This window comes from Staurois parvus, unplaced genomic scaffold, assembly GCF_062004578.1.
Source record: "Staurois parvus isolate SC_StPar_1 unplaced genomic scaffold, SC_StPar_1.0 ptg000186l, whole genome shotgun sequence".
NCBI classification, from domain to species: Eukaryota; Metazoa; Chordata; class Amphibia; order Anura; family Ranidae; genus Staurois; species Staurois parvus.
This window is the reverse complement of record NW_028317982.1, coordinates 10,995,020-12,107,500: the sequence shown is the minus strand read 5'-3', so window position 1 is coordinate 12,107,500 and position 1,112,481 is coordinate 10,995,020. Positions and strand designations below refer to the sequence as shown.

Genomic DNA, 1,112,481 nt, shown 5'->3' with positions numbered 1-1,112,481 from the left:
TTCGCCGCAGTAAAGCGAGCTGGAAATTCGTCCCACTCCTTCCTCCTGCAGTCTCCTGGGAACCGTCACAGAAGACTGCCGGACCAATCAAGAGGCGCAGAGCGACTCGCGCATGCGCAGTGGGCACCAGGCTGTGAAGCCGCAAGCTGTCACAGCCTGGTGCCCACAGTTGAGATGCCTGTGCCGGGGAGAGAAGAAGATGAGAAGGGATGGCTCAGGTGAGCACATCGCTGGATCCTGGGACAAGTAAGTGTGTGTTTATTAAAAGTCAGCAGCTACAGTTTTTGTAGCTGCTGACTTTTAATAAACAGAAAAACAGCTGGAACTCCACTTTAGGTCCTTCTCTCAGCAGCTCTCCCATCCCAACAGTGATCTGACAGCTCCCTTCTCCCTGCCCCCTTCTACCAGCAGTGACTTTGCAGCTCACCTCTCCCTGCTCCCCCCTCCCAGCAGGGTTGAACATCTTAGCTCCTCTTGCACTACCTTCGTCTGTTTTTTTTGTTTCCCAAAATTGTGGATGTCTTCTGTCATACACATTGTTTTTAATAAACAATACTATTTGGGAAGACAAACGATTAGAAAAATGATATATCTGCAGTGCATCTGGAATACCAGCCTTTTTCTAGCCTACCCTCATTCCCTTTGGAAGGGAATTTACAATAAATACACATAATGTTCATCGTTTTAGGTAATCCTCAGAACGAAATAGAACAAAAATGTAAATTACATAGAAGGGGAAAAACTCAAATGTTAGAATTTAGTTTCATATGTTCTTCATTGGTACTTCATATTTAAATAACAGTATAAGAGCAAAAGGCAACCCTTTATATACAGTATATAGCGATGTAAAATATGCTTTCGATTAGACTGTGGTGGGGAGATGAATTCTGTTCGTGGTGTGGCAGCTCTAGTGAAGGCAGAATCTTAGAGGAATTTGTGGGTTTGATGTGCTGTGGACAGGAAATTGCCTCTCTGGGGGACAGGTCCAAGAAAACTCATTTTACAAGACTTCCTGCTATTACTCCGCATGCTGGTGAAATGGATATCCTTGTACACTATGGCCTTTTGAATTTATTAGCCTTTCTGTGCCAGTGACCTTTCTAGATTTTATTTTTAGTTTAAAGTGTATGTGCAGCCAAAAGTTGTTTTTTTTTTGTTTTTTTTGTTTTTCTCCATAGGAAAAGGGTTAAAAATCCTGCTAGGTTTATTTTTGATGCCTCTGTAAATTTCGCTTTACTGTCCCAGAGATGCAGCAGGTAGTAATGAGGATCTTCACTCCAACCTAGCAATTTTTTTATACCCTGGTAATTGTTCCTCTATGTAAATAAACAATACATACTCGCCAGTCCATAGAGTCCAAGCTTTGTTCTCCTTGCAATCTAGTTTCACTGTGTTTTCGCGCTGCCATCTTGGCTTGACATTTCACATATAGCAGACAGGCTTTGCATCTTTACTAGGTCTATGGAACCTGGCAGAGGCCTTCTGTTTTTTGCGCAGAGAGTTCCATGCGATTCACAGACACACTGCACAACTGCCAGGTCCTATAAATCCCATGGGGTGGCTGCATATCCGCGAGGTCACACTGCAGACACCACCTTCAACTATCTATTGTTTAAAAAGAAAAAGTTTTCCCAATTGTTTGTGAAGGTCTGCTGTAAATGGAAATCTTCCAAAGTGAGACATTTTGGATTACCCTTTACTTCCTTTCTCAGGGGCAATGGTCAACAGTACAAATAGTCATGAATCAAAGGGGAACACATACAGCAAAAAAAAGGGTCTAATTCTTCCCCACTCAATCCAAATAGAAAAAAAAAATTTCTCGAGAGCTGCACTTTTTTTGCACAGAGTTGGGCTTTAAACCATGATATGCATGCAGGGAGTGCATGCTACCACCTTCCTTTTATCAGTGATCTGGGAACCCCTTTAGCAAACCTGTTTCAAATGCATAGAGCATGCCTTAGTCATACCCAGTACTGTTTGTCCCATACAGAAAGCCTGAAATACCACTGTCAGCAGTAGGCCTCCCAAATCCACCAGCCTTGGGTGTATCTGACTGGTGATACAACAAGCAGGCAGGGATGATCCTTCAGAAAGCACCCTCCCAATGAACATCTGAGGAGCTGTATGAACTCCTCAGTGGGTTATTGAGAACTTGGATTAAGGTGTGGTGAATCGATTTTCTTTTAAGCAGACCTCCAGGGCTTATGTTTAGGAACACCTTAGGGACCCTGTCACCAGCTTTAAAAAATAGGTAAATTTGATAAAAAAATCAAGCATTTGAAGTGCTTACTAACTGTGTTTTACCTTTCCATCCATTTTTTTTTTCATTTATTTGCAATGTGCCTCGGAACTTGCTAGAAAAACTGACTATTCCATTCCCCAGCATAGCCCCCTCTCTTTGCTGGCCCAGCTCCATCACCCTTCTCTCAGCTCCCTACATAACCTTTTATATAACTGCCAGGCAAGAAGCAAAGCAGGCTACACAAGGTAGACGTTTACAGGTAAATAACACACAAAATATTCCATATAACACACATACAATGTATAAAATATAATAATTATATGGGAAGAATTTGTTGACATGAGTAGTATGACGACAAGATCACTATTGATAGTTTGTCACCTAGTAGTTAGGTAATTGGACACACTTAGCCATTAACTTTTTAGCTGCAAGTAACCTAAGCCTTAATTCAGTGGCAGTACAGGCTTTTAAACATACTCGCGGGCTGATAGAGCAGTTTTTTTGCTGCAAATATGGGTTTGATAAACTGTTGTACATTTGTGTACAAAATTGCAAGTACCACCATTTTGTTTTCCAGGGTCTCTACTTGCAGAAAATATGTTTTGGGAGTTTTAATCAAGATTCAGGCCTAATATTCAAAAATGGCAAAAGGGTTAAGGCAATACCTGTCAACAAAAAGAAATATTCACTGAACTGCTAATTTTATGCAGTAAGCGCTGCATGAATCAGCCCATTTAGTACACCTTAATCCATAGCAATTGGTGTTTGCTGTCTTGCACCAGTGAAATATGCCTCATCCAACATTTCTGAATGTGTTCTATGCCTGTCAGTTGTCACGTCTTACAAAGCCAGCTGCTATACCACTAGCTTGCCCCAGGGGGACGCTGCCGTCCAACACATTTGACAGTTTTTGATACAGATTCTATTGGTGCTTGTAGCTCTCCAAAAGCAAAATGACTGGCTGCAGTGGAGGCTGTACTGGTAAGTATTAGAACTGTCACTGCATGGCCACAAGCGTCAATGAAAATACCATCCCAGACACTCCTCTTCTTCAAGGATCGCATATCAAGGCATTCACCAAATCTTGCAGTTGTCACGGACCACTCTGCAAACTATGCACTGACAAACATTCTGTCTCAATAGCATCCCAGCAATGCAATTGCTATGTTTAGCCTACATCCAGATTTAGCTCTTCAGGACTGGTACACGTCTGCAGAATTAGAGTATGCTGTGTGGTCCATCTTATTGCTGTATGTTGATTTTCTGTAAATATTGCTTTTAGTTTAATTGCAAAAAAATCCCCCCCCCCCCCCTATTCACTGTTGAATCCAGTCTAGCATAAGATAACATTAACAGTGGGTCTAAAGACTACAGGTTTTTTCCTTAATGCATTCTCTGCTCTAGGTTGAAAAACCTTCTATGATTAGCTCCCCCCCCCGCCCCCCTAAATACTTACTTGAGCCCAGTCTTGATCCAGCGCTGTACTGAAAATCAGCAGAGATGCTCTCATTCTCCTCAAAGGCTCAGAGACAGCAGTGAGAGCCATTGGCTTCTTCTGCCGTCAATCAAATCCAGTAAGGAGGGATCTGGGGGGGAGTGTCTATAGACATACAAAGCCCGGCTCGCTAGCGAGTCTGCACTGTCTGCCCCCATCGCAAGTGGCTTGCTATATTGGCAGACACAGAGCAGGAGCAGCAGACAGCACCGGCAAGGAACCCTAGAAGAAGGGGTTTTGGTCCCCTCCATGCAAAACCATTGCACATATAAACATATAACATGTTTGTTATTTTCGTAAAGGAATTGCCTTTAGTAATGTTTTAAGAGCCCATTACAACCAGAAGGCACACATTATGCTCGGCCACTGGTGTGCGTTGTGAAGGAGCTGTCCCGTGTTGGGTTTTTTTTTTTTTTTTTTTTTTTTTTTTAAATGTCACACAATTTCATTCAGCTGTACTGCAGAGCGTGGTGATGCGGTGTAGTGGGTCCCAACACACTGTGCTGTGTAATATTAAATTCAGCTCACCGCAGGACAGAAGGTAAACTGCCTTGTCCATGCGTTGGGACTAGATTGTGCAATGGTGCCCAACGCAGCCCAATGCATATTTTGAATGGGACCTAAGGCTGGACATAGATGGCTTGAAATTCAGTCAATTCCTGCTAAATAAGCTGAATTTAGGGCAGTGGGTGGCCCTGAAAAACTCATCTGGCTTGACAAAAGTCAGTTTATAAATTGATTGTGGTGGGTGAAAAATGATTGACCAAACAACAACTGCAACCCATCAGATGCAGTCACTGTTAGGCAGCTCAGTTCTTCCATCCACATCATTCGTGTTGGTGGTGTAATCAGGAGATTTTTTTTTTCTCCATCTCTTGCAGGCTGAACACCCAAAATATGAGCCATTTATGCCCAGCCTAGGGGAAGGGGGGAATGATGTCCATGGCCTGTTGGAAAAGAGATCGCAGCAGTCACAGCCTCTGTTCATACAGTATATTGCTCACAATAACTGAATCTTGTCCCTTTCATCCATGTGTACTGTGGGAGTTAGGAAGGGAAAATAGTTTTTCTTATTTAATTCAGCCCATGGGTCACTTATTTATGAATTTACCCACTATCTAACATTCTGGATTGCTTGTAATAACCAATGAGATGATTGGGGCACAGTGGCTAAATGGTTAGCACTTCCGCCTGGCAGTACTAGGGTCGTCGGTTCGTATCCCAGCCACGGCACCACCTGCCTGGAGTTTTTATGTTCTCCCTGTGCCTGCGTGGGTTTCCTCCGGGAACTCCGGTTTTCTCCCACACTCCAAAGACATGCTGGTAGGTTAATTGGCTCCTGTCTAAATTGTCCCTAGTATGTGTATGTGTGAATGTGAGTTAGGGACCTTATATTGTACGCCCCTTGAGGGTTAGGGACTGATGTGAATGTACAATATATATTTGTGTAAAGCGCTGCGTAAATGGACGGCGCTATATAAGTACCTGAAATAAATAAAAATAAATTTGACACATTTTGGCACAGTGAAAGGCAGAGTTTGGTTCTCTATGTGACACCGTTCTATTCTGTCCCCAGTGATAAACTAGGAACACCTTTCCTAATAAGGAAGAAAAATGTGAGTCATTGTAACTGTGATACTTTGTTTTTCAGGGACCTTCGAAATAACTTAATCAGTTTAATCGAACCTGGTGCCTTTTCAGGACTTGCGTCTCTTAAACGACTGTAAGTATTCTGATTTTTTTTTTTTATTAAAAGATTGCTATGTACGTAAGAACAAGAACTGCACATTTCATGACCATGTCCTAACCACAGAACACTTTTAAACAATTTGTTTTGCAAGCCTGCCAAGCTCTGACTTTGTTCCTTTGTACTTTGTGTCATAGAGCTGATTGAATCCAGATACAGCTTAGCTCTCTTGTTCCTTAGACAGGATGAAGGTCACTTCACATTCAGGCTTTAAAAAAATAAAAAATGCATGGCCTTGTTCTGCCATCCAAGGTAGTACAAAAATCTTTCGCTGAGATTTATTATTAAGGGACTCTTTTTTTTTTTTTTTTTTTTTTCTTTTTTAAATGTAAAAATATAAAACATAAATAAGTGGAATCACTTAAACTCCAAACTTTCTGAATAATTAATGGCTAGTACAATATAGCACTGGTATAGCACTAGCTACTGGTGTGTATATATTGTTACAGTGGACATGTTTCCTTGTTTGAATTGTCTTGGCAAATGAAGAATAGTTTAATGAAGAGGTCCCCAAACTGACAGATATTGACCTGGCCCTTTAATTGAACAGAATGTCTGGGGGCAGGACTCTGTCTAGTAGGAGAAAAAATTACCCTTGTGTTGGAGGCCTGTGAGAGTCAAACATTCCTTTGCGCCAGTGGTCAAAAAATGCCTTCTATGTTGGAGGTCAGTGGGAGTAATAAATGCCTCTGTGTCAGGTTGGTGAGAGTAATAAATGCCTCTGTGTCAGAGGTTCATGAGAGCAATAAGGCTATATTTCCACTTAAGCAATTTGCAGCGTGAAGCTCCAAAAACGCTCAAACTTTAAAAAAATCAATTGTTTTCTATGGACCTGTTCACGTGATCATAGAGAACAATTGAATTTTTAAGTTTGAGTGCTTTTGGAGCTTCAAGCTACAAATCACTCAAGTGTGAATGCAGCATAAATGCCTTTGCGACATACTATAGGATAGCAGCAGTAATTAATGCCCTCATTTTAGAGGTAGTAATAAATACCAAATCAAACAAATAAAGCTGCCCAGCTCAACTTGCTAGCCAGCTAACCAACAACAGTGGTCAGCAGCCCCAGTCTAAAAATGGCTGTTATCAGCAAGGAACATGGATAGGTATCACTTATCAAAAAGGGGGATAAGATAGCCAGTTCAACTTGCCAGCCAGCTAGCCAACAACCAAATTATCCTATCTAACAATGTGTTTAAAAACATGGGTTTAGTTAGCACACATTTCCAAATACATACATAAGCCTCAAAGCCACATCACGGCACCCCGACATTCTGTGTTCCTAACTCTACAAATTTTGGGAGTCCTCATAGTAGAAGCACATGTATTTAATGGATAGACCAAGGGAAGGTGATCCTGAGGGAGCCCACCCCTCCAAAAAGCCATTTTTAGACTGGGGCTGCTGACCACTGTTGTTAGTTAGCTGGCTGGCAAGTTGAACTGGGTAGCTTTATTTGTTTGATATGCGATGCCTGTCCATGTTCACTGCTGCAAAAGCCAGTAATAGACCGGGGCGGTGACCACTCTTTTGTATGTTGTATTGTAGGTGAGTGGGTGCACTGGCTGCCATTGTGCTATATGCTGGGTGTCCAGTGTGCTCCCATGCCTTTAAGGAGGGGTGGGCTCCCTCAGGATCACCTGCCCTTGGTCTATCCATTAAATACATGTGCCTCTACTATGAGGACTCCCAAAATTTGTAGAGTTAGTTCCACAGAATGTCGGGGTGCTGTGATGTGGCTCTGTGGCTTACGTATGTATTTGCAAATGTGTGCTAACTAAACCCCTGTTTTTCACTCATATTGTTAGATAGGTTAATTTGGTTGTTGGCTAGCTGGCTGGCAAGGTGAACTGGCTATCTTATCCCCCTTTTTGATAAGTGATACCTATCCATGTTCCTCACTGATAAAAGCCATTTTTAGACTGGGGCTGCTGACCAATGTTGTTGGTTAGCTGGCTGGCAAGTTGAACTGGGTAGCTTGTTTGATATGCGATGCCTGTCCATGTTCACTGCTGCAAAAGCCAGTTCTAGACCGGGGCGGTGTCCACTCTTTTGTAGCAATAAATGTCCCTGTGCCAGAGGTAGTAATAAATGCCCCTGTGTCACAGGTTAGTGAAAGTAATAAATGCCCCTGTACCAGTGATCAGTGAGAGTAATAATTACCCCCGTGTCGGAGGTAGTAATCAATGCCCCGTGTCAGAGGTCAATGGGAGTAACTAATGCCCTTGTGTTAGAGGTAGTAATAAATGCCCCTGTGTCAGAGGTAGTAATAAATGCCCATGTCAGAGGTAGTAATAAATGCCCATGTCAAAGGTAGTAATAAATGCCCATGTCAGAGGTCAGTGGGAGTAATAAATGCCCCCGTTTCAGAGGTAGTAATAAATGCCCCTCGTGTCAGAGGAAGTAGTAAATGTCCCTGTGCAAGAGGTCAGTGGGAGTAATAAATGCCTGTGTCAGAGGTAGTAATAAATTCCACCATTCTGATATGTCCTTATGTATGTAAATGTAATATAAAAATTCCATGCATAGTGCTCAGCATAAATGAGTACACCCCAACAGATTTGTCAGAAAACCTTTTGCTTTCCATTCAGAAGCAACATTTTCTATGGAACACTATACTACAAAATACTCCCACAAATGCGGGCCATTGATTTCAAACAAGATTTGTTAATTTGTACACACAAAAAGTATTTTTCCTAAGAAATTCATTCAAGACCATGTTGCAAAAATGAATATACTCCAATGAAAGTCTTAGGAGCAAAGCTAAATTTTAGACTCGCCTGTAGTTGAATTCTTGTTAATTAGGACTTTGTTGACTAATTATTCATTAAACAGGTGTCTAGCAGACAATTGATTATAAAAGGCTTGGTTCACATATGTGCGGGTGGTGCCGCTGAGGATCCGCACGAAAATTCCTGCAGCCGCACCACTCGCACAGAGGAATGCAGACCTGCGGGTGGGTGCCATTCGTTTTAATGGCACGCTGCCCGCAGTGAAAAACACAACCATACTGGGAACCGAGGCTCCTGTGCGGGCTGCTTTTTCAGAAGAAGTGCAAGGACTTCTTCCCTGCGGGTCACGGGGCTCTTGTACCCATGCAAACCGCGGCCCGCACGGCCGCATATATTGTGAACCAGGGGTAGCAGAGAAAACCCCTTCCCATTTCATGCTGTCAGCAATGGCACCACATGGAGGAGAAAGAAAATAATTTCTTTACACAAGAAAGGTGAAGGCTACAAGAAGATCAGCAAAGCTTTAGTTACCAGTCAGAATACTGTATCAAAAGTGATACAAAAATTTTACAAAGATGGAACTACAATCATCTCACAGAGACGTCCAGGCCGTCCACGAAAGTTAACACCTCGACAGGAGAGTCTTCTGATGAGAAGGGTTGAAGAAAATCGGCATGCAAGTTCCCTATAATTAGCTAAAGAAGTAAAAAAATCAAACTGGGGTGATTGTTTCCCGTGATACAATACAGCATATACTGCAGAGGAATGGCATGCATGGGTGTCATCCACGAATGAAGCCTCTCCTGAAGCCCATGCACAAAAAAACCCACCTAGATTTTGCCAGGGCCCATGCTGAAAAGGAAGAAGATTACCGGGACTCTGTACTCTGGTGTGATGAGACCAAGATAAATGTTGTTGGAACTGATGGCTTCAAAACTGTATGGCGTCGCATAGGTCAGGAGTACAAAGAAAAATTCATGGTGCCTACAGTGAAACGTGGTGGCAGTGTCCTTCTGTGAGGCTGCATGAGTGTTGCTGGTGTTAGAGAGTTGCATTTCATTGATGGTATCATGAATTCACAGATGTACTGCTCTATATTGAAAGAGAAGATGCTACCATCATTCCGAACCCTTGGTCATCGTGTACTTTTCCAACATGACAATGATCCAAAACACACATCTAAGACCACTGTTGCATTTCTTTAGAGAATGAAAGTGATTCAGTGGCCAAATATGTCTCCTATGGGGAATTCTGAAGAGACAAGCTGAGAATCACTCAGCATCCAGGCTCTAAAAGAGGTCGTTCCTGAAGAATGGAAAAAGATAAATGTTGCAATATGTTGCCAACGTGTTCATTCCATGCCTGGAAGACTTGGTGCTGTCCTTACAAATCATGGAGGTCATACAAAATACTAGATGGAGTATTTTTTTGCTGTGGGGTGTATTCATTTTTGCATCAACTAATTTGAGTAAAACTGAAGATTTTGTAATCTAAATTATATTATTAATCTTACTTTCATGTAATCGGCTAAACAAATGTTCTATAAAACTCAGTTTTGTCAAAATTTTAATTGTTCTTGTGTTCACTGAAATATTGATTAAAATCTTATTTTTCAAAAGGGGTGTACTCATTTATGTTGAGCCCTGTATTTCATGTGCCTGGTTTGATGGTAGACTCCTTTGTGTTTAGTGAGGAAGGAAGTGGTATTACTATGATTGATTTGATGGGGTGGAAGTGGAATACTAAACAGTTGGCCTAGGGGTGCAGAGAATAAAGTCAGCCCCAATTACTCATTTAAAATGTTAAGTTTATGTCATGTTAGCGGCAAAGAACTCTTATTGTCTCATTAGTGCAATTACCTGCACTTTAAAGTGAACTCTAATTATAGACGCTTTAATAAGTTAACCCATAAAGGTTTCAATTAAACTCCAGAATTTCTGTATGCTAACAATATTTTGCTTTTTTAGAGATCTTGCCAATAACAGGATTGGATGCCTCAATGCTGATATATTTAAGGGACTCCCCAACCTGGTTAGACTGTAAGTACAATCATCTTAACGTTGTTTGTTTGAGATTCTGTGTCTTCTACCAGCAGAGACTTGTCACTGTCTCTAAAACCTTGCCAAACACTCGTGTATGTGAAACCATAAGATTTAATTTAAATAGGAGGATGCTGATAGAATAATGTGAACATATTTGCTCCACCCAATCAGATTTGTGCAAGTCAGTGTACTTATGATTTAAAAAATAATTACACTTGGGGGGGGGGGGGCGGCACAGGGCTAAGATAAATGAGTATATTGCGCATAATAGCTTACCTTTTCCAAAGTCAAAGTTGAATGACGAGCCTGAACAGGTCCCTCGGTATTGTTTATTTGATGCAGCTCATTGTCTCCCCACTGGCTCATACACAGAGTGTGTAGTTGGATTTTGGGGGAGTTGTCTCTGTCAGAGTGGCCATTTGCCGTGAGCTTACCTGTCATCACCATTCCTCCCATTATCCCAACTGCACACTGGGCGTACTGGTGAGGAGATACAGAACCCACCATCCAGGAATCAAAAAACATATACACGTCTCAGTAAAAGGTAACTAACTATACTTGTGCTTAAAAGTGTTTACTGCAGAAACTCAAAGCAGTATTAAACCCAAAAGCAAATCTTTATTATATTGCAGCTTACCAATTCTTAGATGTTTTGGCTTCATTTGATCTGGTGATCCAGTCAGAAAGCCTATTGTTTTTCAAAAGAGCAAACTGTCATGCAGCCTGTTTTCAGAAGCTCAAGCTCTCCAACAGAGTATATCAATTTACATGGCTGCATTGGCTTTCTTTTTTAGGCTTTCTTTCCTTTTTTTCACGTGACGGTCCAGCCAGTAAGTCTGTTGTTTTTCAGAAGAACAAAATGCCCTGCAGATGCAGTATTTACAGCGTTGAAACAAACTAAACAGCTCATCCACTCCCTCATCATATCACGACTCGACTACTGAAACTCCCTCCTCACTGGCCTGCCTCGCCGCTGGCTATCCCCGCTTCAGTCGATCCTGAATATGGCTGCCAGACTCATTCACCTTTCCAACCGCTCTGTCTCCGCCACCCCCCTCTGCCAATCCCTCCACTGGCTTCCGATTGCGCAACGGATCAAATTCAAAATCCTAACGCTGACGTACAAAGCTGTCCACCATACTGCCCCGAACTACATCACTGACCTAATATCCAAGTACTGCCCAGCACGCACACTCCGCTCCTCACAAGACCTCCTTCTCTCTAGTTCCCTGGTCTCCTCCTCCCATGCCCGCCTCCAGGACTTCTCCAGGGTGTCACCCATCCTCTGGAACTCCCTGCCCCAACCCATCAGATTATCACCTACTCTCCTCTCCTTTAGGCGCACCCTGAAAACCCATGTCTTCAGGGAAGCCTTCCCCACCCCCTGCTAACTTGCCGACCTCCTCCACTCCTCCTACCACTCCATCCCCCACAGCTATCTCCTCCTGTGCCACCATCCCCTCCCTCCTAGATTGTAAGCTCGAAAGAGCAGGGCCCTCAATCCCCTCATGTTTTGCATTGTATTGGTATTGTTCTGTCACATGTTCTGTCCCCCTTTGTAATGTACAGCGCTGAGCGAACTATTGGCGCTTTATAAATACTGTATAATAATCATAATAATAATAATTACAGACAGGGGAGCTTACAAGGATCAATTTTGATTTATGCAAAACCTTTATCCCAAAAGGAAAAAAAAAAAACGGTTTGCTGTAACTGCTTATATTTGTTAACTAGGATTCAGCTTCAGTTTTTTAGTGTATTTAAATCTGCCAGTCCACCTATCACCCCTCCCCCTCAGATTGACAATGTTGTTGCCCAAAAATGCCCCCTGTGCACCTTCATCCAGAGGGGAGCCACTCTAATACAGAAGTTGTGTTACTGGCAAGATCACCAGGTGAAAACGGAGGGGGAAAAAAAGCCTAAAAAATGCTAGTGCAGCCACCACATCTAATGATTGGTAAGCTTCAATACTGTATATTACATTTTTGGTTTGGAGTTTAATACTTTAAAGAAATATTTCAGATTAATTAAAAAAAAAATAATAAAAAAAACTTTAATAATCTTACAAATTGAAAGGGAATCTTTGTTGCAAGACCATGAATAAAAAGAAAAATGACAGTGGTTGTTTATATGTACAAATAATTGGCTGGGGAGAGGGCAGCCTGCTGTTCTGCTTTCCTTGCCTAGGCAAGAATGACATCTCTAGCGGCCTTCTGAAATACTCATATCACGCATCCTAGGAGGCTTCAGGGCAATCTAGGACACACTATGCATGCACTGCAGCATGGCATCAAGAGGTCAGCTACAAGAACCCAAAGATTAAGCCATTTGCTTGAAAACAAAAGTAAATAAAATGGCAGTGTGGATAAAAAGAAAATGGCAGCATGGGACCTGCCATGCATCAACCTTCAGAAGATTACAGCAGGACCTGCAAGTATGTGTTTTGAGGACCACCTAGGAAACCAGGTTCTTATTGGCACCACAATGCACTGTGCACAATGCATGTTTACTTATTACCATGTGTTGTGGTACACTGTGGTTTTAAAAAAAGATGCATGGGTTTCTTTGGTGCAATTCCTGCATCAAATAAATGGGCTTCTTCATACAATACACAGTAAGGCACGTAAAACCATGCATCCATGCGTGTGCATTGTCACATTGCAAAGAGGGGGAGCCCAGCCTAAAACGATGGTGGTACAGAAACAGACAATATCATTTTAACTGGTAAGCATTCCCTACCCCTTTCCTGCCTCTAAACCATTTCTGACTTCTAGGCTGTTTTTTCTAAAAATATTTTTAGATCTATTATGTACAATGCAACTAGAACAAATGTTTACCAAATGTGGGGAAACTATGAAGGAAATGCAGATGATGTGGTTTCCTAGTATTCCAAGTGGTATTCTCTATTCATAAATGATTTGCTGAGTAACTGAATCTGCAGCTAGCTCAGATGTCTAAATGTCACATGGATGTGGATGAGTATATCCACGGTTTTTATGGAGGTCATTTCAAACCCTTGATGATCATCATCTCCTGTTTGCATGGCTGCAAAGATCATAATTACCCTGGTGGAAGATGTAATCTTACAGCAGCTCTATCTGCATGTTTATACAGTTCTCCTCTAAATATAGGATGCCCCAGAGCACTTGATGGCCATATCTGTTGCACCCACAACGTATATGAGGTGTTGTTAGGTAGCCTGATCTGTCTGGGTTAGGACAACTTAAAGTAAAACAAGGCTTTGCACATGCATGAGCTAAATCAAAGCTGTGTGACCTCCAATGAAAACACAATATCAGCATGTTTAGTAGACCTAGAGGTATAAGCAGAGGACGTTCTGTCCAAATCTCAACTTTTTATGTGAAAGTCACACTCCCCTCTGCCCCTAACTATGGATTGGTGAGACTGCCCATCATATTAGAATATCCATAGGAAGACTCAGTAGGTGGGATGGGGCAGGACCAAGCCTGAACAGCAAATCAAGATTTCCCCAGTACACTTGCTAGCTAGTCAGTGGAAAAAAAATCACCCTGTGCAATTGCATTTAAATACAGAGGTTTAGTTGAACAACATTTGGAAATATATCTGGAAGGCACGCTACCTCTTCAAGGTTCCTCTGTATAGTGCGGTCCTAACTCTAGTCCAGTGTTTCTCAACCTTTTTTCAGTCAAGGCACCCTTTAAAATTATGGACAGTCCCAAGGCACCCTTTAATATTATGGATCGTCTTGAGGCACCCCATTCTAAAATAGGGTGCCTCAAGACTGTCCATTTTAAAAGAGCACCCCATTCTAAAATGTGAAAACCTATTCTAATAGTTTTATATACCGCAGCAACATCCACACACATAGAACACCCAACATTAGATTTATTCTTTCAAAGCAAATACACTTTTGCACACTGGTACTGACTAGTATTCCATTGTTTCTCTTCTCTCTCAGTTTTTTTCCATCACTGAGCTAATGTGACCCCAGCACTGATGGAGAGGGGACATACTAGGATGCTGTGCAAGCAGCCGACATCCTCCTTATCAACTGATGATATCATTGGATGTCAGGACGCTAGCGGCTAGAACAGGGGTGGGCAAACTTTTTGACTTGAGGGCCGCAATGGGTTCATATATTGGACCCGGGGGCCGGACCAAGAGTAGATGAATGATGTGTATGTGTGAATTAATATAATTCATGCCCCATAGTAATTCATCCCCCATAGTAATTCATCCCCCATATAGTAATTCATCCCCCATAGTAATTCATCCCCCCCTATACTAATTCATCCCCCCTATAGTAATTCATTCCCCATATTAATTCATCCCCCATATTAATTCATCCCTCGTATAGTATTTCATCCCCCATAGTACTATTCCCCCCCAAGTAGTAAGCCAAGTCCCCCCTGTGTCAATTTACTTACCTTTGCTCCGCGCGTTCCTCTCGCCGTGTTCCCGCGCCGTTCCGGTCTTCAGGGCGGACTGTGAGAGGAGCCTAGCTCCCCTCACGTTCGTCACGCTGCCCCGCCTACACACATCCTGACAGCTAATGTTTGCCTGCCGTGGCTGTTTTTTTTTCTATCACGCTCCGCGGGCCGGATTAAAGGGTCCACCGGGCCGGATTAAAAGGTCCGCCGGGCCGTAGTTTGCCCATTGCTGGGCTAGAAGGTCAAAATGGTGCACAATGAAAACCTGTGGCTTTGTGTAACTAAAAGTCAGGCTTGTTCCACCTGCTGGCTTGTATACAACTTTTGGCCAATTTGTAGACATTTTGCCAAGGCACTCCTGAAGAAACCCCAAGGCACCCCTGGGTGCCTGGGCACCCTGGTTGAGAACGGCTGCTCTAGTCTATGAGCCTCTATATTGGAACAAATATAGCAATGGATAAATTAAGGACAGGTATGCCTAGAGGCAGCCCATTACTCCTTAAAGGCGTGTCCTGTGTGTCCCAATGTCACTTACAGCATGCTAGACAACAAATGGCATACTTGCCCTAGGCTAGAGTTAGGGCTTGTTCACACTTGACTTTCTCTAACCAAATGCTCCCATAGCTTTAGTAGACGCATTAGACGGGTTAATGAGCTTTAATATGGGCATTGGACAGGCATTAATGAGCTTTAATATGGGCATTGGACAGGCATTAATGAGTTTTAATATGGGCATTGGACAGGCATTAATGAGTTTTAATATGGGCGTTGGACAGGCATTAATGAGCTTTAATATGGGCATTGGACAGGCATTAATGAGCTTTAATATGGGCGTTGGACAGGCATTAATGAGCTTTAATATGGGCATTTGACTGGCTTTTTACAAGCGTTAAAAATGCTTCCCAAATGCCCTATGTGCAGTTTTGAAGCATTTTATAAGTGTTAAAACCACACCACAAACTAAATAAACTGCAATGTTATTCACGTGTTTCAAATGCCCCTCAGACTCCTGCCAGTGCCTTTGGGGAACGTCCCCATAGATTTGAATGCAAGGCGTTGAAAGGATTCAAACTCCTCCTGACTCGACATTAGGCTTCAGTTTTGAAGCAACGCAACGCTAACACTTCATGTTTTGATAATGTGTACACACTGTGTGCTGCCCATAGTATAATTTGCATTTAAAAATGCCCCTCAAGTGCCTGCTTTCAATGCCAGTATGAACTCAGCCTTAGCACTGCACTATACAGAGGGACCTTGACAAGACAGTGCAGCTTCCACATACTGGGGCTTATTTACTAAAGCTGGAGAGTGCAAAATCAGGCTCACTTTTGCATAGCAACCAATCGTCTTCTAACCTCAGCTTGTTCAATTAAGCTTTGGCAATAAAACCTGGAAGCTGTTTGGTCTCTATGCAGAAGTAAGCCTGATTTTGCACTCTCCAGCTTTAGTAAATAAACTCCACTGTATATTTGCAAATGTGCAACTAAAACCTTTTTTGTTTTTAACAAAAGTTGTTAGACTGTGTAATTTGTTTTCTTTTTTTTCTCTTTTTTTTGTGGGCTAGCTGGTAAATGTATTAGGATAAATCTTGTTTTGTTTGTTCTATGCAAAGCCCTTCCATATGCAAGTTACTCTAAAAGCGAATTGTAAATTGGAGAGGTTGTGGGTTTTGTTTAGCTTGCAGGACCAAATTTGACCCTTACAGACAATTTGGAGATTTGCATAAATCCACAACTGCTTCGAATGGACAACAACTGATCAGTTTGAATTGCCCAGATCTGTGATAGGTTTCCATAGCATGTGAAAGGATTAGAACCTCTGAGGGGTTTTTATTGCCACCAGTGTTCCTATTGGGGGAATTTCTTTTTCTGTCACTGGTACAAGATGTGTGAGGAACGTAACCCAGCAGGAACACAGCAGGAATGATTTTGCAACCTTCCTCCTAAGATCCCTCCGCTGTTGCTGGTATTTGTGTCAGTAAAATTCTCATTGGTGTCTGAGAAGCTAAAGCTGGCCATAGACAGAGCGAATTTTGATCAGTGTGTGGCCATCCTTTTTCAACTTCTGGATGAGTTAGAAGACTTTTGTAGATTATCAGCAGCAGTCAATTAGCCAATCATTGGATTCTGACAGCACTGCACTGAGTTCCATGGGGCTGAATTCCTCCACCCACCTTGCTTGTGTGAATGGAGGCATCTATGCCTTTTTTCTTTTTTTTTTCTGTTTAGCCGACAAAAATCAGATCATCTATGGCCAACTTTAGGCAGACATTACTGATATTGAAGCTAAATGCCAAGCTGTAAGAGTTTAAAAAAAGGCCTGTCCAGCCATTACTCAGAGTTGAGATATACAATAGGTACACACCAATGGGATGAGTAACAATCTGGAATCTTATGTCTCTCGGAGATTCCGTCAGTGAGATCTGCAGTAAATCCTAGCTCTCTTCCCACAACCCTTGGAGCAGTTGGGTATTCGTGTGCAGCCTGGGTTATTCTTGTTTCTCCTGTTGTGTTCCCCTTCGCATAAAATACACTGAGCGAAGTGTGGGACTCCTTGCTAAGTGCCCCAACTGTTCCCACCTGTGAACCCCAGTGCATTGATCTCACCTTCTCAGTCCTGGAGAGATATAAAAAACTAATAAGTGGTTTAACTCGCCAGCATTTAACAAACACTATTCTCAGTTTTCCTCTCCCTCTTTGAGCTCCGTATACAGACTGTACTGTTGACCACACGAGGCTGGTGTTAAATAGTTACTAAACCCATAACAGTAAAATCAGTCTGTATATGCAGTAAAGTATGCTTGTTATACTCACTGTGGAACCTAAGGGGTTATTACTCTGCATTGTCTAAAAAGGCCCTTTGATCCTTTCCTCTCTGATCCTCCCCCTTCTTCTACTGTCCCCAATCCATCTGCCGATAGAACAGAGCCTTGGGGCAAGCTGCATATGCTCAGTTTGATGTGTATTGCTAAAGAGTGTTTTGTTTTTTGTTTTTTTCTTGGGAGAGTACATGTGATCAGCATGGGGCCAATCAGCGCTGTCCAGACAGAGTATCAGGGGTATGCAGCCTCATAGGACAATCAGGGGAGAATGAAAATTCCTCCTACAAGCTTTAACTAGTGCTCTGCTGGACACTGATAAAAGTCACAAGACTGCTCTAACTGCTGATGAGAAAAGTTATTTAGCAGTTAATGTTTAGTAAAATAATTGCTTTTCCATGTTCTGTGTACTGTGGGAGACCAGATATAGTGAATGCAGGGTCGTTATTTATTTCAGGTACTTGTACAGCGTCGTCAATTTATGCAGCACTGTACATATATATTGTACATTCACATCAGTCCGTAACCCTCAAGGGGCATACAATCTAAGGGTCATGAGTTTAGTAACAAATTTAGATACTTACACTGCTTGAATTTGAACAAAATGCGCTTAATAGTGTATTTAGGATTACAGATCTGCATTGATTAGTGTGTTGTGTATATATGTGTAAAGTTCAGCTTTAAATGTAGTCTGAATATAACCTATTCCTAACATTGTGTTATATTTTCTTCCAGTAATCTTTCTGGGAATTTATTTTCCTCTTTGGCACAAGGAACATTTGCTAACCTGATTGCCTTAAAGTCATTGTAAGTACTATCCTGTGCAACATTTTATCTAAACACTACACCTCTTTGCATCTATCTATCTATCTATCTATCTATCTATCTATCTATCTATCTATCTATCTATCTATCCATCGAAGAACACTCTTTAACCAATGTGATTAGTCACTTTCCATTCATTTTTCATATATGGGGGAAAAAAAAGCAATAGCGTGTTCCATGGACAACACCTGTTTCTTCAGTGCCAGTGAATATAGTCATTGATGAGGGTAGTTGGGGGCCAGTACATTCTTTATGATGACACGGAGGGAGATACACAGTTAGAAAGCCTTGTTTGCTCTGTTAGGTTGGGTTTACAGATGACGTTTTGGCTCTGTACATTATATTTTCAGTGTGCAGTACCCATGGCATTTTTTCTGCTCTATTCAAGCCCAGAGAGGATCACAGAGGAAATATCCATTGCAGCCAGCTGTTACACATTTTAAAATCAATTTAGCGTGAAGAAGCAAGCACTGTGACCCTGGGGCTTGTGTGCAGTGGCTTCTCTCTGACCTACTTCCCTGCCAGCATTGTGAATGTATGCAAGAGCCAAACACATACCTGAAACACTGGTTTATGCTATACTGAGTTACATTTAGTGGATATTCACTGGAATGTGACCAGTAAAGTATAAGCCACTTCAAGGGGTTAACAGTCCCAAATGTGTGCCTTTTTAGAACTTCTAGTAATATTTAATTCTGTGCTGCAGTCTGCAAAGGAACTGTATGATCACAATGTTCTGTGTAGTCTTGTAGGTAAGTAGGAATGGCATTAAAGCACTCCTACAATAGCCTAAAACTTGCCAGAAATGGTTAATTTTTTCTCCATTCATAGATTCCTTTTTTCATGCAAGCAAGCTGTATGGAGGGACCCCTCCCTTCTCCCTGCAGGGACATTGTATTTTGACAGTGGGACCCGCTGTTGTTAGAATACAGTGATCAGTGCTACAGCCACTGAACAAGAAATGTTTTACCGCATGTCCCTTCGACAGAAGTCAATCAAACAATTGGCTTCTGTTCTGCAGAAGCAGGCAACATACTGATTGAAATTCATCCAGCCCCTACTGAATCAGATGATTTTTGATCTGTGTATAGCAAGCTCAAGTCTTCATTGACTGAATAGTTGTTCCCAGTGATGGAACAAAAATCAATCCCAAAATAGTGATTGTATTAAGCAGCCATTCTAAACCAAGGTTCAGCGGAACAATAGGGTTTCTCGAAATGTGCATAGTTCCAGAGTAAACCCTACTTGGCAAAGCCAGCAGCATGTCACCAGTGGTCTTTTTATCTGTGTGGAAGGTTGGCAGCCTGATCCCCACCATAATGGTTGCATTTCTCCTACTGACCACCAATGTGAGGGGCATTTTCCTCAAAGATCCCTGATGATTTGGTTTTAGTTAAAGAGTACCCGAAATCTGAAAATTATTTTAGGGGTTCCTGCAGGATAAAAAGTTGAGGAAAGGTTGATTTAAAGTATGTTGTCTTCATGCTTGTCCATCACAATTTGGAACTGGTTATTCTTATCAACATATATATGTGGTCTCCTTGCTGATAGCTCTTTAATAGGCTGTGGTACATCTACCTAATCTTATCAGTTCACCCAAACCAGGGTGTGGTTTTCATTGGAGATGAAGAAGATTTGATACCTGCTGAGTTTGCTTACGTTCCTGGGAACATGATTGGGCAATCCCTCCTGACAAACCCATATGGCTGTCACAGGCTTACCTCAGGTTTTTAGCAAAGTTCTGGTGTCCCCTGTTGCACTGAGCCCTATCCAGGAGGCCAAATTAAATAATTTTTTCTAGTAAATTCCCTCTAGGTATATATGATTGGATCACTGCAGCAAGAATAGCAATACCTAGACCAAGATATATGTGACCAGAATAAGGGGAGATCTAGGGGGGAGTCCCCTAGAGGTATGTATCTTGTGGGGATCAAACATCACCCAATTTCACCCAATATTAAAGAATCGGATTGAAAAAAATGTTTAATATATGATAAAATAGAACTATGTGCAATTTTTTTTTTCATTTTGGAAAGAGCAAGAGTGTTTTTTTGTTTTTTTTTTGCCATCTGCTGAGATTTACCTTCACTTCCTGTCCCATAGCCAAACAGGAAGTGAGAGGAAATCCCTACAAATTAAGGGAATTCCTTGGGGACCTCCAGGTCACCAGAAACAGTGTCCCCTTTCAAAGATTTCCCTCTTACTTTTCTGGGGACATACCAAAGTTTTGGATTTTCTTTTACTTTCAGTGATAATGGTAAACAGAACAAATCTGGAGGGTGAATCTTCTTAACACGGGCACATACTGCAATAAAAACTGACAAATATTCTAATCCTGCTGCACTCTGTCCAAAGCTAAAATAATAGTTTTTCCTTTAGTTATACTTTAAGGCAGGACTTTAGGCCTCGTTCACACCATACATGCAGAAAAACTGATGGAAACAGATGCACAGATTTCACTTGCAGAAACATCAGTTTTGTTCACACCTTGGTGCAGAGACATCAGGTTTTCTGCACGCGTTCTGCAAGGGCACAACAAAATCAATTGTTCTCTTTGTGCCCTGTTCACACCACTACATAGTACTACGTGTGGATTTTTTACAGGCGCAGGAATCTGCATTGTGTATAAAACTCATTTATGCCTGCATGAAAACTGATGTAAACTGATGTGTCTGCAAGTGAAATCTGTGTGTCAGTTTCCATCAGTTTTTCTGCATCTATGGTGTGAACGAGGCCTCAATGTTGCATTAGTTTAAGGTTAAGCTTCAGACGTTTTAGGGTTGAGTTTTCAAAATCAATCTAGACGTAGAAGTATGGCGTTTTTATTTTCCTATTTGCATGTATCTTTTTTTGTTAGCTGAATTCTAAGGAAACAATTTCTCTAGACCGAATAGTAATGTGTGGGGATTTCGCCACCTCTTTCATGTCCATTTTCAGAGAGTTTCAGACGGATTATCTACTTTGTGACTGTAATCTTCTGTGGATGGTTCGATGGATGAAAGCCAAAAATATTACAGTGCGTGAGACCAAGTGTTCCTACCCCAAAGCTCTTCAAGGACAGCCGATAGCAGCATTGAAACCAGAACAGCTGACATGCGGTAACGTATTGTTTTCTGATGTACATTTTACTTTTCATCCTCAACTGTCATTCTTGGGTCATTCTAATGACCTAAAAACTCCACAATACAACCAGAAACTTTATTTGCATGATGGTGTTTTGTCCTATGACAATGCAGGGCAGCCCTGACTGAATTAGAATATTGCTTTGGGGTTAAACAAGGACTAAGAATGATTTACATATGATATAACTGCTTCAGATAAAGGGATCTTAAGTTCATTATATGCATTTTATTTATTACAAGTATTTACTGTATATAGCACCAACAATGTACATGGCATTTCACATACTGTACATTCACATTAGTCCGTGTGCACTAAGAGCTTACCATCTAAGGTCCTTATCTCACATGTATTCATTCATGTATACTAGGGTCAATTTAGACAGGAGCACTTAACCTACCAGCATGCCTTTGGATTTTGTAAGAACCCGATGCAAGCACAGGGAGAACATGCAAACTTTGTGCAGATAGAGTTCTGATGGCTACAAAACAGAAGTGCTAACTTTTAAGTCCAACACATGTACAAGAATTTTGAAGGATCAGGACAACACGACTCCCACTGACATTAACAGACATTACCTTATAATCATTTGAACGATTTATACTCCAGGCAATTACCGTATTTTTTGCTGCATAAGACGCACCTGACCGTAAGATACCTAGGTTTTAGAGGAGGAAAACAAGAAAAGAAATATTCTGAACCAATGGACTGCAGACATAGTACAGGAAATGACCAGAGACTGCAGATGTACTATAGGAGATGACCAGAGACTGCGGACACAGTATAGGAGATGACCAGAGACTGCAGACATAGTACAAGAGATGACCAGAGACTGCAGACATAGTACAGGAGATGACCAGAGACTGCGGACACAGTACAGGAGATGACCAGAGACTGCAGACACAGTACAGGAGATGACCAGAGACTGCAGACACCGTACAGGAGACGACCAGAGACTGCGGACGTACTACAGGAGACGACCAGAGACTGCGGACGTACTACAGGAGACGACCAGAGACTGCGGACGTACTACAGGAGACGACCAGAGACTGCGGACGTACTACAGGAGACGACCAGAGACTGCGGACGTACTACAGGAGACGACCAGAGACTGCGGACGTACTACAGGAGACGACCAGAGACTGCGGACGTACTACAGGAGACGACCAGAGACTGCGGACGTACTACAGGAGACGACCAGAGACTGCGGACGTACTACAGGAGACGACCAGAGACTGCGGACGTACTACAGGAGACGACCAGAGACTGCGGACGTACTACAGGAGACGACCAGAGACTGCGGACGTACTACAGGAGACGACCAGAGACTGCGGACGTACTACAGGAGACGACCAGAGACTGCGGACGTACTACAGGAGACGACCAGAGACTGCGGACGTACTACAGGAGACGACCAGAGACTGCGGACGTACTACAGGAGACGACCAGAGACTGCGGACGTACTACAGGAAACGACCAGAGACTGCGTACATGGTACAGGAGACGACCAGAGACTGCGGACATAGTGCAAGAGATGACCAGAGACTGCGGACGTACTACAGGAGACGACCAGAAACTGCGGACATAGTGCAAGAGATAACCAGAGACTGCGGACATAGTGCAAGAGATGACCAGAGACTGCGGACATAGTGCAAGAGATGACCAGAGACTGCGGACATAGTGCAAGAGATGATCAGAGCCTGCAGACACAGTACGGGAGATGACCAGAGACTGCGGACACAGTACGGGAGATGACCAGAGCCTGCGGACAGACCTTTGGGGAGCGGGGGTGAGTGGGTACCCGAATTTGACAGGTACCCGCTCCCACTTCGGCTGCGTTCGCCTCTCTCTCTGTAGTTTTCTGGGACACTCGACAGGTCCCAGAAGACTGCGGGGCCATTCACAAAGCTCAGCACTTCTCGCGCATGTGCAGTGGGCACCCGGCTGTGAAGCCGCAAGCTGTCACTGCTGGGTGCCCACACTAAAGATGATGAGGTGATGAGGACACTGCTGGACCGAGCAGCAGTTTCTGCTGCACAGAAGAGCCTAGCGGCTGGCCCGGTATCCTAACACGGCAGCAACAGGGGGAATACCAGGCAGGCCGCTCCATATTCGCTCCATAAGATGCACAGACATTTCCCCCCATTTCTGAGAGTTCAGAAAAAAGGGGGCGGAGAGCTGCAATTACGCTCTGCAAAGCTCAATGGGGAGAGCTCTGAGAGCTGATTGGACAGGAGAGACACACACCCCTTCACACAGCTCACAGGAACAGAGTTGAGGCTGTAAATCTGCTGGAAGTCCCTCCCCTGTCACTTTTTTTTCCTCTTGGTGTCAGGAAAACTTGTCAGAAGTGATTCAGGCTGATAGCAGAGGAACCAAGCAGCAGGCAAAAATGGCACAGCAATGACAGTGTTCTTAATGGAGATATTCATGTTTCATGTCTGAGGCTTACAACCACTTTAATTAAACCATTAAATCTAGTGTAAGTACCAGAATATGACTTTTGTATCAGCTTTTTGTAATCATCTATACAACAGTACTGGGGGAGGGAGGGGCAGCAGTAGAGTACAATTAGGCCTGGTTCACACCTATGTTTTTTTGGGTGCTTTTTGCAGAAACGCACTACAGTCCATTTAACATGGTTTCCTACGGGGCACATTTACGTCTCTGCTTTTTTCAGCCACAGAAATCAGATACAGCAGAGAATGCATGTAGTTCGTGTTTGATGCGGTTTGCATTTTTATTCTTCCCAACAACAAATAGGCCAAAAAAAAGCATAAAAACACGTCACAACGCACCGCAAAAGGCACTGCAAAAAAGGATCAAAAGCAAACTTTTTAGGTGTAAACCAGGCTCTCCTGCATGCACATGTGCCAACTAGGAACAGATGAAGAGAGCAGAGATGTCCTCATTGGTGTGTTGCTGCTCCTTTACTGTCCATCCACAGGCTGGAAGCAAGTGGGTAACCAAGCCATGTTGGTTAATTACGCTGGAGAAAAGTGAGTCCACCAACCTGTATGTACTGTCTAGCAGCACTGTATATATCTCCATATTAGAAGTAAAAATCTTTTGGCAGATACAGTAGTTTGTATTCACCTGTTTCCCTGGAATTTAATTTTGAGGCCTCATGCACACAGGATGTTTTGCAAACTCTCCTAGGAATCTTTACGCCTGGCAGCAGAATTTCGGCAGAAAAAATGCCTGACATTTGTAAAAGTGTCTAATGCCTCTGAAAGTGTTTATGTGCATTTATAGTCGTCAGGTGCTTGGGCTTTAACTAATATCTATGGCCATAATAATAATAATTTATTCTGACCATTAAAATTAATTTACGCTCAAGTGCTAAACACGCCTTTAGAAGCATCAATCTTTTTTTCTACCAAAACTCTGCTGCTCTTGGACGCACTGGCAGTGTTTTTATTTTTCTGCCTTTAACAGCCCCTGCGACTAAAGGCCTATGTGTGCATGGACACAGGCTAAAGCCTAGTACACGCAATCAGAAAATCGGAACAAAAATATTGCTTTCAAAGCTATCGTGTAATAATCTGATTGTTCATACACAGCTTTCGTCCGAAATTATTAGAAGGGACAAACACAATTTTTTTTTCCGTGTAATACAATATTGTACAATTTTCATCTAATCAGTATAGTATTCATCCAGAAAAAATTGGAAGAGCAAGACCATGCATGATCAGATACGAAAGAATACATTACAACACATTACATCCCTTTCCAAGTTGTATTCTGTCGTATGAGATTTTCTGTAACTTTCGTAACCTCTTCATTTTCGATATGAGACTAGCATGCAAACAGGGGCGGACTGACCATTTGGAAACTCGGGCCCTTCCCCAGTAGGGGGCCCCATGAGATGCCCCTGGTACCTTTTTCATAGACTTTTTTGAGTTTGGGCAAGGACACAGGGGCCCCATGATCCCCTATTGCCCGGGGGCCCCAAGAGTTGTCAGTCCGCCCCTGCATGCAAATAACATGGATAGTCATTCGTCCAATATTCTCAGCGTGCATACTAGGCTTAACATTCAGGAGAGTTTAGAGGCAGGAGAAAAAAATGCCAAACGCTCCTAGGAGCTGCTGTAAAAATGTCCAGTGTGCATGAAGCCTTAAGCAAGATGGGCTCAGATCACAAATTATTCTGGGTGTTTGGTTCAGGAAATCAGCTTTTCCTTGTAATTGGCTTCAAAAAATGTCCATAAGTTATGTTAAAAACAGCTCTGCCTTTAGAAACTATAGGAGAGACAGGGATGTGTAATTTGTATTTCCGGATGCTCCAGGACATGCAGTTCCGGGTGCCGGGCAGGTCGATTTTAAAAAAATATTTTTGCTTGCATGCAGCAGGGCTTACTTGTCAGATGAAAGCATTCTGGTAGCTACGTTGCTGCCCGATGGCTTCCACACACCCTGCTAAAGTGTCAGCCCCCCCCCACATTACATTCAGTGGAGCACAGGGTAGACATGCAGGGTCCTGCAGGGAGGCATGAAAGACACCCTCGATGTCTCAGTAAGAGACCCTTGCACCAAAAAAATCATCACATACTGAACTTTTTTCATCACATAGGGAACAAAAAGTCACGTAAGAAAAAAAAATTTTAATTGTAAAAAATAAAAGTTACACCCAAGCACATAAACTGTTTCTGTGTGCGAGGGTAACCTGAATATGTTTATTTATTTATTTATTTTTTTATTCTCATTGAATTGTACTTCTCCTGAGCGTTAAAAGAGCCCAACACCCCCCCTTTCCTGAGAAGAACCTATTTGGTGTTCATTACACTGCAAGGTCTCTCCTCTCTCTGCTAGTCCCTGGGTGTGGTGCTGGAGACAGGCAGGGAGGAGTAGGAAATAAACAGCGCAATGTTAAAAACATTTAAGTCGCCATACAGCCCCTTCCATTTTTAAAAGCCCCAGACATTCCTAAAATTGCCTCAGATTTAAATATGGCTTTGGTTAAAATCATTTGTTTATTTTTTTTATCAGGACAAATAGATTGTCAGGAGGGACCCCGATTTAGTCCCTTGGACAAGTCATTTTTTCAAAAATGTCCACACCCCTGAGAAAATTTTGTTTAGTTCTTCTTGAAAAATTAGCTTCTGGAGTATTCTAAAACCCCTAGGACCCATATGATGATGTTGCCCCTTTAGCTCGATTAGCTCAAACAAATAATGAAAAAAGGTCTTAATATTGGAGACATAGGCAAGGCACACTCTCCCCTGCCCCAGCATTGCAGAATAATTATTATTACAGATCAAATACTGACACTGGACCTAGGATGTAATTTTCTTTTATTAATAAGGAGCTACTAAATGTAGTGTATCACAGCTGATTTATGTATATGTAGTGTCAGTGAGAGCTATGGGTGTGTAGAAAGGTATAAGCTGCTGGCACTAAAGGACCGCCCTTTGTATCCTCACTAGTGAATGAAATATAAAAGGTGCAGCGCTAAAGTAGTGAATGAATCAAATGAAATACTTCTAAAACATGTGCATATACATAAATAATAAGTTGAATTGAAGCAGCAATAGAACAAATAGCAGCAATATAAAAAAGTCGACACAGTTAGGCACTCTGATCAGCGCTACCAGTCTAAAGTGCGAGAGTTCATGAATTATAAATATAGCAATAATTAATATACTGATAAGTGTGGTGATGGTATCCGTGACACTGAGTGGTCAGCTTTGAGGGATATAAAATGAAAAGTGACTGTTAATGAACATATATCAAATGACACAATTGCGATAAACAATAGTTATAAAACAAATCTAGAAAATAAATCCGTGACCAGGTGACATCCAGTGCTGGTGAATCCCTGAAAAGTATTTGTTTATATGCACCTACCAGAAGCACATATAAAATGCGCATGAACAGTTGGTTTCTTCCCCAGGTAAGTCAGGCAGCACACCCATCAGCCATAGGACCATGAAGGCCAGGATGATCTCAGATAGGGGTGATGACACCAAGCAGCATGCAAACCGCAATGAGAAATCCTGAGGAGTTAGCTCACAAAAGAGCAAATCGGCTAATAGCGTATTACTTTATAAAAGGTACAGAGTAAACACGTGGAGAGTACAAACAAACCATATAAAACAACTCACTAAGATAGCCACCGGACCTTCGTGCAGCCCAGGCGGCGTGACGTCAATGCGCAGGCAGCTTCCTGATGCGTTTTGTGCGCACACACGTTTTCAAAGACATATCCCTCTGGTTGATTACCCTCTTTGTTAGCCAGAGTATAGTTTTATTACATTTTCAGATATTTACCAGTTTAGACTGGCTATATAGAGCTTTACTTTTATCCGTCTTCTGCTGAATCTGCCAGAATTTGAGACTTATGTGCGAGCACCATCTGGCTTTACAAAGGTCGATTTAAAAATCACCTAAACCAGTTGGAAAATTATGGACCAAACAATGACTGCATTTTATCAAATGCCATCACTGTTCGGCAGCGCCGTTGAATTCAGGTAGCCATGAGTGCCGCAGCTGCTGAATACAATAGTCTGTTGGTTAAAACGTTGGATTTTTTCCTGTGGCAATTTCTGCTTCTTTTGTAAGGTATACCATGAGAGATGTGAAAATCTGAAGTTCTCAGTAAGAAAGTAGTTGTCCACTATTCATATCTGGTGGGACAAAGTCCAGGAATTTGGTTAGGATTTTAAATTTTAGGGGTTAATGGGAAGTGAGAGGATTGAAGATGGTGTATAGAATGTAGATGATCCCATTAAAGTAGAACTAAAGGCAAAACTTTTCTCTGTAGCTTGTTTGCTTTGGATAGAGTAGAGGGTGATCAGATTGCTGTCTGTGTCCCCATTAGGGAGATTTACCTGCTCTGTTTGTCATGTTTACCATTATCAGAGAAAATTAAACAAAACCCCACATTTTTGATTGTCCCCAGAAAAGTAATAAAGGTGGAATCTTCCAATGGGGACACTAGTTTTGGTGACCTGAGGGTCCCCAGGAAATTCCCTTAATTTGCAGGGATTTCCTCTCGCTTCCGGTTTGGCTATGGGAAAGCAAGTGAAGGGAAATCTCCAAAATGGGACACAGATGGCAAAAAAAAAACTTACAAGGGTTAAAACGCTCCTTTACTCTATCCAAAATTAACAAAAAAGTTCTACTTAACCCTTTTCTCAACCCTAGAACCCAACCAAACCACTAAACTTGTTCATTGACGTCAGTCTCCATAAACATAACAGTTATAGATATGGTTTCTTTTTTTTAGGGAGGGGGGGTTGGATAGAATTGGGTAGAATGTTGTCTGTTTTTCTGCTATTTGGGCTTTGTTTGAGAGATTTTTCTTCAATTTCTGGTGACCCTGGTGTCACGCTAGGATTCATTGGTGGGTTTTCCTCTCACTTCTTTAGGGCAGAAAGTGAAGGTAAATCTCCCCGATGGGACACAAATGGCAAAAAAAAAAAACCTGGCAGGTAACCTCTCTTGCTCTATCAACAAAAAACTGCCTTTTAGTTACACTTGAATTCAAGTGATTGGGATAGAGAGGGGTTGAGTACAGCAGGTAACTAAATAGGTTTCTTTGACATGGCAACTGGGGGAATCAGTGGTGGAGAAGGATCTGGGGGTTCTGGTAGATCACAAGCTTAATAATGGCATGCAATGCTAAGCTGCGGTTTCTAAAGTGAGCAAAATCCTCTCTTGTATTAAAAGAGGTATAGACTCCAGAGAGAGATATCATATTACCCCTGTGCAAATCATTAGTAATACCTCACCTGGAATATGCAGTTCAGTTTTGGGCGCCAATTCACAAACGGAACATTGGGGAACTGGAGAAAGTACAGAGAAGGGCAACCAAACTGATAAGAGGCATGGAGGAGCTCAGCTATGAGGAAAGATTAGAGGAACTGAATTTATTCTCTCTTGAGAAGAGGAGATTAAGGGGGGATATGATCAACATGTATAAATACATCAGTGGTTCATATAGTGAACTCAGTGTAGAGTTATTCACCCTGAGGTCATCACAGAGGACAAGGGGGCACTCTTTACGTCTGGAGGAAAAGAAATGTAATCTCCAAACACAGAAAGGTTTCTTGACAGTGAGAGCTGTGAAAATGTGGAATAGACTCCCTCAAGAGTTGATTCTGGCCAGGTCAGTGGATTGCGTTAAAAAAGGCCTGGATTGTTTCTTAGATACACAGAATATAACTGGATACTAACATTTATAGGTAAAGTTGATCCAGTGAATATCCGATTGTCTCTCGGGAATCAGGAAGGAATTTTTTTCCCAGCAGGAGCAAATTGGATCATGCTTTGCTGGGTTTTTTGCCTTCCTCTGGATTAACTGTGGGTATAGGATTATAACTTTTTTTTTTTTTTTCTATGGTTGAACTGGATGGACTTTTGTCTTTTTCAGCCAGACTAACTATGTAACTATGACATGACCAAATCTATCTGGAGGTGTAAACAAGCCTGGGATTGAATTTGTGCCCACTGAGGGTAATGTGGTTATTGTAGTTGCAATATGTGACCAAGCTGTGCTGATTGAGAAGCAGCAGGTATGCTTTAAATATGCACATTAGGTGATTGTAATTGACTGAACAATTACAAGAGCAATCTGGTGGTCTTTTATAAAAGCATGTTTGCATTGGGTTTGTTAGATTGAATCAATTGTAGACTTCCTATATCACTGAAAACACTCCAGGCACTAGATTTTTTTGCAGCTGTTTATGTGCTACCTCCCACAAGGCAATAATGAAACTGACTCAGCTAGGCTCAACAATTATTTGCCATTCTACAGTATAGGAATTCATCAGAAAACCCCAATAACATCTTTTGCGATTGCCGTTTTTGGGCAGAACTGGAAATTCTGCAGATGAAATTCTGGATTTCTGAAAAGCATAAACTAAATCTGATTTAACATACCAGTAACCCCATCACCTAAATATCTGATCTAAAAGTTGTTAAATCTGGTTTTCATTGGATTTTTTTTTTCCTTACCAGAGTCACCTCTTGAGCTTCCATCATTTTTTATGACGCCATCACACCGCCAGGTGGTCTTTGAAGGGGACAGTCTGCCATTCCAGTGCATGGCTTCCTACGTTGACCAGGACATGCAGGTTTTATGGTATCAGGATGGGAAGATTGTGGAAACCGATGAGTCACAGGGGATTTATGTGGAGAAGAATATGATCCACAACTGCTCGTTGATTGCCAGGTATTTATATTATTTATATAGTTAAGTGCCTGCTGAAGATAATTCCTTCTGTTGCTTTGTTGTCCAGTTTATTAATTGTCTTAAGTTCAAGTGGTGCAATGGACAATACTTGGTTCTGTAGTGGGTGTGATATTTTTCTTTCTCACTTGTGTGGGGAAATTACGTCTAGTGAAATCTGAATAATTAAATAAATTGGATCTATGGGCAGCAATGCCTAGAACTTTGGTTAGTAGATTGTTCCATGGGCCACAAATAAAGACATATCCCCCTATTTCTATTGTAGATTTCAATAACACACAACTAAGATAATTGTTTCTCTCAAGTGGTCTCTCTACAAAAGTCCAACTCTGCTCGTGTTAGACCTGTAATTCTGCAGTCAGGAAAGATCATGCTCCCTGCTGATTGGAGGACTGTAATTTTGACTCAGCAGGAGGTATGTTGGACCACTGCAGACAGACCACTGCTTCCTCACAGAGAGCATGGGTCCTCCTTTGCAGCTTCTGGCAGGAGGCAGGCTTTTTCACAGAGTTTGTAGCCAATTTAGAAATGGAACTAAATGTAAGGCCCCTTTCACACGGGGCAGAATTTCTCCTTCCTCTGATCCCCTGCTGAGCAGAGTGGGTGAATGACAGGCCCATGTTCGCTAAGTTAATGCAGAGTGGACACAGGCACAGCACACTCTGCTCTAAGGGTGGTCTGTTTCCACCAGACTGCCCGTCGATCCATCTGCCAAACAGAGGGGGACAGATTCCCTCAAATCCCCTTCTGTTTTTTTTTCCCCTTTTTAGCAAATTGGATTGGAGGTAGCCCGGTGTATATGGGCCAAGTCTGTTTACACCCACCGGTAGTCCATAGGGATACTTGGACCATCCGCTCAAGCAGACCTGATCAGATCGCCCATGTGAAAGTAGCCTTAGACTTTAAACATTTTTTGGCCTTCACTATAGACCTTTTCCCTCATTTCTTTTAGTTTTCTCCTAAATATTGTGGGTGTGGAAATTTTCTGTCTCCTAATAATAACTGCAGGGCACTCTGATTTGACTTTTCTTTTTACTCCGTTTTTCTATCTTTTGTTTGCGACCTCCAGGAGTCTTTATCATACATATAGACTTTTTACTGACGGGCCCCTTGCCATGGACAAGCTGAATACACAAGTTTTGCCATTTAGGCTCATGGTGGCTGGCTGTAGGCCACCATAATCATTCAAAATCTCATAAAAACACCTGCTTTGTTCTGATGTGGCTGTACTTGTCATGCTTGTGCACCGAAACTGGATCTCCCATGGGTGCTGTTGCCCCTTCCAGCTTGAGGGGGGCCCAGCAAAACAAATCATATCACCTTGTCATAGGGTTGTTGTTAATCATTGTTGGTCTCTCTTCTTTAGCGCTCTGACCATTTCCAATATTCAAGCTGGATCCACGGGGAACTGGGGCTGCCGTGTTCAGAGTCGGCGTGGCAATAACACAAGGACTGTGGATATTGTGGTGCTGGAGAGTTCTGCACAGTACTGCCCTATGGAGAGAGTTATCAATAACAAAGGGGATTTTAAGTGAGTGATTAATTATGTTTTTTGTGTAGTATAATACATTTACAATTGGAGGACCAGAAAAGTCCATAATACCATAGAATTTATGTTTCCGATTTGTATTAAGTCTGAAAATTGGGTCTATTCAAGTGGTAACTGACCACACGTGGCACTGTAGCTCCATCTGCAGAATACAAAGAGCAAAGGGGAAATTAGCAAGATGAAAGGCTCTTCATATTTCAGCATTTGTTAACTGCTGTAAAACAAGAATCAAGCTATTCTCTTGCTATATTTAACTTTTTGTACACTTTTTGTGTCTAAATTTCTAACACTTATTTTGTACCCTGCTGTGCCCTTTGTCCCCGCATATCTTGTAATCATTAATAACAGCATAAAAGGTCCCTTTTCTGGAGAAGTACTATCTTGACAACTACATTTATTAAAGAAAAAATGTATATGCTGTTTTAATTTTTTTTTTTTAAGTAAGTGTCCTACACTCACCTGTCTCCTGATCCAGCTCTGGTGGAATACAAAAATCTCCAGAGGAATGATTGAAAGTGCACACTTCATGTTTCAGCACAGATCATAAGATTTTGAGAATTGCTTCTGTTGCATATATCTTGCTGGATTGAGTACCAGTGAATATGACTTTTGGGAACACAAGGGCTGGGGGAACAACAAGGTACAAAATAGGCGTAACACACCCACCCCTCTCCTCCTCTCCATAACATATGGGGAGGTGTTCTGTAGTCCAGCAGAGAACTGGGCAAGGCTCACAAGACTGCTAGGGATTTCATTGGGTGTTGACAACTCACTACAGAAAGTTTGAAGCTGAATGCATTTCTGGTGGGTATTTTCTATACTTGCGGTGTTTTTATAGGGATAAAACATGGGGAAATGTGCATTTGCTGCAGAGATATACTGAATGTGTTTTTTTTTTTTTAATTATTATTATTATTTGTGTTCGTTTCTCAATTATACACCCTAAACAAGTAAACATTTTTATTTATTCATTTTACACTGCAGCTTGTAAAGCATGCCAGGAACTGCAGGAAGAATCCATGAACTACAAGAGCGCTCACCAGTGCTCTCATAGTTCATGGAGAAGTAGAAGCCTTGTGCCGCAGTGGCAGATGTTACTTGTAGTTTGTTCATTCACAGCAAACTGTGAATGAATGATGCGGCTGTGTGGGTGGAAATTTTAATTATATTTAAACAGTAGTATATTTTACAGATGATAAAGGTTTTTTAAAAAAAGGCAGTCATTCCTTTAACATGTCTTACTTTTCTGGTCATTCGCTCAATTAATTTTATACAAATCAAAGCTTCTAAGATGTCTATACATGTATATTAAAGGATCAGACAAGATGAGGATTAATATTCCTAATGCTGGGAAGAGTTGCCAAGACATACTTTCACAGTCTAATTGAACAGGACCTGTCGTGTTAATTCCCACGGATGTTTATTTTGTAAGAACTGCCAGTGCCAGCATAGCTTTAGAATTATGTAAGATGTTTTTTTAAGCACATAAAATAATCCTCCGTGAGTCTTAAGCTGGGTACATGCTAGTAGATATTGGAATGAAAAATTTTGTTCTTAGAACATTTGTTCAGTTTTCTAATTGCTAGTGGGGTAACATCAAAGTTCATTTCTGACTGCAGTGATGAGATAATTCAAAGCAGCAGAATGGAAAAATTTTCGCAAATGAATGAATTTCTAACCGTGAATGTGGTTTTCATGTGGCAATTCACTCCGAGATCGAATGTTAAAAGCAAATGAAATTTTGAAGTACTTTCAAATGACACTTGTTAAGGCATCAAATGTACTGATATTTTTGTATGGATGTTCATACGAATTTTCCTTAAAAAAAAAAATCTACTAATTTATACCCAGCCATGCCTGGATGAGCCTGGAGGCTCTGCTGGATACAATGGGGGAGATTTACTAAAATTGAAGCACTCAGAATCTGGTGCAGCTGTGCATGGTAGCCAATCAAATTCTAACTTCAGCTTGTTCAATTAAGCCTTGACAAAATAACTGGAAGCTGATTGGTTTCATTGCAGAGCTGCACCAGATTTTGCATCATCTAGCTGCTGTTTTTGGCTTTTGACCTTTTTTTCTACAGCTAGTAAACCCCCCAGCATGTTATCCTATGTGTCCATGCACACATAGACTGTAATCAACGTTTTTTGGCTGGAAAAAAGCTCTAACGCTGAAAAACGTGGCAAAACGTGGTAAAACGCAGCAAAGCGGTGTTTTGGGATTTTTTTACCCCCCCCCCCCCATATTTTTTTTTGGTAAAAAAAAATACAAACGCGTAAAAACGCGGGAAGACACAGCTAAATGCTAATGCAAAAACACTTAAAAAAGCTGAAAAACTCACATTTTTAACGTGACACAGCTAACGTTACCAGTGTTATCAAAATGTCCAATGTGCATGAGGACTTATAAACCAGTACTTTTAGCTTAGCTTGACTATACACATACAAAAATATACTGCAGATATAAAGCCATCTGTTTTTGCAAACTCTCAGGCTAGTTTTCACTTGCGGCAGACTTTGGCACCCCTCTGAAAAGCAATCCACATTGGGTCATATTTCTGAAGCGTTTTGACAGGAGTTATGTCACTTCATTGCCATCTGTAAAGCCTGCACCACTGTGCCACAAATGTGTTCATTGCTCAGGGTTGCAGCTCAATTCTTTTCACTTGAATGAGTTGTTTGGCCAAATCTGACAGAGGGTATAATATCTACTGTGTACAACCCTATCTGACTGCATTTGCAGCTTAGTGGGGGCAATAAAACCATGGCTCAACTGCCTATTTTTACTGCCTCCTGCCCGCAAGTGTTAATGAGCCCTTAAAGTCCTTGACCAGATGATATTGTACAGAATTCTGAAACTGAGATATAAATATATTGTCCACTAGGTGGCCAAGAACATTGGCAGGAATTACTGCATATCTACTGTGCACCCGCTATTCAGCTGGAGGTGGAATCTATCCTGGCACCCAACAAGATGAGATAAGAGCCTGGCGACGATGTGACCGAGGGGGCTCCTGGGCAGAGGAGGACTATTCTAAATGCCAGTACGCTAATGACGTCACACGAGTCCTATTCATGTTTAATCAGGTATTCTTCCACATATTTCCTAGACTGCGAGAGAATCTGTGCCTCAAATCTTACATTAAAGTAAATGTAACCCCCAATCAGTAGAGAGTCAGTTTGCTAAAACACCATCCAGGGAATTCATAAAGAGTGTCTAAGAATTCCAATATGCATCCACACAACAGTTGTCCTCATGGGGACAAATTCATGTACCTGTAGACAGGTAGATCAATCAGGTGCACACAGACAAACCCAGATGCTTGTTCCCCATCAGGTCCACTCTCTGTGATTGACAGAAGGCAGTGGATGGATTCTTAACTAATAGACAGCCTGCTATTGGTTTTAGACTGCACCCACTGCCTGCTGCCAAAAGGGGAAAGTTGATATGCCCCACTGTGTTTTACTGGTTGTTAACCACTTGCCTACCGGGCATGTATACCCCCTTCTTTACCAGGACAATTTTCAGCTTTCAGCGCTGTCGCACTTTGATAGACGTTTGCGCGGTCATGCAAGATTGTACCCATATGAAATTGTTATCATTTTTTTCTCACAAATAGAGCTTTCTTTTGGTGGTATTTAATCGCCGCTGGGCACTTTACTTTTTGCGCTATAAACAAAAAAAAAGTGCGTTGATGAGGCAGCACTGATGGGCACTAATAGGCGGCACTGATAGGCAGCACTAATGAGGTGGCACGGATAGGCAACACTGATAGGTGGCACTGACTGGCATGACTGCTGGGAACTGATTGGCGGCACTGCTAGGCATTGACTGGCACAACTGCTGGGCATTTACTGGCACAACTGCTGGACACTGACTGGCAGCACTGGTGGGAGGCACTGGTGGGCACAGGTGGGTGGCACTGGTGGACACAGGTGGGTGGCACAGGTGGGGGCACTGCTGGGCACAGGTGGGGGCACTGCTGGGCACAGGTGGGCGGAACTGGTGGGTGGCACCGCTGGGCACAGGTGGGCGGAACTGATAGGCGGCACTGATGGGCACTGATAGGCGGCACTGATGGGCACTGATAGGCGGCACTGATGGGCACTGATAGGCAGCACTAATGAGGTGGCACGGATAGGCGGCACTGATAGGTGGCACTAATGAGGTGTCACGGATAGGCGACACTGATAGGCGACTCTGATGATGGGTACTGATAGACAGCTTTGATAGGTAGCACTGACTGGCATCACTGCTGGGAACTGACTGGCGGCACTGCTGGGAACTGACTGGCACAACCGCTGGGCACTGACTGGCGGCACTGACTGGCAGCACAGCTGGGCTGCACTGGTGGGCACAGGTGGGTGGCACTGGTGGGCACAGGTGGGTGGCACTGGTGGGCACAGGTGGGTGGCACTTCTGGGCACACTTGTGTGACACTGCTGGGTGGCACAGGTGGGTGCACTGCTGGGCACAGGTGGATGCACTGCTGGGCACAGGTGGGCGGAGTTAGTGGGCGCACTGCTGGGCACAGGTGGGCGGAGTTAGTAGGTGCACACTGCTGGGCACAGGTGGGCGGAACTTGTGGGTGGCACTGCTAGGCATCGATCATCCGTGCCCTGATGATCGGTGCCGATCCCTGCTCTGACAACTGCCGGTTCTCGGCAGTACTTTCCTCACGCTCTGACAGCATGAGGAAAGTTCACCCGAGAACCAGCAATTGCATTTCCCGGTGATCAGCATGTCATTGGACACGGCTGATCACGTGGTAAAAGGCCGCTGCAATTGGCCTTTTACCACATCACGTGATCAGCTGTGTCCGTAGGAGACAGCGATCACGGAGATCGCCGGGTGCACACCCCAAGGGTCGTGCAGGAGAGCGCATTCTGGGAGGACATCATATGATGTCATTCGGCTATCTGCGGTTGGCAAGTAGTTAATAATGCTTAACCAATTGCCTTCCAGAGGATTTACCCCCCTTCCTGACCAGGCCATTTTTTGCAATACGGCGCTGTGTTACTTTAACTGACAATTGCGCAGTCATGCAACATTGTACATTAAATTTATGTCTTTTTTTCCCACAAATAGAGCTTCTTTCAGTGGTATTGGGTCACCTGTGCATTTTTTATTTTTTGCGCTATAAACAAAAAAAGACCAACAATTTTGGAAAAAATATATATATTTGACTTTTTGCTATTAAATGTCCAATACAAAAATTTTAAAAAATCAAATGTCATAAATTAAGGCCAAAATGTATTCTACTACGTGTCTTTGCTTAAAAAAAAAAAATCCTAGTACGTGTAAATTAATTGGTTTACGTGAAAGTTATAGCGTCTGCAAATGACGGTATATATACTGGAATATTTATTTATTTATTACTAGTAATGGCGGAAATCAGCGACTTATTGCAGGACTGCAGTGAATAATCTGATGGGGGGGGGGGGGGGACTGACTAACTGCCACTGACATCCCCAGTGACACTAATACAGTGATCAGTGCTAATAAAAAGCACTGACACCGTACTAATGACACTGGGCAGGAAGGGGTTAACATCTGGGGCGATCCAAGGGTTAACTGTGTTCTCTGTGTGTTTTACTAAGTGTGCTGTGTGTGTTTACTAGAGCGGAGCAATACAAAGCAGCCTGTTCCTGCTGACAGGGGAGAGATCTGTATTGTGTACATACAGACCTCTCCCCTGTCAGCTCGCCCGACGATCAGTGAGTGATTTTGTGCATCCCTGCCGCCCTGTTGCAGTACTTCTGCTGTAGGGCGGTCGGGAAGTGGTTAATAACCAGCGCCGTTTAGACTTTTTTTTTTCCCACAACACACTGTTTTACATTTTTTTTTTTTCATCTCTGCACTGCTGATCTCCTGCAGCCTCTTGTAGGAACTTGCTGTCTACATGCACTCACTCCTGCATCAGCTGCACATCATTGCTCAGGAACGATTGGTCAGGTACAATGGTGGACCATGCTTGTGCAAAGGGTATTAGCATGACCACTTGTAGACTCCCATCAGCTGGTTGTGCAAGAGGTTGACAGCACTGGAGCACAATTGAAGAGTTGTCATTGTACAACAAGAAGTGCTTGAATTAGTACTGTCATGGCAGGAGCATCTGGAAGTATTCTAATGAAAGCTGCAGATTTAATAAGATTGAAATCCGCTTTTGAAAGTAGTGGTTAGGTTTAGATACATTTTAGGTTGTATAGTGTGCTTGCCATAGTATAGTGTGCTATAGAATATCCCCCGAAAGGCCTTCTATTATAATCATTGAAGAAGAACATTATTGTAAACAACTTTCCATGTCACTTTAATATGATTACATACCCAAGATGCTGGTGCCAATGTCTGGTCTGCATTAATCGTGTGACTTTTGTCGTGGAACTACCAAAAATGATGCATTCAGCTTGCCTTGGCACAGTATACTTCTTGGCTTCATCTTCCTCCTACTGCCTGTGAAATCTCATGGGACTTCAGACATGTAAAGATTTGAGGTTGGGGAGGAGAATGATTAACATTACACATCAGATGATCAGCACACCTAGATCTTTATCAGCTGTATGATCATGCATATAGCCATGGCAGCATGGATAGAGTGGAGGCAGAATCTTCAAGATAAAGTTTAATCTGCTTATATGTACCTTCTATAGTTCCTCCTTTCCCCCATAAACATGCTGATGAAATATAGTGTTCATTTTGACATAAAAAAATCAGTTTAGTTTTAGTCACAGTCTTTTGACTAAAAAAATGCCATTTTAGCTTTAGGTGAATTTTAGTAATCTGAATTGTTTTATTTTTCGTCATATTCTAGTCAACTAAAATTTCCAGTACAATTTAGTCAACTAAAATCTATAGGGTTTAGTCAAGTTGTATTGCATTATTTAAGCATTTCTCTAGAATTTCCAAACTCATTATATACCCCTGGAGTAAAGACAAATTCTAAGAACATGTTATTTATGGTATTAAGGTTTGAACAAACTACACAGACACAGATTTAGCCCTTATATAACATCTTTATGAGTAAAACATCCCTCCCTCACATTTTCGTTCCGTTTTTGTTCGGTGCCGAAAATTGAAATTGATTTTTGGCATAGTTTTTGCCAATTGCCGAACATTCAGAGTAATTTTCTTTTTAGTTTTCATCACTGGAAACAGAAATTATGACGAAAATATTTTCAGAAACAAGATACACTGATGAAATGTTAAATAATACCTCTAATTTCATGTTTTCATTGTATACCTTATTTGAGGCCCCGTTATGTTAACCACTTCCACACCGAACACTTTTACCCCCTTCCTGACCAGGCCAATTTTCAGCTTTCAGCGCTTTGAATGACTACTGCGCGGTCATGCAACACTTTACCCATATGAATTTTTTACCATTTTTTTGAGACAGATAAAGCTTTATTTTGGTGGCATTTATTCACCGCTGGGATTTTTTTTTTTTTGCTATGTAAATGAAATGTCCAAAAAGTTTGAAAAAAAGTGTTTTTTTATAAAATTTTGCAAATAAATAATATTTCATCATAAATCTTGGCCAAAATTTATTCTGTTTATCTTTTTAGTAAAAAAAAAAAATCCAAATTAGTTTATAACCAAAAATTATAATTCTTAAACATTTTTTTTACATTTTTTTTTTTTTTTTACACTGATTTTTTGCTGTCACCCTAGCAGTACAGTGTCACAATAGTGATACTGTACTACTTGTGGGGGGTGATAAAGATTTTTTTTTTTTTTTTTTTTTTTTACACTGATTGCTTGTACACCCATATAGGATATAAAAGCAATAATTTCTCTTTCTCTCTGTCTGCATTCTTGCACTCATTGAGAAGTACTCAGTGAGCTGTGATTGGTCACAGCTTGTCACATGGTACAAGGCTGTTGTGAATAGCCATGTACCATGTGACCTCTGTGATCATTCACAGATTTCACACGTAGTAAGCAATGATGTCACAAGTGACATCTTGCTTACTACTTTGCATGTGATCCCTGATTGGCCAATCAGTGATCACATGATCGGGACCTCGTACAGAGGTCCTGTCCGACGATCGGTGTTTCACTGTGTCCGGAGGACACAGCAGGCACCAGATCGCGGTACTGCGCGCTCCCAGGGAGCGCGCACAAGCAGGGTGTGGGGAGGCGGTTTATAAACGGCCACCCGACCCTGCAGTGCCACCGTCCGGCCGTTTATATGCAACGGCTGGTCGGAAATTGGTTAATACTAGGTTTCTGTTCTTTTCTGTGTGATGAAGGCAGATCATGGCTGGCAGAGGCCAGCAGGCTGCTGTTCACAGCTTTCTGAAAACATCACAATATCTTGTCTCTCAAGAGCCCCCAGTTGTGATGCATGCTATGGGCTGGCCCTTCAGAGGTGGTATGCAATATCAAAATGGCTTAATGGATGACTGTCAGTCTGAAGGTATCAGTGTTCTAGGCAGACTGCATTTGCCTGCAGACCGCCCTTTGTAATGCTCACATGTGATGCTGAGCCCCCATGTTTCAAAGAACAGAAATCCCCAAAAAATGAAAGGGGCAGGCAAGGAGCAATTCAGTTGGGGAGGAAAAAGCTTAATGGTGAACGTCCTTGAGCCAGGAAATATGGCAGGCTCACTCTGACTTGCTTTTCATACATACTGTGAGAAGCTCACACTGTGCAGTTAAATCAGAGTAGGCAATTCCAATAAAAGAGAGGAGCCCATACAACTGGTGTTCAACATGAACACAACCGAGTGGACACTTTAGATGACACATTGCTAGTTTGTACTTATTTCATGCCTATTTCAGTGTTGGTTAGATGATGGAAGTTTGCATATCCGTCTTGCTCCCCTTATGTATTTAGTACTTTAGCAGCTATACTTGTTTACCTTTTCTGTACATCCTCTGCAGTCATTATAGGGTGGATCTCCTTGCTGGATTTGGGATGATGGATGATAATTTATCTAAAGTACATAATTGTTATTCTCTCATCATCCTCAAAGGAGTGATTACACTGCTAACAGAAGTTGCGACATTTCACAATTGAATGACAGCGGGATAGGTTTAGTGCCGAGGCTTATCCTTGATTTGGGCAGAAGGTTCCATGTACATCATGGACCTTGGATCCGAGGAGAACCACAGAAACGCAGGCATTGGTTTCAGACATAGCACAGTTACTTGAAGTACCACGAAGTACCTTTAGTTCAGCACTGCTCTTCACCTTGAAAGGTTTTAGATAAGATTAGGTGTATTTTAACATCATCTGGGTACATTCTAAGGTACCATCTGGCCTTCTAATGTTCTGTAAACATATACTGGTTTTTTTAACCGCTTCCTGTCCGCTGTATAGCAGAATACTGCTACAGGGCAGCACGAGTGCGCAAAATCACTTGTATTTATACGCAATTTCGCATTTCGAGGTAGGGGGCGCATGTGCCTTACTTGCGCCGCTGTTCGTGGCTGCGGCTGTCAATCACCGGGTCCCGGCCAGCGATTACTCGCCGGTGACCGGTGATCTCCGATGGGGAGGAGAACTGTTTTGTTTACTAACAGTTCTCCTCCCTGTCAGCTCAGGAATACTGCTTTGGATGGCTGTGCACAGCTATCCAAAGCAGTGTACTTACAGTGAAGCACACTGACACAGCCCACTAGTAAAACACTCCCAGCACATAGTTAACCCTTTGATTGCTCCTCTTTTTAACCCCTTCCTGCTCAGTGCCATTAGTACAGTGTCAGTGCTTTTTTTTTTTAGCACTGATCACTGTATTGGTGTCACTGGGGATGTCAGTAACACCAAGTCAGATCTCCCCAGTGTGAGAATGCCTGCCGCAGTCCCACTATAAGTCGCTGATCACTGCCATTACTAGTAAAAAAAAAAAAATTCCAGTATCTATACCGCCGTTTGTTAACACTAAAACTTTCACGTAAACCATTTAATTTTTTTACTGGACATGTTTAATAGCAAAAAGTCAAAATATTGTTTTTTTTTTTCTCAAAATTGTCAGTCCTTTTTTTTTTTAATTATAGCACAAAAAATAAAAAAATGCACAAGCAATCAAATACCACTGAAAGAAAGCTCAATTCGTGGAAAAAAAAGGACATAAATTTGGGTGCAGCATTGCATGACCGCGCAATTGTGAGTTAAAGTAATGCAGCTCCATAACGCAAAACATGGCCTGGTCAGGAAGAGGGGTAAATCCTCAGGGCAAGTGATTAACTACCTGAACAAAGTGTCATTTACTAAGCAAGTATTGCTTATCAAAATGCTTTAAACATTTGTTTTTTGCAGATGCCACTAAACCTCACCAATGCAGTTGCAACAGCTAAGCAGCTTCTGGCCTACACAGTGGAGGCTGCAAACTTCTCTGACAAGATGGACGTTATCTTTGTTGCTGAAATGATTGAGAAATTTGGCCGCTTTGCAGAAAAATACAAGGAGGTAATCTTGGACCATTTTTATTAATAATCTTCTGTTTATTTGAAGACATTCTTACTACTTGGACACAGAACTCCCGCAGATGTGGATGGTTCATTGGCCTCTGTTAGCCATAGTGTAGTGAATATGACCGCTTTATGCTAGGTTCACACCTGTGTGGCTCTACAAGCTGCGCTTTGTGCGAATGGGCTTCTATGCCTCCGGAAAACACAGCAAAAAAGTCCCTTCAAGTTTTTTTTAAAATGCGGCTCATATGGAAACCGCAAGTGCAGTGCGTTTCCCAGTGTGGGAAGCCGTGCTGTGATTTTCAGTGCATGTGGGTGCCTCTAGGAATAATGGCTCCCCCATGCATCTCCTGAGTGGCAGTGCTTTTTTCTGTGCGGGTAGTTGCGGCTACGAGAACAAGTGTGGTCCTGCAGCGACAATCACCCACACGGGTGTGAACCTAGCCTTAGGGTGGGTCATCGCGATGATGTCTTCAGTGCAGTTAATTGTCTGCTCAGTTGTTGGCATGGCGACTCCATCTGACTGTTCTAACGCATGTTTCCTGTTATATTCAGTACATAGCAAATAATCTGCGCATTTTTAGTTAACCACTTGCCATCCAACAGTTATTTATTTATATCAGGTACTTATATAGTGCTGTCTATTTACGCAGAGCTTTACATATATATTGTAGATTCACATCAGTTGTACATAAACAGCCAGATGGCACAGCGAAGTGGGCAGAGGCCTTTTTAAAACCAGCCTCTGCCCTTTTAGGTGTTTGTGCGTGTCCTCTAGTGTGTGCAAGAGCAGCATAATGTGAATGCACTGTTCATTGGACAACCTGTCATACACATGGCTGCATGCAGGGCCTTCTCATTATATGGGTGGGCAGCAGGCTGCAACCTACCTGTGGACCATAGTTTGAGGAGTGCTGCTCTCTAGTATTCCCCTTCACTCCTTCCCAGGCAGCTAAGGTTATGTAGGGAAGTGAGGGACGGAGATGCTGGGTCAGACAATAATTAGACACTTCCAAAAGAGGAGAGGGCTATGACATGCAAAGGGGGAGAGGGCTATGACATGCAAAGGGGGAGAGGGCAATGACATGCAAAGGGGGAGAGGGCAATGACATGCAAAGTGGGAGAGGGCTATGACATGCAAAGTGGGAGAGGGCTATGACATGCAAAGGGGGAGAGGGCTATGACATGCAAAGGCGGAGAGGGCTATGACATGCAAAGTGGGAGAGGGCTATGACATGCAAAGGGGGAGAGGGCTGTGCTAGAGAATTGACACTCTTTGGTGTGTTCGTTCCCTAGCAACTTTAGAGGTACATTGCAAATCAATAAGAAAAGTGTTAAAAAATTGCATATAAAAACACATAATAAACTTACTGCAGCATTTTATTTTCCATTAAGTTTTTTTAAGGCTGCTTTCATACTTCTGCAGTGTGGTGTTCTGTACCGCGGGTGCAGAGCAGCTTACAACAGTGTTTGCTGCAGGTTAGCTCTGCTTTCCCATAGAGTTACTGTATAGTGTGTCCTGCGTGTTTGGTGCATTTTCTGAAAGCGAACCAAAACTCCTGCGTGCTGCATCATGTGAACGCGGCCTAAAGCTGATCTCCAGCTGTTTCCTCTCAGAATGTGAGATCATCAGCTTGCCTCTCTGAAACAGCCAGTTAGAGTAAGCTTTGTATTCATCGATAGAATACAAATCTGCCAATGAATGGCTGAACGCTGCCAGACCAACGCAATTATGTTCCTAGTGTGAGACAGGAAGGTCTTGTCTCACACCCGGTACACTCTGCTGTATACTGTATGTAGCCTCAGCTCCATATAGTTTATACAGCACATCCAATGGCTGCACGTGTTAGTGAGGGAAATTGTTCAGGCCAAGCTGGCCCAAAAAAACTATTTAAACTGAAACTCAGTGGCATCCCTAGGGGGGTGCGGGCCACACCGGGTGACACCATCACAGGAGGTGCAGGAGCAGGATGCCAGCAGAGCTTCTGCACTCTGTGAAGGTCCTGGCCAGTTATTGGGGTAATCCCGGATTCCCGGCAAAGTGACAGCTGCCCCCGGTGCAGCACTAAAATGAGTATCCCGGACCCGTGAAGATATGCATCACTTGAAGCAACTGCGCATGTTCCGGTTTCAAGTCGAAGAAGCCGATCGCCGATCTCCGACTTTAGCACAGAGCTGCCACAGTTAACCCCTTACAGGCTGCAAACCGCTGACGCTGATCCCAAGGATCACTATGGGTTGCAAGATCAGTTAACCCCTTATAGGTTCAACCTATAAGGGGTTAACTGATCTTGCAACCCATAGTGATCAATGGGATCAGCGTCAGCGGTTTGCAGCCTGTAAGGGGTTAACTGTGGCAGCTCTGTGCTAAAGTCGGAGATCGGTTTCTTTGGCCTGAAACCTGCACATGCACAGTTGCTTCAGGGTATACATATCTTCACAGGTCGGGATACTCATTTTACTGCTACACCAGCACCACTCCTTCCTCTCTGGAGGGGTGACACCACGTGTTACCGTACTGGGTGACACCAACCCTAGGGATGCCTCTGCTGAAACTAAAGCTGGATATCAGCTTTATGTTTGCATAAAAAGTATGAATGGGAGATCTGTTGTCAGAAAATAGGATACAAGTTTGTACCTTACATTACAGAGAAAACTTTGGCTTGAAATGGTGCTCTGTCTGTTGTGAAATTGCAAATTCTATTGTCTAGATGGATGAACTGATCTAAACCCATAAAATCAGTCCTTGACTCTACCTGTTAATAATAAGAGTCTGCACATGAACCATATTAAGTTGTGGGGAATTTGCTGGCCAACCACATTAAAAGTCCGGAAACAATTGTACTTAAAGAATATGTAAGCCCAACATTTCATATTCCTGACATGTGCCTGCTGTACCATGTAGTTGTATGAAAAAGTATCCTGTTCTTTAGGTATTGTTTCCTTTGTGTGAAACCCTTGATGTACCTGCCAGTCCCTCTTTCCTATGAAAAACTAACCGCACAAGTATGAGAGCACAGCATGGTAAGTTTTCTAGCTGTGCTGAGAACTAAGTCTGCTCTCCTCCAGTGATAAGACTTGTCCTAACAGCCCCCTCATCCATTCATTGGGAAGACCAGTGTGATGCTGTTTCTCCTCCCCCAGCTCTCTATGCAGCTGAGAACAAAGTGAATGTGATCACTTATAAAAAAGAGGGGGAATGAATATATATATATATATATATATATATATATATATATATATATATATATATATAATTTTTTTTATTTTCTTTCTTTCTTTTTTTTTCATATCTGTACACAGATGTTGTACCTTTTAATTTCTGTGGTAAATTGTATGGATTGTTTTACAAGGGTTCAAATAAGCTTTAATCCGTGTTTACCAATCTTACTGTTTTAAATCTTTAAATCTGTATGAAATGTTTATCAGATATCCATTGTTGGGCAGTATGCTTATAAAAAGACCACCATTATTTAAAGGACAAGTTAAGTGTTTTTGCATTTTTTCCTTTGCTTTGACCAAGTAGCAGCATTATAGCAAATGGCGGAATGAGCCAGAGGACATACCGTCCCTCTGCTTATTAGTAAGGCTGGATTTTTCATATGCTGGAATAATCTATTTTTCCATTGTGTTGCAGCTTGGAGATGTTATGGTGGACATTGCCAGTAACATCATGCTGGCAGATGAGCATGTTTTGTGGATGGCGCAGAAAGAGGCAAAGGCTTGCACCCGCATAGTGCAGTGTTTACAGCGTATTGCTACATATCGGCTGGCCAATGGTGCTCAAGTATACTCCACAGTAAGTCCTAAATGCCAGTAGGTTTATAATATCTACTGAATTTGTGCAGTTTGTGTATTACAAATTCTCCTATTCTCTTTCAGTACTCCCCAAACATCGCTCTAGAGGCCTATGTTATAAAGTCTGCTCTCTTCACTGGCATGACCTGTACCGTCTTTCAGAAACTGGCAGCATCCGATCGTGCTGTGTTAGCTGAAATTGGCAGAAGAGACCCAGATGGGAACTTGGATAAACAGCTGAGTTTTAAGTGCAATGTGTCCAGCACCTTCAGTGTATCGGCATTAAAGGTAATAGACCATATATGTATATATGTATGAAGTCCATTGTAGGCTTCAGTAGGCAGGTTTAGTGAACAAGTGAATGTGTGTGAAATTTTTAGTATTTTATAATAATCTCACAAGGTAATTCTCTGAGCTAGTTCTCTCCAGACTCCCAAGATTTGTCCAGCCCAGATTACCAATTCCTTTTCTGTCCTTTAACTATCCACTCTCCAACGACTGTCTTAACTAATAGGAATCTAACAACTTTAGTAAAATCCGTTTAGATTCCAAACACTGGCAGTTAGGCAGGACATACATTATGCAATTTGCCACAGGCTTGTGGGGAGATGTAGTTGCAGGCAGTCGGTACTTGTATTAAAGACAAAGTTCAAACTCCACAAACAGCCCAGCGGAAGACACCTGACCAGGAGCACTCAGATGAAACAGAGATGTATGATGGAGCAGGTCTCGAATGTGCCTACAACGTCTGTCTTACAGAGCTACGTGTGGCCTGGCTGGTCTGTACCCAAATGTCAGGATTTCGAGAAGGATGGCATGTCCCTATCCTTTCCCTACTCATCTGGAACCTTTCCCTGCCACTGTTCACTGTCCCTGACAAACAGGTGACCTGTCCCTACCCTACCTACACACAGAATGTGTTCCAAGCTCAGGAGCCAGGGTTTTAAATAGACTGTGCCTGACCCAAGATGGCCACCAGAGTCACAAGGGGTGGTAGCATACAACTGGATAGCTTCCCCAGTGACCCAGGAGACCATAGAGGAGAATGTTGCTCTTAACTTTTTCCTGACTCCCTCTGCAGTGCCGCTGTGGTTGAGTGTCACCTGCAGAGGATAAAGTAGACTGCACTTGCCTACAGGCTGAAGGAAACAAAAATGTTTGATTCCCCATTAACAAAGTCCGTGTTGATGAAGAATCCCTTCCGAATAACTATTGTATTCTGCCAGTGGGGAGCGCAGGGAGACTTCCCCACTGGCAAAATACAATGATCACTGCTGGCGACTATAGCCACTGGCAGCGATCAGGTGAAAAAAGAAATGACAGGCTGGTTATTTTGAAGTTGATCTATAGATCAACTTCAGTACAACCGGCCTTCCCATAGATGGATCAGAATTCAAACTTTGATCCGTCTATGGCTGACTTCAGAGAATTTCTAGTCTTTTTTATTTATTTTTTTTTTAAGTTGTGTGCCACCTGGACCTCTATCCCCAATTTGAGTGATGATTTGTTACATTTTAGTACAGTGCTGCCACATATCCGCAATCCCGCTATAAGTCACTGCCATTATTAGTATAAAAAATAAATAAAAATTCCAGTATAGATACCGCCATTTGTAGACTCTATAAGTATCTCGCAAACCAATCAATATTCACTTATTGGGATATTTGTTTACCAAACACATGTAGTAGAATACAATTTGGCCTAAATTTATGAAGAATTTTTTTTTCCATTTATAGCACAAAAAAAACCCCAATTGATGATCAAATCCCTCAAAAAGAAAGCTCTGTATGAAATAATGATATAAATTTAATTTGTGTACAGTGTTGCATGACTGCGCAATTGTCTGTTAAAGTAGCGCAGTACCGTATAGCAAAATATAGGCTGGTCATAACGGGGGTTAAATCCTCAAGAGGGCAAGTGATTAACTAGGCCCAACCTCTCATGGTCTGACTAAGAGGAGCATCCTAAGAAAACTGTGTCCTCAGTCTGCTGCAGACAGGAAGGACATTTCTCATTTTGCCTCCTCTCAGTAGGCACTGCTCAGTGTTTTATTATGGCAGGTTACAGATAAAGGGGATGAGGGGTGTGTGTGATTTATACACTTGATGGTCATAGAGTAAGGCAGCATCAGAGGGCTGAGATGTTGTGAGTGTGATGCATTTTTACACTAATTAGTCAAAGAATGAAGCAGCATCAAAGTTCAGCTTTGAGATTACTCCATTCTCTTTTAGAAGTAATAACTAGCCACAAGTGTTACAGTTGTACGTTGACTAGTGTACGTGCACATAAAATGAACTTGTTGCTTTGATGGTCTCTTTCCCTATGAATGGTCTCCTATGATTGCATTGCAGGCCTGTCTAATGAAAATGCAACCTCCTATACAGTTTAGCTGATTGGTAACCAACAATATGGCATCCCTTGTGCTGATATTCATGTCCTTGCGAGTGCTCCATTGATCAGCCAGTAGAAATGCACCATTTATACCTGCTCTGTAAATATGATCACTATTTCTTGTGTTTTCATAGAACACAGTAGTGGAAGCTTCTATCCAGCTGCCGGCTGCTTTGTTTGGGTCCAGAGAAAAAAGAGAGAGGAGAGCAGTGGATGAATCGGTGTACAAGCTTCAGCTGATTGCATTTAGAAATGGAAAGCTTTTCCCAGCCACTGGAAACTCCACACACCTCGCAGATGAGGGCAAGAGGCGCTCAGTGGTCACTCCGGTCATCCTTGCCAAATTAGGTTTGTATAGAGCTATCTATGCCTCCTCATCTTAGACACATTCATATGTGAATGCTTGGTTGTCCCACTTGAATTGGATCCAAGGTCTATATACAGTACCAGGGACCACTGCTCACTCTATGAAGCCATAGTGAGTTTGGTTGGCTCTCGCCAATGAAATTAAGGAAACTTATTTCATGTAGCAGCCAAGCGGGTTCCGTAATGGAATTAGACAGCTGGAACATCATTGGTTGCAAGCTAGATACTTGTCTTTCCTCCAGATATGTAAATATATATATATATATATATATATATATATATATATATATATATATATATATATACACATGGGTCATTTCTGGTATTAGAAGGTGATAGTCTATGCCAGTGTTTTTCAACTGTATTCCAGTCAAGGTGCCTTGAAAAGTGTTTTCAGTCTCGAAGCACCCCAGTCTTAGTTTATATTACTGTGTGCCATGGAGCATGCGCAAAATCGTGCACATTCCTAACATGCAAACCAATGTGCTGCTGTTTAGCAGACATGCAGGGTGCCATTAATTCTTAATGGTGCCCTACACATTGGCAAACGTGTTTTTGGTGTGGCTTTATTTTTAAAAAAAAGAATCTGGGACTTCTTTCCTCTCATTTGTGTGGGAAGGGCAGCCAGTTGACCGCAATGAGCTGCCCTACATGCAACATGAAGCCTCACAGATGTGAACCAAGGGCTTGTTCACATGTTATGTTGAAGGGTGGCAAAACCATATGGTTGAGCCATTTTATCACCCCCAACTGCTCCCCCTTTAGTTGCAGAGGCAGCAGCTGAGGGTGTACACATGCAGGAAGTATACCCCCAAGTAAATGAGGCTACACTGCACACAGTTGCAGCCTGGTTATGTTCATTTAGCTGGTGTGCAAGCCTGTCAATCTGAGTCAAAGCAATCTGAGAATATATCTCTTTTCAAAGGCGTGGCAGTCCTTGCTGCTATTACAAACCAGTACTAAAATCAGTTCTGATCGTACAGGAATTGGGGGTCAGGATTCAAAGTATCATACATATATACATTTATTTATTGTTTTAGAGCAGTTATTCAACTTGCTGTACTAGTATCCCGGGTATAAATCAATGTACTGTATCAGTGAGTAGGTTCTGGCCACCTGGACTATTAAAATATTACTTAAGTCAAACTTTTTTTTTTTTGGATAGAGTGGAGAGTGATTAGAACTCTTTTCAGGTTTGTATAGCTGTCTGTGCCCCACTTAGGAAAATCCACCCCCTCTATTTGTCATGTTTACCATTACCATTGAACGTGAAAGTAAAAGAAAATCCCAAATTCTGAGTTGACACCAAACAGGAATATAGATGAAAAATTTCAAATGGGGACACTAGTTCTGGTGATCCTGGTGACACCTCGAATTCCTCCACTTTAGAGGCATTTACTCTCTCTTCCTGGTTTGGCTATGGGACAGGAAGTGAAGGGAAATCTCTACAATAAAAATCTGACAGGGATATGACCCTCCCTTACTCTATCCATAATGGGGGGGAGTTTTTGCCTTTAGGTCTACTTTAATCTTATCCTAAGCCCTAAATCTAACTTTTCACATTAAAGTATTACCAAAGGCAAACGATATATTAGTTTTGGATAGACTGGAGAGGAATTAGAACTCCTATGATGTTTCAATGCTGTCTGTGCCCCCATTAAGGAGACTCATCCTCTCTATTTGTCCTGTTTACCATTCTCATTGAAAGTGAAAGTAAAGAAAATCCTACATTTTGGGTTGTCCTCAGAAATTTAATAGAGAGGAAATCTTCCAATGGGAACACTAGTTCTGGTGACCTGGGGGTCCCCAAGAAATTCCCATAATTTGTTGGAATTTCCTCTCACTTCCTGTTTGGCTATGGAGCAGGAAGTGAAGGGAAATCTCCAAAGTGGGACACAAATGGTGAAAAAAAAATCTGACGGGTCATATCCATTCTTTTCTCTATTTAAAATGAAAAAAAAAAAACGTTTTGCCTATAGCTCTGCTTTAATCCTTTTCACAACCGTAGAACCCAACCAAACCACTAAACTAGCTCCTTGACGCCAGTCTCCATAAACATTACAGTTAAAGATATGGGGCTTTTTAATTTTTGGATAGAATTGGCTAGGATTTTGTTTTTCTGCTATTGGGGGCTTTATTTGAGAGATTTTTGTTCAATTCCTGTCCAGGTGACAACTATTACACCAGGCAGGAAGTGAGGAGAACACTGGCAACAGAGACACAGGCAAAAAAAAAAAACTAACATGATACTAGTGCAACAGTATATTGCTAATCCACAATACCCAAACATTTGAGATGAATATGTCTCATTTTAATGATTCGGGAGAGATAATGTGTAGCTATATCGCTCAGCATAATGGTCATTTATTAAATAACATACATAAGAAAGGATTAGTAGCTGGCATTCCCACCAACAGACTGGAAGAACACAGATGATGCATGTGGCCCATGTTTCCTGTGTGACACCAGCTGTGACTTTACACTTGTTCTGTAGCCTCCACAAGACAAAACATCCCACAAAGTAGATATCATGATGATTTAATGATTTAAGCACCCCCTATATGAAGCCTGAGACACCAGACTCTGTGCCCCTATAGTTTTCAGATATTTTCATTGTTAATATGTCTGTTTTCTGCAGATGGTCCAAACCGAAACCTTCCCACCATCCCTTTTAACATCACACTACGTCGCATTGCGCATGGAAAGGACCCTGTAGCAGCTCAGTGGGATTTTGATTTACTTAATGGACAAGGCGGATGGAAATCAGAAGCCTGCCAGATAATTGCATCAGATGAGAATGTAACCACTATACAGTGTGACACGCTTAGCAACTATGCAGTGTTAATGGTGAGAGTCATGATGTCATAGAGTCCCCAAGCACCATACACACTGGCATTACACATCTGTAAAGACTGGTAACAAATCCAGGGAAAAAACCTATGTATTACACTATAGCAGGGGTGGGCAAACTGCGGCTCTCCAGCTGTTGTGGAACTACATTTCCTATGAGGCATTGCAACATTACAAAACTGACAGTTACAGCTGACTTGCAGAGGCATGATGAAACCTGTAGTCCTGGAACAGCTGGAGAGCCGCAGTTTGCCCACCCCTGCACTATAGTAATATGTCTGTGTTGTTCCACCTCCTGAATAAACAAAAACAAAGCTAGTTGCTTTTTCTATCTATCTATCTACACACACACACTGCTCAGCATAAATGAGTACACCCTTTTGAAAAGTAAGATTTTAATATCTCAATGAACACACATCAAATTTTGTCAAAACTGAGTTTTATAGAATATTTGTTTAGCTCATTACATGAAAGTAAGGTAAGTAATATGACTTAGATTACAAAATCTTCAGTATTACTCAAATTAGTTGATGTAAAAATGAAGACACCCCACAACAAAAACTACTCCATCTAATATTTTGTATGACCTTCATGATTTGTAAGGACAGCACCAAGTCTTCTAGGCATGGAATGAAGAAGTTGGCAACATATTGCAACAGCTATCTTTTTCCATTCTTCAACAACGGCCTCTCTTAGAGCTTGGATGCTGGATGGAGAGTGATGCTCAACTTGTCTCTTCAGAATTCCCCATAGGTGTTCCCCATTTGGTTCAGATCAGGAGAACTAATTGGCCATTGAATCCCTTTCACCATGTTCTTCTTCAGAAATGCAACAGTGGCCTTAGATGTGTGTTTTGGATCATTGTCATGTTGGAAAAGTGCACGACGACCAAGGGCATGGGATGATGGTAGAATCTTCTGTTTCAATATAGAGCAGTACATTTGTGAATTCATGATACCATCAATGAAATGCTGCCCTCAGACACCAGCAGCACTCATGCAGACCCACAGAAGGAGACTGCCACCACCATGTTTCACTGTAGGCACCATACATTTTTCTTTGTACTCTTCACCTTTGTGACACTGTACAGTTTTGAAGCCATCAGTTCTAAAAATATTTATCTTGGTCTCATCACTCCAGAATACGGAGTCCCAGTAGTCGTCTTCTTTTTCAGCATGGGCCCTGGCAAATTCTAGACGGCTTTGTTGTGCATGGGATTTAGGAGAGGCTTCCTTTGTTGACGACACCCATGCATGCCATTCCTCTGCAGTGTACGCCATATTGTGTCACAGGAAACTATCACCCCAGTTTGGCTTTCTACTTCTTTATCTAACTGCAGTGAACTTGCATGGCGATTTTTTTTTTTAACCTTTCTCATCAGAAGACACTGCTTTTGAGGTGTTAACTTCCGTGGACAGTCTGTGAGATGGTTGTAGTTCCATCTTTGTTAAATTTTTGTATCACCTATGGTACAGTATTCCCACTGATAAGTAAAGTTTTGCTGATCTTCTTTTAGCCTTCACCTTTCTTGTGTAAAGAAATGATTATCTTTCTCAGATCTTGTGACATTTCTCTACCATGTGATGCCATTGCTGACCGCATGAAATGAGAAAGGGTTTTCTCTAACTCCCTTTTATAATCAACTGTCTGCTGGACACCTGTTTAATGAATAATTAGACTCACCTATAGTTGAATTCTTGTTAATTATAATATTGTTGTCTAAAATTTAGCATTGCTAAATTGGGGTGTATTCATTTTTGCAATATGGTCTTGAATGAATTTGTTAGGAAAAATACTTTTTTGTGTGTGCAAATTAACAAACCTTGTTTGCAATCAATGGCCCACATTCGTTGGAGTATTTTGTAGTATAGTGTTCCATAGAAAATGTTGATTCTGCAAGGAAAGTAATTTTTTTCTGACAAATCTGTCAAATCTGACAAATCTATGCTGAGCACTGTGTATATATGTATGTGTGTGTGTGTACATATATATATTTACAGTATTATAGTCTTTTTTTTTTTTTTTCCCTTGGAGGGAAGAGGTGTAAAATCTTGCCAGTGTTTTTTCTTAGGAATGGGGTTTATACCCCAGAGGTCTCCTATATCCCCCAATGAACTCCCCAAGAAAAGGATGTTACAGGGAGTTCAAATATCCTATTTTCTATTTGTGAATTGCAGGCATATTTGTACATGGATGCACTTTATTAGGTACACTTGTTCAATTGCTTGATAACACAAATTGCTAATCAGCCAATCACATTGCAGCAACTCAATGCATTCAGGCATGTAGACGTGGTGAAGACGACTTGCTGAACTTCAAACTTAGCATCAGAATGGGGAAGAAAGGAGTGACTTTGAACGTGGCATGGTTCTTTGTGCCAGACAGGCTGGTCTGAGTATTTCAAAACTGCTGATCTACTGGGATTTTCAAATACAACCATCTCTAGGGTTTAAAGAGAATGGTCTGAAATAGAGAAAATATCCAGTGAGCGGCAATTGTGTGGATGAAAATGCCTCATTGATGTCAAAGGAGAATGGGCAGACTGGTTGCTGCGACCTTCAGATGGTAGGGTCAGAATTTGATGTAAATAACATGAAAGCATGGATCCATCCTGCCTTGTATCAATGTGTTTCTGGCTGCTGATGGTGGTGTAATGGTGCGGGGGATATTTTCTTGGCACTAGCAAGGTGTACCTAATAAAGTGGCCTGTGAGTGTATATTTGTATAATAGAGTTTAACAAAGCCAGACGATTGCCAAAGGCACCAACATCCTATTAGTATGGTCAAAAATTGAGAAAAGCAAGATGGACTTTTGAGGTGCCAGCAAAAGGCACACAATTATGAAATAATTAAATTTTTTATTGTTAGGACATACAGTATATAAAATCACTCAGATAAAAGACAAGTTCAAAATGTAAAACGGACCTCCCTCAGATACCTCCCGTAGAGTTACAGACAACGAACATATCAGAATACTGAAAAAGTAACAAGTGAAAGCAAAATGGTAGGTAAGGTATCTTCCATGGGTAGGCAATCTTGATAAATCTTAACACGATTAGGAGGAGCACCCCGCTTCTTCAGCAGGTGAGGGGAGCTGAAAGGGTAAACATACATAAGTATAACATACAACATTTTTTAAATTTGGATTGAATATAGTATCAAAACTCAAAAATAATAATAGGCTCAGCAAGCCAGGGTCCAGGCCCCCAGCAAGGGAAAGTACAAGTGTATGATCGGAGCCATGGGCTATCTCTCCCTGTATTTGTTTACCACCTTATTTTGACTCCCACACCTGCCCCCAGGGAGAGATAACTCATGCCTTCAACCATACAAATGTGATTTCCCCTGCTTGGTGTCAGACCCTTGCTTGGTGAGCCTACTATTATTTTTTGGGTTATGTTCAATAGTTTTGGTTGTTGTATATTGAAATGTTAAGTTTACCCTTTCACCCCACCTCCGGACGAAGCGGGGTGCTCCCATGAAACACGGTAAGATTTAGCAAGATTGTCTGAAAGACACCCTAATTACTATTATTTTTTTCTCAGTAGTTAAGTTTTCAGTATTGTGATAGGTTTGGTGTGTGTAACTTGGGGGATAGTATCTGATGTAGATCCATTTTACATATTTGGCTTTGTCTTTTATATATATCCTGAAGAAAAAAAAAATTAAGGATTTTAGAATTGTGTGTTTTTTGCTGGCACCTCAAAATTCCATCTTGTTTTTTTCTCAGTTTTGATCTATATTATTATATTACATATTACAGGCCTTGATGCTGGCTATTCAGTGGCACGTAGTGGTTTTGCTTTACAACTTCTCATGCAATGTTGCAAATCTAATGCAGGCCATGGATGGTTAGTTTATCAGCCGATTTTTTTGTCTGAAAAACGAAACATTGTTCGTTCTGTAAACCGATGTTGCTACCAATGATTGTGAAAATCGGCTGTTTATCACACATTTTCCAGCATGACCGATAAACAAAATGAGAAGGAACCGCAAAAATCAGATGATGCCATTGCCCCACTAACAGTGCGAAAATCGGCTGATTATTCTTTCGGGGCGAAAAATTGGCTGATAAACGAACCGTCAATGGCCTGCATAAGTCAGTCAACTGTGCATGTGCCTCATACTTTATCCAATCAAAAGGATCACTTTTAGCAGAACTATTGTATTCAGCCAACTGTAAGAAGTTAGTACATGCAATAATATTATTCAGTATATGAATTCCTACCAGCACGCCGAGAACTGTTCTAGTTTGTCCCAACCCCTGATACTGTTACATTTGTGCTACAGCTTGGTCTGCATGTAAATTTAAAGAAAGATATAGATATGTGAGAAAAGGAATGCAGATACGGACTACTATGATTAAATATATTAAACCTCAAGTTATCACAGCATATTTTGTGATAGTGGTCTTTTGAGAGAGATATTGAGTAACTAAAACATAGGCATTAAGAGTTCCCACTAGTGGTGGCGAATGTACAAATCTCTTTAGTTAATATAGTAGCAAAAATATGGAAGTGCAGGTTTGTACAACTATGAAAGTCTTCTAAAATGTGCAATAATAAAAATGTGCCAACTGGAAATATGCCATACGTTTCTTTTAATGTTGTAATCTGCTCCACAATGTAGGTTTTTCTTTTATCATATAGGGAGCAAAAGCACACGAATAATTGTTTAGGAAGTAATTTTACTGCAGGCTTGTCATTGTGTCTGCTGTTAGTTGTTTCCATTGCTATTTGTTCTAAGATAACATTTATTTTCTAGGACTTAACAGGGACTGAATTCTATGCCCATCCTGTGTCTCTGCTGCATCCCGTTGTCTATGCATCTGCTGTAGTGTTGCTGCTCTGCTTACTGGTGCTTATTGTCAGTTATTTATACTATCACAGGTAAGAGTCAGTTTGAAGGGATATAAAGACAGATTCAAGTGCCTGTGCTAGTTATGTTGTAAAAACGTATTTAATAATTTTCACTGCATACATAGCTGGTTTACTGTTTTTGTTTCTGTTTTATTTTTTACCTGTAGTTCAGAATTAAAGTGTTACTAAACCCACAACAGTAAAATCAGTCTGTATATGCAGTAAAGCATGCTTGTTATACTCACTGTGGAACCTAAGAGGTTATCCTCCACATTGTGTAAAAAGGCTGTTTGATCCCATCTTCTCTGATCCTCCCTTTCTTCTACTGTCCCCTAATCCATCTGCAGAGCTCTAGCAGTCCCTCTACACATGCTCAGTTTAGTGTGTATGGCTAGGGAGTTTTTCATTTCTTTGGGAGTGTGCATTTGATTTGCCCAGGACCAATCAGCACTGTCCAGGCAGAGGGTCAGGAGTTATGCAGCCTCATAGGACAGTCGAAGGAGAATGAAAACTCCTTTTACAAGCTTTAACCGGTGCTTAGCTGGACACTGATAGAAGTCACAAGACTGCTATATACTGCTGATGAGAAAAGGTATTTAGCAGTTTATATGTACTAAAATAATTGCATTTCCATGTTGTGTGTACTGTGTGAGACCAGATATAGTGAATGCAGGGTCCTGGGTTTGGTAACACTTTAAGTATGAAATGTGATTTTTGACTGGGGGGGAAATGTATTAAGGAGGAAGCCTAAATAAATGCAATATGCTTTCTGTAGTTTCTAAGGTGGCACATCTCCTTTAAGCTTTTGTTTATTAAAATCCTGTGATCTTAAACATGGTTCTCGAACTTCCTTTTTTGCTTTGTTTGCAGCGTGATACGAATCAGCCTTAAAAGCTGGCACATGTTGGTAAACCTGGGTCTTCACATCTTCCTGACCTGTGCAGTGTATGTTGGTGGCATCAATCAGACCAGAAACTCCAGTGTGTGTCAGGCTGTAAGTATGACGGGCTCAGAAGTACCGGTGGATAATATTCATTCCTTCCATTTTTTTGTGCAGATGTATTGCTGGATATGTGGGCTTCTGCGTCTAGAAGTTTGTTTAACCCCTTCCCATTATCATGTTGTCCTTGTTTTCATGGCTGATAGTGTGTTGCAGTGAATTTCTGAAACCATTTTTTCTATTCTGTGTAGTCTGGGAGTTTCCTAAAGAAGCAGAGCAGATGTGCAAGGAACTCTAGAAAAGTCCAAAAGGGAGGGCAGTATAGACATCCAGCAATTAAAGCCAAGCAATTACATAAAAATGATCCTTGCAATGGGCTCCTCACACTACCAGAGTTAAAGGCTTGTTAACTGTAGGGGATGAGGAATATAACGTGTAATACTCCATCAGGTTTCCCTCCAGCTATGCAGCCAGTACCCGAAGCCTCTTCTATAAGGCACTATTCACACAGGTATTTTGTCATACTGCAAATCTCAGTGGCAGGAATTTATGGATTCTTACTGCTGGGATTGACAGCTGCTTGTGGATATCAGCAGCCATTGACCCCCGTACACTGACAGGCTGTCAGCGGGCACAGCTAGTCACAAAATGCCTGTATGAATGGTGTCTAAGGCACCATGGGCCACAATGAGGTTATCAAGTATAATGCAAGGCCGAGAACCCTGCATTGTGCAGGAGAATGACAAGGGGCCGATGAGAAGCCAGAGCGGAGGAGAGGGGTGAAGTGAGGGAAGTATTACAGCTTAGTACTTATCCCCTAGTGTTAATTAAGTATTTAATCTATGCAGTACAGGGGATGGGGGGCATCACTTCAAATATAGTTTTTCTTTTGGTATTTAATATAGATGGACATTCTGTGGTTCCTTTGTTATATGAAGGCATAATCAATACATCTTTAAATACCATGCAAGCTGACCAACCCTACATTAAAAAATGTCCCTGTATCTGTATAACCTCCTTACCCCTTTATATTTACCTAATCCTGATCTCAGTCCAGTGCTTTTCCCTGACCGCAGCTGCTCTTTCCACTCTCTCACTTTCTCTGCTCACAGATGCAGCAGCGGATGCTATTGGCTCCTGCGACTGTCAGTCAAATTCTGTGAGCAGAGTTGGGGGGGGGGTTCTGAGCCACACTGTCTGTCTATAGACAAAGGCAGAGTTCCTCAGAATAAAGCCCGTAGGGCCACAATAGCAAGCTGTTTCATATAGGGGCACACCAAGAAGATTAGGAGTGAAGAACGCTGAAGTGGACCCAAGAAGAGGAGGTTCAGGGCTGCTCTGTGCAAAACCATTTCACAGAGAACATAAGTATAACATGTTTGTTTTTTTACTTTGAAGCTTTACAATCTCTTTAAGTAAGCATTGGTTTTAAAGGGTTAAGTACAAGTGCAAATGAATACATTTTCTTATCCTATAATATGGACAGATTGTGATATCATAGCATTATGGGGATATGAATTTCTAATACAATGCTGGAGGTGCTTTCTGGGATGCTGTCTGCAGAAATTACTGTTAGTGCAGACATCTTTCACAAGCAATATTTGTTATCTATTAAGGATTTTGGATGAGGTCTCAGACATCAGCAGCAACAATTACAAACTTGCTTTAATGACCTGTACATATTAAACAGGCTAGTGTGTTAAAAGTTCACTTACACAGTATTGATAGATGTTTGATATTGTAACATACAGTCAGGTCCATAAATATTGGGACATCGACACAATTCTAACATTTTTGGCTCTATACACCACCACAATGGATTTGAAATGAAACAAACAAGATGTGCTATAACTGCAGACTGTCAGCTTTAATTTGAGGGTATTTACATTCAAATCAGGTGAACGGTGTAGGAATTACAACAGTTTGCATATGTGCCTCCCACTTATTAAGGGACCAAAAGTAATGGGACAATTGGCTTCTCAGCCGTTCCATGGCCAGGTGTGTGTTATTTCCTCATTATCCCAATTACAATGAGCAGATAAAAGGTCCAGAGTTCATTTCAAGTGTGCTATTTGCATTTGGAATCTGTTGCTGTCAACTCTCAAGATGAGATCCAAAGAGCTGTCACTATCAGTGAAGCAAGCCATCATTAGGCTGAAAAAACAAAACAAACCCATCAGAGAGATAGCAAAAACATTAGGCGTGGCCAAAACAACTGTTTGGAACATTCTTAAAAAGAAGGAATGCACCGGTGAGCTCAGCAACACCAAAAGACCCGGAAGACCACAGAAAACAACTGTGGTGGAAGACAGAAGAATTCTTTCCCTGGTGAAGAAAACACCCTTCACAACAGTTGGCCAGATCAAGAACACTCTCCAGGAGGTAGGTGTATGTGTGTCAAAGTCAATAATCAAGAGAAGACTTCACCAGAGTGAATACAGAAGGTTCACCACAAGATGTAAACCATTGGTGAGCCTCAAAAACAGGAAGGCCAGATTAGAGTTTGCCAAACGACATCTAAAAAAGCCTTCAAAGTTCTGGAACAACATCCTATGGACAGATGAGACCAAGATCAACTTGTACCAGAGTGATGGGAAGAGAGAGTATGGAGAAGGAAAGGAACTGCTCATGATCCTAAGCATACCACCTCATCAGTGAAGCATGGTGGTGGTAGTGTCATGGCGTGGGCATGTATGGCTGCCAATGGAACTGGTTCTCTTGTATTTATTGATGATGTGACTGCTGACAAAAGCAGCAGGATGAATTCTGAAGTGTTTCGGGCAATATTATCTGCTCATATTCAGCCAAATGCTTCAGAACTCATTGGACGCCGCTTCACAGTGCAGATGGACAATGACCCAAAGCATACCGCAAAAGCAACCAAAGAGTTTTTTAAGGGAAAGAAGTGGAATGTTATGCAATGGCCAAGTCAATCACCTGACCTGAATCCGATTGAGCATGCATTTCACTTGCTGAAGACAAAACTGAAGGGAAAATGCTCCAAGAACAAGCAGGAACTGAAGACAGTTGCAGTAGAGGCCTGGCAGAGCATCACCAGGGATGAAACCCAGCGTCTGGTGATGTCTATGCGTTCCACACTTCAGGCTGTAATTGACTGCAAAGGATTTGCAACCAAGTATTAAAAAGTGAAAGTTTGATTTATGATTATTATTCTGTCCCATTACTTTTGGTTCCTTAATAAGTGGGAGGCACATATGCAAACTGTTGTACTTCCTACACCGTTCACCTGATTTGGATGTAAATACCCTCAAATTAAAGCTGACAGTCTGCAGTTAAAGCTCATCTTGTTCGTTTCATTTCAAATCCATTGTGGTGGTGTATAGAGCCAAAAATGTTAGAATTGTGTCGATGTCCCAATATTTATGGACCTGACTGTATCTTCTCAAAATGTGTATAAATATTGCTTATATTTTTATGCATATTATCCAATGTTTCTAGCAAGAAAAGCTTGAATTGTATTTATTGCTATGGGTGTATGAGTTCAGTTCTACGGCGGTCTATGAATAATGTTTTTTAGTTTTGTATTTTCAAATTAGCCTTTAAATATATTGCATCCTTTATTTTGTAGATTGGTATTCTTCTCCATTACTCCACACTGGCCACAGTGCTCTGGGTAGGAGTCACAGGTCGGAACATTTATAAACAGGTCACCAAGAAAGCCAAGCGCTGTCAGGATCCAGATGAACTGCCTCCTCCTCCTAGGCCAATGCTCAGGTATGTGTCATAAAATGTGAACCAGAAGGCCTCAACGTGCTATCTGCCCTAGAACAGAAGATTTCATCCTGTGGATGAGGACTCCGAATGGGGTCCAAGAGCCTGTTTCAGTAGTCGCCAGATTCCTAGATATTCACTATATTGTGTCGTGTTATAATAGTGACAGAATTGATACTTGGGACAATGGGATTCTTTCCACCACGCCAAAGGAAATTAGAGTAGAAGACACGATGTAGAAAATTTACCAGGATTATGGTTCAGCAGCCTTATCACCTGCTGAAAAGTCAGGGATGTGACCAAAATACCTTTTTAATATGGAACAGTGACATTTATTTCAGGTACTTATGTAAGACGTATAAGCACAACATATAGACAAAATTTACTTCATTCCCTGCATGAAGGAAACCTTCTCACTGCCTTAGTGCTGGCATCTACTTTTAGCCAATTTCCGTCCAGCGACATACTGGTGCTTTGCTGGACCCTCAGTAGTTATACCTTGGTACCGTTTTTTAGAGTCAGCAGTAGTACCGTTTTTTAGAGTCGGCAGTCGGCTCTCTTGTAATAGCAATCGAAGCAGCCCCCTCCCTTCCGCTGCCTTCTGACGCTCTCTTGGGCAACTCCTGTCCCACCGGAAGACCCAAGAGACCAGCTGGTGCATGTGCTGATTGGCCGGACAGCCGATCAAAGCCGGGATAGGCTTTGATCTGCTCTCCATTACAGTAAACCAGAAGCAATGACCTGACATCACTGCCGGTTTACTCGGAAGTAAACAGCGCCATTTTTAACAAATAAAAGCATTCAGAAACACCGATCTTGGTGTTTTTGAATGTTTTTAAGTGCAGAGGAGGGATTTGGGGTCTTATAGACCCCAGATCTCTCCATAAAGAGTACCTGTCACGTGCATATTGCTGTCATTATTATTATTATTATTATACAGTATTTATAAAGCGCCAATAATTCGCTCAGCGCTGTACATTACAGAGGGGAACAGAACATGTGACAGAACAATACCAATACAATGCAAAACATGAGGGGATCGAGGGCCCTGCTCTTTCGAGCTTACAATCTAGGAGATGTCATAAGGATGTTTACATTATTTGTGACAGCAATAAAGGTGAATAAAAGACAAAAAAAATAAAGGAACAGTGTAAAAATATAAAAAATTAAATAAATGAATAATTAAAAAAAATTTAAAGTGCCCTGTTTCCCCATGCTTGAACACAAAGGTGAACGCATGTGTCAGTCCCGCACGTACGCATACAAACAGCAATCAACCTACACATGTGAGATATCACCATGAACGTCAGATCATCGGCAGTAATTCTAGCACCAGATCTCCTCTGTAAATCTAAAGTGGTAACCTGTAAAGGCTTTTAAAGCGTCATCTATGGATAGTAAAACTTATGCCGTTTGCCGCTATTGCACGGGCATGCACAATTTTAAAGTGTGACATGTTTGGTAGCTATTTACTCAGTGTAACATAATGTTTTATATTTTACCAAAAAATGGGTTAAGTATTGTGTTTTTTGCAATACAATTTAAAAAAGTGTATTTTTTCCCATAAAATTGGGAACTACCGTGGGATATAAAAAAAATTCAAAACCCACCAATTTATTCTCGAGGGCCTCTGCTTTAAAAAAGTATATAATGCTTGGGAGTCCTAAGTAATTTTCTAGCAGTGATTGTTACATTTGAACAAAAAGTGCCAGAAATGGCATGCACTGGAAGAAATTCTAAAGGTTCATTTTTTTTAATGAAAATTAACAAATATGCTATACTTGCATACTGTGTACAGTGGTTTTGCACAGAGCAGTCTGGATCCTCCTGTTCTCAGGTCCCCCGCAGGCTCTCCTGCTCCCTCACTCCTGTCGGGTACCCCCACAGCAAGCAGCTTGCTATGGGGGCTCACCCGCTGCTCTGTGTGTCCTTTCACATATGGATCCGTGGCTTGGCTCCACCCCCTCTCTCCTCTTTGGCTGACTGGTTGTGATTGACAGTAGCGGAAGCCAATTGCTCCCACTTGGTGTCTCAGCCAATGAGGTGGCAGAGACCCGGGACAGCCGAGGCTGTTGTTCACATCACTGGATCGCGATGAGGCTCAGGTAAGCACTGACACCAATGATGGGGTACTCTTCCTCCCACTCACACTAGAGATGGGACACTCTTCCTCTTGCTGACACCAATGATGGGGTACTCTTCCTTCCACTGACACCAATGATGGAGCACCTTTCCTCCTGCTGACACCAAAGATGGGGCACTCTTGCTCTTGCTGACACCAATGACAGGGAACTCTTCCTCCCACTGACACCAATGATGGGGTACTCTTCCTCCCACTGACACCAATGATAGGGTACTCTTCCTCCCACTGACACCATTGATGGGGTACTCTTCCTCTCACTGACACCAATGATGGGGCACTATTCCTCCCACTGACTCCAATGATGGGGCACACTTTCTCCCACTGACACTAAAGGTGGGGCACTCTTTCTCTTACTGACACCAGTGACGGGGCACTCTTCCTCCCACTGACACCAGTGTTGGAGCACAATTCCTCCCACTGACACCAAATGATGGGGCACTAATAATTCCCCTAATACCAAATATGGGAGATTGTTTATTCCCACTGATGCCAATACATTTTATACTCCCACAGACCATATCCTGCACCCCGTACCCCCCTAGAGTTTGAAACACAGTAAACTGGTCCTGTGTTTAGAAAGTTTGGAGACCCCTGGTCTAGAGTAAATTCTCTGACTACTGAATTGCACCTATAAAAACTCGTTCCTTCTTGACTAGCTCCGTATAATGAAGGCAGTCTGTAGTACAACAGGAAAGTGGCTAAGCTGTCCCCAACACATATGCCTTCTACATGCCTGAGAAATATGTAGTAATAATTGTCCACGAGGTGGCAGCACAAGGTCTTACTACTTTTTTCTTTTTATAACTTGAACATTTGGCCTTTTTCCAAAAACAATGTGTTTGCCGTTGTAATTTCATGAATGTGATGAATGAAAGGGTCATGTTTGCAGGAAGTTTCACTAAATTAGTCAGCAGTTCAACAGCAGTAGGAAGCTATCACGGAAACACTTCTGTAAATATTTTTAAAGTCATTTTGTTAACAATGAATTATTTTTTTCATTTTGTTCCTCAAGGTTTTATTTGATCGGTGGTGGCATTCCTATCATTGTCTGTGGGATAACAGCAGCGGCCAACATTAAAAACTATGGGAGCCAGTCCAATGCACCATAGTAAGTAACTCATGGATCTCTATGCCCCAAAATGTCAGGTTTCTTTTCAGTTCTAACCATAAGGACGAAATATTTACTTTTGTATAGAACTAGTCATACAGGTTATAGGATGATGGGTATGTGACATTTATGAGCCTTTTGTATGGTTAGAAATCCATAAAACCAAAGTGTAAAGTCTTGAGTCACTTCATATGTTGTTTGAAAGCATTTTTGATGTGTAAACTTTCTAAATGATGGCTTTACTTGTCTCTCTCTCTAATGAGTCTTGTATTGTCTGCTGTGTAAGCAAGTATACCATTAAGGCCTAAAGGAATCAAAAAACGCTCCAACCAAATTAGTGCATAGTGCCTTTTAGAACACGTCATAAAGGGGTGATTTGCATGACACTGTCCTAAAATTAGGAATATTCATCTTATTTTTGGGATTTATTATTATTATACTGGATCAATATAGCAAACAACAAGAAATAAAAATTCCCAGGTCAGCTTGCCAACCAGCCTGCAAACAAACCAAATTAACATGTCTAACAGTATGCGTTAACGGGTTTAGTTAGCACACATTTGCAAATACATGCATAAGCTACAGAGCCTCGTCACGGCACCCCGATATTCTGTAGTTCCTAACTATCAGAGCCCCCATAGTAGAGGCACATGAATTTAATGGATAGACCAAGGGCAGGTGGACCTGAGGGAGCCCACCCCTCCTTAAAGGTACAGGAGCACTCTGGACACTCAGCATGTAACACAATGGCAGCCAAGGTGTCCAGTGCACCCCCTCACCAACAATTCAACAGTACAAAAAATGGCTGCTTCCCCAGCCTATAACTGGCCTTCATAGCAAGGAGCACATGAAAGTGTCCACGCATGTGAAATAACAAAAGAAAAGAATTCCCAGCTCAGCTTGCCAACCAGCCTGCAAAAAACCAAATTAACCTGTCTAACAGTATGCGTTAAAAACAGGGTTTTAACTTATCCATGCCTTGGTTATATCTCGTCTTGATTACTTCAACTCCCTCCTCACTGGTCTACCGTTACACAGGTTATCCCCTCTTCAATTATGAATGCTGCTGCTAGACTTATACATCTTACCAACCAATCAGCGACTGCTGCCCTTCTCTGCTGTTACCTTCACTGGCTTCCACTAACCCAATGTATAAAATTCAAAATTCTAACCACAACATAGAAAGCCATCCACAACACTGCCCATAGCTACATCACCAATCTCTTTCGCAGATATCATCCAAATCCTCCACTCCACTCCTCCTACGACATCTTGCTCTCTATCTCCCTCATCACCTCCTCCCATGCTCGCCTCCAGGACTTTTCCAGAATCTCTCCCATCCTCTGGAACTCCCTACCCCATTATGTCTGGTCAGCCCCCACCCTGTCTGCCTTTAGGCGATCTTTGAAAACTCACCTTTTCAGGGAAGCCTACCCCACCTCCACCTAAGAACTAGACTGGAGCCACCTCCATCAGATCATCCCCTGCAGCTATCACCTTTTGTACCACTGAAATGTATTTTAATTGTACTGTCTCCCTTTAAATTGTAAAACGCTGTGCAAACTGTTGACGCTATATTGATCCTAGTACGAGTACAAAAAATGACCGCTGCCCCAGTCTATAACTGGCCTTCACAGAAAAGAGCACATGGAAGGGTGACACATGTCAAACAACAAAAGAGAAAAATTCCAGCTCAGCTTGCTAATCAGCCTGCAAACAAATTGAATTAACCTGTCTAACAGTATGCATTAAAAACAGAGGTTTAGTTAGCACACATTTGCAAATACATACGTAAGCTACAGAGCCTCGTCACGGCACCCCGATGTTCTGTAGTTCCTAACTCTACAAATTTGCTGTGACAAGGCTCTGTAGCTTACGCATGTACACTGTTTTTAACGCATACTGTTAGACAGGTTGATTCGATTTGTTTGCAGGCTGGTTGGCAAGCTGAGCTGGGAATTTTTCTCTTTTGTAGTTTGACATGTGTCACCCTTCCATGTGCTCCTTGCTGTGAAGGCCAGTTATAGACTGGGGCAGCGGCCATTTTTTGTACTCTAGGATCCATACAGCACCAACAGTTTGCACAGCGCTTTACAATATAAAGGGCGACCAGTACAATTACAATACATTTCAGTACAGAAGGAATAGGAGAGCCCTGCTCATGGAGCTTACAAACTAATGGTAGGGGAAGGTGGTACAAAAGGTGATAGCTGCAGGGGATGATCTGATGGAGGGCAGACAGGGTGCGGGCTGACCGAACATACTGGGGTAGGGAGTTACAGAGGATGGAAGAGACTCTGGAGAAATCCTGGAGGCGAGCGTTGGAGGAGGTGATGAGGGAGCTAGAGAGCGAGATGTCTTAGGAGGAGCAGAGAGGGTGATTTGGATGATATCTGCGGATGAGATTGGTGATGTAGCTAGGGGCAATGTTGTCGATGGCTTTCTATGTTGTGGCTAGTATTTTGAATTTTATACGTTGGGTTAGTGGAAGCCAGTGAAGGGATCGGCAGAGAGGGGCAGCAGTCGCTGATTGGTTGGTAAGGTGTATGAGTCTAGCAGCAGCATTCATAATAGACTAAAGAGGGGATAACCTGTGTAATGGTAGACCAGTGAGGAGGGAGTTGCAGTAATCAAAACGGGATATAACCAAGGCATAGATAAGTTGTTTTGTGGTATCATTGGTCAGAAAGGGGCGGATTTTGTAAATGTTGCAGAAGTTGAGGCAGGATTTAGACAGTGATTGGATGTGGGACCCGAAGGAGAGGTCAGAGTCTAGGATTACACCTAGCACCCTGGGATGAGCTGGGGAGTGGAGAGATAGATCTGGGTGTCATCAGCATAAAGATGGTATTGAAGCCATGGGAGGTTATCCATTGACCCAGGGAGGAGGTGTAGAGAGAGAAAAGGAGGGGCCCAAGGACAGAGCCTTGGGGCACCCCAACAGGAAGAGGATCAGGTGAGTTGTTGTATGTGATGCTGAACATGCACTGAGAAAGGTAAGAGGAGAACCAGGAGAGAGTAGAGTCACGGAGGCCAATGGAGTGAAGTTTACTGAGGAGGAGCGGGTGGTCAACTGTGTCAAAGGCAGCAGAAATGTCTAAGAGTAGGAGTATGGAGTAATGGCCATTGGTTTTATTAGTTAGTAGGTCATTAGTAAGTTTTAGTAGGACAGTTTCAGCGGAATGTTGTGGGCGAAAGCCAGACTGTAGAGGATTGCGAAGGTTCTTGTCAGTGCAGTAGCAATTCATACGGTTGTGAACAAGGCGCTCGAGAAGCTTGGAGGCAAACAGGAGCAGAGAGATGCGTCTTAAGTTATTAAAACTGGTGGGGTCCAGTGAGAGTTTTTTTAAGTATGGGGGTAACCAGTGCATGTTTGAGGGGGGAGGGAAAGGTGCCCGTTTAGAGTGAGAGGTTGAAGATGTGGGTTAGAGAGTTTAGGATAGAGTAGGAAGGAGGCTACAATAATCATCAGGGAACAGGTGGTGAAGTGAGCCTTGGAAAAGAGTTTGGTAACTTTCTCGGTGGTAACAGGGTCAAAGGAGGAGAGTGTTGAGTGTGGTGTTGGGCCTGGTATGTTGGTTGGGGGAGGAAGCTTGATACTGGAGATCTCATCAAAAATTGTCAATCTTCTTCTTGAAATGACTGGCAATCTCCTGTGCAGTAAGTAAGTTGGTGGGTGGAGGCAGTGGGGGGTGGAGTAAGGAATTAAGGGTAGAAAAGAGTTGACAAGGATTGGATGAGAGGGTTTTGATGAGAGTGTTGTAGTAGGTTTATTTAGCAGCGTGGAGGCCGGAGTTGTATTTGAGAAGAGTGGATTTGTAGAGAATAAAGTTTTGCAGGGATTTAGTTTTACACCATAGTCGCTCAAGAGCACAGCTGCATCTCTTGAGACTTCTGCCATCTGTTTGCTAGGGTTGTGACAGGCGAGGCCTGGTTCTGCGTGTAGCAAGTGCGTCCAGGGAGGATAACAGTAGGTTGTTGTAGGCAGATGTGACCACGTCACATGCCTGATGAAGGGGGCCTGTGAGACTCCGAAACGTTGCCTTGCTGTAACTATGTGTTCGTTCGTTAAAACTTTTGTTCCCATATTGGTGATCCTCAGTGTTCTGGTGACATTCTCGCTTGCAGGTCTGGGCAGGGGCGCAATTTTATCATAAAGGCACTTTGTAGCAGAGTGAAGAAGGTAAGGGCTGAGGGGGTGGAGGTTTCTACGTGTAACTGTTTGTTGGTTGGAGGCATGGGAGGTAAGAGACAGAGAGAGCACGAAGCTGATAAAGTTGTGATCAGAGAGAGGAAAAGGGGTGTTAGAGAGGTTACAGGGAAGGCATAGGTGTGGATTAAAAAAAGGGTCCTGTCCGATTTCTGAGCAGTGCGGTCGTCTTCAGGTGCTGATAACAGGCTATTGACTTCTGTGGGAACCATTTCTAAACCACACATGTAATCAGTTGCGAATGGGATAAAATCCTGACCTGAACCTGATCTAAACCTAATGTAAACCTGACCTGAACCACTGAACAACTACTGTATCAATTAGTGTGTGAATCCACACTGAATGTACTTCTGTTGCACAAAAATAAAAGCTTTCTTGATTTTTAGAACAAGGCCTTACCTTAGCTCCTGGTGTGTCCCATTGAAAACTTCATGACTTCCTGATATGTAGATTTTGGACATGAAAACCAGCAAGACACAGGAAGCAGTTCACTGGCTGACCTCATTAGAGCTGGCAGTTGGCTCTCTTGTAAAAGCAACCGAATGGCTAGTTAGCCACTCAATTGCTTTTAAAAGCAGCAAGAGGGAACGTCTGCCTCCTTCCGCTGCTCTCTCGGGGTCTTCTGTCCCACTGGACAGACAGGCAAACAAGACCGGGATCAATTTTGATCGACTCTTCATTATAATAAACTGGAAGTGATGACCTGACATCACTTCTTGTTTACTCAGAACTTAACAGCTCAATTTTTTAAAAAAATTAAAAGCATTCAAAACTCCATGATCTGTGTTTTTGAATGGTTTAAGTGCAGAGGAGGGATTTGGGGTCCTATAGATCCCTCCAAACCTGTCACATGCCTATTGTGGTCACAAGGGATGTTTACATTCCTTGTGACAGCAAAAAAAGTGACTAAAAGAAAAAAAATTATAGGAACAGTGAAAAAATAAAAAAAAAAAAACATAAAACAAAATTAATAATCTTAAAAAAAAAAAAATGTAAGTGCCCCTGTCCCCCCTTGCTTGTACACAAAGGTGAATGCATGCGTCGGTCCCACACACACGCAAACAGCGATCATCCCACACATTTGATGTATCACCGAGAACATCAGATCATGGGCAGTAAACCCAACACCAGACCTCCTTTTGTAAATCTAAAGTGGTAACCTGTAAAGGCTTTTAAACAGTCACCTATGGATAGTAAAATTTATGTTGTTTCTCGCTGCTGCATGGGCGTGCGCCATTTTTAGCCTGACATGTTGGGAATCTTTTTACTGAACGTAACATCATCTTTTATATTTAAAAAAAAATTGGGTTATGTATTGTGTTTTTCGTATTAAAATTCAAAATACTGGGGTTTTTTTGCCCAAAAATAGGCGATTGAAAACCGCTGCACAAATACCGTGCAATTTGTAAAACCCACAAATTTATGATCTAGAGCCTCTGCTATTAAAAAATATATAATGTTTGGGGGTTGTAAGATATTTTCTAGCAAAAAAACTGATTGTTACATGTGAACAAAATGTGACAGAAAACTCCTGGTGGTTAATGGTATATTGGTACATAGGGGGGCAATTTAGGGGGAAAAAAAGGTGAACTTAGCCTTTAAAGTAGGCTCTAATGTGCTATGTGCTGATTTGGTTGGAGGTTTTTTACTTTTCTTTAGTTCCTTCTCACCATAGCCTGTATGGTTTACTGTCTTGTGGTGTCCCAAGCCCTACTTCATAGAGGCTATGGTTTCCATATTCTGCACAGATAATGGAAAACAAGCCTGAAACCGCTGTATGCACTTTAACTTGCTCTACAATAATAGGCTATATTTGCTCTGAACATGAATTTGGACATTGGAGTGTAAAGGAATGATTTGCCTGGCACTGAAAAATGTCCTAAAATGAGAAATAATCCTATCATTGTTTGGATGTGATGGCATGAGATATGTGAATACCTTCTCTTCTAAAAAGGATTTACTGTGCTACACATTGCCTACTCTTTGGAATTCTAACGCACTTGTTTTATTATTTTCAGTTGTTGGATGGCTTGGGAACCAAGCCTTGGAGCCTTCTACGGTCCAGCGAGCTTTATTGTCTTTATAAATTGCATGTACTTCCTCAGCATATTCATTCAACTCAAACGTCACCCTGACCGAGTGTTTGAATTAAAAGAACAGACAGAGGAACAGCAGCGTCTTGCAGCCAGCGAGAGCGGGGAGGGGAACAACCCAGATTCACTCTCTGTGTCTTTAGTATCCACATCAGCCTTAGAGAATGAACAGACATTCCAAGCTCAACTGCTTGGAGTCAGCCTTACTCTATTTCTCTATGTATCTCTTTGGATATTTGGTGCATTGGCAGTCTCTTTGGATTACCCAATGGATCTGGTCTTCAGCTGTTTTTTCGGGGTCACATGTCTAAGCCTTGGTGCCTTTTTAGTGGTACACCACTGCATTAATAGAGAAGATTTGAGAAGAGCCTTAATAAACACTTTCTGCCCAGGAAGAAGTACGTATTCTGTACAAGTCAACGTTCCACCATCCAACTCCACTGCCACCAATGGCGAGCCTCCTAAGTGCACAAATAGTAGTGCCGAGTCTTCATGTACCAACAAGACAGCTTCCAGTGTTAAAAATTCATCACAAGGTTGCAAACTAACTAACATACAAGCAGCTGCAGCCCAATGTAACACAAACTCATTGCCGGTCAACACTGCACCCCAGCTTGACACCAGCTTAACTGAGCACTCTATAGACAATGACATTAAAATGCACGTTGCACCCTTGGAGGTTCAGTATCGTTCTAATGGTCACCCATCTAGGCATCACAAAAACAGGAGTAAAGGTCATCGATCAAGTAGACTTACTGTTCTTAGGGAATACGCCTATGATGTCCCCACAAGTGTTGATGGGAGTGTACAAAACACGGCGCCAAGAAGTCGACCAAGTTACTCTGAAGGCCATTCGCGAAGCAGAAGAGCATATCTGGCTTATCGAGAGCGCCATTTTAACCAGTGTCATCAAGATAGTAGTGATGCTGGCAGCACACTGCCTAGGTACAGTAGAAATATGGAAAAGACAGTTTCCAGCAACCACAAAAAAGACATTTTGAGGGAACCCATAGCTGTAGAACTGGAAAGCCAGCAAAAATCATACGGTCTTAATCTGGCCGTAGAAAACGAGCCAGCTAAAGATGAAGTGGTGCAGGAGCCACCATTAAATGCAGACAGTAATGGAAATGTTAAGACTGGACTATGGAAACATGAAACTACTGTGTAGTACTTCCATGCTGGATTTCTGGTGGGCAGTCGCCTGAGACAGGATGAGTTTATAAATCCTTTAAAGACTCACTAACTGCTATTGTTTACAGACAATCCTTTTTTTTATTATTTTCAACTGTACTTTTTGGGAGAACGCTAACTATGAAGGAAGAAGACTGTTCTAACTTCAAGTGAATTTATTTGTAAACGACTGTTTGTTTTCACAAGTGATTTTTATTATTTTTTAAGTATTTTTTTAAGAAAAAAATGTTTTGTATGTATTTTTGACATATATTGAATGCCTTGTTCCCTAACAGATTTGTATTTAAACATGTAATAAATGGCCTTTTCACAGTCATGTTTGATGTGAAACCATTATTGCTGTGGAGCACTGTATATACGGGTAAACAATTTGAGCTTTATATGAGGGGAAAAATATCAAATGTTAGTCTTCTATATTAATCTGTTTTATATTTTTCAGCACTGCCTATAGTTATGGGGGTTTTAAGATTTTTTTTTTTTTTTTCAAGCTTTTGTGGCATTTACATGTAGCTCTTTACATAGATCATGGTATATATTCCAAGAGTTCTTTCAGTCTAGTGAATCTCTAAGAGGCGTGTAAATCTTTCTTGAAGTAAGCAATCTAATTTGCCAGATTTGGTTTTGTATTGTAGGAGGAAACTCACCCAAATAATGGGGGGGTGGGCATACAAACTCAATGCAGATGTTGTCCACTGCCTATTTAGCATGGAATCTATTCATTTCACTTATATTAGTAGCTGTGGTAGGTTACCTCAAAATCTAAAACTCGGCTTGACCTAAACAGCTTTGCTGGCGACAAAAGGATATATCACCATTGGGAGTCCTTCACACCAATGCAGGATTGAAGCCCATTTCCATTGTCATCTTCATTTTGAGAGGAGTTTCTGCTTGTTTTTGGACAGGTTACATCTTGCCTTAGACGGATGGCATAACTGGTTTTAGCGGCTTGCACCAGTGGCTTTGTTTTCTCTTTGTTAAAGTGGACCTTATATTTTTAGGAGAAGCAGAAACAGACTTGCCTTATGCCCTGCCCCCCACCTTGCTCAGCAAAGCTGATTTCACTGGTCTTTGGACAAGGTCCTGGGAAAAATGAGGATCCCAAATTTCACAAAAAGATGCTTGAGTGTGTCATTCTGTTTCAGAGTTTCAGTTATGTGTTTCTAGAAACCTAGACCAATGTCTATCATTGGAGTGTCATATTGAGGGCCTGAGATCACCAGCAAGGCGCTTGTTCAAATTATTAGTCTTTATTGATCTCTCAATAGGCAAACACATAGTTTTCTTCAACAATAGTAAAGTAAACAGTTCACAGTTCTAGTGCAAAGAAAACCATACCAAGGCTCACCGCCAGTCTCTCAGTCCCAATCCAGAGTTTAGGGTTCCCCTTTGTTTCAGGATAGAAGACAAACCGCAGGAGCTCAGTAAAACCTGCATCTTAGTCTCCAGAGAGTCCACCCTTGTTCACAGCTGTGAACCACTCCACACTACCTCATAGACACCTGCTGTTTCCTTCCTGCTGTTTGTCAAGACTCCCTTGCATATGGCTTAATTTCTTCAGAATTTGTCTCTGTAATCAGGGTTTGGAGGTTCTTTCCCACCCATAAGTATCTCTGAACCTCCGAATTCCGGGTCCTTAATGGAGGCTTACCACTCTGGAGAGTACTGAAAATCAGTCCTCTATCTCTTAGCAGACTACCCTGCAACCCCTCAACCTGCATTGGTGAGAACCCTTGAGCACTAACAATGTCTCTTGAGCTCTCCCTTAAAGGGACCTCAATCCAAAAAGTAGGGAAATATATCTGCCATTCAGGACACACTCCTGGCCTCCTGTACAGGAAGTAGAAGGAATGGTTCACTTGGAGAATCTCCTAGGGTAAAAATTGCAACAAGGGACATTTCTTCAGCTTTCCATAGCTTAGCCTGGACCAGCATTTAGCTCTCAGCACTCTCAAGGGCCAGGCTCCTGCTCTTTCTTGTCTTATTTCAGAGACTGTTGGCTTTCTTGATTAAGACCTTTATTCAAGGAGTCTTCCAAGTGGCTCCCCTACGATTCTGTGGAATCTGAATCTGGTTCTCTTGCACTTCAAAAGACATTTAAAGCAGAATTTCACTCTCTCAAACAACATTGACTATTTTTAGTCTTTATGCTGTTAGCATTAGTAGGTAGATAGGAAAGGATGTCATACGTTCATAAACTTTTTTTTTTTTTTTTTTGTCAGTTACTTTCTGGTTTCCAGGCCTAGGAAAATGATGTCATACTACCCAGGAGTTTTCAGGAGGGGAGGAGGGATTTTGTCAGCTAAGCACACCCACCTGCCTGCATGCCTGAGCTAAGGGCAGATGGATTGCAGAAAGCAAATGCTACATGAATCATCTGCCTTTACTTAAGATGGTCACAGCAAGAAATGCTAGGAGTTTTTTTAATGTGGTTTTTAAGCAAAATAAAGCATGTAGACATGGATTGATTTTTTGTTTGAGGTGCTCAGATGCAGTGCAGTTCCACTTTAGTCATTGGAGACATTCCTCTCTCCACTTTCACCCACAAGGTGGTGTTCCTTGTAGCCATCACTTACACAAGACAAGAGTTTGAACTGGTGGCCTTGTCTTGTAAGGAACCCTTTCTGGTTTTGCATTGTGATGCTGAAGAAGATCCTTTGGATGGCTCATTTAGCTACTTGCAGTCTCCAGTTTTCTGTTGTTTAGCCTGTTTGACCACTCAGTTGAACTGCTTTAAGATGTCACAAGCGTTTAAGACTTACTGCATTCCTCAGTGGATGAGAAAAAAAATTATTTTAGTACTCACAGTAAAATCATTTTCTTGGAATCCAATGAGAGGTAAATGTCCCACCTCTCTATGCTTATGATCATGCTTTCATGACTGCTTTTCCAAAAATCTGAAGCATGCTGGTAGTAGGAGAGGTTATCCTGGTCTGGCCTACATGTTTCTATGCCTGTATCCAACCCTCTGGTAGGCAGCGGTATTAGTGAAGGTATAAAGGAGAAGTTCACCGTTTAACAAAAAATAATAAATGCACATTTTTTGCAGGTAAAGTGTGTTTATTATTTTTTGTTTCTGGAACCTGTAAAGTATTACATCGCTGGTGCCATGCAGGTCTCCTGCAGACCTGTCAGTATATCTGCTTGTCCGTACGGAATGTAGGGCAAGCAGATACTGACAGGAAAACTCAATGAACTGCCACTGTGCTTCACAACTTGTAAACCCAAGGTTCAGTTTTATGTCAGAAACTTATGATAAAGGGCATAGTGCTACCATCCATTCCATAGAAGCATAAAAAAGGAGTTTATGGGTGCCCAACCTGCAGTCGCACAGCTGTAGAAAATAGTCCATGAAAATGGTTTGCACCACCGTAGCTGCTCTTAAAAAATCTTCAGTGTACAAATCATGATACAGAAAAGTTGACACGTTTCAACCTACACGACTTTATTCATCACTATTATTACAACACAAAAGCACAAAATAGTGGCTAAAAGCAAAAACTCCACCTAGCAATTGCCTCATTAACAGATAATTACAAAGATGGCACAGCTGATAAAGAAATTTGCAGAGCCCATGTGAAAACCACTATTGGAAACACACACATAATCAAAAACACAAAGAAAACAAATAATAAAAAATAATGAATATAAACAAATATGACTAAATAACTGTAGGTTTACAAGAACAGGGTGGTGTAGAGAAAAAAAGAGTACATGAAAGACCATGGGAAGAGAAGGGAAAGAAAAAATCAATGCAGATGTAGATCCAGATCCAGAAAAACAGCACAACAGTGTAAACTTCTGTCAGTTTACAAAATTGGTAAATAATTTTCTGTTATTGTTGTTATCTGGTGGTATTCCCTGGAATAGGTTGTGGCAAACGTGAATGGTGTTCTTCCTGTGCTACTCAATCCTTGATTCTGTTGTTACCCGTTGGAATATCTGTCAATAATTATTTTCTGTTTCTCCTCTTGGCACAATCTAAACCTTTTTGTATAACCAAACTATTGAAACCTTTCTCTGATAGGAGTGTGGTAATATTCTGCCACTCCTTGATAAAGGCAAGCTCTGTAGCGCAATTACGCCTAGTACAGACAAACACCCCCCCATAGGGGATTGCATTGATGGAGCAACCACTCCAGGACCGGGCACTTTCATCCCCTTCCTGCCCAGGGAAATTTTCAGCTTTCAGCGCTGTCGCACTTTGAATGACAATTGCACCGTCATGCAACACTATCCTAATGAAATTTTTCTAATTTTCTTTTTAGTTTGCTAAAAAAATAAAGAAAGACTGAATATTTTGAAAAACATTTTTCTTCTTTCATTTCTGTTATAAAATTTTGCAAATAAGTAATTTTTCTTAACTGATGTGCCATGATAAAGCTGCATTGAAGGGCACTGATACGCGGCACTAAAGAGGCAGCACAGATGGGCACTTGATGATCAGTGCCCTGATTATTAGTGTAAATAAAGTGCTGTCTCTTCCTCACACAGACCGTGTATGAGGAAAAGACTGCCGATAACCAGTAAGTCTGTTTACATATCATGAGTTGTGATTGGACACAGCTGATCACATGCTAAAGGGCCACTGTGATTGGCCCTTTACCGCGATCTGTGATCAGCTGTGTCCAAAGGACACAGTGGTCACAGAGCATGCCCTATGCGTGGAATACGTTTTTAGCCGCCCTCCCAGAACAAGAGAACTGCACTGTAGCTATCTTTTGGCTATAGCACTGTATTAAAGTAATTAATGCTGCTTAGGGGCTCTGGGCTTCAGCAAAATGGCAGCCTCCGGCAAGACGAAAAAGGAACAATGCTGTAGGCAATTTACAGCACACACTAATTTTTGTATAATTATTAATGTGAATAACATGTTCCTTGCTAAAGAACAAGATTTTTTTTATCAAGATGTTATGAGTAAAGTTCCACCTTACACATATGCAGTGCGGGTTGAAGCTCAGGTTTCACAGCTAATTGACACAGTAGTTGTTAAGCGGTTCAGGTCAGGATTTTATCCTGTTCACACATGTGCATTTAGATACAGTTCACAAAGAAGTCAACAGCCTGTAATCCACACCCTAACTGGATCGCACTGCTCAGAAATCGGACATGACTCTTTTTCATTCCGCACTGCCAGTGCACCGGACATATGTGAACAGGCACCATAAGAAGCAATGTTGTTTCACATGTCATGCGGATTGCATGTGATTCAACCTGCATCCAATCCGCATATATGTGAACCAGCACTTAATGATTTTAAAAGCTTATTCTTCAAGCGAAGTGAGTTCTGTACAAGCGTTATAAATGTCATTCCACCATTTAATAAAAGTCCAATTTTCAACACAGTAGGTGTGCCTTTATCATATAAGATACCTGGGGTCTCTAACCTTTTGCAGGTTGCCAAAAAAGTTATTTTCTTACATGCTGAGAAACTGACCAAAGGCCAAATATGCACTATTTTCATAGACTCCATTTTTGTTGCCATTCTTAACAAGTGGTGCCTTTAATCCTTAGAGTTCTGAAGATTACATTTCTGATTCAGACTGGTTCAGTGGTATCTTCTGCTTCTTAAAGTCATCATGTTACTTTAGATTTTTGCAGATATGAGTAAATATTTTTAGACAATCACAGAAGGGTTTTCTTTGGAAAGTGTTTATAAATGGTAGGCACTGGCTGTGCACATGTATCAAAGGGTACCTGCTTGACAACTTCACTTCAAGAAAATCTGACATAAACCAGTAATATAATCGCTTACCCAAGTTTGGATCATATGATGCAGTACAGTAGCTTCAAACTTAGAACATAAAAACTGGCCTGTGAGCACATATTACAAGCTCCTGCTTGTGCTTTCACTTCAGTTTCCTGGTAAACTTGTCCTAGCAGCCCATTCAGCTAAACAACTGGGCAAGCATTGGCATGGGGTGGTGTTTAAGGAAAACTATGAACAGTACTGCTTGAGTTAGCCAGTGGATACAAGTTTTATATAGTGCTGGGCTCCACTTACAGACAGCATAAGATGCATTGCCAAGCTCAATAGATGCACTCTCAAGGGGGGCATTATTGGCCAGTCAGAAGTAACTAGTGGACCAAGACACCATTCAGTCCACAGAACAACATGATTTCAGAACTTTGTCTCCCACACATACAGAAGGTGAGACACATCTTTCATCATTGCATTGCACTTTTCATGGAGGCCCCAACTAGGAATGATGCTCTGCTGGACCTGGTAATCTCAAACCATGCAAAGCTTATTACTAATGTCCATATAAAAGAACATCTGGGTAGCAGTGACCATAACATGATTTAATTTATTGTTAGCTGTAAACAACAAGCACATACAGGAAAAATTAAAGCGCTCAACTTGAAGAGAGCTGCCCTCCAAGACTTCGACTGGGAGGGAATATTGGCATTGATGAATGCAACACAGAAATGGGAGTTCTTCAAAAAGAGTGTATGTGAACACACTGCAAAATATATTCCCATGGGCAACAAGTTTAAAAGGCTAAAAATCAAACCTATGTGGCTTGCAGCCAAAGTTAAAAAAGCTATAGATAATAAGAAAAGAACTTTTATTAAATGTAAAAATGAAGGAACGCTATCATCTTTTAAACATTACAAAGAATATAACAGAATATGTAAAAAGGAAATAAAGGCCGCAAAAATTTAAAACTATTACAGATTGTAAAAGATAGCAGGACAAACCCCCCAAAATTCTTCAAATATATTAATAGTAAAAAGTTCAGGTCCCAGCATGTAGGCCCTTTACAAAGTAATCTAGAGTGGGTGACTGGGAACCAAGAGAAGGCAAATTTATTAAATACCTTCTTCAGCTCTGTGTATACAAAGGAGCATGGGGGGAGCTCTTGTCCATAATGGGCATGGTATTGACACAGCTCCCGATGATCCACATTGGCTCACAATTGATATGATCCAGAGATATTTAGACAGAATAAAGGTGAATAAAGCACCTGGACCGGATGGCATACACCCACAGGTCCTTAACCCCTTCCCACTGGCGCCTCCCGGCCCTTTAAGAGTTTCAGAAGCGAGGTGAAGGGGCGAGGTTTAGGGATCATGTGACCATCATCACGGCGGTCACATGATCGGGAAAGATCCCGTTCAAAAGAGAAGACTGGAACCTTTCCGTGAGTACCGGACATTGGGAGCGCGCTCTCAGCACATTTTTTTTTTTTAATTGAACGCAAATGTGCGGCCACTCGGCGTCTAGGCCCAGACGCCAGAAGGCCGCACATTTGTGTGCGGCCGGCGTGAAGAGGTTAAAGAATTGAGCTTTGCTATTTCAAAGCCATTGTTTCTAATTTTTAGGGACTCATAAATGACTGGCATAGTACCACTGGATTTGCATAAGGCCAATGTGGTGCCTATATTTAAAAAGGGATCAAAATCTTTACCAAGTAATTATAGTAGACCTGTTAGTTTAACATCTATAGTTGGAAAGATACTGGAGAGTTTAATAAAAGACCACACAGATGAGTTCTTGCTGGAAAAAAATATTTTAAGCAACAGACAGCATGGATTCATGAAAGACAGAAGTTGTCAAACAAATCTGATTTCTTTTTATGAGGAGATGAGCAAAACCTTGGACAGAGAGGGGTGCCGGTGGACGTGGTATACTTGGAGAGAGGGGTGGACGTGGACGTGGTATACTTGGACAGAGGGGTGGACGTGGTATACTTGGACAGAGGGGTGGCGGTGGACATGGATTTACTTGGATTTTGCAAAAGTGTTTGACACAGTTCCCCACACACGGCTAATGTGTAAGGTAAAGTCTACAGGCTTGGAATAATCCGTATGTAAATGGATAGAAAACTGGCTAAAAGATCAGATTCAGAGAGTAGTGGTTAATGATTCATACTCTGAATGGTCTAGGGTTGTCAGTGATGTACCCCAAGGTTCAGTGTTTGGACCCTTACTTTTTAATACATTTATAAATGATATAGGGTCTGGGATTAAAAATCCCATTTCAGTCTTTGCAGATGACACCAAGCTGTGCAGTGGAATAATGTCCTTACAGGATGTCTCCAATTTACAAGCCGACCTCAATGCACTGTTTAATTGGGCAACTATGTGGCAAATGAGGTTTAATGTTGATAAATGTAAGGTTCTGCACTTGGGGGCAAAGAATATGCATGTATCATACATACTAGGGGGGTACAACTGGGGGAATCAGTGGTTGAGAAGGATCTGGGGGTTCTGGTAGATCACAAGCTTAATAATGGCATGCAATGCCAAGCTGCGGTTTCTAAAGCGAGCAATATCCTCTCTTGTATTAAAAGAGGTATAGACTCCAGAGAGAGAGATATCATATTACCCCGGTGCAAATCATTAGTAAGGCCTCATCTGGAATATGCAGTTCAATTTTGGGCACCATTTCACAAAAAGAACATTGGGGAACTGGAGACAGTGCAGAGAAGAGCAACCAAACTGATAAGAGGCATGGAGGAGCTCAGCTATGAGGAAAGATTAGAGGAAATGAATTTATTCTCTCTTGAGAAGAGGAGATTAAGGGGGGATATGATCAACATGTATAAATACATCAGTGGTTCATATAGTGAACTCAGTCTAGAGTTGTTCACCGTTAGCTCATCACAGAGGATAAAGGGGAGCTCTTAACTTCTAGAGAAAAAGAGATTTAATCTCCAAATACGGAAAGGTTTCTTCACGGTGAGAGCTGTGAAAATGTGGAATAGACTCCCTCAAGAGTTGATTCTGGCCAGCTCAGTGGATTGCTTTAAAAAAGGCCTGGATTCTTTCCTAGATACACATAATGTAACTGGATTCTAACATTTATAGATAAAACTGAACTGATCCAGGGAATATCCAATTGCCTCTCGGCAATCATGCTTTGCTGGGTTTTTTGCCTTCCTCTGCATCAACTGTGGGTGTAGGATTATAAGGTTTTTTGGGGTGGGTTTTTTGGTTAAACTAGATTGCCTTTTGACTTTTTTTAAGCCAGACTGTGTGTGTGTGTGTATATATATATATATATATATAGTGCTCCGCATAAATGAGTACACCTCGACAAATTTGTCAGAAAACTAACTTTCCTTTCAGAATCAACATTTTCTATGAGACAGTGTACTACAAAATACTCCCACAAATGCGGGCCATTGATTGCAAACAAGATTTGTTAATTTGCACACACAAGTATTTTTCCTAACAAATTAATTGAAGGCCATGTTGCAAAAATGAATACACCCCAATTTAGCAAAGCTAAATTTTAGACAAAATCCCAATTAGCAAGGATTAGACAGGTGAGTCTAATTATTCATTAAACAGGTGTCCGGAAGACAGTTGATTATAAAAGGGCATTACTTTACAAGGAAAACCCCTTCCCATTTCATGCTGTCAGCAATGGCACCACATGGATGGAAGAGAAATGTCACAAGCCTTGACAAAGAAAATAATTTCTTTACGCAAGAAAGGTGAAGGCTACAGGAAGATCAACAAAGCTTTACTTATCAGTCAGAATACTGTATCAAAAGTGATACAAAAATTTATCAAAGATGGAACTACAACCATCCCACAGAGACATCCAAGCTGTCCACGGAAGTTAACACCTCGACAGGAGAGTCTTTTGATGAGAAGAGTTGAAGAAAATCACCATGCATGTTCACTGCAGTTAGCTATGGATGTAGAAAGCCAAACTGGGGTGATTGTTTCCCATGACACAATATTGGGTACACTGCAGAGGAATGGAATGCATGGGTGTTATACATAAAGGAAGCCTCTCCTAAAGCCCATGCACAAAAACAACCCATCTAGAATTTGCCAGGTCTTACGCTGAAAAAGAATAAGACTACGCTCACTGTAGTACAAGTAAAGATGGATCCCATTAATCTGCTGAACATACGCATTAGTTAGATTTTTTTCAACAATGTCTCACAGAAGTGAGTACACCCCTCACATTTTTGTAAATATGTTATATATTTTCATGTGACAACACTGAAGAAATGACACTTTGCTACAATGTAAAGTAGTGAGTGTACAGCTTGTATAACAGTGTAAATTTGCTGTCCACTCAAAATAACTCAACACACAGCCATTAATGTCTAAACCGCTGGCAACAAAAGTGAGTATACCCCTAATTAGCCATTTTCCCTCCCTGGTGTCCTGTGACTTGTTAGTGTTACAAGGTCTCAGGTGTGAATTTGGTGTTAAATTTGGTGTTATCGCTCTCACTCTCTCATACTGGTCACTGGAAGTTCAACATGACACCTCATGGCAAAGAACTCTCTGAGGATATGAAAAAAAAATGTTGTTCTACATAAAGATGGCCTAGGCTATAAGAAGATTGCCAAGACCCTGTAATTGAGCTGCAGCACGGTGGCCAAGACCATACAGCGGTTTAGCAGGACAGGTTCCACTCAGAACAGGACTCACCTGTCAGTGCTTAGACCATACGCCACACACTGCATCAAATTGGTCTGCATGGCTGTCGTCCCAGAAGGAAGCCTCTTCTAAAGATGATGCACAAGAAAGTCCACAAACAGTTTGCTGAAGACAAGCAGACTAAGGATATGGATTACCTGAACCATGTTTTGTGGTCTGATGAGACCAAGATAAACGTCATTGGGTTCAGATGGTGTCAAGCATGAATGGTGGCAACCAGGTGAGGAGTACTAAGACAAGTGTGTCTTGCCTACAGTCAAGCATGGTGGTGGGAGTGTCATGGTCTGGGGCTGCATGAGTGCTGCCGGCACTGGGGAGCTACAGTTCATTGACTGAACCATTATGCCAGCATATACTGCGACATAATGAAGCAGAGCATAATCCCCTCCCTCGGAGACTGGGCTGCAGGGCAGTATTCCAACATGATAACGACCACAAACACACCTCCAAGATGACCACTGCCTTGCTAAAGAAGCTGAGTGTAAATGTGATGGACTGGCCAAGCATGTCTCCAAACCTAAATCCTATTGAGCATCTGTGGGGCATCCTCAAATGGAAGGTGGAGGAGCTCAAGGTCTCTAACATCCACCAGCTCCGTGATGTCATCATGGAGGAGTGGAAGAGGACTCCAGTGGCAACCTGTGAAGCTCTGGTGAACTTCATGCCCAAGAGGGTTAAGGCAGTGCTGGAAAATAATTGGTGGCCACACAAAATATTGACACTTTGGGCCCAATTTGTCACTTAGGGGTGTACTCACTTTTGTTGCCAGCGGTTTAGACATTAATGGCTGTGTGTGGAGTTATCTTGAGGGGACAGCAAATTTACACTGTTATACAAGATGTACACTCACTACTTTACATTGTAGCAAAGTGTCATTTCTTCAGTGTTGTCACATGAAAAGATATGATAAAATATTTACAAAAATGTGAGGGGTGTACTTTCTGTGAGATACAGAAGTGTCAAGCTGTTCTTTCTGCCTATGTATAGCCAGGCTTTACAATTTGAACCACTGCTATAATTCATTTAAAACACTTATCAACTTGGCTATAGGTTATGTAATAATGATGGAAGGTTACTTATCCACTTTTAAATGTAGTATCAATTTGGTTATAATTGCTTATATACAATTATGATATTAAAGATAAAACTACCTTAAGAGAAATATTTAGCGTGAGATCTTCCATGCTGTGGGGAAATGTGACCTTGAGAGCAGATGGAATATAATCACTTTAATGTTGAGTTAATCAACCTTAACAGTACTGGGACAGGTTCCAAGTCAAGATGATAAAAAATGAATTCCAAGAGAAGTGAAAACATCTCGGAATTTGAAAAGCTCTGAAATGATGATCGCGAAGCATACTGTAATTTTACAATTATAACTGTCTGACAGCTTAATCCAAACACATATATCTTACGTATGCAGCATGAAGCATGGAGTCACCAAGTCTATGAGCAAATCCCATTGTAATCATTCAGACTTTTCCAATTAATAATATATTGAGAGTAATTATTCTATGCAAAGTTTAGTAACCCATAGCAACCAATCACATTTACGTTTACTGGTTTGCAAAGTCCTTGTACTTTTGATTACCATATTAAATAGGTGTATTAGAGCCCACATGCTTCAGTCCACTCATTCTATAACACCACTGTGACTGTGATCATTTGAACTGTGTTGGCATTTTCAGACACTTTCAATTATTTTTTTCTGCAGTCAACTCAAAAAAGAAATATTGGACAAGTTAAAAAATGTTTAGGCATTTTGGTATTGAAAGTGAAAGGAAACCTTTACATGGTTACATACCTAAAGTTAACCTGTGCCCTATAATGTACACTAAAGTACTGACAGCATAAGCACCTTAAAACAAGCCTTCATTCACCTCTGCATCAATAGACATGGCAGAAAAAATATTTTTTAAATTCACAACACAGGCTTTTTCCCACGAGAGGGGATCATGGCAGCCTATTAGCCCTCTAATGTAACCAACCAGCAGGTGTTTCATAGCTGTTAGAAACTGACTGAAACTGAGAAACCTTTCCGTATTTGGAGATTAAATATTTTTTCCTCCAGATGTAAAGAGTTCCCCCTTGTCCTCTGTGATGATCTTCAAGTGAATAGCTCTACACCGAGTTCACTATATGGACCACCTATGTATCATATCCCCCCTTAATCTCCTTTTCTCAAGAGAGAATAAATTCAGTTCCTCTAATCTTTCCTCATAGCTGAGCTCCTCCATGCCTCTTATCAGTTTGGTTGCCCTTCTCTGTACTTTCTCCAGTTCACCAATGTTCTTTTTGTGAATTGGTGCCCAAAATTAAACTGCATATTCCAGATGAGGTGTTACTAATGATTTGTACCGGGGTAAATGATATCTATCTCTCTGGAGTCTATACCTCTTTTAACCGCTTCCTGACTGCCCTATAGCAGAAACACTGCTACAGGGCGGCACGGGTGTGCAAAATCACGTATATATACATCATTCGCGCTCCCGCAGTTTTTGCGGGCTGGGGGGCACCATCCTGCGGGTGCCGTGATTTGATCCCCAAGGGATCAATTATACGATTTAGGCCAGTGATGGTCGGCCTAAGTCGGATGATCGATCCCTGTCCTATTAGGGATCTTCCTGTACCTCTGTTTACACTTACACAGGTACAAGAAGTGATGAAATCTTCTCTCTCTGGGCACAAAATTAAGACACAGTGAGTAAAAGCACTACACTTTCAGAGTTAGAACACATTTTAGGACACATTTAACCTCCCCCCTGTTAACCCCTGTCACTAGTGTCATTAGTACAGTGTACAGATTTTTTTGCTCATCACTGTATTAGTGTCGATGGTGACTTCAGATAGCGTTAGCGTCCCTCCCAGATAGCGTCAGATTGCCCGTCAGTACATCAGACATCACATTTAACCCCTTGATTGCCAAGAACACGCTCACATACACAATACACCTCCATTGCTAGTATAGTGTCTGAACGGATCAATATCTTTGATCAGATCAGCACTACACCAGCGTTCACATTAGTATAGTGTCCCCAAAAACACAGCGTTAGCGGGATCAGCCCGCCACCTGCTAACACCTGCTGTTTAGCCCCTATGGTTACCCCCCCTTCTCCCCCAGCAACTGCAGTGTCAGTAGGTCACTGTCACTTGATACATTGCACACAAAACCACAGTGTTCGCAGAATCAGGCCTGGTCTTTGTTAGCACTTGCCGGTAAATTTTTTTTGTAGCGGACCAAGCAGTCCCTGACAGTGTGGTGCTCTTTTTCCCGTGAGTCGCACTAGGTACCTATAAATTTAGTGGCCAAAATGTCAATGGAAAGGTACTCTAGTGAAGAGGCCTACAGGATTCTGAGCGTGTCAGGTGAGAGTGAAGGGGAAGACTCACTGACACAATTAGCCTCAGAATACAAACCTTTAGACAGCAGCGGCACCCTGACAGATAACTCAGTTGATGGAGAAGAGGTCCCTGCTAAGGTCAGACATACCCGACCCCGTTCCCAGGTTGCTGAGATGTTACAATCGTATGATGACTCTCTTATGCAGCAGAGTGCCAGTACTAGTGCCGCTCTACCTTTTGGTGAACTGGCAAGCACCAGCAGCCTAGTACATCCTGGTCTTTCACATACCAGCACTGCAGTATCACTTAGTGATGTGGCGAGCCACATAAGTGCAGTACAAGCTGGTGCGATGGTGAGCACAAGTAGTGTCCTGCAACCACCAAGAATTCGCACACAGGCCCATAGAGCCCCTAATATCTCTCCGGATGTGCTTGCAAATCCCGATTGGCAGCCCACAGATTCTGCAGCACCCGTACTTACCCCATTCACTGCTCAACCCGGAATTCAGGTGGAAACAGCAAATTTAACTACTCCCCTGGATTTATTTTTCATGGAAGATCTGTATGCATTAATTGTGGATCAAAGCAATTTATATGCACAACAGTTTATCACCGCCAACTCAAATTCAAACCTTGCCAGACCATTCAAATGGAAACCCATTATGGTTTCTGAATTTAAAGTTTTTTTGGGCCTAACCCTCAACATGGGCATTACTAAAAAAAAGAATTGCAGTTGTATTTGCCTACAGACCCGATACATCATATGCTCGAGTTCTCTGCTGCCATGGCCAGGCATAGATATGAGAGTATAATGTGTTTTATGCATTTCAACGACAATACACTCTGTCACCCTGAATTTGACCAGCTCCACAAAATTTGACCCCTCGCAAATAACCTTAACCAAAAATTTGCAGATGTCTATACTCCCCAGCAGAACATCTGTGTTGATGAGTCCCTCTTTTTTTCTGGCCTCCTTGCATTCAAACAATTTCTCCCCAGCAAGGATGCCAGATATGGGGTCAAGATGTATAAGACCTGTGAGAGGACAACAGGCTATATATATAAATTTTGGATTTACGAGGGAAAAGATGTCACATGGAGCCCCTTGGATGCCCAGACTTTAAATTCGGAAGCCATAATGGGTTTCCATTTGAATGGTCTGGCAAGGTTTGAATTTGAGTTGGCAGCGATAAACTGTTGTGCATATAAATTGCTTTGATCCACAATTAATGCATACAGATGTTCTGTGAAAAATAGCTCCAACAAATCCAGGGGAGTAGTTAAATTTGCTGTTTCCACCTGAATTCCAGGTTGGGCAGTGAATGGGGTAAGTACGGGTGCTGCAGAATTTGTGGACTACCTATCACAGTTTTGGAGGCCCTGAAATGCTAGAATAGCACCAACCCCCCCCCCCCCAAATGACACCTTTTTGGAAAGTAGACACCCCATGGAATTTGATAAGAAGCATGGTGAGTATTTTGCAGATCTCGTTTGTTGCCACAAGTTTTTGAAAAATAGAGAAAGAAAACAAAAACATATTTTTTATTTTATTTTTTATTTTAAAAAAAATTAGATCTGCAAAATACTCGCCATGCCTCTTTTTAAATTCCTTGGGGTATCTACTTTCCAGAAAGGAGTCATTTGGGGAGGGGGGGTTTGGCGCTATCCTGGCATTTTAGCGTCTCTGAAACTGTGATAGGTAGTGAGGAATTGAAATGAGGAAGTTACGCACCTTCATGCTTTCAAAATGGTCATTGTATTTCAGGTTCCTGTATGTGGCTAGGCTCCCAAAAATTCTCACACACGTGGTATCCCAATAAATCGGTAGAAGTAGCACAATGTATTTTCCATTGGTAATTTCACATACACCCATGGCTTGTGTCAGCAATATATCATTTAAATGACAACTTTGTGTAAAAAAAATGTTTTTGTCATTTTCCAAAAACTTGTGGGAAAAAAATAAATCTTCCATGGACTCAACATGCCTCTCAGCAGATAGCTTAGGGTGTCTAGGTTCCCAAAAGGGGTTATTTGGGGGTGTTTGTACTGTTCTGGTATTTTAGCACCGCAAGAAATGTGACAGGCGGTCAGAAAGTAAAAGCTGTGTAAATTCCATTATCTATGCCATAGTTTGTATATGCTATAACTTTCACACAAAGTAATCAATATACACTTATTGGGATTTTTTTACCAAAAACATGTAGCAGAATACATTTTGTCCTAAATTTATGACGAAATTTTAGTTTTTTGAATATTTTTTATGACAGAAATAAGAAAATAATGTTTTTTCGGGATTTTCTTGTTTATAGCATGAAAAATAAAAAGCGCACAGGTGATCAAATACCACTGATAGAAAGCTCTATTTGTGTGAAAGAAAAGATTGAAATTTTGTTTGTGTACAGCATTGCATGACCGCGCAATTGTCAGTTAAACTAGTGCAGCGCTGTATAGCAAACAATGGTGTAAATTGCAGTATCTATACCATAGTTTATAGGTGCTATAACCTTCACACAAAGCAATCAATATACACTTATTGGGATTTTTTTTTTACCAAAAACATGTAGCAGAATACATTTTGGCCTAAATTTATGACTAACTTTGAGTTTACTATATATTTTTTATAGCCAAAAGTGAAAAATATTGGGTTTTTTTTCAACATTTTCAGTCTTTTTTGTGTTTATAACACAAAAAATAAAAAGAGCGCAGGTGATCAAATACCACCGAAAGAAAGCTCTATTTGTGTGAAAAAAGGAAATAAATTTTGTTTGGGTACAGCTTTGCATGACTGCACAATTACCAGTTGAAATAGTGCAGCGCTGAATCGCAAAATAACGCCTGGTCAGGTAGGGGGGTAAATCCTCAGGAGGGCAAGTTTTTAATACAAGAGAGGATTTTGCTTGTTTTGGAAACCGCAGCTTGGCATTGCATGCCATTATTAAGCTTGTGATCTACCATAACCCCCAGATCCTTCTCCACCATTGATTCCCCCAGTTGTACCCCCCCCCTAGTTTGTATGATGTATGCATATTCTTTGCCCCCAAGGGCATAACCTTACATTTATCAACATTAAACCTCATTTGCCACATAGCCCAATTAAACAGTGCATTGAGGTCAGCTTGTAAATTGAAGACATCCTGTAAGGACGTTATTCCACTGCACAGCTTGGCGTCATCTGCAAAGACTGAAATGGGATTTTTAATCCTAGACCCTATATCATTTATAAATATATTAAAGTAAGGGTCTCAACACCGAACCTTGGGGTACACCATTGACAACCCTAGACCATTCAGAGTATGAATCATTAACCACTACTCTCTGAATATGATCTTTTAGCCAGTTTTCTATCCATTTACATACTGATTTTTCCAAGCCTGTAGACTTTACCTTACACATTAGCCATGTGTGGGGAACTGGGTCAAACACTTTTGCAAAATCCAAATATACCACGTCCACCGGCACCCCTCTGTCCAAGTATACCACGTCCACCACCACCCCTCTGTCCAAGTATACCACATCCACCGCCACCCCTCTGTCCAAGTATACCACGTCCACCGCCACCCCTCTGTCCAAGTATACCACGTCCACCGCCACCCCTCTGTCCAAGTATACCACGTCCACCGCCACCCCTCTGTATAAGGTTTTGCTCACCTCCTCATAAAAAGAAATCTGAATTGTTTGACAACATCTGTCTTTCATGAATCCATGCTGTCTATTGCTTAACCACTTGCTGACTACCCACAGTAATTTTACTGCAGGTAAATGTATGGCATGTACAGGCAGAGTGATCTACCAATACCCCCAGCAACTGCTGTGTCCACCGGACACAACGGAATGCGGATTCTGGTAATTGAGACCCAGTGGTCATGGGATTGCTATGCGATCAAAATGTCAGCAAAGCTGTTATGAACCAATCTGATTCATAACAGCTTTGCTTCCCTTGCTAGTGAGCTGTGATTGGTCCACAGCTCTCACATGGTACCTGGGCCATTTACAGCACCCTGTACCATGTGATTAGCTGTAGCCAATCACAGATCACTAGTATTCTGAACTATCATAAACTTAACCCAATCATGACAGCTCAAAGCATTGCTGGTGCAATGATCTTTATTGTAAAGATTACAATGGTAACATTGAACTACTACTAAAAGTATTGAAAACAAATAGTAAAAAAATGTTTATATTGAATAAATTTTTTTTAGGGTTTTTCTTTTTTGTTTTAACTACTTGCCAACCATCTGCACATTGTGGGTGGGTAGACAGCAAGTAGTTAAAAAAAAAAATTTAAGACAATTTTTGGGAACATTCTGGGCTCTGGGCACTGTGAGTAAAAGCACTACATTTTACACACACACACACACACACACACACACACACACACACACACACACACACACACACACACACACACACACACTAGATTAGCACATTTAACCCTTTGATCGCCCCTATTAACCTTCCTATCACCCCTGTCACCCAGCCAGTGCCATTAGTACAGTGTCAGTACATAGAATTTTTCACTGATCTCTGTATTACTGCCACTAGCGACATCAGAGAGAGTCAGGGTCAGATAGCGCCCCTCCCAGCCAGGGTCAGCTAGCATTAGATTGTCCGCACACTATTGCACTCACGCTATAGGACGCCTGTCGCCATTACTAGTATAGTGTTTGTATGGATTAATATATTGATCACAAATGGAACTAGACTAGTGCCCCCTTAGCATAGTGTCCCCAAAACACATTGTTAGTAGCAGGATCAGCCCCGTTCGCTGCCAGCACTAGCATTTAGCCCCTATGCCCCCCCCCAAGAAGTGCAGTTTCAGTGTAATTTCTGATCACTGTCACCCTGTGATACATTGCACACAAAACCGCAGCATTAGCAGAATCAGACCTGATCTCTGCTAGCATTAGCATGTGAATTTTATTTGTACTGGTCCAAACAGTACCGGGGCTCTTTTTCCCGCGAGTCGACTGTACCTACAAATTTAGTGGCCAAAATGTCCAAAGAACCACAAAGGTACACTAGCTACAGGCATCATCTGGTATAATTTTTTTCAGCCAGAGGTGGGCTGTCATGTAAAAGCAATCCTAGCAGGTAATTAGCTTCTGTATCACTTTTATAAGCATTGGGAAGGGACACCCCCCTCTTGTCACCTTCCATGGCTTTCTTGGGCTCTCCTGTCCCACTGGGGAACTCGACAATGAAGCCAGTGATTCTGCTAGCTGACTGTAGAGCTGAATGGAGACTGGAATGGCTCCAATCATCTCTATGGTCTATGTAACCAGAAGCAATGAGCATTTCATCACTTCAGTTTTGCTGGATATAAACAGCACCATTTTTAAATTGGGACATCATCTGATCACACTGATCTTGGTGTGATCAGATGCTTTAATAGCAAAGGCGAGATCTTGAGTCTAATAGACCCCAGATTTCTCACAAAAGAGTACCTCTCACCGCCTATTGTTATCACAGGGATATAAAAAAAAAAAATAAAAGAAAGGGACAGTGTAAAAACAAAAAAAAAAAGCAAAATAAATATTTTTTTTAAAAAACAGCCCCCCGAGCCACCTGTGCTTAAGCACAAAGAAGAACGCAAGCGGTGGTCCCGTGTTGGTATGTAAACAGCAGTTACACCATGTATGTGAGGTATCACATGTCAGATCCCGGGCTGTAATTCTAGTACTAGACCTCCTGTATAAATCTAAAGAGGTAACCGGTAAAAGCTTTTAACACGTCGTCTATGGTTACTAAAGATGTACATCGTTTGTCACCATTACATGGGCGTGCGCAATTTTAAAGCATGTCATGTTTGGTATGTATTTACTCAGTGTAACATCATCTTTTATATTGTACCAGACAATTGGGAAATATATTGTGTTTTTGTGCATTAAAATTCAAAAAAGTGTGTTTTTCCCAAAAAAATTAGTTGCGCAAATACTGTGTGACATAAAAAATTGCAACACCCAACATTTTATTCTCTAGGGACTCTGGTTTAAAAAATATATATTGTTTGGGAGTTCAAAGTAGTTTTGTAGCAAAAAAAACAGTTTTTTTCATGTAAATATAAATTGTCAGAAAAGGCTTGGTCTTGAAGTGGTTAAAATATTTTCTGGCAAGATCTCATTTATGTGATCTTTAATTAATCTCTCCAGTATCTTCCCAACCATAGAACTTAAACTAACAAGTCTACAGTTACTTGGTAAAGCATTTGACCTCTTTTTAAATATAGGCACCACATTGGCCTTAAAGTGTTACTTAATGCAGGACCCTGCATTCACTATATCTGGTCTCGCACAGTACACAGAACATGGAATAGCAATTATTTTAGTAAATATAAACTGCTAAATACCTTTTTTCATTAGCAGTTAGAGCATTCTTGTGACTTCTATTAGTGTTCAACAGTGCACTGGTTAAAACTTGTAAGAGGAGAATTCATTCTCCTCTAGGAGGATGCAGGACCCCTGACCCCTGTCTGGACAGTGCTAATTGGCCCTGTGCTGATCACATGCAACCTCCCCAAAAACCCCCCAAAAACTCTCTAGCAATACACACCAAACTGAGCATGTTCAGAGTGACTCCAAACCTCTGTTCTATCAGAAGATATGTAGGGGACAATGGAAGAAGGGGAGGATCAGAGAAGAGAGGATCAAATATCCTCTTTACACAATGTGGAAAATTAACCCCTTAGGCTCCACAGTAAATATAACAAGCATGCTTTATTACATATACCATCTAATTTTACTGTTGTGGGTTTAGTAACACTTTAAGTCAATCCAATGCCAGTCAATAAAGGGTCCCTAAAAATTAGAAATAATGGCTTTGAAATGTCTTTTAGGACCCATGGGTGTATGCTATCTGGTCCAGGTGCTTTATTCACCTTTAATCTGTCTATATATTTCTGGTCCATATCAATTTTGAACCATTGTGAATCATTTGGAACTGTGTTACTCACTCTAGATTATTTTGTAAAGGGCCTACACGCTCAGACCTGACCTTTTTACTTTTAATATACAATATTTAACCACTTGACAACCGGGCTATAGCTGAATGATGGCTACAGCGCGGTTGTCCAGTTCTGGGAGGGCATCATATGACATCCTCCCAGGATGCACCCCCAGTGGCACGCAACTGGCGATCTCCGTGATTGCTGTTTCCTACGGACACAGCTGTTCACGTGATGTGGTAAAAGGCCAATCGGAGTGACCTTTTACCACGTTATCAAATGTGTGCAGTTGCCGGTTGCCGGCTGCACTTTCCTCACGCTGTCACAGCGTGAGGAAAATATTGCTGATAACCGGCAATTGTCAGAAAACAGATTGGCACTGATCATCAGTGCCACCCACCCATGCCCATCAGTGCCAACCTTCAGTACTGCCCAGCAGTGCCACCCATCAGTGCCGCCAGTCAGTGCTACCTATCAGTGCCCATCATTGCTGCATATTAGTGCAGCAGCATCAGTGTCAGCTCATCAGTGGTGCCTATCAGTGCTACCTATCCGTGCCACCTCATCAGTGCCACCTATCAGTGCCCATCAGTGCTGCCTATCAGTGTGAGTTCATCAGAAAGTTATATAGTACCTGGAGCACCTGTGACAAGCCTTGTTTGCAAACCAGAGAACAAGGAAAATGACACCCCTCATGACAGACCTCCCACATGTATGGTACCCAAGTATACTATTTACCCTCAGGGCGGGTGCTAGACTATTTTGCACCCTAGGCTAGACCAGCATTTTGCATCCCCCCTCCCCCAAAAGAAAAATTAAATAATTTTAAAAACCAGTAGAAAATATTAAATCAACAAAATATGAAACTGCTAAATTTCTTTTGTTTAGCAAAAATAAGTGCCCTAAGATGCCACCAAAACCAATATTAACAACAAAATATATATTATATATATGTGTACTAAATGGTCATGTGTGTGGACGGGCTGTGAGACAATAGTGCAAAGTAAAGATACCATAATTCCCTGTGTATGAGAAGAGGGAGACTCTGCAGAGAAATGAAGAATTCTTACAAGAGGTCCATAGGCCACACAGAGAGAGTGACGGCTTGTTCTGCACCCAGGCGCCCCTAGGTAGCAGTGCACCCTAGGTTGCTGCCTAGTTTGCCTAGTGAAAGCATTGGCCCTGATTATCCTACAATATCAGCTTTCATGCCAGAATTATATGATACCTGCATGCTTAAACCAGAGACTCTCAAGCAGGATAATCACAACTTTTTCACCCCAGCAATACACAGCTAGCTAATTAAGCCACACTAGGCTTTGCCAAGTTCTTTGCATGATGAGTTAGCTATTAAGGGACTTGAAAAGTTCAATGATCACCCTGAAAGATATAGAGTCAGGCGATCTTCCTTTTGAAAATGCAATCAGAGGTTTGGATTTGTCTTGCAGTAAAGAGATAGACCTCTTAATAAAATGGCTTGAAAATGACTTTGCTAAGCATGCCAAACGTACTAGAACAATTAACATTAACTACACTGAGACTGGCCCCAAATGATCTGGGACAGACTTGATGAGTGTTATGGCTCAGCAGAAGCAATAGAAAATGCACTTTTTTTTAAAGAATTGATAACTTTCCTAAATACCCAACAAAGACTTTAAGAAGCTTAGAAGTTACAGTTAATTGACTCATTAATGGAAATTCAGGAAGCCAAGTCTAAAGAGGACTTGCAAGGACTTGCATTCCTTCACACAGCCAGAGGTGTTAACCCCATGGTACAAAAGTTACTTTATAAATTGCAAGAACAGTGGATCACATATGAAACCAAATATAAAAGACAGTACAATGTTTTATTTTCTCCCTTCTCTGTTTTGTGGACTTTGTGTGCCAACAAGCTGAAACAAGTAATGATCCTAGTTTTCTTCAAGACCTATCCCCAATAACAGCGTATTCACATGGGTGAATAATTTATCTTTTTGTACTAGTTCTGCAGGCATGCAGGCAGCCTATATAAGTGAATCGATAAGGACTCACCCAACCAATCAAGTTTGACAGGTAAGAAGGGATGGGTGCATGGCTTCAGATGCACAGGCTCTGTGCTCCCATCCCTGCATATCTGTCAAACTCACATGTTCAGTGAGTCTGTACAGCTGATGCGAATCCATTCACTTAAACAGGCTACCTGCAAGCCACTCGACTCTAGTGCAAAAAAGTTAAGCAAACTGCTGTACCGACTGTACAGGGCTGGGGGACCAGGTGAACAAGCTTTAAATCCACCGAAACAGTACATAAAACTAATGTGACTTCTCAAGATTAATTGTACAGGCTAGCCAACAACTTTCCCTCCGAGACAAAGGTCCTGATAAGCAGTGTTCCTTGTGTAGCAGTACCCCCTTAGGGGCTGCTGGATTTGATTTGGGTCCCCCTATGCTCTGCATAGCCAGGCAACATGCATTTTCCACACTTTGTATACTGGAGTCAAAGAACAGTCCTTGAGCTTGGTTTTGTGATTTTATTTATGGGTTAAGAACAGGGGCGGACTGACGATTTAGCCACTCGGGCACTGCCTGAGGGCCCATGGTCAGTAGGGGGCCCCATGAGATGCCCCTGGTACCTTTCATTGTGTTTTTCATAGGCTTTTGTGGGTGTGGGCGAGGACACGGGGCCCCATAATCCCCTATTGCCCGGGGGCCCCATGAGTTGTCAGTCCGCCCCTGGTTAAGAACTTGGATGGGGTATTAGGGGTATATGGAATGCCTGAGGAACTGCAGAATTTGAGGACAAACTCCTTAGCAACTGTGTACAAAAATGTGGATAGAAATAGTCTCTTTCTTTGAAGACCTCCAAAGACTCTTCCTAGTGTACCGCCTCAAACCCCAGATGATTACTCCTCTTCACTTAGCTGTACTGAGGGTATTCCCTGGGCAAGGGGGGGGGGGGCAAGAGCTGTTAGTTTAGAAACAGTCCCAGATTAGAAGCTAGCTGTTTTTTGCACCTGACTGCCCTCTGCCCTTATCTGGCCCAGGGAGTGTAAGAATACTCAAACTGTCCTTTCCTGTCATCTTAGTGGGTTGGTGGCTGCCTTCAGGTCTTTCACTGGGCTGGCTCCTTCCCTGCTGCTCAGGATGTCCTCCTAAAGACATGGTGGTACAGTGGAGATTCTCTTCTCCAGTGACCTGCCTGTAGGTGGGCTCCCCTCCCTGTTGCCCCCTCCCAGGCTCCATACTGCAGCTTTCCTCAATCCTTCTTCCACCCAGCACTGCACACCTAGCCGCAGGCTCTGCCACAATTGAGTGTTGCCTTGGTAAGCATGCCCAGCCTCGTGCCGGGGGATTGGCCAAAGCTCCTCAAACATGCAGATCCGGGCCTCCTACCCTCCTCCACCCCTCCTCCAGAAAGCTCTCAGTTTTCTGGAGAGGTGGGAGGGCTCCAGAAGCCCCGACCTGATAGAGCCTCCTTGCCTATCCTGAGGAAAACTCCTGCCTCACTCACAGGCTGACTCAACCCAGACTGCTACTCAGCCTCTGCCTAAAACGAAAAAACACACAGTCTATCTAGCTAACCTGGAGGGAGTTACACTTGCATTGGAAGCCACATCCTCTCCTTAAATGTAAAACCCTCAGGAAGATCATGGAGTCCTGCAAAACGTTCTTGAAGGAAAGCCGCATCTGCTGAAGGTACTGCTCATTGACATCTCACTTTGCCAAGGATAGTAAGGTCAGTATAAAATTGCAGCTCAGATAACAACACAGCTTCACACCCTGGACCCAGCCAGCACCATTGACTTTACAACACACAGCGCCAATGAGCATGGTGAGGAGGAAACACACTGCTACCACTAGAAATCACTCTACAATACACAGAGATCTGCAAAGGAGCCTGCTCCAAAATCTGCTAGTCAAAGTCTACCCAGCATGTCAAAAGGACAGTCAATGCAATTCTTTATGACCAAAGTAAAAAGTCTTTAGCCAGTTCAATCTTCTTTAAAACATTGTCACTATGAGCTCCAGCACTCCCTACTTCTTAAAAACTTGTACAGGAATTGTGGAGACTGTGGGGGAACATCTGGTTATAAAGTTGAGTCTATAGATGGACAAAAATATTTGTCATTACCAACTCATATTGATTGTGACCAGATCCTCAGTCCTAGATTTGAAATCCCTTCATCAGATGCAGCAATTCATCACTCACAAAAACATGATCCTTAGGCTCAAGTAATCCTGCTCCTATGACAGATATCTTACAAATTTGCAAGACAAGAGCTTAGATTAATAGTCCCTACTATAACAGTCCTTATGTTCAGGCTGGAACTAGGATTGGTCATTATAGGTGTAGCACTACCCCTGAAGGATCCGCTAGTTCAATGGGCCCTCTGATACTAATCCTGTCTTCTTTGATACCTGGACAACTCTGACACACTCAGTTAAATTTACACAAATCAAGGTTTAGCACTGACTCTGTCTCAAAAAAAAGGACATTAAACAGTTGAAGAGTAAACCTCATACTGTATATTAAGGCTAGAAGCTTAGAAAAGTTTGATCATAGACTAAACAATGGAACAATTAGGATGTAACTGATCAGCAGATAGAACAGAGCAGAACTATACACGTTCAAGAATACACTGTGTACACAATTTTTAGTCAAGTTGTTTTATTGAGGATTAATTTCATTATTGAACAACTGCAGGGCTCTCGGTCAATCCAAAATGTTAATGAACCTCAAACCTGAATATTTAACCACTTGCCTACAGGGCACTTATACCCCCTTCCTGCCCAGGCCAATTTTCAGCTTTCAGCACTGTCATACTTTGAATGACAATTGCGCGGTCATGCAACACTGTACCCATATGAAATTTTTATCATTTTTTTGTGACAAATATAGCTTTCTTTTGGTGGTATTTAATCACCTCTGAGTTTTTTATTTTTTCTTAAACAAACCAAAAACCACTGAAAATTTTGAAAAAACATGTTTTTTATTAGTTTTTGTTATAAAATTTTGTAATTAAGTGCTTTTTCTCCTTCACTGATGTGCGCTTATGAGGCTGCACTGATGGACACTGATAGGTGGCACTGATTGGCACTGATGTGGAGGCACTGGTAGGTGGCACTGATGGGCATTGACAGGCATCACTGATGGGCACTGAAAGGCAGCACTCATATATGGCACTGATAGGTGGCACTGATAGGCAGCACTGACTGGCACTAATAGGCGGCACTGACTGGCACTGTTAGGCAGCACTGATAGGCGGCACTGACTGGCACTGATAGGTGGCGCTGATTGGCAGCACTGATAGGTGGCAATGACTGGCATTGATAGATGCCACTGACTGGCACTGATATGTGACACTGAAAGGCAGCTCAGATGGGCACTGATATGTGGCATTGATGTGCACTGGTAGGCACTGATATGTGGAATTGATGGGCACTGGCAGGTGGCATTGATGAGCACTGACAGGTGGCACTGCTGGGGCTACACTGATAATCAGGGCACACTGATCATCAGTGCCCTGATGATCAGTGTACATGTCCCCTCTGAGGGATGCCAATTACCGGTTCTGCTCTGTCAGCATGACAGCTCGTGAAGAGAGAAATGCCGATAACCGGCATTTCCCTATTTACATGCGATCAGCTGTGATTGGACATGACTGAGCCAACATCTTCGGCTCTCTCTGTTGATCAGTGATCCACTGTGTCTGAGGGACACAGCGCACCACCAATCGCCGTGCTGCATGCTCCTGGAGCCGCACATGTGCAGTTAGAATGGGAGGACGTCATATGACGTCCTCCCAGAATGAGAGAACCGCTTTGCACCTATCATTTCCTTATATGGCGGGCGGGAGGCAGTTAAGAAAGTAAAAGTGAGGTTTTGGCCCTCTTAGAAGAATATCTGTGTGCACAATTACTGGGCAACTATTAATGTGCACAATTATTATTCAACTAAATGAAAAACAAAAATTTTCCCATCTCACATTTATTTTCATCTGTTAAAGTGATAATAATAAAGAAACAACTCAACATTTACAAATAAACATAAAGAAAAACATTACCAATATAACCACCCTTTTTTTCAATAACAGTCATAAGCCTTTCATTCATGGAGTCAGTTTCTTGATCTGTTGATGATAAACTTTTTGTGCAGCAACCACAGCCTCCCAGACACTGTTCAGAGAGGTGTACTGTTTTCCTCCACCGTAAATCTCCCATTTAAGAAGGGTCCTCAATGGAGTTTAGGTCAGGTGAGAAAGGGGGTCATTGTCATTCATCTTTAAGGCCTTTACTGGCTAGCCACGCAGTGGAGTAATTTGATGCATGTGCTGGAGCATTGTCCTGCATAAATATCATGGTCCTCTTGAAAGATGCAGATTTTTTCCTGTACCACTGCTTGAAGAAAGTGTCTTCTAAAAACTGGCAGTACGTTTGAGAGTTGATTTTGAGTCCATCTTTAATTTGAAAAGGTCCAACTAGGTCATCTTTATTAATACCAGCCTATATTTTGAAATCTTTGAAAAATGTGCATTCAGATATTTCTTGGCCCAGTCTTGACATTTCAACTTATGAGTCTTGTTCAGCGGTGGTCAGGGTTCAGCCTTCCTTACCTTGGCCATATCTCTGAGCACTGAACACCTTCTACTTCTGGACACTGCACGTAGATTGCAGTTCTGGAATATGACAGCACTGGAGGATAATGGGTTCCTGGTAGCTTCACAATTGATTCTTATGAAATCTTGGGTAGTTAATGTGTGTCTTTTTTTCTCAACACGTGTCTTGAGACCCTGTTGGTTATTTGTAACAAAACGTTTGATGGTAGTGATTTCTTTTACAAAGATTTTACAAAGAATAGAATAGGAAACAGCAGAGAATCAGTCAAGAACATATGCAATGTCCAGCAGGAATATAACATACAAAAGATTTGATGGATAATACAGAATATGTACTGATGAGGAAACATGAAAATAAACTGCATACATAAGTGCCGTACAGAAAGAAAAGACAATAAATTACAAAAATGATAGACATTTAGAGACTAATAACATAATAAACTCTCAGGAAAAATTGTTGCAGAATCAACATACAGAATGCGAGATGAATAGGAGAAAGAGCCTCTCTGAGTACAGAGAGCTACTTAACACGCAGGGCTCTCAAAGGAGTCCAGCACATGGGTGCAGTATTGCTGGTACGGAACTCAAAACAGGAATCACAATCAGCACAAATAACCTGAAGAAGACAGACTAGATAAGAGGAAAGAAAGGAGCAAAGAGAAAGGAGACAAACAAACGAACACCAAAAAAAAAAGTGGGGGGGGGGGCTCCAGGGGGACCGCGGCAGAGAAAATAAAATAAAATATAAAAATAAGCTGGTATATAAGTTTTATATCGACAAGAGGGACTGGTCGAATCTTGACGGTTGAGCTATATCAAGCCAAGGACGCCATGTCTGTAAAAATTTTGTATGGGTGTCTAACAGTATGGCTGTCAACTTTTCGTTGACCATTATGAAGTTCATCCGGTTTTTGACAGCCTCGAAGCTGAGGAGGGGAGTCTTCCAAGCTCTTGCAATCGTCAGCTTGGTGGCCATGAACAAGTGCGATGTCAGCTGCCGTTCAGGATGAAGTAGGCCCACTAACAGTTTAAATAACAGCGCTTCGTACGGGTTGCATTTCATGTCTGTGTGGAACATAGTGCGGAGAAGGGCATAAGCTCTGATCCACAATCTGCACACCTTGGGGCAAGTCCACCAAATATGGACCATGGTAACCGTCTGCTGACAACCTCAAAAGCAAGTCGGGGAATATGTGGGAAAAAAATTAGCCAGACGAGCAGGTGTGTAATACCATCTATAAAGAACCTTGTATGCGTTTTCTAGAATGATAACATTCCTAGAACATTTGGATAATTGTTGGCTCATGATCCGCTAATCCTGCTGATCTAGAGTGCCCCCAAGTTCCAACTGCCAACGCTGATGATAACAATGAACTGGAGGAGTTCTATGAGAAATAATGGAAGAGTAGACCAGGGAAATTAAGCCCGAAGCATGGGGTCTATGTCTACATTGACTTTCAAAGGGGGTCAACCTGTAGGGTCCCGAACGTGTCTGTATTAAAGTACTGATAAAGTGGCGGAGTTGAAGGTATCCAAAATGTTCCCTCAACAGGATATTGTAAGAAGAGCGCAGAGTTTCAAAGGTGAGTATCCGAGTGGGAGAGAGCATGGAATGAATATCATGGAGGCCATTTGCTTGCCACCAAGCAAACTGTCCAGGATTGTCACGACCTGGGGGGAATAATGGATTGTGTAGCAACCGTAGTAACGGTAGATGAGCAGAAATGAGGCCAGCAGAATATTTAATGGAGTCCCAAAGACGGAGCTTTAGCGTCAACGTCGGACTAAGGGATGAGGGTCCATGAGTAGAAGGAAGCCATGGTAAAGAAGAGAGTGGAATCGGGTGGGAGTCCATCAAGTCTACAGTAGCCCACAAGGGAAAATGATGGATGCATGGAGGTGGGCTAAGGGGGCAATATTGGCCACCAGATAGTAAGACTGAAGGTTCGGGACAGATAACCCACCCTCGGTCTTACGAGCAAATAAGATTTGTTTACTGATTCTGGGTCGAGAGGCGCTCCAGATGAAAGACAGGAGTTTTCGCTGTTGAATACGCAATATATGTGAAGGAACAGGGACTGGTAAAACTCGAAACACGTACAATAATTTGGGAAGGCAAGTCATGCGGACCGCATTGATTCTACCGAACCACGAAAGCGGATAATGAGACCAGGAAGACAACAACTCCGTCAAGTCATTAAAACCAGTGGGGAAATTAGCCCGGTAAAGTCCTTCGTAAATTGGAGTAAGCTTGATTCCTAAATACGGCAAGGCAGAAAGCCATTGAAAAGGGAACAAATGTTTCAGAGTCTCCAAAAGTGATGGTGAGAGGGTAATCGACATAGCTTTGGACTTGGCAGAGTAATCCAAAACCGCAAGTAAGTTTGGCAAAGTAACCCCCAGGTTCGCAACCGATAACAATATATTGTCTGCGAACATAGATAACTTGTGTTGGGAACCAGCTACATCTATTCCCTTAATATCAGGATGTATACGAATGGCTTCCGCCAACGGTTCCAAAGCCAAGATAAATAGTATGGGAGAGAGTGGGCAACCCGATCCGGTTTGGGGATCATAACCACGCTAGCAGTCAAAGAGTCAGGGGAAAAGTTTGCACCTCGCTTCACCGCATTGAACATAGCGGCAAGGTGAGGCAAGCACATCAGCCAGTTTTTTGTAATATGAAGCCGTATATCCATCTGGACTTGGGCGTTTGCCCGTCTCCAGGTCTGCAATGCATTGCAGAACTTCCGATACTTGAATATCATGGTCCATCAGGTCCTTATGGGCCTGGGTCAAAGAAGGTAAGGACAAATGAGATAGAAAGTCAGAGATAGATTGGGGATCAGCCCGTGTAGGATCCGCATAAAGTCTCGCTATTCGATGCCGGAACTCCTCTAATACCGCTACAGGATTAATGGCGAGAACATTCTGACGAGTGCGTAGAGAAATCGGTTTAGGATGGTGCACGAAAGAGTGCAATCTGCGTGCTAACATGGAATCTGGTTTATTTGCTTTACTGTACCATTTCTGGCATGTCCATCGCAAAGAACGCTCAGCCTCATCAGTCAAACAGAGATCTAGTTCCAGGCGATTCTGATCTAACAACCTACGGTACGATGGGGTTGGTACCTGCTTGAATTGAGTCGACGCGGAAGCTAACTTTGATTCCAGCTGACTCTGTTTATGTTGTCTATCCCTCTTCCGCCTTGAAGCTATCTGAATAATATGACCCCGTAGAACAGCCTTGTAAGCTTCCCACAACGTCACCGAAGAAGAGACAGAACCTGAGTTTAGCTGAAAATATTCTTGGGATTTACACACTAGTTCCGCCTGAATCTCCTTCAGTGAAAGTAGAGAGTCATTCATAATCCAAGAGGAGTAGGATGGCTTACAGAGGAGAGATTGACAAACCACCAAAATGGGGTCATGATCGTACCATGGAACCGTGAGGATAGAGACGGAGCGTACTAAGGGAAGATGTTTACGCAACACAAAAGCATGGTCAATTCTTGAATGAGAATGATGAGGATGAGAATAGTAAGTAAAATCTTTTCCCCGGGGGTGGAATTCATGCCATAGATCTACCAGGTAATAGTTACTTAACGTATGGGTGAAGGAGTTGGCCGACGTGGAATAATTAGAGTTTTCTGCAGGGTATTTATCTAGGGATAGGTTTAATACTAAATTGGAATCTCCTGCCAGCAGAAGAGTACTCCATTGATGGACAGCCAGGAGGGAGCAGATATGTGATAGAAAGGGTCCAGGGTTAACATTGGGAGCATAATAGGTCAGTATTGTAACATCGATACCCTGAATCATGCCCTGTAATAAAAGGTACCTGCCGCTTGGATCAGCAATACGCTTCACACAAACAAATGGGGTTTGCCGTGAAAAGCAACAAGGACTCCCCTTTGTTTAGTAGGGCCAGTGGCCTTAAAAAACCTGAGGGTAGCGTGCATCGAAATATTTAGGGGCAGAGGTATTTGAAAAATGAGTTTCCTGCAGACAAGCAATGTCGACATGGCGAGCCCGGAGAAACTTAAATATCTTTTTGCGTAGAGTTCATGCCCTGAACATTCAAGGATAACCAGTTTAGCGACAAGGCAATCGGAAGGGAACAAGATCATCTCCGCCACGATCCCTGAGAGCCCTGAAAAAAAATGTATAAAAACACAAAACACACATGACAAAAAACAGAGAAAAAAAGACAGGAAAAAAGGAAGAAAACAAGAAACCATCTGGTATACGAGCAATATTCATATGAAACAGCAAGATTAGCACAAACATCTTAATAATCCACTGTGGGTGAAATAAACACAAAAAGGCTGGATAGCGGGCAGGACACCAATCCAGTCCACTAACCAGCTTGAAGGGGGACACCGTAGTCCACCGGAACTACTCGACTCAATTAAGGCAAGAAAATACCAAACAAACAATTTAGGCTAATAAACCCAGGAACAATTGACCTATAGATGGCTAGTAAGGCAATAGGAAACTCAGTAGGCTAGAACTTAAAAAATGAAGAAGCTCCAAAATAGGGTGGAAACCACCCACGGAACCGCCCAGTGAGCTGAGTCACACTCACGGCCTGAGATCCGCCGCCAGATCCGCCCATCAACTATGACATAAGTAGAAGCATCTACACAGAACTAACATGGTTATTTAGGCACTAGCCGCTGTGGAGAAAGTGCTACAAGGCATAACTGCATAGGAACACATATTGGCGATGTCACCCGCATCTCAAAGAGTAAGAAAAAAAAACATATGTGAGAGCTACTCTGACTTGGAGGAGAAGATTTACGTGAAGACTGGGAACTCCGAGGGCGTGTAGAAACTGTAGCCTCCTCGTTCTGGGGGTGTGGTAACTCCAAATTCAGTTCCTGAAAGTGGCGGCGAAGATCTGCTGGTGAAGAAGCTTGGAACTGACGACCTTGGAAGGAGAAAGAGAGCTTGAAAGGAAAGCCCCATCTGCACTTAATATCAGCTGATTGTAAAATCTGGAGGTAGGGTCTCAGGGTACAACATTTGGCAATCGTGACTGGGGACAAATCCGCAAACAGCTGAGCAGAGTGACCCTGGAATTCCAAAGCCGGACGATTCCGAGCCGCCTGTAGTAGACGCTCTTTAGTACGGTAAAATCTGAATTTAATGATAATGTCCCTGGGAGCACCCTCCGTGGGCTTAGGAGCTAAAGCTCTATGGATACGATCAAACTCCAGTCGTTCCAAGGGGATCTCAAAAGCCAGTTCCTGGAATAGAGCGGTAGCAGTACCCTGTAGATCGGTGATTACCTCAGGGATCCCCTGGATGCGGAGATTATCTCTGCAGGCTCTATTCTCAGCATCTTCCAATTTATCTTTTAAAGTGTCCAGCTCAGCATGCAGATCATTCACCTCCTGTTTATGGCCCTCCAAGACCGTAGTCGCCAGATCCATACGTTGTTCTAGTTGATGGGCACGATGACCCAATTCTTTTAGGCCTCTTACCAGATCAGAAGATAATTTTCGAGAGGCAATCGTAATCTCCTCTCGCACTATGGCGCGAAATATGTGTAGCAAGGCTTCAGGGTTTAGTTCAAGAGGGCCGGTCAGGCCCGATGGGAACTGTTGCTGACTATCGCCATCCGACTCAGGATCCCCTGTAAGCTGCATGGTGTCATCAGGCTCTGGGGGGCTAGGCGTTAGTTTGCTAGTGTGGCTATGCGGAGGGGACTTCTGCTGGGCCCGGTGTTTGGGTTTGGTGCATGGGGTACGATGCATTTTTAGAGAAGTCCAGGTAGTTCACAAACACCGTCAACCGGTTGAGATTATACGCCATGGTGTAGAAGCCCAATTGCTGAGATATATGTTCCGGTGGCACGGCACAGGGAGATCACTTGGTCATCTTCCCCGATTACGTGTGTGCGTGTCCCCCGGGTTGCTTTCACATAAGATCCATTGCTGCGGAACACATCATGTGTCCCGCCACAGCCAATAAATTGTAGAAAAGATTATTACACTGGGTAGGGAGGAGTAGATACAGGCAGCTGATGTAACTGTAGCGGTACCCTCCATAGAGTGATGATGAAATCCCAGGTAGAACGAGCGCAAGCCCCAAGATCTCAGCAGCCGGTGGGGCGCGAGGATCTGCGACAATCAAGCCAGGTGGTCAACAACAATGAAGGCCTGCCAGGGGGGGCCACAGAAGCCCCTAATTCACCCTCTATGGAAGGGGGGCTGATATGTGAAGCCTCCACCCCTATCAAGGGCCGCTCATCCACTTCAATGGGCCTCCAAGCCCTATTGGAATCCCAGTAGGCCTGGTGTGATCCCCGGGACCAGCACAGAAGCCAGGGGGATCCACACAGGTTGTCCCAGCAGCTGGCCCTATAGCAGGGGGCTGGAGGGCAGAGCGGCAGCATGGCAGCGTCCTGACCTGGCCGCGGCAGTCTCCCGTCCCGACCGCGGCCCAGCCGCGGCGGCAGGAAAGGCCGCAACTCGTCCAGAGCTCCGAATGGCCGGAGGGGGGATGAGAACGTCCGATGCCCCCCCTTGGGTGTCAGGCAGGGTCTGCAGAGCCTCCGGTGGCCGTGCAAGGCCCGCTGTCACCTGGATGGCAGCGGATTCAACTTCAGGGCGCAAGAGCTCAGGAACAGACGTCCGCTCCGGTCACCATCTTGGACCCAGCCCCCCGATGGTAGTGATTTCAAGAGTGCTGCATCCCTCTGAAAGACTTTTTACAATTTTTGACTTTTCAGAGTCTGTTAAGTCTCTTTTTTGTCCCATTTTGCCTGAGGAAAAGAAGATGCCTAATAATTATGCACACCTTGATTTGGGTGTTGATCTCCTTAGGCCACACCCTCCCTCATTACACATATACACATCACCTGATATGCTTAAATCCAATAAGCATTCAGGTTTATACAGCTTGGAGTTGGACAATATGCATTAAAATGATGATTTGGTCAAATACTCATTTGCCTAATAATTGTGCACACAGTGTAGATTTATACAAAGTCACTAATGTGCTGTAGTCAGAGATGGTACCCAGGTGTACACCTTTACCATCTACCCAGCTTTAAGAATATGTAAACACAACATTTCATATTCCTGATATGTGCCTGCTGTACCATGTACTTGTATCTAAAAGTATCCTGTTCTCTTTGTATTGCTTCCTTTTTGTGAAATCCCTGGTGTTCCTGCCAGTCATTCTTCTTTCCTATTAAAAACTGACCACACTAGACATGAGAGCACAGAGTGGGCAGTTCTCTAGCTGTGTTGGGAACTTAGTGTGCTCTCCTCTAATTATCAAAGTTGTCCTGACAACCTCCCTCCCCCCCATTCACTGGGAACTCAGCGTGCTGCTGTTTCTCTACCTTCACCTCTCTATGCAGCTGAGAACAGAGGGTATGCGATCACTTATAAAAAAAGGGAGACATTTATTTATAATGTTTTTTATATCTATAAACAAATGTTTTACCTTTAATTTATATTTTAAACTGTGTGGGTTGTTTTAAATGGTGAGGGTTTACATGTACTTTAAACAATAACAAGGCCACCGAAGGTGCAGCAAAGGCACTTTAACAGTAGAAAAGTCTAAACCCCCAAAGCTATACTGGCCACTGTTGTACTGGAGTGACTATGCTAGGTCCAAGGCTGCCTGCAGGACTTCACTGGGCCTAATAACCACAGATAATAACCACAGGTCACTGATGGTAAAATGTAGGCAAAATTTGAGCAAGGTGGGGGGGCAGTTTCTGCATAGCTTCTTTTGCCCACTATTGGAGCACGTTCAAAGGTGGTGCACTAGTAGTGATGAGTAGAAGGCAAAAACTGCATTCAGTTCAAAGTATGAGGTGCAGGTGTGCTTTGTAGTGGTGGATTGCACAGGAGGGTAATCAAGAAAAGGGTGGTAGAGAATCCAGTATAGAGTCAATTCAGAAGAGTGGAATAATCCTCAGAGGGGGATAGGCTGGCAGTCTATGATAGGTTACGTACGGTGGACATTAACCCAGAGGGAAAGAGAGTATGGCAATGGTGGGTGGTTAGGAGACTCAATTCCTTCCATACAGTGTAAACAATGGGTTAAGAACCTTCTAACCAGCCCTGGGCTTCAGCATTGAATGCCGATAGAGGAGGGGCTCCTCACAAATGATTGACTTGAGACTCCACACAAGGAATTCTGGTGCTGCTGATGATGACTGTGAAGCTGCTTGCTTTCTCTTGAGTGTGCTAGAACTGATGATTGCAGGGTGCAGTGATGTTCCTTTACTGCAGGCAGTACTGCTACACAGGCCGTGCTCCTAGCGGAAATCCAAAGCGGCTAAACACACTATACCAGAGGACTGTACTCTTTCACAACCTGGTGCCAACTGCCCTGAACTTTCCCGGGCAGTGCACTATGAATCTCTCCACTCCTTCCTTTGGTACCATGGCCTCCTGGGAACTGCAGTCGTTTTCAGTTTCAGAACAATACCAGAACTCTACAGTGGAACTACATCTCCCATAATCCTCTTCAGCAGCACTTCCTTCTCCATAACCCAATGCTACCCAATGAAGGGAAGGTGAGTAGTAACCCATCGAGAAATAGCAGACAGACAAGTCTGAGCCTGTTATTCTACTTTAGTGGTCTTAGACATCATGCACACTGTTGTTCCTAAATTCATGTTTTTGGAGCTTTGCTGGTTTTTGCCAAAGCCCCCGAACACAACTCAATAATTATGTGTCTATGTACACGTATGCTTTTACCAGAGTTTAGGAGCAGCAGTGTTTAGAGGCAGAAAAATTCTCCTCTGCTTTTTACCCCCTGCGGCCAAAAAGCAACCAGTCCATCAACAACTACAATACATGAAATACATCAACTTAGAATAATTGTGGACGGGTTGCTTTTTGGCCATGGGGTTTTACCACTGTTAAACCTGACAACATCTCTCTGTCAACTGTTGTTAGGGTCACCAGTGCTTGCAGACACAGCCAACTCCTTAACCGCTTTTGCGCTGCCCTACAGCAAAAATACTGCTACAGGGCGGCATGGGTGCGCAAAATCACGTATATATATACGTGATTCACACTCCCATGGTGACCATGGTTCAAGCAGTCCCTGACAGCCAGGTGCTCTTTTTCCCGTAAGTCGCATTAGGTACCTATAAATTTAGTGGCCAAAATGTCCAACAAAAGGTACTCTAATATAATGTCAGATGAGAGTGAAGGGGACACTGACAGAATATGCCTCAGAATATGAACCTGTAGACAGAAGCGGCACCCTGACAGATAGCTCAGACAATGGAGAAGAAGTCCCTGCTAAGGTCAGGCATCAATTGCATGATGATTCTCATATGCAGCAGAATGCCAGTACTAGTGCCGCTCTACCTTTTGGTGAACTGGTGAGCACCAGCGGCCTAGTACATCCTGGTCTTTCACATAAAAGCACTGCAGTATAACTTGGTGACATGGCGAACCCATAAGTGCAGTACAAGCTGGTGTGGTGGCTAGCACAAGTAGTGTCCCGCAGCCACCAAGAATTCACACACAGGCCCGTAGAATTCCTAGTGTCCTTCTGGATGTGCTTTCAAATCCTGATTGGCAGCCCACAAATTCTGCAGCACCCTTAATTCCCCCTTAATTCCCCCATTCACTATCCAACCCAGAATTCAGGTGGAAACAGCAAATGTAACTACTTCCCTTGATTTTTTGGAGCTGTTTTTCATGGAAGATCTGTATGGATTGATTGTGCATCAAAGCAATTTATATGCACAACAGTATATCGCCGCCAACCCAAATTCAAACCTTGCCAGGCCATTTGCATAGAAGCCTATTAAGGTTTCTGAATTTAACGTTTTTTGGGCCTAACCCTCAACATGGGCTTTACTAAAAAAAATGAATTGCGGTTGTATTGGTCCACAGACCCAATTCATCATATGCCCATGTTCTCTGCTGCTATGGCCAGGTATAGATATGAGAATATAATGTGATTTATGCATTTCAACAACAATACACTCTGTCATCCTTGGGGTGACCCTGAATTTGACCGGGTCGACAAAATTCGGCCCCTCGTAAATCACCTTAACCAAAAATTTGCAGATGTCTATACTCCCCAGCAAAACATTTGCGTCTATGAGTCCCTCATTAATTTTTCTGACCGCCTTGCATTCAAACAATTTCTCCCCAGCAAGCATGCCAGATATGGGGTCAAGATGTAGAAGACCTGTGAAAGGGCAACAGGCTATACATATAAGTTTCGTATTTACAAAGGAAAAGTCACGTGGAGCCCCCTGGATGCCCAGACTACATGGGGAGAAGTGGCAAGATAGTTTGGGACTTAGTGTCATCCTTTTTCCATATGGGGTACCACTTATACGTGGACAATTTTTATTCAAGCGTACCACTATTTAGACATGTGTACAATCTTGGAATTGGCGCATGTGGCACCGTGCGACCTAATCGCCGGCCGTACCCCAGCGGCTTGTAAATACCCATCTTAGAAAGGGGTAAAAAGTCTGCTTGAGAAATGAGGAATTGCTCACGGTGAAGTAGAAGGACAAACGGGATGTTTTCGTCCTATCTTTCATTCACAAAGCCACGACCATCCAAATTGCTATGGCAGCTGGTGTTGTTGAGAAGCCCCTCTGTGTCCACAACTATAACCTTAACATGGTAGGGGTGGACTTCAACGACAAGATGATGAAGCCGTACTTTGTTTCCTGAAAAGCCAGACACTGGTGCAAAAAAGTGTCTGTTTATTTATTTCAATTGGCTCTATATAATGCTTTTGATCTTTACAAAGCAACTGGACAAAGTTCTTAAAATTCCAGAAAAAGATCATCATGGCCCTTTTGTATCCAGAAAAAGATGCAGTTAGCCGACTGCATGAGAGGCATTTTCCCGATTGCCATCCCTGGTACTCCAACCCAAAGGACACCCCAAAAAAGATGTTGTGTGTGTAGCAGACACTGAATTAGGCATGACATCCACTTTTTTTGTCCTTCCTGTCCAAACGTTATCAAATACTACCAAAAGAAAGCTCTCTTTGTGTGAAAAAGGACATAAAAGTAATTTATGTACAGTATTGCATGACTGCGCAATTGTCAGTTAAGCTAGTGCAGCGCTATATAGAAAAAATGGCATAAATTCCAATATCTATACCACCATTTGTAGACGCTATAACTTTCACACAAACCAATTAATATACACCTATTGGGATTTTTATTACCAAAGACATTTAGCAAAATACATTTTGGCCTAAATGTATGATGGTATTTGAGTTTATTGGATATTTTTTTTTACAGAAATGAGAAAATACCGGGGGTTTTAAAAAAAATTTCAGTCTTTTTATGTTTATTGCACAAAAAAAATGCCAGAAGTGATCAAATACCACCAAAAGAAAGCTCTATTTGTGTGAAAAAAGGACATAAATGTAATTTATGTACAGTATTGCATGACCACGCAATTGTCAGTTAAACTTCTGCAGCACTGTATGGCAAAAAATTGCATAAATTGCACTATCCATACCATAACTAGTGCAGCGCCATATAGCAAAAAGTGATGTAAATTCCAATATCTTTACCATCATTTGTAGATGCTATAACTTTCACACAAACCAATTAATATGCAGTTATTGGGATTTATTTTACCAAAGACATGTAACAAAATACATTTTGGCCCAAATTTATGGTGTAATTTCAGTTTATAGGACAGTTTTTATAACAGAATTGAGAAAATATCTTTTCATATTTTTCAAAATGTTTGGTCTTTTTTTGTTTATAGCGCAAAAAAAACCCCAGAGGTGATCAAATACCACCAAAAGAAAACTCTGTGTGAAAAAAAGACATAACTTTAATTTATGTACAGTATTGCATGACCATGCAATTGTCAGTTAAACTAGTGCAGCACTGTATGGCAAAACATGGCATAAATTGCAGTATCCATACCATAGTTTGCAGACGCTATAACTTTCATACAAAGCAATCAATATACACTTATTGGTTTTGTTTTTTTTTACCAAAGACATGTAGCAAAATACATTTTGGCCTACATTTATGACTAACTTTGCTTTTACAATATATTTTTTACAACCAAAAGTGAAAAATATAGTTTTATTTTTCAAACTTTTCAGTCTTTTTTTGCTTATAGCACAAAAAATAAAAGCGCACAGGTGATCAAATACCACCGAAAGAAAGCTCTATTTATGTGAAAAAAAGGACATACATTTTGTTTGTGTAGAGCATTGCTGACCATGGGGTTACCAGTCAAAATAGCGCAAAAAAAATGCCTGGTAAGGAAGGGGGTAAATCATCTGGAGAGCAAGTGGTTAACAACCAGTTAACCATGATTGGATCATGCTTTGCTGGGTTTTTTGCTTTCCTCTGGATCAACTGTGGGTATAGGATTATAACTTCTTTTTTTAATGGTTGAAATAGATGGACTTTTCATGTACAGGGTTGTGAATGCCCTGCCATGAATGCAATTGAACTGGGAATAGTAAAAAAAAAAAAAAAGACAGCATGGGGTTCTCCGACGCTAATTCATACAAGGCACATCAGGTCTGTTATGGATTTTAAGGAGAAGAAAAATTGCAAGGTCCCCCGCAAAAATCCATACAAGAACCGTATTTGAGGAGCAAGCCTAGAAAGAGGAGTGATGAGCATGTGCTTCCTACTGACCCATACCAGGCTACATGTCCTCAACAATGGGAGTACCTTGCCAGTGGGAGACCCCCCGGAAAAGCACCTTGTAGTTGTGGGGGTCTACAAGCAGGAGGCCTTATCAGAATCTGAATGCCCTCTTTGGAATTGGATGCCAGTTCCTTCCTCTGAAATATTTTAGATGATTTTGGTCTAACTGTTCTATACAACTAAGCTCATGCTATGTGATATACTGTATGGTTGCATATTGCTTATAATGGTTTTCAGCAAGTCTTTGGGCTGTACTGTACTGAGAAGAGATCAGTGATGTGCATAATTAGACTTTTGAGAGTTTGATGGATGGGATTAAAACAGACCACGCTGCCCCCTACATCACTGCCTGTATTGAAAAAGGAGCTTGGAACCAAAGACCAGTAGAGAACGCAGTGCTGGAAATGTGGAATGTGGAATTTTGATGGAGATTGCAGAAGATGGTAGAAAGGACTGCTTTGTAGAACTTTTTGAGGTCAAAACCATGTAACCTTAACAAACCCTGATCTGCAGAGTAACATTTCCAGGGCTAGATATTCTCAAAACAACAGGTCACTGGTGATCAGAAAATTTTACATAGCAGAATAGCCTGGCAGGACAGCAGCACTATTTTCATACATCAATGGATCAACGTCAGTATAGCCAGCCTGCCCACCTCATCCAGACCCTGCTGAACTGATGATTAGAGACTAGCCTGGACAGGGCAGCAGCACGCTTTTTCATACATCTACTAAATGTCAAAATTCCAGCCCAACTGAACTTTGTTTAAATCATCAAAATACATTCCAGGTTTATAAAAAAAGTGTGCAAATTCTTAAGCCAGACATAGGTGGATCAAATCTCAGCCAGTTCAGCAGAGCCTGGATGAGGTTCAGTCCATCTATGGGCAGGCTGGCTGTGCTGAAGTTGATCCATTGATGTATGAAAAAGAGTGCTGCTGTCCTGTCCAGGCTATGTTGCTACTCAAAATTCTCGAATCACCAGTGACCTGTTGTTTTTGGAATATCTAGCCCTGGGAATGTAACTCTTCAGATCAGGTGTTGTTAAAGTGACATGGTCTTGACTAGAGATGAGCGAATCGAAGTATCCGAAGTGGAATTCGAGTCGAATATCGGAAAAATTTCGATTCGTGCCGAATCCGAAAAATAGCCTAATTCGGACGCGCGAATCGAAATTTTTCAGAAAATGGCGGCTGACATGTGCGGCGACGGAGCGGGGATGTCTGGGAAGGCGCGCAGACAAGGCGCGCTGACCCATAATGCATTCCTCAACTACATGTGATCGCATCAGCCTATCAGCAGCCAGCCAGCCAGCACTGTGTAATGGTCGAGCTATAAATAGCGGCCATTTTGGAATTCTTCATTTGCCTGCAGTTATTGAACAGAGGCAGACCGCTCTGTACTAGGAACAGGGACAGAGTTAGGGCCACAGAAACGATAATTGGGGACAGAGAAAAGTTACTTAGGGACAGAGAACCATTACTCAGGGACACAGACTTGTTAATGAGGGCCACAGAATCGTTATTTAGGGACAAAGAAACGCTAGTTAGGGCCACAGAATTCATAATCAGGGACAGACAGAATTGTTACTCAGTGCCAGAGAATTGTTACTTAGGGCCACAGAAACGTTATTAGGGCCACAGAATTGTTACTCAGGGACAGACAGAATTGTTACTGAGTGCCAGAGAATTGTTACTCAGGGACAGACAGAATTGTTACTGAGTGCCAGAGAATTGTTACTTAGGGCCACAGAAACTTTAATTAGGGCCACAGAATTTTTACTCAGGGACAGACAGAATTGTTACTCAGTGCCAGAGAATTGTTACTCAGGGACAGACAGAATTGTTACTGAGTGCCAGAGAATTGTTACTCAGGGCCACAGAAACTTTACTTAGGGCCACAGAATTTTTACTCAGGGACAGACAGAATTGTTACTGAGTGCCAGAGAATTGTTACTCAGGGACAGACAGAATTGTTACTGAGTGCCAGAGAATTGTTACTTAGGGCCACAGAAACTTTACTTAGGGCCACAGAATTGTTACTCGCACAGACACAGAATTGTTACTCGCACAGACACAGAATTGTTACTGAAGGCCACAGAACTGTTACTTAGGGCCACAGAATTGTTACTCGCACAGACACAGAATTGTTACTCGCACAGACACAGAACTGTTACTGAGGGCCACAGAACTGTTACTTAGGGCCACAGAATTGTTACTCGCACAGACACAGAATTGTTACTCAGGGCCACAGAACTGTTACTTAGGGACAAAGAAACGCTAGTTAGGGCCACAGAATTCATACTCAGGGACAGACAGAATTGTTACGGAGTGCCAGAGAATTGTTACTCTGGGCCACAGAAACTTTACTTAGGGCCACAGAATTTTTACTCAGGGACAGACAGAATTGTTACTGAGTGCCAGAGAATTGTTACTCAGGGACAGACAGAATTGTTACGGAGTGCCAGAGAATTGTTACTCAGGGCCACAGAAACTTTACTTAGGGCCACAGAATTTTTACTCAGGGACAGACAGAATTGTTACTGAGTGCCAGAGAATTGTTACTCAGGGACAGACAGAATTGTTACGGAGTGCCAGAGAATTGTTACTTAGGGCCACAGAAACTTTACTTAGGGCCACAGAATTGTTACTCGCACAGACACAGAATTGTTACTCGCACAGACACAGAACTGTTACTGAGGGCCACAGAAACTTTACTTAGGGACAAAGAAACGCTAGTTAGGGCCACGGAATTCATACTCAGGGACAGACAGAATTGTTACGGAGTGCCAGAGAATTGTTACTCAGGGCCACAGAAACTTTACTTAGGGCCACAGAATTTTTACTCAGGGACAGACAGAATTGTTACTGAGTGCCAGAGAATTGTTACTCAGGGACAGACAGAATTGTTACTGAGTGCCAGAGAATTGTTACTTAGGGCCACAGAAACTTTACTTAGGGCCACAGAATTGTTACTCGCACAGACACAGAATTGTTACTCGCACAGACACAGAATTGTTACTGAAGGCCACAGAACTGTTACTTAGGGCCACAGAATTGTTACTCGCACAGACACAGAATTGTTACTCGCACAGACACAGAACTGTTACTGAGGGCCACAGAACTGTTACTTAGGGCCACAGAATTGTTACTCGCACAGACACAGAATTGTTACTCAGGGCCACAGAACTGTTACTTAGGGACAAAGAAACGCTAGTTAGGGCCACAGAATTCATACTCAGGGACAGACAGAATTGTTACGGAGTGCCAGAGAATTGTTACTCTGGGCCACAGAAACTTTACTTAGGGCCACAGAATTTTTACTCAGGGACAGACAGAATTGTTACTGAGTGCCAGAGAATTGTTACTCAGGGACAGACAGAATTGTTACGGAGTGCCAGAGAATTGTTACTCAGGGCCACAGAAACTTTACTTAGGGCCACAGAATTTTTACTCAGGGACAGACAGAATTGTTACTGAGTGCCAGAGAATTGTTACTCAGGGACAGACAGAATTGTTACGGAGTGCCAGAGAATTGTTACTTAGGGCCACAGAAACTTTACTTAGGGCCACAGAATTGTTACTCGCACAGACACAGAATTGTTACTCGCACAGACACAGAACTGTTACTGAGGGCCACAGAAACTTTACTTAGGGACAAAGAAACGCTAGTTAGGGCCACGGAATTCATACTCAGGGACAGACAGAATTGTTACGGAGTGCCAGAGAATTGTTACTCAGGGCCACAGAAACTTTACTTAGGGCCACAGAATTTTTACTCAGGGACAGACAGAATTGTTACTGAGTGCCAGAGAATTGTTACTCAGGGACAGACAGAATTGTTACGGAGTGCCAGAGAATTGTTACTCAGGGACAGACAGAATTGTTACTGAGTGCCAGAGAATTGTTACTTAGGGCCACAGAAACTTTAATTAGGGCCACAGAATTTTTACTCAGGGACAGACAGAATTGTTACTGAGTGCCAGAGAATTGTTACTCAGGGACAGACAGAATTGTTACCGAGTGCCAGAGAATTGTTACTCAGGGACAGACAGAATTGTTACTGAGTGCCAGAGAATTGTTGCTTAGGGCCACAGAAACTTTAAATAGGGCCACAGAATTTTTACTCAGGGACAGACAGAATTGTTACTGAGTGCCAGAGAATTGTTACTCAGGGACAGACAGAATTGTTACGGAGTGCCAGAGAATTGTTACTCAGGGCCACAGAAACTTTACTTAGGGCCACAGAATTTTTACTCAGGGACAGACAGAATTGTTACTGAGTGCCAGAGAATTGTTACTCAGGGACAGACAGAATTGTTACGGAGTGCCAGAGAATTGTTACTTAGGGCCACAGAAACTTTACTTAGGGCCACAGAATTGTTACTCGCACAGACACAGAATTGTTACTCGCACAGACACAGAACTGTTACTGAGGGCCACAGAAACTTTACTTAGGGACAAAGAAACGCTAGTTAGGGCCACGGAATTCATACTCAGGGACAGACAGAATTGTTACGGAGTGCCAGAGAATTGTTACTCAGGGCCACAGAAACTTTACTTAGGGCCACAGAATTTTTACTCAGGGACAGACAGAATTGTTACTGAGTGCCAGAGAATTGTTACTCAGGGACAGACAGAATTGTTACGGAGTGCCAGAGAATTGTTACTCAGGGACAGACAGAATTGTTACTGAGTGCCAGAGAATTGTTACTTAGGGCCACAGAAACTTTAATTAGGGCCACAGAATTTTTACTCAGGGACAGACAGAATTGTTACTGAGTGCCAGAGAATTGTTACTCAGGGACAGACAGAATTGTTACCGAGTGCCAGAGAATTGTTACTCAGGGACAGACAGAATTGTTACTGAGTGCCAGAGAATTGTTACTTAGGGCCACAGAAACTTTACTTAGGGCCACAGAATTTTTACTCAGGGACAGACAGAATTGTTACTGAGTGCCAGAGAATTGTTACTCAGGGACAGACAGAATTGTTACGGAGTGCCAGAGAATTGTTACTCAGGGCCACAGAAACTTTACTTAGGGCCACAGAATTTTTACTCAGGGACAGACAGAATTGTTACTGAGTGCCAGAGAATTGTTACTCAGGGACAGACAGAATTGTTACGGAGTGCCAGAGAATTGTTACTCAGGGACAGACAGAATTGTTACTGAGTGCCAGAGAATTGTTACTTAGGGCCACAGAAACTTTAATTAGGGCCACAGAATTTTTACTCAGGGACAGACAGAATTGTTACTGAGTGCCAGAGAATTGTTACTCAGGGACAGACAGAATTGTTACCGAGTGCCAGAGAATTGTTACTCAGGGACAGACAGAATTGTTACTGAGTGCCAGAGAATTGTTACTTAGGGCCACAGAAACTTTAATTAGGGCCACAGAATTTTTACTCAGGGACAGACAGAATTGTTACTGAGTGCCAGAGAATTGTTACTCAGGGACAGACAGAATTGTTACTGAGTGCCAGATAATTGTTACTCAGGGCCCCAGAAACTTTACTTAGGGCCACAGAATTTTTACTCAGGGACAGACAGAATTGTTACTGAGTGCCAGAGAATTGTTACTCAGGGACAGACAGAATTGTTACTGAGTGCCAGAGAATTGTTACTCAGGGACAGACAGAATTGTTACTGAGTGCCAGAGAATTGTTACTTAGGGCCACAGAAACTTTAATTAGGGCCACAGAATTTTTACTCAGGGACAGACAGAATTGTTACTGAGTGCCAGAGAATTGTTACTCAGGGACAGACAGAATTGTTACCGAGTGCCAGAGAATTGTTACTCAGGGACAGACAGAATTGTTACGGAGTGCCAGAGAATTGTTACTCAGGGACAGACAGAATTGTTACTGAGTGCCAGAGAATTGTTACTCAGGGACAGACAGAATTGTTACTGAGTGCCAGAGAATTGTTACTTAGGGCCACAGAAACTTTAATTAGGGCCACAGAATTTTTACTCAGGGACAGACAGAATTGTTACTGAGTGCCAGAGAATTGTTACTCAGGGACAGACAGAATTGTTACCGAGTGCCAGAGAATTGTTACTCAGGGACAGACAGAATTGTTACGGAGTGCCAGAGAATTGTTACTCAGGGCCACAGAAACTTTACTTAGGGCCAGAGAATTTTTACTCAGGGACAGACAGAATTGTTACTGAGTGCCAGAGAATTGTTACTCAGGGACAGACAGAATTGTTACTGAGTGCCAGATAATTGTTACTCAGGGCCCCAGAAACTTTACTTAGGGCCAGAGAATTTTTACTCAGGGACAGACAGAATTGTTACTGAGTGCCAGAGAATTGTTACTCAGGGACAGACAGAATTGTTACTGAGTGCCAGATAATTGTTACTCAGGGCCCCAGAAACTTTACTTAGGGCCACAGAATTTTTACTCAGGGACAGACAGAATTGTTACTGAGTGCCAGAGAATTGTTACTCAGGGACAGACAGAATTGTTACTGAGTGCCAGAGAATTGTTACTTAGGGCCACAGAAACTTTACTTAGGGCCACAGAATTGTTACTCGCACAGACACAGAATTGTTACTCGCACAGACACAGAATTGTTACTGAGGGCCACAGAACTGTTACTTGGGGCCACAGAAACGTTAATCAGGGACACAGAATTGTTACTGAGGGCCACAGAACTGTTACTTAGGGCCACAGAATTGTTACTCGCACAGACACAGAATTGTTACTCAGGGACACAGAATTGTTACTCAGGGACACATAATCGTTTAATTAAAGAGTATGTCAGACAACATGCAGAGGAGTGGCAGAGGAGGCAATGTTTTAGGAGCGAGCAGACGTGGCAGCAGAGGAAGGGGTCGAGGCAGCACTATTCGCAGCCAGAGGCCAGTGCTCCCGGTGTCATCCAGCGGTCGTGTCTCCACCGACAACCCTGCCGTCGTCGATTGGTTGGCTCGGTCGTCTTCCTCTTCCCAGGTCACCTCTGACACCTACAGCCAACGGTCGGTGGGTACGTCAGACACAACCGTTAGTTGGCATGGCCCGGGACCAAGCCCACTGAAATCACGTGTCCTCTACCTGCCCCTGTCCTTTGGTGTTCCCTCACCAAGCAAAGTATCGCATGCTGTGGGCTCAGCCCCACTGTACAGTGAGGAAGAGCTAACAGAGGGCGGTCAGGAACGGGGGGAGACATCCGCCTTTTCAGCAGCCAGGCGAAGAAGTAGTGGCGAGGAGAGTGGCTCGGTAGCCGGTCTAGAGACAGGTCTGTCTCCTGACCCAGACGCAGCCGAGGGGGCTAGTAGTGAGGCGGAGACCCTACTTGATGATGAGGAGGTTGATCGCACTTGGCAGCCTCGTCGTCATCAGGCAATTTCTTCCGCATCATCAGGAGAAGAGGGTGGCAGCTTGGCAGCGAGCAAAACAGTCGGTGGGTTGCCCAGGAGACAGCAGCAGGGTCGCAGCAGTGTCAGTGGAGCCAAACGTCCACGGAGTAGAGCACCAGCTCCACTGCAGCCTACCACCACGGCCAGTAGTGGTGCCGGTGTGCACGGAGGAAGCAGCAGTCAGCCAGTGAGGAGTATCGGGGCAAAGTTTCCTACTCGGCGGTGTGGCAATTTTTCGTCAAGCCGCCCGAGGAAGTAAACGTAGCCGTATGTCGACTATGTGGCCAGAAAGTCAAGCGTGGCCAGGGGGCCCATGTTGGGACTACAGCGTTGCGTCAGCATATGCAGCGTCGCCATTTGGTGGCCTGGGAAAACCGTGATAAAGATACGGCGGTTCTGCCCGCCCCAGCCCCCGCTCCATCACCCGCTCCGTTACTTGCTCCGTCACCCGACGTCAATCGCCCTCCATCAGCCAGTCAAGGCTCCAACACCTCTGCTGAGGGGAGTTGTCGCTCGTTGGCATCTTCCGCTCGTTCAGATGCTCCTTCTCCTGCTACTCCTCTTCACGGATTCCGTCAGCAGTCTTTCTTGGAATCCGTTTCCAAGAGACAACAGTTTGCGAGCACGCACCCGACGGTGCAAAAGCTGAACGTCCTCCTGTCCAAGTTGCTGGTGCTGCAGTCCCTCCCTTTCCAAGTGGTGGACTCAGCACCTTTCAGAGAAATGATGGCTTGTGCCGCGCCGCGGTGGAGAGTGCCAAGCCGTCATTTCTTCGCCAAAAAGGCAGTGCCAGCCCTGCATTCACATGTAGAAGACATGGTGGGCCAGTCTTTGAGCATGTCGGTCTCTGCCAAAGTGCACGGCAGCGCCGACGTGTGGAGCTGTAACTATGGTCAGGGACAGTACATGTCATTTACGGCCCACTGGGTGAACGTGGTGCCGTCACAGCCGCACCAGCAACTTGGACAGGTCACGCCGCTTTTGCCTCCACGTTTGCACGTCCTTGGTCCGGCAAAGATGTCCGCCTCTACCACCTCTTCTTCCGCCGTGTCCTCAGCCGCCACCCCCGTGCCAAGTCCCATTACCCGACCGGCATATCACATGTGCAGGGCGCAACGGTGTCACGCTGTTCTGCACCTGGTATGCCTTGGCGAACGTAGTCACACAGGGGAGGAACTTCTGAGTGTAATGAACAGAGAAATCGACAGATGGCTGTCTCCGCGCAAACTGAAAATCGGAACCATGTTGACCGACAACGGAAAGAACATGGTGTCTGCTCTGCGTCAAGGAAGGTTGTGCCATGCGCCATGCATGGCTCACGTGTTCAATCTGGTTGTCAAGCGGTTCTTAAAATCCACCATCCCACTGCAAGACATCCTTAAAATGTCACGTAAACTTTGCATGCATTTCAGCCATTCCTACACCGCAAAGCACACCCTCCTTGAGCTGCAGCGGCAGAACGGAATTCCACAGCATCGCCTGATCTGCGACGTTGCAACAAGGTGGAATTCAACCCTACACATGTTAGACCGCCTTTACGAACAGCGAAAGGCCATCACCGATTTCCTGATGTTACAAGCGGATAAAGGTACTCCCCTGTGTAACTTCGATGTCAGCCATTGGCAGCTCATGCGTGACACCTGCCGCTTGCTCAGGCCCTTTGAGGAGGCCACGCTATTCGTGAGTCGGCAGGACTATGGGATGAACGACGTCATTCCTCTGTTGCACGTCCTTGAACAAATGCTGTTAACAATGGCTGGTCAGGGTGCGGTAGACGTGGCGCACAGATCTCAATGCCACATGACCCCTGTGGGGGCAGGACAGGAAGAAGAGGAGGAGGTAGAGGAGGACATTTGTGCTCAGGAATTATTGAGTGAAATGGGTGGTTTTTCCACTCAGCGGACAGGAGTGGAGGAGCAGGAGCATCTGGTAGAGGAGGAGGAGGAGGAGACAGAGGACCCAGACGCACCGTGGCAGTATGCTGTGGAGATGGAGGCAGGGAGTCCCTCGCATTCCTTGGCACAAATGGCCCATAGCATGCTCGGTTGCTTGCGTAGCGACAGCCGAATAATAACCATCAGACAGAGGGATGACTTTTGGCTGTCCACCTTGTTGGACCCTCGCTACCGTTCCAAAATGGTGGCCTTTTTCACACCTGCTGAGAGGGAGGCCAAAATAACGTACTATAAAAACCACCTATGTAGTCAGTTGGTCTCTGCCTTTGTGCGCCAACGTCCATCCTCAGACACTGTGGGCCCTGTGCGCTCGCGTTCCGCTGCCATGGCAGCAGGGGAGGGGTGGGGTGGTAGGAGCAGTGGCAGCTCCACCAGCAGCAGCTGCCTCAGTCTGCAGTCGATGATGAGTAGCTTTCTTCACCAGCGCAGTGAGGAAACTACTAACCAGCCGCAGCAGCAGCAGCAGCATCAGGTGGACCTGGAGCAGGACCTCAAACAACAGGCTTGGGCCTACTTGGACAGCACCCTGCCAACCGAGGTAGACAATCCCCTTGACTACTGGGCAACGAAACTTGACCTTTGGCCCCAACTAGCTGAATTTGCCCTTGAAAGGCTGTCATGCCCGGCCAGTAGCGTGGCATCGGAGCGCGTGTTTAGTGCGGCAGGAGGTATTGTAACTCCGCGGAGGACACGACTGTCCACCCAAAGTGTGGAGAGACTCACGTTTGTGAAAATGAATCAGGCGTGGATTAGTCTGGATTTCAAACCACCAGTTCCTGACACAACTGACTAAATCCGCCATGAATCATGCCTCAAACATGTGCCACTTTGAGGTCTCCTCACACACTGCTGGTGTGTAGAATTTTTTGACATAGGGTGCTGGCAGATTATGGGCCTCCTATAGCTGCTGCCAGGCCCCTAATCTGCCATAGGCCCCTATATACCGCTTCCTCATGCTGCTGCCAGGTCCAGAGTCTCTCATGGGTCCCTGTACGGCCTCCCATTGCTGCTGTCTCCATCGCCACACTCTGCCATGTGCCACTTTCAGGTCTCCTCACACACTGCTGGTGTGTAGAATTTTTTGACATAGGGTGCTGGCAGATTATGGGCCTCCCATAGCTGCTGCCAGGCCCCTAATCTGCCATAGGCCCCTATATACCGCCTCCTCATGCTGCTGCCAGGTCCAGAGTCTGTCATGGGTCCCTGTACGGCCTCCCATTGCTGCTGTCTCCATCGCCACACTCTGCCATGTGCCACTTTCAGGTCTCCTCACACTGCTGGTGTGTAGAATTTTTTGACATAGGGTGCTGGCAGATTACGGGCCTCCCATTGCTGCTGCCAGGCCCCTAATCTGCCATGGGCCCCTATACCGCCTCCTCATGCTGCTGCCAAGTCCAGAGTGTGTCATGGGTCCCTGTACGGCCTCCTATTGCTGCTGTCTCCATAGCCACACTCTGCCATGTGCCACTTTCAGGTCTCCTCACACTGCTGGTGTGTTGAATTTTTTGACATAGGGTGCTGGCAGATTATGGGCCTCCTATAGCTGCTGCCAGGCCCCTAATCTGCCATAGGCCCCTATATACCGCTTCCTCATGCTGCTGCCAGGTCCAGAGTCTGTCATGGGTCCCTGTACGGCCTCCCATTGCTGCTGTCTCCATCGCCACACTCTGCCATGTGCCACTTTCAGGTCTCCTCACACACTGCTGGTGTGTAGAATTTTTTGACATAGGGTGTTGGCAGATTACGGGCCTCCCATTGCTGCTGCCAGGCCCCTAATCTGCCATAGGCCCCTATATACCGCCTCCTCATGCTGCTGCCAGGTCCAGAGTCTGTCATGGGTCCCTGTACGGCCTCCCATTGCTGCTGTCTCCATCGCCACACTCTGCCATGTGCCACTTTCAGGTCTCCTCACACACTGCTGGTGTGTAGAATTTTTTGACATAGGGTGCTGGCAGATTATGGGCCTCCCATAGCTGCTGCCAGGCCCCTAATCTGCCATGGGCCCCTATATACCGCCTCCTCATGCTGCTGCCAGGTCCACAGTGTCTCATGCCATGTGCCACTTTCAGGTCTCCTCACACTGCTGGTGTGTTGAATTTTTTGACATAGGGTGCTGGCAGATTATGGGCCTCCTATAGCTGCTGCCAGGCCCCTAATCTGCCATAGGCCCCTATATACCGCTTCCTCATGCTGCTGCCAGGTCCAGAGTCTGCCATGGGTCCCTGTACGGCCTCCCATTGCTGCTGTCTCCATCGCCACACTCTGCCATGTGCCACTTTCAGGTCTCCTCACACACTGCTGGTGTGTAGAATTTTTTGACATAGGGTGCTGGCAGATTATGGGCCTCCCATAGCTGCTGCCAGGCCCCTAATCTGCCATGGGCCCCTATATACCGCCTCCTCATGCTGCTGCCAGGTCCACAGTGTCTCATGCCATGTGCCACTTTCAGGTCTCCTCACACTGCTGGTGTGTTGAATTTTTTGACATAGGGTGCTGGCAGATTATGGGCCTCCTATAGCTGCTGCCAGGCCCCTAATCTGCCATAGGCCCCTATATACTGCTTCCTCATGCTGCTGCCAGGTCCAGAGTCTGTCATGGGTCCCTGTACGGCCTCCCATTGCTGCTGTCTCCATCGCCACACTCTGCCATGTGCCACTTTCAGGTCTCCTCACACACTGCTGGTGTGTAGAATTTTTTGACATAGGGTGCTGGCAGATTATGGGCCTCCCATAGCTGCTGCCAGGCCCCTAATCTGCCATGGGCCCCTATATACCGCCTCCTCATGCTGCTGCCAGGTCCACAGTGTCTCATGCCATGTGCCACTTTCAGGTCTCCTCACACTGCTGGTGTGTTGAATTTTTTGACATAGGGTGCTGGCAGATTACGGGCCTCCTATAGCTGCTGCCAGGCCCCTAATCTGCCATAGGCCCCTATATACCGCTTCCTCATGCTGCTGCCAGGTCCAGAGTCTCTCATGGGTCCCTGTACGGCCTCCCATTGCTGCTGTCTCCATCGCCACACTCTGCCATGTGCCACTTTCAGGTCTCCTCACACACTGCTGGTGTGTAGAATTTTTTGACATAGGGTGCTGGCAGATTATGGGCCTCCCATAGCTGCTGCCAGGCCCCTAATCTGCCATGGGCCCCTATCTACCGCCTCCTCATGCTGCTGCCAGGTCCACAGTGTCTCATGCCATGTGCCACTTTCAGGTCTCCTCACACTGCTGGTGTGTTGAATTTTTTGACATAGGGTGCTGGCAGATTATGGGCCTCCCATAGCTGCTGCCAGGCCCCTAATCTGCCATAGGCCCCTATATACCGCTTCCTCATGCTGCTGCCAGGTCCAGAGTCTCTCATGGGTCCCTGTACGGCCTCCCATTGCTGCTGTCTCCATCGCCACACTCTGCCATGTGCCACTTTCAGGTCTCCTCACACACTGCTGGTGTGTAGAATTTTTTGACATAGGGTGCTGGCAGATTATGGGCCTCCTATAGCTGCTGCCAGGCCCCTAATCTGCCATAGGCCCCTATATACCGCTTCCTCATGCTGCTGCCAGGTCCAGAGTCTCTCATGGGTCCCTGTACGGCCTCCCATTGCTGCTGTCTCCATCGCCACACTCTGCCATGTGCCACTTTCAGGTCTCCTCACACACTGCTGGTGTGTAGAATTTTTTGACATAGGGTGCTGGCAGATTATGGGCCTCCCATAGCTGCTGCCAGGCCCCTAATCTGCCATGGGCCCCTATATACCGCCTCCTCATGCTGCTGCCAGGTCCACAGTGTCTCATGCCATGTGCCACTTTCAGGTCTCCTCACACTGCTGGTGTGTTGAATTTTTTGACATAGGGTGCTGGCAGATTATGGGCCTCCTATAGCTGCTGCCAGGCCCCTAATCTGCCATAGGCCCCTATATACCGCTTCCTCATGCTGCTGCCAGGTCCAGAGTCTCTCATGGGTCCCTGTACGGCCTCCCATTGCTGCTGTCTCCATCGCCACACTCTGCCATGTGCCACTTTCAGGTCTCCTCACACACTGCTGGTGTGTAGAATTTTTTGACATAGGGTGCTGGCAGATTATGGGCCTCCTATAGCTGCTGCCAGGCCCCTAATCTGCCATAGGCCCCTATATACCGCTTCCTCATGCTGCTGCCAGGTCCAGAGTCTCTCATGGGTCCCTGTACGGCCTCCCATTGCTGCTGTCTCCATCGCCACACTCTGCCATGTGCCACTTTCAGGTCTCCTCACACACTGCTGGTGTGTAGAATTTTTTGACATAGGGTGCTGGCAGATTATGGGCCTCCTATAGCTGCTGCCAGGCCCCTAATCTGCCATAGGCCCCTATATACCGCTTCCTCATGCTGCTGCCAGGTCCAGAGTCTGTCATGGGTCCCTGTACGGCCTCCCATTGCTGCTGTCTCCATCGCCACACTCTGCCATGTGCCACTTTCAGGTCTCCTCACACACTGCTGGTGTGTAGAATTTTTTGACATAGGGTGCTGGCAGATTATGGGCCTCCCATAGCTGCTGCCAGGCCCCTAATCTGCCATGGGCCCCTATATACCGCCTCCTCATGCTGCTGCCAGGTCCACAGTGTCTCATGCCATGTGCCACTTTCAGGTCTCCTCACACTGCTGGTGTGTTGAATTTTTTGACATAGGGTGCTGGCAGATTATGGGCCTCCTATAGCTGCTGCCAGGCCCCTAATCTGCCATAGGCCCCTATATACCGCTTCCTCATGCTGCTGCCAGGTCCAGAGTCTCTCATGGGTCCCTGTACGGCCTCCCATTGCTGCTGTCTCCATCGCCACACTCTGCCATGTGCCACTTTCAGGTCTCCTCACACACTGCTGGTGTGTAGAATTTTTTGACATAGGGTGCTGGCAGATTATGGGCCTCCTATAGCTGTTGCCAGGCCCCTAATCTGCCATAGGCCCCTATATACCGCTTCCTCATGCTGCTGCCAGGTCCAGAGTCTCTCATGGGTCCCTGTACGGCCTCCTATTGCTGCTGTCTCCATCGCCACACTCTGCCATGTGCCACTTTCAGGTCTCCTCACACACTGCTGGTGTGTAGAATTTTTTGACATAGGGTGCTGGCAGATTATGGGCCTCCCATAGCTGCTGCCAGGCCCCTAATCTGCCATGGGCCCCTATATACCGCCTCCTCATGCTGCTGCCAGGTCCACAGTGTCTCATGCCATGTGCCACTTTCAGGTCTCCTCACACTGCTGGTGTGTTGAATTTTTTGACATAGGGTGCTGGCAGATTATGGGCCTCCTATAGCTGCTGCCAGGCCCCTAATCTGCCATAGGCCCCTATATACCGCTTCCTCATGCTGCTGCCAGGTCCAGAGTCTCTCATGGGTCCCTGTACGGCCTCCCATTGCTGCTGTCTCCATCGCCACACTCTGCCATGTGCCACTTTCAGGTCTCCTCACACACTGCTGGTGTGTATAATTTTTTGACATAGGGTGCTGGCAGATTATGGGCCTCCTATAGCTGCTGCCAGGCCCCTAATCTGCCATAGGCCCCTATATACCGCTTCCTCATGCTGCTGCCAGGTCCAGAGTCTCTCATGGGTCCCTGTACGGCCTCCCATTGCTGCTGTCTCCATCGCCACACTCTGCCATGTGCCACTTTCAGGTCTCCTCACACACTGCTGGTGTGTAGAATTTTTTGACATAGGGTGCTGGCAGATTATGGGCCTCCTATAGCTGCTGCCAGGCCCCTAATCTGCCATAGGCCCCTATATACCGCTTCCTCATGCTGCTGCCAGGTCCAGAGTCTGTCATGGGTCCCTGTACGGCCTCCCATTGCTGCTGTCTCCATCGCCACACTCTGCCATGTGCCACTTTCAGGTCTCCTCACACACTGCTGGTGTGTAGAATTTTTTGACATAGGGTGCTGGCAGATTATGGGCCTCCCATAGCTGCTGCCAGGCCCCTAATCTGCCATGGGCCCCTATATACCGCCTCCTCATGCTGCTGTCAGGTCCACAGTGTCTCATGCCATGTGCCACTTTCAGGTCTCCTCACACTGCTGGTGTGTTGAATTTTTTGACATAGGGTGCTGGCAGATTATGGGCCTCCTATAGCTGCTGCCAGGCCCCTAATCTGCCATAGGCCCCTATATACCGCTTCCTCATGCTGCTGCCAGGTCCAGAGTCTGTCATGGGTCCCTGTACGGCCTCCCATTGCTGCTGTCTCCATCGCCACACTCTGCCATGTGCCACTTTCAGGTCTCCTCACACACTGCTGGTGTGTAGAATTTTTTGACATAGGGTGCTGGCAGATTATGGGCCTCCCATAGCTGCTGCCAGGCCCCTAATCTGCCATGGGCCCCTATATACCGCCTCCTCATGCTGCTGCCAGGTCCACAGTGTCTCATGCCATGTGCCACTTTCAGGTCTCCTCACACTGCTGGTGTGTTGAATTTTTTGACATAGGGTGCTGGCAGATTATGGGCCTCCCATAGCTGCTGCCAGGCCCCTAATCTGCCATAGGCCCCTATATACCGCCTCCTCATGCTGCTGCCAGGTCCAGAGTCTGTCATGGGTCCCTGTACGGCCTCCCATTGCTGCTGTCTCCATCGCCACACTCTGCCATGTGCCACTTTCAGGTCTCCTCACACTGCTGGTGTGTAGAATTTTTTGACATAGGGTGCTGGCAGATTACGGGCCTCCCATTGCTGCTGCCAGGCCCCTAATCTGCCATGGGCCCCTATACCACCTCCTCATGCTGCTGCCAAGTCCAGAGTGTGTCATGGGTCCCTGTACGGCCTCCTATTGCTGCTGTCTCCATAGCCACACTCTGCCATGTGCCACTTTCAGGTCTCCTCACACTGCTGGTGTATTGAATTTTTTGACATAGGGTGCTGGCAGATTACGGGCCTCCCATTGCTGCTGCCAGGCACGTAATCTGCCATGGGCCCCCGTACCGACTCCTCATGCTGTGACGTTGCAACAAGGTGGAATTCAACCCTACATATGTTAGACCGCCTTTACGAACAGCGAAAGGCCATCACCGATTTCCTGATGTTAAAAGCGGATAAAGGTACTCCCTGTGTAACTTAGATGTCAGCCATTGGCAGCTCATGCGTGACACCTGCGCTTGCTCAGGTCCTTTGAGGAGGCCACACTATTCGTGAGTCGGCAGGACTATGGGATGAACGACGTCATTCCTCTGTTGCACGTCCTGGAACAAATGCTGTTAACAATGGCTGGTCAGGGTGCGGTAGACGTGGCGCACAGATCTCAACGCCACATGACCCCTGTGGGGGCAGGACAGGAAGAAGAGGAGGAGGTAGAGGAGGACATTGGTGCTCAGGAATTATTGAGTGAAATGGGTGGTTTTTCCACTCAGTGGACAGGAGTGGAGGAGCAGGAGCATCTGGTAGAGGAGGAGGAGGAGACAGAGGACCCAGACGCACCGTGGCAGTATGCTGTGGAGATGGAGGCAGGGAGTCCCTCGCATTCCTTGGCACAAATGGCCCATAGCATGCTCGCTTGCTTGCGTAGCGACAGCCGAATAATAACCATCAGACAGAGGGATGACTTTTGGCTGTCCACCTTGTTGGACCCTCGCTACCGTTCAAAAATGGTGGCCTTTTTCACACCTGCTGAGAGGGAGGCCAAAATAACGTACTATAAAAACCACCTATGTAGTCAGCTGGTCTCTGCCTGTCTGCGCCAACGTCCATCCTCAGACACTGTGGGCCCTGTGCGCTCGCGTTCCGCTGCCATGGCAGCAGGGGAGGGGTGGGGTGGTAGGAGCAGTGGCAGCTCCACCAGCAGCGGCTGCCTCAGTCTGCAGTCGATGATGAGTAGCTTTCTTCACCAGCGCAGTGAGGAAACTACTAACCAGCCGCAGCAGCAGCAGCAGCAGCATCAGGTGGACCTGGAGCAGGACCTCAAACAACAGGCTTAGGCCTACTTGGACAGCACCCTGCCAACCGAGGTAGACAATCCCCTTGACTACTGGGCAACGAAACTTGACCTTTGGCCCCAACTAGCTGAATTTGCCCTTGAAAGGCTGTCATGCCCGGCCAGTAGCGTGGCATCGGAGCGCGTGTTTAGTGCGGCAGAAGGTATTGCAACTCCGCGGGGGACACGACTGTCCACCCAAAGTGTGGAGAGACTGACGTTTGTGAAAATGAATCAGGCGTGGATTAGTCTGGATTTCAAACCACCAGTTCCTGACACAACTGACTAAATCCGCCATGAATCATGCCCCAAACATGTGCCACTTTCAGGTCTCCTCACACTGCTAGTGTGTTCCATTTTTTGTCATAGGGTGCTGGCAGATTACGGGCCTCCCATAGCTGCTGCCAGGCCCCTAATCTGCCATGGGCCCCTATACCGCCTCCTCATGCTGCTGCCAAGTCCAGAGTCTCTCATGGGTCCCTGTACGGCCTCCCATTGCTGCTGTCTCCATCGCCACACTCTGCCATGTGCCACTTTCAGGTCTCACACACTGCTGGTGTGTAGAATTTTTTGACATAGGGTGCTGGCAGATTACGGGCCTCCCATAGCTGCTGCCAGGCCCCTAATCTGCCATAGGCCCCTATATACCGCCTTCTCATGCTGCTGCCAGGTCCAGAGTGTGTCATGGGTCCCTGTACGGCCTCCCATTGCTGCTGTCTCCATCGCCACACTCTGCCATGTGCCACTTTCAGGTCTCCTCACACTGCTGGTGGGTTCCATTTTTTGTCATAGGGTGCTGGCAGATTACGGGCCTCCCATAGCTGCTGCCAGGCCCCTAATCTGCCATGGGCCCCTGTTGTCGCTTGTTGGCATATTCCGCTCGTTCAGATGCTCCTTCTCCTGCTACTCCTCTTCACGGATTCCGTCAGCAGTCTTTCTTGGAATCCGTTTCCAAGAGACAACAGTTTGCGAGCACGCACCAGACGGTGCAGAAACTGAACGTCCTCCTGTCCAAGTTGCTGCTGCCAGGCTCGTAATCTGTCATGCGCCCCTGTACCGCCTCCTCATGCTGCTGCCAGGTCCAGAGTGTGTCATGGGCCCCCGTACCGACTCCAAATGCTGCTGCCAGGCCCGTAATCTGTCATGGGCCCCTGTACCGCCTCCCCATGCTGCTGCCACGTCCAGATTGTGTCATGGGTCCCTGTACGGCCTCCCATTGCTGCTGCCAGGCCTGTAATCTGCCATGGGCCCCCGTACCGACTCCTCATGCTGCTGCCAGGCCCGTAATCTGCCATGGGCCCCTGTACCGCCTCCTCATGCTGCTGCCAGGTCCAGAGTGTGTCATGGGTCCCTGTACGGCCTCCCATTGCTGCTGTCTCTATCGCCACACTCTGCCATGTGCCACTTTCAGGTCTCCTCACACTGCTGGTGGTTTCCATTTTTGTCATAGGGTGCTGTATGGCCTCCCATTGCTGCTGCCTCCACCGCCACACTGTGGCTCCACACTCTGGTTTTGGCCCCGTGACTGCCCAAATGAGTGAAGTGTGCGGTGATTCTAAGATCGACGGCACTCATCTGCATGTCATACTGCCTGACAGTATTATTTCTCTTCCCCAGCAGACTCCAAGGGCATTTAAATTAAAGGTACAGTGTTCAGCACTAATATTAAGTCTCTCTGAAGCCTAGAAACACCCTTTTTTAAGTTAAATTCACAGCGAATATATTCGACTCGAATCGAAATTTTTCTACGAATTCGCCGAATCAGTCGAATCGAATTTTTGAATACTTCGCTCATCTCTAGTCTTGACCTTAAAAAATTTTGAAAAACGGTTCTTCAAAGTAATAGAAGAGTGCCAGTGGAGAAGATTCCCTGCTGGAAGAACACAATGGGTCACTTGAAGAAATTCCCCCATCCACACTGACTGTGTGGATGGGGGAATTGAGCAATTTTCTTTCATTCCTCCTATAGTGGAAGGAAATACATTTTCATAATCTATGGGCTGCTTTAAAGTTTGTTTCCTTTAGAAACCAAAGTATAAATACCAGTCTCCTGTCAGCATGCTGCAGAGAGGTACCCCTGCTCTCTGTATGGAAGAGGGTCCAACATACCGCCAATGAGTCAGACCTCTCCAATCAGTAGAAAGCATGAGCATTGCTGATTGAAGAGTTATGGCCTGACATAGTATGGTGCATGTCTCACCTCTGCACAGAGACCACTGCTTATATACAAAGACCAAGGCTTTTCTACTCAGGCTGTGACAGCTTTCTACATAGTAAGACTTTCCACAAGTTTTTGTTGTGAATGTAATGTATTTAAGTGATTTAAAGCAAAAGTTCACTTTTTTAGAAAAAAATATAAATGCACATTTGTTTTGCAGAAAAAGGTGCATTTATTACTTTTTTCTGCAGGATCCTGGAAAGCATAGCACCCACAGTCAGTATATTAAAGATGCAATGTCAAGCATCTGCAGACTTGCTCTGCAACTTTCAGCCTTTATGTTCACGAGCCATCAATTTCAAAGTTGCAGGGCTTGTGAATAAACTACAAGGGAGCTCATTAGCACCATTGCAGTTCATGCAGAACTACAAGCCATCAGCTGCAATGGCTGACGGGACTTGTAGTTCATACATTCACAGGAATCTGTGAATGAATGATGTGGCTGTGTGGACGGAGGCCTGATTGGCTGTGCTGTTTTTAAATTGTGACAGCAGGTGCAAGGAGAAAATCCCTCGTCCACTGTCTCAATGTGGGAGAGGCTGCAGGAGCTGAAACATGTTACATGTTCCACTCAGAATACAGATGGAACATGTTCCAAAAGTTGAACTTATCCTTTAAACTGGAAGTTGGACTGGACTGAAATTTTAGAGCAGGTCTGAGTGTAAATGGAAAGAGTGAGAAACATAAAGAGTGGCATGAGCTGCCAAAATCAGTAAAGTAGTTTTAATGACACTGCAGAGTGCTATTGATCACTTTGTAATATATCAAGTGATAAATATATTACAGAAGTGTGAGCAGCAATGAAACTTAACTAGTGTGGTCAGCGATAACAGAATTTGTGTGTAACTATCATTAGGAATTTAAATGCCTTGGACTTTTTATTATTCTACATTTAATATGATATACAATGACCCCTTAACTTATTCTACAGTTAAATGATAATACAAGTCCAAGTTTGTTTAATAATAAATTACATATATGTGTAATGAGCAAACCAAATCACGCAGAGTGGGGTGTAATAAAAAAAACTTTTATTCTTTTTTTTTTTTCTTTGGATAAAATGAAGAGTTCAAATGAAGATAAAATGGAGAAGAATCCATATCAGCTTTTTATTGCTGTCCATACTGGGAAGATTTTTTCTCGCTTCCTGCCATAGAGACCACTGTCTCAAGACAAGAAAAGGACAGTACATTTTCTTATTGTGGATAGCAATAAAATCTGACAGAGGTTCTATCCCCTACTCACCATTCTTATAAAAATGAGATAGGAAACAAGAGTAAACCTGCCAACTGGAGATTTCCAATAACAAACTAAAGCAAAGTATACACATATAGATTATTTTTGTTCAGCCTGTGGACTGAATGAAAATCTAAAAGATCTCCCCATCCACTCTACAATGCAGATGGAGGAATATCCCCCTTTGACTATTGTATTCTGATAACCACAGTCAGAATACACAAACAGCGGCTGCATCTGATTGGATATAGCAGTTGTTTGGCTGACATCTTTCTGTCCGACCCGTTCAATTTTTCAATCAAAGGATATCGGGAATGAGGCAGCCAGCAGGGCCACCTACATAGTAAATTTTGTCCAGTTGCTCAGGAACTGGCCGTATTCCATATAGTGTGTACACAGCTTTAATCACAGTTTGAGGTTAAAATACAATCCACAGAATGAATGCTGATCATCAGTGGGCATTAGGTCTAAATCCACACAAGCTGGAGGTAAGCTGGGATACCTGAAGCAAAAAAAGTGAAGATGTTGCCCATGGCAACCCAGTTTGATATTTTCTAGTGCAGGTTTAACATCAAAGGCTGAAACCTGATTCAATGATTTGGGTTTCTTTGCTCAAGCATACATGCTTGTTGTTATATACAGTATGTGATAATGAACCATACATGTATGACAGCTGGGAAAAAATATGTTTGACCGCTTAAGGAACTCCCATAGCCTTTTACTGCATCAGGGCAGCCCCACTGTGCTGGATCACATACATGTACGTACATGAATGCGCGCCCCCCACTCCATGCTGTCAAGTTGGTCAGAAGGTCCTGGCCAATGATTTATGGCTGGGACTTTCTGATCGGCTTAGCAAATAACAGTACAGAGCCCTGTGTTTACTAGCAACACAGGGCTCTGTACAGAGAGCAGCAACGTGGCTGTATTTTCTCTCTGCAAAGCAGGGAGAAAAAATATCCACACCTCTTAATAAACGCAGCACACATTACACGTTATTAGGCACACAATTATCCTTTTGATTGCCCCTAGATATTAACCACATCCCAGCCAGTGTCATTAATACAGTGACAGTGAATAGTATTATCACTGATCAATGTATAAGTGTCACTGGTGATGTCAGTGTCAGTTAATCAGTTCCCCTTAGCATGAGTTACTGTCAGATTGCCCACCGCATCACAGTCCCACTATAAGTCCCTAATCATTGGCATTACTAGTATAAAAAAAATACAAATTACAGTGTATATACCATAGTTTGTAGACACTATAACTTTCACACAAACCAATCAATATACACTTATTAGGATTTTCTTTACCAAAGACATGTAGCAGAATACATTTTGGCCTAAATTTATGAAGAAATTATTTTTTTTAAAAAAATTTTTATTGGATATGTTTTATAGCAGAAAGTAAAAAATATTTTTTATTTCAAAAATTTTGACCTTTTTAAAGTGATACTAGAGGTTACTTTTTTTTCTTTGTAAAATAACAAACATGTTATACTTACCTGCTCTCTGCAGTGGTTTTGCACAGAGCAGCCTCATTCTTCCTCTTCTCGGGTCCTCCACAGGCTCTCCTGGCTCCTCCTTTCTGTCGGGTGCCCCCCAAACAAGCAAGCTTGGCCCTACACCCTCTCTCTTCTCATTGGCTGACTGGTTGTAATTGACAGCAGTGGAAGCCAATGGCTCCCGCTTGCTGTCTTAGCCAATGAGGAGGCAGAGACCTGGGACAGCTGAGGCTGTTGTGCACATTGTTGGATCTCGATGGGGCTCAGGTAAGTATTGAGGGGGGCTGGGGGCACTGCTGCACACAGAAGGTTTTTTACCTTTATGCAGCTTTAAATATAAATTTAAAAACATTTTAAAAAATTAAAAACCCAATGGTGATCAAATACCGCCCAAAAAAATTATATTTGTTTGAAAAAAAATTATAGACATATAATAGAGGTAGAGCATTACATGACCGTGTAATTGCCAATTAAAGTAGCATAGTGCTAGGGGGTAAAAACTTCCGGAGCTTAATTGGTTAAAGTAAACCTGGACTTGGCTTGTACTGTGTAAAGTAAAAAGGGCACTTCAAAACCCAACTATGGGCCCCATGCTCCCCCAAAAATTCTCCCACTCTTCCTTTGGCCCCCACTGGCTCTATTTTTGTATTGTTTTTAATACTGTATCATTTCAGAAGTCCTTGGGCTGATAATATGACAATTCTGGGGCCGCTTCATCTTCATCTAGCTGGGTCCTTTTCATCTTCATCTCTGTTTTTTATGCTGTTTTAATACATATCTTTTCAGAAATCTTTGGGCTTGTCAGATGACAATGCTGGATCCAATTCATCTTTGCTCTCTGTCTATGCTGGGTGGTCTATATAGTGATGCAGATAGTAGCGTTAATGTGATGGACACCATTAATGAAAGGCAGTGTGGTGACAGAGCCACAATGCCATTCATTCACAGTCCAGTCTTCAGTCTTCTGGTATGAATGATGCTGGATGCCAGGAACAACATTTTGTGGCCAATAGGATGTAGTGTGGAGGACTGCCATGGATAAAAGGTGAGACTGAGACACATGTTTGCCACTGGACTGACCAGATTACTTGCTGGGCAAATAAAAACTTGTACAGGTCTATGCACAGTCTCCCTCTCTTCATTCTGGGCATGGGAGTGTCAAGTGACCATCCATACCTGGAAGTACTGTTAAATCTAAAGCAGGCGAGCTAAGGATCAAGACACTGGAAAACAAAAACAAAATGAAGGGAAGGGAAGAACAGCCTGCATTGTGTCCCTCTTATAAAGTGAACCTGCTGCCAGTATTGGAAAATTACAGGTTCACTTTAAAGGGAGACTGTCATATACTGTAACTTAACTAAGTGACTTAATCTAAGTTCAGAAAAGTAAAGTAAAACAAGGTACCAGTTTGTGATGTATACTTTACCTCTTCCACACCGCCAAAGACCCTGAAGCCCAGGTCCTATTTCCATTAGCCATTATCTGTTGTCTGGGACTACAGAAGCTGGTTGAAAACATTATAATGTATACATTTATGCATTTCATTTAGGGTTCCTCTTTGAATTCTTCTTTAAGGTCTCTACAGAAAATTCTGCCTTCTTGTGTGTTTCCTGGAAATGTGCAGGTGGTAAAACAAAGGATTGTTTTATTGAAAACATCAGATAATTGTCTAATGGAGGAAGGTGTCAGCTGCTCGTATTTCATGTTGTTGCCTGTCAGCATGAGCCATGCTACATTTCCAGTGGGAATGAATGGCCTGCACATTACGGAATGGCTTACACATTAGAACAATAATGTGTTATAGAAGCAACAAATCCCATTGTTGTCATAACTACAGAGACAAATTGAGGGCCCATGAAACACTTCAGTAATTGTATTATAATATAATGTATCTGGAATGACCTTTGACCAAAAAATGTTATGAAATTCATGAACAAGAAAACTGTAATGACAGCAAACATCCACGGACTAAATTTAACCCAGTGCAATGCCACCAGCTGATCCATATACAGTATGCCCATCTAAGTAAAACGTGGTCCTTGTAGTAGAATTGAGCTACTTGTCTCTTTCAGCTCCAATAAAGTGCCAGCATTCCAATGTTTGGATTCATTACGCAAAGTTTCAAGTTCACGCAAAACTTGTTCACAGTAGTTGAAATTTGGAACTTTAGAAAATACACGCTTATGTAGTCTTTGAAAGTTTGAGATCATAAAAATTAGTAAGCTAGGTAAGTTGGAATCATAAATATTAGGGGCTAGGGGCCAACATACAACTCATGCATACTGTGCAGCTGCAGAAGGGCCCTCTAAGACTTAGGGTTTATTTACTGTATACAGGATGTGGGTAAAATGATTATTTGGACCACATCCACTGCCTTGAAGATTTGGACACAACATGCTTCCACTTAGCTGTCAATCTATACACAGTGAATACATGATGTGACTTGACTATTAATTAAATGGGCCAAGGGGTCAAAACTGGTCTTGCACAGGGGCCCCTGGGCATCTACCACTGATTAATGATTAGTTCCCTTTAAAGCTAAAACTCTAGGCAGATAGTAAAAATTCCCACTAAATGTAGTTAAGTAATTATTTAAAATCAATAAAAGTATTCGAATGTACAGGGATTGGACAAAAATATGGCAAACAATACATGATTTGCAGGTGTGACATGTTTCACATTGAAAGCGGAAGTGATATATCAATCTTGTGCTTCCGCTGTGTGATGAGACACCTAGCTAACAGGTGGGAAGCCTCACTTTCGTCATTCACTGCGTGCGCTGCTAGTAATACAGGGTCATGTCAGAGCTTACTTTGCCCCTTCAAAGAGGGCAAATTGTTGATGCCTGGTTAGCTGGTGCCTCTGTGACTGAAGTTGCCAAATTTATTTGCAATGTCAAGAGGTACAGTATCAAAGGTTATGACAGCACATACAGTTTCCGGGAAAACATCGTCTGATTAGCATTAGTGCGGTCGATATGGTCAAAAGAGACAAAAGGTTTGTTACCAAGAACGAGAAAACAACTGCTGCAAAAGGGACTGCAGACCTAAATCTCAGTCTTCCAATGCCTGCGTCCACAAAACTGTGCAAAGGGAACATAAGCAAAACATTCATGGGTGAGCTACAATTGCCAAACCACTAGTGACCGATAATAATGCTCAGAAGAGGAGAGAGTAGTGTAACACCCATAAATCATGGACTATCAATCAATGGAAGACTGTAATATGGTGCATTGAATCAGACTTTACACTGTTCCCAACCACCAGACATGTTTACATGTGGCAAATACCTTCCCAAGCTTATGACCAGGACTGTCTTGTGCCAATGGTCAAGCATGGTGGTGACGCAATCAGGGGCAGACTGACAACTCATGGGGCCCCCGGGCAATAGGGGATCATGGGGTCCCTGTGTCCTTGCTCAAACTCAAAAAGGCCTATGAAAAAGGTACCAGGGGCATCTCATGAGGCCCCCTACTGACCCTGGGCCCTCGGGCAGTGCCCAAGTTTCCAAATGGTCAGTCCGCCCCTGGACGCAATCATGGTTTGGGCAGCTATATCTTGGTATCCTTCAGGTTCCCTCATCACCTTGAAAGGTAGAGTCACTACCAGTGACTATGTACACATTTTTGGCTAACCACGTGCACCCCATTGTTTCCCGAAGACAGTGCTCTTTACCAAGATGATAAAGCTTTGATTCACACAGCGGGTGTTGTCAAATCATGGTTTGACTAGCATGGTGACGAAGTCTCTCACCTTCCTTGTGTGCTGCAGTCACTGGACCTCAGTATATATTCATAGAGCCACTATGGTCAATTTTGGAGAACAAGGTTTGGGCTCTTTTTTTCCTCGTCAGGCATCTCTGTAAGAACTGGAATGATTTTTGCATGAAGAGTGGTATCAGATACCTTTATCCACGATCCAAGACTTATATTTGTTAATTTCCAGGAGAATTCAGGCCGTCTTGGATGCCAAAGGCGGTCCCACACCAAATTAGGTAAAAATTTCATTCTGGTGTTTACAAAATTTTGTCCAACCCCTGTAACTAGTGTCAACACCTGAATTTTACTTGATATCAGCCTGTCAAAATTATGTTGCCTTCCATGTCCCTGTTAGGCCCCTTTTACACAGGGTGGACTCTGTTCGGATCAGCAGATGATCTGATCAGAGGAGAGTGGGTGGATAACAGGTCTGTGTCTGCTCAGTTTCTGCAGAGCAGACACAGACAAAGCTCGTTCTACTCTATGGGCGGTTAGGTGTATACCAGGGGTGGACTGACCATTCGGGCACTTGGGCACTGCCCGAGGGCCCAGGGTCAGTAGGGGGCCCCATGATATGCCCCTGGTACCTTTCAGAGGCTTTTATGGGTGTGGTTTGAGTGTGGGCGAGGACACAGGGGCCCCATGATCCCCTATTGCCTGGGGGCCCCATGAGTTGTCAGTCCACCCCTGGTGTAAACTGATACAATTTTACACCCGACTGCCCTCCAATCCAATCTGCCTAGACAGAGGGTGCAGATCCAGTTACACCCGCTGGTTCACAGGGATACATGGACCATCCAATCAGATCTGCCTGAAGAACTGACAGGCAGATCTAATCTGATTGCCCGTGTGAAAGGGGTCTTGGAGAGATTCCCTCTAACTTCCTGTCTGGACAGGACGTAATGAGAAATCTCTCAACTGCAAAAACATTTTTTGAAAATCTGACAGGTGGACCTGATCTGATCACCCGTGTGAAAAGGGTCTTTATAAGATTTCTTCTTTTTTCCTGTCTGGGCAGGAACTAATGGGAATTCTCTCAACTGCAAAAGCATGTTTTCAATAGAGGTAGGAAGGGTTCGGACCTCTAACAATCTTTTTTAATGCTGTCTGTGCTTTCCTGTCCTGATGATGCTCCCTCCTTTTCTTGTACAGGTGTCACAGGAACAGGATGTCAGATAAAATATCACAGACAGAAATAAGAACCTGACAAAAATTCTAGCTCTTCCTCACCCTATTCGAAACTAAACAAAAAAAACTTTGGAATGAGCTAAACCTAACGTGTACTGAAAAAAAATATATAATGTCATATGTGATCATTTAGAAACATCTGACAAAGTATATTTTTTTAATTATACTTAACTACACATGGATAAGCTAAGCAGGCCCTTATGATATTGGGAAAATATGTAACAAAATGATTGAAACCATTTTGTAAGAACTTAATTAATTTGTATAAACTCTGCCTGGGGTGGGATGCCTTTGCCTTTAGTCAAAAGTAACAATAGTAACAAATTTAAATGAATCCGAAACAAGAAAACAAAATTTCATCTGAAGTACTGAATTTTCCGAATTCGAACTTAATTTGAAACAAGTTCAAAAACAAATTTGGTATTGTAAACATATTGCTGACTATTGCTGATTTATATGCTCAGGTGTCTGCATCTAGATCCTCAGCCCAGTCAGGTGTGTCAGAGAGTACAGAGCCGTTAGCAGAGTCGTGGACATATAAATCGAGGCTAAAATCCATGCACTGTTAAAATGCAAATGTGGCTTGAACCCTAATTTTAGCCTTAAAGGATAAGTTCGCCTTTCATTATTATTATACAGTATTTATATAGCGCCAATAGTTTGCTCAGCGCTGTACATTATAGTGGGAGACAGTACAGTAACAATACAATGCAATACATGAGGGGTTCGAGGGCCCTGCTCCTCAGAGCTTACAATCTAGGATTTCAAAACATGTTACACCCATATTCAGAGTGTAACATATTATGAAATGACCGACTCCCGCACACCCCTGATCCTCCGCTTTGACAGCTACCAGGGGATTTTCTCCCCCTGTTAGCTGTCAAAATGTTAAAAAAAAATGCAGCTATGCCAGACTCCTCCTGGCTGCTTCACCCATTCACAGTATTCTGTGAATGGGAATCTACAAGTACCGACAGCCTTAGCGGCTGTCGACTTGTAGTTCTCATGAACTACCACAGCACTGTTGAGCGCTGTGGTAGTTCATTGATTCTTCCTGTCAGTAAGTACTGTATATGAGCTACGAGCAAACAGATACACTGACAGGTGTACAGGATTGCTGTATAGCTTTAGCGATCTACTGATCACTGGTGCAATGCTTTCCAGGTTCCTAAAACAAAAAATGGTAAATGCACATTTTTTTCCCTTCCACAAAAATATATGTTTATTATTTTTTGTTGAAAGGTCAACCTTTCCTTTAACTGTCACATTTTCTTTTAAAATGATCTGTCAACATTTTACAGAGGCACTAAACTAAATTAACTCCTTTAATCGTAACCCCTTACTCATTACCCTAACTTTCAAGTGTTACTAAACCCAGGATCCTGCATTCACTATATCTGGTCTCCCACAGTACACACAACATGGAAATGCAAGTATTTTAGTAGATTTAAACTGCTAAATACCTGTTTCTCATCAGCAGTATATAGCAGTCTTGTGACTTATATCAGTTGAGCACTGGTTAAAGCTTGTGAGAGGGGTTTTTGTTCTGCTTTGACTGTCCTGTAAGGCTGCATAACCCTTGACCCTCTGTCTATACAGTGCTGATTGTCTCTGTGCTGATCACATGCACCCTCCCAAAGAAAAAAAAAACTATTTAGCAATACACACTACACTTAGCATGTGCAGAGTGACTCCTAGAGTGCTGTCCATCAGCAGATGCATTGGGGACTGTAAAAGAAGGGGAGGATCAGAGAAGACAGGATCAAAAAGTCTTTTTACACAATGCAGAGGATTAACCTCTTAGGTTCCACAGTGAGTATAACAAGCATGCTTTACTGCATATACAGACTGATTTTACTGTTGTGGGTTTAGTAATAATTTAACCTTAAACCAATCACTTATCCTTACCCTTACAATTACCTTGATGGGCATTGGAAGTACTCTGGGCAACAGTATATCCCCTGTACTGAGAACTACTTGGAGCAAAAAAATACTGATTTTGGATTTACTGTCCCGAAATGACAGGGTTCTGATTTTCTTTTATTTCTGTTAGTTACTCCTAAAAAGCTATTTAATTTTTTATTTTTTTGTCCTATGGCCCCGTGGTAATGTGAGCCTAATTATACTTTGTTTATGAATGAGAAGTACAGAAATATCCATACAGATTCTCCTTTCACCACCTTCCCCTCCCCATGTGAACCACACTCTCTCTAATTCTATTAGGACAGGATCCACTTCTCATCTCTCTACACAGTGTAGCAGCATCCAAGAGCCATCACTGTCCTGTACACTTCTCTCCAGGCTGAAGCATGGACACCAGGAGAGTGGAGACTATCTCAGCTCGGCTGGATGAGGGAGAAGTATCATCAGGCGGTAGGACCTGAGGCATGCCCTTACTGCATGCTGACCCATACTTTTATTAATACATCCCTGGAGAATGCATGGCAAGAGAACACTGCTACTATACTAGAGACGTACCTGTAAATGCTGAAGGGAAACTGCATGAATTCTTTTTGGCAGAGGGAAAAGAAATGTTTTTCTTCAGGTTTGCTATTGGGCATATTTGCCGTATTTGAAATGACATAAGACTGCGTTTCCATTGAGTGTTACTGAACTCTGCTTGGACATTACTGTTACCACTGAGTATATGTGCATTTAAAGGAGCACCTACAATATGTAACACATAATTTATACCAGACAAATAAAAGGTGCTTATTGATTAGTTGCTCTTGGCTAAACTATTTTGCACATTTCTGTTTGTATTATTAAATAGCCCATTTGTTTCCTAAGCAGTTGGGTATAAGTTCATTTTAATTATTTTAAATTATTAGGCTTGTACATTAAATTTGATTGTGATTTTAAATCATTTAAATATTCTTCTTTAATTTGAGCATTACATGTTTTATAGTAACATTTTTATTTGGAGATTTCAATTATTCTGTCACATGTGAGGTTAAATGATGATAATGTAAAGCAGTTTAAAACAAAGTAGAAATGTCTTTATTTTTCATTTATATTGCTCTTTCTTGATTTATATCAGTGATTTTGGCATCTTTTGATTAAATTTTTCAACACCAAAGCAAAAAGTTAAAAACTTTTTAGTGTTCCCTAAATTTTTCCTGTGAGACATAGCCGAGCACAGCTACAGAATGAAATTTGCTGGAACTCTGGATATGCGTATGTCAAATAATTAAGGCCCTACTCTAGCCAACAAAAATAGTACTTAATAAAGTGAGAAAGGGTTAAAACATCTGTAAGGTTTTTATTGTTTGTTTACCCACTGGGGGGGATTTTTCAGATTTTTATCTGACATTGGTCTCCTCTACAGGAAGTGAGGGAAATCGTTCCAATGTGCACTCTGATAGCAATGTAGCCTGATAAATATAATAACTCTTCTACTACTCATAGAAAAAAAGATTTATTGTTGGTGTTGTCCCCTTTGAAGAGACTGGTCAACATGTCCTATACTATCCTGACACCCACTAAATAGACAGCAAGTAAGGGTAAAATCTCACCAGCTGGTACACAGACAGCAGTAAAAAAAAGTGCAGGGGTTTTAACCCTTTCTTACTCTATTTAAAGCAAAAAATGTGTCCAAAATTATGCTTTATCTATTAATGTCTACCTATGCTAGGGGTCTCCAGGCTTCCAAACTTTCAAATCAAAGGGCAAGTTTATTTTCCTTCAGATTTTTTATTTGGTGGCAGGGGGGGGGGTTGCACATTGCTGACAGTGTGAGTGAAAATGATCTAGTGTCAATAGGAGTAATTAATGCCTCATCATTGGTATCAGGGAAGGGAATAGTGCCCTATCATTGGTATCATTGGGAGGAATGGTGCCCCATCATTGGTGTCAGCGGAAGGAATGGTGCCCCATCATTGGTGTCAGTGGGAGGAATGGTGCCCCATTGTTGATGTCAGAGGAAGGAATAGTGCCTTGTGTTAAGGCTGGATAAAGACAAAGGCTGCATCTGACCCAGTTTGGAGACCAATGACTTATACAAAAATTGAGGCTCTGGAGACCAGTGGCTATATGGATCATGCAGTGGTATCCCTTATTCTTTCCCTTCTCACACTGGAACCTCTCTCTATCTCTAATTCTCTGCCAAGCGGGTACCTCTCCCTATACTGTCCACTCATAAATGTATGCCAAATCCCAGCAGAGTTCCTTATTTAAATGGGCTGCCCCAAGCAAAATGTCCAAAGAGGGTCACCAAGAATTACAGCAGCCAGTCAGACAGCTGCTCCCCCTTTGACAACTACAGAGGCTATAGAGCAGTGGTATCCAAACTGTGGCCCCAGGACCGGATGCAGCCCTTTGCTTGCCTTTATCTGGCCTTTTGGAACACTATTCATCCCACTGATATGAGACGGTATTCTGCCCACTCAACATAATTCCTGCCACTGACATCAACAATTGGGCACTATTTCTCCCACCGACACCAATGATGGGGCACTAATTCCCCTAATACCAAAAGATAAGGCATTGTTTACTCCCACTGATGCCAGCAAACTTTTTACTGACCACAGTCCAGCCCCCCCAAGTCAGAAGGACAATAAACTAGCCATTTGTTTAGAAAATTTGGAGCTTCCTGCTTCAGAGGAACAATATTCCTCAAAAGCTTCTAGGACAGATCAGTGGGATACTCTGTGTTGGAGCTGACCAATCAGAATCCCTTTTATCCATCCCATAAGAGCTTCAGGAAGAAGAGTAAAAAGAACAGAGATTTGAAATCCCCAGACCACTATGCTGGTTGCTAAGGCACTGACAGCTCATCACCTATGGAGGTGCATACAGCAGGGATCTGGACAGCGGGGAGGGTGTACATTGATCTAACCCTGTAATGTAAGAGCAGGATGTACCTAACCACACTGTCAGGGATTGCCGCGGCGCTTGTCCCGGCGAAGGCGCAGTGCGCCGCCGTGCACGGGGATACGGGCACTAGGTCCAGGGCGGCCGCGGCGACGAACTCGCACATGTGCACTAGGAGACACAGGTGCGCACCGGGCACCAATGACAGCGCAGGGCGCGGTATTTAAATCGCCCTGAGCTGTCACTGGTTGCCGTTTGGTCTCTCCTGTTCCCTGATCTGTGTGTACCTGTGTTTTTGATAAGTTGCTGACCCGGATTGCTCCTGACATTGCTGTACTCTCCTGCCCTGACCGTTGGCTTGCCTGACCTCTCTCCTGGATGCCGCCTGTTGGTTCTGATCTACTGTTGCTGACCTGGCATGTGACCCGACTATTCTCTGCCCGCTGTTTTGTACCTCGCAGACCCCCACGGCTCCCGACCCGGCTCGTTTGACCCTGCACCTGCTCAGCCATCCATCCATCCCATCGGGATCGCCCGACCTCCTCATATCAGGTTCTTACTCTGCGGGAGCCCTCGGCGGATACCTCTACCATTGGTGGGTGTGCCCAGTAGTTGCGACCTGGTCTCGGTGCGCTCCAAGTCCATCCCCACCATCAGGGGCCCTGGTGAACAAGTGCTCCGGGACTTAGACTCCGTGCTCTGGAAGCACCTGACCAGTGGATTGCTAGAGGTACGGGCGGTCCCTTACACACACTGTCTAAACTTTTTTTAAGTGATTACAAAAAGTAAACAGGGTCGTGCAAACCTGCTGTACTGTAACATTGCTTGATTCTCAGTTTAATACTGTAGTTAGCAGTATAAATATCCGGGCTTTAATATGGTTAAAATGTTTTTCATCTTGGTGCTAATGATAAAAAATATGTTTTCAGTTTTTTTCTATAAAGAAGCTACAGATTAGCACTAGCAGGAAAGCCTAAATGGAAAAAAACATATTTTTTTTAGTTTTGCTCTGATAGCACCCCCTGTCTTGCTGAAAAATCTTTGAAGAAGACAGGAGAGTTGGGGATGGGCAATCATATTGGACAGTACAATGGACCAGCTCTTGACAGCAATCTAGTTTGCACACCTAATAAATTAGATGTTTCAAAGGACAATCCATGCAAACTGGTTATCTTCTCCAGAAACTGATTATGGCTTTCATTTGATGCATTTGATTTAGTGTGGCACTAGGGCTGGAGAGAATGTTTCCCTCATTTCCAATGAGCCGATCTGGCTGCATCACATACTTGTTGACCACCAGTTAATTGTTGAGTTGCCAGATGATTTGATTACTTGACTTATATTTCCATTTTTTCTTCTTCTTCTTCTTGAAAAAAAATTCTTACATTTTGAAGATAACTTTAAACATCTAGAACAAGTGATGTTTCACTTACAAGAGAAGAAACACAGCTAGGGGTTGGAGAGGACTGAGGAAGAGTTCAGGGTAAGGAGAAGCAGGAATGTTGGGTAATGGCTCAGTTTTACCCTCCAGTTTTGGGCACTTTGTCTGGTCTCTTCTATGTTTCATCTCCTGTCGCCATTGTCTTTTCTACTCTGTCATTTATTGATAAGTCCATTTATTTTGTCTATCTTTGGGATCATGTTAGACAATTCAAAGAGCCAAACACTGGAAGTTGCCTGCACTACAATATCCACACCTTTGATCACTCTAGGAAAACAGAAATTTCTGGTTCATTTAACCTCAGCTAGCAACACTGAGCATCCTTGTGTCTATTCTGCCTGCACTTCAACTCTGTATTTATGATGGTCCCCCTTTATCAACATCATATTTTAAACTGTATTTTTACTTGTCATGCTAGCCACAGTCCTCGGATCTTCCAAGTACATTGATCACAGTATTAATAATCAATAGCATCCATTGGAGTGTCAATAATCATGGCTATAAGTGATGTATGGTAGGTAGAAGTTGTAAGGAAAAGCCTTTAACCTTTGCCAACATCTGTTAAAAGTGTATCTATTGCCTATTCATGTATATACATTGTATTTTGTTTCAGAGTTAAGAAGGTTAGGTCAGGTTTTCTTTGTGATGTCTGTGCCCTATTCAGAAATTTTCATGACAATTGGAAGTTAAAGCACTCCCTCCATGCAATGAACTGACAGGCCACAATGTTTAGGTGCTGTAGGTTGTGCATGTCAAAGTAACATCCACATGAATGGCAGGACCCAAGGATTCCCATCCAAACATTTCCTGTCTCCGCAGGCTTTCCCTCTTACCAGACTGCATCTAGGTACCATCTCTTCCCCAGGTAAGAGATGCACATGCACCCATCCAATAACATGATGTAAAAGAAAGATGATTCTTCAGAGCAGGCCACCTTCTTCTATTGCTCCATGGTCCATTTCTGATGCCCACATGCCCATTGTAGGTGCTTTTGGCTGTGGACAAGGGTTAGCATTGCCACTGGACCCATCTACAGCTATGCAGCCCCATACAAAACAAACTGCGAAGCCCTTTTTTCTGCTTTTAACATATCAACTTCAAAACAACATGTTTATTTGCTGCCCAATGTATCCCACCAACTTTCAGTGTAATAGCTGATTGGTAGATAGATAGATAAATAGATAGATAGATAGATAGATAGATAGATAGATAGATAGATAGCGCTACCACCCCAGGGGCCGCTTGATAATGCTTGTCCCCAATGGTTGCCCTGACCTTGCAAGCCTCCCGACACCTCTGACACTGTGGGTTCAGATATATTTCAACAGTATAGAATGATAATGCAAGAAACACAAATGTTTAGTAACACCCTATATTAAATCTGTTCAAAAGAGCAGGCCAAAGAAATAATGGGTTTAGGATATGCAACTCCTGTTCACACATACAATCAGAACACTGATAAAATAGAAATAATCAATTAGCAACATTTAAAAAATTATACAATCATGTGTAGTAAGCTTCAACCATTGCAACACCAGCACAAGAGGGGTAAGAAAGGCTTGTTGACTTATCAGCTCTCTCTGGACCACCAGCGCCGCAAAGGGAGAATTACAGTGAGGAACAGAAGTATTTGAACACCCTGCAATTTTGCAAGTTCTCCCACTTAGAAATCATGGAGGGGTCTGAAATTCACATTGTAGGTGCATTCCCACTCTGAGAGACAGAATAAAAAAAAAAATCAGGAAATCACATTGTATGATTTTTAAAGAATTTATTTGTCTTGCACAGCTGAACATAAGTATTTGAACACCTAAGAAACAGCAAGAATTCTGACTCTCAAAGACCTGTTACTGTGCCTTTAAAAAGTCCACCTCTACTCCACTCATTAATCTAACTTAGTAGCACCTATCTGAGCTCTTTAAAGACACCTGTCCACCCCACAGTCAGTCAGATGCCAACTACTACCATGGGCAAGACCAAAGAGCTGTCAAAAGACACCAGACACAAAATTGTGGACCTTCACAAGGCTGGAAAGGGCTACGGGGCAATTGCCAAGCAGCTTGGTGAAAATAGATCAACTGTTGGAGCAATTGTTAGAAAATGGAAGAGGCTAAAGACGAATGTCAGTCTCCCTCGGACTGGGGCTCCATGCAAGATCTCACCTCGTGGGGTATCACTGATGATAAGAAAGGCGAGGAATCAGCCCAGAACTACAAGGGAGGAGCTGGTCAATGACATGAAGAGAGCTGGGACCACAGTTTCAAAGGTCACTGTTGGTAGAACACTACGCCGTCATGGTTTCAAATCATGCATTGCACGGAAGGTTCCCCTGCTCAAGTCATCACATGTCCAGGCCCATCTGAAGTTTGCCAATGGCCATCTGGATTATCCAGAGGAGGCATGGGAGAAAGTCTGTATTAAGGAGAGGATGAATGGGGACATTTATTGTGAGATTTTGAGCAACAACCTCCTTCCCTCAGTCAGAGCATGGAAGATGGGTCGTGGCTGGGTCTTCCAACATGACAATGACCTGAAGCACACAGCCAGGATAACCAAGGAGTGGCTCCGTAAGAAGCATATCAAGGTTCTGGAATGGCCTAGCCAGTCTCCAGACCTAAATCCAATAGAACATCTTTGGAGGGAGCTGAAACTCTGTGTTGCTCAGCGACAGCCCTGAAACCTGACAGATCTAGAGGAGATCTATGTGGAGGAGTGGGCCAAAATCCCTGTTGCAGTGTGTGCAAACCTGCTCAAGAACTACAGGAAACGTTTGACCTCTGTAATTGCAAACAAAGGCTTCTGTACCAAATATTAACATTGATTTTCTCAGGTGTTCAAATACTTATATATGTTATATATAATATGTTCAGCAGTGCAAGACAAATAAATTCTTTAAAAATCATACAATGTGATTTCCTGAATTGTTTTTTTAATTCTGTCTCTCAGAGTGGGAATGCACTTACAATGTGAATTTCAGACCCCTCCATGATTTCTAAGTGGGAGAACTTGCAAAATCGCAGGGTGTACAAATACTTCTGTTTCTCACTGTATGTAAATGTATACGCCTCTGTGAATAGGTACAAGTACCTCAATTTGAACAGTAATGACCTTAAAAGAGGTAACTTTAACTAGATATTGGAACTTGAGTCCTGTGATGTTTAAAGTTCCTGATATGGTGGTATCCGTTGTCTTCTGCTAGCAATGATGGGACCTATGAACATTAGTGAATACTGGTAATTTAATTAAATTAAACAGATAGAGTGTGGTACTGCTCAAAGTAAAGATCTCCTGGTACTGAGGTGTATAGATGTCTGCATGCAGTGTCTCTAGAGTGATGACAGAAAGAGGTTGCACATCCACCTGCTCATCAATCCTATGGACAGCACAGCCTGCTAGTTATTGTGCAGAGTTACCGCCTGATGGCCTTTCAGCGCTGCGGGCAGAGATGTCTGTGTAAAGACTTTACAATAACAGTCCTGTTGTTGAGCAGCTGGTACAATCCTGGTGTGGCGATCAGTGTTACTGCTGTGTTGAACTGTTATGCAGAGTCCTGCAGCAGTAGGCCAGCAATCTGTATCTGCAGGAGGACAGCAGTCCCCACTGTGTTCAGTTCTGAACCCTGTGCCAAGTGAGAGAACCAGTCCCTTGATGTAGAATATATTTGCATCCTCCTCATTAGCCAGCTCTATGATAGTTGTAGTTCAATCAGCACTCAGGACTACATGTATTGGCTATAGGACTACAGGTCCCAAGGTCCTCTGTTGCCAGAAAAACTGAATCCACTCTGCTAACAGCAAGTGATGAAACAGTCCCAGTACTGGACACTAGGGAGAAAAAGATTAACCATAGTATCATCAGTAAATGTCCAAGAATGACAAAATGATATAGCTTGCACCTGGCTACATCTCTCTCTCAGTATATATACACGCCACACACCTTAAACTTGAATAGACATTTTCAGGAACAAAGCAACTGATTTAAACCTTTTCTGTCAACATAAAGATTGCAAAAGTAATTTCACATAGGAAAATAAACACTGACAGAATGTGTACTTCGGAATAAGTAGTGAATAGGTTATCAATATGCCTCTGTGAACTGTAATTAGGAAAATGCTGATATAATCGATCATGGGTTGCGTGGAGGTACAGACTGTTTGCTTTCTGTTTCCTCTGTTGGGGGAAATGAAGCTAATTCAAAGTACATTAAGAGCTTGGTTTCTCTCCTGAGTAGAGAGATTAGAGTTCCAGTAATGACTCAGAAGTATATTATTGTTTTCTTCTGTTTCACTGCTTTTATGTTTTTGGAGGTTACAAACTTTTAAAGAGTAACTCCACTTTCAATGATTGGTGTTTGATGTACCTTTTAAGAATTTTAACAAACATTGTTGCAGTTATACTCAAAAAAAGCTGTTTATACAACTATGTCCTTTGGATATTGATTCTGAATTGAAGAAACTGGTTCATTATAATCAGCTGGTGTTCTGATAAGAAAAGCTGCAGGGTCTGCATCCCTTTAGAAGTATTTAACCCTTCTAGAGTATCTCAAAAAACTAAAATTTCTATTGCAGAAGATACCTCAAATCTGACTTGTATCTCAGACTTTTGGGAAAATCTGTGAGCCAATCACACATAGTTACATAGTTAGCTCAAAAAAGACAAACGTCCATCCAGTTCAACCATACAAAAAAAAAGAAAAAGTTATAATCCTGCACCCACAGTTGATCCAGAGGAACGCAAAAAAACCCCAGCAAAGCATGATCCAGTTTGCTCCTGCAGAACAAAAAATTCCTTCCTGATCCCCCGAGAGGCAATCGGATATTCCCTGGATCAACTTTACCTATAAATGTTAGTATCCAGCTATATTCTGTGTATCTAGGAAAGAATCCAGGACTTTTTTTAAAGCAATCCACTGAGCTGGCAAGAACCAACTCTTGAGGGAGTCTATTCCACATTTTCAGGAATCCACAATCGGGAAATTACATTTTGCATTGAAGTTTGCAGAAAATTACAATGGCTGTAGAATGGAGTGTCATGCTACTAAAGCCTTGATTGGGGCACTCATTTCCTAAGTGTGCTTTAGAACTGCCAATATTTCATTAAAGTGACATTAAACCCACATCATTAAAGACTATCAAAAAAGCTGTATTACATGCTGTTCATACTCACTCAGTAACTATGCGATTCGTTTTCTGTATTCTGCAAAAAAACTGGCCCAAAAAATTATGGCGAAGCATATTGATAGTAGGAGAGAGCAGAGTGACAGAGAGATGACCTCATTGCTGTGCTGACAGATTTGGTCCCTGGATGACCTGGGCTTAGAGGAAGAAACTTTAAAACATAACAATCAGAATGAGGACATCTATGAGCAGAAAAGGGACATATCTGCAATGAACATGGATAGTGCAGTAAATACTAGTTTTTTATTTGTTTTTTTTTTATTTTTAAGAATTTTATTCAAGTTTTGAGACAGAACAAAAGTGTAAGCATTAAACAGTTTGACCTTGACGTTGTTAAAAGTTACGTCAAGTAGGACGCATGCCCCTGCATGAGATATAGGTACATTAGGTTAGTATTACCACCACATAGGGGAGTATAAGCAAAGAATAAGGTGATACATATTCCACCCTTCTTAGTTCTAGCAAAGTCATGACAGATCTAGTTGAGCATAGCGTTTATATAGCAGGGGTCGCTTAGGCTATGTGGCTTAAGCACTAAGAGTGGGTGTCAGCGAGGTGTAGAGACTTGGCAGGAAGTCTCAATTTAGAGGAGGGAGACCTGGAGGAAAATATTAAAGAATGGTTATCAGGGTCCCAAGTGGAGACGGGTATTGTTTGTTCTGTTTTTAACTTTAAATGGCTTATTTGGGTTTTTTTTAATCTTGTTTTTAGCTGGGTTCTGCTTTATATTTCAATATATTTATTAAGAATTGTTAGAAACATTATATAGAAAGACAAGAGATGCAACCAGGGGCAGACTGACCATTTGGAAACTTGGGCACTGCCCGAGGGCCCGGGGTCAGTAGGGGGCCCTATGAGATGCCCCTGGTACCTTTTTCAAAGGCTTTTTTGAGTTTGGGCAAGGACACAGGGGCCCCATGATCACCTATTGCCCGGGGGCCCCATGAGTTGTCAGTCCGCCCCTGGATACAACCCACCAACATGACGAGTTGCAAAACATAAACAATAAGACAGTAAATTCAAGTACAATGTAGCAACATAACAACAGAATTGACCAATTATTATTATTATTATTATTATTATACAATGTTTATATAGCGCCAAAGGGTTTGCTCAGCGCTGTACATTAGCAAGGGGGACAGAACATGAGACAATACAGTACAATACAATACACGAGGGGTTCGAGGGCCCTGCTCTTTCGAGCTTACAATCTAGGAGGGAAGGGATAGTGGTACAGGAGGAATTGGCTGTGGGGGATGGAGTGGTAGGAGGAGTGGAGGAGATTGGTTGTTAAGTGAGGGTGGGGTAGGCTTCCCTGAAAAGATGGGTTTTCAGGGTGCGCCTGAAAGTGAGGAGGGTAGGTGACAGTCTGATGGATTGGGGTAGGGAGTTCCAGAGGATGGGGGAAGTCCTGGAGAAGTCCTGCAGTCAGGCGTGGGAGGAGGAGACCAGGGAGCTAGAGAGTATGAGGTCTTGTGAGGAGCGAAGGGCACGGGTAGGGTGGTATTTGGGTATCAGGTCACTGAGGTAGTTTGGGGCAGCATTGTGAATGGCTTTGTATGTCAGAGTTAGTCATTTGAAATTAATGTGTTGGGCAATCGGGAGCCAGTGAAGGGATTGGCAGAGGGGGGTGGCAGATGTGGAGCGGTTGGTGAGGTGGATGAGTCTAGCCGCTGAGTTCCGGATAGACTGGAATGGGGATAGCATTTGTTTGGGTGGGCCAGTGAGAAGGGAGTTGCAGTAGTCCAGGTGTGAGATAATGAGGAAGTGTACGAGTTGTTTAGTAGTGTCTGGGGTGAGGAACGTACGTATCTTGGAGATGTTGCGGAGGTGGAGCCTGCATGACTTTGATAGTGATTGGACATGAGGTTGGAAGGAAAGGTTTGAGTCCAGGGTGACACCCAGGACTTTGGCTTGTGGGGTGGGATTGATGGTGGCGTTGCTAGTCGTGATGGAGAGGATGGGGGGGGGGCGCGGACTGGGGGGAAAACTAGGAGCTCGGTTTTGGACAGGTTTAACTTGAGGAAATGGAGCGACATCCAGTCTGATATGTCGTTCAGGAGGTGGGCGATGCGGGCGGAGAGAGAGGGGGTGAGGTGAGGGGTGGAGAGGTAAATTTGTGTGTCGCCGGCATAGAGGTGATAGTTGAAGCCGTGGGAGTGTATCAGTTTGCCAAGGGAGGAGGTGTAGATGGAGAAAAGGAGGGGTCCGAGGACAGAGCCTTGGGGGACTCCAACAGAGAGGGGGAGAGAGGGGGAGGTGGCAGCGTTACAGGTAACGCTGAAGGAGCGTTGGGTTAGGTAGGAGGAGAGCCAGGAGAGAGCAGCATCCCTGATGCCAAAGGAGTGCAGTTTAGTAAGGAGGAGGGGGTGGTCGACGGTGTCGAAGGCCGCGGAGAGGTCGAGGAGCAGGAGGACTGAGTAGTGGCCATTACCTTTGGTGGTTAGCAGGTCGTTGGTGATTTTAAGTAGGGCAGTTTCGGTGCAGTGTAGGGGACGGAAGCCAGACTGTAGTGGATCAAGGAGGTTGTTATCAGTGAGGTGGGCACTTAGGCGATTGTAGGCTAAGCGCTCAAGGAGCTTGGAAGTGAATGGCAGCAGGGAGATGGGTCTAAGGTTGTTTAGGTCAGTGGGGTCAAGGGAGGGTTTTTTGAGTATGGGGGTGATGTGTGCGTGCTTTAGGGGGGAGGGGAATGCGCCAGTAGAGAGGGAGAGATTGAAGATGTGGGTGAGGGAGCAAATGATGGAGGTGGGGGGTGACTGGAGGAGTTGTGAGGGGATAGGGTCCAGGGAGCAAGTGGTGAGGCGGGCTTCAGTGAAGACCTTAGTGACCTCCTCAGTGGTGGCAGGGCTGAAGGAGCGGAGTGTTGGGGAGGTTATAGTTTGCAGGGCGTTAGGTATGGTGGGGGGCAGTGCGGTTGCGAGGTCAGAGGAGGGGAGAGTTGAGGGGGTGATGGAGGGAGGGAGGCTAGGTGGAGAGGTAGATTGCAAATTGACAATATCCTTACGGATTGCGTCAATCTTGTTTTGGAAATGGTTGGCAATCTCATGGGCGGTGAGTGAGGTACTGAGTGGAGGTGGGGGGTGGGAGAGCAGAGATTTGAAAGTGGAGAAGATACGGCAAGGACAGGTGGAGAAGGTGTTAATGAGGGTTACGAAATATGCTTGCTTGGCGGCGTGGAGGGAGGTGGTGTAGGTGAGGAAGGCGGATTTGTAGAGGGAGAACGCTCGAGGGGATCTGGTTTTGCGCCATAATCGCTCCAGCGCGCGACTGCGTTGTTTGAGACATTTTGTATGGTCGTTCTGCCAGGGTTGAAGCGGTCGGGGTCTGATGTTACGCGTGGTTAGGGGTGCCAGGGAGTCGAGGGCAATAGAGCGTAATGAGGAATACACTGGTAGCATAAACAAAGTTTGATCGATTATGAGCGAATTGCTCCATAAACAAGGTGGTATGAATAATATCATTAAAATAATAAACAAAAATATAGAGAACAAACAAATGAGGAAAGAACTAAAGAAGAAAGTAAAGAATAAAACCCAGAAAAGAAATAAGAGAGAGGCCAGCCAGGAGTCCGTTAAATAGCAGAAATATACTGAATCCATGGATCCCAAGTGCTCTCAAATGTAGAAGTATTGTTGTTAAGTATCCTAGTAAGTTTATCATTAATCATAATCCAATTAAGTTTCTGCTTAACTAATTCCAGCAAAATTGTTGACTGTTTCCAACGTTTGGCTATCGTAATTCTCGCCGCCAACAGGATATAAAGAATCAGTTTAAACGATTTCTTAGGAATATCAGTGGGCAATAAATGAAATAGAGCTATTTCAGGGGATCAATGAATATTAACCCCCGTTACCGAATAAAGGAAGTTAACTAAACGGATCCAAAACCTAGTCACCACAGGGCATTTCCACCATATGTGGATGGGTTCTGCTTTAACATACTCTTCTTAATATAAGAATTTTATATCAATTTAGTTTCTGGTACACAGGAGTGTTGATTTGTTTGTTTCTACCTGCCCCCAGGCCAACCCAGCTATATCCCAGTGCCTTGGCCCCAGTGGAAGGGGCTGTATTAAAAAAAATGACCTATGTACACCTCTCTATGTTATGGTCTAACTTTTGTCTCCATATATAGTTTGTGCCCCTCTTTCCCCCCAAATTCCCCCAATATGTGGAGTGGTGCCTGTATTGCATTGTCACCAATAAGGGCTGCTGTAGTTGAAAGGTATACGCCAAGAATCATACAAAATAGAGGCACAGTTTAATGTACAGTATTTGCTTTTGGGTATTAGTGTACCTTTTTCCCAGCTCCTGCTTCCAACCTCTGCATTCTATATGCTTTGCTGTAGTTTACATAGCCCTGACCACCACACCCTGGATGTTTTGTTGTATGTAACATAGTCATTGTCAATGTCCTAAACCTCTTTTGTGCATTACATGTGTGTTTATTAGTTGTGTTTATTTCCTCAATAGCTGTTGGTTGCCTGTGATCTTCATCCCTTATTTTGTACTGAGCCTTCTTTAAGGTGAGCTCAGTACAAAGTATTAGCTCTCAGTCTATATTTGCTATATTCTGTAGAAAAGGCTAGGTAATGACAGAGTAAAATGTGCATTTGTGAGAGTTTCACCAGTTAAAGAGTAACTCCACTTTTGTCGAGAAAAAAAAAACATCCTCCTTTGGATGATCAATGCATTTTGCAATGGTTTTAACAAACGTTGTTTCTGCTCTGAAGAAAAAGCTGTTTGTTCCACTTCATGTCTTTTCCTACTAATTCTGAACTGAAGTAACATTTTCATTATTAATCAGTTGATGCACTTGCAGTGTTCTAATGAGAAAAGTTGCAGTGTCAGCATCCCTTTAAAACTGATTAACCCTTTTGGAGTATCTCACCAAAATTGACATTTTCTGTTGAAGAGAATGACTAAAATCTGACTTGTATCCAAGTGCAGCCTTCTGGAAAAATCAGTGAGTCAATCACACAAGGAGGAAATGACATTTCTGAGGAAGTTGTCTATACCAACTGTGTCCAGAACGCCTCTGGGTTGCCATATTGTATTGAATTTTACATAAAATTACAGTGCTGCAGACTGAAAAGGAAAGGTACTTTTTAATAATATTCAACTACAAAGTGGCTTGTGTAGCAATTGTATATGCTATATTGTTTTTTGTTTTCTTTTTGCTTTTGCAATTTTTTTTCCCCATGAAAGTTACCCATTAAGGTGGGAGCAAATAGACTCATGTAATATTTAACTCTTCCACTTTAAAGCACATCCACTCTAAAGCAGGATATGGTCACATACATCATTCTCCATGGTCATGCTTTTCTCTCCTGCTTGCTTTTTACTCTACAGTGTACTTAAAAAGGATATAGCCTGTGTTCCTATTATATTCTGAATGGGTTCTGTGATACATTGGATGCTTTATTTTCTCACTAAAGCTGGCCATACATTAGTAGATTTTTGAATAAGCATTCATGAGAAAATAATCGCAGTACATTTGAATGTCATTTGAAAGTCCTTCAAAAAATTTGACATTTGATTCTGAAATTTCCTGAACAAAAAACACATTTACTGTTAGAAATGTATTTGTTCAAATAAAAATTCCATCCTGTTTCTCCGAATTTAATGTCGCTGCAGTCTAAAACAAACACCAATTTGATCCCACTAATGATTCAAAGATAAACAAAATAGTTGTCTAGCACCTGATGACGTCATTTCCTATGATGAAACATAGTGGGCGGGTACTTCCGAGGTTGCTGTCACTTCTGGCACCGGAAATGCGTTGCAGCCATCTTTAGTATGTTTTCTAAGGCAAACAATATCACAAACTCTGTAAGTGCATTTCTTTTATTCTTTTCAATAAACAAACGTTACTTTTCACTTGGTGGGCTACCCCTTTCTCTTCCCTGATGTGGCATATGGAGAATCCTTCCATGCGGTGTGAAGTCTTTTTGTGGGGTGGGACTGTCAACTGAATCACATATTGATTATTACAGTGAATGTAATCATATCTAGAATTTTACTTATATGTTTGCACATGATATTGGTATGTTTTAAGATTGCACACGATTTATGATTCGATACATTGTTTTATGTGTACATGTACTAAGCCTTGGTATCGATGTTACATATAGGGTAGGTGGGGTTTTTTCTTAGCTTTTTAGTTGTATATACCCAGCATAACAGCAGCAACCTGTTTCCTAATATTTTAGTTATTTATTTCACTTGCACATCCATAGTGCGGGTTTAATTTATCTATATGCATACGTTGGAAACAGTTCCCCCACTTATGAAAAAAAAGTTTATCTGGAATTGTCCCTGGTATTCCAGAAATATGAAGTTAGACACTAGTTTAAAGTTTCTCTTTCATTGTCATGTTTATCATTTACAATCCCTAGCAGAACTATAGCAGCCCACGCATACGAAGGTCCAAGGGGATACATAGTTAGTCTGGCTGAAAAAAGACAAAAGTCCATCCAGTTCAACCAAAAAAAAAAAAGTTATAATCCTATATCCACCATTGATCCAGAGGAAGGCAAAAATAACCCAGCAAAGCATGATCCAATTTGCTCCTGCAGCGGAAAAAATTCCTTCCTGATCCCCTGAGAGGATATTCCCTGGATCAACTTTACCTATAAATGTTAGTATCCACTTATATTCTGTGCATCTAAGAAAGAATCCAAGCCTTTTTTAAAGCAATCCACTGAGCTGGCCAGAACCAACTCTTGAGGGAGTCTATTCCACATTTTCGCAGCTCTTACTGTGAAGAAACCTTTCCGTATTTGGAGATTAAATCTCTTTTCCTCCAGACGCAAAGAGTGCCCCCTTGTCCTCTGTGATGACCTCAAGGTGAATAACTCTACACCGAGTTCACTATATGAACCACTGATGTATTTATACATGTTGATCATATCCCCCTTAATCTCCTCTTCTCATGAGAAAATAAATTCAGTTCCTCTAATCTTTCCTCATAGCTGAGCTCCTCCATGCCTCTTATCAGTTTGGTTGCCCTTTTCTGTACTTTCTCCAGTTCCCCAATGTTCTGTTTGTGAATTAGCGCCCAAAACTGAACTGCATATTCCAGATGAGGTCTTACTAATGATTTGTAGAGGGGTAATATGATATCTCTCTCGCTGGAGTCTATACCTCTTTTAATACAAGAGAGGATTTTGCTCGCATTAGAAACCGCAGCTTGGCATTGCATGCCATTCTAAAGCTTGTGGTCTACCAGAACTCCCAGATCCTTCTCCACCATTGATTCCCCCAGTTGTACCCCCCCTAGTATCTATGATGCATGCATATTCTTAGTCCCCAAGTGCAGAACCTTACATTTATCAACATTAAACCTCATTTGATACATAGTAGCCAAATTAAACAGTGCATTGAGGTTGGCTTGTAAATTGGAGACATCCTGTAAGGACGTTATTCCACTGCACAGCTTGGTGTCATCTGCAAAGACTGAAATGGGATTTTTAATCCCAGACCCTATATTGTTTATAAATATATGAAAAAGTAAGGGTCCCAACACTGAACCTTGGGGTACACCACTGACAACCCTAGACCATTCAGAGTATGAATCATTAACCACTACTCTCTGAATACCATCTTTTAGCCAGTTTTCTATCCATTTACATACCAAAAAAGAAATCAGATTCGTTTGACAACTTCTGTCTTTCATGAATCCATGCTGTCTGTTGCTTAAAATATTTTTTTCCAGCAACAACTAATGTATGTGGTCTTTTATTACACTCTCCAGTATCTGTCCAACTATAGAAGTTAAACTAACAGGTCTATAATTACTTGGTAAAGATTTTGATCTCTTCTTAAATATAGGCACGACCTTACACCAATCCAGTGGTAATATGCTAAGCATTAACGAGTCCCTTAAAAAGAGAAACAATGGCTTTGAAATGACAGAGCACAATTTTTAAAGACCCGTGGGTGTATGCCATCCGGTCCAGGTGCTTTATTCACCTTTATTCTGTCCAAATATTTCTGGATCATATCAGTTGTGAGGCAATGTGGATCATCTGGAGCTGTGCCAATACCATGCCCATTGTGGACAAGAGCTCCCCCATGCTACTTTGTATACACAGAACTGAAGAAGGTATTTAATAAATTTGCCTTCTCTTTGTCCCCAGTCACCCACTCTAGATTATTTTGTAAAGGGCCTACATGCTCTGACCGGACCTTTTTACTATTAATATATTTTAAGAATTTTTGGGGGTTTGTCCTGCTATCTTTTGCAATCTGTTGTTCGTTTTCAATTTTTGCAGTCTTGATTTCCTTTTTATATATTCTGATATGTATGATTATTATGATAGCGTTCCTTCATTTATAAATAAATCACTAATAAAATCTCTTTTCTTATTATTTATAGCTTTTTTAACTTTGGCCGTAAGCCACATAGGTCCGATTTTTAGTCTTTTAAACTTGTTGCCCATGGGAATATATCTTGCAGTGTGTACACATACAGTCTTTTTAAAAAACTCCCAATTCTGTGTTGTGTTCATTGATGCCAATATTACCTTTCAGTCTAAGTCTTGGAGAGCAGCTCTTAGCCTTGGAAAATTAGCTCTCTTAAAGTTGAACATTTTTATTTTTCCTGGGTGTGCTTTTTGTTTGCAGCTAACAATAAATGAAATCATGTTATGGTCACTGCTACCCTGGTGTTCGTTTATATGGACATTATTAATAAGCTTTGCATGGTTTGAGATTACCAGGTCCAGCAGAGCACCATTCCTAGTTGGGGCCTCTATGAACTGTACCATAAAATACTTCCAAGAGGTGCTTGGGCCTCAATACTTTTTAATGTAGAGTAATAAAGGGAAGGACAACAATCATTCAATTTCAAACAGCTCACTGGCTCTGGGTAGGCGGCTCATGTGCAGCTAAGACTACCCCCCCCCCCCCAGGCACCCTGGAATGTCATTCAGAACTTAAACCAAAATAATGAGCACCAGACCAAAGGAGTCCAAAACAGCTTTAATAATTCATACAGTAAGACAGCGAACTTGTTTCAGTGGCAAAACATGTTTTCCCCTTCATCAGGACTACAAGAATAATGCAAATACAATGATGTAAAAATTGTTAGTCACAAAATTGCAGGATCAATATTCACTTATACTGTACATAGTGCCCAAAACCAACCCATTATGAACAAAACCAAATAATGTCTTGCATATAAGCACCAAATTAATTTGTGAGCAGAATAAAAAATAATTCATAATGATATAATGCTCTAATAATATACCAGATAGTATCATAATATATTAATGTAAAGCTATAAAAATAAACCTACAAATAAAATAAAATAAACATAATAAATGGTATTTCAATAAAAACAAAACCACTATTATAAAACTGCTACAACTTACATTAGACTGATAATTGTGCCCACCATAACCACACATGACCCTAACTTCATGCTTCTAACAGAATTTGTTTTTACTCGCTATGAAGCATGGACTCTCAAGGAATAGGAATTTGGTTTGCTGTTATCATGGGTTTGTGTCAAAATGGGATTTGCCAAGTTCAGAAATTCTTGCCTGAAAACCCACAGTTTCATCCTTAGAAAAAAGCAGCAACCTATACTGCAGTGTATAGCATTTGCCCCTGGTCTGCTGAGTCACTGGAGTCCAATAATTTGAAGAAATTGACATCTCAGCACCATTTCTATTAAAGGGTAGACTCGCAGCAGCCATATGTTCAGTGTGTATTGGATCTGTTAGGGAGAGGTGACAATTCTGTGTGTAGGTAGGTTAGGGATGATCCCACAGTGTGGCCTACTTAAGAAGTGTATACCTTTTAAATCATTCCAGAAAGGAGAGTGAGTTCACTTCCTTCCTGGCAGGATCTCCATATACTGTATATTGTGGGAAGAGTTAGGGGGAGGAACGCCCTGGCCATGGAGAGGGTTAACTTGAGTAGAATGGCCTCTTAAAGGACTGTGTTTCATCCTGGGTTCCCCCCTGGAGGGGGCTCCCCTTACCTGTGACTGCCTGCACATCAGCTGCTCCAAAGAGACTCACAACAGTGAATGTGTCAAGACTTGTTGCTGAAATTAGTTGAGATCTGAGATGTGGATTGCTGTACTTTCATGTTGTAACTTCAGTAAAAGAAGAAGCTTGTCTACCTGTGGCCTCTATGTGGAGTTCTGTAGATATGGTGAGAAAGAAAACGTTTCCAGTGATGCCACCTGGCTGTCAAGCCCTGGAAGAAGTGGGTCAGTGTCTTGATATCCCTAGGAGTGAGGGGGTACAGCCATGCAACCAGGAGGGTCACCAGCATCGAGATGAAGAGTGTGAGAGATACAGGCTGCTGTGCCTGGGAAGGTTTTGTCTTTTACTTTAGGGGTGCTCCGGCTGCCTCTGTGGCCACGAATAGGCAGGCAGCCACTCACTAACATGTGTAGAGAGAAATATAGTTTGTTTTTTTTAATAAATTTTTCCATTGATACATGTCCCCCATGGCAGTGCTTGGCTTTCCATGATGTTGTTTAACAAAACAGTCGGAGCATAGCTTGATACCCTACAAATGGCCACAGTAACATAACTCACCCCCAGGGGCGGACTGACAACTCATGGGGCCCCCGGGCAATAGGGGATCATGGGGCCCCTGTGTCCTTGCTCAAACTCAAAAAAGCCTATGAAAAAGGTACCAGGGGCATCTCATGGGGCCCCCTACTGACCACGGGCCCTCGGACAGTGCCAGAGTTTCCAAATGGTCAGTCCGCCCCTGCTCACCCCCTTTACACTTTAGTGACATTTGCTACAAAGTTCACCAACTTCAAATCTGTGCAAGATTCACAAAAGTGATCCTACTCAAGAATTAGGACATTTTCCCATAACAGCCAATAAGATCCACAGATAATGTTTAACAGTATAATAAAAAGCATTGCTTTTCTAGTGATGTACAGTTGTGTCCAAAATTATTCAACCCCCAATGCTGTAAAGGGGTTTAGGGACTATAGTGTACATTTGGAATTGTATTCAGAATCAAATCCTACAAGGACGTTGTAACTACCCAAATGCAACTAAAATGACATCAATTGTTTATGTAATACAGTAGTAAATGGTTCTTATGTGGTTTCTTCATTGCCACAATTATTCAACCCCTTAAAGACTACCACTCTGAAGAACAGAGGTTCATACAGGTGCTTTCCATCAGGTATTGAAAACACCTGTGGATGTCACCGAGCAGCAATCAAGCATAATAAGCACCAATTAGGCAGCTTTAAAATGACTGTGATACTCAGCTCCTTCTAGACATTTACTGGTGTGGTTACAAACATGGTGAAGGCAAGAGAATGGTCCAGGAAGACAAGAGAAGAGGTGATTTCTCTTCACAGGAAGGGCAATGGCTATAAGAAGATTGCAAAGATGTTAAACATACCAAGAGACACCTTAGGAAGCATCATTCGCAAATTCAAGGCAAAGGGCACTGTTGAAACGCTACCTGGTCGTGGCAGAAAGAAGATGCTGACTTCGACTGCTGTGCGCTACCTGAAGCGTAGAGTGGAGAGAAGTCCCCGTGTGACTGCTGAGGAACTGAGAAAAGATTTGTCAGATGTGGGTACAGAAGTTTCAGCCCAGACAATAAGACGCACACTGCGTAATGAAGGCCTCCGTGCCAGAACTCCCAGGCGTACCCCCTTGCTGTCTCCAAAGAATAAGAAGAGTCGACTGCAGTATGCCAAAAGCCATGTGGACAAACCACAAAAGTTGTGGGATAGTGTTCTGTGGACTGATGAAACAAAATTAGAACTGTTTGGGCCCATGGATCAACGCTATGTTTGGAGGAGGAAGAACAAGGCCTATGATGAAAAGAACACCTTGCCTACTGTGAAGCATGGTGGAGGGTCAATCATGCTTTGGGGCTGTTTTGCTTCTGCAGGTACAGGGAAGCTTCAGCGTGTGCAAGGTACCATGAATTCTCTTCAGTACCAGGAGATATTGGATGGAAACGTGATGCAGTCCGTCACACACCTGAGGCTTGGGAGACGTTGGACCTTTCAACAGGACAATGATCCCAAGCATACCTCCAAGTCCACTAGAGCATGGTTGCAGAGGAAAGGCTGGAACATTTTGGAGTGGCCATCGCAGTCACCAGACTTAAATCCGATTGAGAACCTCTGGTGGGACTTAAAGAAAGCAGTTGCAGTGCGCAAGCCTAAGAATGTGACTGAACTGGAGGCCTTTGCCCATGAAGAATGGGCGAAGATACCCGTAGATCGCTGCAAGACACTTGTGTCAAGCTATGCTTCACGTTTAAAAGCTGTTATAACTGTAAAAGGATGCTGTACTAAGTACTAAGATTGAATGTCACTTGGGGGTTGAATAAAACTGATAATGCTGTGAGCACAGAAAAGACATTTGTGGTTATTTCATTATAACTGTTATGTTATATTTGTCTGACCTACAAGTGCCTCTTTAATGTAAATGTAAGCAAGATGACTGAATGATCAAAAGCAATGTCAAACTGGCCAAAACACTCAATTTCAGTGGGGGTTGAATAATTTTGGACACAACTGTATAGTATATGCAGTGTATGTAAAGGTAACATTGCAGACTTCTCCTGTGACCTAACAGTGCGTGAAATAAAAGATATGACATTGTAACAGATGGAACACTAGGAGACTTTCACAGTCAGAACCTTGATCCAGATCTCATATTCTCAATCAGCCAAAATGCAATAAAAGGTTATTCTGCACAGTATAGTGTATGCCAATCTTAAAAGCAAGCAAGGCAAAGTTAAAGTATAACTAAAGGCAAAACTTTTTTTTTCAGATTTGGATAGAGTGGTGAGGGGTAGGAACAGAACCACTGTCATGTTTTCTCTTGCTGTCCGTTTGCCACTTAGGCAGACCATAGATGACTTTAATTTCTTTCTTTTCACCATGGGTGGAAGGAAGGAAAATTGCTTGATTCTCATTGATAGCCATTGTGTTTTGCTGGTAGGGAGCTTTCCTGGCCAACAGAACACAATGATTACTGCTAGCGACTATAGCGGCCAGCAGTAATTGCATGCAAGGTTGTACCTATTGGATTGACAAGGGTACAACCAGCCTGCCTTTAGTTGGATTAAATCTCAGCTGTCCCCTGCTGAACTAGCCTAGATTCGATCCACCTGTGGTGGGCTTTAGGCAAATTCATGCTGTCTAAATTACCTGATCACCAATTTTAACAAGATTGAAAGTGAGGGTAAATCCAAAATTTACAGTGAATGAGCGCTGTCATCAGGGTTGCTACCTGCCCCATGTAGCCCACTTTTGTGGGTGGGGGGGGGTGGGGGGCTGTGGGGGTTAGGCTAAGCCTGTAGGTAAATAAGAGAAGCAAAAACTTTGTAAAAGAGTGGGCTTGATAATAAAGTTGGTAGTGCCTCACCCAAGACAGAGCCCCCCTTTCTGGGAAATGAATCGGTGATCTAAACAAGGTATAAAAGAACACAGAACCAGTGCAGCAGAAGCAGAGTGACTGGCTGTTAGTAGCACACTTGGGTGGCAGTACCCTATACTACTGTTTCTTTACATTTTTCAGTCAAGGCACCCTTTAAAATTATGCACAACCTTGAGGCACCCCATTTGAATATGTAAAAAACGAAATTAATAGTTTTACATAATGCAACAACATCCACACATGTAGGACACCCAATGTTAGGTGAGATGATTTATCCTTCCAAAGGAAATACACCTTTGCACACTGGTACTGACTAGTATGCACTTGCCAACAACTGGGAAAACACGTCATGTTTTGATGTTTAATACCGAGGTTATGGCTGCAGCTAGATGCCATAACTCTGGTAATAATTTTTCCCTCAGGCGCCTGTCCTTCTGTTGAAATTGATCCAGAAAGTGCTGGTGCTGGTGGTGGTGGGGGGGTAACCCAGGTTAACCTGGCTGAATGGTTCCTCCTGGAACCAATTTGGCACTGACGGTGGCTGGTCACAGAGATAAGCGAAGGAAAGATGGCTTCTGCTCATCTCTATGGCCTACGAGGTTCAGGCCCAATGTAAACAAGGCCTTTTTTTTTTTTTAAAGCAAAAGATCAAAAATGTTTTATTTATATTTTGCTTTTAAAGGTAGGGGAGAGATTTGGGGTCTTACAGACCCCAGATCTCTCCATAAAGAGCACCTGCCATGCTGTATTGTTATCACAAGGGATGTTTTCTTGCGATAGCAATAAAAGTGATCAAAATTTTTTTTTAAGGGGCAGTGTGAAAATAAAAAATAATAATAAAAAAATGTAGAGCACCCCCGTCCTCCAATGCTTGTGCACAGTGATGAACGCATACATAGGTCATGCCCACAAATGTAAATGGTGTTCGCACCACACATGTGAGGTATTGCCACAAATGTCAGAGTGAGAGCAATAATTCTAGTGCTAGACCTCCTCAGTAACTCTTAACTGGCAACCTGTAGAAATTTTTAAGCATCGCCTATGGAGAGTTTTAAGTACCATCGTTTGGCGTCATTCAACAAACGTGCTCAATTTTAAAGCCGGACATGTTTGATATCTATTTACTTGGTGTAACATCATCTTTCAAATTTAAAAAAAATAAATAAAGTGTATATTTTACCAAAAAAATTGTGTTTGCAAAACCACTAATAAAAAATTTAAATGACCGCCATTTTATTCTCTAGGACCTCTGCTAATATACTGTATATATAATGTTTGGGGTATTCTAAGTAATTTTCTAGCAAAAAATACAGATCTTTACTTGGAAACAAAGAGTGTAAGAAAAAGGCCTGGTCCTTAAGTGGGTATTCACTGCTGATGGAGAGGGGCAGGGAAGGGAAAACAAGGACGCTGTGTCGTGTCCGACTTCCTCCTTAACAACAGATGATGTCAAGGGTTGTTACAATTTATTTTATTATTATTACAGGTACTTCTATAGCGCCATCAATTTATGCAGCACTTTACATACATATATATATACAGTCATGGCCGAAATTGTTGGCACCCTTGATATTTTTCCTGAAAATCAAGTATTTCACACAAAAAAGGTATTGCATTAACACATGTTTTGCTATACACATGTTTATTCCCTTTGTATGTATTGGAACAAATATAAAACAGAGGCAGAAAAGCAAATATGACATAATGTCACACAAAACCCCAAAAATGGGCTGGACAAAAGTATTGGCACCCTTAACTTAATATTTGGTTGCACACCCTTTGGAAAACATAACTGAAATCAGTCGCTTCCTATAACCATCAATAAGCTTCTGACACCTCTCACCCGGAATTTTGGACCACTCTTCCTTTGCAAACAGCTCCAGGTCTCTCTTATTGGAAGGACACCTTTTCCCAACAGCAATTTTAAGATCTCTCCACAGGTGTTCAATGGGATTTAGATCTGGGCTCATTGCTGGCCACTTCAGAACTCTCCAGCGCTTCTTTGCCATCCATTTCTGAGTGCTTTTTGACGTATGTTTGGGGTCATTGTCCTGCTGGAAGACCCAGGATCTTGGACGCAAACCCAGCTTTCTGACACTGGGCCCTACAGTGCGACCCAAAATCCTTTGGTAATCCTCAGATTTCATGATGCCTTGCACACAGTCAAGGCACCCAGTGCCAGAGGCAGCAAAACAACCCCAAAACATCATTGAACCTCCACCATATTTTACCGTAGGTACTGTGTTTTGTTCTTTGTAGGCCTCATTCCGTTTTCGGTAAACAGTAGAATGATGTGCTTTACCGAAAAGCTCTATCTTGGTCTCATCTGTCCACAAGACGTTTTCCCAGAAGGCTTTTGGCTTACTCAAGTACATTTTGGCAAACTGTAGTCTTGCTTTTTTATGTCTCTGTGTCAGCAGTGGGGTCCTCCTGGGTCTCCTGCCATAGCGTTTCATTTCATTTAAATGTCGACGGATAGTTCGCGCTGACACTGATGCTCCCTGAGCCTGCAGGACAGCTTGAATGTCTTTGGAACATGTTTGGGGCTGCTTATCCACCATCCGGACTATTCTGCGTTGCAATCTTTCATCAATTTTCCTCATCCGTCCACGACCAGGGAGATTAGCTACAGTGCCATGGGTTGCAAACTTCTTGATAATGTTGCGCACTGTGGACAAAGGCAAATCTAGTTCTCTGGAGATGGACTTGTAACCTTGAGATTGTTGATATTTTGCCACAATTTTGGTTCTCAGGTCCTCAGACAGTTCTCGTCTCCTCTTTCTGTTGTCCATGCTTAGTGTGGCACAGACAGACACACAATGCAAAGGTTAAGTGAACGTCTCTCCTTTTTATCTGCTTTCAGGTGTGATTTCTATATTGCCCACACCTGTTACTTGCCCCAGGTGAGTTTACAGGAGCATCACATGCTTGTAACATTCTTATTTATCCGCAGTTGTGAAAGGGTGCCAATACTTTTGTCCAGCCCATTTTTGGAGGTTTGTGTGACATTATGTCGAATTTGCTTTCTTTCCTCCCTTTTTTTGTTTTGTCCCAATACACACAAAGGGAATAAACATGTGTATAGCAAAACATGTGTTAATGCAATACGTTTCGTGAGAAATACATGATTTCCTGGAGAAATATCAAGGGTGCCAACAATTTCGGCCATGACTGTATATATATATTGTACATTCACATCAGTCCCTAACCCTCAAGGAGTGTACAATCTAAGATCCCTAACTTACATTCATACATACACATACTAGGGCCAATTTAGACAGGATCCAACTAACCTAGCATGCTGTGAATAGACCGGCATCTTCTGGGACCTGTCATGTGTCCCCGAAGACGCCAGACCATTCACAAAGCGCAGCGCTTCTTGCGCATGCGCAGTGAGCACCCAGCTGTCACATGCTGTCTTTGGTGTGTGGGAGGAAACCAGAGGAAACCCACACAGGCACACGGAGAACATACAAACTCCAGGCAGGTGGTGCCGTGGTTGGGATTTGAACCAGTGATCCTAGTACTGCCAGGTGAAAATGCTAACCATTTAGCTACAATGTTGGAAGCTAGAGGGTTGTAATGATGCACAATGAAAACCTATGGCTTTGTGTAAGTAAAAGACAGGCTTGGTCCACCCGCTAACTTGTATACAATTTTGGGGCAATTTTTTGTATTCTGCCAAGACACCCCATTGTGCCTTGGCACCCTAGTTGAAAAAGATTGCCCTAAACTCATAAGTAATAGGAGTAGAAAAAACTTGGTTAATATTTTCTGCCACCCTAGGCCAACTTTGTAGTGCCCCCATCCTAAATTTGATTGTCCATTGCTCCACCTCCCTTCATTTTTGTTGGCTTGCTGCAGGGACAATATACAGTGAGGAACAGAAGTATTTGAACACCCTGCAATTTTGCAAGTTCTCCCACTTAGAAATCATGGAGGGGTCTGAAATTCACATTGTAGGTGCATTCCCACAGAATTTTAAAAAAAAATCAGGAAATCACGTTGTATGATTTTTAAAGAATTTATTTGTTTTGCACTGCTAAACATAAGTATTTGAACACCTAAGAAACAGCAAGAATTCTGGCTCTCAAAGATCTGTTACTGTGCCTTTAAAAAGTCCACCTCTACTCCACTCATTAATCTAACTTAGTAGCACCTGTCTGAGCTCTTTAAAGACACCTGTCCACCCCACAGTCAGTCAGACGCCTACTACTACCATGGGCAAGACCAAAGAGCTGTCAAAAGACACCAGACACAAAATTGTGGACCTCCACAAGGCTGGAAAGGGCTATGGGGCAATTGCCAAGCAGCTTGGTGAAAATAGATCAACTGTTGGAGCAATTGTTAGAAAATGAAAGAGGCTAAAAACGACTGTCAGTCTCCCTCGGACTGGGGCTTCATGCAAGATCTCACCTTGTGGGGTATCACTGTTGATAAGAAAGGTGAGGAATCAGCCCAGAACTACAAGGGAGGAGCTGGTCAATGACATGAAGAGAGCTGGGACCACAGTTTCAAAGGTTACTGTCGGTAGAACACTACGCCGTCATGGTTTCAAATCATGCATTGTACGGAAGGTTCCCCTGCTCAAGTCATCACATGTCCAGGCCCGTCTGAAGTTTGCCAATGACCGTCTGGATGATCCAGAGGAGGCATGGGAGAAAGTCATGTGGTCAGATGAGACCAAAGTAGAACTTTTTGGTCTAAACTTCACTCGTCGTGTTTGGAGGAAAAAGAAGGATGAGTTGCATCCCAAGAACACCATTCCTACTGTGAAGCATGGGGGTGGTAACATCACGCTTTAGGGGTGCTTTTCTGCGAAGGGGACAGGATGACTGCACTGTATTAAGGAGAGGATGAATGGGGCCATTTATTGTGAGATTTTGAGCAACAACCTCCTTCCCTCAGTCAGAGCATTGAAGATGGGTCGTGGCTGGGTCTTCCAACATGACAACGACACGAAGCACACAGCCAGGATAACCAAGGAGTGGCTCCGTAAGAAGCATATCAAGGATCTGGAGTGGCCTAGCCAGTCTCAGACCTAAATCCAATAGAACATCTTTGGAGGGAGCTGAAACTCCGTGTTGCTCAGCGACAGCCCTGAAACCTAACAGATCTAGAGGAGATCTGTGTGGAGGAGTGGGCCAAAATCCCTGTTGCAGTGTGTGCAAACCTGGTCAAGAACTACAGGAAACTGATTTTGTCAGGTGTTCAAATACTTATGTTCAGCAGTGCAAGACAAATACATTCTTTAAAAATCATACAATGTGATTTCCTGAATTTTTTTTTAAATTCTGTCTCTCAGAGTGGGAATGCACCTACAATGTGAATTTCAGACCCCTCCATGATTTCTCTGTGGGAGAACTTGCAAAATCGCAGGGTGTTCAAATACTTCTGTTCCTCGCTGTACATGCATGTTTGCAGGAAATGATCATGCATGCACCTCATTGCAATGTGCAATCAATTAAGTGGCACAGTGTATTCTGTAGCAACATCAAGCACACTTTAAGATGACACTTGTTAAATCAGGACTTATAACCTTCATGGCAAATATGATTATGACACTGTCTGCTAAAAACATTATATGTGGGCAGCTTGGTATTGTTCCAGGAGCCTTAGGCTACTTTCACTCTGAACCACAGCAAAAAATTTTATGTGTTTTTGCTGCGTTTGCTGTGCATTTTTTTAAAGGACACGTGACTCAAAAATCACAAAAAAACACACAACACAGTTGTGTTTTTTATGCGTTTTTACTGCGTTTAATATTGACTTCAATGGGAGGTACATTTTTGGTGTGTTTTTTTTTTACTGCACCAAAAATGCAGCAAGCAGGACTTTTAAAAATGCACTGGACCCGCAACGGATAAATGTGAAGAGTTCCAAAGGAATACAGGGTCACACATTTTTCTTCCGCTTTTTTTAACGCGGAAGAGAAACGAAGAAGTGTGAAAGCAGCCTTACTGTTCTAACACACACCTTATATTGCAATTCAGAAATCCGGACCTGGAGATTAAACCAGAAGAGCACATATCAATAAAGTAAAAAACGTTCCAGTGTTGGCCCTGAAGTTCGGTTATTATGAGGAAGGCACACCCATAACAATAAACAAGTACATCAGCAAAAATTGAATCCATCACATCACTGATCACTGCTGATCTATGAGTATTTGGCTCCATTCATCTTCTTTTGCCCTGACTGTCAGACACAATTGGTGTACATCACAAGCACATGCTAACTACCCCCTGTGCATTCTTTACAAGCCTTTGGATCCAGGTTTCGTTTAATTCCTTGCAATACAATGGCAGCGTGCATATAGGTAGCATGTTATCATTTCTGATATAGGAAGAAAAATATTTTTGCTGATATTTTGTTATTTGGTACAATAACTGTAAATGAAAATAGTCACTGCTCATTAAGTTGTGCTGCAATAAATCTCACTGCTGGTGGTCTGGCAGATGATCTATGGTAATTAAACCGTCTTTTTTACAATCCATGTTGATTCAGGCATACACATTTATATTTTATTCCTGCATGTGTCATCATGTTGGCTGCATTCTCTGTTCCTGTTTCTTACTTCTATAATAATACATAATGCTGTAAATGTGATTTTTGACTTGTATACTTGTCTTGTACTATTAGTTTCCTTGTTGCCAAAATGGTGTTTGAAATAAATACACAAATAAAAAGTGTACTTTTATTATTCCATAAATATGATTTAGAACTGTACTGTATGTGTGTTCACTGGAAGGTTATTAGTTAAACTTCATCCTCACTTTAAAAGTGGTCAATCCATGGTGGTCAAATCCACCAACAAACTCTCATAAAATATCCACCAACAAACTATCTTGAGCGGTGTTCTCTGTATTCTTCAATAGCTGTATCCTCTTACTGTGCTGGGGGGATGTAACATCCTCTTGGAAGCAGTACTATGACAACATTGACACTGAAGAGAGACTTGGGTCTCTTTGATGGACAGACATAGCATGGCATCTGCTTGTGACATCAGTGGTGGGCAGTTGCTGAAGTGCTGAAATGTTTCTAAGACAGAGGTAGCTTCAACATGCAGAAAAGTGCCTGGCATCATGGGATTGAGGATTGGATTGAGGATTGAGGAAGAAATATGCATGGCGACAGACCTTTCTTCACACTTACAGTCCTTCTCACACTTACAGACCTCTTCACACTTCACACTTAGAGGACCTCAGATCAGTCTCACTTTACATTTAGAACTAAGGTCAGTCCCCCTTTAAACTCATTTTCAGGCCTCAGATCAATCTCCCTTAACACTCCCTTAACCTTAGATCAGACCCCCCTTAACTTTCAGCTCCCAACTCAGACCCTCCCTTTATACTCAGAACCCACTTTACATTCAGTCCTCAGATCGGACCTCCTATCACGTACCTTGGTTGGAGGCTGAGTTGACGAGAGAGCTTCCCTTGTAGCTCTAGTCTGAGCACCCCTAAATGTGGTGACGGAGGTACAAGACTCACAGAAGCATGGGTGTGGTATCTTGATAGGAGGTGACTGCTACAGTCAGCTACTTAGTCAAGGTGAGCCAGAGTCATACAGAGTGAAAAAGTAGCGTGGTCAGGAGGCAGGCTGGGGTCAGTACCAGGGAAGCAGGCAGAGCGAAGTCCAGTAGCAAGCTGAGGTCAGCACCAGGATATCGGGCACAGAATAGTCTAAGGCAAGCCAAGATCAGAATGCAGAATCTACAGAGCAAAGTCAGGAACAAGCCGGGTCAGCAACGGAAGATCAGTCAGTAGAAACAGGAACACCGGAACATGGATCACAGGGAACTGAAGAATATCCATCGATTGGTACACAACATAGTCTTCTTGAAATAGTCAGTTTGGCACCAATGCGCAAGGATGTGTACGCCGCTGCATGCTGGCACACAGAAATGCACCCAAGTGTCAGTGCACGCTGGATATTAGCCTGAGCCCGTCTGTGTGCTGGTACACGTGCACGAGCATTAGCTGCACAGGAATGAGCAGTAGCTGCAGGAGAAATAGCATTAGCTGTACTAGTTTCCTGACACCTCCCTTTTACACTCAAACCTCATATCAGACCCCTCTTTAAACTCAGACCTCAGATCATCACTGTCCCTTCACAATCAGACCTTGGATCAAACCCTCCCCTCCATCCTTTGCACTCAGACTCCAGAACAACACCCTCCCTCTACACTCCCCAGACCCCAGAGGAGACTCTGTACATTCAAACCCCAGATAAAACCCCCACAATATACTCACATCCTAGATCACATCCCCCTTTACACTCAGGCCCCAGGTTAGACTACACATTTACACTTAGACTTTGGTTCAGACCATTCCTTTAGGCTCAGACCCCCCTTTATTCAGACCTTAGATCAGACCTTACTTTAAACTCAAACCTCAGGTCATGAACTCCCACTGTCCATTTAAATGTAGACCCCAAAATAGAATAAACCCTTTACACTCTGACCCCAGAGCAGATCCCTCCTTTACATTCAAACCCCAGATTAGGCCCAAAATGTATACTTACACCTCAGACCAGGCCATTCCTTTACACTTCAGAATTCAGACTACCCCCTCCTTTGTACTCAGAGCGCAGACAAGCACCCTCTCTTTACACCCAGTTCAGACACCCCCTTTACATTCAAATCCCAGATCAGACTCCCCTCCTTTTAAACTTAGACCTCAGATCAGTCTCTCTTAACACTCAGACTTTAAATCAAATCTTAATGCCCACGCCCTAGATTAGCCCCTCCTACCTTTACACTCAAACACTATATTAGACTCCCTTTTTAATTCAAACTCCAGATCACACCACCTTCTTTACACGTAGACCCCAGGTCAGACCCCTTACTCTCAGAACCCAGATCAGACCCCCATTTTAAATTCAGACTTAAGATCAGACCACTCAGACCAGGACTACTCCCTTTAATACACAAACCTCAGATTAGGAGCCCCAGTCATTTACATTTGGACCCCAGATCAGACAACTATTACACTCATACCCCAGATCAACACCCTCCTTTCATACTAGACCCTAGATCAGGCCCCTTTTACCTTTTACACTAAGACCCTAGATCAGACCCCATTCACACTTGGTCCCTAGATAAGACCCCCTTTACACTTGGACTCTAGATCAGACCCCCTTTACACTCAGACCATAGATCTGGCCCCTTTTACACTAAGACCATGTATCAGACCCCCCCCCGCCCCTTTAAACTGAAACTCCTGCTCATACAAGCAGTGTACAGGATGTGCACAGTGCATGAAGCAAAAACTTAAAGAAGGTAAAAGGAAGATTGAACTTTCTTTAAAAAAAAAAAAAAAGCAAAACCTATTTTTGCTTACAGTGATCTACAAAACTAAATATTCTTTTTATAAGCCTTTCCTTCCACTTTAAGTTGCGTTGAACATTGTTTGAGCATGTATTGGCGTTTGATTTACAAAAGTAGCTATTATTACCCTGGACCAAAATACCTAATTCACATATAGACAGGAATTGGTATTTAAAGTGAACACAAACTGTTTTGTAAATCAGTTCCTATATTTACAGATCTTCATTTCTAGTTCTGTGTAGATTAATATTTTAATATACAGTAGATGATTGTAAAATTCTTTGAAATGTGTAATATATGATGTCACTATGCCTTTTGCTGAAATGGGCTCCCACAATCCCTGAAATACAGAGATTAGATTATACAGGTTAATAGTGACGATCAAACCTTATGCCATCAATCACACTTTTATGGTGTTCCTGAAAGACAGAGATCATGGTTCCTAAATTAACTATGGAATTGTAGATCAATAATAAAACACATGCTACATTAAAAACACATGCATACTGTAAAGCATTCTATTCTCTAAAGTACTGATACTACAGATTCAAAAATCAATGCATGTGTTAATCAAAGAATGACTAAATGTTTCTGCATGTATATTATTTAGCAAAAATTGACCATAACGAAAGACAGTTGTACATACTATGATTTACGTCAGACAACTAAAACATCATAAATTGGAGAAATCTAATGCATGCTGGAAGGTGAGAAACTGACAGCTGAGACCACCAGATCATAAAATGCACCGTGAAAGCTATTTAGCTTTGTGGCCATACATCTACCTCTTCATGTGTGAACGCCTTTCACGTCAATATATATATATACAAAGGCCAAACCGAATTTAAACTAACCCTTGCTGACTGTGGATAGGAATATATAGGATCTGCAGGACTATATTTTATTTTCTAAACTGTGTATTAGACTGCAGTGGGGCTATTATGTTAAGAAGTTTCTTAACAGATCTATAGCAAGTTTTATAAAGCAGTATGGACAAGCCCTGTATTGAGATAAGGTAAGCTCAGTGCCTCTTTGTTATCCAGTGATGTTCTCCTTAATGTATTTCCTTTATTTTATATATGTATATATATGTGCTGCCACGCAGCTTTACTGTTTAGCAGTTGTTATTTACATGTTATGTTATAATGTTATTTGGTATCATCCACACACCCCTGCTGTTTCTGACTAGTTGGTTGCTTCCACCTTCATTTCCTGTTGTAACACCATTTTAGTTTAGTGGTTATCAAGATGCTGTAGAGTGAGGAGGCTATGTACATCACTGGAAATTTACCTATGAAAACACCTTTATGTTCATACTTTTGTTACCTTGAAGCATAAAGAAGCATTGGAAAATACCTCTGAAGTTGTTATTCATTGAGTAAACTATCTGTTAAGGCGATCATTCAACTTGCTGCACACATTCTGACAGACTGGGTCTAAACGAATCTCGCCACAAGTACAACCGATGCCAAGACAGAACAGTAAATTTCCAAGTAAATCTCCATGAGAATTTATCACACAGCCATCTCTGCAGCTTCAGAACTGTGAGTAACCATTCTCCTGTATGAAGAACAGTAATCTTGTCTGTGCACTGAGTGAAGCATCCAGTGTGAGCCAGGCTGCTGCTCTAGCTGCCTCATTGATACAAATATTCAGCTCCCTAGCTCAGCCTGCTTGCAAATAAAAGCAACTACCTACAGAACTGAGCTTCTGCAGATTTCCAACAAGACATTAAAACTACAGCACTTGTCATTATGTCTGTCAGAGATCCCACTGATGAGTCACCTGCATGTAATCAAGATAAAACAGACACCATGCTGCATTCTGCCCGTCCTGTTAGAGCCCCTCATCCATCTTTGAAGGCAAGGGAGGCTTATGATGCAAGTAAGGAAGAGACATACAGTAACCTGACTGCATTATGGGAGAAAACTTTAAGTTGTATAACAGCCAGTAATGAAACTAGCAACAATTCTGAGCAATTGAACACTGCCCTCTCAAGGGTTAAGAAGGCATTTGAGAATTATAAAAGACTTTCTGAAAAGTACTCTTCCCTTTTGTCACATTCCAATGTAGAGGAAGCTTCATTAGAATTAAAGAACTTTATTGCTACTGACAAGCAGAGACATATCACTTATATTGAAGCAAAGACACAGATAGAGGGTAGATTAGCACAACTACATGAAACTACATCCTGTATATCTGCTTCTTCCAGACACTCAGGAAAATCAAATAGATCTGCCCGCTCATATCATAAATCATCTTCTAAGTCATTGCGGTCCTGCTCTGTAAGGTCAACATTGAGCGACCAAATACTCAAAGCTCGCCAAAAGGTTGCAGTAGCCCAGGTTCAAGCCACCTGTTCTGAAAGAGAAGCAGCCTTCAAGGCAGAAGCTAAATGCAAGGAAGCAGAAGCTAAATGCAAGGAAGCAGCCTTCGAAGCAGAAGCTAAATGCAAGGTAGCAGCCTTCGAAGCAGAAGCTAAAAGCAAGGAAGCAGCCTTCAAGGCAGAAGCTAAACGAATACAAGCAGAATCAGAGGCCCAGCTAGAAATCCTTCAGAAGAATAGAGAAAAGGAAGTAGCCTTAGCAGAATTATCCGTCTTGGAACAAGCCCTTTTAGAAGAAGAAGGAGCATATTGTCCCAGCTTGGCTGCTTGTCAAGACCCTGTTGAAAGGACCCTACAGTTTGTCTTAACCCAGAACCACGATGATACAGTTCCACCTACAGTTGGAGATTCTTCCCATAATCATCCAGCAAGTCAATCAGAAGGCAACATGTCATCAAAGCAAGCTGACCAACCAGACGCACCTTCCAACAGAGACACTCCACAACTACCGTGTGCCACAAAATTAAGTGTACCAACCTATCCAGCTCATGTGCCACCACAACCATATGTGAACAGAGATTACAAGGGCACAACAGAAGACTACAGAGTGAACTCTATACCTCCTGTAATACAGTTAACTTCAACCTCAAACGCACAGAGATCTTCAGACACCAGACCCTTACCTGGATTGAACCCATCTGCAATACCTTTCTCTCCACCTATCAGCCATCATCAGATACCAAGCATGATTCAAGATGGTGCACCATCAGTATCACCTGTGGATGTAAAAACTGAAAGGGTTGATATTGCAGAGTTCAGCAAGTACATGATTCGGCGAGAGTTAATTACTACTGGACTGTCTAGATTCGACGATCACCCAGAGAACTATAGGAGTTGGAGATCTACATTTAAGGCGGTAACCAAGAACTTGGACATTGAACCTCAAGCAGAACTTGACTTACTAATAAGGTGGTTGGGGCGTCAATCTTCAGAACAAGTAAAGAGACTTAAATCCGTCTACATTTATAACTTTGAAGCAGGCCTCAACGCTGCCTGGGAACGTCTGGAACAAGACTATGGGAGCCCTGAAGTCATTGAATCTGCCTTATTCCAGAGACTAAAAGACTTTCCTAAGATTTCTGTTAAGGACAATCATAGGCTTAGAGAGTTAGGTGACCTCCTTCATGAACTTGAAATTGCTAAGTCAGATCCTAGTTTGCCAGGTCTCAGCTATTTAGACACTGCTCAGGGCGTAAATTCTATTGTAGCAAAGTTGCCTAGTCATCTCCAGGGAAAGTGGACTAGCGTAGGATCAAGGTATAAATATGAACACCATGTTTCTTTTCCCCCCTTTTCCTATTTTGCAGAGTTCGTCAGGAAGATCGCAAGAACCAAGAATGACCCAAGCTTCCTATATCCAGATACAACCATCTTTCCTTCAACTACTTCAAAGGGTATTGCCACCAACAGTAAATTCAGGGACTTAAGGCATCCTATTGCCGTGAGGAAGACCGCTATCACATCCAACGTCTTGTCTACAGGCACTAAATTACAAGATACCAAGGCAAGCAATCTTGATCAACAGTGTCCCATTCATAATGCGCCACATTCTCTCTCCAAATGTCGTGCATTTAAGGACAAGCCTATTGAAGAACGCAAGACATTTCTCAAAGAACATAATATCTGTTTCAAGTGTTGTGCATCTTCTGATCATTTCGCTAGAGACTGTAAGATCGCCATCAGATGTTCCCTGTGCAACAGTGCGAGGCATGTGGACGCACTCCATGCAGACCTGTTCAAAAGGAAACCTTCACCCGGCAGCAACCCCAAGACCACCTCAGATGATGGCGGGGAGAGAACTGAGCAACATGCCAACCCCGTAACCACAAGATGTACAGAGGTGTGTGGAGAAGGGCTTCATAGCAAGTCTTGCAGCAAGATATGTCTTGTAAGGGTTTTTCCTGAAGGATGTCCACAAAATGCCATAAAAATGTATGCCATACTCGACGATCAGAGCAATCGCTCGTTGGCAAGTACAGAATTCTTCGACTTATTCAACATTCGTGGAGAGGCCTGGTCCTATACCCTGCAGACATGCGCAGGAAGGGTCAATACTTCTGGAAGAAGAGCCCATGGCTTCATAGTATCATCAGAATATGAGAACATAGAGTTTCCTCTTCCTACTCTAATCGAATGTGATCAATTACCGAACAACAGAGAAGAGATCCCCACACCTGAGGTTGCACGTCATCACCCTCATTTGAGCCACATTGCTAAATGCATTCCTACACTTAGCAAGGATGCGAAGATCTTGATTCTTCTAGGGAGAGACATTCCTAGAGTTCATAAAATAAGAGAGTTATGTAACGGTCCAGATGATGCTCCTTATGCCCAGAAACTTGATCTTGGATGGGTGATAATAGGAGAAGTTTGTTTAGATCGATCTCACAAGCTCTTGGATGTAGCTTCTTACAAAACTAATGTGGAGGGATCATACACCTATCGATCGATGAAATGTCCATTGCACTATTATGTGAAGGAAAGACTTGATTTCAATCCTGAAGTTCCATATCAAGCACTCCAAGGCATTACTTGCAAGCTCACTTCTCACAAGGATCTTGGTGATGCAGTGTACCAGACTACTTGTGATGACAACAAGATTGCTCCTTCGGTCGAAGACAAGGAGTTCATCAAGATTATGAATGAAGAGTTCTTCAAGGACAACTCCAACAGTTGGGTAGCCCCATTACCCTTTCGTGTACCAAGGCTTACTCTCCCTAACAATCGAGAACAAGCTTTAGTCAGATTTGCTGCACTTAAGAGAGACTCCTTGAAAGTACTGGAAGAACTTAATATCCAACGCTGCTATTCACCTACTTCAACTTCAAGAAGTCAGAGGAAAGAGATTCATATCTTTTGTGATGCGTCCACTGAGGCTATAGCGGCTGTGGCTTATCTCAAGATCATAGATCCCTCCGGGAGATCCCATGTCGGGTTTCTTCTAGGAAGAGCCAAGTTAGCTCCAAAACCGGCTCACACTATTCCAAGATTAGAATTGTGTGGAGCAACCCTAGCTGTTGAAGTTGCAGAATTCCTGCAAAACGAAATGGACACTGAAATTGATCAGGTTAAGTACTACACTGACAGCAAGGTCGTACTTGGCTACATATGCAACAGTGTAAGAAGGTTCTATGTGTACGTGGCTAACAGGGTAGAACGAATAAGAAAAATCAGTAGACCTGAACAATGGAACTATGTCCCGACTGGTTTGAATCCCGCGGACATTGCCACGAGGTCAGTGCCAGCAGTTGTCCTCACGCAAACCATTTGGTTTACAGGACCCAAGTTTTTAACAGATCAGTCTTCTACAAACTCAGAAGAAGATATCGATTTCTACCTGGTGGATCCAGACACTGATCAAGAAATCCGCCCCGAAGTTATAACATTGAGTTCTAACATCTGCTCAAGAAGAAACTTGGAGGTAAGACGTTTTGAACGTTTCTCTTCTTGGAAAAGACTGGTGAAGACTATAGCAAGATTGAGTCATATTGCACAGATTTTCTGCAAGTCCAACCAGACATCATCTTGTCATGAATGGCACACCTGCAAGGAGTCACCCAATCCGTTAGAGTATGAGAAGGCAGAGTTATTCATCATACGTCGTGTGCAAGAAGAAGTCTTTGCAGAAGAGATTAAGTGTTTGAGAGGCAATAGACCAGTCTCAAAGGGTAGCCCACTATTCAAACTGAACCCAATAATCGACAATGAAGGTATGCTTAGAGTTGGGGGACGACTGAATAAGTCAAGCCTGCTAAGAAGGGAACAGAACCCTTTGATAGTACCAAGAAACCACCATTTGGCAACCTTGATTATCCGGCATTACCATGAGAGAGTCAGACATCAAGGAAGACACTATACCGAAGGTGCCATCAGAGTTGCAGGGTTCTGGATAATTGGAGTGAAAAGACAAATAGCCATGATTATTCATAACTGTGTCAAATGTCAGAAGTTAAGAGGTAGACAGCAGTGTCAACAGATGGCTGACCTACCTGCAGACAGACTGAGTGAAGATGCACCCTTTGCATATGTTGGGATTGATGTGTTTGGACCATGGATAGTAACGGCTAGAAGAACTCGTGGTGGTGAAGTCAACAGCAAAAGATGGGCTGTAATGTTCACTTGCTTAAGTGTAAGAGCTGTACATATCGAAGTGATTGAGTCAATGGACACTTCAAGTTTTATCAACGCTCTAAGGAGATTTATTGCTCTAAGAGGTCCTGTGAAGTTGTTGAGATCAGATTGTGGAACTAATTTCATTGGTGCTTGCAGAGAGTTACAGATAGACCAACAACAAGTTGGAAATTATTTGAGTGATCAAGGCTGCGTATGGAAATTCAACCCACCACACTCTTCGCACATGGGCGGAGCATGGGAACGCATGATTGGGATGGCAAGGCGCATACTGGACTCAATGTTGCTTGACGTGAGTTCTTCACGCCTTACTCATGAGGTGCTCACCACATTCCTTGCTGAGGTTGCAGCAGTAATCAACTCAAGACCATTGACTGTCGTATCTACAGACCCAGAATTTCCGACTATCTTAACTCCAGCTACATTATTGAGCCAGAAGATTGGACAGATTCCAGCGCCAAAAGGTATTTTCGATGAAAAGGACATATATAAACGTCAGTGGAGATACGCACAATACCTTGCAGATCGTTTCTGGGACAGATGGAGGAAGGAATACCTCACTCTTCTCCAAGGACGTAAAAAGTGGCAAACCCAGAAGCCCAACTTAAAGGAAGGGGACCTGGTCCTGCTAAAAGACCAGCAAACTAATCGGATCCAGTGGCCAGTTGGACTTATTACAAAAGCAATTGCCAGTGATGATGGAAGAGTCCGAAGTGTGGAAGTCAGGATCGTTAAGGACAGAGACTCAAAAACCTTCCTCAGACCAGTCACTGAGATTGTCCTAATTATGCCTGCTTCTAGTAATTCTGATTCAGTGTTATGTGAGGGAGTCACTTAAGACCTCTAATATAGCTAACTTGCAGATTTGAGAAGGTTAGATAGTATTTTACTGTATGCAATGTTAATAGTATTTTATAAGGAAGAAAATAATTGTGTAGTGGTATCTCTCGATACCAGACGGGGAGTGTGCTGCCACGCAGCTTTACTGTTTAGCAGTTGTTATTTACATGTTATGTTATAATGTTATTTGGTATCATCCACACACCCCTGCTGTTTCTGACTAGTTGGTTGCTTCCACCTTCATTTCCTGTTGTAACACCATTTTAGTTTAGTGGTTATCAAGATGCTGTAGAGTGAGGAGGCTATGTGACAGCACTGGAAATTTACCTATGAAAACACCTTTATGTTCATACCTTTGTTACCTTGAAGCATAAAGAAGCATTGGAAAATACCTCTGAAGTTGTTATTCATTGAGTAAACTATCTGTTAAGGCGATCATTCAACTTGCTGCACACATTCTGACAGACTGGGTCTAAACGAATCTCGCCACAAGTACAACCGATGCCAAGACAGAACAATATATATATATATATATATATATGTATACATACTGTATATTAGTAATATATATTTTTATTATTATTTTTTTTTTCTTTTCTCATTTATGTTTATTATCCTTTAAGTTCCTTCTACAGGCACCCACTGACAGTATACAGCGGTTTTATCAAATGTGCTTGTTTTAACCACCAGATGATCTTTCTTTTTGCAGAGTAGTACAAAACCAAAAAAAATCTCATATAAAAGGTATGGATTTGGCACAACACCTCAACCCAAAGAAATTTGAAATAATATATAAAAAATGAAAAATTGTAAACAAAATTATCTGTACCGACAAATATCTTTGACTAATAGAGTAGTACAAAAGTAGGCTCAGTTTTACAACACAAGTGTCCATTTTTCTGTAGCCAGATACCTGTGACCTGAATTAAGAACAATGGCTACCAGCTGCCACATTGGCCGCTTGGCCATATTTACAAAATCTTCACATTTTGGTAAAAGTCATCATAACGTGTAAAAAAAATTCTAGCCATGAACACACATAGCTGGGGTGATAATAAGCTTGACACACATTTGCAAAGAACCAACCTGCATTTTGGAAGTGATTTTCCTGAATAGTTTGAGCATTTTCTATGGGAGTTTTGAGGAATATTGTTTGCTTTAAAATGTTGTTTGTGATAAGTGTTTTTTGAGCATTATGTGCACATTTCCACAGGCTAATAGGGAGCGAAATTCCTCAGACACATGCTGCATGCAGGAATTTTTTTTGTAATCACAGCATCTTAATATAGCCAAGCCCAAAGAAAAGTACTATAATATAAGAAAAGTGAAAAAGTGAGAAAAGTGAATTGTCATTTAGCTTAGTAAATTACATGATAGCATGTTCACTGTGAATACCCAATCATGTGCAACGGAAAGGAAAAAAACTGGATTTTTGCTTGCATGGATGGCTGAAGTGTGCAAAGCTTTACATTATTCACTAAGCTAATGTTCACTCGCTAGGCTTATAAAAGCCTCCACTCAACCCATCTTCTCTTGCAGTAATGTGTAGTGCATTGCAGTGTGAACAAGGCCAAAAGGAAACAAGTGTATCTTCATACAGTACTTAATTAAAGTGGTTGTAAACCCTTACGTATGCCCTGTGAAGTGGCTGGCCTCAGGTGATGCACAGAGGTGAAATAAATCATCCTACATAGAGTGTACCTGTTTTATTTTCAGCCATTTTTCCTGTACATCCTTGTAAAAATCAGAGATGAAAAGGATTTTTCAAAGATTCCTAGAGCAAGGGAGCTGTAATTACACACTGTACATAAACTCTGAGAGCTGATTGGAGGGAAGGGATACACCCCTTCTTCACACAGCACACAGGAACAGAGCTGAGGCTGTTAATCACAGGCTGTGTGCTGAAGATCCCTTCCCTATCACCTTTTTATCTCTTGGTGTCAGGAAAAACTTGTCAGAAGTGACTTGTGCAGATAACAAGGGAACTAGACAGCAGAGAGAAATTACACTTAGTGCTCTGTAAAAAGGCATGTAAACACTAAAGAGATATGTACTTTGTTCAGATTTCATGTCTGAGGTTTACAACCACTTTAAGTAATTTTTCTAACACATACCTAAAATTAATTTTTGATGTGACCTTGCTATTACATATTTCCATAATTTATCTATAGTGACCAATCAGATTTATTTTTCTCAGAGAATAAACACCAGAAACCTATTCGATTACTATGGGCATAATGTCTGTTACAACAAGAAAATATATTACACCATCCTATCTATTTACTAATGATAAGGATTAAAAATAGTTAATGTTGATTGAGAGAGTTTAGTTCCTCTTTAAGTGTGTGTATATATATATATAATAATTATAATTATAATTATAATAAACTTGTATACAATTAATGGATTATCTTTCTTTCTACCTTGGTCACAGCTACAGGTCTGTAATTAATAAAGTCACTTAAAAGGCAGAGCAAGAATTGCCAATTCCAGACCTATAGATGGAGATAATGTAGGGGATGTGTTAGGCTGGCCATTCATTATACAATTGTCTTGTACAAATTTCCTTTAGATTTACCAAAACCATATAATATAAGGTCAAACCTAAACACTTTCAATGTGTATGCAATCAGACAGTATCTTGCACTACACACAGTAGTTGAAAGTAAATCTAAAGGAAGAAAAATTGTATAATGTATGGCCAGCTTAAGACTGCTGCAGCTAGACCGCTGCTAATGTGGCTGCTTTACAAACAAAAGAATGGTATTGTAATCTGTATGCTTTAAAATACTGTATACACCAGATAGTACTTTATCTTGTTCTACACCCTTATATATATAAAATGCTGCATTATAGATATAGATATATATATTTTTAGGATGACACAGCCTCTCTCTGAAAACAAGGCACAAGCCTGGATGAAAGGACTGCAGGAATTCCGTAAGAAACATTGGTTTCAAAGGAAATATTTGCTGTAAAATTGCTGTATTACCCAACATATAATGGCATGTCTCAGCCCAAAAACCAAAGGTAACCTCCCATTTAATTATTCTTTGGTTTTTATGTGGAGTTACTTATCATTAGGTCTCCTCAACTGGGGTGCCCATTGGAGATGCTGAAGTGTCACTGCAAGATTTTTTCTTTTTAACATGATATTAAACTGACTCTTTGAGAGATCTTTTGGCAGAAAGCTGCTTTAATGTGCATCAATAGTTTTGAACTTGAATTTTTTATGTAGTTGCTAACAAGGATGCAAGAGGCAAACACTGTACTTGGCTCTTCCAAAGGTGACAGTTTTAGTGGTATGTTTAAAGGACATCTGCCTTTTAGAGAAAATTGTAACCAAATGTAGCTCCATAAAATTGCAGGCTGCCCCACCCCTTTCTACCTCCTGCAACTTTCTGTTGGGTCTTTATTATGATGGATGGTGTAATTTACCAATAAGAATGTGTCAGGCAGCCTTCAACTTTACCTCCAAGTGTCAAAGCTTCCAAATGATAGAAACTTGGGTTTTTAGGGGACCCACGGCAATCACTATGTTATGTATGCTATAGACATCTAGCTATGATAAAATCTACTGTATTATATATATATATATATATATATATATATACAGTGTGTGTGTGTATATATATATATATATATAAAATTTTATCAGATACGTATCTGTTTCTGAGGAGTGTATGTACCTGTGATCTGGTAGGCTTAGTGAGACAAGTCACACCAAGGAGATATTGCAAACTGCATTTAAAAACTCAACCAAAGTAAAGTCATTCAGATATCTCAGACTCTTTTCAGATCTTGTAGATACCAAAAAGTAAACCTGTTTTCTAAGTAGCACTACTGAGCATTTAGCTTTCTGATATTCTTGTGTGGGTTTCACTTTTTTTTAAGCTTTCTTATAAAGTGCCTCATGGCAAACATTTAGAATGTCACAAACCCAGGTTATTGCCTGCTGCCCTGGGGGACACATAGCTGTGCATGCTCAGTGTGCTCTAGAAGGCCCTGAAGTCTCCTGCTATTTGTAACATTATATCCCAGGAGGCTTTGGGCAGCTGGTGTCCTTCTCACCTATGTGTGAAAGAGGAACACAGGGGCTGCTCTCCACAAAAAAAAAAAGAAGGTATTTCCCCCCAAAAATAATTTTGTATTTTCAATTTTTGAAGCGGGGGGAGGAACAATATTATTTGAAAAAGAAAAAGCAAGTGAATGTCTGCTGTGCTTTTTGCACCACTCTCTAACTACCCATTAATGCCCCCTCAATTATTTGACATTTTAGTTAAACAATACAGAGCTAATATAAAACCCTCAAACACCTAAATCTGAGATTATTATTATTCAGGATTTATATAGCACCAACAGTTTGCTCAGAACTTTACAATATAGCGGGAGATGATACAGCAACAATACAGTTCAATACAAGAGGGTTAGGCTCCTTGGCGCTTACAATCTAAGAGGGAGGGGCTAGTGGTACAAAAGGTAGTAACTGTGGGGGATGGACTGGTAGGAGGAGTAGAAGATTCCATTATTAGCTGAGGGCAGGATAGGCTTCCCTGAAGAGATAAGTTTTCAGAGATCGCCAAAAAATAAGCAGAGTAGGCGATAGTCTGATAAATTGGGGTAGAGAGTCCCAGAGGATGGGAGAGGCTCTGGAGAAGTCCTGGAGATGAGCATGGGAGGAGCAGAAAAGGGAGCTAGAGAGCAGGAGGTTGTACAAGGAGTGGAGAATACGGTTTGGGTGATATTTGGAGACAAGATCGGTGATGTAATTTGGGGCAGAGTTATAAATGGCTTTATATGTTATTGTTAATGTTTTGAATTTTATCCGTTGGGCAATGGGAAGCCAGTGGAGGGATTGGCAGAGAGGGGTGGCAGATACGAAATGGTTAGTAAGGTGGATAAGTCTGGCAGCAGCATTCATGATAGACTGAAGAGGGGATAGCATGCGATGAAGTAGGCCAATGAGGAAGGAGTTACAATAGTCAAGGTGAGAGATAACAAGGGAGTGAATATAAAACCCCCAAACACCTAAATCTGAGATGGGTCCCAATACTATACTCTTTCTACAGCAGAGTTCAAAGGCCTTCTTTAAGTTTCTACATCACAGCCTGGGCAAAGTGAACAGTTGTCTGTCCAGTGGCGTGGTCCTCTCAGGCTCTGGAACTACTGCATCTTACAACGGGGGGCAGTATGTTTTGGTACAAACTGCAGCACTGGGTCACCAGTCTTCATTCCCAGAAAAGACACTGGCAAAGGACTAGTGATGGTGGATTAGGTGAAAAAAAGGGGTTGTAGCCTTTATTCAAAAGAAATCGATTAAATTTGCCTTGATGATGGGCTTTAAAGCCTAACTCCAAACAAAATATTTGATTAAATTTTAGACAGATTGGAGAAAGTAAGAGCTTCTGTAATGACAGGAGCAATGGGACATTGGGGACATAGATAAAATACACCCACCGGCCACATTAGGTACACCTGTTTAATTGCTTGGTAACACAAATTACTAATCAGCCAATCACAGGGCAGCAACACAATGCATTTAGGCATCTAGATGTGGTGAAGACGACTTGCTGAAGTTCAAACCAAGCATCAGAATGGGGAAGAAACGGGATTTAAGTGACTTTGAACATGACATGGTTGTTGGTGTTTGACGGGCTGGTCTGAGTATTTAAAAAACTGCTTATCTACTGGGATTTTCATGCACAACCATCTCTTGGGTTTACAGAGAATGGTCCAGTGAGTGGCAGCTGTGTGGATGAAAATGCCTTGTTGGTGTCAGAGATCAGAGGAGAATGGGCAGACTGGTTCCAGATGATAGAAAGGCAACAGTAACTCATGTCAATATGGAGCAAAATCTCTGAGGAATGTTTCCAACACCTTGTTAAATCTATGCCATGAAGAATTGGGGCAGTTCTGAAGACAAAAGGGGGTCCAACCCGGCGCTTGCAAGGTGTACCTAATAAAGTGGCCGGTGAGTGTACATTTGTAGTAGAGTGAATAAGGGTTTGAATCTCTGACAATGTTTTTAATGCTGTCTTTGCCTTAATGTCTCAGACATACCTGCACCCATGTAGCATGTTTAAGAGTCACAAAGGCCACCCAATGTGATCACAGTCATAAATAAAACCCTGGCAGAAATTTTATCTCCTCCCTATGCTATTCACAACAAGAAAATATTTTTTCTGGAGTTAGGCCTCTGAGCTTTGGCTAAAGTGAGTACAGTATTTTCTGGCATATAAGACTACTTTTTATACTTAAAAATATACCCAAAAAATTGGGGGTCGTCTTATACGCGGGGTATAAAATGTGAACCTTGAGTTTGTTTGGGTCAAGCTGGCCGGATGTGTGGTAATACTGTACATACAGTATACCATGCTGAGCCAAGCTGGCTTAACACAAATGTCCCTATGACAGATTAATCAGCCTGCTGGATGTGCGGTATATACAGTATACTGCGCTGAGCCAAGCAGTTTCAAAACGTACCGGTACGTCCCTACGGTAATCAGCCCGCTGGATGCATGCATGTATGGTAGCTGCGGCTACATACAGTATACACTGGGCCAATCACAGCGAGTGATGTATTCTACTAATGAATACAAAGCCTGCTCAGATTGGCTGAGTCAGAGAGGTGGGCTGATGATGTCACAACCTCAGCCAATCCGAGCAGGCTTTGTATTCATTAGTAGAATACATCGCTGCCGTGATTGGCCCAGCGTATACTGTATGTAGCCTCAGCTACTGTACATAAACACATCCAGCGGTCTGATTACAGTAGGGACGTACCGGTACGTTTTGAAACAGATTGGCTCAGTATACTGTATATACCACACATCCAGCGGGCTGACAGATTAATCTGTCATAGGGACATTTGTTTTGAGCCTGCTTGGCTCAGCGCGGTATAATGTATGTACATTACTGCACATCCAGCGGGCTGTATATATACTGTATGTAGCCGAAGCTACCGTATTACTGCACATCCAGCGGTAACCATCTGATTTGGAATTTGATCCATATGATGACTGTCTTACAAATGTATCACAAGATGTCATTCATGAACTTATGATATCAGAGGATGAATATGAGGATGTTGAAGGATTTTAAGTACCGGTAAGTCATAACCATTTCAATTAAAAAATCTGATGTTTTTAAATGATGTTGCCTCGGAAGGGGGGTAGTCTTATACAACGAGTATAGCCCAAAAATTATGTTTTAACTGGAAAATGAGGTGGTCGTCTTATACACCCAGTCGCCTTATACACCGGAAAATACGGTAATTACCAGAAACATGACCAAACAGAGAGTATTGCAGGCTTGTTCGCACAATCAACGATTCACCTGCAGATTGTCTAATCTGTGTATGCTCATGCCAGCTTGTGCAGATTCTTTGTGAATTACAAAGATCATTAATACTGGCTGCCATTATTCTCTATTCACCCAGTCCTCCACGGGAAACACATATGCATATAGAGTACAATATTCCCATCTGCACTTGGCTCATCTCTTTACTAGGCAATTTCCATTTTATAGCAAACTAATTCATCATAGATGATTTATTTCTTTAAGACACATTTGACTGTAGTTCATTTTCCAGTTTATAAAAGTTCAAAAAAGGATGTCATGATGTCAAAGTTAAAACAAAAAACAATCCAAATCTTTTTTCTCTAGTTGTGGATAGAATAGGGAAGGGAAGATAAGGAAAAAAGGATGATATCTTCTTGCACATACCTGGATGACGAGGATCACCCTATTTCCAAAGCTCAGTGAACTTTCACTTTGCTAAAGCCAGCCATACATGGGTCGAATTCCATAAGTATTTTCTTTCGAAAATCTTTTCTAAGAATTTTCGTTTGAATTTCGCACCATTAGTGGGCCGCAGCATCGGCTGATTTTTGAGTGACCATTGAATTTAAGTGAATGGGCATGTTGGAAATTTTTTGAAAAATGAACAAATTTCTAATCAATGATGGGAGAATCATGCGAGAAATGTAATAAAGAAATGAGCTGTGACCTGGAAAGAAAAGAAAATTCTTGGCCATGAAAATTCTTTTCTGTAGCAATGAGATAAAATTGAAGGCTTGGTTGGTCGAATTTTGAAACCAATGGTGACACCATCTGATTACAAAATGCACAACATTTCCGATTTTCTAAAGAAAATCTGTTCTGAATTCGACCTGTGTGTGGCCTGCATAACTCTCTATGCTTACTTACAGTAATTCAGCCTTACTGAGGTAAAGGCTGGTATGTACTGTATCAGTTACAAGAACTAATAGCATTGCCTGAGAAATACATTGTCCTTTGACAAGAAACAAATATGATAGATTGTAGTGATGCTTGCTTTTCTTTTCTATTTTCTGCCATTTCTATAATCTTTTCACAGCTGTAATTTGCATGCACTGCGATGCTGTGCTGTTTTAATGTAGCTTGTGTCATCTTGGTCCATACCAGGTCATATTGCTTGATTATTAAATGCCTATGTCGGCTGTAATGAATATAAACCTACAAGCATCTGATTGATTATAAGCAAAACTAAACATGGCACTTTTCCACGTAATGTTATTACATATGAATTGCCTTGTCATATAAATCATTCTGCTTTTCTACTCAAAGATTTGTGGAATACAATGATCACATTTATCTTATCATGCTGAGCTGTAAAAGGGAAATACAGATGTAAAAGAAAGCTCTCTTTAAAGACGTTACAATGGCTTCTACTAGGGATGTAGCTAAACCCAACAAAGCCCGCAACAAAACCCTCACAAGCCTACAGGACTCTCCAATCCCCCATCTTGACTATTCCACTTCTAAAACTTGTGCTTCAGAGCAGGGGCGGATTGACAACTCATGGGGCCCCTGGGTAATAGGGGATCATGGGGCTCCTGTGTCCCAAACTCAAAAAAGCCTATAAAAAAGGTAACAGGGGCATCTCATGGGGCCCCCTACTGACCCCGGGCCCTTGGGCACTGCCCGAGTTTCCAAATGGTCAGTCCGCCCCTGCTTCAGAGCAATATGACAGCTTATAGCAGCATTACAGATGGTCCTGAACTAAATACACATTAAATGTTACCCAAAACTAGGGTAACATTTGGCTCCTCAAAGGGGAATGCTACACATTTAACGTGACCTAGTCGTTATAGAAAGGTTTTGAAATCAAGGCACTTGTAAAAGAAGAGTGCAAATGCTCTCACCTTTCTGCTACCTGTGCCATATAACATTGTTCAAATCCTTAGTAATCTTTTTCCAGCTTCTGCTGAGAAACAGACACTTCCAGGAGTATTGACCTCCTGGCTTTCTTGCAATTCTCACTGGTTCCACCCATTACAGGTGGTGACATGGCAGTCAGAGGACGGAACCAGCAAGAACTGCAGGGGACTTGTTTCTATATACACTGCTCAAAAAAATGAAAGGAACACTTTGAAAACACATCAGATCTCATTGGGGAAAAATATCATGCTGGATATCTATATTGATATTGACTGGGTAATGTGTTAGGAATGTAAGGATGCTCCATCATTTGATGGAAATGAAAATTAGTAACCTACAGAGGACTGAATTCAAAGACACCCCAAAAATCAAAGTGAAAAAATTGATGCAGAAATTTCATTGCAGCAACTCAAAATGGTACTCAGTACTTTGTATGGTCCCGTGCTTGTATGCATGCCTGACAACGTCAGTGCATGCTCCTAATGATGGTGTCCTGGGGTACTTCCTCCCAGATCTGGACCAGGGCATCACTGAGCTCCTGGACAGTCTGAGGTGCAACCTGGTGGCGTCAGATGAACCGAAACATGATATCCCAGAGGTGTTCTATTGGATTTAGATCAGGCGAGCGTGGGGACCATTCAATGGTATCAATTCCTTCATCCTCCAGGAACTGCCTGCATACTACCTGTGACGATCGCGGCGTCAGACCCCAGCCCTTCTCGCCAAACTCGTGACCGAAGGACTAGCCAATCTAAAACCGCGATGTCACGTGCATAACAATGCTACGCCCAGCTGCACCCTGCACAAAGATTTTCCAGCTCACTGGACTACAACCGATGTACCGGCAGCCTGAGCGCAATTGTTACTGGGTCAGGTTAATTACGCAATTAACCCTTCACACTGCCATCACCTCCTTTTTGTACCGAGAAAGGAAACTCTGCAATATCATCAATAACACTATGATGGCTGAAATAATCGTCTGTATACCACTGTCGCCGCAGGCAGGTTATACAGAGGGTTAAACACACAGTAGCGCTCTTCAGCGGCAGGAATTCGTAATTTGCATTAAAGAGCTTTAGAAACAGTTCAACACTTTCAGAAAGTAAGATTTATTACTGAAAGGTCAAAAGGGTGCAATAAAAATATTTACAGAAAAAGATGTAGCCAATATATATATAAATATACAGAGAACAACAGCACAGCAAAGAGATAACAGAAAGGAGTTTAAAGGGTTAAAGTACTTGCCAGTCAGCCTTAGTTTAAGCAGTTTCAAGTCTTATGAGCCCAAAAGGATTTTTCTTGTCTCTCACTGTCAGTTTTGATGTTAAAAAAACAGGAGACTCTTCTCTTCTGTCACAACTCAACTCAGCCTAGCTTTTCTAGCAAATCCACAGGGTGTCTCCCTGGAGCAGTAAACCAATCGTCTCCTTTTGGGGAGGGAGGTGTAGGTGGAGCCCTAAGTTATGACTAGAAACTCTCCTAGCTGCTATTATGATTCATAACTCATTCTCGGGGCATTTGGCAGCCTGGGCACTAGTATATTAATACTCAGCAGCATCTGCGGAATGTTTAGAGATAAAACATGTTATACACACTTGAATGGTTCAGGAGATATACTTTCCTGCCCTCCTATATATGCCAGCTAGGGAAGGTAATATACCAAACGATTTTTTTTTAACGTGATCAATCTGAACATATGCCTGGTTTTTATGCAAGTCTTCCATATTCCAAGATATGAAATCATAGGGGAGAATGGATGTTGAATGTGGTGTCTTGTTTTATGCCTTCTCTGGAATGCCTTTGAACTCCTGTGAAGGACTTAGTTTACGCTTTTACGATATCCCAGATTGCACAGCGACCAGACAGCTAGGCCCCAGCTCCGTTGGGGTTTTATAGCTCGAAACTTTCCTGCTGTGCCTGATTTGCCTGTGACCTCTGTTATCACCACATGCCACTCAACAGCGAGGGAGGGGGGATGATTGGAGGAGAAAGCCTGCTTTGGGAGGGAGAGAGGTGAGACAACATGGAAATTCTTAACAAAATGGAAGTCCGTGTTCATCTCTGTGGACACGATTGCTACACTACCCACCACATGAGGCCGGGCATTTTATCCCGATACCTAATGGCAGTCAGGGTGCCATTGTCTAGCCTGTAGAGGTCTGTGAATCCCTCCATGGATATACCTCCCCAGACCATCACTGACCCACCACCAAAATGGTCATGCTGAATGATGTTACAGGCAGCATAACATTCTCCATGGCTTCTCCAGACTGTTTCACGTCTGTCACATGTGCTCAGGGTGAACTTGCTCTCATCTGTTAAAAGCACAGGGTGCCAGTGGCCGACCTGCCAATTCTGGTGTTTAATGGCACATGCCAATCGAGCTCTGTGGTGCTGGGCAGTGAGCACAGGGCTCACTAGAGGATGTCAGGCCCTCAGGCCACCCTCATGATGTCTTTTTCTGATTGTTTGGTCAGAGACATTTACACCAGAGGCCTGCTGGAGGTAATTTTGTAGGGCTCAGGCAGTGCCCATCCTGTTCTTACTTGCACAAAGGAGCAGATACCTGCTGATGGGTTAAGGACCTTCTACGGCCCTGTCCAGCTCTCCTAGAGTAACTGCTTGTCTCCTAGAATCTCCTCCATGCTCTTGGGACTGTGCTGAGAGACACAGCAAACCTTCTGGCAATAGCACAGAGGAGTTGGACTGCCTGTGCAACCTCTGTAGGGTCCAGGTATCACCTCATGCTACCAGTAGTGACACTGACCCTAGCGAAATGCAAAATTAGTGAAAAACAGTCAGAAAAGATGATTAGGGAAAAAAATGTCAGTGGCCTCCACCTGTAAAACCATTCCTGTTTTGGGGGTTGTCTCATTGTTGCCCATCTAGTGCACCTGTTGTTAATTTCATTAACACCAAAGCAGCTGAAACTGATTATCAACCTCCTTGTCTACTTAACTGACCAGATCAATATCCCAGGAGTTTAATTGACTTGATGCTATACTCTGATTAAAAAGTGTTTCTTTAATTTTTTTGAGTATTGTATATACCTTGTAAATGTTAGCTAATGTGTGCCTGTCCCCATAACCTTAGCAATTGTGATGAAAGGAAGTTCAAGTGATCTAGCCATGGATTTTACAATGTCAAAATCCAATTGTACAGTCTGCTGGACTTGGAATCTGGCATTCTTAAATTACATGGGCTCACTTAAGATCCAAGGAGGTGTTTTCTTACAAGAATACACCCTACTAGAGCATCTACCCCAATAAGCTGCAGCTATGTAAAATTACCTAGCAGCAGGATAGCTTCAATGAGCAAGACAAAGGTAGGCCATACATGGGTCGATTTTCGAACGATTTTTACTTTGAAAATCAAACTTAAGAATAATCGGCCAATTTTCGCTGTTAGTGGGGCAATGGCATCGGTCGATTTTTGTGGTTCCTCCCCATTTCATTTATCGGGCATGCTGGAAATTTTTTGAAAAATGAGCAATTTTCAAAATAATTGGTGGCACCATCGGATTAAAAAACGAACAATGTTTTCAATTTTCGATTGAAAAATCATTCGGAATGATTAAAGCCGACCATACATGGGTCGAATTTCGAAATAATTTTCTTTTGAAAATCTTTTCTAAGAATTTTCATTCGAATTTCACACCATCAGTGGGCCACAGCAATGGTCGATTTTCAAGCGACCATCCAATTTGAGTGATCGGGCATGTTGGAAACTTTTTGAAAAACAAATGAATTTCTATTCAATGATGCACAAAAAGTAATTGAAAAATAAATGAGCATGAGCTGTGACTTGGAAAGAAAAGAACATTTTTGGCCACGGAAATTTTTTACTGTAGCAACATGAGGTGAAACTAAAGGCTTGGTTGGTCGAATTTCGAAATCAATGGTGGCAACATCAGATTACAAAACTTCTCATTTCTAATTTTCTAAAGAAAATTTGGTCAGAATTCGACCCATACATGGCCTGCATAAGCCAAAATGTAGAGACACAAGGCACAGGCAGGTGTTTTCATACACAAATTAAGTGTCAAACCAAAGAGGATAGCTCAGCTGTGTGAAAATTAGCCAGTCTTTCCTGTTCTCCCTGATTAAAACTGTCCTGCCAGCTCTTACACAGCTCTAACATCTGCAGGGTGACACTTTGGCTACGTTCACACTAGCGTTGTGTGCAGGCGGCAGAGAGGCGTTTGGGAAGCGTTTTTACTGCTTCCCAAACGCCTCTGACAATTCTGCACATTGCAGCACATGGTGCTGTTCTAACGGGAGCGTTAGCGTCGCGGAAAAACGGACTCCTCTGGTTGAGTCAGGAGGTGTTGAAGCCTCCTATTCTAGTCTATGACGCCCGGCCGGCATTTGCGGCGCAGTTGCGGGGCGTTTGCGGAGCGGTAACACCATTTAAACTTCATTATAGGCGTTTGCGGAGCGTTTTTTAACGCTCGGCAAATGCCTAGCAACTGCTGCTAAACCGCGCATGCGGCGTTTGAGGAGCGTTTGCCGAGCGTTAAAAAATGCTTCGCTATAGGGGCGTTTGGCAAGCGTTGGTAAAACAGTCAAGTGTGAACGAGCCCTAATTGTTGCATTAAATCAGCTGTCCTACAGCTGGCCAGTTTTTACACAGCTGTGTCTGAGAGCGTGATTCAATTGTCCACTGACAAGACAGTTTGGCATCAGTGACAACTGCTGACCAATTTGTACCCACGGGCCTATTATGGCCTGATTAAAATATATGGGACCCTTTATCTGGGCAAATGCATTTTCAGTACATATAGTTTTTATCACTGGCGTAACAACAGGGGTTGCAGAAGTCACAGTTGCAACCTGGCCCCTGCTCCAGGGGGCCTGGGGACTGCCTGTCAACTCCTGTTCTTTAAGGCAGAAGCAGATTCCTCCCATGTAGCACAATGTGCTGCTTTACTTCTACTTTGCTGAAAGAGTTAACATTCACCCCTTCCGTCAAGAAGCCTTGTCCAATGAAATATATTATTTCCCTCTGCCCAGCCCCCTCCTCACATACTTACTTATCTAGAACTGGACACAAGATGAAAAGAGAACAGGAAGAGTTGCAGCTGTTCAGAGGCTGGGAGCCCATCTCCCTGTGTCAACCCCAGGGCTGGCATTAGAAACCATGAGGCCCCTTGCAGCCAACCTGACAGAGCTCCCCAAACCACAGGGCCCCATACAGCTGAAGCAACAGGGCCTCTCCATCCCCACCAAAAAATTACAGCTTACTAGCCTTCAGTTATGAATGAACACAGCGGGTAATCGGCATCGATCACTCATTGTGTTCATTCAGGAAAGGAAGGGTCTGGTAAATTACTGGAACCAATCCCCTGTATGTCTCAGCAGCAGCTGAAATACAGCATTTGAAATACAGCATTGGGGGGGGGGGGTGGGGAGAGCCAGCTCTCAGCTGCTGCAGAGAGATATACAGGGGATTGGTTTCAGTAATTTCCCCGCTCACCCTTTCTGTCTACGTCTGATTCAGCCAGCTGCCTGGGCTCCCCTGCTGGCCTGGGCCCTGTACAAGAGGACTGTTGGTACCCCCTTATCCATGGCCCTGGTCAGTCCAGTCAGTGCTCAGTGTAGGGCAGACAAGGAATCACCCTCGGCAGGTTCTGTAGTCCAAACCCTGTACAGACTGGTACATTGTGTTCATGTGGTGATTGTTCACCAGACAGCAGCATTAACTTTCGCATCATGGATTGTACAGTCTTGCCTGCAAACTGCTCTGGGAATGGTTAGGACACTGACTGCCTCTATTATTTGAGTGTGTGTAATGGAAATGTCCTTCAGTGTGCAGTAAGCCAAAGTTTTATTTTTTTTTTTGCATACAGACAAAAGAGAGAGATGAACACCTAAAGAAACCAGGAGTGGTTCACACCATGCCTGCAAAGGAGTTGCACGGAAACGTGCTGTGCGTTCCTATGCAATTCAAACTTCATGCAAAACATGCTCCATTTGCAATCTGCAGTGGGTGGCAGTAAGAAGTTAATGACACCCCAAACAAGAGATCCCTGTGCTCAAATCCAATGGATTTGAGCACAGGGATCTCTTGTTTGTTGTATTGTTGGGTCAGTAGCCAGACCTGAACCTTGTAGCTCTCCCCATTGTGTCTTTTCCCCTATGTTAGCATTGTGTCCACAGTAGCACTTGTGTAGGCAGAGCAGAGTAGGACTGGCCATGGAGGGATTACTTTGACGCAGTTGGCCAGCTTAAGCATGTATTGCAATATGTGTGAACCAAATATCCCTATTTGTTGCATAGTTTGCTTGAAAGGGTATATACCAGTGTGCAGAGGGTCCTTAAGAATTTCTAGAGTTAATGACACCCCAAACACAGGTTGCAAGCGCAGTGTTTGCCCACACCAAATCCCATTGGACTTTTGTTGCAGTGCATTTTAAAAAGCAGTGCATGCAATGCTTCTGGTTCAGTGCAATTTCTGTCCATTCAAAATGAATGGGCTGTGAACGCTCTGCACAGAACTGCATGTGAATTGCAAAGGAACTACAGAGTGTCACTATGCATATCACATGCAGTTTCTGGTGTGAACCAACACTGAACTAATGGAGTGAGAGTGAATGAAAATGGAAAAAGAGGGAAAGAGAAAACAAGAGAGAGAAGGGAAGAGATAGAGAAATGGGAAGAGGAAACGAGAGAGAGAAGGGGAGAGAAAAATGGAAAGAGAGAATGAGATAGAAGTAAAGTTTGAGAATTTAAGAGACAGAGACAGCAAGAGAGAAAGATACAGAGACAGAGATAGCAAGAGAGAAGGAGGAGAGAGACAGAGACAGCAAGAGAGAAGCAGAGAGCAAGAAGGAAAGAGAGAGAGAGAGAGAGAGAGAGAGAGAGAGAGAGAGAGAGAGGAAAAAGGAGAGGAAGCAGGAAAGAGAATAGGAGGGGGTGATGAAAATAAATGGATGTATTATATTCTTTCAAGCGTTTTTACATTCTACACTGGGGTCTGCTGACAAGTACTCAAAATAATTGGAGGGGTACATCTAAATGTGGACAGCTTCTCCAAAATCTTTTGAATTACCCTCTCAATGTGTAAATAAAGATCTGACATAACTTTGAGTATGTTGGTGCGTGGTGGAAGCGGCAGGTGGTAGTGAGGGCCCCTAGGTCAGCTTTTGCATAGGGGCCCACAAGCTTCAAGTTACGCCTCTGATATAGGTGTGTGTTGTGCTTTTGTGTAGGGATGAGCTGATGGTTCCATCTGAACACAGACTGAACACTGGCTGTTTGGATGTTTGTCTGAATGTTAACAGTTTTGGGCTTGCCCATCCCTTCTTTTATAATGATGATGACAGCTTGGGAAGCTGTTATTTGCTGAGTGACCATCGTTGCATTAGGGTCATAGAGTTTTTTCTTTTGGCGGGTGTCGTTCATCGTGACAAGGATCTAAATCATTGGACGACGTGATTGATAGTCGATTTATACCTCGGGATCTTTGTTTTGTTTTGTTTATAAAAGGAAGAATTAGTCAAAAAACTGTTTAAGTGTTCTTTCTTACAGTTTCCTTTTTATTGTGAATTAGTCTGGGACAACTCATTCACAAGGAAGGGGGGTTCCAGATTCCAATAAGCTCCTCACCCACAGACTCCCACAACCACTGGACCAAGGTTGTGGGGAAGAGGCCCTTGTCCTCATCAATATGGGGCACCCCCCCCTTCAAGCTGAGGGCATGCTATATAGTTCAGGAGGATTGGGGGCCCATGCTCTTCCCCCATTTTTTCCTGCCAGCCAGGCTGCATGCTCAGATTAAGGGTCTCGCAATGATTCTTTTCGGGGGCGGCCCTGGTATTTTTTTTTTTTGTTTGTATGCTTTTGCACGGGGTTCTCCCTTTAAAGTTCACACCAGATCAGAAGAGTCTGCTATGAATTTTTTGGGGACCCTATGCAGTTTTGTGTGTGTGTGTATCACCCTTAAAATCTACAACATATCTGAAGGGTCTGGGATGCATTGTGGGGGGACCACCTCACCATTTGTTTATTTTGTTTTGTTAAAAGATATGCATAAGGTTCCCCAGAATGCTTACCAGGCCATTAAGAGTCTTCATTATGACCCGTGGGTCAGCGTCCAGCCCCACATGCTGACCTAACACAGTAGAAAAGGGCTATCATTGATTTTACATATTTGGCTCCCATTGATTTCAATGGGGTTCTGAATTAATCTAATGTACCTAAACCCCACTTGAAGTGAACCCAGGTACAGCCGACTCATCACTACTTTTATGTTGAAAACAAAAATTACTATATGTAAAATAAGAGCCAAATGATAAACATGTTCTTGTTTATGTACATTCACCTTATAGAAGATGCACGCTATATTATGAAACCTACCTTAGGCAGTAGTGCCACCCAGTGTTCGCTATATGTCAGACCAAAGTATTTTGGGAGAAAGATACTGAAGCAAGGAGTGATCTAGAATCCACAATTAACGCGGGAGTGTAACATTTCCCTGCATCTGTCTCCTTTTTTTATGCACCTGACAAATTTAGTTTTTTTATGCCTTTTAGCCACCTAATAAATTGCTTGTTTTAGGAGTCCAAATTTCTTTTTTGTTTTCTATTTTTTTTTCTGACCAACGCAAAGCTAATAGTTCCATGTTTATAAAGAACTACTCTAGCCTTGATAGTGAGTTTTTTTAAAACTTCTCCAGTATAATAATCTTTTTTCAGTATAATTCTCTTGGGACATCTGAAAGGTTGGGTTGTGGTACTGGCAGACACCGACAGTGTCACTTTAGTCAATCAGTATATCCACTTTAACCTCCTTAGCGGTATTCCCGAGTGTAGCTCGGGGTAAAATTTCAATACCAAGAGCGGTAACCCCGAGCTACACTCGGGCTTACCATGCGGCGTTGCTCAGGGGGTCCCTGCAGCAATTACCTTGTCCTTCGCTCCCGCGATGTGTCCCCTGCAGCGTCCCCGACCATCTCCTCTGGCCGATGCCGGCATCCGGCTTCTGTGTTCCGGTCCCTGTGACGCCGGGACGTACGGGCGCCGGAACTGGTGGGAAATTTGAAATTTTTAAAAACTGACATTTTTGCTGTCATTGCTGTTTCAATGCATTTCACATACATTTTGTCCCGAGTGCTTTGTCCTGTGCCCTGTCTGCATTTTGACTGTTCTTTCTGCCTGGAAACTGAGAAACGTCCATGGCGTCCAAAAAGCGTCCCTTTAGGTCAAAATCGGTTTTAGACCAGCTAGAGAACAGCGATAGTAAATCAGAACCACTTGCAGAATTGAGTGATAATGATTTGTGGGGAAATTCGTCATCAGACACTGAAAACGAATTTGCGACTTTGCTCAGCGATGTGCGAATTTGCCTCTGTATTTCAAATTTCAGTGTTTTTGGTTTGATTATATTATTGAATTAAATTTATTATTATATTATTATTTTTTATGATTATTTATTAAATTATAATTTGTGATTTCGTGTTTCAAGTTTTATCATACCCGGAATGTTTACTAGACTCTTGTTCGGACAGATTTCAGTGAGTTATTCCTAAAAATGACAGCCTACAATAAAAAACTACATATTTCCATGCAAAAAAATGGTACCGCTTTCAGCACAAAAAATCGGAAAGAATCATACCGCCAAGGAGGTTAAGGCCAAGCTTTTTATGACACTTTTTGTTTACATGTAATACTCAGTATTTTTGCTAGAAAATTACTTGGAACCCCCAAACATTATATATATTTTATAAAACAGAAGCCATAGAGAATAAAATGGTGGGTGTTGCAATTTTATATGTTACACGGTATTTGTGCAGCGGTTTTTCAAATGCAAGTTTTCTTTTAAAAAATACACTTCTTTTGCATTTTAATGCACAAAAACACAATATAATACCCAATTGTTTTGTAAAATTTTAAAGATGATCTTACACTGAGTAGATACCAAGCATGTCACACACATGGAAACAATCAACGTCAATTTTTTTATCCATATTATCCATAGGCGACGATTTACAAGCTTTTACAGGTTACAAGTTTAGATTTTGTAATAAAGGGTTAATTTTTGTTACTTGCAGGTTGTTATGTTTAACCCATCAGATATATGGATGACGTACAACAATTTCAGACAACTCAAGAGTATAATAATGAAAGTTTACTTAGCTTGGTTTAACCACTTGCCAACCACGCTGTAGCTGTCGTTCGGTTATAGCGCGGTTGTCCAGTTCCGGGAGGGTGCCATATGATGCCCTCCCAGAACGCGCCCTCCTGCTCGCCTAGAGCGGCGCACACCTGGCAATCTCTGTGATTGCTGTGTCCTACAGATACAGCTGATCACATGATGAAGTAAAAGGCCAATCACAGCGACCTTTTACTGTGTGATCAGCTGTGTCCAATGACACATGCAGATCACCGATAAAATACAGTTGCCGGTTATCGGCAACACTTTCCTTATGCTATCACAGCACAAGGAAAGTACTAATGATAACCAGCAGCTGTCACAGAGCAGATCGGCACTTATCATCTGGGCACTGATGATCAGTGTTCTGATGATTAGTGCCCTGCATTGCCACCCAGCAGTGTCACCCACCAGTGGCCAGTAGTGCCACCCATCAGTGCCCACAGTGCCACTTATCAGTGCTGCCCAGCGATTGCACCCATCAGTGCCAAGCAATGCTGTCAGTCAGTGCCGTCAGTTAGCGACGCCCGTCAGTGCCCATCAGTGCCACCTATCAGTGCCCATCATTGCTGCATATCAGTGCATCATCAGTGCCTCCAGATAAATGCCCACCAGTGTCACCTCATTATTATTATTATTATTATACAGGATTTATATAGCGCCAACAGTTTGCTCAGCGCATTACAATATAATGGGAGACAATACAGCAACAATACAGTTCAATACAAGAGGGAAAGGAGGGCCCTGCTCCTCGAAGTTTACAATCTAGAAGGGAGGGTCTAGTGGTAGTAACTGTGGGGGATGGACTGGTAGGAAGAGTAGAAAGAGGGCAGGATAGGCTTCCCTGAAGAGATAGGTTTTCAAAGATCGCCTAAAAGTGAGCAGAGAAGGCGATAGTCTGATAAATTGGGGTAGAGAGTTCCAGAGGATGGGGGAAGCTCTGGAGGAGTCCTGGAGACGAGCATGGGAGGAGGAGACAAGGGAGCTAGAGAGCAGGAAGTACGGTTTGGGTGATATTTGGAGACAAGATCGGTGATGTAATTTGGGGCAGAGTTATAAATATCTTTATATGTTATTGTTAATGTTTTGAATTGTATTGTTGGGCAATGGGAAGCCAGTGGAGGAATTGGCAGAGAGGGGTGGCTGATACAGAATGGTTAGTAAGGTGGATAAGTCTGACAGCAGCATTCATGATAGACTGAAGAGGGGATAGCCTGCGATGAGGTAGGCCAATGAGGAGGGAGTTACAATAGTCAAGGCGAGATATAACAAGGGAGTGAATAAGTTGCTTAGTGGTTTCCAAGGTTAAGAACGGGCGTATCTTGGAGATGTTGCGGAGGTGAAGTCTACAAGATTTGGACAGTGATTGGATTTGGGGCTGAAAGGACAGATGGAAGTCTAGGATTACACCTAGTACCCTGGCATGAGGGGAGGGACTGATGATTGTGTTATTGATCGTGATGGAGAAGTCGGGGGGGGGGGGGGGGCACGGGCTGGAGGGAATACTAAGAGCTCAGTTTTGGAAAGATTGAGTTTGAGAAAGTGGAGTGACATTCATGCCGATATGTCGCTTAGCCATTTAGTAATGCGAGAGGAGACTGAAGGGGTGAGGTGAGGGGTAGAAAGATAGATTTGTGTGTCATCAGCATAGAGATGGTACTTAAAGCCATGGGAGTCTATCAAGTGACCAAGGGAGGAGGTGTAGATGGAGAAGAGAAGGAGTCCAAGGACGGAACCTTGAGGGACCCCTACAGAAAGAGGAAGTGGAGAGGAGGAGGCAGAGTTATAAGTAATGCTGAAGGAGCACTGCAATAGGTAGGAGGAGAACCAGGAGAGAGCAGAGTCTCGGAGGCCAAGAGAGTGGAGTTTTTTGAGGAGGAGGGGATGGTCAACTGTATCAAAAGCCGCAGAGAGGTCAAGTAGTAAGAGTATGGAGTAGTGGCCATTGGTTTTAGCTGTTAGTAGATCATTAGTGAGTTTTAGTAGGGCAGTTTCAGTGGAGTGTAGTGAGAAAAAGCCAGACTGTAAAGGGTCAAGAAGGTTGTTGTCAGTGAGGCAGGAGCTCAGGCGATTGTAGACTAAGCGTTCTAGGAGTTTAGAGGTAAATGGCAGCAGAGAGATGGGTCTTAAGTTGTTCAGGTTGGTGGGATCCAGGGAGGGCTTTTTAAGTATGGGAGTGATGTGTGCATGCTTTAGGGGGGTGGGGAAGGCACCATTAGAGAGGGAGAGATTGAAGATGTGAGTGAGGGAGCATAGGATGGAAGAAGAGGGTGACTGTAGTAGTTGTGAGGGGACAGGATCCAGGGGGCAGGTAGTGAGACGGGCTTCTGAGAAAACCTTAGTGACCTCTTCGGTAGTAGCGAGGTCAAAAGAGGAAAGTGTTGAGAGAGGTTTAGTATAAGGTATGCTAAGAGGGATGGATGTCTGTGCAGTGGCGATGCCCCTACGAATTGCATCAATCTTGTTTTTGAAATGATTTGCAATCTCGTGAGCAGTGAGTGAGGTACTGGGTGGAGGTGGAGAAAGTAGAGAGTTAAAAGTAGAGAAGAGACGACGAGGACTGGATGACAAGATATTGATGAGAGTGACAAAGTAGGCTTCTTTGGCAGCATGAAGGGAGGAATTGTATGTTAAGAAAGCAGATTTATACAAGGTGAATGCTTTTGAGATTTGGTTTTACGCCACAATCGCTCCAGCGCACGACTATGTCGCTAAAGATTTCTAGTGTCGTCAGTCTGCCAGGGTTGTAATGGTCGGGACCTGATGCTTCGTGTTGTTAGAGGAGCAAGTGAGTCTAATGTGGATGAAAGTGAACTGTTGTAGACAGCAGTGACCAGGTCAGGGCAGGACAGGGGAGAGATTCTGTCATAGAGTTGGTCAGTTGCAGAGTGGAAAGGAGCAAGGTACAAGTTGTGAAGGTTTCTGCGGGTAATTGTTTGCTGCTTGGAAGGATAGGTGTTTAAAGACGAGGACACTGTGAAGGTGATGAGATTGTGATCAGAGAGAGGAAAGGGGGTGTTTGTGAGGTTGTAGGGAGTGCAAAGATGGGAAAAAACAAGGTCTAATGTATTCCCATCAGAGTGAGTGGAGGACTGTATACATTGTGCTAATGCAAAAGCAGGGGCGGACTGACCATTTGGAAACTTGGGCACTGCCCGAGGGCCCGGGGTCAGTAGGGGGCCCCATGAGATGCCCCTGGTACCTTTTTCATAGGTTTTTTTGAGTTTGGGCAAGGACACAGGGGCCCCATGATCCCCTAATGCCCTGGGGCCCCATGAGTTGTCAGTCCGCCCCTGTGCAAAAGATGAGGTTATGTTGAAGAGTTGGGATGTAGCTGGGTTGTTGACATTGATGGGGATGTTAAAATCTCAGAGAATGATAGTGGGTAGTTCAGAGGAGAGAAAGTAGGGTAGCCAGGTGGAGAAATCATCAAGAAAGCAGGACACCGGTCCAGGAGGCTGATAGATCACTGCAATCCTCAGAGAAATGGGAGAAAACAGCCGGATGCAGTGAGTCTCGAAAGAAGAGAAGGCTAGAGAGGGAGGGTTAGGGAGGACTTGAAAGGTGCTCAGTGGGGATAGAAGCAAACCAATCCCTCCTCCTTTCCAACCACTGGGTCTGGGTGAGTGGGTCCAGAGAATGCCTCCATAGGAAAGTGCTGGGGGAGAAGAAGAATCTGTTGCTTGAAGCCAGGTTTCTGTAATTGCTAGTAGGTTAAGGGAGCAGGAGACAAAAAGGTCATGGACAGAGGTGAGCTTATTACAGACAGAGCGGGCATTCCAAGAGCACATGAAAAAGGGAGGGTGGTTTTTGGGAGCACGGGGACTGATATTAAATTGAGGGGATTGCGGCTATTCCTGGAAGAAGGAGGGTGCCTGGTGTGGGGGTGAAATAGTGGAGGACCAGGGTTTGGGGAGATAGCCCCAGAGGTTAGGAGAAGAAGAAGGGTGAGGAAAGTAACATGGGAGCGGGATGTATATGAGTGTACATGCCTTCCTGGTCTGGTGTTTGGGTCAGCAGGAGAGTGAAGTATCAGCAGGAGTTGATGAGAGCAGTAGTAGGGAGATGGTAGCAGTGAGGGTGAGATGTATAAGTTTTGGGGTGTAGCAGAGGGGTAAAGAAGTGAGATTTTGGGAACACAGGATAGTAATATGAAAAGGAGGAGTAGAGGGGACATATTACAAAGGTACACAGAGTGGGACTCAGACTTGTAGGAGATGTTTCCCAGGGTGTTTGCTTGCAGTCCATCCAGCGTGCAGTAGAGTTTATTGTTGTTGTATCTTCCTGCTGCTTGAGTTATCATGCTTTAGTTAAACTGCTGTGTTCAACTGCGTCTCCGCACTCCAACAAAAACTGCACTCACACACAAAACTGAACCCCACCTGTGACTCTGCCCTCCCCGTCATCAGTGCAGCCTATCAGTGCTGCCTTTCTGTGCCACCTCCTTAGTGCCCATCAGTGCTGTTTATAAGTGCTGCCTACACTGTTCAACAAATTTTTATTTTTTGCCAGTTTTGGAAACAAAAGGATCCATTTCTTAATGAATTTCACATTCTGAGTTCAAATATAACAATGAAATTTGTCAATTGGCTCTAGTTTTTCTGTAAACAGAAAGTTTTCTACTATAGGCGTAATGACTACATAATGCACAATAATTATATAGATAGATGTCTTTCCACAAATATAAAGCAAGTGATATTGACTACATAACAAAGCCTAAATGGCATAATATATTGCATAGGATTATCAAGAAAAATTATAGCCATAAGCTAAGTTGAATCATTTTAATACTTAGGATTCTCACTAGTTTTGTCTTCAGTTTGTGTCGGTTTTGCTTCTCTTGGCTTTTCTCTTGTATTCGAGGAAAGGGCTATCTCTTACAACTGCACGTGACTACGCGCTTCAGGTTCTTCCTCACTTGACTCAACCACGAAGGATTCTGGTGCTTTAGGAATTGGTAGCCCCTCTCCATGAGGAACTGGACGTATTGCCGATGGAATATTTGGATAGTGCACAGATAACTTTTTCTTCTTATTTAGCCCTTTTACAATTGGAGGCACCATACAAAAGTAACAATTACTAACATGATCTGTTGGCTCTCTCCAAATCATTGGCACAGCGAAAGGCATAGATGCCTTTTTTCCATTCAACCATTGCTCCAGTGCCGTCCCACAAGAATTGCAGCATATATGTGGTGCCCAGCTCTTGTCCTGGTCTCCTATCTTGCAGCCAAAATACAAGTTGTAGGCTTTCTTAATCATTCCTGTTATCCTCCTTTTTTGTGAGATAAAAGTTATTTCACCGCAGATATAGCAGAAATTATCTGCTTTATTCACACAAGTTCGAGGCATTACTGAATAGCCTATATAAGCATAAAACGAAATGTAAAGACGCTGTCGAACTACAATCAGCTACAGATACTGCAGCTTTTATGCAGTGAAGTGATGCAATTAAAGGCTAATATTGCATCATCTCAGTATACATGCAATTTTCTATTGGTCACCAGTATCAATTGCGCAATATGCAGCTGAAGTTGCATCATAATTTTGAATGGCTTACGTCATTAGATACTAGAAATCTAGGAAACTAGAGCCAATCAACATTTTTTAGGGTCATTTTCGTTTTCAGCACCCCAAAATTATGTAAGATTAGCTAATTTTATGCCCAAAACTTTTTACCTGTTGAACAGTGCTATCAGTGCAGCCTCATCAATGCACATCAGTGGAGAAAAATTACCTGTTTGCAAAATTTTATAACAGAAACAAAGAAAAACTTTTTTTAAATATTTTGCTCTTTTTTGTTTATAGTGCAAAAAAAAAAAACACCCAGAGGCGAGTAAATACCACTAAAAGAAAACTCTATTTGTGTGGAAAAAAAAACGGTACAGTGTTGCATGACCACTCAATTGTCATTCAAAGTGCGACAGCCTGGGCAGGAAGGGGGTATAAGTGCCCGGTAGGCAAGTGGTTAAAGATGTATTACAGTCAGATGATAAAATAGATCAAATGCAGCATTGTTCTAATCTAGGGGGAGTCATAATTTCATTTTGAAATTCCTGGAAGTCTTGTTTTGCACAGGCACATTTTCACTTGATGTCCTGAGTAGACTCAATGGTCTTTTGTGGTCTTATATATATACAGTATAGCAGCCCATAAATTAGTTAAAACAGGTTTAAGCCACATTGCCCACTTCTCACCGAATAATGAGATCAGATGTTCCCTGCTTCCCTCAGAACAATGAGGTCAGATGTCACAGCATACAAAGTATACAAGGGCAGCCATAGATAAATATATATACTGTACATAGATATACAGTATACAAAGAAGTGATTACATATACCCTAACATAACTGATAACATAAAAACTATTACTAAGTTTCTTGTAATCCTTGTATTAAAAGAGGTATAGACACCAGAGAGAGATATCATTTTACCCCTGTACAAATCATTAGTAATACCTCATCTGGAATATGCAGTTCAGTTTTGGGCACCAATTCAAAAAAGAACATTGGGGAACTGGAGAAAGTACAGAGAACATGTATAAATACATCAGTGGTTCATATAGTGAACTCGGTGTAGAGCTATTCACCCTGAGGTCATCACAGAGGACAAGGGGGAACCCTTTACTTCTGGAGGAAAAGAAATTTAATCTCCAAATACGGAAAGGTTTCTTCACAGTAGGAGCTATGGAAATGTGGAATAGACTCCCTCAAGAGTTGGTTCTGGCCAGCTCAGTGGATTGCTTTAAAAAAGGCCTGAATTCTTTCCTAGGTACACATAATATAACTGGATACTACCATTTACAGGTAAAGTTGATCCAGGGAATATCCAATTGCCTCTCGGGGGATCAGGAAGGAATTTATTTTCCCTGCAGGAGCAAATTGGATCATGCTTTGCTGGGGTTTTTTTTGCCTTCCTCTGGTTCAACTGTGGGTATAGGATTATAACTTTTTTTTTTTTTTTTTTTTTAATGGTTGAACTGGATGGACTTTTGTCTTTTTTCAGCCAGACTAACTATGTAACTGTGTAACTATGTAAATCAATAATTATTAAAAACCCACACTACAGATTTACATAGGAGGTCTGGTGTTAGAATTACTGGCCTCAATCTGAAGAGGGGTGGGGGCGATATAATTAAAAAAAAAAAATTTTTACACTGTCACTTTAATTTTGTAATCACTTTTATTGTTATCTCTGGGAATATAAATATCCCCTGTGATAGCAATAGACAGTGTCAGGTACTCTCCATGGAGTGAGCTGGGGTCTATTAGACCCCAGATGTCACCTCTGCCCTTAAAAGCATCTGATTATACCAAGATCAGTGTTATCACATGCTTTCCAATTTTAAAAATGGTGATGTTTATATCTGGGGAAACCGGAAGTGATGAATGCTCATTATTGCTTCCAGTTTCCTATACCATGGAGATGATCGGAGCCATTCCGGTCTCTGAGTACATCTATGGTCAGCAAAAAAAGTGCTGGCTGGTCACTGGGGTCTCCCAGTGGTACAGGAGAGCCTAGGAGAGTCCCAGAAGGCAGGGGGGGGGGTAAAATGGGGGGTAGAGCATACAGTGCTGCTTGTGAAAGCAATACAGTGGCTAGCCGCTAGGATTGCTTTTACAAGAAAGCTGACAGTCGGCTCTAAAAAACGGGTATACTGCTTGTCAAGTAGATATTATATTTTGGAATATTTTGGGCAATCTTAGTTGATTGGTCTAATTCTCAGGGTTTCAGTTGGTATAAGGGAACAAGTTACCAGTTCTAGCTTTCATTGAAGGCAGGTGATGCTCATTACTATAGTGACTGACTAGTGCCATTTTCCACTTTAAGCCATTAGGAAATTAAAAGTCATGAACAGATATCTGGTTTTAGAGCCTGATGGGTACTATACCTCTTTTGACCCAACAAGCAAATCCTCAATTCAGATCGTAGGGCCATTTGACAAAGGTACTTTTTGTGTGATCTGTCATTAATAATATTTTTTTCACATGCTATACAGGTGCCTTTTCACTGAACCCAGTTCACAGAAATTTGAGTAATATTTTTACATGCTGATCATTTTTTTAATCATCACAGTACCAGCATGTTACAGCAATTTCCTTAACTGACCATTTTCAGCTCTCCTTTGGTGATATTTAATAACCACTGGATATTTTAAAAAATTTACTATATAAAGAAATGTCAAAGATTTTGAAACAAAAAACAGTTTTGATTACTTTTTATTATAAGACATGCAAAATAAATGAAAAATTTGGAAAGTTAAGTAAACAAAATATTTTTTTCACAAAAGTGTCATTTTACTGTCAAGTAATTTCTCACACATAGCATTGGCCTACTTAGCCTTTCCTTTTGAGTATGGGGATAGAACATGCGCGAGACTTTGTTGCTGCCACCAGCATAGAGGTTCAGGCTTCCATGGAGCATAATTTACTGTTCATATTTCATGACTTTCACATTTTCCAAGGCCTTGATGTGTCAGGGCAGAAGAAACGACCACAAAATGAACACATTTTGGTAAGCAGACATCCCATAGTATTTTCTAGTGGCACAGTGAGTCTTTGGAAGCTCTCATTTTTTGCCACACTTTTTTTTTTACACAGAGTTTTCATTTTATTTAGTTATTTGTCTCACACAGCATGGGTATACTTAGAATTACACACCAAACACATTCTGCTATTTCTGCTGAATTTGGGGATACTGAGTGTGTTCGATTTATGGACTGAATATGTACTTGACATTTTATCTTGTGTATCACAAAAATCAAACAACATTGTATCAAAATCTGTGTGCATTATTTATTTGCTACAGGTACTTATATAGTCAAATTTGCATATACATTTGTACATTCATATGAGTCCCTGCCCTCAAGGGGCAGACAGTCTAAGGTCCCTAAGTCACATTCAAACATACACATACTAGGGACAATTTAGACAGGAGCCAATTAACCTACCAGCATGTCTTTGGAGAATGGAAGAAAACCGGAGTACCCGGAAGAAACCCACACAGGCACAGTCAGAACATGCAAACTCCAGGCAGGTAGTGCCATGGTTGGGATTTGAACCTACCACCCTAGTGCTGCTAGAGGATAAAGTTAACCACTTTGCCACTGTACTGCTCATTATACAGTGTCTCTGTATAATATAACATATACAACTGCAAAAAATTGTCAGAGCAACTTAAAAAATTTTCATAATAAAGCACTTCAAATGTGTGTAATCATTCATCCATCACTGCAAACACTGTCACTGGCTGTGATCAGCAACACTTGAAATACTGGCTCTGGATGTTAGCAGTAATGCCAGGAAACACTGGAAAGGCCAGTGCTGGCTGTGATTAAAACATTGGAAACACTGGCACTTGCTGTGATCTACAGATGGAAAACACTGGTACTAGCTGTCATTTGCAAACTGGAAACATTTGAACATTGGCACTAGTTGTAGTCAGCAAACTGAAAACATTGGTAGCAGCTGTGATCAGCCCACTGGAAACACTGGCACTTGTGATCAGCGAATTGTAAACATCGACACTTGCTATGATCAGCAAATGGGAAACACTGGTGCTGGCTGTGATGAGCATACTGGAAACACTGGTGCTGGCTGTGATTAGCACACTGGAAACACTGGTGCTGGCTATAATGAGCACACTGGAAACACTGGTGCTGGCTGTGATTAGCACACTGGAAACACTGGTGCTGGCTATGATTAGCACACTGGAAACACTGGCGATGGCTGTGATTAGCACACTGAAAACACTGGTGCTGGCTGTGATTAGCACTCTGGAAACACTGGCGCTGGCTGTGATTAGCACACTGGAAACACTGGCGCTGGCTATGATTAGCACACTGGAAACACTGGCGCTGGCTGTGATTAGCACACTGGAAACACTGGCGCTGGCTATGATTAGCACACTGGAAACACTGGCGCTGGCTGTGATTAGCACACTGGAAACACTGGTGCTGGCTATGATTAGCACACTGGAAACACTGGCGATGGCTGTGATTAGCACACTGGAAACACTGGAGATGACTGTGATTAGCACACTGGAAACACTGGCGCTGGCTGTGATCTGCAACAGTGGCTGTGATAAGCACAATTGGAACATTGGAAGGCACTGGTATTGGCTGTAATCAGGCATTGGCACTAACAATGGCTATACTCATACTGGCTGTAATCAGGCACTGGTACTGGCTGTAATCAGAGACTGTGATTGGCTATAGTCAGACGTTGTTAGAAGAAAGAAAATCTGCTTTTATTTTACAAAACATATCTGCAAGTCAGGGATAAACTTTTTTCAATCTTCAGCAGAAGTACTAAAAGAAAACCTTTTCCAGATAGCTCCTTACATTGCTAAAATTGAACCTTCCCTAGCCTCAAGGCCTTGTCATCTGCTTCACCTCTTTCCGCTGCCATAATTCAATGCAAAAGCCATAACATAGCATGAGAATTGCTTTTTTTTTTTCCCACCCAGTTGCATAACCACAAATAATTTACCATGCCATATTATAACAATTTATACCATGGGCATTTTCTGAAAGCAGTGTGCAAGATCATAGGTTGGGCCCACCTGCCTGAGACAAAGAAAGTGCAGCATACACAGTGCGCCATGGCAAAAAAGGGTTTTGGTTTTCATTATGCTGAATATTGAGAGTGGCTTAAAGGGATGTAGAGTTTAGGGGTCAGTAGTAAGCAATGGAGAGTTCAGGGGTCAGTAGTAAGCGATAGAGAGTTTAGGGGTCAGTAGTAAGCTGCGTAGAAAACAGGGGTCAATAGTAAGGGACTCAGAATTCAGAGGTCAGTAGTAAGCGATGCACAGTTCAGGGGTCAGTAGTAAGTGATGCAGAGGTCAGTAGTAAGTGATGCAGAGTTCAGAGGTCAGTAATAAGTGATGCAGAGTTCAGAGGTTAGTAGTAAGGGACGCAGAGTTCAGTAGTAAGCGATACAGAGTTTAGGGGTCAGTAGTAAGCGATGGAGAGTTCAGGGGTCAGTAGTAAGTGATGCAGAGTTCAGAGGTCAGTAGTAAGTGATGCAGAGTTCAGAGGTTAGTAGTAAGGGACGCAGAGTTCAGAATTCAGTAGTAAGCAATACAGAGTTTAGGGGTCAGTAGTAAGCGATGGAGAGTTCAGGGGTCAGTAGTAAGCGGTGTAGAAAACAGGGGTCAGTAGTAAGGGACTCAGAATTCAGAGGTCAGTAGTAAGCGATGCAGAGTTCAGGGGTCAGTAGTAAGTGATGCAGTGTTCAGAGGTCAGTAGTAAGTGATGCAGAGTTCAGGGCTCAGTAGTAAGTGATGCAGAGTTCAGAGGTCAGTAGTAAGGGACGCAGAGTTCAGAGGTCAGTAGTAAGCAAAACAGAGTTCAGGGGTCAGTACTAAGTGATGAAGAGTTCAGGGGTCAGTAGTAAGTGATGCAGAGTTCAGGGGTCAGCAGTAAGTCAGAAGCCAGAGGTCAGAAGTCAGGAGAAAGTGTCATAAAACTACTAGTGTATCCAGGTGAATTATACTTTTTTTTCAGCGTAAACTGAGCTTTCATTTAGTGGTAAATGGTAATGATATATGCTGATTTAGTTTTTTATTATCAAAGGAAAACTAGCACAAAATTAAAAAAAAAAATTATAAAAATTATCTGTATATTTCTTGTTATTGCCATAACTTACTACCACAGAACCATCCAAAATAAAATCTATTTCTGACAATCACAGCAATGCCAGATACCGTATATATATGTTGTCTGCTGTTTGTACCTGTAGTGGGGCCTAGAAACATTAGTGCAAATGTATTTTTTTAATCCTACCTAAACCACACTGACACTGACTGACACGTATATTAAATTTAAAAAAATGTTTTTTTAAAATCCTACCTAAAGTACACTGACCCTGACCTTTGATACCACCCTTTGACTCTGGCCATAACCTGTGATTTAACCTTGACCCTAACTCTAACCCTGATGCACTGGCCTAGATCCAACCCTATCTAGCTATTTTATCTTTATTTTATCATTTATTTTTTTTATAACACACTTTTTTGTTTACACATGTTTCTTCTAGCAAGGAGAAAAAGATACAATGTATTTTTTTCTCCATAAAAGAGGAGAAAACACAGGGATGGGCTGTACAGTGAGAGACCTACCAGGCTGTGCAGGCTGGCTCTCCAGGGACTCTCCCTCCTTATTGGCTGAGACAGCAGTGGGAGCCATTGGCTGTCAAATACAGCCATTGAGCCAATGAGAACCGGTAGACCTGTTTGCCCTATGGGTAAGGGACTGCTACAGGTGAAGAACACAGAAGCTAGCTATAGTGCCTGACCACCTGTGTTAAGGGTAAGCGTGAAAAAGGTACCAGAAGTGTATGCTTTTGGAACCATGACATGCATCACTACTCATTCTCCCTGATCAGCAATCTCCCAGGGGCATGCTAGATTAGCCAACATTTTTTGTTTATCAGCTCCAATGAGCAAATTTGAGTAAGTACAACTATTTTCAGTTGCCCTCCATGTTTCTTGTACATTCTTTGAGCCTGTACAGGAATGCTTCAGTTAGACTTTAATATGAGGATTGTCTAAACAGCCAGGGAGCCCGAGATGTACACTTTTTGTGTGCCTCTATAAATTTTTACTAATTTGATTATGGGCTCTAAATTTTATTTTTGTTCAAAATTTTGACAACTTGTTTTACCGATATGATCCTGGGACAAAAAAAATAAACAACAGGATTTCACTTGGTAAAAGTAGTCAGACCTCACACCCAGTCTACTATTCCGGCAACCCGTCTTATGCAGAGAGCAACAAGTACAGATCTATAGCACCTTTTTATATACTGAATATGGTGGAACATCTACAGAGCAATGTTTTATAATTGTCACTTCAACATATTGTATAGAGGAACATTTATGTGTGACCTCAGGCCTTACATGGATTGTTCAAGCTACATGCAAGAATTGATGAAGAAGTTGATGTTTTTTGGAGACTTAGTATGGTTTACTAAAATTTAATTAATGTATAAATGGTCTTGGTAGGGTGCATTTTATAGACAGATTCTGGTGTTTATGTTATACTACAGGCAGTATGTGGCCTAAATGAGTCTAATATGTATGTCCCCCCCCCCCCCCTCCTCTAGGAGCTGCATACTGGACCAAATGGAGCCTTTTCTCACTACCAATGAGATGTACATAGACACTGGACAAGGATACACCCCAATTAATTGTAACAAGTTGAGACACTAAGATACAGTAGATATTTTAATATGATTTAATTTGCTTTCTGATGTTGTTATTGCAGGATCAAGATTCATTGTAATGCAATGTTGCTCTGGCTACCTGCTCTCTCATAGGGGTTAGTGGAGTGGAAGATTACTTTTTAGGCCAATAGCAACTAAATCCCACAGTAGACCATCTTCCACCCTTGCGGTCCACCCGAGGGGTTCCTCCTGCTGCCCCTACCAGACTGAAATTTTAGGGGCTAAACCTATAAGATGATGTAATGTGGCCAACATGGAGACTAACCCCACAACAGAATCATAAATTGCATGAAGTGTTACTGAATCTTATGTAGAATGATGAACCCTGATAGATTTTTTTGTAAATGATTTAGCTAGACCTGCTTTACTGCCCAATATTCCTAAAATCCACCCAGCTGCCCCTCCTCCATTCATCAATATCCTTGAGATGGGATAGTCCTTAATAAGCATTAGTTCTTCACTCTCTGACCTACACATACAATCAGAATTACATGTGGGCCCTTTAGGCTCATGGACGGTAGCAGCCAAATAAGAGTATCTGCTCCCATTGTGGCACTAGCGTCCCTCCCTTGTTAAACCTTTCGTCACCCCATACAGTTGGGCTTTAATGCCTCACTGACCCTTTCCCGGAGGATAGTAGTGAGCTGGAAGTTGTTTTCCTAGGACTCGCCTAGGATATATCTATCTGTTCCTTTTTGTCCCCTATTCAAAATCCCCCCTGTGGCCCTTTGAACTGGACTGCAATGTCCTGTGAGGATAGAATCCAAAGATAGGATATCCAGAGAAGTCATGCCATAAGGTACCCTTTGCCTATTAATAGTGACTACTTTCTGGATGACCCTTGAAATTATAAAGACATCAGTCAAATGGCTCTCATGGAGGAGTGAATTCCCTCCAGTTAACTATAATAGAATGTGCATTCTGTATATTTACTAATATTGTCGATTTCCATTATGATGTAACATTAAAACTCTTCGATAAAACTTCATGAAAAAAAAAATAAAATTATTCATTATAAATTACTATTTAAAAGGTAAAATCAGAAAAAAACAATGCAATGTTGTAATAATACCACATAACAAGTAGAAATACAGTAGAAAAAAAAGTAGAAATCCCTAAATTATCTCAACTGTTGGGTGTTCTAGTTGTGGAATTTCAAAATGACCTAGTTGTCGTGCTTTTATCTCATGTACTGTGTTAAGGTGATCATTTCTACATGTTTAGGACATAGTTGGCCTATCAAATAATTTCTGAACTGTTCATCACGGTATGTCATATACCGTATATACTCGAGTATAAGCCGAGGTTTTCAGCACATTTTTTGTGCTGAAAAACGGCCCCCTCGGCTTATACTCGAGTCAACGTCTGCAGATGACATGCCGTCCCTGTCATCTGGACACACCCCCGGGATCAATCCTCGCCGGTGATTGGCCGCCGGAAATGTAGCTCAGGAGAGGCACACAGGCGCCCAATCACCGGCGAGGAGGTGGAGCTTGGACAGGAGGAGCCGAGCGGCACCGCGAAGATCGAGCGAGTGAAGAGGAGGAGAACGGCCGGAGAAGGAAGACATCTGACCGGTAAGTGTGTACCATGGGAGAGGGAGGGAGCGAGCGAGCCCAGGCTGGAGCAGGGGTCAACAACGATGGGGCACTATTCCTCCCCCCACTGACACCAATGATGGGGCACTATTCCTCCCCCCACTGACACCAACGATGGGGCACTATTCCTCCCCCCACTGACACCAATGATGGGGCACTATTCCTCCCCCCACTGACACCAACGATGGGGCACTATTCCTCCCCCCTTGGCTTATACTTGAGTCAATAGTTTTTCCCAGTTTTTTGTGGTAAAATTAGGTACCTCGGCTTATATTCGGGTCGGCTTATACTCGAGTATATACGGTATGTCTTTTCTTGGTAGAACTAATACAAACATTCCGCCAAAGGCTCAATAAACATCAATCGAAAATTAAACTAGGATTGAAAGATAATAGTGTTTCATGACATTTGTGGTATATCACAATAAGAACTACAACTTCTTGAAAGCTGCTTATTACTGAACAAATACCAGAATCCAAAAAACATAATAGCTTTAGAGCAGGGGTCCTCAAAATTTTTAAACAGGGGGCCAGTTCACTTTCCCTCAGACCGTTGGAGGGCCTGACTATACTTAAAAAAAAAAAAACTATGAAGAAATGCGGACACAGTACAGGAGATGACCAGAGACTGCAGACATAGTACAGGAGATGACCAGAGACTGCAGACATAGTACAGGAGATGACCAGAGACTGCGGACACAGTACAGGAGATGACCAAAGACTGCAGACAGTACAGGAGATGACCAGAGACTGCCGACACAGTACAGGGGATGACCAGAGACTGCGGACACAGTACAGGGGATGACCAGAGACTGCGGACACAGTACAGGGGATGACCAGAGACTGCGGACACAGTACAGGGGATGACCAGAGACTGCGGACACAGTACAGGGATGACCAGAGACTGCGGACATAGTACAGTAGCACAGGAGATGACCAGAGACTGCGGACACAGTACAGGAGATGACCAGAGACTGCGGACACAGTACAGGAGATGACCAGAGACTGCGGACACAGTACAGGGGATGACCAGGGACTGCGGACACAGTACAGGAGAAGGACCAGAGACTGCGGACACTGTACAGGAGATGACCAGAGACTGCGGACATAGTACAGGAGATGACCAGAGACTGCGGACAGTACAGGAGATGACCAGAGACTGCGGACAGTACAGGAGATGACCAGAGACTGCAGACACAGTACAGGAGATGACCAGAGACTGCGGACATAGTACAGGAGATGACCAGAGACTGCGCACACAGTACAGGAGATGACCAGAGACTGCAGACACAGTACAGGAGATGACCAGAGACTGCGGACACAGTACAGGAGATGACCAGAGACTGCGCACACAGTACAGGAGATGACCAGAGACTGCGCACACAGTACAGGAGATGACCAGAGACTGCGGACACAGTACAAGAGATGAGCAGAGACTGCGGACACAGTACAGGAGATGACCAGAGACTGCGGACATACAACGGCGGCAGGAATACTGGACCAGCCGCTCCATAAGACGCACAGACATTTCCCCCCAAGTGTGTCTTATGGAGCGAAATAGTGCCCCATCATTGGTGTCAGTGGGAGGATTCGAGCCGCATCATTAGTGTCAGTGGGAGGAATAGTGCCCCATCATTGGTGTCAGTGGGAAGAAACGTGCCCCATCATTGGTGTCAGTGGGAAGAAACGTGCCCCATCATTGGTGTCAGTGGGAGGAATAGTGCCCCATCATTGGTGTCAGTGGGAAGAATTGTGCCCCATCATTGGTGTCAGTGGGAGGAATAGTGCCCCATCATTGGTGTCAGTGGGAGGAATAGTGCCCCATCATTAGTGTCAGTAGGGGGAGGAATAGTGCCCCATTGTTGGTGTCAGTGGGGGGAGGAATAGTGCCCCATCGTTGGTGTCAGTGTGGGGCTGAGGAATAGTGCCCCGTCATTGGTGTCAGTGGGGGAAGGGGATAGTGTCCCAACATTGGTGTCAGTGGGAGGAATAGTGTCCCATCATTGGTGTCAGTGGGAGGAATAGTGTCCCATCATTGGTGTCAGTGGGAAGAATAGTGCCCCATCTTTGGTGTCAGTGGGAGGAATAGTATGTCATTGGTGTCAGTGGGGGGGAATAGTGCCCTGTCATTGGTGTCAGTGGGGGGGGGGATAGTATCCCAACATTAGTGTCAGTGGGAGGAATAGTACCCCATCATTGGTGTCAGTGGGTGAAGGAATAGTTTTCCATTGCTGGTGTCAGTGGGGGGTGGAATAGTGCCCCATCGTTGGTGTCAGTGGGGGGGGGGGAATAGTGCCCCATCGTTGGTGTCAGTGGGGGGAGGAATAGTGCCACATCGTTGGTGTTAGTGGGGGGAGGAATAGTGCCCCATCATTGGTGTCAGTGGGAGGAATAATGCCCCATCATTTGTGTCACTAATACCAATGATGGGGCACTATTGCTCCCACTGACACCAATGACACTTAACTTGCTGACCCCTGTTCCGGCATGGTGCTGCTGCAGCCAGCATACCTGGTTGCAGCAGCACCATCTGCACGGCACATTTACCTGTCAGCTGTCCTTCTTCACTCCAGCCTCTCCCTCACTCGATGTTCACGGAGCCGCTCTGCTCCGCCTCCTCGTGGGTGATTGGCCGCCTGTGTGCCTTTCCTGAGCTACAGTTCTGGCGCCCAATCACCAGTGAGGAGGCGGAGCCGAGCGGCAGCGCAATCATCAAGTGAGGGAGTGGCCGGAGTGAATGAAGGAGCAGCGCTTCCTGGGCTGGATCGTTGTGGAACTGGGACACAGAGCCAGGTAAGATACAGCAGCCCCCTGCCCGCCCCTGTACTTAGTGTCCCTTCCTAGCGGCAAATACGCCCCTGCCGGCGGGCGGATAAATGTCCCTGGCGGGCCGCATGTGGCCCGCGGGCCTTAGTTTGAGGACCCCTGCTTTAGACAATTAAGTAAACAAAATTCCTCTGAATCTATAGGTTGATTGTAGGCTGTAAAACATTTTTAAACACTTCAAAGGACCAAGGCTCATAATTAAGTTTCAAAAATCATTTTTTTTAAATCAGTTTTAATTTTTTCAAGGCTGTGCTGTGTGACAGACCTGTGAAAAGCTCAGACATACTGACAGAAATATGAATCTTTTGGCAGGTAAAACAGCTTCCACATACAGTATGTATATCCTTGAGTTATCCTTGGCTTACAGTAAGACACTGACTTGGAACAAGTATGCAGCCAGTGCAGTTTGGGTTGATCTAAGTATTTGTTTCAGGTTACAGCCTCAAAGCATGCACCATTCAATATCTCTATCTTGACAGGTTCTCTTTAATATCAACCTAACAAGTGCCTGCTACAGGAAATAATTGGGCATGGAACTGCGAAAGCAGATTTTCTGAAGGAAGTTTTACAGGCAGTATTCCACAGACAGGCCAGGCACTTTCAGCGTTCTTATCTACAATGATGCATGTCAGCTTTGTTTTGTACTGCTGAATAATTTGGATAAATGAGCCTTCAATAGGTAATCACATTCCCCTAACTGCATTTGGGCAATGGTACATGAAAAATAATAAAAGCCTTGTGCCTCGTCCCTTTCTGGACCTTGTCATCAGCCCGAACTCTGATACATGCTGACACTTATTACTTTCATCCTGACGTTCTGAAAGCAAAGCCCATTTACTCAGAACCTGTCACAAATGATTAAGCATTTGCACATGAATTTGTGCTGAGGCCTAAGTGAGAAAAAAAATTAAGCTGCGAAAAGGTATTTTCCTATTAAAGCAGGTAAAGGCAGCAGTGAGTAATTCAGTCTTTATTGACCTACTTTTCCCATGATGCTTAGCCAGGCCGCCAAGTGCCATTCCCGGCCTGACTTAATATTCCTGGTTTCCTATGCTCAGGTCTGTTTTTTTCTGCTCCCAGGCGTCGGTTTCTTCTGTTATACAAGATGGTTCATGAATAGCGATTAAGGAAAAAAAAATCCTTCTGACCTCTTTGGAAGACCTTATCAGAAACCCTATTAGTTGTTTCATTAAGTTTGAAGTAGGATCATGGCTTGTGTCATGTGGAAAAAATGGTGTAGAATAGTATTTTACACTTCAGTAATAACACCAAAAGTCATATATTGCTAAGATACCACTACATCAACAATAACCACATACAATAACAATGTAAGAGTGCGGATAGGTCACAGAGAGGGAATACGCACATGGAATATAAAAGGATTTGTTCAAGTGGGGAGACAAATATTCCTTGGCCAATTTCACTTTTCCATATTAAGTTCGACATTAAAAAAATCTCCTTCAGTGCGCTCATAAAAATTTCTCACCCAGACAGACTTTCCCTGTACGAGACAGTCATCACAGATGGATTGGAAGCATCTCCAGATCAGGTTAGCTAGGGAGGCTGGTCTAAATGTTGTTTGCTTTTGTGATATTTTCTGGTATATATATCTGGTACACAGTTTAAGAAAATCAGAAGAAAAATTCAGTGCGAGGATTGATCGGCCGATTATCTGTTCATTAGTATATTGCTTTGGACAGCCAATTCATCCTGTTCAGATGAAAAAAAAAACAAAGGTGCAAGCTAACAAAATTTTTATCGTTCATGAACACAATCACGTACACAATGATTTTCACTCAATGTGTACAGTAATTGTACAGAAATAATCAAATAGAAAAAGCATGCATGATCAGAAGTAAAGAATGATCCAGAAGAAGGTGGCAACGAACATAGAAATTGTACACAAGAAAAAAACGTCTGCCTTTGTCATTTGAGAATTTTCATACAAGTTTTAGTTTTGGATAGAGTGGTGAGGGATTAGAACACCTATCAATTCTTATTGCTGTCCGTGTCCCCCGTTAAAGAGATTCCCCCTCTCTATTTGTGAAAGTAAAGAAAATCACACATTTTGGGTTTTCTCCAAAAAAATAATAGAGGGGAAATCTTCCAATAGGGACACTAGTTGTGGTGACCTTGGGGTTCCCAAGGGATTCCCCTAATTTGCAGGGATTTCCTCTCACTTCCTGTTTGGCTATGGGACAGGAAGTGAAGGGAGATCTTTGCAAAGGGACACAGATGGAGAACAAAAGACCTGACAGGGGTTATAACCTTCCTTTCTCTATCTTAAATGGAAAAAAAAAGTTTTGCCTATAGCTCTACCATTGTTGGTTACATCATGATGCGCAATTTTGTGGAAAATCAGATGATCGTTCGTCCTGATTTCTCATAGTGTGTACCCCACTTTATCTGGCACAGCTTAAAGTGATATTAAAGGTTTAAATTTATTTTTTTAAATAACAAACATATCATACTTACCTGGTCTGTGCAATGGTATTGCACAGAGCAGCCTGATCCTCCTCTTTTTGGGTCCCCTGGTGATGCTCCAGGCCCGTCCCACCTATTGAGTGCCCCAAGAGCAAAAGCTGCTCTGGGGGCACTGCTATGTGCTTGCTCCTGAGCCTCCTCTGTGTGTCTATGAGACACACAGAGCTTGACTCAGCCCACTCCCCCCCACATCCTCCTTACTGACTATGATTGACAGTAGTGGGAGTCAATCGCTCCCACTGCTGTGTCTGAGCCAAAAAGGAGGCAGGGATCTGATAGAACTTCTGCTTTCATGCACATCACTGGATCATCATTGGGCTCAGGTGAGTATAAAGGGGGAGGGGGGGGGGGTTGAAGGGGGAGCTGCACACTGAAGGCTTTTTTTACCTTCATACATGAAGGTAAAAAAACTTTCAGTCTTTAGAACCACCCTAATTATGTTTTATGTCAAATATTTGTGAAATTGATTTACCATTGTCTGAAAATTACCCGTGCTGGTTTCATTTAGCCACGTGCTTATTGGTTGCCTGCAATCTACTCAACAATTTGATGTCCTTCAGTGCAATACTCATAAAACTTGTTTTATCCAGATGGATGTTCCCCTGTACCTGATGTCATGGCTGATGGATTAGAAAGCTCTTTAGATAAGCCTGAGCTCTGTTCATGACATGCCCACTATCTGTAGGAGGATTATACCCCAAACAGGAAGTTGGAGGTTTGACTGCCTAACTCAAATGGACCTTCTTATCTGGACTGTGGTGGATGGCAGTGGATATTTTTAGGTATATATGAAGAAAGATCTGTGTAAAAAAGTGCAATCAACATGCACAACCAATCAATAAACTGCAATACAAATTTAGTGCATAAGTGATCATGAACACAAACTTTATAAACTTGATTTTTATTGATGTTTATTATTTTTTTTCTTGATTGTTTTGCACATCAAATGTACTTTTTTACATCAGTCACTCACGAATAAGATCACATGGATCATGAGTGAATATGAATTTATATGTTCTTAATTTATTTATGTTAATTGCCTTTTATTGATTGGTGGTGCATTACAATCACAATGTTTTACACCAGTCATTTATTATCGATTGTACTTTGCATTTGCATCAACAGCAATATTTACACATTGTCTGCATTTTTGGTTAGTTTTTACCGTAATAGGGTTCCTTTGTTTGGAGACACATGAAATTTTACAAGTTCATTTATTTTTGTAGCACAGCACATTTTTTACACAATATAATAAATATAATGTAATATAACACACACTTAGGCTAGGTTCACACCTATGTAGTTTGCGTTTGATCCATTTCTGCAGTGCGTTTTGCATTGCATTTTTGCACATGCGTATTCTATGCATTCTTCATGTGTTTAGTGTTTTTAATTTTTTTTTCCTTGTTAGGCAGATTTAAAATGCAAAAAAACGCAACAAAAACGCACTACATGTGAAATGTTTAGATCCACTGTCAAAGCCATTGCCATTGGCTCAGGAAGCCTTTCTATTGACTTGATAGCACATGGCTATCTCGAATAAGGAAGTGCTGTGCCATTGAATTATATGGAGGCTGTTATTTCATTCCCTGTAAGTGCAGTATTTTGGTATATGTGTTATAAATAAACAGTGTTACACTATTGCGGCTTTCTCCTTTGATCTGTTATCCAAGTGTGAAGGGGAGAAGGAGTGGTGTGAAGGTTCCCATTGCATCAAGCAGGAGAAACAAAGAAAAGAGAATTCTTAAAGTGGTTGTAAAGGCTTTTTTACCTTCATGCTATTCTATCTATTGAGATGATGGGCATGACACAGGAGATGGTCAGAGACTATGGACATCAAAGAGGAGATGATCAAAGATTGCAAACATGATACATGAGATGGTCATAGACTTCAGATTTGATACAAGAGACTATCAGAGACTGCAGACATGATGCAGGAGAATGTCTGAGACTGTGAACATGCTGTTTGAGTTGGTGGAGACTGGGGACATGCTGTTTGAGTTGGTGGAGACTGGGGACATGCTGTTTGAGTTGGTGGAGACTGTGAACATACTGTTTGAGTTGGTGGAGACTGTGAACACGCTGTTTGAGTTGGTGGAGACTGTGAGCACGCTGTTTGAGTTGGTGGAGACTGGGGACACGCTGTTTGAGTTGGTGGAGACTGGGGACACGCTGTTTGAGTTGGTGGAGACTGTGAAAACGTTGTTTGAGTTGGTGGAGACTGGGGACATGCTGTTTGAGTTGGTGGAGACTGGGGACACGCTGTTTGAGTTGGTGGAGACTGTGAACACGCTGTTTGAGTTGGTGGAGACTGGGGACACGCTGTTTGAGTTGGTGGAGACTGTGAACACACTGTTTGAGTTGGTGGAGACTGGGGACATGCTGTTTGAGTTGGTGGAGACTGGGGACATGCTGTTTGAGCTGGTGGAGACTGGGGACACGCTGTTTGAGTTGGTGGAGACTGTGAACATGCTGTTTGAGTTGGTGGAGACTGGGGACACGCTGTTTGAGTTGGTGGAGACTGTGAACACGCTGTTTGAGTTGGTGGAGACTGGGGACACGCTGTTTGAGTTGGTGGAGACTGTGAACACGCTGTTTGAGTTGGTGGAGACTGGGGACACGCTGTTTGAGTTGGTGGAGACTGTGAACACGCTGTTTGAGTTGGTGGAGACTGGGGACACGCTGTTTGAGTTGGTGGAGACTGGGGACATGCTGTTTGAGTTGGTGGAGACTGGGGACATGCTGTTTGAGTTGGTGGAGACTGTGAACATGCTGTTTGAGTTGGTGGAGACTGGGGACACGCTGTTTGAGTTGCTGGAGACTGTGAACATGCTGTTTGAGTTGGTGGAGACTGGGGACATGCTGTTTGAGTTGGTGGAGACTGGGGACACGCTGTTTGAGTTGGTGGAGACTGTGAACACGCTGTTTGAGTTGGTGGATACTGTGAACATGCTGTTTGAGTTGGTGGAGACTGGGGACATGCTGTTTGAGTTGGTGGAGACTGGGGACATGCTGTTTGAGTTGCTGGAGACTGTGAACATGCTGTTTGAGTTGGTAGAGACTGGGGACACGCTGTTTGAGTTGCTGGAGACTGTGAACACGCTGTTTGAGTTGGTGGAGACTGGGGACATGCTGTTTGAGTTGGTGGAGACTGGGGACATGCTGTTTGAGTTGGTGGAGACTGGGGACACGCTGTTTGAGTTGGTGGAGACTGTGAACACGCTGTTTGAGTCGGTGGAGACTGGGGACACGCTGTTTGAGTTGGTGGAGACTGTGAACACGCTGTTTGAGTTGGTGGAGACTGGGGACATGCTGTTTGAGTTGGTGGAGACTGTGAACACGCTGTTTGAGTTGGTGGAGACTGGGGACACGCTGTTTGAGTTGGTGGAGACTGTGAACACGCTGTTTGAGTCGGTGGAGACTGGGGACACGCTGTTTGAGTTGCTGGAGACTGTGAACACGCTGTTTGAGTTGGTGGAGACTGGGGACACGCTGTTTGAGTTGGTGGAGACTGGGGACATGCTGTTTGAGTTGGTGGAGACTGGGGACATGCTGTTTGAGTTGGTGGAGACTGTGAACATGCTGTTTGAGTTGGTGGAGACTGGGGACACGCTGTTTGAGTTTCTGGAGACTGTGAACATGCTGTTTGAGTTGGTGGAGACTGGGGACATGCTGTTTGAGTTGGTGGAGACTGGGGACATGCTGTTTGAGTTGGTGGAGACTGTGAACACGCTGTTTGAGATGGTAGAGACTGTGAACACGCTGTTTGAGTTGGTGGAGACTGTGAACATGCTGTTTGAGTTGGTGGAGACTGGGGACATGCTGTTTGAGTTGGTGGAGACTGGGGACATGCTGTTTGAGTTGGTGGAGACTGGGGACATGCTGTTTGAGTTGGTGGAGACTGGGGACATGCTGTTTGAGTTGGTGGAGACTGGGGACACGCTGTTTGAGTTGGTGGAGACTGTGAACATGCTGTTTGAGTTGGTGGAGACTGTGAACACGCTGTTTGAGTTGGTGGAGACTGTGAACACGCTGTTTGAGTTGGTGGAGACTGGGGACATGCTGTTTGAGTTGGTGGAGACTGTGAACACGCTGTTTGAGTTGGTGGAGACTGGGGACACGCTGTTTGAGTTGGTGGAGACTGTGAACACGCTGTTTGAGTCGGTGGAGACTGGGGACACGCTGTTTGAGTTGCTGGAGACTGTGAACACGCTGTTTGAGTTGGTGGAGACTGGGGACACGCTGTTTGAGTTGGTGGAGACTGGGGACATGCTGTTTGAGTTGGTGGAGACTGGGGACATGCTGTTTGAGTTGGTGGAGACTGTGAACATGCTGTTTGAGTTGGTGGAGACTGGGGACACGCTGTTTGAGTTTCTGGAGACTGTGAACATGCTGTTTGAGTTGGTGGAGACTGGGGACATGCTGTTTGAGTTGGTGGAGACTGGGGACATGCTGTTTGAGTTGGTGGAGACTGTGAACACGCTGTTTGAGATGGTAGAGACTGTGAACACGCTGTTTGAGTTGGTGGAGACTGTGAACATGCTGTTTGAGTTGGTGGAGACTGGGACATGCTGTTTGAGTTGGTGGAGACTGGGGACATGCTGTTTGAGTTGGTGGAGACTGGGGACATGCTGTTTGAGTTGGTGGAGACTGGGGACACGCTGTTTGAGTTGGTGGAGACTGTGAACATGCTGTTTGAGTTGGTGGAGACTGTGAACACGCTGTTTGAGTTGGTGGAGACTGTGAACATGCTGTTTGAGTTGGTGGAGACTGGGGACATGCTGTTTGAGTTGGTGGAGACTGGGGACATGCTGTTTGAGTTGGTGGAGACTGGGGACATGCTGTTTGAGTTGGTGGAGACTGTGAACATGCTGTTTGAGTTGGTGGAGACTGGGGACACGCTGTTTGAGTTGCTGGAGACTGTGAACACGCTGTTTGAGTTGGTGGAGACTGAGGACACGCTGTTTGAGTTGGTGGAGACTGGGGACACGCTGTTTGAGTTGGTGGAGACTGTGAACACGCTGTTTGAGTTGGTGGAGACTGTGAACATGCTGTTTGAGTTGGTGGAGACTGGGGACATGCTGTTTGAGTTGGAGGAGACTGGGGACATGCTGTTTGAGTTGGTGGAGACTGTGAACACGCTGTTTGAGTCGGTGGAGACTGGGGACATGCTGTTTGAGTTGGTGGAGACTGTGAACACGCTGTTTGAGTTGGTGGAGACTGGGGACACGCTGTTTGAGTTGGTGGAGACTGGGGACATGCTGTTTGAGTTGGTGGAGACTGGGGACACGCTGTTTGAGTTGGTGGAGACTGTGAACATGCTGTTTGAGTTGGTGGAGACTGGGGACACGCTGTTTGAGTTGCTGGAGACTGTGAACATGCTGTTTGAGTTGGTGGAGACTGGGGACATGCTGTTTGAGTTGGTGGAGACTGGGGACATGCTGTTTGAGTTGGTGGAGACTGTGAACACGCTGTTTGAGATGGTAGAGACTGTGAACACGCTGTTTGAGTTGGTGGAGACTGTGAACATGCTGTTTGAGTTGGTGGAGACTGGGGACATGCTGTTTGAGTTGGTGGAGACTGGGGACATGCTGTTTGAGTTGGTGGAGACTGGGGACATGCTGTTTGAGTTGGTGGAGACTGGGGACATGCTGTTTGAGTTGGTGGAGACTGGGGACACGCTGTTTGAGTTGGTGGAGACTGTGAACATGCTGTTTGAGTTGGTGGAGACTGTGAACACGCTGTTTGAGTTGGTGGAGACTGTGAACATGCTGTTTGAGTTGGTGGAGACTGGGGACATGCTGTTTGAGTTGGTGGAGACTGGGGACATGCTGTTTGAGTTGGTGGAGACTGGGGACATGCTGTTTGAGTTGGTGGAGACTGTGAACATGCTGTTTGAGTTGGTGGAGACTGGGGACACGCTGTTTGAGTTGCTGGAGACTGCGAACACGCTGTTTGAGTTGGTGGAGACTGAGGACACGCTGTTTGAGTTGGTGGAGACTGGGGACACGCTGTTTGAGTTGGTGGAGACTGTGAACACGCTGTTTGAGTTGGTGGAGACTGTGAACATGCTGTTTGAGTTGGTGGAGACTGGGGACATGCTGTTTGAGTTGGAGGAGACTGGGGACATGCTGTTTGAGTTGGTGGAGACTGTGAACACGCTGTTTGAGTTGGTGGAGATTGGGGACATGCTGTTTGAGTTGCTGGAGACTAGGGACATGCTGTTTGAGTTGGTGGAGACTGTGAACATGCTGTTCGAGTTGGTGGAGACTGGGGACATGCTTCAGGAGACATATTACACAAGGCTTCTGGAAATTACTACTCTAACAGGACAATAGGGAAACACAAAGTAGTGTCTGCAGGGGCCCAAGGACTGCATAAAAAGTGCCCCATGCAGCCCCGGAACCTCAGGCTGGGCACCAGAGACATAAGCAGTCCAACACTGACTGCAATATAACATTTAATGTTTGAAATGTACCGGTGGCCTCAAGTTTTTTTACAAAGTAAAAAGTGCAGTTTCATGATAAAACCAATTAATTGTTTTGAATATTTCTAAAACTACCACATGATTTCCAGTGATGCGTATCTCTAGGCATCTTACCCTGCCTGTATTTAGAAGGATTTTCTTGCAGTATTACTGCTATTAGGAGCAGATCAGGCATCATACAAATAACAGAGTGAGAAACATTCACACGGTGTGCTCTGGTTTGTTCTTCTGTCAGGGCAGAGACTTGGGGTGTTCAGTGTCAGTACATTATACTGCCCTCTCTGTACTGTACATATCAGTCTCAGGAAAGGTCAGGGCCCGAGGAGACACTAACTTTGATGTCATCATTCTTCAGGGTTGTGAATATTTAATTAGAATTGGGGGGGGGGGGGATATAAGCTGCACTTTCTGCTTGACTGTCTGCAACATAATCTTCTTTAGGCTGCGGCGTGGAAAAAAAATCCACATGCCGTCAAGGGCATGCAGTAGACACCAGTCTAGTGGATGGAGAGTAGCTGTCTGGGATCATGTCTATGATTCTGCTGAAATTTTACATGATGTTTATTGTCGTGGTGTCAAATCGTTTTACATTTCAGGCTCCATTATGCTAAGCCACACTTAGAACAAGCTGATTAAAATCAATCAATTAATTCAATGAAATGCCTGTAATCCTTAAAATTTGTAAATGGTAAGTACGGTTTTATAAAAGGGTCAGTGCCGCAACAGATTATGTCTTGCAAATAACTTAACCCCACCTCTAAAAATGTATGTAATTCATTTATTTATTTTTTAATATGTTTAGCAACATGCTTCAGTTTTCTTACGGTGGACCTTCCTCCTCTACATTAAAAATGCCAGTTGCATGTAATGCTGCATGCACCTCCCAAAACATTTCAAAGTTAATCTGTAAGCCTTGGTTCACATTGTGAACTGCATATTGATTGCACAGTAACAGCACCACATTCCTGTGCAATTCACATGCGATTCAATGCAGTGCGATTTGAGCCCATTCATTTTAAACATGCTCAAATCACACAGCATCGCACCAAAGATGTGCACGCACCAATGAAACTCACTGTAACCAGATGGGATGGTCGTTTTGTACCATTCGATCCAGCGCAGGCAAAAGCACTGCATTTTGGGTGTTGTTAAGATTGCATTGACCCCTGCTGCAGATCGCAAGGGCAGTGAGATTTAAATGTGGTTCAGAAAATGTGCATGGATCGTGGGTTTCCTGCACCACATTCTAGTGTGAACTTAGGCAAAGTGAAATTCTTTTATAACCACTTGCCGCCACAATCAAGTACTTGTACGTCGCAGCATGTGCGTGCAGACCCGGAAGACTGTGCTGTCATGGGCTGCAGGACAAGCTGATCAGCAGGTCCTGGCCAATGATTTATGGCTGGTACCTGCTGATTGGAAGCGACAGAAGAGAACTCAGTGTTGGTAAACAACACAGAGCTGTCTTCATACAGCAATAACGTGACATTTATTTTTCTCCTTGCAAAGCTGGGAGTAAAAACCGGCACATTCCTTAGTAAAACACCACATAGTAAACACACTAAACATTGTTAGGCACACATTTACCCCTTGATCTCCCTAGATGTTAATCCCTTCCCAGCCAGTGTCATTAGTACAGTGACAGTGTACATTATAATCACTGATCACTGTATAACTGTCCTTGGAGATGGCAATGGCAATTAGTCAGTCCCCCCCCCAGCATCAGTTAGTGTCAGATTGCTTGTCGCATTATCGTAGTCCTGCTATAAGTCGCTGAACTCCGCCATTACTAGTAACTAAAATAAATAAATAAAGAAAACTATGGTATAGATATGGAATTTTTATTTAAAGACTCTATAACTTTCACACAAAACAATCAATATACACTTATTCAGATTCTGTTTTACCAATGACATGTAGCAGAATACATTTTGGCTAAAGTAAATTGATTTTTTATTGGATATGTTGTATAGCAGATAATAGAAAATATTTTTTTTTCAAAATTTTTGGTCTTTTTTTCATTTATATAGCAAAAAATAAAAATCTCAGTGGTGATCAAATACCACCAAAATAAAGCTCTATTTGTTTGAAAAAAAATTATATACATTTTGATTACGTACAGCATTGCATGTTAAAGTAGCGCAGTACCAAAATGGAAAAAAATGGTCATGAATGGGGTAAAATTTTCCAGGTCTCAAGTGCTTAAATAATGACTTGCCTTCAAAATCCTATCCGTGGTCTGTAGAAGCCCTAGCCATGGCCTCAAACATGCACCCTGGGCAGGCTATGTCACCAGTGCCGTCCACAGTGCTAAAATGTGAGACAGTAAAGATCGAAAAGGGTAATATTGAGTTTATGCTAGCCACTAATTTAGTGCGGTCTTAATGGCTTACATTGCACTATACTAAACAAAACCGGGCTGGGGCATAGACACCACCAACCAAACAACAGCCATATATTATAGAAACACAAAAGCTTTTCAAAATAGCAGTTCTATTCACTATATTAAAATGCATATATATTTGATCCATAAATGCTTAAATGAGGTTCACAAAATATTGAGTAAACTTCTCACCTTTGGAAAAAATAGACAATGTTGTCCAATATGCATGCAATTAAACATATGTCCAGACATCATTAAGGGCTTATAAATAACTCGTATTGACAATCTCGACAAAACCACCTTATTATCAATATCAATGGATGAAACCAATTCCTGGTCATTACGTTTTCATGTGCCTCTTATTAAAACTTTCAATTAGCACTTAGACTTACTATCGTAGTAAAGTCCAACAATCTTTAAATTAGTATTTTTAGAGCTGTTTCAGCACTTTTGCAAAGTCTCTCCTTTTAAGGTGTCATTATACTTAGCAGCAATGGTAAAGCTTTTTAGACTTGCTAAGGGTAACATAAGGTCAGTACTTCCATACATAAAGTTCAACAACCGGTGATTCGCTATAATAAAACTATCACACTTCTTCAGGCTGTAGTGAGACCACCACGTTCAGTGTTACAAATGACTCTATCTCCCAAACAGTGAAGCTGTGAGCACTAGTGTGCAATCCAAGTGAATCAGGACAGGAAATAGAAATTTCAGAAAGTCAGCAATGACAACCTCCTTGCTTCTTCTTTTGAAGTTAACATCATTCTTTAGACTGTCTGGCCCATATGGGCCCATGCAGTGTTTCCAGTGGTGCAGGCAGTAGCAGAGAGACAAAGATCAGGAGGCAGGGTCTGTACCATGCTAGTTCACAACAAATGATGACCATACTAGAGCACATCAGAGTCCCTTTCTTCATCCTTGCATAGGTGCCCATCCATTCAGGAAGTATGAGAATCAGATCTAATATAAAAATATGGGGTCAGCATGAGTCAAGACAGACTTCTACTTACAGGGTAACATTTGCTTGTTGGCACAAAATTGATCTGTTGCAGCATTTCCCTTCTCTAAAAAAAAAAGCACTTATCCTGAAATAAAATCATACAGTGAAGATGGTGCTCAGTCATCTGCAAAAAGCCATTAAGGCTGATGTCAGATGGATGCTCCCTGCTGTGTCTGACAATTAAAAAAAATGATGTTATAAGAGCAAATTCCATGGACCTTCTACATACAAATGCATGTACATTTTTCCAGATTCTGCATAAGGAATGACTTACAATAAAATGCTTACCATGCTCTGCTAAACCTCTTCTTGTAGGTTTTCTGGGAGCTTAGCCTGCACCCTTGTCTGATAACAAGCTGAGCAGCAGCTATAACATTTTACATGGAGCGTTTTCAGTTAAGTCCAATGTGTAACAAAAAGTGCCCACATAGCATCACTCCAAGCTGCAGTAAAGTGGTTTTCCTCTGTAATAGTAACAGTCATCAAATTTAAAGTGAACTTTAACTGGCCTAAAATAAAGATAAACAACAGTCCTCAAAGGCAAGTGTAGATCTACCCCCTTAGGAGTTGCTAGATTATTTTCAGGCTCCCTGTTGTTCTGGTCCCCTCTCTGAAAGCCTAACCCATGCTGACACCACAGTACACTCTTAACTGGGATAAATCACCACCAGAAAGTAAGCTCACACACTGATTGGAGTAAACTGGCAAGATGTTTATAGCAAACTTCAATGTTATATTATTATTATTATACAGGATTTATATAGTGACAACAGTTTGCTCAGCGCTTTACAATATAACGGGAGACAATGCAGCAACAATACAGTTCAATACAAGAGGGATAGGAGGGCCCTGCTCCTTGGAGCTTACAATCTAGGAGGGAGGGTCTAGTGTTACAAAAGGTAATAACTGTGGGGGATGGACTGGTAGGAAGAGCAGAAGATTCCAAGGGCAGGATAATGTAGCTTGTTTACACAGCATAAACAGTATTGCTATGTGCAGAGTCAGTTGTTTCTTGTGTCAGCTTTAAATAAGACCTTTTCAGTTAGCTTCAGCTAGTGTTAGCAGGCCTACTTTTCAGAACTAACAAACAAGAACTATCAAACAGGTAGACTAGCTCACTTCGGGCCCTCAGGACCTGATGGCAGAGAGTTAGCCTGAAACAAGAAAAGAGTTCTTTACCCCAAACAACCAATGTTCTCTTAAATGCAATGAGGAGTATTCTGCACGCATGATGGGGCCCAGTTAGTGTAAAATAAGAGGAAGGCTGAATGATGGTTCTCTGAGAAATAATGCAATCAAGAAAGAGAAGAACAGCACTCCACCTGAAAGCAGCAATTGACTTGTGTAATGTCCCTTTAATGCGCTAGTCACTAGTAGACCTAAAGCAGTAAGTAAGATGTTAAGATGACAGAGGTGACTGTTGAGACAGAACAGCTCTCCTCTGGACTGCAAGGCTATTGGCACAATAAGAAAAGGTCTCTTTAAAAGAGTAAATTGATGATGGTGGTTCGGGCTATGGAATGGCTGTCCTGGTATTAATTCTGATGATAAGGCTTTGTTGAGTATGGCCAAACAGTAGTGGTTGGAGGAAATAGACTGCAACTTATAATAACTATGTGCAATGTACGCAACTGTGTGCAGGAAAATAGCAAATATGGAGCAAGTGTCAGTGTTCCCTTTCCTTGGTAATGCTTGGGACTCTCACCTGAGGGATAGCATCTGGCGAATTCTGGTGGTCCCTCTCTCTCTCTCTCTCAGATAGGGCCTCCAAACACTCTCCAGTCCTGCGGTGTTCAATCTGTCACCTGCTGGCAGATTAGATTTCTAGACAATGCAGCAAGGTCAGCGATCAGCAGATTCTTTGCCTCTCTTCTCTCTCTTTCTGTGGCCTGGTCCGGTCCTCCGAGAATCAGCACACTCCTCTCTCCAGATTTCTCCCCTCTCACTTCTTCCTCTAGTCTCCCGGGCTTTTGTATATATATATATATATATCCCTCCACCCACATGCCAGCCCCTCTGGGAAATGTAGTTTCTAGATGCACTGCTCCTTAGCAAAGTCCTGTGGTTCAGCATACAAGTTCCATGGGACTGTTCCACAAAGTGCGAATGCAACTGTTCTGCAGGACACTGCCATCTTGTGTTCGCTTTAACATCCTGTATTGAACACTTGTGGCAGGGTGTTACGCAAGCATCTTATAGTGGCTGCAAGTACCTCTGTCTTCAAACTCCTTGTAAAGGTGCCTAGTGTCCTAGGTCCATACTGTGCATGGTGTGACGATTATACTTTCAAATTCCATAATGTGCAGAGATTTTCCTGCCCTGGGACAACAAACTAAGAACCACAGACTGAGAGTGTTAATCACTGTGGCAGGTTAACCCTTTACGCGCAGTAACTTCCAGCAATTGTTTGACAGAAAAACACATACCATTAACAGCATCTGCTGTTGCAGTTCTGACCTTTTAAAAGAAAATTCTGAATCACTCACTGCCACACTCAGACAGGAATGTAACAGAATTGACAATATTCTTCAAAGAGGAAAAAATTATTTCAATTCTGATTAGAGCATTCAGAGATTCTTCTTAACAATTTTTTAATATTGTTTTAATCAAAAGCAGAGGTAAAAGGTGCAAGAAAATAATTACAGAAAATATATTACAAAACAGATAATAAGCAACCGCAAAATAAAAGGGATTAAAAATAAAAAATACTTAAACAAGGTATGCCTGGTCTTTGATTTTGTGTCCTATTCGCATGCAATCGAATATGTCGGGGTCACTGCCTCTCACAAATGACCCTCAGCATTCTTCCATAGTTTCCATTGTAAAGAAGATCTGAGGCTGTCAAGTGCAACAGCATTTTGTTGTCAATGGAGTGGGTGTAGCAGATTGACACCCAATAAAAGGGTCAAAGGGGTGTGTTGATAGGGATGCTAGAGTATTTAGAGTAACTATTCTTAATAATTCAATATCTCTATCTAAAAAGGATTTACAATCCAACAACCAATTTTTTTATTTTAACAGAATGAAATTACAATTTGTTAGAGACCAAATATGATATGACTCTTATGTATGTCTTGCTTAGGAGATCCAATGTGTTTTATTAGCTCCCTGGACCGTATATGGTGTGCATGTTGTCTAATTGATTGGGATCTTTCTATACATTAGTGTAACCACTTTTATGAGGGTAACTCAATCACAGCTGGAATCATGGAATATAGCTTGGCTCTGATAGTTAAAAAACAAACAAACTCAGACTATGAATTGTTCAGACATTCTCTGTTTTACAACCTAGCTATTTATGACAGAGATGCATTAGGAACTTTTTATGGACTTTGTCTAATGGAGCTGCACAACATCTCTGCTTTGCTTCTAACTTGGACTGTTTTAGTAATTTTTTTTTATAGTGTCTTTGCTTTTTGTTAAAGGTGTCTAAAGCTGGCTGTGTTTTGTTAATTGTGCTTTATCAAACGTGTCACCTTGGCTGCTCAATAGAAAACGCACACAGAGGGGGCATCTGGCAAGTGTTTTTTACTGCTGTGCAAACATGTTGAAAAAATGCACCATCAACACATCTTAATGTATTTGGTGCATTAATGGGTATTCAAGATTTGCATGTGTCAAAATGAGCCCCAATAAACTTCTTGCTGATTTTGCTTCATGGTAGAGGCAGTAATAAGCTTGAAGAGGTTTTCCAGGATCAGAAGAATGGAGATCACCAGAATACAGACAAATGAGGCCGCATAGGCTGGTGCACTACAGCATCTGGATAACAAAATTAAAGTACCTGGCAGATACCCTGTGTATCCTGTATGCATCCTAAGGCTTCCTTTTCCACTTTGCCTGGAGTATACCTTTACATGCCTCAACTTTTAGTACACTGCAGCTGATAAACTCACGTTTAGGAGCTGTTCAGCGTTTTTTTCAGCAGCGCCTGAACTCTCCCTAATGTTTTCCTATGTGTCCATGTACACATCATCGTTTACAGTCATTTACAGGCAGTTGAGTTTACAGTCGTTTTATTGAACACAGAAAACTTGTGTTCAGATTTTATCAGCATTTCAAATGCTAAACGTTTGTGTTTGAAATTTTTTTTCAACTTTTGTATTTCCAGATGCTGTCCAGAGCCTGTTTTCATCATGAACAATGCATTCAAAGCGTTTTCCCGGTACTCAAATGGACCTGGTACACCATACTTTGAGGTTTTGCATGAAAGAAAATATGTTATACACTGCTGCAATAATTTCTGCACAGAAATGAGCTGGAACACATCCAAACACCACAAAAAAAGACAGCTAATCTCAACAATTAATGCTCTCTCTGCTTCTGCTCTTTCTATTTCTCTCAAAATGTCTGAAATAGTTAATTTTTTACTGTTTTTCAGTGGATTCCGGGCATTTTGGAAGGTCTGAGGTTATCTTTAAAAAGTGCTTCTAAACGCAAATGCTCATAAATGCGCATAAACGCGGTATGCAAACGCAGCTAAACATACTTTTTTAACCTACGTTTTCCAGCAGTCAGTTTTCATCGTTCAGAAATGTCCCGTGTACATGGGGCCTTATACTCATTTTCAATGTAAATGAATCCTCCCAAGTGTCTAGTTACATTAGTTATATTGCTTTTTGCTGGCACATTGTAGAGGAGTGTGATTCCATGCTGACAAAGATGTAACATCCTTGCAGAAGAGTTCTTACTCTCAGGAGAAATGCTGTACTGCAGATTTTAATGATTAGTTATAGGGTCTATTCACACAAACAGGTATAACAGCCTGTTTTCTCATATTCTGATAGAACGCTAACAACATGAAGAAAAACATCAGACTAGCAACAGTTTATGTGTACTGGGGATAAAGCATCAAAGCTAAAATTACTGCTGAATAGCTATAAGGTCTCTGGACTTGGTGGTCTTATAGGCCTGCATTCCGGACCATTAGGTTCCATGCACACGGGGCGTTTTTAATACCACTGGTAACATTAGCTGAGTAAAGTCACGTTAAAAATGTGAGTTTTTCAGCATTTTGCATTAGCATTTAGTGGCATTTTGTGTGGTTTTTAGCATTTTTTTAGACCCCCCAAATTTTTTTTTGCTCAAAAAAAGACCCAAAATGCTGGTTTGCCACAATTTACTGCATTTTTTAGAGTGTTTTTAGTCATCATGCACACTTGATGTTTTTACAGCTGCTGCTTTTGCCTTTTGGCGTTTTTTTCTACAGCTAGTAAACCCCCCCAGCATGTTATCCTATGTGTCCATACACACATAGACTGTAAACGTTTTTTGGCTGGGATGTTTTTTGGCTGGAAAAGAAAAACAGGACTAGTGGGTTTCTAGAGGAGTTTTTTAGCTGTAAAAACTGTCTAATGCTGAAAAACGTGGTAAAACTCTGTAAACTGTCATTTTTGGACGTTTTTTGACCAAAAAAATTTTTTTTGACCAAAAAAGGGGTGTGAGATGGGGAAACAGCTCTCATTGTTTGAACACTGTGTGGAAGTAAATTCATGTTTTGACTGACATTCTGTGGTTTAGCCACAAGATGTCACTGTTTTTCTCACACAGGCTCAGACTGCATAGATATTTGTATATTCATGAAGAGGTGGGGTTTTGCACTCAGAGTTGGAGTTTAGTGAACAGGAAGAGGAGACTGCAGCCATGTTTTGTACGATGCTGAATGAAGGGGCCATGTGAGCTGATGAGATTGCTGCCAGGAAGCTGATGAGGTTGCTGCCAGGAATGCTGATGAGTTTGCTGCTAGGAAGGCTGATGAGAGCAGAGGAACTAAGAAACATATACTGCAAGACCACATGCTTGTTGGAGAGACATTTGTTCTGTTCAGAGTCACCAGCGGATGAAAAGCAGACCCGAGTCGGTAAGATCGTGCACGCACCTCATTTCAGTGTTGGCGCCTTGAGACTGAGTCCAGGCCTATAGTTAGTTAGGGTCTCTGTTTGTGTCAGGCCATAAGTGCTGTTACTGATTATTGGAAGGACTCCACAACTTAAAGTGACATTTCACATTGGAGAGCTGATAATATCCTACAAACTCAAGCCAGACTGGCGTTTTGCTCAGAAGGAATACTCAGGCACGTGCTACAGGACCAGTTATGGGAGAGGGAATACTGTAGATTTGTGTAAGATTGTAAGCTGTTGTGCACCGCAGGCTAGCCCATACCGTACACCCATACACTGATTCCTGCTCTTTTAGGGTAATAACAGGTAACGTGTGGCAGCTTATTTGTGCCCGCCAGAAGGTAAATTACTTCACTTTCTACCTTCATCCATCAGAAGGCGCCGTGCTGTGCAGCACAAGGGTCTCAGCCATTGGACTGGGTGTATGTAAATTTATTGTATGTTTCCAGCATTTGTGGTTGTGTTTATTTGCCACATCTAAGTAAAATTCTGTTGTGGCAAAAGCTGGTGTTGGGGTTGCTTTCCTCATTCGTGACTTCAATGTATCCTGGGGAGCCCACCCCGGTACACGGCTTACAGGGGTATATCGAGAGAGTAGGGTTGGGTATGGTGTATTTGCTATGGTCTTAGCTAGCACATCTCTTCCATACTAGTCATGTCCATACCCAAGCAAATAAAAACTTTGGCTTGAGTTCAATTAAAATTTTAGAATGTTCAAGTCATTCTATAAAGTTTGCATTAAAAGTATACATATAATACACTAATATAAAATGAGGTAATGATTTATTTTAGTCTTCTGGAAATTAGAACACAGAGGTTGCTATATGCCTACAGCTTCTTCATGCCAACTGCCAAATATTTTTTGTAGATGAAGTGCAATTTACTGCTGCACATAAAACCAACTTTTGCTGTAATCTAGAAGCAAGTTATTGTCATGCATTCAGCAACAGCTTTGCATCCAATAGTTCTTTTATACGATATGTACAATTAATAATGATGAATATGCAATCATCACATATTCAGGGTTGTTTTATGTGCTGGTCCAATCATGCCAACCAACCTATCATGCAAATAATTACCAACTTTTGTTATGAAGTGTTGCTGTGGAATGCCAAGATTTAATTATGGTTCATAAGTCAGACTCTAGCTTTGTTCTTTGCAAATATCGCAGTCACTCTGTCTATTCGTCTGTCTATCTATCTATCCACCCACTATCAATTTAAAAATTGTAGATAAAATCACAGAAATGTCAAGTATTTTAAATGCTTTTTTGCAGTGTTTCTTTCAATAATTATTTTTTATTCACTCTATCAGCAAGAGCCTGCTTTCCATGCAGAATATACGTGTATACCTGCACAAATGAAGCCTTAGCCCGCATGTGCTGTCATGTAAACCCTTCCTACAGATGATGAAAAAGAGGGAGAAAAAACAGCCAGATAATAAAGTAAAATCAGTACATATTGCACACATTAAACATTGTCAGGCACACAGTTAACCCTTTGATTGCCCTTAGATGTTAAAATATTCCCAACCAGTGTCATTAGTACAATGACAGTGTACAGTATTAGCACTGATAACTGTGTTAGTGTCACTATTGATGTCAGTGTCAGTCAGTTAGTGTACCTCCTAGCCAGCATCGGCAAGCGTCAGTTTAGCCACCACACTATCACAGTCCCAATATAAGTCACTGATAACCACCATTACCAGTATAGTGTCAGAGATGCATATATTCCAGTATACATCATAGTTTGTAGATGCTATAACTTTCACACAAACCAATTAATGTATACTTATTGCAATTTATTTTAACCAATGTAGCAGAATATCTTTTGGCCTAAATTTATGAAGAAATTAGATTTTTTTTGTTTCTTTATATTGGATATGTTTTATAACAGAGGTAAAACCTTCCGGAGGTCAAATGGTTAAAACTGTACTCAGTCAACTTTTTTGTTCCTAAGAATGGGCAATGCTTGCTAATGAGGTTTTAACTTATCCTTGAGGCAGAGCCTAATTTTTCCTGAGGATTCATCCAGTCTATACATGCATCTGTGTCCTTCAATCTGTGCAATGTACAGTGTTGATATGCTATAATGACTAATTCACCTGCAATACATTGAAAAAAACTTAAAGACAACACTTACTACCATGGCCCCAATCCAGAGATCGTCACTTACAAATTTCATGTTCCACCACATTTCCTCTCATTAGGAGTTCAGTTTGGTTGTCAGAGTGGTCTCCAGAAGGATCTCACCTTTGACACTAGAGGTCTCTAAATTGTGGGCAACAGTGAAAGTGTGAAGCACTTCATTTAATTTGCCATTTCTCAAGATCTTAAGTTCCCTGTATTTCCTATTGATATTAGAATTCACTTAGCTTTTCTATAACCTATATGCATGCACTTGACCTTCAACCTCGTACATTTAAATAGTCATGGAAGTACTCTATGAAACTGGCAATCTTGGAATTTACAATAGATACTGGAACAGTCTGACAGCCAGTGTTTTTAGAAGGTGGGGTTGGCAATGACAGCCTACCCTTGGTACTGGTTTCCTTTGAGCATTTTGAGTACATAAAAGAGAGAAAGAGAGATGGCATTTTTGCATGGCCTAGCATTTTTATAAAGGACATTGTTTCATATGGCTGGACAAAACAAGGCAAAGTTATTCTATTTTATTCAACAGTTATAGCATTGGTCAATTTGAAATGCTGTATGATTACTTGTTTTTCATAATTGTATTAGGTATATAGTACAGTAAGAGACACTTGTCATCTAAGCTAGGAATGTTATTGTGTACTACAGTTGTGACCAAAATTATTCAACCCCCAATGCTGTAAAGGGGTTTAGGGACTATAGTGTACATTTGGAATTGTATTCAGAATCAAATCCTACAAGGACGTTGTAACTACCCAAATGCAACTAAAATGACATCAATTGTTTATGTAATACAGTAGTAAATGGTTCTTATGTGGTTTCTTCATTGCCACAATTATTCAACCCCTTAAAGACTACCACTCTGAAGAACAGAGGTTCATACAGGTGCTTTCCATCAGGTATTGAAAACACCTGTGGATGTCACCGAGCAGCAATCAAGCATAATAAGCACCAATTAGGCAGCTTTAAAATGACTGTGATACTCAGCTCCTTCTAGACATTTACTGGTGTGGTTACAAACATGGTGAAGGCAAGAGAATGGTCCAGGAAGACAAGAGAAGAGGTGATTTCTCTTCACAGGAAGGGCAATGGCTATAAGAAGATTGCAAAGATGTTAAACATACCAAGAGACACCTTAGGAAGCATCATTCGCAAATTCAAGGCAAAGGGCACTGTTGAAACGCTACCTGGTCGTGGCAGAAAGAAGATGCTGACTTCGACTGCTGTGCGCTACCTGAAGCGTAGAGTGGAGAGAAGTCCCCGTGTGACTGCTGAGGAACTGAGAAAAGATTTGTCAGATGTGGGTACAGAAGTTTCAGCCCAGACAATAAGACGCACACTGCGTAATGAAGGCCTCCGTGCCAGAACTCCCAGGCGTACCCCCTTGCTGTCTCCAAAGAATAAGAAGAGTCGACTGCAGTATGCCAAAAGCCATGTGGACAAACCACAAAAGTTGTGGGATAGTGTTCTGTGGACTGATGAAACAAAATTAGAACTGTTTGGGCCCATGGATCAACGCTATGTTTGGAGGAGGAAGAACAAGGCCTATGATGAAAAGAACACCTTGCCTACTGTGAAGCATGGTGGAGGGTCAATCATGCTTTGGGGCTGTTTTGCTTCTGCAGGTACAGGGAAGCTTCAGCGTGTGCAAGGTACCATGAATTCTCTTCAGTACCAGGAGATATTGGATGGAAACGTGATGCAGTCCGTCACACACCTGAGGCTTGGGAGACGTTGGACCTTTCAACAGGACAATGATCCCAAGCATACCTCCAAGTCCACTAGAGCATGGTTGCAGAGGAAAGGCTGGAACATTTTGGAGTGGCCATCGCAGTCACCAGACTTAAATCCGATTGAGAACCTCTGGTGGGACTTAAAGAAAGCAGTTGCAGTGCGCAAGCCTAAGAATGTGACTGAACTGGAGGCCTTTGCCCATGAAGAATGGGCGAAGATACCCGTAGATCGCTGCAAGACACTTGTGTCAAGCTATGCTTCACGTTTAAAAGCTGTTATAACTGTAAAAGGATGCTGTACTAAGTACTAAGATTGAATGTCACTTGGGGGTTGAATAAAACTGATAATGCTGTGAGCACAGAAAAGACATTTGTGGTTATTTCATTATAACTGTTATGTTATATTTGTCTGACCTACAAGTGCCTCTTTAATGTAAATGTAAGCAAGATGACTGAATGATCAAAAGCAATGTCAAACTGGCCAAAACACTCAATTTCAGTGGGGGTTGAATAATTTTGGTCACAACTGTATGTAATAACTCCAATTTGTATTTGTCACTGATATAGCACATATTTATGTATTGCATGTATTGTTTGCATAAATCAATATGACATCTGGCATTTCACAAAAGGATAGAATTACTTATTTATTCTTTCTTCTTGTACCTTGCATCACTGAAGATTAAAAAAGGTCACAGTCCCAGTCTACTCCCCATTTGCCTACAGTTTGTTTGCTATTACTCTAACATCAACACATTCTGCATCCCAAACTCGTATGGCCATTTTGTTTTTAGTCATCCTATTTATAGGCCCAAACTATTGGTCTTGTAATATCATGAATATTTCTTGTAAGGGGAATGCATTTAAGTTCTGCTTGAGTCTTGGGTTTCTTCTTTTGTGCTGTTTGGTCATTTATTCCACTAAACTGAAAAAGTGCATCTTCATTGGCTGGATTTCAGTTCTGTGCTTTCTGGACAGGTTCCATTTTTCAAAACTGCAAATAAGTGTAAGGACAAAGGACGAAGAATAATAATTTTGCTGGTCTTCTTACCTACTCCTTCCTTCCATATGGAAAACTTTCCCAAGGTGTTAAATAGCCTGTTACTTTTGTCCTTTTTCCTACCCTCTTGATTGATGCTAGTACCCAAAAACTACTTACCCATTCCAGCAGTTCACATAAAAGGTATATTGAATCTTCTCTCCTCTCCTCTCCCTTTTCTCCTCTCCCTTTTTCTCTTTTCTCTTCACTTATGGACATGTTACTCTTTTAGACTTTTCCTTCCTATAGCACCAAGAACAGTAGTTGTCTTATTTGAGCTGCAGAGGAGAATGCTTTGGACTGGCTGGATGATGTCTTCATGAAGTTCTTACACCCTTAAAAAAGTTTCAGATACTTGCAGTTAGGCTCTGACCAATGTCGCTTACTCTTTCTATGGTACATGATCAATGTCTGTCTCCATATTTAGAAACAAAATAGCATCTCTGTTGTGTTCCACTATCTCCTCTGATGTTTTTCCCATGGTGAAGATGACATCCCAGGTATTTAGACCACATCTGAGCCCTCAATGGTCCTTTGTTGGAGGTTTTGGGGCTGGTGATGTCAGCAGGGGAACAGTCTTAGCCAATAGAACCATAAATGTTGTTGCGAAGGGTACATAGACAAAATTAGCAGCTACAATTGCTTACAGAAACAGATGTTAGGTGCTCTGTCAGTTCACAGTGGAACCTGACCATTATCAATGCACACAAGACAGAATGCACAAGTATGGAAAAAATCTGTTTTATATTATTCTATAGCAAAGGGGACCTCTAAAATATACAGTATGTAAACCACTGGCTGGCAGTCATGAGTTGTTTGCAGCTGCATTTTATTAGACTACCTTTGCCAAGAATGGTGAGGTCTAAATGTCTTAAATGAATACTTGATTCTAAACCAAGTGTCAGCCAGTTGTTTCTAAAGATATAGTAGCTCCGATATCAAATAATAAAATTATATGACTTCTAAAAAAAAAGTATCAATTAATTAGATATTTCAGAAGGAACAAACACCATTGCAAGATTTCAATAACAAAGAAAAATGGTGACCCTCTCTATATCAATTAAATCTTGGTGCACATTGCAAGTTTCAAAGGGCCATAGAGACCCTACATAGCTTCTCCCACATGGGTGAGCTGTGCCATGTAGCTGCTCGCAAATGGTGAAAAGAGGGAATCTATTTTGTAGTGTAGCACTAAAAAGGGTTCTGTACAGGTGTGAGACTGATCGTTATATGAGTGTTGGCCCTCATGAGATATCAGTCTAGCCAGTCAATGCTCTCTTCCTAGGAGACAGATTTGCTGCAGAGGAAGCTTGCATGTGTCCTGACCTGTCTGATCTTATAAACAGGTGCTCTGACCAGGCGATTGCCTGACAGAAAATTATTATGGACCAAAGCAGACTGTGTCTAAGCAGACCTAAGGCTAAATATTTTCCTTTCTTTCGTTGTGATGCTGAAACCCCTGCAAGGGTATTCCCACTGTTAAAGTCCAACTGTGGGTTAAATGCTCTTGATATCTCTAAGGCACTCCAGGTCTAATAGTCCCAGACTAATAGTCCTCTATTGTACATGATGATGCCAAGGGACTGCCCACACCTTGGAGAGCCAGGGAGAAGAGGAGAGCCTGGTGGAGTGAGGATTAGGCTAAGTAACACCTCTTCTTGTACTCCCTAGAGTTAGTGAAAATGTAGAGCTGGCATTGTGGAGGGGGAACCCCAGTAAAGGTATTGTTTTAAAGCTTGGAGTTGGGCTTTAAGAGGCTTCAGTGGTACTAAAAGTAGATATAATGCTCTAGAAATGCATGCTGGCAGGTAGTCTTGGCCTGTCAAAGCTTTGTATTTGATGCAAAATCTCTCTATATATAGATATAAAAAATAAACATATGTAGAGAACATCTGTCCTACACTGTCTGAATTTATAAATGTTTGCATATATATATATATATATATATATATATATATATATATAATGTATGCACTTCCCGTCCCTGGGTTGTTGGCTTTGAAACCCCAGAAGAAGGAAGTGGAGCTAGAGAGAACGTCTCAGCCACATGTCCTGTCAATGCTGCTAATCCCCAAGCCAGAACGGCCTGTTATGCAAGTATTCCTATGATCCAGTAGTTTAAAGTGATATTAAAGGCTCAGTTTGTTCTTTTTAAAATAACAAAGATGCTATACTTGCCTGTTTTGTGCAATGGTTTTGCACAGAACAGCCCCAATCCTCCTCTTCTCAAGTCCCCCACCAAAGCTCCTGGCCCCTCCAATCTGCTAAGAGCCCCCATAGCAAACCACTTGCTATGGGGGCACCCGTGCGGGCTGGCTCCCAAGCCCCACTCTGTGTGTCTTTAAGACACACAAAGCATGTCTCAGCCCTGTCCCCCAATCTCTCCTCACTGGCTGTAATTTACAGCAGTGGGATCCAATGGTTCCCTCTGCTGTGTCTCAGTCAATGAGGAGAGAGCACCGGCTTGAGTTTGGGCTCATGTAAGTATTGGGGGGGGGGGGGCTGTGGGGGGAGAAACACACAGAAGGTTTTTCTACATATTCATAGAATGTATGAAGGTAAAAAGCAACTTTCTGCCTTTATAACAACTTTAACTGCAGAGCATATATCTAAATTCTTGCATCAGACAGAGTATCTATAACCTGTATGCCCTGTCCTTCTTATTTAACATGCACAGTGTCAGATGGCTAGGTCTGTGCTACAATATGTATAGTGATCACCTTCCAGTATATTGGTAGGTGAATCAGTTTGTTGAAATATAGTTTATATTTAGCTCCTTTTATTCTATTTAACCCTGGTCCAGGATTCTATAGCTAGTTTTACCTTAGATCTTGATAACCACCATAGGTTAGAGCCAACGTAGGCTTCTGGTGGTCACTTCGGATCATAGGCTTAGAGGTCCAGTTGCATGTCAGATTGGAAACTATTAGAGAGGGAATAAAGTGCAGATTAGATAGGCTGATTCTAAGTTTCAGTGCCAAAGTTTCAGTGCCATACCACAGTTCCTGCCAGTGAGAAGCTGAGTTCCAGGCTTGTTAGACAACAGTTAGAGGATCTCCCCATGACTGCAGATCTTTTCCTCAGGTCTCTGACACAAATACAGACACCGTATTATCCTCAGGGGCCCCTGTAACTGGACTTTCCTTCAATATTCATCTGGACATTTCTCTTTTAATTACTATACATACTCAAGTATATGTGCACAATTCCACCTGTACTCCTATCGGGCCCTTTGCCAATAATGCCTTTTTGTATATTGGATGTATGTACTATTATTAAACTCTTCTTATATAAAGCTAGTATTATTCCTGTACTGGGGTGCATCTACATACTTATGGTTAATGGTATATGCTGGTTGCATAAGTTCCTCTGCTCCCAATTACTTAAATTAGATTTCTGATTAATTTCCCAGGAAGGGAATCCCCTCTGTTGACAGAGGCCCCAGTCCTGGGTGCAAGAATCGCCAACTTTATTATCAAATCCACTTTTCCATTTAGAGAAGGTTCTGGTTCTCTTATTTACCTACAGGTTTAGCTCAATATCCTGTTTGGGGAGGGCCATTTCTCATAACAACTCAAAAAGAAGGTTACTTATACTGTATATATTGAATGGCTTACACTGTCTCTAAGATTTGCTATATTCACCTAACTTCCTGAAGGACATTCACTAAAAGCTGCTAAAAGCCAAACTTTCCCCAGCCTGAAATGGCTATGAATATAAACAGGCTACACTCTGCTACACATCAATTGCTAATAAAGATTCCACTACTTTGGAGAATAAAAATAATTCCAAGAGTTTTAGAATGTTTTAATAGCTTCTTAATGTGAAACAATTAAAATTTTAACTTTAATGGTCTTCTAATCCGTTTGTTGCAATATCAGAATTTCATGGTCATATAGGGCACACAACATAAACTTACTGGAGCGTTGTTTAAAAAACATTTTTATGTTGGCTTCGCCCCATGTATTCTGTAAAAACATTTTGCAGATATTGCTCAGTCTGTTTAGTCAGCAGGCACCACTGAGAGCCACAAACATGCTAAAAAAGATTTACTCTGTTGTTACGGAATGTCAGCACAAATTTTGTCTACAATCTCATGAATGTTTTATTATGTTCTATCTAGGTCAATAGCTAATATGTCCTGGGGGTATTACAACCTGTTAATGCTTATAAAGCGGATATATTGTTTTGCAGCTTTATGCATTGTACAATTCACTTAGTTTTACCTGTTTGGTCATGTTTCATGAAATCTTTTAAAAAATAACCATCACAAAAGCATGTGAAGATATTACATCACAAAACTGTTCTGCTTTAAGAAGACCAATACTGTGGAAGCCATGCCAAACAAATCAGCTAACAACTTAAAAAAAATTTGTCACCAGCTTTGTCTGCAGGCTTCCCGTGGTTGATTGTTTCCTCAGAACGTACTTACCATGTCTCATTCCAGTCTTTGTCAAACTTTTTAACATGGAGGAACCTTTGAAATAACTTTCAGGTCTCAACAAACCCCTGTTAATAATTACTATGGTTATAGTTCATAGTACATTAGGGTCAAGAAAACATTGAAATAAAAGAATAAAGAATATGGTATAGTGAGCGTATTTGACACCCCTGGTTATTTTCTATAATTAATTCATCTAAAATGACATGAATAATAAAATGGCCAGAAAAAAACACAGTAAAAATTGTAGTGTTATCTCATATTGGTGGTCACTGGAGAAGGACCCCCACTTACTGGTGGTAAGTGTAGTGCCCTCTAACATTAGGGGTCAGTGCAGTGCCTCTTAAATTAGTGGTAAGTATAGTGCCCACTTGTGTTAGTAGTCAGCATAGTTCCCTCATATTGGCAGTCAGTGGAGAAGGGGACCCTTATGCTGGTGGTCAGTGAAATAGTGAGCTCCAGGCACCCGCCAGCCATGTGTGCAGCCCTGTAGCCCTATCCTGATCTGCCCTGTCGATAGCCCAGAGCCCTGTCCTACCTGAGAGCCTTGGCAGAAGCGGAGCTGGGAATTGTGACAGCTCCAAGTCCAGGCTTCCTGGTGGTGGTCCCGGAGGTGTTCGGTGTTGGTGTAGTCTGGACCTGTGCCCCTAGGAGAGTCGGCGGGTCGGCGAGGCTCGGCAGTCCCCTAGGAGTAGGAGGCGGCAGCACCAGATGAGAAGGGGACAATGAGAACGTCCCTGTGACAACTCATGTGACCAGCCATGTGACTTCCCAGGTGACAGCCCATGCGACAGATGGCGGTAATTTTGAAAATGACAAGCTATTCCAGAAGTCCAAGAGAGTGGTGTGGCTTCACGGCTGAAGAAGAGGCAGAATATTAAAGGTGATTTACTTGGGACTTGGATAGCAGCCTTGCGAGACACTGAGATACCATAGATGTCTAATATACAGAGACCCCTCATTAATTCATCTAATCTCATCGGGAGTTGGGCTCGGTGGCAATGACTGGGACTGAGTGCGCCCTGGAACGGTGAGATCCAGATCTGCTGGCATGAAAGGTGGTGGTGAGTTGCTGTGAACAACGGCGGGACTTTTTCTATTGTGATATATCTGATGTTATTGCTGTAGTCTAAATGCACTCCTGAGTACTAGGGGGGATGGAGGACTATATTCGTGGGGATTCTCAGTGGCTCTCGGCAGTGGTGGAAGTGGTTAAATCACTCCTGCTCCCAAAGTAACAAATAGGAGAGATTAAAGTCAGCAGAGGAAAAAGTATTTCCTGGGGACGAATAATACAGCAGTCGTGCATTAATAGCAAATTCAGTGGTAAAGTTTAAAGGGATGAAGAGCAGATCAGCCAAAGGGGGGGGGGGGGAGTAAAAAAAACCCAAGCAAGTGCGAACACTAGCACAATAAGGAAATACCTACCTCTGCAGGAGAAAAGTCAGAAGAAATTAACCCCTGATAAACAACAGGAGATCACTCAAGAATGTCACAAGGGACACAAGAAGCAAACCAGTCCAATGACCCGATAAACGCGAACAGTATAACAGATCAAAGTGTTTTGGAACAACAGGGTGCTACATTACAAACACCTACAAAAGGTCTGATATGGCGGAAATGTTTGCAAAATTGGAGATGTCTATGAAAAATGAAATGGTGGCAATATGTAACTATCTGGGCCGACTACTGACACGAGTGGAAGAGGTTGAGGGGTAAATGGAGACACGGGAGCTTTGGATCAATGAATTTGAGACTCAGGCTGAAGAGATGCAAAGAGAACAGAGAAAGCTTGCATTCAAATTAAAAGATCAAGAGAATAGAGAAGAAGAAATAACTTAAGGATTTGCGGTTTGCCAGAAGAGTCCCATGGGAAAGATTTGGGAGATAAAATAAAGAAAGTGCTTAACCCACTGTTGGGTGGATCCACAATAGAGCATTTAAAAATGGAAAGAGTACATAGGATAAGGAGACCGTAAGGAGTGCCAAAAGACTTGCCCAGAGATGTGATTGTCCAATTCCATTACTATGAGGACAGAGAAAAAATATGGAAAAAGCTCAGAGAGATCCCTGAAATAAAATATGGAGAGATAAAGTTGCAAATATTTGCTGACATTGCATTTGAGATGCTAGCTAGGAGAAGATCCCTGAAGCCATTGCTGGAGCAGATGAGGGAGAAATATATATATATATATAACTGGTTCCTGGCCTGCCTGATTTGGTGGAAAGACGGGAAATTGGCAAGATTGAGATTCCCAGAAGAATTGAGTGACTTTTGTAGAAAATTAGATTTGCAGGAAATGGACTTTGTGGGGTGGTGAGGAGGGTCTACTGAGTGTTCAGGGCCTGGAGAAGATGGAAAAAGGTGATAGATTTGGTAGTAGGGAGGGAAGGGAGAAATTCTCCAACAAAAAGACATAAGATACTGAGGCAAATCCACCATTACTCCATAGATGTGGTGTTTCTTCAAGAGACACATATAACTCAGGACACAAATGTTACGTTATATACTAAGCACCACACAATGTGGAATTATGCTGATTCCCCAGTTAAAAGAGCTAAAGGTGTAGCAATTGGGTTCTCAAAAAAAGATAATTTCATCCTGGAGGAAAGAATGGAGGATCCTGAGGGCCGGTTTCGATTTTTGAGGGGAAAGTTACAAGGAATTGAATATACACTAGCTAATATTTATGGTCCAAATAAAAATCTGGAGATGTTCTTGGAAGGTGTATTAGGGAAACTTTCTAAATTCAAAAAAGGTGACCTGGTTGTGGCAGGAGACTTGAATATGTGTCTGGAACCTCAGGTGGATGCATCTTCATGTATGGGGAGAGAGGGGAATAGGAAATCCAAATTACTGAAGAGATTACTATATAAGTGCCAACTGAGTGATACCTGGACAGTAAAACACCCAGGTGAAAGGGATTATACCTTCTTCTCTCCAGTACATGGATTATATAATGCTCGAGCATAGACAACTGGAGGCATTGGTGAGTTCCAACATAGAGGTTATGTCCATCTCTGATCATGCTTCTGTCACAATGAGACTATGGGTTGGAAGAAATCAGGACAAAATAAATATGTGGAGACGAAATGAGATACTTTTACAGAACCCAGAAATAGAGAAAAGGCTTAGGTTAGAAATTGAGAAATGTTTTGAGTGCAATGAGACCGAAGGGGTCTCGGTGGCCACAATTTGGGAGGCACATAAAGCATATATCAGGAGTATATTGATCTCAATAGGTGCAAAAAAAAGAAAGAACGAGGGGAAAAAATAAAGAGGGTGATGGAGGAGCTTTATAAATTAGAGCAGTTACATAAAAAGAAGATAGGTACAGACGTTCACCAGAAGATAACCCTTAAAAGAGAAGAATTAAAAGAGCTTATGGAACAGGATTCAAGAAGGATATTCAACAACGTCTCAAAAGAAACATATCAGTGGGGGAATAGACCTGGAAAATATTTAATGAGGAAGCTTAAGGAAAAGAAATCTAAACATTTCCTAGAAAGAATAAAAGATGGAAAAGGATAAATGGTGTACACCACCACTGATATTGCTAATAGGTTTCATAAATACTATAGTAGGCTGTACGATGTGAGCCCCATAAATAAAAAAGAAACAGAGGATGAAAAGAAGAAAAATAGGCAGAAATATTTAAATGAAGTGGAGTTTCCAACATTAGCACGAGAAAAATTAGAGGCCCTAGAGAGACCAATCACCCCAGAGGAAATTACTCTGGCCCTAAAAAAAAGGAGTCCTGGCCCGGATGGATACACTGTGGGATATTTAAAAAGTTTTAAAGATCTCCTTGTTCCTAAAATGTGTGGTTATTTGAATAGGGGAGGGACTGAAAATGAGGAGCAGTCTTTGCAGGCACATATAACGATTATACTTAAAAAAGGGAAAGACAGCACACAGTGTGCCAGTTACAGGCCCATATCCTTATTAAACATTGACACCAAATTGTACAGTAAGGTTCTGGCAACCAGAATGAAGGAGCTGATGCCAGACTGGACACACCTAGATCAGGTAGGATGCATTCCAGGAAGAGAAGGTAGGGGCAAAGGTCTGAGATCACTGTTCCTCCTACAAAAAGAGAAAAATTGCCATGAATATTCCTGTCGAAAGATGCCAAAAAGTCTTTCGAGAGGGTTAATTGGGGAGTCATGTTTGATACGTTAGAGGTCTTAGGGATAGGGCCCAAAATGTTAAGGTGGATAAAAGGGCAGGTTAATGGCTCCCCCCATTCTTTAAAATGTATACCGTATTTTTCGCTGTATAAGACGCACTTTTTCTTCCCCAAAACTGGGGGGGAAATGTCAGTGCGTCTTATGGGGCGAATATGGAGCGGCCGGTCCGGTATTTCCACCTCGGCCGTGTCAGAATACCGGGCCGGCCGCTCAGCTCTGCAGCGGGACCTTACCTGTTCCTCTATCCAGCGGCGCGCTGTCTTCCCGGCTTCTGTAGTGTGGGCACTGGGCATGACAGCCGGGTGCCAGGTGTGCATGCGCAAGAAGCGGTGCTTTTTGTGAATGGTAAGGCGGTACCTGGGACACATGACAGATCCCAGAAGCCGCCAGACCAATCACAAATCGCAAGTGCTTCTCGCTCATGCGCACTGGGCACCCGGCTGTCATGCCGAGCGCCATTACAGAAGCCAGGAAGACAGCGCGTGGCTGGATCGAGGAACAGGTAAGATCAAACAAAAACTCTGCGGAAGTAAGAGCGGGTACCTGTCAAATTCAGGTACCCGCTCCCCACCTCCCCAAAGGTCAGCAGTCATCTGTACTGTCCGCAGTCTCTGGTCATCCCTGTGCTGTCCGCACTCTCTGGTCATCCCTGTGCTGTCCGCAGTCTCTGGTCATCCCTGTGCTGTCCGCAGTCTCTGGTCATCCCTGTGCTGTCCGCAGTCTCTGCTCATCTCCTGTACTATGTCCGCAGTCTCTGGTCATCCCTGTGCTGTCCGCAGTCTCTGGTCATCTCCTGTACTGTGTCTGCAGTCCATTAGTTCAGAATTTTTTTTTTCCTGTTTTCTGCCTCTAAAACCTAGGTGCGTCTTATGGTCAGGTGCGTCTTATACGGCGAAAAATACGGTAATGGCATCAGAAAAGGATGTCCCCTCTCTCCTTTGTTATTTGTACTATCCTTGGAACCTGTTCTGGTGAGTATAAGAAAGTGTATAGATATGGCAGGAATAAAAATAGGGGAAGTGGAACATAAGGTGGCAGCATATGCGGACGACATGATGTTTTATATTGCAAATCCTAGAATAACGTTGCTTAATTTATTGAGATTGTTAAATCAGTATGGCGAGCTTTCAAACTTAAACATAAATCCTGCAAAATCAGAGATTTTAAACATCAATTTTTCAAAATCAGAGGAGCAGAGTCTTCAAAAAGAGTTTCCATTCACTTGGAGGGGAAAGGAAATAAGCTATTTGGGAATAAAATTAACTCCTTCAATAAAAGGTCTATATCAGGCGAGTTATATCCCATTAATTAATGAAATAAAGGACGAGCTGAGGAGACTGTCAAAAGGTGGAGCCTCGTGAATAGGTTGTATAAATCTGTTAAAGATGGTGATAGTACCAAAAATTCTGTATAAGTTTCATATGCTACCAGTACACCTTCAGGGATCATTTTTTGAGATAATTAAGAAGCTGATACTCAAGTTTATTTGTGCAAATAAATTGAGAATTAATTATGATGTATGGTGTAGGGCAAAACAGAATGGGGGCCTGGGTCTGCCTAATATGAAGAACTACTGCTTAGCAGTGATAATATCACTTATTATAGACTGGACATTTAACGCACAAGGGAAGGGTTGAGTGAATATGGAAGGGATTTTGAGTAGGGCACAGTTAGGGAAGATGGTGTGGATACTACATAATTTTCACACATTAGATGTGAATATTAGTTCACTGACAAAGATAGTTTTAAAGTTTTTGGATAGGTTATATAAGCAAAAAGGATGGAAATATAACTCACTTATGATTGCCCTGGGGGGAACGGCGTATTTCCCCAAGGGAAGGATAACATTTCTGGGAAATGGCTTAAAGATAAAAATGCATGTTTGAAGGATATATTGAACAAAGGGAAATTGCACACTTTTGCATAAAGACGATTTATTTTTCACATTAGATGAGTGGCGGTATTGTCAATCAAGTCACTTTGTTTCATTGCTCCCACAACCACTGAGGACTGAGGAGGATCTGTATCCATTTGAAAAATTGGTAAACGTAGCTACAGTTCCTAGATGAATTACTTCTAGGATCTATAGGATTCTTATGGACATGGAGAGTGTTGATTCTCCTCGGTTCTTGGGAAAATGGGAACAGGAGCTTGGAGCAGAACTGAATGAACAGGAACTAAATATTCAAATTAACACATGGGGTGATGAACATGAGTACAGTTGAGATAAACTACAAATGTATGGTGAGATGGTATATCACACCCAGTAAGGCACATAAACAAGTAGACATTTCACCAATGTGTTGGAGAGGTTGTGGGGAAAAGGGAACAATGGAACACATATGGTGGGACTGCCCGAATATACAGGACTATTGGAAGGGAATAATACGACTCATTCAGGAAATATGTGGAATTACATTTCAGAGAGATTCATGGATGTGTTTGTTTTATAAAACTGAGCCTTCAATAAACTGGTTTAGGAATAGGGCACTGCATAATTTACTTAGTGCGGTTAAGGACTTGATCCCCAAATTTTGGCAAGTGCCAGAGCCACCAGAGTAAAAGATTGGAAAAATAGAGTAGAACATATCTAAAGGATGGAGGAGTTATATGGAGGAGTTATATCATATTGAAGTGGATAAATTAGATAATTTTAGGAAAACATGGAGTAGTTGATTACATTTTAAAACATATATAAAATAGCTGGAATTAGTTGTAGTCTAGGTGGAATACATTAGAGGAAGTCTAACGGCGATCACGAGAAAAAAAAGGGGTATGAGGAGGGTGGGAAAGGGGAAAATGTGTTGCAAAGAGAACTTACAGTATGTATTGGTGAAGTACTTGTGATTTGATATCTGTTTTACTTTTTATGTATTAGATGTTCTTTTTTGTACCAGAAAATATTAATAAATAAATAATAATAAAAAAAGAATGATCAAGATTTATTTATTTATTTATTTATCGTGTTTATATAGCGCCAAAGGGTTTGCTCAGCGCTGTACAATAGGGGGGGACAATACATGAAACAGAACAGTAACATCAAACAGTACACAAGGGGTTAGAGGGCCCTACTCTTTCGAGCTTACAATCTAGGAGGGAGGGGGTAGAGGCACCGGAGGAAGCGGCTGTGGGTGATGAAGTGGTAGGAGGAGGGAAGGGCAGCGGCTGTTAGGTGAGGGTGGGGTAGGCTTCCCTGAAGAGGTGGGTTTTCAGGGAGCGCCTGAAGGTGAGGAGGGACGGTGACAGTCTGATGGATTGGGGTAGTGAGTTCCAGAGGATGGGGGAGGACCTGGAGAAGTCTTGCAGTCGTGCGTGGGAGGAGGAGACCAGAGAGCAAGATAGAAGAAGGTCCTGTGAAGAGCGAAGGGTACGGGTAGGGTGGTACCTGGGGATCAGATCGGTGAGGTAGTTAGGGGCAGTGTTGTTAATGGCCTTATAGGTCAGGGTGTGCAATTTGAATTTAATGCGTTGGGCAATGGGGAGCCAGTGGAGGGAGAGGCAGAGGGGGGTGGCAGAGGTGGAGCGGCTGGTGAGGTGGATGAGTCTGGCCGCTGAGTTCAGGATGGTCTGAAGCGGGGAGAGCCTGCACTGGGGTAGGCCGTTGAGGAGGGAGTTGCAGCAAAGAGGTGGATAAAGCACAGATCCATAGACTGAATGAAGTATGAGCAGGGGGATGCATACACATTAGGGTCTTAAGATTCAGCTTTCTCCCCAGCAAGGAAAACAGAAAAACTTCAAATCTCATAAAAATGGCATCAATCAGAGGTAGGAATGGGTGTGATATGCCTAAATTCCTCCAATACTGCAGACCTGCAGGTATTAGGCTACAGGCACATTTGTTGAAGTGCACTGCCAATTCTCTGGAGGAATTCAAGTAAAAGGAAAATGTTTTTCCAGGGCACTGCTTCACCACAATTAAAATTAACAGATATTCCCTATAATACTGGGCAGCACAGTAGCTAGGTGGTTAGCTCTTCTGCTTTGCAGTAATAGCGTAAACAGTTTGAATCCCAGCCATGACACTATTTGCACACTGTCATGGTTGTACTTGTGTGGGTTTCCTCTGGGTGCTCTAGATTTCTCTCACACTCCAAAGACATGCTGGTAGGGTAATTGTCTCCTGCCTAAATTGGCCCTTTTATATATATATATATATATATATATATATATATATATATATATATACATATATATATATATACATGTGAAATAGCGACCTTTGTATGGTAAGCTCCTTGAGGGCAGAGACTGATGTGAATGTACAATATATGTAAAGACCTGCATACATTGTTGGCACTATATAAAATACCTGTAATAATAAGACAGCAAATTTCCATTTCTTGAGTATAATTCCACTTTAGGTAAATAATATAAAATAAATGGTTAACAGTACTACAATATGTGGTATCTGTAAAGCGAATACATTGTGCTGTCTATAGAGTTGACAGGTTCAGCACTAAAAGGGTATCTTTTTTACTTTTTATGAGCCAGACTTCCAGCCTGGCACAGCAAGCACACAGCTAGTATTCAGATAATTGGTCTACAGCATGCAGCCCTCCATCATACTGATACCAATCCACATGGCCACATCTTCACTGGGAGAGGAAACTTGCTTTGAGAGAGTAACAAAAATTGGTATATATACATAAACCATGCTGTAACAGCCCTTTACCCTATGCTGGGTGTTTTTTCTTCTTATCCCAGCCAGTGCAACCCCTCTCCGTTGGTTTCCCAGCACTTGGCAATGGTCAGTGTAGGAGTTCACCCTACTTAGGAATATTCAATTAATGTGTTACTAAACCCAGGACCCTGCATTCACTCTATCTGATCTCCCACAGTACACAGAACATGGAAGCGCAATTATTTTAGTAAATATAGGAGGAGTTTTCATTCTGCTCTATGAAGATGCAAAACCCATGACCTCTGTCTGGACAGCCCTGATTGGCCCTGTGCTGATCACATGTACTCTCCCAAGAAAAAAAAAACCTTTCTAGCAATACACACTAAACTGAGCATGTGCAGAAAGGCTACAGTTCAGGAGATAAGACATGGATATTTGAACAAGAGAAGGAGCAGAGAAGTCAGGATCAAACAGCCTTTTTACACAATGCACAGGATTAAATGCAAATTTTTCAGAAAAAATACACTTTAATGAATTTTAATGAAAACAAACACAATATAATACTCAATTTTATTGGTAAAATATAAAAGATGATGTAATTCCTGAGTAAATAGATACCAAACATGTCACGCTTTAAAATTGCACATGCCCTTGAAATGACAACAAACTATGGTACATTAAATTATCCATAGTCAATGCTTTAAAAGCCTTTACAGGTTACCAGTTTAGCTTTACGCAGGAGGTCTGGAACTAGAATTATTGCTCTCCCTCTGAGATTCACGGCAATACCCCACATGTGTGGTGCGATCGTTGTTTACATGTGCGGGCAGGACCTATGCCCGAGTTTACTTTTATTTTAAGGGTTTTTTTTTCATATACTGTACCTTTATTTTTTAGGGGGGCTCAACAATATTGCTATCAGATGAACAACATCCCTCGTGATAGCACGGGCCTTAACATGCCCTCTTTTGGAGATGTCTGGGGTCCAATAGACCACATATCTCTCCTCTGGCCTCCAAACAACTGATCAAACCCAGCTGATCGCATCAGTGCCGGGCTCCCCAATGGGAAAGGAGAGTTGAGTAAAGACCGTGATGGGGGGGACCCCCTTCTACCACCTGTAAAAGTGATTGGGAGGCCCCCAAATATCCAGCACTAACCCTACAGTATGTAAATGAGTAAGGAGTACCCCTGGTTACTTATTTGCAAAAAAAAATGCTAATAAAAAAACACAAATATTATCATAAAGACCTTTATTAAAAAAAATGAACCCTTAAAACAGCACATAAACACACGTTTAATGCATGCACATATTAGTGTATTTAATGAATATTAATTAAATTTTTTAATGAGGCAAAAAATGTATTTTTGATTTAAAGTATATCATACTTTCTGTAATTAGCTAGTTTTAGTTTTACAAATATAAAGGCCTTTCGTACTTCTTTAGTGAAGGGTACTTTGGTTCCATGACTTTATTAGCTAACAGTACAAACATTACATACAAGATAAATCTTTTTTTGTACATAGAAATAAAAGAATCTGCAGACAATACAACCCCCTCCCCTATATACACACCCATGTCTCATAATAACGTGTTACAAGATCATCACCGTATCAACATTAATTAGTTTCCCATATTGATGTCCATGTCTCAAAGTTACAACACATCTCGTATGTCATTGAGGTAAGAAAGATGCCTTCACTTCACTAAAGTATCATTTGCACTCGAGCCATGACCTGTGATGGCCAATTAAATGTACAGTAGCAAGGATCATTAAAACATTTTCTGACATACTTTATTTCATCGGAAGTGTAAATAATCCCCTGAAATCTCACATTAGGGGCAATATTTTGAAGTTTCGAATTTGTTTTTCCAGGTCTACACTTATTACAGCTTTTGAAAAAATTTTATGTCTGTATTTGCCGTCTAAACCGGTATTTTGAACCTTAAACTTTATGCACTTTGCTGGCTTTATTTGCTGGTTATTGCAAATGCTTTGCAACATTTTCACCATCAAAATAGTTGTTTTAAATGGTTATTTAGTAACCTTTACAGCCTAATTTTATAGAGACTTCGATATTGAATTACAGTATGTAGAAATAGTCTGCCAAGGTAGCAGTGGCAGTTGTACTGACAAGAAAAATCTAAATTCACAAGAATGTCCTGTTAAAGTGTTACTAAACCCACAACAGTACAATCAGTCTGTAAATGCAGTAAAGCATGCTTGTTATACTCACTCTGAAACCTAAGGGGTTAATCCTCTGCATTGTGTAAAAAGGCTGTTTGAACCTGTCTTCTCTGATGCTCCCCTTCTTCTACTGCCCCCAATCCATCTGCTGATACTACAGAGCTCTAGGAGTCACTTTTCACATGCTCAGTTTAGTGAGTATTGCCAGAGTTTTTTTTTCTTTGGGAGGGCGCATGTGATTGGCACAGGGCCAATCAGCACTGTCCAGACAGAGGGTCAGGGGTCATGCAGCCTCATAGGACAATCAGAGGAGGATGAAAACTCGCCCTACAAGTGTTAACCAGTGCTCCGCCAGACACTGATAGAAGTCACAAGATTGCTATATATTGCTGATGAGAAAAGGTATTTAGCAGTTTATATTTACTAAAATAATTGCATTCCATGTTCTGTGTACTGTGGGAGCCAAGATATAGTGAATTCAGGGTCCTGGGTTTAGTAACACTTTACGAATCCACATTATCCAGAGTTTAATTTGGAACTACATTGCATCTGAGCACCACAAACCAAAAATACTGTTTAATTCTTTTTTAATATTCAAAGAAAACTCACCCATCCATCCATGTCTCCATGTTTTTTTTAGCTTTGAAAAACAACTCCTTCAAATTTCTGGTCTTGGCCATCTTGAGAACGGCAAATGACTAATGTAGCATTTACTTCCTGGAATCCTTCTGCCGTTAGCCCAGGCATTTCAGGCAGGAGGGTGTGCTTAGTTGAGAAAGACCTTTCTCCCCTCTTGAAGACTCTTGGGATATATGACATAATTTGCCTAGACAAAAAAAACAGGAAGTAACTGAAGAAATGTAAAAGTAAAGTTTAAACCAAGCAAATATAATATACCTTCCTATCTATTTACTAATACTAGCAGCATAAGGATTACAAATGGTCAGTGTTGATTGAAAGAGTGACATTCCAATTTAAAGCTGAATGGATATTAATACTTGCTTAATTACTATTAATTGTGATTAAATAGATAATATTAAATTACAAGATACATTTTATTGGAGGTCAGTATTGAAGATTAATAATTTAGAAACCGTGTGTGTGCATGATGGCCAAGGTCTTGGTCTATGAACAGGATTCACAGTTCTGCCATCTGTAGTCAGCCTAAGGTTGGAATTTTCTATCTGAAAACAATCAAATGGATAAAGGCAGCATATGTTGTATTAACATTTTTTTTATAAAAAAAAAAAAGATGAAACAAGGTTGCCACATGCTCAAAAGCTGGTTGAAAGTGATTAAAGTTTAGCTTTTTTTTTTTAATCAACACCAAGGACATTACTTACATAGAATGAAAAGTGTCACTTGTAATGATGGTTTCTGTGTTAAATGAATTGTTTATTCATCTCTCCCCCCCCTCCCCCCAGATACCCCATGCAGCGGTGATCTAGGTGCTGCGGGGGTTAGTACTAGCTCCTGGACCTGTCATAGGCACTTGTCAAGAGTAACTACTATACCCACCCTTTCTACAGCCCTGCTCCATCCATAAAAGCTGTACTACGACTTCCACTGAAAACACTCTATGAATGGAGGATGGGCAGATGAATGAAAAGTTCACCTAGGGGTTCTCCTAGGGGTTAAAACAGGCCCTCTGAAAAGTGATCCACCACTGATCTCTCTATAGAAGGAAAAGCTGATGTAAACAAGCACTTTTTCTTGTGGGTAGCAGTACTAAAGCTTGGAGTTTGGTATGTATATTCCAACTTACAAAGCAGTCACCAGCATATTAGATACTTTTCATTCAATGTACATGTTGTCTCTTGTGCTAATTAAAAAAAAATCTAACTGAACCAAATTAAAGTCTTCAGTCTGCGCTGAGGATGGCTCCGCCCACCCAAAGGATGCCACCATTATGGTGCCCATGGGGTCTCCAGAGGCTGCCAGCACATCAGAAAATGCTCAAGTGATTTTCCAAGCATGTACAAAGACAGGGAAGGTTTTTGATTACCCTGGTAGCAGTCTTTGCACATGTGTGGGAAACCCTGTGCATTCGCAGATGGCCGGGAAAAATGGGGCATATACAGATGTGTGACTCGACTCTGAGCCCTGTGGCTCATCTGTGCATGCAATGGACAGGGGAATGGGGAGAAACACTTGCCTAGGCCTAGGCGAGAATTGCGGAAATGCTGTTTTGCGGCACAAATAAAACACTTTAAAAAATCAATTTATAAGAGAGGGAGGGGGTGGAGGCAACATTCCCTATGGGGTGAAGGTATGCTTTAAACTTCAGGATTGCCTTGTATGGCTGGCATAACAGCTTGCTACAGTCATCATTTTTCAAAGTGAAATTTTGCAAGGTGAAAAGTTTCCAATATTTTATGAAATCAACACCACTGTAACTACTGTCTATTGTTACAATGTAATAGGTTTCAGGTGTTATGTAGTTGAAAAGCTTTTCCCGTGATCTAATCTATAACCTTGGCCACTGCAAACATGTTAGGTAAAAGATCGTTTTTTTATACCTATGCTCTTTTTATATATACCCCATGTTTAAATCCTATGGTTAACTAGTTACATTAAAGTAGTATTAACCACTTCAAGTCCGGACACTTTCACCCCCTTCCTGTCCAGGCCAATTTTCAGCTTTTAGCGCTATCACACTTTGAATGACAATTGTGTGGCCATGCAACACTGTACCCATATGAATTTTTTAGCATTTGTTTGAGACAGATACAGTTTTATTTTGGTGATATTTATTCACCACTGGGATTTTAATTTTTTTTGCTATATAAATGAAAAAGTCCAAAAATTTAGAAAAAAAGTGTTTTTCTTATAAAATTGTGCAAATAAATAACATTTCATCATAAATCTTGGCCAAAATGTATTCAGTTATCTTTTTAGTAAAAAAAAACCCAAATTAGTTTATAACCAAAAATTATAATTTTTGAAATTTTTTTTTTTTTTTTACATTTTTATTTTTTATTTATATTTTTTTTTTTATACATACTGTCACCCTAGCAGTACAGTGTCACCATGGTGACACTGTACTACTTGTGGGGGGTGTTGAAGATTTTTTTTTTTACACTGATTGCTTTTACACCCATAAAGGCTGTAAAAGCAATAATTTCTCCTTCTCTCTGGCTGGATTCTTGCAGCCATTGAGAAATACTGTGTGAGCTGTGATTATTCACAGCTTGTCACATGGTACAAGGCTGTTGTGACTAGCCTTGTACCATGTGACCTCTGTGATCATTCACAGATTTCACATGTAGTAAGCAATGATCTCAGAAGTGACATCTTGCTTACTACTCTGCATGTGATTGGCCAATCAGTGATCACATGATGGGGACCTCGCACAGAGGTCCCGTACGACGATCGGTGTTCCACTGTATCCGGAGGATACAGCGGGCACCGGATCGCGGTGCTGCGCGCTACCAGGGAGAGCGCACAAGCAGGGAGGCCATTTATAAACTGCCACCCGCCCCTGCACTGCCACCGTCTGGACGTTTATATACAACGGCCGGACGGGAGGTGGTTAAACCCAAAATCAAACATGTATTATATTCCAGCCTACCAATTCTTAGATGTGATGGCTGCATTCATTTTTTTTAATTTCCTTTCATTTATTTTCATCTGGTGATTCAGGCAGTAAGTCTGTTGTTTTTCAAAAGAAAAACTCTCCAGTAGAATGTTCCGGTTACAGAGGTGAGACAAACCATTTTACATTGGCAGGGGTGCTTACAATGAACAGTTTTTATTTATTTATGCAAAACCTTCCCAAAAGGAAAAAAAAGTTGTTTACTGTAACTGATTATAAAGTGTTAGCTGACGTTTGGCTTCAATTTGAATTAATCTGAATTAGTGAATCTAAATCTGCTAGTACAAGTACATCTAACACTCCCTCCCCCCAGATTGAAAATGCTGCTGTCCAAAGGTGCCCCCTATGCTTCTTCATTCAGATTTGGGGCCCTCTAATACAGGAGATGTTTTACCGGTCAGATCACCAGGTGAACACAGAGGGAAAAACGCCTAACAAAAGAAAACTAATGCAGCCACCACATCTAATGACTGGTAAGCTGCAATATATTACAGTTTTGGTTTTGGGTTTAATACCACTTTATTATACTCATAATGTCCTATTCATAATATACTCTTCATATGAAAATGTTTTATTTGCTCTATTTCATAGTGTTAACATTGACAAAAAAAATCATACAATTTTTAAACACATTAATATAGTTATGTGATTCTGCAGTTACATGAGTCTCGCAGACTGTGCACACAATAGTCTATTAACCACTTGCTAACCGCTCCATAATCAAATGCCAGCTACAGCGCAGTGGTCCAGTTCTGGGAGGGTGTCATGTGACGTCATGACATCCTCCCAGAATGTGCCCTCCCGTGCACCCACATCAGCACGCACCCAGCAATCTCTGTGATCGCTATGTCCTACAGACACAGCTGATCACGTGATGAGGTAAAAGGCCAATCGCAGTGGCCTTTTACCACATGATCAGCTGTTTCCAATGACACAGCAGATCACGGAGTAAATACAGCTGTCGATTATCGGCTGCTCTTTCCTCACGCTGTCACAGTGTGAGATAAGTACTACCGCAAATGTGACAGAGCAGATCAGCGCTGATCATCAGGGCCTGATAATCAGTGCCCTGAAGTGCCACCCACCAGTGCCCAGCATTGCCTCCAAGCAGTGCCACCCAGCAGTGCCCAGCAGCGCCACTCATGAGTGCCGCCTATCAGTGCCACCCATTAGTGCTGTACAAGCAGTTGCGCCCATCAGTGCCCAGCAGTGCCGCCAGTCATAGCTGTCAGTCAGTGGCATCAGTCAGCACCACCCACCCATCAGTGTCGCCCATCAGTGCCCATCAGTGCCATCTATCAGTGCCCATCATTGCTGCATATCAGTACAGCATCATCAGTGCCTCCTCATGAATGCCCACCAGTGCTACCTCATCAATGCCACCTCATCAGTGCCCATCAGTGCTGCCTATCAGTGCCCATCAGTGCTGCCTATCAGTGCAGCCTCATCAACGCACATCAGTGAAGGAGAAAGCTTACCTGTTTGCAAAATTGTATAATAGAAACAAAGAAAACCTTTAAAAAAAAAAAAAAAACACCCACCAAAAGAAAGCTCTATTTGTGTGAAAAAAAAGAAAAATAGTGTTGCATGACCGCGCAATTGTCATTCAAAGTGTGACAGCGCTGAACGCTGAAAATTGGCCTGGGCACAAAGGGGGTAAAAGTGCCCGGTAGGCAAGTGGATAAGATGGTCATATTTACATGACTTACAGTATTGCCACTTTAATGACTTTTAACAGAGAACTCTACTGCACTTTGGATGGCCTGCAAGCAAATCACCCTGAGAAACATCTACAAGCCTGATTCCCGCTCCACCTACCTTTAAAATGTACCCTCTACTCCTCCTTTTCACATTACTATCCTCTGTTCTCAAAATCTAATTTTTTTACCCCTCTACTTCACCCAAAAGCTTATACCTATCACCATCACTTCTACCATCTCCCTACTACTGCTCTCATCACCTCTTGCTAATTCTTTACTCTCCTGCTGACCCAAACACAAGAACAGGAAGGCATGTGCACTCATATACATCCCGCTCCCATCTTACTTTCCTCACCCTCCTTCTCCTAACCTCTGGGGATATATCCCGAAACCCTGGTCCTCCAGTATCTCATCCCTACACCAGGCACCCTCCTTCCTCTGGGAATAGCCATCATCCAATCAATTTAATCTCAATCCCTATGCTCCCAAAAACCACCCTCCCTTTTTCATGTACACTCTGGAATGCCCTCTCTGTCTGTATTAAGCTCACCTCTGTCCATGACCTTTTTGTCTCTCGCTCCCTTAACCTACTGGCAATTACAGAAACCTGGCTTCAAGCATCAGATTCTGCTTCTCCCACAGTACTTTCCCATGGAGGCCTCCACTGGATTCACTCACCCAGACCCAGTAGTCGGAAAGGAGGTGGAGTGGGTTTGCTTCTATCCCCATTGAGCACCTTTCAAGTCCTTCCTACCCCTCCCTCTCTATTCTTCTCTTCTTTCGAGACTTACTGCATTTGGCTGTTTTCTCCCATTGCAGTGATCTATTGGCCTCCTGGACAGGTGTCGCGCTTTCTTGATGATTTCTCTGCCTGGCTACCCTACTTTCTCTCCTCTGAAATACCCACTATCATTCTTGGTGATTTTAATATCCCCATTAATGTGAACAAACCAGCTACATCCCAACTTCAACCTAACCTCATCTTTTACCTTAACACAGTGGATACAGTCCTCCACTCACTCTGATGGGAATACCTTAGACCTTGTTTTCTATCATCTTTGCACTCCCTACAACTTCACAAACACCCCAGTTCCTCTCTCTGATCAGAATCTCATCAACTTCACAGTGTCCTCATCTTCAAACACCTATCCCTACAAGCAGCAAACAATCATCTGCAGAAACCTTCACAACTTTAACCCTTCTCTTTTCTATTCTGCAACTGACCATCTCTATGACAGAATCTCTCCCCTGTCCTGCCCTGACCTGGCCACTTCTTTCTACAACAACTCACTTTCATCCACACTAGACTCACTTGCTCCTCCAACTACACGAAGTATCAGGCCCCGACCATTACAACCTTGGCAGACTGACAATATTACAAATCTTAAGAGACATAGTTGTGCACTGGAGCGATTGTGGTGTAAAACCAAATCCCAGCAAGCATTCACCCTATATAAATCTGCTTTCCTAGAATACAGTTCCTCCCTCCATGCTGCCAAACAAGCCTACATTGTCACTCATATAAATACCTTGCCATCCATTCCTCATCGTCTCTTCTCTACTCTTAACTCTCTACGTTCTCCATCGCCAACTCCACCCAGTAACTCACTCACTGCTTACGAGATTGCAAATCATTTCAAAAACAATATTGATGCAATTCGTAAGGGCATTTCCACTGCACAGACATCTATCCCACTTAGCATACCTTATACTAAACCTCCTCAACACTTTTCTCTTCTGACCTTGCTACTACTGAAGAAGTCACTAAAGTTTTCTCAGAAGCCTGTCTCACCACCTGCCCCCTGGATCCTGTTCCCTTACAACTTCTATGTCACCCTCTTCTTCTATCCTATGCTCCCTCACTCACATCTTCAATCTCTCCCTCTCTACTGGCACCTTCGTCTCCCCTTTAAAGCATGCACAGACCACTCCCATACTTAAAAAGCCCTCCCTGGACCCCGCCGACCTGAACAACTGAAAACCCATCTCCCTGCTCCCATTTACCTCTAAACTCTTAGAATGCTTAGTCTAAAATTGCCTGAGCTCCTACCTCACTGACAACAACCTTCTTGAACCTTTACAGTCTCGCTTTCACTCACTACACTCCACTGAATCTGCCATACTAAAACTCACTAATGATTTACTAAAACCAATGGCCACTACTCCATACTCTTACTACTTGACCTGTCTGCGGCTTTTGATACCGTTGACCATCCCCTCCTCCTAAAAAAAACTCCACTCTCTTGGCCTCCGAGACCTTGCCCTCTCCTGGTTCTCCTCCTACCTATCACAGCACTCCTTCAGTATTACCTATACCTCTGTCTCCTCCTATCCACTTCCTCTTTCTGTAGGGGTCCCTCAAGGTTCTGTCCTTGGACCCCTTCTCTTCTCCATCTACACCTCCTCCCCTGGTCACTTGATAAACTCCCACGGCTTCAAGTACCATCTCTATGCTGATGACATATAAATCTATCTTTCTACTCCTCACCTTTTCAGTCTCCTCTTGCATTACTAACCTACTAAGTGACATATCAGCATGGATGTCACTCCACTTCCTCAAACTAAATCTTTCTAAAACTGAGCTCATACTATTCCCTCCAGCCCATGCCCCTTCCCCTGACTTCTCCATCAAGATCAATAATACAACCATCAGTCTCTCCCCTCATACCAGGGTAACTAGGTGTAATCCTAGACTCTCATCTGTCCTTTCAGCCCCAAATCAAATCACTGTCCAAACCCTGTAGACTTCACCTCTGTAACATCTCCAAGATACGCCCGTTTTTAACCACTGAAACCACTAAGCAACTTATTCACTCCCTGGTTATCTCTCGCCTTGATTATTGTAACTCTAACTCTCTCCTCATTGCCCTGCCTAATTGCAGGCTATCCCCTCTTCAGTCTGTTATGAATGCTGCTGCCAGATTTATCCACCTTACTAACCATTCCATATCTGCCATCCCTCTCTGCCAATTCCTCCACTGGCTTCCCATTGCCCAATGAGTAAAATTCAAAACATTAACAATAACATATAAAGCCATTTATAACTCTGCCCCAAATTACATCACCAATTATGGTTCCAAATATCACCCAAATTGTCCTCTCAGCTCCTCCTATGACCCCCTGCTCTCTAGCTCCCTTGTCTCCTCCTCCCATGCTTGTCTCCAGGATTTCTCCAGAGCCTCCCCCATCCTCTGGAACTCTCTACCCCAATTTATCCGACTGTTGCCTATTCTGCCCACTTTTAAGCAATCTCTGAAAACCTATCTCTTCAGGGAAGCCTATCCTGTCTTCAGCTAATAACCGAATCTTCTATTTCTCAGTTCATCACCCACAGTTATTACCTTTTGTACCAGCAGCCCCTCCCTCTTAGATTGTAAGCTCCAAGGAGCAGGGCCCTCTTAACCCTCTTGTATTGAACTGTACTGTTGCTGTATTGTCTCCCTCTGTCTTTCTTGACCCCACTCTGACAGCCCAACCCCTGCTGACACCACCTTGAACCTCTGGCTAGAAGAACCCTCTGGCTACAACCATAAAATAGACTCACACACAGTTTAGAGTGAACTGATATTTTGGTTGTATTATGTATTATGGTCAAATGTAAGCACAGTAAAGCAACAGAGGAATATGTGCATGAAATAACAGCTATCAATCTTAGTAACTACAGCACAATCTCAATCAGTTCTAGATGTCCTGCAATTCAGAATTTAAATGCTAGCCCCAGTTCTAAGATGTTTATTCTCCAGTGAGCAAAAAAACTACCAAAACAAAGAGGCTTGCTCACTTTGGGCTTTCATGGGCTGATAACTGAGTTTAATTCTGAGGAAAGATGAGCTCTTCAATTTAAATAATCCCTTTAAATTGCAGCGTCTGACCTTCTACATGCTCAATGGGGCCCTATTCGGTGCATATAAGGATTCAGGATTCAGGCAAAGGTAGAAGTTCCTTAATAGAGGGTGAACACAAAGAAAAAGGAGCTACCCCTTTAAGTGGTATTTCATTTGGGCGGTATCCCAAGGTGGTATGCATAATTAGGCAGAGATTAGTGAATGGGCAAAACACATATTTGTAGGGGATTAGTTTCTCTTTGGACCACAGTGGCAACTGTGGCATTGAAAGAGCTCCTTGGCAAATGGGGGCCGACTGTGATGCAAGCAATAATTCAGCTTGACCTGTGGAGGGCAGACACTGTCGTTGGCTCTTGTGATTGGTTATTGTGAGAGTGTAATAATTAGTAGACCGGGTGAACTGGGCCTTAACACGTGTAACTTGGGAAAACAGTGTCAGTCAAACTGAATAGAAGGTAGCTGAATTGAGTAACGGCATTTGCAACATAAATGGCTTGAGAATGGAAGTCTCTCACCTGATCCGTGGCCTCGGTTAGGAAGCAGATAGTCTCTCTGTAGATGGGGGCTCCTGTGTTCTTGTGGTTCCTCCTTCAGAGATCGCTGCAGACCAGGGGTGGACTGACAACTCATGGGGCCCCCGGGCAATAGGGGATCATGGGGCCCCTGTGTCCTTGCCCAAACTCAAAAAAGCCTATGAAAAAGGTACCAGGGGCATCTCATGGGGCCCCCTACTGACCCCGGGCCCTCGGGCAGTGCCCAAGTTTCCAAATGGTCATTCTGCCCCTGATCCGGACAACAGCACTCTGGTCTGCCTGCTCACAGGGCAGTTCACCAGACTCGTCAGCAATTCCTCCTTTCTCCTCCACTCCCTGAGGCTTGGCCCAGCCTTGACCTCCAGTGTCCTACACAGCCTTCTCCTCACACTTGCTCTCCAGCTCTTCTGTATTTATGTGCTTCCGCCCACATGCCAGCTCCTCAGGGAAATGTAGTTTGCTAGCTCGCTTCAAACAGCAAAGTCCTGCAATCAGCCTATGAATCCCCCAACTGGGCTGCAGGACACGGCCATCTAGTGTTCATTTGACATCCTGCAACCAGTATTTATGCAGGGTGTTACATATGTGTACCAGAAATATCATTTTTATCTGTACTAAAAATGACTATGATTTAAAAATATTCCCAAAAATCTTTGTTATGTTTCTATTTACTTGTTCAATAAAGTGACTAAAAAATATCATTATTATCCAAAACTAAACAACATACTGTACATCCACTACTTATAGCGGATCTTCACCCCCCCCCCATTTTTTTAATTTACCCGTTCGTGTGTTGTTTCCATTGCAGATACTCCCCTACCCAGAGGATCCAGTGTAGCCCCATTGAAATTCTCTTGTCTTCTGCCAATGCTCGGTTCTGTGCCACCATGCTGCTTATGGTGTCATCAAGAGGTCCATCGGCTCTTCTGGGTTCAGCTGGTGTGCCTCCTGATGATGCAGACCTAGGCACACCCCCTCTTCCTTACTGAATGAAAGGCTATGCACTGTGCATAGGGAGGGGCCAAACATTTTCCATTAAAAAAATGTTAATAAAGCAAAGAAAAGTAAAAAGCGGCTCTATTCATGTACCAGAGGGGTTGATTGAAGTGAGTGAAGAGAAGAAAGTAAAGATCCCCTTTAAAGGTCCTGTAATTTATTTTCCATAAAATTGTTTCTTACTGCGTTTTTCTGCCTCCTTGGCACATCCTATGTGAGCTCCCAAACCTTTCCTTTCCCCCTCACTTCTGTTTGTTTGAAACAAAAAGAACACATGAGTTGTCATTGGTAGTCATGTGCACTGTGCACTTCAAATCCTATAGTCCACACAGTCCATCTAATAAGCGAGCAAGAGAAGGTGGCTACGTTCCTACATATAGTGGGACCATGGAGAACAAACATAGCCACTAAAGGGAATATGGATTACAGCAGCAAAAAAAGAAGGAATTTGGAGATCTACAGAGCTTAGTGTTAAGCTGAGCACCAATCAGTTGGAACACTAGCCAAATTATGACATGTGTGATTTGCTTACCGACGTTTATTTCTTCTAGCATCTCGTCCTCAAGGATAACTATTATTCAGCAGGAGTTTACATTAGCACTCTTCTTTATGGAGCCCCCTCCTTTCCATTGTGTTTCCTATACCAGAGACTTGAGCCCCATAGAGACCTGCTTGCTAGCTAAAAGAGAAAACCAAAAGCTGCAAGTTACCCATCGGAATCTGCTCACACACCAATAATTAGTTAACGGTAGTGATTTTTATAGCTTTAGGATATCTATTGCAGTCAGAAGATGGAATGTGAAGCACTTGTGCATATGCAAGAAGATATAGACCCAAAGCTGCAGAGAGCAAAGCCACTCAGTCCCAGCCATGTGTTTTACCTTGTGATAGCATCGTTTAGTGCACCATGCATATGTAGCATTATAAAAGTTTTGGGACTGTCCTGTTCTAATGTTCACATTCTATCATTCTTTAGAAATAACATGACATGGAACTCTATTCCCCTTTAAGCTCAAGCTGATGTTTCAGCATTAGATGGATATTAGTGTATCGTAGTACAAGAAACCTGCATCTGCAGCAGAAACATCTCCTTATGCTAGCTTGCTCAGCTTCTGGCAGAAAAAAATAGGCTCCTGATTTCTCTATTTATTTCTGTCTGCCTGACCTGACTTGGACTCTTTAAAGAGCACCTGCAGTGCCGCAGAAATGATGCTGCCAAGGGAGAATGACAGTGAAGTTGGTAATCAGTTTATTTGAAAAGATGGCATTTTGGGGAGCATAGGGGTTGCTCTCTTCGATGTGCCAGCACTCAGTCTCTGGGGAAAGTAAAAATCCCCCCTTGCAGTGGCGCTGCCCCATACTGCAAGGGTTAATTGTTTGCTTACATCTAGGGAACCAGGTTAAGAGGTTTTCCCTAACTGATCCTTTGCTTCCACAGACTCCTCTGTCCTGCAAGACCAGTCCCTGCAGCCTCTTCTCTATGATTAGGTTGTCGGATGCCCCTGATGTCATCAAGACCGACGCAAGGTTCATAGTCTTGCAATAGACTTGAGGATGCCAAGGCAATCCACTGCCGATGCATAGGAGGACACTATCTGCTGAGGGAACGAAGGATCAGGCAAGTAAAACAAGCATTCAACCTTTGTAATGTAAGGGTAGCCCTACTGCAAGGCAGAATTTTGACTTTCCCTGGAGTTGGACTTCAAGCCCTGCCATTTTGCACTTGACCACTGTAATAACATTGGGTTGTGGAAGAGTTTGGTGTCAATTAAAGTGGTTGTAAAGGCTCAAGGTTTTTTACCTTCATGCATTCTGTGCATGAAGGTAAAAAACCTTCTCAGTGCAGCATCCCCCCAAGCCCCCTCCCCCTAATACTCACCTAAACCCCCTCTCGATCCAGCGATGTGCACTGGATTCTCGGCTATCCTGAGACTCCCTCTCCTCATTGGCTGAGACAGAAGCGGGAGTCATTGGCTCCCACTGCTGTCAATCACAGCCAGTGAACCAATGAGAAGAGAGAGGGGCGGGGCCAAGCTGCAGCTCCGTGTGTGTGAGTGGACACATGGAGCAGCAGGTGCCCCCATAGCAAGCTGCTTGCTGTGGGGGCCCCCAACAGGAGGGAGGGGCCAGGAGCACTTGCGGGAGACCCAAGAAGAGGAGGATCTGGGCTGCTCTGTGCAAATCCCTTTCACACAGCAGGTAAGTATAGACATGTTTGTTATTTTTTCTTAAAAAAAAAAAAAAAAAAAAAGCCTTTAGAATCACTTTAAGTTAGTACCCAGAGATACTAAATGTAGCTGGCATACTTATGCAAATGCTTTATGGAACCTATTTGTTTCACTGCCATGGTAATAGGAGGTACCCAGTAGCAGAGCAGGCCTTAAGGAGTTCCTTGCAAAATTCACCAAAACCTTTGTTTCTGAAAAAAACCCAAAGAATATGCCCTACCATTCTCCTTCACAGCATATGATTACAACTACATCCATCTCCCACAAGGAATAATAGCTCCAGGAGAGAGCCCACTTGTACACAGCAACATGACTGTTCCATAACTAATGCCAATTCCACAAAGTTGGGGAATTATCAATCTCCGGCTCTGGACGGGAGTCACAGCTGTGACAGGTAAGTAGGAAGTTGATGGGCCCTGGCACCCAGGGGACATACCCTAGGTCTTCTATTGAGTAGTTCAAGTCACTTTTGCACTAAATGGTGCCATACTGTATATAGTATAAGCACACACGGTATGTGCCAAAAGTAATGCAAAAGTGGCTGTAACTTTTTATTAACTTACATACAGGTGAAACTCGAAAAATTAGAATATCATGCAAAAGTTCATTTATTTCAGTAATGCAACTTAAAAGGTGAAACTAATACATGAGATAGACTCATTACATGCAAAGCAAGATAGTTCAAGCCGTGATTTGTCAGAATTGTGATGATTATGGCTTACAGCTCATGAAAACCCCAAATCCACAATCTCAGAAAATTAGAATATTGTGAAAAGGTGCAATATTCTCGGCTCAAAGTGTCCCACTTTAATCAGCTAATTAAGCCATAACACCTGCAAAGGGTTCCTGAGCCTTTAAATGGTCACTCAGTCTGGTTCAGTAGGAATCACAATCATGGGAAAGACTGCTGACCTGACAGTTGTGCAGAAAACCATCATTGACACCCTTCATAAGGAGGAAAAGCCTCAAAAGGTAATTGCAAAAGAAGTTGGATGTTCCCAAAGTGCTGTATCAAAGCACATTAATTGAAAGTTATGTGGAAGGGAAAAGTGTGGAAGAAAAAGGTGCACAAGCAGCAGGGATGACTGCCTGGAGAGGATTGTCAGGAAAAGGCCATTCAAAAGAGTTGTGGATTTTCACAAGGAGTGGACTGAGGCTGGAGTCAGTGCATCAAGAGCCACCACACACTGACGGATCCTGGACATGGGCTTCAGATGTTGTATTCCTCTTGTCAAGCCGCTCCTGAACAACAAACAACGTCAGAAGCATCTTACCTGGGCTAAATAAAAACAGACCTGCTCTGTTGCTCAGTGGTCCAAAGTCCTCCTTTCTGATGAGAGCAACTTTTGCATCTCATTTGGAAACCAAGGACCCAGAGTATGGAGGAAGAATGGAGAGGCACACACTGCAAGATGCTTGAAGTCCAGTGTGAAGTTTTCACAGTCTGTGTTGATTTGGGGAGCCATGTCATCTGCTGGTGTTGGTCCACTGTGCTTCATTAAGTCCAGGGTCAACGCAGCTGTCTACCAAGAGATTTTGGAGCACTTCATGCTTCCTTCTGCAAGTGAGCTTTATGGGGATGCTGACTTCATTTTCCAGCAGGACTTGGCACCTGCCCACACTGTCAAAAGCACCAAAACCTGGTTCAATGACCATGGGATTACTGTAGTTGATTGGCCAGCAAACTCGCCTGACCTGAACCCCATACAGAATCTGAACCTGTAATGAAAAAGAATAAAAAAAATACAGTTATGGCTGTTTAAGATAACGCATATAAAGAGAAAACTATATTAGACCTAGGCTGATGGAAAGAGGTTTTTTATTCTCTAAAGACCACTGACAGAAATTCCAAAGCATCAGAATACTCTGCACTCCAGTGTGATTTGGGGTGTTCTTTTCTCTAGAGCCTGGAACCTCTAAAAGCAAATGTCAGATCGCTAATGATCCCCTTCTAATGGAATGCAGTAAGAAAGAGGAAGGTAATCAAAAAGAAAGAAAACACCAAAAGTAACAAATAAGGGCATGGGAAAAGATGAAATGGGGGATGATAACCAACCTCACTAACTTTTCTTCACAATGTAATTTAAAGAGGAGCTTCAGTCTCCACCCAAAAAATTAAAAGTCAGCAGCTACAAATAATATAGCTTTTGACATTTATTAAAAGGACACTTATCTGTCCAGGGATCCAGTGTCATCTCACCTGAGCTAGTTCTTCACTAGTCTTCAGGTCCCCATCTCCAGCATGTTTATAAGGGAAACTGAATGTGAAGCTTTGCGGCTGTCTATTGCGCTTTCTGAATGGTCTTTTTGAGAACCTCTGGTAACCAGAAGTGGGGGCGGTTACCTGTCAAGACTAGGTACTTGCTCCCTTCAAAAAATAAAAGTTTCCAAAAATGGGAGAGGAGGAGGAAGAGGCGGAAAAGGGGAACTTCCTCTTTTGGGTGAAGTTCTGCTTTAAGAATGACAATAATGTCTAGTGTCTTTGAGGATCCTAACAACATCAATGGCTTCCACAAATATTAGTAAATATAAACAGCTGGGATCTCTGTTTTTACTTCAATGGCAGAAGCAGATTTTGTTTGGTCTCTGATGCCTAGCACAGCCTTTCTCATCCAGTGTTCCATGGAACTCTTGGGTTTCTACAGAGGCTGACAAGGGTTCCTTGAGCAGTCTAAGGAGGTACTATACTTCTTTTCTGGTCACCAGTGAAAGGGGTATCTCTCCACTCAGCACCAATGTACAAGGACACTACACTTTTCCTGGATGCATTACATTTTTGGCCATTATTTTTATTTACTTCAATTTAATTAGATTTTTACTGAAAATAGTTCATATAGGGTGTAAAATATGCCGCACTGTTTAACCACCAGCTGCCCAAGCCAATTCTGACACTTCTCTCCTACATGTAAATATCAGCATTTTTTTGCTAGAAAATTACTTAGAACCCCCAAACTTTATATATATTTTTAAGCAGAGGCCCTAGAGAATAAAATTCTGGGGGTTGCAGTTTTTTTTTATGTCACACGATATTTGCGCAGCAGTTTTTCAAAAGTAAATTTTTTAGGAAAAATATATTTTAAAGAAGTTTATTGCACGCAAACACAGTATAAAAGGTGATGTTACGCTGAGTACATAGATACCTAACATGTCATGTTTTAAAATTGTGTACGCCTGTGGACAAACTATGGTACTTTAAAAACTTCATGGGTGACGCTTTAAAAGCCTTAACATGTTACCAGTTTAGAGTCACACAGTAGGTCTGGTGCTAGAATTATTGCTTGAGTTCTGAGAGCAATAATTCTAGACAGAGACCTGTGGCATATCTGCATACATGTAGGTATCTGGTACTTTAATACCTATGGCATCTGCCTGCATGAGTTGGAAACTCTTGCACATGTGCAGATGTGCCACATGCCTTTGCTGGTTCAAAGACCTGCAATATGTCTGGGGCACACACGCACCTGTCAGTAAAACATCCTTCTGGCATGTGTGATTTGGAGAAGGCTTTGGGGGTCCCACGTCATTCTCACCTATGTGCAATACTAAAAGGTTGGAAAATGTTTACATAAATAGAAATATTCTCCAATTGTGGTGGTAATCGTGCTCTTGGGGGGCGGGGGGAATAAGGGCAGGGTAGTGAGCCTGTACAAAGAAAAGTTATTTTACTGGGTAACGTTACTTGAACAAGCATTTAAAGTGAAACTCCACTTTTGTAGAGTAAAAAAAATCCCTTCTTGGTGAACAATGTGCATTGCAGTGATTATACAAAGTAGCAGATATCTACCTGTTTCTGTCCTGAAGAGAAAACTCTTTATTCCACGATGTCCTTTGGATACTGATTCTGAATGGGAATGACTTGTTCATTATATTCAGCTCAGTGCTCTGATGTGAAAATCTGCAGGGTCTGCATCTCTTTAGACATATTAAACCCTTGGAGAATATCTCACAAATGTAATTGCAACTTTTTTTCCCAGAAAAATGCAATTACCTCTTAAGTTTCACACTTGTGTGATTTGTATTGTGTTTGCTGAAGTGTATGTGACAATCCATTTTATATTGTTTTCTACGGAGCTCATTAACAAATATGCATTTTCCTGCAGTGTGTTTATGGAGTAGGTGCAGGCACTTTGGTACTGGAAGGTGCAATTTTGGCCCAATAGACCTCAAAGGGAGCACATGAAAACAATGTACATGCATTTTTAGTGCATTTTTTAGGGTTTTGTGTTTAACGACCGGGTTCCTCCTCTTCCAAAAAAAAGTATGATACCCCATCAAAAATGTACTTGAAAATGCATGACTATGCAGCGGCACTAGTGTGAACCTAGCCTTAAAGTAGAGCTAAAGGCAAAACTCCTGTTTTGAATAGAGTCAGGGAGGATTATAGTGCCTGTCAGTTTTTTTTTGCCATCAGTGTCCCCTTGGGAAGTTTTCTCATTACTTCCTGTCCCATAGCTCATTGAGCAAATCCCTGGTTATCAGCTGGGTCATCAGGACAATGTCCCCCTTAGTGGTGAGCTTGGACATGTTCGGACTAGAATCCGAACCCACGTGTGTGAGCCTGCCAGGAAGTTCTCACTTTTATGAGCCAATATTCTGTAACTGGGACATTTCACATCCTGGGATATGTACTGTATATGTGTGTCTGTGGGGTGGGGAATGCCCCGGTCACAAATGGTTGTCCCGTACAGGTGACAGCTTCCTGGCAGGCTCACTCACATGGATTCGGATCCTAGTCCAAACACACCCGTGCTCATCACTTATAGGAACACTAATCCTGATTGTAGTAGCAATTTTGGAAAATCAGGGAACTCCAGACACGGACTTGAGGAAAACAAGTTATTTATTAAAACAGCACTGAGTGACCCAGCCAGGCTCATGCCTGCAAAGCCGAGTGACTTGTATCTACTTCTTACAAGCGTATATACCAATGATTATGTCACAATGTATATTGTTCCTCTTTCACTTTCTATACATTCAAAAGTCTTTCTAAACTCTGCAGAATAAAACCTTGAATAGCAGCTGCAGATAAGGGTACTAGCGACAGGCTGGTACACATTACTCACAGGAAATAAGGGAGGGGAAAACTGATCTAAAAGCTTTACTTTGCAAGCAGATACTATTAAAAATTTTAAAGTTTAAAGGGGAACTCTGCTACATCTGGGTGCTGCCACATAACCTAGGTGATAACCAGGGCTTTTCTCAATGAGCTATGAGACAAGAAGTGATGAGAAATCTCCCTTGGAACACAAAAAATAAATAAGTGATTCCTTTTATACAGTTCCACTCTATTCCTCTTCTGGTGACAACCCAAAATTTGGGAATTTCTTTCACTCTTGATTATAACATTAAAGTAGAACTCCAGGCTAATCCTAACCAAAACTAAAACTGTCCCCTTCCCCTCCTAACACCTATACTAACTAACCAATGGAAGAAAGATGTATTTTCAGGCCAGTCAGGTCCGGTCATGTGGTCGGCTCCGTTGCGTCAGCCAGCAGTGGCTACAGGGGAGAGGAGAGTGCGCTGACAATGAATGGGCCAAAGTATGCCTATGGGTGATGTCGCTGCACAGACATTACCAGCCATTGTCTATCCTCTCCCCTGCAGTAGCCAGGAGGAAATCATGCGGGCTGAAAATAGGTAAGTATACACATCTTTCTTCCACAGGTTAGTTAGCATAGGCATTAGGAGGTGAGAGGGGACAGATTTAAGATTAGTTAAAGCAGTATTAAATCCAGTAGCAAATATTTGTTATCCTAAAGCTTGCCAATTCTTATATGTGGTGGCTGCATTCATTTTCATTTTTAGTCTTTCTTTCCTTTATTTTCACCTGGTGATCTGGCTAGTAACCACATTCAAAATGCAACCAAAGCTGCATCAAAGTCACACAACATAATCACACTGCAAAATGCATCAAAATCGCATCACGGTAATGGGAACCGAGCCATTGGGCTCACATCACTAAAGCAGATCGCATGTGGTATTTAGGTGACTGACACATTTTTCCTCAATGTGATGCTGAATATGTCAATTCACTATCACCATTATGCAGTATGCACTCAAAAAGCAAAAATGCTTGGTAAATACCACATAAAACGGCATTAAAGTCAGTTCACTAAAGGGAATAAATAATTTATTGCATGAGTTAAGTTAGTAGTGGTCCCGGCATGCGGTATGTAAGGAATGTAAAGCTATAAGGTTAGGTTTACACCTATGCAGTTTACGTTTGATCCGTTTCTTCCATGCGTTTTGCGGTGCGTCTTTTTAGCTGTTTTTTATGCTTTTTTTTTTCTTTTTTTTTTGTTGCTAGGCAGATTTAAAATGCAAAACGCATCAAAAATTTTGAAAAAATGCATGCTTTTCTGCAGCATTTCCGCAGAAGTCTATAGAACCAAAAACACACCTTTTTGCATTTAAAAAAGTCCCTGACCCTTTCCAAAAAGCATACTGAGTGAAAACGTGGAGATGTGAACGTGTCCCATAGGAAATCATGTTAAATGGACTGTAGTGTGTTTCTGCAAACCACTGCGGAAAACGCTTAGGTGTGAACCTAGGGTAATAGGCAATTTTGAGTAGTTTCTGCCTTTTTGGATCAGTTCTTTCAACACTAATGCATAGAAACCTAAATATGGAAAAACACAGAATCATTGGGGTTGATTTACTTAAAGTATAACTAATAGGAAAACTTTTTTTTTAGTTTTGGATAGAGTGGAGAGGTATTAGAACACTTTTTCTGGTTTTATTGCTGTCTGTGCCCCCGTTAGAGAGACTCACCATCTTTATTTTACCCTCTCCGATAAGTTCCTACTGACATCATTGATATCTATAAGGGGGTAATCATAAGGGGGTAATCATTGCTATCTATAAGGGGGTAATCATAAGGGGGTAATCATTGCTATCTATAAGGGGGTACTCATAAGGGGGTAATCATTGCTATCTATAAGGGGGTAATCATAAAGGGGTAATCATTGCTATCTATAAGAGGGTAATTCTTCTCAGTGACCACAAGTGTAAGGAGCATTCTTCCCACTGACCATCACACTAACATATCATGAGTTGTAGATATAGTCATTAATAGCAGGGGTTCCTGAGACTGGAAAGTTATTTCAAGGATTCCTCTGTGTTGAAAAAGGCTGTTTTAGCCTGGGTTCACACATATTCGATGCGGTATAACGCATGTGATTCGTACAGGAACCGCACCGCATTCCTGTACAAATCACATGCGAATTGTGTGCAGTGCAATTGGTGGCTCAAATCGCATCCGCACCACAAAGGTGCAGGACCCTTTTTTTGGTCCGCACTAGAATCGGATCGCATGGGTATTCACACTCATGTGATGCGATACTGCACATCGCACCGCTTTTTGCAGACCAATTTCAGGGTGTTGTTAACTGAGATTCTGATGTGGTGCAGAATTCACACAGAAAACGCTGTGAATCCGCACTGCATCAGTGTGAACCCAGGCTCAAAGTGTAACTAAAGACAAAGCTTTTTTTCATCTTGGATAGAGTAAAGGAGGGTTAGAACCTCTGTCAGGTTTTTTTGCTATGTGTGTCCCACTGGGGAGATTTACCCTCAATTCATGTTCTGTTGCCAAAACAGAAAGTGAAATCCCAGCAAATTAACCACTTGCCATCCAGAGGATTTACCCCCCTTCCTTACCAGGCCTCTTTTTGCTACTCGGCGCTGCACTAATTCAACTGAAAATTGCACGGTCATGCAATGCTGCACCCAAACGAAAATTTACGTCATTTTTTTCACACAAATAGAGCTTTCTTTCAGTGGTATTTGATCATCTGTGCGCTTTTTATTTTTCACGCTATAAACAAAAAAAGACCACAAATTTTGAAGAAAAACAATATTTTTTACTTTCAGCTATAAAAAATATATAGTAAATTCAAAGTTGGTTATAAATTTAGGCTAAAATGTATTCTGCTACATGTTTTTGGTAAAAAAAATCCCAATAAGTGTATATTGATTGCTTTGTGTGAAAGTTATAGCGTCTACAAACTATGGTATAGATACTGCAATTTACGCCATTTTTTTGCTATACAGCACTGCACTAGTTTAATGGACAATTGCGCGGTCATTCAATATGGTACATAAATTAAATTTATGTCCTTTTTTTCACACAAATAGAGCTTTCTTTTGGTGGTATTTGTTCACCTGTGCACTTTTTATTTTTGGCGCTATAAACAAAAACATTTTTGAAGAAAAAAATGTTTTTTGAAAAAAACAATATTTTCTCATTTCGGTCATAAAAAAAATCCAAAAAAACAAAAATTTTGTCATAAATTTAGGCCAAAATATATTCTGCTACATGTTTTTGGTTTAAAAAATCCCAATAAGTGTATATGTATTGCTTTGTGTGAAAGATATAGCATCTACAAACTATGGTTTAGATAATGGAATTTACACAGCTTTTACTTTCTGACTGCCCATCACATTTCATGAGGTGCTAAAATACCAGGATAGTACAAACACCCCCAAATGACCCCTTTTCATAAAGTAGAAAACCCTAAGCTTCTTTCAGTGGTATTTATCACCTGTGCGCTTTTTATTTTTCACGCTATAAACAAAAAAATACCACAAATTTTGAAGAAAAACGATATTTTTTACTTTCAGCTATAAAAAATATATAGTAAACTCAAAGTTGGTTATAAATTTAGGCTAAAATGTATTCTGCTACATGTTTTTGGTAAAAAAAATCCCAATAAGTGTATATTGATTGCTTTGTGTGAAAGTTATAGCGTCTACAAACTATGGTATAGATACTGCAATTTACGCCATTTTTTTGCTATACAGCACTGCGCTAGTTTAATGGACAATTGCGCGGTCATGCAATATGGTACATAAATGAAATTTATGTCCTTTTTTTCACCCAAATAGAGCATTCTTTTGGTGGTATTTGATCACCTGTGCGCTTTTTATTTTTGGCGCTATAAACAGAAACATTTTTGAAGAAAAAACATATTTTTGAAAAAACAATATTTTCTCATTTCGGTCATAACAAAATATCCCAAAAAACTAAAATTTTGTCATAAATTTAGGCCAAAATGTATTCTGCTACATGTTTTTGGTTTAAAAAATCTCAGTAAGTGTACATTTATTGCTTTGTGTGAAAATTATAGCATCTACAAACTATGGTATAGATCAGCAATGGGCAAACTACGGCCCGCGGGCCGTATACGGCCCGGCGGCCCTTTTAATCCGGCCCGTGGAGCGTGATACAAAAAAAAAACAGCCAGGGCAGCGCGCTCAAATGCAATGATTGGCCAGTCTCGCTGCCACTCACATCCTGATAGCCAGTGATTGGCTGTCAGGATGTGTGTAGGCGGGGCAGCGTGACGAACGTGAGGGGAGCTAGGCTCCTCTCACAGTCTGCCCTGAAGACCGGAACGGCGCGGGAACACGGCGAGAAGAACGCGCGGAGCAAAGGTAAGTAAATTGACACAGGGGGGACTTGGCTTACTACTTGCTACTTACTTACTACTACTATATGAGGGATGAATTAATATGGGGGATGAATTAATATGGGGAATGAATTACTATAGGGGGGATGAATTACTATGGGGGATAAATTACTATGGGGGATGAATTACTATAGGGGGGATGAATTACTATGGGGGATGAATTACCATATGGGGGATTAATTACTATGCTTACTATGGGGGAATATTACTATACTTACTATGGATGGCATGGTAGTGGCTGGGCCGGCCAGCAGCTAGTCCGGCCCCCGGGTCCAATATATGAACCCATTGCGGCCCTCAAGTCAAAAAGTTTGCCCACCCCTGGTATAGATAATGGAATTTACACAGCATTTACTTTCTGACTCCCCATTTCATGAGGTGCTAAAATGCCAGGATAGTACAAACACCCTCAAATGACCCCTTTTCGTTAAGTAGACACCCTAAGCTATCTGCTGAAAGGCATATTGTGTCCATGGAAGATTTATTTTTTTTCCACAAGTTTCTGGAAAATGACAAAAACATTTTTTTTTTATTTTACAAAAAGTTGTCATTTAAATGATTTATTTCTCGCACAAGCCATGGGTATATGTAGAATTACACCCCAAAATACATTCTGCTACTTCTACCGAGTATGAAGATACCACACGTGTGAGCCTAGCCACATACAGGAGCCTGAAATCCAATGACCACTTTGAAAGCCTAAAGGTGCGTAACTTCCTCATTTCACTTCCTCACTACCTATCACAGTTTCGAAGGCCCAAACATGCCGGATAGCACCAAACCCCCCCAAATGACCCCTTTCTGGAAAGTAGACACCCCAAGGAATTTAAAAACAGGCATGGTGAGTATTTTGCAGATCTCATTTTTTCTCACAAGGTTTTGAAATATAAAAAAAGAATAGAAAAAATGTTTTTGTTTGTTTTTCTTCATTTTCCAAAAACTTGTGGCAACAAATGAGATCTGCAAAATACTTAACATGCTTCTTATCAAATTCCTTGGGGTGTCTACTTTCCAAAAAGGGGTCATTTGGGGGGGGGGGGGGGGGGTTAGGTGCTATTCTAGCATTTCAGGGCCTCCGAAACTGTGATAGGTAGTCAGGAAGTATAATGAGGAAATAAAGCCCTTTAAAAGCCTGAAGATGCTTATTGGATTTTGGGGTCCTGTACTTGGCTAGACTGCCAAAATGTCTCTCACATGTGGTACCCCCATACTTGGGAGAAGTAGCAGAATATATTTTGGGGAGTAATTCCACATATACCTATGGCATGTGTGAGCAGTAAATTATTTAATTGACAATTTTGTGTAAAAAAAAAAAAATGTTTTTCGTTTGTCATTTTCCAAAAACTTGTGGTAAAAAAATAAATTCTTCTATTGATTCAACATGCCTCGCAGCAAATAGTTTAGGGTGTCTACTTTCCAAAAAGTGGTCGTTTTGGGGGGTGGGGGTGTTTTATGCCCAGCATTAGAAGTTTATGCCACACATCACTCACTCTTCTAACCACCTGAAGAACAAGCCTTTTCTGACACTTTTTGTTCACATGAAAAAAATCAGTCTTTTTTGCTAGGAAATTAATTGAAACCCCAAACATTATATATTTTTTTAAAGCAAACACCCTAGTGAATAAAATTGTGGGTACTACAATTTTTTATGGCACATAGTACTCGCGCAGCGATTTTTCAAACGCAATTTATTTTAAAAAATACACTTTTTTACTTTTAATGCAAAAAAACACAATATATTGGCCAATTATTTGGTAAATTATAAAAGATGATAGTATTCCGAGTAAATAGAAACCAAACATGACATGCTTTAAAACTGCGCATGCCCCGTGCAATGGCGACAAACTGCATACGTTTTTAATATCCATAGGCAATGTTTAAAAGCCTTTACAAGCTACCATTTTAGATTTACAGAGGAGGTCTAGTGTTAGAATTACTGGCCTTGATCTGACGTTCACGGCAATACCTCACATGCATGGTGCAACCGCTGTTTACATACCGGCACAGGGTCAACGCTTATGAACGCAGGGTACTTTTTTTTTTTCTTAAGTTATTTTGATTTTTTAAAATTATTTTTACACTGTCCTTTTAATTTTTTTTTTTATCACTTTTAATGCTATCACAGGGAATGCAAATATCCCCTAGAACTTCAATGGGCATTGTCATATTCTTTTTTGAGAAATCTGGGGTCTATCAGACTCTAGATCTCTCCTCTGCCCTTACATTATCTAATCAAACCAAAATCAGTGTGATCAGATGCTTTCCCAATTTACAAATGGCGCTGTTTATATCCTGCGAAACTGAAGTGATGAAATGCTTGTAGCTTCCAAATTCTTAGGCTATAGAGATGATTGGCACCACTCTGATCTCCAATAAGCTCTATGGTCAGCTGGCAGAAACACCGGCTGCATTCTCAGGTTCCCCCGATGGCACGAGACTGCCCGAGAAGCCCATGGAACGCAGCAGGGAAGGGGGGCATCATCTCCCACTGCTTATAAAAGCAATCCTGCAGTTAATTAGCCACTAGGATTGCTTTTACATGAAAGCTGAACTCCAGCTGAAAAAAAAAAATTATACCAGGATGATGCCTGCAGCTGTAGGCATCATCCTGGTATAACCACTCAAAGTCCAGTGATGTACCAGTACATCGCTGATCCTTGTTGGTTATATATGCTATGTTCTTTTGGGGGTTTTTTATGCAGCCTGTGGACTGAATTAAAAAAATAGAAGAAATCTCTGCCAAAAAAAAGTGTGTGGTATGCCCACCATTAGAATATATCGCCCTGCATCCACTCACTTCTAATGGTGGGCACACATTAGGTCACACTTTGCCACAAGCGCCAATTCCAAGATTGTACAAATGTCTAAATAGTGGCACGCTTGAATAAAAATTGTTCACGTATAAGTGGTACCCCATATGGAAAAAGGATGACACCAAGTCCCAAACTATCTTGCCACTACTCCCCATGTAGTCTGGGCATCCAGGGGGCTCCACATGACTATCTTTTCCCTTGTAAATCCAAAACTTATAAGTATAGCCTGTTGTCCTCTCACAGATCTTCTACATCTTGACCCCATATCTGGCACGCTTGCTGGGGAGAAATTGTTTGAATGCAAGGCGGCCAGAAAAATTAATTAGGGACTCATCAACGCAGATTTTTTGCTGGGGAGTATAGACATCTGAAAATTTTTGATTAAGGTGATTTGTGAGGGGCTGAATTTTGTGTAGCCGGTCAAATTCAGAGTCACCCCGAGGATGACAGAGTGTATTGTCATTGAAATGCATAAAACACATTATACTCTCATATCTATGCCTGGCCATAGCAGCAAAGAACACAGTATATGATGAATCGGGTCTGCGGACCAATACAACTGGAATTCATTTCTTTTACTAATGCCCATGTTGAGGGTTAGGCCCCCAAAAAAAGTAAATTCGGAAACAGTAATGGGTTTCCATGTGACTGGTCTGGCAAGGTTTGAATTTGGGTTGGCGGCGATAAATTGTTGTGCATATAAATTGCTTTGATCCACAATCAACGCATACAGATATTCCATGAAAAACCGCTCCAAAAATCAAGGGGAGTAGTTAAATTTTCTATTTCCACCTGAATTCCAGGTTGAGCAGTGAATGGGGGAAGTACGGGTGCTGCAAAATTTGTGGACTGCCAATCGGGATTTGCAAGCACATCCGGAAGGATATTAGGAGCTCTACAGGTCTGTGTGTGAATTCTTAGTGGCTGCGGGACAATACTTGTGCTCGCCTCCGCACTGGCTTGTACTGCACTTATGGGACTCGCCACGACACCAAGTCATACTGCAGTGCTGGTATTATTATTATTATACAGGATTTATATAGCGCCAACAGTTTGCTCAGCGCTGTACAATATAACGGGAGACAATACAGAACAATACAGTTCAATACAAGAGGGTTAGGAGGGCCTGATCCTGGAAGCTTACAATCTAAGAGGCTGCATATAGGAGTCATCAAAATTTACCGGCAAGTGCTAACAGAGATCAGGCCTGATTCTGCGAACACTGCGGTTTTGTGTGTAATATATCAAGTGACAGTGACCTACTGACACTGCACTTGCTGGGGGAGAAGGGGGGGTAAGCGTGGGGGCTAAACGCAGGTGCTGGCAGGTTCCCGGGGCTGATCCCGCAAATGCTGTGTTTTTGGGGACGCTATACTAATGTGAATGCTGGTATAGTGCTGATTTGATCAAAGATATTGACTCGTTAAGACACTATACTAGCAATGGAGATTTATTGTGTATCAGCGTGTTGCTGGCAATCAAGGGGTTAAATGTGATGACTGGTGTACTGACGGGCAATCTGACGCCATCTGGGAGGGGCATGAAAACCACGGGAGCGTGAATCACGTATATATATATATGTGATTTTACGTACCCATGCCGCCCTGTAGTAGTATTTCTGTTATAGGGTGGTCAGGAAGCGGTTACAGAAGTGGTTTGTGTTACGTCGCTGCGTTACTTTAACTGACATTTGCGCGTTCATGCAACGCTGCACCCAAATTAAATTTACGTTCTTTTTTTCCCACAAATTGAGCTTTCTTTCGGTGGTATTTGTTCACGTGTGCGTTTTTAATTTTTTGCGCTATAAAAAAAAAAGGCTGACAATTTTGAGAAAAAAAAACAATATTTTGGACTTTTTGCTATAAAACATGTCCAGTAAAAAAATTTAAAAATCAAATTTCGTCATAAATTTCGGCCAAAATGTATTCTGCAACGTCTTTGCTAAAAAAAATCCCAATGCGTGTAAATTAATTGGTTTACGTGAAAGTTATAGCGTTTACAAATGGCGGGATACTGGGATTTTTTTTTATAATAATAATTGCGGCAATCAGCGACTTATGGTGGTGATCAGCGATTTATGACAGTGATTAGCGACTTATGGCTGGACTGTGGGACTGCGGCGGACATTTTGACACTGGGGGGGAACTGACTTGGGGTCACTGACATCCCCAGTGACATCAATACAGTGATCAGTGGAAAAAAAAACACTGACACTGTACTAATGGCACTGGGGAGGAAGGGGTTAACATTTTTATTGAATGAAAGGGTTAACTGTGTAAGGGGAGTGTTTTACTAGGGGGCGGGGGTGTGTACTTCACAGGAACACGCTGATCCCGAGAGATAAAGTCTTCTCTCAGGATCAGCGTGCTCTGAACTGAGAGATAGCAGAGCTGCAATGTAAACAATGTTTACCGCTAAAACCGATGTTTACCGGTAATCACCGGGACTTGGCGGCTAATGACCCGCCGGGATCCGGTGATGGACTTCCGCTGTCACAATCTGCGGGACGGGTAGGGCGGGCACACCTGTCGCGCGCGCCCCCTACCTGTTTTGCTAGACGCCATTCTTTTAACATGCTCTAGCACAGTGGGGCCACCCTGCCGCAGTGTATATACTGCGGCTGGTATTAAAGAGGTTAAGGGAATCCCTTGGGGACCCCCAGGTCACCAGAACTAGTGTCCTGATTGGAAGATTTCCCCTATATTACTTTTCTGGGGACAACCCAAAATTTGTGATTTTCTTATACTTTCACTTTCAATGATAATGGTAATCAGGACAATTAGAGAAGGTGAATCTCCCTAATGGGGACAGACAGCAAGAGAAACCCAGTAGGTGTTCTAAAACCTCTCCATTATATATATATACCCTTCTTCCACCAATAAAAAAGGCAGCGTTGTAGAAGAAGGATACAGTATTTATATACTGTATATGTGTTATTTTTGATGCTAGTTTCATTCAATATTTGACATTTATAAATATATTTTTTATTTACTTAAATTACTTAAATGTTTTTTATACACTATGTGTGTCCTGTGATAGTAGCTTCCCTTTGACTGGTATTACAGTCACCTTTTTTTGTATTAATACATCTGCTGCAGGGACTGCATATTTCTATGGTTTGAACCATTTATTTTTATTTATTTTAGGTACTTATATTATATAGTGCTGTCAATTTACACAGCGCTTTACATATATATTGTACATTCACATCAGTCCCTAACCCTCAAGGGGCGTCCCTAACTTACATTCATACATACACATACTAGGGCCAGTTTAGACAGGATCCAATTCACCTACCAGCATGTCTTTGGGGTGTGTGGAGAGGCCAGGGTGCCTAGAGGAGGCCCACGTGGGCACAGGGAGAGCATCCAACCTCCAGGCGGGTGGTGCTGTGGCTGGGATTTGAGCCAATGGCCCTGGTGCTGCCAGGTGGAAATGCTAACCATTTAGCCACTGTACTGCCCCATTTTACCTCTTTATTAGCAAATAAAACTGACAGGGGTTCTAATTCTTCTCCACTGTATCTATCCCACTGGATATCGCATGAGATAAAATACCGCATGGTTTCATGAGATAAAGATCACACATTTTGATGAAATACTGCATGCCTTACTTTAGTAGCATTTTTTATTATAAAATCTTTGAAAACGCTGTGAGCTATTTCACTGCAAATTTTAAACAGGAAAATACCGCTTCCTGAATTGAGCGCCAAGCCTGTTATTTTTCAACATAAACATCTCTCTTGCAGATGTAGAGTGATGAGACAAACCATTTACCTCTGACGGGGGTGCTTACAATGATCAGCTTTTATTTATTTAAAACCTTTATCCCAAAAAGAAAACGTTTTTCTGTAACTGTTTCTAAAACGTTAGCTGAAGATCAGCTTCAATTTGTTGGTGCATATAAATCCGCTAGTACATCTAACACACCCTTCCCCCCCACACTGACAATGCTGCTGCTGTCCAAAGATAGGACTGCTGTTAGAAATCATGGGGCCCCTTACAGCAAAGTTGACAGGTCCCCCTCGTCTGAAAATATCCAAACAATATTTTCACTACAAATATACTAAAATCATTATTAGAGGACACAAAAATAACATAATTGTTACTTGTAATGTCACTAAAAGCAAAAGGAAGAGGAATGAATACTGTCCCGCTGTCCTCAGGAATGGGGTGCTGGCAGTTAATATCACCATCCAGGAGTGTGTATCTTGTAAGCAGATTACTGTCACTCTCCCTGTCCGTGTTCATGTGTATATGTGGTGGCCTCAGCCTACTTCACTCCGCAGGCCATGCCTACTGACGCGTTTTGCCCTGCTCTCCGGGGGACAAAGCATCTTTTAGCTATTGCAGAGAGCCGCACAGTGCATTGTTCTGTTATTGCACCCCCCCCCATCCTGCTGCACTGATCCGCTTGCTGCCCAGGCCCCCTACAGGAGCACTACCGCCCCCTATTGGCGGCCCTTCCAAAGGTGTCTCTGTTGCTCCTTCATCCAGAGTGGAGGCACTCTAACATAGGCGGCGTATATTGGCCACAGCACCAAGTGAAAACAGAGTGAAAATAGACTAAAAATAAGAAAACTAATGCAGCCACCACATCTAATAATTGGTCAACTGCAATATATTACATTGTGGGTTTAATACCTCTTTAAGATTAGCCAGGAATAATACTTAAAATAGGACAAATAGAGAGGATGAACCTCTTTAAGGGGGGGCACAGACAGCAATAAAAACCTGACAGGGGATCTAATTCCTCTCCACTCTATCCAAAATTTTAAAAAAAATCTCTTAAGGGTTGATATACTAAAACTGGAAGGTGCAAAATATTAGTGTAAGATTTACTGGATAAAGAAATGTATAGATTTACTTGACATTTATTACTTAGTGATGGGAACACTCCCCTATTCGGTTCGCGGTCAAACATTCTAACCTACTGAAAGTCTGACTGCGAAGTTTGAACAGGGACAATTTACTGAGCGGTATCTTACGTAGTATGTAGTAAGATACCGCTCAGCTACTAAAATACTGCATGTGTTATATTAAGTCATGTGGTATTTTAGTAGTGAAACATTCTTTAATGTTTCAGCTGTCAGTGGGGTTCCCTGCTAACAGCTGAATGTCAAAAGATTTGTCAGCATTACTGACAATTAGAAATTTAAAAAAAAAAGGCATGGGGTCCCTCCTCCCATCCATACCAAGCCCTTTGGGTCTGGTATGGATTTTGAGGGGAACCCCCATGCCAACATTTTTTTTCAAAATGTCGTGTGGGTCCCCTCAAAATCCATACCAAACCCGTATCTGAGCATGCATCCTGGCAGGTCAGGAAAGGGGTGGGATGAGCAAACGCTCCCCCCCCCCTCCTGAACCATACCAGGCCGGATGCCCTCAACAAAGCACCTTATCCCCATGTTGACGGGGACAAGGGCCTCTTCCACACAACCCTGTCTGGTGGTTGTGGGGGTCTGTGGGCGGGGGGCTTATTGGAATCTGGAAGTCCCCCTTAACAAGGGGGCCCCCAAATCCCCCCCATGTGAATGAGTATGGGGTACATCGTACCACTACCCATTCACAAAAAAAAGTGTAGTGTAAAAATGACAGGTGACAGTCTTTGACAAATCTTTTATTAAATAAAATAATGTCCCCTGAATGAAGTAGATCCATCAATCATGATGCCAGCCACCACCACCACCGACCCGAAAAAAGAAAAAAAATACTCCATTCCTGACCCTGGCTCCCGGCAGTCTGCAAGCTGCACCACGATGACAGCTCATAAATACTGTGATGACCAGGGGTGGACTGACAACTCATGGGGCCCTTGGGCAATAGGGGATCATGGGGCCCCTGTGTCCTTGCCCACACTCAAAAAAGCCTATAAAAAAGGTACCAGGGGCATTTCATGGGGCCCCCTACTGACCCCGGGCCCTCGGGCAGTGCCCGAGTGCTTGAATGGTCAGTCCGCCCCTGGTGATGACGTCACAAGGGGCAGAGCTCCCCATGACGTCATCATGACATCATTATGCGCTGTAATTGGCCAAAGCATTGCACCTGACCTGTGGCTCTGGCCTCTTGATTGGCCAAGCCATGAGGCTGTCACTCCCATGTATGCGTGTGGGAGGCTCAGCCGTGGCACAGAGCTCTGAAGGAGCGGCAAGGGCAGACCATTCCTTCAGAGCGCATGTGCTGGTGATGTCAGTGGTTGCACGGACACTGAATATCTCATAACGCACGTTTAGAAGATATTCTTTGTACCTACAGGTAAGCTTTATTATAGCCTGCCTGAAGGTACAAGTGGCCAGTGGGAGTTTAATTCCACTTGAAGCTTTGACATTAAAGTGGTTGTAAAGGCTCAAGGTTTTTTACCTTCATGCATTCTAAGCATGAAGGTAAAAGACCTTCTGTGAGCAGCAGCTTCCCCAGCTCCTCTAAGTGCCCATTCACATATATGCGGATTGCATGTGATTTGAACCGCATCCAATCCACATGACATGTGAAATAACATGTGAAATAACATTGCTTCCTGTGCCTTTTCACATATGTCCGATGCACTGGTGGTGCTGATTTAGTGCGGTTTTAAAAAGAGACATGTCCGATTTCAGCAGTGCGCTCTGGTTCAGGTGTAGATGGCAGGCTATTGACATCTATGGAAACCGCTTCTAACCCGTATATGTGTGAACAAGATAAGATCCTGAGCTAATCCTGTCCTGAACCCGATGTAAACCTGACATGAACCGCTGAACAACTATTGTATCAATTTGCTTCAATCTGCACTGCACATGTGTGAATCAACTACTCACCTTAGTGCCCATTCACACATATGTGGATTGGATTCAGTTTGAACCGCATCCAATCTTCATGACATGTGAAATACCATTGCTTCCTATGGTGCCTGTTCACATATGTCCGGTGCATTGGCAGTGCGGATCCAGTGCAGTTTACCCCCCCTGGCGGAAATCCCGAGTGTAGCTCAGGGTTAAGTTTCAGTACCAGAAGCAGTAACCCCAAGCTACACTCGGGATTACACGTTGCTCTGGGTGATCTGGTTGATCTGCGGTGCGGATTGAAAGAGTGCTGTCCAATTTTGAAGCAGTGCGGTCCGGTTCAGGTGCAGATTACAGACTATTGACTTCTGTGGGAACCGTTTCTAACCCACCAATGTGTGAACAAGATAAAATCCTGAGCTAATCCTGTCCTGAACCTGATGTAAACCTGACATGAACTGCTGAACAACTATTGTATCAATCAGCTGTGAAACCTAAGCTTCAACCTGCACCGCACATGTGTGAATCAACTGTAATCAGGGCGGACTGACTATTCGAGCACTCGGGCACTGCCCAAGGTCAGTAGTGGGCCCCATAAAATGCCCCTGGTACCTTCTATAGGCTTTTTTGGGTGTTTTTTGAGTGTGGGCAAGGACACAGGGGCCCCATGATCCCCAATTGCCCGGGGGCCCATGAGTTGTCAGTCCACCCCTGACTGTAATACTCCCTTAAGCCCCCTCTCGATCCATCGATGTGCACTGGAGTCTCAGCAATCCTGGGGCTCCCTCTCCTCATTGGCTGACGCCAATGAGAGGAAAGAGGAGGCGGGGCCGAGCCACGGTTCCATGTGTGAATGGACACATGGAGCAGCAGGTGCCCCCATAGCAAGCTGCTTGTTGTGGGGGTACCCAACAGGAGGGAGGGGCCAGGAGTGCAGGCAGAGGACCTGAAAAGAGGAGGATCCTCTGTGCAAAACCACTGCACACAGCAGGTATGATGTTTACTATATTAAAAAAAAATGTAAGCCTTTAGGGCTCGTTCACACTTGGCTGTTTTACCAACGCTTGCCAAACGCCCCTATAGCGTTTGGCAAGCGTTGGTTCGGCGTTTGCGGAGCGTTTTTTAACGCTCGGCAAACGCTCCGCAAATGCCGCGTGTGCGGTTTAGTGGCGGTTGCTAGGCGTTAATAACGCCCCACAAACGCCTATAATACAGTTTGAGTGGTGTTACCGCTCCGCAAACGCCCTGCAACTGCGTCGCAACCGCACCGCAAACGCCGGCCGGGCGTTTGCGGAGCGGCACCATTGACGAGAATAGGAGGCTTCAAAGCCTCCTGACTCGACCAGAGGCGTCCGTTTTGCCGCGACACGACGCAAACGCTCCGGTTAGAACAGCACCATGTGCTGTAATGTGCAGAATTGGCAGAGGCGTTTGGGAAGCAGTAAAAACGCTTCCCAAACACCTCTCTGCCGCCTGCACACAAGGCTAGTGTGAACGTAGCCTTAGTATCACTTTAAAACCTGGAAGGGAATTGGTTTCTATGCAGCTTTCTGTTTTAATACATCAAGCCCAGGGGCGGACTGACCATTTGTAAACTGGGGCACTGCCCGAGGGCCCGGGGTCAGTAGGGGGCCCAATGAGATGCCCCTGGTACCTTTTTCATAGGCTTTTTTGAGTTTGGGCAAGGACACAGGGGCCCCATGATCCCCTATTGCCCGGGGGCCCCATGAGTTGTCAGTCCGCCCCTGATCAAGCCCTTACTTATACTTTAACCCTTGCAATACAGAAGGGAGGGGGGGGGGCACAGCAAAGTTTGTTTCTTCCTCCCAGTGCATCCTTGGGCTGTGAAGGATCGTAGGAGTGCGGAGCGGGTGTAGTGTGGGTTGTGGGGATCAGTAGTATGATTCCATATGATGGATGCCGGTCCCTGCGCTCTGTCCTGGATGATGCGGAGTGTAGTCGCTGAGGCTCCGCCCCCTGTCTGCAGAGCGGACAAGTCCCTCTCCCTCTCGCTGCCTCTCCGGTGATATTAGTACATCGAGTCTTCCCCGGATAGGCGGGCTGTGTCCTCCGCTCCTTTCAGGAATTAGATCCCCGCCGGCTGCGGCTCATCCCCGGGAATCCCCCGACCCGCAGAGCGCTGTGTGCGGACCTCCTGTGCTCTCCTCCCTCCCCCCTCCGAGGATCGCTATGAGTACCTGTAGGAAGAGATGTAAGAGGGAGATCCTGAAGTTCGTGCAGTACCTGGTCAGGCTGGCCACAGGAACCCTCCATGCAGGTAAACTTCAATGGGAGGGGGGGGGGGGGAGCCAATCAGCACTCAGCTGTCAGAGATCTGTCACCTCTATAATGATGGGGGGGGATCTGCCTGGCAAGGTGTCATTTACATATTATTGCTGATCATAGAAGCTGTGTGTGACATTTACATCACAGTGAGGGGTATACTATTTACTGAGAGTAAAGCAGCTGTGCATGGCAACCAATCACATTCTAGCTGTCATTTGCAAAACTGAACCAGACAAGCTAGAGCTAGAAGCTGATTGGTTACTATGCACGGCTGCTCCAGTTGTAGTAAATCTCTGGCTGCGTTTTGTTGTGTGAAATCAAAGATCGCTTCTGCCTGTAATTGTATTATTGTGGTGTTCTGCTTATTTCAGCTTTTATGTTTAAAGCGATAATAAACCCAAAAGCAAACATTTACGATATTGCAGCTTACCAATTCTTAGATGGGATGGCTGCATTAGTTTTCTGTTTTTGAGCTTTCTTTCTTTTATTTGCACCTGGTGAGCCTGCTAGTAAGTCTGTTGTTCAACAGAACAAGCAGTTCTGCAGATGTAGAAGTTAGAGGGTTGAGACAAACCATTTACCTTTGACAGGGGGGCTTACAGTGATCAACACTTATTTACCCCTGGTTCACATATCCACATTCCTGCATTCCGCGTTTTGCACGGGCACAAGATCCCATTTATTTGAATGGACTCCCGTGTCCCGGGACATGCAGGGAAGAAGTCCCTGCACTTCTTCTGAGAACGCAGCCAAGGTTCCCAGTACAGTTTCGATTTCCAGTGCGGGCGGCATGCCATTAGAATTAATGGCACCCACCCGCGGGTCCACATTCCTGTGTGCGGGTGGTGCGGCTGCACGGATTTCTGTGCGGATCTGCACCGTCACCACCCGCACATATGTGAACCAAGCCTTAATATTATTAGTAAACAGGATTTATATATCACCAACAGTTTGCACAGATAGTACAAGTACAATACAGTGCAATGCAGGCAGAATGAGAGGGCCCTGATCATGGAGCTTACAATCTAAAGTCATTTATGTAAAACCTTTATCCTGAAAGGGGAAAACAACTCTTTGCTGTGACTGCCTACAAAGTATGAGCTGGAGTTTGGTTTCAGTGTATCTAAATCTGCTACTATATAGAACACTACCCTCCCCTCAGATTAACAATGCTGCTGTGTGCTGTGCCTCTTGTGCTCATTCATCCAGAGTGAGGGGCACGCTAATATAGGAGATGTGTTACTGGCCAGATCACCAGGGCAAAACAGAGGGAAAAAAGGCTAAAAAAAGAAAAGGAATGCAACCGCCATATCTAATGATTGGTAAGCTGCAATATATTACATTTTTGGTTTTTGGTTCAATACTGCTGTAAGGTGTAGTTATACTTGCAGCTGGGGGGGGGCAAAAAACAAACACCTCAGTTGAGCCATGATTTTACCTACCACCCCCCAACTCCTCCCCAAAGGCGGGCCATATACACTTTGATTTTATCTGATTAATGTGCAATTCAATCAAGACTATTGAATCAGAAACCTTCTCTTCCAGTCGATTTAGACTTGGTTTAGAGAAAATTCGATCAAACTGACTTGATCAGCCAGGGCAGCAAATTATTGATGGTTTTGCATCGATTGGAAGCACTGAGATACATTGTCCATGAATGTGTTTCAGTTGATCAGACGATGAGATTACATGGTGGAAACAGATGCGATTGATAAGAATTGATTGTAAATTACAATCATATCTTAACTATTGATTAAAATCCATTTGTCCATTTTAAGCACAGGGCCGGATCTTGCCTGTCATGTGGGGGGGTAGTAAAAAATGTCAGGGGGGCAGAGGCTGGGAGGTCAGCAGGGCAGAGGACGGGTCACTGCTGGCAGGGCAGAGGACAGGGGTCACTGCTGGCAGGGCAGAAGACAGGGGTCACTGCTGGCAGGGCAGAAGACAGGGGTCACTGCTGGCAGGTCAGAGGATGGATCACTGCTAGCAGGGCAGAAGACAGGGGTCACAGCTAGCAGGGAAGAGGACAGCAGTTCACAGCTGGCAAAGCAGAGGACAGGGGTCACTGCTGGCAGGGCAGAAGACAGGGGTCACTGCTGGCTGGGCAGAGGACAGGGGTTCACAGCTGGCAAAGCAGAGGACAAGGGTCACTGCTGGCAGGGCAGAGGACAGGGGTCACTGCAAGCAGGGCAGAGGACAGGGATCACTGCTGACAGGGCAGAGGACAGGGGTCACTGCAGGCAGGGCAGAGGATAGGGGTCACTGCTGACAGGGCAGAGGACAGGGGTCACTGCAGGCAGGGCAGAGGACAGGGGTCACTGCTGGCAGGGCAGAGGACAGGGGTTCACAGCTGGCAAAGCAGAGGACAGGGGTCACTGCTGGCAGGGCAGAAGACAGGGGTCACTGCTGGCAGGGCAGAAGACAGGGGTCACTGCTGGCGGGTCAGAGGATGGATCACTGCTAGCAAGGCAGAAGACAGGGGTCACTGCTAGCAGGGAAGAGGACAGCGGTTCACAGCTGGCAAAGCAGAGGACAGGGGTCACTGCTGGCAGGGCAGAAGACAGGGGTCACTGCTGGCAGGGCAGAGGACAGGGGTTCACAGCTGGCAAAGCAGAGGACAGGGGTCACTGCTGGCAGGGCAGAAGACAGGGGTCACTGCTAGCAGGGAAGAGGACAGCTGTTCACAGCTGGCTAAGCAGAGGACAGGGGTCACTGCTGGCAGGGCAGAAGACAGGGGTCACTGCTGGCAGGGCAGAAGACAGGGGTCACTGCTGGCGGGTCAGAGGATGGATCACTGCTAGCAAGGCAGAAGACAGGGGTCACTGCTAGCAGGGAAGAGGACAGCGGTTCACAGCTGGCAAAGCAGAGGACAGGGGTCACTGCTGGCAGGGCAGAAGACAGGGGTCACTGCTGGCAGGGCAGAGGACAGGGGTTCACAGCTGGCAAAGCAGAGGACAGGGGTCACTGCTGGCAGGGCAGAAGACAGGGGTCACTGCTGGCAGGGCAAAAGACAGGGATCACTGCTGGCAGGGCAGAAGACAGGGGTCACTGCTGGTAGGGCAGAGGATGGGTCACTGCTGGCAGGGCAGAAGACAGGGGTCACTGCTGGCAGGGCAGAGGATGGGTCACTGCTGGCAGGGCAGAAGACAGGGGTCACTGCTAGCAGGGAAGAGGACAGCGGTTCACAGCTGGCAAAGCAGAGGACAGGGGTCACTGCTGGCAGGGCAGAAGACAGGGGTCACTGCTGGCAGGGAAAAAGACAGGGATCACTGCTGGCAGGGCAGAGGACAGGGGTGCACAGCTAGCAGGGCAGAAGACAGGGGTCACTGCTGGCAGGGCAGAAGACAGGGGTCACTGCTGGCAGGGCAGAAGACAGGGGTCACTGCTGGCAGGGCAGAAGACAGGGGTCACTGCTGGCAGGGCAGAGAATGGGTCACTGCTGACAGGGCAGAAGACAGGGGTCATTGCTGGCAGGGCAGAGGACAGGGGTTCACAGCTGGCAAGGCAGAGGACAGGGGTTCACAGCTGGCAAGACAGAGGACAGGGGTCACTGCTTGCAGGGCAGAGGACAGGGGTTCACAGCTGGCAAGGCAGAGGACAGGGGTCACTGCTGGCAGGGCAGAAGACAGGGGTCACTGCTGGCAGGGCAGAGAATGGGTCACTGCTGGCAGGGCAGAAGACAGGGGCACTGCTGGCAGGGCAAAGGACAGGGGTTCACAGCTGGCAAGGCAGAGGACAGGGGTCACTGCATGCAGGGCAGAGGACAGGGGTTCACAGCTGGCAAGGCAGAGGACAGGGGTCACTGCTGGCAAGGCAGAGGACAGGGGTTACTGCTGGCAGGGCAGAGGACAGGGGTCACTGCTGGCAGGGCAGAGGACAGGGGTTCACAGCTGGCAGGGCAGAGGACAGGGGTCACTGCAAGCAGGGCAGAGGACAGGGATCACTGCTGACAGGGCAGAGGACAGGGGTCACTGCAGGCAGGGCAGAGGATAGGGGTCACTGCTGACAGGGCAGAGGACAGGGGTCACTGCAGGCAGGGCAGAGGACAGGGGTCACTGCTGACAGGGCAGAGGACAGGGGTCACTGCTGACAGGGCAGAGGACAGGGGTCACTGCTGGCAGGGCAGAGGACAGAGGTCACTGCTTGCAGGGCAGAGGACAGGGGTTCACAGCTGGCAAGGCAGAGGACAGGGGTCACAGCTGGCAAGGCAGAGGACAGGGGTCACAGCTGGCAAGGCAGAGGACAGGGGTCACAGCTGGCAGGGCAGAGGACAGGGGTCACTGCAGGCAGGGCAGAGGACAGGGGTCACTGCAGGCAGGGCAGAGGACAGGGGTCACTGCTGGCAAGGCAGAGGATAGGGGTCACAGCTTGCAGGGCAGAGGACAGGGGTCACAGCTTGCAGGGCAGAGGACAGGGGTCACTGCTGGCAGGGCAGAGGACAGGGGTCACTGCTGGCAGGGCAGAGGACAAGGGCACAGTTCTTTCTCCCATTACTGCACTGCACACAGCCTGGGTACAGGCAGCAGAGCTCCTCCTCCCCACACAACGCATAACTGGGATCAGTATAGTGTCAGGCTGGAGCAGTAGAATGTCAAACTAGGCAGGTAAAGTATCAGAATAGGGGAATATTGTGTTAATTGAAGTGTACTGTCAGTATAGTGACAGGTTTGGGTTGGCTTGGAGGGGGCATAGCCCGCCCCAGCACCCCCCTAGATCCAGCCATGTTTCAGCATATCGATCATATGAATTATTGGCTATAGATTGATTGCTAATATCAGGAGAAATTGATTGGAAAAAAAATTGATCACTTATCCAAGCATGTATGGCTTCTATAAGCTGCAAAGGCAGCCATACGGGGATTGCATCATAATGCAGCAAATATTATCCCCGCTGTTGTGTTCGCCGAATGCGGCTTTGCCACAACCACAAGCAATGCACTTGTTTGCAGTGTGGAGGTGTGGGCTGTTAGGAGTTAAAACAGGCAGTGAGGAGGTAACATGATGCCTCCTCATTGCCTGCAACACCCTCTGAAAAGTGATCCATTGCTGATCGCTCTTCAGAGAGCAAAGCAAGTGTAAACAAGCCCTTGGAGCAATCTTTCTCAACCTTTTTAACATGAAGGAGCCATTGAAATAACTTTCTGGTCTCAGGGAACCCCTGCTAATTGTTATATCTACAGCTCACGGCACATTGGTATTAATGATCAGTGAGAAAAATCATTGGAAAGATGTATCTCATTAATTAAGGTCACCACACACATTACTATCTGATTGTACAATCCCTGTTAGATGGACCAACAACTACTGCAAGGGTCTGACTGATCCATAATAATTTGACATAGTTTATAAGGTTGTGTCCTGGTTCGTATCTATGCAAGTCGCAGATGATGCGTTTTCCTGGGGAATTTTTCACACATGTTTTTAATGCATTTTAGATGTATTTTGTGATTTTGGGAGGTGTCTGTTGTCTTCCTGGAGAAACCAGAAAAAATGCAGCAGAAACGCATTACAAAACACAAGCACTTTGTTTTTGATGCGTTTCCACTGCATTTCCATTGACGTCTGTGGAACCAAAAATGAAACCTGCTGCAGGAAAAAAAAGTCCCTGAGCCTTTCGAAAAAAATGCACTGGTGGAAAATGCACACATGTGAACGTGACCCATAGGAAACCATGTTAAATAGACTATAGTGTGTTTCTACAAAACTGAAATGCACTGAAAAACTCATAGGGGTGAACCCGGCCTGAAAAAAAGACCGAGTCCCCTTCGGTTCAGCCTATGTGTGTTTGTAAATGTGTGTGATTTTAATTTTCAAACAATTCCCATAGCCCTGTGTATTCTGGCTCCTGGGGAAGACATCAAAGTGTTTAGAAGTTGTCGACACTCTGCTAGTACTACTTTCTGGGAGAGGGAGTTCCACATTTTTACTGCTTGTACAATAAAGAACCCTTGCTCCATTCTGAGATTGAAGTGATTCTAAAGGTTGTTTTTTATTTTTTAAAAATAGCAAACATGTCATACTTACCTGCTCTGTGCAGTGGTTTTGCACAGAACAGCCCTTGTCCTCCTCTTCTCTGGTCCCGGCAGGCGCTCCTAGCTCCTCTCCCCCGCTGAGTGCACCCCATAGTAAACTGCTTGCTCTGGGAGCAGTCATGCAAGCTTGCCCCCTGTGTGTCCATAAAATTCACAGGGCACATCTCAGTGCCGTCCCCGGTCCCTCCTCACTGGCTGTGATTGACAGCAGTAGGAGCCAATGGTTCCCGCTGCTGTGTTTCAGCCAATGAGAAGGGAGAGACCTAGGGGAGTCGCTGTTCTTGTGCACATCGCTGGATCAAAATTGGGCTCAGGTGAGTATAAAAGGGGGTCGAGGGGGAAAGCTGGACTTTTGTTTTTTTTTACCTTCATGCATAGAATGTGTAAAGGTAAAAAAAACCTTCTGCCTTCACCACCACTTTGAGCCCGGGTTCACACTGATGTGGTATGGCACATTGCATGTGAATTGCACAGGAACCGCACCACATTCCTGTGCAAATCATCTGCCAATGTGAATTCTGCACCGCATAAGTGTGAACCCGGGCTGAACCTCCTTTGCTCTAACTTCAAATTATAGCCGTGTGTCCTCTTCAGCGACCTTAGAGTAAACCATTTATTACAATTACTGGAGTCACCTTTGATAACTTTGTACAAGGTAATCATATTCCTTCTAAGGCTGTGCATTGTGGGAACTTGCAAAATCACATCCTTTCCCGTAACGTGCAGAAATGCACTGCTTTATTGCAGACACATGTTGGTGCCATTTCTTCTTAATTGCCTCCCCATGCATGTGCAACGTGCTCGTTTTTGCATGTGCCACAACACTTGGTGCTGCAGTACTTTCTCTAAATGTTCAGGGACTTTTTTTGAGTGTTTCTTGCATGTAGGGTAGCCAATAGAAATGAATGAGCTGCCCTACATGAAATGTGTGGAAACACACAGAACCGCAGGTGTTCTCTGATGGTGTTAACCAGCTTTAAGTGTCTCTTCTTCAGAGTAAATAACTGTAATTTATGTAATCAATCCTCATAGAAGAGGTCCTCCACCCCCATAGAAGAGGTCCTCCAAGGCCATAGAAGAGGTCCTCCAAGGCCATACAAGAGGTCCTCCACTGCCATACAAGAGGTCCTCCACCCTCATACAAGAGGTCCTCCACCCCCACAGAAGAGGTCTTCCACCCCCACAGAAGAGGTCTTCCACCCTCATAGAAGAGGTCCTCCACCCCCATAGATGAGGACCTCCACCCCCATAGAAGAAGTCCTCCACCCCCATAGAAGAGGTCCCCCACTGCCATAGAAGAGGTCCTCCACCGCCATAGAAGAGGTCCTCCACCCCCATAGAAGAAGTCCTCCACCCTCATAGAAGAGATCCTCCACCCCCATAGATGAGGTCCTCCACCCCCATAGAAGAAGTCCTCCACCCCCATAGAAGAGGTCCTCCACCGCCATAGAAGAGGTCCTCCACTGCCATAGAAGAGGTCCTCCACCCCCATAGAAGAAGTCCTCCACCCTCATAGAAGAGGTCCTCCATCCTCATAGAAGAGGTCCTCCACCCCCGTAGAAGAGGTCCTCCACCCCCGTAGAAGAGGTCCTCCACCCCCGTAGAAGAGGTCCTCCACCGCCATAGAAGAGGTCCTCCACCCCCATAGATGAGGTTCTCCACCCCCATAGATGAGGTCCTCCACCCCCTTTATTAGTTTTGTTGCCCTTTAGTGAACTCTGATTTAACAACATCTTTTCTCAGCACTGGTGACCAAAACTAAACTAGTTTAGGGAAGTGCTTAAATCATATAGTAGATAACTCTACAGTTGATTGTACAGTCAGATTGCAATGTGTATGATGACCCTTACAGACAGCTAAAACCATGATTGGTGTCATTGGTTACGAGGCAGAAAGTTCTTGAGGAAACTCTGGAGGAACCCAGGTTGCGAAAGATGGCAGAATATGTCAATGCAAATGGTAATGATGACTATAGAATGATGTATTATCAAATATTTTGGTTGGCAGTGTTTAGATGTTTTATGTTTATAGTGGTATTTTCCTTGATCGCGTTGTTTTTAAGGTTTTATATTTTGTAAAACGAATTGGAAGAATGCCTTGTAACCTGCAGCTTGTCTTGGAATAATGGCAGATAAAGTAAGGTTGTAGGGATGCCTCTACTAGGTGTATTGTCTACATGAAAAGTGTGCGTTACATCATGACTTGGGACTATACACATGACATTTTAGAAGCTGAGCATTTGTTCCTATAGTGAGAGATTCCAAGCACACTTCAGGGGAAACCTGTACTGAGGGAAACCCAGGGGCTGCCACTGACCTCCTTCTAAGAATTCTAGCTGACTGGTAGTTTCTGGTTTCAGCACTTTCTATTTTACTGACTTGGATGAAGCACACAGATAACAGTCGTATCAAACCTTTGGCATTTTTAGCCTAACACTTTGAGTACAATAAAATAGATAATCTTCAGTAATTTTTTTTGGCAAAAGTCTTACTCAAGCACTTGCAGTTTACAACTTTCAATACTGCTGCCACTTGCTTCCTCAGTGCTTCTTCCCTGAACATTTGGTCCTCACAGGAAAGAGTTGACAGAGGACAGTGCAGTCTCTAGACTGCCTGTTAGTTGGGAGGAGGAAGGGTGATTAGCTTGTAGCTTACCATCCTAGGCTATGGAGCTGTGTGTTTCTATTGATGCACACTGTGTTGGGAGACTCAACTCTAGTCCCTGCATGCATGGGTGACTATGTAGGATGCTAGAAGAGAAAGGAGCCACCCTAAAAACAGAAAACCTGGGGCAGTGGTCAGGGCACCAGCTACATAAGCAATAAAAGGTAAAATAGCTGCCTACTCAGTAAGTGATTAAATCGGATACTAAAATGCTGAAAGTGATAACCCTCGCTATACGGGCAAACTGGGCGCCCCCCTCCCTCTGTGGCTGTCCAACAACATAGCTAGGAAGGAGACGTCTGCTTCATAATGACTGATTGTCTTGGCTTGAGGATTTCTTGAGACGGTGCAAAATGAATGCGGAGGGACTGGAGGATAACACATCCCTTCTTCCTCTGCATTTCTTACTGCAAGTGGCCATTATGAAGTGCATCCAACCTCATAGCTAGCAATAGGAAGCACCTAGCAATAGGGAATGCACTTTTTACTCGTGGACAGAGCAGTGAAAAAAGTATAATTCTTGTTTAAATGTAACCTTTAAATACAAGCAGTGTAAGCACCTAAATATGACCTGCTATCAGTTTCTTGAAGTCCCTGTACAGCAGAGCAAGCAGCACAAGAGGTCAATCATTTCATGTGATAACAAGGAGCATGTTGACAGGAGGTCAAAGCAGAGTGGCATAGAGATGAGCACATCACTGAGCTGCTTCTCCTTTCAGGCCCTGTTCACATCTAGCAGTTCTAGAGCATTGCACGTTTTACTCATTTTTTTTAGCTTTTTTTGCCACCTTTTTGGGGTAACACCGTTCAATCGAAATGGCCGCCTTCTGCCCCAAAAATGCACCAAAGTAGCTAAAAATATATAGTGATACTCGTGAGCCAAAATGCGATACTCCCTTAGTGTAAAAAAAATATTTTTGAAATAATTAAATCAAATGAAATGGTGCATCAACACTTTACACAATACTCATTATCTGTGTGAAACATGTGATATATAACAATCAATGTATATATATCCTCAGATATATACACAGGTGTCGCGCTCCATATATAACAGTAATCTTATAAATAATACTGTGACAAAGACTTATTGTGCTACAAAACAGTGCAACATATAGTGCTCAACAAAAATGAATGCTGATTCAACAAAAAGTCCTCTTTATGCTTAAAATATTCAGTGCCAAATTCTGTGCCGTGCCACACTCCCCGTGCTCTAAAGATAGATGTGCGCTCACCTCCTTCTTTAGCCACCCACAGTGGCTAACAGCGCTTTTTGTCCTCTCAGGACTAGGTAGTGATCTTCATATATTATATATATATATATCCATCCATGCCATGGATATATTGCCTTTTTCCTGCCACCCCTACGCGTTACGCCACAGGGTCACGTGGCTTCATCAGGGGGAAAACAATTGGCCAATTGTTTTCCCCCTGATGAAGCCACGTGACCCTGTGGCGTAACGCATAGGGAAGGGGCTCTGACGTCACGACGCCGCGGTGGACGAGCGGCACTTACAAACACAGGATCTGGGCACAAGCTCTGCTGGATACAGTTCTGTGAGAGACAGCACAATGTGAGTGGAAATTTTTTTACAATAAATTACTTAACCTCACAAAGGATAAGGCACCATTGTGGCTCTTTTTTACATGGTACCCCAATTTACTGGGAGGAGAAAATACTACTAATAACCATCCCTACTATCCATTGAGGCTCAGTGTGGAAGGAGGAAAAAGGGAGACCTCTGGTGGCAGGAAAAAGGCAATATATCCATGGCATGGATGGATATATATATAATATATGAAGATCACTACCTAGTCCTGAGAGGACAAAAAGCGCTGTTAGCCACTGTGGGTGGCTAAAGAAGGAGGTGAGCGCACATCTATCTTTAGAGCACGGGGAGTGTGGCACGGCACAGAATTTGGCACTGAATATTTTAAGCATAAAGAGGACTTTTTGTTAAATCAGCATTCATTTTTGTTGAGCACTATATGTTGCACTGTTTTGTAGCACAATAAGTCTTTGTCACAGTATTATTTATAAGATTACTGTTATATATGGAGCGCGACACCTGTGTATATATCTGAGGATATATATACATTGATTGTTATATAGCACCAAAGTAGCTACTGTATTCTTTTTTGAAGCCAACTTTGGCACATTTTTGGACAGTGCGATTTGGTGCCTTTATCGCATGTTTTGCCATGTGACAAAATCCTCTTTTGGCTTGTTGGCGTGTTCAGAATGAATGGCACCCAAACGTCCATCACGTGTCTTGATGCAATTTTAGCATGATCCGGAATCATGCACGGAATCACATGATTCTACTCATGAGTCCGATACACTAAGCTGTGAATGGGGCCTCACTCTGTGGGCTGGGCTGGGTTCAGGATGACATGGGGTCAGTGGAAGTGGGTTGAATGATGCTGGATGTGAGAATGAGGACATCTTGTGGCTGATATTTTTTTTTAATCTATTTTCTTTTGGCTTGAGTTCTGCTTTAAAATAGAATGCTGCCAGACCCTTATTTCACATATAGCTTTTCTTATATGTGATCATTTCCATCCTTGTTCCAGGTCCATGTCCTTGAAAGTATTTCAGCTATTTGCTCACCACTTCAGCCAGGCAACTAGCATTTTCAGTCAGCAATCACAGCTACTGTTTTCTCTCAGTACAGGTTTGAATACAAAATTGGATGAAATCATTTTCACAGGGTTTTAATCCTGGATGATGTTTTTAATATTTTTGTTTTTTAAATCTAATGTCATTACAAGAAATGAAAACTGAAATACATGTCATCTCTCCATATCTATTATGTAATGTGTGATGTCATGTTACTTACTATAGACGTGATTTATTGTCCTGTTTGCAGTGCATTATGATGATCTAAACGTGTTTGTGATTCTGAAAGCCGCCAACCCTCTTACTCTATGTATCATATACTTATGTGCAGTTGGAGAGCTATATATCTAATTGAACATTTAATGCAGCTTATTGCCGTGTAAAACAATAAAATAATGTATTAATGGAGTCTCATTAATATTCATGATACCACACTCTTTCAATGTACATAAAACTGCACCTAGAGGCTTGCAGCCAGCTAAGTAGACATGGCTTTCTACTTCACAGGTAATATGTCTATGTCGGCCAGGTTTGTACTGTAATACACAGTCATGAGTGGGTGTCTGCAATACCTAGGCTGCCAGCCATTGCCAATACCCACCTGGCGTGGAGTGTAAACGTGATTGTAGGTGAGATACAGTGCATAGTACACTTTTATCACCAAAGGAGCAAAGCAGGAATCATAGAGAGGGATTCCAATCCTAGTAACATCATTGGAAACCTACCATTAGAAAAAAATGTTGGCTGCCATTACTGGCCTTTCCTAAAAATGCTAAATATCTGGCTGCCATCCTGACATCCTCTTGCTTCAGTGTTATGAATCTGTAATCCAGAACAAGCATGCAGACCACGATATCTGACTTTTCTTTGACCTTCCTGATTTGCATACATGTGTGATTAGTGACTCGGATGTTATTAAAGTGTTACTAAACCCACAACAGTAAAATCAGTCTGTATATGCAGTAAAGCATGCTTGTTATACTCACTGTGGAATCTAAGGGGTTAATCCTCTGCATTGTGTAAAAACGCTGTTTGACCTTGGCTTCTCTCATCCTCTCTTTTTCTTCCAGTACCCCCCTCTTATCTTCTGATAAGACATATCATGTGGAGTCACTTTACACATGCTCAGTTTGGTGTGTATTGCTAGAGAGGTTTTTCTTTTCTTGGGAGAGTGCATGTGATCAGCACAGGGCCAATCAGCACTGTTCAAACAAAGGTCAGGGGTTCTGCATTTTCCTAGAGCAAATTGAAAACTTCTCCTACAAGCTTTAACCAGTGCTCAGCTGAACACTCATAGAAGTCACAAGACTGCTGTAACTACTGATGAGAAAAGGTATTTAGCAGTTTATATTTACTAAAAAAATTGCATTTCTATGTTCTTTGTACTGTGAGAGACCAGATATAGTGAATGCAGGGTCCTGGGTTTAGTAATACTTTAAAGGCAGTGGGGTTGATATACTAAAGGCTGTTCATGTAGCAAAGGAACATTCCCTTAGCTTAATGAAAGTGGTGAAAATTCAAATACCAAAGAATGCCCAATCACATGCAAGGAAACTAAAAAAAAAAACCCCACAGTATTTTTGCTTGCACTTGATTGGATGATGGAAGCTAGCTTCATTTCACTTCATTCACTAAGCTCTGTAGAGAAATTCCCTTGCGAAGGGATCAAGCTATTTGCCTTTATTAAACCAACCCCAGTGGGTCAGCATAATACCCAGGTAGGTAGCATATTACCCCTGCCCAAGTGATGACATCCATTTGTACAAAATGCTTAGGGTAGAGTTACAGCGGTGACATCATCACGCCCGCTGGGGCACTGGATGCGATGTATATGATATGCTTTAACACTTCTTTTTGATGTGAGTATATGTCTAGTTTTAAATAAACTTGCCTTTAATACTGCACCATGAGTGATCCGTTTCCTCTTGCATGTGGTTCTCTGGAGTGACTCAATCTGGAAATTGTGCTGGCCTAATCCCAATGTGTGATGGTGGTATAAGGAGTAAGGAGTGATGATATTACTGGAGATATATCCCCCATTGCTAAGCTGGCTGACTACAACCGAAGTGGTGATCCACCCATCCATCCCTAGAGAGATTTCTCCCTAAAGTGCTGTTACACCTTCTGTTAAAGAGGTCTGTGATTCCGGTGAGAGGCTTTGATATCCTTCCTTCTGGTGGTGTGAAGATTGGAGGACAACAGAGCACGCTTGTTCCATGTAGCACTGTTCTTGGTGTCCTATTTTTTCATGAACTTTTATGTACTTTTGGACTACTTATTACAATTCACTTTATATGAACTGTGTATTTTTTATTTATTTCATATTTATGGTGGGTGTTGTATCATGAATTTCTGCACTTTATTGGAGCTGTGGTAGATTCACATTGTTTCGTATTTGGCAGCGTAACACATTTACTTTGGTGAAGGTGGTACAGCAGGAGGTCAGCAGTGGCAGCTGTTTTTGGTTTTTTTTGCTCCTAACAGGTTTACTTTAATAAAGAAATACAAACCTTTCTCATTGGGCTGACCCTTAGAAGTCCTAAACGTGCATTCATTTTCATGCGGTTTTGTGTGCAGAGACCTGGTGTATCTTTTTGAAAGCTTTTTATAAAGCTTGACACCACTATGTAATGGGCAGAGTGCATTGGTGGGGGGCAATTATGATTCAATGCCAACATACCCGCAATGCACATATACTGTACATTACAGTGTGATAAAGCATGTGCTACAGTAAATGGGCCCTAATAGGAAAAGATAATAATTATTCACTGGGGCAATGATGCTACAGGTGTGGATCAGCCTGAACTGATGAAAATCCTGTTTCGGTTGAACAGATCTGCTCCTCCTTAGTATGCCCATGCAGTATGTGGCTGTACACGATGTGATATTGTGGGGTTTCACTCAAGTGTAGTGCTTGTCATTAAAGTGTAGCTCCACCCAAAAGGGGAATCTCCACTTATTCGCATGCTCCACCCTCCACTGACACACTTTTTGGGGGGGAGCAGGTACCTGGCTTCAACAGGTACCCACCCTACTGCTTGCTCAGTTCACTGCAGCAAACAGAGCTGGAGGTTCAGCCCCCTCCTTTCCCCGCACAGTCTTCTGGGACATGTCACGGCAGTGGGACAGGAGGGGGGCAATGGGTCAAGTGGGGGGCAGTGGGAGAGGAGGGGGCAGTTGGACACGTAGCTGATAGAGGGACAGGTGGGGGCAGCAAGATGGGGGGGGGGGCAGCGTGACAGGAGACGGCAGTGTGACAGGGGTGCCATGGGACAGAAGGGGGGCAGTGGGATAGGTGGTGCAGTGAAATAAGAGGGGGGCAGCAGGACAGGAGGGTGACAGCAGGACAGGAGGGTGGCAGCAGGACAGGAGGGTGCAGCAGGAGAGGTGGGGGGCAGCAGGAGAGGTGGGGGGCAGCAGGACAGGTGGGGGGCAGCAGGACAGGTGGGGGGCAGCGAGACAGCGAAGCAGGTGGGAGGCAGCGCGAAAGGAGGGGGACAGCGTGACGGGGTGGTGGAACTAGTGGGGGCAGCATGAGGTGGGGTGGGCAGCTAGATGGGCATAGAGCAGCGTGATGGAGGGGACAGCCTGACAGGAGTGGGGAAGCACCAGTCCTCCAAGCTATTACCTGTCCAGCAGCGGCTCCTTCAGATGGTGTCAGGATCTGTTGCCAAGAGCGGTAGCTGAGTGTCCCATCTCCACGCTGGATCTCCAGCGGCAGCTGCAACAAAGATCGGGGGGCTCCTCCACCCTGACCTCATCCTCTTCTTTCTCCTCCTCCACAGGCTCTCCGCTGACACCCCTTGGACTTACACACCCTGCACAGCTCCTCTGCAGCGGGTACTCCTACTTGTCTGTTTGCCGCCTCCCCTGCCCTGCTGCTCACACCCATTCTGCATGGGGGCGGTACCGCTCCTTGTAAGATTCCACCCAAGGCAAACACCTTGTTTGCCTTCTCGGTAGATACGCCACTGGTGGTATGGATGCTTGAAAAGTAGCCCAGCATTTAAAGTGGACCACCTCTGATAGGAATCATATCCCCCTGATGAAGCCACATGACCCTGTGTCGTAACGCGTAGGGGAGCGACTCTGAAGTCACCACATTCTGTCGGCTAGCTAACGGCGAGTATTGTTAGTGTGAAGACCACACACAAAGGCATTTATCACAGGCGCATTTTGATTGTTTTTAAACTTAATTTAATGTGAGTGCAATTGCTTATTTGATTATTAAAATGTTTAAAAGGATAAGACACTATTTCTCATTTTCTTTTTGATACCATTATGTGGAGTTCTGGAGGGGATATATAGACAAATAGACCCCTGGAGGTGAGAGTGAGGAATCCTTCCATATCCATCTTATTAAGCAGCATTGTGGAGAGACACCAGGTGGATCATTAGCATACAACAACGCGCAACCAGCTGAGTGAGAGATCTAGAGCAGGAGTAGTTTTCATCTGTCCTGTCAGGACAAAAAGTTTTTTGCCTATTTATATATTAGGCAAAAATTGGAGGTGAGCACAATATATATTAATATTCATCGGTGTTTTTCCCCATTTGGTGACACGAGTTTTTGGATTTATCAAGAGGACTGTTCATTTAACACAGAAATTGTTTGCATCAAGGCTATTATATTATATTGTTTTTATTATTTGAATATGTTTTTGAGTATATAGTTTGATTATGAACTGATAATCACTGTTGCAAGTTTTTTTATATAATTAATTTAGCACGGGAGCGCAGCACTAAATATCCTTGATCTCGTCATCTCCAACCGCTGTGCTCCCCACAACCTCACTAACACCCCCTTCCCTCTCTCTGACCACAACCTGATTACCTTCTCTATCTCCTCGTCCTCCAACGCCTACCCCTCCAAATGTCACACTACTACCAGCCATAACCTCTGCAACCTTAACCCTGCCCCCCTCCACTCTGCAGCTGATCAACTTCATGACAGCATCCTCCCCCTGTCTTGCCCCGACTTGGCTATGACTGCCTACAACAACGCGCTGTCAACAGCCCTTGACTCACTAGCACCTTTAACCACACGCAACATCAGACCCCGACCGCTCCAGCCCTGGCAGACTGATCACACCAAAACCCTCAAACGACACAGTCGTGCCCTGGAGCGACTATGGCGCAAAACAAAATCCCAACAAGCCTTCACCCGCTAAAACTCTGCCTTCCACACCTACACCTCCTCCCTCCACGCAGCCAAACAAGCCTACTTCCTGACCCTCATCAAGACCCTCTCCTCCAATCCTCGCCGACTCTTCTCCACCTTCAACTCTCTTCTCTCGCCACCCCCACCGCCACCCAGCACCTCACTCACTGCCCTTGAGATTGCCAATCACTTCAAAAACAAGACTGACACAATTCGCAAGGACATCGCCGCAACTCACACGCCCTCTCAACCCGTCCCTCTCACACAGCTACCCCCTCATCCCCCCTCTCCCTCAACATAACCCGCAGGGACTTCGTCACTGCTCAAACTCCCTCCAACCCCGTTCCCCCTCACTCAGCTACCCCCTCATCACCCCTCTCCCACGGCCCCACCACTGCTCTGACCTCCACTTCCACCCCACCCTACATTCCTCATACTGAAGCCCCCCAACACTCCGCACCTTTGACCTTACTACCATCGAGGAAGTCTCCAAGATCCTCTCTGATGCCCGCCTCACCACCTGCCCCCTCGACCCTATCCCCTCACAACTCCTACGAACTCCCTCCCCCTCCATCCTACGCTCCCTCACCCACATCTTTAATATCTCCCTCTCTTCTGGCACTTTCCCCTCCCCTCTGAAACATGCACACATCACCCCCATACTTAAAAAGCCCTCCCTGGACCCCAATGACCCAAACAACCTCAGACCCATCTCCCTGCTCCCATTTACATCTAAACTCCTCGAGCGCCTAGTCTACACCCGCCTAAGCTCTCACCTCAACGACAACAACCTCCTCGATCCCCTACAGTCCGGCTTCCATCCCCTACACTCCACTGAAACTGCCTTACTCAAACTCTCCAACGACCTGCTAACCTCCAAAGCTAATGGCCACTATTCAGTGCTCCTACTCCTTGACCTCTCTGCTGCCTTTGACACAGTCGACCACCCCCTCCTCCTCAAAAAACTACACTCCCTCGGCCTCAGAGATTCTGCTCTCTCCTGGCTCTCATCCTACCTGTCACAACGCTCTTTCAGCGTTACCTATAATGCTACCACCTCCCCCTCACTCCCCCTCTCTGTTGGGGTCCCTCAAGGCTCTGTCCTCGGGCCCCTTCTCTTCTCCATCTACACCTCCTCCCTTGGCCAACTCACTCTCACGGCTTCAACTACCACCTCTATGCCGATGACACACAAATCTATCTCTCAACCCCCCACCTCACCCCCTCGGTCTCCGCCTGAATCACACACCTACTGAGCGACATATCAGACTGGATGTCACTCCACTTCCTTAAACTGAACCTCTCCAAAACCGAGTTTTTTGTCTTCCCCCCAGCCCGGACACCACCCCCCATTGACTTCTCCGTCACATCCAAAAACGCCACCATCAAACCCGCCCTGCAGGCCAGAGTACTTGGTGTCATTCTGGACTCCAACCTATCCTTCCAGCCCCAAGTCCAATCTTTAACAAACTCGTGCAGACTCCACCTCCGCAACATCGCCAAAATACGCACGTTCCTAACCCCAGAAACCACTAAACAGCTCATCCACTCCCTCATCGTATCACGACTCGACTACTGCAACTCCCTCCTCACTGGCCTGCCTCGCCGCTGGCTATCCCCGCTTCAGTCGATCCTGAATACAGCTGCCAGACTCATTCACCTTTCCAACCGCTCCATCTCTGCCACCCCCTCTGCCAATCCCTCCACTGGCTTCCGATTGCGCAACGGATCAAATTTAAAATCCTAACACTGACGTACAAAGCTGTCCACCATACTGGCCCGTACTATATCACTGACCTAATATCCAAGTACCGCCCAGCACGCTCCGCTCCTCACAAGACCTCCTTCCCTCTAGTTCCCTGGTCTCCTCCTCCCATGCCCGCCTCCAGGACTTCTCCAGGGTGTCACCCATCCTCTGGAACTCCCTGCCCCAACCCATCAGATTATCACCTACTCTCCTCTCCTTTAGGCGCACCCTGAAAACCCATCTCTTCAGGGAAGCCTACACCACCCCCTGCTAACTTGCCGACCTCGTCCACTCTTCCTACCACTCCATCCCCCACAGCTATCTCCTCCTGTACCACTATCCCCTCCCTCCTAGATTTTAAGCTCGAAAGAGCAGGGCCCTCAATCCCCTCATGTTTTGCATTGTATTGGTATTGTTCTGTCACATGTTCTGTCCCCCTTTGTAATGTAGAGCGCTGAGCGAACTATTGGCGCTTTATAAATACTGTATAATGTGTAATAATAATATTGATAACATAATTTTTATTTTGTATGTTGTGGCACTATTTATGAGTTGGTGTAAGGAACTAGCGAACCACGTGTGCATGTATTAGTAAATTATTTGATTAATTGATCACTTATATTTCACCATATTAGCTCCCAAGTATTAATATCACTCTGTATTGACCTTGATGATGTCAGAGGAGCTGCAACTGCAGGAGCGTAGGAGAGAAGTAGCGGCAGGGACCGATCTTACAACCTGGAGGGAGCCATACTTTTTGTGGCGCTCTAAACCTAAATGAGCATTTAACTCTTGCAGTGTGGGTCCTGACCACTGCAAAGAAGGATTTTTCCTTTCCCTGGAGTTCTGCTTTAAATATTGTGATGGAAAGAAATGTACTATTACAGTAGCTCTTAAAATAATATATACAATATTTTTTAAATATGCAAATTGTTTCGGTAAAAGGTTTGTGGTTCATTTTTTTTTTGTTCTTTTGAAATAGTTTGAAATAAATGTATTATGCTAGACGCATGTGGAGCTATTCTACACATATTGATCACCTACGGATGGACCACTCATCTTATTGGTTTTGTTCGTGGGAAGTGTACGTGGTGTGCGGGAATGATTGAGTGAGCAATGAGGGATGATGGAGAGGAGTGCTCAGCCTTGCAGGCCGTGTGATCTGGACTGTAGTAAATCAGGGCCTGGCAATGCGAGGCTCCAGGAAAGCTCTGCAGATCCGACTGTACTGTGCTTAATGTTTTCCTTTTAGTCTAAATCCAGAAGAGCCTGTCTGCTTATTGTATTTGTCATTTGTCTAGTAATTTACCAGAACACTGCCGTCTAGGAAAGTAATGGGCAGCTGGATAGGTTTCAGGAGCCTGGGCTGCAGCCCCAAGCCCCCTTTAAAGGCAGACCGCGCATGATATTATTTATAATGTGTTGTGTAAGGACATGGGTAAAGTATTGGTGTTTCTACATAATTCTTAATTAAATTGCAGCTGGCTTAGACCCGTCCCTGATGTGCACTAAACTCAATAGAAACAATACAGTCAGCTGAATTGCAGAAATTCACTAGAACTAGGTCTGTTGGACTACTATACCCCACCATCTGTGTCAAGTGTTCTACCTGCAATGCCCATTAGTATGTACAGTATAGTGCCACTACAGCTTCACCACAGCCCTAAGGGCCAGTTCACACTACATGCATTTCAGCTGCTTTTTTTCTGCATCCAAAATGCACAGAAAGTAGGTTGTAAATGTCATAGTTCACATCAGTGCTTGCAGTTCCAGTGCGTTCCGATTGCAGAAAAAAAGTAGAACAGGCTGCATTTTTTTCTGCACAGATCTGTACTGGAACGCTGTAAAATGCATCAAACCCACACTGGAACGCACCAAAAATGCACTGGAATGCACATGTCCCTATTTAAATTAAGGTCCAGTTCATACATGTGTTTCAGTTGCTTTTTTTCTGCATCTAAAACACACAGACAGTAGGTTATATGGTTGTCAATGTCATAGTTCACATCAGTGCTTGCAGTTCCAGTGCATTCTGAAAGCAGAAAAAAAGTAGAACATGCTGCATTTTTTTCTGCACAGAACTGTACTGGAACATGGTAACAAGCATTAAAACCACACTGGAACGCACCAAAAATGCACTGGAACGCACATGTCCCTATTTAAATTAAGGGCCAGTTCACATTACATGCGTTTCAGTTGCTTTTATCTGCTTCCACAATGCACAGAAAGTAGGTTATATGATTGTCAATGTCATAGTTCACATCAGTGCTTACAGTTCCAGTGCGTTCATATTGCAGAAAAAAAAGTAGAACATGCTGCATTTTTTCTGCACAGAACTGTACTGGAACGTGGTAAAATGCATCAAAACCACGCTGGAATGCACCAAAAACGTACTGGAACACACATGTCCCTATTGTGAGTAAGGGCCAGTTCACACTACATGCATTTCAGTTGATCCAAAATGCACAGAAAGTAGGTTATATAGTTGTCAATGTCATAGTTCAGATCAGTTAAATTTAAATATTACTTGTGAGCCACCTAATGTAATCAGATAAGGTTCGCTGACATGAAACACATCCTCATATCATGTGTGCATAAAAAAAAAAAAAAATATATATTTTTCAATAAATGTCGCGCCTCTAATTATTATCAATTGTTACCAATATAATGATAACGCCATCAAAATATATGATTGAAAACAAAAATATGAATAAATAGAATAAAGGTAAATACAAAACAAAAAACATAAAGTCACTTATAACCACTTATTGCTGATAGTCCCAAAATATGATGTGATCCAAAAACAATTGTGAAAGTCAATGAAATTGATTCTATTGATACAAAAGTGATAAATCTCAATAAATGTGATCAAAATATAAGTGATTGCGTTTCCCAATGACTCCTTATTGTGATTAGGTTATGCGCTCACCTCCTTTTCAGCCTGTGGACAGGCTTACTCCGCTTTTTGTTCACATATGGAACTTTAGATATTCTGTTGTACCATGTGAAGAGTGGTAGGTATCCCTTAATTGCTTCCCAATGCTCTTATCCTCCTTGCCACTATCTCCGCAGGGATCTTTCACTCCTTCTCCTGCTCATCTCCTCCTTAGGTATCCCTAGGTGAGAAAAAATGCAGACATAGTATCTTATCCTTTTAAGGTTAAAAGGCTTTATTGCATGCCCAATTACACTCACATTCAGTAAGATAAGAAACCGCTTTGTTTAAAAACAACTGCAGATTGCTGTGTGCTCCACGCACATAGTATACTCGCCGCCCACGGGTGTGTAGTGACATCGTAGCCCCACCCCCTGATGAAGTTGCGTGACCTGCGGAGTAACGCGTAGGGTCGGGCTTTATTTGGATTTATCACTTTTGTATCAATAGAATCAATTTCATTGACTTTCACAATTGTTTTTGGATCACATCATATTTTGGGACTATCAGCAATAAGTGGTTATAAGTGACTTTATGTTTTTTGTTTTTTTGTTTTGTATTTACCTTTATATTTTATTTTATTTTTTCATATTTTTGTTTTAAATCATATATTTTGATTGCGTTATCATTATATTGGTAACAATTGATAATAATTAGGAGCGCAACATTTATTGAAAAATATTTATAGTTCACATCAGTGTTTGCAGTTCCAGCGCGTTCCAGTTGCAGAAAATAAAATAGAACATGCTGCACAGAACTGTACTGGAACATGGTAATATACATCAAAAATGCACTGGAACAAACATGTCCCTATTTAAATTGAAGAAAAAGAGAGGGGTAAAAATGAACTGGAATGCATAAAAAATGCACTGGAACGCATCAAAAACACACCGGAACGTGCCAAAAACGCATAAAAAAATGCATGCAAAAACGCATCCGGAACGCATCTGGACTGCATTTCTATAGTGTGAATCTGCCTTAGAAAAAATGTTTGTTAAAGTAATATTAAAAGAGTAGTATTGTCAAAGCTTTCTTGGCCATACTTCCTTGTAAGTCACAGAAGTGTACTTACTTTTGTCCTCCTCTGACCCAGAGTCAGCTGATAGCTGATAGCTGTTGCCTGCTATCAGCTGACGGGACAGAGCTGCACTGGGCTGATTGACAGCTGGCTCCTCCTTTCAGTGCAGGACTGGGAGCTGAAACCAGCTGTGTCCAACCCTCTCCCAGCCTGGCGCTCCACTGGAGGAGGAGAGCAGAGAGCGATAACTGAGCGATCAGTGGTCATGTGATTGCTCAGTTCTCCTCGGAATTAGATTTGATGTGGGACAGCTGTTGCATCACACAGATGCTGCAGCATAGAGGTGAATATGTACAGCATATATATATATATATATATACTGTATATATATAAAATTTAAACCTTACAGGTCTCTTTTAAAACCTCAGTTTTTTACGCACTTTTGCCAGCTTCCTTTCTCACGTTCCAGTTTAAACTGGTGCCATGACCACTTCCCCTGTTTTCCTGTTTCAGGGTAGCTCCTTTCTCTTGCAGCATGCTATAGAGCCACCCTTGCATGCAGGGAATACAGTTGTGTCCCCCTGTACTGTGTGCATCAATAGAAACACACAGCCTTGTAGACTAAGATGCCAAGGCACTCCCATGCTCCTCCCTTCTCCTCCTCCCTCTCCCATGCTAAAACACTGGCTCCAGACTGCACTGTGCATCATTTACCCATTCCTGTGAATACCAGAAGTACAGGGAAGCAGCGCTGAGAGAGCAGGAGCCAGCAGCGTTGAAAAGTTGTAAACTTCAAGTACTGGGGTAAGAATTTTAACAAATAGTTTACTGGGTAATGCTTATTTTTTTGTGCCATATGTGTTAGAATAAAACACATTGGGGGTTTAATACTACTTTAAGCCTCCAAATCCTCTTTTATAAACATTATTAAGTAGTAATACTTTTCATCCTAACGAAATTCTATTGCCCTATGAAGTTTTTTAAAGTAAAAAAAAAGCCAGTCTGTAAAGACAAAGATTACTGCTGACTTGTTCTACCAATATACAGATTCGAAAAATCTATTTCATCCATCATTTCAGACACCTGGTCCCCCTTTGCGTGATGTGGTTTTGTCCGCAGGGAGCATGGTCACTACAGCTTATAGTGGCAGCCAATGGATGGAACCACAGAGCACAACGAAGGGAACCACACATCCAAAATTTCCATTACTGTGTCAGATTGTTTGTCCCAAGCTCTGCCCTACATTGTGCTCCTCTGCAATCTCTGTAAAGTAGATTGGATGGAGAATCGGGGGGTGGGGAGGACAGCAAGATCTTCTTGGAATGGCATTGATTCCAGGAAATCAGGTGACATCTTTACCCCTGCAGTTCCTAACAATGTCATTGGCAATTCATCTGCCAACCCTCCCCCAAGCCTTAAGTGATATACATGTAGAGGGAATCCATTACAGAATGTATTACGTTACTTTTTAGAATTGCTTCAGTACCCTGGTTATCAAGCTGTAGCTCTTTGGGAATTTTTGTGTGACCCTTAGAGCTTCTTTATTTTTTTTTACAATGTGCTCCATTCACAAAACAGTATCTACCGCTTTAGGAAATGCGGTAAAATCCTGCTTGGAGTTTTTCAAAAAGATTTTGGCCATTAAAAAAAAATGCTTCTAAAATACTCCTGATGACGTCACATGACGAAACGCGTAGGGAAGGGCTAACAGCATCTTATCTGGTCCACAAAAGTGTCTGATGACCTGTTTGATTTTAAAGCACCATATATGTGGAACATATGTAAGTGTGATTTTAATGGTTTTTATGCAATAAAAGCAGTATAATACTGTGGTATTCTGCCTTTGATTATTTTACTGCGGAGGAGTTCTGAGGTCGTTTTGAAGTGTTTTCCAACAAGAGGATCCCAGTCTCTAAGGCAGTGGTTGCTAAAAAGCATAAGGAGATTACATCACCTCTGGGGCAGGTTTAAGCACTAAAAAGCGCCTTCTGACCAGGGGCAGACTGACAACTCATGGGACCCACAGGCAATAGGGGATCATGGGGCCCCTGTGTCCTTGCCCACACTCAAGGCACACCCAAAAAAGCCTTTAAAAGGTATCATGGGCATTTCATGGGGCCCCCTACTGACCCCGGGCCCTCAGGCAGTGCCCGAGTGCTCGAATGGTCAGTCTGCCCCTGCTTCTGACCTACCTTCATACGGGTGGTCAATATATTGTGGTGAGTGGGGCTCTAGGGGGGGAGCACGAGTGAAACACCTATCACTAATGCTTTCCTGACAAGACCACCCACTGCCACCAGTGTCACTTTGAATTTTGAATTTTTGGATGAGCAAGGAGCTTTGCAGCACCAAGACTTTATTCACTTGTATTGTTTGGTTTGCTATCTGGCTTGCTGACAAGACCACCTATTTTGAACTTATGAAGTGTTTTGGAGGAGCAAGGTGCTCCGTAGCTATTGGACTGTATTCACATGCAGTGTTTGGTTTAGTTTGGTTTTTGGTTTAAAATTGTCACAATAAGGTGAATAATGCATAAGTTCACCATTAGTTTGCATCTATTTTGGGGGAAGGTGCAATACAGCCCCAATTAGATGCATGCACTCATAGGTTTAGGCATCATATGCACTAATGTGTATTAGGTTGCATTTAGGTGGGGGAGGTGTATTATAGTTCCCCTCCTAAAGCATTCTTTTGCTTATGGCTTTGTATATTGTATTCACTATCAGTATAATTTAGAGGCACACTCTTAGTGAAGATTACCACAGCACATATTCACATCATTACATATGTATGGAAAGAGGAACATATTATAAGAATTTTGTATAGGAAGGTGCATTGTAGCACTCCACACAAGGAGCACTTTCTACACTCTATAGAAACCACACGGCAGCTCAGCAGTTTGACTCTCTCATTCTAAAATACTGCATGTGTTATTCTACTGAAATATGCAGTATTTACAGTATCTCATGAAGCCACGCGGAATTTTATCTCATGCGATATCCAGTGGGATGGATACAGTGGAGAAGAAATAGAACCCCTGTCAGTTTTTATTGCTAAGAAAGAGGTAAAATGGTCTAAACCGTAGAAATATGCCAACTCACTAAGTCAGTGTGCTCCCTGCAGCAGATGTATTAATACAAAAGAATAAAGGTGACTGGAATACCAGTCATAGGGAAGCTGCTTTCACAGGACACACGTGGTGTATCAAAAACAAGTAAACTAAGTAAATTACAGAATATCTTTCTAAATGTCAAATATTGAATGAAAATAGTATCAAAAATCACACACATATGTAAAAGCTCCATGTGCATTGGGCGTTTTAATAACAGGGGTAGCGTTAGGTGTGTAAAGTAATATTAAAAATGTGAGTTTTTCAGCTTTTATTAGCATTTTTGCATTAGCGTTTAGGCGCATTTTCCCATGTTTTTGCTCAAAATAAACACCCAAAATCTCCGGTTTGCTGCATTTTACTGCGTTTTTCAGCGTTAGAACGTTTTTACAGCTCAAAAACTCCTCTAGAAACCCACTAGTTCTGGGGGAATTTTCCAACCAAAAAATGCCCCTGCCAAAAAATGCTGATTAAAGCCTATGTGTGCATGAACACATAGGATTACATGCTGGGGAGTTTACTAGCTAGAGAAAAACACCAAAAGCCCAAAACAGCAGCTGTAAAAACGTCCCGTGTGCAAGAGGACAATTACCCTTCTTCTACAACATTGTCTTTTTTATTGGTGGAAAAAAAGGTATTTATATATGTGTATGATTTTTTATACTATATTCATTCAGTATTTGACATTTAGAAAGATATTTTATATTTACCTAAAGTATAACTAAGGCTTCATGTACACGAGCCTACCCTGACCACCGGCCGTGGGAAAATGCAAATCGCGGCACATCCTCGGCAAAACACAGCAACCGCGTTTTTGTTATGGTTTTGCCGCGTTTTACATTTTCCCATGGTTGCCGGTCAAAACGTTCCTATCCTGAATGCGATTAGTTCGTGTTCAGGAGAGGGAGGTTTAAGCTCGCCTAAACGCAGCAGCTCCTAAACTCTGCTAGAAGCCTGCAGTATGTGTATATGGACACACAGGCTCCTATGGAGTTGAGTTTAGGAGCTGCTTGTGTACATGAAGCCTCAGGGCCAGTTCACACTATGGAAATGCAGTCCATAGTGGAAGTGCGTTCTGTTTTTGCATGCGCGTGTTTGACGGGTTTTTGGTGCCTTTTTGATGCATTCCAGTTAATTTTTTCCCCTCTCTTTTTCTTCAATTAAAATAGGGACATGTGCGTTCCAGTGCATTTGTGGTGCATTTCTGTGCATTGCTGACGCATTTTACCACGTTCCAGTACAGTTCTGTGCAGAAAAAATGGTGCCTGTTCTATTTTTTTTCTGCATCCGGAACGCACTGGAACTGCAAGCACTGATGTGAACTATGACACTGACAATCATATAACTTACTTTCTGTGCATTTTGGATGCAGAAAAAACGCAACTGAAACGCATGTAGTGTGAACTGGCCCTTAAGGAAAACATTTTTGTTTTGTTTTTGATAGAGTGGAGAGGATTAGAACAGCTATTAGGATTTTACTGCTGTCTGTACCCCCATTAGGGAGATTCACCCTCTCTATTTGTCCCGTTTTCCATTATCATTGAAAGTGAAATACAAAAGAAAATCCCACATTTGGGGTTGCCCTCAGGGGAAACTTTCCAATGGGGACATTAGTTCTGGTGATCTGAGGCACCCCAAGAAATTTCCTTAATTTGCAGGGATTTCCTTCCATTTCCTGTTTTGGCTTCGGGACAGGAAGTGAAGGTAAATCTCCCCCAATGGAACACAGATGGCAAAAAAAAAAACTGACAGGGGTCCTAACCCTCTATTAGGGGGCAACACAGTGGCTAAATGGTTAGCACTTCCACCTGGCAGTACTAGGGTAGTTGGTTCAAATCCCAACCATGGCACCATCTGCCTGGAATTTGCATGTTCTCCTTGTGCCTGCGTGGGTTTCCTCTGGGTACTCCGGATTCCTCCCACACTCCAAAGACATGCTGGTAAGTTAATTGGATACTGTTCAGGGACAACCCAAAATTTGTCATTTTCTTTTACTTTTACTTTCAATGATAATGGTAAACAGGACAAATAGAGAGGGCGAATCTCCCTTACGGGAACAGACAGCAATAAACACCCAACAGGTGATCTAATCCCTCTCCACTCTATCCAAAACTAAAAAAGTTTCTCTTTTAGTTGTACTTTAAAGAGTAACTCTGCTTTTGTTGAAAACAAAAACCTTCATCTCTGGGTGATCTATGTGCATTGCTAGGGTTTTAACAAACTTTGTTGCAGATTCCTACCTTTTGTTATTCTGAAGAGAGAGAAGTTTGCTCGTCTGTGTATGTATAGGGAGTGAATCTGTATGGGAATGGTTTCATAATTATCAATCAGCTGCTGCACCTGCAGGGATCTAATGAGGAAAGTGGCAAGGTCTGCAACCCTTTAGACTGGATTTCCAGTTGGAAGTTTCTCACCAAAAATGACATTTTTGTTGCAGGGGATGCCAAAAATCTGACTTGTATCTTAGTGCAAACTTCTGGGAAAATCAGTGAACCAAGCAAGAAATGATGTTTCGGGGGGGAGTAATATGCACCATATGTGTACAAAACATCTCCAGGTAGCCATATTGCATTACATTTTACAGAAAATTACAGTGCTGCAGATTGAAAAGGAAAGGTCATTTTTATTACCATTTCATTACAATATGACTTGTGTCACAATTGTAATTGAATATTATTTTTTTTTATTTGCTATTTTTTTCCCATGGTGTGGAGTTAACCTTTAAGTAAATCAACCCCCAATTATTTCCATATTTAGGTTTCTATGCATTACTGTTGAGAGAACTGACCCAAAAAGGCAGAGATTACTCAAAATTAGCAATTCTTTTTATATATTCCTAAAGTGTTACTAAACCCACAACCGTAAATTCAGTCTGCATATGCAGTAAAGAATGCTAGTTATACTCACTGTGGAATCTAAGCAGTTAATCCTCTGCATTGTGTAAAAATGCTGTTTCATCCAATCTTCTTTGATCCTCCCCTTCTTCCAGTGCCCCCCTCTTATCCCCTGATAAGACATATCAGTGTATAGACGCTCTGCTCATGTTCACTTTGGTGTGTATTGCTAAAGAGGGTTTTTTTTCCCCTTGGGAGAGTGCATGTGATCATCACAGGGCCAATCAGCACTGTCCAGACAGAGGTCGGGGGTTCTGCATCCTTCTAGAGCAGAAAGAAAACTCCTCCTACAATATTTAACCAGTGCTCAGCTGAACACTGTTAGAAGTCACACGACTGCTATATAGTGCTGATGAGAAAGGTATTTAACAGTTTATATTTACTAAAATAATTGCATTTCTATGTTCTGTGTACTGTGGGAGAGCAGATATAGTGAATGCAGGGGCCGGGGTTTAGAAACACTTTAAATTCTGCATGCCTGGACCACTAGTTAATTAGCACATGCATTTAATTATTTATTTCCTTCTGGTAATTGACTTTACCCCTTTTTATGCAGTATTTGATTAGCGTTTTGAGCATTTTGCAGTAAATACCACAACAAAGGCATAGTGAGCTGACAATTTCAGGATTGCATGTGATATTTAGGGAAAATTGCAGAAATACTCCAAAATGCGCAAAAAAAAGCATACAGAACACAAGTTCATGCTATGTTCAGATGTGAAGGCCTAATGCAGCATATGTGATTGACAGGCAATTGTGTGTAATTGGTGAAGCACTAGCTGATATCAAAAACTTAAAAAAAATGAATAGGCTGCTGTGTCCGCACAAATGTGGCCTCCGGGAAACATACAGTGTGACTCTAGATTTACAGCGGGAAATGTACATTTTTGTAGTGGTAGTGAACAATAAACACATGGAAAGATGGATACATATTTGTAGCTAATGGAAGATTAACCTCCCTGGCGGTATTCCCGAGTGTAGCTCGGGGTAAAGTTTCAGCACCACAAGCGGTAACCCCGAGCTACACTCGGGCTTACCATGTGGCGTTCCCTCGATCACTTACCTTGTCCTTCGCTCCCCCGATGTCCCTCCTGCAGTGTCCCCGGCAATGTCCTCCGGCCGATGCCAGCATCTGTCTTCTGGCTTCCGTTCCCTGCGACGTCAAGACGTATGGGGGACGGAACTGGTGGGAAATTTGAAAGTTGTACAAGTGACATTCATTAAATTCACTAAAATCACATAGTATAACATTACTGTATCAAACCATTTCACATACATTTTGTCCCTACTGCTTTGTCCTGTGTTCTGCCTGCATTTTTACTGTTCTTTCTGCCTGGAAACTGAGAAATGTCCATGGCGTCCAAAAAGTGTCCCTTTAAGTCAAAAGCGGTTTTAGACCGGCTAGAGAACAGCGATAGTAAATCAGAACTACTTGCAGAATTTAGTGATAATGATTCGTGGGGAAATTCATCATCAGAAACTGAAAACGATTTTGCAACTTTGCTCAGTGATGTGCGAACTTGGCGCTCTATTTCAAATTTAATGTTTTTGGTTTAATTATATTATTGAATTCAATTTATTATTATTATATTATTTTTTATGATTATTTATTAAATTATAATTTATGATTTTATGTTTAAAATTTTAACATACCCGGGATGTTTACTAGACTCTTGTTCGGACAGATTTCAGTGAGTTATTCCTAAGAATTACAGGCCTACAGTAAAAAAACTACATATTTCCATGCAAAAAAATTTACCACTTTGAGCACAGAAATATGGACATAATCAGACCGCTAGGGAGGCTACAGAGTGCTCAAGGATCTTTATTGGAACTAATTCAATTTAAGCATTTGGATGGTGTGCTAGTGGAAAACTATATAAATGCACAGCATATGTTTTTTATATATATATATATATATATACTCCCTGGCCACTTTATTAGGTACACCTTGTAGTGCCTAGAAAATATCCTCCACACCATTACACCACCACCTGGGTTTAGAAACACTTTAAATTCTGCATGCCTGGACCACTAGTTAATTAGCACATGCATTTAAATATTTATTTCCTTCTGGGAATTGACTTTAAACCCTTTTTATGCGGTATTTGCCGAGCGTTTTGAGCATGTTGCAGTAAATACCACAACAAAGGCATAGTGAGCTGACAATTTCAGGATTGCATGTGATATTTAGGGAAAATGCATCTAGACACCTACATACCGCATGTGACCTGCTTTAGTGAATGGAGCCCAGTGTTACTTATTCTTTTGCTGTTCATCTGTCTTCTCTGTTTATGTTTATTAATGAATATTGCTGAGAAGAATTATACATTGTGACATAACTTATTTTTAAGGAGGCTATATGGAATACAAATGGGGAAGCATTGATTTGTAAAGGGGACGTAAGAGCAGTGATCTCCGGCAGTGCCATATTACATGACTTTCTCTGGAATTATATCTCCGGTCTTTGATTCCTATAATGTTTGAGTCAATGAAAGCTTTCTGTAGCATTAGGTTTCTTGCACACTGACACCTAAAAATTCCTTGTTTTTAGGCATTCAGGCCCAGGGGCGGACTGACCATTTGGAAACTCGGGCACTGCCCGAGGGCCCGGGGTCAGTAGGGGGCCCCATGAGATGCCCCTGGTACCTTTTTCATAGGCTTTTTTGAGTTTGGACACAGGGGCCCCATGATCCCCTATTGCCCGGGGGGCCCCATGAGTTGTCAGTCCGCCCCTGTTCAGGCCTCTTCCCCTGATCTAAATGCAGCACGTTGCTTTTAATGGGCCTGAACACAAAGGCGAGTAAACTTATGTTGTGTATATATATCAGTTTAAAAAAAGGTACAAAAACCTACATTGCTGATCAGTATTTTTTACACCTGTACGCACATATTTAGCACAAATACAATCATGTATGCACATACGCCACACTGCCTTGATTAAACGAAAGCTAGAAAAACTTTTACACGTGCTTATGCATACATGTAATTACACACAAATATACATAAGTGCTACACAGCCCATTGCATTTTTTTCTGCCATACATCAGCACCATGTGCTGTATTTTACTGAATATTATGTGCAATGTCAAGGGCCACACTTGAAGCCCCCTATATCAACGGATTTGACTACTTCTGCTCTAGTATTTTAAAACTCTTTCTTTATGGCAAGTGTTATACCATCATGCAGGGTAGATACATATTCAGTTTTGTACATGCTACGTGTGATTGATCTTTTCAATGTCATATTAAAAAATAATATAGCTTGAATAGCTAAACATTGGTCATTGCAGAAATCTGTAGTATTTTCAGTGTAGTGCTGCGTATTCAATATATCCACCTGCCTTTGTGCCAGAAATCTCCTTTCTCAGCTGCTTGGAATTGTGTCCTGTGATGTCAGCTGCCCAAATGATCAGTCACCTAACCACCTTGGTGTAGGTTGGTGGTGGCATCGTGATGCTGCTGCAACACCCACCTGCTTTAGGCTACATTCACATCTGCCCTTTTCTGGAACACACAGAAATACCTCAGAAAATGCACAATTTTCTGCGCATTTCAGAAGCGCTCTGCAAGTGGGAGTTGCAGATATACTCCAAACGCGCAAAAAAAAAAAAAAACATACGGGAACACAAGTTCCTGCTACGTTCAGATGTGAAGGCGTCATGCAGCATATGTGATTGACAGGCAATTGTATATAATTGGTGAAGCACTAGCTGATATCTGCCAAACACTTGAAAAACATTAATGGGCTGCTGTGTGTGCGCAAATGTAGCCGCCGGGAAACCGATGCAGTGTGACCCAAGATTTACAGTGGAAAATGTACTAATTTTTGTAGTGGTAGTGAAAAATAAACACATGGAAAGACGGAGACATATTTGTAGTTAATGGAAGATTAAAGAGCGCTCAAGGGTCTTTATTGGAACTAATTCAATTTAAGCATTTGGACGGTGTAGTAGTAAAAAAACTATATAAATACACAGGATATATATATATATATACTTACGGACCACTTTATTAGGTACACCTTGCTAGTGCCAACAGAATATCCCCAACACCATTACACCACCACCACCAACCTGAAATGTTGAAACAAGGCAGGATGGATCCATGCTTTCTTGTTGTATACACCAATTTCTGACCCTACCGTCTGAATGTTGCAGCAACCAGTCTGCCCATTCTCCTCTGACCTCTGACATAAACATGACATTTTTTATCACACGATTGCCACTCACTTTATATTTTCTCTTTTTTCAGAGCATTCTCTGTAAACCCTAGAAATGGCTGTGTATGAAAATCCCAGTAGATTAGCAGTTTTTGAAATACTCAGACCAGCCCGTCTGGCACCAATAACCATGCCAAATTCAAAGTCACTTAAATCCCCTTTCTTCCCCATTCTGATGCTCGGTTTGATCCTCAGTAAGTCATCTTCACCACATCGTACTCTCAGCACATGTGTGTTTTTTTAATAGAGCGCAAATGTGCAGCCGCTCGGCGTCTAGACCCAGACGCCGGGAGGCCGCACATTTGCGTTCGGCCAACGCCAAGAGGTTAAATTAAATTGATTGGACATGATTTGGAATAGCACACACCCAGTGGTGTATTTAGGTTTTGTGCTGCCCTAGACAACACAAAAATCGGTCCCCCCCTCCCCGGCAGAGAGCCTCACACCAACCAACACCAGACCCCCCCATGGAGAGAGCCTGACAGTGATTTACAACACCCCTGCCCCATCCCCCCTCCACCCAATAGAGCCTTCCCCGAACACTCCCCCCCCCATGGCGACAGAGAGAAAGACACCTTCACAGCTCTGGACATCCCTGGGAATGACAGTTGGGCTCTGCATACACCATCAAGCAGCCTGCAGCCTCTCTGGTCCCCATGCCACATACATCCCTTCTTCCAGGAGGCATTGCTGCCCCCCTACAAAATGCCGCCCTAGGCAAATGCCTTGTTTGCCTTTTGGTAAATACAGCCCTGCACATACCTCTCTATAAAAGGCCTCACAGCTGACAATGCATACTGTATCAGAGCAAGAGATATGATGTCAAAGGAGCTGCCTGCAGAGCTTAGAGGCAGGATTATTGCAAGGCACAGATCTGGGGAAGGCTACAAAAAATCTGCTGCACTGAGGGTTCCCAGGAGCACAGTGGCCTCCATAATTTTCAAATGGAAGATGTTTGGCACAACCAGGACTCTTCCAAGAACTGGTTGCCCCATCATATTCAGACCTGTCTTCCAAGTTTAAGTCTTCATGCACACTGCTGCTTTTGGCTTTTGACGTTTTCTACAGCTAGTAACCCCCCCAGCATGCTATCCTATGTGTCCATGCACACATAGACTGCAATCAACATTTTTTGGCTGGAAAAAAACCCCCAGGACTAGTGGGTTTCTAGAGGAGTTTTTAAGCTGTATAAACGCTCTAACGCTGAAAAACGCAGCAAAACACGGTAAAATGCCACAATACTGGCATTTTGGACATTTTTTTAACTAAAAAACACTAAAGAATGCTAAAAACCGCAAATGCGGAAAAACGCAGCTAAACGCGGCAAAAAGCTTTTAAACGTTAATGCAAAAATGTTAAAAAAAGCTGAAAAACTCACGTTTTTAAAGTGACTTTACACAGCTAACGTTACCAGCGTTATCAAAATGTCAATGTGCATGAGGACTAAATCTCATTGGTGATAAATAAGTAGAGTACGAGCTAATGACATTATTTGGGAAACAGAGCCCATGGAATATATGAGGAGGTGTATGGATTCTGGCTGCATTGCATTACAGAGAATAGGGCAAAGCAAGTGAACTATTAAGGAGCAACTGCTGTGAAAGAGAATAGCATTGAGGTTTTCTGATTGGTTCCTTTTGTTGCCTAGAATTCTTCCTTACACCCACATGGTTACAATTAAGGTGTATGTTTATGAACCAGTGGTAATAGATCGCTGCTCAGTTCTGTGAATTCCTTTTATGAAGCAGTTCTCCGAACGAAAGGAGAACGGTCTCCAAATGCTGGAGAACGGTCTACAAACGCTGGAAAATGGCTGATTTTACTGTAATCTTGCGAGATTACAGTAAAAGATCAGTTTACTAAACAGAGGTAAATTATCGCTGCTTAGTTTGCGGTCCCTCCGATTCTCCAGCTCTTGGCTGGAGAATCTGGAGGGAGAACACAGATCTCCAGTGAAGGGCTGACATCACTCCTCGCTGATCTCCTGACTGTCATAAACTGTGAATGACCAGAGAATAGCTGCGATCCTCTGAATCGCAGCTATTCTCTGTGTCATAAATGGACACCATAATCTTTTAAAACACAGAGAGCAAAATTGTTCTTAAAGCAGTATTAAATCCCAAAACAAAAATGTATTATTTTGTAGTTTACCAGTCCTTAAAGGTGGAGGCTGCAATAGTTTCGTTTTTTAACCAATAGACCTCCAGGTTTTATCCCCTTCATGACCAGATCATTTTTTGCTGGAAATTGCATGGTCATGCAACACTGTACGCAAATGAAATTTATTTTTTTTTTCACACAAATAGAGCTTTCTATTGCTGGTATTTGATCACTACTGACTTTTTTTGTATGATATAAATGAAAAAATTTCAGGAAAAAACATATCAAATAAAAGAAAAATCAAACTGTTTTATAAAAAATGCCCACAGACACAGAAGAAGCCAGTCACATATATATATACAGCAAGTGGTTACACATTTGTTCCTGAATTTTCAGCTAGTGATCCAGCCAGATACAGGGTGTCTCTGCACTGGATGGAGGAGCAAAAGAGACACCTTTGGACATCAGCATTGTTAAAGTGATTGCAAAGGCTCAAGGTTTTTTCACCTTCATGAATTCTATGCATGAAGGTAAAAAACCTTCTGTGTGCAGCAGCCCCCCCAATATTTACTAGAGCCCAATCGCGATCCAGTGATGTGCATGAGAGCTGAGGCTCTTCGGGGACTTTTTCTCTTCATTGGGTGAGACGTTGGCTCCTGCTGCTGTCAGTCACAGTCAGTGAACCAATGAGGAGAGAGAGGTGGGGCCAAGCCAAGACTCTGTGTGTGAATGGACACGCAGGAGCGAGTCTGCTTGGGTGCCCCCCATAGCAAACTGCTTGCTATGGGGGCACTTGGCAGGAGGGAGGGGCCAGGAGTGCCAGTTGGGGACCTGAGAAGAGGAGGATTGGGGCTGCTCTTTGCAAAACCACTGCACAGAGCAGGTAAGTATGACATGTTTGTTATTTTTTTCAAAATTGCCTTTAATATCCCTTTAATCATAAGGAGGGAAGTTTGAGATGTACTAGCAAATTTAGATGGACTTGACTAGCAAATTAAACCTGAACTTCAGCGGAAACATTTTAAGCAATTACAGAAATAGTTCTTTTTGCCTTTTAGGATAAAGGTTTTACATAAATTAATAGAATCTGATTATTGTATGTACCCCTGTCAGTGCTAAATGGTCTGTCTTAACCCCCTAACTCAGGGATCTCCAAACTGAGGCTTAGGAGCCTGATATGGCCCTTTGCTTGACTTTATCTTGCCATTGGGGCATTACTCCTCCAACTGATACCAATGGAAATGATGTTTACTGGCGCTGGGGCATTTTCTGCTCCTACTGGCCACAGTCTGCACAAACCTTAAAGGACAGTAAACTGGCCATTTGCTCAAAAAATTTGGAGACCCCTGCATTACCTGTAACATTGTCTAGACAGCTTGGTCTGTTAAAGTAAGTTAAAAAAATAACAGACTTATGGGCTGGATCACAGGTCAAAATAATGGAAAAAAAGCCTAAAAAAGAAAACGAACACAATCACGACATTAAAGCATTGGTAAGCTACAATACATTACATTATTGTTTTGGGCTTTAAACTCTCATTTCTCATAATAACACATTCCAGGCACCTTTTAGTGAAACAAGGGTTTGGCAAATCCTTTTTTAAAATTTAAACCTCAACCTTGTGGTGATTCCATTTAAGTCAATAGAGGCCAAATCCTTTTATTAAATTCTGGACTTTTTTGGGGGTAATAGGCAGACTACTTTACAAAAAGGTATGGCAATGAGCAATGCCATAAAAGACATGTACCAATGCAGAATAAAAAGTAACAGTATTTTTATGTGGCTTAGGGGCAACATTGAAAAAACACCAATTCTTCACTCCATGTCAGTGTAAACTGGCAGCATATATTTGGCTGTGAAATTGATTTTTTTTCTTCTATAACTACGAAGCTTTGTTTAGTTTTAGCAGCGACACATGCATTTTCATCAAATGGTATTAGGACCTATTTTACTGGCAGATAGAAACTAGCCAGTAGTTTACTGAGGCTGTCACTCTTCTCATGATAAACTGTCCATCTGCTAGCCAAATTCTATCATACTCTCATTAGGAATCAAGAGGCCACAGGTGATACAGCAGTGTAAGACTGGCCAGCAACAAGAATTTTTAATTAGAAAGAATTGGCCGAAATGTACTAGAGAAAAAGAGTACGAGCTGGTCTTTTAATACAAGAATTAACCACTTCAATACCGGGCACTTTTACCCCCTTCCTGCCCAGGTCAGTTTTCAGGTTTCAGCACTCTAACATTTTGAATAACAATTGCGCGGTCATGCAATACTGTGCCCAAACTAAAATTTTATCATTTTGTTTACACAACTAGAACTTTCTTTTGGTGGTATTTAATCACCACTGGGGTATTTATTTTTTGCTAAATTAACAAAAAAATACCGAAAAATTAAAAAAAAAACATGTTTTTCTTTGTATCTGTTATAAAAGTTTACAAATAAATTGTTCTTCATAAATTTAGGCCAAGATGTATTCTGCTACATTTCTTTGGTGAAAATAACCCAAATCAGTATTTATTATTTAGTCTGTAGGAAAGTTATAGAGTTCATAAACTATGGGATATTTCTACACAAGTAATGGATAAGTGAGCGCTAAAAATCGCTAGAGCCGCTAAACACCAAAGGTACCAAACAACCTCAAAATCTAATATATAAGCAGGGGGTGCAGCGCTATGGAATCATAAATAATTCATAAAATATAAATGAATAAAATGCTAAAAACGCTGTAAAAACAAGTGTCTCAATGTGCATAAACTATTGTGAATAACACACTATGGTGCAAAGCACATTAAAGTGCAAAGTCCACACATAAATAATACATGTCACTGCATCGTGGCTAATCAGAAATATTTGTGAGTGCCCAGTCCATAGTATCCCAGTGGGTTGAGTGTTGAGAGGATCATGAGGATCTCTTATGATGAATATAAACGTGGTGATATCCAAACTGATATAAGACTGCACACTCACCAGATGCGCAATCAATATGCGCATGTAAAAGATAACCCCTCTTAAGGTTTGAATCCAGGAAACCCTCTGGAATGTAGTCTGGTCTATTCCCGTGCTCTGCTCACCCAGTTATCAAGCATGGCTCTGTCCTCCTTAGAGGTGACTCTGTGGGTGGTAGGAAGCTTGTAATCATAGGGGGTAGCATACCCCCTATGAATACGTGCGGATGCACAAAATGCGTCAGAGAGGAGCTACAGTGCAGTGACGTCACGCCGCCGCCGGTACCACGTGGGTCCCGGTGGCCATCTTGGATTATCTTGGATCCTGTGGTGAACTACAGCTATCTCCAGGGATAGGGCTCTGTAAATCAATTAGCTCAGCAGGGAGCCAAACAGAAGATAGCCCATAGTGTAGTATTTAAAATATAGGAATTTATTATCCACGTGTAAAAGAAATCCAATCCAGATTAATAGCAGTAATGATATAGGGACTAACCGTCCACTCAGCAAGATGGCTGCAGGACCTTCACGAGGCTCCGGCGGCGTGACGTCGCGGGATATTGGCTCCTCCGTAAGGTCACGCCGCCAGAGCCTCGTGAAGGTCCGGTGGCCATCTTGCTCAGTGGACAGCTAGTCCCTATATCATTACTGTTATTAACCTGAATTGGATTTCTTTAACACGTGGATAATAAATTCCTATATTTTAAATACTACACTATGGGCTATCTTCTGTTTGACTCCCTGCTGAGCTAATTGATTTAAAGAGCCCTATTCTGGGAGATAGCTATAGTTCACCACAGGATCCAGAGGAGGGAGTTTCCATCCCACTCTGCAGACACCCATCCATCCTTAAAGGGGACCTCTGGCAGGAAGAATTCCTTTATCACCCAGGAAATACCCGCTGTGCTGTATACCATCCAGGGGGGGGATATTCCATACCTGACTTACCTCATCTATCCTTAAAGGGGACCTCTGATTACATATATTACACGTGTATTTACAATACGCATCTGGTGAGTGCATATTCCTACCACACGTTTGAGCACATCACTGAATATTGAAACCACTCACAGCTGTGATTGACACCTTAGCACGGACTGTCACTTTTTGAACAATTTATCTTCATTTTATTCATGCATATCCATTTTAATGGACATAAGTTTATTTCAAATTTAGCACTGCACTCTGATTTTATATATTGTATACAACTATCATGTGACCTGCTATGATTGGTCACAGCAGGTCACATGGTACTGGCAACGGGGCCGGTACACAGATCTGTCATCGGCCATGTCTGAGATACACGGCTGGTGACGGATCTCGCCACAGCACGGCCCTGCGGGCACGCGCAAAACGTGATCCGGAAAGGACGTCATATCATTCCCTCCCGGAGGGATGAGGTGTTCGCCTGGCCGTCATTTGACTATAGGGTGGGCGGCAAGTGGTTAAGAAACCATAGATGACAGAGCAGTGTAAAGTTGGCCAGCAGCAGGACAATTGGAAATAGCAAGGATACAATAGTAAGAAATAGCAAGGCTAGGCAATTTACCAGAGACAAAGAGCACAGGTTGGGGCTCTATTACATGACGGTAGGCATATCTAGTATATGCCTAACTTTGAATTATACTGTAGATATGGTGGGAGGATGAATGTTAGTAATATATTAATTTGCTGGAAGCAGGAATCTTAAACAAACAGGATTCATCTCAAAACTATAGTAGTGGTGTATCTAAACCTCTTCTCTCACAGGAAAATATACCATTTATACCAGTATACCATAGACTCTCTGTACCTGCTAGTTTCTTGATTTTGTGAAGATTTGTCAAGACCTGATAATAACCATCTTAATGTCTCCAAATATGCAGTGCACTGATTGGTAACTCTGCTATTTAATTATGTAGACAAAATATTCTACTAAAAGTAAAATGAGTTTAATTACACTTTTATAACTTCCAGCATTTTTCCCAGTGTGATACCTTTAATGCTATTGAGAGAGTACAAATTAATGTAACAAATTGTTCAAATTAATGAATTAAAGCCGTGAGAAACAACTGCAGTCAAAACATTTATTTTCGGTTTCTGACTGAGCAAGAAAGAGTTTGGAACCTTTGTCAGATTATTATTGCTGTGTGTGATTCCCATAGGGAGATTTCCAATTGCTTCTTTATACACTATTTCTTATAAACCTCCATATACACTATTCTATACCCACAACTGATCCAGAGGAAGGGAAAAAAAAACAATAAAGCATTATCCAATTTGCTCCAAAATTCCTTTCTGATCCTCCAAGAGGCAATCGGATATTGCTTGGATCATTTCTACCTATAAATATTAATATTCAGTATATTATGTGCATTTAGGAAAGAATCCAGGTCATTTGTAAAACAATCTACTGAGCTGGCCAGAACCAGCTCTTGAGGGAGCCTATTCAACATTTTCATAGCTCTTACTGTGAAAGAACATTTCCATATTTGGAGATTAAGTGCCCATTCACATATATGCGGGTTGGATGCTGTCTTGGTATGTTTGCAGTTGTGCCATACTCTTTCCATTTTCGGATTATGGATTGAACAGTGCTTCTGTGAGATGTTCAAAGCTTGGGATTTTTTTTATAACCTATCCCTGCTTTAAATTTCTCCTCAACTTTATCCCTGACCTATCTGGTGTGTTCCTTGGCCTTCAAGGTGCTGTTTGTTCACTAATGTTCTCTAACAAACCTCTGAAGGATTCATAACAGCTGAATATATACTGAGATTAAATTACACACAGGTGGACTCTATTTACTAATTAGGTGACTTCTGAAGGCAATTGGTTCCACTTGATTTTAATTAGGGGTATCAGAGTTATGCAGGCCATAGACGGAGAGAAAAACGGCCGATTTTTCTTTTAAAAAACGAAAATTTGGTCGTTCAAGCGGCCGACGTTACCACCAATGGTAAAAAAAAATCGGCCGATTTTCATCCCGTCTACAGCCGGCAAAAAGTGTCCCTGCAGAGAGCTCTGCTATTTCTTTGACAGTTCTTTGACAGTTCCTTGACATTTACAGAGGTTGCAACAATGTATCTATTTGTATCCATTTAGGATACAGATGTTTTTATTCGGAAACAAATAGATACAATGTTGCAACCTCTGTAAATGTCAAGGAACTGTCAAAGAAATAGCGGAGCTCTCTGCAGAGACACTTTTTGCCGGACTGGAATTCCTTTTATTTTTCATCCTTCTTCTTCTCCTTCTTCATCATCATCCTCTTCTTCTTCTTCATCATCATCCTCTTCTTCTTCTACTTCTTCATCATCATCATCCTCTTCTTCTTCTTCTACTTCTTCATCATCATCATCCTCTTCTTCTTCTTTTTCTTCATCATCATCATCATCCTCTTCTTCTTCGTCATCATCATCCTCTTCTTCTTCTACTTCTTCATCATCATCCTCTTCTTCTTCTTTTTCTTCATAATCATCATCCTCTTCTTCGTCATCATCATCCTCTTCTACTTCTTCATCATCATCATCCTCTTCTTCTTCTACTACTTCTTCATCATCATCCTCTTCTTCTTTTTCTTCATCATCATCATCATTCTCTTCTTCTTCGTCATCATCATCCTCTTCTTCTTCGTCATCATCATCCTCTTCTTCATCTTCTTCTACTTCTTCATCATCATCCTCTTCTTCTACTTCTTCATCCTCCTCCTCCTCTTCTTCTTCTTCTTCTTCTTCTTTTTCTTCATCATCATCATCCTCTTCTTCTTCTTCTTCTTCGTCATCATCATCCTCTTCTTCTTCTTCTACTTCTTCATCATCATCCTCTTCTTCATCTTCTTCTACTTCTTCATCATCATCCTCTTCTTCTACCTCTTCATCATCATCATCCTCTTCTTCTTCTTCTTTGTCATCATCATCCTCTTCTTCTTCTGCTTCTTCATCATCATCATCCTCTTCTTCTTCTTATTATTCTTCTACTTCTTCATCATCATCATCCTCTTCCGCTTCTTCTACTTCTTCATCATCATCATCCTCTTCTTCTTCTACTTCTTCATCGTCATCCTCTTCTTCTTCTTCATCATCATCCTCTTCTTCTTCGTCATCATCATCCTCTTCTTCTTTTTTATCATCCTCTTCTTCTTCTTTTTCTTCATCATCATCCTCTTCTTCTTCTACTTCTTCATCATCATCATCATCATCATCCTCTTCTACTTCTTCATCATCATCATCCTCTTCTTCTTTTTCTTCATCATCATCATCATCCTCTTCGTCTTCTTCTTCGTCATCATCCTCTTCTTCTTCTTTTTCTTCATCATCATCCTCTTCTTCTTCTACTTCTTCATCATCATCATCATCATCCTCTTCTACTTCTTCATCATCATCATCCTCTTCTTCTTTTTCTTCATCATCATCATCCTCTTTGTCTTCTTCTTCGTCATCATCATCATCCTCTTCTTCATCTTCTACTTCTTCTTCATCATCATCCTCTTCTTCTACTTCTTCATCATCATCCTCTTCTTCTTCTTTTTCTTCATCATCATCCTCTTCTTCTTCTACTTCTTCATCATCATCATCATCATCCTCTTCTACTTCTTCATCATCATCATCCTCTTCTTCTTTTTCTTCATCATCATCATCCTCTTCGTCTTCTTCTTCGTCATCATCATCATCCTCTTCTTCATCTTCTACTTCTTCATCATCATCCTCTTCTTCTACTTCTTCATCATCATCCTCCTCTTCTTCTTTTTCTTCATCATCATCATCCTCTTCTTCTTCTTCGTCATCATCATCCTCTTCTTCATCTTCTACTTCTTTGTCATCGTCATCCTCTTCTTCATCTTCGTCTACCTCTTCGTCGTCATCATCCTCTTCTTCTTCTTCGTCATCATCATCCTCTTCTTCATCATCATCCTCCTCTTCTTCTTCATCATCATCATCATCCTCTTCTTCTACTTCTTCATCATCATCCTCTTCTTCATCTTCTTCTACTTCTTCATCATCATCCTCTTCTTCTTCTATTTCTTCATCATCATCCTCTTCTTCTTCTACTTCTTCATCATCATCCTCTTCTTCTTCTTTTTCTTCATCATCATCCTCCTCCTCTTCTTCTTCTTCATCATCCTCTTCTTCTTCTTCCTCTTCTTCATCATCCTCTTCTTCTTCTTCATCATCTTCATCTCCATCCTATTCTTCTTCCTCTTCTTCCTCTTCTTTTTGTCTTCCTCTTGCAGGTCACTGCTCATGCGCAGATTTTTTATCGGTAAAAAATCGGCCGATTAGCTCATTATTGCCGCGAAAATCGGCCGATCGGCAAAATCGGCCAATTTTTTTTCCAACTTTCCCGATTAAAAAAAATGGCCAAAATACAGAAAAACGGCCGAACAAATAGCCCACTAACGATCCGAAAATCGGCCGATTTTATTTTCGGCCGAAAAATCGGCCGATTTTCGACCCATCTATGGCCTGCATAAAGGGGACTGAATACAAATCCACACCACACTATTCAGATATTTATTTGTAAAAAATTTTAAAAATCATTTATTATTTTCCTTCCCCTTCACTATGTGTTGGTCTATCACATAAAATCCCAATAAAATATATTTACGTTTTTGGTTGTAACATGACAAAATGTGGAAATTTACAAGGGGTATGAATACTTTTTGTAAATGCTAAAAAGTAAGAGACCAAAGATAGAGCCCTGAGGAACACTATACTTGACTAGACCAACTTATGACTGAAATCCTGAAATATTTGTCTTAAATGATTAAGTAATTATACCCCATATAAATTCAACCTTTTCTGCATTCTAATATTTTATGGTGAAATTGGATTAGCGCTTACAGGGAAATTTGGGGGGTAGGGCCAAGCGTGACTTTATAGGAAAAGTTTGCATGTAACATCAGCACCCTAAATCACTGGATCTACTATTTGTTTTTGTCCTGGAGTAGTGGGTCTGTGGGTTCAGAGAGCTCCCCCAGAGGGTAGGGACAAAGATACTTCCATAGTGTAGTAAGGTAATCAAACAATTTTATTGTGATGCATCAAAGATAAAAACAGCAACAAACAGCAATCGATCAGGACTAACCATCTGATTTCTAAAAAAGGCCGCCGGAGCTCTACGTTGCTCCAGCGGCGTGACGTCACGGCGTGCTGTGGCTCCTCCTGACGCGTATCATGCTCAAACACGTCCTCAGAGGGGGGTTGCCGGTGGCCATCTTTAGAAATGTCAGTGTCTGGGTCCAGAGTCACCAGAGCACTAGAGTCACCTTAACCTATTTCATTGTTTACACATCGGAACTTTTTTGATTATATCTTGATTATATTTATTAACAATTAACTATCCGATTTTAGATGGGACATTTATTGATCTTAATTATCCAGTGATTTTATTGAGTTGTTTGGATATTATATTTATTTTAGCGCTGCACTTTTTTATATATTATTCATGTTCTAGGGTGATATTGGTTACCTTTTTGTGCATAGCAGCTTTCCTGGTCTATGTGTAGGGCGCTCGCAGTTTTGTTTATATATTTCAGTACTTCCACTTGTATTTTCTTCCATTAAAACAGAAAAGACAGAGAGCGCACAACCTCCCTAGTGGTACTCCATTTATTAAAGATTAAAATACATAAAAGTGATTGCACTCACATGGTACAAAGAAATAAGGGCACTCTCAGTGTAGTAGTAGTCCATCAATGTGGTCATCAGCTGATGGCTGAGCGGCTCCTCTGATAACCGGACTGACCTGTCAGAGCGTTTCGCTGTTACTGCGCATGTGCCCGGACTTGCCAGCGCACGCTCAATGGATACCTCTCACAACTATGGAAGGGAAAGGAGAAGGATGTTTTTGCTATGACGATGCATTTTGTGGCCTCCGAAAAGCGTCGTCATAGCATCGTCATAGCACCCACTTATACACACAGCCATTTTTAACAAAGGAATGTGTGTATTTGGATTGGACACTTGTGTCATAGCAACCACGTCCTCCTCCTTTCCCTTCCATAGTTGTGAGAGGTATCCATTAAGCGTGCGCTGGCTGGTCCGGGCACATGCGCAGTAACGACGGAACACTCCGGCAGGTCGTTCTGGTTATCCGAGGAGCTGCTCAGCCATCAGCTGATGACCACATTGATGCCTACGATACTGAGGACTACTACTACACTGAGAGTGCCTTCATTTCGTTGTACCATGTGAGTGCAATCATTTTTATGTATTTTGATCTTTAATAAATGGAGTTACACTAGGGCGGTTGTGCGCTCTGTCTTTTCTGTTTTACTGTTCAGAATCACTTCCGCCACCCTATGGAGTTTTTGAAGAGCTGCAATATCCTTCCTTCCATTTCTAATTGCCAGCCTGAGAGGGTCTTTTCAGAAGAACAGCGCAGTAGTGACTTGTTTATGTTTATTTTCTTTCATACCTATCATTTGTAACTTTTAAAGTGGTCTTTTCTAATAATGGGACCAAGGAAAAATGTCTACCAAAATATATAGGCATTTTCAAAGTGTGGTTATGAAAGGTTAGTTTTGGTGAAGCCAGGGTTGGTAAAATTTTAGAATATTGGGAGGTATTGATAGCTTTAGCTACTTTTTGATTTAGCAGGTGAAATAAGATTTAGAAAGCCTATGACCCCCTGTAGTTGCTTGCCTCTGCCCTGGTTCCAAAAATACTCTTCCTATGGGTCTGTTGTATTCTTCCATCACCTGTATGTTATGCTGCTGCTCTATTCTGATTGAACACAAGTAACACAGAGCACTTAGTAGTTTTGTTTTGAGATTGTCAACCTATAGGTGTGTTTTTCAGATTTACAAAGCTCTCTTGTGTATTGTAAAGAACATACAAGGGCCATGGGTTAATTCATTTCTGGGTTTCCTCATTTCCACCCACACAGTCATAGTTTTAGTGCCTTTGTCAGCATGGACTCGGCTGAAATGAAGAAATCCTTTTTACTTTTTTAAATTCATGAATATTTTAATGAGTAATTAGCAGATAAAATCAGTAGTTTAAGTGCCTTCTATTCTATTCTCCAGATCTATAGCAGAAAGCTGCATAGAGTTTGGACCTCATTGAACTCCTTTTTGTCTGGACACTGAAAAGAAAAGAATTTTAAATTGAAGCACAAAGAAATTAAGTATTACATTGTAAAAAAAAATTTGGACACTGACTTGGTGGTAAGTTGTTCTTTATATAATAAGTAAGCGGATGCATACAAGATTGTCATTTTCCATTTTCTAAATGAGAAATTCCCTTTAAATAAAAGCAACAAGGTAATGTACTACCAAAAAAAGAGTGCTTGGACAGGCAGTACTTCACTAATCAGTGTCCAGATGAATTTTACAATATAATGCTAAAATCACTCTGCAAGAAACCATAATGAATAATTATTTGCATTGCTAAGGGTTAGAAAAGTGTTCAGAGCTCTGGGTTCTATTCCATTGTCTGCCCAAGTGTTTTCAGAAATGTTGTAGATTTCAATGGGGCTAAGCATCAAATACATACAGTACATTCATCTTAAAGGATAAGTTCACATTTTGACTAAAAATAATAAATGCACATTTTTCAGCAGACCTCTGGTGCCATACTGGACTCCTACAGACCTGTCAGTATATCTAAGGCTGTTGGGACTTGTAGTTCATTCATTCACAGAACACTGTGAATTAATGATGTGGCCATGTGGATGGAGCCTTGCACGGCTGTGGTGTTTTTTAAAAAGTGACAGCTTGTACGGGGAACTTCTCTCCCTGTACTCCTGTCATGGGGGGGAGGGGGGGGCAGCGGGCAGCTGCTGCAGCATTGGCAACATGTTACACTGTAAAAGATAAAAAAAATAACAATAATAAACATGTTATACTTGGTTTTGCACAGAGCAGCCCCGATCCTCCTCTTCTGCAGTGCCCCACCAGTATTCCTGGCTCCTCCCAACCCCCGCTCAGTGCTCCCATAGCAAGCCATTTGCCATGGTACGAGCCCCACTCTGTGTGTCCATTGACCATTGTGTCCAGCCCCCCGCCTCCTCCTCACTGGCTGTGATTGACAGCAGTGTGAGCCAATGGTTGGGCTCAGGTAAGTATAAGGGGGAGGCTTGGGGGGAACTGCATGCAGAATGTTTTCTATCTTAATGCAGAGAATGCATTAAGGTAAAACACTTTCTGCCTCTGGAACCACTTTAAAGATGACCTTCACCTGCCTTTCAATAAATTCATATTTTACAGGCCATGTCTTCCTACTACCCAAATTCTTCACAGGTCCTTCAGATTTGGTTGCTGGCTGTGACTTCCCAATGGCTCACTGCTGGCTCTTCTACTGCAAATGCGCAAGGCATGGACAGCAGGAAGACTGGTCCAGGAGTCTTCTGAATTGTGTGATGTGTATCCCAGGAGGTTGCAGGTGGGAAGGGGGGGGAAGTGGAGTAAGCAGACATCATCTTCAATTATGTGAGGAATAAGGAAGTGGGAGCCAGTATTTGTTAGAAAAGGCAATTGCTACCCTAAAAAAAAAAAAACCCACCAAGCCAAATGTGCAAAGGGGTGTGGAGTGGAGGGAACGATTGAATTCTCTGATAGGCAATAAGTGACTGAAGGTCCACTTTAAGTGAATTTTTAATAAGTAACGTGTAAGTGTAAAGCCACATGCAGACTGGGCATCTAGTCTCTATGCATTCAATCCTGGCTTTTTCTTGTAAAAGGGAGGCACAGATGCAGTGTCCAGATCTGCAACTTGCCGGGTCCCTGCTGAACCAGCCAAATTTGGATCACTGTAAGGCCAGCTATACAAAATTCTAGCACTGCGTGTGCCTTCGTCCAACCTGTCCTCCCCCTGTCACTGCCTGCAGGTACAAAAATCCATAGACTTCTACCTTGCTCCATAGATGACTATGAACTTCCATTGTGCATGCACAGGCAGCGGATCATGGACCTAGCATTTAGTGACATTACTTCTGATCTCTTCTAACCTGCAGTGTTCTCTACACATTACAGCCATCAGCTCCCTGCAGAGGAAGTCTCCCATCACTATTAACATATTTGTGGTTCTCTTCAGTATCTCATGTGACTTGTAGGAGCTGCAAATGAATTATTAGTGATGTGAAACTTCCTATTGTTGGGAGCTGATTGCTTCAAATTAGAGGTGATCAGCAGTACTGTCACTAATGCCAGGTTCGCTCTGTGGGTAGTGTATAGTTGTTAGGATAAACCAACGTGGCGCCAATACCTGGGGTATGTATACTTAAGGAGGAACTCTCCCCAGCAGGACAAAGACAGCAGTTTAACCCTGGCAAGGGATTTAGCATGTTGCCCCTCTATCCAAAACTACAACGACTTTATAACTTATGTGTTTTCTACATTGTCAAATGAGGGAAGATTTAAGATTCTGACCTCTTAACTTAATACCAAGTTCCATAGATGTTTGTTGATGTTTGTTACTTCTTTCTGTGGCTTACAATATTCTCAGGTTGAATTGTAAACCTCTGTTCACAACAATGGAATAGAATACAATATTAATGACAGGATAGATCAATAATGGATTAAAGGCTGCTGATTCTAACATAAAGGTGCGGTCAGCCATTTGTTACATGAGCTGCTCATTCATGGATCCCTGACTTTGCTAAACTTTCTAAAGAAATCTTTAATACCACGGATGTTCCAGCATTGCGTTTAGCCCAATCCACAAACATATATATTAATTTCAAACAGACGCTTGGAGTAAAAATTGTGATTTGAAGTTTGGTTGACAGAAGATTGATAGATATCATTATGATAGTTCAGGGAAGGAATCCATGCACAGCCAAAGATTTTGCTTCTGGGGGTACGGGTGGGAAGTTTCCTGCCTCCACAAAAATTTTCATCTGCCCCGTCCAGCCCTATCGGGTGCTAGTTCAACACAATTGGTAGCATTTATTTTCTATCAATATGTTTAACCACTTGCCTACCAGGCACTTATACCCCCTTATTTACCAGGCCAATTTTCAGCTTTCAGCGCTGCCGCACTTTGATTGACAATTGCGTGGTCATGCAACATTATACCAATATGAAATTTTGATCATTTTTTTCTCACAAATAGAGCTTTCTTTTGGTGGTATTTAATTGCCACTGGGCGCTTTACTTTTTGCGCTATAAACAAAAAAATTGCAAAAAATTTGAAAAAAAAAAAAGTTTCTTTGTTTCTATTATAAAATTTTTCAAACAGGGAATTTTTCTCCTTCACTGATGTGCGTTGATGAGGCAGCACTGATGGGCACTGATAGGCGGCACTGATGGGCACTGATAGGCAGCACTAAAGGGCACTGATAGGCAGTAATAATGAGGTGGCACGGATAGGCGGCACTGATAGGCAGCACTAATGAGGTGTCACGGATAGGCGGCACTAATATGCAGCACTGATAGGCGGCACTGATAGGTGACACTGATGATGGGTACTGATAGACAGCACTGACTGGCATCACTGCTGGGCACTGACTTGCGGCACTGGTGGGCAGCACTGCTGGGCTGCACTGGTGGGTGGCACTGGTGGGCAGCACTGGTGGGTGGGCACAGGTGGGTGGCACTGGTGGGCACAGGTGGGTGGCACTGGTGGGCACAGATGGGTGGCACTGCTGGGCACAGGTAGGTGGCACTTCTGGGCACAGGTGTGTGACACTGCAGAGTGGCACAGGTGGGTGCACTGCTGGGCACAGGTGGGTGATCTGCTGGGCACAGGTGAGTGCTCTGCTGGGCACAGGTGGGCGGAGCTAGTGGACGCACTGCTGGGCACAGGTGGGCGGAACTTGTGGGTGGCACTGCTGGGCACCGATCATCAGGGCACTGATCATCAGTGCCCTGATGATCGGTGCCGATCCCTGCTCTGACAACTGCCGGTTCTCGGCAGTACTTTCCTCACGATCTGACAGCATGAGGAAAGTGCAGCCGAGAACCGGCAATTGAATTTCCCGGTGATCAGCGTGTCATTGGACACGGCTGATCACGTGGTAAAAGGCCGCTGTGATTGGCCTTTTACCACATCACGTGATCAGCTGTGTCCGTAGGACACAGTGATCATGGAGATCGCCGGGTGCGCGCCCCCTGGGGCGTGCAGGAGAGCGCGTTCTGGGAGGACGTCATATGACGTCCACCCAGAACTGGCCGGCCGCAGTGCAGCCGTCATTCGGCTATCTGCGGTCGGCAACTAGTTAAAGTAGACCAGTTGCAAATATAGGCCATTCAAACAGTGTATATGATGAAAAGAAATGAATAAGCAGGGTTTACAGATCCTGAAAATCGCAAGAAAATCTACACAGTAATATAGGCAGCTAAAGTTACACCCAAATATTTCTTGCAAAAATTGATATTTCCTATGCCTCCTTCCACCTCTTGAGCCGCCATGTTGGTCAATGAGGTTGTCTAACATTAAAGGATCAATAGAGAGACTTGGGAGGTAGGAATAGGTGGAGCTAAGCTCAGCTTTTACAGGAATAGTCAAGGTTAGCATCTAACTCTAGCTGCCGATATCTTTGAATTATTTTGACTGAAGGTGACCTCTGAGTATGCGTTGTTTTCATCCATTTGTTTTGTATAAATTGTTCTGTTTAGCGAGTTTTACTTTGGAGCTGAGATAAACTCCAAAAAATACTCACCTCCACCTTCTAGCTAAGTTACATTCCACACTGCTGTCATCTTCTCGCTGAATTCTTTTGGGTGCCAGATTTTTGGCCTCTTGATTGGTCGGTGTGGGATGATATCTTCCCATGCATGCTCATGGGAGTAAGTCATTCCAGCACAGCCAGAGTGTGCCAGGAATACACACTGAGCTGTGCATGTGCATCTCAATGTACATTCATTATGAGACTGCAATTAGGCAGGTAAGTGTGTGTTACAAGTTAAGTTTAATTCTTCTTTACAGAAGCGGTTTGTTTTACGGCACTGCGTTACTTTAACTGACAATTGCTGCACCAAAATTACATTTACATCTTTTTTCCCCACGAATTGAGCTTTCTTACGGTGGCATTTGATCGCCTGTGTGTTCTTTATTTTTTTGCACTATAAAAAAAAGGCTGACAATTTTGAGAAAAAAACCCCAATATTTTGGACTTTTTGCTATAAAACATGTCCAGTAAAAAATTTTCAAAATCAAAATTCGTCATAAATTTAGACCAAAATGTATTCTGCGACATATCTTTGTTAAAAAAAAAATCCCAATACGTGTAAATTAATTAATTTATGTGAAAGTTATAGAGGCTACAAATGGCAGTATATATGCTAGAATTTTTTCTTATACTATTAATGGCGGCGATCGGCGACTTATGGCAGTGATCAGCGACTTATGGCGGGACTGCGGCAGACATTCTGACACTGGGGGGGAACTGACTTGGGGTCACTGACATCCCCAGTGACACCAATACAGTGATCAGTGCAAAAAAAAAACACTGACACTGTACTAATGACACTGGGGAGGAAGGGGTTAACATTTGGAGGCAATCAAAGGGTTAACTGTGTGAGGGGAGTGTTTCACTAGGGGGCGGGGGTGTGTACTTCACAGTAACACACTGATTTGGAAAGCTGTGCTCAGCAATCCGGACCAGTGTGCTCAAACTGACAAGGAGGAGAGCTGCAGTGTAAACACTGCAGCTGTGCTCCCTGTCAGTGATTGGTGGTAATCACCTGGCCGGGTAATCACCGGCCGGGACCCGGTGATTGACACCCGTAGCCACGATCGGCGGAGCGGGTAGGTGGTCGTGTGCGCCCCCTACCCGAAATGCAAAATCACGTATATATACATATATATATGTACTTTGGCTGGTCAGCAACCGGTTAAGATACCAGAGGCTCAAAGAACATAAAAAGAAACAAGAAAAAAAATATGTGGAGGAAACAGAAATACTTATTATTGCGATTGCCTAGCTGATCATCTTATAAAAATGGCAATATCAATCTGTATGAAAGGGAGGGACTGTTCCAACACAGGTATGTTGCTGTTTACATCCACACAAAACTGAAAACTGACTGTTTACTTTCACTGTGTGTTTGTGCATTTAGGTATGTGCTGCCTTCATCTGTGGCCCTGTATGCATTATTATGATGTTAATTTTGCCCTGTATTGTCTTACCAAAGTTATGAGCTGATCCTATCTTTACAAATCAGCCCTCTTGCAAGCCTGACTTAGATGTGAAAAGCTTGCTTTGATAGCCAGCCATCCTTATATTAGCTCCTGGTTAATTAATTAACAAACAACCACCCCCACCCCTAACAGTATACAACTAGAGCATATTTATGAATGTAGTATTACCCCTTTAGGGATTGCTGATGAATTTAGGTCCCCCATAGTCCTGCACAGCCAGTCATTCAGCATTTTCCAAACAAACGTTCGTCTGGAGACAGAAACCAGTCCTTGAGCTTTGGTTTTGATATTTATTGAGGGGATTAGAACTTGGATTGAGTAAAGGGGGTATAGGATGCCCGAGGGAACTGATATCTGAGAACAACTTACTGAACTATTAACAAGCTTCTTTTCTCTGACACAGTCTCTGTTGGAGTGCTAGCCAGCAGCTCGTAGTAATACCACCCCAGACCCCAACTGAACTCCTCTTCACCCAGCAATCTGGATACTTTCTTCCTGAGCAGGATATATGGCTCATGTTTCTTTAAATAATGGTGCATAGTCACTATCAGAGGGATAATCTGGTTTCCCACCAGAGTACTCCATCCCCCATCCACCCAGGGCGTGTAGGTGTACTCACTCAGATCCTCTCCTGTACTGTTTGTGAGATGGCTGCTGCTACCAGGCCTATCAGCTGGGCTGCTCCTACCCTGCCATACAGGTGGTCCTCGCTCAGGGGGCAGTGAGTCCCGAGTTTTCCTCCTTTCCAGCTCCAGGCTTGCAGGCAGGCCCCATCCCACTAGGCCTCCTGGCAGCCTTCCACCTCCAGTCTCACATCTTCCTGCTACTCTCTACACCTCTTCCTCCACACACCTGATCCTGAGCAGGCTCCAACACATTTAAGGGAGTCCCATCCCCTTGCGAAGCCTTCTGTTGGGGATTGGCTGAGGTCCCTCAAGAGTGCAGCCAGCCACTCCTCAGATCCACCCACTGCCTCCAAGGCCCTCCTCTGAAAGCCTCAGAGGAGGAAGGAATTCCAAAGGGGCTGGCATGCAGAGTCCTGACCAGAACTTTACCCCTTTGGCTATCTCACCTGAATTGCTAATCAGCTCCTGACTAACCATTAGCATCTAGCTCCCCCTAGCTAAACTAGGAGGTTGCTACATGGGGAAAGCATTTTGCTGGGGGGAAAGTTGCTTGGGTTCTTTAGTGAATCTTTCTAGAAGTGAATCTGCAATTCAAGATCTGCACTTCAGTGATTGCACAAAGCGATCATACATAGCAAACTGCATTGAAAAGCACCAAACAGGCTGCAGGCGACCCTGTCTTTCAGCTCTTCTTCCACTCTGTAGTCTGTAACATGCACTCTCTACCACTTCTTCTGACAGTTGTGTCCTCTCTTCTTAAACTCTCTTTCCTTCACCCCTCTTCTCTACCCCACAGTCTGTGTATATCATCCTCCCTTCTGTTGCCAACTCCTGCTAACTCTAAATCCACACGCTAAATAAACCTTCTAGGACTCTGAAGCATGTACCTTCATATAAATTGCACTCCCATATTACCCTCACTCTTCTGCTTCTCCTAACCTTTGGAGATATATCCCCAAACCCTGGGCCTCCATCATTTAACTGTGCCCAACACTCCCATCACCCCATTCTCACTGGCAACAGCTGCAATCCACAGAAATCTTCTTACCAAAACCAGCCTCCCCTTTTCCTGCGCCCTCTGCAATGCCCACTCTGTCTGTAACAAACTCACCTCCCTCCATGACCTCTTTATCACAAAATCTTTTAACCTACTTGCCATTCCTGAAACCTGGCTTCATGCATCCGACACTGATTCTCCTTCTTTCCTCTCCCATGGTGGCCTTCTTTGGAGTCCCCCACCCTCCTCAGGCCTAGTGGACGGGAGGGAGGTGGAGTGGGAATTCTACTAGCCCCACGCAGCAACTTTCAGGTACTTCACCCACCACCAAACTCTCTGACATTCCCCTCTTTTAAGGCACATTGTATTTGTCTATTTTCTCCAGTTTTTCTAAGAATTGCTGTGATTTACCAGCCCCCTGAGCCAGTATCAACCTTCTTTAAAGACTTCTCTGTCTGTCTACCCTACTTTCTGAAATCCCCACAATCATTCTAAGTGACTTCAACATCCCTGTCAATACTATTATTCCTGCTACTTCTAAACTTCTCTGTCTAACCTCCTTACTTGACCTGAATCAATGGATACAGGCTTCTATTCACTCCAATGGCAACTACCATGACCTTGAATTATCCTATCTATGCAGTCCATGCAACCTCTCCAACAATCCTCTCCCATTCTATGATCATCACGTTATTAGTTTCACTCTCTCCCTGTCTCCCATCCCCTCTTCCTCTAACCGCCTAACAGTTACTTGTAGAAAGCTTCACACCTCAACCCTTCTCTTTTCTACTGTGCTCTTGACCACCTCCATGACAAAATCTCAACCCTGTCTTGCCCCAATCTAGCCAATTCCATCTACAACAGCTCACTGTCATCCTCCCTAGACAAGCTCACTCCCCTCACTACACACACAATCAGGTCCCGACCTCCACAAACTTAGCAAACATATGGCACCAGAAGTCTCAAAAAATGTAGCAGTGCTCTTGAGCCCCATCAACTCTTCTCTACCACGAACTCCCTTCTTCATCCTCCACTGTCTCCACCCACTAACACACTTACTGCCCAGGAGATCGCAATCACTTCAAAAAGAAGTTTGATACAGTTCATGAGGAGATCTCTGATGGAATACCTCCCTCACCTAACCACCTGCCCCCTGGATCCTGTTCCCTTGCAAATGCTATGATCACCCTCTTGCTCTGTCCTACACTCTCAAACTCACATCTTCAATCTCTCCCTCTTTACTTGCATTTTCCCAAACTCTCTAAAACATGCACTAGTCACCCCCATACTTAAAAAGCCCTCACTGGACCCCACCAATCTCAACAACCTACGTCCCATCTCCCCTTTTTCTCCAAACTCCTTGAACGCTGGTCCACAACCAACTGGGTGACCATCTCACTGAGAACAAGCTTCTTGGTCCCCTTCAGTCAGGATGTTGCCCTCAACACTCCACGGAAACAGCTCTCCTTAAACTCACAAATGATCTACTAACGGCTAAAACCAATGAACACTATTCTGTAATCCTACTCCTGGACCTCTCTGTTGCCTTTGCACAGTGGACCATTCCCTCCTCCTCAAAAAGCTCTACTCCTTTGGTCTTCGCAACTAAACTCTTTGCTGTTTCTAATCCTACCTATCCCACTGCACCTTCAGTGTCACTTACAATTCTACTTCCTCTTCTCCTCTTCCTTTCTCCGTTTGGGTACCTGAAGGTTCTGTTCTTGGGTCTTCCCTATTCTCAATCTACTCCTTTTCCTTGGATTGCCTCCCATGGCTTTTAATACCATTTCTATGCTGGTGACACCCAAATCTAATTCTCTACCCCTCAGCTCACGCCATCAGTCTCCTTACGTATCACTAATCTACTAACAGACATATCAGACTGGATGTCACACCACTTCATGAAAATCAATCTATCCAAGACCGAGCTCATAATAGACTGCATTTTCCTAATATAACCTAGAATTTAAACACCTATATCTGCCCTGAGCAACAAGCAGCTCTCAGTAGATGGCAAGAACATGCAGTATGAATCTGTGTGTGGGACCCAAGGATGTTCTTGTAAGGAACCACTTTGTTCTCAAACACTTGTCCACCCACTTGTTGTCACCTTGTGCTGTTAAACTTTTTTTTCCTTCTACTGCATAATTATTATTCCTATCAGTTTTATTAATGCAAAATTAAATAAGCTCTTTTAAGCATTAGGCAGACATGAACAAAATTGCATTTTTTTCCCAAAACGCTCTAAAGTGCATTTGTGCACCCATGTGTGCAAAATATACTAATTTGATTTTCGGTTTTATAGCTCTGTCTATGTTCCGGTGTAGTGAGCATGTCCAGTCAGCTAATGAAATGTTCATGTCTAGGAAGTGGCACAAAATAATTCATTTTACTGTCCCCATAGTGTACAGTGTAGTTTTAGGCACTGCTGCAAGGTGTGCAAAAATAGCATCATTTTTAAAATATACCTACAGTCGTTTTAGAAAGTGATACGTGTTTTCTGCATAGCTGATGTGATAAATCATATTCCATTTTTAATCAGTCAAGCTTCATCAATAATGTCAGAAGATGATAGATAGAGAGATAAGATAGATAGATAGATAGATAGATAGATAGATGGATGGATGGATAGATAGATAACCTTTGAATGTTTAGAGAAGCCCATGCTGCATTTCCCATTGGTTGAGTCACCTTAATATGCTATCTGTGGACCTCAACACATTCCTACTGTTTGAGTGGGACTGTTCTGCAATTTGACCCTACACCCACTGTCACATCTCCTGCAAAGGCTCTGCCCCTGTACACTTTTCCCACAGCTCATTCAAATGCAATTTGCAACATAATTTGCATATGAATGAGCTAACCATGGGATTTGCACTGGGTGGGATATGGACTTGGGAAGGGAGGGGATTTATATTAGGAGAAGGAGTAATTTTTGGTTGTAGTCTGTGCACTGGCCTGTTGTCCCCTGCAGGATAGACACTATGCTGTACATTTCATAATCCTGAACACTGGACACTGTGCTTTAGGGCTCATGTACACTTCAGCTGATAAACTCACGTTTAGGAGCTGTTCAGCATTTTTTTCAGCAGCCCCTGAAATCACCCTAATGTTTTCCTATGTTTCCATGTACACATCTTCGTTTACAGTCGTTTACAGGCATTTGAGTTTACAGTCGTTTTTATGAACGCAGAAAACTTGTGTTCAGCAGTCGATTTTATCAGCATTTCAAACGCAAAATGCTTGTAAATGCGGCAAATCACGTTTATAAGCGGTTGTGTTTGAAATTTTTTTTTAACTCTTCCAGTTCCCAATGCTGTCCAGAGCCTTTTTTCATTATGAAAAATGCATGCAAAGCATTTTCAAGGTACTCAAATGGACAAAATACTGAACACAGGACGTTCCTACCAAGCTTGTCACACATTGTAATGGACAATTCACTCCTCAGACCTCTCTCACCCTTGGAAACAAAAGATATGTTAATGATCTTTCACACCTCAAATTCCTCATGAAAACCCCCTGCCAGGTGACCTATATTGACTCACTCCACCAGACACCTTTCCCACCCTTGGAAACAAAAGAAATGTTAATGAGCAACTCACACCTAAAATAATCTCAACACATACTGCTGTCTCTGCTCCTACTCTCTGTATTTCTATGAAACAGTCTGAACTAGTTAATAATTTACCACTTTTCAGCGCATTCTGGGCATTTGGGAGGTTTGCTGGTGCTTATCTTTCAAAAACGCTTGTAAATGCAAACGCACATAAACACACATAACCACGTTATGCAAATGAAGCTAAACAGACATTGTTTAACCACTTCCAGACCGGACACTTTTACCCCCTTCCTGACCAGGGCAATTTTCAGCTTTTAGCGCTATCACACTTTGAATGACAATTGCGCGGTCATGCAACACTGTACCCAAATGAATTTTTTACCATTTTTTTGAGATAGATAAAGCTTTATTTTGGTGGTATTTATTCACCACTGGGATTTGTATTTTTTTTGCTATGTAAATGAAATGTCCAAAAATTTTGAAAAAAAGTGTTTTTTTTATAAAATTTTGCAAATAAATAATATTTCATCATAAATCTTAGCCAAAATTTATTCCGTTCTCTTTTTAGTAAAAAAAAAAAATCCAAATTAGTTTATAAGCAAAAATTATAATTTTTAAACATTTTTTTTTACATTTTTATTTTATTTTTTTATATTATTATTTTTTATTTTTATTTTTTTTTTACATACTGTCACCCTAGCAGTACAGTGTCACCACGGTGACACTGTACTACTTGTGAGGGGTGATGAAGATTTTTTTTTTTTTTTTTTTTTACACTGATTGCTTTTACACCCATATAGGGTGTAAAAGCAATCATTTCTCTTTCTCTCTGTGTGCATTCTTGCACTCATTGAGAAGAACTGAGTGAGCTGTGATTGGTCACAGCTTGTCACATGGTACAAGGCTTTTGTGAATAGCCTTGTACCATGTGACCTCTGTGATCATTCACATATTTCACACATAGTAAGCAATGATGTCAGAAGTGATATCTTGCTTACTACTTTGCATGTGATCACTGATTGGCCAATCAGTGATCACATGATCGGGACCTCGTACAGAGGTCCCGTCTGACGATCCGTGTTTCACTGTGTCCGGAGGACACAGCGGGCACCGGATCGCGGTGCTGTGCGCTCCCAGGGAGCGCGCACAAGCAGGGTGCGGGGAGGCCATTTATAGACGGCCACCCAACCCTGCAGTGCCACCGTCCGGCCGTTTATATACAACGGCCGGTCGGGAAGTGGTTAACCTATATTTTTCAGTAGTCAGTTTCCATCGTTCAGAAGTATCCCGTGTACATGGGGCCTTAGATGACATACTTCTAACCAGTGAACTCTAAGTACATTAAATGCTCCTGAATTTCTTTATGGTAGGCTGTGTGTAGAAAAGCAAATGTAATGAAACCGTTTAATTATTTAAAAATGAGCTTGCTGAGGTTTGTATGTGTCTGCTAGACTCTCACTTGTGGCACGATCATTAAAGCATAGATTTATGGGTAAAAAGACTATGACGTGTGTGCTGTGTATGCAATGAGTAGCCTCAATAGGTGTTGCAGTACTCAGTGTCAATAGAGGTTTTCTAAGTATTTTATGCTAAATGTCTTTGAAGTGTAATTGGAGATTATTCTCTGCAAGAGGTGTTGAGTTTGTAGGCAGGTGCAGTCTATACTCCCTTTCGTAGGTGGCGCCAGGCATTAGCGACAATGTAGGAGGTGAAGGAAATTGCGAGGAACTTTCCTCTATGACGTCCTGCCGTCAGCAGGGGAGCAGCTGTCCAATTGGATGCTGGTTCCTTGTTTGACCTCTGCTGCTATCTGTGGTGAGCACAGTGCTTATTTAAGACACTGGTTCCCTGGTTTGGTGTGCTTTCTGTGAGTGATTAGTGTAGGGACAGAATAATAGGGAAAAACCTCCCGCGCTACCACTAAACACTGATAGGAAGATCTAAGAAAGCACCCAACTATATACCAAAATAGAGAGAATGCAGAGGAAGGGGGAATGGTGCTGCCCTAACAAACACAGGGGAATAGAAATGAACCAAAGATGGTGGGTTATTTGCTTATTTGCGTCCATTTCACGTTTTATTCACTAGTTGGCATTATGGTGTTTATATAGTAGTTTACATGCGTTATGTTTTTTGTGGTCACCCACCATCCTTAGTTCATTTCTATTTCCCTGTGTTTGTTAGCACAGCACCATTCCCCCTTCCAGTATAGGGAAAGAATCCCCGTCTGACAGGGAGAGTGTGTAGAGTTCAGATGTCGGGACAGTGCAGGGACTACACCTATCCTCTGCGTGGAAATTGAAAAATTAAGTAAAATAAATAAATAAATAAAGAGTGTGGAATATTTTTTTTTAAATCATAATTAATATATTTATGACATGGTATTCAAACTCTATAACATGAAGACCGTAATGAAAGATTTCTGATACTTTATGTAACGTCTTAAATTATTGCGAGTGCTCTCGGCTGAGGACAGGCAAATCCTGGAATACAATTTAAGTAACGCTGTACTTCCCAGTGTAGTTCTAAAACAAGTGAAATATACATTTCTGTCACTAGGGGGCCACTGCAGGGGAAAGGATCCGGTTTAGTTTGCTTGTGGGTAGACGTGAATAAAAAAATTAGTTTTGTTTCGATCCATCATTTAAATAATTTTTGGCATTCGTTTTTTTTTCATATCCTCTTCGAATTGACATTCGAATTCTAATTTATTCTATTTGAAAGTCAAATTTTTGAAGATGGTTATGTTCTTTCTATTTCATTCTATTCTTTCTATTCCATTCTGTTATTTTCTATTCTATTCTCTTATTTTCTATTCTCTTCTTATCTATTCAAGTTCAAATTTATTCTGTTCGAAATTTTAATTTTGAAAGACAGTTATATTCTTTCTATTTTTTTATATTGTTCTATTCTTCTATTTTATTATATTGTTCTATTCTATTTTATTCTATTCTTTTTTATTCTTTTCTATTCTAATCTATTCTATTCAAATTTATTTTAGTCAAAATTTGAATTTCAGAAAACAATTATATTCTTTCTATATTATTCTATTCTATTGTATTCTAATATGCTCTATTCTATTATATTCTAATATGTTCAAATCTGAATTTATTCTATTCGAAATTTGAATTTCGGAATTCAGTAATATTCTTTATATATTATTCTATTGTTTTTTCTATGCTATTCTATTCTTTTCTATTCTATTCAAATGTATTCTATTTAAATTTCAAATTTGGGAAGACAGTTATAGTCTTTCTATTCTATTGTTTATTCTATCCTATTCTATTTGAAATTGAATTTATTGTATTTGAAATTTAAATTTTGAAAGACTTTTATATTTTTTATATTTTATGCTATTATTTTTTCTGTTCTATTCTTTTCTGTTCTATATCTAGTCTATTCAAATTCAAATTTATTCTATTCAAACTTCCAAAGACAGTTATATTGTATTTTATTCTATTCTATTGTTTTTCTATTCTATTCTTTTCAATTCTATTCAAATGTATTCTGTTCAAAATTTGAATTTCCGAAAACTGTTATATTCTTTTTATTTTATTCTATTCTATTGTTTTTTTCTATTTTATTCTATTATGTTCTTTTCTATTCTATTCAAATTTATTCTATTTGAAATTTGAATTTCTGAAGACAGCTATTGTCTTTCTATTTTATTCTATTGTTTTTTTCTATTCTGTTCTGTCCTGTTGTATTCTATTCTTTTATATTGTATTATATTGTATTCTATTGTTTCTCTATTCTATTCTACTCTTTTATATTCTATTCTATTCAAATTTATTCTATTCGAAATTCTAATTTCCGAAGACAGTTGTATTCTTTCTAGGTTATTATATTATTATTCTATTCTATTTTATTCTATTCTATTATTTTCTTTTCTATTCTGTTCTAATCTATTCTATTATTTTATATTCTATCCTGTCATATTCTATTGTTTTTCTATTCTATTCTTTTCTATTCTATTTTATTGTATAGTCTATTATAATCTATTTTGTTCTATAATTTTTTATGCTCTATTCTATTCTTTTCATATTCAAATTCGATTTGAATTGTGTCCGAATTTCATTCTAATTTAATTTCATTAGTTTGGAGTTGATACTAATGTAATTAGGAAATTCGGAAATATCCGAATGTCTGAACAACAAGAAAATTGTCCTAATTTGAATTTGGAACGAAACGAACTGTGCATGTCTACTTGTGTGCTCCATTTTGTACCGCCTACAGTAGGTGATTGTTTCTGTCCTCCTCTCAAGCCTCATTTGACAGGTATGGGGGTATATTTTACAAATTAGATTACCTTTAGAATGTGTAAATGATAATCTGGTAAGTAAATTTGTTTTTTCTTTTCCTTCCGTCAATAAAATGGTGAGACCAACATCTTGAGTTTGGAAACATTTCCACAGTGCAATTTCTGCTGAGAGCAAAGCTGCAATTTGCAGTGTAACAAAATGACTCAATCTGTAAAACTACTCCACACTGAATTTTTTTTTTTAAATTTCCATTTTTTCCAGAAAAAAATGTTTTTTTCTCATAGCTTCAAAATATCCAGAAATTTGACATCTCTACGCTGCAGTTTTCTCACAAGTTGCTGCTGTATATATAAACTGTACTAAAAATGATAGCTAGCTAAATAAATACATAAAAAAATGTTATTAACCTGTTGCCGACGGCAGCTGTGCCTTGATGCTGAGAAGCTGCATATTTGCCTACCCAAAGTTAACAAATGTGCGGAGAGCATCTGACCTGTGTGCTCCTGGCACATTTACTGATGCCTCACAGGAAAGTCCAGATCTCTACTTGCGAACTGGACCTTTCTGATCATGTGACCGCTGTGACAGCCAGTCGAGGTGATCAGATGACCCTAAACCCTGACTCCCGACATCACACACCCCTTGAAGGGCCCGGAGGCACCGGCACCAAGGGGCTAATGAACAATACTTTATTAAATACATTTTTGCCATCATGATAAATCCATCAGTACCAGGTTGTATTCTTGTCGAAGCCACTGCAGGAATATCTATAAACCACAACCATATGGCCACATTCTTCTCCATAGAAAATTGGCCCTCTTTGTCAAGTTCATAAGTTGGAAGGTTTGTTTATCAACCAATCAATCTAGGGGGGTGCTGGGGTGAGCTATGGCCCCCCAGATTTTAGTTGTGACCCCCTTTCCCCCCTGAGAGTGATCAGTGAGACTTGATGAGGACAATTGATGTACAAGAGCAGTCTGATGGGGACAGTTGATTTAAGGGAGCACTTTGAGGAGAGGTAATGATGTAAGGGTGCACTCTGATGGGGACATTTTATATAAGGGGCACTCTGATGGGGACAGTTATTTAGGGGGGACATTGAGGGGAAGTATTGATGTAAGGGTGCACTCTGATGGGGACATTTTATATAAGGGGCAGTCTGATGAGGGCACCTGACGTAGTGGGGGCACTTATAGGAACCCCAGTGTAAATGGAAACTTTGAGGATGACTCCTGATGTAAGGAGGGGCTCTGATAGGAACACCTGATATAAGGGTACACCGGTTCTGTTGAATCATCCTTATACCTTCTAGTGTTCTCTGTTCACTCCTGCACCTCCTATGCACTACCTGTCAGACGTTACTTCAGGGTTGTGACTCTGTGGTACAGAAGCGTTCCGGGTGAACAGGGAATACTAGTTCCATGCATCCCTGTCATACTATTGACATTATGCCCTCTGACCTTTCTTTACTGCACCCCTAGATCAGATAGGCTATATTATCAATCAGATTTATTACTAGAGATCTGATCAGTAGGCCCTGAGGGTCTGAAGAAGGAGCCTACTGAGCACGCTCCGAAACACGTTACCGCCCCCTTCACCTCCTACATCCGACTCTGCTCTCCAAGCTTCATTTTGATACACAGGCACATCCTAAGCTTTACTTCCTGATCCTATAGACAGAGTTTGCTGCTGGATGTCTCACCTGGATCTTATTATACCACACGATGAGTCTTTTTAACTATTTATCTTGTAAGTGCAATTTATCTATTGCTCATTAATAAATTGTCAATACTGCACTTAGAGGCACCTTGCTCTCTTTTCTTGGTGATTCCTCACTGTTCTCATGATCATTGACACTCCATGAGGTGAGATCTTGCATGGTGCACCAAACCTAGGGAGACTGATTTGTGTTTCTTCCACTTGCGAATGATTGCACCAACTGTTGTCACCTTTTCACCAAGCTGCTTGGCGATAGTTTGGTAGCCCAATCCAGCCTTGTGTAGGTCTACAATGTTGTCCCTGACATCCTTGGACAGCTCTTTGGTCTTTGCCATGGTGGAGAGTTTGGAATCTGATTGTTTGATTGCGCCTGTGGACAGGTGTCTTTTATATACAGTAGGTAACAAAATGGGATTAGCAGCACTCCCTTTAAGAGACTGCTTCTAATCTCAGCTTGTTACCTGTATGAAAGACACCTGGTAGCCAGAAATCCTGATGAATGATAGGGGATCAAATACTTATTTCCCTCATGAACATGCAAATCATTACATAATTTGTTAGACAGTGTTACAATACACCTACCATTCGATTTTTAGACTGATCATTTCGTTGTGAGTGGGTAAACATTCAAAATCAGCAGGGAATCAAATACTTATTTCCTAGCAAAAGACAGCAGAATACATTTTGGCCTATGAGGAAATTTGATTTTTAAATTTTTTTTAGTGGATATTTTTAACCACTTCAAGTCCGGACACTTTTACCCCCTTCCTGTCCAGGCCAATTTTCAGCTTTCAGTGCTATCACACTTTGAATGACAATTGCACGGTCATGCAACACTGTACCCATATACATTTTTTAGCACTTTTTTTATTTAGACAGTTAAAATTTATTTTGGTGGTATTTATTCACCACTGGGATTTTAATTTTTTTTGCTATATAAATGAAAAAGTCCAAAAAATTTTTTAAAAAGTGTTTTTCTAATAAAAGTTTGCAAATAAATAATCTTTCTTAATAAATCTTGGCCAAAATGTATTGTTATCTTTTTAGTAAAAAAAAAAAAATAACCCAAATTAGTTTATAACCAAAAATTATAATTTTTTAATTTTTTTACATTTTTATTTTATTTTTTTATATTATTATTTATGTTTTTTTTAACATACTGTTACCCTAGCAGTACAGTGTCACTATAGTAACACTGTACTACTTGTGGGGTGTGATGAAGATTTTTTTTTTCTTACACGGATTGCTTTTACCCATAAAGGCTGTAAAAGCAATGATTTCTCCTCTCTGGCTGCCATTGAGAAATACTGTGTGAGCTGTGAATGGTCACAGCTTGTCACATGGTACAAGGCTGTTGTGAATAGCCTTGTACCTTGTGATCTCTGTGATCATTCACAGATTTCACACGTAGTAAGCAATGATATCAGAAGTGACATCTTGCTTACACCTATTCATGTGATCACTGATTGGTCAATCAGTGATCACATGATCGGGACCTCACACAGAGGTCCCGTACAGCGACCGAGAGCGCACACAGTCCAAAATGGTGGGCACCATTTATGAATGGCAACCCGTCCCTGCACTGCCACCGTCCGGCCGTTTATATACAGCGGCCGGATAGGAAGTGGTTAATAGCAAAAAGTAAAAAATTGGGTTTTTTTCAAAATTATCGGTCTTTTTTTTATAGCGCAAAAAATAAAAAATGCACTGGCGACCAAATACCACCGAAAGAAAGCTCTGTGGGAAAAAAGGATGTAAATTCATTTGGGTGTAGCAATGCATGACCGCGCAATTGTCAGTTAAAGTAACGCAGCACTGTAACTCAAAAAATGGCCTGGTCAGGAAGGGGGGTAAATCCTCTGGAGGGCAAGTTTTTTTATGGGAACTCTTTTATAGCTCAGGTGCACGTTCTTTAAGTTATGTAAGCATTAGCTGGATAGTGGTCCCACTGGTCTTCATTAGCAGACAGAAGAAGATATGGATCCCTCAGTGTTCTTATTCCGGGGCTTTCCTATCAAACATCCCTGGCTCTGTTGATGATCTTGGCAATAACGGGTAAATATCCCATTTTTCATAGCTGTTGGTGAGAAATCTGCCTGTCTACCAGCTTCCTAAAACAAACCACTGGCAATGGACTGAAAATAATGGCATGGATTATACAAGTACATTTAAAGGATCTTTTAAAGGGTTCATGGGGGGTCACTGAAATTCTAGCAATTAACTCTCTAATGGTCTTTTATTTTAGCTTTCTTCACAAGAAAATGTTCACTTTGTTAATTTGCTATTAAAAAACCCCTGAAAAAAGAAGACAAGGCCTAGAGCTATTTGCAGTATATAATTCTCTAAGAACTTTGAAAAAGTAAATAAAAAAAAAGAACAAAATCTCAGCAACAAAATAGTGTTATAACTTGGTCGTGCTGCGTTGTTTCACATTTAATGGACTTTGAAATGTATTGTCTTTTGCCAAAGCTGGATTCATTTCCTTTAAGCCTCCACTTCCAGAATATCTGCAGAAAACAATCAAGCTATTAGGGAGCTATTCTTGTTTCAGGGCTGTCTTTCTATTTTCATTGCTTATTTGATTTTTGCTAGAAATGCTAAATATAATGGACTTTATGTATAAAAGAAGAGGCATGGAGAAATGTCTGTGCTGTGCATTAGCCACCAATCAAATTTAATTTTTCTGTTTTAGCAAAAGACAACCAGACACCTTCTTGTGGTACTTCATGAACAACCCATTATGTTAGTGTGTATTGTACCTACTTTAAAATGTTACTAAAGCCAAAACAAATGTTTTTTTTTCCCTCCTCCTGATTGAAGGGACATTAAAAGCAATTAAAAAAATAAATAAATAACATGTTACTGTATACTCACCTGCTCTGTGCAGTGGTATTGCACAGAGCGGCCCCGATCCTCCTCTTCGCGGGTCCCCAGTGGCGATCTTGGCTCCTCCTCTTCTTCACGTGTCCTCATAGCAAGCCATTTGCTATGCAGGCACACAGTGTCTTCACACTCCCAAGCTCTGTGTCTATGGAGCTACGTTCCATAGACTTAAACAGTGGGACTTAGTCCCACCCCCTCACTTCTTTCTCACTGCATGTGATTGACAGCAGCAGGAGCCAATGGCTCCTGCTGCTGCTCGAGTGCTGTGTGAAGAGGGAGAGAGGGGAGAATAGATGCAGCCATGCACAGCACTGAATCTATTCTCCTATCTCCTCCCCTTCACACAGGGAAGGGGGGGGGGGGAGCAGAGCAATAGAAAACGTTTTTTACTTTAATGCAAGGCATGCATTAAGGAAAAAATTTTTTTTAGCTTTAGTATCACTTTAAAGTAAAACTAAAGGCAACACTCTTTTTCAGATAAATGGAGAAGGATTAGGACACCTTTCAGGTTTATATTGCTGTCTACCCCCATTAGAAGGATTCACCCCCTCTATTTGTTCTATGTCACCAAAAGTGAAAGAAAACCCCAAATTTTCCTCAGAACAGAAAGGGAGGGGTGTGTCTTCCAACTGGGACACTAGTCAGGGATTCCCTCACTTTGGAAGGATTTCCTTTCACTTCCTGTTTGGCTACGGGACAGGAAGTGAAGGGAATTCTCCCCAATAGGACACAGATGGCAAAACCCAAATCTTGACAGGGGTCATAACCCGCTCCCAACCCCCCAATCTATCCAAAATGAAAAAAGTTATTTCTTTTCTAATTACAACCACAACCTAATAGGCTCTCAGTGTAATCAAATCATAAAGTCATACGTTACAAGAACAGTTGAAAGCGCTATTCTTCCTCATAGTCCAAACTCTATAATCACTATTCAACTACTTTATAACTTTATTGAAATGTCACAAACACATATGACATATTCATTTTTATACACAATTGCGATATGGGTCGCAACACTCTGCTTTGTATAAAAATGCAGAATGTCTTTTTTTCAGTGCATAGCAATGTATTGCCTTGGTGGGAACTGAAACTATAGGACTTAAGATAAATTGTCCGTGGAGTTGGACAATGTTCACTGGCACGCAGATGATGTGAAAAGTTCCTCAATGTGTTAAATCTCTTCTTCCCTTAAGTGAGCGTGCCTTTTCAAGATGGCCTGCATATCTCAGCAACAGGTGTCCTTTCTCCCGATGAGCACACTTTTCATCAATCACAGAATAAACTCTCTGTTGCCATACTCCAATAAAAACGTATAATATTTAAATCAGATTGCCACGATCCACCGCTGTCAGACACCTAAAAGCTGCTTAATTGGTCCAGGGATGTGAAATCCCTGTGGCTTTCTCTCCTTGCCTCGAAGTGCTGAAAGTATGGGCTAGACAGCTTCTGATTGGTCAACGCCATCACATCACAGAAGTCATCAGCCCTGTGAGGAACGGAGGTAAAGCCATGGGGATTTCAAATCCCCAGTCCAGTGAGGCGGCTTTTCAGTTTCTAACAATGGGGGATTGTGGAAATCTGGTCCAGTGGGACTTGGGGGGGATGGGGAGGGGGTCCAGTGGATGGCTCAGACCGCTGGAGGCTGGAGGGAAAGAGCCACTAGAGATGCAGGGAACAAAGCCGCGGGAGAGGCAGGAGGAGCCCAAGCCACTGATGTTCACAGTTGGATCAGGAGCCGGAGCTTCGCTGGTGGAACCCATCATGCAGAGAGGTTTCCGCCACCGCTCCTGTGTGAACTCAAGGCTCAAACTCACTATGACCAGCCTGGGTTCACAACGGAGCTGTGCAGGAAACCGCATGTGATTTGGATAGGAATCACACCGCATTTTTGTTCAAATCACGTGCACTTCTTTGTAGTGCAATTTGAGCCCATTCATTTTGTATGACTTACAACAAATCGCACCACAAAGGTATCAGCTTCGGTTGCATTTGCATAGTATTGGTTCAACCCTAGATGTGATATATTGTAATGTAATCTTTCCAAGCATGCGTGATCATGGTTACCAGATTTTTTCTTCCAAATACTAATTACATGAAAATTGTTTGTTCTATTATCTACGAAAACATGTTTAGTGTTTGTCCCTTTTGATAATTTTGCATGAACTGTTGCAATTTGCTCTCCAAAGCTGTATACTAATAATCAGATTATTGGACAATCGATCCGAAAGTGTTTTTTTTCGTCTGATTTTCTCATCATGTGCACTAGGCATAACACTTACCTGAGTTCTGTATTGATCCAGTGCGGTTCCTGGCTTCAGTTCTTCCCTCCCCTCTTCCCACTTTCACAAGCTTGGCTGAGGGCAGCAGGAGCCATTGTCCTTTTGCTACTGTAAGTCAAATCATAAGAAGAGGAGTCAGGGCCAAGCCGAGCTGTGTGTTTGTATAGACACACACAGCTTAGCTCAAGATTGAGCTTGCATGAGTGCCCCCATAGCAAACATTTTGCAATGGGGGCACTTGGAAGGGAAGAAGAGCTAAGGGAGCCAGCAGGTGCTCCAGAAGAAGAGGTTCAGGGCCACTCTGTACTTTTTTTAAAGAGTCTTTACAACCACCTTCATTACTTGTACTTAAAGGCCAGAGCCAGTGACCACAGGAGCTTAATAAAGTACAGTGTGGTCTTGATTTCGAGGGTAATCCATCTTCAAGCCACTTCCACCAATGGAGTTCTTATTTCTTACGTGGCATATATGTTCAGGGTTAGGGACATTGAACACATTAAAGCCAGAGAGGACCAGCATAGACAGCCATGCAACTACTATTTTCAAAAGAAGGTCAGCAATGACATTGAACATAGTTCATTCATGACAGGGGCCTTTTAAGGCATAATTACCTTTTTTAAATGAATTTTTAGCAATAAATACAGTATGATACTCCACATTCTTCAGCAGTGTAAATATTTTTACATATTTGTGACTTTCCTCATACCCTGATAGATTTCTCTATTATGATCCCTCTGGTCTGTTAAACATTCTTATTTCTCGTCTGCCTTTGTTCTTCTGAATATAGCACAGATAAGATTTTCTCCACTGGTGAACCATGTAATCACACTTCTCTGACTCATTTTGTCTTGGAAGTTTCTTGAGCAATGCATTGAATTGCACTTGAACATTATTATTATTATTATACAGGATTTATATAGCGCCAACAGTTTGCTCAGCGCTTTACAATATAACAGGAGACAATACAGCAACAATACAGTTCAATACAAGAGGGTTAGGAGGGCCCTGCTCTTTGGAGCTTACAATCTATGAGGGAGGGGCTGATGGTACAAAAGGTAATAACTGTGGGGGATGGACTGGTAGGAGGAATAGAAGATTCCATTATTAGCTGAGGGCAGGATAGGCTTCCCTGAAGAGATAGGTTTTCAAAGATTGCCTAAAAGTGAGCAGAGTAGGCGATAGTCTGATAAATTGGGGTAGAAAGTTCCAGAGGATGGGGGAAGCTCTGGAGAAGTCCTGGAGATGAGCATGGGAGGAGGAGACAAGGGAGCTACAGAGCAGGAGGTCATGCGAGGAGCAGAGAGTACAGTTTGGGTGATGTTTGGAGACACGATTGTTGATGTAATTTGGGGCAGAGTATATATGAAAAGTTTGTTGAGTCAATAGACTTTTGTCTTTTGTACTTTTTTAAAACTGAACTATTTACAAAGAGAGTGAAGAAAAGCATTTCAAATTACCTGAGGCTAATTTTAGCAAATTTGGGAAGGTTTTTAAGGAAGAAGGGGTTAAAAGTGGAGTTTATTTCAAAGTGGACCATTAAAGCGCTTTGTATTTCTAAAGCCCACAAACTGCTGTCAGTTTTATAATAAATTAATATTTGCCTGGAGGTGGGCTTTCAGTGTTCCTGAAGTATAGGGGAAAAGTTTGGTGTTGTTGGCAGGAGAAACATATTATTATTACAGGTACTTATATGGCGCTGTCAATTTTACGTATCGCTTTACATATATGTATTGTATATTCACGTCAGTCTCTGCCCTCAAGGGGCGTACAATCTAAGGTCCCTAACTCACATTCATACATACACATACTAAGGCCAATTTAGACAGGAGTAACCTACCAGCATGTCTTTGGAAAGCTTGTGACCTTTACCTTGTGAATGTCACTAAATGGGCAATTACTAGTATTAAAGATAATAATAGTAATAATAATAACCAAACTAAATACACTAATTTAGCTAACTTCAGTCTTCCTAACCATGAAACAATTAGGAGATCTGCTATTTCTGATTGTATGATCTGCTTCATTGTTTCAAAATACAAGAACATTGGAACAAACCAACAGATTTCAATAATAGGTGACTTTCCTTCCATGAGGCTACATGCATTCAATCTTTTTATACCAACCATGATGGCACAGTCACCTCAACGCATGTATCTTTAATCCTCCTTATAGAGATCAAAGGTCAGGTACGTGTCAGACAAGAGGCTGAAAGCTAATAGAAATAATTGCAGGCTTAGGAAATATGATCACATTCTTCAGATTAAAGCATCCATACACAATTGGGTGACATTGATCGATGGCTACACAGGAAAAAGAAAAAACATTTTTTACAGATAATACGGGGTCATTATAACGTCCTTAAAGCCAAATGCTAGCAAATAGCTAAATAGACATATTAAATACATATTGTACATAGGAGCTGTGCTACTTACCAAAAGACATTGTATTTCTGGTTGTCTTGAGATTTACAATGTTCTGCCATACATCAAAGTCAAGTGGATGACACCACTTATAGTTATGGAATTTAGTGTTAATGTCTCTCCACCTGCAATTTGCTCACTGGGCAGTGAAGAAGCAGTAGCATACTGACGAGGTCATCCATCTGTTCATTCTGGTCTCTCCTCCTATTAGCATGTTCTAATTAACTTTTGTAATTTAATACACTAAGGCAAGCCATAGTTGATGCGATTTGGTTGCAGGAAAGAAAATTGCTTGATACCTCCATCAACATAGTCAGTGTTGATGGAGGAATCCCTCCCACAGCTGTATGGGAACCTTCACTGCTGGCAGAACACAAGGATTAATGTTGGTGACTATAGCTGCCAACAGTAATCGCTTGCAAGAAATCTGACAGGCTGGTTGTACTGAAGTCAATTGATGGCTTGATTTCAGTACAACCAGCCTGCCCATAGCTGGATTTAATCTCAAACGGTCCCTGCTGAACCAGCTGAGATCCTATTCATCAATGGCTTAACTCTCCAAGTGTGAGGGCTACTGTAAAGTGTTGCAAGAGGCTGATATCAAGTCATAGTCAGTTACACTAGTTGCTTTGAAAAAATACCTCCAAATTTTAGGAGATAGGTTATGGTGAGACCAAAAGGAAGCATGTAGGGGTAGTTGGTTGGTATCTCTTCCATGTTTCCCTACTCATTTGTGCGCCAAGTGTGGGTCACATAGGAGGCCTGCCCCAGGGTGGATTCTTCTGTGTGACGCAAGGCACCTGTAACAGGAATTGCGAATTGCGAACCCTACACCCCCACGGTCTCAACATCGATATAGATATAAATTGCTTCATTAATAACAGCTAGATTTTTATCGACACATACTTAATTTTTTTTTACCCCTTTGTATATCGATTGATGCTTTGTACTTGACATACCAATTTTGAGATCTTGGTTATTATCACTCTGTTATTATCTATATAATATATTTTTAATATATTCTTATTTGATGTTTTTTATACAATTTGTATTTATGCTCATATTTGTTATTATTTTATCTAATAGGGGTTTTTCCCCTTTTTTATGGACATTTCTTATTTATCACCATTATATTTATGTGATTGTGCTATTATAAGATCATTTTGCATTTTACAAAGAGACTAATCCTTTTTTGTGGAGTATAATTTCATTGGGACACACATTTAGGTCCTTGTTCACAGGGTTAAATTCGTCTTTGATTATATCTGGTACTGTAATTGATACCCCCTTTTTTCTTTACTCGTTTCTTAGTCTCCTAGTTTCTGTCCCCGCTGAACAGTTGTTCACACTGACAGATCTCATTGATTTCATTACCGTTGTAATAGACCCATGGAAAAAAGGCTCACGCTTAGTCACGCGTGCGCACTAGAATTTGTCTCCTAAAAAATGTCGCCTGCCCGAATACATATGTGCCATTGCCTATACAAACTGGCGACGCACGGCTTGGCGTTATTGGTGTTCCCCCCAGATGACGTGCGGGTGCACAAAATGCGTAGGAGGAGCCAATAACACCATGACATCACGCCGCCGGAGCAACGTGGAGCTCCAGTGGCCATCTTTGATTCAGAACGGTTAGTCCCAATACCTATGCTACACACAGTCACTTTAATTTGGATGTATGTCATTTCACCTGGATACCTGATATCATTACCTGGATGTTTTTACCCTAATAAACAAGACTTACTGCACTATGGGGATTTTTCTACTTTAACTCCCCTGGGGAGTATTAATTTACAGATATCCCAGCATCCAGTCTCCAGAGAGGGAGCCCCTGTACACCTGGTGAGCTGACCCGTCCATCCCTTAAAGGGATCTCTTGCACCCTTCCAGTTCACATCAGAAGCCCTAGGATCCATACCTATTCAGTGAGGGATTTAACCCTATTCCTGCCCAGATTTGGATGACCTTGATGACATCAGGATTTTAATATACAAATGCGCGTTCCGATGAATGCGCATTTCTCCCAAACCTGATTGCACAAGCACCGAATTTTAGATGAACGCAGGATTCCTATATGCACTAACAGTCACTTTATGAACTATTTATATATTTATTTTATTTTAATATTTGATTGATTTTGATGCTTTTATGTACCTATTTTTAGCGCTGCACTTCATTTTATCTTGTCTGTTTGAGGTTTATTGGTTACCTTAAGTGCTCAGCGGCTATTTATACTTGTAAAGTGCGCTCGGATTTATCGTCTGCTATTTACCTGTAACAAGATTACTCTACTGCACATATGGGGTATATTTACTCTGTGCTGTTTTCCCAATTGACCTGGGACAAGGTGGAGGCCACTGTCTGTCAGGAGATACTCAACCTTAAGGCAGGCTTCTACTTTTAGAGTTGACCGTACAGCAGGTACACTTGCGCCTTAACTGTTCTCCAGTTAACTCTTAGGCTCCCATTTAAAATGTACACCTTCTCTCTACCGCTTGCAATTAGGAGGGCAGTGCCAAACACTGACCACAACCATCTGTCCAGCATTTTTTACTACTGTCCCCAGTAGCAGAGTGGGTCCCGTCGTGCACCTAGAGTGGGCTCCAATGTGCACTTGACTTTAACTTTTGAGCTTCGATATTTCTGTACAGGATGAGGACCCATGTGGTGCAGATCTGCTCCCGTAGCTATGGGAGACAGAACATGGCATAAGGAGTGCCAACAACATCTCCCTTGCTGCTAGAGGATAGTCCACCTGTAACAGGTATGCGCTATCGACAGGCTGCATAAACTGACTGTAGATCTTCCACTGCCCCTGGCCACCACTTATAGACTTGTACTAGGAATGGCTCTCTCAGTGCCAACTCTTCATACCTCATATACTATTGACCCAAAGCTGCAGACTAGTGTAGTAGTGTTCCGGTTACTTGATTTGCACACCTTTAAATGACTTCTGACTAGGCAAAAGGCACATTTTTAACGCTTTACTGAATAAAGTATAGACCATACAAAGTCCAACATGAAGCAGTCTTTCCTAAGTCCCTAATCCCTACTCCTTCTCAGGCTATGTGTTGCCTCAGCATACCTGCAAAGGTAGAGTCTATGTGTAAAAAGGTCCATCAGAGGCATCCTCCAGCAGCTGGTGTCTTTGGGGCTAACCTCAAGTCAATGGGTTTCACATCTCTTTGCTCTTCAGTGTCTGTACTCCTTACGGGGTAAATGGAGAAGCCGCAAAGCCCTCAAACTCTCTTCGGGGAACTCGGCTGCAGTGATGATCAGTGTATTCTGACAGCAGAGGCATCCCCTCTGTCAGAATACAATAGTACAACGGGGAAGATTCCTCTATCCACCTCAATTGTGTTGATATGGGAATCCGTTCATTTTTTTTTAATCAGCCAGAGGGCTGATCAAAAAAAAATGAATCTTCTATAGCCAGCCTAAATCTACCATACAAGCTTTTTCTGTGCTATACACCAGCAGTTCTAGATACAGAGTTAACATGTGGTGCATAAAGGCATGGTTTACGTGGCTTTGACCTTTGTCCTTGAATGAAAAATTACATCTCTTGTTTTGGAAATTGGGAAGGAAGTGGTGACACCTTCCCTTCTAAAATAAAATCATTGCTGACCTTTAAAAGATTTTTTTTCTGGAGTTCCTATTTTAGTATTATTGAATACATTTTGTAGTACAACAGGAGATTAATAATTAATGGAGAAAAGAAATGTAGTATGTTAAAAACAATGTAACATGAACAATTTTCATTCTTGGCAGAACATATTTTCAAACAATACCTAGAAAGCAATATTATTCATGCATTGATTTCTGTGGCCTTTCGTATATTGTCTTACTGGTAACTTTGAGACTTCTACTCGCGGTATCCGGGAATGCTTTCTAGAAATATGGGATATTTGAATTCCTGTTAGAATGTAATGAATCAGTTTATATTGCTCTCAGATACATGATATAGCGTGACCATAAAGCTATCCATGACAGATAATTGTACGGAGGATTTATTCCTACTGGTAGCAGCTTGTATAATGCTGATCAGTGCCAGCCTCGAACAGTAAAAGGAGCCAGAGCACATAGACCATACCAGCCAAAATTTATGAACATGTGTAAACTTTGTTAACCCCAAGGGTACATTAAAAATCAAAATGTAATATATTGCAGCTTATCAATTCTTAATTGTGATGGCTGCATTTGTTTTCTTAATATAAGTCTCAGCTTACTGAACTACACTGATGCTCATTTTCATAAAGTTTCACCTGGTGATCTGGCCAGATCCTAAACGTGGATGGCCTCCTGAACACTTGAAAGTCACTGTTTAGCCACCCTCTGAAAAGTGATCACTTTTCAGTGACATCCTGTCTCTAATTTTCCTTGCATTGAGCTAGTTTTTATGTATTGCTTTATTTAGTGGAAGAGCAAGCTGCTAAGTTGTTATCTATGGCACTTTGAGGCCTAGTAACAAGGGAAGCCTTCATAAAGCATAGGCATATGCAGAGGCATTAGAAGGTCCTGCAGCTAATTTATGAAAGCCTTGCAGTAGTTTTGGTGACAGTTCTGACACGTGTGACAAATTCTGGTAGGTGTTAATAGCAGAACTTTCATCATTTGTTGGAATGACTGCAACAAATTCAAAAATAATTACTGCTAGTTGGTAGATAAGGCAAATGGTGGTAATTAGAGTCAACTTTATGTTGACATACAAAGACAAGCCAGTGCTCAGAGTGGGTTTGCTGGGTAGCAACGAGAAGGGCACCCTCCACCTGGCACTAGTTGCTAAGATTCTATCAGCTGGTGGCCAAATAGCTTCATGGGTTGCTAAAATGACAACTGCCAGCATTCTAGCAACTATGTAAGATGTGAACATTTACAGTGACTGGAATCCAATGGGGATGGGAAATAAGACCCTTTTTACACAAAGGGTCTGATCAGGTCCACCTGTCAGTTATTCAGATGGCCCTGATCGGACCCTGCATATATCTTATGGACCAGTGGATGTAAATGGACTCTAAAAAACACAGAAAGGGATTCATCCCCCTCCATGTAGGTGGATCGGATCAGAGGGTAGTCAAGTGTAAACGGACAGCTGAGTCTGTATACATCAAACTGCCAATAGAGCAGAACGTCCGCTATGCATTGCATAACCTGAGCTGACATGGACCTGTCATCTACCTGCTCTTCTCTGATCAAAACGTAGTTTTCCCCATGTGAAAGGGGTATGAATCTAGTGCTTCATGAGTGATTGACAGTGGACAGCAGTGGGCTGTCTAGTGGCAATGGAATCTGCACACTGCCAGTTGCAATGGAAGTGGACCTGGCGGGGACCTAGTCTATCAGCATAACCCATCAGGCTTTGCCCACTATAAATCTAAAGAGAGGTGGACCTAATGGGGGACTAGCCTAATTTCTTGGCTGCAGCTCTTGCCTGTGTGATGAAGGTTAGTAACACTGAGCCTGTTATTTTATCAGGCTCAGCATACTAAGCTACATTGAGGAGGGACACTCCAGCCTCAGAATATGAAAACAAATCTTACCCAAGCTCAACTGCTGTATTCACTACATGGATACAGGAGACTAGTGCACTGCCTCAGGCATCCACTCCTCACAGCAAATACCCACAATACAAGTAGCCGGCAATTAGGAAAGCTTCCTAATAAAAATCTTTATTGGTTACATAAATACAGGATCCATAAAGTTGACGTGTTTCGACTTCACAAAGCCTTATTCATAGCATACAACACTCCAGCTTCAGTACTGGTGACCATGCAAAAGATTAATACACCTGTTTCCAGGTAAGGTAATTATATTGTAACTGTACTGTGTGCCTTCATTTTGTAAAGCGATGCACAAACTATTTGTGCTCTATAAATAATAAGGTATATGAATCCGTCGCATGCAGAGTCATGCCACAATTCCAAAGAGTGTGTAAGGGCACTCCTAATGATTTCCAGGACAGTTGCTGTACTTAGAGCACAATGTCCCCTTCTGCTGTCAGTCTAGTCATCAACATGGTATATTAAGACTCAGTATAATTCTTCAATTATAAAAAGATGAACAGCAGGTGCACCGCACACAGTACTGCAGGTATCCATGCCTCCAGGAACCAACATTGGTGCATCTTCACCTCTATTTCCAGCCATTTCACCACTGGACATTGGAAATGCCGCTCTTAACACTGCAATATGCAGTCATATTTTATGTCCCTGATAGTGTCATATTTTGCCCATGTTACATTACTTCTTGCTCTTAAATATGTATATGTGCAAGATATTGTAGCTGTAGCTCTCCATGATAATTACAAGCAGTATTCAAGCTGGATTGGATTTCAGAACGGCAGCGTTACCCGGCAAGTGCAGCTTCTTAACATAATAATAGTCAGGAATAATATATTTCCTCTCTCAGAAAACATGCAGAATGAAAACACAGATAGCGTATACTTCTGTGTAAACATTGCTTGCTGCAATCAGGAACTATATTAAAATTTCTAAGAAAAGTATGAAACCTTATAATGTATTTCCTTCTTTTCGCTTAGAGCACACAAGGATATCTAAATTGGATGACTCTGAAGACTTCTGAATAGATTAATGCCAGGAAGCAATAGCTGATTTTATGCAAAAAACCCACATAGATTGTAGCAAGTGTTTTAGACCACATTTAAAGAGAAAGGCCACCCAAAATGTGTGTTTGAGGTTTTTGATCGGACATTTGTGGGTTGGACGATCTGTTTTTTTTTTGGGGGGGGTATTTCATGCATTATCAAAGCTCACATGTTAAAGGGTGCTTAAAAAAAAACATTATTACAGTGATTCTTATTAATTCATTTAGCAGCAATATCTTCTGCTGGACCATACAAAGTGATGGTATAGAGGGTCTACACCAATGCACACAAAACCATAAAATACTAGTGAAAATATTGTAGATTAAATGGAATGTATATTAAAGTATATATTGTGGCAGTGCGGTGTCCTGCCACGGCCAAAATCAAGCTGAAAACCCTGGATTCTCAACCAGGCAGGTTGAGGGGCTCCAGAGAGTTGATGTATTGCAGAGGAAACTGGCTTTTCGGTTTCCTCATTTATTCATTAAGTCTGTTTTGGGATCTGGAGCCTGGAGATTTCAAAGAGATCTGGGAGGGATGAAATCTCCGATCCGGGGAGATTTCAAAGAGATCTGGGAGGGATGAAATCTCCGATCCGGGGTCTGTGTTTTGAGAACCCCCAGCACACTGATTGCACAGGTGTGTGCAGGCCTTTTTATAGAGGCCTAACCATGGTTCTGGGCTCCACCCCGGCAGACAGGAGTCAGGAGGGCTCCACCCCGGCAGACGGGAGGTCTCTGCCTTGGAGTGAGGTGGAAGCCAGACTAGCTGTGTGCTAGTGCCATATTTTGGGAAGAGTCTGCAGGAGACAGAGTTAAAACTGCGTACAAGCCAGGAGGCTGAATACTGTTTAATTTGCTTGATGGTGGATACCCCTGCGTGGGAAGCATTTTTGTTTATGGAACTTTTTTCTTTTAAATAAAAGTGGGCAAAAAAGCCCTTAAAGAAGCGAATTGCTGTGTGCTTTAACAAGAAGAGCTCTACCATTTGAAGCGAGTTCCCACAATATATATTTATTTATTACAGTCAATACTAAAACCATAATATTTCATTATTTATTTAAGGGGGGCATATTGCATAAAATACTCTGTTTTCTCATTTTTTGGTTCCAATGTTCCAGTATTTACTGTTTTGCAATCTATCCTTATTAGCTGTGGTTGTTTACAGAGCTCAGTAGCTCAAGCTAAATGTGGCAGATCAGTGAGTGTGCAGAATTGCACAAAAACCTTTAAAGCTTCTTGTATATTTACCATCATTTAGATTTTTGTTGAGAGTGTGTTAAGTATAGAATAACACATTTTGTTAACAAATCATAGGCGTCAGTTTATGTTCAAAAATAATATTTTCAAATATCCTCTTCATGGCTTTATGACATTGTCATAGGAAGTGCCCAGGTCTTCACTTTGCTGGAGGCCAGAAGCAAGATGGCACCCTGGATGACACATTGGATATCAGTCCTGTTCTGTTTGGCAGGATGGGGAAGGTTATGAGCAGTGACAAACCTGACAACCCTCTTTCTCAGTGTATGCAAGGATGCACAGGATGATTAAGCTGCAGTAAATTCACATTTTGGGGACACAAGGCATTTATGTAATGAAACTCAGAGTTTTCATGGTGGCATTTACATTTGATATTATTTAGGCTATGATGTGGTGATATTTATATTTTGGCTGTAGCTGTACTCAAGCAGTACTGAACACTTCCTTGTGTTCCAGGGAGAGAACAATCTATATAGAAATTTGTGCTGACTTGATATCAGTTTTACCAGCTCAGCAAAGAAAATGCATATAATGCAAAATGTAATAAATTTATTTTATACACCATCATGTAAATAATTAATGAAGTTGTTCTTACGTTATAATAAAGGAGAACCTACCTTTTTCCCATTTTTCCGCCCCATTGGGTGCACAGGACATAAAAAACTATATGTGTTTTTGTGTTGGTAAAAAGAATACATACATTAAAGCCTAAGTTTACTTACAATAAAAATACAAAATAAGCAAAAGGGACATTATTTACCTTCAGTGCGATGTGTCTCTTCTGTTTGTGTCTTCTGGTCCAGAAGAAATCTTTCATCCTCCATTACTCCCCATTGTGCATGCTAAGACATTTGACTCTACAAACATAGGAGAGATGCTGAACACTTCAGAACTGTCAAATGCAACAAAAACAGGAGAGGTACCAGAGGAGTATTGGAAGATTGCTAGAATTTTTAACACAGCCGATGCAAGAGATGTACCAGTTGTGCAACCTTGAAATTGTAATTACAGGATTATCTGTGATCTGAGTGTGAGGTATGGCAAAGATGCAGCCTGCAGTATTTGTATGAAGAGCAAAGCGCAAAATACGTTGCTCACTTGCTCATTCTGAGTTTAATGTGTTAAACAGAAATGGATCCCATTATACAGATAATTACTTTCTTTGTAGAGACAGTGTAGGCCGTATGCAAAAGCACATCATTAAGTGGCATGGCAAGACCACTTACTGTTATCTCACATATATATTCTTATTATTATAGCCAAATTTACCACCCTAACTCCTCCCACAGTTTTTACACTACATAGACAGTAATATACCGGATGGTGCGGATTGTTCCCGATTGGTGTGCTATTACTTTGTGGAACGTTTCGCAGAATGGTTCATGAATTATCGGTGGTTTTTTTGGTGAAATTGGTCCCATAGGAATGAATGGTGAAATGTTCAAAACTAGAGTGGGAGCTGACAAAAGCTAGAGTGTGAGATGAAAAATCAGGACATGATTATAAACTGCCATCACTCCCTCATTTTCAAGCCCACCTACACAAATCTTATATCAAAACGTTCAGCTATCCCTGCTGCCACTAAAAATCCACTGCTAAGCCATAGTCCTGATGGTTTTCACAATATGACCATTTGTTTGCAACTCACGCCGCCCATTGACATTCATTGAAACTCCACTCTAGCCACCTCAAATTTGAAGGGCAATTTCTAAACTGTGACTGTGCCTTCATTTTTAATATTTCATAGACATACTATGCATCAAAATGTAGGTCTGGGTCTTGTGATTCTGACAATATAAAGCTCTTTACTGTAGAATTTATAGTTTTTAAAACTACGACCATTTGATGACGCCAGTGAAGTGAGCAATTTCTGCCCTATTTGAAATTTAATTTTGAATTCGTGACAGTTTGGCCGGCTTCTGGTTAAAGGTTTGGAAATAAGAGAGTATTTGAGGTGATAATGCTGCTAATGTTTTTATAAATGTATGTTTTAATGTAACTGTGAAGCACTTTGGGTAACAACATTGCAATTAAATGTGCTATATAAATAATTAAAAGTTGAAATGCATTTCTCACTCTATCAAGCTTGCCATGAGCACTTTTTAAATTTGATCAATTGGTTAGTGTAATGTTTACTATATTTACTCACTCCAAACACTCCACACAGTTACTCTGCCCACTCCATACCTTTTCACAGTTACTCCAACCACACAACAGTTACTCAAGCCACTCCACCCAGTTACTCCGCCCACTCCAGTTGTAGACTACTGGTGGAGGCAAGAACACTTCACACAATTTCCCCAGAAATTGTAGCTTTTCTAGCTTTGTATTATTATTACAGGTACTTATATAGCACCATCAATTTACGCAGCGCTTTACATATATTTTGTACATTCACATGAGTCCCTAACCCTCAAGGGACGCACAATCTAAGGTCCCTAATTTGCATTCATACATACACTAGGGCCAAATTAGACAGGAGCCAATTCACCTACCAGCATGTCTTTGGAGTGTGGAATGAAACCAGAGTACCCGGAGGAAACCCACGCAAGCACAGGGAGAACATGTAAACTCCAGGCAGGTGGTGTCGTGTTTGGGATTCAAACCATTCGACCCCAGTACTGCCAGGCAGTCGCTGGTGCTGCCAGCCACTGTGCTGCCCATTAAAGAATTATCAGTACTAATATATAGGATACTTAACACAGAATGTGAATGTCAGAACAAACAAAAAAGGAGAGCACAAAACACATGCTGCTCACTTGTTCATTCCAAGTTTAATGTGAGCTGGTATTAGTCCCCTGAAGTCATACTACAAATCATTAGAGCTTCATCTAGCTGCAGCCTAGTAATAGCATTACTGGGAGATGTATTCATTTACTTGCTACATATGCTGTACTTTTTTAAGCACAGTGGGTTACAATGTGCACCATTGCATTGCAGCACTTCTATGGTGAATTAAATGGAGTTGAAGTGCCACTTGTGATTGGCGCATCGGTGGTGTGAACAATCCCTTAAGAATTGTTTCACAAAAAAACATGGAGGGAGGGAATAATAACTAGTCATTATTCTTTTCTCTGTTAAAGATACCCCAGGAACATTACCAAAAAAAGGCAGCCCTGTAAAATAAGAGGCACTATGGTAATCCATGAATCAAAGTGTAGCTGCCTCATTGCTCTCCAGCAGCTGCTGGTATTTCACTTTTCCGGGTATGTGAATACATGATTCTTCTGCTGGATGCATTGGTTTCTACTGCCAACTTGTATGTACAGGATGTATGAACTGACAGAAGAAACCATTGTGTGTGTCTTGGGAGCAGGTGTTCAACCCATCCAATTGGTCTACCAGCAGTGTCTGGAAAAAGTGAAGCAGCTGTGTTTCAAGATATGGGCCACCAGAAAGCTAAGTATAGTGCCTCTTCTTTACAGCCCACATGGAAGAAAAATATATTTAAAATTTATTTTAAAAATATTCTTCCCAGATATATTGACATATATTTGAAAAACTACAATTTTGGCCATATTCAATATATATATATTGAAATGCTTTTTTTTATATATTACAAATTATATGAAAAATATTTTTACAAATATTTGTCTTCAGATTTTTTTTAACATATAAAAAAGTCATTTTAACATATGTTTTTACATATATTTGTAAATGCATTCCAAAAATGTAGATTAAGTGTATTTTTAACCGCAAGGCGGTTTTCTTGTTCTGGGAGGATGTCATATGATGTCCTCCCACGCTAACCACGCGTGCGCGGCTCCGGGAGCGCTCAGCGCGGCGATCGGTGGTGCTCTGTGTCCCTCAGACACAGCAGATCACCGATCAACGGAAAGAGCCGAAGATGTCAGCTCGGTCATGTGATCAGCTGTGTCCAATCACAGCTGATCGCATGTAAATAAGGAAATGCCAGTTATCGGCTTTTCTCTCCTCACAAGCTGTCACGCCGACAGCTCGTGAGGAGTGGAGAGCAGGTAATCGGCATTACTCAGTGGGGACATGTACACTGATCATCAGGGCACTGGGGACATGTACACTGATCATCAGGGCACTGGTGATCAGTGTAGCCCCAGCAGTGCCACCTTTCAGTGTCCATCAATGCCAGCTGTCAGTGCTCTTCAGTGCCACCTGCCAGTGCCCATCAGTGCCAAATTTCAGTGCCTACCAGCGCACATCAATGCCACATATCAGTGCCTACCAACGCACATCAATGCCACATATCAGTGCCCATCTGAGCTGCCTTTCAGTGCCACCTATGAGTGCCAGTCAGCGTTACCTATCAGTGCTCCCAATCAGTGCCGCCTATCAGTGGGCATTAGTGCCGCCTATCAGTGCGCATCAGTGCCTCCTATCAGTGCCAGTCAGTGCCATATATGAGTGCTGCCTTTCAGTGCCCATCAGTGATGCCTGTCAATGCCCACCAGTGCCGCCTATCAGTGCCAGTCAGTGCCGCCTATCAGTGCCAGTCAGTGCCGCCTATCAGTGCCACCTATCAGTGCCAGTCAGTGCCGCCTATCAGTGCCATGTATCTGTGCTGCCTTTCAGTGCCCATCAGTGATGCCTGTCAATGCCCATCAGTGCCACCTACCAGTGCCTCCTCTTCAGTGCCCATCAGTGCAGCCTATCAGTGCCCATCACTGCAGCCTCATTAGCGCACATCAGTGAAGGAGAAAAATCACTTATTTACAAAATTTTAAAACAAAAACTAGGAAACTATTTTTTTTCAAAATTTTCTGTTCTTTTTGGTTTGTTTAGCAAAACAAAAAAACAAAAGAAAGCTCTATCTGTGTAAAAAAAAATTATAAATATTTCATATGGGTACAATGTTGCATGAGCGCACAATTGTCATTCAAAGTGCGACAGCGCTGAAAGCTGAAAATTGGCCTGGGCAGGAAGGGGGTATAAGTGTCCTGTAGGCTAGTGGTTAAAGACATACAGTATATTTGAAAATGTATTTTTAAAAATATTTTTCATATAACTTGTAAGATATAAAAAAGCATTTCAATATATATATATAATACAGCCAAAATTTTAGTATTTCAAATACGGTATATGTAAGTTTATTTGGGAAGAATGTTTTTAAATTATATTTTTCTTCTATGTGGGACGGTTGATCAGGGTGACTGACAGGGTCACTTAACGCTGGACACACAGTTTTTTAAGTTGTCACCAGAACAGGAATAGAGGCAAAGTATTCTATTGAGGAAACCTGTTACAGTAACAATTGTCTACAAGAGGATTGCCCTAACTTTCCTCTCACTGGATTTCCTCCCTAGATTTCCTTTTGCTATTTGTTATGTCTACAGGAAGTGAAGATAAAATTTCTCAATGGGGAGGGTTTTACCATTTCATACTTTCCAAAATAAAAAACCATTTGGACTTCAGATGTACTTTAATCACTTAAAGAGCTTTCATTATTTTGCAACAGTGCAGCACTGCATGTATTCACTTAGGGCAATGGTTCTCAACCTTTCTAATGCCGCGACCCCTTAATACAGTTCCTCATGTTGTGCTACTTCATAACTGTAATTTTGCAGTGGGAGGACTAGTGCCACATCATTGGTGTCAGTGGAAGGAGTAGTGCCCCATCACTGATGTCAGTGGGATGAATAGTGTCCCATCGTGGTGTCAGTGGGAGGAATAGTGCCCCATCGTTGGTGTCAGTGGGAGGAATAGTGCCCCATCGTTGGTGTCAGTGGGAGGAATAGTGCCCCATCGTTGGTGTCAGTGGGAGGAATAGTGCCCCATCGTTGGTGTCAGTGGGAGGAATAGTGCCCCATCGTTGGTGTCAGTGGGAGGAATAGTGTCCCATCGTTGGTGTCAGTGGGAGGAATAGTGCCCCATCTTGGTGTCAGTGGGAGGAATAGTGCCCCATCGTTGGTGTCAGTGGGGGGAATAGTGCCCCATCGTTGGTGTCAGTGGGGGGAATAGTGCCCCATCGTTGGTGTCAGTGGGAGGAATAGTGCCCCATCGTTGGTGTCAGTGGGGGGAATAGTGCCCCATCGTTGGTGTCAGTGGGGGGAATAGTGCCCCATCGTTGGTGTCAGTGGGGGGAATAGTGCCCCATCGTTGTTGTCAGTGGGGGGAATAGTGCCCCATCGTTGGTGTCAGTGGGAGGAATAGAGCCCCATCGTTGGTGTCAGTGGGAGGAATAGTGCCCCATCGTTGGTGTCAGTGGGAGGAATAGTGCCCCATCATTGATGTCAGTGTGGTGGAGGGGGAAATAGTGCCCCATCATTGGTGTCAGTGGGGGGAATAGTGCCCCATCATTGGTGTCGGTGGGGGGAGGAATAGTGCCCCATCCTTGGTGTCAGTGGGGGGAGGAATAGTGCCCCATCGGTGTCAGTGGGGGGAGGAATAGTGCCCCATCGTTGTGTCAGTGGGGGGAGGAATAGTGTCCCATCGTTGGTGTCAGTGGGGGGAGGAATAGTGCCCCATCGTTGGTGTCAGTCTGGGGAGGAATAGTGCCCCATCGTTGGTGTCAGTGGGGGGAGGAATAGTGCCCCATCGTTGGTGTCAGTGGGGGGAGGAATAGTGCCCCATCGTTGGTGTATGTGTGGGAGAAATAGTGCCCCATTGTTGGTATTAGTGACACAAATGATGGGGCACTATTCCTCCCACTGACACCAATGATACTTACCTTGCTGACCCCTGCTCCAGCCTGGGCTCACTCTCTCACTTACCTGCCAGCTGTCTTCCTTCTCTGGCCGCTCTCCTCTTCACTTACTCCGGCAGCTCCCTCGATCTTCTTTGATCTACGCGCGCTGCCGCTCGGCTCCTCCTCTCCAAGCTCCACCTCCTCGCCGGTGATTGGCCGCCTGTGTGCCTCTCCTGAGCTACAGTTCCGGTGGCCAATCAACGGCGAGGAGGCGGAGCTGTTGAGTGATCCCGGAGGTGTGGCCAGGTGACAGGGGCAGCGTATCATCCCGCCCACACATCGCCTGAGTCAGAGGAGCGGTGTCTCAGTTCCTAAGACCATCGGAAATATGTGTTTTCCGATGGTCTTAGGCGACCCCTGTGAAATGGTCGTTCGACCCCCAAAGGGGTCGCGACCCCCAGGTTGAGAACCGCTGACTTAGGGTGTACTGTATTTATAAAAAAAGCATAACTGTCCAAACATTGAAACTGCATGTAAACTCAACCTGTGCATGTGAGGTGAAATTAAATATTTTCAGGCTATGTTCTCTGCAGATTGAATGCATGAATGTGGAAAATACTGTATTATGGCCACTAGATGTAGCAAAGAAGCATACCTTTTTTCTATGATGGTCAGCGCCATCTAATGGACATAATGCAGCATCTTCCCCAATCAGACACTCAATCTGCAGAGAATATAGCCTGGAGACATTCTATTTTTGCCCCATCTACACAGAACAAATTTACAAGTGATTTCCATTGATTGAAGTATAACTAAAGGCAAAACTTTTTTTTAGTTTTGGATGGAGTGGAGATGGATTAGAACACCTGTCAGGTTTTTATAACTCTTGCTCCTGTTAGGGAGATTCCCCCTCTCTATTTGTCCTGTTTAATATTATCATTGAAAATAAATGCACCCTCCAGAAGACTCATAGGGAGACTGCCATGTGATTCCTCCAGTGCAATAGATAGCTGGAAAACGGCAGTGTTCTTAGGGTCAGGTCATGCTAGCGACAGAATCATTAGAAGAGAAGAGAGGACAGTCATCCACTCCTATGGCATTGCTCTCTCACAGGATGAACTAGCAAAGTATCTCTTTGCTCCCTTCGTGGCCAATGGGATTCTGCAGCTTTTTGGCCAACAATGGAACAACACCATAGGAGCATGTGAGCGGTCTCTTTAGCAATCCCATTACTGGTAAAGTGTTGCCAGGAGTAGGACTGCAATTATGACATTGACTTTAGGGTTCCACTTTAAACTGCTGGACTTTTAACATCTTCCTATCATTTACTACTACTATTTGTATGCCCACATACTCTACTTTTCCAGAAATAACATTATATAGTATATGTGCAGTTAGGTTTATATATAACTTTTTTTTTTTACTATTACCTTTCACTTTATAGGGTAAAATGTATTATGAATTAAGCTTGTATTATTTATTATTAATGTTGTTTGAATTTAATTTCCCTTTTAATAGATCCCAAATGAACCATGCCATTACAATGAATGGCATTTTAAAAAACCTTTTGCCATTTTAAACAACCTTTTTAATGCCAGCATTTTTACCTTTACTTTTGGAAAAGGTCATTATAAAAGTTCTTTTCTATTTTTAACACAGTAATTAGACATGACCTTTCTGATCTGTTTTGAAGATATCAATGTGATTTTATTTAGGAGTGACAGCATGCTTAACGGCCCTGTTTATAATTGTTTTCACACAAGATTCACACAACTTTTACCCAAAATCCACACAGGTTTCTAATTCGATTCAATTTGAAAAATGTGTGATTCTTGGATGAAAGTTGTATGAAAAAAAGTATAAATAGACCCCTTTGTATTTTCAGAATTATACTCAGAAGCTCAAGCGAAGGTCCAATCAGCAACCAGTTGGCCAATCCTAAAACTGGACATACAGTAGTAGAAATCTGTTAGAAAAATTTCATTTTCAGAATGTTCAAATTTCTAATCGTTAGTGGGGTCTAGATTATGTTCATTTTCAGCCCCAGTGATGAGAAAATTTGAAGGACCTGGATGAAACTTTTTATGAATTTCTAAGTGAATGTGGTTTTCATTCGGGAAAGTGCATTCACTCTAAAATTGAATATTAAAAGCAAGTTCAATTTTGAAATACTTTTGAACGACATTCATCAAGTCATCGAATGTACAGATCAGAATTTTCATATGAATATTAATATGAACTACTAGTATGGCCAGTTTCATACAGATTGCAAATGAATGCTAAAATCTGGCTGGTTGCAGTGGGTGACTTTCCTGTCTGTTAATGAAATAGGAAATAGAAGGAGATCTCCCCAACAAGGATATAGACAGTCATTATACCTAGAAGAAGATCTAACCATTCCTACTCTTCAAATAAATGTTTTCTTTTAATGCTCTTAAGGCTCATACACACAAGCATTGTATTATCCTGTCGTTTGATGGTTGTTTGGGGTAGGTATATTGGTTTGGTATAGTAAATGGTGTATTTTAAATCAAACCTTTTCATTCTCTAAGCATTCAGACATAGTCATACGACGTTCATGTTCTTCATCAGTTGTCGCAGGCGTACTTATACTTCCTGTAAGACATACAATCTAATCAGACTAAACAGCCTTGTTTCTGACATGAGAACTTCTACTATATGCCAAAAGTCAACAGCTAATCCATTGTCTTTTTTTGGTGGGGCATTAGCAAGATGTGTGGGGGTGCCATTAAGAATTAATGACACCACCTCATGTCTACAAAAGGACAGCATGCTTTTGTGTGTCACAGGAAGGCACACGATTCCACAACGCACAGGTGTGACTGCAGCCTAAGGAGAATTGCTGGTTGAAGTCCTCCCATAGTGCTCAATGGTTCTCTAGTAATGTAGGGGGTTAGTTAAAGGAACCACTGTGTTCTACGGGGGAGATTTTCACTCTCAACAGTGTTAGTTTCTGGACAGACTTCGACAAAGATTTTTCATGATCAGAGCAGCATTTGGCAGTGTGGCTAATGGAAGAGGTAAGGATTTCTTTCTCACAAGTACAGCTTCAACTTAAGCATTCATTTTAGAAACTGAGTCTCTTAAATAGGTTCTGCTCTTCTTTTACTATCCTAAAACATTTGTATATTTAGCTGAGCATTTTATGGAGGCATATTATACGATATTCAATTTTGTACATTATGGTGGCCCTTTACCATGCTCTGCTGCAAATGTGCATCTTTGTTTATGTACAGTGGTGTTGTTGGCCTTGATTGGATTTTAATGTTATCATTTTCCCTTCTCATTACATCTTTGCTCCAGCATAATTTAAAGGTGAAAGAAATGTACAAGAAAACTCTTTAAACAACCATCAATACAGCTCATTATTGTCTTGGAATGGTAAAATTCACAGCAGATTCCTTTCCTTAGTGTACAGAAAGAACAATTGTATTGTGCTTGAACTAGGTTATGTTCTGTTTAATGATTACTCTTTGTAATGGAATACTCTATCAGGACATGCTGCCCCTCTACCTAATGGACTTGTGGCCACATATGCATTGGTAATGCTGGTAGTAGAGTTTTCTAAATAGAGATTCCTGCACAGGGAATTTGGGAATTTTTTAGATGAAGAGCTTATTTCAGTCTTCCTGGGATTTTTTAAAATATTACCTTAGAGTAACTGGTACTCATTCTATAGTTATAGCTCTCAACATAAAAAATACAGGCGTACATTCCTTCAAACAATTGATTCACAGTTCACAGTAAACATGTCTCTCAGCCAGGGTTCACAAAGAATCAGAGGTTCACTGAACTTTATAACACCACTAGGAGTTATCAGGCAAGAATTTTCATCTCCTGTTACCTGCATACACTTTATAATCCCCCCAATCTTCCAGACATCCACTATATCTCCCATCTTTAGAATTTGAGAAAAAAGGAAAGCTCAGGAAAATTAGGACCTGTGGTGAAAGTGGGCATGGTTATTTTACAGTGAATATTGGGCATAGTTCAATAGAATCTCAGCCTGCTCGCGTATACACGACACACAGAGTGGATGGGTGCAGGGGGCAGAAGTAAGTAACACAAAGTGAAATACAAAGTGCCTCCCATGCAAAAATGTAATGAACGTTCATGCATGCTCTGCATATACTGCAGTGGACAGTTACCTGGCTGCCAGTGTAAGCACTGACATCTGCTCCTCAGCTACATTGTCCTCATCACCAGCCTGCAGGATAATATTCTCTGCTTCCTCAGCCTCTTGCCCATCCTCTTCACCCTGCTCCTCTTTCTCTTGAAGTCCATCTTCCAGGTGGAGTCGCAGTCCTTCACTGACGCTGACCCTGAATCTAGGAAGTAGATTCTGACCCCCACAAAGCCTAACCATGCTTTGAACACTTGGAAGTGTTATGTTTACACAATATATGGCATAACATAATGACCCACATAATATTGAGTAGGTCACCCTTTTGCCACCCAAACAGCCTTGAACTGTCGCAGCACAGATGCCACTAGACCTCTGAAAGCATGCTGCGGTATCTGGCACCCAGCTGTCAGTAGCAGATACTTTAACTCCTGTAAATTATGAGGTGGGGCCTCCATGGATTGGGCTTGTTTTTCCAGCACTTCCCACAGATGCAGTCAACAGCTCAAACTTTTTTTGTGTTCCTCAACCTATACTTGAACAATTTTTGCAGTGTGGCAGGGCACATTTTCCTGGTGAAAGAGGTCAATGTCATCAAGGAACACCATTTCTATGAAGGGGTGTTCTTGTTTAGCAAGAATGTTTAGGTAGGTGGTATGTGTCAAGTAACATCCACATGAATGGCAGAACCAGATTTCCAGTAGAACATTGCTCAAACCCTCATACTGCCTCCACCAGCTTGCTTTCTTCCTATAGAGCATACTGGTGCAATATCTTACTCAGTTAAGTGACGCACACTCACATGTCCATCCACATGATGTAAAAGAAGACTTCATTTATCAGATCAGGCCAGCTTCTTCCATTGCTCTGTGGTCCAGAACCCTGACCAGTCTTTGCAGCCCAATACATAACATTTTTTCTGCTTTCAACACATCAACTTCAGCTTCATGTTTACTTGCTGCCTATTATATCTCACCAACTTTCAGATGCCGTTGTAATGAAATAATCAATGTTATGTACTTCAACTGTCAGTGATCTTAAAGTGAAACTTTAGTCAGAAAATTAAGTCCTGCTAGATCACTTCAGGTTGGCCCCTTTTGCAGTTATAGTCATGTAAAACATTAAAAATAAATACCTATATTGTTAAAAATCCAATAATGCACGTCATTTTTCTCTGCACATGCTCAGTTGCTCTCTATTTTTAGGCTCTGCAGAATTTGTAGAGGCCTATCTGCTGACAACCTTATATAGTCAAGAAAGCTGCTTCTCTTTGATCTAAGCTGCCTCGTTGCTGATGAGTTATGACACCAACCATTTTAGTGGTTTGACAGTTTGGTTGAGGACACAAGCAAATGTGGCAGTTACAGGAATTCTAGGAATGTAACTGTTTTTTGAAATCGATAAATCGATGAGTTTAGTTCCACCATTTGGTATGATGGGTCCTCTGTTCTCTGCCATGAACTTTTAAGCTGAAAAATTGAAGGCTGCTCACAGCTGTGTAAATTAAGTGTTATTATACTGCACTGTATAAATTTCACAGGCCACAGGCAATCAATATTAGATAAAGTAAGTACATTGTAGCTAAGTGGAATAAACACAATACACATACCAATAAACAGGTCAAAGAATATGTTAGAATGCATAAGACTAACTGACTGGAATTTTAGCCCCACCTACGGCCGTGGACCTACACCATAATAAGGCAAACCTAATTAAACTAGTACACACAACATTGGTAAGAACAACATCAACCTTGAAAACATGAATGGTACAAAGAAAAGCCTTAATGTAACTCTTGGCAATAGCTATTCAAAAAGAATAAATGTCCCTGAGTGCACTCTACGAATACACCCCAGAGTGGGTGGGTGTACACACACCTAAGAGGGGTACTCCTGCCAGTGGATGCAAAGTATGTGTCTAATTGTAAAAATTAATCGACTATTGTTGGGGCCCTTCTGTAAAGTGGTGCATATGAAGCTATCCCATTAACTGCAATGGATGGCTGATGGGCTTCTACGTAAAAGGGGCAGTCTCTATTGTCATTCACTGTGTGCAAGCGATTAAGCTATATAGTTCTGCACACCACTTCTGGCACACAACAGGTCTGGTCCAGATCACTTGGTGGTCTGCTGTCCCAGAGTCTCAATCCTCATGATCAGGTCCTCACCTATTATGTCCTAACTGATTTAGGCACATACGGCAATGGGTCTCTGCAGCTCTGATCTCAAGTCATAGCGAATCTCTGTTGCTCTGTTTCTTGGCTTTATGGGCAAAGCACACCACTCCAGTTCCAAGAGACCAGGCTCTGCTCTCTGGTCTACAGGTCCGCACACACTGGTTTTCCAGCACTGCTCGGGAGCTGCTCTTATGCAGTGTGTCCTGTCATACTGGTTGGCTCTCTGCTGCTGCTGGGAGGGGGGATGAGAAATCGGGGGAATTTCTCTGCAATTAAAGCCTCTCTGTACACAGCAGCCCAGTGGAAGGAAGGGGGAAAGCCCACAGCTACACACACACACCCACCCCACAGCACTCAGCTACATATATATATTGCTCAGAATACATGAGTACACCCTGACAGATTTGCCAGAAAACCTTTACTTTCCTTTCAGAATCAACATTTTCTAAGGGATACTATACTACAAAATACTCCCACAAATATGGGCCATTGATTGCAAACAAGATTTGTTAATTTGCACACACAAAAAATTATTTTTCCTAACAAATTCCTTCAAGACCATGTTGCAAAATTAGGAGCAAAGGCTACATTTTAGACAACAAAATCCTAATTAACAAAACCTAAGCTACAGGTGAGTCAAATTATTCATTAAATAGGTGTCCAGCAGACAGCTGATTATAAAAGGGTGTTACTTAACAAAGAAAACCCCTTCCATTTCATGCTGTCAGCAATGGCACCACATGGAAGAGAAATGTCACAATGTCTGAAAAAGAAAATAATTTCTTTACACAAGAAAGGTGAAGGCTACAAGAAGATCAGCAAAGCTTTACTTATCAGTCAGAATACTATAGCAAAAGTAATACAAAAATTAAACAATGATAGAACTGCAACCATCTCACAGAGACATTCTGGCCATTCACAGACGCTAACACCTCCACAGGAGCATCTTCTGATGAGAAGGGTTGAAGAAAATCACTATGCAAGTTCACTGCAGTTAGTTAAAGAAGTAGAAAGCCAAACTGTGGTGATTCTTTCCCATGACACAATACGTTGTAGACTGCAGAGGAATGGCATGCATGGGTATCATCCACGAAGGAAGCCTCTCCTAAAGCCTATGCACAAGAAAGCCCACCTAGAATTTGCCAGGGCTCATGCTGAAAAAGAAGACTTCCGGGACTCTGTACTCTGGTGTGATGAGACCAAGATAAATGTTTTTGGAACTGATGGCTTCAAAACTGTATGGCAATACAGGAGGAATACAAAGAAAAATGCATGATGCCTACAGTGAAACATGATAGTGGCAGTATCCTTCTGTGGGGCTGCGTGAGTGCTGCTGGTATCGGTATCATGAGTTCACAGATGTACTGCTCTATATTAAAGGAGAAGATGCTACCGTCACTCCATGCCCTTGGTGGTTGTGCACTTTTCCAACATGACAATGATCCAAAACACACATCTAAGGCCATTGTTGCATTTCTGAAGAAGAACAGGGTGAAAGGGATTCAGTGGCCAAGTATGTCTCCTGATCTGAACCTAACCAAACACCTATGGGGAATTCTGAAGAGACAAGTTGAGCATCACTCTCCATCCAGCATCCAGGCTCTAGAGGTCGTTCTTGAAAAATGAAACAATTCATTTGAGTAAAACTGAAGATTTTGTAATCTAAATTATATTATTAACCTTACTTTCATGTAATGAGCTAAACAAATGTTCTATAAAACTCAGTTTTGTAAAAATTTTGGAAATAGCTCTTATGTTCATTGAGATATTGATTAAAATCTTACTGTTCAAAAGGGGTGTACTCATTTATGCTGAGCGCTATATATAAATTTGGATATCTATGTGCAAACGTTTAAAGTGAGGTTACTTTCAAAAACAAAGAAATTATTCCCCATAGAAAAGATCCCCATAGAAAAGTCTACCTTGTAGAATAAAAACAGTTGTTTATTCTTTAAGGTAGACTTTTATTCAGGATCTCAGATGTGGAAATCTGCTGACACTGTCAACGTGCAGGCTTTATTATGACTGCCACATTTTGGGTCCCTTGTAACAATTCTGCACAAGATCTTTTATTTATGTTTTTGTGTTTGGATTTCTGCTGTTAGTTGTAGAGATCCACTTGCTAAATAACAAACTACACAAGAGAGACATTTTCTTTGCTCTCAGATCATGGTACAGGAAATTTTCTTATCCAGAATCTGCAATTTTCATAGATTTTTTGGTAAATAGGGAGTTTGATTTATACATTTTTGTCTATTTTCTTTGCAGGACTACACCAATTGATTGCCCCTTTACTAGATAAACTCTTAAAGTTATCTTGTCCACAAGGAAATACTATATATATTGTTTTTGTGTGTTTTATTTCAATTTGGTTATTTTTCTTCCACTATAAAGCAAAGTATAATATTTGCACATATGCAGCATGTTGTAAATCTGCTAATACTGTTTTGGAATGCCCTGTAGCCCTGTTATAGATTATTACATCCTAGATCTGAAGCAGAGAGCTGAAGTTTCATTTTTTGTAGGCCATTGTCCTAATGAGGTCTGAATCAGGTCCAGCAGCTGACACTGCAGTCATCTGAGATGCTGTGACATCACTTTGCCCACCCCTGTGTACCATTCCATAAGTACACAAATTGCTGCAGAGCAAACATTGCGCACTGCCTTTCATTCTGTTAGCGGGACTCCTGGCACATCAGTTTATAGTCTCCTAGATTGTAAGCTCTAATATGCAGGGCCCTCTGTTTCGTCTTGTACCAATTTGTATTGTAACTGTAATGTCTACCTTCATTTTGTAAAGCGCTGCGCAAACTGTTGGCGCTATATAAATCCTGTATAATAATAATAATAGTTGAGGCTTAAAAGTCAGTGAAGGTAATTGTTTATGTAGCACTACCCCCTTAGGGATTGCTGATGACTTTGGGTCCCCCTATAGTCCTGCACAGCCAGTCATTTAGTATTTCTCCACACAAGCTCCACTCCAATACAGTATTTGTAGAACTAAATTTCAAGTTGGGTTACTATTTGTTCCCATTTCCTGGAGACAGTGAGGAGGAGCCTGTCTCCAGGAGATAGGCATCTCTGGACGATGGAGGTCCATGGATGCTGTGTGCAGGCTCAAACTCATCACACTTTCCAAGCATTCATCCTAAATGGAGCCGCTAGAGTGGACTGCATGTGCATGGTGAATTACAGAAATCTGCTGCACATGCTCAGGCAGCTCCAGAGGGGTCATTTAGGATTAACATTTGCACAGTGCAATGAGAGTTGCAGCCATTGCACTGCAATGTTACTCATGCCAAGATCATGTTGACGATGCTGATGACCAGGAAACAGAAGGTGGATGTTGTACAGGGAAGAAGGGTAACCAGGCGCAATCGGTAAACTACTTTCTCCTGATATGACCCCTGAACTCTCAGCATTACTTGAAGCTGAAGTTTTGTTGTAAAAACCGAGCCAAGTTGGGCTATCTCCATGCTGGCACCCTTCTGTGTAAGTGACCGGATGGGAAGCTGGTGTTGCACCCCAAGTTTTTTTAGTATAACTATCAGGATTTTTTAATAAACATATAAGGTTCCATGTACACGAGACGTTTGGAAAACTCTTCTAAACGATGGAAACTGACTGCTGGAAAATGTAGGTTAAAAAAATGTCTGTTTAGCTGCATTTGCATACCGCGTTTATGTGCATTTATGAGCGTTTTTTTAAGATAACCTCAGGAGATCTTCCAAAATGCCCAGAATGCACTGAAAAACAGTAAACAATTAACTATTTCAGACATTTTGAGAGAAATAGAGAGAGCAGAAGCAGAGAGAGCAGTATGTGTTGAGATTAGCTCTCTTTTCTGGTTGTATTCACTATGGATCCCATCATGAGTATAATACAGCACGTTCTACCATTTTTTTCCTTCACGCAAAACCTGGAACTGACTGCGCTGGTGTGCTAGGTCCATTGGAATACATGGAAAACACTTTGCATGCATGTATGGAACAGTTAAAAAATGCTTCTAAACGCAAAAGACTGTAAACTCAACTGCCTGTAAACAACGATGTGTACATGGACACATAGGAAAACATTAGGGGGAGTTCAGGGGCTGCTGAAAAAACACAGAAAAGCTCCTAAACATGAGTTTATCAGCTGCAGTGTACATGAGCCCTAACTTCGTTCATTGGTGTATTTTTATATCTGCCTTTAAGAATGCAGCTAGTCCTGTTCTCTTGCCATTGATTAGCCTTTATTTTAATTTTGTATTCTATATTTGACTATGAGTACTTTTGACACATAGATTGCTTTGGGCTTCTGGAAGCATCCCCTTGCCATGCTAGCAGGCATTATACCATTACTCATTCCCTCCCAAGGAATGTAATATCGGAAGACATATAGAGTAATGTTTCCATACAGAAAATAACTGTAGTAAAATGGTATTTTTCTGTAAGCACACGAGTAACCAGATCCATTAATAGGTGCCATTGTTTAGATTGTCTTATGTGTCTTTACTTTATTTCAAGGATAAATTAGATCAAGCAGGCAATATCCTGTGTTCTGCTTAAAATCAACAGAGATTTCCAAGCCATGTGGATATTACACAGTTCTCTTAGTAGCTCCAAATGGAATTTAAATGGGAACTCTGCAGGAAGTGAAACATCTGATTTAATGCTACATTAAACATTTTGCAGTAGGTGATGACTATATATTTTGGAGAATGTGATGGCTTAACATACACAGTACATATTTCAACTTTGTATACTTAAGTAGATAAGTTAATGCTCTGCTCACTTTAATTCCTGCTATAAAAAGGCACAAAACAATAAAAACGGTTATTATATTGAATGCTAGACATTTCTTAATACATTTCAAAACCTCACTGAGCTGTTCTTAAAATCAGTGCAATAAATTCCAGACTCATCAAAACAAAAAGTCTGTAAAGGCTTTCAGTTTGAGTAGAAAAGCCTGTTCTCTTCCAACAATTTGCAGTGAAGGAACCTTGCTCTTTGGGTGTAAGCTGTGGTCTCTCTGCAGAGGTACAACGCACTCCCTGCTGAGTCAGATAGTAGATAGTAGATATCTCTGTGTTTACCAAAGCTCATGTTCCTTGCTGTTTGGAGAGCTCTAGCTCTGACTTAGAAAAGGGTGTGTTGGTCCTTTGCAGAGAGACTACTGCTTCCACCCAGAGAGCAAGAGTCCTTTTCTGCATCATGCTGGTGGAGGATTTTTTTTCACAGGCTTTTCTACGGTTGTGACCTCTTTCATACAGTAAGCAGACTTTAGTGCCCTCTGAAAAGTGATCCATGGTGGATCTTTTTATGGATACTGCCACCTTCTGTATACCTGTTTTTTGATCCCCAGTAGATTTTTTTATATCTTAATGGAAATTTACATTGGACTCCACATCGCAAGTGCCATGGCTGCATTTGGTATGTGGTTGTGGCACATTGACTTGGGTGAGCTTGACAGGCCAGGCTACCTTTCAAACTCAACATGCCGATAACAAATGCTGCACAATAAAGCAAAGCATCATTACTCACCCATTTGGCCTTCAGATGAATTTGGAGGTGAGCAGCCAGGGGCAGTAAGAACACTGATTAACCTCCTTTTGTTACCAACCATTTGCCACCTGTGTGAACCAAGCATTTCTGTTTTGATGCACCTGGAATCTATTTAGACATTTCAAACTGGAAGTTCAGTTGGAGTTTAAACTGTCTTAGTCTTAGACATATGTGAGATAGGAAAACAGCTCTCATTGTTTGAACACTGTTTGTGTGGAAGTAAATTAATGTTTTGACTGACATTCTACGGTTTAGCCACAAGATGTCACTGTTTTTCTAACACAGCCTCAGACTGCATAGATATTTGTATATTCATGAAGAGGTGGGGTTTCTTTGCACACAGAGTTGGAGAGAACAGGAAGGAGAGAGAGAAGCCATGTTTTGGAGCATGGTGAATAAGGGGCCCTGTGAGCTGAGAATCTGATGACATCCAGCTGTGAAAGCGTCCCTCCGTAACCAGAGCTTCAGCTAAGTGAAGCTGATGAGATTGCTGCCAGGAAGCTGATGAGATTGCTGCCAGGAATGCTGATGAGATTCACAAAAATAGAACAGAAAAAAGCCACCTGTAAAGGCACAAATAATTTGTGTCCTAGTACTATCTCCGACTCACTTATCATAGAAGTGTGGATATATAAACCGGAAAATACATAGTAAACAATGTGGTAGTGTGACAAGAGCAACACCACCTAGAAAAAAGAGGTTACTTAAAGATCCACGCGGAGTAATATAGGTTCAATAGTTACAAAAAATACTTTATTTGATCACATAGATCATAGGGAGGTTAAGCAAAAGCACGGTGAACATATCAGACAAATAAAATCATTTAAAAGCACTTGGCGTCCTCATTTCTGGGTGATTTGGGCACATAGGGAACCATATAAGGCAATGGGGTATTCTCTAGTTATATAATCCTAGGTTTCCATATAGTTCAAGCTTGTATTTAAATTAGCCATGTATTCTTCAGACGTATTCTTGGTATAGGCCAGGATATGTAGAATAGCTTCCTGGTAAGTGGAAACTGGAACAAAAAAAAATATATATGGTCTTAAATAGCACATAGATCACACCATAGCTGTCCCATCCAGAGATAAATTAGTACTTTTATTACCTTCTCGGTGATTTGGCTGTCATACCAATATGATGAATGTAGAGACTTCCTGGGTAACCACCCCAAGTGAAACAAAGTCCACAGTAACAAGTGATTCTAGAGATATATATAAAAAATTATATAGATCATACACATCAAGCAGAATCCCTGAGTAGTGAAAAACAATAAAATAAAATAAAGGTATATATTACCATCAGTGAAGATCAAGAGGACTCACGTCGACTTGAAATAGGATCAGGTCCTTAATGCTTGTTCAATAGTGCATATATAGGTGGGAAGCCAGGTAGTCTCAATACATTAATTGCAAAAAAGAGTATTATATATGTAGCAGGCACTATATACCTGAATCTATATACCCAATAAAGGGTTTCCAAAAATTGCTCAAACTGAGATAGTAAAGCGGTTCCTTAAGGATATAGCTATATCACAACGTGCAGCATATGTGTGACATAGAGTATATATATTTCCCCCTAAGAGGATTTCCAAAAATTCCCTGAAAAAACGGGAGTACTAGGCACATATATCGTTCCCTCTTAACTCCATATAAGCTCTATGAGTCTAAACAGCAACTGCCGCTAACTGAGCCAAATAAGCAAAGATAACTTGCCACCGGTGGAAGGTATGCTCCTGTTTAGGATAGCCATATGCGGACTGCTGTAATAGTAGCTTTATGGTAGTTTTTCAAAGCCCCGTGCCTTCCTAACATGGAGCTGTAACAACGCCGCTCCTTTCCTCCTCGTGGGCACCGCACCCTATGAAGACGCCGAGCGTAGTGACGTCATTACGTTGACGCGTTTCATCCGCTAATCACCGCGGACTTCGTCAGAACTGGGGGACTTCGTTCCATTGCCTTATATAGTACACTAATTGCATACAAAGAAATCTCCATGTCGCCCTCTTGTGTTAAAAAGATATCACTACATTGAAAAGTCCAAAGTGGGTTTAAAAAACATATATTGACTGCTGGCAATACAGAGGAAGGCCTTATTTAAATAAACAAGTCGTCTTTGATCAGAATAGAGGAACAGAGAGGATAATTATGATTCTGACAACACAGAGGAAGGCCTTATTTAAATAAACAAGTCGTCTTTGATCAGAATAGAGGAACAGAGAGGATAATTATGATTCTGACAACACAGGGGGAGGGGGTACAGGGAACATCAGAGCCAAGTAAAGAATCTCTGTTTCAAAAACTGTTTTTATTATTATTATAGAGGCTCAATCTGATGTAAGGCGAACCCCACCTCAGGTTGAGTTCTCTATTTGGTCCCCTCAGATTCGTCATACCAAAATTATATTTTACCCCGGGGGAGCCTTTATTTCCTTGATTTAAACAGATATCCATATGGGCAATATAACACAGACAAAAGTATAAAGAGACATTTCTCTAGGAACAATAGACAATATTCGTCAGTGAGTGAGGATGATGATGAAATTAACAAGAGATCTGTTAGTTTTTTAGAGGAAAAAACGGTAGGCGAAAATCAGGGTATATTAAAACAGACAAACAAGCAAGTAAATGGGACAAAGGAGGAAAGAAGTGCTACAGCTGCCCTGAAACCGCTCAACCAAAATCGGACCAGAAGTCACAAAAGGTAAAAGATAATCCAGAGGATGGGAATAACGATCTGAAGGTAATAAACTTATCTAAGTTTGTGTTGAAAAAAAGACATTATGATTTATTACGAAAAGGCTTGACCTTTTCCCCAACGGATAAAATGGACCTCTTTGAGGTCTATAAAGACTATAAAAAGTAAAGATATCTCAGATTCTTTACTTGGCTCTGATGTTCCCTGTACCCCCTCCCCCTGTGTTTTCAGAATCATAATTATCCTCTCTGTTCCTCTATTCTGATCAAAGACGACTTGTTTATTTAAATAAGGCCTTCCTCTGTATTGCCAGCAGTCAATATATGTTTTTTAACCACTTCCAGACCGGACACTTTTACCCCCTTCCTGACCAGGCTAATTTTCAGCTTTCAGTGCTCTCACATTGTGAATGCCAGTTACTCAGGCATACGACACTGTATCCAAATGAAATTTTTATCATTTTTTTCACACAAATAGAGCTTTCATTTGGTGGTATTTAATCACCACTGGGGGTTTTATTTTTTTCTAGAAAAGTGGAAAAAGACTGAAAATTTTGAAAATAAACATGTTTTTCTTCGTTTTTGTTACTAGATTTTGCAAATAAATATACTTTCTTCATTAATTTAGGCCAAAATCCATTGTGCTACCTTTGTTTGGTAGAAATAACCCAAATCAGTTTGTATTATTTAGTCTGTATTAAAGTTATAGAGTCCACAGACCACGGTATATATATTTGATATATTTGAAAATTTATCAATCCTGATGTACTGGCTACCTATATAGTTTCTCAGGGCCCTAAAATGCCAGGACAATACAAATACCCCCCAAATGACCCCTTTTTGGAAAGTAGACAGTCTGAGGTATTTAATGAAAGGCAAGGAGAGTTTTTTGAAGTTGTAATTTTTTGCAAATTTTTTAAGGGGAAATGATGAAAGTAAATAATTTTAATTTTTTTTTCACAAAGTTGTCATTTTAACAAGTTCTTTCTCTCACACGGCATAGGCATACTTGCAGTTACACCCCAAAACACATTCTGCTACTCTTCCTGAGTATGGTGATACCAAATGTGTGAAACTTTTTCACAGCCTAGCCACATAGAAGGGCCCCACATCCAATAAGCACCCTTAGGCGTTGTAGGGGCAAAAATTACACATCTAATTTCTTGACTGTCTATCACAGTTTTGGAGGTCCTGGAGCACCAGGACAAAGGAATTACCCACAAAATTACCCCATTTTGGAAAGAAAACACCCCAAGGTATGTTTTAAGAGTCATGTGGAGTCTTCTGAAGACTGCATTTTTTGCCAAATGTTTTTGGAAAATGTGAAAAGAAGATGAAAATGTATTTTTTTCTATGCAAAGTTGCCAGTCTATGAGATATATCTATTACACAACATAGGCATACTTAAAATTACACCCCAAAACACATTCTATAACTCTTCCTGAATATGGCGATACCAAATGTGTGATCAGAGATACCGTGAGCTGGCAGGCAATGTTTTGTGAGTGTGTGTGTAAACTGTGTGCAAAGACTAAAAAGTACTCACAGTTTGCTGTAATGGCTCTCAGGTGATCAGGACTGGTATGGTGGTGATCAGGACCCGTGGGTTTGGCAGCGATCAGGATCCAATGATGTGGCGGCGATCAGAACCCGCTGGTATGGCGGGGATCAGGACCCACTAGTTTGGTGGTGATCAGGATCTGCTGGGGTGGTGATCAGGACCTGCTGGTATGGCTGTGATCAGGATCTGCTAGTGTGGCGGCGATCAGGACCCGCTGGTATAGCTGTGATTGGGACCTGCAGGTGTGGCGGTGATCAAGACTTGGTGGTATGATGATCAGGACCTGGTAGTGTGGAGGTGATCAAGACCTGCTGGTGTGGAGATCAGGGACACTGGGACGCTATGCAGTGATCAGGGACACAGCTGGGCCGCTGTGTGGCGATCAGGGACACTGACGATCAGGGACACTGACAATCAGGGACACTGACGATCAGGGACACTGACGATCAGGGACACTGACTATCAAGGACACTGACGATCAAGGACACTTGTGATCAGGGACGCTTGTGATCAGGGACGCTTGTGATCAGGGACGCTTGTGATCAGGGACACTGACGATCAGGGACACTTGTGATCAGGGACACTTGTGATCAGAGACACTTGTGATCGGGGACACTTGTGATCAGGGACACTTGTGATCAGAGACACTGACGATCAGGGACACTTGTGATCAGGGACACTTGTGATCAGGGACACTTGTGATCAGAGACACTGACGATCAGGGACACTTGTGATCAGGGACACTTGTGATCACAGACACTGACGATCAGGGACACTTGTGATCAGGGACACTTGTGATCAGGGACACTTGTGATCAGAGACACTGACGATCAGGGACACTTGTGATCAGGGACACTGGCGATCAGGGACACTGGCGATCAGGGACACTGGCGATCAGAGACACTGGCGATCAAGGACACTGACGATCAGAGACACTGACGATCAGGGACACTTGTGATTAGGGACACTTGTGATCAGAGACACTGACGATCAGGGACACTTGTGATCAGGGACACTTGTGATCAGGGACACTTGTGATCAGAGACACTTGTGATCAGGGACACTGGCGATCAGGGACACTGGCGATCAGGGACACTGGCGATCAGGGACACTTGCGATCAGGGACACGTACGATCAGGGACACGGACGATCAGGGACACGGACGATCAGGGACACTGGCGATCAGGGACACTGGCGATCAGGGACACTGGCGATCAGGGACACTTGTGATCAGGGACACGGGCGATCAGGGACACTGGCGATCAGGGACACTGGCGATCAGGGACACTGGCGATCAGGGACACTGGCGATCAGGGACACTTGTGGTCAGGGACAGTCAAGGACACTTGTGATCAGGGACAGACAATCAGGGACACTTGTGGTCAGGGACAGACAGTCAGGGACACTTGTGGTCAGGGACAGTCAAGGACACTTGTGATCAGGGACAGACAATCAGGGACACTTGTGGTCAGGGACAGACAGTCAGGGACACTTGTGGTCAGGGACAGTCAGGGACACTTGTGATCAGGGACAGACAGTCAGGGACACTTGTGGTCAGGGACAGACAGTCAGGGACACTTGTGGTCAGGGACAGTCAGGGACACTTGTGATCAGGGACAGACAGTCAGGGACACGTGATCAGGGACACTGTGATCAGGGACACTGTGATCAGGGACAGACAGTCAGGGACATGTGATCAGGGACAATTAGGGACACTTGCGATCAGGCTTGCTCTTGCTCAGGCTATCCGGCTCCTTCTCTCACAGACAGAACTCCGTGTGAGGAGAAGGAGCCGGAAGCCTCACCATGCGGCTTCTGTTTACATTTAGACTGTGTCCTTATTGGACACAGTTGGTCACATGGTACAGGACGATTTCATTGGTCCTGTACCATGTTACCTGATCCCCTGTATCTGAGGGACCCGGCGATCTCTGGGCACGCGCGTGCGCGGTCAAGGGGGCGGAAGCCGCACCATGCGGCTTCTATTTACATTAAGACTGTGTCCTTATTGGACACAGTCAGTCACATGGTACAGGACGGTCCTGTACCACGTCAGGTGATCGCCCTTATCAGAGGGACACGGCGATCACCGGGCTCGCGGGTGCGCGCTCTAGGAGCCGCGCACGAGCCTCGGATGCGGGCGGCCGTTTATAAACGGCCACCCGACCCTGCACTGCCACCGTCCGGCCGTTTATATACAACGGCCGCTCGGGATGTGGTTAAACCCACTTTGGACTTTTCAATGTAGTGATATCTTTTTAACACAAGAGGGCGACATGGAGATTTCTTTGTATGCAATTAGTGTACTATATAAGGCAATGGAACGAAGTCCCCTCCCAGTTCTGACGAAGTCCGCGGTGATTGGCGTCAACGTAATGACGTCACTACGCTCGGCGTCTTCATAGTGTGCGGTGCCCACGAGGAGGAAAGGAGCGGCGTTGTTACAGCTCCATGTTAGGAAGGCACGGGGCTTTGAAAAACTACCATAAAGCTACTATTACAGCAGTCCGCATATGGCTATCCTAAACAGGAGCATACCTTCCACCGGTGGCAAGTTATCTTTGCTTATTTGGCTCAGTTAGCGGCAGTTGCTGTTTAGACTCATAGAGCTTATATGGAGTTAAGAGGGAACGATATATGTGCCTAGTACTCCCGTTTTTTCAGGGAATTTTTGGAAATCCTCTTAGGGGGAAATATATATACTCTATGTCACACATATGCTGCACGTTGTGATATAGCTATATCCTTAAGGAACCGCTTTACTATCTCAGTTTGAGCAATTTTTGGAAACCCTTTATTGGGTATATAGATTCAGGTATATAGTGCCTGCTACATATATAATACTCTTTTTTGCAATTAATGTATTGAGACTACCTGGCTTCCCACCTATATATGCACTATTGAACAAGCATTAAGGACCTGATCCTATTTCAAGTCGACGTGAGTCCTCTTGATCTTCACTGATGGTAATATATACCTTTATTTTATTTTATTGTTTTTCACTACTCAGGGATTCTGCTTGATGTGTATGATCTATATAATTTTTTATATATATCTCTAGAATCACTTGTTACTGTGGACTTTGTTTCACTTGGGGTGGTTACCCAGGAAGTCTCTACATTCATCATATTGGTATGACAGCCAAATCACTGAGAAGGTAATGAAAGTACTAATTTATCTCTGGATGGGACAGCTATGGTGTGATCTATGTGCTATTTAAGACCATATATATATTTTTTTGTTCCAGTTTCCACTTACCAGGAAGCTATTCTACATATCCTGGCCTATACCAAGAATACGTCTGAAGAATACATGGCTAATTTAAATACAAGCTTGAACTATATGGAAACCTAGGATTATATAACTAGAGAATACCTTATTGCCTTATATGGTTCCCTATGTGCCCAAATCACCCAGAAATGAGGACGCCAAGTGCTTTTAAATGATTTTATTTGTCTGATATGTTCACCGTGCTTTTGCTTAACCTCCCTATGATCTATGTGATCAAATAAAGTATTTTTTGTAACTATTGTAACTATTGAACCTATATTACTCCGCGTGGATCTTTAAGTAACTTCTTTTTTCTAGGTGGTGTTGCTCTTGTCACACTACCACATTGTTTACTATGCTGATGAGATTGCTGCCAGGAAGGCTGATGGCAGCAGAGGAACTAAGCAACATATACGGCGAAACCGCATGCTTGTTGGAGAGACATTTGTTCTGTTCAAAGTCACCAGCGGATACAAAGCAGACCCGAGCCGATAAGATCATGCACGCACCTCATTTCAGTGTTGGCGCCTTGAGACTGAGTCCAGGCCTATAGTTAGTTAGTTAGGGTCTCTGTTTGTGTCAGGCCACAAGTGTTGTTACTGATCATTGGAAGGACTCCACAACTTAAAGTGACATTTGACATTGGAGAGCTGATAAAATCCTACAAACTCAAGCCAGACTGGCGTTTTGCTCAGAAGAAATACTCAGGCACGTGCTACAGGACCAGTTATGGAAGAGGGAATACTGTAGATTTGTGTAAGATTGTAAGCTGTTGTGCTGCACCGCAGGCTAGCCCATACCGTACACCCATACACTGATTCCTGCTCTTTTAGGGTAATAACAGGTAAGGTGTGGCAGCTTAGTTGTGCCCGCCAGCAGGTAAATTACTTCACTTTCTACCTTCATCCATCAGAAGGCGCTGTGCTGTGCAGCACAAGGGTCTCAGCCTTTGGGCTGGGTGTATGTAAATTTATTGTATGTTTCCAGCATTTGTGGTTGTGTTTATCTGCCACATCTAAGTAAAATTCTGTTGTGGCAAAAGCTGGTGTTGGGGTTGCTTTCCTCGTTCGTGACTTCACTGTATCCTGGGGAGCCCACCCCGGTACACGGCTTACACATACACAAAGCTCCTAGGTTGTAACTGCATTTTAATTTCGCATGTGGAAGGTTAGTTCCTTTGTCAAGTTTTGATTGTTAATGTTATTGGGGAGATTTTGTCTCATTTCCTGTCCCATTGTTGCAGTGGCATCACTATGGGGTGCGGAGGGTGTGCACTGCACCCGGGTGAAATTGGCTAGAGGGGTGACACCCAGCAGCTCTTCCTCCGCCCGCCGCCCAGGGGAAGACCATGGCTGGGAGTGCACAATTCTAAACTGTCAGTGTGTGTCATGATGACCCACGCCTCCAACATAATGACATCATTACTATCTACTTCCAAAGTTTACTGAAAGCTCTCAGAAGCCGCCAAGCCATGGGAGGTGCTCCAAACTGCAGCCTAACAGTTCCGAGTACACTCTCTAGCCTCTTGCCTGCCGAACTCTGAATGGTTCCCACAGCATTCTGGTGACCCTTCTACACCACTGATGTACCTTCATCACCATCACATCAATGCAGTGAGTGCATCACCTTTATATTTATATCTTTTATAAAACCGTGTGTCAGACATTGTTGCATGTTGAACTCTTCCATGATCAGGAAACATCAGAGAACATGCCCCCTTACAAAGTCAGTGATTCATGCTTGTTTCTTGCCGATACCCAATAAGCTCCAGGGAACCCAGACAGGCCTCTTGTTGCAAGTGTCCACAACGTAAGCAGTGTATAAAATATAACTAAAGGCAAAACTTTTTTTAAAACTTTTTGATAGAGTGCAGAGGAGTTAGAATACTTGTCAGTTGTATTGCTGTCTGTGCCCCCCGTGTATTTACCATTATCATTGAAGTGAAAATAAAAAAAAAATCCTATAATTTGAGTTGTCCCCAAAAATTAATAGAGGGGAAATCATCCAATAGGGACACTAGTTCTGGTGGCCTGGGGGTCCCCACGAGATTCCGTTAATTTATAGGGAAATATCTGCAATGGGACACAGATGGCAAAAAAAATATTTACATGTTCTTTTCCGGGTGCCAGCCTTCTCTCTGACATGGGACCAAGATGCCCAGAAAGACACCAGCTGCTGTGTCACTACCAGATTCAATCTCTTGTACTCTGGCACACTCATGCCAAACCTGATGAACGAGAATCGACCATACCAAAAAGCCCTTTGATGCTGTAGGATGTCAATGAATCCCTGTTTATAGGTGGATGGGGTGTTCTTTTTCTATAGCTAAACCCAAAAACAAAAAATTTTACATTTTACAGTATTTGGATGTGGCAGCTACACTATGCCACGTTAATTTGGCTAGGAATGCAGTTTGCAGTGTCCTTTTTACTTTCTATGATCTTAAAGCCAACTCCAGGGTATTAGTAACCCCTCCTTCCATTCATTCCTTTCACCCCCTCTAACTAACTGCTGGTTGGGGGAAAAAAAAGCTATTGAGATGCCCATTTAATAACCTGAAACTTTGGTCACGTGATAATCCCTTTGTCATCTTCACATTACTTCCCGGGGTCCTTCTTCAGGCATCAACACCTATTGGTGGAGGAAACATTTGTAGTGGCTGGTCCCCAGCTATAAGATCCAGATCCAAGAGAACTGAATGGAGCCCTAGAACAGGGGTCTCCAAACTTTCTAAACAAAGGGCCAGTTTACTGTCCTTCAAACTTTGGGGGGGGGGGCAAACTGTGGCCAGAGGGAGAAGAAAATGTCCTGCCATTAGTAGGAGTAAACAATGGCCCATGATTGGTACTAGGGGGAGTAATAGTGCCCCACCATTGGTGTCAGTGAAAGGAATAATGTCCTATAGTTCGTGTCAGCTAGAGGACTAGTGCCCCATTGTCGGCGTCAGTGGCAGGAACTATGCTCCACTGTTGTGTTGCTGACAGTTGGGGGAGTAATGACCCAAGGGCCGGATAACAGCAAGCAAAGGGCCACAGTTTGGAGACCACTGCCCTAGAAGATTATGAACAGGGAAAAATGTCTGTTCCCCAGGGCAGAATATTAACTTTGCTCATAGAGGAAATTGTGACTTTGATCCTTTAGACTGCAAGATGGCTTAGGAAGAGGTGTTTGAAATCAAGACAAAGGAGTAAGGTAATTGATGCACAATTTAAATGCATTTTTTCCTGAACTGGGGCTTCATAAGAAGGCATAAAGGACCTTATATTTCTTCTGTTAACTACTAATTCCATCATCCTTTATGCACTGGAGTAGAACAGAGACAGACATTGATACAATGGAGGAGTGAACCACCCAAGGACAGGAAGTGTGTTATTCACAGAATTACAAGGCAAAAATTAAGGAAAAGTGGAACTGTGCACATAATATTATTTTTAGGTTTATTATTATTCCTATATTTTCTAGAAAAATTCTAACATTTTAAGTCAGGCATACATGGTCCAGTTTTTGTCATACAACCTGCTACTGAACACCTCCCCGATGTGTCATTGTATTCTGAATACACAGATCAGTGCTGCAGCCGATTGTATGCTCTAATTGATAGAAAATTTATCAACAAGCCAGTTAATGAGAAGTTGATTGGCAGATGGGCTTCTCATGAACAGGAATACATGAGTCAAAATGTGTCTGTTTCCTGCTGAACTGGCCGACTTTAGATTCCTGTATGACTAGCTTTAGGAAAGGTGAAATTTCCTTGAAATATAAAGATTACATCTTGTGTTATAAAGATGGTGGGAATTCACTTATGTCACAAAGCAACCCTGACCAGCGGTAGTACCTGTTCATGCCAAGAAACACTGTTTTATTTAATAAGCCATATCAGACTGAGAAGGGGCTGACTGCAATGTCTTGCAGCACAACATTTTCCACTAGAACCACAGCATCTGTACAATACCAGCTCTGATAAACTCTTGAAACATTATATACTAAGAATCTATTATATGTAAGGCAACTTGTGTTTTAGCTGTGCCTGTCTTTCATCCTATTCCTCAGTGCAGAGAGCAATTTTCTATACAAATGGCGAATACTGTGCGTTATTAAGTTATATGAGTACTCTAATCTGCTTTCCTTTTTCATTTGGTGACAGCTATAAAATCTGTTCAGTGGCCTTCAAACAATAAATACAGATTTTTCTGCCACTAAATTGCTTCCCATTTGCTGAAGATCATTCGCAGTGTTTGTGATTTGTGAACATGGAACAGCTGCCATATGTGGGAAGGTTGATGGATTATACAGTATAAATACGCAAAAAAAAGCAAACAAATTCCCAGTGAATCACAGCTAATGTTTGCTCATAAATGTTTATGTTGCTATTAATAATGTTTTAGAATATACTGCATACATTTTTATGCATATACATTTTTATTATTTTTCAGAAGTACAGCAGTTGTACTATGGATACACATACTTATACAAGATGTACTGTATAATACACTTAAGCCAGCCATAGATGTCCAGCAGTGACCATTCAAGATTCAATCCATCTATAGGCAGGCTGGTTGTACTAAAGTCGATCAAGTGAAGGTTCCCCACTGGCAGAACACTATAGCCATATGGGAGGAATTCCCCCATCTACACAGTCAGTGTTACAGGACAGAAAATCACATAATCTATGGCTTGCTTTACTGTGCTGTGATGGACACCCCTCTCTGCCTTCATCCCCTCCAGGGGTCTCCAACACAGTGAGGAAGGCCATACATTATGCAATTTTCTTTCCTTCAACCACAGGATGAAGAGAAGAAAATTGCTCAATTCCTCCATGAACACATTCAGTGTTGATGGGAGAATTGCTATTGTATTCTGACAGGAAGATTTCCAGCTTTCAGAATACAGTAATCACTGCTTGGTGGCTATAGGTGCCGGCAGTGATCGAACAAAAGAAAAAAGAACAGCAGGCTGGTTTACTGAAGTTGATTGATAGATCGACCTCAGTACAACCAGTCTGCCCATAGATGGATCAAAATTAGAACTGGATGATTTTCGAACTGTCTTTGGCCAGTTTGACACTCTGCCAAGCGTATATTTTGTCAATTAAAAGGACAGAACAAGCAGTAAACAAAGAGGCATAAAAAAACAATTCTCCTCTTGTAATCCTTCTCATCCCATCCAGGAGTGGATAATAAATTGTGCACTATACACACCAGCTACTGCTCTTATTTACGTGACGTCATTCCCTGAGCAGGGGCATTCCCATTGCCTCTTAAAGAGTCCCCACAGCAGGATCTACTGTGTCAGGCATTGTGTACCCAATATGTATCATCCTCACAATACTTCTAGTTTGTCAAGTATACCTTTGAGTTTTTCTGTGCCGTGATGTGTTCCACAGTAGATTAAGCTACTGCAAACTTTGACCATGTCCTAAAAAATTACTTTGTGCATGTGTCTGTTTGTTGAGTGGTGTACAATTTGCCCATTTACATGTGATATAATAATAATTAGAATTTTTCTAAAGAAGGTGGTATGGTTTGGAGCCAAATGGTCAAAATGTTCTCTTTTATTCTTAATATATATGTGCTCTCATTTCTTCAGCTGGGAATGGTTATCTCCAACTGTTTGTTCTATTCAATGAGGCAGTCCCCGTTGAGGAGTTAGAACTCTGTGCCTCCCAGCAATTGTATTCATATAAGTAATATAAAAAAAGAAATCTTTAATAAAATGTTCCTTTCCACTGGCAATCTACTGGCAATCCAAAGCACTAAAATACCTTGGGATCTATATTTTCTATATTTTTCCCTCTTTAGACACTCTTTATGCCTCTAATTATCAACCTATAATAACCTTAACACAGCAGAAGTTCAAACAATAGTCTAACGTACGTCACTCCTTGTTTGGTAGGATTGCCATGTTTAAAATTGATATCCTTTTCCATTTTTTTGTACATTTTTCAAACATTACCTATTGCATTTCCAAATCCTTTTTTTATCTTGCTATGATCTCTCCTTATAAGATAAATATTGGCAGGATCCCAAGCACATTTACAATATGATGTCCTCAATCGGGGAAGACAGGATGGTAGAATAGGACTACCCAACTTAGCCTTGTATTATAGGGCAGTCCTTCTAACTATGCTCTTAAATACCAAATTTTTGGTACCAAAATAACTTTATTAAGGTATCAAACGGTAAACATACAAAATTCATATTGAACATGAAAGCCATGAAAATAATACTAGAGAAAAACATAGACTTGTAAGCCCATGCAGGGGCTATGAAGGGAGCACTAGTGTATAACTGATTTATCAGGTACAGAAGATGTGTATAACAACAATATTGAGTCGTAGGTTATGGTGTAAACCATAAGTGACACTAACGTATGGCTCGCTGAAGGTCATGCAACCTAATCCAGTAAAAGTTTAAGGAAATCGGTGTTAGTGGAAAAAGGTGACGTATTCAAATAGAAAAAATAAGGTGCTTGTGTACAAAATGAAACAGAACTGCACATAGCACGTGAATAGCTCAAAAAATAGGCAAAGACCTCTAAAGGGTGGTAGTAGTACAGGGAGGGGATCCCTGTTAGAGTAGAGACAAGGAAAGTCAAAGAAAGAGGAAGGAAAAAGGAGAGGAAAGGAAGATAGGGGGAATAGGCTGGACTCGCCACAGAAGGGCAGCAGCCATGGTCCTGTCCCATGGGAAGCGGTGAAAGGGGGCTGTGTAGGCTTTAATCAGGCATGAAGCAGCCTTGACGTAAAGCTGGAGACTGGTTGATAGTTAAGCCAAGGCTGCCAGATTGAAAGAAAATTATGGTGTTTGTCTTCCAGTACCGCTGTTAATTTCTCATTTACCTTGAATTCTGGATTTGATTTCCTCAAATTGGAGAGATGGGGAATTCCACACACATGCTATGGTCTGTTTGGTTACCATAAAGAAGAAGAAGGCAAGCAGTGCTTGAGAGCATCTCAGAACATCTCTTAACATTTCATTCAGCTTATAAACAAAAGGTTTGGATCAGGGGCGGACTGACAACTCATGGGGCCCTGGCCAATAGGGGATCATGGGGCCCCTGTGTCCTTGCCCAAACTCAAAAAAGCCTATGAAAAAAGTACCAGGGGCATCTCATGGGGCCCCCTACTGACCCCGGGCCCTCGGGCCATGCCCGAGTTTCCAAATGGTCAGTCCGCCCCTGGTTTGGATTGGATTTCTCATATCTCTTATTCCGTTTACATCTTTAACATGGATAACCCCTTTTATTTGTCCCCTATATACCTTCTTACCTTTTCTTATACTGTTTTTCTTTTAAATATGGTATTCTCTGATCAAGGAACTAACAATTCTCTCCTATATAGGCCCAGTGATGCTAATTATTGGTAATCATGACTTCTCGTGGGGAACATTTGTGAAAAATTTGCTTAGGTAGACTTCTGCCTCCATTTCTCCTATTTTTAATGCTTTACCTGCTGATAGTATACAGCCATTTTTGGTGCTTGTAAACAATTAGGATCAAGAAGGGGGAATTGGTTATCTAATTTTCATGAATTAATTTCATTTTATTTTCTGAAAATCTGTGTGTAGGGACTAAATGCCCAAAATGTTTGATTTCCACGCTATATGCTGTGCATTTGACCCAATTCACACCAAATCTTCCATACTATATAACTGAATGGGAAGAAGAATCGCAGTACACAGTTCCCCATAAAGAATCCATTAATGCATTTTGTTTGCTAGTCAAATTCAGGAGAAGAAGTATTTTAGCTTTTAACTAGTTGGTATCAATACCTAATTAGTTTGCATATGATCCTTCCTCAAATTCCTAATGCTTGTTGGAGATGACAAAATCATCCAGGGTCATTGCTTCACTTGCGATGGTCATGCCTGGGTATTTAATTTTCTTTTGGTCAGCCAAATTTGATTTATACGATCATATAATAGATGTGAAGTCAGTTTGCACCCCTCAGATTGCATTATTATCAATTTTTCTGGGCTCAGTGACTAATTCAAAAAAGATCTTTAACATCTTTTGCTGATGGCTGCTAGATCAAATATATCTAAACATTGGAAATCACCTACTCCCCATCTCTTCCAGAATGCATGGATAAAATGCAAAACTTGCAAAGTCTAGAAGAACGAACTGCTACCCTGTATGACAGTTACCTAAATTTGTGGAAACATGGTCTCCTTGGATTCATTTTTGCATAATTTCCAGATTTAGAAAACTGCTAATGAATGACAATATTGTGCATTGGATCCTAAAAGGTGTAGATGTATCCCTTTTTTGGCTTTTTCTCTCATTTCGGTGTGCAGCTCTTTTCCCCTATGTTCCAGCCATTCCAGGTCCTCTAATGTCATCAAGACCAATCCCAGGGATGCCAGGGCACAATCCAGTGCTGGAGTGGAGGAGAGCACAGCTGCTGGGGGAACGGAGGATCAGGTAAATAAAACTGCTTTTCATCCCCTAGACCTAAATAAGCATTTAACCCTTACATTGCAGGGACATCCCCACTGCAAGTGTGCATTTTTATTTTCCCTGGAGTTGGGCTTTAATAGTCAGTAGCCACCACGTCTGGCACTAAGTATATTTTCAGGTTAACGTGGCATAGGTCATATAGCTTAGCTGAACCACAACTGGACCTACTGACCCTTTCTGCCCACTTTATGTATCGAACTATAACCACAAATTGCATTTTTGCATTATAGAGCATGTATGCATAACAATGTGGCCTCTAAATGCATTTCCATTAACGCATTAATTGATAACTTTTATTGAGTGGATTTAGCACAGCTGTGGGTAAAATTGTAGGCTCTGCTGCCACCTTGTGGTTTAAGAAGAAACTGCAGCTAGACTTCAGCACTGGCGCAGCTCATCAGTGTTATATGAGCACGTCTAATGGAAAAGACTTAAAGCAGAGACAATTCTGTAAAACCAGCTTCCTTTGGTTGCTTATAAAAACATGACTTAATCTACTGATTGTTCTATCTTGTTTAATAGTGTCATCTAGCTGTCTGGATTCAAAAGTCATTAAAGATGAGTTTGTAAAGAGTTTAATAGATTAGAATTTTATATATATATATATATATATATATATATATATATATATATATATATATCGGGTAAAATAAGTTTTGAACATGTCACCATTATTCTCAGTAAATATATTTCTAAAGGTGCTATTGAAATGAAATTTTCACCACATGTCAGTAAGAACCCGTGCAATCCATGCGTACAAAAAAAAAAAACACAAAGCTAAACAAATAATTTTAGTTAAATTAGATCATTAAAAGTTATGTGTAATAAAATGGAATGACATGGGGAAAAAGTATTGAACATTCTAAATTAAATTTATGTAATACTTCATTCATAATCCTTTGATGGTAATGACAGCTTGCTCAGGTGTGATTTTGACCCTTTCTTCCACACAAACAGTCTTCAAATCTTGAAGATTCCATGGGCCTTTTCTATGAACTCTGGTCTTTAGTTCTTTCCATAGATTTTCTATTGGATTTAAGTCAGGTGATTGGCTGGGCCATTCTAGCAGCTTTATTTTCTTTCTTTGAACCAACTGAGATCTTCCTTGGCTTTGTGTTGGGGATCATTGTCTTACTGAAATGTCCACCCTCCTTTCCTCTTCACATTCCTAGTAGATGGCAGCAGAGGTTTATCAAGAATGTCTTGGTACAGTTTTCCATTCATCCTTCCTTCAACAATATGAAGTTTGCCAGTACCGTATGCTGAAAAACAGGCCCACACCATGATGTTCCCACCTCCAAACCTCACTGTGGGTATGGTGTTTTTGGGGTGATGTGCAATGCCATTTGACCTCCAAACATGGTGTGTATTATGGCATCCAAAGAGTTACATTTTGGTCTCATCTGACCAGACTATATTCTCCCAGTATATCACAGGCTTGCCTAAATGTTGTGCAGCAAACTTTAAACAAGCTTCAAAATGCTGTTTCTTCAGCAATGGAGTCTTGTGCGGTAAGCGTACATACAGGCCATGGCAGTGCATTACCTATTGTTTTTTTTAAACAATTGTACCTGCTAATTCCAGGTCTTTCTGAAGCTCTCCATAAGTGACCCTTGGCTCTTGGACAACTCTTCTGATAATTCTTTTCACTTTTCAGAAATCTTGTGAGGCGTACCTGGCCATGGACGGTTTATGGTGAAATGATATGTTCTTTCCACTTCCGGATTAGGGCCCAACAGTGCTCACTGGAACATTCAGAAGTTTAGAAATCCTTCTGCACCCAATGCCATCAGTATGTTTTGTAACAATAAGGTTGTGAAGATCTTGAGAGAGCTCTTTGCTTTTACCCATCATGAGATAGTTCTTGTGTGACACCTTGGTAATGAGGCACGTTTTTACAGGCCATCAGTTGAGACTGAAACAGCTGATATTAATTTGCACTGACAAGGGGCAGGATTGCTTTCTAATTACTGATAGATTTCAGCTGGTGTCTTGGCTTTCCATGCCTTTTTTCATTTCATTTTATTACACATAACTGAATTTCTGAGCTTATTTGTTTCTTTGCATGTATGGAGTGCACAGTTTGTTACTGACATGGTGGAAATTTTATCTCAATAGCACCTTTTAAAAATATATTTACTGAGAAAAATGGTGGCATGTTCAGTGCTTATTTTACCAACTGTATATACAAATTATGAATTTTTAAAGAGTTTAATAGGTCAGATACATACATATATATGGGTTGGACAAAATTATGGAATCACCAGGTAAAAGAACAAAATTGTTACCTAATATGGTGTTGGACCACCTTTGGTATCCAAGATGGCAAGAATTCTATTGGGAGTTGACAAATACAGCTGCTTGGCAATAGTTTGGTAGCCCAGTCCAGCATTATGTAGGTAACAAAATGAGATTAGCAGCACTCCCTTTACGAGACTGCTTCTAATCTCAGCTTGTTATCTGTATGAAAGACATCTGGTAGCCAGAAATCCTGCTGAATGATAGGGATAAAATACTTATTTCCCTCATGAACATGCAGATCAGTGCATAATTTGTTAGACATGCATTTCTTTTGATTTTTTTTGTTGCTATTCTGTCTCTCAGTGTTACAATACACTTACCATTCGATTTTTAGAATGAATGGTAGGTGAGTGGGCAAACATTCAAAATCAGCAGGGGATAAAATACTTATTTCCTTCATAGTATAAGTCTTGGATGGTGGATAATGGAATCTGATACCACTCTTCATGCAAAAATTATTCCAGTTCTCGCAGAGATGCCAGAGGTGGAAAACAAGCCTGAATCTTGTTCTTCAAAATGGACCATAGTGGCTCTATGATACTGAGGTCCACCAACTTCAGCACCCAGGGAAGGTGCAAGACTGCATCTGCATGCACTTCAAACCATGATTTGACAATACCAGCTGTGTGAATTGGCACATTATCTTCTTGGTAAATGGTTCTGTCTTAGGGAAATAATGTCTGCACCATGGGGTGCACATGATCCACCAAAATGTGTACATAGTTGCTGGCAGTGACTCTACCTTTCAAGGTGATGAAGGGGTCTGCAAGATACCAAGATATGGCTAATTGCACAGTCATCATGCTTTAGCAGTCCTGATCATAAGCTTGGAACAGTGTTTGCCACACGTAAACACATGCAGTGGTTGGGAGCAGTGGGAAGCTTGAATCATTGGATCATATTCCATTGATTGATAGACCATGATTTATGGGTGTTGCACCACTCTCTCCTCTTCTGAGCATTAATATCGGTCACTAATGGGGTGGCAATTGCAGCGCGCCCGTGAATGTTTTACTTATGAAGTTCCCTCCACAGTTTTTGTGATCACAGGCTTTGGAAGACTGAGATTGAGCTCTGCAGTCACTTTTGCAGCAGTTGTTTTCTTTTTCCAGGTCACAATCCTGCGCAATGTCCTTTTGTCTCTTTCAGTCAGTTGACCATGTCGACCGCGCTTATGATTATCTGACGACGTGTTCCTGGAATCTGTATATGCCATCATACCCTTTGTACCTCGCAACATGGCAAATAAATTGGCATCTTCAGTCACAGAGGCACCAGCTGAGCGGGCACCAACAATTTACCCTCTTTGAAGTTCAGTAAGCTCTGACATGACCAGGGGCGGACTGACAACTCATGGGGCCCCCGGGCAATAGGGGATCATGGGGCCCCTGTGTCCTTGCCCAAACAAAAAAGCCTATGAAAAAGGTACCAGGGGCATCTCATGGGGCCCCCTACTGACCCCAGACCCTCAGGCAGTGCCCGAGTTTCCAAATGGTCAGTCCGCCCCTGGACATGATCCTGTATTACTAGCAGCACATGCAGTGAATGACGACAGTGAGGCTTCCCACCTCTTAGCTAGGTGTCAGTGAAGAAACAACAAAATATTAATGAGGTCATTACTGCCTATCCCCTGCCTGTGTGTGTGTGATGCCCCACCAGGGTGATGTTAAACCAGGATGTGGGGCTCTAGGGGGGGTTTGGTTAATTAGGAAGAAACAACAAAATATTAATGAGGTCATTACAGCCTATCCCCTGCCTGTGTGTGTGTGATGCCCCACCAGGGTGATGTTAAACCAGGATGTGGGGCTCTAGGGGGGGGGTTTGGTTAATTAGGAAGAAACAACAAAATATTAATGAGGTCATTACTGCCTATCCCCTGTCTATGTGTGTGTGTGTCATGCCCCACCAGGGTGATGTTAAACCAGGATGGGGGGCTCTGGGGGGGGGGGGTTGGTTAATTAGGATGAAACTGGCTTTTCAGTTTCCTCTTTGTATAGAAAAATCTTGGAGATCTGGGTTGGATGAAATCTGTAGTCCTAGGTCCAGGTTTTCAGAACTGCCAACACACTAATTGGTCAAGGGTTTGCTGGTCTTTTTGTAGAGACCTGAGCATAGTTCTGTGCTGCACTCTCCTGAGGAGTCCAGGTGTGTGCAAGTGAGAAGTCAGAGGGATGCATTTGTGCACTGAGAAAGACAAAGACCCAAGCCCGAGGAACAGAGCAGCAAGGGGCTGGTAGCTACGTGGACAAGTATTAGTGAGGAAACGGTCTGTAGGAGACAGACAAGGGTCTAAGGGCCACAGCGGCAATGTTGCTCGTGTAAGCCAGGAGGCTGAATCTACCGTTATTTGGTGTTGATGGTGAAATCCCCCTGTGTGGGAAACCTATGTTGTTGCACTTTGGTTTTATTTTAATAAAAATGGGCCAAAAAGCCCTTAAATGTGAACTTCTGGAGTGGACTGTACTCCATACTAGGGAGCGCTACACTTGAGCTAGACAACCCCAAACTTCACTGTATATATATATATATATATATAGAGAGAGAGAGAGATAGATACGCACACATACAGTATAAGTATATACTGGTCAAAAGATTTATAACGCCCTCATTTTCCCAGTTTTCATTGGAAATTACACAGGTCATGTCCAGAGAGTAACCTGAAATGGTACAAATGTGGAAAATTGCCAGAGGTGAAAAAAAGTTTAGGTTGACAAAAACTGAACAATCATGTACATTTCAGCGTTAAACAAACAGGCCTTTTTCAGGGAAGAAGTCATGGTGTTCCTAACTCAGACCTGTTCTGCCGCAATGCATGTAAATTTAGCATTGAAAGTTTATGCTAACAATTTCTACAGGTTTCCCTACTTTTGTTGATCACTTACAAGCTCTCTGTCTGTATGAGGCCTGGTTCACACTAATGCGACTTGTCATGTGATTTGACAGTGACAAATCACATCACAAGTCGCACGCTATGATTGGCAATGAAACCATTCTAATTTGTGCGACACCGACTTTTGTTGCACTGATTTGATAAGTAGTTCCTGCACTACTTTTGCTGATTTCTGGTGCGACTTGCATTGAAGTCAAGATGGCCGCCGGCCATCTTGGATACTGTTTGTACATTCCTGTTTACCCAAGCTGCATTCCTACTTTCCAGATGTGAGTGCTTTATGTTCAAATAACTATTTTACTATTGATATAATAAACTTACTGCACTATATAGCACTTTGTTCTCTGGCTCACTTATTTTGAGCTATTAAGCTGGATTCCTTAAGTGGTTGATATTGGGTGCATTTGCTTGGAGTGGAGGTTTCCCTGTAATCCGGAGAGTGACAGTGGAGGAGAGGCTGTGGTGCAGACGTATACCAGACGATCCCCAGGGTTACTCCAGGATAATGATGACCAGGAGTGGTCTTGATTACTCAAAAGCACTGTATATTGCGCTACCTGGTTAGTGCAATTTACTCTCATTCCCACATGCACTAGAAGCACAGATTTTACACCTGTTTGTACATTTCAACTGTCACCTATACACCACTTGCGGTATACTTAGACACTATCTGCACTCTGATGTTGCAACCCTCAGAGTATTACTATTGTTATTCCTATTTGATCTCCAATTGGACTGAGCACTATCAGCTGACTATATGTGCGTTTACCTATACGCAGTCTTGTGTAATTTACATGCGTTATATATGTATTTGCATCTCATGAGGTTATATGAGGTGTGTTGTATCCTAGCGCTGCAGTTTTGATATTATAAATAAATGTTACAGTCTCCCCTTCTTTCAATCACAGAACACCTTTTATTCTGTGAAAAGAATGGAAGACTTTTCTGAATGGAGGAGGTGCAGAGAGAGTGACCCGCTATCTCTTCAGCCAGAAGTGTAAGTTTCAGTGCTGGACATTTAGCGCTTGTGCTATAGGAACTGAAAGAATGTAAGAATTTTCCCAAACTCAGCAGCAGCTATATATGGCACACACTTTATCAGTGGTAATTTATTTTTACAGGGCAAATGTCCAAACATGTGTTTTGGCCAGAGTTCAGCTTTAACCTAATGACACAAAAAGGGCCGAGATTGTACAAAAAAGGCATCACTATTCACAAGTGTCTGGGGCAGCAAAAAAGGCTAAATATGACCTTTTCCCTATAAAGTGCAAACATCTTCTGCACCAGACTGAGGATGTACTGAAGATGAAGCAGAATGTACAAATAAATTATATAAAAAAATTAGAGCCTGTCCAAAAGAGCTTACAATCTAAAAAAATTAAAGAAGAGGGGTGGATAGAAGAGATGAAGAAGATTTGTTAGTGGTTGTTGTGTTGTAGGATAACATAATTGCTATGGGAAATCTCAAGGAACTGTCAGACATACAAGCACAATATTGCAATCACTGTTATTGTACCACTTTATTCCCATTAATTTAAATTCACACTTCAATAATTATAAATCATTTGTAGAATTTAAAAGTCACTGTGTTTGCAGTAATTCCCACTAAGCTTTTAAGACAGATAATGGGCTGCCAGAATAGCAATCTGAAATATTGCCAGACATGAGTTTATTAGGTTCTGATAGGAAGCACTCATTATAGTCTCTGACGGATTGAATCTACTTGTTCAGCTAGCAGAGGACATGAGTGGCAATATGACTGCATCTGGCGGGGCCAGGGCAATTATAAATCCAATTAACCTACTTTACTTTAGACACGCACAGATCACTGTAAATAACATCATTTGTAACCCATGTGATGAACTCTGGCTTTCCCAGATGTGCCGCCATCGCAGTAAAGACCCAATAGGAGAGGCAGTCTCAACCTGCTACTTATCCAGCTTTCTGACATGGACTGCTGGGACATTTAGCCCCCTTTCACAGTAGTGTATCGCTCCATTTTGCACGCATTCACAAAATGTGAGAAAATTAGGTTGAAAAATATAGAAAGCTTGAAGCTTGAAAAAGTGCATGAGCTTGTTTGCTGCATTTGTTGGGTGTGGGGCAGCCCACTGAAATGTGCAAAGCTCAACAACGCACAAAAATATGTGCATATGTGCAACATCTGATGTCATGCAGCAGTAGTGTGAATGCGGGCTTACACAGTTACACAGCGGTATTAGCAATGGGTGGGAATTTGGATGCAATATTGTAACATAACATTAAAGTGTATATAATCCTAATCAATAAAATCTAGTGAAGTGACTGGCCTAAAGTGATGCACAGAGATGAAACTAGACCTTCTACATAAGTTGTACCTGTTTATCTGCAGTCCTCTCTCCTCTACAGCCTCCTAAAGCACTAATTTTGCACAGTATTTCTGAGCTTCAGAAGGCAGGGGGCAGGAATTTGATGTCACTCACTGCAAAGCTGCATAGAACAGGAAGCTGAGTGTAATATGAGACCTGAGTGGATGGAATGGATACCCCCCACAGAGTCTAATAGGAAAACATGCACAGCTGAGACTTTCAGTCACCTACTGTGTGAAAGGATTAATAATTTGGCTGCTGTGTGCAAAACCATGGCACAGTGCAGGTAGTTGTGACATGTTTTTTTTTTTTTTTATTCCTTTGAATCACTGTAATGTAATGTTGAAAATCCTGACATAAACCATGAACTATACCATAGGCAGGTAAGAAAAGTATGCATTTATTAAGGAGTGAGCACATGCAAGTAGAACTATAGGCAAAACATTTTTTTAAAAATTCAGATAAAGTAATGAAGGGTTATAATCCCTGTGAAGTTTTTTTTTGCCATCTGTCCATCTGTCACCTATTGGGGAGATTTCTCTTCACTTCCTGTCCCATAGCCAAAACAGGAAGTGAGAAGAAATCCCTCCAAAGTGAGGGAATCCTGGGGTGTCACCAGGGTCATCAGAAGTAGTGTCCCCATTGGAAGATTTCCCCTCTATAAGGCTCAATGATAAACTCACATTTAGGAGGTTTTCTGCATTTTTCAGCAGCCCCTGAACTCTCCCTAATGTTTTCCTATGTGTCCATGTACACATCGTTGTTTACAGTCGTTTACAGGCAGTTGAGTTTACAGTCGTTTTTTTTTAATGCACCAAACTTGCATTCAGGAGTAGATTTCATCAGTGTTTCAAACGGCAAACGCTTGTAAACGCGGCTAATAAGCGTTTGGAAATTTTTTTTAACTCTTCCATTTCCAGATGCTGTCCAGAGCCTTTTTTCATCATGAAAAATGCATGCAAAGCATTTTCCCGGTACTCAAATGGAACTGGTACACCATACATGTTTGAAAGAAAATATGTTAGACACTGCTGCAATAATTTCTGCACAATAATGAGCTGGAACACATCAAAAAAAAGACAGCTAATCTCAACAAATACTGCTCTCTCTGCTTCTACTCTCTCTATTTCTCTCAAACAGTCTGAAATAGTTAATAATTTGCCATTTTCCAGTGCATTCTGGGCATTTGAGAGGTTCTCCTGTGCGTATCTTTAAAAAATGCTTCTGAGCGCAAACGCTCATAAACACGGTATGCAAACGTGGCAAAACTGATGTTTTTTAACCTGCGTTTTCCTGCTGTCAATTTCCAGCATACAGAAGAGTTCTCCAAATGCACTGTGTACATGGAGCCTTACTGTTCTGATGTCAATCCATAATTTGGGATTTCCTTTTACTTTAATTTTCAATGAAAATGATAAACAGGACAACTAGAGGAGGTGAACATTCCTTTTTGTTTTTAGAAATCAAGCTTACCTAGGTGGATGTATCATTGATCTGATGCTGCACCTGACCCCTGCTGGCTCTAAGACCGAGAACTGAGCTTTCAAAGACCACTGATCACTCAGTTCTTAGTCTCCCGTGACTGTCAGTCACCACTCTCTGCTTTGCCAGCCCACCTTCCTGCTGGGGAGAGGGAGCAGCTGGCTCAGGCTCTCAGCTGATTGCTGAGAGGCTGAGCCAGGTGACGGTCCACACATCTGCCTGGGCCGGTTGAATGATGTTAGAGGACCATGGACTAGCCTGCTGATGACTGAAAATGGATCACAGGAGTGCAGAACGACCGGCACTCCTGTGATCTACAAGACAAGTACAGCCAAAGGCTGGTGTAGTCTGGAGCACTGTTTTAAAACAGTGCTTTTCTTACTATTTGTGTTTGCTGTTGCAGGCACAATGTCTGCCATTAGTGCAGATCAGAGGCAAAATGCACAGGGCCAATCAGAGTGGCACTGTGCCTTGTGATGACCAATTACAACAATCACAGATGTAAACACTGCTAGTGTTTACATTTGAGAGTCCTCTTTTCTCACAACAGTGGAAGGATGATCTTATGAATGGAGGATTTAATGAATGAAGTGTAGGAAGCAGACAATTTGATTACTTTGACTAATTTTAATGTGGAACCAGTAGGTGATTGAAAGTCTCAGCTGTGCATGTTTCCTGATGAGACTCTGTGGGGAGGGGGGTATCCATTCCCTGCATTTAGATCTCAGATTACACATAGCTTCCTGTTCTATGCTGTGCAGTATATGACATCAGATCCCTGTCCCCTGCCTTCTGAAGCTCACAAATACTGTGTAAAATGTGTGCTTTAGCAGGCTGTAGAGGAGAGATGGCGGCAGATAAACTGGTATAACTTATGCAGAAGGATTTATTTCATCTCTGTGTATCACCTGAGGCTAGTCCCTTCACTAGGTATATATAAGGGTTTACAACCCCATTAACCCCATCATCTCCTTCTCCCAATGTGTATCCTCTGTACATTAAAGCTTTAGCCACATAATTTACCTGTAATAAAATATGTTCCACACTGTGCAGGCAGGTGGATCCTGAAGACATCTTCTGTTCAGGGATGATTGGTTCTCTTCGCATCTTCAGGCAGAACAGACAGTACAGATGGTCTAATGAGAACATGCCCTCTTCTCCATTAAGAACTGTTTTTTCATTGGTTACACTGCTTGTACTATAGCTTCCATAAATGAAATCAATATATGAATAGAGGAGGTGGGTCTTTTGTTCATCAGCCCATCATAGAACAGCTTTTGTGAAAAGAAGAGAAGGGTGGAAAGGGCAAGCACAGTTTCCACTTTTGACAAGTACATATGAAAGGTTCCTTAGCCCCTGCAGTACCGGAAGATCACATCTGGGGGGGGGGGGGGGTGTGGGTGGAGAATGATATCAGAGGACAGATGATTTCAAATAAAACTGCAGCTAACATTTTTGACAAAACTTAGCCTTAAAGAGGACCTTACCCCCTGCTGGGTTTAATGCTGCTCTTAACCGTATTATCTTGTGCTGGGTTGGGCTCAAAAGGCATACTAACCCACCCAACAAATCCAAAAGAAGGTCTGGAAAAGAGGTCGTTGGGGAAGAAATGAAGATTAAGCGTCATTTGCATAAGTGGCTACTTTATGATGTGTCTTACATACAGAGAGCCCCTTGATATGATTGGCATTGGCAATTGTGCTGTAAAAGGGTTCTAGAGTCAGGATAAATAGCAGGAGGAAAGTAGACACCCCTGCCTTGTTCTGCTAAAGAAAAATAGGGTGAAACGGCTTCCTTGCCTCACCGCAGCAGAGAGCGTTGTATAGAGTGCCGCAATCCACTGGCACATATGCTTACCAACCCCGATATGGGCCAAAAAATGCCAGTCCACCTGGTAAAACACCTTTTCGGCATCTGTAGACAAAGCAGGGTCTTGCGAGAGTGTGTAAGGTGTGATATATTGAGAACTCGTATCATATTATCTTTAGCCTCCACTCAACAAATCCAATGTTGTCCCACTGCAATCTGCCGATTATCAGTTATGCAAAAACAAAAATTATATCCCTGTATCCCTCACACTTAGGGCTCATGTACACTGCAGCTGATAAACTCACGTTCAGGAGCCTTTCTGCGTTCTTTTTAGCAGCCCCTGAACTCTCCTCTAATGTTTTCCTATGTGTCCATGTACACATTGTCGTTTACAGTCGTTTACAAGCAGTTGAGTTCACAGTCGTTTTTTGTAATGCACCAAAATTGCGTTCAGGAGTAGATTTTATCAGCGTTTCAAACGCCAAATGCTTGTAAATGCTTGTAAACGCAGCTAACCGCGTTTATAAGCGTTTGCGTTTAGAAGCATTTTTTAACTGTTCCATATCCAGATACTGTCCAGAGCCTTTTTTCATCATCAGAAATGCATGCATATTTTTTTCTTGTATTCAAATGGACCTAGTACACCAGTGCAGTCAGTTCCAGGTTTTGCATGAAGGAAAAAATGGTAAAATGCGCCGCATTATGCTCATGATGGGACCCATAGTGAATACAACCAGAAAAGACAGGTCATCTCAATACATACTGCTCTCTCTGCTTCTGCTCTCTCTATTTCTCTCAAAATGTCTGAAATAGTTAATTTGTTACTGTTTCAGTGCATTCTGGGCATTTTGGAAGGTCTCCTAAGTTTATCTTTAAAAATCGCTTCTAAACACAAACGCGCATAAACACAGTATGCAAACCTGTTTAAACAGATGTTTTTAGCCTACGTTTTCCAGCAGTCAGTTTCCATCGTTCAGAAGTGTTTTCCAAACGTCCCGTGTACATGAACCCTTTCCCTACATTCCCAACCTCAGCACTACCCCTCACTGTAAAACCAACACTAACATTATATTCCTCTGTTGCTTTTTTTGCAAAACATTACATACAGAAATGAAAAATAACTAAAAAAAAAACGCTATTCTCATAGCTCATCTATATTACATAAATTTGTAATTAGCCCAGTTGTAAGATGAGTGCCCCCATAAAGATCAATTCATCCCAGAAGTTACGGTGCTATCACACCTACCCCCCTGCACTTCATGTTGCAGCCAGCCTGTTTCTGGGGAAATTCTCTAGACTTCTACAGGGCTGACATATAATTCTACAGTATATGGGTTCATAGCAAAGCATAGAAGGCAGAATATCTCTTTATACTCCTCTCACTTTGATCTAGGGATGGAGCATTGCTAATTACCAAACGCTGTATAGTACATTAGATATATGAGTTCAGCAGATGGCAGTGTGGATTCAGGCTCTGCAATGTTTTCAGTTCTACGTATCAGTGTGGCATTGCTTTACGTCCATTGCTAACTTCTCTCTATTACTCTTTTTTAATGATAGTTGTGACTGTACTGATCATTTATATCCCTGCAGATTGTAATTGAATGGGTGAGTTACAGCTAGTTCACACCTTCAGGAATTCTAGCCCATTTACACCTTCTGACCAATTAAGAAGTCAAAATTGTCAACTGAATCAGGATGCATACATTTTCAAGAGTCTTCATGAATTAATTCTTGACTTGTTGCAATATATAATATACAGTATAAAAAATAGTATAATCGTTCTAAAAAGCTGCATTATTTATCATTAAAATTAGTCCTGGAGCTTCAATCAAATGACTGCTCCTTGGCTGAGAGATGCGGTCTGCATGAATAATGGCATCAGTCTGCCATAGACAGGAAGACACATTTCATCAGTCTCCTTTCCCTAGTAAATGCTTTGACTGCAACATTGAAACTTTGTAGTAAGTAACAAGTTGAGAGGCAGCTGAACGGAGCTGATCTGTGAAAAACATTTGTGAACACAACCAAGAATTGCACAGACAAATAGACTTTCAGGACTGTGTCTTATCTGAGCCAACATCTCAGTCCAGGAAGTCGATACTGATGATGGATGATGCCTGGACAAAAATGGTCCTGTCCCCCCTGAGAGAAACACAGATATAGGCACTGTCAGGGAAAGCAATATAATCTTATCACAAGATCGTAAAAATCAAGGAACACATTAATGTGTGTGCATGCAACATGAAAAAAGCATCAGGTGCTAGGTCCACTTTAGCTATAGTCTGACAATATGTTTTTTTTTGTCCAGGTAAGGCATTGATTCAATATAATTGCAACAGCCTGTGATTACATAGGTCATAGGTAGACAGGTTGAAAAAAGACACAAGTTCATCTTCTATAACCAATAGAAAAAAAACAGACAAATGGAAAAACCTCCATATATACAATCCTATACCCATAGTTGATCCAGAGGATGGCAAAAAAAAAAAAAAATCAAACACAAGAATGCTGAAATATTTGCTATTGCAACAGTTTTCTGGGAGAAGTGGTGCATTATCTGACAAATGCAGAGGTGCCAATATTTTTGGCCATGACTATACAACTCCATCTACAGCTTGGCCCCCAGCTATATCACTAACCTGCCCCTGGTGCTGTGTTGAGGTGGGGGCGCTGCTGAGTTGGTCGTCCATCCTGTTCCTTACTGCCGGAAGTGACTACAGTGTCACTCCTGTCAGGAGTGGCGGCCAATAGCTGCTGCTGGAGGGAAGATTTGGCTTTCTCCTCCCTCCAGCCTGCACGGAGTGGAAAAGAGCTGACACTGAGACAGAGAACTGTCCTCCATCTCAGCACTGTGCTGCTGAGGAAGGAGGGCAGACTGTGTCACATGACCGGAGAAAGGAAGTAGACACAGTGAGAATCAATCTTCCTGTACAAGGGTGAAAGGGGGGATAACAACATGGGAGCAGGGGAAACCTGATATAAAGGGAGACTCTACTGCGGACACCTGATGTAAAGGGGGACTCTATTGGGGACACCTGATGTAAAGGAGGACTCTATTGGGGACACCTGATGTAAAGGGGGACTCTACTGGGGACACCTGATTTAAAAGGGAATTCTATTGGGGACACCTGATGTAAAGGGGGACTCTACTGAGGACATCTGATTTAAAGGTGGACTCTACTAATGACACCCGATGTAAAGGGGGACTCTATTGGGAACACCTAATGTAAAGTGGGACTTTATTGGAGACACCTGGTGTAAAGGGGGACTCTGTTGAGTACACCTCATGTAGTAGATGATTCTATTGGGGACACCTCATGTAAAGGGGGGTTCTATTGGGGACATCTGATGTAAAGGGGGCTCTATCAGGGACACCTGTTGTAAGGAGGGACTCTACTGGGGATAACTGATGTAAAGGGGGACTCTATTGGGGACACCTGAAGTAAAATGGGACTCTATTGGGGACATCCGATGTAAAGGGGAACTCTATTAGGAACACCTGATGCAAAGGGGGACTCTATTGGGGACACCTGATGTAAAGGGGGACTCTATTGGGGACACCTGATGTAAAGGGGGGCTCTACTGGTGACAACTGATGTAAAGTGGAACTCTATTGGGGACACCTGATGTAAAGGGAGACTCTATTAGGAACATCTGATGTAAAAGGAGACTTTATTGGGGACACCTGATGTAAAGGGGTACTCTAGTGGGGACATCTGATGTAAAAATGGACCCCGCCTGGCTGGGAGCAGAATTGGCTTTCTTCGCCCAGGGCACTGAATGACCTTGCACTGAGTAGGACTACATGCTGCAGCAGATCTTCCTCTGTAAATCCTATGTGGAAGTGAGGGAGCTCTTAGTACTCTCTTGTATTATTATGGCTTACAGCAGGCGCAGAGGAAGGACTCAGAAAGCCTTGGAAATGATCTAGACACAGTTAACCTCTTCCCATCCCATGCATCTGTAACTGTATAACTACACAGTGAATGAATGAATACAAAACCAGAAATACATTAAGTGGCACCCCACAAACACCTGATTACCTTTTTGTAGTGTAAAAAACTACATTTTCATGTGTAATTCATTTTTTTGAAGTGTGAAATGTCTGGTGCAGAACTCCAATACTAAAAATAGTCAATCCTATTTTTAGAAGAAAAAAAAAAGTAGCAGTGCTTATATATGTTGTCCAAAAGCAGGGCAAAGTTTGTGCCTTTAAATGTGTTTAATATAAATGATTTAATTCCCTCTGCTGCTCTCTAGGTTGTTATCATGGTGAGTAAAATAATGACATGTCAGTCAGTTCTCACTCAGAGCACTCATCTGAACCACCGTGCACTGTGACATTATAAACATTTTCATAAAACTGTTGTCATCCAGATGAATCAGTGCAGGAAGAAGCAGGAATGGGTAAAATATTCTGAATGTCAATCATTATCTCTGTATTGCTTAGCACAGACTATAATAAGATGGTCAGGAATTACACACTATGCAACATGTGGTGAGTTGCCTAGAATAGCAAAAATCGCTTCTCTTTCTGAAAGAACAATAAACTACAGGGACAAAAAGCAGATTTTAAAAAAATAATTAAATCGTTTAAATGCAGGTAAAAAAAAAATTTAATTGTGTACTTTTCGTACTTTGATACTTTTTTATTTACACGAACAGTAAAATTTCCATGTTTTGTCCATTATCTTTTGTGTCAAACTTCTGTGTTTAAATACAGGTAAATAAAAAAAAATGAGTAGCTACTGATACAGAACCTTATGGTTTGGAAACCTCTGCAGATCCCCCCAGGTACCTATGTTCCTGTGTCACCAAGGTCAAGCTGGCCATAGACTGATTAAATTTCAATCAGTTTGTGGCAATCCCAGCTTGATAAAGGTTGGCGTTTATGATTGACTTCTGTCAAAGGGACATGCTCTTTTGACAATCAATGGCCTTTGCTCAGTTTAGGCAGTTCCTGTTGTCAGAATACAATATTCTGACAGTGGGATTCCTCCATCCACCTTGTTTGTGTGGATAGAAGAATCTGTTAGTGTCTAAACTACCCATCTGCCCATCTTTATGGCTCCATGAAGAGTTCATAAGTGGCCATTCTGTACCATATGGGCATTTTAATGTGGACCTAAACCCAGTTTGTGGTCTGCCAAAAAAGGACATCTTGCTTTACTCAAGTATTACCTTGCTTGGACTCCATCAACACTGTATTGGCACCAACAGGGGCGGACTGACCATTTGGAAACTCAGGCACTACCCGAGGGCCCGGGGTCAGTAGGGGGCCCCATGAGATGCCCCTGGTACCTTTTTCATAGGCTTTTTTGAGTTTGGGCAAGGACGCAGGAGCCCCATGATCCTCTATTGCCCGGGTGCCCCATGAGTTGTCAGTCCACCCCTGGGCACCAATATCAGATCATTATACCTGTTAACTGTACTGAACTGTTTACTAGTGCCAGGCAGCTGAGACAATAGGTCACATGATCCAAAGCATAATGGGATCTCCTTAAATGGTGGACAAGTACATGTATGATTATTAGCCTTGAAGTAATGAAAAATATAGCTTGAATTGCTGAAGACAGACAGTGTTTCATCAAGAGGACATGGGAACCCTGGATGAATTACACTCAACTTAGAGGCTGGGAGGCACCTGATGGATAGAACATTTTTCATTTCATGATCCATTAGTTTAGGGGATCACGGGGATGGGCTTTGAGACCCAATGGGTGTAAATAGGCTGGAAGGTGGCATATTTCCTGTTTCTTTGGGGAGATTCTGGTTCCTATCCCTAATCATCTCCATTCTCTCTATTCTTGGTCTTTTTCTTATGATCAGTTCCTACATGACATTGGGCCACTTTGCTAGAAGCATCGCCTATGAGTTCAGATTATTTGTATTAGGTCATAACTTTGCGAACCTCAAAATATTATGCTGGTCTGATGATATGATGCTTCTGTGCATCTCTTTACTGAGAGTTGTTTTATCTCTTTAAACTGTTGCAAGTACAGAAACATCCATCTGCTAGAACTCAAGTGTGCTTCTAACTTCCTGATTGAGCTGACAACACAGTGCCCCTACTGCACTGAAATCTCAAGCACTGTTGTCAGCCATTTCTCTCCTGATAGACTAAAAAATACCTATCATCTCCTCATACCTATAGCATAAGAGGAAGGTGTTCTGTAGTCCATCAGGCGAAAACCTAGACAGGGCTGATAACACTGCTTGGGTGTTCTGTGCAGCAGAGAAAAAGTAGGAGCTCTCAGTTTTTCTGTACTTGCAAAGTTTTAAATTGATAAACCAACGGCAAATATAAATGTATTGCAGAGGTATACTTGTATGTTTTTTTTTCTTTTGTCCATTCATAGAGTACACTACAAAATCTATTACATAATGCAGCTTGTAATTTATTTTACCTAGCCTTCTAAGAGTGACCAGAGGATTTTGTATAGACAAGATGTTATTGTAATTGGGAACCAAAGATACTTTAACTTTAAAAAAAAACCTGACTTTTATTTTTAAAGTTGAAGTGAAAAGAGCAAGTTTCAGACTTATTATGGACAGTCTATTAATCAGTTATGCTTACCGACTAGCTTTGGTGACCACTGAAGACTTTCTATTGTAGTGTCAGATAATAACGTCCCCTAAGAGAGTTCAGAGGAACAATTCCTTTCTTCTGGATGTCAGTGAAGCGTGTAGAGGTTTAGGCAGGATGCTAGGTGAATTCATCTTCTCCAGCCTTAGAGGATAGGCAGATAATGCTTTATACACAGTTCTGTGTTTATATGTAGTGAAGCTTAGCGTTCTGAAGACTAAAATAAAACTTCGTGGAAAGCAGCACTATTTCTTTTTGCTGCAGTCAGAAATTGCCATGTCTAAAATAGAAATGATATGCCGGTTAATAATTACCGGAAACAATGAATATCTGATTATATCAAGCTGAGAGGACATTCCCCTAGAGCCCAGAATCCATAGGGTGTCCATTCTATGATTCTAATTGCAGTGCAAGTTCTGTAATGGAAAACTGATGTTCCCAGACTGGTATGCTCTAAGGTTTTCTTTCATTATATCTAAAAAGAAGACTCACCAGCAGCTCATCAAAAGACGCTCCTGTCATCAATGAGGTATACTCTGTCCCGTGGACACCAGTGTGCTACATTTTAATTGTTTCCTGGATTCCTGATAATGGACAGGAAGGTCAGTAATCTGTAGGCATGCATTTCAAATATATGCATAGCTTCCAACTGTCCCTCCTATGCAGGGATGGTCTCTCTTTTGAGACCAAATCCCTCTAGCCCCTGTTCATCCTCAGATGTTGATCTTTTTGGTCTGATGGATATACCATTGTAGTAATGTTTTCTATTTAAAAAGCCAGCATAAGTACTCTTTTACACAGGAGGCAGTTTATACAGCTTTCTGAAAAGCCATTTGTGGCGGAATTCTTTTCAGAAGGTGTCTGATCAGCAGTTTCAGGAGGTGATCCTTCCACTACCTGAATACGTGTTTTTTGTGGCTACTTTGTACTGTGGCCCTATTGATTTTAAATAATAAGCTCACCTTTCATGTCATGTTACATGTTACAACCTGAATATGGATGTAACATGTAACAGATATTGTGGTAGCACCCAGATATGGCAGAGTTCCCCTTTAAACTGTAACATTTCATAACGTCATCGGCGTACCCTACACGTTACGTCACAACACGTGACTTCATCCTGATGAAAGAAAAGATTTCCATAGACATCTGGCTAAACACACTGTATAGTGAGTTTGTAACCCTGTAGTGTCCCAGGAGGACACATTTTAATGTGAGTTGAATATTTATTGTTTTAATAAAGGCTAATTTAGCAGAAATACTACACTATATTGAGAATTATTTTTACATGGATATGGAACGATTTGGATCTGCTTAAAAGTGCTGGCAAACAGAGGTGGAGATCTGTGTACCATTATACCCTCCTGGGTTAACAGGAAAAAGTGCAGTTTGACTTGTCATTATGGGTCAAACTTGGAGGTGAGCGCAATAGTGTGTTGGAGGTGGAAGAGCACTAAGGGGTGACATAGGAGGACTGAACACGTTTAAACAGCAGTGTGATCACACTGGTTCACTTTTAAGTACAGCGGATTTAAAGAGACGGTTCACCACTATAGAGATTGTATACAATCGACACTTTTTTGGTGTATTTGTATCACGGTATACAGGAAGTATACCACACAGGTCTACGTGATATGATTTAGGATTTAAAGGGACAGATCACTATTAAGAAAAAATAGTGTTTTGTTTTGTATGTATGTGCACTGTTTATGATATATTCACAGTACTGGTTATGTGCAGTATACATGGGAATGTATATGTATGCCTTGGAAGCAGGGGCGGACTGACAACTCATGGGGCCCCCGGGAAATGGGGGATCATGGGGCCCCTGTGTCCTTGCCCAAACTCAAAAAAGCCTATGAAAAAGGTACCAGGGGCATCTCATGGGGCCCCCTACTGACCCCGGGCCCTCAGGCAGTGCCCGAGTTTCCAAATGATTAGTCTGCCCCTGATTGGAAGATATGAGTAGCATATGTTTACCTTCATGAGCACAGTGGAGTTATTATCACTATTGACACAAGCACGTTTCAGATTATAAGCACTATTGTAATTTATTATTTATGTTGCGCTGCATTTTTTCACTTTATATATTTTATTATATGTGGAAACACATTATATGATTGCTGCACATTTATTTAGGAGGATTTATTGCGCTGAAGGTTTCTATACACATTATGTTGTACCAGCTCGTAGTTAACACTCTTATCTGCAGCTGCTATTTCAAGGTTATTCTGTAACGTTAAGAAAGCCTTTTGATAGTATAGAAAGTGAAAGCAGAAATGTATGCCTTGTGACGTAATCATTTGTATATACGCTTGTAAGACGTTTTCTATAACTCACTTAGCAGATGAGAGCATGAGCCGTCTGTTTGTTAAAACAGCGCTGTTTTTAATAAATCAGTTGTATTCCTCAAGTCCGTGTCTGGAGTTCTCTGGTTTGTCAAATTTCTACTACAATATGAAATGCCCCCCCCCGCACCCTCCTGATGCCCTGCTTTGACAGCTAGCTCCCCCGACAGCTGTCAAAATTTTGGCTTGGCTTGTAGTTCTCAATGCATTTCCACGGCGCTGTGAGCGCTGCGGTAGTTCATTGATTCTTCCTGTCAGCAAATATTGGTTTGCCCGTACGAGGTACGAGCAAGCAGATGCACTGACAGGTCTGCAGGAGTGCTGCATGGCACCATCGTCAGCAATCTGCTGATCGCTGATGCAATGTCTTCCAGGCTCCTTAAACAAAAATAATAAATGCACATTTTTTTTATCTGCAAAAAAAGTGCACTTTTTTTTTGTCGAAAAGTGAACTTATTCTTTAATGAATGTGCCACCTGACAAACCCAGCATGCCAAGTTAAATTTGCAGCAGTCGTGGCAAGTATACAGTCTTCTCTGGTTGCATATAATGCTACAAATCTCAGCTACACTGCCTGTTTTTACTGCTTCCTGATCCTCTGTGTGAAAGAGGCCTTACACCCCAGTCACATCAAGCGCGACTTTGAAATCGTGCGACTTACAGTGAAGTCACAGGATTTCAAAGTCGGGTGAGATGCCGATTTTAGGTGCAATTTTCAAGACATCTGACACAGATGTCTATGCAAATCGCACCAAAAGTAATACATGTACTACTTTAGAAATCGGTGCGGCTCTGACCAAGTCGGAACTGCACTGATTTGACTGCTCTAATTGCGGACAATAGGGTGCGACTTGCCATACGATTTGCAAGTCGCATGGCATGCAAATCACATGCCAAGTCGCACCCAGTGCAACCGAGGTGTTAGCCCTGTTTCACACTAGTGCAACCTCAGGCGCAACATATGATTTGCAAATTGCAAAGTCGCATCTAATGTCTTTCCATGGCACTGTCTTGATCAGTGCAATCTGAAGTAGTGCGATTTCAAAAATAGTTCCTGCACTATTTTTTTTCTGCTTTCACTGCGACTTGCATTGACTTCTGTTAAATGAAGTTGCAAGCTACAGTGAAATCTGAAGTAGATTTTGACATCTTATTATTACACAGGATATACAGTTGTGTTCAAAATAATAGCAGTGTGTTGAAAAAAGTGAATAAAGCTCAAAATCCTTCTAATAGCTTTTATTTCCATACACACAAATGCATTGGGAACACTACACATTCTATTCCAAATCAAAACATGAAGAAAAATATATCAAATGTGTGTTGTTCCTCTAAAAAATTTGAAGAAAAGTGAATATTAGACTGTTCAAAAAAATAGCAGTGTTTGTATTCTTCTTTACAAACTCAAACATTCACTGTATAAACTGAAAAATGTTTGAAGATTTTGCTTTCCTTTGAATCACTTAATGAATATTTAGTTGTATAAGCACTGTTTCTGAGAACTGCTGTACATCTGTGTTGCATGGAGTCAACCAACTTCTGGCACCTGTGAACAGGTATTCCAGCCCAGGATGATTGGACTACATTCCACAGTTCTTCTTTATTTCTTGGTTTGGCCTCAGAAACTGCATTTTTGATGTCACCCCACAAGTTTTCTATTGGATTAAGATCCGGGGATTGGGCTGGCCACTCCATAACGTCAATCTTGTTGGTCTGGAACCAAGATGTTGCACGTTTACTGGTGTGTTTGGGGTCGTTGTCTTGTTGGAACACTCATTTCAAGGGCATTTCCTCTTCAGCATAAGGCAGCATGACCTCTTCAAGTATTCTGATGTATTCAAACTGATCCATGATCCCTGGTATGCGATAAATAGGCCCAACACCGTAGTATGAGAAACATCCCCATATCATGATGCTTGCTCAACCATGCTTCACTGTCTTCACAGTGTACTGTGGCTTGAATTCAGTGTTTGGAGGTCGTCTGACAAACTGTCTCCGGCCACTAGACCCAAAAAGAACAATCTTACTTTCATCAGCCCACAAAATGTTGCACCATTTCTCTTTAGGCCAGTCAATGTGCTCTTTGGCAAATTGTAACCTCTTCAGCACGTCTTTTTTTCAACAGTGGGACTTTGCGGGGGCTTCTTGCAGATAGCTTGGCTTCACATAGGCGTCTTCTAATTGTAACAGTACTCACAGGTAACTTTAGACCTTCTTTGACCGTCCTGGAGCTGATTGTTGGGTGAGTCCTTACCATTTTGGCTATTCTTCTATCCATTCGAATGGTAGTTTTTCGCTTTCTTCCACATCTTTTAGGTTTTGGTTGCCATTTTAAAGCATTTGCGATCATTTTAGCGGAGCAGCCTATCATTTTCTGCACTTCTTTATATGTTTTCCCCTCTCCAATCAACTTTTTAATCAAGGTACGCTGTTCTTCTGAACAATGTCTGGAATGACCCATTTTCCTCAGAATTTCTGAGAGAAATGCACAGTAACCAGCATGTACAACATTTGCTGCCTTCCTTCCTTAAATAAGGGCAATAATTGCCACCTGTTTTTCAAAGAATGAGTGACCTCACTAATAGAACTCCACACTGCTATTATTTTGAACATGCCCCTTTCAATTAGTGATTCAATTACACAGAATCAGCAGCATGCATGTCATGACTGTTGGGTCTGTTGGATTTCTATTACTCTACTACACCTGCTAGTAAATTATTTGCCATGTAGAAATATCAATTCTACCAAAAACAGTGATTGATCAGGTTAGTGATGTCTGACTGCTATTATTTTGAACACAACTGTATATAGTGCCAACAGTGCACGTAGCGCTTTACAAGATAAGAACAGACAGTACAATTACAATACAATTTAATACAGAGAGTTTACAATCTAGGAGGGAGGGTCGAGGGAGGGTCAAGAGATACAAAAGGTCATAACTGTGGGGGATGAACTGATGGAGAAAATAAAAGTACAGTTGTTAGGCCCCTTTCACACTGATAGTCCAATTGGTTCCACCTGTCAGTTTTTCAGAAGGACCTAATCGGACCATCGATAACTCTCTATGGAGCGGCGGGCATCCACTGGCCCCCGCCAGCATCCAATCCTGTCAGCTAAAAACAGACGGATGGGGATCCGTCCCCCATCCATACAGCAGATTGGATCAGATGACAGTTGGATTAAAACGGTTAGGCGGTCCGTTTACATTCCACCACCCCATAGAAAAAGGCGGGCTGTGTATGTGTCCGCTCTTCATAGCGGAGTGGACACAGACCTGTCATCTGCCTGCTTAGCAGGGATCAGCGGAGAGATCCCCCCACTGAGCAGGCAGACATGCTCAATGGAGTCTGCCTCGTCTGAAAGGGGCCTTAGGTGGGGACATGGTAGGCCTCTCTAAAGAGAAGGGTTTTCAGGGATTGTCTAAAAGTAGACAGAGTAGGAGAAAGTTGGACAGATGGGGGTAGAGAGTTCCAGAGGATGAGAGATTCTCAGGAAAAGCCCTGGAGGCAAGCATGGAAGGAGGTGACAAGGGAGCTAGAGAGTCGGAGGTCTTGGGATGAACGACGCAAACTATTAGGTTCGTATTTTGAGACTAGGTTAGTGATGTAGCTGGGGGCAAAGTTGTGGATGGCTTTGCAAGTTATTGTTAGTATTTTAAATTTAATTAGTTGGTTGAGTGCCAGCCAATGGTATGATTGACAGAGTGGGGTAGCAGACACTGAACAGCTGGTAAGCAGAATTCATGATGGACAGAAGGGAGGATAGCCCCCTTATTAACCCTGTATCCTGCAAATTCTGTTCCTTTGAAGAATTGCAAGCTACTGAATTCATTCCTAAACAGCTTCTTTATATGCATCTGCAATCCGGGCATTACTTCACTTCCTTGCACCCTTTTTTGGTTCTGGATTGACCAATTCCATGTAAAATCTATATGCACCCAAGGCTTTCTCTAGCTTCATTTAAATAACTTTAAAGTGAGCCTCATTTAAATATGAGTAAATGGGAGCAAGCCTTCCAATGCCTTATACCGCTAAAGAGCTGGGAAAAATTTGGTATTCAGCCTCAAAATTATCTCTATAAAATACTGATGTATTGGTACAAAACACCTGACATGTTGCATTCTTCTAACCTAATGATACCACAGAGTTGTGCGGTCTGATAAAGGTTCACTATGCCATATATTTTGGCAATGCTCTTGTATAGAGCCCTTTTGGTCCCAGGTGATGTCACTCCAGAGCCAAATTTTGATGTCACTCTCTCTTCAGATCCTATTCATTGCCTTTTCCTGGCATTTCTAGACTGAAAAAACTAGGCTCTCATATTTTAACAGATGAACCATTTACTGCACTGGCTCTCTAGTGAAACCAAATCATAAATTGGATTTACTTTTTTTTTTTTTAAGGGGCCTACAAAATAAGCAGAGCTTACATTCTCATTTTACAGCTGCCAGAGAAATATGAGGGCTACTAAAGCCTGAATTTTAAATCAGCTGTACTAAGATGGACTGCTTTGGGGAGCAGAGGAGTGCTGCCAAAGATACAATTTGAGTTTTATGTGTGTTTATGGCACACCTTCTCACACTGCACATTGCAATCATTTTAAGAGTTTTTTCACTGCAAATCAGTCCTATGTGGACCCTACATATGGAAAATGTACCGACAGCCATTATGCTAATCTTCATTCAAGCACCTGATTGCAACTTAATTTTATGACTGGGACAATCACTTAATTTTTTCCCCTCCAGTGTAGAGGTGTAGGATTTATGGATATCCACTGTAGATAGTGCCTGGACTTTTGAACATTGGATACACCATATAGAGGCTGTGGTTGAAAACATTCGATGTGTTGTGCAAAGTATATCCCTGGCAATGGATGTTAGATCTCAACAATGGTCCTGAGGACTTTTTCTGCTCTTTTTGGAGAATCCATGGTATAAACGTTGTCCCTGGAGGGAAACCTTCCAGTTGCTGCCAGATGTGCACTTATTGTTGAGGTATACAACCGGTGACATTTGGTCAACATAATGAGGACACAGTGAATATTAACTTTATTGCCTTTTTATACATCTATAGCATGCATACACAGTGTGGGACTTCAAGTGGTCTTCCAAGAAACCCATGTGCTTTTTAGTATTGCACCTAATTACTGGAGGTCCTTACACTATATTTAGTTATTTTCTGCAGTTTTTTGTTATGGCAAACTCCCAGGATGGGGGAAAGGGGGTGTAGGTATACCTATATGTTATTAAAGCTGATGTTGTTCCAAAAAAATTCTAACTGAAGGGACATGTTGGTGGTCTGTTTTTGTTTTCATTTTTATTTAAGTATTTTTTTGAAGTATTTCAAAGTATTGTCTTTTTTTGTTATATTTTAAAGTAGTATTTATTTTTCATGGGTGATTTAGTTATATCTTCCAGGACTGTGTATTTTCTAGGGATTTGTTCAGATCATAAATATGGCAGATGGTGGTAATGTTACCAATGGACATGAGGTTAAGGAAGATATTCTGTATTGGGTCACAGACAGGGGTTCCATTCTCTACTCTGTACAAAAATAATATCTTTTGGCTAGAGATATACATTAAGAGATGGTGTGGCTTTTCAGATTCAATCACATAGGAGTATATTTATAAAAAAAATCCTGTGATGATGTTACACTGAGTAAATAGATACCTAACTTGTCACTCTTTAAAATTGCGCATGCTCATGTAATGGCTCCAGACTACAGTACTTAAAAATCTCCATAGGTGACGCTTTAAAAGCATTTACAGGTTACCCGTCTAGAGTTGCAGAGGAGGTCTAGTGCTGAAATGATTGCTCTCCCTCTCATGTTCGCGGCAATACCTCACATGTGTGTTGCGAACACCGTTTATATTTGTGCGCGTGACCTATGTATATGTTTGCCACTGTACGCGAGCAGGGGCGATGGAGGTACTATTTTTTTTATTCATTTTATGACTTTTTTTATTTTTACACTTTCCCTTTAAATTTCTTTTGATAACTTATATTGCTGTCGCAACAAATTTCAACGTCCTTTGTGAGAACAATTAATTATGACAGGTCCTCTTTTTGAAGAGTTCTGGAGCCTTGTCATGACATCGCTCTTGTCCTCCTAGGTCATAGAGATTAGCTGATGCCATCTTTCCTCAACTAATCTCTATGTACAGCCACCGCGATTGCCAGATCGGTTCCCAGGCTCATTGATTAGGTAGGTAAGCCTGAGAACCTCCGGAAAGCAGCGGGGGTGACCCTTCCTACCACTTCTAAAAGTGATCCAGTGGCTAATCAGCTGCTCTAATCACTTTTATTAGAAAAAGTAGCCACTGTAAATTTTAATACCAGGGTTATGGTGTCCAGCTGAAGGCATAACCCCGGTATACCACTTAAAAACTGCAATGTATGTAAACGTATTGCAGTCTTGAAGTGTACTCTTGAATGGCAGAAGGCAGGGGTTACCTCTAGAGAGCTTAAAACATATGGAAACCCAGTCACTAAAATCCCATATAAAGTAATTTGAAAAGTACTTTTCAATATTTTAAAATCTGAAGCATTCAATAAAATAATACCTGCTGATCCTGACATGAGGAGGGCTGTTTCAGGCACTTCCAAATATAGGGTGACAGTGTCTCTTGTCTCCTAATTTTGCTTCTGTTTTGTCACTCCGTCACACATGCTTCTGATGGAAACTTAAAGTGGCCATTTCCACAGACATTAGGCAGCCTTGATCCACTGTTATCACCATCAGGAAACCCACCCTGAGAAATTCTATACCAGGGGTCTTCAAACTGTGGACCGAGGACCAGATATGGCCCTTTGCTAGCCTTTATCTGGCCCTTGGGACACTATTCCTTCCACTGACACCAACAATGGGGCACTATTTATTGCATTGATAACAATGATGAGTTACTATTCCCTCCACTAATATCATTGATGGGCCAGTACTCCTCCTCTTACTGACCACCAACCCTGAGGCCATGTTTATTCTCATTGATGCAGAGCTTGGGACATTTTCTATCCTGACAGGCCAACCAATGATTCAATTTGTTTTTCAAGCTAAACATCATTTAGTAATTATTTGGCTCGGATATGGGCACTATGCCTATGATTAATCCAAAATGAATTACAGGCCTGATACATGTATTTAGAGTTACATCCAGGGGTCTTGGTTTTGATAGAAATTTAAGAAGCTGACAGGTTCACTTTAAGGCAGCCTTGGATTTGTTTCTAGCAATAAGTGAAACTAGTATGCAGGTAGTGTTAGCAATTGTCCCCGCAGGTATAGAGTTATGAAGAGCCCCTAAATGTAGGTCTGTTACTAATTATGTTTAAAATTAGATGTTAATTAACCACAGGTGACATGAACATATAGAACACTGAGCGCCTCATTATACCTGACTTAAAATTAAACAAACCTGAACTTCCTCTAAAATGAATCATACTGTTATTTCTGTATGATAAGCATCATCTTACTTTCTCTAAAAGTCAAACTTTATGCAGATATGAAAAAAATCCCCCACAAATGCAGTTAAGTATTACCAAAAATCATTATACAGTTTATAATATAAATACAAGCACTCCTGAGGGAAGAAGGAGCAGAACTGAGAGCCAGTTAGAGTCTGCCGCAGTGCACATGCGTTGACGCAGGAGAGAGCAAAGTGAGCAGACTGATGGCTTCATCAAAGTCCTGCTGTTCCTTCATGGACTAATTAGCAGGCTTACAGTAGATTGGTTTATTGATTTGCTGCATTACAGACAGACAACTGATTTTGCTGTGTTCTCTGGAAGAGCATGCCTGAATCACAAGACTAGATGGTGGCAGGGAGCCCACACACTGATCAAAGCAGGGACCATCCAAATTTATGACAAGCTAAAGTGATCCCTTAAGAGATGAACATATAGTATATTAGTTTTATTCAGGCATTGCTCAGCCATCACATTCTCTTTTGCTGGTATTCTGGTGATGTCCCTTCATCTGATACTGGAAGACTCACCTACAGGCTCCTGAATGCCTGTCACATACAGCAAAACAGTTTAAAATACATTTAAAAGTTCACATTTAAATAATAAATAACAAACATGTTTTACTTACCTGCTTTGTGCAGTGGTTTTGAACAGAGCAGCCCCAATCCTTCTGTTCTCAGGTTCCCCGCCAACTCTTCTGGCTCCGCCCCCCCCACTTGCTATTAGGGCACTCATGCATGCTTACTTACAAGCTTGCTCTGTGTGTCCATAACACACAGAGCACAGCTCAGCCCCGCCCCCTGCTCCTTCCTCACTGGCTGTGATTGACAACAGCAGGAGTCAATGGCTCCCGATTATATGTCTGAGCCAATGAGTAGGGAGAGCTCAGGCTTAGGTAAGAATAAGGGGGGGGGGGGAGCTGCATACAACCTTCAGCCTTTAGAACCATTTTAATCTCTTAACTGTTGTTATAGATACAGAGGTGAATGAGTGCTTGTTTTAAAGTGATTCTACTGCTTGTTCAGAATACATAAACAGTTTAGTGTGCATGATCTGGGCATAGGTTCACTTTAAAGGATCAGATACATTTTCTCCATTGTAATCTCCCCCTCCACCCCCCCCCCCCCCCCCTCCACACACACACACACACGCACACACTAGCCACTCTGCATTTGATCATCTGAAGTGAAAGGCAGGGGAGACATTAGTGGTCTCCATTAAATGAGAACCTGTCAGGTGTCAATGCTATCACATAGGGGGCTTGCACTAGCAATGAAGTTAAATGAAAAAAGATGTTTAAAAATTATAAGTGAAAAAATTATGCAGCAGGCTAGTCCATTTTGCTGAAATTTCATTGCAGCAACTCAAAATGGTACTCAGTAGTTTGTATGACCCCCACGTGCTTGTATGCATGCCTGAAAACATTGGGGCATGCTCCTAAAGAGATGATGGATGGTGTCCTGGGGTATTTCCAGTCTGTGGTGCAACCTGGTGGTGCCGGATGGGCCAAAACATATATCACAGAGGTGTTCTATTGGATTTAGGTCATGCGAGCGTGGAGGCCATTCAATGGTATCAATTCCTTCATCCTCCAGGAACTTCCTGCATAGTCTAGCCACATGAGGGCGGGCATTGTCGTGCATCAGGAGAAACCCAGGACCCACTCCACCAGCGCAGGGTCTGACAATGGGTCCAAGGATTTCATCCCGATACCTAATGGCAGTCAGGGTGCCATTGTCTAGCCTGTAAAGGTCTGTGCTTCCCTCCATGGATATGCCTCCCCAGACCATCACTGACCCACCACCAAAACTGCTGGGTCATGCTGAACGATGTTACAGGCAGCATAATGTTCTCCATGGCTTCTCTGGACCCTTTCATATCTGTCACATGTGCTCAGGGTGAACCTGCTCTCATCTGTGAAAAGTACAGGGCACCATTGGCAAGCCTTCCAATTATGGTGTTCAATGGCAAATGCCAATCGAGCTCTATGGTGCTGGGCAGTGAGCACAGCGCCTACTAGAGAATGTCAGGCCTTCAGGCCACTCTCATGAAGTCTGTTTCTGATTATTTGGTCAAAGACATGCACACCAGTGGCCTGCTGGAGGTAATTTTGTAGTGCTCTGGCAGTCCTCATCCTGTTCCTCCTTGCACAAAGGAGCAGATAACTGTACTGCTGATGGGTTAAGGACATTCTGCAACTCTGTCCAGCTCTCCTAGAGTAACTGCCTGTCTCCTGAATTCCCCTCCATGCAATTGAGACTGTGCTGGGAGACACAGCAAACCTTTTGGCAATGGCATGTATTGATGTGCCATCCTGGAGGAGTTCGACTGCCTGTGAAACCTCTGTAGGGTCCAGGTATAGCCTCATGCTACCAGTAGTGACATTGACCCTAGCCAAATGCAAAACTAGTAAAAAACAGTCAGAAAAGATGAGTAGGGAAAAAAATGTTAGTGGTCTCCACCTGTAAAACCATTCCTGTTTTGAGGGTCATATCGTTGTTGCCCATCTAGTGCACCTGTTGTTAATTTTATTAACATCAAAGCATCTGAAACTGATTAACAACCCCCTCTGCTACTTAACTGACCAAATCAATATCCCAGAAGTTTAATTGACTTGATGCTATACTCTGATTAAAAAGTGTTCCTTTAATTTTTTTGAGCAGTGTGTATTTTTTAAGCAGAGGCCCTAGAGAATAAAATGGTGAGTGTTACAATTTCTTGTGTCACTATGGGGACAATTCACTAAGAGGTATATTAATGCATCCAAGTGTGTGGTAAGATACCGAACAGCATTTTTCTCAAAAAAAATTGGCATTCACTAAAAAACAGTACTAAAGTACTGTATGAGTTATTGGATAAAGTCATGTGGTATTTTAGTAGTGAAAACATGTGGTAATGCATCAGCTGTCTGCGGGTTCCCTGCTGACAGCCGAATGTAAAAACTGCCAGCAATTATAAAGTAACTTACATTTTTTTTTTAAAAATGGTGTGAGGTCCCCCCAAAATCCATACCAAACCCTTATCCAAAAATGTAGCCTAGCAGGTCAGGAAGGGGGCAGATGAGAGAGCCCCCCCCCCGAACCAGACCAGGTCACATGCCTGGCTCTGCCTCCCCCCATGCACCTTGTCCCCATGTTGATGGAGACAAGGACCTCTTCCTCACAACCCTGGCCGGTGGTTGTGGGGGTTCTGCGGGTGAGGGGGTTTATCGAAATCTAGACACCCCCTTTAATAAGGGAGTCCACAGATCCTGCCCCCCCATGTGAATGAGTATGAGGTACATAGTGTATATGGAGTGTCAGTGAGAGCTATGGATGTGTAGAAAGGTATAATCTGCTGGCACTAAAGGACCGCCCTTGGTATCCTCACTAGTGAATGAAATATAAAAGGTGCAGCGCTAAAGTAATGAATGAAACAAATGAAATACTTCTAAAACATGCGCATAGGGGGGCGCATGCGCGGCCGGCTCGGGATGGACACGCTTTAGAGATAGCTCCGTCCACCCGCCAGCAGAGAAGCGGCACACTACGGCCGCAGGGAAAACAAACACACACATCCACTTACCGGAAGGTGCCTGCGGTCCACTAGACATGCCCCGCAGGAAAAAAAGCCCGGGGCAACCAGGGAAACTTACTAACTTCTTCCCGGCCGTTGTGCCGGGAATCCAAGATGGCGGCCGCCATGCAGGCACACAGGGAGAAAGCAGAGGCCAGGAGGAGGACTACAGGTCCCAGCCTGTTGATCCCAGGCTGCAGCATCAGCTCTATCCAGGGGACCCTGGTGAGTTTTCACCCCCACTCTCACCCACGACCTGCAGCCCAGTTAAATCAAGGCCACGCTTAGATAGTGACCCTGATGACACCTGCCAGGCCCTAAACTTTCCACCTCAGCCACCACATGCCACCTTGACTGGTATTGACGCATTCCCAGCCTCTGACCAACCATTGACGGAAATCTGCATGAAGAACATGCTAACGTCACTGCGCCAAACTCTGCATAACGATATATCGGCGCCGCTTACCCAAATTACCACACTGGTGCAAAGACAAGAACGCAGAATCCGCCATATTGAAAACAATATAGCAGACATAGTGGAAGCACACAATGATTTGATTGATGCTCATACAGACCACGCATCAGATATCGAACAACTCAACCTAAAATTGGCCGACATGGAGGATCGTTTGCGCCGCAATAATATTAAATTTAGGGGGATCCCAGAAACGGTCTCCAATGACGCATTAGTGCCGTATTTGCATCATTTCCTCAAACTTCTAATCCCAACACTCTCTGAAGTAGAGGCCATAATCGATCAAGCCCACCGACTCCCTAAGCCTTCATTCCTAGCAGCATCCGTCCCTAGAGATGTGCTCGTTCGAATACACTTCTACCATATTAAAGAGAAAATTATGTTGGCGGCTAGAAATCCACCTCCACTTCCATCCTCGCACGCGAATCTGCGTCTCTACGCCGATTTATCTAAGGCAACACTTTCCAATCGGAAAAAAATGATACCAATCACGAAAGCGCTCAGAAATCACAACATGGCCTATCAATGGGGATTCCCCACGAAATTAATAGTACGACACCAAGGCAGGGTCTATACTATTAAAAACCTGGAGGCCGGTCTGGACTTCCTTAAGGCCTGGAGTATTTTGCCTGCAGACCCACAGAAGAACAACCCTGGATCCGTCCAAAACATGGAAGCAACTTGAAGGACTGTGCAGCACATGCTGCGTTTATACTACTTAATTGTTTTCCCTGGTGGCGTTCTCTGACCACCCCTATCTCTGGCAATCGGCCTACACCCAAGGACTATCACTTTTACAGTTTTGTGTAGGTGTGACCCTCCCAGAGGTCACAACCAGTTTGACTCCCCCATTTCTGAAGTAGCATTCTTGGCTACATTGCGTACTTGCATTATGAGCAAGTGTTTTTTTAATGTTTTTGCTTTCCGTTACCCCTGTTCCTTCCCCTGGCACCATCAAATATATATCCTTGGCACAAGACCTCAACCTTGTGATCCTGACTACCACCAAAAAAACTTCCCACATTTGTTTCTACTCAGAAAACCTGTCTACAAATGATTACCATCACATCTCTTAATGTGCGAGGCCTCAATTCCCCTTTCAAGAGATCAATGCTTTCAAAAGAAATTAGAAAGACTCAAACAGATCTAATCTTCATACAAGAATCCCACTTTGCCACAGAAAAGACCCCTAAACTTTATCTGCACCGATTCTCACAGCTATTCTTGGCAACGAACACGAAAAAGAAAAACGGGGTAATTATTGCCGTTAATGACGCTCTCTCTTTCCAACCTACTTCCACTGTAATCGACCCACAAGGTCGATATATTATCTTGATATGCCAAATCAATGAGATCACTTACACTTTGGTGAACGTTTACGGTCCGAACAACAAGCAAATAAGATTTTATCATAAACTCTACACCCTTATCTCCCAACACAAACAAGGCAGACTCATCATTGGCGGAGACTTCAATGTTCTTAGCGATTCACTCTTAGATTCCTCTTCTAAAAAGAAATCCATTAATCTTGACCTCAACCGCTTCCTACACGACCATGATCTATATGACATCTGGAGATGTCAACATGGTACAGAAAGAGACTACACCTACTTTTCACCTCCACATCTCTCGTACTCTAGAATTGACATGTTTCTAACCGACAAATGGACGTTGCAACACGTTTTATCATCCAACATTGGAATTATAACATGGTCTGACCATGCACCGATCACCATATCCTTGGACGATTGCCGACGATCAGCGATCCAACCTATTTGGAGACTAAATTCTACTCTTTTGAATCATCCGGAAAACCAGAAATTTATTCTGGATGCCCATCACCTCTTTTTTGAAACCAACACCACCCCGGACATTTCTATTACTACATTATGCTTAACATATAAAGCTTATATGAGAGGTATCCTCATTCAATTAGATTCTCGCCTTAAAAAACAACGATCCCAGCAAATTGACCAACTCCTAACTTCCATACGCCGGAACGCAGATTCTAATAAACAAAATCCGAACCCCGCTACAACCGCGGCTTTAAACCGAGATAGGAATACACTACGCTCCATCCTATTACACACTTATGATATGAACCTCCAAAAAACGAAATCCCAATTCTATGCGCTGGGTAACAAAGCAAACTCTCTCCTTGCCAAAACCATTAAACAAAAACGGCTTAAAAACAAAATCGCGAAGGTTCAACACCCAATTTCAAGTGTTTCATTGTCCAACCCACAAGATATTGCTAACGCATTTGCGTGCTACTACCAATCTCTATACAATATTAAGGATGACGCAAACACGACCCAGCCTACAAACACGTCGATCTAACATTTCCTACGTTATACCGATCTCCCCCATCTTACGCCTTCCCAATTAGCCTCTATCTCTGTGCCAATTTCTCCCACAGAGATCGAGAACGCCATTAAGAAACTTCCCATGAATAAATCACCAGGTAACGACGGCTTTACCAATGAATTTTATAAAACGTTCACGTCCAATCTCAAAACACACCTATCTGATCTCTATAACTATGTCGCTTCTAAAGGGCAATTTCCCCCTGACATGCTACAATCAATAATCTCCACTATCCCTAAACCGGGCAAAGACCCTCAATTAGTTCAGAATTACAGACCAATTTCATTACTAAACACAGACCTAAAAATTTATGCCAAGATAATAGCTCAACGACTGCTCCCATACCTTCCCACGCTAATCCATTCTGACCAAGTAGGATTCATACCAGGTAGACAAGCTCGTGACGCGACTCGACGAATTATATCACTATTACACCATCTTGAATCAAACAACCAACCCTCACTCCTCCTTTCACTTGACGCAGAAAAAGCATTTGACCGCATTCACTGGCAATTTATGACTCTTACTCTCCAAAAATTCGGAATCACGGACTGGATGCTGTCAGCAATTCTATCCTTATACTCCAAACCCTCAGCTAGAGTCCTCACCAATGGCACGCTCTCACAACCATTCCAAATCTCTAACGGCACTAGACAAGGTTGCCCTCTCTCCCCCATAATCTTTGCTTTACTCATCGAACCACTAGCATCCAACCTTAGGAATGACCCCAATTTCTCGGGAATTAAATTTCTCAAGCATGAATACAAAATCAGTCTTTTTGCAGACGACATTATATTAATGATCACAAACCCCTATAAATCGCTTATTTCAATACGCTCACACATACATGCCTATGCAGATGTTTCATATTATAAACTTAACGAACCCAAGTCCTCTATCTTAAACCTTTACACCCCTGCCCCGACCCAAACCCTGCTTACAAAACGATTCCCTTTTAAATGGGAACCACATAATATACCCTATCTGGGAATTAAACTAACTCCTAAAACCAACCAGCTCTACGCAGCCAATCTTAAACCGTTACTTGACACAATTCCGCGGGAGATTAAGAACTTACGTACAACCACTCTATCAATGTTAGGCAGAATAGCTACTATCAAAATGTGTATATTACCTAAAATATTATATATCTTCTGTACACTACCTATTCCTATACCCTCCTCTTTCTTCTCTACACTGCAAAAAATTCTAAATAAATTCCTATGGAACTCCAAACGGGCTAGATGCTCCACAAACCTCCTGATTCGTCCTCCTTCCAGAGGAGGAGCCGGCCTCCCACATTTAAAATCCTATTACCATGCGGTCTTATTGGACCAGCTCTTCTACTGGTGGCACCCTACCCATGATAAAACGTGGACAATCATGGAAGCTTCCATGTACCCGTCAGGTGCCCTGTCAGATCTATTATTTACGCCACGTTTTTATAACCCATACATCATCCTTGTCTAACTGGGAGAAGACTCTGATCCTCCCAACAACTCCACAATCTTGGCAAACAACCTTTACCATCACATACAAAGCCTCAAAATGTAGTTCCCACTGGGAATCATATTTGAAAATTCTTCACCAATGCTATTTAACCCCTACCAAATTATCTTTATACTATCCACATCAATCACAAACCTGCTGGAGACATTGTGGCGAAAGTGGCTCGCTCTTTCATTTGCTCTGGTCATGCAAATCCCTCAAGTCGTATTGGAATAAGGTGTTCCAAATAATCTCGTCAGTCTCAAATTTACCAACACCCCCAAATCCAGCTATAGCACTCCTTCATTTAACAATAGAAAAATTTCCCGTACGTTCACGCATCATTATAATACACATCCTAGTAGCAGCAAAGACCAACATTACAAAATTATGGCGATCTACGTCACCTCCCCTACTATCCCGTCTAGTTGCTGATCTCAACTTACAATGTGAGATGGAACGCAGAACGGCCCTTAGAAACTCTTCCTACCATAAATTTATACTACACTGGTCTCGATGGTTGCAACACCCCAATTGCTCAGTTACCTGATTACTAATCATAACTCTTATAGGATCCTGTATTTGTAGCTCATCGGTGCCCCCTTATCCCCCTCTCCTTTTTCCCTTTTCCCTCTCTTTATTACTACCTAGTCCCTTAAGTTTCACGGTTTTTTCTCTTAGTACGGTTCACAAACCAATGAGCATACCTCTCCTGTAAACATGATTACGGAAAATCGGGCTCCCAGCCAGTAGTAGGAGGTCGGTTACATCTTTTTGCATTGCAAATACTGTTAATCTCATAATGTGAACCTTGTACTCGACTTTTTCTATACAATGCTATGTTTGTCATGTTATTTGAAAAATTTCAATAAAAACTATTTGAATATAAAACATGCGCATATACAAAATAAATAATAAATGATGATCAGGTGAATTGAAGCAGCAATAGAACAAATAGCAGCAATATTAAAAAGTCGACACAGTGAGGCACTCTGATCAGCGCTATCAGTCTAAAGTGCGAGAGTTCATGAATCATTATAGCAATAATAATATACTGATAACTGTGGTGATGGTATCCGTGACACTGAGTGGTCAGCGTTGGGTGATATAAAATGAATAGTAACTGATAGTGAACATATATCAAATGACACAATTGCGATAAACAATAGTTATAAAAAGAGAAAGATAGGTGCAGCGCTTGAATCAGAGTGCAAAAGGAATGCTCTGTAAAGGTATATATGCATATACATATAAATGCTCAAGAAAGTAGGTACAATAGTAAACAGTGCGCTAATCAATAAGAAATGTTAAAGCACACACACAGTCCACATCCCAAGTCAATGGTTGTAGGAGGGGTGAAAAAATCCTAGGAGCGAATAGAGTGCGCACTCACCAGAAGTGCGTATAAAATACGCAGGTAGAGAGGTACACTCTTCAGAATGTCTCTGGCATCAAAGCTCTGGTCAGATCGCACTCCACACCATCCTCTGTCTCACCACGAAGAGTAGTAACCAGGATTCATCAAACAGTATGGGCGTACTCCTTAGTCCAGATAGGCACTGTAGGAGATGGTGCTCTCAAGGAGAGCCCAATAAAGGACGCCACATAGTGTAATGCTGTTTGACTTAGGTTTATTTAGTCAAAGCAAATACAAAACATTACTGACCATAGAATGTTGGCCACATGTAGTGGCTAGATGTCCATGTGTTGTAGCCCCCCCTAAAGAGAGCACCATCTCCTACAGTGCCTATCTGGACTAAGGAGTACCTTTGACGCCCATACCCGACGAACATACCAGGAACACAAACAAAGACTCCTCAGTGCAATACCCAAAACCTTTTGCATTGAATGGGAAAAAGATATACGCTAGATATACTCTCATATTGTAGCTTACAATAATTTCATGACAAAAGACTGATTGGTGATAGTCCTTACATTGAGATAAAACTCCATGTACTTAAAGCGGGAAAATTACATCTATATGTGCAAAATTATGGTCATCTGGTAACCGTCATTATAATATGGCAATAATGGTACTTATAAGATGAGGAAAAGATTATTATGTAAACTTCTCTATTATGGGAAGCATAATTATCTATATGAAATAGATCTCCCTCAAAACCGGGTACTCTAGGTAAATATCAAAAAAAGGCATATATCTATTAAAGGAAAACGTGTATAAAAAAATCAAATCAGAATGAGTCTCATTATATGTGCTGGTCATGTTATAACAACGCAAGAGCTAAAATACATATAAAAACATAAAAATCTAATACAATAAAATTTCTAAAATAGGAGTAAAGAATATGAAATGTAATCCTAAATATAAAACTACTCTGAACATAATAAGAATAAGACCATTATATAAATGAAATGAGAATAAGGATCAATGAATAACTGACTATAAGCAGTCTGATAATGAATGCCAATCTCATGATAAAATATGATACATGGATCGTGATATAGATTTATTCGCTATGATATGAAAAATTGCTCCTAGGAATAGAATGGCTAAAAAATGGAATGACTTCATTCCCAGAGGGATAAGAAGGTGATAACCACAACTGGGACAGAGGTGTCGAAGGTGAGGGACCAGAACAAACTAATATCAAATGTAAATGAATAGACTAGGATAGAAGGAAATATAGACTGGGAGTAGGTACCTGTCAAATTCGGTACCCACTCCCCAAAGGTGTCAATCCTTAATGAAGCGGGGGACAAAGGCTTTAACGCTTCCGGTTTCTAATACTATAGAGTTGATCTGGGAAGATCTGGTCCCCAACCAGCTCTATGGTCAGCTGGAGGAACTGCTGGATTCAGTGCCAGGCTCCCTGCCCAGACTGGAAAAGCCTGGAAAGCACCGGAGGGTAGCAGTAGGTGTCCCTCCCTTCCGCCATCTATAAGATCAATCCAGGGGCTAATTAGCCACTAGGATGGCTTTACATTACAGGGAATCACTAGCTGAAAAAAAAACAATACCGGGATAATGCTTGTAGCTGCAGGCATCATTCTGGTATAACAACCGAAAGTCAAGGACATCATGGCCCTGATTCACTAAGATGTGAGTGTAATAGCAGAGACTGACCATTCAGGCAGACTCCGGTCAATCAATCAGTCGTCTGACCAGCGTCTAGCAAGCTCATTGACGAGCGTCTATTGACTACTTTGCTATCACTGGCACATTTTTAGGTGCAATACCGGATATGTTCGCTAGATGGCGCACAAGCGCGGGCTTTATTTACATTGGCGTTTTCATGATGGCAAAAGAATTCTTAGAATGTTATAAATACACCTGTACACCTGTATTAGAATTTTCTATTTTCTTCTATTTATTTTCTTGCTGTGTCTCCAAAATGATCAGGAAACTAATGCATTTACTAATGAATGTCATACATTCTGTACTCAAATGTTAAACATTTACACACTTATATCTCAAATAATTTATATACTTCTCATTTCCCAATATAATTATATATCTTCATTCTCTTTAATCACGTAACTATTCTATGGTAAAGACAAGTGCAGCGCTATAAATGCATGTGATCAATAATGAACGCATGTAAAAACCAAAAAGTGCAAAGAATTGCAACAATGATGTAATATTGTAAATGGTGCTAAAATAAGTTCATAGAATCATTCCTGAATAATGGAATGTCCTTGGTGTGAGAGTACCAACTCAGAGAGTGCCTATGAATGGCACGTGTGGTCTCTCCGTGACGGACAGTAGTGCATGAACTCGTGAAAGGTAAACCACCCTTGGGACTGGTCTACACTCACCAGAACAAAAGTATTAATGTGTATGGGTTATACACTCCACACATCTGGGGGTGCAGCGGTATGCTGGCAGCTATGGGTTAGTCATCCAGCTCCATCCATCCATCCATCAGGGTGGGTGCCCAAATGGTCCTGGGGAGGAATTAGCTCAGCCACAGGAGCCAGAAAGGTGCTCAATAGTGTAGTACACTGTCACAGGGGTGGATGACCTTTCACGAGTTCATGCACTACTGTTCGTGGTTATATTTATCTTGTGTAATACCATTTTACTAGTCTATATCATTTGACCAGCGCTCGCTCTATCATTTTCAAACAATGGAACTATTCTACATTATAGCTCAAACTGTGTCTCCCACAGTGGTTTAGTGGTTAGAGCTCAGAACTTACAGCACTTGGGTCATGGGTTCTAATCCCGGTCATGGCTACATCCTAAAAAATGGAGATCAATTTTCTGGGTTGTGTCAGTGCCAGGAATATTGATCAAACAATTATGATTTTGCCTAATGACTAGAAAGTGGATGAATGTACTCTTCTGCCAATTAGGAAATGTGCCATTTTCATGCCGTGTATATTTCATTGTAACATTTTTCTCTTTTAAATCTGTCTCCTTATACAACTTGACCCCCTCCCCCACCCCGCCATCACCTGTCCCATATGCAAATCTATGGATCACCGCCCCACTCTTTAACTATCTATTTACTGATCAAGTGAATGTGTCTCATTTTCTATCAGCTACAGCTCAGATCTCACATTATTATACAATTGCTGATTGTATCTCACCACTAGTCTGATTGAATTCACAATTCCTGGTCAGTCCCGTTCCCTGACCTCTAATAACCTTTAGGGCCAGTTCACACTACATGTGTTTCAGTTGCTTTTTCGGCATCACAAACGCACAGAAAGAAGGTTATATGGTTGTCAATGTCATAGTTCACATCAGCACTTGCATTTTCAGTGCATTGCAGGTGCTGTAAACAAAGTTGACCACGCTGCATTGTTTCTGCACAGAACTGTACTGGAACACATTGAAACGTCCTTGAATGTACTAAAACGCACATGTCCCTAACTACATTGAATACAAAGAAAATAGAAAAAAATAAGTGGAAGGGATATAAAAATGCAATGTAAACATGTCCAAAACGCATTCAAAATGTACTGGAACACACTAAACATGCATGCCAAAAGGGCATGAAAAAAACCCATCAGGAACACATCTAGACTGTTTCTATAGTGTGAACCAGCCCTTAGGACTTGTTCACACCATTGGTGGTGCAGAAACGCATGCAAGAACACACATTTTCCAGCACAGCAAAGAAATGCAATGCCCTATGTAGATGTGCGCAGGTACCATGATGAAAACGTTGTTGCACCTACACACGTCTATTAAAAACAGCCCCATTCACAGCCACAAATACGCATGGCACCACACTACTGTGCGGTTAGGTGCGACACACTTGGAAAATAACATAAAAATAAGCCAACATGGCTAAAACATATCTTGAAAATATGGGGACTCTGATATCCGGCGACAGTCCGTTCACGAACGAGAAGCAATAAAACCAACATAGAGGAAAGGGATGGTCAAATTGCTGTGCTGCTTCCAAACCACCTCTGGCATGCCAGGGTCATTATGCAGGTCCTCGATGCCAGTTCTTGCCTGCAGCCACAAAATATCCACTGGCCACGAGTGAAGGTGAGTGGAGGACGTGAAGGTGGATTTCTACCAGCTTCAACCGCAAGCAGTACCACTCCTGAAAAATGAGAGCAAATAATCATTGACACGTCATCATGACAGTCAATTCTCAGTGCAGGCTATCTAGAGTGTCTTTCCTTTTTAACCATTTCAAGAGTTCAAGGAAACATTCTTGGAGCATCTACTGTGTTTGGAAAGGCCAAAGGTCCCCCCCCTCCCCCAGGCACACTAATGCTTATGCAGACCATAGACGGGGAGAAAAACGGCCGATTTTTCTTTTAAAAAATGAAAAATTGGTTGTTCAAGCGGCCGACGTTGCCAGCAATGGTAAAAAAAAAATCGGCCGATTTTCATCCCGTCTACAGCCAGCAAAAAGTGTCTCTGCAGAGAGCTCCGCTATTTCTTTGACAGTTCCTTGACATTTACAGCGGTTGCAACAATGTATCTATTTGTATCCATTTAGGATACAGATGTTTTTATTCGGAAACAAATAGATACAATGTTGCAACCGCTGTAAATGTCAAGGAACTGTCAAAGAAATAGCGGAGCTCTCTGCAGGGACACTTTTTGCCATACTGGAATTCCTCTCATTTTTCATCCTTCTTCTTCTTCTTCTTCTTCATCATCATCCTCTTCTTCTTTTTCATCATCATCCTCTTCTTCTTTTTCATCATCATCCTCTTCTTCTTCATCCTCTTCTTCTTCATCATCTTCATCCTCTTCTTCTTCATCCTCTTCTTCTTCATCATCTTGATCATCATCATCCTCTTCTTCTTCTTCTTCATCATCATCATCCTCTTATTCTTCTTCATTATCATCCTCCTCTTCATCATCATCTTCTTCTTCTTCTTCTTCATCATCATCCTCTTCTTCTTCATCATCATCCTCTTCATCATCATCATCATCCTCTTCTTCTTCTTCTTCTTCATCATCCTCTTCTTCTTCTTCTTCTTCTTCATCATCATCATCCTCTTCTTCATCATCATCATCATCCTCTTCTTCTTCATCATCATCATCATCATCCTCTTCATCATCATCCTCTTCTTCATCTTCTTCTTCATCATCATCATCCTCTTCTTCTTCTTCTTCATCATCATCATCATCATCATCCTCTTCTTCATCATCATCATCATCCTCTTCTTCTTCATCATCATCATCATCATCCTCTTCTTCTTCTTCTTCATCATCATCCTCTTCTTCTTCTTCTTCATCCTCTTCTTCTTCTTCATCATCATCATCCTCTTCTTCTTCTTCATCATCATCCTCTTCTTCATCCTCTTCTTCTTTTTCTTCTTTTTGTCTTCCTCTTGCAGGTCACTGCTCATGTGCAGATTTTTTATCAGTAAAAAATCGGCCAATTTGCCCATCATTGCCGCGAAAATCGGCCGATCGGCAAATTCGGCCGTTTTTTTTTCCAACTTTACCGAAAAAAAAAATCTGCCAAAATACCGAAAAACGGCCGAACAAATAGCCCACTAACGATCCGAAAATCGGCCGATTTTATTTTCGGACGAAAAATCGGCCAATTTTCGACCCATCTATGGCCTGCATAAGATATGGTGTGGCCCTAGGGTCAATGTGTGTTTAGAATACTTCCAAAATGCACATATAAAAACACTCCATCCAAATGCATGTTGCATTTCTATAGCATGTTAAACAGAAAAAAAATGCACTTACATAATGTTAACATGCGCAAGTAAAAGTAGACAAAATCCACATCCTTTTATTCTGGCTTCACATACATGCATTGTGGTCTAACACCGCACTCCTGGGCAAATCACATGCAATTTGTGTGCGTTGCAATTAGAGACAAACATTTTGCACACCTCAAATTGCACCGCATCCGGGCCAAAAATGTGCAGGACCCTTTTTCAGGGTATGCACATGTATTGTACTGTCCAAGGCATTGCACACTAACGCATTGCACACTAAAAATGTCAAATACGTTAGTGTGTACAGTGCATGAGTGTAAAATGCGTTAGTGTGTACAGTGCATGAGTGTAAAATGCTTTAGTGCACACTGCAGTGTACAACGCATTGCACACTGTAATACACTGTAATACCGTGTACACCCACACATTGTAGACTGTAATGCACTGTACACTATCATGCAGGATGGAGCAACGCATTGCACACTGTGATACCGTGTACACCCACACATTGTAGACTGTAATGCACTGTACACTGTCATGCAGGATGGAGCTACGCATTGCACACTGTGATACGCTGTCCACTGTCATGCAGAATCCAGCAACGCATTGCACACTGTAATACCATGTACACCAACACATTGTAGAATGTAATGCATTATACGCAGTATACATGTCCAGATATTCAAAGATTAGCCATGAAGGCCTAGCTGGTTACCTATTTGGCGACCGCAGATAGCCGAATAACGCTACACTGCATCCAGGCAGCTCTGGGAGGGTGTCATATGACATCCTGGCAGAACGCGCTCTCCGTGATTGCTGTGTCCTAAGGACACAGCTGATCACGTGATGTGGTAAAGGCCAATCACAGCGGCTTTTTACCATGTGATCAGCCATGTCCAATGACACGCTGATCACCGGGAAATGCATTTGCCGGGTCTTGGCTGCACTTTCATCACGCTATCAGAATGTGTGGAAAGTACTGCCGAGAACCAGCAGTTATCAAAGCAGGGGTCGGCCCCGATGATCAGTGCCCACCAGTGCCACCCAACAGTTACGCCCACCTGTGGCCAGCAGTGCCACCCACCAGTGCTGCCTCATCAACGCACATCAGTGTTGCTAAATTACCAGTTTACCAAATGTTATAATATAAACAGACTTTTATTCATTATGAGCTATTTTGTGGTTTATCGAGCAAAAAGTAAAACACACAGCAGCAAGTCAATACCACCCAAAGAAAGCTCTATTTGTCTGAAAAAACCGATATAAATTTAAGATGGGTACAATGTGGCATGACCGCACAATTGTCATTCAAAGGGTAACAGTGCAGAAAGATGAAAATTGGCCAGGACAGGAAGGGGGTAGGAGTACCCAGTAGGCAAGTGGTTAATATCATTGACCCATCAATACCCAGGAGCTAATGTACAGATAAGTAGCATGTGCACCAAGTGAGATTCTGCTAGGCCCCACCCACAAAATTACAATTACTTGTCCCTCACATGTTATAAACATGTTTGCAATGGCCACACTTACTGTACATATAAGGATCATCTCCTCAGTTGAGAACTGTGCTCTCGCCATGTCCAAATGCCAATAAGGTTATCAAAATTTTCAAACAACACAAAACCTCCAACCACTTGACATCCACTTACACTCCCCACAACCACTTCCGGGTGCGCGCGCACGTGATGACGGACTTCCAGGATAGCCGTTCATGCGCCATGCGGACACCTGTTTGGTGCTTGTTTGTTTGCAATCGCGCATTTTTATGTGCGGCTATGATAGCTTTCGCAAATGTGTGTTTCTTATTGATTTGTTTTTTTTAACCTTGGCTAATATTTGTTGCCAAAGGCCAAAAATCAACAAAGTGTGGACTATTTTATTACTGTAAATCGAATTGTAGAAAACCTGTAGCTGGCTGCACAGTGAATGTGACATATTCATTAGTACATAATATTGTGGTGCAAGTGGGTTTTTTTTTTTTGGTTTTGAAAAAGCCAGTTTGCACCCACTTGCATATTCACGCTCTTACAAGCTACATTTGAGCAGATTATATAAGTATACAAAGTAACTATTAAGGTTGTTCATATATTGAACATAAAATAAACACAAAAACATCAGTCAAACATTTATTGATCAAATATATCGTCATTTATTTGGTCAGCAGGAACAAGTAGGTACAGTCAATATCTTGGTGAGTCACAAAAATAGGATTGATGTGGCAAAAATAAAACACTCCTGCTCATAAGAGCTTACAATCTAAAGATACTTCTAGTGAACTGTGTGTGCTCAGGTTATAGCAGGAAACAAAGGGGAAGATGAATCAAGTAACATTTTCATGCACATAGGATTTACTTACACAATCACGTAGTATAAAGATCCATTCAAAAAAAAAAGTCTTCAGATCAAAATATCAAGAAAACAAAGCATGTGAAAAAAAACCCCTCCCACCTCTACAAATCCCCTCCCACCTCTACAAATCCCCTACACATACATTTGTCAGCAGGTTTGTCAGAAAAATGCATTGGAGTCTAAATAAGCAAGCAAAATTAAAACAAGAGCAGATTTTAAACAAAACGATTGACATGTGTGAGGCTTTCAATGCAAAGAGAAAAAACACAATCATTGTGCAATAACACACAAACACTTTACAAGGCCAAAAATATGCAAACATTTCCAGCCCACTTCCAAACACAGCCTGAGTGGTGTCTGGGGCAATTCAGCACAAAATCTCTTCTTCCCCCAAACCACTACAAGCAAGGACTTAGTCACAAACCACCCGGCCTAGTAACAGGCCAAATCACTCCCTACTGCACATCTTTATATAAGCTAGGTTGTATTTGGAGCACGCCAAACAAGGCCCCACACCCAATGAAGCCACACCCACCACTGACCTTAGTTTGGTCAGTGAAAGTGTTTTCACCTGATGAATCCGCTTCCTACCTGCATTAACCCTTGGTATACAGGCCCCACAAATCAGAAAGATATATACAGTGAAATGTACGTGCGCAGCATACAACAGAACATTGAGCAGGGATGTGAAAGGGAACCCCAATTGGAACCTTTATTGCTACTATGGTCACAATTCCCTCCAGATTCTCGCATGAGTTAAGACAGTCACATGACCACATCTTGTATGCAATACTGAAAATGACAAATCGATTTGACTAGTATGGTGAATTTCCCATCAATTGGCAAAACACTCCAGAAATCAAACATCACCAAACATAACACTCTGGGCAAAGCTGATTTACAAATCCTGCGACTTACAGTAAAGTTGACCATTTTAATGCAATTTTCAAGACATCTGACACAGATCTCTATGCAAATTGCCACTAAAGTAGTACATGTACTACTATAGAAATCAGTGTTTGAAACGCACCCATGTGGTCACTCTAATAGCAGACAATAGGGTGCGACTTTGCAGACGATTTACAACTTGCATGTTGTGCAAATCACATGCCATGTCCCACTCAATGTGCACGCTATTGGAGCGTTCATATTGTTGTGGTTCAAACTTGGTTGGAGCCGCAAGTAATAATAGAGTAATGAATACACTACTTTTCATGCAATTTGCTGAGAGATCGGTGTCGATTGTCTTGCAAATTGCACTTGAAATCACCATGTACCCTAACTTTGAAATCATGCAACTTCTATGCAAGTCACATGATGTGACTGTGGTGTCAATAACACCACTTAGAAATCTGCTTTAATGTGACCGGGTAGCCCCCAGTAACATTGTTTGCGATTGCCATGCAATTGGCATTACAGGCGACTTGCAAATCGTAGACCAAGTCGCACCCTATTGGCCACTGTAGGCTCTGTTCACATCCAATTGGATTGTGAACTCGTGCAACTTCACTGTAAGTTGGGCAATTGCCGCATCGGATTAGATGTGACAGTGGTGTTAGCCCCCAGTAACATTGTGTGCAATTTGCCATGCAAAGGGCAAGTTGCTGGCCATGCCAATCGCATGACAAGTCGCATCCAGGGTGTGCAATTTCAGGTGCGATTTGTGAATTGACATGGTACCTGATATTGGATATAATGAATGTGAATGTGAGTGTATTAACGTACGCCATTTGTTGCAGTGAGAGTTCAAAGGTATTTGAAGATTTTGGCCATTTATTAGCAATTTAACATCTAGACTCAAATAGAAATCGCAATGCTACACACAATTGAAAACACAACTAGTTAGTAATTCTCTAGAAAACACAGTAAAATTGGCAACTTAAACAGTAATTTTCATTTGCATATAGTGTGAGCGAAGCAGGAAAATCAACAAAGGAAATAAATCTTTGAAGGCGTGCGGTCTGCTTTGCATTTGGTGGAAAAATCCATACCAGTATTTGTGACAAGTTTGATGTGTGGATTCACCAACCAAGTCTTTTCTCTCTCGCTCACTCTTCTTTGTCTCACTGGCTCGCTCTTCTCTCTCGCTCACTCTTCTGTATGTCTCTCTTTATCACTCTTCAGTATGTTTTTCTCGCTCACTCTTCTTCATCTCACTGGCTCGCTCTTCTCTCTCTGTCAGCTCTTTGCTTGCCAAATCCTTCACAAAAGTGGGTTGAGTGTAAACCATCATTATCAAATCTATTAGTGCTCCAGGCTCTTATCTTACCCCATTGTATGACATTCACATAAGGTGCAGCTTTGAAGGTGTTTCAACAGACAAGGCCTCATTCTAATTCACATTTTAGGGATCACTTAGACAGAAAGCAAAGATGTTGCCAGAACATCTATTTGAAGACAGCCACACACAGAGATCATACTACTTCCTTGCCGTGGTTGGGATTCAAACCGACAACCCTAGAGTTGTGAGGCAGTAGTGCTAACCACTAATCCACGGAGCTACATTGCTAATCCAGCCTGTATTTCTGTGCTGTGAATCAATCTTAGGTCCCTGGGCAAGTTCAGTGTAACTACCAGATATCTCCAATGTGACACAAATGTTGTGCTATGTTGCCAATTCACATGTATGATGGTTCTATGTATCCCAATACAAAGGATTGCAATACTAATACAGGCGTACCTCGGTTTACCAATGCCTCAGGGAACGTCATATTTGGGGTACAAATGCCAAACCATTTCAGTTAATTGGTCTGTTTACAAATGTTTGAATAATTTGGTATGGGCATGTGGCCTGGTATGGTTCAGGAGGGGGGGAGGCGCTCGCTTGTCCCCCCCCCCTTTCCTGACCTGCTGGGCTGCATGCTCAGATAAGTATCTGTTATGGATTTTGGGGGGTACCCCATGCTGTTTTTTATTTAATTTCAGCGTGGAGTTACCCCTTAACATCCATACGAGACCCGAAGGGCTTAGTATGGATGGGAGGGGGGACCCCACGCCGGGTTTTTTACAAATTGTTTATAATTCCCTGCAATACTTTTACATCAACTGTCAGTGGGGAACTCCGCCGACAGCTGAAACATGAGCGCTGCATTGGTTTTCGCTACTAAAATGCTGCATGAGTTGATAACATAACTCATGCGGGATTGTAGGAGCGACAGCCATGTGTTAATGTTTCAACTGTCAGCGGGGTTCCCCACTGACAGCTGAATGTAAAAAAAAAAAGCGTGGGGTCCCCCCTCCCATCCATACCAAGCCCTTCGGATCTGGTATGGATATTAAGGGGGAACTCCACGCTGAAATAAAAAAAAACAGCTTGGGGATCCCCCCAAAATCCATACCAGACCCTTATCCGAGCATGCAGCCCGGCAGGTCAGGAAAGGGGGGGGGACGAGCGAGCGCCCCCCCTCCTGAACTATACCAGGCCACCTGCCCTCAACATGGGGGGGTGCTTTGGGGAAGGGGGGCTCCCCCCCAAAGCACCTTGTCCCCATGTTAATGGGGACAAGGGCCTCTTCCGTTATTGGGATAATTGGTCAGCCATTTTTTGGGATTTTAGCATATTTTGTTTACCAGTAAAGTTGAAAATTTTTTGTTCCAAATTTACTGATAAAAAAAATGTGCCAAAATCCCGAAAAACAGCTGACCAATTAACCCACTAACGGCCCGAAAATCGTTCGATTTTCTTTTCGGCAGAAAAATCGGCCGATTTTAGACCCATCTATGGCCTGCTTTACATGGGTCTAAAATCGTCCGCAAAAAAAATCGGCTGATTTTCAGCCCGTTAGTGGGTTAATTGGTCAGCCATTTTTGGTGATTTTGCAACTTTTTTTAATTGGTAAATTTGGATAAAAATTGGCCGATTTTGCAGATCGGCCGATTTTAGCTGCAATGATCGGCAAATTGGCTGATCTTTTAACAGATAAATAATCTGCACATGAGCCATGACCTGCAAGAAAAAGAATAAAAAAAAAGAATAAGAAAAAGAAAAATGCAGGCCTTAGATGGGGCGAAAACTGACCGTTTTAAAAAAAAAAAATCGGTTGTTCAATGGGCCGACGTTACCACCAATGGCAAAAAAATTGTTCGATTTTCGCCCCATCTACGGCCTGCAAATATAATAGCGAAGTAATTACTTCTGTCCCTGCAGAGAGCTGCGCTATTATATTTGACATTAAAAAGTATAAAGGTTGCAACATTGTATCTATTTGTATCCGAATAAAAACATCTGTATCCGGAATGGATACAAATGGATACAATGTTGCAGTCTCTATACTTTTTAATGTCAAATATAATAGCGGAGCTCTCTGCAGGGACAGAAGGAATGTTTCAGCTGTCATCGGGGTTTCCCACTGACAGCTGAATTTTAAATTATTTCCGTGAATTAAATAAATAATAAAAAAAACAGCGTGGGTCCCCCCTCTCATCCATACCAAGCCCTTCAGGTCTGGTATGGGTATTAAGGGGGAACTCCACGCTGAAATTTAAAAAAAAAAACAGCGTGGGTCCCCCTCAATATCCATACCAGACCCTTATCCGAGCATGCAGCCCGGCAGGTCAGGAAAGGGGGGGGACGAGCGAGCGCCCCCCCCCCCCTCCTGAACCATACCAGGCCACATGCCCTCAACATGGGGGGGTGCTTTGAGGCAGGGGGGGCTCCCCCCCCCAAAGCACCTTGTCCCCATGTTGATGAGGACAAGGGCCTCTTCCCCACAACCCTGGCCGGTGGTTGTGGGGGTCTGCGGGCGGGGGGCTTATCAGAATCTGGAAGCCCCCTTTAACAAGGGGGCCCCCAGATCCCGCCCCCCCCCCTACGTGAACGAGTCTGCGGTACATGGTCCCGCAGACTCCTTCACAAAAAAACTAAGTGTGGTGTAAAAAAAACACAGTACAGGGTCTTTGACAAGTCCTTTATTAAAACAATGTCCCCCGAAGTAGATCCAACGTCAATCACGGCGGCGGCGGCAGGGACCCGAAAAAAGAAAAAAAAAAGGTTCCGCTCCCGTCGGAGGCTCCCAGCCTTGTGAAGAAGAGGCTAGCTGACAGTTCTTATATAGGTATGGGGCGGGGCCAGCCGGGCACATCATCCCCGCCCCTTACCTATTTGAGAAATGTCACCCTGTCTCTCCGCTGAGGCTAACTAGCTGAATGCAGGAGACAGTCTGACATTTCTTATATAGCTATGGGGCGGGGCCAGCCGGGAACAGCAAGCATGTGACATGGGGCGGGTCACTCGGATGATGTCCCCGGCTGGCCCCGCCCCATAGCTATATAAGAAATGTCAGACTGTCTCCTGCATTCAGCTAGTTAGCCTCAGCGGAGAGACAGGGTGACATTTCTCAAATAGGTAAGGGGCGGGGATGATGTGCCCGGCTGGCCCCGCCCCATACCTATATAAGAACTGTCAGCTAGCCTCTTCTTCACATGGCTGGAAGCCTCCGACGGGAGCGGAACCTTTTTTTTTTTTTCTTTTTTCGGGTCCCTGCCGCCGCCGCCGTGATTGACGTTGGATCTACTTCGGGGGACATTGTTTTAATAAAGGACTTGTCAAAGACCCTGTACTGTGTTTTTTTTACACCACACTTTTTTTTTTTGTGAAGGAGTCTGCGGGAGCATCTACCGCAGACTCGTTCACGTAGGGGGGGGGGCCGGGATCTGGGGGCCCCCTTGTTAAAGGGGGCTTCCAGATTCTGATAAGCCCCCCGCCCGCAGACCCCCACAACCACCGGCCAGGGTTGTGGGGAAGAGGCCCTTGTCCTCATCAACATGGGGACAAGGTGCTTTGGGGGGGGAGCCCCCCTGCCTCAAAGCACCCCCCCATGTTGAGGGCATGTGGCCTGGTATGGTCCAGGAGGGGGGGGGGGCGCTCGCTCGTCCCCCCCCTTTCCTGACCTGCCGGGCTGCATGCTCGGATAAGGGTCTGGTATGGATATTGAGGGGGACCCACGCTGTTTTTTTTTTTTTAAATTTCAGCGTGGAGTTCCCCCTTAATATCCATACCAGACCTGAAGGGCTTGGTATGGATGAGAGGGGGGACCCACGCTGTTTTTTTTTTTTTTTTTTTTATTGTGGACCTTTATTTTTACATTCAGCTGTCAAAATAAATATTATCTAGACCTTTGAAATAAGTAAAATCATTACAGAAATAATTATAAAGGATAAGAAACAAAAATAGAATCACTAGAACTAAGGAAATCTAGTTAGATTACATGAAGATATGCCGAGTGCTGTTTATTAAACACAATAGTCGCGAGCGAGTGCCGGCTCTCAGAGGAATCCACAATCAGATTCACTATTAGTCAGTGGCTAAAAAGCAAACGCCCATGGCAGAAGTCTAAAATGTGTTCTGCACATGCTCAGTTGTATCTGCCAAAGACACTGCACGGGCTTCTAGATTTTTACTGTGTCGATTTCCTTGAAAAAAACGATTTTTAACACATTTTTAATTTTTTTGGAAATAGCAGATATTGTTTAAAGTGAAGTCCTGATATTTGGCAAAGCAAATTTCTAAGTGAACATGTCTCTACAGTGATTTTTCATGGTTTTAGACTTGCTTCTTAGCAAGTCTGTTTTGTGAGTCTGATTTCGGGCGTGTGTCTTTTTGTGAATTAGATTGGGCATCTGCTTATGGGCTCTGCTCAATAGTGAATTAGGTTGCAGGGTAAAAAATGACGGACGCCCATGAAAATTGGGCTTAAGCCCATAAATATGCGCCCACGCCCAATAGTGAATCAGGGCCCATGTGACATCCACCTGGGGGGAAATGGTTAAGGTTTGACATGTTTGGTATATATTTACTCAATGCCAACCCTAATATTTTAGATTTTTCAAAAAAACTGGATGTTATATTGTGTTTGTGTTCAATAAATTCATTTTAGTTTATTTTTTCCTGAAAATAAACAAGAATTTGATAAACAGTTGTGCAAATATTGTCTGAAATAAAAAATTGTAACATCCACCATTCTATTATACAAGACCAATACTTTGAGAAATGATATAACTGTTTGAGGGTTTTTAAGTATTTTTCTAACAAAATGCAGATTTTACCAAGGGTGCGAACAGTTTAAAAATTGCTCCAGATGCAATGTAGTTGAGAAATGTAGTTATCCTTTAAGGTTAACCAGTGGTCATCTTAAAAGTACTTAAGGGACACTTGCATTTCTCATTCACATGGACTGTCCAAGTGTCATGGGATTCAGGGATCCTGGAGTGCTGGATAAGGTAAGTGAACATGGCAGCTTATATTTCAGATTTAGTTGTTCTGTATCACCTAAGCAGATTAACTTTACGTCTGAGAGCCGCTCCTGATTTATCCACAGTAAAAACTTTACTCCAACTTTTTTCAATCCTAAAGTCACCAGAAACCAATTGAATTGACTTAAAATCCCAAAGCACAGGTCTTGTTTTTAGCAATTTGTGTTTGGCTACACTGTGTGTCTGACAAAATAAATAGGAGAGGAATAAAATAACATTGACCTTTATCGGATATCTCAACTCTAATAATCTCTATTCCTTAAGGTATGAGATACTAGGTGCATGTAGCATTACAGTTATTAATTATGTACTATTTTCCATCAGCTAAACTTGGTCAATACTGGCAGCTAAAACAATATCACTATCTGTACAATCCAAAGTTTTCATCATTTGTTCATTCTTTGAGAACTAGGCTGAATGCTTGGGCCCCAGAGAGCGAGAATTCTCCAAGCACTGATTGATGGTGTATGGCTTCCTCAGCGCACAAGCACAGCATTTTCGATGTGTTGCCTTCCAGTAGAGCTGCTGCACTGTTGGTGGTTTATTTAAAAATTCTACATTTAATCATTCATGCCAGTATTTTTTTAACTTAATGTAAAGTTACATTAAGTTCAGGGCTAGATTTGCTCCCTTAGGCTACTTTTATTGTTCTACCCCCTATGACCACAGATCGTTGTGGCTGTGCAGTTTCTTCCAACTCATATATAATATAAATCAATATGTTCTGCCTGTGATGAAATTTTAATTTTATAATGTTTTTCTCCGAACAGTTAGAGAAGAGGAATACGTAATAAGATTTTACTGCCCTGGGCTACGACCTCTGTGACTTTTCCATAAATTCAGGACTAAGTTTTAAGGGCTAAGAAAAATGTTGAAAATTTTATTTGGAAGCTGTAGTTGTAGCTAATGGGGGAACATCAGTTTTTTTTTTTAAAAGACCCTGTCATACACTGTAAGAATGTTTTATTAAAACAGTTCCTCCTGCTACTACAGTAATGACATGTAGGTCAGCAGGAGGAACCAGTCAACGTTGTGGGGGACCCAGGAGATTAATACCCCCAGAAGGAATGGTTTCCCTGTAGATTCTAGGGGACAATTTTTCAGCAATAGAGCAGACAGCAAGACATTTACAGGTACGTGCTTTACTCAGAAATCTTACAGGACAGAGTCCCTCGAAAGGGTGACTCCACTCAAAAAAAATGCAAAACTGTTTAATTTTGGTGTATAGATGTTGCTCAAACCAATCCTATTTTTTTTCTTTTTAGCTAGATGTTTCTGTTTAAGTGAGCTTCCATTGCTATTCTTTTTTCCTTGGAAATGATAGGTGCCTGATTGCCATGCTGTTCTAAAGTCCTTAGTTCCTTCTGAGTCACAGATCTAGATAAATATGCAGATCAGGAGTTCTGACTTTGTCCTGACCTAACATGCTGCATGCTTGTTCCAGATCAGCAGTTCAGAATATACTGAAATTGGAGGCATTACTGACAGGAAACTAGCAAAGTTAGCATTGACCTCTAGGTCTCCCTCAGCAAAAGATTTCCTTTAAAATGGTTGTAAACCCTTACATATACACAGTTAAGTGATTAGCCTCAGTTGATACACAGTGGTCAAACAAATCATCCTACATAAGTTGTACCTGGTTATCTGCAGTATTCTCTTCTCTACATCTGTTCAAAGTGCAGAGTTTCTAAAGCTTGTATGAGAGTTCAGAAAAAAGGGGGCAGAGAGCTGAAATTACATAATGCGGAGCTCAGTGAGGAGATCTCTGAGAGCTGATTGGAGGGAAGAGACACACCCTCCCTCCACACAGCTCACAGGAGTGGAGCCGAGGCTGTCAATCCTCTGGAGGTCCCTCCCCTGTCACCATTTTTCTCTTGATGGCAGGAAACGTTGTCAGAAGTGACTCATGCTGATAGCAAAGGAATGAAGCAGCTGACAGAAATAACACTTATTGCTCTTAAGTGAGACAGGTATACACTGTAGAGGGATATGCTTTGTTCATACTTCATGTCTGAGGTTTACAACCACTTTAAAGCAGAACTAAATCCTATCCTTCTCAGCCAAGGAAGCTTCCATCTTAGCCTTTGTTTGATCTGCAACTGCCATGGTACTGCACATGTGATCAGTTTTGACACCAGGCATTTTATGGTTTGACAGTTTGGGAGTACAAGCAGATGTGATAGTTATCATTCCTGGCATGCCAGGAATTTTACAGTTTTTTTTCAAACTGTGACATTGATGGGTATAGTTCCACATTAAAGAAGAATTCTACTAAAAGAGTTTGCATTGTATTTGGTTACATAATAACCCAAACTGGGTTTCCAACAATCGTTTCACTGAAAAAATACTTGTTTATAGTTTCTCTCTCTGCCTCTAACTGCAAGGTGTGTGTATACAGATTTGAATTTTTGTCCCATGTAAGTCATGCTGGTGATATTATAGCACTCTTACCAGTCCTCTACCCAAGCTGTATGGACAGAATGTATGAATTGGGCTGGTATATATTTTATTTGTGGGTGGGGTAGCTTACCATACTTGTTACTTATATATCTGCGTTCTTTCACCAAGTAATATATTAAAAACTATGAAACAGTTCAAAAGTCAGAATATGACTTTGATGAGCCTGATTGGCTCCAGACATCTTCAGGTATAGAAATGCTGTTATGGGCATCTTTATTCATTCACCTTAATCCAGTCACCTTTAGATGTGTCAAGGAAGATGTTAATTGTCTACAAAATCATCTGCTGTTACCCTTCTCTTACATGACTGAAGGCGTGTTGTCAAAATGCCAAAGTAGAGATGTTGACGCTAGGTTCACATCTGTGCGGGTGGTGCCGCTGCAGATCCGCACGAAAATCTGTGCAGTCACACCACCCGCACAGAGAAATTCAGACCAGCGGGAGGGAGCCACTAGTTTTAATGTCACGCCGCCCACACTGGAAAACGCAACCGTACTGGGAACTGAGGTCCCCGTGAAGGCTGCGTTTTCCAAAGAAGTGCAGGGACTTCTTCCCTGCGTATCACGGGCAGGGGAGTCCATTCAAATGAATGGGCTCTCGTGCCCGTGTAAAACGCAGCCCGCACAGTCGCATATATATGAACCGGAGGTAAAACAGCATCGAATGTGGATGCTAGTACACCATCTGCAAGGAGCTTGCCTGTTTTCAATGTGTTCCTCCCATTTTCCAAAAACATACTTTTAGGTTAATGAGCACCTGTCTAAACTGGCCCTAAAATGTGTGTACAAAGTGACTATGCACATGTTCTCACCTACTACATGCCAGTTCCAAGCTCAGGCAATTGGGGAGTATTGAGGAAAGACCTGGAGAACTACCTAGTAAAAGATTTGCCCTTCAAAAATTCTATGGAAAGGGTTTTCAAGCGCCTCGGGCATGGTGACACAAAGACTTTGGTTAATAGGTGTTGTTAATGGCCCCTTGTCCTGTTTAGGGATGGTTGTTTATGAGTTGGGGCCTTCAACACCATGGGGAAGATTTACTAAAACTGGTGCACTCAGAATCTGGTGCAGCTGTAGTAGCCAATCAGTTTCTAAATTCAGCTTGTTCTATTAAGCTTTGACAATAAAATCTGGAAGCTAATTGGTTCCTATGCCGTGCTGCACCAGGTTTTGCACCATGCAGGTTTAGTAATTCAACCCCCATCTGTCATCCACATATAATGTGAATATAAATTAATATCTCTACCATGGCAGTTCAACAACAATTCAACCAAGAAACACACCAAGGGATTGGAGTTTGCAATTAGAACAGGGTGGTTCCACAAACTTTCACACCTCCAACCTTGTTCTTGGACATTCAATATCTGTCTTGATACATTCCATGGAGATAGGATTATGGTGACTGAGTCATCCATGTGGATATGTTGGGGTAATTTCCTAACATCCATTAGAACTGAAGATGTGAGTTGGATAAGCTATAAAACGTCAACATTACAGAACAATTCTATTTAATTGTGACTAATCACTATTGGATTTACTGTGAGCTGTATAAATGAGAACTTTCACAGATATATCCCTTTAGACTCCAATGCATTTTGCCAAAATGGGGAAATTTTGCTCAAATCTACAGTTTTCTGGGGAAATTAAAACTCTTAACCTTCCTAACCAGTAGGGACCAATGGGATTGAAGTATTGAAAATTGCAAGAAATGCTGTAAGAATAAAATGTACTGTATACAAACATAATATCTTAGGGTCCAATTAATGCACGTGTGTTGACATGCTAAAACACGTGTTGCAGTTCCCCAAAATAATGACTGTAATAGTGTCTGTTCCCACCCTGGAGCTGCAGTGCAGTGGGCTTTTTTGTGTTTTAGTGTGTTTGGAGGCTTATAGAAGTAAACAGCAGCTCATCAAAACACAAATAACATACATTTTGATGTGTTAGCAACAGGTATTAACAAGCCTTGGTCAATGGCTACTAGCCCTATCCACTTGAAATTCTAAAATAAAAAATGCAGTGAAAATGCACTCCAATGCACAAAGGGAATTTATATGGATGCTTGCCAATGTAACTACCTACAACTTTAAAAAGGCACCTCTATCTATGCATAGATCTAGGTGGGCCCTTAATCAGTCATCTCCATCGAGTGGGTAACTTGTTCGGTGATGGTGGTAGTGTTTTTTATTAAACCAAATACAAAGTTGTATCTGCAGAACTAATAAAGAATGTATACGAATTGTAATTAGACTTCCGTACACAAAGGAGTTGTGCCATAAAACAGCAGTGTATAAATAATAAACACATCTCACAAATTGCAATCATTCCAGTAATTTGCAGATTTCGGCCCGGAGCTCACAATAACCTGGCAGCAATACTTGGGAATAATAGGCATACAAAGTAATGCATTTCCCCATTCATGTTCCATTCTCCCTTGCTCGGTGTTTAATTTGTGAAAGTCATTAGCTGCAATCTGAACTGTGAAATTGCTGGCTAATATTTATTTCATTAATAGTACAGCCCATATTCCCTCTACCTGGCAATACAACATTAGCATTTTAATTAAAGCACTGAAATAGCCAGAATCGCGCCTTGGGTGAAACTGTCCTCTCTTTTAAATTCTGGAAACAAAATAAAATATTGCTTTGGCAGAAAAAGTTACTGGACTCCTACAAAAAAAAAAAAATAGAATAAACTACTGGTTGCAATAAATTATGAAGGATGTTGTTTTCAGTTTGCTATTATGTTTATATATTTTATAGGGCAAGCCCCCTCAAAACTGAGTCACCTATGGGCCTGTGGCCTATATATTCATCAGAGCCTCTACCTACATCTACACACCCACTTTAAAATCCCACTCCAGGCTGGACGAAATAAAAACCCTGCAGTGGGCATCCCCCCATTGCCCCAACTCCCCCCTCTTCACTTCCAGGGTTAAACGCTCAATACGTCTAGAGGGAGTCAAGGAGGCTGCAATACTTACCTTAATTCCCACATTATCTAGCTCCAGTGCTCCCTCTGGTCTCTGGGTGGTCCCTTAGTATCTTCATGTACAATGCAGGACTATTAACCCTGCATTATACGAAGATGAGGTAGGATGGTGACTAAGGCCAGAAGCACCTTAGAGAGGAGGCTTGGGTAGAGCTGGAGGGATTCTACTGGAGGAAGAAATAAGGTAATACACCTCATTCGTCTACCCCTAAGCAAATGACCATTTAACCCTTGCAGTGTGTGTGTTTGGAGGGCAGGGACACTGCAAAGGTGTTTTTTTTCTGTGCCTGGAGTTGGGCTTTAATGGATCTACTCCTTCCCAGGGCTCTCACTAATTAACATGCTACATCACAGCTCACATGTGATATTAGTCTAACTTTGGTCTAAGCTAAAATATGGCCAGTGATGTCAAAGGAAACCACGGGGAGACCCCTTCCTAGTTTTTCCTGTGGCGCCTAAAGCAGAACTTACTCCCCTCCAATCCAGTGATGAAAACACAAGCTCCATCACCAGTGGCTGACATCTTTGGCTGGCCTTCTTCTGGGTGCAGTTCTTCAGCAATCTTGGTTGGCTGGACTGGGATGACATAACGGCTGAGCATGAAATTGTGCACTGAGTTATGCGTACAAGATAATGGGGTCGATTTACTAAAACTGGAGAGTACAAAATCTGGTACAGCTCTGCATAGAAACCAATCAGCTTCCATTTTTTTGTCAAAGCTTAACAGAACAAGCTGAAGGTAGAAGCTGGTTGTCTACCATGTATAGCTGCACCAGATTTTGCACTCTCAAGATTTTAGTAAATCAACCCCATATTGTGTCTTCTCTACATTAAAAAGCCTGCCTGTTAAAAAATTGTTACCTTGTGAGTAAAGTTCAACTTTGCCACTGCCAGGATCCCCCTCATTATTTTGACACCAGATTGAGCACTCTGCATAAATAATAGAGAATAGAGAATCACTGCATTTTCAGTACAAAATTAAACTATTTGGCAACTCGGCCTGACAAATTTTAATTACAGTTTGAGGGAATTTCAGTGTAACTTGTAGGGAACATAACAAAAGCTGAACTTCAGGCAGATATAAAAGACACATATTAATGCAGCTCTGTATTATTATTAAATCATTATATATGTATTTTTTTAATGCAACTAATATAAGTACCTGAATTTCATGCAGTGGTAGCCTATTAATATCCCATTTACAGCATTGCTCTCAGACCAAGAGATGGAGGGGCAGGACTGGAAGACAATCAGGTGTACTGCATGCAAATGTTTTGGCATGGAACATGCTGCGAGAAGGAGAGAGCAGAGTGAGCAGAGAGATTACCTCGTAAGTCTGTTGCTGCTTCTTCACTATCCAGTCAGCAGGCTAGAAGAGGAAAGAGGATACCACTGTAACACTGAAAGTGTTGTCATCCATCTACCTTTTCTGTGTTGCAGAACTTTGTGAATCTTATAACTGGATGGACAGAAATACAAACCCATAAATGTACTTTAGCTGTGTATTAGCTGTTTGTCTGGCGTTCAGGTTTAAATAGGGTGAATATTTTAGCAAACATCTTCTCCTTTTGCAGAACAGATGCTGACAAATGTCAGGGGATATAATTCTCACTAAGCAAATGCTGGGCAAATGTCCACTAATCTTGCTATGTAAATAGGGTGAATGTTGACTGAAGAATTTTGGGTGATTGCTAGTTAAATTGCCCATCCAGTCTTTTATGAATATAACTCTAAAGTACACTAAACTTCTCCTGTAAAGAGACTATGCACATACAATGATGTGCCTACTACTTGTTTAAAATTGGATATAGCAGAGAAAAAGAAAAAGCAAACTTCTTATTCGATGACATAGCGGTGTATTTGTAAAGCAGTAAAACTGACATTCACCCAGAATTCATTGCAGGTCAATCTTTAAAGTTAACATAAAAAATTGTACCACGCTAAGTACTACTAATGCATATGAAAAGACAACATGTGGAGTAATCTTCTGTGGTAACACAAAATGCATACATTAAATGATTTGAAACTTTCCCCTTCAGGGCAGCCAACACGAGGAAACATTCAGCATTGCAGATCAAAAGAAAACAAAGAAAGACATAATGCTCTCTATGTATCTTAAAGGCAAAAATATTTATTGTAGCACTACCCTCTTAGGGATTGCTGATGAATTTGGGTCCCCCCTATAGTCCTGTGCAGCCAGTCATTCAGCATTTTCCCAACAAGCTCTCATCCAGGCAGAAATCAGTCCTCGAGTGTTGGTTTTGTTTTTTTTAATTGAGGGGATTAGAACTTGGATAGAGTAAGGGGTGTATAGGGTGTATAGGATGCCCAAGGGAACCAAAATCTGAGGACAACTTCCTGAACTAGTCACAGCTTCTTTTCTCAGACACAGTCTGTGTTGGAATGCTAGCCAGCAGCTTCAGTTGTACCACCCCAGACCCTAGATGAACTCCTCTTCACCCAGCAATCTGGAGACTTACTTCCAGAGCAGGGGATCTGGCTCCTGTTTCTTTAAATGGGTAACAGTCACTAGCAGGGGGTGAATCTGCTTTCCCACCAGTGTGCTCCTGACCCTATCTGCCCAGTGGGAGCAGATGTAGGCACTCAGATCCTCTCCTATACTGCTTGCGGGTTGACTGCCGCTATTAGTTCTATCAGCTGGGTTGCTCATTCCCTGTCATACAGGTGGTCCTCTCTCAGGAGCCCAGTGAGTCCCGAGTTCTCCTTTCCAGCTCCAGGCTCGCAGGCAAGCCCCATCCCATTAGGCCTCCTGGTAGCCTTCCTCCTCCAGCACCACAACTTCCTACTCCTTCTGTCCACTCTAACTCCTCTCTTCCCTCATCTGGAATATGCAGTTCAATTTTGGACAGCAATTCACAAAAAGACCATTGGGGAACTGGAGAAAGTGCAGAGAAGGGCAACCAAACTGATACGAAGCATGGGGAGGATATGATCAACATGTATAAATACATCAGTGGTTCATATAGTGAACTCGGTGTAGAGTTATTCACCCTGAGGTCATCACAGAGGACAAGGGGGCACTCTTTACATCTGGAGGAAAAGAAATTTAATCTCCAAACATGGAAAGGTTTCTTCACAGTAAGAGCTGTGAAAATGTGGAATAGACACCCTCAAGAGTTGGTTCTGACAAGCTCAGTGGATTGCTTTAAAAAAGTCCTGGATTCTTTTTTTTGGATACACAGAATATAACTCGTTACTAACATTTATAGGTAAAGTTGATCCAGGGAATATCCGATTGCCTCTCGGGGGATCAGGAAGGAATTTTCTCCCCTTCAGGAGCCAATTGGATCATGCTTTGCTGGGTTATTTGCCTTCCTCTGGATCAACTGTGGGTGTAGGATTATAACTTTTGTTTTTTGGGGGTTTTTTATGGTTGAACTGGATGGATTTTTGTCTTTTTTTAGCCAGACTAACTATGTAACTATGTAACTCCTCAGTGAGACCTTTCTATTCTGACGAGCAGCGGGTGTCAGAATGTAGTTTCTGATAAACAGTGACTGTAGCTGATTCAGTTTTTGGATTGAAGGACGTTGGGGGAATGGGGCCAAATGGGCCACCCACAGCTCAAATGTCTGCTGGTTTATCAGAAACTGTACAAAATTCCATCAGTGTATTGCCACTCTAACACTTCCTGCTCTATCCAAACTGAAAACAGAGTTTTGGCTATACGTAAACTTTGATAAAGTAGAACTATAAGCAAAACATTTGTTTTTTTTCATTTTGGAAAGAACACATTTATTCTTTGCCATCTATGTTCCATTTGGGGAGTTTTACCTTCACTTCATGTCCCATACCATAAGAGGAGGTGAGAAAATCTATTCAAAATCTCTGCAAATTAGGGGAACTTCTTGTGGACCTCCAAATCACCAGAACTAGTGCCCCCACTGGAAAATTTTCCCTCTATTACTTTCCTGGGGCAACCCAGCATTTGGGGTTTCTTTTACTCTCACTTTTGATGATAATGGTGAACAGGACAAAAGGGGAGGGGGAATCTTCCTAACGGGCACAGACAGCAATAAAAACCTGACAGGGGTTCTAATCCAAACCCACTATGTCCAAAAATGAAAACAAAATTTCTCCTTTAGTTGTACTTTAGCACTTTCACTGCCAGAGTTATTTTTGATTTTTTTGTACACATGTATAAAAAAATTATTTTAGGCCTGAAGATTACACAAAACCTCCAAAACATTATATTTTTTCTGAAAGCGGACATCCTAAAGAATAAAACAGTGGTAGTTCCAATTTTTTATGTCACACATTACCGCAGAGGTCTAAGAAATGCAAAATTTCAGTTAAAAACTACACTAAAGTGAAATTTAGGGCAAACAAATGTAATAAATTGCCCACAATTTCATTGAAATATAAAAGACGAGGTTGCACCAAGTAAATAGATACCCAGCATGTCAAACCCTAAATTTGTGTGCACCTGTGAAATGGCGACAAACTTCAGTACCCTCTATTTTCTATAGGTGATGCTTCAAAATCCCCCAAGTGATGATTTTTAGGTGACAGGTTCTCTTTAATTAGGTATTCAGGGTCTAAAAGATCTTGCATATCTCCCCTGGGCTCCACTGAATGTATTGCAATTGCTATTCTAGCCAGGGAAAGTGTCAGGGTGACCCAGAAGTGATCTCATACATGTCGCTTTCCGGTCAGAGCAAGAAGGGGAGGAGAGTGGGCATCGTTACCAGGGATGTGTGGAAGCAATCGGGTGGCAGTGCAGCCACCCTGACTGCTTGCAGCAGACAGCCAGGAGTCTACCTGTCAGTTTTATACACAATCCCGCTGGCTACAGCCTCCATACCCCCCCCCCCACTGTCTGGTCTGTACGACGTATGGACTTGGTAGCGAAAGGGTTAAGACAGTGTTGCAAAGAATACTAATAATGTGCAAAGTCAAGTTGCCCAAAGCAACTTATCATTCTGTTTGCTGTAAATATCACAACCGCTATAGATATCACGAGTTTATTTCTGATCATTTGTTAAATGTTGCATGGTTTGTACTACCATATTGAATAAGTCCATTTGGGTGTGCGGTACACCATCAGCACCACTTTGCTGTCATGGAATGGTATGGAATGAAAAGGGTGCTTATTATATATACATGTCTAAGGCCTCCTTTACCCTGGCAATTATATTCATGCAATAATATCCTTTTATAGAATATTTGTAAATGCATATAAAAGCATGTAATGACTTAAAGTAAAACTATAGGCACCTCCCGCACTGCATGGCAAGGGATGCTGGGGTGTGTTGGACGGTCTATTGATGCTGGCTGCAGGGGATCTCTTGTTGCGACGGGGGTTTATTGTGCTGGGGAGGTCTATTGAAGCTGATGGGGATCTATTGTTGATGGGGTCAATTGTTGATGGGATGAATCTACTGTTGAGATAGGGGTCTATTATTGCTGATTGTTGGAGGGTCTATTGGTGCTGACTGAAGGGAGATCCGTTGTTGCTGGGGGGTCTATTGTTGCTGGAGGGGGGTTTATTGTTGCTGGCTGCAGGGAATCTATTTTACTGCTTTTCTTGCTATCATTACTAAATTCAATACAAATTACTAAGCACCACAAAATGATACTTGGTTCTGTATTTTCTAAAAGGGCAGTACTGGGAGGGGGTGGAACCAAGGAAGAGTGCTTGGAGGTGGGTAGAGGGTGGAGACAAGGGGGGACTTGGAAACGTAGAGTTCCTGCACCTATCGTCTGAGAAAAAAAAGCCCTGATTATAACCCTTGTCAGTTTTTTGCCATTTGTGTCCTATTGGGGAGATTTACCTTCACTTCGAGTTCCATAGCCAAAACAAGAAGTGAGAGAGAATCCCTGCAAATTAAAGAAATTCCTCCAAAATGAGTGTCCCTATTGGGAAATTTCCCCTCTTTTGTTTTTCTGGGGACAACCCAAAATGTGTGATTTTCTTTTACTCTCAATTTCAATGCTAATGATAAACAGGACAAATAGAGAGGGCGAATCTCCCTAATAGGGGACACAGATTGCAATAAAAACTTGACAGGTGTTCAAAAATAGAAAATAGAACTGTGTGTCTAGGGGCAAATTAGATACTCTGACTAATGCACATACCTGCAAGTTCAGTAAGGATATATTAACACCAGATGCGGTGGGACTTCTTTGGGTGGCCATTCCAACACAGTCCCCCCACAAGACAAGGCAAAATGCTTTGTCTCCTTATGTGCCTTGGTCAAACCACAGGATTGTGGTGGTGTGCGGGCAGTACTTATTTTTCATCGTGGCATAGTGAGCCACCTATTCGCACCGTGCAGGGGCCAATTGATCTTTATGAGATGTCTATGTGACATTTCAATAAAGTTTGTATTAAAAAAGGTGAACAGTGTGCGTTGAGATCAGTGTATCAGCAGTGCGCTGGTCTTTCCGGATCTCACCACGCATCAGCTGTAGCAGCTGGTGTGAATGTACCCTTAAACACAGAAGAACTTGACCCTGGAAGTATAAAGTTTGTTTATACTCCCCAGATATTTTCGCCTGCATTTAACCGCTTTCAGCCGCCCTATAGCAGAAATACTGCTACAGGGCGGCAGGGGTGCGCAAAATCATGCATATATACGTAATTTAGCATTTCCGGGTAGGGGCTCGGCTGTCAATCACTGGGTCCCGGCCGGTGATTACTTGCAAGTGATCGCCAAGTAGTACCGACGGGGGGAGAGAACTCTATGTAAACAATACAGATCTCTCCCCTCTCAGCTCCAGCACTCTGCTTTGTATAGCAGAGTCGTACAAAGCAGTGTGCTTACAGTGAAGCACACACAGCCGACATAGTAAAACAGCATACAGTTAACCCATTGATCACCCCACATATTAACCCCTTCCTGCCCAGTGCCATTAGTACAGTATCAGTGCTTTTTATGAGCACTGATCACTGTATTGGTGTTACTGGGGATGTCAGTGACACCAAATCAGTTCCCCCCAGTGTCAGAATACCTGCCGCAGTCCCGCTATAAGTCACCGATCGCTGCCATTACCAGTAAAATTTAAAAAAATTCCAGTATATATACCGCCATTTGTAAATGCTATACATTTCATGTAAACCAATTAATTTACACGTATTGGGCATTTTTTTAGCAAAGATATGTAGCAGAATACATTTTGGCCTAAATTTTTTACGAAATTTGATTTTTTAAATTTTTTTACTGTACATGTTTATTAGCAAAAAGTTAAAAATATCGTTTTTTTCTCAAAATTGTCAGTCTTTTTTTTTTTTATAGCGCAAAAAATAAAAAACACACAGGAGATCAAATACCACTGAAAGAAAGCTCTATTCGTGGGGAAAAAAGGACGTAAATTTAATTTGGGTGCAGCGTTGCACAATTGTCAGTTAAAGTAACGCAGCGTTGTAATGCAAAAAATGGCCTGGTCAGGAAGGGGGGTAAATCCTCTGGGGGCAGGGGTGTCCCTAGGCAGGTGCGGGGGGAGTGCGCCACACCGGATGACACCTTTTGTACGGGGTGACACTGGACCCACTCCACGGAAAAGTAAAGGAAAGGATCTTGTGAGGATCGTCGGCTTGCAACCTATACGGGGTTAACTGACCTCTCCATGAGCCCCACGAAAAGGTAAGTTTTAAAGCAATTCGACGGTCGGACTCCGATCCATTATGCTCAATTCACAGATCCTGCGGGGATCGTCGCAGAGGGTGTCACCAAGTGGTCCAGCACCGGGTGACACCAACCCTAGGGATGTCCCTGTCTGGACAGCAAGTGGTTAAACACGGAAGAACTTGACCCTGGAAGTATAAAGTTTATTTATACTCCCCAGATATTTTCTCCTGCATTTAAATAAACTGAACACAGCTAGCTAGAGGTGGACGTAGCCAAATAAATGTGACTGTATTTATAATCTTAATAAGCCCTACCACATGCATTTTCTGGTTGCTTGTATTCTGCAGCTTTCAGGAGCTCAGGAAGGGCCGTTGCATTTGAATGGATAAGTACGCTGTCTGCTTTCACCTCTAGCCTCATTCTGGTTTGGGTCTAGCAGCCGATATAAATTATGCTAAACCTTTCTTCCACTGACACCTGTAATATTTTGTAGCACCCTTTAATGTATCACTGACAGCTCTGTAAATAATCCCTACTGAGTTTAAAGAGCCGTTTTATTTCAATATTTCTTCAATTGCATTTTTGTATTTTTCCTTGTCATGTCAGCATTGAGTGCCCAGTATTAAAAGTCTCTGCAAAGATCCAACTGTTCTTTATAATATGGTTAGAGCGCATTGACACGTAAAAATCTTGCCTGCAAATTAGCTTGCTTCTCCCTGTCTCTCGGAAAGAAACCCCTTGAAGCTGAGGGAAGGAAACATCAATCAATGTGTCTTACGTTTACTGAAACACCTGGTTGGATTATGATAAAAATGTATGTGCTGCACAGAGCTATGTTACATTTTATCTAATGTGGAGCTATTCTTAGATTCTGCAGAGCTTACAGTACAATGGGCAAGGAAAGCACCTGTTGCTAAATTATATTACATGATTTGGAAGCCTTAGGATCTGGCCAGCTAAACTAAAGAGCCACTAAGGCAACTAGTAAGAGCAGTTAGCAAACCTGTAACCTCCCTCTCATGCTCCATGGGTGTGTCTCTGCTCTGGAAGAAGGCAGTGCTTTAGGCAAAAAATGGCTAAATGGTATATTGGTTTGCTGTTTTAGGAACTACCTGGCACCTGGTTCTCAGTGCCAGAATCAAGTGAAAAGTTTAAAAGATGAGCCCCAACACCTATGGACCTGTAGGTAGTATTATTTATTCTATACAATAAAAGACCACAACTCTTATTGTTTGGTGCTAACTTGGCTGTGGCTGTTTTAGTATTGGTTTAAATATCATTCTTTATAATAACACTTTATTTTTACATATTAGCTTATTAATAATTGTAAAACATTTTTACTTAAATTAACCACTGCATTCTTGCAACCATTGAGAAATACTGTGAGAGCTGTGATTGGTTACAGCTTGTCACATGGTACAAGGCTGTTGTGAATAGCCTTGTACCATGTGACTTCTGTGATCATTCACAGATTTCACTAGTAGTAACCAATGATGTCAGAAGTGACATCTTGCTTACTACTATTCATGTGATGACTGATTGGCCAATCAGTGATCACATGATCAGGACCTCACACAGAGGTCTCGTACAGCGATCAGTGTTCCGCTGTGTCCGGGGCACACAGCTTATAAACGGCAATCCGCTCCTGCACTGCTCCTGTCCGACCATTTATGTACATGGGCATGTAAAGTTTTATCTGTCTCAAAAAAAATTCATATGGGTACAGTGTTGCATGACCGTCCAATTGTCATTCAAAGTGTGATAGCACTGAAAGCTGAAAATTGGCCTGGACAGGAAGGGGGTAAAAATGTCCGGACTGGAAGTGGTTAATCTTACTCAAAACCCCGGCTTAGTCACTACGACTTAAGCTGTACTAACCATACAACCTTTTGCAATTTACATACTTACTTATTCTACCATCATATAATATGATACTCACCAATAATATTGGCTGCGACGAAAATGGGCAGGTGGGAGGGGAGCACCACAGAGATGCCTCCCAGATCTCTGTTTTTTCCGTTAACGGACCCCCCTTTTATAGCCCTCTCCTCTCTCCAATTCTTCTCTCTATTGGTCACTTTTACTTGTAGGAATGTCCAGGTGTAGTGGGGGCTAAAACTCCCAATTTCTAGAATCTAATATAATATACCCTGGGGGGGGGCTTAAAACTGCCCAGGTGTAGTGGGGGACTAAAAACTCCTATTTTTTAGAAGCTTACCCATTATATTAGTATACCATGGTGGGAGGGGGCTTGAAAGTTAACGTTTTTTCTCCTCTTCACACCACTGGGGGTACTAAAAACCCTACCGACCTTCTAGAAAATACAGTGAGGGGACTTGAAACCTTATTTCCCCTGCCACAGTCCCATAAAAAAGGGGGGCACCTATTAATTCCCCCTTTTCTTTTCCTAATCTTAGCTTGACACTTAGGCCAACCGTAGTGCTGAACACTTCTAAAATGTAAACTCGCCCTTAGAATAACCATTTATAATCAATATCCCGAGTGAAATAAACTCTTAACACCAGGGGCAGACTGACCATTTGGAAACTCAGGCACTGCCCGATGGCCCAGGGTCAGTAGGGGGCCCCATGAGATGCCACCGGTACCTTTTTCAAAGGCTTTTTTGAGTTTAGTCAAGGACACAGGGGCCCCATGATCCCTTTTTGCCCAGGGGCCCCATGAGTTGTCAGTCCGCCCCTGCTTAATACCCTAACATTGAAAACCCAATTTCAGTTTTGTAAGTACTCAGCTCCTCTCCATTGCTGTTCCCTGTGGACTCACTGCTTATTGATCCAGCAGCAGTCCTCTTACAGGATGAATTACAATTCTGTTGAGTCCAGGGCATCATGGACCTGTCCCCTGGGGGTGGCCCCCCTGTAAAATAATGCTGAAAATAGCACTGGTGTCATCACATCAGCAACACTCTCAGCATTATTGAGGACTGGCCAAAAGAACACTTATATTACACTTTATCCCTTAACCTTTCCCTAACCCAGGGCTCGACAACACCCGGGCGCTAGGTCGCCATGGTGACTAGAAAATGCTTGTATTAAAGATAGTTATTAAGAGGTTGTCAAATGAATTATCATGTCACCCAATATTTGGTCTCCATTCAGTAGCCAAAAGAGGCATTCAAAAAAAGGGGATTTGTGAAAAGAAATTCACAGAGAAAGCGGCTACATTATGAACAGAACGTGACACTCAGAAAAATTTCCAAAAATTATGCTTTATTACACATATATAAATATGACATATGGGCGTTCGCCCTGGTTTACCATCACCTCAGTATGAGACAATACACACAGACCTAAAACCATATAAAATGACACCAAGACCGGTCTAAATGCATGTGCAACAGAAAAAATGACTGCAGGAGTCTAATGTCCCTGTAGCACAGACACATAGGTAAACACTTCCCAATAGAGGTGTATCCAAAAATTATACCATAGGCATACCATAATGTTGAATATTATATGTAGAACAATACCATTATGGTGAATCCCAATCAGGGAATCCAAAAATTGTACTATGGAAAAGTATCACATGTATACAATGCAGCAAGCACAATAGGCGTCAAGAAGAGAACAACAAGCCTCAAGCCTGTATGGGGGGAGACATAAATGTCAAATATATGATGCAATACATTCCTGTGCCGGCACAAGTGGTTGGGGCCCATTCATCTGTAATATAAACAGCTGTATCCTAGAGCTCTTGAATGAAAAAATGCCCCATTTATTCCCAGGGTGGAAGAAAAGATGCAAAAAGCAGCACTCTGCTTGAAATGGTATCTTCACCACTATATGTGGACTACACACCACCTTTCGTAGGGAAAACAGGACATATCCCAAAAGATCTTCTGCCCGTTGAGATATATGTGGTATATCCTGTATCCTATACAAAGCACCATGATGTCCCCATCCTGTAGTAAGATAAATAATATGTGGGAAGTCACTGACAGAGTATACACTCAATAAGATATATAGGTCATATAGATCACAGAGGACCATATATCTAATGTCCTGTAACAGTCCACTCACCACCTGTGCTGTGGGTATTAGGAATGAAAGAGATGTCCTTCATGGGTACTGCCATACACGGCCACAGAGGCCTAGGAACCACCGCTGACATCCGCCGATATACCGCGGGTTCCAGCCCCTTCTTGGCGCTTGTGCTGCTCACACTTGCCTCATGGCATGTGAAGATGGCTTCCTCCTTATGGGTCAGCGTGCGTTCCACCTAATGCGCATGACCGGAAGTGACGTATCTGACTTATGACGTCAACGCGTTTCGCCGATGGGCGTATCTCACTCAGCTTCGTCAGGACCAATGAAACAACTGCATTTCAATTTCCTATTTATAGTGGGTAAAGACCCACCCATTTATGCAAAAAAGCTAACCTGCAATTGTTCCAAATGGAAGAAAAAAAGGGGGCTAAATACTTAGCACAACTGCTGGTCTTTGTTGAATATAATTAAAAAGACAGACGGCTGGAGACAACAGAGAGGAGAGAGGCTTAGCAATTTTAACAATGCATATATTGATCAAAAGATCATGAATTAAATATACCAGTCAATTAACGCTTTTATCACATTTTAACCAGAAGATGGCGATATAAATCAGAGAATCAACAATTCTATTCATTGAATCAGGTTTTTTGGAGACAATGTAAATTACCAAAAGACACCACAAGATGGCAATATAACCTGAGAGTTCTCATAAGGGTCATTACAACAAAAATACCCCAATTCTCAGGCAACCATCCTATGGTGTGGTTATTATTATTCAAAAAGAGGAGGTACTAAGGGACAATTAACCAGACAATCAATCCTTTTACATTTTTTAGAGCTATATTGAAGCTCATACCATAAGATCATCCATACTTTTGTTAATATTCCCAATATATATAGGTTTATTTTGGGGTTATTTAATCTGAAGTCCAACCCTTTATAAAGACAAAAAAATGCCGTAGATTGCCCACCGCATGGCAATAACCAGGTACATAGTCCTATAAACCTATTTTTCCAAAAACACTTGGAGGTCACATTCCACATTTAACCCCTTAGGGTACAGTGTATCAAGTTTATATATCCAATGTTTCTCCTTTTTAAGCAGTTCTCTGTCAAAATCACCTCTCCTTTGTGGGAAGTGCAGTGCATAGAAACCTTTTACTTTTGTACCGTCCAGTTTACCTCCATGATATTTAGCGTAATGTTGGGCAAGATTACTGTCAGGGTCATTTGATCTAATGTCTCTAAGATGTTCACCTATTCGTACTTTAAGTTGTCTTTTAGTCTTACCAACATACATCTTTTTACAGGGACAGGTTAAGATATATAATACTCTCACTGTGGAGCAGTTTATGAGACTCTGAATCTTATAATGAGTGTTATTTCCTGAGTCATAAAAGGAATCCGTACGATCCACATATTTGCAGATTTGACATTTTCCACATTTAAACATCCCCTTGGTACGTGATTTTAGCCATGTTGTTTGTTTTAATGGTTGATAATCTGAATGAATAAGGAGGTCACCAAGATTTGGTGCTCTTCTTGCTACCATCTGGGGGCGCTCACCTACAATCCTACTCAGCCTAGGGCATTGAGTTAGAATCTTCCAGTGTTTTTCTAATATCAATTTTACATCTTGCCATTGGGCTCCAAATTGGGTTATCATTCTAACAGGTTGATCACTCGGTTTAGCCTTTACATCCTTTTTAGGAGATAATAAGTCCTCGCGGTCAGTTTGATATGCCCGTCTTCGAGCATTTCTAATTTGGGAGTGGGAATATCCCCTTTCTCTAAATCTTCTATAGAGGTCCTGGGCCTCCATTCTAAAGTCATTGATGTTTGAGCAATTTCTCCGACATCTCAAAAACTGTCCCACTGGAATCCCTGAAATCAGTGAACGTGGATGATAGCTTCTTGCCTCTAGTAGGGTGTTGGCAGCAGTAGGTTTTCTATATGTCTTTGTAAGGAGTCTTCCATTCTCAAGTCTAATCTCCAGATCCAGAAAAGAAATACATCTTTCATCAAATATATACGTGAGTCCAATGTTGAAGGAGTTCTGATTTAACTCTCCCAAAAATAGTTTTAATTCCTCAGATGTTCCTCGCCATACAAGGAACACATCATCTATATATCTTAACCAGATCTGGACATTAGCAAGAAATCTTGATGATCTGAAGACAACCTGCTCCTCCCAAAACCCCAAGTGGAGACATGCGTAGGCTGGAGCCCACGGTGCTCCCATACTGGTACCTCTAGTTTGTTGATAAAAGGTATTGTTAAATTGAAAAAAGTTATGTTTTAATGCAAACTCCAATAACTCACTAATAAATTCGTTCTGTCCTCCCAAAGTAGGGTATGTTTTATCAAGAAAATAGGAAACTGATCTTACACCACATTCATGTGGGATAGAGGTGTAAAGTGATTCCACATCTATTCCCACTAGAATGGAGTTATCATTAATGATCATGTTTTCAATCTTAGCCAATACATCTTTAGTGTCCCTTACATAGGAGGGGAGATTAGGAACCATATCTTTAAGGAACAAATCTATATATTTCCCTGTTTTATCTAGGGGACCATTAATGGCTGAAACAATAGGTCTACCTGGAGGGTTTTCTTGATTTTTATGTATTTTAGGGATAATGTAAAAAGTAGGGTGATTAAATTCTTCAGTTCTCAGATAGTCATATTCTTTTTTAGTTAACAAACCCACTTCTTTTCCTAGTATTAAGATGGAATTTAGTTTTTTTACCACCATATGGAAAGGATTCGCAGTCACTTTCCTATATGTGGATGAATCACTCAATAAGCGCTTCACCTCCCTGACATAGTTTTTTTCATTCAAAATCACTACATTACCCCCTTTATCACTTCTCTTAATAACAATATCTTTGGTCTCTTTTAGTTCTTTGAGAGCTTTTCTTTCTTTTTTGGTAAGATTATCACCAATTGGCATTTTCCACTCAAGATTTTTAAGATCATCAGCAACAAAATCTAGAAATGTCGAGATCCTCATATTGGAGCGAATTTTCGGCATTTTTGTCGATCTAATATTCAGATCAACCTTCCTAATTATGTTATTGGAATTGTCCAGGTCTATTACACTTTCATCACCATCCTCATTTTCCTCTATGAGAGATATCAACATATCTAGCATCTTGCGGTCCTCAATGGACGGGTCAGAGGCCATATCCTCCAAAATAGTGGGATTACCATGTATCATTCTCAAGAAAACTTTTCTTAGAAATAAGTTAACATCTTTAAATACCTCGAACTCGTCCATGGGGGTCACTGGTGAGAAGGACATACCTTTGTTCAATAAAGAAATATGTTCCCTTCTGAGTGGAAAATTAGCTAAATTGATTACCTTATTGTCATGGATATTCTCTTCTACTACCTCCTTTGACTTCTTGTTCTGCCCTTGTCCTCCTGATGTTTGTTTTTTAAGGATTCCTCTACTTTCTTTTTGGATCCTCTTCCCATCTGTAATTGATGGAAATGAGGAGGTTCTCCATTTTGTTGATCTAAAAAAGAGACAGATTTTCCAAGATTTTCAGAATCACTTTCACTGGACATGGTTTCTCCCATTGATCTAAAATGTGAACGAAATACTCTTCGTTTAGATCGACTTCTACTTCTTTTTGTAGTGAGATCAAATATCTCACCTGTTTCCCAATCTTTTAGATCACGTCTAAATTTAGTTTGTTTAGTAGTTCTAAGATTTTTTTGTACTTTTTCAACTTCCTTTTTCAGTTGTTCATTATATTTTTCAAAGTTCTCCTGATTTTTGAAGGGATCTAAATCTAATGCACTTTTACTAATAGCCTGATCCAATTCTTCAAGTTGTAATTTTTCCTCCTCGACAATGAGTTTCATACCATTAATCCCATGTTCTATACACAGCACTTTCCATTTCTCCAAAAACCTTTCATTATGTAAATGTTCAGCTGGAACTACCTTACTTCTCAAACCACGTGGGATAATACTCTGTCTAATATAAGCTTCCAAGAAGCATACATCCCATTTCCGATTAAGACGTTTAATAACAAGCTTTTTATGTTCCCTGAACTTAATCTTAATATCCTCATCTTCAGTGGATAGATTTGGGCCTTCAGTGACTTCCCACATATTATTTATCTTACTACAGGATGGGGACATCATGGTGCTTTGTATAGGATACAGGATATACCACATATATCTCAACGGGCAGAAGATCTTTTGGGATATGTCCTGTTTTCCCTACGAAAGGTGGTGTGTAGTCCACATATAGTGGTGAAGATACCATTTCAAGCAGAGTGCTGCTTTTTGCATCTTTTCTTCCACCCTGGGAATAAATGGGGCATTTTTTCATTCAAGAGCTCTAGGATACAGCTGTTTATATTACAGATGAATGGGCCCCAACCACTTGTGCCGGCACAGGAATGTATTGCATCATATATTTGACATTTATGTCTCCCCCCATACAGGCCTGAGGCTTGTTGTTCTCTTCTTGACGCCTATTGTGCTTGCTGCATTGTATACATGTGATACTTTTCCATAGTACAATTTTTGGATTCCCTGATTGGGATTCACCATAATGGTATTGTTCTACATATAATATTCAACATTATGGTATGCCTATGGTATAATTTTTGGATACACCTCTATTGGGAAGTGTTTACCTATGTGTCTGTGCTACAGGGACATTAGACTCCTGCAGTCATTTTTTCTGTTGCACATGCATTTAGACCGGTCTTGGTGTCATTTTATATGGTTTTAGGTCTGTGTGTATTGTCTCATACTGAGGTGATGGTAAACCAGGGCGAACGCCCATATGTCATATTTATATATGTGTAATAAAGCATAATTTTTGGAAATTTTTCTGAGTGTCACGTTCTGTTCATAATGTAGCCGCTTTCTCTGTGAATTTCTTTTCACAAATCCCCTTTTTTTGAATGCCTCTTTTGGCTACTGAATGGAGACCAAATATTGGGTGACATGATAATTCATTTGACAACCTCTTAATAACTATCTTTAATACATGCGTCTTTTGGGTTCTTATGGACCTGTTCCTATAGAGGTTATTTGACTTTGGTAATTTGGTTTGCCATCACCCCAGTTTATGAGTGTTTTATTTATTAGACGGTTGGAGCACATTGAGTTGAGAGGCTTGTATTCATGGCATTTATACCGGGAGAGGAGGTAGAGTTGGAAATGCATCGAGCCTTTGTAGCAGAAGGCCCAAATCTATCCACTGAAGATGAGGATATTAAGATTAAGTTCAGGGAACATAAAAAGCTTGTTATTAAACGTCTTAATCGGAAATGGGATGTATGCTTCTTGGAAGCTTATATTAGACAGAGTATTATCCCACGTGGTTTGAGAAGTAAGGTAGTTCCAGCTGAACATTTACATAATGAAAGGTTTTTGGAGAAATGGAAAGTGCTGTGTATAGAACATGGGATTAATGGTATGAAACTCATTGTCGAGGAGGAAAAATTACAACTTGAAGAATTGGATCAGGCTATTAGTAAAAGTGCATTAGATTTAGATCCCTTCAAAAATCAGGAGAACTTTGAAAAATATAATGAACAACTGAAAAAGGAAGTTGAAAAAGTACAAAAAAATCTTAGAACTACTAAACAAACTAAATTTAGACGTGATCTAAAAGATTGGGAAACAGGTGAGATATTTGATCTCACTACAAAAAGAAGTAGAAGTCGATCTAAACGAAGAGTATTTCGTTCACATTTTAGATCAATGGGAGAAACCATGTCCAGTGAAAGTGATTCTGAAAATCTTGGAAAATCTGTCTCTTTTTTAGATCAACAAAATGGAGAACCTCCTCATATCCATCAATTACAGATGGGAAGAGGATCCAAAAAGAAAGTAGAGGAATCCTTAAAAAACAAACATCAGGAGGACAAGGGCAGAACAAGAAGTCAAAGGAGGTAGTAGAAGAGAATATCCATGACAATAAGGTAATCAATTTAGCTAATTTTCCACTCAGAAGGGAACATATTTCTTTATTGAACAAAGGTATGTCCTTCTCACCAGTGACCCCCATGGACGAGTTCGAGGTATTTAAAGATGTTAACTTATTTCTAAGAAAAGTTTTCTTGAGAATGATACATGGTAATCCCACTATTTTGGAGGATATGGCCTCTGACCCGTCCATTGAGGACCGCAAGATGCTAGATATGTTGATATCTCTCATAGAGGAAAATGAGGATGGTGATGAAAGTGTAATAGACCTGGACAATTCCAATAACATAATTAGGAAGGTTGATCTGAATATTAGATCGACAAAAATGCCGAAAATTCGCTCCAATATGAGGATCTCGACATTTCTAGATTTTGTTGCTGATGATCTTAAAAATCTTGAGTGGAAAATGCCAATTGGTGATAATCTTACCAAAAAAGAAAGAAAAGCTCTCAAAGAACTAAAAGAGACCAAAGATATTGTTATTAAGAGAAGTGATAAAGGGGGTAATGTAGTGATTTTGAATGAAAAAAACTATGTCAGGGAGGTGAAGCGCTTATTGAGTGATTCATCCACATATAGGAAAGTGACTGCGAATCCTTTCCATATGGTGGTAAAAAAACTAAATTCCATCTTAATACTAGGAAAAGAAGTGGGTTTGTTAACTAAAAAAGAATATGACTATCTGAGAACTGAAGAATTTAATCATCCTACTTTTTACATTATCCCTAAAATACATAAAAATCAAGAAAACCCTCCAGGTAGACCTATTGTTTCAGCCATTAATGGTCCCCTAGATAAAACAGGGAAATATATAGATTTGTTCCTTAAAGATATGGTTCCTAATCTCCCCTCCTATGTAAGGGACACTAAAGATGTATTGGCTAAGATTGAAAACATGATCATTAATGATAACTCCATTCTAGTGGGAATAGATGTGGAATCACTTTACACCTCTATCCCACATGAATGTGGTGTAAGATCAGTTTCCTATTTTCTTGATAAAACATACCCTACTTTGGGAGGACAGAACGAATTTATTAGTGAGTTATTGGAGTTTGCATTAAAACATAACTTTTTTCAATTTAACAATACCTTTTATCAACAAACTAGAGGTACCAGTATGGGAGCACCGTGGGCTCCAGCCTACGCATGTCTCCACTTGGGGTTTTGGGAGGAGCAGGTTGTCTTCAGATCATCAAGATTTCTTGCTAATGTCCAGATCTGGTTAAGATATATAGATGATGTGTTCCTTGTATGGCGAGGAACATCTGAGGAATTAAAACTATTTTTGGGAGAGTTAAATCAGAACTCCTTCAACATTGGACTCACGTATATATTTGATGAAAGATGTATTTCTTTTCTGGATCTGGAGATTAGACTTGAGAATGGAAGACTCCTTACAAAGACATATAGAAAACCTACTGCTGCCAACACCCTACTAGAGGCAAGAAGCTATCATCCACGTTCACTGATTTCAGGGATTCCAGTGGGACAGTTTTTGAGATGTCGGAGAAATTGCTCAAACATCAATGACTTTAGAATGGAGGCCCAGGACCTCTATAGAAGATTTAGAGAAAGGGGATATTCCCACTCCCAAATTAGAAATGCTCGAAGACGGGCATATCAAACTGACCGCGAGGACTTATTATCTCCTAAAAAGGATGTAAAGGCTAAACCGAGTGATCAACCTGTTAGAATGATAACCCAATTTGGAGCCCAATGGCAAGATGTAAAATTGATATTAGAAAAACACTGGAAGATTCTAACTCAATGCCCTAGGCTGAGTAGGATTGTAGGTGAGCGCCCCCAGATGGTAGCAAGAAGAGCACCAAATCTTGGTGACCTCCTTATTCATTCAGATTATCAACCATTAAAACAAACCACATGGCTAAAATCACGTACCAAGGGGATGTTTAAATGTGGAAAACGTCAAATCTGCAAATATGTGGATCGTACGGATTCCTTTTATGACTCAGGAAATAACACTCATTATAAGATTCAGAGTCTCATAAACTGCTCCACAGTGAGAGTATTATATATCTTAACCTGTCCCTGTAAAAAGATGTATGTTGGTAAGACTAAAAGACAACTTAAAGTACGAATAGGTGAACATCTTAGAGACATTAGATCAAATGACCCTGACAGTAATCTTGCCCAACATTACGCTAAATATCATGGAGGTAAACTGGACGGTACAAAAGTAAAAGGTTTCTATGCACTGCACTTCCCACAAAGGAGAGGTGATTTTGACAGAGAACTGCTTAAAAAGGAGAAACATTGGATATATAAACTTGATACACTGTACCCTAAGGGGTTAAATGTGGAATGTGACCTCCAAGTGTTTTTGGAAAAATAGGTTTATAGGACTATGTACCTGGTTATTGCCATGCGGTGGGCAATCTACGGCATTTTTTTGTCTTTATAAAGGGTTGGACTTCAGATTAAATAACCCCAAAATAAACCTATATATATTGGGAATATTAACAAAAGTATGGATGATCTTATGGTATGAGCTTCAATATAGCTCTAAAAAATGTAAAAGGATTGATTGTCTGGTTAATTGTCCCTTAGTACCTCCTCTTTTTGAATAATAATAACCACACCATAGGATGGTTGCCTGAGAATTGGGGTATTTTTGTTGTAATGACCCTTATGAGAACTCTCAGGTTATATTGCCATCTTGTGGTGTCCTTTGGTAATTTACATTGTCTCCAAAAAACCTGATTCAATGAATAGAATTGTTGATTCTCTGATTTATATCGCCATCTTCTGGTTAAAATGTGATAAAAGCGTTAATTGACTGGTATATTTAATTCATGATCTTTTGATCAATATATGCATTGTTAAAATTGCTAAGCCTCTCTCCTCTCTGTTGTCTCCAGCCGTCTGTCTTTTTAATTATATTCAACAAAGACCAGCAGTTGTGCTAAGTATTTAGCCCCCTTTTTTTCTTCCATTTGGAACAATTGCAGGTTAGCTTTTTTGCATAAATGGGTGGGTCTTTACCCACTATAAATAGGAAATTGAAATGCAGTTGTTTCATTGGTCCTGACGAAGCTGAGTGAGATACGCCCATCGGCGAAACGCGTTGACGTCATACGTCAGATACGTCACTTCCGGTCATGCGCATTAGGTGGAACGCACGCTGACCCATAAGGAGGAAGCCATCTTCACATGCCATGAGGCAAGTGTGAGCAGCACAAGCGCCAAGAAGGGGCTGGAACCCGCGGTATATCGGCGGATGTCAGCGGTGGTTCCTAGGCCTCTGTGGCCGTGTATGGCAGTACCCATGAAGGACATCTCTTTCATTCCTAATACCCACAGCACAGGTGGTGAGTGGACTGTTACAGGACATTAGATATATGGTCCTCTGTGATCTATATGACCTATATATCTTATTGAGTGTATACTCTGTCAGTGACTTCCCACATATTATTTATCTTACTACAGGATGGGGACATCATGGTGCTTTGTATAGGATACAGGATATACCACATATATCTCAACGGGCAGAAGATCTTTTGGGATATGTCCTGTTTTCCCTACGAAAGGTGGTGTGTAGTCCACATATAGTGGTGAAGATACCATTTCAAGCAGAGTGCTGCTTTTTGCATCTTTTCTTCCACCCTGGGAATAAATGGGGCATTTTTTCATTCAAGAGCTCTAGGATACAGCTGTTTATATTACAGATGAATGGGCCCCAACCACTTGTGCCGGCACAGGAATGTATTGCATCATATATTTGACATTTATGTCTCCCCCCATACAGGCCTGAGGCTTGTTGTTCTCTTCTTGACGCCTATTGTGCTTGCTGCATTGTATACATGTGATACTTTTCCATAGTACAATTTTTGGATTCCCTGATTGGGATTCACCATAATGGTATTGTTCTACATATAATATTCAACATTATGGTATGCCTATGGTATAATTTTTGGATACACCTCTATTGGGAAGTGTTTACCTATGTGTCTGTGCTACAGGGACATTAGACTCCTGCAGTCATTTTTTCTGTTGCACATGCATTTAGACCGGTCTTGGTGTCATTTTATATGGTTTTAGGTCTGTGTGTATTGTCTCATACTGAGGTGATGGTAAACCAGGGCGAACGCCCATATGTCATATTTATATATGTGTAATAAAGCATAATTTTTGGAAATTTTTCTGAGTGTCACGTTCTGTTCATAATGTAGCCGCTTTCTCTGTGAATTTCTTTTCACAAATCCCCTTTTTTTGAATGACTAGAAAATGCTGCCTGGGCTGTTCTCAGCCCTAGTGGTGTAGCATAGAGGAGCACAGCCAGGTGCAGCATTGCCAGGCAGCCTGCAGGTGTCACTGCCACATGTTTGAGGCCAGGGGGTAGGGAGGAGTGGCGCTGTGAGGGTGGGTTAAAGGAGAAGGGTGACAGGAATGTGAAGGGCGGGTTAGGGGAGAGGCAGGGCTATACAGTAATAGGAGGGGCGGGTCAGAGGAGGAGCAGAGCTGGCAGGAAGTGTCCCCTGTGCGGCTCTCAGGGACACCTGCCGCTCCGGGGAGACTCAGCAGGAACTGGCGGCTCTGAATGGGCTCAGCAATGACTTATAGCTAAACACCCCCTCGCAGGGGATGCCCCAGGCGCTCCGTTCCCACCCTGGACGGGCTCAGACTGCAGCTCAGAGTTGGGTCTGGGCAGCACAGGGGCCCACTACCCTTGTGACAGGCAGTGTAGCCACTTATCAGTGCCCCATTTGTGCAGCCTCATCAGTGTCCACTTCGGTGCAGCCTCATCAGTGGCCCCATCAGTGCTCCATAAGTGCAGTCTCATCAGTGCCCTATCAGTGTAGACTCATCAGTGCCCCATAAGTGCAGTCTCATCAGGGTCCTATAAGTGCAGTCTCATCAGGGCCCCATCAGTGCAGCCTCATCAAGGCCCCATCAGCGTAGCCTCAACAGTGCCCCATCAGTGCAGTCTCATCAGTGTGAAAATTGCCATGGGCCTGGAAGGAGCTGAAAGTAACCAGTAGGCAAGTGGTTAAAAAAAACTTTTTTAGCTGGCTCCTACATTCAAAGCAAATTTGTCAAGCCCTGCCCTAACCTTAACCTAACCCTACAGTGCCCCATCAGTGTAGCCTCATCAATGCCTCATCTGTGTAGCCTCATCAGTGCCCCATCAGTCCAGCCTCATCAGTGCCTCATCTGTGTAGCCTCAGTGACCCATCAGTGCAGCCTCATCAGTGGCCACATAAGTGCAGTCTCATCAGTGCCTTAACTGTGTAGCCTCATCAGTGCTCCATCAGTGCAACCTCATCAGTGGCCCCATAAGTGCAGTCTCATCAGTGCTCTATTATTGTAGCCTCATCAGTGGCCCATAAGTGCAGTCCCATCAGTGCCCCATAAGTGCAGTCTCATCAGCGCCCCATCAGTGCAGTCTCATCAGAGTCTCATAAGTGCAGCCTCATCAGTGCCCAATAAGTGCAGTCTCATCAGTGCTCTATCAGTGTAGCCTCATTAGTGCCCCATCAGTGTAGCCTCATCAGTGCCCCATCAGTGTAGCCTCATCAGGGCCCTATCAGTGCAGCCTCACCAGTGGCCCTATCAGTGTATCCTCATCAGTGCCGCCTCACCAGTGCCCCATCAGTGCAGCCTCATCACTGCTCCATCAGTGCATCCTCATCACCGCACTTCAGTGAAAAAAAATTACTTATTTGAAGAAATTGTTTTTTTTTTCTTTTCTTTGTGAATTTAGTAACAAATAACAAATCCAGCGGTGATTAAATATGACTAAAAGGAGGCTCTATCTGTCTCAAAGAAAAGATACAAAGTTAAATTGCGTACAGTGTTGCATGACCACGCAATTGTCCTTAAAAGTGTTACAGCACTGAAAGTTGAAAATTGGCCTGGGCAGGAAGGGGCCAAAAGTAACCAGTAGGCAAGTGGTTAAAAGAAACTGTCTCCTAACTTTTTTATCTGGCTCCTACATTCAAAGCAAATTTGTCAAGCCCTGCCCTAACCTTAACCTAACCCTAAAAATTACTGTCAGCACATATTAAGCACTTGCAATTAGAAAACACACTATTCAAGACAAGTAATGATAGTGACGTTATGAGGGACAGCTGACTGACCAGAGATAGTGTTCAGAGTGACTACAAATTTTACATGTCATTAATGGTAATGGGGCATCTTAACTTCAATGGAAAAACTCCTGGGGGTGGGGGTAAAGAGAAGAAGAGAATGGGCTATGTGGGTGTGGCTTGTAGTGGTGGTGGGGGGAGTGGGAGGGTAGTAAGGGGTATATAAAAAAGAGAAAGGAGAGAGAGGAATTCAAAATGAGGTAGATGCAACAGAGGAAATTATCTTGTGGACAGTTTCAAGCATCTATGGTTAGCCATGCAAGTGGGCCTTGACCTCCTCTGAGAACAGACATACCATCCAGTAAAAACAGGGTAGCCTATGTAGAGGGAAGTTGTAGGTAGATTGAATGGATAAAGAAATTCATTGTTTAATGGTCTCATTTTTGCTCCAGTCTATCAACCTGACTAGATGGCAGGCTGTGTGTCATTTATAGAGAGCTGGTAGAGCTACCCCATCTGAGGTTTTGGATAGGCTGAGAATTTGAAGCTTCAATTTGGGAAGTATGTTGGTCCAAACAAATTTGGAAAAAGTATAGTTGATCTGTCATAGGAATGAAGCACGGATGAGAATGCTACGGGCTAACAGGACAAATATATCCCAGAATCCCATTTCTGCCATTATAAAGTAAAGTGTTGGAGTTCAGGGAAAACATCTTTCAGATTAGCCAGAATATAAATTTCCAAGTATTTGATAGCTGAGTTTGCCCAGCAGAGGCAAAGTTCTCTTTCAAAGACTGCACCAGCCTTGGGGCAGTGCCACTCCTAACTCTTAATTAACCTAACTCCTAACTGCAAATTAATTTTCAGGTGGGACAGTTTTCCAAAATTCTTTTAAAAGATTAGGAAGGAAGGCATGAGGATTGGGGAGAGAAAATAGAGAATCATCCAAATAAGTTGATATTTTTTGTTCACTGTCTTATCCTGCCAACCCTGCAATATTTGAGTTGTTCCTCACTGTACATAAAAATTGTTCAAGTGACAAGACGAAAAGTAAGGGAGATGGCGAGCAACCCTGGTGGATTCCATTTGTAATTAAGAAAGGGTTGGAGAAGAGTCTGATAAATTTAACTGTGGCAGAAAGAATCAAATAGATTTCTTTAATCCACTTTAGGATGTTAGTCCCTACTACTGTGTATCCTTTATAGGTGGACTTTAAAGCGAGGCAAGAACTTTAAGTCTGTGCCTGATGAACAATTTTTTCTATTCATGCCATGATGAGAGGTCTGTCTGTCTTTTACTTCTGTCTTGAGTTATTGAAGTGTATTTTTTGGACTGTGCTTGTAGTCTACATGTCTGTCTTTATCCTGATCATTGGTTTGTTACCTCCCCTGTTGTCTGTTATTACTCTGTTTACCTGTCTGAAACCTGGACTCTATGGGGTTTATTTACTAAAGCTGGAGAGTCCAAAATCAGACTCCCTTCTGCATAGAAACCAATCAGCTTCTAACCTCAGCTTGTTCAATGAAGCTTTGGCAATGAAACCTGGAAGCTGATTGGTTTCTATGCAGAAGGGAGTCTGATTTTGGACTCTCCAGCTTTAGTAAATAAACCCCTATTTGTCTGTGCTTAAACTAACCATCAGTCAGTTTACCCTGCTACTGTATATTGTCTGGTCTGACCATCTGTCTGGTGATGAAGGACTGACATCGCGGTAGCATCTGTCTTACCTGTTATTTGCTATTACCCTTGGCAACACACAGGGACTACTGGACCCTGTGATGCTTAACATGAATGAATGGAAGAGTCTGTGTTGAAAGAGCCAGACTATCTTGCTTGAATCTTGGGGTCTTATCTACAGGCCTGAAGCTTGGGGTTTGGCTACTTTAGTTAGAGGCCAGCAACTTAGCACGCAACTATCTCCACTGGAAATCCATAAAGTACAGAAAAGTATCAAGTACTACATCCCATTGTTTGTTAAATGAGGGGCTAAACAGTGTGGTCCTTGATGGCAAATGTCATCCACTAAATATTATCTCACAAGTCTGACAGTCTCATATTTGGGCTAAGAACACCATAATTGATAGTGTCTATCGCCTTAACTGCTCAAATGTGGTTCAAAGAGACAAATATTCTTAAACTAAACTTGGAGATGGCTGTGTTAAGGACCTGGGACCAACAGTAGTTGCTACACATGTTCTGTTGTTACGCCATTGGTGTCCATCTCTCATTAAAAACCAATTTCAAGTGGATTTATCCTTTAAGCTCCAAGGATAGGGAAAGAAGAATTTGTAAGACTTACAAATGCACTGAATAAATTGGAACAGCAGCTACTGAAGGTAAAATATTTAAAGTACATGTTGAAATGTATAACTAAGAATTAATTGTTCTAAGACTCGAGAATTAATTAGTTATATTTTTTTTTATCCCAAATGTAATTTTATCAAAAGGGTACAGATAAAGAGTTGCAGATATAGCCAGTGCAAAAATTAAATTCCAGTCACATTCTATTTTCTTCCTTAAGTGTCTTTATTCCGACTTTTATAAATATTTAATGTAGCATTTTCAAATGTGGCCGAAGAGCTTTGTAACATTCCAATGTTTAATTAAACCATTCTTAAATGTTAAATAATGGATTTATTATGTAAAAGATTAATATACACAAAGTAATTGCTGCTTTATCTTTCTAAGTCATGCTGAGCTGAAATTTCAAATACCTGGGCTCAACCAGGGAGGTAATTTAGGAGCAATCAATCAGAGGCTGAAACCATGAGAGGAACTGATGGATAACATTTCTCCAATTCAATAAAAATGAGGAATATTAATGGACTACCACTTATGTTTCTATTAACATGAACTGGGTGTTATAAATACTACTACTGAACTCATTTCACTCAAGTTAACTTGACCTGGCCTAAAACATGACTAAGATAATAACAGTGCTTAAGGGCAGGCACCTTGGAGAACCTCCAGTCACCCAGACTAGTCATTATATTGATCCCTGTGTCCATGCGGTGCCCCTCGGATCCTAGGTTTAGTCTGTACACAGGATCTTGACTTCCCTCAGGATCTTGACCTAGCTGCACTTCTCCAAACCTTGAGCCCTCTTCTGTAAATTACACCATCTCATCCACAACCTAATAATTTTAAAATAGCCTTATACAAAATGGAGAGATTTATGACATGAAGGTGGATCTTAGCTACAGGTGTAGCTTGATCAGTATCAGACAGAGCTTAACGTCACCCTTGTGAAATATTCTAAAAAAGGAGAAAAAACTTGCCTCCTTTGTAACATATTGTTTCTTCAGCTCTAATGTTGCTCTTTAAACTGGATCTGAAATAGAAAAATAAAAATAATTTTTGTTATGTTAGCAATATCTGACAAGCAGATATATATTATTGCCTGCACTAAAGACATGACAACCAAAAAGAAAACTTTCCCCGTACCTCCTGGCAACATTAAAACCGCGTGAAATCAGAGGATGAAGAAGAGGCAGATACATAATTTATGATTGAAGATTCTTCAAAGATAAGCTTGGCACTGCCTTACTGTGCAATCTCCTGGCACAGAAATACAACTTTTCATTAGTTCATCTTCTCTCATTTTTAATCTTGTATTTTTGTTAAGCAGATGTGGCTCAAAGCTCAAAAAGATAAATAACTCTTACAAAGAGCCTAGTAAAATGCAGAGCTTTGATTCTGCAAAATGTTCAGGTAATCCCCATCCATCCCACACCTGCGGCATAGACCAACATTGTACTGATAGTTGGTGGCTGCTGAACAGTTGTCCTGATTTTCACATGGTCATCTCCATGGTACAGATCTCACTGACTGCTTGTATTACATGGTTTGCTTGTTTATTTACAGCTTTTTCACACGCAAAATGGTAATTTTCCCTGAGTTTGCCCTTTATAGAACAAAAAAGTAACAGATTTACAATGAGATCTACCTAATCCTGATAACCATTGCTTTGGTAACAGAGGAAGGAAAAGGGTGGTCTGCACAGGATTGAACTAGGCAAGGTCCATATGACCACTTTGCCAAGTAGTTTCATGAGTGAAGAGGACATACGTAGGTTCTGACTGGACAGGACTTACAAGAGTACACTATACCTCTCTGTAAATAGTGCAGACACAAAGAGGCAATAGCAGATCTGCTTAGTCTGCTTCAAGCCTCCTGGGGCCACTGTAACCCAGGGCACTCTTAATATGCAAGATTCTACATACTGCATAGCTCTACCCCCTCAGGTCTCCTGTGTCTCATGATTGGGCACACATCAGTTCCAGAATGAATGATGGATAATGGGAATGATGTGAATGTTACCTAATTCCCTTGCTGGATAATCAAAATGGGCAAAGACATGACCTGAAGCTGGAAGAAGCCTGGGTGAAGATGTTGTAATACACATCACTTCCTGGTTCATTTACCAGAGAGAGGATCAGTGAACAAACCTTCACTGTGCTCTCTCCTCCCTACCCAGCAGTAGCAAACATGGCCACCTTGGGCAAGCAAGTGGGACAACAAAGCCCAGGATACATGGTGGGAGGAAGTTGGCATGTTGTGCTGGTTGTGGAAGTGATTCACATCACCCAAATCACTTCCACCTGGAAACCATCAGTTGGCCTAACACAAGTACACACACTCCTGGCCGCTATAACATCTGGGTGTTTTCTAAAAGCCTCTGATCCCAGAGCTGTTTTAAAACAGTACTGAAACTCAAAAGGTTGAATTGTCCATTTATGTGAAATACATCTGCCCATGATGGGGTAATTAACCACTTGGTGATCACCCATTGTACTTTTACTGCAGGCAGGTGGCATAGGCAGGCCGGATGACGTACATGTACGTCATTCGGCCTGTTGCAGTTTAGGAGCACGTAGTGCGCCACTCCGAGCCCCGTGATCATGTGATTGCTATGCGATCACATGATCATAGAGTCAACAAAGCTGTTATAAATAAACTCATTCATAACAGCTATGTTTCCTATGCTGTGATTGGCCACAGCTATCACACAGTTACATAGTTAGTCTGGCTGAAAAAAGACAAAAGTCTACCCATCACATGTTACCTGGGCCAATCACAGCAACCTTTACAAATTTGATTAGCTGTAGCCAATCACAGATCACTAGTGATCACAGCTGTCATAAATGTAACTCATTCATGACAGTTGAAAACTTCAACTTGATCATCATTATAACAGCAAACAAAGTGTAAGTAAAAAAAAAAATCCCTGATCACCCCTTCAGAGTAGTACAGTTTTATTATGGTGACACTGAACTACTCTGATGAAAGTATGTAAAATATGAAAAAAAAATGTTAATTATTATTTAATGTTTATTGATTGTTTTGCTTTTTTTAAAATACTGTCACCAGTCAGTGTGCCTGATCACCTCCACATCAGTCATATGAGTAATTTGCTTCACATGACTGAAGTAAATATTTACAAAATCGTTTGCAAAAGAGTCTCAACATCATTAGTAAATCGGCTGGAGTGGGGCACAAGATGGTGGAGGGTTCGGCCTCAGCAGGGGAGAACAATTTTCTAGCAGGACAGAAGCAGGGGTTGGGACTTGTGCTCTTGGCGCCACATCTAGCCAATCACAAAGCCCCTCTTACATGCTATCTTCCTGGTTTGCTTCAGGAGAATGAAGGTTGTAGCTGGGCCCCTGGAGATCCACCAGGCCCTAGGCTTCCTTTGAAATTTTTTGCTGTGGGATATGTATGAAATGTACCTGAAGGTATTTATAAGAAAAGTAATATATTTTATAAAAAATGCAACAAATGCAACTAAGATTTCCTTTGATGATGATTTTTTTTTCTTTCAAATATGAGCAAAATATTATATGTAGCCTCCTTTTTCATAAATGTCTCCCACTGTGCTGCTACTTTGATGTCAAAATCCAGAGGAATATTGAATATGTTTAAGCATGCAGAAGTGAGATTGAGGGATCATGGTGCAGCGGTAATGGTTTCTTGACACACTGTGGAGAGTTAGCTGTGGACAGCTCGAATGCACTCTGTTTATATTCTATAAACACTGATGAAATATTGGCATTGCCAGTGACAGCAAAAATCTCAAATGAGCTCCTGGGCTGGGAACACGAGCTTGTTAAAATGTTCAATTTATAGAAATGTGTATACTGCATATATATATATATATATATATATATGTGTGTGTGTAGGCAGGGATCTCTGTCCAATTGTTTCTATATACTTGTAAGTATCTTTGAATGTTATTCATTTTTACTTTATATGATTTTAAAGATTTGTTATTCCCTCTGAGAAGTTAATAAAAAGAAGACTGAATTTTACGCCCGTGGGCATTTTACTGCGTGGTGCCAGGTTTCTCATGCATGTGATATGCTGCTGGGCAAAACAGCTCTGTTCTATTGTGGTCACTGGTACAAATCAGACTGTAAGCTGATTATTAAAGGGATTTTTTCTCTTTTTTTATTGACTGAATGAATGTAAGCTCACTTTTTATACACTCTTCTATAATCCTTCAAGTGATTCTAAACTCTGCTTTGAAAAAGAAAAACTGTTTTTAAAGTGTTACTAAACCCAGGACCCTGCATTCACTATAGCTGGTCTCCATCAGTACACAGAACATGGAGATGCAATTATTTTAGTAAATATAAACTGCTAAATACCTTTTTTCATCAGCAGTATATACCAGTCATATAACTTCTAGCAGTGTCTGTCCAAGCACTGGTTAAAGCTTGTAGGAGGAATTTTCAATCTCCTGACTATCCTATGAGGATGCATAACCCCTGATTCTCTCTCTGGACAGTGCTGATTGGCCCTGTGATGATCACATGCACCCTAAAAAAAGAAAAACTCTCTAGTAATACAGACCAAACAGAGCATGTGCAGAGTGCCCCCTAGGGCTCTGTACTATCACAGATGGATTCGGGACTGTGAGAGAAGGGGAGGATCAGAGAAGACAGGGTCAAACAGACTTTTTACACAATGCGATGGATGAACCCCTTAGGTTCCACAGTGAGTATAACAAGCATGCTTTACTGCATGTACTGACTGATTTTACTGTTGTGTGTTTAGTAACACTATAACTAAAAAAATTCACTTCTTTTTGGTCTCAGCCTCCTCTAAATCTCTAAATTCCTTTTTGCTGCTGTGATTTAATCTCTATTAGAGGGTGACCACATTCATTCTCCATGGTCGCAATGCATGTAGGAACTTTGCTCACTTCCAAGATGGACTAAGGACTATGGACTATGGTCTTTGTAGAGGGCATAGAACTGTGCACATGACTGTACTGCAGAAAAAAGAGAGAGGTTTGGGAGCTCGCAAAGGATGTTAAAAGCCGGCAGAAAAACACAGTAAGAAACACTTTGATGAAAATAGGTTTACAGGGCCATTAAATGTGTATGCATTATTTTTAGAGAAAAAGGATATTGTTTATTGTCACTTTCAGTGTGCATATACTGTAGGTTGATAGTCACCATACAGAGAGCCCATTGCTGACGTATACACTATATAGTGTAGTCAGGTGCTGGACTACAGGAACATGGAAAAGGAGACATTTCCCTCTTTTCAGTTTCTACTATTATGCTGAATGTTGTGTTGCAGTATCCCCTCCAGTCAGCAGGGGGAGAACTATAGCCAGAAAAGCCTATTGGTTCCTATGCAGAATGGTGAGAATCATGGGTCTTGAAGTCCAGGCAGTAGGCCATATTGTGAAACTTATGGACCCTTTGCACTTTGACTCCCAAGAGACCCTGGGTCAAGAAGGAGCATAGGAGCTTCTTTTCTGAGACTGCTCAGATAGATTGTTCCTCGTGGGCCTGAGCGAACTGATGAGAGCATATCTTCCACATACTGATCAAGCTACTAAGAGGCCAGACCAAAGGTAGTGCAGCACAGATGGCAGCAACTCATCTGCACTGTTGCCACAGGGAGACCATAGCATCCTCTCTACTGCCCACTGCTGAATCGCTGGAAGCATTCTGTGGAAAGACTGAGGGGAACCCTTTTCTACAGCAAACGTTCACATCCACACCACAGGGACTAGTGAGAGGGCACAGCCCATTGTTCACACCGCTAGCAGGGACTGAGTTACTAGAAGCAGGACATTAGGTATACTGCACCTATACTACACTTGTACTACACCTGTACCACTCCTATACCCAGGGCTGTGGATAAGGGGGTACCACCAGTCCTACTATATGGGGCCCAGGCCAGCTAGGGGGCCCAGGCAGCTGGGTGAATCAGATGTGGGCAGGGAAGGTGATCAGTATGGTGGTGGTGGGGGGAATATGTGGAACCACTCCCCTGTATGGCTCTCTCTGCAGCAACTGAAAGCTGGCTTCGCTCCCTCACATTGGGTTTCAGCTGCTGCAGAGAGAGTCATACAGGGGATCATTTCTAGTAATTACTCCCCTGGTGCACCTATCACTCTCCCTATGCATCATACATTTTCCCATGATACCTAAGCCCTCCTTTGTGCCCCCACCCCCGCAGTGCTGCTGCTTCCCTCCTTTCTTTCCCACCAGCAGCTGCCAGCACACAATAGGATCCTTTGCGATGGGAGAGTTGGGGAAGAGTCCTCTAAATATGTCACATTTACCAGCCCCTTCATTTAATGAATGAACACAATGAGTGATTGGTACCACTTCATAACTCAAGCATAGTAAACTGTGTTTTGTTTTTTTGAGGGGGGGTGGCCTGTCAGGTTGGCTGCATGGGGCCCCGTGCTTTCTAACAGCAGCCCTGCCTATACCACACCTTTACTGCATCTTTACGGCACTTTTACCTATATTTACTGCACCTATACTGCATGCTGTTTCCAAAATCTGCTGTTACGTGCATTAACAGTTCCTAAAGGGCCCGAAAATAGCCAGCAGAAGAACAACATAAAGGATTGCTCCTCCCATAAAACCATCCTGTAAGTCCTCTTTGTTCCCCTTTCCCATTTCCTTCATTTCTATGGACAGTGCACACCTAGTCATTCTAGGCCTAGCATAATACATCAATGCACTTTGGCAGTATAGTTTCTTGTGATGGGAAAACAAGCTTTATTGCTGCTCATTGCTGCAGTTTAGGTGGTACCACTGTTTATGCTAATCTGGACATCAAATGTCATCTTATGTCTTATTGCCTTTACTGACTGTTCAGTGCCTGTTTCTTTGCTATACAGTTAGTCCTCTACATATGAACTTTCAACTTGAAAACTTTCAAAGATGCAAAAATGTTCAATCATGTAAAGCTAGGTACATACACTCAGTTTTTTTGGAGCAAGCTTGAACAGATAGCCGAACCAACACAACTAATGTTGGTGTGGCGATCTCCCCCACTGTGCCTTTGTGTTCTGGCAGGGGAACCCCCCTCCCTCGCTAGAGCACATTGATCAGCGCTCTTAGCCATTGTCTGCAAGAGCTGATCTTTGTTGGACTTACAAACAAATTGGACTTACTAATGAGCTCCTGGAACTGAACTCATTTGTAAGTAGGGGACTTACTGTAGTACTACTACTGGGTACAAAGTATTACTTTCAGTGCTTTTCTGTAAAGGGGTCGAGGCAAGGATTAGAGGACCCATCTTATCCAGTGGCTCCTATGGGGTTAGGTTTACAATAGGAACAGTTGACAGTCCATGTTTTGCTCCAGTGGCTTACTTATTAGCTGCTCTACTTGTTATCTCCTACACTTAGGCTCTAGGTTCAAATGGCAATATTATACAGCGGGTGTTGGCTTAATTTTCCTATATCCTGCTCTCTGCAATAGATTACAGAAGAGTGAAAAAAATAATATAACTGCACTCAGTGACTAAAAATCATATAACAAAATCAGTAACTGCAGCTGCACTCAAATACACCCCCAAATACCAAACATGTGTAGTGCCTTCTTAGTCAGCTAGGGGGAGCTAGATCCAAATGGTTAGACAGGGGCTGAGTAGCAGCTAGAGGGGTCAGGTTTTGGTCAGGAGCTAGAAGGCTCTGCAGACTCAGCCCTCTGAGACTTCCTCTTGTCTAGAGCTTTGGAGAAAGTTCTGGAAGCAGTGGGCTGATGTAAGGAGTGGCTGATCTGCATATTAAAGGGAAACCCCAACAGGAGACTTGGAAAAGGAGTCGAAATTGCCCTTAAATATGAGTGAGCCTGTCCAGTAGGAGAGGAGTCAGGTGGAAGAAGAAGAGAGGAAAATCTGAGGCTGAGGAAGGAGGCTGCCAGGAGGGACAAGTCCTGCCTGCCAGCCTGGAGCTGGAAAGGTGGAAAACTCAGAACTCACTGGCCCCCAGAGTAAGGACCACCTGCATGGCAGGGAAAGAGCAGCCCAGCTCATAGGCCTGGTAGCAGCATCCAACACACAAGTGATACAGGAGAGGATCTGAGTGAGTACACCTACACCCACTGAACGGATAGAGGAGGAAACCAGAGTAGCCACCTACCAATGACTGTTTATCTTTTAAAGTGACAGGAACCGGATCTCCTGCTCAGGAAAATCTCTAGATTGCTGGGTGAAGAGGAGAAATTCATCTAGGGTCTGGGGTGGTACACTGAGGAGATGCTGGCTAGTTTTCCAATAAAGACAGTGCTGCAGAGAAGGCTTGTAAATAGTTCCAGTTTGTCATCCTTGGGCATCCTGTACACCCCTAACCCTATCCCAGTTCATATCCCCTCAATAAACAACAAAAAACCAAAGCTCAAGGATTGATTTTCTGACTCTGGATGCAAACCTGTGTGGAAATGCTTGATGCCTGGCTGTGCAGGACTATAGGGGGACCCAATTCATCAGCAACTCCTAAGGGGGTAGTGCTACACGTGACAACAATCGCAACATCAAATATTGTTGTGCTACCTCAAGTAAACTCATACCAATTGTGCAAATATCACAAATACATAATTATAAAACCAATTCATATAATGTACAAATATTATAAATGGGCAAACATTCAAATAAATAAATAATTTAACCAATAAAGTTCATATCTGTGTCAGCAAATCATTAAGTTCATTCCTTGTTGTGCAAAGAACTCAACACTTTATTAGGCTTAAAAAGGTAAGCACAATATTTGTAGAATGTCTTAATATGACAAATTGAAGTGGGGCAGGGCTAAGCTGATGTCATCATGCTGCATGACCAGCAGCCAAAAATTGGAGCGGGGCAGGGCTAAGCTTACGTCATCATGCTGCATGACCAGCAGCTACAAATTGGAGTGGGGCAAGGCTAAGCTGACATCATCATGCTGCATGACCAGCAGCTACAAATTGGAACGGGGCAGGGCTAAGCTGACGTCATGATGCTGCATGACCAGCAGCTGGTCTGTTTGTAACACTGCTCTGTTTTTTATAAATATTGTGAGTACTTAATAAAGTGTTGTGTGCTGTTTCACACTATGCTGTGTTTATAATCTTTGTTGGTCCACTACATATTCCTGCTCCTAAATTTTGTGGTTCCTTGCTGGGTCCAAACAGAACTGCACAGTGTCTGAACCTTTCTGAACATGCGCCATTACACCTCCTATGATTTGGGGTCTATGATTTGGGTAAGAGGGTGGTGTTTTATGTGGTGGAGGAATCACATATTTATCACGGAGGAATCTGTCTGCTCATTGAAGAGTTTTCGTTGAGCATTAGTGCATATATTGTGGTGTTTGCACAACATGGAATGAACTTTATAATTTGCTGACACACATATGAACTTTATTGATTAAATTATTTATTTGCACATTATATGAATTGGTTTGATAATTATGTGCAACAGTGCAACAATATTTGATGATAACAGAAGGATGCTGTCAGCCAGGCCAAGTAGGTACACAAAGTACAGCAGCTCTTTAATGGCTCAGTGGATTGATGGGCTGAACAATACAGCTTGTAGTTGTAGTATATTGCCATTTCAGATCCTGCTGTTAGCCAGTTATAAAAAGAGTTACACTGACCATACACTGCTTGAATTGGACCAATTGCTGCTGAATCAGCTGTGAGCTGAAGGTGGCCCTTCTGGCACCCCTCCTCTGCTTGACAAAAGTTGATTTTCAATTGTCTTTTGTTGATGAAGCTAGTCTGAAAATTCTTGGCCAAGCAGCGTTTGCATTCAATCAAATGCAACCTACTGTTCTGGTTTTCAGCAGCTTGCTGCTTACAAACCTATTCATGCTACTTAGCGAGGATACAAAATCAATGGATTTCCCCTCGCAGGCTGAACGAAAGAAATTAAATTGTATTCCATTTACATTTACTATAAAGTTCACACAGGTATACTTAAGCGTACATCTGTGCAAAAGGCCCCGTGTGTCTGTACAAGATGCACAGGTGTGGTTACACGGACATAGCTGCCGGTCCCAATTCATAGCCATGCAGGTATGTGTCATGTTTGGGGACACGCACCAGAACATTTCCTGCATTTACGTAAAAAATGCCTCATCCCCCTGCATGCTTACCTCAGCCCTCACTCGATCCAGCACTGTGCCTGTCTGTATTGGCTCTCACTTTTCCCATGGGCTTTGTGGAGGCAACAGGAGGGAGCGGGGGGGGGGGGGGCTGAGCCACTCAGCCTCTGTCCATGGATGCAGAGCACGGCTCAGGATTGAGCTCATAGGAGTGCCACCATAATAAGCAACTTCCTTTAGTGGCACACCAAGAAGAGGAGTCAGTAGTGCCACCGGGGGACCCCAGAAGGAGGATCAGGGCTGCTCTGTGTAATGGAATAGAATGGGTATGTATAACTTGTTTTTTTATTTAAGAAAAAAAATCTATTAAAAAAACAAACACTAACATGTTACATTTATTATCATGGATGTTTTTTTACTCAAACTGGCAGTTTGTTAGTCCTACCATCCAACAAAGCAGGAGTTAATAGTATTTGTACAGAATGTGCCAGTACCAGTTACACAGTATAACGGAGGACTAAGCAGGTGCAGTCAATTAATAGTAGAGCGTGAAGCCGCTTTTCCAAAAAAGATACAATTAGTTTAACACTGCTCTGTAGACAGAAGCAATTCTGCAATAGCAGAGAACAATTTTGCAGATTCAAAACTGGCAGCTATTATCAAAATACAGAAATTCATAAAAAAAAGTCAAATCAGAAATAGCAAACTGTCCAATATTATACAATCAAAAGGCTCAGATGATTGTTCATAAAGACCCACCACCACCACCACAATGGTGATGGCTGTTTCCAGACTCCCTTTTTGTACCATGTAGAGAGTGGACAGTCTGGTGTGGTAACCAAAGAAAGACTCCAGCTGGAAAATAGCTGCTTTAAATTTCTTTCATTGTCTTCTATGATGTCAATCTTAAAGTGTTACTAATCCCACAACAGGAGAATCAGTCTGTATATGCATTAAAGCATGCTTGTTATACTCACTGTGCAACCTAAGGGGTTAATCCCCTGCATTGTGTAAAAAGGCTGTTTAATCCTGTCTGCTCTGATCCTCCCCTTCTTTTACTGTCCCCAATTTATTTTTTTTTTGGGGGGGGGTGATTAGCCAGTACTCAGCTGCACACTGCTAAATACTGCTTATGAGAAAGGTATTTAGCAGTTTATATTTAATACAGTAATTGGATTCCCATGCTCTGTGTACTGTGGAACACTGGATATAGTGAATGCAGCGTTTAATAACATTTTAAACTAGACTTAAAACGGTATTAATCCTCAAACCAAAAATGTAATATATTGCATTTTACCAATCAGTACCAGAACTACCAGGATCACAATGGGTGCACATGCAACCGGGCCTTGGCGTTCCGCCAACGTGGGGGGTCCCAAGACAGCAGGAAGGGGACCTGCAGCAGAATATATTCCTCCAGTGTAACCATCCTGGCTCCTGGGACAAATATTTGTCAACCCATAATGGGAAGTGCCTGAACAAGGACCTGAACAGGATTGGTAGGTATTATTTTCATTAAAACTGCCCAAATATTAAAAACAACTTTGGTAAAGATGTTAAAGTATAAATAATGACAAAGCTTTTTTTAAGTTTTGGATAGCATAGATAGGGATTAGAATACCTGTCAGGTTTTATTGCAGTAAGTGCCTCTATTAGGGAGATTCACCCTCTCTATATGTCCTGTTTACCATTGGAGTGAAAATGTATAAACAGAATAGAGGGCAGATCTTCTAATGGGGACACTAGTTCTGGTGATGGATTCCCTCACTTTGAGGGGATTTCCTTTCACTTCCTGTTTTTACCCTATCTACATACCCCCAATGGGACACAGATGGTAAAAAAACTGACAATAGTTATTTCCTTCTCTTGCTCTATCTTTAAAAAAAAAAAGTTTTGCCTTTAGTTTTACTGTAACAAGTTAAAGCTCATATGAGATTGGGTTTATATCTTACAATATTCACACTCTTGATCGATGTTAAGACAGACAGCCCAAGTAAGATTCAGATATATGAAATAAGCGGTCCATGGACTTTATAGGCACTATCATATAATGATACAATCTTTATTAATGCACAATTAAAAATAAATACATTAAAAACAATTTGTACTTGAAACATAATAGCATTCTGCACCCTTATGTCGATTGAGGTTGTGGCCATGTACTCTAAAAAAGGTACACAATGTCTAGTACAAGAGGTATTATAGTCCAGAAATTTCCACCATCCATTCACATAAGGCTCAACATGTTTCACGTAATTCACTTCTTCAGGAGCAAAAGGTGCATCATTTGGACTGCTACCTACAAAATAAAATGTAACACACAAAAAATGATAGTGCAAGTGTCACCCGGGAACATTACGTAATACGCTGTTAAAGCAGGAAAGACCCTGTCACCTGGGGAAAATTAGGCCACACCCCAAGTGTGCGCCGAGCGCCGCAACCATGCTGGAGTGCAGGTGAACAAAAAAACACAGAACATTTTTTAGAGTATATGGTCACCACCTCAATTGACATAAGTGTGCAGGATGCTATTATGTTTTAAGTACAAACTGTTTTTAGTGTATTTATTTTTAATTGTGCAAAAAGATGGTATAATTTTATGATAATTTGGTGTGGTGTCTATAAAATCAATGGACTGCGGTCCAATATTTGCTTCTTTCATTAAACCAATTTAGGGCCAGGCATCTTTGTATTCGTTAGGTTACCGAGCACTAAAACATTCCCACCCGCAGTGATCACGTTTCCTTTCTAATTAATCATTTGTAGGATGATTGCATAAAGAGTATTAAAGAAACATTTTAGGAATTAAAAATATGAGTCTCAGACTTAAGCTGGCCATAGATAGATAGAATTTTTAAAGAAAATTCTTAGAAAAAGTCTTTGTTTTAGAAAATTAATAAGAAAATTCTCAGAACATTTGAATGCTTTTGTTTGCTTTTAACATTTGATTTTGGAATGAATTGACTTTAAAACAAAATCCACGTACAGGGACATCGATTTGACCCACTAATGATTCGAAAAACAAATTTTCTTTTCATCTGAAATGCTACCCATTTATGGCCAGCGTTACGGGTTAAAAAAACTCTATAACTCTGTAACCCCACAGAGGTAGATTTACCAAAGAATCCAAGTCTGATTGTTTAGAAAGTGAGGTGAAACTGTGTAATCTCTAACCACCCAATCATGTGCAAGCAAAAATCCATTTTTTTTTTAATTTTCTTTACCTTGAGCCTGATTAGGTATTGTAGAGGATCACAGCTTCACCTTATTTACTAAGCAAAGCTTAGCAAAGTTGGGATTGGCTATCAAAAAAAAAAAAAAAACTTTTACAGGTTTACAGATCTTACAGGTGAGCAGAGACTATTGTAATTAAGTCCAAAATTTTCTCTTTTTTTTTTTGGATGGGGTGTCTGCGTAATTATTTGTCTGTTTGTCAGGCACAGCTTGGATACTACAAAACAATCCAAATTCTTGATTTTTGCAATAGCTCATAGTAATTAGGCCTGGAACTCTGTGGCCTTATGGTGTAATTGTTAAACATTTTGCTTACAATACATTAATTAAAATGACAGCTGTGTGAAAGGCTAATTTCAGTTCTGGATAATGCGTTTCATCTCTCACATCAAAAACAAAAGGAATGGTACTTTGTTTAAAACTGTGTTTGTAATTATAACATATACAGAGTCAACTACTGATAAATATTGTACAAAAAGAAAACATGGCACATTACCTTTATGTGGACTATAATGTCTTTATTAGTAAGGTGCTTAAAGTGCCCTCCGTTCTGGGGCAACAGTTAATTGGAGCTAAAGCATGGTACTAGTGTATGATGGGTTGATTTTTTTTTTCTTTAAGGAACAAATGCTGTTCACCTAGTAGAGTGTATGTTCTCTGTAGAAAGTAATCATTAGAAAATAAGGTAAGGGTTTACTTTAAGTACCCAATCATGTTTTCATCATGTTTTTTCCTAGCACATAATTAGGAATTAAAAGTGAATACAGCTTAACCTGTTAGATCCCACCATAGGTACACCCATAAATTGGGCTTCAGGCAGGGGTGGAGCGGACAGCCAGCACAAAAATACAAAATGTACTTCTATCATAGCAACATGGTCACAGATTTCAACAGTATCAAGTACTGCATGCACTCAACCCCCTGGTGGATTCTACAACTATCTTGTAGCTTTGGTGATAATCCTTCAGTAAAGAGACCATTCATACGTAGGCCAAACACATGTGAGGTATCGCCAAGAACGTCGGAGCAAAAGCAATAATTCTTGCACTAGACCTCCTCTGTATCTTTACACTACTAACCTGTAGAAATTTTTAAAGCATCACCCATGGAGATTTTTAAGTACCGCAGTTTCATGCCATTCCACGAGCGTGCACAATTTTAAAGCATTACATGTTGGGTATCTATTTACTCGGCGTAACATCCTCTTACATATATTACAAAACAATTGGGTTATATATTTTTTTTTAATCAAAGCATATTTTTTTCCAAAAAATATATATTTATTTTTTAAAACTGCATTTCAGTTTCGGTTTTCTGCAAAGTGCATTTTGAATTTTCGTTTTTGTTTTCGGCACCTGAATTTTCATTTCGGTGCACCACTGGTTTATACAGCACTAACAGCGGCTGAATTTCTTGTGAAGGAAAAAGTCTGTTTAAGCCAACTTGCCCAAACACATTATTTAAAGTGATAGCAAAGCTGGAGTTCGATTTTAACTTGTTAAACAAAAACCAAAATCATGCTGCTAAAACGTGTGTGCAGAATGTGTATACAGCTTAGATAATGGCCTAAATGTGTTTAATTATTTCTTTAATACAGGTATCAGGTATTGCTATTTTTATCATCTCGGAAGATTTGAAAGTATTTTGAGCATAATTGAATAATTTGACTAATTTTGCTAAAGAGAAGCTTATCTTTGTCCTATTTTCTAGCTGTACCTTCTATTTATGGTTGTCTTATCTTCTGTTGTCCAGCGGACTGTGTTTAGTAGGATGGTGAATCTCCACTGAAGTTATATGCTTCACTGATGCTGTCCTTTTCTGAGATCTCAAGGTTATATTGCAACCACAGGGAATTAAGGAATAACCAGCATTCACAGGACATAACCTTTACAATAAAATCTGAGGTTCCTTCAGGTCTGAGGAGATTCTTACTAATTATGTCAGTATTTAATTAAGAGTCAATGTCTTGTGTTGACATTGCCTTGAAAAGATTATAAAATAAATACACCCTGAATTTTCCTCTTCGTAGAGCAGACCTTGTATGGAAAATTACTTTCTAACAGTATGACCTCCATTGCTCCTCAGTTATAGCTGCTTACAAGATATAACCTTTAGAATAAAATGTATCATTCAGAGGCTCCGTCAGGTCTGAATAGATTGCCGGTGATGATGTCACAGTGTAATAAGAGTCCATGGCTTATATTGAGTTTGCTTTAACCTACCTGTCCTAATCCCTTTTACCCCATAGGAACCTTTGAAATAATTTTTAGGTCTCTGGGATTCCTTGCTACAATCAGTTAGTTGGAGGATAGTTTGAAGATTGTCCCCTACAGTATATTGGTGACCAGTGGGAAGTGTGCCCCTTACTTTGGTGATTAGTGGGAAGAATGCCAGCCTTACAGTGGTGCTCACAATGTCATTCATGCTGCCAGCTACAAAGATTACTGGTATCCTGCCGCTTGCTCTGCCAAGTGGCATTGGACATGGGACTATCTTGGCACCATCAAATAGAAGGTCAATCAGCTACTGCTCAAGGAACCCCTAGCAACCTCTGGAGGAACCGTAGGGTTCCATGGAACCCTGACTGAGAACAGCTGCTTTAACTCCTCTTGGCTGACAATTAATAGAAATCTTAAAGGCACACACTTGCGATCTCTGGCTGCTCTGGCAGTCTCAGCAGTAGGTGTATCCTCTCTCAGAAGTAGGCAGTCAGGCTCCAGTAGCAAGTTTTCTCTGTGTGACTTTCTCTCTCAAAAGCGACTGTACGACGTCCTGCTGCAGGTTCTCTCAGCACCACTTCCTTCTGCAAAAGACCCCTTTGTGTCTCTTCTGCCCAGAAAAAGCAGCCCAGTCTCTCCCCTTAAGGTATGCAGCAATCCTGGCTCTTGAAGTTCAAAGTCCATAAGTTCCCCATTCACTAGTGTTTAGCTTTGCCCTCTCAGAGACTACAAATCCCGATATCCTTTGTGGCATCCTTCACCTGCTGGTCATGGGATCCAAAACTGCCTGCAAGGTGGAAAGAGAGAAAAGAGCAAGGGATGATTGCAGAGCCTGCTCTCATGCAAATCCTGGCGGGAAGGGTAAGCAGGGGGAGGAGTCTGCACAGACACAGAACTGGCTGCATTCTCCTTTCCCACACAGCAGCCCGGCGGGGGTGATCTGCTGCACTCAGCTGCAAAAGCAAAAAAAAGTGTTTGTTTAACTAATGAATGTACGATAATTTCATATAAACATGCATGCTTTGATAACATTATCATGGGTGAGCTGATGTTGGTGTTTGCAGTCATTAAAGTGATACTAAAGCTTCCTTTTTTTTTTAAAATAAAAAACACGTCTATACTCCTCTGCTCTGTGCAGTGATTTTGCACTGAGCACCCCTGATCCTCTTCTTTGCAGGCCCCTGCCAGCACTCCTGGCTCCTCCCCCTCAAGCACTGCCCCCAAGGAAAGTCACTCACCTTGGGGGCTCCGCTGCATGCTTGTCCATAAGATACTTAGAGCCGCGGCTCGGGCCTGCCCTGCTCCTGTTCTCTCCTAGTTGGCTCACTGGCTGTGATTGACAGAAGCGGGAGCCAATGGGCTCCCGCTGCTGTCTCAGCCAATGAGAAGAGAGAGTCCCCGTACAACAGAGGCTGTCGAGAATGCCGCTGGATCGGAGTGGGATCAGGTAAGGATTGGGGGGGGCTGGGGTTCTTTTAACCTCCATGCATAGAATACATGAAGGTAAAAACCCTTGAGCCTTTAGAACCACTTTAAAGATGATGGCTCATGACATGGGAATAATTGTTCACTGGTCAAGATAAATCAACAATATAACATGGGATTACTGAAACCATTGACTGGCTACAAAGAAAATCTAAAAATATTATATAGAACACGGTAATCCTGCTGTCTGTTTATGAAGATTCTTTTGCTTTTTAAAGTATACAGTATGTAAACCCTCACAACAGCCCATTCAGTTTAAATAGAAATGAAAGGCAAAACATTTGTGTTTAGATATAAAAACATTATAAATACCTTTTTTCCCTTTTATTTATAAGTGATCATACAATCTCTGTTCTCAGCTGCATAAGAGCTAGGGGAGGACAAACACCAGCACATTGATCTTCCCAGTGAATAGCTGTGCAGGGGGGGAGGGCGTGTCACCACAAGTCTAATCATAGGACAAGAGCAGACTGAGGTCCCAGCATAGCTAGAGAACTGACCACGGTGCGCTCTCCTGCCAAATGTGGTCAGTTTTTAAAAGGAAAGCAGAGGGACTGGCAGGAACAGCAGGGATTTCACACAAAGGAAGCAATGCAAAGAGAACAGGATCCTTTTACCTACAAGTACATGGTACAGCAGGCACATATCAGGAATATAAAATATTGGGTTTACATTTTCTTTCTGTTATGGTTTCCCAAAAAACAAGTACTGGTGTGGCCCTTTTTTACAAATCTTCCATCAACATCTGCACTTAGGAAGACCTTTGCTGCACTCTTTTTAATAACGGTTATCTGTGGAATACAACCTGACACTTTATTATTTACCGTGGAAGTTGAAACTTCATTTAAGTGCTGCAAGAAAAGTAAAAATGTTTGCCACAAGCAATTTCCTACTAGATTAATTATATCTGTAAACCAGAGTAATTCCCATATTTCTAAAGCATGAATTAATAGTAGGAATGGAATTAAAACCCTATTTAATCAGTGCAACTGATGTAAAAAATATGCACTCCAGTTTAGAAGAACCCTATAAATACACCAAGAAGTCTGTATGGAAGAGGAGTTATTTTAAAGTATAATTTTATATTTGAGCATGTTTTCAGGAATAAAGACAGCAGAGAGAAGCTGTATTATTCATTTGTATAATTGTGTATTAGAACAGGATACTGGGTGAATATTTTGTATTAGTTTTAGACATGCCAAGCTGCGGTTTCTAAAGCAAGCAGGATACTTTCTTGTATAAAAAGACACATAATCTTGGCCCTCTACAAGACCCCATCTTAAATATGCATCTCAGTTTTTGGCAGCAGTTTACTCAAAATGCTGCAGAACTAGAAAAGATAGCTAAACTAATAAGGAGCATGGAGAGACTCAGCTATGAGGAAAGATTAAAGAATTCCAGATATGGATATTTTAAACATAGTTACATTGAATCAACTTGGACCAATTTAACTATGTATATACAGGGCATTTTTCAGCAGGAATGTGGGGGCACCTCCATCACTGAATGTATGCAATGGCAAGGAGCGCTGCGGTGTGGTGGAAGGTCTATTGATGCTGGCAGTTGGAGGATCTATTATTACTGGAGGGGATCTAGTTTTGCATGGTGGTCTATTGTTGCTGGGGAGGTCTCTTGTTGTCTTGCAATGATAATTGGCCCTTTAGATTGCAAGCTCCACGAGCAGGGCCCTCACATTCCTTCTGTACTGAAATGTATTGTAATTGTATTGTCTCCCTTATATTGTTGGCGCTATATAAATCCTGTATAATGATAATAATAATATTCTCTATAAGGAGTGGTACTGGGAAGACGGTAGGAACCAGGGGATGGTGCTCAGAGGTGGGTAGGGGGACAAAGTGATTCAGAAGGGGGAAGTTCTTGCACCTATTTTCTGAGAAAAAAGTGCCCTGTGTATATACCATACCTGGCTAAAGCCCCTGTATACTGGAAATCACTTAAGTAGACACTGCTACCCCAGTGATATGCATTTGCTTCCAGGTCCGGCACCAAATTACTATTCGGCTGTGTTCTGAACATAGGAGGTCAGCCTCTCGCCATGGATGCAGTTCAGAGTATACTTTACTTCTTCTCAATAAATGCAAAGTGTTCTCTGATTGGATGAGGTGGAGTGCGTGATGTCACTGCCCCACATCTCCACTTTGCAAACCATTCTTTGAATGGCTCCCATGTTGAGCTGTCCATCACCTGTGTTCAGAATGTAGCAGGACAGGACAGGTTTATTTATTTTGATAGGGCCTTTTATATTTTGGTGTCCACAGTGTAAACAGGCAAAGCTGCCCTTTGTTTGCAGCACGCAACTGCATAATTGTGCAGTAAAATAGTTTGCACTAAACCGCAACATATTTATTCTCGGTCAGGATCAATAGCACCACTATCAACCCATCCCTGCATGCCAGGATGCTAGGGGTAACCCTGAATTCTGAACTTTCTTTTTAGGCCCACATTCAAACCCTATCCAAATCATGCTGCCTCAACCTCCTCAACATCTCCAGAATACGCCCCTTTTTAACCAATGATACCACAAAGCTTCTGGTTCGTTCCCTGGTTATCTCTCACCTCGACTACTGCAACTCCCTGCTCAGTGGCTTACCTCTACATAGGCTATCCACCTTCAGTCCATCATGAATGCTGCTGCCAGGCTCATCCACCTTACCAACTGTTCAGTGTCTGCTACCCCTCTCTGCCAGTCCCTCCACTGGCTTCCACTCGCCCAATGAATACAATTCAAAATACTAACAACAACTTACAATGCCATCCACGACTCTGCCCCCAGCTACATCACCAACCTGGTCTCAAAATATCAACCAAACCACTCTCTTCAATCCTCCCAAGACCTTCTGCTCTCTAGTTCCTGTGTCACCTCCTCGCTTCCAGCACTTTTCCAAAGCTTCTCCCATCCTATGGAACGCCCTACCCCAATCTGTCCGGCTATCTCCCAATCTATCCACCTTAATAATAGTAAAATAATAATAAAAATTCCCACTATTGCCATAGCTGTCATTAAATGAAGGCAACATCCTTTATTAAAAATGTCAGGCCTAAAGTAAGAGGCAGAGGCTCTACTTGTGGGGATAGCAAGGGGCAAGCAGGTTCTGCAGGACAAAATGATGGTCAGGCCGCACCATCTAGAGGATGGGCATGTCTGCCTTTTTTGTCTCAGAATGGCGATGCTATACAGCCACAGCATGCACAGGAGGTAGAGTAGTTCAGTAGCTGACAAAGCCTTCCCTTATTCCTCCTCTCAGGCTCAGAGCAGCCAGTTATCTGTAAGTTCTTCTAATGAGCCCTCTTCTTCCTCCCCCCTGTCTTCTGATAATTATCCTCCTCCTCCTAGATAGGCTGCTAGGATGTCAGATAAATTTAGTTCTTTTTGGCTCCACTGTAGTCATTGGAGCAGCTGTTGATTTCTTTTGGCTGTTCTGGGTTTCATGGCGACAGGTTTTATTGTTCTCCCCTCCCTTCTGTAAACTTCTAGAATGTAAAAGGTTGGGCAAGGCAAATTGGCAGTATGACTATATATTGTGCTGCAGCCAATCCCTGTGGAGGTGTGCCCAGTAGATGGCTGAATGACCTCGAATATGTGGATGGGGGAACGAGCACAAGTTTTTTCTTTCAACCCCTTGGTTGAATCAAAAAATAAATTATAATGTGTGGCCTGCCTAAGTTGCTATATTACAGTTTCACTGCTTCACAAACAAGCACAATTTAAAATGTACAAATATTTGTTCATTAACTCAATAACACAACACAATTCAATGCAATCAACAGAAATTACATTGTAGGTTGGATAGAACGATACACTTGTGCAGCTACTATTTTATTCTATCGGTCATGTGCTTTCACAAAGTTATTGATTTGGGTGGTCTTTTACAAACACTGAAAACTGTTAAGAGAAAAAAGATAAAAAAGTGAAAAATTATGAAATTGCTGTGGCCACCTACCCGAGATGAAATTGAAGGTCATAAATTGGCAACAAAAGTGTTGTACCACTGGCTCATCTATATGAAGTTGAGGATTATAGTTTTTTTTTATTAGAGTAAACTTTCCTATAATATTTAGATCCGTTGAAGCTGATACTTCCACCAATCAATTCATGTCTATTATTGTTTTAATTGAAATTATTTAGAATGGGGTGTTGTTGCTGTATTTAAGCCAAGCAAACACTAAACAACATCAATTACACATCCAAAATATGTGATGCGAGACTACAGTGCCACTGATGCTGTTCTGTAACATTACATATAGATTAGAGGTGTCTCTCAAGCATGTCATTTAAAGGATTGGTGCTTTTTCCATGTCATGGAATAAATGGAGATCAGAAAAACAAGGGGCTTTAAAGAGAAGCATCAGGTAAATATCCAAAAATTATATAAAATCTGTAAACTAACTGTTATATATTTCTTATTAAAGGATATCCATCACCCAAGACTTTCAGCCAGACATGTACTAGAGGGGTACATTTACAGTCCACTGTAGACTTGCCCCAATACTACACGTCTGGCTGAAAGAGTCTTGGTTGATGGATATCCTTTAATGAGAAATATATAATGGTTAGTTTATGGATTTTCTATTATAATTTATATTATAAAATATATCCTTTCAATTGCCTCCACGAGCAGGGCCCTCCAATTCCTTCTGTATTGAACTGTGTTGTGTAAACTGTTGGCGCTATATCAATCTTGTATAATAATAATAATAGGTTGAGGATATTTACCTGATGGTCATCTTTAACCACTTGTCCTCCTGAGGATTTACCCCCCTCCCCTTCCTGACCAGGCCATTTTTTGCATTATGATGCTGCGTTACTTTAACGTTGCACCCAAATGAAATTTACGTACTTTTTTTCCAACAAATTGAGCTTTCTTTTGGTGGTATTTGATCGCCTGTGCGTTTATTTTTTGCGCTATAAAAAAAGACCGACAATTTTGAAAAAGAAACTATATTTTTTACTTTTTGCTATGAAACATGTCCAGTAAAAAAATTAAAAAAATCAAATTTCGTCATAAATTTACGCCAAAATGTATTCTGCTACATGTCTTTGCTAAAAAAAATACCCAGTACATGTAAATGAGTTGGTTTACGTGAAAGTTACAACGTTTACAAATGGTGGTATATATTCTGGGATTTTTTTAAATTTTAAATCTTTACTAGTAATGGCGGCGATAAGCGACTTATAGTGGGACTGCAGTGGATATTCATCCCCAGTGTCCCCAATACAGTGATCAGTGCTAAAAAAAAGCACTGACACTCTACTAATGGCACGGGGCAGGAAGGGGGGAAGGGGTTAACATGACGGGTGATCAAAGGGTTAACTGTGTGCTGGGAGTGTTTTACTATGGGTGGTGTCAGTTTGCTTCACTGTAATCACACTGCTTTGGATGGTTGTGCTGTGCACAGCCATCCAAAGCAGTGTGCCCGAGTTGATGGAGGAGAACTGTTAGTAAACAAAACAGTTCTCCTCCTTGGAAATCACCGGGCGCTGGCGAGTAATCACCAGCTGGGACCCAGTGATTGACGGCTGCGAACGGCGGCACAGGTATGGCAAGCGGGGCTCACGTGCTCCCCCTACCTGAAACTGCAGAATCACATATATATATATATATATATATATATATATATATATATATATATATAATTTTGCACACCCGTGCCACCCTGTAGTAGTATTTCTTCTATAGGGCAGTCGGGAAGTAGTTAAGCTCCTTGTTTTTCTTATCTCCATTGCTTCTATTGCATTCTTTGGGGTGATGACCCCAAGGTTATTTCACCCTCTTGGTTGTTTGTGATATCCCCCACGATATATATCCATACATTGATTTTTCCATGTCACCCTTGAAGTTGCATTAAGAAGACCCTTTCCCTGTTGTACAGTACTTTTAAAAAACAAAAAACAAAAAGTATTTCTTTGACAATAGTTTATCTATTAGCATTTGAACATGTCCAGAATTTAGTATCAAGGTTCCCCCCATACTGTAGCTTTCAATGGCATTAGCTCCTATGTTTACCCCCCAGAGGTTCAGGTTCTCACTCTCTCTTTCATCTTCTCTACTGTACTTCAGAGATTAGTGCATACACCCTTCTTCTTTCTTCTTTCTTTACCTCCCCCCCCCCACACACACTCTTCCTCTTTTGATTATCCTACACTTGTACATTGTGATATAGAAGCATACAGAAAATAGTGTTCTCATCCTTTCCACTTATCAGTCTGCTTTCTTTAGTTGAGGCCTTCTACCATTTCAAAGGACCACAACATTATCTGGAAGTTTGAATTTGTCCTGGTTAACCTGCCCATCATCATGACAGAGAGGACCCCTGGGTCCAAGGACCCACGGTCCTCCTCCTGATGCCTCTTCCCCCTGCCTGTTTGTTTGCCGATTGCTGTTATCTGTATAAATATTCCCTGTATGACTGTATTATATATATTTTTTTTCTTCTTCAACGTGCAAGTGATCTCTAACTTTTTTTTTTCTGACAAAACCCAATAAATATTTCTTTTAAGAAAAAATGGCATTAGCTGTGAAGTTTGGGCTTGAATCTGAAAACCCTAGGCAGATCCGAGTGTATGAGAAATGGCAAAATATGGGGGAACATAATATAAGAGATGGCAGTGTGCTGTAAGATTGCATTCTCTGACAATCTTTTGCAAACATTTCTAATATCTGTCTCTGTATAGATATATACTTGTACACATAGACATCAACATTATTAGTAGTGGTTTTAAATTCTCAATATTATTCCTTTGTAACTTTTATTTTAAGCTTAGTGGAATATTTTCAGGTTTAATCTTTTTCTTGGTCTGCATTAATGTTTTTGGACATTAAGATCCTGGTACCAGGCATGTCCCGTTTATAACAGATCGTTTTCAAATCCAATTATCGAGTTCTAGTCACTGGTTATGAATGCTCTAGTTGGAGAAAATTCACAAACAGCTGTACGAATTTAATTTTTCACTAAATAAATGGCTTTCAGGTGACATAGCATTAATGAAAGAAAAGTATAACTGAAGAGGGTTACAAATGACTGTAGATGAAAGTTAGTCCTTCATTTCATTTTCCATTCCCTCTTCCTGTCTTAGGCAAGTTTATACAAGAGAAGGAGAAAGGAAGTTTTAGTTTAAAGTGGAACTTCAACCATACAAGTTGGTTAACAATTAACGATCTTTAACAGAACTTACTTTCCTCATTAATAATTATGCTACCAATATTAGCGGGTGCTGTAAATTGCCTCAAGCATTGTTCCTGTTTCTTCTTGCTGGAGACCCCCATTTTATTGAAGCCCATAATGATCACTTCCTTGCTGAAAACTCTCCCCCTCTCCTTGGTCTACATGTCACTTTCTGCAATTAAAATGTGTACATTTCCAGACTTGAATGTGTGTCTTGGCTCATTTAGAGAGAAAGTTTGACAGAAGCTGTGCAGCAATAAAGTTCAAAGGCTGCCAATGAAAGAGAAAGAAGAGAATATCAGGGAGATGAGAGACTATCTTTGTAAATGTACCACTTTTGTGTCACTGTGGCAGCAGAGTTTGTCCTGTGACCTCTCCTGCTTTTCTTTGCTCCTTTGTCTAATCTGTGTTCCCGCAGCAAAATCTGTGCTAAGTTCTGTTGCTTTCTCACCCCTTCAGCAATACTAAATCTTAGAGCAGTCAGGTGAATGGCCTCTACTGCCGAGAATACAGAACAACTGAGCATGTGCAGAGTGGGGTGTGACAGCTCATTACTGGATTTTAAACAGTATAGGCACTTATTTTTAATGTTTTATATAGTTATATCTCAGAGAATAGGTGCAGGAACTCCCCCCTTCCAATTCACCCTTTGTCTCCTCTCCCTACTCACCTCTGAGCAGTATCTCTTGGTTCCACCCCCTACCCACCTCCCAGTACCACCCCTTTTAGAGAATACAGAATTAAATATCATTTTGTGGTGATAAATAATTTGTATGGAATTTGGTAATGATAAAAAGAAAAGCAGTAAAATAGATTCCCTGCAGCCAGCAATGATAGATCCCCCAGCAACAGTAGACCAGCAACAATGGACACCCCCCACAACCAAAATACCCCCCCATTAGATCCACCTCAGTAGTAATAGACCCCCAGGAAATACAACTGATCTCCCAGCAGCCAGCTTTAATAGGCCTTCCAGCACCCAGCAACAATAGATCCCCTCCCAGCAGTAGATCCCTCCCAGCAAAAACTACCACCCAGCAACATAAGACCCACCCCCCAGCAAATAGACCCCAGCAGCAACAATAGACCCCCACCCACAGACACACATGCAAACACACACACACACAATATATATATATATCCTTCAGCAACAATAGACCCCCCACAGACACACACACACACACACAATATATATATCTCCTTCATCTACAATAGATCCCCCAGCAGTTGGAGTGAGTAGACCTTCCAGCACACCCAAACACCCCTTGCTATTACATACATTCAGTCCTGGAGCTGCCAGAACTGCATTCCCCCACGTTCCTGCTGAAAAAAAAAACAACTTTAAAGGGAAACAATAATGGATTTATTTTTGTTAGTTTTTATTTTATTTAAACACTAGCACAGTGAAAATATGACACAAAATATAGCACTGTAAATATACACAAATATTTAAATCATTTAACATAAGTCCATCAGCTGAAAAATGAAAATTGTGATGAAGTGCAAAGTCCTTACTGATCCACCGAAATCACCACGTGAACAACATACTGATAATTGATTGAGTAAAGTGCACTCAGATATCACCACGTGCTCCAGAGGAAAACCTCCCCCAATTCAGTAGCACTCACCAGATTATCGTGGCCCATCCAAACCTGATAGGCAATAGCGCTTATGGTGAGTGTCAACGTGGTACAGATCATCAATCAACAAGCCCTTCATCAATTAGAGACTGATATGATGGCGGGATATCCTCCAAACTATTACACTCTGTAATTTTTCAATGTCTTGTGCCAAGGACATGTTCTGTAGTTGTGGTCATTGTTTGCAAATTCCCCGGAGCCTACCTGTCTGTGGTTCAGCAGGTATGTCTGGGAGGGAAGGAAAGAAGAGCCAATTCAGGACCAGTTCTCAATATGTTGCCCTTTGCACCTGCTCAGGTTGCACAGTAAGGTTAGCTAAATCTAGTCTTGGGTCTCACTCATACATTCATCAAGACCATGGAGTTTGATTTAAAGCCGAAGTCCTGCGGTTATGTTTTTCCTTTTGGTATAAAGGTTTAACATAAACTAATACAAGCTGACCATTGTAAGCACCCCTTTTCAGTAGTAAATGTTTTGTCTCAACTCTCTAACCGACAATTTTGCTGGACATCTAGGTCTGATAAAGGAATTTGAAAATAACAGACTTATTGTCCAGTTGACCAGGTGAAAATAAAGGAAAAAGCCTAAAAAAGAAAAACTAAAGCAGCCACCATAAGAATTGGTATGCTGCAATATCATACATGTTTGTTTTTGGGAATAATGCTGCTTTAAGTCACCAGTGAGAAGGTGATGTCTTACTTATGTAGCTGGCGGGGGACTGACACATGGAAGTTTGTAAGTATTTAACTTCCCTGTTTGCCCCTGTATAGTGATCGTGCTGCTGTCCAGCCCCAGCCAGCGTCTGGATCACTAGTGTAACATAGCCCTAAGTTGGAGATGAGACATAGCCCTAAGTTGGAGATGAGACATAGCCCTAAGTTGGAGATAAAGTGTATTAACTTAAAGCAGAACATTACCTAAAAAGGGAAGTTTGCTCCCCCCCCACCTCCCCCCTTCCCACCTCCTCTATTGGAGATTTTTTTTTTCTTGGAGCCGGTACCTATTTCTGATAAGTATCCGGTTCACTTCCGTTCAGATCACCTAACAATTAAAGCTCAACTCCAGCTAACACTTTTTAAACAGTTACAGCAACTGTTTTTTTTTTCTTTTAGTATAAAAGGTTTTACACAAATCAATAAAAGCTGATCATTGTAAGCACCCCTATCAGTGGTAAGTGGTTTGTCTCAACCCCCTAACTGCAACATTTGCTGGACAGCTTGTTCTGGTAAAGTGTCATTAACCCCGCATCAATAAAAACTATCAATAAATGTTGTATTACATGCTGTCCATATTCACATTTGTTTTCTGTATTCTGCAAAAAGCCTGGTTGATACTGCTGTTCATTGTCCCTCCCTCATTGTCTATGTCTCTGCTGCAGCCTGAGATTGTGTAGACCAGGTGTGTCCAACCTGTGGCACAGGGGCCGCATGTGGCCCCAAACAGCTATATATGTGGTCCAACACAAAATCTTAAACTTGCTTAAAAATGTTGATTTAAAAAAAAATGTTTTTGTATAAATGTGTTTACACTTAGCGACTAAATAAAAATTTGACAGTGTCTCTTTACTGGACTTATATAAGCTTTATCTTCTCAAAGAAAAACATTCTACTCTTCAAATCACGCCATATTCATGTCATCTGTTTTTGGCAGCACCTATGTTTATGAGCGACTATTTTCAAGAATTAAGCACACGAAGGGCAAAATTAGAACCAAAATATATGAGGAATACCTTGAGAATTCAAATGTCGCACTAGTTTTATGTTGCCCTCTTTTACTTTTATAATAAAATATATTCCAAAAAATCAGTGATTGTTAACTTCTGATCAGCCCAACTTTTTCTGCTCATCAGCTATCCTTATTGTTAGTATATTTTATGTGTGGCCCAAGACAATTCCTCTTCTTCCAATATGGGCCAGGAAGGTCAAAAGGTTGGACACCCTTAGTGTAGAACAACTGTTGCCACATCTGTTGAGCATGCTCCAGTTTTAGTTCCCTTCTAACCTGTTCATTTCTCCTTTTTTATCTGTGCAGCCCACATGACTATAGAGTCACACGTGTGGCTGTATACACTCTGGATAAATGACAACCCACTGCCTCTCTGCTCCTACATGCCCACTAACTAGCTCTACACATGGGGGGAAGGATATTATACAGTGGGGATTGAAAGTTTGGGCACCCCAGCTAAAAATTTGTATTAATGTGCATAAAGAAGCCAAGGAAAGATGGAAAAATCTCCAAAAGGCATCAAATTACAGATTAGACATTCTTATAATATGTCAACAAAAGTTAGATTTTATTTCCATCATTTACACTTTCAAAATAACAGAAAATAAAAAAATGGCGTCTGCAAAAGTTTGGGCACCCTGCAGAATTTATAGCATGCACTGCCCCCTTTGCAAAGCTGAGACCTGCCAGTGTCATGGATTGTTCTCAATCATTGTCTGGGAAGACCAGATGATGTCAATCTCAAAGGTTTTAAATGCCCAGACTCATCTGACCTTGCCCCAACAATCAGCACCATGGGTTCTTCTAAGCAGTTGTCTAGAAAACTGAAACTGAAAATAGTTGACGCTCACAAAGCTGGAGAAGGCTATAAGAAGATAGCAAAGCGTTTTCAGATGTCAATATCCTCTGTTCGGAATGTAATTAAGAAATGGCAGTCATCAGGAACAGTGGAAGTTAAAGCAAGATCTGGAAGACCAAGAAAAATATCAGACAGAACAGCTCGCAGGATTGTGAGAAAAACAATTCAAAACCCACGTTTTACTGCACGATCCCTTTCAGAAAGATCTGGCAGACACTGGAGTTGTGGTACACTATTCCACTATAAAGAGATACTTGTACAAATATGGTCTTCATGGAAGAGTCCTCAGAAGAAAACCTCTTCTACGTCCTCACCACAAAAATCATCGTTTGAACTTTGCAAATGAACATATAGACAAGCCTGATGCATTTTGGAAACAAGTTCTGTGGACCGATGAGGTTAAAATTGAACTTTTTGGCCGGAATGAGCAAAGGTACGTTTGGAGAAGAAGGGGCACAGAATTTAATGAAAAGAACCTCTGTCCAACTGTTAAGCATGGGGTTGGATCAATCATGCTTTGGGGTTGTGTTGCAGCCAGTGGCACAGGGAACATCTCACGAGTAGAAAGAAAAATGGATTCAATAAAATCTCAGCAAATTTTGGATGGTAACTTGATGCCATCTGTGAAAAAGCTGAAGTTAAAGAGAGGATGGCTTCTACAAATGGATAATGATCCTAAACACACCTCGAAATCCATGGGGGATTACATCAAGAGGCGTAAACTGAAGGTTTTGCCATGGCCTTCACAATCTCCTGACCTCAACATAATTGAAAATCTATGGATAGACCTTAAAAGAGCAGTGCGTGACAGACAACCCAGAAATCTCAAAGAACTGGAAGACTTTTGTAAGGAAGAATGGGCAAAGATACCTGAAACAAGAATTGAAAGACTCTTGGCTGGCTACAAAAAGCGTTTACAAGCTGTGATACTTGCCAAAGGGGGCAGTACAAGATATTAACTCTGCAGGGTGCCCAAAATTTTGCAGACGCCATTTTTTTGTTTTCTGTTATTTTGAAAGTGTAAATGATGGAAATAAAATCTAACTTTTGTTGACATATTATAAGATTGTCTACTCTGTAATTTGATGCCTTTTCCATCTTTCCTTGGCTTCTTTATGCACATTAATACAAATTTTTAGCTGGGGTGCCCAAACTTTCGATCCCCACTGTATGTTGTTTGATGGAGGCTTCACCTCCCTGTAACTCTAAACACATACAAACAATAGACACAGGCTGGAGGGAAGTGAAACAGGCTGTGACTGGCAGAACCTCCCCTTAGATTGTGCACACCATGTTTTGCACAAAAATAATAAGATTTGAGTTCAAATACATATATATATATATATATATATATATATTAATTATGTATTTTTCCTTTGTTTTCCGAAGGCATTTTTTTAAACATGTGACCAGAAGCAGAGGACTAGAAGCTCCTCCCCATGATGTTTCCCTGCAGATAAGCTGGGAAAGAGCTTAGTCACATGACAGCTGTATATTGATTATGAAAAAAGGTACTTAAATGTTTTTTAACCGCCTTCCGTCTGCCATATAGTACAATGATGGGTTCTCTCATTCTGGGAGGACGTCATATGATGTCCTTCCATTCTAACTGTGCATGCGCGGCTCCGGAAGCACGCAGTGCGGCGATCGGCGGTGCGCTGTGTCCCTCGGACACAGCGGATCACGATCAATGGAAAGAACCGAAGATGTCGTCTCGGTCATGTGATCAGCTGTGTCCAATCACAGCTGATCACATGTAAACAGGGAAATGCCTGTTATCGTCATTTCTCTCCTCAAGAGCTGTCACGCTGACAGCTCGGGAGGAGAGGAGAGCCGGTAATTGGCATACCTTGGAGGGGACATGTACACTGATCATCAGAGCACTGATGATCAGTGTGCCCTGATGATCTATGTGGCCCCAGCAGTGTCACCTGTCAGTGTCCATCAGTACCAGCTGTCAGTGCTCATCCATGCCACCTGCCAGTGCCCATCAGTGCCACATTTCAGTGCCTACCAGTGTACATCAATGCCACATATCAGTGCCAATCAGTGCCACCTAGCAATGCCAGTCAGTGCCACCTATTAGTGCTGCCAATCAGTGCCAGTCAGTGCCGCCTATCAGTGTGCATCAGTGCAGCCTATCAGTGCCCGTCAGTGCTGCCTATCAGTGCCGCCTAACAGTGCCAGTCAGTGCCACCTATCAGTGCCAGTCAGTGCCCCCTATCAGTGCCGCCTATCAGTGCCATATATGAGTGCAGCCTTTCAGTGCCCATCAGTGATGCCTGTTAATGCCCATCAGTGCCACCTACCAGTGCCTCCTCATCAGTGTCCATCAGTGCAGCCTATCAGTGCCCATCACTGCAGCCTCATTAGCGCACATCAGTGAAGGAGAAAAATCACTTATTTACAAAATGTTATGACAAAAACTAAGAAAAAGCTTTTTTTAAAAAAAATTTCAGTGGTTTTTAGTTTGTTTAAGAAAAAATAAACCCAGAGGTTATTAAATACCACCAAAAAAAGCGTTATCTGTCACAAAAAAATGATAAAAATTTAATATGGGTACAGTATTGCATGACCGCGCAATTGTCATTCAAAATGTGACAGCGCTGAAAGCTGGTAATTGGCCTGGGCAGGAAGGTGGTATAAGTGCCCTGTAGGCTAGTGGTTAAATAACACAATGCCATCATCCCTGTACATAAAGAGAAGGGATAACAAAAATTAAACAGTGTGTGTTTAGTATCACTTTAAAGGAAATTGAAATGTAACAGACTTACTGACAGGATCAGCAGATGAAAATAAAGGAAAAAAAGGCTAAAAAAAGGTAAACTAATGAAACTATCACATCTAAGAAATTGTAATCTGCAATATATAACATTTTTGTGTTGGAGCTTAATGCCACTTTGAGCCCTGGTTCACTCTGAATGCTGCATTTGAAATTGTGCTACTTTAAAGTAGCATGACGTCAAAGCCGCTGGTCAGTGTGATTTCATGTGCGGCTTGCCTGACATCTATGCAACTTCATGCACATATGTCTAAGCAAGTCGCACATGAAATTGACAAAAATAGTACAGGAACCTTTTTTTCAAAATTGGTGCTGCACCACAAAGAGTCGCATCAATTTGAAAGGTTCCATGGGCACAAATAGGTTGCGACTTGTCATGCGATCACATGATAAATCGCATTGGTGTGAATGGGGGCTAAATCAGTATGTTAGCAATATTTTCAGAATTTTCAGCAATGGCAACCTGCCTATTTCTCTAAATTCAAGTTCCATTTAACATGTTACAAATGTATTAAAGTAGAACTAAACATAGGAATACCCCCCAATTCTCCAAGGGTCCCACACCTGTGATATTCCTTACTGGCACCTGTGTGTTATCCCCAGTTTTTTCCTGTTGCGATGTTCAGTTGTCTTGATTGGTTGGTACAGGATGATGTTACTCAGGGGCGGACTGACAACTCATGGGGCCCCGGGCAATAGGGGATCATGGGGCCCCTGTGTCCTTGGCCAAACTCAAAAACGCCTGTGAAAAAGGTACCAGGGGCATCTCATGGGGCCCCCTTCTGACCCCGGGCCCTCGGGCAGTGCCCGAGTTTCCAAATGGTCAGTCCGCCCCTGATGTTACTCCTGCGCTCACATGAGAATCATTCATCATGACACATTGGCACTGTGCCTGAAATGTAAACAGAGCTGGGCTTAGCTTCATGTACATTTTGCAGAGGATTGTAAACAAGCAGGTAAATGTATTTTATTTATTTTCATACAATGTATCCTCTGCAATAAATAGTTTGCCTGTTCACATTTTTTTCTTTATCCTTTAGTTCTACTATAAGTAGGGTATCATTTTTTTCCATGTTATAAGGCAGCCCATATATTAATCATTTTAAAAAATGATCGGATTCCTCCATCCACCCACTTGATGTGAATGGGGGAATCCCTCCCACTGTATTATTGTGTTCTGACAGCGGGGAGCCTTCTCCACTATCAGAATACAATGATCAGTGCCGCCAGCTATGGCTAGTGTCACTGATCAATCAGAAAAAACCGACAGGCTGGATATACAGAAGTTGGTCAGTAAATCGACTTCTTTACAACCAGGGTGCCCATATATTAATATTGAACCGGCTAAACTTTGATCCATGTACTGTATGGCTGGCTTACGCTGTGTGCCAAGGGGGTCTTTTTCCTTTAACCATGAATACTTTCCAGCTATGATAATAAGATTTTATGACTACATATATTAAATATTAATATACAGTATATGTGATGCTGTCATATAAGAATGCAAAGAAGATCTGCTGCATTGAGTGACATCATGTCACTCAGCAGCATCAACCAATTTGTGATAACCAGAGACAGTCATCTCTACAGAACTGGTCACACTCCTTAAGATCTAATTAACAACTTCTAGAGCCCTGCTATGATAAGCTGCCACTGCTGGGAGGATCAGATGGGATTCTCTGTAGACAAGAAAATAAACATTTTGTGACCTATTTCTTGTTGGTGAATGATGTTCTGTTAGTAGTGTAATATACATTACCCAAAATTGCATTTATTATTTGTGCTCCTAAAGGAAGGAAAAAGCTTGTCTATTGTATTTCGTAAGGACTCTAACTGCTTATTGCTGCGATTTACTAACCAAGCTCAACAGTTGCTCCAGCTACTACAGGTTTTCTTTTTTTCATGGCAGGCTTTTGTGCTTTTGCACTTTTGCACAGAGGACATTTTTTTTCTGCTCTGCTTTGTGTCACTGACATACACTATATTGCCAAAAGTATTGGGACACCCATCCAAATCAATGGATTCAGATGTTCCAATCACCTCCATGACCACAGGTGTATAAATTCAAGCACCTAGGCATGTAGACTGCTTCTACAGACATTTGTGTAAGAATGGGTCTCTCTCAGGAGCTCAGTGAATTCAAATGTGTTACCGTGATAGGTTGTCACCTGTGCAATAAGTCCATCCATGAAATTTCCTTGCTACTAAATATTCCACGGTCAACTGTTAGTATTGTTATAAAAAAGTAGAAGCATCTGGGAACAACAACAACTCAGCCAAGAAGTGGTAGGCCACGTAAAATGACAGAGCGGGGTCAGCGCATGCTGAAGTGCACAGTGCACAGAAGTCACCAACTGTCTGCAGAGTCAATAGCTAAAGACCTCCAAACTTCGTGTGGCCTTCAGATTAGCATAACAACAGTGCATACAGAGCTTTATGCAATGAGTTTCCATGGCCGAGCAGCTGCATCTAAGCCTAAGATCACCAAGTGCAATGCAAAGTATTGAATGCAGTGGTGTAAAGGACGCTGCCACTGGACTCTAGAGCAGTGGAGACGTATTCTCTGGAGTGACGAATCATGCTTCTCTGTCTAGCAATCTAATGGACGTGTCTGGGTTTGGCAGTTGCAAAGAGAACTGACTGCATTGTGCCAAGTGTAAACTTTGGTGGAGGGTGGATTATGGTGTGCTGTTGTTTTCCAGGGGTTCGGTTTGGCCCCTTAGTTCCAGTGAAGGGAACTCTTAAGGTGTCAGCATACCGAGTCCTGACCTCAACTCAATAGAACACCTTTGGGATGAATTAGAGTGGAGACTTCGAGCAAAGCCTTCTCGTCCAACATCAATGCCTGACCTCTCAAATGCGCTTCTGGAAGAATGGTCAAACCTTCCCATAGACACACTCCTAAACCTTGTGGACAGCCTTCTCAGAAGAGTTGAAGCTGTTATAGCTGCATAGGGTGGGCCATCTCAATATTTGACCCTATGGACGAAGACTGGGATGCCATTAAAGTTCATGTGCATGTAAAGGGAGGTGCCCCAATATACTGTAGTGTACGTTTCCTTAGAGAAATATGGAGTATGCTAATTTTAAACCCCATATGAAAATGATGGCTAACTGGCTGTTTTTTGGACCCAAGAATAGCATGCAATTTGAACAGAAATGCGATTGCTGTCCAAATCGCATGCGGTTTCCCCACTGCTCCCGTGTGAGCCCACCAATCTTGTGACGGTACTGACCAATCAACAGCCCTTTAGACCGAACTGTCATCCCTGCAACGAGAGGAAAGAAAATGGCGGGGGAATGCTAAGCTGATCAATGAAAAGATGTCTAGCATTCTTCAGGATTCTCATCAAAGATTCCTTAAGGTTTGGGAACCTTGGATACATTATTCCCTGCTGTCCGTGCCTCCTACTAGCTATGCCCTCTTATAGCGTTTGCATGTGCTAGCCCTGGATCCATGACTCTTCTAGTCTTTTTTTCTTCCATGTTCTCTTCCTCAGTCTTTTCTCCTTCCTTATTTCTTTCTATGTTCTTATACTTTCTTTTTTTTATGAGTTTGGGTTTCTTTCCCGTATGTTCTGAGCTGATAATTCTCGGTAGAGGTTTTTCCTCTTTTTTTTCGGTAATATGATGGATTGCTGCTGCTACTATTTGGTTCAGCTTTTTGCTGTCCCTCCTTGGTGTCATTGGACATTCCGTTATTTGGCTAATACACCCTGCTGATTTGTATCTGATTATGTATTGTATTGTTTAGCTCTGCCCCTGCATGGGCATCTCATGAGCTTGTTGTATTATAAAAACGAAACTTCTTTAATAAAAATACTGAAATAGAAAGTGGCAGGGAATTTTCTCTCCTCTCCTACCACTGAGACTCAGCATGATTTCTCTCCTCCTACCACTGAGACTCAGCAGAAGAGATACTGTAATTACAAGGTATTATGGGGTGTCACAATGGTGCTCTTCATACACAGTACATGCATGCAGAGAGTGGTGCTGTTGTCATTATTATTATTATTATTATTATTATTATACAGTATTTATAAAGCGCCAATAGTTCGCTCAGCGCTGTACATTACAAAAGGGAGACAGAACATGTGACAGAACAATACCAATACAATGCAAAACATGAGGGGATCAAGGGCCCTGCTCTTTCGAGCTTACAATCTAGGAGGGAGGGGGTGGTGGCACAGGAGGAGATAGCTGTGGGGGATGGAGTGGTAGGAAGAGTGGAGGAGGTCGGCAAGTTAGCAGGGGGTGGGGTAGGCTTACCTGAAGAGATGGGTTTTCAGGGTGCGCCTAAAGGAGAGGAGAGTAGGTGATAATCTGATGGGTTGGGGCAGGGAGTTCCAGAGGATGGGTGACACCCTGGAGAAGTCCTGGAGGCGGGCATGGGAGGAGGAGACCAGGGAACTAGAGAGAAGGAGGTCTTGTGAGGAGCGGAGTGTGCGTGCTGGGCGGTACTTGGATATTAGGTCAGTGATGTAGTTCGGGGCAGTATGGTGGACAGCTTTGTACGTCAGCGTTAGGATTTTGAATTTGATCCGTTGCGCAATCGGAAGCCAGTGGAGGGATTGGCAGAGGGGGGTGGCGGAGACAGTGCGGTTGGAAAGGTGAATGAGTCTGGCAGCCGTGTTCAGGATGGACTGAAGAGGGGATAGCCAGCGGCGAGGCAGGCCAGTGAGGAGGGAGTTGCAGTAGTCGAGTCGTGATATGATGAGGGAGTGGATGAGCTGTTTAGTGGTTTCTGGGGTTAGGAACGTGCGGATTTTGGCGATGTTGCGGAGGTGGAGTCTGCACGAGTTTGTTAAAGATTGGACTTGGGGCTGGAAGGATAGGTTGGAGTCCAGAATGACACCCAGTACTCTGGCCTGCAGGGCGGGTTTGATGGTAGCGTTGTTGGATGTGATGGAGAAATCAATGGGGGGTGGTGTCCGGGCTGGGGGGAAGACAAGAAACTCGGTTTTGGAGAGGTTCAATTTAAGGAAGTGGAGCGACATCCAGTCTGATATGTCGCTCAGTAGGTGTGTGATTCGGGCTGAGACCAAGGGGGTGAGGTGGGGGGTTGAGAGATAGATTTGTGTGTCGTCGGCATAGAGGTGGTAGTTGAAGCCGTGAGAGTGTATGAGTTGGCCAAGGGAGGAGGTATAGATGGAGAAGAGAAGGGGCCCGAGGACAGAGCCTTGAGGGACCCCAACAGAGAGGGGGAGTGAGGGGGAGGTGGTAGCATTATAGGTAACGCTGAAGGAGCGTTGTGACAGGTAGGATGAGAGCCAGGAGAGAACAGAATCTCTGAGGCCGAGGGAGTGTAGTTTTTTGAGGAGAAGGGGGTGGTCGACTGTGTCGAAGGCCGCAGAGAGGTCAAGGAGTAGGAGCACTGAATAGTGGCCATTAGCTTTGGCGGTTAGCAGGTCGTTGGAGAGTTTGAGTAAGGCAGTTTCGGTGGAGTGTAGGGGACGGAAGCCGGACTGTAGGGGATCGAGGAGGTTGTTGTCGTTGAGGTGAGAGCATAGGCGGGTGTAGACTAGGCGCTCGAGGAGTTTAGATGTAAATGGGAGCAGGGAGATGGGTCTGAGGTTGTTCGGGTCATTGGGGTCCAGGGAGGGCTTTTTAAGTATGGGGGTGATGTGTGCATGTTTCAGAGGGGAGGGGAAAGTGCCTGAGGAGAGGGAGAGATTGAAGATGTGGGTGAGGGAGCGTAGGATGGAGGAGGAGGAAGGTCGTAGGAGTTGTGAGGGGATAGGGTCGAGGGGGCAGGTGGTGAGGCGGGCATCAGAGAGGATCTTGGAGACTTCCTCGATGGTAGTAAGGTCAAAGGTGTGGAGTGTTGGGGGAGCTTCAGTATGAGGAATGTAGGGTGGGGTGGAAGAGGAGGTCAGAGCAGTGGTGGGGCTGTGGGAGAGGGGTGATGAGGGGGTAGCTGAGTGAGGGCATACCCCTCACTCAGGTCATAACAGTAGTTATTAGAATTAGAAGCTGATAAGGCTCACATGAATAGGGGGGGATGATTCTTAGGAACCAGGCCACAGTCATAAACCTGAGTGCGCCTAGAGGTGAGGACAAGTCAACAGATACACAGATATAATTACAACATTTGGTGAGAATTTAACAGGAGTCAATGCGTTTGTCTGGTTAAGAGTGGAGGTAGCAGATAAATGCAGTTACCCAGAGAAGAACAGCAGGAGTCAATGCGTTTGGTTAAGAGTGGAGGTAGCAGATAAATGCAGTTACCCAGAGAAGAACAGCAGGAGTCAATGCGTTTGTCTGGTTAAGAGTGGAGGTAGCAGATAAATGCAGTTACCCAGAGAAGAACAGCAGGAGTCAATGCGTTTGTCTGGTTAAGAGTGGAGGTAGCAGATAAATGCAGTTACCCAGAGAAGAACAGCAGGAGTCAATGCGTTTGTCTGGTTAAGAGTGGAGGTAGCAGATAAATGCAGTTACCCAGAGAAGAACAGCAGGAGTCAATGCGTTTGTCTGGTTAAGAGTGGAGGTAGCAGATAAATGCAGTTACCCAGAGAAGAACAGCAGGAGTCAATGCGTTTGTCTGGTTAAGAGTGGAGGTAGCAGATAAATGCAGTTACCCAGAGAAGAACAGCAGGAGTCAATGCGTTTGTCTGGTTAAGAGTGGAGGTAGCAGATAAATGCAGTTACCCAGAGAAGAACAGCAGGAGTCAATGCGTTTGTCTGGTTAAGAGTGGAGGTAGCAGATAAATGCAGTTACCCAGAGAAGAACAGCAGGAGTCAATGCGTTTGTCTGGTTAAGAGTGGAGGTAGCAGATAAATGCAGTTACCCAGAGAAGAACAGCAGGAGTCAATGCGTTTGTCTGGTTAAGAGTGGAGGTAGCAGATAAATGCAGTTACCCAGAGAAGAACAGCAGGAGTCAATGCGTTTGTCTGGTTAAGAGTGGAGGTAGCAGATCAATGCAGTTACCCAGAGAAGAACAGCAGGAGTCAATGCGTTTGTCTGGTTAAGAGTGGAGGTAGCAGATAAATGCAGTTACCCAGAGAAGAACAGCAGGAGTCAATGCGTTTGTCTGGTTAAGAGTGGAGGTAGCAGATAAATGCAGTTACCCAGAGAAGAACAGCAGGAGTCAATGCGTTTGTCTGGTTAAGAGTGGAGGTAGCAGATAAATGCAGTTACCCAGAGAAGAACAGCAGGAGTCAATGCGTTTGTCTGGTTAAGAGTGGAGGTAGCAGATAAATGCAGTTACCCAGAGAAGAACAGCAGGAGAAGAACAGAGAAGAACTGAGTGAGGTCATAACAGTAGTGCCCATCTCTGCATCTGGAGGGCTACTCGAAGACTGATAATACTGAAAAGAAACATTCCTTTCAGGACAAGAAGCCCATTTTGGGCAGAAAGGACAACTAGTTTTCAAGAGGTTTGAAAGATGCCATCTACACCTGACTCAGTTTTGGAAAAAAACATTCCAAGGTATTTTCTGAAAGATATAGTGAGTATTTTAAAAATTTTATTTTTTGGAAAATGCAGGAAGAAAATATTTTTTTTTTCTACAAAGTTAATTAATAAGATATTTCTACAACACATTATAGACATTCTTAGAATTGCACATCAAAACACATTCTACTTCTTTTCCCCAGTATGGTGATAGGATACGTTTTCAAGCCCAGCCATATAGAGGGGCCCAAAATCCAAGGAAGCACAACCAGGCATTACAGAAACATAAATTATGCATCTAATTTCCTGACATTTTTGGAGGTTCTAGACACCAGGATAGTAAGTCTTTTGAAGGCTTTATTGTTTTGACACATGTTTTTGGAAAGTGCAGAAAAAAAAATCAAAATTAAAATGGAGCTGAAGTCTCTGGTGAAAAAATAAGTAAGCAGCAACACAAACTGTAGCTGTTGACTTTTAAAAAACAGCCCCTCATCTGTCCCAGGATCCTGCAGTGTCCTTACCTAGTGTCCTGTGTCCCCGACATCTTAAGTGTGGGCACCTGGCTGTGACAGCTTATGCCTTTACAGCCAGGGGCCTACTGTGCATGAGCGAGTGGTGCTGCACATTGTGAATGGTTCTGCAGTCCTCTGGGACCTGTCATGTGTCCCAGAAGGCTGTGGAGGAGGCAAGGAGATCCTCCCCTTCTGATTGCCTAGGCAATCGCAGCGGAACTGGGAGCAGGTACCTGTCAAAATTGGGTACCTGCTCTCACCCCGCTACCCAAAGATGCCAGTCCTTAACGGGGAGAGGGGGACGAGGCCTTAAAGCAGAACTTCTCCTTCTGGATGGAGCTCCCCTTTACATTTTTTAAATGAAGTTGTCAATGAATAAGATATTTCTCACACACAACATGGGCATACTTAGAATTACTCCCCAAAGCACATTCTGCTACTCCTCCTGAGTATGGCGAAACTACATGTGCAAGACTTTTTCACTGTTTGGACTGAATATATTCCAGTTACTATAGGCCAAGGAAGCCTAGCCTAATGGTATGTGGCTGCCCCCAGGGATGTCATATTTACTGGCCAGGAAGTACAGGAGGCTGAAGAAGGGTAGAACAAAGAGTTTCTGTGGTTCCAGGAATGCAGTTGGTCACAGCGGATGACTGGCACTGGTATCTCACAGGACCATAGTCAGTTGGATGTGCAGATGGGTCAGTTCAGGCTGCAAGCAGAGACATGGTCAGCAAACAGGCAAAGGATCAATCCAGACAGCAGGCAGAAACGTGATCAATAAACAGGCCAGAGTTAGTACAGACAGCAGGCACAGGACCACTGTGCAACACTGCACCCCCCCACCCCATTGTGCACTCCAATCTTTCCCCCCATATCGTGCACCCCAACTCCATATAAACCCCCTTATCCCACTTACTGGTAGTTGGTGGAGTTCCATTGCACAGCATGCTGGTTGGCAGTGGTCCTGAGGATTAGGGAAGAAAGGAGAGTGAGAAGAAGGGAAATAAGACCCATCCTCAGCTGCACATAGTAGTGCACTGTCACACACTCTGCTCCGCCTCCTCAAATCTGCCCACTCCAACCTAGAACAGTCCAGTCGGACCTGCCCACACTGTCCAAGAGGGAGAGAAGAAGGAGCACATCTCTGACAGGACCAGAACATGAACTAATACCGACTGATCTAACACTTCTCACCCTGAATCCTTACTAATTTTGGGAGTAATAGTGAGCTAAAAAAAACAAAGAAAATATAAAATACACAACTCTGAGGGAGGGGGGTGCTTTCCCAGCAGCTAAACTGCAACTACAGTTGCCACACACATAAAAAAGTTGTTCCGGGAAAAGACTGTTGGGTTTCTAAATTATGAACACAGTATAAACCATATAACTATCTTTTCCTACACGGGCTGTCTCAGCTTCTTAAACTATTCTGCCAGTGACAAATGGCTGCTCGGGACCGATCCCTTTATAATGAGGGGGCTGGCACACACTAGGTCCCCCTTTTTGACCTTTCTGATCTTGCGGACCAGAGTGGAACAGTCAGCCCAGGGTCCTTTAACACTCAGTAGGGTGAATTTCTACAAAAATTCGTCGAAACCTAAAAGCCCCTGAATTGTTGGCGAACCCACCATAAAGCAAATCCAAACCTTATTCCCACTTCACACATCTCATTATGGATGACTGTTGAATGTAGTACATCAACAGTATATGTGAAGGTTAAGTCATAACTGACTTTTGGTGATGGGCCAGCCCTCTGGGCACCATGTCTGATACTTTGATAAGTTTTTTCTATAGATTTTCTCAGCTTTTTTATTTTAATGAGGTAGGTTTTCAAGTATTTTCTCAACCCTACCCAATAGTTCTGGCGTCGTACTGGCATGCAGAATAACACATCTGCATAGCCTATTTGTACACACATAATAGGGCCAATCTGGACAGGAGCCAGTAACCCTACTAGTAGGTCTTTGGACAGTGGGAAGAAACCACAGTACCAGGGGAAGCCTATGCAAATACGTGTAGATATATCAACTAGTGATGTGAAAAAAAAATTGCAAAACTGGAGATCCTTGAGAATGAATACCTAGATTTAGAAGCAACCATGTTTCTGGATAATTTGGCTTTTCAGTAATATGGTACAGTTGCTTATCTTCTTTAACACCTCTTGCTTCCTCAGAAGTAGCTTGAGCCAATTTCCACATTCTGTATATCACTACATCCTTACCTTGGTCAGATATGTCCTAAATTGTACTACTGGATCTAATAGCAGTTGTGACATCAAGAAACTCTTATTCAACTTTACCATTCCAACAGCAGCAGTGACTGTTTGACTTTCAGCACTTTACTCCTTATCAGGTGCTGGACCTTTCCAAGTCACCCCTTGTCTCTGTCCTCCACCCACCTCCAAGCATTTTTCATTGGTTCCACCCCCTTCCAGTACTGCCCTTTTAGAAAATACAGAACAAAGTATCATTTTGTGGTGCTAATTAATTTGTATGGAATATATTAATGATAACAAGAAAAGCAGTAAAACAGATCCCCTGCAGCCAGCCACAATAGACCAACCTCTAGCAACAATAGACCCTCCCCCCAGCAACAACGGATCTCCCCTCAGCCAGCATCAATAGACCCTCCAGTAATCAGCAATAATAGATCCCTCTGTCAACAGTAGATGCATCCCATCAACAATTGACAAACCAGCAACAATAAATCCCCCACCAGCATCAATAGACCTCCTGAGAACAATAGACCCCCCTGCAACTACAGATCCCCAGCAGCTGCCATCAATAGACCCTCCAGCACACTCCATCATCCCTTGCCATTACATACAATCAGTGCTGGAGGTGCTGTAACTACGCTCCCTTGTGCTCCCACTGAAAAAAAACCCTGTTCCTTATACAGTATATTCATCTTTTCAGAGCAACGCAGCAGATGCAATACATTAGGAGTTTTCATCCATATCCTCTTTGTCTTCAACTGTACTTTGTTTTTCATTTGGAGGAAAGTCTCAAGCCACCACCACCAGTTCCACGTTCACCTATAACAGGAACAGTGCAGATTCATACTGAACAGAGATGTGAATAGCAGAAAGAATAGGCGATACCTTGGCTCAGAGCCACAGTGTTGGATTTGTCATCTTGCTGCAAATACGAAGTTAAAAAAGTTATACTTCAACAAATTTGGAAATTGCAAGATTTTTGCCATAGCTGCTGATGACACTTTCTGCTGATGATACTACCTTCTCTAATGTCCCTGACATTTTTGCTGGCTGCTCCTCAAACATTAGAGCGTACTTACTGCTTTATGTTACTTGACAACATGCACAGGAAACCCAGTTTCAGCTTGTCACTTCATGTCTAAAAATACCAAAACTTTATTTTTTAACTTAGGCCTTTTATATGTTCATGTAGAAAACGATGCTTTACTTCTTTGTCAGAACTTTTAAAAAAAACATAGATGATTCATGTACAGTGAGGAACAGAAGTATATGAACACCCTGCGATTTTGCAAGTTCTCCCAGTTAGAAATCATGGAGGGGTCTGAAATTCACATTGTAGGTGCATTCCCACTCTGAGAGACAGAAATTAAAAAAACAATTTAGGAAGTCACATTGTATGATTTTTAAAAAATGTATTTGTCTTGCACTGCTGAACATAAGTATTTGAACACCTGAGAAAATCAGTGTTTATATTTGGTACAGAAGCCTTTGTTTGCAATTACAGAGGCCAAACGTTTCCTGTAGTTCTTGACCAGGTTTGCACACACTGCAACAGGGATTTTGGCCCACTTCTCCACACAGATCTCCTCTAGATCTGTCAGGTTCCGGGGCTGTCGCTGAGCAACACGGAGTTTCAGCTCCCTCCAAAGATGTTCTATTGGATTTAGGTCTGGAGACTGACTAGGCCACTCCAGAACCTTGATATGCTTCTTACAGAGCCACTCCTTGGTTATCCTGGCTGTGTGCTTCGGGTCATTGTCATGCTGGAAGACCCAGCCACAACCCATCTTCAATGATCTGACTGAGGGGAAGAGGTTGTTGCTCAAGATCTCACAATAAATGGCCCCATTCATCCTCTCCTTAATACAGTGCAGTCGTCCTGTCCCCTTCACAGAAAAGCACCCCCAAAGCATGATATTACCACCCCCATGCTTCACAGTAGGGATGGTGTTCTTGGGATGCAACTCATCCTTCTTTTTCCTCCAAACACGACGAGTGAAGTTTAAACCAAAATGTTCTACTTTGGTCTCATCTGACCACATGACTTTCTCCCATGCCTCCTTTGGATCATCCAGATGGTCATTGGCAAACTTCAGACGGGCCTGGACATGTGATGACTTGAGCAGGGGAACCTTCTGTGCAATGCATGATTTGAAACCATGACGGCGTAGTGTTCTACCGACCGTGACCTTTGAAACTGTGGTCCCAGCTCTCTTCATGTCATTGACCAGCTCCTCCCTTGTAGTTCTGGGCTGATTCCTCACCTTTCTTATCATCAGTGATACCCCATGAGGTGAGATCTTGCATGGAGCCCCAGTCCGAGGGAGACCGGCAGTCATCTTTAGTCTCTTCCATTTTCTAACAATTGCTCCAACAGTTGATCTATTTTCAGCAAGCTGCTTGGCAATTGACCTGTAGCCCTTTTCAGCCTTGTGGAGGTCCACAATTTTGTCTCTGGTGTCTTTTGACAGCTCTTTTGGTCTTGCCCATGGTAGTAGTTGGCGTCTGACTGACTGTGGGGTGGACAGGTGTCTTTAAAGAGCTCAGACAGGTGCTACTAAGTTAGATTAATGAGTGGAGTAGAGGTGGACTTTTTAAAGGCACAGTAACAGGTCTTTGAGAGCCAGAATTCTTGCTGTTTCTTAGGTGTTCAAATACTAATGTTCAGCAGTGCAAGACAAATACATTCTTTAAAAATCATACAATGTGATTTCCTGAATTTTTTGTTTAAATCTGTCTCTCAGAGTGGGAATGCACCTACAATGTGAATTTCAGACCCCTCCATGATTTCTAAGTGGGAGAACTTGCAAAATTGCAGGGTGTTCAAATACGTCTGTTCCTCACTGTATACCAGGGGTACTGAATTAAAATTCACAGAGGTCCAGTTGGTAACATTTTTGTTCTGCAGAGGTCCAAATCTCATTTTTCTTCTATTATTCAGGTCAAAGTCCATAATTAATGTCCTCATTCCCCCCTTTCCCATCAGAGCCCCCCTGTACATCACAACTCCCTTTCACATCAGAGCCCCCCCAACATTATAGCCCCGCTTACATCACAGCCCCCCTTCACATCACAGCCCCTCCTTGACATCACAGTCCCCCTTGCAACAACAACCCCCCACATCACAGTTTCCCCCCTCCTGACATCACAGACCCTTTATATCACAGCTCCCTCCTCTCCCATCACAGCCCCCCATATCACAGCTCTCCTTCTCACATCACAGCCGCTTATATCACAGGTCTCATCCTCACATCACAGCCCCCTCAGTATTACAGTTCCACCCTCTCACATCACAACTCCCCCTATCACAGCACCCCATTTCACAGCTCTTCCCACCCTCACTTCACAGCCCCCCATATCACAGCTCTCCCCTCTCACTTCACAGCTCCACCCCAAAAGCCCTCCCCCATTTCACAGCCCCTCCCCACTTTACAGCCCCCCTCACTTCACAGCCCCTCATATCACAGCTCCACCCTAAAGGCCCCCCATTTCACAGCCCCCCTCTCACTTCACAGCCCCTCATATCACATTTATCCCCCTGTCACTTCACAGCCCCCTCTAACAGCTCTTCATATCACAGCTTACCCCTCTCACAGCCCCCCCCACATCACAGCTCCCCCATATCACAGTTCCCCCTCTCAGCCCTCTCCCACATTACAGCTCCACCATATCACAGTTCCCCCTCTCACAGCTCCCCCCCCCCCATATCACAGCTCCCCCATACCACAGTTCCCCCTCTCACAGCCCTCTCCCACATCACAGCTCCACCATATCACAGTTCCCCCTTTCACAGTACCCCCCCCCCCCATATCACAGTTCCCCCTCCCACATCACAGCTCCACCATATCACAGTTCCCCCTCTCACAGCCCCCCCATATCACAGATCCACCCCTCTGACATAACAACCCCCCTGAACTTCCCCCTACCTTAACTCCTTAACTGAGCATTGTGGAGGGCGTGAGGAATGGCAGGGTGGACTCCTGTTCTGTATGTACTTGCCTGCCGCCACCATCATTGCCACTGCTGTTGAAGTCACAGCAGGGAAGAGGGCGGGAGGAATGGAAGGAAGGACTCCTCTTCTGAATGTACTGGCTTGCTTCTTTTTAAAAAGCAAGTGACTCACTTGTTAATATGGAAGGTTGGCTCCCCTCCCCTGCTCACCCTATAGACCTGCAGTGCCTCCTGCCCTCCTCCCTGCCGTGAGTTTGGGGGCAGCAGCATCAAGCCAATACATTCAGAAGAGGAGTCCTTCCTTGCATTCCTCCTGCCCTCTTCCCTGCTGTGATTTCAACAGCAGCGGCGACTACGGCAGTGCATGCAGTATAAGAGTCCACTTTGCCATTCCTCCAGATTTCTAACTCATCTGCTAAGTCCACTCATGCTGCTAAGTGGTGTGACCGCAGTCTGGACAGGACTGTCACACGGTCCGTATTCGGACCGCGGTCCCCCATTTAGTCATGCCTGATGTATACCAACCAAGAACATTCATCAAGGATATGATTAGAAATGTGTAAAGCAGGCTATACAGTACCTGTTGATGAAGCTATCCCATGCTGTTCCATTACTTTGTGTGCTTCTTACCTTTTCAGGTGAAATGTCAGTTTACAATTATAGTTTGTACCCTACAGACCCTAGCAGACTCACAACTGAAAATTACATTCTGCCTACCACAACTAGTATACAGTACAAGTGTTTAGATTTATAAACTTCAATGAAGAGGATCACCAAAAGAGAATCCAGTTGTAATGGGAAATCATTAACAATAACATATCATCAGTAATCATTTTGTGTTCATCAAGCTATATATTATTTCTTCATGGCCTTCCATGGTTCACTTTCCTTGGATGTTTCCCTTGTACGTACTGTATATACAATACCTTGAAAAAGTGTTCACATTTTGTCATGTTACAACCAAAAACATAAATGTATTTTATTGGGATTTTATGTAACAGGCCAACAGAAAGTGGCACATTATTATGAAATGGAAGGAAAATGATAAATGGTTTTCAAAATTTTTTACAAATAAATATGTGAAAAGTGTAGCGAGCATTTGCATTCAGCCCCCTGAGACAATACTTTGTAGAACCACCTTTCGCTGCAGTTACAGCTGCAAGTCTTTTTGGGAATGTCTCTACCAGCTTTGCATATCTAGAGAGTGAAATATTTGCCCATTCTTCTTTGGAAAATAGCTCAAACTCAGATTGCATGAAGAGCGTCCATGAACAGCAATTTTCAAGTCTTTCCACAGATTCCCAATTGGATTTAGGTCTGAACTTTGACTGGGCCATTCTAATACATGAAAATGCTTTAATCTAAACCATTCTATTGTAGCTCTGGCTGTATGTTTAGGGTCGTTGTCCTGCTGGAAGGTGAACCTCCACCCCAGACCCACGATTTTTGCAGACTCTAACAGGATTTCTTCTAAGATTGCCCTGTATTTGGCTCCTTCCATCTTCCAATCAACTCTGACCAGCATCCCTGTCCCTGCTGAAGAAAAGCATCCCCACAACATGATGCTGCCACCATCATGTTTCACGGTGGGGATGGTGTGTTCAGGGTGATGTGCAGTGTTTTCCGCTACATATAGAATTTTGCTTTTAGGTCAAAAAGTTCAATTTTGGTTTTGTCTAACCAGTGCACTACATTCTACATAATTGCTGTGTCTCCCACTTGGCTTCTTGCAAACTGCAAACAGGACTTCTTATGGCTTTCTTTCAACAATGGCTTTCTTCTTGCCACTCTTCTATTAAGGCCAGATTTGTAGCGTGCATGATTAATAGTTGTCCTGTGGACAGATTCTCCCACCTGAGCTGTGGATCTCTGCAGCTCCTCCAGAGTTACCATGGGCCTCTTGGCTGCTTCTCTGATTAATGCTCTCCTTGCCCAGCCTGCCAGTTTAGGTGGACAGCCATGTCTTGGTAGGTTTGCAGTTGTGCCATACTCTTTCCATTTTCGGATCATGGATTGAACAGTGCTCGGTGAGATGTTCAAAGCTTGGGATATTTTTTTATAACCTAACCCTGCTTTAAACTTCTCCACAACGTTATCCTCAGACGAAGTCCGGAAGTGACGAGGAGCGTTGGGGGAGTGACGTCGGGACGCACGTGCGTGGACCGGGGGTGTCGCCGCGGCCATTTTGTTGGTTTTCAACACATGGTTTTCTATGGTGTTTGGTTGGAAAAGTTTGGAACCATGTCTGGAGCTGATAATTTTAAATTTAAATGTAAGTGATGAATAAAAAGTTATCCCTATGCTTGGAATATTAGTCCTGAGACCCTTCTTATCTCTCTGAGGACCTTGGAAAAAACTTCTTGGAAGAAAATGTGGAAGAATATTTTTCCATAGTATTGTCTGAGCATTTCAATACTCATGGAGGGTAATGGTGTTTAGTACTACTGTGTGTTGGTTGATGGTAGACACTGAATTGCAGTGACCACAGAATGCTCACAGTTTGATGTGTGTGATTATATGCACTATAAGAAAATAATTTTTTTTTTTTTTTTTTTTGCACAAAAAGTTTTTTTGAAGTGTATTTTGGTTGCACGGGGTGATTATTGCTATTATTATTATTATTGAGGTAATGCACTACATATTATTATATTTTTTTTTCGAGGTGCGTTTTGGATGAAATATCAGCCAATCCTTTCAGTGGATGAAAAGAGTGAATAAATTTGGGATATTTGTGGACACTATTTTGGACTTTCTTTTTGGACACTTTTTTTTTTTTTGATTAGTGGGACTTTGTTGCACATTATATGTTTAAAATCAATTTATTTATTTATTTTTATCTATTTTTGTAATTCACAAAAAGGTTGTATATGCATGTGTTATCCTTGACCTGTCTGGTGTGATCCTCGGCCTTCATGATGCTGCTTGTTCACTAATGTTCTCTAACAACCTCTTAGGGCTTCACAGAACAGCTGTATTTATACTGAGATTAAATTACACACAGGTGGACTCTATTTTCTAATTAGGTGACTTCTGAAGGCGATTGGTTCCACTAGATTTTACTTAGGGGTATCAGAGTAAAGGGGGGCTGAATATAAATGCGCACCACACTTTTCACATATTTATTTGTAAAAATGTTTGAAAACCATTTATCATTTTCCTTCCATTTCACAGTCATGTGCCACTTTGTGTTGGTCTATCACATAAAATCCCAATAAAATACAATTACGGTTTTAGTTGTAACATGACAAAATGTGGAAAATTGCAAGGGGTATGAATACTTTTTCAAGGCACTGTATAGAGATCTGTAGTTTTGTCATTGTGTATTATGTACAATGATATGTTAGGTATGACACAGAAGATAAATAGCGGTGCACAAAGAGGGTTAATGTACATTTCTGCTCCACAGACTCTGAAAGTTCATCTGTAAAAAGTCCATAAACAGTCCATGGGGCACTACCGGCTGTTCCCAGAGTAAGTCAGCTCTGTAAGGAAAAGGATCAGATGAAAAAGGGAAAATGCCCTCTAAGTGCAGTATTAAAGGCAGACTTTCTCAAATGGGCAAAAACACTCACAGGATAGGGTAAACAGGATCATTCATCATGAAAAGAGGCACCACCGCTTGTCCATCTCTTGCAGGATCCGCCAGTGTTCTCCCGACTGCTAATGGATGGAGTCAGGTTGGGACGCTGAATGGCAACCCGGAAGTCTCCTAGGCCAGCTTGGAGCTTACACATGGACTGTCCCAGTGTTTTCACCTGTTTATCCTATCCTGTGAGTGTTTTTAACAGTCCGAGATTAACATTTACCTTTCCTTTACTACTGCACTTAGTGGGTGATTTCCCTTTTTTCTCTTATCATTAGGTTATGTTTGCAAATGGTACGATTATTTTTATCCCCCCCCCCCTTCTTTAGAGTTAACTGCACAGTACTGGAGGAAGTGGGTATAATTCCCTGTGAAACTCATTGAGGGATATTTACTTCTGTGTGTAATATATCAGTAGGGGTTTATTCCCCATTATGAATGGACTAACATTGAATGCTTATGAAGTCTCTGTACTTTTTCAGGGGGTATGGACTGTGCAGGATTTTATTATCTTGGCATTACATATGTTTTATAATTGTGGATTAATAACATGTACTGTAAATAGGGGTATTCATTCCCCTTCATTTTAAGCTGTGTAGCTGACTTAAAACTTATGGGGCCCCTGGGCAATAGGGGATCATGGGGCCCCTGTGTCCTTGCCCAAACTCAAAAAAGCCTATGAAAAAGGTACCAGGGGCATCTCATGGGGCCCCCTATTGACCCCGGGCCCTCGGGCAGTGCCCGAGTTTCCAAATGGTCAGTCCGCCCCTGGGTATGTGACATTCCTTCCTTTCGATAATAGGAATTGAACAGTCTCTGATATATGTGGTGCCTCCACCTATTCATCCTTCAGATCCCCAATATTTTAAACACAAGTTATAGATGACTTGTTGAAAATAAGATCTCATGTGTGGCTTCCCCATTTGTTATTCCTGGAATGTTTGGAACCTGTCAAGTATTCCCAGGCTCCCATGGATGAAAGAGTTCATTCATCCCAATAACTTGATTCCCGCAAAGTGCTTCTCACCTAGTCAGCAAAGCAGTGACAACAGGGCCAACACACCTGTACAAGGCTCCATTGGATGGTATACAAAGTGAGCAGTCCAAGGTCAACTAGATCTGACTTTGAGGGGAGTTTTCGAAAAGTCCTTCAAAGTCTTTGTGAGTCGTTGCATTTAACCATTGGACTCCATATAGAGTTGTACCTAAGTATCAAATATAGATTTGCCTTAGATGTTACATGTAGTTACCAAGGGAACTGCCAATCCACAAGACTCCGAACCATAACACAGCTAAATGAAAAGGGGGAAAAATTCCCAGGTGTGTTGCTGTCAGTCCGTACGCGTCACTTTTAGCGAGGACGTTTGCTGTGTGACCTCCTGGGTCCTTGGGTGATCGTCACTTTCTTTAATGCATGGCTGTCTTTCTGTGTAAGAGTGATAACGAGCATACGGGTAATCCTGACAGGCCTGAGTTTATCCGTCTGCCACTTCTGGCCTCTGCTAGCATAGACAGGAGGCACTGTATTCACACAGACACACTCACTCTCTCTCTCCCTCTCTCTCTCTCTCTCCTCTCTCCCTCGCTGCCTTCAGCTGACTGGCAGCAGCCTTCTTAATGTAGTTTAATGGCTTGACAAAGAAAGCCTGTGAGAAGATCACTGTAGTAGCTGGCCGTGGTCAGACCATGACCTAACTCGCCATGAACTTGGAAGGTCTTGAAATGATAGCCGTTCTCATCGTGATTGTTCTGTTTGTGAAATTATTGGAACAATTTGGGCTTATTGAAGCAGGTATTGAAGGTAAGGCAGTGATTCTTTTTCCACAACTTTATAACTACGCATGGATCTTGTGTTAATGACTACAAAAAAAAAAGTTTGCTTATTATTCTACCTTGTTGTTTATACGTGCGTGTGATTTGTAAATCTGAAGCTCATCAATCATTGATGTATAGTTCATCCTCATGTGCTACACTAGTCTTGGCTTTGAAAGTAGGTAAATACTTTGTGGTAGCAGAACGTCATGCAGGTGGCAGTCATTAAGGCAGTCCTAGAATGCTAATGTATAATGCATGTCAACTCACAGCCATTAACACAATGGATCCTTTGTTCTTATTGTGTTCAATAAGAAAAGAACATAAGACACAGTGGGGTTTATTTAATGAGATATGATGTACATCCGAGGTGCATTCGCACCACAGCAGCACGTGCATAAAACGCGCGTCATGCTTACAGTGCTGGGTTTTTTTTTGCTAGGTTAGCCGCATGCGAAAAAACACAGGAAGCTCAAAAAAGTGCATGTTGCTCTTGGCTGGTTTGTGGCGCATAAAGCACTCCTTTGAAATGAATGGGCTGCCCCATGCGTGAAGGGTGACAATGCGCAAAAAACACACACGTGTGCAATACCTGATGTCACGTGACATAGTTTGAATAGGAGCAAATCTGAGCAATTTTTGTACAAGCATCTTTTTGTTAACAAAAATTGTAATATATTAGGAGGATGTAATGAATATTAAGCTAAGATAAAGAACAGGAAAGTTCAAAATCTTACAAAGTATTATTTTACTGAAAAAGTAGTTGATGCTTGGAATAGACTTCCAGCAGAGGTAGTGAGCCAGTCAACAGTAAGTGAATTCAAACATGCTTGGGACAAACATAGATCTATCATAGATCAGACAAATACAGTAAGTTAAAAAAAAAAAAAAAAAAAAAAAAAAAAAAAAATATATATATATATATATATATATATATATATATAAATAACTTTTTTTTTTCTATCATCACTCTTCTTTGTTTCTATATTAAACTATCCAGTCCATCTGTATGTAATCAGGAAGACCCTTGCACTCTACAGTTCTTGCTAGATCTAAAGAGAATTGTACAATCAGATTGTAAGGCTACTTTTACACTGCTATGTTAAAAAAAATGCATCAAAAATTCATATGCATTTTTGCAGCTCTTTTATCACGGTTTTGCCACGTTGCATTGGCGTTTTGATGCGTTTTAATGTATTTTCGATGTTTGCATTGCATTTTTCCCTACTGGACAAAGCACTTCCCACAGGTATGTTGCATTTTTTTAATGAGTTTTTGATGCAGTTTCCATTCATTTCAATTGGGAGGTGCATTTCTGGTGTTTTTTTTATACCTAACAAAACATGCTCAAAAAAAGCAGCAAGTGGGATTTTTTTCACTGCAACTGAAGCAGAATGGACCAGAGTGAAGAGCGCCATTGGATTTAAAGGCATGCAGTTTTCTTCTTCTTTTCAACTAAAAAACGCTCAAAAGAGGATCAGTGTGAAAGCAGCCTAACATGCATGGTCTTTTTAAGTCATACCAACCAATCAGAGGCCACATTTAGTAGTGTGCAGTCAAGGCAATGAAAGGTGACTGGTTGATATGGGATTGTCTTCTTTCCGTATTGGTCCTTTCTTTATCAAATAACAGACATGTATATATGCAAGTACAGTTTTTTTTAATGACAATCTGTAAAGTGTGGTGAGCTGTAATAACCATCAGTAATTAATTACATTTTATAATTCCAAAGCTTTAATATAAGGCAGTGAAGGAACTTGCAATGGGTTACTTTATTTGTCTCTTTCCCCTGTGAAATAAGCGAAATGAAGAGTTAAAAAATCAATGTACATCTTGTATTCATTTCCATCACAATCTAGATCATTTTAGCTGATTATTTTGTATATGATATTTGGAAACGGGTTGGCACACAAGATTAGTAATCGCTCATCATACACACTACTTGGCTTGGGAAGGGATCTGTAATTCCTGCTTTGATGTTACCCCAACAGACTGCAATCTGATTGACAGAAGTGAGGATGTTTAAATGCCCGGGGCACAACATGCAATCTCTGGTTTGTTGAAGCTGTGCCTTCCACCACTTGCCAATCAAGTTCAGTGCCATGGCATTACGTATCACTCCCCTTGGATCAATAATGGGGGGAGAGTTAACATTACCTGGGGAGGTGTTTAGTCACAGACAGAAATCTCAGGTCTTGTCCATAGGAAGCGATTGTGTTTTCACTGCTCAGATAATTGCTTTGGGAATATCCCACTTTGGATTTCACACTTCAAGTGTCAGGCATTGGAGAGGTGCTTGGGTTTTATTTATCTTATATTGTATTTAATGCCTTCCTCACTTCACACATAACAATTGCTTTGGGGGCTTCAGAAGAAAACGATGTTGCTGAAAAGCTACAAGCCTTTACTGGCTTTTAATTACAGGTTGTGATCATTGGGAAGGAGTGATCAGCAATGAGGGAGTTAATGGTTCTGAAGTTTAAACATTTCTCTCAATGACTGCATGGTATAGTGAGGCTGAATGAGCTGTCACTTACCATCCATCTATTTCTATAATCAGATGAACTTCACTCACTCTGTGCTTATTTCATAGCCGTACAGTAGTATGTCTGTATAGAGATATACCGTATATACTCGAGTATAAGCCGACCCGAATATAAGCCGAGGTACCTAATTTTACCACAAAAAACTGGGAAAAACTATTGACTCGAGTATAAGCCGGTGGTGTCAGTGGGGGGAGGAATAGTGCCCCATCGTTGGTGTCAGTGGGGGGAGGAATAGTGCCCCATCATTGGTGTCAGTGGGGGGAGGAATAGTGCTCCATCGTTGGTGTCAGTGGGGGGAGGAATAGTGCCCCATCGTTGGTGTCAGTGGGGAGAGGAATAGTGCCCCATCGTTGGTATTAGTGACACCAATGATTGGGCACTATTCCTCCCACTGACACCAATGATACTTACCTTGCTGACCCCTGCTCCAGCCTGGGCTCGCTCGCTCCCTCCCTCTCCCATGGTACACACTTACCGGTCAGATGTCTTCCTTCTCCGGCCGCTCTCCTCCTCTTCACTCGCTCGATCTTCGCGGTGCCGCTCAGCTCCTCCTCTCCAAGCTCCACCTCCTCGCCGGTGATTGGGCGCCTGTGTGCCTCTCCTGAGCTACAGTTCCGGCGGCCAATCACCGGCGAGGATTGATCCCGGGGTGTGTCCAGATGACAGGGACGGCATGTCATCCCGCCCACACCTGGAGACGGATAGAGGAGCGGTGTCTCGGTTCCTAAGGCAATCGGAAATATGTGTTTTCCGATGGTCTTAGGCGACCCCTGTGAAAGTGTTGTTCGACCCCCAAAGGGGTTGCGACCCACAGGTTGAGAACCGCTGCTTTAGAAGCAGCGCCCCCTGCTAGACATCTGCAGACGTTGACTCGAGTATAAGCCGAGGGGGCTGTTTTTCAGCACAAAAAATGTGCTGAAAAACTCGGCTTATGCTCGAGTATATACGGTATATGTTTTTTACAATCACATGCTGCCAGATTTAGCAGGCTTTTCGGCTTCTCACAGTGTCTGTGCATGGGATTATATTTCTTCTAAAACTGGCCATATACTATGCAATCTGATTGTACAATCTATGTACAATCTCGTTTAGCTTTTTCAAAACTAAGTTATTATTATACAGGATTTATATAGTAGCAACAGTTTGCACAGTGCTTTACAAAATGAAGGTAGACATTACAGTTACAATACAATTTGGTACAAGAGGAAACAGAGGGCCCTGCTCATTAGAGTTTACAATCTAGGAGATATAAAGACAAACCTAAACAATCATTGTAATTACTATCCATCAGGCAGGCCATTATACTACTTACAGTAGATGATGGTAGATCTAAAGGAGATTACACAATCAGATTGTATTGTGTATGGTCAACCTTAACCACGTGCCCTCCAGAGGATTTACCCCCCTTTCTTGAACAGGCCATTTTTTGCGATATAGCACTACGTTACTTTAACTGACAATTGTGCGGTCGTGCAACGCTGTGCATAAATGACATTTATGTTCTTTTTTCCCCACAAATGATGGTATTTGCTCACCTCTGCATTTTTCATTTTTTGTGCTATAAACAAAACAAAGACGGACAATTTGAAAAAAAAAAAACAACATTTCTGACTTTTTGCTATAAAGCATGTCCAATAAAGAAATGTAAAAAATCAAATTTCGTCATAAATTTAGGCCAAAATGTATTCTGTTCCATGTCTTTGCTAAAATAAAAAAACAATACTTGTAAATGAATTGGTTATGTGAAAGTTATAGCATTTACAGATGGCGGTATATATACTGGATTTTTTTTCTTATACTAGTAATGGCGGTGATCAGAGACTTATAGCGGGACATTCTGACACTGGGTGGGAACTAACTGCCACTGACATCCCAGTGACACTAATACAGTGATCAGTGCAAATAAAAAGCAGGGCACTCGTTCTCAGCACATTTGTATTTGTAAATGGTACGCAAATATGCGGCCGCTAAGCGTCAAGGCCCAGATGCCGAGAGGCCACATATTTGCATGCACTCGGCGTCTAGGGGTTAATACTGCTTTAACCAATAGACGCCCGGCCAATAGCCATTTGGTGGCCGGAAAAATACATTAGATTTCCGAGTGGACGCCATATGGCGTACTCCCGGGCATGCGCAGTTTGCACGCTTGCAGAACCGTGCTTGCAGAACCGCGCAGCGGCGCGATCTGTCACCGGCCGTGTACCGTGGACATGGCCCATGACAGATCTGAGTACTGGCCCCTGTTGCCGGTACCATGTGACCTGCTGTGACCAATCACAGCAGGTCACATGACAGTTGTATACAATGGATAGCTTCATTCATGCCATCCATTGTATACTAGTGTCTAGCTGTGAATGGTCACAGCAATCACATGTGATTAGCTGTGGCCAAATCACAGCTAAGCACAAAAAAAAAAAAAAAAAACCCTGAATGAATCGATGTCATTCAGGTAAATGTTTGCTTATAGTGAAATATGAAAAAAAAATCTTAAAAAAAAAGAAAAAAAATATAATAAAAATTTAAAATTAATAAAAAAAAAAAATTATATATTTTTTTTTCATACAGTCAGTGTCCCTGATCACCGCCATGCCAGTTATATGATGACGCTGTACTGCACTGGTGATAGTATGTAAAAAAAATAGTGAAAATAATTTTTTTTAATTTTCCGAAAAATTATGACAAAAAAATACAACTTCAAAAACTCGCCATGCCTCCTATGAAGTACGTCAGACTGTCTACTTTGCAAAAAGTGGTCATTTGGGGGATATCTGTACTGTCCTGACATTCTTGGACCTCAAGAAATTAGATTGGCTGTCCGTACTTCAGGATTGATCAATTTTCAGATCTATACCATAGTTTGTGAACTCTATAACTTTCCTACAAACTAAAAAATACATCCTAATTTGGGTTATTTTCACCAAAGACATGTAGCAGAATACATCTCGGCCTAAATTTATGAAGAACAATTATTTATTTGTAAACTTTTATAACAGAAACAAAGAAAAATGTTTTTTTTTTTCAAAATCTTTGGGCTTTTTTTGTTAATTTAGCAAAAAATAAAAATCCCAGCAGTGATTAAATACCACCAAAAGAAAGCTCTAGTTGTGTGAAGAAAATGATAAAATTTTAGTTTGGGTATATTGTTGTATGACCGCGCAATTGTCATTCAAAGTGTGAGAGCGCTGAAACATGAAAAATCGCCTGGACAGATAGGGGTAAAAGTGCCCGGTATTGAAATGGTTAAAGTCCAGAGAGCTTTACTTACCTTACAACTGCTCCATTCAGTGCCAGCACTCTCCTGCTCTGCCCTTAGCTCCAGTCTGGGGGCGGAGCTTTGACATCATCACATACATTACAGGGACATTAACCCTATATTAATCCTATATGCTATGACAAAGCAGCTGTGGGGCACTGATCGCAGCACGGAAGGGAGCCTGCTGGAGCAAGGAGTAAGGTAAATATATACACCAAAATCCTCTGCCCTTATGCAGGCCATACATGGGTCAAATTCCGAACAAATTTTCTTTAGGAAATCGGAAAGTTTGTGCCTTTTGTAATTCGATGGCATCACCATTGATTTCGAAATTCAACCAACCAAGCCTTCAATTTTACCTCATGTTGCTGCAGAAAAGAATTTTCGTGGCCAAGAATTTTCTTTTCTTTCCAGGTCACAGCTCATGCTCATTTCTTTTTAGTTTATATTTCTCACACGATTCTTCCATCATTGATTTGAAAATCGTTCATTGTTCAAAAAATTTCCAACATGCCCGATCACTCAAATTCGAAGGCCGCACGAAAACTGGCCATTTCTGTAACCCAGGGATCACTGCACTAGATTCTTAGAGATTTTCAAAAGAAAAGTCTTTCGGAATTCGACCCGTGTATTGCCAGCTTTAGTCTAAACAATCATTTTTGGATTTTTTTAATGTTCCTGGAATTGGTCTTTAAGCATCTCTGTAACTAAAACCTGAAATAAAGGGCTTCCTGCAAAGCAATGGCAAATTGAGAAGGAGGAGTGCCCACACACAGAACAGTGCACTGAAATCTCTGCATGTGTGGATGGTTGTTGGAAGCATGGTGACACCATAAAGGAATATATTTTAGGCTGATTGCTTATTGTGGCACTTCACCCCCTCAGTCAACATTAACTGTTTGTTATCCTTATGTTGCTAGCAAAGTAAATACAGTAGATAGGAAAGTATATCATATTGACTTTTTTTTTTAACTTTTTTTTTTTTTTACATTTCTTCAGTTATTTCCTGCTTTCCAGGCTGAGGCAAATTATATAATATATCCCAGGAGTCTTCAGGAGGGGAGGTTTGGTTTTCTCAGCTAAACACACTCTCCTGCCTGCATGCTTGAGCTAAGGGCAGATGGATTCCAGGACGTAAATGCTACATGAATCGAATGCCCTTATTCAATATGGTCACTGCTAGAAATGCTAGGGGGTGTTGTTCTGACTCAACTACCAGGCCATAAACTTTATCTCCAGCGATGTATACTGCTATACCACATGGTGTTGAATTTATCCCTTGCATTGGGTTAGACAGTTTAACTCAATGAATAAACTCACATTTTGAAGAAGTCAGATGAGGATGCCTATTCGAATGTTCCGTTTAATGGAGAATAATCATAGGTAGAAAAAAAAGGTAATGTTGTAGCCTTATGGAAAGATGCATTCAGTAAGACAGGATACAGTGGAATGATTACAGAGAGGCGGGGGGAGGGATATACACAAGTACAGTGAGAGAAAGAGCTCAGCTTAGACATGAGAAGACAGCTTAAAGACACAAAGCAATAATAAACTAATAATGGTCACAGAGAAATAATAATAAATCAACAAGTGTAACACAACAGGTGTTTTTAAAAATAATTTCTCAGCAAGATAAAACATGGAGACATGGATGGATGGGTGAGATTGTTTTGAATATTAAAAATTAAAAAAATAGCGTTTTTGGTTTGTGGTGCTCAGATACAGTGTAGTTCCCTTTTAAGAAAAATACACTGAAGGCCCCCTGCACACTGGGTGTCTAAGCCTTATGTATGCCATCCCAGCATTTTAGTGGACCTGGAGTGCGCCTAGAGTCCAGCCCTGCTACCTGCAGCCTATGAAAGTCTATTGCAGGCTGAAATACGATGCGAGTGAATAGGGCTGAATGCTGAGCAAACTGAGCAAGTAATGTGCATATATATATATATATTTTTTTATATATATATTATTTATTTATTTTTTCAATTAAATGTTAATACATGGCAAAGGATTCTCAGAGCAGTATGAGTTAGCTTAAAAGAGAGTACATTGATATGTGCCTGCCTTCCTTGGGTTATGGACAGAACAGAAGATAAGGGATGCAGAGGAGCACATGAAAAGGACCATAGAGCTCCACCTTCCGGCTGCATAAGAGATTACATAATATTAATATACATAATTTCATATTTCTCCTACTTAAAATACTGCCCATCTCAGGACAGCCTGTGCCAGTGACAAGCTCCATGTATATGCATAATTTAGGAAGGTGTGGGCGGAGGTAATTTAGGGTGTTTTGTTTACAGTTGCAGCAACACATACATTTTATAATGACATATTTAGTGGCTGAGAACATACTGTATGTCTTTGAGAAAAAGCATATTAGCCTGGTACTTTACAAGTGAGAAGTGAATCAAGGTTTAGAAATATGTAAATGGAAAGTATCATGTAAACACAGTATCAATGCAGATAACTTGTATAACATCTAATTATCTCATTTCCCAGTTGGCCGCCATAAATCTTATGACACGGTATGGGATAATGTTGAACACCGATACATACTACCAGGGATCACTGCACTTATTTCACCGAATACATACTGTGCAATGACAACTGCTCCAGTCTGAATCTAAAAAGAAAAACTATTTTAATGAGTTATGATGGGCTCTCTTCTGTGCCCAAAGTCCTTTTTTTTTAGTGCACACGTCTCTATAGTTTGCTTTACACTGAAGTATGCAATGTTTCAAATGTTACAGTTATTACTGTAGTATCAGCTTCATGAAAGATGCCTGCCTGGTACCACACTGTCTAAATTCCACCTCCATTCGACACCAAGGGTCTATGCATAAAACGTTTGCTGTGCCCATGTCTAACCACTCACAAAGCACCATAAATATTTTCTGTAATATATGTGGTATGTATGTATGTAGTATCCCCTGTGATTGTCAGTGTCATCTAGTGGCAAAAATATAGTATTTTTTTTTCTAGGTATGTCAAGAAATATACTGCATTATGGCCACTAGATGGAGCTGACAATCATAGGAGGTAATTATATTACAAAAAATATGGGAATCATTCATGGCGCCCATGTGAATGGTTAAGATATTTGCACAGTGAAGATTTTATACATGCGCCCCCAAGTGCATGAAACATGACAGGCAGATAAAAACGAGTATAGTTAGGATTTGTATTGCTCATTCCTTCTCTACCCCTCCCTTCTGCTTCATTTATACCTGATGTCAGTCTAGCTTCATATTGGAGGTGCATGTTAGTAAACTTCACCTGGCTCTCCAAAACTACAAGTGCTGTAGCGCCATTGCACATGTGTGAGACCAGCAGCCTGCGGGATAACTATCCTGAACCCCCTGGGAAGTGTGACATGATTTCCTAGGGGGCTGTTGGTGTCAAGAGCTACCTAATCCTTGCCTAAGCGAGGACAGATGAAGTGAGAGTATCATTGATTAAATAAATAAAATGATGGAACAGGGAGAAGAGAGTAGGCCAACAGGGAAATTAATCTTTGGCATATAGGTCCACTTTCATGTGATTGTAAATCTCCAAAAATTAACAAAGCATATCCTCATAAAGTGTATACTTGCCTTAGACTATAGCACTTAGTGTAGTTTCTGTACAGTTTTTCCTTCCTCCGCTATCTGCATGCCTCACCAACAGTTTTTCCAGACACCAGGAAATCCTGAGATGTCCCTGCCCCTGCTATAGCACACGGCACGATTGACAGCTTCAGATGTGCATGTTTCCCAGTAACACTCTGTAGAGGGATGTGTCCTTTCCCTCACTTAGGTCTCAAATTATACTCAGCTCTGTGCTGTGCAGTGTGTGACATCAAATTCCCACCCACTGCCAGTTGGAAGCTGAGAAAGAGATCTGATCTGTGTATTTTTGAAGGCTGTAGAGAAAAATTGACTACAGATAAACAGGTACAGCTTATGTAGGAGGATTTAACCCATCACTGTGTATCACATCAGGCTAGTCACTTGACTGGGTACATGTAAGGGTTTATTATTGCATTTACTAATTTAAAAGTTTACCATTTTTCCCGTGTATTCACAAAGATTGTATCTTGGAATTATTTTAGTATGTGTGCCCTGGTTTTCAGTGCTTTAGGGAAATAACATTCCAGGCCAGGCCAGGCCAAATTACACGAGCAGGGGGATTAGACTTTTATCTATGTCAATGGGAGAAATAGTGTCTCATCATTAGTGTCAGTGGGAGGAATAATGTCTCATTATTGGTGCCAGTGGGATGAATACTGTCTGGTTATTGGCGCTATTGGAAGGAATATTGTCCCATTGTTGGTTTTAGTTGGAGGAATAGTGCCGCATCATTGGTGTCAGTGGGAGGAATAGTGCCGCATCATTGGTGTCAGTGGGAGGAATAGTGCCCCATCATTGGTGTCAGTGGGAGGAATAGTGCCCCATCATTGGTGTCAGTGGGAGGAAGAGTGCTCCATCATTGGTGACAATGGGAAGAATAGTGCTCCATCATTGGTATCAGTGGGAGGAATAGTGCCCCATCATTGGTGACAATGGGAGGAATAGTGCCCCATCATTGGTGACAATGGGAGGAATAGTGCTCCATCATTGGTATCAGTGGGAGGAATAGTGCCCCATCATTGGTGACAATGGGAGGAATAGTGCCCCATCATTGGTATCAGTGAGAGGAATAGTGTCCCATCATTGGTATCAGTGGGAGGAATAGTGCCCCATCATTGGTATCAGTGGGAGGAATAGTGTCCCATCATTGGTATCAGTGGGAGGAATAGTGCCCCATCATTGGTTTTAGTTGGAGGAATAGTGCCGCATTATTGATATCAGTGGGAGGAATAGTGCCCCATCATTGGTGACAATGGGAGGAATAGTGCCCCATCATTGATGTCAGTGGGAGGAATAGTGCCCCATCATTGATGCCAGCGGGATGAATAGTGTCTGGTTATTGGTGTAATTGGAAGGAATATTGTCCCATTGTTGGTGTCAGTAGGAGGAATAGTGCCCCATCATTGGTGTCAGTGGGAGGAACAGTGCCCCATCATTGGTGTCAGTGGGAGGAATAGTGCCCCATCATTGGTGTCAGTGGGAGGAATAGTGCCCCATCATTGGTGTCAGTGGGAGGAATAGTGCCCCATCATTGGTGTCAGTGGGAGGAATAGTGCTCTATCATTGGTACCAGCGAGATGAATAGTGTCTGGTTATTGGAAGGAATATTGTCCCATTGTTGGCGTCAGTTGGAGGAATAGTGCCCCATAATTGGTATCAGTGGGAGGAATAGTGCCCCATCATTGGTGTCAGTGGGAGGAATAGTGCCCCATCATTGGAGCCAGCAGGATGAATAGTGTCTGGTTATTGGCGTTATTGGAAGGAACATTGTCCCAATGTTGGTGTCAGTTGGAGGAATAGTGATCCATCATTGGTATCAGTGGGAGGAATAGTGCCCCATTATTGGTGTCAGTGGGAGGAATAGTGCCCCATTATTGGTGTCAGTGGGAGGAATAGTGCCCCATCATTGGTGTCAGTGGGAGGAATAGTGCCCCATCATTGGTGCCAGCGGGATGAATAGTGTCTGGTTATTGGCGTTATTGGAAGGAACATTGTCCCAATGTTGGTGTCAGTTGGAGTAATAGTGCCCCATCATTGGTATCAATAGGAGGAATAGTGCCCCATCATTGATGTCGGTGGGAGGAATAGTGTCCCATCATTGGTGACAGTGGAAGGAATAGTGCCCCATCACTGGTACCAGTGAGAAGGATAGTGTGGCATCATTGATGTCAGTGGGATTACTAGTGCACCATCATGGGTATCAGTGGGAGGAAAAGTGCACCATCATTGGTGTCAGTGAGGGGGAATAGTGTCCCATCAAATGTGTCAGTGGGGGGAATAGTGTCCCAGCATTGGTGTCAGTGAGAGAAATAATGTGCCATTGTCAGTGGCAGTGGAAGGAACTATGTACTGTCAACAGCAGTGGGGGGAATAATGTCCCAAGGGCTGGATAAAAGTAAGCAAAGGGCTGCACCTGGTCCCTGGGCCACAGTTTATTGACCACTGCTGTAGTGAATCTTTACATTCGCTGATCACAGAGTTAGAGGCAGTGATTGATTTGGATCTTACATTATTTTGTCACTGGGATAAAATTTAGTTTAGGATGTAGATATATTTAGATATATTTAGATGGAGGCAGCCTTCTGGGGAGAAAGGAAGATGAATGTAATGTCAGGAGGAGCACTGTGATCTCTTAGAGGCAATAAATACCCCACGTAATATTTGACATTCTTTCATTAATTGCAGATTTTTCATTGTTGTATGGTTGGGCCATTTAAGGACATGGTAGTAATCGGATAGCAGCACTTGTGACTATCCAGTATACTGTATGCAGCCCTCCTCGGACCAGACAGCAAATCCCTGGTAGAACACTGAGGGAATAGCAAAGAGTTTTATTTATGAGGAACACAAATGCCAGCTGGTTGGAGTGGAGTGGACGCAGCAGGGCACAGAAATACACAGAACTGATCAAAGATGGGAGAAGACATCATGAAAAGTGGGCCAGAGAAAACTACTTCTATAATCCGGCATTCTAATGACTGTTCAAGGAGAACTGCAATGCGAAAAATTGAAATACACATCAGGGAATTGCTGCTTCCTTTTATTCAACCCTGGGGGCCATTTATTGATATTTGTACAATTAGTCATTTCAGGGCTGTTGAATATGCTCACTTCAGACACAAAGGATAATAAACAAGTGCATCTATAATCACAGGTTGTTTTGCTGTCTGCGTCCTGTAGGGGATATTTCCCTTTATTTCCTGTCCTGGTGACACAACAGGAAGTTAGAGGAAGTGTAAAGTCTATAAAGTTAGGGGGCTTCCTCTGTTAGACAGTTATTACTCAAACAGGTGTCCCTAATGGAAGATTTTTCTTCTATTCCTTGTCCAGTGACAACTGTAAAATATTGAATCTCTCATCACCAGGACAAATTGAGTGAGTGAATCTCCCCAGCAGAACAACGACAGCGATCCTGGGACTTCCCAGCTTTATCCAAAGCTAGGGAAAAAACAAAACATTTCTGGCTATACATACCCTTCAAAGGAAATCTGTTATGTGGAAACACAAAGGTTGCCATTGCAGCCCTCTCTTTATGAAAATGCCTGGCTACTTTAAAGCAATATTAACCCAAAAACAAAAAAAAATTATATATTGTAACTTGCCAGTTATTAGATGTGGTGGCTGCATTAGTTTTCTTTTTTTTTTTGGCTTTTTTCCACTCTGTTTTTACCTGGTGTCCTGGCCTGTAACATACCTACTGTAGTGGAGTGCCTCCACTCTGGATGAATGAGCACAGGAGAGACACATTTGGACAGCATTATCAGTCTGGGGGAAGGGGAGTGTTAAATGGACTAGCAAATGTAAATCAAGAAACACATCAAAGACAAACTCCAGCTAATACTTTTTTCATTTTTTTTCCTTTTGAGATAAAAGCTTTAAATAAATAAATAAAAGCTGATAATTTTAAGCACCCCTGCTAGTGGTAAATGATTTGTCTAACTGCTGTATCTGATGCATTCTACTGGAGAGCTTGTTCTTTTGAAAAACAACAGACTTACTGACTGGATCACTAGATGAAAATATAGGACACCGTAAAAAAAAAGAAACTAAAAAACAAACAAACAAATGCAGCCATCACATCTAGAAATTGGTAAGCTGCAATAAATGTTTGCTTTTGGGTTTAAAACCAGTTTAAAGTGTCATTAAACCCATATCTTTATAAACTATCAATAAATGCTGTATTACATGCTGTTCACAGTCGCTCATTCACTTTGGGATTCATTTGCTGTATTCTGCAGTAACCTGGTTGATCCTGCTGTTCTTTGTCTCCCCCTCCTGTCTATGTCCCCACTGTAGTTGGGGATTCTGCATAGCAGTGTTGGCAGCTAGTGCACATGCACAGTTTTCATTGTACTTTCTAGCATGAGCATTTCCTACCTCTCACATCTAAGCAGCCCATATGACTGTAGAGTCACACATGTGGGTGTATACACAGTGGTAAATGACAGCCCACTCCCTCCCTCCTTCTCCATGCCCACTAACCAGCTAAACACAGTGGTGGTGGAATATTACATCCTGACTGATGGAGGCTTCACCTTCCTGTGATATTAAAACACAGGCTGGAGGGGCGTGACACAGTCTGTGACTGGAAGAAATCTGCCTGCACCATGTTATTGCCAAAAAATAATAAAGATTTGATTTCAAATATATATTTGTATGAAAATTTTAAACAGTTTATTGATATTATTATTTTTGTTTAATCTGTATCTCAAAGGCTGGTTTTTTTTTGAACATGTGACCAGTTCCTCCTTCCACTCTTTCCCTACAGACAGGCTGGGAAATAACTGGGTCATGTGACAGCTGTAAATCGATTAGGAAAAAAACAAAGATTATTTTAAATGAATATAATTACAGTGCCATCATCCACAGAAAGAGAAGGGGTGATATATATTTAACAGTGTGTGCTTAATATCACTTTATGCAGGGCTTTTTCAGCAAGAATGTGGGGGGTACTCAGTACTCTAGTACTGAATGCATGTAATGGCAAAGGGAGCTGGAAGGTCTATTGATGCTGTCTGCTAGGGGATCTATTGTCACTGGAGGGGATCTGTTTTTCCATGGTGGTCTGTTGTTGCTGGTGGGGGATCTATTGCTGCTGACAGGGATCTACTGTTAAGAGAGGGGTCTATTGTTGCTGGCTGCTGCTGGGAAATCTGTTGTTGCTACTGGGGTGGCATTTTGTTGCTGTGGGGGGGGGGGTCTATTGTGGTCCTGGGAGGTGAGCAGTGGTGGAACCAAGGGACTGTGCTCGGGGTGGAGACAAAACATGATTCAGAAGGAGAGAGTTCCTGCACCTATTCTCTGATAAAAAAAAACTCGAACTTTAAGTCATTGATCTAGCAGACGTTTTTAGGACTTGTGACTTTTCTCAGATCCAGATCTGATTTTTTTTTTCAAGTCAGTGGCCTAAAAGGTCATCATTCAAGAAGGTCAGCATTGGGCCCTATTAACTCCTGTGAGTTTTAGATCTGGTGTGTTTAAAAAAAAGTTCATGCATTTTTTGATACGTGCTATAGAGTTCAATGGTAGCATGTCTAAAATGCACTGCACAAAAAATGCACTGCACATGTGAACTGGTCTTAATATTCAGGCATCTAACATGATGCAGGTCAGGTCAGGACTGGCAGCCCCCAAATTTCTTTCTTACATGTAAAGCAAACCGTCAGGATATAATATGGGAGCTAAATTAGATGCACCTGTTTGCTCTGGTAGCTAAATCTACTGAATCTACCAATATATACTGGACCAATGGAGGGAGGTTGCACATAGAGTGATCATATGACAAAGGGCTATGGTCTTCTACAATCTTTTGTAATACAGTACATTTTGGAAAATGCTACTGTATCTAGCTGGATAGAACTGATTACATTGAGTAGGCTGTCGGACTTTAGCACAGTTGCAGTGTTTCCTGCATGGCATGAGCAGCTCACTGATTTGCTGTCGCGGCACAGGTGGGCCTATAAAAGGACAACATTATAGATCACCAAAAGGGGAATTTTAAGGCCAGCATAAGATTCTTGAAAGAATAACATTCAACCAGTATTAGAAAATGTTGGTTTAATTTTTGTTCATAACAATTTATTGTAGGTTTTAACATTTTTCTAAATGATATACTGACGGGCAAACTCACATACAGTTCATAATCTCTTCCTGGAGCAAAAGTGTTGCGTCCTTTAAAAGATTAAATTCATTTAAATGATTATTAAAGTTCTGAATTTTTTTTTTCTTATTATTCAAACTATCTACCAAACTATTATGTCACTGGAGGCTCTATTCCAAAGACAAGACAGTCACACACCAATGAGTCCAACATCAAGACTTTATTCCAACAAAGACCTTGGCCTTAGTCCCTGCGCAGAGACTTCCCAGCTAGAACTTTTTGACACTGAAGGCTTAATTGTAGAGACTTCTCACTCTAACGCATTTCAATATTCAAGGTTTAGGTGTAGAGATATCTACAACTAAGTCTTGAGTGGTGAAATGCGTTATGTGGGAAGTCTCTGAGGAGGGACTAAGTCTAAGGTCTTTACTGGAATAAAGTCTCAATGTAGACTGTGTCATCGGCGTGAAGCTGTCTTGTCTTTTCTTTGGAGTAGATTTGAAGCACTTCCTTTCAGCCAGCACCCGAGTTCTGGGAGGTAGCAGGAGCTTTGCGCCTAGGAGCAGAGGATATTTGCTGTTCCTGCACCTATTCTCTGATACAAAAAATATAATTTTAAGTCACTGATCTAGCAGAAGTTTTTAGGACTTGTGACTTTTCTCAGATCCTGATCTTATTCAGTCACACCAAACTTTTTCAAACTTATTTAGGAGAGTAATGTAAAGAGCAAGGATTGTGATTGAAGTATAATAACCCAAGTTTGCTGAAGCCCAATTACTGAAAGAAAAATTTGTATCAATTGCTTTGCATTACTGTACATTAGACATTACTCGCTGAACGAGCCTGTTTGTGAGGTGACATTTTAGGGAACTCTTTCACAAAAAAGCTTCTGAAGTCGTTAGCAATTTTAATGTAACACTACTGCCTTAGGAAGCTCTTGTATATGGAGGAAGCTATGGAGAGGAAACTTTCCCTGGGAATTGGAGGATAATATTGTATGCATAAAGTGCAATTTATTCTTATCTCTGGTGAGTGCGGACTACATCAGTATTCACAGCAAGGTGTGGATCCGTGGAGTCTTTTCTCTGTATTACACTTATCCTAAATACATTTTTGGAGCACTATTTGCATGTTTAACCTCCTTGGCGGTATGATTATTTCCGATTTTTTGTGCTGAAAGCGGTACCATTTTTTTGCATGGAAATATGTAGTTTTATATTGTAGGCTGTAATTTTTAGGAATAACTCACTGAAATCTGTACGAACAAGAGTCTAGTAAACATCCCGGGTAGGATAAATATTAAAACACGAAATCATAAATTATAATTTAATAAATAATCATAAAAAATAATAATATAATCATAAAAAATAATAATATAATAATAAATTTAATTCAATAATATAATCAAACCAAAAACACTGAAATTTGAAATACAGAGGCAAATTCGCACATCGCTGAGCAAAGTCGCAAAATCGTTTTCAGTGCCTGATGACGAATTTCCCCATGAATCATTATCACTCAATTCTGCAAGTGGTTCTGATTTACTATCGCTGTTCACTAGCCGGTCTAAAACCGCTTTTGACGTAAAGGGACGCTTTTTGGACGCCATGGACTTTTCTAAGTTTCCAGGCAGAAAGAACAGACAAAATGCAGGCAGGTCACAGGGCAAAGCAGTAGGGACAAAATGTATGTGAAATGCATTGAAACAGCAATGTTTTACTATGTAATAATTGTTTTTTAAAAAATGACATTTTTTAAAAATTTCAAATTTGCCGCCGGTTCCGGCGCCCGTACATCCCGACGTCACAGGGACTGGAACACAGAAGCCGGATGCCGGCATCAGCCGGAGGAGATGGCCGGGGACGCTGCAGGGGACACACCGTGGGAGCGAAGGACAAGGTAAGTGCTGCAGGGACTCCCTGAGCAGTGCCGCATGGTAAGCCCGAGTGTAGCTCGGGGTTACCGCTCTTGGTACTCAAATTTTACCCCGAGCTACGCTCGGGAATACCGCTAAGGAGATTGAAGGGGACTTTCTTTGTTTTTGGTTTCATCACTTTTTGTATTTGTACACAGATTTTATATTTTTTTCATTTTGGTGGTTTTGGACATTTATTTTATAACCACAGAATTTATTATAATTTGTGTATAATTATTTTTGATTCATTTTACGTTTTGTGCTGTTTTATTGTTTCACTGATTTTTTTATTTATATCAATCTTTTTGATTCTTATCAAGGCACAGCAGCATTCACTTTCAAATTTTTCACAAAGTTCTTGTGGCGCAGGTTGTTTTTGTTTTAGTTTGTTTCAGTCCACCACTCTACCAGGGCCTCCAAACCTTGGATTGGCAGGACTGTCATGAACATGCAAATCAGGTCTCCAATCCTTCCTGCTTACCAACTTCTGGAAGGTTCCATGGTCCTCCAGAGTCAGGAGGAGGCAATAGAGCCACAACCTGTTGAGTCATCCAGCTGACTTGCAATAACCTGACCTCAATCACAGACTCACACAATTACCATGAGTCATACACAAGGATTTTACCTACAATGCACTACACTATTCTAGTAGCACACTAGAGGTTGCTACATACAAAACAAAAATGATTAGCAATCCTTTCTTTTTTTAGTCTGCACTAGCAGATTTAGATGGACTTAACTAAAGTAAAGCTGAACTCCAGCTAATACTTTATAAGCAGTCACAGCAAACAGTAAAGTACAGTACAGCTTTTATTCATTTATGTAAAGTATTTACATAAATGAATAAAAATTGATCATTGTATGCACCCCGTCAGTGGTAAATGGCTTGTCTTAACTCTCTAACTGCCACTTTTGCTGGACAGCTTGTTTTGTTAAAAATAACAGACTTACTGGCTGGATCACCAGGTGAAAATAATGTAAAACAAAACGAAAATAAAGATAATTAAAGCAGCCACCACATCTAAGAATTAGTGAGCTGCAATATATTAAACTTCTGGTTTTGGGTTTTGCTGCCAGGTCTGTATGTAGTACGGACCTGATAGTGGGGATTTTATACACAATCTGGTAGCTGCAGTCACTGGGATTGTGTAAATCTGCAGTGCTGGCTCCAAACCTCCCTGTTACGGTTCATGCTACCTATGCTCCACCAACCTCCATCCCCCTTCATTAACATTCACGCGTTCCAACAAATGAGAATTAGCACATAATATTTCAGCGCTTCGTTACAGCACACTGTTTCCTTTATCCAATCAATGCGCAACCTGATCCTCTTGTTGGCCATTGGTATAATTCTGAAATACCTCAATGATCAGAACAGACCATACAGCATTCAGGATGTGTTCAGTAATTTGCGGAGAGAGGTTGGCCTGGGCAAAACTTATTTCTTTCTTCTCTTATGGGCCATGTTCTAACTGAGAGCTAGGCAGAGTTTCTGCAAGTAAGTTGGAGATAGTAAGGTCACCTGCCTATCGATCCAGGAAGGGGATTACATATTTGGTACAATTGGAACCCTGTGTGTATGGAGGTTGGCCATTAAGGAGATCTATACCGTAGGATCCAGGTGTGATCCAAAAGTGTGTTGACCCGTAGGGTCACTTATTGAAGGTGAGCAGGCATTTCAGCCATTTTAGGATTTCTTGTGTACACCGCATGGCACCAGTTCCCTGTTGGTAGTGGAGCACTGTTTTTAGTGTGGAGGATTCCAACAGCACAATTACTGGACTTGATTGGACATTTGCTGCTTTGTTATATGTGATCAGTTTTTCACAACAATTGTTTTTTAACTGCATATTTTAATATTTTTTGATTGTTTCACTACACATATTTATTGTTTTTGTATTTTTGCACTGTGTGTATTGTGTATACACTTTATATATTGTGATTTGGCACTTATCACTTTATGATTATCCCATTTGTGGGATTCCCTTGCTGACACAATTTGGTGTGTATCATCCCAATTGGGGATTGGGTTGTTTTTTGTTTTTTCACAGTATATAGGGTCTGATTTTGTAACCCATTTTGATATATTCACATAGTTGCACTTTATATTTCTTTGCACTTTATTTCGGAACTCTTTGGGATTTTTTATAGTTTTTATTAATATTGTATTTCATAATGTATATTTATTTTTAGCGCTGCACCATATGTAGACTATTTATGACAGGCAGACTCCTGTCTGTCAGGTGGAAGCAGTCAGCGGCTGCGCTGCTGGCTGATTTTTTCCACACACCCCAGTAATTGCGTCCCCCCACTGCACGTGCACATGCCCATCTGCGGGCCCAGAGCCAACATGCCACACTGACGGTTCGATTGGGCCTGCCTGTCAGTTTTTCAGGTAGACCTGATTGGACCATCAATAGACCTCTTGTGTGCTGACACCCGCCGGCATCCGATCTGTGGTGGTTTATGTAAGGATTTATTCTACTTATAAAGGGCGTGTCCCTTTCCCTTAGATGAAATATTACAGTGCCTCCAGCCGTTAAAATACGGCAAATATTTAGTAAACCAATAATTTGGACACCTTGATAATTTGATCACCACTTATTATTATACCTTGAATTCTTTTAGCCAGTATGATTTCGTACCATACACACAAAATTTGAATTATAATAGATAAATATAAAAATGTATTTATGTACAAAAATTATATATATATTAACACAAAAGTGAGATAGAGTTCAATAGTGTGGGAGAATGTAGGAAGTTAGAAGTACAGAGATTTAGAAATTTAGTAAAGTTTTGGAAGTTTGAAAGGATGGAAGAGGGGTTATTCAGCAGAGAGGTCTCTTCAGATGTTTTCAGATTTTCTTCTAATGAGGTTTTTTCTTCAGTCAGGTTTTTTCTTTTGATGAGTCTTTTCTTCTAAAGGTGCATGGGCTTTTATACCAACTAAACCATTGTTCTAAGATACCCTCCCACCAGGCTTCTTGATTGGCTAGTTGAGAAATGTATGTACATAAGCTATTTCTCACCTATCCGCCAGGTGGCGGTCTTGTACCATAGAACAATTTGAGTATTGATGATGACTCATACCTCGGGTGGAACTCAATGTAATTTTAGGTATTAAATATACGTCTTATCCAGATATATAGTTGATCATAGCTATAATGTTCTAAATAAGAACCATGGAATATATGTGTATATTCAGTTATTCTTGTCCCTGAGATACAAGCTTGTGTGAAAGCATCTGTTTCCTGATAAGACATACAACTGATGCTAACTCACAATATATCTTACTTTTCATCATCTCAATACTCAAGTTAGTGATATACAATTCCCATTGCTGAATATTTGGTGGTGTGTGAAACATATTCTTTATAACATCTATAGATACTATGCTTTTGTAGTAATATCTTTGTGGTTAGATACATTCAATTCTTAGTCTAAAATGTCCTGAATTTAACTTTTAGTCTTAAAAGTGACACATTAAACTGATGTTTGTCCATTGTAAAGATGAGAGGCAATAACCAGGTGTCCTTGTAGTTTGAACAGACCATTTGAAAAGACTGATATCTCACCAGTCTCCTCAAGGGTTGTTTACTCTTCTCAAACGTTACTATAGTTTCACTTGTTGGTGTGGTGATTCAACATTTGAAGGTTTAAAGTCTTATTTGGCTGTCTATTTAACTTTTGTATATGCAGTCTCCCCGACCCCAATATACAAATAGTATTTGTGGACAGTCCAAACAGTCTTATTGTCTTGGAAAAACCTCACTTCACTCATTATATACATTTCTCTAGCTTGAAGGTTCTTCGACTTTTCAACCAAGACAAGTTAACCCTTAACATACGGCTATGCTGAGTTGCTGTCATATAGGATTATGTCTTGATAAAATCATGTTTTTGAGATGTAATTTCAAAAGGTCCACAACAAATCCCCCTTTTTTTGGGGTACAGGCACGTATAGATGGGTGTCTGTATCGCAAAACATGAGTGGGACTTTTGGCTAGGGTGATCGTTCGTCTTCTCCGGTGGGTGAATGAAATAAAGAATTTTTAATAGGAAACAAAAAAATGGCAACGGTGATGCTGGTTTGGTCCTCAACTTGACTCGGCGTCTTTAGATGGACACTTCTGATGACGATCCTGGTCTTGTGATGAGGCCGGCCTGGCCTGGCACATCCACCTTGGGGTCCATGGGTCCTCCGCACGACAGGTCTCTTAGACGGTCTCCTAGGCGGGTCTTTTCCTCTGGACTGGCCCTTGGTGGCCTGGGACATCAGGTTATCGTCTCCGGATCGATCTCTGGCATCTGGTCTTTCCCACAGGGCATTATAGCTTCCTTCTAGGGTCTGGTCATTGACACCTCCGATCGCCGGTCTGGTCATTGTCTGGGCCTTCCTTTCTAAATTATTAAAATGAACAGTTTAAGTATTGGGTATATACAAACTTATATTACTGGATCCTGTAAGGCAAAAGATGAATAATATGTTCAAAGGAAATTTAATAATGATCTCAATATCTCCAGATAGGAACTGGTGGGTCAGTCTTCCAACAACTGCAATTGAGACTTCGGATGGCAAGCACGTAATTGGTTGATGTGCACCCATCTATCACTGATTTCACCATACCGGGTAACCTGCAATTTATATGCGACCGGAGAGATTTTATCAATGATAGAGAACGGACCTTTCCAAGATGGAAGGAATTTCCGTTCCTTGATCTGGTCTCTTGCAAAGTTGTATAGGTAGACCTTGTCACTAATCTCATATTCCTTCTTGGAGGTTTTGAGATCATAGTATGTCTTAGCACTAGTTGCAGCTCTTTCCAAATTTCGCTGGGCAAAGGCAAAAGCATATTGCAGATGTTTACGTAAATCCTCTATGTACTGGTGTGTGGTGGTGGCATTGATCAAATTTTGATCTGTAGTGCGATACAATAAGTGCTGGGGCAGTACCATCCGTCTACCTGTCATCAGTTCAAAAGATGACATTTTTGTAACTGTATTCAGAGTAGCCCTCAACGCCATCAGGACCAGTGGAAGTTTGACATCCCAATCTTTGCCTGTTTCCTTAACAAATTTTTTAAGGACATTAACGATGGTCTGATTGTATCGTTCTACACCACCACTAGAGGCTGGCCGATAGGCGATATGCAATTTCCTTTTAACCCCCAAAATTTTCCACAATTTGGCCACCACTTCGCTAGTGAAGTGCGATCCTCTATCAGACTCTAGCCTCTGTGGGAGACCAAAACGTGAAAATACATGATTTATTAGCAATGCAGCACATGTCTCGGAGCTATTATTTGGTGCTGGTATACATTCGACATACTTGGTGAATAAACATGTAACTGTTAACCTATACCGATTTCCTCGTGAAGATTTTGTTACGGGCCCAATAAAATCCATTTGAAGGTCTGACCAAGGCATACATATCCCCCTTTTCTGGAGAGGTGCTCTGTGAGTTGGTTTGGTAGGTTGAAATTGGGGACATATTAGGCAACCTTGGCAGTACTCCTTCACATCACGTAACATATGAGGCCAGTAGGCATAATCCCGCAGGATCTCATACGTGATCTTCTCTCCACGATGACCGGAAGTAGGAGCATCATGGGCATGCTGTAGCATCAAACCTCTAAATTTAAGTGGGACGACCCATTGTTGTACGCCACCCTTTGAGGTTCGTATCAACAATCCCTGGTATAAAGAGAATTGGGATTTGGATTTCATTAAGATACGTAAATCCTCCTTCCCACTACATACTTCCTTATTTATGGGATTTTGGTTGGGATCTTTTATATGACTATAAAACAAGCCAATTATTGGGTCTTCTTTTTGGGCAGTAATTAAATCCTCACTAGGAGAATCGTGACTCCACTGTAATGCATTTGGATCACCAGCTGTTCTGGCCTGTTGCCTGGTGACAGCTTCAACCTGTACGGTACCTAAAAATTGATCAATGTCTAACAATTCACCGGTGATTGCCCCTTCCTTGGCTAGAGAATCGGCCAGATCGTTCCCTTCTTTCTCGGCACCTAGAACCTTGGAATGGCCTTTGGTCTTCTTGAAGTGCAGGGTGATATCATTGGACCTTACCAGTTCATCGATGTGACAAAAGAGCTTACCATGTTTCACGGGTTTGTGATTACTCTTGTTCATGTTGTTTCGCTTCCACCTAGGGAAATACTCCACAAAACTATTCCTGACATAATTGGAATCGGTTATGATGGCACACTCTTTAATGTTGAACTCTATAGCCATCTCAACTGCTCTAAGGATTGCAGTAAGTTCAGCAACCTGACTGCTTTTTGGTCCAAGTTTGTATCCCACAGAAATTGGGGTGACACCTTGGGTCCAAACGATTCCAATACCTGCCACTAGTTGGAGCTGTTCCCCATCCTTGTGATGAAAAGCACAACCATCCACATATACACACGGCAGCTGTTTACAGTATTCTTCATCATAAACCTTGTAGGGAGAGAACAGTTGTTCTTCCAAAAAGTCAGTGTCCGGGGCCTCCATAGCAGGCGTAGTTGCGGAACAATCATGGAGCTCGGCTAGGCCCTGGGCTACTGGACTTCCCTTGTTCTGTTTGTACCGAATTTCAAGAGGCCACCCTTGCAAAGACAAAGTCCAAGCAGTGATGCGGCTATTAGACACATTTCCTCCCTTGATACGTTCACTCTTTAAATACTGTAAAGGCTGGTGTGCCGTTTCAACAATGATTCTCTCTCCCTGAATGTAACTGCGGAAATTCTGTAATGCCCACACGGTGGACAATAGAGCTTTTTCACAGTCACTGAACTTTACTTCAACCGGGGACAAAGTTTTACTGGCATAGGCAATCACCTTACTGACATCATCACGTTTCTGGTAAAGAACGGAACTCATACTTACCTGCGTAAACCCTGTCTCTAGATAGAAATTTTTACCCCCTTCGGGATATCCGAGACATGGGGCTTGTGTAAGACGTTCCTTTAACTCCTTCATGGCGTCCTCCTGTTTCTTACCCCACGACCATCCGACATCCTTCTTCAGTAGGTGAAGCAACGGCTTGCTTATCTCGGCGTAATTATCAATAAATTTACGCGAGTAGTTTACCATACCTAGGAATGATCTCAATTCTTTAAGGTTAGTAGGGACTTTACAGTTCAGAACTGCCTCAACCTTCTTCTTTTGTGGGTTCAAACCTTCAGCAGTAACTTCATGGCCTAGGAAGTTCACCTTCGTGCGACACCACTGGGCTTTTTGTAAGGACAGTTTAACTCCTGCTGCTTTCAATTGGCCCAAAACATGCCGAAGTTCTGTAATGTGTTTGGCCATATCAGTACTTTTGATCAGGATATCGTCCACATATGCCAACGTCCCCCTTTCGAAGGCGTCTGGCATGGCCTTGTGCATGAACACAGCAAATTCATGTCCGGAATTTATGAATCCGAAAGGCATTCGTACCCAACAATATTGTCGATTCCCAAAACTGAAAGCCAGTTTGTATTGGTCTTTCTCACTCACCTTTATGATCCAATACCCCTGTGCACAATCCAAGGCTGTAAAAACTTGGGATCCTTGGAGCTGGGCTAGACACTGGTCTATGTATGGGACCGGCCATCCTGACATGTACACACGTTTGTTCAGCTGACGGAGGTCAGCGCACAAACGCCATTGTCCATTGGGTTTTAAAATACCCAGGATCGGGTGGTTATAGGAGCTGTGGATGGGCCTAATTATACCCCTTTCATGTAACTTCCTGATAATCTCAGCTAGAGATTCATAGGAAGCTAATGGTAACCTATACTGTCTTACGAATACTGGTGGGGCATCTGGATCTGTTTGAATCCTAGCGATGTGTAGGTCAGTAGTCCCACAATCGTAAGAATCCTTGGCAAAGATCTCTTGGAATTCAAGGAGAAGCTCTCGGAGCAATTGTCGGTCGAGATCATTGGAACACGCATCGGCGAGGGCCACCATCTCTTCCACTAACTCCTTGAATCCAGGAAAGCTTTCCGGCTGACCTATCTCATATGCCTCTTCAAGTTTTGTGGTGAGGTCATTGGGTTTGTGATGTGTGTGTGTGTTCTCCTGCCATCCAGGTTCTTTGGGGTACTCTTGTTCTTTGATTGGGTGATCAAAGACAATTGATGTCTCTTCGATTCGACAGGTGCCATCTTTAGAATCGAATGGATAAATGGACTCTATGGTGAAAATACCCTCTGGTAATGAATGGAATGTTTGTTCAATTAATTGTTCCTCCGACAAATATTCACCGGGGATGAGTCCAATCACCTGGTTAGTGACCCCAAAGGTGTAATATTCAGTCTCTACCGCTAGACCAATAAGGGTCTCTTTGGGTAAGACGATGTCCTGATTGGACAGATTATGTATGTAAATGTACATCGGGGATTGATGTGTGTTGACTAGGGGCGTGTGTGTAATGTTCAGTCCCTCCCCCTGCATTTTATGGGAGAGGCATACTAATGCATATGACCCCTTCAGTCTATGTCCCTTTTTAACTTGGATGGGAAGTATGAAATTATTTATGCCCTTAGGGATTGTAATCTTCTGGGCTACCTGGACTTCAACAGCATAAGGCATCTGTTGCTGGGATTTTAAAGCTAAGTCCAGATTTTGGTATTTTTCGGGGTCCCCCTTTAGTCGACTCCATAGACAGTCACTAATTAGGTCGACTTGTATTGCAAATCGATGTAACACATCGTTGCCAAAATAAATTTTAGTTTGGGGATTATCCAAGACTAGGAACACATGGGTGGCTGTTTTGTTTCCTACAGTGACGTTTAAGAGACACCTAGCCATTGAATTGTAATCATCAGAGTCATCAATGGAGTCTGAAATCCAATGACGCTGAGGTGTGGAGAAACGGATCATTTCCATTTCGGTCAGGTGTTTTATCAGCCCATGGCTTACAAAGCTGTGTTCCTGTCTCAAATCTAGTTTGGCATATTTTGACCTATTAAGACCATTTATCCGGATGGGGATAAACAAGTCGCTGTTAACCCTTTCAATACCTGTCAAGAATTGGGTGTGATCTCCCCCTTTTCTTGGTTTATCCTCCTGATGAAAAGATATCGTAAGGATGTCATCTTGGAGGGAAATATCTTTTATTTTATCTTGGGGAATTCTAAAAATGTGTTCCTCATCTCTTCTGATAGGGTTATGGTCATCAGGTTTGATAACCGTTACATCAGGAAGTTGACTGTTCCTGAAATGGATTTCTAATGATCCAGGCCTTTCTTCCACCAGGTGGCAGTGTTGTCGGGAATGGGGAGTTTTAAGTTTCCCATATTTAATCGGGGTATTTACCTGTGACCACAGTACTTGGTTCACACAGTCAACTATTGTGTTCAGCCTTTTTAGGAAGTCCATCCCAATTATCATGTGGTGCTGGGAGATGCTGGCAATGATGTTGGGGTGTCTCAGTTCCTTATTACCCAGTTTCAGTTTAAGCCAGGCGGTACCCATGACTTGTAAAGGGTCTCCACCTACACCAATCAATGAGCTGTCAAAACTTTTAAGTCTCGGCTTGGTGGGCATGACATTCGCCACTTTATCAAAATGTTCCTGTGACATGATGGTTGCTTGGGATCCAGTGTCTATTAGGCCGACAATAGAAAGATCACTGGCATCCTGCACCTGTACTGGGGCATAATATCTCCCATCAGATTCAGTCAGCTCACACATGAAATTGGTGTGGTTGAAGATCTGTGGGCCCTTCAATGACATATGACTGGCTCTTATCTCACCGCATGTGGTGGACATATCACCCTTATCCTCCCTGGTGGGATTCTTGGACTGTCTCAAGACAGAAGCACAACTAGAAGTTGGTGCTCCGTCTGGCTTGTCAATCCCGACGACTTCCGATGCCACGACTATATTAGGGGCAATAGATGGACACTGAAAAACAGGAGAATCGTTAATAACAAACAACTGGTCCCCCTTTGCCTGAGAACTAGATTCTCTATTAGTAGGCGTGTCAGGGACGGTACACACATCTCCTGTCATTTGACTCAGTGTTCTCCCCTGTTGGTGTAAGTCTTGGTTGCCTGTTAATTCTGTGACCCTTGGTTGGTCACAGGAGCTGCTCCTAAAAAAGGATTGGATGAAAATTGAGTGACAAGCCTGTCCATTTGTTCAGCCATTTTGCTGACCTGTGCCTCTATTTGCCCAATACGCTCAGAGGAGTCATTCTGTTGATTCTCCCTCTTCCTATACTTATGCTTGTATTTTGGACGGGACTGGTAATGAGACTCAGAGTCAGAACTACTGCTCTGGTCCCGACGCCATTTTTCTCTCTGAGGTTTCGGGGTCTCCCTGTCATTAAGGGGAGCCTGGGGTACTGTATCCCCCCTTTGAGCTTGAGGGTGTTCTTGGCATGGAGGAAATCTTTGGAAGTCAGAGTTCTTATTAAAATTTGGATTCTTATTGTAATTATGGTTCCTATTGAAATTGGAGTTCCCATAAAAAATCCCATGTTGGTTTTGGCGAGGATAATAGAACCTCCGAGGATACCATTGCCCCCTTTGATTCTCATCACTGTACTGGCCCTTACCATACTTTTTATTCTTCTCACTTCCACTACCGTAGTTCCCTGGCTTTTGTCTATCCTTTCTCACCCACTGGTTTTTTGGGTGCAAAGTTATGGACCTCCTTCACTTGCTGGGTTTGAGGTACAAATCTAGGGGAACCATTGGTTTTACCCCCATGGACTACTTCCGCATATGATTTCTTCTCTGCCTGCAAATTTGGATTTGGAGGGGAAACGGTAGTGGCTGCTACTATCTTGGGGCTATGTTTAGGTTCTCTTTTTATCCCGCCCTCACTGGACTGTTGGATTGAGAACAAATAGTCACTCTCTCTCACCAACCAATCAAGAGAGCATCCCTTTCTGTAATCCTTTGCAAGTCCCAATTTTATGTAAGCAGGTAATGCTTCATAAAATAGGGTCTTGAATTCTGGCTGGTTATGATTGGGATCCTTTTCAGCCAGGAAATAGGCGTTTCTGAGGACAGCCAGAAATTCTGCAGGGCTTTGGTGAGGACCACACTTTAAATTGTAGGCCGCAGCCTTGGCAGAGGTTACAGTTTTATAAGGCCCAAATTCCATGTGGCACTTATGTTTAACCTCTCTCCAGGACTGATTGGAATAGGCCTTCAAGGTATCAAAGAATTGCCGGTATTTCTCTTCAAATACCCATGGCAGCAATTCTATTTTGGTGTGGTCATCTCTAATGCCCAGAATTTCTAACGTCTGTTCATATTTTTTCATGTGTTCGGTGATCTCAAGGGACCCTTTCTTAGTAAACATAGGAACAGTGTCCTTCAGGAACTTAATGACCTTTGGGGTGTCATATCTCCTGAATGACCCCTGGGATTTCCCTTCCTGCCTATATGAAACCTCATACTTTTCTTCTGAGCGCTCTGGAGTGTATCTTAGAAGCCTAGGAGGCGACCTATATTCTGTCCCTGCCTCACTATCAGGTACTTCGCTGTGATGCGGGTATCTCCGCTCATCAGCCTCCTGCTCGACTGGGTTGGTCCGGTTTTGGACCCCAGAATTTATTTGGGCCGTCAACCTCATAATCTGCTCCTCCAGAGTTTTCTGCTCAGATTTTATCAAGGTAAGTTCTGACTGGTCATGCTTATCCCCTGGGTGAACTTTAATTTCGACAGGAGATAACCTTTCTGATCTGAAGTACTCCACCTCATCTTTTAAATCCTGATACTTCTTTTGAAGTCGTTTTAATTCCTGAAAATTTCTTTCATACAGGTCCTGAGCACTTTGAAAGTCTCTGACCAATCTATCATGATATTTCTCGGATTCGTCTAAACGAATACCGGCATGACCAAGCTTCCCTTTCAAAGACTCAATGTCCTGATTTCTGCTTTCCAACAATAGGCGGGCTTCTGACAACTCTTCCCTTAAAGTTATGGTTCGCTGGGCAGCTCCAGCGGTCATTAACGATAACATGGGCCAGGCTTCTAGGAGAAGTCTGTCACGGCTTTTATCACTTTCTGCTCTAGCAAATGCTATTAAAAACCCAACAACCTGGCCCTTTTGGTTGAACAGGTCCTCAAAGGTGCTCATAGCCTGCCTTTTCTCTTCATCCACAAATTCATTATTGCTATCCCCCAAACCTAATCTCTTGCGGAGATAATCTATTACTCCACATTCAACATACTTCTGCCAAGCACCGACAGCTTTCCGGGCTGGCTTCGGAGTTTCCTCCTCAATCCCTTGGGCCGCCATATTTTCCTCGTCATGCTTGGAAGAGGTGGATCCGTGATTACTGGATGCCATTTTGATATCAAATATATGTTTGACCAAGTGTACAAATATACAATCACCAGTGCGTTTTGTATTATGGTACGATTTCTATGGATCTCAGCAGTGCCTCCAAATTTATCCTGTGGTGGTTTATGTAAGGATTTATTCTACTTATAAAGGAAGTGTCCCTTTCCCTTAGATGAAATATTACAGTGCCTCCAGCCGTTAAAATACGGCAAATATTTAGTAAACCAATAATTTGGACACCACTTTTTATTATACCTTGAATTCTTTTAGCCAGTATGATTTCGTACCATACACACAAAATTTGCCTTATAATAGATAAATATAAAAATTTATTTATGTACAAAAATTATATATATATTAACACAAAACGCAAAAGACTGGTGATAAATGAATATTGATACACACGGTCAAAGATATACTATGCCAATATAATACACAATAATAATGTTTCTAAATAATGAAATCAATATAACAATCTTCTAAATGATGATAATTATTATTAAAAATTAAATTTATTAATAACTAATAATTTAGAGTATCTCAGAGGTTATATTCTCACAAACCGTGGCCATAGGATTGGAAGAAGATATTCTCTGACAAATTATGCTCTAATTATTAATATTTAATAAATTATGAAATATGAGAAATTTATAATATGACACCAAACAATTTTAACAGTAATACAGGATCTCTCTACATATATACAGTCATGGCCGAAATTGTTGGCACCCTTGATATTTCTCCAGGAAATCATGTATTTCTCACGAAACGTATTGCATTAACACATGTTTTGCTATACACATGTTTATTCCCTTTGTGTGTATTGGGACAAAACAAAAAAAGGGAGGAAAGAAAGCAAATTCGACATAATGTCACACAAACCTCCAAAAATGGGCTGGACAAAAGTATTGGCACCCTTTCACAACTGCGGATAAATAAGAATGTTACAAGCATGTGATGCTCCTGTAAACTCACCTGGGGCAAGTAACAGGTGTGGGCAATATAGAAATCACACCTGAAAGCAGATAAAAAGGAGAGACGTTCACTTAACCTTTGCATTGTGTGTCTGTCTGTGCCACACTAAGCATGGACAACAGAAAGAGGAGACGAGAACTGTCTGAGGACCTGAGAACCAAAATTGTGGCAAAATATCAACAATCTCAAGGTTACAAGTCCATCTCCAGAGAACTAGATTTGCCTTTGTCCACAGTGCGCAACATTATCAAGAAGTTTGCAACCCATGGCACTGTAGCTAATCTCCCTGGTCGTGGACGGATGAGGAAAATTGATGAAAGATTGCAACGCAGAATAGTCTGGATGGTGGATAAGCAGCCCCAAACATGTTCCAAAGACATTCAAGCTGTCCTGCAGGCTCAGGGAGCATCAGTGTCAGCGCGAACTATCCGTCGACATTTAAATGAAATGAAACGCTATGGCAGGAGACCCAGGAGGACCCCACTGCTGACACAGAGACATAAAAAAGCAAGACTACAGTTTGCCAAAATGTACTTGAGTAAGCCAAAAGCCTTCTGGGAAAACGTCTTGTGGACAGATGAGACCAAGATAGAGCTTTTCGGTAAAGCACATCATTCTACTGTTTACCGAAAACGGAATGAGGCCTACAAAGAACAAAACACAGTACCTACGGTAAAATATGGTGGAGGTTCAATGATGTTTTGGGGTTGTTTTGCTGCCTCTGGCACTGGGTGCCTTGACTGTGTGCAAGGCATCATGAAATCTGAGGATTACCAAAGGATTTTGGGTCGCACTGTAGGGCCCAGTGTCAGAAAGCTGGGTTTGCGTCCAAGATCCTGGGTCTTCCAGCAGGACAATGACCCCAAACATACGTCAAAAAGCACTCAGAAATGGATGGCAAAGAAGCGCTGGAGAGTTCTGAAGTGGCCAGCAATGAGCCCAGATCTAAATCCCATTGAACACCTGTGGAGAGATCTTAAAATTGCTGTTGGGAAAAGGTGTCCTTCCAATAAGAGAGACCTGGAGCTGTTTGCAAAGGAAGAGTGGTCCAAAATTCCGGGTGAGAGGTGTCAGAAGCTTATTGATGGTTATAGGAAGCGACTGATTTCAGTTATGTTTTCCAAAGGGTGTGCAACCAAATATTAAGTTAAGGGTGCCAATACTTTTGTCCAGCCCATTTTTGGGGTTTTGTGTGACATTATGTCATATTTGCTTTTCTGCCTCTGTTTTATATTTGTTCCAATACATACAAAGGGAATAAACATGTGTATAGCAAAACATGTGTTAATGCAATACCTTTTTTGTGTGAAATACTTGATTTTCAGGAAAAATATCAAGGGTGCCAACAATTTCGGCCATGACTGTATAACTACCCAATATAGTTGTGATACACTAAGGTAATTCTATGACTCTACACAACAGAGAAAATATGCAATACAAAATTAAATGGACAGTCTCACCACACCCGGAATTCAGACTATGAAACTTTCCAGTGGATCCAGCTGGCAATGGAACGCTTTCAGAATGATGACCACAGGGGAAAGTGAGATAGAGTTCAATAGTGTGGGAGAATGTAGGAAGTTAGAAGTACAGAGATTTAGAAATTTAGTAAAGTTTTGGAAGTTTGAAAGGATGGAAGAGGGGTTATTCAGCAGAGAGGTCTCTTCAGATGTTTTCAGATTTTCTTCTAATGAGGTTTTTTCTTCAGCCAGGTTTTTTCTTTTGATGAGTCTTTTCTTCTAAAGGTGCATGGGCTTTTATACCAACTAAACCATTGTTCTAAGATACCCTCCCACCAGGCTTCTTGATTGGCTAGTTGAGAAATGTATGTACATAAGCTATTTCTCACCTATCCGCCAGGTGGCGGTCTTGTACCATAGAACAATTTGAGTATTGATGATGACTCATACCTCGGGTGGAACTCAATGTAATTTTAGGTATTAAATATACGTCTTATCCAGATATATAGTTGATCATAGCTATAATGTTCTAAATAAGAACCATGGAATATATGTGTATATTCAGTTATTCTTGTCCCTGAGATACAAGCTTGTGTGAAAGCATCTGTTTCCTGATAAGACATACAACTGATGCTAACTCACAATATATCTTACTTTTCATCATCTCAATACTCAAGTTAGTGATATACAATTCCCATTGCTGAATATTTGGTGGTGTGTGAAACATATTCTTTATAACATCTATAGATACTATGCTTTTGTAGTAATATCTTTGTGGTTAGATACATTCAATTCTTAGTCTAAAATGTCCTGAATTTAACTTTTAGTCTTAAAAGTGACACATTAAACTGATGTTTGTCCATTGTAAAGATGAGAGGCAATAACCAGGTGTCCTTGTAGTTTGAACAGACCATTTGAAAAGACTGATATCTCACCAGTCTCCTCAAGGGTTGTTTACTCTTCTCAAACGTTACTATAGTTTCACTTGGTGTGGTGATTCAACATTTGAAGGTTTAAAGTCTTATTTGGCTGTCTATTTAACTTTTGTATATGCAGTCTCCCCGACCCCAATATACAAATAGTATTTGTGGACAGTCCAAACAGTCTTATTGTCTTGGAAAAACCTCACTTCACTCATTATATACATTTCTCTAGCTTGAAGGTTCTTCGACTTTTCAACCAAGACAAGTTAACCCTTAACATACGGCTATGCTGAGTTGCTGTCATATAGGATTATGTCTTGATAAAATCATGTTTTTGAGATGTAATTTCAAAAGGTCCACAACAGATCCGATCCTGTACACCAAAAACAGACAGATCTATCTGTTGGATCGGATCAGATGGCAGTCCGGTGGAAACGGACAGGCGGTCCATTTCCATCTGACTGCCCGATAGAAGACAGCGGTCTGCGTTCACTCTACAGCAGCCTGCTCAGTGGGGATCAGCGGAGAGATCCCGTGCTAAGCAGGTGGATTCACTGATGGGTCCGCCCCATCTGAAAGGAACCTAAAGATAACCTGTCAATTCTAGCACAAGACCTCCTCCATAACATTAAACTGATTACCTATAAGTGCTTTTGAAGCATCATCTATAGAAAATATATATTGTACTAAAGTTTGTCGCTATTTCACAGGCACATGCTAATTTAAGGTTTGACATGTAGGGTATCTATTTACTCTGTGCATCCTTGTCTTTTATATTTTACCAAACGTGGGTAATTTATTGAGTGTGTTTTTTACTTCACCTTTGCGGTAATATCATGTGACATAAAAATTGGAAATGCCACTATTTTATTCTCTAGGGCAGCGGTTCTCAACCTGGGGGTCGCGACCCCTTTGGGGGTCGAACGACCATTTCCCAGGGGTCGCCTAAGACCATCGGAAAACACATATTTCCGATGGTCTTAGGAACCGAGACACCGCTGCAGTCTCCGGCGATGTGTGGGCGGGATGATACGCTGCTGTCACCCGGCCACACCTCCGGGATCGCTCAGCAGCTCCGCCTCCTCGCCGCTGATTGGCCACCGGAACTGTAGCTCAGGAGAGGCACACAGGCGGCCAATCACCGGCGAGGAGGTGGAGCTTGGAGAGGAGGAGCCAAGCGGCAGCGCGCGTACATCAAAGAAGACCGAGGGAGCGAGTGAAGAGGAGAGCGGCCAGAGAAGGAAGACAGCTGACAGGTAAGTGAGAGAGCGAGCCCAGGCTGGAGCAGGGGTCAGCAAGGTAAGTATCATTGGTGTCAGTGGGAGGAATAGTGCCCCATCATTTGTGTCACTAATACCAACGATGGGGCACCATTCCTCCCCCCACTGACACCAACGATGGGGCACCATTCCTCCCCCCACTGACACCAACGATGGGGCAGTATTCCTCCCCCCACTGACACCAACGATGGGGCAGTATTCCTCCCCCCACTGACACCAACGATGGGGCAGTATTCCTCCCCCCACTGACACCAACGATGGGGCAGTATTCCTCCCCCCACTGACACCAACGATGGGGCAGTATTCCTCCCCCCACTGACACCAACGATGGGGCAGTATTCCTCCCCCCACTGACACCAACGATGGGGCAGTATTCCTCCCCCCACTGACACCAACGATGGGGCAGTATTCCTCCCCCCACTGACACCAACGATGGGGCACCATTCCTCCCCCCACTGACACCAACGATGGGGCAGTATTCCTCCCCCCACTGACACCAACGATGGGGCAGTATTCCTCCCCCCACTGACACCAACGATGGGGCAGTATTCCTCCCCCCACTGACACCAACGATGGGGCAGTATTCCTCCCCCCACTGACACCAACGATGGGGCAGTATTCCTCCCCCCACTGACACCAACGATGGGGCAGTATTCCTCCCCCCACTGACACCAACGATGGGGCAGTATTCCTCCCCCCACTGACACCAACGATGGGGCAGTATTCCTCCCCCCACTGACACCAACGATGGGGCAGTATTCCTCCCCCCACTGACACCAACGATGGGGCAGTATTCCTCCCCCCACTGACACCAACGATGGGGCAGTATTCCTCCCCCCACTGACACCAACGATGGGGCAGTATTCCTCCCCCCACTGACACCAACGATGGGGCACTATTTCCCCCCCCCCCTGACCCCAACGATGGGGCACTATTCTCCCCTCCACCACACTGACACCAACGATGGGGCACTATTCCTCCCCCCACTGACACCAACGATGGGGCACTATTCCTCCCCCCACTGACACCAACGATGGGGCACTATTCCTCCCCCCACTGACACCAACGATGGGGCAGTATTCCTCCCCCCACTGACACCAACGATGGGGCACTATTCCTCCCCCCACTGACACCAACGATGGGGCACTATTCCTCCCCCCACTGACACCAACGATGGGGCACTATTCCTCCCCCCACTGACACCAACGATGGGGCACTATTCCTCCCCCCACTGACACCAACGATGGGGCACTATTCCTCCCCCCACTGACACCAACGATGGGGCACTATTCCTCCCCCCACTGACACCAACGATGGGGCACTATTCCTCCCCCCACTGACACCAACGATGGGGCACTATTCCTCCCCCCACTGACACCAACGATGGGGCACTATTCCTCCCCCCACTGACACCAACGATGGGGCAGTATTCCTCCCCCCACTGACACCAACGATGGGGCAGTATTCCTCCCCCCACTGACACCAACGATGGGGCAGTATTCCTCCCCCCACTGACACCAACGATGGGGCAGTATTCCTCCCCCCACTGACACCAACGATGGGGCAGTATTCCTCCCCCCACTGACACCAACGATGGGGCAGTATTCCTCCCCCCACTGACACCAACGATGGGGCACTATTCCTCCCCCCACTGACACCAACGATGGGGCACTATTCCCCCTCCACCACACTGACATCAACGATGGGGCACTATTCCTCCCACTGACACCAACGATGGGGCACTATTTCCCCCTCCCCCCACTGACACCAACGATGGGACACTATTTCCCCCCCCCCCCTGACCCCAACGATGGGGCACTATTCCTCCCACTGACCCCAACGATGGGGCACTATTCCTCCCACTGACACCAACGATGGGGCACTATTCCTCCCACTGACACCAACGATGGGGCACTATTCCTCCCACTGACACCAACGATGGGGCACTATTCCTCCCACTGACACCAACGATGGGGCACTATTCCTCCCACTGACACCAACGATGGGGCACTATTCCTCCCACTGACACCAACGATGGGGCACTATTCCTCCCACTGACACCAACGATGGGGCACTACTCCTTCCACTGACACCAATGACATGGCACTACTCCTCCCACTGCAAAATTACAGTTATGAAGTAGCAATGAAAATAATTTTATGGTTGGGGGTCACCACAACATGAGGAACTGTATTAAGGGGTCGCGGCATTAGAAAGGTTGAGAACCACTGCTCTAGGGTGTCTGCTTTCAGAAAATATATACTGTTTGGGAGTTTTGTGTAATCTTAAGGTCTAAAATGATATTGTAAACATGTTTGCAAAAATGGCTCTGGCAGCGAAAGGGTTAAAGTATAACTAAAGGCAAAACTTTGTTTTTTAAGTTTTGATAAAGCGGAGATGTATTAGAACCCCTGTCAGGTTTTATTGTTGTCTGTGCCCCACTTAGGGAGATTCACACTATTTGTCCTGTTTACCATTATCATGAAAAGTGAAAGTTAAAGAAAATTCCAAAGTTTGTTTTATCCTCAGAACAGTAACAGAGGGGAAATCTTCCAATTGGGATACTAGATCTAGTGACGCGGGGGGGATTAATGGATTCCTTTAATTTGCAGGGATTTCCTCTCAATTCCTGTTTGGCTATGGGATAGGAAGTGAAGGAAAATATCCCCAATGGCACACAGATGGTAAAAAGATAAGAAAAAATGGCAGGGGTTAATTCCCTCCTTACTCTATCCAAAAATGAAAATTCTGAGTGGGCAGTAAAAGATCAGTGGTGCTATTGTCAGATAAGACCGAATTTGAGCTCTTTGGTATTTACTTGAGTCGCGGTGTTTGGAGAAAGAAAAATGCTGACTATAACCCTAAGAACACCATCTCTACAGTAAAGCACAGAGGTGGAAACATTATGCTTTGCTTCTCTTTCTCTGCTAAACTTACAAGCCGACTTTGTCGCATTGAGGGGCCAATAGACGGAGCCATGTATTGTAAAATCTTGGATGAGAACCTTCTTCCCCCAGCCAGAACACTGAAGATGGGTCATGGATAGGTCTTTCAGCATGACAATGAACCAAAACATACCGCTAAGGCAACAAAGGAGTGGCTCAAGAAAAAAAACATTAAGGTCATGGAGTGGCCTAGCCAGACCTAAATCCTATAGAAAATGTATGGATAGAGCTGAAACTTCGAGTTGCCAAGCAACAGCCAAGAAACCTTAAGGATTTTGAAAAGATCTGTATAAAAGAGTGGACCAAAATCCCTCCTGAGATGTGTGCAAACCTGGTAACCAACTACAAGAAACATCCTACTTCAGTGCTTGCCAACAAGGGTTTCTCTACCAAGTATTAAGTTATATTTTGCCTGGGGATCAAATACTTATTTTGCTCATTGAACTGCAACTCAATTTATAGCATTTGTGTTGTGCTTTTTCTGGATTTTTGGTTGATATTCTGTCACTATAATTTAAAATACACCTATGATAAAAATTATAGACCCTTTATTTCTTTGTAAGTGGGCAAACTTACAATATTTGCAGGGGATCAAATAATTATTTTCCCCACTGTATGTTGTATGATAAAGAAGCCATGGCAGTGATTTTTGACACACAATATTTTAATAAAATATTACCCAGTTAAGGTTTAGGTCTACTTTAAAGTGATTCTAAAGGTAAATTAAAAAAATAACAATGGATGCTGATCAGCTGCTGATTTTCCAGAAAGTTCATTCGACAGAAGCTGGCCGTGAGATTGGCTTCTGTCAAACAGGGACCCGTACACACAAGCCAGATGTCGGCCAATATCTACCTTACCTTCTAATTTTGCCTGATATTCAGCCCATGTGCACAGGGAGTTGCTTGTGTTTTCTTCTCTTCTAAATTTTAGAAATAATAAAATGGTCTCTAAATGGCATGGAGGCTCGACAGTCCCTTTGACAATTTGGACTTTTCTTGTGTTTCAGATCGTCTTTTTACAAGCAAATGATTCTTCAGAGAAGTTTCTCAGAGATACTACAGGCCATTTCATTGAAGCTTTTTTACTATAATCCATTAAGAAATCAATTGTAACTGAATCGTGCAGTAGAACAGCTTTGCAAATTGAACACTCTTCCTCACATTTAACACAATTACACTCTGCCTGTCACCTCGTGCAGCCTGCCTGTCTAGAACATAAGGAAAATGTTTCAGCTCAACATCAACACCATCAAAGTTACATTACGATCTTGCATCCTTTGCAGAATTTTCATGAAAAGAAACCTTCACAGAAAAAAACAAAATACTGATATAAAGAGGAAAACAAATCTGGTACATAAATAAACCTGGTACATCTGATATTGCCATGTAGCTTTACAGGTCATTTGGGCCAGGATTAATAGTAGACTTACTGCTTTTGCCGCCAGAGCTGTTTTAACATTTTTTGCACACTTGTTTAACAAAATTATTTTAGGCCTGATGATTACTTAAAACCCCCAAAACATATATTTTCTGACAGCAGAGACCCTGGAGAATAAAATGGTGATAGTTCCAATTTTTTACGTATATATGATAATAACTCAAAATCTCAGTAAAAAATACACTAAAGGTTTTTTTAAGCCACACATGCACAATATATTACTTTTTGATCAAATATAAAAGATGAGGTTGTGCCAAGTAAATAGATACCCAACATATCAAGCTTGAAAATTGCATGAGCCTGTGAAACAGTGACAAATTTCAGTAGCCTATATTTTCCATAGATGATGCTTTAAAAGCCTCTACAGGTCATCAGTTTTGGGATAACCATGAATAAGGGACCTAGAATTATTGCTATAACTATAGCATAAGTGGGGATGTGTAACATGTGTAGCATAATCAATGTTGTATATAGGTACCCCTGAAATGTGTGTTACATTTGTATGTGCATGTAGGTGGGATTGGGGAAGGAGGGGGGGGCTTAATTTTTTTTTGGGGGGGAGGGGGTTAAGTGTTTGGATGTAACTTTCACTGTAACTACATCAGACCCCTGATGTCTCACCTACTCATAAATGAAGCTAATGGAGTGCAGGTCATGCTTCATTAGCTTCTTCCTTGGCTACAGTCGAACCCACAAATGAGACCTCACTTGGTAGGGGAGATCAGCAGATGAACATTTGCTGATCTGCCTCTACCTGGTGGCACCTGCCATGCCGGTCTTGGGTCCACAGGTGGGACAATGAAGCACAGGAAGTGAGTTTAACCCCCACTGCTTTGGACATGTACCCTATGATGGTGCAAGCAAAATGTTAAAACGTAACTAGACGACATTTAATTTTCCAACAAGATATAAAGGCTGATAATGGTTAGTTTCTCTTTTTAATTCTCATTTGTTCTCATTCACAGCCCAATCTATATTAGCTTGTTCGTGTATTAGGTTCACCTTTTTCATAATTAAATCATCATTTTTAGGTTCTGCTGTTTCTAGCCATTTGTTTAATATTTACTGTATTTATTATACTGAGCCTCCCCTGCTTGAAGCTCAGCTCCAGCCAAAACAATTTATTTTATGACGAATAGAGTGGAGAGGGTTTTTATTGCTGTCAGTATGCCTCTTTTGGGAAGACACTTGTGATGACCGCACCGTTTCATACCATTTCTTGTACTGATGCCTCAGGGATAGGAAGTAAAGGAACATTTCCCACATTGGGGTCACAGACTGAAATGAACACCTGTAAGAATTTATCACCTACTTATTTTATCTAAATTCACTAAACTAAATGTTTGGCTACAGTTAGGCTTTACCAGCTGTTGAGAGATCAGCTACATAGGCAGGGCCAGGATCAAGCGGGGTGCTGGGGTGGGCTGTGCCTCCCCCCCCAGATTTTAGTTGAGGATCCCCAGGTCTCTGAGAGTGCATCCACTGATCCATGAGCCAGTCTTGTGGAGGCAATAATGTAAGAGAGCAATGTGATGGGGATACATGATGTAAAGGGGCACTCTGATTCAGATACCTGATGTAAAGGGGCAAGCTGATGGGGTAACTGATCATATGTTAGGGGGCACTGTGATGGGAGCAGTTGATGTAAGGGGGCACTCTGATGGGGAGAGTTGATGTAAGGAAGCACTCTGACAGGGACCCTGTTGTAAGGGGGACTCTGGTGAGAACCCTGATGTAAGGGGGCATTCTGATGAGTATCCTGATGTAAGGGGGCACTCTGATGAGGACCCTGATGTATATGGGGAACTCTGATGGGGAACTTGATGCAATGGAGGACTGGAAACCCTAATTTAGGAGGGGAATCTGATGGGGACACTGATATAAGAGGGCACAGAGTCTGTTTAATCCTATTTTAATGACAACCTAATACATACTTGTGTTTCCTAGGTCGTGACACAGTGTGACAGACTGTTAGTGACTCACACACAGTGTTGACATTGTGCCCCCTGACTTTTCTTTACTACACCCCCAGGTCACATAGGCTAGATCCGGACCTGTACAATAAGTATGGGTTGCTTTCACCGGTTCAGCCGACTAAAGTTCTTGCATTGTTAGAAGGAGCAGTAAAGTACAACCACTATGTAGAAGTGCAAAATAGGAAGCAGTCTGCATAAGTAATGAGCAATGTGTACATATAAGAATTAATTAGCATGTTAGGTAACTTAGCTTTAAACCCAAGCAAAAATCTGCCAGTAGGTAAAGTTTTTTAGTAGAGCAACAGCACAGTGGCTTAGTAGGTAGCAATTCTGCCTTGCAGCACTAGGGTCATCGGTTTGAAATTTAACTAGGTCATTACCTGCATGGAGTTTGCATGTTCTCCCTGTGATTGTGTAGGTTTCCTCCAGGTACTCTGGTTTCACACTCTAAAGACAGGCTGGTAGGTTAATTGGCTCCTAACCAAACTGATCACAGCATAGGAGGTAGGGGCCTTAGATTGTAAGCTTTTGGATGGCAGGTACTGATATGGATGTACAATATGTAAAGTCCAGCATAAATTGCCTGCATTATATAAATACCTATAATAAATAACTATAATAAGAAACTATATAATTGTGGCCATACATGCTTTGATAAACGATCAATATTTTCTGATAGGAATAATTGATCTATGGTCAACAACCCATTCTGTTGGTAAGTCACACACTGAGAAGTGGGCATGTTATACTTACCTGCCCTATACAATGGTTTTGCTCAGAGCAGTCCTAATCCTCCTCTTCTTGGGTCCCTGCCAGCGCTCCGAGCTTCTCCTCCCTGCCAAGTACCCCCACAGCAAGACATTTGCTATAGAAGCACTCATGTGAGCTTATTCCGAAGCACCACTTTGTGTGTCCATAAGACACACAGAATGGGGCTTGGCTCTGCTCCTTCCTCACTGGCTTTGATTGACAGCAGAGGGGGCTTATGTCTCCTGCTGCTGTATCTGAGCCAATGAGGAGCGAGAGAGCGTAAAGATCCTCGGCTCTCGTGCACATCGCTGGATCGAGATCAGTCTCAGGTATGTATTTGGAGGGAGGGGCTGCTGGGGAAGCTGCATACAGAAGGTTTTTTTTAAACTTACTGCATAAAATGCATTAAGGTAAAAAACCTTTTGCTTTTACAACCACTTTAACATACAAACCTAAGTTATCAAGTTCATCTCTATTTCCACCATGTAACCTCATAATCTGATCAATTGAAATACAATCATATTCATGAAAAAATTATCGTGGTGCTGCCAGTCAATGCAAAATGATCAATAATTTTCCACCCTAGCCGATTGACCCAGTTTCATACATGAAGTCTAAATAGATTGGAAGGAAAGTTATGGCAATTTGATTGTTTGCAGATTTCGAAATCGAAGCATACATGGCCACCATAAGTCTTATACGTGCCTGCTATCAAATTTTTGATATCTGCACACTGACTGTACCACATGCACTGTGCAATTTATAGTTCCAACCCATTACTGGATTTGTGAGATGTCAAGAATTCATCAGGGTGCCGAAATAAAGTTACTCCAGTTTACATGTGCAAGAGTCACATCATTACTGGCCACCAATTGCCAGACAAAGAACACTCCAGATCTGGAAGAAGATTGTGATGGAGGGAGCAGTAGCAGGAAGCTTTGAACCTCACACGGCTGGAAAAGAGCACAACCAGAGGTAAGTCTGCCACAATGAGCAAGTATGCAAAGCATATGGCACATTATGGCAGATGCTATCTGGCATTGTGTAGGTGACAGGTGTACTATAAAATAAATTCCTAATGCTAGTATTTTCAGTCTTATAGCCTTTATACTTTGTATTATGTTTAAGATAACCATGAGGCCAGTATTCCCCCTGTGGGACCTCCAGAGAGTACAAGGAAATATGCATGGCAATTTTGATTGTGTGTTAATACGTTCTGACAATATTTCGGCATATACTAACTATATTAAAAAGTGACTATTTTTAGCATACGCCAGAGATAAGATGAAATTAAAACTCTGAGCCTCCGCTTGAAAGGAAATAATAATGAACTGACTTTTTCCAATAAACAAATAGATGACAGTGTGGATAAAGAAAGTTCTGGAATCAAGTTATATGACTTGATGATCAAAAGGTCTCATATAATCATATATAACTCTCAACATACTCATATACAACCAAAATAAATGTAAATCTTAATTAATTGATATTTAATTTGCTAAACCATTGTGTATCATAAACAACTGCCATTTTTTAAATAAAATAACTGACCATTTTTTTAACTTCTTTATTCCATCTCAGTACAGCTGATATCCTGAAGCTTCTTTGCAACCTCTTCCTGTCTACATGCAGTTTCCTGTTATTTCTCAGGATAGATTTCCTGATGATGACAACAGTGGACAATGCCTGCATGATATGTGTTGATATGATCAACTTTTAGTCTCCATTGGAAATCGTAGACATCTGAAGCTGAACATATGTCACCAGCCCTCCAGGGATTCTCCAAACTGGTCCAAAGCCTTATTCAGCGGTCACATCATATTTACAAAGGCATTGTTTTGGAGCCGCACAGGACCCCTTCATCAAGCAGAAAAGTCACTTGCCTGATGAAGTGGCCCTGTGCTACTCCGAAACGTTGCCTTTGTAAATATTATGTGACTGCTTATTAAAGCTTTGGACCAGTTTGAAGAATCCCTGGTGTGCTGATGATTTACGTTCTGCTTCAAGGAACGCTGCTTGAAGCAGAACGTAAATCATCAGCACACCAGGGATTCTTCAAACTGGTCCAAAGCTTTAATAAGCAGTCACATAATATTTACAAAGGCAACGTTTCGGAGTAGCACAGGGCCACTTCATCAGGAAAGGGACTTTTCTGCTTGATGAAGGGGTCCTGTGCGGCTCCAAAACAATGCCTTTGTAAATATGATGTGACCGCTGAATAAGGCTTTGGACCAGTTTGGAGAATCCCTGGAGTGCTGGTGACATATGTTCTGCTTCAGATGTCTACGATTTCCAGTCGATGGTCATTGCAGCACCCACTGACACCTAATAGTCATTTACAGGAACTTGTGCATTGGGAATATTGGGATTGGCATCAACCAAATGAAGCAAACAGTGATCTGGGTGTGGCTGGGGTGGTGTATCTGGACAAGCAGTCCAATTTTACAGCCCACTTGAAGCCTCCAGAACTTGATTAATCCAGCATCTAACTGGAAACATACAAATTCTGGCAGCTCTACTGTACCTGTTATGCATCCAGCTGCAAAGGGCCCAGTCCCTGCTAGTACCCTTGTGGTGTGAACTGATTCAAGTATTGCCTCGTATTGCTTTTGCAGCACCCTCCACTAGTTAGGCTGATATGTTAAAGTGGTTGTAAAGGCAGAAGGTTGTTTACCTTTATGCATTCTATGCATGAAGGTAAAAAACCTTTTGTGTGCTGCTCCCCCCAAGCCCTCTCGATCCAGCGATGTGCACAAGAATCTCAGCTCTCCCTAGTCTTTCTCTTCTCATTGGCTCACACAGTAGCAGGAGGCAATGGCTCTTGCTGATGCCAATCACAGCCAGTGAGCCAATGAGGAGAGAGCAGGGGGTGGGCCCAAGCCGCGGCTCTATGTGTCTTATGGACACATAGAGCCAGGTTTGAGAGTGAGCACGCACCAGTGCCCTCATAGAAAGCAGTTTGCTATTGGGGGCACTGGTCCAAGATGAGGAGTCAGGAGCACCGGCTGGGGACCAAAGAAGAGGAAGATCGGAGCTGTTCTGTGCAAAACCACTGCACAGAGCAGGTTTGTATGACATGCTTATTTTTTGTTTTTCTTTTTTAAAGCTGACCATTAATACCAGTTTAGATTTAGTTCTGTAGTCAGTGGACCTGTGATTGATGGTTTTGGTCTGTTCAGGGTTTCCTAAGCTGACAGTTGGATTCCTCCCACGTGCCTCTGAAAGAAGTTTCCATAGTATGACGGCAATGACAGAAACAGGTGCTAGATACACAGAGAAAAATCATTTACAAGTATATATTTACAATTATATTTGCGTAAATAGCAAACTTTTAATTTTTCGGTAAAGTGTCTTAAACTTTCATAATAATCCCTGGAAAAGAGTTAACCAGTTTGTCTGGACCGGGAATTGACAACAAAATGTAACATGTTCCTTGGAGGTAGAATTTCATAAATGTTTTTGATCCACCTGCTCAGCAGACTCTTAAAGGGGTCTAAGAGAACTCTTACTAGTTCAATAATTTGATGCTGGCCACCATTTTTTGGGGAGCTTTAGCCCTCCATTGCTGTTATTGACAAGGTGTGGCACACCCATGAAGCCACATATGTTACCCCATAGTTACCTATATTTGTGTAGCACTAGGGCAAGGGGATCCAGTGCCTCCCACTTTAAATGAAACAGTCAGGTAAGGAGATAGTCACCTTTCCCATTACAGTGCTCTTTTCCCCTTAACTGGCCCAGGGAGTGTAGAACTACACACTCAGTCTCAGTCCTGCGTGCTGATTTAGGTAGGTGACCTTCTGCTGGGCTGTCTCTTTTCCTGGCTGTACAGGTGGTCCTCGCTTTGGATGCTGGTGAGGTTTAGCGATCCTCCTTTCCTGCTTCCTGCCAGCAGGTAGGCCTCTTCCCACTGGGCCCCTTCCCAGGCTCCTGCATCTCAGCTTCTCACTCCATCCTCCACCAAAACTCTCCTGCTATTGAGCAGACTTATTCACAAGGGAGTGAATAAGTTGGTTAGTGGTTTTAACCACTGAAACCACTAATCAACTTATTCACTCCCTTGTTATCTATCGCCTTGACTATTGTAACTCCCTCCTCATTGGCCTACCTAATCGCAGGCTATCCCCTCTTCAGTCTATCATGAATGCTACTGCCAGACTCATCCACCTTACCAACCATTCCATATCTGCCATCCCTCTCTGTCAATCCCTCCACTTGCTTCCCATTGCTCAACAAATAAAATTCAAAACATTAACAATAACATATAAAGCCATTTATAACTCTGCCCCAAATTATATCACCATTCTTGTCTCTAACTATCACCCAAACCATCCTCTCTGCTCCTTCCACAACCTTCTGCTCTCTAGCTCCATTGTCTCCTCCTCCCATGTTCATCTCCAGGACTTCTCCAGAGCCTCTCTCATCCTCTGGAACTCTCTACCTCAATCTATCCGACTATCACCTACTCTGCCCACTTTTAGGTGACTCCTGAAAACCTCTCTTCAAGGAAATCTATCCTGCCTTCAGCTAATAACCGAATCTTCTATTTTTCCTATCAGTTCATTCCCCACAGTTATTACCTGTTGTACCACCAGCCCCTCCCTCTTAGATTGTAAACTCCAAGGAGCAGGGCCCTCCTAACCCTCTTGTATTGAACTGTATCATTGCTGTATTGTCTCCCTTTATAATGTAAAGCACTGAGCAAATTGTTGGCACTGTATAAATCCTGAATAATAATAATAATAATTAAGGGCTGATCTGGTCACATATCAAGCCTCCTGCTTGGGAATTGGCCAGAGTCACTTGAGTATGAAAACCAGCACCTCCTCACCCCCAACCACTGCTTCTAGAATCTTCTCCAAGATTCCAGAGCAGGGGGAGGTATCAAGGAACTGATCTACAGAGCCTCTCAGCCAGAACCCAAATGTGACTATTGCCTAGGCTGCTACTCAGCCCTTGTACTTGAAAAAATAATCCACTAGCTCCCCTTAGCTAACTAGGAGGGTGATACATTTAGATCTAAACTGTTGCCTAAATACAAACTTAACAGGTCTTAATATGACCAGTTACATGATTGATAACAACCATAATGCCATATAGCATGTCATCTTAATGACAGGGCTATTAGATTGTAAGCTCTAGTGAGCAGGGTCCTCTGAATCCTCCTGTATTAATTTGTATTGTAATTGTACTGTCTGCCCTTTTGTTGTAAAGCGCTGCGTAAACTGTTGGCGATATACAAATCCTGTAAAATAATAATTAGTATTTGGGATGTGAGCCTGCACTCTAAGACTGAGCATGGGTTCTCTAGTATGAAAGTGAGCTGATAAATCACTAGTATTCACTCATCTTTTATTCCTGTACTTTCTTTTTACATCAAGGTAAAGATCCTCTATTCATGGATACTTTCCAGTGTAGTTCTTGAAGAATATCCATTATTTCTTTTTCTGGACAGGCCAAGTAGATGGCTTCTGGCTTCAGTGTGCCAGTAAATTATATTTAAAAATTGACCATGAAATGTGCAATTTTACGATCTTCGCTCTTCTTTCAAAAACTATTAGGCGGATTTCATTTAATAAAATAGCCATGCTTTCAATCTGTCTGAAAATGTAAAGTATAAAGTCCACAGCCATACAATTCATAACAGATTAAATCTGAACTGAAAGCGTTTATAGCCCTCATCATTGGCTGTTCTGGATTTTATATCCTGAAATAATGTTAATCCAAGTAAATTCTACTTTTATATATAAGCTTAAAGCTTTTTTTTCTGTAATTCACAGCACTAAGCTTGCTATTACAGCCAATTTGGCTACAAATTAAGCAATTTGTCATCTGTCAGGCTGTGGAGTTGGTGACCAAACACTCATGGAATTAACCATCTGTTAGAAGACATCTCGCAGTTCTGATCTGCCAGGGTTTCACATGTATTTTCACTTCCGTTTTGACACATTCGACAGCAGCAATACTAATAACATATGGTATAGTCTACAGGGCAAAACAAATCTTCATGTTACCTCCTTGAACATGTTACCAGTTTAATTTTTCACAAAGCGTAATTAGCAAATATAACCTCCTCAGTCAACACTGCAACTATATTTCAAAAATCATTTAAATTAATAAATTAAATGCTATGCCACATAACAGACAAGAAGTATTTTAAACATTGGCAGTGAAATTATCAACCTTTTATGTAAATAGTGTCATGTCATATTTATCTGCTTTGTGCAATGCTTTTGCACAGGGCAGCTCGAATCCTCCTCCACTAAGGTCCACCGCTGCCTCTCCTGGCTCCTCCCCCCACTGAGTGCCCCTATATCAAGCTGCTCACTATGGGGGTACTTGTGCGGGCTTACTCCCAAGCTGTCTCTGTGTGTCTATAAGAGCATGGCTTGGCCCCGCCCCCGCTTCCTCCTCACTGGCTGTGATTGAAAATAGCTGGAGCCAAGGACTTCCAGTGCTGTGTGTGAGCTAGTGAGGAGGGAGAGAGCAGAGAGGGGTAACTAAAAGAGGGGATTGGGGGGGGGGGGGCTCCACTCTGAAGGTTTTTTAACTTGATGCAGAGATTGAATTACAGTAAAAAAACATTCAGGCTTTAGAATCACTTTAAGCTTGTAATGCACCAGTACAGTTTTGTTTGAGAAAATTTCTTTTTATAAATGTTTTTCAATTTTCTAAAGGTTAATGTGGTCAATTGGATGATTGATTTCTATCATATTGACAAGAAAAATCGATGGAGAAAGGTTTTTCTCAAAAACCAAAATTCTGATTGTGATTTCTGATGCTAAAAAAAAAATTACTTATTGTGCTTAATGTACAATGTTATGTAATGTGCACGTGCTTCGAAAAATAGAACATAGAATTCACAATATTGGTATGGCGATCAAACAGAATTTTTTAGGGTTTTCATACAAATCCATAATGGTACCTAACAAACTTTCAACTGGTATATGGCTAACTCTATTCACATCTGTCCCTGGTATGCGAGATATCACGCACGAAGCTGCAGAGCCACATGTCAAAATCTTATAAGGTGGACAAATGGTACAAATTCTTTATTCAGTTCTCATAATTTGCCAGAGCAGAGTACAAACTCTCTGTAGCACGTAATGGGGTTTGTAAGTGGCTGAGGTTTGGCACCAAAAAGAGTACAAGTTCCTACCCCACTTTTTCTTTCTAGAACAATGCCCCACCTGCTTGAAGCCCTAAACCTCCACCAACATGTGCCCAACTCCTTGCCAGAGGCCTCTGCATGACATCACTGACTATTAGCCTTTATAATCCAAAGAAAGTAATGTCTACACAAAAGAAGCATAGTTGCTGCACTTTACTGGTGTTACTTCAGAGGATTACAGTCACATCACACAGACATACTATCTGGGGACACTAGACAGCACTTTGTCAATCACATATAGTGGACAATCCTCAGCAGTTGCATGTGAAAGCAGAAAAAACTCTTCAATCTTCAGCCATTTTCGCTTTTACAATCTCTCTCCTTCCCAGGGTCATTAGTACTCACTCAGAGAGCTCTGGCTTACCGTAGGCTATCTGTATCATGACTCTCTGGCTGCTGTTCCAGTGTCAAGACCACTGCACCCCTACTTCCAGTATACTTCTCCCAGGTCCTCCATGGGGATAGACTCACTTCAAAGAACACTTGACCTGGCCTGAAAGGCCTTTTGCAACTTGCTCTAGCCACCACCACCCTAAGAGACATTATGACCATACCTGGCTCTTCTGGGTGCAGAACTATCTTACCCTATCCTCTGGCCCTGTCCAGATCCCCTGCACTAGGTGACTACATCTGCACAATATGGGGTAGCTGGCTTCTATGCCCCATCTGCCCTCAGGCGTCTTCCAACCTAGCTTATATATGGGCACTGTTCACCCATAACATCACTACAGGAGGGCTCTAGCTAAAAGGGTCCTAGCACCTGCTTACACTATTCTCTGTCACCACACACACACACATATTCCAGGACAGAGCCATCTGGTGGCAGACTAGCTAACTGCACCTGCTTACATGCTGCCTTTCTCAGCCTTTTTACTCAAGAGGAACACTTGAAATAATTTTCAGGTCTCAGGGAACTTCAACTGAAATTCATTTATCTGGTGTCAGTAGAAATAATGGAGTTGATTTACTAAAACTGGAGAGTGCAAAATCTGGTGCAGGTCTGCATTGAAACCAATCAGCTTCAAGGTGTTTTTGTCAAAGCTTAATTGAACAAACTGAAGTTAGATGCTGATTAGCTACTATGCAAAATTGCTCCGGATTTTACCCTCTCCAGTTTTAGTAAATCATTCCCAATGTCTCCTTACATTTAAGGCCAGTGGGAAGAATGCCCCCCTTACAGTGGTGGTCAGAATATCATCCTTACACACAGCTAAAAAGATAATTGATATCATGCCGCTGGCTCTGCAAAGTTGTATTGGACCTGAAGGTATCAGGCCCCTTCAGTTGGTTGGTCAAGCAGCTCAAGGAACCCCCTATCAACCTCTGGAGGAACTCTAGGCTTTACAGAACCCTGGTGTAGAATGGTTGCTCTATATGATTGAATGTTCTTGAAACACTTTTAGGGCCCCTTCACATCCTAGCATCTCTACAGCATTGTGTTAATGCATATTATATCTTTCATTAACACGTTTTGTTTTATATATATATATATATATATATATATATATATATATATATATATATGGTATGGAGACATAAGTGCACATTGCATTTTCAGGTAAGGTCTGCTTCACATGCAATGGTTTGTATTGAAACCATTTTATTTCCTTGTCTGGATCCCATTCTGTCCAACAATGGAAGCAGCAGCCAGCAGCTGGACAGGGATTCTGATGTTGTTTACCGGGAGGCTGTGACAGGTGGGGAGGTCATAATCCCCTTACTAAATCAAAAGTTGTAACACAAATGAATTGTCAGAGCATCCTAAGATGTATATGCGGATATGCTGAGATGAAACAGAAAATGAACAACTGCTATACATCATCTTTTGAAATAATCTGGAGTTACCGGGCAACTGATAAAGATATTACATTTATTTTACATTTTGTAATTTATGCTTGAAATGCTTGTATTATGATTAATTTTCTGTACCCCTTGCTTGGATGGCACACATCCCTCAGTATTATTTTTAGTATAACTATATTTGTGTACCGTAGTGTGGAAAAATTGAAATCATATTTATGATTAAAAAATAATGAAGATAAATTCTTCCCTCAAATAATCTTTCTTCCTCTCAGCACTTTTCTGTAATGTTTGTAATACCTTGAGGCTAGCTTCGAATAGCATGTGTAATTTCATTTTGGGCGGAGAGTGATGAAAGCAGATTTTATTTAAATCTATTTACATTGCCAACATTGTTGTTTTAATACCCCTTGCTCCTGTCGTAATTATAGCACCATGTGGTGTCAGTTTGGGTTTATCTGACATCAATGCGGACAGGAAGAGTGAACCGTCTTGGACATTTGTGAGGTAGGTGCAGTGTGGTGCATCGGTAGTAATGACACAGAGGCCAGAGTGCATAAAAACAAAATAATGAGGCTCTTGTAGACAGATACAGCAGCCTGGCGGGGTAGCACGCCCGTCCGGGAACTCATAGTCAATGCAACAGAGAGTCAGTGGTGGTAGGCCTGAGCTGAAGAGAGCGACTGCCAAGGAAGGTGGAGTGTTGCATGGCTGATCCAATCCCAAGAGGGAGTTTACGGAGGTGTAGATGTAGGCCCTACTCTTTCCCTACTCCTCTGGAACCTTTCCCTGTCGCTAGTGCTGTCCCTGACAGACGGGTGAGCTCTCCCCACACTAACCACTTAGCAAATGTGTGCCAAAACCTGGGGGCATGGACTTAAAAAGACTCTGCTTGACCCAAGATGGCCACTAGAGTCACCTGGATGCAGCCCAGCCAACTGTAATGCTGCTCCAGGGGATCAAGGAAACCATAGAGAAACAGTTTCCCTTGACTTCCTCTGAAGCTGCAATACTGCTTCAGTCAAGCGCCACCTACAGTGGAGGAAAAGGACTGCACCTTGCCTACACTTTCGCCTGCCAGTTTGAAGTGTTCTACAAATGTCACTTTTAGTGCAGGTTGAGGGACAGTTTTAGCTAAAATAGGGCCCCGGAGAAAAAAAATCACAAGATTGGGTGCTCTGTCCTGGAAATTGTACTCTAATTACAATACCATAGGCTCATTTCACAAAGCTAGCACACCAGACTAATGAGCAAAAAAGTGACAGTTGTTTTCAGCTAAATGAGATCTGAAAATGATTATCCCATCGCTAAAATAAAGATCCTTATTCTTCTGTAAGGCCAGATTCATATTGCAGTAGGGCATGTAACATGCATTTCAGTGCTGTGCATTTTTAATGGCACCCCAATGTACTACTACCTGCTCTATAGCATGCCACAAAAGCACAGTAGTGCGTTATCATGTGTTGTATTAGATATAAAGGGTTGTGTGCAACTTTATATATGTTGGAGTGCATTGGAAGTTAATAAGTTTTGAATAGGCCACCTTAAAGCGGAGCTCCACTCAAAAGGGGAAGTTCCACATTAAGGACTGCACCCCTACTCCCCATTAAGGATAGCACCTTTGGGGGGGAACCACCCAAATTTGACAGGTACCCGCTCCCACTTCCGGTCCAATCGCCTAGGCGATCGGAAACAGAAGGTGTCCTCCCTCCCTGTAGTCTTTTGGGACACGTGACAGGTCCCAGAAGTCTACAGGACCATTCATGTGGTACTCATGCAGTGGGTACCCGGCTGTGAAGCCCACACTGAAGATGCCGGCCTCCTGGAATACAGGACATCCGGTGAAACGGGCTGCGGGGGACATACCACGGGATCATGGGACAGGTAAGTGGCTGTTTTTTAAAAGTCAGCAGCTACAATTTTTGTATCTGCTGACTTTTATTTTTTGACAGGTGAGTGGAACTCTGCTTTAATGCAATGCAAGCAATGGATCCATAAAGTTTTTTGAGCCACAAATACATACTATTGCCCTGTAACCTAACAGTCTGAAACAACCAGGGCAACCTCAACATTTTATAGCTAGAGTGATGGAATGGTAACAGAGGGGTGGAGTTTTACAAGGCACATTGCTGTTATATTGGTGTGTCTAGTCTAGTCACAGTCTTGCGTACTATTATACCAAATCTCACCAAAACTTTTTTTTCTTAGTTTTGGATAGAGTGCGGAAGGATTAGAAAATGTCAAACAACAAAAGCTTCCAGCTCAACTTGCCAACCAGCCTGCAAACAAACCAAATTAACCTGTCTAACAGTATGTGTTAAAAACAGGGGTTTAGTTAGCACACATTTGCAAATACATGCGTTCTTAACTTCTTAACTCAGTTCTTAACTCATGCGCAGTTTGCGCGGTTGCAGAGCCGTGCAGCGGCGCGATCTGTTACCGGCCGTGTACCTCGGACACGGCCGATGACAGATCTGAGTACCGGCCCCCGTTGTCGGTGCCATGTGACCTGCTGTGACCAATCACAGCAGGTCACATGACAGTTGTATACAATGGATGGCTTCATTCATGCCATCCATTGTATACTAGTGCCTAGCTGTGAATGGTCACAGCAGGTCACATGCACATGTCATGTGATTAGCTGTGGCCAAATCTCAGCTAAGCACAAAAAAAAAAAAAAAAAAAACCCTGAATGAATCGATTTCATTCAGGTAAATGCTTGCTTATAGCAAAGTAATTCTTTGCTATAAGCAAATTGTGTAAAAAAAAAAAAAAAAATACTGATCACTTCCCCAAAGTAGTACAATGTTACTATGGTAACATTGTACTACTTTGGTCATAGTAAAATATGAAAAAAAATCTTAAAAAATATAAAAAAAGTAATAAAAAATTAAAAATAATAAAAGAAAAAAAATATATATATATAATTTTTTTTCATACTGTCACCAGTCAGTGTCCCTGTTCACCGCCATGCCTGTTATATGATGACGCTGTACTGCACTGGTGACAGTATGTAAAAAAAAATAGTGAAAATAATTTTTTTAATTTTTTCATTTTCCAAAAAATTATGACAAAAAAATACAACTTAAAAAAACTTGCCATTCCTCTTATGAAGTACGTCGGACTGTCTACTCTGCAAAAAGGGGTCATTTGGGGATATCTGTACTATTCTGACTTTCTTGGACCTCAAGAAATTAGATTGGCCGTCAGTACTTCAGGATTGATCAATTTGCAGATCTATACCATAGTTTGTGAACTCTATAACTTTCCTACAAACTAAATAATACATCCTAATTTGGGTTATTTTCACCAAAGACATGTAGCAGAATACATCTCGGCCTAAATTTATGAAGAACCATTATTTATTTGTAAACTGTTATAACAGAAACAAAGAAAAACGTGTTTTTTTTTCAAAATTTTTGGTCTTTTTTTGTTAATTTAGCAAAAAATAAAAACCCTAGTGGTGATTAAATACCATCAAAAGAAAGCTCTAGTTGTGTGGTGAAGAAAATTATAAAATTTTAGTTTGGGTACAATGTTGTATGAACGCGCAATTGTCATTCAAAGTGTCAGAGCGCTGAAATGTGAAAAATGGCCTGGGCAGGAAGGTGTAAAATTGCCCGGTATTGAAATGGTTAATGGATAGACCAAGGGCAGGTGGACCTGAGGGAGCCCACCCCTCCTTAAAGGTACAGGAGCGCACTGGACACCCAGTATATAGCACAATGGCAGCTAAGGTGTCCAGTGCGCCCCTCACCAACAATTCAACAGTACAAAAAATGACCGCTGCCCCAGTCTATAACTGGTCTTCACAGCAAGGAGCACATGGAAGGGCGACGCATGTCAAACAACAAAAGAGAAACATTCCCAGCTCAGCTTGCCAACAAGCCTGCAAACAAACCGAATTAACCTGTCTAATGCAGGCCATAGATGGGGAGAAAAACGGCAGATTTTTCTTTTAAAAAACGAAAATTCGGTCGTTCAAGCGGCCGACGTTGCCATCAATGGTAAAAAAAATCGGCCGATTTTCATCCCTTCTACAGCCAGCAAAAAGTGTCCCTGAAGAGAGCTCTGCTATTTCTGACAGTTCTCTGACAGTTCCTTGACATTTACAGCAGTTGAAACATTGTATCTATTTGTTTCCATTTAGGATACAGATGTTTTTATTCGGAAACAAATAGATACAATGTTTCAACCGCTGTAAATGTCAAGGAACTGTCAGAAATAGCGGAGCTCTCTGCAGAGACACTTTTTGCTGGACTGGAATTATTCATATTTTCATCCTACTTCTTCTTCTTCTTCTTCTTCTTCATCCTCATCCTCTTCTTCTTCTTCTTCATCCTCATCCTCTTCTTCATCCTCATCCTCTTCTTCATCCTCATCCTCATCTTCTTCTTCTTCATCCTCATCCTCTTCTTCCTCATCCTCTTCTTCTTCTTCTTTTTCATCCTCATCCTCTTCTTCATCCTCATCCTCTTCTTCTTCATCATCATCATCCTCTTCTTCTTCATCAGCCTCTTCTTCTTCATCATCATCCTCTTCTTCATCATCCTCTTCTTCTTCTTCTTCTTCTTCATCCTCATCCTCTTCTTCTTCTTCATCCTCATCCTCTTCTTCTTCTTCATCCTCTTCTTCTTCATCATCATCCTCATCCTCTTCTTCTTCTTCATCATCCTCATCTTCTTCTTCATCCTCATCCTCTTCTTCATCCTCATCCTCTTCTTCATCCTCATCCTCTTCTTCTTCATCTTCTTCTTCATCCTCATCCTCTTCTTCTTCTTCTTCTTCTTCATCCTCATCCTCTTCTTCTTCATCCTCATCCTCTTCTTCTTCATCCTCTTCTTCTTCCTCTTCTTCTTCTTCATCCTCTTCTTCATCCTCTTCCTCTTCTTCTTTTTCTTCTTTTTGTCTTCCTCTTGCAGGTCACTGCTCATGCGCAGATTTTTTATCGGTAAAAAATCGGCCGATTCACCCACTAATTGCCGCGAAAATCGGCCGATCGGCAAAATCGGCCGATTTTTTTCCAACTTTACCGAAAAAAAAAACGGCCAAAATACCGAAAATCGGCCGACCAAATCGCCCACTAACGATCCGAAAATCGTCCGATTTTATTTTCGGCCGAAAAATCGGCCGATTTTCGACCCATCTATGGCCTGCATAACAGTATGCGTTAAAAACTGGGTTAGAAAATTCCTATATCTCTGGAACTACAGGATGTTTGTTTTTTACATGTGATTTTCACTTATGCAGGCCATAGATGGGGAGAAAAACGGCAGATTTTCGGCCGATTAACGAACTATTGGTCGGTCTAAAAAACTTACCTGACTACCAATTATTACGAAAATCGGCCGATTAATGAGTAACCTATAACGGGAAATGATGTCATTTTGTGACCTTTGTGATCCTTTTTCGGAAAACGATCGTTCGTTTTTGACCATCAATGAGGATAAAGTCGGGCGTTTTTCGAAAATTTTCCAACATCACCGATAATCTGAAAGTCCAAAATACACGAAAAACGGCCGACAAAATCGTCCACTAACGATAAGATAATCGGCCGGTTTTATTTTCGGACGAAAAATCGGCCGTTTTTCTCCCCATCTATGGCCTGCATTAAAGTGTTATTAAAAACCGGACCCTGCATTCACTATATCCAGTCTCCCACAGTACACAGAACATGGAAATGCAATTATTTTAGTAAATATAAACTGCTAAATACCTTTTCTAATCAGGAGTTAGAGTAGTCTTGTGACTTCTATTAGTGTCTAGCAGAGCACTGATTAAAACTTGTAGGAGGAGTTTTCATTCTCCCCTGATTGTCCTATGAGGCTGCAGGAGCCCTGACCCTCTGTCTGGACAGCGCTGATTGGCCCTGTGCTGATCACATGATTTCCCCAAGAAAAAAAAACCTCTCTAGCAATACACACCAAACTGAGCATGTGCAGCTTTCCCCCAAGGCTCTATTCTATCATCAGATGGATTGGGGACAGTAGAAGAGGTGAAGATCAAAGAAGACAGGATAAAACAGCCTTTTTATAAAATGCAGAGGATTAACCCCTTAGTTTCCACAGTGAGTATAACAAGTATGCTTTACTGCAGATACAGACTGATTTTATTGTTGTGGGTTCCATAACACTTTAAAGCTGAACTTTAAAGACTTTCATTTAAATATACTGTATTCTTTAACTCAAAGTGTGCGCTACATTCCTTTGTAAACCCAGTAATAACTAATATAACTTGGTAAAAGTAGCAGCAACATCAGCACTACTACATACACCTGAGGCACATAGCGGCCTCACCCACTACAGGCTGTCTGTAGAAAACTATAGGAGTGGGCGGATACAAGACCAGTCACCCTGTGCAATAAGAGAGAGCAGCAGTGAGTGGTCTTTAATACAGGGAGATGCAGTCCAGTGCATTTTTAGTGGTTTCAAGTGGATACTGTATTACCAGTTTCATCAACACCTATTATATCCTATGGTTGGGTGTTTTCTGTCTATATATGTATATATTTCTACTGATAACCATTAACCATTTCATATACTATCTGTACAGTTGAGTCTACTTTACTGTATGACAGTGGCTGTAGTTCACTATTGCCGATGCCCGTGACGTTTTTTATGACTTGGGCAGTGGCCGTCGCCTACTATATCCAACCCTTGTTGATTTTAATTATATGCCTTTTTGTGTCTATGTCTGACTATATGCCTTTCTGTGTCTATGTCTGACTATATGCCTTTCTGTGTCTATGTCTGACTATATGCCTTTCTGTGTCTATGTCTGACTATATGCCTTTCTGTGTCTATGTCTGACTATATGCCTTTTTGTGTCTATGTCTGACTATATGCCTTTCTGTGTCTATGTCTGACTATATGCCTTTCTGTGTCTATGTCTGACTAACTTTCTCCACTGATGGGTGGTTTTTTAACCTAATAAAAGGATTTCATTTTTATCTACTGTTTTCATGTTCATCTCATTTCTACTGGTATGGTATGTAACCTTGAAAGCCCCATTAGCTTTTGAGGTTAGGGCTCTTGTTTCAATTATTTCATAAGGGGTGTGGCATCAGTAAAAACATTTTACAAGGATTGGGAGAGTTATTTTCTCTCCACCTCCCACCTCCCCCTTACCCAGTGGTGAGAAGTGGTACTGCAGGGTGTCTCCATTGTAAAAATGGAGCTGGTTACCCACGTGTGAAGGATCCTGATGACACAAACATGCAAGTTGCTGCTTTCCTCTGGCAGGTTTAATGTCAGTGAGTGCATTTTAGCTCTGTTGCTTACGTGTGGTGGAGAGGATTTCCATTAGTTGGTGGAAGACACTTTTTCTTCTGTGATATTTATCACATATTTTGGACTTTTTTGCATTGGACTTTGTTGACACTGAATTATTTTTTATTTTTGAGTATTGCGGATGCTTTTTGCACATTATGAATGTTGTGTTTAGCACATGCTTTAAAGTGTTACTAAACCCACAACAGTAAAAGCAGTCTGCTTATGCAGTAAAACATTCTGGTTATACTCACTGTGGAACCTAAGGGATTAAGCATTATGAAAAAAAGGCTGGTTTACCCTGTCTTCTCTGATCCTCCCCTTCTTCCACAGTTCCCAATCCATCTGCTGATAGTACAGAGCCCTAGGAGATACTCTGCACATGCTCAGTTTGGTGTTTATTGCTAGAGATTTTTTTTTTGGGCGGTTACATGTGATCAGGACAGGGCCAATCAGCACTGTCCAGACAGAGGGTCAGGGGTTATGCAGCCTTATAGGACAGACGAGAATGAAAACGCCTCCTATAAGATTAACCAGTGTTTGGCCAGACACAGATAGAAGTCACAAGACAGCTATATACTGCTGATGAGAAAAGGTATTTAGCCATTTATATTTACTAAAATAATTTAATTTCCATGTTCTGTGTAGTGTGGGAGACCAGATATAGTGAATGCAGAGTCCGGGGAGACCAGATATAGTGAATGCAGGGTCCGGGGAGACCAGATATAGTGAATGCAGGGTCCTGGGTTTAAAGTAGTAACAGTTGTAACAGCTTGCAATATTCTATATTTAGAGGCGCTGCATTTTTTTCTTTGTTGGTTTTTTTGGGTACTGTATGTTTACCTATTGCAAGCTGCCCATTTCTTTTCTTTAGTGCTGACCTCCTTTTTATGTTTTCATTACTGCAACGCACATTACATATGTTCCAATGCTGTACCATTCATATTGGATGGCATCCCCATGTACAATGTTGACAGGTATGCATTGCAGCACAGTGCATGCGGTGTGCTACCAGAAATGATAAAAGCCCTTTTTTGATGCGTTAGGCAGCCCCTGCAGTGGTGTAAATGGGTGCTTAGGGTAAGAAAGAAATTATTAAAAAATACAATATTTTTACAGTATTGAAGCAGTATAAAAATGTTAAAATACTATTTTTCAAAATGAATGATCAAAGGAGAGCAGGGAGAACATATTATCCAGAAAATGTATAACCTTACCAAGAAATATTTGTGAACGGATGATGCACAGCTGCATCCTTCATTCACAGAGATCAATGAATGAATAAACTATAAGTTTGTTATTTGTTTTTCATCTGAAAACGCGGCAGATGAACTTGTAGTTGTCAATGTAACACATGTGCAGTGATTACCTCACCCATAGTCCAGTGACACTTTGCATTATTTTTTTTTCTAAGTTAGACCAAGCCTTTACCATCATTATCTAGTTATTTTTTAATATACATTTATTGTTGCTAAACTGAACTGGAACTTTCCCCTTAGTCAAGCTCCGGTATGTCAGTATAAGGGATTCTGTTCCTGCCAGGAGCTCCTCGTTATTTTGCTTCCTGCTGTTGCTTTGTGACTTTCGTTAAAATCCCGAACTCAGAAAATAAAATTCTAAATTATATTTGGAATTGGAAAATTATTTTGCTGACAAGCAACTAAAGACTTTATCAATAAGGTAGTGTAGACGTAATAATAATCCTAATATTTATAATTATAAGCAAAATGTCTCAGTGGCCACCCAGAAATGAGCCGAAACATGTTTGGATAATCTGAATAGTTGCTTGTTGAGAATGCCTTTAGATGTTTAATTAGTGTCCGATAAAAATATAATTGAAATACATATACATAAATATATATTTTCTGAAACAAATGCCTTTACTGACTTTGGTGTGAGTTCACTTAAAGTTAATGAAGTACGTATAAAAGTAATGAACTTACATATGCAGCACATAACTGACAGCATAAACTTTCAGTACATAACTTTAACCACTTTCCCTCCACCCTATAGCAGGTATACTGCTACAGGACGGCAGGGGTGCACAAAATCATGTATATATGCGTATATGCGTGATTTTGCATTTCCGGGTAGGGGATGTATGCCTTGGCTGTCAATCACCGGGTCCCGGTTGGTGATTACTTGCCGGTACCCAGTGATCAAGTAGGATTACCGATGAAGGGAGAGAATTTTAAGTAAACAAACGAGTTCCCTCCCTGTCAGCTCCAACACACAGTTTTGCATGGCTCTGCTATGCATAGCAGTATGCTTACAGTGAAGCACACACACAGCACACTGTAAAACATCACACAGTTAACCCTTTGATCGCCCCACATGTTAACCCCTTCCTGCCCAGTGCCATTAGTACAGTATCAGTGCTTTTTATTAGCACTGATCACTGTATTGGTGTCACTGGGGGTTAGTCACACCAAGTCAGTTCCCCCCAGTGTCATAATGCCTGCCACAATCCCGCTATAAGTTGCTGATTGCCGCCATTACTAGTAAAAATCAAAAATAGAAAATAAAATCCCAGTGTATATATACCACCATTTGTAAACGCTATAACTTTCACATAAACCAAATAATTTACACAAATTGGGATTTTTTTTTAGCAAAGACATGTAGCAGAATACATTTTGGCCTAAATATATGATGAAATTTGATTTTTTACATTTTTTTGCCGGACATGTTTAATAGCAAAAAGTGAGTAATATTTTTTTTTTCTCAAAATTGTTAGTCTTTTTTTTTTATAGCGCAAAACATAAAAACCTTAGAGGCGATCAAATACCACTGAAAGAAAGCTCTATTTGTGAGAAAAAAAGGACATAAATTTCATTTGGGTGCAGTGTTGCATGACCACGCAATTGTCAGTTAAAGTAACGCATTGCCATAACACAAAAAATTGCTTGGTCAGGAAGGGGGGTAAATCCTCTGGAGGGCAAGCTGAACTCCAGGATAAGCTAAATTGTCTAAATCCATGCGTCATTTGTATTCTTACTTGAATCTTGGTGTACTTTGTGCATTTCTTCCTGATCTGTTTAGAATTCCAGTGTGAAACTTTTCCCTTGTGTTCCTCCTCTGTCCAATGCTCATAATGTAGGAGAGCCACTGCCCTCCTCCCATACAATGCAGGACTGCTGCAATAAATGCCACTGCACCACACACATATAGCAGGTGCTTTGCCGTGCATTGAGGTAATGTGCGTTACTGCAAGTGTTAATTGGCCTTAAACGTAAACTATATTGCCAAAAGTATTGGGACGCCTGCCTTTACACAGACATGAACTTTAATGGCATCCCAGTCTTAGTCCATAGGGTTCAATATTGAGTTGGTCCACCCTCTGCAGCTATAACAGCTTCAACTCTCCTGGGAAGGCTGTCCACAAGGTATAGGAGTGTGCCTATGGGAATGTTTGACCATTCTTCCAGAAGCGCATTTGTGAGTTCAGGCACTGATGTTGGATGACAAGACCTGGCTTGAGGTCTCCACTCTAACTCATCCCAAAGGTGTTTTATCGGGTTTAGGTCAGGACTCTGCTTGTTCCACTGGTGCACAGTCATGTTGGAACAGGAAGGGGCCATCCCCAAACTGTTCCCACAAAGTTGAGAGCATGAAATTGTCCATGCTGACGCCTTAAGAGTTCCCTTCACTGGATCTGAGGGGCCAAGCCCAACCCCTGAAAAACAACCCCACACCATAATCCCCCCTCCACCAAACTTTACACTTGGCACAATGCAGTCAGGCAAGAACCGTTCTTTTGGTAACCACCAAACCCAAACACATCAATCAGATTGCTAGACAGAGAAGCGTGATTGGTCACACCAGAGAACATGTCTCCACTGCTCTAGAGTCCATTGGTGGCGTGCTTTACACCACTGCATCTGACACAATGCATTGCACTTGGTGATGTAAGGCTTTGATGCAGCTGCTCGGCCATGGAAACCCATTCCATGAAGCTCTCTACTCACTGTTGTACTAATCTGAAGGCCACTCAAAGTTTGGAGGTCTTTAGCTATTGACTCTGCAGACAGTTGGTGACTTCAGCATTCGGTGACACCACTCTGTTATTTTACGTTGGCCTACCACTTCGTGGCTGAACTGCTGTTCCCAGTTGCTTCCACTTTGTTATAATACCACTAACAGTTGAGCGTGGAATATTTAGTAGCAAGCAAATTTCACAGATGGACTTATTGCACAGGTGGCAACCTATCACGGTACCGTGGTTGAATTCACTGAGCTCCTGAGAGCAACCCATTCTTTCACAAATATTTGTAGAAGCAGTCTGCATGCCTAGGTGCTTGATTTTATACACCTGTGGCCATGGAGGTGATTGGAACACCTGAATCCAATGATTTGGAGGGGTGTTCCAATACTTTTGGCAAGATAGTGTATTCCTTTAAGGCTAAGTTCACACTATACCTATAAATCGCACAGGAATGTGAACAGCATTCCTGTGCCATTCACATGTAATTCACTGCAGTACAATTTGAGCCCATTCATTTGGGGGTGTCTGTAACATTGCTCTGACACCTGCTGCAGATGGCAAGGACAGTGTATTTTGAATGCATACAGGAAACATGCAGGAATCATAGGTTTCCCACACCATGTTCTTTTGTGAATTGGGGCTAAATGCATGTAGTGAAAGTACCTGAGTCTGACTTGGTAGGAGCCTTTTGCAGTTCCTGCACAGTAGAGCTATATCTATTGGATGGACAAGCAGCACAAGCAGCCAGTCTATTGTGCTACAGTTCAAGAAGAATGCTCATACAAGGAGAGAGCAGAGTGACAAAGACATGAGTATATCAGTCTGTTACTACTCCTTTCACTGTCCATTCACAGGGTAGGGAGGAGGATGAGACCATTAAGTTTTTTTACTGAACTTCAGTCAAGAAAAATCATCTCTGCAAATGCCAGACAGGGCAGTGCTTTGGGGAAGATCTGTGTAAATCTCAGAACTAGCTTCCTTATATGTATTTATTCTGTATACTTAGCTATCTGCCAGGAGTTTAACTTTAAAGCAGTATAATCAAATACTAGCAGTTTCCTTGTGTCTGTGTACTAAGTTGCTTGTTATAGAAGGGGTATACTGAATAAGCGTAGGTGAGTTTTTTTCACTTTTGCTGTAATTTACCTAAATTTGCACATTTGTAAATGTGTAACCCAATAGGGTAGTAAATATTAGGAAGGTTTGTATCAGTGATTAGTCAAGAAATGGGAAGTAAGCATCTTCCTCTGACAGGAATGATCCATTGGATACTGATTTTTGAGATCTATGATTGATCAGATCATGGCAAGCTTTTGCACAAAAACCATGGTGTTGATATGCTAAAAGTAAGTAGACCGTGCAATTTGCAAGTGCAGTTGCATTCACTTTCCCCAGAGCTTAGTGAATGTGGTAAAGTTTTGCTGATTTCCATCAACCAATCATGTGCAAGCAATTTTATTTCCTTTCTTTTACTTGCATCTGATTGGTTATTCTTTACAAATTGAAACTTTACCACATTACATTTACTAAGGAAAATGAGTGCAACTGCACTTGCAAAATGCACAGTCTATTTACCTTTAGTAAATTAACCCCTATATCTCAAGCTCAACATTAAGTTTGTGTGGACAGGAAGAAAAGCAAAAAAATCAGCAAAGTCTTTCAATTTTGGCCATACTCATGTGCCTGGATGGCCAGGTATTAGGTAATTGCTTTATCTGATATTTCACAAGTATTAAAAGCCTTGCCACACATAACATGGCTTTTTTTTAATTGAACAAACAGGTGATAAAGGACAATTCAAAATAGACAGAAGTATAAAGCAAAGCCCATTTTCCATTTATACATCAGGGCTAATGCCATATGAGACGTATTTGTCTGAATGTATCATGTTTAAGTAAACCTTTTATTTTTCTTCACATTTAGCCTCTGACAGTTACCAGTTACATTTATCTTAATGTGAAACGGGGGAAGGGGGTCTGACATTTCATCTCTTCTGTTGCACTCTACCTACTAGCAGAAACAAGACTAAATGCCACTTATCCATTTAGGCAATTTGTTATTTGTTATGTCTTAAATGCCATCAATGAGTGCCTTCACTTTAACCTTGAAAAAGTGTCCTCAAAAATGCTTGAGGAATTATTGGTGCGTTGTTACTGGAATTTTGGTTGTGGTACACTAATGCCTTCAATGTCAGAGGAGCAGCGATAAACTTTAAATAAATAAAAGAAAAGGAAAAGATTTATTAGGTACCACCTTTTTACAATCTCTTTAAAGGAGAAGTAGGGCCAAAAACTCTCTTGGCCCTACTTCTTCTGTGGGTCAAAAGTGGGCAGTTCTTTCTGCAGATGTCACTGAGCCAGCCTAGGCTCTGGAGAGATCCCGACTTTAAAGTCATGCTGCATACACTTAGGTATGTGTGTGTGTTTTTTTTTTTTAATTCCCAAAAATCTGCAAGACTAAATAAGATCACTGAGCCAAAGCATGGCATGTAGTTCCGGGTAGCTCACCAAACTAGCCCCACAGAACTTGACATTCTTGCTGTCAATATACAGTCATGGCCGAAATTGTTGGCACCCTTGATATTTTTCCTGAAAATCAAGTATTTCACACAAAAAAGGTATTGCATTAACACATGTTTTGCTATACACATGTTTATTCCCTTTGTATGTATTGGAACAAATATAAAACAGAGGCAGAAAAGCAAATATGACATAATGTCACACAAAACCCCAAAAATGGGCTGGACAAAAGTATTGGCACCCTTAACTTAATATTTGGTTGCACACCCTTTGGAAAACATAACTGAAATCAGTCGCTTCCTATAACCATCAATAAGCTTCTGACACCTCTCACCCGGAATTTTGGACCACTCTTCCTTTGCAAACAGCTCCAGGTCTCTCTTATTGGAAGGACACCTTTTCCCAACAGCAATTTTAAGATCTCTCCACAGGTGTTCAATGGGATTTAGATCTGGGCTCATTGCTGGCCACTTCAGAACTCTCCAGCGCTTCTTTGCCATCCATTTCTGAGTGCTTTTTGACGTATGTTTGGGGTCATTGTCCTGCTGGAAGACCCAGGATCTTGGACGCAAACCCAGCTTTCTGACACTGGGCCCTACAGTGCGACCCAAAATCCTTTGGTAATCCTCAGATTTCATGATGCCTTGCACACAGTCAAGGCACCCAGTGCCAGAGGCAGCAAAACAACCCCAAAACATCATTGAACCTCCACCATATTTTACCGTAGGTACTGTGTTTTGTTCTTTGTAGGCCTCATTCCGTTTTCGGTAAACAGTAGAATGATGTGCTTTACCGAAAAGCTCTATCTTGGTCTCATCTGTCCACAAGACGTTTTCCCAGAAGGCTTTTGGCTTACTCAAGTACATTTTGGCAAACTGTAGTCTTGCTTTTTTATGTCTCTGTGTCAGCAGTGGGGTCCTCCTGGGTCTCCTGCCATAGCGTTTCATTTCATTTAAATGTCGACGGATAGTTCGCGCTGACACTGATGCTCCCTGAGCCTGCAGGACAACTTGAATGTCTTTGGAACATGTTTGGGGCTGCTTATCCACCATCCGGACTATTCTGCGTTGCAATCTTTCATCAATTTTCCTCATCCGTCCACGACCTGGGAGATTAGCTACAGTGCCATGGGTTGCAAACTTCTTGATAATGTTGCGCACTGTGGACAAAGGCAAATCTAGTTCTCTGGAGATGGACTTGTAACCTTGAGATTGTTGATATTTTGCCACAATTTTGGTTCTCAGGTCCTCAGACAGTTCTCGTCTCCTCTTTCTGTTGTCCATGCTTAGTGTGGCACAGACAGACACACAATGCAAAGGTTAAGTGAACGTCTCTCCTTTTTATCTGCTTTCAGGTGTGATTTCTATATTGCCCACACCTGTTACTTGCCCCAGGTGAGTTTACAGGAGCATCACATGCTTGTAACATTCTTATTTATCCGCAGTTGTGAAAGGGTGCCAATACTTTTGTCCAGCCCATTTTTGGAGGTTTGTGTGACATTATGTCGAATTTGCTTTCTTTCCTCCCTTTTTTTGTTTTGTCCCAATACACACAAAGGGAATAAACATGTGTATAGCAAAACATGTGTTAATGCAATACGTTTCGTGAGAAATACATGATTTCCTGGAGAAATATCAAGGGTGCCAACAATTTCGGCCATGACTGTACTTATCATAACCACTTATCTCACCTTACCCCTACCAGAGAGATGGTGCGCCGCATACCACAAAAGGTGGATGTTGATGATAAATGCCTTTCCCAGTCAGCGGCCTGTATATATGTTTGTCTGTACATAGTACAGGGCAGGCAGAAGGGCACAGTATAGGGGAGGTCAGGAGAGTACAGTATAGGGTGCAGTAATGTATGATACAGATATGGTCTCCTCAAGCAGAGCAGCGCAGGGAAGCTGCTGTCAAAGATCTTACCTGTTCTGGGACCTGTCTGTGGGCTAAATCTAGAGTCTAACCCCAAAACCCCTACCCTCTCTTTCCACAGTCCAATGCTGGAGGAGCAGAGCAGAGAGCCAGTGACTGACAGTCATGGGCTCTATGCTCACTGAAGAATGAGAACTAAGGGATCAGCAGTGTTTGATCACTCAGTTCTCAGTCTTTGAGCAGATGGACGGCAGATGCTGCATCGGATTGATGCTGCATCCACCTAGGTGAGTATGAATGGTTTTTTTTACTTAGACCCATGCTTCTCTTTTAACATTTACAAAAGTTAAATGTGTAAATAAAAAAAGCAAGCCTGGTGAACATTGTGTATGGCCAGAGGGGAAATATATAGAGAGAGGGAAAGGGGGAGAGACAGAAGAGGGGAGAGAGAGGAAGAGGGGGAAGTAGTCTTCATTGCTCCAGACTGACCCAGGCAGTGACCTTGTATGAATCTTGGCAGATGCTCCGTGGACACTTCCAGATCACTAGGATCTTCTGTCCAAGTTGCCATCCTGCTTTAGGGTTAAATGACATGACTATTAAACGGATATTAAATGTTTTTTTTTGGTTTAAAATAACAAACATGTCATACCTGCTCTTTGTGGTGGTTGATGGTTTTTCACAAAGCAGCCCTGATCTACCTCTCCTCGGGTCCACTGCTGGTGCTCCTGCCCCCTCCCTCCTGCCTAGTGCCCCCCATAGGAAGCAGCTTGCTATGGGGGCACCTGAGTAGGATCACCCACTAAGCTGCTGTTCTGTGTGTCCATCCACACTCGGAGCATGGTTTAGCATCCCCCCCCTGCTCTCTCCTCATTGGCTCACTGATTGCCAGTATCAGAGGCCAACGGCTACTGCTGCTGACTGAGCTAATGAGGAGGGAGAGACCCAGGAGAGTAGAAGCGCTTGTGCACATCTCCTGATTTAAATGGGTCTCAGGTAAATTTAGGGGACTGGGGAAGGCTGATGCACACAGAAGGTTTTTTTACCTTCATGTATTGAAAGCATGAAGGCAAAAAACCTTGAGCTGTTGCAACCGTGTTAAAGCTCAGGTTTTTGGAGATAGAGACATCCCTGGGTCTGTAAATCCTACAATGCTAAATGTTAGGAAGTCTACTTTCAACAAGGTCTATCATTGGACATGGAAGGCCTACTTTACTTTAGTGTGAGTCTCAGTGCTTCCAGTCCTGGAGTTTCTCCGTGGGATGAATCCTTCTTTCCTGCAGCTTGGTCTGGACAAGCATTTGGCTCTCAGCACTGTCAAGGACCAGGTGTCTGCCTTGTTTATCTTGTTTTGGAGCCCATTGACCTTTCAGCTCTTGATGTAGACCTTTGTACAGGGGGTCTCTCCCTTTCTGTTCTCCTTTGATTCTGAGGGATCTGAACCTGGTTCTCCCTGTGCTTCAAAAACTGCTGTTTGAACCCATTCCTCTCTCTATTTTCATTTCGTAAAGTCATCAAAGTGTCTGAACTGGTGGCCTTATTATGCAAGAACCCTTCTGGTTTTTAATAGGGTTAAGGTGGTGTTGAGGCCCAGGACTTTCTTCTTTTCTATGGTTTTTGCCTTCACCATACCTCTGCCTAACTCCAGTTCACCAAAAGTTCCCTCCATTGTGTGGATGTGGTTCAGATTGTCTCTCAGCCACTGCTTACTCTCAGAAGCACGGTTCCAATTTTGTAGTTCTGTATGAATCATGTAAGGATGTTCCAGCTTTTCGTTTCACCATCTTTAGCTAAGGCAGACCATTAGTCAAGCTTATGGTGTTAAGGATCAGAGTCCACCCATTCCTGTTAGGTCACACTTTACTAAATCTGAGAGTATTTCATGCTCTTTTTGGCATCAAGCAAGTTTTCAGCTTGTAAAGCTACCACCTGGTTTTCTGTTTTTGTTTTCTACCAGGCAGATGTTTGGGCTTTATGTGCTGCCAACTTCAGCCATTAGGTCCTTCAGGCAGCTCTTTTAGCTGCAGGCATACTTCAGTTTTTTATGATTTTCTTGTTTCTGTTAGCACTTGCTGCTCCATTGCCCTCCCATCTATTGGAATTATTTTATACATCCTGACAGTCCAAGAATTACTGTATCCCTCAACGGACAAAATTAGGATTTTTGTACTCCATGTAAAATCTTTTCTTAAAGGCCAATGTGGGACAAAGGTTTATTTTCATGCTCTTAGTACTACTTTGCTACAAAACTGAGACATGAAGCTTGTTGGGGGGGTTATCCAGTTGGGGTGATACAGTTTTTGTTGCCAGTGTCCATTTCTCAAAATAACGGACAGTGTAAGAAATCCTGTGTCTCTCAATGAACTCCAGGAAAAAATATTTTACAGTAAATACAAAAATCATCAAAAATTCTATTTCTCTAGACCCCAAAAATACACTTCTGATTAGAAGTTTACATTTTTACAGGTGCAGCGATGATGGAATCAAGCGCAGGTTCTCTTGCAGGGACTGTGATCACACAGTTGTCTAAAAAACAGATTTGTCTTTGAAATCTGCCTTGTCTTTCAAAAAAGAACAGTGTCCTAAAAAGAATTTCAAAGACATCACAAACTCTTATGAAAAAATTAAACAACTCTGATGTAGCACTTGTGTTCATCTTATTTAGTGAGGGTCTTGGAAAACAATTTTTGCACGTATTCGGCCGGTACATGCAGTCAATGCTAATACATATGGTAATTATTCTGACAAAGCCCGTACAAAGCAATGAGTAAAATCTTCCAGGCTCAGCGTATTACCGTGTACAGCTGTCAGACATATCACAGGTTCATGCACACTTTTTCATATTTAGGGAAATGTAATAGACACTATTTAAATCTCACATTTAAGAGATAGCAGATGGTACACTTCTTGTAAATGGGATGTTGTTTCAATTAAGTATGTTAATTAAGAGCAGTTTGCATACGCTTTAAGTGTTCTATTTTAGTCCTGGCAAACAGTAATAGAAAGCTAATAGTTGGTGTTGTTTTTGTTACAGCAGAGACAGACTGTTTATGGATGTAGATCAAAGATTTTGACAGTTAAAGAAACATATGTCTACTCAAAGCCAAATAGTGGAAGAAACAGATAAGCAGTTGTAACTCCGTGGCATCACTGTTTTTCAGAGAATGAATTGGCTAAATAATGGTCAGTGCTGCCAACTCATCACTAACTAGGAACAAGTATGCAGCCAGAGGATGTGTGACCTGACCTGTCCCTTTGTTTGAACCACTATCACTAAGTAGTGAAACAAGTGTAGCGCTACCCCCTAAGGAGCTGTTGAGTTTTTGGGTCCCCCTATAGCTGCACAGTTAGGCAACACATATTTTCCAACTTCCATTCAGAGTCAGTAACCAGACCATGGGCTTGATATTGTTGTTTTATTTGGGGTAAACAACTTGGGTAGGGTCTAGGGGTATATAGAATGCCCAACTTGACTTGAAAATAGTAAACTATTTTCTGTACAAAAAGAATGGATCTTGGACTCTACTCCCTCTGGAGTGGCATCAGTCTTAACAGATCAGGTACCATGTCTCTTTAAGGCGCACTAAGTCCCCTTGGATGAATCTCTTCAGACCCAAGCTGGAAACTACCCACCCACCTGGCTGCCTTGAAGAGTATCCCAGAGCAAGGGATTCCAGAACAGTCCTTAGCACTGTCCCAGGGAGAACTTGCTGGTTATTGCACCTGGCATTCCTCTCCCTTGTAGGCCCTGGGGGTGTAGAGGTACTCACACTGTCCCTTGTGTCCTGCAGCTGTGGATAAAACTGCTTTCAGGCTTTTTGCTGGGCAAGTTTTCCGGAGTTCCACCTGAAAAAAAAAAAAAAAAGTCAGCAGCTACAAAAACTGTAGCTGCTGACTTTTAAAATACAGCCACTTACTTGTCCCTTGGTCCAGAGTTGTCTTCCCCACCGCTGGTTTCACCGGCTGTCTTCTCTCCCTGGCACCGGGATCTTCATTGTGGGCACCCGGCTGTGACAGGTTGCGGCTTCACAGCCGGGTGCCCACTGCGCATGCACAAGAAGCGCTGCACTTAGTGAATGGCCCCGTAGTCTTCTGGGACCTGTCACGTGTCCCACAAGACTACAGAGAGGAAGGGAGGGAGGACAACTTCCGCTTCTGATTGCCTAGGCGATCGCAGCGGAAGTGGGAGCAGGCACCTGTCAATTTTGAGTACCCGCTCCCCAATGGTGCAAGTCCTTAATGGGGAGTGGGGGCCAGTCTTTAAAGCGGAACTTCCCCTTTTGAGTGGAGCTCCACTTTAAGAGCTGACCCAGCCACCCTGCCAGGCCTCCCCCCCCCCCCCCCCCGCTCCCCAAAGGTGCCAATCCTTAATGGGGAACGGGGGACAAACATTTAAAGTGGAACTCCCCTTTTGGGTGGAGCTCCACTTTAAGTTCGAATTTTCGACCACGAACTGAACATTCAGCCCGTCTCTAGTGCATTGCATAGTGCATGAAATTGCTCATGATTTTGTGCATTTTTATGTGGTACATCATGCACACATACATGTAAAACCGTCCTAATCCAGTCCTATAGGCTTTACAGTTCTATAAAGATACAGCACCCATGTCTTCTTCCAAGCAAACGTGACAACAGGCCAAATGATTGCCTTTTTAATTATGATTTTAATTATTCCTTGCCACTTCGATTTGCTAGTGTCATAGGAAAATGAAGATTATTTTTAGCTGGGTGTTATGCAAATAACATATTAATATTCTGAGGAGCCAAGCTGGAATACATCTCGTAGCCCCAGACCTCCAGGTGACAGCTGTACATGCCCTTGGATTCAGCATTTTTTGTATATTAAAAATCATTAACCAAAGAAGATGAATTCCCTTCCCTTGGATGCTCTGTGCCTCACTCAAGCATCTATAAAGAGGTGACAAGGTTAACTCAGATTCTGCCTGGTGCCTGAAATTCATCAAACAGATGTTCATTCATCAAAGTCTTGATAACAGAACAGCTCTAATATACGCATCTGTTGTCAATCTTATGCTAAATATAGACAAGCTGCCGTCACATCTCATAGACTGTTAGATCTGCATCGTCTTTGTTCTAATTTGATCTAGAATTTTACACAATGTTTTGGCTTGTGAGTGAATGGACAGGAGGTACTGAGAAAAATTAACATGCAAATGTCCCTTCATTAGTGGCAACAGCTGAGAATCACCACTGAGGCTAATAGAATTACAGGCCATGCTAGGCAGAGGACCGAAGCTAAGAGCATTCTGTACATTTTTTTTTAAGTAGAGTACAGTTTAATTAAACTTTTTTTTACATTTGGATGACAGTGGAAAGAGAAAACAAATGTCAAGTTTTTTTTTTTGCTGTGTCTTCATCAGCAAGGTTTCACTGCACTTTCTGTTCTCAGTTCCAAATCAGGAGGAACATGGAAATTTCCAAAAATAAGGGAAAATCCCCCCCTGCTACAAATGGCACTGCTACAAGTGTCCTTACTGGAAGATGTCCTCTCCAGTCCTATTCTAGTGACAGTAGTATAAGTTTGGACAAATAATGAGGTTACATCTCCCCAAGTGGAACACAGAAAGCCCTGAAGTTGTAATGGTCTAACCTTATCTACACTCCGCTCAAAGCACAAAGTTTTGGCTAGAGTTAAACTTTAACCACTTTGCCTCTCTTACCTGTTCACCCCCTATGGACCAAAGCAATCTTTACAATTCTGCTATGGATCTGCTTTTGTTGGCAATAACTTTCTCATTACTTAAAGTGTTACTAAACCCACAACAGTAAAATCAGTCTGTATATGCAGTAAAGCATGCTTGTTATACTCACTGTGGAAACTAAGGGGTTAATCCTCTGCATTGTGTAAAAGGGCTGTTTGGTCCTGTTTTCTCTGCTCCTCATCTTGTTCAAATGTCCACCTGATAAGACAGACTGAACCCATAGTCACATGTGCATGCTCAGTTTAGTGTGTATTGCTTTTTTTTTCTTCTTGGGAGGGTGCATGTGATCAGCACAGGGCCAATCAGCACTGTCCAGACAGAGGTCAGGGGTTTTGCTTTATGCTAGAGCAGAAAGAAAACTCCTCCTACAAGCTTTAACCACTGCTCCTCTGAAGTCACAAGTCTGCTCTAACTGCTGATGAAAAAAAGGTATTTAGCAGTTTATATTTGCTAAAAGAATTGCATTTTCATGTCTTGTGTACTGTGGAAGACCAGATAGAGTGGACGCAGGGTCCTGGGCTTACTAACACTTAAAAAAACAATATATATATTACCTTGTTATCTTAAAGGACAAACAAGGCTTTTTTTTAATTATTGTCTCTCAACAATTTTTATTTTTTTTAAAACACTTAAATGTAACAGAACTAATCAAAATGCAGTTTTTCTTTTTTTTTTTTTTACCAGTGTTAGTGTAAAAATAAATAGTGTTTACTGAAGAATAAAAGTACACATTTTATTATATAATTTGTCCTGTTTAAAATGACATTAGAATTGTGATTCTGGAAGAAATAATTACAAAGTTATTTACAAATGAAATAAAGTGTTTTTTAGCAAATTTGCTAATTATATAACATGTATAAATGTTAAATGTGTAATATTAACAAAAAAAAACAAAAAAAAGTTAAATATTAATGGTTAATAAAATAGAAACTAAAAAAAACAGCAGTAAAATAATAATTAAATGAATAAGGAGAAGTTAATTAGGGTCGATTAGAGTAAACTAAGGGTTAATAAGGGGTTAAATAGAGAAACATTTTATTATAGAAAAACAATATTTGACTGTCAAAATTGTCTGTACCATGTGATTAGCTGTGGCCAGGGCCCCGTACAGCCAACATGACAGGGCCCTCAAATAAACTAAGTTTACTATGCATTAGTCATGAATGAACACAGTAATTGATCGGTACCAATCACTCATTTTGTTCATTCAGGAAAGGAAGGGGCTGATAAATGTGACATATTTATGGACCCTTCCCCCACTTGTCATCCTAAGGATCCTATAGTGTGCTTGCAGCTGGGAAGGATAGGAGAGAAAGAGGTGGGGGCACATGGGGAAAGGGGGGGGGCTTGGGCAGCATGGGGAATGTATGGTGCATTGGGAGGTGCTGCAGAGAGAGCCATACAGGGGATCAGTTCCAGTAATTGCTCCCCTCTCCCCTGCTGTGCCAATCACCCTCCCTGCCCAAATCCAATTCACCCAGCTGCCTGGGCCCCCCTGCTGGTCTGGGCCCCGTACAGGAGGACCAGTGTTACCCCCTTATCTATGCCCCTGGCTGTGGTCAATCACAACTAACAACAAAAGTAAATACTTAATACACTATATATATATATATATATATATATATATATATATATATATATAATATATTCATTTAATTAAAAAAAAACGAAAACTTTTTTTGGTTTTTCGTTCTGCATACTGTCACCAGTCAGTGTCCCTGAACACCACCACATTATTTATATGATGACACTGTACTGCACTGGTGACAGTATGTAAAAAAAAAAATGGGAAAATACAATTTTTAAAAATGTCTTGCCATGCCTCTTACTAAATACCTTGGAATATCTACTTTCCAAAAGGGGTCATATGGGAGATATTTGTACTGTTGGCTTTTTCAGGCCTCAAGAAAGGGGCAGCACAGTGGCTGCACTTCCACCTAGTAGCACTAGGGTCATTGGTTTGAATCCCAACCACGGCAATACCTGGAGTTTGCATGTTCTCAGTTCCTGCTTGGGTTTTCTCCGGTTCATTCCAAAGACATGCTGGTAGGTTAATTGGCTCCTGTCTAAATTGTCCCTAGTATGTGTATGTATAAATGTGAGTTTAGGGACCTTAGATTGTATGCCCCTTGAGGGTTAGGGACTGAATAAATATGCAATATATATGTAAAAGCTCTGCATAAGGTGATGGTGCTATATAATGTAATAAAAAAATAAAAGAAATTAGATCGTACATCAGGATTGATAATTTTTCAGATATATATCCCATAGTTTGTGGACTCCATAAGTTTCCTACAGATGAAATAATATACACTGATTTGGGTTATTTTCAAAAAAGAAATATAGCAGAATCTTTATGAAGAAAGATTATTTATTTGCAAAACTTTATAATGAAAATGGAAATGAAAAACGTGTTTTCTTCCTCACAATTGTTGGTCTTTTTTCATTTATTTAGCGAAAAATAAAAACCCAGTGGCAATTTAATGCCACCAAAAGAAAGCTCTATTTGTGTGAAAAAAAACAATAAAAATATAATATGGGTACAGTGTTGCATGACCGCGCAATTGTCATCCAAAGTGCAACAGTGCTGAAAGGTGAACATTGGCCTGGGCAGGAAGGGGGTGAACGTGCCTGGTATTGAAGTGCCTAACTGACATCATCAGCAAATGGAAGTTTATCCCTTGAATCTTCAGATGAATGAACAGAATGATACAAAAGTAACAATATGTTGCATTGCATCTTTTTGTAGCGTCAGAGCAAGTAATATTTATAAACATTTTCAGATAGCTTTCTTTGAAGCTGAAGCTGCTGACCTTCTATGTTCACACAGCAATGCTAGGTTTGATTATTCAGAGCCGAATTGCTGTGTAATAGGAACTAGTCTGGAACTAGTTAAGGAAACGTACCAAGCCTATGTGAATAATTGTATACAATCAGCCATTCCTGATTCGTGCTCTGTGCTAACAATGGAGCTGGAAAGTTGAGCTACAGCCCAGGGACTAGTACGTGGTAACTGAGTTGCAGAATAACTGCTTTCAGTGGAGCATAATCACACAGGGGTTTAAGTTCCAGTGTACCCAAACCTCTTTGAACCATTGTATAATGAAAATATAAAGATGCCTTGACCTGCATCACATACTATACCTGAGCCCCCTTTCACCAGTCCACCAAACCGCATGGTACCACAGTATTATTCAGTTTGGTGTAACACAATTTTAAAGGTTTTGCAGTTGTACTTTGAGTGTTCCTGTGTGTTTGACAGCCCATTGAAATGAATGGGCTGTCAAAAATATGCCATACAGGAATGTGCAAAAACACATATGCAGAAACGCACGTTCCAGTGTGAACCGCCCCTAGAGCAGAACTAAAGTCTGAGCTCCACCAGCAGAAAAGTTCAAAATCCCACATCATGTGTGCCCCAACTCATAAGTAAATGTTTGTTTCTTCTCATTCTTTCTCTTACAATTTGCAAGCCTCATGGACCTCAACTCCATTTGAATCTGGCACCATTTTGGATTTATTTTTGCATTTTCTTTCTACAAGTCCTGTTTATGCCTGACAAAATGGAGCCATTGTCTAAAGCAACTCCACTGTTCTGGAGAAAGCTTCACATTTTGGAGTTTCACACATTTGGGTTGCCACAGCAAATTAGGGAATCTTGGCAGTTGGGACAACAAGCAGGCAGCAATAAAACCCAGACAGAGGTTCGAGCTCTTTCCCATCGACACGCTGTCCAAAATGTACAAATAATTTTTATTTTAGATACACTACTATAAAGTAGATGAGCTTTATAGGCAGTCAATTGGTTTTTAGTCCTGTCAGGTCAAACCAATGGACTTCACGCAAGTTGCAAGCCACCTCCATGGTAAGCTGGAAAAAGAGGCGGTTTTCTCTGCAAGATCTGTTATACACAGGCTTTCTCCAAATGACTTCATCTGTACACCGCTCTGCAGATCTCGACAAAGTGAGGATGCTGGGAATGCTGCAGAAGGAATTTAGGCAAGAAATCAGGCATGGTAAATTGAGAATGTAGAAACTCTGCTTTGACAGTATTCAAGATACACCTTGCTTTGAGACCAAGTAGGAGTGGAGAGATTTAAAGACGCAAAGCGAGAGCCTGCAAAATGTGAAATGGCGCTTAAAGCTACACCTACTGGTTCAAATGGAGATTGCAGAATATTAATAAAACTTTAATATGCCATATTTATCAGAACAAAAATAAAGAAAAACATATATTTAACATTTACATTTTTTCTGAATAAATAAAAAAGGTTACAGTTTAAAACCCTATACATTCTCTTTAACAATATGTATATCACAAAAGTAATGTAGTAGTTATGGTACTTTGTTTTGTGTGTAAAGGACATATTATATATTAGCATTCTTCTTTACTGCTGCGCTTTTTAAATTTCATTTATTATTGATTTTCCCTAAGTTCCCAACATCTCATTTACCATAAATAATTGCACAGTGGATATAATGAAGATAGTAAAACAAGGTCCTTTTAAAAATGTCACCTAAGCTGCTGAGCTATTTAGGAGAACTACAGAACTCAAAGAAAGCTTTTACATAGCCACGACTGAGCTTGTATGTCTATATATTGTTGTGTCTAGGCATTGAGTTACAGGCATCTAAATGCTCAAATGTGAAGAGGACAATTGAAAAGCATGGGTCTTGGCTTACCTGAGCATTTTCGAGCTTCAAGCTACAAAACACTCAGGTGTGGATGGAGGCTTGTAGGGTAGATGCAGTGTGGTGTAGCAGCATTAATCACACAGAGGCCCAGAGTACAGTAACCAATGTATTGAAGAACTCTCAAACAGTACAACACCTAGAGGGGAGCTCACCTGATTGGGAACATACAGGTAATGCAGCAGAAAGTCAGTGGTAGCAGGCCCAAAACTGAAGACAGCACTTACCAAGAAGCGGAGTGCAGCCTAGCCTGTCCAACCCAAGAGGAAGCTTGCAGATGTGTTGACATAGACTCTTTCCCTTCTCCTCCAGAACTTTTCCCTACTGCTAGTGCTGTCCTTGAGAGGAGACTATGCTCTGCCTACACTAGCCACTTTGCAAATGTGCACCAAAACTTGGGGGCAGGGACTTATCAATACTCTACGTGACCCAAGATGGCCACCAGGGTCACCTGGATGCACCATAGCCAACCGGAATGCTGTTACAGGGAACCAAGGGAATCATAGCTTCCCTTGACTTCCCTTCCAGCTGCACTTGCGCTCTGAATGAGCGCCACCTACAGTCCAGAAAATAGACTGCACCTGCCTACAAGCTGAAGGAACATACATTAATAGTAGTCTTTGTTGAGAGCCTCCTGGATCTATGGTAGTTAGCCTACTGATCTACCATACTTTTTTTCTAATTAACATTGCAATCAGATTACTCTCTCTACACCAACTGGGCACATCATGAGAACCATAAATCATAAGTCCATTTCCATGTGTCCTAACTCTCCAAAATGTTATGACACTGGCAGGGGCAGACTGACAACTCATGGGGCCCCCGGGCAATAGGGGATCATGGGGCCCCTGTGTCCTTGCCCACACTCAAATCACACCCAAAAAAGCCTATATAAGGTACCAGGGGCATCTCATGGGGCCCCCTACTGACCCCGGGCCCTCGGGCAGTGCCTGAGTTCCCAAATGGTCAGTCCGCCCCTGGACACTGGTACATCTCAGCTGCTTATATCAATGTATACCTGGCATAGCTGTGCAATGTTGGGATAATAAAACCACCTTGTGATTATGTTTATTCTCCTTTGGAAGTCCTGATGTGCCTACTACATACAGTCTTATATTTCTATATCTGTCTGGAGCACCTAGGCGTGTCTGACTGGAGGTCTTCTTTAACGGGTAATGACATGGGTGTCAAACTGGCGGCCCTCCAGCTGTTGCCAAACTACAAGTCCCATGAGGCATTGAAAGGCTGAAAGTTACAAGCATGACTCCCAAAGGCAAAGGCATGATGGGCCTTGTAGTTTCGCAACATCTGGAGGGCAACCAGTTTGACACCCTTGCTCTAGGACATGGGTGTCAAACTGGCAGTCCTCCAGCTGTTGCCAAACAACAAGTCCCATGAGACATTCAAGGCTGAAAGTTACAAGCGTGACTCCCAAAAGCAGAGGCATGATGGTACTTGTAGTTTTGCAACAGCTGGAGGGCCGCCAGTTTGACACCCCTGCTCTAGGACATAGATAGTAAATACTAATAACAGGGTTTATAATAAAGTGCCAATGTTGATGTCACATTTCTTATAAACACATTTTAAAATGTGCTTCAACATTTCCAGGAGTATCTGGAGATGTCAAAAAGGCAAAAAAGTACAGAAGAGAATATGCAGCATATCCTCATCCACACCACAGAAAAATACGAATTTCTGAGATGGAGCCAAATAAAGATAAACATAATCTGAGATAAACAATATGTACAATATGACATTCAGGATTTAAAGTGTATTCTCACTTTTTCATCCAAATTGGGATGCCACCTAATGGTTACCTAATTGTTATGTTCTTATTCGCATACAGTAACCTCAAAGAAAAATATTTACAAATTGCAGATTATCTTTTTAGATGCTGGAAACCCCATCGCTATAAAATGCTACTGGTTTTCTTTGTTTTTGAGAGAGGTGGGGACCTGTGTTTGGCATAATTAACCCTATCTGTACTGTGCTGACAAATCTCATTATCAGTTGTAAACTAGATTTTAACACTCTCTGTCTGAGCAAAGGGTTAAAGTAGCATTCCAATCAAATCCTAATTATACCTAAACCTGCTCCTACCCCATTTTAAGCCTATTCTAACTTCCCTGCAAATGAAAGATGTCTATACTTACCTATTCTGAGGGTGCTCCTGTCTGGTCACATGATCAGTTCCTAACGCCAGCTTCATTGTAGAGGAGGGACAGCCAACAACGCATGCTCTATACTATAGGTGCCATCATCACTCAGGCTCTGCAGAAGTTTTTGCTGATCTCTTCTTATCACTGAATCCGGTGCTGTAGACATCATGTGATCATGAGGCATGCCTAGGAAATAGGTAAGTATAGAGATTTTTCCTTTACAGGGTAGTTAGAATAAGCTTAGCATGGGGGTGGGAGCAGGTCTAGGTATAGATAGGATTTGATTGGAATTCCATCATAATCATCCCATCCTTGGCCTTTCAACTGGAACAGAGAGAAAACAGGTGGCGCACACACCTAGTGCATTATCCAAGGTTTATTGTAGGAATGAAATAATAAAAACATACTCACAGACGAAGCATGTATCTAAAAAGCATAGAAAAAATGGCAATGGGCACAACGGCGGGCAAGGTGTTCTCACTGTCAGTGCGGTCAAATAGTTGACGCGTTTCGGGGGACGAATCCCTTTCCTCAGAGCTGATGACCAACCTCTGATGCTGATGTATGATGTATGGACAGAAAGAGCCTCGCTGTTGATGTTGTCAGGCATCAACAGCGAGGCTCTTTCTGTCCATACATCATACATCAGCATCAGAGGTTGGTCATCAGCTCTGAGGAAAGGGATTCGTCCCCGAAACGTGTCAGCCATTTGACCGCACTGACAGTGAGAACACCTTGCCCGCCGTTGTGGCCATTGTCACTTTTTCTATGCTTTTTAGATACATGCTTCGTCTGTGAGTATGTTTTTATTATTTCATTCCTACAATAAACCTTGGATAATGCACTAGGTGTGTGTGCCACCTGTTTTCTCTCTATCCAGTGGCTGATTTCCCCGTCTGAGGAGGGCTGCACCCCTGGAACATTTCCTTTGGTTGTCGCTGTCCTGGTACACTTGGCTTCCCTTTTGGCTGTGCATATCCTGAGGCGCTGGAGAGTACATACGATATCCGTTTCAACTGGAACAGATCATACTGAATGTGTTCAGGAATGCTTGCAATCAGCCACAACATCTACTCCAAAGAAACATCTAAAAAGCTGCATTTTGGTATTTTAGGGTATCCTATGCTTTAATTCCTCTCTTCCTTAGTTTATTGGTCCTATAGTAAACTCCATTAAACAGTTTAAAGAGACTGAAAGTCTGAAACTCTTCACCCCTACACAGAGTCAAGAATACCTTCTGAAGGGAGTTAGAGGGTGCTGCATACTTACACTAGTTGAATTTTAAAATTTGTAGTATCTTTGACTCCTATATGACCACTGAATACATATATGCGGCAGCTTTAATGCTCAAATGGCACACAATTGCATCGCTGGGAGGCCAATATATATGTGCTGAGATCTTGCTCACTGTACGCTCCCAGAACAAAGACTGAGCTGCCAAAGACAACTATTGGTCCAGAGTAAAGATCGGTAGGACCGGATTCCTATCATGTTACCACTGTGACAGTGACCACATAATCACCAATCCTTCTCAGCCCTCCAGGCATTCAGAAGTGTTTAAAGGGACTCCAGGACAGATGGGAAGGAGTTAATATTTGTCCGGCATTCAGCTTTACCACACATTGCAAAGATAATTAATGTGTAGACTATTATCTCTATTTCTACAATAAATATCTGCAGTACCACCATAGTTTTGCTAGACAAATGCCATTGAGTTTTGTACAGAACGACAATTCTTATTCTTACACACATTATAATTTTATCAGTCAGTTTGCCATCTGCAGGCCTCAAGTAGGAATAGCAGACTGTAAAACTTCACACCTCCACATCATACTTTTATATATAACCCATAAAGTCCAGTCATCATGAAAGCAGTATGTCAATACTCAGTATTGAGATTTCTCCCAGAAAGCAAAATGGTGTGATAATTGCATTGCAGAACATTATCTGTATTAGCCACCAACACCAGAGTGCATTATGATTTATTATTGTATTAAAATCACACACACACGTTTGAAAAAGGTGATGCTTCCTGTAATAACAAAAACTAAATCATAATGCACAAGGAATAGATGGAACAATTGCAATCTAATTCTATTACATTCTATATACTGTAGTGTGAAGCTGCGTAACCCATGTGTACTTCAGAAAGATAATTCATTTTGGGATTATTGCAAGGCTTTTAATAATTGTTTTTGGAAACCTACATAGTTTTAACCGCTGGTTGGGCAGAAGTAAGTACTTATGCATACTTCATTTTATATTTAATTGTCTGCATTAGCCAAAATGTAGGCAATTTTCTGAACATATCATATTGATGGCAGTAGGAAATGATTGATTTTTCCGATGAATTTGTATCAAATGTATGTTGGCTTATTAAAATATATATAAGGATTAGAGGACACAGGGTAAAGATCACACAGTGTAAAGTAGCAATCAGAAGTAAAAAAAATATTAAAGTGGAACTTTAGTCAGAAATTGTAGCTAATGATTATTATTCTAATTTCTAAAGATTAGAAGAAATTTTTGATAAATTGAATGACAATTGATAAACAGGACAGAATTTGAAAAGTTAGAGAGCTTTTTTAAGATCTTCAAGAAAATGTGTGGATTGCGATTCTGATGTTTAGATAACAGAGTTTTATTTCTTCTAAAATACCTCATGTCACCATAGTGCAACACAAATGATCTTGGTGCAATAAACTTTCTTAATTTCAAATTAATAATATGATTCTATATATTTTTTTCTAAAATACATTTTTTTAAGTAATTTGTAATTGAAAAGTGTAATTTAAGGGATTTTGGTATATATGGTTTTTTAACATTGGTTAAAACTACACCATAATTTTGGTAATACAGGAACTTGAGATGCAGAGGTACTTTGAGAGCATTTTTAACCTCTTCACGCCGACCGTACGCTAATATGTGGACTCTCAGCGGCTGGGCCTTGATGACGTGCAGCCGCATATTTGCGTACCATTTGTAAACAAACATGCTGAGAGCACGCGCCCTGCACGCTCCTAGCACATGTGTCAGTGTCCAACGGAAAGGTCCCAATCTCTCCTTGCAATCGAGACCTTTCCGATCATGTGACTGCCGTGAGAGCCAATCACAGTGGTCACATGACCCTAAACACCACCCCGCCTCCTGGCGTCAGAAACCCTGTAGAGGGCTGGGAGGCGCGAAGGGGCTAAAATATATGTAAACCCTCATCTTGTAAAACAAACTTTACAATTTAACCACTTGCCTACCGAGCACTTTTACCCTTTTCCTGCCCAGGTCAATTTTCACCTTTCAGAGCTGTTACACTTTAAATTACAACTGTCCAGTCATGCAACACTGTATCCATATGACATTTTTATCATTTTTTTCACACAAATAGGGATTTCTTATGGTGGTATTTATTCACCACTGGGTGTTTTATTTTTTTGGGCTATAAGCGAAAAAAAGACGAAAAATTTGGAAAAAAAAAGCATTTTTCTTTGTTTCTCTAATAATATTTTGCAAATACATAATCTTTCTACACAAATTTAGGCCCAAATCTATTCTGCTACATGTCCTTGGTGAAAATAACACAAATCAGTGTTAATTATTTAGTTGGTAGGAAAGTTATAGAGTCAACAAACTATGGTATATCTAAAAATTGATGAATCCTGATGTACTGATGGCTGATCTAATTTCATTGCTTACAACTGAGCCCGTGTGGTGATCTGTCATCGGCCATGTCCCATGGACACAGCCGGTGACAGGTCATGCCAGAGCAGGGCCCCTAGGGCACGCATGAGATGCGATCCTAGGAGGATGTCATATGATAATAGGGCTTCCGCTCGGCTGTCACCAAGCGGAAAGGAGTTAAAATAGAAATGAAAAGTAAAACATTTGTGTATTTGTATAAAAACGTTATAAAGATATTTTTTACCCTTTTTTATAAGTGATCATATACCCTCTGTCCTCACCTGCATAGAGAGGAGAGGGTGGAGAAACAGCAGCACACCGGTCTTCCCAGTGAATAGCTTGCAGGGGAGGCATGTCAGTACAAGTTTGATCATTGGAGGAAAATAGAATGAGTTCTCAGCACAGCTAGAGAACTGACCGTGATGTGCTCTCATGCATAGTGTGGTCAGTTTTTAATGGGAAAGCAGAGGGACTGGCAGGAATACCAATGATTTCATACAAAGGAAGCAATAGAAAGAAAACAGGATACTTTTTCATACAAATACATGGTACAGCAGGCACATATTAGGAATATGAAATGTTGGGTTTACATACTATTTAAATCTAGAAGGAGAAACTTTCTGTAAATGTTGGAGAGTGATGCTCCCGTGTTACTGCATTTAGGGTCTGAAGTGATCATTTACTTTTCAATGAAAACCCCTTTAATACAGATACACTATTGCTTTGTATATTAGAGAACATAAATGTTGATCATTGGAATAAAGAAGTGTATAAATGCATCCAATATCCAGCTTTCCAGTAATGTTACCTGGAGCTGTGGGTTGGCAGGAAAAACAAGAGCCCATGCAAGCGTTGGCAAAACATGCAATGAAAGACAGAAAATAATGACTTTGGCAAACTGATTCTAAAAAACAGATTCAGAAAATCAGAGCTAGGAAATAATCTTTATTTTATGTAATTTGCCAAAAAAGTTGATTAAATTGTGTTTTTTCTATACCACATAGTATCTAGCAGGTTAAATTAATTAAATCCAGAAGAGTCTCATACTTTCCAAATGACATCCAATTTAGAGGCCCCTCTTCACTGCTGCATTTTTAGTAATTATTTACATTTAGCTGAACTGTAATAGTGAAGGCATTTCAAACATTTTCAATATCACAGAATGGGTCCAGATGAATGGCAATAGCCGCTATTTGCTATATCGTGACTTGGATAATAAGAGCCTTCACAGACTTATGTTGCTTCTTATTTTTATGTTGTTGGTTTGCAGTTTGTATGCGTTTGGCATGCTGGGCCATTTAAACAATTTATCACAGGTATTTACATAGTGCCAAAGAACAATATATTGTACATTCACATCTATAAGGTTCCTATTTCACATGCATACATACAGGCATACGAAGGCCATTTCATTGGTGTGTGGGAGGAAACCCATGCAAGCACAGGAAGCCCATGCAAACTCCATGCCGATAATGTCTTAGTTGAAATTCCAACTGAAAGACGAACTCCAGGAAATGTTTTCCCCATGCAGTGGAGCTGTGCTCGCACTGCATGGGTTAACTGCTCTTTTATGTCTAGGGGACTGGAGAGCCGAGATATACTCACCTAATCCCACTATCCTCATGGTGTAAGACCAGTGACCGCTGCTCCTGTCCCCCCTGTGGTCTAGGGGTCTTGTGCGTTGAACTGTTCCTGACGCCAAGTTTACAATCCAAACGCACACGTTCCTTCGTTAAAAATGGCTGTGTGTATAAGTGGGTGCTGCAGCGACCATCGGCTGGGACCGAACAGAATCAGCAAGGGAGAATGTCACCAGCACACCGAGGATCACCAATATCGGTTCAAAAGTTTTAATGAACAATCACATAGTTACAGCAAGGCAACGTTTTCGGAGTCTCACAGGACCTCTTTATTGGTGATCCTCAGTGTGCTGGTGACATTCTCCCTTGCTGATCCTGATGTCATCACTCCTATAGACTGGCTCCGGACGTGAAGACATCAGGAAGAGTCCACCGCTGGACATGGGGGAGCGCCATTTTCTAGGGGATTGAAGGATTGGGTTAGTATAGACTCTGTGTTCACCCCTAGACAAAACAAGTAGTTAACCCATGCAGTGCGAGCACAGCCCCACTGCATGGGAAAAAAGTTGCCTGGAGTTGTACTTGAAGACCCCAGTGTTGTAAGTATTAAGCCACTGTGCTGCGGAAACATGAGCCCTTTTGGTGGCAATAGATTTTACAGACTTGCACACTTAAAGTGGTTGTAAACTCTTACATATACCCAGTGAAGCGACTGGCCACAGGTGATACACAGAGATGAAACAATTACATAAGGTGTAGCTATGTATCTGCAATCTCTCTCTACATCAGTTCAAAGTCCAGATTTTATAAAGCTTGTCTGAGCTGTCAGGAAAAAAAAGGAGAGCTGAAATGATACACTGCAGAGCTGAGTGAGGAGATCTCTGAGAGCTGATTGGAGGGAAGGGACACACCCCCGCTTCACACAGAACACAGGAACAGAGCTGATGCTGTCAGTCTGCTGGAGGTACCTCCGTTGTCACCTTTTTTCTCTTGGTGTCAGGAAAGCTTGCCAAAGTGACTTATACTGATAGTAGTGAAACAAAGCAGCAGACTGAAATGACACCTAAAGGATAAGTTCACCTTTGGAACGTTGCATGTCTCACCCTTTTTTAGGGTGGAACATGTAAGATGTTCCCATAGCCGCGCTGCCTCCCTCCCTCTGACAGATAGTACAGGGAGAAGTTTCCCCTTACTAGCTGTCAAATTTGAAAACAGCGTGGCTCCGCCCACAACCCCGCATCACTCATTCACAGAGTTATGTGACTAAAATTCCCAGTATCCTTAGCGGCTGTCGTCTTGTAGTTTTCAATTACCCACTTGCCAACCGCACTATAGCCGAATGACGGCTACAGCGCAGTTGTCCAGTTCTGGGAGGGCATCATATGACGTCCTCCAAGAACGCGCCCTCCTGCACGTCCCCGGCGATCTATGGACACAGCTGATCACGTGATGTGGTAAAAGGCCAATCACAGAGGTCTTTTACCACGTGATCAGCTGTGTCCAATGACACAGCAGATCACCGGTAAATGCAGTTGCTGGTTAACGGCTGCACTTTCCTCACGCTGTCACAGTGTGAGGAAAGTACTGCCGATAACTGGCAATTGTCAGAGGACGGATTGGCACTGATCATCAGGGCACTGATGATCAGTGCTCAGCAGTGCTACCCACCAGTGCTGCCCACATGTGCCCAGCAGTGTCACCCACAAGTGCCCAGCAGTGCTACCCACCCGTGCCCAGCAGTGCCTAGTAGTGCCACCCACCTGTGTGCCCAGCGGTGCCACCCATCAGCGCCACTCACCAGTGCTGCCCAGCAGTGCCACCCATCAGTGCCCAGCAGTGCCGCCAGTCAGTTCCGTCAGTCAGTGCCCATCAGTGCTGCCCATCAGTGCCGCCTATCAGTGCCCATCACTGTTGCATATCAGTGCCACCACATCAGTGACAGCTCATTAGTGCCGCCCATCAGTGCTACCTATCAGTGCAGCCTCATCAACGCACATCAGTGAAGGAGAAAAATTACCTGTTTGCAAAATTTTATAACAGAAATAAAGAAAAACTTTTTGTTTTCAAATTTTTTGCTCTTTTTTTGTTTATAGCGCAAAAAATAAAACCCCCAGTGGTGGTTAAATGTTTAATTTTGGTATAGTGTTGCATGACCACGCAATTGTCATTCAATGTGTGACAGTGCTGAAAGCTGAGAATTGGCCTGGGCAGGAGGGGGGTAAAAGTGCCCTGTAGGAAGGCAATTAACTACCATGTCACTATGGAACACTTTGGTACTTCATTGAAGCTTCCTGTCAGAAAATTTGCTTGACCATACATCCCGTATGGCAATCAGATATTCTGACAGGTCTGCAGGAGCCCTGCATGGCATCAGTGATTTACTGATCGCTGGTGCAATACTTTCCAGGCTCCTTTGGACAAGAATAATAAATGCACATTTTTTTACTGGCAAAAAAATATGCATTTATTTTGTTTGTCCAAAAGGCGAACTTATCCTTTAATGCTCTGGATAGAGACAAGTACGCACTATAGAGGAATATGCTTCGTTCATACTTCATGTCTGGGGTTTACAACCATTTTAATCCTAACATTGCAGGGTGAGCTCACTCAACCTGATAAAGATTTGAAGATCAGTTCCACCCAAAACTGATCCATTGGCTTGATCTAGTTAGCTGTCTGTGGAATCACTCTTTGCTTTTTTATAACTCTTGGAACCTCCAATAGTAAGATTTCAGTGCAATAGTTTGTGTTTCTGCTGCCTTCTACAAGGCTATAATGAGGTTATGTTTTATAGGATGCTTAGACATGCTCTCTGGATTTCATAGAGATGTAAAGTGTCAGTGGGTGTTTAAGACCACCAGAGTCCAAGGTTACAATATCAGTTATAGGTGGAATGACCCTTTAAATAAGCCTGGTTTCATTTACTTCACTATACTGAAGTTTACAAGGAGCTAGAAGGTAAAACACATTGATAATTAATTGCGGCATGTGGTAAATGAGATAATAAATTACAGTCAGATGTAAGCACTGTGTATAATTCCACTCACGCTCACATTTATTTAGAGTGTATCGGGATTTGTCTTCTTCTATGGTACATTGATCCTTTGTCTTGGTCGCTGCGTAGAAAATAAATTTTCATGTTTAGCCAGCAGAGAGCAGCAGCGATATATCTGTAATTATGCCTGACCATAATTCTTTGCATGCCATACATACTATGTTCCTGATAGCTAATACTATACTCTGTAATAATCTATTATCTGCTGTCATGGTCATTTATTTATTTGAATGTCTCCAAAGTTTCTCTAATGACATTTAATTACAGGCGCCACAAAAATGTTTACACTGTAAAACCGCTGAGATTTATAGAAAATGATTGCTTTATAAGGGGCACATCAGGTTTTCAATAACTATTTATCAGAACATTTGTATTTTTACCTTATTTGTGAGCCTTAAGGAATATGTAAACCCAACATTTCATAGTCTTGATATGTGCCTGCTGTAAAACATGCTTGTATGAAAATGTATCCTGTTCTCTTTGTATTGCATCCTTTGTGTGACATCCCTGGTGTTCTTGCCTGTCCTTCTACTTTCCTATTAAAAACTGACCACATTAGGCATGAGAGCACAGCATGGTCTGTTCTCTAGACGTGCTGGCAACTCAATGATCAGACTTGTCCTGACACCCCCCCTGCACAGCCATTCACTGGGATGATCAGTGTCCTGCTGTTTCTCCTCCAACAGCTCTTATGAGGTTGAGAACAGAGGGTATATGATCACTTATAAAGGTGGAAAAAGTATATAATTTTTTTTTATATCTATACACGAAGGTTTTGCTTTTCACTTGCCTTTCATGTTAAACTGAATAGGTTTTTTACAAAGTGAGGGTTTACATTCACTTTAAATAATACCTTTTTTTAATGAATATACACAGATTTACTATATTGTCATTTGTCTGACATATCCTATTGCAGCAGGGGGAGGGAGGCTGCACCGACCATGGTGATTTAAAAATGGTGACTTTTTTTTTGTACTTTTGATCATTTGTGGCTAAATTAAGCAGGAGACCTGTAGGAGAAAGAGAGTGTGCATGGGGATGTTGAGAGGAGTCAAAAGGCTCACTATAGTTCCGGAGAAATTAACCCTCTGCTACTGCCTCCCCATCAAGGGGTTCTGAATGATGGCAGGTGGATGCAGAGTTCCTAGCTATGTGACCAATATGATCTGCTGTCGTACCGGTCACATGATCATGAGCCTCTTCCACCGGCTCCGGCATGTAAACAATGACCGGGAACAGTAGGTGACAGCTCAGTCAGTGTGCTGGGAGAGCACTGTGTGCACGGAACAGATGTGTACCATGGTGCATAAGTGTGGCACATGGGTGTTAGAGAGGAACACCAAAAATATTCTATTTTAAAAACATACATTGGGCCAACGTGGTTACATATAATAATGAATAAATTACATCTGGAAGGCCACTAGGGATGCTGAAATTCATCTGCGCTTCATACAGGAAGCACTATCCTGTTCAGGGTGCTGTTGGAGTGTCTTCCCTTCTAGTACACTGAACACAGAGGCGGGAATTCAGTAAAACCATTGTGTCACTTTTCTGGTGGTATGGCCCTTTAAAAAGGCCTGCATCAGCTTTGGTAACTTTACTGAAACATGCAGTAGATTCGGGGAGTTTAACAACGCCACTTTCATAAGAAGGCGCTATGGCTACACCAAATTCAAAAGATCTATGTAGTTTGTTGATACTGAAACTAAAGATAACTAAGAGCAGCTCTAAGTTGGTGTACAGAGACAGGCAGAGTGCCTATTTCTGTACACTGTGTAGCAGTACACCATGTTTGCCCCTCCCCACCTGTCACTGATCATCAAGGACACTGTCAGCTTCACAGCCTCCTAGCAACCAGTGACACTGACAGTAAGTGGATCCTGATAAGGAAGCTGAGTCACTAGTTCCCCTTCAGTTCCACTCTTTCCTTGTGATTGACAGCAGGCAGTGGGCAGATTATATTGCCATTAACATGCTGTGTTTTGACTATGGATCTGTCCACTGCCTGCTGTCCTCTACCAGGGAAGTGGACCTGATGGGTAACTATTGTCCCTGAATCCAACAGATATATTTATTTTGTTGTAGACTCTTTATAAATTCCCAGCAATGAGTAGCTCACCCAGCATGTCTGCCATTCAGCAAACATCTTGTACTTTGTTAAGTGAATACAAGGTGTTCTATGATTATCTGCCACTTATCTCCACCTCATCCAACCAGAGAATGCCTTGTATTCACTGGAAAAGATACAAGACATTTGCTGAATGGTGGAGTCAGTGGTGTATTTAGGTTTTGTGCTGCCCTAGGCAACACAAAGATCATCTGCCCCCACGGAAATTAACCAATACCACCCAAACCTTCCCCCTCCTACAGAGAGAACCTGACATTTATCAACACCCCTGCCCCCACCTGGGTAAGCCTTCCACTAACCCCCCCCAGCGATAGAGAGAAAGACACTCATCTTCACAGCTCCTGAAATCCCCGGAAAATGAGAGTTAGGCTCTGCATACACTATTAAGCAGCTCGTGGCCTCTCTTGGATCCCTCCTGGTTCCCATTGAGCACGTGCCCCTTCTTTCATCCCTTTTTCTGGGGGGAGGTGCTGCCCCCCTGAAAAATGCCTCCCTAGGCAAGTGCCTTGTTTGCCTTGTGGTAAATATGCCCCTGGGTGGAGAGACTCTGTGTGTTCAGTGTACCAGATAGGAAGTTGCTCCAGCAGCACCTAGAACAAAACAAGGCTTCCTATTTGTAGCACAGACTACTACAGGAATTTCAACATCCCTGGCAGCCTTTTTTATTAGTGCCAAGAGAAGTGCGGATATTACTACACTTCTTCCAATAGTTGCCAATTGAAAACATTCACTTTTATGAGACACTATGCAAAAAAATATGAGCAGGTCAACTTCTTTACTACCACATTGCCATTGCCATGACAAAACCAGCCTGTCTCCAAAACCCTTATGGTTAAAGTGGTTGTAAACCCTTACATATACTCAGTGAAGTGACTGGCCTCAGGTGATAAACACATCCTCCTACATAAGTTGTATCTGCTTATCTGCAACCGTCTTTTCTCTACAATCGTTCAAAGAGCAGAATGTATTAAACTTGTCTGAGTTTTTAGAAAGCAGGGGCGGAGAACTGAAATTACAGCAGGGGCGGAGAATTGAAAGGAGAGCTCTGAGAGCTAATTGGCAGGAAGGGACACCCCATCTTCACACAGCACACAGGAACAGAGTTGAGGCTGTCAATCACAGGCTGTGTGCTGGAGATCCCACCCTTGTCACCTTTTTTGTCTTGGTGTCAGGAAAACAGGTCAGAAGCAGCAGGCAGAAATGACACTTAATGCTTTAGAATGAGACACACTATAGAGGAATATGCTTTTTTCATAGTTCATGTCTGAAGTTTACAACCATTTTAAGTAAAACAGTGGTGCTTTAGGAAAAGGAGGTTAATAACGGCCATCACGGTGGCTTAGTGGCTAACATTTCTGCCTTTTAGCACTGGTTCCCCAGTTTGAATCCTGGTCAGGACATTATTTGCATACAGTTTGCATGTTCTTCTTGTGCCCGCATGGGTTTCCACTGGATACCCCCACACTCCAAAACATACTGGTTGGTGAATTAAATTGGGACTTTAAATAAATTATTAAAAGTGGGTGAACGGGCAGGATTTTTAATGCAGAAGAGCTATGCTTTGTCTCCTCTGCAATAAAACTACCTACTTTCCTGTCCACCCTTGTACAGTGAGTTGATTATGCACCTCACTGCAGAAATTCAGCAATGCCAAAGCCAATGGAACTCCCAAGCATGAGTAAGAGTGACATCATCCCCATCCAGCCAATAAAAGCAGCCTACGATCCATAACTGGAAGATGGCTGCTCGAAGATGTGAGTGGCCACCGGAGAGCTCCAGGAGATCACATCGCTGGAGCCAAGGTGAGTATAGTTCTGCTTTAAATTAACTAAGTAATAATAACTTGTAACAAAGGTAACCAAGTCACCTTTACAATATTTAACTGATAATTGTATATTGTATGTCTATATGTGATCCTTCTTTAAAGGTTCGCCATCATTGCTGCTGTGGAAATACATCAGGAATCCAATCTTCCAACATAGTTCATTCTCCTCCCAAGTGCTATTTTACAAAAACGTTCAACTATGTTTGAAGTCTTAAACATCATAAAATATGTTTTTTGGCTAAAGTGGTTGTAAACCCAAAAAATCAAAATTGAAATGACCAGTCTACCTCACACAGCAGAAGTAATTAGTCTGGCCAAGAAAGAAGCAGCCAGTCATCTGAAATCCTCTCCACTTTCCTACAGTAAAAAAACCCGACACATGAAAAAAAATTGTTACCACACCCCCTCTCCTGTGACTGACAGACTATTTAGGAGTCTCATGCATGAGCATGAGAGCAGGGAGCATGTGTCCCGTAGCCAGCCACACCGATCACTCCCGAAATATCTTAGCTCAGGAATTACTCAGTGGACCCTGCCCACATTATGTGCTTATCTCTACTAACAGAGGAGAAGGGAGGGTACATGCTTTCACAGGTCATCATTATCAACTAAGGGAGGGGGGTGGGCAAATGGCCTCACACAGATTTAACCCCACAGCTGTCAGGGAGAAAGCCAAGCTAGAGGATCACAAATAACCCCTCAACGACTGGCCACTTTAACTGTGTGACTATCGGGCGTTACTTACTACAGTAAAAGTGCCCAACTATTGAGGGGTTAATTGTGATCCTTCTGCTCAGCTCCCTCCCCCGGAGCTGTAGGGGCTAAATGTGCGTGAGGTTTTTTTGGCTCCAGTTAGTTGATAATGATGACCTGTGAAAGCATTTATCCCCTTCCTCCTCCCTTAGCAGAGATAAGCAGATAGTGTCCACAGTGTCCAGCTGAGTAATTCCCGACAGTTGCTCAGCTCCCTCCAGTCTTTGAAAGTCTTCAGTCTCTGGTGCCTCAAATGCTGCCCAGTGTTTATGGGAATAACTGATTTCTCAGTCTCCTCAGGCTGGAGCTGACTCCTAATTAGTCTGTCAGTCACAGGAGAGGGGGTGTGGAGACACAAATTTTGTTCATGTGTCAGGTTTTTTTCCCTGTAGGAAAGCAGAAAAGATTTCGGATGACTGGCTGCTCCTTTTTTGGCCAGACTTGGGTCAAATGACTTCTGCTGCTATGCTGTGTGAGGTAGACTGGTCATTTCAATTTTGATTGTTTGGGTTTACAACCACTTTAATTTGTATGTAAGATAACGTGAGTTAGCCAATAAATATTATTTGCAGTATTTTATATAAGGAGAATGGAGCAGGAGGAGCTGGGACATGCAAAGGTGGTACCAATCAAAAGTCCCAGGTGGACAAGCGTAGACTGGGAACTATGGCAGGAAGAACTCAGAGTATGCTGACTTTTTTGGGTAAACTGACCTTTTGAGACTTCAAACATAGTTGAACATTTTTTATAAAATAGCACTTGGGAGGAGAATGAATTATGCTGGAGACTGGACTCCTGATGTATTTCCACAGTATCAATGATGATGAACATTGTTAGAAGGATCGCATATATACATACAATATACAATTATCAGTTTAATATTGTAAAGGTGACTTGGTGAACTCCGTTTTGTATAGGGCAGTGGTCGGCAAGCCGCGGCTCGCGAGCCACATGCGGCTCTTTGCACACTTTAATGCGGCTCTTCTGTGTGCCAAGCGCCCGCTCCCCTCCCTCCTCTCGGGCGGCCGCCCCAAAAGTCAGGACTCTGCAGCTAGCCCAGCAATGGGCAAACTACGGCCCGCATACGGCCGGCGGACCTTTTAATCCGGCCCGCGGAGGGTGGCAAACATTGGCTGTCAGGATGTAGGCGGGGCAGCGTGAGGCGGGGCAGCATGACGAACTCCTCTCCTCTCACAGTCCGCCCTGAAGACCGGAACGGCGTGGGAACACGGCGAGAGGAACGCGCGGAGCAAAGGTAAGTGAATTGACACAATATAGGGAATGAATTACTATAGGGGGGATGAATTACTATATGGGGGATGAATTACTATGGGGGATGAATTACTATGGGGGATGAATTACTATGGGGGATGAATTACTATATGGGAGATGAATTACTATGGGGGATGAATTACTATGGGGGATGAATTACTATGAGGGATGAATTACTATATGGGAGATGAATTACTATGGGGGATGAATTACTATATGGGGGATGAATTACTATGAGGGATGAATTACTATACGGGGGATGAATTACTACGGGGGATGAATTACTATATGGGGGATGAATTACTATATGGGGGATGAATTACTATGGGGGATGAATTACTATATGGGGGATGAATTACTATGGGGATGAATTACTATATGGGGGATGAATTACTATATGTGGGATGAATTACTATGGGGGATGAATTACTATATGGGGGATGAATTACTATATGGGGGATGAATTACTATAGGGGGGATGAATTACTATATGTGGGATGAATTACTATGGGGGATGAATTACTATGGGGGATGAATTACTATATGGGGGATGTATTTTCAGTTTTAAAAATGTGTCTCTCAAAATAAATTTCAATCGTGGTTTTGGCGAGATTTGGCTCAGTTGAAAAAAAAGGTTGCCCACCACTGGTATAGGGCAATGATAGTAAGCATTTTAAGAATGATTGTATACAGTACATACAATATACAAGTATATATCTATTATTGGAAAGGTGACTTGGTTACAAAGGTTAAATAAGAACATTACTTCAAATATGAGCATTAATAATAAACATTGTGAGCCACGAGCACTATAAATAATTTGCATTAATGTCATATTATTACCCTATTGTTTTACACTTCACAGGTTATTTGTATTGAAAAATGTACACCATTACTGACAGCATGATACCATTGATTCTGTTTGTATACATTACATTCTTCCTGTTGTATGATTAGCTTGAGGGACATAAGTTATAATGTGCTGTGTAAGCAAATAAACAATATCTTAAGGAAAAGAAACTCATATAGACACACAGGAAGAATTAAAACTGAGGGAAATGAAAGTGTCTATGTAATCCTGGGAAAACATATCAATGTGTAATTATCAGTTTTAAGATCAATTTTTTTTTCATTTGAGAGTAATCCCTTTTGATGGTGTTATGGTGTCACATGTATTTTTGGGGACTCAATATATTATACAGTTTAAAATATTCCAGGATTCCCTGCCCCTCGTAACAACATTGCCCTCATATAGGAGTACTATATCTCTCTTGGAGGTCCGGTACTCTTACTGGTATCACGCGTATAGGGAGCGTCTTCCTTAAAGTGGTTGCCGTACATGAAATGGTATAAGTTCATGGAGTGGATTGTTTGCCTAGTGGCAAATTTGCAATCTTTGCAAGCAAAGGCTGGGTTGGAGGAAGCTTAATGGTGTCTCATATGGCATGACTGGCCAACCAACCGTCCTTTAAATTCCACATTCAAACTGTCATAACATGGAATAGGTGAGGCCAGACTCTTTTAATCAATATAAAGCTGATTATTTTCAGTGTACAATGTATACATGTCCTACTAGGGTGCTATTAAATGTCTGACTGACATCAAAACTCTGGGATTTACACAAATAACCTGCAATGGGGCCCCTCTGTACTGCAAGGGTTAAATGCTCATTTAGTATAGAGGTTGAGGATTAATCTGTAATATTTCCTGGAGTCATCAGGCTTTCTCTATCTGTCAAAGCCTCTTCTTTAAAGTGGTTCTAAAAGCTGAAAGTTTTACATCTTTAGAGGAGCAGGGGACAGGGCCAAGCTGCAATCTGTGTGTCTTATGGGCACACAGAAGTGGATGAGTGAACATGCATGAGTACCTCCAGAGCAAGCAGCATGTGGAGGAGCCAGGAGCGCTGGTGGGGGACCCTAGAAAAAGATGATCGGGGCTGCTTTATGCAAAACCACTGCACAGAGCATATAAGTATGACGTGTTTGGTAACCTAAACCTTAAGTATCACTTTAAGGTGCTCCAGCCAGTGGTTGCACAATGACATCATCAAGTACAATGCAGGACCAATAGCCCTCAACCCAAGGTGTCTGAGAAGAACTGTGTGCCCAAAGCCTGCCAGAGCTAGGAATAAAGTAAGCATTACAGCTCATTCCTCTACCCCCTAGACTTAAAAAGCTTTTAAATATATAGAGTAAGCACACCACATAACAAAAATTACGTAGCCAAAAAGTTCTGTTAACCACTTGCTCTCCTGAGGATTTACCCCCCTTCATGACCAGGCCATTTTTTTGTGTTACGGCACTGCGTTACTTTAACTGAAATTTGTTCGGTCATACAACGCTGCACTCAAATTAAATTTACGTCCTTTTTTTCCCATGAATTTAGGTTTTTAAGTTGGTATTTGATCGCCTGTGCGTTTTTATCTTTTGCGCTATAAGCAAAAAAAGGCTGACAATTTTGGGCAAAAAACTATATTTTGGACTTTTTGCTATGAAACATGTCCAATAAAAAAATTTGAAAAAATCAAATTTCATCATAAATTTAGGCCAAAATGTATTCTGTTACATATCTTTGCTAAAAAAATCCCAATACATGTAAATTAATTGGTTTACGTGAAAGTTATAGCATTTACAAATGGCGGTATAGATAATAGGATTTTTTTTTCTACTAGTAATGGCGGCGACTTTTAGCCGGACTGCGGCAGACACTCTGACACTGGGGGGGAACCAACTTGGTGTCAATGACACCCCAGTGGCACCAATACAGTGATCAGTGCTAAAAAAAGCAATGACACTGTACTAATAGCACTGAGCACAGGAAGGGGTTAATGTGAGTGGCAATCAAAGGGTTAACTGTGGGCGGGGGGGGGGGGGTGTTCTTCACTGTAAGCACACTGATCGGGATGGCTGTACTGTGCACAGCCATCTCGAGCAGTGTGCGCTAGCTGACAGGGAGGAAGATTGTAAACAAAACAATCTTCCTCCCCATCGCAGATGCTCTGTAATCACCAGGCGCCGGTGGGTAATTACCGGCCAGGACCTGGTGATTGACATCCGTGGCAAGGGTAGGGTGTGTGTGTCCCCTACCCGGAAATGCAAAATCACATATATATACGTGATTCTGAGCACAGGTGCCTCCCTGTAGCAGTATATCTGCTATAGGGCAGTCCATAAGTGGATAAGCATATACATACAATTATACAAAGGTACAGATTTCAAAGAATGTCATTTCACATCAAGCATAATACAGCATAGGTATTCACTCCACTGTTGAATCACACCTGCATATATTTAGGTACAGTGAGTAACACTTAGAACATATAGGAGGTGATGTTCAGAAATGCATACAGGAGTTTAGTACCCAGAATAGAGTAATGAAAAGGATAGCTGAGCCAGATCCTGGTGAAAAGAAAGAGGAGGAGGAAAAACCAACGTTTCAGGGATGTAAGAACCTCCTTTCTCAAGAACCTCCTCCCATCCAGAATAAAGAAAAGGGTAGCTGACCCAGACCCTGGTGAAAAGAGAAAGAGGAGATAAAACCAATGTTTTAGAGATGTAAGAACCCACCTTTCTCAAGAGCTTCCTTAACCATTGCAGTGTGTGTGTGTGTGTGTGGGGGGGGGGGGGCGGTGTCAGGGGTGCCTTTTGTGTAGTTCCTGGAGCAACTTTGAAAAGCTTAAAAATATGCCCTCACTAACATTTGTAGATGGAGGCTCTGTGGAAAAGTTCATCCTCATGGTTTATAACAAGGATACTGAAATCAGCAACTTCCCATTATTATCTATGGTAGCAGAGACCTGACAGCCTAACTACCTTATGGTGTAAGCAAGCAGCAGGTGCTGAGGATTATTACTCCATAGTGCCACAGAGGTCAATGAGAGCTTGTTTTAAAGAATTGTTATTGCTTAAGAAACATGCTAAGGTCTATGGTCTGGACACAGTTCTACATTTTGGGTTATATTAAACCCATAGACACACAGAGCTAGCAAGCAATTCCACGACTCCCTCCTCCAAGCAAGATGTATGACAGCTTTATCAGCCTTTCACTACCTCTACCCTCAGCAACCTGGAAGTTTGGGGGAAGCAGTGTGGTGGGACCTGGAGCCAGGGAAAAAAGTAGAGGGCTCCTGCCCTGGCTGGATACATTTAATATATAGCTCTGCTGTAGCCAGCCAAGCTGCTATTTACATTTTAGGCCTGTTCATCTCTATCCCTAAACTTGGAGTTTTATTGCTTCTAGAACAAACCTGGGGTTTGATTGCTTCTGCCTGCCTTTGGAAGAATATACCAGAAATAGTGTGGGAGATCAGTTTTTGTGCTATGATCATTGGGAGGGAGGCCCAGAAGGTATGGCTAAGGAGAAGATAAATGTTTGGGAGGGTCTGATGAGAGTCCTCTCTCCTGGGGTCATCTGTGTTACGGAAGAGCTGTTACTGTTAGGCCTTAGTGTGCACTTGGCTGAAGGCCTTGGAGGAAACTGGACTTTAAACAACTTGCTGGAGAACACTACCTATAGAAGCAGGACCTGATAGGAAACCTTTTTGTTGAAGATTGTTGCAGGGGATCTGGTGGAGGTGCTCCCTCTGGACATTAGGAGTAGGACCTTTTGCCTAGAGCTTCAGGTGTGCACGTTCCTTGAGGTTTAGACATCAGAGGTTGCTACAAGAACTGTGATTGTTCATACAGAGTCTCAAACTATCTGGCTGTCCCCTTTATTTCCAGCATTACTTAAAGCTGCTAATAGACTTTACTTTAGTATTTGTCCTCCAATACCTGCATGTTTTTTTGGAGTATCCTGCACCCTCATTTGCATTAAACATGGACCAATAGAAGAACTAGTGTGTGTTATAGTGAGCCTCGTCATCATTGCAGCACACAATGAAGTTCACTACTACTGTGCTTATACTGTACCTATTAGCTGATATGCACTAATGGCAACAAAGTGCTTGTTTCAGAAGTAAAACCTTGCTGCATACTATCAAAAAAGAATTCTTAACAAAATGTATCTAATCTAAAAGCTGATAAAACTATAAAATCTAATAATCCAGCAGTCAGCAAATACAGGTTAGATTAATGTGTTATTGGAATTTTCATTCCTAAGGGTAGAATTTTCAAAAGTCCTATAATGATATATTTTTATTTTCAATGAAACATATATTAGGAGTTTTGAGTCTAAGCTCTATGGGTTGTGTTGTGCTACTGAGTGGTTTAACCTCTTATTGGTAAACATCTTATCGGCAGCACATCCCTGAAATTTGCAATTACAGTATATGTCCATTGCTTGAACAGGAAATTCAGAATGGTGTATAGTGATATATTCCTTCCAGGACACATGTTTTACCTTAAAGAAAACAGGTCATAAAGTAGCAAAGAGCATTGATAATTTAAAAAGTGCAGTAACCTATAACAGGAACTATGCGGTAGCTGAAGCTAATAATCTAATCGGTACACTCCAGTCAAAATTGAAAATTAAGACTTCAGATGAATGCAGAGTGAATATACTAGTTAACTAGTATTTCAGTTTTACATCCATATGCTGCTGTATCATACCTGTCAACTTTTATACAATAAGAGACAGTTAGAAGAATGGATGTATGCAGTGAACCTTGGTGAAAAATGGGAGTTTCTAGTGAAATGTGGGGTAGCTATATGGGAGTGGTTTAAGAGACTGCAGGGCTTGGCAAGGGACACAGAGACCACAGGACTGGGGAGAGGACACAGATATCACAGGACTTGGAAAGGAAGCTAGAGATCATCAGGACTGATTTATTTATTTCAGGTACATATATAGCGCCGTCAATTTACGCAGCGCTTTACATATATATATTGTACATTTACATCAGTCCCTAACCCTCAAGGGGTGTACAATGTAAGGTCCCTAACTCGCATACATTCACATACTAGGGACAATTTGGAGAGGATCCAATTCACCTACCAGCATGTCTTTGGAGTGTGGGAGAAAACTGGAGTACCTGGAGGAATCCCACGCAGGCACAGGGAGAACATGAAAACTCCAGGCAGGTGGTGCCATGGTTGGGATTCGAACCAATGACCCTAGTACTGCCAGGCAGAAGTGCTAACCATTTAGCCACTGTGCTGTGCTGATGAGGGGAAACATAGATTGCAGGACTGGAGAAGGGACACAGAGACTGCATGTAAGGGACCGCCTGGCGGTACCACTAGCACTCCACTGAATAGGCGTCCCCAGCGCACGGAATCTAAGTCCCAGGGTGCTTGTTCACCAGGGCCCCTGATGGTGGGGATGGACTTGGAGCCCCCCGAGACCAGGTCGTGGCTACTGGGTGCGTCCGGCAGTGGTAGTGGTATGCGCCAAGGGCTCCCACGGGGAAGAGTCTGATGTGAGGAGGTCAGAAGACCCCACTGCAAGGGATGGATGGATGGATGAGCAAGGTCAGACGGGCCGGGTCGGTAACAGAGAGGACGGCAAGGTACAAGGCAGCGGGCATAGAATGGTCGGGTCACATGCCAGGTTAGCAACAGCAGGTCAAACAGCAGGATCTTGAGCGTGTCAGGAAGGACGAGTTCGTAGGCCACTTCGTTAACCATCCGTTTAATGCAGAAGGGGCCTATAAATTTGGGTCCCAATTTCTTTGATGGGCAAAGCATCTTTAAATTGGACGTCGCTAGCCAAACCTTCTCCCCAGGCCGCAACACCAGATCTCCTCTCCGTTTCCTGTTGAATGCCTTCCTGTAGTCTTCCTGGGCCCGACTGATGGCCTCTTGAAGCTTCTTATTGTTCGTGGAGAAAAACGTTACCACATCTTGCGTTGCTGGTACTGGGCATTCCGAGACCAAATCCGGGAGGAAGACTGGGTGAAAGCCATAGTTGACAAAGAACGGGGACTGTCCTGTCGCTGAGTGGCGGACGTTGTTGTACGCAAATTCCGCTAGGGGTAGAAGTGGCATCCAGTCATCTTGAGTAAATGAAGTGTAGCATCTTAAGTATTGCTCTAGGGTCTGATTGGTCCTTTCGGTTTGACCATTAGTTTGAGGGTGGAACGCAGAGGAGAGAGACAATTTGATGTCCAGGGCTTTGCACAGTGCTCTCCAAAATCTTGACGTGAACTGGACCCCCCGGTCCGAGACAATGTCTTCGGGGGCCCCATGCAGCCTTACTACCTCACGAATGAAGACTCACGCAGTCTCGGCCGCCGAGGGGGTTTTCTTCAACGGGATGAAGTGGGCCATCTTGGACAAGCGGTCCACGACCACCAGGATTGCCGTGTGGTCTAGTGATGGCGGAAGCTCGACTATAAAATCTAACGAGATCTTTTGCCAAGGCCGTTCAGGAATCAGTAAGGGTCGCAGCAGACCCCAAACTTTGTTTCTTGCTGGCTTGTTCTTCTGGCAGGTGATACAGGACTTTACATAGCCCTTACAATCTTTAGCCATATCTGGCCACCAGAATGAGTGTAGGAGAAGTTCCAGGGTCTTTTCTGGGCCAAAGTGCCCCGCCATCGGGTGGTCATGGCAATGCCCCAAGACCAGGGTTCAGGCTTCCACCGGCACCACAATTCGATCTTCCCTCCATAGGAGTCCCCCCTTGTTCTGGAGCGGCCCTCCGCCTGGGGTAGAGATGGTTGTGGATGCCTCCATTAGCTTGGAACGAAGGTCCGACTGAAGGGCCAAGAAGTTACCCGAGGACAGCATGGTGTCGGGTACTGGGATCTCCTTGGCGTCCTCGTACATACGTGATAACGCATCTGGCTTAGTGTTCTTTGATCCAGGCCGGTACGTAATGTGGAAGTTGAATCTTGAAAAGAATAGTGCCCATCTTGCCTGTCGCGGGCGTAGACGCTTGGCGGTTCTCAGATATTCCACGTTTTTGTGGTCAGTAAATATTAAGATGGGGTGCACCGCACCTTCCAGCAGGTACCTCCATTCCTCTAACGCCGTTTTGATCGCCAGTAGCTCTCGATCCCCGATATCATAATTCTTCTCCGCTGGGGTAAGCTTCCGTGAGAAGTATGCTACAGGATGGAGCAGTTCCTTGGTGCCTTTCCGCTGGGAGAGGATGGAACCTACCGCATTCTCCGATGCATCTACTTCCAAGGTATAGGGCAGGGCGGCGTCTGGGTGACCCAAAATGGGTGCCGAGGTGAACAGCTTCTTCAAGGCTTCAAAAGCTTCCTGCGCCTCTGGTGTCCATCTGAACCGGGTTCCCAGCTTGGTTAGCTGAGTAATGGGGGAGACCAGACCCGAGAAGTTCTTGATGAACTTCCGGTAAAAATTTGCAAAACCGATAAATCGTTGGACGCCTTTCCTGTCCGTGGGTTCAGGCCAATCCAGTATTGCAGCGACTTTCTGGGGATCCATCGCGACCCCCACGGTGGAGATAATCAGGCCCAAGAAGGCAATGCTGGATTGTTCAAAACAACATTTCTCTGCCTTGGCGTACAACCCATGCTGCCGCAATCGCCCCAATACCTTTGCTACATGTATTCTGTGTTCCCCCAAAGAAGGGGAGAAAATCAGAATGTCGTCTAAATAAACGATAACAAAGACATCCAGAAAGTCCCTAAAAATATCATTCACAAAGTGTTGAAACGTGGCCGGAGCATTACACAACCCGAACGGCATGACCAAGTATTCAAAATGGCCGAAGCGGGTGCGGAAGGCCGTCTTCCACTCGTCCCCCTCCCTTATGCGAATCAAGTTGTACGCCCCCCTCAGATCCAGCTTTGTAAAAACCACTGCTGTTTTTAAACTTTGGAACAACTCTGGCACTAACGGCAGTGGGTAACGGTTCTTTATCGTGACCCTGTTCAATTCCCTGTAATCGATACACGGCCTTAAGGTTTTGTCTTTCTTTTCAACAAAGAAAATTCCCGCCCCCGCCGGTGAAGTGGAGGGGCGGATGAACCCCTTCTGGAGGCTGTCCTCTATATATTCCTTTAGGGCCCCCAGTTCGGGCTCTGAAAGGGGGAAGATTCGCCCAAAAGGAATTTCTGAACCGGGTAACAGGTCAACGGGACAGTCATAAGGGCGGTGGGGGGGTAGAGTATCGGCTCCCTGTTTGCTGAACACATCTAGAAACTCATGGTAGACTGCAGGGATTACTTGTTTTAATTCAGCTTCCCCCTCAGAGCACAGGAGGATTTGGGGGACCCCCGGGCCCGAAGTGCGGCAGTATACCCGACAGTATGGGGAAGGGAACGAGATTACTCTGGTCTCACAGTCAATCTGGGGGTTATGGGCCCGTAACCATGGGAGCCCCAGAATGACTGGGAAGAGGGGTGAAGCTATAGCATCCAGACGGAGGAGTTCCTGGTGCTGGCCGGCAATGACAGTGGTGATGGAGGGGGTTTCCTGGTTCACTACCCCCGATTTTATTCGGGAACCGTCGGCCAAATAAATATTGAACCCCTTCTGTTTAAATTGGAGAGGAATACCCTGCTGGTGAGCAAAATTAATGTCCAAGAAGCAGCTGCATGCCCTCGATTCAATTATGGCCGATACTTCCACGGTCCTTTCTGGAAGCTGAAAGGAAAGGGGCACCACTAAGTATTGGGATGGACCAACATTGCCAATGGATAAGGAAGAAGAGGTGCACTTACTCAGTTTCTGCGGGCAGGATCGTACCATATGACCAGCTTCACCACAGTAGTGGCACAGGTTCTGGGATCGTCTGCGCTGATGTTCCTCTGGAGATAGTTTAGGCCGTGCCAGGCCGAGTTGCATGGGTTCAGGGATATTTCCAGGTGGCCGGTTCTGGATGTTTGGCCTAGGTGCTTGACTGGGACCTTGAAATGACCCCCAGGGATTTCCATGACCCTGGCCGGACCTCTCAAACCTGCGTTCCCGCAGTCTACGGTCAATTTTAATGGTCAGTGCTATTAAGTCCTCTAAAGTCTCAGGCACCTCCACCCGGGCGAGCTCATCTTTCAGGCCTTCTGATAGGCCTATACGGAACTGATGCAGGAGTGCGAACTCATTCCAGCGTGTGTCCCCCATCCAGCGCCTAAACTCAGACGCGTACTCCTCCGCCGCTCGGCGGCCTTGCCGGAGCGTGTACAAAGTAGCTTCAGCAGAAGCTGCCCGCTGTGGGTCATCATAAAGGATGGCCATTGCGTCAAAAAAATTGTCAACCGAACTAAGGTGAGGGTCATTTTTTCCCCGTAATCGGTGGGCCCAGTCTTGGGGTTCACCCTGCAGGAGGGAGATGACGAACCCCACCTTCACGGATTCAGTCACGAAGGTCCGGGGTTGTAACTCAAAATAGAGAAGACAGGACTCACGGAATGACCTGAAGCGTGTGCGGTCCCCGTGAAAACGTTCCGGTAAGGGTACTCGGGGTTCGGCCGCCGGGAGTGGTGCGGATGCCCCAGAAACCAGCACAGGGGCTGCTACGGCTGGGGGTGCGGGGACCGCGGCCTGTGGGGCAGGAACGGATATAGTGCAGGCCTGGAATTGGGTTTCAATCTGCTGACACCTATCCTGCAGGGCCGATACGGCCTGTGTCAAATTAGACAGGTGCCTGCAGATCTCCTCAAGCGGCGAGGGCCCTCCTCTAGACTCAGTCATGGCCTTCTGGTACTGTAAGGGACCGCCTGGCGGTACCACTAGCACTCCACTGAATAGGCGTCCCCAGCGCACGGAATCTAAGTCCCAGGGTGCTTGTTCACCAGGGCCCCTGATGGTGGGGATGGACTTGGAGCCCCCCGAGACCAGGTCGTGGCTACTGGGTGCATCCGGCAGTGGTAGTGGTATGCGCCAAGGGCTCCCACGGGGAAAAGTCTGATGTGAGGAGGTCAGAAGACCCCACTGCAAGGGATGGATGGATGGATGAGCAAGGTCAGACGGGCTGGGTTGGTAACAGAGAGGATGGCAAGGTACAAGGCAGCGAGCATAGAATGGTCGGGTCACACGCCAGGTCAGCAACAGCAGGTCAAATCCAATCAGGGGCATTCAGGAGAGAGGTCAGGCAAAGCAAGGGTCAGAATAGGAGAAAGCAGCAAGGTCAGGTACAATCCGGGTCAAAACTTACAAGGTACAGGTTCACAGGATGCAGGGAAGACCAGAAGGCACTGAATGACAGCTCAGGGCCATTTAAATATCCCGCCCTGCGCTGCCATTGGTGCCCAGCGGGTGGCCGCGGCTTCTACTGCGCATGCGCGAACTCGAACGCCGCGGCCGGCCCAGACATAGTGCCCGTGTCCCTGCACAGGGCGGTGCACTGCGCCTGCGCCGGGACCATCGCGGCGGGGATTGAGGAGATCCCTGACACTGCAGGACTGGAGAGGAGACACATTGACCAAAGGACTAGGGAGGGGACACAGAGATTGCAGGACCAGGAAGGGGACACATAGGCTTTCTGTTTTCTGCCAGGACATTGTAAGGAATTAAAGTGCATTTATTTCAGGCTGAAAATAGTCATCTCTTCTCGTTCCCAAAGTGCTGCTGGAGCTTCTGCACTAAGTGGGATCCAACTGCACCCCTAAACAGGTAGTTGCCCGTCTCCCTACAACATACAAGTTCACAGTGGCCAGTTACAGAGAACGTACATCTGAGCTTCAGCCAATAGTGATGAAGTACAGCAGACAGGTAACCATTTAGCAAAGGCAAAGAATTTTGTACACAACAGAGAGTGCCAGGATCTGGGACACTAATTTGGATTGTGGGATTATGTTCAATTTCTGGGACAGTTCCACAGGATTCTTGACAGTTGGAAGGTATGCTGTAAGGCATCAGGCCACCCCTCCCTTATATCTGTAATCTGGTGATTTAGGAAAATACTCAAGGGCTCTTTTCTGCCTTTTACATACTGCAAAGTAAGTTTCTCGCAGCCACAAATCAGATTCAAACCTGCCTTGAAGATTGGATGTGATTAACCACCCAGAGAGAAGAGATAGAGAGAGGAAGTTATACACCAGAGGCACCAGGAAGTCCAATCATTCTCCTCTTCATACTCAACCTGTTAGTTGGTCTGTGGAATCTGAGTGTAGGAGATTACGGAGAACTCAGATTAAGATAAACTGATTTAATTTTCTGATTTTAGCACGGTGCAAAGTTTACTTGATAATATTAGTAGCTTACTGATTGCTTCAACCTGTGTCTGAAATTGCTGTAGAAATTAGACCGATTGCTATGTGTTACTACCCTATACAATACACATCGATTTTGCCGTGTGCACTGCTTATAGAATAAGCCTGAAAGTGAATAAAAAACTATGTGCAACCTGCAAGAGATTCTATTGCATTTTCTGACTGGTCTGTCATTCTGCTATTGTGAAATTGCTGCAAACGGAAAGCTGAAGGCCAGAAACAAACTCAAAGGGAATGGGAGCATTGAGTATTCATAAATACTTGCAGAATATATATAAGCCTTAAAGGCTTTGAATTTTAAAGTGTACATACCTACCCTGTATAGACTTCATGAGCTAAACTAAACCTGACCATGCACTGTTAGTTTTTGTTCCTTCAGCTAGGGGGAAAAAAAAGTTCTCCATCAATACAAATGAGGTGCTATAGGAATCCGCCCAATTGAACATTGCATTACACTGATCAGTTACTGCAGTCGATTGGCTGCAACCACTGATACTGGAAAGTACCATGGATACTGGAAAGTCATCTGTGTTTGTTGCAGTGTAGATCTCATTGGTGACGAGGTTACTGGGAAGAGAGTTGTGTGTTGGAGTGCAGATATCATCGAGGGCATGGATACTGGTAAATAGGCTGTGTGTGCTGGAGAGCAGGTCTTGCTTCGGATATGAATGCTGAGGACTAAGCTGTGTGTTTTGGAGTGAAGATTCCATTGGGGACATGTGTAAACAGGTGCTTACAAAGGTTTAAAGTGAATTCACATTATGTGCGGTGACATACGTATTACCGCATGCTAAAACTCAGTGGATTGCTTTAAAAAAAGCCTGGATTCTTTCTTGGATACACAGAATATAACCAGATACTAACATTTATAGGTAAAGTGGATCCAGGGAATATCCAATTGCCTCTCAGGGGATCAGGAAGGATTTTTTTCCCCTGCAGGAGCAAATTGAATCATGCTTTGCTGGGTTTTTTGCCTTCCTCTGGATCAACTGTGGGTATAGGATTATAATTTTTTTTTTTTAATGGTTGAACTGGATGGACTTTTCTCTTTTTATCAGCCAGACTAACTATGTAACTTTGTAAAACGTCTGTCACCATAGGGAAACAATTGTTTCCTATGTGTCCCATTGCACGGCAACGCAGCGTAGCGCTGAGGAGTGCTATGACAAAATGCAGATATGCTGCATTTATCGCAGTGCACCAATCTGAATCACACAACAATGTCCGGCAGCGCAGCACACCACCTGACATTGCAGTAAATGAAGTGTATATTTTTGATAAATTGTGCACCGCACTGCCCCTTAGTACTGCCAGCAACGCCAAGTGGCAGGAGCAGTGAATCGCTTCTGCCACTCTGTACTACAGTGTGAATTGGCTTTTAATGTTTTTTCTGTGCTGATTCATGTTCTGAAGTTATCTGGGTCAAGTCTGCTGTCTTTGCACTGAAAATGTTACAATGTTTATGTGTGTACTGTGTCTTCAGGATGACCTGCTAGGTGGATAGATTTCAGAGGAAAGGGTTAATGTTGCTGGCCATGTTTTCCCACCAAAACTCCGAGATCCACCATCCCCTTCAGGTCATCCCATATAACCAGGGTTCTTCAGGGCTTCTTGGAGAGAGGGCTGTTATGCCGCTGAATTGAGCTCCAGTTGGGGGGCCATTCGAGATTCCTTGAGGAGCTGGGAACCTGAGGACTCTTGCTGAACTTTTTAATACCTATCATGGATTTATTGCCTTGTGGATTGCTGCTAATTTGACCACTATGGACTCTTTTCTACCTCTTGAGAAATGATTTGCCTTAATGGACTCTTGCATCTAAGGGACTTTGCCACTATTCAGAAATGATTACCCAATGGGCACTAGAGCACCTCTGTACAGAATTACACAAGAGGTTTCTTTGCAAAGACTGTCCCTGCATTAAATTACTTCAATAAAGTCTTGTGTTCCTTTTAATGCCTGGTTTGATGTCACTCTAAGTGGGGCAATGCATGGTGTTTCCAAAGAACAGGGCTTGTAACAAGGGGACTGTAAGTTAGTGGAGATTCATTACATTTTAGTCCAGCATGTAATTTGCTGTCTAGCGCAGGCTATATTGCCATTGCTGTGGACAACCATACATGTATCATTGCTTAAAGCAGCCTGGGAATGGATGACTCGGTGTAGGGTGATGGTTACTCTGGTAGTGAAGGGGGGTTGTGTTTGCCCCGTTCATTAGCAGCTGGTTTGCCATTTGTTTGGAATTGCACTTGTTCCACTGAGTACCTAAGGACCTAGCCTGGGAAGTGAAGGGTGAGAAGTGTATAAGGGCCCCTGGGAGAGAGAGAGAAGCAAGTACGTAGTTACAGAGTGAAGTACATTTCCTGTATCCTTTGGTAACTGTGCAAATGTCACAGGGAGTGAGGTGACAGGATTGCTGGGTTGGTGGATACCGGGCCAAGGCTCTGCGGCACAGCTACTAAATGATGCGCAACTGGGAAGTGGTGTTCTCTAACTGTGATGGGGTCTGGAGTGTTTTGTGTTAACAGTACAGCTAGTTAGCAAGGTTAACAGGGGGTTAACTGTGCTTATTTCGGCTCCCTTCTAAGTCTGGAGTTGTGCCTTAATGTGGAGTTTGCATGACCAAAAACTCCTAAAACTTCAGCAATCAGCGAGTGTAGTTCTAGTGTCCCCCACTAGGACATCTAAGCCCCACCCACATTCTGAAGTATGTTGCTTTCTAGAGATATATAAATTTCTCTGTGAATTTCTAATGTTTTTACTGGGGTATTAGGAAAACCATGATGTTTTATAATCAATTTTTGAGCAATGAATAAACTTTAGTGGAACGCAGTTCTAATACTGTTCTTTGTTTAGGTATACATTTATTTGATTTGTGCACGGTGACTGGTCCATTATAGTCTTTAAATAGCATTATATGTTTTGTTTTTTATTTCATTTGTAGTGTGGACTTTTGAAGAATTTGAATGCCAATAGCCCGTTTATCAATGAAAATGAACTTTGCCAAAAATGCATCATGCAGCAGATACTAATAGTCAGTTTACCTGGTCCACCTTTGAGTATGCCCATGCTGATACACCATTCTATGTCCATTCCAGCTTCTTCCAGCTTGGAGCATGGCTATTATAGTCTATAGCCACTCCAAGGTGTTTGTTTTGAACTTTAAAGTGGTAGTAAAATTAACAAAGGAAAAAAAAGGTCCCCCCCTGCAAGTTTAAGCCATAATGTTATAATATGCACTGCATACTAGCACATTATGTCAGACTTACCTTTAGAACAAATCCCTCCAGTGGCACCCTGTCATCGCTGACAGGGATTCCATCTTCACCCGGTCTTCTTCTGAGTTTGGTGGCCCCAGCTATTTGATTGGCCAAGCTGCAATGACATCACTCCCATGCATGCACGTGGGAGCCCAGGCATGGCACAGAGCTCTGAAACAGTGCACATTTAGTAGATATTCATTTTACCTACAGGTTAGCTTTATTATAACCTTACTTGTAGGTAAAAGTTGCAAAGCAGACTTTACTACCACTTTAAAGACTAGAAAGAAAGAGCTTTGTAAGAGATAAATTGTACATGTAATGGAGATAATGTGTTTTTAATACTCTTTACTTACTGAAAAGCTAGGAGTGAGGTGTTTACATTTTTAGTATAAAGTGTACCTGTAGTAGAATATTAACTCTGAAACTGATAGATGTAGCATTACCCCCTTGAGAGCTGCTGGTTTTGGGTCCTCCTATTCGGTGCACAGCCAGGTAACATGCACTTTTCAACTTCCATTCAAAATCAGTAACCAGTCCATGGGCTTGTGTTTTTATTTTATTAGGGGTAAGCAACCTGGATAGGGTCTAGGGGTCTATGGGATGTCCAGCTTGACTTGAAACAATAACTCTGAGGTCAAACCTCCTAAATTATGTACAAAAAGAATGGATCCTGGACTTTCTACTCCTTCTCCAGAGTGGCATCAGTCTCTTGATAGATTAGTAACACTCTCTCTGTGAGCACTTGGTGCCCTCTCTATATGAACCTCTTCAGACCCCAGTTATGTAAGCCGTGTACCGGGGTGGGCTCCCCAGGATACAGTGAAGTCACGAACGAGGAAACACCAGCTTTTGCCACAACAGAATTTTACTTAGATGTGGCAAATAAACACAACCACAAGTGCTGGAAATATACAATAAACTTACATACACCCAGCCCAAAGGCTGAGACCCTTGTGCTGCACAGCAGGGCGCCTTCTGATGGATGAAGGTAGAAAGTGAAATAATTTATCTACTGGCGGGCACAACTAAGCTGCCACACCTTACCTGTTATTACCCTAAAAGAGCAGGAATCAGTGTATGGGTGTATGGTATGGGCTAGCCTGCGGTGCAGCACAACAGCTTACAATCATACACAAATCTACAGTATTCCCCCTCTCATAACTGGTCCTGTAGCACGTGCCTGAGTATTCCTTCTGAGCAAAACATCAGTCTGGCTTGATTTTGTAGGATTTTATCAGCTCTCCAATGTGAAATGTCACTTTAAATTGTGGAGTCCTTCCAATAATCAGTAACAACACTTGTGGCCTGACACAAACAGAGACCCTAACTAACTAACTATAGGCCTGGATTCAGTCTATAGCCGCCAACACTGAAATGAGGTGCGTGCACGATCTTACCGACCCGGGTCTGTTTTTCATCCGCTTGTGACTCTGAACAGAACAAATGTCTCTCCAACAGGCCTGCGATATTGTAGTGTATGCTGCGTTGTTCCTCGGCTCTCATCAGCTTCCTGGCAGCAATCTCATCAGCTTCACCCAGCTGCAGCTTACACGGCCCCTCCATTCAGCATTCTCCAGAACATGGCTCCTGCATTCAGCATCGTCCAAAACATGGCTGTCTCCTCCTCCTGTTCACTAAAAACCCCACCGCTTCATGAATATACAAATATCTATGCAGTCTGAGACTGTGTTAGAAACAGTGACATCTTGTGGCTAAACTGCAGAATGTCAGTCAAAACATCAATTTACTCCACACAATAATTTACTGCACACAAACAGTGTTCCCACAATGAGAGCTGTTTCCCCATCTCACAGCTAGAAACTGCCCATCCACCTGCCTGTCTTTGAACAGTATCCCAGAGCACAGTCCCAGGAAGAACCGGTTAGGTATAGTAATTAGCAGCCCTCTCTCCTGTAGGCCCTGGGAGTGTAGATGTACTCACACTGTCTTTTTGTCCTGTAGCTTTGGATAAACTGCTTTCAGGCTTTTTGCTGTGCTAGTTTCTTTCCAAGCTTGCAGGCTGTCCTTCCTGAGTGGACTGCAGGGCAGTGGAACTTCCTCTGTCAACTTTCTTCTCCCATTCTTCTAACCTCCAGCCTAGATGCAGAACCCCCTTTCTCCAGGGTATCCTCCCAGGCTACACAGCAGCACACCTCAGCAATCCATCTTCCACCTGACACACCTGCTGGCCAGGCTCTCTCACATTTAGGGGCTGATTAGGCCACCTTGTCAGGCCTCCTCCCTGGGGATTGGTCAGATTCCCATAAATATGCAGATCAGCACCTCCACCCACTAGCTTCTAGAAACGTATCCCAGCCTCCAGAGGTATCAGAGGCCTGACCTGTAAAGCCCTCTAGCCTGACCTAAAGTAAACTCACGGACTCACACCCAGACATAGATTACATAGAATATGCAAAATGTAGACATCCTAATGTATTTCTCTGTGCCTTGGATTTGTGTCTAGAGTGTACCTGCATCACCATGGCCTATATTGGTTAGAAAAGCTGTCAATCAAAGTTATACACCAATAGTGAGGCTTGGAAGGGAAGAAGAGGACAAATCAGATCTTAGCTTTGAAGCTGATATTACCGCTTGTATGACATGGTGCTTTCATGCACTGCATAGCAAGTTTACTTCTCCTCTCAGTTTAGACATGTTACAGTATATTTACTACAGCTTTGCTTTAAGGTTCACTTATCCTTTAAGGTGCATTCTGCATAAACTAAAATAGGTGCCGGTGCAGCAAATCAGAGGACTAGTAGTTAAAATATTGTAATATTAGCACATAGCTGGTAAATTACTACCTGTTATGATGGTGCACCCACCTCAATGGTCTTTTTAAAGCTGCCCCTTTCAACATTTGTAGCAATGTTGTAGTTTATTCAGTGTGCCCTGGCTCATAAATAAGCACACATTGGGGGGGATTTACTAAAATTGGAGCATGCAAACTTTGGTGCATTTCTGCACAGAAACCAATCAGCTTCCAGATTGTATTGTCAAACGTGAATTGAACAAGCCGAAGTTAGAAGCTGATTGGCTGCCATGCACAGCTGCACCAGATTCTGAGTGCTCCAGTTTTAGTAAATCTCCCCCATTGTAAACCAAGAAGGTAGGCTCCGATATGGACGTGGAAAGTATACCATACAACTAACTGTGAATTTCAGAGAGATGTACTTTCTGTACTAACAATACTCCACAGAATCATAACTCATACGACTGTGGTGTTATAACGACATTACGCATGGAACATGCCGATGGCAAAAGTCCTGTCTCGTTTCATGTTACCTATATTTTATTATAGAACCAATTCAACTCTGGCCTATAACTCCCCTAACTTGATTCAGGAATAAAACATATTACTCACCATAATACAATTAAGCCATAGAACATGTCTTTATCCATTCCTATTTGATGCCTTGGGTAAATCAGACCAAAACAAATGTAGACATTATCTTTCATTTCTGGTTTGCAAAAGCTCTGTGGTAATGTAATAGATTCATGACATATCACTGACTATCTGGTTATAGTACAGATGGAGGCAGCCTGTGAATACAAAGTATGACAAGTAGAATTATTCGCGCAACTTGCAATTCAGCTGAAACGACCAGCAATGAAAAAGACAGTAGACAAAATATATGAGGTTTATGACAATACAAAAACTGTAAAAATAGCCAAGAGAAGGAAAAAGGAGAAGAATGGAAATTAGAGGAAAGCAAAAGGACTGAGGTAAAAAGTTGAGGTTAGGAGAAGAAAGAGAGGAGGACAGGAGAGGAGAAGGTGGAAGTGAGAAGGAGAGGAAAAGGCTGAGGCAAGGCGATAAGGAGATAGGAGGGGAAAAGGAGAAAAGAAGGTGAAAAGAGGATTTAGGAGGAGAAGGCAGAGGTGAGGAGGGGAAGGATAGAGGAGGATAGGTGAAGAGAAGAAGGAAAATGAGGACATGGGAGAAGAAGATAGAGCTGAAGAGAAAAAGAAAGAATGACATGAGAAGGTAGAGGTGACAGCAAGAAGGATAGGAGAGGAGTAGAGCAGTGAGGAGAAGAAAGAAAGAAGTGGACAGTTGGGGGTATGGAGGAGAAGTAAAGAGGAGAAAGGAGGACAGGAGAGGAGAAGAAGAGAGCAGGACAGGAGAGGAGCAGGTACAAGTAAGGAGAGAGGAGGACAGGAGAGGAAACTGTAGAGGTGAAAACAAGAAGGAAAGAGAAAGAGAGGAGGAGGTAGAGGTGAGAAGAGAGAGAACAGGAGAAAAGAGAGAGGTGGCTAGGAGAGGAGAAGGTGGAGGAAAGGAGAGAGGAGGACAGGAGAGGAAAAGGTAGAGGTGAAGATAAGGAGACAGGATAGAAGGGTAGAAGATAGAGGTGAAGATAAGGAGACAGGACAGAAGAGGAGAAGATACAGCTGAAGATAAGGAAACAGGACAGAAGAGGAGAAGGTAGAGGTGCAGATAAGGAGACAGGACAGAAGAGAAGATAGAGGTGAGGATAAGGAGACAGGAAAGAAGAGGAGAAGGTAGAAGTGAGAAGTACAGAGGAGGACAGGAAAAGATAGTGGTAAGGTGAAAAGCATTCGAGAAGGACAGAAGAGGGAAGGGAAGAGGTGAAGATAAGGAGACAGGACAGAAGAGGAGAAGGTAGAGGTGCAGATAAGGAGACAGGACAGAAGAGAAGATAGAGGTGAAGAAAAGGAGACAGGACAGAAGAGAAGATAGAGGTGAAGAAAAGGAGACAGGACAGAAGAGAAGATAGAGGTGAAGAAAAGGAGACAGGACAGAAGAGAAGATAGAGGTGAAGAAAAGGAGACAGGACAGAAGAGGAGAAGGTAGAAGTGAGAAGTAGAGATGAGGACAGGAAAAGATAGTGGTAAGGTGAAAAACATGAGAGGGACAGGAGAGGGAAGGGCAGAGGTGAGGACAAGAAGGAAAGAAGAGGTAAAGGTGAGAAGGAAAAGGAGAGAGGAGAAAAGGAAAGAAGAACTTATAGGTGAAGAGGAAAATGAGGCAAGGAGTAGAGAAGAAAGAATGGAGTACCATGTTACTGCCTAAATATGGGTGTAACATTTAACATGGTCCTAAAAAGTGGAGTTAGCCTTTAAGGTGCATTTACATGAAAACTCTCATGATAAAAATAATTATTCTGCTATTGCTGACCCTTCTTAAAATGCTAGCAGCCTGGCTGTCTTTAATGCTAAATAGGTGTAATGCTTGCACGTATTTATTACCTCCCACAAAGGTCACAATACTTTAACCTGACAATGACTTCAACTGCCTTTCTCTCTAGAAGGATTGTGCCGTCTTTGTTCAGGCATTTTCCAGGGTCAACATCTACTTCCTGCACTGAGATGTGGGCTCAGAGATGACACATTCATGTACCTTCTGGCTGCTGTACAGTTCTTGATATGTCTGACCAAATTTAACCCTGCTGCAGCCTCTCATCTTGTGACTTGCTATAGGATTACAATGTTGAACTCTGATCACTGGTTACATGGGCTTTAGTTGGAAATGTACAACCAGCATCTCAGTTGCATTGCTTGTAGTTCCTATGCTTGAAGGACAATTTAGCATGGCTGTAGTAAGCATGTTTGTGTAAGTTAGTAACACAGATTGCTTCAAGTATCACCTTTTGATCAGGGGTCTCCAAACTTTTCAAACAAAGGGACATTATACGGTACTTCAGACTTTAGGAGGGCCGGATTAGTGGCAGTGAGGATAGAAAATGTCCTGGCTCCAGCATCAGTAAGAATAAACATGGCCTCAGAGTTGATGGTCAGTAGGAGGAGTAGTGCCCCATCACTGGTATTAGTGGGAAGAATAGTACACCATCATTGGATTCAATGGAAGAAGTGCTGCCCCATTGCTGGCCTCAGTGGGAGGAATAGTGCCCCAAGGGCAGCAAAGGGCCATATCCGGCCCTCAGGTAGCAGTTTGGAGCCCTGTGTTAGATTAATGCTATGCTTGTATACCTCCCACATCTCATTGATGGCCATAATAGAGCAAGGTGGCTTAAAAGATAACTTTAGTTTCATGGAAAAAAATTAGGCAAATGAAAAAAAAATGCATAAACAATTGCTATACAATCCAAGCTATAATCTAATGTATAACTAAAGACAAAACTCTTTTTTAACTTTTGGATAGAGTCTAGAGGGATTAGAACGCCTTTTTTTGCTGTCTGTTTCCCTGTTAAGGAGATTGAACCTCTTTCTATTTGTCCTGCTTACCATTATCATTGAAAGTGAAAATAAAAGAAAATCCCAAATTTTGGGTTGTCCCCAGAAAAGTAATAAGGATGAAATCTTCCAATAGGGACACTGGTTCTGGTTTTTTTAAAAAAAATAAAAGCTAATCATTATAAGCACCCTTGTCAGTGGTAAATGGTTTGTCTCATCTCTGTAAACTGATACATTTGCAGGAGAGCTTGTTCTATTGAAAAACAATAGACTTACAGGCCAGATCACCAGATGAAAATAGAAGAAAGAAAGCCTAAAAAAAAAAAAGCAATACAGTCATCACATCTAAGAATTGCTAAGGTGCAGTATAATAAATGTCTGCCTTTGGGTTTAATACTGCTTTAAATTTAGATTTTCAAGTCTGACTGGGGTATTCCTTTAAAGTAGGCCATTTGTGGGAATAGAGGAAGATAAGGTTTTAGCTAAGGATGAGAACTACCTTTCTAAATTCTGTCATTGTATTCTTTAAATATTAATACACAGTACATTTTTATAATACAGTGCTCCTTAAAGTGGTTTTTTTTTTCTTTGCTGTGTTTCTTATTGTGATACTCGGTAAAAGACTAGATAATACTTTACCATATCTTGCTATGAGACGTGGAGGATGTTTTTTTTACCTTTTGCTCGATAATGAGGAAAGTTATACTTTTTCTGTCCTTTGAACGATGAAACGGTTGACAATTGAAGTATGACTCCTCATTTAAAACGCATAGATTTTGAAATAATTTAGAGACCACACAAAGCAACATCGCTCTTATTAGATAAACTGGCAGCAGCGACGAAAAATACAAATTAACTGACTTAAAATGTCAAACACCCACCTGCAAATATTTAACAAGGCAGGGCGCATCAGATTCATGCAGCGGAACTCCTACAGTGTTTTGCAAACCACGGCCAAGCAAATGAGGGCAAAAGCACGTAGTCTGAAAAGCGTAAAATTAATAACAGAGGGCAAAAATAGAAGAAAATTGAAATACATACTTAATAAATTAACAGCCTCAATATGTTTTATAGATGACAATTATAAATGCTTTGCAAAGTTTAGGCAATTTTCAGACAGCAGGAGATACATTATTTAGTTTACTATATTAAAGGCAGAGACAAAATAGCCACAAAGTTTTATATATCTTTGTTTATAACGGTGCTTTTGCTGTGCCAGTGCTAGAGAAGGTGTAGGTGGCCTCCTTTTAGAGGCCAGCTGGGCTTCACCTGCTTTGGGCTGTACTTTAAAGTTTTGCCAAGCGGAGTGCAACAGATCCAAATAGGACATGGTCAAACAGCATATCAAGCATGTTTGCAGCAGGATGATAAAGTGTAGCCCGATGCAGTTGGGACTATGGGCAATAAACGATTTACATATTTCTAACAAGCAGTAAAGAGCTTTAAAAAAAAACTCATTCCTGGCCTCACTAGCTGTTTGTAATTTTAAGTAGCTTATTCTAAAAGATCCCCAAAAATCAAAACAAAGAGTCTATTGACCATGTGGCTGTGGCATGTGTAGCACCCCCTGCAGCCACCATGTTAGGTTAAGGTGAATGATAGATGGGTGGTAAAACTGTGGTGCAACTGCCTATTGTTATAACCACAAGTATAAATAAAGTACAACGTAATACAAAAAGTATTTCGGTGCCTCTGTTGTGAATTTTGAGGACACATTTCTTCACAATGCCTGAAGCTACAAAGGTAAATTAGGGCTTGATTTAAAATGCTTTTACTGCTTGTTTGGAGTATATAAATACCTTTGTGTACAGTCTGGGCACAGGTTCACTTCAAAGGGAACCTATACTTAGGGAACATGTAAGCTACCATTGTTTACCTCTCTTTCTAAAAGTACTGGTTGTCTAGCTTTCGTTCTGATCCAGTGACAGTAAAATCCTGACTTTTCTGTCACTTCACCTGCTTCATCCTATTTCCATGTCAGCAATTTAAACAAGTGAAGCCAGTCAGGCAACTGACATTTTCAGGAGGTCAGCAATGGCAGTTCTACATGCCTCTCAGGATAGACCATCTGCACTTGCCATATGATTGACCTTAGCTCTGTTGACCAGGTGTAGCGCTACCACCGCAGGTGCTGCTAATAATATCAGGTCCTCTGTTCTTAAATTGCCTTTGTAAAAGGCCTCAACCCCTCTGACACCTCACCATAACACCAGGTTATACCACTTTAGACGACATGGATTTGCAAATTTCACAGTGCCTTAGGGTCACCTTGAAATTAGTCTGTATAGTAAATAACAATGTGTATTATCATTTGAAAGCAATTGCACAGGGTATACCAGTACGGTATATAATGACACAAGCACTACACTGGCAATGGGCAAAAATTAGAAGAACTGAACTTTGACCCAAGCAGCACAACTTGTAGCTTTCCCCACTTGGGTGCGGAAGCAGGGAACAGATGGTTGATGTAACAAGAGTGTATGGTTAAGTTGCCTAAGTGTACCTACAGTGGGTTGGTTAGGCCTTGGCTTTCATTTGTAAATATAACAGTGTGCAAACAGCTAACCTGGAGGGATAAACTAGGTAGAGTTCTCAGTGTTGGTCTTCTGCCGGCTATACTGGGGCCCTTGACACCATTGACGAGGTGGATGGTGTTTAACAATCCTACACATAGTAAAATGACAGATTGTGTATTGTGGTTTATCGTGCAGAAATATAAACTGGGCCAAAGTAGAAGCTGAAGTTAACGGCAGCAGGAAATAGCCAGACAGGACTGGGGGGGGGGGGGGGGGGGGCGGGAGAGTTGACAGACAAACTGGCTAATACTGGGAAGTATATCTGAAAGGTGGCACAAGGTGTTCTGTATTATTAGAGAACTCAGAATAAGTTCTAGTAGGGCAGTATGAACTGTTGCATTAGGTACATATATTTGATATTCATAACCAGTGGTCAACGTAAGGCCTTCAATATAGTCAAAAAACCTCAGATGGTAAAAAGATGTAGAAATGTGAATTATCTTTCAACCAATATTTTTTTCAAACAATTGTTGGATAAGAATCTATGCCCATACTGAATAAATATGCATTGTTGTACAGTTTGCAGATACCCCTTGCAGTGGCTTTAACTCCATTTAAAAACAATAGTAGTTGTACAAAGAAAAAATTAGATCCCCAGGAAGGACCATCCACTAAAACTAAACAAGTATCACCCAAACCTGCTACTGCTGATAGCCATCTAAAGAGTATTTTAATGAGGACTGGCACACATTACCACCTACAGAGGCTACTGACACCATTCATAGACTTGTACAGAATGTTAACATATTTTTACCTGTAAAATCTAAGACTATTTACACTGTATTTATAAATGTGAAGTACATACTATTATTCTATGCCTTTACTATTTTAGACTAATCGGAGCTGCATGCAGTGTCCTTCAATAGCACTGCTTAAGGGGAAATCAGCTGGGAATTCAAATTGAAATGTTACATTATGATTTTGTGCACCGTTAAATGCCTAAAACTTCAGAGTTAGTATATTGATAAATCTTATCCCTCACCATTTTGTGTAAATCAGCTTTTAATGTTAGTTTCCATGAAGGAGGTTATGTTGTATGCTTGTGCAAAATAGCCCAGTGTTGTAGTTAGTATGGCAGTTCAGTGGTTAGTGCAGTGCTGTCTTGCAGCACTGAGCTCCTCAACCTAAATCCTACCATAACACTACACAAATAGACATCAAGGGGGAGATTTACTAAAACAGGTGCACTCAGAATCTGTGCATAGTAACCAATCAGCTTCTAACATCAGCTTGTTCAATTAAGCTTTGGCAATAAAACCTGGAAGCTGATTGGTTTCTATGCAGAACTGCACCAGATCTTACACTCTCCAGTTTTAGTAAATAGCATGTGCTTGCATGCCTTTTCTCTGGAGTTTATCATTTCTACACACTCCACCAATATTTTGGCACTATAAAAATAAACCATAACAGTTTTTGGTTTATTAGTACTCTTGTTTTGAAGTGACTACGTTTATGAACCACTACGTTTATGTTTCAGATATTTTTAAAGTATGATCTCTATTGCCAGCTTACATTGGTCCAGCTTGGCATGGTGTAATTATCCATATCTTATATCTGGAGACCCACTGAAAAGCACTATAGTAGCTTCCATTGCATACAGTGATAGCCATGATCTTCTGGGTTCCACTCAAGTAGTTTCCCCTTTGACCACTGAAGACAGGAGGTCTCTTGTTTGGCACTCTAACTATTCTGGGAACGCCTTTATTTTCAATGACTATAAGGAGTACTCTGACTGGATGAGGAGGAGATGAGGAGCAGATGATATCACAATCTGCCTTCATCCAGTCAGAGAACACCTTGTATTCACTGGAAAAAAAACAAAACAAGGTGTTCTCTGAATGGCGATGATGCCAAACGAGAGACCACCTGTATTCAGTGTGCAGAGAAGAAGCTGCTTTACCCAGAAGGACCCAGAAGATTGTAGCTACTACTACAGTAGAGCAGGTAACTACAGTGGTCTTCCAAATGCCAACCTGGATGTAAGTTGGCAATAAAGATAATTCCTGGAGTTTAACTTTAATTAATTGTATAAAATATTTACAGTATATAATAATCATGTAAATATAAAGACTGCTTTTAGCATTTAAAGTTCCACAACCTGTATAATATATTCTTTGCATGGTAAATCTCAGAAACCTTTCATTTTATGTGCACCATTCTACTTGGAACATTTCAGTTGTCTGTAAAAGCAGAAGTAGTTTCTTGGTCACTTCTGTTTTTCTTGCATGAGAAATATATATTTTTGAAAGTTCTGGACATTGAAACCATAGCAACTAAATATAACTCAATGTACTACTGAGAACAAAACTAATCGTACCACAAGTAAGGAGATGCAGGTCAGCCACCATAACCAGGGGACAAATCTGCTGTCTTAAATGTAATTATGAGGAAGTGTGCTATAACATGTTTCACTTTCTGTACAGTGGCCAGATGATAAACAGAAGTGTACTAGAGGCTGTTTTGTTAACTATTGGGTGTTCAGGGTCACACGGAACACTATTTGATTCTTTTAGATCTAGATATGGCCCTTTAAGGGCTGTAATAACTGGTACAACCAAAACATTTAGTGGCTAATTGGCCCCCAGACAGCGTTGTACAAGGCATACCAAGGCCACCACATTTCCCCAGCCATGTAACATTGCTGATATAAATGTTTTGGAGAGAAAACTACAAGAAAATAATTATAAATTATTAATCACAATGAAAAAGAGCAGAGATCCATATCTCCTGACAATAACTCTACATATTGTGCATTTTGGGAAATGATGAGATCAGTAATTCAGGGAAGGCAGGCTATTTTAGAAACACTAAACTGTTTTGTTGGCTGTACTTTTACCTAAATAAAACTGTCTTTGAACTGTATTGTGGTTTTGCATGGTAACATATTACAAACCTGAGCCATGAAAATGACTTTTTTTTTAATAGAGGCTTGTGAAGATAAAAATATATATTTTGTAATAACAAACATGGCATACTTACCTGCTCTGTGCAATGGTTTTGTACAAAGCAGCCCAGATCCTCCTCTTCTTTGGTCCCCCACTGGCACTCCTGGCTGCTTCCACTGCTGAGTCCCCCCCCCCCCCATAGCAAGCCACTTGCTATGAGGTTACTTATAGGGGCTCAATCCCTCTGTCTCCATTGACACATACCGTGCAGCTGAGCCCCAGTCCCTGCTCCCTCCTCACTGGCTGTGATTGACATAAGTAGGAGCCAGTGCCTCCTGGTGTTGCCTCTGAGCCAGTGAGGAGAGAGAGCAGCAATGCTGCTCTTGAGCACAGTGCTGGATCAGCATTGGGCTCAGGTAAGTAAAAGGAAGGAGCTGGGGGGAAGGGGAGCTGAGCACAGAATGTTTTGTTTAAAAAAAAACCTTCTGCCTTTGAAACCACCTTTTAAACATTGACTTCCTGAAGCAGAAGACTGACCTTTCTGGTATGGAGGGAATCTGAACTCCTCTTTCATCTGGTGTTGCAGCCTTCAACATTCAACACTTCCAGTAGCCTTGAATGTGACTTCTTCCTCTGACTTCTACATCACAGCAGGACAGAGCAGTTAGCTGGGGAAGGAACCATAGTAATGAGGATGCAGGCATTTGACACTTCTGGAAGTGTCAAATTTTGAAGACTTTGCTGGAGGCTGCAGTGCTGGAATACTAAAGAGTTTAGAGTTGCTGTCCCTTGGCCATATAAGTATTCATTGTACATTTCTATTGTTTGGATTTTTAAGAGAAACATTTTAATCTGTGAATTGAGAGTGTTTGACCCAAATTTTACTTTATCAGCAGATGTCCAGATTTCACCAAATGAGGGTTTATTATATTTTAAGTATTTTATTTTTTTTGAGTTGGAGGAGGGGGGTGTTTGAGAAAGAAGAGATAGGGATGACAGGTCCCCCAATCTCCCTGTACGTTACTGTATGTTGATTTTTTTTTTTCTGACACTAGGGATTGTGTGCGCCATACATGCCTATGATGTATGGAAAAATCATTGTGGCCAATGGCAAATGCCAATGGCAAAAGTACTGGAAAAAAAGCAAAGAGGTGGAGAATCCTTATTTCTTTGTATGTCCTTGTTTGTTGTATGTGATTCCACATCTTGACCATAACTGTATAATCTGATTTATCATGAGATACCTTGTCATAAGTATTGGCTAAGAATATTTCTCCTCATTTTCTTTCCCAGTGACCTCAGGAAACGAATTTAGGGAGCATTTATCATACAGACAGCAAGTCACATTGAAAAAATACCTTACAGAGGTTGTTGTCCTCTCTGCAAAAAGAAAAAAAAATGTTTTTATTGCTGCCTTTGTCGTTATTGGAGAGACAACCCATTTCTGCTCTTCTGATACAATGTCACTGTGATTGAATGAAAGGGGAAACCCTCCAAAAGGGATCCCAAAGCATAAATACAACAGTTGTAACTCTTGTCCAGACTATCTGAAACAAGAGTAAAAGTTTGTCTGATCAGGCTATTTAGAGACAGATATGTGTATGTTTGTAGACACCTTCATAACACTGACCAACACTCTTCCCCCATTCCCAAACTCTATCACTCTCATTTTTTCCGGATAGCTTGGTCTTCATGTAAAAGAAAAGAAAATTTAAATAGAAATAAGCAATTAAAATTAAATGCTTATGTTAATTACAAGTACTATATATGTGCAGTTATCAGCATACAACAGTTTTTTTGTTAGTGGTTCTTTAAAGTAAAATCAAAGTGTCAGATTTCCAAGTATGTATATAAGGAATTCAAGGGGTTCTTTTGTTCTTTACACATAGGAACCCATATCCATAACAACTGTTAAAATAAATATACGAATTAAATATAGACTTGACAAAAAGTTAGACCTCAAACCATTCCCAGAGGTCAATTAATCCTTTGGTAAGTAAGGCTGGCCATAGATGACGTTTTTTTTTCAATCAGCCAGTGGACTGATAGGAAAAACAAAGAAAAAATAATGGATTCCCCCCAGCAGAGAAGCTGCCAGTCCTTCTATCAGAATACAGTGATCGGTAGCTGCAACCAACCGACAAAAATTTTCCTCCATTCCCATTGGACAGTTGTCCACCAGGAGTGGGAACAGCCAGTCCTGCTGTCAGAATACAGTGATCAGTGGCTACAATCAATCGACAAAAGTTTTTCTTCATTTCATTGGACAGTTGTCCACCGGGAGCGAGAACAGCCAGTCCTGCTGTCAGAATACAGTGATCAGTAGCTACAACCAATTGACAAAAGTTTTCCTCCATTCCCATTGGACAAAAGTCCAATGGGAGCAGGAACGGCCATACACTGCAGCCAATCGACAAATGTTTTCCATCAGCTGTTGAGCGGGAATGGCCATACTTGGATCAAAATACTTGGTCCCTGCTGAACTGGTTGAATTTCAATCCATCTATGACCAACTTAAGTCCTGGTAAGGGATTATTTGTGTCTCCAGCATACTGTAAATGGTTAGATGAAAAATACATAACCACAGATAGCACAAAAATAATTCTAAAAGTTTATCGAACACTAAAAAAAATAAACATCTTAAATGGTACCAAAAACTGTAATGAAGCCCTATTGGGCGAAACATGTTGGGTGGACATTGTGTGAGAGATATTATTCAATTTTGAATGCTGGATTCTGTGTAACTAAAAAGTATTACAACACTGGGATTCACATTGCATTTTTGCCAGCAACATCATATTTATTATCTCTTCTATGATTTTCATTACTGTGTTATTTAGGATTATCAGTTTTCAGAATCACTATGGTTTGTCTTGTAGATAATAATTCAGCAATAAATGGATCTGGTTCTAAATATAGAAAGCCATTGAACTGTATGGATCAGATAGAAACGCAGCATTGATGAGGAAAGGGGGCCAGACAAGAATTCTCACATTCACTATGTGCCAACGATTGAGATAACGTTAATAAGATTAAAAAGAAGTAAATAAAAAGAAGAGTGTAAAATGTTTCAACAAATGAATTCTTTTCACTGACACTTTAGCGTCTCTGAATAGCAGTACCAATTACTTTTTATTTGAGCTGTGGATGGCTTGATAACAGCTAAATAAAGCCCCCTTTTATGTCTCTGTCGTATTTAAACAAGGAAAATGGGATATAAGCAAGCAGCTTTCTAGACGAGGAGATAGCTGTTGTTTGTTCCCCAGATATAATCTTTCTGTACATCTGAAACAGAAAAGGAAAATAATGAACACAGATCTTCAGAAATAAAGGGTACCTATGATCATTTTTTTAGTGTGTCTAGTTTTTGGAGGAGAGAATACAAAATAAACCTAATCTAAGTATGGAATCTGTAAATGGTCATATATGTGTATAGATCTTTGCAGTGATAGAGTCGGAGGATCGTGTCTCAAGTGTATCTCAGCATTCTGCACAGAAATGTATGGTAAGATCGGGGGGGGGGGCTACAGTAAATATCAAGAAGTGTCATTATTTGAGATGAGCTTGACATGTTGTGGGTAACATATTTCTTTAAAAAAAAAAATATGATCACCTACAGAAGAAAATGAAAGCGGAACAGTGGCTGCCCACCAAAAGCAACAGTAGAGATCATTTTTTCACACACAGCATTTGTACACAGCTGTCCCCTATCTTGGCAGCTTAGAGTGTATTTCCACTTCCGCAGCCACATTGGGATAACACCTTTTTTATATTTGTTACATGTCTCCATTCACATAGCATAACGTAAAGTATATTTGACCCCTTGCCTTGTAAAACAGCCCATTCAGTTTAAAATAGAAATGAAAGGCAAATTATTTGTGTATATATATAAAAAAAAAACCCATTCTAAACACCTTTTTTTAACTGATCACATATCCTCTGTCCTCAGCTGTATAAGGAGCTCAGTGAGAAGAAACAGCAGTACATTGAGCTTCCCAGTGAATGACTGTGCAGAAGGATGGAGGGGGGTGAGGACAAGTGTGATCATTGGAGGAGAGCAGGCTGGGTTCCAGCACAACTAGAGAACTGGCCATGGTTCCAGCACAACTAGAGAACTGGCCATGGTGTGCTCTCAAGGACAAGGACACCGGGGATTTCACACAAAGGAAGCAATACAAATAGAGCAGGATATTTTTTTCATAAAAGTACATGGTACATATCAGGAATATGAAATGTGGGTTTACAAATTCTTTAATGTTCAATGTTGCACTTATAAGTGGTAAATATTTATTTGCATTAATTGTACCTTACCCTTTAACATGGTACAGCAGGCACATATCAGGAATATTGTAAGCTCGAAAGAGCAGGGCCCTCAATCCCCTCATGTTTTGCATTGTATTGGTATTGTTCTGTCACATGTTCTGTCCCCCTCTGTAATGTACAGCGCTGAGCGAACTATTGGCGCTTTATAAATACTGTATAATAATAATAATAATATAACATTTTGGGTTTACATATAGTATTTAAAAAAAAAAAAAAGCTTCCATTTTTAGATGCTGTATTCTGGACTCTCAAGCAAGGAAAGATCCTTGGTAGTTCTCTTTGTTTATTAGGGGCTGGGTAGCTGTGTTTGCCATTTCTATCTTTACTGTGCAGGCAAATCTTTATAGTCAATTGTAACTAGATTTGAACACTGTCTTCTGTACTAACATAGAGGTAAAGGTCTAGTAGTTGGGCTTCTTGTATTGTATGTTAATGGGGAGAGACTCCCTGTAACATTGTTCAAAAAACCTTGCAGCCCTTGCAGTCAGCCATAACACTCCCCCACCCCCCCGAGAAACATATAAAAGGTAAGAAATATGTTTCTTTTAGGTATGCTGTGTGAATGGCAACACATAAACATAGTGGGCTTTTCTCAAATTTGGCTGCAAAAGTGTGACTATAGTACTCTTTAAGGGAGAGTAGTTGGAGGGCAGAAAAATGCATCTTAATTGTGTGATTTTACCACCCCTCAAACCCAGATGAAAGTGAGGTCTAAGACACAAAGTGTGGTAGGACTACAGAACACCTCCCCTTCTGCTCATCTCTATTACATAGGGGGGAGATGTTCTGAAATTCACAGAGATGAGCTATGTAGGATGTTACATGTTCTATTCCCCATGTTCCATTCATTCCTCTTCCAACCAATTCTGCCGATCTCCACTGCTCTGAGAAAGCAGATAAAAGCTGTTACTTTTTAAAAGAATGTGACCATGCGGGGCTGTGCCCACTTGGCCATGTCTTTCATGTACAGTTTCCCATGAAATAATGAACTACAACTGCCATCAGCCAATGTGGCTGAGGGCTTGTAGTTCTCAATGAACTTAGAGGGCACTGGTGAGTTCCGTCCTAGTTCATTGATTTTTCCTGCTCTCAGGTAACTACCTTCCTGTACAAGGTATGAGCAGACAGCTATCTTGAGAGTCTGCAGGAGCCTTGCATTGCTGATCACAGGTACAATGCTCTGCAGGCTCCATAGATAAAAAAAATTAAAAATGCACATTTTTTACCTGGAAAAAAAATATGCATTTATTATTTTTTATGAAAAGGTGAACTTATTCTTTAAGGCAACCTAGCGAATAAACTGTCTGCCAACAAATCAAAATGTGCTGAAAATCGAGCGTGTCATGAATTTGTAACACACCACAATGCACTATGGTGTGTTGCCATGCATTGTGGTACACTGCGACACATGAGAGCATTAGGGCATTGGGGTGACTGGCACTGTAACTTGCTTCCTCATTTAAGAGATACACACAATCATCCATCTATACCATTTAATAGAGAGCACGATTCATCAGACTAGGCCACCTTCTTTATTGCTCCCTGGTCCAGTTCTGATGCTCACATGCCCATTATAGGTGCTTTTGACTGTGAAAATGGATCAGCATGGGTAGCCTGACAAGTCTGTGGTCAGCCTTCGCTCCCCATGTATATCAGTGAGCCTTGGCCACCGATGACCCTATCACCAGTCTTCATTCCTTCCTTCTTTCCTTCCTACCTTTCGGCCACCTTTTTCCACTGCTCCATAATCAAGTTCTGCTCAAAGGCCCATTGTAGGTGCTTTTGGCTGTGGACATGTGTCACCATGGGCAGCCTGACAAGTCTGCAGTCAGCATTCACTCTTCACATGCATCAGTGAGCCCTGGCCACCCATGACCCTGTCACCAGTTCACCGGTGTTCCTCCTTCCTTCCTTCTGGGCGCATTCTTCTATTGCTCCATGGTGCAGTTCTGCTCATATGCCCATTGTAGGTGCTTTTGGCTGTGAACATGAGTCAGCATGGGCAGCCTGACAAGTCTGCAGTCAGCATTCACTCTTCACGTGCATCAGTGAGCCCTGGCCACCCATGACCCGGTCACCAGTTCACCGGTGTTCCTCCTTCCTTCCTTCCTTCTGGCCGCCTTCTTCTATTGCTCCATGGTGCAGTTCTGCTCACATGCCCATTTTAGGTGCTTTTGGCTGTGAGCATGAGTCAGCATGGGCAGCCTGACAAGTCTGCAGTCAGCCTTCGCTCCCCTTGTGCATCAGTAAGCCTTGGCCACCCATGACCCTGTAGCCAGTTCACCGGTCTTCCTTCCTTCCTTCCGTCCTTCCCCATCCCCACTACAGACCGGGAACAACCCACAAGAGCTGCAGTTTTGGAGTTGCTCTGATCCAGTCACCTAGCCATTACAATTTGGCCCTTGTCAAAGTTTCTCAAATCTTTATGCTTTCCTATATATATATATTTTTTTGCTTTCAACACATCAACTTCGGGGACAACATGTACACTTACTGCCTAACATATCACCCACTTTCAGATGCCATTGTAATGAGATAATCAGTGGTATTCACTTTACCTGTCAGTGGTCATAATGTTATCCTGATCGGTGTAAAGCTCTTGTTCCTGTTTATTCGCCTGTCAGAGTTCACTTTATCATAATGATGTCTCCAGACAAGAACTTTAGTGTGCCCTTAGATTGACATACTGTATATGATTACTGTAGTTTTGAACAGGACTCCCTTCCCCGTACCCACATCCTGTATATGATCTGGCTGTGGCTAATGATCTCTGATACCACCCTATATATTATTGAGTTTTTTGTTTTGCCTGAGGTTTTCTTTTAATACATTTGTGCTCGTTAGTATCTTTGGCAAAAAACTTCTCGTAGCCTTCAACCAATAATACAGTTAAAAGGCTGACAATAGGCTGACACAGAGGAATTGAGGAGCCTTCCTTGTACCATGCAATGATGAAGCTATTGATTACTGCAATTCTTCCATCTGTTCTACCTTTATTGAAAGGTGCAAGTATGGCAGATGAGGCATTGTTCAATACTTTATTAACCTTTTATTTTGTAATACCAAGGAGCAGACAGCAACAGTATCTCCTCTGGCAGTACAGAAACAACCTGCAAATCCTCCCGATACAAGATTGCCGTGAATGTGCACAAAGCAGCTTTTTGTAATCTGTTGCCTGCCCTAGGTATCTTGGCTATAAATGGTGCAGTTATTGACGTAATTTAGAAAGCAAAATGTATTTTAATTCCTCTCTTCAGTGTCTGGAACATTTCACATTCAATGTGTTCTTTGACTTTTATCATTTGTTGCCTAAGGAGGTTTTATTTTATATTCTGTTCAGTTAGCACAGAGTGAGCCAACAGGTGTCCGAATAAAACGAAAAAGTACATTGAAAGATTCAGCTTCACTGAGCAGAATTAAAATGTGTGCCGGGTGCTGCAGAGCTGTCATCCTATTCTTACAAATCTCTTTGGCACAGGGCAGCTCCAACAAGGATATGTACTATGAACTTCTGGGGTCAGGGGCGGACTGACAACTCATGGGGCCCCCTGGCAATAGGGGATCATGGGGCCCCTATGTCCTTGCCCAAACTCAAAAAAGCCAATGAAAAAGGTACCAGGGGCATCTCATGGGGCCCCCTACTGACCCCGGGCCCTCGGGCACTGCCCGAATCTCCAAATGGTCAGTCCACCCCTGTCTGAGTTTATTTTGGAGCAACTGGTTCCATGTTACATGAAGAGTAGACCTAGATTCACACTGATGTTGCTGCATAATCATGCATTTTTCAATGCATTTTTGCATGTTTTTACAAGCGTCTTTGATGCATTTTTAATGCTTCATGCATTTTTTTTTATTAGGAGGAGGCTGAATTTTATACACGTATTTTATATGCACTTTCCATGTGCTCCCAGCGAAGTGTAAGGGGCAAAAAAGGCACTGCACCACATCGCACCAAATGAAGCACCTGCGACTTTTCAAAAAATGCACAGAATTATGCTGCACTGAAATGAACAGACATCATATAGAATAAAGTTATTTTCATTGTTGTGCATGCCAGTGCGACAGTAAGCACTAGTGTGAACAGAGGGTCCTTTCAGACAGGCAGTGTCCATTCTGATCAGCGGGGGATCTGTGAACATCAGAGCACAATGAAATGGATGTCACTTCTATGACATCAATGTCCTTCAGTTTTTTCTGCATCTTGTAACAGACCCATGTTAGGTCTATGTGTAATAGTTTACATCCTTTTACGTCTGAGCTGTCACATTTAGGTTAAAAAAATTAAAAAGCACGCAATCCTTTTCTTTTTTATGTCAGACCTAGACACACTGGTGGTGGTGATGGGCCCATGTCTCTTTACATCTGCCTGCCCATAGATTAACAATAAATTCTATTTAGTTTGGCTTGAAAAACTTATAGACACATCTGATTGGAACGTTCATCTGAATGGATCCTTACAGATATTGATAAGAGCAAGTCCATAGACAGACAACAAAAATGGTGCAAGCCGTGAGGGATAAACCATATCAGGAGAGAGTGGAGGTCCGCTTTAAAAGGTAAAAAACCTTCTGTGCCAGAGGATCCCCCCCTTATACTTCCATGAGTCCAATCTCGATCCAGCGATGTGCACGAGAACAGCAACTCTCTCCCTTCTCACTGGCCAGACTGATAACAGCAGGAGCCATGTGCTGCTTCTCTCAAGCTGGCTGCTGTCAGTCTAATTCTGTGATGAGGGAACAAGACTGAGCCACACTGTCTGTGTCTATAGATGCAGACAGGCTGGCTTGGGAGTGCCCACCTTAGAACATGGAGGAGCCAGGATTGATGGCGGGGAACCCGAAAAGAAGAGGATTGGGGCTGCTCTGTGCAATACCAGTGCACAGACCAGGTAAGTATAACATGTTTATTATTTAAATTAAAAAAATAGGCTTTACTATCACTTTAACTAAAATTAAAGCATAAACTTGTTGGATAGAGTGAGGAGGGCTTAGTATCACTGTCTTTATTGCTTATATGAATGGAAACAAGAAAGGAGAATTTTACGGAGTATGGAATTGAAGAGAGAACATATCTTTATTAAGTCACATAAATTATATATGATATATAGGTATTTCACACTAGGCAGGATTCAATAAATACATTACAATATACATTTGAAAAGAGTTTGCATAATCCCTAACAATATAAAATATGGATCAAAAAACAGTGGCTTAAAATACTTCACGTGGTATAAATCTCCAGATTTTTACCTACAGGTAAGTTTATAATAAAACTTACCTGTAGGTAAAATGACTATCTCCTAAACATGCACTGTGTAGGAGGTATTCACTCTTTTTAACAGCTGCGCATGCATCTTGAAGGAATGGCACACTGTGCCCGAAATCATGAACCCAGAAGGAAGACCAGGTGAAGATGGAAGCCTCTGCAGTGATGACAGTGCACCGCTGCAGTGCTTCATTTTAAGGTATGTGCTAGTATGTGATGTTATGACATTACCTTGCAGGGGAATTTTTTTTTTCTCTAAAGGCAGTTTACTACCACTTTAAAGTGTTTTAAAACCAAAAACAAAAACATTTGTGTTATTGCAGCTTACCAGTTCTTATATATGATGGCTGCATTGCTTTTCTTTTCATAGGTTATGTTCCCTTTACTTTCAACAGGAGATCTGGCCAGTAAGTTCATTATTTTTCAACTTCCTTTGTCAAACCAACACTTTATCTCAAAATGAAATAAAAATTTGTTGCTGTAATTGCTTAAAAAGTATTAGCTGTTTAGCTTTGTTAGTCAAGTCTATCTAAAAATGCTAGTCTAAAACTACCCTGGGGGAGACTGGCAGTGCTGCTGTCCAAAGGTATGGACAGCACTTGTTCTTCCAGTGGAGTGTGGATACCCTAAAACAGGAAACACCAGAATAAAGGCCAGCTCGGTGGATTGCTTCAAAAAAGGCCTGGATTCTTTCCTAGATACACAGAATATAACTGGATACTAACATTTATAGGTAAAGGTGATCCAGGAAATATCCAATTGCCTCTCGGGGATCAGGAAGGAATTTTTTTTCCCAGCAGGTGCAAATTGGATCATGCTTTGCTGGGGTTTTTTTTGCCTTCCTCTGGATCGACTTTGGGTATAGGATTATAACTTTTTTTTTCCTATGGTTGAACTGGATGGACTTTTGTCTTTTTTCAGCCAGACTAACTATGTAAAAGGGAGAAAATCCTAAACATTAGGTTACTGCAGCTACCACATTTAAAGATTGGCAAACTGCAATTTATGCAAAATATATGTTGGGTTTTATACAACTTCAAAGTTGTAGAGATGAACGTCTATAAAATTCTTAACAACTCCCCCGTTCTTAAAAGTCTGTTGCTATATGTATATCAGACATCGATCAAAATGTCAACAGCTGATAAATGAAACCCAATCAAGAAGATTGAACTCCAAACCAATCTCTTTAAAAGAACAGAAACATTTCAGGTCTTGCAATACTCATAATCTGAAAAGTTTCTTTAGAATGTACTTATCCAGTATATACTTGCGATCCAACATAAAATATCTTTAAGGGGATGGTAAAACATTTACATGCCCACCATTCCTTTTGGGGATAGAACATATCCCGGGAACATAGGTCCTCTATAAGAAAATGTGATGTATCTGTACTTTGTCATTTGCATGTGCCTAAACTGTGCATCACTGCATACCTATAAGAGTGTAATGGACAGTGAAGCAGGTTACAACAGGTAAAATTAAAGCAGTAATTGTGTGCAGATTATAAATATATGTTTATGGGTCTCACAATCCCAATTCAAGAGAGTCTGCATATAGTAATAGCCAGGGGCGGACTGACAACTCATGGGGCCCCAGGGCAATAGGTGTAGCTGGCCAGCTAAGACCAGTCCTAGGTTGTTAATATGGTTCACATATATGTGTATACCAAACCTGCCAATAACCTCAGTACAGTATATATGTACATATGTTAAAGCCAAAAGCAGAATCATTGCTGTGATTTATGTCTTTGATTGTTATATGATATTTATATATTCATTGTGTTAGCAGAAGCAGAAAAAGAAAATATGCCTTTAAGAGTTAGTATAGAGCTGAACCAATCACAGACAGCCTCATACTGTACAGAGCCTTAACCAATCCCAGCCAGTTTCACATTTGTGCCTGTGTAAAACTCCCTGCTAGGATTTTCTAGAGACACATGCTCACCAGACAGAGGAGGAAACAGAGAGTTCCAATCAGAAAAGCTTTATGGAAACAGAGAAGGCCAAATAGGTATTTAATGCACTTGTGTGTTCCTCTGTTGTTTAACAGTGCAGGTAGATCTGTGTCTAAAAATGTTGTATGTGTTTACTTTAGTTCCACCGAATTTACGAATTTTATCGAACTTATCGAATTTACGAACTTACAAATCAAGTCACTGTAGAGTAATCATAATCAAACGAATTTACCGAATCTAACGAATTTATCAATCTATTGAATCAACCCAATGTAATATGAATTAAACTATTGTAATATGAAAGAAACAAGCCATTGTAAGCAGTGTTATATGAAGAAGATTGAAGTTATTAAAGAAGTTAACTAAAGTATTCGGTGTGCTCTTTAAACCTACTGCATCCATAGAGCGGCATTGGAGGAATTACAGAGTAAAGTCAGTCTAATCAAACAAAGAAACAGCAATTGCATCATTTTTCTAATGCCACAGCGCACAAGGCACCAAAGGGTGCTGCGCCTGCCACAATAGGGGATCATGGGGCACCTGTGTCCTTGCCCAAACTCAAAAAAGCCTATGATAAAGGTACCAGGGGCATCTCATGGGGCCCCCTACTGACCCCGGGCCCTCGGGCAGTGCCCGAATTTCCAAATGGTCAGTCCGCCCCTGGTAATAGCTGATCAGCACATTGCAATGGCCTTAAACAAATCAAACAAGTTGTGAATATGCAAAGATCTCAGAATGCTCTTTCTACTCAAGGTAAGTATTGAGTCTCAGTGACATGCCTCGATTGATGATGTGTATGGGGGATATCAACAGAGATGTACGAGTTTTCATCTGGAAACGAAGCAAACTCTCTTGCAGTAAGTCCAATATAAAAATCAGTGCCTAGAGAAAGCTGCTTGGCTATGGTGTAATCACAGTTCATGAATAGGTAGAATCCAAATGAAGCACCTGCTGCTCACATAACACATTCAGAAAGTCTCCCCTTATTCCCACTGGGGGGCAACACTTTCTACTCATACATAAACTATGATTAAACCACAGACAATCAGCTTTCGCACAGTGATTTTTGGTTTTCCTGAAGTGCAGCTTTAAACATTCTATAAATTACATGTTTGGAAATGCCTTTAAACTGCATACAGAATAGTAGAGTTTTCATGCACAGCACCAGTTACACCGTATTCAGGCATTGCATATTTTGGATGTGTAATTGCTTTTTTTTAAACTTTTAAATTATTGCTTGGTTTAAATACAGCAGCAGCACCCAATATGAATATTTACAAACTGAAAAAAAGGTTATTTTGAGCTGTAACACCTGATGGTAATAGGTTTGAATTGAAGATAGAAGGAGCAGCCACAACAGATCTAAAAGCTATAATAAAGCTAAAGCCCCCAACTTTGTACATATTGCCCAGTGATGTAAAAAAAACCCAACAGAATATTGCAAGCAATCTAGCAAAGAAAAAAAACTAATCTGTTTCAAATGCTCGGGTAAAAAAACGAGATTTTAGTTGCATACATTTCCAAATATGTGTGGACACTTATTCATACTGTATATACATGTAGCACCCTCCTAGTTTAGCTAGAGGGAGCTATATCCTAATGGTTAGTCAGGGGTTGGTTAGCAGCTCAGGTGAGATAACTAGAGGGGTCAAATTCTGTTCTGGACTGAGAGACTCTGCAGGCCAGCCCCTCTGGCATTTCCCCCTGCGCTGAGGCTTTCAAATGAGGGCCTTGGAGGCAGTATGTGGATCTGAGGAGTGGCTGGCTGCACTCTTGAGGGACTTCAGCCAATCCCCAACAGAAGGCTTGGCAAGGGGCTGGGACTCTCTTACAAGTGTAGGAACCTGCTCAGTAGGAGGAGTGTGAGGAGTCGGGTGGAAGAAGGAGTGGGAAGATGTGAGGCTGGAGAAGGAAGGCTGCCAGGAGGCCTAATGGGATGGGGCCTGCAGTGAGCCAGGAGCTGGAAAGGAGGAAAGCTCGGGACTCACTGGCCCTCTGAGAGAGGACCACCCATATGGCAGGGAAGGAGCAGCCCAGCTGATAGGCCTGGTAGCAGCAGCCATCCTGCAAGCAATACAGAAGAAGATATGAGTGAGTACACCTGCACCTCCTGGGTGGATAGGGGAAGGATCACTCTGGGGGGGAGACCAGATTAGCCCTCTGCTAGTGACTGTCCACCTTATTTAAAGGAACAGAAGCCAGATACCCTGCTCAGAAAGAAAGTCTCCAGATTGCTGGGTGAAGAGGAGTTCATCTGAGGTCTGGGGTGGTACAACTAGGAGCTGCTGACTACCACTCCAACAAAGACTGCATCAGAGAAGGGAAGCTTGTGAATAGTTCAGGAAGTTGTTCTCAGTTATCGGTTCCTTTGGGCATCCTATATACCCCTTACCCTATCCTAGTTCTAATCCTCTCAATAAATAACAAAACCAGTGCTCAAGGACTGATTTCTGACTCGAGGGCAAGCTTGTGTGGAAAATGCTGAATGGCTGTGCAGGACTTTAGGGCGACCCAAATTCATCAGCAATCCCTAAGGGGGTAGTGCTACGTACAGATAGAAATTAAAGACTGAGTCTCATTCAGGGAATCATTGTGAATGTGCCTGTGTGCGTCCTGTGATCGAGTTTGTCATTTCCAGTAATTATCTGATCTATGGGACTCCCCTGGATTGATTTTGTGCTGTATTAATTCAGTTTGTCATCTGTAATACAACCCCAATTCCAAAAAAGTTTGGGCTTTGTGTATGGGTTTATTAGATCTGCAAATTATTGCATTCTGTTTTTATACAGATTTTATACAGCGTCCCAACTTTCTTGGAATTAGGGTTGTACATCTTTGATCAAAGCTATGTAAACTTCTTTGGTTGTAATACCATTTTGGACAAGTTGTGAGATATTTTGCTACACCCAGCTACCTTAAAAGGTTAAGCATAGTAATTTGCTATCAAAACAATAACCAATAAGCATTAACCTTTTATTACAGTTGCCTGCTGGTTCCTTCAGTTTATTATATAAAGCCACTAGTGAGCTGCATACTTGAATAAAGGTATGCCTTTGTGCTACCCTGTGCTCTAAAAAGGAGGTGAAATTCAGGCACATGCAATTTGGGCATACTTCAGTGGAAGCTTGACATTGTTAGTTGCCATAAGCTACAATTTGACAGCACCTTAACCTCCCTAGCGGTCTGATTATGTCCATGCTCAAAGTGGTACATTTTTTTGCATGGAAATATGTATTTTTTTTATTGTAGGCCTGTAATTTTTAGGAATAACTCACTGAAATCTGTCCGAACAAGAGTCTAGTAAACATCCCGGGTATGTTACAATTTGAAACACGAAATCATAAATGATAATTTAATAAATAATAATAAAAATAATAATATAATAATAATACATTTAATTCAATAATATAATCAAACCAAAAACACTGAAATTTGAAATATAGCGCCAAGTTCGCACATCACTGAGCAAAGTCGCAAAATCGTTTTCAGTGTCTGATGACGAATTTCCCCACGAATCATTATCACTCAATTCTGCAAGTGGTTCTGATTTACTATCGCTGTTCTCTAGCTGGTCTAAAACCGCTTTTGACCTAAAGGGACGCTTTTTGTAAAAATGCAGGCAGGGCACAGGACAAAGCACTCGGGACATAATGTATGTGAAATCGTTTGATACATTAATGTTTTACTATGTGATTTTAGTGAATTTAGTGAATGTCACTTTTTGTCATTTTAAAATTTCCCGCTGTTCCGTCCCCCGTACGTCCCGGCGCTCGCAGGGGGACCCAGAAGACAGATGCCGGCATCCACCGGATTACATTGCCGGGGACACGGCAGGAGGGACATCGCGGGAGTGCAGGACAAGGTAAGTGAAGAACAGATCCCGGAGCAGCGCCACATGGTAAGCCCGAGTGTAGCTCAGGGTTACCGCTTGTGGTACTGAAACTTTACCTCCTTGGCGGTATTCCCGAGTGTAGCTCGGGATAACATTTCAGTACCACAAACGGTAACCCCGAGCTACACTCGGGAATACCATGCGGCACTGCTCCGGCATTTGTTCTTCACTTACCTTACCCTGCGCTCCCACGATGTGTCCCCTGCAGCGTCCCCGGCCATCTCCTCCGGCCGATGCCGGCATCCGGCTTCTGTGTCCTGTCCATGTGACGTCCCGCTGGCGGCGGGAAATTTAAAAATTTTAAAAAATGTCTTTTTTTTTTTTTTTTACATTTTACATAGTAAAACATTGCTGTCTCAACCAATTTCACATACATCTTGTCCCTAATGCTTTGTCCTGCGCCCTGCCTGCATTTTGTCTGTTCTTTCTGCCTGGAAACTGAGAAACGTCCATGGCGTCCAAAAAGTGTCCCTTTAGGTCAAAAGCGGTTTAGATCTGCTAGGAGAACAGCGATAGTAAATCAGAACCACTTGCAGAATTGAGTGATAATGATTTGTGGGGAAATTCGTCATCAGACACTGAAAACGATTTTGCGACTTTGCTCAGCAATGTGCTAACTTGGCGCTATATTTCACATTTCAGTGTTTTTGGTTTGATTATATTATTGAATTAAATGTATTATTATTATATTATTATTTTTTATGATTATTTATTAAATTATAATTTATGATTACGTGTTTCAAATTTTATCATACCCGGGATGTTTACTAGACTCTTGTTCGGACAGATTTCAGTGAGTTATTCCTAAGAATTACAGGCCTACAATAAAAAAACTACATATTTCCAAAAAAATGGTACCGCTTTCAGCACCACAAATCGGAAAGAATCATACCGCCAAGGAGGTTAAAGTGATCCTAAAGGTTGTAATTTTTTATAAAAAAAAAAGTAACAAACATGTTATACTTACATGCTCTGTGCAATAGTTTTGCACAGAGCAGCCCAATCCTCTACTTTTTGGGTCCCCCACAGGCGGCTCTGGCTCCACCCCCCTGCTGAGTGCCTCCAATAGCAAGCCTCTTGTTATGGGGGCAGTTGATCCATTCACACACAGAGCACAGCTTGGCCCCGCCCCCACTCTTTCCCCATTGGCTCACTGGCTGTGATTGACATCATTAGGAGCCACTGGCTCCCACTGCTGTGTGAGCCAATGAGGAGAAAAAGACCCAAGAGAGTCATGGCTCTCATGCATATCACTGGATCAAGATGGGGCTCAGGTAAGTATAAGGGGGGACTGAGGGGGGAGCTGCACCCAGAAGTTTTTTTAGAATAAAAGAACATATAAAGAATATATATAGAATGCATTAAGGTAAAAAAAACCTTCTGCCTTTAGAACCACTTTAAGGGACATGTTTGCAGCTGATTTCCAGGTCTGTCACAACAGCATCTACCAACACAGCCCTGATGAAGGGGGAGGCATTTCAACTGAAATGCGTTGGCTATATATACTAATATATCACTGAACTAGCAACTTCATTATATTTCATGTACCCATCTTAGATTATTAGTTCCAAGGCAACAGCAATAAATGTACTTACAGTGGGTATAAAAAAGAATCAACCCCTTAAAAATAATCATATATTGTTGCTTTGCAGGCTGAAATGAAGACAGACACAGTTTTTGTTTTATCCAGCTGTATTTACTCAGTGCAACTTTTTCTAACTCATTGATTCTGTTTTTGATTTTTTTTTTCCCGACATGTTGGTGTTAGACACTATATTGCCAAAAGTATTGAGACACCCCTCCAAATCATTGGATTCAATGATTTGGAGGGGTGTCCCAATCACCTCCATGACCACAGGTGTATAAAATCAAGCACCTAGGTATGCAGAACACTGCTTCTACAAACATTTGTGAAAGAATATTTTGCTCTCAGGAGCTCAATGAATTCAAGCGTGGTACCGTGATAGGTTGCCACCTGTTCAATAAGTCAATCCGTGACATTTCCTTGCTACTAAATATTCCACAGTCAACTGTTAGTGGTAATATAACAAAGTGGAAGCAACTGGGAACAATAGCAACTCAGCCACCAATTGGAAGGCCATGTAAAATGACAGAGCAGGGTCAGTGCATGCTGAAGCGTGCAGTGCGCAGCAGTCACCAACTGTCTACACGGTCAATAGCTAAAGACCTCCAAACTTCATGTGGCCTTCAGATTAGCACAACAACAGTGCATAAAGAGCTTCATTGCTGAGCAGCTGCATCCAAGCCTAACATCACCAAGTGTAATGCAAAGCGTCGGATGCAGTGGTGTAAAGCACGCCACCACTGGACTCTAGAGTGGTGGAGACATATTCTCTGGAGTGATGAATCACACTTTTCTGTCTGGCAAGTTGATGGACATGTCTGGGTTTGGTGGTTGCCAGGGGAACTGTACTTGTCTGACTGCTTTGTGCCAAGTGTAAAGTTTGGTGGAGGGGGGATTATGGTGTGGGGTTGTTTTTCAGGGGTTGGGCTTGGCCCCTTAGTTCCAGTGAAGGGAACTCTTAAGGCATCAGCATACCAAGACATTTTGAACAATTTCATGCACACAACTTTGTGGGAACAGTTTGGGGATGGTCCCTTCCTATTCCAACATGACTGCGCACCGGTGCACAAAGCAAGGTCCATAAAGACATGGACCTGATAGAACACCTTTGGGATGAATTAGAGCGAAGACTGCGAGTCAGGCCTTCTCGGCCGACATCAGTGCCTGACCTCACAAATGCGTTTCTGGAAGAATAGTGAAACAATCCCATAGACACACTCCTAAACCTTGTGGACAGCCTTCCCAGAAGAGTTAAAGATGTTATAGCTGCCAATTCAATATTGAACCCTGTGGACTAAGACTGGAATGCCATTAAAGTTCATGTGCATGTAAAGGCAGACATCCCAATACTTTTGCCAAAATAGTGTAGCTTTCACTGGGATGTTATAAGATGTAAATACAGTTGGATAAAACAAAAACTGTGTCTGTCTTCATTCAGGCTGAAAAGCAACAAAATGTGATTATTTTCTATTATACCCACTGTGGCTACACTGCCAATGACATAAACTCGAATATATTGCTACCACTTTCTTTATTTGGTTGTTATAACTTTTATTTGGATGTTATAACTTCATGCAAGGTAATTATTACTTCATGCAAGGTAATTATTTGGTGTACCTGTTTCTATGTAATCTCTATGGAGTGTGCTTTTGCAGTCTCTGAAAAATTTTAGTGAAAAAGACTATTGCGTTTGCTGATATTAACTAGTGGATCCAGACTGCTTTTGGACAAAGCAAGTTAGTGCTGCACTATAAAGTGGTAGACCATGCCACATGGTAAGCTTATTTTAGGGCATACCTTCACTACGTTGGCAAGTACAATACATTCAACCTTTACTTTTAAATGCAATGCCCTTTGGTGGGACGGTAATAAAAACTTGCAACAATTTTGTTTCTGTGTTGGATAAGCATTATGTGCAAGTCTATGGCTGTGCAAGTTTACGGCTGAGCCCCAGAATTAATAGGACCCAAGGAGGTATATATAAGCGGTATACAAAGAGTCATTGAAAAGAGCCTAGGAGGGAAATGGCCCCCAGAAAGACATGACAGAACCCTCAATATAGGACAAAGTCGGTGCAGTATATGACCAAAGCTCCCCTAAGGGAGAAAGCTTAGAGAGTCCCCAAAAAAGGTTCTTACCTAAGAGTACAGATGGATCCTGAGTTGAAGAGAGAAATCCGCCAGTAATAGGAACACAGATGTTGACAGATAATGCCTAGTCATCTGCCAATGAGATTTAAATATGGCATCAAACACCTGAGCATGTGCAGTGGAATGGAGACACCACGCATGCGCAGTCCAAGTTGCTAAAGCAACCCCGTCACCACACCCAATTCGGCAGAATGATGTCACGCACCCTTAATCCACTGGCGCACAACACAGCAGCCCGGCTGAAGCCAGTAGGTGGGAGCATAGATGGATCCTCCCTTGGGGAGGGCCACAGCTGAATTAGGCCACAGTCCTTCCTGTGAACACAGGGCAAACAGAAGGCACAGCAATGAAGAGTGTTCCTCAGGACAGCAATGTTGAGCAGCAAACAAGGGGGATAGTCCACAGGTTGGCAATAGGGGAGAGCAAACAAGGGAGTTAGTCTACAGGGCAGTCAAAAGACACAGAAAGAGAGAAGGTTCCACAGGATGGTAATATGGGACAGAAAACAAGGAATTGAGCCCAGCACAGGGCAGAGATCTGGGCACACAAGTGAATTGAGACAGGCACAGGCAGGGATCCAGGCAGCAGGGTATGGCACATCAAGAGTAGAGGCCAGCACACAGGGCAGCAAATGGATACAGCAGGAACTTAGTCCAGAGTCCAGGACCACAATCCAGGCACAATGAGCGACGTGCAGCAATAGATACAGCATGGGTTCAGGGACTCACCAATTAACAGCAGCTACAGCTGAGGAAGTCTTTGCAACATGACAGGGGAAAAATGGTCTGGCGGGCAGAGGTCCTTCATAGGCACATCACAGGTCCTCCGAGGACTGTGTGTCCAGGCCACAGTGTCCAGACTCCACAGGCAGCAGTTACAGGAAGAGCAGAGAGGGGAGCAGAGTCCCAGTGTCCAAAAAGCAACATAGACAATATGGAACTACAAGTCCCAGCAGTTCAGAAAGTGAAGAACAGTCCATACTGATCTATCTGTCCTTTCAGTACTGTGTATCTTCTAACTTCCTTCTAGAAAGACATGCAGCCATCAGCTCCTACGTGTCCATCCCTCTCCTTTGTTATCCTGCACTTTTAATTCAACCAGAGCCCTCGCAGTACAGAGGCGTTTGACTCCATCCTTAGGCAGGATACAGTAATTTATGCACTTCTTATGGCCTGCAGCTTCATGTCCTACCCCCTGTGGGGACACAGGAACTCACAAACTAAATTATGCAGATAAGTTGACTTTGTTACATAGTGCATCTGGATTAGAGATTGTCAAATTCATGAATCAAAATAAAAATCCATTATTTCTGACCTCCATTATAGTAGCTAATAGCCAAGTAACAAAACTTAACTGAATGCACATTCAACCATTTTCAATATAACATGTACTTAAAAATACATTTTTAGAAACTTGGTATTTAAAGGATAAGTTCACCGTTGTTCACCTTTTTTTTGTCTAAATTCCAGCTCCCTATGTACCAATATAGAATTATTGTACTTGTTTTGCAGAAATTCAAAAGTTTTCCATTTATTCTACACACCCTTACCTCGGTGTCCAGATGGCTGTATAAAAATCTTTTCCATTACTTCTGCCTTAATCCTGCAGGCATGATACAGGAAGGAATTGACCAGCTGACCTCATTAGCACACACCCTGCATTGTCTACCCTCCTACCTCCCACCCACTTCCAAGTGCACAAATATCAAATGAAATGCAATCAATCAGTGATCACTCTTCTCACTAAATACACATGCATCAATTTTTATTTTTCTACCATAACTTTCATCTTGCATAGATTATTCATTTGACATAGTGTGCTGAGTGAACAGATAACAGCCTGACTTCAGTACAACAGCTATATCCACATAGCCATTATCTGTTCACTCAGCACACTATGTATTTAGTAAGAAGAGTGATCACAGGAACATTAAGATCTGTTAATTCATACAGGTGAGTTTAATTATAAATTACAGGAGAATCGCAAACTTGGAATGCAGTTATTTCTTTTTGAGAAATTTTAGGAAGGTGCCAATAATTTTGTCCAGTCCATTTTTGGGGGTTTTCATGGAATGTGTCAAATTTGGCTTTATGTTTTGCCACTTTTTTGTGTCATACCAATACAAACAAAAGAAATAAACCTGAGAATGCCTAAACATTTGTAATTGCAACAATTTTCTGGGCGAAGTGGTGCATTATCTGACAGAAATGCAGGGGTGTCAATATTTTTTGCCATGACTGTATATCTAGAGTTATGGACATGTAGGCAGATGCAGTTTGTCCTCCATCGTGTAGGTGGAGCTGTGCCTCTATGCAGTTGGAGCAGCCAATCAGAGAAACATTGTTCCTCTGAAGACTCCGTAGATGTCTCAAAGGAGGTGTCTGTCTGATTGGATGTTGTAACTCATGAAACCTTCGGTGGCTGTCTTTAGTGAGGGCAGTGTTAATAAATAGAAGGACCCTGCTGGATTTAGAATGCATTTCTGTGTGTACAGTGTATAGAAAGGATCCATGCTTGTCAGGGACATAGAGATAGCCTTAGGGAAAGGTTCCTCTACGAATAGGGAGATGTTAGGGACACCACTGTATGTTTTACTACTCATCAGTCTTCGTAACTGCTTCTTAGGACCTGTATAGTTTTCGTAAGTGCCGCTTGTGCTGCCACCCTGTCAGTCATCCACCCCTACTGCAAATGCTGCCCCAGTAATGTAGGCCAGGTCTGTGTGATACTTTGTGGTCCTGAAGATATGCAAATACACTATATTGCCAAAAGTATTGGGACGCCTGCCTTAAACGCACATGAACTTCAAAGGCATCCCAGTTTTAGCCCATAGGGTTCAGCAATAACAGCTTAGACTCTTCTGGGAAGGCTGTCCACAAGGCTTAGGAGTGTTAGAAGGCTAGGAGGGAATGCTTGACCATTCTTGCATAAGCACATTTGTGAGGTCAAGCATTGATGTCGGACGAGAGCCTGGCTCTCAGTCTCCACTCTAATTCATCCCAAAAAGGGATTGTATAGGGTTGAGGTCAGGACTCTGTGCAGGCCAGTCAAGTTCCTCCACCCCAAACTTGCTCATCCATGTCTATATGGACCTTACTTTGTGCACTGGTGCGCAGTCATGTTGGAACTGGAAATCCCCAAACTGTTCCCACAAAGTTGGGAACATAAAATTGTCCAAAATGTATTAGTATGCTGACACCCCTTCACTGGAACTAAGGGGCAAAGCCCAACCTCTGAAGAACAACCCCACACCATAATCCCCCCTCCACCAAACTTTACACTTGGCACAATGCAGTCAGGCAAGTACTGTTCTCCTGGCAACCGCCAAACACAGGCACATCCATTGAATTGCCAGACAGAAAAGCATGATTTGTCACTCCAAAGAACACATCTTCTCTGCTCTAGATCCCCTGACGGCATGATTACACCACTGCATCAGATGCTTTGCATTGCACTTGGTGATGTAAGGCTTGGATGCAGCTGCTCAGCTATGGAAACCCATTCCATGAATTTCTCTACGCACTGCTGTTATGGTAATCTGAAGGCCGCATGAAGTTTGGAGATCTTTAGCTATTGACTCTTCAGACTGTTGGCGACTTATGTGCGCCTCAGCATGCGCTGACCCTGCTCTGTCATATTACGCGGCCTACAACCTCATGGCTGAGTAGCTGTTGTTCCCAGTTGCTTCCACTTTGTTACAAAACCACTAACAGTTGGCCGTGGAATATTTAGTAGCAAGGAAATTTCATGGATGGACTTATTGCACAGGTGGTAACCTATCACGGTCCCATGCTTGAATTCACTGAACTCCTGAGAGCGACCCATTCTTTCACAAATGTTTGTAGAAGCTGTCCCAATACTAGAGGGGTATCCCAATACTTTTGGCAATATAGTGTAAGTGTTACTGTGTGTGTGACTATCAGCATTACTGTGCCTTCTACTACCAGCATACTGTGCCTGTTACTACCAGTGTTACTGTGTCTGTTACTATCAGTACTGCTTCATCTGTTACTATAAGTGTTACTGAGTTTGTTAGCACAAGAGCGCCTGGAACTGTTACTTCAAGTTTTCTGGCACACTTGCTACAGCCATATTACTAGTGCTAGTTATTACAGGTTTCCCCCTACCTAGTTATCCTTTATACCTGCAACTCATAAATACAATAACTGTTCAAACCTTGTCTGGACTTTGTTGTGCTGTTTTCTGTACTTGGGTACCACTCACCTAGACAGCGGATGTTAGAAGCATATCTTGATTTTCTTGTTGAGGTGAAGGTTGACTACCAAGTTTCTCTACCACCCACAGTACATTTACTGCAAACGGGCACCACATCCAGGCACCATGATGTACCCATACCCGTATATGGAGGGCCCCCGGAGTGAGACAATGGTGACGTGTTGTAGATGGCCTCAGCTGATGCTCCAACCACACCCTCTAATGCGTTTCGCCATGCCTATTGAGGCCTCTGTGACCAAGATCAGTTTTGAGTGGCGTCTGCTCTTCCTTATACCGCATTAGTTTCTGGAACAACTTGTTGACTTTCACCTGCATTCAGCCTCAAGCAGCAACACATGTCTCCCATATGGTGTACTCGTACATCACAGTGAATTTCCTGGCTTCTGATGCTGACCTGTACAGATTGGACACAGAACAAGTTTGTCAGCAGGTTTCAGCCAATGATTTTGACTGAAACCTGCTGACCAGCTGTGACCAATCTCAGCACAGAGTTCTGTGTTTACAAGCACACAGCACTCTGTGTACATAGAACAGCAATCTGGCTGTTTCTTCTCCCTGAAAAGCAGGGAAAAAAGCATCCATACCCAGATCTATGAGTAAAAGCAGCACACATTATACACATTACACTTGTTAGGCACACAGTTAAGCACTTGATTTCCCTTTGATGTTAACTCCTTACCAGCCAATGTCATTAGTACAATGCATAGCAATATCACTGATCATTGTAATAGTGTCACTAGCGAAGTCAGTTAGTGTCCCTCCCAGCTAGTGTCTGTTAGTACAAGATTGGCCGCCACACTATCTCAGTCACACTGTAAGCAGCTAATCACCTTTATTACCAGTATAATGTCTATAGCTGCGTAAGTTCCAGCATATGTACTATATATAGACGCTATAACTTTCACACAAACCAATCAATACACACTTACTGGGATTTTTTTTGTTACCAAAAACACGTAGGCATGATTTTTTTGGTTATGTTTTATAACAGAAAGCAAAAAATATAGTTTTTTTATTTTTCAGATTTGCTGTCTTTTTTCGTTGATATAATAATAAAAAAAAAAACAACTGGTGATCAAATACCACCAAAAAAAGCTCTATTTGTGTGCAAAAAAATTATATAAATTTAATTTGCATACAGTGTTGCATGCCTGAGCCATTGGCAGTCAAAGCAGCATAGTGCTGAATAGCAAAAAATGTCCTGGTCATGAAGGGGGTAAAAAGAGATCAAGTGGATAATTTACTGGGTAGCCTTATTAACCAAAAGAGATTTGGGAAGGAAGTTAAGTGAAATATATCTTTTGCTCCACACAAATTTTGACACATTTTTTTTAAAGCTGAACTCCAGGGGGATACAAAATTAACCTTGCACTAGCTCCCCTGCACACTGCAAGGGATAGGATTGGATGTAGGCAGGTGTAAACGGACACATGTCCATCGGGTCGATCCGCTCGATCGGGTCGGGTCCTTCTGAACAACTGCCAGGCAGAGTCGATCGGTCCACTCATGTGAAAGGGGCCTAAACAATAAAACACACATTACAGTCAGTAATATTCAGAGTTCTACTTTAAAGCTACAATGCCAAAATGGTGGATGTTTTAGTGCAGTGTTTCAATGCTGAAAACCATGGACGAACCTCCAAAACTGGGAAGATGGTGTAATGTACGTCTATAAATAACGTGTCATAATATAAATAACATATCATATTATAAATAATGATTATTATAGGATTTAGAAGGCAGCAATATGTGTTTGGTTAATATGGGAATGTACTGCCTATGGTTGGATACCGCCCCAGAGACAATATTGTGAAATAAACTGGAAAATAAACCACTCAACAAACAGAAGCCCATATTAATTTTAAAGCCTGTTAACCTGTCAGCAGAAGAAAACGTGTAATTGTATTAGCTGCATGAAATCACAGAACACATTGCTCTCATAAAGTTCACAATATAATATTAATCAAAACAGGGTATGTATTCCAATGAATAATAACTCTTGTGCATTGTGGATTATGAAGCTAATAAAACCTCAATGCTCATAGCACCTAAGTTTATCTTTTAATTATCGCTGTCTCCTACCAGCCCTATACACTCGCCTCTCACTACATCGCACAATGTGAACTGATATGGATCACTTTATTCTCTTATATTAAATATTAGCTGCAGCTACATATGCATCCATTCATAAAAAAAATATATATATTGCTTTCTGTCAGATCACAGCCACTGTGGAATTCAAGGAAGGTGGAAGTGTTTATATTCACAAATGTAAATCTTTAAAATCTATATAGCCATATTTTTTTCTGGATAGAGTATTATATGGTTCAAACCCATAGATGTCTTTTATTTTTTGTCTGTGTATTGTTGGGGAGACTTGGACTGGAACAGATGTCCTGACTGGAAGATTCTCCTCGCCTTGTCCTGGTGACAAACATAAAATGTTATATTTGCCATCACTTCCTGACTAGTGGCAATGATCACCAGGACAAATAGAATCTCCCTATAGGAATGTAGACTTTGATAAAAACCTGACAGGGATGTTAATGCTTTCCTGTAAGGTCCAAAGCTAATAGAAAATGTTTTGGCTTTAATATTCTAAGTGTTGGTATTATTGTTGTTATTATTATTGTTTATAATATTATATTATTTTACATTATAGTAATACCTCGGTTCAGGAACTTAATTCGTTCCACAACTCTGGTCGTGAACCAAATTGGTCGCGAACCAAGGCAAATTTTCCCATAGGGTTCAATGTAAATCAGGTTAATCCGTTCTGACCCCTACGAACGTGGTCGCAAACTGAATCTGGTCGCCAACCGAATCAAATTTTCCCACAAGGTTTAATGTAGATAAGGTTCATCCGTTCTGAACTTTTTGTTTTTGAACCACAAAATATGAAACAAAGTACAGTACAGTATGAATACAGAGAACACTAACCTTGCTTGAGATGACTTCTGGTGTGGAGGACAGGAAGGCGGGTGGGAAGATTGTTCAGAGCAAGAGTCCCCCTCCATAAGGACATTGGGGAGATCCCCTTTAGGGGTTTCATCTTTTCTTTGTCTCTTAGCTGCAGGCTTAGTTTTGGTGAAAAATCTGTCCAATTTCATTTGTCTTTTCCTGCATTGCATAACCCTTCGGAAATGAGAGACCACGTTATCGTTCATCAGATTCAACACTCTGTTCATTACAGTTATGCTGGGGTGGTGCTTCTGGTCACCTTCATTACTGCTCTGCACTTTCTTTTTAAAAACATGCTTGCTCTGCACATTCTTGTCACCTTCATTACCGCTCTGCACATTCTTGTCACCTTCATTACCCCTCTGCACGTTCTTGTCACCTTCATTACCGCTCTGCACGTTCTTGTCACCTTCATTACCGCTCTGCACGTTCTTGTCACCTTCATTACCGCTCTGCACGTTCTTGTCACCTTCATTACCGCTCTGCACGTTCTTGTCACCTTAATTACTGCTCTGCACTTTCTTTTTAACAGCATGCTTGCTCTGAACATTCTTGTCACCTTCATTACCGCTCTGCACTTTCTTCTTACCACCATGCTTGCTCTGAATTTTCTTTGGAGCCATACTAGATGTCCAGTACAGTATGTACTAAAAAAGCACTCAAAAAAGCTTTACAGCAAGTGTGCACAGGGATGTACAGTACAGTACTGTACAGTATGTGCTATAAAGCACACCAAAAAGCTTCTCAGTACTGTAAGTGTCTTCACAGTACACTTTCAGTGTCTGTCTGTAACCGTGATCTTGCCTACAGGAAGTCAGGACCACATGTGCCTTCTTGAGGAGGGGGACCTTGCAGGTGCTGCAGGATTTCAATCCATGGTGGCGTATTGTGTCACTAATGATTTGTTTTGACTGTGGTCCCAACTGCCTTGAGATCATTCACAGGTCCTCCTCTGTAGTTCTGGGCTGATCCTTCACTTTTCTCATGATTATCCTTGCCCCATGAGATAAAATCTTGCATGGAGCTCCAGACCAAGGGTGATTGACGGTTATTTTGTATTTCTTCCATTTGCAAATAATCACTCAACAGTTGTACCTTCTCACCAAGCTTCTTGCTGATGGTCTTGTAACTCATTCCAGCCTTGTGCACGTCTACAATCTTGTGCCTTGCATCCTTTGACAGCTCTTTGGTCTTGCCTATGGTGTTGCCCAAGAAAGAGATTCTGTGGACATGTGTGTTTTATACACATATCGATTTGTCGTTAGGAGCACCTTCTTAAATTGACAGGACTAATCTGTGTACCATGTGAGCACATAGCCAGTCTGTAGGAGCCAGAATTATTGTTGTTTGGTAGGGGATCAAATACTTATTTTACACACTGAACTGCAACTGAATTTAGAATATTTTTATTATGTGTTCTTTCTGGATTATTGGTTGATATTCTGTCTCTATCATTTAAAATTCACCTTTGATAAAAATTATAGACCCTTCATTTCTTTGTAGGTGGGCAAACTTACAAAATCTGCAGGGGGTCAGGTCACATAATTATTTTCCCCACTGTATATACACACACACATATACACAGAGTATATTGCCAAATGTATTTGGACACCCCTCCAAATCCTTGGATTCAGGTGTTCCAATCACCTCCATGGCTACAGGTGTATAAAATCAAGCACCTAGGAATGCAGACTGCTTCTACAAACATTTGTGAAAGAATGGATCGCTCTCAGGAGCTCAGTGAATTCAAGTGTGGTATTATGATAGGTTTTGCCACCTGTGCAATAAGCCCATCTGTGAAATTTCCTTGCTGCTAAATATTCCACGGTCAGCTGTTAGTTGTATTATAACAAAGTGGAACAACAGCAACTCAGCCATGAAGTGGTAGGCCACGTAACATGACAGAGCTGGATCTGCACATGCTGGATCTGTGCTCTGTCTGCAGAGTCAATAGCTAAAGACCTCCAAACTTTGTGTGGCCTTGAGATTAGTACAACAGCAGCGCATAGAGAACTTCTTGGAATGGGATTCCATGGCCAAGCAAGCTGCATCCAAACCTTATATCACCAAGTGCAATGCAAAGTATCGGATGCAGTGGTGTAAAGCACGCCACTACTGGACTCTGGGGCAGTGGAGATGTGTTCTCTGGAGTGATGAATCGCACTTCTTTGTTTGGGATGTGTCTGGGTTTGGCAGTTGCCAGGAAAACGGCATTTGCCTGACTGCATTGTGCCAAGTGTAAAGTTTGGTGGAGGGGGCATTATGGTGTGGGGTTGTTTTTCAGGGGTTGGGCTTAGCCTCTTGGTTCCAGTGAAGGGAACTCTTAAGGCTCCAGCATGCCAAGACATTTTGGACAATTTCATGCTCCCAACTCCCAATCCAACTAAAGACATGGATGAGAGAGTTTGGGGAGGAGAAACTTGACTGGCCTGCACAAAGTCCTGACCTCAACCCGATAGAACACCTTTAGGATGAATGAGTGGAGACTGCGAGCAAGGTCTTCTTGTCTGACATCAGTGCCTGACCTCATAAATGTGCTTCTGGAAGAATGATCAAACATTCCCATAGACACACTCCTAAACCTTGTGAACAGCCTTCCCAGAAGAGTTGAAGCTGTTATAGCTGCAAAGGGTGAGCCAACTCCGTATTGAACCCTACAGACTAAGACAGGGATGCCATCAAAGTTCATGTATGTATAAAGGTATGCGTCCCAATACTTTTGGCAATAAAGTGTGTGTGTGTGTGTGTGTATATATATATATATATATATATTTCTAAACTGCTCTAGGGCTTTCGGGGTGTTGTGAAAGGCAGGGGGGCTTTCCCACTGTCTTGGAGGCCCTGAAGGAAGAAGAAGATAGTCCAAAAACTTCCTTCTTCCTCCTCAGTACTCCAACGATTCTCTGTTTTCTGCCCGATTCCCCAACTCTGGGCTGGAGAATCTGGTAGGGAGAATTTTCACACAGATTGCCAGTGAAGGGCTGACATCACTCCTTCATAAACTGGCCATTTCAGTTTCTGTTAGTGACAGATTCTCTGTGTGCTGAGAAAATCAGTGGAGAACATCTCTGTTTCATAAACCACTAATGTACTGAGATCAGCAGCGAGTTTCATATTACGGATACCAAAACATGGAAGCTGATTAGTTTCTATGCAGAGCTGCACCAGATTTCACAATTTTAGTTTTAGTAAGCAACCACCATTGTTTTATATTTAACCATGGCAACATATGGGCTGCATACCTTGGCGAATTGGCGAATGGTATGTTCAAATGCACTTGCCTCAAGTCATGTTCATACATGCTACAGTCAGGCAACTCTGCTACATATCCAAGTCTAAGAGTTCCAGATGTTCAGCATCCAAACTAAACGTATTAAGAGAATAGAAGAGGGTGCTGGATACATACATGAGCAGATGTGAACGTTATGTGCCAGATTTTCTAGTCTTTCTATTGTATCCATGGAGGTTTTGGTCAGTTCGATGAGTCAGCTTCACCCAGTAAATATGTTAAATAGGTCTTTAGCTACCTAATCCTGACAAGATGGGCCAGTAAATTGGCTCCTTTGTTTATCCCCAGTGTGTGCACTGCAGATTCATTTTTAGGAATATTGGATTTTGCTGCTGTTCTTCGGTTGTAGTAATCTGCCAGAAGCAACCTCTGAAATCTGATTACCTTTTCTCATTTTAGAGGAGTTTTTTTTTTAAATAAAATTTTAGTCAATTTACGTTGCAAAACAGTAAGCTTACTCTTACTTTAATTCACTAATATGTTTCAAAGCAAAGTGTTAACATGACACTAAACTCTGGTTTGAAAAAAATAAAATTAATTTCATATATGTATTCCTAACTCAGAAAAGCCCTTCTGTTGCTTTCAGCCTCCAAATCTCCAAATTCCTTTTTTTTTTGTTGCTATGGCCCAACTTTCTACTGGAGGGTGGATTCATTCATAGTTACATATTTACATCCTCATGTACACAGGCGCATTAACAGCATACAGCATAAAATTCAGACTTTTTCCTGGCCCCGGAAGTGCAGGTGTTGCGTACGGTCCCCCCATAGACATGAATAGCTGTCCACAGCTGTATGTGGTGTACAGGACACCAAAGATAGTCCTGGATGGATGCTATATTTCACTTATGTTTGGGTTTTGGTCCCTTTAGGAGGGATGATTTGTAAGCAGTTGATGTTCTCAGGGGTCCTGAGAACCCATGTAGAGTTCGGTGTATACCAGTCAGAGAGGAGGAGACTGAATTACAATCCTCTCTGAATTGGTAAATTCTCCTTTGGTACCTAGAATTTGGACAGATATTTGGGTGGGAATGAACCTTCAACCCTGCAGTCCCAAAAGAGCTAACCTACCTTCAGGAAGAGGCTCTTAAGGACAGGAAGTTCCTTGACTAGGTGGGAAGTAGTACGCTGAGAGTGGGGAAGTATTTGGAAACTAACTGAAGAACCCACTGTGGAAAGGCCAATGTGTGTGCTGGGAGTGGGATCTCACTGGGGTAGACCAAGGTGTGTGTGTGCAGGGGGTAGGATCTCACTGGGGTAGACCAAGGTGTGTGTGCAGGGGCTGGGATATCACTGAGGTAGACCAAGGTGTGTGTGCAGGGGCTGGGATATCACTGAGGTAGACCAAGGTGTGTGTGCAGGGGCTGGGATCTAACTGGGGTAGACCAAGGTGTGTGTGCAGGGGGTGGGATCTCACTGGGGTAGACCAAGGTGTGTGTGCAGGGGGTGGGATCTCACTGGGGTAGACCAAGGTGTGTGTGCAGGGGCTGGGATCTAACTGGGGTAGACCAAGGTGTGTGTGCAGGGGGTGGGATCTCACTGGTGTAGACCAAGGTGTGTGTGCAGGGGCTGGGATCTCACTGGGGTAGACCAAGGTGTGTGTGCAGGGGGTGGGATCTCACTGGGGTAGACCAAGGTGTGTGTGCAGGGGCTGGGATCTAACTGGGGTAGACCAAGGTGTGTGTGCAGGGGGTGGGATCTCACTGGGGTAGACCAAGGTGTGTTTGCAGGGGCTGGGATCTCACTGGGGTAGACCAAGGTGTGTGTGCAGGGGCTGGGATCTCACTGGGGTAGACCAAGGTGTGTGTGCAGGGGCTGGGATCTAACTGGGGTAGACCAAGGTGTGTGTGCAGGGGGTGGGATCTCACTGGGGTAGACCAAGGTGTGTGTGCAGGGGCTGGGATCTCACTGGGGTAGACCAAGGATAAAAAAAAGACACACACAAATAGAAGACCTCCATATACACAATCCTACACCCACAGTTAATCCAGAGGAAGGCAAAAAACCCCAATAAAGCAAGATCCAATTTGCTCCATCAGGGGGAAAAAGATCCTTCCTAATCCCCCAAGAGGCAATCGGATATCACCTGAACCAACTTTACCTATAAATGTTAGTATCCAGTTATATTATGTGCACTTAGGAAATAATTCAAGCCTTTTTTAAAGTGGTAGTAAACTCTTGGAACTTAAAATTCTCTAACAGGCAAAGTTTTTATAACAGAAGAGACCCTAGCGGGTAATGTGATCTGAGTCGCATATGTGCAGCTTTACGGCCCACTCTGCGTTCCGCAGCGATGTGACTCACGTGAGCATGCGCAGTGATGTCACCTGCAGCCTGGTCACTCAAGCAACTGAAGATCCAGAACCCGGAAGGAAGACCGGGTGAAGATGGAAACTACCAGAGACCAGGGAGAGCCGTATCAGCGCAGCACTGGAGGGCTCTGTCTGCAGTTAAGTCTGATTTCAATACAAGAGAGGATTTTGCTTGTTTTGGAAACTGCAGCTTGCCATTATTAAGTTTGTTCATTCTCCATGGTCTCACTATATGTGGGAACAGAGCCACCTGTCTTGCTTGCTCCTGAGATGAAAAAAAGGGACAATGGACTAGGGACTATGGAGTAGTAGATTTGTATTGTGCATAGAGAGGTGCACATGACGTCAACTGCATGTACTGCTCATTCCAAATACATGGAAGTGAGGGGGGAAAGGAGAGGTTTAGGATCATACGGTGGATGTTACAAAGAGGCAGAAAAACAAAGTAAGAATCAATTTCATAAAAATTAGATTGCAGGACCATTAAGTAGTGGATGTGCATTGATTATTTGGAGAATAAGGATATGTTTTTGTAAAATACATTGCAGCTTCCTTTATACATTATCGGTCCTTAGATGTGGTGGCTGTATATGTTTCCTCTTTTTCTAGATTTTTTTCCTGTATTCTGGTGATCCTGCCAGTAACATACTTCCTGTCCTTGGATGACAACACCCACTCACCGTACTGTATCTGTGGAGGAGCAGCTTTGTCAACCTTTAAGGACTGAAAGTGTGTTAGGACTACAGAACACCTGCCCCTCTACTCATCTCTGTAATGTGGAGCAGGTGCTCTATAGTCCACAAAGAGAACTGTTAACATTGCTAACTGATAAGAGTGGAGCATAGTGTGCAGAAAGTTATCAAATCACTAGATTTCTGGGAAGATCAACAAAAACATTCTTGCACTTAACCAAACTGGTAGAAGAAACTATTTTCAATGGTAAATTAACAGAACAAAAGGAGGTGAAAAGGAGCAGTAGATTGTTAGGGTTTACATACACTTTAAAGTGCTAATAAACCTTTATATAAGCCCACTGAAGTGACTAGACAATTATGAATTAAATCCTCCTACATAAGTTGTACCTCTTTATATGCAGCTTTCTCTCCTCTTCAGACTTCCATAGTGCACTGATTAAAGGGTATTTCTCAGCTTTTAGGAGGCAGGAGGCAGGGACCTGATGTCACACACTGTACAGCACAAAGCACAGAGCTGAATGTAATTTGAGACCTGGGTGGAGGGAAAGGACACCCCCCCCCCTACACAGCCTCACTGTGAAACATTCACATCTGAGGCTGTCAATCACCTCCTTTGTCCTGTGTGGGGGTATCTCCAAGGATTGCCTGGTGTCTGGAAAACTGTCAGTGACTCATGCAGATAGCAGAGGAGAGACAGAGCAGACAGGAACCATACTAAGTGCTATAAAATTGAGACACACTATATAAGGATATGCTTTGTTCATTTTTTATTTCAGAGGCTTACAAACACTTTAAACTATGCAGCGGGATACTTCTATAGAGGTCCTAGACCAGCAATGGGCAAACTACGGCCCACGGGCCGTATACGGCCCGGCGGACCTTTTAATCCGGCCCATGGAGCTAGGCTCCCACTAGGCTCCTCTCACAGTCCGCCCTGAAGAACGGTGTAGCATGAAAATCTGTCCTCTATGAGGATCTGTCCCCCTCGACGTATCTGCGCATGTGCCGGAGATCGCCGATCGGCTGCTAATGCCTGAAACTGGCACATGCGCAGATACGTCGAGGGGGACAGATCCTCATAGGAGACAGATTTTCATGCTACACCGGAACGGCGCGGGAACACGGCGAGAGGAACGCGCGGAGCAAAGGTAAGTGAATTGACACAGGGGGGACTTAATATGGGGGATGAATTAATATGGGGGATGAATTACTATGGGGATGAATTACTATATGGGGGATGAATTACTATATGGGGGATTAATTACTATATGGGGGATGAATTACTATGGGGGATGAATTACTATAGGGGGGATGAATTACTATATGGGGGATTAATTACTATGGGGGATGAATTACTATGGGGGATGAATTACTATATGGGGGATGAATTACTATATGGGGGATTAATTACTATGGGGGATGAATTACTATGGGGGATGAATTACTATATGGGGGATGAATTACTATGGGGGATGAATTACTATGAGGGATGAATTACTATATGGGGGATTAATTACTATGCTTACTATGGGGGAATATTACTATACTTACTATGGATGACACATACACATCATTCATCTACTCTTGGTCCGGCCCCCGGGTCCAATATATGAACCCATTGCGGCCCTCAAGTCAAAAAGTTTGCCCACCCCTGTCCTAGACTATTCCCATACTTGTGTAGCAGTACAAGGCTGTCACTGGAAAGAAAGATAAGTGTTTCAAGCATAGTTGGACTTTCTTTCTCCAGTTACTTTGCTAAGCAATATACAGTACTGGAAGGGCATGTTTCACTGATTTAAGATGGTTATACAAGAGTGAGAATGACAGCAGTGCACTGGGTCATCCATAAAGAAATCCATGTTACTTTTTTTTTTTTTAAATCTTTATTTTTACATAAGTCAATACAAATAAGAAACAGTATATACATTCCAAGAAGAAGACCAAAACGTTCACTGAAGAAATATCATTACAATGTTACACATTGCAGGAGTCAAATAAAATGCCCAGCTAGTAAGTAAAAAACATTGTCGGGTAATCTGCCTGAAATCTTACAAAAATAAAGCAGGAATGTGAAAAAAGAGGGGGGGGGGGGGGCACCAAGAGAGTGGCAAACAGATGAAAAGATAGCCATAGAAAACACATAAAATATATATAATCTGCCCTGGTCAAAAAGTCCTTAAAGGATACTGATAACAGAAACATGTCTTTCAGAATGAAATACAATTACAACATTAATTATCTATACCTGTCAGAGGTAAGAAAATCAAGTCTTTGGGCCCAACACCTATAGATCATAAGTATAGATCATACGTATGTGCACGCTGATGTCTCCACTCCTCCACCTCCATAATATCCTGTACCTTCTTATACTTCTATATCACAACACTTAAACCTATAATATCCCAGAAAAGTGATCTACCTTCACCCTTGAAGGCCAGCTTAACAATATATATGTGACTTTTCTATGAGCAGATACATCAAATTAAATGAAATAAAACCAAAAATTATAAAAATTATAAAAATTATATATAAAAAATTATATATAAAAATTATGTCCAAAGTCCCACCGTGTCCAAAAATAAAATCAAAAAATCCCAAAAATAATCCTCACAAGTGAAACACAAAAACTTAAACTTTTTCTTCTTCTTTCATCACCAAAACCTTCTTAATACCCGCACATCCTGATATTCGTGCACCTCAAAAAGGAAAAAAAACTCGACATAGTGTCATACCTTAAATAATAAAACACACGTGCCACTCACTGTGCAGCATGCAAAATAAACGTGTATACTCAAACCAAGTGTCAAAACACCTAAGTGAAATGACAATATGAGTGAAAGCACATTCACATAGGAAAAGAAATGCAATGTGTGAAAACCACTCCACAGATAATACTGCCAGTGTATAACACCACACCCAAAAATATATATAAAAGGTGATAACCAAAGCCCAGATCACCACTCTCCAACTCTAATAAGGATGGGTAATTACCCTAAAGCAGAAACAGCAGGGCAGATTAACCACTCTGGGTTACACTCTCCTCTCATCAATTTTCTCCAAAGACTAGGGTCACTTCCTCCACTTTTCTCCAGAAAACCAGTCACAATATAAAAGATATTCTTCTTTATTGGTAACTCACATAAAAATTCCGTGGTAACAGCTCCTCCTCACAAGCAGTGTACACATGGACAGGTTCAGGGAAACATAAACCGCATGTTCCCACTTCCAAGATGGCCGCGATTGCACTTCCGGTCAACGTCGATGCGTATGATGTCACGTGTGCTGACGCGTTTCGTCAATTCCTTTGACTTTTTCAGAAGGGTAAGGACGTCTGCGTCAGCTGATTGGACAATTCCACTTCCTCCTCCTCCCCCCACATGAGTTCTGAGTGTGCAGAACCCATGTCTGCGACTGAATGAAGGGCGGTACATAAGGAGTCGATGCGCAGACGTCCTTACCCTTCTGAAAAAGTCAAAGGAAGTGACGAAACGCGTCAGCACACGTGACGTCATACGCATCGACGTTGACCGGAAGTGCGATCGCGGCCATCTTGGAAGTGGGAACATGCGGTTTATGTTTCCCTGAACCTGTCCATGTGTACACTGCTTGTGAGGAGGAGCTGTTACCACGGAATTTTTATGTGAGTTACCAATAAAGAAGAATATCTTTTATATTGTGACTGGTTTTCTGGAGAAAAGTGGAGGAAGTGACCCTAGTCTTTGGAGAAAATTGATGAGAGGAGAGTGTAACCCAGAGTGGTTAATCTGCCCTGCTGTTTCTGCTTTAGGGTAATTACCCATCCTTATTAGAGTTGGAGAGTGGTGATCTGGGCTTTGGTTATCACCTTTTATATATATTTTTGGGTGTGGTGTTATACACTGGCAGTATTATCTGTGGAGTGGTTTTCACACATTGCATTTCTTTTCCTATGTGAATGTGCTTTCACTCATATTGTCATTTCACTTAGGTGTTTTGACACTTGGTTTGAGTATACACGTTTATTTTGCATGCTGCACAGTGAGTGGCACGTGTGTTTTATTATTTAAGGTATGACACTATGTCGAGTTTTTTTTCCTTTTTGAGGTGCACGAATATCAGGATGTGCGGGTATTAAGAAGGTTTTGGTGATGAAAGAAGAAGAAAAAGTTTAAGTTTTTGTGTTTCACTTGTGAGGATTATTTTTGGGATTTTTTGATTTTATTTTTGGACACGGTGGGACTTTGGACATAATTTTTATATATAATTTTTTATATATAATTTTTATAATTTTTATAATTTTTGGTTTTATTTCATTTAATTTGATGTATCTGCTCATAGAAAAGTCACATATATATTGTTATCCTGTACCTTCTGCAGCCACTACTTGACTGAGGGTATCACAGGAGATTTCCAGTGAATTGGGACATTTAGCAGCATTGAGGTGATGGGGCATCAAGGAACGTTTGTACAACCCAACCAATCATTTTGTGTCATGAAATAGAATAGGTAAGGGATCATCTGCCACTTGGATTTGTGTATCCTCATGAGAGAAGATGGGTAGCACCTGCCCTATCTAAACATATAGACCTGAACTTAGATAAAGTGTCACAAGATTTCACATCCATGTGTATAGTATCAAAGAATGTGCAAAGCGGTCTATGTTTCCAACTATCCCAGGGCGATGTCCCCCATTCTGTGCGGAGATCTATTAAGGACCTTAAATGCGTGCCAGGAATAAAGTGAAAATTTCGGTTTTCGTGAGAGCCCCTCCCCCAGTGTTTACAGAAAGCTAGCTCCTCTCCTGGAACAAACCACGGGTAACCTTCAAGAGGGGAGAGAGGTGATGGGAATTGTGCCAAGGTGAATTGCTTGTTTAAACCATCCCAAACAGTCAGAGTTGCAGAGGAGAGCGGGGAGACCCAGTCCAAGAGTTCTCTAAATGTACAAGGAAGCCAGGGGGCATGCGCCAGGTTCCTTCCTGCCATTGTCTTTTTCAGAAGAACCCATAATTTGTCTCCTGTATGTAAATTCCAGTTCACAATATGGAACAAGGCAGTAGCTCGATAGTATAATGAAAGATCTAGAAGGCCTAGGCCTCCCCTTGCCTTCGTACAATGCATGAGTTCATATAAGAGGCGTGGCAGTTTCCCGTGCCACACAAAGTTAGTAAACTCCCATTGAGCTTTAAGAAAAAAGACCCTAGGTAAGCGAATAGGAACCATCTGGAAAAAAAAAATTAAGTTTGGGGAAGATCATCATCTTCAATATACTTATCCTACCAAACCAGGTGGTTTGTACTTTCTCCCAGGAGTTCAATTCTTTCTGGACAGTGGGAAAAAATTAGCCCTGTAGAGATCCTTTGGGTCCAGGGCTGTTTTCTACCTAGATAAGTGAGGGGGGAGTCCTGCCATCTGAAGGGATATGAATGCTCAAGAGCTCGTCGATCAACCTCCAAAATATTCAAAGGCATAATGACTGACTTCCGAATATTAATATTAAAATTAGATAATGAAATTGGTCTATTTCCTTCAGGAGATTAGGCAGGGTTGTCCTTGTAGAACTAAGAAAAAAAAAGAACATCGTCTGCAAACGCAGCCAGTTTATGTTCAGTGGATCCAACTTGAACCCCGATAATATCAGGGTTTAAATGAATCCAGCGTAGAAAGGCCTCCATGATCAAGGCAAATAGTAATGGTGATAGAGGGCATCCCTGCCTTGTCCCGTTGGAAAACTGGAAACTGGAAAGGGTTGGGATAAGATCTGGTTGACTTTCACTTGGGACATTGGACCAGCATAGAGGGTTCCAATCCAAGATTGCATTTTAATCCCAAATCCGAGCCTATGCAATATACCTGATTTTAATACCCAGTTAATACGATCGAAAGCTTTCCCGGCATCTGATGAGAGGAAAAGACAGTTTTTTTGAGGTGGATATCCAGTGGAGGAGGGTTTAGGCTCTCTGGGAGTTGTCCCTACCTTCCCAGCCAGGGATAAACCCCACTTGATCAGCATGGACTAAGTCACTCCAGAACTCTTTTAGGTGGTTAGCCATGATTTTCGCTAGAATTTTTATATCCAGATTTAATAAAGAAATTGGGCAACAGTTTTGGCAGTATGCTGGGTCCTTCCCCTCCTTAGGGATGACTGTTATATGAGCACATAGTGCTTCCGGAAGTATATGTCCCGTCTTTGCTAGTGAATTAAAATATGTCACCAAATGAGGCACAAGAAGGTCCAAGTATTGAAGGAAATATTGGCAAGAAACCCATGTTACTTTAAAGATACGCTGATGTGTTAACATGTAGGTGAGCATAGCCATAAAACTGTGGCTAAAAGGGAACAAGTGAGATGTTTTCTTTTGATTTTCTTGTTTATATAACAAATAGTCAGTAGCCACAACAATGCATTTGCTTTCCCATAGTTGCACTATGGACAGTAAGTCATCTACACATCCCCAAAAATCTCTCACAATATAAGACTTACATATGGCAGGGTGCTTTAGGATGTCTTCCTCTTGTGGATACCCATGAGGCTTGTAACTTGTGGCCTTAAAAAAGGGGTGCTATGTTAGCTGAATGGTGTACAAAATGCACCACTCCAGAGAACTGGCTGGATCACAAAGGTCCTTCCCCAATAATGAATAGTCCCCAGAGGGGTTCGCAGGACCATCTCTAATCTCTCCCTTCTACTTAGGAACCTTCCCCTAGGCCAAGCCAATTATTTCCCTAACCAGTGGGTGTGTGTCAATATCTGTGAAAAAAACTGTGGGTGCCCCAAAATGACCAAGCAGGGGTACATATAGCCTCTTTGGGTTCAGGAGAGCTGCTCAGATCAGGAGAACTCTGAGTCCAATCAAACACAGGCTCCTCCAAGATGGCCAAGATTCAGCTTAGTGCCAGAGATCAGTAATGATCATGTGATCACTGTGTTTAATTCTGGCAGTTAACCTGAATGAATGACTTGCAGATCACCATCTCACTCTGCCACCCGCTCAGCATCAGTGGGAGGGTTTTAAAGGGGCATGAATAAATGAAAATTGAGTCTAACAGACTTGTACAACACTCAACATAATCAATTAGAACCCCCCCCAAAAAAAAACTCTTCCGTTAAGTATGCTTTTCACCCTACCATACAGAAGAACTTTATAAAATACACTGATCAAAAAAAGTAAAGGAACACTTTAGATCTCAATGGGGAAAAATATCATGCTGGATATCTATACTGATATGGACTGAGTAATGTATTAGGGATGTAAGGATGCCCCATCGTTTGATGGAAATTAAAATTATCAACCTACAGAGGACTGAATTCAAAAACACCCTGAAAATTAAAGTGAAAAAATGATGCAGCAGGCTAGTCCATTTTGCTGAAATTTCATTGCAGCAACTCAAAATGGTACTCAGTAGTTTCTATGGCCACCACATGCTTGTATGCATGCCTGACAATGCGGGGGCATGCTTCTAATGAGACGACAAATTGTATGCTGGAGTATTTCCTCCCAGATCTGGACCAGGGCATCACTGAGCTCCTGGACAGTCTGAGGTGCAACCTGGCAGCGTTGGATGGACCGAAACATGATATTCCAGAGGTGTTCTATTGGATTTAGGTCAGGTGAGCGTGGGGGCCATTCAATGGTATCAATTCCTCCAAGAACTGCCTGCATATTCTCACCACATGAGGCCGAGCATTGTCGTGCACCAGAAGGAACCCAGCACATATTGCACCAGCGTAGGGTCTGACAATGGGTCCAATAATTTCATCCCGATACCTAATGGCAGATGCTGAACAATGTTACAGGCAACATAACATTCTCCAGACCCTTTCACATCTGTCACATGTGCTCAGGGTAACCTGCTCTCATCTGTGAAAAGCACAGAGCACCAGTGGTGGATCTGCCAATTCTGGTGTTCAATGGCAAATGTCAATCGAGCTCCATCGTGCCGGGCAGTGAGCACAGGGCCCACTAGAGGACGTCGGACTCTCAGGCCACCCTTATGAAGCCTGTTTCTGATTGTTTGGTCAGAGATATTCACACCAGTGGCCTGCTGGAGGTCATTTTGTAGTGCTCTGGCAGTACTCATCCTGTTCCTTCTTGCACAAAGGAGCAGATAGCGGTCCTGCTAATGGGTTAAGGACCTTCTACAGACTGTCTCCTGGAATCTCCTCCATGCTCTTGAGACTGTGCTGGGAGACACAGCAAACCTTCTGGCTATGGCACATATTGATGTGCCATCCTGGAGGAATGGGACTGCCTATGTAACCTCTGTAGAGTCCAGGTATCGCCTCATGCTACCAGCAGTGACACTGACCCTAGCCAAATGCAAAACTAGTGAAAAACAGAAAAGATGAGTAGGGAAAAAAATGTCAGTGCTCTCCACCTGTAAAACCATTCCTGTTTTGGAGGTTGTCTCAGTGTTGCCCATCTAGTCCCCTCTTACATTGGTGTCTCCCCCCCACATAAGAGTCTACTCTTACATGCGTGTCCCCTCTTACATCAAAGCCCCCCCTTACATAAAGCCCGGCAGCAGAGCGATGTGATTTACAGTGCAGTTTCTTAGCCAGAGGCACATATACAGTACTTCAAGAGGGTTCTTCTGATTTAAGGGTTACTTTAGCTTGTTTCAATAAATTTACATATAAATTAGATTTGAACCCCATCAACAGGATTTCATATAAGCGCTAACATTTTAATGTAATTTCAAAAGTTGATTTCAATCTTTCTAAGTTGACAGCTTTCATTAAAGTAATACCTGGTGATCTTGACATAGAGGTTGTTCAGGCACTTCCTGTTCTGAGATGACATCTCTTCCTCAATTTTGTTCCAACATTAGTAGATAATAACCAAAATATATAAATAGTAATATAAATATTTCCAATGAGGATACAATTAAGATAAAATTAAATAAAGTGAAGTAAAAGTGACTCTTGTGCTTTGGTAACTCTGGATCTGGTACTGGTGCAATAATGGTGAAAGTAATGCGCACCCACCAGACACGCATATTAAATGTGCCTTATGTTATTAATCCAGATGTCATCAGCATGGAGGGGGTCAGGAACTATGAGGTCTTCCCTCTAAGGGATGGTGGGTTGTCAGACAGGATCCTTTTAGCGTTTCTACAGGTGATCCTCGTCCTTCAGGGTTCCCCTTTAAGGTACCTGGTATTGCTCCCTGGGTTTGGAGGTGTCCACTGCAGGTATGGTGATCCTTCCTGAAGTAGTGTGTCTGAAAATTCAGAGAGCTGCCCCGGGGAATAGGAACAAGGATGCGCCCATAGTGTAGTAGGTGTGAACAGTTTTATTTAAAGATAGTGAACAGATGCATCAAAAAATGTTTAAAATAGCAGACAGTGAGCAATCAAGACTGACCATCTAGTTTTTAAAGATGGCCGCTGGAGCTCCACGTTGCTCCGGCGGCGTGACGTCACGGTGAAATGTGGCTCCTCCTGACGTGTATCGTGTACAAACCCTGAAGGACGAGGATCACCTGTAAAAACCCTAAAAGGATCCTGTCTGTCGACCCACCATCCCTTAGAGGGAAGACCTCATAGTTCCTGACCCCCTCCATGCTGATGACATCTGGATTAATAACATAAGGCGCTCGGGGGACGCTAGACCACGTAAGGTCATTATCCAGTCTTTTCTTGCTCAATTCCTCCCTAAACCCATTTCCCAATTACAAGCAAAAGAATTAGATGGTGTTTTGACGCTGGAAGAAATGCAACAGGCCATTGCGCAATTAAAACCAGGCAAAAGCCCGGGACCTGATGGACTTACTACCGTATATTACAAATCTTTCATTGACGTCCTAGCACATCCATTCCAAAAAGCTTTCAATTTACTAGATACCCCAGGACAGCACATGCGCTCTCTCCGAAGCCCATATCACACTAATTCTTAAATAAAATAAAGACCAGATATTACCAGCAAACTATCGCCCGATATCCCTATTGAACGTCAATTTCAAGATTTTCTCCAAAATATTGGCCAACCGTTTACTGCATATCGTAGATCTTATTATCTCAACTGACCAGGTGGGGTTCGTCCCTGGTAGAGAGGCTAGAGACAACACGATCAGGGCAATCAACATACACCATTGGTTAACACAGAAGAAACAATCTGGCTTCTTCCTTTCTTTAGACGCTGAAAAGGCCTTTGACAGATTGGCCTGGGACTACAAGGAAGCAGTTCTGGTTGGTCTTGGGTTACCTCCCCGTCTTCTGAACTTGATCATGTCGCTATACACCGCACCGACTGCTTACGTGAAAGTCAATGGCCTTCTTTCAGAAGCTTTTTCCATAAGTAATGGGACCAGACAGGGCTGCCCTTTATTCTTACATTGGAACCATTCCTGAATTGCATTAAACAGAATGACAATATTAAAGGGATTTCTATAAATGGCAAAACTCACAAAGTAGCAGCCTTCGCTGATGACATCTTACTCTTCTTGACACATCCACACATTACACTACCTAACCTTCTACAAGATTTCAAGATGTTTCAGTATCTGGCCTATTTTGAAATAAACTTCAATAAATCCCAAGCACTCAATGTTTCCCTATCCCAGGATGCGATTAGATATGCAAAATCTAATTTTCCCTTCACGTGGCAATCAAAAGCCATCACCTATTTAGGAATCCAATTGCCAACCCGTCTCGCAGAACTCTACACCAAAAACTTTCTACCCATCCTGCATAACATTACTAAAGATCTGAAAACATGGGATAAACCATTTTTTTCTTGGTTTGGCAGAGCAGCTATCATCAAGATGAATGTGCTTCCTAGACTTTTGTACCTACTACAAACCATTCCAATCCAATTGCCCAATTCCTTCTTCAAGTCATACAAAACATTATGTACCTTGTTTCTATGGAGTAATAAACATCCTAGAATTGGCTTTGACATACTAACCATGCCCAAAACATGTGCAGGTATAGGGCTACTCGACATCTCCTGCTATTACAAAGCTTGTCAAACGGCAAGAATACTCGATTGGTCCACGAACCATGCTCGCAAGGCCTGGGTTGAATTGGAAGCGGCTTTTTCGGAGACCCCGCTCGCCACTTCCCCTTGGCTGCTAAAACCTCACATTCCATCTGAACTCAAGGAACACATCCTCATAGGCCCTACTCTGTCCTGTTACCATCAAATCAGCAAGCATATAGCGTTCTCATCCACACCTGGCCCACTCACTCCTGTCAGATTGAACCCAGACTTCCCCCCTGGTATGTCTCATGCCTTTCTTGCGGGATCTGGTCTCACAGATGGCGTGAGTCTGCATCACCTTTTCAGAGATGGATTGCTCTTATCCAGAGACCTCCTTATGAACAAATGGCCTACCTTGACCTTAACGCCGTGGATGTACAGACAACTCCACCACTTTATCCACAGCTCACCCCATCTAAAAGACTACACTAGACATCTTACCCCCTTTGAGAAACTTTGCTCAACTGACCCTCCCCAGAGACATGTTATATCCCTGCTTTATACATGTGTAGAACACCCCAGTGACCTCTCAACCAGGAAAGCTTGCAAGGCCTGGAGCGCTGACTTACGAATCCAACTTTCACTTGAAGACTGGGGCCACATATATGAACACATGCACAAAGGGTCTTTATGTGTCTCCACACAAGAAAATAACTTTAAAGTATACTCTAGATGGTATAGGGTTCCACCCCTGCTTCACCGCTTCGACTCCAACATTCCTGATTTGTGTTGGAGATGCCATAAAACTACGGGTACACTCCAGCACATCTGGTGGGAATGCCCATTGTTGCAACCCTTCTGGGAGAAAGTTCAATCTACAATCGCACAAGTTACCACGTATGCCCTAGACCTTTCCCCCGCACAATTTTTGCTTCACCATAACGCACTTCCATTTCGGACATACCATAAGTCACTCGCCATGCACATGGTGAATGCTGCAAAGCAATGTATCCCAGTACACTGGCGCTCACCACATGTTCCCACTGTACGAGAATGGTATGCTAGGATCAACAAAACTGAAGAAATGGAGGAATTGATTTCTATAGCTAAGGAACATCCGGAGAGATTTAGGAAAACATGGGCATGCTGGAGTCATTTCAAATCCACTCCTACCTATCACTTAATAGTAAATGATCAATCTATATCCCCAGACTAAATGACCTAATACAATGCTGTATAGGGGAATACCCAGATCACCGGGGACACTTATCACACGTAAGGATGGGCTGTAGAGCTACTGTATATCATGACATGCCTTATGGGGTTTCTGATCCACGTGTTACCCCACTGTCCGATCTTACACGTACCATATTCTAAGCTTTATAATTACCTTTTTGGCTTGGCTAATACTTGGGGAGGTGCTCCATTTTAACTTTTTAGTACCTATACACGCTACTGCCGCGTAACCTCTTACTCCCCCCCCCCCCCCTTATAACATTTGGGTTTTTTTTTGTTTTTCTTCCCCCCTATTCCCCCACCATCTCATCCTGCATCTCTTTTTCTTTCTGTTCTTCTTTCCGACCTCTCTTTTTTCACACCTGTCATACCACCTTATCATTCATTCTTCACCAACCAAATAGAGCACTTACCTTCACACAGATATGACTCATCTCAACTATATCATACACTCAAGTTATGAATACGTAAGCCATGACGTCCACAACATCTAGTGCCTTCCATACCCTAATCTTCATACCACTCCATCATAAATAAATGCTGAGATTCAAGACGTGATAACATATACCTACATTGCTGTATCCACTTTCCTCTGCGTATCCATTGGTTGTAGTGTATGCTTGATGTACTGTTCCACTCCACATGGCCCTGTATTACAGTTTAAAATAAGTCCCGTCTGCGAAACGGGAGTCAAAATGTCATGTCTATGTTCTGACTGTGATCTAAAGCTGTATATGCTCTATATGCTATCTTGTCTATTCTCATATTAATAAAGTATTTTTGGAATAAAAAAAAAAATAACATAAGGCGCATTTAATATGCGCGTCCGGTGAGTGCGCATTACTTTCACCATTGTTGCACCAGTACCGGATCCAGAGTTACCAAAGCACAAAAGTCACTTTTACTTCACTTTATTTTATCCTAATTTTATCCTATTGGAACTATTTATATTACTATTTATATATATTGGTTATTATCTACTGATTTTATAGATTTACTATCATTACCACTTTTCTATATACTATTTATGGGTTCTAGGTGATATTGGTTACGTGTTTGTGCATAGCAGCTCCCATTTATATTTATATTTATCTTTCAAGGCGCTCACATTGTTTGTTTACATATTTGTTCCAACTTTGTCACACACATCTCTGATTGAGACTACTGGGAACCGTTGCAACATACATTGCACAAACATGGTCCACCATTGTCATTATCAGGAAACTGATACATCAGAGTCCACCCTTACATCATAGTTCCCTCTTACATCAGAGTCTTCTCTTACATCAGAGCCCTTCCTTATATAATAGTCTCCTCTGACATCAGAGTTCCCCTTACATCAGAGTCCACACTTACTTCATACTCCTGACTGGTCCATAGCAACGATGTGCAGCTGATGTTGAGCTAGTGCATGTAGGCTGGAGGGAAAGATGTTGAAAACTACATTATATATATATATATATATATATATATATATATATAATGTTTTTGATATACTGTACTCTAGCAAACTAAATGTCATCCAGGTAGAGATTTAGATCTGCTTTCAATTTTAGTAAAAATTAAGTCACATATTCCACAGGTGTAAAAATACTTTTTATTAGAAAGAATAAAAGTGAATTTAAAAAATACGTATACCACAGAAACCTGTCACCTGTGCGTGTATGTATAATATATATGGTATAATATGTATATATATATATATATATATATATATATATATATATATATACATATATACACCTTTATAAAAATGATTTGATAAAGTTGGGAAACACTGGTTTATAGTACAGATATTTTGCAAGCAGTATGCTGTTTTGGTCAACATGTTCAATACTAATTGTGTATAAACTTGGGAAGACAAACGACAAACGCCATAACTTTTCAGCATATCAGCAGTTTATCTTTAAACAAAATACAGCGCGTTGTTAAAATTCAACCCACACGGATTCTCGCATATTAATGACCCCGAGGGTTAGGTAATCAGGATTTAAAGGTTATGTATAGAGACACATAAAACAATACAAAATCTCTATGATATACAATAGCATTTTATTGCATGTCACCATCCTTTGAGACCTTTGACAGTTTAAAGTGACAAGGTCTCAGTCTGAGCAGTTAAAAGGAAAAGAAAAAAGGGTCCAGTACAGCAAGGAATATTCATCAAGGTAAACCAAAGGACTTTGAAGTCTATGCTAGAGAGTGCAATGATTATTATTAATAGATGGAGTGCAACAATAATAGAACAATGGGAGACCCCAGCCAATCCTCGTACAAGGTGAGTTTGACTTTATTAGCTAAACAATCATGCAAATGTTTTACATGAATGATCTATCCAAATAATATATACAGGTATATATACAGTGGGTATAGAAAAGAATCGTCCCCCTTTAGAATAATCATATTTTGTTGCTTTGCAGCCTGAAATGAAGACAGACACAGTTTTTGTTTTATCCAGCTGTATTTACTCAGTGAAACGTATAACATCCAAGTGAAATATGTAACACCAACATGTTAGAAAAAAAAATCAAAAACAGAATCACTGAGTTGAAAAAAGGATCAACTCCTAGGGGTTGATTTACTAAAGACAAATAGGCTGTACACTGTAAGTGTATTTGGAATTGCACTGAAAGTGAAATTGCTCTAGATATGAGGGGAACATGCAAGGAAAATGAAAAACAGCACTTTTGCTTGTACATGATTAGATGAAAGAAATCAGCAGAGCATCACCTCATTTCAGAGCTTCCCTTCAGATCTAAAGCAACTGCACTTGCAGTGCACAGCCTATTTGCCTTTGGTAAATCAACCCTCTTGTGTCAGTATTTTGTTGATCCACCTTTTGCTTTAATTACATCCTTTAGTCTGTTGGGATATGCCTCTACTAACTTTGCACATTTAGACTTTGCAATATTTGCTCACTCTCCTTTGCAGAATTGCTCAAGTTCAGTTAAATTTGATGGTGGCCATTTGTGGACTTCAGCCTTCAAGTATTCCACAGATTTTCAATGGGGTTTAAGTCTGGACTCTGACTAGACCATTCTTCAACCACTGTATGGTCATTTTTGCTGGGTGCTTTGGGTCATTGTCATGTTGGAAGGTAAACCCTCTTCCCATTGACAACTTTCTGGCAGAGGGCATCAGATTTTCCTCAAGAATTTTACAGTATTTTGCCCCATCCATGTTTCCTTCTATCCTGACAAGTGCTGCAGTCCCTGCTGCAGAGAAACATCCCCATAACAGGGTATTACCACCAAGCTTTACTGTAGGAATGGTATTAATTGGATGGTGAGCTGGATTGGATTTCTGCCAGATATGTCATATAGTGTTGAGGACAAGTAATTAAATTTTTGGCAAAGCTCAATCGTGACTGCATGTAGCCTTTCTTGAGGAGTGGCTTTGTTCTTGCAACCCTCCCATACAAGCCACATTTGTGGAGAATTTGTAATATTGTTGTCACATGCACACAATGACCACTCTTTGTCATAAATTCTGCTTCAGAGTTGCTGTAGGCCTCTTGGTAGCCTCTTTGACCAGTGTCCTCCTGGCTCTTTCATCTAGTTTGGAACAACGTCCTAATCCAGGGAGGGCCTGTGTTGTACCAAATACCTTCCACTTCTTAATAATATACTTCACTGTGCTTCTAGGCATTGATAAAGCCTTTGAATTTTTTTTGTACCCATCTCCTGACTTGTGCCTGTCCACAACTTTATCCCAGAGATCTTTTGACAGTGCCTTGCCACCCATAATTGATTGTTTGCTTCAGTTGCACTACCAGGGACTGAAATGTTCCAGGAAAGCTCTTTTCATGCTAATCAAAATGACCACAACTGATCACAGTTGAAAATCAAATGGCTTTGTGTGCCATTGAGTAGGTGATTAGCTACACCTGATTGAGTTTACAAGTTATTTTTAGGAGAGGGGATGATCCTTTTTCCAACTCAGTGATTCTGTTCTTGAATTTTTATTTCCTTTTTTTCTGACATGTTGTTATATCTTTCACTTGGATGGTATAAGTTGCACTGAGTTGAATGTTCTGATGAATTTTTTTCAGAATATTTTTTAGTTTTCAAACAAAGCCTAAGGCCTCATGCACATGACCATATGAATTTATGGTGCATTTTTTTGTGCCAGAACATGGCGGACAAAATGGCTCTAATGTTGAGTTTCTGCATGTATGTGCATAAATTATGCTCATACACACCACTCAGAATGTAGCTTTGTGGAATTATTTTAATGCCCCTGATTGCTGTGCACAAATACACGCATAAATGCATGCATGTATATGGCCACGTTTTAAAAAAATGGAGCTGTGTTCATTGGCATAAAAAAAAAGATGCCTATAACAGCAGATTTTTTCTGCCTATGTACGTGGCCATGTATGGCCAGCTTTACTTTTAAACTGGTAGAGGTCATTTAATGGTCAGAATTATTAGTATGACAGGTCATACAGGCGTTTTAGAGCTTTAGGCAGCGGGTGCTGAGCACAGCTTCATAGATAGCTGTAATGGTACTTTCATTACTAAAATTTTGTATGTCATGCTGGCTCTAAGAAGCTCATGTCCAGCCTGCAGCATTCTCAGTTCAAGAAAGACCACTCTGGTATTATTGTATACAATGATGGTGCTGCTTTCCAATGATATATTATGACTGAAGCAATCATACAAGCAATTGCCACTCACACACAGTACATCACACCACCTAAGGCTGTAAAGAAACCTCCTATAAACCTAGCACTAGGAGCATGGAGATAAATAACTGACAGGTGACCAGAAAAAGCTAAATGTAGATAACTAATTTAAAGACAAGATACAGAACAAATTGAAAACAGTAAAACTACCTGGTAGAAGCTATAAAAGTAAGTAAAAAAAATGTAGTGGTGAAAAGGGAATCTGTGAGCGTAAAACTTGAAAGCTCTCATTGTCAACTTTTAAAGCCCAACTCCATGAAATTTAAAAAAATTCACCCTTCTAGTGACATCCTCCTGCACTGCAAGAATTTAATGCTTGTAATGTCTAGGGGTGCACAGTGCAGGTTCTATCATTCAGCAGTCTCTTAGATTGGCCATAGATTATGCAATTTTCTTTCCTTCAGCCATGGGTTGAAGGAAAGAAAATAACTAGATTGCGCCATTAACACAGTCAGTGATCATGAGGGAATCCATCCCCCTGTGCTATTGTATTTTGACAGTGGGAGGTTTCCCTGCCATCAGATTACAATGAGCACAGCTGGAGGCTATAAACGCCAGCAGTGATCCCTCAAAAAACCTCAAAAGGCTGGCTGTACTGAAGTCAATCACCCAGCCTGCCCATTGATGGATCAAAATTTAGTCGGTTCAGCAGGAATTACATCATGAATTTAGTTCCGTGTATGGCTTGCTTTAGGTATGGGATATGCATACTTACATTGGTCTAGGTTGGATCATTGTATCTTTGCAATTAAATTCATACCTGAGCATCAGCTGTAAGCAATATTTTTACAAATGACACAGTGCATTTCAGTGCACTTCTGCCTTGATGCAGTTACCATACTGAGAGGGCTTTCCTATACCCATGAAGCCTGGTGGGTGAGCACCCAACAACTGCCATGTTCTGGAAGTAAGTCAGGATGTAGGAGTGTAAACATTGGCAATGTTTCTGCCAGGTCTCATGGATGACGGAAAAGGCCTACAGGTATTTAAACTACTGGGCTCCTTGTCTGCCAAGTAAATTTAATTTCAATAATTTTATTGAAGGCTTTCAAGAAAACATTTTTTAACAGAGATAAACATATGGTTCAGTTTAGAATGTATGTATACAATACAGCTTCATTAGACAATTACCCCACCTTTTGGCTGGGGTCGGAGCTATATTTGTGGCATGAACATCAGAGGTATGCTTGGGGTGGACTGAACCGTAGGGAGATGTAGTAGGTATTGAGGGGGGTTAAACAGGGGGGAGAGTAAAAGGGGGGGAAGTGGAGGGGGGAGAGGGTAGGTTGTGTGAGGATGAGAGAGAGGTACCAGTCTGACGTGGATAGTTTGTGTGATTGTTTGTACAGTATCAGTAAATTTAGTCATTAAGGTTTAAAACATGTTTTGAAAAAGCAGGACTCCAAGATCATTCTTATCCTGTGGTTCTCTACAGTTACAGCTCTTTTGAAGGGGCTGTCCTCAGCAGAGCAATGGCCTGGCTGGCTGTGTCTAAACCTTACTCTCTCAACTCAATGGAAAATACCACACCTGAACTCCAGTCTCCCAACTCATTGGCAGATACCACATTTGAACCCTAGTCTCCCAACTCATTGGACGATACCACATCTGAACTTCTGTCTTCCAAACCATTGGCAGATACCACATCTGAACCTTAGTTTCCCAAGCAATTGGCAGATACCACATCTAAACCTTGGTCTTCCAACCCATTGGCAGATACCACATCTGAACCTTAGTCTCCCAAACCACTGGCAGATAACAAATGGCTCATTCCACTGATGGTGGCAGCTCAGATATCCTTTTTTCTAACAATGGGTGCCAATTCAGATGTGCTAGAGTGAAGACATATGGGAAAACACATTTGTTTGAATGAGTCTGGAGTGTATTTGTAGAGTTAAAAGAACAGATATCACAGATAGCTAAATAATCTTTAATCCGGATCTAATGTCTGAGATGCTTGTCATGATGGTCCAGAAACCTGGAGGGTATTGTTAAGGCTAGGTTCACACTTTGATCTGAATTATCTAGTGCTACTTGCATGCAACTTTGATAAGGTTTGTATATTCTTTGGGGTCAAAATCACACTGGAATCACACCAAAGTAGTACAGGAATTTTTTCCAATATTGCTTTGCGCTGAGTCACATTGATGTAAATGAACAATATTGAAAACAATGTGATTTCCCTTGTCATAATATTCTGTGCGACTCAAGTTGCATCTGAAATCGCACCAGTGTGAACCAGGCCTAAATCTTCTTTTGTTTATTGTGACCTATAATTAGATATTTTGGTTACATTCTCACATGCACTTACCTTCACAGTATGTATCACTTGATACATTGTTCACTTTTTTTATTTTTCCTAAATTTAATATTTTGGTTTCTGTTTGCTTTAATGATTACACGACTTCTTTTTATTCATTATTAATTTAAGGGGCTACTACCTAGCCTTGTTACTGATTTCAAATATATTTTTTTGTTACTCAAAATATTTTCAGCAACCTAATTTATTGGAATGGACCCCGATCCCCTGCGCTGAACAGAATGCCACACTGGACTGTTGCCGATAATTTTTTTTAGATGAAATAAGTATCATCGTTTTTGAAAAACCAGCACAGTCCCAAATCTTCTGGCAAGTATACAATATTTCTAATTTAGCTGTTAGCAGTCAAACTTTGACTTGTAGAGTGCAAGATAAATAAGAAATATTTCTTAAATCGCTGTCATGGTTACAATATGTTTTTCAAAGACTACGGTCATTTACTTTTTTTTTTTCAATTTGAATTCCTCCCACATGAAATAGTGGAACATTTCTTTCCTGATATTTAGTAGAAAAAATATGAACTTTGATCTTAATATTCTTTACTTATATTTGCTTTAGTATGAAAGCATGGTCCTAATATTCTGTAATAAATTAATGTAACTTTTCAGGCTTTCACAAATATTTTTTATTTACTTTAACAGCATTGACTTTGCCTGAGTCTAACTATTTAGTTTAAGAGTTAAATGTCGGCAGTCATCTGAGGTCTGAGAGATACAGCCTAATTAACTGCGCTTGACTTTACACGTTGTCTCCTAGCTCCTAAGAGTGCATAACAGAGTTGGATAACAAAGGTTTGTAATGTGAGGAATTTTATCAACTATGGAGCGCTGCTTCTTTATACACAGAAGCTGGGAGACCAGTATGTGAGATCAGCCAGTTCTCAGATGGTAACCATCACACTTCTTCACTAACTCTCAAGATAAAGAGTCTGAATAAGAGAAAAAAATATATATATTTATATGTATATATACACAACCACTCACTGGCAACTTTATTAGGTGCACCTGTTCAATTGCTCGGTAACACAAATTCCTACTCAGCCAATCACATAGCAGCAACTCAATGCATTTAGGCATCTAGATGTGGTGAAGACGACTTGCTGAAGTTCAAACCGAGCATCAGAATGGGAAAGAAAAGGGATTTAAGTGACTTTGAATGTGGCATGGTTGTTGGTGCCAAACGGGCTAGTCTGAGTATTTCAAAAACTGCTGATCTACTGGGATTTTCACGCACATTCATCTCCAGGGAAACAAACTCATCAAACTGGGTAACGTTTTTCCAATCTTCTATTGTCCAAGTTTGTCGAGCCTGTGCGAATTGTAGCTTACATTTCCTGTTCTTAGCTGGCAGGAGTGGCACCCGGTGTGGTCTTTTGGTGCTGTAGTCCATCTGCTTCAAGGTTTGACGTGTTGTGTGTTCAGAGATGGTATTCTGTATACCTTGGTTGTAACGAGTGGTTATTTGAGTTACTATTGCCTTTTTATTATCTCGAACCAGTCTGCCCATTCTCCTCTGACCTCTGACATCAACAAGGCATTTTCATCCACACAACTGCTGCTCACTGGATATTTTCTCTTTTCACACCATTATCTATAAACCCTAGAGATGGCCGTACGTGAAAATTCCAGTAGATCAGCAGTTTTGGAAATACTCAGAGCAGCCCGTCTGGCAGAAACAACCATGCCACATTCAAAGTCACTTAAATCCCCTTTCTTCCCCATTCTAAAGCTCGGTTTCAAATTCAGCAAGTTATCTTCACCACGTCTAGATGCCTAAATGCATTGAGTTGCTGCCATGTGATTGGCTGATTAGCAATTTGTGTTACCAAGCAAATGAACAGGTGCACCTAATAAAGTGGCCGATGAGTGTATGTATAATATATATATGTATATATATATATATATATATATATATTATATATGTGTATATACACACACACATATACATACACACACATTTCTGTTAAGCCTGCACAATAATAGTAATGTAACAATAAATTTGCTTATGGTTATCTGACCCAACTTTGAGGTTTAGATAAAGGCGGATTCCATTACATTCTGCTGTAGAGTTTCTTCATACAACTTTCAATTTGTGGCCTAAAAACAGCCGTTAAAGTGGTTGTAAACCCTTAGATATACCCAGTGAAGTGACTGGCCTCAGGTGATAAATAGAGATTAAGCTAATCCTCCTAAATAGGCTGTACCTGTTTATTTGCAGTCTTCTCTACATCCATTCAAAGTCCACAATTTATAAAGCTTGTCTGAGCTTTCAGAAAATGGGGTGAAGAGCTGAAATTACACTCTGCAGAGCTCAGTGTGGAGAGCTCTGAGAGCTGATTGGGGGGAAAGGACACATCCCTTCTTTACACAGCACACAGGAACAGAGCTGAGGCTGTCCATCACAGGCTGTGTGCTGAAGACCCCTCCCCTGTCAGCTTTTTTCTCTAGGTGTCAGGAAAACTTGTCAGAAGTGACTCATGCAGATAACAGAGGTATGGGGCAGCAAACATAAGGACACTTAATGCTCTGGATTAAGACAAGTGCAAAATAAAGAAGGATAAGCTTTGTTCATATTTCATGTCTGAAATTTACAACCACTTTAAGGACCTAAAGCAGCAAAGCAGTCCACGCCCATCAAGCACTGTATTTTAGAGCATAGTGACCCACTTTTATCAGAGATGAAAGAAAAGTTGAATGAAAATAAATTGTTATGCAGGATGTTGCATCAGTCCAACAGAATTATTTAGCCTCCTGGCTAACAAACCTTTAAGGGCTCTGAGTCGTTCTCTGCCTAGACTCACTATGCAGTCCCTTTTTGCTTTCAGTCAAACAAAAATGCCCAAATGGCTATACAGGCTTCCAACTTGATACACCCCATATGACGGAACCCAGCCTCTGCTTCTCTCACCGCTTCTATGGTTCTCTTACTCGAAACTCTGTGCTAAATAGGCCTGCGCCCTGAGCTCTCGATAGAAGGCCACCTGACTCCCATGCTGAGACCTCCTGTCTCCAGAGTTGAGACCCCTGGCTGGAGCCTTGAGCTACTGAAATGGGCTTGAAGGCAGGCACAGCCCCTATTTTCCACTGTAGGTGGAGCTTGACCACAATGGCAATGCACATGGGAGAGGAAGGTATGAGAAACTGGTTTCTCTATGATTTCTTCAGTCACATGAGGCAGTACTCTGATCGGATGCTCACACTCATATGACCCTGGTGGCCATCTTGGGTCAGACAGATTCTATTTAACATTCTGACACCAGAAATTGGTGAGCTTTATGCAAGTGGCTATCTGTCAGGGAGAGTGCTGAGCGGTAGGGAAAGGTTTTGGGGGAGTAGGGAGAGAGCAAGGACTACGTCTACCGTCTCAGAAAGCTTCCCCTTTGGGTTGGACTGGCCAGGCTGCATTCTGCTCCTCGTGGCAGATGCTGTCGGCATCCAATCTTCAGTCCGCTGTCTCTCCACTGCACAGTTGTAAGTGGCTCCGGATGGGTGAGCTTTCCCACTGGGCTTGTTAGTTCTGGTTGAACTACTTTTACAAAACATTGTTTTGTTTGCAAATTGGGACTGCTTACTGCCCACCACACCATGCTATACCTACTCAACAGCCTAACTTATAATGGCTGTGCACACCTACACACACACAGCCTGCTGGTCTCTTGTGAGACCTGGCCACAGAAGGAAACACTTTGTCCCACCCAAATCTCTTTGAAGCTTTTGGACTTCGGCCCTTGATCTAGGATCATCAAACCTGGAGCACACTGACAAGCCAGTCTACTTCATTTAGAAACCACACTCCGGAGCCTCTCAACCTACACTCACAGAGTGGCAGGGCCTAGCACTGTCACAATATATATATATTGGTAAGGGTTTATTTAAACATTGGCTTCCTGGTGCACTGCATTATGGCAGCTTAACAAATGGGTTGGAAATTTACCAATATGTCATACTACATCATCATGCATCACAATGCACGGTAGTTCATTACCATGTGTTGTAATCTGCTGCAACACTTGAATGTTAGAGCTGCCTTGCTTTGTCTGGCCATGCCTCAAAATGATTGGCAGTGAAACACACTAATGCCCATAATATATGTTGGCAGTGGTGTATTTAGGTTTTGTGCTGCCCTAGGCAACACAATAATTGGCACCCCCCCCCCACAGAAAGAGCATGACATTGACCAAGAACACCCCTGCCCTCCACCCGAGCCTTCCACTACCACTGCCCCCCATACACCAGCTATCATCCCCATGGCGAGAGAGAGAAAGACACTCACCTTCACAGCTCCGGACATCCCCAGGAACGAGAGTCGGACTGTGCATACACCGTCATGAAACCCGCAGCATCTCTCGGAACCCACCAGGTCCCAATGCCACGTGTGTCCCTTCTTCCATCCCTTCTTCCAAGGGGCAATGCTGCCTCCCAGAAAAAATGCCGTCCTAGGCAAATGCCTTGTTTGCCTTGTGGTAAATACACCCTTGTACATTGGGATAACATGAAGCAGAAAAGTGTGTTTCGGCCCCTAATATTCCAGTATATTTTGAGATTGTGGAAGAAAATGCATAGGAAGCCTGTCAAAACTCCATGCATGTCCCTAGTGTCAAATAATCCCAGGACCCCAGCCCTCGAAGGCCATTGAGCTGATAAAGACTAAGCCATGGACTTTGCCAATGCAAGTAAACTTGAAGTCCATCTCCAAAATTCTGCTCTCGCACTTGATATGAAAACTCCAAATATGAAGAATGAAACAATTGAAAGCCAGTAGCATAAAAGGACATGAGCAGAATAGAATGTATCCCAAATGACTGGAGATGTAATCAAATTCCCACTGATACTGGAAATAGTTTTCTGCATAAAGAAACCTTCATTTTGTAATGAACCAAGCTGAGCGCTGGATGCACACACAATTATCTTCCTCATGTATCTCATACATCTGGATTCTCACGACTTTGCTTGGTGTACCTACAGGGAGCATTAATCTTTCACAAGTCTCCAGAGATCAGAGTCACACTTCCAGGACTCTCTGGCACTCAATTAGTCATGGAACTCTTCTGATCTCTTATCGATAATTTGCACTTATACATTCAGACATAGTCGAGGTAAATATATTTTCCCAGAGGTATTGATGGAGCATCTTTGGATATCAGCTTACACTAGCTCAGTCTTTCTATTTTACAATGCCACCTTATGTTTTATACTTAGATAACCTGCCATCCTCAGGATCTGTGTGTCATTTCAGTTCACGGTGGATGAGTGCCTTTTCATATGTGTGTGGAAGTGGCCACTTGGGGAGTTTGTAATTGGCTGAATACAGCATATTTAACTCCAATTCTATTTCACAGCAAGCGTTAGTGTTTTTCCATATCAAATCCATGGCAGAAACAGTCATTTTTAAAAGCTGAACTCCAGGAATTATCTTACTTTTTTTTTATTTCCATTAGTCCAGCTTGATCACATCTAATTCTTCATATCTCACATCTGGATGTTGGGGATGCAGAAATTCTCTGTTGTGGTCTGCTCAGACTTACTGCCTCTATATTGAGCACAAGGTTGCTCTTTAAACACCTCCGCCATACAGGACATCCTGTATTTTGTATTTTTTGTAATGATTACAAGGCATTCTTTGATTGGACAAGGTGGAGAGGAGGGGAAGATTATGTCACAATCACCACCTCTTTTAATCAAAAAGCACCTTGTATTCAATTAACTCCTTGGCGCCAATGGTATACAAATAGGCGGCCTCTTGGTGGCTGGGCCTTGAAACCGAGAGGCCGCATATTCACATACCTAATGTAAGCAAACATGTGCCAAGAGCATGCACACTGTCACTCCTGGCACATTTACTGGCACCTCACGGAAAGGTTCTGTTACTTGTGATCGGGAGCTTTCTGATCATGTGACCACTGTGGCAGCCAATCATGGCGGTCTCATGATTCTAAACCTCACCCTGCCTCCCAATGTCACACATTCCTTAAAGGGCTGGGAGGCGCTGGGGCCAAGGGGTTAAAAGAATACAAGACATTCTTTGAATGGAGGAGATGTTGAGTGAGTAGCCCCCTGTGTTGAATATGGAGGCAGATAAGCTACTGGAGCAGTACCCTGGAAGAGACAAGAGGTGACTGTATGTAGCACAGGCCACTACAGTGAATTTCAGCACCCCCAGCAGCCCACCAGATGTGAGATATGAAGAATTACATGTATCCAAGCTGGAATAATATAAGTTTAAAAAATAGATAATTCCAACAGTTCTTTTACAAAGGATTTTTATTGTAGAATAAGCAGAGATAAACAAGCATTTGGGAAACATATACATTGACCAACAAGCATGAGACATACCGGGCATTTGAGAAGTATGTCAGAACATATACTGGTAGAGGCATAAGCATAAACTGAACATTCAAGTGCTATGGAAGAGAAAACAGGGAAGGGAAGGGGGGAGAAAAAAAAGGGGGGGGGATAGTGAGCAAACATTTGGAGGTCAATAACAATGCAAACTCTAAAAGAAAATTTTGCTATATCAGCACATAGAATACAGGGGAGGCATGAAATGGGGCCTCTCCAGAGGTTAATATACATTCCAGGCATTGGGCTCTCAGTGGAGTCCAGATTGCCTAGGTAGTATTGCAGATGTAGCATTCAGAGCAATGAACACAATCGTTACAATTAGCATAAGGACAGGTTGGGCAGAAGAATAGAAAAAGACACTCAATGAGAAGACGAGGACAAAAAACAAAAAAAAAAAAAAAAACCCTTTATTTTAACCCTTTATTAGAGATGAGCGAATTATTCAAAAATTCGATTCGGCTGATTCGCCGAATTTGCGGAATAAATTCGATTCGATGCGAATTTATTCGCTGCAAATTTAACTTATTAAAAGGGTTTCTAGGCTTCAGAGAGCCTTTATATTAGTGCAGAACACTGTACCTTTAATTTAAATGCCCTTGGAGTCTGCTGGGGAAGAGAAATAATACTGTCAGTCAGTATGACATGCAGATGAGTGCCGTCGATCTTAGAATCACCGCACACTTCACTCATTTGGGCAGTCACGGGGCCAAAACCAGAGTGTGGAGCCACAGTGTGGCGGTGGAGGCAGCAGCAATGGGAGGCCATACAGCACCCTATGACAAAAATGGAAACCACCAGCAGTGTGAGGAGACCTGAAAGTGACACATGGCAGAGTGTGGCGACGGAGACAGCAGCAATGGGAGGCCGTACAGGGACCCATGACACACTCTGGACCTGGCAGCAGCATGAGGAGGCGGTACGGGGGCCCATGACACACTCTGGACCTGGCAGCAGCATGAGGAGGCGGTACAGGGGCCCATGACAGAGTGGCGAAGCGTAAGCAGCTTAAATTGAAGGCCATACAGAGGCCTATGTTAAAAAGTCCCCCCAGCAGCAGTGTGGGGAGACGACTATCAAGAGTCCAATGGCAGAGTGGCGGAGCAGAAGCAGCTTCAATTGAAGAAGAAGAGGATGAGGATGAAGAAGAAGAGGATGAGGATGAAGAAGAAGATGAGGATGAAGAAGAAGACGAATAAGAAGAAGAGGATGAGGATGAAGAAGAAGAAGAGGATGAGGAAGAAGAAGAGGATGAAGAAGAAGAAGAGGATGAGGATGAAGAAGAAGATGAGGATGAAGAAGAGGATGAGGATGAAGAAGAAGAAGAAGAAGAAGAGGATGAGGAAGAAGAAGAAGAGGATGAGGATGAAGAAGAAGAAGAAGAGGATGAGGATGAAGAAGAAGAAGAGGATGAGGAAGAAGAAGAAGAGGATGAGGATGAAGAAGAAGATGAAGAAGAAGAAGAAGAGGATGAGGATGAAGAAGAAGAAGATGAGGATGAAGAAGAAGAAGAAGAAGAGGATGAGGATGAAGAAGAAGAAGAGGATGAGGAAGAAGAAGAAGAGGATGAAGAAGAAGAAGAAGAATATGAGGATGAAGAAGAAGAAGAAGATGAGGATGAAGAAGAAGAAGAAGAAGAGGATGAGGATGAAGAAGAAGAGGAAGAGGATGAAGAAGAAGAGGATGAGGATGAGGATGAGGAAGAAGAAGAAGAGGATGAGGATGATGAAGAAGAAGAAGCGGAGGAGGAGGATGAAGAAGATGAGGATGAAGAAGAGGATGAGGATGAAGAAGAAGAAGAGGATGAGGATGAAGAAGAAGAAGAAGAAGAAGAAGAGGAGGATGAGGATGATGAAGAAGAAGAAGATGAGGATGAAGAAGAAGAAGAGGATGAGGATGAAGAAGAAGAAGAAGAAGAAGAAGAAGAGGATGAGGAAGAAGAGGATGAGGATGAAGAAGAAGAAGAAGAAGCAGAAGAAGAAGAGGATGAGGAAGAAGAAGATGAGAATGAAGAAGAAGAAGAAGAGGATGAGGATGAAGAAGAAGAAGAAGAAGAAGAGGATGAGGATGAAGAAGAAGAGGATGAAGAAGAAGAAGAAGAAGAAGAAGAAGAGGATGAAGAAGAAGAAGAAGAAGAAGAGGATGAGGATAAAGAAGAATAAGAAGAGGATGAAGAAGAAGAAGAAGAAGAAGAGGATGAGGATGAAGAAGAAGAGGATGCGGATGAAGAAGAGGATGAGGATGAAGAAGAAGAAGAAGAAGAAGAAGAGGATGAGGAAGAAGAAGAAGAGGATGAGGATGAAGAAGAAGAGGACGAGGATGAAGAAGAAGAGAATGAGGATGAAGAAGAGGATGAGGATGAAGAAGAAGAGGATGAGGATGAAGAAGAAGAAGAAGAAGAAGAAGAAGAGGATGAAGAAGAAGAAGAAGAAGAAGAGGATGAGGATGAAGAAGAAGAAGAAGAGGATGAGGATGAAGAAGAAGAAGTAGGATGAAAATAAGAAGAATTCCAGTACAGCAAAAAGTGTATCTGCAGAGAGCTCCGCTATTTCTGACAGTTCTCTGACAGTTCCTTCACATTTACAGCGGTTGAAACATTGTATCTATTTATTTCCGAATAAAAACATCTGTATCCTAAATGGAAACAAATAGATACAATGTTTCAACCGCTGTAAATGTGAAGGAACTGTCAGAGAACTGTCAGAAATAGCGGAGCTCTCTGCAGGGACACTTTTTGCTGGCTGTAGAAAGGATGAAAATCGGCCGATCGGGAAAATTCGATTCGCGCATCCGAAGTTTGCTAATTTTCGGATTCGGCGCAAATCGAATTTTTCCTAATATTCGAAACGAATTCCACTTCGCCAAGTTCGATTTGCTCATCTCTACCCTTTATAGCCTGAAGTTTTTGAAAAATATTTTTTTCACATCAAGTAGCCAAATGATAATCATGTAGTTTCCTGGGCTCATCTGCTATGGCCCGTAACTCCCAACTTGGCTGAATACCCCTCCCCATATACTAATATTGGAAAGCTTTTGTGTATGCTGGATGTTGTTTCCTGTCAGGGATCCATCTGTTTTTTTGTTCCTGTGTCAATGGCTGGGGCGTGAAAACCTTTCCAATTCAAACAAAAGCTAATTGGATCCATGTTTTTGTTAAGTGGCATGGTACATAGCACTTTTGTCTTGCAGCACTAGGGTCCATGGTACAAATCCCACCCAGGACACTGTCTGCATGGAGTTTAGATGTTCTCCCTGTCATTGCATGAGTTTCCGAAGAGTACTCCGGTTTCTTCCCATACTTCAAAGACTGGCTGGTAGGTTAATGTGCGTCTAAACTGGCTTTAGGAAGTGTATTTATGCCTGTGTGATAAGAACCCTAGATTGTAAGCTTCTGGAGGGTAGGGACTAGAGATGAGCGAATCGAACTTGGCGAAGTGGAATTAGTTTCGAATATTAGGAAAAATTCAATTCGCACCGAATCCGAAAATTAGCAAACTTCGGATGCACGAATCGAATTTTTCCCGATCGGCCGATTTTCATCCCTTCTACAGCCGGCAAAAAGTGTCCCTGCAGAGAGCTCCGCTATTTCTGACAGTTCTCTGACAGTTCCTTCACATTTACAGCGGTTGAAACATTGTATGTATTTGTTTCCATTTAGGATACAGATGTTTTTATTCGGAAACAAATAGATACAATGTTTCAACCGCTGTAAATGTGAAGGAACTGTCAGAGAACTGTCAGAAATAGCAGAGCTCTCTGCAGATACACTTTTTGCTGTACTGGAATTCTTCTTCTTTTCATTCTTCTTCTTCTTTTCATTCTTCTTCTTCTTCTTCTTCTTCTTTTCATTCTCCTTCTTCTTCTTCTTTTCATTCTTCTTCTTCTTCTTCTTTTCATTCTTCTTCTTCATTCTTCTTTTCATTCTTCTTCTTTTCATTCTTCTTCTTCTTTTCATTCTTCTTCTTCTTCTTTTCATTCTTCTTCTTTTCATTCTTCTTCTTCTTCTTTTCATTCTTCTTTTCATTCTTCTTTTCATTCTTCTTCTTCTTCTTTTCATTCTTCTTCTTCTCATTCTTCTTCTTTTCATTCTTCTTTTCATTCTTCTTCTTCTTCTTTTCATTCTTCTTCTTCTTCTTTTCATTCTTCTTCTTCTTCTTCTTTTCATTCTTCTTCTTCTTCTTATCATTCTTCTTTTCATTCTTCTTCTTCTTCTTTTCATTCTTCTTTTCATTCTTCTTTTCATTCTTCTTCTTCTTCTTTTCATTCCTCTTTTCATTCTTCTTTTCATTCTTTCTTCTTCTTCTTTTCATTCTTCTTCTTCTTTTCATTCTTCTTCTTCTTTTCATTCTTCTTCTCATTCTTCTTCTTCTTCTTTTCATTCTTCTTCTTCTTCTTTTCATTCTTCTTTTCATTCTTCTTCTTCTTCTTTTCATTCTTCTTCTTCTTCTTTTCATTCTTCTTCTTTTCATTCTTCTTTTCATTCTTCTTCTTTTCATTCTTCTTCTTCTTCTTTTCATTCTTCTTTTCATTCTTCTTCTTTTCATTCTTCTTTTCATTCTTCTTTTCATTCTTCTTCTTCTTCTTTTCATTCTTGTTCTTCTTCTTTTCATTCTTCTTTTCATTCTTCTTCTTCTTCTTTTCATTCTTCTTTTCATTCTTCTTCTTTTCATTCTTCTTTTCATTCTTCTTCTTCTTCTTCGGATGCACGAATCAAATTTTTCCCGATCGGCCGATTTTCATCCCTTCTACAGCCGGCAAAAAGTGTCCCTGCAGAGAGCTCCGCTATTTCAGACAGTTCTCTGACAGTTCCTTCACATTTACAGCGGTTGAAACATTGTATCTATTTGTTTCCATTTAGGATACAGATGTTTTTATTCGGAAACAAAGTACTGGAATTCTTCTTCTTTTCATTCTTCTTCTTCTTTTCATTCTTCTTCTTCTTTTCATTCTTCTTCTTCTTCTTCTTTTCATTCTTCTTCTTCATTCTTCTTTTCATTCTTCTTCTTCTTTTCATTCTTCTTCTTCTTCTTTTCATTCTTCTTCTTCTTTTCATTCTTCTTCTTCTTCTTTTCATTCTTTTTCTTCTTCTTCTTTTCATTCTTCTTTTCATTCTTCTTCTTCTTTTCATTCTTCTTCTTCTTTTCATTCTTCTTCTTCTTTTCATTCTTCTTTTCATTCTTCTTCTTCTTCTTTTCATTCTTCTTTTCATTCTTCTTCTTCTTCTTTTCATTCTTCTTCTTCTTTTCATTCTTCTTTTCATTCTTCTTCTTCTTTTCATTCTTCTTTTCATTCTTCTTTTCATTCTTCTTCTTCTTCTTTTCATTCCTCTTTTCATTCTTCTTTTCATTCTTCTTTTCATTCTTCTTTTCATTCTTTCTTCTTCTTCTTTTCATTCTTTTTCTTCTTCTTTTCATTCTTCTTCTTCTTTTCATTCTTCTTTTCATTCTTCTTCTTCTTCTTTTCATTCTTCTTCTTCTTCTTTTCATTCTTCTTTTCATTCTTCTTTTCATTCTTCTTCTTCTTTTCATTCTTCTTCTTCTTTTCATTCTTCTTTTCATTCTTCTTCTTCTTCTTCTTTTCATTCTTCTTCTTCTTCTTTTCATTCTTCTTCTTTTCATTCTTCTTTTCATTCTTCTTCTTTTCATTCTTCTTTTCATTCTTCTTCTTCTTCTTTTCATTCTTCTTTTCATTCTTCTTTTCATTCTTCTTCTTCTTCTTTTCATTCTTCTTCTTCTTTTCATTCTTCTTTTCATTCTTCTTCTTCTTCTTTTCATTCTTCTTCTTCTTCTTTTCATTCTTCTTTTCATTCTTCTTCTTCTTCTTTTCATTCTTCTTTTCATTCTTCTTCTTCTTCTTCCTCTTCTTCGTCGTGAGTGAAGTGTGCGGTGATTCTAAGATCGACGGCACTCATCTGCATGTCATACTGACTGACAGTATTATTTCTCTTCCCCAGCAGACTCCAAGGGCATTTAAATTAAAGGTACAGTGTTCTGCACTAATATAAAGGCTCTCTGAAGCCTAGAAACCCTTTTAATAAGTTAAATTCGCAGCGAATAAATTCGCATCGAATCGAATTTATTCCGCAAATTCGGCGAATCAGCCGAATCGAATTTTTGAATAATTCGCTCATCTCTAGTAGGGACTGCTGTGAATGTAGCATATATGCAAAGCTCTGTGTAAATAGTTGGTGTGTAACCTGTAACAAATAAATAATAAAATGTAATAATGAATCCAATTTATATCAGGTATGCAATGGCAGCAAAATATTTATTTCAGTACATTTCCTTTAGTTCTCATGCACACTGGATATTTTTACAGCGGCTGTTTTTGGCTTTGACGTTTTTTCTACAGCTAGTAAACCCCCCAGCATGTTATCCTATGTGTCCATGTATACATAGACTGTAATCATAGTTCTTTGGCTGGAAAAAAAACCCAGGACTATTTTTTGGGGAGTAAAAAAAGTCCAAAAAAGGTTTGTGGTGTTTTGCCACATTTTTCAACGTTAGAGAGTTTTTACAGCTAAAAAAAAACTCATCTAGAAATCCACTAGGCCTGGGTTTTTTTCCAGCCAAAGAACGTTGATTACAGTCTATGTATAAAAAACGCTAAAAATGTTGCTAAACGCTAACTCTAAAAAAAAGCTGAAAAACTCCTGTTTTTAACGTGACTTTACACAGCTAATGTTTCCAGCGTTCTCAAAACATCCAATGTGCATGAGGACTTAGGGTTAGCGTCAGTGGTTGGGCAATAAAGCCGAATTCTAGGTAGAGCTAGGTTTGCATTTTTACATTGGTCCAGCTTGGACCGGTGTAACTATTCATGGAAGCTGGAAATCACTGTAGTAGACACCGCTACTACAATGATTTCTACTGGCTCCGGGTCCCTTTGCAAGTGGCTCCCCAGCTGCTAAGGCTGGCCATACACTATGCAATTTTCTGCCCAATTTCCTTTACATTTACCTTCAATTAAGTAGTGCAAGAGCCTGCCTAACTGGATACAATTGAAAGTGTTGTTAGGTTTGAACTCCTATTATATGGTTTTTGGTAAATCTAAACCAAAAATCTCAAGAGAATTGTATAATGTATGGCCAGCCTTAGTGAACACAGGATGTCCATTGCTTGGCATGGGCACCATCTAGGAGAACAGTTTGCAATTACTCTATTAATTACTCATTTACTAACTGGACAAGGTAGAATGTGTGGCATCAGCACTCCCACCTTGTCCAATCAGAGAATGCTTTGCATTCATTGAGAGAGTGCAAAGTCCTCTTCTGGGCTCTCCCGGTTCCTCCTCTCTGCGAGTGCCCCCATAGCAAGCCGCTTGCAATAGGAGCACTTGTACAGGCTCAATCCCGAGCCTGGCAATTTTTGGCTGTGCTGTGCATTTCGTTTTCTTCTTTTTTTTTTGGCTTTCCCTCCTTTATGCAGAACAAGCTGTCCTGCAGATGTAGCCGTTACAGAGATGAGACAAACCATTTACCACTGACAGGGGTGCTTACAGTGATCAGCTTTTCATTATTTATCTAAAACCTTTACCCCAAAAGGAAAAAAAAAACTATTGCTGTAACTGATATTAAAGTGTGAGTTGGAATTTGGCTTCACTCTTTAGGGCCAGTTCACACTATATGCATTTCAGTTGCTTTTTTTTCTGCATCCAAAACACAGAGGAAGTAGGTTAAATGGTTGTCAATGTCATAGTTCACATCAGTGCTTGCAGTTCCAGTGCGTTCCGGTTGCAGAAAAAAAGTAGAACAGGCTGCATTTTTCCTACTCAGAACTGTACTGGAATGTGGTAAAACGCATCAAGAATGCAGCAAAATGCAACAAAAATGCCCTGGAACACACATGTCCCTATTTAAGAAAAAGATAGGGGAAAAAATGCTGCGGAACGCACCAAAAACGCGCATGCAGAAACGCATCCAGAATGCATCTGGAACCAGCCCTTATTGTACCTAAATCTAGTGCATCTAACACTCCCTCCCCCATAGACTGACAATGTTGCTGTACAAAGGTGCCCCCTGTGCTCCTTCATCCAGAGTGGGGGCTCTGTAATACAGGAGATATGTTACTAGCCAGATCACCAGGTGAAAACAGAGGGGGGGGGGAAGGCAAAGTGTTCTGTATAGGGTAAAGGTCAGGAAGAAGCATGTGCTCACTGAAAACCATGAGCCAGAATTTACCAGTATTATGTCAGCACAACGGCCAAGTGGTTAGAACTTCTGCCTGGCAGCACTAAGGTCATTGGCTTGAATCCCAACCATGGTGTTATCTGCCTAGAGTTTGCATGTTCTCCCTTTACCAGTGTGAGTTTCTTCACATGCTCAAAAGACATTCTAGTAGGTTAATTGTTCCTAGTATGTGTATGAATGTGAGTTAGGCTAGCTTCACACCTATGCAGTTTGCGTTTGATCCATTTCTGCAGTGCGTTTTGCGTTTTACACATGTGTTTTTGACACTTTTTTTTGTTCTTGTTGCTAGGTAGATTAAAAAGCAAAATGCAGCAAAAACGCACTTCATGCTTTTCTGCAGCATCTCTATTGAAGTCTATAGAACCAAAAACACAGCGTTTTGCGTTTTAAAAAAGTCCCTGACCCTTTGCAAAAAATGCACCGGGTGAAAATGCGGAGATGTGAACGTGTCCCATAGGAAATAATGTTAAATGGACTGTAGTGTGTTTCTGCAAAACACAAAACGCTGCGGAAAACGCTTGGGTGTGAACCTAGACATGTGTCTAAAGCTCCCTTTCCTCTGAAGCCCGATCCACATTTGGATTGTGCTTCAGAGACAACTGACAGATGGTGAGGCGGCAATGTGATGCCTCCTTACTACCTGTTTTAACCCCATTTTTCAGATAATCGCACCACAGCTCTGTCATTGCACACAGTTGCAGGGTGTTGGCAGCGATTCCCCATTTGCTTGACTGTGTAGCGTTTGGCAGGCTTGCTGTATGCCAGTCATTACGTCTCAGGTGAACTTTGATGTAGGATCTAAGCGAAGCATTTCAGTCGCAGTATGTAAACATCCCTGTCATCTGTCTATTGCAGCTTTTGGGGGGGGCATCATAAATGCAGCTCAACCACACGTTTTTTATGCCCTCCAAATGCAAGTCTAATCAAAGCCTTAGGGACCTTAGATTGTAAGCTCCTTGAGGGCAGGGACTGCTGTGAGATTACAGTGTATAATCGCTGTGTACAATTGTTGGTGCTATATATGTACCTGTAATAATAGAACCCCTAATATGCCATTCAAGTACCATGCATGTGCCGCTGTCATCTGTGGCAAGCTCTGGTGCTCCAGCAGTTCATTTCCATCAATTATATCCATCCCCATCAATGTCTGCAAAGAAAAAAAAAATCTGCCTTTCTATGGCAAGCCTCAGTGACAGTCACAGCAATCATCTGCATTAGCCATTATTTATTACAGCCATGCTGTAATAAAGTCATCTAAGTTAACAGAAGAGGCGGTAGGTGTAATATCTTCCATTGGAATTGATGTCTGCTTGTATCTGGGTGGTCTCAGCCGAAGAAAAGTCTGAGCAGGATGGAAAAGAAGACTGTGGGGGAGATTTACTAAGGCTGACCATACATTATACAATTTTCTTTAGGAAATTGCTGTAGATATACCAAAAAGCATATAATATGAGGTCAAACCTAAACAACACTTTCAATTGTATTCAATTAAGCAGGTCCTTGCACTACATAGTTGAAGGTAAATCTAAAGGAAATTGGGCAGAAATTGTACAGAAAATTGTATAGTGTATGCCAGCTTTAGGCTGGCCATACATTATACAATTTTCTTGAGATTTTTGGTTTAGATTCACCAAAAACCATATAATATGAGGTCAAAACTAACAACACTTTCAATTGTATCCAATTAGGCAGGCTCTTGCACTACATAGTTGAAGCAAAATCTAAAGGAAATTGGGCAGGAATTGAACAGAAAATTGTATAGTGTATGGGCAGCCTTAGACTATTGAGGTTCCTCCCAACACGCAGCAAACTTTGCCTAGGCTGATATTAGTCAGCAGTACATAGAGACAAACATCCACAGTCTCTAGAGGCAATTCAAATTGGGCAGAAATTGAACAGAAAATTGTATGTGTATGGCCAGTCTTAGGCTAGGTTCACACCTATGCAGGTTACATTTGAGCCGTTTCTGCATTGCGTTTTGAGTTCCGTTTTTGCACCTGCATTTTTGGCTTGGTTTGCCTATTTGGTTTTTTTTCCATTTTTTAAATTTTATTTTTCTTGTTGTTAGGCAGATGCAAAACGCAGCAAAAACGCAATACATGCTTTTCTGCAGCATTTCCATTAAAGTCTATAGAACCAAAAATGCTACTTTTTGCTTTCAAAAAAGTCCCTGACCCTTTCCAAAAAAACGCACTGGGTGAAAACACACAGGTGTGAACATCTCCCAAAGAAAATCATGTTAAATGTACTGTACTGCGGTTCCGCAAAACGCTTAGGTGTGAACCCAGGGTGAATCTGGAGCACTCAGAATCTGGTGTAGCTGTGCATGGTAGCCAATCGGCTTCTAACTTCAGCTTGTTCAATTAAGCGTTGCTATTAAAACCTGGAAGCTGATTGGTTTCTGTGCAGATTTTGCACTCTCCAGTCTTAGTAAATAACCCCTGCGTGTTGGCTGTAGCCCATCCATGACAATGTGGAGCACAGAGGGTTAATCCCATGATTATGGAGGGTTAGGCTGCGAAGCGCTGGAATTAGCGATGGGCAGAAAGCAACGTGCTGCTGTGTGTAAGTTGTGGAGGATTTCTTCTGTTACAAACTGGGAGTTGTGAAGCAGATGCTCCAGCAAATGAAAGCCTAAGCTGCGAGTAATGATGTCAAGGCACGGGGATGGTGGTCCACCTCAGCTCCTCAAGACGACTCACTCCTAACACAATCACACGGTGGGAAGCATGAATTGCGCAGCCACAGCACATTTCCATTCAGTCAGCCCGGTCCTTTCCACAGGCAGGAAAAGGCTGCTTCCTCTCCTGTATCCATCAGTGCAAGGCTCGCACACACTCTAAGGAAGCCATCTAATCAGCGCTAAAGTTTGATCCAGGAATGCCTTGTCTATTTCAAGGATGATAACGGCAGAGTGGGAGTCAGAGGGACTACAAACCGTGGGGATAGTGATGATTATTTGTGCTTCTCTAAAGCTTTTACATTTGTTGGGACTCATCGACTTCTCCGAAGGTAAACTTAACACTTCTTCTCTTTTTCATTGCTGGGGATCCTAGAACACTTTGAATTGCCTCTAGAGACTGTGGGTGTTCGTCTCTATGTACTGCTGACTAATATCAGCCTAGGCAAAGTTTGCTGTGTGTTGGGAGGAACCTCAATAGTCTAAGGCTGCCCATACACTATACAATTCCTGCCCAATTTCCTTTAGATTTACCTTCAACTATGTAGTGCAAGAGCCTGCCTAATTGGATACAATTGAAAGTGTTATTTTTGACCCCATATTATATGGTTTTTAGAAAATCTAAACCAAAAATCTCAAGAAAATTGTATAATGTATGGCCAGCCTAAAGCTGGCATACACTACAATTTTCTGTACAATTCCTGCCCAATTTCCTTTAGATTTACCTTCAACTATGTAGTGCAAGGGACTGCTTAATTGGATACAATTGAAACTGTTATTTATGTTTGATCTCATCTTATATGCTTTTTGATAAATCTAAAACAATTTTCTAAAGAAAATGGTATAATGTATGGCTAGCCTAAGGCTGCCCATACATTATACAATTTTACTTTAGATTTCCCAAAACCATATACTATGAGGTCAAACCTAAACACCTTTAGTTTGTATGCAATCAGGCAGGCCCTTGAACTACATAGTTGAAGGTAGATCTATAGGAAATTGAACGAGAAAATTGTATAATCTATGGTCAGCTTAAGTTATAACAGAAGCATAGACTATGGGTAGTGCAATCAGCATGTACTGAACACCTAGCCACCAGCAACCTGGGTATAGGTTACGGCACGAGCATGCATTCATAGGATTTCTATGTGGTTGCCTTGAGTGACTGCACTTTGCTGATCCCTACAGCTCTTCACAGTGCGTATGCCATATGATTACAACTATTCATTATCTTACCTTTATGTATTGATACTGTTAGGCACTTTTTATTTATTTCAGGTGTTTTTATATCACCAAGAATTTACTCAGCATTATTTATATATATATATATATATATATATATATATGTATATATATATATATATATATATATATGGCAGCACAGTGATGTAGTGGTTAGCACTTCTGCCAGACAGCACTAGGGTTGTCAGTCTGAATCCCAACCACAGCACTACCTGCATGGAGTTTGCATGTTGTGTCTGTGCCCATGTGGGTTTCCTCCCTCCTGCTGGAAGGCTAGATGGCTCTTGTCTAAATTGGCCCTAGTAAGTGAATAAGAGGCTGTATCTCGCAAGCTGCTTGAGAGCAGGGACTGGTGTGAATGTACAATATATATGTAAAGTGCTGTGTAAATTGTTGGTGCTATATACAGTAAGTACCTGTAATAAATAATATACATCAGTCCTTGCCCTCAACAAACGTACAATCCAAGGCCCCTATCTTGCATGTATACATATTAGGGACATATTAGCCCTTTAACCTACCAGCAACGTTTGCATTTTGGGAGGAAGCTGGAATACCTGAATGGAGAACATGCAAACTCCATGCAGGCAGTATCCTGGTTGGGATTCAAACTCATGACCCTAGCACTACAAGGTATAAGTGCTGCCCACTAAGCCACTTTCTGTTCAGTGCTTACCATCTAAGGTCCCTACCTGAGGTGCATACATACAAGGCACAATTTAAACAAGAGCCAATTAGCTACCAGCATGTCTTTGGAGAGTGGGAGGAAACCGGAAAACCCTGAAGGAGAACATGCAAACTCCATGCAGGGAGCATCCTAGTTGGGATTCAAACTGATGACCCTAGCATTTGAAGGTATAAGTGCTAATTGCCACTTGATGTTAGGTGCATTTAAATTTTAGTTGCTGCTCTTTTTCTCGGTAGCCGTTCTCAGTATCCACTGCTCTTTCAATATAATGCAATGTATAATCTTTACAGCAGTAAGGGAAATTGTAGTTGAGCCTTTGATAGTGTTTTTTGTTTTTTTTGTGAAGTTTCTGCTTATGGAAGGTCTAGCTCTAGTGAAGTACACACTTGAGAAACAAGGAAGCACAGCAGCTTAGTCATTAGCACTTCTGCCTTGCAGCACTGGGACCTTGGTTCCAATCCTGACCAGGACAGTATTTGAATGGCATTTGCATGTTCTCCCTGTGCTTGCATAGGTTTCCTCCCACACTCCAAAGACATGCTGGTAAGTTAATTGTCTCCTGTATCAATTAGCCTAATCTGTGTATGTGTCCATAGGAGATAGGGACCTTAGACTGCAAACTCCTTGAGGGCAGGGACTGATGTGAGTGCACAGAATGTAAAATGCTGAATAAATTGCTGGCAGCATATAAATGGCAATAATAATGCCAAAGAACATAGGTTAGATGCCAGAATGTAATATTCACATTTATAGCCCCAACATTCTGAAAGATTTGCTATAGTAGGTCAGGTCACATTTGTAGTAACCCTTGTTTGTGGTGGGCTAGTATGGCTGGACAGGCTGTTGAAGTATCCTGTGGTTGTGCCCTTATCCATGGTGCTGAAAGGAAAAGACCATCCTGGTGGTCAATCTACAGCTTTGTAGCATCCTCTGCACTTGTCTGCATCATTTCCCTATACAAACAGCCTTCCTTGTGTCAGCCTCCATTTGATAGCAAGCAATATTTCCCACTGGGCCAATAGATACTTCAAGAGCCCGAACAAGGAAACAGATCAATATTCTGAAAAGTACGACTTTCCTGCCCCGAAATAACCTATTATATCTGCCAGAAGGGGGTATTAAACTGTAAGCAAATGTAAATAACCTATGATAAATATTTAATGATGTTAGATAAACAATACATTAGACATGCTGGCCTATACACATTGATTTTTTCATCATTAATTCATTGATCTGATGTCGAAAACAATCATTTCAAATAACATGAATACCAAATGTCATTTGGAAGCTGTCAGGGTGCTTTGAATAATTGGGTTGTCCAGCCGGAAATGGAGAAACAAAAAAGTTTTTCCTGCCAGATGATGTTGATCCAAACGATTTTATAACAAAAGATCTCATAAAGCGGTTGTAAACCTCAGACATAAAATATGAACAAAGCACATCCCTCTATAGTGTATACTATAGTCTTAGTTAGGAGCACTAAGTCGTTTATTTACTAAAGCTGCAAAGTGAAAAATCAGGCTCACCTCTGCATAGAAACCAATCAGCTTCCAGGTTTTATTGCCACAGCTTAACCGAACAAGCGGAGGTCAGAAGCTGATTGGATTCTATGCAGAAGTGAGTCTGATTTTGCACAATCCAGCTTTAGTAAATAAACCGTTTAGGGTTTAGGTTGTCATTTCTGTCTGCTGCTTCATTCCTCTGCTATCAGCATGAACCACTTCTGACAAGTTTTTCTGACACCAAGTGAAAAATGGTGACAGGGGAGGGACCTCCAGCAGATTGATAGCTTCAGCTCTGTTGTGCTGTGCGAAGGGTGTGTTTGTCTCTTCCCTCTAATCAGCTTCCAGAGCTCTCCTCACTGAGCTCTGCAGAGTGGAACTCTCTGCCCCTTTTTCTGAACTCTCAGATCAAGCTGTATAATTTCTGGACTTTGAACGGATGTAGAGAAGAGAATACTGCAGATAAACAAGTACAGCTTATGTAGGAGGATTTGTTTAATCTCTGTGTATAACCCGAGTACAGTCGCTTCACTGGGTATATGTAAAGATTTACAACTACTTTAAGTGACCAACTGGCAGAACAGTCAAAATTTTCCACTTCATTCACTCACTTCTATCTTCAATTCAATGCCATGAAGTCAGTTGAAAGGGGTTAAAATAACCCCATGAAATTTCTGATATGTGCTAGCCTGGATAAGCAAATTAGATGAAAGGGGTTTAAAAAGTTCCAAGAATTGATCAATACTTGCTAGCTTGGATAGGAATATCGAAGCGATTGGTTCAACTCATGCCAAGATCAATAAATGTATGGCCAGCATAAGAACAGATGTAAAGATAGAATAGGTAGGTGCTATATATATATAAATCAAAATACAATATAGAAGGGATGTATCTATCCAAATAATCCCTTTAACTAATCACTCTATATAGTGTAAGGCCCCCAAAACTTGGGCCAACTGTAGTGACCCTAGACAAATCTTGTCTCAGTGTTATTCTATTCTCAGTGTTATTCTATTCTGAAGTGAAGCTGCCCCTAATTAAGTGTGATTAACACTTACAACATGCAAATAAAATATCTCTTTATATTTTATTTATAAGAACAGATGTGGCTAGACAGGCTGAGACAGAAGCTGCCAATACAGAGCGTCAGTTATCTTTTGTATAACACACACACAATACGCATTACAGCACAAAGGCATACAGTTCTATTGATAAGGCCTCTAAATCCATTATATTCCCTATGCCTACAATTTGATTCCACAGATAAAAACACAGGATCATAAGACCTTTCAGATAAGTTGAAGTTTGCATTTAGGGTGATACCATTCTGCATCTACTTTTTTCAATGGCTAACACGCGCAACACTCTGCTTCTTAAGATAAGGAAAGTCATTGAAAGGCAGACAGAGCTCTATGTCCTATCTTCATACCAGCTGTGACATTCAGTCTATAATGATAAAATGGAGATCATAATTAGAAAGTCTTGGTGCTAATGCTACCTGTGTAATAAATCAATGGAGGTAAATAATGTCACTGTCCGGTCTTTTGGAACAAGGACACCAGCAGAAATATGTACTTTTGTTATGAGTGATACGTACTTTCTGCAGTGTGTCTGAAGTGTCATTACAATAGATTGTTATTATTGCCACAGACTAACAAACAAATTGAGAATCAGAATATTTTGTGCATCTTACATCACATTATTGCTTTTGCTAAATTAAGAGAACTTTCCAAGTTGCAAAATTGTGACATTACTGATGACATCAAAATAGTATAGACCTGAAATCAATTAAAGCAATTGATTCTTTGAGTTTCCTTTCTTCTCACTTACAAACTACAAGCCAGTACCCCACTGCATCCAAAGCCACAATTCACTTAGGAGGCATGAATTAATAAACTAATATGTCTATATATGTCTATAAGTCATTTGTCATAATTTTCAAATGCAATAGATTTCCTAAAATTATTTTTTTCAGCCTTCATAATAATAACCACCTCTATACTTGTAAGCATGCTTCTACTTAATATAATTGATACCAGGGATTGAATAATCAAATTCACTACATTCCGCAAATGTAATTGATGTATTATTTTACCCAAGGTGGTCCTGTATAAATGGCACTTGTGTTTATAAGAGAAATGGGCGTATTTCATAAAATAGCACAAAGAGCAAAATACTATCCACAAAAGACGACACTAAGAATCCCCCCCCCCAGAATCTATATTAGTTGAGTTAATTCGTGTAAATTGCAACTGGCTACTTTGGGTTCCTCTTTGCTAAATGTTCTTTGCACTTTTTATTGGAATTGAGCAATATTCCATCTACAGTAGCCTATTGTAACCACACATTGGTTCTTTATTAGTAATTCACCCGCTGAAATGGTGAAAAGTGAAATCTGTTTGATATGGGATACTGCACCCTCTACACCATCATTGCCCTACTGGTTAGTTTCTTCTTTGTCATTCATTTATACAATTTTATTTATTACAGGTATAGCACCTTCCTAGTTTGGCTAGGGGGAGCTAGATTCCAATGGTTAGACAGGGGCTGAGTAGCAGGCCAGGTGTAATAGCCAGAGAGGGGTCAAATTGTGGTCAGGGCTGGGAGACTGTGCAGGCCAGCCCCTCTGGAATTTCCCCCTGTTCTAGGGCTTTTGGAGGAAGGCTCTAGACGCAGTGGGTAGATTTGGGGAGTAGCTGGCTGCTCTCTTCAGGGGTGTTAGCCAATCCCCAACAATAGGTTGGCAAGGGGCTGGACACTCTTAATAGTGTTGGAGCCTACTCAGTAGCAGGAGTATGGGAAGAGAGCTGGAGGAGAGTTCAGGTGGAAGATGAGAGGCTGCGAGGAGGCCCAAAGGGATGGGGCCTACCTGCAGGCCTGGAGCTGGAGAGAAGGAAAACTCGGAGTTCACCGGCCCCCTGTTTGAGGACCACTTGTATGGCAGGGAAGGAATGGCCCAGCTGATAAGCCTGGTTGCAGCCACCGACCCAAAAGCAGTACAGGAGAGGATCTGAGTGAGTACACTTACACCCCCTGGGCAGATACGGGAAGGAGCATTCTGGTGGAAAACCAGATTAGTTACCTACCAGTGACTGTCTATTTCCTAAAGTAGCAGGAACCGGATCCCCTGTTCAGGGACACCCCCAGATTGCTGGGTGAAGAGGAGTAGTTCATCTAGGGTCCTGGGGTGGTGCACTAAGGAGACGCTGGCTAGCTCTCCAACAGAGACTGTACTGCAGAGAAGGCTTATAAATAATTCCAGAAGTTGCCCTCAATTTGTCAAGTACTCTTGGGCATCCTGTATACCCCTAACCCTATCCCAGTTCAAAATCCCCTAAATAAACCAAAGCTCAAGGACTGATTTCTGACTCTGGATGCAATTGTCTGTGGAAATGTGTGATGCCTGCCTGTGCAGGACTATAGAGGGACCCGAATTTTCTAGCAACTCCTAAGGGCGTAGTGCTACACAGGTACTTATAAAGTGCCATTAATTTATGCTTTGCATGTGCGTGTGTATATATATATATATTACATTCAAATTATTCCCTGACCCTCAAGAAGCATACTATTTAAGGTCCCTAACTCACATTCATACATACACATACTAGGACCAATTTTAGACAGGAGACAGTTAACCTACCAGCGTGTCTTTGGAGCATGGGAGGAAACCCACGCAGGAACAGGAGAATATGCAAACTCCAGGCAGGTGGTGCCGTGGTTGGGATTCGGACCAATGACCCTAGTGCTGCGAAGCAGAAGTACTAACCATTTAGCCACTGTGCATCTTTCAATCATACAGTGAATGTGGGCACTATATAGTTATTCATATAATACCATAATCAGTAAGCAGGATAGTCACATATTCCAGCTCTTTTCAGATATTCTCAGATATTCTCATGGTTTTGAATGTCCTCCAAGATGCCTGGCAGCCATGCGCTTGCTATCAATGGAAACATTCAATCGGCCAAGTTAAAAAAAAATTGTCCCAATGACTAGAATTCATTCTGTCGTAGGCAGCCTAAACCCTCTGGAGGCCCATAGGCAGTCAAAACCTTGGGCCCCCCTTGCAGGTTTCTGAAGGTTTCTTGTTTGTGCGCTCCAGTGGGGTAACATTGAACTATGTAGATGGAGATGACCATTATTTTTTACAATCTGACAGCTGAAAGAGGATGAGCTTTTATGAGACAAACTGTAATGTGAACCTGATGTCTATGGTTTATGTACTTTAGGCCTTTATTGGGTACATTACATTGATACTGTATTTTGTCTATAGAGTCTTCAGTGTAAAGTTTCTTTTCTTTGAAATATTTTTTTTTTTCAATCTTTTGTAAACAATTTAAGAAAGCATCAGTAATTTTCTTTCAAGATCAAATCAATTTTATTTTGATCTGTAATCGTGGGACCTTAAATGGGTCCATAGGCCGGTGCCTACTCTGCCTATTTGGTAATCTGGCACTGATCATACGGTGGTACCAGCACCTGCACCCCATTCAGTTTCAGTGTCAGATCTGCTTGGCCTAGATTGCAGGTTTGTGCCTCATTATATTGATTGTCACATCATGTCTACACACCTGACCACCCACTTAGTCCATGGGCTCCCTAAGAAGTTATAAAAATACAGCCACAAACTAAAATGGAGTTTTTATAGTATTTTATGGTAAGCCCCACAATAATCATATACTTTTATTGTAGTAATAAAGACCATTGTGTAAAGTTGCCTTTATACAATATTGTGCACTCCATTATCCCTCCTTGTGTTCAGAGGCCAAGCAGACCTCAAGTGAAAATGTTAGCTGTAAATGCACAGAAGATCTGAATTACTCAGTGACTTGTAATGTCTCCTCAAAGTTCTGGGGATGAGATCGCCCTCATTGAACTGGCCCCACTTCAGATACCAGTACATGTAATCAATCTTCATTTATATATTTGTGTAATACCATGGGAAATCCAGCAGGGGCAGCATGACACCCTTGCTCATTAGCTGTGGTAGAAGGGCTATCTTCTCAAGCTCTACAGGAAAGATAACTTGATGTTGGTACTTGAGAGATTACATGAACTGCAGGAGATTTCTTTACCCTCTCTCAGAAAGTGAAATATTAGTCATGATGGATCTGACCTCTATTAAATTTTAAATTCCAAATGTCTGTGAAGATTCTTATTTATCTATGTCATGGTTTGTCCAGTAGCGGTTAGTCACGTTCAGCTGGACTTGTTCTGCAATGTTGAAGACCCTAATTATCCAAGCTACTTCTTCAGGTCTACAGTAAGTGCCAGGAACATACACCAGCATTTATATCCAAGTATAATACCTTATAAAACTTGAACCCCGGCATTTTGACAACCTTCACATGTCCAGCCATGTAAATTAAAGGATTAACACACATACAGACTTCATAACATCATGGATGTAACTAGAACAGGGTGGTTTTACAACTTCCACACCTCCCATCCTGTTCTTGGACAATAGCTAATTTGCCTTCATACTTCTTTTGTAATGGAATTTTCAGTCTTCCATGAACAGAGAGGCGACTGTCAGTCACTGGATCTCTGCTCTGCCCCTCCAGCACTCAATGGAGGGCTGGGCTGTGGAGGAGGTGGGAGGGACTGGCTCAGGCTCTCAGCAGATCATTGAGAGGCTGAGCCAGCTGACGGTTCAGGCGTTTGAGTGGATCCCAACTTTAAAGTCGTGATCTCTCCAGAGCCTGGGCTGGCTGAGTGCAGAGTCTGGATTTGCTGTCAACTGAAAATGGGTAACAGGAGTACAGAATGGGCTGCACTCCTGTAATTCACAGGAGAAGTAATTCCAATCGAGCTTTGGCCATACTTCTCCTTCTAAACATTTTTTTTAATTATTACATATGGGTTATGCCATAATGTTCTACTATGGATCACTCACCTCTTATAATGTACCCTCCATTGCCGTGCTGTCACAGATCCCGCGGGTCACAGATCCCACAGGTCCCGAGTACTGCCATCTTCACCTAGTTTTCCTTCTGGGTTCCATCTATTAAGCCACTTGGCTGACCAGGCCATGTTGACGTCACTCCTGAGCATGCGAACAGGAGTCACACCATGTCTACAATTTCTGTTCAGCTGTGCAAGGGGTGCATTTACGACAGAAGTGACCAACATAGTTTTTTTTCTGTCATACAAACTCTACCTGTCAGCATATTTTAAAATAGAGTTTAAAAGGAATATATTTTAATGTAAGTTTTTGCACCCAGAAATAAGGCTCTCTTCAGCTTCAGCATAGAATATGAATCTTCACAAGAGTCCTTGGTTGTAGCATTAAACTTTCAGAAAACTTCAAGCCTGAAGAATCCTGCTTAAAGCTCTTTAAGAAAACCTATCATAAGAGCAGTATACAGTATAAACTGTCAATGAGCTAACTGCCTGCCATTGTGATCCTCTAACTTCAATACTTTCTGATCAAGTACACTGCAAATTAAGTTGGATTGACGTCAGGACTTCTGCCTACTTATTGCGGTGCAGTCACTCAGAAAGTCCAGAAGCCCATGGAACATGTCACCCAGCTACTAGCATTGTCAAAAGCAGAGTTAGTAATGGCACTGTAATGGTAAAAGTTAGCAATGTTAACTGTATGGTTCACTATTTAGAAGAAAAGGAGCCATTTCAGGTTGTGTTGCAGCAATGATACAACAGATATAATAATGATTAATAAGATAAAATAGTGCCACAAAGCCATAGTAAACTCTGCTTTTTATCTTGTACATACAGGTACTGAAAGCCTATATGACTTGCCTGTAGGTTCAGTAAATATCTCCTAAACAGTGCACATTTACATGTGTAGCAGCCTGTGACATCACAGGGGCCTGCGCACTGCGCTCTCATCTCCATTTTTCTGAGAAATCCCCTTGAAAAACACTCTCCTAGCCTTTTTGGCTATGGCCATCTTGAGTAAGGGCAGATGATTCATGTAACATTTACTCCCTGGAATCCAGGAGGGTGTGCTTAGTTGAGAAAACCCCTCCTTCTGAAGACTCCTGGGATGTATGGCATCATTTTGACCTAGACCAGAGACCAGGAAGTAACTGAAGAAGTTTAAAACAAGTAAATGATATGCTTTCATATGTATGTACCAATGCTAGCAGCATAAGGATTCGTCAATATTGATTGAGGGAGGGAAATTCCACTTTAAGCTGGTCATACACTGATTGAAATTGTTGCTGGACTGGCCAAATTTCAATCAGTGTGTTGACTCCCTGGCTTAACAGTCAATTGTACAGTCAATAAACAAAAACATATTAGTGATGTGCTACTGTACACTGCTCAAAAAAATTAAAGGAACACTTTTTAATCAGAGTATAGCATCAAGTCAATTAAACTGCTGGGATATTAATCTGGTCAGTTAAGTAGCAGAGGTGGTTGTTAATCAGTTTCATTTGCTTTGGTGTTAATGAAATTAACAGGTGCACTAGATGGGCAACAATGAGACGATCCCCAAAACAGGAATGGTTTTACAGCTGGAGGACACTGACCTTTTTTTCCTACTCATCTTTTCTGACTGTTTTTGTTTTGCATTTTGGCTAGGGTCAGTGTCACTACTGGTAGCATGAGGCAATTACTGGACCCTACATAGGTTGCACAGGCAGTCCAACTCCTCCAGGATGGTACATCAATACTTGTCATTGCCAGAAGGTTTGCTATATCTCCCAGCACAAGAGCATGGAGGAGATTCCTGGAGACAGACAGTTACTCTAGGAGAGCTGAACAGGGCCGTAGAAGGTCCTTAACCCATCAACAGGACCATTATCTGCTCCTTTGTGCAAGGAGGAGCAGGATGAGCACTGCCAGAGCCCTACAAAAGTACTTCCAGCATGTCACTGGTGTGAATGTCTCTGACCAAACAATCAGAAACAGACTTCATGAGGGTGGCCTGAGAGCATGACGTCCTCTAGTGGGCCCTGTGCTCACTGCCTGACATCAAAGAGTTCAATTGGCATATGCCATTGAACACCAGAATTGTCAGATCCACCACTGGCACCTGGTGCTTTTTACAGATGAGAAACAAGGTTCACCCTGAGCACATGTGCCAGACGTGAAAGGGTCTGGAAAAGACGTGGAGAATGTTATGTTGCCTGTAACATCAATCAGCATGACCATTTTGGTGGTGGATCAGTGATGGTCTGGGGAGGCATATCCATGGAGGGATGCACAGACCTCTACAGGCTAGACAATGGCACCCTGACTGCCATTAGGTATCGGGATGAAATCCTTGGACCCATTGTCAAACTCTACCCTGGTGCAGTGGGTCCTGGGTTCCTTCTGGTGCATGACAATACCTGGCCTCATGTGGCAAGAGTATGCAGGCAGTTCCTGGAGGATGAAAGAATTGATACCATTGAATGGCCCCCACACTCACCTGACCTAAATCCAATAGAACACCTCTGGGATATCTTGTTTCCGTGCATCCGACACTGCCAGGTTGCACCTCAGACTGTCCAGGAGCTCAGTGATGCCCTGGTCCAAATCTGGGAGGAAATACCCCAGGACACCATCCGTTGTCTCATTAGGAGCATGCTCAGACATTGTCAGGCATGCATACAAGCACGTGGAGGCCATACAAACTACTGAGTACCATGTTGAGTTGCTATAATGAAATTTCAGCAAAATGGACTAGCCTGCTGCATAATTTTTTCATTTTGATTTTCGGAGTGTCTTAGAATGTAGTCCTCTGTAGGTTGATAATTTTCATTGCCATCAATCAATGGGGCATCCTTACATTCCTAACACATTACCCAATCCATATCAGTATAGCTATCCAGCATGAGATTTTTCCCCATTGAGATCTGATGTGTTTTCAAAGTGTTCTTTTAATTTTTTTTGAGCAGTGTTTATAACACAAACGACAATCTTAAATGAATTGCATATATGTTATATAGGTAGCACAGCACTAATATGTTTTTATTTATGGTCTGTTGCATACAGTACACTGTTGTGTCTGTGGTTTTGTTTATTATATTTTTTCAGAATAATATTTTGATGCACAAACTTATTTATTGAATTTAATTGTTTAATCAGCTTCTGTGGAAGAGACATATATGAACATTTTCCATCCATCAGCAGCTGCAACCAATCAGCTGTAGCTACTGATCAGTGTATTCTGACAGTAACAGGTGCAATTAAAATAACTCCTTTGGCTTAGTAAATGAACCCTTATAACGCAAAGCTGACACACTTCCAGTACCATGAGCAATAAATGGCGGTACTGCCGGTAGAGTCAATCCCTTGCCATATTCCTGTACTGACTGAGGTGTGCTTGCCCCTTCTGCACTGTAGGCAAGAAAATATATGAGCAATTCCTCCCAGGGTCTGTTTTATCTTGTTAAAGACAAATTGTGATAACAGAAACTGTTATGTTAAGGACACAACCTCATCTTCCACTGTGCATGTATCTTACCACTATGACTGGGGATGTTAAGGAGTGGAGCAGCTTTTCATGCATCATTTAATAGCCAATACAGATGTCATAGAAACCGCTCAAGAAAAGAACCAAATAACAAAAAATAAAAGGCTACAATTATTAGTTCTGCCAACCACACTGGCTATTACAAGACAAAACTGAGATTAAACATAATGGTCAAGTGTCTTTTTCCAGTCTCCATGGTTATGTACTTGGTGACAGTAATGACAGTGCTCTCACACTTCACTCTGAACCTATCATGACAGAAATTCAATCTACTGTAAAAAAAAAAAGAAAAGTAAATACAGGAGCATGGCTGAAAGAAACTTCACATGAGTTTTCACCTGTCATCTGAATTTCTTTAAAGCCTATATATGTATATAATTGCTAGACAACAAAAGAACCCTACAATGCATTATAGAACTTATTGATTAGTCTGCTCTGAATCATCAGGTAAAGTGCAAAATGTGTTGTCCCCTTATCTATGTATATATACCACATGCAATTTATGAAATGCTATTGCAGATCCTGACCTGCTTCTGTTACGTAGATACTAAGATAGGCCATTAATGGCACTCATTTACATATTTCAAGAGGCTCTGTCTGTACTACAGCCATTCAATCGGTCCCAGTATTGTGTTCAGAATGGATTCTTCCACCTTCAGCATTTCTGTATGGGTTCATGTTACTTAGGTAAAGCACCCAGGGTTATTAACCTAAAGAAATTCCAGGGACGCCAATGTTTGACACAACAGGTTGCCTGTAACATGACCCCAAGTTCTGTGTAGGCTTCCAGAAGAGGCAGGGAGCCAAACACATGAGCAAGAGGGCAAGGAATCTGGGAAAATCCTTACCAAGAATGAAAGGAAGACATCTTTAAAATTATTTAGACACTAGAAAATTATAGCTGACAGACTGAAATGGAAAGGTCACTTTTAATAACATGAAATTATGTTCCAATCAACATACTGTACACTGTATAATGGTGGTTTTTGAAACTTAAAGTGATACAAAACACAAGCTATTTAATTTACATTATCCCTTCTCTTTGTGTAAATGGATGATAGCAATGTGTTTATTTTAATAAAAACAAAGTCTAAGTACCTTTTTTCATAACCGATATGCAGCTGTCATGTGACCCAGCTCTTTCCCAGCCCTTCTGCAGTGAAACATTAGCAGGATGAGCTTCTAGTCCTCATGTTAAAAAAAAATCCTTTGGAATACAATCGAAAATTACATAATAATTATCAAATCAATATTTTAAATCACCATACAAATATGTATTTTAACTCAAACCTGTATTACGTTTGTGCAAAAACATAGTGTGGGCAGTGTAGGGGGAGGTTCTGCCAATCAGAGCCTGTTTCAGGCCTCTCCAGCTTGCATTTATTGTTTGTATGTGTATAGAATTATAAGGAGGTGATGCCTCCATCAATCAACATGATATATTCCCGCCCACATGTTTATCTGTTTAGTGGACATGGAGGAGGAGGGAGAGAGTAGTCTGTCATTCATCTGGAGCATTTATCTGGAGTGTATACACCATGTATGACTCTATAGTCATGTGGGCTGCACAGAGAGGAAAAAGAAATTAACAGCTTAGAAGGGAACTAAAACTGGAGCATGCTCAGTAGATGTGGCAATGGTTGGTCTACACAATCTCAGACTGCAGTGGGGACACAGACAAGGAGGGAGTGACAGTAGTAGCCGGGTCAACCAGTTTTTTTGTAGAATACAGAAAACGAATCCCATAGTGACTGAGTATGAACAGCATGTAATACAGCATGTACTGACCGCTTTTTTTTAATGATGTGGGTTTAATGGCACTTTAAATAAATAATGTACGTTTAAAAGGTTATAGGACCTAATGTGGCAATTTAAAGCTAAATAAAAAAGCAATGATGTGTAAAATTAAGTGCTTGCTAGCAGGTTTTGTTACATCTGCTGCTCTACTGGTAACATTCATAGCCCAATCCTAGGAGAGGGTGGGGCACTTTAAATGATGTCTATAGTCTTGTTTAATGAGAGGGTGCTGCTCTGCAGGTGATGTTCATAGCCTAATCTTAGAGGGTGCTGCCCTGCAAGTTATGTCCATAACCCAATGCTAGTAAGATTTTCTGCCTTTGCAGATGATGTCCATAGCTAAATCCTAGAAGAGGGTGCTGCTATCTAGATGTCCAAAGCCCAGTCTTATAAGAGGGTGCTGCTCTGCAGGTGATGGTGATGTCTACAGCCCGATCCCAGGAGAGGATGCAGCTTTGCAAGTGATGTCCACAGCCAAATACTAAGAAAGTGTGCAACTCTGTACATAATGTTTATTACCCAGTCCTTCGAGAGTGTACTGCTCTGTAGATAATGTCCATATCATATTCCTAAGAGAGAATGTGGCTCTGTAGATAATGTCCATATCATATTCCTAAGAGAGAATGTGGCTCTGTAGATAATGTCCATATCCCATTCCAAGTAGAGGATGCGGCTCTGCAGATGATATCTATAGCCCAATCCTAGGAAAGGGTGTGGCTCTGCTGGTGATGTCCACAGTCCAATCCTCATCAGGGGTGCAGCTCTGCAGGTGATATCCATAGAGCAATCCTAGGAAACACAAAAAAATAGAAAAGTGATGTCAGAAAAAGATCGAGTGGTCCATCGAGTCTGCCCGTAAAGAAAGAATGTCGTTCTGTAGGTAATGTCCATAGCCCAGACCTACGAGAGGGCACTGTTCTGTAGATAATGTCCATAGCTCAGTCTATTGAGAAGGTGCTGCTTTGAAGATAATGTCCATAGCCCAATCCTAGGGGAGGGTGCAGTTCTGCAGTTGGTGTCCATAGCTCAATTCTAGGAGATGATGCAGCTATGTAGATAATACTCATAGCCCAATCCTACAAGAGAGTGCGTCTCTTTAGATAATGTCCATAGCCACTCCATTGAGAAGGTGCTGCTCTGAAGGTGAAGTCCATAGTCTGTTCCTAGGAGGGGGTGTGGCTCTGCAGGTGATGTCATTAGACCAATTTTAGCAGAAGATGCAGTTCTGTATATAAAATCTATAGCTCAGTTATATCTACAGATGGTGCTGCTCTGTAGATAATGTCCATAGCCCAGTCTTATGAGAGGATGCTGCTCTGAAGGTAATGTCCATATCCCAATCCTAGAAGGGAGAGTTGCTGTGCAGGTGATGTACATAGAGCAATCCTAGGAGAGGATGCAGCTTTGCAAATGATGTCCATAGCCCGATCCTCGGGGAGGATGCAACTGTAGATAATGTCCATAGCCCAGTCCTGGCAATGTGTAGCTATGAAGGTGTTGTCAGTAGCCCAATCCTAGAAGAGGGTATAGCTAAATGAATGAAGAAAAATAGGAGCTGTAACCAGCAGCATATAAGGGCAGAGCACCCCTAATACAGTAAGAATTGAAGGGTCTGTAGACTAAAAACTGACAATCTTCTTTCACTGAGCTAACGTAGCAGCTGTCAGCACCACACTTTAAATTACATTCAGAAGCTGCAGTTAACTCTGCAAGTCTTTAATGTTGTTGAAAAGATGCCTGTCAATGTTTCAGAGAGCAGAGATGAGAATAGCAATTTTATTAAAATGACACACTGAGCGCACAGTAATCGAGCGTATTTGATTTTTATCTACATTGCTCCTGTGCCAGTGCTGATAAATAAAAATTAATTTCAGAGTTGTTGGGGGTAGGTTAAACTTTCAATGTCAAAATGAATCAACGAATAGCATGTCTCTCCTATTACTTTTACTATCTTGCACCTGGCAGAGTGAACTGCAGCAGATTTCCTTATCTTTGCATCATATAAAGTTGTAAAGGCAATCTAATCTGCTATATTATTTCAGCTGTGCCATGCAGGAATATGAACATCTATTTTAGGAGTGATTTGATTCATTTACTATATACTTTTGCAATGCTGTTGCAGTAAAACTTTGGGATAAATCATGTGATCTTTTAGCAGCTGTCCTTTAAAAAAAGAAAAAAGTTATCTTTCAGCCTTTATATCACATTATCCTTATTATTATACAGTATTTTTTTGTGCCAACAGTTTGCACATCACAAAATAAAGGGAAACATTACAGCTGTAATACAATTGAAGACAGGATTATTAGGAGGGCCCTGCTTGTGGAAGTTTAAATACTAAAGGGAAGGGCAAGTCATACAAAAGGTAATAATTGTGGGGGCATTCATTGTTCAAGCAAGCAAAATGGATAAAGGCAGACTGCATAGGGGATAAGCGTACAGGTTGGGGTAGGAAGTTCCAAAGGATGGGAGAGGCTTTGGAGAAGCTCTGGAGATGAGCATGGTAGAAGCTATCAAGGGAACAAGGGAGTAGAAAGTCTTGGGAGCAATTAAAAGAATGGTTTGGTTGATATTTTGAGATGAGATTGGTGATCTAGCTGGAGGCAGAGAAGTGGATGGGTTTGAATGTCGTTATTGTAGCACCCATCCTAAAGTAGTGTAGGTTGTTAGGTAAATTTTATTGGCTCCTCTGTAATCAGTGGAGCAGGGGTTGATTGTTTAGGCCTGCTCAGTGCCCCACAGGATGCTGCTCTAATTGCTTCTCCCTGTATTCTAGAGGATTGTAGAATTATAGTGGGAGAAAGAACAGAGTAAGCAGCCTGCATATTCATGGAACTCCAACCAATCCTTGAGGAGGTATGCCTAGTAGATGGTAGGAGAGTTCATAAATACTGTAGCTTGAAGACTAAGACAGGAGCAGCAGTTTCCTGGGTCCAGTCCTGCTGGAGGACATCCCTGTGTAGGGGCTTTGCTCCTGGGGCAAAATCCTGAAGGTGCCACCAAGAAAATATCATGGTCCCAGTTAAAAGCTTTACCTGGGGACCTGTTTGCAAGCTTAGTCCTGGAATCAGTTTGATTCTAGAGGAGCTTACTGGAGAGTGCCAGGAGGTAGGTGAGGGAAAGGTGTCCAGCTGTCCTATAGTGGTGTGAGTCTATGTCTTCCTCAATGAGAAGAGTCTGGTGGAAATCGAATGGAGGCAACTGATGATCCTGTGGAAGTAGCTTTTGGTCTCTAGGAGAAGTCCTAGTCACCACCAGCATTACAGATTCAGTGGAACTTTTTTATATAATTCAGCAAGGTAGAGAACAGTCCTCCTAGTGTTCACTTCAACAGTTTTGGGCTATCCCATGTTCCCTATACCCTATCCAAGTTCAGTGTTCCAAAAAAACCCTAAAGAGGGCTATCCTATGTTCCCTATACCCTATCCAAGTTCAGTGTTCCAAAAAAATCCTAAAGAGATACTCCTAGACTGTTCCTTCGAACCAATGGGAAAATGCTGTGTGCCTGGTTGTGTGTGCATTAATCTGGGGAAACCCATCAGTTTTACCAGCAGCTCCTTAGGGGGTGCGCTACATTAATAATTTTAATTTTATTCATTGGGTGATCAGAAGCCAGTAGAGTATGTAGTATGCATGAGATGATCTGTACGCTGTCCCAGGTCATTCCAGTAGGGCTTCATATACTGAATCAGTTTTGTGTTGAGGAAAAACGGGTATATAAATGAGTTAATGTTCTGATTAAAGTGTATTTTTTTTAGTTTTGGGTAAAGTAGGAAATTAGAGGCCCGGTTAAGTTTTTGTTACTATTTGTGTCCCTGCTAGAGAAGAGCAGAAACCAGGAAAGAAAGTGCTGGAAAATTTAATATTTCAGGATTGTTACCAGAATAAGGGATATCGCTAGTTAGATTTTTCTATGGAGACATCTGCTCCAGTGACAGCTGCTTAGGAGGGGAATTCCCATCACATTATAGAGATTTCCCCTCACTTCCTGGAAGTGAAAAGAAATTTCCCCAAATGGACAAGAACAAACGGCAGGGGTTTTACCCTTCCTGCTCTTTGATACTTTTTTTAAACCAGGTACATGGGATTACCAGTTAGACTGTGATAAAAAAAAAAAGCAATTACCCTGAAGTCTTTTCTCTGTTTGAAGCTTGTTTTTGATCTTTTCAACACAAAATCAAAGTTAAAAAAGTATGAAATGCTCTGAGAGCTATTTATTGAATGTGGCAATGTACAAAATGCATAAACCCATAGAAGTCATTTAGGAGTCATCTGTTATTGTTCTCACTTCAGGTTGATGAAATCTGTTAGGGTACTTTGTGATCATTACTGTTATTTGCAGAAAAAAAGTGAAGAGAAGCCAACAGAAACATGCCTAGTTTTATCTTGTAAAAATATATCCCTTAAAGTAGTTGTAAAGGCTCAAGTATTTCTACCTTCATGCATTCTATGCATGAAGGTAAAAAACCTTCTGTGTGCAGCAGCACCCCCCCCCCCCCCCCATACTTACCTGAGCCCCATTGCAATACAGTGATGTGCACAAGAGCCTCAGTTCTCCAGGGACTGTCCCTCCTCTTTGGCTGAGATAGCAGTGGGAGCCAATTGCAATCACAACCAGTGAATCAATTAAGAGAGAGAGGGGGTGGGGCTGAGATGCGACTCTGTGTGTGAATAGACATGCAGAGCAGTGGCTCAGAAGGGAGCCTGCTTGGGTGTCCTGGAAGCAAGCTGTCCTCAAGCTACATCAATATCTTAGTGAAAACACACACACATGTTAATGTGATCAAAAGTAAAAGTGTATGGAAACCCTAGCAATGGACTTTACTTCTTTAGTCCTCTTTGGTCTGTTAAATATACCAATAAAGGTGCTTTATTATGTTTGTTCATTAAGTCCAAAAATATACTTGTTGATCCTGCCAGAAAGCTGATATATTCCTGCGCTGTTGGCCTCTGCTGGCTATTAGCAGTAATATTGTTCTCAGCTATCTCGGAGGATTACAGAACCACACCCATGTATGCTATGGAGAAAAGGTCACAGGTGAGTCCTGTGGTCCTATCCTGCTTCTGTTCTCCTGATAGTATTAGGTGAAAATAACGTAAAACAAGGCTTGAAATAAACAAATGAAGCCACCACATCTAAGGATCGGTAAGCTGTAAAATATACATTTTTTGGTCTTGGGTTTAGAGACACTTTAATTCAACTTAATGGAAATGTGAACTATCATTTTTTCTGAAAAGGTGAACCAACCCTTTAACCTATCAGCATGCTTTGAATTTTGGTAAAAGTATCAAATATCTGGAAGACACCCAAATAAATGGCAATCAGCTGATTAGATTAGACTCCGTGATTTAACATTTCAAGCAAGTCTTTTCAATACAGCGGAACCATTAAAATAACTTTCTGGTCTCAGGGAACCTCTGCTAAAGATTACTATATATATGCAACTCATGATACATTAGTGTGATGGTCAGTGGGAAGAATGTTCCTTACACTTGTGGTCCTTGGGAAGAATTCCCCCCTTACAGATAACTAAAAAGATCAGTGATGTCAAGGGGAACTTATCTGAGAGGCAGAAATTGCTCAAAGAACCCCTAGCAACCTCTGGGGGAACCCTAGTTGAAAAACTCCAATCTAGACAATTGATAGATGCTAAGATCTATTCTTTTCCCATTTTTCTACATCTTTCAGCTACTGACATGCAAATAAACATGCTGCTCTTTAGCAGGCACATAGGGGTGCCATTAATTCTTAATGGTACCCCAATGCATTGGCAAGCGCGGTAGGTTTTCAGTGCAGTGCAATTCTAAAAAAGGGACTGGGAGCTTCTTTCCCTGCATTTCTGTGAGTAGAACAACCCATTGAGATGAATAGACTACAGCACACAGCCGCAGAGATGCGAACCAAGGGCTCCTTCACACTTGAAGTTGGAAGATGGTAAAACCATGTGGCAGGAGGAGTGGCAGTCCTCGCTACTTTTTATGAACGAGCACTAACGGAATCTGCTCTTGTATTTTGGATGCATCATTATATAAACAAAAAAAATATTCTAAAAACTTTAGAGCTGTAATATGATTCATATTAGCCATAACACACAGTGCACTCTGAGTAATATACTCCTCTTCATATCCCATCCATAAATATACTATGCTGATTAGTAACAGGAACTCGCATATCGTTCAGCATATCGTTATACTGCATGTAACCTGACATCATGTAAATTGACAATGTGGTTTTCCCACTACAGCGATGGGGGGGTGTAAATCTTACAGTTTTTACATATCAACTGGTTTCACTTTCCATATATCTTTTCATCAATGTGCTAATGGATTATGCCGCTTCTTCTTACACAACTATGACATTTTTATCAATAAATTATATTACACTTGAGGCTTTTTTACAGTATCCAATAACTAAAGCAAGGTCTTTGAGGATATTTTGCAATTCAGATTTTAGGAACTTCTGCTGCTCTAATGGAGGTGTTTTTGATTGATGAGACATTCGGTGCTCTTCTTTGGTTCTTTGTTATGTCCTTTAGAGGTTACGTTACTTGAGATGGAAGTTAGAAGGGATTTTTGTACACAGCTGAAGACTTACTTATAACTTACTTATGTCCAGAGGGATGCAATTAATTTGAGTTCACAAAGCATAATGGGAAGTAAATACATTCTGGAAACATGAGAATCTTTCTATCTCCTGGAAGCAGCAAACAATAATGAAAATGCAGATTTTAAGCAGATAAATGGAAAATTTAAATATATTTCGGCATAAAATATCCAATTTGCTTAGGTTTTATTAAAGGAAACAGAGGACTAAAAATTATAAAAAATGTAAAATGTACATTTAAGATATAAAGGGCCAGAGTAATCCAGGGAGATCGCATTGCTCTCCCAAAACCAAGTACCACCATCACTCCTAGACAAGATGGGGTTGGGTGAAGAGTCACCTCCTCCTAGTCTTACCAGAATAGTCAATTCTAAATCACTTCCGCTTAACTCCAAGATCAAAATTTAGTGTAGGATTTAAGAGGGATATTTGTTTTACATTCAGTCCTAGCTTCGTTTTTCATCATAATTGCTGTATTTTTTTGTTCATGTGGTAATCACAAATATCCTTTTGTTATTGTGGTTAGTTAGTTAGCTCAGTGATTTTGAAATCCAATCATTCTGATACAATATGGAGCACAGAGAATTACTGTTAGGCTCCATTCACACTTGTACAACTCCAAAGTTGAGCGACTTTGACACAACTTTGAACGTGTGTGACTTGGATGTGACTTGTCCGTCAGCAAAGCTGGACCCACTATTGCACCACTGTTGCATGTAAAACATTCAGATATGACTTTCATGCAACTTTTGAGAGTTCACATTGAAGTCTATGGTGCTCAAGTTGCATGAAAGTTGGGCCCCTTTCACATGAGCAGACCAATCAGGTCTGCCTGTCTGTTTTTCAAGCAGACATGATCAGGCACTCCATTGCTTTCTATGGAGCGGCGAGTGTAAACGGACATGTGTCCATTTACAACTGCCTGCATCTGATCCAATCTTGTCCACTAAAAGCAGGCTAATGGGGATCTGTTCCCCATCCATCTGGCGAACCGGATCAGATGACAGTTGGATGGAAACGAACAGGCGGCTAGTTTCCATCCAACAGCCCATAGAGGACAGCGGGCTGTGTCTGTGTCCATTCTGCATAAGTGGAGTTGACACGGACCTGTCATCCACTTATTAGCAGGGATCAGCGGGCAGATTCCACGCTGAGCAAGCAGATCCGCTGACAGGTGCACCCTGTGTGAAAGGGGCCTTGCAACCACTTTAAGTCCCAACTTGATTGGTTCACCACAAAGTCCACCCTTTCAACATTTGACATCCCAGAGCCATGTATCACAAATTGCTCCTTATCTGGCTGTTATTTTTTTTTCTCATCTTTTTTGCATATTATCTTCTTGTTTGTTGGCATAATATTCTATATTCTTTCCACAAGGTGAAACTGGTAATATTGTTATTTCTGTTGCCCTGCCAAACTGATGAATAGCTGTAGCCAGAAAATATTTTAAGGAGAAACCAATATTTGTTTTGCTCGCTTTTCTCATTTCAGTCTACTTTTTCTTATTGTAGCATTTTCCTTATTTTTTTATTTAACCTTCATTATTAATACAGAAAACATCCAAAAGAATGATGAAATAGAATTTTCTAACTATCATCTCACAATTAATCACTTTCACTTTGTTACAAGGTGCCTGCAATTTATTGATAAAATTGTGTGATTTATGCATTTAGAAAAGAAAATTGTAAACAGCAGCTGAGCAGGTTATTGTCTTCTCAGTCTCTGTATCTTAATGTCTATTCCTAGATATATATGCATAGGGGCAATATATACTCAGTACTTTAGTAGGAATAATGGGACCTTTCACTGCAGTTATATACAGAGTCCTGTGCAAGGATGGAAACATTTGACACAACTTTTTGATATATGCTGCATTTTGGAAGCTTTGGTAAAAAGAAAAAACAAATAGCGAACAAACTCATCTTTTCAGCAAATAGAAAGGTGAGTTATAGACGATATGGACCCCATGAAAACATTTTTTACTTGGTTATTTAGACTTTTTTTAAAGATACTGATTCGGAATCCTCCATTGCAAATCTACCTATTTGTAATACAACTGACTCTAAAGTCATAAAGCTATATTTTGTTAAGTTAAATTAAATATTGATTCCAAGAGAACTTGAAACCTTTGAGACATGCTCTTGGGCCTCAGTACGTTTGTTTAATGTCTGAGAGGTATAATGAAGTTAATATTAAAATGGGGAATCAATATTTTTTTGCATTTAAAGGACCATTCCACTCATATTTTTAAATGTATCCCAGAGATACAAAAAAGAACATTGAAAACATGTCCAAGGCTTTGTTTTCCATCTTGGCAATGTATGAATAAACCAGTCCATCCTGCTGTGTAAACTCCACTGATTGCCAGTTACCTTACTATTCTTGGAACACCTAAACCTGACCCTGTGCTTCTGCATGCAAGAGATACTCAACACCATTCATTAAACCTCTCTCTTGGTCAGTCCTGGTAGCAGGAAGAATGCAGAAGGCAGAATGAGTAGCAAGTGTTGTATTCACAGCTGGAAACTATGTCATGCTGCTCAACAGAAGAGAATCACCTTTAAGAATGATAGTCCTGCAAGTATTTAATGGGTTTTGGAAAATGGAATGTAAACATTGCTCTGATCCATACAGGGTGTACAGGTGGGAAGTGCTTAACCCCTTCGTGACCAGGCCATTTTTTGCAATCTGGGGCTGCATTACTTTAACTGAAAATTGCATGGTCACACTGCACTGCACCCAAATTAAATTTACATCCTTTTTTCCCCCACGAATAGAGCTTTCTTTCGATGGTATTTGATCGCCTGTGCGGGTTTTTTTTTTTCACTAATAAAAGACAAAAAAACAAATGAAAATTTTGAGAAAAAAAACAATATATTCTTGGATTTTTGCTATTAAACATGTCCAGTAAAAAAAATCCAATTTCATCATAAATTTAGACCAAAAGGTATTCTTTTACATGTCTTTGCTAAAAAAAATCCCAGTGCATGTAAATTAATTGGTTTACTTGAAGGTTATAGCATTTACAAATGGCGGTATATATACTGGGATTTTTTTTCTTCTTTTAACTAGTAATGGTGGTGATCAGCGACTTGTAGCGGAACTGCGGGACTGCAACAGGCCTTCTGACACTGGGGGGAACTGACTTGGTGTCACTGACATCCCCAGTGGCACCAATAGAGCGATCAGTGCTAATAAAAAGCACTGACACTGTACTAATGGCACTGGGCAGGAAGGGGTTAACATGCGGGGCGATCAAAGAGTTAACTGTATGCTGTGTGTGTGTACTTCACTGTAAGCACACTGCTTTGCATGGCTCTGCTATGCAAAACCATGCATAGCAGTGTGCAGGAGCTGACAGGGGAGAGAACTGTATAGATTACTTACAGTTCTCTCCCTCCGTCGGTAATGCTCCTCGATCACCAGGTGCCGGTGAGTAATCACTGGCCAGGACCCAGTGATTAATAGCCGAGGCCGTGAATAGCGGTGCAAGTAGGGCACGCACGCAGGTCGTGCATGCCCCCTACCCGGAAATGCAAAATCACATATACAGTGGGGCAAAAAAGTATTTAGTCAGCCACCAATTGTGCAAGTTCTCCCACTTGAAAAGATGAGAGAGGCCTGTAATTGGCATCATAGGTAGACCTCAACTATGAGAGACAAAATGAGAAAAAAAATCCAGACAATCACATTGGCTGATTTGGAAAGAATTTATTTGCAAATTATGGTGGAAAATAAGTATTTGGTCAATATCAATAGTTCATCTCAATACTTTGTTATATATCCTTTGTTGGCAATGACAGAGGTCAAACGTTTCCTGTAAGTCTTCACAAGGTTGGCACACACTGTTGCTGGTATATTGGCCCATTCCTCCATGCAGATCTCCTCTAGAGCAGTAATGTTTTGGGGCTGTCGCTGGGCAACACGGACTTTCAACTCCCTCCAAAGGTTTTCTATGGGATTGAGATCTGGAGACTGGCTAGGCCACTCCAGGACCTTGAAATGCTTCTTACGAAGCCACTCCTTCATTGCCCGGGCGGTATGTTTGGGATCATTGTCATGTTGGAAGACCCAGCCACGTTTCATCTTCAATGCCCTTGCTGATGGAAGGAGGTTTGCACTCAAAATGTCATGATACATGGCCCCATTCATTCTGTCCTGTACATGGATCAGTCGTCCTGGTCCCTTTGCGGAGAAACAGTCCCAAAGCATGATGTTGCCAACCCCATTCTTCACAGTAGGTATGGTGTTCTTTGGATACAACTCAGCATTCTCTCTCCTCCAAACATGATGAGTTGTGTTTCTACCAAACAGTTCTATTTTGGTTTCATCTGACCATATGACATTCTCCCAATCCTCTTCTGGATCATCCAAATGCTCTCTAGCAAACTTCAGATGGGCCCGAACATGTACTGGCTTAAGCAGGGGGACACATCTGGCACTGCAGGATCTGAGTCCCTGGCATCATAGTGTGTTACTGATGGTAGCCTTTGTTACGTTTGTCCCAGCTCTCTGCAGGTCATTCACTAGGTCCCCCCGTGTGGTCCTCGGATTTTTGCTCTCCGTTCTTGTGATCATTTTGACCCCACGGGGTGAGATCTTGCGTGGAGCCCCAGATCGAGGGAGATTATCAGTGGTCTTGTATGTCTTCCATTTTCTAATTATTGCTCCCACAGTTGATTTGTTCACACCAAGCTGCTTGCCGATTGCAGATTCAGTCTTCCCAGCCTGGTGCAGGTCTACAATTTTGTTTCTGGTGTCCTTCGACAGCTCTTTGGTCTTCACCATAGTGGAGTTTGGAGTGTGACTGTTTGAGGTTGTGGACAGGTGTCTTTTATACTGATAACAAGTTCAAACAGGTGCCATTGATACAGGTAATGAGTGCAGGGCAGAGGAGCCTCTTAAAGAAGAAGGTACAGGTCTATGAGAGCAAAAAATCTTGCTTGTTTGTATGTGACCAAATACTTATTTTCCACCATAATTTGCAAATAAATTCTTTCCAAATCAGCCAATTTGATTGTCTGGATTTTTTTTCTCATTTTGTCTCTCATAGTTGAGGTCTACCTATGATGCCAATTACAGGCCTCTCTCATCTTTTCAAGTGGGAGAACTTGCACAATTGGTGGCTGACTAAATACTTTTTTACCCCACTGTACATGATTTGGTGCACCCGTGCCAAACTGTAGCACTATTACTGCTATAGGGTGGACGAGAAGCCGGTATTTGGTTAAGTTTATGGTTTAATTCGTTTTAAGAATGGAAATGAACAAAAAGCTCCAACAACAAAATACAGTAATAATTAAGGAGAGAAGAGGAAGCAGTTAATTAGGGCTGATTGGGGTTAATAAAGGTGTAACAATGGGGTTAAATAGGAACAAAATTTCCTTATTTTTAACTTTTTACAAAGGTTGCTTTCATTGATTTATCATATGCAGATTAAGGGCACCCCTTTGATCTACTATGTTTCAACCAGAGTATTGACAAAACAATATTGTTTTATTGCAACTCATCATGACAGGACTACTCTGTTCTACTAAGTGTCAATTTACACAGAAGCAATCACCAGGGGGTGTGGGGAAGGAAGAAAAGCATGGCATACCACACACTCTCAATATTTAAACTTTTTTTATTCATGTGTACCACTCCCCCAAATCCAAGACAGGATATTGATTGCACGTTTTACAGTCAAAATACTTCCACTGTCAAGGGAGTAACACGTATGCAATAATTCAGCTAATCCACGTAGTAAAACTTTAAGTGTACCAAATGAGCTATTGTAAAAGATGGAAATAAGGGCGGCTTCACACTGCCCCTGTGTGGTCTTGCTGCTCTTTGGACAAAGTGCAGCTAACTCACTGGTTTCCTTCCAGTTGCCTGACCTTTCCCATAGACTTCTATGAGGTCCTGAAGTTTTGGCAAAGTGTCAGAAAGTGCACCAAAGATGCAGCATGCAGGAGTTTTGGTGCGCTTTCTAAAACTGCACCAAAACTGCAAGAGCTGATAAAAGCCTATGGGGAAGCACAGCTAACCCACATGAAAACCGTAGGTTAGCTGTGTTTTGTCCAAAGCGCAGTGTGGTAGTGTGAAGCTGCCCTAACACATAATAATAAAAAGGCATATGTATTACACTTTTGAGAATAGAGACTAGCGTAAAGTTGTAAATCACTATGCTCTTGTAAAATGTCCAGTTTGCATGGTAAATTATGCAAGAATGTGGCATAATAATATAGAAAAAATTTGGAGCACCAATCAAAGCACTGCAAAACTTCCCTCTGGAGTCCAAAGCACAGATCAGGTGCCAACGTTCAAACAAGCTCATCTAGACCAGTGCTTCACAACCATTTTTCATTCAAGGCACCCTTTAGAATTCTAGACAATCTTGAGGCACCTTTTAAAATTTTGCATAATCTTTAGGCACCCATTACAAAATGTAAAAAACTAAACAAATAGAATGCAACAACATCTGGACATATAGGACACCCAATGTTAGAGGTGATTTATTCTTCCAAAGCAAATTAATTTTTGCACACTAGTATTGTCTAGTATGCCATTTTTTCTCTTTTCCCTCAGCTTCTCTCTCTCACTCAGCTAGTGTGACCCCAGTGCTTATGGAGAGGAGCAAGTCAGGATGCTCTGCAGATGCCCAATGCCCTTTTTATCAGCTGATGACATCAATTGTTGTAATGCCACCAGTGGCTAGAAAGTTTAATGGTGCATAATCAAATCCTGGGTTTTTTTGTGATTAAAAGGCAGGCTTGATCCACCTGCTGGCTCGTGTACAATTTTTGGGCAATTTTTAGGCATTTTTCCAAGGCATCCCTAAATAAACCTGAAGGCACCCAGGGTGCATGGGCCCCCTAACTGAAAAAGGCTGATCTAGACTAGCTGAAGCAGACTGGAGGATGGATGGTGGAAACGCTGCATGTCGGAACCCAGGCACTATATGGAAAGGTAAGATATGACTTCAGAAATCTCTATGATTAAGCCCCGTAAGCGGGACGAAACATGTTAGAGGAGCATAGCCCGGTGGAGTTTAGGCTGAAACCGCATCTTTACATCTCTATGTAGTGGCTGGGTTCTGGTGTGCAGCATTTCCACCTTCTGTCTCCTGAACGTTATCAATGCACACAAGTCTCAGATACAAATCCTTATTCTTTTAATTAACATGCTTGTACAGTTTACTGTGAATAAATATTAATTAAACATGTAACCATATTTATTGAATTACAAATTAACCTCTATACGAACTTAAGATGTGTGAAATAATATTGCACCCCTAGGCTAATGCTGTGAATAAGAAAAGCAGGGAATGACATACCCAAAACTCCTGACAATAAGCCTGGAAAAAAACTACACACGGCTGAAGTACATCCAGTATTTGTTTTCAGATTTACTCATCAAATGATTTGTAATTCTGTAAAGCCAAACTTGTCATTTATACACATTTTCCACACTGCACAGTCACACAAGTAACAAATGTAGCTCCTGATAAACAATTTACAAATTAAAGGGCTGTAACTAATTTTTGTGTGGGGTTACATGTCATGTGTTCCTATTCTCCTTCCCTACTTCCCGTTTATCCTTCTTTCTTTTTCTTCCTGTTTTCTTTTTTCCTCCCCTCAGCCCTCCCTTGTTTTTTTGTTTTTCCCTTTTTATCTCATTGGTTTTCTTTATTCTTTTCATCTCTGCATGGTGGCATTTGCTACTTTAATATACATACACGTTTTTTTCATGCTTTTGCTTTGCTTGATCTTTTGTTTTAGCTGTCCACACTCTGCTACTCATTTATTATTTTATTTATGCGTTAGGATCTAAGACTTTTTATATTTTATAGAAATAAATCAATTGTTAGCTTGATGGGGAACTTACATTTGTAGAATTTCATTAGACCATTGTCTTTTTGAGTTGTTTGATTATCTAATTGTTAAAAGGTAAAAGGGATTATTTAACAATTGGTTTCAACTAGAGCAAGTGAAAAAAAAATATAAAGGACAAAATTTTGTTAATTCTAATGGGAATGAACACATTTCTAATCATTGAATCTACTGCCGGCTGAGAAAAATTGCAACTAGCCCTAAGCGCATGCACTTATCAATTCAAAAATACTATGAAAATTGAGACTTGATATTTGAACAATTAATCATTTGAAATTTGTCAACTCCGTGAAGGCACCATTGAATGGTCAGACAGGCTATTTTATTTTACGTTCTTGTTCTAAAAAGATTCTACAAGTGTAAGGTCAGCAAGAGTGGGGAGAGCAAGAAAGAGGGGGTTCCTTGTGATAATATGTTTTTGATTGATGAACCTTGGCAATATACAATAAAGATTTTTGGACCAAATTAACATACCAGTGCATATACATATAATTTTTCATAGGTTTATACAGTGGGGCAAAAAAGTAATTAGTCAGCCACCGATTGTGCAAGTTCTCCCACTTAAAAAGATGAGAGAGGCCTGTAACTGGCATCATAGGTAGACCTCAACTATGAGAGACAATATGAGAAAAACAATCCAGACAATCACATTGGCTGATTTGGAAAGAATTTATTTGCAAATTATGGTGGAAAATAAGTATTTGGTCAATATCAAAAGTTCATCTCAATACTTTGTTATATATCCTTTGTTGGCAATGACAGAGGTCAAATGTTTCCTGTAAGTCTTCACAAGGTTGGCACACACTGTTGCTGGCATGTTGGCCCATTCCTCCATGCAGATCTCCTCTAGAGCAGTGATGTTTTGGGGCTGTCGCTGGGCAACACAGACTTTCAACTCCCTCCAAAGGTTTTCTAAGGGGTTGAGATCTGGAGACTGGCTAGGCCACTCCAGGACCTTGAAATGCTTCTTATGAAGCCATTCCTTTGTTGCCCGGGCGGTATGTTTGGGATCATTGTCATGTTGGAAGACCCAGTCACATTTAACATCTTGAATGCCCTTGCTGATGGAAGGAGGTTTGCACTCAAAATCTCATGATATATGGCCCCATTCATTCTGTCCTGTACATGGATCAGTCGTCCTGGTCCCTTTGTGGAGAAACAGCCCCAAAGCATGATGTTGCCACCCCCATGCTTTACAGTAGGTATGGTGTTCTTTGGATGCAACTCAGAATTCTCTCTCCTCCAAACATTACGAGTTGTGTTTCTACCAAACAGTTCTATTTTGGTTTCATCTGACCATATGACATTCTCCCAATCCTCTTCTGGATCATCCAAATGCTCTCTAGCAAACTTCAGACGGGCCCGGATATGTACTGGCTTAAGCAGGGGGACACGTCTGGAACTGCAGGATCTGAGTCTCTGGCGGCGTAGTGTGTTACTGATGGTAGCCTTTGTTACGTTGGTCCCAGCTCTCTGCAGGTCATTCACTAGGTCCCTTTGTGTGGTCCTGGGATTTTTGCTCACCGTTCTTGTGATCACTTTGACCCCACAGGGTGAGATCTTGGGTAGAGCCCCAGATCAAGGGAGATTATCAGTGGTCTTGTATGTCTTCCATTTTCTAATTATTGCTCCCACAGTTGATTTGTTCACACCAAGCTGCTTGCCTATTGCAGATTCAGTCTTCCCAGCCTGGTGCAGGTCTACAATTTTGTTTCTTGTGTCCTTCATCCTTTGGTCTTCACCATAGTGGAGTTTGGAGTGTGGCTGTTTGAGGTTGTGGACAGGTGTCTTTTATACTGATAACAAGTTCAAACAGGTGCCATTGATACAGGTAATGAGTGCAGGACAGAGGAGCCTCTTAAAGAAGAAGGTACAGGTCTGTGAGAGCCAGAAATCTTGCTTGTTTGTAGGTGACCAAATACTTATTTTCCACCATAATTTGCAAATAAATTGTTTCCAAATCAGCTAATGTGATTGTCTGGATTTTTTTTCTCATTTTGTCTCTCATAGTTGAGGTCTACCTATGATGCCAATTACAGGTCTCTCTCATCTTTTTAAGTGGGAGAACTTGCACAATTGTTGGTTGACTAAATACTTTTTTGCCCCACTGTATATTTGCTTATACACGTCTGTATGTATTTATGTATTTACTTGTGGTCTATTAATAACTGGTTAAGAGAAGCTTTGGTTACATACCAGTAAGGGATGACAAGTGTGCTCTTATGTGTCCCTTTAAGTTTGCTGCAACTTGTCGTGAATCTCATCGTTAATTTTAATTACATGCTAAATATACAGTGAGTAACCCCTTGTCCTGAACACCCCTATCTGTATGAATAAGCTCCTAAGGGTGAATCACATCAGAGGGGTGGTTCTCAGGAGGGGACTTCCAGCATACTTTGGCTGAAAAAATGTTTATAAGAAGTGACGTCATCCAAGTGCAGCCCTTGGTTTGCTATAGTGAAGGCGCATGGACTGGGGAAAGGCTCCCTTGGCTGGAACCTGATATACCCATGGGTGGAGGGGATAAGTGAAGGCTTGGAGCAACCCTGCCTTTCTTGATCCTGCCTACATGTAAGAATAATGTTTTGTATGCAAATTTTGTTTTTAGTCTCTTGCCTTTATAGAAAATTTTCTTCAAATTTACATGCAGACCAAAATGCCCAGCAAAGGTAGTTGTGACAGAGGTTGGGACAAACCATTGTAGATTCAGTTTTTAAAGAAACATTTCCATTGCTAATGTTTATGGAATCTGCTGTCAAATATAAACTGTTTTTCTTAAACTCTACCTAAGTCTCCTGAGATTCACTTATTCTCACACTGGGACCTGCCATCTTGCACAGCATAGAGAAGGTAAAATTAAGCAGTCAATCACAGCCCATGCATCAAATACACCTCTACCCTTCCTATGACAGCCATATGTCACTGCTCACTGTATACAATTCGCACCATGTTGAGTAGTTAGAGATGGAAATGAGGGCTAAGTTGCTGACCCTTGACCAAAGTCAAAATTTGCATATTGGTAATAAATCTGTTTAGTCTGCATAAGCTGCATATTTTTTGGAAAGTGAGAAACTTTGTGAAATAGCTAATGATGCAGATTATATAGGTTAACCTGTGGTTTCATGCTTGGGGAAAGGAAAAGTTTACTTTACAAAATGAAAGATGAAATCAGATTGGTTGTCATTGGCATCTATTCCATTTGTAACAAGTGGTCTTCAGCATAGAAGCCAAAGCAAAAAAGTAGTTGCTTCTGGTGACAAGTGTGGCTTAAAGAGCTTTAATAGTCTTTACTGGTAAACATCTAATTTGTATTGTAGCATAAATTATAAAAAAGAAAATTTAAACAAACACACAACAACCTTATGTATACATCATTAAAAACAGCTAAGTGAGTAGCTCTTGATTGCATAAGTTCCTGCATGATTGTACAAAGTCATATGGACAAGGTACATGAGCACCTAAAAGGTGATCCACAGCGATGGTTTTTTTAGATGCTTTTGATATTGGTGAACTTATTAGGAAGCATGGCAATTGGATTTGCGCAATCATGAATGATATGTTGGCTTTTTTGCATGGGATAACATTGTTGACTACTGAAGACTGCATACACCACGTGCTAGATCTGAGGTGGTTAGGTCGGCAGTGGTGCAGCAAATATGTGGCCCATACATGGATCTCCATTCTAGATCCAACAGCATTTAGCTGTTTTTAATGATGCATACAGGTGAGGTGTTGTGTGTTTTGTTTATATTTTCTTTTATATATTTTTTGCTACAACAAAACTTAGGCTTTTACCATTAAGGACTATTTAGGTTCTTTAAGCCATACTTGTTGCCAGAAGTTACTACTTTTTTATCTGGCTTCTATGCTGAAGAACACTTGTTGCATGTTCTTTTGAGTTACAGCACCTAATAGAGTGAGTTGGCATACCTGAAATACATGTGAGCGAATTTTGCTATTGATAATATCAATTCCATTTGTGTGTTTCTTTTTCTTTCTTCATATTTAATTTGTCAAAGCGGAGTCCCAGCCATTTTTTTGTTTATTAGAGCTCAGCCGCTACAAAAACTGTAGCGGCTGACTTTTAATAAACACACACCTAATTGTCCCAGAGACCAGCAATGTTCTCAACCGCACCATCCCTTCTCCCCTTCTCTCCTCCATGGCGCTGGATCTCAACTGTGGGTACAAGGCTGTGACAGCTTGCGGCTTCACAACCTTGTGCCTACTGGGTATGTATGAGTTGCGCTGCAACTCCTAGTTGGTCTGGCAGTCTCCTGGGACCTGTGAAAGTTCCCAGGAGACTGCAGGAGAGAGGAGGGGGCCCGAACTTCTTGCTGAGCTGGAAGTGGGAGAGGGTACCTGTCAAAACTGGGTGCCTGCAACCCCTTCCCCCCCAAAAGGTGCCAAATATGGCAGTGGAGGGGGGAAGAGGCAAATAAGCAGAGCTTCCACTTTTGAGCGGAACTCTGTTTTAAGTCATTTGGTGAGACAGGATGACATTGATACGGAAAGGCTTCACTGTAACAGGGTTATGTGAACTAATATCTCAACATTTTCTGATTCAGTTACACTCTTCTCAGTGTTCTTGGGTGAAATTTACCAGATTAGTCAATTTAATAATATTATAATAATGTCAATAGCTATTATTACAAATATTTTTCCTAGGGCCATTATAAAATGGTGTCTGGTCTCAGCATCTGCTGGATTTTGGAGGGGATTGTCAGTGCAGTACTAAGCCCAGAAGTTGAACCATTCAGCTTCTGGGCTTGTAATCCTGCTACAGAACAGTCTGTAAGAGCACTAGCTACACAATGCAACACATCTGCATCACGTTTAAAGAGAAAGTGCTGTAATGACATGGAAGAACTGATCTAGAAGCTGATCACTGCTACAGTGATCTATTGCTTACCCATAACAATAATCACTATTGTACGTAAGCTGTCACTTCAGAGGTGGGGCTGGAATAGATCAAATGAGTCCTGCTGTATCGTCTCCATAGATCTCATAATCCTCCAACAAATTATTGTTAAAATAAAACCCATAACATAACTTGTATACTTGATGAGAAGCATCAAACATGTTTTATGTAATTCAGTATTTTTACAATCACAAAAATGCCAACTTAATAATAATTCCTGTTCATGCAAGCCTGACTTGATCTTATCCTCTAGCAATTATTACACTGCTTTGTATGGTAAATTTGAAGTTGAACAAGGGTTGTCCTATTATGTGATATACTATAACATTTAGTCAGTCCGTTTGTTGTGATATTCTTTTAGTGAGAAGACTGTCAATTATATCAGGTAAATATCCGGGGCTGCACAAATGATGAAAATGGCCAGAATTGTATTTTTCCTAATTAAATCCTAGAAAATAAAAATATATCTAACCTGCTATCATTTTGAAGCCCTAGCAGTCACAAACAAAAAAAAGTGCAGTATGTTAATCTGGACAAAGTTATAAAATTACTGCAAAGAGTAAGGAAAGGCTTGAAGACTAAAATGGTTTAAATGGATTAATTTTTAATGCATTAAGATGTGTGCACAATATTACAAGATAAAGTCAGAGCAATGCAAAACACAAAAACATACTAAAATGTACAGTACTGTTACTAGTCATCACTGCACCATATTGGTTTATGATACTGTCCATGGTGCTGAAATAGTGAATACATGAATTTAAAGCAGAACCAAAGAGGGGTTTTTTTTCATGAAACACTGAAATTGCAGGTTAAAGAAAGCTCACACATACATATTTGCAAAATGATGGGGTGTATTTCTTTAAAAAAAATATCAGGGTGAATGATAGAGGCATTATCCCAGCTGAAATGAATAATCTCCATGTTTTGTTGTGCATGTTTTTTTTTCTATGATTGTCAGCTCTATCTAGTGACCATAATGTGGTATTTTCCTGATTTTAGTTATTTTAGGACATACGGACGTATGGCCGCTAGATGGTGCTAACAATTATAGGAAATAATCATATTAGACAAAATATGGGGATAAATCATTATGGATAGGTGAATGCTTGTGATATTCACACAGCATTTTTTTTTATAAATAGACCCCTGCATATCTTGTGGCATTTCTGGAAGGACTCCCAATTGCTGTGCCAACACAGTGCAGGGACTGGGATTTGCTGTGAGCCCTTGGTTCCTGTTCTGCTGGCTAAACAGATCAGAGGTCATAAGCTTTTCACATCTCCCTCTTAGAAGGTCCTTATGCTCCTGTATTTGCATAAAGGTGCAGAAACCATCACTGAACAGGACAGCCTGACTCCTACCAGTCCTATGTTGTGTTCTCCTTTCTCATTTGTTCACAGCTGGTTTAAAAGAAGAAACAAAATCAGCACAATCGACATGAATGCAATCAACGCCATGAGTCTCTTTTGCTGCTGTCTCCTCCTTTAGTATCCTCCTCCTCTGATTTCCTCCCATCCCCAGTGTTAATGAAGCTCTGATAGGCACTCATGAAGAGTGCATGACCATGCTTACCCATCTCCTTCATTCATAGATGCCGTTCTACAGCATCTATAAATGAAACGTGATATATGAATAGAGAGGGCAAGTCTTTCAATCATCCACCTGTCCTCTTCCATTATTGACTGTGTTTCATTCATATAAACTGTAGTACTGAGTAGTATGTGTGGTACTTTTGGTCAAGAGCATCTCTTTGTCTTTCTATTTACAATCTCTGGTGCTCAGTTAAAGCTCATTGAATGGTTTGCAAGAAGGTGAGAGTAATAAGAAAGGCAGAAAGGCGATCAGCAGTAGACGTGTGTTTTTTGTTATGATTCATTTTTCGTACGAAAATTTCATTTTCAGAGTTTCAGATGTATACGAATCTCCAAATGGACATAGTAAAAAATTCAACAAATCTGAAAAAAACGAAATTAACGAATGTATTTGTTTCATTAGGATGATGTCAGATGATTAAATAATATATCAAGTCCATGGGGAAACTAATTCAATTTTTCAATTAGTTTGATAATTTGGATTTGAATAATAAATTAATCTGAATTTCTTTCCATTTGTTAATTCTGATGCACATGACGCCAGCTGATATTGTCCAATCAGCTCATGCCAATTCTCTTGGTGGGTTGGACTAGGGTCCCAAAAGTACAGAATCCTTCTGAATCGATAATATATCAAATATATAGCATCTTCCAGAAAAACTGCAAAATTTTTTGAATCCACCCGGAGCAACAAATAAACTAAACAAAGGCAAAGATATGAAACAAATTAGCTCAACATAACGAATATGACAAAAGAAACTTCATCAATGAATGAATGCATCTGAAACTAAACAAAACAAAAACTTCCGATGTGTGCATGTCTAGTCAGGAGTGAAGCACTTTGTATCAAATAGAATATGTGGTGTGGGAGAGTCTCTGTCTGGGTCCACAATGGAGGTGTCATATATCTAGTAAGTTTATGACCATTTTTAAACTTTAACTCTGCTTCTTTGGGCCTTTTCTCTAATGGAACCTCCAAATATTAATCATGCACTTTAAAGGTAGGGTGCTCAGCCTAGGTCTCTTCAGCCTCCATGGAAAATCCCAAATAGAAAAAGGCTAGCACCTCATATGCAGCTAAAAATATATCATCATTATTAGAGATGAGCGAAGAAATGAAAAATTCGATTCGACTGATTCGGCGAATTCGTGGACAATATTCGATTCGAGTCGAATAAATTCGCTGTGAATTTAACTTAAAAAAGGGTGTTTCTAGGCTTCAGAGAGACTTAATATTAGTGCAGAACACTGTACCTTTAATTTAAATGCCCTTGGAGTCTGCTGGGGAAGAGAAATAATACTGTCACTCAGTATGACATGCAGATGAGTGCCGTCGATCTTAGAATCACCGCACACTTCACTCATTTGGCCAGTCACGGGGCCAAAACCAGTGTTTGGAGCCACAGTGTGGCGGTGGAGGCAGCAGCAATGGGAGGCCATACAGCAACCTATGACAAAATGGAAACCAGCAGGAGTGTGAGGAGACCTGAAAGTGGCACATGCAGTGGGAGCAATGGGAGGCGGTACAAGGACCCATGTCACACTGTGGACCCAGCAGCAGCGTGACCAGGCGGTACGGGGGCCCATGGCAGATTACAGGCCTGGCAGCAGCAATGGGAGGCCCGTAATCTGCCAGCACCCTATGACAAAAAATGGAACACACCAGCAGTGTGTGAGGAGACCTGAAAGTGGCACATGGCAGAGTGTGGCGATGGAGACAGCAGCAATGGGAGGCCGTACAGGGACCCATGAGAGACTCTGGACCTGGCAGCAGCATGAGGAGGCGGTATATAGGGGCCCATGGCAGATTAGGGGCCTGGAAGCAGCTATGGGAGGCCCGTAATCTGCCAGCACCCTATGTCAAAAAATTGAAAACACAAGCAGTGTGTGAGGAGACCTGAAAGTGGCACATGTTTGGGGCATGATTCATGGCGGATTTAGTCAGTTGTGTCAGGAACTAGTGGTTTGAAATCCAGACTAATCCACGCCTGATTTATTTTCACAAACGTGAGTCTCTCCACACTTTGGGTGGACAGTCGTGTCCTCCGCGGAGTTGCAATACCTCCTGCCGCACTAAACACGCGCTCCGATGCCACGCTACTGGCCGGGCATGACAGCCTTTCAAGGGCAAATTCAGCTAGTTGGGGTCAAAGGTCAAGTTTTGTTGCCCAGTAGTCAAGGGGATTGTCTACCTCGGTTGGCAGGGTGCTGTCCAAGTAGGCCTAAGCCTGTTGTTTGAGGTCCTCCTCCAGGTCCACCTGATGCTGCTGCTGCTGCGGCTGGTTAGTAGTTTCCTCACTGCGCTGGTGAAGAAAGCTACTCATCATCGACTGCAGACTGAGGCAGCCGCTGCTGGTGGAGCTGCCACTGCTCCTACCACCCCACCCCTCCCCTGCTGCCATGGCAGCGGAACGCGAGCGCACAGGGCCCACAGTGTCTGAGGATGGACGTTGGCGCAGAAAGGCAGAGACCAGCTGACTACATAGGTGGTTTTTATAGTACGTTATTTTGGCCTCCCTCTCAGCAGGTGTGAAAAAGGCCACCATTTTTGAACGGTAGCGAGGGTCCAACAAGGTGGACAGCCAAAAGTCATCCCTCTGTCTGATGGTTATTATTCGGCTGTCGCTACGCAAGCAAGCGAGCATGCTATGGGCCATTTGTGCCAAGGAATGCGAGGGACTCCCTACCTCCATCTCCACAGCATACTGCCACGGTGCGTCTGGGTCCTCTGTCTCCTCCTCCTCCTCCTCCTCTACCAGATGCTCCTGCTCCTCCACTCCTGTCCGCTGAGTGGAAAAACCACCCATTTCACTCAATAATTCCTGAGCACAAATGTCCTCCTCTACCTCCTCCTCTTCTTCCTGTCCTGCCCCCACAGGGGTCATGTGGCGTTGAGATCTGTGCGCCACGTCTACCGCACCCTGACCAGCCATTGTTAACAGCATTTGTTCAAGGACGTGCAACAGAGGAATGACGTCGTTCATCCCATAGTCCTGCCGACTCACGAATAGCGTGGCCTCCTCAAAGGGCCTGAGCAAGCGGCAGGTGTCACGCATGAGCTGCCAATGGCTGACATCGAAGTTACACAGGGGAGTACCTTTATCCGCTTGTAACATCAGGAAATCGGTGATGGCCTTTCGCTGCTCGTAAAGGCGGTCTAACATGTGTAGGGTTGAATTCCACCTTGTTGCAACGTCGCAGATCAGGCGATGATGTGGAATTCCGTTCTGCCGCTGCAGCTCAAGGAGGGTGTGCTTTGCGGTGTAGGAATGGCTGAAATGCATGCAAAGTTTACGTGACATTTTAAGGATGTCTTGCAGTGGGATGGTGGATTTTAGGAACCGCTTGACAACCAGATTGAACACGTGAGCCATGCATGGCGCATGGCACAACCTTCCTTGACGCAGAGCAGACACCATGTTCTTTCCGTTGTCGGTCAACATGGTTCCGATTTTCAGTTTGCGCGGAGACAGCCATCTGTCGATTTCTCTGTTCATTACACTCAGAAGTTCCTCCCCTGTGTGACTACGTTCGCCAAGGCATACCAGGTGCAGAACAGCGTGACACCGTTGCGCCCTGCACATGTGATATGCCGGTCGGGTAATGGGACTTGGCACGGGGGTGGCGGCTGAGGACACGGCGGAAGAAGAGGTGGTAGAGGCGGACATCTTTGCCGGACCAAGGACGTGCAAACGTGGAGGCAAAAGCGGCGTGACCTGTCCAAGTTGCTGGTGCGGCTGTGACGGCACCACGTTCACCCAGTGGGCCGTAAATGACATGTACTGTCCCTGACCATAGTTACAGCTCCACACGTCGGCGCTGCCGTGCACTTTGGCAGAGACCGACATGCTCAAAGACTGGCCCACCATGTCTTCTACATGTGAATGCAGGGCTGGCACTGCCTTTTTGGCGAAGAAATGACGGCTTGGCACTCTCCACCGCGGCGCGGCACAAGCCATCATTTCTCTGAAAGGTGCTGAGTCCACCACTTGAAAAGGGAGGGACTGCAGCACCAGCAACTTGGACAGGAGGACGTTCAGCTTTTGCACCGTCGGGTGCGTGCTCGCAAACTGTTGTCTCTTGGAAACGGATTCCAAGAAAGACTGCTGACGGAATCCGTGAAGAGGAGTAGCAGGAGAAGGAGCATCTGAACGAGCGGAAGATGCCAACGAGCGACAACTCCCCTCAGCAGAGGTGTTGGAGCCTTGACTGGCTGATGGAGGGCGATTGACGTCGGGTGACGGAGCAAGTAACGGAGCGGGTGATGGAGCGGGGGCTGGGGCGGGCAGAACCGCCGTATCTTTATCACGGTTTTCCCAGGCCACCAAATGGCGACGCTGCATATGCTGCCGCAACGCTGTAGTCCCAACATGGGCCCCCTGGCCACGCTTGACTTTCTGGCCACATAGTCGACATACGGCTACGTTTACTTCCTCGGGCGGCTTGACGAAAAATTGCCACACCGCCGAGTAGGAAACTTTGCCCCCGATACTCCTCACTGGCTGACTGCTGCTTCCTCCGTGCACACCGGCACCACTACTGGCCGTGGTGGTAGGCTGCAGTGGAGCTGGTGCTCTACTCCGTGGCCGTTTGGCTCCACTGACACTGCTTCCACTGACACTGCTGCGACCCTGCTGCTGTCTCCTGGGCAACCCACCGACTGTTTCGCTCACTGCCAAGCTGCCACCCTCTTCTCCTGATGATGCGGAAGAAATTGCCTGATGACGACGAGGCTGCCAAGTGCGATCAACCTCCTCATCATCAAGTAGGGTCTCCGCCTCACTACTAGCCCCCTCGGCTGCGTCTGGGTCAGGAGACAGACCTGTCTCTAGACCGGCTACCGGGCCACTCTCCTCGCCACTACTTCTTCGCCTGGCTGCTGAAAAGGCGGATGTCTCCCCCCGTTCCTGACCGCCCTCTGTTAGCTCTTCCTCACTGTACAGTGGGGCTGAGCCCACAGCATGCGATACTTTGCTTGGTGAGGGAACACCAAAGGACAGGGGCAGGTAGAGGACACGTGATTTCAGTGGGCTTGGTCCCGGGCCATGCCAACTAACGGTTGTGTCTGACGTACCCACCGACCGTTGGCTGTAGGTGTCAGAGGTGACCTGGGAAGAGGAAGACGACCGAGCCAACCAATCGATGACGGCAGGGTTGTCGGTGGAGACACGACCGCTGGATGACACCGGGAGCACTGGCCTCTGGCTGCGAATAGTGCTGCCTCGACCCCTTCCTCTGCTGCCACGTCTGCTCGCTCCTAAAGCATTGCCTCCTCTGCCACTCCTCTGCATGTTGTCTGACATACTCTTTAATTAAACGATTATGTGTCCCTGAGTAACAATTCTGTGTCCCTGAGTAACAATTCTGTGTCTGTGCGAGTAACAATTCTGTGGCCCTAAGTAACAGTTCTGTGGCCCTCAGTAACAATTCTGTGTCCCTGATTAACGTTTCTGTGGCCCCAAGTAACAGTTCTGTGGCCCTCAGTAACAATTCTGTGTCTGTGCGAGTAACAATTCTGTGTCTGTGCGAGTAACAATTCTGTGGCCCTAAGTAACAGTTCTGTGGCCCTCAGTAACAGTTCTGTGTCCCTGAGTAACAATTCTGTGTCTGTGCGAGTAAGAATTCTGTGTCTGTGCGAGTAACAATTCTGTGGCCCTAAGTAACAGTTCTGTGGCCCTCAGTAACAGTTCTGTGTCCCTGAGTAACAATTCTGTGTCTGTGCGAGTAACAATTCTGTGTCTGTGCGAGTAACAATTCTGTGGCCCTAAGTAACAGTTCTGTGGCCCTCAGTAACAGTTCTGTGTCCCTGAGTAACAATTCTGTGTCTGTGCGAGTAACAATTCTGTGTCTGTGCGAGTAACAATTCTGTGGCCCTAACTAACAGTTCTGTGGCCCTCAGTAACAATTCTGTGTCTGTGCGAGTAACAATTCTGTGTCTGTGCGAGTAACAATTCTGTGTCTGTGCGAGTAACAATTCTGTGGCCCTAAGTAACGGTTCTGTGGCCCTCAGTAACAGTTCTGTGTCCCTGTGTAACAATTCTGTGTCTGTGCGAGTAACAATTCTGTGGCCCTAAGTAACAGTTCTGTGGCCCTCAGTAACAATTCTGTGTCTGTGCGAGTAACAATTCTGTGTCTGTGCGAGTAACAATTCTGTGGCCCTAAGTAACAGTTCTGTGGCCCTCAGTAACAATTCTGTGTCTGTCCCTGAGTAACAATTCTGTGGCCCTAACTAAAGTTTCTGTGGCCCTAAGTAACAATTCTCTGGCACTCAGTAACAATTCTGTCTGTCCCTGAGTAACAATTCTGTGGCCCTAATAACGTTTCTGTGGCCCTAAGTAACAATTATCTGGCACTCAGTAACAATTCTGTCTGTCCCTGAATAACAATTCTGTGGCCCTAATAACGTTTCTGTGGCCCTAAGTAACAATTCTCTGGCACTCAGTAACAATTCTGTCTGTCCCTGAGTAACAATTCTGTGGCCCTAATAACGTTTCTGTGGCCCTAAGTAACAATTCTCTGGCACTCAGTAACAATTCTGTCTGTCCCTGAGTATGAATTCTGTGTCCCTAACTAGCGTTTCTTTGTCCCTAAGTAACGATTCTGTGGCCCTAATTAACAAATCTGTGTCCCTGAGTAATAGTTCTCTGTCCCTAAGTATCGTTTCTCTGTCCCCAAGTATCGTTTCTGTGGCCCTAACTCTGTCCCTGTCTCTAATACAGAGCGGTCTGCCTCTGTTCAATGACTGCAGGCAAATGAAGAATTCCAAAATGGCCGCTATTTATAGCTCGACCATTACACAGTGCTAGCTGGCTGGCTGCTGATTGGCTGATGCGATCACATGTCGTTGAGGAATGCATTATGGGTCAGCGCGCCTTGTCTGCGCGCCTTCCCAGACATCCCCGCTCCGTCGCCGCACATGTCAGCCGCCATTTTCGGAAAAATTTCGATTTGCGCATCCGAATTAGGCTATTTTTCGGATTCGGCGCGAATCGAAATTTTTCCGATATTCGACTCGAATTCCACTTCGGCTACTTCGATTCGCTCATCTCTAATCATTATAATAACTGATGAAAAAATAGTCAAAAACAAGCCAACGCATTTCACCCAGGCCATGACTAAGGCCTTATTCCCTAGGTGAAAGGTCTACCCTAAAGTGAGCTTACAAGGACAGATGTGTGAGAACTGCCATTGCTAACCTAGCTGTAACAGCGCAAGCTCTAGGACCATTGGCCAGATCCTGGCTTCACTACATAACAAATCTGTGATATGGGACATGTATGCAGAATGGGAAGTCATACTTTTCTGACCTCATTAAATGCACACTTCTTCCAGATCAGTGGCTTAGTACTGGACAAAGGATCAGAATGACTCTACAGGAGCGTACACCTTTCAGCCATTGCAGCTTCCATATTTCTATCCTCAGTGGTACTTTTAAGTCCCAATTTACTATAAAAATATAAATAGTGTCAGCTTCATCCATACATACAAGATATACTGGTTGTTTAGCCTTAGAGGTTATGTCGTAGAGTTTATTATATAATTTACTTTCTTCTTCCCACCTTGGCATGTGGGTATGGCAACACGTCATCATGTTCAGTACCTGACTATCAGTGACTGCTTTCAGAGGACTGGTCATGTGGTAGGCAGGAAACCTGTGAGTTTGTGGAGTAAATTAAACAAAAAATTAAAGGTCTGCAGCTAAAAATACTATTTACCAGCCCAAAAAGTCCAGCATTGTCCTCCATGCAGTTGATTCTTCTCATGGTTTCAGACTGTGAGCGCTCTATCTTGGCTTCAACTGCTGGCTGTCACTCTCTGATGACTCCCCACCGGCTCCCCACTGTGCAAGCTTGAGGTTGAGGGGCAAAGGAAGACTGTTCCTGTAGCCTTCTGGGACGTTATTCCATCAAGCTGAGGGCAGGCATTGGTGACATTATCCTCACCTAGGTAAAGGTTAAGGAATTGAGCGAGGATATTGCCAATAAAGGGAACTCCCCCCAACCAAAAAAGCTGCAGTTTACTTAGGGGCTGGCTGAAGGGAGAGAATGAGGTGACTTCTGGTTTCAAGTCAAGGTCTACTATATGTTACTATTAAATTTGTGGCCACAGTTTTCCACTTTAACCACTTTCCTACCAGGCACTTATACCCCCTTCCTTACCAGGCCAATTTTCAGCTTTCAGCACTGTCGCACTTTGAATGACAATTGCGAGGTCATGCAACATTATACTCATATGAAAATTTTATCATTTTTTTTCTCACAAATAGAGCTTTCTTTTGGTGGTATTTACTCGCTGCTGAGTGTTTTATTTTTTATGCTATAAACAAAAATAAGAGCAAAAAATTTGAAAACAAAAGTTTTTCTTTGTTTCTATTATAAAATCTTGCAAACAGGTAATATTTCTCCTTCACTGATGTGTGTTGATGAGGCAGCACTGACGGGCACTGATAAACAGCACTAATGAGGCAGCACGCATAGGCGGCACTGATGAGCTGGCACTGATGATGGGTACCGATAGTCGGCACTGACTGGCGGCACTGCTGGGCACTGACTGGTGGCACTTCTGGGCTGCACTGCTGGGTGGCACTGATGGACACAGGTGGGTGGCACTGGTGGGCACAGGTGGGTGGCACTGCTGGGCACAGGTGGGTGGCACTGATTGGCACTTGTAGGCGGCACTGTTGGGCAGTTGTGGGCAGAACTGGTGGGTGGCACTGCTGGGCACTGATCATCAGGTGCCGATCCCTGCTCTGACAACTGCCGGTTCTCGGTAGTACTTTTCTCAAGCTCTGACAGCGTGAGGAAAGTGCAAATGTGTGACACAGCAGTGCCTATTCACAGAGCATAGTTAGAATTCAATGAAGTCCATGTGTGGGGATCTTCACAAAGTACGCTTGAACAAAACTCAAGATCATTAAGATTCAACAGGAGTAGGCTAGAAATAATTAAAATACAATGTGGAAATGAATATATGATTTTACATTTTGACCATAGAAACACTTTAATCAGTTTTTCATGTCAGTAATCTTTAATACTGGATTTTCTGATTCATTCAGCAGTCCCGTTGGTTCATCTCTAGGGCATTGTTAAAAGTCATCACACATACAATGTAAAAAGGTATTGCAGATCATTCACCTCCTCCCTATAGGACAGCAGCAGAAAAGGTTACCAGGTGTGTCACGGATGTGCTTTCTTACTTATTCTGGACTTTGAATAGGCCTGGAGCAAAGAGAGTTGTGTAAGTTGTTCCTATAATTATTGTGGTCAGCCCGCCTTTCATTTTTCCTATCAGTAAATGGTTCCTTTCCTTTCATAGAGCTGCCTCCTCCAGTGTCTGCTATTAGAGAGAGCACAGGTGTGTAATCAGTCTGCTGCTTGCTCCTGGGATGGAGTGCTTGTCTGGCAGCTGTTTGCACTAACCGCAGGTAATTAAACAAGGCTGTTAAACGGATGTTATAAAGTGCGTACATTTACAGTGCTTACAGGTATGGTGTATTTCCATCGTGTTATGCTATGGATGGGATGATTCTAAAATGCACCTGTGGTTCTGTAATTATTTTCATCAGACCCTCCAGCATGACCCACCACGGGAGGTAGAAAACATTCTGATCATCATTCTTCTCTTCTGATTACAAGTCAGGGAAATCTTGTGAAGGGTTTGTTGAGATGTCAGGTGAGTGTCATCAGAAACACAGCAAGATGATCAGGCGCTGAGCGTTTTGTACCGGAGTGGGTCACATTGCAGGGTCTGTTTAAGCTGCAAATTGTTATAGAGAATTGGAACATGAACACAGAACATGTTATTGCAAAGGTATTAGGACTCATTCACACTCTGCAACGAACATGTTTTTTGTGTGTTTTAGACCCATTGCATTATACAGTGTCAGCACACCTCAATGCATAAAAAATAGGTCCTTTGCATTTTTTTAGTGCAACACAAACCCACAGAACATATGCGTACATGCTTTGTGGTGCACTACAATCTTTTGTATAGCAGTGCACCATAATGCAATCCACAGAGAATATATAACGTCCATTTGTGTTTCATTAAAAGATAAGTTCACCTTTTGACCAAAAATAATAAATGCACATTTTTTTGCAGGTAAAAAAATGTGCATTTATTATTTTTGATTGCAAGAGCCTGTAAACCATTGCTCCAGTGTTTGGCAGATCGCTGGTGCCATGCAGGTCTCCTGCAGATCTGCCAGTGTATCTGCTTGCCCATACGGGATGTACAGACAAGCAGATATACTGATAGGAAGAATCAATGAACTACCACAGCGTTCTGCTGTGTCATGGTAATTCATTGAGAACTAAAAGCCGACAGCCGCTAAGCCTGTCGGGACTTGTAGTTCATTCTATCACAGAACTCTGTGAATAAATGATGTGGCCATGTGGGTGGAGTCCCACATGGTTGAGCTGTTTTTAAAAAGTGACAGCTAGTACGGGGGAGATCGGATGGCGACTGCAGCACTGGGAACATGAAATGAGTGGAACATGTAACATGTTCCCAAAGGTATCTCTAGCCATTTCTTTAGCTCTGTATAGAGTGAGGGGTTAGAAGGTTTTTATTTCTGTCTGTGCCCCCACTAGGGAGATTTGTCTTTTATATTTGTTCAGATCACCATTGTCACTGAGACAAAAAATTTGAGAGAATCCAAAATTGTCATGGTAGTTATAACCATTCCACTGTAATTGTAAAGTTAGTTACCTCTTGTACTGAGGTTCTGAAATTCTTAAAGGAAAACAGAAGAGGCTCAAAAGGAAATTGGATTATGAAACCATTACTAAATTTCTTTCAGCTAGGTTAGCCTAAAATGTCTGTTTCATTCTGTCTCCAACGTGCTTACTGCAGCACCCTCTTTATTTCCCTATATTTGGGTGATGTTCAGTGACTTCTCTCGTGGAGCTATTCTTCATGAACATCTGCCATATGAGCAATATGTAGGTAGTTTCTCCTTCTGGAATTAGTTGCCTGGCTGTCATGCTAATTATTTGTCTGCAGAAACATAATAGAACAAATGCCTAGTACATTATCTACAGCACTTTATTAGAGGATAAAATAGAGTTCATATTTACAAAAGGAAATGTGGAAACAGCATTACATGTAAACCAAGGAACCAAAAGGGGAGACTAGACCAGTTTTGCTCTGAAGAAGGGGGCATGTCCCCTGAAACACATCAGCTGGCGATATAACAATCAGTTAAACCACTGGAGATCCATCAGTTGGTTAACCTTTCAGTTCTTTGGTTTACATAAAACTCTGTTACCACATTTACTTTTGTGAGTATGTACCCTATTTAATCCTTTAATAAAATGCTGTAGATATTGCACTAGGCATTTGCAACCTTTGTTCTATTTTGTTTGTTCAGGTACAAGATTCTCCAGTCTTAAGAAGGTTGCATCATCTTCATCATCCAGTCCAGGTTGAGTATTGGCAGCTATCATTGTGAAAGCTTGTTCCATTTCTCTGGAGTCCCTTAGTGCTATGGGGTCAAGACACAGTTCTTTTTCTGTGCTTTGCCTGTAGAGCTTACCTAGAACAAGTATAGGGTTAAATAATTCTTGTTTTACACCAAATTTTAATTTGCTGCATGTTTGTTTTGAGTCAATGACTCAAGAAAATTGAAGTTGGCCAACAGGCATTTTCTAGGGAAAATGGTAGCTGATGCATTTTCCTGTTGACAGGTGTAGTGTCTCTCGGTGTACAAATGAATAGGAATAGATCAATGCAAACCACAACTATCTCTGTCATTCAAAATATAATGTGTGTAATTATACACTGCTCAAAAAAACTAAAGAAACACTTTGAAAACACATCAGATCTCAATGGGGAAAAATAGCATGCTGGAAATCTATACTGATATGGACTGGGTAATGTGTTATGAACACAAGGATGCCTCATCGTTTAATGGAAATGAAAATTATCAACCTACAGAGGACTGAATTCAAAGACACCCTGAAAATCAAAAGTAAAAAAATTATGCAGCAGGCTAATCCATATTGCTGAAACTTCATTACAGCAACTCAAAATGGTACTCAGTAGTTTGTTTAACCCCACGTGCTTGTATGCATGCCTGACAATGTCGGGGCATGCTCCTAATGAGACGACGGATGGTGTCCAGGGTATTTCCTCCTAGATCTGGACCCGGGGATTACTGAGCTCCTACACGGTCTGAGGTGGAACCTGGCAGCATTGGATGGACCGAAACATGATATCCCAGAAGTATTCTATTTGATTTAGGTCACACAAGTGTGGGGGCCATTCAATGGTATCAATTCCTTCATCCTCCAGGAGCTGCCTGCATGCTTTCACCACATGAGGCCGGCATTATCATGCACCAAGAGGAACCCAGGACCCATTGCACCAGCGTAGGGTCTGACAATGGGTCCAAGGATTTCATCCTGATACCTAATGGCAGTGAGGGTGCCATTGTCTAGCCTGTAGAGGTCTGTGTATCCCTCCATGGATCTGCCTCCCCAGACCATCACTGATCCACCACCAAAACAGTCATGCTGAATGATGTTACAGGCAGAATAATGTTCTCCACAGCTTCTCCAGACCCTTTCACGTCTGTCACATGTGCTCAGGGTGAATCTGCTCTCATCTGTGAAAAGCACAGGGTGCCAGTGGTGGACCTGCCAATTCTGGTGTTCAATGACAAATGCCAATCGAGCAATGATGTCGGGCAGTGAGCACAGGGCCCACTAGAAGATGTCAGGCCCTCAGGCCACCCTCATGAAGTCTGTTTCTGATTGTTTGGTCAGAGACATCCACACCAGTGGCCTGCTGGAGGTGATTTTGTAGGGATCTGGCAGTGCTCATTCTGTTCCTTCTAGCACAAAGGAGCAGACACCGGTCCTGCTGATTGGTTAAGGACCTTCTACAGGTCTGTCCAGCTCTCCTAGAGTAACTGCCTGTCTCCTGAAATCTCCTCCATGCTCTGCAAACCTTCTGGCAATGACATGTATTGATGTGCTATCCTGGAGGAGTTGGACTGCCTGTGCAACCTCCGTAGGGTCCAGGTATACTCTCATGCTACCAATAGTGACACTGACCCTAGCCAAATGCAAAACTAGTGGAAAACAGACAGAAAAGATGAGTAGGGAAAAAAAATGTCAGTGGCCTCCACCTGTAAAACCATGTTTTGGGGGTAGTCTCATTGTTGCCCATCTAGTGCAGCTATTGTTAATTTCAATAACACCAAAGCAGCAGAAACTGATTAACAACCCCCTCTGCTACTTAACTGACCAGATTAATATCCCAGAGGTTTAATTACCTTGATGCTATACTCTGATTAAAAAGTGTTCCTTTAATTTTTTTGAGCAGTGTATGTAACTGTTAGTGGTAGGTTGCTTTGATAATTTCAGTCACTTTTGCAATGTAAAGCTTTGCACATGCCCAGTGGACACGTGGGTTGGCCAACACTAGATACAAGGAAAGGTTGTGGACATGCTCAGCCTTTATTATATTCTGGTTTTTAAGATTTCTTAAAATAAAACCAGACTTCCTTTCCCCCATAACAGGCACTTTACTTGTCTATATTTACCTCTAACTCCACTCCAATCCAAAATTTACTGAGCTGCAGCATGGATGAGAATAGTGGGGGAAAGGGACAGGAGTAAAAAAGTGATTATAGGCACTGGACACTATTGTTTTGGGACCTCACATTAAAGTTTCTCAATAGCTCTGCATTAGATACCATTTCCAACTCTCGCTGCTTATATTTGAATAATTTGCATTTAGGACATTCAGTAAATGACATTCTGATTTTCAGCTGAGTGGTGACTGGAGATGTCATTCACAATTCAGCACTTCAGAACAGGGACGGACTGACCATTTGGAAACTTGGGCACTGCCCGAGGGCCCCGGGTCAGTAGGGGGCCCCATGAGATGCCCCTGGAACCTTTTTCATAGGCTTTTTTGAGTTTGGGCAAGGACACAGGGGCCCCATGATCCCCTATTGCCCGGGGGTCCCATGAGTTGTCAGTCCGCCCCTGCTTCAGAAGGATGTGTTTCCAGTATTTTGGTCACTGTATTTCACTGCTGCCCTGAGCTACTGTACATAATATGACAGTCTCACTCATAACAGATGAATAAAACTGTCAAATATCTGCCCACCAATGTTCTGGCCAAAAAATGTTCATATGCCATGCTAAATCTTTCATTTAAAGGAGACCCAAAGCTGCTCTGTCTCTGCTATTTGTGTATACAGTATGATTAGAGTGAGATGGAAATAGAAATTAAATATAAAATCTGTTTGTAGAATAACATAGGATATCTGTTTTTAAAGGTATTTATAATTGAAGTGTAACTGAAAACAAACAGCTGTACACACTGTCTACATACTGTAACTGTCTTTATAATTCTTTTGTCCTGTTGTACTGCGGACTGCATTCGGTGCAGTGTGATTTTAATCCTATTCATTTGAGTGGGCTGAATTCGCACTGGATCGCACAAAGTACAGCAAGCACTTCTTTTCAAAAACGCACTGCGCCAAATCACATGGTAATGCGGTACCATGCGATCCAGTGCAGGAAAAAGCACTGTGTTGTATCTGTGTTTGGGGTGTAGTTAGGAGTGTATTGACCTCAGCAGCAGATCGCACACCCAGTGCGCTTTGAACACGATGCTGGAAAGGTACATAGAACACCGGTTTCCCACACTGCATACTGGTGTGAACAAGCCCTTAACCACTTGCCTACAGGGCACTTATACCCCCTTCCTGCCCAGGCCAATTTTCAACTTTCAGCACTGTTGCACTTTGAATGACAATTGCACTGTCAAGCAACACTGTACCCATATGACATTTTTATCATTTTTTTGAGACAGATAGAGCTTTCTTTTGGTATTTAATCACCTCTGAGTTTATATTTTTTTTTGCTAAACAAACCAAAAACAACTGAAAATTTTGAAAAAACGTTATTTCTTAGTTTCTGTTATAAAATTGTTTTAAATAAGTGATTTTTCTCCTTCACTGATGTGCGCTAATGAGGCTGCAGTGATGGGCACTGATAGGCTGCACTGATGTTCACTGATGAGCAGGCACTGGTAGGTGGCACTGATGGGCATTGACAGGCATCACTGGTGGGCACTGAAAGGCAGCACTCATATACGGCACTGATGGGTGGCACTGTTAGGCGGCACTGACTGGCACTGTTAGGTGGCACTGACTGACAATGTTAGGTGGCACTGACTGACACTGTTAGGTGGCACTGATAGGTGGCACTGATGGGTACTGATAGGTGGCACTGACTGGCACTGATAGGTGGCACTGAAAGGCAGCTCAGATGGGCACTGATATGTGGCATTGATGTGCACTGGTGGGCACTGATATGTAGCATTGATGTGCACTGGTAGGCACTGATATGTGGCATTGATGTGTGGCATTGGTGTGGCACTGATGGGCACTGACAGGTGGCACTGCTGGGGCTACACTGATCATCAGGGCACACTGATCATCAGTGCCCTGATGATCAGTGCACATGTCCCCTCTGAGTAATGCCAATTACCAGCTCTCCTCTCCTCATGAGCTGTCAGCGTGACAGCTTGTGAGGAGAGAAATTGCCATTCTGTGCAATTCCATTGCATTGAGCAGGTAAATATAGACGTGTGTTATTTGTTTATTTTTTAAATTTACCTTTACAATCACTTTAATTTCAAAAAGTGGTCTTTAAGTTAAAGTGGCAACTAACTGATCAATGGAGTGAAAAAAGAAAAGTGTTCACAAAAATAATATAATTATATATTAAAACAAAGCAAGACATCCAATTAAGTTTTTGTTTAACCCCGTCTAGCGGGATCAGTGATTGTCTCCAACTTCGAGCTATGGTAATGCGTGCCGCCAATAAGAAGTAAAAAATTACTTCTAAGTAAGAGCGGGTACCTGTCAAATTCAGGTACCCGCTCCCCACCTCCCCAAAGGTCAGCAGTCATCTGTACTGTCCGCAGTCTCTGGTCATCCCTGTGCTGTCCGCAGTCTCTGGTCATCCCTGTGCTGTCTGCAGTCTCTGGTCATCCCTGTGCTGTCCGCAGTCTCTGGTCATCCCTGTGCTGTCCGCAGTCTCTGGTCATCCCTGTGCTGTCCGCAGTCTCTGGTCATCCCTGTGCTGTCCGCAGTCTCTGGTCATCCCTGTGCTGTCCGCAGTCTCTGGTCATCTCCTGTACTGTGTCTGCAGTCCATTAGTTCAGAATTTTTTTCCCCCCTGTTTTCTGCCTCTAAAACCTAGGTGCGTCTTATGGTCAGGTGCGTCTTATACGGCGAAAAATACGGTAGTCTCCAATACACAGCAAACCCTTATTCATCCACCATTGGAACACCGATGGTGATAAGCCAGGAATAAACTCGGGATTGCAAAATACTGGAGCTAGTGGGGTATGTGGGGAGAAGAAAGGTTTGCTCGCCATCTATCCCACACCATTAACGCATAGGACAACGTAGGACATAGAATAGGAGGACGCAATCGACTGGGAAGCCACATGAGAGCACCAATAGCATAAGGATGGCAAGATAAGGCCTCAATGCCAACCCACTGGGGGGCGTAACCCCTGGCCGTAGTACAAGATAACTGTGCTATTTGAGCCGCCTGAAAATAGGCCAAGAGATTAGGAAGTCCAAAACTGCCATGCTCCTTTAGGGAAAACAAGGTTGACTTGTTAATCCTAGGACGTTTTCCCCTCCAGATGACTCTAGAGAATGCTGCTTGTAATAGTAACAGTTCCTGTTTGGGAACCATGATTGGTAACGTCCTAAAGTAGTACAATAGTCTCGGTAAAAAGGTCATTTTAATAGAATTAATTCTACCAAACCAGGAAAGTGGAAGATCCTGCCATTCTAGTAAGTCAGATTTGAGTCGTTTTGAAGAGCGGGAGATAATTCGTCCTATATAACGAAATACATTTTGTGAGGTGGATCCCCAAATAGAGAACTGAAAATGATCCTGGAGGTGATGAACCTCCGAGTCAGGTAACGAGATATTTAAGGCAGTTGTTTTAGAGGAATTAAGCGTAAGACCAGAGGCCTCAGAGAAACGATGAAACAGGTGGAGGAGACCGGGTAAAGAAGTTTGAGGATTAGATATATACATAAGGACATCATGTATATATGAGTCCCTGGAACATTTTATTTTTTGCCACAAATTTTTCAAACATAACAATTTTTTTTTCTTACACAAAGTTATCACTTAAATTATATATTGCTCATGCATTTCATGGGTATATTTGGAATAACACCCCAAAACACATTCTCCTACTTCTCCCGAGTATGGGGATACCACGTGTGAGAGACTTTTTGGCAGCCTAGCTACATACAGGCCCCCAAAATCCAATGACCACCTCCATATTTCCTCATATCAGTTCCCCACTACCTATCACAGTTTTGGAGGCCCTAAGATGCCGGGATAGTACAAACACCCCCCCCCAAATGACCCCTTTTTGGAAAGCAGACACCCAAATAATTTGATAAGAGTTGTGGTGAGTATTTTACAGATAGCAGTTTTGTCACAGGGTTTTGAAAAAGAAAAGAAAAAAATGTTTTTTGTTTTCTTTCTTCGTTTTCCAAAAACCTGTGGCAACATATGAGATCTGCAAAATACCATACCTCTTAACAGATACCTTAGAGTGTCTACTTTCCAAAAAGGGGTCATTTGGAGGGGTTGCTTCTACTATCCTGGCATTTCAGGGCCAACATTAGAAGCTTATGCCCCACATCACCCACTCTTGAAGACCAAGCCTTTTCTGACACTTTTTGTTCACATGAAAATTACTTTGAACCCAAACATTATAATTTTTTAAAGCAAAGGCCCTAGAGAATAAAACGGTGAGTGTTGAAATTTGTTTAGGTCACACAGTATTTGCATTGCGATTTTTAAAACTCAAACATTTGGGAAAAAATACACGTTTTAGAATTTTAATGCACAAAAACACAATATATTGCCCAACTGTTTTATAAAATATAACAGACGATGTTACGCCGAGTAAATAGATACCAAACATGACATGCTTTAAAATTGCGCATGCCCGTGCAATGGCGACAAAGTATATACATTTTTTATATCAATAGTGGATACATTAAAAGCCTATTTATATTTACACAGAAGGTCTACTGCTAAAATTACTGCCCTCGATCTGACGTTTGCGGTAATACCTCACATGCTTGGTGCAACCGCTGTTTACATACTGGCACGGGATTAACGCTTGTGCACCCAGGTGCATGCGGGGGAAGCGGGGGGGGCTTTTTTTTGTAAGGTTATTTTGATGTTTCTTTTATTATTTTGACATGCCCCCCTGTGTTGTACAGCCAAAGCAACATACGGTTACGTCGCTTTGCCTGTAGCCGCCGCCCAGCCGCAGTACATTGCGGGTGGGCAGTAAGGAAGCAGTTAAAAACTGTCGGTCTTTACGGATCAGTAGCCACAGCCCTTTATGGGTGAGGAACTCCCCGCCTCTCAAAAATCAGCTTAACGTCTTATAACTACATGTAGGGGTACCTCCTCTTCTCTGTAGAACATCTTCCAGCTCCTGCAGACACTACCAGCCCTCCTAGCTGCTCTGAAGAGCTCTTGGGACAAGGATAAAGTGTTGAGCCCAGTGCTGTCCTTTGAAAGCTTGCTTTCCCCTTGTGGATCCCAGGGTGTGCTGATGTACTCACTCTGTCCTTTTTCTGCTCCCACTGCCCCCAGGTTTCCATTGCATTCATGCTGCACTGCTGAATGTATCCTCCTGAGCCACCCCCCTCGCACCGACAGTCTCCTCAACACTCCTTCCACTATACTCCCCCGTCATCCTGACTTTCCCATATTTATGGGCCAGTTCACCACTCTACCAGGGCCACCAAACCTAGGATTGGACAGACTACCATAAATATGCAGACTAGGTCTGCACCCTTTCCTGCCTACTGACTTCTGGAAGGTTCTATGGTCCTCCAGGGTCAGGAGGAGGCAATAGAGTCACAACCTGTTAAGTCATCCAGCTGACCTGCAGTAACCCAACCTCAATCAAACACCCGCACAGTTACCTTGAGTCATACACAATGATTTTACCTACAATACACTACACTATTCTAGTAGCACACTAGAGGGTGCTGCATAGGCTGTTTGCAGCAAGACCTACAACACATCTATGTATGCTCAAAACAGAATGGTATGGTGGCCCCAAACCCTCCACACTTACGCAAAGAAGTGCAGCAGGGCTCTGCTGGGAACAGAGGACTGGGCAGAGCCCTTTAGCACATCTATCAAATTCACCGGGGGGAGGGCAGAGCAAAAGCCAAAGGGTACTGAATTTCCTCTTTACATACATTTTCTGCAAGTACAGAATATCTATTGATCTTCTCAGAAACCTTGATTCCTTCTAACATTCTGTGAACTTATTTCAAATCTTAAACAAGGTTATCAGCTTTCTCCGCTATTGTCTGTGAACTACAAAGCAATGCCTCTCCATTTAATGGAGATGAGGAGAAAGGAAGGTGTTTGTAGTCCAAATCATGAGAGCAGCCTAGGGTGACAATGCTTCTTCCATAGATGCAGTGCAGTGAGTGAGTGTTATCGCCCTAGGCCAGATAAAGGAAACGAATGCAGCCACCACATCTAATGACCAGTAAATTATTATAATGTATTATTTTTTTTTGCTGTTTAGATCTGCATTAAGATGCACTGCCAGCTCATTTAAAATACATTCCATTTTAAAGTGACCCTGTCATGTATTTAACCCAGTTGATTACTTGCAGTGGCTGAGAAGAAGCAGGCCACCAGAAAGGGAAGTATATTGGCTCCTCTATTACAGGTATACTGCACTTTTACATACAGCAAAGAAAGATTCATATAAGAAATTGGTGGCTGATCCTAACCTAGAGCATATACAAAAAAGTGAACTTCAAGTTGTGTTCAACTTTAATTCATGTCTGCAGTGTGTGATTCTATCACAGAGCAATCATTATAGATTTTGTGTACAATTACATCACGTACTACCTTGGAGAAGCTTGAGGAAAACTCATCCAATATAAAAACTGATTGCCCGCTGAGTCATCTCTATATTTTTCAATATCCTCGTTATTTGCGCAATTAGGTGAGCCTAGCCGCAATACAGTTACACACTTTCTATTTTATTATTTCTCTGGGTTTTAAAACATATTTCCATCCATATCCACAAGGCATTTATTAAAAAAGTAATCTTGTAAATCAAGATGTTATAAATGACTTGTTAAGCTTTAAAGTAAAACTTCGGTCAAACAATTAAATACACAGTTGGAAAGCACACATATTTTGCTTGCCAAAATATTTGGTCTCTCCATAATTATCTCTTTCTTCCCACCAGCACTGCACAAACCACACTAATAATAATTGTAATACATCTTATAATAATAAATGCATTTACTTACTATAATTTATTACATCAGCTCTATTTTCTTCTTTTTTTTTCTATTTTTTGTATATGCACACATATTTTTCTTTATTCAAAGTTTTTGGGCAAGACACCCCCTCCTCCCCTTGGGGTTTTTGAAACATTATTGAACACCAATAGGTTTATAATTTATAACTATATTTAGAACAAAATGGACAATTGGTCCCTTTAAAAGTTCAGTTTTTTTTCTCTAAATTCCAGAGATATGCGTGTGGATACAGAGGGGTGTTAGGAGTTTAAGGGTTGCAGAGATGTGGAGTACATAGGTGTGTTGGGGGGTGCAGAGTCTGTTGGGAGATGCAGAAGTGTGTGGGGAGATGAAGAGGTGTGCTGGGGGGGGGCAGAGTTGTGCAGCGCAGTACATGTGCCAGGAGGTGCAGAGGGGTGCTGGGGTGCAGAAGCATGCTGGGGGGTTGTAGAGGCCTGCTGGGGGTTACAAGACATGCTGGGGGTGCAGAGATGTACTGGAGGTACAGAGGTATACTTGATGATGCAGGGCATAGAGGCATGCTAAAGGGGTTCAGAGATGAGCTGGGAGGAATTAGGTGTTCTGGGGCTAAAAAGATGTACTGAGGGGCTACAGAGGTATGTTATAGGTTCAAACATGTGCTGGAAAGTTCAGAGGTGTTCTGGGGGGTATAGGGTGCTCTGGAGGTGCAACGATGGGGCGGGTATGGAGGTGTGCTGTGCTATTTGTAGAGCATACTGTGATATTTATGGTGGAGCAACTGTAATACTTGTGGTGGAGCAACTGTGATATTTATGGTGGTACATACTGTGATATTTATGGTGAAGCATACTGTAATATTTATAATGGAGCATACTGTGATATATATGGTGGAACAAATGTAATATTTGTGGTGAATCAACTGTAATATTTGTGGAGCATACTGTGATATTTATGGTGGAGCAACTGTGATATTTATGGTGGAGCTACTGTAATATTTGTGGAGCATCTGTAATATGGCTGCAGTCTCTGACTGTCTCCTCTACAATGTCTGCAGTCTCTGACCATCTCTTGTACTACGTCTGCAGCCTCTGAACATCTCCTGTACTATGTCTTCAGTCTCTGACCGTCTCCTGTACTATGCCTGCAGTCTCTGACCATCTCCTGTACTATGCCTGCAGTCTCTGACCATCTCCTGTACTAACACCTGCAGTCTCTGATCCTCCCCTGTAACCTCTAGCAACCAATCAGTGAGAGGTAATGTGCTGTAACCTTTAGCAACCAATCACTAAGATTGAATTAGTTCTTTATGTTTACATTGTTAAAGTTTTTTTTTTTAGACAAGTCTATGTGTGTGTTTATTTGTTTTTTGGGATGTTGGGTTGGAGAGCAAAATTGTATGGGGGTAGCCCAAGAAAATGTCAGACTCTAACCACTCCCCCTTTAAGCCACACCCAACATTTAGCATAAATTAAACCACACCCAGTTCTTGGTGCTGCGTGCTTCACGCCATATTTTTATCTCAAAGCATGTCCCTAATTTACATATCACTCCACCTACAGTGGCTTTCTGGACATACAATTAAAAAAGTGTCCCAGAATTTTTTTTTTAAATGTTGGCAACTATGCTTAGTTCATATTTTGCTGTAAATATAATTTTGATTTGTTTTAAGGATACACACCACATTATTAAATAAGCTTCCTCATGTAGAATTTGCAGTGTGATTGCTGTACTTATGTTAATTCAACATTCCGTAGGATTCACCTCTAGTTCAAGAAGGGACAAGGATGGGTCTTGCTTGGGGCTTCTTACAGTCCAGCTCCAGAAATTAGAAAAGTGTTCATGTAAATGTTCATTATGTCTAGGAAGTACAGGAAAGGCCATTGATACTCACCTATCCCCCAAACTGGTGCTTCCATCTTCTCATGCAACTTCTGCTGGGAGTGATTTAGAAAGGAGGCTTGGTAAGTGGTGGTCGCACTACTGGAGGGACCTCCGGTTCACAGTTCACAGTTCACCTAAAATGATTTAAAAATTTGCCATCAACTTACAGAAGTAAAACATTTGCTGTACATATTGCCTCCTAGAGGCATGTTCTCCTGTTCAATACTCTGCTTTATGGGTTACCAGGTTAATAAAGATTGATAGCATTTTATTTATAGTATGTCTATCATACACTCTATCCCATGTATTTCTGAAGACAGGAATGTAGATGTGACAATATATCATTTTTTTTGCTCTAAGTGTTTTTCCAAGAAAAGAAATGTGGAGATTATCCTCATTTCCACGTCCTTTCATGTCTGCTGAAATATGAACGGCTGTTTGACAAAATGCAATTCTATCATTGACACATAAATCTTGCGTGCATCACATAATGCTTCACCTGATGAGTCACAATTTTATCTGTGCCATCATTCAGATAGTTCAAGATTATGACCTTAATATTAATAATATACATCTTTCAGATATAAGTAGACTATATAACATGGCAGCTTAGTGAGCAAATGTATGTATGATGATGCCATTAGCCCTTGTACAGCATAAAAAAAAATCATGCATGTGCTTCGGGGTGAGTTAAACTAACACATGCTTTCTGATGTTCTACTAGTTTAGTTTTATGAAATAACCTGACCTGAGATTAGCAAGCACCTGGGGCGGACTGACCATTTGGAAACTCGGGCACTTCCCGAGGGCCCAGGGTCAGTAGGGGGCCCCATGAGATGCCCCTGGTACCTTTTTCATAGGCTTTTTTGAGTTTGGGCAAGGACACAGGGGCCCCTTGATCCCCTATTGCCCGGGGGCCCCATGAGTTGTCAGTCCGCCCCTGGCAAGTACATTATTTCATGTTGTATTTTATATGTCTTTTACTACCTAACCACAAGTACTGTATACCACAGTACTGAGTACTTGGTAGGTCACAAACAGTCTGCAGTCAAAATGACATACAGTATTCTGTGATCCACTGATCAGGCAATTCTTATCTGCATATTGGTCGTGAACAGTGCAATTTGGATATGAGGACAGAGCAAAGATTAGACAATCTGGAGTCCACAGCATAGGTTATAGGCACAGCAGACCGCAGTTCTTGGTGAAAAACACACATGTAGTTTATTTGTTGTTTTAATCCCTGTATATTGTGGAAATAGACTCTGTAAAACAAACCAGAAAATACATTTTTGCCACTTTGGGTGATTTACTCAAACACTGGTCCCTGACTGACTGTCCTGGGGCAACCTACTGCTGCCCAGGCACCTAACTGTTACAAAGGATAAATACAGTCCTTAGTCACACAGACTTAAGCTGGCCATAGATAGGTCAAACTGACTGGTTCGGATTTTTATGCGATCACTGCTTGCGGCTATATTCACCAACAGTGATCACTGTGTTCTGCAGTCAGGGAAGGCACCCTGCTGGCAGAATACAAAAGCGCAGGGGGAGGGATTCCCTCTTCAACACTGACTGACTGTCTCTCCCTAAACAATTATATGCAGGTACTGCTGGAGCACATACATAAAGGCAGGACATGGCAGAAAGAGGTTGAATGTGGTCAGTATCATTAAAATGCAACAGATAAAAAAAAGATAAAAACGGTACTTTATTTAAAAAAAAAATGATGATCAATGTTAAGATAGTAGTATTTTAGCAAACTAAATGTCATCCAGTTAGTCTTCATCCTTTTATTTTTTTTTTTAACTTGCTACATTCTACTTAAAGATAAACCTTGGGCCGAATTTTTCTATGGTTGGCTTTTTGGGGTCAGAATAGGTGAAATGAAGTTTTCTGCATTATGAGACATCCACACAGTAGATGCTGATAAGGGTCTGGCAGCAGAATGTAGTCTGTAATAACGGACATAATTTTCTCTGCAATCAAACAGGGTCATCACCAAGGATCAAAGAAGATTTCTTTCAACATTTGATATCAGCACTTTGACTGGAAACGTGTTATTTAAACTAAATGTAACAGTCTGCTGCTGTTTATATAAAACCACAAACAGCTGCACAGCAGGTGCATAACTTATTTGCCATTAAAATCCTTCTTTTCACCGGAGCCCAAACTTGCCCATTGTAACGAGAACTTTTGTTAAATTAGCTTTGCTTTAGCCAGGAAAGTATAAAACATATTCTGATTGGCTGCTAAGAGGTATTTAGCACTTGGCTCTCTCCAGGTTTTTTTTAGAGCAATTAATATTTTATTGCTTTTTCACATTTCACTGCATCCATAACAAAATAACAAGAGAGATCCAACCGATTTTTCTTTCCTGCAACCCATGGTTGCAAGAAAGATAATTGGTCTGTATATGGCTGGCTTTATATCTAATACATTCTGGGGGTTTGGGATAGTAGGAACTGGGCTTTGCTGGATGTATGTGTAGTGTGTGGGGAGCTGCAGCATGCTGCGGTCAGTGAATACACAGAGTCCAGTTGCAATAAAACGTAGAACTTGTATTGAACAGAATATCAATGTTACAAATACCCTGGTGGGAGAGAGACCTGCCAGGGAAATAACTCTCAGTTCAATGCAGTCAGATGTGGCTGAGGGGAGGTGCCCGCTACATCAATTTCAGAGGGAGAAGTGCGGCTTGGCCTGCCGGGGCCCAAAAGGGGAGATTTCTTGTACGATAACAAGTCCCTATCCTTTCTATAGTTACTCTCCCTAGCAAGTGGGGTCTCTCTCACTACACTCGCAAATGAGTGCCAAAACCCAGATGCAGGGACTTATATAGACCCTGCTGACCCAAGATGATCTGCAAGGGTCACATTGCTGCTTCATTGGCCCAGGAAACCATAGAGAAACAGTATACAAAAAAATCAAATGGACTGTGCATCAAGTAATAAGCATATAATCATGTGTATATGTTTAAAACATTTAACACACAGCCTTTAATAAAGTCCCAAATAGTGAAACAAGTGCAAGTGCTTGTGCTCAACTTAATTGGAGTGCTTAATTTCTTCAGTCAGATCACAGTGCTTCATTGTGCTCAACAAGGTGCCCCACATGGACTAAAACTCACCCTTAGCCAATGACCATCTATTTCTAGAGTGGTCTATAATGTCTGTAGGGCATTCCCCAATGGAACAGTTGTCTCCAGATCTCTGCAAGTTCAGGATAAGCATGTCACCAAAAAAGTAAAAAAAGAGGATATCCCATAGTGTAAAACTGTAAGATATTTTATTGGGGGGTAAATGTAACAAAATCTCATTCACAAATAAAGTGCCTGTGCCCGACACCTTGTGTACTCAGCATTATTGCTCCTAATAGTATGGAAGCCACTGTACTCCGTGCTCCTCAGAGCGGTGTGCGTTCCATAGGGCAGATGTGATGTTGGAGAACATTGTGTCATCAAACCATGACGCATTTCAAAGATCATCTTCAAGTGCAAAATCCGCCATATTGATGATGGTATTTATGTCACAATCTCATTCCATTTGCTTAATATGGTTAGAGAGAATTAAAAAAAAATGAAACAAAGTGGATATATGAACTCCAAACTTTGACACCTAAAGGGTTAAATATTGAAATAGATGTAAATTGCTTCCTAACATATTTTTAAGCAAATGGAATGTGATTGTGACAATTACATTTGTCACATATCTCATTTTATTTATAGACAATTTTAAGGTTAATGTATTGGTATTCATTATTTTATGCCATGTGGGTTTTCTAGTACTAAAACATCAGGTAAATTTTTTCTCATTTTTCATAGCTGCTTCCCCTTTAAGAGGACGAACTCTATGGGGTATGATGGAAGATTTATAGTAGTATGTTAGTAAAGTTGATTACAACAAATGAATGGGTATGCTATAGTAATGTAATTTAAGGTAGAAGTTGTATGAAGCCCATTAATGTGTAACACCGAATGTACTCAGCAGTATTGCAGTTTTGTATAAATTAAATTAACATCCGGTTGATGGGCACCAACATGGCGGATTTTGCACTTCATGATTTTGCACTTCATGAAGACGATCTTTGATCATAACGTGTTGAGATTTGATGACGCAACTTCTGCCAATGTCCCTTCCGCCCTATGGAACGCACACTGCTCTGAGGAGCGTGAAATGCAGTGGCTTCCATACTATTAGGAGCAATAATGCTGAGTACACCAGGTGCCGGGAACAGGCACTTTATTTGTGAGTGAGTTTTTGTTACATTTACCCCCCAATAAAATATCTTACAGTTTTACACTATGGGATATCCTCTCTTTTTCCTTTTTTGGTGACATGCTTATCCTAAACTTGCGGAGATCTGTTCCATTGGGGAATGTCCCACAAGGATTATAGACCACTCTAGAAATAAGGGTGAGTTTTAGTCTATGTGGGGCACCTTGTTGAGCACAGTGGAGCACTTTGATCTGACTGAAGAAATTAAGCACTCCAATTAAGTTGAGCAGAAGCACTTGCACTTGTGTTACTATTTGGGACTTTATTAAAGGCAATTTATGCTGTATGTTAAATGTTTGAAACATATACACATGATTATATGCTTATTATTGATGCGTAGTCCGTTTTATTTTTGGTATACATGTATTGTGGTATATTGCACAAGTTTAAGACTGCTGCAATAGTCTAATTTATTTTTTGTTTGTTAAAGCATTGCACGTCCAGTAGCGCATGAGCACCTTTTAAATACATACATAGAGAAATAGTGTCTTCTCTTGGCTACCCCTCCAGGCTGTGGTACCACTCAGGTCGAGTGCCACCTACAATGGAGAAACCAGACTGCACCTGCCTACATGTGTTATTCCCGAAGAAGCCTTTGGATTTCGGGCCTATTTCCCCCTTATAGCATTCACAGCCAGGGAAATTATATATTCACATGCTTCCAAATGGCTCAATAAACAGTCTAGGGGGTTTAGTATCTCGTGTTTATTTAGGAATGACGAACTTGGATGGGGAATTGGGGTGCATGGGATACCCCAAACTGAAGAAACACTGTAGAACTTCAAATTGTTGAGTACCTGCTAAGTCTCTGGTTGCTCTATTTCAGGATGCAAGCTGTATTGTGCAATTGTGGGAGTAGTAGTGGAGAACAAAAAGGAATAACAGTTTCAAAAGGCTGTATTAAAGACACAGCACCTGGCTGTATTGCACGACACATGGCTGCTCTAGTCCCAAGGTTGGAGAATAGTGTGCTCCCTGCCATCTTGCACTACACTTCAGCTACACCCTGTCACTGACACATGAGGTATTGCACTCCACTGTCCTCTCCCTCCATTAGGGATGATGGCTTGCTTGTTACTCACTCTGTCTCTTAGGTAATGCCCAGGATCCAGAATAGCTGCTGTCTTGGCCTCCACTAGACAGGCTGCTTCTGGCTTGGCTGTGCTGGATGAATTCCTGGAGCTCTTCTCTTCCTCTTCTTACTTTCTCCTTCTTCTCCTCTCTGCTCCAGGGGCAGAGCTCCCAGCATAGGTGTTCCTCCAGGTGATTGGACCCTGGACTCCCAGACTGCCAGGCTTCTAAGTATTTATGGGTTGCTTCCCCACCTTCTGGGAATACCTCCCCATGTATTGGTGGAGGGCCCATAAATATTCAGGCTGCTAGCCCTGCTCTCCCTCCCACTATGATCTGTAACACTCAAGAAGACAGGGGAAGCAACAGGCCAGCAACAAGTGAAGCTCTATACAACCTCCCAAACATTTAAGCCCTGCTGCTCTGCCTACAGAGGAGCTAAATTAAAATTTTCAACACTCTATTATCCTAGGGGGTGCTATATATATTTTATGTGACCTGAGGGGTGTCTGCATGTTTTCTTCTTGGAATAAAGTGGACTCTGTTATTATTTTTGTAAAACAACTTCTATTTACAGTTGCAAGAAAAAGTATGTGAACCCCTTGGGATTACGTGGCGTTTTGCATGAATTGGACATAAAATGTGCTCTGAACGTTATCTAAGTCACAACAATAGAAGAACACAGTCTGCTGAACATAATACTACACAAACATTAGATGTTGCCATGGTTTAATTGCACATAACATGTAAACATTCACAGTGCAGGGAGGAAAAAGTATGTGAGGCCCTAGCTTAATGACTTCTCCCAGAGCTAATTGGAGCCAGGAGTGAGCCAAACTTGACTCCAATCAGTGTGATGATATTGGATGTGTTGCTGACAGCTGTCCTGCCCTTAAAAAACACACACCTGTTTTGGGTTTACTGGTTTCAAGAAGCACTGTCTGATGTGAACCATGCCTTGCAGAAAAGAGCTCTCAGAAGACCTACGATCAAGAATTGTTGACTTGCATGAAGCTGGAAAGGGTTACAAAAGTATCTCCTTGAGCCTTGATGTTCATGTGTCCACGGTAAGACAGACTTTCTACAAATGGAGAAAGTTTAGCACTGTTGCTACTCTCCCTAGGCGTGGTCGTCCTGTAAAAATGACTGCAAGAGCACAGCGCAGAATGCTGCATGAGGTAAAGAAGAATCCCAGAGTGTCAGCTAAAGACCTACAGAAATCTCTGGCACATGCTAACATTTTTGTTGACACATCTACAATAAGGAAAACATTAAACAAGAATGGAGTACATGGGAGGACACCACGGAGGAAGCCATTGCTGTCAAAAAAGAATATTGCAGCACGTTTGAAGTTTGCAAAAGAGCACCTGGATGTTCCACAGCACTACTGGCAGAATATACTGTGGACAGATGAAACCAAGATTGAGTTGTTTGGGAAGAACACACAACACTATGTGTGGAGAAAAAAAGGCCCAGCACACCAACATCAAAACCTCATCCCCACTGTGAAACATGGCGGAGGGAGCATCATGGTTTGGGGCTGCTTTGCTGCCTCAGGGCCTGGACGGATTGTTGTCATTGATGGGAAAATGAATTCCAGAGTTTATCAAGACATTTTGCAGGAAAACGTAGGACCATCTGTCCGCCAACTGAAGCTCCGCAGAGGATGGGTGATGCAACAGGACAATGACCCAAAGCATACAAGTCATTCAACAAAACAATGTCTGCAACAGCACAGAATACGCCTTCTGGAGTGGCCCAGTCAGAGTCCTGACCTCAACCCCATTGAAATGCTGTGGCATGACCTTAAGAGAGCGATTCACACCAGACATCCCAAGAATATTTCTACACTGAAACAGTTTTGTGAAGAGGAGTGGTCCAAAATGACTCCAGATCGTTGTGCAGGTCTGATCTGCAACTACAGGAAATGGTTGGTTGAGGTTATTGCTGCCAAAGGAGGGTCAACCAGTTATTAAGTCCAAAGGTTCACATACTTTTTCCTCCCTGCACTGTGAATGTTTACATGTTATGTGCAATTAAACCATGGCAACATCTAATGTTTGTGTAGTATTATGTTCAGCAGACAGTGTTCTTCTATTGTTGTGACTTAGATGACGTTCAGAGCACATTTTATGCCCAATTCATGCAAAACTCCACGTAATCCCAAGGGGTTCACATACTTTTTCTTGCAACTGTAAGTTGATAAAAGCAGTATTATCGGTTGTCACTAAAAGCAATAATCAGGCTTCCCAGAGTAATTACAATACTTTGTTCCAGTTATGAAGGTTACAAATGTTCCAGCAGTACAAGCTAAGTCCCACACATTTCAATAACGCAGCATTCACTTATGCAATGTTTGACATGTGATTATATAGCTGCAAAATAATTATCTCATTGTGTTAAATCTACTCATTAACTGGCTGGCTGATTTATTAAAATATGTCTATTGTCTGGTTTTAATATCAGAAACAGAAGACATTTATTTAAAAAAATGAAATTTGGATTTGGAACAGATATCTAATTAATGTAACTGCAATCATGATACATAGTAATGATGTGTCCATTTTTTTAATTGAGATGACAGGATTGTGCACTACCCTAATAGATTCTTCCTGCCAGTTGTACATGTTTTTCTGATACCACGCATGCTGTGCTTGTGTAACCAAGCTCCTGCTGTGCTTAGCAGCCAATTTGAAGTGAGTATTTTTAAGTGCCTCTAAGGCATAACTCAGCTCAAAGCATTTCCCTGGGGTTTGGAGGAACTGACCATGTAACATTGGTTGTGGTAAGTCACTCCTGGATAATTACAGTTCACTCACAGTGGGAGTTCAAGTTAAGCCCCCTAAATCCGCAAATACAAACCCACCATGTTAGCTGCTGACAACTGAAAGTGGAACAAAACTAATAAATTCAACTGTTTTCCAAAATCGTTACAGCATAACTAAAGTTAAAAATAAAAACACTGAGAACAGGTAGGGTCCACTGTGCAATGTCTCTTTGCATTAAAGTACACTTACCTGCCTTTTTGCAATTCTCTGCAGAATGTATACTGAACAGCTCATATGTGCCAGGATGACTGCATTCCCCAGCATGTGTGGGAGTGACATCATCCTGTACCGGCCAATCAAAATATCCAAAGACTGGTATCTGGAAAAACTCAAGGAAAGCATGCCGCTGTTGGCAAAGGGAATGAGTGGGCATTGGACCTTAGGAACTAGAGTAAGTATATGTGACTTTTAGTTCTGTTTTAAATTCAAGGCATGTCTCTAGTGATAAGTGTTCCATTTACTAGTTTGCTTACATCAGCTCCCAGCAGAGCTTCTATGCCATACAAATGGCTGGTGTCATAGCTGATCACATGGCACCTGCAGATCAAACAGAGGCTATGATGGCACCTTCCTTGGCTGTAAAGGATAGAAGGGTTTAGTTCCATTTTAAAGGATACCTAAGCCCAAGAAGAATAATGTAAAACATTGCAACTTACCAGTCCTCGGTGGCATGGCTGCATTCTTTAGTATTAGTGGCTGCATTCTTTTTTTTTTCAGGCTAGGAACATTTTCAAAAAGTACTGTTGATCTTGTCAATATGTAGTAGCCCTTGTCACTTTCTGTGAATTGAACTGAAATAAAAAGAAACAATGGTATCTTTCTTCAAAGCTATTTTCTGTAAACTACAAATTATCCCACTCCCCCATGTAATGAAGGTGAATAGAAAGGTATGTTTGTAGTCCAAATCAGTAGAGGAGCCTAGTGTGAGTGTTGACACCCTAGGACAGAAAGTATGCTAGAGATCATCAAATGAATATAAGGTGAAAAGTTGCAATATATAAAATAATAGGTTTAATAGACTTTTAGATGGGCCCCAGACAGATATTTCTTCAAGCTCTGAAGAAATCCTGGAGATGAGCAAGGGAAGAGTTGACCAGGAGAATAAAGAGGATCTTGGGAGGAGTGGAGAGGACAGTTTGTATGATATTCTAAGATGAGGTTGGGGAACTAGCTTTGTATGTTGTAGTTATTATTGTGAATTTTATGCATTGGATGTGCATAAGCCAGTATTCCTGATAGACTGAAGATAGACTGATAGCCTTTTTAGAGGTAGTCCAACAGTTGGGAGCATGATACAAAGGAAGAGGTGAGAGATAACAAGAGTGAACTGAGGCTTTGTGGTGTCGTTTGTTAATAAGGGGCAGATTTTGGAAATGCTGCAGTGATTAAAGGAAGATTTGGACAGTGATTGGATTTAGGGCTGAAAGGAAAGGTCATAGTTTTACAGGATTACACCTAGCACCATGGCCTGAGGGGTTTTATTGATGGCAGCGATGCAACATCCATGCAGATATGTCAATTACAACTCCAAAGCCAAAAAAGTTGGGACACTGTGTAAAATCTACATAAAAAACAGAATTCACAATAGAAAAACCTGGATATATCTTTCAGCATTGACGATGCCTTTCCAGATGTGCAAACTGTCCATTCCGTGCACATGAATGCACCCCAAACCATCAGAGATGCAGGCTTTTGGACTAAGTGCTGGTACAAGCTGGAAGAGTATTTCTCCTCTTTAGTCTGGGGGACGAGGAGCCCATGATTGCAAAAAGGAATGTCAAATTTCTATTTGTCTAACCAGGGAAAAGTTTTCCACTTTGCAAAAGAACATTTTAAATGAGCTTTGGCTCAGAGAAGATTTGGCATTCCGGATCATGTTCAGATATGGTTTCTTCTTTGCCTGATAGAGCTTTAACTTGAATTTTTGGATGTGTGGAACTGTGTTCACAGACAGTGATTTTCTGAAGTATTCCTGAGGCCATGCAGTGATGTCCATCACAGATTCAAGCTTGTTTTAATACAGAAGATCACGATCCAGTATTGCATTTCAGCCTTGTCCCATGCACACAGAGATTTTTCCAGTTTCTTTGAATCTTTAGAAAATATTATGTTCTGAAATTTTTAATCAATTTTTTAGATGCAGCTTTTCACAGATTAGTGAACCTTTGCCCATCTTTACTTTTGAGACACTAAGATGCCCTTCTTATACTCAATCATGTTACTGACCCTTTGCCAATTAACTTAATTAATTGAAAAATGTTCTTCCAGTTCTTTGTTAGTACAATTTACTTTGCAAACTTCTTGCTGCCCTGTCCCAATGTTTTTCAGACGTATTGCTGCCATGAATTTCAAAATTACCTTTTTTTTTTCTTAAAATGGTAAATGTTCTCACTTTAAACATTTTATATGTTTTCTCTTTTACAAAAAGCTTTATTGAATAACAAACAAAGATGAACAGGCAGTCAAAGCAAGAATTCAATGACCAACATGTACACATTACAATGAATGAAGGGGAACTGATGCAAGGCATGCATAGATAGAAGCAAAATCCGAAAAGTTTACATAGGTGCCCTGAGGGAGGGGATGAGGAGGGAGGTTGGGAAGGAACAGATAACAGACCTTTATGGGTCAATAACAATATAAACTCCAAAGGGAAGTATAGCTACATCAACATTATAAAAAACAGGAAAGGCCTGAGAAAAGACTGCATCAAAAAAAAAAAAAAAAAACAATACATATTCATGACCTAGAATGTAAAAAGAAATCTAGATTGCATAAATAGCCTTGTGGATGCAGCACAGAGAACAGCAGGCACAAACTGTAAATTATGTGTTAGGACAGAGTAAACAGAAGAGTAGAAAAAGACAAATAGTAGAGATACACGGACAACACACACAGACACTAAAAAAAAAAAAAAAAAAACGGAGAGGGAGGGGCTCCGGGGGGATCACGGCAGAATCCATCCTCATATCGATAGAAGGGACTGGTCGAATCTCGAGGGCTGGGCTACATCCAGCCAGGGACGCCATACCTGCAGAAATTTTGTATGGGTATCCAATAATATGGCCGTCAGTTTTTCATTGACCATTATGAAGTTCATCCGATTTTTGACAGCCTCAAAGCTAAGAACAGGAGTCTTCCAAGCCCTCGCAATCGTCAATTTAGTTGCCATAAATAAATGTGATGCCAGCTGCCGTTCAGAGCGGAGAAGGCCCTCTAGTGGTTTAAATAGAAGCGCTTCATATGGATTACGCTTAATGTCTGTATGAAGAATAGTGCGAAGGAGGGCATATACCCTAATCCACAACCTGCTTACCTTAGGACAAGTCTACCAGATATGTGCCATGGTACCTAATTGTTGGCAACCCCGAAAACAAACCGGGGAATAGGTAGGAATAAAACTAGCTAGACGGGCAGGCGTATAATACCATCGGTATAGAATTTTGTAGGCATTCTCAAGAATAATGACATTCCTGGAACACTTAGATAATGTTTGGGTCATGAGCTGCCAGTCTTGTTGATCCAGGGTTCCCCCTAATTCCAACTGCCAACGCTGATGATAGGAACGAACCGGAGGGGTTCTATATGACATAATGGAAGAATAAATCAGGGAGATCAGACCTGGTGCATGAGGTCTATGTCTACACTGGCTTTCCAAAGGGGATAAACGATAAGGTCCTGGATGCGTACGTATTAGAGTATGAATAAAGTGATGAAGTTGAAGATAACCAAAATGTTCTCGGAGGGGAATGTTATAAGAAGAACGCAAAGTGTCAAAAGTAATTATTCTGGTGGGGGACAGGAGTGAATGAATATCATAAAAACCATGTGTCTGCCACCAAACAAACTGTCTAGGGTTATCCTTACCCGGAAGGAATAATGGGTTATGCAATAGACGTAACAGAGGCAGATGAGGAGAGATAAGACCAGCGGAGTATTTTACAGAATCCCAAAGACGAAGCGAAAGCGTCAGCGTTGGGCTAAGATTAGATGGACGCTGAGAATTAGGGAGCCAGGGCAAGGAGGGGAGCGGTATCGGGTGAGAGTCCATCATATCTACTACAGCCCACAGGGGGAAATGGTGAGAAGCATGAATATGAGCTAAAGGGGCAATGTTAGCCGCCAAATAATAGGACTGGAGATTTGGAACAGATAACCCGCCCTCATTCCGCCGCGCAAATAAAATGTGCTTGCTAATTCTAGGTCGAGAGGAGCCCCAAATAAAGGACAAAAGTTTTCGCTGATGTATACGCAATATATGTGAAGGTACTGAAACTGGCAGAACACGAAATAGGTATAGTAATTTAGGAAGATAAGTCATACGGATTGCATTAATTCTACCGAACCATGATAACGGGAAATGGGACCAAAGGACAAGAGCTCAGTCAACTTATGAAAAACAGTGGGAAAGTTAGCCTGATACAGTCCATCATATGTCGGGGTAAGCTTAATTCCTAGATATGGTAAGGCCGAAAGCCATTGGAAGGGGAACGTTTGCTTCAAAGTAGTCAATAGTGGTGGTGGGAGGGTAACTGATATAGCTCTTGATTTAGCTGAATTGACATGTAAACCTGAGAGGGTGGCAAAAGAATCAAGAACTGCTAGCAAATTAGGCAAAGTAATCCCCGGATTCGAGATTGACAATAATATGTCATCCGCAAACAACGATAATTTATGTTGGGAGCCTGCCACATCGATTCCCTTAATATCAGGATGTATACGGATTGCTTCTGCCAACGGTTCCAGGGCTAAGATAAAAAGTAATGGAGAGAGCGGGCAGCCCTGTCTAGTACCTCTAGCAACCGAGAACGTAGAAGATTCAAACCCGTAATATCTAAGCTTCGCTTGAGGGGATGTATACCGTGAAGAGATCCATCGCAAGAAGGAAGGACCGAAGCCAAAACGATGGAGGACCGACAGAAGATACGGCCAGGATAAAGTGTCAAAAGCCTTATTGATGTCTAAGGATAAGAGCATCATATCGATTTTACGAGTATGGGCCAAATGTTGCAATTGTAAAATACGTCTAATAGCATCTCCGGCCTGCCTATGGGGAACAAATCCCACCTGATCCTTTTTAATCAGACGAGAAAGGAAGGAATTCAATCGAGTAGCCAAAATCTTAGTAAGAATCTTCATATCGATATTGATAAGAGAGATAGGCCTATAATTAGCCCAGGAAGAATGATCTCGATCCGGTTTAGGGATCATAACCACATTAGCAGTTAAAGAGTCCGGGGAAAAATTTGAACCTCCCTTCACCGCATTAAACATAGCGGCAAGGTGGGGAGCGAGCACATCAGCCAATTTCTTATAATATAGTGCCGTGTATCCATCAGGACCTTGGCGTTTGCCTGTTTTCAGTTCTGCTATACATTGCAAAACCTCAGATACTTGGATATTGCGATCCATCAGATCCTTATGGGCCGGCGTTAAAGTAGGTAATGACACACTAGATAAGAAGTCAGAAATAGACTGAGGGTCAGCCCGGGTGGGATCAGAGTAAAGTTTAGCCAGCCTGTGCCGGAACTCCTCTAATACCGTTACTGGGTTGCTCGTAAGGGTATTGTGACGAGTACGTAAAGATATCGGCTTGGGGTGTTGTGCAAAAGAACGCAATCTACGGGCCAACATAGAGTCTGGTTTGTTAGCTTTGCTATACCACTTCTGATGAGTCCAACGCAAGGAGCGCTCAGCCTCATCTGTTAAACACAGATCCAATTCTAAGCGAGCCTGATCCAACAGTCTACGATTTGACGGTGAAGGTGACTGTTTAAACTGGGCTGACGCGGAGGTTAACTTCGATTCTAACTGACATTGCTTAAGCTGTCTTTCCTTCTTTCGTCTGGAAGCTATATGGATAATATGCCCCCTAAGCACTGCCTTATATGCTTCCCATAATGTTACTGAAGAAGAGACAGAACCGGAGTTTAATTGAAAATATTCAACATTTTATATGTTTTCTATTAACTATTGTGAATAAAATATGAGTTTGTGAGATTAGCAAATCATTGAAATCGGTTTTTATGTAGATTTTACACAACGTCCTAGCAATGTCCAGGGAATGGAATTTGTATAAGTAGAGTTGTATACAGTTTGACAATGTATTCTTGTGTGTGTACACATGAACCTTTCCAACTAAAAAAATATTTGGGGGTAAATTCTGTGATTGTACATTGGAAGTTTGTTCGTTAATGTGCCACTCACAAGGCTTTTAAAGCACCACAGGGGTGTAGATTCACAAGGAGAGGTGGACGTCACTCAAACCACAACACATGGATAGAATAGTAAGTGTCTGTGTTGGTCTCAGCCCTCGTTCCAGCCTCGCCCTCTAACACATTTCATCCCGCCCATCAGAGCTTGCTGACAGAAGCAAAAGTGGCCAAGTCCTGATGGGTGGGGTGAAATACGTCAGAGGACATGGCCAAAGCAAGGACTGAGGCGAACACAGACACTCTCTATTCAATCTATGTGGGCTGGTTTAAGCGCATCCATCTCTCCTTGTGAATATATACCCCTGGATAATTGTCAGGACTCCCGCTCCCACTCTTAGTGCAATGAGTGGCTCCACAAGCCTGTCATACTACATGACCCTAGTTAGTGACTAATTTTACCAAGCCATGGTCTTTCCTGTTTTAGACTATTATGCCATTTGTGTAATATGTGTAGTTATTCGTCTATAGACATTTTATATAAATTTAAATAAGGACCAGAGTTATTTTTCTTCTGCCACTAATTAGATTCACAGCTTCATCAAAAGTCTGAATATAATTGGTGGACGCAGAAAATATTTCCAGGTCTTAGTAATAACACATTAGTGAATTATGCTCCATCTAAAACACCACAGAAGTGACCATACATGCAATGCCACATGGGGAAATATGCAAATAAACCTCTCTATGAATGAGAAACAACTTCTGGGTAAACGTTTTTACATGGCAGGCCAATAAGGAAATTGTGCATTGAGTAGATTTGAGGTGAAAAGTTTAGAAGGCGCAAAGTGAGGAACATAATTTACTTCACTTTAACCATCTTAAATAAAAAAGTAAATAATACTGATGTTTTACAAAAATTAACAATCATATAAAAACAGATGAGTGCTCTTAAATTGTTTAACAAATGGTCAACCAAGTGTCATAATAGGCATTAAACAGGCAGACTGAGCCAAGTAATTTCCTCTGAAATGCCATTCTTCATACACAATTGCTGATTAATGAGGCTTCCAGATACAAATGACACCATTATGCCCCGACTCACCACGACCGTCTCCCTCTGAATTATCACACAGGAGACGGCTGTTGTCTCATCTATCCGCCGGCTTTATGACAACAGAAATTGAAAGAGATTCAGCCTCTCGGAAGGATTTATCTCTCGAGGGTGTACTAACTGGAGATGAATGTTTATTTCTCATCCAGTAAACACCAGTTGATGTTATGCTTTCCTATTAAGTTGATGTATGAAAGTGAGAAAACTAACTCACATCTTTATCAAACTAAAGCTTGAACATTAAGTGGTTATACATACAGGATTTTAGAAAACTGGTAGCAAGAAATAACGTGGAAATAGCAAAGAAGATTAGAAAACTATTTTAAAAATACTATGTCATTGAGATTGTATCTGTTGTATAGAGCAGAACATATTAGTCTACAATGAAAAGGCACTCCAGCCAAAGGAAGACAAAGCTTAGTTCAGACAGTTACAATGGCTAGTGCCTACCCCAAAAAATCTTTCTTGCATACCCTGTCCTTCAGTGTATTGTTAGTTCACAGTGTGATCCTCAGTCATGGGAATTCACAACTATTCCTTAAATGAATTTCAACTCTTCAAAGCTGATCTAAACCTTTAAAAGATGTAGAGTTTTTGGTAGACATTGTATGTCTCTTCTGCCAAACATTTTTCCTCTTCTGCTAGTAATTTTTTTATTTGTGCTCACTGCCTACTACATTTTTAATATGCCGAGAATAGAGCTTGGTGCTGGGATGATGTGTGTCCAGTATGCATGCACAGAAGTTACATTTTTAGTAGCCATCCAATGGCCATAGAGGCATGATGCCAGACATGCAAGAAGCAATGGAAAAAGAGACATCATTGGTAATTAGGAACGCTGTGCCTGCATCTGTAAGCACTGGAGGAGAGCAGATTGGTAGGCAAACTCTGCAATAGCCTGCAGGTATGTTGTGCCTCCTTGCACATTAGGACAAGAGGCCCACTATGGAACGCCCACTGTAGTTTCACTTTAACAACACAATGACCTGTACCTGACTACACTTTGTGAGCTATACACAGAGGAAACTGTCAATACAAATGCAGGATGGCCCAATATATTTGGTTCCCAACAATATCTGTAGAATTTAGGCTACAGGATCACCAGATGTTGTTGAGAAAAGCTGAGGATTTTAAAATATTACAATTTACGGTATTTTTGAAATTCACTAACCTGTTAAAGAATATGTGTGATCTTAGTGATTGGATTTATACTTGAAGGTTACTGTTAGGTTTAGAGTGTAAGGGTTATGTTTTTTTAAGGGTAGTTAAGTGCAATCAACTTGGGTCCAAGTCCTAGCAACTTGATGAATGAGAGTTCTAAAGAGAAGTCAGTTTTGTACTAGCCTGGTAAAATAAAATAATTCTGGCACATAGGAAACAATTATTCCATACAGCATACAGTATGAGCTGTGACCATATGGTCTAGTAAAAAGTCCAGTCTCTATGTGGGGTAGAAAGCAGGTAGGTGGCCGCCATCCAGAAAATAGCCAACTCTGTACAAATGACAAATAGAGGAAGAGAAAAGGTGGCTCCACCCGAGTGTAGTATTAGTAAGAGAGGATTTATTAACACGACATTTACAAACAATCACAAGATTGAAATGTGTTAAACCTCATCTGTGTGTTAACCCAGATTCTCCTCAATTAATGTGACTAATCCTAGAAAAAAATGTCCCACCCTCCAAAATACAACCCACTGTATCCACTGCTATTACCTCTGTATCATCAGTTATTGCAGCATATTACTAACACTGCCATTTTTTCCAATATGACCCCCAATCCTGAGAGTCAGACCCCCAGCTCTAGCACGTGTAGTCCTCCAGGTTCCCCTATAGCCCCCAGCCCTTTACCTTCTGGTTCCAATAACAAGACTTTTTTGGTTATTATATTGTGTTCATATGACTGGTGGATATTATTTAACAACATTTATTGTTATAATTTTATTTTTCATTTTATCTGTTTTTTATTTTATATTTTAACAACCGTTTTTATTATTGTGGCTGAGATCTGTAGTCCCACCCATGTCACCACTCAGGCTTAATATAAATATCACTGTGTTCAATATGTCAGTAGGACAATAGAAGAAGCTAGAGGCTCTGAGCGTATAGCCTTGATGGTACCTGTGTACTTTGCAGCACTCCTCCCTCTTCCAGTGACATCACGTCCTCTTGCAGTCCATGCTGGTTAGCATGGACTTCCTGGAGAGGGCCAGTTGCTTCTGACTCTCTTACATTGGAGACATCTGGGTCCCCTCTAGCGGGAATAAGACGAGTGGCTCAGGACTTATACACAGATGAGCCTCAACACATTTCAATCTTGTGAGTGTTTTTAAATGTTGTGTTAATAAATCCTCTCATACTAATACTACATTCAGGTGCCACCTCCTTTTCTCTTCCTCTATTTGTACTAGCCTGGCAAGATCTTCCAATATCATCCCCACAGCTTTAGCCAGAGTGTCCAACCATCTAGTAGCCGGTCTCCCTCTCCTCTTGGTTCCTTCGATCTTCAAAATAATTTTTTTTTCAGTGATCTATGTTTTCTGACAGTGTGACTAAAATAGTACAGTTGTAACTTCATCATTTGGGTTTCTAGTGACATAGCTGGTTGGATCTGGTTAGTGTGGTGTTTATATCTCTCACTTGTAGATGTCACTCTTTGCAATTGTTACATGTTTAATACTTTCTATACTCTGACAAGGGTGAAATTTTAGCTGTTAGGGTAAAAGGAACTTTTCATCATAGCAAAATGGAGGATGCCAATGCTGGCATGTCTTTGAAGGTTCATGTTTCATCTTGACCTACAGAAAAACAGAATCCTGACCAACAGTGTATCCAGTACACATCACCAAGGGATGTTGATTTTTCTCTATGGCTTTTTAATGAACTAATAAATACACGATTTAAAAACTGGCAGTTTCTAGGTGTATGAATTAAAGCAGAGCCCCATTCTTCAGTGAAAAAACTGTAGCTGCTGCTGACTTTTAAAAAACAGTTACTCACATGCTCTGCAATCCAGTGGAGTCCTCACCTCAGCCATCATGTGTCCCCGGCACCAGCATCTTAAGTGTGGGCACCCAGTTTTGACAGCTTGCGGCTTTGCAGCCGGGTGCCCACTGTGAATGCGCAAGCAGTGTTGCGCCTTGTGAATGGTCCTGCAGTCTTCTGGGACTTGTCACATGTCCCAGAAGACTGCAGGGAAAGGGGAGGGTGAGAGCAGAACTTCAGATTCTGATCGCCTAGGCAATCGCAGCAATAATCAGGTACCCGCTAACCCCCTCCCCCCACCACAGGTGCCAATCCTTAACGGGGAGTGGGGGACGATGCTTTAAAGCAAAACTTCCCTTTTGGGTGGAACTCCGCATTAATTACTAGGACACATTATAATGACCAAAAGTGGTAAATATTGGTGATATTGGTCACTACAATCTCACTGTGTACTGAAATATTGCTGTATTTGAAACTAAAAGAAAGAAAAGTTGGTAAAAATACAGCCCAAAGTAAGAAAAAAAGTGATATGCTTGAGTTGGAAGCAGAAATGAATATTGACTTGATGTGTTTAGATATGATCTTCAATGCTAGTCTTTTAGCCCTGCTAAGGTTAGGGCTCAACAATAAAGAGAATTTTGAACAGCTTATTTCATTACGCTACTTAATCAAATGCAATAAATTATTAATGTGTTTAAAGTTTTATACATAAACCGAACTTTTAATCACATAATGTTCTTTCCGTTTCATGACTCAGCTGGTCTCAGCTGCTGACAAATCATGATATAGCAATTGGTGGTCAGGAGTCCTCTGAGTCTTATCAAAGTGGATAGAAGATCATGCTAGTGCTATGGAGCCTAGTAGCACAGGGGTTCCAGTAATCATTTATAAAAGTATTAACAGAAATATAAAATTGGCAAATAATAGAAAAAAAAGTGAAAGAATGTGTTGTGATTTTCAGATCCCTCAGTTAGATCATTATGGAAGGAGTTAGTGTTGCTACCATATGAGAATAAAGCAGGTCTCAGTAGTGAGATTGTCTTTGAGGTCAGAGACTCGGAGAGACCCATTCGGTATAGTTAATCTCTTGCCTAAATCTAAGGGGAGCAGTGACATAATTTTTGCTTTACAGTCTCTTTTGTATTGTTGCAGATTGTAAATTACAGTCTTTTATATTATGAGTCTTAATAAAATAATAAAATATTCCCTGGGATCACGATAGTTTCTTGTAACATGGCTGTCTCTTTGTAGGATGACAGTTTCTTGTAACAGGACAGTCTTTAGGAACATGGGATATCTTGTGGCAGCAGTAACACAGTAAAATATTAGTTAAAATAGCAATCTTTTGTGACAGCAGTCTACAAAAACATGGCAGGCACTGGTAATGAGCATGCAGTGCTTAGTCTCGTGATTGAAGTCTCCATTAAAAGGGAAGTTTTTTTTTTCTAATTATACATACCTGCGTGGATGCAGCATCGATCCAATGCTGCATCTGTCCCCCACCAGTTCTAAGGCTGAGAACTGTGCAATCAGACACCGCTGATCGCTCAGTTCTCTCCCACTGGAGCGCTGGGCTGTGGAGCGGCTGGGAGTGGCTGAGTGAAGCCAGCTGACAGCGGATGTTAGTCTGCTGTTGGCTAAAAACAGGTCACAGAAGTGTAGAATGAACTGCACTCCTGTGATCCACAGAAGTACAGCCAAAAGAGCTTTGATTGTACGCCTCCTTTAACATCACAGTCTCTTAAAGTATGTTTATTGTCAGCTTTAGAAAGGTTACAACAAAATTCCCAAGAGTCTTTGCAGAGATATCACCTCATGAATATTCTAGACCAGGGGTCTCCAAGCCGCTTCCTGCAGGCCAAGTACAGCACTCCACAAGATTTTATCTAGAACTCTAATGTAAGGTGGACTTTGATGGGTATTCTGATGTACGGGGGGATTCTAATGGGCTCAAGTTTATTTGTAATTTCTTTGTTTTGTTTTAATTAAGTTTTTTTTTGTCTAAGTTTGATCAAGCTGATTGCAAACAAAAAAAATTCAAGTAAAAAACCTATTCAATTAAAACTGATATGTTAGTTTTTTTGGCCCACATAAATTTGTAAAATATGCAATGTGGCTCTTGTTCTTAAAAGTTGGTGGCCCCTGTGCTAGACAGATGGATCATCACTGCAGAAAACTAATATGATTGGCTTTCTACACTGACTGACAACCCCCAATGACAGCCTGCAACTCCCCGAAGAATTCAATATACTTTTTTAGCCAGACTTCTAATTCAGGTACCAGTGCCAGACAGAATAATGATCAAAAGTGATTTAACAGCTCACTTTAGCTAGCCATAGATGTAATAAAAACACATTTTAAAACAGCTCTGCTAAACCAGCCCCATTTCGATCCAAGTGTGGCCACTCCTGTTTGACAGAAGTCAATCTAACAACTGAATTCTGTTGAACAACTTTTTTCTCGATCAGTTCATTGTCTGATCAGTGTATTCTGACGGTGGAAAGTCACAACTGTCAGAATACAATGTCCCACGTGACATCATAGCCTGCAGTTCGGCTTCTGGACCCACGTGTTGCCCCTTTGATTGATCTTGCACGTATTGCATCTTAATCCATATGACTATATTTTTGGCTTCCACAAAATCATGTGCACTATTTTATCCAAAACTATTCACTTTAACTTCCCTGTTACTACCCACCCATTCTTCTTCCTCCCCCCTCCTTCTTCTTCTTTTTTTTTGTTTGGTCTCTCTTACCCTTCCTCCCCCCCACTATCTCACTCCATATCTTTATTTTCTTCTCTAACTATTCTCCATTCTGACTTTTCTTTCTCTCACACCTTTTACACGCCTTCATTGTTCAAATATTCTATACAAATATTGCATTTAATCTCCCATATAAGCGTGACTGATTTCACATGGCTCACACGTCCCTGCAATGGACGCACATATTTTATCATATAAATTATCCTATGCTTGCACTACCCAACACATCACACCCCCTTAACTTAAGGGCTAACAAATACATAGGTCATTAAGCAATATACCCACTTCGATTTATCAATTATACTCTTGGTATATACTGGTTTGCTATATACATACGCAATAAGGATATATTTCATACCGATGTGTATTCTGGCTTAAACCCATGGCCCGTCTGCGTAACGGGATGCTATTTGTTGTGTCTATGTTCGGACTGTGATCCGTTTTTGTATGTACACTGTTATACCCTGCTTTTCTTCTAATAAAAATATTTTTTGGGAAAAAAAGAATACAATATCTCAGCAAAGAGGATTTCTTTATCCTCTATTGATTTTGCGAATGGAGAAAATTGTTCTTTTTTTGTTCAGCCCACTGGCTGGCTATGAAAAAATGCTTAATTAATGGCCAGCCTTTCCCTTATCTAGCTAAGCTGATTATTATATAATCTGGAGCTTGTCCATTGGTGAGCTCACAGATCAAAAAGTTCCTTTCCAAAGCAACAAATTCAAATAATGCATTCTTTTTAACTACTTGATGCCCTGAGATGTACCTGTACATCACGAGAGTTTCAGTGGTTATACCGGGATGATCCCTGAAGCTGCAAGCATCATCCCGGTATTGTTATTTTAGAGCTGGCGGAGTACTTTTTTGTGAAAGCAATCCTAGTGGCTAAATAGCTGCTGGATTGCTTTTACAAGAGGCGGGAAGGGGTCCCCTTCCTGGGCTCTCCCACCCTACCGAGGAACGCAGGACTTCAGCCGGCGGTACCACCAGCTTACCAAAGAGCTGATCGGGGACCAGAACAGTCCCAGTCATGTCTACGGTCTAAGAAACCGGAAGCAACGTGTATTTCATAGCTTACAATTTTACTGGTTGTAAACAAACCATTACTAGTTTAAAAAAGCATTGGTTCATACTGATCATGGTGTGATCCAGAGCTTTTATGGGCAGAAGAGAGATCTGGGGTCTACTAGACCCCAGATCTCTCAGCAAAGAGTACCTGTTGTTTATTCCTTGTGATAGCAGTAAAGATTATTAAAAAATTAAAAGTACACTGTAAAAATAAAAACAAAATAAGTAATAAAATAATAAAAACAACATTTTTTACAGTGCCCCTGTCCCTTTGTGCTCATGCGCAAAGGCATACACACACTATGTTCCCCCATTGGCATATAAAGAGCGATCGCAGCAGACATAAGGTATCACCACGAACATCAGATCAATAATTCTAGCACCAGACCTCCTGAGTAAATACTCAGTAAACCTGTAAAGTCTTTACAATGTCACCTATCTAATGTACCCAGTTTGTTGCCGTTCCACGGGCGTGTGCAATTTTAAAGCGTAATATGTTTAGTATCTATTTACTCGGCATAACATCATCTTTTGTATATATCTAGTTATTTGGTTATTTACCAAATAACTAGGTATTTTATTGTGTTTGTGTGTATTAAAATTCATTAAAGTGTATTTTTTCCTAAAAAAAATTGTATTTGAAAAACTGCTGTGCAAATACTGTGTAACATAAAAAATTGGAACACCCACCATTTTATTCTCTATGACTTTTGCTTTAAAAAATATTAAATGTTTGGGGATTTCAAGTAATTGTTCTAGCAAGAAATACTGATTTTTACATGTGGCTAAGGTACTGCACACTTTGGGAAACAAAAAAGCACATTTAGACCAATTCCTAAATGAGAAGTCATGGCTATCTAGTGAGTTCTCTAGATTGGTGGTGGTACACAGTGGTGAGTGAAGCACCGAAGGCAATAGTAAAATAATAGAATCATGGTTTGCTTAATTGTTTGCACTATTATTGCACAAAGCACTTTTATTAACATATGTGGAAGAAGAGCAATATAACTTTTGGATGAAGAGCTTTTTTCATTGCACTAAATGTGGATTTTTCAGCACTTTAATGGATTTATGAATTTATTATTTACAGTTGTGTTTAAAATAATAGCAGTGTGTTGAAAAAAGTGAATAAAGCTCAAAAACCTTCTAATAGCTTTTAGTTCCATACACACAAATGCATTGGGAACACTACACATTCTATTCCAAATCAAAACATGAAGAAAAACATATCAAATTTCTGTTGTTCCTCTAAACAAATTGAAGAAAAGTGAATATTAGACTGTTCAAAAAAATAGCAAAACTCTATAGCAAAACTCAAACATTCACTATATAAACTGAAAAATGTTTGAAGTTTTTGCTTTCCTTTGAATCACTTAATGAATATTTAGTTGTATAAGCACTGTTTCTGAGAACTGCTGTACATCTGTGTTGTATGGAGTCAACCAACTTCTGGCACCTGTGAACAGGTATTCCAGCCCAGGATGATTGGACTACATTCCACAGTTCTTCTCTATTTCTTGGATTTGCCTCAGAAACTGCATTTTTGATGTCACCCCACAAGTTTTCTATTGGATTAAGATCCGGGGATTGGGCTGGCCACTCCATAACGTCAATCTTGTTGGTCTGAAACCAAGAGGTTGCACGTTTACTGGTGTGTTTGGGGTCGTTGTCTTGTTGGAACACCCATTTCAAGGGCATTTCCTCTTCAGCATAAGGCAGCATGACCTCTTCAAGTATTCCAATGTATTCAAACTGATCCATGATCCCTGGTATGTGATAAATAGGCCCAACACCGTAGTATGAGAAACATCCCCATATCATGATGCTTGCGCAACCATGCTTCACTGTCTTCACAGTGTACTGTGGCTTGAATTCAGTGTTTGGGGGTCGTCTGACAAACTGTCTCTGGCCACTAGACCCAAAAAGAACAATCTTACTTTCATCAGTCCACAAAATGTTGCGCCATTTCTTTTTCGGCCAGTCAATGTGCTCTTTGGCAAATTGTAACCTCTTCAGCACATCTTTTTTTCAATAGTGGGACTTTGCTTCTTGCAGATAGCTTGGCTTCACATAGGCGTCTTCTAATTGTAACAGTACTCACAGGTAACTTTAGGCCTTCTTTGATCTTCCTGGAGATGATTGTTGGCTGAGTCCTTGCCATTTTGGCTGTTCTTCTCTCCATTCCAATGGTAGTTTTTCGCTTTCTTCCACGTTTTTTAGGTTTTGGTTGCCATTTTAAAGCATTTGCGATCATTTTAGCTGAGCAGCCTATCATTTTCTGCACTTCGTTATATGTTTTCCCCTCTCCAATCAACTTTTTGATCAAGGTACGCTGTTCTTCTGAACAATGTCTGGAATGACCCATTTTCCTTAGAATTTCAGAGAGAAATGCACTGTAACCAGCATGTACAACATTTGCTGCCTTCCTTCCTTAAATAAGGGCAATAATTGCCACCTGTTTTTCAAAGAATGAATGACCTCACTAATAGAACTCCACACTGCTATTATTTTGAACATGTCCCTTTCAATTAGTGATTCAATTACACAGAATCAGCAGCATGCATGTCATGACTGTTGGGTCTGTTGGATTTCTGTTACTCTACTACACCTGCTAGTAAATTATTTGCCATGTAGAAATATAATTTCTACCAAAAACAGTGATTGATCAGGTTAGTGATGTCTGACTGCTATTATTTTGAACACAAGTGTATATGTATAAGATCCATCACAGGAAAGTTGTATTTTTGTGAGTAATATTGTAGCAGTTTTTAATATTTTGTTGAGGTTATAACGTATTAGGAACGCTGTATACTGTGAGTTATAATGGTTGACATACTTAATTGGGTGTAAATACAGCTACTGAAGTGTGGGGGTATTGGTTTAGCACAGGTGTTAATGGTTAGATGTTAAAAAATAAGCCATAAATTGTTCATCTATTTTGAATAGTATTTTGGAATCCTACAGCAGCAATGCAAAAGCCTTGGCAGATGATCAGGTGATTTCTGCTAGAGAGTAGAAGAGTTCAGGGTTGACTCTTCTGTCCTTTCTCCAAAGATCATATGAGCAAATCTCTAGATATTTCCTTATGTATTTGTCTGATGTTGGACCCAATTAACATGCCAAGACAGGGGGTTCTTTAGTACACATTGATTTGAGACAGTGGGATGAGCAAGGGAAATAGGAAGGTTTTGCGTCACTTTTGGTTCTTTACAGCTGAACTCCTATCCAAAAGGCACTAATGAATGCAGTACTGTAATCATTATTACATAATTAAATGTATTTTTAAATATAAACAGTCTTATTTAATGTATTTTTAAAACGTAGTCTAAGAACTTGAACATGACCTTGTATCAGCCCTGTACAGCAGAGCTGGAGTATGAAAGAAATAAGCAGCACAAGGAAGCAGTTTGTCTATGTGCTGACGAGGAGCATGCTGATAGGAAGAGAAAGCAGAGTTACAGCCAATGAGCTCATTACCATGCTCGTTCACTTTTCACTGTCAAGTAACAGGCTGGGGTGATGATCTGGGCTCACAGGAACGGGGTTGAATGATGCTGGCTAACAGACTGAATACAGCTAGAGGCAGAATAAAAGTGCTGATATGGAAATCTGTTGCAGCAAAGGCTGGCTTTGAAAGTTTACCTTTTAATTAGCTGTTCTTAAAAATTAATAAAAATTATATTTCTTTTACATACTGTCACCAGTCAGTCCCTGATCACTGCCATGTCATATATATGATAATGCTGTATTGGACTGGTGACAATGTGTTAAAAAAAAGTTTAATTTCTTCATTTTCCAAAAAATTGTGACAAAAATGTAAAACTTCAAAAAACTTGCCATGCCTCCTTACTAAATACATGGGTCTGTCTATTTTCCAAAAAGGGCTCAGATAGGGGGTATTTATACTATCCTGGCATTTTCGGGCCTCAGGAAAAGAAATAAGCCATCAGTACATCAGGATTGATCGATTTTTCAGATATATACCATAGTTTGTATACTCTAACTTTCCTAAAAACTAAATAATATACACTGATTTGAGTTGTTTTCACCAAGGAAATGTAGCAGAATGCATTTTGATCTAAATTTATGAAGAAAGGTTATTTATTTGCAAAATATATATGGAAACCTTCTCTTTTTTGTGGGGTTTTAAAGGCACAGACAGAGCCAATGAAATCATAGAAAAAGTAAAAAGTTTACAGACCATGTTTTATTTATACAAAGTGTTTCATTTTTCTTCTTTTCAGTTTCCTTGTTTTTTTTTGCATTGCTGTAAATACAGGTATTTTCTGTATTTACAGAAAATTTTCTTAGATGTGGTAGCTGCATCAGCTTTCCTTTTGTTTCAAGCTAAGGACTCTAAGCAAGAACATATTGCATTTTTTAGTTCTCTTTTGGGCCCCTTTCACATTGGGTGGTATATGCAGAGCGGACACAGACAAATCCCACACTGCCATCTGAGTGGCTGGACTGCTGTTCGATCCAATCGGCCCATCCATTTCATTTTAGCAGACCAGATCAGATTGGAGGTAGGCGTTTGTAAAAGGACACAAGTCCATAGAGGTGAATGGATCATCCGATCAGGTACGCCTGAAAAACTGATAGGCAAATCTGATCAGACCCTTTTGTATGAAAGGGGACAAAATATTTCATGTGACCTACATTATGTGAATCCAATAGAAAGGATATGGATCTTTGTATTAAATTTTATTTAAATGAAATGAGACATATTAAGAGGGTTCTAGCAGAGGTTCTTTGCAAATATTTCAAAGAATGTATCAGCAGTCTTAATTCCAGCAGAGATTTTACAGCAAAAACAAAAATCTCTGCATTAGACATGTGCCTACTGGAAAAATTTTGGTAATTCTTTCATATCTTTGGCATTTATTTTACACAGTTAGCCTGGCTGAAAAAAGACAAAATTCCATCCAGTTCAACCATTTAAAAAAAAAGTTATAATCCTATACCCAGAGTTGATCCAGAGGAAGGCAAAAAAACCCCAGCAAAGCATGATTAAATTTGCACCTGCAGGGAAATAATTCCTTCCTGATCCCCCCGAGAGGCATCCCTTGGATCAACTTTACCTAGAAATGTTAGTATCCAGTTATATTCTGTGTATCCAAGAAAGAATCCAGGCCTTTTTTAAAGCAATCCACTGAGCTGGCCAGAACCAACGCTTGAGGGAGTCTGTTCCACATTTTCACAGCTCTCACTGTGAATAAACTTTTCCATTTTTGGATATTACGTTTATTTTCCTCCAGATGTAAAGAGTGCCCCCTTGTCCTCTGTGATGACCTCAGGGTGAATAGCTCTACACCGAGTTCACTATATGAACCACTGATGTATTTATACATGTTGATCATATCCCCCCTTAATCTCCTCTTCTCAAGAGAGAATACATTCAGTTCCTCTAATCTTTCCTCATAGCTGAGCTCCTCCATGCCTCTTATTGGTTTGGTTGCCCTTCTCTGTACTTTCTGCATTTCCCCAATGTTCTTTTTGTGAATTGGTGCCCAAAACTGAACAGCATATTCCATATGAGGTCTTACTAATGATTTGTAGATTGATATCTCTCTCTGGAGTCTATACTTCTTTTAATACAAGAGAGGATTTTGCTCGCTTTAGAAACCACAGCTTGGCATTGCATGTCATTATTAAGCTTGTGATAACATTCCCATGTGAATGAGTGTAGAGTACATACCCCTACTCATTCAGAAATGTCAAAATTAAAAATACCCCCAAAAAAATAAGTGCCCCGAAGTAGATCCAACGTCAATCACGATGAACTCCAATCTTTAATATAAGGCTCTCCTCACTTTAGACGTAGAAGCCAATTTTTGCAGAGGCAGCAGCTAAAGACCACAATTCATTTATTTTGCACTGTGACTATAACTCTACAAGGGAGGAGTGACCTTTAGATCTACATCATTTATACTCTAACTCACCTTGGTCCAGTGCTACCAAACACACAGACCAGAAAACTTTGGGCTCGTCCTGTTTGATATCTGATTACACTAATGCAGACAAATTGTAGGCTGGGGAGTTTCTGTGGAAAGTATGAAGTGTCCTGAATTGGTGACCTTTCGTCTCTAAGACCACAAACAATGTGATTTGTATACAGTTACAGCTGCCAAACAGGTTTCAGGGCTGAGCCCACACATCTCTTTATATATGCCGCGTGTTCTGCTGCAAACCTCCACTGACAGTCTTCTGAAACCACCGGGTTCGTTACATTATAAAAACATTACATGCAGAAAATACAACTGGGTTTCAACGAGACCATTTTCACCCATTTGCTATCACAGTGTAACCTAATGGCATGGCAATTCTAATTATTAGTTCCAATTATTTCAAGCAAAAATGGAAACTTTAATGCTCATTAAAAAGGAGCTTCATATGAATTAATGATATCATGCAGAGAAACGCTAATGATCCGACTATCTTAATTTCTTAAATATTGATAGTTGGAGCATATCTCTAGCAGAACATTGTTATGTTATTATAGGAGCTGCTGTGACAATTGTGAAATACTCTAAAGGAATCTATAGTAGTAAAAGCACTTAACAGACTACTCCAGTCAAGACAAATATTTCCAGTACACTTACATAATACCTGATTCTGAACGCTTGGCTTTAACTTAAAGTGGGACTCCAGCCAAAATGTATTTTCAAGTTTTGGATTGATTGGGAAAGTGTCAGAACTCTGAATGGGCTATTCCTGTCTGTCTCCATGGGAAGGGTTTCCCGTCACAGCTGAAATTTGTAAATAGCCCTCAAAATTCGGGAAATCCAACATTTGACAGTTGTGACTAGATCAAGTGTCTTCATTTGTAAGTTTACAATTATCTTCTGTTCTGGTGACCGCTATAACACTTTAGATTTAAAATATGAGAATAAAAACCTAGTTTTTTACCTCCTCCCTAGACATCTCCAAGTCTTCCTTAGTAGTCTCTGTTCTGTTTCAAATGGCACTGTATACATTGACATACCTCCATGTACCCAGGATGTCTGGATGGTACGGTCACCTACTGACTTGGTACCTGGAAGAACAGCTGCAGCTATACTAATTCCTAAATTAAAACAAATTGTTTTTTAACATTCTGATGATGGAGGTTTGTAACTGAAGCTTAGGCATGTTTTCTCCTCTAAAATTTCTCATGCTTGAAGGGTTGTAAATCCTTACATACTGTATACTCAGTGATGTACCTAACTTCAAGTGATACACAAAGATTAAATAAATCCTCTTACATACATTGTACCTGTTTATCTGCAGCCCTGTCTCCTCTCCGAGCTGCAGCAGGCAGGGGGTGGGGATCTAATACAGTGTCACACACTGCACAGCATACAGCAGGGAGCTGTGTGGAGGGAATGGGCACCCCCCTGCTCAGTCTCATTAAAAAATGCACAGCTGAGGCTATCAGTCACCTTCTGTGTGCTGGAGCAAGGGCAGGGTCCTGGGATTGCTTGGTGTCAGCATAGACTGTCAAAAGTGACTCGTTCAGATAGCAGAGGAATGAGCAGACAGAAAACAGGGTCGGTGCTTTGGATCAAGGTAAGTACACACTATAGAGGGATATGCTTTGTTCATTTTTCATTTCAGAGGTCTTCAAGCACTTGCTGTCCCATTCACAATAAATGTACTTTGAGCAGTCAGCAGCTGTAAGCACTGTGATGCACGTCTATGCCGCGGCAAGCATGTGCACTGGTGCATCTCCGGAGGTGCTCAGTGACATGATACCATTACCGCTGTGTCTAGTGTATTCAGCGGATCACCGTGATCAGTACCCAGCCGCTATGATCAGCCAGGGTATCACCTGACTGCTATGAGTGGTCATAGTGCTCACATGATTATAATGTCAACATGATTATAATGTCAACAAAACAGTCATGAATGGTATATATATGCACACACAGTGCTCGGCATATGCGAGTACACCTCAACAGGTTTGTCAGGAAACATTTGCTTTCCTTTCAGAATCAATATTTTCTATGGGACACTATACTACAAAATATTGCCACAAATGCGGGCCATTGATTGCAAATGAGATTTGTTAATTTGCACACACAAAAAAATATTTTTTCTAACAAATTCATATAAGACTATGTTGCAAAAATTAATACACCACAACAAAATCCTAATTAACAAGAATTCAACTACAGTTGAGTCTAATTATTCATTAAACAGGTGTCCAGCAGACAGTTGATTATAAAAGGGTGTTACTTAACAAGGAAAACCCCTTCCCATTTCATGCTGTGAGCAATGGCACCACATTGAAGAGCACCATATTGTCACAAGAGAAAAGAATTTCTTTACACAAGAAAGGTGAGGGCTACAAGAAGATCAGCAAAGCTTTACTTATCAGTCAGAATACTGTAGCAAAAGCAACACAAAAATTTAACAAAGATGGAACTGTAACCATCTCACAGAGCTGTTCAGGCCGTCCACGGAACTTAACACCTTGACAGGAGCATTTTCTGATGAGAAGGGTTGAAGAAAATTGACATGCAAGTTCACTGCAGATAGCTAAAGAAGAAGAATGTCAAACTGGGGCGATTGTTTCCTGTGACACAATGTGGCGTATACTGCAGAGGAATGGCATGCATGGGTGTAATCCATGAAGGAAGCCTCTCCTAAAGCCTATGCACGGAAAAGCCCGCCTAGAAATTGCTATGGCCCATGCCGAAAAAGAAGACTTCTGGAACTCTGTATTCTGGAGTGATGAGACCAAGATAAATATTTTGGAACTGATGGCTTCAAAACTGTATGGTGTTGCAAAGGTAAGGAGTGCAAATAAAAATGCATGGTGCCTACAGAGAAACATGGTGATTGCAGTGTCCTTCTGTGGGGTTGCATGAGTGCTGTTGGTGTTGGGGAGCTGCATTTCATTGATGGTATCATGAATTAACAGATGTACTGCTCTATATTGAAAGAGATGATTCTACCATCATCCCATGCCCTTGGTCGTCGTGCACTTTTCCAGCATGACAATGATCCAAAACACACATATAAGGCCACTGCTGCCTTTCTGTAGAAGAACAGGGTGAAAGTGATTCAGTGGCCAAGTATGTCTCCTGATCTGTACCCAATTGAACACCTATGGGGAATTCTGAAGAAGCAAGTTGAGTATCACTCTCCATCCAGCATTCAGGCTCTAAAAGAGGTCATTCTTGAAGAATGGAAAAAGATAGATGTTGCAATATGTCGCCAACTTGTTCATTCCATGCCTAGAAGACTTGGTGCTGTCCTTACAAATCATGGAGGTCATACAAAATACTAGATGGAGTAGTTTTTGTTGTGGGGTGTATTAATTTTGCATCAACTAATTTGATTAAAACTGAATATTTTGTAATCTAAGTTATATTATTAACCTACCTTTCATGTAATGAGCTAAACAAGTGTTCTATAAAACCCAGTTTTGTCAAAATTCTGGAAATTGTTCTTGTGCTCATTGAGATATTGATTAAAATCTTACTTTTCAAAAGGGGTGTACTCATTTATACTGAGCACTGTGTGTGTACTGTGTGTGTATATATATATATATATATATTTTTTTTTTATTATAGGTACTTATATAGCGCCGTCAATTTACGCAGCGTTTTACATATATAGTATATTCGCATCAGTCCCTAACCCTCAAGGGGCGTACAATCTAAAGTCCCTAACTTATATTCATACATACACATACTAGGGCCAGTTTACACAGTAACCAATTAACCTATCAGCATGTCTTTGGAGTGTAAATATATATGTAAAGTGCTGTATAAATCAGTGCTATAGAAGTACCTATAATAATTATAAAGTTACTGAAAGGTCCAATTTTTAGGGTGATGTATAGGGCAGCCTACACCCCCCTGTCCCTACTATCCCTACGGATCACCTCTCATGGGACTGTGTGAGCGCAGCTGCAAGGACAGCAGATGACTGAAATCTGCCTGGTTCTTGTTTGGCACAGATCAGCTCTGGCTTCACAATGTGTACTGATTACTGAGCGCTTCTAATAACATTTACAGATCAGTGCAGAATGGAAATGTTTCTAACGTTATCATATGTCAACATATTTGAGATAAGAGTGGTTTAGTGAGATATATCATAGACAAGTTCTGTCTACTGTGAATTCTACGCTCATGGTAATCTAAAGTGGCTGACGGTATGTACATTCACACAGTGAATTAAACATAAATGACAGTCTTTTTTTGGAGAAGTATAGATCATTTTACATACATGTTGTTTCTTTACAAGTAGTTTGTATTCAAAATTAAGCTATCATTCATACTCTTTGAATGATTATATTGTATCTTTATCTGCAAATAATTTTGTTACAATGTTTACATGCTTTCAGTTCTAAGGGCCCTTTCACACGGGTAGACTAATTGGGTCTACCTATCCTTTTTCAGGTGGAACCAATCAGACCACCCATTGCTCTCTATAGGGAGGCGGATGTAAATAGATGTGTCTGTTTTACACCCACCTGCATCTGATCCAATCTAAACTTCTAAAAATAGAGGAGAGGGATCCGTTCCTCATCCGTCTAGTGCAACGGATCGGATGACAGTCACAAAGGCAGGCAGTTTACATCCAACTGCCCCATAGAGACCAGCAGGCTGTGTCCGTGTCCATTCTGCACAAGCGGAGTGGACACGGACCTGTCATCTACCTGCTCAGCGGGGATCAGCGGACAGATCCCCCGCTGAGCAGATGGATTCGTTTGGTGGAGTCTGTCCATGTGAAAGGGCCCTTGTACACTCACCGGCCACTTTATTAGTTACACCATGCTAATACTGGGTGGAACCCCTTTTGCCTTCAGAACTGCCTTAATTCTTTGTAGCATAGATTCCGCAAGGTGTTGGAAGCATCCTTTAGAGATTTTGGTCCATATTGACATGGTAGTATCACGCAGTTGTTGCAGATTTGTTGTCTGCACATCCATGATGTGAATGTCTTCCACCACATCCCAAAGGTTCTCTATTGGATTGAGATCTGGTGACTGTGGAGGCCATTGGATTACAGTGAACTCATTGTTATGTTCAAGAAACCAGTTGGCCAAGACAATTTCCCCCACACCATTACACCACCACCAGCCTAACCCATTGATACAAGACTGGATGGATCATGCTTTCATGTTGCTTACGCCAAATTCTGAATCTGCCATCTGAGTGTTGCAGCTGAAATTGAAATTCATCAGACCAGGCAACATTTTTCCAATCTTCTATTATCCAATTTTGGTGAGCCTGTGTGAACTATAGCCTCTGTTTCCTGTTCTTAGCTGACAGGAGTGGCACCCGGTGTGGTCTTCTGCAGCTGTAGCCCATCTGCTTCAATGTTCGACGTGTTCTGTGTTCAGAGATGATATTCCGCATACCATGGTTGTAACGAGTGGTTATTTGAGTTACTGTTGCTATTCTATCATCTCGAACCAGTCTGCCCATTCTTTGACATTTGACATCAACAAGGCATTTTCATCCACACAACTGCCGCTCACTGGATATTTTTCTTTTTTTTTTGGACCATTCTCTGTAAACCCTAGAGATGGTTCCCAGTAGATCAGCAGTTTTTGAAATACTCAGACCAGCCTGTCTGGCACCAACAACCATGCCACATTCAAAGTCACTTAAGCGCCCTTTTTTCCTCATTCTGATGCTTGGTTTGAACTTCAGCATGTCATCTTCACCACGTCTAGATGCCTAAATGCATTGAATTGCTGCCATGTGATTGGCTGATTAGTAATTTGTGTTACAAAGCAATTGAACAGGTGTACCTAATAAAGTGGCCGGTGAGTGTATATAGATTTGTAACCTTTCCTAATCCAAGGTTTTTAAATGTCTGTTCAGTCTGCAGTTTTGCTGAGCAAATTAATTATTAGATATTCCAATCACAAAGCAGTTTGCACTGATAGAAGAGAAACAGTAAAGCACAATGACTGCACTCAAAATGGTAATTCACACATGTGAATAAATAAAATAAATTCTATTTAAAAAAAATTGTGTATACTTTGTGTACTGTGTATGTATGTATGTATGTGTATACATATATAGAAACTTTTGGAAGAATCTTTGTGTGTGTGTAAGTGTACTATATATATATATATGTGTGTGTGTGTGTTTTGGTCCAGACTAAATGTCCGTTGATTATCTGCCCCTGTCCTAATCAATCATGTGGGATGCGCGCATCTGAAGAATTCACACTGACACACACCCGTTCAGTTCTGTGAAACTTCTGCTTTATTGGAATAAGGGAGTGAGTTTATATATGCAAAATGATGCAAGGGTCATGTGAGCACAGCATTAGCTTTATTGAACTATATTAGTCTTTGATTGGTCATGTTCACACGAAAGCAATCTTTCTTCAGAATATAGGCGTGATCTTCTAGGTGTTGTCCGGAAGGAGGTATTGTCTTTGTTGTTAAGCTTTCACTCGATGGGAGGGGTTGCTGAGCAGCCATTTTTGAACAAGGATTTTGGCACGAAACATAGACATACAAAGCATATAAAAGTAGATATGTATAAAAAAGAAACCAAATAGGCATTTTACCATATCCATCACATTTACTTTTAGGCCAGAAGGCAGAGAATGTCAGCTCCTGTTTGCTTCTGGACCAGCTGGGTATTAGAAATGATAAAGTCTGTATGGCACCCTTTTGTTTTTGGATACCCATCAATCCTCATGTTTTAAAAACCACTCCTGGAATTTTGCATTGTCTTTATTTTTCCCTTATTGGAACATTATTGTGTACACTGGATACTTTCTCTTGAGTTTTTGTACATTTTTCTTTTTTTTTTGGTAACAAAATATAGGAATTACAGAAAAAAAGGAAATGATAAAGTAAAACTGTGGATAGACTAATAAACTAAAAGCTGAGTCAGAACTTGGTCTGACTTAGCAGGGGGCCTTGTTAAAGCTCTGCAGATAGACTGCTGCTTCCTTAAAGAGAACAAGAGCCCCACTCAGCAGCATGCTGGCAGGGATGAAGCCTTTCTACTTAGGCTGTGGCTGTTTTGTAAAGAAAACAAAGACATAACTTTTTTCCTTTATGCACCTGCAATATATTTAGCTAATCTGAACAGAAATGTAATTTGCAGTTCCTTATAATGGAAAAGGGTCACAACCCTCTCAACCTTCCACACGCCAATGCCTCTTGTCTAGGCAAGCTCTCAGTAGGCCCAAACACTGCTATCTATAGAGGGCTCTGGGCAATGCTGTTGGAGGGACACTTACACAATAAAAAGTGTGAAACAAAAATATGTCTGCTTTTAGTTTATTATTAATTTATTTGGTTATAATTTCCCCATTTTACTTTGAATTGTATCTATATGCAAAATGTTTTTTAGTTTTAGACAGAATGGGCAAGGGTTAGACCTCCTGTTAAGTATTTATTGCTGTCTGTGGTCCCACTGGGGAAATTCACCCCTCTCTTTGTGCCCATTGTCCATTGTCAATGATAAAGTAGGTGGAATGAAATTCAAAATTTTGGAGATTTCCCCAGAACAAGAGGAGAGGGAAGTCTTCCCTTCATGCACTATCCACACTAAAAAAAATGGTTTTACATACATGTTACTGTTATCTTTTTTTTTTTTTTTTGTTCAAATATCACTTGGTGGTTGGACAGTACTCAACAGTAAACACATAGAGAATTTGTCACTAAGGAGCTAATCAACACTGGTACTAGTCAAATCCTGGAGGTACCATAGTCATCTGCCAACAAATCTAACAAAGATGAGTTCCCCTGAGAATAGAGAGTGGGTGGCTGGAGGCATCTCCTGCAGTCTACTGGTACCAAAATGAGGATCGATGCTCAGGCTGGCTGACATTGCCCATATCATCTCTTGTCAGCTGGTACCTTTTAGATAGATTCCCTAATGGGCATATACAGTCCTTTTCTGTTCTTTTTAGATAGACAATCAAAAAGTTCAGCTTAATGTAAAATAATATCAGTGTGCTGATGTTTGGAAACCAGCTTCTTTGTATAGATTGTCATTATAAAAGCAGATGGGAACAGTAATAATTGTATATTTCATATAAGGAAGAAAAGCATTTGGATTAGCCTTCTCCTATCAAGCCTACGAATCTGCTGCCTCTCACAATGCAAGTCAATGAATCAGACAAAGCATTAAAAACAATGCACTGCCAACGTGCCTGATATCTTATGATAGCAATTGTTATAGGTAGACGTATTTTAGTAGATGAATTATCTTGTCTCTAGTGGCTAATCTACAAATCTCAATATTTACTATAGTAAAACATAGTTTGATGAGCAAAGGTCATATACAAATATTTTCATTAAATATTGTAAATCCAGCCATACATGGATCGTAATTTGGCCAGTTCAGCAGGGACCAGCTAAATTTCCATCCATGTATGGGAAAGCTGTCTGTACCTATGGATCGACCTGTCAATCGACTTCGGTATAACCAGCCTCTCGGATTTTATTTCATGCTATTACTGCCAGTGACTATAGCCACTAGCAGTAATCATTGTGTTCTGATAGCTTGGAATACTCCCATCTAGCTATATGCAATGGGGGTTATTTATTAAAACTGAAGACTGCAAAATCTGGTGCAGCTCTGCATAGAAACCAATCAGCTTCCAGGTTTTATTGTCAAAGCTTAATTGAACAAGCTGAAGTTAGAAGCTGATTGGCTGTCATGCACAGCTATACCAGATTCTGAGTTCTCCAGTCTTAATAAATCTACCCCAATAGCACTGCAGGAGACATTCCCCCATCAACATTGACTGTGTTGATGGGAAAATTGAGTAATTCTCTTTCCTTCCACCAGTGGTGGAAGGAAAGAAAGTCGAATCATGTATGGGCTGCCTAAGAATAAAATAATAATGTGTCTAATAAAAATTCACTACACTCACCCTTTAAAAGCTAGACTCTGCCAAGATAGAAAAGATTAATTCATGCATCTATATGTTCATCATCAACACATCATTAAAGTGTATGTATTTTTTTTTTTAGTTTTGGATACAGTGGCAAAGAGTTAGAACCTCTGTCAAGTTTTGATTTCCTCTACTGGGAAGATTCACCCTCTCCATTTGTCCTAGTGACCACTGTCACTGATACAGAAAGTGAGGGGAAAATCTAACATTTTACAGTTGTGACCAGAGCAAGAGATAACGGTAAATCATCTGGTTCAGTAATAATTGTTTAAGAAGAGATTTCCTCTCACTTTTTGTTGCATCTTCAGGATGGGAAGTAGGGGGAAACCTACACAACAAGGACACAGGGAATAAAAATAAACATACAGGGGTCTTAAACCTTCCTTACTCTATCCAAAACTATAATAAATGTGACTGTATACAGTTAAGTGCATTTTTTAAAAGCAACCAGTCTACCAGTAAGTATCTAAATTTGATTTGGTAACTGCTCCTGCTGCTGCTGTCAGTCAAATCCTGTAACGAGGGAGTGGGAGGCAGGGCCAAGCTGTACTGTGTGTGTCAATGGATGTAAGCAGTGCATCTTGGGATCAAACCTGCAAGTGCGGCCCCCCCCATAGGAAACAGCTTCTTATGGGAGCGCATGGAGAAGAGGAGGAGCTAGGAGCACCGGAAGGGGGCCCCAAAAGAGGTGGTTTGGGGACGCTGTATGTAATTCCATTGCACAGAGCAAGTAAGTATGACATGTTTGTTATTTCAAAAACAAATTAAGATTTTACAATAACTTTAATTAAAATAGAAAGTTGTTTTTTATGCCAACAACTACAGTACCCAGTACCTGGGGTTTAGTGTTGTCTTCTTGCTTGCAACCAGTTTTTATTAACGTTGTGGTTCCCTGGTGCTTGCCATCTTGGATATGAGAGACATTGTGGCTTCCTGAGGAACCACAGCCAGCTACCCACTGTGCATGCATGAGCTCTTGCAGCACTTTGCAAATGGTCATGCAGCCTCCTGGGACATGTGATGTGTTCCAGGAGGCTGTGGGAAGCGAGGGAGTATGGTGAGGAATGTCATCCTTGAAAGAAAAAAGGAAAAGGAAAAATACATGTTCGTTTTTCTTTCTTCTTTTTCCAAAAACATGTGGCAGCAAATGACATCTGCAAAATACTCACCATGCCTCTTAACAAATACCTTGGAGTGTCTACTTTCCAAAAAGGGGTCATTTGGAGGGAGGGGGCTTCTACTATTCTGGCATTTCAGGGCCAACTTTAGAAGTTTATGCCACATACCACCCACTCTTGAAGACCAAGCCTTTTCTGGCACTTTTTGTTCACATGAAAAAACTGTGTTTTTGCTAGAAATTTACTATGAACCCCCAAACATTATATATATTTTTTAAAGCAGAGACCCTAGAAAATAAAATGGTGGGTGTTGACTTTTTTTACGTCACACAGTATTTGCACAGCGATTTTTAAAACGCAAATTTTTGGGGAAAAATACACTTTTTAGAATTTAATGCACAAAAACCACAATATATTGAACAAATTGTTTGATAAAATATAAAAGATGATGTTACGCTGAGCAAGGGCAGACTGACAACTCATTGGGCCCCTGGGCAATAGGGGATCATGGGGCCCCTGTGTCCTTGCCCACACTCAAGGTACCAGGAGCATTTTATGGGGCCCCTACTGACCCCGGGCCCTCGGGCAGTGCCCGAGTGCTCGAATGGTCAGTCCGCCCCTGACTCTGAGTAAATGGATACCAAACATGACATGCTTTAAAATTGCACATGCCCTTGCAATGGCGACAAAATACATTCATTTTTTATATCGATAGGCAATGCTTTAAAAGCCTTTACAGGTCACCAATTTATATTTATACAGGAGGTCTAGTGCTAGAATTACTGCCCTCGAGCTGACATTCGTGGTGATACCTCACATGCATGGTGCAATCTCTGTTTACATACCAACTTGGGACCAAGGCTTGTGTTCACCTTTCAACACAAGCACGGGGAAGGGGAGGGGTGATTTTTTTTTTTTCTAAACTGTCCCTTTCTTCTTCTTTTTTTTGTATTTTGGAATGTAAATATTCCCTGTGATTAGCAATAGGCAGTGACAGATACTCTTTTCTGATAACTCTGGGGTCTATTAGACTCTAGATATCTTCTCTGCCCTTAAAGCATCTGATCACACCAAGATCAGTGTGATCAGATGCTTTCCCAATTTAAAAATGGCGCTGTTAAAGTCCGGTGAAATGGAAATGATGAAATGCTCATTGCTTCCAGTCTCTTAGACCATAGAGATTATTGGAGCCATTCTGGTCTCTGATCAGCTCTATGGTCAGCCAGCAGAACTGCTGGCTGCATTCTTGGATTCCCCTGTGGAACAGGAGAGCCCAAGAAAACTGTGGAAGGTGGCAGGAGGGGGGGATGTCCCTTCCCGCTGCTTGTAAAAATGATCCAGCAGGCAATTGGCCACTAGGATTGCTTTTACATGAAAGCCAACCACCAGCTGAAAAGACTATACCAGGATGATGCCTGTAGCTGCAGGCGTCATACTGGTATAACCACTCAAAGTCCAGTGATGTACCAGTATGTTGCTGGTCCTTGTTTGGCATATATGTAACAGCAGAGATCTGTGGACCAATATGACCGCAATTCATTCTTTTTGTAATGACCATGTGGGTTAGGTCCAAAAAAGTTTTAAATTCAGAAATTGTGACAGGTTTCTATGAAAATTGTCTGGCAAAAGCTGAATTTGGGTGGGTGGCAATGTATTGTTGTGTGTATAAATTGCTTTGACCCACAAACAATTGGTACAAATCTTCCATGAAAAACAGCGAAGGGGCTAAACGGTAGTGCTGGTAGCAAACGGGGCTGACCTTTCTAACACTGTATTTTTGGGGACACTATACAAAGGAGGCACTAGTATAGTTCTGTTCGTGATCATTACAGTGATCCGTAAAAACACTATACTAGTAATGGCGGTGATCAGTAACCTATAGTGTGAGTGTGATAGTGTGCGGGCAATCTAATGCTAGCTGACCCTGGCTGGGAGGGGTGCTAACTGACCCTGATGCTATTTGATGTCGCTAGTGGCAGTAATACATTGATCAGTGAAAAATTCTATATACTGACACTGTACTTATGGCACTGGCTGGTGGACGGGGAGATCAAAGGGTTAATAGTGGCAATCAAAGAGTTATATGTGCTAATCTAACGTGTTTGTGTAAAATGTAGTGCTTTTACTCGGTGCCTTGCTTGTTCTTCTCTCCCTGGACCAATAGGGGGCAGCAGGGGGCGCAGGCACGTTCACACCCTGAAATAGAAAGTGAAGTAAGATTACGTCATTTTGCACAGAGCCGCTGATTGCCCGCAAAATGTGTGTAAGCAGTCGGCAAGTAGTTAAAAAAAACAAAAAAACTTGAAATTTAATTTTTTTTAATTCTCAATACGGTATTTTTTATTTTATTTTTTTAAACATTATTTAATTTTTTTTTTTAAACTTTTATCAGAATAGTACAATGTTACCATAGTAACATTGTACTACTGTGGGGGGATCAGGCATTTTTTTTTTTACACTTTGCTTTGCAGGAGATATAAAGATCATTTCTCCTGCAATGCAAAGCTTGCTGTAATGAACCTAACTCATGAATGGTTTTTGACAGCTCAAGATAGTGATCTGTGATTGGCTGGAGCTGGTCACACAGTACAGGGTGCTGTGATTGGCCCCATGTTATCATGTGACAGCTGTGGACCAATCACAGCTCACTAGGAAGAGAAGCAGAGCTGCTATGAATCAGATTGATTCATAACAGCTTTGCTAACCTTGCGATCATGTAATCGCATAGCGATCACATGATCACTGGGTCCTTTCACCGGGATATTCATTCTGCTGTATCCGCCTGACACAGCAATCTCTGTGTTAGTACAGCCAAAGCAACATACCCATACTGTAGCTGCTGGTCGGGAAGCAGTTACAAAAATATATACAATAATTTAAAAAAAAATGTAAGATATTGCAGTTTACCAGTCCTTAACGTGGTTGTAAACCTCATATATGAAATATGAACAAAGCATATCCCTCTATAGTGTGTTCATGTCTTTATTAAGAGCACTAAGTGTTAGCTGTCTGTCTGCTGTCAGCATATGTCACTTCTGCCAAGTTTTTCTGACACCAAAAGAAAAAAGGTGACGGGGAAAGACCTTGAACAGAGCCTCGACTCTGTACCTGTGAGCTGTGTGAAACGTGTGTGTGTGTGTGTGTGGGGGGGGGGGTCCCTTCCTCTAATCAGCTCACAGAGCTCCTCTCACTGAGTTATGCAGAGTGTAATTTTAGCTCTCAGCCCCCTCTTTTCTGAGCTATCAGACAAGTTTTATGAATTGAGCACTTTGAATGGCTGTAAAGGAAAGAGAAACTGCAGGTAGACATTTGTTTCATCTCTGTGTATCATCTTAGGCCAGTCACTTCACTGGGTATCAGGGTCATCTTTAAGGAGGGGCAAAAGTGTCAGCTGCCCTGGGCCCAGTCATTGTTGTTGAGCCCAAAGTAGCTGCCCCTTAGTTGCCAACTGTCCTGGTTTACATGCCCTTGTCCCTTGAAGTCTTAGTCCCGTGCTGTGTCCTGATATTTTAGTGTGAAGTGCTGATACTTATGCTGCCCAGCTCTGCCTTATTGCCATATACAAATGACTCCTGCACACCTTGTCAGCATACACAAGAAAATAACTGGCATTCACATATAAATAGTGGTGGGTCTGTGGCATTCATATGTAAATAGCGGTGGCATTCATATGCCTATTATGCCCCCAGAGGTTTCAGCCACCATCACCTCTGCTGAATGCTGCCCACTGGGGAGGTAAACAGAGGCATGGTTGAAAGTCCTGGCTGCAACTGTGGTCACTGAGCGTACCATCAGCCTATTCTGCAAAGGTAAGGAAAATGTGGGGGGTGGTGCAGAGGTAGGCAGAAACGTAATTACAGTTTGGGGTGCACAGGTGAGCAAGGAGGGGATGCACAGAGGTAGGGAAGGTGGATGCAGAGATGAGCAGGGGAGGCATGTGGAGTTAAGGTGGGGGGGGGGAGGGTTGGAGTGGAGAGGATAGGAGAGGTTTTGGGTGCAGAGGTTAGCAAGGAAATTTAGGATGCAAAGGTGTACTGACGGCATGATTAAAGATGTACATTGTGTGTAGGGCAGCCCATTCATTTTAATGGACTGCTCTATGTACTAGAAACGGAAAAAAAGTCCCTGACCATTTTTCAAAATCACACCGAGCCACACAGTGCCATAGCACCATGAATTGTGGTGCATGTGGAAATGCGCACGTCAGCAGATGTGTGAAGGTGTCATTAACAATTATTGGCACTGCTGTGTATCTGCTAAAGGGCAGTACGTTTCTGTGGTGTCAAGAAATTAATTTTGCATGCATTCTTGACACATACAAATGTGAACATAGGCTAATTGTCTCAATTACGTTGGTGGTCAGCCCATTCATTTTACATTGGTGCCAGTGTAAATCTCTTCTTACACTGGTGGTCACTGTGAATGCTCCTATTACATTAGTGGCCAGTGTGAATCCCCTTTACATTTGTGGCCAGTGTAAAAACTCTTTATATTGGTAGTCAGTAAAAAATCCTAACTTGCATTTGTGGTCAGTGTCGAATCCTCCCTTACAATGGTGGTCCATGTAGAAGGCCCCCTTAAATTTGTGGTCCATGTAAATTCCCCCTTACATTGGTGGCCAGCATAAAAATGTATTGGTTGTTGGTGTAAAATCCCCTATTACATTGGTTGCCAGTGTAAATTTTACATTTCATTGGTGGTTAGTGCAAATTCCCCATTACATTGGTGATCAGTGTTAATTTCCCTTTACATTGGTGGTAAGAGCAGAAGTGCCCTTACACTGGTGGTCAGTGTAAATGCCCCCTTACACTGGTCATCAGTGTAAATCCCCTCTTAAATTGGTGGTCAGGTTGGAATGTTAACTCCTATCCTCAGCCAGCACTGCCACTGATCCCATCCCCCCAAGTACTGCTACTGATCTCATCCCCCACCAGCTCTGTCACTCATCCCATCCCACAAGCACTCCCACTTATCCCATCCCCCCACACTGCCACTGACCCCATTCCCCCCACCACTGTTACCGATCTCATCAACCTCCAGCACTGCCGCTGATCACACCCTCCCCCCAGCAATGCAACTGATCCCAGGAGTCGTAGGATCCCTAGGAGTTTTCTGTCTATTGGTGGGTCCCCTCACCTTCCCAGTCCATGGTGTGCAGGCAGTGAGGAGATGTGCTGTAACCTTCAGCAACCACTCAGTGAAATCCAATTTAGTGCTGAAACCTCTAGCAACAAACCAGTGAGCTGTAATGATGTGCAATCAATAAGTGGTAATGATACGCAGTAACCAATAGCAACCAATCAATTACCAGTAATGATGTGCAATAACCTCTAGCGACCAATCAGTGATCAGTAATGATGTGCAGTGATCTCTAGTAGCCAATCAATGAAAGGTAATGATGTGCAGTGTACCTCTAGCAACCAATCAGTGAATGGTAAGGATGTGCAGTAAACTCTAGCAACTAATAGGTGAGAAGTAATAATGTTCAGTAAGTTCTAGCAACCAATCAGTGAGCAGCAATAATGTGCAGTAACCTCTAGAAACCAAACAGTGACAAGTAATAATGTGCAGTAACCTCTAGCAGCTAATCAGTGAGTGGTAAGTATGCAGAGTAACCTCTAGCAACCAATCAGTGAGCAAAAAGAGCATGCAGTAACCTGTAGCAACCAATCATTGAGCAGTAATGATGTACAGTAACCTCTAGCGACCAATCAGCAAGCAGAAATCATGTGCTGTAAGCTCTAGCAATCAGTCAGTGAACGGTAATGATCTGCTGTAACCTCCGGCAACCAATCGCAATTGCTGCCTGATCTGCTAAAGTAAACTGATTTTGAGTCTAGCTGCTATTTATTGTATGTCTCAGAGCAGGTGGAGAGTAAAATTGCATGAGGGGGCAAGAAAGTGTTTGCCCAGGGTCCAATCAATATTAGAGATGCCCTGGCTGGGTATATGTAAAGGTATACAGTCACTTTAAATGTAGTGGCTGTATTAACTTTTGAAGGTTTTTTTTCCCGTATATTCACCTGGTGATCAAGCCAGTAAAACACTTCCTATTTTAGGGTGTCTCAGCTATGGATGGAGGAGCAATGAAGACACCTTTGGGCAGCAACAGTGTTAGTCCATCTAAATCTGCTAGTATATCTAACATTACCCTCTCCCCAGACTAACAGATTAAAGCTGAACAATTTTAAGCAGTTACAGTTTTTGGATAAAGATTTTATATACCTGAATAAAAGCTGACCATTCTAAGTAATCCTGTCAGTGTTAAAGGCTCTCTGTTACAGACTGCGATCAGGCTGGCTCTTTATTGTAGAAGAGATATGCAATGTCTTTTTTGTAATAAAATAAACCTATCTGTACTAGTGTTAACATGTGCAGCTCAGCTTACATTGCCGGCACAGTCCCTGAAAAAATGATCATCTCACAATCCACCAGTTTAGATTGCCATCCTTTATCCATTGGGCCAATCTTAATTTCTTCAAGGATTCTAGTGAGATTTAAAACACCTGAAAGTATAGCCAACAGAGCCATGTTTTCATTTCCTATCATATCAGTGATCATCTGAGCTGTTGTGAGATCACAAACCCTGTCAGTAGTCATCTGATCTGTTGGGACATCATCTACTTTCTCAGCAGTAGCTTGAGTTGCTCGGACACCACCCATTTTGTCAGAAGTCATCTGAGCTGCTGGGACATCATCTACTTTGTCAGCAGTCGCCTGAGTTGCTCAGACACCACCCACTTTGTCAGAAGTCATCTGAGCTGCTGGGAAATCATCTACTTTGTCAGCAGTCACCAGAGTTTCTCAGACACCACCCACTTTGTCAGAAGTCATGTGAGCTGCTGATACATCATCTACTTTATCAGCAGTTGCCTGAGTTTCTCAGATACCACCCACTTTGTCAGAAGTCATCTGAGCTCCTGGGACATCATCTACTTTGTCTTGTCAGCAGTTATCTGAGCTGCTGGGACATCATCTACTTTGTCAGAAGTCATCTGAGCTGCTGGTACATCATCTACCCTGTCAGCAGTCTCTTGAGTTGCTCGGACACCACCCACTTTGTCAGAAGTCATCTGTGCTGCTGGGACATTATCTACTTTGTCAGCAGTCATCTGATCTCTTGGAACATCGCTTACCCTTTTCCACAGTCAATTATCTTGGAGTTATTATGACATTACATTACCTATAAAATATAATTTCACCTATACATATTTGTGAAAGATGAATTTGCCTCATGTCAGTTATTTACTTATTCTTCTATTATTCAGCCCAGCAGTTGAGGAGCTCTGATGAATATAAATGCATTTGAGTGCCTTAGTTGCCCTTTAAACGTAGGTGTGTTTTGCTTTGAACTTTTAAAAGAACAGAAACAATCTAAAAAATGGTGGATTTGTTATTAATGACACTTCCCCCTACACAACATTTTACCATGAGATATGATAAAGTGTTGAATTATTTCTGGTCTGTCTGCCTGTATGTTTTTCAACTGACAGTAAACGGACATATGTTAATTGTCAAGAATAAATAAAAATGTTTCTTAATAATGGAATACCCAAACGCCATCTACCATATACTGTATATGTGATCAAAACAGATGATTTCTGATAATCTGACAATTATGTGCCTGGTCATGGCCGTAGTCCAGATCCATTAAATTTGACAGTAGAGAGGTGTCTCAGGAGGAGTGATTCTGGATGGGGCATATTAAATGTGAACAGTAAAATCTAATCTTATATAAAAAGGACAAATGACAGTTATAAACATGTGAATATCGACTTTCTCATGCATGTATTATTTAGTAGAAAAAAATACCACTACTACAGATTTTAAATTGTATCAGCTCTGAAAGTTTTTCATTGACATCAATATTCTTGGGTGGATTAAAGGCTCAGCTGGTGTTTGCACATAATCTCATTTTGTCCAAAAAAAGGTCTTTATTACATGATATTCAAAGGCCCAATACAGATTGGGCACTTCCATCACAAATCCTCAGTGTAGAAAAGTGGGTGGAGTTATGCAGAATATTGCTTTATGCCCATTTGTACATCCAGAATGGCTGGCTTATAGCAAAATACTATCTAGACTCATTTATTACAATGGCTTTTACATACTATTGATTAAATATTTTCCCAAAGAATAGAATGTGGTTGTCAGATTTGGTGTATCACATATCAATGTATGACAGTGTCAAATCTGTTTTTATGTTCATTTAGATTATATTTCTGAACACATAAATGCAGGTAATGATTTCTCAATGATATTATTTAAGTGCAGCATTTGCCTTCATTTAGGGGCAGTCAATTTAGTAGCATTAAGGCTAGGTTCACACCTATGCAGTTTGCGTTTGATCTGTTTCTGCAGTGGTTTTAGATGTGAAGGAAAGATAATTCTCATTTAAAATTCAGCACTGTCCCTTTAAGATCACTACAGTGTCTTCTGCATGCTTGTTGGGCCCAGTTGGCATGAAGTTGAGTTGAGGTGTGGAATATAGTTCCTTGGGATTGTAACACCAAGATAGTGACGGAACAAGGGAGATTTAACACTTTCCCTCTTGATGGTAGAGAATTAGGGCAGGGTCCCCTTTAAGCACTAAACATGGGCACTATAGGCAAAGACAGCTTCCTCTGTACTTCAAAGGAAAAAATAAACCGTATTGGGAATCCTGCTTTATTGGATAAGGGAAACTTGTTGTTTCAGTCTGCACTGCTGTATCCTGGCCTGCAACTGTATCTCCTGCGGTCAGCTTGTACAATAAACTGTAATGTAGATGTATCTCAATTATGGTGACTCAAGAACTAGGCCACAAACTGTGGTAACTAAATGTAATGTTCACAACTATGTGTAGGTAGATAGCTGAGATGGCAAACTGTCAGTATTCACTTGGTTAGTGGGTGCATGGGTCTCTCACCCGATAATAGTAGTCTGGCAGATTGCTGTGGTCTGTCTTTCTTTGCAAACGGGGTCAGTCCATGGACTTTCCGACTCGGACTTTCCGACTTGGCATTTCATCTCCTGCTGTCTGATTGTCCTGTTGGGCAGCGTGGCAGACTGGGTGGTCAGTAGGCTCTTTCTTCCTCTCTCTCCAGCCCTGGCTCCATGGCCTAGTTCAGCATTTCAACCATCAGCACACTTCTTTCTCCTTCAGTCTCTCCCCACACTCTCCTGGCCAGTCTCCCGGGCTTTGTTATTTATATGCCCCCCGCCCACACGCTACCCTTCCTGGGAGATGTAGTCCCTGACTGCCCTGCTCACTATCTGAGTCCTGCTATTCAGCATACAAGTTCCAGAGGGCTGTTCTGTCCTTGTGAGCAACCCTGAATGGCAGGTCACCGCCATCTAGTGTCCATTTAATGTATTGCAAGTAATAACATTTCAATAGGTTATATCTGCATATCATTAGAAGTATTTAACCCTTGGGGGGTATCTCACCAAAACTCCTATTGCAGCAGGTGACAAAAAAAATTGACTTGTCTATCTTAGTGCAGACATTTGGGTAAATCAGTTAGCCAATCACACAAGTAGGTACATTTTAAACAACATTATATTACAGTGAGTGTAGCAATCATATACAGCGAGGAACAGAAGTGGACAGGAGTCTTTAAAGAGCTCAGACAGGTGCTACTAAGTTAGATTAATGAGTGGAGTAGAGGTGGACTTTTTAAAGGCACAGTAACAGGTCTTTGAGAGCCAGAATTCTTGCTGTTTCTTAGGTGTTCAAATACTTATGTTCAGCAGTGCAAGACAAATAAATTCTTTAAAAATCATACAATGTGATTTCCTGAATTTTTTAAAAAAATTCTGTCTCTCAGAGTGGGAATGCACCTACAATGTGAATTTCAGACCCCTCCATGATTTCTAAGTGGGAGAACTTGCAAAATCGCAGGGTGTTCAAATACTTCTGTTCCTCACTGTATATCAGCAGTCATTAAATGGCGGACAACGGACCGAGAATAGCCCGAGCAGTTCTCCCTCCTGGACCACCAGCCTGCCAGCCCACAGTGACAGATTTGCCACTGAGCAGGGCGGTTATCACGGCAATCGATGACATCATATGTGCGCCCTGCCCTTTGCAGCTCACTGTCTCTCTGCCTGTACACAAGCATCCTTCAGCGAAGATCCTGTCACAGCTCCTGTCTGCCCTCAAGGTAGGGTGTACCTTGAATGTTAAGTTAATGTTAACTTAATGTTAAGTTGCACTTTGATGGGCACAACATAGAATGTGCCCATCAGAGTGACCCTTAACATAAAATTTACCCATCAGAGAGCCCCTTAATATAAATGTGTACATTTTATGTTAAGAGGCACTCTGGCAGGCACATTTTACATTAAGGTGCACTCTGATGGGCATCTTTTATGTTAAGGGGGCACAAATGGGCACATACTGTGGAAAGGGGCACTCTGATGGGTACGTGATGGAAAGGGGCACTCTAATGGGGAATATGATGTAAAGGGGCACTCGGATGGGGAAATATGATGGAAAGGGGTATTTTAAGTTTAAGGGGGCACTCTGAAGGGAATACCTGATGTAAGGTGGCACTGTGATGGGGATACCTGACGTAAAGGGGCACTCTGGGGACAACTGATGTAAAGGAGAACTCTGATAGGCACACCTGATGTGATGGGAATACATGATGTAAAGTTGCACTCTGGCGGCGACACCTAATGTAAGAGGGCACACTGATGGGCACACCCTGTTCGGATCTCAACCAGAAGAAAATTTTAGTGACCAGACCTCCTTGAATTTTAATTCAATACCCCTAGTATATGCTATATTATTTTTTTTATATGCTATTTTTTCTACAAAATGGAGATATATATTAGGTTTTTAAGGACGACTGCATTTCTATTGATGGTGAAATATGTGCAGCTGGTAACTACACAAGGAAAAGTTGCCTCTTTACTTCTGCCATCTATAGACATAGGCCTGCTGTGCTTAATGATAAATACTGCTTGCTAATTTTCTTACTGACACCATTTAGACAGGAAGACAGAAATGTGGACGGCTGCATTTAGTGTATGAGAAGCAGTGTGTGGGGTTGGGGGTAACTGGCAGGACCTGACAAAAGTGAACAGCTTAGAACTGCTTTTAGAATATCAGGTTCTCAAAACTCGCAGCAAGGTAGAAAATAGCTCGAAGTGGATGAGCTCCTGTCCAAATAGTAAAAGTAGTTACTGACAGCTGGAGTGACAGGAATTAGCAGAATATATAATAAGGACTTTAAATTCCCCTTCGAGTGCAGTGTATGAAAATGCCATGCCATGCAAGCATGTTGCCAGAATGACTATGATAAATGAGAATTCGGTGTCTGTATTTGCTATGTACATGTGTGAATTATCTTCTGCAATTTTATTATATTTCTAAGTTTCCTCTTTTAGCTCATGTTGGAACTGCTATCAAAGTTATGAAATTGTACTTTAATGCTAAAGAAAAATATCTTACTTGTGATCTGGTACATGAAATGATGCACCTCCATCCCTCATAGTACAATCAAGAAAAAATCAAGGAGTGCCCATGGGAGTTTATTGAGGTACATCAGATATAAACAAAATTTATATAAAACAAATTCTTTGATTTAAATGTAATATACATTTTTTTACTCTTCCAATGTAAAAAGTATTAAAAATAAAAAAAGAGCTGTTTTTACTGTTGTCAATCACATAAGCATGATTAAGACATCAGTCATGATTTTCTATCTTGTTTTGGTACTCATGTCAAAGCTTTACAGAATTACAAATGAAACAAAGTAATAGAACGCATCCAAAATCTCAACTTGTTTTCATGAATGTTCATTCATTTGATCAGGCGTGGATGCTACTGACAGGGTATCTACAACATAAAAGACGAAGATTAGAAATCTTCCTCACAATAACAATATAGCAATATTCACCAAGGAGGACAAAACAAATCAACCCTGAATGGTGTATCCTGTGGCAAAACACATAAAATCATCTCCAAAAGCAAATTAAAAATGGGAGACGTCTCGTAATCTTTGTCTTCCAGATACCTTGTCAGTAGCCGTCACTCCTGATGAAATTAATGAATATTCACAATAAGCATTGAGATTTGTCATGTGTTCTATTTTTGTTGTTGTTTCATTTGTAATTCTGTGAAGCTTTAAAGCAGAACTCCGGGCAAAAATTTCTTTACATGTCCTTGTTGCTGATTTCCTACCTTCACTGAATATGTCATCCATCTTCTGGCTCACTCAGCTGTTGCTCTGAAAATGGCCTATTCATTTTCAAATCAAACCGTTTATTCTCTTTGGTTTTCTGTTTGCAAGACCAGAGGCTGCTATGCCTCCTATTCCCCCAGCCACTGGTCTTGGCACATCCCTTCTGTAGTCCTTTCTCCAGGAAACTGTAATGTAATTTATCCCCACTTGCAGAGGTGAGAGGACCAAGACTCTCAAAGACATTCAACATGTACAGACCACATTCACTAAAATTTCCTGTGGTTGATGGGAACTGCAGTTTCCTTTTACTGCAGAGAGAGAGGAGAGGATATGATATAATCCCTGCTGTTACACTTTCTCTTTGGCAGAGCAGATGCTGTTATCTTTTGAATAACAGAGATAAGGTCATGGAAATTCAATTAGACTTTTCTCTTAAGTGGTAAGGATTTTCAACATTTTATTAATGGTTTAGTGGGGGTTCTTTAACATGACAACCAAAACAAGGTATGAAATTGTCAGGACCATAATCTGAACCCATGATCTCTGCTGCGATCAGCAGTAGCTCTTCATGCTGAGCCACCTGAGATGTTGGACAGCACCCTGTCTGATCCGTTGGACAATCCTGCCTTGTACCTTGGTTCTTGTGAACCTTGAACTCTTTGCTCCTCCCATCATCTTCCTATTTAAGCCATGCCTTTGCACTTTCTGTTGGCCAGATTATTGTGGTCTCCCCATCTGATATCTTGCTCCTTTGTGTACCTGCAGCTGTCATATCTTCACTGCCATAAGTTACCAATCTTTGGCTTGTTCTTCGACCGACGCTTCTGCTTCATCCCAACCTGCAGCCATTCATTATTGACCTTTGGCTTGTTCCTTGACTATTCTTCTGCTTGATCGCAACCTGCAACCACTTGTGCTCAACTGGCTGGTTTACTGATTAAGCTTCTGCTTGATCCCTACCTGCTATATTTGCTACTGGACCCTGGCTTGCTCAATTCTTGGTGAGATGATCCTGAGGACCGTGACCTGGTAGTAACATGCAGCAAAACCCATCACCACCATCAGGAGCTCTGGTGAATAATGGTTAGTGCTTAGACCTTGTGCCTTGGGTGAACCAGCCTCATCTGCCAGTGTGACCTTCTTGTCCACTTATCCTGCTGGTTGGTGAGTGCCTCCCTATTGCTATAGCTACTGATCTCCAAGCCTGACCTCTGACCATGTCAATAATCATGATTGTGGCTTGATCCTGCTAGAATCATTAAACTGACAACAGTAAATAATCTCTTTTCTATTTTTAATAATTTTTGCATTAGAAGGGTAAAAAAGTTTTAATTATTATGAAAATAAAGAATTTGTTTTACATAAATTTAGTTTATGTCTGATATACCCTGATAAAGTCCCATGGATATGCCTAAATTTTTCTTAATAGTGCTAAAGCAAAGTGTATATTTTATTCTGTTCCAGAAATTTGTGCAAACACAGTCTCTAATATATAATCTGCTGATGACCTCAAAGAGTGAAGTCAAAACTGCACAACGTTGGTGTCACTCACTGGAAGTATTGAAGCTAATGCATCAACATATCAGCCAAGTATCTGGCAATTTCAGAAGAGGTCAGGACTGGCAGTCAGTCAGCATATTTTTCACCGCACAGATAAATCATGAGTGCTATCTGCTTTGTCATCATCTTCCTCTAAGAAATCTAAATCCAAGATGTGCTGATTTACAGCTATAGACTGTGGTTAGAGCAGCAGCAGAAGGTAGACCTCAGAGGTCAGTGACTATAATGACTGACTGCTGTGATAATTTGTGGAAGACCGGCTGATATAAATATTGATTTTGTTTGAGTATTTTATAGAGCTCAGCTTCTATGAGACAGACAGGACATTTGTTTTCAATGACTCTGATAGAGGAAAACAGAAAATGTAAGTTAAAGCAAACCTGTGCATGCAGAACAAAGCAAAAGGTTTACTTTAATGCCTTAATTTCCAGTAGCATATACTCATCTATCCTTTCCCTCTCCACCATTCTGTTCAGCTACTAGAACAAGGGGAAAAAAAGCCTTGTCTAAGCTGCCAATAACTCAAATTGGAGGTTACGTAGTCCTGAGGGGTAGTGGTGGCCCAGTCACCAATCACCATCACATATCTCTCCATGCTTGGAAGTGCCAAATTTTCTTTGAATCCTTGTGGCCTAACATAGTGGCCTGGAGAAAAGGTAATTGTGTGAAGCTGAGGATGGAGGAGTTAAAGAGAACGTGTTGAATTTGGCTTGCATGGGCAAAACAAGTATCATTTGAAAACTACACCATAACTTGCCCTGTATCTCAACACAAAGGAATCTCTTATATTTACAGTCTCCCAACTGAACCCACAGCTCATTGCAAAATATCTTTAATGTTATATTGAGAACAGCTTACACAACTTAAATTTACCCCTCTGCAATGGTATCAGTTGTTAAATCTCACCTTAAAAGTTTCTTACTCCATCCTCCATTGGAATCAGTCCAGAAGCTGTTTCACAATCGGTACCTTACCCCATCCACACTAGCCCACATTTACCCATCTGACTCTCCTGCCTGTTGGAAGAACTGTGGGCAGACTGGAACCCTCTCCATGTATGGTGGAACTGTCCAAGTCCCACTAATTTTTGGTCTGATGTTGCCTCTCTGGTCAGTTCTGAAACTCAGGTTCATTTACTCCTAAACCTCAGATAGTTCTCTTGGGTATGGATATTTTTCCTGGCATAAAAAATATTTCAGATGATCTTAACCCACATCCTTAAAGCAGTTCAACTAGCCATTGCTAGACAATGGAAATCCCCACATCCATCCTCTATTTTGGTGATTATTGCTGTATTAAATAACTACCACTTTTTGGAATACACGTTTGCTAAAGCCCATCTTCCCACTTTTCTCACCAAATGGTATCCATGGCTTAGGGATCAAAGAAGCCTAATACTGAAATGAACAAAAACTCCCTTTATTCAATGCTTCGCCTTTCCATTCATTGATGATATTTGACTAATGGTTCTGCTTATTCATACCCTTCTAGAGGATCTGCTTATCTCCACTCTAACAATACTAGTAATATCTCTGTGTAGTACCTCTCTTGCATGACACATCTCTATCACGATTATGATTATGATTACCATTTAATTATATGTGTTTGTTGGCATTTTCCTATGTTTGCTATTGGACCCATAAGGCCCTTGTTATTTTTGTAGCTCCGTACTATTGTAGAATTATTATTCTTCTAAGATCTTCATTACCTTTGTGGCATATTAAGCTATGTCATCCATTTTTTATTCTGTACTATCTAGTAAAATAGAATATACTTACAGTTAAAAAAACTACCTCAGAACATTTTTCAAGAATAGTAAATGCTGTGTCCCTGAATTAGTGATGTTCTGACTCCTGAGATAAGGTCTATGTAGATCCTAACAATGAATTTGCTTTCTTTTGGTCTGTTGGAAACATTTTGTTATATCTGTTTTATTGATGCTAAAATACTGCAAAGATATTTTAAAGTTTTTTGTTTTTCTTACTTTGATATATGTTTTAATTAGAATGTTAAAGGTGAAAACTAGTTACGTGACCCCTGGCAATGAGGTTTAATGTTGATAAATGTAAGGTTATGCACTTGGGGGCTAAGAATATGCATGCATCATACATACTAGGGGGGGTACAACTGGGGGAATCAATGGTGGAGAAGGATCTGGGAGTTCTGGTAGATCACAAGCTTAATAATGGCATGCAATGCTAAGCTGCGGTTTCTAAAGTGAGCAAAAATCCTCTCTTGTATTAAAAGAGGTATAGACTCCAGAGAGAGATATCATATTACCCCGGTACAAATCATTAGTAATACCTCAGCTGGAATATGCAGTTCAGTTTTGGGCACCAATTCACAAAAAGAACATTGGGGAACTGGAGAAAGTACAAAGAAGGGCACCCAAACTGATAAGAGGCATGAAGGAGCTCAGCTATGAGGAAAGATTAGAGGAACTGAATTTATTCTCTCTTGAGAAGAGGAGATTAAGGGGGGATATGATCAACATGTATAAATACATCAGTGGTTCATATAGTGAACTCGGTGTAGAGCTGTTCACCCTGAGGTCATCACAGAGGACAAGGGGGCACTCTTTACGTCTGGAGGAAAAGAAATGTAATCTCCAAACACGGAAAGGTTTCTTCACAGTGATAGCTGTGAAAATGTGGAATAGACTCCCTCAAGAGTTGATTCTGGCCATCTCAGTAGATTGCTTCAGAAAAGTCCTGGATTCTTTCTTAGATACACAGAATATAACTGGATACTAATATTTATAGATAAAGTTGATCCAGGGAATATCCAATTGCCTCTCGGGGGATCAGGAAGGAATTTTTTTTCCCAGCAGGAGCAAATTAGATCATGCTTGGCTGGGATTTTTTGCCGTCTTCTGGATCAACTGTGGGTTTAGGATTATAACTTTTTTTTTTTTTTAATGGTTGAACTGGATGGATGTTTGTCTTTTTTCAGCCAGACTAACTATGTAACTATTATAACAGTAGGCAGGTAAAATCACTTGGTTGCATCCAGGATGGCAGATACTTTGTCCTAGATTCAGGCTCTATGTGGATTTGTTCCACTAGGGGGAAGTGCTGAGCCCTTCAGCAGAGAGGTAATGAGTCCAGCTGAAGGTAGTGGGCTCATTAGGGCCTCTATAAAACTTCCCAGCCTGCTTAGTGAGTTGCTCCATCTTGGAACCAGTTCTATACCTGAGTAGACTGGGGAGCATCATACCTGTGCAGTAAGACAAACGCCTGTGTGGCTAGCCTCAAATTAATAGGGAGATAGGGACTGGGTGTAGCACAAGGCTGCACCTAGTTGATAGCTAGGGAAGCTTTTTGTATACATTTTTTTTGTATACATTTTTTCAAATTCTTCAATAAATCCAAAATGAAGCAAAATGAAAGTTTCTGGTGTGCACATGTCTAGAGCTTACAGATATTCTGCTACAGGGTGGCACAGGTGCACAAAATCACGTCTATATATATATATATATATATATATATAGATATATATATATATAGATATATATATATATGTGTGATTTCGCATTTCCAGGTAGGATGCCCCGAGATTTGCGGCCGTGGCTGTCAATCACCGGGTCCTGGCAGGTGATTACTCACCAGCGCCCAGTGATTACTCGCTGGCACCCGGTGATTGCAGAGAATCTCTGACGAGGGGGGAGAGCTGTATGTAAACAAAACAGCTCTCCTCTCTGTCATCTCATGCACACTGCTTTGAATGGCTGTGCACATGTGTCAGAATGCCTTCCGCAGTCCCACTATAAGTCGCTGATCGCTGCCATTACTAGTAAAAATTAAAAAAAAAAAATCCCAGTATCTATATCACCATTTGTAAACGCTATAACTTTTACATAAACCAATTAATTTACACATATTAGGCTTTTTTTTAGCAAAGACATATAGCAGAATAAATTTTGGCCTAAATTTATGATAAAATTTGATTTTTTAAAATGTTTTACTGGACATGTTTAATAGCAAAAAGTCAAAAATATTGTTTTTTCTCAAAATTGTCGGTCTTTTTTTTTTATAGAGCAAAAAATTAAAACACACATGCGATCAAATACCACCAAAAGAAAGCTCTCATTTGTGGGGGGGAAAGGGCATAAATTTCATTTGTGCGCAGCATTGCACGACTGCACAATTGTCAGTTAAACTAACGCAGCGCTGTAACGCAAAAAATGGCCTGGTCAGGAAGGGGAGGAGGTAAATACTCTGGAGGGCAAGTGGTTAAACCATGCAGTGTGTCCATAAACAAAATGCAAGCAGTTGTATTATTTATATTTAAACCATGTATTTTGCCTATTACTATCATTCTCTATGTTTGCTGTTTTTTCTCCTTACTGTATTTTTTTGAATAGCGTAACAGTGGAGAAACAAAGCTTTTTAAGAAAATAGTTCAGGAAAAGGTCAGTGTGCTCTTGTACAGGGAAGCTTTAAGGAACGTTGCAGGCTCCTGCTATAGAATAAACTGTTATTTTTCTGTATATGCTTGGCTATATAACACTGCTCATTAATCTCAAGAGAAAGAAACTTTGGCCAGCCAATGTTACCCATAAAACATTTCAGCTGGATGTTTTCCTTGGAATAGGTATTTCCTTACAGCTATGTAAGGTACGTAAAGTCTGGTAACAGGGTGAGAAAAATCCGCAGGCGGTTGCAGTGATTTGGAAAAGTGACTTGACTATCCTCGGCAGAAAAATAACGATTGACAAATAAATTCTGTTTTCTATAAAATGTTCCAATAAATAGCCCAGGCACGTAACAAGGTTGATAGCTTTGTGACTGTGTAAATGGCATGAAGGTAAAATTGATGTTGTCAAACTAGACCTAAAATTTCTTATACACTTGAAACAACTGTTAAAGTTTTCATGATTATTTACCTAGCAGAGGAAAGTTTTACTTGATAAATACATACTAAATTTTTTTTATAAGGCTAGTGGCATCTGTCAGCTGCCGAAACAAAACATTTTGAGAATCCAGTTGTAAAAGTATCTCTTCCCCACATTGGCCTTGCTACATATGATTGACAGATGTATGGCCTCTTAGGGAACATAATAGGATGTTTTTGTCTATACATAATAAAGTGCAAATAGTTTAAAATCCTTTTAGCAAAAATATACCCCAATTATACAAAATAAAGGTCCACAAATATAAAGTGTAAAATCCTTATTGAAAAAAAAAAAATCTAAATCATTCATCATGAAGTGCCTGTGATTATAAGTTTCAAATCTTGTGTCAAATAATATATAAAACAAAACAAAAGAAATGTCTTTTTTTCTTACAATAAATGCACCACTGTGAATCCACACTGTTAGAATCAATGTATCTTTCTTCCTCCTTCCAAAACCAAAATCACCTCTGTTATAGTGTATCCCATGCACTGTGTGCTGCTAGAATTACTCACCAGAATTGTTTGACCTGAACAGCAATGAGATCTAAAGAAGTTCACTTTTAATGACAAGCTCTTTTGTATATCTTTAGGAATTACTCCTCTCTTGAAATTGAATGTTTAATAACAAGCTCTATTATACATATTTATGAATTACTCTCATATTGAAATTGCACCCAGGAAAGAGAAAGAGGTACTCCAAATAGTGTTATACCATTTACAGTATTTATTCTAAAATCCTAAAATCAATTGCACTCACCTTTTAAATAAATAATAGCAGCTCTAATTAAATCACTTAAAGTGTTACTAAACCCAGGGCCCTCCGTTCACTCTATCTGGTCTCATACAGTACACAAAACATGGAAGTGCAATTATTTTAGTAAATATAAACTGCTAAATACCTTTTCTCATCAGCAGTTAGAGCAGTCTTGTGCCTTCAGCAGAATAGTAATTAAAGCTTGTAGGAGTTTTCTTTCTGCTCTAGGAGGATTCAGAACCCCTGACCTCTGTCTGGACAGTGCTGATTGGCCCTGTTCTGATCACATGCACTCTCCCAAGAAAAAAAAACAACTCTCTAGCAATACAAACCAAACTGAGCATGTGCAGAGTGACTACAGGTTCAGTCTGTCTTATCAGGTGGACATTTGAACAAGAGAAGGAGCAGAGAAGTCAGGATCAAACAGACTGTTTACACAATGCAGATAATTAACCACAGTGAGTATAACAAGCATGCATTACTGCATATACAGACACTGATTTTGTTGTTGTAGGTTTAGTAACACTTGAAGGAACACAAGACTGCTCATGCCACTCCAGAGCTGATTGCTAAAATAGCACTGTATACACCTTCCTGTTATGTTGGTGTAACCACAAACACTTCAAACATCTCTCTTACCTGCTTCACTGGCTTCCACAGTGCAAGTGATCCACACTAATGATGCAGACAGGCTGACGCACAGCGTGCATGAAATCCTGCCGACGCATTTCATCATATGGACATCATCAAGGGCTCTTGGTTATCAAGGATCCCTTAATGACATCTATATAAGACAACAGGTCTTCTCAAAGTGGTAGACACTAAAGAGAATCCACTATCCTTAGCTTTCATTTAGCATAGTAACTGCCACAAGTTATACACAGAGATCAGAGTGTAGTTATCCCATGATTAAGGGGCACGACTTTAGAAGGTCAACATCTGGTGTTTGCCATCACTTGAAGATTTGTTGGAAGAGTTTCAGGTGATGGACCCACTCTCATTGATCTAGACCAGGGGTAGGCAACCTGCGGCTCTCCAGCTGTTGCAGGACTACAAGTTCCATCATGCCTCTGCTGTAATTGTCAGTTTTGTAATCTTTGCAATGCGTTATGGGAAATGTAGTTCCACAACAGCTAGAGAGCCGCAGGTTGCCTACCCCTGATCTAGACCTTTTTGACTGAGATGCCAATCACCTATTCATACTATGTGTGCTACAGAGAGAGCTGGTATGTTACTCTCTGCTCAGCTCAGGATATGAGACACTTCCAATGCTGATGCCATGTTCTTGGTCCCCTCTGATGATTATATACACTATATTTATGGTATTTTATAACTGCACCTGCATAGTAGGGCCCCTCCATGAGTTGCATCCTGCAAAGCAGAACCCATTTGATTGCTCAAAGTTCCAGCACATTGATGGGAAACAGCAATTTCTCAGGGCTCCAAGAACCTTGGCTGGACCAAAGACTCAGTGCATCTGTCATTCTATTTTACAGTTCAGGGGGAGAAAGACTTCCTGGCTAGGAAAAGCTAAAGTTGACTTCATCAGATGACCTAACTTTATCTCGCTGGCCAGAGATTGAAGAAACATGTTCCACTGTGACAGGATCTTGTGCTGAAATGTTCTAGTATGGCGTTACTCATGTGGAATAACTTTGAAGGCTGCTACCATGAGACCAGAAAATTGCATGCAGTAGCAAATGGATGACTGCATGTGAGTATACAGTAAATGGACCTGAAGTTGTAGTTTCCATAGTTCTCTGACAGAACCCCTTGACCTAGCTGATATCCAAAAGCAACCCCAGGCATTCCAAGAAAAGTGATGGAATTAGCGAGAACTTATTTAGTTACAGCCAAACTCCTCCAGCGTCCAGATGGTGATGGACAGGTTGGATTCCTGTTCTGTGTAAGACTCCATATGCAATAGAAGGTCATCCAAGACCCCCACAATTGGTATCCCTTTCTACCTCAAGATGGTTAGCACTGAATGTTCATGTACAGTAGCTAGGCTGAAGGGCAAAGCTTCAAACTTATAATGCTGCTTCCAATGCTACCAAATTGCAAGCCTATTTCTCTGACTTGCGGGTTAACCAATACGTCCCTAATGTTAGAAGTTGTTCCCCCAACCTGATGCTGAACAGGTGGAGGCAAAACTTCATGCAGAGAAGGAGATTGCCAGTGCTGCTTACTCTCTGCAGAGATAGAACTTAGAGGACTTAGTTCACTTGTCTGTATTCCCTTGCAAGCAACAAAAATTCTTATTGGCTAACATGGTAAGGCCCATATTTGCAATACGTATCCATGGTCCTCTTGAGATGAGGCAAGAAGGTACTCTTTTATTTCTCTGGGGAGCTCCTTGACGATATCATCCAGCATTGCACCAAACCAATCCCTGAGGTAAATCCAAGCAACAAAAAGAATTCTGAGGAACAGTTCTAAAACCAAACTAGAAGTTGAAGTTGGAGAAGGGTAGCCAAATAGCAGCTGAGATAGAGGTGGGGGAAAGATGTAGTGACTGGGGAAGAAACAAATATTGACTGAGTAGAGAGTGAGTAGATTAGAAAGAGAAAGCTGTACAGAAAAGGAAATAATTGGACTGACAATGGCAATACAGTGTGATGAGGAGGTGATTATGTGAACAGTGAATGAGTGTGTTTGACAAGATGAGCAGCGGAGAACTATGGAACAGGGGAAATGTAATTCTTAGGTCCTGAGAGTTAAAGGCAAGTAGTGGAGAGAGTAACTGAACAGTGAAGTAGAGTATGTGACAAGATGAGCAGTGAAGGAAACTGAGAGTAAAGAGAGACTATAGAATAGGGAAGATGTGAAGATTCCTGAAAGGAGAGGAACAAGCAAGTGATTGGGAGGCTGCGTACTGCTGTTTAGTTGTATTAGTACTTTGCTGATTCATTCTTGTGCTTGTGTGTGTGACTCTGCTAACTCTTCCCATTGCTGTGCTGATTGATGTATCTCATCTCCAGCATGCTTCTGCTACAATAGCCTCATATACACAGAGCTTAAAAACTGCTGCTGTTACAAGTGTTCAGCTTTTTTTTCAGCCTGTAAAAAGTACTTCTATGCACACATAGGCATTTACAGGAGTTTTAGAAGAGGACTATTTACAGGCTGAAAAAAACACCAAAGGCGCATTCAGGAGGAGAGCTGAAGAGGACCACGGAAAACAACTGTGGTGGATGACCGAAGAATTCTTTCCCTGGTGAAGAAAACACCCTTCACAACAGTTGGCCAGATCAAGAACACTCTCCAGGAGGTAGGTGTATGTGTGTCAAAGTCAACAATCAGGAGAAGACTTCACCAGAGTGAATACAGAGGGTTCACCACAAGATGGAAACCATTGGTGAGCCTCAAAAACAGGAACGCCAGATTAGAGTTTGCCAAACGACATCTCAAAAAGCCTTCACAGTTCTGGAACAACATCCTATGGACAGATGAGACCAAGATCAACTTGTACCAGAGTGATGGGAAGAGAAGAGTATGGAGAAGGAAAGGAACTCCTCATGATCCTAAGCATACCACCTCATCAGTGAAGCATGGTGGTGGTAGTGTCTTGGCGTGGGCATGTATGGCTGCCAATGGAACTGGTTCTCTTGTATTTATTGATGATGTGACTGCTGACAAAAGCAGCAGGATGAATTCTGAAGTGTTTCGGGCAATATTATCTGCTCATATTCAGCCAAATGCTTCACAACTCATTGGATGCCGCTTCACAGTGCAGATGGACAATGACCCAAAGCATACTGCAAAAGCAACCAAAGAGTTTTTTAAGGGAAAGAAGTGGAGTGTTATGCAATGGCCAAGTCAATCACCTGACCTGAATCCGATTGAGCATGCATTTCACTTGCTGAAGACAAAACTGAAGGGAAAATACCCCAAGAACAAGCAGGAACTGAAGACAGTTGCAGTAGAGGCCTGGCAGAGCATCACCAGGGATGAAACCCAGCGTCTGGTGATGTCTATGCGTTCCAGACTTCATGCTGTAATTGACTGCAAAGGATTTGCATCCAAGTATTAAAAAGTGACAGTTTGATTTATGATTATTATTCTGTCCCATTACTTTTGGTCCCTTAACAAGTGGGAGGCCCATATGCAAATTGTTGTAATTTCTACACCGTTCACCTGATTTGGATGTAAATACCCTCAAATTGAAGCTGACAGTCTGCAGTTAAAGCACATCTTGTTTGTTTAATTTCAAATCCATTGTGGTGGTGTATAGAGCCAAAAATGTTAGAATTGTGTCCATGTCCCAATATTTATGGACCTGACTGTATATGGAACTGCTCAGCTCATCCTGCTCAGCTTGATAGCGGTAAGATACTGCTTTGTGACTAGAGCCCACTATACCCAACCTTTAAACTGACTCTATTCCATATCCACAACTATGCATTGCTTACTTAAAGAGGTGCCCCTTCTTTATACAAATATCCATAAAAAGGCATTCGCATGGTCCCAGTTGGACCAGTGGTTACAAGGTAGCTGGTAGTTTTCTTAAGCCTCTCCTCCACAACCAGTGTTGCACTCCCAACATGCCCCATTGATTCACAATGGTTGTTCACAGTCTACTGACATTATTTCAGCATTGACATTCACTTTGTGTTACCACTGATTAGTCCTTCAAAATGTGTACATTGCTGGAAATATTTTGTAATCCCTAAGTGTAAACTTCAGCCCTTCTTGAGGTATTCAATACAACTGTGGTTACTGAAATATGTCCATTTCCCTTTATGCTCTGTGCTGGGTAATATTGGTAACAGGTTTAGTAAACATTGTTGGTCTAACCATGTCTGAACCTAGAGTGTCAGAAGGGTTGAGGAGTCTGCAAAGTTAGGGCAGCACCAGAGGACAAGCATCATCATCATCCACCAGCTCCTATGGGGGTAGCAATACTTACCATACATAGTTTACCATATAAGAAGAGCTCAGATACCTATGTAGACCAGCATTGCTAACCACTTCTGAAAAAATACCTGATTGGCATGGTAGCTTCAGTACTTTCTCAGTCAGTGACCCAGAACAAATTTGCAGATCTGAAACTCCAACCTCACTCAGACTTCACTTGATACATGCTTGTCTAAGTGACTTGAAAACAGCTAAAGTCAGAGATAGCCAGGAATTTTCCAGATACCACCAACCCCAAATTACTCTTGGCACAGGTTTCTTTGAATTTTAAAGCGGTGTTAAGCCCAAAACCAAAAATGTAATGTATTGCAGCTTAGATTCATCAGATGTGGTAGCTGCACAAAGTTTTCTTTTTTTAATCCTTTTTTTCTCTTTGTTTTCCATTTATGATCTGACCAGTGACACACCTCCTGTATTAGTGTGCCCCTACTCTGGAAAAAGGAGCACAAGGGACCCATGTGGATATCAGCATTGTCAGTCTGGGGGAGGGGAGTATTCCATGGACTTGCAGATTTAGATACACTAACAAATTGAAGTGTACTCCGTTTGGTAATTTATTAAAATCCTTTTAAATATTTTTATTATGTTTTCTTATGAAGAACAATTTATAAAGGGATACTTTTTTTTTCCCTTTTTATATTTTTTTTAATTGTTCATCAAAAAGATATTGAACATACAACAATAAATCATTTGTGCAAACCAAATGACTGAGCAGTGTGTGTTAAATATGTACAGATACAATAAAAGCCTAACACATAAAATGTATAGTTTCCATTAGTTTTATATTATATTTTACCGTGTTTACCACTTGACGGGCAATAAAGGGAGAATTTTAAAAGCTTGTCAGAATATAAATGAGTTGAGAGGAAGCTGTTGTTTCAGTGTTGGTGATGTTGGGGGAATTTGTTTTTACAAAGTTTATTTCCTGTTAGTTAATTGGGGATACTGTCAACTAGTAAGCCTTCATTTGCCTAAAATGATGAATAGCTTAAGCAATAAGCTGCACAACAGCTAATATGAAGTCAAATAAAAATATGGGAACATTTGCATACATATTAGCAACTAATATTAATGGCAGGTTTCATATAAATTTGATATGTATTTTAGATGTATTGATTAATGACATTCATTCACAGTGTAGAAGTTTTCTAGCTTGCAGTCTTGAAGCCTCCAACATTCTTTTTTTCACATAAAGTCAATTTAAAGTGTTCCTTTATAATATTGGTCTGCCCTGAATCAATTTACCTTTCCATTTGTAAAATAGGCCTTTTTACAGATCTCAAATATGTCTGTTTTAAGGTCAAAGAGCCATTAGCTCAGTGTCCCTCATAAAATTTCCATAGCATGCCAATAAAGGTAGGATTTTAATGGACTATTAAATCCTACTCTGCTTTGTTTCAAGTCACTAAACGAGTAAAACTGTCGTATATTAAGTATCCTAAATTCATAGCAATTTAAATGTAAATTGAACCGTGGGTCATCATAAGAAGTAATAGACCAATACACAAAGTGCAGTAAAAGTTGAAGTCCAGACAAACAGCTAAACACAGAAATAATATATGGGGGATATTTTACCTGTAAAAGAATTTGTATTTTGGTCCATCCATTCCTGAGATATACACAGTCCTGCAAGACATCACGAGTTAAAGAGAAGAAGGTAGAGGGAAGAGCGCACACCCCATAGTGTAGCATGCATAAAAGGTTTTAATGGACAAATTCAAATCAACAGTTGCACTCACAAACGACTGAGCGGTATAGAGGATTGACAGGTGGTTTGGTAAGATTAATCTAGGGTCAGTAAAAAAGTAATCCCAGATCCCCGCCTTGGCCACCGGCTGGAGAAAACATGGGCTGATGTAGGATGACACTGCCGATAGAGATGGATGGTGCCACCGCAAAGTCTGGAGTCTAGCTCCAAAAGCCTCCTGCTGTCACTGCTGTGTACCTCAATAATCAGGGACATCTATGGTTGAACAGTGAAGTTACAGTGGTGAACCACCTCTGTTCACTTGGCTTTCTACACCTATCAGAATGTTTCTTGCCATATCATTTGTACTGCAGCACAACTAACTAGCCCATGGTGTACATGGGATTGCAGGAGGTTGATACCATGTCAAAATCAGGTACTTACACTAGATGCTTTTAAAATACATTTCAAGTGTATGTTAAATAAAACTGAATTTTGGAAAGGAACTCTGATAAAGAGATTTCTCACCTTTCCAACTGACAATGGTTCCACCAAACAGGAACTAAGGGAAAAAATGTAACAGGGACACAGACAGGAATAAAAATCTGACAGAGGTTCTAACCTTCCTCTTCTTTACTAAACAGAAATATTTTTATGCTTAGCTACATTGCTATTGAAGAGTTAAGGCATGGTGGCACCTTGAGAGGGGTCCCAACCAGGGGCGGACTGACAACTCATGGGGCATGCAATGCCCTTCTCCCAGGAGTACATTAGGCTCATGTTTGTTCGAAGACTGGAGGAAGCCTTGCGTAAGCTCAAAGTCACCTTAGTTGAAGGTTATGCGGGGCTGAGGACTATCTCAATGAGCCAAGCAGAAAGGAAGTGAGACACATACTGCTCCATACCTGGGAAAACCTTTTTTGAATAGGTATTAGAACATTTGTCAATTTTTATTGCTGTCTGTGTCTCCATTAGGAAGATGTAGCCTCTCTTTTTCTCCTGTTTACCATTATCATTGAGAGTAAAATAGAAGAAACCCCCAAATTTTGGGTTGACACCAGAAAAGTAATAAAATGGAAAGCTTCCAATAGGGTCACTAGTTCTGGTGACTCTGAGAACACCCCACAATTCTCTCACTTATTTGGGATTTCCTCTCACTTTCTGTTTTGGCTATAAGACCGGAAGTGAAGGGAAATTTCCCCTATGGTACACAGATGGCAAAAAAAAACTGGGGTTGTAACCATCCTTTATGCTATCCAATATGTAACAAAAACAGTGTTGCCTTTATTTCTACTTTAATAGCACTTTAACGTATCTCTCTGTGTTTTAATTGAGTGACAGGGAGCAAAGTAAATGTAAGTATGTGCATCTAGGGTGGGAGGCCTTACAGTGAATCTGCTGCATGGGAAATTTGTCTTAAAGAGGAACACCACTTTTGTTGAGAAAAAGACATTCCCCTCTGAGTGATCTATGTTTGTTTGTCTGTGTCCATGTGCAAAGTGAATCTGTATGGGAGTGACTGATTAATTATCAATCAGTTGCTGCACCTCCAGGGCACTACTGAGCAAAATTGCAAGGTCTGCATCTCTTTAGACCTGATTTCCCATAGGGAGTAGTTTATAAAAAATTACATTTTTGTTGCAGGGGATGCCAAAAAATCTGACTTGTATCTTAGTGCAGACTTCTGGGAAAGTCAATAAGCCAATCACACAAGCAGGAAGTGACATTTTCAGGGGGACGTTCTGTACACACTTTGTGTACAGAACACCTCCAGGTAGCCATATGCATTGCATTCTACACAACATTACAGCATTACCGATTGAAAAGGAAAGGTCATTATTAATACCATTCAATTACAATATGACTTGAGTCGCAATTGTATACGCTATATTATTGTTTTTAAAGATACCTGTTAATGGACTGTAAATTAGGTGTATTAATAAATAGAATAGTTATTCAGGTATGCTTGGCAATTTATATCTTACTTTTTAAAGTATGTGTTTTAATCCTTTTTTTCCTGTTAAACCTTTTCTTTCTTTTCAAATGCAAATCAATAACCAAGATACGCAAGGTTTAAAATAGAATGGTTTCTGCTCAGTACATACTGCAACCAGGCATATCATTCTGTCAAATGATGAATGTCCCCTGTTCTCTGCACACTGTAGAAATATCTGAAGATCTGTCCCCATTCACCCAAAACAGATATCAGACTTTTGCTTCTCTTTTCAGTCATAACAGTGGTGGACTACAGTAAGGTTAGTGCAAATGCAGCCAAACTAAAAACCTTAATATCTGTTTGGCAGTAGTAGTGGACATCCTTATTAGAAGAGCTAGCCAGAGTTTGAGAATGGCATGAATTTTCTCAAGGAACCATAGGCAAGACACACAAGAGCAGTTACGACTTCATTCCTTTGTAATGAAAAGTCAGACCTTGGAAAAGACATGAAGAAGAAGTGGTGCTACCAACAGCAAGGGCAGGGCTGTGGATAGGGGGGTACCACCAGTCCTCTTGTATGGGGCCCAGGCCAGTAGGGGGGCCCAGACAGCTGGGTGAATCAGATGTGGGCATGGAAGGTGATTGGTATGGCAGGAGGGGTAATTACTGGAACTGATCCCCTGTATGGTTCTCCCTGCAGCAGCTGAAAGCTGGCTTCTTCTCCTCTCCCTTCTGCTTGCTTTCAGCTGCTGCAGAGTAAGCCATACAGGGGATCAGTTCCAGTAATTGCCCCCTTGCTGCACCCATCTCCCTACCTGTGCACCATACTTTTCACCCTGCCAGTTTCCCCTTTGTGCCACCACCCTTGCAGTGCTGCCAACTTCCTTCCTCTCCTTCCCACCAGCAGCTGCAAGCACATAATAGGATACTTCAGGATGGAGAGTGGGGGAAGGGTTCGGTAAATAAGTCAAATTTACCAGTCCCTTCCTTTCCTGAATGAACACAATGACTGATCGGTACTGATCTCTCACGGTGTTCATTCATAAATAAAGCATGGTAAACTGTTTTTCTTGGGGTGGGGGGCCCTTTCAAGTTGGCTGTATGGGTTTTTAACAGCAGCCCTGCCCAAGGGCAATGGCTTTAAACAGCGCAGGACAATCCACAACTAGTAGTAGTAGGTTACAGTTGGAGAGTTATGGAATGGTGGCACCTTGAGTGGGATGCCACCTGTATGTTGTGTGGCTGTCATAACATGAATAGGCTATGGTGATTCTTTTCTTGATGGGTTACCTTTAACCTCTTGGTATACAGCTTACAAATTGGAATAGGTCATACATCTTAATGTATGCATTCTGCTCTTAGACCAGTTGCTCTGCAACAGGGGAATATATGTATTAAAAAAAACAGATTTCCTTGTAATAGTATTCTGTTTTTTTTCTTCTTTTTGCTGTAGAAAGGTTTTTAAAACATAAATGGCAACGATTTAGTCATCTAGGGGAGAAGCAGGACTGTTTGAACTCTCACTGAAAAGATGCAGGTGATCTTTGAAGGTCTGCAAGTTCCATCTTCAGAGACTTATCTAAAGAGTGTGAATCCATCACAGTACATATCACGCTAGCGCTTTATGAATGAGAGAAGTGATATCATGTGGAGGCTTTCTCTGTCAGTTCTGTTTTTTGCATAAGAGATACACTAGTGGGAGAAATGATAACATGTAAGGCTCCTGTTTCTCATCAATTTAACCATTTGTCCTCCAGAAGATTTACCCCCCTTCCTGACAGGCCATTTTTTACGATACGGCGCTGTGTTACTTTAACTGACACTTGCACAGTCATGCAATACTGCACCCAAATGAAATTTACGTCCTTTTTTTCCCACAAATAGAGCTTTCTTTTGGTGGTATTTGATCACCTCTGCGGTTTTTATTTTTTGCGCTATAAAAGATAATTTTGAAAAAAAATGTATTTTTGACTTTTTGCTATAACCTATCCAGTAAAAAAAAAATTTTAAATAAAATTTCTTTATAAATTTAGGCCAAAATGTATTATGCTACATTTCTTTGCTAAAACAAATCCCAATACATGTAAATGAACTGGTTTATGCGAACGTTATAGTGTCTACAAATGGCGGAATATATACTGAAATTTTAATTTTTTTCTACAAGTAATGGTGGCGATCAGCAACTTATAGCAAGACTGCGGGACTGCAGCGGGCATTCTGACACTGGGGGGAACTGACTAACTGCCACTGACATCCCCAGTGACACTAATACAGTGATCAGTGCTAATAAAAACCACTGACACTGTACTAATGATACTAGGCAGGAAGGGGTTAACATCTGGGGCGATGAAAGGGTTAACTGTGTGCTGTTTTACATCATGTGTGCTCTGTGTGTTTTATTGTGTAAACAAGCTGCCTTGTATTGCTCTGCTGTGCAGAGCAATACAAAGTAACCTGTTCGTGCTGACAGGGGAGAGATCTGTATTGTTTACATACAGACCTCTCCACTGTCAGCTCCGCCGATGATCTCCCTGTCGCTGCCGAGAATCAGCAGCCGGGACCTGGTGATTGACATGGTGAGGAGCCAATAGCGGCGTGGTTAGGGAGCGCGCGTGCCCCCTACCTGGAAATGCAAAATCACATATATATACATGATTTTGCTCATCCCTGCCACTCTGTAGTAGTACTTCTGCTATAGAATGGTCGGGAAGCAGTTAAGTCAAAAGATTTTATTTATCGGTTACCCAACTTTCTTGGACTACATTTATTGAAGCTAAATGTTTACTAACTACCTCAAGGCTGGGTTGGCGTATCTTGAGTGTCTGTTGACATGACTACTTCATAAATGCAACCCCTAATTGTATAAATACGATAAAAAACAAATGTGTAGGTTTTTAAGTCTTTTCTAATATTTCACGTTTTTACTTACTCAAGTATAGAACATATTTTACTTAATTTTAGTCTTTATTTTGTTTAGGTTGATCATTGCCTTCCAAGACTCTTTGAAAGTATTCCAGTCTTTCAGCTAAAAGGAAACATAGAAATAATTTATTAGAAGCATTTAAATAATGATTTGCCTTTGAATTCCTTATAAACCAGCAGAAAGAGAGTTTAATGCGGAGCTCCACTTAAATGGAGGAAGCTCTGCTTGTTATCAACCCTCCCCCCCCCCCCACATTTGGCATCTTTTGAGGGGGAGGAGGGAGCGGGTACCTGGTTTTTAAAGTGCTCCCACTTCCGGAAGTTCGATCTTCTCCTTCCCCCAATAGTCTTCTGGGACACTTCACAGGTCCCAGAATACTACAGGACCATCCTCAAGGTGCAGCATGACCCACGCATGCGCAGTAGGAAACCAGCTGTAAAGCCACAATGCTTTGCTTCCGGTTTCCCTTACTTGCTATACCGGCTCTGGGAACCCAGAGGCTAGTGAAGAACTAGCCCGGGTGAGGACTGCGCTGGACAGGTAAGTGTCCTTATATTAAAGGTCAGCAGCTACAGTATTTGTGTTTTTTGAGAGGAGCCTGGAGCTCCTCTTTAGGTTTTTAAAGTTGAATAAAGAATAAAGTGATTGTACTTATGTTACAGGTACTTTGATGTCCAGTACCTAAAGTAGTATTAAATTTCCCCCCACCCCTAAAAAAGAAACAAAATTAATATATTGCAATATGCCAGTCCTTAAAGTGGTTGTAAACCTCAGCCACGAATTATGAACAAAGCATATCCTATAGTGTGCTTGTCTCAATCCAGACCACGCAATGTCATTCCTGTTTGCTGCCTCATTCCTCTGCAATCCACATGAGTTATTTCTGGCAAGTTTTCCTGACACCTGACAGAGGTAAAAAGATGACAGGGTAGGGGTTCTAGTGAGCACTGGGGGGCAGAGCAGAAAGCAATCACTGACAGTCCCTATCAGAGCAGAAGTGGAGAACTGAACAATCAATGGTGTTTGATTGCTCAGTTCTAACCCTTAGAACCAGGTCGATGCCGCATCCACCTAGATAAGTATAATTAAAAAAACAAATACCAAGCTTTTTTTTTTTAACATGTTACAGATTATATGAGCTTTTAGTCATTGGGTTAACATTTATTTAAAGCATAAACTATTTTTTTTCACATTCATGCGTGACTATGTAAACGTTTTGAGAAATTATCACAAAATTTGGGCTATTGCTGACCTGTATGTACAATAATCTCATGAAAGTATACTGCCAACAGCACAAAAATGAGAGCTTTCACGCACAAAAAAACAAACTGCAAAGCCAAGTTACATAAATGTAAAATAGTTATTGCAGCTGTGTTAACTCTCATATACTGTATATACTTGAAGTACAAAGTCCTCTAGAGGGTAGTTCAGTTCATTTTCATGCACACAATGCCCTTACATTTATACGCTGTGTGTACCCAGTTTCTCCAGGGGGTTGTGTTGACTTTTTTATAATTTCTTTTTCTCTGTCTTTATTTTAATTGAATGTGATGGTTTAAAAAAATTCTATTACCAAAACTCAAACATGCTTATGTATTACAAAAAAAGAGTTCCAGCAATATGATCAATTAATGGAAATGAGATAAATTAACGTTAGGGACATTGTGCTAATTTGTCCTATAATATTTTGGGGGATGTTATATGATGTCTGGCCTAATTTTACTTTAAATATATCTTCCTGAAATATTGGGTTGCCATAGTAACACTTGCTACAGACATCTTGTGTGAGCACTTGATGTCCATGAAGCATATGCTTGCTTAATTAGGCGTATATCTTTCTAAATCTCTTGCTATTAAGTCATCCTTAACAAGTTGAGGAATAAAGAAGATGTACATTCCACCACGAGAGAGCATCGCAGCGCTCTGCTGCACAAATCCTTCGATGGACTCACTGTCTTTTCTCATTAACCCTAGCAGGAAAGTATCATTGTGGCATTATTACTCTGTATTGTTATGCCAGAACAGAATATTTACTATTTCTTGTTCTTAATTAGTAGACTCAGCCGCTTGCTTCATGATGCTGTAAATACCAGCACTCATCATTAAGCTGTCCATACACATCAAACATTGGTTGGAGGTGTAAGTATGATCCTATCCTCTAATCATATGTTTTGGCTGAGCTTCAACTATAATTGTGAGTGCAAACAAGTGTCCCTGTATAATACCATAATAAACAAAACAAAACTGATTGGAGCCAAGATTTTAAACACCATGACCAAAAGATAAGCATGGATCTTTACCCAGGCAAGAAACATACATAAAAATGGGGTAGTCTTGACGGACAACTTGTTTTTTTTCTACTGTTACTTTACTAAGCCTCTATGTTTATGTAAAAAATAGAAACCAAAGGAAATCTGAATCTTTCTCTAAATAAACATCCAATGTTACAGATAAAGCAGAAGTAAACTTTGTTTTTTTAAAAAATATCTGACAGACAGGATATTTATGACAGAAGAGACTTCATCGGTCTCTACCCTAACATCTTAGTGGCCTTGCCATTCAAGTGGCTGAAGGCAATAAACCCAGAAGGAGGACCGGACAAAGATGGAAGCCCCAGATAGATCACATTGCTGGAGAGCTCGGTTTGACAGTTAAGTCCGCCATAATGTGCTAATATGCTGTGCATACTTGCACTTTATGACATAACCCACCTGTAGGCCCATAAAAAAGAAGAAAGAATAGAGGACTTAACTACCGCTATAAAATCATTTATTAAAATATATCACAATAAAATATAACTAAACGCAAAACTTTTTTAAGTTTTGGATGGAGTGGAGAGGGATTAAACCACCTATTAGGATTTTATTACTATCTCTGCCCCTGTTAGGGAGATTCACCTTCTCTATTTGTCCTGTTTACCATAATCAGTGAAACTGAAAGTAAAGGAAAATCCTAAATTTTGGGTTGTCCCCAGAAAGGCAATAGAGGGGAAATCTTCCAATGGGGGACTATAGTTCTGAGAACCTGGGGAATTCTAAAGGATTCCATTAGTTTTCATGGATTTTCTCTCACTTCCTCTTTTAGCTATGAGACAGAAAATGAAGCTAAATCTCCCCAATAGGACACAGATGGCAAAAGTAAACTTTATAAACCTCCCCCCTTACTCTTTCCAAAATGTACAAAAAGGTTTCGCTTATAGTTCTACTTTAAATTAGAGTTCTGAAAATGTTTGAAAATGTATAATTCACCATAACATAGATACATACACAGTCGACCACCCCCTCCTCCTTAATAAACTACACTCCCTTGGCATCAGGGACTCTGCTTTCTCCTGGTTCTCCTGTTACCTATCCCAACGCTCCTTCAGCGTCAACTATAACGCTGCCACCTCCCTCTCACTCCCCCTCTCTTTTGGGGTCCCCAAGGCTCTGTCCTCGGACCCCTTCTCTTCTCCATCTACACCTCCTCCCTCGGCAAACTGATACACTCCCACGGCTTCAACTATCACCTCTATGCCGATGACACACAAATTTACCTCTCCACCCCTCACCTCACCCCCTCAGTCTCCGCCCACATCACCCACCTCCTAAACAACATATCAGACTGGATGTCGCTCCATTTCCTCAAGTTAAACCCCTCCAAAACAGAGCTCCTAGTTTTCTCCCCAGCCCGAGCCCCCCCATCCTCTCCATCATGACTAACAACGCCACCATCAATCCCACCCCGCAAGCCAAAGTTCTAGGTGTCAGCCTGGACTCAAACCTTTCCTTCCAACCTCATGTCCAATCACTATCAAATTCATGCAGGCTCCACCTCCGCAACATCTCCAAGATACGTATGTTCCTCACCCCAGGCACCACTAAACAACTCGTACACTCCCTTATTATCTCACGCCTGGACTACTGCAACTCCCTTCTCACCGACCTACCCCAACACAGGCTAACCCCGCTCCAGTCTATCCTGAACTCAGCTGCCAGACTCATCCACCTCACCAACCGCTCCGCTTCTGCCACCCCCCACTGCCAATCCCTTCACTGGCTCCCGATTGCCCAATGCATTAAATTCAAATTACTAACTCTGACATACAAAGCCATTCATAACACTGCCCCAAACTACCTCACTGACCTGATACCCATATACCACCCAACCCGTACTCTTTGCTCCTCACAAGACATCTTACTCTCTAGCTCCCTGGTCTCCTCCTCCCACGCCCGACTGCAGGAGTTCTCCAGGATTTCCCCCATCCTCTGGAACTCCCTACCCCAATCCATCAGACTGTCACCTACCCTCCTCACCTTCAGGCACACCCTGAAAACCCATCTCTTCAGGGAAGCCTACCCCACCCTCACCTAACAGCCGTTCTCTTCCACTCCTCCTACCACTCCATCCCCCACAGCCACTTCCTCCTGTCTCCTCTACCGCCTCCCTCCTAGATTGTAAGCTAGAAAGAGCAGGGCCCTCAAACCCCTCGTGTATTGTATTGTTACTGTATTGTCTCATGTTCTGTCCCCCCACTTTAATGTACAGCGCTGAGCAAACCTTTTGGTGCTATATAAACACTGTATAATAATAATAAATAAATGAGAACGAGATCTCCAGGTTGGAAAAAATCTCTCTTTATTTCAAGTGTATCTTCATATGGAAATTAGCGTGACTGCACAGTTTGAAGCATAACACTGCTCTTCATCAAGCTACAATTGTAGTGCTAGACATCATAAAATCACTCTATACACCTAAGCACAGGGTGTGGTTGCACAGGTGCATCTCATCTGCATGAGGAAAGAAAAAAGAGGAAGAGGCAAGTCCTCGAAACGCGTCAACCTTTTGGATGTCTATACTCCCTATTGCGGACTGTTACTCAGCGTATGTGTTGACCCAGCTGTTTTTTATAATGTGCCTTGACTATATTGTCGTTTGTGAGTACAACACATACTTTATTTCTTATTAAACATTTTTTATGGTAATGCATAGGCCTGTGCGCCCTCTGTTTTTTCTTTCCTCATTCAGTATATTTGGATTTCCCCGGTCCATTTGAGGGCAGCAAGGTGTGCATGTTCCAGGACATTCCTTATGTGGTTGTAGCCTGCATCGAGTCCATCCCCAAGCGCAGGAGCATTTGTGTTTGCTGGTTCTTTGCATCTCATCTGCAACACTATAGCAGCAGTATAGCATTACTCTCATAGTAGGAAATACCTTTTGTATAACAAAATAAAAATGAACATAAATAGGTTCTCATATGTTACAGCATATTACAATAAACATACTGTGATTCCAAACTATATAAAAACTTAAACATTAATTAAACATCACCATAAATCCAAACAAAATGATACAAGAAATCCATCATTTCACACCAGCCGTTACATTTCTCTTTTCATAGGTGTGAAAGAAATCATGGACAATCAATGTAAATATTATACAGTACTACATTGCAAAAAAAAATACAAGTCATAATCCCTTTCAAACCAAAAGGGTGCAAAAAAATGAGCTGATTAATTAACCGTACCTCCCTTTGTTTTATTTAAGAATTCTGTCTCTACATTTCCTATCTTTTTTTTATCTCTTCCAATATCATACATTTTAAATCCGTGTCTTCATGATCAAATTCCATAAAGTGTTTGGGAACCCGCAAACCTGGCTGTTTAGCACAAACGAAGGAACGATGTTGTGATATGCGATCCTTGATTTTTTTTTTTTTTTCCCCAACATAAAGTAAATTACATGGGTACAATAGTGCATACAAAACATAAGATGTTTGACATTGCACCAACTGGCGCAACATTTTTTAATAATTCATCCATGTATATATATTTCAAAATCATGCATAAACAAACATGAGTAACAATTTTTTTTCTTTTTTTTTTCTTTTTCTGGATACCTACTATCAGCAACTCAGGGGAGTTGCAATGGGTTCCAATGTCGCCCTGTCTTACACGTGCGTTTATGCATGATTTTGAACAGAAATATACATGGATGAATTATTCAAAAAACTTTACTCCAGTTGGTGGTGCTATATTGATGACGTGTTTGTAGTGTGGCGGGGCGACATTTGGTTTAATGGAATATTAAATTCTTTCAGTAATGATATAAAGTTTAACATGTGGATTGGGAGCAAAGCGGTGTATTTTCTAGACTCTATGGTTTACATTCATAATGGAACGATAGAAACAGATCTATATGTTAAACCGACGGATATAAATCAATTCCTATCCTTTGATAGTTTTTCACCTCCCCACACCCCCCCCCTCCCCGTTTTTAGATCAATTTTACAGAGCCAATTATGCAGAGTCAAGCGTATTGTGAGTAACCTAGAGAGATGTAGTAAAAGATTGGCTGAGATATGCCAGAAATTTATAAATAGAGATTACCCAGAACATCTTACACAACTGGAACTAGAGAAGTTTAATCCCCAGTATGAAGGCATATCAGAAATAAAAGATAGCAAAATAAATGCCCATCTTTCTCTATGCAGTACCATAGTCATAGTGAGGATATGTTTAAAATTTATAGAAAAACATTGGCCCTTATTACAACGGTCATACCTTTGAAAGCTTATCGCAGGAATAAAACAATAAGACATGTATTGGTACATTCAAATTTCAGAAAGAAAAAAAGTGAGGTAATAAGAACTTTTTTGGATAGTAAGAGAAATGGGTGTTACCCTTGTCTCAACTGCATACAGTGTAATTTGAGGAGAAAGGGCTAATTTTTTTGTCCATCCTGGTAATGGTCATAAATATACCATTTCCCTAGGTTCACACCTAAGAGTATTCTGCAGCGTTTTGCAGAAATGCAGTACCGTCCAGTTAACATGATTTCCTATGGGCATATGAAAAGTTCACTACTTCAAGGATGTATGTGCAGCTCATAGGACGTATTAGTTATAATACAGTCATGCTTGTACATACACATCTTATTACGAGAAATTACATTAATACGTCATGAATATAACGTAGGACCCTTAGTCCATCATAAAACTATTGTAACGTTTCCTGATCCCCTGTATCAACCTTTTTCCCACCTTGCATGCCAAAACAATCCGCAGATGCAAGGTGGGAAAAGTTGAAAATACCTCCCCTTATTCACAGTTGGAAAGTGCTTATATATGGTGAAAAAATGACCCCAGGGAATCTGAAATGAATGTGGCAGTGTCCTCTTACAAGGGAAGGAACACCACCCTGCCCACACTGAGTCCAGGGGGAAAGAGAAGGTAGAAACATTGCCCCTCCCTATTTATGTCCTCCTGCCAAATTCCAGTGTAGCGCTACCCCAGAGGGGTCGCTAGTTGATGCAAGCCTCTCAACTCCGATGACACTGTAGATTCAGATATTCTTAATGGAGACAATAGTACCTTATCAATTGAGCAAGAATACATAATTTAAGGTTATCAAAGTACACTATGGTATTCAATAGGTAGTTGGATTGAAGAATGAACAGTTTTCACAAATAACCTTCTTCTAGTATGAGAATGACTAACAGAATCAATATCACAATAAATGAACTTGGATTTACGCTAATGAATAAACATTGATAACAGGCTTAAGTACACACAGGTATAAATGAGTAAAGCCCTGTACACACGGGGCGAATATCAGCTGGTATCTGTTGGTTCAGTAAAAACTGGCTGACATTCATCCCGTGTGTACACCTGCCTGTCAAACAGGCATGCTGGAAAACCAGCATCTGATCGGCATCCAATCAGTTCCGGCAGCCACTGGCTGCCAGGACTGACCAGTGTGTTCTGGCAAGGCAGCGGTCCACCTGTCAGAACACAATAGCCTAGTGGGGAGATCGCTGCACTAACATTGGATAGTTAGTACTGCGAGTTCCTCCGGAGCTCTTCAGTTATTTGTCATTCAGCTGCTGGGTTGGATGAAAAAAAACTGATGGTGTACCCAGCTTTACTGCACTTAGAATATAAGAGTGTTAGACCTATGCACTACCAATTAAATGCATGATGTTAAATAAACCAAAACTATATAGTTGAGAGTAGGTGCTGCCGCCGGATACATGTCCCCAGATCCATAATAATGAAATGTAAATATATTATGGTGTAGCACTTACTCATAAAAAAAAACAAAAAAGTACCGTATTTTCCGGCGTATAAGACGACTGGGCGTATAAGACGACCCCCCTACTTTTCCTGTTAAAATATAGGGTTTGGGCTATACTCGCCGTATAAGACTACCCCTCTACCAACCAATCACGGCAAGCGATGTACCAGTATTTTCTGTGCACACTGCATACAAAGCCTGCTTGGATTGGGTGGGTCAGCTCTCCCTGCCTGCCCAGCCCTGCCTGTCTCCAAGATGATCCGAGCGGTACCATAAATTGCACAAAACTGCCACATTATAATATTAATAATTAATTACCGTATGTCATAGAAATGAAGGGGACAAGGTCGGATGCAGCAGTACCATACCGGTACTTCCGAGCTGATGCTTCTGCGCATGTCTTCGGCAGCAGTAGACGATCGCTGATCACCATTCCTCGCAGAACTGCATGAGACGTCGGATGCAGCCGTTCAGTGCTCGATTGATCGTGACTGAAACTGTGACATGCGCAGAAGCCGCTACCCGATGTGTATCCCTTCTCTGCATATCACAGTTTCAGTCAAGCTCAATCGAGCACTGCTGCATCCGACGTCTCATGCAGTTCTGCGACCTATGGTGATCCGCGATCGTCTACTGCTGCCGAAGACATGCGCAGAAGCGTCAGCACGGAAGTACGGTACGGTTTCAGCCCAGCACCCGGCGTATAAGACGACCCCCGACTTTGTAGAAGATTTCCAGGGGTTAAAAAGTCGTCTTATACGCCGGAAAATACGGTATATACAGCAAACTTAACCTAGTAAGCCTCCATAATTATACAAATCCAGAATAAATAAATGAATAGTGCTAAAAATAATGCATCTGTGTGTCTTAAATACCATATACAGAAGTTCAGTATGCATAAAATATAAATACCAAATAGTAATGTGTAATAACAATCCCCTTCAGTGTCCACCTTATCTGCTTAGGAATGCTATTAATGTGCAATAATAATACTACACAAATTCATAACTTCTACATAAATATAAAGGTCCACTACAGTGTTCTATTTTTCCTATTTACAGTGTACAAGTGATTTTCAAGCTTCTGGTGTGATTCCTCATGTGTTCCACCTCCATGCAAAGTGTGCACTCACCTTAATTGGTGACCTGTATGAGAATTTAGGTCATCTATCACTTATGGGCTCCTGGCCCCACCATGGTTCCAAGTCCTATGCTCATGGCTTTAACACCCCTTCAATGTCTCTTGTAACTCAAAGTAACGTTCATGCAAATGAACAAAAGCTTCCCATAGTGTAGTAGCATTAAAACTTTCATATTTGAGTAAAAGTAGTATACTCACATGATATACACAGGGGAGTATTTACCACAAGGCAAACAAGGCATTTGCCTAGGGCGGCATTCTTCAGGGGGGGGCAGCACTGCCCCTCAGAAGAAGGAACAGAAGAAAGGACACACGTGGCATGGAGACCTGGTGGGTTCTGAGAGAGGCTGCGGGTTTCATGACGGTGTATGCACAGCCTAACTCTCGTTCCTGGGGATGTCCAGAGCTGTGAAGATGAGTGTCTTTCTCTCTCTCGCCATGGGGGATAGTGGCTGGTGTATGGAGGGCAGTGGTAGTGGAAGGCTTTCTTGGGTGGGAGGAAGGGGTTTTGTTGGTCAATGTCAGGCTCTCTCTGCGGTGGGGCATCGATTTTTGTGTTGCCTAGGGCAACACAAATCCTAAATACACCACTGGATATACACAAACTGGGGCTTGTAAAAACATATAGGTACAATGAAGACTGTAGTTACCTAAGTTGATATCGCCCTGCTCCTTCTGACACGTTGCGTCACAACCCACGTTACTTTGCCAGGACATCCTGAAGAAGGGATAATTCTGGGCTTATGTGTGGTTAGCAGCATGCACCCAGGACCGGTTAATAGTTCTAGTGCAAGTGCAGTCTTGGTCATATTTAGAAGATCGGTGTAAAGAACAATGATAGTGTGAAAAGTACAGTAGCTAAGAATTAGATTTCATGCAGACCTTGCATTAACCGCTTGCCACCCTGCCACTGTATATATATATGTGTGCAGGGCGGCAGTGGAGAGCAAAAGCACATTTTAAAACAGGCTCTTTGCTCCCGACACTTTCGCGGGTAGGGGGCGCGCGCGCTCTCCCACCGACCCGCGGGTGACACCATTCGATCCAGGAGGGATCAATCATTAGATTTCAGCCAGTGATTTCTGGCTGAAATCAGATGATTGGTCCCTGTCCTATCCTGTCCTGTGTTGACATTTACACAGGGCAGGATATGATGTAATTCTTCTCTGCCTGGACACATTCCGTTCCAGACAGAGAAGAAGAAACATTTAAACGTGAGTAAAACAGCACACTGACAGTTAGAACACTCTAGAGGACACATTTAACCCCCTGATCGCCCCCCCCCAGTTAACCCCTTCACTGCCCTGTCACCAGTGTCACTGATCAGTGAACGATTTTTACTGATCACTGTATCAGTGTCCATGGCGACTTCCGGTAGTGTTAGCGCCCCTCCCAGATAGCGCCAGATTGTCCGCTAATACACCAGTAATCCCGTCTAACCCCTTGATCGCCCCCCCTGAGTTGACCCCTTCACTGCCCTGTCACCAGTGTCACTGATCAGTGAACCAATTTTTACTGATCACTGTATCAGTGTCGCTGGCGACTTCCAATAGTGTTAGCGCCCCTCCCAGATAGCGCCAGTTTTCCCGCCAGTACATCAGTAATCCCATTTAACCCCTTGATCACCCCCCCCCCCCCAGTTAACCCCTTCACTGCTCTGTCACCAGTGTCATTGATTACAGTGAACAGATTTTTACTGATCACTGTATTAGTGTCACTGGTGACTTCCGATAGTTTTAGCGCCCCTCCCAGATAGCGCCAGTTTGCCCGCTAGTACACAAATAATCACATTTGACCCCTTGATTGCCAAGAACACGCTTACATTTTGGCTTAAATTTATGACTAACTTTGAGTTTACGATATATTTTTTATAGCTGAAAGTAGAAAATATTGTTTTTTTTCAAAATTTTCGTGTTTTTTTTGTTTATAGCGCAGAAAATAAAAAGCGCACAGGTGATCAAATACCACCAAAAGAAAGCTCTATTTGTGTGAAAAAAAGGACATAAATTTCGTTTGGGTACAGCATTGCATGACCGCGCAATTATCATTTGAATTAGTGCAGCGCCAAACAGCAAAAAAAGGCCTGGTCATTAAGGGGGGTATATCCTCTGGAGCTCAAGTGGTTAAATTTGTCAGCTAGACTCTATAAATCACTCAGTTTTGTAAGTAAGATGTGTAAAGACTTTGTCTGCATTATGATTTGGTGTATATATTCTTGTTCTGCCTACTCCATGCTACTGAAGAAATTAAATCCCCAACTGATAGGACCTCCCAATGCTTACAGAGTTCCTGTTACGATGGTACTATGATGTGCTAATGCAACAGATTCTTTGCTTCACAGTCTCAGATCTGTGCCTGGCTCATGTATAATGTGTCTGTTATTTCTAGCTTGTTAGGGGAATTACAGCTCATACGCGTTCCCCTGATGTGTAAAGTGTTGATGTAGCTTTGCATGGTAGCTATAGTGTAAGAGATAAAATGGTGTGGCTTTGTTAAGAGCTGTTCAGATCAGTACAACTTCAGCTCATTAATGAAATGACAGGATGGAATAATTTGTGCTTGACGTTAGATCATTACTGCAGCTAGTGGCGGTTGTAGAGGAGGTGTGAAGCGGTGCCGACATTAATTAATTACTGTACAAGAGGAAGTGAAGGCAATATGAAGTAACTGTGTAGCCTGTTGAAGAGTTAAGCAGCCCATAGATGAGTCTTTTTTTTTTTTTTGGTTGAATGTAAAAAAAAGTGACTTGATTCCCCCATCCACACATTCGAGGTAGATGGGGGAATCCTCCCCTCTGAGTCTTTGTATACTATATTTGTATTGTATTCTGTATTGTTTCCCCACCCTCAGAATACACTGATCAGTGCTGCCCCCAATAGCCTGCTGTGCTCACTGATCGGGGAAACTACGACAGGCTAGTTGTACAGAAGTCTATCTGTAGATCGACTTCTGCTCAGCCAGCCTGCAGATACATGGATCAAAATTTGTCCTGTCCCTGTTGAACCGGCTAAATTTCAGCCCATGTATGGCTAGCTTTATCCATATTTTCTGTAAGGTAAAACATCATTAGTGAAAATTCTGTATGCACAGCTTTTTGCACAGATATAAACCCTTTTTACATATTTCTAGACAACTTTTGCATAAACCCAGAGCTTTTTGGTTCACATACTGTATAGTGCAATACATACTCAAGCTGCCCAACTGTGTCATAGTGATCCTTCCCTGGTCAGATTTTAATTTTAAAACCTGTTGGGTATCTAACTGCTTCTTGCAATAACATCTTTTATATTTTATCAGATTGGATAATATATTGGGGGTTATTTACTAAACTGCATGGTGTGAAATCTGGTACATAGAATCCATGTTTTATCCCTGGTTCACACTGTGAAGGCTGGTTATGGAAATTAGATCTGTTCCCACATCTGCAGCCAAATCACGCTGCTCTTATGATATGGGCGGGACTGGCATTCATTTACGCACAGGAACCTCACGGAAATCGGTCAAAAGGACCGTGCAATTTCCCTGCCGGCCTCATTTTAAAGAGGCACAAGCACCTTTTTTCTGTGAGAAACGCTTGCACAGCAGGTTATTCAAATTAATGGGCTGCCATGCCTGAGCAAACGCAGGCCACATGTCCTACAGTAGTGTGAACCAGGGCTTATTGTCAAAGCTTAATTATACAAGCTGAGGCTAGAAGCTGACTGCCTACCACGCACAGCTGCACCAGATTCTGAGTGCTCCAGTTGTAGTAAATCTCCCCCATTGTGTTCATGTGCACTTTAATTTTTTTGCTAAGAAATTGTGTTTGAAAAACCTTTTGCATTAATATCATGTAACATAAAAAAAATGTTATTCTCCAGAGTGTTTTCTTTAAAAAATATATATAATGTTTGGAGGTTTAACTAATCTTCAGACCTAAAATGTACATTTTTAACCTGTACAAAAATGGAAAATGTAGGGACTGTAGTATGTCATTGTTTTATGCTGATGTGGTTTGATTGCAGCTATTTCTTTTAAAGCAGAACTATATTTGAGCACCATAAACTGAAAATGCTATGTAATTCATTGTTAAAAGTAAAAAACAAATTCACCTATCCATCTATGTCTCCATGCCTTATTTTGTTGATAAGTCACAACCCCCCCACTAGTATTTCTAGCCATGGCCATTTTGAGAAAGGGCAGATGATCCATGTAGCATTTACCTCCATCTGCCTCTAGCTCAGGCATGCAGACGGGAGGTGTGCTTAGCTGAGAAAACCCCTCCTCCAGATGAAAGAATAAAAAAAATGCCCATGAAGACTCCTGGGACATATGACATCATTTTGGCCTAGGCCAGAGACCAGGAAGCAACTGAAGAGATGGAAAAAAAGTTGAAAACAAGTAAATATAATATACCTTCCTATGTATTTACTAATGCTAGCAGCATTAGGATGAACCACAATTAAGGTTAATTGAGGGATTTTAGTGCCACTGTAATGTGATTTAAATGCAAGGTCCAATGATTTGTGGCTGCTTCTTTTGGTTACTTTTGGCTAGGTTGTCTGTTTGTTTGTTTTCACAGATAAAGATAGTGTGGGGGTGTCTTTGTCCACTCACCCTGTCCCGTCATAGCCATTACCTCCTCTCCACTGTAGGCATTATTATGCACTTTTGGGAATACAAGCATGAACATTCATTGAAAGATTACTTACACAAATGATTGTTTGGCAGTCAGAATGTCTGACCTTCATCTAATAAATGTTGTGTCTAGCCATGCTGAGCGCCATGGGAACAGTATTTTGTAGACTTCCTAATATAAAAATGTATAGGCCTCACTTAAAGTAAACTTTTCTATTAAGCAAATAAATAAAACGAATGCAACTTTCAAGTAATGCTTCACCAATGCTTTCCAGTGAACTCACAAAGTGAGCTGTAAAGTCAGCTGTTGTGTGCAGTATGCAAATATCGGCTTTTGGATTGAAGTCAACATTGTTTTCTTTTCTGCCATTTTGTTTGCTGGCCCAGCCAATGACATTTTCCCTGGCCCCATATATCCCATGTCTGCATAGTGCTCATGGATGTGATTAGAAGGGAATAAGTGACAACACCCCCCCCCCTTTCATTACATGGGCAAAGTCACAATTACACAATAGTTATGAAGGGCAGATATAGAAAAAACTTGCAATACTTACAAATGCAATGGGGAGCCCCTATGTAGATGGGTAATATTTGGCACTGGTTTTGGAAAACACTGAATGTAAACGATTGCTTTAAGATGACACCCTCATTTAGGAAAGTGAATCCTAACCTAAAACTATCACACTGAGAACAAGAGTGAATGTCAATAGTAAGCTAATTACTTGACAAGGGGGGCTGTATAGTCTAACTGACTTTTCAGTTTAAATTAGCCAAATACAGTAAAGATGCATGAAAACAAGGGGTGTGCAAAGTCTTACAGTTTGTTTTGTTTGAAAATCAGCCTTTCCCTCCAATCAGCTCTCAGAGCTCTTCTCACTAAGTTCTGCAGAGTGCCAGTTCAGCTCCTTGCTCCCTTCTTTCTGAAAGCTTCAACAAGCTGTACAAATTCTGGACTTTTTACGGCTTTAGAGAAGAGAACACTGCAGATAAACAGATACATCTTATGGCGGTGGATTTGTTTAATCTCTGTATATCATCTGAGGCCAGTCACTTACCTGGGTATATGTAAGGGTTTCCAGCCACTTTAAGGTTCAGTTGGGCTTTAATTGCAGTCTCTGTCATCACCAAAGGGCTACACAAAATGTAAAGTGTATGTAATGCTAAAACAATGGTCAGAGACTGTGACTATGCTACAGGAGATGGTCAAAGACTTCTGAAATACTACAGGTATTACTGGAAACTGGAGACATACTGCAGAAGACTGTCAGACACTGAGGATATGTTGCAAGAGACTGCTAGAGATCACGGCCATTACATTCCCTTTGCAAATCAGTGCTCTCTGCATCCCTTTTAAAAAATAACTGTCTCCATAACTTCCATATTCCCCCCCCCCCCCCACAAGTACATAAAATGTTACAGATAAAAAAAAACACAAAAAGAGAAAGAAAAGTAAGAAAAGAAGGAAAAATAAGGAGGTGTGAAATAAATACATGTAATAATTTAGCTTCAATTCAATTCAATTCAATTTAAGAAACATTTTCCTTTGCTGTCCCTGAATAAGCTACTGGGCAAACACAGACCACTGGCTGCTGAATTAGGAGGGTTGCACAGTAAGTACCAAAGGACTGCAATGCGGCCCTTGGGCTGCAGGTTGAGTACCAGGAAATAGATTACCCTGTGACAAACCATGTGACTGCTATGGGGCCCAAGACTGTCCTATGGTTAGTTTTTCTACATAACTGTACCACTGGAGAAGTCAGCCTAGATACGTATGTTTTCAAAGTTCAGATAACTCAACTTAGTTGCTGCATTGTTAATGTTTTAAAATGGAAGAGATCTCAGTTGTGTGTTACACTTATGATGTACAGAAGGTTAGAGTGCTGGGGGTCCCTGTAATGATATAGCTATGAAGTCTTATCACATATAGATGTTTTAACCCTTTCAAACTTTCCCAATATTCTTAGTGGAGTTATAGACAGCCATAAACACCTTACAGAAGCATTAACCCTTCCTTTCTTAGTTTGAAACATAAAAACAAGTTTAACTCCTGTTCCACTGTAATCATAAACATGCCAGTATATTATATAAGAAAGAAGTGTCCATAAAACAAGGTTTGATATTGCTGTTTAGAGAAAAGACATATAAATGGCAAGCGGGTTATAGCATTCAAAATGCATATTATTTTCCTATGGAGTAATCGGTAACTGTATACAGTTTCAAGAAAAGATATTGCAAAAATATGTTTTGTAGCAGTAGCACTATTTGATTGTAGCTCAAGGCACTGGCCTTGTATTTGTTGGCTTTACATAAAACAAATTAATTTTCTATGCAATAAGAAAGCTTTTAAAATAAACTCACATAATATGATTAATGGCCTTAAGAGGTTTGGTTTTAATGTTGATGATAATACATCAATATATCAAATAGTTAAGTAATTCAGCTCTCTGTTTCTGGACCTACCAGATAGACGTATGGGACCCAATTGGTGAACTGGATAACTAATGACTTCATAGAAAGTCATTGTTTTTGGCAAATTGCCATTGAAACTTCCTAAGACAAAAATGTTTTTACTCAGGTATTCAGGAAACTTAAAAACCTGTGGTTTGCCAGAAAGCGACCCTTTTACTGTAGTAAACTTTCCTACCAAACCTCTCCCTCTAAAAGACAAATGTACATACTTACTTCTGCTGTTGACCATGCTGCTAAACGTTGCCTTGTTCATGAGAAATTGTTCCCCAAAGACTGCTTGAAAGATGAGACTTCTGGGAGTGTTGATCTCACTGGTTCCTCTAGCTGACCTTACTTTTTACAATACACAGTAGTGACAAGGAAGTCAACAGGAGGAACCAGTGAAAGCTGCGGGGGATCTAGAAAATCAACACCCCTAGAAGTGTGGGTTTTCCTGTGGATTTCAGGGTCCCATTCTTCACAAATGGAGAGACATATATATACAAATACATACATTAGATAGTCACATTGAACTGGACTTGTTCTATAACATTAAAGACATTTTGTAGCTTACTAAGCCACTTCTTCAATTCTTGACTTGCCTTGGAATTGAATAAATAGCTTGGTAAGCTACGAAGTGTCTTCAGCATTACAAAACAAGTACAGCTGAATGTGACTAACTATTACTAGCTATAGTAACAATAATAAGAAGAAACTTTATTGTATATAGCCCCTTTAAAGGTAGCTTCTTCAAAGTTTTTAGATTTGATTTGAATGAATTTAGAAAAGATGACTCTCTGATGTTCTTTGGAAGTGAATTTCAGAGTTTTGGAGCATAGCAGAGGATGACTCTGTCTCCCATTGAGTGTAGGTGAGTAGGGTAGACACACAGAAGACCAGAATTTGAGGAGCAAAGGTTACGAGGGGAGGGAGTGAGTTAATAAATGTTCAAACAGATAACGGGGTGCCAAGCCATGTAGAGCCTTATAGGTGAGCAAAAGGATCATGCAAAACCTGACGTGTAGTCAGTGCAAGGACCCCAGGATAGGGGTAATATAGTCACTTGTAGCAGACCTAGTGGGGATTCTGTCTTGTCACAATTTAATTGAAGGAAATTGTGTACCCTCCAAGTTTTTATATCACAAATACAGTTAGATAGGAAAGATGCAGCCAAAGTGGAATCCGAGTCATCAGCATAGAAGTGATGATTGAGCCCATGACATCTAAGCAGTTGGACAAGTGGAAACATGTAAATGCTAAAAAGTAAGGGACACAAGATTGAGCCCTGGAGAACACTGTACTTGACTAGACCAACATCAGACTGGAATCCACAAGAGAAACAAAATGACAGCAATCAGTCAGATATGACAATCCATTTCAGAGCCAATTTTGAGAATCCAAACATGGTTTCAAGGTGAGAGAGTAAAAGACTGTGGTCTACAGTATCAAAGCAGGACTAAGATCAAGGAGAATAAGAATAGTTATTGAGCTGGAATCAGAAGCTAACAGAAGGTCATTAGTGACTTTGACCAAGGCGGTTTCTGTGCTGTGCAGTTGTCGAAAACCAGATTGGAGGGGTTCAAATAGGTTATTTAATGTCAGGTGGTTATGTAACTGAGATGGCAAGGAAAGGTAAATTTTATATGTGGCAAAAGGTGTTTAAATTGTCCAGAGTCATGTTGAGTTTTTCAGGGGTGATAGCGGCAGTTTTGAGGATTGTTGGTACAAAACCAGTGATAAGGGAGTCATTTATGATATTGAGAATATTGGGGCATAGAAAACTAAAACAGGATTTAAACAAATGGGTGGGACTAGCTGTATATCATGAACTGGATACATGAGAACCTTCACAGGTAAGCATGTGCAGTACATTCTTCTTTTTCTTTTAAAGAAAGCTTAGTTGGGCTTAGCTGGAAAAGTTCACTAATATGGCAGATACTAAATTCGATTACCTCATCTCTATTTTCATGTTTTAAGATATAAACGAGAGAGGAGACCTTTGGCTGTGTCTTGTACAAAAAAAATACACAGACAAGTTTCCTTTAAGCTGTACTTAACTGTCGAGAACAACTGAAGGCAACAGGTATAATGTACCTAAATGAATAGTATTTCCTAATGGAAATTTTTTATTGTCAAATTCAAAGTCCATGGAGGACCTTTATCCAATGTAGACACATTGCTTTGTTTCTACTTCAAGTTAATGCTAATAGCTCCCTTAGGCTGCATGTTCTTTTCTATGACTGTTTATAAACATTTGTCTTAGCCAATGCAGCACTCATGCAATGCTGAACAAATATAAATGTATAATAAAGCATCCTTTGTTTAGCTCAAATAGCATGTGATCACCCTGAGTAAGGGGAATCTTACTTACCCCTTCTTTGGTTTCACATAGTTATTATTAAGATGACTGTAGTCTCTTGGGGTTACTGTAAAGGTGAGCAGTCTTCTGTAGTCTATCACTTGTTGCTGACCTCATGCTGATAGCAAATACTATACTATCCAGAGTGTGCATAGCAGTATGTCATAACAGCCCTGTAGCTAAGAGAAATAGAAATCACCACAGGGCAGTATTTGGCATATTTTAAGAGGTCTTTGTTGTTTGAAGAATAAAGGAACTACAGAATGTTTACTGGTCATTTTCTTTTATTCTATTGCATTCTGTTGAAGGATTGCAGGTTTGGGGCTGCATTTCTGCACATGGAGTTAGGGATTTGGTCAAACTAATGGTCTCCTAAATTCTGGAAAGTGCAAGCAGATATTTATGCAATGTCATCAGGGACAAGTCTGATTGGTCCTATATTAATTCTGCAGCAGGACAATGACCCCACAAATGCACAGCAAAAGTCATAAAAATCTAACTTCTGTGAAGAGAAGAACCTGGAAGAGTCCTGGAAGAGATGATATAACTCTCAAGAGAGCCATGATCTCAACATCATAGAGTCTGTCTGGAATTTCATGGAGACAGAGAAGCAACTTAGCCTAAATCTGAAGTTTGTTTAGTTCTCCTAAATGTTTGGAACGACCTACCTGCCAAGATCCATAGAAACACTATACCAGATAAAGTAAGATTTGGTGCACATACCATCTTATTTTGGTGCATCACATATCAAATAAACTATTATTGCTGTTTTAAAGGCAAAGGGTGGACACATCAAGTACTGATCAGATTTAGTCTTTTTAATGAATTTTGTAGGTTGGTATTTGATAAATGAAAACTATTCATGTCACTACATTTTTAAGTAACCTCATATTGCAGCATTTTTAACTATTGCCTAGTATGATAGAGAGAGAGAGAGAGAGAGATAGATAGATAAATAGATAGATAGATAGATAGATAGATAGATAGATAGATAGATAAATAGGTTTTTTCAGAGTTTAGCTTTTAAACCTTACAAAATCTCCATAAACATGACATATTGCCATCATCACTGATCAGATGGAGTATCCTCATTCCTAACACAGATACATCCAAATCACACAACGCTACATCAATTTCATTTGCGTTGTGTGTAGGTATTGATGACTGGTGATGTCCTTTGTAAATAGTAATGATGTTCTGTCTCTTTCAAAGGTTCTGAGCTGATGTACAATGATTGTAGTGTGATGCTGACATGTTTTGTGTTCTGATAATGCACACGGTGATGCATAGTGTGCTGAGTAATGTTTTATTCAATTGTACTGTGTTGCTGGAAGCTGATATTCAGTCTGGAGAGTGATAATGAAAGTGATAATCTTTTGATGTTTCATTCAGATACATGCTGATATTTCAGTCTGAATGAATGATAGTGTACTAAACTAGTACAAAAACTAAATACACAACACTGACAGAGTAGATATCACCCAATGGAGAGACTTGTTCTAATGACCCTGGTGACACGTCAGGATTCCCTTACTTTGGAGGGATTTCCTCTCACTTCCTGTTTTGGCAATGGGATAGGAAGTAAAATCTCCTCAATGTACACAGTTGATGAAAAAAAACCTCCTCAAAATTAAAAAAAAAGTTTTGCGTTTAGTTACACTTTAAAGCTCTGGTGTCATTGAGTAGACTTGTTAGTTTTTTGTTCACTAAGGACGTGTTCACACCACTGTCACTTCATGTATGTTCTTTTTCTAGGTCTTGGCCAAAGATTTTTTGGCTGGCAAAAAGAGTAAATTTGATCAGTTTTGTTTGTTGGTAATTTTGGGGTAGTTATGATAGTTAACTAGTGAGTGCTGAGTGAATATGATACTTTTAAGATGATAATATGGAACAGTGTGTGTGTAATAAGCCAAAAAATCCTCTACCAGAACAAGATTCATTTTGGACAAGTTCACATCCTGTGGATCATGTTACTTTTATGTCTGCAACATCTGTTGTATTAAATAGCCATTTTAATATTTTGAACCAGATCATAAAAGTTTCAGTCAGAAAGAAAGAGCCAGAAAGTACGCATTTTCTGCTGTGCTGTATTTTTAGAAAATCTTGGTGACAAATCTGTTATTTGACACTACTGTCATGGGTGCATCCTGTATATATCATTGATTTGTAAAAAAAAAGGTTTTAATTATTTCTTTAAAAAATAGTTATCCCATCGTTATTGTAAGAAAAGACTATAGGAAAGGAAATAGTGTTGTTGTTTCTCCCTTAGTTTCATGTTAAAATGCAGATTTCAAGTTTATAATAATATACAGTGCCTTGAAAAAGTATTCATACCCCTTGAAATGTTCCACATTTTGTCATGTTACAACAAAAAACGTAAATGTATTTTATTGGGATTTTATGTAATAGACCAACACAAGTGGCACATAATTGTGAAGTGGAAGGAAATTGATAAATGTTTTTCAAAATTTTTTACAAATAAATATCTGACAAGTGTGGCATGCATTTGTATTCAGCCCCCTTTACTCTGATACCCCTAACTAAAATCTAGTAGAACCAATTGCCTTCAGAAGTCACTCGATAGTAAATATAGTCCACCTGTGTGTAATTTAATCTCAGTATAAATACAGCTATTCTGTGAAGCCCTCAGAGGTTTGTTAGAGAACATTAGTGAACAAAAAGCATCATGAAGGCCACGGAACACACCAGACAGGTCAGGGATAACGTTGTGGAGAAGTTTAAAGCAGGATTAGGTTATAAAAAAAATATCCAGAGCTTTGAACATCTCACAGAGTACTGTCCAATCCATCATCTGAAAATGGAAAGAGTATGGCACAACTGCAAACCTACCAAGACATGGCTGTCCACTTAAACTGACAGGCCCGTTCACTGAGAACATTAATCAGAGAACCAGCCAAGAGGCCCTTGGTAATTCTGGAGGAGCTGCAGAGATCCACATCTCAGGTGGGAGAATCTGTCCACAGGACATCTATTAGTCATGCACTGCACAAATCTGGCCTTTATGGAAGAGTGGCAAGAAGAAAGCCATTGTTGAAAGAAAGCCATAAGAAGTTCCATTTGCATTTTGCAAGAAGCCATGTGGGGGACTCGCAAACATGTGGAAGAAGGTTCTCTGGTCAGATGAGACCAAAATTGAACTTTTTGGCTTAAATGTGTGGTGGAATACTAACACTGCACATCGCCTTGAACACACCATCCACACTGTGAAACATGGTGGTGGAAGCATCATGTTGTGGAGATGCTTTTTTTCAGCAGGGACAGGGAAGCTGATCAGAGTTGATGGGAGGATGGATGGAGCCAAATACAGGGCAATCTTAGAAGAAAACCTGTTAGTCTGCAAAAGAATTGTTATTGGGGTGGAGATTCACCTTCCAGCAGGACAACAACCCTAAACGTACAGCCATAGCTACAATGGAATGGATTCGTTTAAAGCATCTTCATGTGTTAGAATGGACCAGTCAAAGTCTAGACCTAAATTCAACTGAGAATTTGTGACAAGACTTGAGAATTGCTGTTCACAGATGCTCTCCATCCAATCTGACAGGAATTGGGCTATTTTGCAAAGAATGGGCATAAATTTCACTCTTTGGATGGTAGAGGCATACCGAAAAAAGACTTGCAGCTGTAATTGCAGTGAAAGGTGATTCCACAAAGTATTGACTCAGGGGGGCTGCATACAAATGAACACCACACTTTTCAGATATTTATTTAGAAAATTTTGAAAACCATTTATAATTTTTCTTCTACTTCACAATTATGTGCCACTTTGTGTTGTCTATCACATACAATTCCAATAAAATACATTTACGGTTTTGGTTGTAACATGACAAAATGTGGAAAATTTCAAGGGGTATGAATACTTTTTCAAGGCACTGTAGATATGCTTGTAGGGAGGCACGGGCCAGTAATAAATAAAAAGTGTAAAGGCTATTTCCACCTTTTGAAAAAAAAACTAATAAAATGCAGGTAAGATAGTAAGTGCAACGCCATGCTCCAGGAGGCTCTCGGGATAGCAGTCTGCCTGTACCGTGTCCAGACCAGGAGTTACTTGAACTATGAGAGAGCTCACCAGCACCCTCGTGGTTCACTGAGAGCTACAAGCTGTCAGCTACAATGGCTGCATTGTGTCCTGCACAGAAGAGCTGTTTGCAAATTGTGACAGTGAGTACAGGGAGAGGATCCCCCCGCCCACTGTCACAGGGAGGGTGAAATTGGGGAAGAGAAGGTGCAGATGCTGGAACATGTTACATGTTCCACCCTAAATGCATGTTAAATGAGTAAAATGTTCAAAAGGTGAACGTATCCTAATAATGAACCTTATCCACTGGCTATATCACAACTATCTTTTGCCCATAGACATTATGCAGTATTGCATTTTAGACATAATCTGTAATCTTAAAAATTATAGTTATATACGTATTTTTTAATTTTTACAGAGATACATTTAATGTCATTGTTATATCTGAGATTAAACAGCAAACAATAAACTATGCATTCCTAGTGCTTAAATTTTAAGAGGATACTTGAAGACACAATTCACTACACTAAAAAAAAAAAAAAAGATGAAATGACAAACATTATCCAATTATCTAAAATCCCTTAGGGTTATAACAAAGCAAATACAAGGCTAATTAAGAAAACACTAAAGCACAATATGCTAATTTAAGAACAAAGTAGTGTTTAAGTCTATCAACACTGCAGAGCATAATTGTAATTAGCACTGTAGTCTCACGTACTTTACCAACGTAAAAGAGACACTACAAGATCCCGCAAGGAGTTTGCTGGTGACATCCTTTCTTGTATCAATATTTGCATTTTCCTGACAAGACTTTATTAACCTAGACCTAGGGAGATGCACTAGAGCGGTATTTAACAATATCTTTTGAAATACTTAGGACTTGTATGCATGGATGTCAGATTCAGAATCAAATTAAGTTCAACCATCAAAAAGCATTCTTTAATGTTTTTTTTTTTTTTTAGGAAAAATAAGAGTTGTGTTTGCAATGTGTTTATGGTACATTTACTGTAGCCTTACATTGCATTTCTATTACATTTATAGGGGGATAAAAGCAACTGAAACACAGTAGAATATGATGTATTGTCCTACTCTGCAAGGCAAAAGCAAAGTGTATGAAAAGTTAGCAGTCTTTCATGATCTAATCAATATTTCAAAGAATGCATCCTAGAACCTACTAAACTGCTTCACAAATGTCATAATAAAATACAAAAGAATGTTCAGTTTATACAAGTTTATAAAGAAGCTTTTCTCTGTCAGGGTTCCAGGAGAGGTCGTTAGGGGTTCCAGGAGAGGCTGTGATAATTGGCGTAATTATCATAACCTAATTAGCATAACCCTAGATGGTGCCTGAATAGTTGGAGCTTCAATGTAACTGGGAAGAGCCAGACATGTGGGATTAGTGGAAAGTCTTCACTTATCTCTAAGGAAATGCCACCATTGGTCTTTTCAGCTGTCTGTAAACAAAATTATTTTCCTGCTGACCACCAATGTAATGGGGTCCCTCGTCCACTGATCACCAATATAAAGAGCACTTCACCACTGACAACCAATGTAAGGGGGCACCTCTCCACTGGCCACCTATGTAAGGGGACACTTATCCATTGACTACCAATGTAACGGGCATTTCTTACACCGAATGTCTTCATGAGGAGGCGCTTCTCCACTGATCCCCAATACAAAGTGGCCCTTCTTTACTGACAAGCAATGTAAAGAGACATGACATTGACAACCAATGTAATGAGAGCACCTTTCCACAGACTTCCAATATAATAGGAAACTTCTCCACTGATCATCAATGTAATGGAGTCACTTGTCCATTGATCACCAATATAAAGAAGACGTCACCACTGATAACCAATGTAAGGGGGCTCCTCTCTACTGACCATGTAAGGGGACACCTATCCACTGACCACCAATGTAATGGGGCATTTCTCCCACAGAATGTCTTCATAAGGAGTCACTTCTTCACTGATCACCAATACAAGCAGGACCTTCTTTACTGACAACCAATGCAAAGGGGTATGACACTGACCACCAATGTAATAGGTGCAATTTCCCATTTGACACCAATGTGAGGAGGCACTTATCCACTGACTTCACTGTTGACCACCATTGGAAATGAGAACTTCATTGACCACCAATGTAAAAGCAAATAAAAGACCTCTTCCCCCTAGTCAGCTGCCGTATGTCATTAAACTGGCTGGGGATCCTGGGTGACTATGATTAAATATGGTCATGATGATATTTGGTCTATGACATCACCCAGGATATCTGGCCAGATTGTGGACATATGGCAGCTGGCCAGGGACCTGTCATTTACGATTAAAGTGTGGGTAGGTGAACAGCGTCGGGCATGGTGGGTTGTGTAGAAGATGTGGACCTGCATCACTGGTGACATAAGCAACATTAGATGTACATTGAGGGACATTTTTAAATCTTTTTATAAAGACTTTTTTCAAGTTTGGGTGTTTATATTTACTTTTTCAATAATTTTTTTTGGTGAATGAGTGACAAGGGGTACTACATACCATGTACTTATTCTCCTAGGGAGGGGGCTGTATATCTGGGCCCCCCTTATTCCAAAAGGGGCTTCCAGATTCTAGTAAGTCCCCCCTCCCCCAAGAGACTTCCTACATCCTCTTGGAGCATAAGGCTGAACACCATGTTTTTTATCTAAGGCTCCATTCACACTTGTGCAACATATCATTCAAATTCACGTTCAAGCCAAATCTGAAGCTCATGTCTACTGGCTATGAATGCAAAGGAATACCAAAATGTTCACATGATGATTTACTGCCTGTTTTTTTTTTTATTAGTTCATAATTGTTTTCCAAAAACAACTTTGTTGTACACAGGAGGAAGGTTTTAAACATTTTACGCCTCAGGTTTTTATACTGTTATACCAATTTCCAGTGTACAGGGCATTTTGGAAAGTTAGTATAATAAACATTATAATACATTAAATGATCTGTAAATATATACCAAAGCAGACTAAAATGTTGCGTTGTATTTATATATGGATTATATGGATAATATGGATTCAGGTCCTTCCACCAGCCAACAGTCAGTCCAACTGATTCTTTGAAGGATAACTGAATACCATGGACTGAAGATAAATCTGAAAACTTTCATCAGCTGAATTGATGAGCCGTAACTCTAAATGTAATATCCTCCTAACTGGTAAAGAGGATAAAACACACTAACAAAAAGTCAAAGGCTGACTGCCCAAAATATAGCAGACATAAAAAGTAATCTATATGACTACTGCTTTTTCTGGAGCTTTTGTGGGCCTCGTGGGCCAGTACAGACTAAAATAGGTCAGTCTCAAATGTTACATTTATTGTATTATTAAATATAGGATGAGCTATATATCCTTACAGTTGGGAGGTGCTTTACAAATTAAAGAGAGACAGAACAGCTGCAATACATTTTGATACACAATTGTAAAAAACCATTGGGTTTTTTAGCTTTTGTTGTATAAATGAAAAAAAAAGCTCAAAATTTTGAAAAAAAAACCCTACGTTTTTCTTCTTTGCAAATTTGGCTAACAAACTCTTTATAAAGTTAGGCCAAAATGTAGTATGTTACATTTCTTTGTTAAAAATAACCAAAATCAATGTATATTATTTAGACTGTGTGAAACTTCTACAAACTATGGTATATTTACAGTATTTGAAAATTGATCAATCCTCATGTACCTAATTTCTTGAGGTCCTAAATGCCAAGACAGTTGAAATACCCAGCAAATTACCTCTTTTTGGAAAGTAGACAGTTCAAGGTATTTAGTAGGAGGCATGGAGAGTTTTTTTAAGTTGTAATATTTCGTAACAATATTTTGGAAAATTAAGAAATTATTTATTAATTTTACATACTGTCACCAGTGCAGTACAGCATCGTCATAGGACTGGTATGGCGGTGATCAGGGATACTGACTGGTGACAGTATTTCATTAATTTAAATAATTTGTTTTCAATGTTTTAAACAGTTTTTATTGCTTTTTTTTAACATACTATCAGAGTAGTTCAGTGTCACCATAGTGGGAGGGTTGAGGGAAGGGGTGATCAGGGATTTTTTTTACACTGTTATTGCTTATAACAGTGATGATCACTGTTATAAGCAGTAGTTTTCACTGTCATGAATGGCTTTCATTCATGATAGAGTGCTTACTATTGTGATGCTGTGATTGGCTACAGCTAATCACATGGTACAGGGTGCCAGGTACCATGTGGGCCAATCACAGTATCACAATAGTAGGAAAGCTGTCACGAATGGATGCCATTCATGACAGTTTTGCTTATATATAATCATGTGATCGCTATGACTGGTCATAGTGATCATATGATAGCCTGGCGGCTCACAGTGACCGGGTGCAGAGCACTGTGATCCTCTGTGTCCACTGGACACAGTGGTCACAGGATCACACTGCTGTGCATGTGCTAAAAAATGTACCAGTACATTGCTTAACCTAGAGCTGCCACCTACCCTCAGTAAATGTACTGTGGGTGGGTGCCAAGTGGTTAAACAAACAACATGTTAATTTGTTACAACATAAATTGCATATACAATACTGTACATCCTGTAAGCTGAAGTCATTGTATCATTTTCCAGAGCAAGTTTTTTAATATTCCACAATTAGATTTCCTTTGGGCAGTAATTATTGCCCTGGAATTTTATGTGTCTGTCTTTACTTATAATTAGCTAGTGTTTAATGAGTTTTCCCCTTATGGTGCACTGAGAATGAATTTGTATGAATGTGTATTTCTTATGCAGTCCCAGAGGAATCTTTGGAACAAATGTCAAGGTAACCATTTGAGAACACTTTCCCTGATGTTCAGAGCATACTTATCCCATCACTTCCATGAAAACTCCATCTGGTACTTTGCACAATCATTTTATTGTCAGCTTTTGGTTATTTGCAGAAAGATCCATACCTTTTCATATACATGCTGCCTCTTCCTTGTTAAAGGACATAATGTAAAGGCATTCCAGACCAAAAAGTAGCTATTTTTTAATAAGGTGAACATGAAATGTTGTATATGAGCATTTCATATGTTTCATTACGAAACAGAATATAGAGCTCTAGGCCCCTTTTCACGTACTTAACCTTATTCTGGTGTTTACAGAGCTCAATAACTTACATTTAACAGTAGCACACTTAGGGAGGAATTTACAAAAACTGCAGTACACAAAATCTGGTGCAGCCTTGTGCAGTAACCAATCAACATCTAACTTCAACTTGTTCAATTAGGCTTTGACAATGAAACCTAGAAACTGATCAGTTACTATGCACAGTTGCACCAGATTCTGTTTGCACCAGTTTTAGTAAATCCCCCCTATAGAGTCAAAGGAGTGATTCATTTCCCTCCCTGCCTGTTTATATGGTGCCATATGGAGTTTTAGTAAGAGGGAGACATTCTGAAAGCTGTGGAGAAGGGGGCACATCCCCTGAAACCCGGCAGCTTGCCAGCGCAGTGTTAAGGTGTGTTTGGCCATGCTATTCACATACTGGATTGAGATTTAGTATCATACAATGCCTGTATACATTTATTTTTGTGAATATCCATTTGGCTGTACGTTTTGCTTGATACAATAAACCTTTGACTAGCAGTGTTCATTTTCCTGTGTGCTCTTTTACAATAACCAATGCCTGTCACAGTTACACTGTAAGCACATGTAAACCACATAAACTGACACAGTCTAAAAGGTCTGTCCTTACCATCAGTGCCAGACAGGCATTAGACTGACCCCAGAATTTAAATTTAGGGCATAACCCCAATTGCTGGTAAGGTCAAAACCTCCAATAAAGCCGTGATAAAACAACACAGAGCAGGCGGGTAACTTTTCTTTAGGCTGAATCACCTAAGGTCAGTGGGGTGTGACTCAGTGTAGCCCTTTTCTAGAATCTACCCTCAAATCACATCCTTGTAGCCAGTCCTGATGGAGCCACTTAACCTCCCTGTGTTGGGTCAAAGCACTTTAAGGCAATTTTTCCATCAGTCAAGGTTCCTTTTCCCTACAGGGATTCAGGTCTACTATACTGTAGTCTACTACACTGTAGAGTTTTAAAAGCAACATATACAGTCCCTTGAAAAAGTATTCATACCCCTTGAAACTTTCCACATTTTGTCATGTTACAATCAAAAACGTAAATGTATTTCATTGGGATTTTATGTGAGACCAAGAAAAAGTGGCACATAATTGTGAAGTGGAAGAAAATTGATAAATGGTTTTCAAATATGTTTACAAATAAATATCTGAAAAGTGTGGTGTGCATTTGTATTCAGCCCCCTTTACTCTGATACCCCTAACTAAAATCTAGTGGAACCACTTACCTTCAGAAGTCACCTAAATAGTAAATAGAGTTTAGTTGTGTGTAATTGTAATTTCAGTATAAATACAGCTGTTCTGTGAAACCCTCAGAGGTTTGTTAGAGAACATTAGTGAACAAACAGTATCATGAAGGCCAAGGAACACACCAGACAGGTCAGGGATAAAGATGCGTAGACGTTTTAAGCAGGTTTAGGTAACAAAAAAATATCCAAAGCTTTGGACATCTCACGGAGCACTGTTCAATCCACCATCCTAAAATGGAAGGAGTATGGCACAACTGCAAACCTACCAAGACATGGCTGTCCACTTAATCTGACAGGCCGGGCAAGGAGAGCATTAATCAGAAAAGCAGCCAAGAGGCCCATGGTAATTCTGGAGGAGCTTCTCAGTCTATCACATAAAATCCCAGTAAAATACATTTATGTTTTTGGTTGTAACATGACAAAATGTGGAACATTTCAAGGGGTGGAGGATTGGCAAGAAAAGTATCTGCTTCATATTTTTGTTTGATTCACACTGTTCAATATCAGTATCCATAATATAAATCATGATTTTTTTTTCTATACTGCACTGCACTTACATAATCACTTTAGAAACAAATTACAAACTTCTAGAAATCAGGGAGCTCAGGGAAACGTTTTTTTTTTTGGTTTTCCCCCATCCCATGAGATTGTAGTCAGTCAATCTCAGAAACTATAAAATTATTTCTGATGTCCTCCTTGTTCTCCCTCCTGGAATGCAGACATTTTTGTTTTTTAGACCATATAGTGCAAACTGCAGACAGGCTGGATGTACACATAGGCATGGTTTGGGGCTGTGATACGAGCTCTGAAAGCACATGGCAAAAGCTAGAGATAAGAGAATGTATTTTGTAAAGTTGCTTGTTTTTGTTGTCTCTATGTTTGTTTGTTAGATATATTAAAGCAGAACTTCACCCAAAAGGGCAAGGTCCGCTTGTTTGCATCCCCCCTCCTCTGTAGCAATTGGCACCTTTTTGGAGGGGGAGGAGTGGGTACTTGGTTTTGACAGGTACCAGCTACCACTTCTGGAGCGGAAGTTTTCCCTCCCCCTCAGCCTTCTGGAACACATCACAGATCCCAGAAGACTGCAGGACAATTCACAAAGTGCAGCGTGGCTTGTGCATTTGCAATTGGAAACTGGCTATGAAGTCGTAAGGCTTCACTGCCAGTTTCCCTTAGTTGACATGCCGGTGCCTGGACCTGAAGCTGATTAAAGAATCGGCTCAGGCGAGGACATCACTGGATCCATGGACAAGTAAGTGTCCTTATACTAAAAGTTAGTAGCTACAGTATTTGTATATGCTGATGTTTAATTTTTTTTGGGGGAGACTGTAGCTTCTTTTTAAGGTTTGTGTAGTAGATTAGTATTGTATTTTCTGTGTTTTAATTCAAAGTTCATCATATTCCCAACGCTCCTGCTCCATCACAGCTGCTGGTTTCATTCCAGCATTCTGATTTTGGATGTTATGCATTCTCTCTGTCTGTCTGTCTGTCTGTCTGTCTGTCTGTCCACCTGCAAGGTGATTGATGTGGCCAGTCTCTGGGTGGAGTCTTGGCTGATTTAAGCCAGCCAAGTCTGCAGTCTCATGCTTGTGATATCGTGTGTAATACGTCCTCAAGTTCCCTGTCTGTCTAACCTTCTGGATTCCACTGTTTATGACCTTGGATCAGATATCGCCTATTCTCTGAACTCTACCTGCCTTTTGACTACAGATTTGACCCTGACTATTCTGAACCTTGCCTGCATTTTACCTGGACTGTCATTGAACCACTCTGCCTGACTGCCAACTGCAAGTGCCTGTTTGCTATGCTCAGTTCGCAACTGCCCCTGGGTGGTGGTCAGGCACTATAGCATTGTGTATTAACACAGTACAGCTCTGGCTAGCATGGGAGGAGAGGTGATTTTTTTTGCTGCTGTGGTTTTCCTTTCACTTACAGATTTCCAACCCACCCCCAGACTGGATAGTGAAATGCATTAATGGACTCATCGCTCTCACTCTGTTCAATACAGCATCAGTATGCATGAGCTAACTTGAAGATAAGTCTACAACTGCTTTGTCAAACAACAGGTCTGAGAACTAGGAACACACGTGTGCATTCCTGGTTCTAGGCAGCAAGATTAATTAATATTCACATGACAAAGGGCATTTGACATGTGGGCTTAAAAATGCGTATTGCAGTCATAAAGGGGTTAAGTATAAATAATATTGTATCTTGTAACACTTGGGAGTATTTCTTACCTCTGAAAGAATTCACAGTACAAAACAAAGAAAGTGGAATTCCTGTCTGTAGAATATTCTAAAAAAAGATACTGAGCATCGTGTTACAAGCAGAATTAGTCTGAGAAAATCGATTGAAACAGAAGAAAATGACAACAAATAAGGAAGCTGGTAATACTGAAAAAACGAAAGCATATATATTGCATTGCAAAAAAACTCTCTCCAGCTGTACACTGTATCCATGTATTTTTACACATACTGTACCACCTGTGGAAGCCTAATTTACGGTATGTAACTGTGGAAAAAATAGATGTAGTGTCTTGCTCATAGCAGTCCATCAGAGGATGACTTTCATTTTCTTAGCTTGCTTAGCTTGGTCACATAATTACATAGTTAGCCAGGTTCAAAAAAGTACACCAACGGAAAAAAATAAATAAATAGAAAACCTCCATATACACAAACCTATACCCATAGTTGAAGGCAAAAAACCCCAATAAAGCATGATCCAATTTGCTCCAGCAGGGGAAAGAATTTCTTCACGATCCCTGAAGGCAATCAGATGGATCAACTATCCCATGTGTTATTACCTATAAAATGTAAATATCCAGTTATGTTTTGTGCATTTGGGAATGCATCCAGCTGTTTTATGAAATAATCTACTCAGCCGGCCAGAACTAGTTATTGAGGAAATCTATTCCAAATTTTCCCACCTCTTACTGGGAAGAAGCCTTTCCACATGTGATGGTTAATTCTCTTTTCCTCCAGACGTAAAGTGTGCCCCTTGTCCTCTGTAATGACCTGAAAGTGAATAACTCTACACCAAGTTCACTGTATGGACCTCTTACAGTATGTATTTATACCAGGGGCGGGCTGACAACTCATGGGGCCCCCGGGAATTAGGGGATAATGGGGCCCCTGTGTCCTTGCCCAAACTCAAAAAAGCCTATGAAAAAGGTACCAGGGGCATGTCATGGGGCCCCCTACTGACCCCGGGCCATCGGGCAGTGCCTGAGTTTCCGAATGGTCAGTCCACCCCTGATTTATACATGCTGCTCATATCCCTTCTTAATCTCCTCTTCTCAAGACAGAATAACTTTAGTTCAGATAATCATTTTTTTTTGTTTTTTTTTTAGTAGCCTTGAAAGCATTGCACCAGCGATCAGCAGGTCACTGGTGCCATGCAGGTCTCCTGCACACTGTCAGTGTAACCTGTCTGCCCTTACATCGTACGAGCTGGCAGTTTCACACTGACAGGAAGAACCAATGAACTACCACAGCACACAACAGTGCTGTGGTAGTTCATTGAGAACTACAAGCCAACAGCCACAAAGGCTGTCGGTGCATGTAGTTTCCTATTCATAGAATGCTGTGAATGAAAGACGTGGCTGGGCAGGTGGAGAAGAGAAGATCCCCACTAGCTGTCACAACAGGGGATCAGGGGTGCGAGGTCCTACAGTAACATGTTATATGTTACACCCTGAATATGAGTATAACATGCAACATGTTATAAAAGGTGAACTTATCCTTTAACCACCTCCCGCCCGCCATATAGTAATATGATGGGCGCAAGGTGGTTCTCTTGTTCTGGGAGTCATATGATGTCCTCCCATTCTCACTGCGCGGCTCAGGGAGCGCGCAGCGCTGCGATCGGTGGTGCGCTGTGTCCCTTGGACACAGCGGATCACCGATCACGGAAAGAGCCGAAGATGTTGGCTCGGTCATGTGATCAGCTGTGTCCAATCACAGATGATCACATGTAAACAGGGAAATGCCGGTTATCGGCATTTCTTTCCTCTCGAGCTGTCACTCTGACAGCTCGAGAGGAGAGGAGAGCCGGTAATCGGCTTTCCGCAGAGGGGACATCTACACAGATCATCAGGGCACTGATGATCAGTGTGCCCTGATGATCAGTGTAGCCCCAGCAGTGCCACCTGTCAGTGTACATCAGTGCCTTATGTCAGTGCCTCGTGCCAGTGCCCATCAGTGCCACATCATTGCCACATATCAGTGCACACCAGTGCACATCAATGCCACATATCAGTGCCCATCTGAGCTGCCTTTCAGTGTCACCCATCAGTGCCAGTCAGTGCCACCTATCAATGCCAATCAATGCCACCTATCAGTGCTGCCAATCAGTGCCACCTACCAGTGCCAGTCAGTGCCGCCTATCAGTGCCAGTCAGTGCTGCCTATCAGTGCGCATCAGTGCCTCCTATCAGTGCCAGTCAGTGCCGCCTAACAGTGCCAGTCAGTGCCGCCTAACAGTGCCAGTTAGTGCCGCCTAACAGTGCCAGTCAGTGCCGCCTATCAGTGCTGCCTATCAGTGCCATGTATCATTGCTGCCTTTCAGTGCCCATCAGTGATGACTGTCAATGCCCATCAGTGCCACCTACCAGTGCCTCCTCATCAGTGCCCATCAGTGCCACCTATCAGTGTCCATCAGTGCCCATCAGTGCAGCCTCATTAGCGCACGTAAGTGAAGAAGAAAAATCACTTATTTACAAAATTTTATAACAAAAACTAAGAAAAAACATTTTTTTTTCAAAATTTTCAGTGGTTTTTGGTTTGTTTAAGAAAAATAAAAAACCCAGAGGTGAATAAATACCACCAAAATAAAGCTCTATCTGCCACAAAAAAATGATAAAAATTTCATATGGGTACAGCGTTGCATGACCGCGCAATTGTCATTCAAAGTGCAACAGCGCTGAAAGCTGAAAATTGGCCTGGGCAGGAAGGGGGTATAAGTGCCCTGTAGGCTAGTGGTTAAGTAGCCTGCCAGCAGCTGGAACCAGGTGGAGCTGATTACTGGAAACTGCTGGCTGGGAGACACCTGCTGGTCGACATTTTTCCACCCAGAAAACCACAGCGTCACCAGTAGGTGAACCAGGTCCTGACAATAGTATTTCAATGGCACAAAGAAAACTTTTATATGATTGGCACTGAAAGCCATTGCGTAGTGAGCCTTGACAGCAGAATTACTATGCAACGTCTTTAACTGGCAATTAATGAGAGAGCTGTTAACATTCTGTGATGATGTGAGAGAGGCAGCAGGGAGCCCAGGAGGCCAAGTGTTGATCTTGAATTACAGTATAGTGCTCAATGTGTACAGGTCACTGCAACATACAAGGTTTCTGTAGGTACTCTAATAACTAATTCTCTCCCCTGCCTTTAGTGCCAGGAGGTGATAAGGTCTCTTTAACAAGGTCTTTGAAATTTACCACTCAAGCTTAACCAACCATTTAAGTTAAGCCTCTAACGTTACTGTTAACCCTAATTCTTGACCCAAACTTTAATTTCACCTCTAGCCTTAATCCCTTAATCTATATTTAAGTGATGTCTGCATGGGAAAGAGAAAAATGATCATTTAACACTGATAGGTCCTTGAAAGATCTACAGCATATGAAACTGTCAAGTGGTCCAGAATCTACTAAAAACCTACACTGAGGTGGATTTTCCCTTTTAAAAAATGAGATTTTATTGAAAGGGACTCTGAATGATGCTGAAAGTTATTAGAAGTAAGAATGCTGAAGGCACTGTTTACAAGTTTTAACTCCCCATTTTCCACATGAATGGTTGTGCCACTGTCCAGGGTTCGAAGCGGCTGAAGTCAGCGGATGATTATACTGGGTAAATGGAAGTCACTGAAGCTTTACCAAGTCTACGAGGGATGTATTAAATTACTTTGGTCTTCCTCAACATATAAAAATAGAATTTTATTTTTAAATAGGAAAAAGAAGAAAATATAGATAGATAATAAATCATAGAAAAAAGATATATTAAAAGAAGCAAGAGTGACTTCAGCCATTGTATGAGCAGTTGAACCTGGTCCCCACAGTCCCCTTGTTCCCCTAAATCTGCATACACTGACGTAAGATAGCGGATCTGCTCAGTTTACAACTTCTATTTAGAAAGAAACTTAAAGAGCACAGGTGGTTAACTTGTGAATATAGGAAGTCCAGGGATGGACTGACAACTCATGGCGCCCCTGGGCAATAGGGGATTATGGGGCCCCTGTGTCCTCGCCCACACTCAAACCACACCCAAAAAAAGCCTATGAAAGGTACCAGAGGCATCTCATGGGGCCCCCTACCAACCCCAGGCCCTCGAGCAGTGCCCGAGTACCCAAATGATCAGTCTTCCCCTGAGGAAGTCTCATTTGGGGTCCTGAATATCCAGAGGGGAAGCACAATTGTTTAATTTTGATTGTTTTCCTTAACAAGCTGTAATGTCTATGTCTTACCATGTTACCACAATACATGTTAACTTGTGCATGCTTTGCGGTAACATTTGATTTAAATGTCACACCAACTCACTGTCACAGTAGTGGGGATGCTGTGCATTGTGGTGTGCTGCATTAAAAAAAAAGTCATGTCAAATTTTCAATGTGTTAAAGTGTGCAAAAAATCAATAAAATTCTGAATGACATTGTGCTTGCTTATGCAGAAAGCACAAATGTTACCTAGAACATCCAACATATTTGGTGTGACTCTAGGATAATTATGGAAGTTTTTTTAATTCATTAATTATTAAATTGATTAATATAATTTTTTTAATTTTTTTCTTCATGATGTGTGGACTGTTGTCATTGGAGACCTGATCAAGCCCACCATGCAGCTCTCCAGCAACAGATCATTTCAAATAGTGATCTACTGCTGGCTCCATTCATCCAGCAATATATCAATATAGCAGTGATCTACTGCTGCAAGGAGAAGCTGAAGAGCCACTAATCTAAAAGGAAATGCTCTGACTTAGTTTCCTTTCTGGTGTAAACACCACATGGAAGCATTGCTTTGCATTGCATTTACCACTGCTCCTATGAATCATTCAGTACCAGGAGCAGTAGCTTAAGAGCTGATCAATTTGGTTCCTAGGCTTACCACCAAAGCTGCCAGTCAGGCATCTGGGCAGATCCCAACATTATTGTCAGGATCCCTGCAGAGCCTCTACCGACTCTGTGACGTCAAGTAACAACTGGTTTTAGCCTGATGTCAGCTGAATTTGGGTCACAGGAGTGCAGAACTAAGTGCACTCCTGTTACCCACAGGAGAATTATGGCCAAAAGAGTTTTGACCATACGTTTCCTTTAAATATTTGTTTGCAGATTCCTACCTTTTTCTGCTCTGATAAAAAAGCTGATTATTGTGTGTACAGTGAATCTGAATGGGAGTGACTTTTTCATTGCTTATATCATATCATCATATCATATCATATCATATATCATAGCAGCTGATGCACTTGCAGTAATCTAACGAAGAAAGATGCAGGAGTCGCTTTATAAGTAATTAACCCTTTGGGAGTTTTTTTTCCATGAAAGTTACCCTTAGAAGTGCTGGAGTGAGTCTAAAGGAGTTATAGCAGGACAGAGTTATTTTTTAGTAAGCTTTAGAGTTGAGCAAGGTTCACTTTAAATACTTGCTTTCATTTCTTTTTGTCTCTAGCTGTGTATTATTATTCAAAGTGATGCTGGTATTGTGTGTCTGGACATAGTGTAGCTATGATGGAGTACTTCATTAAGGGAGGAGGCAAAGAAAAATCAGCTTTAGTAATAGTATTTACTTTCCTAACAACAGAGCAGGACTGGGCAGTATTTATCAAAGTCTCTGCTGTTCCGCCAGCAATATTGCTGTCATTTTTTTCTGAAAAAGGATTTGAATATTTTATCACTTTAATTTCTTGCCAAATATTTGAAAGTTGGAAGAGAAGTAAACATCTTCAATCTGTTTTCCTAAAAGGGAAAGTGTTTTGTTCAACTGTCATTTATTTAAACAAACCTGTTGAAAAACATTGGGGATTGAGAGCAGTGTTATCGGCTGCCTGCATGGAGTGATTACAATGAAAGCATTGCATGAAGTTGCAGACTGCGGTGTTTGTAATGAATGTTGATTAATACAACAGCCAACAGCCAATCTTTCAATAATATGTGCAATTAACTTTCCCAGCATACACAATAAAACAAATGTACCTCTATAATGGATATGAATTACACATGCTTTATTTTCATTCAGGATCATTGGTATTAAAACTGCCATAATATTTGGGATGCTTGTAAATAGGATATATTTGAGAGATCAACTCCAACCTAAAGGTTTTTTCAGTTTCAATCAGGTAAAGTAAGGTTAGAACCTCATAAACTTGTTATTGCTGTGTTCATGGTTAGGAGATTTCTCCTCACTCATACAGAACATGAAGCTAGAGAAACTTTCCCCTGCCTGTTTGATGGGTGGCTGACAGTACTGAAAATAAGGGGTAAAGTTGGTCATACACCAGTAGACATTCTGAGTAGTCATCAGGAAATATACAAGCAGATCCTCCTAACAAATGATGTGGGTGTACCCAAGGTGCAGGATCTAACTACTGGCTGGTTCACCAGAGCTCCTGATGGTGGAGATGGTTTTTGATGTGTGTTAGTACCAGGTCATGTTCCTCAAGATCACCCCATTAGAAGGTAAGCAAGCAGCAGATGTAGAAGGTAGGGGTTAAGTAGAAGCATAGTCCGTAAAAACAAGCCAAAGGTCTGTAACACGCAGTAGCAGGATGGGAACAAAGTGTAGTCAATGAACAAGCTAAGGGTCGATAAAGAGTGGTAGTGAAGAAAAATACAGCATCAGGGATGCAAAGGACCAAGATATCAGCCAGAGAAAGCACAATATTCTGGGAAACTGGAAATTCAAAGACATGAGTTAAATCAGCAAGTTCATGGGAAAAGCAAAGGGTTCAAGGTTCACTAGAAGCAAGACACAAAGCAAGGATGTCCAAGGAATCGGGTAGGAAGCTTTCCAGCATCCCTGATGGCATAGGGAGAAGAGCCATAACTAGACTCCCCAGTGGTTGCAGGTTCAGACCCAGATCCTGACAATTTAATTGGAATGTTTGTACGGGAAATACGAAAAATTCCATTATCAAGTCAAATCAATTTTTTAAAAGCCCTTAAAATTTAATTCAGACCTCGAACTTGAATGGAATCCCAGATGTAATAAAAGGGTTTCTTTTGTGCCTAGAACATGTGTATTACAATATGTACAATTTTTCTTACATTTACAGTTAGCTTTTTATTAGTTCAAGAAAAATCACCCGTACTGCTCCTCTGAATTTTCTCATCACTGTGGTCAGAAATGATCATCAATTTGACCCATTAGAAAATAAAATGCTCCTAAAAATGAACATTTTTTAACTAAATTCTACTTGTATATGGCAAACTTTTTTCCGTATACAGACCGCGATAAAAATACATTTTCTACCATACTGAATAATATTTAAGCTGGCCATACACTGATCAAAACAGGGCTGGTCCATTCAACAGAAGTCGATTATTTAACCAACTCCTGTCCAAGGCACATGTTGGAAAATGTTCCATCAATTAGCAGCTGCAGCCGCTGATCAGTGTATTCTGACAGTGGCAGGTGCTGCTGTCAGAATACAATGTCCCAGAATTCCTCCATCTACCTCATTTGTGTGGATAAAGAAATCTATTTGTTTTTATTCAGCGTGCTGGCACCGAAAATACAGTAGACATGTATGACCATCAGTTAGGATTTTACTACTGTGTCTCCATTGAGAAAATTTCCATTGACTTCCTGTACTAGAGACGAGTATCTCCTAAACAGGATTTTGGTGGATTACAGAAAGGTTAACTTGTCGTTTTATTGTTTGGTGCATATGTGCTATTGATGAAATTTCTCTTCCTTCCTGGTCTGCACAGGAAGTGAGAGATCATTGCTCAATTAGGATAATTCCCCTCTTCATTGTCACAAAAACAGGTGTTCCCATTGGAAGATTAACCTTTATCTCTTGCACTAGTGAGAATTGTGAAATTCTGGATTTATCATCACTTTCTGTCTCTGTGACAATGGTCACCAGGACAAATGGATAAGGTAAACCTCCCCAGGTGACACAGACAGCAATGCGAAACCTGACATGGGCTCTAATCCTACCACACTCTCTAAAACTAGAAAAAAAGAGGTTATGGCTATACATAAAATTTAATGGGATGCAGACTGCATTCAAACCTTCCACACTTCATCCAAAAGTAAAAACAAATTGACTAGAGCTATATTTAATGAAAACATTTGCAGTATTATGAGTCTATTAAAAATGTAATGCATATCTGCAAAGTAATATAGGAACAGGGCTGTCCACAGCAACCAATCAATGGCACACATTCAATTTCCAATCTGCACTACAGAAAAACTGCAGGATTCTTATTGGATGCCAGGTAGCACATATCCATAACTCTACAAAGGATTTCATAAATTGGCTCAAATCAGGTACAAAGGGAGCATGATGTATTTCAGCATGCCTTCATTCAATTATCAATCATGAGATGTGTCTTCCAGGGTACCTCTATGACAAAAACAGCAGCATATGTAACTTTAAGGAAAGACTACTGAGACTCCTACCTTGCCTGGATGCCAAAACTTCACAAGAAATGCAAAGCAAGTTTCCTTTCTTTAATACCATATTCATAAAATGCAACATGAATGTGCCTATCTTTAAAGGAAGTTTTTTTTTTGATGAATATAAAATAGTGATATCTAAGTTACTGTACTATGCACGTATCGTTCTTACCTTTTCTGTAACAATTTCAGAGAACCTTCCTAAATGCTTAATTTTTAACTGATCTATCTTCACATAACTGCATACATTTCTTGTCTCTGTAGTAAGGACCTATGGCAAAGTTTCCCTAACATATTATTAGCATTGATTGAAGGATATCCCAAAAACTCACGTCAAAGGGTTCTCGTCATTTAAGCCAGTCCATCCCTATAAATCTGTAAAACATAAAAATATTCTTTTACATATGCGTTCTGTTATTGTTCTTGTTTGGTAATTTTGGAAATAATGGCATGTAAGTGATGCAAAAATGTAAAACCCAACTGAACTCTCATTTTTAGTGTATAATTTTGTAAAGCATTTTTCATATCCTTACATTTTATTAATAATGTTAGATTTCTATATCATATTTCTTCCTGGGGACTCAAAATGCTTTGTCTGCTGTTAATCCAGATGGTAAGGCAGCCATCTTGAGCAAACTCATTAGAATGTTATGCCAGGGTCAATTTTATTAGACAAGATTAATTTAACCTACCAGCTTGTTTTTGGAGTGTGTGAGAGTACTCGCAAAAGCACAGGGAGAACATGCAAACATGCAGTTAGTGTTCTGCCCAGAACTCAAAGCAAAGACCCAGTGCTGAAAGGCATTGTCGCTAACCACAAGGTCAATGTGTTACCCATGTGGATTATTATACTGTATATCCCATTCACCTTCAGTGGTAGCACAACGTCCTAAGTCCAAGCAGCAGACTGCAGAGTGGAGTGCTGCCCTGAGTGTGAGAGTGGCCACAAATCTCAGTGCTGCAGATCTCTTCCAACCTCTTCTTGTCTACATTCATTCACTTAAGTGTCTGCTGCACAATGTTGAGCTGAACTGTCCCCAATAGTAAAAGGTGATAATACTTGCACAATATACGTTGGCTTGGCTGCTTGCAGTCTCCACTAAGGGTTCATGTTAAAAGGCGACAATGCAGAAGAAATTTGGAAAAGTTGGAGTGACAACTGTCCCCATTGTGCTCTTGCTTTTTCATCCCCAAGGACCTTCATGGCAGGATGATAAGGTGTGAGTTTAATAAAAACTGAAGATTTTAAAAAGATTGAAAGCCACTTTTGCAATGATATTAACATGTTAAAGCTTATAAAAGTCTTCAAGAGGAAATTAACTCTGGAAAAAAAAAAGGCAATCAAAGGGCATAGAACTAGTCACCAGTGTTACCTGTGGTACCATTGCAGCAAATATTTTCCTATTGCTGATTTACCATGCCCTGTTGTGCACTATATGATGGTGGCTATCGTGGTAGAGGTAGAGCTTTGCTTCCTCATGTCAGAGTCTCCATGAAAAACAGTGAGCAGCACAATAGTGATATCACCAAATCTTACTCCAAATCTTCTGGGACTAGCAGTCAGAGGCAGCAATGCCTTAGGTCCCACACTACATACATTATATACAGCTATAAGATTGCGGGTACAGGAGTGCCTAGGAGGAATTAAAGACAACAGGTAGATTTTCCAGGGCACTGCTTAAGCATATTATCAAGTGTTTCCTAAACATAGCAAATCTCTACTTTTTGAATTGAGGTCCACTTTTGGTGCAAAGGAAAAAAACAGTGCCAGGGCAAAGGAATTATTGAATAGTTGTAACAACACTTTATTAAATAAAGCACACTTACATCTGAGACACACAGTATCCAGCCTGGAGAGGAGACGGATATCCGTACAACAGTCAGAGAACATTAGGATTAGCCAATCACAGAGTCTCTTCATGTAGAAAGCCAAACCCACCACATGCATGCAACTGGCAGCATCTACAGCCAAGCTGCCTCGTCTCTCAGTCTGTGTATGGGGACAATGTCACAGATGTACAACGCATTTCAGGGACACGTCCCCTTTGTCACGCTTGACTCTGAAACATTTTGCTTCATTAAATAAAGTGTTGCTGCTACTGTTTACTAATCCCTGTGTGCTGGTACTGTTGAATTTCCTTTGCATGTATTTGGAGTAGATCCGTGACAGATCTGGATTCAGGAGCTTCAGGAATCTTTGTTCTTCCTTCCTTTAAAGCTTGGGACTATAAAACTCCATCATCCTATATGTTGAGAGCATTGAGTATCTGGTGTACTACTGTGTACATTAATGATGTTGTATACAGCTGTGCTCAAAAGTTTGCACACCTTGACAAAAATCATGACATTTTGGCATTGATATTGAAAATATGACTGATCATATGAAACAATTTATTATCACATAGTTAGTTATATGGCTCCTTTTTAAATAATAATAACAGAAATCACCCAAATTGCCCTGAACAAAAGTGTACGTACCCTGGAATATTTGCCCTTGGTACAGACACACAAGGCAACACACACACAGGTTAAAATGGCAATTAAAGGTTAATTTCCAACATCAGCTTTTTAAACTGCAATTAGTGTCTGCAGATAAATAGTCAATGAGTTTATTGACTTCCATAGAGAGTAGAATAGAACTGTCAAAAGACCTGTGTAACAATGTAATAGAACTTTATAAAGTTGGAAAGGGATAAAAAGAGATATCCAAATCCTTGAATATGCCAGTCAGTACTGTTCAATCACGTATTAAGAAGTGGAAAATTCAGGGTTCTCTTGATATCAACCTAGGTCAGGTAGACCAAGAAAGATTTCAGCCACAACTGCCAGAAGAATTGTTCGGGATACGAAGAAAAACCCACAGGTAACCTCAGGAGAAATACAGGCTGCTCTGGAAAAAGACAATGTGGTTGTTTCAAGAAGCAAAATGCGATGATACTTGGACAAAAATCAGCTGTATGGTTGAGTTAACAGAAAGAAGCCTTTACTGAACCAATGCCACAAACAATATGCCTGACATCTTGACAAGCCTCACAGCTTCTGGCACACTGTAATCTGGAGTGATGAGACCAAATCAGAGCTTTTTGGTCACAACCATAAGCACTATGTTTGGAGAGGGGTCAACAGCAACAAGAATACCATCCCCACTGTGAAGCATGGTGGTGGCTCACTGTTGTGTGAGCTCTAAATGCATGGGGAATCTTGTGAACATTTATGGCAAGATGAAAGCAGCATGTTATCAGAAAATACTGAAAGCTGCTCATGGGACGCTCTTTGACTTTCCACAATGACAATGACCCTAAGCACAAGGCCAAGTTGACCCTCCAGTGGTTACAGAATAAAAAGGTGAAGGTTCTGGAGTGGCCATCACAGTCTCCTGACTAGCCATTTTGGGAAGATCTCAAATGTGCAGTTCATGCAAGACGATCAAAGACATTACATGACCTGGAGGCATTCTGCTAAGATAAATAGGCAGCTATAGCACCTGCAAGAATTTCAGGCCTCATAGGCAACTATTACAAAAAACTGCACACTGTCATTGATGCTAAAGGGGTCAATACACAGCATTAAGAACTACTGTAAGGGCATGCATACTTTTGAACAGGGGTGATTTAATTTATTTACTTGTTACCATGTTTTGTTTTATGATTGTGCCATTCTGTTATGACCAACAGTTGAATATAAATCCCATAAGCAGTAAAAAAAAATGTGTTTTGCCTGCTCACTCATTTTTTTTTCTTTAAAAATGGTACATACTGTATATTACCAATTCTGCAAGGTATGAGCACAACTGTATATGAGTTTATGTCTATATTAATTCCAAATGTTGGCTAAAGTCATAGAGTGCAATTATGGCTGTGAGATGTGTAGTGTTTACTTGTCAAATTTACTGACTTGTAAATAGTGGCAGCATTTACAAGTAGGACAGAAATATTCTGCAATTCTGAAGCTATAATGAACAACAGACATCAAACGGAACAAAAGGTTTTTGGGGTCATTCAGTCTTATGACATAAGACATGAATTAATGAGCTGTGGTGCCAACATGTAGGGCTTCATTGTTGGTAGGAAAAGTCACAGCTCTCTGATGACATATAAACACCACCTGGCTTATCAGGCTCCAGCTTATTTTTAAGAAGTCTCATATTATATAGTCTGTTAGAACAGCTATATCCAGCATTGCAACAAATGACTTTCCTGTCAGTGATCAGTACACAAAGGTTTTCTGTCAAATGGCTCACTTCTCAACACCAACATACAAACCTAGGGATTTAAAGAAGATTTTAAAAATAAGGCTGGTATAACAGATACCCATTTAAACCAAATCTCAAAACTGAACATTAAGTAGATATAAAAGACAACATGTTATACAGCTCTTTAATTATTAATAAATCAATGGGGTTTTTTTTGTTTTTTTTTAATGAAAGCAGTGTAAGTACCTGGATCTGACCTGGTACCAGTCTCTTGCAATCCCTGTACAGTAGGGCTGAGGAGTAACAAGAAGAAGCAACACAAACAGCAATCATTTCATTCCAATCTGAGCTCATCTCCTTGTCATTTTGCTTTCTCTTCCCATCAGCATGACAAGTATCATGCTGATTGGAAGAGAAAGCAAAATGACAAGGAGATGAGCTCAGATTGGTCCTCTTAATATACAGTATTTCTTCATAGCACCTTAAAGCAGCATTAAACCCAAAAGTAAACATGTATTATATTGCAGCTTACCAATTCTTAGATATGTGTCACCCTCCCCCTCCCTCCCAATCTCCGGACTGACAATGCTGCTGTGTCCTGGCTCATTACTCCAGAGTGGTGTCTCACTAATACATGAGGTGTGTTTGCATTATTGGCCAGATCACCAGGTGAAAATAGAAGTAAAAATCCTAAAAAAAGGAAATCTGATGCAGCCACCACATCTAATGACTGGTAAGCTGCAATGCAATACATTTCAGGTTTTGGATTTAATAGTGCTTTAAAACCTCCATGCAACCAAAATCACAGACATAATTATCAGCACAAGGGGCATCACTTACAGTCAGTAGGATGTATCCCTTGTGCTGATTCTTCTGTTAGTAAAAATATTCCTCCATCCTGTCCCCCACACCCCTAATCTTCTAGTATGGTGTAGGTTAATACAACTAACGGGTCATCACAGGCTCTCATCAAAGGAACCTGACTACGTTAGCCCTTTCTGCATAGCTCCTTCATAGAAGCCATTAATACAGCTTCTATGAATGACCACAATCTTCTATGAATGGAGAACTCGGTGGAAAGGAAAGGCGTCGTCAGGCACCCTTGATGAGAACCTGTGACAGCCCGTAGGTTGTATTAACTTCTGCTGTTCCAGGGTTGGGGGGGAGTAGGATGGAGGAAGATTTTCACAGAAGAGGAATCAGCAAAAGGGACACACCCTGCTGACTGTAAGTTATGTCCCTTGTGCTGATAATTATGTATGTGATTTTTGACTGCACTTTGGCTTTAATAATTTCTTGTATTAGCCTCCTAAAATCTGGTGGACAGCATGACCGGGAAGGAGCATCACTGTAAGCCAATCAGGCTTTTGCATTGCACAGTCTGTGAACCTCACATAAAAAGGAGTTTGCTGACAGGAGGGGAGAGCACAACACCAACCTCATCAGTGTGCTGCTCATCAGAGTGGCTTGGTGATCAAGTTTTTCTTAATTTCATTATGTTAAAGAGAGGTCACCAAATGTCTGCTGTTTAGGATGCCTAGCTGCAGCAAAGGGCTTGTTGGATAAAATTACAAATATTTATGCATCTAAAACAATTCAAACATATACACATGAACTGTGAATGTAGTTGTTTGCTGCGTTTCTGCTTTAAGAAGCTTTTGCAAATTAGAAAAAGAATCCCAGAAAACTGCAAGTCAGTGCTGAAAGTTGCTGAATATGCAAATTATGAACTAGCATATTTGCTTACAACTAACTAACAGAATAATCTGTCATTACACTTGGCAGTAAGGCTGTGTAAGGCGAATTTTACTAATGCATAGAGAAACCTCCCACATGAAAGAAAAATATATTTGAAATATATTTTAAAAATATTCTTCCCAAATATATTGCCATATATTTGAAATACTACAAGTGTGGCCTTATTACAAAATATATGAAAAATATTTTTAAAAATGTATATTTTTAAATATATTCTTCAGATTTTTTTTTTAACATCAAGTAATTTTAACATATATTTTTACATATACTTGTAAATGCATTCCAAAAATGTAGATTAAATGTATTTTTAAAGACATACAGTATATTTTAAAATTTATTTTTAAAAATATTCATCATATATTTTGTAATAACAACTCATTTCAACATACAGTATATATATATATTGAAATATATTGAATACGGCCAAAATTGTAGGATTTCAAATATATGTCAATATATTTGGAAAGAATATTTTAAAAATATATTTCAAATATATTTTTCTTCCATGTGGGCTGCTAACTATTACAAGCACAGATGATGGGAAAATACAACTTGGGCTGGGTTACTGACACTTATTAGGTGTTACAGGTCTGTTGAAAATATTAATTTATTCAATAAATTGAAATCTGTGTGTTCAAGAATAAAGGAAATCATGTAGTTGTTAAAGTGCTTATGTCTACAGCACAGACTTAAATTTGACTCTGACCTTGACAAACTGATTTAAAGTGGAACTTCATCCTAATGGGGAGGTTCCCCCTCCTCCTCTTCTTCTTTTGAAACCTTTTTTTTTTGGGGGGGGGGGGGAGTGGGTACCTGGTTTTGACAGTTACCCTTTTCCAGTTCTGGTGGGATAGCCTAGGAAGCCAACTATGAAGCCGTAAGTAACCACAGCAGGCTTCCCACAGTTAATATGCCCCAAAAAGAACTGGCCCAGGTGACGACTGCGCTGGATCCATGCATAGGTACGTGTTCTATAATTAAAAAGCAGCTACAGTATTTTCAAACAGGGTTAAGAACCTCTTTAAGGTTTACATGGGGAGACTATAGTGAGGTGCTAGAAGCAGTATGCTATCTACTTTATGCATAGGGCTACTTTCCAATTAGCAGACCACTAAACAAGAGAAAGGAGAAGGCTTCAAGATTCCTGAACTATAAAAAGCCTTCTAACTCTTCTCAAAGTCCCCAACAGTTCTCCTGATGAATCTAGCCTCACATTTCCAAAGTTGGACAGAAAAGGGGAACTCAAAAAAGGAAAACATTTTGTAAATTCAGTACAATTCATAAAAATGCTTGCTCCTGTAACTATGTTTCCTTAAATACTGTACCATGAGTACATTTTAGGGGAACCACTGCTCCAAGCTTCTACACTGCAAGCTGGTTGGATGTCAGTCTTGGAGACCATCCACACTCTGTGGACATGCACTGACAAAGAAGAAAGGCTGGACTCCAATAACTTTGCTGGACTCAGAAAAAAACACATGACTGGTCCTCGCCTGGAGGCCAATGAGTCTCCAGGTGACAACGAGCTGCATTGTTTGTATCATAAAACAAGAAAAAGGTAGCGCTATCAAATTAAATATCCAAATCAAACAGTAATAAATAAAACAGTGAAAAAATTAATTTAAATGACCAAAAAAAATATCTTTAAGAATTTTCTCAGTGAAGAATGTCCATCACCAAAGAACAGATTTGTGTAAATCTGCCACCAACAGAAATGAATAAACTCACCAGAGCAAATTGCCAGTTAAATTATAAACCAGAAATTGCACTTGTTTGCTCTGGGAGCAATACTCTGCAGGCAGACTCCGTGAAGACGTCGGATGACAAAACGCGTAGGGTGCAGCTTTGGACTAACGTCACTACGTTCTGTAGGAGGCAGGCATCTCGGCTTTCTGTGATTTTAACGAAATGTGTTTGTTGCTAGTGTCGGCTATGACACTGTTCCATGTGAGTGGATTATAATGAGTTTTTACAAATAAATGTGTCGTACGGTATCACACAATTGTTTGCTTTGTTTTTTCTTTTCTTAGCCTGTCTACGAAGTTCTTGGAATTTGGTCTGGAAGTTTTCGCTGCTGAGTTTATAGATTTGCAGAGTATTGCTCCCAGAGAGGATAAATAAGTGTCTAGATATCTGAGTCATCCTGACTTGCAATATATTACATCAACAAGCTGAGAGAGGAATAATTTCAAAAATCTGGTCACCGCTGAGTCTGCTTGCAGAGTATTGCTCCCAGAGCAAACAAGTGCAATTGCTGGTTTATAATTTTTCTAAATGTTTTTTTTAATTTTTATTTAATTTTTTAATATTATTATTTATGGGTTTTTTTTCTTTTTACATACTGTCACCCTAGCAGTACAGTGTCACCATAGTTTTTACACTGATTGCTTTTACACCCATAAAGGCTGTAAAAGCAATAATTTCTCCTTCTCTATGGCTGCATTCTTGCAGCCATTGAGCAATACTGTGTGAACTGTGATTGGTCACAGCTTGTCACATAGTACAAGGCTGTTGTGAATAGCCTTGTGCCATGTGACCTCTGTGATCATTCACAGATTTCACAAGTAGTAAGCAATGATGTCAGAAGTGACATCTTGCTTACTACTCTTCATGTGATCACTGATTGGCCAATCAGTGATCACATGATCGGGACCTCACACAGAGATCGCGTACAACAATTGGTCACAGCGGGCACCGGATCGTGGTGCTGCGCATTCCCAGGGAGCGAGCACAAGCAGAGAGCGGGGAGGACGTTTATAAACGGCCATCCGCCCCTGTACTGCTCCTGTCCAGCCGTTTATATACAGTCATGGCCGAAATTGTTGGCACCCTTGATATTTTTCCTGAAAATCAAGTATTTCACACAAAAAAGGTATTGCATTAACACATGTTTTGCTATACACATGTTTATTCCCTTTGTATGTATTGGAACAAATATAAAACAGAGGCAGAAAAGCAAATATGACATAATGTCACACAAAACCCCAAAAATGGGCTGGACAAAAGTATTGGCACCCTTAACTTAATATTTGGTTGCACACCCTTTGGAAAACATAACTGAAATCAGTCGCTTCCTATAACCATCAATAAGCTTCTGACACCTCTCACCCGGAATTTTGGACCACTCTTCCTTTGCAAACAGCTCCAGGTCTCTCTTATTGGAAGGACACCTTTTCCCAACAGCAATTTTAAGATCTCTCCACAGGTGTTCAATGGGATTTAGATCTGGGCTCATTGCTGGCCACTTCAGAACTCTCCAGCGCTTCTTTGCCATCCATTTCTGAGTGCTTTTTGACGTATGTTTGGGGTCATTGTCCTGCTGGAAGACCCAGGATCTTGGACGCAAACCCAGCTTTCTGACACTGGGCCCTACAGTGCGACCCAAAATCCTTTGGTAATCCTCAGATTTCATGATGCCTTGCACACAGTCAAGGCACCCAGTGCCAGAGGCAGCAAAACAACCCCAAAACATCATTGAACCTCCACCATATTTTACCGTAGGTACTGTGTTTTGTTCTTTGTAGGCCTCATTCCGTTTTCGGTAAACAGTAGAATGATGTGCTTTACCGAAAAGCTCTATCTTGGTCTCATCTGTCCACAAGACGTTTTCCCAGAAGGCTTTTGGCTTACTCAAGTACATTTTGGCAAACTGTAGTCTTGCTTTTTTATGTCTCTGTGTCAGCAGTGGGGTCCTCCTGGGTCTCCTGCCATAGCGTTTCATTTCATTTAAATGTCGACGGATAGTTCGCGCTGACACTGATGCTCCCTGAGCCTGCAGGACAGCTTGAATGTCTTTGGAACATGTTTGGGGCTGCTTATCCACCATCCGGACTATTCTGCGTTGCAATCTTTCATCAATTTTCCTCATCCGTCCACGACCAGGGAGATTAGCTACAGTGCCATGGGTTGCAAACTTCTTGATAATGTTGCGCACTGTGGACAAAGGCAAATCTAGTTCTCTGGAGATGGACTTGTAACCTTGAGATTGTTGATATTTTGCCACAATTTTGGTTCTCAGGTCCTCAGACAGTTCTCGTCTCCTCTTTCTGTTGTCCATGCTTAGTGTGGCACAGACAGACACACAATGCAAAGGTTAAGTGAACGTCTCTCCTTTTTATCTGCTTTCAGGTGTGATTTCTATATTGCCCACACCTGTTACTTGCCCCAGGTGAGTTTACAGGAGCATCACATGCTTGTAACATTCTTATTTATCCGCAGTTGTGAAAGGGTGCCAATACTTTTGTCCAGCCCATTTTTGGAGGTTTGTGTGACATTATGTCGAATTTGCTTTCTTTCCTCCCTTTTTTTGTTTTGTCCCAATACACACAAAGGGAATAAACATGTGTATAGCAAAACATGTGTTAATGCAATACGTTTCGTGAGAAATACATGATTTCCTGGAGAAATATCAAGGGTGCCAACAATTTCGGCCATGACTGTACATGGGCTGTACGGGAAGTGGTTAATGCATAGAATTCATGAAGGTTAAAAAAAAAACCTTCAATCTTTAAAACCACTTAAAAGTGATAGAAAAACTATTTATAAAATTTGTATGCAAAACTAGATTTAAACTTTTAAATATGCCTCCAAACAATAGGGGCAAAAGCTCCAGTACGTATACTGTATAGCTATACCACTTTAGCCCATAGAGTCTCAAAAACTGTAACTATATGTAAAGTAGCACCCAAAGTCCTAGATCATGATGGAGCCCCATAACTCATGTCTATTTTCCATTGCAGTTAAAAAAAAAGAATGTTACTCCTATGTGGTTGGCTTACATCTTTACACTGCAGTTTAGTCTGATTTAAAATGTTACTAAACCCACAACAGTAAAATCAGTCTGTATATGCAGTAAAGTATGCTTGTTATACTCACTGTGGAACCTAAGGGGTTAATCCTCTCCATTGTGTAAAAAGGCCATTTGATCCTTCCTTCTCTGTTCCTCCCCTTTTTCTATTGACCACCTCTTATGGCCTGATAAGACAGACTGAACCGTAGGCATTTTGCACATGCTCAGTATAGTGTGTATTGCTAAAGAGGTTTTTTTTTCTTGGGAGAGTGCATGTGATTAGCACAAGGCCAATCAGCACTGTCCAGACAGAGGTCAGGGTTTTTGCTTCCTCCTAGAGGAGAAAGAAAACTCCTCCTACAAGCTTTAACTAGTGCTGGGCTGGACACTGACAGAAGCCACAAGACTGCTCTAACTGCTGATGAGAAAAGGTATTTAGTAGTTTATATTTACTAAAATAATTGCATTGCCATGTTCTGTATACTGTGGGAGACCAGATATAGTGAATGCAGAGTCCTGGGTTTAGCAACACTTTAAATGGTAACTGGAAGTCTGGATTTACACCTATCCAATGCAGTAGTATATAGCAAATGTGAGTTTTACTGTGCATTACTGTAACACATGCTATTTTGTACAGTGTTGCAGAGATGCTTTAATACATGCAATAAAATACATGCAATAATGCACCCCAATTAAATGGAAAATTATGAAGGGGCCCTAAGGGAATACTGTATTAATGCCTGTGCTTTGCATTACCATGTTCACTGCAATGAGAAACACATTGACTAATGCTGCTTTAAAAGCATAAAGCCAGGCACAGAGAAAACCTTTTTTTTTTAATCTAGAAGGCTCTCAAACACTGTTTGTCCATCCTAACCCCCTATAAATATTCATAGTGGATCTATTACATTACAGCAAACAGTGCATATTGATGAATATAGCCAACTGTTGACGCAACATTTAACATCAATGAGGTTTTGTAATTATTAATAAAGAATGACATTTATGGCTTATTGATCTAATACTGTTCTGGTTATAAAATTACCAAATTTATATTTAATAGTATATTCTTCAACTTTGCAATAGTTTACTTTCTATTTTCTGTGCATGAGCAACAATACACTGAAATCTGTTGCATTAACAGAGCCCCCAGATAAATGAGGAAGCCACAATACACTTGTTAGGCAATAAATAACTTACTTGCGCAGAATCCTTGGAATTTACCAGCATCAAGCATAGATATCCATCAAGTAGTATGTAGCCCTATTGTCCCCAGCACGGCAAAAATCCTGTGCTATTATTTTGGCGGCAGAAATCCAGTCACAATTCCCAGTGGCTTCACAGAGAAATATTTGTTTTGTTTCACCCTTGAATTATTTATGGATTTTTGCTACTTCACTTGAGTGGCTAGTTAGCTATTATAAAAATACATTGCTTCAAGAATTGTGTTTTTGTTTTTTTTTTGCTAGCAGTTGCAGATCAAAAGGATTACAAAACAAAATAGCTAAATGCTTAATTTCCTATGGACTGACACATTTAAACCCATACGTCCCTCCAGTGTATTAAATAAAATGTCTGTGTAAAAGTAATAGAGGATACCTGTCACATCAACTAATACCTGTCACAGCAGAGACGGCTCATTCTGGAGTGAAACACAAATGTGCAGCATCATAGACTTTGCATCACCTGACATCATACATGGGGTTTATGTACTAAAACTGGAGAGTGTCAAATCTGGTGCACCAAAGAAACCAATCCGCTTCCAGGTTTTATTGCCAAACCTTAATTGAACAAGCTGAAGTTAGAAGCTGATTGGCTACCATGCATAGCTGCACCAGATTCTGAGTACTCCAGTTTTAGTAAAGGTGGGAATACACGATTAGAAAATCAACCGATCGGTCATCCGACGATCGAGGGGCGTTCGTTTGTTGGTCAAAATTGTGGCCCACATTAACCAATCTAAAAAAATTGTTCATCGGGCAATACGTAGTGTTGACGTCTTCCATACAAGTGGAAGTGATGCAGTGTGCGTGTGACCTTGTAGCCACGCCCTTCCGGCCAGAACGAGTGATATACACAACAATTACCAGCAATGAGTATAATACAGTTTATTACATGACCTATATACATAAATAGTGATACATAAAAATATAATATGCATAACTCTGGTTTCATTATCTCATTAGGCCAATCTACTTTTACCATTTGGATTTTTCGTTCGTGTTTATGAAGATTCCTTGGACATAAACATCCAGGTCATCTTCTGTTTCCGCTCATGCGTAATAGCGCTTGATAGATTTTTTTCGTACAACTGTCATACCACCGCATAGAAAATCGGTCATTCGTATGCGAAACGACAACATTTTTCACTGTTGTTCAACCGGATTTTTTCGTTCACAATATCGTTATTGGTTAAAACATCCTGCTCATCAACGAATCGAAAAATCATTCAATCAGTGGTTCCGCAAAAGTTTTCATACAATTTTCTTATCATGTGTACGGGGCATTAGTCTACCTCTTTCCATCAACTGTCCTGATAATATCACTGCTGTAAGAATAGTGCAGTATGGGCATCAAATGTTGAATCTGGGCTTGGGTGGCAACAGCTGATGTGACAGATTAATTTCCTTTTAATTTGTTTTCATTGGTAGAAACGGTTATCAAGTTTATTGTAAAGAGCAATAACACAGAAAAATCACTTCAGTTAAAGTATAACTAAAGGCAAAACTTTTTTTAAAGTTTTGGATAGAGTGGAGATGGATTAGAACCCCTGTCAGGTTTTATTGCTGTCTGTGCCCCCGTTAGGGAGATTCATCCTCTCTTTTTGTCCTGTTTGCCATTAACATTGAAAGTAAAAGTTAAAAAAATGGGTTGTCCCCAGAAAAGTAATAGAGGGGAAATTTTCCAATGGGAACACTAGCCCTGGTGACCTGGGGGACCCCAATGGATTCCCTTAGTTTAGAAGGATTTCCTCTCTGCTTCCTGTTTGGCTATGGGACCGGAAGTGAAGGGAAATCTCCACAATGGGACACACATGGCAAAAAAAATCTGACAGGGGTTATAACTCTTCCTTGTTCTATCCAAAATGGAAAAAAAACTTTTGCCTATAGTTCTACTTTAAGCTGCTCTTGCACTGGCAGAGCAGCATATCTGACATTCATCCATCCAAGCAACATAATCATCCATCCATGGATGGCAGTGACCCAATCACACAGTTGTGGGTGTTCAGCACAAACACAAAATTCCTTTGTTATGTAGGTGACAGTGGAAGTGGTCATACAAGAGCTGAAAGCTCATACAACTTTCTGTTTCCTACTTCTGCATCCTTTATGCTGACCACTTAGCTATTTGCATAGCTCCCACAAGTTCCCACAAGTTCCTCATTTGGAGACACCATTCCTCATTTGAGACCAAAACCCTCTGTCCTGCATGTACACTCAGTTGTGCCTCTTTATTTGCCCTGATGTGATACAAAATGGACTTTTTTTTAATACCCAAAGTGATATGCTACACTAATCTTTTTTTATCCAACCTCAATATTAGTGCATTTTTTTTATTGAAAAGCCAATATAAAAGAAAAATAGAGGTTAAAAAAGTACTTAAAAGGTAACTAAAAAAAATATGGCATCCCTTTCAACAATGTTTTGGCATCTCCCACAACAAAAAAATGTCATTTTTAGTGAGATACTCCCAAAGGGAGATCAGGTCTAAAGGGATGCAGGCCTTGACAATTTTTCATTAGAGCCCTGCAGGTGCAACAGCTGATTGATGATTATAAAAGCACTCCCATACAGATTCACTCTGCCATGGACACAAACAAACAAACAGCTCTTCAGAATAACAAAAGGTAGGACTTTGCAACAAAGTTTGTGAAAATCCCTGCAATGTACAATGATCACCCAGAGGGGAATGTGTTTTTCTCAAAAAAAGCGGAGTTACTTTTTAAGTGGTTTAGCCACTCATGCTCTGCATACTAGGTCTTTGTGGTTTGTGTAACCAAGGCCATGGCAAAGAGGTGTTCTTTAACTACATACTGCATGCTAAAAGGTGTACCTCTTTATCATTTCAGAAAGCTGGGAGGTATGTATTTGTTAGTCTCAAAGAAGATTGTCAATCCATATGTAAGGCAACGATCAACAGAAAAGGTCTATAACAGTACTTTTCTTCTGCCTCTATGGGCACTGTTAGCTACTTCTACATGCTAGTTTTGCAGCAATCATAATCCAAGCATATAAAATCATACAACAGCACTAAATAAGGTCTGAAGTCATAAAGTGGGGTTTATTTACTAAAGCTGGAGAGTGCAAAATCAGGTGCATTTCTGCAAAGAAACCAATCAGCTTCCAGATTTTATTGCCAAAGCTTAATAGAACAAGCGGAAGTTTGTTTTAAGGTAAGTTTCACATATTGTGCTTGTATGAGTTGCATAATAGCACATTATGTCTTTGTCTTCCAGGGGAAAACTTTTTTTTGTTCCTAGAGTTTACTACTGCTTTAATTGAACATGCTGAGCTTAAAGGCCCATTGGCTACCATGCACAGGTACACCACATTTTGAATGAGCCAGCTTTATTAAATCTCCCCCAGTATGACTGTATCTAGACACAAACCTTTACGAGTAAATGTCCTAACAAACAAACTCTAGTGCAACATATATTCCGTGTGATTCCACAAATTCAAATGAATTTAACATTGTCCAAATTCGAAATATTTTTTTTTTCTACTCAGATCTTCCACAATATACCCATTCACTAAATTATAACGTGTGTGTAATTTTTAAACCTTTTAAGTCTTGGTATAATCTTTATTGCATAGTTACATTGGTCCAGCTTGGGCCATTGTAAGTACCTGAGTAACTGTCACAGAAGGTGAAAATCATTGTGGTGGTCAGCACTTTTATAGTGATTGCTGTGAGATGGGGAAACAGCTCTCATTGTTTGAACATTGTGTGAGAGTAAATTAATGTTTGACTGACATTCTGCGGTTTAGCCACAAGATGTCACTGTTTTTCTAACACAGACTCAGACTGCATAGATATTTGTATATTCATGAAGAGGTGGGGTTTTCACACAGAGTTGGGGTTTTTAGTGAACAGGAAGATTAGACTGCAGCCATGTTTTGGACGATGCTGAATGCAGGAGCCATGATTTGGACGATGCTGAATGCAGAGCTGAGAATCCGATGACATCCAGGTGTGAAAGCGTCCCTCACTAACCAGAGATTGCTGCCAGGAAGGCTGATGAGAAGCAACATTTGTTCTGTTCAGAGTTACCAGCGGATGCAAAGCAGACCTGGGTCGGTAAGATCGTGCACGCACCTTATTTCAGTGTTGGCGCCCAGAGACTGAGTCCAGGCCGATAGTTAGTTAGTTAGGGTCTCTGTTTGTATCAGGCCGCAAGTGTTGTTACTGATTATTGGAAGGATTCCACCACTTAAAGTGACATTTCACATTGGAGAACTGATAAAATCCTACAAACTCAAGCCAGACTGGCGTTTTGCTCAGAAGGAATAATCAGGCACGTGCTACAGGACCAGTTATGGGAGGGGGAATACTGTAGATTTGTGTAAGATTGTAAGCTGTTGTGCTGCACCGCAGGCTAGCCCATACCATACACCCATACACTGATTCTTGCTCTTTTAGGGTAATAACAGGTAAGGTGTGGCAGCTTAATTGTGCATGCCAGTAGGTGAATTACTACTCTTTCTACCTTCATCCATCAGAAGGCGCCGTGCTGTGCAGCACAAGGGTCTCAGCCTTTGGGCTTTGTGTATGTAAATTTATTGTATGTTCCCAGCATTTGTGTTTGTGTTTACTTGCCACATCTAAGTAAAATTCTGTTGTGGCAAAAGCTGGTGTTAGGGTTGCTTTCCTCGTTCGTGACTTCACTGTATCCTGGGGAGCCCACCCCGGTACATGGCTTACATTGCCACAATCCCTTCTGCATAGTGACCACAAGAGTTTGCCCGCTTGTGCAATTCAGACAATTCACAGAACACAAGGCATTCAGTATTTGGATGAGGTCAAGATTGTGATGCCACCACTCAGCATCTCTACCTCATCCAATCAGGGAATGGCTTGCATTCATTAGAAAGTAAAAGGCGTTTTGTGAAGGGAGGCAGTGCCAATCAAGCAAATCCTCGGTCACAATGCAGAAGGAAAGAAACAAGTTCCAGATGATTGTGATGATCACTGTATTAGCTGCAACCACTACTCTTATTGTCAATCTCCACAGTTGTCCCCCAGGTATGAAATTTACCTACTTACATTGTGTCAAGCTGAACTATGCAATAAGCATCAAACTAAGAGATATATTATGTGATGGAACCTTAATTATCCAACTTGATCGTATCACCCCTGTCCTCTAAAATGAGAAACTGCTGGTCATGGTGTAATAAAATGTATTCATATAAAATAATTAAAAACATAAGGCTGTTTATTCTAATGTTGTTGTGAAGCCACGTGCCACCAATATCCAGTTTCCAGAGAATCAAGCATATAGTGATATAGAGATCAGGCAGACAGTAGAAAGGATCAGGGGGGCCTTCACATTTCTAACCACTTGGAATCCAGAGTGATAAGGGAAGTGAGTTGGTTATGCTGAGAACTCTTAATTATTATTTCTCAAACTTCTTTAATCTAGCCTGGTAACACTGAACTACTGTACACTTGTTGAACTTTTTTAGGGATTCAGGAAAGCCTTTAATAAAAAGTTTTTCTATTTTGAACTAATAAAGGCCAAGCATTACATGGTTTTAAGTGACTAATAGAGCATCAAATCTCATAGGATCTTCTTTTGCTGTCTAGGCCTTTGTAATATTGTTTCTCTCAGTTCTCATACTTGAATCCCATTTGCCTTGATTTATTTTTAACTTTTTTTGCTAATTATTCTACAGACAATGTGGAAGATGAATTGGAGATGGCCACAGTTCGGCATCGCCCCGAGGCCCTTGAGTTGCTCGAAGCACAGACTAAATTCACAAAGAAGGAACTCCAGATTCTCTACAGAGGATTCAAAAACGTGAGATTTTTGTATTATTATCATCTAAAATGAAGTGAGGTCATTCAGTTTTGAAGGTCACAACAAATGAGGATGGTGGTAACATATAACAGCCTCTACAAAATGTGAGGAATTCACCTACAGGACTGTCACTTCTGTTTAGAACAATGTAGGTTTTTAGGTATTTATAGACTTTAGGTCATCATCTTCCATGGAAGAACCAAGAGCTGTGTGAAGTGTGAGCGCTTAGCCTATATCACACTAGAGATCCTGTCACTGGCAACATAATCTCTAATGGGCTCATTTACTAAGAAAAAGGTGAAGCAATAGAAGTTAGACGCCAAAACTTCACCTAATTGAAACAATTAAGACCTTGCCATGGTGAACAGAGGAAAATGTCTATTAGTAAATGTTGAATTGGAATAGTCGTGTTTACAAAATAGGCAATTCTAAACTTGGTCCCTAGAGGGCATAGGAGCCAGGATCCCATTTCCGACTTTTCCCATTTCTTTCTAGGAACATTTGGCAGGTGTGATTTGTTGTTTCTTCTAATGATAATTCTATTATTAATTCTCTTTCTTGCTTTGTAGTTTTTTTTATGTTATGTTCTGCAATTAAATGCATTTTTTAATGAATGTTACAGAGTAATGCATACTATTTTCTAATGTTAAATATATATCCAACCATTACAGTTATATCTCTCTTATATGACAAATATTTTTTATTGTCAAATTTTAATTTTCTTATATTTACTTAAAAGTATATATCTTAATTCTTGAATCGTGGTACTACTATATATGCTAGATAGCATGGTAGTCAGCATTGTGGCTTAGTGGTTAGCACTTCTGCCTAGCAGCACTAGAGTTGCCTGTTTAAATCCCAACCATGGCACTACCTGCATGGAGTTTGCATGTTCTGCCTGTGTGGGTTTCCTCACATGCTGGTATTTGTTTTGGCTCCTGTCTAAATTCTCCTTAGTATATGAATGTGAGTTAGGAACTTTAGATAGTAAGCTCTTTGAAGGCAGGGCCTGATGTGAATGTACAATATGTATGCAAAGTGTTATGTAAATTGACGGTGCTATATAAGTACCTGAAATAATAAAAATGCATGTTTATATATGTGTTTTGTGCAATCCGGTACATTTTAGAAAGTTTCACATAATGTAGACAAAAGAGCTGACATTACAAATAAAAAGTGTGTATGTGGGGGGGTTTGCTCTTCTACCCCCTTTTCTAGCCTGCAGGACTGTATGCTCCGATAAGGGTGTGTTAGTGATTTTGGGGGAAGCCACGCCTTTTTTTTTTGGAGTTAACGGGTTCCCCTTCCATGACAGTTATATCTCTGTTATATTACAAATACATTTTAATGTCTAATTCATATTTTCTTATAATATCTACTTATAATTATATATCTTGATTCTTGAATCATGGTACTACTATATATTCCAATTAATGTTATTGGCAGCATCGTGGTTAGCACTCCTGCAGAACACTAGGGTCATTGGTTCAAATCCCACCCATGGCACCCCATGCTGGGAGTTTTCATGTTCTCTCTGTTCCTGTTTGGGTTTCTTCTCACACTCCAAAAACATTCTGGTAGGTTAATTGGCACTAGTATGAGGGTAAAGATGAGCTCAGAGGTGTATAATTGATTCTTTCCCTAAGCAAAACCTGCAAAGGACATCCTGCAATATGCACATGCTCCAAAAATGCCACGCCATGTGCGTCCCTCCTCTCTGCTCTGCAGAATGCTCTGGCAAACATAGCTAACAGCGGAGCCTCCTCACCTTCAGTCGTGAGACAGAAGTGGTGGGTGGCACAAATAAATACACGCAATTGACACCTGTTTGGTGTTTTTGAGTTTGGTGTCACCTGCCTCCAGCTGCTGTATTTACTTTTGGCCAACGAACTGAACTTTTGTTCTTATGTCTCTGGAGCATGCGAATGTCCTTCATCAAATGTGATGATGCAATTTCCGAGACTGGTCTGGGAGCTGGTCCTGAGACCATTTGTGTGTGATAGCTAATTTTTATGCACAATCATGGCTCCCACATATGCAAATAGATTTTCTTTTATGTACAATATATTTATTATGAAAATTATTTGACTTTAATTCCTCAGATTGCAACTAGGAAACAAAAAAAACCCACAAAGGCCCCGGTTGATATGTTAAATATCTATTTTCCCTGAAATTCTATTTTCCCTGAAATTCAGCTTTGGAACTGTTAAAGGTTTTCTGTTAAGGGAGGGGGGGGTATTTCACACCTTGCATGTGTGCAGTATAAATGTTTATTTTGTAGATTTGTATGGATGTTAATACATTGCACTTGAGGGGAAAAAAAGGTTTCTTGATATAACAAATACATAAATAGTTCATATTCTATATTTATTTTGACAGAAACAGTAAAAATATATATATTTATGGTGCTACATTTTGCACAGCACTTTACTAGAGGGTTCGAAGGGCCCTGCTCATTGGAGCTTACATTCTAAAAGGCATCACAACTTAACTTTCACAGTGTACAGCTGGGAACAAAATAAGGCTAACCAGGCAACATTCTACAAGGTACAACAAATCTCATCTCCCTACCCAACCACTCCATCAATTTGATGTTCAAAACAAAGCAGGGCATAAACAAAAGTAAAAAAAAACACAACAAAAAAAAGAACATAGCACCAATGCTCCCCCCTCCCCCATTCCTACACACATACATTTCTGATTATGGTAAGCAGGAAGCTGCATTTCTATCTACATGTTTAAGCAAATTATATCAAAGTTAGGAGTAGAACAATTGACTCATCCCCAATGACAACAGAATGAAAACAGCATAGACAACATGTACCAAGTCCTTGAGCATGTTCAGTGTAACTAACAATATATTTCAAATGGAATAAAAATACAAATGTGGCGCTGAATAAGCAGAGTTCACAAGGCTGTTTATTGTCATTCATGAGTGAAACCAAATGGCAAGATTTGAAATGATGGTGGAACCCTCCTACTTATTTTATTTGGACATTTACATATAGGTGGTGAACTTCCATCTGGATCTATGTTTATTGATTTATGAATTAATATTTTTCTTTATTGGTGTGTCACTGTGGAACAGTGGTGTCACCCTCTGAATTTTTGTTTTCATCATTTTTATGTGTATTTATGATGTTGGGACACCTATCACATTTTTTGGAATACTATTATGATCCTTTGTATTGGGACACATATAACCAACACACATCGAATTTAGTAACATAGCACAACATTTGGATTCCTTTTCATTTTGCTTCAGCACTGGTATTGTGTGTGGTTGGTGAAGACAGCTTTGAGAGTTTGGATTTGGATTTTTGTTAAATGCTGAGCACCAAGTGCAGTTTTTCTACCATTTAAATAATATATTTCAAAAGTCTAATGCAGGCCATAGACTGGTCGAAAATTGGCTGATTCTTCGGCCGAAAAAAAAAAAAATCGGACGATTTTTGCGCCGTTAGTGGGTTCATTGGTTGCCCGTTTTTCGGGATTTTATCACATTTTTTTTATCGGTGAAGTTGGAAAAAAATGATGGGCAATGATGGGCAAATCGGCCGATCTTTTTACCGAGAAAAAATCTGCGCATGAGCCGTGACCTGCAAGAAGAAAAATTAGAAGAAGAAGAAAAAGAAGAGGAAGAAAAAGAATTTCAGTTCACTATTATATTTGACATGAAAAAGTATTGCGGTTGCAACAATGTATCTATTTATATCCGAATAAAAACATTTGTATCCGAAATGGATACAAATAGATACATTGTTGCAACCACAATACTTTTTCATGTCAAATATAATAGCGGAAGCTCTCTGCAGGGACAGAAGTAATTAAATGCTGGCCGTAGACGGGATAAAAATCGGCCGATTTTTTTTTTTACAGTTGGTGGTAACGTCGGCCTATTGAACGACCAATTCTTAATTTAAAAAAAAAAAACAGCCAGTTTTCGACCCGTCTATGGCCTGCATAAGTCCCTGGACATGGTCAATGCACATGGCGGTACATACATAACTATATATACTGCAGAGAATAAATGCTAAAAAAAAAAAGAATAAAACACAGTATTAGCATTATAAAAAAAAAAAACGAGAAAAAATTGAGTATTGTGTAAGAAGCAAGAAAACCACAGCTAAATAAAATTACAAAGGAAATGAAAAAGTTCTTAGAATGTCTATGTTGGTTTTTGTGTGTATAGTGACAGTTTTGTAATAACAAGTATTGATGTATACCGTTAAATATATATATAAATGTTAGTCTGTTTAATAATCACGTTTTACAGGAACAGGTTGACTCTTTTCCAGAAACAGGTTGACTCTTTTCCAGAAACAGGTTGACTCTTTTCCAGAAACAGGTTGACTCTTTTCCAGAAACAGGTTGACTCTTTTCCAGAAACAGGTTGACTCTTTTCAACGACATTTCCAGGCTTGCCAACAAAGGCATTTGCTATAGCACTTTAAAAAAAAAAGGATGAAGGCAGTTTTCAGTTTTCCTGGTCTGGGCATGCTCTGTCGTGTCACTACTGAGATATCTGAACTGGATGTTTTTAAATATATCACTTTATATAGACAAATCTAGAATTCTTTTAAAGCAGTTATTCTTAAAATGTTCAACATATGTATAGGAATTATGAATTGAGATAAGGTCATTAAAAAGATTTTTCTCTGCTGTTGACCTGGTTCTAAGAGGTGAACACATTTAGACGGTCTCTAGGTTTTGTGGCCATTAGTAAATTCCGATTGTGTCTTTTTTTGGACTGAGTCCTTTAGTAACTCTCTTCTCCGCATAAAAGTAGTCAGTCATGCAAGGAACTGTGACCATTTGCAGACAAGGTCCTTTAGTAAATCAACCCTTAAGAGTCAACTTACCTTTCTCTTTAATCATTTCATGGCCTATTTTCAAATTCTGCAGCACTCTTGGCACACGAGGGAGGAATAACTATGAGATAAGGCAGAGCTGTAGTTCCAGCAAGTGATTCTCCAATATGACATCAACCTTAACCCCTTCACGCCTAAGGGTAAAATAAATCTAAATGCCTAAGCACAATTCTGCAACGTTGACATGTGTTAGTAAAACCGTACATATCATCACAACTACTTTGTGCATCCAGGTGGATTATACCATGTTTTTTTTTCAGGACAAATTGGGCTTTCATTTAGTGGTAAATGGTAATGGATAGCTTCTAATTTTTTTTTATTATCAAAGGAAAACTGGCCCAAAATAGTAAAAAAAAATTTTTTTTTATTTAGCTGTGTGTTTCTTGTTACAACCATAACCTACCTCCATAGAACAACCCAAAATAAATTCTCCAGCTCTTGACGATCGCAGTGATACTATATATGTGTATGTTATTTGTTGTCTGTACCCGCAGTGCAGCCCAGAAACAATAGTGCGCATTTTGTTTTTGTCTTTTTTTATTTTTTTTACCTAAAACACACTGACACTGACATTAACGCTAACTGACACCAATTTTTTTTAAATCCTGACCTTTGACCCTGACCTTTGACTTTGACCTTTGACCCTGACCTTGACCCAAACACTAACCCTGGTACTGAACTAGATCAAACCTTGATCTAGGTATTTTTCTTTATTTTTTTTTTTTCATTTTTTAATATTTCTTTATTTTCTTTTTTTTTTTCAAATTTTTTTTATCTCTCTATGTCAGAAGTTAGAGAGATACAATGTATCTCTCTTCTCCATTCATAGAGAGAGAAAAAACAAGGGGGGCGGGCTGCACAGTGACTGTTCACTGTGATAGCCAATCAGAGGCTATCACAGCGATCATGAGACCTGGAATCGGGAGTCCTGGGTCTCGATCGTTAGAACAGGACCCGGGGCTCTCAGTGACACCATGGTCTCTGTGCTGGGAGCACGCCAAGCGGCACGCTCCCAGCACAAAGACAGGTACGCAAATATGCGGCCCCACGGAAAAAAAGCCCAGTTCCGTGAGACCGCATATTTGTGTGCTGTCGTCGTCAAGGGATTACGCTGGCCATAGATAGTGTGATTTTCTTTCCAGCAACCACAGGCAGTGTTGATGGGGGAATCCCTCCCATGGAGCTATTGTGTTCTTCCCAAAAGGGGGGGGGAGGTTGAGGAGAGCCATCCCTGCCAGGAGAAAACACAGTTATTATTGCTAGTGGCTATAGTCGCTGGCATTAACTACTTGAAAAATCCGACAGGCTGGTTGTACCCAGCCTGCCCATAGTACAATCAGCCTGCCCATACATGGTTAGAATCTCAGTAATTTCAGCAGGGACCGGCCGAGATTCAAACTCTCTGTGGCTGGCTTTAATGTAGATCTATAATTTAACTGGATGACATTTAGCTAATTAAATCACTGTTTATAAACAATTAGCATGTTTATTTATTTCATAAAATACCGTTTTGACCTTTTTTCATCCTCTTTTGGCATCACAGTGTGAATGATTTCAGCCAGCGCCTTTTAGGCACTTCCTGTCTACATGAATTGCAGCATTAGATTAATATCAATGCTTTGGCTGGCATCCTAATAATATAATAGTGGTGCACTTTATCTGTGCAGTGTGGATTGGCATGGCCACTTAAAGTCTCCACCAGGGGCACATGTGACAGGGTGAAAAAACAGGAACACAAACAACTGGAAGATGGTTGTTACTACATAAGAGGATGTGTCTGATCAAGGACTTTCATGGCTGGAACACTGCCTATTCTTTTAATGAAAGCTGCAGATTTAAAGTGATTGAAAGTAGCTTTTGTACCTAAAATGCAAAGCCTGATTTTCAAATAATGTATTTCCCCAGCTCCCAATTGCTAAAACAATGCGTTTATTGTAAATATATCACTTATAGGGGAAAAATTGTATATAATACACACACCCTTCTTCTGGAATCAGAATGCAGCAGCTAGGCAAGGGTGACTTTGTCCTTCTTCTTTTGGAGAGATCTAGGAAATGTAGAGTAGTCCAAATATCACTGAGAAGACCATGTCAGCACTGTGCTGCAACTTTTTCCCAAAGACTTGGAGTGCTCACCATATTTTCCAGTGGGAAAACATCATATCTCGCACTACAAAAGCCACAAGAAAGGTAAGTATATTATCTAACTTTTCTCCTCTGCAGATATTTTTACATTTTAACTCCCCAAGAGGGAGGAGGACCAAGCTAAAACGTATGTGGCATTTTAATGACTGTTCTTGTCTTCTTTAAATTAAATTGGCCATGCCAATATGAACTTGTTATGGGGGGTGTTTCCCTACATTCCCAGGTCACTTTAACCATATTTCAAAAAAGACTAAATAGATTAATTCCTCATTTCGGGATATTGGGTAAAAAATATACATATAATCATTTTTCGTCATTTTTGTTTGTTGTGTTTGCAGATAGACCACTGTAATTATTGGCTGGCCTAAACATAACTCCTGGGCAAAAGTGCTGGATCATGACAGCAATGATACCGAGGTTCATGGTCTGTCTTCTTTTCAAATCTGTCCTCTCACAGTTGAAAGTTAAAGGCATGAGCCAATTAAAAAGTCTAGCTGTTGTCTTCTGATGTAACATAGTGGATACATCACAGGACACTTAGTGAGCCCTCTATTTCAAAAGGGTTTGAGATGAAAAATGTCTTGAGCTTTCCAAGTCTACCAGTCTTGTCTTTAGTCTTTGATAACATTTTTTGCTCTCATCTAGTTAGTGTTCTCTGTTAGTTTTCTTTTTTTTAATACACTTTCACTGCGGCATGGCAGTAGTTGCTTTTCCCTGTGGCTCAGTGTATACAGACAGCCCTGACTTATATCCAGATGCACGCCAAGACTATTTAATTTCCCCCTAAAGGCACATGTTTCTATACATTTTGCCTATTAGGATTAGCATATGTTATATCTTTTCCTGGAAATCTCACATGAGAATATTCTTACCAACAGTTGTGATGTATGTTTAATTCCAGAACAGTTGCCAGATCATGCCCATAAGGGTGCACTGCCCCATAAAAGACCTCAGTTGAAAGCAAAGATGTTCTTGTAGCTGTAGCAACCTATCTACTCCCATTCTATTTTTTGCTGTAGCAGGTTTGAAAATTAAAAAATAAGCAAAAGAAATTCAAAAGATTATGGTTGCTAGGTCTACCAAGAACATTTTATGATAAATAACCTTTGCATACATTAACTATATGTAGGATAATTTATAGAAAGTTGAACAAAGAGGTGGTTTCTACCCTCTATTGCTATAGTTGAGGCTAATTCTTTTGTCTCTTTTTCATCCACAGCTGTACTTTTCCAGTACTTTTCCATACAATAAAATGCACTGTTTAGCTTTATTTTGTTACAAAATACTTGTAAGCATTTTTCCTATAAATTATTGAAGTGTTTGCTTATAAAAAAAAACTGTATTTTTTTAAGATGACAGTCATATTTTTTTTTTTTAATTTTTAACCTACGTAGCCCCAAACCAGTATTGTCTTTTTAGCATCCACAATTGTTTGGATGTCTTTTGTTGTAGGAATATCACAAACTATTTTTAAGAATATTGAATCAACCCTCTGCACACCCTTAAACATTTCTTAGCAAACTTTGCATAAAAACAGTGACTTTTGGTTTACAAATATTGCACCTCATGTTCACGCTGGCCAACTGTGTTAAAATAATCCTTGTCTGGTTTGTCCCTACTCTAGTCTGCAAAATACAAAATACTTGCTGATAGCATACCTTAGTGGATATGCACTGATCAACCATAACTTTATGCCAAAACACTGAAAGGATGAACCTCCTGCGCTCGGACTGGGGCCCTATCTAATAAGCCGCTAACACTAAACCTCCTACCAAAATGAGTAAATAACAATAAATGATATAAAGTGCAGCGCTAAACCTACAATCCCATATAAAATAATACATAAATATGTAAAGTGCTAAAGATATGTGCAAAATCTTAGTGCAATATACAATACACTAATAATATACTCAAAATATCAATATAATAAATATACATAAAATAGTGAATAATTAATTCAGTGCAACACGTGTATTCCCACCAGGAATATTTAAAGTGTTAAAAGTGATAACAATAAATAAAATCACTGCAAATATAATTCGAATGAATCCATATGAAGCTTAGTGTCCAAACTAGTAAACAAAGAACTCTCAATCTTCATGCATGTGATCAGGTGTCCACACTGTGCAAATCCAAACACTAGCTACAGTGGCCCCTCACCTCCTTGCATAGACCCCACAGGGTCAGCTTGCTTTAAGAAAAAACCTCTGATGAATCACCGGTTCTCTCAGCAGCCTCCTCCTTGGTTCATGTATAGATAGAAACTCACATAGTGTAAAACTGTATTTATTCAATTTACTGCATAAATATACAAAAATGCCCACTCACATTTATATCTCCAATATCAGGCTTCTATACCACATGCTATGAGTCTCCTGCATGGGTATTGTATATAGGGGTTTCACAATATGGCCGCCACGCCGGAAATGACGTCACCGCACTCCCAGAATCCTCCTCGCGTACCGATGCGTTGCGTCACGATAAACACGTGACTTCCTCAGGGTTAACGCCCACCGAGGGCTGGATTCCTTAAATAGAACACTGGCTCCCAATCACATTAATGGGCGGACCCGAGCGGCCATTTTCTCGGAGTCCCCATTCTAAGCACTAATGTCGGCCATTATTACGGTGACCAAATACTAAATACGGAGAATGGAGAGCAGCAAGCGGACCACATGATCAAAAACCCCTCGAGGGGTTTTTGATCATGTGGTCCGCTTGCTGCTCTCCAGCCCTCGGTGGGCGTTAACCCTGAGGAAGTCACGTGTTTATCGTGACGCAACGCGTCGGTACGTGAGGAGGATTCTGGGAGCGCGGTGACGTCATTTCCGGCGTGGCGGCCATATTGTGAAAACAGTGTGGACACCTGATCACATGCATGAAGATTGAGAGTTCTTTGTTTACTAGTTTGGACACTAAGCTTCATATGGATTCATTCTAATTATATTTGCAGTGATTTTATTTATTGTTATCACTTTTAACACTTTAAATATTCCTGGTGGGAATACACGTGTTGCACTGAATTAATTATTCACTATTTTATGTATATTTATTATATTGATATTTTGAGTATATTATTAGTGTATTGTATATTGCACTAAGATTTTGCACATATCTTTAGCACTTTACATATTTATGTATTATTTTATATGGGATTGTAGGTTTAGCGCTGCACTTTATATCATTTATGCCAAAACAGCCTCTTTCTTTGCAAAAACAGTGATGTAAAGTATATGTGAACACTTACTTTGTAAAACAACCAGTTCAACTGAAAATAGAAATGCAAGACAAAACATTTGTGTGTATGTGTGTATATACAAGACCCCAGGAGTGTGTGCTGAACGGCAGGTATATTTCTCCAATATTTGAGTTGCGTTCTCTTTAGAGGGAGGCAATTTGAAGATTGAGTACTCAGGGTTGAGTTCTCATCCATGCAGGGTGAGGGGTTCCAGGGTAGTCAAGTTGGAAAGAGAGTATTGACCTCACTGGCCTCTTTATTAGGTACACCTGTTCAATTGCTTGGAAAAAAAAATTGCTAATACTGAATTAGATAAGGACTAAAATGTCCGGTGATTATCTGCTCCTGTCCAAATTAATCATTCTAGCTAACTTTGGCATGTGCGCACACTGGAAGAGACTCATGCTGACACACAAGTTCAGTCTATGAACACTTCTAGTTTATTATAATGAGAAAGTGAGCTTATATATGCAAAATGATGCAAGAGTCATGTGAGCGCTGCATAAGCATTATATTAGTCTTTGATTGGTCATTTCCACACGAAAACAATCTTCTCCAGAATATAGGCATGATCTTCTTCTAAATCTTATCTATAGAAAGAAAAACATGTCTTTATCTCAAGTTGGCACGATGGGAGGGGGTTGGTGCATGTGAGCAGACACCTCCCGAGCAAGGATTTCATAAAGTACCACAAAGCCCAGCAGGCAGAAAATATACACACACTATATATATATATATATATATATATTCATACAAACCATGCTGGTTGGTGCCAGACGGGCTGGTCTGAGTATTTAAAAAACTGCTGATCTACTGTGATTTTTGCACTTTATAAATACTGTATAATAATAATGATTTTCACGCATAACCAAATCCAGAAAAAAAATCCAGAGTGGCAGTTGTGTGGACGAAAATGCCTTGATCATGTCAGAGGTCACAAGAGAATGGGTAGACTGAATTGAGATGATAGAAAGGCAACAGTTACTCAAATACCCACTCTTTAGAACCAAGGAATGCAGAATACCATCTGTAAATGCACCACATGTCGAACGTTGAAGCAGATGGGCTACAGCAGTAGAAGACCACACTGGGTGCCACTCCTGTCAGCTAAGAATAGGAAATGGAGGCTACAATTCACACTGGCTCACCAAAATAGGACAATAGAAGATTGGAAAAACATTGCCTGGTCTGATGAGTCTCGATTTCAGCTGCGACATTTCAATGGTAGGGTCAGAATTTGGCACAAACAACATGAAAGCATGGATCCATCCTGCCTTGTATCAAGGACAAATCTGCTGCAACTGCGTGATGCTATCATGTCAGTATGGACCAAAATCTCCAACACCTTGTTGAATCTATTTCATGAAGAATTAAGGCAGTTCTGAAGGCAAAAGGGGGTTCAACCTTGTACTAGCAAGGTGTACCTAATAAAGTGGCCAGTGAGTGTGTGTATATATATATATATATATATATTATTATTTATTTTTTTTTTAAAGTGATCACATAACCTCTGTTCTCATCTGAATAATAGGCTTAGAGAGTCAGGGTAGAGAAACAGCAGCACACTGATCTTCCTAGTGAATGGCTGTGCATGGGGGGAGGGGGGAATGTTAGCACAAGTTTGGGAAGAATGTGCGCTCATGCCTAGAGTGGTCAGTTTCAAATAGGAAATAGGAAAGCAGAAAGACTGCCAGGAACACCAGGTATTTCACACAAAAGAAGCCATACAAAGAAGACAGGATACCTTTTAACATAAGTAAATGATACAGCAGGCACATATCTGGAATATGAAATGTTGGGATAACATGTTATTTAAGAGAAGTGTGGTTTTTTTTTTCAAAATTATACTTACCTAGGTGGATGCATCATCGGTCCGCTGGTACTAAGTGTGAGAACTCAATAACCATTGAGTTCTCACGGCCATTCTGAGCAGAGAGCAGTGACTGTCAGTCACCACTGTCTGTTGTGACGCCCTCCCCCCCCCCACGCTCACTGACGCACTGGGCTGTGGAGGGGCGAGGTGCTGAGAGCCTGAGCCAGGTGCTGCTCCAGACTCTGGGGTGGATCCCGACTTTAAAGTCGGGATCTTTCCCCATCCTGGACTGACTGTTGTCAGCAGACAGTGGCTTCAGCCCGCTGTCAGCTGCAAATGGGTCACAGTAGTGCAGGATAAGCTTCACTCTTGTGATTCACAGGAGAAGTAGAGCCAAAAGAGCTTTGACTGTACTTCCCCTTTAATTGTATATCAATATTGAGTGGATAGGTTCTTTAAATCTTATTTTTGGCCACACGTGAACTGTTACCGCTGCTTTTTACAGATATATAAAGCTATGAACTAGTGAGGTCTTTATTTATTTCACTTTAAGGACTGTATGTCAAATGTTGCATCAGGCTTATTATATCACCTGAATAAGAAAAAATAGTGGCAAATGTCACAATGAAACGTTTCCCTTGGAAGCCTCTGACCTATAACTTGACCATTTGAATCCTGACAATGTGTTTTTTGTCATTAAAGGGCAGGTCTATCTCATGGCATTTACTAAATGAATTAATTTCAAGGCATAGTATTTGCAGTGTCCTCACCAAGGCTGCTGTGGAAATGGGAGCTTTTAGGATAAATACTAAAGAACAACTTTTAGAGTAATTGTTGCTTCCTCACCAGGAACAATGTTTTATAAAATGAATACAATATTTCCTTGCACTTAGTCCCTTAATTTCCAAATAATTTTCTATTTTACTAAATTAATCTACAAAATGCTTCCCTTACAAAAAAACAAAAAAAGCATATGTGTGATAAAAATTCAATTACTCCAGAGTAAAACATTTATTTTGCTGAACAGGAAAATTAAATTGTAAATGCTAATAACAAGGATATTTACTGCATTGTGTGTACTGAGCTTTCAAAGGACACGTGTATTATGGAACTTTCTCTGAGGTGCCATAATTAGTTATATAAGGTTTTATTTTGAATCAGCATCTATTACTCTTATTAGTATTATTATGTATTATTCCTAAACTACCAAGATAAAAAGCACTGGTATATCAAAGTATAAAGGGGTACACATTATAAACTTTCTATAAGGTGCCAAAATTAGATAGAGGGGTTATATTTTGTGTTGATGTCTATTATTATTATAATTATTATCCATTCATTCTAAATCACCAAGAAATTAAGAGTTATACAAGACAGGATAAAGTGGCACAAATTATAAACTCCACAAAATAATGAACGATAACAAAACATAGAAGAGGAATCTGCTTGAACAAGTTTACAATCTCAGAGATGTCATAGACCAATAGTGTTCAACTGTAATCTTCTGAAGGCCATGAATAGTACATTTTCCCATACTGCTATGCAGTGGTGGATGCCAAGGAACTCCAATTCAAGAGTAATTTAGGGCCTTCCATTTAGCTGCTGACCAAGTGAAAAAACATATTTTCTGTGTATAGAATAACTGCTAAATAGAATGTAGTGTTAAAATCTACAGGATAGAAGAATGGGCATCGCATACTAGCACATTACGACAGACTAACCCGTAAATGGTATTCCTCCAATGGTACACTGTCACCATGGACAGGGCTTCCATCTTCACATGGTCTTCCTTCTGGGTGCTCAAGCTCCAGCCATTTGAAAGGCCTAACCACGATAACATCACTCCTGCGCATGCTAGTCACAATTGTTGTACTGCATTCTGGTTTGAAGGAACATTCAGTGTCCCCTCATCTCAGAGCGCAGTGCGCATGCTCCAGTCATGTAATTTTACATTTTTACTTAATTGCTGTACCATACATTCATGCTGATTATTTATGTACAGATTTGTGGATTCTCCTTCTAGTTGCTATCTAGTGGCTATCTCTAGGGGCTCGTTTAGATGTGCAGTTATCATTGGCACTCCTCTAAAAAAGGGGCAAATCGCTTTTCAATGGGCATTTGAGAGGTGATGAGGAGGCAATATGTCATCTCCTTGTGCATTTTTGTTAAAAGTATAACTAAAGGCAAAACTTTTTTTGTTTAGTTAACAACAGAGTGGAGATGGATTAGAACGCTGAAAGTTTTTAATTCCTATCTTATTCCCATTAAGTAGTTTCTTTATTTGTCCTGTTTACCCTTATCATTATCATTGAAAGTGAAAATAAAAGAAAATCACAAATTTTAGGATGTCCCCATAAACATAATAGAGGGGAAATCTTTCAATGGGGGCACTTGTTCTTGTGATTTGGGGGTCAACAAGGAATTTCCTCACTTTTCAGGGATTTCCTCTCACTTCTTGTTTGGATTTGGGACAGGAAGTGAAGGAAAATCTCCCCAGTGGGACACAGATGGCGTAAAAAAATCTGACAGGGGTTATAACCCTCCCTTGATCTATCTTAAATGGAAAAAAAAGTTTTGCCTATAGTTCTACTTTAACCCTGAAAATGCCAACCAACCATGTTGCAGTTATGCGTATTGCGTGAGGTTGGGGTGCAGCCCTATTCACTTAAATGGGCTGCAGCATGTATACAGCCTTGAGCACATGCATTTCCTTTTTCAGGTGGGTGGTCAGGGGAGAGAGGGCCAGTAAAACCTCAGCTTTTACAACCCCCATGTGAACGAGCCCAAGTCACACATACAGCAAAGGAAATAAGTATTTGATCCCCTGCTGATTTTGAATGTTTGCCCACTCACAAAGAAACGATCAGTCTAAAAATCAAATGGTATGTGTATTGTAACACTGAGAGACAGATTAGTAACAAAAAATTCAAATGAAATGCATGTCTAACAAACTATGCACTGATTTGCATTTTCATGAGGGAAATAAGTATTTGATCCCTATCATTCAGCAGGATTTCTGGCTACCAGGTGTCTTTCATACAAGTAACAAGATGAGATTAGAAGCAGTCTCTTAAAGGGAGTGCTGCTAATCTCATTTTGTTACCTGTATAAAAGACACCTGTCCACAGGAGCAATCAAACAATCAGATTTCAAACTCTCCACCATGGAAAAGACCAAAGAGCTGTCCAAGGATGTCAAGGACAAGATTGTAGACCTACACAAGGCTGGACTGGGCTAGCAAACTATCACCAAGTAGCTTGGTGAGAAGGTGACAACAGTTGGTGCAATCATTCGCAAATGGAAGACACACAAAACTACTGTCAGTCTCCCTAGGTCTGGTGCACCATGCAAGATCTCACCTCATGGAGTGTCAATGATCATGAGAACAGTGAGGAATCATCCCAGAAATAAACGTGAGGATCTTGTCAATGATCTCCAGGCAGCTGGGACCACAGTCACCAAGAAAACAATTGGTAACACACTACACCGACAAGGATTGAAATCCTGCAGTACCCGCAAGGTCCCTCTGCTCAAGAAAGCACATGTCCAGGCCGTCTGAAGTTTGCCACTGAACATTTGAATGATGCAGAGGAGGACTGGTTGAAAGTGTTGTGGTCAGATGAGACCAAAATTGAGCTCTTTGGCATCAACTCAGCTCGCCGTGTTTGGAGGAGGAGGAATGCTGCCTATGACCCCAAGAACACCATCCCAACTGTCAGACATGGTGGTGGAAACAATCTGCTTTGGTGTTGGGTGTTCCAGCATGACAATGACCCAAAACACACAACCAAGGCAATAAAGGAGTGACTCAAGAAGAAGCACATTAAGGTCCTGGAGTGGCCTAGCAAGACTCCAGACCTTAATCTGATTGAAAATCTGTGGAGGGAGCTGAAAGTCCGAGTTGCAAGACATCAGCCCCCGAACCTTAATGACTTGGAGAGGATCTGCCAAGAGGAGTAGGCCAAAATGTGTGCAAACCTGGTGGCCAACTACAGGAAATGTCTGAACTCTGTGATTGCCAACAAGGGATTTGCCACCAAGTACTAAGTCATGTTTTGTGGAGGGGATCAAACACTCATTTCCCTCATGAACATGCAAATCAGTGCATAATTTGTTAGACATGCATTTCTTTAGAATTTTTTGTTGCTATTCTGTCTCTCAGTGTTACAATACACCTGCCATTCGATTTTTAGACTGATCATTTCTTTGTGAGTGGGCAAACATTCAAAATCAGCAGGGGATCAAATGCCTATTTCCTTCACTGTAGGCAGTCTGTGACTATACTGAGCATCTGTTGACCTAGAACCAAATATGGGATAAATCACCAAGAGTAAATTCAACCATTTCAATGGCATATAGTTACTTTTTGATTTGACTTTATAAACCTGAGTGTCTGCATGCATAATAGTGTGATGATGTCTTGTAAACACATTCTATGTTAAGAATGCGTACTGATGTTTGCATTAAATAAACGTATAATTTATTACACATTCTGGGAGATAAACTGCAGACGTGATGTGAAATGCGCACTAATGCCTTTGCAAACCTTCGAAAATAGCATATAAACTGTCTAATATACATACAATTTTTTTCCTATGTCAAAATACCCTTCAGTGTGTTTCAGTGTGCACATTGTAAAGGCTGCTTTGTTCAGAGTCCTGCTGTTACATGTTCTGACTTTTGAAAGAAAAGAAAAAGACAAGTAGAGCATAGCGGCTGGCCTAGACATGGTTACGGTAAAGACACCGTTCTATTTATTCTAATCTAATCAAACATTGATTTATATTGCATTACATGTCCCTTTGGCCCTGGGAGGGATGCAACTTGCTGATATTGATCCCAATTTAAGGTACTGATTTGATTACTTTCAAGATGTTTGCACAAGGCATTCATTTTCGTTTTCATTTTCATTTATTTAATGAAAAGGCCATTTGTGTTTCTGGTAGAGTCAGGTTCACCTCGAAGATGGATGGTAGATGGTAACATTTATATAAGAACCTTCATTGCGCAATAAAACAATACAGAGTTTATAGCTTTGGAAATGCCTAGGTTTTTTCATGGTTTAAAGCTGAACTCCTGGGAAAACACAACGTAAGGCTCCCTCCCACTGCAAAGAACAAATGCAGGTTTATGTGTAGGGTACCATAAGAAAATCAGTTTTACTTACCATATCCCTCACCCTTATAGGCTTCATCCTCTTTGTGCAACCAGTCCCCCTAAGCCACTTCTTTTTTGGCAATCCATCAGAGGCAGACACTCTAACATCATCACTTACGATGCAGGACCTGCTGGTCCTGCATTCTATGTAAGGATACTGAGGGCCCACCCATGATCATCTTGCTGGGCAAGCACGGAATAAGGTGAGTAAAAAAGCTTTTTAACCCCTTCCTGTCCAATCTTGCCATCCTTTTAAGGAGGTCTATGTGCCCTGGGGGTGGGACAGACTTTCCAATTATGTGACCACTGTGATTGGCTGCCACAGTGGTTACATTATCAGGAGCCTCTTTCAGCTATGAACATGTGCTGAATAAGTGTGAAACACATTAGCTGTTGTTCTCTGTTCCCTCTGCTGTATTTATTACAATATGATTTGACTGAAGAATCCAAAATAAAGGTGATTTTAGAGATGCGGCTGACCAAATCTTTTTCTTTTCTTGTGCGGACAGCTATGAGCTGCACCATTGTTGGCTTTGCTGTTATTTTATTATTGCATCTTGGAGACGTTTCAAATTCAGATAGTTTGAAACAATATTATTTCCTATTTTTTATTAATAGGCCAAATTACTCCTAGTATCATGTACAGTGCATCCAGAAAGTATTCACAGAGCTTAACATTTGCTACATTTTGTTATGTTACAGCCTTATTCCAAAATGGATTTTGTTCCTCAACATTCTACAAAGAATACCCCATAATGACGACAGGAAAGTTCGTTTTGAAATCTTCGCAATTTATTAAAAACGAAAAAACCACAGGTACATAAGTATTCACAGCCTTTGCTCAATACTTTGTAGAAGCACCTTTAGCACCAATAGCAGCCTCAAATCATCAAGTTAAGTGCTGTGAATACTTTCCGGATGCACTGCATGGTCCTTTGGTTGCATAAGTATAAGAACTACAAAATGCAAATTATGCTTTCACAGTCTGCAATTGGTAATTTGCACACTTATCGTCCAAAAGAAAATTACAGTAAAACAGCATGGAGTAAACAGTATAATTTACTGATCCTATATCTGCTAATATTTAGAACTATGCTGAAACAATCAAAAAACATAATGCAAATATAGCCACTATTTGTGCTGATGTAGCCCCGAATAGAACTTCAGTGGATCATCTTTATATAAGCCTTTAAGGTCCCTGATTATAAATGTTAAACTTGAAAATATAGTTTTAACCACTTCCTGTCCGGACACTTTTACCCCCTTCCTGTCCAGGCCAATTTTCAGCTTTCGGCGCTCTCACATTGTGAATGACAATTACTCAGGCATACAACACTGTATCTAAATGAAATTATTATCATTTTTTTCAAACAAATAGAGCTTTAATTTGGTGGTATTTAATCATCACTGAGGTTTTTATTTTTTGCTAGAAAAATGAAAAAAGACTGAAAATTTTGAAAAAAAACATGTTTTTCTTAGTATTTGATACTAAATTTTGCAAATAAATATACTTTCTTCATAAATTTAGGCCAAAATCCATTGTGCTACATTTTGTTGGTAGACATAACCCAAATCAGTGTGTATTATTTAGTCTTTGTGAAAGTTATAGAGTCCACAGACCACGGTATATATATTTGATATATTTGAAAATGTATCAATCCTAATGCACGGACTACCTATATAATTTCATGGGGCCCTAAAATGCCAGGACAGTACAAATACCCCCCAAACGACCCCTTTTTGGAAAGTAGACAGTCTGAGGTATTTAATGAGAGGCATGGGGAGTTTTTTGAAGTTGTCATTTTTTGCCAATTTTTTAAAGGAAATGATGAAAGTAAAAAAAATTCTTTTTTTTTTCCCATAAAGTTGTCATTTAACAAGTTCTTTCTCTCACACGGCATAGGCATACTTGCAATTACACCCCAAAACACATTCTGCTACTCATCCTGAGTATGGCGATACCACATGTGTAAAACTTTTTCACAGCCTAACCACATAGAAGGGCCCCACATCCAATAAGCACCCTTAGGCGTTCTAGGGGCAAAAATTACACATCTAATTTCTTGACTGTCTATCACAGTTTTGGAGGTCCTGGAGCACCAGGACAATTGAATTACCCACAAAATGACTCCATTTTCAAAAGAAAACACCTCAAGGTATGTTTTAAGAGGCATGGGGAGTCCTCTGAAGACTTCATTTTTTGCCACATGTTTTTGGAAAATGTGAAAAGAAAATGAAAATGTATTTTTTTTTACGCAAAGTTGTCAATCTATGAGATATTTCTATTACACAGCATAGGCATACTTAAAATGATACCTCAAAACTAATTCTTTAACTCCTGCTGAATATGGCGATACCAAATGTGTGAGACTTTTTCACAGTCTGGCCACATAGAGGGGTTCCACATCCAATAAGCACCTGTTAGCGTTCTAAGGGCAAAAATTACACATCTAATTTCTTGACTACCTATTGCCGTTTTGGAGGTCCTGGAGCATCAGGGCAATGGAATTATCCACAAAATGACCCCATTTTGGAAAGCAAACACCCCAAGGTATGTTTTAAGAGGCATGCAGAGTCTTCTGAAGACTTCATTTTTTGCCACAAGTTTTTGGAAAATGCGAAAAGAAAATGAAAATGTATTTTTTTCTACACAAAGTTGTCAATCTATGAGGTATTTCTAATACACTGCATAGGCATACTTAAAATTACACCCTAAAACACATTCTCTAACTCTTCCTGAATATGGTGATACCAAATGTGTGAGACTTTTTCACAGTCTGGCCACATAGAGGGGTTCCACATCCAATAAGCACCTGTTAGCGTTCTAAGGGCAAAAATCGCACATCTAATTTCTTAACTACCTATTGCTGTTTTGGAGGTCCTGGAGCATCAGGACAATGGAATTATCCACAAAAAGACCCCATTTTGGAAAGCAAACACCCCAAGGTATGTTTTAAGAGGCATGGGGAGTCTTCTGAAGACTTCATTTTTTGCCATAAGTTTTTGGAAAATGTGAAAAGAAAATGAAAATATATTTTTTTTTATGCAAAGTTGTCAATCTATGAGATATTTCTATTACACAGCATAGGCATACTTAAAATTACACCTCAAAATGCATTCTTTAACTCCTGCTGAATATGGCGATACCAAATGTGTGAGACTTTTTCACAGTCTGGCCACATAGAGGGGTTCCACATCCAATAAGCACCTGTTAGCGTTCTAAGGGCAAAAATTACACATCTAATTTCTTGACTACCTATTGCCGTTTTGGAGGTCCTGGAGCATCAGGGCAATGGAATTATCCACAAAATGACCCCATTTTGGAAAGCAAACACCCCAAGGTATGTTTTAAGAGGCATGGGGAGTCTTCTGAAGACTTCATTTTTTGCCAAAAGTTTTTGGAATATGTTAAAAGAAAATGAAAATGTATTTTTTTCTATGCAAAGTTGTCAATCTATGAGATATTTCTAATACACTGCATAGGCATACTTAAAATTACACCCCAAAACACATTCTCTAACTCTTCCTGAGTATAACGATACCACACGTGCAAGACTTTTTCACAGCCTAACCAAATGGAGGGGCCCCACATGCAATAAGCACCCTTAGGCATACTAAGGGCAAAAATTACACATCTAATTTATTGACTACGTATCACAATTTTGGAGGTCCTGGAGCAGCAAAGTCTTCTGAAGACTTAATTTTTTACACAGATTTTTAGAAAATGTGAAAAAAAAGTAGTTATTTTTTCTTTAATGCAATGTTACCAATAATAACATATTTCTAACACACTGCATAGGTATTCTTAGAATAACACTTTAAAACACATTCTGCTACTTTTCCTGAGTATGGGGATACCACATGTGTAAGACATTTTCAGTGTTTGGACTGATTACTGGTCATTGCAACCTGTTTATCACAAAAATTAGCAAACATTATATATCAATAAAGCATAGTGTAGCTTCACCTACAGCCTGTTCCTAAAAGCTTAACCTACTAGTACGTGGCTGTCCACATAGCACTATGTTCATTCACCAAGAAGTTGAACAAAAGATAAACCAAAGAGTACCTGTTGTTTCAGTGCAGAGGATGGGTGGCACCAGTGTCTTGCAGGAAGGTAGCCAGTGGGATGTGCAGATGGGTCAATACCGGTGTCATGCATAGACGTGGTGAGCAAACAGGCAAAGTAGTGGTCCAGGAAGAAGACAGGAACATGGTCCATAAAAAGGCCACAGTCAATACAGACAGCAAGCAAAGACGTGGTAAAAGGATTGGTCCAGGCAGAAACATTAAGCTTAGGGCCTTGGTTAGGTAAGACTGGACAAAGGGGTAGAGGCTTCATCCCACCCAAATCTCTTCGAAGCCTCTGGTCTCCAGACCCTGATCCAGGAATTAAAAAACCCAAAGAAAACAGAAAAGTTTTCTCTGCTCGGAAACACTACTCTGGATCCCCTCACATACGTGAGACCCCTGTGTTGTCTTGAATCCCACTACTAAAGTGGGAGGGCAAAAGATTAGTCCAGGAGGCAGGCAGAGGCATGGTCGATTAACAGGCCGAGGTCAGTTCAGGCAGCAGGCAGAGGCATGGTCGATTAACAGGCTGAAGTCAGTTCAGGCAGCAGGCAGAGGCATGGTCGATTAACAGGCCGAGGTCAGTTCAGGCAGCAAGCAGAGGCATGGTCGAGTAACAGGCCGAGGTCAGTTCAGGCAGCAGGCAGAGGCATGGTCCATTAACACGCCGAGGTCAGTTCAGGCAGCAAGCAGAGGCATGGTCAATAAACAGGCCGAGGTCAGTTCAGATGGAAGGCAGGAAAATGAATTCAGGCAACAGGCAGAAACGTGGCAGGGAAAGAGCAAACAGAGGACAAAGAAATATATCTTCACCGTACTTCACTAATAATGTAGTGCGGTATGGTAGATACGGAAGCACTCTTCTATACAGAGACCAGGCTTTGAGGGACACTGGGGACAGTAGTATCGGGTGTCAGATCGAATTCTATGTTTGGAGCATACCTGACATCTCTTTTGAGGATTGCGGTCTGTTTCGGTAGGGGGGACGATATTGGGGAAATGTCTTTCATGCAATCGGCTCACTGCATCAGACCGAATTTGTTCAGGTACGGGTCTTACTTGATAGATGAGGGATGTGATAATCTCTTCCTGATATTGTAAGAAGGTGACAGGTCTTTGTGTGGACTTCTGGAAAACGATGTAGGAATTGTACAGGGCCATATGGAAAAGGTAGAAGGATACTTTTTTATACCAGTAGATTGATCTTCTGTTGGGTATGTAGGGCTGTAACATTTGATCATTTAAATCCACTCCCCCCATGAACAGGTTGTATTCGTGTATGCATTGGGGTTTTCGGATGGGACCGCGACTTCCTTGAATTTCCAATGAGCTGCTGTTATGGATAGATGAAAGGACATACACATCCCGTTTGTCTCGCCACTTAAGGGCCAGGATCTCTTCATTTCTCAAGCTAGCTGACTCCCCCCTGTTTAGCTTGGTGGCAACCAATTGTTGTGGAAATCCCTTCCGATTGGGTCGAACTGTGCCACAGGCTACAGTGTCCTTGAGATAAAGGTGGCGGAAAAGGGGCAGGCTTGTGTAGAAATTGTCCACGTAAAGATGGTACCCCTGATTGAATAGGGGGTATACCAGGTCCCAGACAATTTTTCCACTAATCCCCATATAGGCTGGGCATTCAGGGGGCTCTAGCTGACTGTCCTTTCCCTCGTAGATACGGAACTTGTGCACGTATCCTGTGGACCTTTCGCAGAGTTTGTTCATCTTCACCCCGTATCTGGCCCGTTTACTTGGAATGTACTGTTTTATGATCAGCCTCCCAGTGAAATGGATTAGGGATTCATCGACACAGATGTTTTTTTCAGGACAATATATTTCAGAAAATGTTTGGTTGAAATAATTGATTAGTGGACGAATTTTATAAAGTTTGTCGTACTCGGGGTGATTTCTGGGGGGGAACAGGGAATTATCGTTGAAATGTAGAAAGTGCAGAATTGTTTTATAGCGGGTCCTGGGCATAGTGGCAGAAAAGAGCGGCATGTGTTGAATGGGATTTGTCGACCAATAAGCATGCAGTTTTTTTTTTTTTGTTAGTCCCATATTAAATGTAAGGCCAAGAAACACTTTAAATTCTTCAACTGTGAGGCATTTCCACTCAAATGTTCGAGCATAACAGGAGTTGGGATTTTGAGTGATTAATTGCTGGGCGAAAATATTGCATTGGTGCACAACTGAATTCAAAAACTCTTCAGTGAAAAATAAATGGAAATAATCAATGGCTGTAAAATTTTGGGTTTCTGCCTGAATGCCTGACTGGGCTATGAATGGGGGAATTATAGGTGCTCTTGATCCTGAAGGTAGCCACACAGGGTTTAAAAGAGCATCTGGGACAGCAGTATGGGCCCTAATCCTTGGTGGCTGATGTGACACCTGAATACTAGAACTTGCACTTACAGTGCTGGTAGTAGCCATATCAGAAGAACGTATTGAGCTGCTGGTGGTTGCTTGCTGCTCCTTGGAGTTCCTCATTCTTTTTGTTGGAACACCTTCTTCTGATTCAGAGAGTGAACCGCTGCTGTGTTCTGGTTCATATACAGAATCAGAGTTTGACAGTGAGAGTTCTCCGTCACTCTCATCTGTCATACTCAGAATTTGAAATGCCTCCTCGCTTGTATATGATCTTTTGGCCATATTTTTGACACTGATCAGGACCCACTGGTATGGCAGTGATCAGGATGGTGTTGCAGTGAGGGACAGATATCTGGCTGCAGTTGGTTCACACTAGTCACTGTTGGGCAAAAATCAGAGATACAGTGAGGTGGCTGGCAATGTTTTGTGAGTGTGTGTAAACTCTGTGCAAAGGCTGAAAATTACTCACAGTTAGCTGTACTGGATCTCTCTCCTCACAGACGATGGCAGTGAACAGGATCCACTGGTGTGGCAGAGATCAGGGACACTTTATGAACAGGCACACTGTAAGGTGATCAGGGACACTGATTGGGCCACTGTATGGTGATCAGGGACACTGCTGGGCCACTGCGGTGATCAGGGACACTGCTGGGCCACTTGTGTGGTGATCAGGAACACTGCTGGACTACTGCGGTGATCAGGGACACTTCGGTGATCAGGGGCACTGCTGGACCACTTGTCTGGCGATCAGGGACACTGCTGGGCCACTTGTGTGGTGATCAGGAACACTGCTGGGCCAATGTGGGGATCAGGGACACTGCTGGGCCAATTGTGTGGTGATCAGGAACACTGCTGGGCCAATGCGGTGATCAGGGACACTGCTGGGCCACTTGTGTGGTGATCAGGAACACTGCTGGGCCAATGCGGTGATCAGGGACATTGCTGGGCCACTTGTGTGGTGGTCAGGGACACTGCTGGTCCACTGCAGCAATCAGGGCCACTGCGGCGATCAGGGACACTGCTGGACCACTTGTGCGGCAATCAGGGACACTGCGGTGATCAGGGACACTGCTGGGCCACTGCGGTGATCAGGGACACTGCTGGACCACTTGTGCGGCAATCAGGGACAATGCTGGGTTACTTGTGCGGCAATCAGGGACACTGCTGGGCCACTTTTGTGGCGATCAGGGACACTGCTGGGCCACTGCGGCAATCAGGGACACTGCGGCAATCAAGGACACTGCTGGACCACTTGTGCGGCAATCAGGGACACTGTGGCGATCAGGAACACTGCTGGACCACTTGTGCGGCAATCAGGGACACTGCGGTGATCAGGGACACTGCTGGGCCACTGCGGCGATCAGGGACACTGCTGGGCCACTTGTGCGGCAATCAGGGACACTGTGGTGATCAGGGACACTGCTGGGCCACTGCGGCAATCAGGGACACTTCTGGGCCACTTGTGTGGCAATCAGGGACACTGCTTGGCCACTGCGGCGATACTGCTGGGCCACTTGTGTGACGATCAGGGACACTGCTTGGCCACTGCGGCGATCAGGGACACTGCTTGGCCACTTGTGTGGCGATCAGGAACACTGTGACGATCAGGGACACTGTGGAGATCAGGAACACTGCTGGGCCACTATGTGGCGATCAGGGACACTGACAATCAGGGACACTGCTGTTCCACTTGTTGGGCGATCAGGGCCACTTGTGGGCGATCAGGGCCACTTGGGGCAATCAGGGCCACTTGGGGCAATCAGGGCCACTTGGGGCAATCAGGGCCACTTGTGGGGGCAATCAGGGACACTTGTGGGGGCAATCAGGGACACTTATGGGCAAAGCCACTTGTTGGGGCAATCAGGGCCACTTGTGGGGGCAATCAGGGCCACTTATGGGCAAAGCCACTTGTTGGGGCAATCAGGGCCACTTATTGGGGTGATCAGGGACACGTGGGGCGATCAGGGCCACTTTAGGGGCGATCAGGGACACTTTAGGGGCGATCAGGTGTCACTGAGGTGGAGGGCAGTTGACTACTACCTCTTCTTGGCTGTTTCTCCTCTCACAGAAAACTCTGTGTGAGGAGAAGGAGGCGGAAGCCGCACCATGCGGCTTTTGTTTACACTTAAGCTGTGTCCTTATTGGACACAGCTGATCACATGGTATGGGACCGATTTCATTGGTCCCATACCATGTCACGTAATCTACCGTGTCCGTCGGACTCGGCGATCATCGGGCTCGCGGGTGCGCGCTCTTGGAGCCGCGCACGAGCCTCAGACACAAGGTGCCGTTTAGAGACGGCAACCCGCTCCTGTAGGTGTCCCGTCCTGCCGTTTATAAACAGCGGCCGGACGGGAAGTGGTTAATAAAATGCATTGATATTTAAGAAGAAAGGCAAATTTAGGGGAAAAACAGTAAAAAAATGGTAGTACAATGAAAGGATGTGTTCCAAAACACACCTGTCTTTGTTTTCTGGAATCCTATTAAAGCATAGAAGCTTAAAGAGCACCTGTCACCAGTAGACATCTATTAGATATTAATTCTTACAATGTTATGATATCATAGCCTAAACTCTCAGGGATTAATTGAGAGCGGACATATCAGTGCACTTGCAACCAGGGGCGGACTGACAACTCATGGGGCCCCCGGGCAATAGGGGATCATGGGGCCCCTGTGTCCTTGCCCAAACTCAAAAAAGCCTATGAAAAAGGTACCAGGGGCATCTCATGGAGCTCCCTACTGACCCCGGGCCCTCGGGCAGTGCCCAAGTTTCCAAATGGTCAGTCCACCCCTGCTTGCAACAATACAGTTGAGTATTGACCGTGATAATTGTTTGTGTGTGCTAACAGTTACATTTTCAATGACAAAAGGAGCAAGAAAGGCACAACAGCTATTGAAATAGTGGATATCCAGTAGGCAGGTTAGCTCTGAAGAAGAGGGTATACCCCTCAAAACATGTCAGCTTGTGTTTCTGCTGTCCACTATGGGCCTGAAATTGCATCATACAGCCATCCCTTTCTGAGTTGTGACTTTATTACATGAGGAAAGCCGAGGCTGTTGTGCCTTTCTTGCTCCTTTTGTCTTTTAGAAATAAAGATTTTCCCAGTCAAAAGAGGAAGGAATAACCCGTAATATTTCCGGTTACCCTGTTGAAGTCTCTGACCATCAAGTCCTTCATCTTCAGGATATCGGTTGGTTCACATGACTTTAGTGCTGATGTAAAAAGTTTCTGTTTGACAGTTTCATTTTAAAGACAAGCTTTCAAGATGTATATCCCCTTCTTCTCATAAGAAGAAGAAGAAGAAGAAGAAGGAGAAAAAGGGGATATACACTTCAAAAGCTTGTCCTAAAAATGTAATTGTTAGTACAAAGAAAAAAAGTATAGTGGATAGTATTCAACTGTGTTGTTGCAAGTAAACTGATATATTTTTACATTCAATATTTGTATTAGTTAAAGAAATACTAGAGTTTACTACAATATAATCAGGGAACAGGGAATGCAATGACATAGGAGATGCAGGGGATGGATCCTCTTGACAAAGTCCTATAGAGGAAACACGTTGGGGCATGGTCAGCTCGATGAGATTGATGCTTGCCAGAGTTGTTACCATATGCGGGCTAATAGAACAATGTTGAGTTACTGCTTAGCTGGAGATATTTTTTAACTTGAATAGTAATCATTTGAAATAAAGACTGTTTTATAAATGGTTTTATACTATTGGAGCCTATATTCCATTTTTATGTACCATATGTGGAATCTCTACTTTTGAACATGAACACAGGAGCAAATGCCAGTTAACTGCTTCAGCTCCGCCCCATAGCAGAAATACTGCTATGCGCAAAATCATGTATATATACGTGATTTTGCATTTCCGGTAGGGGGCGCTCGTGCCCTACCCAGCGCCACCAATCACCGGGTCTCGGCCGGTGATTACTTGCTGGTGATTGCCGAGGATCTCTGATGGGGGGGAGAACTGTTAGCAAGCAAAACACATTTGCACAGCACAGCCATGCAAAGCAGTGTTCTTACAGTGAAGCACTAACTCAGGACACAAAGTAAAAGGGCACACAGTTAACTCTTTGATCGCCCCAGATGTTAACCCCTTTCTGCCCAGTGCCATTAGTAAAGTGTCAGTGCTTTTTAATTAGCACTGATCACTGTATTGGTGTCATTGGGGATGTCAGTGACACCAAGTCAGTTCCCCCTAATGTCAGAATACCCACCACAGTTCCACTATAAGTCGCTGATCGCCAACATTATTAGTAAAAATAGAAAAAAAAAAACCCCAGTATATATACCGCCATTTGTAGATGCTATAACTTTCACGTAAACCAATTAATCCACACATATTGGGATTTTTTTTTTAGGACGACATGTAGCAGAATACATTTTGGCCAAAATTTATGAGAAAATTAAATTTTTTCAATTTTTTTACTGGACATGTTTAATAACAAAAAGTAAAAAATATAGTTTTTTTCTCGAAATTGTAGGTCTTTTTTTTATAGTGCAAAAAATAAAAAACGCACAAAGAAAGCTCTATTCATGTGAACAAAAGGACGTAAATTTCATTTGGGTGCAGTGTGGCATGACTGCGCAATTGTCAGTTAAAGTAATGCAGCGCCGTAATGCAAAAAAATGGCCTGGTCAGGAAGGGGGGTAAATCCTCTGGAGGGCAAGTGGTTAACATTGAATTGTGTAAACAAACATGTAATGCTGATCTGCAAAAAGAAAGGCATTTATGGCTGGTGAGTCTTGGTCTGCTGGGGAGTGGTATTGAGCACTGGAGCACTTGTGGCACATATGTGAAGAAATGTATGCTAATGAGAACAACTTGTTGGGGACTGTCTATAATGAGCTGACACTTTTTTTTACATTTCTAACACTGTGGTGTTTTATTTGTGGTTTACATTTATATGTTATCACAGCGCCTCATTTATTATATTTGAATGCAGTGATATCATATAACAAGAAGTACCATATAAAGCAAACATGCCAAAGAGTCAAGGGCAGTTAACTATACATCAATTCAACTGAAAATCAATGAAAACTCAAAACCCCCACAAAGTGAGGTAACGCCGCATCCAATTTTCCAGGTAGATTACATAGACTGTATGGTCAACAGTTAAACATAATTGAGGAACAAGAAAAATAAAGAGAAGAGGAAAAAAAATGAGAAAAAAAGGGAAATAAAAAACAAAAAAAAAACAAAAACAAAACAAAATAGACCTAGAGAGCTCTTGTTGATATTGAAGCCATAGCATAAGAAACCAAAAGCTGAATTTGCATGTATTGAGCCCAGTGTTCCTAGTTTTTTTTTTTCAAATTGTGTATCTGTTTCATTAAAGCTCAACTTCACTCTCTCAATCACCATGGACTATTTCTAATCCTTATGCTGCTAGTATTAGTAAATAGATAGGAAAGTATATCATACAGGCGGTCCCCGGGTTACGAACAAGGTAGGGTCTGTAGGTTTTGTTCTTAAGTCACATTTGTATGTAAGTTGGAACAGGCACAAAAATATCATTTCTACATTTCTTGGATAGCATAGGGAATGGTTATAAATGAAACACAAATGATGCAGCGCTACTAACAGTTTTACACTATGCAAGCATTCACTTCTATTTTCTGAGGGATCAAGTGGCTGCAGCCACCTTATGTGCCTGAAGAGGAGATCTGCTGCCCTGTGAGCCTGTGCTGGAATCTGTACATGAGGGGAGGTCAGTGTGGAGAGCTGTGGAGGATTACCTACTATTAAGGGTCCATGTGTTAGTGATCCTGAAGGCCTTTTGACCCTATGCGGGTCGCAAGAGGGAGGTGAGCGGGCAATTCAGCCATTTTTGGATATCTCTGCACATTTATCAGCACATTTTTTTTTTCTTCTTCAAGAATTGCTGTAGACTTTATATATGGTTTTTTGTATATTATCAGGTGTTTTACACCTCACGGGACTTTATATATTCATTCATTTATTCATGTTTGTATGCATGATCAGTTCTTAGTTTATGCGTTTATTGGGATGCACATGCGTTTTGTGTTATATGGTGGGAACTGATTTTTAGTTCTAATGGGAGGTTTTTCTAGCACATTGAGTCCTGTTGTGACTTACTTGTTTGATTTGGAGCACTATTGGATCCCATTGGATTACTTGGGGCACCATTTATGTTATTTGGTCCTTTTAGGACCTTGTATTGACACCTGTCACGTGATTATTTATGAGTTTTTTGGCACTATGTAATATTGTGTGTTTATGTTATTTATGTCACTATTTTTGCACTGTTTCACTTATTCATTTATGTGTGAAGAATTTTTATGTTAGTAGCGCTGCATCATTTGTGTTTCATTTATAATTTTTGTCTATGGGTATATGACTGTATGTAGCAGCTTTACCTTTGTTGGTAGGTATTAGTTTTTAGGTAGGAGCGCGGGAGTTTGTCACATTGATAGGGAATGGTTAACACTCCTGTGATGTTTGTTTTGCTGTCAGTGCCCCTGTTCAGAAGATTTCACCTCACTATCTGTCCCTGTGACAATTGGAAAATTTCGGGCTGTTGTAGAAACAAGGATTGGTGATAAATCTTCAGTGGAGACACCTTTTACACATGATAGCTCTTTCAGGAGTGAATTTCCCTTTCTAGGGGTAGTTTTCCTCTCACTCCCTGTTTCTCCCTCCGTTCATAGTTTTCCTCTCACTCCCTGTTTCTCCCTCCATTCGTAGTTTCCCTCTCACTCCCTGTTTCTCCCTCCGTTCCTAGTTTTCCTCTCACTCCCTGTTTCTCCCTCTGTTCATAGTTTTCCTCTCACTCCCTGTTTCTCCCTCCGTTCATGGTTTTCCTCTCACTCCCTGTTTCTCCCTCCGTTCATAGTTTTCCTCTCACTCCCTGTTTCTCCCTCCGTTCATAGTTTTCCTCTCACTTCCTGTTTCTCCCTCCGTTCGTAGTTTTCCTCTCACTTCCTGTTTCTCTATCCGTTCGTAGTTTTCCTCTCACTCCATTTCTCGCTCCATTCGTAGTTTTCCTCTCACTCCCTATTTCTGCCTCCGTCCGTAGTTTTGCTCTCACTCCCTGTTTCTCCCTCCATTCGTAGTTTCCCTCTCACTCCCTGTTTCTCCCTCCGTTCATAGTTTTCCTCTCACTCCCTGTTTCTCCCTCCATTCGTAGTTTCCCTCTCACTCCCTGTTTCTCCCTCCGTTCGTAGTTTTCCTCTCACTCCCTGTTTCTCCCTCCGTTCATAGTTTTCCTCTCACTCCCTGTTTTTCCCTCCGTTCATAGTTTTCCTCTCACTACCTGTTTTTCCCTCCGTTCATAGTTTTCCTCTAACTCCCTGTTTCTGCCTCCGTTCATAGTTTTCCTCTCACTCCCTGTTTCTGCCTCGGTTCATAGTTTCCCTCTCACTCCCTGTTTCTCCCTCCGTTCATAGTTTTCCTCTCACTCCCTGTTTCTCCCTCCGTTCACAGTTTTCCTCTCATTCCCTGTTTCTCCCTCCGTTCGCAGTTTTCCTCTCACTTCCTGTTTCTCGGTCCGTTCGTAGTTTTCCTCTCACTCCCTATTTCTGCCTCCGTCTGTAGTTTTGCTCTCACTCCCTGTTTCTCCCTCCATTCGTAGTTTCCCTCTCACTCCCTGTTTCTCCCTCCGTTCATAGTTTTCCTCTCACTCCCTGTTTCTCCCTCCATTCGTAGTTTCCCTCTCACTCCCTGTTTCTCCTTCCGTTCGTAGTTTTCCTCTCACACCCTGTTTCTCCCTCCGTTCGTAGTTTTCCTCTCACTCCCTGTTTTTCCCTCCGTTCATAGTTTTCCTCTCACTACCTGTTTTTCCCTCCGTTCATAGTTTTCCTCTAACTCCCTGTTTTCTGCCTCCGTTCATAGTTTTCCTCTCACTTCCTGTTTCTCCCTCCGTTCGTAGTTTTCCTCTCACTTCCTGTTTCTCTATCCGTTCGTAGTTTTCCTCTCACTCCATTTCTCGCTCCATTCGTAGTTTTCCTCTCACTCCCTATTTCTGCCTCCGTCCGTAGTTTTGCTCTCACTCCCTGTTTCTCCCTCCATTCGTAGTTTCCCTCTCACTCCCTGTTTCTCCCTCCGTTCATAGTTTTCCTCTCACTCCCTGTTTCTCCCTCCATTCGTAGTTTCCCTCTCACTCCCTGTTTCTCCCTCCGTTCGTAGTTTTCATCTCACTCCCTGTTTCTCCCTCCGTTCATAGTTTTCCTCTCACTCCCTGTTTTTCCCTCCGTTCATAGTTTTCCTCTCACTACCTGTTTTTCCCTCCGTTCATAGTTTTCCTCTAACTCCCTGTTTCTGCCTCCGTTCATAGTTTTCCTCTCACTCCCTGTTTCTGCCTCGGTTCATAGTTTCCCTCTCACTCCCTGTTTCTCCCTCCGTTCATAGTTTTCCTCTCACTCCCTGTTTCTCCCTCCGTTCACAGTTTTCCTCTCATTCCCTGTTTCTCCCTCCGTTCGCAGTTTTCCTCTCACTTCCTGTTTCTCGGTCCGTTCGTAGTTTTCCTCTCACTCCCTATTTCTGCCTCCGTCCGTAGTTTTGCTCTCACTCCCTGTTTCTCCCTCCATTCGTAGTTTCCCTCTCACTCCCTGTTTCTCCCTCCGTTCATAGTTTTCCTCTCACTCCCTGTTTCTCCCTCCATTCGTAGTTTCCCTCTCACTCCCTGTTTCTCCCTCCGTTCGTAGTTTTCCTCTCACACCCTGTTTCTCCCTCCGTTCGTAGTTTTCCTCTCACTCCCTGTTTTTCCCTCCGTTCATAGTTTTCCTCTCACTACCTGTTTTTCCCTCCGTTCATAGTTTTCCTCTAACTTCCTGTTTTCTGCCTCCGTTCATAGTTTTCCTCTCACTCCCTGTTTCTGCCTCGGTTCATAGTTTCCCTCTCACTCCCTGTTTCTCCCTCCGTTCATAGTTTTCCTCTCACTCCCTGTTTCTCCCTCCGTTCATAGTTTTCCTCTCACTTCCTGTTTCTCGCTCCGTTCATAGTTTTCCTCTCATTCCCTGTTTCTGCCTCCGTTCGTAGTTTTCCTCTCACTCCCTGTTTCTCCCTCTGTTCATAGTTTTCCTCTCACTCCCTGTTTCTCCCTCCATTCGTAGTTTTCCTCTCACTCCCTGTTTCTCCTTCCATTCGTAAGTCGTTCGAAACTTCTTGTATTTATTTATTTTACTTTTTTTTTTGCATTCCATCATTTACTTCCTGGTTTCCATGCCTAGGCAAATGATGTCATACATCCCAGGAGTCTTCAAGAGGGAAGGGAGGATTCTTGGCTCAGCCAATACCTGAACTAAGGACAGATGGATTCCAGGAAATAGCTGCTACATGAATCATCTGCCCTTACTCAAGATGGCCACTACCAGAAATGCCAGGAGGTGTTTTTTAAAACGATTTCTCATAAAAAAAGTATGGAGACATGGCTGGATGGTAGAGTTTGTTTTGAATATTAAAAATGAATTATATACAGCACTTATGGTTTGTGGTGCTCAGATGCAGTGCAGTTCCTCTTTATTGACAGTGACTATCTTTTTGTGCACCAACCCATATGAAAGAAAAATATATTTTAAATATATTTTAAAAATATGCTTCCCAAATATATTGACATATATTTGAAATGCTACAATTTTGCCCATATTCAATATATTTATATATATATATATATATATATATATATTGCATGTTGAAATGCATTTTTATTACAAAGTATATGAAAAATATTTTTAAAAATACATTTCAAATATACTGCATGTCTTTAAAAATATGAATCTACATTTTTGGAATGCATTTACAAATATATGTAAAAATATATTTTAAAATGATTTTTTTATATGTTAAAAAAAATCTGAAGAATATATTTAAATAAATAAATAAATATATATATATATATATATATATATATATATATATATATATATTGGATATGGCCAAAATTGTAGCATTTCAAATATATGTAAATATATTTGGGAAGACTATTTTTAAAATATATTTCAAATATAATAAATTATTTGTTTGACTTGTTTTAGGGAGAGTGAGGTTTTTTTCCATGCTTCAGCAAGAAAAATAAGAAAGTTTGGTCTCTGTAGACTACGGGAGGCCTTATCTACAGGGGGCCTTAGCCACTGGTTCATGGAGTAAAGCTATTTGAGGCTATTGTTGTATACAGAGCCCTGTAGCCTGCTAGAGCAACACTGATATGTTTTAATTACTTTCTTGTATTCTCTCCCTGTCAGAGCAGAAGTATTAAGTTTTTATTGCCCAACATCTGTGCTGATATGATGCTTAAAGGCTGTGATAGGACATAGGTGCTGTCAGGATTACATGAACAATAAACTCAAGGTTTATTTAACCACTTCAAATCCAGACACTTTCACCCCCTTCCTGTCCAGGCCAATTTTCAGCTTTCAGCGATATTACACTTTGAATGACATTTGTGTGGTCATGCAACATTGCACCAATATGAATTGTTCAGCATTTTTTTAAGACAGATAAAACTTTATTTTGGTGGTGTTTATTCACCACTGGGATTTTTTTTTTTGCTATATAAATGAAAAAGTCCAAAAAAATTTAAAAAAGTGTTTTTCTTATAAAATTTTGCAAATAAATAATCTTTCTTCATAAATCTTGGCCAAAATGTATTATTTTACAAAATCTTTTTAGCTAAAAAAAATAAATAACCCAAATTAGTTTCTCCTTCAGCTGCCTGGAGAGAGTGATGTTTATTACCTCTGAGCTCCAATAGGAGACAGGCTCCTCCATGAGGACATTGCAGCCTAAAAATTTGTACACTTTTTTTCTTTTTCAGGACGACAGAACAGCAAAAATAAAGAGCATATGCAGATATCCCTGTGAGGCGAGGCTGTATTATTATAACAAGCTAAGCCCCTAAACCTTGTGCAAGTATCAGCTTTCTGAAAATGAGTCATTTCCTAGGTCTAAGCACACCCCCCTGTGACCTAGGCCTAGAAAGCTCTCTGATGCTGAACCTCTGATTGTGAGAGTCAGGTCGGAGTGTCTTGTATGCACCATAGTCATGTGTATTGTGGCAGTCGCTGCTCATGCAGTGGTTTGGGGAGGAAGGGTGGAGCGGGATAAAAGCAGCTAAATTTCTGTGCCTACTGCAGAGCTCAGGTGTCAACTTGCTAAACTCATAGTGAGAACAAGTTTTCTTTAGCAGTGAAAATAAATAATTACCACCAATTCTCTCCAGGCTTATGCAAGTGAACAACAGAGTTCAGAAATTGTAGATGAGAAATAATGAGGCCCCGAGCCAGACATTGGATTTCAGTGATCAGATGGAGTCTGCCATATAAAAGGAAAATTGAAAGGTCTTACAGGATGGCTTCTAGAATATAGGCATCCATGAGAGCAGAATACAAGAAACTATGTTGTGACTGTTGCATAATTCATTTGAAATTTAAATATCCAAAAACCGACGGCAATGCTTGTCAATATGCTGTCTGAATTTGTAGAATTAAGTGAAGCTGAGGAACAAGGCCAGCAATTTCTGGTGGAGCTCTTCCCACATTAATCCATAGTAGTTAGAAGGAACAGAGAGGTGATTGAACCATTTGGTATCCTTTCATAATTTGGGAGGTCAAAAAATGCTAATGTGCATGAAGCCTAAAGGTGTAGTCCACCTTTAAAATGTTGTATTGTTATTTACCCATATTAGGGTGTAACATGAAACAGTCACATTCCCCAGACCCCCACCCTCAAACAACTCCACTTACCTGAATCATTGGGATCTTCTCCATGCATCCTTCTGTTTTTTTCTCCCATTCAGCATTGATGTCAATGTCTCCACTCACACAGCAACATCATCTATTCAGAAAGAAAAATGGAAAAACTACAAGTCCCATCTTCCGCTGGGACAAAGGGACTCACAGGTCACAATAGAGTACAAGTGAAGTAAACTCACTGCATTTGTAGTCTAATGTTTACTTCCTCCAGCCCCATACCAGAAGGCATACGTAACTGGGGGTAAACAGTGCAGGAGTCAGTGCACTGCATCTGCACAACACTGGCCATGGTTGCAATGCTCCAAAGGCTTGGATACAAAAATTTAACAAATACCACTTTTTCTATTTTATTAATGTGGGTGCATTTGTTAAATTTTTGAAAAATGTGGACTATGCCTTTAACTGCATCACAGAAAAGCCATAAGTCTGACAGAACAGAATTACAAATCTTTGGCAGATAAGACAGTTCCCATACTATATATGAATTTGCATGGAGTACATCTTTAACCTCCCTAACAGTCTGATTATGGTGTCCGTTTATGAACCAGCGGTAATAGATCGCTGCTCAGTTCTCCTACATTCTCGGAGAACACAGTTCTCCTGTGAATGCAGTTTATGAAGCAGTTCTCCGAACGAAGGGAGAACGGTCTCCAAACGCTGGAGAACGGTCTACAAACTCTGGAAAACGGCTCATTTTTCTATAATCTCCCGAGATTACAGTAAAAGATCAGTTTACTAAGCAGAGGTAAATTATCTCTGCTTAGTTTTCGGTCCCTCTGATTCTCCAGCTCTGGGCTGGAGAATCTGGAGGGAGAACACAGATTTCCAGTGAAGGGCTGACATGATCTCCTGAGTGTCATAAACTGTGAATGACCAGAGAATAGCTGAGATCTGTTGAATCGCAGCTATTCTCTGTGTCATAAATGGACACCTATATCAGTATTTATGTGCTCAAGTGGTACATTGTTTTCAATGGAAATATGTAGTTTTTTTTATTGTAGGCCTGTAATTCTTAGGTATAACTCACTGAAATCTGTCCGAGCAAGAGTCTAGTAAACATCCCGGGTATGATAAAATTTAAAACACGAAATCATAAATTATAATATAATAAATAATCCGAAAAAATAATAATATAATAATAAATTTAATTCAATAATGTAATCAAACCAAAAACACTGAAATTTGAAATAGAGCGCCAAGTTTGCACATCACTGAGCTTAGTCGCAAATTCGTTTTCAGTGTCTGATGACGAATTTCCCCACAAATCATTATTACTCAATTCTGCAAGTGATTCTAATTTACTAACGCTGTTCTCTAGCTGGTCTAAAACCGCTTTTGACCTAAAGGGACGCTTTTTGGACGCCATGGACGTTTCTCAGTTTCCAGGCAGAAAGAACAGTAAAAATGCAGGCAGGGCACCGGACAAAGCACTCAAAGCACCGGACAAAATGTATGTAAAATGGTTTGATACAGTAATGTAATACTATCAGATTTTAGTGTATTGAGTGAATGTCAAATTTTGACATTTTTGAATTTCCCACCGGTTCTGTCCCCCATATGTCCCGTACGTCCTGACGCTCCCAGGGAACGGAACCCAGAAGACGGATGCCGGCATCGGCCGGAGGACATGGTCGGGGACGCTGCAGAGGGGACATTGCGGGAGCGCAAGACAAGATAAGTGGTGGTGGGATCCCAGAGCAACGCTGCAGGGTAATCCCAAGTGTAGCTCGGGGTTACCGCTTCTGGTACTGAAACTTAACCCCGAGCTACACTCGGGAATACCGCCAGGGGGGTTAAAGTGAATGTCAAGGCAAATTAAACAAAACAAAAAATACTGTTCTGTTTCAAATGTCACTTTATGCACTGACATACCGTAGACCCAGTCTGTTCCGACAGTATGATCACCTGCTGGCTTAGCATCATCCACAGGCAGCAATATGAATCCATCACAATTATATTTCACCTAATTGCAGTACAGAGAATACTTTCCCAGTCTTTTGAAGTGTGAGAAGACAATGACTTTTGTAAGCCCTGTCTCTGTGAATAGCTAACGCTGACTAAGGGAACATGGAAAAAGTGGGGAGGGTCTAGATAGGACTAAACTAATTAGCACTAAAGAGATAGGGAAGGCAAAGTAAAGTACCAAAATCACATTTGTAAACAAGTTGTAGTGGTCCAAAACTGCCCCTAGATGTCAGCATTCTACAGAAAAGTGATAACCTAATGCAGTTCAATAAAAGACATAAAAATTACAAGAAAGTGAGGTAGAACACATACGCAATACACCACTGCAATACATACACGTTTTATCCATTTAATGGCCCTGCACATACAGAAAACTACCTGATGATGATCGTAGAAAGGCTGACAATACACTACTGAATTGAAATTGCTAGGAATGGTATTGATTGTCTTTCTCTCAACTACAGATTACATTGTCACAACATCGGGAGGAGGGGTTCTGTAGCCTAAAGTGATATTGTAAAGTGCTGAGCAAACTGTTGGCGCTATATAAATCCTGTATAATAATAATATTAAACCCTTCGTTTTTTAAGCACTTTCAGCAGCTGAATTATTCACTTAATGAGAATGCAGCTTATTTATCTTTTAAAGCAGTATTACACCCAAAACCAGAAATGTAATATATTGCATCTTACCAGACATTAGATGTGGTGGTTGCATTAGTTTTCCTTTCTTTTTTTAGGCTCCCCCCCCCACCCCCCGCCATTGTAATCTGGTGATCTGGCCAGTAACACACTTCCTGTATTAGTAATACACCACTCTGGATGAAGGAGCTCAGGAGTACCTTTTGGATAGCAGCATTGTCAGTCTGTGGGGAGAGGAGTGCTAGATGTACTAACAGATTTACATACACTAACAAATTGATGCTGTATTCCAGCTAATACTTTATAATTAGTTACAGCTGTTTTTTTGTGGGGGGGGGGTAATTGTTTTACATAAATAAATAAAAGCTGATCATTGAAAGCACCCCTGTCAGGGTTATGTGGTTTGTCTCAGCTCTCCAACTGCTTCATCTGCAGGACAACTTGTTCTTTTGAAAAACAACAGCCTTAAAGCGGGAGTAAACTCTTAGGAACAACGAAATAAAAAGTTTCCTCCTGCAAAGCACATTATAAAAGACTTGCCTTAAACCTAAGCCCTCCAGCGGCATGCTGTCCCTGCTACAGAGGCTGCCATCTTCACCAAGGTCTTCCTTCCGAGTACGCGGGTTTCAGCTGCTTGTATGGCCAGTTGTTTTGGCCATAGCACACAGTTCTGAAGGAACGGCATGGGTATGCTGCTACTTCAGAGTGCAAGCATCGGCTGCTGCTCCATAGAATATCCTCTTAACGGCGCACATTTAGGAGATAATCATTACCTACAGGCAATCTTTATTATAAGCTTACCTGTAGGTAAAAATAAAAAAGAGAGTTTACTGCCACTTCAAGGCGGCCATACATGGATTGAAATTTGGCAGGTTCAGTAGGGACCGGCCGAATTTGATCCATATATGGGCAAGCTGGTTGTATCAATCTATTGTTATACAACCAACCTGTCAGGTTTTTACCAAACAATTAGTGCCACCAGTTACAGTATAGCCGCTGTCAGTAATCGCTTGTAGAAAAATCCGACTGGCTGATTGTACCCATGTCAGTCGATGGATAGACTTGGGTACAATCAGCCTGCCCATACATGGATCAAATCTCGGCCAGTCCCCGCTGAATCGGCTGAATTTCAATCCATATATGGATGCCTTTACTCTTTAAGTAACTAAGCATTAGTACTAGAGTACATTACGACCCCAGGGTAATAATACATTCAGTAATGAAGTAGTTCATGCACTTTTTTCTTTACTTAGTCAAAGATAGACAAACTTTAAGAGCGGAACGTTTGCTGTTCATAGCAATGTCCTTCTAAATAATCTTTACCTCACAAAACAGTATTTTGTCCGGTTGGAGAATTTCAGCTTGTATTCAGGTCTCTAATAACACTGCAGTGATTTGGTTTGGTTAACATTCCAGGCATGTCTCTGATACACAATATGCCCCTGACTGAAAAAATGTATAAAAATACAAATACCAAGCATGATTACATTTGAAATATTGAAATCTATTCCTACATAAATCTACAGTGAACATTTTTGGTTTCAGTATATTTGCTTTACTGACATCTCACCCATAATCTGTATCAAGAATCCTAACTGCAAAGTGAAAGTCAAAATGATTCAACCATGTCTGCAATAAACAACAAATCCAAATAAATACAGAGCAAAACTTGTGATGGTGCTTGTTGAGGACGATAAGTCTACAGGCCTGGTATTGAAGTTGACAGTTTGGAAGCTAAGGTACTTTGGTGTGGTTGAAGGAGAAGAATGATTCAGGATTTGGTTGTTTTATCCTCAAAAGGCTCCCTATGAAAAGAGTGGAGGCATATATATCCTCATTTCTGTCCTTACCAAGTCTTCTGCCTTCCATGTAAACTTCGACTATGCCAAGCAACCCTATTCACATAGCATAGGCATCCCTAGGCCTTTTATCAGATTCAGTGTTCTGGATTAGGGATGACTTTAGGTTCACCACTACCATGTAAAAAAACAAAAAACACTTTTCTACGCTCAAGTGTGAAAGAAAAAATGGAAGTAAGTGGCCTCTACTTCTGGTGTTCCTGATCCATGGAAACATCACCAAACCTCAAGTGTCCACTATGCCTTGCAGCCCTCCTCAGACTGGGATGATCCAAAAAGCACCAGCCTAGTGCACTATCCAACACACCATTTATTTCAAAAGAAAGTATAAGCGATTACACTCACAAACAAAAAACAACCAGAGCTGTTATCTGTCAGATGGCACCAGATGGCATCCAAAATGAACCACAGATCTGACACATTTCAAGGGCTCTAAGAAAGAGGGGACACCCTCAAAACGTGTCAGCATCTGCGCTTCATTTGTGGATGCCATCTGGTGCCATCTGACAGTCAATGGCTCTGTTTGGAACATCTCCTGATACATGTGATGAGCTTGTAATGCTTCTTTTGTTTGTCAGTATAATTGCTTACACTTTCCTTTTAAATAAATGGTGTGTTTGATCATGCACTAGGCTGGTGCAACCACTATCATGGGTTCAAGGTAAATCCTACAGGTTTGAGAATCCTGGTCCTGGCAAATACATTTTGTTTACCCTGATGCACTGCACTGCCTTGAACTTTCAGCAGGCTTGGAAGGACCTATAAGGTGGGGTTTTGAAAAAACCTGACCATTTGCTAGAAATTGGCGGGCACACAGCAGCTGTGGGGTTGATATAATAAAACTGAAGTGTGCAAAATATGATGCAGCTGTGCATGGTAGCCAATCAGCTTCTAACTTCAGCTTGTTCAATTAAGCTTTGACAAAAATACCTGGAAGCTGATTGGTTTCTATGTAGAGCTGCACCAGGTTTTGCACTCTCCAGTTTTAGTAAATCAACTCCATAGTGTCAGTATATTGGAAACTGCTGTAGAGAAAGGATAGCAATAGATGACAAAATAGGGAGATATTAAGGTCAGTTAGAAAAGTGTATTTTAATTGCAGTTGGCAGCTCTGTGGACAAGCAGCCCCCATGCTGCCTATTTTGTTCTTATTATTGAGAGTCTTTATGTTTTTTTTTATTTGAGGTTCATTTTAGCTGCTATTAGCTGCAAGACTTCCCTTTAATAAAGTTTTTATGTGTCAATGTTTTTTCCTTTTTTATTTCATGTTGATGGAAGCTTTATTTTAGTTTAATTTGTTTGTATGTTGATATAGCTTTTATCGGTTAATCTTTTGGTGGTTCTTGATTTTTGTTTTATGTTAAAGTGGTAGTAAAGCTGAAAAAAAAAATTCCCACTGTGAGGTAAAAGCGTAATGTGCTAGTATGCATTGCACACATTATGAAAGACTTAACTTAACCACTTGCCCTCCTGAGGATTTACCCCCCTTCCTGACCAGGCCATTTTTTGCATTATGGCGCTGCATTACTTTAATTGACAATTGCGCGGTCATACAACACTGCACCCAAATTACATTTAAGTCCTTTTTTACCATGCATTAAGTTTTCTTTCTGTGGTATTTGATCACCTGTACGTTTTTTATTTTTTGCGTTATTAAAAAAAAGACTGACAATTTTGAGAAAAAAAACAATATTTTTGACTTTTTGCTATTAAACATGTCCAGTAAAAAAATGTAAAAATTAAAATTTCGTCATAAATTTAGGGCAAAATGTATTCTGCTACATATCTTTGCTAAAAAAAATCCCATTACATGTACATTAATTGGTTTACATGAAAGTTATAGTGTTTACAAATGGAAGTATAGATACTGGAATTTTGTTTTTGTTTTTTTGGGGGTTTTATATTAAAAATGGCAGCAATCAACGACTTATAGCGGGACTGTGGGGCATTCTGACACTGGGGGGAACTGACTTGGTGTCACTGACATCCCCAGTGACACCAATACAGTGATCAATGCTAAAAAAAGCACTGACACTGTACTAATGGCACTGGGCAGGAAGGGATGATCAAAGGGTTAACTGTGTGCTGGGAGTGTTTTACTGGGGGCGGTGTGTTGGTACCTCACTGTAAGCACACTGCTCTGGATGGCTGTACTGTGCACAGCCATCCAGAGCAGTGTTACTGAGCCGACAGGGAGGAGGACTGTTAGTAAACAAATCAGCCCTCCTCCCCATCAGAGATCCTAGGTAATCTCCGGGCGCCGGTGGGTAACCACCTTCCGGGACCCGGTGATTGACAGCCGAAGCTGCGAATGGTGGCGAGGGTAGAGTGTGCGCTTGGCCCGCTCCTTACCCGGAAATGCAAAATCATGTGTATATATACGTGAATTTGCGCACCCCTACTGCCCTGTAGCAGTATATCTGCTATAGGGCGGTGGAAATGTGGTTAAAACTAAGCCTTCCAGTGGCGCGTCTGCCTTCACCCGGTCTTTCTTCCAGGTTCGCGGGCTCCAGCTGTCTTATGACATCACTCCCATACATGGGAGCCCTGGCCATGGCACAGAGCTCTAAAAGAATGGCACAGGTATTTCATTCTTACAGAGTACATGTAGCGGTGATGTCACCGGCTGCTGCTTGCTGAAATATCTCCTAAACGGTGCAATTTTAGGGGATATTCATTTTACCTACAGGTAAGCTTTATTATAAGCTTACCTGTAGGTAAAAATAACAAAAACATGTTTACTACCACTTCAAATTTTGGGTTTTTTCATTCTTGTGGTAAAAGCTCTTCCAGTGCTGTTTATTTTTTAGTAATTGTGGGCTTGCTCAATAAAATGTCATGCTGCTGGCCATTTTTACAGTACTATATCATCCGTCTCTTACAGCCCAACTTCAGAAAGAAAAAAAAATACCTTTTCAGTGGGGCTCACCTACACTGCAAGAGTTAAATGCTCCGTATGTCTAAAGGATTGCAGAAAAGGCTGTATTACTTACAGTACCTAACTCCTAGCTACAGCAGCCTCCCTTGATATAAGTTGTATGCTGCTCCCGACCGCAGACGCATGCTCGCCCTCACCATACACAATACAGGGTTAGTAACCTGGCACTGTCCACATACTGGAGCTTCAGTGGAAGAAAGACAGCAGTGTAGTGGAAAGTCAGGTGTGTAATTCATGTAGGCAGGTTTCTTATTCCCGCATAGGTGCAGTTGGCACGCGGCTGTGAAGCCGCAAGTTGTCACATCCAGGTGTCCACAGTTAGGATGTCAAGGACAGAAGGCGGGTGGAGAAAACAGCTCGGGTCAGCACAGCGCTGAGTCCTGGGACAAGTGAGTGTCTGTTTATTAAAGGTCAGCAGCAACAGTTTTTGTAGCTGATGACTTTTAATTTTTACACAGGAGACTGGAGCTCCTTTTTAATTTTTAAAGGGTGGACACAGACAGACAAACAACTATTTCTTCAGAACAGCCAATGGTAGGAATGTGCAATACAGTTTGTTAAAATCCCTGCCATGTACATTGATCACCCATAGGGGAATGTTTTTTTTCTCAACAAAAGTGGAGTTAGTCTTTAAGGCTTCCCCCAAGCATTTGTTTAAATGATTTATCTATTTTTCGGTGTTGTCTTTGAAGCCACATGAACAGACCCTCTCCCAGCTTTTTTTGTTTTGCACTTGTACATGTTCCCTGTGTCAGTGACCGGCTCCTCATGCCTTTTTTGACAGTAGTTTGCCAATTAGTCCTAAAAATGGCCAGCACTTACAAACATGATTTGTCTCCACATTCTTTAAAGGGATTCACCATTGTGTTGGAGTTTGACAATTTCAAACAGGTTTCACCAAGCCCCTGGGGAATTGAACTTTTTCTAGCTTCCATGGTTTAGAGGGGCTTTGGATGAATATATCAGTCATGCAGCTACTTTTTTCCATAACCTAATACTGACATTTTTCACCAATACAAAATGCACTGCCTACTTGTAGAGATGGCCTAATACAGTAAATGCCAAAGGCTTCCTAGCAAACATATATGAATTTTATCTTAGTCTGAAGCTGCTTTTCATTTTCGAAATACGATTTCAGCTCTGAAGTTTGACAATGAATTGATATTATTCTCTATCATTCCCGAGAATAGATTTACATATGGCTACCTTCTGTGACAATAAAATCCCCCCTTCCTTAAGTACAAAATATCAATTTTAAATAACCATCAGAGACAGAGAGAAAGAAGACAAGTATGAAGTGACAGAGGGATGTGTAACCAGCTCACCACTTTTCCTCTCACTAACACAGTTGGAGATAGATGTGAGTTCCATGACAACACCGAAGGTAAATGGAGATTTAATGGAAATGGAGGGTGTCTGCTGAAAATGACAAGCCACACTGAATGTTAAAGGACAAAACTATTTGTCCCTCAATCACTGCTTATAAACAAGGTAGTGAAACTGGACTTTAATCTGGTATCTGATGACCATGAGCTTTGATCGTAAAACGTATCCTAGAGATGTGCTTTGTGCCATCTCCATTGTGGACTAAAATTTAGGACAGAATGGCATCTGGTTTGCATGGATTACTAACATACAATAGCAATATGAAGAAAACCGGCTCAGTGATAATACATTTGTGTTAAAAATAATAGCAGTGTGTAAAAGTGAGTAAAGCTCAACATCCTTATAATAGTTTTTATTTCCATATACGCAAATGCATTGGGAACACTGCACAGTCTATTTCAAGTCAGAAATGTTTCAAATTTGTTATTACTTTACAGAAAGTGAAGAAAAAGGAATATTAGGCTGTTCAAAAAAATAGTATTGTCTGCATTGTTCTTTACAAACTCAAACATTTACTGTATAAATTGAAAAATGCTTGAACATTTAGCTTTCTTGTGAGTCACTGAACTTATATTTAGTTGGTGACCAACTTCTGGCACCTGTGAACAGGTATTCGAGCCTGGGACGATTGCACTCCATTCCACAATCCCTCTGCATTTCTTGGTTTTACCTCAGAAACAGCATTTTTTATATCACCCCACAAGTTTTCTATTGGATTAAGGTCTGGGGATCAGGCTGGCCACTCCATAATGTTAATCTTGTTGGTCTGGAACCAAGATCCTTACTGGTGTGTTTGGGGTCGTCGTCTTGTTGAAACACCCATTTCAAGGGCATTTCCTCTTCAGCATAAGGCAACATCAACATCAGACCTCTTTAAGTATTTTGATGTATTCAAACTGATCCAAAATCCCTGGTATGCGATAAATAGGCCCAACACCATAGTATGAGAAACATCCCCATATTATGCTTGTGCCACCATGCTTCACTGCCTTATAGTGTACTGGGGCTTGAATTCAGTGTTTGGGGGTTGTCTCACAAACTATCTGCAGCTCCTGGACCCAAAAAGAACAATCCTTCTTTCATCAGTCCACATAATGTTATGCCATTTCAGTTTAGGCCACTCAATGTGTTCTTTGGCAAATTGTAACCTCTTCAGCAAATGCTGTTTTTTCAATGATGGGACTTTGCAGGGGTTTCTTGCCGATAGATTGGCTTCACAAAAAATGTCTTCTATTTGTTACAGTACTCACAGGTAACTTTAAACCTTCTTTAATCACCCTGGAGCTGATTATTGGCTGAGTCCTTGCCATTTTGGCTATCCTTGGATCCATTCGAATGGTAGTTTTCCATTTTCTTCCATGTCTTTCTGGTTTTGATTGCCATTTTAAAGCATTTGAGATCATTTTAGCTGAGCAGGTTATTGGTTTCTGCACTTATTTATATGTTTTCCCCTCTCCAATCAATGTTTTAATCAAAGCAGACTGTTCTTCTGAACAATGTCTGGAATAACCCATTTTACTCAGATTTTCAGAGAGAAATGCACTATACCCAGCATGTACAACATTTAATGCCTTCATCCTTAAATAAGGGCCTCCTGTTTGACACCTACGTTTTCACTGACTGAATTACCTCACTAATTGAACTCCACACTGCTATTATTTTGAACATGCCCATTTTAATTAATGATTCAATTACACAGAATCAGCATGCACGTCATGACTGTTGGGTCTGTTGGTTTTCTATTACTCTGCTACACCTACTAGTAAATTATTTGCCATGTAAAAATATAATTTATACCAAAAAGATTGATTGATCTGGTTAGTGATGTTAGACTGCTTTTATTTTGAACACAACTATATATCACGCTCTAATCCATAACAACAGATCATAAATCATCTGTCACTGCTTTGATACAAGAGAATGAACAAGCATAGGGTACCATACACTATGTAATGTTACTTTTTTTATTCATTTTAATTATAATTGTTCCTGCATTGCCATTTTATTAGGCAAAAAAGTAATATAATCAAATCCAGTGCCTTTTATTTGCATATTTTATGTAGAATTATAGCTAGAAAGTTAGATAACCCTAAAGATTCACATTGACAAATGGTCTGATATAGTGAAATCTATTTCTGGGTGAACCCCTGGAGTTTTGTGAGCATCATAAAAATACCAGTTATTCTCTTCCAAGAATTCCAGGTGGCGATCATAAAGCTAGCACATACTGTATTTTTGTCTTTCTATATTCTGGACATACACATTGCAGTCCCTGATTTCAGTTGTTTTTATTAGGAAAAGATTAGGAAGAAATACAAGAATTTTCATATTACAATTGGATTGTGTGAAGCACAACTCTTGGAAATATACCAAATTGATTAGGTTGTCAAATATGATGTCTAGATAATAACTGTTTAACTAAAACACAAAAGATTTAGAATTAATCAAAATAAAACCTCAGTAAATGATGTGAATAACATGGTCATTATTTAGAAATGTTAACGTAATATGACTAGTACTAGTAAAGAGGACTTTTGCATGCTAGGTGTTAATCCATTTAATTGACCAAAACAATAATTTGTTCTGGCCATTGAAATTAATTAATGCTCAAGTTCATGAAGCGCCTAGGTTTAACACATGTTTAAATGTGTTTGGGCACGTCACATGTTTTTTTCTACCAAAATTGTGCTCCTTCTGGATGCTCTGGCAGTGGGGGGTTTTTCTGCCTTTTCGATATCAGGCAGTTTCACCCCCTTCCTGCTCAGGCCAATTTTCAGCTTTCAGTGCTGTTGCACTTTGAATGACAATTGCGCATGCAACATTGTACCCAAATGAAATTTTTTTTCACACAAATAGAGCTTTCTTTTGGTGGTATTTAATCGCCACTTTCTTTTTTTATGTTTTGCTAAACAAAGGAAAATAGACCCAACATTTTGAAAAAAAAAATGTTCTCGTTTTTTCTTCACTGATGTGCGCTGATGAGGCTGCACTGCTGGGTACTGATAGGCTGCACTGTTTGGCACCGATAGACTGCAGTGATGAGGCTTCACTGATGGGATTGATGAGGCTTCATTGAGGGGAAATGATGAGGCGGCACTGATGGGCACTGATGAGGCTGAACTTATAAGGGGGGACTGATAGGTGGCACTGATGGGCACTGATATGCTGCACTGATGGAGCTGTATTGGTGGGCACAGATATGCTGCACTGATGGGCACTGACATGCTGCACTGATAATCAGGACACTGATGATCAGTGTCCTAATTATCAATTTAAATATCCCCTGTCACAACTGATCACATGATAAAGAGCCAACATCATTGACTCTTTTTCCTGATTGGAGATGCTCTGTGTCTGAAGGACACAGCTCACCACCAATCGCCACGCTGTGTGCCCCCAGGGGCGTGTATGTGCGGCAAGAGTGGGAGGATGTCATATAACAGCGGTCCCGAACGGCTGTCATTTTACAATAGGCTGGATGGGAACTAGTTAAACACCTCTAAACGCCTGAGTACATTGACATATGGCTACCACTGAGGGGCTTTTAGGAGCAAAAAAAAGAAAAAACAGACTCCCCTAAAAGCAGTGTTTTGAATGCATGTGAGTGTTGCTTATAGGGAGGATAAGAAAGCAAGGATCTCTCTAAACTAGTATATGAAGGTGTCCAGGGTACGACATTTTATAAAACCTGGAAATCTATCTTAACAATTACATTTCTGTCTATTAACCTCCTTCAACCCTTTAAAGATCCACAGAATTCCCAAATGGAATGTGCTTTATACAGTTTCTATAAATAAACCTGACATCATAGATATGAATGGAGTTCACACTCAGTATCATATGCACGTGTTAGGTCAGTGGAAGACAAAATGACGTAGCCATAACCCTGGAACATTCAATTAAATGATATACAGTAGCTGTCACATCTGCCAGAAGGAATGTACGTTCCATTAGGAATATGACCTGCATTTAAACATAGATGTCATGCATTAGATTTTATATGTTCTGGTCCAGCAAATTAAATAAATGTGACATGTAAGCCCAGCAGTGACAGAGTTCTTTATAGCCCACATTTTTCCTCTTCTAATCAATGGCAAAATTATACTCCCATCTGTAACAAAAAAGCCACTTAAAATGTCACCAGTCTCTTTTTTTCCTTCTTTTCACATACCTTCTATCACATCTGAAAAAATAAGGCAGTGGTTCTCATAATGAGCTGAGCACATGGATATTGAGTGAGATTATCTAAGAAAGATACCTTTCTCTGACTACATCAATAGATTTCAAATGCAGGTCTTCAAACCACTTACATTTCATGTGAAGGAACCTTGGTGTTTCAAATGCTTGCATTCAGGCTAAGTGAGCTAGTGAACGGTATGATATGGAAAGTCTAACCATTTTTAAATAATTTTATTAATGTATGGTAATGTTTTAAATTTATCGGCACCTTGCTTTTCAGAACTGGGAACCAGTATAGTACGTCTTAGCAGGGGCATTTGGCATCATAATCAGGCTGTTCTGCCCTCCATAGATACAGTGGAGGAGTGAGTGTATCCACCCTAGGAACGGGTTTATCACTGGTCAGATCACCAGGTGAAAATGAAGGAAAAAGGCCTGAAATAAGAGAGCTAATGCAGTCACCACATTTAAGAAATATATTACATTTCTGTTTTTGGGCTTAGATACACTTTACTAAAGTGACATACAGTACCTCCTGAGACCTAGTCTGTATAGAGACTATAAGGACTTGCTGATGAGATCCACAGGTTAATACATAAAGAACACACAGAAATGGAATTCAATGCACTTCAATCTAGCTTTTAGGAATACAGAGGATGTAGCTGGTGGTGACCAAGGAGGCAGACGCTAAAATTTTTTTATACTTTAATTGGTGGCCTGCCATTCATTAACAAAAAAGTGCAGTGCTAAAATAGCAAAAATTAAAACAAGTGATAACAGGTGCACCCACGAAATGAATTGAGTGCAAACATTTAGAATGGGTATACTTTGATGAGCCAGAAAGATATAATTATGACAAAATGATATGTCAATATATCAAAATACAAATGAATAAGCAATGTGCAATAAAGATTATATACTGTATATGTATGCAGAAACAAAATTTGTTGAAATAATTAAACCAAATTCACCAAAATCAAACAAAGTGTTCAGAAAGATATTATGACAATATATTGACAATCATGATGATTATGAAAACACCATAAGTCCCAGTATAGACCGATGAAGAAATAAGTGATCCTCCAAAAGGCAGCAGGTGCAGATCACAGAAAGACTTAATGCGTTTCATTAAAAGTGACGTCATCAGGGGCTTTCTGTCTTTCTAATTTTCCACTCCTGGAATGTGTACTGCAGACAAAGTGGGGACATCTTTGCCAAAGAAGGACCTGCAGCTAGTCTGACCAATGCAAAAGAACCCGGTGTGTTTCCCACAGTTCCAAAATATTTATGGGCAACAATCTTTCCTGTGAAGACCAAGTCCCCTGCACTGAAAGATGACCCATCACACCTCCCCGTACTGACAGATTGGCATCTGTTCTTAATACTTTCCACGAAATGAGAAGAAATTATTTCTCTGATTCCAATCTTTGAACCGATATCTACTAATCCAGTCACCGCAGAACACTGGGATGCAGACAAATCCGAGAATCCAGAGACCAAGATCACCTGTCCCAGAAGAAGAGTAAGAAAAACTTTTGCCTGAATCGTATCCCAGATCAGGCCCAAATACTCCAGTCTCAAGACCAATAAATCTTTCCAACTTCTGAACTGTGAGGTCCACATTCTGCCGCAGTTGCAGAGCAGACTGTTCTCTGAGTAGCAGGTCATCCAAGTACCCCAAACTGGGCACACCCTAGACAAGACTACTCAGGACTTACCACTCCTGCTGCAGAATCTAATCACACCAAACCAGGATACAGTCTTCACCTATCATGGCAGGAAATGTCTGGCCAGATCTCTAGAGACTCAATCCCATTACTTCCCTGGACCTGTAAAGGACCCGAAAGCACCTCGGTCAGTAATACTGCACAGGGTTTCTTATCCGCAGGGTCCAGCGCCCAAAAGTCATGTTACAGGCAATCCCTGTGTGTTTGTCCATCTGCATCGGAGCTGGGCCCAGGTACCATCCATCTTAGCCACCATAGCTGTAGTAATGGATTGGGGATACTAATCTGTTAACCCCTACAGGAACCATTGAGAATCTGGCAAAGTTTGTGCAGAGTGCTGCACATCAGTGATCATCACCTCTGACACTGGCGAAAAAAACAATGTTTTCCTTAGCAGGTGAGGTTATGAAGGGGAGGATTTCCTGTCTGTGTTTGCCAGTGTCTATTCACCTATAGCTGGCACAAAACCCAGGCAGTCATGGTTAAGCCTGCTCTGTGTCCCGTGACATACAATAAAAATTTAGTTCCTCTTTTAAATTAAATCAATGCATTTTTTAGTGAGCACATTTAAGGTTTTTATTGTAAAGTTTATATTAATATAACTATTATGATTTATTTTATGTTTATATATAATTGTTTACCATTTGTATTAATTTGTAATATACTGAAAATGGAGGTTCAAAGTATGATGTCTATCTGTGGCTTCGACAGGACTTTAAAAGCTATAAATAAAATAAACTATTAACTTGCACTGGTAAGGTTATTTACGATAAACCTATGACATTTATTCACGTGCATATGGAAACAAAAACTTTAACTACAAGTCCTTATTTAGATGGTGTTTGTTTTTATAAGGGTTCACTGACTTGGTTAATTAAAAAATGTTTGCCATAGACAAGTCAGTAGCATAGGGAGGGGGTCTTTACAGAGAATCCTTATTCACTTACTCTTCTTTCACTCAATAAACAGAAGAAACACAGCAGGATATTAGCCATCAGTAAAGTCAATGAAACATGCTGCTACAAGTAACATGGCGGCTGAGAACATCTCCTGGGCCCACAGCTGTCAAGGTTTGCCTCTTCTCCCAGCCCATTCCTTACTTCTAAAGCAAACAAACGCACACTTTCCCACACACTTTCATCAGCGGGCATTTGTAGTTACTTATCTTTATTGGCACACACATCACAGGCAGTTGTCAGTGTTCCTTATCCAGTACTACAGTTACCCCTAGAGTGTCTTTTCAGGAGTCTCCTTTTGCCTGTTACAGGAAAACTGTCATTAGAGAAGCATGGAGGCTGCCATTGTTGATCCCTCTGCTGAATACTCTAGTTGCTTGCTTGTCATTTTGACCTTCTAAAACTCTAGCAAAAAAATGCACAGTTGATGAAGCTCTATATTCATAAGAATATCATTAAATGTATTTATTTAAATGTAATGAGTGTAAGTTACTGAATTTGACTTGGTATCAGCCTTTTGTAGTCCATGTACAAAAGCCAAACTTGCAGAAGAAGAATCCATTTATGTGTTGGCAAAGAGCATACTGATAGGAGAAGAAAGCAAAGTGACAGAGAGAAGAGCTAATCACTCTACTGCTTCTCCTTTCACTGTTAATGATGCTGGCTGTCATTCAACCAAGAAGATTGAGGACATCTTGTGGCACAAAAAGTACTGCAGGGAACATCTCTGGATGAAGGGCTGGTTCACACCATCAAACCAATAACAAGAAAGCAAGAGGCACCATAAGTTTAACGTATCGCTGAACAAATATCATCTGCCAAGTAACCAAAAGCCAGACATCAAAAGAAGGGGGGATGTGAAAAGGGATTCACAAGAAAAGCGGTTACATCATAAACAGAAAGCTATACCCAAAAATGTCTAAAATGTATGCTTTATTACATAAATTTGCATATATAGACAATTAGTTAAATACCTCAGTTAGCCATCACCACAAGATGAGGCCATACAAAAAAAGTATGACCTAAAACCAAAATATAATTAAAAACAGAAGTCATGACCGGTCATGAATATATAGTGCTGTAAATGGTACCTATGTATATTTTATTGCACGTCTGATATATCGCTTATTATGGTTTAATTGCAATAAATTGTGAATACTTGTGAGCTATTATGAATGAGGCATTCAGTGGGTGAAAAATAATAATTAATAATTGTCTACTGATATAATGTGCTTGGTGCGCTGGCACTTACACAGACTCACTTACTAGTGTTTGTTCAATAATATGAATAGATATATAATGCCGCGCTCCTATAACTATATATATAGCTTAATCCAACCTACTCTCATTCTAATAAATACATAAATAGATACCTAAAAATCATAAATCACTGTGACTAGTGAATAAAAAATCACAAATAAATAAATTTTATTTAGCAGTCATATTAATTTAGGATTTTGATTGATTGATATCAGACACATTAATTAAGGTTTTTTTTTATTTATTTATATCTATTTATTCTTAATTGATTCACTAGTCACAGTGATTCATAATTTATTTATTTATGATTTTTTATTTACTAGTCACAGTGATTTATGATTTTTAGGTATCTATTTATGTATTCATTGGAATGAGAGTAGGTTGGATTAAGATATATATATATAGTTATAGGAGCGCGGCATTATATATCTATTCATATTATGGTTTAATTGTTTTAATACATCCCCTACATGGTGGTGTTACCTATATGTCAGTGCTGCTTATGTACTAGACCAAGTGTCATTACATTTATAGCACTATATATTCATGACCGGTCATGACGTCTGTTTTTAATTATATTTTGGTTTTAGGTCATACTTTTTTGTATGGTCTCATCTCGTGGTGATGGCTAACTGAGGTATTTACCTAATTGTCTAGATATGCAAATTTTGTAATAAAGCATAATTTTTGAAATTTTTGGGTATCGCTTTTCTGGTTCACACCATGCCTGAATCCAACAAGAATGCGCTGTGCATTCCTGTGCGATTCACTTGCGGTTCTGTACGATGTGATTCCAGCCCATTCATTTTGAATGAGCTGAAATCGCACCAATTGTAGTGCATGCACTACTTTTTAGAACGCACTGTAGTCAGATCACATGGTACAAAAGTAACATGCTATCCGGAGCAGGCAGGTGTGGACAAACACACTGCGTTTGCATACTGTGTTTGGCGTGTCATTAACTTTTAATTGGCACCCGCTGCAGATCACCAATGTAATGTGTTTTACATGCAGTTTGAATCGCACAGGAATGCATAGCGCATTACTGTGAGATTCAGATGTGGTAATGGTATGAACTGGCAGCAAAGCTTTTTTTTTTCTGGCCGCGGTTCTGCTTCAATTATTTGAGCTAGATCAAATGTACTTAGTAAGTATTTATAAAAACAGCCAGGCATCCAGAATTTATAAAAAAAAGTAATTAAAACCACAGTATTGGCAGTGTTTTCTTATATTTAGAGTAACACTTTAGTGACTATTTCATTAAAAATGTAATGTCACAATGTATGTTTTTATTTATTCTAAGCAAATATTTTTAAACACCCTTTTCACTTACTTATCTCTAAAGAAGCCATGAAATTTTTTTCAGTTTGGTTTCCATTAATTGAAATCTGGTTTCATATGAATGTGTCCAGTAGAAGCTAAAAAAAGGTATTAGATTTGCAGCACAAGGATATTTTCTAAAATCTAATGAAATAGGTACTTTGATGGACTCACATGAGAGAAGATTCTTAAGTTTGGGGTCATTATTGTGGTGATATTGACCAGACCCATGAGCAACAGGCATTGGTACAATTTCCTCCCTTTTTTATGCCATATAGCAAACCCTGAATGTATATATTTTACTATAGTTTCCAAACTAATTTGCAGCATTTTTTTTCTCAGAGTTGGCTCTCATTAGGAGGTGCTGCCTCGAAAAGCTTTAACCAATATATTAGAGGTTGGTCGAATGAAGCACTAATGGACAGATGAGTGAATTTGTTTCTCAATGAGATGTTCATTATGGAAATTAGAGCATATCTTTTTATCATGTTATCAATTTTGTGAGTGAGAGGATCTTACACAATGCCAGTGAGTTCTCGGTAGCAGTTACGGTTTCCCTTGGAAAAGATAGTCAATTCTAGAAATAACTTAGGCAACTTGCAGAGTAGATCAGTATACCAAAACCTAGTAAAATAACTAAAATTGAGCTGGTGAGTGTGCAGAGGTGGTGGTTGTTGATGCATATGGTGATGCACGTTATTATGTTGGTGGAAGACCAGGAATGACTACAGTGGCGATCAAATTGGATTTCTTACTTTATTGTTGAAGACACAATTTTTAAGTGGATTATTATGTTACACTTTCTTTTGGCACTTTATACACATGATCTGCTTAGTAAAAGATCTATTTGTATTTTAGTAATTATTTGTTTATAATATTTATTGGTGCTGCATGTTTCACTTTTCTATTAAAGGTTACCAGCTCCCTCTTCTTAAAATCTTTGCCTAGGCAAGGATGACATCAGTTATGCTCACCCCCCTTTCTGCAGCCTGTAGCCTCCTAGGACACTATATGCCTCCCAGGTGGTGTGGGACCAGTCTTACTGTACTGTCCTGCCTCACACATGCGCAGTGGGGAGCTGGCTATGAGACACCATGAAATCACAGCCAACTCCCAAATCCAAGATGGTGAAGAATCGGCTGCATGGAAGACAGTGTTGAACTGTATGAACTGGTAAGTACCTGTCTGTTAAAAGTCAGAAACTACAGTAATCATAGCTGTTGACTTTTATTTTTAAAAACACCAGGTGAATTTTCTCTTTAACCAATAAGTAATAAGCATTCCAAATGTAATGGCAGCCAGCCTAGAGGCAAACATAAATATAAATATTTAGCAGTCAAAGCAAAAGAAAGAATTATCAATTTCTTAAATTGGATTTTTACATTCTAATATGTTTGTAGGGAAATATCGCCATGCTTATATACAGCTTTATAAAGTTCCACAACAGTGTGATCTCAGAATTTCACTGTATGAATTACAATGAACACAAGAGAGGTGCATTTCTCAATAATACCATCTATAATTCAGTCTCAAATATAAATCTATTCCCTTTAGTTGTTCTAGAAGGCAGCAGCCTGAATGCTAATCAAGCACCTTATCATGTTCCATAAGTTTAGTTCTTCACAGCCCCCATTGGCAGACCAAAAATGTAGTTTTTTTATAGTCAGAGCCTGACAATACAAGCAGACATTTGTTGAAACCTGACCATCACACCTGAGCTTGTAGGATATCCCATTCCAAAACAATGGACCTTAATTTGAAGCTGATCCCTTCCATGCAGATATAACAGCCTCCAATCTTCTGGAAACGCATTTTGAAAAATGTTGGGAGTGTGTCTGTGGAAATGACTCCAAAAGAGCATTTGTGAGGACAAGTACTGATGCTGGACATGAAGTCCTGGCACACAAACAGCGTTCCAGTTGTTCAAACTGGTTGACGTCATGACTGTGAAGACCACTTAAGTTCCCACACACCAAACTGGGCCAACTATTTTTTTATGAACCTGGTTTTGTTGATAGAAGCACAGTAATACTGGAACAAAAAATGTCCACATGCTTGAAATTTCACAATTGTCTAAAATATCTTTGAATGCTGTGGCATTAACAGTCTCTTTCACTGGACACACCGGAACTCACAACATGGGGGTGGGAAGAGGACTCTGTGCTAGCTAGATTTCGGGGAAGAACTTTATATTGGGAGGGGGTTTTAGGGTGGTGGTGGGGTAATTTTTGGTTGTATACCAGTGTGTGTTATCTAATCCTGAGCTCTGTATGGTATGTACTCCTGAGCGCCTCATCCTGTGCGACATGCACTTCTGAACCCTGTGCCTTGTGTGACATGCACTCTTGAGCCCTATGCCATGTATGACATGCCCTCCTGAGCTCTGTACCCTGTATGACAGACACTTGTGAGCCTCGTACCCTGTGTGACACTCCTGAGCCCTGTATGGCATGCCCTCCTGAGCCCTGTGCCCTGTATGACATGCCTTCCTGAGCTCTGTACCCTGTATGACAGACACTTGTGAGCCTCGTGCAATGTTGACACTCCTGAGCCCTGTATGGCATGCCCTCCTGAGCCCTGTGCCCTGTATGACATGCCCTCCTGAGCTCTGTACCCTGCATGTCATTCACTCCTGAACCCTGTATGACATGCCCTCCTGGGCTCTGTACCCTGTATGACATGCACTCCTGAACCCTGTATAGCATGCCCTCCTGAACCCTGTGCCCTGTATGACATGCCGTCCTGAGATCTGTACCTTGTATGACATGCACTCCTGAACCTTGTATGATATGCCGTCCTGAGCCCTGTGCCCTGTATGACATGCACTCCTGAGCCCTGTGTGACATACATTCCTGTGCCCTCTGCCCTGCATGCCATGCTCTCCTGTGCCCTGTGCGACATGCCCTCCTGAGCCCTGTATGACATGCACTCCTAAGCCCTGTGCCCTGAACGATATGCACTCCAGCTTACCAGTTGTCAGATGTGGTGGCTGCATTAGGTTTATTTTTAAGACTTTTTTTCCTCTATTTTCACCTGGTGATCTGGGTAGTAAATCTTCCTTTAACAGACCAAACTGTCCAGCAAAAGTGGCAGTTAGAGGGTTGAGGAAAACCATTTAACAGTGAGAGTGGTGCTTACAATGGTCAGCTTTCATTTTGTAAATCCCAAAAGAAAATATACCCATACCCAATCACCAGGTGAAAATAAAGGAAAAAAAGTATACAAAATGTAAATTAGCAAAGCCACCACATTTAAAGAGACACTAAACTGTGGTTTAAAAAAATTAAATAAAATTTAATACATTTTATTCAAGTACTGTATATATCCTAGACTAAAAAAAAGTATCTTATTTTGTCTTCAGCCTCCTCAATGTCGACAAACTTAATTTATTTTTCCTGATGCTGTGATACAATTTTCTGTTAGAGAGTGCCTATGTTGGTTCTCCAAGGTCCCACTCTATTATTATTATTATACAGGATTTATATTGCGCCAACAGTTTGCTCCGGAATTTACAATACAGCAACAATACAGTTCAATACAAGAGGGTAAGGAGGGTCCTGCTCCTTGGAGCTTACAATCTAAGAGGGAGGGGCTGGTGGAACAAAAGGTAATAACTGTGGGTGATGAACTGATAGGAGGAATAGAAGATTCCATTAATAGCTGTGGGCAGGATAGGCTTCCCTGAAGAGATAGGTTTTCAGAGATCGCCTAAAAGTGGGAAGAGTAGGCAATAGTCGGATAGACTGAGGTAGAGAGTTCCAGAAGATGGGGGAGGCTCTGGAGAGGTCCTGGAGATGAGCATGGGAGGAGGAGACAAGGGAGCTAGAGAGCAGGAGGTCCTGGGAGGAGTAGAGAGGGCGATTTGGGTGATATTTGGAGACAAGATTGGTGATGTAAGTTGGGGCAGAGTTATAAATGGCTTTATATGTTATTGTTAATGTTTTGAATTTTATTCGTTGGACAATGAGAAGCCAGTGGAGGGATTGGCAGAGAGGGATGGTAGACATGGAACGACTGGTAAGGTGGATGAGTCTGGTAGCAGCATTCATGATAGACTGAAGAGGGGATAGCCTGCGATGAGGTAGGCCAATGAGGAGGGAGTTACAATAGTCAAGGCAAGAGATAACAAGGGAGTGAATAAGTTGCTTAGTGGTTTCAGAGGATAATAACAGGAGGTATCTTGAAGATGCTGCGGAGGTGAAGTCTACAAGATTTGGATAGGGATTGGATTTGGGCTGAAAGGACAGATGGGAGTCTAGGATTACACCTAGTATCCTGGCATGAGGGGTGGGACTGATGGTTGTATTATTGATCTTGATGGAGAAGTCAGAGGAGGGGGCATGGGCTGGAGGCAATAGTATGAGCTCAGTTTTGGAAAGATTTACTTTGAGCAAGTGAAGTAACATCAAAGCTGATATGTCACTTAAGTGTCCGTTTAACATGCAGCGGTAAATGACCACTGCTCAGTTCTCTGGCATTCTCAGAAGAGACAGTTCTCCTCTCAGTGCCTGTTCATGAAGCGGTGTGGATCATTTCTCCTAATGAGGAGTGAAGCTATCTACAAACACTTTGAACTCTAGAAAATAAGTAAGAGATCAGTCAAACACACAGTTTACTAAAAAGTGGTAAATTACCGTTGCTTCATTTGAGGCTCTCTCAGAGGATACTGCTCAATACCACACTACACACACACACACACACACACACATTCCTTCCACTGTCTTGGGGGCTCTGATTGAGGAAGAAGGAAGTCATTAATCTTCCTCCTTCCTCCTTAGTTCTCCTGGGATTCATTCATCTCTCCTTGATTCTCCACCTCTGAGCTGGAGAATCTGGAGGGAGAATTTTCACACAGATGACATCGCTCCTTCATACACTGGCCGTTTCTGTCAGTGACAGACTCTCTGTGTGCTGAGATGATCAGCGGAGAACATGTTCACCGCTGATCATCTCTGTTTCCTAAACCACTAATGATCTGAGATCAGCAACGATCCTCCTCAGTTTCATAAAAGGACACCTTAGTAGGTTAGTAATGTGAGAGGAGTGTGAAGGGGTGTGGAGAGGTGTAGAAAGATAGATTTGTGTGTCATCAGCATAGAGATGGTACTTAAAGACATGGGAGTTTATCAAATGACCAAGGGAGGAGGTGTAGATGGAGAAGAGAAGGGGTCCAAGGACAGAACCTTGAGGGACCCCTACAGAAAGAGGAAGTGGAGAGGAGGAGACAGAGGTATAGGTAATGCTGAAGGAGCTCTGCGATAGGTAGAAGAACCAGGAGAGAGCAGAGTCTTGGAGGCCAAAAGAGTGGCGTTTTCTGAGGAGGAGGGGATGGTCAATAGTATCAAAAGCCGCAGAGACGTCAAGTAGTAAGAGTATGGAGTAGTGGCCATTGGTTTTAGCAGTTAGTAAATCATTAGTGAGTTTTAGTAGAGCAGTTTCAGTGGAGTGGAGTGAGCGAAAGCCAGACTGTAAAGGGTCTATAAGGTTGTTGTCAGTGAGGTAGGAGCTCAGGCGATTGTCAACTAAGCATTCTAAGAGTTTAGAGGTAAACAGGAGCAGGGAGATGGGTCTTAAGTTGTTCAGGTTGGTGGGGTCCAGCAAGGACTTTTTAAGTATGGCAGTGATCTGTACATGCTTTAGAGGGGTGGGGAAGGCACCATTAGAGAGGGAGAGATTGAAGATGTGAGTGAGGGAGAATAGGACAGAAGTAGAGGGTGACCATAGTAGTTGAGAGGGGACAGGATCCAGGAGGCCAGTGGTGAAACGGGCTTCTGAGAAAACTTTAGTGACCTCTTCAGTAGTAGCAAGGTCAAAAGAGGAAAATGTTGAGGGAGATTTAGTATAAGGTATGCTAAGTGGGATATATGTCTGTGTAGTGGAGATGCCCCTACAAATTGCATTTGGAATGATTTACGATCGCGTAAGCAGTGAATCAATTACTGGGTGGAGGTGGAGAAAGTAGAGAGTTAAAAGTAGAGAAGAGATGGCGAGGACTGGATGACAAGGTATTAATAAGAGTGACAAAGTAGGCTTGTTTGGCAGCATGAAGGGAGGAATTGTATGTTAAGAAAGCAGATTTATATAGAGTGAATGCTTGCTGGGATTTGGTTTTACACCACAATTGCTCCAGTGCACGACTATGTTGCTTAAGATTTCTGGTGTTGTCAGTCTGCCACAGTTGTAATGGTCAGGGCCTGATACTTCATGTAGTTAGGGGAGCAAGTGAGTAATGTGGATGAAAGTGAACTGTTGTAGACAGCAGTGGCCAGGTCAGGGCAGGACAGGGGAGAGATTCTGTCATAGAGGCAGTCAGTTGCAGAGTGGGAAAGAGAAGGGATTAAGCTGTGAAGGTCTCTGCGGGTAGTTGTTTGCTGCTTGGAGGGATAAGTGTTTGAAGACGAGGACACTGTGAAGGTGATGAGATTGTGATAACAGAGAGGAAAGGGGGTATTTCTGAGGTTGTAGGGAGTGCAAAGATGGGTGAAAACAAGGTCTAATGTATTCCCATCAGAGTGAGTGGAGGACTGTGTCCATTGTGTTATGGCAAAAGATGAGGTTAGGTTGAACAGTTGGGATGTAGCTGGGTTGTTCACATTAATGGGAATGTTAAAATCTCCAAGAATGATAGTGGGTATTTCAGAGGAGAGACAGTAGGGTAGCCAAGCAGAGAAGTCATCAAGAAAGCTCTATACCTGTCCAAGAGGCCGTTAGATTACTGCAATCCTGTCAGGGATCCGGGTATGACCAGAAATGTGTGGACTGACACAGGGAAGTAACAGGCTTCAGGAATGATATAATAACAATACAATTTATTATTATCCACCCAAATATACAACGCACAGTAAACAAACCAACCTTCCACTAATCTTAGTATGTGGAGGAACACAGGCGTAGTCAGGGCTGGAGAGGTGGAATGGTCAGGCCGGCCATATGGTTCTGTTAACGACCGTCTGGTGGTACCTCTAGCAGTCCTCAGGACAGGATTCCCCAGGGCGCGGAGTCTAAGTCCCAGTCTGCTTATTCACCAGGGCCCCTGATGGTGGGGATGGACTTGGAGCAGACAGGAGCCAGGTCGCAGCCGCTGAGTACACCTGCTTGTGGTAGAGGGATCCGCCAGAGGTATATACTGATGTAAAGAGGCAGAAGGTGTGAGCAGGGATGGCTGGATCCATGCAGGATGGATGGATGGATTGTCTGGGTAGCGTAAGGCGTAGTCAGGCAGGCCAGGTCAGCAACGTGCGGGCAGCGAGGTACCGAAGGAGCAGGCAGAGAATGGTCAGGGTCACAAGCTGGGTTCAGTAACTCACGGGCAGAGCGGTACAGAGGATCAGGCAGAGAATGGTCAGGGTCACAAGCCGGGTTCAGTAACTCACGGGCAGCACGGTACAGAGGGTCAGGCAGAAGGATGGTCAGGCAAGCCAGGGGTTAAACAGGAGATGGTCAGCAACAATGCAGAGGTCGGCAACAGAAGATAGGCAGAGGAACAGGAACACAGGATACCAGGTACAGGGGCTCATGGGAAACAACACCAAGGCACTGACTGCAGGCCTGGCCATTCCTTAAATACACCTCCTGCAATCAGCCTCAGGTGATGGTTTGATTGCAGGAGTGAGCTTCTGGCTGCGGAAAGCACCCGCTGGTCAGCCCTGGTACTGCAGCCCACATGGCAGGTGAGTCCCACCACCAGTGGTGAATCCATTCCTGACAAATCCTCATAGAAATGGGAGAAAACAGCCGAAGGCAGTGAGTCTCGAAAGAAGACCTCCTTTCTAACCACTGGGTCCAAAGAAAGCCTCCATAGGAAAGTGCTGCGGGAGAAGCAGAATCTGATGCTTGAAGCCAGGTTTCTGTAATTGCTAGTAGATTAAGGGAGTGGGAGACAAAAAGGTCATGGACAGAGGCGAGCTTATTACAGACAGAGCAGGCATTCCAGAGTGCACAAGAAAAAGGAGGGTGGTTTTTGGGAGCATGGGGATTGAGATTAAATTGAGGGGATTGCAGCTATTCCCAGAGGAAAGAGGGTGCCTGGTGTGGGGGTGAGATACTGGTGGACCAGGATTTGGGGAGTTATCCACAGAGGTTAGGAGAAGAAGGAGGGTGAGGAAAGTAAGATGGGACTGGGATGTATATGAATGCACATTACTTCCTGTCCTGATGTTTGGGTCAGCTGGTGAGTAAAGTATTAGCAGGAGGTGATGAGAGCAGTAGTAGGGCGATAGTAAATGTGAGGGTGATATGTATAAGCTTTGGGGTGGAGCAGAGGGGTAAAGAAATTAGATTTTGAGACCAGAGGATAGTAATATGAAATGGATGAGTAGAGGGGACATATTAAAAATACATGGAGTGGGAATCAAACTTGTAGGAGATGTTTCCCAGGGTGTTTGCTTGCAGTCCATCCAGCCTGCAGTAGAGTTCTTTGTTGTATCTTCCTGCTGCTTGAGTTATCCTGCTTTAGTTAAACTGCTGTGTTCAACTGCTGTTTTGCACTCCAGCAGAAAATGCACTCATGCAGGACAATGCCCCTGTCTGCGCCTGCACCCCCCATTCGGTGACCTCCCCCATAAGCTGGTCTAAATTTATAGGGAGATGATCAAATGTGTAGTGCTTCTCTGCCCCAATTAGAAACTGACAAGGATCACATGAATTTGGGGGGAGGTTGGTCAAAACCAGACCAGCCACAGACACAGGCCAAAGTCATAAAAGATGATTGATTATCCGTTCACAGAAAGGCAAAGGATGTGAGAATCAATCACCACAAAGACAAAAAGATATAGGACTAATTATCCTGAGTTTTGCAGAAAGTCAGTGCGTAGCAAGGAGACAGTTTAAGGTGGAGATCACATAACAGCATGTACCCTACATTTTCAGAAAGTCAGTGCGTAGCAAGGAAACCGTTTAAGATGGAGATCAAATAAAAGCATTTACTCTAAGTTTGCAGAAAGTCAGTGCCTAGCAGGGAGACAGTTTAAGGTGGAGATCACATAACAGCATTTACCTGCGAAAAAGCAGAGAGAACATGATCAGAGGGCTGTGCTCAACTGCTGTTTTGCACTCCAGAAGAAAATACACTCACGCAGGACAATGCCCCCGTCTGCCACTTTACCCCTGTCTGTGTATAATTATTATTATTATTATACAGAATTTATATAGCTCCAACAGTTTACGCAGTGCTTTACAATATATATAGGGGGACAGTACAATTACAATACAGCTCAATACGGAAGGAATAGGAGGGCCCTGCTCGTGGAGCTTACAATCTAAATAAGGGGAGGAGATACAAAAGGTGAAAGCTGCAGGGAATATTCTGCTGGAGGTGACTCAAGTACAGTTCTTAGGTGGAGGTGGGGTAGGCTTCCCTAAATAAGTGGGTTTTCAAAGATTGCCTAAAGGCGAACAGCGATGGAGCTGACCTGACATACTGGGGTAGGGAGTTCCAGAGGTTGGGAGAGGTACTGGAGAAGTCCTGAAGATGGGCATGGGAGAAGGTGACAAGGGAGCTAGAGAGCAAGATGTCTTGGGAGGAGTGGAGTGGACGATTTGGATGATATTTGTGGATGAGGTTGGTAATGTAGCTAGAGGCAGTGTTGTTGATGGCTTTGTACATTGTGGTTAGTATTTTGAATTTTATACATTGGGTTAGTGGAAGCCAGCGAAGGGATTGGCAGAGAGGGGCAGCAGTCACTGATCGGATGGTAAGGTGTATAAGTCTAGCAGCAGCATTCATATTAGATTGAATGGGGGATAGCCTATGTAGGGGTAGGCCAGTGAGGAGGGAGTTGCAGTAATCAAAGTGGGATATAACCAAGGCATGGATAAGTTGTTGTGTGGTGTCATTGATCAGGAAGGGGAGAATTCTGGAAATATTGCAGGATTTAGCCAGTGATTTGGAGCCCGAAGGAGAGGTCAGAGTCTAGGATTACGTCTAGCACCTTGGCATGCGGGGAGGGACCAATGGTTGTGCTGTTGATCTTAATGGTAAAGTCATGAGTGGGGGATTGGGGAGGAGGAATTATTACAAGCTCAGTTTTAGAAAGATTGAGTTTGAGGAAGTGGTGTGACAATCATACTGATATGTTGCTCAGTAGATCTGTGATACATGAGAAGATCAAAGAGTGAGTGGAGAGATAGATCTGGTTGTCATCAGCATAGAGGTAGTATTGGAAGCCATAGGAGCTTATCAATTTGCCTAGGGAGGAGGTGTAGAGAGAGAGAAGGAGGGGCCCAAGGACAGAGCCTTGGGGTACTCCAACAGAGAGAGGAGGGGGTTGGTGTTGTACGTGACTCTGAAAGTGCACTGAGAAAGGTAAGAGGAGAACCAGGAAAGAGCAGAGTCATGAAGGCCAAGGGAGTGGAGTTTACTGGGGAAGAGCGGATGGTCAACGGTGTTAAAGGGAGCAGAAAGGTCTAAGAGTATGAGTATGGAGTAATGGCCATTAGTTTTAGCAGCTAGTAGGTCATTAGTGAGTTTTAGTAGGGAAGTTTAAGTGGAATGTTGTGGGCAGAAGCCAGACTGTAGGAGATCGAGAAGGTTGTTGTCGCTGAGGTGGCAGTTTATACAGTTGTGGACAAGGTGCTTGAGAAGGTTGGAGGTAAATTGGAGCAGGTGAGGTCCAGTGAGGTTTTTTAAGTACAGGGGTAACCAAGATTTTTACTAAAATCCTAGCCAATAGGCTGTCCAGGCTCATCTCCAAGCTCATACACAGAGACCAAGTAGGCTTTGTTCCTGCCAGACATGCAGCGGACAATACTAGGAGATCCATCAATCTGGTTGACCTGGTTAACCGGTCTTCTACACCCATCATTTTATTGAACTTAGATGCCCAAAAAGCTTTTGACCGCCTCAGCTGGCCTTATATGTTTATGGTCTTGGAGAAGTTTGGTTTCCGCGGCCCTTTCGTGGCAGCTTTAAAAGCTCTTTATTCTTATCCTTCCTCACAGGTCAGATTGGCCTCCTTTCTCTCACCTCCTTTCCAGATGTCGAATGGTACGCAACAGGAATGCCCACTCTCCCCTCTATTGTTTATCCTCTGCTTGGAACCTTTGGCTATTGCAATTCAGGCTCACCCCGACATACAAGGGATATTATCTCATGGCCATGAATACAAACTATCTCTATTTGCGGATGATATCCTCCTTACACTCTCGAATCCCCAAATCTCTCTTCTACTCATCTCCGCTTCCTCGCATCGTGGTCCTCTTATAACTCTCCCAACCTGTGGACTGAGATCGAGTCCTTACAATTGACTCCGACTCATCCTTGCTCTCTCCTCTGGTTGACTTCGGCGGTGGACCTTGTCCCTATCCGTCATTTTTTCCTTGGCCCCATGCAATTCTCCATGAGTATCTGGCAGAAATGTAAGACTAGGTTTGCATTGACATCAGATTGCTCCCCACTGACTAATATCCTCTTTAACCCCAACCTTCCAGACAGTTTGGCCGTGTCACGGGTGCTCCCTTGGGTCGCAGCTAACCTCTTCCAACTACGTCATTTAGTACACCCTGTGGCTCAGAAGCTGCAACCATTCACATACCTCCAGAAAAAGGATCTACCTACCCAACATTTATATATCTACCTCCAGATACGCCACTTTTTCTCTACCATGTCCCCCACATTGACTCTTGGGAAACCCACTCCCTTTGAGCGTCTATGCATACAGGGTCCACATCAAAGGTGCTTAATTTCTAATGCATATAAAATTCTTATGGATGCCTCCCCCCTCTCTAATGACACTCACCACTACATGCGCAAGTGGTCCCAGTTTTTACAATGTGACATCGATCTGATGCAGTAGAGGAAAATTTGGGAAAACACATCTAAATCTTCTGTCTGTGTGGTTTATAAGGAAAATACATACAAAATTATGTTGCTGTGGTACAAAACTCCCGATGTAATTCATGCCTTTAATCCGAATGCTTCTTCCGCTTGCTGGCGTTGCGGGAAAGACCTTGGCTCCCTCTTCCACATTTTTTGGACTTGTGGATCCATCGTTCCCTTTTGGGAAGAAGTTTTGTCCTTTTTACAATTGCTATTGCATACCTCCCTTCCCTTTGAACCTTTGTACTTTTTATTGAGCCTGCCATTCCCAGGTCTTCCCAAAATGGCCAGGAAACTCACCACACATATCCTGACAGCGGCTAGAAGAAGCATTCCTATGTGTTGGCTATCCTCTATACCTCCTTCAATGCCAACTCTGTTTAAAATTATTGCTGATGTGAGACAGATGGAGTACCTGACTGCTCTACATGCCTGTTCGATTGCTGTGTTCGAGGCAGTGTGGCACCAATGGGATAATTTTACCTCCTCCCACCTTTCTCCAAATGTACGGTTTTGATGGCCTCCTCACTGTTGCTATGTGACACTATATCTGTAACCATGCAGATTTCACCTTCGATGTGCTACCTTTTTTTCCTGTGTTCCTTTTTTTTAATTTACTGCTTGTATATATATACAGTTGCAAGAAAAAGTATGTGAACCCCTTGGGATTATGTGGAGTTTTGCATGAATTGGGCATAAAATGTGCTCTGAACGTCATCTAAGTCACAACAATAGAAGAACACAGTCAGCTGAACATAATACTACACAAACATTAGATGTTGCCATGGTTTAATTGCACATAACATGTAAACATTCACAGTGCAGGGAGGAAAAAGTATGTGAACCTTTGGACTTAATAACTGGTTGACCCTCCTTTGGCAGCAATAACCTCAACCAAACGTTTCCTGTAGTTGCAGATCAGACCTGCACAACGATCTGGAGTAATTTTGGACCACTCCTCTTCACAAAACTGTTTCAGTGTAGCAATATTCTTGGGATGTCTGGTGTGAATCGCTCTCTTAAGGTCATGCCACAGCATTTCAATGGGGTTGAGGTCAGGACTCTGACTGGGCCACTCCAGAAGGCATATTCTGTGCTGTTGCAGCCATTGTTTTGTTGAATTACTTGTATGCTTTGGGTCATTGTCCTGTTGCATCACCCATCCTCTGCGGAGCTTCAGTTGGCGGACAGATGGTCGTACGTTTTCCTGCAAAATGTCTTGATAAACTCTGGAATTCATTTTCCCATCAATGACAACAATCCGTCCAGGCCCTGAGGCAGCAAAGCGGCCCCAAACCATGATGCTCCCTCTGCCATGTTTTACAGTGGGGATGAGGTTTTGATGTTGGTGTGCTGTGCCTTTTTTTCTCCACACATAGTGTGTGTTCTTCCCAAACAACTCAATCTTGGTTTCATCTGTCCACAGTATATTTTGCCAGTAGTGCTGTGGAACATCCAGGTGCTCTTTTGCAAACTTCAAACGTGCTGTAATATTTTTTTTGGCCAGCAATGGCTTCCTCCGTGGTGTCCTCCCATGTACTCCATTCTTGTTTAATGTTTTCCTTATTGTAGATGTGTCAACAAAAATGTTAGTATGTGCCAGAGATTTCTGTAGGTCTTTAGCTGACACTCTGGGATTCTTCTTTACCTCATGCAGCATTCTGCGCTGTGCTCTTGCAGTCATTTTTACAGGATGACCGCACCTAGGGAGAGTAGCAACAGTCCTAAACTTTCTCCATTTGTAGACAGTCTGTCTTGCCGTGGACACATGAACATCAAGGCTTTTGGAGATACTTTTGTAACCCTTTCCAGCTTCATGCAAGTCAACAATTCTTGATCGTAGGTCTTCTGAGAGCTCTTTTCTGCGAGGCATGGTTCACATCAGACAGTGCTTCTTGAAACCAGTAAACCCAAAACAGGTGTGTGTTTTTTAAGGGCAGGACAGCTGTCAGCAACACATCCAATATCATCACACTGATTGGAGTCAAGGTTGGCTCACTCCTGGCTCCAGTTAGCTCTGGGAGAAGTCATTAAGCTTGGGCCTCACATACTTTTTCCTCCCTGCACTGTGAATGTTTACATGTTATGTGCAATTAAACCATGGCAACATCTAATGTTTGTGTAGTATTATGTTCAGCAGACTGTGTTCTTCTATTGTTGTAACTTAGATGACGTTCAGAGCACATTTTATGCCCAATTCATGCAAAACTCCACGTAATCCCAAGGGGTTCACATACTTTTTCTTGCAACTGTATATATATATATATATATATATATATATATGAAAAATGATTAAAAAAAAAAAAAAAAAAGGTTGGTGGCTTTTTCTACTTTTGCAGACTTGAACAGGATGGATTGCATGAACACTGATGCTAATGGATGCACATCCACCCTCATCCACCAGCCCGTAGAGGTTGCATGGGTTGGAATGGACAAGAATGTCACAAAAGTGGAATCTGTCTCTTTCTGACTCGCCTCAGGGGGGGATCTGTTTCCACTATTGACATAAAGCAAAGGATGGCCACATGAAATAGGGCCATAGGGTGACAATGCAGGACCGCAATGGGAGAGAGAGAGAGACAAAGCATTGTCACCCTGTAACAGGAAGTGCTTTAAGAAGAACCTTCATGGCAGGAATAAGGGGTATATTTTTAATGAAAGCTGAAAATTTAAAACCACAAAATAAATCTAAAAATACTTCTCCCTGCACATTATGAAAGACCTACCTGAAAATAAGCACTCCAGCGGAGCGCTATCATGGCTCCCCAAGGCTTCCTTCTTCATGCAGTCTTCCATCAGGGTTCGCAGGCAGCAGCCGTTTGACTATCCGAGGTGCGATGACATCACTCCCAAGCATGCTTGCAGGAGTTTCAGCTACGGCACGGCTCTTTCAATGGACAGCTTGCAGTCTATTGAGAGTGCAGTGCACATGCGTTGGTGACATAACTGGTGCTGCTACAGTAAATATCTTGTAAACAGTGCACGTTTAGGAGATATATACAGTACCTACAGGTAAGCCTTATTACAGGCTTACCTGTAGCTAAAACATAAAAATTAGGGTTTACTTCCACTTTAAAGATCATGTGGGATTTTATTGATTGGGTTTATACATAGTATGCCAGTGCAAGTGTGAGTCATTTTATACAGAAGTGTTCTGTCCTCACTACACGTTTCCCTGTGTGTAGCTCAACATGCAGCTAAACCCTCCTATTCTGCAATAAGCCAGTGTAATCTTGAAGCTTTATTAGCAAAACAAGGTGGGGTGAAACTATTAAGAAAAAATGGATAAGAAGAACATATAATCAATATAAGAACAGAAAACACAATGTATAGTTAGGCTATAGATAAAAGAAAGTCCAAGCCTCCCAGCAATGCTGCCTTTAGGGGATGCAAAGAGATGCAAGCTTTATTCCAACGTGTGCTCTGATAACTGGCTCCTTCTCTCTCAGTCTCTAAGAAGGAGTCTGAGCTCCCAAGATGCATCTCTTTCCTTTAATAATTATGATAAATTTTTATTAACTAGTCTCTAGTTTCTTTAAAACAGTAACTTTATTACCAGCTCCATCTAGTGGTTAAATTTTGATATTGCAGGTTGGAGGGGCATAATATATTCCCCTGCTGGAGGCAGAACACAGAGAGTATGGGATATCACACAGGACAGGAATTCTGATGACAAGTGAAATAGCAGTATACACTAGAGAACATAATACCTAATATCTTCAGAAATGTTATTAGAATCAGCAAGAACCTTTGTACAGGAACCTAAATATGAAGAAATGAACTGTTCAAACGCTGACTTTGCAGTAAGGATTTAAATTAGATGGATCTTAAAACATGACATACATGGCATTGTCTGCGGGGCATGTTTCACCTGCAATAAATGTGAGTGGTGCAGTATCTTCTATGAGATTGCATGACGTTCAGCAAATCTCATTAAAAATTTTCAGAAATTTGAGATTATTCCTTTTGTTCAGCAGCTAAGGTGACTAGCAGGTTGTAGGTTGTAAGAAAGAAAAGCGAAGATGCATTTATTTATTAGCAGTAAATGCTACAATCTTAGCACATTTAGTAAATGTTAAATAGTCACTAATTCATAGGGCAAACATAGTGGTTAGCTAGCTTCTAGGTTAATGAGATGGGTTTTACAAGTCGGAGAAGATGAGAAGAGAGCGAGTGGAGTGGGTATAGGGGCTTACTGAGAATATGTCTACTGTACTGTCTATGTTATAATGTAATGGGTCCAATAAACTATGATTGCACTATGATTGATCAGACGGCACATCTGATTGTGGTGCATTATATTTCACACAAACTATTATGTTTCAGTGTGTGTAGTTTATTAGGCACAGAGCACACCTACATTGCACCAAACATTAACTATCATTTTATGACAAATCATTTTTATGGAGCAGATTGTGTGATGTCTATGCGCTTTGGGATTTTTAACATTTGGACCAACTTCCCCTTCAAATCCTTTACCTTAACCACTTGCCCTCTAGAGCAGTGGTTCTCAACCTGTGGGTTGCGACCCCTTTGCGGGTCGAACGACCCTTTCACTGGGGTCCCCTAAGACCATTAGAAAACACATATTTCCGATGTGTAAAGAGCAGCTACTGTGTAGAAAGCAGCTGCTGTGTTGAAAGCAGCTACTCTGTTAAAAGCAGCTACTGTGTTGAAAGCAGCAGTATTGGAGGTAAAACAACACTCATGAATTATAATTACTGGGTAAATAATTTTATGGTTGGGGGTCACCACAACATGAGGAACTGTATTAAAGGGTCACGGCATTAGGAAGGTTGAGAACCACTGCTCTAGAGGATTTACCCCCCTTAATGACCAGGTCTCTTTTTGCTACTTGGCCCTGCACTAGTTCAACTGATAATTGCGCGGTCATGCAATGCTATACCCAAACTAAATTTATGTCCTTTTTTCACACAAATAGAGCTTTCTTTTGGCTGTATTTGATCACCTGTGCGCTTTTTATTTTTCGCGCTATAATAAAAAAAAGTCTGCAAATTTTGAAGAAAAACAATATTTTTTACTTTCAGCTATTAAAAATATATAGTAAACTCAAAGTTAGTTATAACTTTAGGCCAAAATGTATTCTGATACATGTTTTTGGTAAAAAAAAATTCCAACAAGTGTATATTGATTGCTTTGTGTGAAAGTTATACCATCTATAAACTATGGTATAGATACTGCAATTTACGCCATATTTTTTTTTTGCTATACAGCGCTGAACTAGTTTAACTGACAATTGCGTGGTCATGCAATACAGTACATAAATTAAATGTATGTCTTTTTTTCACAAAAATAGAGCTTTCTTTTGGTGGTATTTTATTACCTATGCGCTTTTTTTTGGCGCTATAAACAAAAAAAGTGTTGAGAAAAAAAAAAAAAAAACAATATTTTCTCATTTCTGCCATAAAAAATATCCAAAAAATTAAATCTCATCATAAATTTAGGCCAAAATGTATTCTGCTACATGTTTTTGGTTAAAAAATCCCAGTAAGTGTACATTTATTGCTTTGTGCGAAAGTTATAGCATCTACAAACTATGGTATAGATAATGGAATTTACACAGCTTTTATTTTCTGACTGCCCATCACATTTCTTGAGGTGCTAAAATACCAGGATAGTACAAACACCCCCAAATGACTCCTTTTCAGAAAGTAGACACCCTAAGCTATCTGCTGAGAGGCAAATTGAGTCCATGGAAGATTTATTTTTTTCCACAAGTTTCTGGAAAATGACAAAAACTTTTTTTTTTACACAAAGTTGTCATTTACATGATATATTTCTTACACAAGCCATGGGTATATGTGGAATTACACCCCAAAATACATTCTGCTACTTCTACCAAGTATGGGGGTACCACATGTGTGAGACTTTTTGGGAGCCTAGCCACATACAGGAGCCTGAATGACCACTTTGAAAGCCTGAAGGTGCGTAACTTCCTCATTTCACTTCCTCACTACCTATCACAGTTTCGAAGGCCCTGAAATGCCAGGATAGCACCAAACCCCCCCAAATTGCCACTTTTTGGAAAGTAGACACCCCAAGGTATTAAAAAGAGGCATGGTGAGTATTTTTCAGATCTCATTTTTTCTCATAAGGTTTTGAAATATAAAAAAAGAAAAGAAAAAATATGTTTTTGTTTTTTTTCTTCAAATTTCAAAAACTTGTGGCAACAAACGACATCTGCAAAATACTCACAATATTTCTGAGCAAATTTATTGGGGTTTCTACTTTCCAAAAAGTGGTCATATGTGAGGGTTTGGTGCTATCCTGGCATTTCAGGGCCTCTGAAACTGTGATAGGTAGTCAGGAAGTATAATGCGGAAATAAAGCCCTTTAAAAGCCTGATGGTGCTTATTGGATTTTGGGGTCCTGTACTTGGCTAGACTGCCAAAACGTCTCTCATATGTGGTACCCTCATACTCAGGAGAAGTAGCAGAATGTATTTTGGGGAGTAACTCCACATATACCCATGGCATGTGTGAGCAATAAATCATTTAAGTGACAATTTTGTGTAAAAAAAAAAAATTTTTTTTTGTCATATTCCAAAAACTTGTGGTAAAAAAATAAATTCTTGTATTGATTCAACATGCCTCTCAGCAAATAGTTTGGGGTGTCTACTTTCCAAAAATGGGTTGTTTTGGGGGGTGGGTGCATTTTATGCCCAGCTCTAGAAGTTTATGCCACACACCACTCACTCTTCTAACCACCTGAAGACCAAGCCTTTTCTGACACTTTTTGTTCACATAAAAAATCAGTATTTTTTTCCTAGGAAATTAATTTAAACTCCAAACATTATATATTTTTTTTAAAAGCAAACACCCCAGTGATTAAAATGGTGGGTGCTGCAATTTTTTATGTCACATAGTACTTGTGCAACAATTTTTCAAATGCAATTTAAAAAAAAATATATATTTTTTTTTACTTTTAATGCACAAAAACACAAAATGGCAAATTATTTGGTAAAATTTAAATGATGATGGTATGCTGAGCAAATAGATACCAAACATGACATGCTTTAAAACTGTGCATGCCCCGTGCAATGGCGACAAACTGCATATGTTTTAAATATCCATAGGCAACGTTTTAAAAGCCTTTACAAGCTACCATTTTAGATTTACAGAGGAGGTCTAGTGTTAGAAGTACTGCCCTTGATCTGACATTTGTGGCGATACCTCACATGCAACCGCTGTTTCCATACTGGCACAGGGTCAACGCTCACGGACGCAGATGCGCACGTGCGTGGGGGGGGGGGGGTGAGGATACTTTTTTTTTCAGTTATTTTGATTTTTTTATTTATTTTTACACTGTCCCCTTAATTTTTTTTTATCATTTTTAATGCTATCACAGGGAATGCAAATATCCCCTATAACTTCAATGGGCATTGTCATATATTCTTTTTTGAGAAATCTGGGTTCTATCAGACTCTAGATATCTCTTCTGCCCTTACATTATCTAATCAAACCAAGATCGGTGTGATCAGATGCTTTCCCAATTTACAAATGGCGCTGCTTATGTCCTGTGAAACTGAAGTGATGAAATGCTCGTAGCTTCAGATTTCTTAGGCTATAGAGATGATTGGCACCATTCTGGTATCCAATCAGCTCTATGGTCAGCTGGCAGAAACATGGGCTGCATTCTCAGGTCCCCCCGATGCACGGGACTGCCCGAGAAGGCCGTGGATGGCAGTGGGGGCGGAGGAATCGTCTCCCGCTGCTTGTAAAAGCAATCCTGCAGCTAATTAGCCACTAGGATTGCTTTCACATGAAAGCCGATAAAAAAAACGATACCAGGATGATGCCTGCAGCTGTAGGCATCATCCTGGTATAACCATTCAAATCCAGTGATGTACCAGTACCTTGCTTTACGAATTTAATTCATTCTGTAGGACATTTTGTATAGCGAAAAATTCGGAAACCTTAACGCTGTTTCCCATATGAATGCATTGAAAACCAATTAATCCGTTCCGAAGGTCAGAAAAACAGTAAACGCTACTAAGTTATTTTATTAACTCATGCTGTATTTTAGTAGTGACAACCATGTGTTAATGTTTCAGCTGTCAGCGGGGTTCCCCACTGACAGCTGAATGCAAAAGAATTGCTGCCAATTAAAAAGATACAAAGTATCCGTTAGCTCCAGGGAAACTGGCAGCTAATGTTGTGAGCTATAGTGAAGAAAAAAAAAAGACGGCAATTGCATTTAAAAATCAGCACTGACATACACTTCATATTGTGAAAAAAAATTGTAAAAAATTTGTAAACCGAGGCATTATTTTCAATGGATTTTCATTTGTAAACTAAAAATTACGTAAACCTAGGTATCACTGTATATGCTATGTTCTTTTTTTTTTGTATGCAGCCTGTAGACTGAATGAAAAAAAGAGAAGAAATCTCTGCCAGAAAAAGTGTGTGGTATGCCTACCATTAGAATATATCGCCCTGCATCCACCCACTTCTAATGGTGGGCACACATTAGGTCACACGGTGCCACATGCACCAGTTCCAAGATTGTACAAATGTCTAAATAGTGGCACTCTTGAATAAAAATTGTCCATGTGTAAGTGGTACCCCATATGGAAAAAGGATGACACCAAGTCCCAAACTATCTTGCCACTACTCCCCATGTAGTCTGGGCATCCGGGGGGATCCACGTGACTATCTTTTTACTCAAAAATCTGAAGCTTATAAGTATAGGCTGTTGTCCTCTCACAGGTCTTCTATATCTGGCACGCTTGCTGGGGAGAAATTGTCTGAATGCAAGGCAGCCAGAAAAATGAATGAGGGACTTATCAACGCAGATTTTTTGCTGGGGAGTATAGACATCTGCAAACTTTTGGTTAAGGTGATTTGTCAGGGGCTGAATTTTGTGGAGCCGGTCAAATTCAGGGACACCCCGAGGACAACAGAGTGTATTGTCATTGAAATGCATAAAACACATTATACTCTCATATCTTTGCCTGGCCATGGCAGCAGGGAACACGGCATATGATGAATTGGGTCTGCGGACCAATACAACCGCAATTCATTTTTTTTAGTAATGCCCATGTTGAGGGTTAGGTCCAAAAAAAAATTTAAATTCGGAAACTCGCCACATCGCTAAGTCATACTGCAGTGCTGGTATTATTATTATACCGGATTTATATGGCGCCAACAGTTTGCTTAGCGCTGAACAATATAACAGGAGACAATACAGAACAATACAGTTCAATACAAGAGGGTTTGGAGGGCCCTGCCCCTTGTAGCTTACAATCTAAGAGGTATGTGAAAGACCAGGATGTACGAGGCCACTAATACTCGCCAGTTCACCAAAAGGTAGCACGGCACTAGTACTGGCACTCTGCTGCATATGAGAGTCATCAAAATTTACCGGCAAGTGCTAACAAAGATCAGGCCTGATTCTGCGAACATTGCTGTTTTGTGTGCAAAGTATCAAGTGACAGTGACCTACTGACACTGCACTTGCTGGGGGAGAAGGGGGGGGTAAGCATAGGGGCTAAACGCAGGTGCTGGCAGGTGCCGGGGCTGATCTCGCTAATGCTGCATTTTTGGGGATGCTATACTAATGTGAACGCTGGTATAGTGCTGATCTGATCAGAGATATTGATCCATTCAAACACTATACTAGCAATAGAGGTTTATTGTGCATGAGCGTCTTCCTGGCATCAATGGGTTAAATGTGATGACTGGTGTACTGACAGGCAATCTGACGGTATCTGGGAGGGGCGTGAAAACCAATGGAGTGCGAATCACGTATATATATGTGATTTTGTGCACCTGTGCCACCCTGTAGCAGTATTTATGCTATAGGGCGGTCAGGAAGCAGTTACATAAGCGGTTTGTGTTATGGTGCTGCGTCACTTTAACTGACAATTGCGCAGTCATGCAACGCTGCACCATGATGAAATTTAAATCCTTTTTTCCATGAATTCGGCTTTCTTTCGGTGGAATTTGATCGCCTGTGCGTTTTTTATGTTTTGCGCTATAAAAAAACAAAATGACAATTTTGAGAAAAAAAACAATATTTTGGATTTTTGCTATAAAACATGTCCAGTAAAAAAATGTAAGAATCAAATTTCATCATAAATTTATGCCAAAATGTATTCTGCTCCATGTCTTTGCTAAAAAAAATCCCAATACGTGTAAATTAATTGGTTTACGTGAAAGTTATAGCGTTTACAAATGGCTGTATAGATACTGGATTTTTTTTTTGTATACTAATAATAGCGGCGATCAGCGACTTATTGTGGGACTGCGGCGGACATTCTGACACTGGGGGGGAACTGACTTGGGGTCACTGACATCCCCAGTGACACCAATACAGTGATCAGTGCAAAATAAAGCACTGACACTGTACTAATGGCACTGGGAAGGAAGGGGTTAACATTTTTAGGTAATCAAAGGGTTAACTGTGTGAGGGGAGTGTTTTACTAGTGGGCGGGGGGGTGTGTTCTTCACAGAAATACACTGTCCCAGAAAGCTAAGCTCTGCTCTCTTGAACAGTGTGCTAGAAATTGACAGGGAGCAGAGCTGCATTGAAAACAATGCAGCTGTGCTCCGTGTCAGTGTTTGCCAGCAATCTCCGGGACCCGGCGCGTAATCACCGTCCAGGACCCGGTGATTGACACCCGCGGCCGCGATCGGTGCCTCTGGCACGGTGGTCGCTCGCCTTGTGCGCGCCCCCTACCATGTAAACAGGATGACGTTTATAAATGTTGTTTTTCCTACAGGGGCCGCTTTGCCGCAGTAAATGTACTGTGGGCGGTCCCCTAGTGGTTAAAATAATTTCAAAGGGAAAAACTTTTGTTTTTTTTAAATAACAAAAATGTCATACTTAACTGCTTTGTGCACAGATCACCTATGGGGACACTCATGCAGGCTCAATCCTGAGCCCGGCTTTGTGTGTTCATTGACACACAGAGCACAGCTTGGCCCCACCCTCTGTTCCCTCCACATTGGCTGTGATTGATAGCAGCAGGAGCCTTTGGTTCCCTCTGCTGTCTCTGAGCATATGAGGAGGGAGAGAAAAAGCGTGATCCTGCTCTTGGCACAGAGCTGGATCAATTTCGGGCTCAGGTAACTATAAGGAGGGGGCTGTACTGCATAGAATGCATTAAGGTTAAAAAACCTTCTACCTTTACAACCACTTTAAACAATTATTTGTCACATTTTATAAATCAGTCTTCGGTGAGCCAAATATTTGGCACATCATCAATAGCTGAATGGCTTGTAAAAGCAACAAATGCTATAATTTAAAGGTTGGCTGAAAGGCTTAGTGGTTTATTTATAAAACATTTTTTGTGTCAACGTGACAAACATCCGCACATTTAGAATGAAAATCCTCATACTTTTTCCTAATATATGTACTGTCTACATTGTTAGCCCCACCTATTGGCCATAATGCATTTTTTCCCATAAATACTTTAATCAGGAACAAAAATGCATTATGGCCACTAGGGGGTGCTGAAAGCGCTACATATATCAAAGTAAATGCAAGAACAGACTGTGTTTTTTTTTGTTCTAAATGTGTGGATGTTTGCCACATCCGCAAAACAAAAACCTATTTTATACATAGATTCTTTTAAAGTGGAGTTCCACCTAAAAATAAAAAAAAAAAAAGTCAGCAGCTACAAAAACTGTAGCAGCTGACTTTTAAAACACAGACACGTACCTGTCCCTCCGTCAAACGGTGTCTTCATTACCACTAGTTTCATCGGCCATCTTCTCTCCCTGGTGCTAGAATCTTCAGTGTGGGCACCTCGCTGTGACAGCTTGCGGCTTCACAGCTGGGTGCCCACTGCACATGCGCAAGAAGCGCTGTGCTTTGTGAATGGTCCCGTAGTCTTTTGGGACCTGTCACGTGTCCCAGAGGACTACAGGGAGAGAGGGGGGAGAACAACTTCCGCTTCCGATCGCCTAGACGATCGCAGTGGGAGTGGGTACCTGTCAAATTTGGGTACCCACTCCCCAAAGGTGCCAATCCTTAATGGGGTGCGTGGGACAAAGGATTAACGTGGAACTTCCCCTTTTTGGGTGGAGCTCTGCTTTAAGTAGTATACCAGTTTGGACAGTTAAATTATATTTTTTTATAGTTCTCTTTTAATCAGACAACAACAAAGGTGCGACTGGGTAAGAATGAGGGACAGAGGGATATTTATTTATGTATTTTTTTCGTGCGGAGGTGCGAAAAAACAAAAAAAACTGTAAGTGAACAAAAAACATGCAAGTGCAAAACACAAAAAAGTGCACTTAGGGGTGTAGGACCTCTACCCTGATTCCCCGGGGCACAAGGCTCCTGACAGGGACTGAGATTTCCACATCTGATGTAAGGGGGGTGCTCTAAACATTTGCTTATATTATGAGAATAATACAATTCTATGACCCTTTGAGGGCAACCATAATTCTTATGTGGCACACGATGAAATTGAGTTTGACACCCCTGTGTTATACTGTAGCTTATTTGAGCTTTTAGTGATTGGGTTTAAAATTATCACTCAAATCTTCACCTAACACTTAAAATAATCCTTTATCAGACTGAAATGTTAACTGGTAGGCTGAAAAATTGTACTTGCCTAATCCATCCAAATATTAAAATCTGCAGATTTCATGTTTTCTGTTTGATATATAATTTTAAAAAAATGCCTAAAACTTCCTGTCTGATCCGATACATGGCAGACTTTGTGTAGAGCAAACTCATTAAATGTTCACCCAGTACTTAATTGTGTTTGCTGAATTGGAAAGTCTGGATATCCAAAGAGTCAGCCTAGAATTCTGTCCTACTGTAAAATGTCATACCAATTACAGAGAATGTAGGATCAAAAACTACGAGTAAAATTTTTGGAATAACATTTATTTGACAGAGAATGATTATTAGAAAACAGTATACACATGTAAAATAAGTTGTTTAAAACATTTGTACAATGACTGTCCAAGACATTCCTTGTCAAATGCAAATGACTTTATTCTGAAATTTTATAGATAGGCAACGCTTATCCTCATATTGGTCAATGGTTCCAAATTAATAAGTATTGCAGTAGGGAACAGACACTGTTCTGTTTATTCAATGGAACTGAAGTCTTTTATACACATTCTTATGTAGGTATTATTATTATTATTATACAGTATTTATAAAGCGCCAATGGTTCGCTCAGCGCTGTACATTCACATTCATATTACAATTGCACTTGTATGGTAACAAGGGGCATTAGATAAACAGGCTAATTTCTTATCAGGACCCGAAAGAATGCAAATACATAATCAAAACATTATTAGTGCCATGGTGCACAGTGAGGGCAGTGTGCAATACAAAAGCAAAGCATACAAACTGGAAAGCAGTTCTCTACAGAAGAATACAAATGTTCTAAAATGAGAGTTTGCCAAATCACTAAATATAACCAATATGTATCCCTGGCAATGCAAGTGCAGCTAATGCACACTCCAGCGTCTGACACCATTAAAAATGTGTCTGTAAAGTGTAGGTCTAACCCAAACTTATTTTTCCTTAGTTTTGGTTAGTTTAGTTTGGTCTTTTATGCCTTGAGGAGGGTGGAGAATCATCATGTACACGGAGGGTGGAAAACCTGCATATACACATATTAACACCATTGGGACATTGATTTACTAAAACTGGAGAGTGCAAAATCTGGTGCAGTTGTGCAAAGCAGCTTATCAGCTTCTAACTGCAGTTTTTACAATTAAGCGTTGACAAAAAAAACTGGAAGCTGATTGGTTTCTGTGCAGAGCTGCACCAGATTTTGCACTCAACAGTTTTAGTAAATCAACCCCTGATATAAATGATTTAGTGTAACTCAGGGTGTGGTTGCCACCATCCCTATTTGTACAACACTAAATAATTTTTTCACTCATAGTGGGACTTCGAAGGTAACCTTCTAACACACAAGACGTATTTCTTTAAAAAGCAACGTTTATTTATACAAAAGGTTTTTATAACAAGGAATTATACCAGTGTCCAAAAAACATATAGTGTTCCAAAGCACACTGGGGGGCTATTAAGATTGCTTATTGAGTTTTAACAATGCAATATAATACAACAAAAGTCCAGTGGTATCCCCTATAGCTGATTTCTGTCATACAATCATCTCAATTTGATTGTAGATTTATTCAGCCAGGGATCCAACACGTACACGTTTCAAATGTTTATTAGAACATTTATCTTCTTCAGGAAAAATATACCACTATGGAACATAAACAATAATTTGCAATCAAATTTACAGAATTTTTCATATTGTTTACACGGGAACAAATTAAATTTTAAATACAAAACTTACATAGCCATGGTAAATATTCTACAGTGTCTCAGCATGCAGGGAGAAATATCACCCCTTGGTTGGAGTAGCCATTATGGTATGCAAGGACCACAAGCACATCACCACACCACTGCCATAATAATAATAATAATTAAAAAAAATATAAAACACCAACTATGTTAGATTCTATTGGGGACTTGGGGGCTATGAATCATACTAATATTAGAGCTGGAAATATATATATATATAAAAACGGGTGGAACATGGAACATGTTCCAAAGGTGAACTTATCCTTTAAAAAATGTTGGTGTGCATGGAGCCTAAAGCAGAACTAAACTCTCTCAATCAACAGAAACTCATTTTAACCCTTTTTTGTATTAATAAAAATGAATACTTTTGTATATTTCCCCTTGAGTGTTTTTTTTTGGCGGTATGTGTTAACACTTAAAGCGGAACTTCACTCTCTCAATTAACATTGACTATTTTTAACTCTCATGCTACTAGCATTAGTGACAAGATAGTCTAATATATTTACTTATTTTAAACCCTTTTTTACAGTTCTTCAGTTGCTTCCTGATTTCTGGCCTAGGCTAAAATGATGTCATACATCCCAAGAGTCTTCTTGGGCATTTTTTGTTTTCATCTGGAGGAGTCGGAGGGTAGGAGGGGTTTTCTCAGATGAGCTCACCCTCCTGCCTGCATGCCTGAGCTAAGGGTAGAGAGATTACATGAAGTAAATGCTACATGAATCATCTGCCCTTACTCAAGGTGGCTGTGGCTAGAAATGCTAGGGGGTGTTTTTCAAATTGGTCTGTCAACAAAATAAAGCATGGAGGCATGGAGGGATGGGTGAGTTTGCTTCAAGTAATAAAATTAATTATAGTGGTTCTAAAAACAGAAGGTTTTTTTTCTCCTTAATGCATTCTCTACATTAAGGTAAAAAAACCTTCTGTATGCACCCCTCCCCCTTTATACTTATCTGAGTCCAATCTCGATCCAGCAATGTGCACAAGAGCAGTGGCACTGTCAGCTCTCTCTCTGCTCACAGGATGGAGAGGCAGCAGTGGGAGCCATTGGCAGAGAACTGGGGGCAGAGACGAGCTGCGCTTTGTGTGTCACAAAGAGTGGAGCTGGGGAACAATCATGCACAAGTGCCCCATAGCAAGCTACTTTGCTATGGGGGCACTTGGGGGGGGGGGGGAAGCCAGGAGCATCAGTAGGGGACCCCAGAAAAGGAGGATTCAGGCTGCTCTGTGCAAAACCATTTCACAGAGCAGGTAAGTATAACATGTTTGTTGTTTTGAAAAAAAAATAGGTTTACAATCATTTTAAATAGTGTGTTCAATGTGTGGGGCTCAGATATAGTTAAGTATGTTTTCATTCATATTTTTAGGTGTGAACAAGTCATGACTTAATTGTTCTGTATTCTGCAACGTTCCAAAATTCATGGTTGGGTGTATGTCATAGCAAACGTTATCTAAACTCATACACAGTATACATTTAGGAAATCTTTGCCAATCTCACACCTTTTTGAGTTCTAAAATTTCTAAAATTGTTGCAACTTTTACTTCACAATGTATATACAATGGAGGTTTTTCACTTTAAATTTGCCTCTGTCTTCCCCCAGGAATGTCCCAGTGGGATTGTTAATGAAGACACCTTTAAAGAAATCTACGCGCAATTCTTCCCACAGGGAGGTAAGTTTCCCACGTGCACTAACATGGTGCTGGCAGCTCGTCAGTTAATAGTCATCCTCTGTTCTTCCAGCGTACAAAAGAGGCTGTTAGTCAGTTCCGTAGCTAAGAGCACATCGGAGACAGCAGCCTGTCTGCTACGGTGTCATCCATACTAGAGATATGTAAATAAATGAACACAACAGATGTTCAGCGTTAACAATATTAGCAGCGTTCATCGCAAATATTCTATAATGTGCTTTCTGCATTCTCGGGTTTTCTTAAGGGAAAATGTAATAATTTTCATACATAAACTATCATCGGGTTTACAATAAATGTTATTACATTTTATGAGGCCAGTAAATAAAACTGAAAATGTGTTGCCAGCATATAACCTAAAGCATAACTCATCGACAAATTCAAGTTTCAGGCGATTGTATATGTACAAGCAACAAAAGACAGTTACAGCACAGAGAGCATAAATCTTCACTCCTATTAAAGAATAATGCAGGAACTTCAGAGGAACTTCAGACATACCAGCCCTTTTAATCACTAACCTGTACTATGCAGTAGAAATGGGGATATATGAGGGTCCTACTGAAAGTAATGTAAAGTATTGCAAAAATCTGCATAACCTTTTTATTAACTTACATCATTCAAATTTCACATGTTGTTAGAGTAACTCTTCCTCTATACAAAGCTGCTACTCAACAATCTCCATCACAAACAATGCATTTGTGCCATTTTTTAACCCAACTCTATAAGCTTCTTTGAAAAAATTCTATGAAAAAAATGATGTAAGTTAATAAAATGTCAGGTTTGCATTACTTTCGGGATATATATATATATCTACAACAGCCCAGTGATGCATGTCAAGTGTTTGGGCATATTATGGCCTTGCTTTTTTGTGGAATGGCGCAGTAAAGACTTCATTCTGGCAACTCGACCATGCAGCTCATTTTTGTTATCGTTGTATTGGGCTCCTGAAACAACCACATTGACTTTTTACAGAATAGCCTGAGGTTACCTGTGGGTTTTTCTTTGTATCCTGAACAATTCTTCTGGCAGTTGTGGCTGCAATCTTTCTTGGTTTACCTGACACCTCTTAATAAGTGAATGAACAATACTGACTGGCATATTCAAGACTTTGGATATCTTTATAAAATTCCATTACCTTGTTATGCAGGTCTTTTGACAGTTCTTTTCTACTCCCCATGGCTCTGTATCTAGGCTGCTCAGTGCATCCACGTGAAAGCTAATAAACTCACGGACTATTTATACACAGATACTAATTGCAATTTAAAAAGCCACAGATGTGGGAAATTAACCTTTAATTGCCATTTTAGCCTGAGTGTGCCACCTTGAGTGTTTGTACCAAGGCCAAACATTCCATTTTTTTAAACTTTTGATCAGGGCCATTTGGGTGATTTCTTTCCTCATTATGATTTAAAAAGGATCCACACAACTATGTGATAATAAATGGCTTCATATGATCACCATCCTTAAATAAAAGACAGTTTTGTTGGCATTATGAGTCCTATTTTCAATATCAATGCCAAAATGTCACGATTTCTGCCAGGGAATGCAAACTTTTGAGCACAACTGTGTGTGTGTGTGTGTGTGTGTGTGTGTGTGTGTGTGTATATGTGTATATATATATATATATATATATATATATATATATATACAGGGCATTTAAATCAAACTGGGACTTTTGAGTACGTATAATAAAAGAACAAATTTCAAGGAGTAGACATTGCATTTATTTTTCGACATTTAAACACTTATCCCAGCGTTTAACTAATGCCTGTTAAGCTTCAGCATTGAAAGTTTTGTCACAACACCTGAATCATCCTAGGACAGCCTCCTTCACTTCGTCATCATTGTGTTCACCGTTCTCACAGACAGATTTGTCTCTTCACTCTTCCTGCAATTTCACGATAGGTTACGTGTCGCTTATCCAGGATTAGGCGTCCCATGCGCTGAATATTCACAGGAATGACTGCTGTGAGTTGGGAACCACCATGGCTAGGATTGTCACTGATGGATGTACAGCCATCTTTGAAACGTTTACACCATTCAAATGTCTTATTGCGGCTGAGCATCTCATCTCTGAACTGTGTTTGAAGTCTTCTATAGATATCTGCCTTCATTCATAAGAAACTTCATCACCACACGCTGTTCCATGCACTCACTAACACTGTTGTCTGCCATCTTGATTAACAGTTTGGCCCGTGACATATGCACCGCCTATCAGTAATAGGAAACACTTGCCACTTACTACTGCGTGTAGTACAGCCACGCTAGCATCCCTTTTTATACCTGTAAAATTAAAAGTCCCGGTTTGACTTGAATGCCCCTCGTATATACTGTGTATGTATTTATGCACAAATATATTAAATATATCAGAAAATGTGAGCTTCTATATATATGTACAGTTGTGTTCAAAATAATAGCAGTCAGACATCACTATCCTGATCAATCACTGTTTTTGGTAGAAATTATATTTCTACATGGCAAATAATTTACTAGCAGGTATAGTAGAGTAATAGAAATCCAACAGACCCAACAGTCATGACATGCATGCTGCTGATTCTGTGTAATTGAATCACTAAGTGAAAGGGGCATGTTCAAAATAATAGCAGTGTGGAGTTCTATTAGTGAGGTCATTCATTCTTTGAAAAACAGGTGGCAATTATTGCCCTTATTTAAGGAAGGAAGGCAGCAAATGTTGTACATGCAGGTTAAAGTGCATTTCTCTCTGAAATTCTGAGGAAAATGGGTCGTTCCAGACATTGTTCAGAAGAACAGCGTACCTTGATTAAAAGGTTGATTGGATAGGGGAAAACATATAAAGAAGTGCAGGAAATGATAGGCTGCTCAGCTAAAATGATCGCAAATGCTTTAAAATGGCAACCAAAATCTGAAAGACGTGGAAGAAAGCGAAAAACTACCATTCGAATGGATAGAAGAATAGCCAAAATGGCAAGGACTCAGCCAACAATCAGCTCCAGGAAGATCAAAGAAGGTGTAAAGTTACCTGTGAGTACTGTTACAATTAGAAGACGCCTATGTGAAGCCAAGCTATCGGCAAGAAGCCCCCGCAAAGTCCCACTGTTGAAAAAAAGACATGTGCTGAAGAGGTTACAATTTGCCAAAGAGGACATTGACTGGCCTAAAGAGAAATGGCGCAACATTTTGTGGACTGATGAAAGTAAGATTGTTCTTTTTGGGTCTAGTGGCCAGAGACAGTTTGTCAGACGACCCCCAAACACTGAATTCAAGCCACAGTACACTGTGAAGACAGTGAAGCATGGTTGCGCAAGCATCATGATATGGGGATGTTTCTCATACTACGGTGTTGGACCTGTTTATCGCATACCAGGGATCATGGATCAGTTTGAATACATCAGAATACTTGAAGAGGTCATGCTGCCTTATGCTGAAGAGGAAATGCCCTTGAAATGGGTGTTCCAATAAGACAACGACCCCAAACACACCAGTAAACGTGCAACAGCTTGGTTCCAGACCAACAAGATTGACGTTATGGAGTGGCCAGCCCAACCCCCCGGATCTTAATCCAATAGAAAACTTGTGAGGTGACATCAAAAATGCAGTTTCTGAGGCAAAACCAAGAAATAGAGAAGAACTGTGGAATGTAGTCCAATCATCCTGGGCTGGAATACCTGTTCACAGGTGCCAGAAGTTGGGTGACTCCATGCAACACAGATGTACAGCAGTTCTCAGAAACAGTGCTTATACAACTAAATATTAAGTGATTCAAAGGAAAGCAAAATCTTCAAACATTTTTCAGTTTATATAGTGAATGTTTGAGTTTGTAAAGAAGAATACAAACACTGCTATTTTTTTGAACCGTCTAATATTCACTTTTCTTCAATTTGTTTAGAGGAACAACACAAATTTGATATATTTTTCTTCATGTTTTGATTTGGAATAGAATGTGTAGTGTTCCCAATGCATTTGTGTGTATAGAAATAAAAGCTATTAGAAGGATTTTGAGCTTTATTCACTTTTTTCAACACACTGCTATTATTTTGAACACAACTGTATATACACACACACTATGTTGCCAAAGGTATTGGGATACCCCTCCAAATCATTGGATTCAGGTGTTCCAATAACCTCCATGGCCACAGGTGTGTAAAATCAAGCATCTAGGCATGCAGACTGCTTCTACAAACATTAGTGGTATTATAACAAAGTGGAAGCAACTGGGAACAACAGCAATTCAGCCACAAAGTGGTAGGCCACGTAAAATGACAGAGCGGGGTCAGCGCATTCTGAAGTACACAGTGCACAGAAGTCACCAACGACCAGAGTCAATAGCTAAAGACCTCCAAACTTCGTGTGGCCTTCAGATTAGCACAACGGTGCGTAGAGAGCTTCATGGAATGGGTTTCCATGGCTGAGCAGCTGCAACCAAGCCTTACATCACCAAGTGCAATGCAAAACGTTGGATGCAATGGTGTAAAGCACGCTGCCACCAGACTCTAGAGCAGTGGAGACATGTTCTCTGGAGTGACGCTTCTCTGTCTGGCAATCCGATGGACGTGTCTGGGTTTGGTGGTTGGCAGGAGAACGGTACTTGCCTGACTGCATTGTGCCAAGTGTATAGCTTAGTAAAGGGGTGATTATGGTGCGGGGTTGTTTTTCAGGGGTTGGGCTTGGTCCCTTAGTTACAGTAATGATAACTCTTAAGGCGTCATTATACCAAGACATTTTGGACAATTTCATGCTCCCACTTTTGTGGGAACAGTTTGGCAATGGCCCCTTCCTGTTCCAACATGACTGTGCACTAGTTCACAGAGCAAGGTCCATAAAGACATGGATGAGTGAATTTGGGGTGGAGGAGCTTGACTGGCCTGCACAGAGTCCTGACCTCAACCCAGTAGAACACCTTTGGGATGAAATAGAGCAAAGACTGTGAGCCAGGCCTTCTCATCCGAAATCAATGCCTGAGCTCACAAATGCGCTTCTAGAAGAATGGTGAAACCTTCCCATAGACACACTCCTAAACCTTGTGGACAGCCTTCCCAGAAGAGTTGAAGCTGTTATAGCTGCAGAGGGTGGACCAACTCCATATTGAACCCTACGAACTAAGACTGGGATGCCATTAAAGTTCATGTACGTGTAAAGGCAGGTGTCCCAATACTTTTGGCAATATAGGGTGTATATACACTGCGCAAAAAAAAATTAAAGGAATCAAATCAAATCTCAATGGGGAAAAATATCAAGCTGGATATCTATACTGATATGGACTGGGTAATGTGTTGGGAATGTAAGAGTTCCCCATCCTTTGATGGAAATTAAATTATCAACCTACAGAGGACTGAACTCAAAGAGACCCCAAAAATAAAAGTGAAAAAATGATACAGCAGTCCATTTTGCTGAATTTCATTACAGCAACTCAAAATGGTACTCAGTAGTTTGTATGGCCCCCACGTGCTTGTATATATGTATGACAACATCTGGGAATGCTCCTAATGAGATGAGGATGGTATCCTGGGTTATTTCCTCCCAGATCTGTACTGGGACATCACTGAGCTCCTGGACAGTCTGAGGTGCAACCTGACGGCATCAGTTGGACCAAAACATGATATCCCAGGGGTGTTCTATTGGATTTAGGTCAGGTGAACATAGGGGCCATTCAATGGTATCAATTCCTTCATCCTTCAAGAACTGCCTGTATACTCTCGCCACATGAGGCCAGGCATTATCGTGTACCAGAAGGACCCTCTGCACCAGGATTTTTTCCCGATACCAAATGGCAGTCAGGGTGCCATTGTCTAGCCTGTAGTTGTCTGTGCATCCATCAATGGATATGCCTCCCAAGACCATCACTGACCCACCACCAACACGGTCAATGATATTACAGACAGCATAATGTTCTCCATGGCTTCATGTGCTCAGGGTGAACCTGCTCTCAATTGTGAAAAGCACAGGGCACCAGTGGCGGACCTGCCAATTCTGCTGTTCAATGGCAAATGCCAGTCGAGGCATTCTTACCACTAATGTAAGGGGCATTTTTCCCCACTAACACTGGTTAATTACCTTTAACAGGGGTTCCCTTGTACAAAGGCTCTTTTTTATATTGATACTTCCTCCAGCCCCCAACTGAAGGTCTGTACTTTTGGACTTGCAGCTGGAAGAATAGTCTGAAGGACCTTTGCTCCTCTAACTGCATTGATTGCAGTTACAATGCTTTGCAGGATGCAGTGCAAAAAAAAAAAATAAATGCAATGTACTGTAGGTGCGATTTTTTTTTTTTTTTTGCAAAAGGTGGAGAGAGTTAATGTGCTTAATGTGATGGTGGCATCTGACTTTTGATAACAGGAAAACTCATGATTTCTGATGAGCTTTAAGGCTATATCCATCTTTTTCACCATGTTACACCCATATTTAAGGGTATTGCATATAATGGGACCCCCTCCACTCCAAACCGATTTTACCCCTGACAGCTGCTGTCATTTTTAAAATTTACACAGCTGTGTGGGATTCTGCCCAGACAGCTGCATCATTCATTCACAGGGATCTGTGAATGATGAACTACAAGTCCCATCTAGCACTGCAGCAGATAGGCTTGTAGTTCTCAATGGACCACATGTGCGCTGACCACTGCACCTATAGTCCATTGACACTTCCTCCTGCTCTCTAACTGAAAGTCCATACCTCGGCACAGACAAGGAGCTGGAGGAAAATAATAACATCTGCAAAATAATAATAACAATACAACATAATAAATAGATAATACAACATAATAATAAATGAATATTTTAATTTGCAAATTTATGTGAATTTATTATTTTTTGTCAACAGTGGACATTTAAGTTGACAAATCCTGTGGATCTACTGATCTTTTTGCATTTTCCCTAAAGATAACCCCAAATTTTGCAATTGTTTTTCACAATATGCGCACTTTGAATTGTCCAGCTTTGTGAAAGGTTTACCTTGATCTGTCACACTTTGAAGTGGGATTATTTCTCCAAAAGAAAAAGATTTATACTTTATATGGTGTGAAAAAACTGTAATTACCAGCTTAATGAAGATCATGAGTCATTTTAACCTCTTTGCAATAAATCTGACAACAGGCAAATAATACATGAGAGCTGACATTTGGGCTTTGTGCAGAAAATGCATTGTGATGTCTCCAACTATTAAAAGGTGCTCTCTGCTGCCATCTTCTGGTTATTAATGGTCTGTGCAGTTAAATTAATTTGTTAGAATGCAGGGAAACAATTCAGTTCTGTCCGTGATACTTTTTTTATTTGCACTAACATACAATTTTGAGGACAACCTTTCGGGGAGTGTCCCCTTCTTCAAGGTCCAAGCAGTACTGTTTCCTTGAAGAAGGGGACACTCCCCGAAAGCTTGTCCTCAAAATTGTACGTTAGTGCAAATAAAAAAAGTATCACGGTACTGAATTGTTTCTGTCGCAAGTGCACTAATAGGGCTACAATCAGCTCAAGTTAGAATGCAGGGGTAAGTGAGTGATTTTTACATAACATCGTTTTCCAAATGCAGACCTTCAGGACTATTAACAGTCTTTTAAAGTTCATACTTTTGGGATGGTAAAATTGTTTTTTTAGGTCCAGCAAAATAGTTTAACAATTGTGAATAGGTAGGCGCTAAACTTAGAAACCGTGAAGCAAAACAAAATATCATAATAGTATTAAACCATCAACAATATTGATAATGTTTTGCCTCCCAATGGTGTCTGAATCCATGTGAGTCCATATGGGTATTAAACGTGATAACAAACAAATGTTACCGTCTTATTCAGACACAGTGCCGTGAACCAAGAGTCCATGTGTCTTCTCCACGTGCCAATAAAATTCAGTGAATTGCTCACTCACCAAACATATTTGACCTTGGTTAAGGTGGTCAAAAGTGCATTTTGTTAGTATATGCAGAAAGGTCAGCCTCTTGCTATCCTAGGATATTCCTCTCAATCATCGACATACCACAGGACATAGCCCCAAAGGAAGTAATCGAGCAATATCCAGTGAGCCCAAACAGTGAATGGATACTCTGTAGCAGGCTCTCCTAGCCTTTGAAGGAGTGTGGCCAAGAGGCTCAAATAAACCAGAGATTAAACCGTTCTGAGTGAAGCATTTATTATTGTCATTGTGTAAGGTAAAATCTGAAATAAATTCACTGACATGTAAAGGTGCCTTGTTGGCCGACACCAGCATGTACAGCTGATGGAAATGATGGAATCTTGCTTCGACATACGTTTCACCTGGCGGCATCTTCAGGAAGCCTTGACTTGAGTCAGGAATGATTTCCTGAAGACTCCTTCAGGCGAAACGTACGTCGAGGCGTGATTCTGTCATTTCTGGGCTCTGGTGACGTCACTCCCAGCCCAGCGAGAGCGAGGCTTAGAACGCAAGTTGGTTATTTTAGGACAATTATAGGCTGTACACGCTGGTGTCGGCCAACAAGGCACCTTTACATGTGAGTGCATTTATTTCAGATTTTACCTTACACTCAATATTAAAAGCTGCACTTAGAATGGTTTAATCTCTGGTTTATTTGAGCCGCTTGACCACACTCCTTCAAAGGCTAGGAGAGCCTGCTACAGAGTATTCATCCACTGTTTGGGCTCACTGGATATCACTCGATTACTTCCTTTGGGGCTATGTCTTGTGGTATGTCGATGATTGAGAGTAATATCCTAGGATAGCAAGAGGCTGACCTTTCTGCATATACTAACAAAATGCGGTTTTGACCGCCTTAACCGGGGTCAAATATGTTTGGTGAGTGAGCAATTCACTGAATTTTATTGGCACGTGGTGAAGACACATGGACTCTTGGTTTACGGCACTGCGTCTGAGTAAGATGGTCACATTTGTTTGTTATCAGGTTTAATACCCATATGGACTCACATGGATTCAGACACCATTGGGAGGCAAAACATTATCAATATTGTTGATGATTTAATACAATCATGATATTTTGTTTTAGTTCACGGTTTCTAGGTTTAGCACCTACCTATTGACAATTGTTATCTGTTAAGTGTTATTTCACATTTTAGGAGCAGCTGAGAATCCCCACTGTTGTCACAGTATGGACATAACACTGTTATTATTTTACATATATCACTAGGCGCCATAATAATATCATTTACCTCCAGCAAAATAGTTTACCTAATTCTCAGAAGGAAGCTCGTAGGCGGGAGTGAGGCTGGGTAGTAGGCATGCAAGAGGGAAGGAACAACACACGGAGGCATGCGATTTCAAGAACATTTATTGTCAAAAATATTCCAAACACACTGGAACAGAGTCTATGTAAAGGTTCCAAACTGGCAAAAAACACTCACAGATGGTTATGCAGTGCTTGTGGAGAGCAATGCTCGAAGACCAACAGCACCTTGCACAGGAGGCAGCTAGCAGGCAGTATGCAATGAGGTACTAGAGGCAAAAAGGTTCAACACAGCAACTATAATGAACAGTCCCTATACCTTCCCTTATCCTCTGGAACCTTTCCCTATGCTATGCACACTTTCTCTGTCCAGTAGGTTCCCTTCTCTATCCTAACCACTTGCAAAATGTGTACCAAATGCAATGAGCTGGTGCAGGCCAAGGAGGTCAACTGGACAGCTGATCAGCTGATGACATGTACAGAGGTCCTCCATTCTCCCTGCATGGTGGTTGCGGACAGTGATACCTATGCAGGGAGGTTGACCTATACCTGCCTACCAGCTGGAAAGTTGCACTGCTGGATGGATGATAGAGACAAAGTTAGGAAAAACTCATAACAAACACACATATATGAACTGGTTTATCTGCCAAAAAAAATTTATATAAAAAAAGTTATATATCCACTTTTGTAGTCAACCGATCGCTGTTAGTTATGCCGGTTATTTGGACTATTAATGACTGTCAATATGACCACCTAATACCTCCCCTCCCATTAAGTGACAGAACACCAATGTAAAATAGCAGGAATGGTAGGGTGCCTGATCATACCTTTTCCTGAACCCCCTTTTCCCCAAAAAGAAGATCACATGGGCATAGCAAAACCCCCTTTTGATTTGCATAATACAGTGCTTATTTCCTGAATAGCTATTTCCAGACAGCTTAACTTTAAAATGTTAATGATGCCAATGATCCTCTAATTATAAATCTGTTCTTTTGAATTGCAGATGTTTCAAATTATGCACACTTTCTATTTAACGCTTTCGACACAGACCACAATGGATCTGTGAGTTTCGAGGTAGGTTGCAATCTGTTCATATAGTACAATCCTTGTTTTTGTTTATTATTTTACTCTTCATTGTTGTTTGGAAGGAACAAAATGCAGATCATTGTGTAGAATGAACACTTGTAGCCAACATAACAGATATCACATTGAAAATGTGTCCAACCCATCCACTATATAATGCTGACTGCCTACTAAGCTTGCATATACCAAAGCAGGTAAAGCTCCTATTGCAATACTGGGAAAGAACAGTTTTTCCCTGACTCATACCACCAAAAACAGGATATAGAACTTGATAATTGTCCCCTGTGTTAAAGGCACTTGCATTGGGGTAGGGGTTATACATTATGCAGAGAGAAGCAAGTACAGATTAGCAAAGCTATCTTGGCAGTTAGGAGATGTGAATGAGATGAGCGCAGAAGAAAAATATTGTGAGCACAGAAAACAAAATATAGGCACGTTCCCCTGGATATCAAAGTATCCAAAACTATAACGGTTTGTGACATGCAAAGCAGCCAGTTCTATTTTCTGTCTCATTCAGATACCACAGACTAGAATCTGGAAGAACATAGAAAGGTCTTATAGCAAACACTGTCACTGATAGGGTTACTTTGTCTGATATCCATTCAGTTATATCCAACTCTTGGAGATTCTAAGGACCAGTTCTCTAGGCACTGTTTCTGATATGCTTGAGAGCTGTTTCCATAGAATTTTCTTGGCACATTTCTTTACAAGATATGTCACCAAGTATATCCTCAACCCTCCGCATGGGCTTGAGACCTGCATGCAGAAAATACTAACACATAGACACACACATACCAGGACCAATTAAGACAGGAGCTAATTAACCTACTGGGGAACAGAATAATGTAAAAAAAATGGTGATAATTCTTACTTTTATAGTACTTTAAAGTACTTCTAAAGTCTAAACGTTTTTCCCCTTAAAGTGATTGTAAAGCTTTTTTTTAATTGAAATGAAATAACAAACATGTCATACTTAACTGCTCTATGCAGTGGTTTTGCACAGAGCAGTCTCGATTCTCTTCTTCTTGGGTTCCCCGACGGCGCTACTGTTTAGCAAGTGCCCCCACAGGAAGCCGCTTCCTATGGGGGCACTTGTGCAGGCTCACTCCTGAGTCCCACTGCCTGCATCCATAGACACTCTTCACAAAGTTTGATTGACTGCAGCAGGAGCCAATGGCTCGTATAGCTAATATAGCCAATGGCTCATGCTGCTATCAGTCTGCTCTGTGGGGAAGATGCTTTGTTCAGTGCAGGGGTGGACTGACAACTCATGGGGCCCCCTGGCAATAGGGGATCATGGGGCCCCTGTGTCCTTGCCCAAACTCAAAAAAGCCTGTTACGTACCTGATGGGAGACTGAAATGACGAGGTCGGCCTCACTTGTGTCACTAGCCCTGACCCCACTGGAGTTGGAATAGAGGGAGTCTAGGGACCAGGGGGACAAGAGCGCCAGTAGTTGTTGTTTGCAGCTCTTGCAGATGATGACCTTGGAAGACTGATGATCCTCTGATTCAGGCACAGTAGTAACAAGCAGAGCAGGTCTTGTAGATTGCCAGGCGTGCACCAGAGCAAGGCAGGTAGCGAGGGTAAGAGACAGGAGCAGTGTCATAGGGATAGCCAGGGTCATCAACAGTTGGGCAGCACGGTACAGAATCTGAAGGAAAACCAAGGTCAGGAGCAGAGCCGAAGTCAGGAACCAGTATCAATCAGGAGAGCAATCAGAGTCAGGTCAGGAACAAGCCGGGTCAGCAACAAAGGAATCACACAGAAACAAGCAGGGGGAGCTGAAGACCAGTCAGCAACATGAGCAGAGACACTCTTTAAATAGCCCGTCTGGCGCCAATCTTCGCCGTGCGCGTGCATGCGCATAACGGACCACTCTTCTCCAGACGTTCCTATGTGCATGTGCACTTCTATTCGTAATTCGTCTTGCTGGAAATCCCTTACAAAGCCTATGAAAAAGGTACCAGGGGCATCCCATGGGGCCCCCTACTGACCCCGGGCCCTCGGGCAGTGCCTGAGTTTCCAAATGGTCAGCCCGCCCCTGGTTCAGTGTTACTCTTCAAGTAAAGGAAAATTAAATTCAGTGTCATCACTAGGGTTGGTGTTACCTGGTGCAGTAAAACATGCCGAAACCCCCCCCCCATGTAATAGTTTCAGGCCGTAGCGCACATTCACGGTGTGCACCCCAAACTGGCCCCTGTAAATGATGCAGTCGGTGCTGGAGTAACATACATCCCCAACTGACGTCCCCGCCTCTAAAGGAGCCTGTGTCCAGCCAACCAGTCTACATTTGGAATGCAAGGGGTTAATCCAGCCTGCGTCCCGCTGTGCCCCACTGCCGATTCTGCATTCGACATGCAAGGGGTCACCCAAGTACAGTCCGAACCCCCATAACGACGCCACTAATTAAATTCACGGGTCCCAGAACTGGTAAGAATTTTTACTTTTTTTTTTATTACAGACTTTTTCAAAGTCTTATAATATTTAATATTAAATGTATAAAAAATAAAGGACCCTGTAAATTATTTTACAGTCTTGGCAACTATGCAGATTTGTACATTTTGTATATGTGAAAAACTGTCATACAAAAGCACATTTATCAACCTAATAATTTATAAATATTGTAAACTCTGGAATGCTATCTTCAGAAATGCATTTCATATAAATATTGAATATCCTCATCATTGCTGTAAACCAGATTTCATTTCTGACCAGATAATTTAACTATAGTGTGTGTCAATCAATAGAGAGGAAAGTCAATATGTCTCATGGGGGGAAGGAGACCAAATGAGACTTTTCTGCTGGTACAAATCTGCATTTCTTGTCACAACACCGACAGTTGTCTGTTTCTCCAGTATGACATTATAAATAAAGTTTCTTACATGCACCACTGCTTAAAATTGGTCTTATTTGTGAGATTATAGGTTGCCAGCCCATTCCTCTTCAACACGTATACAAATAGTTATTCAAATTGCACATTATACAGGCTTGCATATAAATATGAATAGCTATGTATTCACTTGTGTCTGAATTTTGTTTTTAAATAAGTATTTGAAAAAAAAAATTATTCCATAAACTGTGGACACTAGTGGACATGGAAACTAGTGGACATGTCAGTGATGAAGTGTTGCCTTTGTTTGTTGTGTAGATAGCTTACCAGTACAGAACATGCAAACTAATCCAGTAAAGAAACCAGAGCCAGTAAGTGCAAATATGGGTTCACCTGCAACACATTGATTTGTAATCTTTAAAGCAGGTACATCCAAAAATGTGTAAAGTAAAAAAAAAGTATATGTATCTAATTATATACTGTAAATTTATTGGTCACCACTCTGCGATACAATAATAAAAAATGGCATAAACTTAAATAACCATTATGCATGAATACAATAAACCAATAAAATCCTTAGTGTGAAAATAAAGTCCTTAATGAGAAATTGATTATTTCAAGTGCTTCTTTCACAGCCAGTAAGTGATGTGTGCTCTGTGCTCCCCGCTTGTGTGCCCCCCTAACTCACCAGCTGTAATGGACTCTTATATTGATACATAGTCATTCATGCTTTTGGTGGGGCATGTAGAGTTATGCTGGATCTTGTAGTCCCCCTGAATTAAGTGATGCTTGTCATCCTCAATCATCCTGGCATGGTGCCATAATGTGGAATATGTGCATATGAGGAATGGAGAAAGGCATCCATATAGTGTAATTCTGTTTATTAAATCGAAGTAGATACACTTATATTGCACTCACATGTTTCCAGAGAAAAAAATGACAAAAAAGTAAGGATAATCTATACAAGCTAAGCTTTATTTTATTTCTTTTTAATAAGGAAGTTCTTGGGAATCATCTCTCCTTTCCTAAGAATAAGTGGCGCTCTAAATTAACAGAATGGTCCCAGGGAGACAATTTGAGGGGAATTTACTCCAGCAACTTTGCATGGTAGTCAATTTGCTTCTATCTTCATTTTGAAAGCTTGCCTGAACAAGTTGAAGAATCTGGTTGGGAATCATGCACAGCTGCTCCAGATTCTCTCTCCCCCCTCTGTGCAGTGTAGGCCTGAAGGAAAACTTTCTCAGGACTATAATACACCTCCAGGTAATTTGTTTTCCGTACTGGGCTCCACTAGGGTTATGGGGAACTCTTATTTGTAAATCTTGACCTGTGCCAATGGTAAAGAACCTGGTTCCACCCCTTACATTTTACTATTGTCCCATCTCTGTGAAGAGTGAACAGCGTGGGGGAGGTGGAGCCAGAGTCTCAGCTGGAGAAACTGGTAATTTTTGACTGTGCTCAACATGTTGACTCTCTTCCTTCATTAATCTGCATCACAGTCCCAGAACAACTATGCACCTACTCTTACCTTCCTAACATCCATAGAAGGAGGGTCAGCAATGACATCCCAATATTTCTCTAAGTAAATAAATACTTTGATTTTTAGAGTAATAATCCATTTAGGTCCCTGTGGACATACATGGGCTTCAAGTGCAATCAGCACAGAACTGGCGGAAACCAGTGGGACCCAGGTACACCCATCCACTGACCTGAGAAGTCTGGCCAGAAGTGGAAGAGCTGCAGCCAAAAAGCTATACGTCCAACATGAAAACAAGGCTAAGCGACTCAACTATGCACAAAAAAAGGAACTGGGGTGCAGAAAAATGTGAGCAGGTGCTCTGGACTAAAATATATAAAAGAGGTATACGAGCGCTAGAAATATATAAATGATAAGCAGCTAGCATAAAGGTACAGCCTCTAAACCTTTGATATATAATCTGTCAAACAATGCAGCGCTATATTCAGAAATTCGAGTAAGGAATAATAAACATAAGTACATATAAATGCGCTGTGGAGCGCTTAGGTGATAGCAAGTAAAAAACATCTAAACAATGATGTTTAAAGTGCAATAAATGACATATGGAAGGTAACTGTCAAATCACACACAATAATGATAAAAAGTCCAATAATCAAGCATGGGTGAAATCCGTGCCTCCGTGACTGTGAATGAGTAAGTATTGCACTAACCAGATAGCGCAAGTGTATGCGCCTTTGAGTTGTCAGACCACTCCTGGTCATCTGGATCTGGAAAGGCAAGGATCATCTGTCAAACCAGCAACAGGACAGGTATATTAACGTGTCATCTCTCTCCAGGTGACATTCCTCATCCATCCAGCAGGGGGTTATAGACCAGGTAATATAGATGTTCAGCCATCCAGCAAAAGAACCATCACAATGACAGGAATGAGGCACCAGATAAAGGATCCACCTTGAAGGGGGGGGCTCGTAATAAAATGAGCCCAAATAAAAAACTTGATAGTGTAGTAGTTTCTAGTTTATTGATGAATTCACAAAGTAAATACACTCACAGTGTCAAACAGTAGTAAAGATGGCCACCGGCCTCCACGTGGGCCAAGCGACGAGACGTCACTGGCTAGGCTCCATCCAACGCGTTTCATGCTACGCTCAAAACGTTATCAAGGGGCTCTGGACTGCTGAGCCAAATTATGAAATATTTGGTTGCAGCAGGAGACAGTTTGTTCACCGAAGGACTGGAGAGCAGGCAACAGTGAAGACAACAAAAACGCAGGGTCAGAGTGAGCGCACTAAATGGATGAAGAAGGGTGCTAGCATAAAGGATAAAAAACTCCTCAGAGAACCTAATAATAGAATACGTATGAAGCGCTCATAATGTAAATTTGTTAATAGAATATAATAAAAACTACTGATAAATGAAAATTAAAATGACAAGTAAAATGGTGAATGGATGATAATATTAATACACAAGGTGAGTGGAAATGACTCAAAGTCCCCACTAATAACACAAAAGACATAAAAAATGTAGAGTTCTAGTAATCCAATAAACGGATGAATGGATGGTATTACTGGTCAATAAGGACAGAATGTTCAAAGTGGTAACGGATAAAGTGCAGGTGACTTCTTGGTGCTGTAAATGAAGTGTGCTTGCAGTTACCAGAAGCGCAAAGAGTATGCGCATGTAATATATATAAGATCGCAATCCAGGACCCCGCAGTCATCACAGTATTGGTCATCAAAAAATTAGGGGGTCACCAATGGTTCACACACATCAGGCAGCTCTCCAAACAATATAATGGACCAGAATCCAGTGAAGATGAAAAACGTGGATACTCCCTTAAGCGATTCCAGCTGTTTAGGTGATTTAGGTGATAGGAGGTATTATTCCAACCTTGGGGTGGCTCAAAAATGTTGATAAAGCCACCCAAAAACAAAAAGTGTATAATAGTGTCGTTTGTTTATTAGAAATCAATTAAAATTGACATAAAGTCCATCACAAAAATGAAATAATGATTGGATATACATCAAAGCAGAGTATTGCTTAAATGGTAAGGAACAATCCAAAATAGCATGAAAAAGCAATACCAAATTTGGCCACTGTGCCAAAATGTATATGAAAAAATAAATATTCAAACTAGATATGCAGGAAGCAGTAACATAGCTGGCCACTAGGCCCACGTGTAGCCTCAGTGGAGAACGTCTGTCTGACGGGGCTAATCCTGACATGTTTCGTGTAAAACACATTATCAAAGGGACTGTTACTGCTTCCTGCATATCTAGTTTGAACATTTATTTTTTCATATACATTTTGGCACAGTGGCCAAATTTGGTATTGCTTTTTCATGCTATTTTGGATTGTTCCTTACCATTTAAGCAATACTCTGCTTTGATGTATATCCAATCATTATTTCATTTTTGTGATGGACTTTATGTCAATTTTAATTGATTTCTAATAAACAAACTACACTATTATACACTTTTTGTTTTTGGGTGGCTTTATCAACATTTTTGAGCCACCCCAAGGTTGGAATAATACCTCCGGGTGTGAGTCACCTAAACAGCTGGAATCGCTTAAGGGAGTATCCGCGTTTTTCATCTTCACTGGATTGTGGTCCATTATGTTGTTTGGAGAGCTGCCTGATGTGTGTGAACCATTGGTGACCCCCCTAACTTTTTGATGACCAATACTGTGATGACTGCGGGGTCCTGGATTGCAATCTTATATATATTACATGCGCATACTCTTTGCGCTTCTAGTAAGTGCAAGCACACTTCATTTACAGCACCAAGAAGTCACCTGCACTTTATCCATTACCACTTTGAACACTCTGTGCTTATTGACCAGTAATACCATCCATTCACCCGTTTATTGGATTACTAGAATTCTACATTTTTTATGTCTTTTGTGTTATTAGTGGGGACTTTGAGTCATTTCCACTCACCTTGTGTATTAATATTATCATCCATTCACCATTTTACTTGTCATTTTATTTTTCATTTATCAGTAGTTTTTATTATATTCTATTAACAAATTTACATTAAGAGCACTGCATACTTATTCTATTATTAGACAACAGTGAAGCATGGTGGAGGTTCCTGGCAAGTTTGGGGCTGCTTTTCTGCAAACAGGGCCGGAGATGTGGCCAGGATCAATGGTGTCCTCAATGCTGAAAAATACAGGCAGAGAAGGGATGTGATTGGCCCCAAATGTATTCTGCAGCAGGACAATGACCCCAAACATACAGCCAATGTCATTGAGAACTATCTTTAGCATAAAGAAGAACAAGGAGTCCTGGAAGTGATGGTTTGGCCCCCAGAGAGCCCTAATCTCAACATCATCAAGTCAAGGATTTGAGGCAGCCTACATCCACAGAAGATCTGTGGTTAGTTCTCCAATATGTTTGGAGCAACCTACCTGTTGAGTTCCTTCAAAAACTGTGTGCAGGTGTAACTAGAAGAACTACCTATAACTTTCACTATAACCTTTGCACAGTATTGTAGGTTTCCACTAAAATGCTGTAAAACAAAATGTAATTAGATGGGTGGATTTCCACATATCTTGAGAACTAGACCTGATTTATAGTATATGTAAACCAACATTCCTTTTATTCTTGATTAAATAGGGAATGTCAAAGTGCTTCCATTTCCCCGTTGCCCCCATTTCTCTTTAATTCAGCGATACAAGATAAGTCAAAAGAATGAAGGAAAAATAAAAAAAGTAAGAAAAAAATGTCAGATGTTTCAAAACTGTTAAAAACTAAATAAAGTTTTTGGCTTCAGACATACTTTAAGGCCAAAATTGCTCTAACAAGCAGTGATCCAGCAATCTTAGTAAGAAAGGCCTAACTTATTGTCATGGGCCTGTGTATTATATAATATAGTTACATAGTTAGTTTGTCTGAAAAAAGACTAAAGTCCATCCAGTTCAACCATAAAAAAAGTTATAATCCTATACCCACAGTTGATCCAGAGGAAGGCAAAAAACCCAGCAAAGCATGATCAAATTTGCTCCTGCAGGGAAAAAAATTCCTTCCTGATCCCCCGAGAGGCAATCGGATATTCCCTGGATCAACTTTACCTATAAATGTTAGTATCCAGTTATATTATGTGTATCTAGGAAAGAATCCAGGCATTTTTTAAAGCAACCCACTTGCCAGAACCAACTGTTGAGGGAGTCTATTCCACATTTTCACAGCTCTCACTGTGAAGAAACCTTTCCGTATTTGGAGATTAAATCTCTTTTCCTCCAGATGTAAAGAGTGCCCCCTTGTCCTCTGTGATGAATAACTCTAGACCAAGTTCACTAAATGAACCACTGATGTATTTATACATGTTGATCATATCCTCCCTTAATCTCCTCTTCTCAAGAGAGAATAAATTCAGTTCCTCTAATCTTTCCTCATAGCTGAGCTCCTCCATGCCTCTTATCAGTTTGGTTGCCCTTCTCTGTACTTTCTCCAGTTCCCCAATGTTCTTTTTGTGAATTGGTGCTCAAAACTGAACTGCATATTCCAGATGAGGTCTTACTAATGATTTGTACCGGGGTAATATGATATCTCTCTCTCTGGAGTCTATACCTCTTTTAACATAGAGAGGATTTTGCTCGCTTTAGAAACTGCAGTTTGGCATTGCATTCCATTATTAAGCTTGTGATCTACCAGAACTCCCAGAACCTTCTCTACCATTGATTCCCCCAGTTGTACCCCCCCCCCCCCCCGTATGTATGATGCATGCATATTCTTAGCCCCCAAGTGCATAACCTTACATTTATCAACATTAAACCTCATTTGCCACATAATTGCCCAATTAAACAGAGCATTGAGGTCGCCTTGTAAGTTGGAGACATCCTGTAAGGATGTTATTACACTACACAGCTTGGTGTCATCTGCAAAGACTGAAACTGTATTTCTAAACCCAGACCCTACATCGTTTATAAATGTTTATATTAAGAAATTAAGGGTCCCAACACTGAACCTTTGGGGTACACCCCTAACAACTGTAGACCATTCAGAGTATGAATTATTAACCTCTACTCTCTGAATACGATCTTTTAGCCAGTTTTCTATCCAACTAAATAATGATTTTTCAAAGCCTGTAGAATTTATCTTACACATTAGCCGTGTGTTACTTAAAATATTTTTTTCCAGCAAGAACTCATCTATGTGGTCTTTTATTAAACTCTCCAGTATATTCCCAACTATAGATGTTAAACTAACAGGTCTATAATTACTTGGTAAAGATTTTGACCCCTTTTTAAATATAGGCACCACATTGGCCTTACACCAGTCCAGTGGTACTATGCCAGTCATTAAAGAGTCCCTAAAAATTAGAAACAATGGCTTTGAAATGACAGGGCTCAATTCTTTATGCACCCGTGGGTGTATTCCATCTAGTCCAGGTGCTTTATTCACCTTTATTCTGTCTAAACATTTCTGGATCATATCAATTGTGAGCCAATGTGGATCATCTGGAGCTGTGTCAATACCACGACCATTATGGACAAGAACTCCCCCATGCTTCTTTGTATACACAGAGCTGAAGAAGATATTTAATAAACTTGCCCTCTCTTTGTTCCCAGTCACCAACTCTAGATTATTTTGTAAAGGGCCTACATTCTCGGACCTGACCTTTTTAGTATGAATATATTTGAATAATTTTTGGGGGTTTGTCCTGCTATCCTTTGCAATCTGTCGTTCGTTTTCAGTTTTTGCAGCCTTGATTTCCTTTTTACACATTCTGTTATATGTTTAAACGATGATAGCGTTCCTTCATTTTTATATTTAATAAAAGCTCTTTTCTTATTATTTATAGTTTTTTTTACTTTGGCCGTAAGCCACAAAGGTTTAATTTTTAGCCTTTTAAACTTGTTGCCCATGGGAATATACACTGCTCAAAAAAATTAAAGGAACACTTTGAAAACACATCATATCGCAATGGGGAAAACCATCATGCTGGATATCTATACTGATATGGACTGGGTAATATATTAGGAACATAAGGATGCCCTATCATTTGATGAAAATTAAAATTATCAACCTACAGAGGACTGAATTCAAAGACACCCCAAAAATCAAAGTGAAAAAATTATGCAGCAGGCTAATCCATTTTGCTGAAATTTCATTACAGCAACTCAAAATGGTACTCAGTAGTTTGCATGGCCCCCGCATGCTTGTATGCATGCCTGACAATGTTGGGGCATGCTCCTAATGAGACGATGGATGGTTTCCTGTGGTATTTCCTCCCAGATCTGGACCAGGGCATCACTGAGCTCCTGGACAGTCTGAAGTGCAACCTGGCGGCATTAGATGGACTGAAACATTATATCCCGGAGGTGTTCTATTGGAATTACAGTAGGTCAGGCGAGCATGGGGGCCATTCAATGGTATCAATTCCATCATCCTCCAGGAACTGTCTGCATACTCGTGCCACATGATGTCGGGCATTGTCATGCACCAGGTGGAACCCAGGGACCGCTGCACTAGCGTAGGGTCTGACAATGGGTCCAAGGATTTCATCCCGATACCTAATGACAGTCGGGGTGCCATTGTAGAGCCTGCAGAGGTCTGTATGTCCATCCATGGATATGCCTCCCCAGACCACCACTGACCCACCAGCAAAATGGTCATGCTGAATGATGTTACAGGCAGCATAACATTCTCCACGGCTTCTCCAGACCCTTTCACGTCTGTCACATGTGCTCAGGGTGAACATGTTCTCAACTGTGAAAAGCACAGGGCGCCAGTGGCGAACCTACCAATTCTGTTGTTCAATGGCAAATGCCAATTGAGCTCTATGGTGCTGGGCAGTGAGTACAGGGCCCACTAGAGGTTGTTGGGCCCTCAGGCCACCCTCATGAAGTCTGTTTCTGATTGTTTGGTCTGAGACATTCACATCAGTGGCCAGCTAGAGGCCATTTTGTAGGGCTCTGGCAGTGCTCAACCTGTTCCTCCTTGCACAAAGGAGCAGATACCAGTCCTGCTGATGGGTTAAGGACCTTCTACAGTCCTGTCCAGCTCTCCTAGAGTCATTTCCTGTCTCCTGGAATCTCCTCCATGCTCTTGAGACTGTGCTGGGAGACACCACAGCAAACCTTCTGGCAATGGCATGTATTGATGTGCCATCCTGGAGGAGATGGACTGCTTGTTCAACCTCTGTAGGGTCCAGGTATCACGTCATGCTACCAGCAGTGACACTGACCCTAACGAAATGCAAAACTAGTGAAAAACAGTCAGAAAAGATGAGTAGGGGAAAAAAATGTCAGTGACCTCCCCCTGTTAAATCATTCCTGTTTTGGGGGTCATCTCATGGTTGCCCATCTAGTGCACCTGTTCTTAATTTCATTAACACCAAATAAGCTGAAGCTGACTAACAACCCCCTCTGCTACTTAACTGACCAGATCAGTATCCCAGGAGTTTAACTGACGTGATGCTGTACTCTGATTAAAAAGTGTTCCTTTAATTTTTTTGAGCAGTGTATTTTGCAATGTGTTCTTTTTGAAAAACTACCATTTCTGCGTTGTGTTCATCGATGCCAATATTCCCTCCCATTGTAAGTTTTGGAGAGCATCTCTCAGCCTTGGAAAATTAGCTCTCTTAAAGTTGAGTGTTTATATTTTTCCCTTATGTGCTTGTTGTTTACAGCTAACAATAAATGAAATCATGTTATGGTCACTGCTATCCAGATGTTCTTTTATACATTAGTAATACGCTCTGCATGGTTTGAGATTACCAGTTCCAGCAGAGCATAATTTCTAAAGGTTCCTAATATATACTAAATGTTCATGCTCCAGCAGCATCACTGGTATGTCAGATGTCAGTGACATTGCTAGTGTGTGGCCCCTTTTTGTTTGTGGTGTACACATAGAGCGGGGAATGTGGTGTACACATAGAGCGGGGAAAGACTCTTTGGATCGGCATGCTAAAGAGTGTTATGTGGAATATAATAAGCTTTTTAGGGTAAGCAGTTCATTTTGAGAAATGCCCTAGATATGCAAAGCAACTGTCTTTTTTTGTGCTGAATAGCTTCCATTCATGACCAAAAATGCAACGCTGTTACCTTTTTAATTTTACTTTCAGAGATCTGAGAGAAGAGCTTGGTTCTATTTGTGCATGATCTACAGGCTGTTCGTATGCAATATATTTTGTGTTTATTGCATATTAAACATGTTTGTTGAAGCAAACAGTTCACATTTATCAGGTTTACACCCCAGTAGGAAGATGAGGGAAACATTTAGCATCTGTTTTGCCAAGTCTTTATGCCTTCTCTGTGTGTAGAGAACACAAATTCTTTCTATATAAAAAGGATCATGCCATTTTAATGGTATTTACACAATGGGGTTGATTTACTAAAATTGGAGAGTGCAAAATCTGGTGCAGCTGTGCAATGTAGCCAATCAGCTCCTAACTTTAGCTTGTTCAATTAAGCTTTGACAAGAACCATGGAAGCTGATTTTTGGATTCTATGAACAGCTGCACCAGATTTTGCACTCTCCAGTTTTAATAAATCAACCCCTGTATGTTAGTCCCTGATGTTTTCAGTACGCTCCTTGTGTACAGTATTTAGAGGATAATATGAGGCTACACTCAGCTTCCTATCACGCCTTCAAACTAATTTTATTGCAACAAGTGGCAGAGACACTTGGATTCCTTGCCTCTGATACATTTTCCCTACTGACATTTACTACATCTGCAGCAGAGAAAAAGTGACAAGGCCTGGAGTTTGACTTGTATCCATAGTTGCTGTGTAGTACATGGGACCTTTTGGAGGGATGATTCTGGCTCTCTTACACATGCACCGTGTCGGAGATATTTGGTTCTTTTGACAGCCAGCGCATGTGCTCTGAAGAAACGGCATAGCTGTGCTGTTCTTTCAGAGCACTGTGCCGTAGCCCAGGACTGCTGCACGCATGGGCAGGACCAGGGGCGGACTGATCATTCGAGCAGTCGGGCACTGCCCGAGGGGCCGGGGTCAGTAGGGGGCCCCATGAAATGCCCCTGGTACCTTTTTTATAGGCTTTTTTGAGTGTGGGCAAGGACACAGGGGTCCCATGATCCCCTATTGCCTGGGGGCCCTATTAGTTGTCAGTCCGCCCCTGGGCAGGACTGACGTCATCATGGCTAAGCCAGTGAGGAGGCCGAATCTCGCGAACCTGAAATGGAAGACCGGGTAAAGATGGAAGATAGCACACCGCTGGAGGGCTTCGTTTTAAGGTAAGTCCTTTATAATGTGCTAGTATGTGATGCATACTAGTACATTATGACATTAGCTTGAAGAAGAAAACTTTTTTTTTTTAGTGCAGTTTACTACTGCTTTTAGTTACTAATTTAGGTTTGTTTCATTTGTGACAAAATTAGTTTTGTTTAGTTTAGTTTTCTTTTCACATGTTTTTTAATTGATTTGAAGTATTGGATTGTCCTGATTTCATTGTAAAAAAATAGCAGGTTGTTAAGGAGCGGGCAGCCGGCTGGCCGCTGCATCCTTAACAACCATGACTCATCTGCTGACAGCAGAATGTGAACAAGTAGCGGTTTTAAAAATGAAAAAAAAGAAAAACAGCATGGGGTCTCCACCCCCCAATTAAGACCCTTTGGGTCTGGTATGCATTTCGAGTGGAACCCTATGCCAAGATTTAAAAAAATGGTGTGTGGTCCCCCAAAAAAACCCATACCAGACCCTTAGGTTTGATATGGATTTTAACCGAAACCCCGCAAAACCAAATTTAAAAAAAAAATGTCTTGTGGTCCCTCCCCAGAAAACATACCAGACCCTTCTACGACCATACTGCCCGGTAGGCCATAAAAGGGGGGGGGTTTCAAATGAGTGCGCTCACTTGTCCCCCCCTGCTTTCCTGACCAGCCGGGCTGCATGCTCTGATAAGGGTCTAGTATGGATTTTGGGGGTACCCCACACCATTTATTTTTTTAATTTTGGCGTGGGGTTCCCCTTAGCCATCTGTACCAGACCTAAGGGTTTGGTGGGGGGGGCATGCTGTTTTATTATTATTGTATTTAAAGCTGGCACTTGTTTGTTTACAGCTGACAGCAGATAAGTCATAGTTGTTAAGGACATGGCGGCCGTCTGGCTGCCTGCTGCTTAACAACCAGCTATTATAGAATCAATTTGGATGATTTTTTGCATTCAGATGCTTCAAACATCTGAGTGAAACAAATTGATTTAGTTGTTTTGTTATAATTTATTTTGGATTTGAATATTTATCTGAATTTCCATTTGGAACAAAACAAACTGCACATGTCTAGCTGCTACCATATGCCAATTATTTCACCTCTACTGGCATCTGGGCTTTAAGTTCCATTCACATTGTGCTGATGTGTCATGGTGTATTGCTGCACCTTAGAGGATAAGTTCATCTTTCAATAAAAAATAATAAATGAGCATTTTTTGCAGGGTAAAAAAATGTGCATTTATTTATTTTTTTGTTTTGGGAGCCTCTAAAGCATTGCACCAGCGATCAGCACATTGCTGATGCCATGCAGGTCTCCTGCAGAACTGTCAGTGTATTTGCTTCCTCATACTTTGTATGGGGAAGCCGATACTTACTGACAGGAAGACTCTAATGAACTACCACAGTGCTCACAGGGTCGTGATAGTTCATTGACAACTATGAGCCGCCAGCCACAAAGGCTGCCAGGACTTGTAGTTTTCTCATTCACAGAACACTGTGCAGAACCCCACACAGCCATTTTTTTTTATTGTATCAGTTAGCCAGGGGAGAAGATCCCTTGCTAGCTGTCACAACGGGGAATCGATGGGGTGCAGGGGCTGGTCTTTTCATAAAATGTTACATGATACATCAGCACAGTCTGAATTATTGCAGCACATGACAGCACACAGATGGTTCACATCTGTGCATTAGGGTGGCATTCAAAATGAACACCGTTACAACACACACAGAGCCATGTGCCCCTGAAATAAATAGGACCCATTTTCAAATTGGATAGATAAAAATTTGTAGAAATAGTGATCCCCCATTGCTAGAATGTTGCGAAGATGCTTGCATCAGAATGGGAAAGAAAGGGGATTTAAGTGACTTTGAACATGGTATGGTTGTTGGTGCCAGACTGGCTGTTCTGAATATTTCAAAAACTGCTGATCTACTGGGATTTTCATGCACAACCATCTCTAGGGTTTACAGAGAATGGTCCAAAAAAGAGAAAATATCCAGAGAGCAGCAGTTGTGTAGACGAAAATGCAGAGGTCAGAGGAGACTGAGCAGACTGGTTTGAGATGATAGAAAGGCAATAGTAACTCAATTAACCACTCATTGCAACCAAGATATGCAGAATACCTTTTCTGAATGCACAACACGTTGAACATTGAAGTAGATGGACTGCAGCAGAAGAAGACCACACTGGGTGCCACTCCTATCAGCTAAGAAAAGGCAACAGAGGCTACAATCTGCACAGGCTCACCAAAATTGGACAATAGAAGAGTGGAAAAATGTTGCCTGGTCTGATGAGTCTTGATTTCCTTAAAGATGGTTGTGCATGAAAATCCCAGTAGATCAGCAGTTTATGAAATACTCAGACTAGCCCATCTGTCACCAACAACCATGCCACATTCAAAGTCACTTAAATCCCCTTTCTTCTCCATTCTGATGCCTGGTTTCAACTTTAGCAAGTTGTCTTCACCACATACAGATACCTAAATGCATTGCGTTGCTGCCATGTTATTGGCTGATTAGCAATTTGTGTTACCAAGCAATTGAGCAGAAAAAAAACATGTTCCCTTTCTGTGATAAAAGTATCCCCAAACCCAATAATTTTGAATTGTTTTAAATCTGCACCTTTCAATCAATCAAATTATAAATGATTAATAAAAATGATAATTATCAATAAAATAATGTGGGTAATCCTCCCACAAAGATTTTTATCTAGGCACTTCCTGTTATGGGGTGACAACACCACAAGGAATGGGACTTACATTTAATTTGAAGTGTCTTTTGTGTTGGTATTGGCTGTTCCCTACCCCTGTCCCATGCTGTAGGGGTAAACAGATCTGAGGGACCTTACACAGGGACTCATCAAGAGTGCCAATTATGCCTGCCCTTTCTGCCTTCCTCCTCCTTCCTTCATAGAAGCTGTACTATAGCTTCCATGAATTAAATGTGCTCTATAAACCATTGATCTGGCTGTCCTTAATTCATAGAGTTCATTTTATTTAACTTCTAGAAATGGAGAGAGTGGAAAGGGTCGACATAGCACCCTATTAAATTCCCGCAGCACTTGAAGATTACAGCTGCGGGGGACAGAGGACAGAGCGTTTCAACTATCACAATCAGCATTAGCACAAAGCACTCAGATTAAATGTAAATAACATGCTGATGAAAAAAAAGTTTCACCTAAACGTAGGCATTAAAAATGGTGATTATATATTATGCACAGGGCATTAGCAAGCTAAACGAAATTTAGATATGGTTTGCATCTACATTCATTCTTATCCCCATGCTTCTAAATTCAATCACTTGTGGAAAAAAGAAAAAAATGACAGATTGACACATCTGACTAAGGAAATTTTGTCACTGTTCCCATGATGCAATATGAGCTTTTTTTTTCCCCACAACTTCTCCATCAGTCAGCACGATGTAAAGGAGAGGCTACACATCAGCACTGTTCTAGGTGTCAGAGAAGGGACTGCCCCCCACTGGATGGAAAGGAAATAAACATGACTGTATTAGATTCAGTAGCTCTTCATTTTGAAGGAATTGCCTGTTTTCTGATTTTCTTTAACGGTTCCTATAGACAGATCAGACACAGTCCATTGCATTTTATTGTATTATTCTTTTGAAAAATCCTTCATTTTTAAAAGAATGCTTCTTATAGAATTTATCATAACTGTATGTAAAACATATAAAAAGCATAAAAACTAATGAAAATACAGAGGCACAAATGGACTCTAGGCTAAAAAAAACTATTAGTATTTTGAAACTGCAAAATGTAACTGAACAATCTATGGTTGGGTATACTTTAAATGTGAATAGAAACAACATTTCATTCTTAAACATATTCCCTTCCCATCAATGTACAGTATATATAAGATGCATTGTCTTTCTGAGTCAGGGCCAAGGATTGGGAAATGTGTTTACTGGAATTGTGAATGATGTTTCTTTTTCAGGTGAGTCGATTAAAGGATTTTTCTGATTTAAATGAATGCATCCAGTCTTCTCTGAAGCCACTGCAAAAACAAATTTTGAGTAAACTGTAGGGGAGCATAGTGCTGACACTCAGTTCAGGAGGGGGGAATTCCTCACTAGCCCATTCCCAGCATTGGTAATCACCCCCCTGGTGGTAAGGGATGACTACATCTGGACTTTTAATCATAGAAAAATGTGATGAATAGGAACTAATTGGACCCTACATGTGGCCTTATTTTGATATTTCTATTAAAAAGAAGGAAACATTCTCAGAATTACCAGAGATGCTGGCTTACTCCAGTTTAGCTTCTTAAAATTGGAAGCAGTTGCTTGCACACATAACAGGGGGTTGTTTAAAGAGGTAACTAAACTGTGTCTGAGCACCACAAACTAAAAACCCTTTTTAAATAGTTTTTTATATTCAAAGCAAACCCATTCATGTCTCTATGCTTTATTTAGTAGAGAAATCACTTTGAAAATCACCCCCTAGCATTTCTAGCTAAGCCATCTTGAGTAAGGGCAGATAATTCATGAAGCAATTACTTCCTTAGCTCAGGCATGCAGGCAGGAGGTGTGCTTAGCCGAGAAAGCCCCTCCTCCAGATGCCAATGAAGACTCCTGGGAGTTATAACATCATTTTGGCCCAGGTCAGAAACCAGGAAGCAAATGAAGAAATATATAAAAAAAAGTTTAAAACAAGAAAATATGGTGTGTGTGTGTGTGTGTGTGTGTGTGTGTGTGTGTGTGTGTGTGTGTGTGTGTGTGTGTGTGTGTGTGTGTGTGTGTGTGTGTGTGTGTGTGTGTGTGTGTGTGTGTGTGTGTGTGTGTGTGTGTGTGTGTGTGTGTGTGTGTGTGTGTGTGTGTGTGTGTGTGTGTGTGTGTGTGTGTGTGTGTGTGTGTGTGTGTGTGTGTGTGTGTGTGTGTGTAATGCACTGCATAAATTGATAACATTATATAAGTAGCTGTAATAAATAAATAAAGATTGAAAGAGTTTAGTTCCATTTTAAAGGAGAACTGATGCATGCCATTAGACTGATCATAGATTATGTCATTTTTGTTTGTTTTTTTTTTTTCTAGTTTATATATATATATATATATATATATATTTAATAGATTCCCCCATCCACACATTCAAGGTGGAGGAAGGAATCCTCCCTGCTGTGCCTTTGTATTCTGATAGCAGGGATAGCTGTCAGAATACACTGATCAGTGCTGCAGCTGAATGAACTGAAATTTTCCAGCAGTCCCATTCATGAGAAGGCGATCATTAGATCAACTTCTCATGAACAGGAACAGCCATAGATGGATCAAAATCAAAATGAATGATGTATCTATGACCAGCTTTATTCACTAGGGGGGAAATATAGGAAAGAATGGAGAAGGATCCGGGGGTTCTAATAGATCACAAACTCTTGGCATGCAATGCCAAGCTGTAGCAAACAAGGCTAGCAGACTACTATTATACATTAAAAGGGGTATTTACTCAAGAGATAACACTATAATTCAACCATTTTGCAGAATTCTGGTTCTGCCTCATCTTGAGTATGCAGTTCAGTTTTGGTCCCCAATCTTCAGGAAGGATATCTTTGTACTGGGGAGCATCCAAAGGAGAGCAAGAAAACTAATAAAGGGGGCTGAAGAACCAAAAAATTACAAAACTTAACTTATTCTCTCTGGAGAAGAGGCGCTTAAGAGGGGATATGATTGCAGTATAGAAATCTTTCAATGATGACTGTAGCTTTGGGAGAAAGTTTTTTAATCTAAGCTCACTAAAGAAGACACAATGCCACACAATGAAGTTGGACGAGAAGTAGTTCAATCTAAAACTACATAAGGGGTTCTTTACTGTCAGAGTAAAGATGTGGAACTCCTTTCCACAGTTGGTGGCCTCAGAAGGGAGTGTTGATAAATTCAAAAAACAATTAGATATGTTTCTGTACAAACACAACATACAGGGATATGGGAATTTGTAGGAAAATTAACACACACACACAGGAGAAACTGGATGATCTTGTGTCTTTATTCAACCTCACCAACTATGAAACTCTGGACAGTTGAAGAAATTGATTAGTAAATGTGTGCCCATTCTTAAAATAGTAATTTGGAATATTGACATTAAAATGATTCTAAGGGCTTAGGTGCAGTTCATACCACATGCAGTCCAGTGCGTTTTTTCTTCTGCATCAAAAATGCATTGATAGTAGGTTACATGGTTTCCAATGGCATAGTCCACACCAGTGCGGTCAGTTCTATTTCCAGAAAAAAAGTTGAACTGTACTGGAACGCAGTAAAACGCACCAAAAACATACCGAAGCGCACCTAAACACACCAAAAATGCACTGAAACACACATTTCCTTATTTCAGTTAAAGAAAAAAGAGAGGGGAAAAAATTAACCGGAACACATCAAAAACACATAAAAAACACGAATACAGAAATGCACCCGGAATGCATCCGGACTGTGTTTCTATGGTGTGAACCGACCCCTAATGCATTGTATGCATTAAGTGATTTTGATCCAGCATTATGCCTGAGAGCAGCATTGCTGCTGCTCTCTCTATCTCTCCTCACAGACACAGACGCAGTCAAAGTCAATCAAAGCCTGTAAGGGAGGGGGGAACCATGCTGTGTGTGTCTATGGACACACAGAGCCCAGCTTGGGAGCTAGCCTGCATTGTCTGTCCCCATAGCGAGCTGTTTGACACAGAAGAGGAGGAGCCAAGAGCACTGTGTGGGGAGGGGGAACCCCAAAAGAGAAGGTTCAGGGCTGCGCTGCTCTGTGCAATGCAATTGCACAAAGCAGGTAAGTATAACATGTTTATTATTTTAACAACAACTTTACAACCACTTTAAAGTCAACAGCATAATTATGTACTAGACAAACCAGATTGGCCATCTGAAGATGTAATTATCACAGCGATTGGGATAATTTCTGTTTTTTACATATGCAAGCCATGTACAGACCATACAAATATGGACATTAGTCATATTGATGACATTCAGAACATTGGCCACTTATCCTGCCTTGTCCCATTGCCTTTGTGTGGGTTCCGTACCTTTTTTGCATGGCACCTAAACATGCCCATTCATGTGTAATGAGTGTCACCAGGTTGGCATACAAAATATGTAGCAGCTGATATGTGGAAAACATGCAATGAAGGAGGGTTAGCAGTGCAAGCAGAGAGTATTTCCCTTGAATTACCTTGAAATGGATGTTAAGTTTTTCAAAGTCTAAGTTTAGCAATTGTAGTAAGTTCCAATAGATTTCTGTATTCAGATGGACAATTTTTTAAATCTAATTGTACAGGAACCCAAACGTGCGAGGCTCACTTATGCTGTAACAAAGCTGTGAGATTTCTGTTTCTGAAGCAGATTGTAACATTGGTCACACACATTACAATCTTATTTTAACCATTCTGTCTTTTATTTTCACATATGTTGATAAGGTAGCTTTACTTGTGTACCATTCAACCTGACCTTAGTAGTTTGTGCAGTCAGATTGTGACCTGTGTGCCCAGCTAAATATAAAAATTAAATCAATCAGTATCTTGAATTAAATAAATGTATGTGTAATGGCTTTTGTTAAAATGTTGCTGTAGCTAAAGAAGACAATATATACTCAACAATCCCTGCTGCCTGTACTGTTAAATGCCATGCAATGATTAGCATAGCAGGCTGCATGCATGTACACTCAGGCATTAGGATAGTATAGATCAGGGGTCTCCAGGCTTTCTATGCAAAGGCCGAGTTTACTGTCCTTCAGGCTTTAGGGAGCTAGACTGTGGCCAGGGGGAGTAGAAAATCCCCACGGCATCAGTGGTAAACAATAGCCCATCATTGGTTTTAATAGAAGGAATAGTGCTTCATTGTTGACATCAGTGGGAGGAATAGTATCCCATCAATGGTGTCAGTGGAAGGAATGGTGCCCTGTGCTGTCCTACTAACGGTTAGCCAACAGGTACCTAACAAAACTTACAGAAGCAGCATTGTGTTTCATTCAAACACTGAATTTACTTCTGTGAATAGTTCTGTAAAACTGCAATACAATCACAGAAACTTAAACTACAATATGCTTGTATGCATGTCTCTTACAAATACATACAATGAACACATTTCTTGCAAACAGCTACCTACAAATAACACTAAAAACATTGAAATGCTATCTAGCTATGTATGTAACTTTAACAAACGCAATGAAAGAACTTACAGGCATATGTGTATCAAAGGGAGGATGAAGGAGACCTTCATTGGTAATCTTCTACAAGCTAAAAAGGCTGCAGTGGTTTATGGAAAAATCTTTATTCTTAAACTTGAGACACTTCCTGTTCTTGTTGAAGAAAATAATAAAAAGTGCAGTTGCAGTGAACACCCAATAGATGGCTCCCTATTCAACACAATGATGATATACAGAATAGTGCCCCATCATTGGTGTCAGTTGGAGGAATAGTGCCCCATTGTTGGTATCAGGCAAGCAAAGGGACACATCTGGCCACAGTTTGGAGACCAAAGGTATAGATGTAACCTAGGAAGAGTGAATTACAGAACAAATAAAACTTGTTAGGCAATGTTTATAAGTTCTGCCTGCTAGTGAGTGTCCATCAGCGACTACCAACTGTCCCCTGAATTCTCCCCCTGCATGAAAGGCTTGAGAGGACTTTAAACCACTGGGATATGATTTGCTCAGCACACCATGAAACTAACTTTTCTTCTTGTAACATAGGACTTTGTAATGGGACTCTCTACACTGCTACGAGGAACAATACAAGAAAAGCTTAACTGGGCTTTTAATTTATATGACATCAATAAAGATGGCTATATAACTAAAGAGGTAAGCACCACTATTTCTGTATTTTATTGACTGACTATAATGAGATAAATAAGAATTACACTACGTCTGTAATACAAATGAACTAGCTTCAGCATTCGGCTCTCATGAATGAGGAAAATGTTTTGTGGTTAAAGGTACATTCAAGCCAGAAATGAAAATGACCTGCTCAGGGCTTCAGTTTTTTCATCCAAGCATTGTTTTATTGTTCCAGTCCAAGTTAAAGTAAATGTAAACCCTAACAACATATGTCACTTATTTGAAGTGAATTGATACTACAAATAGTATCCTGCATTTCCTTTGTGTAGTGCTTACCCCCAAAGGAGCCACTGATGTTTGGGACCCTTGCCCACCATGTCAGCAACTTTCCTAGCAATGCCACACCCTCTGACAACCCAAGGCTGAGGGGAAACTGTTTATTTGGGCAAAACACAGCAAAACAATAACCACAGGATGTAAAAAGCAGTAATAAACATTTTAACAAATACACAGTTAAACAATGATGTGAACCAGTGACTTTACCCCTAATCCGTACACTAAGGGGGTCCTGACAAGGTGTCTAACAGTCTCTAGCAAACTCTCTTCCACTAGCCAGTGTTCCTATATGGTTTCCCAGGTGGCAAAACAGTTCTTTTAACTAGGTACTGATTTTGGGAATGCTATGCTACACAAGCCCCCAAAAAAGGTCCTCAATGTAAATAGGACATGTGTAGCTCAATAGGACATGTGTAGCTCAATGTAAATAGGACATGAGAAGATCAGTTCAGCTGTCAAAAAATAGTCTGACAGTGTTTATAAATAACACTTGCTCAGACTAAAGTAAGATACAATATAACAAATAGTTTTTTTGTATCATTCTGTTCATTCATCTGAAATTTAAAGGGACCAACTTCAATCTGCAGCTGATGTCAGTTAAAGCAACCTGACAAGGAAAAACCTTTTTTTTTCTAATAAAATGTTCCTCTCTTTAACTCCTAGTTTATATATATATAATAATAATGTGATGAAAATAACTTGTGAACACCTGATCACTCCTAGTCCTGCCAACTGCTGTCTGGATTGACAGCACTGCCCCTGTTGCCGAAACCCTCCCATTGTGAGCTGCAGTGTCTGACAGGGGAGCATTGTGATGATCAGGGCTTTTTTTCTCAGAGAATAGGTACCGGAACCCCTTTCCGAATCCCCATGTCTCTGCTCCTCCTTGGTTCCACCCTCTACCCACCTCCCAGTACTGCTTCTTTTAGAGAATACAGAATCATGTATCATTTTGTGGCATTTGTTCATGATAACAGGAAAGGCAGTAAAACAAATCCCCTGGAGCTAGCACCAACAGACCCCTACCCCCCCCCCCCCCCAACAATAATGGACCCCCAAGCGACAATTGATCCATCCCAGCAACAATAGACTCCCAACAACCAGCAAAAGTAGACCCCTCCCTCAACAGGTAATCCTTTCCAGCCAGGAAGGACCCACCAGCAATATAAGCACACAAGCAACAATAGATCCCTCCAGCAACAATAGATCCCCTTTAGCAACAATGGATCCCCCAGCAGCCAGTATCAATTGACCCTCCAGCATATCTTACTAATACATACATTCAGTGCTGAAAGTGCCGGAACTGTGTTCCCTCACATTCCCCCTGAAAAAAAGCCCTGGTGATGATAATGAGAAATGGGCACCCCAAAAACTGTGGTGTGAGAGGTCCCAGGGCATCCTTGTTTAATATTCAGAAATCAGCATTGACATTTTTAAGAATAGGGACTAAGAGCCAGTATACCTCCACAACCAGTGACCCCCCCCCCCCTTCATCCCAGGACATGACTTAGAAATACACAATTTTTCCAGCAAGGCCATAAAACCTGCTTAGCTCAAACCTGTTAATATATAAATCTGTTAATAACTAATTGAATGCCTTAAAGAGGTTCTGCACCATGTTCAATACAAGGACACTTACCTGTCAAAGGATACAGCGCCAACCTCACCTGAACCACTTCTTCACTGGTCTTTGGGTCCCCAGCGCCGGCATGTTAAATGTGGGAAACCAGCTGTGACAACTTATGGCGTCACAGCCAGCTTTCCACTGCAAATGCGTGAGCCACGCTGCACTTTGTGAATGGTCCCTCAGCCTTCTAGGAACTATGACATGTTCCAGAAGGTTGCAGGTAGAGGGAGAACTTCCGGTGGAATCAAAGGTGATTCGACAAGAAGTGGGAGTAGGTACCTAGGAGGGCTTAAAGTGGAACTTCCTCTTTAGGGTGAAGTTCCGCTTTAACAGGAAATCTGGAACAGAACACTACAATATGTCAGTGTTTGCTTAATGTTGGTTCATAGGAAACATCCACCAAGGTTATCAGCACACTGAGATCAAGTAAGGAGGCAAAATTATTATTTAGTTGGGCAATTGTAACAAGTAACAAGCAATGAGCAGCAGAAAGACATTTGGCTTAACAGTTCCAAACCAAGATGGAGTCAGCATCTCAGTGACACAAGCATCACAAGTGCAGAAGTTATCAGCAATATTAGCGGCACATTGGAATAATTCTGGCCCTTAGGTGTAGAGGGGTGGCTGTATAAGCAGCAGTTGGAAGAGCTAATACAACCCCTTAGTCACAGCACTAGAGTCTCGGGAATAGCGGAGCTGGCAGCAGTGTCCCTAGTCTGTCCCTCCTCATCAGAAACTTCTGCTGTCGGCTAAATACTGTAGTTGTCCCTATCCAACATGGACCCTACCCCTACTTTACCCACTTCACAACTACGTGCCAACTACAGTGGCAACTGCTATTTATTAGCATTCCACTCACTAAAGATGGTTTCTGAGGTCATCCTGTGTATCAGTGTCCAATTGGACTTCTGCTCCCCTGGTTACACCTATGCAAACTAGAACACTGTTCCTCTCCTAAACCATTACCTCTGTACAGGAGTCAGCGACACATCGCCACGCACAGAGGAGAGCGTAAACTGCACCTGTGTGGTCCTGTGAGTTGGAAAATCTTTGTGCAGGGTGAGACTGACAGTGTCATTGTGTATTGTGTCACGTGTTGGTGAAAGTGGCCAGGGACATTGCATTCATCACACGCATGCAAGACACAAATGAAGGAAGATCTGGCTTAGTAAAGAAAAGTGAAGTTTTGTTTTGTTTTTTTTGGTTTACTCTATGGGGTTTGTGCTTGTCCACATAATGTTAATTTTTATCCAGTCTTATTATTCATATCAGCCACACTGCACTGTGAATGGGACACCTCCAGCGTGACATCATCACAGTGCTAAGATGCTGTCTGTGCTCACTTTCTCTTATCATTAAATGCTACTGCCTCCCACTCGGAGTCTGCTTTCTTCTTTTGCATAGGACAATATAAAAAATAGATTTGCCACCAGTGTTTTGTTAAGTGCAATTCTTTAAATACATATTTTTTTAGGTTTGAGTAGAGTTCTGATTTTTGTGTTGAATATTGTACATTACATCTGATTGATGTCCATATGGGGCTTTATATAAACAATGTCTAAAAAAAAAAAACCTGCCGTGTGCCCTTAGCAATCCGTCAGTTTATATTTTTTAAAACGTAACCTACATAAGAACCATGACAACTAATATCTGATTTCTAGCTAACTGTGCAATAAAAAACTGCATTTTCTGAACTGAGGCCTATCGTAATTAGAGAATGTAAAATAAATCAAATAAATTGTGTATTAACAGGAAATGCTTGACATCATGAAGGCAATTTATGACATGATGGGCAAATGTACTTATCCCATTGTTAGGGAAGATACACCAAAACAACATGTGGAGAATTTCTTTCAGGTAAGGACATCCTTAAAATCCCTACGACAGTAAAATAGCAATACTACTTAGAAGAGGGTATGTTTGCACTGGATAATCGTGAATCAGATCTTGGATGGGGAGAAAATGTAGCAAAGAATAGGAAGGGAGGAAGAAAGGGCAAGGAGGGAGAAAGCAAGGGGTGGGGGGAAGAAGAAAGGAAGGGTGAGAATTAAGAGAAAGGGAGGACAAGGTAGAGAGGAATAAAAGGGTGAAAAGGGAATGGAAAGGAAAGAAGAAAAATAAAGGCAGAAAAAGACAGGAAAGACAATAATGAGAAACAAGTAATAGGAAAGAAAGTAGAGGCAAGGAAAAGAGAATGAGAAAGAAAGGAAGGGATAGAAAGAGGAAGAAAGCAAAGGCGTAAAAGAGGTGAGAAAGAAAAACAAAGGAAGGGCAAATATAAGAAATATAGGAGGGGAGGAAAAAGGAATAAAGGAAGAGACAGGATAAATGAAGAAAGGCAGGGAGAGGAAAAAGGAAGAAAAAAAGGAAAAGGAAAAAAGATGAAGGAAAGGCAGGAAAACAGAAAGAAAGAAAGGAGAGAAAAAAAGGAAGAAAGGAAAGGAAGAGGAAAGAGAAAAAAAGATATAAAAAAGGACACGAAAGCATGAAAAAAGGAATGGACAAAAACAGGAAGAACTAGAAAGTGGAAGAGGGGAAGAGAGAGAAAATGCAAGAACAAGAAACAGGAAGAAATAATACCCAAGAAAGAAACATAGGGCAAGAAAGAGTTTCTTCTTGCTTTCCTTTCCTTTCTTTCTTTGGCAAGAAAGGGGGAGGGAGAGAAGGATAAACAAAGGAAAGAGGAGAAATAGGAAGAAAGGAAGGGAGAGAAAAAAGAAAGGGTAAAGAAAGAGGAAAAAAGGATGACCGAAAGAAGAAGAAAGAAGCAAGTGAAAGAGGAATAAAAGATAGGAGAGAAAAAGTGGCAAGAATGAGAAAGAAAGGAAAGGCAAGAAAGAGGAAGAAAGAAAGTGAGAAAAAGAAGAAGAAAGGAAAGGGCGAGAACAAAGGATGGGTGAGTGATGTGGAAAGGAAGAGAGAGAAAAAGGAAAAAGGAAAGGGCAGGGAAGAGGAAGATGGGAAGGGAGAGAAAAAGGAAGAATAAAGAGAGAAAAATGAAGAAAGAATGGGAAAATAAAAAGAAGAAAGGATAGCCTAGAAATAGAACGAAAGGAAATGCAGGAAAGAGGAAGAAAGAAAAAAAAATGGAAGAAAAAGATAAAAAAAAAATTAGAAAGGAACCTTGTAGAGGAGAAAAGAGAAAAGAAAAGAAAAAAAGAAAAAGAAACGATGGATGAGAGATAAAGAAAGCAAAGAAGGAAGGCCAATATTATTTATTTATTATTTATTTATTTCAGGTACTTATATAGCGCTGTCAATTTACGCAGCGCTTGTTACATATATATTGTACACTCACATCAGTCCCTAACCCTCGAGGGGTATACAATTTAAGGTCCCTAACTTACATTCATACATACACATACTAGGGCTAATTTAGACAGGATCTAATGAACCTACCAGCATGTCTTTGGAGTGTGGGAGGAAACCGAAGTACCCGGAGGAAACCCACGCAGGCACAGGGAGAACATGCAAACTCCAGGCAGGTGGTGCCGTGGTTGGGATTCGAGCCAATGACCCTAGTACTGCCTGGCGGAAGTGCTAACCATTTAGCCACTGTGCTGCCCTTTAGCCACTGTGCTGCCCAATAGAGAAAGGAAAAAGGAAGGGAGAAAGAGAGAGAAAGGAAGAAAGGGAGGAAAAAGGGGAAAAGGCAGAAAAAGAGTGACGAAAGGAAGGAAGTATACATTTTTTTATTGTATTTATTTGTAATTTACTAATCTATGTTTATTTTGCAGAAAATGGATATAAATAAAGATGGAGTAGTTACTATAGATGAATTCATAGAAAGCTGTCAAAAAGTAAGTATCCTAAATAAAACTATTGCCACAGCAGGACCAACCATAAAAACTACTGTCACAGGAGTCTGTGAATTAGATACTGAAGACTGGTTCTCAGCACATGATCACTGTCGGTAGGCAGTTATCCTTTGACAAAAAAACAAATGTTAGTCAACAATGTCATGGTCTGTTCCATCTGTAATGAAAAAGATCCACACAAAAACATTCATTGTAAATTGTAATCTTTGGCCTCAGAGTTTGAAAAAAGTACTGTTGGTTTGCTAATGTGCTGGTAACTTAGGAACGCATACCAGAACAAAGTAATTTAAAATGAAGTGGGTTGTTTATAACATAAAGACAGAAATACCTTCTCAGCTACTCATTTAAAATGATTTAATGAATGGTCAATTTAAACAGAAATATTTGAGAATACCAATAGCATTGTGTGTTGAATCTGATGAAAAGAGTATGCTAAATGGCAAAACATCAATGAGAATTTCTCAAATTTAATGTAGTGCAAAAGAAAAAGCCATAGTTTTTAGAATTGGATCGTGACTTTAATATCAATAAAATGTGTGCAAGTCTGTGTGAGCTTATAAAACATCAAACACAAAGTTAACTTGCTGAGACGTCAGGTCACAATGCAATGTGCTTCAAAGCATAAGCAAGCTGTGAGATCTCATACCCCAAACTTCATTTTTAAGGGACCACATAAGAAAAAGAAATAAGCCCTCTGACATGTTATTAGATGTGGTCATGGTGTTCTTGAAAACCTTTAAAGAACTTCATATAGAAATTGACTCACTGCTGCTTACTAGTCTGCATGTTTTCCACTCATTACTAAAATGTAAAATGTTGTAGCATTGCAATGAAAACACAACAGGAATTATGGGCTGCATTTATCAAAATGTCTGAAAGAAATTTTGTGTGCTGTTGATGGACAACCCTATGAATGTATTTTACCAGCCATGGTACTTTTGTTCAGCTGATCTTTTGATTGCTGCTTTGTATAACAGGGAACCTGATCTAGCTACACAGCATCCTGTGTGAGCTGCCATCTAATTGTCCAATAGGCAGCCTGGTGACATTGGATGGTGTAAAGCTTGTACTTGAAACAGTAGAGCCATCTTTCTGGCTGTGCAGTTGGTAGAGCAGTTTAAAACACAATTCTGGCTGATCGGAGTTCCAAATCAATTGCAGTGTTGAACTGTTAACATATATGTAGCTCAGCAGTGTATTTAACTGTTGGTCTGGACATCAGGTTTGAGGAAGCATTCAGAGTTCAGGCATGCTCCAGAATGTGAGACATGGACCTTGTAGACAGTCTTTCTCTTTTTACTCCAAAAGAACCCCTAAAATAATTTTCAGGTCTTGGGAAACCCTTACTGAAATCAATTCATCAGGGATTAATGGAAAAATATCCCTTACATTGGTGGTCAGTAAGAAGAATGACACCCTTACAGACAGCTAAAAATTAATTGGTATCATGCTTCTGACTTTGGATTTATGTAGGCACCATCAAATAGGTCAGTCAGGCAGAGCTCAAGGAACCCTAGCAACCTCTGGAAGAATCCTAGGGTTCCAATGAAACTGTGGCTGAGGATGGCAATTATAGGGAAATAATTGAGGTTGCAGAAAATGTGAACCTTAGTCCAGTCATATTTTTTTTCAGTTTTGGATATTCCTTCTTCTATCCACAACTCAATTGAGGAGATATCCCCTCACTTCCTATAACTATGATGCCTGCGATGGGAGTAAGGGTGTCACCAGGACAAGAAGGCAACCCATTGGATAGATTTTCAATCACCTCCTGTCCTGGCAGGAAGTAAAGGGAGGTCTTTCTAACAGGGCTATGTGACGGGCGCAGTGTCAGACCCCAGCCCTTCTCACCAACTTGTGAACGAAGGACCAGCCAATCTAAAACCGCGCTGCCACTTGTGTAACAATGCCACTCTCAGCTGCACCCTGCACAAAGATTTTCCAGCTCACCGGACCACAATCTATGTGCCAGCAGCCTGAGAGCGATTGTTACTGGGTCAGGTTAATTACTCAATTAACCCTTCACACTGCCACCACTGTCTTTTTACAGAGAAGGAGGAAACTCACAAATCTTAGCAGTAACACTATGATGTTTAAATAAGCATCTGTATACACACTGCCACCTCAGACAGATGTATGCAGAGGTTTTAAAACACACAGTAGCACTCTTCAGAGACAGGGATTCTTAGTTTGCATTAAAGAGCTTTAGAAACAGTTCAACACTTTTCAGAAAATAGGATTTATTACTAAAAAGGTCAAAATGGTGCAATAAAAATATTTACAGAAAAGATGTAGCCAATATATATATATATATATATATATATATATAAATAGAGAGAGCAATAACACAACAGAGAGATAAAAGAAAGAAATTTAAGAAGGTAGGATACTTGCAGAAGTCCTTGGTTTAAGCAGAGTCCAATCATCCAAACAAAAGGGTTGCCTTTTCTCCCAAAGATGGTTCCTGATGATAAAAGGGAGAATCTCTTCTTCTTTCTCTCCAGGCCTGACAGCCTGTTTTCTAGTGTCCCAGCAGCCAAGGGCCAATTGCCTCATTTGGGGAGGGGTGTTAGGTGGAGACCCATGCTGTGACCAAATCCCTCTCAAGTTTATACCATGGTCAAGAACCTTCACTAGGTACATGTAGCATCCTAGCCACTGGCAGATTAAATATGTAGAATTATATTCTGAACGTTCAGACATCAAATATGACATATCCTGCTGTGACGGATAAAAAGATATTGCTTTCTACTCTCTGGTAGACATTACCTATGGATGTTAGGTGTCAGGTGACTCGTATTAAAATGACCTATCTGAATATATGCTTTGTTTTAATGTACACTGTTCCTGTTGAAGTTTATAAATTTGTATGAAAAAGTGATTCAAGTGGGATGTACGTTTTACAGCCACTCTGAGATAATGTTTCATGTCAAGGGGCTGACTGAGTTAGAGTTTTACGACCGGCCAGATGAAAGGGTTTATCAGACATCCTGGAACCAGGCTTAATTGGGGTTACAACCATGAAGCTATCCAGCTGTGCCTTATGCACTTGTGACCCCAGCACACACACACAGACCACATACCATTCAATGAGGGAGTGGGGGGAGGACTGGAGTGAGAATGACATCTGCAGAGTATAATACAAAATATGGTTGTCATTGTCCATATCTATACGCACAATTATCACAGGCTACATATAGCAACAAAAACCTGACGCAGGTTCTAACCCTTCTCTGCTCCTATCCAGTACTAAATAAAACATTTTGATGCAGTTGGCCAAAGCTGATATTGGCGATGATTACAAAGACAAAGATTACTGGGCATTATGCAGTGGTACGGTAAACTGCTAAATACAATTTTCTTTTTTATTAACTAGATTCTATTTAGAATAAACCATAATTCAGTATTAAATGTTTCATTTCCATTCTCTCTTTCCAGGATGAAAACATCATGTGCTCTATGCAGCTATTTGAGAACGTGATCTAGCACAAAGCGCAAGCTATAAAGAACAGACATTTTATCTATTTTGGACAATAATTTGAAGCTGCAAATTCCATGGTGTCATCAATAGACTGTTCAGCTTCATACAAAGTCATATCTTATGCAAAGTAGCTTTTATATGATGCCTTCCAGAATAATCAGGTTCCATAGTGTTCAGGTTTTATTTTCATGCTTTATATGTTCAACAATCGAAAGGTATTGTTTGACGTTCTGCTCTTCTTGGGTTACAGTCTTAGGCCAATCAATGTCAGCATTTTCTTATTCCATTGTTACTTATTGTTCATATGCTTATTTATTTCATATTGGTAGATTTTATTTATTTTGGTTATGAAATTAAAATATAGGTCTCTCTATCCATGACACTTATTCTATTTCTTGTTTGTTTAAAGCCCAGACATTTGATGTACATGCTTCATTTCATTCTCCTATAAAGCAATGTATGTGACATTTATCAAACATTCACTGCAGGTGAATCTTTCTAGTTCATGTGTTTTAAATTATTGATGGATTCAACTGCAGCAAATGTTTGATGCTTTGTAAACATGCCCCTATTGTATTGTACGAAGGGCATCCCGAAAGTTCATGACCCAACATGGAAGAAGTGACCACACAGACATGAAACTTTATCGCCGTACCAAGCAACACCGAGCCTTCTTCTTTCACTTTCTCTATTTTCGACTCAACTACAGGTGGTTCCAACTGTTTTGAAAGAGTGCATGAAAACCATATAGTGCACATTCAAACATCTAGAAGAGTGGCTTGATGCGGTGATAAAGTTTCATGTCTGTGCAGTCACTCCTTCAATTTTGAGCTATAAACTTTGTACATGTTAGTATCTGTTAGTCAAGCACAACGTGGCTCAAGCCAGCTCTAGGAGAGAAATAGGGCAAGCCAAGCAGAAAATCGGAAAATATTTAGCTGCACTTTCTACTTATAACACTGGAATTAGGCTTCATTCACACATCCAATAAAGGGCATACATTACCATGAATCTGAGTAAATCACTGGTGCAGATTGCAGATAATTGCGATCAGCTGCAGCCATACTTGTGCAAATCAATGACAGGTTGACTGGCACCAAGGCTGTTAACATGTAAATTGACATCTGAGTTGTTTCATGTGATTAAGGACAGATAAGCAGCCCTGGGTCCAAACTGTTGCTAAACTCAAAACGTAAGATGTGCTATGCTGTGGGGAACATTTAGAAGTGTTAATTGAACCTAAGCAGGACCTTGAAAAAATATGTTTATATGGAATTCCCGCTGAATACTACCAGTGCACTTCCTGGTATGAGAGGGTACCAAAGCACTCATAGATATATATCTGCAGTGTGAAATCTAAGGCACTGCTACCTCTGAATGCTAGTCTCAGGAGTTTTGGAGTGACAGTTGGTGGTGTCACTACTGTGTGGCTCACTGTTCTCCTTCCTGGAGGCTCTGACATGATGAAGCAAAGCGCTGACCAATTTGGTCATTCGTAAAGTACAAAACCAGGCAAGGCAATTACTAATGAGGAAATATCACCTGCAGGGAGAACACTGGTGACTATTCTTTTTTTCTTCTGCCTGTCTTTTTTAGGCACAGCTTCCAGAGGTCAGTTGCTTTTTACGATTCTCGGAGCACTAATCAAATTCAATTTGAATGTAGCCAGTGATATTGGCTGGTGCTGCAGAAAGCAGGCAGAGAGGAAGTACACAATTCTGATTATGATACATTACATGAACTTTCAAGAATTTAGTATAGTTGCTGTGTTTTATTGATTTAAGAAGATTACTAATTGCTTTCACCTGTTACTTGGAATTACTCTTTAATAATATAACATGTAAAATAGTCCCAACAGCATCAAGCACAGCGTTCTGGAATGGATTCAAAAGATGCCTTTGCTTAAAATGTTGATGCGTTAGGCGTATGTACATGTATTAAATCTCAAAACAGTGACAGCCACTTGAAAATACGTTTTTTAGACTTGATAAATCTGGCATCAGTACAGAATCCCTACATATTTTAAGTATTGTCATTTTTCAGAAAAGGTGAGGCTGCTTGACCTTTCAAGTCAACTTAGATTACTGCAACCTTATCCTTCAGATTCAGATAAGCTGATTGTGAATGATGTAGCACTTGGTAGTACTCTGCAGAGCCATATAGCATAGGCCATCCATTCTGAAGTACTGTGTGGAAGAAGGCTGCCATATTAGTAGAGGTCTAAGTTATCACTGGGCAGCACTTTTTGTTCTTACACCTGTCCCCTGATGGATGGAGTATGTTTCTGATGATGTCAAAGTCCTGAAAGATTCATCTGATTTTAATCAAAAATGATTTGCTAAAGGCAGATTGATTGCTTTGTGACAATATACTGTACTGACTGTAACACTTAACCATGAAGAAGCATTGGATCCCTTGTGTCTGTGCCAATGGCTCTGTGAATAGAACCACACTCTGTGACACACTTGGCGGGAGAGGAATATTTATTGCAGATGTCTAGATGAACACCCCAATGGCCTAAGGTGTATAATGGTTATGGTATAAAACAGTAGTGGGAAGTAAATTATAACCATATATATAAATTATATTACACAACCCCTTGTGTCATAAGTTACATTGACTATTTCTCCTCCACCATCACACCAGAAAACACCCCTACTTTCCATGACCACCCAGGTAAGTCATACAGTGCTTGTGTTACAGGGGTCCCCAACTATCTACTTCAACCTCAAATCAGGTGTCTCTCCCTAATTTTCCATGACTACCCACTACAGGGAAGTCATACAGCGTTTGTAATACATGGGTTCTACCAACCATGTCAACCTCAGGTCAGGTATCTCTCCTCACATCAATATACATATTTCAAAGGTATCATACGTAAGACAAGGAAAGCTGTCATATTGTAAAACCAGCTGCATCAATCCTCCTCATGGCTCCAACTTCTCACGTGAACGATTTAGCAATTGGAAGCGAGCTGACTTTTGCACAGCACATTGCACATTGTGGGAAAGTAGAAGACTTATACAGTATATTGATATTTTGTGTACATTTAGGCACAGAAACTTCTGAAAAATATTACAGTTTATTAATTTCATTACTAATTTATTTTTATTAAGCAATTTATTTGGTTGTCTTTTGGAGTGATATTATTTACACAACATAGCGCTGTATAACTAGTTATTTTCACAACCCCTGGTAAATGTTATACTGGGTAACCCAAACTAAGGGAGATATACCACACCATCAGTTCAGCAGTAAGTAATAGCCTACTTTACCCCTTCTGTTGGCCAGCTCGCTGGGGCCCAAAATGTTATGTTGAAGCACTCAGGGTAGTGTCCCTTTAAGATCTGATGCAGGCAATAACACAGTGGGGTGAATTTACTGAAAGCAAATAGACTGTGCACTCCGCAAGTGCAGTTGGATTAATTTTCTGCAGCGCTTAGTGAATCTGGTAAAACTCTGCGGATTTCCATCATCCTATCATGTACAAGCAAAAATGCTATTTTTTTTTCCTTGCACCTGATTGGGTATTTTTTGGAAAGTGAAGCTTCACAACATTAACTAAGCTCTGAGGACAATGAGTGCAACTGCACTTGCAAAATTCACAGTCTATTTTGTCTTTATGCCCCTCTGTGATAAAGGAGTAGTGTAGGGTTGGCCAGCGGCTGCTCACCAGCTCAATGTCAGCAGGAGATTTTCTTCTGCTTACTAGGCAAAGGGCCCCTTTCTGTCAGTGTCCTCAGCTAAACAGCAGAGTCCCAAGCATCCAGGCTCCCTCCACTGCTCTGGAATAGCTGCCACTCTGCCTCTACTGCTCTCAGGTGCCACCATCCACTCACAGCCTCTGCTCCTCAGCAAAAAGTTGCATCTCCTCCCTCCCTAGGTGTAGCAGGTCTATCTCATCCTGAGTCTCCCTGCAGATTGCCACTTCTTCCTCTTTCCAGCACAGGACAATAGTTAAAAACATTCCCCTTCCTCCACACTACAGTGTAACTGGGAGTTGAAGTCCAAGAACAAACTATAACCCAGGTTAAGTCTCTTTTCTTGCACTACATTTCCCACAGTCCTTACTTAACCACAGAGTCTTTAGCAGTCCATGTCCTCAGCTTGCATTTTTGTGCATGAAGGGTGGTTTAATACAAGTTACTCTGTAAATGTCTCTATCACTGCTGCAGTCTGGAGTACATAATGAATCCCTTTTGGAAAGCCTGCAGATTTTTCTTGTTCAAAACTTTTTATTGGAGGTAAAGTTGGTAATGATGACCCAAAGCCCAGACAAAGTCCAATTCTGACACACCCTCAAGCCCTCTTCCTGCAGCTATCATACATCTGTTTTGTAAGGCTATGGCAATATGGCATAATATGGTAATTTCCTCAATACAAAGCTCCCCTATAAAGAAATAAATAATAAATGCAAATATTTTTTGCTGGAAAAAGAAAAGTACATTTATTTATTTTCCACAGAATCCTGCAAAGCATTGCACCCACAGTCAGTGGATCAAGGCTGTAAGGTGGATGTCTGCAGACACTTTCTCCAGCTCTTTGCCTGTACCTCAAGATGGACCTTCAGTTAGAAAGCCAAAAAAATGTCAATGGACATGAGCTGATTACAACACTCACAGTCCACAGAGAACTATAAGCCATCTACCATGGTGGCAGATGGGGTTTGTAGTTTATTCGTTCATAGATCTCTATGAATAAACAACGTGGCTATGTGGGCTGGCCTTCCAACTCTTATTGGCCCATCACTCTTGTTCCTGTTGGCAAAAAAAGGGAAGGGGGGGTGAGCCCGCCCTGAAAAGTACCAAATTTAATCTGCATGTTAGAGTTCTCCAAGGTTCGAATCTGAAATTACTCTAACCCAAGTATAATGGTCAATCCTGCAAAGTATAGTTCACCGCAACTTCAGAAAAATAGCAGTGCATACAGAGAAATATGAAGAGTTTTTTTTATATTCAAGCAGGGTAAATTACAGATATAGAATCCATTAAATGTTGACAAAGCATTCTGAGCTTATTTTTAAATAAGGTACTGTATATATCTAAGCCCTAGTTGACACCTGTGTGGCTTTGAAGTCACGCTACTTCAAAGCCGACTATCAGTATGATTTCATGTGTGACTTGTTGACATCTGTGCGACTTCATTTAACAGATGCCAATGCAAGTCACAATACAGTCACACAGAAATAGTGCAAGAACCAATTTCGAATTCGCAGCTGTCACGATCGCGGCGTCAGACCCCAGACCTTCTAACCCAAACTCGTGACCGAAGGGCTAGCCTATCTAAAACTGCGATGTGACCTGCGTAACAATGCCACACCCAGCTGCACCCTGCACAATGATTTTCCAGCTAATGGATACAGATCGATGTACCAGCAGCCTGAGCGATTGTTACTGGGTCAGGTTAATTACGCAATTAACCCTTCACACTTCCAACACCTCCTTTTTGTACAGAGAAAGAGGAAACTCGGCGTTATCAGCTATAACACTATAATGACTGAGATAATCATCTGTATAAAATGGTCCGCAGGCTAAACAACCACAGTAGCGTCTCTTCAGAGGCAGGAATTCGTGAGTTGCAATACAGAGCTATAGAAACAGTTCAACATTTTCAGAAAGAAAGATTTATTACTAAAAGGTCAAACAGGAGCAATAAAAATATTTAGAGAACAAAGATGTGACTAAGATATATATAGAAATATACAAAGAACCACAGCACAGCAAGAGATATCAGAGAGAGGTGAAAGGGTTAAAGTACTTGCCAAAGTCCTGGGTTAGGAGATCCAAGTTTCAGAGCAGAAGGGTGCTTTGATCTCCCTATGTTATGATGGAAAAATGGGAGAATGCTTCAACTTCTCTAATCTTAGGCCTGCCAGCCCAATTTGCAGTTCCCAGCAGGGGGTGTTGCTGAAGTCAAATGACCAATACCCCGTTTGGGAGGGAACGTCTGGGCGTAGGCCTAAACTAAAGCCAAAATCTTTCATAACTCATATTTTGGCCCATAACTTCCCATCTGCACAAGCGACATTCCACCTGCGGGTAGATTATTATGCAGACAAGTCTGAGGATTGATTAGATATGAATTATGTAATTCTATACTGAACGGTTCACAAGATCTATTTTTCTGCTTTCCTGTGTATGCTAGGCGAGTCGAGTGACCCATCAAACTGTCCGGCTCCTCCTAGCCAATCTGACGGTATGTCTGGTTTTTATGTAAGTTTCTCATATTCCAAGATATGAGACATAGGGAAAAAATGGATTTTGAGGAGTGTTATCTGATTCTGTCACCTACGCTGCATTAGGTTCATTAGGTCAGAATCTCCTTCATCTCCTGAGAAAGCTTGCCTTATCTCTTCTGAGGTGTGAAATGGCACAGAGTCTCCCAGACAGCCAGGCACCTAGCTCAGATATGCCTTGGCCTGCCAGAGACCCACAACCAGCACACACACACACACGCTGGCCAAATGTCTCCTCTGAGAGGGGAGGGGGAGGGAAGAATAAGGGAGAAATGGATACTCTTAACAAAATGGAGTTGGCGTCCTTCACTGTGTGTTGCGCACGTTTGCGACAGCAACGACTTTGAACGGTTCAATTGCCACAAATGGGGTGCGACTTGTCATGCGACTTTGAACTGAAAAGTCACACTGGTGTGAACCAGGGCTATATTATGCATTTGAACGTAAAGGAGTTGCAGTTTACAAATAATTTCTGAATTGCTTACGGCCAGCAACTGGTATTCAGAGTTAAAAATTGAAATCTGAAATGTTTTCTTGCCTACAACTAGCATGTACAGTACCTCAGTCTTTTTCTCAACCTCTTGTAGTCCCTTACACTGTAAACTAGAAAAAATAGCCAGTCTAGTCAGCATTCTCAGCAAGCCTTTTCTGCTACTGCTGCTCCTTTACTGTCCAATCACAGACTAGGGAAAGAAAAGTGACTTTGGAACAGAAATTCAGCAACCATTTGTTCCAATCTAGGTAGTAAGTGGAGTTATCATGTCATGAGGGAGAAGGTGGTTGAAATTTCTAGTATCCAGTTTTATGGATAAAGAGCTTAAAGTGATTCTAAAGGCTTATTTTTTTTAAAGAAAAAATAACAAACATGTCTATACTTACCTGCTGTGTGCAGTGATTTTGCACACAGCAGCCCGGATCTTCTTTTCGGGTCCCCCACCGGTGCTCCTGGCCCCTCCCTCCTGTTGGGTGCCCCCATAGCAAGCAGATTGCTATGGGGGCACACGCTGCTCTGTGCATCCATTCACACACGGAGCCCCAGCTCGGCCATGCCCCCTCTCTCTTCTTATTGGCTCACTGGCTGTGATTGACAGCCAATGGCTCCCGCTTCTGTCTCAGCCAATTGGAAGAGGGAGTCCCAGGATAGCTGAGACTCCAGTGCACATCGCTTTATCGAGAGGGGACTAAGGTGAGTATTAGGGGGACTGGGGGGATGCTGCACAGAGGTTTTTTACCTTCATGCATGGAATGTATGAAGGTAAAAAATCTTGAGCCTTTAGAACCACTTTAAATACTCAGCTGAAACACAAAAATAGGAATGGTTTGTCTGATAAATGATTTGTACTTTAGTACAGCTAGTTTGGTCATCCAGGAACTCCTTCCAAGCAGCACAACCAGTCTCCGCCTCTCTACAGCAGCACAGATTGGTCAAGATCACACCCCCAGGTAGTTCATTGGACAATGTAGGAGCAGCAGCAGCTCACTGATTACTCATTCCTCTGCTAACTCCCCACCTGTCATGCCTAACTAGCTCTTACTGCTTATCCTGTCTGACTCCTGCAGTACAGGGGATTGATAGCAAGACCAATTTAGTCATTTAACCCAGTTGCATTTAAAAAAGGGATTTAATGTGTTTTTTCATGATTACATAACTGCAAGAATTGTTTTTTTTACATATTTGACTGGAGTTCGGCTTTAATATTTCAGCCTTTTCCTTTTTTTCTGCTGATACAATGAACAATATCCTTCTTTTCCCAAAACAACATTTCATCATAAATCCTGTCTCTTCTCCAATTATGTCAGGGTACATTTTCTTTGAAATGCTAATGGTGACAGCGAGATGACAACAGTGAAATTGAAAGCATTTATTATATCCTAAAGAATCTAAACCAATGGAATAACTTAGTAAAAACACGACAAAAAGCTCTCAGAAGAGGTAATTCTAGCACATGCATTGTGCATATAGAGTAGCTGTAGAAGGAACCATTACCAATTCATTTACAAGTAAAACACAAGTAAGGATCAAACTTAATTTAACGCCCGTCTATGTGGAACACCTAAAGGAGAGCTTCACCCAAAGTGCAAATATTGTTCCATAGGAGGTTAAACAATGTAAATGTACAGTACATTTTCTAGAATAACAGAATTCTTATTAGGTCATCCATTTCTAACTTACCTCCCTGTGTTATAATGGGACAGACTGCTGAAGTTACAGAACTCATTGCAAAATCTGACATTGTTCACGACCATTAAAAATAGGAAATCTGACTTACCTGTAAAAACCTTACCTTTGAGTATAGTAAAGGACACAGAGCATGCATGGGTTATATGTAGGCTACCTTCAGTTGATCAGACACTTGCTAGGGCTGCCCCTACAGCACAGCCATAGAACCCCATCCACTCATCGAGACTCCATTTTTTTTAGCAAGGAGTAATGAAGACACAGAGGGAAGAGGCTTTTGTCCTGTGCTGTATGCCAAGATAAGCAGTTTACAGGAAAGTCAACATTTCTTAATAGTACATTATGGAAACACACTCTCTTGGCCTCAGAGACTCTGCTCTCTCATGGTTCTCCTCCTACCTATCGCAGCACTCCTTCAGTGTTACCTATAACGCTGCCTCCTCCTCTTCACTCCCTCTTTCTGTAGGGGTCCCTCAAGGTTCTGTCCTTGGACCCCTTCTCTTCTCCATCTACACCTCCTCCCTTGGTCACTTGATAAACTCCCATGGCTTTAAGTACCATCTCTATGCTGATGTCACACAAATCTATCTCTCTACCAATCACCTCACCCCTTCAGTCTCCAGTCGCATTACTAACCTACTAAGTGACATATCGGCATGGATGTCACTCCACTTCCTCAAACTCAATCTTTCCAAAACTGAGCTCTTAGTATTCCCTCCAGCCCGTGCCCCCTCCCCTGACTTCTCCATCAAGATCAATAACACAATCATCAGTCCCTCCCCTCATGCCAGGGTACTAGGTGTAATCCTAGACTCTCATCTGTCCTTCCAACCTCAAATCCAATCACTGTCCAAATCTTGTAGACTTTACCTCCACAGCATCTCCAAGATACACCCGTTCCTAACCTCGGAAACCACTAAGCAACTTATTCACTCCCTTGTTATATCTCTCCTTGACTATTGTAACTCCATCTTCATTGGCCTACCTCATCGCAGGCTATCCCCTTTTCAGTCTATCATGAATGCTGCTGCCAGACTCATCCACCTTGCTAACTGTTCTGTATCTGCCACCCCTCTCTGCCAATCTCTCCACTGGCTTCCCGTTGCCCAACGGATAAAATTCAAAACACTAACAATAACGTATAAAGCCATTTATAACTCTGACCCAAATTACATCACCGATCTTGTCTCTAAATATCACCCAAACCGTACTCTCTGCTCCTCTCAAGACCTCCTACTCTCTAGCTCCCTTGTCTCCTCCTCCCATGCTCATCTCCAGGACTTCTCCAGAGCTCCCCCCATCCTCTGTAACTCTCTACCCCAATTTATCAGACTATCGCCTACTCTGCTAACAATTAGGCGATCTCTTAAACCTATCTCTTCAGGGAAGCCTATCCTAACCTCAGCTAATACTGCAATCTTCTATTCTTCCAACCAGTCCATCCCCCACAGTTAATACCTTTTGTACCACTAGCCCCTCCCTCCTAGATTGTAAGCTCCAAGGAGCAGGGCCCTCCTAACCCTCTTGTATTGAACTGTATTGTTACTGTATTGTCTCCCGTTATATTGCAAAGCGCTGAGCAAACTGTTGGCGCTATATAAAACCTGTATTATAATAATAACACACCTAATAATAATAATGGCCACCAAGAAGGCAACCTTACAAGTGTGGTCTTCCAATCAAATATTTCTAATTGGTTTGAATGGGGAGTCTCTGCAGAACAGAGAGCACAAGGTGACACTGATGGGGAATTGGGAGATTTATATGAGCAACTCCCTGAAGAAAAGCCCTGATTAGGGATTGCGAGGAAAGAGGTTTCTGGAATAGAATGGATAAGGCAGAATGGATAGTTTTTCTTAAGGAGCTGGTATAACAACTCATTGTATCTGAAGTGGGTGCAAGAAAGTAATTATATCTGCCTTCTTTTGGTCTGAAGCTGGCAGAATGGAAGGCAAAAAATGAGGAGGGGTAGAGAGTTTGTGTCCCTTTTGAAATGATATTGGACCCAGAGGTCTTGGAGCCAGACTTATGCAAACGCCAACAGATGGCCACCACTCCAATGAGTGGGCACTCCCCTTCATTTTGAGGAGGGCTTCTTGGGCTGGCTTGGTGGACTTGAGAGTCCATGGCTTATGATGAAAGGAAGTGTTAAGCCTGGGTTGGGAAGAGCAAAAATGTCCCTTTTGCATAGTAGATGTAGTAGTCATGGGAGTAGGAGACTCAGGCTTAACTGTAACACAGGTGCAATGTTTCCTGGAAATAGCAGCAAATCAATGATCAATTTTACTTGTTACCTGGAATTTCCCACGCAAACAACTACAAGCCATACCTAATATTACTGCATGTCTTATGAGAACATAAACCTAGGTGACATCTTTGTGTTCATCAAATTCCAACAGCTGATCTTAATAAAAATTATGTGACCTTTGGAAATTAAAATGCCACAAAAGGTTACAACATGGAGGGCTTTTTCCTTAAACTCCCTTTTATTTGATGTATCAAAACTTAAGTCTTACTGAAAAAATGAAGCCAAACATGTGCAAAGAATAAATCTCAGCAGGGTGTTTCTTTCATAAGTCAAATACAATGACTTTGGTTTCAGTTATGAGACCTGAATAAACTCAACAACCACATCAGAATGAACACAAAATAGACTGCAACTTTATTAACCTTTTAACTGATGTGACACTTTTAAGTAGTAGGTATGCTATGAGGTAGATTCCCTCATTGCTGGGAATCATAAAAATGTGGTAGGTACCCTTTGCCAATAACCTGCTCCCAGGGGTTTAGGGAGCAGTGTGATGTCACCCAATTCTCACATTTAGGCCCACATATTTTGCAGTCATTCTTTCAGATTACTTTTGTCACCCACTGTTACACCTTACTTGGCCCACTGAGCACAACAGAAGAGTTTACTCCTCTAACTCATTTACTTCTGTGTATAGATTTAAAGACCTCCACCCTCACCTGTTTCTGTTCTATCTGCTTCTGCCTATGGTGTTTGTTGGACAACTGTGCTCCTCATTGAAGTGTTTGTAAAGGTTCAACTTTTTTTAAATTAAAAAAAAACAAACATGTTATACTTACCTCTGATCAATGATTTTTCACAGCCCCGACCCTCCTCTTCAGCCAGTGCCCCCAAAAGAAGTCATTTCCTATGAGGGCACTGGTGCGGGCTCATTCCCAAGGCCCACTGCCTGCATCCATAGACACAGATAGCAGGGCACGATCGCACCCCTCTGCTCCCTCGTCATGGAGTTTGGTTGACAGCCAAAGGCTCCCACTACCATGGATCTGCCCTGTAAGGATGGTCAGACCTGGGAGAACCACTGCTCTCATGCACAGTGTTGGATCAGTTAAGTATAAGGCGGGGAAGGGGGGGGGGATCCCAGGCACAGAAGTTTTTTTTCACCTTAATGCATAGAATGTATTAAGGTGAAAAACCTAAGGATTTAGCCTTTAAACTTTCCCTCTTCTTACTGCGTGCATCAAATTTTTTTATTGAAAGGCATTGCAGAAAGTTCATCTCCTCTCTCTAGATGCTCAGTTTTCCAGAAAACCGCTTGTCATAGAGGCCTCGGGTGTCAATCACACCTGCTGAATCCTTTATGGTACACGCTCGCTCAGCACACCCACCATTCAGAGAACACCTTACATTTTTCTCAATGAATGAAAAGCATCTGATTGAACGAGGTGGAGTCTATGATATCAACGCCCCTAGTCTCCACCTTGTTACAGCAGCCAAAGATTGAGGCCATCAATCAGGCTACTGCACTGTTTCACAGCTTCTGCAGAGGCTTGTCAATTATCACATATGTATACTTATATTATGCCAAGCTGGCCCAATGTAAGTATACAAAATGTAGGTGGAGTTCCTTTTAACTCCAGTGCAGAATTTAGAAGCAGCATCAAACCATTAGACAAAAGGGTGTTTTTATATATGTGTGCTGTAGAAAAAATTAACCTGCAAAGTGGAAAGGACAGTTGCCGATAAGATGTTACATATTGCAGATCTGTTTAGAGAAGTCAAAATCAAAGATATGCAGTTGTGTTCAAAATAATAGCAGTGTGTTGAAAAAAAGAGTATACAGCTCAAAATCCTTCTAATAGCTTTTATTTCCATACACACAAATGCATTGGGAACACTACACATTCTATTCCAAATCAAAACATGAAGAAAAATATATCAAATTTGTGTTGTTCCTCTAAACAAATTGAAGAAAAGTGAATATTAGACTGTTCAAAAAAATAGCAGTGTTTGTATTCTTTACAAACTCAAACATTCACTATATAAACTGAAAAATGTTTGAAGATTTTGCTTTCCTTTGAATCACTTAATATTTAGTTGTATAAGCACTGTTTCTGAGAACTGCTGTACATCTGTGTTGTATGGAGTCAACCAACTTCTGGCACCTGTGAACAGGTATTCCAGCCCAGGAATATTTGGACTACATTCCACAGTTCTCTATTTCTTGGTTTTGCCTCAGAAACTGCATTTTTGATGTCACCCAAGTTTTCTATTGGATTAAAATCCTGGGATTGGGCTGGCCACTCCATAACGTCAATCTTGTTGGTCTGGAACCAAGATGTTGCACGTTTACTGGTGTGTTTGGGGTCGTTGTCTTGTTGGAACACCCATTTCAAGGGCATTTCCTCTTCAGCATAAGGCAGCATGACCTCTTCAAGTATTCTGATGTATTCAAACTGATCCATGATCCCTGGTATGCGATAAATAGGCCCAACACCGTAGTATGAGAAACATCCCCATATCATGATGCTTGCACAACCATGCTTCACTGTCTTCACAGTGTACTGTGGCTTGAATTCAGTGTTTGGGGGTCGTCTGACAAACTGTCTCCGGCCACTAGACCCAAAAAGAACAATCTTACTTTCATCAGTCCACAAAATGTTGCGCCATTTCTCTTTAGGCCAGTCAATGTGCTCTTTGGCAAATTGTAACCTCTTCAGCACGTCTTTTTTTCAACAGTGGGACTTTGCGGGGGCTTCTTGCAGATAGCTTGGCTTCACATAGGCGTCTTCTAATTGTAACAGTACTCACAGGTAACTTTACACCTTTGATCTTCCTGGAGCTGATTGTTGGCTGAGTCCTTGCCATTTTGGCTATTCTTCTATCCATTCGAATGGTAGTTTTTCGCTTTCTTCCACATCTTTCAGGTTTTGGTTGCCATTTTAAAGCATTTGCGCTCATTTTAGCTGAGCAGCCTATAATTGTCTGCACTTTTTTATATGTTTTCCCCTCTCCAATCAACTTTTTAATCAAGGTACGCTGTTCTGAACAATGTCTGGAACGACCCATTTTCCTCAGAATTTCAGAAAGAAATGCACTGTAACCAGCATGTACAACATTTGCTGCCTTCCTTCCTTAAATAAGGGCAATAATTGCCACCTGTTTTTCAAAGAATGAATGACCTCACTAATAGAACTCCACACTGCTATTATTTTGAACATGCCCCTTTCAATTAGTGATTCAATTACACAGAATCAGCAGCATGCATGACATGACTGTTGGGTCTGTTGGATTTCTATTACTCTACTACACCTGCTAGTCAATTATTTGCCATGTAGAAATATCATTTCTACCAAAAACAGTGATTGATCAGGTTAGTGATGTCTGACTGCTATTATTTTGAACACAACTGTATATACAGTTAGGTCCATATGTATTTGGACACAGGCACAATTTTCATACTTTTGGCTCTGCATGCCACCAGAATAAATTAGAACGAAACAATCCAAATGAATTTGGTGTGCAGACTTTCAGCTTTAATAGAGGTGTTGAACATAAACATCAAATACACATTTTAGGAGCTGCAACCATTTTTATACACAGTCCCTCCACTTTCAGGGGCTCATATGTAATTGGACAAATGAATATAAGCATAAATAAAATGTTATTTTTTTATCTTTTGTTGAGAATCCTTTACTTGCAATGAGTGCCTGAAGTCTGGAACCCATGGACATTACCAAAGACTGGGTTTCCTCCCTTCTGATGCGTTGCCAGGCTATAACTGCAGCTGTCTTCAGTTGTTCTTTGTTTGTGGGTCTTTCTGCCTTTAGTTTTGCCTTCAGCAAGTGAAATGCATGCTAAATTAGGTTGAAATCAGGTGATTGATTTGGCCATTGCAGAATATTCTACTTCTTTTCCTTCAAAAGCTCCTGGGTTGCTTTTGCAGTGTGTTTATGATCATTGTCCATCTGTACTGTGAAGTGCCATCCAATCTACTTTGCTGTATTTGGCTGAATCGGGGCTGACAGTATATCTCTAAACACTGCAGAATTCATCCAGCTGCTTCTGTCTTATCCTCAATAAACACCAATGACCCAGTGCCACTGGAAGCCATGCATGCCCATGCCATCACACTGCCTCCACCATGTTTTATAGATGACGTTGTGTGCTTTGGATCATGAGCTGTTCCAAGCCTTCTCCACACTTTTTTCTTCCCATCATTCTGGTACAGATTAACCTCAGTTTTATCCGCGAAAATGGTACAGATTATATTTGTTTTAATAGAGAAGTTTAGGGAATAAATAAAAAGTAAATTCACATACCTAGGTGGATGCTGCATATGTTCCCAAATGCCTCTACACCAAGAACTGAGCGATCGGTTTGCTGATCTGACTGGTCGCTCAGTTCCTGTCAGTCACTGGCTCTCTGTTCTGCCCCCCACTCCCTTGTTGTTCACTGGAGGACTGGGAGGTGGAAGGGCTGGGAGCAGCTGGCTCAAGTTCTCAGGGGCTCACTGAGAGGCTGAGCCAGCTACTGCTCAGGAATCTGGGTGGATCCCGGCTTTAAAGTCGGGATCTCTCCAGAGTCAGTACTGGCTCAGTGACATTAGCTGACAGTGGGCTTTAGCTAGCCCTCAGCTGAAAACAGGTCACATGAGTGCAGAATGAAGTGCACTCCTATGATCCATAGGAAGAGTAGGGCCAAATAGAGCTTTGGCCATGCTTCTCCTTTAAATGTAGATTTTAAGTGGAAGTAAACCCCCTGGATGGCTTGATAGTTCAGGTATGAACGCAAGCAAATATAAGTGTTTTGCAAAGCTGCTAAATCAATGGGTGTAGTTCAGTTTAGTTATACTAAACGTTGGCTAAAAAAACCCTGTTGCTTGCTCGTAAAATGGACTATGGGATGTGTAGTGTGCATAAAAGAAGCCACACAACCACAATTAACATGTACTACTTGTTCAAAGCATACAGAAGTGAGGTGAAAAAGGAAAGGTTCAGGCCTTGGAAGATGTCACAAGGAGGCAGGTAAACAGAGTAAGATGCCATTTCATGAAAAATAGATTACTGGGCCAATAAGTAGTGGATGTGTATAGATTTTTTTTTTTTTTTTAGAGAATAAGGATATCATTGCATTTCACTTTTTACTTTATTTTATAAATTTGCTTGTAACTATAAATGGGATTATATTTAGAAGTTAATTTCTTGCGCCATTCATGGGTGGTTCTGCAGCCTCTTGCCGATCGCTGTGGAAACTTTTTCCTTCAGAACCATATACTTCTGAAAAAAATACTACCAGGAACAATTCAGTAAGGTCCTGTAAATCAGACTATGTCAATACTTTCTTTTAGAGTTCAGTAAATTCTTAGCCTGTTACAGCACAGGTTCAGAATTAAATGAGTATGGCCCTACTCCTGTGGGGCACAGGAGTGCACTTAGTTCTGCACTCTTGTGACCCATATTCAGTCTGTTGTTGGCTAACGTTACTGAGCCTGTCCAGAGTTCTCCACTTTAAAGTCGGGATCCATCCAGATGCCTGTACTGGCACCACTAAGAGCCTAAGCCAGCCACTACCACCCCCTCACAGTCTGGCACTCTAATGCAGGGGCACATCAGAGAGCTGGCGACTGACAGTTATCACCCACTGCTCACTAGAGACCGAGAACTGAGTGATCAGCGATCTTTGATCACTCAGTTCTCAGTCTCACAGGCAGCAGGGAACATATGCAGCATTCACCTAGGTGAATATGTTTTTTTTTTTTAATTCCCAAACTTCTCTTTCAAGTGTTCTCAGGACACTTTAAGTCCTCATACACACTGCGCATTTTAAAAATGGTGGTAGCGTTAGCTGTAAAAAGTCATGTTAAAAATGCAAGTTTTTCAGCATTTTTGCATTAGTGTTTAGCCACGTTAAATGGCAGTACGGCAGTGTTGCTGTGGTGTAAAGCAAAGTCCCTGAAAAGATAAGTTTCATTTTAATGTTACATTTTTTAGTCAAATTGGAAATCTCCAAGAATAAACCTGAAGTAGTACATCATAATGAGGCTGTATGCTATATAAATGACACCTCCATAAAATAAAAAGCATATTAGTTCATATAATACTTTAAATAGCCACCAATGTGGATTTTATAAAGGAGACAAGACCATCATACCCAACTAACAATACTGATCTGATGTAGAGCGCATGATATAGGGAAACACTCAGCCTTGGTTTTTCCTCCCAGGACTGTCCAATCATGTGATTTGCCTTCTCATGTCCATTCCTTAATCCTGACTGACAGGGTGCAAATTATACTTCTGATTTATCACCATCTGCAGTAGATTTACTGACAGGAACTCATGTCTAGTGTACTGGAACAGAACAGAAAGAATGCTGAATTGTTTGTGAACTTGACCCCAAGTAAGTTATGACTGGCATTTTCCCCATGTTCTATGCTGGATTGTAGACTTCGTGCTGTGTGTTTTGGAACGTGGTCTCTTTATGTAATGTACATAACGGAAATGATGTAATGACGGATCAATCCACAAGCCAGGTTTACTTGCAATAGTTACAACAAGCGTTAGCAAGATTTAACTTCATTTCTCATCTGCTAGGAGAACCCCATATGAAAATTATGTATAAAATGTAAAGGGGTCTATAAGCTATCCTGACCGTCTGCACAAACACGTGGAGGGCTTTGTCCGGTGCTAAAGAACCAACTTTTATTTCGTTTCTTGACAGCTACATTCAATTCCTCTATGTAGGTACAGGAAAGTGACCTTCTGCATGGTTCATAACGGTCCTACATCTCTGGTGATCTCTGTGAGCTCTGTTCACTGAATTCCCAAGCAGTAAAAAGAGCTCACACAAAACTTCCACATTGGCCAGAAACTCCCAGTCATAGCTTGTGGCTGAGCTGGAAGCTAAATCTGCGTACACACTAGACATACTTCAGTCAGTTGCTCAGAAGCACCACATAGGTGGCCCACTCGGCCACCTCCCCCTGACATCCTTTAATTGAAAAATGAAGTGAGTCAGGCAGCAAATTGTTGACTGAACAACGGCTACATCCAATCAGATGCAGCCACTATTCGGGTATTCTGACAGGTGGTGGCTCTGGCTGTCAGAATATAATAGCTGCAGTAGGAGATTCCTCCATTTGTGTTTTATAGTGTGGATGGGGAGATCTGTTAGATCATTTTTGTTTAGCCCATTGCTGAATTAAAATAATCTATGTGTATACACAGCATAAGACAGTGTACTACTGATGGAGGAAAATTTGAAAGTGCTGAAAGCTAACTCTGGGCACAATAACTTTCATTTAATACAATATATTTCTTCATAGCCGAAAAGGATATCAGTCCTCTTTGTATACAGCAAATGCCTTTGTAAGCCCCAATATTGCCTTCTAAAAGTAGGGGGCTTCTAATAACTATGAAGGACATAGCCTGTGCAGTGAGCAGAGCTGTAGGATGAGATCCATCAGGTTCTCCCACTAAAGGTCACCTGGAGCAAACTACAGGGGGTGCATACAAGATACAGTCATCATACAGAGGGATAGAGAGCAGCAGTGACCAATCTTTTTTATGACTCATTCACATGGCTGATTTGGGCTGTATGTCACCAACAATCAGTGTTTTTCAGCACTACAAGTTTTGCTATCCTGGCCTCTCCCATGCTTTACAACCCTACAGGCATTTATGGGGCTATGTTTCTAGACCGGAGATGAAGGGAAACAGCAGAAGTCATCCCAATATAAATCTATGGGGCTATAATGCGCAGGCATTGCCAGGATGTAAACAAACACCAAGGTCCATCAGATATTTGCCCAATTACACTAACCTAAAGTAACCCACGCTCCTCCCCCTAGATATGATGGCCCCTGGTGTTTCTTTACATCCTGGCCATGCCTGCACAAACACCAGCGGCTATAAGATCAAGGGGGAGGAGGGTGGGTTACTTTAGATCAGTGCAATGAGGTAAATGGGATAAGGACACTTTGAGGTGCATTTACTAAAACTGGAGATTGCAAAAAATGGTGCAGCTGTGCATGGTAGCCAATCAGCTTCTAGCCTGAGCTTGTCCGATTAAGCTTTGACAATAAAACCTGGAAGCTGATTGGTTTCTATGTAGAGCTGCACCAGATTTTGCATGCTCCAGTTTTAGTAAATCAACCCCTTTCCGTTTAAATTGCACTTATGCTCTAAGAAAGGGGACACTTGGCTCTTGTCTTTAGATAATATTTGTTTAGCTTGGATTTCAGCTTTAATATCACACTTACCACTCTGTAGAAAATCAGAAATACATTTTTCCTCCACTGTCCTAGGTATCGCACTCCAAAAGCTACTGTAGTAAATTGTACTCCAAGGCCAATGAGATGTGCTTACAGTGGAAGTACATGCATCTGGGAGTTCACTCTTCACACAAATTACAAAGCTCTGAGTAAAACAGATGAACTTTATACACTATGCAGCCAAACACATAGGTAAGTCGGTAGGTAGGTCAAAAGGTATGAGGGCCAACTATCTGCGTCACAACGTTCAAAGAGGTGGAAATTGAAACTCTGAATCTGACTGGTTACTATATGCAGCACCTACATAATAGAGATGAACCTATTAAGTGATACTGTACATAGTCAAATACTAATCCCAACCAACTTTAAGGGCACTTGGCATTGCAGATCACACAGAAGAAAGCACTTTCCCAGATCTTTTTTATGGTATATATTTGCACACACACACACAAGTCAATACAGAAAACAATTATTGCACACAGAGGGCTTAGCCTCCATCGGATAGGTTTTGGCATCCATGTGTTATATCTCCATAGGAAAGGCCACAGAAATTGTGTGTATTCTTTCATTTCTCACAATGTAAAGTCCACACCCACAAAACGTTTCCATCACGTTCAGCTGTATATGGAGCAGTAGGTTGGTATTTTTGATTTAATAATCGTCAGGCTCTCCTATAAAAAAAAAAAAAAGAATTCCACCAAATCAAATTCAGTTGCCAAACAAGAAACAAAATTAAAATAGGCAAAAATTGTACTTCCCATTTTCGACAGAGCAAGTGAGGATAAAAACCCCTGTCAGATTTTTTTTTCCGTCATCTGTGTCCCATTGCAGAGATTTCCATTCATTTCCTGTCCCATAGCCAAACAGGAAGAGAGAGGAAATCCCTGCAAAATAAGGGAATTCCTTGGGGACCCCCAGGTCACCACAACTAGTGTCCCTATTGGAAGATTTCCCCTCTATTACTTTTCTGGAGAAAACCCCAAATTTGGGATTTTCTTTTACTTTCACTTTCAATGATAATGGTAAACAGGATAGATAGAGAGGATTAATCTCCTTTACAGGGGCACAGACAGTTATAAACACTGACAGGTAGTCTAATCCCTCTCCCTCTCCGCTCTGTCCAAAACTTAAAAAAAAAAAAAAAAAAAGTTTTCCTTTAGTTATACTTTAAGTAATAAATGTAGCTTTTTGTATGAAGTAATAAACATTTACAGCACATAAACAGAATAACAAAAATCATCTGCATTTATAGGGTTATATCACTTTGTCCCGAAAAAATGAAAAGGTTAACTAACACCATACACATAACGGTTGGGCCATGGGAGTCTATGGGTAATGGAAGTTCCAGCTCTTGTCAAATGCTTCCTCCCCTCCCCTGCAGCCACCGCTGACTAACAGGGGATCACATGACTGGACCAGAGCAGGCTTAAAAAACGGTTAGTATATACAGGGCTTTTTCTTCTGAGAATAGGTGCAGGTACCCCCCCCCCCTCCATTCTGAATCACTCCTTGTCTCTGCCCCCTATCCACCTCTGAGCATCATCCCTTGGTTCCACCCCCTATGCACCTCCCAGTACTGCCCCTTTTAGAGAACACAGAACCAAGTATCATTTTGTGGAATCGTTTGTATGGAATTTGTTACTGATCACAAGAAAAGCAAAAAAAATAGATCCCCTGCAGCCAGCAACAATATACTCCTTAGCAACAATCGATCCCCTTAGCAACAATCGATCCCTCCCCAGGAACAATAGACTCCCCAGAAACAAAATACCCCTTCAGCAGCCAGCATTAATAGACCAACAACAATAGACCCCACCCTCAATAGTAGATCACTCCCAGCAACAATAGATCCATCCTACAACAATAGATCCAGCCCCCCTTCTCGTGACAATAGATCCCAAGCAGCTAACATCAATGGACCCCCAAGCACACCCCAGCACCCCTTGCCATTAAATACATGCAGTGCTGTAGGTGTGTTCCCCCGCATTCCCACTGAAACAAGCCCTGAGTATATACAAATATTTTACAAAGGTTAGGCACCATAGATAGCAGGGGGGGGGAGGGTGACATTTTTAAACATAGTTACTGTTAGACAGAAATTCTGCTTAAATGATCTTACACAGGCTGTGCTGCTGCTTAGCAGAATTGCTGATTCTCTCATCTTACAGAATGTCTTCACAACAAAACATTCTCTAATGATGTGAAACATTCACAATGCTAATGGAAGACACAGACATGAACTAGGGTGCCTAGTTGTTCAGTGACATGAGGGAGTCTCTCTTTTATTCAGGGCCATAAAGTTGAGATTCTTTGACTCAAAATAATAATGTGAGTGCCAGCATGTGCCCTATTGATTAATGCACCCATCCAATGTAATACATCTGCAGATAACTCACTGCTTAGTGCTTCACTGCAGAGCAATAAAAGGTTTTTGTAATTTCAAGGCTGTTAATTCAGCTCATAATAATCTTTTTTGTTTAATGCACATCTTCATGTTTATAATGAATTATCAGAAATTACCTTCCCGCCATAATGCTCCAATTTCTGTAAGGAAGTCGTGACTGAATCTTTATATTTTTTGTCCATTAGCCTTTTGGAGAGCTGACAAAAGAAAAAAACAAACATGAAACACGCATCTTTTTTTTCATTAACCACTTTAGCTTTGGAAGGTTGTATCCCCTTCATGACCAGGCCATTTTTTGCTATTCAGCAATGCACTGCTTTAATTGGTGATTGTGCGGTCATGCAACGCTGTACCCAAATTAAATTTATATCTTTTTTTCACACAAATAGAGCTTTCTTTTGGGTATATTTTACCACCGCTCAGTTTTCTATTTTTTATTACCGTATTTTTCGCCACTCAGTTTTCTATTTTTTATTACCGTATTTTTCGCCGTATAAGACGCACCTGACCATAAGACACACCTAGGTTTTAGAGGCAGAAAACAGGTAAAAAAAAAATTCTGAACTAATGGACTGCAGACACAGTACAGGAGATGACCAGAGACTGCGGACAGTACAGGAGATGAGCAGAGACTGCGGACAGTACAGGGATGACCAGAGACTGCGGACAGCACAGGGATGACCAGAGACTGCGGACAGTACAGATGACTGCTGACCTTTGGGGAGGTGGGGAGCGGGTACCTGAATTTGACAGGTACCCGCTCTTACTTCCGCAGAGTTTTTGTTTGATCTTACCTGTTCCTCGATCCAGCCGCGCGCTGTCTTCCCGGCTTCTGTAATGGCGCTCGGCATGACAGCCGGGTGCCCAGTGCGCATGAGCGAGAAGCACTTGCGCTTTGTGATTGGTCCGGCGGCTTCTGGGATCTGTCATGTGTCCCAGGTACCGCCTTACCATTCACAAAAAGCACCGCTTCTTGCGCATGCGCACTTGGCACCCGGCTGTCATGCCCAGTGCCCACACTACAGAAGTCGGGAAGACAGCACGCCGCTGGATAGAGGAACAGGTAAGGTCCCGGTATTCTGACACGGCCGCGGTGGAAATACCGGACCGGCCGCTCCATATTCGCTCCATAAGACGCACTGACATTTCCCCCCCAGTTTTGGGGAAGAAAAAGTGCGTCTTATACGGCGAAAAATACGGTATATAAATGGAAAAAAGTTTTAAGTTTTGAGGGAAAAAAAAGTATATTTTTATATATTTTTTTATTTCTGTTATAAAACATATCCAATAAAAAAAATGTTTAAAAAATCAAATCTAATTTCTTCATAAATTTACAACAAAATTTATTTTACAAAAGTTATAGCATCCACAGACAATGGTATATATACAGGAATTTATTTATTTTATACTAGTAATGGTGGTGACCAGCGACCTATCGCGACACTGTAATAGTACGGCGGGCAATCTCACACTGAAACTTTGTGGGAACTGGCTAACTGACACTGACATATCCAGTGACACTAACACAGTGATCAGTGCTAATAAAATCCTGTATAATAATAAAATACCCTCTCACTGTACTAATGACATCTAGAGGCAATCAAATGGTTAACTGTGTGCCTAACAAGTGTAACGTGTGTGAAATGTGCTGCTGTTACTAAGACATTTGACTATTTTATCTCATCTCCCTGCTTTGAGAAAGCTCTATTTGTGTGAAAAAAAATTATAAAAAATTCATATAGGTACAGTGTGCACAATTGTCATTCAAAGTAAGACAGGGCTAAAAGCTGAAAATTGGCCTCGGCAGGAAGGGGATGAAAGTGCCCTGTATTGAAGTGGTTAATGTAAAAAAAAAAGGCTGTAAGTAAAAAATAAATAAACTTCCCCATGCAAGTCAATGGCACAATGTGCTAGTATGCACCACTTACTAGCACATTATGAAAGACTTACCGCTGATAGGGCTTCCATCCGGGTTCATAGGTTCTGGCTGTTTGAATGGCCGAGACTCAATGATATCACTCCTGCACATGCACACAGGAGCCACGATCGCAGCACAGCGCTCTGGATGGACAGCATACTGAATATACTGTCTATTCAGAGTGCAGTGCGCATGTGCCACAGACGTAAACAGAAACATTGCACGTTTAGGAGATATTTCTTGTACTTAAAGGTAAGCTTTATTATAACCTGTAGGTACAAGTCACCAAGCCGTGTTTACTACCACTTTAATAAGGTCGGAATAGAGGAAAATGTATAAAAATTGGTCTTGCATCTAGGTTTCTATTCCACCAGATGAAAGATTTCTATGCACATCAAATTCACATTCCCACTCTCCTTGTACATTACAGCTCTTTCCTTTTCTGGGGGTGTCTTATTGTCTGTGCTGGCCCAGCTCCTCCACATAACCTTTTATTTAGCAGTTGGGGGAGGAGCAAAGGGGAATACTATAAAGTGTCACTTAATTGACAGCTCTGAGTCTGCTAAGATCATATCCATGATGGCAGTGCACAGCAGCAGTCTCAGGACTTTTGAGTGTGCAAACGGGAGGCTTTTACAGCTAGATAACATACATAAAAGAATAAGTTCACCTTTGGGAACATGTTACATGCTCCACCCATTTTTAGGGTGGAAAGTAACATGCTCCCATAGCCACAGCCACTGCCTGCCACCCCCCCCCTCCGACAGTACTGAGAGACTTCTCCCTGTACTATCTGTCAAATTTAAAACCAGTGCAGCTGTGTGGGGCTCCACCCACACAGCTGCATCATTCATTCACAGACTTCCGTGAATGAATGAAATACAAGTCCTGACAGTCTTAGCGGCTGCCGGAGCGTAGCTTTCGATGAACTACCACAGAGCTGTGGAGCACCGTGGTAGTTCACTGAAGCTTCCTGTCAATGTCTGCTCACTCACACATCCCTTAGGATCTACTATCTACTGATCACTGGTGCAATGCTTTCCAAGCTCCTGTAGACAAAAATAATAAACGCACGTTTTTATACCTGTAAAAAAAATGTGCATTTATTATTTTTATCTAAAAGGAGAACTTATCCTTTAAATACAATAAATGCACATATCATCTTATGGGTAAATTTGCATTGCAAAGAATGGTCTGGCAATAGGGCCTCTTTAAAATGTAATTTTCAGAGCTTACACTGGTGAGCAGATTCTTTAGATGAATGTTTAATGCTGGTCCAACAACAGCACTAAGCTGTACCAAGCCATTCAAACCTCGTTCAAACACGGCACCGTCTGAATGTACCTGAGAATCAAGACATATCATTAGTTTAAATATTAAAGAAATATTAAATCCATGATAGCATATAACATTTTATAGCTTTTTAGCAGAATGTAATCACAAGTTAAAGTGCTCTCAAAAAAGTGTGAAAAGAGAGACTGCTAAAGCTGTCCTTGAACAGTCCTGTGCCACAGGTTCTAATTCATGAAGCTGCAACAGTACTTACAGTACTGCAAGGGTAACTTAGGAATGCTAAAGTGGCCTTTAAAGGATGACTTCAACCACTTCCTATCCTTAAGGTGTAAATAGACAGCTGCAGCCACGATTCTGGTGTCACATTTTTCAGCCAGTGATGCTCTTTTTTTTTTTTTTGTAAAAGTGATCCATGAGCCTACACAGCCACCCCAATCACTTTTAAAAGGAGTGAAAGGTTTCCCCTCCCTTATGCCACCAAGCACTGCCATTTAAGGGCACTCCTGTCCCACCAGGGACCATAAAGAAGGAAGAACATCCATTCCCTGTTCTTTTCTATGGTGTATGAAGCTGGAAACAACACAGATTTTGTCACTTCTGATTTCAGTTTACAGCAATGTGGCTGTATGAATCAGGACTTTGGATGTACATCAGGAGGTGTAAAACCAAGAAGACAAAATCAATATATAAAACACATTTTTTATTATCACTAAGAAGTAAAACAGTATTTAATCTAAAAAAAGTATGAGTATCTTGTCTTTTTCTGTATAGCCATATAGATATTTCTGAGATCCTGTCTATGTATGGCTAACGCACTTCACGGGACACCCGCTTCCTTAGGGCCCTGGATCTTGCTACTGCAATAAAGTGTATACCATTATTAAAAGCATATAATAGTCACAAGAATACCAAAAATCAAAGATCATCATTCATATAACATAGGATTACTATAGTTGTTCACAAATAGTGCAATAAGGTGTCTGCCTTGGAAAAATTCATGATAGCCTTGTTAGTTTTGGATTATTTTTAGATTTATGGCTGAGTCCTTTTCTCCTTATTTTTAGATTGACATATGCAAACACCCTTTGGCACATTTAGGTGATCGTTGGCCAGGCTTCAGATTTGACGATCTGATGTGGTTGTAGAGCTAGCAGTCATCTACTTAGGCTTTCTTTTGTGTGAAATTGGATGGTTTTGGATCTTTGGTAATATTCTTATAATAGCTAAACAGTTTTACAACTGTAAAGTCAGTTAGGATATAAATGACAATGAATGTATTTGTCCTTTATTGTGCTATGCAGGAGTCTATCATTTCCGGTGATAAAAAGTATGGTGCCTCATTATTAGATCCCTCCCCACAGACCTGGCGGGCGGGGTCGCCCAACATGCTGCTGCATATGTTGAGTATCTCATCAAATTGTTTAGCACAAAATTTGCCCCTGAGCTGATAAGGAATTATTTGGAGATGGAACTCCCGTGAATTTAATATATTAAGGGGAATAAATACATGGGAATTTGGAGAAGAATAATATTTTTTTTTCTCTCCTTTGGTTCTCCCTGACTCTGCTTTGCAATTCGGGTAGGTTGGTATTATTTGGAGAACAATTATAGTAATCCTATGTTATATAAATGTTGATCTTTGATTTTTGGTATTCTTGTGACTATTATATGGTTTTAATAATGGTATACAGTTTATTGTAGGTATTGTATAGTGAGATCCAGGACCCTGAGGAAGCGGGTGTGCCGCGAAATGCATTGGCCACACATAGACAGGATCTCAGAAATATATATACGGCTATATGGAAAACGTATGATACTCATACGTTTTTAAGATTAAATACTGTTTTACTTCTTTGGGATAATAAAAAAATGTGTTTTATATATTGATTTTATCTTCTTGGTTTTACACCTCCAGAGGTACATCCAAAGTCCCAATTCATATAGCCACATTGTTGTATACTTCACTCTTAGGGATGGTACCTCACATGGTGAAAATGTTTCCATACCCACTCTCCACACACATTTTAGAAATATTCTGATTTCCGATCGTTTGTTTACCTGTGGTTACCGTCTAGTAAAGTAGTTGATCAAACCGATCTCGATTTGCTGCTTTGGAGTGCAGAGGAGAGATCTGGGGTCTAATAGACCCCAAATCTCTTACTGAATAGAGTACCTGTCATCATGCTATCACAAGTAATAAAGTTGACCCCCCAAAAAAAATATAAAAGACATAGTGACAGGAAAAAAAAAAGTAAATAAAATAAAGAATAATAAAAAAACAAAAATCAAAAGCACTCTCTTCCCCCGTGCTCACATGCAAATGTGAATGCACAAGTAGGTCTCACGTGCATATGTAAACGGTGATTGCACCACACATGATGTATTTTGTGAATGTCAAAATGAGAGCAAAAATTCTAGTGCCAAGGCTCACCTTCAACTTTTTACTAGTAAGCTGTAAAGGCTTTTAAAGTGTCGTCTATGGATAATTTAACGTACTATAGTTTGTCCCTATTCAACAGGCATGCTCAATTTGAAAACGTGACATGTTAGATATCCATTTACTCGGCGTAATATCATCTTTTCTATTTTACAAAAAAAAAAGGTATTATATTATTCATTAAAGTGTATTTTTCCTTAAAAAATTGCTTTTGATAAACAGCTGAGCAAATATTGTGACATAAAAAATGCAACATCTACTATTTTATTCTCAAGGGCCTGTGCTTTCTGTGCTTTATGTTTGAGGGTTCTAAGTAATTTTTTAACAAAAAAATGCTGACTTTTACATGTATGAAAGACATATCAGAATTGGCCTGGGCAGCTAGTGGTTGAAAAATGCTACGAGGTAGAAGAAGAGGTGGAGCTATGGAGGAGGAAGGCAAACTCAGAGGGAGGCAGCCATTATGTACAGGTATGCTATGTGATAGTTCCACTTAAAATCAGTTACCACAGCAACTTATTTAAATGCACTTTAATGAAAAACTATACATAAAATAAAAAAAAATGCATTTCACAATAATGCATTTAGTAAGATAAACATATTTATTGTAATGCAAAATAACATTATTATGACTTCATTCATACTTGTGCAACTACAAAGTCACACGATTTCCAGTGCGACCTTGATGCAACTTTACACTTTCTGGCACTCAAGCCATATCAAAGAAGTGCAGGAACCTTTTTAAAGTTGCTACAACTTTAAGTCACATAGACCCGAACAGATGCCATTGAAAACAATAGGTTGTGACTTGTCCTGCGACTTTGTGTCCATAGTCACATGACAAATTGCACAAGCGTGAAAGGGGCCTAAAAGATGATAAAACTAGGGGGTGCACAATTGGGGGAATCAATGGTGGAGAAGGATCTGCGAGTTCTGGTAGATCACAAGCTTAATAATGACATGCAATGCCAAGCTGCAGTTTCTAAAGCGAGCAAAATCCTCTCTTGTATTAAAAGAGGTATAGACTCCAGAGAGAGATATCATATTACCCCGGTACAAATCATTAGTAACACCTCATCTGGAATATGCAGTTCAGTTTTGGGCACCAATTCACAAACAGAACATTGGGGAACTGGAGAAAGTGCAGAGAAGGGCAACCAAACTGATACGAGGCATGGAGGAGATCAGCTATGAGGAAAGATTAGAGGAACTGAATTTATTCTCTCTTGAGAAGAGGAGATTAAGGGGGGATATGATCAACATGTATAAATACATCAGTGGTTCATATAGTGAACTCGGTGTAGAGCTATTCACCCTGAGGTCATCACAGAGGACAAGGGGGCGCTCTTTACGTCTGGAGGGAAAGAAATGTAATCTCTAAACACGGAAAGGTTTCTTCAAAGTGAGAGCTGTGAAAATGTGGAATAGACTCCGTCAAGAGTTGGTTCTGGCCAGCTCAGTGGATTGCTTTAAAAAAGGCCTGGATTCTTTCTTGGATACACAGAAAATAACTGGTTACTAACATTTATAGGTAAAGTTGATCCAGGGAATATACGATTGCCTCTCGGGGGATCAAGGAATTATTTTCCCAGCAGGAGCAAATTGGATCATGCTTTGCTGGGTTTTTTTTGCCTTCCTCTGGATTAACTGTGGGTATAGGATAACTTTTTTTTTATTGGTTGAACTGGATGGACTTTTGTCTTTTTTCAGCCAGACTAACTATGTAACTATGTAAAACTGCCACTGAGGTCCCCTTTCATCCAGAAGCAGGACAACACTACAAGGACTGCAGTGAATTCACTGGAACATTGTCAACCTCAGCAGCTGCATAAGACTGCATATCTACCACACTTTATCACTGCTAACAATCCTAATACATACTGTAAATCACAGCTAGCATTAAAATCTAACAGGATGCCCGGCACCTAGAGGAAATAATGCTGAGCACCCCCTGGGATCCTGCCTCTAACAGAAAGAAGACAATGGCAACCCCTAAAATAACACAGGGGCAAAGACGAGGATTTCTACAATTGTAAGAATGGGAAAGTTTAAAAATGGCATTTATTGGGAAGAGGGGGAGCTGCCAGGGGAATACAGATATAAGTGTTATTGTAGTTTTATGAATCAGCACCACAGATATTTATGGAACTGAATGGGTATCTGTTCACAGGTCTGAACTTCACAAGACCCTTAGAGAACATATGCTGTCAAAGCTGGTGCTCAAACATTCAATGTAGCGGCACAACAATCTTTGGTAAAGCAAATCTGATCACATGAATCCAGTCAAGTTTACCCATTTTTGTCTTGCTATTTTTGTTTCATTTACAAGCAGGATTTCAGCTTACACCATGCACCATCAAAAAGCACAAAACCACCCATTTGTAGTTTTATTTGCTCGACAAAAAAACCTGCAAGGACGTAAATAATTGTGGCCTATTTGCATTATCAGCATATTCTTTGTTTTAAGATTATGTTTTTATTAATAAGTTTTGTATAGAGTATATTCTTTGATATAGACACAAAGAATATAGATGCGTGTCTATAATACAGCAGAAGAAGGAAACTACAGTGTGACCCAAAAGAATATAACACAATAATGTAATATGACATTTGTTTGGACATTGACATTTTGGACATTCAGCATGGTAATGACTAGGCATAAATTTGTTCACAGTTTTTATGTATTTAGGTGATAATTAGGGATGCACCCTTACTTGTATTGGTGCCGATACAGAGCATTTACACAAGCACTCGTTAAAATGCTCCCAATACCTGAAACCGATACTGTGCGGTGCGATTTGCATCAATATAAAATGTATGTACACAAATTGCTCCGCAAAGAATAGAATGCATTTTGAACAGGAATGCCATTTCCTCACCGCTCCTGTGTGAACCCAGGCTTGTCATAGCTCACGCATGTGCGGTGCGGGAAACCTCCCTGCATTGATCCCATACTGTCATCCCTGCAAGGAGAGGAGAGATTTTCTAATCCACAGACCTGTGAAGCAGCTTTTTCACCTTTCCTTGCAGGATTGACAGTACAGGCTAGACAGTTTCTGGTTGGTCAGCACCGTGACAGTGCTGACCAGTCACAAAAGCCATCGAGCTTGTACTGTCATCCCTGCACTGAGAGGAGAGAAAACCATGGGGATTTAAAATCCCCAGCTTTTCCTTCTGTGACAGCATGGGTGTGGTGCAGGGAGGTTTTCTGCACCGCTCCTTGTATTGATGCAAATCGTATCGGAAAGTATTGGTGACACCTTGACCAAAAGTATCAGTACTCGCTGATCAAAAAAGGTATCGGTGCATCCCTAGTAATAATAAAGTAAAAAATTTGTAATCAACTAGTATGTGTGTCATCCAACAAAGACTAAGGAATGTGTACAAAAGATGGAGAGAGTGTCAAGAAGTAAAAGAAAAAGAGATAAGAGAGGAGGGTGAAAAAAATTAAAGTAAGCCATAGATGATGCAATTTTCTTTCATGCAACTATGGGTTTCAGGAAAGAAAATCACTGGATTCCCCCATCAACACAGTCAGTCTTGACGGGAGAATCCTTCTTGCAATGCTATTGTGTTTCTGAGCCTTCCCTGCCCACAGAACACAATAACTACAACAGGCAGCTATAGCTGCCAGCAGTAATCACATGTAAAAAAAAACCAATAGGCTGGTTGTACTGCAGTCAATCGATAGAAAGTAAAGAGGGCATTCTATCTCAGCTGCGGTATGGAACTCCAAGAGAAATAAATGAGTTTAGGTCATTTTTTGTGGCTAAAATTTCCTGAAATCTTGAAGTTGTACAGAAATGTATCCAAGGACCTCAGATTTCCAGGAATTTAGGATATCGACAATATAAATAACAGTCAGTTCTTTCATTCTCATCATGGAACTGCAATTCTTCTGCCCACTCACAAATGGAGGGAGGGATATGTGATTTCCAATGTTTGAGTATGACTGACCCAGCGGCCAAAAAAGGAAAACGGTGACAAACATTTAGCAGCAGTTATAGGACCTGAGAGAATGGACAGGAGAACAATTTGAGGCGAGTGTCATATGGTCATAGCCATGGTAGCACCTCCAACAGGAATCTGAAATTTGGCGAAAGATAGCAAGGAGTCTAGCAGGATGGCGGTACCACTTAGCCAAAAGTTTGAAATTCTGTTCCTGAATTTAGCTAGCTATAGACATCTTACGTGTTAGAAATAGCCAAAGCCTTTTTCCTTTCTATGAAAGAGTAGAGGTCAGCTTTATTTCCCATTCCATGATATAGTGTGGTTGACCAGGGGAGGCATGTGCCAATAGTAGAGAGTATAGTCGCGGATCGCACAGACTGAAACAGCTTAAGGGCCGGTTCACACTATAGAAACGCAGTCCAGATGCATACCAGATGCGCAATTCTTACACGTTCCAGTTCATTCTGATCTAATCCTATCCTTTCCCATTATAACATTCACTTGTTTAAATTTTCTATCGGTATACTCAGTGTTGAGCGGTTGTGAAACAATTCTTTATTGCTGTGCCTGAGCGGAACAGTAAAAATAGGGCTCAGTTCTCTGAGTGATAGCATGCAGGATTTGCACACTATTCATTGTACAAACAATAGAACTTTCTAGTTTAGGACAGAGTGGGGAAGAGTTAGAACCTCTGCTATAATTTTATCGCCACCTGTAAACCCAAGAAATATTACCTTGAAAACAGATTTAGGTCTGATTTTCTTCCATAATTCAGCGCACATTTTTCCATCACAGAAAAGAAATTAGTCTTTATAACTGATGTTCAATAAAAAGAATACATACAAGGGCGGTCTTCAAAGCAGCGGCCAGCTTGGGTAATAAGGGCAAGGCTTTTTCTGCAGCCTTGGGAACCATCAATAACTCCTTAAATCCCTCTTGTGAAACGAATGTATAAGGGTGTCTGGTCTCTCGAAGACCCTGTCACACAAGAAAGAGAAAGAGGTGGAAAATGTACTTACTACAGTAAATATGATTCTCATGAACACAGCAAATACATTTCTAAAGCGCAATGATTTTGAAATAAGAAGAGGGCCACCAACTGAAAACCTCCACAAGAATGTGTATACACAATGTTATTTATTCGTTAGGCTTTTATTTAAGTGTTGATCCTGGAAACTAAACGAGTCCATCATTCTAAAAGGTTTACAGAGGGCTGGCTATTTTTTACCAAATAAGAAGGATTTTTTTTTTTAAATGTATGCAGGTTTTAGGGCATTTTTGAACCCTCACCTCTGGAACCAGTAAGTGCATAGTATCACAGCAGCCAGGGTTAGGCTGTGGAGGTAATGCTAAAATGTCAACCATAAAGATGCGCAGCACAACACTCGATTTAAAGTAGAACTATAGGCAAAACTTTATTTTTTCATTTTGGATAGAGTAAGGAAAGTTATGACCTCTGTCAGATCTTTTTATAACCATCTGTGTTCCATTTCAGAGATTTCCCTTCACTTCCTGCCCCATAGCCAAACAGTAGGTGAGAAGAAATCCATGAAAATTAATGGAATCCCTTTGGTACCCCGAGGTCAACAGAACTAGTTTCCCCATTGGAAGATTTCCCCTCCATTACTTTTCTGGGGACCCAAAATTTGGGATTTTCTTTACTTTTACTTTCAATGATAATAGTAAACAGGACAAATAGAGGGGGTGAATCTCCCTAATGGTGGCACAGATAGCAATAAATACAGAGGTTCTAATCCATCTTTACTCTATCCAAAATTAAAAAAAAATAAAAAAAATGCCTTTACAGAAAAGTGCAGGTTTATTTACATTTTGGATTAGGTTTTGTAGACTACAACAATTTTTTTTAAATTTGATTTATTTATAATTTAATTGATTTAAGATTTGAGTAGAAATGACAATCTATGAAGCTTTTCAATCAATTACTAATATTTAAATAAAAAGAACACAGAAACACAATCTAAACAAAAAAAAAAAAGAAAAAAAAATGAATCTACAAATACTGGTGCTAGTTGCTAGTCTTCAAACCAATTCCTGTGCCTATCCTTATAAAGAGCCTCAACCTCTAAGTATTATGCCCAACTCCTTACTGGTGCCATGTCCCACCACTTCCAATCAGCTGTCAAATGTCGGAGCCTCAGTGGCCAACTCAAACTTAAGAATTTGATAGCTGAATGTCAGGAGGCCAGGCTTAATGTTTGGGTGGGGTTGGACTTAGTGCCATATGTGTAAATTCTAAGACTGAAATCCAAGGGTCTACACAGGGAACAGGAATAGATATTAAATTAGCAAAAGGTACAATTAGAACTATGGAGGATTAAGCATACTAACATATTACCACACCTTTTCAATATTTATTTTGCCTGTATCAAAACAACATTTATTACTTTGTAAAAAAAAAAATGCCCTGAATGAAATAGCTGCCTTTGCACGTAAATAGCATCCACTCATAGGCATTGCCTCATGTCAAGGACAACAAAACCACTAAAAGTTACAGTAGCTTGATATCAGGAAGGTTTGTAAAGTAATAATCAGAAGCCAACATCACACTGTTAACAAGTTGAAAGGGGCTGCGTCCCTGAATCATAACCAACAGAACGGTCAAAAACCTTGCCGTTCCTGATATTTGGCACAAATGCTAAGACTTTTCAAAAAATAGACATTAAACAGGAAAGTGTTTTTATGCTGAGCGTGGAATTTCTTTTTTAATGTGAGGGAGCTACAACTATGTATGAAGATGGACGCCGCTCAGACCGATCCCCAGGAGTCAGAGAGGAACAGCGTGTAGTGAGTGGCCTCAGCTGCCACTCTGGATATGTCCTCTAATGTGCTTCACCCCGCCCATAGGGGCCTTGGTCACAGAGGCTCTGTGACCAAGCCCCCTATGGGCGGGGTGAAACTTGCAGAGGGTGTGACCAGGGTGGCAGCCAGTCATGTGAATAACTATTTGGACAGGCAATCATAAGATCTGGTTTCAAATAATGCCCACAGATGGAGGAGATATAATTGAACTAATGAAATTGAAATGGTGTACTCCTTTTCATGATCTCAATTAACAAAAATGCAGATTTATCAAATGGGAAAAAAGTAAGAACATTTCTAGATTTACCATCACTTTTTTAAACTGGAACTTGCTATTCCATATTAGGGATCAATGATTAAAACCTACTTAGGGAGTATATAGGTGTCTTATTTAGACCACAGACATCTAGGGTCTCTTAGCATGAAGTCTATATCTAGACCTCATGCCAAGGTCCTAGACCTCAAACCCTCATCTAGGGTCTCTAGGTTTTAATCATTGATCCCTAATCTGGAATAGCAAGTTCCAGCTTAAAAAAGTGATGGTAAATATAGAAATGTACTTACTTTTTTTAAAATGGGCAGCTCATGCATGACATCACACATGTCGATAGCAAAGATCAATAGAGCTCTTTAAGCCCTCAGAAAAACTGTTATGGATGCCATGAGTTTGCCAAGGGATTTAAAAAGATTGCCAAATGATTCTGAATCAATGATTCCACTGTAAGAAAAACAAAGTAAAAGTGGCAAAGATATCAAATGACTGCTAATTTGTCCAGGAATGGTTGACCCAACAAATTCAACCCAAGCGCAGGCTGCTAAAAGAAGTCTCCAAGAATCCCAAACATTTATCAGACTGTTCAGGCAACCCTTGTAACACTTGGGGTCAAAGTGCATGCATCTACAATTAAAAGGTTTGCACCTGCATGAGAGGTGTGTAAAGAAAAGCCTTTGCAGTAAAAAAAGAAAAAAAACAAAACCCCCACACACAATAGAACACAAATTCAGTTTGCCACTGAACATATAGACAAAGACCAGCCCTTCTGAAACAATGTGCCTAATCGATCAAAGATAGGCATTGTCTCGCCCTAATAACAGTCATTTGTGCCACAAACCACAGACAGTATTTTAGGAGAAGAACCTCATAACAACTTTGAAGCTTGGTCGTAGAAATGTTATGGTTTGGGGTTGCTTTGCTTCCTTAGGTCCCAGACAACTCACACTCATTGAGTGAATTATACATTCTGCATCATATCAAAGTGTACTTAATAAGAATGTGAAGCCACCTGTCCAAACATTGAAGGTTAACCTGAAAGGAGTCTTTCAACATAAGAATGGTCAGAAGCACAATAGCAAATCCACCAAGGAATGGGAGTTACAGACTGCCCTAATCAAAGCCCTGATCTGATTCCCAATGACATTTTAAAATGGGCAGCTGATGCATACAAACCCACAAACATCTTTCAACTGAAGGATTTTTTTTATATAAAAAAATCCTGCAAGTGGCCCTTTCTGCTACATGGAGTCAATACCAGCTTCTGATGTCAATAGTGTACTTACATTTTCTATAGTATACTATTACATACATAATTGTATTGCATTGTAATTTTTATTGAATAAATGTTGGAAAACAATAAATTTTTCTTGTGTTCTTATTCAAGCATATCACCTGTAACTGCAGGCACTGTCTAAATAAAGATCTCATGTTTGCCTGTTCAGATTTGTTGAAAATGTCAACAATTTCCATGGGGCATATTTAGTTTTCAGGACTATGGCTGAAAGTAGAATATGCAGCTTTCGGTCTATATTTACTGGGCAGCTTTGTGGCACATTATACTATAAATTAATTTATAAACCAACATGTCATGTCTCATGAAGTAGTGTACAACATTATACAGGGAACAAAAGGACTAATAAGCCTTAATTCAATTCCTTTCACTGACAAAAAGGACACACATGAGCCAAAACCTGGCCAGAAAATGTAACAAGTGACAAATAAATAAAATGACTGTGATGGGCGATGATTAATTTCAGCCGTGGCCAAGACATCTGAAAATAATTACACCAAGAGATGCTTTCTTCCAATTAAAATCTATGACAGATGTTACTATATACGCTGATGCTAAATGACAATCAATCATTTTATTAGGAATTTCAGTGTGACATAATGTTGATCTCTCTCGTTTACACATAATTTAAGGAACATGCTGAAAATTAAAGATTCCAATATAAATGATTGGAAGTCATATGAATAGCAATGAAAAATTATTCTGAAAAAGAAAACAGGCACGTTTTTTAACCATTAACATTAATTCTAGAATTCAGCAGTCTAATGGCATGATCTGAAAATAAACATTATATTAGTCAAACAAAACCCATTAAAGGGAACCTGTACTGAAGAAGTATAGAAGCTTCCATTGCTAAATCTCCTGTTCTAAAAATACCAAAATCCTGGCAGTCATACTGCCATACTGATATAGTGGCTTCAGTACTTTATATGTTGCTAACCTGGAACAAGTATGCAGATCAGCAGTTTGGTTTGACTTTAATCTGACTTCTGTTATTTGCATGCTTGTTCCAGGATTGTTTAAAAGTACCTTTATTGCTTGTGTAGAATATGTAAAATACCTTAGAGTGCATTAAAAATGGCCTCTGAAATACAGCAAATGTTACAAGCGGTCCATGATGTGTAGCGATGTCGATTCATTGGTTTTATCTGTTATAAGCTCATTAGGCCCTATTAAGTATCTGCCACATGGCTATGCAAGTCAGGACTCCACTATACACCCCAGTGGTAAAACCAATACCCAAAAGAATTCTTACATTCAATTTCATCTTACAGATTATAACAAGTACTGGATCACATGCTTCCTCGCATCACCGGTGTGGAAAACTGCCTCACCAGCACAGGAGAGTGAAGGACAGAAGGGAGAAGAAAAATCTCCTATGTCCAGTGAAAGGACGAAGATACTTTCAGGAAAAATTCTGAATCAGTCCTGAGTACAAACTGATCCAGCAATATGAACAAAAAAGGGTTCACAAATTGACAGGGCCTGGAGCTTACTGATTCTGCAAGCTGGAGAAATTGCTAAGAGCACTATCTTCAAAGTCCACATTTTTAATGTTGACTCAAAAGGATACTTAGTGAATCTTTGCAAATCAATTGACAAATCCCATTTGGGAAAAAAAACCCCAAAAACTTTAAAAGCAAAAAGATCAGTGCTGCTACCTGAGCCTTCAAGGATAATCCTTTCTTCATTCCGTTAGAGAAACTCTAAAACGGATACTGTATGGCGAGGAGCAAATTGTTTAGATTCAAACCATGAATTGAAGCATTTTCAAGTCTTTAAATAAATGGCTCTTTTGACTTTTTTCCTGCTGGTTAGTAAAGTGCCAATGGGCTTCTCTGACAAGCTTTTCTTTCTCAGTAATTCTTCCTCAGAAACCAAATCTGAGGTGACTAATTTTTGGATGGAACATGGGCCCTTGTGTCAGCAAATCCTTCCTGAGAACACCAAAAAGGAGGCATGGTCGACAGAGTTAAAAGAGTTGAGAGCCCTGGTATTTTGGGTCAGAATGGATAAGAATGGATCAGAATCAAAGCAGTGGTTTCTTCCTGAAACCTTTTTTAGGACCAGAAGAATCAACTGAAAAAGGGGGAAAAGCATAGCAAAGTTGGTAATGCCAAGGATGGGCCGGAGCATCTATTCCCACCACAAGATCACTTCTGCAGAGGGAAAAGAATTCCGGAACCTTCACAATTGATTGATTTGCGAATAGATTTATAAGGAGGGATCAACAGGCATCTGAAACCATCTGAAAGACCTCATGGGTTAGCACTCAGTCTGACTCTGCAACCCACTTACTATTTAAGAAGTCTGCTAACTTATTTGAACTCCCCTTTAAATGGACTGCTGTTAGGGAGGCAAGATTCTGTTCTGACCAATGCAGAATTTTCTCTGTCAAGGCTAACGGGGTACGATTTCTGGTGCCCCTATCCTTTGATAAGTAGGTCATGGCTGAAGCATTGTCCGAAAAAAACTGGATATGGTGAACGCGGTGAAACTGTTGAAAAGAGAGAAGACCTAGTTCTATAGCTTTTCTCTCCAATTCTTTTCAACTGGATGTCCTCCTGGCCTCCTGCTTTGACCAGGAACCCTGAGCCATTTGACCTTCCAGATGGGCCTCCAAAACCCCAGGCACTTGTGTCTGTCATCAACCTTTTGGGTGGCAGAAAGGACCACAGTGAATCCTTGTTAAACTTGGTCTGATCTCTCCACCACTAAGGGCCCTCTTCACTAGGCCAGAAAGTCTGATGGCGTTTTCCAGGGACCGCTGATAATCCCAATTCTGGAATATGAACTGCTGAAGTGCAGACAAGCTCACTGAACTTCTGGTATAGACGCTGTGAGCAGGCCCAGTGCTGACATAGCTGAACTCACTGACTGATTGGAAAGCTGAAGGCTATTTGGAGTTTTTTCATTTTTTCGATTGGGACAAAGATCTTTTCCTGCACCAAATCTATGGTGTATGTCAAATACTGTACAATCAAAATTCCTTTCATTCTCAGATGACTTCAGGCTTCCTCCATCACCTTGGTGAATATTCTTGGGGCAGAGAGCAAGCTGAAAGAGCTTTGAATTGAAGGTGCAAAATACTGTCCTCCACCCTGACCACTAGGCAAAGATGTCTTTGCCAACTCCAATATATGGGAATAGGAAATTATGTATCCCTCAGATCAACTGAAGCCTTGAAGACTAATGGATTTGTTCAAAATCTTTTCAAAAGCTCCTTCTTTTTCTTCACTGGGAATGCCTTTTTTAAATCTGCAGTTCTATTCAAAACTGCTTCTAAATCCAAACCGAACAAGAAGTCTCCTTAAAAATTGAAATTGCAAAGTTTTACCTTCAATTCCAATTTCCCAAACTATTTTTTTAAAATAAAAGGCCTGCTGTGCTTAATTATCCAGAGCAGAAAACTTGACCGACATTGCTATAGACTCAGTTGAGCCATCTGCCATGTAACCCACAACTTTTAACAGTGTGAGGTCTTTCAACAACTCATGTAAGGTGTCTGCCTCAATGAGGTCTTTTGATTGACAAAGCCACTACCACTGGCCCCCACTGTTGAGGCCATCACTGGATTCCTCTCATTCACATGGGAGGAATTGTGGGATCTGGGTTCTCCCTTATAGTCCAGATTTCGACAAGCCCCCAGCCTGCAGATCCCCACAATCACTAGGCCAGGGTTTTGGGAAAAAGGCCCTTGTCCTCATCAACATGTAACAAAATATTCCCCCGCCCCTACACACCATGTGGAGGGCATATGGTTCAGAAGGGGAGGGGCCAAACACTTGTTCCCCCCCCCCTTTCCTGCAGGCTCAGATAAGGGTCTGGTATGGATTTTGTGGGAGTCCCCATGCCATTTTCTTAAAAAATATGAAAATATAAAAATTATTTTGGTGTAGGGTCCCCCCTTAAAATCCATACCAGACCTAAGGTTCTGGTATAAATTTTTGGGGGGACCCCATTAATTATTTTTTGACCGTGGGGTCCCTCGGTTTCTTACAGATGAGTCAAAAGCAGTAGTATAAAAAATGCATCAAAACCCAACCAAGTCGCACTACATAATTGCCCAGAAAATTGGACCAAATCGCAGCCACACTAGTGTGTAACCAACCTCAAGCCATGGTCAATATTCAGTCCCATGAAAACCATACAAAATTTTAGTAGTGGCGCGTGCAGCAACAGGAGGGCCTAACTTATGATCTTGCAAACAAGTTCACTGAGAAAACGACCCCGCTTGGGCTTATTTTATATTGCATCATAATAAATATACAGTTTAAAAGAATGAGAGATTACCTCAGCTAAGTTGATGAGCAGTGGGTCAAAAGGTATTATTTCTGGAGGGCACTCCCAATGTAGCTTGTGCTTCACAGAACCATGGACCAGCCTTAGAGTTGAAACGTACTCATGTTATTAGGGCTATTCTGTACATAATAATTGGCCAACTCTGCATACACAAATGAAGCACACATACAGCATTTACCTTCTCAATACATTTTTCTGACAATCTGATTGTTTGAAAATTAAGAATATCTTCAATTATAACTAAACTTTGTAAATCATACAATCAGACTATGGTGTCCTTTTATCATGCAGCGGTAAATGACCGCTGCTCAGTTCTCTGGCAAACTTGGAGAAGACAGTTCTCCTCTGAATGCCTTCTTATGAAGCGGTGTAGATCAGTCCTCTGAATGAAGAGAGAAGCGATCTACAAAACGCTTTCAACGCTGGAAAACGGCTGCTTTTACTATAAGCTCGCGAGATTACAGTAAGAGATCAGTCAAACACCGTTTACTAAGCAGTGGTAAATTATCGCTGCTTCGTTTGCGGTTCCTCCGATTCGCCAGCTCTGAGCTCTGTGTGCTGAGATGATCAGCGGAGAACATGTTCTCCGCTGATCATCTCTGTTTCCTAAATCCACTAATGATCGGAGATCAGCAATGATCCTCAGGATCGCCGCTGATCTGTTTCATAAAAGGACACCTATAATAGGTGAGCCATCGTTATAATGGTAAAGTGTATCTAAACCCCAATACAAACATTACTGTGTTAAATATAATGGCTGTCTTTGTTTCATTATTTAGACTTTGTTTCTTGGTTACTTTCACCTGGTGATCTGGTCAGTGAGTCTATTATTTCTCAACTTTCTTCAACAAACCAAGCTGTCCAGCAGAAGTGGCAATTAGGGGGTTGAGACAAAACCTTATCTTATTATTATCTTTTTATATTATAAAAATCCTATAATGGTCATTATTGTTTTATACGAAACCTTTATCCTAAAAGAAAAAGAAAAAACTTGCTGTAACTGCTTCAAAAGCATTATCCAGAGTTTGGCTTTATTTCGTAATCAAGTCCATCTAAATCTGCTAGTTTCACACTACCCTCTCGAGCTTCTGTCCAGAGGGGTCTCCTTTGCTTGAGTGATGACACCCTAACACAGGAAGTGTCTTAGCAGCTCACAGGCACGTCCTGACACTATGTACTGTATAAGGTGCTATTGCTTTTCTGCTTTGCTAAGCACTTGTAGCCATTGAACCATTCAGCTCAGCGAATCTTCTCATCTCCAACATTAGTTAAGTGCTTGGCAGGCATTAGGAATGTCACTGTGCACCATTTGTTGTCCTTGTGTATAGGCATAATTCTCCCTCACCATAAGATCTGTTACTTCCATGGCTGCTTAAAAAAAAAGGATGGAGGAACACTGAATCAGAGAAAAACTAGCCAGTGATAAAACTTTTTGAAGTTCTTAGTAAAAGGGGAAAAGTAAGAATCCGGTAAGTTTTTCATTGTTAGCATCCCCCTTAGTTTCCCTCTGTTCCCATGTTGTCACTGGAACGGAAAGTGAGAAATATCCCTATTAGGGGCACAGCAGTAAATACATAGGAAAGGGCTAAAGTTTCTTTTAAATGTCTCCAGCCACACAAGAGGATGTTTGGTAAGTGTGCTAGTAAAAACATTTTGTTTTATTTGCTCTGTGCAAAGCCCTTTCATGTACTCCTTACTCTAAAAGTTAGTTATAAATTGGTGCAGTTGCCATTTTTGCTTAGCTTGCTGGATGTGGCGAGCAGACACATTGGATGCCTTCAGCTGCCACTGAGTTTTACTGGGCTTCTGGTGTGTCCCTGTGACTTTAAGGAGGAATGGGCTCCCTCCAGGCACACCCACACCTAATTTATCCATTTGGTATATATTCTCCAGCATGGAGACTCTCACAAGTCAGAGTTTTCAAATGTGAATCTCTTTTTTGAAGAGAATTTGTCAGACAGTGTGAGGGTCCATTCAGACTGCAAAGTGTGTAATAAACACACTGCAAAAAAGTTAATTGCTTTTTTTTGTCTAGGGGAACAATAAAAAGATTTACTTACCCATTCCTCCCTGCAGCTAGACCAGTCCCCGCAGTGCCTGCACCCCCTTGCTCCAGCAGTCTAGGTTCCTATCATCATCAAGACCAGAGCAGGGTCCATAGTTCTGCACTGGGCGTGAGGACGTTGTGGGACAGTCCACTGCTGGATCATGGGGGAGCACCATCTGCCAGGGAAGCAGAAGATCAGGTAAGTAAAATGGTTTCTCCTCTCCCCTAGTCTCCCCTAGACAAAACAAGCTATTAAACCCTACAATGGGACTGTAGTCTCACTGAAAGATTTTTTAGTTGTCAGAGGTGGGCTTTAAACATGAAAACAGAAAAAAATTCTAAAGAGCAGACTGAACAATCACTCTGAGCATGAACTATTTTGTTTAAAAGAGCCATTATTTGCATAAAGAATGCCACCAGTCAGAAGTGTGCACTTTTAACTGAAAAACCTGTGTTTTGGAAATCAGAGGTCTGTTTCGCTGAAGGCATGAAAATATGAAATTTACCTGCATGGAATGCCTCCTTTAGAGTATATGGCAGCAAACGCTGAGGGAGATCTCTGGGGCTCAGCAAACTGAAGAAAAAATAGGCACGTTAAAAGTGATTGACAGCTTTTGATTTCTGACATCTTCCTGAATTAACTGTTTACAATATTTAATTAAACAAGTAGTAATAAGTCACAGTTACTCTCAAGATTCCTTCTTGATTCACTGTTGACACGTACCAACATGCTGAATAATTAAAAAATTAGATTATACAAAGTTTAATGCAAAATCACAATACAACAGCAGAAATGTGTCCAGAAATTTCATTCTGTATAGACATACTGTAAATAACCATGAGTCTACAATTTATCATTCCTCCTCTTTTCTGATTATACATCTTAGGTTCCTACTCTTCTATTGCTCGGTGACCAAATCATTCACAGATGGTCAAAGCATATTCACAGTACATGGTGAATATGGTGACCATATTCACTGACAGATGTGGTCATCATACAGTCGTATCCATCAGCGCTAGGTGTAAAAAACATCAAAACCAAAAAAAGTTAAATCAACCCAATTATTGAAAAAGTGTTTTTGCAGATTCTGGAATAAAAAAAATCCCTCCAGACTAGGTATGAACACATTCCAGGAAAGACAATGGACCAACAGAATAAAAACAAGAGCATAACTATTTTATTTTTGGGAACACTTTTCCTGCTTTGCAAACAAGTAAATAGAGTTCCAAGATTACCAATTTCTGATGAAAAATTTTAGTCTAAGTAGCAGTGTTCCTTTAAGTCACCTTGCTTTAGGTGACCATTCACATCAATCTACAGAGTTTTTAAAACAGGAGCAGAACAGTTAGAAATTAATCATGTCCAATAACGGCTTTATTTATAGAATGTATTTTTGATAAAACACTATACTCCTTACCGGATCTATAGTTTTGGGGTTGAGCTTATCACTTGGTTTTGCTCGGACTCCACTGGCTGAGCTTGTAGAAGGAGAAGCTAATGGTGGTGTCGTGGTTTTGCTTCTCTGATTTGTGTTTCTGGATGGACCTCGAGAAGACGCAGACATTGCTGGATCACAAAGTTCTAGAAGAGGGTTCAATGGTTAATTTCCATCTAAAATGTTAAAATATGCTCATGAAAATCAAATAAAACACCCCAAATGTTATCATCTTGTTTTCCTCCTGCACATAAATACCATATATACAATACCTTGTTCTTAGTATTATCTGTAGATGTCTTACTGGGTAATGCTAGGTGTTGTACTGTATATAAACAACTTATGCTGAAATCAAATTACCATTAGCAAACGGATACAGGATTCAAGAGGAAGTCAGTGCAATCTAGGTGCTGGGGAGTACATTACATGAGACATGGATTTGCTGATATGGCTCAAAAACATCAGATGCTAAAATTATTTTTCTTTTTTCCAACTTTCAACAACAAAATGGGCACCAATCTCCTGGTAGCCATATGTCTAGGTTATAGATCAGTTGTTTAATGCTCGTTACAATCACCTTTAAGACTGATGGAGTGCCAAGAGCTGCTAAGCTTTGTACTGGTACCACAATCGATCTGGCCTCAGAAAGTCCCATGTGAGCAATCAGCACTCTAGATGTTTAAGAACTATATTTACATATATTTAAACAATGGTTGGAAAGGAGAATTCGCTGGACAAATGCCTTTAGTAAAGCACTTAAGCATCAGCTTTGGGGTTTCCTTTTTTATGAAGGTAGACAACCCTGTAAAGGCACATTGGTTGATTTGTTTAGTCCTGCAGATAATATTCATTGTAGTCAGTTGCGACCCAAAATGTATTTTATTAGACCATATAAATTCCAGCTTTATACACCATGAAGGTATTACAGTCATGTTCCAGCACTTGATAGTCTGTGATGACATACATTTAAACAAAGGCCATCCACGTAGTAGTGAAATTATATTCTTAATGTACAAGTTCATTAAAGTATAACTAAAAGGCAAAACTTTATTTTTTTACTTTTGGATAAAGTGGAGAGGGATTAGAACCCCTGTCAGTTTTTATTGCAGTCTGTGCCGCCATTAAAGGATAAGTCCACCTTTCATAACATGCTATAAGTTACATCCATATTAGACCAGCCCCCAATCCCCACTTTGACAGCTAGTGGGGGGATCTTCTCCCCCTTCACTGTCAAATTTTCTCCCCCCTCGCCGCATTACTCATTCACAGTCATCTGTGAATGAGAAACTACAAGTCCTGACCAGGGGCAGACTGACAACTCATGGGGCCCCCGGGCAATAGGGGATCATGGGGCCCCTGTGTCCTTGCCCAAACTCAAAAAAGCCTATGAAAAAAGGAGCATCTCATGGGGCCCGCTACTGACCCCGGGCCCTCGGGCAGTGCCCGAGTTTCCAAATGGTCAGTCCGCCCCTGGTCCTGACAGCCTTAGGGGCGGTCAGCTTGTAGTCCTCAATGAACTACCACGGCACTTTGAAGCATTGTGGTAGTTCATTCATTCTTCCTGTCAGCGTATCTGCTTGCTCACACATCCCGTTTGAGCAAGCAGTCATACTGACAGATCTGCAGGAGACCTGCATGGCACCAGCGATCTGCTGATCACTGGAGCAATGATTTACAGGTTCCTGCAGACAAAAATAATAAATGCATATTTTTCTACCTGCAAGAAAATGTGCCTTTATTATTTTCTTCTAAAAAGTGAACTTATACTTTAAGGAGATCTGCCCGCTCTACTTGTCCTGTTTACCATTATTATTGCAAGTGAAAGTAAAACAAAATCCCAAATTTTGAGTTGTCCCCAGAAAAGAAATAGATGAGAAATCTTCCAATGGGGACACTAGTTCTGGTGACCTGGGAGTCCACAAGAAATTCCCTTAATTTGCAGGGATTTTTGCTCACTTCCTGACTGGCTATGGCACAGGAAGTGAAGGGAAATCATCCAAAGGGACCGAGATGGCGAAAAAGTCTCACAGCAGTTATAACCCTCCCTTGCTCTTTACAAAATGAAAAAAAAGAGTTTTGTCTATAGTTGTACATTACGTTTGCAGAAAGATGTAAGGTAAAATTTGACAATCAAGTAAGGGAGCAGGAATGTTCCCTAGCAGAGAAAACTGAAGTCACTGCCCACAGCAACCCACCACGTGCCTACATGAAACTTGTAAGAATGCTTTTGTAAGTTGTACTGGTCACAACATTAACACTAAAACTATATTTAAAGAAGAAGTGAAGGCAAAACTGTGTACCATTTTGGATAGAGTAAAGGAGGGTTATAACCCCTGGTATTTTTGTATGCCATCTGTGTCCCATTGAGGAGATTTTCCTTCACTTCCTTGGAGGAGAAACCTTGGTATTCACTGGTATTCACCATGGTCATCAGCACTAGTGTACTTATTGGAAGATTTTTCCACCATTCTTGTTCCGGTGAACGCTCAAAACCTGGGATTTTATTTCACTTTCAGTGATAACGGTCACCAGGGCAAATAGAGAAGGTGAATCCCTCTAACAGGGACACAGAAAGCAATACAAACCTAAAATACATTCTTTCAATCTATCAAAAACGGAAAAAGTTTTATGTCCAGTTATGCTTTAAAACGGTAGTCTTCACTCAGTCCTTCTTCTGGGTTTGTGGGCTCCGGCAGCTTGAATGGCCGAGCCGCGATGATGTCATGGCACACAGCTCTGAAGGAATGGCACAGTTATACCGTTCATTCAGAGCGCATGCACCAATGCTCTACACAGGTAAATACAGTTAGGTCCATATATATTTGGACACCGGCACAATTTTCATACTTTTGGCTCTGTATGTCAACAGAATAAATTAAAACAAAACAATCCAAATTAATTTGAAGTGCAGACTTTCAGCTTTAATTCAAGGGGTTGAACATAAATATCAAGTACAAATTTTAGGAACTGCAACCATTTTTATACACAGTCCCTCCATTTTCAGGGGCTCAAATGTAATTGGAGAAATGAATATAATCATAAATAAAATGTTCATTTTTAATATTTTGTTGAGAATCCTTTGCTGGCAATGACTGCCTGAAGTCTGGAACCCAGGACATTACCAAAGACTGGGTTTCCTCCTTTCTGATGCTTTGCCAGGCTCTAACTGCAGCTGTCTTCAGATGTTCTTTGTTTGTGGGTCTTTCTGCCTTTAGTTTTGCCTTCAGCAAGTGAAATACATGCTAAATTGGGTTGTGATCAGGTGATTGACTTGGCCATTGCAGAATATTCCACTTCTTTTCCTTCAAAAGCTCCTGGGTTGCTTTTGCCATGTGTTTTGGATCATTGTCTATCTGTTCTCTGCAGCTCTTTCCAATCAACTTTGCTGCATTTGGCTGACAGTCTATCTCTAAACACTGCAGAATTCATCCGGCTGCTTTCATATCATCTAAACACCAATGAACCAGTGCCATTGGAAGCCATGCATGCCCATGCAATCACACTGCCTCCACAATGTTTTACAGATGAAGTTGTGTGCTTTGGATCGTGAGCTGTTCCATGCCTTCTCCATACTTTTTTCTTCCCGTCATTCTGGTACAGATTAATCTTAGTTTCATCCCTCCAAAGAATGCTTTACCAGAACTGGTCGGGCATATTTAGATGTTTTTTGGAAAAGTCTAATCTCGCTTTTCTATTCTTTAGGCTTATGAATGGTTTGCACCTTGTGCTGAACCCTCTGTATTTGCTCTCGTGAAGTCTTCTAGACTCTGACAATGATACTCCCACCTCCTGGAGGGTGTCTTTAACTTGTCTGGATGTTGTGAATGGGTTTTTTTTTACCATAAAAGGATCCAGCGATCATCCACCACTGTTGTCGGCAATGTCTTTTGATGTTGCTAAGCTCATCAGTGCGTTCTTCTTTCCTCAGAAAGTATAAAACTGTTGATTTGGCCACTCCTAATGTTGCTGCTATCTCTTTGATGGATTTGTTTCATTTTTGAAGCCTTACATTGGCCTGCTTCACTTGCATTGACAGCTCCTTTGAACGCATAATGTAGATTCCCAGCAACAGATTCCAAATGCAAATACCACACTTAAAATCAACTCCAGACCTTTTACCTGATTAATTGATGAAGAAATAATGAAGGAGTAGCCCACACCTGGCCAAGAAACAGCTTTTGATTCAATTGTCCAATTACATTTGGTCCCTTGAAAAAGGGGGATGGCTACTCTTAAAGCTTTAATTCATAAATCTTTCCTCCAATTTGGATGTACACACCCTCAAATTAAACCTGAGAGTGTGCACTTTCAGCCCATATCCATTACATAATTATAGCTTGAATACGTTTCGGTAAATACATGAAAAAAAATCTAAAATTGTGCCTGTGTCCAAATATATATGGACCTAACTGTATCTCCCAAATGGTGTACATTTAGGAGATATTGACAGTACCTACAGGTAAGCCTTATTATAGACTTACCTGTAGGCACAAGTAAACAAACAGGTTTTAATACCACTTTAAGATATTTATTTAAAGGAGAATTACACTGCACAGACAGGATGATGACGCCATTTTGTTCTGTTACAGTAAACAAATACAGTGAAGTAATCTAAACTGCTGATTCAACAGTAAACTGATGAAGTTATCTCTCTGCCTTCTCCACTTTCTTGTGTCAACTTGATCCTTACCAATGAATGATGTGTCAACTTGATCCTTACCAATGAATGATGCTGCATCCACCTTGGTGAGTATGTTTTCTTTAGCATCTATTTCAGCTTGCTGTGCCAAAAAAAACCATAAAGATTTCACTACATTAATTAGGAAATGTTCCATCGGCTTCCACAATAGAGGTAAAATGTATCTTTCTTTTTTTAATGTTTATTGCCAAACATCCATATACCCCTAGTACAGTGGTTCTCAACCTTACTAATGCCGCGACATTTAATACAGTTCTTCATGTTGTGGTGACCCCCAACCATAAAATTATTTTCGTTGCTACTTCATAACTGTAATTTTGCTACTATTATGAATCGTAATGTAAATAGCTGATATGTAGGATGTATTTTCATTGTTACAAATTGAACATAATTAAAGCATAGTGAATAATCACAAAAACAATATGTTACATGATTTTACATTTACCCAGTAATTATAATTCATGAAGTGTTGTGTTACCTCCAATACTGCTGCTTTCAACACAGTAGCTGCTTTTAACAGAGTAGCTGCTTTCAACACAGCAGCTGCTTTCTACACAGTAGCTGCTCTTTACACATGTGTAACTGGTCCACATAAGTACATTGTGGTGCCAACCCTGTCACATACACCTGTATTTGTACGGGGTGTATGTGATGGGGTTGGCACGATGATGTCATCACACCGGGTACTCGTATGTGAATGTATCTGCATGTGGGCGGACCCGCCTGGAGAAGTATAGAGGAGCGTTGTCTCGGTTTCTAAGACCATCGGAAATATGTAATTTCGGATGGTCTTAGATGACCCCTGTGAAAGGGTCGTTCGACCCCCAAAGGGGTCAAGACCCACAGGTTGAGAACCGCTGCCCTAGTAGGTGCCTAAAGTCTCTTCCACCAACCCATACAAATCAGGAGACAGAGTACTGCAGTCTGCTACAGCTGGGATTTGACAGTTGAGACATGGAACACTTCCAGGTTCATTCAAACTAGAGGAATCAGAGGATCAGAGAGGAACAGTAATTGGGAGGTCACTGATCTCCGTCCTGATCACCCCTGCAAGAGGAAAAGGAGGAGCAAGGCAAGGTCAGAGACCATAAAGGAGGAATGGGAAGGAGAGCAGGTTCCACACTGTTTTCCCTAGGAGATTTTTGCCAGGTGGCCACTTAATGGCCAGGCAGAACGTCCTGCAAACCACACAGGAAGTTATTTACTTCTGTTGCAACCTTTTTACCTTCAGTACTTTTGCAAAAAATGTGCACCCTTGCTGGGTGTCTGGTATGTCCCTGTACCTTTAAGGAGAAGTGGGCTCCCTCCAGGAAAACCTGCCCTTAATCTATCCATTACTATATGTGCTCCAACTTGGGAGACTCTCAAAATAATACAGCTAGGACCATAGTACAGTGGGGTGCCTTGACATGGCCACTGCTGCTTACATATGTTTACAAACGTGTGCGACTAAACACCTTGTTTTTAACATGAACTGTTAGACAGGGTCAGCTTGGTTTTGTTGCAGGCTAGCTGGTAAGTGAGTTGGGAATTTGTGTTTGTTTATGAGATAATGTACTGTCCCTTTGTAAATATAGGGGTGAAAAAAGGTGAGACAATAGACACTCTGCTGACTCCCTTATAGAAAAGAAGCATTGAATTTATTCTATGCCACATCTAAAAATACAACACAGGGTACTGGGTGCTGCTACCACCAACTGGACATACATTATGCTGAAATGTGAACGCACACAGCGAAAACACAATGATTAAAATCACCACATATATGAATAATGAATGACCCTGACATTGTGTAGTCCTACCACTTGCTGTATAATGAATTATTACTGAAGGATACAGGGCATCAAAAGCTGTCTAATTATTCAATAAGTACTCTGAATAATGTCTAGAATATTCACTAGGCAGTTTAGTTGATGTGATTATGATCCTATATCCTTTAAGTTACTATTATGGCTTTACACTAAAACTTGTATATAAAACTCTATATAAAGATTATGCAAACCCCAGCCTGACTCAACAAAGAGCCATCTAAACTGGTTGCTTCTATAGAGCGGTCACATTTGTCATAGGTGGCAAACATATAAGAGAATGTATCCTGGACCAAAACGAGCAGTTAACCCTTGCAGTGCGTGGGCAGCCCAAATGCAACTGGGGATTTTTACTTTCCCTGGAGCTGGGCTTTAAAATTATAAAATGCAGATAAGTATAATTGTCAGGGACTGCGGGTCTCGCAGCGGCGCACAGGTCTGCACATACACAGATTGCCTAGGTGCACTAATGTGCAGGCACTAGGACCTGGGCGTCGGCATCAGTAATTGCACCAATGACTGTGCAGGGCGCACTATTTAAACTGGCCAGACGGTGACTAGGTTGCCGCAAGGTCTAGTTCCTGTACCCGTGTTCTGAAGTGTGTTCCTGTTGCCGATCCTGCTTGTCCTGATTTGTGTTGACCTTCTCCTGCTCTGAACCCCGGCTCGTCCCTGACTACTCTCCTGCCTGTTGTATATTACTATTGGACCTCCCGTTGCTGAACCTTGGCTCGTGACCCGGCTGCTCTCTGTCTACTTTTTGGTACCTACCTGCCTCCACCGTTACCGACCTGGCTAGTCTGACTACACTCACTTCTGACTGTCATCCATCCATCCCACTCGGGACCTGGACTTGTCAGCCTCTTCACAGCAGGCTCACCCCCCCCCCCCCCCGGCACGTACTCTCGGCGGGACCCCTCTTCCACAGTTGGGTGCACTCAGGGGTCGCGACCTGGTTCAGTCTCGCACCAAGTCCATCCCCACCATCAGGGGCTCTGGTGAAAAGGCAGACTGGGGCTTAGACTCCGCGCCCTGGGGAATCCTGTTCTGTGGGTCACTAGAGATCCCGCCGGGCAGTGCCTGACAATAATAAAGTGTTTTCAGATTTTAAGCTTGGTCTGAAGGCAGGCAACAAGGAAATGGCAACAGCCTACCCACCACCAAAGACAAACAGCAAGGGCAGGTAGTATACCACAACAACCCACACACCGTCACCAATTCCAGACAAGCTGCGATAGCCCATCTACCAACATCCCTAGTCAGGAATAAAAGCAAGAAGGTCCATCCACCAGCACTGCCAGGTAACAAGGAGGCTACAACAGATCACTAATCCCCACCACTGCTAGATAATGGTGGCAACAAGAAGGATACAACTGTCCATCTACCCCCATCACCAAACTAAAGCAAAGAGGTCCATTCTCCACTGCTGCCAGGCAGTAAGGGGGATGCAACAGCCCACCAACCACCACCACAGCAAGGGGAATGCAACAGCCCACCAACCACCACCACAGCCAGACAGCAGGGGCAGCAAGGAAGCAACAGCCCACCAACTACCATCAACACCACTGCCAGACAGCAAGGAGGCTGCAGCAACCTACATACAATCACTGCAGGCAGTAGGGTAGCAAGGTCATAGCAGTCCTAATTTCTGTCCATGCAAACCCTGGTTGAAAATGGATTTGAAAATCTGCCTCTCCACTTCTCCGTTTTATATAATAGTAGGCTTTTTTTAATGTTTAATGTTAGGCAGTGATAATTTCTTGAGGAATGCAACTTCCTTTTTCCTTGCCTAGGCAAGGAATGCAACAAAAGGATCCTACTGTCCACGACACACATTCCAGGAAGCAATGTTTCACTCAAAGACAAAGTATTACAGGACCCGGCAGACCTGTTGTATGCTTGTGCTTGTCAAACCATAGGCCTGCCAGGTCCCAAATACATGGCGTATCTGCACATGTGCAAAAAGATATTTCAAGTTGGTGGCACAGAAGGAGTGTGGTGCAAGGGGAGCCTTAGCTGTAAGCAAGACAACACTAGGCTCCATGGACCAGTATGGGTGTTTTTTATTCTCACACAGGGAAGTTTAGTTTTAGCCAAGTAGGGTGGACTGTCTCTTTAAGCTCAATTCACAAAGCTTTATACCCCAGTGTATGGATCCTTAGGACTATGTCAGACAAGGGATTATAATGCTGATTAGGAATAAGCATGAGCCAAGGTGTGTTCGGATATGAGTTTGAACCTGAATGAGCTAAGAAGCTGTCAAAACTGACAGCCAATCATAGGTGGTGGAGGCATTCCACAACCTGCAGCCATATGTATACAAGAGATGTGTGTGTATGTATGTGGCTATTGGCTGTCAGCTTTGACAAATTCCTGGCAGGATAACTCAGGCAGCTTCAGACTTGTGTCTGAACATGTCAGAGCTCATTCTTGATTAGCAGTGAGCTCAGGCATGTTCAGATCCTAGTCCAAACCCACCAGGAAGCTGTCATGGTACTGAACCAATCATAAATGGCTGGGGCTTCCCCTGCCCTGCAGTTGCAAGTATAGAAGGGCTCAGTACAGTGACAGTTTCCTTGTGGGTTCATTCAGGTGGGTGTGGGTTAGGATCTGAACATGCCCATGCTTATCCCTACTGCTGATGACTAGAGATGAGTCTTGGGGTAGGACCAAACCCAGGAAGAATCTGTTATTCCCACCCAGTGCTACCCAATAAACTGAAACTAAAATCCCTTTTTGAAAACTGGGAGCAGGCAGGCTCTATAAAACAGAAACCTACCTCCCTGCTTGCAGTCTTCATTCCGGCACAGTGCCTGTAGGCCAGGATGACTGAACTCCTGTACATGCAAATAAATTACATCATCCCACACCAACCAATGGAGAGGTCTGGAGCCTGGCACCCGGAAGAAACCAGGTAGAAGATGTTGGCAATGACGAGGGAAATCAGACTGTTGGAGGGAGGTGGGTATTGCAGAGTTTAGCTCTAAAGCCTCAGGGCCGGTTCACACCAGGTGCAGTCCAGTGCATTTTGTTCAGCATCAAAAACGCATGGACAGTAAGTTATGTGTTTCAATGGCCTAGTTCACACTAGTGTTGTCAGTTCCAGTATGTTCCAGTGCAGAGAAAAAAAAAGTAGAACATGCTGCATTTTATCTGCCCTAAACTGTACTGGAATGTGGCAAAAAGCATCAAAAATGCACCAGAATGCGCCTAAGCGCACCAAAATACAGTGGCAAGCCAGCATCTTCAGTAAAGGAAACCAAAAGTGAAGTCTTGTGGCTTCACAGTCGGTTTCCTACTGCACATGTGCAAGTTGCGCTGTGCCTTGTGATTGTTCCCGTAGTCTTCTGGGACCTGTGAAGTGTCCCAGAAGACTGGGGGGGGGGGGGGGGAAGGAGGGGGCTAAAGCACGTACCTGCTCCCCCCAAAAAATGTGGCAGTGGAGGGGGAGAAGGGTGCCAACAATCGAAGCTTCCTCTTTTGGGTGGAGCTCCATTTAACCACTTTACAACCACGGACACAGCTGATCACATGACTAGGTAAAAGTTCAATCACAGCGGCCTTTTACCACGTAACCAGCTGTGTCCAAATGACACAGCAGATCACAATGTAAATACAGTTGCCGGTTATCAGCAGCACTTTTCTCACACTGTCACAGCGTGAGGAAAGTACTGCCGATAATCCGAAAATGTCACAGAGCAGATCGGCATTGATCAGCAGTGCCTCCCACCAGTGCCCATCAGTGTCGCCCAGCAGTGCTGTCAGTCAGTGCCTATCATTGCTGTATATCAGTGCAGCTTCATCAGTGCCTCAATGCCCACCAGTGCCGCCTCATCAGTGCCACCTCATCAGTGCTGCCTATCAGTGTCCATCAGTGCTGCCTATCAGTGTCCATCAGTGCTGCCTATCACTGCAGCCTCATCAATTAACATCAGTGAATGAGAAAAATTACCTGTTTGCAAAATTTTATACTAGAAAATAATTTTTTTTTTATTTTTGGTCTTTTTTTGTTTATAGTGCAAAAAATAAAACCATCCAGCAGCGATTAAATATCACCAAAAGAAAGCTCTATTTATGTGAAAACAATTCATATAGGTATAATGTTGCATGATCACGCAATTGTCATTCCAAGTGCGACAGTGCTGAAAGGTTAAAATTGGCCTGGGCACAAAGGGGGTAAAAGTGCCCGGTAGGCAAGTGGTTAAAGCGGAGTTCCACTCACGCTGTCAAAAAATAAAAGTCAGCAGCTACAAAAACTGTAGCTGCTGACTTTTAAAAAACAGCCACTTACCTGCCCCTCAGTCCCGTGGTGTGTCCCCGCAGCCCATTTCACTGGCTGTCCTGTATTCCAGGCGGCCTAGGAGGCTGATCTAGGTGATCAGACCGGAAGTGGGGTACCTGTCAAATTCGGGTACCAGCTCCCCCCCGCCCCAAAGGCGCCAATCCTTAATAGGGAGCAGTCCTTAAAGCAGAACTTCCCATTTTGGGTGGAGCTCCGCTTTAAGGTTTATTTTTTTACCTTAATGTATTCTCTGCATTAAGGTAAAACCGTTTTGTGCATAGGATCCCCTCCCAGACCCCCAGTCACCTGAGCCCAGTCTAAATCCAGCTGTGCCTGGGAGCAGCAACTCTCCCCATTTGCTCTCTCCCCACTGGACCAGGAGGCAGCCATTGGCTCCCACAGCTGTCAATCTCAGCCAAGGACAGAGCAGAGGGCAGGGCCAAGCCAAGCTGTGTGTGTCTATGGCAGGAGTGTTCCCAAAGCAAGCTGCTTGAGGCAATGGTGGGGCCCTGACGCCAGCTCAGAAGCCACACTTTTGCCCCCCCTATATTTACCAAGCCAAATAATACCCAGGGGGGATTGCTCACGTCATGGAGTGTAACACATGGGCATTGGCAAAGGCGGCGGTGCAATGCATTGAATCATTGTGTACTTTTTGTGCTGCGCTGTGATGATGTTGTGTATAAAAACATTGCAGTGGTGTAGTCAGCATTGTGCCTGTCACCTAATGACAGCCCTAGCAGGTCTATGGGGATCCCCCTACCCCCTTCCCAAGACCACTGGCCATTTTAACCTCTTCCCCCTTCATCAGCAAAAACTGACCTGCCGATCCGCAGGGCTGCCTGTCTCCTTAGCGCCGGTCACCGCAGCCGTGCATGCTCCTTTAGCTCTCTATCTCCGGATGGCGGCGGACTGTTGCCATAACAACAGGACGCTGCTGACACCACTGGCCGAAGTCCATTGAAGACGACGTACAGGCGCCCGCAATTCCCTACCTGCGTGCTCGCTCCCGTACCCTTCCTCTTAGTCTTCTGTGCACAGCGCGCATGCCGTGCCTGCCACTTTGCGCGCCATTGGCCCGATTAATGGTCATGTGACGAGGCTGACTTGTCCATTCATACCGCAATGTTTCCCCGCCCACGTGTGTACTTCACATTTAGTATACACTCCCCCACTGCTAGTGACAATAAAACACTGTGCTGCTTCCTAGGCTGGTCACCTCATCCTTTTAAAACCGAACACACGTTCATTACACAGGTTCTGAGGCGTATTTACTGCAGACAGGGCACTGAGTTTAATTACCACCTTAGTCAGCCACAGGACCTGTGTAATTACCCACATGCCCTCCAGAGGATTCCTGACCAGGCCATTGTTTGCGATACAGCGCTGCAATAATTTAACTGACATTTGCACGGTCCTGCAACGGTGTACATTAATAAAATGTATGTATTTTTCCCCACAAATAGAGCTTTCGGTGGTATTTGATCACCTGTGCGGTTTTTATTTTTTGCCCTATAAACAAAAAAAGACTGACAATTTTGAAAAAAAAAATATATTTTTGACTTTTTTTCTATAAAACATCCAGTAAAAAAAAATAAAAAAAATCAAATTTCGTTGTAAATTTTGACCAAAATGCTAAAAATATCTTTGCTAAAAAAAAATCCAAATACGTGTAAATTAATTGGTTTACATGAACGTTATAGCGTCTACACGTGTACTGGAACTTTTTTTTTTTTCCCTAGTAATGGCGGCGATCAGTGACTTATTGCGGGACTGCAGCGGGCATTCTGACACTGGGGGGAACTGACTTGGTGTCGCTGACATCCCTTGTGACACCAATACAGTGATCAGTGCTAAAAAAAAGCTTTGACACTGTACTAATGGCACTGGGCAGGAAGGGGTTCACATCTGGGGCGATCAAAGGATTAACTATGTGCTGTGTGTGATTTACTAGGGAGACATGCTGCTTTGTATATCTCTGCTGTGCAGAGAAATACAAAGCAGCCTGTTCGTGCTGAATGGGGAGATATCTGTATTGTTTACATACAGACCTCTCCCCTGTCAACTCCACGGATGATCACCAAGTCCCAGGTGGGACCCAGTGGTTGACATGCCGAGGAGCCAATTGAGGCGTGGGAAGGCAGTGCACGCACCCCCTACCGGGAAATACATAATCACATATATATAACCGTGATTCTGCGCATCCCTGCCGCCCTGTAGCAGTACTTCTGCTACAGGGCAGTCGGGAAGCAGTTAATATGTGTTCGGTTTTAAAGGCATGAGGTGGTAACCCTTCTGGTACCAGCAGTACTGACAGCTGTTACCCTGAAAAAGACATTCAGTCAGATAAAGCTGGCCATACCTGAGAGGGTTCAGGAAACCATTAACACTTTGCTGTTCCTCTGTGTTGTGTTAACACTCCTGTAGTAAGCCATGTGCTGCTAAGCATTGCATTAAGACCGCACATTCAATTTCAATGGACAAAAAAAATGCACATGCAGCATTTGTTCCAACAGAGGGCGCCATAACATGCGATAGTGCGCTACCATGCATTGTGCTGCCCTGCAATGCACGTATGAAAATGATTGGCGATGTCACCCACTATGTTACTGCAGGACAAACGTGTGATGGGAAGAAAGGGCTAAGGGAGGAGAAGTACTGAATTCTGTCACAGCGAACTAAAGGGGTTAATAGTGATGACCATAATCTGCCTGAAATCCAAAGAGGACCCCGAAGGAAGTAAACAGGATCCATTTTCATGGTCTTACATCTTTCCTGTTATACAGAGCAACCAATTCTGACAGTCCAAGAGGCAGCAGAGTCTGTCTGCATTGTGCAGTGCCTTCTGAAATCAGGTCCTTCTCCTCCTCTACAGTATGGGTCTGGGGGAGAGTACTGGTGATGATGGTGTAGCACCCTCCTAGTCAGCTAGGGGGAGCTAGACTTCAATTGTTAGCAAGGAGGGCTGAGTAGCAGTCTGGGTGTGATAGCTAGCAGGGCTCAAATTGTGGTCAGAGCTGAGAGGCTCTGCAGACCAGACCTTTGGAATTTCCCCCTACTCTAGAACTTTGGAGAAAGGTCTAGAAGCAGTGGGTGGATCTGAGGAGTGGCTAGTCTGTGCTTTTGGAGGATCCTGGACAATCCCCAACAGAAGGCTTGGCAAGGGGCCAGGACAACCTTTAAGAGTAGCTGAGCCTGCTCAGCAGCAGGAGAGTTGGAGGCGTTCAGGTGGAAGTTAGAGAATGGAGTGAGGCTGGAGAGAGGAACCTGGGAGGGGGCCTAGATGGAGAGGGGATCACCTACAGGCAGTGGAGCTTGATAGGAGGAAAGCTCAGACCTTCATCAGCCCCCAGAGCGAGGACCACCTGTGAGGCAGGAAATGAGTGGCCCAGCTAAATGGCCTGGTAGCATCCACCGACTTACCAGCAGCACAGAAGGACTGAGTAGACCTGCACCCCCTAGGCCAGAAAGGGGAAAGAGGCACTCTAGTAGGAAACTGGATTAGCCTGCCACCCATGACTGTTTCACTATGTATGCGGCAGACACTTGATCCCCTGTTCAGGGATTCACCCAGAACAGCTGGATAAGGAGTATCTAGGGTCTGGGGTGGTACTACAGGAGACACTGGCTAGCTCTCCAAAAGAGACTTTTTTGGTATAAACACCCATAAATAGTTCCAGAAATTTGTCCTCGGTTTCTTAGTTCCCTTGGGCATCCTGTACACCCCTAACCCTATCCCAGTTCAAATCCTCTAATAAAATTAAAAAATCAAAGCTCAAGGACTGGTCACTGACTTCTGGATGCAAGACTGTGTGAAGATGCATGTTGCCTGGCTGTGCAGGACTATAGGGGGACCCAAAACTTCAGCAAATTCTAAGGGGGTAGTGCTACAAGGACTTATTCACACAAGGCAGGGGTAGGATCCGATGATTTACTGTATTTACTATTAGGGGAACTAAGGTGCAAGACTTCTGTAAGTCTTTGAACCCCAACTCTGAGCAGCTGAAAAAATGGCCCTTGCAAACTGTTGACTCTACAAAAAAAATCCTGTGTAATGATATAATATTAATAATAATAATAATAATAATAGCAAGCAGTAAAAGCCTGCATTTAGCTCTGTAGCTATAATCATTGTGGAAATATTAGTATTTTTCCTATTACTATTGCTGCTGAATCTAGCCAGCCTTCTACTATAAACACACATCAGGCATTGAAACACACATCAGATGTGAAAAAAAGGTGTACTGTAATTGATTCATTTAAAGTGTGAGCTGGGGGGGCATGGCCGGATGTGAAACAAGCAGAACTATGGTGGCTGAGCTCCGCTCCTAACTAATCCTTCCACTTATCCTGTTGCAGCGCATTTACCTCTTCACCACCAGCGGGCTTCACTCTGTTAGCAGTCAGCCTGGTGTTTATGGCGCCACCCTGTGTTATGTCACCTAGTAAATTAAAACTGGGTCAGCCCTCGGCTGTTTCCTCATGCTCCTCTCCTCTGGTGGCCATCTTGGCCACAAAGTCGGCTCCTACTGCAGTGTGGGCAGGTGTGCAGACATCTCTGGCAACCATGGAAGATCCTGGACCAGGGGCAGACTGACCATTTGGAAACTCGGGCACTGCCCGAGGGCCCGAGGTCAGTAGGGGGCCCCATGAGATGCCCCTGGTACCTTTTTCATAGGCTTTTTTGAGTTTGGGCAAGGACACAGGGGCCCCATGATCCCCTATTGCCCGGGGGCCCCATGAGTTGTCAGTCCGCCCCTGTCCTGGACTGTACTCAGCTGATCTCCTAGCAGCCATCACCTCCTGCAAAGAAGCACTGACCTCCAAGATTGAATCACTGTCCACGGACATAGGACTTATCTGTCACAATCTGGAGAAATACCACTCTCGACTGACTGAAGCATATCCCAGGTGGAGGATACGATCCAGACTGACTCTAGGGAGATCAGAGCTCTCCAGAGGCAGGTAAAGGCACTCCAGGACAAGTCTATTGTTAAGGAAAATAGGCTATGCCAGAACAACCTGCGGGTGATAGGCCGAGGGTGCAAAACCCACAGACTTTGCTGAACAATGTTTATGAAAAGTACAGAATCTCCCATCTACCTGGCGCTCCCCCGAGGCCTTTTTTAATCAAGCTTCTAAACTACCGAGACCGAGATATGCTGCTGTTGGATGCACAGAATTTACCAGAGTTTCTATTTGAAAACGCCAAGATCTCTTGGTATACTGACTACTCTTCCAAAGCAGGCCTGGATTGGCTATAGGGCCGGGGTTCAGAGCCTCCAGGCTGAAGAAAAGAAGCCTGTTGATGACTGGGCCGCACAGCCGGAGGTAAGTGATGACTGCGTCCTTGACAGGGCTAACACAGACCACGGCCACCACTCACCTCCCACTGTGCAGCTATGCCCAAAGCAGGGCTGACAGGAGGAGCTCCAGCGACTGTCAGGAAGTGCCATTGAGGGTACACAGACACCTCCCCAGCCGGCCGTTGCATACAGCCGTACTGAAGGGACAATGGCAGCCTCTTTCCTTCACCTGCTGGCACACTGTTACAACTCGGAAGTGGATTGGGCTGTTTTTTTGCTGGATGAGCTGTCTCCTTACTGGACAGGATGTCTCTTTGCTGGATGGGCTGTCTCTTTGCTGGATGGGCTGTCTCTTTGCTGAATGGGCTGTCTCTGTGCTGGGTGGGATGTCTTTTTGCTGGGTGAGCTGCCGCTGCTGAATGGGCTTTCTCTTTGCTGAACAGGCTGTCTGTTTGCTGGATGGGGCTGTCTCTTTGCTGGACGGGCTGTCTCTTTGCTGGATGGGCTGTCTCTTTGCTGAACGGGCTGCCTCTTTGCTGAACAGGTAGTTTCTTTGCTGGACAGGTTGTCTCTTTTCTGGACTACCTGTCTCTTTGCTGAACAGGCTGTCTCTTTGCTGGACAGGCTGTCTCTTTGCTGAATGGCTGCCTATTTGCTGAATAGGGTGTTTCTTAACTGGAAGGGTTTTCTCTTTGCTGAACATGCTGTCTCTTTGCTGGATGGGCTGCCTCTTTGCTGAGCAGGCTGCCTCTTTGCTGAACAGGTAGTTTCTTTGCTGGACAGGTTGTCTCTTTTCTGGACTACCTGTCTCTTTGCTGAACAGGCTGTCTCTTTGCTGGATGGGCTGTCTCTTTGCTGAATGGGCTGCCTATTTGCTGAATAGGGTGTTTCTTAACTGGAAGGGTTTTCTCTTTGCTGAACGTGCTGTCTCTGTGCTAGATGGGCTGCCTCTTTGCTGAATGGGCTGTCTCTTTGCTGAACAGGCTGTCTCTTTGCTGGACAGGTTGTCTCTTTGCTGGGCAGGATGTCTATTTGCTGGTAGGGCTGTCTCTTTACTGTATGGGCTGTCTCTTTTCTGGATGAGCTGTCTCTTTGCTGAACGGGCTCTCTTTGCTGGGCAGGATGTCTCTTTGCTGAAAGAGGCTGTCTCTTTGTTGGATGAGCTGTCTCTTTTCTGGATGGGCTGTCTCTTTGCTGGTTGGGCTGTCTCTTTGCTATATGGGGATGTCTGTTTGCTGGATTGGGCTGTCCCTTTGCTATATGGGGATGTCTGTTTGCTGGATTGGGCTGTCTATTTGCTATATGGGTATGTCTCTTTGTTGGATTGGGATGTCTCTTTGCTGGATTGGACCATCTCTTTGAATTTATAGGGGGCACTGTGATTAGATCTCTAGGGGCACTGTAATGTAAAGGGGCACTATGCTATAAAGGGGACTGCGCTGTAAAGGGGCACTGTAATCAATACAGTGAAAAAATCAAGACCCAAAGAGATTACCCAAAAATAAAAAATATCAAATATATATAAAAGAACAAAAATACAGTCCCAATATGCAAAGTGTCCAAATAATGTGTCCAAACAAAGATCAATTTCTTGATAGGAAGACACTTCCTACTCCACTGAAGAAGATGCAAATCAATCACAGGTGCTCTTCAAATACCTCAAAAAACAAAATCTCAACATAGTATATTACCTTTCAAATCGCAGAACTAAAGTGTCGCACGTGTATCATGCAAAAAAAACACTCCAGTGTCACAGCACTCATGTGAAAAAAAAAAAAAATTATAAATAACACTGCAAACTATATATAAAGTGCATAATTACCCTAAAACAAACAGATTCCAGCTTGTAATCAACCACATATGTACAGAGTGTCCTTAGATTGGTATCCTCTTGTTCCTCAGGACCTCACAAACAGACCAGGAATCAGTATGTGAATTATAATCATATATAAAATTTATTGTAGCCACTTACATATAAAAACGATAAGATCAGCAAGAGAGCATCAAACTCCTCATGCCCAGTATACGATCCCCTTTCCGTGTGTAGAGGGTCTCCCGATCACCAGGTAATTTCCCTTGCTACTCCTATCCAGCACTATCACTTTGTAGCTCTGGGGGACACCTGAAGTGCACCGTTACTATCCAGACCTCCAACACACAGGGATTCCAGAATCCAAAATGGCTGCCGCAGCACTTCCGGGAACGTCACGTGCCCTGGACGCGTTTCGCCTCTTCCGGACTTTGTTGACAATATGTTTATATATGTGTGCTGTTTTATACTTATACTGTAATCAATACAGTGCCCCTTTACAGTGCAGTCCCCATTTTATCATAGTGCTCCTTTACATTACAGTGCGGAGGACAGACTCCGTGAATTTTCCATCACCAACTGCCCGCGAACGCCCTTGCACCCACCCCGCCTCCCCCCCCCCCCCTCAGAAAAATTGGCTGCTCAGTCTAAAATACCTGGGCCTATTTTTTGTCCCAGTTTGGCCTGTTCTGAAGTGCAACAATGTTAGCGCTCTTTCACTGAGATTCGCAAGCACCTCTGAGAGCGCAGCCTGAAGTACAGCCTCCTATACCCAAGCAGGCTTCGGATCCTGGATGGCGGTACCACCCGATTCTTTGATACACCTGCCGAGGTGGATACTTGGCTGGAGAACTCTATTCCCTTTCCCCTTCCCTTTTCCTCTCCTTGCCCTCTCTACACTTTTTGCCCTGGTTGGAACTCTCTTCTGTGGGTTTGGACTTGCGTCCAACACCGTTAAGCAAGTGGAGTTGTTCCTGAACATTTTCCTTACTGTTTTAATTGCCTTCTCCACAGATGGCTAGGGCTCCTGTGACTTTAATTATTCTCCTGATATCCTGTTATGCCGCTATGATGGTGTAAGAAATGGAAGTCCCTCTCATGCACAAGTATTGTCAGCTTCCCCAAGGAGGACTTTCGGATGAATGTTTGGAGTTCGCTATATGTTTCTAGGTTTTGGGCACAGACCCTGCACCAGATTTAATTTTTGTTTGTTTTTTGTGGTGCAAGGGTAGGGACTTGTTTTTTTTTCAGAACCGGGGGATCTCATTATCCTAGCTATGTATGTATTTTGCAATACCCATCTAGGCTTGTTAATGCAATGCCTTAGACCGATTTTGCTACCTATAGGGACCTTTTAGCTGTATCTCTTGGCATTCGGGTAGCTACGTCCACTGTAACACAACACCATGGCATCTATAAACAAAGATTGCCTCTCTATTCTCTCCTGGAATGTCAAGGGCCTAAACTCCAAATACAAACGCTCTCTATTATTCCAATACCATAAATTTCACAACCCACATATAGTCCTACTGCAAGAAACCTACCTTATGGGCAGCAAAATTATGGCTCTGAAAAACCATGGGTGCAGAGGGCGTTTCACGCCACATATTCTACATACTCCCGCAGGGTATCTATCTTGATAAGTAAATCAGTTCCATGGGTTGTTACGTAGTTCAATGAGGTTGCTATTGACCCTAACAGGAAGTATGTCATGCTGGTGGTGCTCTTATGGAATCAGAAATATAATTAACACCTACTTGCCACCACCTAGTCATATGGCTCCCATATATTTGCTGTTGGAGAAGCTGGCCCCGCATTGTCCCACAAAAATACTATTCATGGGAGACTTCAATGCCACCCTCTCACAATCCCTGGACAGATTGGTCCCTCCAGCATCAATCAACTCAGATCTGGTCATCTAGGCACAGGCAGCTAATCACACTGAGGTATGGCGATGGCTCCATCCTCATGACAGAGCCTACTCTCGTTTTTCTTCGACCTTTAAAACTGCTGCATGTATTGATCTAGCATTTGTTAATTCTGCTCTCCCGAGTGATCTACAGGATGCTTGTTATTTCCTGCGGGATTATCAGACCATAGTCCCCTTAAATTAACGCTCCATGTACAGCAGTCCTGTAATGGCTCCCTTTGGAGGCTTTATACCATGTGGATCCACCATACAGTCTCCTAGGTCCAAATTCCTTCTGACCTACAAGAATACTGGGAACTCAATGCTGGGTCAGCTTCTCCTGCTGTGGTTTGGGATGCCGTTAAGATTCATAGTAGAGGGATATATATCTCTGTCATCTCCACCATTAAATCGGATCACTCCGCTCTCACCTCTGAGTTGCAGTCCAAAGTGTCAGATGCTAATACCCAATACTCCTCCCTTTATGCCCTCCTCTTTACTGCCTGATTTTAGCCCCTCTGGTATGAGCACTTTGTTAGATCCCTTGGCCCTTGGTTGGCTCTCCGACTCTGAGCTTGCTCTGTTAGTTCAATTTATTTTACCCCAGAGGAAGTTTCTATGGCTATGGGCTCTTTCCCTAGTGGTGGGCTCTGAGGAAGAGGATAAGTCCTCAAGACGCGTCAACCTGTTGAGATTGCATCACTCACATCATGATGTTTTGTGGATTGTATTGTGCTGCTTTCATGAGATGAACATGTACTTTAGTTCATTTTGGGAGTATAATACTTACATTAAAGCTATATTTTAAGGATAATGCACTAGGCCAGTGAGCCCACTGTTTGTTTGTTATTGCAGTGCCTCTAGACTCCCCCATTCTTGTGAGGGCAGCAAGGTGAGTGCATCCCATGAGGGCTACAACATGACTGCAGTCCACTAACCTGTTTGGGCCTACTCTCTGAGCGCAGGAGTATTAAAGTTTTCTGGCTCCTTTCCTAGTGGCAAGGCTCCGGGGCCTGTCGGCCTGCCCATGGACTTCTACAAGACTCATGTGGAGCTTTTAGCTCCTATACTATCATCTCTATACAAGGAGTGCCTGTACACAGGCTCCTTACATCCTTCTATGCAGGAGGCACATACAGTATTGCTACATAAATCAGGCAAGGACCCCAAACTTTGTGCTTCATGCAGGCCCATAGCCCTTCTCAACAGTGACCTCAAAATACTCACCAAAATTCTGGCCACTAGACTAAATAGAGTGATAAAGTCTCTTATAGACGCAGACCAGACAAGCTTTATGCCCGTCAGATCCACGGATATCAATATCCGCTGTCTGTTTTCTAATATACATACTTCACACCTAAACATGGGCTGCAGGACTATAGCCACATTGGATATAAAGAAAGCTTTTGATACGGTAGAATGGGATTATCTATGGGAGGTGTTACGATGAATAGGTTTCCCATTACGGTTCACAGAATGACTACAGACCCTATACTCGAATCCTCTGGCTAAAATATGGGTGGGCAGCCTTCTCACTATCTCTTTCAAACTGCAACAAGGTACCAGGCAGGGTTGCCCCCTCTCCCCAGCCCTCTTCGCCATTGTGATGGAGCCTGTAGCTGAAGCCCTTCGAGTTTTTACAGTGATTGTTGGCCTTCAGGTGGGAGGGAAGAGAGGGTGGGTTTATATGCAGACAATTTACTATTGTTTCTAAATGAGGCCTTCCCTCCAGGGAGCCGTTCATATTATGAACTCATTCTTCAGATTCACAAGTCTGAGGGTTCTGGAATAAGTCACTGCTATTTCCGGTGGATGAGGGGGTGTCGGCCTCCTCCTCCTCTACCCTTCCCTTGCAATGGGTGGGTAAATTCACTTATTTCGGTATTGTGGTTTCCAAGGCTTCTGATTATATAGAATTGAATCTTCATCCAGTACTGTCCGAGGTTAGGTCCAAACTGAAGGCATGGAGCAACCTGCCTCTAATTGGCTGTATTAACCTTCTAAAAATGTAAATCTTCTTTAAATTTACATACATTTCTCAAAATTCCCTACAGTGGCTCCCCAAGTCATTCTTCCTTAAATAAACCTTTCTTTTCTTTGGGGGACTAAACCCCCCAGATACAAGGTGGACTGTCAATGCCAGACTCTTTCAAATATTTCCTCATTGCCCAACTAGTGACTGCACACTGGTGGCTACAGCCTGATTGAATAATACCTCCGTTGTCCTGGAAGCAGCAATTTTGCAGTCCTTGGAGGCTCTCCAGTCCCTAGTGTTCAGAGGATTAAAATCACCTTATAAACTCACTCCATCCATGTGCACCACACTTCAGGCCTGAAAAGCTGGGCTTCGATTGGAGTCTCTCTTCTCCAAAACCTTCTCCCCACATACTCCACTTTGGCTGAACGATTGCCTTTCCCACTTTGTTACAATTCCACATCGACAGGCCTGGGCTAAATATAAAATAAAAACATTGGAACATATCATTTGACATAATGGTTTACTCCCCTTCCCAATTCTCTAATGTAAATGTAATCTACCCCTGCATTATTACTACAGATACCTTCAGGTTTCCTATGCCTTCAGAAGCCAGTTTCAAGGGTAACAAGTATCTCTCTCATACTCTGAGTTGGAGGCTGTCCTTCTAATGCCAAATCTAGAGAAACCCACATAGGAACTGTACTGATACCTCCTAATGGTGGCTAGCCCAGAGTTATCATCTCTACAACAGAAATGGAGGGTGGATATCCCTAGTCTGGATGATGATGACTGGTCTGAGATTTGGGATTCTCCCTTTTCTCCTCTAGTCTCTGCCAGAGATAAATTAATACAATTTAAAATTTTGCACCAGGCCTATTGTACCCCATTTCGGCTGTACAGGATTAACCCCTCACTCCCTTCAACCTGTTGGCGTTGTTCGCATCCTACTGGGGAATTCTTTCATATATTATGGGTCTACCCTGCCATTGTGCCGTTTTGGCAGGAGGTGCTACAAACTATTGGAGGTACAGCACAAATTACAGTACCCCTTGACCCAAAATATTGCCTGTTGGGGCTGGTGGAACCATTAGCTCCCGCAGCAGCTAAACGTACCCTCCTGAATACACTGTTGTTTTATGCATGTAAGGCAATAACATTGTGCTGGAAGCAAGCGTCTCCTCCTATGATAAATTTCTGGAAGTGTTTAGTAAATTCCAACCTGCCTCTATATGCTTGCATGTCATGTGACTCCCCCCTCCCCCCCCTCCCGGGGTTTAGTTTTAGATGGTTCTTGTGTTGGGCCAAGGCCTTGACCCTGAGTGGGTTCTGTCTGCTCATTTTTCTTGTGTTATATGTGTTCTTTGTTAAACTCGGTAAAACATTTTTTTTAAAGTGTGAGCTGGAGTTTGGCTTCAATTTGTTAGTGTATTTAAATCTGCTAGTAAATCAGACACTTCTCTCCCCTAAGACTGCTGTCTGTCTAAGACACACCGGTCACACTGGATGCGAATTGGCATGCGATTTCCATGCCAGCACCCTGCAAATTGCATGCCACATCGCAGCCTATTGCCCGTAATTAGAGCGGTCATATTGGTGCGGTTCTGACTTGGTCAGAGCTGCACCGATTTCTAAAGTAGTACATGCACTATTTTTGTTTTGGTGCGATTTCCATAGACATCTGTATCAGCTGTCTTGCAAATCACACCTGAAATTGGCATGTCATCCGACTTTGAAATCGTGTGACTTCAATGCAAGTCGCATGATTTCAAAGTAGGGTTTGATGTGACCGGAGTGAAAAGGTGCCTTCTGTGCTCCTTCATCCAGAGTTGGGGCATTCTAATACAGGAGGTATGTTACTTGCACTTGCAGATCACCAGGTGAAAACAGAAAAAGCTAACAAAAAGAAAACTAATTCAGCCACCAGATCTAATGATTGGTAAGCTGCAGTATATTACATTTTTGGTTTTAGGTTTTGTGTTCATGTTTGCTTGAACTTTTGAGAGCTGTGAATAGGCTTTTCTTGACACAGCAGCTAAGAATAAACAACAACAAACAGGTAAACATTTAGAAAAAGAGCTTCAAACTCCATCTTCTGGCTGAAAATATAAATATAAAATATTTATATGCAATGTGTTACCTATATCTCTCCACATTTCCTTTATACTACCTATACAAGTTTAGTAGACGCAAATAGGTAATAAATACTGCTGGAAAAGAATATCAAATACAGAAATCTTGGATGTTTTTTTTTCTTCTACCAGCCCATGCTACCTACCCCCTCCTTACACAAATGTGTTACTATACAACTTTAATTGTTAACTGAGTTCTGCTTTAAATTCTATTTAGCACAACTGATCTTTTTTCGCTTTTCATTTTGCCTGTCTTTGGCCACTAGATGGCACTGCTTGACTTGGTTTGTAAAGTGAACTCAAACCCATTGTGTGCTAAGCTGTCCATCCAGAGAGCAAGTGGTTGGGATATGTACTGTGACTCCACATTTATGGTTGGAACTGCTAAATGTAAGCCATGTATTTTCATTTCTGTAATAGCCACAAAATACCAGCCGTCTTCATATGAGGGAACACAGTTGTGTGCCTTCAAAACAAACTTTGAATACCAGGATACAAATTTTAAAAAATGTAATTCATTGCCCTGTATTGTGCAGATGTATAGAGCAGTGTCATAGCATTTTTTACACCTTTTTTCATGTTTTGGATGGAACAGGGGCGGACTGACCATTTGGGAACTCGGGCACTGCCTGAGGGCCCTGGGTCAGTAGGGGGCCCCATGAGATGCCCCTGGTACCTTTTTTTCATAGGCTTTTTTGGGTGTGGGTGAGGACACAGGGGCCCCATGATCCCCTATTGCCCGGGGGCCCCATGAGTTGTCAGTCCGCCCCTGGGATGGAATATCACAAATTTGCGTTTGTTACTACAGTGTGCAATGCTACAGTGTGCAGGAGGCTCTAGGCACTGTGGGGTTTAATTACTAACGATGGATTGTGCAAAATCAGGCTCACTTCTGCACAGAAACCAATCAGCTTCCAGGTTTTATTGCCAAAGCTTAAGGCTAGGTTCACATCTGTGCGGGTGGTGCCGCTGCGGATCCGCACAAAAGTCCACCCGCAAATGCGAACCCAGGGGCGGGTGCCATTAGTTCTAATGGCATGTCGCCCGCACTGGAAAACACAACTGTACTGGGAACCGAGGTTTCCGTGCGGGCTGCATTTTCGGAAGAAGTGCAGGGACTTCTTCCCTGCGTGTCACGGGGCACGAAAATCTATTCAAATGAATGGGCTCTCGTGCCCTCGCAAAATGTGGCCTGCACGGCCACATATATGTGAACCGGGGCTAATAGAACAAGCTGATTTCAGAAGCTGATTGGTTTCTATGCAGAAGCGAGTCTCATTTTGCACTCTCCAGCTTTAGTAACTCTCCCCCAGTGTACAGTATGTTCTCTCCTCTATCAAGCTTTTGCAAAAGACAAAGTAGAAACACAGAGACCCAATAAATAATAATGTCAGATAGAGAACATCATTTCTCCATGATCTCAAGGTGAGCAGGGTGATTTTTTTATTTAGCACAAGGCCCAAGGCGATGAATAAAGACATAGGAGGGCAGTATTTTCAACACAAAATCAAGAACATGGGAACATGACCTTAAACTAAGTGGAGGAAAGTTCAAAACTAATCTCTGAAAGTACTATTTTACTGAAAGAGTAGTTGATGCTTGGAATAAACGTCCAGCAGAGGTAGTGAGCCAGTCAACAGTAAATAGCTTCAAACATGCTTGGGATAAGCATAGATCTATATTCAGACAAAAAAGTTAACAAAACCAAAAAACAACCCCCCTCAAAAAAAAAAAAAAAATACACACACAGACACAAAACAGGCAGGCTCAATGGACCACTCTGTCTTTTTCTGCCAGCACTTTTCTGTTTCTATGTTAAGGCTCCCTGAGGACATGAGATCCATCCTCACATTGAGAAGTGTGATCTGGAGAATGTTCACATCACCTTTAAAGCGTACGTATATCCAAAACCTTTTGTGCTGGTTTTGTAAGGATTACAACCCCTGTCATTTTTTATTTCTCTCTGTCCCCCCTCTGGGTTAAAAACACATTCGAGTAGATTTACTAAAACAGTCAAGTGCAAAATCTGGTGCAGCTGTGCACGGTAGCCAATCAGCTTCTAACTTCAGCTGGTTTATTTATTTCAGGTACTTATATAGCCCTGTCAATTTATATATATATTGTACATTCACATCAGTCTCTACTCTAACCCTTAAGGGACGTACAATCTAAGGTCCCTAACTTATATTCATACATACACATACTAGGACTAACTTAGAAAGGATCTAATTAACCTACCAGCATGTCTTTGGAGTGTGGGAGAAAACTGGAGTCCCCGGAATAAACCCACACAGGCACAGGGAGAACATGCAAACTCCAGGCAGTTTATGTTTAAATAACAATAGTTATAAAATAGAAACAAACAAAAATATCAGCAGGAAAATAATAATTGAATAGAAAAATCGAATAAGGAGTTATTTGGGCTGATTAGAGTAAACTAAGGGTTAATAAAGGGTTAAACAGAGGAACATTTTATTAAAAAGAAAAAAATGCTGGATTAAAAACTGGTAATAGTGTTTTTTTAGTAGCTTTTTAGTAACATTTTAGTAACGATAGTGTTTTATTAGCATTTTTAAAATGCATCTAGAACAGATAAAGAAAAAGCTAGAAAAAAAGCTGTTAGTAGTGTTTAGGAGCATTTAGAAGCATTTTTTTCTTCTGGAAAAACACTCTAAAAAACTCTTTTTTCTGCTCCTAGAAGCTGAAGCTCAAAAAATGCTAAAAGCCTAAAGTAGTGTGCATGTACACATAGGAAGACATTATTCAGCTTCTAGGAGCAGAAAAAAATGCTATTAACCACCGGCCTACCGGGCACTTATACCCCATTCCTGCTCAGGCCAATTATCAGCTTTCAGTGCTGTCACACATTGAATGGCAATGGCGCAGTCATGCAACATTGTACCCATATGAAATTTTTATAATTTTTTTTCACACACATAGAGCTTTCTTTTGGTGGAATGTAATCACCACTGGGGGTTTTATTTTTTGCACTATAAACAAAAAAAGAGCAAAACAATTTGAAAAAATTATTTTTTTCTTTGTTTCTATTATAAAATTTTGCAAACAGGTAATTTTTCTCCTTCACTGATGTGTGTTGATGAGGCTGCACTGATAGGCAGCACTGATGGGCACTGATGAGGTGGCACTGATAGGCTGCGCTGATGAGGTGGCACTGATGAGGTGGCACTGGTGGGCATTGATGAGGAGGCACTGATGATGCGCCACTAATATGCAGCAATGATGGGCACTGATAGGTGGCACTGGTGGGCGATACTGATGGGTGGCACTGACTGACAGCACTGACTGACAGCACAGACTTCAGCACTGACTGGTGGCACTGCTAGTCACTGATGGGGGGGCACTGCTGGGGGGGCACTGATGGGTGGTACTGCTGGACACTGATGGGCACTGGTGGAAGGTGCTGCTGGGCACTGGTGGTTGGCACTGATAGGTGGCACTGCAGGGCACTGATCATCAATGCCCTGATAATCAGTGCCAATCTGCTCAGTGACAGCTGCCGATTATCAGCAGTACATTTCTCACACTGTGACAGCGCGAGGAAAGTGCTGCCGATAACTGCAAACTGTATTTACAGTTTTTACTCCCTGATCTGCCGTGTCATTGGACACAGCTGATCACGTAGTAAAAGGCCACTGTGATTGGCCTTTTACCTCATCACGTGATCAGCTGTCTCTGTACGCCGCCAGGGGCGCGCGGGAGGGTGCGTTCTGGGAGGACATCTTATGATGCCCTCCCAGAACTGGACAACCACGTTGTAGCCATCGTTCGGCTATAGCACGGTTACCAAGTGGTTAACAGCTATTAGGGGCTTAAAAAACACTAGTGTACATGAAGCTTAAAGTCGAACTGTAGGCAAAACTTTTGTTTTAATTTTGGATAGAGTAATGGAGGGTTATAACCCCTATCCGATTATTTTTTCCCATCTGTGTCCCATTAGGGAGATTTACCTTCACATCCTTTCCCAAAACCAAACAGGAAGTGAGAGGAAATCCCAGAAAATTAAGGGAATTCCTTGGGAACCACCAGAACCTGTGTCCCCATTGGAAGATTTCCCCTCTTTTACTTTTCTGGGGACAACCCAAAACGTGGGGTTTTCTTTACTTTCACTTTCAATGATAATGGTAAACAGGACAAATAGGGAGGATAAATCTCCCTAACAGGGACACAAGCAGCAATAAAAACTGACAAGGGTTCTAATCCCTCCACTCTATCCAAAACTAAAATAAAATGTTTTGCCTTTAGTTATACTTTAATTGACATCATCTTCAGATCTACACTCATCGGCCAATTTATTTGGTACACCTGTTCAGTTGCTTGGTAACACAAATTGCTAATCAATCAATCAATCAATCAATCAATCAATCAATCAATCGCATGGCCACAACTCAATGCATTTAAGCATCTAGACATGGTGAAGATGACTTGCTGAAAACCGAGCATCAGTTTGGGGAAGAAAGGGGATTTAAGTGACTTTAAATGTGTCATGGTTGTTGGTGCCAGGCAGGCTGGTCTCAATATTTCAAAAACTACTGATCTACTGGGATTTTCATTCATCTCTAGGATTTACAGAGAATGGTCCGAAAAAGAGATAATATCCAGTGAGCGGCAGTTGTGTGAATGAAACTGACTTGTTGATGTCAGAGGTCAGAGGAGAATGGGCAGACTGGTTCTAGATGATAGAAAGGCAATAGTAACTCAAATAACCACTATTATTACAATCAAGCTATGTGGAATACCATTGCTGAATGCACAACACATTGAACCTTAAAGCAGATGGACTACAGCAGCAGAAGACCACACTGGGTGTCATTCCTGTCTGCTAAGAACAGGAAACGGAGGCTAGAATTTGCACAGACTCACCAAAATTGGACAATAGAGGATTTTAAAAAACATTCCCTTGCCTGATGTGTCCCAATTTCCCTAGATATGGTTGTGCATGAAAATCCCAGTAGATCAGCAGTTTTTGAAATACTCAGACCAGCCCATCTAGCACCAACAACCATGCCACGTTCAAAGTCATTTAAACCCCTTTCTTTCACTTTCTGATGCTCGGTTTGAACTGCAGAAAGTTGTCCTCACCATGTCTAGATGCCGAAATGCATTGAGTCACTGCCATGTAATTGACTGATAAGCTGTTTGTTACCAAGCAATTGCAACTAGTTAAGGACACTCGAGGACCTCTTCCCGGTTGTGTTGTTGAAACTGATTAATGTCATGCTATGTATTTCATTTTGCATGGCTGCTCTGGTGTTTTAAGCTCATCTAGCGCAGTCTGTGTTATTTTTTGAAAGGGTCAGTAGAGGGATCGAAGTTGGTGAATCCTGAAGGCCCCATTCACACGTCGTGATTTTGAATCAAGAGCAGAATTGCTCTAGCAGGAGCTTCTTTTGGGCAACAGCTTTGTTTGATGCATTTTGCCGTGATTGCTGAAGTGTGAATGGGGCCTTAGTGGTGTGAACCACCAGTCACATTCTTCTTACGTCACCGGACTTCAAGTGTTTGTACCGAGCTGCAGCTGCTAGCATCATCCCAGTGCTGTCATGTACAGCCAATGGTTGGCTTTCTTATAATAGTAATCAGAGCTGCTAACTAGCTGCTTGATTGCTATTAAAAGCATCAGAAAGGGACTCCCCCCCCCTCCTGCCACCATCTGCTGCTTTAACAGGATCTTCTGTCCCACCGAGAGTCCAAATAAATAGCAGGGGCTGCCGCCGGCTAGACACGGAGCCGAACAAAGACTGGATTGGCTTTGTACGGCTCTGTACAATAGTTAACAGTAAGAGAAGACCTGCCATCACTTCCAGTTTAATCAGAAACAGCCAGTGCCATTTTTTCAAAATAAAAGCATTCAGTCACACCCATCTTAGTGTGACTGAATGCTTTAACCTCCTTGGCGGTATGATTCTTTCCAATTTTTTGTGCTGAAAGCGGTACCATTTTTTTGCATGGAAATATGTAGTTTTTTATTGTAGGCTGTCATTTTTAGGAATAACTCACTGAAATCTGTCCGAACAAGAGTCTAGTAAACATCCCGGATATGATAAAATTTGAAACACGAAATCATAAATTATAATTTAATTAATAATCATAAAAAATAATAATATAATAATAATAAATTTAATTCAATAATATAATCAAACCAAAAACACTGACATTTGAAATACAGAGGCAAATTCGCACATCGCTGGGCAAAGTCGCAAAATCGTTTTCATAGTCTGATGACGAATTTCCCCATGAATCATTTTCACTCAATTCTGCAAGTGGTTCTGATTTACTATCGCTGTTCTCTAGCTGGTCTAAAACCGCTTTTTACATAAAGGGACGCTTTTTGGACGCCATGGACTTTTCTAAGTTTCCAGGCAGAAAGAACAGTCAAAATGTAGGCAGGGCACAGGACAAAGCACTCGGGACAAAATGTATGTGAAATGCATTGAAACAGCAATGTTTTACTATATAATAATCATTTTTAAAAAAATGAAATTTTTTAAAAATTTCAAATTTCCCGCCGGTTCCGGCGCCCATACGTCCCGACGTCACAGGGACCATAACACGGAAGCCGGATGCCGGCATCGGCCGGAGGAGATGGCCGGGGACGCTGCAGGGGACACATCGCGGGAGCAAAGGACAAGGTAAGCGCTGCAGGGACTCCCTGAGCAACGCTGCATGGTAAGCCCGAGTGTAGCTCGGGGTTACCGCTCTTGGTACTGAAATTTTACCCCGAGCTACACTCGGGAATACCTCCAGGGAGGTTAAAGAGTCATCTATGGATAGTAAAAATTTATGTTGTTTGTCGCCGTTGCACGGGCGTGTGCAATTTTAGAGCATGACATGTTTAGTATCTCTTTACTCAGCGTAACATCATCTTTTATATTTTACAGAAAAAATGGGTAATGCATTGTGTTTTTTTGTATTAAAATTCAGAAAAGTGTATTTTTTCCCATAAAATTGTGTTTAAAAAATTTCTACACAAATACCATGCAACATAAAAATGTGCAAAACTCACCAACTTATTCTTCAGGGCCTGTTCTTTAAAAAAATATAGAATGTTTGGGGTTCTAAGTCATTTTCTAGCAAAATAAACTGATACATGTGAACCAAAAGTGCCAAAAAAGCCTGGTCCTTAAGTGGTTATATTTGATACCTGAAAGAAACAAGAGCTGCTTTGTGATGGAAGATTTTCCAGGGATAAATCCCAGGAATGGGACAGTTGGCAACTATAAAGGAAGTTTTGTGCAGCCAGTGCTACCATGTTATCATTTTTACATTGACTCTCATGTTAAACTATTAAGTATATCACAGAAGTGACACTCCAGTTTTGTAATTGTTTGTGTTTATTGATAGCGGTATATATCTAGTGGATGATATTCCATGTTCAGGTACTTAAACCAATTTCTAGTCATTGCATTGTTTCTAGGACAGGTCCAATTTACTAGAAGGAAAATCATCCTTACTGACAATAGTGCATCAGTATTCAAGGTCAGCTTGTCAAATAAATGTAGTGACAGCTCCCCAGAGTAATATGATACTATTATGTTGCTCTTTGATCTTCCACCTTTTTGTGAACCTTTTTAATCAATTAACCATGAAACTACCCCTCTTGTCTTATTTACTCTGTATAAAACTTCTTTGGTCTGGTTGACATATTCTACATTATAGATCAAAGATAGCATGAGTTTCACTATCCAACGGGGATAATTATTGAGCATTTTTAGAGAGCATTTTTTATATTTTACCAAAGAAAGAAGAAACATCTCTGTGACATACTGTATAAGAGATGCATTTTAATCTTCTTGACTCAAAGTGAAAACCAAGAATCTTTAACCCATTAAGACTGCACATGTATGTCTACCTAAATGTGTACTCGATCAGGTACCCTAGTACTGAACCTGAGCTGTCACCAATGGCTCTTGGTCTCAGAGTATTGATCAGGAGCAGGGACAGACTGACTATTTGGAAACTCGGGCACTGCCCGAGGGCCCGGGGTCAGTAGGGGGCCCCATGAGATGCCCCTGGCACCTTTTTCATAGGCTTTTTTGAGTTTGGGCAAGGACAAAGGGGCCCCATGATCCCCTATTGCCCGGGGGCCCCATGAGTTGTCAGTCCGCCCCTGATCATGAGCCAGTAATATTGTACACCCCTTGAGGGTTAGGGACTAATGTGAATGTACAATATATATGTATAGCGCTGCGTAAATTGACGGTGCTATTTAAGTACTTGAAATAAATAAATAAAAATAAATAAATATGGGTTCTCAATCACATGATCACTGTCATAGCCAATCAAAGTGACCACTTGTTGGATAAGCCTCCCTTGATAAAATAGTTAGATCATGGCTTGTCTAGGTTAGGGTTAGCATTAGTGTTAGTGTCAGAGTCATTGTCAGTGCTAGTTTTAGTGTGTATTAGGCAGGACAAAAAAAAAAGCAGCAAAAGCGCTTATTGTTGACTGACTCACTACCTGTGCTGGAAGTCTATTCCAAGAATAAACTGTACCATTCTGTAAAATAATACTTTCTAAGATTAGTTTTGAACTTTCCTCCAGTTAGCTTGAGGTCATGTCCCAATGGGGTGTTTTTTTTTTACTGAAGCTGGAGAGTGCAAAATTAGGCTCACTTCTGCATAGAAACCAATCAGCTTCCAGGTTTTATTTCCAAAGCTTAAATGAACAAGCTGAGGTTAGAAGCTGATTGTCTTCCTTGCACAGCTGCACCAGATTCTGAGTGCTCCAGTTTTAGTAAATCTATCCCTGTGTTCTTGATTTTGGTTTCATATTGCAAATACTGCTCTCTTGAACTTTATTCACCCCCTTGATGTATTTAAAGGTTTCAATCCTGTCTCCCCTTTCCCTCCTTTCCTCCTGACTGTATACATTAGGTTCCTGAAGTCTTTCCTGATATGTTTTATCCCCCAGATCTTTCACAATTTTTTTTAACCGTCTATGGTTGCGTTCTATCTTATTAATGTCTTTTTGTAAGTTAGGTCTCCAGAACTGAAAACAGTATTCTAAATACGGTCTCACTAAAGATCTATATAGGGGAATTGAATTAGCACCTCCTTCCTCCTACTTTATTAAGCAAAGATAAAATGATACATGATACACTTACATGCTTCCAGAATGACGCCAAGCTCATCACACAATTGTGAGAATCCACCTTCAGAACACCTGAATGGATGCCTCTAGGTGTAATACACTTGGCTAAAGGCTCCTCTCCCCTTGTCTGTGTGTTAGGAAAGAAAGAGATATCTTGTTTCATACAAGTCTTATTGGAGCCAGTGTATAAATTGTACAGTGGATCAACTTTTTAAATTCTTTCACTCTTTGTTATCGATTTACTTTTTTATTGATTATTTATTCACATAATTATTTTTAATTTATTTTGATATTACAAAATTCACTACTATAAATTAATTTAATGTATGAATTTGATGGCTTGCATGAGATTCTTTAATGTAATTATTTACTCAGTATTTACAGTATATATGCACTTTACTGCTGCTAGTGCCCAGATATGGATACATAGCAAACAAGGAGTTGTGCCCTGTCTCCGCCTCTTCTAATTCTGAGCCAGTATAAAGATTTAAACCAATTTCTGCCCCCCCACTGGGGTTATTAACATTAATTTTTATCTTGTTTGGTGATGCGGACTATGTCTGGAAATTGCTGTACTGCTAAATTATCTTGCCAACCATACACACAATCAATTAAACTCCCCCAACCAATCCAATTCTTTATAAATCCTTCTGTCATCCATAGGGGCAGGTTTGAGAAAGAAAGGGTTGTCCTTCGAAACATGTTACCACCCCCTTTTCCCCTGCTTGTAGAGGTTACCACAAGGAAGTAGGTAGTGGCGAAGGATGCTGTCTGTTGGTGGACATTTGACAGCTGTCAGAACCGGTTCCTGTGATGTGGGCCAGGTGATTAGGAACTACCAACACTTCAGTACAGTCTTTTTATGTTTCCATTCTGGTGTCCACTACTTCCCATGCTGATCTACAAGAATCTTAGCTGTAAGTTTACTATGTTTTTTGTTAATAAATGGGTTGCTTTTATTTTAATGTGGATTCTGCATTCCTGTCTTCTTGACATTTAGCCAGCGGGCCACTGGATAAGCATACCTGATTCTACAGGGTTGTAAATTTCATTAGGAGTTGCAGGAACTCAAGCCTCTGACACCAGCCAAGATGAACCTACCTTTAATATCCCCTTTAAAAGTACTCTTTTTTTTCCTATAAATTGAACTTATTAAAGTTGATGATTGAACCCCATGGTTTAACAAACCTTATACTTTCAAATTAAAAAAGAAAGAAACACATAAAATAAATAAAGATCCTAGCCTCCTCTATTTCCTGCAGCCACAAACACTTTCTTTTTTACACAAACTGTGTTGCAGCTGTGTCACATTATTAGTCACATGACTCAATTCACAATACTTTAACCTGAGTGGATACTAAAGGTAATTCGGTTTTTCACTTTGCAAGGGAAGTTGCACTTTGCAAGGATATTTTCCCCAGAGCTTAGTGAATGTGATGAAATATCATTTTGCAAAGAATGACCAATCACTGGCAAAAAAAAAAACTGCATTTTTGCTTACACATGATTGGATTATGGAAGTCAACAGAGGTTCTTCTAATTCATCAACCTCTATGTATCTCTCTCTTCACCCCATTTTCCATCTATCTATTATTTATATATATATATATATATATATATATATTTTTATATATATATATATATATATATATATATATATATATATATATATATCAAGTATATGATATAAAAGATTCCAAGTACTACAAATATCTCTGAAAGGGAGAAAAAGAATCACTGTGGAATTCTGTAAGAGACATTGTAATGAATAATTCATCCCTCAGCTCTCTATTCTGTCATGTCATTTGTTCCAATTTATTTATTGATTTTGAAAATGTCAGTGGCTTCAAACAGTAATCAAAATTGTTATTTCAGACATGATAAATTTAATTCTAGATTTATCTTGTGTTATTGTGTTTGCTAGTGCATTTCAGTATCAATTTAAGGGAGCAGGTTGAAAAACGACTGCTGATGTAACATTTTGCAATAATTTTACTTCTAGAAAGTGTGTTGTTCTGCTGTTACATTTTCCAGTTTATGAGCCGTGGCTTACCCCTAAGTGAACAAACGTGGCATTGTTGTGCTTTTGTTCTGCACCATAGATTGAACAAATGCTTTACATCAATTGTTTTTTTTATTTCATATAGTGAATTTTAACAGCCACAGGTGCCTTCTGATTTCTTCCTAATTTGAATTTGAATCCATTTTTAAGAGAAGGAGGTCAACGGGCTCCATAGAACATGTTCCCCCTGAAAATAAGGCTTCATCTCATAGTCTGATTTCTGATCTCCCATAACAAAATTTATTTGCATTTCTAATATTAATTCCAAGTAAGAAAAAAAAGCAAAGGTGACTGGTTGACAGCAGTTTTTGGAAAGGACAACTCCATGAAGGTACAAAATAGAGTGTTGGGAAAATGTGAGCATGTGAGTAAATGCAACAAAGTTCCTGTTCTCTATTTCATATCCAATACTTGCTTAGCCTTTTGCAGCTGGTAGTAGACCTAAAGGTGTATTTAAAAATTTCCATATGATTATGAAAATTCTTATGCTGACACATGCCTAAGATTGCAAATGCAAGTCACACAGGGTCTTGTGATGGTCATATATTTCCTGCCACCCTAGGCCAACTATTTCAAACTGCCTCTTCCGCCCCAGTCAAGTGGCTAGTCTTAGTATAAAACTAACAAGCTTAAATGTCACATTTAAATAAGGCATGCCAAAGTCGGGGTGGAGATGCTCAATTTGCCCTCTCAGTACAGTGAACAACTAAAAGAAGCACAAAAGTACAAGGAGTGCAGCGCTACATCAA

The 1,112,481-nt window shown here is 41.7% G+C and overlaps 3 protein-coding genes across 12 annotated transcripts in view; 2 read left to right on the top strand and 1 right to left on the bottom strand.

Moving 5' to 3' along the window:
* Positions 1-72,586, top strand: part of ADGRA3 (adhesion G protein-coupled receptor A3) — a 110,488-nt gene extending 37,902 nt beyond the window's left edge. Inside the window, exons 3-19 of the mRNA XM_089677485.1 lie at positions 5,389-5,460; positions 10,182-10,253; positions 18,222-18,293; positions 21,249-21,409; positions 30,393-30,606; positions 31,991-32,155; positions 35,058-35,259; positions 42,438-42,587; positions 46,227-46,388; positions 46,472-46,675; positions 48,913-49,126; positions 51,783-51,991; positions 56,759-56,883; positions 57,724-57,847; positions 61,383-61,528; positions 64,681-64,776; positions 71,005-72,586. Of these exons, the coding sequence (XP_089533611.1) occupies positions 5,389-5,460; positions 10,182-10,253; positions 18,222-18,293; positions 21,249-21,409; positions 30,393-30,606; positions 31,991-32,155; positions 35,058-35,259; positions 42,438-42,587; positions 46,227-46,388; positions 46,472-46,675; positions 48,913-49,126; positions 51,783-51,991; positions 56,759-56,883; positions 57,724-57,847; positions 61,383-61,528; positions 64,681-64,776; positions 71,005-72,247 (3,631 nt within the window). The 3' untranslated portion in view covers positions 72,248-72,586. The remainder of the gene's footprint in view (positions 1-5,388; positions 5,461-10,181; positions 10,254-18,221; positions 18,294-21,248; positions 21,410-30,392; positions 30,607-31,990; positions 32,156-35,057; positions 35,260-42,437; positions 42,588-46,226; positions 46,389-46,471; positions 46,676-48,912; positions 49,127-51,782; positions 51,992-56,758; positions 56,884-57,723; positions 57,848-61,382; positions 61,529-64,680; positions 64,777-71,004) is intronic.
* A 68,997-nt stretch (positions 72,587-141,583) lies between these two features.
* On the top strand, positions 141,584-1,033,909 carry KCNIP4 (potassium voltage-gated channel interacting protein 4). Of its 5 annotated transcripts, XM_089677479.1 has the most exons (9): positions 141,584-141,722; positions 892,564-892,662; positions 910,256-910,380; positions 991,715-991,784; positions 1,001,926-1,001,996; positions 1,024,184-1,024,291; positions 1,027,983-1,028,087; positions 1,029,968-1,030,030; positions 1,033,487-1,033,909. In XM_089677479.1, exons 1-9 carry the CDS (start codon positions 141,659-141,661, stop codon positions 1,033,532-1,033,534), a joined length of 753 nt encoding a protein of 250 aa, XP_089533605.1. In that variant the 5' UTR covers positions 141,584-141,658; the 3' UTR covers positions 1,033,535-1,033,909. The 5 variants fall into 5 exon arrangements, with proteins under 5 accessions (XP_089533605.1, XP_089533610.1, XP_089533609.1 ...); XM_089677484.1 differs by lacking the exon at positions 892,564-892,662 and having other exon boundaries at positions 141,585-141,722; XM_089677483.1 differs by lacking the exons at positions 141,584-141,722; positions 892,564-892,662 and adding an exon at positions 290,417-290,696.
* Positions 1,033,910-1,052,880: 18,971 nt separating this feature from the next.
* PACRGL (parkin coregulated like) lies at positions 1,052,881-1,088,462 on the bottom strand. Of its 6 annotated transcripts, none has more exons than XM_089677477.1 (9): positions 1,088,250-1,088,462; positions 1,081,329-1,081,419; positions 1,076,621-1,076,814; positions 1,075,709-1,075,776; positions 1,073,147-1,073,237; positions 1,065,312-1,065,446; positions 1,058,024-1,058,131; positions 1,054,986-1,055,066; positions 1,052,881-1,053,136 (listed from the first exon to the last, which is right to left on the bottom strand). In XM_089677477.1, the coding sequence occupies exons 3-9, from the start codon at positions 1,076,765-1,076,767 to the stop codon at positions 1,053,080-1,053,082; spliced, it is 687 nt and encodes a 228-aa protein (XP_089533603.1). In that variant the 5' UTR covers positions 1,076,768-1,076,814; positions 1,081,329-1,081,419; positions 1,088,250-1,088,462; the 3' UTR covers positions 1,052,881-1,053,079. The 6 variants fall into 6 exon arrangements, with proteins under 6 accessions (XP_089533603.1, XP_089533602.1, XP_089533600.1 ...); XM_089677476.1 differs by having other exon boundaries at positions 1,076,621-1,076,784; XM_089677474.1 differs by having other exon boundaries at positions 1,081,359-1,081,419.
* Positions 1,088,463-1,112,481: the final 24,019 nt, after the last annotated feature.

Bases quoted from the DNA above. Each gene is read 5' to 3' on its own strand.
- KCNIP4 (XM_089677479.1), top strand. From the start codon at position 141,659: ATGGACACCAGGAGAGTGGAGACTATCTCAGCTCGGCTGGATGAGGGA. The intron at 991,785-1,001,925 runs GTAAGTTTCCCA...TTTGAATTGCAG, and splicing joins GCAATTCTTCCCACAGGGAG to ATGTTTCAAATTATGCACAC. The intron at 1,028,088-1,029,967 runs GTAAGGACATCC...TTTATTTTGCAG, and splicing joins ATGTGGAGAATTTCTTTCAG to AAAATGGATATAAATAAAGA.
- PACRGL (XM_089677477.1), bottom strand. From the start codon at position 1,076,767: ATGTCTGCGTCTTCTCGAGGTCCATCCAGAAACACAAATCAGAGAAGC. The intron at 1,065,447-1,073,146 runs GTAATCTCTCAT...CTTGTGTGACAG, and splicing joins TGCTCATCAACTTAGCTGAG to GGTCTTCGAGAGACCAGACA. The intron at 1,058,132-1,065,311 runs GTATGTATTCTT...CTTGATTCTCAG, and splicing joins CTGCTTTGAAGACCGCCCTT to GTACATTCAGACGGTGCCGT.